The sequence below is a fragment of the Sceloporus occidentalis genome, unplaced genomic scaffold (assembly GCF_023333645.1).
Source record: "Sceloporus occidentalis isolate IW3139 unplaced genomic scaffold, rSceOcc1.0.p SCAF_2, whole genome shotgun sequence".
In the NCBI taxonomy this organism is placed as follows: domain Eukaryota; kingdom Metazoa; phylum Chordata; class Lepidosauria; order Squamata; family Phrynosomatidae; genus Sceloporus; species Sceloporus occidentalis.
This window is the reverse complement of record NW_028316982.1, coordinates 45,541,883-46,695,315: the sequence shown is the minus strand read 5'-3', so window position 1 is coordinate 46,695,315 and position 1,153,433 is coordinate 45,541,883. Positions and strand designations below refer to the sequence as shown.

At 39.9% G+C, this 1,153,433-nt stretch overlaps 7 protein-coding genes across 9 annotated transcripts; 3 read left to right on the top strand and 4 right to left on the bottom strand.

Moving 5' to 3' along the window:
* Positions 1 to 112,903: 112,903 nt before the first annotated feature.
* On the top strand, positions 112,904 to 119,529 carry MRPS22 (mitochondrial ribosomal protein S22). Of its 2 annotated transcripts, none has more exons than XM_089509258.1 (8): positions 112,904 to 113,057; positions 114,036 to 114,196; positions 115,100 to 115,264; positions 116,237 to 116,380; positions 117,099 to 117,182; positions 117,301 to 117,446; positions 118,937 to 119,045; positions 119,437 to 119,529. In XM_089509258.1, exons 1-8 carry the CDS (start codon positions 112,928 to 112,930, stop codon positions 119,527 to 119,529), a joined length of 1,032 nt encoding a protein of 343 aa, XP_089365384.1. In that variant the 5' UTR covers positions 112,904 to 112,927. The 2 variants fall into 2 exon arrangements, with proteins under 2 accessions (XP_089365384.1, XP_089365383.1); XM_089509257.1 differs by having other exon boundaries at positions 114,033 to 114,196.
* On the bottom strand, positions 118,783 to 147,429 carry COPB2 (coat protein complex I subunit beta 2). The gene is made up of 22 exons (XM_089509256.1): positions 147,320 to 147,429; positions 146,234 to 146,371; positions 145,701 to 145,787; positions 145,458 to 145,584; positions 143,838 to 143,986; positions 142,166 to 142,312; positions 141,426 to 141,525; positions 139,636 to 139,778; positions 139,244 to 139,443; positions 138,975 to 139,085; positions 137,619 to 137,707; positions 137,421 to 137,527; positions 137,066 to 137,209; positions 136,330 to 136,460; positions 135,239 to 135,446; positions 134,229 to 134,339; positions 133,100 to 133,314; positions 130,297 to 130,389; positions 130,023 to 130,203; positions 129,856 to 129,924; positions 128,217 to 128,309; positions 118,783 to 120,038 (listed from the first exon to the last, which is right to left on the bottom strand). The coding sequence occupies exons 1-22, from the start codon at positions 147,320 to 147,322 to the stop codon at positions 119,946 to 119,948; spliced, it is 2,739 nt and encodes a 912-aa protein (XP_089365382.1). The 5' UTR covers positions 147,323 to 147,429; the 3' UTR covers positions 118,783 to 119,945.
* Positions 147,430 to 155,456: 8,027 nt separating this feature from the next.
* Positions 155,457 to 160,130, top strand: MRI1 (methylthioribose-1-phosphate isomerase 1). Its single transcript, XM_089509255.1, has 6 exons — positions 155,457 to 155,598; positions 157,388 to 157,629; positions 157,714 to 157,883; positions 158,284 to 158,460; positions 159,136 to 159,360; positions 159,852 to 160,130. Exons 1-6 carry the CDS (start codon positions 155,467 to 155,469, stop codon positions 159,983 to 159,985), a joined length of 1,080 nt encoding a protein of 359 aa, XP_089365381.1. The 5' UTR covers positions 155,457 to 155,466; the 3' UTR covers positions 159,986 to 160,130.
* Positions 160,131 to 199,396: 39,266 nt separating this feature from the next.
* Positions 199,397 to 219,659, bottom strand: RBP2 (retinol binding protein 2). Its single transcript, XM_089507756.1, has 4 exons — positions 219,568 to 219,659; positions 214,143 to 214,321; positions 205,084 to 205,185; positions 199,397 to 199,520 (listed from the first exon to the last, which is right to left on the bottom strand). The coding sequence occupies exons 1-4, from the start codon at positions 219,638 to 219,640 to the stop codon at positions 199,470 to 199,472; spliced, it is 405 nt and encodes a 134-aa protein (XP_089363882.1). The 5' UTR covers positions 219,641 to 219,659; the 3' UTR covers positions 199,397 to 199,469.
* Positions 219,660 to 263,376: 43,717 nt separating this feature from the next.
* On the bottom strand, positions 263,377 to 308,641 carry RBP1 (retinol binding protein 1). The gene is made up of 4 exons (XM_089507755.1): positions 308,536 to 308,641; positions 307,862 to 308,040; positions 269,775 to 269,876; positions 263,377 to 263,664 (listed from the first exon to the last, which is right to left on the bottom strand). Exons 1-4 carry the CDS (start codon positions 308,606 to 308,608, stop codon positions 263,611 to 263,613), a joined length of 408 nt encoding a protein of 135 aa, XP_089363881.1. The 5' UTR covers positions 308,609 to 308,641; the 3' UTR covers positions 263,377 to 263,610.
* Positions 308,642 to 314,969: 6,328 nt separating this feature from the next.
* Positions 314,970 to 346,779, bottom strand: NMNAT3 (nicotinamide nucleotide adenylyltransferase 3). Its single transcript, XM_089508313.1, is given in 7 exon segments — positions 314,970 to 315,103; positions 315,106 to 315,297; positions 322,421 to 322,550; positions 329,356 to 329,492; positions 331,711 to 331,782; positions 333,982 to 334,045; positions 346,663 to 346,779. Coding segments are annotated over 7 exon segments (846 nt in total).
* Positions 346,780 to 607,558: 260,779 nt separating this feature from the next.
* CLSTN2 (calsyntenin 2) lies at positions 607,559 to 1,127,620 on the top strand. Of its 2 annotated transcripts, XM_089507753.1 has the most exons (18): positions 607,559 to 607,778; positions 815,099 to 815,221; positions 992,637 to 992,832; positions 994,949 to 995,157; positions 1,008,732 to 1,008,881; positions 1,029,272 to 1,029,457; positions 1,032,594 to 1,032,842; positions 1,033,090 to 1,033,211; positions 1,080,029 to 1,080,191; positions 1,098,592 to 1,098,758; positions 1,107,580 to 1,107,728; positions 1,108,423 to 1,108,649; positions 1,111,147 to 1,111,197; positions 1,114,467 to 1,114,637; positions 1,115,317 to 1,115,462; positions 1,118,993 to 1,119,116; positions 1,121,569 to 1,121,753; positions 1,124,699 to 1,127,620. In XM_089507753.1, the coding sequence occupies exons 1-18, from the start codon at positions 607,694 to 607,696 to the stop codon at positions 1,124,903 to 1,124,905; spliced, it is 2,910 nt and encodes a 969-aa protein (XP_089363879.1). In that variant the 5' UTR covers positions 607,559 to 607,693; the 3' UTR covers positions 1,124,906 to 1,127,620. The 2 variants fall into 2 exon arrangements, with proteins under 2 accessions (XP_089363879.1, XP_089363880.1); XM_089507754.1 differs by lacking the exon at positions 1,111,147 to 1,111,197.
* Positions 1,127,621 to 1,153,433: the final 25,813 nt, after the last annotated feature.

Sequence of the window (1,153,433 nt, the reverse complement as noted above, 5' to 3'; positions counted from 1 at the left end):
CTGGCTGTCTAATCCAGTCTAGAAAGACCAGATGCCTATAGGAAGGACAAAAGCAGGACTCAAAAGAACCAACACCCCCTGCTCATGCTCCCCAGTAACTAATATATAGAGGCACACTGCCTCTAGTCTTGTGTGTGTGTGTGTGTGTGTGTGTGTTTTAAGGGAGGAGAGGGATATTTTCATCAGAACTAGTTGCTATGGATAATGTCATCCTCCATGACTTTGGGGGGCTGCAACCCTCAGTGCACTCCTCAGAGGCAAAAAAAAAAGTTGGCCACAATCCTGTTGAGCAATTGTGAATACATAACCTATAGTTAAATAATCTCATTCACTATGTATTCACAATCACTATAAAGTCTCTAGTTTAGGGACTATGGGCTTGAACAGACAGGCCAAAATAAAGCTGCTTCAGGTCACTTTGGAGGTATGCTGTTTAAATGACACGCGCATCTTAAGAGGCCAGAAGCTGCGCCAAAGCTGTGCTTCAGTCCTTAGGACCGGAGCGTGGCTTTGGCATGGCTTCCGGCCTCTTAGGATGCATGCATCATTTAAATAACAAACCTCCAAAGTAACATGAAGCAGCTTTATTTTGGTCTGTCTGTTCAGGCCCTATCTAAGGACTGTGAAAGTCCCCGAAACACTACTGCAGTGGATGAGTGTCATTTCCCCTGTCAATTGGGAAGCAGCTGCCTGATTTTCCCCTCCAGTATGAGTGATAGCTGGTGTGAGGGGGATTTGTGACAAAGGTCCTTTTACTGCCTGTTGTGCCTGCTCATGGAAGAAGGTGGGACAGAGTTGGGAATATCAGATAGCTGGTTCTTGATTGACAGTGGAATGGACCCCAGAGATCTCAATGGCTGCTTACTGGTATGAGCCCTGGTGGCGCAGTGGTTAAATACCTGTACTGCAGTCACTCACTCAAAACCATAAGGTTGCGAGTTCAGTACCAGCAAAAGGGCTCAGGCTTGCATCCTTCCAAGGAGGTCACTAAAATGAGTACCCAGATTGTTGGGGGCAATTAGCTTACAGCTGTAAACTGCTTACACACTGTTAGTTCAGTAAGAAGTGGTATATAAATGAAACTGTTAGTTTGTTTGGTAAGTGGGGGTTGGGGTCACACAGGAATTCACTATATAGCAACATCACTACAGTTCAACATAATGTGAACTTGTCATATAGGATTCTAGTGATAATCTGTTATCTTCAAATGTCCCCCATACCCCCTAGGGTAGGGTGGGAAGGCAACTATGGATGGCTAGGGGGCTACATTAGCTTCCTAGGTAACCATGGGGGTGCACCCACCACCACAGCCCCACCAAAGGAAAAACAGAATAGGATGTGGGTGGCATTTGTGTCCCCTAGAGGGTGTGGGGGGCATGTGTGTCATGCTTTAGCCTCCTCACCCCCCAGCAGGCCCAGAAAGGGCTTTTCACACCCACACCCACACACACACACACACACAGAGAGAGAGAGATGGACAGAAGTCACTTTTGCTTAAACTCTGGTTTTATAAAAGGTCTTTCCTGGGCATAAAATGGCTGGGAACAGTAGTAAAAAATACTCCCCCATCCCCTAGGGGACATTTTGAGACAATTTATTTTTATTTTTTAAAATAGTTTTCACCCATAGGATGGCCCCCAAAACAGTCATAGTCAGGGGCTTAGAGGCATTTTTGCCATTTTTAAGGCCTCCAGGGAGAGTCCTTTTTTGCAACAGGAAATGACTGGGAAGTGACTGGAGAAGTCACTTTCTGTTTGCTGCTGCTGCTGCTGCTGCTGCTGCTGCTGCTGCTGCTGCTGCTTCTTCTTCTTCTTCTTCTTCTTCTTCTTCTTCTTCTTCTTCTTCTTCTTTTAAAAAATGCTCCTCCTTGCCTAAAATGGCCCAGGGGGACTGAAAACATGGCTAAAATGCCTCCACACCCACTGGAAGATGTTTGGGAACATATTTTAAATTCTGGGGGTTCAAGAGGACCACAGTAATTGCCCTCTAGGCTGCATGTAACCTGCAGATCAAACGTTGTCTACCCTCAACTAGAAAAAGGAAAGAAAATATGGATCCTTGCAAATTTAGTATTTACAAATTTCTATATGAAATAAATTGATGCACACCTTTGGCATAAATATGTAGATTAAATCATAGCTGTTATCACTTTAAATGAATAAAACTATATGCATTAAATGTTCATTTTGAGAGAAGATCAAATTCTTATCCCAACTGGAATAGACTCAATGAGTCAGTCAGTCAGTCAACCTTTATTAGGCATAGGAAAAACATGCATTTACAATAAAACTTAAGGATCATTATTAAAATTCAAGCCATAATCTTGTTGCTTCCACCAGAAAATTGGCCATTAACTTGGTAATATGTGGGTTCTGATCTTCCAATAGGTATTCCAGTGATAACCCATTCAAAGAGATATTCATTTCCAATAACCTTCTTAATAATTTCCCCTCCGGAATTATATACAATGGACAAAACAATACAATACATTAGAGAACATCTGGAGCTTGATCACAGTGACATACATGATTCAAAAATGGGGTCTGCAGATATCTGCCCCTGGTCACATTTGAGGGGTGTACATTCAGTCTTGCAAACAAAAAGGCCTTCCTCGACACCAGCAGTGAAAGGGTTTGAAAATCGTCCGGAATCCTACCCTGCAAGGGGGGGGGGGATACTGAGCATCACTGGAGAACACACTCTAGGAGGAGTTGGATATGTCAGTTGATGTTCTCTCTCTGCAAGGCAGACCCTAGACTCAATGAGTCTATTCTAATTGGGGCTAAGAATTTGATTTAGGGCTTATCCTGATGGGAGGGATTTCTATCTGAACATATCAGAATATTATTGGTATTATTGTTATTGTTGAAGGAGCCCTCTAAGATAGCTGATATCCCTATCTATTTCTGGTGAATTTGGGGGGCAAGCAATGGCTTTTGAAAGCAGGGCAGGAAGTGGTTTTTGTTAGGTTTTATTTTGTTTTACTCCTGGGAGATTTCTAAACAGGCAGGAGTTTATTTTCATGCTTGGCTCCATTGTTTCAGTTCCTTCTTTACTTCTGAGCTCTCCCACTGATGAAAACATTGAAGGGGTGTCAGCTTTGCTCTTCTGATCTTCCTTCCCTCATTATGGTTTCTAGGGAGAGAAGGAAATCCTGCCCACAAAACACTTCCAGCAATTTTTTTAAAAAGGATGAGACCCCATATATTTTGGACATGGATAAGCCCTGACTTCATACAGGGACAGGGACAAATGCTACAAGTCATGCAGCCCAGGCACATAACAGTCCATCATATACTGGGACTATTGGCCTGTTTGGAGGAGACTTTAGGTGATAGATAGATAGATAGATCTGAGAGTTGTTTCTTTTGAAATTGCAGATTAATTTGGAAAAAGAATGGAACATAATTACAGGTAAAACATATGAAATTGAATAGATTTAGCCATCCCTATCATGAAGTGAGGCCAAAAGTACAAGTGGAAATGATCCTATGCATAATAATTTAGTAAAAGAAAAAACACAATCCCTAAGACATACCCAAACAATATACTTCAGGTTATCCTGAAGATATACAAAGCCACCAATAATAATAAATCTTAGATAGGTCCAACTTTTTGTACTTTCCATGTCATGCTGGTATTGTACTAGGAATTAAAGCCATCACGGAATCCATTCCTGTAGCCAGCTTTTGAGCTTATAATGGGAATGCCCTTGGGTAATATTATAGAGGCCAAGAAAAGTTGAAGACAAGTGAAGGCACTTGGATAAAGGAAAGAAAACATGCACTTGCTTTATGTAAATCATGTTGAGCAGAATGTCAGAGAAAGCAGACATCTGTCAGATAAAAGAGCAGAGTTATTGTTTTTGAACAATGACAGGGTTTAAGTGACGTGCCCCTATTTCTCCCACAACTTTCCCACATAACCATGGATCAGTCACCTGAATTTTGTTCTTTTCAGCTGTACACCAAGGGATTTGCAGTTGCAGGCATACTGAACTATTTAGCTTGGTGTGAGATGCTGCCTGGTTAAAGGAGGAGAAGGAGGAGGAGATGATGATCATGGAATCATTGGGCACATCAGTGATGCGTGTGTGTGTGTGTGTGTGTGATAACTATAATTTACCAGGGAAACATTGGAGAAATTGTAGTTGGAATTTAATTGGGAGTACTGACAACACCACACACAGACTTTCCCCCCCTCCTTCTTCTCTTCCCCAGCCCCACTAATCTCTGGTACTGATATTTTTTGTTGCGGGGTGAGTGACAGCAGTGGGGGGGAAGAACCCTTTTTGCCAACTCTGTTTTTTCTTTTGGGGAAAGTAGTCCCTATCGCAGCCAGTGGCTTCCATATGTCAGTGGGGTGAAGAATCTCATTCAGATTTTACTCTAGATTTTTAAGAACCTATCTGAGGTGCTGAACATTAGTCCCCAAATGTGTTCAGAACCTTGGACAGCTCCTTTAAACATTTTTTTTCTAAAACACAGAGAGGCTTTCCTGCCCCACAGACAAGGAAGCCACCATCTGCAGCTGAAAACAAGAAGAAGATTCCACTGGATTATGCTCTGACAATAGAGTTCCTAACCTTCATAAAAGACCTACAGTTCTCAGCATGGAGACACTATTATGTCTGTTCAGAGAAGTATCCCCACTCTGGTAAAAGCACTTTAAGCGGCAGGTCTGTGACAGGGTTGGTGTAAGTTGGAAACAACATTAAAGTATCCATTAATAGTAACAATTAGGCAGCATCACTGACTTCACCAATGAAGTAACTCATTGCAGATAATTATGTTACTTGCCATTCCCGAGATCCGAGAATAAGGCAGCAGGAGCAGCCAAGGATATTATGCTTGACAAGTTTCCACCTACACAGACACACACACCATTAACATTGTTTGTATCGAAAACAGATAAGATTTTAGTTGTGCTTCAACAATTGCAACAGTATAGGGTTTTCTACCACATCTGAAGGCAGCAAGCTAGTTTAGAGGGTGCTAGACAAGTTGGGGGCGTCTACAGTAGGGCTGACCCTTTAAAGAATCTTTCTATATGTTCATGTGTTGTTTAGTGGCCTGCAGAATCCCCCCCTTTCATTTTTCCACATTTTGTCCTGTTACAAATAGTTTCAGCTGGCATCGTTACCACTTGTCATATACAAGATAATAATCAGTGTGAAGATGCAAAATAGTTTTTATGATGACACAAAAGTTATTTTAATGTATATTTTTAACTCATATCCTATGGTATTTACTTTGCTTCCTTTTTTGGTTTACTTCTTATTTCCCTTTTTTGAATTCATTAGTATTTCTATTTATGTTTTATATTTATACTGGGTATATTTGTGTTTATGCTTCAAATGTGCACTTTAAACATCCATTTAATAAAAACAAAACACACAACAACATAGGGAAAATTCCAAGAGAGAAAAGCAGGACAGCAAGCCCAGACTCTCACCCTAAAACAAAACAGATCTTTGCCAAGAGAGTTTATGTGCATTCATTAATTTCAAAATTGTTTAAAATCCTAAATATACTTACTTAAGCATGAATTCTATACATAGTGTGGCTTACTTCTGAGTAAACCTACCTCATGCTAAATAGCTATGGGAACAAGGATAATGATGTGTGTTTATGTTCTATCATTTGTAAGGTTCTCACACAGAGTTGTGTAAGGCATAAAGCTTCTCCTGTTGGATTTCTACATGATATGCTGTTAATAAAGGTTTTACTGCTTACAGAACTTGGAAAAGTTTTCAGAGTCTTTTGGACTACAACTCCTAGAATTTCTTACCAGTTTGGCCACTGATAATGGGATTTCAGAGTTGGTCTTTTAAAAATACTTTCCCAAAATCTAAATGATTTTTGCTGTTGTTGTGTGCCTTCAAGTCATTTCTGGCTTAGGTGACTCAACATGGGGTTTTCTTGGCAAATTTATTTAGAGAGGGTTTGCCATTACCTTCCTTTTAGGCTGAGAAAGTGTGACATGCCAGTGTCCCCCAGTGAGTTTCCATATCTGAGCAGGTATTCAAACCTTGGTCTCCTGGAGTCCTAGTCCAATACTCAAACCACCACAGCATGTTGGATCTGTAATTTATTGTTGGTCGGATTTACACACTTTTAGATGGGTACAAGTTAATGTGTATGTCTTTGTTATTGTTTCTACTAAAATACATTTCCAGTCTAATGAGGAAAGCGTCTGGCTTCTGAAAATGTTTAACCGACACACAGGTATTAATCACATGAACTCCAAGTAAAGGAAAGGGAAATGGAGCAAATATTTTTGTTAGTTGAGTTTGTTTATGTGAAAACATTACTGTGTTTGTTTAATGCCTCTATGAAATCTGTAAACTTGGCTTGAGGATAAAGGCCTTCAGAGTGATGTTTAGGGATTCTGGCATGCGGCCTGTCACTCAAACTAAAACTTTTCAACTGGTAGGTAATCTACCAGGCACTTGCAGCATGGGGTAGTTTAGCCTCTTCTCAGCAGAAGCCTGAGCGACATGCAGTTCCTAAGAAGCAAGTAGCTCACAGAACAACTGCTGTTTTCACAGTCATTTGATCCAAGATCCACGGATTACCACTACAGTGTTACTGCTTCCCACCCACAAGCCATTTATGTGAGGAACTCAGAAAGTTACTTTTATAAAATTCATTACAAAGCCCCCAAAAGAGGACTCATTACCATTACAAGGAAAAAATGCTCATTGCTTTGTGCATGATATTTTCATTACTTTTGAGAGATGAGTCAAGCTATTTGATTTGTTTTGGGATTTTTAAAATAATAAACAAAAACTAAGAATGCTCAAGATAGCATTTTAGCAACCAAAAACTAATAAGACAGAGAAACAAGTGAATGTTACACAAGTGTTTGATTGGAGCAAGTAGCACAAACCAGGGGCAGCAGTGGTTTTCATTATCTCTTTCATTATCTCTTTTGTTATCCTTCCACATTTGTGGCTTTGACTTCTGTGGCTTTGATTATTCATGAGTTTTATTAATATATTCTTTCTATCTCCAGGTCCTTCAGCAGGACTCTATGGACAACTTTCACCAGAAATTGCACTGAAAGCTCTAGAGATTCCTAGAGATCACACTGGTCTAGCCATTTTTAGGTCTCCCAGCACAATTCTGTCTATGATCACCGTCCAGCAGATGTTGACAATAGAGCTGCTCTGGAAGACCTAGAGATTCCTAAAGAGGTATTCCCTCAAATAAAAAAACAGTGATTTATAATTTGTGATTTTCTCACTTTCCTGGGGGTTCTGTATTCCTAACCACAGTTAAGTGTGGAGGACCCACTGTATATAGTTAAAAAAAAACTTTGATATTGCTTTAACTCTCATGGCTCCATCTGAAGGTATTCTGGGTTTTGTGAGGTATTTAAACTTCTCTGCCAGAGATCTCTAGTGCTTTAACAGATAATACCCTGTTAGAGCTCTCCAGCAGAGAATTATAGGCATTTTAAAAGGTAAAGTTTTCCCCTTTGATAAGATTGTAAAGTTGTGTCTGACTGTATGGGTGGTGTTCATCTCTGTTACTAAGCCAAGGGAGCCAGCATTGTCAAAGATGACTCTGGAGGTCATGTGGCCAGCATGGCTGCAAGGGATGCTGTTACCTTCCCACCAAAGTGGTACCTATTTATCTACTTGCACTTTTACATGCTTTTGAACTGCTAGGTTGGCAGAAGCTGGGACTAGTGATGGGGGCTCACTCTGTCACACGGTGTTTGGGTCTCAATCTGCCAACCTTGAAATCATCAGAGTCAGTGTCTCCACCTCTGAGCCACCGCAACTAGGAATATTACTAGGCTACAAATCCTGGATTTCTGTAGAAGCTATGCCATCATAGCTTAAGTAACATCAAAATGCTATAATTGCACAGTGTGAAAGGGACCCGTGTCTGTGATGGTCTGTGTTTCATTCCAGATTTTAAAGGAGGTATTGGAGCAAGGTCCTGAACTCGATCAATAAAACAGGTTCAGCATGTTGGATAGTTCCTCGAAACCTAGAATTAATTCCAAAATGGAATCAGTGCACCACAAACATGGAAGCCTAGAGCAGCCTCAGAACAGACTCCAAAGTGAAAGAAAATACTACTTTCTTTCTTTGTCCACTGTCTCCCATTCTTTGAAATTTTCAACAAATCACCCAGATGTTTGCAGCTCTACCTGCAAACATAAGTAGGCCCTCTCTGAATAATTTCTTGAGATGCCTCTGGGCTTCTGCCATACAAAAAAAAATTAAATTTAAGTTTTAATTTTCCTTTGCAAATTCTACCTTATGAAGAAATTATAGACACTGTCTAGATTACTGAATGCTTCCAACATTTTCTGCATAACTTTTTTTATAACTAACAAGCGAGTGCCACTTTACAATGAGAACATGTTGTGCTTAGATCACCATGTGGATGATAACGTTGAGTTCCTCAGGGGCTCCAGTCCTCTAATATGTGGTCTCTAGCCATCCCCCAAAAAGTCAAACAAACTACTTCAAGGTAATGGGGGGGGGGGGAGGTCTGAAAGCCTGCCATCTATCAGATGTTTTGCTGAGAAGTGCAGACTGGCTGGATCCTTTGGCATTACCCTGGAACGGGGCATTCCACAAACAGTGATAAACAGCAGCTGGCAGTTTGTATAGCTGGTGGGGTGGGGGTACACTAATGCCCAGCACAGGCATTCTGAAGAGGTTCATCTCTCTCTGTCCTGGATCATTTTAAAACAGGTTTTCAAGAGACTCTAAAGACTTTGGCCTTTATATTACAGTCAGGCATGAATTACTTTTCAAAGACAGGCTTATTGTAGGAATTTCACACCATATTAAAATGTTCTGTATTGTACACAAGGCCCTAATGTTACATTGGTCTCCTGCACCAATTCTGTTGGGCCCTATGGCTTGTGTGTAAATAACATCTCTTTGGTTTGTTAAAGAATTAGATATGCACGCTTTGATCAAAACTACAGTCTTCTGCTCCACAATGGACACTTGAATTCACAAAACCAACAACTGTGGGCAAGGACCAAGTACTAATCCCACACCAGCATTAGAAAAGAGATAACTCACATTCTTCTGAGAAACACACTTTTTTTTTGGCTCAAAAGACTGCATGCAGTCTTGTGAAGGTGTGTGTGTGTGTGTGTGTGTGTGTGTGTGTGAAATGTAGGGCTGTATATGTGTGTGTAGGCACATACAAGTGGACATGTGCACATATTCATTTGTGTATGAACACACATACATTTTAGGAAGGTAAGTCTTTGTTTAACTTGTTATTGTGTAGTAGAATAAAAAAATCTAATTCTCCCCTTCCTCCTGCCTATTTTTCAAGTTTTTCATATTTGTAACAATTCTGAACAAATGCCACAAATTATTTTTGCACAAACAATGACTTTTTTGTATCAACTCCTATTGCTACTATTGTCTTTTTTGTGGTATTTTAAAAAATAGAAGCAAGGGATGGTTTGCTTCTGAGCAATTATCCTGTCCTTGCTGGGCATACTGCTTTTTTAATAAAAGGGGACAGAGTAATATTTCAGAGAAGCTTCTTCTGCAAATTGTGGAAAATTTGGGGGAGGAGCAGAGGTTGCTTGTCTGTTCATTCTCACCTGTGGCAAAAAATATCTCACAGCCATTGACACGTTTTCAATGGACTGTCTCTATGCTAAGACACCTTTTCTCACTGAGAATGAAAGAAAATGAATATTTTTATGCTCCTAGCACACCCACTCTTCCACATACAAACATGGTTCAGTTACATCCTGTTTGAATTACTGCAATTCATCTACATGGATCTTCCTTTGAAGAGTGTTCCTAAACTTCAGTGGGACCAAAGTCCTGCAACAAGATTGTTAACTGGCTACAGAGATCATACAGCTCCATGCGGTGCCCATCTGTTTCTGGTGGAAATTTAAAGGGCTGATGAAGACCTATAAAGTTCTATGCAGTTCAGGCCCAGGTAATTTGAAGTAATCTGTCCTTTCCTATATGCCTGTGTTCTGAGATCTTCTGGGAAGGACCTGCTCTCTGTCCCACCATTCTCACAGGTACATTTGGTGGGAACACAGAAGAGAGCCTTCTCTGTGTCTCCAGATTCTGGTACTCCTTTCCCAGAGAGGGTTTTCAGAATTTATTTTTTGGAGGACGCAGTGGTGTCACTAGGTTTGGCATCACCTGGTGTAGTAACTCATGGGTGCCACCCCCTGATTGACCTTCTCCCCTACTACACCATACAGAATCCTTAGAGATGTTTTTTGTACTAGCGTCAATCATTAATCATAATTCCTGTATATTATTGAATATAATCAACTAGCAAACCTAAAATTATACCTTTAAATTACAATATCATACACACAGCCTAAATGCATTTACGTATACATAGTTTCATGTGGCTGAAGTGAAACATTTGGTAAAATGTGATGTTTTTAAAGAAAAAAAATTAAAGACAATTTTTTTAAAATTAAAATTTAAAATTTATTAAAACAAAAAATTGGGGCCTCACCTTTCTCCTCCCACTAAGCCTTACTTCACTCACCCCATCTCTTCAGCTTTTTAAAGGGATGCAGATGAATGCCACAGCCCATTTCACCTGAAAGGCAGATGTTTGAAGACCAGTGGTGTCACTCCCCCCCTTAGGATGTCACCTGGTGTGATCCACACTCCCTGCTCCCTGTAGTGACACCACTGAGGGGAAGCAGACTCTGTATAATGTGTTTGACTTACATTTATTGTTGTAATTTAAATTGTTCTAATTGGTTTCAAATATTAAGATGGTTTAATTGTTTTTTTTAAACTGTAGTATACTGTTAATTTTTAACTATGTTCATTTTAGCTGGGGAGGGACCACCTCTCTTGGAGTTTTTCTCTCTCTCAATGCTGTCTACATTTGGGTATGAGCTGTTCATTAAAAACAGGGGGAAGTTAAACCTCTCCCATGCATGCACACTGATGCTGATCCCAGGTGGGCCTGAGCATGCACTCTTGCACTCTTTTAAAAGAGCATTTTGGGCTGTATACTGGGCTTTTGACATTCAGTGTACAGGGATAAAACCTCCCTCCTCTCCCTGTTTCAATCTAGTAATGACTAGAGTGAAGTGAAAGTCCCATCCTTGTACTTCTTCCAGCAATTTACATTAGCAGCAAGAAAGCAGACTCTCAGTAGCCAAGGAATAGTATTCCTCTCCTACCTCTGTGCAGCATGGGGCTTGATAATGGGAAATTGCATCCTGCTGACCCCTACATGATCTGATGATGGGAGAAATGGGTATGGTTCCTCCAGCTTCTTGAAAAGGGCAGCTAAGGATTCTCATAGTTGACATCTGTGGACCTCTGTCCTAAAAACACACACACAGTGAAACTTTAAAATGTATTTCTTTCCAGTTTTACTACAGGCCAAAACTGAGTTAGCAAGAATCTGCCACACCAGGAGGGTGTTCAATACACCCAGATCTTAGCTGGAGGATGGGAAAGGTCTTTGGATTCTATTCACACCTTGGAAATTTGCATGAACACATGCTTCCAAGTGCTCTGTGCTTCTCTCCAAGGATCACCTGGCACAGAGTTTTTGGACAAATCCATTAAATGAAATCCTTGTACCCTACCTGTCTTCCACAGAAAGGCTCTGCATCAATTCTGAGGTAGGGTAGGTGGAGAGAAAGCAGTTGGGTCCATGAACCTAAGTCACCCTGGTTCATCTGCAGTGAAGTCCTGGATCCTATTGGTAGTCCCCACTAGATGAGACACATTGAATCTATTACTGAAGGCTGAGGAAGACGACATCATCCACTGGAACTTCTGGAGAACTCCTGGGAGGTCCCAGAGTATGACAAGGTGTCTGGTTGGAGGAACACAGCTGGATAATGCTTGGCTATTAAATGGACATGAGAAGGTGGACCAGCAGGAGACAGATGGTTTCTGAATGTGGGGAGAAGAAGAAGCTATCAGAAGCCATCAGATCCATGTGGAATTTCAGTCATCCTCTCCACAGGAGCAGATTTTTTAAAGATAACTGCTCTTAGTTGCCCATTCAAAACTATGCTGCCCCAAATGGCAAAGACAGTTCACTTTTGACCTTCCTAATCAAAATGTCCTAGTGCTGTGACCAATGATCCCTGACCCTGTTATGCCACAATTAGGGTTGCCATAATTCTCTACTATAAACCAGGACAAAATGTAGGACAAAATTTAGACCAAAATATGGGACAATTGTAGGATAAAATTTAGCCCAAAATGTAGGACATTTAAGAAAAATGGAGGACCTTAAATGTCCTACATTTTGGGCTACATTTTATCCTACAATTGTCCTATATTTTGGTCTAAATATTGTCCTACATTTTGTCCTGGTTTATAGTAGAGAATTATGGCAACCCTAGCCACAATCCATATCTTGTAGACTGGGGGCAGGTTGAATCACAACTTCTTCTGGTTTCTACTAAGTGATCTTGCAGGCAGTTGTAAATTAAATAGAATTGTGTTAGCATTTTGAATGCAACTGCACTTCAAGGATACATGTGGGTGGTTGTTTCTAAATTGATGAGAAGCAGGACAGATGTTATCCATCGCTGCTGAGATGCTAATGATACCCTTTCCTTATGTGTGTATTCTCTGAAAACATTGCACATTCTGTTGTGTGGCTGCCACAGACTATGTGGAGTCAAGTTCCATCTTGTTGACGGGACCAACTTCAGCTGTTCATAAGGCAGAGATCTATGTCTGCTTTAGATCTAATGGAGGCTATTCATTAAATTAAGTTGCTGCCTCTTGTAACAATCGCCTAGTCAATAATAAATAATCTTGTTCAAATTAAATGCAACCATGCTTTCCAAACAATCACAGTGTCTTAGAAATTGAAATAAAATTTCATGTCAAATATGAAAATGTAAAAATATAAACAAACATATTTATTAAGAAAATAACTTGGCATTCAGTGTTATTCCTCTTATAATATACATTGTGGTATTAAATAAAAAACAAATTGTTAAAAAAATGGAAATTGGAATACAACTCTCAACGCACACACATACACTCCTCTAAAGAGTGCTATGCAAGAATTTTTTAAAGACTCCTAACACATCTGTTGGGTGTAAGATGAAAGGGAAAAATACAGACACTTGATCTAGGAATTAGCAATGAGCCCAGGGAGTTCAATGCATACAAAGCTACAGAGCCATCCTTTGTCCGGAAGATCAATTGTTTAAATACTGAGGGAAGTGCTGTGCAAGTATCCTTTCATACCGATGTGGAATTGCCTCTTCTCCTGATACTGCTCTGTGGATAATCTCAGGTTTTTATTACATCATATCTGAGGCTATGAAGAAGTTATAATAAAGGCAGCTAACCTCCTGAAATATAAGATCATTATGGTGCCCAGTATTACGGTTGGACTTTGCTAAGAGGCAGGCATGGAAAGATCTCTGAATTAATTAGGCCAAAGGGGGTGGGATGTGCATACATATACATATACCTTCAAGTTACCTGTTGATTTATGCTGACTCCATGAATTTCATAGGGTTACCTCAGCAAGGAATATTCAGAGGTGGTCCACCATTGCCTTCCTTCTTCTGAAATACATTCTGTGGTGGTCCCCTGTCCAAGTACTAGCCAGGCCTGGCATTTCTTAACTTCTGAAACATGATTGTATCTGGTGCCCTCAGGGTATTGAATCCTGCAAGCCAAATTGTAGCTATCTGCAATTTGACATTTCATCATTGGTTAGTCAATACAATCAGAAATTGAAGTTGTTATTCTCGCATTTCTTGGTTCAGATCACTGTTCTCTATTCAGAGCAGCCAGTTCCATTTTGATGTATTCCCCCCCCCCCCCTTTTAACCTCTACTGTATTCCCCATCTGTATTTCCTTAGTTTGTCTCAGTTCCTATATATCCAGATACAATACACAAGAGGAGGTTTACTTCTATCTCATACCCTTCCAATATTTTGCACATGGAAATTGGGATATGTGTGGCCAAGTATGAGTGTTGGCAAGATGGCAAAAAGTGCTAACAAGAAAGAACACAAAAACTAGTACATGCTGCAGAAGTTTACTTTTGCCTGAGTCTAATGGAAAGGGCAAGATTCCTCCCCTATTTGCCTCTCAGTCCTGCTGAGTTAATTCAGTGCAAACTACTTTTGTACTTTGGACTCAATTGTCAGCAGCTGAAGTAAGCTGAGGACAAAAGAGAAAAGTGGGAGGAGAAAAAAACTGTGCCATTTAAAAAGCAGCTGAAAAAGTAGACTGATAAGTTGGCCCTCCACATCATAGATTATTTATCCACAGATTCAACCATCAACAGCTTGAATACACACACACACACACCAAAAGGTATATCTTGATTTTGCCATTTTATCTAAGGGACATTATTTTGCTATGCCATTGTATATAATGGGACTTTAATATACATAGATTTTGGTATCCATGGGGGTCCTGGAACCAAACCCCAGCAGATACCAAGGGCCCACTGTAGTTCTGATTAAACAGGATTGTCTTTGTTCAATTGAAACAGTTGGACACTATACTGTTTCCATAACCAGGAGTATAATAATGCTGTCAATTTTTTTATTCATTTATATCCCTCCTTTCCCCAAATAATGAGAACCAAAGCAGTTTACAGCATGTTAAAAACATACAGATTAAAAAGGGCTACTGTGATAAATGGGAGTCCCTCTGGCAGCACACTGCTTCTCCCATGTGGCTATGCTGACGTTACACATTAAGGCCTCATGCAGGAGCATGTATGGTTTGTGTATGGTTATTGTGTATTTGCTTCTATGTAAGATGGGTCTTGGCATCACAATTCATCCAGCACTTTCTGTAGCACCTATAACCACAAAGGCATCACAGTCCTCAGCATGTGTACTTGTAAGTGAGTCTAACATGTTCAGCAGATCACATTTAAGGCTGGCTACTTCTGCATCACTTGCATCACCAAAAGAGAGAACAAGAGACGATGCAGATCTCTATAATTTTGACACATGCTAATTTATATTGCAGCCACCCCAGAGCCAGTTGCTTCGGAGCCACAGCAACCACATGCCCCAATCTGTCCTGGAGCCAGCCCAAATAGATCCCTTCCTATTTGGACTGGTAAAAAGCTGCTTTAAGCAGCCCAGCTGCAATCTCAGGGTGGCTTCTGAGAGCTCCAGTGGCATTTGGCATGTAAATGCCATGTCCCCAGAGCATCCTGAAGCCACCCCTGTGTGATTGGCTGAATGGCTGCCAGATGGCTTCTGGGTGTCTTGGGAGCATGCCAGGGACGTAACCAAGGGGTCCGGAAACCCCCCCCCCTTCCGTTAGAAAAATGAATGGTGCGTTCTGCTGCGCCGCCACACCCAAGCCCCAATATAATAGTGGCACTTAGTCTGGACCCCCCCTTCCTAAAATCCTGGCTACATCTCTGAGCATGCAGCATGTAAGCACTACGCATCCAAGCTGCCTGGAAGGTGGCTAAACTTGCCAGTCTGCTCTCAGAGAGTTGGGGATGTTTAGCCTGGAGAAGAGAAGGTTAAGGGATGATATGATAGCCCTGTTTAAATATTTGAGAGGATGTCATACTGAAGATGGAGCAAGTTTGTTTTCTGCAGCTCCAGAGAATAGGACCTTAGAGAAATGGATTCAAGCTACAGGAAAAGAGATTCCACCTCAATGTTAAGAAGAACCTCCGGACAGTGAGCGCTGGTCAACAGTGGAACACACTCCCTTAGAGATTTCAGGACCCTCTCATGAAAACAGAAACTCAATTATATTCAAGCCCCATTGGCTTGAATGGTGGCATATGCTCACAAGCGTCCACGGGCACACACCATGGGCACACACCCCATTTAGTCCCCCTCCATTTGCCCCCTGCGGACACACAAGGGGCATGGATTTCAAATCCGTGAAAATGGAGGGGCGACTGTACATTAGTTTGCACAACTAGTCTTGGTGGTAGGCCAGGGCCTTTGTTGATAATCATTTTCAGACTTATGATATTTGTTTTGTTCATTCAAGTAAAGTATTTTTCTCCTGCTTTATTCTGTTTTGAGAATTCAATTTGGCCAGTCATCACACTGAACAAAGAAGAAGGGAAAATGTCACATTAAAACAGCTCTCTGATCAATCTCTCTGGGAAAGGGCCAGCTTACTTTTGCCTTTTTAAAAAAACTCTATACAATGTATTTCATTTGGTTCTACAGTTATTTGTTCAGTATGCAGTGCAAATTTTTCTGGCTAGAGACATGGGATATGGTAAACCTTTGCCTAGATCAATGTCCAACCTCTTTTAAGTTATGGACTGAGTTACTCTCTCATAAAGTTCAGACCTGCCAGACTCAATAACTCCACAAAAATGTTCAGATGAAAATTGCTTCAAGCAATCCTAGTAGAAAGCCAGCACCTCACCCCTAGTTTAAAGTTATGATCCTTATCATAATTAATTCAATAAAGAAGTAATGTACTTCAACCTAGGCATAGAGAATAATTTTCTATCCTGACTGGTATAAACTTTCAACTAGGGACATTTAAACTCTGGGCCTGATCTTTTACTGCAAATAATAAATTACAGATCCCGTGCCAGCATATTCTAGCTGAAGTTAAACCACTGTAAATATGTTGCTAACACAAGAAGAAAATGGTGATCATGTTGTTGTAATAAATAGTATAAGATGATTTTTAAAATAGTTTGGAAAGGTTTTTTTCCACTGATAATTTCCACAGAGGTATTACGTTCTTAGCTCTGGACAAACTGTTAAGCTAAAGGTTGTATGGCAAGTCAGCATACCTGACATTTGGAATTTAAAAACAGTTTTTGCCACTGGAAAATCTGATTAATGAAGTGTCAAAAGAGATTAACTTTCAAAACTGTGAAAGTATGCATTTGAAGGCTGTAAAATGGCAGTAGTAATTCTGAAGTATTGACTTTTTGATGCTTTGTCTCATACTCCCTATTCTCTGATTTTTTTTTTGTAAATAAAAATTATTATTCTGTGACTTTTCACTTAAATACCCCCTACAGAGTTGTTAGACTCTTGTTTCCATGTTTATAGGGATTTAAAAATTGTTATAGGCTATTCAATTGACTGGCCCAAAAAGCAGGTCAACAATAACATGTGTATCATTAACACCAGGGAGAAATTAATCAGATGACTTTATACACTGTTATACATGTGCAAGCATTAACAATATAGATATGTGAGATTTATTCAGCACAACACTGTTTTTCCCCATGTTAAGTACTATTAATTATAAGTAATTGTAGAAGTACAGTGGCTTTCTGGTAATTAAATTTCTACCCTATTTGTTTGGGTTTGCTGGAATGATTTAAGCAATTTTATTTTTTGTTCAAGACGTGCAAACATTAAAATTCCTTAAAGTGCAAAATGAATAATAGATGTTGCTGAAGCATTCATTTTTTAAAAAAGCTTATTATCTTATATTCTATCCCATGTAATGAAGCTGGAGGGATTCTGCAAGACACACTGAACAGAGCAAGCAAAATACCTGAGAAAGGGAGGGTTTCACAGATGTAGGCTTCACCATTTACATTCAGTTGTTTGCCAGTCTGCCCCCTAACTCAGACCTTACCACTCATGCCTTGGAAGATAAGGGATCTAAACTGCATATAAAGCCTAGTTGTAGAATAAAGGCTCCAGCTTCAGATGTTCAGCTTCCAACAGAGGACCTTGACGTGAATGAGTCCAGTGGGTCCCTCTCCTCTCTCCCAACATACCTATACTCAGTACTAGTTGTTGCAAGTTTGCATGTCTAAAGGATTATTCAGATGATGGAAATAATCCAGGATGAATCCAAATTGAATCTCAGTTGTTCAGATGCACCCTGAATGTCCCTGATTAAGTTGGGGTTCCCCCAACCCCCCCCCCCCCTGAACCTGGGATAATCAATACTGGGCTTTTTTCTAAGTTTTAAAAAAAGATTGATGGTAGTGTAAACAACCAATGGGAATAGATCTGGGATTAAATTATGCTTGCCTTGAATGCATTTTGAATACATTCACAGTGTCGACTATTTGAGTACTGGCAAGTGTGAGCATGTGTGAGCACAGAGATGTGCAGAGATGTGGTTCCATAGTGTGAATAACAAACCTGGAGTGAGGTTATTCACATCATTCCACTAAAAAAAAAAAAGGATATCTGAATGACCCCTAAGAGTATTGGCATAGCATGTATTTGTATTAATTCCTGTTTGTTGGTCTTAGCTATACCCTCCCTCTCCTGCAAATATTAATCTGTACTTTGAATTTGTCTTTCTTCCATTTTGTAGTCTGCTGTTTCCTCTTTTTCTCATCTATGTTTGAAGAACACATTACAGAGCTTTCATCATGATAATTAAACTTTTAGCATTTGTAAGCAAATCTATTTTATCTGTTTCTATAAAGAAGCCTGTTTTTTCTTCTGCTAGACCCTATGAGGGTTGGGAGGACTTCTGCTTGCTCTGTTTACCAGAGATATACTAGTATCCCAAGTACTCCCCTTCCCCTGCACCATTAATTATAAGGTAGAGAGAATGACTTACTAGTTAGTTTTTACGTGGTTAGAGTCTGTCTGGACTTGATAATGGGCTGGATGAGGGAAAACAGACTCAGTTTGAATCCAGAGAAAACGGAAGTGCTAGTGATAGGCTCCCCCGGCCTGGGGTTGGATGTTTGTCCACCTGTCCTGAACGGGGTCACGCTCCCCTTGAAGGACTCTGTTAGCAGTCTGGGGGTGCTCCGGGACTCGTCGCTCCACCTTACATCTCAGGTGGATGCAACGGTCAAGAGCACCTGCTATCAGCTTTGGTTGATATGCCAGCTGCGACCCTTCCTGGGACGGGGGGACCTTGAAATGGTGGTACATGCTCTGGTAACCACTCATTTGGATTTCTGTAATGCGCTCTACATGGGGCAACCCTTGTACCATACTCGGAAGCTACAGTTGGTTCAGAACATGGCAGCAAGACTGGTCACTGGATCTTTCAGGGCCAGTCACATAACACCTGTACTAAAAGACCTACACTGGCTGCCTATTCGCTTCCAAGCGCAATACAAGGTGTTGGTTATTACCTATGAAGCCCTAAATGGCCTGGGCCCAGGGTACTTGAAGGACCGCCTCTCTCCATATAATCCGCCCCGCACACTCAGGTTGGCGGGGAAGCAACTGCTGAGAGTTCCAGACTCGAAATATGCCACAACAATGCAGAGAGCCTTCTCCATCTTGGCCCCACAGCTCTGGAACTCGCTTCCCGATGAGCTCCACTCAGCCACCTCCCTCGACCTGTTCAAAAAGGGGTTAAAAACCTTCCTGTTTCAACAAGCTTTCCCCTAATTGTTCCCAATGCAGCCTTCCCTCCCCCTCACTGTCTCTGTTATTATATCTCGTGCTAGCTGGATGTTGTTATTTTTAACTTGTTATCGGCAATTTTTTAATGTAATTTCTTGTTTTTATTGTGTTTTTATACTGTAACGGTATATTATGTAACCCGCCTTGATCTGCGGAAAGTCGGGCTATAAATAAATATTTTATTATTTATTATTATTTAAATATAATTAAATACCACAATCCTGAATGCACCCAATTTTTTCTGTAAATACAGAAATTTAGATACAGATATGAAACACTCTTGCCAGTTCATGTTAATGGGTACAGCAGCTCTCTTTGACCACATTTCATTCTTCTTTTTACAGAAAAGGAATAAGGAGACTCCTACAAACATGTGCTCGATGAAGGTGGTACAATATCCACTCTGGATCAAAGAAGCTGAACTGAAATGTGGGTCTATAAGTGGCGTTAGATCCAGTGACCATGCTGGCTAGGGGATTGTGGGAGTTTTCACAAAGAAGGTAACATTTCCAAGCTTTGAATGGGGCAGAGATGGATAGTTATGTATCCCATTAGTGTAGTACATCCACAGCATCAACAGTTATATGTAAGAACAGATTACTGTATAAGTAGACAATGCTAAATAATAACGAACCAACAGCTAAAGCTGCTTCTTTAAACCTCCGGACACTTTTACCCAGGCAATATACCTTACTTGTAAAGGTATATTGCCATAGGACCTCTCCAATAATTCTAGTTCACTTCTGCATATTACCTCCAAGTGATAATGAGTTTTTATAAACAGTTGTTTTTTTTAAAAAAAAGAGCAAATTTCAAATGAGGGACATAATTAATGCCAAACTGCAGAATGTATTCCTCTTAGAGCTACAACTAGTCTCTGCTCCCTCTGTTTTTAGAAAATACTGTCAAGATACTGCTCTTAAATTGTTTTATAAGCAATGTTTTTGTTGTTTGCAGTGATTTACTGCTTTCACAGTTTGATTATGTATTAAAAGTTTTATAGTGTTTTCATTCGCTGCACACTACCTTGGTGGCTCTGGCAGAAGGATGGTATCAGATTACTGCAAACAGATAAATAAAATAAAAAAGGATTACAGTGCATAGGGGGAGCCATTTAAGGAAAGAGAAATGTGTATGCCTTCAGAGCCTAAATACACTGGCTAGAATCCAGTGGCGTCTTTCTTTGAAGGAGAAAGGGCAATTTGCTTTCTTTCCTTCACCCTAAAACCCATTTTAGAGGGCTGGGAAACCTCTGGAAAAGATTGTCAGTGGCATAGAGGGCTACCATGTGTGGACAAGAGAAGGGAATAAAAGAAAATCCTGGTGCCATCATGTGTGCCATATGGTATCTAGCCTATATACTTGGAAAACATATGTTTCCAGGTAGGCATGCTTAGAATTGAGTCCCCCCGTCTTGCAAGACTTTCAAGGGGAAAAAAGAAAAGGATAAAGGTTATTGACATTTCAGAACACTGCATTGAAAACTTCATACCTATTTAATTTGTTTACATTTATTGAGAGGTTGTCCTTAGCAGAAGTGGTAATGATTGGTTAGTTCTACGCAGGAAAACAACAGTCTAAAGAGGACTCATAAACACATTGGACACCAGTTACATTTGAGCCAAATGCTTGACCAAGGCTTACAACTCTCCTCGCTCCCTCCCTTGAGTCCCCCTTGGATTGATTAAATTGGCTCAAGATGACACCAATAATTGGCTCAAGATGCTGCTTCGACAGACCCAATGATCCATATCTTCACATTCCCTAAAATCAGTCTTTTACAGCTCTGTGTTAGATTTAAGATGGTTTACATTGGCTCTGTCACAAACATTTTAATAAAGTCCCAGGGAAACCTCAAACTGGTGACATCATTGGATGGTGTTAAATAAAAAGATTCATTTTCCTGGTTAGCTGTTGGCCTTTCTAATCTCATTGGAGGTTTTCCTTTTCTTTTTGTGTTGCTTTGTCATTCCATAATAATCTTTCTGCAATTAAGGCAGTGTTATATTAAAAGGGGGGAAATAAGGCAAACTAATGAAAGGAAATTCAAGTGATAAATATTTTGACATCAAGTAGCAAAATGTTGTCCATATTATAGTGGCTGAACAAGTACTGTGTCCTAAGGATAACAGGTTTTAAACAATGCCTGCTTTGGTGTGTGTGTGTGTGTGTGTGTGTGTGTGTGTGTGTGTTAAAAAGGGAATTTACTTTATTAAGAGCATTGACGATCTTGCATATTTGTAGTTTAGTAAACAGTGAAACATTGTTGAGCTGCATAGGAAAGAAATCAGAAAACCTTTTTGACAAGTTGAATATTAAATCCAGCCCCCCCCAAACTGGACTCCATGAGACCCATTCACCTTTCTGGATTAGTTAGTAACAGTTGATCAGTGTCAAATGCCAGAAGGTAGGCTACTTGGATGGAGGAAGGGATTGCCATCTTTTATAAAGATTCTTGCATCTTTCAACAGAAAACAAGTGCTCTCTTTGAATACACTAGCTTTCACCAGTGGGGCTCTCTTCTGCATATAAAGTTTATTGTCACTATTACCAGCAAGGGTCTCTTTTCAAGCCCACCCAGTAGTACCTTTGTGACAAAGAAATATCAGGAGCCCTTGCAGACTACATAGTTATAGTAATATGATTCCATTAGCTGCCATGGCTATGTCTTGTGGAATCATGGGGTTTGCAGTTTGGTGATGCACTGCAGCTCTCTGGTTGAGAATTCTAAATGCCTCTCCTAAACTGCAAATCCCAGGATTCCCCAGAATGTTGACATGACAGTTTAAGCACAATTATCACACTGTAAATGTGTAAGGATCCCTAGACATTTAGTCAAACATGAATAGTTTCAGTAACCCTGGCCCTTTAATCTAGCAGATATATTTGTTTATTTGGAAGAAAAACAAAGAGAAAATGAAAGCAATTTTGGAAAGAAAACAAGGAAGGAACAAAAGCACTGCCTATATGTAGATTGGCATGGACAGGACAACAGCACTGGAAGCATGGTTCATTTTTTAAAAAACTTTGCACCTTCCCCAAGCAGGCCATATCAATGCAAAAATGAAAGTTAGCATGTATGGTTACAGTTGGCCCTCCATATCCACAGATTCTTTATCCATGGATTCAACCTTCCATGGCCTGAGATATCTCTGGAGACCAGGATTTGATTCTCAGCTCAACCGTTAAACTTATTGGGTAACCTTGGGCAAGTCATAGACTCTCAGCCTCAGGGGCAAACCTTCTCTGAACAAATCTTGCCAAGAAAAAAAAAACATGATAGAGCATTAGGGTTGCCATAAGTTGGAAATGCCTTGAAGGCACACAACAGCAACAACAATATATCAATTCCAAAAATCAAACCTTGACTTGCTGTTTTAGATAAGGGACACCATTTCATTATGCCATTGTATTTAATGGGATTTGAGCATCCATGGATTTTCATATCTGTGGGGTTGTTCCCACTAGGTGAAACCCCGCGTTCTGAATCGAATCCAAGGAGTGGCGTTCCTATTAGGATCCGATTTAAACCTAGAACGGTTCTAGAGCAACCCGCAATCGTCCCCACTACAAATCGAATTGTAGAGCGGGATAGAAATTTAATTCGAGCTTTCAGCATTTAACGCGTGTTAAAAAAACACTAGGGTCCGACCTACGTTTTTCCATTGATTCGAGTTAGGAACCGGAGTATTTAAATAGGAACGACAGCCTTTGAATCGTGTTAGATGGATGGGAGGAGTGGACTGCGTTGGGGCTGGCCTTGGGGGAGTTGCCCTTTCTGTCCCCATCTGTCATGGCTGTCGCCATTTTTGCTTCCCTCACCCCTTTGTCCGCTGTGGTCTTTCAATAAGAGATAAGGATTATTTTTATTTTTGCAACCTCCCCTCTGTGTGGGGAGAGCCCATTTCTAACGGAGGAGAGGCAGGAAGGGAAGGCTCCTCTCGAAGAGGCATTCCCTGCCCGCTTGGGCTCTGATCTCGCCCAGACAGGGAAGGGAAGGCTCCTCGTGAGGAGGCATCTGATCTCGCCCAGGCAGGGAAGGGAAGGCTCCTCGCGAGGAGGCATCTGATCTCGCCCAGGCAGGGAAGGGAAGGCTCCTCGCGAGGAGGCATCTGATCTCGCCCAGGCAAGGAAGGGCTCTGATCAATGGGGGGGGGGGGAATAGAGCCTTTCTCCCTCCCTTTCTCAAATGGAATCTGCCTTCTCCTCCAACCCTGGAAAGAGAATCTTTGGGAAGAGTGCTCCCTCCCTGCTTTTCCAGCAGCCTCCTTCATTGATCTCTGGGCTCTCTGAAGGGATTCTCCCTGGCTGTCTTGGGAGACATGAAGAGGGGATGCTGTCATGCAAAACCTATTGCATAGTTCCTCTGGAAAGAGCTTGGGTTTCTTAAATTCGCTTTGTCAGAATCCTCCCCCATTGATCTCTGTGCTCTCTGAAGGGATTCTCCCTGGCTGTCTTTTGGGAGACATGAAGAGGGGATGCTGTCATGGAAAACCTATCCCATAGTTCCTCTGGAAAGAGCTTGGGTTTCTTAAATTCGCTTTGCCAGAAGCCTCCCCCATTGATCTCTGTGCTCTCTGAAGGGATTCTCCCTGGCTGTCTTTTGGGAGACATGAAGAGGGGATGCTGTCATGGAAAACCTATCCCATAGTTCCTCTGGAAAGAGCTTGGGTTTCTTAAATTCGCTTTGCCAGAAGCCTCCCCCATTGATCTCTGTGCTCTCTGAAGGGATTCTCCCTGGCTGTCTTTTGGGAGACATGAAGAGGGGATGCTGTCATGCAAAACCTATCCCATAGTTCCTCTGGAAAGAGCTTGGGTTTCCTAAATTCGCTTTCCTAAATTCGCTAAATTCACAAACAGTCAATGAAATGGAAACGATGCCAAAAGATAAATCGCTTCCAAATATTCCGGATTAACGTTACGTCATTCTGATGTACTATTGATTGACAGCTCCAAATAAGGTATGGAGGAGAAGAATCGCTTTATTTAAACACCGATTTCATGCCAAGTAGGAACGCTTGCAGGTAAAAACTTCGATTTAAATAACCAGATGGGAACAATGAACAAAGCGATTCGGATAGCGGGATAAGAACAGTGTTATTTTGAATCGATTTTATTAAAAACGTTGTATTTTAAATCGTTTCAAATCTTAAGTGGGAACAACCCCCATGGGGCTCATGGAACAAAACCCCAGTGGATACCAAGGGCCCACTGTATTTCTATTTTCTTTAATCGAACCCTGGTTTTTGACTGATTATGACATTGTATTTTTATCTTGGGGAGCTGCAGATGGCAAATAAAGCTGAAACACTGCATTTGGGTATGTTTAAGGATGTTTGAGGCCCCAGGAAAAAACCAATATGGTGGTGATCTGACACTTTGCAGGTGTCCTGAAGGGTTCCAAAAAGGAGTCTGGGCACATATGTGGCCTGCATGTGCCACTTTCTCCACTTAGAATGAGAATTAGTATCCAAGCACTCATGCTGGGCAGGTGTCAAAGGGATGGCATTTTTATCCAGATGGGTGGCTTTGGATCTGAGTCTGGAATTAATTGCACAGAATGTTATTTGCAAATATTTTCTTTTTGCAGCAGTTAAGACATATATGCATCACATTATGAGTGTAGCATAATAAGGAATAACCCCATTACTTTTGTCATGTAATTGTAACTGTGTTTTACTTATTTGTGATGTTATTGAGGCATGAGGCCTCACTACTTAGGCATGATTAGTACTAGAGGCCAATGGTACATAGATCTCATTTCAATGTGTTTTTAAGTAACTGTGAAGTAACTATTGTTACTTTTGGATAACGGAGAAAGAAAAGTTACTAAAGGTATATAAGGAAACCAGCCAACAGAAAGGTGAAATTCTGTAATGATCACAATTTTAGCTGGGCATTTATCTATCTTGAACAGATTTTATTGTGTCTTCTGGAGATAATAAGGGGAAAGTGGTCATAACCTTGCTTTTATACAAAGTAAGCAGATGTCAGTGTATGTATGAAAGAAATAATATTCTGCAGAAGTCCTTTCAAAACTCCACTATGACAACAACATGTGGCACATTATTTATTGCATTTTACAATGCCGAGTCCAACACTCAAACCACTATACCATGCTGGTTCTCACCACTAACTTTCTTTGTGTGTGGAACTACCTAGTAGCCAGAGCTCTTGGATTATTGTACACTGTATTAAAAATCTAAAACAAAGAAATACAGCAATAAAACAATGACACCAAAATACAACTCTTGTATAAAACCAGCAAAGTTAGTAAAAATATTACCAAATATTACCAAATAATAAAACCACATTAAAACTAGCAGCAAGACAAGAGCACTCAAAATGTTTGGGGGAACAGAAAGGCCTTAGCCTAGTGCTGAAGGAATCATATGTCAGGACAAGAGCAATCCATTTACAGAGATTTCAGGGCCAAGGTTTGAGTCTAGGGAGAGGCCCTTGTGATGGCATACAGGAGTGGCATGGAAATATTAGAATTGCTTTTGAGTCATCTGATTGTGGAAACAGTGTTAGAATGGTAAATGAGCCAAGATTTTGGTCAACACTCAACTAAGTAGGTAATATGGCAACCCAGAGCCATTTGGTATCGAGCCAAATAACATTCCTAATAGATCATACATCCCAGGTAAATTTACTTAGAATGCACATGTTGTTTGAGGAAGGTTTCTAAGCATGGTGCCATTGCCGAAACTTGTGGGAATCTTATCACCAATCCTCAAGGAGTTATTCCCTCCCCATTCCTGCACATCTGGAACCATGGCCTGTACAACAAGAAAGCCCATGAGTCATGGCATTGCTCTCCCTGCCTTTCTTCACATGCCACAATGGGCCCAAATGCATTCACCCACCATTTCTCTCCCCAGTCCTGTTTGCTTGATCCTGGCTTTTTGGGGCACCTCCCATTGCATAAGCATAATACAGACACCTTTCCACTAAACCAGAGAACACTGGCCCTTTGGCTGAGAATAGCTGGAGATGGGTTTAAAGCTACTTCACACACAAAAATTAAACGTTCTTCTCCAGTACTGCTTGCCCTGAGATTGTTCTCCTCACCTGAAGGCCTAGAGAAGCATAGCAATTCCAGAGATTTCAGCCAGAGTTCCAAGACCTGGCAATCCTAAGTAGGTTTGTCAGGGGCAAACCTCCTTGTGGAGGATATTTCACAGATGGTCTGCTATCAGTGAAAAGCCCCCTCCTTTTTGTAGCCCCCTGCCTCACCATTTTACTCATATACCTGGACCTTATTAACAGTGAAGGCCTTCACCTTCACTGTTCATAAGATCCAAGTATATGAGTAAAGTCCTTCAAGGAACCTACAGGGTTCCAGAGTTGCTTTGGATCCCATCCTGAGGGAAAGGGGAGGTATAAATCCAATAAATAAATAAAGCGCCTGGAACTCTAAGCAGTCTTTTCTACCAGAGCTTCAAAGTCCTAGAGAGCTGTGATTTTACATGTACAGTAACTGGATAGAACTATCCTTTCAAAGAAGTGCTCCTCTTGTTTGCAAAATAACATCTCTAAAGAGAAGGGCACATTTGGTTCAACCCATGGGTCTACCCATTTTATCCTCATAACATTTTTGATTTAGATTAATTCAAAAGGTAGTGAGCACTTGATTTGCAAGGTGAACGCTGATTTCTCTAGCTTTATTCTTGCAATCTAACCACCTTGTTACTGACTCTCATTTAACTTCATTAATTGTGATCACACCTCAATACACTTAAACATTTTAGTATTAAAACTATTTGGATATTTTGGATGGCCATATCAAAGTCCTCTCTTTTTTCATGCTTCCTGTCAAGTTTGATGCAGGCCTTCTTTCAGTTTGTATTAACTTCCAAGGGTTTACCCCTATTACAACTAATGTTGTCTCTCTTGCCAGTAACATAGGCGGGTTATAGACCGCCATTAAAGTACGTACTCAGTCCGTACTAGGGTTAGGAAGGTGCGGTGCTTCCGCACCCCCCTAACCCTAGTACGACTGAGTCCGTACAAAATGGTGGCTCCCCTTCCACAAGGGGGCCGCCATGACGATGTCACGACTGCGCCGCCTCTACACGGGGTGGCGCGGATGTGACGTCATCGGTCCGCACCAGGGTGCCTAGGGCGCCCTTTCCACAGACCAGGAAAGAGCTCCATTTCGGAGCTCCTTCCTGGTTTGCGGTGGCGCTTTGCTTCGCTGGGCGCAGCCTTCAGACAGCTGCGCCCAGCGAAGCAATGGAGAAAGGGGCCAAGCGGCCCCTTTCTCCTTCTCCCTGCCGCCGCGGGGTGTCCTTGGGGCTTGAAGCCCCAGGGACACCCCTTTTCAGGCTGCGGGGAAGCGGCGTTTTGCTGCTTCCCCGCAGCCTGAAAAGCGGCGGATTGGGGCCTCAGCGGCTGCCATTCTAGCAGCTGAGGCCCCGATACACCGGGGAAAGGGGCGGGTGCAGCCCGCCCCAAATGGGCGGTCTATAACTCGCCAATGTTTAGATACTTTATGAATCTTCTGAACAATCTGAACTGAAATTTGACAAACTGAAAAGTGGTAAATAAGACATCAGTCCAGCCACATTGCTTCCCAGAGACCCTTGAGATATTACTGGATGCATCAGAAGTTTCTAGATTTTCAGATGGGACACTAATGAGTGCTTTTATCTATCAGCACTGGACTGCAGCTGGTTAGACATTTTCTCACTTCCCTCTGGTTTTGTACACAATCATTTTGTGTCTTTTGTGACTAGGAGGAAGAAATTGAGGAGATTATCTTTAAGGACCATATAGCTTTCACAAAGAACTATAAAAGGCTGTTTAATGTGAAGTTGAAGGTTTCACAGTGAGCATCCATAGTTTTTTGTGGGTTTTCAGGCTATGTGGCTGTGTTCAGGAAAAGTTTATTCCTGATGTTTCATCAACATCTGTGGCTGGCATCTTCAGATGCTGGGGAAATGTCAGGAATAAACACTTCCAGAGCATGGCCATATAGCCTGAAAAACCCACAAAAAAAACTTGTTGTGTTTACTAGATTGACCAAATCCATTTAGCTATCTAATGATTATGATGACAGCACTGGACCTAACTGGACTGGCACGTAGCTTTTGCCTTTCCCTCTATAACTTTCTAACCTGCCCCCTTTTATTTGACCAAAAATAGAAAACAAAAGTGCAATGATGTAATTTCCAGTGTGCCAGGCATCAGCAATGTAGCTCATGGGGAGGACAAAAATGATCTCCCCTTGCAGTAGTCCAGTCCTGTTATAAATTAATGTAGAAAAACAGTCCTCATTGCCTACCATGCATGGATCACTTTGACATCTTTACTCTAGTGTTAATGATTTATTTGGTAATATATTATTAATTTTATAAAGAGTGAGAAATTCAACATAAATTAACATGACAATGCATTGTTAGACTACTAGAGATTTCTGTGCAAATACTGCACAGTTGTACAAACTGGTATTGCAAACTCTTGCTGAATCCTGGTCTGGTTACTGCACAATGGCCAAAAAAAAGGAAACGGAACACCCCAGAGGTAAAACCTTTGAGAAAGTAGGAAATACCAAAACAACTCTGAAAATTATTACACTAAAGATGTTTTATCTGACAGATTAGAAATAGTCAATATAGTACCTCCAGTTGTTCTGAACTACAACTCCTGCAACCCCCAGCCTGGATGAGATTTATGGGATGCATAATCCAAAATGTCTGGAGAGTACCTGGCCACTCCCCCCCTCCACCAACCACCAAAAGAACAGTACTTTTTGGCATTTCTCAGTGGTATATCTCCAAAAGAAAGTGGGCTGACAAAATTTCCATGTGTAAGTGGCTGCAGTTCTAAGGACATCTGCAAGAGAGAAAGCCACTGAATTTGAGAAAACACGCACAATGTTATGCTACGTATTCAGCACAGTCATCAAAATGTGGCAAATGACTAGGTAACTGTGACATCTAAAATATTTGGAGTACAATTTAGAATCAAAGATGATAGAAACCAATTCCTGATTTTTGCTGATTTAAATTTAAGCCACAAATCTAAATGTTTGAAGTGTCTTGTGTTGTGAAACCTTGACTCTGCAAAATAAGTAAGGCCAGGTCTTCATTTGGCAGAGTTTTGTACTACTCTGTTGATGTCAGTGAAGCTAAAATGATTTCCACTAGCTATGGGGCTTGTTTTAAATACACACTTTTCACCAAAACAAACTGTGAGGTCCTTGCAATGCTTATAGTTAATTTCAGCTTCCTTCCAAATTAAATGCAAATAAAGGAGACTAACCATCAAAACAGAGGACTATTTATTCTTAGCACATTAGTTAAAGTGTGTTACAATTTCTTAACTAGTTAAGAAAATAAACAACATTTTGAAAAACTTGAAGCAGTTCTTCCATCTCCTGTTCTAATGGAACTTCAGGGGGTAGAAGTGCCATATAACCAAATGAACCACTGCATTTTAAAAGTATCACACAAAATAATAACTCCCCTTTCTGAACAAATCATGTTTGGCCAGGTCCCTTCCTTCTTTTCCTCTTCATTTCTGACTATATTACAAATTGAAGAACTTGAAAAGCTTAACCTCTCTGTCCGGGGAGAAGGACAAAATGTCTCTCCTTGAAAAAATAATGTCTTTTATGTTGTATTGAAAAGTGTCTGATTAAAAGTATGTGTATATGTTTTGAATCAAACTAACTGCAAACATATTTCCAAGCAAAAATAATTAAAAAGGTGATTTTCAGGTTTCAGTATGCGACAACTTTTTAAATTATCCAATACGCTGTCTTGATTCTGTACAAATGTTTCTTTCCTTCAAAGAGACAAAAAAGGCATGTCCTGCCAGATCTGATTGTATGTCGAGAGTGGATCTGATCCCCTTGTCACTAAGGTTACTAATCAAATTTCCATCTAATATCAATATGCTCATGCAGGATTTCCTGATCAAACACTTAAATCTGCCCCCTCCGCACCCCCATTAGCTAACATGTTTTATATGTACTGGGGTCATCAAAAGTGTAATTCCCTTAAAGAAACCTAATCCTGCCCTCTTGTCAACTAGCAGATAGCTAATAACGCTTTCTATCCTAGTTTTTCCCTAACATCAATAGCATGCCAGAAATTAAAATCTTATTTTTAATCTCACAACAGATGTTTAAAACAAAGGTATCCCCCATATGTAAGCTTCATGCATTTAAAACAGACAGGTGAAAAAGAAGGGAAGTTACATCTGAAATTAACGTGTGTGTTTCTTTTTTTATTCCCAAAGCAAACATAAAATAGATTTGGTTTCAGGGATCCTTTGAAATCATGGACATACCCTGCTCCCACACTAAACTGGGTTGGATTTTGTAGCTTTCTATTTAATGAGTTGAAAGCATAGAAACTCCAGACAGAACCAGAAGTTGCTTTCCCAGAGAACCCCAAGAATGAAACTGATACTGTCTGAATGGCTGTGCAACATACAAACAAAACCACTTGCAATAATTCATCGGGATGAAGAATGTGCATTTTAAAAAGCTACAGTAAGCCAATAGATCCTTCCCTGTGTGTGTGTGTGTGTGTGTGTGTGTGTGTGTGTGTGTGTTTGGCAGTCTCTGGTCTGGTTGCTGTTTACATTGAATAGAAAGATGGTTCCAGGGATATATTTGGGGATTTCTCATTTTTTATTGAGATGCAACATTAATCTGTATAGAAAACAGGCAGGCGATTTTAATGTTTGTTTGTTTATTTACTTAAAATGCCTCAGTTCACATTCTCTGCACAAACATTTGAAACAACAAATCACAAAAAAATCATAATAAAATGGCAAGTAACAAACAACCACAATCCTGCAAAACCACTGAACTCATCATTAAATCCCACAGTGAATCCCACAGTCAATTCGGCCTGGTTATAAATATCCATTCATGCTGTAACACAACATCATAGTGGAGTTCTGAAAGCATGTGAAATGAGTGTGATGGTCACAATCAAATGGAGACACCAAAGGAAATTCAATCTGACATATCTAAGTCTGGTCTGAATATATGACTTTTAGAAATACCAGGCTTGCCAGACGGCAGTGGATAGTGTGTATCTAAATGGCAAAATAGATTTAAAACAATGTCTTTCTGACTTAACATTTGCCCCAGGAATTGCCAGATTTCTTCAGTTTCTGAGCAACTCTGTGTATGGTCAGGTTGAAAAAAATTAGCCAGGTATAAAGTATAGAGAAAGTGTGTGCCATCTTGTTGAGTTTTTCGACTGGATAAAGTGAATCTATAAGATGAAGACTTTTAAATAATACTTCACATTATCTGACAGAATATCAGAATTCAGCAAGAAGTCAATGCAACTATCTTTTTTTAAAAAATGATACTAAATCAAAATTGTAGCAATGGGCTGATAATACATTTTAAAACCTTGGTTGCCTAAAAATGCTTTAAAAAAAGTTCAGGCTTTTATTGATTTCAAATGACTTTTTGAAATGAAGTTAAAGAGGAAATCATAAAGGGATGATTCAATTTATGTCACATTTTCTTTGTTCAGAAAACAGCCTTAATGGAACACAAGCACATGTTGAGCATTTAATATGAATAAAACTTGATACAATACTATATGGGAGGCATATTACACAGTAAAAGCATTTACAGACACCTTGGGAATACCATCCATAATAATGCAATCTATTCAGTGTACTAAAAATATCTGTCTAACAGAGAGAATTTTCACCATTCTTCTAAAGAGTAGGAGGGTGGGAGGAAGGGGAAAGGAAAAGAGATGAAATGTTCACATTAGTACTGAGTGGTTTATAGTTATTTAAGTAAACCGATCTGGTTTTTTTTTTTTAAATATCTGTTTCTCTGTTCCCAAAGAATTTAGGAAAGTGGACTATTTTTAAATTGATTTTAGATCAGAAGAAGAACATGGATTTTGTATGGTTTCAATTGTTTGTGTATGAAAGATAAATTTTGTTTACTTGTAAGTTTCAAAGTTTCTATTAGACTTTCAGTCCAGATTTTTAGATATGAAAAACGTTGCTGTTTTAGAACTGCACTTCACTGTCTTAAATACAAAATGTTTATTTAAAAAAAGGTTTTTTTTAAAAAAAAAATAACATTCTTAACTGTGCCCTAAGAGTCTGATTTTCAAAATTGCCATTTAAGCCTAAACCTGAGATTTCAAATTAAAATGAAATAAGTTATGAAAAATGCAGCTGATATTGCATCATACTCTCAAATCTTCTTTAAATTAACTCTGTGTGTGTGTGTGTATGTGTGAGAGAGAGAATGAGAGAGAGAGAAGGAAAGGTTGAACAGTATCGTTTTACTCTTAAATTCAAAGTTCATTTGGTAATATTCCAAACAGCAACATTTTCTTTTAAAATTATAGCATGTTTCACATATTACCTTAATCAGGTTTCCCCCTTTTTTCTTCATTACAAACTTTTTCTTACATTGATACCCAAAATTCAGAAGAACAGATAAGCACTGCTATTGGATATATTTGGTCAAAGAGCAATGATGATTGTTAGATGTATGAAATGCATGTAATTTCTGATGTGGTTGACATGCAGAGCCACCTCCAAATTATGGTCAAGAAGCTGTGCAATTTTTTGTGAAAGAAACAAGTCAGTAACCTCCCTATGCATATTATTATTATTATTATTATTATTATTATTTATACTCCGCTTTTTCTCAAGGAATCAAAGTGGATTACAACAGTAAAATGACATAGCATATAATTAAAATTACAATTTAAAAAGAAAAATCCCCCAAACCCAGCCCTCCCCATCAATCATAAAACATAACTCCAAACCATAAAATAGGATTAAACAGCAGATAATATAAAAACATGCCAATACAAGTATAATAAAATAAAATAAAATAAACACATTGTGGGTGAATTCTGCAGGAAAGGTTATCCTATAGGAGGGGGAGGACAGGGATGGTAATATCAATATCGATGTATTAGGGGCAGTAGAAGTTACAGCAGCAATAGTAGTAATAGTAGTAGTAGTAGTAGTAGTAGTAGGGGGAGGCAAGTCAAGGAGGCTCATGTGGGAAGCCCTGCCAGAAGAGATCAATCTTGATTGCCTTTTTAAAGGCTTCCAAGGTGGTAAGATGATGGATCTCGTCCGGCAGGTCATTCCAGAGCCTGGAAGCGATAGATGAGAAGGTCCTCTGGGTCACCGCTGACAACCTGGTCTTCTTAGGTTGTAACAGGTTCTTCCCAGAGGACTGAAGTGTGCGTGGTAGATTATATGGAAGGAGGTGCTCCTGCAAGTAGTCTGGGCCCGATCATAAATCCTGTGGTGTTCAAAAGGACTCAATCTCAGGTAGAACAGCATATGACTGGAACCCAAAAAGACTTTTGAGGTCATACTTGGTGCTTCTCTTACAGCTGCATTAGGGAATACATCAGCTTACCACTGCATAACCTCAGCTAGATTTTAAAAATCCACATATATTTATGCAGTCTATATCTCTAGGTGGGAAACTAGTAAGATGTAGTGGTTTAAGTGTTGGAGTAGAACACTGACAGACCAGGGTTCACATCCTTGCTTGGTCATGGAAACCCACCGAGTGACCTTGGGGAAGTCACACTCTCTCAGCCTCAGAGGAAGGCAAGGACAAACCGCCTCTGAACAAATTCTGCCAAGAAAATCTCATGATAGGTTCACTTTAGGGTCACCATAAGTCATAAATGACTTCAAAAGAAAGGACAATAACAACAAATGTCTCTAGGTGACACTGAAGATTCTCACTATTAATAGTAAGGGAATATTGCATGTGTGCACTAGGAAGGAAATTAACAGTGAGAATAAATGGTGTGCTTCAGCAGAATTCTCCCAATACTATACATTGCTGATGCTTGGCATGTTGGCATCATGACATGTTATATGAAGAGGAGGGGCTGACTCTAAACATCAGAACAATGGTTTCTGTTCATCTAGGTACAACAGCATGTCCTACTGATATAATGTATACTCATATCTGTAGTGCAATTTGTTTATTTACGGAATATGAGAAGCACAACCTTATCTGCAGCTTCTAATTTTGCACTGTGTAGCATGTGGGAAAGGACAGAACTAAATTCTACATCAGTGCATGTGGGGGACTGGCAATTATTTTTTCCCATTGGCTCCAATTGTGTTTTTCTTTCCTGGAAACTCACTGGGGAGTGGTGGCTAGTGGCTCAGGGATTGGTATCTATCTCTGAACCACCATGTTAAGTAGCACTTCTTTGCACCATACCTGATGAAACACTGATTTAGCTGTAGATTTTCTGGACCATCATCAGGGACGTAGCCAGGATTTTGGGAAGGGGGGGTCCAGACTAAGTGCCACCATTATAATGGGGCTTGGGTGCGGCGGCACAGCAGCACACACCATTCATTTTATCTTACGGAAGGGGGGGTCCGGACCCCAAGAACCCCCCCCCCCTTGGCTACATCCCTGCCATCATGAAGCATAAAAAAAGGGCTTGAACTGGGTTTTACAGGGAGATTTTACCTTTTTGCCATTACCGTGCCATGTAAATACACACGTGAACTCAAAAAACGTAAGTTTTCAGACTTGTCTGATGCATGTTGAAGAACACTAACCTTGTTCTGAATATATTTGATAGGCTACCTTATACACAGATCTTTGGGTTCATGGACCAGAAGTGTGTTCATGAGGATGGGTACCAAAGGCCGTTGAGTGAAGGTGTGAAACAATTCAAATGTTTGTTCTCACTGACAGCTGTAAAGCTATTTAGGATTTCAATAGAAAGCCAAACTGGAGAAGTGGATATGGTCTCCTGGCATCATTTTAATAGTTGTGACCAAATACAAAAATCAAAGTAAATTAATTTATGAGATGTATAGCTAGCATGTATTGTTTTCTAAGTGGTTGCATGCTCATTTCTAGTTAAATTATTAGCTTTAAAAAGATGTGTTTATTAGAATATAATTCAGATTTCTGTATTGCTTGTTTATTCTTCATTCTACACTGGGCTTTCTGCATTTGCTTAACACCCAGTATGAGTGCTAGCTTAAGTACCTATTCTCCCAAACAAACCCTGGAAGCTACATGTGACCTTATTAACTGTAACATTTTACTTTGGAAGGGAATGTGGCCATAATAATGTTCTTTTTACAAATAATGTAATAGCTGGTAACATAGGTAATATTGCAAGTTACTTTTTCTTATTACAAGTTAGTGGCTAAAATACATTAGAGGGCATTTTGAGGAGATGGGTTTCCCCAATTTTTTCAAACAGTTCCCCAACTTTTTTACACTGAGGTTTTTTTTCCTAGAAGGAAAGTAAAAACAAACAAATAAACAAACAAGAAAACAAGTAGCACAAGAATTTATATTATTGGGTGATGGGAACCACAGTCCAATAACATCATGAGGGTCCACAGCTTCTCCACCTCTGTCTTTTTGTACTAAAAGAGTGCCTGTCTCTGCCTTTAATTGTGTTTTGTCCAGCTACAAATAAATGTAAGTATGCTGAACTGAAATCCATTTCCAACTCTGAATTGAAACCAAATAGCAACTACCTCCTTTCAGATAGGTAAGTCTGACAAAGGAATTACACACATGTAGCTGCTTATACAGGGAGGTACACATCTTTCGAAATATAGTGTAGCATTATTTTTTAAAAGGTCTTGAAATGTGGTCTTGTAATGGCAGAGGATGGCATCCTGTTAGCAATATACACAGGTATAAATTGCACTATATATTTTAAATAATTATTTTTGGGCTAAATAGTCATATTCACTGTTGCTCATATGGTAGCACTGCAATTACATAGAATGTTATCAGCCATGTGCACTCACTGTAAAGCCATATGCGTAGTGTTAAACTGGTAACATCTAATTGGGGATGCATAACATTAACTTTGCTTCTGGATATGTATATTATGCAGAAGCAATATAGGATGTCAGCCAAAGGGTTGTCAGCCATGTGCATTGACCACTGATCTATATACATTGTGCTAAAGTGATATTCAGTATAGGAGCTGCATATTGTAACTCTACCAGTGGATATTTATTCTATGATAAAGTGATGTAGGATCTCCGCCAGAGTATGTCTTCTGAGATGAAAATTGTCTGCAATCTGAAGAATTTTGAGTGAAATTTTATATGAGCTCTCCCATGTTAATCAGTAACCCTTTTCTGATACTCAGGGAAGCTTTAGAAGTAGCATGTAGGACAATTTTTGTGGCTCAAGTTAGAAAGGAAAAATAAGGAAGCTGCAACCCATGCTTAAGACACTCTTTGGAATAGGTTCTGGCAATCTTTCAATTTATATAAACTTCTATAAAACATGAAGATTATCAGATACTTAACAGACAGAGGATCTGATGAAGTAGGCTACAGTCCATGAAAACTTGTGCCATTTAAAATGTTGATCACAGGACACTCTGTTGTTTTTGTGAAAAAAGTTCAATACAGGCACTCATCCCTGATTTAGCTCCCCCCCCCCCCCTTTAATGAGGCTGTTGTAGAACATTACAAATACTGGGGAGAGGGGAGACATAATTCAGACAATGCAAATTCTCACTATCATTTTCATCACTGGAATAATTGTTCCACAGATACCATAAACATGCTTTTGATCTAGGGAATGACATATTCAGATGGACATTTCTGTTTAGACCAATGGTAGATGAAAAGAAAGAAAGAGGGGGGCAGAAGGAATGAGTTGTCTCCAGATGAGAAAAAATATCTGAAAGTTCCAGGTTTCATTCCTGCACAAACTTATTTAATTTTGGACAATCACATGTCATTTTCTTCAGGATTTCCTGGGAATTCCTGACATTTCCAAGGACCTTTTATTCTTATTTCCCAGGTCAGTTTAAATTAACCCAGTATTTTCCAAAGTGAAATATATATCTACTTGGCTGTTTGCATTATCCCAAAAGTAGCTAAGATGACTACTGCCAATGAACACAGTTATTTTTTGAGGACACAGATTCAACAGACATCAAGCAAGGGAAAGAGGAATATTTCCACCAAAACAAAATGATCCTAGTTTTTAACTAGCGTAATATTGCTAAAAAGCACTTTAGCAATTTGACTATAACTCTTAAATAATAATAATAATAATAATAATAATAATAATAATGATGATGATGATGTCCCAGTGGAAATGGGTGGAAATCAAATTCTGAAATGATTCCTGAGTCTAGATGTGACACATGATTGGGGCGGGTGGGGGGGGGGACGAAGAACACAAGGAAGGGGAAGGGAGAGAAAGCCAAGATATTTAAGAAAGAGTTTGGATGCAAACCGAATATGTAAACCCAAAACAAAAAGAACTAGAAAATCTTGATACTTCCAACAACTTCCATCCATTCTGCATGAGCCCTTAGAAACCTCCAATAGGGATAATTTACCTTTGAAAAAGGTTACAAACACATATATACACGCTATTTAAATTAAAAACTATTTTTTTAAATTAAAAAAAAGTGATAACATACTTCCATCTACTTTGGGTTTTCTCTTTTCTTCTTGTCTTGTCTTGTCTTTTTTCTCTTTCTTTCTTTCTTTCTTTCTTTCTTTCTTTTTTTTTTGGACATTTGTGGCAGTTTGTGCATCTCCAGGTAGTATACCCCAAGGGTATAAAACTGGCTTTCTGACCCACCACGGTTGTCCATCCCTGTCTTCTACTCTACGGAGGCCATTGCTGGATCCATCATGGCCCTCTTCTGGTGTGCTTCTGGGCTGGAGGTTTTCCTGCTCTGGCTTAGAGCTACATTTCCAAGATATCTAAGGGGAAATACAGAGTGGATTTGCATGTATAGATTTTTTGATATAAAAGTTTCCCCTCTACCATACTGCTTTATTTTCCCCATACAATATAGATGAAATAGAGAAATACCCTATTTAGGGCAGAGTTCTGTCCACGGTCACAGCTGTCCCTCCAATTATGCTTTATGATACAGAGCACAGATGGAAATGGTTTAGTCTGACATTGAATTCATCTTTACTCCCTCTCCTCTGTGTGCATTATGTTCTGCACTAAGCTGTCTGGAATTGTTTCATGGACTAAGTGTGATGGCTCTGTCCACCCAAGGATGCAAGGATGACAAAAGTTACAAACTAGCACATTTCAAGTTGGGATGGGAAATGGGGATACTTAGGTAAGAGAAGAGAGTGGCTGAGGAAAGCCTGAACAATGTAGGACAGGGGTTGGAGGGAGAGTAAAGAAGGATTTGCTTATTATTATTATTATTATTATCATTATTAACCTTTATTTATAAAGCGCTGTAAATTTACACAGCGCTGTACATACAATCTTTTTAATTGGACGGTTCCCTGCCCTCAGGCTTCCATAGCCTTGCCTTCCTGCCCTAACCCCTTCCCTGCATACCTTTTGGTCTGTATTTTATTTATTGTAAGTGTAGTTGTGCAATCACGACAACCCATTAAATAAAAGGAATAAAAAAACAAAAGAAATTGAAGAAGAAAAGAAAGCCTCCTTTCTCCTGTTGTGCCACCAGGTGTATCTGTGGGCATGGTTGGACAGAGGGTCTCTTTGGGCTCTTTTCAATTACCAACTAAGGTCCAAATTTTTTTTTTTTTACACTTCAGAATCACTGTCTTGTTAAAACAGCAATATTTAATATGATGCATATAAATGAAAAGGCTATGAAGGAAAAAGCCATAGGTCTCTGAAACATATGAAGAGTTCCATATGTCTTGAGGTTTCATTGTTCACTTCATTGTTCAGGAAGCCTCCTGTAACATTTGCAAGAAGTGTGAATGGGTCTCCATTGATCAGAATAAATCTCCCTTTGGAGTTCCAGCACTGTATAGATAGGAATAATGTCTGGTTAATTCATTCTCTCTGCTGGTTCAAAGTCAAGGGAGAGAACCACCCACACTGCATCAAAATAAATCATTGTACACTCCCATATGATACCAAACTTTTTAAAAAAATCCTCAGATAACTCCAATATGATATGCCCCAAGCAAATTCTATATTGGTGGAGGATGGGAATCCAAAGTGGCAAAATAAATATCACAATGAATAGAAAATAAATCCAAGAGGCAGTTGTGAAGTGAGGTTAAAAAAGAAATATGGCCAGGATGAAAGTTGGAGCATTTTGCAGACATTCCTAAACAATTTAGGAGAGTGACAGTTAGTGTCATTTTAACATGAAGCAAATGCACCCTATTTTTAATCCCATAGCAATGCATATTTGCAGTTTATGGGGATGGGAAACCATTACAGATGCTTAAATGCCTGAAAGAGCAAATGGTATTCCAGATCTTGAAACGGTGCATATATATTGTGTTCAGAGCCTTTTAGTTCAGATATTTACTCTACTCCTATGATATTCCCTAGTGCAATTCCACTTGGAATGCTGTAATCCAAGAGCGCGGTAACAGTATGAACTTTAGAAGAGAGAGGCAAAAAAAAAGGAGCAAGTTCTTTTGGGATGAATTTCTCAAACAGCCTTGAAGGTAGAATAATTATTCTGCTTCTTTAAATTCATGCTACAAGATGGCATGTGTCAACCTCTTACATAATGAAGTCCAGGGGTCCCTCTGCAGTGTCCCGTTTCACCATCAGGGGGGTCCTTTCAATCTTTCACTCAAGCTTGTTGCCAAGGATGGAGGTCAACTGTTTTATAAAGCATTTGGCTCAGTCATCACCACTCCCTCCTTGTCACAGGCAAGAGAAAAGAAAAGAGTGGAAGAGTAACACTGAATAAGGCTCAGCAATGTAGAGAAGTCAAAGACAGAAAGAGGAAGCAAAGCAAAGCAAAATTGGGACACTTTTACAGAGACTAAAATGATCTTTATTGTTTGCATTGCTGCTAATATCCCAAGAGTCACATGGCCATTTAAGGTTCCTGATTTTTCTTTTAAATTGCTAAAGATTGCAAAGATGAAGACAAAATAATCCAAAAAAGGATTAGTAGTATCTGAATCCTTGCTGAAAGAAAAGTTGGATCTCAAAGAATAGTCAATATATCCATGTCTTCTGTTAAATGTATCCAACTTCCAGTGTTTTCTGTGCTATTGCCTTAAAACTAATTAGACATTGTTGGCTACATTCATGTGCATTTGGGGAAAAAATCTTAAATTAAGACAATTTGTAACTTTCTGAGCTGAGAATATCCATATTTATATGTATTGGAAAAATATGCCATAAAGAAAAATCTATACACATCTGCTCCTTTCATAACTGGCATCTGTCATAAGAAATTCTAATCATATATGGCATGGGTTGGCAACCTTTGCTCCCCCAGATGTTTTGGACCACAGCTCTCACAGTCCTTTACCATTGGCCATGCTGAGTGGGGCTAATGGGAGTTGTAGGCCAAAACATCTGGCGAGCCAGAGGTTTCCTACCTCCAATATACAGCAAATACATTCTCTGGGTGCCAAACCATATGTAGCTAAAATGGTTCCATCCATATATAATAAGGAAATATCACAACCTTTGCAGAACACCAGCCTTTCAGAACAGCAGTACTGGCAGCGGGGTGCCTAAACATGTGCAAGGAAATGACTGAGCAGAGCTAATATGTCCAAAATTCAGTGAGGGAAGAAGACATTCAGAGTTACGACAGTCTGAAAACACTTTAACTCAATAGTTCCACCCTAGAGAACCTTGGAATTGGTAGTTTGGTGAGGTACTAAGGCTTACATTCACTTGTTAATGTTGTTTATATAGGTCCATTGCAACAATTACATTTATACTGTCTCTGAGTCTAAACCTGCTCTGCATATATTTTCTGCATACATATTGAATAAATAGGGTGATAGTATTCAGCCTTGCCTGACCCCTTTACTAATACTCTTTATCTCCATTCTATTTGTCTCTATTCAGTTCTGACTGCAGCCTCTTGTCCTGAGTACATGTTATGCATCAGGACAATCAAATGTAGTGACACATCCATTTCCTTGTGAGCATTCCATAGCAATTCATGATCTAGGCAGTCAAAGACTTTGGTGTGGTCAATAAAGCACATGCTGATTTTATTTTGCAGTTCCTCGGTGCACTCCATTATCCACCATATATTTGCAATGTGATCCCTAGTGCCTCTTCCTTTCCTGAATCCTGCTTGCACCTCCAGGATTTCCCTCTCCAAATATAGTATGAGCCATTGCTGAAAAATTTTGAGCATTACTTTACTGGCATGTGAACTCCTCTGATATACCCCTCAGCTCAGGAGTATAGCTGTGGCTGCTGTGTGTAATGAGCCAATAACATACTCATAGCTGTTGCTCTTTTATTTCTGTATGCTGCTTTCTCTATACGACAGAATGATCTAGCAAGGTTCAGTGATGGGCACAGGATAGACCACTAATGAATGGCACCAATGCCTGCTGCTGTTCTATGCCTCACATCTTTCTACCTATGTAGCAAGGAAGATCAAAGTCCAAACACAAGAATAGTGGGGTTGCAGGTATTACGGTGCCACCTTGCCTGCTTGTCTGATACCCAGGGCTCTTTATCTGTAGGGCTTTAGTTTCAGTGCCAAATACCAGTCTTTATGCCAGGTCCTCATTTGTTGTATAGCACTTCGTAGGTCGTTGTCCAGATGATGATTCTGAAAACCAGTATATATGATGTTTGTGGAATACCTCTTCCACCATAATGAGACATTTTCAACTGTTGCTTAACTGGCTTCCCTCCACTATAAGTTATCGCCTGCTGCTGTTGCTTCCCAGTCCACCTCCAGAATATCTCTGTTGTACACGTTTTCTCCGTCCCTCTTAACCAGTACCTATTTATTTATTTTTTTCATTTTTAAAATGACAAGATCCGTTTGTATCTTAACATATATATTGGTCTGAATCCATTGGTACTAGCAACTACAGTAGACCCATTAAATCAACTGTTGAAAAGTGAATCAATACTTATGTAAAACTCATTTATTTAGTGAGTCTGCTGTAGCGGAAAGTACAAACAAGACTCAAACCATTCTGTTTAAACTGTTAAGTTGTTGTCATTCCTAATGATGTTGGAAACCACCTTGCAGAAAAGTGGGATGCAAATAATGATGATAATGATAATAATAATAATAATAGGATTTATTTATATGCTGCCCAGTCACTGGGAATCCAAGCGGCTTGCAACAGAGGGGATAATACAAGGCAATAACAATAAACATGAATTTAAAAAAATGTAACATAGTAATGCAGTAAGCAATAACAATGAAATAAGATAGCAATTAACAATAGCAATAAATATCAAAAATACATAGCAATTATAGCAACAAAAATACATAGTAATTATAGCAACAATAAAATTAACAAAGCAAAATACATAACAATTAACTGAGCAAAACAAGTAAAAAGAAATTATATAATAATAGCAAATACAACTCTAATGGAATGCAATACAATAATACAGTACAATAAAATTCTAATACAACATAACACAATACACATAATTCCCTCTCCCAGCCCCCCTTCAAATATACAACAAAAACTCCAAATATAACAATGACAAAAACTAAAATAAATCATTAAAACCATTAGTCAAACAATCAAAACAATCAGCCTCCTCCTGAGTCCTCCATTGCCTTTTGAGGCTCTGGGATGATGGTGGGTGGAGTGAGGCAGTCCTCAAATGTGATAAATAAATAGGGAAACAAATAGTGAGTTGGGTTGAAACAGAGATATGGATAAAAAGGAACTGGCTACCTCCTTAAAAAATTAAAGTGAACAATTTAAGTAAGTCTCAAAATTTGTTGCAGTTGTGAGAATGTAAGCTAACAACGCATGTTTCTAGATTAAAATTTAAGTATGCTCAACGCAAGTCATTTTTCCATTTCTTCAAGATAAAAGTAGAAGCTTTAAAAATGCTGTGCCAAAACAAAATCCTGCACATTTTTGACAGTTCACACTCAGCTTGATTGAAAAATCTTTTGAGGGGGAGGAAAAATTTGAGCCAGGAATAAATTTCTAGGAAATTCTGTTAGGTGCTGTTCAGGCTTACAGCATATGTTATACTTATGGGGTGGCTGGAAAATATGTGTGATTGTCTTCTCATTTATTACACAATCATCTCTGAGGGATTTCCTGCACCTCATTGAAAATCAAGGGGGAAACAACCTGGAGTAACCTCTCTCATGAGGCTTTAAGACCTCAGAAAGCATTAGCAGTCATGAAGGCTGCAGTGATGAAGGGTTGAACAATGGAGAGGAGAGGAGGGAACATGGCAAATGCAAAAACACAGTTAAAAGTAATTTTAAAGGGCCACCAGAAAGAATGAGGCAGAAAAATCGAAGCCTCTTTCACAGGGGAACAAAACACTTAGGAAACTGAAGGACAGATTTTACACCATCAGCCCCACTTCTTCCCTGGAGCTGGAGAACATGTTTGTTGTTATTTGACATCATGTTGACTTCGATCTATGTGAATGAGAGACCTCCAGGTCACCTTGTTATCCATTTGTAGTGTGGTCTTTCTCTTTTTCTACTGCCTTCCCTTTAATGAGTATTATCATCTTTTTCAATGAATCGTCAAATCAGTCATCTTGGCATCTAGTGACGGTTTGGGTTAGATTTGCTCTCAGATCCTTTTGTTTGTCTTTTTCATAGTCCAAGGTACCCACAGAACTCTCCTCTAGCACCGTATTTCAATGAGTTGATTTTCTTCCTGGAAACCTTCTCCACTGTACAGCTTTCATACTCCCTCATAAAATAGTATCCTTCAACACATAGGGTTTGCAAAGAAGGGATAGTATAAGCTTCACCATTATATATAAGAGATATGTTGCAAGCACTCCTCAGATACTTTCTTATGGGAGACCTAGGGAAAGGTGCTAACCCCTGAAGAAGAAAGTTAGAGTTGAGCCAAAATCTCTGATGATACATTATATGAAATATTTCAAGTTTCTTTTTCCAGCTCTAGCAATGATCTGGGACTGAATACACCAATGAAGACCCAAATACATCTGTATGGAGCAAAATCAAGCCACAACTTTATTGATTACAGCTCAATAGATTGGTGTGGCATAGGTCATGGATCAATTAATTAGGCAACCTGACTGCTGGACAGTAAAGCCCCACAACCACCACCATCCTGAATGCTGGAAGAAACCTAGGGTGACATATCCAAGATGGGCAAAAACCACAGTTTGCTTTCCCTGTCTGGACACCCCAGCACCATAGATAATGAGTACACTGGCCTACTTGTAATAAAGTTTATTCGGTCATTGACCAGCAAATACAATAGCAATCACAAAAACCAATATTAAGCTCTAATTGTAAAAACTTTTAGATTACACTACAGCTATGAATAGGAAAAGAGATAAAATGATAAAATGCAATTGTTATACATAAAATACAATCACAGAGGACAAGACATGAGCCATAAAACACAGTCCGCATCTGACTCTGATAGCTTCCAGTTCTCTATCAATATCGGTCTCAGTTAATATTTCAATTTCATCTCTTCATTAGAGGACGTATTTTACATACAATGTAACAAAATTTTGCTACTTTGTATACAATGCTAGGTATCTGACAGTTCAGAAGATTACAAACAAGTGAGGTATCTGTACAACTTGTAAATTTTCCCAAAAGAGGGGTAATCAGTTGAAGTCGGGTATCTTTACAGAATTGACAATATAAGAATATATGTTCAAGAGTTTCAATGTCTCCCTCGTTGCAGGGACAAAGCCGTGCATGGAAGGGAATTTTCTTGAACCTGCCTTCCAAAACCAAAGAAAAGGCTCTTCTAAATTTAGGTAGAGTGACTTGAAACAGATATGGAGCAGGAGAAGACACCAGGATTTGTCTATTAATCAAAATATGGCCAGGAAAGGCAGCAATCTCTGTCTGGCCTTCATTGTCAAGCAGTCTTTGTTTAGCCTGGTTGAAATTTAATTTCAGAATAGAATCCCTCAGCAGACCCAAGGTTGTCAATTTCTTATTTATGGCCAGTTCCCAAGAGGATTTATAGGTATCAACCAGAATACATTTGGTTAATCCACCATGCATTTTATTTAACTTAAGCCAATAAGAAAAGATATAAATCCACATGCTTGTTTCAATTTTACTTACTCCAGCCTCTCTCCTCAATACCACGTTTGGGACAGTGCGACCGACTTGAAAAATTTTCCTTAGAAAATTTGTTTGTACACGTTCCAGAGGCAACAAATCATTATTATAGGGACCTAACTGAGCACCATACAACAGTTGTGATCTGGCCTTGGCCTGAAAAAGTTTGATTGCAGCTGGAATAAATTGAACTCCTTTAGAAAAAAAGTACAATTGGATGGCATTTGCTGTTTTTTGTGCATTTTTGAGACGAAATCTAAATGAGCAGATCTATTCCCTGTGGTCTGGAATATGATCCCCAAATATCTGAAGATTTTAACCTGTTCTATAGTTTCGTTTCCCATGTTGCAAGCACTCCTCAGATACATATCCAAGATGGGCAAAAACCACAGTTTGCTTTCCCTGTCTGCTGGGCCTGAAGCCAGACACGACTCTGAACTGGGTGTGTTCTTCAGTGCCTCAACTCAAGGTCCTTTAAGGGGACACCCCAGCACCATAGATAATGAGTACACTGGCCTATTTCCCACAGTTTTATCCAGCCCCATGGCTCGGCCTACTAAAGATGATGAGAGAGATATCCTTGCATGGTGACCTTCTTTCAGAAGTGGTGCATGGGGAAGCCACATTCCAGAAGGAATGATGGAGATGCTCTTGTGCAGACAGTGTTATGTTCCCTTGCAGATGTAACTGAAGTCTTCTTCAGCCAGGTCACCCTAGAGCTCTGTCCCCAAGGCAGCCAGTCAATCTTCCCTCAAACTGGCCAGCTGTTCCCATCCTTCCAGAGAGGCCCATGAAACTTCAGGTGCTGCTGGGAAGAAGCACATACATGTGGTGCCATTACTCCCCATTTACCATGTTCATTGTCCCTGTTGCATGTCTGCAAACAGGATCCACCTGGAAAGCTTAGGTGCCTGTGCGTCCTCTTACCTCTTTCTTCAGAAATAAAGGACCAAGTAACAGGATTTTCTTTACATTTTACACCCCATTGTCTATGAAAGTGTGTGCACATGTGCACAAACAGTGACCATTCCTCTTTTCCCGTGTACATCTCTGTGAAACAATGCTACATATGGAGCACTGTAGAGGAAACAAAATGGTGGCTATCCTGTAATGCCAAAATAGTTGCTTTTCTGGTGGGAGCCCAAAAACAAAAACCCAAACAGAGAAGTAGGAATAATGAGTTGCCACTGATAACAAGTTCGCATTTGAGAGTGGAGAAATTTGAACCCTGGTCTCCAGAGTCATAGTCCAATGCTCAAACTGCTACACTACGCTGGCTCTTACTTGCAGCCAATCCATAAATTAGAGAAATTCAACAGACTTCCTATGAAGATTTGACAGTGTTCTATTTATATTTTATTTTGCACAGCTGAAAATAACTTTATAGAATGAAGGCAATGTTAAAAAAGGTTATATGCAAAGCAAAATTTTAACAGTCCATTTTCATTCCAGTTTACTAAAAAGGAAAGTTGCTGAACTCAGAGGGAACAGGGGAGCTTCTGATGGGTGAAGTGGCAGATAATGTCATTGTACCACTAGTCCAAAAGTCCCAGCTCTCCAATCTGGCAGCACTGGTTTCAGTATACCAGTGATGCACAGTCAAGATTTGATATATCTGGTCTAGTGACTGAGAACACCTTCATATGGGAGCTAGAATCAAGCAAATGCAAATTACTAGCTCATTTGCTATTATTTCATCTTAAGGGTTAAACCACAAATGTGAACCAATTCTTAATTAACATATTTATATTTTGGAAGGCCGAGGAAGTGCTAGTGACTTGTAAAAACCTGTTAGAAAATTCTGCATTTGATGGAAGGGAGTAAGTTTTTACAAGCCCTATAATTATGAGCAGTATTAAAAGTAAATCCACTTAGGAAATGTAAATACCAAAGAAGCTAAACATATATGGTACCAATTAGTTAACATCATAAAGCTTGATACAAAGAAGTCATTTTAACACTTGGTTTTGCTCTGCTTGAAGGGTTTTTTTCCACTGAAATAACAAGAAAGAGCTGGAACAAAATCCCAGCACAGTGGATCATCTTTGATGAAAGACCATTCATGATTAGGAGGATAAGTATAGAAAAGTCCCTCTTTTAAACAGGTAGCCACTTTACAGAATTATTTGTAAATCAAAGCATCTTTCAGTCTGATAAAACAGACTCTTGCCTACAAACATTTGTGCCACAACCAATCTGTCAGCTTTTAATGCCCCACAGGACTCTAGTAGTTTTATATTAATATCTCATTCATTGCATGCTGATGTTTCAACAAGGAATTAAATGTCATAGAAATGTGTGAGATCCCAAATACATGGACAACATGACCCCCCCCCCCCCATTTAGTCCCATTTATATTTCTCTTTTCTCCAAAGAACTAAATGGTGTACATGCCTCCTCACCTCAACAATCCTGTCATGTAAGCCAAGCTGAGAGAGAATAATGTGCCCAAAGTCAGTGATTGAGGTTAATGGATCAGTCAAGACTTGAACCTGGATCTTCCAAATCCCAGTCCCAATACCTGAACCAGTACAGCACACAAACAGTTTGATAACTTGCAAGGAAGCTCAGAAAAATCTGGCTTACCCTATTGTTTTCACAAAGTCTGCAGATACACATTAAGAAGTCACGATTTTGCCTCTCTTCAGACAGAAGTGGATAGTGACTTCAAGAAAACCAGAATAAAAGTGAACCAAATAAAAAGTCCCTCAAGATTTGAGTAAAACACCAGTTGTTGCCAGCCAAGAAGTGAACTGCAGATTTCCTAACACAGCCTCTTATCATCAGCCTGAGTGTGAGTCTGGGATCCATTTCAAAAAAGGTTGTTTCTGAATACCATAAACATGAAAGTGACAATTTCCTTCATGCCAGCAATACAACACAATACACATCCTCCCAAATGTCGACATGGTATGTAATCGAGCAAAAAACATAATACTGGAGAAGCTCTCCACACACTGTTATGAAATGTGAGAATGGCAGTTGTGGAGTGTTACATTTTTGTTGTGCAGTAGTTAAGTGAATGCTTATAAAATAAAAGCTCGTGGCAACTGAGATCACATGGCCAAATGGCTGTGCATTTAGGTTGCACTTTTCAACAGTTGTTCTATGTGACTTTACTGCTGAAAGATGTCTTGGAGGCCTATGGCTGTGCCATTTTATTCACGTAACACCATTTTCATTAGTTTTGGGTGCTGCCTGCCTTACTGAGTTCCTGGATCTTACAACTTTACTAGTGTGCACTGATATTTAAAACACTAAAAATATTGCATTGGGAGAGTGATTTGGAAAGACCATACTGAAGTACAATATCTAAATCTAAACATGTGTTTTATAAGCTGCAGGTCTGTTCAAAAGTGAATATTTCTAGGGTGATGCTTGCCACAAGACTGCACAGACGTGTTGTTTATCCTGATTACTTACCAGCTTTCATTTACCAAAAGTTACAAGATCTGCATTCTTTAGCTGCTTAGCAGTGCTTAGGAACAGTTATTGTTTTGGACTACAACTCCCAGAATCCTGTAGACAACATGGCCAAAAATAACTTTCTCAAAGTTTTGTTTTGTATTGGATCTAGCTGTGTAGTTGGTTTTTGTGCACAAAGAGAAGGGACTGCTGTGTAAATCTTTTGGGAACCATATTATCCCATTTCCATTCCATATTCCTTGCTTAACATCAGAATCTACAATGTTTCTGCTCACTGGTAAGTCACAATGAGTTTCAACTGTAAGACCACACGTTCCCTGGGTACTGTGTTACAATACCTAAAAACACTCCTTAGCACTACTTCAAGCTCTGGTTCCATTTTGTTTTGTGAAGGTTTTTTTAAAGGTAGAAAGCTCTTATTGGCAAAAGGTTTTGTATCTGGTTGCCCGAAAGGGTTCTACTGATCCCCTTTCCCATGCACTTCCTGACCCTTCCGACTTTTGGAACAAATCTTGGATAGTAGAGCTATACAAAGATATACTTGGAATCAGAACACCAGAAACATGATAGGTTTCCATGCATTCAGAGCCAATTATACTCGAGGATATTTTCTACAACCAAGAGGAAGCTGTTGCAGGATTATATTATGCTTGCAAAATGTCAAACGAATAGAACTAGAGTTGCCAAAATTATGATTTCCCAAAATGAAGGACCTGACTAACCCCAGAAATAGGTCAGAGGATATTGCAACTGTCTGGCTCTTCTTCAGGACCATGGACTTGGCTATAAGTTTAAGTGTTATAGATAGCAGCAACATGCATACAGATGGGGCCAGAGCTCCAGAAAGAGTCTTAAAAGTGTTAGACACTAAGTTTCTAGTTCTAGAGTACAGTGCATTGGTGGGCAAACTTTGACCCTCCAGTTGTTTTGGACCGTGTTTCCCACACTGCTCTATTATGTTATATATCCTTACAACAGAATACATAACATGGGAGTTATACAGGGATAAGACCCTGCCACAAACCCAGGTGCCAACTCACTCCCACATTTACTCTGGGAGCAATATTACAGGGGCTAATAAGAACACTTACAAAATCAAAGGTACATTTATTTGCTTCTCCTGAAATGTGACATACACTATCCTATGCCAGCAATAGCCTTCTACACTCTGCACTGAACAAACAAAATAGTCTCTGCACAAGAGGACAAATAGACTCGAATCTGACAGAAATGGCACTATCCAAAAACCAGTTGCAGAATATTTCCTGGGCACACAGTAAGCAATTTACAGGTTGTGGTTCTTGAACAGGGAAATTACAAAGGAAGACTAGAAAGAGAAATTGCTGAATTGAATTATATTGAATTTAAGGGATTTTCCACACTTAACAATTATGGCACCATGATTCCACTTTCACTGCCATTTCCGATTAATCCTCTGTCATCCCAGTTTTTCAACTGCTTTTAAAAAGTTCCCCTTGTCAGGTACAAACTGAATTAAAAATACAAAAGTAGTTAGTACTCAATTGACTCAATGGGAGGAGAGGAGCAAGTGGAGACTAGACCTTCCAATAGGCTTAAGCAAAAGTAAACTGCTGCAGCCTCTCATAGCTTGTGTGATCTTCCTCATTACTAACTTTTGCCATCTTAAAGCACACTTATGTTACTTGGCCACATTTGTGAAATGTTGGAGGATATCATATAAGAACCAGCATGGTATAGTGGTTTGAGTGTCGGACTATTACTCTGGAAAACCAGGGTTTGAATTCTGGCTCAGAATTAAAACTCACTGGGTGAACTTGGGGAAGTCATAGTCTTTCAGCCCCAGAAGATGGCAATGGCAAATCCTCTCTGAAGAAACCTGCAAGAAAACCTAAGCAAGAAAACCTTGCAATACCTAAGTCAGAAATGACTTGAAGGCACACAACAACAACAAAAACCAGAGCTTGGAAAAGTACTTGTTAAAAGACTGAAATCCCCTTATCAGTGACTGCACTGGTATGGAATTCTAGGAGACGTAGTCCAAAAAACCCTGAAACTTGCTGGGTGACCTTGGGTGAGTTACACCTACTCAGCCCCTTAGGATCGCCGTAAGTCAGAAATGACTTGAAGACACACAGCAACCACTATGTGTTCATATCCTGCTGTAATGATAAGAGACTGGCCTATTCTCTTGGAAGTTCTTAGTATTTCCTACTTAGCAAACCCTACTATTTTCATTTAAAAAAATATTTAAAATGAACAGAAAGAGTTGCTAATGTTCTCTAGCTGGAACCCTTCTTCAGGCATGTAAAATCTCTATTCTTGGAGGGCACAGGGTGAGACATGCATCACCCCCAACCTCTGCTGTTCATAGGGAAGGTCTATTTAACTATATCCAACTGAATTCCCCCAGAATCAGGAAACCTGTGCGAATCTTGGTGGTATTTACCCCCGATCTCTGCATTTTAGTTGAGCTCCAATTAATGCAGTTTTGAATAACTTCCAAGCAAGATTTCACTCTTTTGTCTGTCCCCTTCAATTTCATTTTTTTAGCTCACTCATTTTACTGACCATAGCTTCAAAACCATGACATCTAGGCCTGAACCCTGGTGTGCATACTAGAAATTCTGAGGGTATTAAGTGAAGGATGATTTTGTTTTAACAATGGACTGATTGATTTTAGTTAATTAGAAATTCTCTGAAGCCTGGTGTACATCAATTCAATAAGTCCCTTTGAATCAACTGGGCCACTAGGTGGCAGACAACAGATTTTCTAGAAAGAGGAGGGCTCCTTGGAAGTAAGAAGTTGACTCAAGACTGATTTCTACCTGAAAAACAAATTAGCTGTTTAAGGGGAGCTTTACTCCCACCCTGTTACCACTTACTTCCTCATGCTCGCCGGCCTTTCCAGATGTCCACCATAGTATGTTTAACACTACATACTGCCAATACTTTTAGTACAGGGATTGTGCTACGGAAATATAGCATAACTCTATTGTCAGAAATTTACATCATGCTGAATTGATGTAGGATCTTGGCTGAAGTATCTTCAACATGTCAGGGGTACTGAAAAGGAACAAAATGAAGTAGGATGGAGGAAATGGGAAACTTGAGGTGGATAGCAATGACAAATAATTGCCAAACAATGTGGGAGAGGAAGATGATTTTCAAAGACGTGAGAGGATGCGAGATGAAGTGGTTGCAGAGAAGCAGGGAGATTCAAAGTTGCCCTAAGGTGGTAGTCCTCTGCAGTTTGTGCCCATGGAGGAAGGATACATCTGAGCCTTCATTAGAAATAGAATTCATAGTATCAGATGTTACTTTATAGGTCATATAATTGTATTTAGTCTGTAACCCCACTTCGATCCACCGGGAGAGGTGGGGAAACATAAATAAAATTTTATTATTATTATTATTTTCTGCATTTTAGCAAATGTATTTTTTGCCAAAAAATGGAGAATATGAAACTAAAACATGTTTTACAGCTGCAGAGAGATATGTCCAACTTAAAAGTTACTAAAAAGAAATCTGTTTTGGTTTTTAAAATGGGTATAAGAAATAGAATTAGGATTTCAATGAAATATTAATGACTTTCAATATAGCCCAGGCCATCAAACTGAGGATTAAAAACACTTGCGTTTTTGATTAATTCTGTGTGTACATAACGTGACTGATTCGACAGATCTGTTGAACAGGTTCCTTTCACATAATTGCTGCATTTTGACACTGCTTATAACTGCCACAGATCCAGTCTATGGAAACCAGTAGTTAACTGAGGCACTACAGCTCTCTGGCTGAAAATCCTGGAGATTTCATGAAACTGAAAATCTCAGGATTCCATGGAATGGAGACATGACAGTTAAAATCATATCAAAGTGCTCCAACTGTGCAGTGTAAAATAGACCTCCCAACTTCCAATTAAAAAAATCTTAAACATGGAGCTTTATCTCAAGATCTTTTGTTTAAACAACATTCTTCTGAAATGATCAGATTAAATGAAAATGTGCAGATGAATGCTAGTGACAACAGCAGAGTAAACAGAAGATGCCTAACCTCTTGAGGACCAGGGCTGTCAAACTGAAAATGTGAAAGTGTGCCTGTATTTTTAATGGTTGTGTAGAGCAAAGAGGATCAGCAGGTGTTGTCAGGAAACCAGATAACAAGCAAGGACACTGTTCCTTCTCTGGTAGTTCAGATTATATGTGATTGTTCATCACAAACAAACTCTTGCATTCTGGCTATTGTGGGATTTACGAAGTAATTCCAACAAACGTTCTTAAAATGCACAATGGTTTTTAATGTTGTTATTGGAATTTAAACCTAAATATAACCAAGATTAGTTTTTTGACTTTTGATGTGAATCTTTCCATTTTGCCTATTAAAATCTCCCCCTTTGCCAACTGAAACTTGAAAAACTGTTCCTGATTTAGAGGATTATTAATCAGGTACTTTAAAAAAGAAGGGTGGGGAGAACCCACTTATACTTCCTTTAACAATTAGAAAACTGAAACTACCTTGTGAAAGCCTGTGAGAAACGGAAATTGTTTTAACTCTTTGTTTCATGAGAATGGAATTCATCACACAGACCAGTCAGTCACTAATGTCTAGATATTCCCGTTTTCCTTTCCTTTCTTTTTTTCTTAAATGAAAGGCCACAACTGGCTTTCATTATATTTAGCTACCACTTTAAGAAAATTTAATCAGTTTAAACTGTTTAGTCTCCCCCCCCCCCCGCCCATTAAAATCATAAGTCAGATTCAAATTTAAACCAGTTTAAACTCCATCTCCTTTGTTTATATTAAGACTGCAGGCATGAAAAAGGTTAAAACAAAAGGTAACAACATAATGTGGAATGCTGATAGAGGTTTCACTCATATAATTAAGACAGAAGACTGTAAATGAATATGAGGCACACATATTTGCAGGTGCTGTTTCTTGTACCAGAATAAAATGATACCAATTGTTCTTTGATTCTCAGCTATTCTTGCTTTTTAAAAAATGCAACATGATTTAGTTTAATGAAGATACATGCCAATTAATACTCCAGGAAATTACAGTGAGCCAAAAAACCCAAAAAAACCAAACAAAATCAAAACAATTCAGTTGCAAAGTGTAGGCATGTAGCTGCAGGCAGAACCTAAGGGATGTCAGTGGAGAAAGTGTTTCTGTTAAGAAAATGCAACGTAGAATAGATTATCAAATCATTCATGTCATTCAATCAACACCTGTTATGCCCATTCTGTTTCCTCAGAGTATGAACCTGGATTCGCAAGCCGGACCCTTCATTAAACAGGCATTTCTGTTGACTGGGTATTTTGTTTAAAAAAGGAGGAGCAGGTAAAGAAGAAAAACTTCAAAAGGGAGAGGGGGGACTTGAGGTGCTGTTGGTTTCTTCAGAACTTCGAGGCCCTTTTACACCACACAATTATAGCAGTATGATTCCCTTTGAACTGCTATTTTTCCACCTTATGGAATCCTGGGATTTGCAGTTTAAGAAGGGATATCTAGAATTCTCAGAGAACTCCAGTACCTCACTAAACTACAAACCCAAGACTCCACATGATGTAGCCATGGCAATTAAAGTGGGATCATCGCTCTACTATTGTATATTGTATACTTAATCTGACACATTAGCTAATGACAAACCATTTTTCCCTTAAACCTTTGGCTATCCCACCTGGATAACTGGGAGTAGAAGAACTCACCTAGGTTATCTGCTGAGAGGGACAAGCAAAACAATCAATGTTTGTGTCACCTCATTGAATGTTCACTGTACATCAGCACCACTTTGAGAACCTTTATAAAAAGCAAACTTGATTCATTTATTAGTCAAACATCTATCCTGCCAAAAGACAGCTAACAACAGCTAGCAACAATAAACATTCAAATATGTATTTTGAAAACCCAATTAGGTTGTAAAAACAGACTAAAATAAAATAAACTTCAAATAAAGCATACTTCAAAACATCTTCGCATTTTACAAACCCTGGCTGAGATGCTGCATGGGGGAGATGAAGCCTAAAGACACTGCTGGACCCTGCCCTCCATGTGTGTTATGATCTAGCCATCCTCTAGGACTTCCCAGAGGTCACTGGATGCTTCTCTGCCAGGTCCTATTAATCCACTGTCCACTAAATGGCCGTGTTGGTGAGCTCCCTTTCAAGAGGGCAGGTGGCAAATCCCTCCTTACTCAATGACCCCCATCCCAAGATATATGCTAGTGTTATGCTGGTGTAGGTCACTAAGAGGATGACAGCTAATATTTGGGCATTCTCTTCTGAACCTCCTCTCACAATTACAATCATGTGAACGGTAGAGAATACATGGGTTAGCCCCACTTCCTCTGTTTCTGGCTCATTGTCTTCCATGGGTTGGGAAAGATTACTATCTGTTGCTGACTTCACTACTAATGGGCCAAGACAGGAAATAACTAGCTAATATCAGTGAAATTACTGGTTAAATTAGAAATTCTCCAACATTGCCAACAGGCAATTTAAATTTACTTTTAAGTTGGGATTTAGTTATTTAAGTTATTAAATAGTTAAATGGGAGACAATATTAAAAAAACTGAATCTTACATTTCCCAGCTCATTATATATCCCAGGAGAACCTAGTTCTCCTGGATTTTTCAGAACTGCTACTTGCTGTTAGTCCCTCAGGGATGGGGAATTACAGTGTTACTTTACATCACAAGATCCTAAGCACTTATTTTAGTTCACATTTAGAGTATGGTAGTTTAATTAATTCCACAGTTAAAAACTTTAAACCAACAGTTTTTTTTTTTTTTGGGGGGGGGGGTGTTCTTCCTGGCAGCCAGGTTGTTTTCCCGTGTTTTACACACCAAAAACAGCCAACAGGCACCTTGTCTGTCCCAATAAAGTGAATTTTGAAACTCTTGATCCCAGGACTTTTGGATTTTCATGCCACACATGTGGGAATCAATCAAGTAAAGAAAGTGGAAGCTGATGAGGGAGATGAGTAAAGGGGAGAAAGGGAAAGCAGGAGAAGGGTTTTTGAGAGATGACAAAGAATGATATTTTGTTTTGTTTTGTTGTCTCCAGTACTCAAGACAGGATTGAAAGGATAGTAAGGGTAGTAGTTTTCACCTTCTTTCTGTTAGGGCTTTTGGCATAATCATTTAACTTTAAATTTAAGTGACAGAATAGTGTAACATAATATAATAGCAATAGCAAGTACATTTCTATACCGATTATCAGTGCACTTAAGCACTCCCTAAGTGGTTAACAACGTGTAAGCTAATTGCTCCCAACAAGCTGGGTATTCATTTAAGCAACCTCAGAAGGATGTCAGATTGAGTTGACCCTGAGCCCCTGGCTGATATTCAACTCACAATCTTATGGTTTGTGAGTGAGTGGCTGCAGTACAGGCATGTAGCCACTGTGCCAACAGGGTTCATATAGCAATAGCAATAGCAAGTACATTTCTATATCGCTTGTCAGTGCACATAAGCACTCCCTAAGTGGTTTACAAATTATAAGCTAATTGCTCACAACAATCTGGGTACCCATTTTAGTGACCTCAGAAGGATGCAAGCCTGAGTCAAGCTTGAGCCCTTTTGCTGGTATTGAACTCGCAACTTTATGGTTTGTGAGTGAGTAGCTGCAGTACAGGCATTTAACCACTGCACCACCAGGGCTCCTAAATATAATATCTTCATCATCTTAGTATCTAGAATTTCCCCTCTTTAATGTAAATGTAATTGACTTAAATTTTTAAAAACCCATTGAGGATTAACTAAACACATTGACCTTTTTCTAGTTACTTTCCTATTTCACTTCATGGAAATTTCCCATACAATCTAAAGCCCTGGAAGATCTGCATTCTAAACATTCTGGGTACCCTCTCTGTAGTTGCAGAAGCTTACTCATTCAGTCCATGGAAGACAGTGGTGTAGTTGAGCCAGATATCGTAGGATACAAGTTGTATTTTGATTAGCAGCAATGATGACATCACCTGCCATGCCCTGAAGCTTCCCTGTCTCTTCTGAGGTTAGTCGCAATCCTCACAATTGCTAAGTGAGAAGAGGGTTGAAAGTTCCCCATGTTTTTGTTTAACTTTTTCCATGTTGTAATCTAAAATATAATATCTTAAAGAGGTTATTGGAACTCAATAGTTTTGGAAAGCACCCATTCCTGATAGAGATGAAAACTTGTACATATAAAGTAGTTTATCAATATGGATCAATATAGTTGTCTACCTGTTTGGATACTCCTAAGGGATGTTGCTGTGGGGTCTGTTATGGGGAGTTCTGACATTCAGAAATTCACAACTGCAACACTGGCAACAAGGGAAGGTCATGATGATCTGGTAGAAGAAGAAGAGCTAACACAGCTCTTCCAACTCATCATATGAAGGGCATAATGCTTGAAAGGGTATTAGAACATAATTTTTGAGAGCATTTCGGCACTCCCACTACATGTAGCCATTTATTCAGAACATTAAGAATATATGGGCCAGCATACAGAATCTATAACTAGGGTCCCATTTCTACTACTGAATTACAGTACTTTAACTGGCATGGAAACATCCCATGGAATCCAGGGATTGGCAGTTAGGGAGGGGCATTTATAATTCTCAGCCAGAGAACTTTAGTGCCTTACCATATTACAAGACCCAGGATTCCATAGGATGCTGCCATGACAGTTTGAGTGGAATATAGCACTGTATTTGTGTTGTGTGAATGTTCTTGTCCTCAGCAGAACCAAGCAAGCCTTGAAGTTCTAAAAGTCTACCCACCACCTCACCCTGCTTCCTTCATGGTACTTAGAGCTCCATCAGGGCTAGCCTGAAGAAAGAGGCTCCTCCCTCCATAACTGTCATCTTTCGGCCTATGATGGAGAGAGTAGGCTGGCCCAGCTCCACCAGGGCTAGCCTGAAGAAGAAGAGCCCTCCCTCTGGTCCATCTGCCTTGGTCCCGGCCTCAGAGGGAGAGAAGAATTATGGACCTGATCCCCTGCCCCCCACCATTCCCTTCTCCTTTTGTGTTGTGTCTTTTAGATTGTAAGCCTGAGGGCAGGGACCCGTATATTATCCCCTCTGTTGTAAGCCGCCCGGATTCCCAGTGATTGGGTGGCATATAAATAAATCCTATTATTATGGAGCTAGTTTCATACCAGCAAGACTGATGAGACTGTACAATTTAAAGATTCTCATTCCCTGTCCTGTGAGGAAATCTAGTTCCCACTGTTCTTTAAAGGGACTGAACATGAAACAAGAGCATGATTTTCTGTGCACAGGTTAGTAATCCTGTATACAGTTCTATGCATATGATCATTTTGTACAGTTCAAAGACAACATCTTTCAGCTACTTAAGAACAAGTGAGAACCTGGGCTCCACGGTCGTTGTGTACAACATTTGGAAGATAATTTCCTGGGAACTGAGCATCTCATTTTCTGTGTCTCACTACTGATTTTGTGGTCTAGAATTATATTGCTCCACACATCGTAATTAATGTCCCAGTGAATTAACGGTTCTAGTTCCTGTCCCATGATCAATTCTAGACTCATTTGCCTGACTGTTGTGTCATCCAGATAAGGACACAAGACAAATAGATTAACTGCCATTGTTTCTTGGAAACAGGGAGAGGGCCAACCCATGGAATGTCAATGAAATCAGAATTCCAGTGTGGAAGGCTATGTACCCTGTACCTCCTGTTATCAGCCGTTCATCCACCACCTATTTAGATTCACATGAAAATGTGGCCCAGGTCCTTCGCTGTGAACCTGACCTGCCCCAGCTGCAAGTCACTTATCTACATTTGCTTTCTTCCCTCCCACCACCACAGTGATCTCCAAGACTAGCATATTAATTGCTTCAGAATGGCAAGTTGTTTTGGTGCGGTCAAACCACAGAGGCGACATTTATCACAGGCCTGTTACACAGTGAGCTGGTTTAGTTCTCACCATCAGGAGCTATTATTCCCATCTGTGACATTTTGTTCTGAAAACAAGACTACTGATTTGGCGAACAAAAACAAAACAGCCTCCTCCTTTGGAGATAGCTCGTAGGCTTCTATCTCCATTGCTGAGAAGGAGGAGGGCATCAATGGGCCAAGGGTACAACCATTCCTGGAGTATTACTGATATGAGGACCAAGTCAGAGTAAACAAGGTAAAGAAAATTCCTGTATTGATGTCTGGCTTTCTTATGGATAAAAAAAGAACTTTGTGGTCTTTTCATTTTCAGCAAAAACAACATGACCCATATTTATATTAAGGCTAATGTAATGTGTAAATATTACTCAGGAATACCACTGCCACCTGAGGAGGGGAAATGAATGCAAATGTTTAGACTAGAGTTTTACTGAGGAAAAAGTCAGCATTTCCTCAAAAAAGATACAGTACTGATGATTTTATAAGGAATTATCGGGACTGACTAAACATCCCATAAAATTGTCAAATTTCACAAAGACCTCTTCCTCCAATTAGATAGTAAACAACAAAAGGATATAAACTAGGGGGAAGAGTATACATCATTGAGGGCATAGTAAATGGGTTTGCATATCTGTGGTATGTGTGGTGAAGCATATAGAAATAAACCCTATCAGTTATCTTTATAACAAAGGTATCCTAAGAACAAAAACGTAATGTGATCACTGATTTAATACAGTGAACTCGTGTGGAACACCTAATGAAACCAGACACATTTATATCAACTGAGAATTTGTATGTAGAGCTACACATTTTGTTGAACCGTACAAGGAACCTGACAACCCAAGCAATGCCAAAATAAAGGCACCAAAAAGTGCCAACATTCTATCTGACTAATACCGTGACACAACTTATTTTTGTTTGATTTTGGAAACTAAACCAGGTTAGGCCAGGTTAACACAGTACTACTACAAGCAATGCCAGATATGTCCAGCTAAAGCTAAGAGATAACCCAACTTAAACCCTGAAAGTTACTTGTCTAATCAATTGTTTTTCATGTATCTATTTCCTTTATAATTCATGTATTTCAGTTTCTTTTGCATTTCCTTAATTTCACCTTTTTCTCCCCTCCTTCTTTTCTTTCCTTCATTCCTTACATTATTTCCTTTCTGTTTTCTCTTTTCTTGCCTTTTCTTTCATCACCTTCCTCTACACCAGAGGTGCAAAATGAGCTAAATGGGCTACATGTGCCCAAAAAGCTGTTTTGGGGGACCCATCCCTGAGAGGATTTTAAAAGTTTGTTTCCCCCAAGTCCTCTATGCAGCAAAAAATTCTAGAAAAATATGAGAGGAATAAGTTGAGAAATGGGAAGCATTGGTGAAGAAATAGAAACCAAGAAGAGGTGAGGTGGATTATCATAGAGGGATTACAAGGTACATGAATTAAAAGTACAAAATATTTATTAACAAATAAAAATAAATGAATGTTAAACTATGTATAAAGGATGATAGGCAGTCCCAGCACTCTCACTCAAGGCACTCCAGAGCAGACTCCACCCTTGCCATGTCCATGGAGAGCCTATGCTTCCATTTATTTCAGTGTCTTACCTCCTTGCACAGGTTCATTTGAATGCTGAGAATCTTTCCAGCTATGTAAAGAGGGGGAGGAAAAACACAAATGAGACCAGTAGACTTTCCAGAGACATTCATAACATAAGAAGTACATAGGCAGATCCTGGACCCTCCCCCAAAAGGATGATGGTGAAATCCAACTGTGACCATGCCATCAATGAGGACCATAGCCAGCAGTCACATGTGCCTAAAAACTGGGTAACAATCACCACCCTGCTGTGACATGGCTGAAGTGGCTCCTAACTTGTGTTTCCATACATGGTACAGCACCATAAAATTATAAAATCTTTGAGCTGGAGGTTACCACAAGTGCCATCTTGTCCAACCCTATGCCATGCATCTTTACACAGTTATAACTCTCATGAGAGTAGCGGCATCACTAGGCTTGGTTGATGTCACCCAGTGAGGGTACATCAGCCTCCATGATAGTAGATTCCACTGTCAAACTACTCTTACCATACCAGTAGAAGACCGTGTATAGTAGGCACAGCCCTTGTAGTTTGCCCTATATGAACTGGGCCTCATAAGGACATGCACAAGAAAGATTGAGTCCATTGAATACTTACAGGACATTTGCAACTGTGCAATCTGTTCCTGGGTATCCAGTGGATAGCATACTAACAAATGATAGAATACATCCCCTGGATTCTGATGGCCCCTCATTCACCTGTTCTTCCCTGTAAGGATGGGGGTCACAGGAGCCTTTGGTAGGGGCAGCCACTCTTATTCTGTATCCTCTGTCTATATAGGTGCTGCTCCACTACTGTAGCCTGCTGAACAACAACATGCTCCTCCTCCAAATTGCCTAATCTGTCAGGCTGAAATTCACCTGTCCGTACAAACTACCAACAGCAAGATGAAAATGTAATAGACAGAACAAGTATCACTTTTGGAGCCAGGACATGGGAACCACTTTAACACCATAGAGGAAGACATGTTGGGAAAGGTTTAAGGAAGGGCATATCTCGGAGTACAGGTGTATCCTTCAACCAACTAAGGCAAAGAAAAATACCAATACATCTGGCAGCTACAACAGTCCCATTTGAATGGGGAGGTCATGCTATTTAGGTTCCCTTTAACAAAGTGGCATGTGTAAAGGCTTAGGCATGTGGTGCCAAATTGCACTCTTCTCATCCAAAGCTCTTGACATTCCTTACATACATATCTAGACAGTATGTAAACAACCAAGGAGCATAGCAGCCTAAACACAGAATTCAGCATATGGAATTCTACACTCCCTAACCTATGCCATGTGTGCTCAGAGATGCACAGTTGACTTGTGGATTCACCTACCAAATGTGCAAAGCTGGCTAAGTGGGCACAAGTGCTCATGAACCAATTGTCCATTCCTTGGTGCTAGGCTCAAGCCAGGAAGTGCATTTCAGAAGGTGTGTGCCTAGACCAATCGTATATGCCCTAGTTAGAGTAATGGTGGCAAGTGACAAGAGCTCTAGCCAGGAACAATGCAATTGGTGCGCACACTGACCATGTGCATCGAATGCAAATTCTAAAATAGAGGAAATCATACTCATAGTGAAGGTGACAATCATGAAAGGGTGGCTTCCCAGCCGTCACCCAGCAAGAGTGGATCTTAATGTAGAAGGATGGTTTCTGACAAGGGGTAACCCTCCCTTCTGCTACACCACACATAAAAAAATTAGACATCTTCCATTTATAGCACAGCTGTGATGTGTTTCTTTGGAAGCCTTAGGCCTTAAGTTCCTATCTCATCTCCTCCCAGTACTGCCCTATTGTCTGCTGCTCGCTAAGGGCTGTCCCTCCAGGAGGACAACCACCTCTCTTTTGTTGGCCATTTTATTTTGAGGGAAAAGTGGATAGCTGTTGTGTAGACTAGCCAATAGCTGCAGAGGTGCTGGTTTCCTGCAGGCCTGCTAAAGTGAGCAGTAGGTAATATCTGTCTAGGATATCTCTGGTACTGCTCAGTTACATGAAAAAATTTGTGGAGCCCTGCCAAGTCATTTCAAAGTCAAATCCTCAAAAAGAATGTATAAAAATTCAGTTATATGACTAATTATGCAAATTAAATTATTAATAATAAAATAAATGGAAAGGGAACTAATGTCCTGTTTGCACTTTCAGAACACTGAGGGTCTCATTTAGGTAACCTTTTAAAAAGTGAAATCACATGTGCAGCTTTTCAGTGTGCACAGTGTGACATGGACAAGCAAGAAAGCAAAATTCCCTGCTCAGTGGATCGTGTGCCACAATAGGATCCTAACTTTTTAGACTAGAGTCTTTATGAGAAGACAGTTAAATGTTAGGGAACGGGCAGTTCACTCTAGCAAAATTTTAATAAGGCATTCCAGAAAGGCAAAAATGAGGAACAAATAGAAAAAGTGGCTTAGTGACACAAACTGAAAATACAGGAACTCTCCCTGGTCAAGAGGCTCAGCAGAATTTTCAAACAGTCTGTGGTGTGTTACAAATTCTGAAGACTTTTTCTGCTTGTTTCTAGCTGGAGGAGGAGGAGAACACAGCTGAAAAACTGGAGAGAATTGTCCAGTGAACATGAAGAAGTAAAGACACATTCTCACTCCACAAGCTGAAAAAGAATAAAACTCTTTTTCCTCACGGGAGAGAAAAAGCAACCAAGTGTATGAGGCTCTGTTTTATCCCTGCCCCTATAGTGGACAGAAACACAAGGGTTGAGGAATGTCCTGTTTCCCAAATGTCCCAGAAGGTCTACCATGTTATATGTGTGTTGCTATGTTACAGTCTTCCTCTTCATGAAGGAATTTAAGACAGCATACTTCATTGTCTGCTCCAGTTTTTGCCCCCACAACTGTCCTGTGCATAAGATTAGTCTTAGAGATAGTGACTGGGCAAAAGATGTTCAGTGAACTTCATGGTCAAATGAGGATCTGAACTTGTGTCTTCCAAGTACACAATGCAACACTGGCCTGCTTATGGATAGTTCCCATATGTGGCATTACACTCAATCTACAGTGTAAAACCAAGCCCAGTGATCAGTGCTCTCCAGATGTGCAGTTCAAGACATCTGGAGAGCTGATGTAGAATATATCTACACAGACGTCATTTCCTCAGCTGGTGATTCATGAAACCTGTATTAGAAGAACAGTGGTGCAGCACTAAGATGGAGATTAAATCAAATATGGTTATGGCAGAGATAATGATCTTGTACTATTTCAGATGTGAGTGCTCCAAGACAATATTTATTCCATACTTGTTCTTATTAACCAGCCTATAAGAATACAGCAGAGCTTACCAGTCTAATGAGATGGTTTTATGATCATATATCATATTTATCAACAGCTAACTTTGTGTTTTTATTATTTTTATACCAGTCCTCACATTTCTAAATTTGGAAGAGATTGAAAAAAGTTGGCATCTTTTGCTCATGTTTTACTCAGTAATAAAAATGAATGAACTTTTTATATTACTCTGTTCCCAAATATTCCTCACTGTTACTCCTCCCTTCCTCTTCTCTGGTTGAAATCTCAGTGCTCATTTGCAATCCCTGAGATGAACTATTATTATTATTATTATTATTATTATTATTATTATTTGTATCCCACCTCTCCCTGTATTGGATCAAGGCAGGTAACAACAAACATAAGAACAATAAAAATAAAACACAACAAACCACAAGTAAAAACATAGGAAAACATATAAATTCAATTCCCTATCTCTCTCCCACCTTAAAATAGCATTAAAAATGACAATTCCCAACTGGAGAGTGAACATTCCAAAGAGGACAATTTGGGAATGAATGCCTGCCAGAGTGATCCATTTTAATTGCCTTCTTAAAGGCCTCCAAAGATGTTATATGATGGATCTCCTCCGGCAGGTCATTCCAGATTTTTGGAGCGGCAACAGAAAACATCCTCTGGGAAGTAGTTACCAGTCTGGTTTTCTTAGACTGCAAGAGATTCTTTCCAGAGGACCTGAGAGTGCAGAAGGATTGTATGGGAGGAGGCGTTCCTTCAGGTATGCTGGACCCAAGCCATGTAGGGCTTTATAGGTAATGACCAACACCTTATACTGTGCCTGGAAGCTAATAGGCAGCCAGTGTAGGGATTTTAAAATAGGTGTAATAGGATCAAATTTTGAACTCCCTGTAACCAATCTGGCTGCCATATTTTGGACCAGTTGCAGCTTTCGAACGTGGCATGAAGGTTGCCCCATGTAGAGCGCATTACAGAAATTGAGACAAGAGGTTACCAGTAAATGTACAACCGTTTCTAGGTTTTCCCGTTCCAGGAAGGATTGTAGCTGGTGTATCAGCCGAAGCTGATAACAGGCACTCCTCTGTCGCATCCACCTGAGATGACAGCTGAAGCGATGAGTCCAGGAGTACCCTCAAGCTATGAACACAGTCCTTTAGGAGAAGTGTGACCCCATCCAGAACTGGAGAGCTTATCCCCATTCCCGGATTAGGATTGCCTATAGTGAGTACCTCCGTTTTATTTGGATTCAGTTTAAGTCTATTTTCCCTCATCCAATCCATTACTGACCTCAGACAGTCATTCAGAGGGGAGATGCCATCCTTGGTCACCGAAGCATTCCGAGACATGGAGAAGCTAATTTGGGTGTCATTAGCGTACTGATAACACCCCACCCCATGTTTCTGGATGATCTCACCCAGTGGTTTCATGTAAATGTTGAATAGCATTGGAGACAGTATCGCGCCTTGCGGGACACCCGATTTGAGCTCCCTCTTGGCCGAACAACTGTCCCCAAGCAACACCATCTGGAACCTACCCAAGAGATAGGACCGGAACCATTGCAAAGCAGTGCCCCCAATTCCTAACCCTCTCAAGCGTTCCAGAAGGATACCATGGTGTATGGTATCGAAGGCTGCTGAGAGGTCCAAGAGCACCAACAGGGCCACACTTCCCCTGTCGATGCACAGATGGAGATCATTGACCAAGGCGACCATGGCGATCTCGACTCCATATCCCTACCTGAAGCCAGTTTGAAATGGATGTCATCCAAGACTGCTTGGAGTTGGTTGGCAACTGCCCTCTCGATCACCTTGCCCAAAAACGGAAGGAGAGATACTGGCCGATAGTTAGATTTCTCCAGAGGATCAAGGGAATAGGTTTTTAAGAATAAGTTTAACCACAGCAAGTTTTAAACTGGCTGGAAAACTGCCTTCCCTGAGGGAGGCATTAATTATAGATCTTAACAAACTCATAGTTGCCTCCCCTCCCTGGATGGCCAGCCATGAAGGGCAGGGGTCAAGAGGGCAGGTGGTCTTTTTGACCTTAGCAAGCAGCTTGCCTATGTCATAATATTATGATTGCCAATATGCACCATTAGCTGACCTGGTACTTAGACAAATACAGATTAGATAACTGGAAGACTGAAATATGAAGTTGTGGCTTTCCCCTGAAAATGGCCTTTCTCCTTAAGTCTTAATATCTGGTCTCATAGGCTGGGATCCTAAAGAAACATACCTGCAAATAAGTCTCAATGAACTGAAAGAGGCTTCATTCAATCTAGACATGTACAAGACTGCATTATTGTTTAACAACTAGCTTTATATGAGAGGGCAATGGCGTAACACTGAAATGTTATTTTTGGATTACAGCTTCCAGAATTCCCCAGCCAGCATGGTTAATGTGGGGCATAACATGGCTAACCAAAGACATTTTCATGCCTCATGGTGAAGGACAATATGGTCTTCCATCCCTATTCCAAAGAGAGAAACTGGCCTGTTACAGACTGCCAAAATAAAGCTGCTTCGGGTCTCTTTGGAGGTATGCTATTTAAATGATGCATGGGTCCTAAGAGTCCGGAGGTCGCGCCAAAGCCACACTCCATTCCTAAGCACTGGAGTGCAGCTTTGGTGCAGCTTCCGGATTCTTAGGATGCATGCGTCATTTAAACAGCATACCTCTAAAGAGACCCGAAGCAGCTTTATTTTGGCAGTCTGTAACAGGCCACTGATTGAACTATCAGTAGAAAAGAATGGGACAGGCCATTTGGCACACACAGTTCTGTTGTCGAACATATAGGAACAGTCAGAGAGCTCATGAGGAACAGTCGAGGGACTTCCCTCAATATGTGAATACTGAGGCAGTTGCCTATTTTTCTTAATGATAGGGCCAGCCCTGTGGAGTATGCCCCCCTTGGAACTCAATGGTACTCTCAAATTAATGATAAATAACTGGCTAAGAATCTATGGGAAAACGGACTTCTTTTTCTCCACCCTAGTAGCTGTATCTCTATTTCTAACATTTTATTTGCATTCTGCTAGCTGGACAAAAAAGGAGAGTTAGGAAAACACAACCACACTTCAACAATCTAGGACAGGAAACAATGAATATCATAACCAGCTGAAACTACATGGAGGATTAATATTAGCAGGATATAATTAGACATGTTGGACTTCAGCCAGGACATTAGGGTTAACACGCTTATGCTTGTAAGAAGTACCATGGGAGATTTAATGACCACATGTGACTAGAAATTTACGTTTTTCTCTCTTCAGTGAAAAACACAGATTCTAAGTAATTATGAATCCCATTCCAAATATATTTAAATTGCACTTAATGTTCCACAGTAATCACGCATACTTTTTTTTAAAAAAAGTGACAGAAAGAATTTTATGTCATACACAATAATTTCACAGGGCTGAAGCATATGTTACATTTGCTATGGCCTTGCCATTGGAAATAACCTTCATGGCAAGTGATTCTCATCCCTTACCAACTTACTTACCAAGTGGGTGTCTATCATTATTCTAACTCCTTGCCCTCAGCCACCGGGAATGAAGGGGAAAGATCCCAGTACTACAAATTGCAAATCATCATAGTAAATGAACTATGTGCTCCAAACCTTAGTTTCACTGAAATCATTGGAACTAGATACTAAAAATTTGCACAAAATTGAAAAGCTTATGGATGTTGCAACCAACTACATCTTGATGGGTCTGAATTTCTCCTGGCTTATGCCACCTGGGTCTGTGATTCATCAAGCTTCAAAAGATCCCCTAACATTATTTATTTTCAAATCACTCTACCAGCAGACCTCTGTTCTGTACATCTATATCACCTTCTCTCCTCCAAGAAGCAGGGATGCTAGTTCACACAAGTGATTTCATGGCTTAATCCATTTGTACACTGATAGACTCCAAATGTCAGAACTTAGAAAGAATTCTTCATTGGAATTTTAAAGGGGAGTCAACACTAGACATAAACATCTCAGTTCTAAGTTATCTGTAAGAAGTGCAGTCCCAGTACAGTTGATGCTCCAATTGGCTTCTTTGCCTCTGCAGAGATAGCTGCTAATTGCTTCAGCTGATTAGGTTCACACCTGCGTCTGTAATGTAGAAGCTCCTTAAAATGAAGTCCTTTAACAATCAGCAAGTAAATTGCTAGGGAGAAAAACACATGGTTAGGAAAATACTTATCAACAGTTCAACAAAGGTTTTTTCCTACATACTTATGTTCATGTTCCTTGAAGCATCACCTTGAACTCAAGCCTACTTCAGTGTAAGCTAACAGTGAATTAGAGATGTAGCACTAATCAAGCTTTCTTAGAAGTAAATTCCCTTGAGAGCAATGGGATTTACTTCCAAGTCAATGCAGTTTGAGTAAAAGGGTGTTTTACATCTTTGTTTCCAAGAATCATTCGAGATCCCTTTTAAGCAATATGCAATCAACACAGAGGAAAATTTAATGAAGTGAACAGATCTATTCCTATCTCTTCATTTGGTTCCAAAAGAAACTTAGAAATTGCCCAATGAAAGTTAATGAGACATTTGTCATGAGAAATAGAGAGCAGCAGGGCAGCAATTATTACTTGGCTGTATTTGCCCACACACTTCAGCATAACAGATAAGTTTATAGGTTGTATCTGGCTAAAATGTTACAAGAAAAAATGCTGATACAATAATGAGAATTAAAATTCTATTATCATTCTGTGATGAGGATTCTATCACAGCAATCTCATTTGTCCTTTGATAATATTTCAAGTCACATGGAAATGAAAAAAAAGTAACCAGATCCCCTGGTTGGTAACAAAGTTTTGAAACATGAGAAGCCCTATTCATTACTTTACTTAAATTAATATAAGCTTTCTGTCCTTAGTGAGAAAGTGCTGTTAAAAGTGATTTGCCTGAGAACGCCACTGGAAGAAGAATTTCCACTGATTGGAGTAATGCCTGATTTTGAATTCTTACTTAATTCAACAAAGCCAATTTCTGCTTTAACAAATGACATTTTTTGGCAAACATCACTGTTTATCTCAAGTTGCATCATTTTGGATGTTCTTATGCTTAGTGTCATGAGGGGAAAAAGTCCTGTGCTAAATGCAGTTGGGATGGCTTCCAGTGGTATTCATCTAACTTTTATATATACACACAAGCAGTTTTTCTTCCTGTTTTTTTTTACATGAGCAAAGCTTGGAAAAGCTACTCTTTTAAACTATAGCTCCCAGAATCCCAGAACTAACATGGCTTCTGGGAGCTATAATAAAAAAAATACCAACAACTACATTTGCAAGTATTGTTCAAAACTCTCCTTCTACTTCCCTCCACCTTTTGCAACATTATTGCCTTGTCCAACCATTCATGCCTTCTCATGATGTGTCCAAAGTATGACAGTCTAAGTCTTGTCATCTTGGCTTCTAGGGATATTTCTGGCTTGATCTGCCCTAGGACCCATTCATTTGTCTTTTTGGCTGTCCATGGGATCCTCCTATCTTCTTTCTTGACTGTCCAGCTCTCACATCCATACATGGTGACAGGGAATAGCATGGCATGTAAGATTCTTACTTTTGTGCTGAGTTGTAGGTCTTTGCATTTTAGGATCTTTTCTAGTTCTTTCATATATATATATATATATATATATTCAAACCATTGGTGGCTGAATCCATGGATAAGGAATCCATGGATACAGAGGGCCACATGTGTATTTCAGTTCCCTGGTTTGTACACCAACATATGGAGTGAGGGAAAGTACTTCATGTTTGAACTTAGAGAATATTAAAGAAAACATATGTAAGGCTCTTTTAAAGAAACCTACAAAAATTATATTCAATGGACCTACTCTACTGGGTACTAACAGTTCAGGTTAGCCTTTAATCTCAAATGTATTGATCTAAGATTCTAGTAACACTACTGACTCAGAGAGCCAGTGTGGTGTAGTGGTTTGAACACTGGACTATGACTCTGGCGATCAGGGCTCAGTTTCCTGCTCAGCTGTGGAAACCCACTGGGTTACCTTGAGTGACTCACACAAGCTCAGCCGCAGAAAACCCCATGACAGAGTTGTCTTAGGGTTCCCATAAGTAACTTGAAGGAACACAACAACAGGAATACTAACTCATGCAACAGTGTTGTTGTTATAGGTTGTTTTCTACCTTAAATTAGACTGAATATGAATTAGAAATTCAGAATTGTCCAGCTATTTATTTATTTTTTGTTTTAATTTTTATTAAGAAAAAGATACTACAAAAATACATAAACATCACAAACATATTCACAAATACAAATACCTATCAATTCTAAACAACACCAGTCAACTACATACTAACTAATACTGACATGATACAACGTACCATTTTACAAACGGTGCAATACAAACATAACAACACAAATTATAAGAAATATCATAAGTTATCCAATTCCTGCACTTCCAGTAAACCTTATGTTATCCTACTTACCTAACTTAAAGAATTCCTTCCATTTCAAAATTAATCAATTAACCTCTGGAATAAATTATAAAAATTCTTACCTCTTACCACACTTTCACATAAGCTCACCTGACTCTAAGCAAATAGTAATTCTTATCTATGGCGGGTTACAAACCGCCAAAAAATACGTATGGAATACGTATTAGGGTTAGGAAGGGGTGGTGCTTCTGCACCCCCCTAACCCTAGTACGTATTCCATACATACAACATGGCGGCTCCCCTTCCACATGGGGGCCGCCATGTTTACGTATTGGACGCTGTGCGTCCGCACGTGTCGCGGCGTCTATGACGTCGCAAGTCCGCCCCTGGCGCCTCGCGATGTCATAGAGGCACCGCTTAAAGAAGCTCCATTTTGGAGCTTCTTTTTTGCTCCGCAAGGGAGCCGCGCAGTGTGGCTGCAGCGGCTCCCTTACGAAGCAAACGGTGGCGGCGGCAGACCGGCTCAAAGCGGCGGGCGGTCTATAACTCGCCTATGTCTTCAATATTATTTTATAGTATGTTGCACCTTTAAAAAACGGGAGTTAAATAGCAAAAATCATAATACATTCATTCCACAATATACATCTAAGCAATCCCATTCTTTAATAGTATTCTCTGTGCTATTTTCTCTCAAACTTACAGTTAAAATATCCAATCTTTTGGCCTCCAAGAATTGTCCAGCTATGAAAACTGTTTGAAATGTTGATTTCTGTGTAATTTTAGCCCTTCATGTGCTACTCCCATTAAGGAGTTCCACATGATTAAAGAATCTGGGTAATTTATTACCAAGGATGCAAAAAATAATGTGTTGTCATTACTACTATATCAGTTTGGGGTGATAAATTTCATTAACCATTCCATTATTTTCTCACTACCATTTATTATCTTTATTTTATTTTATTTTTTTAAAAAAATAAGTCTAAACAAGGGGATCAAATAACCTAAAATTTAGTTGGAAGTCATCTGAAAATGTATCAAGAAATCATTTTTGCTCCTCTCCACAATAATGACAACAAGTAACCAATAAACACTACTCATTATTTGAAGGGGGGAAAAGAATGATGTTATGTTTTATTTAATTGATATCTTTATATCTTTGTTAAACCCACAAACATAAAATAATGCATTACTTATAGCTTGTTATTTACAAACTCTGATAGAGCCCCCATCCTCTTTCATATACAAATGATGATGATCAACTGTACATTTATGCAGAATTCCTACAGAATACAGGATTGTGTTTACATGCAGAAGTGGAAGTAAATATGTTGAGGGATGTATTTTCATTGCACATTTAAAGCCGTTTGATTCCACTTTACCATCATGGCTCCATTTTACAGAATGGGATTTGTAGTTTGATGAGGTACTTTGAATTCTCTATTGCAATCTAAATCTACATGGGGCAACCCTTGTACCAAACCCGGAAGCTTCAACTAGCGCAGAACATGGCAGCTAGACTGGTCACTGGATGTTCCAGGTCCAGCCATATTACACCAGTTCTGCATGATCTACATTGGCTGCCTATTCGCTTCCAGGTGCAATACAAGGTGTTGGTTATAACCTATAAAGCCCTAAATGGCTTGGGCCCAGGGTACTTGGAGGACCGCCTCTCCCCATATAATCCGCCCCACACACTCAGGTCAGCCGGGAAGCAACTCTTGAGGGTTCCATCTTCGAAACATACTGCGACTGCACAGAGGGCGTTCTCCATCTCAGCCCCGCAGTTATGAAACTCGCTCCGCTCGACCCCCTCCCTCGACCAATTTAGGAAGAGTCTTAAAACCTTTCTCTTCGGACAAGCTTTCCCCCAGTTATTGTAATGCTTCTTTGCCCCCCCCCCCTCCTCTTTGCACCTACACTTTGGCTAGCTTTTGTATGGTTTTAATCTGTGTTTTTAATTCTGTTTTTAATGTTTGATTTTAATATTGTATATGTTCATTCATTGTTTTTCTGATGTTGTAACCTGCCTTGATCTCAAGGAAAGGCGGGCTATAAATAAATGATTTATTTATTATTTTATTTATCTGAAACACTATTGCTCACTGTCAGAATTCTAAGCTCGTCCCTGAACTGTAAATCCCTGGTTTCCATGGGATGGAGCCATCATGTTTAAAATGCTATAATCCCCTCTGGCTTTGCTTCGTGAACGAAGATTCAGGAAGGACTCATCCCGCGCTTTGTACAAGCGCGTTGGTAACTAAAAAGGCCAATCTGGGACAAACAGGTCTGGGTGCAGAAAGCACAGCGGAAAGTCTCGTTGGGTGATGTTTCCGGGTTGTGGTTCTTTCTGCGTTGTTGTTTCTCTTCGAGACTCGTTCGCCATGGGCTTTCGAAAAAGGCTGCAGCATCGTGGATAGTGCGTCTCCATGCCTCCCGATGTGAGGCCAGGGCGGACTATTGTTGGTGATCAATTTGGCCAAGCCTGAAATGTTATTTCAGGGAGTCCTTGTATCTCTTCTTTAGGGCGCCCCTCTTATGCTGACCTGTGGTGAGTTCACTGTAGAATACTATTTTTGGGAGGTGATGGTCCTTCATCCTAGAAACATGTCCTGCCCAGCGCAGCTGTGTCCTCAATAGCATGGACTCAATGCTGGTGATCCCTGCTTGCTCAAGGACAGCAACATTTGTCACATAGTCAGTCCAGTGTATATTTAGAATTGTGCGTAAACAGCGCTGATGAAAGCATTTGAGGAGTTGTAGGTGCTGGTGATAGGTGACCCATGTTTTGAGAATAGACAGTATAATGGCTCTATACACACAGATTTTTATGCTTCGCCTCAAGTGTTTGTTACTCCAGACTCTTTTGTGAAGCCTTCCAAATGCACTATATGCCTTTGCCAGTCTGTGATCGATCTCTTTATCAATCTTGGCGTCTGAGGAGATGATGCTTCCCAGGTAGGTGAACTGCTGGACAGACTTAAGCCTACAGTGATGTGGGGATGGTAGTGTTCTTCCTGAGGTACCGGCTGGTAGAGAACTTCCATTTTCTTCAGACTGACTTCCAGTCCAAAGAGCTCTGCAGCTGTTGCAAAACAAGATGTTAGGCGCTGCAGAGCTGCTTCCATATGGGCAACGAGCGCAGCATCGTCAGCAAAAAGCAGCTCACAGACTAGATAGAGTCTTAGTGCGGACCCTCAGGCGGCTTAAGTTAAACAGACTACCATCAGTACGGTAGCGTATATAAATGTCGTCTTCTTCTTTGAGATCTGCCGTAGCCCTTTGGAGCATCATGCTGAAGAAGATTGTAAATAGAGTTGGAGCGAGAACACAACCTTGTTTCACACCATTAGTTATTAGAAAGGGCTCCGAGAGAGCATTGCCATATCTGACTTGGCCTTGCTGGCCTACATGTAGCAGGATGATCATTTTGAGGAATTTGGGGGGGCATCCTAGTCGTTCCAGGATCTGCCACAGACCTTTTCTGCTATAATAGTGCCGTGTGAATAACCAAAGGCAGAAACAAGGCTATATATGATCCCAGTCCTCTCATGTGTTCACCATAGTGTGCATATGGTTAGAGTGATAAAAGAAGGGGGAAGGTTGTGGTTCAGTGGCAGAGAAGCATATACATAGAATACAAATGTCCAGTCTTTGAAAAGAATTCCACTTCTGGTCTCTACACACACTAAATCCTTGGAAAGATATTACCAATCATTGTAGATAAGGGTTGGAGAAGTTATGGGTAAAAAGAACTGGGCAGAATATATGTATACCAGGGAAATCTTGGGATGTACAAAGGGATGGATGGGAATGTAGCTAAGCTCCACCATTCCCAGGAGGTAACTAAATCAATTCCTAAGATTCTATGATTCACTCTCTTTAGTTAGGATCTTAGCCAACTCATGCTGAAATAGCAGAACACAAGAGAAACCAGAAACTGGATGAGTCTCTTGCTTCCATTGCCTGTAACATTTTCTAGATGTTTATCAAATTGGAAGTCTTTAACTATTTTATGGATCTGAGCTGGATTCATTTTATCATCCAGTCCACTTAAGGAAGATTTTATTTTAAAAGCTTTTCTGTATCTCCTTAATCCAGAGTCTATTTTCTGTGTGCAGAACATTACACTTCCTGTATGGGCACTGACCCATAACTGTGAACAGATGTGGCTCTTCGGAATAGACAGAGATTAGAGATGATCTCCTGCCAGGAAAAAAATCCCTACTGTTCTTTCAGTGCAGAAAGAGGAACTTAGAGCACCTTGACCCATCCAAGGAACACCTTACCCTTTGCTTTGCTGTCTTGCCAGCTTTTTCTTCTTTTCTTATAATGTCGCTGATGAAACTTTAATGTGTGGGAGGCGAGGCTATTGGTGCTGTTTATCAAGCCCTTTGAAATGTCCAAAACCTTTGCCAGAAGTACAAGTTTTATTTAACTGACTCTGCTGTGAACTTTAAGTGAAGCAATGGCTTTCCCCCATTCTAGGTAGGCATTATAAACAAGGTAGCAGTAGCTTGGCTGGAAAAAATATAATTGCTGTTATTGCCTTTTAGATGGCTACCTGACAATGCATGGTGGGACAAAGATCATTAGGTCAAATATGCTTCAATATGTATCAGTAATCAGTCAGCAAACAAACAAACGTATACACATTTGTGAATTCAAAGGCTTTCATGGCCAGCGTCCATAGTTTTTTGTGGGTTTTTCGGGCTATGTGGCCATGTTCTAGAAGAGTTTCTTCCTGATGTTTCGCCAGCATCTGTGGCTGGCATCTAGAACATGGCCACATAGCCCCCACAAAACACTATATACACATTTGCTTTCGCATATTGTGTTAAGGGATTTCCATGACTACTAAATGCCTGGAAATTCCTACTGCTACTCTCTTTGCTAGCCATACTACTCAGGCAATGCAAATACGGTACCATATCCTATGTCTCACAGCCAACTTGGAACTAGATAGCTGTTAGTGGCAAGGTGATAACTTTAAGTCCCAGATTTTTGCATTGCTCAAAAGAGATGCATGGAAGCGGTCATGCAGTTGTCATATTACATGATACCCCTCCATCAAGATTCAATGAAAGGGCACTCTGTTTAATTCTCAGAAACAATGCCTGAGATCCTGCATTTAGAGACATATCATAAAGTTCCACACGGGAGGAACTATGATGCATTTCCCATCTCACCTCTTCCAAGATTCACTTTTTAAACGTTGCAACCCTCTCTTCAATTAGCAGCAGGGAAGCATATAGTTAAGTCCCTAAAGCCAGATGAAGCATGTTGACTTTATCCAACAGGATTTCCAGGGGTCCTCTGGAAATCCTGGTAAATGATGTCAATATTCTGGCCATGTCCATATTCTGGTTATATGGATATGACACCACATTTTTTCAGTGTCCTCTGCTCTCCACCATCCACACAATGACCATGGAGTGGAGGCTGCAGAAGATAAAAAGTATACCCTGAGGAGATTCTAGTCATCACACAACAGCAACAAAAACAGCAACAAAGGCGGGTTACACACCGCTATTTAGTACGTAATAAATACGTACTAGGGTTAGGAAGGGGCGGTGCTTCCGCACCCCCCTAACCCTAGTACGTATTCTGTACGTACAATATGGCGGCGGCCGTTCCACACGGCGGCCGCCATATTTACGTATCGGACGCTGTGCGTCCGCACGTGTCGCGGCGTCTATGACGTCGTGAGTCCGCACCTGGCGCCTTGCGACATCATAGAGGCGCCGCTTAAAGAAGCTCCATTTTGGAGCTTCTTTTTCGGTCCGTGCGGGAGCCGCGCGGTGTGGCTGCTGCGGCTCCCGCACGGAGCAAAGCGGCGGTCTGTAACCTACCAAAGACTTATGATTGTGTTAAGCCCAACTTACTCCATTATACATTGTTAACAAGATGCCAGCCACTGTTTTCCAGTCAGTTTTCAAAGGAAAAAACTCTGTTTCCTTTTTTTCAAAGGAAAAAACTCTGTTAAAGAGGGAGGGAGGGAGATTGTTGATAGTAATACCAGACAGAACAAGGGAGAGAGGAAGAAAAATAAGCCTTTAAAAGAAACTCTTGGCCAGTATGGAAACCAAAATGGTAACCTTGGGATTTCTAGCATCCCATTGTAAACCAGTGATGTTCATACTTTCATTTTAAAACAGTGGCTTAAAAATTTTCCTTTCAAACCAGTGGTTTAAATTTTTGATTTTTATTTTTTTATTTTATTTTAACCCAGTGGTGTCCATACAAAGCTAAAAATGACCGAGGGCCACTGACAAGAAATGATAGTCCAGGGGCAGAGCTAGTAACATAATGGCAGAAGGTGAAGACAGTGTGTGGTATTATCAGGTAATTAAAAAAAACATTTTAAATATTTACTTTAAAATATAAAATATTATCAGCTAATTTTTTTAAAAAAATAGCTGATGATGTATTGCATTAAAAACTATATCTAATTTTCAGATACTGCTTTTGCCAGAGTTTTGTACTGAATGTTTGTATGAGGATGAATGTGTGTGTTGAGTTTATTTGTGTCTGTTTGTTTATCTGTATATGTTTGCGTGTGTGTGTGTGTGTGAGTTTGGGTATACATGTTCCTGGATATGTGTACATATTCTTATTTCTGTGTCATGTGTGTATTTTTTGAATGTGTGTGAATATGTGAGAGAAACCATGTACATTTTCTTTACATTTGTATATATCTCTATTTTGCAGGACAAAGTAAACATGTTGGGGGACATTTATCAGCACTGGGGTGGCACCATCTATTTTGAAATAGGGGTCTCTTGGTGTCTTTAGTAAGAACCAATTTAGTCCTCAGACTGAAATACACACACACATATATATCCATGTGGGCAGACAACAGTAGCAGCAGCATAAACAATGCTGAAACTCCTATTCTCCCCCAATGACATGCCATTGTCATGTCCTTAACTGTCTTACAGCTTTAAGTGTCATAGCCTTTTCACCTGAATCTTATTGTTCAGGCGAACTAGAGTAGACCAATCGAATCAATGAGATTTATGGATGTGTTGACTCCACCATTCAATAACAGATTGATTGGGTCTACTTTAGTTGGCACTAGTCAGTAAGATTTAGGACCTTGTTCCATTCTCTTCCACATTCTCACCAGTCTCCCTGGTAACCAACCCCACTGACCAAGATATTACGCATCCCTCCTCTGGGATGTCACCCGGTTAGGTCTGCACCCTCTGCACCTCCCCAATGATGCCACAGCATGATCCTAGAGAAATCTTATGAGATTATCTAGTTGAAATGGGCCCCATGGTAACATTTAAAATAAAACAAATATTTTACTCTACTACAAGGGCAAAGTAGTACTAGAATTTCCACTTGAATTGACCCATCAACCCATTTTCTGAAAAATGCAATAGAAGTGGAGAAGCTGCCTGATCCAGTTTCTGGTAGTAACATATCAAATTCAAAAATACTCCAAAAAGCTACTGGTATTTCATTGCCTAATGTCTCCTAAACTGTCACTTTTTGAATTAGTCTATTGAGCCATTTTCTCAGCATGTCACAGAACCCATCCTCACCTTAGATTTCTGGTTATAGTGGCAAAATCTATCTATCCATCCATCACATTACTATCCATCTATCATATTACAAACACAAGCCCAGGACATTTTCTGCCCAGATCTGCTGGTATCACCAGGTGGTTATTAATTGCTCTCCATCCGACTATGTGATCAGGAAAACATATGTGGTACCAGGATTACATATGAGGTGTTGAGACCATTTGAAACTGCCATTTGAAGCAATGGCAAGACTCTTCCTCCTCCTCCTCATTCTCTTTTTCCTCCCCCCTGCCCCTTCTTTCTCTACTTCTGGTAAAGGAAGCATACCTCCCAACTATCTCACATAGCCCCCTGAAAAATTCTTAAAATTCAAAATTCCACCCACTTTCATCATGGGATATGAATGACACTGTCACAGGGGAAAGAAACATTCCAAGACATCATGACCTAGATGACTGCAACTTTCAATGGAGCAAAGAACCATTTCTTTAAGCCACTCAGAGGCTACCTAGTCCAGAAAGACTCTGAAAACATAGAGCACAAAGATGTAATTTCAAACAGAGTGCATGCTATTCCATTCATTCATTCATTCATTCATTCATTCATTCACTGTTTGGAGAAGCACTGGGCTGATATCTTGCCTATACAGAAGTTTTTAAAACAAATTTCATTTTCACCTTTTGGCTATATTTAGAAAAGTGTTTAAAGCTACACATCCATTGCATTTATGTGCTGATGTCTGAAATTGTCTAGCATGAAAATTAAAAGGGAAAAAAATTACTCCCAGCTGTGCCAATTAAAATGCAAAAAAATTGAGAGAAGACCCAGACAAGCCCTTTCATAATGTGTGGAAAGCAAAAGGATGTTCCAGGTGCTTCCAGCTGTTAACAAGGACATATCTGATTGTGTTTTATCAGAAGTAAATGCTTGCTAGCATACCATTTATCACATCTTTCCCCAGCTCCTACTTGGCCTTCATTTGCGTGTGTAAAATGTCCTCACATTTATTCAGTATGGAAAATTTAGGAAAGTTTGCCTTCCTTCCTTCTTCCAAATATTTATATTTCATCTTATATCATAAGATTTCTAACTTACAATAAAATCTCAGAGGCAAACAATTTATTTATTATACCACATTTGTCACACTTGTATTTCATCATTCTTCCAACCATTTCAGGGTGGCTTAGTTGATTTTATCTGTCCAACAGCCTTATAAGGTAGGTCAGGCAAGGCAAAAATGGTTTGTTCATTGCCACACGGGGGGCTATGTAAATACATAAGGGTTTGAAGCAGGTTTTTGTCATTCACTGCCAGCATTCTACTTCACTCCATTCCACTGCGTCTCAGGAAAGAAATCTCAGGATCCCAAAGGACCATTCTAAAATTATCAGTGCAGAACAGCATCATGTGTCAAGCCAAATCTGAGACAACTGGGAAGAGAAGCAGGAAATGCTACAGTAGATATAACAATGCTATGAAATAGGATTAGTGGGGAAATGAAGTATTTTGCAGCATTATTTTGAAGTACCATGTTGAGATCATTCCAGCTTAGAAAAAAGATGAAATAGAATGGGAAAGATATGCAGATGAACAACAAAAGCTTATGGTGGTGGAGAAACTCTTACATGCTCCTACATAGAGAGCTCCTGCACAAAGGAACAAATCAATCAGGGCCCATTGAGATCTTCCTCATTCTCATTTGCTGATCAGTATATTCATAGAATCCCTTTTTGCAGCTGGCATGACTTCAACAGATAATCAGCAGCCAACATCTGCACCACGTTGTTTTGGAAAGTTACTGCTTCCACATAGCATTCAAGGTCAGGCTTGTAGATAGGAATAACCCTAAAAACTGAAAAGGCTTGTAGAGCAGCAGCAGCAGCAGCAGCAGCAGCAGGTACTGCTACTGCTGGAGGCCCTTTTACACCACACAGTTGTGATACTATGATTTCACTTGAATAGCTGTGGCTGTGTCTTATGAAATCCTGGGGTTTGTACTGTACTTTAGTGAAGTGCTCAGAATGGCAGAGAATTGGTTTTTTTAATTAAGCATTTATGGAAAAAAATACATATATATCAACCAAAACGTACATATCATAAATACATAGACATACATTGAAACACAAATACAACACGCAAAGCTTCTCTTTTATCCAAAAAGCTTTTTATACTTCCGAGATGATGGCTAAATCTTCTTAAATTCATGTTTATATAGTTTCCTATCTAATATAGTCAAAATCGAAAAACAAACAAACAAAATTCTATAAGGTTCCAGTTAGATTCCTTGGGAAAGGGGAGGGCTATTAATCTATGTGTATATATGTATACTTAGATCCCTTGATATGGAGAGTTATCTCCAAATAAGCAATTACCAATCAAATAAAGTACAGCTAGAAAAAGGTAAATTACAGTTCAGTTTATCAATCTCAGAAATTATCTTTAGTCAAAGATTTACTCTCTCTCTATTTTTTTACACAAAGCCAAACTTTTTCTATTTCCTTTACTTTTTCAAGCATGTTTTCTTTCATTAGAGCTATTAGTATGTCCGTTTCCATTACTTCATATAGTTTATTAAGCCTGAATGGCAGAGAATTGTTAATGCCCTCCCTAAACTGCAAATCCCAGTATTCCATGGAATACTGCATTGCAGTTAAAGTGGAATCACATTGGCGGGTTATAGACCGCCCATTTGGGGCGGTCTGGACCCGCCCCTTTCCCCGGAGTATTGGGGCCTCAGTGGCCAGAACGGCAGCCGCTGAGGCCCCAATCCGCCGCTTTTCAGGTTGCGGGGAAGCAGCAAAACGCCGCTTCCCCGCAGCCTGAAAAGGGGTGTCCCTGGGGCTTCAAGCCCCAAGGACACCCCGCAGCAGCGGGGAGAAGAGAAAGGGGCCGCTTGGCCCCTTTCTCCATTGCTTCGCTGGGCGCAGCCATCTGAAGGCTGCGCCCAGCGGACTAAACCAGGAAGGAGCTCCGAAACGGAGCTCCTTCCTGCTCCGTGTTCAGGGCGCACTAAGCGCCCTGGCGCGGAGCAAGGACGTCACATCCGCGCCGCCCTGTCTAGAGGCGGCGCGGCCGTGACGCCCTCACGGCGGCGGCCGTATGGAAGCACCGCCCTTTTGTAACCCTAGTGCGTGCTCATCACGCACTAAAGTGCCGGTCTGTAACTGGCCATTGTTACAATTGTGTAATATGAAAGGGCTACTACAACAAAATTTGAAATGAGGAATATGCCAAATCAGTTTCAAGTCAGGAAGTCTTATTACATTCCATTCTTCTTCCTACCTGAGGTTCAGTTTCAAAGCTGAAAACCAGGACACATGTGGCAAAGCAACATCAGAACATGGCTATGATATCACAAGCTATTAATGAAGAAAAACACACAAGCTAGGATAGGCTGCAGCAGTTTCATTTTGCCTGAATCTCCTGGGAAGGGCAAGATTTTGCCTCTACTCTGCCTCCCCCTGTGCATTAACTGAGTCTAAATTGCTTTTGCACTTGAAACTTAGATTGTATCAGTTGAAGTAAGCAGAGGTTAAGGGGGGAAGTAGGAAGAAGAGAGATAAACTGGGACATTTTGAAAGCCCTTGAAAAAGTGGGATGTCAGAGGATTTAATGGACTGTCCCTGCCAAATCAGGACAGTCAGACAGTATGTTAGTTCCAACCCCTATTTTAGACTTCTGCAAAACCTGTGGTTTCCCAAAACCTAGTTATACTTTCCTCTCATTTGTATATAGTGCCATTTTGGCTACATGAATGACAGGACTCAATGTTTCCAGAATAGAAATAGAGAGAATGATAATACTGTACTTTCTTACACAGATACAGGAACTATATGGCAAGCTTCCCATAGGTAACTGCTTAGACATTGTGTGAACAGAATGTAGGCTTTTAGTCTCATGAAGGACAGTTATAAATTAGTTATACTTAGGTCAAGACATAGAGCAACAATAAAAAAGGGAAGAAAAAGAAATGTGTAAGATGAGAGAATTCAAATGAGATGGAATGGGATGGGATGGGATGAGAGCATTTTTAAAAGATTATATTCATGTGATTTGGAGGAATGTAGATGAAAGAGGAATACTCTGCGTGCCATAATGTATACAGTTATTTATTTAAAATATTATTATACCCCATTTCATCAATGAATTCAAGGCAGTTTACAAAATCAAAACAAGGAAAAACAATAATACATAATAGAATTCTTTGGAGGGGGTTGGGGTTAGTTCCCTTTGACATGTCATGATAAGTCTAAGAATATACTTCTATACTGTAGAAGTGCATAATGAGTCCAGTCTGACTTCTTAATCTGTTCATTAGTTACTGGTGCTTTATGTAAAATTCCTTCAAACATTTGTGTTCAGTTTTATAAGACTTTTTAATAATGGCAGTAAATAGTGAATATGTTTTTATAAGTTCATCTTTTCAAAGGCTGAATGTGCATTAAGACTATTTGAAAGTATTTGGAGTAAGAATCTACAGAGTAAGTAAAGGTTACTGAAGTCAGAAGTGAAAAAAACCAAATGCATACTCAATAGCCAACAAAAAATAAAAGTGTAAGTAAAACCCAGTGCTAGGTAATTCCTAAGTAAGTGTGGATAGGATTGTAGGTTTAATATATTAAAGATGTTTTTAAATACCTGGATACATTTTTAAAAAACTAAAAAAAGAAAGAAATGTAAGAAATCAACCACGAATTAAGCAAAATGAGAATGCTGCTGTTGGTATCTTTGTCTGCAGCTGTGGGCTAACAATCTGGTTATCTGAAGGGAAGTGGGAACCTCTGTGAGCATGGGGAGTTGCCAGCCTTGGGAAGCTGATATGCACTACCAATCCATGTCAAGAAAATGCTCCTACACCCTACATCCACCATTCAAGATTCCAGCATGGAAGTACCTTTAAGCTACAGTGCAGCAGAGCAGCAAAAGTAGAAGGTCACAAATAACAAATAATCCATCTCTCTGTTCTCTGCTTAACCTGCTCAAAGATGCTACCCAAAGACCTAAAAGCCAGTTTCTAGATTTTACCCTAAGAACAGATTTGGAGGCTCTGAAAACGTAGCCACCAAAATACTGGTTATGGCACACATAAAGGAGCCCACTATAGTTCAGTGTCTGTCCAAAAAAGTCCATGTTATATATTGGGGGGGGGGGGGGGGGAATCAAAGTTGAAGAAAAACAATGACACAAAGAAAATGAATGAACAAAATGTGAAACAAATTTCACATTGAGATCACATGGTAATCTTTTCTTAACAATAAACCCACAGTAAAGTCCACAGTAAACCCTTTCAACTGTTACTAACCATGCACTTTAAAGACATGGGGAGGGTGGCTATGTCCTTCTCCAAAATGCCTGACTCCACTGGCTGCAGCCCTAGAATCTCATGCATTGGGAAGAAAATATATGGGGAAACTACAATTTTCCATCAACCTGCAAAAGTCTGGGGTGGGCCTGATGAAGCCACTGGGCAGGGAACCAGCTCATATGAAACCGCTCATCCTTTATGGGTTTTTTTTTTAATGAGTCATGGACCCTACCATCACTTTGGGAAAATGAGAAATTATTACAGCAAAGTCTCCTTAAGGAGGCCAAACCAAAATTTATGGGTAGTGGAGCCTGTTTGGTTTCCATGAGGTGTGTAAAACAGGAAAGCAAAGTTAAACAAAAAAGAAAAAGTGAGGGAAGTACTTGAAGCAATGGGAATGGATAACACATACTACATGTTGTAATTTACTATATTATATAATATACATAGTACTATCTGCTATATTTTTACACATATTTAGCAGAGCATGATGCAAAGGTTTTGCATGAAGCTTTCTGGAATCATGTTGCAGTCTCTAACAATCCAAGTGCTCAGAGGAAACTAATTTCCTAAATAAATATATAAAATGTTGTGGAGTGTATTGTGGCTCACATCTATTCTGTTGCTCATGGTATATATACAAAATTTCCATCAGCTCAGATGACATGAATGATGCCAGCATAAAAGTTCAGGCACCCAAGTATCCACAAAAAACTCCAATAATACTGCACCACAAAATTATTTCTAGGATGAGCCACAGATATCTTGCAGGACAGTGAGGGTATGTCTTGAACATGCAATGATAAAGCCCCGAGGAACCCAAATAAAGCAAATAATGTATTTTCCAATCATAGTGTGACTCACAATCTACATGTAGTGTGACTACATGTTTTGATAATGTGCAATATAATACCTTTTCTGTTCTAAAGCAGGCTTCCGAACAACTAAAACAGAAATCTGCAATCACAGAATGAACATGGGAAATATGTGCCGATTATCAGTGAATAACTTTTAGTCATAAAGGACCTGTTCATCACTTCATCTACACAACATATTTCCAGGTAAGAATCTACATGAGGAAATCACCGTCAAGCTTTCTCATTTATTTCTATTTGTTAGATGCCTGTTTTGTAAAGCATCTAATATATATGCAGTATATGCAACAATCTAGAGTCAAAACAACAAATCTCATTAAAATGTAATATATATATATATATATACACACACACACACACACACACACACACACATACACACACACACCCCAAATCTTTAAAAATCTAACGTAACATAAAGCTCAAATACTGATAAGACAGACTCAAAAGACAAAGTGGAGGTGTTAAAAACTTCCATTAATAACAGGCAAAAGAACCTTGGTCAAGTAAAAGCCATCAAATAATAGGCCCAAAACTCACTTTCAATATTTGAGGCACTAATCAGATCTGAACAATCCTGGGAGTAGAGAGAAGTCTTAACCTGACACCAAAAGAAAAATAATAATAATAACACTAATAGGTTTTATTTATATTGTCCCGCCTCTCCTGATCGAGGCGGGATTACAATAAAAATTATATGGACAACAATGATACTAGTAACAATTGATTTAAAATCACAATATAAAACCATATACTATCTAAAAACAATTGATACAATATAAAATCTTATCACAGCCTGAGGTAGACTCCTGTTCGGGAGGTAGCATACTTCTGGAGTCTATAAAAGATCAGGAGGGCATGCTTGCTGGCAGAGGTAACTTTTCAGCGCCTTTTTGAAGGCATCCAAGGTGGGAATGAGTTGAAGCTCTTCCGGAAGATTGTTCCAAATTGTTGGGGCCATAGCCGAGAATGCTCTTTGGTGAGTAGATGTTAGTCTCACCTTGGGGTGGTCAAGTAGATTCTTCCCAGATGTTTGGAGAGTGTGGGGCAAGTTATGTTGGGAGAGGTGTTCCCTCAAGTAACTTGGGCCCAAGCCATGTAGGAATTTAAAGGTGATCACCAACATTTTGTATTGGGCCCAGAAGCTAATTGGCAGCCAGTGTAAGGATTTTAGTACAGGTGTTATGTGGTCTGACCTTGAAGTACCAGTGACCAATCTGGCTGCTGCATTTTGAACTAATTGAACTTGGTACAAAGGTAGCCCCATGTAGAGCTCATTACAGAAATCTAAACGAGAGGTTACCAGTGTGTGTACCACAGTTTCAAGATCCTTTCGGTCCAGACAGGGGCGCAGTTGGCGTATCAGCCGAAGCTGGTACCAAGCACTCCTGGCCATCGCATCTACTTGAGATGATAACTGTAGAGATGAATCCAGGAGTACTCCCAAACTGCGAACTTTGTCCTTTAGGGGAAGTGTGACCCTGTCCAGGACTGGATGGCAAATCTCCCTGCCTGGACTTAGGGTACCTATTACGAGTACCTCTGTTTTCTCTGGATTCAACCTGAGTTTGTTTTCCCTCATCCAGCCCATTACTGACCCCAAGCAGGCATCCAGAGGAGAGATGCCTTCCTTAGTTACTGTATCAGTCGGATTCATGAAGAGATAAATCTGGGTGTCATCAGCATACTGATAACACCGTGCTCCATGTTTCCGGATGATCTGTCCCAGCGGCTTCATGTAAATGTTAAACAGCATCGGAGACAGGATGGCGCCCTGAGGGATGCCAGATGTCAGCTCTCTTTTACAAGAGCAACAGTCCCCCAGCCTCACCATCTGGAATCTTCCCGAGAGGTAGGACTGGAACCATTGGAGCGCAGTGCCACCGATACCTAACTCTCTCAGGCGTTCCAGAAGGATACCATGGTCGATGGTATCGAAAGCCGCTGAGATATCCAAGAACACCAACAGGGTCACACTTCCCCTGTCGATGCCCAGAAGAAGATCATTGACTAAGGCGACCGTGGCCGTCTCAACTCCGTACCCTGCTCTAAAGCCAGTTTGAAATGGGTCCAGATAATCAGCTTCATCCAAGACAGCTTGGAGTTGGAAGGCGACCGCCCTCTTGATCACCTTGCCCAAGAATGGTAATAAGGAGACCGGTCTATAGTTGTTCCTCAACAGGGGATCTAGGGAGGGTTTCTTCAAAAGCGGCTTCACTATCGCTTGTTTTAGAGTAGATGGGAATATTCCCTCCTGAAAGGATGCATTTATTATAAGTTGTAACGATATTTTTATTGCATCTCCTCCCTGGACGATCAACCAAGAAGGTCAAGGGTCGAGGGAGCATGTTGTCTTCCTTATGCTTCCAAGGAGCTTGTCCACGTCATCAGTATCTACAAACTCGAAGTGATCCAGCTTAATCCTATTTACAGAGTTACCGGATACTCTCTTATTGATTCTGTCGAAAAGCTGGAGTCAAGATCAGCCCTTATCTGAGAGATTTTGTCAGAGGAAAAAGTCATTAAAAGCATCACAGCAGGCTATAGTTGGTTCTAATAAAGGGTTCAGGGTGGCAGGTAGTTGAGTTAGTTCCTTGACCACCCTGAACAGCTCTGCTGGGCGAGACTCTGCCGACGCAAACCGTGCAGCACAGAACGAGTTCTTTGCTGCATCGATCGCCACTCCATAGGAACGTAACGTGTTCTCATGGAGTGTCTTATCAGATATGCGCTGATGTTTCCACCAGCGGCGCTCTAGTCATTGCACAGTCTGTTTCATCTGGAAAAGATCTTCCGTGTACCATGATTTTCTATTAGGGACAGGCTGGAAAGGATGCTCGGGAGTGATAGTGTCTATTGCTCCAGTAAGGTTATTATCCCAGATGTTGACCAGGGTTTCGACAGAATCGCTATTGTTCCCAACCATAATACCCTCTAAGGCTTCTTGGCCCCTTTTGAGTTCCATCAGCCTTCGAGGGCGGACCATCTTAATAGGTTCTCCACCCCCGAGGGGTTTTTGGACTGAGGCCTTCAGTCCTACCTTAACCAGGAAGTGATCCATCCATGACAAGGGAGAGGTATGCTCTACCTCTGCCCACGGATATTCCTGGTCTGTACTGAAGACCACATCGAGTGTATTACCCGCACAGTGTGTCGGACCTGAGACCAATTGAGACAGGCCGATGGCTGTCATGGAATCCATGAACTGCCGAGCTGCACCTGTTAGATCTGATGAGCCGGCCTCGAAGGGGATGTTGAGGTCCCCTAGGACAAGTAGCCTGGGAGACTCCAACACCAGCTCCGAGACCAGCTGCGTCAGCTCGGCCAGGGAGTCTGTTAGGCTACGGGGTGGACAGTAGACCAACAGAATCCCTAGACCAGGGGTAGGCAACCTGTGGCCCGCGGGCCGAATGCGGCCCAGCAAGGCCTTGGGACCGGCCCCAGCGCAGTCCTGCCGCCGATTGCCGCCAAAGCCTTTGGCCTCTCGTGTGAGGGTGTGGGGCCTTTGGCCTATCAGGAGGAGGCGGGCAAGGGGGGCAAGCGGTGGGCAAGGGGGGAAATTGTCTATAGAAGCCTCAGAAACATGCATTTATATTAACATTTTTTAAAAAATCAGCAAATTTTTTCACATGTCCTCCATTTTTTTAAAAAAATGTGTCCTCCATTCGAAAATTTTGTCCTATATTTGTCCCGGTTTATTTATTTATTTAATTTTTTAAAAAATTATTTAATTGTTTATTTTTTGGCTTCGGCCCCCCAGTTGTCTGAGGGACAGCAACCCGGCCCCTGGCTCAAAAAGGTTGCCTACCCCTGCCCTAGACTGTCCTTGGCCTTTAAGGTCAGGTAAATACAGTACACTCAATGTGCTTTATTTTCGAGACCGGGTTCCTGGTCAGGATAATGTTGCTTTTATGGACCACAGCCACGCCTCCCCCTCGCCCATTTTCCCTGACCTGCTCCTTAACTGCATACCCGGCTGGGAGGGGTTTATCCCAGGTCACACTACTGTCCTCCCCCAGCCAGGTTTCTGTGATACAAGCTGGGTCGGCATTCTCCTCCTCTAGCAAATTGTGGATGATATGGGATTTGTTTTTTGCCGACTTAGCATTACATAGGAACAAGGTGAGGGTCTGTGGTATGATTGGGACGATCCTCGGTTCTTTTGGGTTAACAGGGTGACTGGAAGATGGGATAGGTGTTAAGTATCGATCTCGTCTTCCTTTGAATATTTTATTCCCCCTGTTAATGCTATATCTCCCTTTGCCCCGCACTACTCCAATCGGCGTGCCCTGAACAGGATTAGTCATTTAAATATCTTCCATCATCTTATTAATATCCCCCCCTTGCTCTTAAGGTGTTGTGTCACTGGAAAGTTGACCGTCATGAGGTACACAGGTATGAGGCAATAGATAATTAAATATCGCAAAATTGCTGACTTAGTAGGTGCCATCAAATTATAGTCACTTAGTCACAGCCTGAGGCAGACTCCTGTTCAGGATAATGTGAGCATTACCTGAACCTCTTAAAGAAAAATATTTCACAGAGTGAGCCCTCACCAAAAAGGCCATTTCTTATAACCATCCTCCAAACTTCAGATTTGAGGAGGCAGTTGGATGAAGGCCTCCCTAGATGATATTAAGACATGGATGCTTACCATTGGGTAATGGGGTCCCAGTTGTGTAGACCATTAAAATTTAAGCCAACTCTTTGAGTTGGATCCAAAAATAATTCAAAAGCCAAAAATGTTAAGAAAATACCAAATAATATGTTCCTAACATACATAATGCACTTTCATTAATGTATTAATATAGAGGTAGAAGAGAGCATCTGGGTCCACTTGAGTGCTGTTCCTGTTGCTTCTTTTCCCAGTGTCCCCACTGTCCTTTCTTCATGAAGACTTAGAGATATGTATGTCACCAAAGGAAATTGGGAAGCAGTACATTTTTCATCTTTGCCTGCCCCTGATCTTCATTGCTCCCCAATGGTTCCTGATATCTCTTCAGCCCTGGAGACTTGAAGAGAGGGAAACAGAAATTCCCAGATGTAGTGCACAAAAAAGGTAAGTTGAGCTCTGTTACATAAGAAATGCCATAAAGACCCTTTCGAGTCTTACTGATTCAGCTTAGGTTGGAATTTGTACAAGTAATGTTATCTAAAGGAGAAACATATGAGGGCAAATTGAGCTGCAGAATGAAAACGATTAAAGCTGGACCTAGAGGCAAAGTACCTTTAAAGGATCAGCTACGCAGTCCTATCTTTGAAGGGTTGGCTCACTAGATACCTTTGATTATCATAAAACAAATCACAGTATTATTCAGCCTTCTTTCCCGGAAAAAAAAAAGCAATCTTGTGGCATCATCCTGAAAGTGCCTCAACCGCAGACACATTTTGCATTAACCCTGGCTATTGGTTTAAAGAAGGCTGGTACTATAAAAACTGACAAATTATGAGGGAAGGCATCAATATTCTATATCACAAAATGCTGCAAAGGCCTAAAAATAAAAATAAAAATGCAATCTAAGCTGCTGAAGCCAAGAGGGCACTGTTGAATTTATAAATTTAGCGTAGCCAATTACAAAATGATTCATGCCAAATATTTCCATGCTATGTCATTTGCATTAGGAAAATATAGATGGAACTAGGTTATTGGCAGAAAAAGCAAGTTATCTATACATTCCGTATGTGTTGTTAATATAAAATTTCTGCATCTGCTGGATATGCAGTAATACAGTTGCAAGGGTTTTGTACAGCTAACACTACCCAGTGTAATGTGGAAAAGAGTTCAGTTCTATGTTGTGCTCTGTAAATGTGGAAATGGTACATCCTAGCCAAACCACCTCTGCGTATTCCTTGCCTAAGATAACCCTATGAAATTTGTAGGGTCTAAACCTAATTGTTAGTCCCAAGTATAATTTTACCATGAATTGAAGGCAGGTACAGGAGCACGCACACACACACGTTCAGGAAATCATGATTTGAATCTAGGGAAATATGCCTTAAAAAGATTCAGGCCCAGTACAAACAGGAAGAATCGCCATCAGCGCCGTCCTGGCACTGATTCTAGGGTTCAGGAGTACAGAGCAAGCGCACGCTCCCAAACCCTAATCTGTACGAGACAGCCATGAAGATGCAAGTGCAGCATGTGCAAGTTGTGGCACCGCTCTCCCGTCATCGATGCACACCAGTGTGACAATGGTGCACTCGTTGCATCAGCCATGCGCATCTAAAATAACCCAGTTTTTCCAGGTTCTTTTTGGTGTGGAGGGAGGCTGCACAGTTTGGCTGTTGTGGCGTCCTCGGAAGCAAAAATGGGCAGCGCCAGCCCGCCCTTTTGAGGTGGTCTGTCGAGGCCCTCAGTTTTCAAAGGAGAAATTGGTGGGAAATGGTACCTGTTGTAAGACTTTGTTTAAAACTTAGTTTTTAAAGACTTCAAATACAGTGCACCCATTCCGGACTCCCCTGCATAAAACAAAGAACTCATATGCTCGAGCCCCATTAAATGAATGGGGCTTGTGCACACGGTAGCTACGGGCGAACACCCCATTCATCTCTATGAGATGCTCCGCCTCTTCCTCCCCACGCAGCTTTCAGCATATGCTGAAAGCCGCGTAAAGTGCACCCGCATATGATACGGGCGCACTGTACAAGAAATTGAAAGAGGATCTTGGAGATTCAAGCACAGTACAGATTGCCATAAAGCAGCGTACTCCCGCTGATTCTAGGGTTAGGGAGCGCGCACCAACTGCATGCTGCCTAACCCTAGTACGTGTGGACGGCACCATCGTTACGTGGCTCCATCCACAAGGGGCGTGTAATGAAGATGTCACACACATGCTGCGTCCAAATGGTGAGGTGCACGCATGACATCTCCATGCCATCCCAGGCAGCTAAACGGCAGCTAAACGGCCATGCCAGCAATGCAGAGGAAAAAAGGGCCGCAGTGGCCACCCCTTTCTCCTCTTTAGTGCCGGGGGTGTTTGGGGGCATGAAGCCCCAAGGACACCCCTTTTCCAGGCCAAAGAGAAGCGGTTAATTGGAGCTGCAGGGCTGCCAGTGAGGCTGTCCTAGCCCCAATCCACGGCAAAAAGGGGCGGGTGCAGGCTGCCCCTTTGGGGGCAGTCTGTACCGTGCCTCAGTATGGTTTCTAAGAGGGAAACATGAAAAAAAATGACTGTATGTAAAGATTGTGGGCATACCCTATGGGACTGCAGCATCCATTCATATATAGAGCAGAATATTGTCTTCTGCTTGCTTAACTAGAAAAATCAAAGATCTCTAGAATCCTTTCATTGGATTTGAACCAATGATAAGGGTCCTGTAAATTGCAGTTTTAAAATGAAAGATCAGTGTTTTCAGTTAAACAAAATAACTTTCTGGATCTTTGTTCTAGAGATGAACAATGTAAAACATCAAGCATGAACCAAACAATCATTCAACAGTTTTAGAAGTGTCACATATCCTCCAACTGTGCTGATTTGCCAAGCATAGTCCAGATTAATCCTCTGTCATCCCACTTTTTCAGATGCTTTTTAAACAACCCAATTTCTCTCTCCTCACACTTTCCCCCTTTGTCCTCAGCTTATGTCTAGTGCTGTAAACTCAGTGCAAAAAGTGGAAATAGTTTCAATTAATTCAGCAGAGGGAATTAATTAATTCAGCAGAGGGAAGAGGAAAAAAAGGAGGGGGCAGAATCTTGCCCTTCCCAGTAGGCTGAGGATAAAGCAAACTGCTGCACCCTCTCCTCTATTGTGCATTCTTCCTCAATATTTTTTGCCATCTTGACCACACAAAGATGTTGCTTCATCACAATGTCTGGTTTTTATCTATGAAATGTTAGAGGTCATCAGGACTGTATCAGAGCCAGTTTATCACCAAATTAAGTTGGCTGTCTATGCAATCATTCATTTGCATATTTACAATATTGAACAATAATCACTGTAATCATTTGTGGGAAAGAGTTACGACTCTCTTTCAAATAAAAATATAAACTGAAGCCTAAACCTAATTGTTAGCCCCAAGTATAATTTTACAGTAGAACCACTGAATCAATAGGAACTTGACATAGTCAGTACATAATATAAACTTCCAAGAGCCATTAGATTACATTGATGGAGACCAGGGCTCAAATCCCTGCTTGGCCATGGAAACCCACTGGGTAAGCTTGGGCAAGTCATACACTCCCAGCCTCAGAGGAAGGGAAAGGCAAACACCCTCTTGAACAAATCTTGCCAAGAAAACCCCATGATAAATTTGGCTTAGGTAAGCACACTTGAAAGCACACAGCAACAATAACAACAACATAACTTCCTCTAAATTCAATGGATCTATTCTGATTTGGACTAACAATTGGATTTAGTAACAATTTTTATACATATACAGATAATTCATGAGCCCAAAGCTTTGTAAAAAAGTATGACTACATGAATCCAGCATAAAAATCCATGGCAAATGTCAGAATTCCATGCACAGTTCCCATTGTTTAAGATGAAACTGGACATTCAAATGGGAAGTCATTCTACAATTAGCACAGCCATGCTGGAAATCATCCAAGAAGATACCTGAGTGTACTGCAGGTTGTGAATGAGGATGTATACAGGAAGTATATAGGAAGAATATAGAAACCCATCCTCTCTCACAGATCACTACTTACAAGCTAGTTACAGTTGCATGCCACTATCTATGGACTGAGAGATTAAGGAGTTTATCCCATGGCATTTTAATTCGTCTATTTAGATTAAATCTTAATTTGGGCAGCATCCTGATTTTATCAGATGGTTTTTGCTGCCTAATTTGCTGCCCGAATACATCTCAGGTCCATCATTGCTTCCAGAGCCATTATTTCCAGCTCATTTCAGATCCAGGAGTTTTCAGGCTTGAGAAAATGGCCGGCAGAGCACTCCTGGGAACAGGGATGGACCCTATTCGGGCGGCAAATTAAGCGGCAAAAACCATCTGATAATATCAGAGTGCTGCCCAAATTAAGGTTTAAACTAAATAGAGGTAAACTGAATTAAAACGTCATGGGTTAAACTCCTTAGTTTAGAGAAGCAAATATCCATAATCCAGATTCTATGTGGGAGTTCTGACACTTTAAGGAATTTTCTGTTATCCTCAGCTTTTTTTTAATTTTATTTTTTGCACATTTTGGTTCTCAACTCCTGTCCCCATTCCCCTAGTGCAATATTACCTTTCTAAAACAAATAGGATGACTTTTCTAGGTAATTTGATTGCCTTGCTATATCAAGACAGATTCTGCCACATATAATCTGAATTTTGAACCTTTTAGTCAGCCTTTCTACCTACACAAAACACTGTATATACTATCCTCAAGTAGCCATGAAGGCAGGTTTCAACTCTAATCACTGTTAGCAAAACATTTGTTGAATTAGCTGCATGAAAAGGAGTAATAGTGATCCTCAGTCCCACCAGCCAAGCATGTCATTAAATTAAGCTAATCTAAATAACAACAGCCTAGGTCAGCAGCTAAAGCCAGAAGAAAAATGTTCCACTGAACATAGGCTTCTGGGAACTCACTGTTAGTGCTAAACAAATGATGATAACAGCTTTCTTGGTGGCTGTTCCCAGGCTCTGCAACTCCCTGGCAAGGAGAGGTTAGGCTTGCCCCCTCCCTCTTCTCCTTCCACTGGCAAAGCTTTTATTCAGCCTGGTTTCTGACAACTGACTGTTTGTTTAAGCCAAGTGTTGTTACACTTTGGGTGTTGTAATTTTAAAATGGCGTGTTAATTTGTGCTTTTCACTAAATTCAGTTTGAATAGTTGATCTTGTTCTTTTCCTTAATATTACTGCCAGCCACCTTAGGTGCCTTTTTGGAAGGAAAAGGAATATAAAAACTATAAAAACAAAATATAAACAAGCATTATTTTTATTTTATCACATACACACACACACACACACACACACACACACACAGAGAGAGAGAGAGAGAGAGAGAGAGAGAGAGAGAGAGACTATCTTTAGGGAAATTTCAACCTAGCTAATGTATTTGACCCTGAGTTCTGTGTGGAAATTACATCACTCCATAAATTAACATGTGATCCTAGTGGAAGAACGAATTCTGATCAATTATTGATAAATGCAGTCAATGGAAACCAAACATTGAAAACCATTGTTCCTGTTTGTTCATTTTCTATATGAAGAATAGAGGAAGTTCACATTTCCATTAAAACAATATTCCTGCTGCAGTACTCTATTATTCGTGCAAATTTCAGAGGTAGTAAATATAATCTGGACAGTAATCATTTTTATAAAAAGGAAAATACCTTGAAATAAAAGTCCTTTTATTATGTGAACTAAGGCCCTTAAAGACTGGCCTTAAGACTGGCCTTAAAGGCCAGGTTGGGGGCAGAGTCAGGGCATAGTGTCCATATGACGCATGCTCTGGCTCCGCCCCCAGGGTGGCATGATGCTGCACACTGCTTCACATGGTGTGCAGCATCATGGCATTCCTCTGGCATTGCATCTGCATAATGCAGTGCCAAAGGAGCACTGTAAAGCCACAGTGCCATGGCTGCCGCACCCTTTCCAGGGTGTAAAAAGGAGCCACTTTTTCCAGCTCCTTTTCACACCCTGGAAAGGCCAGATTGGGGCCACAGCATGCAGTTGCCGTGCCCCCAGTCTGGCTGTAACAGCACCCAAGTGAAACAAGCCTACATTTCTAATCAGACTAATAGTTCCTCTTGTTATAAATACCTAAGGCTTCAGTCCAGTAATTTACCTGGGAATAAGTTCCATTAAACCTAATGGCACAAAGGCCCGTTACAAACGGGCCAGAAAGTACATGCGGAGCGCGTACTAGGGTTAGAAAGGGGCGGTGCTTCTGCACCCCCCTAACCCTAGTGCGCGCTCTGCACGCACAAAATGGCAGCAGCCGTTCCACACGGCCGCCGCCATGAGGACATCATGGCCGCGCCGCCTCTATACGGGGCGATGCGGACGTGATGTCCTCGCTCCGCACCAGGGCGCTTAGTGCGCCCTTAGCGCGGAGCAGGAAGGAGCTCCGTTTCGGAGCTCCTTCCTGGTTTGGTCCGCTGGGCGCAGCCTTCACACGGCTGCGCCCAGAGAACCAAAGGAGAAAGGGGCCAAGCGGCCCCTTTCTCCTCCTCCCCGCCGCCGCGGGGTGTCCTTGGGGCTTGAAGCCCCAGGGACACCCCTTTTCAGACTGCGGGAAAGGGGCCTTTTGCCGCTTCCCCGCAGCCCGAAAAGCAGCAGATCGGGGCCTCAGCAGCTGCCGCTCTGGACGCTGAGGCCCCGATACACCGGGGAAAGGGGCGGGTGCAGCCCGCCCCAAACAGGTGGTTTGTAACCCGCCTATCTTTTTATTTGACATATATAGTAGAGTATATCTGTGGCCCTCCAGTTATTGTTGAACAACAGTACCCATAATTCTTCAATACTGACTATGTTGCATGAACCTGATGGGAATCACAGGACATCTAGAGGGTCACATATTCACTGACCCTGATGGACAGGATTGTCCTCCAAGTGTTTACCCATTATTCGGAGCTTAGAAAAGTTACTTTTCTGGACTACAATTTCCCATGGTTATGTTGGCTGGGAATTCTAGAGTCATAGTCATAAAAGCAACTTTTCTGAATGTAGTCATTTTAATTTTAGTTATTGAGCTAGATTCAAAGAAAAGCAAGTACATTTCTGTTTGTACAATGGCAATTTTTTGACTGATCCTTTCTACTAGGGCCCCCTGTTCCAGCCTGAAAGCTGCTCTTGAAAGTTAATTGGCCCTCTGGAATAGCATGGAAAAAGGCTGTTTCCACAGGATGAGGGAAAATGAAGGGTTTGGAAGTTTTGCCTTGCATAAGTAGAACAGGTTTCCTGCATTTGCAAGACACTTTTGGATCAAAGCCATTGTGATTAACCAAAAATAAAAATAAAAAATGGAGATGGAATAGTTAGTTTGCATGCCAAAGACCCAGATCTCTTTGCTTTAAAAGGATCTTTTTATTATGTTTAGATAACACTACTTTAGTTTTTATGAGGTATTAAAAAAGAAAATAATGACAATAAACTGTCCTTACTGTTTCTTTAGCGTTCCTGAAAAGCCAGGCCTTTGTATCTTACTAAAAATCCCCCCTCCCATTGTGCCACACTCACCTTGCACTAAAGTTTGAAAGGAAACACTTGAAGATAATAATATTTTGTTTTTACTTTACTACTTTTTAAATTTATATTAATTTTATTAGTACAACCAAAAAAGCATCAAAAGAGCCCAAACAAAAGCAAACATGCCAAGATTCCCTTGATAGTAGATACTGAACAAGTAAACAAGAAAGGTCTATGATTGCATGTACCATGTTGACCCTAACCTCTGATATAAGCAGGCTTCAGAGAGACTTCTATTGTGGAATATCATGACCCAAGTCCTCTTGCCATTGTTTTAATTATAGTCCAAAAAAGTAATTGGATCTGGATCTTAAAAAGGCTAGGTAAAAACCCACAAGTAATGTCATAGCAAATTTGCAATATGTTCTATGTGCCTGGATCACATCAAATTTCCTTACTACTTTTTTCTCTTGACATCAATGTCCCAAATCCGGATTTCAAGCAAGGTAATATTTATAATTTTTGTCAGATCCACCAAAAAAAAAAAAAAAAACGCAAAAATATCTTGAAACCATGAGTTTTCCCATCAGGCAAAATGGTTTTAAGAAACAAACAAGCAAATGGGAATGAGAAGTGACAATCTCAAGTTACATTGTTTCTGTGTTGAGATGTTATGGGAGAGAAAGTCTGTAGACTATCAAATCAGGAAAGGAAAGGTATTAAAACAATGAAATTAACTTTGATTCTCCATTTTGAGATTATCTGGTTCTCAACTCAATTTTGTCTCTGTCCATTGCAGAACAGGGGCTTTTGCAGTATCCTCTATACTGTTGGAATGGAAGATCAGTATAGGCATTGCTTCATACATTGGCAGAAACTAAGTTGAGTAGCTTTTTGTTTCAGCAGGTTTACATTTTGTTGGAAGGAATGATCCATCAGAAAATAAAATGTTTAAGGTATTATAAACTCCCTTTCTTCTATTGTAGGTTTCAACTGTTGAAAGACTAACTTCTCTTATGGAAAACACAAGAGTAGCCATGGTGACCATAAGGAAAATTCCAGCAGTCATATTGAAATAATGTCTTTATTAAACCAAGGAAAGATATAGCGGTGCGTTGAAAACTTCATAGAATGATACTCTGTGACCCTGAGTATCATCATCTGCTCAGCTATGGATGACTATCAGCAATTTATTACAGTCAGCCCTTTGTTTCCACAGATTTTTTTTTTTATTCACCGATTCAAGCAAATATGACTTGAAAAAATGAATTGCAAAAAACGATGACTTAATTTTGCCATTTTATATGAGGCTTACCATTTTACTACCCACTGTATTTAATGAGATGGATTTTGGTATCAATGGGGGGACCTGGAACCAAACTTCAGTGGATAACAAGGGCCCACTTAATATACTTTATTGTTAAATCTAACTCTTTACACTTTGCATAATTGTTAAATATAAATACATACAACAGTTAAAAAATAATTCCATATAACTCACCTATTGATAATGGATGGCTTCAATGTCACATAGAAGGAAAATATAGCAAGAATAGCATCCATATACTACAAGAACACAAATAAGTAGTGACTGTCAACTGCAAATGTATCCCCCCCCCCCCCATATGTTGTAGCTCAGTCATGCTGAGTTCCTCACCTGTCAAACTGACACCTACTTTGGCAATCTCATGACATTTTGTTGCATCTAGTGTTATCATCTCAACAGTCAACCTGTTTTGGATTGATGCAAACACACACATTAAATCATGACCAAGAGAATTTGACCAGTGGAATGGTCCAATACCATCTAATCTTATGAACGAGATGAGGGTGTGTATACTCCAGCTCTCCATCAAAGCTATTAGAATAACAGCTTGCTGGGATTTACAAGGCATAATTGATTGGTTGCTGCAACTTGACAAGACTCTCCAGGGTGTGTGTGTGTGTAGTTTCTTCTTCCTCTCCCATTAGTGCCAGGATTCACCCTCTGCTCTACATCCACCTTCTGGCTGGAAGCAAAGAGGATAGATTAAATGTTCATTTCTCCATCTTCCTAAATAGGTAAGAAGAAATAAACCACTCATTTCAAGTTTATATGGGAACAGGTTCTTTAGCAAATACTTCCGTCTTACTTTTCAAACAGGAAAATGTATTGTGGGATGTGTGTGTGTTTGAATGACAAGCTGTAAACAACTGTGGTTGGTACTTAATGCTTAGGGCTTAATGGTGTCACCAGAGCTGTCTCTAGGTATCTGGTTTTGGCCTGGAAACATCAGGACCTTAAATGATCCTAAACTGGGAAAATTAAGCATAAGGCACAGTGAGGTAGCCACCTCAGGCACCAGCTTTTGGACAATATTGTTTGTTAATTTGTTATTAATCACTTGCCAGGGATCAACAGAGATGCTTGTAGGTTTTTCTGCCTCATATATCAAAATTACATTACTTTAGGTACAACGCGACTTAATTTGGGAAAGGAAGGGATGTCAATTACTCTTGTCCCTCAGACAGCAAAATGTCTTGTGTTAGGCTTGGCAACAAAACTGTGTTCGGAGTAATCCTATCTCTGGCTTGTATTTGGCTAATCCTCTTTCAGTAAAGAGGCTCCCCATGTGAAAGCTGAGGGAAATGCTGAGTTTAAGCATTGTGCTGCCACCAAATTAGGCATGTTTTTACTGCAATAAAACTTGCTGTGTAGTAGGTACTGCACTGGCAGATGACCAAGCTGTTTTCAAGCTGTTTCTAGCTATGACCTGACAACTATAAAAAGATACTCTGCATTAATCTCCACCAGATCTCCAGGACCGTTTTCAAAGTTAGATGAAACTCTCTCTAATCAAAGCTGACTTTGGGGGAAATGAAACGCACAAGGAAATGACAAGCTAGCAGAAGGCTAACCACTCATGTGCCCCAGAGGCTGCTTCAAGAGTTCACAGCCATACCAAGGCCTGGGTGTCGACCCCAAATGTCTCTCCTGAAGAGATGTGACCTGCAGTATGACATCCAGATGACATGGTCAAACTACCTGGAACAGACTGAACACTTGCATAGATCAAATCTTTGGAATGCTTATTCAATTCCCATGGCGATTAACAAAAAGCTGCACAGCCTTCGTTTTGCCAAGCATCTGTCTTGGGCTTGACATGAAAGGTAATTCCCCCCATGCCTGATATATCCCTCTAGGATGTCTTATTCTTATTCTTTTTGTAAAAAAAAATTACAATGATAAGGTATAATTTAATAAACGAAGAAATCGCATCTAATGAAAAAAACCTTTCCTTGCTTCAAACGAAACTGAAAAGTCACACAGAGATGTAAAAATGATATACAGGTGCACTGCATATATTCTCTATGATGCTGTTTTTGGATGCTGCAAGCAAGATATGCTTCTGATCTGGAAAGTTGGTGTGGTCTTGGAAACCTGGTGGAGGCCTGGACTCATTCCCACTTCATTTTTCACTTCATATTTTGTACTGTTATATGAACATCAACACACACACACATAAATATGATAATGAAGATATAAAAGGCACATAAACATTTTTTTAAAAAACTGTGTAAAATCTGGTGCATGCCCCCCTCCAAAAAATCAGAAATGTGTATGTGTGAGTGTGGAGTCTCAGTTTGCATTTTATACCCCACTATGGATGATATCCTAGTACAAAATATAAAAGCCATCATCAAGGGTGAAAGGCACACGTGTATAAAATTTAATGCACAATCTCTTTAAAATGTGATTACCTTCTGTCAGCAAAAAATGGTGCCCATCAGGACTGGACGCTAATGGGTGCGTGCCGGGGGACGGAACGGGGCCTCTTGGAGGACGTCTTCATGTGCGGTAAACTCCGTTTTCTGTGTCCTCCTTCAGTCCCCAAAACATTGAAAATTGTGAGTGCAATAAGGTCTTAAGTTGTTCCTCATAGGACATGGTTTCCAGACCCTTAACCATTTTAGTCGCCCTCCTTTGGACACACTCCAGTTTCTCAACATCCTTTCTGAACTTCTGTAGCAGTTTTTTGGATTTACGCTCGAGTTCTTCCAAAGAATTTTTGAAAACTGGGTCATGGTTTGCTGAGGTGGTCCTATGTTTTGAAGGGCAATTTCCCCCCCCCCCCTCTGATTTTCCTTTAAGATTTTTCTTAGTTACAGTGTGGTATTGAGAAAGTGCTGCTTCAGTGGTGCACTGATGCACTATACCACTATAACTAAAAGAAGAAGAAGATAGAAAAGAGAACTATTTTTATTCTGATCTTTCACAAAATTAAAAAAAACTACATGGGGGGGGGGGGGAGAGTTGAAACTGGTGCTGAGAATATTCCATTAAAACAGAAACATCATCCATTAAATAGAAACATCATTTTGAGAACGACCAGCACAACTTCCTGAAATATTTACTGCATCTAAAGGAGGAGCCCTCTCTCATATTAGATAAAGGCTACAGTTGTACCTGTATGTGTACCTGAACCAATAACTGTAATTTTATATCTTAAACTATGTATGACAAAAGCTAAGGGCACAGGTAGGAATCGTGGGCCCCTCTAGATGCTGTTGGATTACAATTCCCAGCAGTTCTTGTCATTGGCTATGCTGACTAGGCTTGTTGAGATGTGGAACCCAATAACATCTAGTAATTCCCACTATTGATCTGCCAGAAGAGTGGGATACAAGGCTTTTTGTGTACCAGAGAAATAAATAATAAACTTTATTGTAACTGTAATCTCATTTGGGAATAAGATTTAACAAAGTGTAATTTATGTACCAAGGACAAGAGGTCACCATCAAAACAGCATTGGGGGAAACAGAGTGGTTCCCAATAGGCAAAGGGGTCAGGCAAGGCTGCATCTTATCATCTTACATGTTTAACTTATATGCTGAAAACATCATTAAAAAAGCAGAATTAGAACCAGAAAAAGGAGGAGTGAAGATAGGAGGAAGCAACATTAACAACCTAGGTCCTAGGATATTCAGACAACACTATAATATTAGCAGAAGACATTCAGGAATCGGAACAGTTAATAAGGAAAGTCAAAGAGCAAAGGCAGGTGTGATGCTGAACATAAAGAAAACAAAAATAACGACCACAGAAGAAATACGCAAATTCAATTTAGACAATGAGGAAATTGAAATAGTTAAAGACATCTCATATCTCGTATTAAACATTGATCAAAATGGAGACTGCAGTCAAGAAATAAGAAGACGACTAGGAATGGGTAGGGCAGCTATGAAAGAACTGGAAAAGATACTGAAGGACAAAGGAGTTTATCAGGCAAGGGAAATTGGAAGTATAATCCAATGGCAATCTGAACACAATCATGGCGTTTAACGTTATTGTGTGATAACCCATTACATGCAAATTCGGTCAATGGGAAGTCAGTCTGAATGCAATCATGTGGTTTCACGTTATTGCGTGATAGACTGCCACATGCAAATTTGGGCAATGGCATGCTATTTTTGAGCAATGGGAAGCCAGTTTGAATGCAATGCACATTCACGTAATTGCGCTAAACTAGCAACTTTAAGGGAATGCATTCTGGCCCCACTTTCTTGTCATTTGAATTTAAGAGAAATTCCTCCCGTTTGATAATCTCCAAAGACATACAACTGAGCACTAAAGTCAGAATTGTTCAGGCCGTTGTATTCCCAATTACCATGTATGGATGTGAGAGCTGGATAGTGAAGCATATAGGAAGAAAACCAGCTCATTTGAAATGTGGAGAAGAGTACTTAGGATACCATGGACAGCGAAGAAGACAAACAAATGGGTTCTTGAACAGATCAGACCAGGGCTCTCCTTAGAAGCAAAGATGATCAAGATGAGACTATTGTACTTTGGCCACGTAATGAGAAGGCACGGATCACTAGAAAATGCATCAGTGCTAGGAAAGATGAAGGATAGAAGAAAGAGAGGAAGACCACAAACCAGGAGGTTGTGGGCAAGGACTTGCAGGTTCTGGGCAGGGCAGTGGAGGATAGGGATTCTTGGAGATGTCTCATCCACGGGGTTGCCACGAGTCGGAACTGACTCGAAGGCAGCTAACAACAACAAATTTATTTCCAAGTATGGATGCATGAGACCAGGTTCCATGACTTAAGAGAAAAATATTTTCCCTATTTGTTCAGTTGATTGCACTTTGACTTTCTTATGATGTTTACTCATTATCTTTTCAGAATGATTCATTTGCCATCAGAGATCTTTTTCAGTACAGCCACTGACGTCTTCATTGGTTTGATTTAACATTCATTCCAATTTCATTTTCCATTCCAAGGATATTTTTACTGAGTACTCACTGCTAAGACCTTCAAGCTATGACCACACACAGCTTCTGTTGTTTCCTACATCCTCTAAGGCTCTTCCCCATGTTGATAAAGAGTAACTTTTAAAAAAAGTCCAATTTTTTTAACAGACAAATTAGCCACATAGAATGTACTTTTGATGTAGTAGGAATCAGCATCACGAATAGGACCTGCTATTGCTGCAGTACTATGTTTACTGCTGTAGGAATAAGCCACCTCAGCAACAGTCACACTTATATCTCACCAAATATGTACAGGACTGGGCGGCACATCTCTGAATGCTAGTGTTTCTATTAGGTTTACTGTGCCCATATGTGCCAACAGGAGTGGCAGAGGCGAAGCCATGCATGTCCAATTCCATGTACAGAAGTGAACTAGCATCACAGTTGCATTTTATTCCAAACCTGGTGATGAGGAACAAGGTTTTTCATTGGACCTGGGACCAGTAGGCTAATAGAGGGGATGTAGAACAGGGTAACAGTCAGAAGACCACCCTGTTCCCCCCAGCACCTCTTACCCAAGGCACTTGCCTCATTTGCCTGACGTGCCCCAATCTGAACTTGAGATTCATTCATTCATTCATTCATTCATTCATTCATTCATTCATTCATTTTAACAGAACATTTCAAAACATCCTTTTGTCAAATACGATTTCAGGGTATTATAAATAATGGTACTTAGCAACTGAAGAAAATCCAAAGAAAGCTAACGTTAAACTGCCATAGTAAAAAAAAAAAGTTATATTTTCATTCTCAAAGCTATGCTGCAAAGTTGTTTAACTTAAAATACTTGAGTAAAAAGACATCTCGACTTAGCACTGAGAAGGCTGTGAATTAGATATCAGTTGTACTTCTTTGGGCAGTGAATTTCATAGCTGAGGCACCAACATCGACAAAACTTTTTCCCTTCATTATTATATAGCACCTTTTCGATAGGAAAGACAATTGGAGTAAGGGCTTCAGCAGAAGATCTTAAGACAAAAACTACATAAGACACTAAGGCCCAATTGGTACTCCACTGGTTTCCTTCCAGCACTGAGCAAAATCATGGCTTTTTATAAGGATTTTGAGGCTAAATTGATTTCATCCAAATATGCTTATATGCCTGGTTTTCAGGCTTAACTGTTTTAAATTATTTCAAATTAATTTTAACTTTTGAAATTGCTGGGTATGCCATTTATTCTTGTTTTAAAATGTTTTTCATGGATTCTGTTATACATTGTCCTGACATCCTTGGATATATAGAGGGACATATATAATTTAATGAATAAAAAAAAGTAACAAGAAGATGGGCAAGGCTTATAATAATTTTGTCTTGGTTTGTTTAGAATTTAAAGGTAAGTACTAGAATGTTTGGCCCAGAAAGAAAAAGTAACCAGTGAAATTCTTTTAGTTCAAGAAATTCAGCTGCCATTGTTTCTCTGAAGAGCATTCAATGGTCATTATCTCATCCCCTTTTCAACCAGATCCCCTTTGTGGGCCATCTCCTGAAGACAATGTCAGGCTACAAAGGGAAGAGGATTTTTTTCTCCCATGTTACCACCTCTTCTCTGGAATGTGCTCCTCCACCCACAAAACAGAACACATAGTGAGTGACTGCTGTAGTTTTGATATATGTCAGTATTTACTGATGTATTTGTCATCTTTTCTTTTTCTTTTTCATTTTTGTTCTGCTTATTATTATTATTATTATTATTAATCTCACATTATGATTTCATTGTGTGCCGTGTCTTATTTAGACTGTAAGCTTGAGAGCAAGGAACTATCATATTACTATAAATAAATAAATAAATAAATAAATAAATAAAGTAAGCTTTGATTGCTTTAAATGTTTGCACTAAATGACTGCAATAAATGTTTGCACTATAGTTTTAATATTTTTAAACATTGTGAAGTTGAAGGCTTTCATGGCCGGCATCCATAGTTTTTTGTGGGTTTTTCAGGTTATGTGGCCATGTTCTTGTAGAGTTTATTCCTGACATTTCACCAGCATCTGTGCTTGGCATTTTCAGAGAATGCTAGCATGGAAAAAGTGGGGTGTATATATACTGTGTGACCCTGGGTAGGGAGGAGTGATTTCCTTGTTAATCTGTGTATTGTTCTGTTTGATGGCAAGGCCTCAGGGTGGGAGGATATTAGTGTCTGTTTAATTAGTGATCATTGTCTGCTGGGAAAACCGCTGACCCTGGGTAGTTTTTCATTTGCATTTTTTGGGGTCTTGATTTTAATGTTTTTCAGGACTGGTAGCCAAGCTTTGCTAACTTTAAGGTTTTCTTCTTTCCTATTGATGTTGTTCAGGTGCTTATGTGTCTCAATGTCTTGCCTGTGCATTCTGACCTGATAGCTGTTGTCATGGGCCCGAATTTCAGTGTTTTCAAATAGCATTTTATGTCCAGGATGGTTTTTAATATGTTCAGATGCTGGCAAAACGTCAGGGATAAACTCTTCTAGAACATGGCCTCACAGCCCGAAAAACCTGAATTTTTTTTTAAAACATTCATTTAATGTACTTAAAACATAGCTGCACATTTTTTTAAAAAATGTTTATATTGATTTCATTATGAACACTTTGGATAAAGGGGTGAGAAAAAAAATAAATTTTAAAGTTGTATGCTACATTGATATATTGTATTTGTTGTACACTAATACATGTGGCACAGGTATTGTATCTTTATTTTTAATGAATAAGAAAATGCAGACATGCCATGAGAAAGAGAAGTCACCTGGCCACTTAGGTCCAAAACACATAGCAGAAATAATCCAGTTTGAGACCGCTTTAACTGCCCTGGCTCAATGCTGGGAAATTCTGGGAACTGTAGTTTTGTGCAACATGTAGCCTTCTCTGTCAGCTCTGATGCCACAATAAACTGCAATTCCCAGGATTCTCTAGCACTGAGCCAGGACAGTTAAAGCAGTCTCAAACTGGATTATTTTTGCAGTGTGTTTTGGACCTTAGTAGTTTAGAACATCCTTTAAATTTAGAAAAATAAAAAATGAACTGTAATACATAAGGATAAAACAGCCCTTTAGGGATTATTTTACAATACTCTTATTAGATCTCAAAGAGGCTCCTTAACCTCAAAATGGGGTTTAAGTCAGGACTTTGAGTTCCTGATGAAGGAAATCCTGGGTCAACAATAGTGTCAAGAAACCACACACTTGGCAGATGCACTTCTTTCTTTACTGATGATTTCTATCTCCCTTATTCCCTTTCCCATTTTGGCTCAGTTGATTAGGAAATGCTGAATACCCAGCTTGATGGGATTAATTGGCTTAAACACTGTAAAACGCTTAGGGAGTGCTAGTTCACTGATACTGTAAGTGGTATAGAAATGTAGTTGCTTATGCTATATTGCTATTGCTGATTGACATAAAGCAAGCATATTTTGCGCCTACAAAATGCCAATGCCTAAATAATAATAATAATAAGCTTTATTTGTATACCGGTTTTCCGTGGACGATCAAAGCGGTTTCTAATATCAGATTAACAATACATAACACATCATGACTCTGCTTCTCTCCCCTCAAGATGGTGGTCGGGAGGAGGGCTCTTCTTGGCAGGCAGAGGCCTGTGTTTCTTGCCTGCTTCTCTCCCCTCAAGATGGTGGTCGGGAGGAGGGCTTACATGGAGGGGGCAGGAAACAGTTTAAGAGACTGAGCCACCTATGAAACAGCTGGCTCAAGTTCAAAAGTGGGAAGATATGCTGTTGCTTAATGCTTGGTTACTATGAGAGATCAATACAATTCTGATTTGTGTAAACTTCTGCCTGTAACTGAACTACTAGATAAGAGTCCTTTTACTGACATCTACATATCATCCACAAAAGTCGTGCAGCCATTTGGTGAATAGAAGCTTCCTCTGCAATGGAATTTTCCATTTACAAGGGAAATTTAGGAGTTAATCTGATCCTTAGCTTATCATGGTTCAGTTCTTGAACAGACTAAATATGTTCTAAAACTAAATACAGAGGGGGATTTCTGCCAACTCATGCCTCCATCTGCATCCCTACACCACATATCCACCACCATTACAATGATTTCTCACAAAGCAGACGTTAATGGAGATGTAGGAGACTGCAGAGGGGAAAAGAATCAGCATAAACCTGTTCCATGAACATAAGCTCTAAGATAGGGGTGAGAAATTTTCGCAGATCCTTGGCACAATGTGATTACCCAGGACTTGTCTTAGGTCACACCCCTCACAAAATGTGCCTTATTTTGAATACAAATTGGTAGCGTCAGAATTTTCCAGGAGTAAGGATGAAAGAGTATTCATAAATTATCACAACATGGTAGAAAAACTCTCTTTCTCCATGTTGAGAAACCCCCATGAGAAGAATACTGGACTGACAAAAAAATCTTCACAGTTCAAGACTTACTCTGGACACAACTTACATGCGGTTATTTTGCATACAGAATAGCATTTTCTGTGCAGAAAATATTTCTATGCATAAATTATTTTCTTGGAATAAAGAACTGTTTCCTGCACAGAAAGTTTGCATGCCTGCTATTTCACAGATCCTTAGTCTCTCTCTGTAGCCTCATGTCTCTCTATTTTAAGTAAGGGACTAGATCATCCGTGGAATTTGGTTGATTTGAATAGAAAGCAGCATTCTTGGGAAGAAAACAGCTTTTTCTTCCCGGAAAATATTTCTGCACAGAAATATCAATTTTAGCACAGAAAAGGTTGTTTTCTGCATTTCCTAAATTGTGGCAAGGCTTCCCAAACTGTGTGATTTTGGAACACTTTTGCATAGCAGGAAGATAATTACTAAAGTTACTCCTTGCTTCCCTTAGAGAAGAAAATTACTGAAGAATTACATCCTGATTCAGGGACATGAGTCTGAAATAGCAGTGGTAGTGATGGTGTGAGGATAGATTCAGGTAGTACATAAACATGCAGGGTCCTATGTAGTTCATGGACTATGTGCTGCCACCCTTGATCTTAGCCAACAATAGCAACAATGGCATGTCTAACTATAACAAAGAAGACACAGGTCAGAATCCTTTTGGTCTCTTACTTGCTTGTATATTTCCCTGCACTTGTGATAGAACATTTTTGTCCAATACAGAAAGTCTGCATTCAGTAAAGATTATAGGAGCAGAGTTGTGCACAGAGATAAATATTTTGTTGTGCATTGGATTGTGGATTCAGTTGTACAACGTTGCCACTCAGCTTAAGGTTTGTGTAGCACAGTCAATACATAATTTGGCTTGTAACACCAATGCAGGAGTTTAGCCATAGTGTTAAACATGAACAGTAATCAAAATAATCATAACTAGACTAAAAAATTGGAATTGGAGCCTGATTTCAGGCAGGGCTGAGCACCAGTTATTGTTAAATTTGAATAGGAAAGGCAAGTCTATAGGAAACTGTGGACTTCCCAGAAGCATCTGGTTGCCCACTGTGGAAATGGTTTGTGTGTGAGAGAGTGAGTGAGTGGATGCACAAATGAATGAATAGACATAAAATGAAGAGACGAGTGCCCCCTAGCTGATGAGCTTCAGCCCACATCGTTTTCATGCCCATGAAATCAGCTTCACATCATAAATCCAAATAACTTTCTTTGGACACATTCTTTCCAGCACCGAGGCTCTGAAAAATAACACAATGTCCTGTAACATCTAAGTATATTACCTCAAATGTCAGTTCCAGGATTTTGAGTAAGATTTGCTTCCATAAAGGTGTGCTAAGGATCACAAAACAACATCACTTGCTGCTTCCCATTCTCTAAAAGTATTCTTTGCAATGATAAATCACATACACCTTTACATGTCTCCAAATTTTACATTTTGTTTCTCTGTTTATGGTTTTCTCTTCAAGGGACCAGAATTTGTGTAAAAGGGTCATTAGGAGGGACAGGGGAGTGCAAGGCATTTCATTTCTTCCTGTTGCCTCATGTTCTGATGATATCAGGGATTTAAAATTCCTTTCCCATTTCTTCTAACCCTGTATGTCTAGCAACTACCAAGATTCTCCTTAGACAAAAAGGAAAGGACATGTTGAACTCGCTCTTTTCTAACTCATCAAACAAGATGTTAATTGCAATAAATCTGCAAAAAAGAGGGTAAAGAATGTTTAGGAGGCATTACAGAGTTTTTAGAGAAAAGAGGCTGGGCTGATGCATGACATGCTTACACAGTCAGAACACAGAGTTACAAAAAGTTACAAAATATTTAAAAAGAAATGTGCATTTTGAAGATTTCTTCAACCAGAACTTTTCTGGCAGCTCTTGTCCATCACATGAATATAGTGCCCCCTGGTGTTCTTCTTTGGAAAGATGTCTCTACTAAATATTAAACAGTCTGTAGTACTTCTTTTTCTTTTCCTTTTTTGCACACTTGTTTTCGTTTTTGAACCATACCAAACTGGGTCTGCATCCACATTGCAGAATTAGTGCAATCTGACACCGTTTTAACTGCCATGGCTCAATGCTATGGAATTCAGGGAATCTGTAGTTTTGTGAAATATTTATCCTTTTCTGTCAGAGAACTCTGGTGCAGCAACAAACTACAAATCCCAGGATTCCAAAGGATGGATCCATGAAAAAGCAGTGTGAAACTTTGTTGCGACATAACTAATGATATCAAAGCCTCTAGGCAGATTTCCAGTAGAATGATGTCCATAACTCAGCTAGGTTTGGTTGGATAGTGGGTACAAAAATATATACGTAGTTCTTTTTTATCAAGATTCTTGATAAATGATAGGACAGGCTGGCTAATGCTTGGATATTTTTTCCATCCTAGCATTTGTATGACATTTATGAATCATCTACAAGACAACCCCATATGCCCCAACTGTCCCAGTTTGGCAGGGGCAATCCTGATTAACTCTGTCATCCCACCTTTTCAGCTGTTTTAAAAATTATACCATTTTAAAAGCAGCTGAAAAGGTGAGGTGACAGAGTTAATCAGGATTGCCCTTGCAATCTCCTTTCTAATATCTCCTCTTGCCACTTTGTCCTTGCCTTACTTCCATTGCTGCAAGTGAAGTTAAAAATGCAAAACTGAGGGGAGGGGTGAAATCTTATCCTTCCTTGTTAGCTCAGACCAAAGCAAACTGGTGCAACTTCTCCTAGCTTGTGTGTTCCTCCTTTTTCAGAACATTTGCCATACTCTGATGTTACTTAGCCGTATATGCCCCAGTTTTCACCCGTGGAATTTTGAAAATTATGCAACCTCCACCTGATCTCTGTCTCACTGTGGCTTATGGTATTTAATGCTATGCTTTCTTGTGTTATGTTATGTTGTGTTATATCTTTCAGCAAAAGAAAAAAAAAAAGAAAAAAAAGAAAGAAAAAGAAAAAGAAAAAAAGAAAAAGAAAGAAAGAAACTTGTACCAAGGTTGTAAGGATCAAATAATTACAAAATTTAAACACAGTACTCTCTCTATACCCTGGGGTTGACAACTGCCACCACTTTTCATTCCTGTGACACTGCCACATCCCTAGGATCCAGAAATGACTGCAAGTTTTGGTTTTGGCTGTTCTTAGATGTTCTTTTGGGGGGGGGGGGGTCACTAGGATGAAATTAGCCCAACCTGCTATGTTCTGGAGCATTTGGGTGATCTGGGGTTGATCTTTTACCTGAAGAACTTAATTTGGTGTTGGGAGCTTTGAGACCTGGAAAAAACAGATTTGGGGCTACGTTTCACCTACAGCTGTTCTATATGCTTGGGTTTCATGGCAGGGTTATGCATGTATTTAACAGTGCAATGCTAGGCATATTTGTTCAGAAGAAAATATCTGGTTGAGTCCAATGGGACAGTGTCTGAAGGGCTGGGACAGATAACAAAATTAAATGGGTCCCAGGGAAGACATCAACAGCGAGACAAGTGTGCTGCCTTATAAAACTTCTTCTCCTAACATCTGTGCTCACACTAGCTTTCTCCAACCTGGTGCCCCTTGGCCATAGAGTATTACAGCTCCCATCATCCCAGCCAACATGACAGAAGCTGTAACCCACAATATTCATAGGGAAGAACATGGAAAAAGAGCAGCTTATTCCATACATACTTTATACTCTTAAGAATCATGAATTTTATGGATTTGTTTCATGTCTTCCAAAGTATCTGCACAGGATGTTGGATCTTACATGACTTAAAATACGTGTTCTTTTGTAAGCACTATGGACCTAATATACCTTGATGTAGGATATAAATACTGAGAGAATTAACTTTATCTTAAGTGCCTGCTAGGCTAACCCTCCCAGCAGCTGTTACCACTCAAGTACAAAATGAATATGACTTTAACTTTGCCTGGATCTAACCTAATAAATTCTATTGTTTTCCTAAGCACTTCTGTGAATTAAAGTGAACTCTGAGTTGCCATCCAAGTGCACGTATGGGGCTGGAGTGGCTTTTAGGCATGTAGCCAATAGCTTCCCAATTCCCTAATAGGACACATAGCCCTCCCTTTAGAAGGTCTTTCTATCAAAGATTGAAAAACAAGCTCTTCTCCGTTTCCCTTCACTTAAACAAAAGTTTCTGAGCATTGTCAAAAGCTCTCAGCAGGACTGAACTATGTAAACCTGCAGCCAAAAGAGTATGCAGCCTCTGTGTCTTCCAACACAGACTGGCCTATCAAACCACCAAAATCCCACTCTTGGAGTCCTCTCATTCAGATGAAAGACAAATGATTGACCAGGCTGAGGTCTTTTGGAAGAGAACTTAAGTTGTGTTTTCCAAACTTCAGATTGCTGATCATGTTTTGTCTGCCAGAAGCATAGAATCATAGAATCATAGAGTTGGAAAAGACCGCAAGGGCCATCCAGTCCAACCCCCTGCCATGCAGGAACTCTCAATCAAAGCATCCCAGACATATAGTCATCCAGCCTCTGCTTAAAAACCTCCAAGGAAGGAGACTCCACTACACTTTGAGGGAGTTTGTTCAGACCTGTACTATAGTACAGGTATAGTACCATAGTAATGTTGGAAATGTAATGGGTTTATTAAGCAGAGTTATAGCTCCTTGGCAGGATTTCAGTGCAGGCTTGTAGTTCATAAGGGGTCTCTACTGCAAAGGAGAAGGAAAGTCTAATATCTGGGCTGTAGGTAACTGGTGCAGTCAATTCACTGTGTTTGAAGGCCCTGGAACCCATTTCACACATGCTTACTCTCCAGTCTCTGAACATATTGTAGGAGAAAGAAGAAGAAGAAGAAGAAGAAGAAGAAGAAGAAGAAGAAGAAGAAGAAGAAGAAGAAGATACTGATAATGATGATGATTACCACCAGGGCTCAAGTTGACTTACAACAGTTAAAACAAATATAGCTTTTAAAAAATCACAACATACAGAAGAAGTTAAAAATGTGATTAAAGGATTAAATAATTAACAACCTATCTTAAAACCTAAACTGTTGAAAAAAAGCAGCAAATAAGAAAATCTAGCAGCTATTTTGCTTGTTGTCCCTGCCCATTGTGTTAGTAAATGCTCTAGCACACTTCCAACAACTGCATAATTGCTGGGAAGATGAAAGAAGGAAGGAAAAACTGCTATATGTGCCCAGGCTTCCCAAGTGTCAATAAACAACTACAACTTTGCTGCATCTTCAGTCTCAACATCTCCACAGTGAAAGTTGGCACACCACTTCTTTGTAGTTGAGTATGATGGGCACTTGTCACTCAGTATTTTCAACATACACTCACGGATTTCCTTTGGAGTTTTCTTCTGCAGGAACAGTACCTTCATGATGTCATGGAGTCCAGCACTTGAACATGTCAGACTTTTTGTTGATATGGAAGTTATATTAAGTGCTCTGTCAAACTCTTATCGATTCGTTAGATCTGCTGTAAAATTATACAGTACTTGGGACTAACAATTAAGTTTAGGCCTCAGTTTGTATTTTTGTTTGAAAGAGAGCCTTAACTTAGTTCAGTGATTATGGTGATTATTGTTCTTCTGAGGAAATAGACAAGTCTAGGAAAGCTCATGCTGCCAATTCTTTCTTTCAGCTGGTCTCAAAGGTGCTACAAGATCTCTTTACATACTGAGCCATACATGATGATGGGGAAGAATTGAAAGTACAAAGGAACAAATATATACAAGAGCAAGCATAGTGTAGTGGTTTGAGTGTTGTACTCCGACTCTAAACAGAAACTGCTGCAGCATCTCCTCTGTTGTGTGTTCTTCCTCATTAATAGCTTTTGCCACCTTGACCGCACAAAGATGTTGCTTTGTCACACATGTTGGGTTTTTAATCTGTGAAATGTTAGAGGGTATGTTATCAGGACAGGGTCAGAGCCATCTTATCACCAAATTAAGGTGGCTGCGAATCTACATATTTACAATATTGAACAATAATCATTGTAATCAATTGTGAGGGAGAGTTACAGCTCTCTTTCAAATAAAAATACAAACTGAGGCCAGAAACTAATTGTTAGTCCCAAGTATACTTTTACAGCAGAACCACTGAATCAATAGGAACTTGGCATAATAGAACTTAATATAACTTCCAAGAGCCAGCACAGTATAGTGTTCTGAGCCACTAGATTACTATGATAGAGACCAGGGTTCGAATCCCCACCTGGCCAAGGAAACACATTGGGCAAGTCACACTCTCTCAGCCTCAGAAGGCAATGGCAACCCAAGCCCACCTTTCTTGCCAAGAAAGCCCCATGCAGCCATAAGACGAAAATGCCTTTAAGGCACACAACAACAACAACAACAACAACAACAACACCCAGGGCAATGAAGCATATTCAGGGATCTAGAGCTTTCTGGCTGAAGAGAAAGGTCCAAAACACACTGCAGAAATAATCCAGTTTGAGATTTCTTTAACTGCCCAGGCTCAATGCTGGGGAATTCTGGGAACAGTAGTTCTGAGACATTTAGCCTCCTCTGTCAGAGATAAACTACAATTCCCAGGATTCTATAACACTGACCCAAGGCAGTTCAAAGGCCCTCTCAGTCTGGACTGTCTCTGCACTGTTTTGGGCCAGAGAGGCTGAGCAGCTCCAAACTACATTTCCCATCACCCCTTGCGTGGTGACCCGGAAGTACCCAAAGGAGCCCTTCCGGCCGTCTTCGGCATGGCAGTGCTGGGGGCTTCACGGTGTGTCTGGAGAGGGAGGCTGGTTCTCCCAGCCCTGGTTCCCAGGTGGCCCAGGGCCCCAGGAGCCTCTTGGGGATGGCGGGGCTGCTGCGGGGGCCCTGGGACCGGTGAGTCTCCTGCTCCTGGAAGAGGGAAGCACTGGGAAACACTTGCCCACAGGGAAGCACTGGGAAACACTTGCCCATAGGGAAGCATTGGGAACACTTGCCCATAGGGAAGCATTGGGAACATTTGTCCATAGGGAAGCATTGGGGAATACTTGCCCACAGGGAATCATTTGGCAAGTACTCCCCAATGATTTTCTATGGGCAAGTGTTCCCCCTATGTTTCCCTGTGGGCAAGTATGGTTTCTCTATTGGCATGTACTGTCATATGTTTTAGCTTTGTCCTCCTCTCCTAGAGAACCTAGAGAGTTCTAGAGAAGTGTTCTGTTAGGTAAAAACAAGTGTTTGTGTTTTTCTTTCTCACTTTCACGGGGTCCTGTGCCCCTGACCCCAGCAAATGTGGAGGGTCCACTGCACTACGCACTTATTGTGGCTTTCCTTCTTTTGTTAGGCTGTGATGGTTCTTTTGCCCATGTAAACCATCATTTGATTTTACAGCCATTTGGGGATGTTATGTCCCTTTTTCTTCTCCATCTTTAGCCTTGTTCATCTCACGCGGCCAGTGCTTTGGGTATGAGATATTTGGATAAGCAGTGTAGTTCTGAGTATCTTTACAGAGATGAAAGATATTGAGAATCTCCCAGGACTTTCTGCCTAGTCAAGATTCTTAAAACTGTTGTTGTTAAAGGAATAATCCTGTAGTCCCTGTGATGGCACCATAAAGACCATAGGATTTAGTACAGCTCTCTATCCACTGTTTGGAGAGGTCCACCCTTGGAGGTAGGGACCTTTGCCTTGGTGATCTAGTGAAGAAAGTGTCCCTAGGTTTGGGACATCCCCACCACTGTTTTTGGAATGGGGGGGAGGGGGGCACTCAACATTAGTAATCTACATTTCCCTTTTTGCCCTTACTAACATTTAGCATAAGATATTTGTTGCTTTTCTGCTGTTTGGACTAATTCCTTTTTTCCCCCTCAGAAGAAAAGAAATCTGACATTCCATCGCCTCATTTTATGGATGAAAAAGTGCAGGATTTGCTCCACAAGATGACAGGGTTGAATCTGCAGAAGGTTTTTAAGCCAGTAAAGCAGGAACTCAAACCCCCAACATACAAGGTTATGACAGAATCACAACTGGAAGAGGTATTTCAGCATCAGCTTTCTGAAACTAATACATTTGGTTTTAAGATGTGAATTTGGAATGTTTCTGGTTTGTTTGTTATGACCATATAGCAGTGCTTCTCAATTATTTTTTGTCATGCCCCCCCCTAGGAAGAAGAAAACATTTCGTGCCCCCCCCCGCGACTGTAAATAGTATCATTTGTCTATAAAATTGTTATAAGTACACCTCTGCATAACAGAGCCTCGCGCCCCCCTTTACGGAGCCTCGCGCCCCCCCTGGGGGGCCCGCCCCACTATTTGAGAAAGGCTGCCATATAGCATAAAAAAGAATTAGCAAATGTATGTACTCATTTTCCCCCTTGTTTCCCTTTTATCGCTTTGGCTGCATCATGACTGACAAGTGGCTGTTCTCTCATATAACATGCATAGTAGCTTTCAAGAGTGAAATTATTCAGACTATTTTACCACATCAAATATTTCTCATTTGTCAGTTGTTAATAACAAGTACAAACATTGGACTGAACAACTATGAGCAGTTCAGCCCAACCTTTCACATCAGAGATCCAATATTCATCCAGCTGGCTATCAAATATGTAAGAACTGGCAAATTCCAGACAAAATGCCATAACACATGTGAATGCAGATGTGTTTCCTTTCTTTGAAAAGAAAGGGGCAGGGGGTGAAGTGGACAGTCATGCTTTTAACAGAAAGGAACTTATCCCAGGCACTCATAGCTATCTAAACAATTCTATGTAATCAGATCTGTAATAGTAGACATACATTATCTAAGTTGTGTGCACTTTTAATATCTTTTCTGATGGCTTTACATAGTTTCCTCCCTTAAAAACTGAAATCAAGGGCAATGTTGATTTTAGGTAATTTGATATGACATATTTCTGTAAATTAATTGCTTATCTGTTTTAGGTGACAAGACAGGCAACTGAGACAGCTAAAGAAAGGCTTAAAATGCCTCCTGTATTGAGTGAACGGGAACCAATTAATGATGTATTAGCAGATGACAAGATTCTTGATGGAACTGAATCCCACAAATATGTTTTTACAGATATAACATACAGCACCCCACACCGTGTAAGTCTATGTCAGTTACACATTTGAAACAGCATAAAAATTTAGTGCAGCTTGACCTGATGTATAGTTTCACTAGTTGTCAGTAAAACCTACAGGGAAAAGCACAATTTTCAGTATACTGTATCATTTTGCACACACAACCATAATAATAGCTATAGTGATTTCTTCTGCAGTAACTACTCCACAAAATCAAGACATGCAGGCGTTTTCAGAACTTACAGTCACATCTCCATGATATATATATATATTTAAATTGTCCTGGAAAAAAAATCTTCCCTCTAACAGACGCTATTTCCTTATACTCATTTTTTGGCACTATATTCAAACTGAATATAAGTTTGATCTGGTGTCTATTTGATCTTTTGTCTTTTCACACATACTTACTGCATGGTTAGAAAAAGGCTTTTGAACCACCTGTTCCTTTGCATGATTGAACTAAGTTCCAGTTTTGGGGGGAAAGGGGGGTACAAATAAATATAATAATAACATGGCCTTTATCCTCTGCTATTTTCTTCCTATGGGGGTTAAGTTTTTACATTGGGAATTCATCATAGCTGTAGTATAGCTAGCCTTAAAATTAGGAGAAACTTGGCAGCAGAGGCCTGTAAATTGCTGCTGGATATAATAGCTAATGGAAACCTCAGTGCCTGACTTACTAGCTTCATTCCCTGTTCATTAGCCTTCTGGGAGCATCTGGCTGACTGAGCTGAAACAGAAGAACTGAATCAGCAAGGCAGTTTGTAAATATCTTGTCATCCTACATAGACCTTCACAGCAGTGTTGTTAAGCAACTGTACATGAGCTTCTTTAACACCTGTTAACTTGCTTCACTGAAGATCATAGTACATGTTCCCCTTTTAGGTCTTTGGTTGTGAGTTTGTCTTTTAACATGTACATTATTGCCTATCCTCCTTGGAATTAAGGGAACTAATAGCTAAGACTGCAGCTTACTTAAACGTTTTTCAATTTCAGGAACGTTTCATTGTAGTACGAGAAACAAATGGCATATTACGCAAGGCCACTTGGGAAGAAAGGGACAGGATGATACAGATCTACTTCCCAAAAGAAGGACGAAAGCTTAACCCTCCGCTTTTATTCAAAGATGAAAACCTTACGGTAGATGAATTTTCACCAGGCCTTCATCTGACTTTTATATGCACTATCAGGCCTCTCAAGTGTGTGATGTTTCCCTTGGTATTTTTCTCTGTTATCTTGATAGTCGCTTACACCCTAGGATATCCTTAAAGATATTGTGGCCTGTTCAAGCACTCAGTTACTGACTTTCTAAGCTATAGTTTAATTGCTAAGAGTGAGCAATAGGACCACACACTTTCCTCATTGCTATCTAAATTAATCACCAGAATATTTTGAAGTTGTTCGGTCTAGGTCAATAATGACATTTTTTTTAAAGGACCCCAACTCTTGTGGTCAGTACAGATTCACACAAAATGACTGACTTGGGATGGAGGAAGGAGAGTACAGTCCTGTTGTTCATTCAGCTGCTAAATTATAGCAAAGTGAAAACTAACTATCCAGATGGGAGTCTTTGAATTATACCGTGTTTCCCATCATAAGGAAATTTGATATCTGGATTTGAAGTGCTAATGCACAGGAATAGTGGTAATGCTCTGATAAAATTGGGGAGGTCAGCCCTAATCTGAATAGCAATGACATAGCACATTTGAACAGCTTTTCTTGTAAAGGTTTATTACAGAACTGGCTCCAAAATGCTTTCCTGTCTGCTAGATAGCCTTGTATCTTACTGTAACTATTGCCTTTTATCAGTTTTGTGTTTTTGTTCTGGATTGCTACATTTCACTCCTTCCTGTTACAGAGTATATTTCTTCAAGACCACCATGAAGAACTCCTTAATCTTTGCCTTGTACAGTTTGAGCCAGATTCACCTGACTATATCAGAGTAAGTTGCCAGTACAGATGACCTTTCAGGTGCTGCTGAAACATCTATTTGCGCCTGTATTAAGGAAATTACTCAGGAAACTACTAAGAGCTTTAAGTATTGTTTAACTTCTGGGCAGGTTCACCATCAAACATACAATGATATTGATAAACATGGAAAATATGATCTTCTGCGTTCAACAAGACATTTTGGAGGAATGGTGTGGTACCTTGTAAATAGGAAGAGGACAAATGGATTACTGGTAGACATGATCCAAAGAGATTTGTAAGTATTGATAATTAAACTAAAAATGCACAAAGGAACCATTGAGTTTTTTCCCGTGCTAATGTTGTACTGCATAATGTATACGTTTTACAACCTTACTGAGACAAAGGTTGCATTTAGAATTAATGGTCTAGTTTTTATTTAAAAGCTAGTCTGCAGTCATGAGAGAACTGCCAGATTTTGAAGTTTGTCTTGCCATTAGCAATAGGCCACAGCAAGGAATTATTCCAGCTTGCAATTGTGTGCTGCACCATCTCCTTAAGTGGAATGGCACCCCCCCTCCCAGGAATACATCCCTCTGAGTAGAGCAAAGCTATAGGTCTTCCAGAGTAGTATCACAGCAGTTGATTCTTCTAATTATCTAGTGTTTATAATTAACTGGAGCTATAGGCCTTAGAAGTAAGTGTCTAGTTGCCTAATGGCAAGACTTGACAGTATTGGGAATTAAAAGACACGGAACAGGATGACAGAAGCACCTGCTTCAATATATGATATAAAGCAGAATGCATGACTACAGAAACCTATGAAGAATTTATTGGGTTATCCTCTTATGGCTAATGTACAAAACAGTAGTAATCTGAGACTGTATTCCTATACCTATCTAATTGGGAAAAGAACTCACTAAAATCAGTTGGACATATGTTTGAGTAAATATATATAGCATTTAACTGGAGGGACCCCCTTTTGAAATTTTACAGGTATCCTGCCAGTTAACAAAGCCTCTTCTTACTAAGTCTTTTGCACCCCAACGCCCCATTTCCTGATGGTGAAGGAGGGCTGGAGAATTACAGACTTAGTGTCAGGTTGGGATAGTAAACAATGCAATAAAGATTGAGCTGGGACAGAATAGAATTCTGCTGTGGTGGATCCTATGGTAATTGTGTATAACTGGGTACAGTGGGCAAGATGGACAGCACCTGCCCCCAGCATGTTAGAGCATAGATCCACAGGATGGCCACCAAAATGGAAGCTAGTGGAATTTATTTAATAGGCCATCTATCTCCTGAAGTGGGATCCAAGGCAGCTCAGAGGGAAAAAATCTGTGGATGCATTTGGGAAGAAATTTTCAGGTTCAAACTGTTTTTCTTTACTTGTGGAAGGTTGACCTGACCTGGCTGTTTTATTTCATGTGTGTCTGTTGTTCATTTTGAATTTAAAAAACTATTAAAACATTCTGAACTGCTCTGCTCTTCATTCTTCTGGCACTTCTCCTTCAGATGAATCAGAATAGAAAACCTTTTGAAAAACAACTATCTAAACATACAATTGAACAGAAGGCCATCATTTGGATTTCAGGGTATTTACTGCACAGCAGTGGCTTACATTCATACATTAGTTATTTTGTCAAATCATTTATTGTAGCATATGGTATAACACAAAAATTAGTTCATTTTTTGTGAATGAACACAAAGTAAGCTAGACAGATACTTCTCAAAAATAATAATGTGAAATCTTCAAAAAAGCTGATCCAAATTAACATTATCTTTCAGGCTTGATGATGCTGTAAGCTTGGTCACCCTTTATCATATGCTGCATCCTGATTGCCAGTCAGCAAAAGAAGCACAAGAACAAGATATCCAAGGACTAGATTTAATTAAGGTATGTGTGCTATATCATATATTAAAAGGGTTGGAATGTACCTATACAAGATTTTGTCATTATCCTTAATCAGAAGTGTGCACTTCAAATGTTATTGGTCTGCAACTCCCATGATCACCTCTGACCACAATGACAGTTGCAGTCCAACATATGGAGGGCCACACCATGCCTGCATTCTACAAATCCTTTACATTGCTTCGTTGGGTTGCCTGGGATCAGTTTTCTTTTCAGAAAACATTTTTGCAACAGTAGAGAGTCCTATGTCAGAAAATTTGTTTCTCTGAGTGAGAATGGCAGTTAACTTGCCACTTTAAAATCATAAAACTAGTTTAGTCTCCTAAGATGTTCAAAACGTTACAAACTACAAAGATGGCACTTTTCTTTTATACAGGTTTTTGCAAGAGCAGAAACAGAGAGAAGTGGCTACATTGAACTTGCACTACAAGCTTATCAAGCAACTCTGCCTAGATCTGCTACTTCATAAAATTATAAATTTAACCAGTGTATTGCATGGGTGAGTTATATCAAATGGTACACAATAAAATGCTTTGTTGTACAATATATTGTTCAAGTACTTCAGCTGCTTTCTGTAATGTACATTTGACCAGTCAGTTCACTTAAGCATTGTAACTTTTTATTAAATTAATGCTTTGCAGGGAAAACACTGAAAGGGAATTTTAAAAACATTTATTAGAGGACTTTCTCTTCATGTAACATGAGGTTGTAATAGCATATAAGGAGGCCTATGGAACAGAAATAGAAGGTACTCTTTGAATCTGTCCCTACTTCATCTAAGTATAAAAAAATGTCAAGCCACTTTCCACCATGAAGATTGCACTAACAATCAAGTTAGTGAAAAGTAATTTGTAAGAAGTTTGTTTGTTTGTTTAAAAAAAAGATTCAGTCAGATATCTCTTCATCCAAATTAATATCGGTAGTATCAATATCCTCCAGGTCTAAGTTATCCAAGTCTTCATCCAGTTCCAATAATGCCTAGGGCAGGAAGTACATGGTTAGATGCCTGGTCTTACACAAAGAATTTTCTTCTATCAAATATAAAGCTGGTACAGTGGTACCCCGGGTTACGAAATTAATTCGTTCTGCCGCCGCTTTCGTAACCCGGAAACTTTCGCTAGCCGAAAAGCCCATAGGCGCTAATAGCGAAAGCCGCGATTTCGTGCGAAATCGCGCCGAAAAGCACCAAAAATTTTCTTCGTAACCCGGAATAACCTTCGTAACCCGGAACTATTTAATTGAATGGATTTTTTTCGTAACCCGGAAATTTCGTAAGGCGGCGCATTCGTATCCCGGGGTACCACTGTATATTATTTGGAGAAAAGAGTCACAGGTGAATTGACATTACCTGTTCTTGTGCTGGAATGATGGTTCCCCAAATAAATATGCAGTATACTCAGTTCTACCAGCAGAATTACTTAGTTTTCTTAACTATGAACCTCTAAACATACAGTATGCCTACGTTTTGCATATTTTCTGCAATTCCCTTCCCCCAAACTGAGTAACATACTGCAAACACAGATAACTATAAATCTCCATGTCCAATTTGTGCCAGAGTTTTTCAGTACTCCTAAAGCCGTGGAAATGACCTACTCCTCTGGGGCTGTGAAAAAATAAGGCCATACATTTGGAGAGCTGGATTTGGAGGGTTAAGAAAGAACCTTTGTGTGAGATATCCATTACTCAATTTTGAGGGTGCTGCATAGTGTTCCAAAAACTTGGCTCAGGTTTAGAGAATAACAAAGCTGAATTATTTCTGTGGTGTAGCATGGGAAGGAACATGGGTTGGTACAGTCTGTTGGACCACTGACAGAGTACTATGAACAAGAAGCTTACAATAACTGGTGGGTCGATTTTTATCTAAGACCTTCCACTGTGTGAAGGGGTTGTCTCATTTACACCAGTATCAGTTGCTGTTTAGCCATGAGACAGTAATGACACTAATTCTGCATGTTGGCAGAACTAATTTGATTTTTTAAAAACCAAACCCTGAAAATGTGAAAGAGCGGCACTAAGCTTTTTGCTGGCCCAATTCAATTCTCAAACTAATTTTCCTGATTTAGCTAACAATACTTATTATGCAGGACATCTGTGAAGGTTCATTCTTGGTTGGAACGAAAAGTCACCAACCTAGAAAAATAATTGTTCACAAGACATAGTTGCCATGACTGTGCAATGTTTATTCCTAGGATACAAACACAGATAGACTGGGGGAGGGTCAGGGATAGCTGATTAGGTTCTTTGCACATGCCATATGCTTGACACATCTAGGTTAAAATACCTATCCTAACTTTAAGCTGACTGCAGCCAATATAGAGAAAGATTGCTACAGAAATAAAGTTAAACTAGGAAAACATTTATAAGTTAGGACAAGGAAATCAGTTTAGTTCCAATTATTAGTACTAATGCACCCAAAATGTTAAGATTCATGCTCAGCTACATGCTGAAGCAAGTTTTATTCTGCAGAGGATGCATTTTGCTCCAAATTTCATAAATCAAATGTATAGAGAAATGATAGGAAAATGACAACAGAAAATGAAGGTATATTGGGATTAAGAAATGTATTATGCATTATGCAGAACACTGATGGTGCTGAAATAGTAAAATTCTAAATTGTTCAACACCTACAGCTGTGTCCCTATAGTAAGTGTGTTAGGAAGAGATGGACAGGTTGCTTACCTGTAACGGTATTTCTTCGAGTGGTCATCTGCGAATACATACAAATGGGTTGTACTGCGCCTGCGCAGTGCCTTCGGAAACTTCTGGAATCACTAGGCAAAGTACACTTTGCAACATGTTGAAACTTTTTGGCGGTAACCCCGCCCATCCCCTATAAAGCCTCCGTTCCCGCTCTTTTCCCCAGTTCCGCAATTTTCCGCCGTGTAGGCGATACAAAAAGAGCCAATCAGAGCAGGACACTGAGGGGAGGATGGGCGGGATTTGTATGTATTCGCAGATGACCACTCGAAGAAATACCGTTACAGGTAAGCAACCTGTCCTTCTTCTTCGTGGTCTCTGCGAATCATACAAATGGGTTGAGACTGGCAAGCTAAGGTCAGTGGAGGCGGGAGTGTCATGGAACCTCAGTGAGCCAATAAGTAATGGTCAATAAAGATAACTGAAACAAGTATAAGAATCGATGGTTTGTTTATATACTTGTAAAGAAATCCCACCTCGTAAAAGCAGGCCCAAGAGGACCCTGAACCCCAGCATTGAGTCCTTCGAGGACGGCCATAATGATGCTGTCGGTGTCGGTATGGAACACAGTCAGCAGTCAAACACAATCAATGTAGTCCTGATACCAACACAGCCCTCCCGAAAGCTGCGTCCTTTTTGGCCCTAGTGTCCAACCTGTAGTGTTTAATAAAGGTTAGGGGTTGAGACCAAACGGCAGCCTTGCAAATCTCGTCCAAAGGGATACCAGACAAGAAAGCAGAAGAGGCCGCTAACGCCCTTGTGGCATGGGAGCGGATCCTGGTTGGCAAGGGCTTGTCCAAAAGCTCATAAGATAGGGCAATAGCGCTCGAAACCCACTTAGAGAGCCTCTGGGCCGACACGGGCAGTCCTCTTTTCGGTCCCAAGTAACACTGGAACAGTCTCTCAGAGCGGCTCGAGTGTTTAGTTCTGTCCAGGTAAAAGGCTAAAGCCCTACGCACGTCCAGGGAGTGGAGGGCCCGCTCGGTATCGGTAGTCGGGCTGGGTGCCAGGGTTGGTAAAACAATGTCCTGGCACATATGGAAAGTGGAAACAACCTTGGGTAAGAAGGAAATATCTGTCCTGAGGACTACCTTGTCCAAGTGGAACCTAAGAAAGGGTTGGTCCCGACGCAAGGCACAAAGCTCGCCCGCCCGGCGGGCAGAAGTGATAGCCACCAAAAACACTGTTTTCCAGGTTAAAAGTCTAATGTCAGTGGTGGCTAAAGGCTCGAATGGTTTAGATTGTAAGGCCCCCAACACCGTCTCGAGACTCCAGGCCGGAGTCGGAACCGACACCTGGGGGTATAAGTTATTGCAGCCCCTCAGGAATCCCTTGACAAGGGGGTCTTTAAAGAAGGAGGGCTTCCCATCAAACTGGAAGGACGAGCAAATAGCAGACAGGTAGCACTTAACAGATGTGATACAGAGGCCCGCATCAATTAGGGACATCAGGAACTCCAGGACCACTGGTGTATTCACCTGGGCCAGGGAGAGGCGTCTGTCAGACAGGAACCGAAGAAACCTGTTCCACTTAAGTCTGTAAGATTTTTGGGTGGCCGGTTTCCGGGCGGCCAAGATGACATTCCGTACCGAGGCCGGTAGCCGGGCTAGGGATGGATTCTCCACGCCACCAGGGGAAGGGTCTCGATGTCCGGGTGTCGAACGCGACCTCCTTGAACCGTGAGGAGATCCGGTCTGGGCTCGAGCCGGAGAAAGTTGGCTCGAGAGAGGTGAAGAAGGCAAGGAAACCAGGGCTGTCCCGGCCACCAAGGCGTGATCAGGATCGCGTCGGCTGAATCTGAAACCATCTTCGAGACTGTCCTGGTGATCAGTGGGAAGGGGGGAAAGGCGTAGAGTGCTATCCCCGACCATCGGAACCCGAACGCATCCCCGAGGGAGTCGTCGTCTGGCGTCCGGGAGCAGAACTGGGGACAATGGGAGTTGTACACGGTCGCAAACAGGTCTATTTGTGGGGTTCCCCATCGGGCAAAGAGGTCGTGTACAGTCTCCGGGTGGAGCCTCCACTCGTGGCACGACGAGGGGGACCTGCTTAACAGATCCGCCTGAGTGTTCTGGGTGCCTGGCAAGTGTACCGCTTGGAGCAAAATGTTTCGGGCTATGCACCAGTCCCAGAGCCGGAGCGTGATGTCTAGGAGGGTGCGTGACCTGGTGCCTCCTTGTTTGTTCAGGTAGTACATCACCGTGGTGTTGTCTGTTCTGAGCTGAATAACTTTCCCCGACAGTGAGGACTCGAAAGCTCTTAAGGCCTTTTCCACCGCCAACAGCTCTAATGCGTTGATGTGGAGTGTCTTCTCGTCCCGGGACCAGATGCCTTTGGCCCATAGGTCTAAGGCGTGGGCACCCCAACCGTCTTCCGATGCGTCTGTGGTCAACACCAACTCTGGTTGGGGCGGCGAAAAGGGCATGCCGGCGCAGACGTTCCGGCAATCGAGCCACCAACGGAGGGAGCGAATGACTGGTCTTGGCACGGTAAGTCTGCGGGAAGGGGGGTCTCTTTCCAGATCGAAGACCGACAGGAACCATGACTGCAGTGGTCGAGCCCGAAGCCTTGACCACGGAGTGACGAATGTTGTCGACGCCATGTGACCCAATGCCACCTGAATGTCCCTTGCCATAACCCGCCTTCGGGTGGTGCACCTGTTGACGGCCCGGGCCAAAGCCTGGAAACGGTCCGGAGGCAGATAAGCCATGCAACTGTTTGAGTCGAGGAGGGACCCGATGAACTTTATCTGCCTGGTGGGAAGCAACTGGGATTTCTCGATATTGACCACTAGGCCCAGGTCCCGTAAGAGCTGGAGTGTCTCTGAGGTGTGTCGTCGTAGCTCCTGGCGTGAAGGGGACACGAGAAGCCAATCGTCGAGGTATGGGAAGACCCTCATGCCGCGGCGATGTAGGTGAGCAACCACGGGCGCCATGCACTTGGTGAAGATGCGAGGAGCGGTAGATAGGCCGAAGGGGAGGACGTTGTACCTGTAGACGTCCGTCCCGACTGCGAACGCCAGGAACCTGCGGTGGGACTCCCGGATGCTGACATGGAAGTAAGCGTCCTTTAAGTCGATCGTTGCAAACCACAGGTTCTGCTGCAACAAAGGTAAAATAGAAGCAATCGTTACCATCCGGAAACGACGATAAGACAGGTAAGTATTCAATCGTCTAAGGTCCAATATGGGCCTGACTCCCCCATCCGGCTTCGGGACCGTAAAATAACGGGAGAAAAAACATCTAGGAACGTCGACGGGATCGACAGTGGAGATGGCGCCTTTGGCGAGAAGGGTGCGTACTTCGTCGAGAAGGATGTCTGAGGGGGAAGTGGACAGAATAGCTCCAGTTGGTGGGAGCTCCTCAAATTCAAGGGCATAACCCCTACAGACGATGGTGAGGGCCCAAGAATTGGTGGTAATTGCGGCCCAGGTGCTAACAAAGGGCCTCAGTCTGTCCAGAAAGGAAGGAGCAGGAGAAGCGACGGAGTACGCTGCGTCCCATCAGTTCCTCTTCTTAACCGGGTCTGAGTCCTGCCCCCTGTAGTTCTTCTTGTATTTGGACCCCGACCGACGGCCCGAGGAGGAGGAAGACTGGGACGGGAAGCGTTGTCTTCCCTGATCCTGGCGCTGGAAAGGCCTATCTTGTTGGTAGGGCCTCTGGCCCTGGCCATACCACTGGCGCACCGCGGTGAAACGCTTGCGAGCAGACGACTGGGGGGAAGAAGACATACCGTGCTTCTTGGCAGCGGTCCTCATCCTGTACTTAAAGTTAAGCTTTTCGTCCGTCTCACGATGGAAGAGGCCGTCCTCGTCGAAGGGCATGTCTTCGATGGTCGAGCGAGCATTCTGGTTTAAGTCCGAAGACCTTAGCCAAGCGTGTCTGCGGAGTGCTATGGCAGCCGCCATAGACTTAGTGGAACAGTCAGTGGCGTGTCTGGCCGAAGTGATGAGCCATCCTCCAATTGAGTGGGCCTCGTCGCGGACTTCCGAGAGGATAGCCTGGGAGTCATCAGGTAAGTCCGGAATGAGAGGGGACACTTTTTCCATGAGCCACTGTATGTAAGCGCCCATGCACGCGTTGTAATTCGCCACTCTCATGCCCAACGCCGAAGAGAAATACGCCTTCTTAGCCAGGGCGTCAATCTTCTTAGCTTCCTTGTCGGAGGGCATCAAGGAAGCTTTCGGGGTGGACGCATGCTGCGAGCCCTCTACAATGGCCGAACTTTGCTTGGGGTGCCCAAACAGCCAAGACGGAGTCGGTGGAGAGATTCTATAGAGGGACTCAACCTTCCTGTTGTTGGACGCCGTGGATGCAGGGGCCTCCCAGGAGTGCCTGGCCAACTTCTCCAAGGAGGGAAGAAGAGGTATTGCCGGCGGGGTAGGCAGTCTCCCATGGATCTGTCTCTCAACCGGGTCCGAGGCTTCCTCTTCAGCTTGGGAGATCTTGATGTCCAGAGCGTTGCCCATTTTGATGACATGCTCAGCGAAGGTTCGGACGTCGTCGGAGGGGGACACCGCACCCGGTTGGGCAAAGTCCTGGTTGGCCGACTGGTAGTCATCGTCCCGGGAAGAAAATGAGTCGTGTCTCGGGCGATAACGGGCCTGGGAAGCTGTTTCGTCATCAGATTCGAGGTTCACGACATCCGGGTCGGTAGCGGCCTCCACTCGGTGGGGTGAAAATGCAGACACCCTGGAGGGTCTGGAAGAAGCTCTTGGTCTCGATCTCCGATGTTCGATGAGGGACTCCACATCCTCTTCAGGGACTAGTCTGTAGTACCTCCCCGTTTCAGAATCGTAGTAGTACTCAGGCTGAGGGTCCCTGGGTGGAGATGGCGACACAGCTCGACGTGCGCGGATTGGCATTGGAGTCGGAGAGCGACGGTCATCCCTGGAGCCCACAGGGGAAGCCGGTTCCGAGAGGAGTTGAACAGCTTCTTCGGGAGCATGTCGGAAGGTAGGCAGAGGTCGGGATCCCGAGGCCAGATCACGAGGACGGTCCCCACGGCTGGGGTCTATGACGTGCGACCCGGAGGTCGAAGTCTTAGCTCTCTTGGCCGCCAGGCGTGGGTCTGATGGTCGGGAGTCGGCCTCCGACGGTCTACGGTCGGTATCCGAGTGCCTGCGTACCGAGTCAGAACGGTCTTCTGGGCGAACCTGTGGAGTGTCCTCCTGGCCTCGGTCCAGGGAAGGACGTCTAGACGGCTGACGGTCGTCGCCCAAAGAAGAAGATCGGGGTCTCTTGGATGACGCGTGAACCCCAGTTGGAGATTTAGTCGCTCCCGTAGACTTCAAAGTCTTAGTAGAGGAAGGCCTCGAAGCGGAACCCGACTTCGGAGTGGTAGAAGTGGGCGCCTTCGGGACAGAGGAGCTCGAGGCAGAACCCTTATGGGAGCTCGAGTCCTTCTCGGTGGTCCGACTCTCCTTAGGGACCTTCTTATGCTTCTTATCCTTTTTGGACGCTTTGGGGACGGGTTCAGCCGGGCCCTGTGGTTCAGACGGGCCATCCCCTGACGGATCCACCGGTGGCGACTGAATCGGAGACTCGGCAAGGGTCGGCAGGGAAGTCGTGGCCGAAGATGAAGCTCCCACCGAAGACATTGCCCCCGAGGTGAAGACTTTAGTGTAAATAGCAGCCTTCAACCTTGTCTCCCGGTTTTTCCTCGCTTGAGGAGTCAAAGACTTACACAAGGCACAAGAGGCCGGAACGTGGGTCTCTCCTAAACACAGGAGGCAAGAAGAGTGGGGATCCTGGCCAGGAATCTTACCCCCACACACGGAGCACTTTTTAAAAGGCACCGATGGCATGATCCGAAGAGCGAGGTCAGGCGGTCCGGGTCGGCAACGAGCGAGGAGACAAGTCCGAGGGAGAGGCAAGTGCGAGGTCAAACACGTTCCGGGGTCTAAATGCCAAAATCAGATCAAGGGCTAATGCAGAGAAGAGTCAAAAACGGTCCGAGGTCAAGTTTTCCAGTGATTCCTTTAACACAGAGAGCGAAGTTCCTAGTGGCAGCTAACGCGGCGGAAAAAAGGAACTGGGGAAAAGAGCGGGAACGGAGGCTTTATAGGGGATGGGCGGGGTTACCGCCAAAAAGTTTCAACATGTTGCAAAGTGTACTTTGCCTAGTGATTCCAGAAGTTTCCGAAGGCACTGCGCAGGCGCAGTACAACCCATTTGTATGATTCGCAGAGACCACGAAGAAGAACTATTTTTCTCCCCCCTGTGCTAGTTTGCAATACAGAAGAAGGAATGTTATTATATTTAAAACTGCAATAATTAGTTTATAAATTAAAGCAGAGAAGCAAAATGTATTTCAATTTAACTACTACCTCATTCTGTGTATAGGACAGATTTAATTTTGAAAGTATCTAGGTAACTTAAAACCACAGAAATAACTGCTAGGAAGAGTAGAGCCTCCCAGCTGAATTATTATTTCTGTTTGGTAAACTTGCACTTTTACCTTTTCCTCTTTAGTTTCAATTGGATCCTTCCCTGCAACTGGAGTCACTGTCACAGGCTTAGGTGTAGGAATCAGTTCTTCCTCTTCTGACTCCTTATGATGAAAAAGGAAAGACTTTGAAATATTTGATGTGGGCTTGTCTAAAGAAAAACTAGACCCCATTACAAGCCATGATGAGCCCCTCATTCTTTTTCATAGAGAGAAGCATACATGTTATGGTTATATATACAGAAATTTACAATTTTGATTTATTCCAATCACAGATTCTAATGATAGCACTTAGCACCACTTTACATTTCCCCGTACAAGCTGGGTACTTATTTTACCAGCCGATGGAAGGCTGAGTCAACCTAGCCCTCTGGGATTGAACTCACAATGTTGTGGCTGCAATACTGGCATTTAACCATTGTGTCACCAGGGCTCATGATACACTATATTCTAAATATGCTTTTAGATCCTGGCTTGTTTTGAATGAACTGTAGTTACAACAAACAGTTGTGCATATTTTGATGTAAGAAATAACTGGTCAACATTCCATCCACACAAATTCAATCATTTCTGTTACAATAAATCATGGTTTCTGATATATGAAACCAGGTTTTTCTCATCCATAGACTGCCCTTCCACAAAACTAATGGTTGCCACTTCTCTTCCTTCAAGACAAAGAAATAACCACCTGTATCTTCCATGTCCTTAGTATGAAACAAAGCTTAAATGTATAGAATTGTGTATTATATACATGTATACAATTGCAAGTGTGGCTGTACAGGTAAATATTCTGCCTCCTTCCTTGTCAATATTCAGATATATACAAAATTTTTAAGTTCCATGTATGCAGATGGTTTAGTAAATAATATGGTGCTGCAGTAGCAAGACTGCTACCTTTATCCTTCCCATGCAATCAACACTTATATTTATAGCCACATCTATTTTATTAGTAACTCCACAAGCCAAGATCATCTTTTCAACTTTTGAAACAGTAGCAATATTTTTTCCTGTTTTCATATCCAGGTCTCCCTTACAGTAGATAAAGAAAGAAAAGGACATACACATTGTAACTGTAAACTGACTTATTTACAAACTGTTCTAGCATATTACATTGACATAATTTTAACTAATTCTGCCTCCTACCATACACACATAATTACATTCAAAACTTACCATGCTCATCTGGCACTTTTATTTATAGTGAGGACTGATTCAACAGGCCGACATTTATAGGGCTGCTCCTTTTGATTTCCCCAAAATTAACACTATGTGAACATTTTTAGGCCTCTGCTTATTTCTGAGTATATAAATCAACTCTGAATGAAAAATGCAGCAACATTCAGATAGGTGGCAGCAGATTTAAATTACAGGAATCAGACAAAGTTGTAGCAAGAGTTAACTACATAAACAAAAGGTATTTAAGTGCCATCAAGAATTTTTACATATTGTTTACACCGTTTTCCAAAACAGTTAGCAAACAGTTACAAAGCAATCTCTTGTCAGAAAAGTGAATTGTACATAAAGAGGAAGAGCAATCCATTTGGCTTGGGTTTGTTTTCAGTATATCCATTTAAAAAACCCATTACATGTGGAAGGATTCTAAAGCACTTGTTGGAGATGATATTCATGAACAACAGTTGTTAATACTGACCTCATATACTGCCCCTTTTTGTGGTGTGAAACCTTTGGCTTCTTCCAGGATGTTTCTCTCTTCATTTGGCTATCAAAGGTTAACAGATATAAGCAGAGGTTTTTACAGATGCCCAAAATTTCTTGCTCTTTGACCTACGGAATTGTTGAAAATTTGCTTCTACTTACAGTGACTAGGGGATATTCACTGGCTGGCCGCAAAGCAGTTTGTGTGCTCTTTATGTATTCTTCAGCAACAAAAGCTTCTTTTAATCCTGGAAACAAGTTTTCATATTCTGTGGGGTCTGCCAGGGATTCAGCAGCTTTCTGGTTGACTTTACAGAGATTCTCTCGCCACAGTTTTACAACCCTATAGACAGAAGAGTGATGGCTGTTATAAGCAATTTGGTTATAAGCAATATATATAATATATACTAAACACACATGTTTACTTCAGGGTTACCTTGAAACCTGGCTCGGCAAGTAAGTTCGTGCTAAGAAAGCAGCTTCTGGTAAACGTCCAGTTTTAATCAAGAGCTCAAGACAGCTGTCAAGCCTATAATATATTGGAAAAGATGAAGAATTTTTTTATTTGTTGGAGTTTGGTTAATATGTAACAAAAAATAGTCTTTTAAAATGTTTCTTGCTCTAATAATAGATCTAGCTGTTCCCAACCTGATACCTTTCAGTTAGCATGGACAATGGTGAGAGAGCACAAGAATTCCCCAAAAACTTGGAAGCAGGATGGGTAGGTATAAAAACACCATTACAGATATAGAAATATTTTAAAAGAAATAAAATAAAATATTTGAAGTTAAGTCATAAAAGACAGCCAGCTTGGTGTAGTAGTTTGAGCATTTGACTAGGATTCTGGAGATCAGGTTTTAAATCCATGATCAGACATGAAAACCCAACTGGCGCAGGCCCAGAAAACTATGACATTTAGCACTGTTCTAAGTTGGGAATGGTTTGAAGACAACAACAACACAAGTTGAAAACAATGATGGAAGAATTTATGGAAAACATGAAAAACATGTATACAAAATGTTAGGAAATCAGTAGAGAGAATAAAGGCTGGTCAGACAGCAAGCAAAATAGAACAGAAAAGATTGTGGTGGCAGGGAGAAGAAAAACTTAACACACTATAACAGCCAATCCACAAGATTTGAAGTTGAGTAGGTAAAAAAATGGGATCAACTGGTAGACATCTAGGTGATCTGCAGTAGATCACTAACAATTTCTAACTCCAAATGAGTTAATAACAAAAACAAAAGGGCTTTTTTTCCTCCTCAATTAAGTTCAGGGGAAATTAGATGAACTGTGTGAAAGGACCTGTGTGTAAGCTCTGATTCTACTACTGAAAACAAACTGTTGGACTGAGAATCTCAGTATCAACTTGTTTCCCAATCTGTGTCCCAATTCTGTTCTTATCTGTTATTCTGCATGCTGCCTCAGATGATAACCTCAGGACTCAAGTGAAGAACAAGGTCAGTCCTGTAAATCTAAGTTGTACCCATCTCTGATTCAAAGAATGAGCAAGAATTTATTAAAGGGGAGAAAGAATGCATTTTACATGACTGAAACTGAAAACACAGAAAGGGAGATCAAAGAATCACAGGGACCACAACAGCCATATAATTCAACTGCCTGCTGAGCAGAAATTCATAGCTGAAGCAGTTAGAGGTGACCACCTAACTTTGCTACAAAAGAAAGTTACCTTTCAGGGTAGTTTTTCTACTGCCAAACCACTCTTTCTATTAGGAACTTCTAATATTTAATCAAAATCTTTTTTTTTTTTTTTGCAACCCACAATATCAGGCCCTATCATTTCGAGCAGGAGGGGGAAAATGCTTACTCCATCCTCCCAATGGCATACCTTCAAATATTTAAAGAATTATCCCTCAAATCTTCTCCAGGATATTCAAATCCTTCAACCATATCTCAAAGGGTCTGAAGCCCCCTATATTCTTTTCATTGCTCACTACCTCTTAATATGGAATAATTCAAAGGGTAGCAGTTAGATTCAAAGTTGGAATTGTGACCCTCCAGATGTATTGAACTGCCACTTTTAGTTATCCTGGCTGTGGCTGCTGAGATTTGCAGTCCAAAACCACATGACTCCCACTTTTGTTTCATGGTGGTGGTGGTGGCAGTGGTGGTGGAGGTGCCAAATATGAGCAACTGAAACTAAAAGCTCATGTTCAGGAAGCAACACATTGAATTTCAGTTAACAATTTACCCAGCTTTGAGTACACAGCAACAGCACATAAATAAATCCTAACCGTATTCAAGGAAGATTATTCTATAAAGTACTACAATACTGTAGCCTAAGCACATGATTAACACCTACGAGCACATATAAGGTTCACATTTCTCTTTAGTTTTGTTATAGAATCAGCATGTCTATACTGTTAGAACAGGACTGAATTAATGCTCTTCCTTATCCTCTTGTCTACAAATAGACACATAAAGTGCAAGAAAGACATCCATCCAGGTAGAACTTTTATAGTGCTATTGCCCAGGCTCCCCCAACTTAACTTTGGCCTAGAAGTCCTATCATCCCCTGCCACAACACATCTACAGGTTGCATGGGTGAAGGTGTGAAAAAACTGCTGTATGCAAGACAGACTTCAACATACCTACCATTACTAGCTTCACGCCAAAAGAATACTGCCCAATTTGAAACCAGAATTCTATCCCATACGAACTATTTTGAAGTTGACAGTGTATACTGGTGTGAGCAACTTCAGCAAGGTTGACAGCCCATTTCACATACTCCATAGAGTTTTCTTAGTTAACCACAAAAATTTAGCAATGCAACCACAGCCATCCAATTTTAGTAGCTGAATCTGGGGGACATTCTAGCCAAGATGCAGTTCATGTGTTCCTATCCTGAGTATATATGATATATTGAAGGGATGTCATATTGAGGGAGCAAGCTTGTTTTCTGCTGCTCCAGAGAACAGGACAGGGAACAATAGATGCAAGCTACAGGAAAAGAGATTCCACCTCAACATTAGGAGGAACTTTGTGACAGTAAGGGCTGTTCGACAGTGGAACACACTCCCTCAGAGTGTGGTGAAATCTCCCTCCTTGGAGGTCTTTAAGCAGAAACTGGATGACCATCTGTCAGGGATACTTTGATTGAGAGTTCTTACATGGCAGGGGATTGGACTGGATGACCCTTGTGCTCTTCCAACTCTATGATTCTATGATTTTTGCTCTATATTGTAGGGAGGTTTTGTTTATTTGTTTTGCTTACTTACTCTCCTTGCAGGAAGTAGCTCATAAATGCTACATTGTTCTTCCCATCTTTTTCTGCACCCTCTGCTAGCTTGTTCACCATACTGGTGTTTCCTGAAGCTGTGGCCAAAAGCAGTAAGCCACCATAGTCCTGTGCATGATGCAGGCACTCCTGGGCAAGGCCAAACTGACATTTATTGATGGCAAGCTCAGCCAGTTGCTTCCATTTCTGCTCAGACTGTAAATAAAAAATACATCCACGTCTCAAGTGATGAGTATGAAAAGTAATCTGATTAATCTCAGCTCAGTTGTATTCGATCTCTAAAGAACATTTCCTGATGTACAAAATGGGAAAGTACACTACTATTTTGTCATACAGGAGCTGTAGTTACACCTCTTCTAAAAATCAGTGATTTGTTCAGTGATGGAAAGTTAGTAATAAAAAAGATCAAACTCAATCCTTTCTTATTATGATTAAACACTGGCCATAACAACTTGGCACGAACTAAGACATGAGTACCTTATATTTTGGAGATTTCAAATGAATAATTGCAACAGATTCTTAAAATATTCAACAAAATAGCAAAGAATACAGACACTCTTCTGCTGCTGCCAAAATTGGAGAAAGTATCTTCCTATCCCCCTCCATTAAGGATCACATAGCATTAACGATTGAGCTCACTATTTGAAAACTCATCAATAGATAGTCTATAGCTTATTCAAATTTAGTTTAACCTTAACAATAAACAACCAGGAGTTCATTCAGTTCTTTTGCATCCAAAACATCACTCCTCTCATAAATCTGTCTGCATGTTAACACAAACATTTTTATTCTTGTTTTCGGCTGCTCCAGAGACTAGGATCCAGAGCAATGGATGCAAGCTACAGGAAAAGAGATTCCATCGCAACATTAGGAGGAACTTCCTGACAGTAAGGGCTGTTTGACAGTGGAACAAACTCCCTCGGAGTGTAGTGGAGTCTCCTTCCTTAGAGATCTTTAAACAGAGGCTGGATGGCCATCTGTCAGGGATGCTTTGATTTAGATTTCCTGCATGGCCGAATGGGGTTGGACTGGATGGCCCTTGCGGTCTCTTCCAACGCTATGATTCTATTCTGAAGTTACCTTCTGTTTTTAAAATTATTTTAACATACCTCTGCTTCCACTGCAAGTTGATAGGCTATCTTAAGTTCACCAAGCTGAAGAGCAAGTTCAAAGCGATGTTCAGGGTCTGTAGAGACTGCAAGAGCTTGCTGTTTGAACCCCTGAACAAACATTTAGAACAGTATATGAAGGAACTTTATCACTCAGAGAAATTACAGTATATATTTGACTATAAATTGAGAAATTTGTGCCCCCAAATTGACCCTAAACTCTTGGATCTACTTATATATGGGTCAAAGTCCTGAAACAAGCACACCTGATGCCCTTCAATTTTGTGTGTGTGTGTGTGAGAGAGGGGGGGTTCCCAGTCCGATCTGCAAGGCTTCTCTTCCCATAGAAGAAACTCCCCATTTAACACCACTTCCTTCCCTCCCCAGTCCGATCTGCAAGGCTTCTCTTCCAATGGAAGAAACTCCCCATTTAACGCCACTTGTTTCCTTTCCCAGTCTGATTTGCAAGGCTTCTCTTTCCATGGAAGAAACACCTCATTTAACACCATTTACTTCCCTTTCTATTCTGTTTTGCAAACCTTCTCTTCCCATGGAAGAAACGTCCCTTTTTAACTCTGCTTGCTTCCGTTCTCAATCCGATGTTAAAACCTCTCCTCCAGTACCTGGGAATCGGTATTAGGTGGTCAAGAGAGGTCCGGAGGAGGAGGGACAGAAGTGGTAATTTCCCCTTTCCATCCTTTGTTATAGCCCCCTAACTTTTACCATGGATCATATAAAATTCCATGATTTTGGCCCTGAAACCTTCCCTCAGCTTATACATGAGGCTGACTTGTACATGTGTATATACGATACATCTAAGGCACACCTGGGTCAAAACATATGTTTATTATGATAGACATTTCATTTCTCTAAATATTTGTTTAACTTACTGTATATGTCTTCGCAGTTCTGCTAAGTTGAACTTCAGCCATTTCCACTTCTATAAAACCACACATCTATAACATTTATTAATCAAGGATTAGTCCGATAGTTATGGCAAATGTTTTTACCTGCTTCTCAAGGAAATGTGCAACTCTGGTCCTCTGTTCCTTTGGAATTGTGGGAAGTACTTTGTCAGCCATACTGAAGTCTCTCCTCATCACAGCAGTCTGATACTCAAGTACTGAGACTAGCAAGGAGTAACTCACTATGTTTAATTCTTTGTCACCAAGGTAAAGTCTGTTGTCTTTTGGGATATATCCTAGTAAATACATTGTCCTTTAAGGAAAAGGGAAGAGAAGAAGATTTGTGTTAAAAGTGGAAGACATAATGAATATGAGAAGCAATTACATAATCAATGTGCCAAGCTCATAAACTAAGGCTACTAAAGTACTATTAAGGCCTTTGTAAGTCAAACAGAGAAAGTGTAACAGATATCAGAAAAGACATTCAGTAAAGACTCAAAGAGAACTTCCTTCAGCTGCACAACTCCAGAATTAAGAGGTGATATGACCGTCCTGTTTTTATATATATATATATATATGTGTGTGTGTGTGTGTGTGTGTGTGTGTGTGAAGAGATGTCATATTGAGGATGAAACAAGCTTTTCTGCTTTACCAGAGACTAGGACATGGAGCAATGGATGCAAACGACAGGAAAAAAGATTCCACCTCAACATTAGGAAAAGATTCCTGACAGTAGGAACCCACTTCCGCAGAGCGTGGTGGAGTGTCCTTCTTTGGAAGTTTTTAAACAAAGGCTAGATGGCCATTGGGGGTGCTTTGATTGTGTGTTCCTGCATGGCAGGGAGGTTCAACGTGATGGCCCTTGAAATCCCTTCCAACTCTATGATTGTATGAATTCTTCCATTTCTCAACTGTCAATACAACAGAGATTTGGTGAGAGAGAGAGCAGACATGAGGCTTGAAAAGTATGTAAGAGACTGCACATGTAAATAAAAACTGCTGCTGTAGTCATCCACTATCAGGTCATCTACGGATCTTATTCCTGCCCATCTCTGGCACAGTAGCTATTCATTGCCACATTAAAATTTCTTTTACAAATGCAAAGAATTGTCAAAAAAAGGAGAACAAACTAGAAGACCTTAAAGACAGAATGTTTTCTCATCAAGGTTACTTTGAATGGGCCACCGGATGCTCACCGGTCCAAATGTGCAATGGTGACTATTTCTCCTCCAACATAGTAGTTCAGTCTGTTCACAGAACTGGTATAAATGAAACAGTCGCCTACCCACAATCCTGTTTTCACAATTTCTTGAATTTCACCAAGTACCTAGAAGAAAAAGAACTTTATTTTGGTGCCATATGGATTTTATTTTTATACGATCCAGGAGGATTGGGCCCACCACACAAATTTAAGCCGTAAGGAGTTTGATCACTGGTATACTGCAACCTCATGATCATGGAAGTGAAAAGTTCCATATAAAAGAGGTTTTGGCTTAAAATATGAATCTGCCGACGTAAATATTCTGCCACTGTAACAAATCGACAAAAGATCAAATTCACTATTGCAAAGAGCCTCCTCCTTAGTGTGGTGTGGCACCAAAAGCTCTGTAAGGTAGATTAAATGGCTTTACCAATATTGTAAAATGCATAAGCATGTATTTATTAGGAATGTCATCAAAAGGTATTTATACAAAACCTGACAACTATATGATTTATATTTATAGAAACACATATTGTTAGCATAAAACAGTCAATACACAAGTCAATTCCATGAGTTTCCACAGGCTTAAAAAGCACCTTGTACTACATAATAATAGAAACTGTTCAAAAGCAGAACATATTTGTTCTATCCTCTCCCCCCTCCAGCACTATTAATCTCTACAAACAGCAGATCAGATCCCAAGCTACCTATTCATCATTTAATGAAGTTACCTCAAAGGCATCTTCAATGCCATCTTCAGTGACTCCCTCATGTGTCTCCTGTGCTGCTGCCACTTTCTCAGAAAGGTATTTCAGAATGAAAAATGATTCTTCTGTAGCTATGCAGACAAGTTCCCCAGAGTCAGACCAGAAAATCTACATCAAAAGCACATAATGATCTTTAAGGTGCTGGCTGAGACAAGAAATATTTAACCCACCTATGGTACTGATAAGGCAGAACATGCTATCTTCTATTGCAAATATTCACAACATTCTTCATTTTTCTCTAGTAGAATTGAAATTAACACCTGCAGATCTCAACAGAAATAATATTTAATTCAGCAAAATGTAACAAGTCCAAACTCACATGTTTGGGCTGTATTTCAATTCTCCGTATCAGTTCTGTATTTTCCCAGTCATAAAATGCCAAGCCATTAACAGATCGAACACCTAGTAAAAAACCACCATAGATACCTGCAGTGAAGAGAAACAGAAATAAGTCTCTAGTGAAGAGATTACAAGAAAATGCTCAAGATGGCTAAGAATGGTATTGAGCATAACATGCCTTCTGCTCCAAAGTCAGGTTTAAAGGACTTCTTTTCTTTAAAGTTTTTAAATATCTTGACGCTGCTGTTGCTTTCCCGGATTGCATACCTGCACATAAACAAAACAATTTAGTAATATAACAAAGATAATTCAATCAAATTATTGCAAGAAGTCATTAAACCAAATTATCACAAGTCAGTATAGTGGCATGCTGACTGCATGCAAGCTGCTAAGGGTCTGTCTCAGATCTGTCACAAAGTCATTCCCTATTTTCCAGGGTCTGACAGTGAGAAATTAGTTGGAGTGAGAATTGCTCTGGTGGGGTATAGTCTATGAATTATATTCTAAACCAGGCATGAGGACTGCATAGCCCTCTAGAACTATAATTCCCAATAAAAGCCAGCAGGAAGGAGTAGTGGGAGTTATAATCCAGCATCAAGAGGCGATACAATTCCCACCACTATCCTGAATCCTATGGTTAATCCCAAATCAAGTAAACCCACTGAATCAATGATAACTTGGTATGTCACTGGTAAGTTTCACTAGTGACAAGTCTACTAGATTTGGGACTAAAAATAGGATTCAGACCTACATGAATGTGTCCTCAGTTAGGCATTGTATCCACTGCAATAATTGTAGAATATTAAAATGAGATTTTTCATATGGAAGTTTAAAATATAAAATATTAAGTAGATTCATACAATTTGAGATCTTTCAGGAACAAGTCACATGCTCTAAATTTGCTCTTGAACTGGCATGGTTCCCATGAGATAAAAGGCAAGAGTCTCACTAACAGTCATTTTTATCAGTCACTTTTTTACTATGCAAGAGTTCTGCACTGGGCGTTGGGCATTGAAACCTCCTTTCCCACACAGGCCTTTGCAACATCCTGTAAAAGTCTCAAGGAGTCTGTACAGAAGACTGTGCCACTTAGAATCTGTCCTATCAGGACTGACTGACTGGTCACAGTGCCAAAGTTGGAATAAACCAAATAGAACCAGCGCAGCCTTGGATCAGCAGGGTTCATACACACACACACACACACACACACACACACGGGCAAGTTATGTAACTATCTGCCTGAATGCAGATAGTGCTATGAGTAAAATTCTCTCCACAAGGTCCAATGGACCATTCATCAGACCACTCGAATGAAAGCATTCAGGCAAAAAGTTTCATTCTTGTAGGATATCCTGCAGGTAGCAAATGCCATCCATCCTTCACAGAAAGGATGCTGCCACCTCAAGTAGATTCTTAGTTGAAGAAACCACCTTGCCAAGACTAGCCATCATGGGACATCTTTTATTTGGTGTGTATACTTCCTGAGGATTGCTGTTCGCAGTCTAAGTATCATAATGTTGAAAAAAGAACTTACTCTGAAGAATCATGTGCCCATGCAAACTCCTGAGCAGAACCAAAGCTCTTGTTTCTCAGTGCCATAGCTGTGTAAATGATGTATTCACCATCCCCACATACTACCACAAACCTAAAAGGCAGTAAAAACAGAAGGAATAAAAAACTAAGTACTGTATGCATGAGAAAGTTGTCTGCATTATCAGAAGACACACAGAAAAATTACCTAAAGATAGTTTAAAAATAAACTATTCTAAAAGCATTCTTATCTTCTGAAAAAAGATCTCATACCTCCCATTAGGGTTATGTTGAATGGTCTGGGGATATATCTCACAGCTGCCCATATCTTTCACAGCAAGAGGTAGCCTTTCTCCATCTTTGATTTCAGTATCTCCCATTGCTTTCAGGTTAGCTTGTTGAATTTCTGAATGTTTAGCCCAAATAATCTTTCCATTAGCATCCATTGACATAGCTGGCTCTTCTCGTCCAAGCTAATAAGAAGAGAACCAGGATGAGAACAGGCGTACATATGTAATGTCCTGTGAATTTAAAATGCTGTTTTGATTAAGACTTTTGATTCCCAACCAGATAAATTTAAAATGCAGTATTCCAAGCAAGGTTTTTTTATTAACTAAATGAAGCTACATTGCATAAGCACTGTACATATTTTGTAAGAGACATACCTTAACAATGATGCTTCCTTCATCATATCCCAAAGAGACATTATTTGATCCTCTCAAGCTTGCCACACACCACACCCGCTCCATGCCATAATTGAGAGTACTTTCCAGGCGATAAGTGCTTGAATGCCAGATTCGGACAGTTCCTATGCATAGGGATGTTCAGCAGAGATAAAAGGCTTGAATGAATCTGTCCCTGACAAAGTTATTTTAAGCAACAAGATTCAGCTGCTTTAAAGCAGGAGACAGAATCTTTGGATTTTCAGATGTTTTGGGCTATGACAGCCATAATTGCCTATTATTGGTGATAGTGGCTGAGGCTGCTGAGAGCTAAAGTCCAAACCAAGCCAAAGGCTCCCAACCTTTACATTATTTGGGGGGGGGGGGGGAACCAACCAATAATGTTATTACTGTTAATATTTTACTTCATGCCTCCTATTTTTTCAAGGCAGATGTTTTGAGCTGGAACTGGTTGTTAATTCCAAGCCTCCTAAAACTTTGGTAGTGAAAAATGGCACAGATTTCTGTTAAATTTTATTTGGGGGAATGATGCGGTAGGCGGTCCTTCCCTAGAACTGTATGGTTTCCACCTGTGAGAAAGTCACCCATGGACTGCATGGCCTCTCTCAGGTGCCATGAAGCATGACTGAAAATATTCTGTGTCATTTCCTCCAATTTCCTCCCTTCTAAAAGCAGAAAGTAGTGAGCCCCACTAAAAAAACTGGTTGCTAAATTTTAGGCCAAAAATGAACCACCTTAGACAGTTTAAACATCACTTCCTACTGTCTCAAGGCTACACCAATCTCTTCAGGCAAAACTGGAATTGACTGTAAGGTCACTTGTGGTTTCTAAAGCCAAATAACTGGTGAGGTAAAACAAGGTATAGTGGATTCTGCATCCATGGAGTGAACCATCCATGGCTTCAAAATATTCAACCCCTCCCCACCCAAAACAAACAAACAAAACCCAAAAGCAAATCTTGATTTTGCCACTTTTTATAAGGGACATCATTTTACTATGCCATTGTATATTATCAGACTTGACAATCTGCAGATTTTGATATTTTTCCATCCAGCCCTTTAATATTTAATAATCCATTTTCCCTTTTAAAACCAATAGGGAAAAGAGAACATAAAAGCCATTTTTTTGCCAACAGGTTATGTGACTCTGGCCAAGCTGGCACCTAAACTTTCAACTACAGCTTCAGCCAAGTAACACTACACTCCAAGTGAAAGAAATGCTCCTAAATGGAGGCATAGGAATCAAAGATGATATAGAAGTTATTTCCAATTTCAAAATTGGGGGGGGGGGGGGGGATGAGGCAGTAGGACCTTCCTTAACTGTTTTATCACACAATCCTCACTTTTGAAATCCTTGTTTTTCCATTATGGGTGCTCCTGGGGGTGCTACAAAAGGCCTTGGGCACGATATGTGGCCACACTTTGCCCACCCTTCAACTAGATGCAGATCTACAGGCATGGCAAAGTTCAGTATATTCTCCCTTCCGTGTACTTTTTTAGGTAATCCCTAAAAGAACTTTGACAGGGAAATGATTTACAAAGAAAACTATTAGGAAGCCTACAATCCTGGTCTGTGCTAGGTTCCTATAATATTTCTAATTAAGGTCATACTTAAATATTATGCAACTCAAAGAAAAAAAATGCTAACAACAATCTGTAAACACATGTTAAATTCTATTTGCTGCAACATCCATAGGAAAAATCAACTGGTACTCTAAAAAGAATGGAAAACTAGTTTTATGATCTTATCAGTCAATGAAAAACCTCAATTACCATCTTCAGAGCCAGTGATGATAATAGGCAGCTCAGGATGAAAACTAACACATGACACATTTTGTGCATGTCCTTCTAGAGTCTGGACACAGGTTTTATTCTGGAAGAAAAGCAAAACAAGTGAATAATGGCTTAATAGTATTCAGCATCTGATAAATCACTTTACCTATAAACCAGAATGGCAGAGTTACAGAAAGGTCCTATAGGAAAACAAAATCTGTATCTTTAATTTTCAGTTAAGAATCTTGCATAGCTGCTCATGTATTTCATATTAGTCCAACATGTTTTAATAACGGAGGATACATTTCACTTATTTATATATTAAAATACTTCTACCTTGCCCTTATATCCAAGGATCCTAAGGTGGTATACAATAAAACCAGTTTTTACAGTTTAAAATTATTTAAAGCAGTTAGAGTAACTTAAAAAGACTATAAACATTTTAAACCATTTTCTAAGGTAATGTGTGATGATTTAAATCCAATTAAAATAATTTAAGATGATTTTTGACACTATGCACTTGCGTAGATTTAAATGAAATCAATTAGACAATTGCAGCTTTAGTATGAGACTGGTGTTGATGCTAACTGGGCCTCTATGGGGGGGAGGCTCCACAAAAAGGCATCACAGCAGAAAAAACTCTTCTCCCACTTCTCACACAGAGTATTGCCCCCAATCAATGGGATACCAAAAATTGCCTTTCCAAGAGATTTTAATCCTTGAGCAGGCATTTAACATACCTGATAATCCCAGATCTTAACAAGGCGGTCATCTGCTCCCGAAATTAGATATGGTTTGTCACCTCCACTGTAGTAATCAATACAATTTACACCCTTTTCATGGCCTTCTAAAGTGAAGTTGGGTGAAGAAGAGCCAAGTTGCCATACCTTGCAAGTAAATGGAATTAATCATTAGATACTAGTTCTTTAAAATTCAACATCCAATAAAACTTTTAGAAACCTTTTTCCAATTTTCAGGAGAGAAGAGAGCAAATTTCTTAAGTTTAGTACTGAAAATAAAGACAGAATTAGATTCTGAACTACAATACTAGACTCAGTACTAGATTCATTTACATTAAGCCTAATAGGATTTTATGCCCAAAACTTTGTGAATAAAATTAAGGAGATGCCACTAAGGCAAGGGTAGGCAATCTTTTTGAGCCGGGGGCCGGGTTGCTGTCCCTCAGACAACTGGGGGGCCAAAGCCAAAAAATAAATAATTTTTAAAAAAAAATTTAAAAAATTAAATATATAAATAAACCAGGACAAATGTAGGACAAAAATTTCAAATGGAAGACACTTTTTTTAAAAAAATGGAGGACACGCGAAAAAATTTGCTGATTTTTTTAAAAATGTTAATATAAATGCATGTTTCTGAGGCTTCTATAGACAATTGCCCCCCAAAGGCCCCGGCGGCAATCGGCGGCAGGACCGGGCTGGGGCCGGTCCCAAGGCCTCGCCGGGCCGCAGGTTGCCTACCCCTGCACTAAGGGTATCCTATGTCAAGAGATTCAGGTTCTGTCCATCTAATTTGTGGTTGAAATTTTATGGCTTCTGTGCCCAGGCTCTCCTATGGATCCCCTGCCCAAATCAACCATCCACACAGGAAAAATATAAGACTAAAATGGTAATTTCTGCTTCTGGAAGTAATTTCCCCCTCCCTCTCCCCGTGTCTGGAACCTATTCCCCTTCACCTCACATCTATCTCATAAAGCAGAGCCTCCACAATACCACCTAACACTCCTGGCAAGACTGTAAATACTGTATTGCAGTGTCCTCCCACTACTAATCATATCTAAATGATCACACTTTTTTCACAACATCCACACTGCAACATCTGCAACAACGTGGGCACACATATGCACATGCTTGCACATTCAAGTTGCCCATCGACTTATGACAACCCCATGAATTTCATATATTTTTCTTAGGCAAGGAATTCTTAGAGATGGTTTTGTCAGTTCCTTCCTCTAAAACAGTGGTTCTCAACCTCTGATCCTCCAGAGGTTTTTGACTTAATCTCCCAGATTCCCTCACCATTGGCCATACTGGCAAAGGCTTCTGGGTGCTGAAGTCCAACCTCTGCTCTGCCTACAGTACCTGCATATGTTGGTGGTCTCCCATTCAAATATTAATCATGGCTGACCCTACTTAGCTTCCAGTATCAGGATATGGTGCCTTTAGGGTATCTATGCCCCTACCAAGCACTACATTGAATATATATTGGAACAGAGTGGAATGTTGTCCAGAATATTAAGTAATATAAACAGTAGTCTGATTCAGTGTCCTTCAGATCTGAAAGTGTTTAGTTCAACTGTTGCAAGTAACCGATATACATTTACAACATAAAAATAAGGCACTGTATTTCATGTCAAATTAATGATTATGACATTCAAGTAACAGAACACTGTACCTTGATTGTCCTGTCCAAAGAAGCACTGGCAAACTGGTTATTGTCCTTTGGATTTATGACAATCTGCATCACATAATGAGTGTGCCCTTCAAATACTTGCGAACAGGACCACTTTTTGTCCCAGTCCCATAGTTTAATAAGCATGTCATCTAAGAAGAGGAAAATGCATTATTCAGTGAAAGATTTTCAACAACCAGTTTAAAATAGTATTACCAACTGTTTATTGATTGCACCAAAAAAACTCCTATATTTCGCAATGATATACAGTATTTATGTTCATTCTATTGAAGATCCCTTATCTTCAGGCATCTCATATGACTTAAAAGCTTATAATAGGGTAGGCAACCTGTGGTTAAGACTCAGGCTCAAATCAGTTTCACCAATTAAAGTTAGCAGTCAGGGATGACTGGAGTTCTACTTTAACAGCTTAAGAGTCACAGGTTTCTACTAGACAGCTCAGATCAGTCAGTGACTGCATTTAAAAGCGATTATAAATTAGCTTTTTGAAAATTTCTGGGTTATGGTGAATGAGTTTCATGTTGACATATGTACCCCATCTGTTCCTGCTTGGATCCTTCCACTAAAATAAGCTAGGAAATGTAAGTGTACTGTTCTGCCCAGAGCTGGATGCCTTGCTTCTGCCCCCAAACACGCCAAAAATAACTCAGTTTGAATGACATTTAAATTTTTACTTACTGGCTTATGCTAGGGGGAGAAGCCAAGTGGGCACAAACAGGTTTTATGCAACAAAATGTAGCTTGTTCATATTAAACCAGTATTCTCCAGAAATTTTACTTACTGCCACAGGTGAACTGAACCACTAGTTCCTATTATGAAAGTAACTGTGGCAGTATGATGTTATAATTTTACAATGTACTTCACCTTCTAGGCCAAAGAGTGCTGATGCTTCACAAAACTACAACTCACAGAATTCTGTAGTATGGAGTCGTGGCAAATTAGAGTGGCATCAAACTGCATTATTTCTATAGTGTTGCTGCACTCTGTCTTTTAATAAGGCATTCAGCCTAAGCACCCATGGCCACAACCTGACAATTCTCCTCCCTAATTTTCTCTAATCACAACTAAGAGGAGGGTCTTTCTTGCTGACTGTTCTGCCCTCAAGAAGGTTCAGGGCACCCTCCCCTCTATCATTAAACACTATGTTCTAAGCAAACTGGTACTATTTTTCAGCAACATCTGCAGCTGCTATGATTTGGTCAAGCTGAAAGGTCTAAGTAAGTTTTATTTGGTGTTTTTGTTTTTTTTTGTTTTTAACACTTCCCACACCGAAGAAAACTGGTAACAGATTACAAATAATTTCATTTCTGAAACCTACAAGAGATACATATAAGCAATATCTTTCATTTATGAAACTGCACTATGCAACTGGGCACCAGTTAGAAATAATGTGGGGGAAAAGATGCTGAAGTACATAAGTGAGAATGGTAGACAGACTACATCCAGCTACATCCAATTAGTCAAATTGCGCAGCAACTGGTTATCACATTACCAAAATGTACTCACTATCGTACAGAGCTGAATTTCTAATGAAGTTATATACAACTTACAAGAGAGCTGTGAAAAAATAAATAAAACTGAGTAATAAAGCTAAGTTCTTACCACTGCTTGTTAGAATGAAAGGCTGTGTAGGATGCACAGCGATGCAGCGGATATAATCTGAGTGTGCTTCAAACATATGAACTCTTTCCAAAGTGTTGTAGTTGAAAACTCTAATTTGCATATCATCCTAAAGAAGAAAGAACAAAAATCTTTTGTAAACTGGTCTGAATCTGCAACTACAAATGTCCAGTTTTTCAGGACAACAATACTGCACAGGGTAGGAAGAAAATGAAGTCAACTTACAGCTCCTGTAACAACCCAGTTCTTCCTTGCCACAAATTTAGCTGCTCTCACTGGCAGATCACATACTTCAAAGGTCTTGACTAGTGTCTGAAAATAAAAAAATTAGCTATTACGTTATCATTTATTTATGCAAAATAGCGTTTTAAACATCTTTTCCAGATGGCTATTTTTCAACTACCAGGACATGAAAGATCATATTGTAAGACTATATAAAGTAGAAATATTTTTAACATAGCTTAACTACTGCTAACATTTAATATTGGCAGGAAAATGGGGGGAAACACTCAGTTCAAAATAATATCTGTAAACAACAGGTAGACATAGCTTAGGCAGAGGGTTAACTGAGAAAACAGTATAAGACATAGAAGGGTCCCAAGCTGATTCAGGAAGACTCTGTTTGTTGTTCAATTTTAAAGGAAACGCAGGGGGTTCTGATAGTACAATACATTTAATGCTAGTCTCACATGCAGTAGCATAGGAATCAACTATAGTTTTACAAAGTATCACTGAGTAAGTTTTACAGGAAATCTTACCTGTGTTTCATGATTCCAAACACAGACACTACCGTTGTAAAGACTAGCCAACATCCATGGCTCTGTAGGATGCAAGTCCACACTCTTCACACGGTCAGACCGAGCTGTGAGCTTACGCTTTATATCAAGTCGGAGAGGCTAAACATAAAACAATTGCAAGATATTTTATGCTTTAAAGAAGGCCTCATTCTAAACAAACTTTGTCCTGGAAAGCAGGCAGAAACCAACAGGTGATGCTTATCCTATTACTGTACAATTGCCAGGTGAAGTTGCAAGGCTCCTGTAACTTGAATATTAATTGTTGTTATTGTTAACTGCCCTCAAATCAACATTGACACATGGTGACTCCATGGATGAAACCTCTCCAAGACCCCCTATCCTCCACTACTCTGCCCAACCCTTGCAAAGTCGTGATCTCTTTAATAGAGTCCATCCATCTAGCATGCAGCCTTCCTCTCTTTCTACTGCCCTCAACCTTTCCCAGCATTATTGCCTTTTCTAGTGAGTCATGCCTTCTCATAATGTGGCCAAAGTACAAGAGCCTCGAGGGAGATTTCAGGCTTCATCTGTTGTAGGACCCATTTGTTTGTCTTCTTGGCTGTCCAGAGTATCCTCAGACTCTTCTCCAGCAACACACCACAACGAAATTAATCTTTCTGTTGCTTTTCTTCACTGTCCAGTTCTCACATCCATCCGTGGTGATGGGAAATACGATGTCTATGATGAGCCTAGCTTTGGTGTTCAGTTTTATATCTTTGCAATATCTTCAATATACTTGCCCATAGGGAAACACTGAAGGATTATCTGCCCAGAGGTAATCATTGGGGAATACTTGCCGCTAGGGAATCATTGGGGAATTATCTGCCCATAGGGAAACATTGAGGAATATTTGTCCATAGGGAAATATTGGGGAATATTTGTCCATAGGGAATCATTGGGGAATACTTGCCCATAGGGACACATTGGGGAATATTTGTCCATAGGGAATCATTGGGGAATACTTGCCCATGGGGAAACATTGGAGGGTTATCTGTCCCTAGGGAACCATTGGGGGATACCTGCGTCTCCTAGGCCTCCCCAACTCACCATGGCTTGGGCTCTGGGTCCCTTTCAGGGCTTCTGCAGAGACAGCCGACTCAGCCTGCCTCGCTCGCAGCCCAATCCACCGACGTGGAGCTTCCGACTTCGGCTGTTCCCGCGAGACGTTGGAACCAACGCGAGAACTACAAGGAACAAACACTTCCGGTTTTGGGAGTCAGGCCTGGGGTGGGTGGAGCCAAGAGAGACCCATAGAGATACGAAACGTGTAGAACACCCATAATTGTGTGGTCTCATCTGTCTTTAAAAAAAAAACCCTAGCAGCGTATTTAGACTCTTAGGTCCAAAACCCAGTGCACCGCTCTGGACCCACAACAGACTCCAACTCCCAGAATTCCATAGCAAAGAGCCAGACAAAGACTTAAAGTGGTACCAAACCGGGTTATTTCCCCAGTGTGGATGCAGCCATAGTTGCCAGAATTCCCTAGCAGTGAACCAGGGCAATTAAAGGGGGGTCTCAAACTGGATTATTTCTGCAGTGTGTTTTGGACTTTAGTTGTACAAGGCTCTAAATGCAAAAGAAATAAGGCAAAGCACTATGTTACTATTCCATGCAGCAGTTGTGGTTCTCAAGTTAACAACTTTAATCTGGTCTAGTTGTTGTTGTTGTGTGCCTTCAAGTAGTTTATGTAGGCCCCGAGCCAACTTGTATCCTGGGGTTTTCTTGGCAAGCTCCTTCAGAGGCGGTTTGCCATGGCCATCCTCTGAGGCTGAGAGAGTGTGACTCACCCAAGGTCACCAAGTGGATTTCCATGGCCTAGTCAGGATTTTAACCCCAGCCCAACGCTCAAACCACCGGCTGGAAACAGGTGCCACTGAGGCTATGGCCGCACTGCAGAGTTAAAGCAGTTTGACACCACTTTATCTGTCACGGCCACATCCTGTGGAATCCTGGGATTTGTAGTTTGGTGAGGTGTTCAGCCTGGTCTGTCAGAGAGCTCTGGGGCCTCACCAAACTTCATATCCCAGGAATAATCTGTAGAACAGAGTCATGCCGGGTAAAGTGGTGTCAAACTGCTTTAATTCAGAAATGTGGATGCACCTTTACTTTATCAGGGCAGTTAGCTTCGCACAGAACAAGGACAGCTGGATCTCAAGGGGAATTACTGTTGGCCCTCTTTATCCACGGATTTTGTTTAATCCACGGATTCAAACATCCACAGCTTGAAAATATATTTTAAAAAAAGTATAAATATATATATTTTAAAAAGTATAAATTCCAAATAGCAAGCCTTGATTTTGCCATTTTGTATAAGGGACACCATTTTGCTATGCCATTATATTTAATGGGACTCGAGCATCCACAGATTTTGTTATTCACGAAGGGGCCTGGAACCAAACAGGATAACAAGGACCCACTGTACTTCTGTGTTGCTAATGGAGCTGAAATTTTACAGTTGTTGTTGTTAACTGTTCTCAAGTCAGCCTCGGCTCATAGCGACTCTGTGGATGAGACATCTCCAAGCACCCCTTTACCCTCCTCTACTCTGCTTTGCTTAGGTCTTGTAGATTCAAGCCTGAAACCTCCCTGATTAAGCCTATCCATCTGGCATGTGGTTTTCCTCTCTTTCTGCTGCCTTTTCTCTTTCCTAGCATTGTCTTTTCTATGTAGAGAGATTTTGTAGCATGGCTTATTAGAAAAGACAATTCAAAGATATTTTCATGAGCTTTCATAGACTTTAGTCTACTTTCTCAGATGCATCTGAGGAAGTAGACTGAAGTCTATGGACGTTATCAGACAAAGGAAATTGGAAGTATAATCCAATGGCAATCCGAATAAGAAAGGGTTTGTCAGTCCTAATATGAAGCCAAAATACTGGCAAAGACTTTTATCAATCTTCCCTTGTATCGTTTGGGGAGAAGAAAGTAATAATGTGTTTAGATTTGTGAGTATGGCTATGAATCAGTGGGCCACTACTTATAAATGCAGGCCTAGTAGACTGTGGCAATTGCATTTAGGATTAGGATGTTGCTCATGCGCAACTTTAAAAATATGTTACATTTTAACAATAAAATTAAAAAAACCCACAAACTTTGAATTGCCAAACTTGCTCAAAAGTGTTTGACTACAGACTATCCACAAATATCCAATTATCCATAAATGTGATGTAGCTTAAAACATGACTCTGCTTGACATTAAGATTCAAGACAGTCTTTTTATTATCATCATTAGAAAATTGTGCCTTAGCAACTGCTATAGAGAATGTGCAACTAAAGTGAAATATCTGAGGCTCTGCTAACTAATTGCCACTTAAATGTACTAAAACCTTCATCATTCTCAGCTAGGCCAATCTAACGATTTGACAGATTTTGAGCTGGTCCATGTTGAAAGCTTAGAACTCTCTTGTGGTGAGGTTATAAACTATCCCCTAGAGTCTAGGTTTGGACTATCTCAGATGAATGTCATATAAGCAATTCTCTTTTAATTGTCCCTTCTGCCACTGGCAAAGGAACAGATCACCTTCAGGTGCTGCCTGTATATTTTGTCATTCCAGCTTCATTTGTACTAGTTGTAACTGTCTGTGGGTGCTCTCCTCATTTGAAAGAGCTGTGTGGTTAGTGGCCTCCGTGTCATGATTTTCAACTAACCAACTAATTGGAATGGTGGGTTTTGTGGCATATGTCCTTCAAGAGGCCAGGGCTAAAAGGACATTAAAGCACTTCATTAACCCATACTGAACAGATGGTAACTGCTCCTTGATCATACAGATCTGTGCTGAATTTAAGTTAGCGATTTAGCTGTGGCAGAATAGAATAATTAGGCTGTACATATTTTTCTTGGCGTAAGACCCACTGCGTTCAATGGGACTTGTTGAGTAAACAGAATTGTAGTGCTAGTTCTCATCATTGATAGTCTGATTTGGTTCCTGCTGTTTGTCCTTAATGACATCTAACAATTAATATTTGGACTTTATACATTGGTGACCCAATATAGCATGAACAAGGAGTTACGTTAACAAGGGTTTTTTCATGTGCTAAAGGGCATAATGGCAGGCAATGGAACAGCAGGGAATTAAAGAAAGCAAATGGCATAATAAAGAAACCTGTGTTACTGGTACAAGATAAGATTTACTGGTGATCAATGATGCATCACATTGTATTCAGCAGAGAAGCATTCCAGTCCTTTTGCTGATGTTAACTGGGCTTCTAAACAAATACTACTACCATGGCTGCATCCGCACTGCAAAAATAACCCATCTTGACACAGTTTTAACTGCCATGGTTCATTGCTATGGAATTCTGGGAACTGTAGTTTTGTGAAACATTTAGCCTCTGTTAGATGGATCTCTTTGCCACAACAAACTACAAATCCTAAAATTGCGTAGCTTTGAGCCATGGCAGTTAAAGTGTCAAACTGGATTATTCCTGCAGTGTGAATGCAGCCCCAGCATATCCCTGGTTGACAACCCAGTTTCGCATTGCTGGAAAAACAGCACAGAAGCAAACAAAGAAAATCAAAGTGAACAAATGTCACCCATCTTGCACTTCAGTAGCTATGAGAACTGTGCAAACACATTGGTAACAGAGGAAAATGTACTCTGGCAGTCCATCCTAGGAGGCTGTAAATGAAAGGGGTCCCTTAAGGGTCATCCATCCCTGCCCCATTCCTTTGTCCTGCATGCACACCCGGGGGGCTGCACATGCAAGGGGTCCCTAGGGGTCATCCATCCCTGCTCCATTCCTCTGTCTTGCATGGACACCTAGGAGGCTGCAAAGGAAAGGGGCCCCTAGGGGTCATCCATTCCATTTTATTTAATAATAAAAATAATGAAAAAAATAAATAAAAATAAAGACAGGGGTGTATATATTTAATAATAAAAATAATGGAAAAACATAAAAATAAAGACAGGGGTGTATATATTTAATAATAAAAATAATGGAAAAACATAAAAATAAAGACAGGGGTGTATATATTTAATAATAAAAATAATGCATCCTGTATCCCCCACTCCTTGCCACCCCAGAATGCCTCTTGCACATGTAATAATATTAATAATAATAATAAATTCGTCACCGTAAATGCCAGAAAAGGATGTGATTGTCATGCATTCTTTTATGACTTTAAAAGCAATTCAGAGCTGTCCCTGAATTCCTTGCAAAAGCATGTAGCGTTTTGCCAATTGCCTAATTGACAAAAGCAACAAATGTAACATTTGATTGTAACATTCACATTTTAGCATGGATTCTCCAAGGAAAAAAGTGCCCTTTTATTGTTCCCTTTCACTTTTATTAGCTGACTTCCAGCAAAGGGATACTGTTGCAAAGGGAGTACACACACACACACACACACACACACACACACATTCCTCAGCAAAAAACACAACAAAACATGCGCTCATTTTGTATATATTTAATAATAAAAATAATGAAAAAATAAATAAAAATAAAGACAGGGGGGTATATACTTAATAATAAAAAATAATGGGGGGGGGGGAAACACTGCATTTGCACTCCAAAAGCCACCCTGATTTGCCCTTTTGCCTTCTGTCACCTGTTGCATCCAGATTCCCCTTTTTCCTTCAGCTCTTTCCTTCTCCCCCTCCCCTCTGCTAAATAGGACCCTAGAGATGGGGGGGAGGAACCCCCTCGCTCCCCTGGAAGCACAAAGGTCAGGATGCCACCAAAGCCTCCAGAGGGCATGCGCAAATATGTTGATGTGAAATGTGAAAGACAAAAGGAAGACGCTGGTGTAGTAGACAGTTCTGCTATGCATGGTTTCGCATCACGCAAATCGCAATTTTCACGCAATTGTAGCGCTAACATAACTTTACGGGGGAATGACGGAAAAGCAAGCAATGTGGTAAGACATCATGCGAAACAGTCATTTTGCAACGTTCTTTACACTTCCTTAGTGCAATTGCAGGGTCCAAAACTTGAGTCTGATAAACTCCCAGGTTTCCACAACAATCTTGCCAGGTAGAACAGCAACAGGGAAAACTGATTTTGACAGCAAAAGGGACAAGAGAGAGAGGGTTTTGAGAAAGGAGAGGACATAAATTTCTGGATTCTCCAGAAGAGAGAGGAAAAACCCCACAACAACTCCATGCTACACAGTAGATCCTTCCCCACTAGAGTCGCTGTCGCTGCCTTTTCCCTCTTCCAACTGTTTCCGTGAATCTCATTGGTGTAGTGATGATGATAAATTCACATGCTATAAACCTGGCCATCCTGAGTGATGTTCTCAGTGGCACTTTGCTTTGTCCCATAGATTAGCAAAAATTAGATCTACAAAAGGCTGCTTATTTCTGAGTTTCAGAGATGGTGGGGAGATCTTGTAAGAAAATATAGGGCCTGAACAGACAGGCTAAAGTAAAGCTGCTTCAGGTCACTTTGGAGGTACGCTGTTTAAATAACACACACATCTTGAGAGGCCAGAAGCTGCACCAAAACTGCGCTCCAGTCATTAGGAGTGGTGAAACATGGCTTTGGCACAGTTTCTGGCCTCTTAGGATGCATGCATCATTTAAACAGCATACCTCCAAAGTGACCTGAAGCAGTTTTATTTTGGCCTGTCTGTTCAGGCCATAGATATTTTAAAAAGGCCCTCAGATAGAAATTTTAGCTCAAAGAGAGTATGTCTGGAAAAAGAGGGACATATGGTAACTCTATGTTAGGCCATACTTCCAACAAGGACTCCAAAACCCATCTGTATCATGGCAGGGGCCTGGCTTACTACAAATACAAGCAAGATTGTTGTACAGTCAGCCTGGACCTGTCCATTGTCTCTTTTAGAGAAATCTACACAATAATAATTAGATGTACTCAGAGTGGCCAGAGATCCTCCTTTTCCAGGACATGTCCTACATTTCAACCTTCTGTCCAGAAGGAATTTCAATATGCCCTCCATTTTGAGCATTACAAAGGCTGCATCCACACTGCAGAGATAAGCCGGCTTGACACCACTTTAACTGCCTTGGCTCAATGCTGTGGAATTCTGGGAAAGCTAGTTTGTTATGGTACCAGAGTTCTCTGACGGAAAAGGCTAAATGACTCCCAAAACTACAATTCCCAGAACTCCGTAGCACTGAGCCATGGCAGTTCAAGTGGTGTCAAACCAGATTATTTCTGCAGTGCAGACTCAACCCAAGAAACATTAGCTTACTTTTATTTTAGTGTTTTTAGCTTTTATTTTGTAAAGTCCTATATTTTTCTTGACTGTCCCAGATTTTGTGGTGCCTTTGCATTTATGACATCGCTCTGGCAAGTATACCCACTGCATTTAAGATTTCCTATTTGGTCATTAATATGAAAACAACTGATTTTTTTTAAAGATTACTTGGCATTATGGCTTCAGTCTAAAATCATTCCCAAGGCAGACATACCTGAAGTCTAGAAAAGCATTGCAGAAAAAACTGTTTTCTTTTTGAACATACTAAATTAAACCCCACTGAACAAGGAGACGCCATTGTAGAAATATTGCAATGACTTGCTTGGGGATTGTAACTTACGCTTCCATCAAAATCACTGCCAAAGTCACTCAGCTGCTGCATCAATAGAACATTTGGTTATTAAAAATAAAAGAGCCGTTTATTTTATCTGTAATCAAAGCAGTATATGCTTCAAGTTGCAGTAATTAGATTTTGACACTTGAATTGAGTTTTAGAAAGTATAACAATGAAAAATGCTTTAAAACTGCTCTGTAATGTTAAGAGACTTTGCATATTCTATTATTAACCAACTTAGTGTGATTTACTAGAGGCAATGAAGCAACAAGCAAATTAGAAACAGCTTGGAACAGCAGAGACTTTCAAAAGCTGGATGGCATCTGCAACCATGCTTTAGTGCAATTTTAGAGTAAGGATTGTAGATCCATTACAAAAATCCAAAAAACCACCAGAGAAATCTCTCTCACACACTTCTTCTGTTTGAATATTATTCAATAAATGGATAGATAGATAATTTGCTCAGGAGCACTGTGTGTTTAAATCCTTAATTTAACTTAATTAAAAAAAAACTTAGTGGGCCTCTGCACATGGACAGAGGCCTTTAAATTACCTTTGAATAACAACACTTTTGAAAAACAACATAATTGCCACTACGAAGGTGGCAACTGGACATCTCTATTATACCTATTATAAATGGGGTATTGGTCAAAAGCAACCCAGAACAGAATTGTCAATGAAGCATATTTTCCCTAAGGATCTGAAACTACTTTAAGTGCTGTAGCTCCATCCTGTGGAACCCTGAGATGTGTACTTTTACAATGTCTTTAACCTTCTCAGACAAAGGATGCTGGTGCCTTGCAAAGCTACAAATCCCAGGATTCTATGGGATGGAGCCATGACAGTTAAAGCAGTGTGTATATATGTGTGTGTATGTATCTATCTATATATGCACACACCATATATATATATATATATATATACACACACACACACACACACGTATATGTAGGCAAGTGTGTGCATATGTATATATGTGTGTGTGCATACATACACACACACATGTATGCATATGTATTTGTATGTATGCATGTTTATGTTTATATATATATATATGCACATACATGTGTGATGTGTGTGTGTGTGTGTGTGTGTGTGTAAACACAAACACATAGGTATAGTTATATGTGTGTATGTATGTATGTGTGTGTATATATATATGTAAACACACATATATGCATATATATTTATGCATGTATGTGTGTGCTTATACACACACACATGTATATGTGTGTATATATGTGTGTGCGTATGTATAAACACACACATATTATACACACACACACACACATATAGGAATGCAGGTATATGTGTCTGTGTATATGTGTGTGTGTGTGTGTGCATGTGTGCACATATAAAGACACAGACACATATAGGTATGCATGTGTGTGTGTGTGCGCGCGTATATATATAAAGAGAGAGCTACCCATGCAAATGCATGCCTACCCATGCATAGTCCCCAAGGGGCCAAGGGCTCAGGCAAGGCTGCATCCTCCCACCCTCTCTCCGCAACCTCTATGCACAACATAAAATGACTCTATGTATAGGAAGAGCAGCAGCCTTGCCTGGAAGGAAGGAGGCAGATGGCTTCCCCGCCCACAGAGAAGCGCCTCCCTCTCAGCCAGGGCCAGCCTTGGGCTCCTCCAATCTCCTCCTCCTCTTCCTGGGCGTGTTGTTGGGGTTCCATCCAGGATGAGCCTGGAGGCGCTGCGCTACCGCCGGGGTTCCCTGGAGGTCCTCAACCAGCTCCTGCTGCCCCAGCGGAGCCTCTACGAGGAGATCGGCGGCGTCCGCCAGGGCTGGCAGGCCATCCGCAGCATGAAGGTGGTGCAGCAGCAGCAGCAGCAGCAGCAGCAGGGCTCCCCATTGGAGGCAGCGCAGCATGGAGGGGGAGCAGCCAGGATTGCAAGACTCCTTGAGACACATTGGTCCACAGCACACTGCAGATGCAACCCAGCATGGCTCAGTGCTAGGGGATCCTGGGAAATTGTAGTTTATGGTGGCACCAGAGCTCTTTGACAGAGAAGGCACACAAAACTACACTTCCCAAAATAATAATAATAACAACAACAACAATTGTTATTATTATTAATATTATGGGAAGTGCAGTTTTATGACCTTTCTCTGTCAGAGAGTTACTGGCGTCACAATTATATATTTATTATGATTATTATTATTATATTTATATCCCACCCTTCTCCCATGGCTGGGGCTCAGGGTGGCTTACATTAAAAAAATACCATACAGTTAAAAAAAACATACAAAAATAGTACACTCAATTCCTCCATATTTGCGGATTTGATATTTGCAGATTTGATCATTCACAGATTTGATTAATATGTTCTGTCTAGGAATATCTAGGTCCTCCAGTGCAACTCTATGGTAAACTTTAACTAAAAGTTGCACCCAAAGACCTAGAGATTCCTAGAGAGAATACTTTATTAGGCCTTTGTAGCTCCTCCAGTGCAGTTCCATGGTCAGTGTCTATTCACGGGGGTCTTCTGCCCCTAACCCTAGCGAATATCGAAGGACAAGTATATAGTAAAATAGGATTAAATTGCTACAATTATTAAAACAAATTCAATACTAAAATCCATTTTTAAATAAAATAATAAAATGCTTAAAATGCATTAAAACAATATAACAGCACCCCGTTACCTGTCTTAAAAACTTTCTGTTTTAAAAGCCTGTCTAAACAAGTAAGGTCTTAGCCTGCCAGCAGAAGGATAACAAAGAAGGGGCATTGAGTCAGGGCAGTTAAAGCAGTCTGAAACTGGATTATTTCTGCAGAGTGTTTGGGTCCTGGGTAATTCTTCTCTGTGTGTGTGTGTGTCATGAGAGCCAGCATGGTGTAGTGGTTTGAGTGTTGGACTAGGACTTTCAAGACCAGAGTTTGAATCCTGGTTCAGTTCAGCTATGCAAACCGCACTGGACGACTCTGGGCAAGCCAACACTTCTGTTAGCCTGAGAAGATGGCAGTGGAAACCCCTCTTAAGAAACTTGCCAAGAAAACCACATAATAGAGTCGTCATATGTCAGAAATGACTTGAAGGCACACAACAGCAAATTCTCCTGTAGGATTTAGGTCCCAAACACACAGCAGAAAATAATCCGGTTTCAGACTGCTTTAACTAACCTGGCTCAGCACTATGGAATCCTGGGAACTGTCATTCTGTGAGACATCTAGCCTTCCCTGTCAGAGAGCTCTGGTGCCACAATAAACCACAATCCCCATGATTCCCTAGCACTGAGCCAGGGCAGTTAAAGAGCTCTCAAACTGGATTATTTCTGCACTGTGTTTGGGACCTCAGTCGTGGGTGACTCAGTGCTTTCATAGTTATCCATTTAGTGTCCAGTGGTCCCCAAACTGTGCCCTTTAAGAGATTTTGGACTACAGCTTCCAGAAGCCTCAGCCTTGTTGGCCAACAGTCTTGGATTGTGGGAGCTGAAGTCCAAAATCCCCTTAAAGAGCACAGTTTGGGGACCACTGTGTTAGACTAACTGATGGAGAACTGTTTTCTCTGCATGTTCTTTGTTAAGAATAATTTTTGGAGGATGGTTGGGGGAGAGGTTGAATCTTTCATACACCTTTAAAGAGTGTCCTTTCTCTTAGGTCCGGGGTGCTCCCGCCATCGCCATTGTAGGCTGCCTTAGTCTGGCAGTGGAACTGGATAATAAAAGAACTACAGAAGAGAGTATAGGCAGCCTGGAAACATTTGTGTTAGATTCATTGAACTACTTAGTGAGTGCCCGACCAACTGCTGTCAACATGGCCCAGGCAGCTCAGGAGTTGGGCCGCATTGTCCGCCAGGAGGCCAAGCGTGAAGGGTCTACTGTTGAGAGTTTGCGAGAAAGGTGAGGGCCCAACAACTTCCCCTTCGGTTACCTTTCAGTCTCCCCAAACAGGTACATGCCAGTCAGTGTTGCTTCTCATTATAGTGTCATCAGCTGGGCAGAAGCCATGTTGAAGAAAGACCTCAAAGACAACAGAAGCATAGGGGACCATGGAGCATGCCACCTCCTTCAGCAAGTTGGGAAGGACAAAGTGATAGTCCTCACCCATTGCAATACGGGCTCACTGGCCACAGCTGGCTATGGAACTGCACTTGGTAAGAGACATCTTTTTGCATCTGGGAAGCATCATCACCAAGTAGAAAAGTATTTCCAACCACACATGACTTATGGCTCCTTTTCTATCTTGCTGAAGTCCCCCCTCCCTTACTCCTTACTCTTCTTCCCTTTAAGAGAAAGGAAAACTAGAAGTCCTAGCTGGTTTGAAAACATGGGTTTACCATACTTTCTGGGAGATGAGGAACATGTGGCTCATAAGATGTTGGACTACAACAGTCATCTTCCCTCATCATTGAGTATGGTGACTTAAGCTGACCAAAGTTGCAATCAGAAACATATAGAGAGCTACATTCGTACCTGCTGAGCCTCATAGGGTGACCTCCTCCTTCCATTAACCCAAGGTCATCTATTGTCAATACTTACAATATTGCTTTGCAGGTGTTATTCGCTCCCTGTATGCCATGGGTCGTCTGGAGCATGTCTACTGCACAGAGACACGGCCATATAATCAGGGAGCCCGACTCACAGCTTATGAGCTTGTATATGAACAGATACCTGCCACACTCATTGCTGACAGTATGGTATCTATGGCTATGAAGGAGAAGAAGATATCAGGTGAATATCTTGCATATTCCTTTTTCAGCTTGTTCCTTCTGTTAACTTGTTTCCATACTGATCTAACACATGTCTCTTGTACCAGCAATTAAATCTTGTCACTTGTTTATCAATCACTAGAAGCTCACTGGATAGGCTCAAGCCCATCATTCTCTCTCTCAGTGTAACCTGTCTCACAATTGTGTTGTGAAGATAAAGGTATAGTTGGGGTATGGAGAACCATACATATCACCTGCCATTCCATAGAATAAAAGGAGGGTGGAGAAAAACCGAAATAAATAGGAGAGGATTTATTTTATTTTTGTCTTGTCTGCCTTGGTAATTGACCATATTTAGAGATGGATTAAAGGACAAAGGTCCCTAGCCTCTTCTTTAAAATGTTTATATCTAATAAGTCATGCTTTGTCCTTCACCCATCTCCAAAGCATCATCTGTTAACTGGGAAGGGGAGGAGAGGAACTCTACAGTTGGCAGAATTCGCTTACTCATGTGTAGGCAGGAGATACGAATACATAAGCCCGAAGCAGATTCTTTGGCCTTTACTATAGGAAGAGAAGGCTGTACCTACCTAAGGAGTACTACATATTATTGGTGACTTGCTGTTATTCTAACTTTATCATGAGATGTACAAATTTTGAGCTGGATCCTGTTCCTCTTTTTCTTTTTTAAATCCAGCTGTCTTTGTGGGAGCAGACAGGGTTGTTGCCAATGGAGACACTGCCAACAAAGTGGGTACTTACCAACTAGCTATTGCTGCCAAGCATCATGGGATCCCCTTCTATGTGGCAGCACCTAGTACTTCATGTGACCTGAGCTTAGAACACGGTGATCAAATTGTTATTGAAGAGCGACCAAGCCAGGAACTGACAGACATAAATGGTGTGCGGGTTGCAGCGCCAGGTATTAATGTGTGAGATGGTTGTGGGCAAACAAACTGATATTTTCAAATCCTTTACTATCCAGCAATTTAACAGAAGGACACAGTAGTCTGTACCGTCCAGGTGTTCCAGGTTTTTGCTGTAAGTCTTTGTAAATGAAGGAGAGGTAGCTGGAGTATCCTGATACATCTGACCCCAGCATTGTAGAATAGCATGGAGGCCATCAGAGGACTTCTCCTAGAATGCTTTGTTTTTTATTTCTTCTTCAGCCATAGGAAAACATGGTCTCCCTGGATTTTTATTCAGGACTATAAAAGTAGAGAATTTGAACTCTCTGAGTCAAGGGCCATTGGCCATCCTAGTTGGACATAGTAAAAGTTGTAGTGGTAGTCCATTACATACTAGAGGGCACCAGGTTAGAGGAAGCTGGGCTAAGTGTGTTTCTCATTGTGTGTTTGTTTGGTTATAGCCCTGTTTGGATCTGAAGGGTCTTCTTTCTTTCCTTCTTTGCAGGCATTGGTGTTTGGAACCCAGCTTTTGATGTCACCCCCCATGACTTGATAACTGGTGGCATTGTCACTGAATTGGGTGTCTTTTCTCCTCCTGAACTCCAAGCAGCACTGACCCGGGTAGCAAAGAAAGTGTGACCATATTCTGCTGAGCTGTTTTTGGATTTCTGATCAAGAATGTGCATTGAGCAGCAGGTTGATGGGCCATGTTCCTGATCTCTGCTTTCGTATTAGTGTTCTGTTCTTTAATGAATAGTCATTAACTAAAGGAAGTTGGAAATAAGTACACATGATCCGTGTATTTTGTACTACCAAACTATCATCTAGATCAAGAAAGGTTTGCACTTGTTCTTTTTCCTTTATGATACTGTCACACTATAGTGCTAGTTCCTTAGGCACTCTATAAATAATCCATGTAAAGACGATGATTATCTGATTCTTTATATCCTTTGCTTTTGCCATTTTCAAGAGCTTTGTTTTCGCCAGTTCTGCAGAACCTCTTCAAGAACATCAGAGAAAGATGTTTTGAATCTCAAGGCAGAATGTAACATCCTTAACCTCCTTGTGGAGGTTCATTTTATTCATGAAAAAACCAAATCTCCCTGATGGTCTTCCTTGAATAGAAGATTAATACATGTATGCACTTTGTCTGTTGATATGAAGCTAACATTAATGGTTCTTGTTTTCCATACTGGCTTTTTATCATGCAAAGATAGTGGGACTGAGGGAAAGCCCTCTGCTGAGTTAATACTCAGGCTGGCTTGTATAAGGAGATATGGTCCTTCAGATAGTCTGGACCCAAGCCGTTTAGGAGTTTAAAGGTCAAAACCAGTACCTCTGTGCTGGAAATGCCAGTGTATCTATTTCAACAGGATCATCGCAACAAGCTGGCTGTAGCATTTTGGACCCACTAAAGTTTCTAACTGTTTCCAGAGGCAGTACAACATAGAGTGTATTACAGTAGTCCAAAAAGGATGTAATCAAATCATGTGCCACCATAACAAAGCTGGAGGTTCTCAAAGACATTAACTGTGAAGCAAGTATTCTTCTGGATCAGACCTAAAGCAACATAAAATTCAATACCCTGCCTTTGGAAGTAGCCACACAGCTATATCTGGAAAAGTGACAAGCAGGACATGACATAAACATGTCCTTTTTATATAGTACAAAGAGAAATTGCTTCATAATAAATAAGGAGGCTTTGCATTTCTCAGTTTATTAGTTCAGAAGGAATTATGCACTTTTGGTCCTGCATTAGTTCCTATATTGTAGATTAAAGTAAATTTTGGTTAAATCCTTTATTCTTTGGTTAAAAGAAATACTTGAGACTTCTCTAGCTCAAAGTCATGTAAAAAATTACATACTGATCTTTAATGGCTCCTTTTCTGAACTGAGTGTTAAGTTTTCAGATGGCCTGCAGTCTCCTCCCCTTGATGCTGGCAATCACTGTAGCCTTTGTGTCTTGAGTCCATATATCTGGCCTCTGTGTTCCAATTTTTATTTACACAGCAATAAATCCTATTGAATATCTCCTCTGTTGCAGAGGATGCAGTGGAGCTGAGGGACAGTGATTTGACAAAAGCAGTGTGCATCCATAACATTTGGTGAGATATGGATGGGGAAACTCCTAGCTTAAATTCAGTAGGGCTTTTGTTGTTGTTAACTGCCTCCGAGTTGATCTTGACCCATGGTTACCCTGATGATGTGACATCTCCAGGCTCCCCTATCCTCTGCTGCTCTGCCCAGCTCCTGCAAGCTCACATTCATGGTCTCTTTAATAGAGTCCATCCATCCAGCACATGGCCTTCCTCTCTTTCTACTTCCTTCCACCTTTCCTAGCATTATTGTTTTTTCCAACGATTCATGCCTTCTCATGATGGGTCCAAAGTACACCAGTTTACATTTTGTCATCATCTTCCAGGGAGATTTCTAGCTTGATCTGCTCTAGGATCCATTTGTCTTCTTGGCTGTCCATGGAAGGCTCAACACTCTTCTTTGGCTCCACATCTCAAATGAATCGATTTTCTTTCTATTTTAATAATAATAATAATAAAGTTTTATTTATATACTGCCTTTCAAATATCAAGGCGGTTTCCAACAAAATATTTTCATCCTAAACTGTCCAGCTCTCACATCCATACATGGTAATAAGGAATACAATAGCTTTTATGATTCTAACGTTATTCTATGGTAACATTTTAGAATCTTTTCTAGGTCAGATAATATATAGGATCAACCCATATGATGCCAAAAAGTGGTGAATGATACCATAAAATAATTGTAATCTAGTGCAATAAGCTTTTATTCAGCTATCCAAAGTCTTGATCAGAAAACTTTATTTCACAAGTCTGTTCATTTTTATTAAGATTGGTATGTGAACATGTATGGGAAACCTGTTCCTTTTACAATTCCCCTATAGACAGCAGTCTCATTAGAAATGTTTATCATGAGACCATTTGGTCAAGTGGCTAAGTGATCTAAACCAGGGGTAGGCAACCGTTTTGAGCCGGGGGCCGGGTTGCTACCCCTCAGACAACTGGGGGGCCGAAGCCAAAAAATAAATAATTAAATATTTTTTAAAAAAATTAAATAAATAAATAAACCGGGACAAATGTAGGACAAAATTTTCAAATGGTGGACACTTTTTTTAAAAAGTGGAGGACACACGAAAAAAATTGCTGATTTTTAAAAAAATGTTAATATAAATGCATGTTTCTGAGGCTTCTATAGACAATTGCCCCTGCGCGCGAGAGGCCAAAGGCCCTGGCGGCAATTGGCGGCAGGACCGGGCTGGGGCCGGTCCCAAGGCCTCGCTGGGCCGCATCCGGCCTGTGGACCACAGGTTGCCTACCCCTGATCTAAACCATCTCTCCTTTGATAGATCCCCTTAATCAAGCCACCAACTTTCAACCTCATTGCAATATGGGAATAATAATAATAACACTGATTTTAGTGCTTTACAAGGCTGTTTTAAGAATTGTTCTGATAATGTATGTGAAATACTTAAGCACGTGATATGTTCTATATAAATTCTTATTCTTAATGTCAGACTGTTGAATGTAAAGTTGAAGACTTTCACGGTTGAATCCATAGTTTTTTGTAGGGTTTTAGAAGAGTTTATTCCTGATGTTTCAGCAGCATCTGTGGCTGGCATCTTCAGAGAATGTCCGCTTATCTCTCAGCTAAAGAAACAAGAGTTGTGCCAGAAAAAAAATGGCATTATTCAGATACATAAGAAAGATATGTGGGTTTCAGCACAGATGTGGATCCTATTTTAGTGTTTCCCTGCCATCTGGACATAGTGAAGGCAACAAAGAAGTAGGTCAGTCCCTGCAATTGTATCTTTAAAATGTTTACCTTGGCTGGAGCTTCATAATCTATAAAAAGGATTTTAAATTCACATCAAAAATGAGCATGAAAATGGAAGTCCAAGGAATCTCCATTTATTCCTACTGAGAAAATTGCATCTGGAAGGTTAATGCTGGCTTGATTGACCACAATTTGTAGCAGCTGCAGATCTGACCTGGGTTTTAACAATTGGTTCCATCAATTAAATGAGTTGTATTTGAACACTTACCAATGTGTGTTATGACTGTTTCATCCAGTCTAATCTGTGTAGCTAAATTACATTCAGCTGCGTCTAATGATTTTTGTTTCACCAACTCACAGATGGGCTCTTGATGCACTGTGTTCATGAAAAGTCCTAATGTGAAAATTTTCTTTAAGGTCAGGGTAATTTAAATAGCCTGTCAAGAGAAGCTTTTAGAAAACCTAGTGTGTGATTATAATCCACAAGATTTCTCATTAGGCATGCCTTATATTAAGCATTGATTTTGGCTCAGTTCCTTCAGGTGGAAAGTAGCTCTGTCAGCACTGTGGGTTAGAAGTGGGTGTTTTAAAAATAATTTCTTTCTCCAGAAGTTGTAATGCCTATTTAATGTTCTTGTTGGAAAGGTTAAAAACCTGCTATTGTTGTATTCCTCCCATCCCTGCTGGCATTTGAATTGCGTATTGTGGGTCAAACAATTAGCAATCACCTGGCAATCATGAAAATTTTCATTGCACCATGCGGATGTTGGTATAACAGTGTGAGACTCTTTGCCAAGAGCAGGTTAACAAATAATTTACTCACTACAATGAACAACACCGTAACCCAGACTTAGGCTTTTGTTATTGCATTGTTATGTACTGCCATATGGGCTACCTTCAGATTCACATGCAAATAAATATTGGAACATTTTTTTTTATTTCAGATACTTTAAAAAAAATTTAACTGAAAAATCAAATGCCACAGTGATTTGGTTTGCTGAATGACATCTAGAAACAGGGATGTACTGTGTGGGCAGTGGGGAGAGAAATAAGGACATTGTCCCCGGCCAAAACAATCCCTTGTCCCATGAAGTTTTTCATCAAGTCCCAATTTCTAGCATTGTAGTAACTTAAAACTTCAGCCAAACATTTAGAAACACAGTTTAGGCATCCAAGAAAATGTTAACACAGCAAATAGAAGAATTGCTGTTGCAAACAATTTTTAGTGTTTCATTTTGCAATGCTGGAAAATTGGAGACTGTAAGAGAATATAATGGGAGGGAAAGCAGAATTATTTGGAAGGGCAGTGTCCTTATTTTTCTGACTAGAGGATGGACAGGCTTGGACATTTATATGTGGCAAGCACATCTGTCCCATATAAACATCATGAAAATTGCCTCATTAAGGGCTTGGCCATACAAGTGTTCAGTTGATCCTCTAATACAGAGGTGAGCAACTGAGACAGATCTCAGGGCAGTTATCTGCCCTGGAACCCTTATGGTTGCATAGACTGACAAACATGGCAAAATTTTCAGACAGGGATGGCTAAAAGTTTACTACTGGCTTTTAAAAACTGTTAAACAGTGCAGGGAGGCCCTGCTAGCCAGATAAAAGGTAAACACTAGCGCAGTACAGACCGGCAAGGAAACACCGGCCCTTTAAATTGCAGCATTGCCATGGCAATTAAATACTGCGGCGCAGCTGTGCAGAAAAAAGGAGCCTCCTAGAGCAGCTCCTTTTTTATGACATTGTGATAGCTGCATCACAGCCCTTACAATGCCGCATCCCTACCCCCCCGTGTGGGCGTTGCCACACAATAGTGGCACCACCCGCATGTGGTAGGACTCGGGAGTGTTTGGTTGGTGCACGCTCCTGAACCCAACTATCACCGCCAGGACGTCACATCCTGGCACTATATCTGCTAGAGGCTCCTACCTTTTGGCCCAAAGGAGACCAGCCTAAGAAGTCTGGAGGGATTGAGGGCCACACAACCAGCATTGGGCAGCTGTATATGGGCCCAGGGAGGTGTTTGGCTCATCTCTGCTTAATGGGGTGAAAGCCTGAATTTTCATACTTTAGATTTCATAGTACTATTTTGGGGTTTGCAAGATGGTTAAAACGGAATGTGTGAGGAAGCAGGAGCATGCTAGCCTCCCTACCTTTGAAAGGAGAGCCTTCACTATGTGTGGAATTCTCTAGACAAACAGTGTCCAAAGTTGAGTATCCATGTGGTCTCTAAACCCCACTTTTGCGGTCCCCCAATCATATTTTTAAATTATTCCTGCCAATTTTCAGGCAATATTTGCAGCTCCTAAAGCCCCCTGGAAGCCCCCAAGGTTCCCCAACTCTTACTTTATATATCTATATAAATATAAAATCCCCATTTATTTTCAGACCATTTTGTAACCTCTGGAACCTCCTTCCTAAAGCTAGTCAAAACCAAATTAAAAGGGTGGCCAGAAAGCATGTGAAATAACTTCTAACAGGCAGAAATGAGATGGTGCAGCCTGCCAGGGGGTGCAAGGATGACAATTGCCCCCATCCCTTCTGTAGTTGCCCACATTTCTGCAGTCAAAGTTCAAAATGATGTGAAGAGCTTCCATATGTGGCAAGTGCTTGTCTCTTCAGACAGTCACATTCCCTGCATCAGGTAGACAACTGGAAGGCTAAGCAGCCATATTAGCCTCCAAGGAGACTTTGGTGGGCTACACTTCCCAACACCACACCTACACCCTCAATATTTTTAAATTGCCTCAAGTTGTTCCCAGATGCTTTCTAGAGGACAAGAAGGGATTTTTGCTGTAGTTTGTGATGTTTTTTTTTAAGAAATTAGCAAAAGTCTATTTCCCTTCACTTTCCTGTTTCAAAAAAGCTTCTGCGGCTAAATGGTCCCAGGCTCCCCCATTTTAAAACATTGCCCACACACCCCTTTCCATTTTGGAGCAAAACCTTTTTTTTAATAAAAAAATAAAGTTGTCTTTTTTGGTACTCTTGGGGGCTGCACTTTGCTCACCCCTGTCCCAAAGAGTACCAAAGGAGGAGAGCAGTGATGGAGATGGAAAGGGTAGTATTTTCCCCTTCCTCCCAGGTTCACTTTAACCCTATATGAATGCCTAAATAGTGCTACTGTTTGATGAAGCTCTCAAGAAGAAGTCCAGCACAAATCTGGCTGGGATGTGGCAGGTTTGAAGTTAGGAGTATGGAAAATGAAGAAAATAAGTTCTGACATTCTTCTTATTTTGGTTGATTGTTATCACAACCACAAGGACCCTTATTAGTTCAACCATGTCAGAAAGCAATAGGTCAATTATACTTTAGATAAGACAGAACTTTGCCATTTAAAGGAATGTGGTTCCATGCAAGTTTAAAATTAATGTCTCAACCTGGTGCAAATGTTTTTGGCAGTCGGGTTTTGTAAATAACCCCCTTCCCTCAAAAAGCCAACACTGTAACAAGATGTTATTTATTGTGGTAGTGCAACAACTAAAGGCGTACATCAGTTAACAAAGCTTCTAAGAGCTCCTTTTTACAAAGTCTTGTCCAGTCCCCCTTTTCTCTTTGTCCTCTATTCAGCTGGACTTTTTTTTTAAAAGCACCTTCAGCATTGGGAGAATGGTGAAAGAGGGCTGGAGAATTATAGATTTTCAGTGTCAGGTTGTTGTAGTAAGCAATACAATAAAGATTGAGCTGGGAAACAATTGACTTCTTCTCTAGGGACTCCTACTATAATTGTGTCTTTTGGTGTGCAACAGGCAAGATAAACAGCAGCTGCCTCCAGAATCCCTAACTAACCATGTATGAACAGCAAAACAGAGAGAAAGAGGAGAGCAAAGAAGTCTGCCTCACCAACTCCCCCAGAATGTTAATGCATAGATCCATCTATAGGATGGCCATCAACATGGAAATCAGAAAAAAATTAAAAGAAAAAACATTCTTAGATCCATTTTGGAAGAAATTTCCATTAAACCCCATAATTGCGTTCAGATTGCCATTGGATTATACTTCCAATTTCCCTTGTCTGATAACATCCTATGTTATATCTGCCTCTGCTACAAAATTGTCTGTTTAAAAAGTAATGCCCTGGAACACATCTGCTTCATGAATGGAGATGTGTGTATATTTGTCTTTGTTGCTAGTTGACTCATGGCAACCCCATACATTTCATAGGGTCATTTTTGGGAAGGAATACTCATCATATTCATGGTTCAGTGCTATAGAATTCTGGGAATTATAGTTTTGTGAGACATTTGACTACCTCTGTCAGAGAGGTCTGGTGCCAGAATAACATACAATTCCCAGAATTCCATAGCATTGAGCAATGGCAGTTAAAGCAGTGTCAAACTGGATTATTTCTGCTGTGCACATGATTCTGCCCACATTTATGAGACTTGTTTGAGAAAAATAAGTATTAGTTATAAAGTTGCAACTTATCCTTCTGCAATTATTTCCTCATAGTCCAATGCTTAAGAGGTACTTAGGGGGCATATGGATGTCGATCTGACTATTGACTAATACTAGTCTTCGGCCCCCTGGGAGCCCAGGTGACCAAAACCACAAATTCTGATTAGCTCCTAATTGACAGACCTTCGGCAAACAATCTTCAATCGTTTATAGGATATAGAGGCACAGGGACCATGCCTGTATCACTTCTCAGTCAGTCTCCCTCTGTTTTGTTAATTTAAAATAAGCCAGAAGAGGCAAGGACCCAACACACACACACACACACACACACAGAGGGGGAGAGAGAGAGAGAGCTATCATCTCTCCAGGACCCACAGGGGTAAAGGTTATACCCACTGGATCTGTATTGATGCAAGTCAGAATGGATTAGATCAAAGAGTACTAAAAATCAAAATATTTTAGTTAGGGATCACGTGGCCCTCCAGATTTTGCAAATCCCATAAGTTTTAATCAGAATAACAAACATCCCAAGTGTCCCAATTTGTCAATGGCGGGATACATACCGCCATTTAGTACGTATAGAATACGTACTAGGGTTAGGAAGGGGCGGTGCTTCCGCACCTCCCTAACGCTAGTACGTATTCTGTACGTACAAGATGGCGGCGCCCCTTCCACATGGGCGCCGCCATCTTTGCGTATCGGACGCTGAGCGTCCGTACGCGTCGCGCCGCTTGTGACGTAGCGAGCGCGCCCCTGGCGCCTCGCTACGTCGCAAACGCGACGGTAAAAGAAGCTCTATTTTGGAGCTTCTTTTTCGGTCCGCGCGGGAGTCGGGCCGTCTGAAGGCTCCGGCTCCCCCGCGGACCTACTGCCGGCGGCGGCAGACCGCCGCAAAGCGGCGGTCTGTACCCCGCCAATGACAGTCCCAATGTTACCCCACTTGTTCATTTAAATCTCCTAGATTCTCTCTCTTCCACCTAGTTTCACCCCCCTTGTCCTCAGTGTACTTCAGTGGCTGAAAAGGTGTTCAAATGGCAAACATAGTTTGTATTGTTATATATTTTAATCATGTTTTATGTTTATAGCTTGGGAGGGAGGGTTGGGTCAGGGTTTTGTGGGTTCTATTGTTTTTACATTGTGTATCATAAACTCTCTTGTTACCCGCCTCGATCCCCAAACGGAAGAGGCGGGATATAAATAAATAAATATATTATTATTATTATTATTATTATTATTATTACTACTACTACTACTACTCAGTGGTTTTGGGGGTCAGGGAAAGGACTGAAATCTTGCCTTCCCTGTAGATTCAAGCAAAAGTAAATTGCTGGGTCCTTTCTGAGCATGTACATTTTTCTTCATTGATCATTTTAACCATCTTGATCCCACTCAGATGTTTATTTGGCTCTACATTTCACAGTTTACATCTCAGCATAACCAGTGGTCAAGAATGGAGGGTGCCCCTAGTTTAGCGTTTCTGCCTTTATTTCTCATGCAGTTTGTCAAAAGCCAAAAGGCAAGCAAACATTTTTCCTGTATTTATTTGCTTAAAGGTAGCAATTTAGAAATATCATACTTTTAAAATACTTTTTGTCCACACTCTGTAAAAAAACATAACTTTCGACACTAGATGGCATCTATAGTCTGCACACTGTTTTAAAAAATTGTGGAAGGAAAGATCAAAATATCTCAGCATTCCTTAATTTTGTTTGGATTCACTTTTAATTCATTCTCTTAATTACTTCAACAAGCCCAAATATACTGTTCAATTATCATCATTATACTCTCTGCTGCAACCTTCTTTGAATATATATATATATATATATATATATATATATATATGTGTGTGTGTGTGTGTGTGTGTGTGAAAATGTTGTTTTAATACTATTTAGGTAAAATTGAGTAGATTATTGCAATTTGTTATTTGCTTCTTTGAAAAACCTTAGTGATTACATTTACAGTAATTATATTAAATAGCATTAAAAGATGTGCGTTTACATTAGCCATGTAAAAGAAGTGAACATTTTCTGAGCTTCAGCTTTTGAGAAATAGTGTTGTGCAAACTCTTATAGTGACTGTACTTTTTGCCAGCATGTGTGTGTGTGTATGGGGCCGGGGGGGGCGGGGCGGGGCGGGGCGGGGCGGGGCGGGGGTTAACCTGCTAGGACCCATGAGGTTATATACTACATATAAAAAACAGTTAAAACATACTTTTAAAACAAACTATGGCATCTCCTGATGGGCAAAAAAGTCTTCAAAGTATTGAGAAATTCTTATTCTTTTTGTTTTGATCAGCCCTGTTTATAAGTTATGTCCAGTCTCTTTCGTGAAATATGCCTGATTGCTCCCCCTCTCTCCTTCCTTTTTGTTCTTTCTCTTTTCCCTCCCAATGATCGTGTGTCACATCATTTTTCTTCCAATATTAATCAGTTCCCATGACTGAGTCTTTTACAATTCAGGAGTTATAGTCAAAATGCTAAAGTGCTTCAGCAATACTGCAATAGCTAGGAATTAGGATAATTGTGGCACGTTCCGGACGGGCCCTATGGGGCGCCGTCGTTACGCGCGAGGTGCGGCGCTTCTTGACGTGCCTTGCCCCTCGCGCGTAACGAGTATGTCAAAATGGTGGCGCCGCATACAGATGGGCGCCACCATTTTGACGTTGCGGACATGCAACATCCGGACGTTGTGCACTGGAAGTGGCACCACGAGTGCGCACCTCGCGCCTTGCGGCGCCTCTTCCAGGGCGCAGGAAGAAGCACAATTTTGGCGCTTCTTTCTTGCTGCGCCCGGGAACCGCGCGGTTTGGCAGTCTCTGAAGCGGCTCTAAAAGGTTTCTGTTCAGAGGAAATTCCCTCTCCCTGAACCGGCAATTCCCTGATGATGAGGAAGCGTGCCAGGCTTACACACGTGCGCACTTCCTCAACCTTTTAGAGCCTCTTGAGAGACAGTAAGCACTGGTGTGATAATCTTTTTTGTGAGCTTTGCTGGGACTTGGCTGGCAAGTTGGAGATACACTGCTGCTTACAGGTCAAGATTTTCTCTTTGCACCTGGTTACCTTGGGAGCAGAAAACAAGCAGCTGGCTGAACAGTGATCAAGAAGACTCTTGTCTGCACTGGTGTTTGCTGCAAGGCCAAGACAGATGTTTTTCAATTGCCGCTCAACCAGCTGGTCAGTTGCTGACCCTAGGTTGACTTAATCCAAAGGGAGCAGTGACCAAGATTGGTTGTTTTGAATTTGCAGAAGAATAGACCTAATGCCAAGAAATAAGAATGGGGGGGGGGGATGTGCAAGAGGAAAGGGGGCAGTAGCCTAAAAAGGTTTGAGAACCCCTGCACTACACCATGTTGGCTTTCATATGTCAGAACTGAACTACTATCCTGAACTGAATTTGGAACCAGTGCAGTTTGTACAAAACTGGTGCTGTGTCATGACTAAAGTGCACACTAGACAACAGCCCAGCTACTGTATTTCCTACTAGCTATAGCTTCCGTACAATTTTTTAAGGGCTGCCTCATGTAAAGAGTGTTATGGTACTATAATAAGGAGGTAATTAAGGCATGATTAACAGTGGTTAGATCATTCTTCCCTTGGAAAGGATTCAGTTGGTACATGAAATGGAGCATGGCAAAGTTACTTCTGACCATAGAAGCCATGTGCCTTTGCAGAGGAACCCTGAGTATGAAAGCAGGGCCCTTTTCAATATACAGTTATAGTACTATGATTCCATTCTTACTGCCATGGCTACATCCTGTGGAATCCTGGGTTTTGTAGTTTAGATTTGCAGATGATGATAATAATAATAATAATAATAACAATAATAATAATAATAATAATAATTTTATATACCACCTTTCCAAAAAGATCATAGTAGTATTTTGAATTCTTTAGTCAGAGAATTATCTAGAGCTTTCTGGCAGAGTATTTGAAGTTCTCCTCCTTAAACTGCAAATCTCAAGATTCCATAGATGTTTCCATGGCAGTTTAGGTAGAATCATAGCACTATGGTTGTGTATTGTTTTGTTTTTGTTTTGTTTGTTTTGTTTTGTTTGTTTGTTTTATTTATATACCGCTATTCCAAAGATCATAGCGGTGAACAGCAAGTAAGCTAATTAGCAAGTAAGCTAATTTGCCCCCAACCGTCTGGGTACTCAATTTTAGCGACCTCGGAAGGATGCAAGCCTGAGTCGAGCTTGGGCCCTTTTGCTGGTCTTGAACTCGCAACCTTGTGGTTTTGAGTGAATGGCTGCAGTACAGGCATTTAACCACTGCGCCACCAGGGCTCCTTGTGGAAGGTCTCCAGGTCTTTCAGGACTTCAGAATTTCTAATTGTTGTTAAAATTGTCTCTGTATATTACCTTTGGGCTAAACCCAGTTATGATACATGATCCTTGAGATACACCCAGCTATTAGGCTGTTAGAGCTGATCCACTAAATCCATGGGATGTGTTGAATCAACATTTATATAAACCTCTTTGATTCCATGGGTGTATTCAAGTTGCATCTTTGAAACCTGGATTTAGCCCCTTGTATTCAGTTAAGATAATTATAGCCCACAATTGAAATACTGTACAACAGGGATATGAATGTTTTATCCATATTAACAATAATGATGGTTATTTCTACTATTTTTGGCAGAGTTTATCATGATTTATTGTGAGAGGAACAATTATAATGAACCCTTGTCTAGCATTTTATTCTCCTCTGGCATGGTTTCTAGGATGAGTTCAGAAGCTTTTGTTTTCATAGTTTTGATTAATCAGAGCTTGGCATTTCATCTGAACTTGATAGACTGCAGTTTGTTTGCAAAAAAATCCCAGAAAACAACTCCAGAAGTTCTTGAAGATGGCTAATGGGTTATTAAATGTACTTGTTTCAAGAAAATTATAATAATTATTAATCACAGTTCAAGGTTTGGACATAATGCTAAACTACGGTTAATTGCATTCTAATGGAATGGAATCAAACATTTCTGATCTGCTTGTAGTTACTTTAGAAGTGGGGGATCTATTAATTCAAAGCTCATCTAAGTTTGATCCCATCTGGATAAATCATAGTTTTACTGTGCTATATGAACTCAGCCAGTCTTTTCAGTTTTTAAAAGAAGCTTGTGAACTTCAGATTTATCACAAAAGACAAGATGGCACTTTGTATACTCTTGGAATGAAGTCACTGAAAAGACTATAGAATTAGTCTGAATGTGAAATAGTCATTCTTAGTTGAGGGTTCTTTTATATAATTATATTTGACACAAGATGCTCCTCCAAATTTGGGGCTTGTTAACCCCAAATGTTTGATGGTATAAGCATTAAAGATGATTCACTACATTTTCTTTAAAGCTTCTAGAACTTTATTTGTAATAGTAACATTGAATCTGCTGACCTTTGCATTTATGGGCTTTTACCATGTAGATCACAACTTAATTGTACGCTCATATTAGCAAAGACTTTAGGTAGTGAATATTTAACACATCTTTTAGATTTTAATATTTCTTTAACAATGTATAATAAAAGTTCAGTAGATTGTTACATTTTCTAAAAAGTTCATTTGGCCTCCACATCTCTGGAAATATGTGAAATTATCTTGCCTTCAATTGTTCTAAATAGAAGATGATTAATATCAGGGATGAATTCATATAATTAAAGAAAATTTCACTCTGCACCTAAAATGTACCTGCAATCAGTACTTGGAGGTTAAATATAGTCTATACTGTAATCAGAAATGAAAGGAGTTCATTAATTGGTGTTTCTACTGTTTTGAATGACAATAATTTATATCCTTTATAGGTCAATTTCATTAGCTGAGAGAATGAACAGAACTCTGTGTTCATAGATGCAGACCTGCATTTCAACTTTACTTTAGAGACAATGAACAGTGGCAGCTTTGTAGGAAAGAGGAAAAATGGGGGGAAAACACTACTAAATGAAACAAGGGAAGCAGGGAGATCCAAGTAGAGGAGGAAAGATATTGAAGAATCTGAATCATAGAATGATATAAAGAAAAATGGAATAATCAACTGGGATGAGTAAGGAACAGTATCACAACTGGAGGAAATGAGACAGGTCCTGAGTGGAGGTGAGTGGAAGCTATCTCCTGTTAAGTTAAAATCATAATGTAATGGCATTATCTAGAAATAGCATGGGGCAGTCCTTTGACTATTGGACTAGGACTGAGAGATCAAGGTTTGATCAGCCATGGAAAGCCACTGTTGCACCTTGTGCAACTCACAATCTCTCAGCCTCAGAGGAAGGAAAACCTCTGAATAAATCTTGCCAATAATAATAATAATAAAAACGTAATTTATCTACCGCCTTTCCAGGGTGATCAAAGCGGTTCACAACATGAAATATTCATTAAAATACAGAGTAAAATGCAGTACCAATAAAATAACATCTTAAAAACATCATATCTAATCGTGATCCAGCATCTAGAAGTAACTTTTATGAGGAGGTAGTTTCCTCAGGAAGAGTCAGGAGGGTATGCTAAATGGAAGAGATGTGTTTTCAAAGATTTTTTGAAGACGTCCAGGTTGGAACTAAGGCAAATCTCTTCCGGAAGTTTATTCCAGTAATTTGGAGCAACTGCTATGAAGGATCTTTGGTGAGTTGATTCAAGTCTCACCTTAGGGTACTCCAATATATACTTCCCCGAAATTCTGAGGGTGCGAGGCGGATTGTGTAGGGAGAGGCGTTCCCTCAAGTAACTCGGGCCCAAGCCATGTAGGGCTTTATAGGTAATGACCAACACTTTGTATTGAGCCCAGAAGCTAATTGGCAGCCAGTGAAGAGATCTTAAAACGGGTGTTATATGGTCTGACCTTAATGTTCCGGCGACCAATCTGGCTGCAGCATTTTGAATTAGTTGAAGCTTCCGAACCTGGTACAAAGGTAGCCCCATGTAGAGCGCATTACAGAAATCTAAGCGAGAGGTTATCAGTGCATGTACTACTGTTTCAAGGTCCTTTTGGTCCAGACAGAAAGTATCAGCCAAAGCTGGCACCAAGCACTCCTGGCCATCGCATCTACTTGAGATGATAACTGTAGAGATGAATCCAGGAGTACTCCCAAACTGCGTACTTTGTCGTTTAGGGGGAGCGTAACCCCGTCCAGGACAGGATGGCAAATTTCCCTGTCTGGATTTGGGGAACCTATGACGAGTACCTCTGTTTTCTCTGGATTCAGCTTGAGTTTGTTTTCCCTCATCCAGCCCATTACTGACTCCAGGCAGGCGTTCAGAGGAGAGATGCCATCCTTAGTCACTGTATCAGTCGGAGACATGGAGAGATAGATCTAGGTGTCATCAGCATACTGATAACACTGAGCTCCATGGTTCCGGATGATCTGTCCCAGCGGCTTCATGTAAATGTTAAACACCATGGGGGACAGAATGGCGCCCTGAGGGATGCCAGATGTCAACTCTCTTTTACGAGAGTAACAGTCCCCCAGCCTCACCATCTGGAACCTTCCTGAGAGGTAGGACCGGAGCCACTGGAGTACAGTGCCACCAATGCCTAACTCTCCCAGGCGTTCCAGAAGGATACCATGGTCGATGGTATTGAAGGCCGCTGAGATGTCCAAGAGCACCAGCAGGGTCACATTTTCCCTGTCGATGCTCAGACGGAGATCATCGACTAAGGCGACCATGGCAGTCTCCACTCCATATCCCGCTCGGAAGCCAGTTTGAAATGGGTCTAGATAATCAGTTTCATCCAAGACAACTTGGAGTTGGACGGCTACTGCCCTCTCGATCACCTTGCCCAAGAATGGTAAAAGGGAGACCGGTCTATAGTTGCTCATCTGCAGGGGATCTAGGGAGGGTTTCTTCAAGAGTGGTTTCACTATAGCCTGTTTTAAGGCAGATGGAAATTTTCCCTCCCGAAGGGATGTATTAATTATGAGCTGTAATAAAGATGTTATTATATCCCCTCCCTGAGCGGTCAACCAAGATGCGCAAGGGTCGAGAGGACAGGTCGTCCTTCTCACACAGACAAGGAGCTTGTCCACATCAAGCTTGCCAAAAAAACTATGGACACAATCTCCACAAGTCAGAGTCAACTTGAAGGTACAGTCAGCCCTCCATATCCATGGATTCTATACCTATAGATTCAAACATCCATGGCTTGAAAAATAGTTTTAAAAATATACATTCCAAAAAGCAAACCTTGATTTTGACATTTAATAAAAGGGACACTGTTTTACTACTCCACTGTATTTAATGGGACTTGAGCATCCACAGATTTTGGGATCCGCAGGGGATCCTGAGCTCACTGTACATAAAATAAAAATGGTGTTATAACATTACTACTGGGGAAATAAATCAATGACAAATAACTAGTTATTTTAACTAATTGTTTCTAAGCTGGAGTTGGAGGTAACTTTGGGCCCTTCCACACTACACACAGTTATTGCACTGTGATTTTATTTTATAGTACTATGATTCCATTTTATCTGTCCTGGTTGAATCCAAGGGTTAGAAGTTTGGTGAGGCACTAGAGTTCTCTGAAATTCTATTTTACATCTCTCTAAACTGCAGATTACAAAATTCCATAGAATGGACCCATGGCAGTTAGTGGAATCATAGCGCTATAACTATATAATGTGAATTGACTCTTTGACTGATAGCAGCAATTGATATTCTGTAGACATGTAGGCAAAAGATAGCCAAGAACAACAAGGGTGTCAGCCTTTATCTAGAGAAAGTGAGAAGTGGGTGAGGAAAAGCTAATCCTGTCTGTGGACTACTTTGTGTATCAGAAGGGCTATATGATGAGATGTGATAGGACTGTTTACACTAGATGGAAACTACCATTTCAGCCACTACAAAGAAAGCTGAAATATCAACTCTGACAATCTTTAGAGTCCTAACACAGTAGGGCACAGTTTTCTACACTGGTGTGAAAGCCATCCAGGAAAGGGAAGCTGTCTTGGGTGAGGTTCTGTCAAAGCAGAAAATGGAGTATTATTGTGGAAGAGGCATGAGAGAAATAACGGACAACTATGTTTCATCTAACAACAGGGTGAAAAGTGGAATGTGTGGTGCATTCCTTTTGATAGCATACCCTGTCCCATAGAAATATTTAATAATAGAATCCGCTTCCCTTGTTAATTATCTGACATTTCAACCTTGCAAAATTTTAAGGAATAATGTTTTAAAGCCATTATGTTTATGTGCTTTATATTTCTAGTTATCTACTTTTATGCTTCTCTTTTCTGGAAAAAAATTATGCTGCCTGCAAACTGTTCTTTTATTATATTGTCTTTTTAAATTGTGTTTTATTATTTTAATTGTGAGCTTCCCAGATAACTGTGTAATTATGTGGCCTTATGTAAAATGCAGAGTCAAATTTAGTACAATATAAAAGCTTCTGAACCAAGGAAATACTGCCTGGACCTATTTCTGCCTGTGGTAGCCAGCACAATAACTTTAAGTCTGTGCTGCAACAGAAGCCAGTAAAAATAACCAGGGCTTCAACAGCATTGAAAGGGCATCTGACTAAATAAAAAACATGGAAATCTGGTCATTTTTTTTTTGTTAACACCCATGTAAGTATTATATTACAGAGGCAATGCAAAGGAGCAAAAATATGCTATTGTGCCATGTAATGAAGCTGCCATCCAATATTTCTATAATTCAGTTAATAGCAACAGCAACAAAACCACTTTCTGTTTAATATGTTGTGTCGAGAGGTTTCCATGTTCTCTTAAGTGCCAAATAGCTGCTAACAGTCACACCTTTATCAGACGTGTCATTTCCATAATATCAAAGTAGTATGGCATCCTACACTCTGGTTAGTACTACTTTCATTATTACCTTTCAGTTAGATGGCTGTTAATAGTGTAGAGTGGTAGTTCTGAGATTTCCCTGTTCACTGGAATAGCTGCCTTAGTTCTTTTCAACTGATAGGGACTATTCATCATGCAACTGAAGCTACCTTTACAAAAGTACCCCACCTGGCAACCAAAAATTCCATAGCAGAAGATTTATGTTATAATGCTTGACTTTTGCCATTTGCACCAGTTATCCATCCTTTTTGCTGCAAGTAGTCACAAGGTTTATATTATCTTCAGATCCCTCAGGTCAATTTCTTTTTCCAAGTCCTTTTCAACTGTCACAGTTCCATTCACTGTCATGGCAAACTGAAGCAGGAAGGAGAGCTAACTCTAAATGATGAAACTGCTTCATGAGCTGACCATTTGTTAAATCCCCTGAAAATAGGAGTTCTAGGACTGTCACAATGCCATAGATTCCTTTCTTCTGTATTCCAGATATATGGGAGCAGCTCCAGTTAGGTGGTGGAGAGAGATCTATACATCTGCCTCTGCATTGTTACCTTACTGTTACTTCATATATTTAGGTGGAGATGTGGCATAGAATGTAGGTTTCAGACTAAGGTCCCTCTGCAAGCTTCACTATCCTGATTCCGTATTCTAGAAATCTGTAAAAAGTCTTAAGGGCTGTACAGACTGGCACTTTGTGCCAGCCTGTACACACGGTGAGGGCTGAGTGTCTGCATGCTCCAAGCCCTCACTGTGCCACCTGGACACTATCCTGGCATGCTCCCATCCACATGGCATGAGCCATGATTACACATGTCTTGTACAGCACCCAAATGACGCTACAAGGAAGGGACATCATGACGCCGCACCACAGCGCTTATGATGCCCCTTCCAGGAAGCTGCTTGGAGCTGCTTCTTTTTGCTCCCTTGAGGAAGTAGATTGGTACTGCTATGTGTGGCTGCTGTGGCACCGATCCGAGGCAGAAAGGGGCAGCCCATCTGTAGAGCCCATCTGTAGAGCCCCTTCCTTAGAAAGACGTTTGAGCTGATACAACTGGTATGTTGACTCTCTTTGTGCAAAGTACTCGAGGAGGCTAAACCTCAAAGGAGAAATTAACTCCCAAAGAATTCTCTGGAAACATTTTACTTTGTTTAGTGATTTCTGATTTGCTAACATTTTAACTAAATATTCAGGTTTCTCATGTATATTCAATTCAGCTCCCATGAAAAGAGGCTTGCTAATGCTTTCAGGGCACCCATTAGTAGCATACATCAATCTGTGTTTTTCAACTATGAAGGTTGTTATTTCAGAGACTAGGGTGTGTGTGTGCATGCCATTTTTATCCTATAATCATAGAAACTCATTTTCCAGGTGTGTTGGCTGAATATTTTACTGACATTTGCAGCTCAAAAAGAGCAGGCATCTTATGGAAGTCAAATGATTTGTTATTCATTTTTGTTTCTAAAAAAACAGTTAAAGCCATTTTAAATGCCTGTCAGTCAATCTCTTGGACTAAGGGGAACTCAAGATAGATGACATTTTTAACCCATTGTTCTACCTGTATCTAAAATATCACTTTCTCTTTATTGCACTTCATGATGTTTCAGGTCATGTCTGGTATCGAAAAGAAAGACAGATGTTTCCATCGCTGTATGTGCCCCAGCAAACACCATCCAATGTACTCAAATGACTTATGGGATATCATACTCCCACCCCACTACAAAGATATGGTGGAGGAAACTAATGTACAACCCAGAAATGGCAGCAGTTAGCTATTTTCCAGGAGAGTCCCCTCAGAGAACAGGGGCAAAATGCTGTGCTGTTATGGCAAAGAATTTACGCTAAAAGTGTGATCAATGAGGGCTATGTGGCAAGGCAGTGTACTGGCATGACCTATCAGGGATGATGGGAGTTGTTGCTCTTCACCTCAGGCTGTAACTCACCACCTTGTTAATGAAGCTGAGCTGACCAGCTTTGGCCAGTGGTTAATGCTTTCTCCCAAAGCAGCAGAGTTTTCTGAGAATAGGCTGAAGACCCTAACAATCTTCTCCAAGCCTTCTCACTCTTCTTCTTTAGATGTCTCCAAACACCATCAGGATTCTGCTGGTTCTTGTATCTTCACTCAAGACACCAACACAACTCAGTAGTCTTAGATAAGAGATCTACTTTATTCTACTATATACAGTTACTATCTCTATATGCCCAACAATCCACAATATCTCTACACTCTACCAATACTCCACAACTACCCACAAGTTACATTAGCAAAACTGACAATTATTATAGCAAATGTTTGTTACCACCCACTAGACAATTACCACCCAGTGGGTGTGTACATTCACAATGATTGGTTGACTTTTGTTCATCCCATACTCAAGTCCAACCCATGAACATCATCTGATCACCTTGTACATGTAACAAGTCTCAGGTGTTACCAATGTACATTCCTTAATTTTGTCCTTGGCTCCCAAGACTTCTAAATTATATCATCCTTTACACCTGTGTGATTTCTTAATTGTTCATGCTTAGTCATTCTGACTCTCACATACATATTTTATTTCTATAACTGCATGTCCCATGTTGCATTTCCTTGACATGACCAACCATTAGGACTAAATTTAAGACAAATACAGGGAATATAGGAATAGTTGACAAGGTGATGTCCCAACATGGTGAAACAGCAAATCAGCATGGCAAACTAAATCCATGAGGGCACATGTAACCCTTGTATAGTGAAGCAATGAATGTGTAGCCTTATGTAGTTAAGCAAAGGATGTCGTAAAGCAGGTGAAATCCAATCTATCTTTGCTGTTTGAGGTAAGCAACATACAGAATAAAAAGTAGATCACTGAAAGGAATATGGAAAAATGGCAGGTATGCTTATTTTTACTGAACACAGACATTTCATTGATGGCAGAGAAGATCAAGCACAATGGCCACCAGAATTCAATAATGAGAAGTCAGAGGAGGGGGTGGGAAGAAGAAAGCTGTCCACAGCCATGTTGGTGTAACTCCTGAAAATTACTAGTTTGGTCCAATGAGTGTGGAATCCTAAGGAAGAGGCTATAGTTACTAGATGAGTTAAAGAATAGAAGGTAAGTGGGAGCTGGAGAAGATGTGTAGTTGATAGAGCTAAGAAGTAGGGCCTTTTCGTCTTGAGTAAGGTAGTTGCTGTTGGAAAGAAGAAAAGCAGCCATAGTATGATGACCAGTGATGAGTGAAGATCCAGGGGTGGAAGAGAAAGCCGGGATACTCGGTGTTATTTTTATGCATTTATGACTTACTAAACTTATTATGACTTACCAATCATTCAGTGTTTGCAAGATTGGCATCACCCCCGGCAACGGTGTCATCCCAAACCTTCGAGAACAACTGATCAATGTTTGGCAGAAGGAAAGTGTGTGTGAGTATTGTATGAATGTGTGAGTGAAAGAGCTCTTGATAATCAATGTTTGTGTTACTTTTGTGATTTAATAAATGTTACATGCATGGTGTTTAAAACCAAATTTGGTGTCTCAATGTCTTTGTCAGTCCCACTCTGAATAAGTCCACAGAGAGAGAAATTTTCATCACATGCTCTCAGGATAAACAGGTTGCCCTTACAGACTTGGGCATAACAAACTTCTTTTCCAGTTCTCTTTACATTTTCTAGTCTATGTGTATTTTCTGTGATTTTTTGTAACTTGTTGCAAAATCCACTCCCCCCCCCATTTAATTATAGATGACAAACTTGCAAATGTTCAAATCATTGAAAGTTAAACCTGCAATAGTTAAGATTCATCTATACTTACAATGCAGTTCAAAAACTGACCTGCAGAGTTTAAAAAAAAGTGTCTTAAGCTTGTGCCTGGCAACTGCCAGTTTTCAGGGTAGGAGGCAAAGCATTATACTTTTGAAAGTTTGCACACAGGAAAGAAAACCAATATATATAATAGGATTTTTGAAATCCCTTTAGGTTGATTTCGTACAGTCTTTCTCTCATGCTTTAGTCAATGCCTTGTATATCATTAGTGAAGTATTTCTCTTCCTTTTCTTCCAAAAAACCCTGAAGAAAGCTATGTAAATATTTATTGGCCATAACATGTTGGGCTAATAAAACCTTTCTTATATATAGCCTGAGACTCTTTCTGTTGTATTGGTTATACTGAGTTTCACAAGAAAAGAAAAGAAAAGAAAGCATGAAATGACATAATTGTGTAAAGCAATTGTCAGTTTTGATGTTGTTATCCTAACCAACCATGTAAATACAAAGGTTTCCCATGCTTTCAGGCAGAACAGTCTTTCTCAAGTCAGGTTAAGAAAAGTGGAAAGAAGTGGAGGACTTCAAGTTTCCTCCTGTGGCAATGTACAGAAGAGACATGTTCAGTGTGTTATTGACACAGACAGAAATGAAAACTTCCAGCTAGAGAGGTAATCCTGTATTAGAGAGGCCTTGAAGCTGCATTTTATTTCTGGATCATCTTTATCACCACTCCTTTTCCTGGGAAAATAATATATGAACAGGGAGAGAACTTCACTTTGTTGTTGTTGTTGTTGTTGTTGTTGTTGTTGTGTGCCTTCAAGTCATTTACAACTTATGGTGACCCTAAGGCAAACCTATCACAGGGTTTTCTTGGCAGGTTTCTTTAGAGATTTGTTATTGCCATCCTCTGAAGTTGAGAGAATGTGACTTACCCAGGGATAACCAGTAGCTTTCATGGCTGAATGGGAATTGAACTATGTTCTCCAGTGTCATAGACCAATGATCAAACCACTACATTGGCTCTCCCTTTTGTTAAAAAGTCCCATTTTCTGGGTATTACACTTCCTTACAAAATGAGATAGAAGGCAACTGAAGAAAAACAGCAGGCTTAGTATTAATAGTCAATAATATTAATTATTGGTATTCAGTAGTAATACTCCATATTCAAGTTAGTTGGCAATTAACAGCAAAAATATTAATGCTGATTTAGGGTAGACAAAAGTAGATTAAGGTCTGAATTATAAAATCTGGTAAAACCAAAGAATGAAGTGATGGGAATGGGCTACAAATGATGAGATGATAAATACTAGCCATTGGCTGAAGAAATTAAATGCAGCCAAAGACATTTTACTCCAAATTGCTGTCCTAGGTTGAAAGTAGTAGCCCTAAGGCAATACTATGGGATTAACTGGTAAAGATCCTGTTTAACCTTCATGCCTCATTTTTATTTCCTCAAGTAAAAAACAGGGCTTCTGAGAACAGCATGCTTGATGGCGTTTATGCGAGTTGTTCATAAAGCCTTTAACGGCCAATTTTAGGATGGACTATGACAGGACTATAAAATATAACAAAATGGAAATGGCTAAATAAGTGTCAGAAAGCCTTATATACTCCCTTGGGAGCTTTCTTCACCTTTGCCCCTTCCCTACAGTATCTTTATTGATGGCTGAAAGAATGGTATAGCTGATGATATAAAAAGAGATACTGAAATTCTCACAAAAATGAGAATGCAAGTACAGTTGTTTCTCTTTCACAGTCTCATTTACAATTAGCCATGGTTGGTGCTGTTTTGCACATTACATGTAAGAAAGTCAGGCTTCTCACCATAGCTCGTCTCAGGTCTCTGGCACATTGACATGAATGTTACATTCTATGGTAAGTATACATTTGTCACATAGATTTTCAGTTTCTTTAGGTAGCATGTCCACAATTCAGTTCAGATCTCCTACTAGAATTAGACATCCTATATGGTTGCTGACTATGCTGGCTGGGATATTCTGGAAACTAGTTTATTAAACAAACCAAAACTTTCTCAGTTCCAGTAAGATGTGTCAAGAGTCTGCTGTTCATTTGGTCATGTGTATAATCTGAACCCTGTTCCTCTGTCTTCACACATTACAATGGATGCCGTGTAAAGTAGATTGGCTGTTTATTTAATTAATATCTATTAATATTTCTTCCAATACCAGGCATAAGCCAGAAACAAGAGAATCTTCCTTGGCACCATGATTTCAGCTACCTTCAGTGCTCCAGGTTATTTTCTCCTGCAGAGCAATTACTGGTTCATTTCCAGCCAACAGTGCACAGTATACAGTATACAGAGTTTTGTGTAGTTAGTGTTTGTATACAGAGATTTGTGTAGTTGGTATTGGGCAACACAAAGACATTATTACAACTTGCTTCTGCCCTCCACTTCCACAATCAGACTAACTTATGAAAGAACCTGTGTGCACAGGTTCTTTCTGGATTGTGGAAAAGACAGGACTACTGGTCCTAAGGACATATCTTATGAACATGGTGACACATGTGTCATCTCTGGCACACAGAGTCCTCTCTGCTGGCACACACACCAGCTACTCCTCTTCCTCTGCTGTCCTGGGGAGACAGTTAAAGGGACAGGAAGGCAGGGGAAGAAAAAGAACCGGCTCACACCTGTACCTCCTTTCCCCTCACCCCATGACTTTAACTGGCTCCCAGAGCTAGTTCAAGGCATGGGAGGGCAGTGGAAAGAGTGGAGAGGAGTTTGCCCTTGCCATTCCTTGAATCTGAGAAAGCGTAATTTTTGTGTGGAGTTTTTGACTTACGGTGACCCTAAGGTGAAACTATCATGGAGTTTTCCTGGCAAATTTCATTGGGGAGGGGGCGTTGCTATTGCTAGCCTGAGGCTGAGAGAGTGTGCCGTGTGTGTGTGCCTTCAAGTCGTTCCTGGTGACCCTCAGATGAAACTGTCATGGGGCAAGCATTGACAGAAAGGTGTTTTGAAGAAATTTTTCAGGATTCTCCCACCCCAATTTCATGTCATTATCTTATCAATCCCTGCCCAACACACATGGGAATTAAACAACAAAAAGCTATGCAAGAAATTATTTTTAAGCACTGCAATGAACAATGACAATGAATGCTTTCCCAAACACTCTTACTGGTGGGCAATTACAGTAGGTCCTGGGACTAGTTTTCATCCCCAGCCATGTGGACTGACATAATGCAAAACAAACAAGCAAACAAAAATAGAACAAAAACAAAACTTGGCAGTGTAGACATGTGGGAGCTTCAGCCAAATTAAAATGTGAACAACTTCTCTCTTATCATTCCACTTTACCTGCCACAGTTCCAGTCTATGGCATCTTGGGAATATGCAGTCTAACTGTGGCATTTAAAATTTCCAGCTAGAGAGCTCTAGTGCTTCATGATACAACAAATCCCAGGATTCCATATGATCCATGCCTGTTAAAGTATAATGATAATATGATAGAATGAGAATTGTGTAGTATGAAAGGGCCCCAAAGGAGAGGCAATTCATTCTTTTTGACGAGAAAAAGAGCAGTTCATGGAATTTGGCGAGATTAAAGGCAGTAAAAATAGTCTTGGTGAGTTGCACACACCCCTAAGGCTGCATTTACCCATGTGGTAAAACAACTAGACAACTATTAAAAAATAACTTTTTCAGCTCTGGTTTGTACTCTTGACCTAAAACAGAATCTTGTCTACCTGCCTTCTTCTTTAATCCTATATGCTTTTACCTGGGATTTAATTCCATTTAATCTTAATAGGACCTACTACTGTTTATTTATTTAATTTTTATCCTGCCTTTCTCTCAAAAGGTGACCCAAGGTGGCATGCAACACAATACAGTTAAAACCATCTATAATACAAAAGTTTTAAAAATTAAATAACGAATCCAGTTACAAACACTAATTTAAACATAGCAATAAGGATAAAGGTACAGTACCCACATCCCCATTAAAATATCCTTCTCATACCCTCCAACTATCCTCATTTGACAGAGATAGTCCAGTTAATCCCTGTCATCCCATTTTTTCATCCACTTTTAAAATGTCCCATTCTCTCTTTCCTCCTCTTGCTTTCCCTGTTCGTCACCAGTTAATTTCCATTACTGCACACTGATGTCATATTACAAAAGTAGCTTGTACTCATTTAAACTGAACAAGGGGAAGGGAAGAAGGGGGAGGAACCTTGCCCTTGCGAGTAGGCTTAGACAAAAGCATACTTCTGCAGCCTCTCCTAGCTGGTCTATGCTTGCTCATTAATAAGCTTTGCAATCTTGACCATGCTCAGACTTTGCTTGGCCAAACATGGCTTGGTTTTTATCAGTGAAAAAGATAGGTTTTGGGATCACATCTGGGCATTAATGATACATGAATCCCCAGCATTTATGAAATCATAAATACGACTTACAATCTTGTAACTACTGAACAGGATGCCACCTTCTGTCTTTAAAAAACAAACACTTTCATGATAGAACTAGTTTCATTTTGTCTTCTTTTTTTGACAGTGGTGTGTGTGCATGTGTATTCTGTAGGTTCCTGTTTTCTCTTGTCATTACCTTGGGATTAATAATAATAATAATTTTGAAAAACATCTGCCATCATCCCAATGATTTGCCAGTCTCATCCAGACTCCCATGCACTAGAGTGTTGGCTAAATATATGAAACTCCTATATGCTGAATTAGTCTGCCAGCATCCCTCTAACCCAGTACTCAGACCACTCAGGTAGGGGTCTTCTCATCAGCAGTCCTATCAAGTCTAAGGATTTGAATTTGTGACCTGCTGCAAGCAAAGCCTTCTTGCTGATAGGGTATGGTTTCCTGGCATCACAGGACTCTTTTGCAGCCATGATTTTTTCTTACATCCTCAGTCTTGTGTGTGGGTTTCCTAGAGTAATCAGTCACCCTGCCACACAAGATCTAATTATAGCAGGGAGGAAGTTGGGGACAATAATTGATAAAATCTTTGCTGCTCTCAAAATGCATGTCTGGTTAATTTTCCTTTAATCTCATTTTCACAAAATGATTCCACCTCATCTTCCAATCTCTGCATCTGCATAACAAGTGTAATCAAGAGGACCAAAATTAAAACATCCCTACTGCTACCCTTTCAATCACTCACAAATTAAAACTGATAAGAACCTCTTCTAATGTGCATGTCGGGGGGGGGGGGGGAAGAGCCGCAAGGAAGAGGACTAAACCCTGCATTAAAAACTTAAGTGCATCTGTCCTAACTATTAATCTCTCCATATTACAGCTAAATGTGAACTTGCCAATTCAAGCAGAAACCAAATACTATAATTAAAGAGATTCCTGTCTTCGTTTGCCTCACAGCAATATGTCTCAAACTTTTTGAACTTAGCCCTTCTTCAAAACTTCCTTTGCCTTGTACTCACCTTGACTGATAAACTATAACCCATCTCAGGTCTGCTTCCAGAAAATGGCATTGGGAGATTCTAGTTCAGCCCCTTGGCTATTAAGCTGTAGGGTACCATGTTTCCATCTAAACTTAATGCTGTTTAATATCTAGCAACTAAGTGAGATTGCTAGAAGGTTTAGATCTGGATGCCATCAATATGCTGTTGATGCTCAGCTTTAATTCTCCTTGTTGTTGGAAGCAGCTGGGGCTGTGCAAATGCTGGAATAATTCCCAGATGCCATAATGGTTTGGATAAGGTTTGGTAAACAGAAACTCAGTCCTGGAACTGGATAAATTACCTGTCTGGACAGATTTGCTTTCTCTCTGAAACACCAGGTGTATAGTTTAGGTGTACTCCTGAATTCATCTGTCATTCAGGGTGTTGTGACTCAGAGCAGTATGGCCTTTCTTGGACAGGAATAATCTGGCCATAATAATTCATGTGCTAAAAATTTCCTGATTAGATTACAACCATATGCCACATGTGGGACTGCCCATGAAGATGATTTAGGATGCACCTACACTTTAACTGCCATGGCTCCATCCTACAGAATCCTGGGATTTGTAGTTTTGTGAAGCACCAATGCTCTGGCAGAAAAGTCTAAAGACCTTGTAAAACCCAGAATTTCACAGGGTGGAGCTACAGCATTTAAAGTGGTGTCAAATGGTATGCCACCAAAAGCAATCACACCGGCCCCCTTCTGGGTTTCTGGGATGAATTCAAGGCACTGGTGATGGCATTTATGGCTTGGAACATCTCTCTATATATACATCTGTCTGAGGACTAAGGTCTGAATAAACCACCTCTGTGTCCCACCACTGGGAACAATATACTCTGTGAAGATATGAAAGGGGGTCTTTGTTGCTGTGGCACTTTAGCTGTGAAAAGCTCTCGTCTTGGGATCCCAAAGGTGAATTTTCTAGCTTCATTCCAGTGGTAAAATTTAAAAGTGCAAAGTAATTTCGGGTCTGATTTGTCCAAATCTACATAGGTACATGTTTTAAAACTATTTTAATTTGTTATGCTGTTTAATATGCTCGTAGATGGTTTAAACTATTTGTTACTGCTTTGAAACTCCCTCCCTAAAGAAGCCAGGTTGGCCCCATCCTTGATCTCCTTTTAATGGTAGGGCAGGTAAAAACATTTTTGTGCCAGTTTTACTAACTGATGAGGGTTGGGCTTTTAAACATTGTGTAATTCAAATTTTAGTTTGTATATAGTTTTTAAACACATGGGACTATAAATGCACAACTATGGTAAATAGAAATATTTATATATTGAATAAATAAATTGTCATGGTGACAAGGGAGACAGGTGAGGTATTAAATAAATAAATAAATACACATGTTTTAACATAGTTATTATCAAATGGTTGTTTTCAGATAAAGTGTCCTCAGTCCTACCAGTCTCAAAAGACATTATTCAGCTACTCTATCTTTTTATACATTTATTTCTTTGGTTGTAGTATTACAAAAGAAATGGAAAACATCTGGAAATTGAAAGAGGACATCACACAATAACCCATTAAATTTTATATTTCAGGCAAATTTTATATTTTAATCCCACTCCATGCAATAAATCCATAACCTTACCTAATGGGCTCCATTCAGTTCCCTTACCAACTTGTACCAGGAATCAAATGGCTGGCTGTTGATGATGATGATGATGATGCTTCATAAGGGTGAAAAAGGCTTTTAACAATACAATAAACAAGGATTTACCAACAGGTGTAAATCAAACAAAATAATATCCTATAAATAATAATTTTAAAATGTATTTTTTGTACTTTTAAAAAGTAATCAGTGTGCGTAACAACAGCACCCACACAAAAACATTTAGACACAAAATAATAATACATTACAGTGCAATCATAGTTGCGGATTCTAGCAGAGAGGGGTGCTGAAAACAATATACATAACTGTAATGCTGAAGTCAATGAGACAGAGTCCTTTACTTTGTAAAATATTAATTGCATAATGGAATGCCTTTTTTACAGTTGATTTTTGCATGATGAACATGCGAAAAGCTTTATGAATGGCATGTTCACCTTTTAGGCAGAAATTACATGGTACTTAAAAATAATTCTTGAAATAGTTGCACCTTTTGGTTTCATGTGGAGCTGCACACATTGGGAATTAAGCCTGAGTTACAATTTTAATGGCCAGGCAGCCAGACAACTAAAGGTTTTTTAATATACTTCACTGTCAAGTATTCAGGTAAAAAAAACCCATTGTGATTGTGAGTACAGCAAATGCTTCAAAAGAGTAAAGGGCACCATCAGTAATTTTTCATATCACTTTTTGTTGTTTTATTTTTTTATTTAGCTCTTTCACCCAAGTGTGCTTCTGGGTACATCACACAAGTGAATCTGAAAATGAAAAGCTGAGTAGAGACCAAGGAGTGTAGTCTAATTGCAGCCCCCCCCAATATTTCTAAAATTTATTTCTCCCAGGATCACGTGAGTATGGAAGTCTATTTTTTTCCTCCAGAATCACTTTGATATTTAAGCCAATTAAGGTCATGAAAAAAGAATCACAGTCCTGAATGTGTACATTTTGGGAGACTCTTCTAGATGAAGCCTTTTGTGTTTGTGTATTCCCCTTCCCTATTTATTTTCCCTTGGAAATTCCTATTTTTAAATTGTTCCTTTTCTTAAATGGACAGTGGACCTTTTACTGCACCATTTGTGGGAAATGAATAGAGATGGGGGAGAATTTTATGTCAATTCCTTTTTTATAAGAATGCATCAAAATGGACTACTGTCTTCATAGTCAGTATGGAAAGAAATTGATTTCTTTTAAAACTCAAATTAAATGTGGGGGAATTCAATCTGAATGCTGAAGAAACCAAATGGACAGGTTCATCCACCTAGGGGTTGAGTCTGTAACTTTTAAAAGTGTAGGAGGTTGTCTGCACCAGCCAAAAGGCTCAGCTGCCTCCCTGCCTAAACCTTGGGGGCATAACGCTGGTGAAACTACATCCATATATTAAAACGGAAAAGAAAAGAAAAAGAAAGCAAAAAGAAAAAGGAAAAAAACTGATACAACACACACACACACCACCAGTGTTAAACATACATTTTGTAAAAACAAAAAAGCTCTTAAACTTCCAACCCATATAATTTACAGTTGATTACATCTTTCATTGTTTTCATCCTTCACTACATCAACACCTAACCATTATACTCAAGCACTATAGCAGGGCAAGCAGTATTTCAAGATGATAAACTTTGATTTTTGTGAATGAGTAGCATTAAATCCTGGCCACTTGTGGCCATCCCAAATGAGGACATGGCAGAATGGTTCATGGTTAAGATGTTCAAATGTCTGCTGTCTTTGTGCAATAGCAGCACACAAAAAAACAGGAGTGAGGGGAAAAAGTCAGGTGAGTGCATGTGCTTGGGCCCAGTGTGCCATTTGGAACAAGTTAGGGAGTACAGTTCCTCTCCCACCATACATTCTTCTTCTTGCTATATGTACCATCACAGCCCAGGGGCATAGGGACCTCCCTATGGTCCTGTCATGACCTTTTCACATCTCGCAAGAGGTTCATATGGTCTGGGAAAATCACATATCATGTGTGCCGTAGATAGGAATGTGAGCCCAATGAGGATGGTAGCAAGTTGTCACGTGCTTTCAAGTCATGTCCAACTTATCACATGCCAAGAAAACCCTTTGATAGGGTCACCTTAAGGTCACTACCTTAAGATGACCCTATCAAAGGGTTTTCTTGGCATGATTTGTTGAGAGTGAGTTTTCCTTTGCCTTCCTCTGAGGCTGAGAGAGGCTGATTTGCCCTGGGCCACCTAGTGGGCTTGCATAGCTGAGTGGAGATTCCAGAGTCATAGAAGATTTTCATACCTGGCAGAATCACGGGTAACTCGTCCCTCAAATGTGGAGGAAGCACGTGTGTATGAATGCCTGGTGTGCTTCCTCAATTGTCATGAAATCATCACTCCCTCTATCTTCCCTGGATTGTCTCAAGCAGAATGGATTTCCTCTGAACACAAAGTTTCTGTTCAGAAGAAATCCACTCCCCTTGAGACAATTCAGGGACGCTAGAGGGAGCAACAATTCCATGACAATTGAGGAAGCATGCCAGGCATTCATACATGCGTGCTTCCTCCATGTTTGAGGGATATGTTACCAGCAATTCTGTCAGGTATGGAAATTGTCATAGTCTAATGCTCAAACCACTACACTATGCTGGCTTTCTGGTGGCAGAATTTTTCATAGAAACTCTGTGGAAAACCAGGAGTAAATTACCCTGGGGTAAAGGCTAGTTACTCTGGGGTCAGGCTGGATCCTCTGGATCTGTGTCTGGACCTGGCAGAATCAGGGCCTATTTTGCCTCCTGCCTGGCTGCCAAAAATATCCCCCATGCTAGCCCTGTGTTGTCATATTATTTTGTTATCTTGAGTTTTCTTGCCTTCTGGATCCCTGTACCCAGATTTTTTTCATGTTCATTTCTACAATCAGCTGGTCCAGAAAGAATTATGGGTTTTTTTTCCCAACCCTTATCTTCTTCTATGACACTGTAGTCATATGGCCCAATCCCTGCTCTCAATTTTGGGCCTTGAAAATTCAGGGAATGGGATGTTACTGACCTGCCAACTTTCCCATGGAATCAAACCTCAGGGTGGAATAAACGCTCCATTTTGACTCTGTGTAGACCATCACCCCCCACATTGCTTTTTCTGTGTGGAGAATGGATCAGACACAGTTCAACCTGATGTTGCATTGCCTGAATGTTAAAGAAATGTTGAATACATAGTCTATGATTTATTGGTCAGACATTTCCTGCCCTTGAATGCTAATGTTTCACCTGCTGAGAAGAAGATAAGAGACCCTGTGTTAGTTTAGTAGCAAATTAAACATAGCAAACATTGTGGAAACCATCCAGTAATTCTGCAGATTTGCAGCATAATTTTCAAAGTATTTTACTTTTTGAAATATGCACATCCAAAGGACACATATGTAATTCGTTAATATAGTAATTTTGGTTGCTTTTGTTCTGTAGCAAGTGTAAGTTATAATATAACTTTTTTTCCTGAGGAAGTAAAGGGCTGTTGTGTGACCTTGGTGCACACATTAGTTATTTCAGTAGACTCACTGCTACAATTCTCATTCATAACCATGACAGCTCTAACCTCCATTCTAAAAGTATCGGGAAACAACAGATGGAAGTGGGATCTGGAATGAGACTACTTTCTATTTCCAATCACTGACTTTTACATATTGCCTTTTTCTGTTGATGGAACAACATACTATTTAAGCCTCTTCTGTAAGCATTTACTTACACTCACATTTTGCAAAACTCAGAAATTTGGCAATATTTTGGAAGCCCAATTCAACTTCTTTATATCCCAGTTGTCAATGTTAATTTTAGAACTACAGTCTTATGTGCAGGAAATTGGATATATATCCCACTGAGAAATGTACTCCTGTCTAAACATGGGCTCTTTCACACTACACAGATGTAATACTATGGTTCCACTTTACCTGCCATCCTGCATGCCATGATCCCATATACGGGATCATGGCAGTGAAAATGGAACCACAGCAATTAATGTGCAGTGTGAAGAGTCCCATGTTTTGAGAGCAGGCTGACACACCTCAAGTTTGTCTGTATACAATGTGAACAATGTGTAGCACTCCAGTTGTTGAGCAGCAGTTTGAGTACTGGCTACAAGTGATGGCAATTGAGATGCAATAGCATGTAAAGATGCACACATTCCCACCCATATTGTAGAGGAAAATTAAGTTTCCAAGCCCAACTTGATAAGAGGAATATAAACAGTAAGTTATTGCAAGTAATTTTAAGTTAGAATAACCCCATCCCTCTCATTAATTTGAGTTCTAGTTCATACATATTGGCAATCTATGTTTAGAGAAGCATTCCCAGATGTGAGCCCCTCTCTGACCCAGGAAGCCTCCTTTTAAGCATCCATTAAGAAGCCAAGCCCTTCCTCCAGTCCATCTGCCTTGGTCCAGGCCTCAGAGGTGGAGAAGAACTGCTGGACCTGATCCCATTCCCCACCACCACTCCCTTCTCCTTTTGTGCCGTGTCTTCTTAGATTGTAAGCCTGAGGGCAGGGAACTGTCTAACTAAAAGATTGTATGTACAGTGCTGTGTAAATTTACAGCGCTATATAAATAAAGGTTAAATAATAATAATAATAATAATAATAATAATAATAATAAAGTATGAAGCTTTGAGAAAGTGTCCAGATAATCTTACTCATCCATGTCCAGACAACATGATTCTGCTTGATGTTAGTCTGCTCCTTAGTTCAACTATTTCACGGTACATGCTGGCCATTATATTTCATTATTGCTGGGAACAAATCTATTATTCCTCTATTTTCCTGTAAGGGGAATATTCACTATTTTCAAACGTATTCGGGTATTTTGAAGAACAGTAGTGCACAAAGCAGATTGGACACATTTTAAAATGGAAATTCTTCATTGACTGTAGGATGGATTGATTACATAATTATATGGTTATATGATAAGAGTATTTCCTCCTAGTACCAGGTGTGATTTCTGGAAATTTCATAAGAGACCTGTTCAAATTCTCTCAAGATTTGTCTGTGCCTGGAGTCTGTTATCTGACGCTAGTTATGGGTACATATAAGCCATTCTGAGGATTGTAGCTTCCAGATAGATTTTCTCTTTTTACAATCAGAGAGATATGCTTGAAAATATTATCTGGAATAAGCTCCTTTGAAACAGAGCTTCAGTCCTGTATGAGCAATCTTTTAACATGATTTCCAATTATGCTAGCCATTCCCATATAAAATAGGTCTGGAATAAAGTTCAAATAGTTTTTATGTATGAACCTGTGGAGGCCCTTTGACAAGGCTTGCTTGTTAGGACTTTATCACATGAGGCTGCCAAAGCAGATTTACAAGATGATGCTAGCATCTGTGGCTGTAATTTATCACACTGCAATGTGGCTGTCCTGTAGTAGTTTCATTTTCCATCCATTCCTTTTCACTGATGGGCAAAAACCATCAGTGCCTCCCAATCATGCTGCTTTTCCACTATTGGTTCATGCATGATAAGTTCCTCTCGCTGTAGTTCTGACATGCAGGCAGTCACATAGTGTGGATGGACATGATGATGCTTCCTTCTCCTTCCCCTCCCTGTTCCCAAGCAGGCTGTTTTTCTTTTCTTCTTTTCCCATCTTCTTTTAAAAAATTAATCAGTTGTTGTTACTGCACAATTGAAAATAATTTTTTAAAATACAGACTGAAAGGCATACTGGGAAGTGCATTGGAGAGGAAGGCAGGATTATGAAGGTCAGTGTGCAGAAGACAACTTCTGGAACAATAGGAGCACCATGCCACTTTTGAAGAGTGGTGCAAAAATGACTGTTCCCAAACTGATATGTTTGAGTTTCCTGTACTAATATAATTGAGAGGGTCATAGCAGCTTGGTGTGACAAAGTCCTATGTCAAAGGGTGAATCTAAACCGGGCCTCTCTTCCAGTGTGAATTATTATTGTTCCAGTTTGGTTCTTCTCCAGCCACATATGTTCTTTTAAACCCAACTTGACACCAGGAGGACAAGCCACAGAAGCCCTCATCATAAACCAAGCCAAGAAGGCATAGCCACTGTGGTCATGTGTTGGCTGTTTCAAATTATTTTACCCAACATCTAGTAAAAATCACAGCTGCTATTTGTTTTGTTTTGTTTTTTTGTTTACCCAAAGGGTAAACAAAATTTATATGCAGAAAATATATGCAGGGCACGTTGGGACATAAATGGAGGATGAGTGAAAACTGGAGGAAGGAATATCAATAATCTAAGATATGCAGATGACACTATACAACTAGCAAAAATAAATCAATAAATTTTTTTGAAACAATTACTAAAGAAAGTCAGAGGAAAGGGCTAAGGTAGGCTTGTTGTTGAACATCAAGAAAACAAAAATAATCACCACAGAGGATTACAGGAATTCAAATTAAACAGTGGGGAAACTGAAACAGGATTTCCTATACTTTGGATCAATCTTTGATCAGAAGGGGGTTTGCAGTCAAGAAATCAGAGGAAGACTAGGATTGGGAAAGGCAGTTATGAAAGAACTGGATAAGATTCTAAAGTGCAAAGATATCAAGCTGAAGTCCTAAGTAAGGATTGTCCAAGCCATCGTATTTCCCATCATCATGTATGGGTGTGAAAACTAGATAGTGAAGGAAGCTGATAGAAAGAAAATAAATTCATTTGAGATGTGGTGCTGGGGAAGAGTGCTAAGAACACTATGGCCAAAAAGATAAACAAATGGGTCTTAGAAAAGATCAAGCCTGAACTCCCTCTGAAAGCCAAGGTGATTAAATTAAAGCTGTCATATTTCAGCAACATCATGAAAAGAAATGACTCACTGGATAAAAACAATAATGTTAGGAAGGATGGAGGGCAACAGAAAAGGAAGAACACATATCAGATGGATAGACTTAATCAGGGAGGGCAGAGCCATGAGCCTCCAAGACCGGAGCAGGACAATAGAGGACAGGGGCCTTGGAGGTGTCTCATTCCCAGAGTTGCCATGAATTGAGGCCAACTCGAGGGCAGTTAACAACAATAACAAAAACAATTTGCTATAAAAATTAAAATACATAAAATAAAAAATAGTGCATGAACATATTCACAGATGTTCGTGTGTGTTCACTGAATTGGCAGTACTGCTCGCCCTCCATTAGCAGTGCCACTACTCCATTCCCATTGGCATCACTGGCATCACCCCCCAAAAGTGAGTACAGAAGTACAGCCTTAACAGTACAGTCCTATGTGTGTGTGCTCATACTTAAGTCCCACTGAGTTCTATGGGGCTTACTCCCTGGAAAGTGATTATAGGGTTGGAGGCATGTGGTGCAATCTTCCTGAGATCTAGTCAGAAATTGTTATTATTATTATTATTATTATTATTATTATTTAAAGTAAGTCCAGCTGTGTTAAATAGTGCTTATACAATGGGATCCCCCCCCACACACCACCTAACTGAAAAGGGCATGTAATAGCAAACAAAAATTCAAAAATTAAAAACTTCACTTATGTACAGGTTGCAAAGAAAAAAAGAGATGCTGATCTTTCTGGCTGCAGTAGATATAGCTGGTCTCCCAACCCCCACTCTCACCCCTGTTTTTGCTCTGACCCCAGAGAACACAGTAAAAAAAGAAAAGATACACCACTTCTTCCAAAAAACTACAGATTAATATGATTTCTTTAAATTGTCTCAGAGCCTTCAGGATTGTGAAAGATCTGATATCAAACTGAATTGGGAAGACTGTCATGTAACATGCCAAAACTGAGACGAAGGTAAGGCTGCATTATTTTCTCAGTGTAGATTCAGCCTAAGTGCTTTTGCTAGTGATGTAGTGATGTACTGTCTTCATCAGGTGTCATTACAATTTTATTGCCTATTAATTACATTTATGGTCTAAATCCAGCCTAAGTGCTTTTTGCTAGTGATGCTTTAGCTTAATCAGGTGTCATTATAATTTTATTGCCTATTAATTACATTTATGGTCTACCATTCAGTGTGGTGTAGTGGTCTGAGTGTTGGACTATGACTCTGGAGACAAGGTTCGAGTCCCTGCTCCGCCATGGAACTGGGGACCATGGGCAAGTGACATAGTCTTGGAGGAAGGCAAAGACCCCCCCCCCCCCACACACACACACTAAACCTGCCAAGAAAACCCCATGATACTGATAGGTCACCTTAGGATACATCAGAAATGACTTGAAGGCACACAACAACAACAATGTATCCAAGAAACTTAGGGTACAATATATTCTTCATTCTTCAGTCTCTTTTCACAACAACCCTGTAAAGTTAAGTTGTATTGTGAGACTGTGACTGGCTCAGAGCTACCTGGTGGACTTCATACTGAGTGGGGAATTTGATAACTGTGTAGGAATGTAGCTCTCTGTAAAATGGTCAGAGCTTAGAAGTTACATTCAAACCATGACTGAATGATTGGCTGATTGTAAAAAGGGTAAAGCTAATGTTACATTCCAAAAGTAGTATGATGAATGGGAATGATGATGTTTATTTATCTCCTTGTGTGTAAAGAATGCAGATGGGATTTTATTTCAGTTTTCACCTATTTTTAAAGAACATTTTAGAGACATTTTGTGTAGTGTTTTCATGTTGTGTGCATTCTCTAAGGTTGTTTTCTTTAAGTAACAAAAAGTAATGAACAGCAAGTGTGATAAATGCCACAACCTACTATTTAAAATAGAAACAAAGTAAGGTACAAAAATAATTCTGTTATGAGGAACAGGAATGAATTCTTTTAAAAAGTTGCTTTTGAGACTATGAAAATGGGCTTGCACCTATGCATATGGCATTTCCATGTATTCCATCCAGAGATTTATCAGTTCCAGACCTGCTTAGCTTCAAATGTGAAATTATTACAAGGATATTCTAGGCATATTCTCTGGACACATCACTCCTCCCCTGTTAGCTTTTGGCCAAATTGTAAAGTGCATATTAGCCTAAGACTTCAGCCTGAAACACAATTAACCTGGAAAAAGCCCTAGTGAATTTAATAAGATATACTTCTTTAAAATCATAATATTTATCTTTACTTTAATATGGGTTACTTCTATGTAGATATTCATAGGGTTCCTTGTGAGAGTGTGGGATAAACCGTGGTGCTGGTGATTTCCAAATCAGAAGGACAGTGAATCTACTCTGGGTTCTTGTCCAAACGTTGAAGGAACTAACCAAAGAACAGGACAGTTTTTAACTACTTTAAACTAAAAATTGAACTAAAACAGACTAACTTCACTTCTCCAATGACAGGTATGGAGAGAGGTACTTATGGTATTTTCTGCCATATATTAAAATAATTGGGATGTCTTTGGCTATGATGCTTTGGGACAGTCTTACTGATTAACATCCTTATATCAGGGACGTGGCCAAGGGGGGGGGGGGGTTCTTGGGGTCTGTTAGAAAAATGAATGGTGTGTGCTGCTGCGCCGCCGCACCCAAGCCCCAATATAATGGTGGCACTTAGTCTAGACCCCCCCCCCTTCCTAAAATCCTGGCTACGTCCCTGCTTATATCATGCATATATTTTCAAATACCTATTTGTTACATTCACCTTAAGTGTTTAATGTTAAGGGTATATTTTCAAACAATTTAAACTGTAGACCTAAAATGATGTCTGACGAGGCCAATAGTTATACTTCTTTATTCAGACCAGACCTGCATATTGCCATCCAGGGCACCCCAGCCCTTTGTGGACAAACTCCCACCTCCAAAGAGTTCACTAAAATGACAGCACCCCAGAAGCCTGCTAATCTGGCAGGTACAGTCCCAATTTATTCTCTGTCACCCCACTTTTCAACTGCTTTAAAAATATCCCAGTTTCTCTCTTCTCCTCTCACTTTCCCTCAGTTTACTTCATTTGGTGCAAACTGAGTTCAAAGTGCAAAAGCACTCAACTTAGTGATGGGAGAAGAGATGGGGGAAATCTTGCCCTTCCTGGTAGGACCTGGCAAAAGCACTGCTGCACCCTCTTCTAATTTATGTGTCATATCTCATTAATTCCCTTTACCATTTTGACCCCACTCAGATGTTACTTGGCCATGCATCCCTATTTTCATCTGTGAAATGTAGGATGGAGGTGACCACTGAAAATGTTGGATAGTGAGCACTTGATCCTTTTCAGTTCTAAAAATAGGCTTTTTCTGGCCTGAAAAAAGGTACAAGGTAGTAGTAGTAATACTGAAATGATAAATTGTACCTCTATGTAGTTTCTGAGATACTATTTCCTTTGATGTCTCTTCCCCCCCCCCCCCCCCGCAAAAAAAAAAAGAATGTTACTTACTGCAGCCCTTGAAGGGATAAAAGCAGACAAAAAGGCATAAATGGGCCTTGGACTTTCAGAAACTGCCCATCCCTGATTTAGGACTTTATCACACATGAGTATTAAATTTTAGGAAGAGAATGGTGGCTTTGGCATGACATCACCTCCAATTTGCTGCTGTTGTGCCTGTGAAGTGTTGGTAGACATCTTTTCATTGATGGGAAAACTCTTCAATAAGTGGCCAATCATGCTGCCACCCCATTACTCCATAGGTGCAATAAGACAGTCTGTGGTAGTCCCAATACTGGACAGTCATGTGTCAGCCTCTTCCTTTCCTTCTCCACCCCACTGATCCTAAGCAGCTTGTTTTCTTCCTCCCCACACTTACTTTCTTTCTCCTACTTTCCCTTCTTCTTCTTTTACTAAGACTCCAAAATTGTGTTACAAATACAAAATACAAGAAGTGAAAGACATGCTGGGTAGGATATAGGACAGGAAGTGGAGTTAAGGGGGAATGAGAAAGATTGTACATGGGACCACTGATGGCACCAAAAGATCCCATCATGCTATGAAAGAGCAGTGTGGTAATAAATGCTCCCAAACTGTTATGTTTTCATTCTCTATTAATAACATTATTGTGATGAGACTGAAGTGACACTGAGGGACATGTAGTAAAGTTCTTAGACTCACAGAGTAATTCAGGGCCTTTTCAAACCACGCAATTCTGGCACTTGATAGGGACTTGATAACTCAGAACTAAATGTGTGAGCTGTGTTTGTGGGTGAATACAGTGCATACTGATTGTGCCTTCAGACATAATCAAAGTGTATTAGAATGATGTGCCATTGTCAAGATTAACTGTGTTTATTTATTTTTGCATTGCTGCTGGAGGACCTTTCTTTGGTAGCTGAAAAAAACAAAACACCAGTGTTTGAGAAAGAGAAAAGAACAAATTAGATGACCAAGATTTCCACTGGTCAGAAAACATTTTTTTTAAAGTTAGTGTATGATGTTATATTAAACATTTCCCCTTACTTCACAGAGCAAAAGTTCTCTGGCAATATCAAGATTAGGTTTTATTTTATTTTATAGGATAGCAAGCCATGTAATATACATTGCACAGGTGTATCAGATCACAATCCATTTATTTTTTCTTGAAGATTTGATGGCACACCTGGTCTTCACATGTCAGCTCCTGTAACATTAAAACCATTGGTAAGTCCAAACAGTTTACACTTGTATTTCTTATATTCACTACCTCCCTCCAAAACCCAAAGATTAAACAGCTCAGCTGTTGCATTAACAGTGAAGGTGGGCTATTAACAGGAAAAGAGCAGCATATTTTACGTAACCAATCAGCCAACAAGCACTACAGGATGCAGTAATTAGATTTTGACACTTGAATCAAGTTTTAAAAAGGATAAAAATGAAAAATGCATGGAAATTGCTCTGTAACAGCGGGGCATTGCATAGTCTATTATTAACCACATACTGTAATTTATTAAACTCACTGAAGCAACAAGGAAATTGCAAAAGGGGAGAAGGAAAAGCTTTAAAGATAACAGGAGGTAAGTGTAGCACTTTGGTTTTTCGACCCAGTGTTTGCAGAATGTGGATCTTAACTTTGAAGGTTATACCATCTGTTACAAATCTAGTCAATGAGGTTATGGGCAAATTTTGAATGTGGTTTGTAATAAAAGAAATTGTCTGCCACAGAACAGAAGATAATGGTTTCTGCAGGGATGGCATCAACCCAACATGTTTTTAATACAGCTTTATACTTGTGTGTAAGTGTGTGCATGTAGTATAAGTGAAAGCATGTCACAAAAACTTTAGGGCCAAAGTATAGATGGACATGTTTACACTTGTTACTGTAAACATGCAAAATTAATCCCTTACTCCTGGAGCCACAATGTTGGCAAATAATCAGTTTTGTATGGATGTGGATTATGCAGACTTTCGTTTGCAACAACAATAACAGAGATAGGATTACAAAACAGCAGTGGCATATTCTAAGAGGATTTTGCAAAAAATATATTTTTGTGATTAACTGAATATGAGGAAGGAAGCCAATAGTGTTTTTTCATCTGTAAATTGGGAATAAAGATCTATCTTAGAGGCCTATGACAAGGATAAAAGTCAAAACATCACAAATTATATAATTAGTCTCATAGTCCTGCCACTAGGCTTTTAATTTAATTTTAAAACCCTCAAACACCTTAAGTCCTGCAGTACACAGTAGTGCCACCATACCAGTCTTCAACACAGCCAATCTCCTCTAGTTTTAGAAGGTGGACCTAGTTAGTACTTGGATGTCAGACTACAGAGAATACCATTAATCCTCAGACTACTTATTAAAATGTCTGAAACTTCAAGCAATATCTGGCTTAAAAATAAATAGAAGAACATAACTGCAATTGGCCCAGGACTAAGGAGGTACAAGCCCCAATAGCTCGTCCTATCTACGCCCTATAGATGGTGTGAGTGGGATGAGGCTCAATGGGAGGAAAAAGAAGAGGCCCCAGGTTTTTAATTTTTTTAAAAAAATATTTTTTAATTCTTTTAAAATTTTCTTTAAAACATCACATCTTACCAATTTTTCACTTTAGCCACATGAAACAATGTACATGCAAATACATTTAGGCTGCGTGTATGATATTGTGATTTAAAGGTATAATCATAATTTTGCTAGTTGTCTATATCATAACCATTGCCACTGCATTAAGTGATATATAGGAATTATTATTTATGGCGGGTTACAGACCGCCCATTTGGGGCGGTCTGTACCCGCCCCTTTCCTCAGTGTAACAGGGCCTCAGCTGCCAGAACGGCAGCCGCTGAGGCCCCGATCCGCCGCTTTTCAGGCTGCGGGGAAGCGGCAAAACGCTGCTTCCCCGCAGCCTGAAAAGGGGTGTCCTTGGGGCTTCAAGCCCCAAGGACACCCCGCGGCGGCAGGGAGAAGGAGAAAGGGGCCGCTTGGCCCCTTTCTCCCTTGCTTTGCTGGGCGCAGCCATCTGAAGGCTGCGCCCAGCGACGCAAAGCAGCGACGCAAACCAGGAAGGAGCTCCGAAACGGAGCTCCTTCCTGGTCCGCGCTAAGGGCACACTAGGCGCCCTGGCACGGAGTGAGGAAGTCACATCCGCGCTGCCCTGTATGGTGGTGGCCGTCTGGAACGGCCGCCGTCATTTTTTATGCGCAGAGCCCGTATTAGGGTTAGGGAGGTGCGGAAGCTCCGCGCGTATTTTAATGGCGGTGTGTAACCCGCCTATGAGTATCATTAGTACAAAAAGCATTACTAAAGATTGTGTATGGTGTTGTATGGGAAGAGATCAATGGGAGAGTGATACCATGAGTCACCACACTGAGTGATAGCACCCCTAGTGAAGCCCTGCTCAACAGTTTGGGACCAGGCTGTGGTCTTCTATATTTATTTATCTGGACCATTAGGTCCCAGTCTATGCCGTTCTTTAGGTATCCTGCCTAGTGACCTCAAATACGTGGCTACAAGAGAGAGCACCTTTTCAGTGGAAATATTTTTGAAGGAATATTTTTGCAGCTTTGAAGATTTTCATACCAGCACTTACCATGGGGTAAGCACTGGTAAAATGCTGGTAAAACATTTAGGAAGCATGTGTATGTGAAAGCCTGATGTGCTTCCTAAACGTCAGGGAATCATCCCCTCACCTCCATTGTCACTGAATCATTTAGGGAGCAGTCATTTCCCATTAATGCAAAGTTTCCGTTAATGGGAAATGACTGCTCCCCAAATGATTCCCTGATGTTTAGGAAGCGTGTCAGGCTTTCACACACACATGCTTCCTAAATGTTTTACCAGAGTTTATCAGTGCTTACTCCAAGGTAAGTGCTGGCATGAAAATCTATAGTCTATGGCTTGAAGCAGATCAGCCAAAAGGATTGTGGTGGGACCACGGCGGCACCATTTGTGTCAGAACTGTGGCAACCATATGTGCCTAGTCCCAGTCTGGGCTACTGCAATTATCCTGAACTGGGCACCCGGAAGGAGCGGATTCTTTTTGGGTTTTGTGCAGTATTTTTTCCCCCATATTTAAATCCTATTACAGCACCACGTGTCTCCTGCAATAGATATTCTTGTCAATTGTTGCTATAATTTTCATTTTCAACTACAGTTACTGGTGTGGGTTGCTGAATGGAAACAAACTAATTACTGAAATGTCATGATTTCGGAAAAGTGTTCAAAACAATCAAGAGCTTGGAGGTCAGTGGTGATGAACAAATGAGGGCATGACAGCCCCAATAGATTCTGCTGTCTGAAAGGAAGGGCAGAATGGCCTCCCTCCATGCCATGTACAGAAGCAAACTGGATTGGTAGCTGATTTTTTCTTCAGCACTGATAATGGAAAGGGCTCTTTCACTGTACCTCAGGGTGGCTGTAAGACAATTTTTTGTGGGGACATTCTGGGAAAGAGAGGGAAGAGACATGAGGTCTTGCCAAGAATAGATGGAAGGCTGCCACAGCTGCTCACTCGCACCTGTTGCCCAAGATAGAAACCTACATCTGCCTAATGGCTAGGACTCTTCCTAGCAAAGGGTCACAAATTTAATCACGCTACTTTGGTAGCACTGAAGCACCCTTATAGTCTGAGAAGCTTTCCCATTATCATATTTTATTGCAGAATAGAGTTTAATAAGCATTTCTTTGATCCATAATTGGATCATTTATTTATTTGATACATTTATTGCAAAATGTAGCAGCCAGGATATTTTTCCCCCTGTTGATTGTTTTTCAGACCATCTTTTAGAGTTCTAAATTTGTTTCCAGGACAAGTTCCAATTGCCTTTAAATCTTTTGGGTTCAGGATATGGGAAAGACCACCTTGTCCCATATGAATTTTCCTATAATAATTTTCTCAGACTTTGGTTTATCATCTGCACCTGAAATAACATGACACAAGGACCTGCCGGACGAGATCCGTCAATTAACATCTTTGGACAGCTTCAAAAAGGCTGTCAAGACGGATCTCTTCAGGCAGGCCTTCCCAGACTGAAATATCCCGGCCTCAGTATCTCCCCCCTCCTCAGTAATGTCTCCAAAGCCCCCTTTTCTTTTCTTTAGAACTGAAGTTGCAGTGGTTTATTGGTTGGTATTATTTTGTTTAATTTATTGTTATTTTAACTAGTTATTGTGGTTTTAAATTAGATATGCAGTTTAATAACTCTTTAAGGGGGGAGGGAAATATATTGTTTTTATGCTGTATGTTATTTTAATGTTGTAAACTGCCCGGATTGGTTCGCCACAGGGCGGTATATAAATAAAAATGTATTATTATTATTATTATTATTATTGTCTGTGACAGGACTCCAGTTATGCAAAAAACAAGACAAGACAAGACACACACACACACACCACCACCAAGTTTGATTTGCACCCTCTTCGGAGGTGGTAAAAATATACTTTATTTGCATTTTTAAAATTTATGTGTTGAATTTTTAATGGCTTCACTCCTTCTGGATCTTAATAACATGCTTAGTACTAAAGCAGACTCTTCCTTCTTTTAGTATAGTATTGTTAACACTGGCTGGCAGCAACTCTCCAAAGTTTCAGGTAGGATTTTTTTCCCTCCCATACCTAACTAGCATATTGTGTGAAATGAATCTGGCATCTTCTCCTTACAAATCCTGTGGTCTATCATTTTTAACCCATTCTACCATATTAAGCTGCTTTGGGTCCCATACGGGAGAAAGGAGGGATATAAATTAAATAAATAAACAGATAAACAAACAAACAAACAAACAAATATGTCATAGCAGCTTCTCTGTTCTTTAAATATTATTGTAACCTGCTTTTGGAACCATTCTCCAGACCAAAAGGTGGTCTAGAAATGCCCTTACATCTAAAATAAATATTTGTAAGCCATCCTTCATCCAAATAGCTCAGGGTAGCATGGATGGGCCAATAAACAAATCTTGATGTTTCCGATATTCATACAGTACTATGGATCAACACTTAAACAAGTGGAGGATGAAAAACAAAGAATAATGAACAGGAAGGAATTCAGAGACTATGGTCCAAAACACTCTGCACAAATAATCCAGTTTGAGACCGCTTTAACTGCCCTGGCTCAATGCTAGGGAATTTGGGAACTGTAGTTTTGTGAGACATTTAGCCCTCCCTGTCAGAGTTCTGATTCCACAATAAACTATGATTCCCAGGATTCCCTAGCATTGAGCCAGGGCAGTTAAAGAAGTCTTGTCCTGGATTATTACTGCAGTGTGCTTTGGACCATAGCCATATTAGTCTGGAATATCCTCTTCTACACAGTTTGTCTTATTTCAAAAGAAAGATTAAAGGCAGCAAAACAGAAGCAGCTTCTGGCTTATCTTCCTACATGTCTATGAAGCACTTTCATTCTACTGTTGAGGGAGATGATTATAAATGCATGGCTTTTGTCCTGCTGGAAATTTTTTTTGGCAAAAGCCATACATTTATGATTGGCTTCCTCTGGAGAGAGAACAGAAGTACTATGATATCATGCAGGAAGGTAAGACAGAAGTTGCTTCTGTTTTGCTGCCTTTTATCTTTCTTTTTAAAATGTGATAAAGCCCAAAGATGCTACAAGATCCCTGGACAGATCCAGGAGGTACTGAACCAGTCTCAAAATGCCTTTTCATCGAACCACAAAAGCTGAATGAGTATTAATACTCCTTGGGAAAGTAATAGAACCTAACTGCAGTGTAACCATTGGCATACATGCTGAATCAATTATTTCAGCTCTTACCAGATGCAGTTTGTCTCCTTCAATCCAATGTTTCCATCCTCTATTTTTCTTTTCACCTTTCTGGACACAGACTAGTTTATCACCATCCCAGCTCACTAGTGTCTGCAAGGATCAAATGATAAAATTCAATAACATTCTATAAAATTTAAGGACTGAAAACAAATCAAACCAAACTGGAAACAAGATGACACAGTGGCAGGCCATGGGGGAAAATACTGTAACAATATTATCCCATATAGCTACCTCTACAAACGCCCCCAAATTTAAGTGGAAAATCAACAACCTTATTTAAAGTGTTTTATGTTTCCAATTCCAAGCTATTTCATTTGACACAAATGACACTTAATATATACAGACAAATTTGCATTATTCTGTTCTTTCAAAAGAAGACAACAACAAAAGCGTATAACAGGAAAATCATGGATCACTTCAAAAAGCAATGATGCAGCCTCTCAGATGGTGTTAGAATTCAACTCTTAGTAGCTTTAAACCAGCATAGCCAATGGTGAGAATGCTAACTGAGGGCTACATAATTCCCACTCTGATATAGTACATTAACTGTCCTAACCCACCCACCCACCCACCCACGGTATGCATTTTTTCTATATACGAACAACTTTTTCATATGTGAACAACTTTACTCATGATTTTATATTTTGACTTCCCGGAATAAAATGCTCGGCCACAAATAAGACTTCCCATTCAGTAAATTCTGCCCATGATGATTTTTATTTAGCTTAGTTGGTTTTAATGTGTAGTTTTTAATCTTACATTGTTTAATCTTGTTTTAAGGGGGGTATTATGTATATATGGATGTATTTTAACCTGTTGTACGCCGCTTTGATTGCTTGGCAAAAAGCAGGATAGAAATACAATTTTTATTTATTATTATAGAACAAAAGGTTTATGATGAAAGATTTGGGAAGGGAAGGCTCAACCATACAATGATCAAATAATGGCAAAGGGCTACAGTTGGTGTATATGACTGAGATGTCATTCCTTGAGTTGGCCACCTACATATCACCAAGTATAGATTTAACAAAATTCATTTACTATATGTTTAATACTTGTTTAATATGCTAATATATATGAATGCTTGCAAATTTTGGACTAATAACTTTGACTTGAATAGATATACAACACAATGCACCATAATTAGGTAGCAAGACAAGTACACTGTTGTGTTAGATGCTCAGTGTGACATTGATTGATGCACTATATTACAGTGGATAGAATTCAGAGACATAGCCATATTAATCTGGAATATCAGTATGGAAAGGGATCTTGTAGCACCTTTGAGATCTGAAGACGCAGACTAGCTCTACAAAAGCTTATGCTACAATGTCTTTTACACAGTCTCAAAGGTGCTACAAGATCCTCTTGCATACTGATATGTTACAGGGAAGAACATTTCTATGTAGAGGGGTCCTCTTGTTGAAGGACTGTCTAATTCAAATCCCATTTAACTCAGAAGGGAGAGCAGTGGCTTTGAAGTTAGATAGCAAACTAAGTCAGCTGCATTGCAAACTGAGCAGATGCACAGGCCAGTTGTAATGGTCTTCCCCATTGTGGTGAAATGTATTGTATACCTATTTAAATTGTTGACCAGAATTCACTAAGGGAGTTAGGAATGTGTAACCTTGGAGCTTATTGCATGAATTATAAAACTGGCTCAAGTGTCCTGGGCTGCAGCCGGAATGCAGGATGGAAGCAGGTTTGTCACATGCTAAATCGCTGTCTAATCACTGGCTGTCATCAGCCCAGGTCAAAGCTGGATCCCAGTCGCACCCATCAGCACTTTTTGAAAGTGAGAAGCTATCTGGCTTCTAAAAAGTGCTAGTGGAGCACAGCTGGGACCCTGGCTAATGGCAGCTGGCAATTAGGTGGCGATTTATCATGCGATCATCCCCACCTCCATCCCGCAGCCTGGCTGCAACCCAGGAAGCTTGAGCCAGTTTTAAAGTTCATACAATAAGCTCTCTTGTCGAGATCTTGTAGTCCTCTCCTCATTCTGCATGTGCTGGATGGGATCTCCAGAGGCCATCTATCTTAGCTGCCCTGTGACAAGTTCATGATGCTAACTCCAATAAATACAACTTAATACCATCACCTCCTTAACTCTTTGAACCTTATCGCACTCACAGTTTTCCCATTCTGTTCCTGTTGACAAGGCGGACAGATCAGGAAATGGGCTGAGGACAAACACTATCGCATTAAGTCTTCTTAGCGTTATGTGAATGAGAAAAGAATGATTGCTATCGCACACCGCTAATGGAGAAAATGACCTGTTGTCGTTTTTGGGCCTCGCTGTGAACGGATATCACCGCACAGCCAGGTCCCATCCCGATGACGCCCCAACCATCCCCTGACTTTGCGCATGTGCAGTTTACAAAGAAAATTGCGTGCGGTTTTCAAAGGGAGCTTGGGGCATTCTCGTTCCATGTGTGTTCTATCCTAAGATGGATTCTCATGTTTTGGTCCTTCTCCATACCATCTCCTGTTACCTGATAATGGAGCAGGAACAGAGAAGAAGGAGGACACTTATGTACCGCTTGTTTTTTTTAAAAAGTTGCTCTCAGAGATGCCCTTGCTGAGCTCATGGATGTAGAGGACGCACCCCCACAGATCTCCTTGAATGGCTATCCACATTTCCATCACCTCAGAGATGGTGGTTACGTCCAATTCTTAGGAAGAATTGGTGGCGTGAAGAGGTGATGACTTTGTGGGATGATGACATGTGGGAGACACATTTCCGCATGAAACGTTCAATTTTTTTTTGATCTGGTAGAAGTACTTTTTCTGGTATCAAACACTGTTTCCTGCTTTATTTTTCATATAGAGACATGTCTAGATGTTCTATAATTTTGAGGAATGAATGTTGTTAAAACATCTTGCAAGGGAACCTGGTAAAGGAAAGATATCATGATGGCCCGTCATAACTGTAGGGATCGGACGGGGATGCAATTGGAATGCCTAGGATATCGCACACAGAGGATTTTCCGTTCTCATAACGTTTACTGATGAGGGAGGACGGAAGAGAAGCGTCGGGGACATTCTACGCGAATGGAACGGAACGGGAACCCATTGCAAACGTCTTGGTAACGAGGGTATGCGATAAAATCCGTTCCGTTCCGTTACCACTGAGACCTCGGAATGTTTACAAACATGTGTGCGATAAACTCCTTTGTTACATGGAGAGGGGAGTCTACCCCTCAGCTGTGTTGCCTAAATAATGGGAGAAGCCCATTGTTACAAATCCAGATTTACACATTTGTGAATGTTTCATATTCAAGATTCCTATGTATTCCCTAATTTAGCGGATACATAGAATGTGAAAGTCTCCTAATCCCATTTATGGGGTAGCAACTGTTGTGATCAATGGGAAGTGCTTCTTAACCAGGAAGCAGCTAGCTGATGGCCTCAACCCACCTTGTATGAGTGATTTCTCATATAAAGAGGGTCCCAACCCCCCAACCCCCTTATGAGTTATTTTTTGGTATAAGGAGGGATTATGACAGGGATTTTGCTTCTGCCAGTTGCAGCAGAGATTGCTCATGGGAGGGGGTGGAAATGCGAGTCAGTTGCTTCCTGCTCAGTAGGTTCACAGACCACAGTCCCTTGCTGCAGCTGTTGCCTTGGAAGTGGTGATTGGAGGGCTGGGCTGGGAGATATTATATAGCTAAGTAACTATGGTGGTTACATGTTCATAAATGCCTTAGTGAATTCTGGCCATAATATTTACGTCAAAAATTGGGTGTATTTATGAATTAAACACACATTTTATATAAATATATGTCAGGTTTATCAGTGATAAAAAAAGATTTCTTCTTTTGTGGTTATGTGTAATTATCATTATATTCTCCTATAAGTAAGTTTTTATATTAGTATTTACCACACTTTTCTTTCTCACTTTATTTTTTAGTTGTTCCAACACTAATCAGAGTACAAGTCCTGAATCCTAGGTACTGATCATTTTTAGTACTTAGCCTGGATTACTGTTCTAAGAATTCTTGGGGAGGAAACTGTGACAATTACATTTCAAGGTCTCTCCTCTCTGAATAGTCATTCAAATAGAGGGCATCTATAGAGTGGCCTTTTTCAAGTACATCTTCTAATGGCCGTAATGTAAATGTAACAACCTAAATCCAGTTGTTAATCCCAACTAAAGTAGACTACTGAATCAATGGGAATCTGGTAAATCAAGACATATGTAAATTCCTATTGATTGGATTTAGGCCTGAGGGAGAATCATGTAGTCCCCCCACCACCACCCTCGATGTTCTTGGGCTGCAAGTCCTCATATTCCTCACTTCTCATTGTACTAGCTAGGAGTGCTGGGACTTGCATTCTAAGAACATTTGGCCACATGAATCCCATACTGCTGTCAGTTGTAGGGCAGTCTATGATAGCAGCAATCCCATTCTGCTATCAGTAGTGGTGTAGTTTCAGCAACAAAGCAGTGTAGTTCAGAAAAAGAAGAGGAACTTTGCATGGATATAATAGTGGTGATATATACCTGAGGGCTTCTTTGTATGGTGCTTTGAATGTTTTGAATGTTCTTTCTCTCTCTTTTTTGTTAGCTCTTTTCACTACAACCGTGAGTGAGAGAAAACATAACCTCTGCACAGCCTACGGCTGTCTAGCAACTTCCCACATGTCTGCATTGAAAAAGTGCAGAGGTGCAGAATGGCTCTCTTAAATATAATTAATTCCTGCTATTCCTGCAAAAATAGCAGTGTGCTGGTGTGGGAATGTTGGATAGAAATCATGCCGATAAGAAATGGGGTAGAATTATAAGAGAAATAGGATGCCTTTTCTTCTCTCTGTCAGATAACAGCAGTGAGATAGGAGGAGAAAATTGAGGTTGCAGAAAGTTCAGGGAAGAGACAGTTTTGTTGCTAGATAGCACTGATAAAGGATGGCTTTGACAGAGGTATAAGCAACGTACTGTGATGTCAGGGTATAGAAAGGTCATAGATGATAGGGGAGATGTTGACTATGAGTAGCAAATTTTTCTCCATCTTTCTTGCAAAAAAGATAATTAGACAACTGTAATGTTTACCATTTTGTTCTGTAGATGTTACAGGGAGCCATATGGCCACAGCTTACATTAGATCTCTTTTCATTCTGTTTTACACTGATTAAAATCAGGAATAACACTCAGTCCAATGCAGAAATGTACGTATTGTAAAAACTGATACATGGGAAATGAGATCTTGTGGCCAGTGTGAAGGGTTTTCCTTACACTCAGTACATGTCGGAAGCCAGTAAAATAAAAATGCTGCTATAGATTTGTCCAGTGTCTCCTATAGAACGTATCAATACAGTGCAGTGCAATGAGCCATCCAGAGAATGGTAATGCAAAATCTCCCTGTCAAGCAGACAGAACAACCAGAAGAATAAGCTTTTCTTTAAGTTGATAATAGGAAAGCTTAGTCTCCCCTTGTCCCATACATTAAAGCCTTCTCTAGTTCTTCCATTATCTCTGGTTCTTACAAGAAAATTATGATAGAAAAGGTTACATTTTTACAGCTGCAAGGATAGCAAAGCCTGAATTGGTTAAAAAACAAAAACAAAACTCAACTGTCCAGATATTTATTTGTTAACAGAAACAACTTAAATAATATTAATAAATAGTCTTTGAAAGAGAATTGCACAAGATTGATCTATACCCATGGATGTAAACTACATTATGGATTTTAAAATATTTGTACTTTAACTAAGTCTGAACATCAACCCAACCCCCCGGGTCTTTTTCTTGATTTTTATGGTTTGGTGAGTCATGCTCCTACTTCAAAGAATGTTCACTTCAGAAGTATTTGATCATCTGATTCTATGGTTCATTATACAGATGATTTATCTCATTATCACAGCACTGTTGTACTGATTTCAGCACTTGCTTTGGCTTAGATACATTGTTACATTGAATTTGAGAGGTATTCTTTCCTGTTTGAGAGAAAAGGGGGGTATACATACCTTTTCTAAGCTGATGCTTGCCTTCTCCAAATTTTCTAAGTATTTGCATTAAGCATATGACCTGCCACTCCAGTTTGCTGGGATAATGTTCAGTTGATTAGCTGTTTTAACCTGCTACTCTTTCCCATCTTTGAATATGCTGTTCTAGAAATTACTCAGTGGCCAGAGTTCAAGATAGCAAGAGTACCATTGTGTCTCGATATAACAAGAGCAGCCTGTTTTGTATTGTTGTCAAAGCGCCCAGGAAAAAAAATCATCCCCTCCACTGTCCCTGTATAATAATGTTACAAAGCTCTGCTTTTTTTCTCCCTGTCCTCAGTGAATGGTGTTGCAGCTGTACCAACATTCAGCTAGCTCTCCAGTTCTCTTAAGGAATAGCTTCAGAGTCAGCATAGTGTAAAAGGTTCAGTGTTGTACTAAGACTCTGGAGACTAGGGTTCAAATCCCAGCTTTGACAGATAATTCCACTGAGTGACCTTGGGCAAGTCATGTTCACTCAGCTTCAGTGGATGGCAATGGCAACCCCCCTCTAAAGAAATTTGCCAATAAAACTTGTGATACGTCCACCTTAGAGTCATCTTAAATAGTGATTTGAAGGCCTACAACAAGAACGTCAAATTCAGGATGTCTCTAGCTTTCTGAAGCCTGAAAATCTCTGCTCAGGAATCTCTCAGAAATCACTTTTGACAGCATTACACAGCAGGGAGAATGGAGCTGGTTTTTGTCTGATGAGATCTGTTTACAGAACCCCACAGCAATGCCACTGAGATGTTATTGTTAGATGCTAGAGTGGTGAGAGTCAGATAACCTGGAGCCATCTAGCTCTTGTCTTTATTTTATTTTGCTCAAAGATAAGAAAGTTGATAGAAAAGGTTAACACATGGTTTGTGTGTCTTCAAGTCATTTCCAACTTATGGTGACCTTAAGGCAAGTCTATCATGTGATTTCCTTGGAAAGATCTGTTCAGAGGGGATTTGTCTTTGCCTTTCTCGGAGGCTAAGAGAGTGTGACTTGGCCAAGGTCTTCTAGTGTGTATTCATGTCTGAATAGGGATTTGAACCTTGGTTTCCAGAGTTGCAGTTCAATGCTCAAACCACTATACCACGCTGGCTCTCACAAACAGCTAATCATTACTATACTAAAAAGTCTAAGGGGCTCAACAGACTGGCAGTTTATGCCGGCCTGTGTGCGCGATAGGGCTGTGGTAGGGCTGAGCATTCACATGCTCCAAGCATTTCTTTCTTTGCTGGGGCACAATTATGGTGCGCACCCGTCTAGATGACATCCCTCATGCACAGCACCCGGACAGCGCTGCACACAAAGAGTGTCATAATGCCACACTGCAGTACTTATGAGGCCCCTTTTATGGTGCAAAAAGGAGCCCCTTTTGGGGGCTTCTTTTTGCTTTGTGTGGTTGCCACAGCCTGCTTCCAGGGCAAGAAGAGGCAGCTGGGTGCCGCCAATCTGTACAGCCCTTGAGTCAATTTATAATCAAGTTTAATTGTACTGATTTTTTTTTTTAAAACAGTTGTTAATTTTAAACTGGCATTTACATTTATATAGCATCACCACACCAAATGCCTTATTATGATGAAGGTGAAGAATCCTATCCATTCCTTTATTCTTTCCCTCTTTGTCCCTTATTGCTGTCTTGGAGAGAAAGCAACACTAGAACTTGAAAAGTTTGTATGAACAGCCAGTCTTAGAATCCTACAGCCAGCATAGCGTTGTCTGGATGGGTGAATGGGGGTTCTGGAAATTGTAATCCAAAACCTAACTTTTCTAAGTCCAGTACCTACAATGATGCCCTGACAGCTTACCATGGAGTTTATCACTCTGCTTAAATAACCCAGTTTACCTCATTCAAATTCATGCCTAAATCAGGAGGCAGCCGCATCCTATTGCAAGGGTTTTGCCACTGAAACCACGAGGCTAGGAGAGCCCTGCTGCAGCTTGGGTCCCACAAGAGCTCCAATAGCTATTTTTCCAAATCGGAAAGCTCCCAGCTTCAAAATAAGGCCACCGGAGCCTGCCTGGGACCTAGGCTGCAGATGGGCTGTACTAGCCTGGTGCCTTTGGCGGCAAAATCCTTGCGGTAGGACCCAGCTGCCTCCCAATTTGGGCTTGAATTCAGATTAGGTAAACTGGGTTATTTAAGTGGAGTGATAAGCTCCCATGTATGGTTTATCCCAAATGTAGTCCAGCTATCCCAATTTGGCAGGGATTGTTCCAGTTAATCTTCTGTCATTTCACCTTTTCAGCTGCTGTTAAAATGTCCTAGTTTCTCTCTCCCCTTCCCAATTTCCCCTTTATCCACAGTTTACATCAATTAATACAAGCTGAGTTTAAAGTGCAAAAGTAGTTTGACTCAACCTAGGAGGCTGAGAGGAAGGGTGGAAGGTAGGTGAGAGGATAAAATCTTGCTCTATCTAGTGGGCTCAGGAAAAAGCAAACTGCTGCAATTCTTCTAGTGTGTGTATTTTTTCTTATTAATACTTCAGCCATCTTGACCACACTCTAATGTTGCTTAGCCTCATGTGTCCTGGTTTCCATCTGTGAAATGTTGGATGGCATGCATCATATCTGATATGGAAAATTCAGAGTGCACTCATGGTGAAAAAAGAATCAGAACACCAGAAGCAGAGCACTTCAGGGAGTCACCATAGGCATTAATGAAAAAGTTGTCACTGTAGTGGAATGACTGTACACAGTAGCCCAGAAGCATTGATAGTGCAGCAATTGATTGTGTCTGCTTTAGTTTGTGGGGTAGTATGGGATGAACTGCTGATATGTAAGCATCAGGAACCATGAAGAGTTGAAAGCTGATAAAAAAAAAAGTCATTCTGTCTCATTCTGTCTTGCTGTCACGACCCTGAAAAACTGTCATGATTTACATTTAAAATAAATAGTTGCAAAAAACACACATGCCCACAGATTGCATCCAAATTTTGAAATGCAAATCACTGCTTCTTTATAAATAAACATTTCTTTAACATTATTAATTTGCTTTCAACCTGTTTTCTTGAATATCAGATGCTGATGCTGACTGCTGTGTAAATGGAAAACAAATCATAGGTTTCTACCTTTACCAGTCGGTTGTCAAGCCCCTTGGTGTGCTCTTCAAATTCCTCTCCTACAGTATAATTCACTTCATAGTTCCGGAAAGTACTCAGTGTCTTTGTCTTGAAGTTGTTTCCCTCTTGAATAATTTCTTTTGTTTGTTTCAGGTGGTTTGCAATTTTACGGGTAGCAAAATCTATGCCTGTAGAATGGACCAAGATATTAATGCAAAGAAGGCACCCAAACTAAATTTGTGTTAATATTTATCTAAAGGTCATAGAGCAAAGAAGTTACATGGGGGGGGGGGGGGGCTTAGAGGATTCTCCTACCTCCTGGAATACCACAAACAGTATTTGAAAAAGTATGCTCCAGAAAGGGCTGTCTATTGCAATGACCACTTTGTTCAAATAGCATGCACTTGCCATTTTAAACTGGATTTTAGCCCAAGAACCAGTTTAGTAGAGCAATCAGTATGTTGCGCTAACAGTAGGAAGGCTTTGAGGTTCACTGGGTGACCGTGGGCTAGTAACTGTCTCTTATCCTCTCAAGAATTATATTGAGAGTAAAAATGGGGAGAGAAGATCATGCATACCACATCAGGTTCATTTGAGAAAAGGCAGGAATTAAATATAATCCATAAACAGGGATGTAATCCCATTTGCACATATTTGGAAATAATTATCCAGGAACACTGTGGGGCCTATATCTCAGAAAATTTGGCTGTGAGAAATTATTTTTGAGAGATACACATAAAAAGAAACCCACGTAGCCAAATGTCATCTCAAGCTATTTTTTTATAGAAGAAAATAATGGGTAGAGATTTGTCAGTAATTTCATCAATCAAATGAGGATGCTGAAAATAAGGCTCTGCATCTCTTTACAGATAATACAAGCAAACTGCATTCATTTTAAGCCACACGAGAAACAATAGGGCCCCAAATCCCCCTGACCTTGGCCTGCTCTTTTTTCTGCAAGAATGAAATTAAAGTGTTCCATAAACAACTCTTTATTGATGGTCTTCTGCCCCATTCCCAACTGTCACTAATCTCTCTTCTCTTTCACTCCCCTCCTTCACATTGACCCATTTTCTCTTGTTTATTTCTAAGCAGTTTATCCCACTATCTCCATTCTAGCTGTAATCGTGACAATGAAGGGAAGTGAATACATACCCGTTTGGGAGCACTCCCCAGTGCATGTCCCTTCATTAGTGTGACTGGGCTGTTGCTGTCCACACACTCTTTTTTATCCTCATTCTCAATCTTACTTCCCTGCCCTATGTCCTACCCACTATGCCTTTCATTTGTGTGTGCACACACTTGTGTTTGTGTTTTTAATGCAATGCTGGAGATATGTGAATTTGGTTTGACAAAAAACAAATACATGAATAAAAGTAGGGGAGAAAGTTGTTTCGGAATAGTGAAGGGGAAAGGGGACAAGGGGAGGAGGAGACACTGCCACCATGTGAGTACATAATCCTGGAACTGCTACAGGATGATATTGCACCTGAGGGCTAGTGATAAGACAGTACTATTGGGATCTTATTGACAGTTTTTTTCCTGTTAATTGAAAGGTGTGGGCTAACCATGCTTCCAGGACAAGGCAGTGATGAGAGGAAGATGTTGTGTGTGATAGGTATTGCCAAAGGTGCTGTTATCAAACTTTTATGGTGGCTTAAAAGCCTTGTGTGATAAAGTTCTAGGATTGCTGTGATTTGCCAAACATAGTTCTGCCCTGTCTTCTGTATTAATAAGACAACTCCAAAGACTCATATCACAGCAGGGAGCTCACTAACTTCTACAAATGCACCCTGGCCTTTGCTGCTCTTCCTATCGCTTTGTGTTTCTACCTGTTCATTGCCCTCTCCAAGTGATTGACTAGCAGCAGGAATACAGAGCAGAGGCAGCAACCTCACCACCTTTTGCTGTTCTTATGGGCAGTAATTCACGTAAGATTCAGCCCAGGAAGACAGCCAGGATACATATATGAATGCTAGAACTACTTAGGTGGGAAGAAAAGGCAAAAATCAAGTGGGCAGGAACAGGGACTATCCTCATGCAGCCACAGCATTGTTGCTTCTGATCTTGCTGTGCAAAAATTGCTTCCAAGCTACTAGTGGTATTCATAAATAGGGCTACGTAAAATGTAGGATTTTAAAATTAAAGTTTTCCTGCATTATCTACTGTATATATTCATGTATAAGTCTAGAAATTTTAGTCAAAAAAGTGACCCCAAAAACCTGAGTCAACTTATCCATGGGTCAATGTGAGTACTTTAAATCATATCTATATAGATATAGATATAGATATAGATATATATGCACATGAAAAGGAAACATCCCCTGATGAAAAGTAAGAGAATAACCTGTCCTGGAAGCACTGACTTCCCTCTATCCTCTCATCAATCCAGCTTTTAATATGAGCACAAATTGTTATGCCTCCTGTAATTCTGTAAGTTCTTTGGCATCGTTTTCCTTTGCTTCATCCTTTACATCCTTTGTTACATGGCCCTAAATTTTACCCTCGATTTATCCATGGGTCATATCAAAATCCATAATTTTTGCTCTTATATATGGTAATCTTTTCTAGTGTTTGTCTTATGAAAAGAATAAGAAATGTTTGGGGAAATTGGTGACATGCAGAATGTCAAATGAAGAAGAGAGAATATTGGCCTGCTTTCTTCCTTGACATATTTCATTACAGAGGTATCAGTGGTGGACCAGACAAATTCATCAGCTGGAAAAAGTAAATGCCAAGATGGCTGTGAACACATCCTTGAATTCAGGATGCCTTTATATCTCAGTCAGCCAGAAGCTTGAGAACAATTTACTCTATTATTGCCATGTTCTTGTCTTTTCCATTTCCCTCTGTAGTAGTAGCTGCTGTGGATTGTGAATAGGTACTGAAGTACATTGGAAAACATTATATCTTACACATTTTGTCAAGAAATGTGCAGTGAAAATTGGTACACGCATATCTTCTCTGAGTCTTATTGAACTTACTCAGGGCTAACCTCTGAATAGAAATGTATAGAATTGCCCTATAAAAAGCCTCAGCTTGTTAAATCATCCTTTAGCTTTTTTGATATGAATAGTCTAGTTTTGGCATTGTCATGTAAGGATAAAACCACTTTTCTATGGTGGAATTTATTATAGTAATCCTGAGCTACCAGTTAAACTGAAAAAACATAATACTGTTACCCTTCTAAAATGGTATTTGCTTTTAATTTAATGTGAGGAACCCATCCTTCCAATTTTGTCTTTATGAAGTGCAATTGATAAAAATGTCATACAAACTACACAAATAATTCTTAGATTTGTAAACCAATGGAAAGTAAAACATAGTGGCTGCAGACATATGTGCAAGTGAGAACACAACACAAAATGTTTGTGAGTGAACATGTAAACCCCCAAAATATGGCATAATATTTTGATCACAGCACATACTGTATACTAGGGATGCAAAGAATACTTTGCCAGTTTTCTTATCCTGAATGAAAAAGGATATTCCAAAACTGCCCTGTCAGTAAAATGGTAAACTGCCATGAGATTTGTTTTATATTCCAAGACTTTTTGTGACTGATTTTCTTGCTTGCAAATTACTTTGCAGTATATTTTTCTTTTTTCTGTGCACAAATAGTGTTTTGCAAAGGAAATACACTTTCTGTACAAACATTTTTTTCACAAAATGTGAAAAATTATTGAAATTGCTCAAAATTTCTCCTAATCTTACCCAACAAGGAGAAAACCTTTGAAATTATTTGTTCCCAAATTCAAGAATTCAATAAGTAAACATTTATATCCTACTGTACATATGTACTGGTCCCAGTTCAGAGAAGATATATACAACAGATACCTGTGTGTATACAAGGTAAACCTGTAAAACAAAGCATTCCCAAGTCCACCATGCTTGTTACTTTTGGTTTTGATAACTATTTGCAGGTGTAGGAAATAGGAATCCAGGTTTCCCTTAATGAGAATAAGTGGGGAAACAAGTCCAAATTCAGTCTTGCATCTCCACATATTTGATTGAGCAAACTATACCAAACATCTGTTCAGTGCCAACAATAACATGACAAACACTGCAAAATGTTTCTGTTTCCTCTTCTTTTCTAGTTTATTTGTGGATCTTAAATTGCAAGCTATTATGTAAACTGCTGTGTGTTGGCAGAAAGGTGGTTTATAAATGTAGGATGTGATTAAATAAGTAAGAAAGTAAGTGAATTAAAACATGCTAGCCCTATATGACTTTGTCAGCATTGCAATTTGGCAGTGCTTTTATGTTTTATGTTTATTTTTTAATCTGACTGCCAACCATAGCCATTTACAACCAGACCAGCTTTTATGAGCAAACACACCAGCTGAGGACAAGGTGTTACGGCTCCTGGGTCATTGCAAGGACAATGTGACAGAATTTTGGGAAGTAGTACAAACATGTAAGATCCAAGTTAAAGCATGCTGTTTATTCCATATTCACCTCATTGCATGGCCCTCTGTGTGTGTGTGTGTGTCCATAATGTTAAGAATCTCTTCCCTCAGCTCATGTACATATACTCTTCTGTTCTTGTCTCAATATATGTTAAGAGACAAGATTTGCTTTTGTTGATAAATTGTTTAATATTCTTTCAAATTGTTTACATTACACTCTGCTGTTCTAAATGTTAATTTGTTCAAAATTGTTTTAAACTTATTCTATCTGCATGTCTTCTTGAGATACAGTAGTATAGGATGGGATACAACTGTATGTACCAAATAAAACAAAGATGTACTCATGAGATTGATTGTGGTACCTCTGTAACCTTTAGCGTCAGTTTCCTGTTTCAGAAGTGGTCACTCTGGGGTTTGTGGCCAGAGAAGTTGTCTTAATTTTCCAGAGGTTATGTGCTTTTGCAGTCTTTTGCCAAACTGGGAGTAATATATCTTTTCATATAAAATTCTCTCTTAGTGAATTTTCCAATTAATTGGAAAATTATTTTGGAAGTGGCAGCTAGTGGCATCCATATCAATAGAGGGGTGAATCAACTGCATTTAAAGTAACTATCCAAAGTGCTGAATCTATCTCCAAATAAATTTAACAATAGACTGAAACCTGAAACTTTTTTTTTTTTTTTTTTTTTGCTGCACTGACATGGAAGCCACCAGCTGTCCCTGTATTTTGGTCAGTGTTGTCTTTCAGCTGTTGACATTTGCTTACTTGTTGAATGGTCTCTCTGCTTTTCCAGATAAAGAACAAGAAAAACAAGAAAAACCATTTGAATGGCGCTGTCAAGTTTTTCTTTCTTTCTCTCTCTTTTTTAAAAAGTCAAAGACTAGACTGCATTCCAAATCTACTTTCTAGTTGGTATAATACATTGTATTGCCTAAGTTCACTTTTAAGTAAGATTGTTTAGATTAGACCATTATATTTTAAAGACAACGTCTAATACTGAATTAAATCTATTTTTTATATTTACCTAAAGCAACCATATAACCTTCAAAGTTTTCATTGGATTCCATTTCCCATGTTCCATTGTAATCAGCAGGCATTGCAGTTAGGAGGTTAAATCCAAGGATGTCTCGGATAAAGAACTCTGAAGGGGATCTGCAAAAGAGAGCATCCTGTGATTCTGTCCCTTTATATTTCTTTGTGTGAATGTTATGGTTTCCAAGATAATAAAGTCTAAGGGTCAAGCAAGATAACATAAGCAGAACTTTACTTTTCATTACCAAAGTTCAAGAGGACAGAACACCGACAATAAATTGATTGCTGAGGCTAGAAGTCAGAAGAAAATGATTTTGCAATAACCTTTGTAAAAGATAAAAGCCAGGAAGACAGCATTTATGAGAACACAACTTTGAAATATACCAGAATGGCAAAGAGTTGTTTAAAAACAAGAAAAAAACCTTATTTTTTGTTTATTTGTGTGTTTGGACAAGAATCTCTAACTCTGGTTCAGTTTTATTCCTGGGTTGATGGAGGGATGAGTGGGTGTTCACACACCTGCCCCCATGCCAAATTGGGACCCAGGGCCAGTGCGCTGCTCTTTATCTTGCCAGCCATCAAGCCAACTGAGAAGCCTCCCAGTTGCCCCATGTCAAGTTGAGATAGGGCACCTGGCTGCAACCATGTGGCCAGGCACCTTGTTTCCACATCAGATGCAGTGACTAGGAGGCTTCTTAGCTGGATTGATGGCTGGCAAGGTAAGGAGCACATGGAGGATGTCTGAACAATCCAGTTTTGCAAGGGTGTTTTACTCCTGGGCAAAGACTCTATACTTATACCTTTAAGGGGTTGTTCCCATGTGGACAACCCCTTAGTTTTGCTCAGTGATCCAATCTATTAAAGCCATTTACAACTTTGATCCACTCATCTGTGGTATTAGCTACCTTCCTAATTTGGTTTTATATGCAAATTTGGTAAACATGCCCTCTGTTCCATCATTCAGGTCATTTATAAAGATGTTGAGTAGCACTGAGCCCAAGATCCTGTGGCAGCCCACTAGACACTTCTCTCCATGATGAAGAACAGCCATTCATGAGCATGGTTTGGGTTCAGCTAGTCAACCAGTTGCAAGTCCACCTAACAGTAGCATTGTCTAGCCCAGTATATATGTGTGTGTGTGTGTGTGTGTGTGTGTGTGTATAGTAAAACTATCATGCAGAACTTTGTCAAGGGCCACACTGAAAGCAGGATATGCTACAAACACAGCATTCCCGTAATCTACCAATCTTGCTTACTCTGAGGCAAAATAAGATTAATAGGGAAACCCGATGGTATTTTCCTGGCAGCAACTGTGCATCATGGGGATAAGCAGCAGCAGCTTTGAAGTGAGTTTGGGGTTTTTGTTTTTGTTTAACAAGTCTAGGTAAGCCCTCCATTTAATTAACTGCTCTAGAATCTTTCCTGGTACTGCTGTCAGGTTGACTGAATGATAAATGTTTGGATTCTCTATTTTTCTCTTTTTGAAGAAGGGGACATTTGCTTTCCTCCAGTCTGCAGGGATTTCTCCTGTTCTCCAGGAATTACCAAAGATTATTACCAGTGGTTCTGAGATTACTTCTGTCAGTTCTTTTAATACCTTAGTGTTGATTATTCTTGATATCATAGATGTGGAGAAACTTTCTATCATTCCAATCATTCCATCGTTATGTTCTGATCTCTATCTGGCAGGATTTAAACTCACTGGCACTTGGAGTATCTGCAGGGATGGGAGACCAATTAACATGGTCCATGAGGCTAATAGAGCTGAATGGCTTTCTGATGACTCTTGGGAAAGCTATGGTGATTCTGTTACTGGGGGGAAAACACTCCCTGAAACCACCATGCTGGAGAATTACTGCACAGTCTCCAAAAGCCCTTTCTTTGATAAGGTTCCAGCTTCCCAGCTCCAATGATCCTGTGTGAGATTGATTTTCTATTTCAATCAGGCTCCAGGATTAGTTATGCAATGGCATGGCTAATATGCTGATGGCATTCAACCTTCTCTCTCTTTTCCTTCTAACACTAGAATATTTTTTTTGGTGTTAACCTGGTTTTTACTGTCAGCAATGGAATGGATAAACTGGTTTTTACTGTCAGTAATACAAACTGAAGCTTAATAGAAATAGGACTGAAGATCTTCTGGTTAGTAGAAGGGAAGATCAGGGAATAAGGATTCAGCCTGTGTAGGAAAGGATTATACTCCCACTGAAATCTCAGGTAGGTAGCTTGAATGTACTCCTGCATCCAGCCATGAACTTGAATGTCCAGGTTCCATTAGTGGCCAGAAGTGCATTTGCACAGTTTAAGCAAGTGCACCAGATGTGGCTTCTTTTTTTTTTTTTTAATGTTGGATCTGATATGGTGATACATGCCTTGATTACATCTTGTTTAGATTACTATAAAGCACTCTATGTGGGGTTGCCTGTGGAAATTGTTCAGAAATTCCAGTAAGTACAAAATGCTGCAGCCAGAGTGCTAACTGAGACTGATTATATGGAAAAATATAGCTTTCTTGCTGAAATATCTTTATTGGCCATCAGTGCATTTCTGGGCACAGTTCAAAGTGCTGATTATGGTTTGGATGCAAACTATCAGAGAGACCATATCTCCACATATGAACCTAGTTAAATCTTAAAATCCTTGTAGGAGGGCTTTCTTCCAGGCCCACCATTGTCACAGGCCTATCAGGTGAGGACATGGGAGAGGACCTTCCCAGTGGCTGCTTACAGGCTGTGAAATTCTTTTCCACGGTGGGCTAGGCTGCCTTTCTCTCTGCTCTCCTTCTGCCAGCATGCAACTACTTTTTAAAAATTTTAATCACAAATTTGGCAATTATCTAATTGTGCAGAAGAGTCTTTTAATGAATGTAACAACATCTGGAGAGTTACACAATTCCTACTTGCTATCTATGTCTTTACTTTAACTGCTTATCAATGTGTGTTTCCATAGCCAGGTGTTTAAGAGGTCCATGTTAATATGGGTAGCTTTAGGGAAGCTTGTGGAAGCTTTGTTATGAGACTGTTGGGGATGCTTTCAGAGACCCAGAAAAACATAAGGACCTCTAAATCAGTTCTTACATAGTTTAACATGTAATATAACTGGTAGTGAAATGGACACATCAGTAGTAAAGGAAGCAGGCTAAATTGCCTGATATCTCATGGTCAGGTGCCTTTTAAACCATATAATCTTTCTTGTGAGTGTAATAACTCTATCCAACACAATACTTGATGTATTTACTTTGTCAGTTAACAGGATGGCTCTGTAGCTTCCTTTCCAATGGAGATAGAGCTGAGGTCAGCTTCAAATTTCATCATACAAGTGATTTCTTGCTATCACAGGTCTCCAGATGTAATGTTATTTTTTTCCTGCCTGCAGCTGCAAACAAACTGAAGGGAAAAAAAATCTAGCTTTATCATAAGATGTACACACTTGTTGGAAAGTCTCTGGAGACAAATTGTAAAATACCAAAAGACAGAAGAACCTCATTCATGACATTTTGAATTAAGGAAAGAGGCACGAAAACCTAGCAAGCCTCTGGGTAGTTTTTGATGTCATCGGTGCTAAGTCAAGACTCTAGGCAGCAGAGCCAGCTTGAGTGGAGGAAGAGGGAGGACTCCAAGGAACCACCCACCCCCAGGACTCACAGCAGCTTCAGCAGCCAGGCAAGGCCTTAAAAACCCTGCCTGAGAAGCTTTTCCAGCAGCAGAGCCAGCTTGAGTGGAGGAAGAGGGAGGACTCCAAGGAACCACCCACCCCCAGGACTCACAGCAGCTTCAGCAGCCAGGCAAGGCCTTAAAAACCCTGCCTGAGAAGCTTTTCCAGCAGCAGAGCCAGCTTGAGTGGAGGAAGAGGGAGGACTCCAAGGAACCACCCACCCCCAGGACTCACAGCAGCTTCAGCAGCCAGGCAAGGCCTTAAAACCCTGCCTGAGAAGTTCACTCAGAGATAGAGACTGTGCAAGAGGAGGGATTAAACTCCCCTGAAGGCACCAAATTCTCCTCCCTTTTTTTTTTTTTTAGATGGGATGTTGAAATAATGAGGAAATAGTAAAGTAAAGTAACTTACTACCAAGATAATAAATAACAATTAAGTTATCTACTAATTAGTTGGAAATAAGGAATTTGGGAAACTTGTCTTTCCTTTTTCTCTTTTCTTCCCCAAAGAAAAAAAACCTATTTGTATTTCCCCTTTCTCTCTTCCTCCCCCCTTATCTTCGCAAAATAGTGTGATTATGGAAGATAATAACAATTTAGAGGAAACAAAGGCCCCTACTCCATCTAATTCAGCAATGTACTCTGACCAATTAAGAGTAAGAGAGACTCATACCTACTTATTAGAGGAAATAAAGAAAATTAGCTCAGATCTAAAAACAGAAATAGCAGCTAAGATCGAGGAGGAAACAAACTGCTTAAGAGAAGAGATTAAAATGGATATACAAAAAGAATTGAGTATTTTTAAAGATAGCATGACAAAAATTACTGGAGAAGTCAAATCACTTAATAAAAAAATCACTGAGATTCAAGAGAAAATGGAGGTATTAGAAAAGAAAGTAGAAACCTCAGAAGAGAAACAAACCCAAGATGAATATTACAAAGCTAATTTAGAATTACGGCTACAAAGAAAGGCAATAAAACTAAGAGGTCTAAGTGAACAATTGAATGAAAACTTAACAACAAGAATTATTTCAGAACTAGCTCACTTTATTGACTGGTCAGAGGATCAGTTAGACTCAGAGGTGGATAAATTGTACAGGGTGGACTCATGGGCTGCCAAAAATAATAACCTCCCGAGAGACATTATGGTATTTTTTTGTCAGGGAAAGGGTAAGAGATTTAATATTAGAAATAAGCCAAAATAAGAAATTTGAATTGGAAGGTAATGAGATTAAGATATTTAGGGCAATCCCAGCACAAATATTGAGGAAAAGAAGGGACTACACAATTTTAACAGAATATCTAAGACACGATAATATCAGGTACAAATGGGAAAAAATGGAAGGGGTCTCCTTCACCTTTGAAAGAGAAAGATTTGTGATTAACTCAGATGAAAAAATGAAAGATTTTTTTAATCAACAATAAAAAGGAACAGAAAACTGGGGAAACAGAGGAAAGGAAGAAGGAAAGAAAAAAAAGGAGGAACAAGCTAGGGAATATAGAGGTGAAGGAGGGGAATGGAAAGGACCAGGAAACGAAGACTTCAGAGGAAGAAAAAGATAGCTCAGAGGATAACTGACAGATCCTCCTCAGAAGGAAGAGAAAGTGAACTTGAAATAGATTTAGAATTGGCGCAAGCTAAAGCTCAGAAGCAGAAAACGAGAAGCCAAAAGGGAAATAGTGAGAAAAAAGGGGAGCAGACAGAAAATAGGAAGGGGAAAAGGAAATTAAGGAAAAATAGAAGAATAAGGCATTAAATAAAGTTGTGTTAAATAAAAGAAATAATGGTAAACAATTTATTGTCATGGAATATCAATGGGGTAAATTCCAAATTCAAAAGGAGAAGAACTTTTCATTATCTCGCGAAACAAAAAGCAGATATTATTTGCATTCAAGAGACATACATTAAAGGAAAAGACAGGCATGTTTTGGTAATTGTTAAATTAAGAAAGCTATTTACATCCTGTAATGAATAATGAGTGATGATTACTGTTATATATGTCGATGAATGGAGAAAGAAAAATACCTGTTAAAGTTCATACTCTAATTATGTAAATATCCAAATTTAATTTTAATTGTTAATATTCAAAGCAGAGAATCATTTACTATTGCTTGACAATAATTATGCCGCTATATGTGATGAATCTTATAGCAGAGAGGGTGGGACGGGGGATATGGTGTTGGGTGAGAAAATAGAAAAATTTGATCAAGAATTTATAAAGTGTAAAGTTTATTCGCTTTTGTCATTTTTTTCTGTACATGACATTTATGTTATATCTTGATCTAATAAAAATAATTTAAAAAAAGACTCTAGAATGAATTCTTTGATATAAAGAGAAATTCTGGCCCTCATAACAAAAGATACATTGCCAAATACAGGGGGATCACAACCAAGTTTGAAACTGACTAGGGATGGGTGGATGAACAAGTTAACAAACTAGTCAGTTTTGCTATTTCCCACATTTTTTCTAAGTCCCAATTTATGCTGTGAAAAATGTGCAGATATCTATGAATTTTCATGTTACTGTCAAAAATAAATGAAATGAAATTCTCAGCCCTCTACTGGGGATGTAATTCTTTGTTGATTTCATGTCATAGAGAACAAATCATTTGTTCAATTTGTTTGCCATTGGGAGCACACCTTTGAAAACTGCCATTTTCAAATATGTTCTTGCAGTTCAGAACTTAATCCCTCACTCCACCTCACAGTTCATACCTACTCCATCACTTCCATCTTTCTTCTGCTTGTGCTTTGCCTTTCTTCTTCTGTCTTCCCCGCTTCTCCCTTCTGTCCTCCTCTTCAGCATTCTTCCTACTTAACCTCTTCATCTTTTCCGATCCCTCCTTCTTTTTTCCATTTCTTTCCTCTTTTTTTATTGAACAGAACAAAATGAAATTTACAGACTGTCAGTTAACATTCCTTAATGAAACTGTAATAAATTCATACACTTTTCTTTTTCTAGCCTTCAAGGTAAGATGTCATTCCAAAGACTGTCATGAGAACCAGAGGTATCTACAGCACCTTTCCTTCTATTATTTTAACATGGAAACCAATCCATAATAAAGGAGTCATCATGTAGTTCATTTCTTGAATTTCTGTCAGTACTTCCATGAGTGCAACTTCTCGAAGCAGCAACCCAAAGTTAAATTGTGTCAGCATTTCCATTTTTGAGGCATCACCATATGAGCTGCTATTTTTTGAGCTGCTCCCAGCAAGACAACAATAACCAGAATGGAGAAGATGCAGCAAACAGAGCACCTTCCATCCGCCTCAGGCAAACCTGAATGAAGCCAATGATTTTATTCATAGACCCTGGAATGGGGAGTGCCTGGGGCTGGGGCTGGGGCTGGGGCTTGAGCTCCTTGTCTGAATGTTTAGGCATCAAGGATCAGGACTACTGTACAAAGGCTGTAGTTGGACCCCTGAGGAACTACCAATCAGAAATGCCCAGATTTATAACATTTATGTGTGTTCACCTTTGGGCTTTTTACATATTTTTCCACTTGCCCAGATATATATATATATATATATATATATATATATATATATATATACATACATACACACACACACACACACACACACACACACATGTTTAAAAATTTTTATACGTTTCATTCATTACTGGAGAGGAGGAGAGCAGCAGAGGACTTTAATGCCGGCTCCACTGCCCCCAGGACACTGGCTGCGCCGGCCCAGAGTAGTATTATTATTCAGATATATAATTGATATTTATTGATTATTGTTTTTGTTGCTGGGGAGAACTGGGGATCGTTGTTTAGATTATTATGTTATGTTACATTATGCTTTGATTATTATTATGTACTGTATTTTTATTATTATTATGTAATTTATGTTGTGCTGTAACAGGCTGTGTGTGTGTAGTTTTGTATTTTTCCTGTTGCCTTCATTTGTAATTTGCCTTACTTGTAATCTGCCTTGATTCCGCAAGGAAAAGGCAGAATATAAATAAATCGTATTATTATTTTGTTATTATCTTCACAGCAATCACATTGTTAACTGCTCTAGTTGGTAGTGATATTCTTCTTCCTCTTTGTATTCTGTGTTGTATTACTGTTTTTTATATATAAAAAGTCCATGTCAGTATGAAAAATTAATAATGACATACCTGCCACTTTTGAGCCACTCTACCTTAAAACATGGCCTGGGTCCAGTCTTCTTGAAGGAACGCCTCCTCCTATACAATCCTTCCTGCACACTCCGATCCTCTGGGAAAAACCTCTTACAATCTAGAAAGACCAGACTGGCGGTGACCTCCTAGAGGTCTTTTTCTGTCACTGTTCCAAAAATTTGGAATGACCTGCCAGAAGAGATTCGCCAGTTATTCTCCTTCGAGGCTTTTAAAAAGGTGACAATAACCTTTCTCTTCCAGTAGGCCTTCCCCGATTAATAATGTCCAGAACAAATTGAATCCCCCTTTTATTATTTTTCTTACTTGTAATTTGTTTTTAATTTTGATGTATTGTTATGTACTTTTTAAGTTTTTTTTTACTGTTTAATTTTATAGTTGGGAGGGAGGGTTTGGTCGGGATTTTGTGGGGCTTGTTTTTATTGTTGTATATTGTATTTTCTTTGTTGTTACCCGCTTCGCTCCTCAATCGGAAGAGGCGGGATATAAATAAATATTTATTATTATTATTATTATTATTATTATTAAAACAATTCTGGGATCTCTGGCATCATTCCTGCCTGGATAAAGGATTCACTTCCACCCTCACTCCCCATTGGCCAGGCACTTAATTGGCTGCTTTCCTCAAAGCCACAAAAAGAAGGCAGGCTTTTGCGAAGGGGACTGATGAGTGGAGAGAGAAGATGGCCTTGTCACCCCACCAAACTATCTGTCCAAAATGCTGAGGTTGCGGCTTTGGCTAAGGTTCTTCTTTTTGGTATTTCCTGACGCTCAAGAAGATTCTTGAGCATCCTAAAATGCAAGGGTCCCAAGAAGGCACCCACATTTAATATTCAAATAGAGGGATGATATTGGCTGAAATCGCAACTAAAACAGGGATCAAGCTTGTGTATAATGATTCTGAGAAACAGGACTCCAGAGTGCAACTTCAATATAATTTTATTTATAATTAAAGGAAAGCAATACACACTACACATGAGACACCACACAAACACACACATTCAAGACCTAATGATACAAAGGTGGTAGTAGATAGCACTTTAAAGGGGCTTACAGAGGACAATCCTGTACCAATTCCAGATATGTAGCTCCAATCAAGAGTACACTGTGAGATGAAAAATGGCTCAGAAGCTGCCTTAGGATCATGGCACATATATCTTAAATATGATTTTCCAAGGGAAAGATGATCTAAAGTAAGCAGCATTTTGCAACATTTTCAAAATTTTCTCCAGATTTTCTTTAACATCACTACCATGTTATGGAATAATAACAGGTGGAAAGTTTTGTGGAGGATGCTAAATGGTGGATAGGCTGGCAACATAGTTATTGTTGTTGCCACTAAGTGTAGCAGTGTAAGAAACCAAAAATTACAATGGGAAAAGAAAGTTAAGTTGTACTACAGTGGTGAACCCTATTTCTGAAAACCTGTTGGAGAATTTCTCCATCCTGGAAAAATTAAGAGACTCTTTTCTCTGCCCATAAATAAATTGGAGAAATTCAAGGGGCAGTTATAAAATACATGAATAAATATACGTGAAAAGGCAAGGTATTACTGCCAATCATATCAACTAGTAAGGAGAAAAATCCCAGCAGTTAAGATTAGCCAGAAAATGAGATAATTCTTGTTGAAACAGGAGTTTAAAAGAACAGACTGAATAAAATTCAAGAATATCTGGCAAGGCTGTTTTTGAGATGGTTAGGTTTTAAAAGAAGCTCTGAAATGTCCCATGAGTTCTTTTTCAGCTTTGCTTTTATGGTTATTTTCCTCACAGGTGACTCACACATTTCATATAAAGATTTTCTTAATTTATACTGAATATGTAATTGTGCTTAATTGCTAATGTGCAGCTATTTTCCAGGGTGGTGGTGTGTGTGTGTTTAAATCACTTCAGTTTCAGGAATTCCCAACACATGTATTTACTCAACAACCAAGATTGGCTCTTTTGTGCCTTCTGAATCATGTGTATAATTAGAAGCATTACAATTACATTGTGTTGCAGAACCCAAGAAAATAATGCACAGAGAGAATAACTAAAACTCCAGAATGTTAACTTTAATAGAAAACTTTTGGCACCTGTGTTTTGTGTTGTTTGAGGAGCAGACAAGAGGCTCAATGGTCAATAAAGTGACGGACAATAATGCCATTATAATATTAAAAAGTCAGTCAAAATATAGACCCATACGGACTCCAAAGACTCTGTCATTATAGTTGTTATAAAAACAATATTATTTCAACTGGAAATACATTATTTTCCTTGTCATTGATCCAACAGACTTATAGTAATGTGCTGTGTCAATGAACTGACAACCACAATGATCTTTTGGGAGAACAGCTGCTGGACGTCCACTTGCTACATATCTTTCTTTGACATTTCTTCTGGTTGCATAACACTCGCTGTTCACCCATTTCTAAGGGAAATAATTCTTGCTGTGTATCTAATTCTCTGTATACTTACAATTATGTTCTAATGCAAACATTACAATTATTTCATTGAATTTCATATAGGGTGTGCTTTTGGAATCTTGGGAATAATCTTTAACTTATCTCAAAAATTTTATGGAAGAACTTCTCTTTGGTCACAATCCTTGAAGTATTGGTTCCCTTCCCTTTAGAGAACTCTCATTGAGGTCAGTGAGACTTATTTGAAGAATACATTGTGAAACTATGGAGGATGTAGCAACAACCACTAATGTGGACAGATTTAAAATGGTATTAGCCAGATTTATGGAGAATAGAACTATAAATGGCTATGTAGTCATGATCATACTTTGTTGTATTTTGGCCACATCATGAGGAGGCATGACTTACTGGAAAAACCAATAATGCTAAGAAAGGTAGAGGGAATCAGACAGAGAGGAAGGCCACATGTTAGAGGGATGGACTCTATTAAGGAGGTAATGGGTATGAATTTGCGTGACCTGAGCAAAGCAGTGGCGCATAGGGGATGTCTCATCTACAGGGTTGCCATGGGTCGAGATCGACTAGAGGGTGGATAACAACAACAAAGTCATGATCAGTATTAAATACTTTCTCCAGTATGAGAGATACAGTGTATTAGCTGCTGTATGTCAAATGCTGCAGAGCACAAACGGTAGGATGTGATTGCCCTCGTGTCATCATTTAATTTCATAATTAACAGAATACAGGACTAGACAGGCCTTTGGTCTGCACCAACACAGTTCTTCTTATGCTTTTAAAAACTCTTTACAAAACAAGGCAGGAAGGTTTTGAGCTTTACTTTACTGTGATCTTAAACATTAACTCTTAATTCATTATTATACACCTAGTTCAGATATAATGCTCCTAGTTTAATGTAATGATTATGTAATGAATCTTGGTTTATTTGACAAAGAATGGGTGCTTACTAGCAGAAGGCTTCTAGCATTAACAATCAAAAGGTATTGTGGAACTTTTCTCTCTCCCTTCTGGATCATTTCTGTAATAAGGAAAAAGAAGCAGCTGGAAAACACAAGAAAGATTACACACTGAAGATTATTACATCCTCCCCCTAAACCAGGGGTAGGCAACCTTTTTGAGCCGGGGGCCGGGTTGCTGTTCCTTAGACAACTGGGGGGCCGGAGGCAAAAAATAAATAATTAAATAATTTTTAAAAAATTAAATAAATAAACAAACCGGGACAAATGTAGGACAAATTTTTCAAATGGAGGACACGTGAAAAAAATTGTTGATTTTTTTAAAAAATGTTAATATAAATGCATGTTTCTGAGGCTTCTATAGACAATTGCCCCCCCTTGCCCCCTCGCACGAGAGGCCAAAGGCCCCGGCAGCAATCAGTGGCAGGACCAGGCTGGGGCCAGTCCCAAGGCTTCGCCAGGCCAGATTCGGCCCGCGGGCCGTAGGTTGCCTACCCCTGCCCTAAACAATACAATTTTGTGAAAAAGGCAGGGTGCCTCCAAAGCCTTGTCTGGAATCAGATAATGCTTTCCTTTCCTCCTTTCTTCTTATAATTCCATACTTTAAGAATTTCTAGTTTAGAGTTTCCCATTCTATCTGAATAATGTAAATCAAAGTAAATCTGCATTTACTAACCAAAATATGAAAAAGGAAGTGGATCCTGGTTTAACATCCTAATTAGTAATCAGAGAATTAATGCACAATTTTCTGGTTCAGTTGTAGCAGAACACTGTGTCCTAAAACAATCTGAAGTACTGAATTGTAATACAAGAGAGAAAGAAGATGGAAAGGAAAAGGGAGCAGTATTCAATCACATCATTCATTCCTGATTTAATAAATCAAATTTTATTAGACTCTGATAATTCTGACTGAACCGGGTCCAAATCACATCTCATTTTGTGTGTGTGTGTGTGTGGGGGAGAGAATGACTGGGAAGAACAAGAAAATAGCATTATGTCAAAGTAACAATATCCAGTCTCTTGGTTTTCACTGGGGGATGCAGCTTTTGGAGTAGTAGTCCAACAATACCTAGAGGGCCACACTTTGCCACATATGAACATACCCACACCCATGCATGAAGACTGGTCTTCAACTAACAATTTCCAGGATGTCTTACATAACTGAAAAGATATAGTCAGAACAGTGGATGCAATAAAACAGAACAACTGAAATAAATCAAAGTCTGCAAAAATAAATATAGTGCATCTGCATCATACACGGCTTTCAGCATACGCTGAAAGCCGCATGGGGAGAAAGGGTGGCACATCCCATAGGGAAAATGAGATGCACGCCTATGATACACACGCACCTCTGGACCACTGCATGCACAAGCCCCATTCATTTAAATGGGGCTCGAGCATAGGCGGCATTTGCTTTACACAGGGGAGTCCAGAATGGATCCCCCGTGTAAAGTAAGGGCGCACTGTAAATATATATAACCAAGACACACCTTGGAAAAGTTATTATTTTGGACTAGAACTGACAGAATGCCCAGTCAAGATTTTAAGAGCCACATTAAAATAAATCTTAGCTCAGGAAAAAAAATGCCATTATCACACAGCAGCAAAAGTCAAGCCTAACACTAGGTGGACTTTGTTTTATTGCAATTTGTTTGTAATTGAGCAATGTATAATAGCTTGGCAAGTTGGCAACCATTCTAATAGTTTTTCACAGGTTAAATGAAACCAATTTTCTCATGTTCTTTTCTGGCCAGCAACTTATATAACTGCATTTTCTGCACAGGAAATAACATTTCTTCTTAGGAATATCATTTTCTGCAGAGAAAATAGTAGTGATGTTTTCTGTGCAAAATAATCATGTACTAATTTTGTGCAGGATAAGTCCTGAACTATGAAGATGTTTTTCAGTCCAAAATTCTTTTCATCATGGTTATTTAACACTAAAAATACCACCAAAAATTAGTTCACCTCTCAAACCCCTACTAGTTGCATGTAGTGCCTTCATGAACTGAATGAGCTGTACAGAATTAGAAGCACAATGTGAAAGAACAAGCAAAGTCATCCTGGCAGCTGGCTAATGGCAGGCTTCCAAAGAAGGTGCTTTGTCACTGGACACCAGATTCAAACTTCAGTTTTAAGTTCTGCCAGTCTGGCATATTTTCCTGAGCACTTGAACTCCCTTTTAAGAGAAAAAATAGTATAAAAATCCATTTTGAAATCAATCTTTTAAAGAATAAAATGGCTGGCTTCCTGCCACCAGCGGCTGGTAACTCATCAGATCAATGACTCTCTGTCTGGAGTCAATTGCTCGCCATCTTTCCTTCATTGCCATTAATCCCTCTCTTGCTGACTTCAGACTTAATTGTCATGCATTACTTGAGAGGAAACAGAAGCAAAAGCTCAAATGAAGCAGTGCATCATTTGATAAAAAGAAGACACCACTTTTATCAGTGCACACACATACACAGTAAAGAATCTTGCTGGACCTTCAAGACCAGCATGTTATATTTGGTATAACTTAATTCACCCGATGCAGATGCAGACTATGAAAGTTTGTGGGCAAACAGAATTTGTTAATCATAAAGGTATACAAGACTCTTGCTGGTTTTGCTGCAAGTGACTAACATGATAACCCAGAATGATAACCAAAAAGGGCTCTTGTAGCATCTTTGCGGATGAATGAATGCAAGAAGCTGGTAGTATGAGCTTTCATAGACCCCGGCTATTTGAAAGACCATATCAACTCATATGAGTCTGCCGAAGTCCCACATTGTTGGGGGTGGCCTTTTTCTCCATTCCACCTGACTCGCTTGTTAAATAAAGACATCAGATAGAGCTTTCTTGTTGGCTACTCCTAAGGATTGAAATACTTCTCACAGGATGCTTAACTGGCTCTTTCTCTATTCTTTTTTCTGATAGCAGATAAAGACATTTTTATTTAGACATGCCTGTAGCTAGTAAAATGTAGCAGAAGAGTATTTTAATGGGAAGTGTTGTGGTTTTATCTCTTTACTAAGTTTTAAATGTGTTTTAACTGTTTAGAATTTGTGGCCTGTTACAGACAGCCAAAATAAAGTTGCTTTGAGTCACAGTGGAGGTATGGTGTTTCAATGATGCATGCGTCCTAAGAGTCCAGAAGCCACACCAAAGCCACACTCCAGGCTGGAGCATGGCTTCAGTGCGACTTCTGGACTCTTAGGATGCATGCATCATTGAAACACCATACCTCCACTGTGACTCGAAGCAGCTTTATTTTGGCTGTCTGTAACAGGCCAATGTTTTAATTGGATTGGTTTTTAAATGTTTTTAAACCATCCTAATAAGAACCCACTGGGTGACCTTCAACAAGTCACACTGTCTCAACTTCAGAGAATGGCAATAGCAAACCCTATTTGAAGAAACCTGCCAAGAAAACCCTGTGATAGAGTTGCCTTGGAGTCTCCATAAGTTGGGAAAGACTTGAAAAGACAACAGCAATGATGTATAGTTTTATATACATTTTGTTTTAGCTTATACTGCAAGTCAGCTATTGGCAGAAAGGTAGGCTATGAATAAAATATATAAGATAACTTTAAAAAAATCCTTCTGAGTTGTTTTTAAAGTGCACCTTATGGAAACAAGGGGGAGCAGGAATGTCAGATTTAGTCAGTCAGGTATGGTAAACATTTAAGGAGAGTTATTCTGTCCACACTCTTGTCGATAGCATACACTCCAAATTTCTTGATCTGGCAAGGACAGTCCCAGTTAATCCTCTGTTGTCCCACTTCACAGCTAATTTTAAAATGTCCTTTCTTTTCTTCCCATTTTCCTGTTTTGTCCTTGGCTTACTTCAGTTTCTGCAAACTGAGTTCCAAGTGCCAAAGTAGTTTGCAATCAATTAACTCAGTGGGGAAAGGAAAGGAGGGGTAAACCTTGCCATTTCCAGTAGGCTTAGGAAAAACCAAACTCCTGCTGTTTCTACTGAATTGTGCATTCCTCCTTATTATTGCCATCTTGACCACAGTATCATGTTGCTTGGCCACATGTGTCTTGATTTTTATCTATAAAATGTTGGAGGATGGGATAGGAGGAGTCATGGTGATTAGAACAGAGTATTCTTGCATTTATAAAACTTAGAATACCAGAAGTGGATTATTAGCTTTTAATTATGATACAAGTGTGGTGTTGCTAGGTTAGGAGTATTCCAGACCCTGAAATGTCAGAACTAGCCCCTGTGTTGTCACAGTGGGCAGTCCTTGGTGCTGTTACAAGGGTGGTTTATAAGGAAATATTATTGATGAAACCACCTTATAGAACAAATGAAGAAAATACATACACATATTTTTCAAGACAGTTCTCTTGCCCTGAGATTTCTTCCCCTTTTAGATTGGTGACTCAGAGCCAGGCCCTGAGGTCTGAAGATCTTATATATGTGACCTCTTTCCTTCACTGAGCCATGCGCTGGTTGTTGTTAACTGCCCTCAAGTCAACTTTGCCTCATAGAGACCCTGCGGATGAGATGTCTCCAAGACGTCCTCAACTTTTCTGTTCAGGTCCTGCAGGCCTAGGCCTCCCTGAAGAGTCTAAACATCTGGTACGTGGTCCTCCTCTCTTTCTATTGCCTTCCACCTTTCCTAGCATCAATGCCTTTTCTAATTACTCACTTTTCTTCATGCTATGGCCTAAGTATGACATCCTCAATTTAGCCATCCTGGCTTCCAGGGATAATTTGATATCTCTTACTATTTTAATTCTTATTGTATATTAATGGTTTTATACACTTTCTAGGTTTAATTTCTTTTTAGTGTTAACTGCTTTTAAGATTAGGATGAGGAATGGGGTTTTGCATTTTTAAGCATCTTTCTTTTAACTGTATTTTGCTGTTTTTACTGTTGTAATCCGCTTGGATTCCTTGAGATTAAGTGGAATATAAATAAATTGTTGTTGTTTGTTTGTTGTTACTTTGGGCTTGATCTGTTCTAGGAAGCTTGTTTGTCTTCTTGGCTGTCTATGGTATCCTCAGTGCACTACTTCAATATTGCATCTCAGATAAGCTGATTTTCTTTCTGTTGACTTTTTTCACTGTCCAGCACATCTGTACATGGTGATGTGGAATACAATGGTTTGGACTATTCTCACTTTAGTGTTCAGAGCTATATCTTTAAACTTTATGTTCTTCTCCTGTTGTTTTGTAGCTGCCCTTGTCAGGGATGATGGGAGTTGTTGCTCTTCACCTCTGGCTCGAACTCACCACCTTGTTACGCACCGGCGCTGACCAGTTTTGGTCAGTGGTTAAAGCTTTGCTTCAAAAGCAGCAGAGTTACAGAGAATAGGCTGAAGACCCTGACAAACTCTCCAAGCCTTCTCACTCTTGCTTCCACAGAAGTCTTCCCACTTCTTCAGGATCCAGCTGGCTCTTGTATCTTCACCCAAGACACCAGACAACTCAGTAGTCTTATATAAAAGATCTACTTTATTCTACTATATACAGCTCCAACACAACACCACACTCCTCACTACTATCCACTACTACTATCCACTGCTATTATCCACAAAATACATTAGGATTCATAGCCATTATTATAGTCCTTGGATCATACCACCCACTCTTGTCAGTTTCCACCCAGTGGGCGTGTACATCCACTCTCATTGGTTCTCTTGTTTCTACCCAGAATTAATGATTTCATCATCTCAGCCTTGACCACTTAACAATTCTCAGGCGTGTTCAATTATCCACTTTACATTTCTGTCCTTGGCATTTAGGACTTGCTAATCACATTACCTTCTACACCTGTGTGGCTCTTAATTGCTTCTGCTGAGTCACCCTGACTCTCACATACATGTTTTATTTCATTCACTGTATGTCCCATGTTGCATTTTCCTTAACAGCCCTTCCTATTTCTAGTGTTACTTATTTCTTGACTGCAGTCTCTATTCCGATTAATATTTGATCCAAGATATAGGAACTCTTTAACTATTTCATTACTCACATTGTTGAGGCTGAATTCTTGTAGGTCTTCCATGGCCATTATTTTTCTGAATGTTCAACAGTAAGCCTTTTTTGCACTTTCATCCTTGACCTTCTTCAGTAATTGCTCCAGGTCTTTGTTGGTTTCTGCTAACAGTATTGTGTTGTCTGCATGTCTTAGGTTGTTAATGTTCCTTACTCCAATCTTCATGCTATGAGTCACTGGTACTTCACAAAAATTGTAGTTTTGGCTGATTTAGTTTCAAATGGGAATGCTGATGTACATCCTCCAACTATCCCATTTTGTCAGGGAAAGTCCCAATTATTGTGCCACTTTCTCAACTGCTTTTAAAATGTCACAACTTCTCTCCCCTCCCCTCCTGTAAACTGAATTAAAAGGGCAAAAATAGTTTGTGCTCAACTAACATACCAAGGGGAAGAGAGACGAAGTGTGGCCTTTCCAGCAGGCTCAGGGAAAAGCAAAACCCTGCAGTTTTATCTAGCTTATATGTTCTTCTACGTTAATAATTGTTTCCATCAGGACCACACTCTGATGTTCTTGGCCACACGTGTTTCTGTTTTCATCTACAAAATGTCAGATGTATCAAAGTCGTGAGGGATATTGACATGAAACTGTATGCTATTTAATGAGATGGTCAGATGATTTTGGACTGGCTTCTGTTAGTTCAATTCCTTGACCTGGTTGCTTCCAAGTTTTCTATCTGGTGCTACTGCTTATAAATCCAAATAAATGTATGCACTGCTGGAATACTTTACATAAATCAGGCCTTAATATCTCTAATCTATCTTTCTAATTGTATTATTCTGTGGAAAAGTTTCCTAATTGTGGCTGCCAGTTTCTATCTTCATCAGATAAAGGTTACATTATTCAGACATTGAACTGCATGCCTGATGGATTGTGCATGAATGGAAAGATTCCATAGAAAGTAATATGGGTTGTTTCGCCCTTGTGGTCTTCCTATGACAAGCATAATTTGACTAAAAGGATAGATATGCCATTAAGCTTTCTCATGCCTAACCAATGAGAATGGCATAATGTAATTTATTACCAATTCCCATCCATTATAGGAACATTTTAAAGAATGGATTTTGTCAAACATTTAACAGAAAATTATCTTAAAACAAAAAAAAATGCATTGTGAAATCATTGTGAAAGTGTACTGTCAAATATTCTGGGCTTCAATAGACATATTATGCATGAATATCATAGCCTCTGTTACTATCCTTCACAACAGTGTTCTACAAACCCTAACCTTGTGAAAAATGGAATGGCCATGGCCATATTGGATGGAGAGATTATAGAGCTGTACTCCAAAGAAAGTAACTTTCCCAGGGTCTGGCTATGAGACAAAGGGCAAATGGATCAAGTCAGATATTTAGATCCTTTCACATGGTTGAATAATATAGCGGGTGGGTGGGAGTGAGACCATAGCAGTAGTCCTATTGCCAGCCCATAGTAGTGCATAGAGCTTGGAAAAGTTACCTTTTGAACTGAATTTTTAATTTATTTATCTTTTATCTTATTTATACCACACCTTTCTCTCAATATGGGAACTACAGTTTGAAATGGCCATGGGAGCTAGATGATTCTTGAAGCTGTAATCTTAAAAGGTAACAATTCTGAGAAATGTTTATGCAATAAACTGAGAAGAGCTTTTACAAATCATAATTTTGTGGATTTATCTACATGGAAGCCTCCTCCAAATTGTTCATACAGATTCCCCTATATCTACATTTGTGTTGTAAGCACAGGAATGATACACCCATTCCACTGAAAATATGGAGGTTGATGGTAGGGGCCAAATCCTGTGATTCAGTTTCCTGCCCTATGCATGTTTACTCTACATCAGGGATGGGCAATCTGTGGCCCTCTTATCAGCTGTAAGTAGCATAGTTAATGGGTATGGCTAATGGGACTTTCAGTTTATAAATATCAGGGAGACCACACAATTCCTGCCCTTGCCCTGCATACTATATACCTTATAGTGCATATACTAAATGTTCATGGAATATGTATTCCTAAAATAATAGGCATATTCTCTGATCTGCCAGTATTCATTGAAAGCATTCTTTAATTCAAGGCCTTATATTTGAACTTGGGAACCAGAATTTATGGGTTTCTTGAAAACACAGATAGAACCCTCCATACATACAGTTCTACTTACTTAGGCTTCCTTAAGATTTTAATATTCATCCTATGATTATTATGCAAATGTTGGGTCAGAGTTTGCTACTGTTATTCCATAATAGCCCATGTGCATAGCTGCAAATGAAGATGGTTTGTGTGAAAAGGACAATGATTCTGGATATTCCAGAAAGTAACCGGGCTGTTCTTTTTGGTTATGAGAATGTAATATATTAAATAATGTAGTCAGGTCTGGGCATTGTTTAATCAGAAGGATGGAGCAATATAGAAAGGATGTAAATAAAATGAAAATGTTGATGATGAGCTGGGAATGTTAAATCAATGCATGCTGATTCCTATGACTCAAATGTGCAGACTAGCCAATAAAAGATGTACAGTTAGGGACAAGCAGAGCACAGAAAGGACAATACTTTTTATCCACTACTTAATCAGCTCTGAATAGAGCCATCATGCAGGCTCCAAGTTCTGCAATTTTAAGATGTAAAATGGACAGTGGTGAATGCATAACTGGCACAGGTACCACAGTCCTATTGATCAGTAATTGTTCCTTATCCTTGGCTTCTTGCCTTCTGACGCATTGGAACCAATTTCACTGTCTTTCAGCAGCACCTGCAAGAAGAATGGAGGGAAGGCTATGGGCAGTGTGCTGCTGAACACTTTGGATTAGGACAAATGGACTGAATCTTTCCCTGCCATCTTGTCAGGTTTCATTTTTGTTTCCCAAAATACTCTAGAAATATTTCTCTGGAGCCTGCTTCTTGTCTTGAATTCCCCAACAGCCCTGTTTATTTGATACTTTCTATTATTGTCAGATCAAAGCTATCATGAGTTGTGTGTATGGTTAGGTAATTAATTATTAATGTACTGATATAATGTAGCAATATAGGAGGTATTATTTTAAAGTTGTATAACATGTGTATTGTGGATATGGGGGATGATGAGAGGTGTAGTGTTGGGAAAGAATCTTCATGGTGGTATACAATGAAGATATTTGCTTGGTACAGGAATGCACTGATGTGTGTGGGATGCTGTTTCTTACAGGAGGTGTAGCAAATGAAATCAAAAGATTTTAAGGGGGGTCTGGGTGATTAGACCAATAAGGGTGGTACATGGATATGTATTGATTTATGGGCAAATCATAGCCAAGCCCAAGAAGTTTTAAGGCAGGGAATTCTGAATATGGGATTGCTGTCTGAGGATGGTAGCAGTTCTGTCTACAAAGGTCTTCCTGTTAAACTCTATAGTTTCTGGAATAAAGTTCTTGCTGTTTGAAATGCAAAAGGCTGGGTTACTGAACTGTGGGAAGAAATAGCTTCAGATAGCATGTCCATTCACACTACACAGCTATAACACTTATCCCACTTTAACTGCTATTGTTCCATTCTACAAAATCCTCAGATTTGTAATTTTGTGATGTACTGGAGCACTCCAGCTGAGGATTCAAAATGCCTCTCCCAAAACTGCAAATCCCAGGATTCCACAGGATGGAACCATGGCAGATAAAGTGGAATAACACTGCTATAATTGTATAGTGTAAATGGTGCCGTGGTCACTGGCCATGCTGGCTGGAAAATTATAGTAGTTGTAGTTTAAAAAGTATCTCTCCCAACCTGGAAGTTTCTTGACATAGCACTCTAAGGCCCCATTCAGACTGGCACTTTTCCACTGGAAGGAACTGGAAAGGTTCAGTTTCTGCCCCCCCGAATCCCTCCAGATGTAAGTGCCCACTATAAATACCTTAATCGGGGTATTTAACCCCAGAAGGCATTGCAGCTCTTTAAACTGGTTTAAAAGGAAGAGTCCTCTGCTGTCAATCAAATTAGTTCTGCTTTCGTAAAATGTGACTTTTTTGCAGCTATTGGCTAAGTGGATGGGGCTTCCCCTACTGAGAAGTAGTGCAGGCATTGTAGCATCCGCATATAACACAGATAATAATAATAATAATAATAATAATAATAATAATAAGAAGAAGAAGAAGACTAAATTCCAGGAGCAAGAGGAAATGAAAGTAGTTCTCTCTCTTTCTCTCCTTTTGTCTTCTCTCCCTTGTCCCACCTTCCCTCCCTTTTTCCTTCCTTCTCTCCCTCCTTCTTTCCCCCCTCACACACACACACACACACACACTCCCTCCCTCCCTCACTGCTGATGCTCACCTGCCTGCCTGCCTGCCTGCCCTGGGGGCCAAGGGTCTTGGGTTCCCGGGGATCACTCCCAGGCCACCCTGCCTCCTGTGCATTCCTCCTCCTCCTCCTCCTCCTCCTCCTCCTCCTCCTATAGTCTGCTCTTCCTCTCCCTCGGCTGCAGGTGCAGAGGAAGTGGGGAGAGGAGGAAGAAGAGGAACAGGCAAAGGAAGAGAAGGAAGAAGAGCAGGAGGAAGAGGAGGTCAGGAGGAGGAGGAGAAGGAGAAAGAGCCCGTGGGGGGGGGCGGCGTTGGCAGAGGAGGAGGAGGAGGAGGAGGAAAATGAACAGAGAAGAGGAATAGGAAGAGGAAAAAAGGAGGGCAAGCAGCAACAGGAGGGGGAGAAGGGGAATAAGAGGAGGGGGAGGAAGGCAGGGAAGGCAGAGAAGAAGGAAGAGCCGCAGGAGGTGCATAGGCTGTCAAAAAAAGGGGGAAAAGCCTCTTGCAAAAAGCTGGCAGGAGAGGCATGATCCACCCACTGCTCGCCCTCTGACCTTAATTCCTCTCTGAACTTGACTCGATCATGATCGGGGGCAAGTTCATATTTCAGGGAACCTGGTTTTTTTCAAAAGAAAGGGCATTTGCCCCGATTTTGAATGACCCACACTAAGGGCTATTTGTCACGGAATGGGTGTGCAAGTCTCTGATTCACTTATGGGGGATTCGGGGCCAATATCAACTTCACATGCAAGGATCGATTTCTGAAGCTGGTTAAAGTGTAGTATGAATGGGCCCTAAGAAGTTTAACTGTTTCCAATACACAATATCTGTGTTCTAAATCTGATTAGTACCCAGACTTGATCCTACAAAGATTTAACTCCCTAGGCCTCTCAATAATACTTTATCTCAGCAGTACTAGATAAAGAGCTCACAACACTCCCAGTTGAAAGACATTGAAAATATATTCTATCTTTTCTCCACATTTTTTCTTTCTCCTGGTAAAAAAAAAGGGAAATATGAAAGGGCTTCTGGTGGAAAAGTTGTCTTTCCCCCACACCCCATAAAAATACACATTTGAAGCAAGATGAATACAGGAACACAAAATCATCTTGAAGCATTTTCTCTTCTCCCAAGCCCATTCACACAACCCCCATTCATAAATGGACATTCATACGTACATGAATATGGGGATGTCATAGTTATTAGCAAGACCATCAGCTCCTATGATCACTTTATGTTTGCAACAAACCTATACAAATAAACTTGAACAACATGTGCCTTTCTTTGTGGGTGATCTTGGATGAGGGGGCAGTGCATACAAGAATCTACTTATATGAGGGCACTTTTTTGTAGCTACATGGAATGCTAACCTGGAATGCACTGAGGTCAAGAGTGGTGCCACTGACTGTCTGCCTTCAGAAGCCTATTTGCATTTCAGTGAGCATGAATAAAATCAGTAGCAGATGGTGGCTTCCATGTCACCGTTTTAGTTTGAACTTTGGAAGAGCTATCCAAGATGCTGAATTTATTTTGAAGATAGGGTTTAGCTTAGATAATTTCTATAAAGTTCATATTAAAAGCCAAAGACTGCCACACTGACTTGGAAATCACCAGCTGCCACTGTATAAAAGTTTTCAGAAGACACACACCTTTTGTTCTTTTTTGTGCTGCACCTGCTGCAGATACTGCTAGTTTTCTGGAGATGCCATTTAACAGGTTTGAAATGAATCCAGCGCACAATGACTTAATTGAAATGGAGGCACAAACTACAGTGGAAATTGGCATTCACTTAACCTTGAACATGATCATAAATACTGTAATCAGTACTCAGTGTGTCAAAGTGCAAAATGTGTGGACGATGCTCTCTTTTATGTCTTCAGTCTGATAGCAAAGTGCTATGTTCCTTTGTAGATTTAAATCACTATCTCATTCTGAATCCTATAACACCTCCCTCCTGCCCTAGGGAACAAAGGCCAAGTGACTACATGGCATTTCAGTGGTTTCCCAACTTTCAAATGATAAATCATTATTTCAGCCCTCTGCCATGCTGCTTAGTCATAATGGCCCTCATTGATAGAGAAGGCCCTGTAGACTGTTAACTGCATGCAAAAGTCAGCTATTTATTGAATGATTTCACATTACTCCCTATAGATTGTATAGAACATAGAATAGTGTCCCCTCTTTATATAAATGCATGTGGTGAAGTGGGGTGTGGTAGCTAACTAAAATGAATGACACTGTAAATTTGTGAAATGTCTTGGTTCTATAAGGCACTATGGTGTTTACTTCCTCCACCCAGAAGAATGTTCAGAACAGAGTCCTACAAAGGGATATTAAAATCTGAGTGATTTTCTAGACCATAATCACTTGGCTAAGTTGGCATGTTTTCCTTGAAGCCTTCACAAGCTATTGTATTCAGCTTGTTTGTTAGTTGTAATTTAATTGATCTATTAGTGAAAAATGTTTTCTTTCCTTTAAAGTTGCCACAAGTGTGGGAGTGAACCTGCAGTATGATTTACTTATTTTTTAGGGATTGGTTTTGCTCATGCTCCCTTAGTTTATATTAAGGAAGGAAAGGGAGCACAGAAGCACCATGTTTGTTTTAAAAGAAAGCAGGGAAGGGGCTGTTTACAAAACAGCTATCAGACCTGGAGAAGGATAAAATTGCTGTTCAAAAAATGTACCAAAGCCAGGTAAAGTGGGAGCAGAGGAAGAGGGAAAGCACCACCCCCCTGGTCTACGGACTATAGCCTTTAGCAGTCAGATGAAACACAAAGGTCATAGGTTGGATCGAACCAGCTTCTATTAGCTACTAAAAATAAAAGGCTGACTAGGTAAGGGCCTGGATTGGTAGATCAGGTACCCACATGCTGGATTATTAAACCAACACCTGGTCAGCCTGGTCACTGGTGGGAATTTAAGGTGGCCAAAACAAGAAACCACATGGATAAAACACTGGGCATACCTCTAAGAGCCCAACCCAAAAGGGAACCCCTGACACCACAAAATAATGGGTAATCAAGGTCATACACAAATACATGGGCCCATGAAAAATCTGCCAAAGATATGATATGACAAAGATATTAGCATCTACAACTGTTATTCACACCAACATAAACAGAGAGGTGGGGGTGCTGAAGCCACATCAAAACCAAATACATGGCTTAGAGTGATGGTTTTATGTGGAGAAGGTGGAAACAACTGAAAAATGTATCAGTCAAGTTGGTCCCCTTAATCCTGCCCCATACCAGCTATCGATCCCAATCCTGATTCTGGCAGTTCCCATCTTTCCAGGACCCCATGAAAACACAAAGGCTTCTGGGAAAAAGAAACTTGAGCTCAGTGAATTAGAACCTGCTTTTTCCTTGACCCAGTGACTTGGGTGCAAACAGGGAGCCCAGGTTAAGTCTGGTTCCTTCAGTTCTTTAAAGCCAGCAGCAGTTTCTCTAGAAGGACTTTTCTATTGGAGAGAGAAAAGAATGAAGAGACCTTTCCCTTTTTCCATCCACACAGCTATGTCCCATTGCACAGGAGTGTACAGAATATAGCAAAACAGTAGAAATAGGCAAGAAGTCCATCTTATTGCAGCTTATATTGGAAAAGCAATTCTTTGGTAGCAGCAGAAGCTCTTCACTTGACAGTGTATTTGATTGATTTCAATTTTGTTGAATTTTCCAGCATGTTAGTTTTATCCAAGTGTTGTATCAAGCTGTGAGATTTTTTTTTAAAAAAGAAAACTTTGTTTGTAAATTTGTGCATATTTTGGTGTACACTTTTCATCATTTTGCTACATTTTTCTTAATACGGTTGGTTCTCCTATCCATGGATTCTGCATTCATGGATTCAACCATCCTCTCTCTCTCTCTCTCTCTCTCTGTGTGTGTGTGTGTGTCTCCAAAAGGCCAACCTTGATTTTGCCATTTTATTTTTGTATCCGGGCTGGGGATGCTGAAATCAAACCCTGGTGAATACCAAGGGCCCACTGTATATGCATTTTAATATATTTTCCCTTTGACTGATGAATGCTTGTTGGTATTTAAAATATATATGCAGGTTTAGATGTGCACATTTATCTGTATATAATTTTTAAAAAAGTGTGGAGGGGTGAATTTCATGCCTGAGGCCTATTTCCAATAATGAATACACGATTTCATTAATAATCTTGCTAGCCAAGAATGTGCTGGTTATGACCTATGAAGCCTTATTTAGCTTCAGTCCCAGCTGTCTGAAGAATCATACCTTCTGACATGAGCCTACCAAAGTCTTCTGAGGAGGCTTTTGTCTTGGTTCCACAACCTTTACAATCTGGTTTAGTGGGAACATGAGAGAGGGCTTTCTTTGGAACTCCTTTCTAGAAAGGCTAAGACAACTTTCTCCTTGTTGTCTTTCAGCTGGCAAGTGAAACAATTTCTGTCATAACAGACTTTTAGGAACAGACGACTTATGCATGGATCATTGAATCATAGAATCATAGAATCATAGAGTTGGAAGAGACTGCAAGGACCATCCAGTCCAACCCCCTGCCATGCAGGACCTTTCACCATTTTAGTCATCCTCCTTTGGACACGCTCCAGTTTCTCAACATCCTTTTTAAATTGTGGTGCCCAGAACTGGACACAATATTCCAGGTGGGGCCTGACCAAAGCAGAATACAGTGGCACTATTAATTCTCTTGATCTAGACACTATACTTTTATTGATGCAGCCTAAAATTGCATTGGCCTTTTTAGCTGCTGCATCACACTGTTCACTCATGTTCAACTTGTGGTCCATTTGGACTCCCAGATCCCTTTCACATGTAGTTTCATTCAGCCAGGAGTCCCCCATCCTATATCTGTGCATTTTATTTTTCTGCCCTAAGTGCAGTACCTTACATTTCTCCGTGTTGAAGTTCATTTTGTTAGCTTTGGCCCAGCTTTCTAGTCTATTCAGGTCATTTTGAATTTTGATCCTGTCCTCTGAAGTATTAGCTATTCCTCCTAATTTTGTGTCATCTGCAAATTTGATAAGTATGCTCCCAATCCTATCATCCAGGTCATTGATAAAGATGTTGAATAGCACTGGCCCCAGGACAGAGCCTTGTGGGACCCCACTGGTCACTTCTCTCCAGGATGAAGAGGAGCCATTGTTGAGCACCCTTTGGATGAATGTTTTTCCATCAGGTTTGGGGCATTCAACCCAGGAGAGGTTATTTAGTTAAGTGTAGCATAGTTCAATGTACTTAATTAAGAAGCAGATGTAGAATACTGGCTGTCATTAATGCAAATATATTTTCCCCCATAGGACTTGACTTTTACACTTTCTCAATGGGTTAGTAATGTTAAACACCATCATTTTTTGTCTGTATCTCACTTGTCACTCCCACAAATAAATTCATTGGGTCAACATACCCATAACCATTGCAAACATGCCACAAATTAATAAAGAAAGCACATTATTAGACCGAAGTATATTATTAGCACATTATTAGCCAGACGTGTCCCTGCTCTTATGATACTTTGAAATGAAGCACAATTTCTTTCTTCTCTTAAAGGCAAGTTATGGTTATTCACACAACTTAGGCCATATATTTCCAAACACATAATCTATAAATCCAGTCACTAAGGAAAAAAGCAAAGAGTAATAAGTACTAAAATAAACCATAATGCTTAAAGAAAAGTGCAGCAAAGGTAGGACATTCAAAACCAGCAAAGCCACATCCAGTATCCAATCAGAAAATCACATCCAACCCATATCCATTTCACAAAAGTAGACAGATTATAACAGTTCTCCCAGATCAACCTCAAATATGGCTGATGAACAATGTTTCTCCATATATGTTTCTCTAAGCATTAAAAAAATTGCAACATTTACATAATGCAAGATTTTAAAAAATATTAAAACAAACAAAAATATTTTCCAAAGAGTTTCCCCCCCTACTTGTTTAAAGAGAGTTCTTAATGTGAACTGTTAATTGTACAGTGGTACCTCGGGATACGAAATACCCAGGTTACGAAATTTTCGGGATACGAAAAAATCCCATAGGGAATTATTGTTCCGCGTTACGAAAGTTTTTTCGGGTTACGAAAAAACTTTTGGTGCTTTTTTCGGCTTTTTCGCACCAAATCGCGGCTTTTCCCCATTAGCGCCTATGGGTTTTTCGGCTTACGAAGCCTTTCGGGTTACGAAAGCGGCCGCGGAACGAATTACTTTCGTAACCCGAGGCACCACTGTACTTCCATGTGTCTTCTAGTCTCAGATCTGTGTACTGCTTAATTCTGAGTAAACTGTATATCAGTAAAGCACAGCTGGTAATTTTAACTGAAGTTGTAGTTTGATGGCTCTATATCTAGGAGAAACCTTCCTCAGCCAAACTGGCTGATAGCCATTGCACTGAATTGTTTAGATTTTTTTTTAAAAAAAATATATACTCCACTTTCTTGCCAACACAAAGAAACCAATTTACAAGAAATTACAATAGCTCATCCAGCAATACCCCCCCCCCAAAAAAAACCCCAAAGCATGGATTACACTGCAATCCTAAACTAGAGATGGAAACAATATTCACAAATATTTGAAAAATGGGGGAAATATTTTTTTTCTGAGTGAAAAACCCTGATGGGAAGAATCCTGTACTGACAAGAATCTTCACAGTTAAGTATACATTCTCCACAAAATTTGTCCATGGTTGTTTTGTGCAGGAAACAATGTTTTCTGTATGAGAAATAATATTTGAGTATTAATTCATGCACAGAAAAAGTTGCTTTCTGTGAAGAAGCAAAGCTGTAATTGTGGATTAGTTCTGCATAAAATTTGCACATGGTTAATGTGCATAGAAAACAACATTTTTGATGCAGCATTTAATATTTCTGTGTGGAAACATTATTTTCCATGCAGAAAATGCTTTTTTCTATGCAAAACAACCACATGTAAATTTTGAACAGAACACAATCCCAATTACAGCTTTTTCTGTACAGAAAACAACATTTCCTGTGTATTAATAAATATTTCATCATTGAAATATTATTTTTTCCAAATCAAAAATGCTGTTTCCAGTACAGAAAATGCTGTTTCCTGCAGAAAACCAACCACTTGCAAATTTTGTGCAAAATAAGTCCAAAATTGCAAATAGTCTTCAAAAAACTGCATGGTCTGCAAAGACTTTCCAGCAGCAAGAATAAATTACTCATTTGTTACCTTGGAGTAAAAACTTGGTGAAGAATTACATCCCTATCCTAAGCATATCTGCTAAGGTGTAAGCCCCAATCAGTTCAATGAGGTTTACTCAAAGATATTTATTCACAGGATTGAAGCCATAAAATTGTTTAAAAAATGACCAAACGTTACAAGTGATTAAGAAGTTTTTTTATTTTAAAAATTGAATTGTAACATTTAAACTACACATTCTATTGAAAAAAAGGTCTTTACCAACTTCGGAGGAAGAAAGAACCTACTAGATTTCTACCAGGAATACGCACAACTTCAGAACTACAAGCACTTTCATAAAGCTGCTTAATTCCTTTCTAAAGAAACAACTACAAACTATGAAAGGACCTTCAAGACTTTACAAATTATTCACAAGGGATGCTGAGCTTCTGGATGCCTGTGAAAATTGTTTACTTCTCTCTGCATTGTCCCCAGAGGTTTATTTTAACAGTCATTTCCTTAGAAAGAGTTTCCTTGCAGGGAAAGCAGGTTGAGTGAAGTTCTGAGTGGTAGTTTATATTTCTCATCAAGGTTTGAACAAATACATCTAATCTTCTGTCTAAAAGAATGTCTGAAAGCAAGATGCACAGGACTCCTGTTCTGTATTCATGAGGTGCTTCTCCTGTAGAAGGAAATAACACTACAAAAGACACAAAAGTTGCAAAAATGCCCCCTATCTCAGGTGAGATGCTCCCGTTCCTCAAACAATTCTGACAAGCAGATATTCAGTATGAGAAAATTTCTCTAGTCACTGCACCACAAAGCTGGAAACTGCTGCACCCAGCCTGAGTTATTTTAAACTATTTTAAAGAGTCCCGTGGGACCTTAAAGGTTGAATTTTGTGAAACAAATTTATTACAGCGTGACATTTATTACTGAATGAACAAAATCCATTTCATATGTTGCAAGATCTGTGGACTTTGTGTCACAATTATAGAAAAGGCCTGAGCAACAGCAACACAAGACCTTTTGGAAAGGCAGATGGCTGTGGCAAATAGAAGGAGGCAAAACTGCTTCCAATTGTATCTATACTGTACAATTACAGCAGTTTGATACCACCTTAAATGTCATGACTCCATCCTATGGCATCCTGGGATGTGTATTCTAGTGAGATCCTTAGAATTCTCTGCTAGAGAGCTACAGTCTGCTGTCTTGAACTACAGCATACTGTAAACCCCAGGATACCATAGGATGGAGCCATGATGGTTAATAAGCCAACAGTGTCTGGATCTCTCTCTCTCTCTCTCCCCTTACCTAATTTAAAACATCAATTTTCAGGAAATCTACACAAACTATCAATGATCCATATATAATAAATGCATAATCTATACAATTTTGTAGCACTAATGGTACAATAGATAAGAATGATTACTATGCATTAATCTGGACGAAAATGGTATAAACAAACCAATATAATGAAGGCCAGGCAAGTTTCAACTCCTTTGCCTTCATCAAGGTATTGACATCCAGTTCTTTTTATCTTCTAATTCCTTTCATTGTGTATGTATAAGCCTTCAAGTCATCCATTGACTTATGGCGACCCCATGTATCTCATTAGTCAAAGGATTCATTTGCACTACAGAAATAATCCAGTTTGACACTACTTTAACTGCCATGACTCAATGCTTTGGGATTCTGGATTTTAAAGTTTTGTGAGAAATTTATCCTTCTCTGTCAGAGAGCTCTGGTGCCACAACAAACTACAGTTCCCAAAATTCCACAGCATTGAGCCATGGCTGTTAATGTGGTGTAAAACTGGATTATTCCTGCAGTGTAAATGCAGTCAAAGCCAAACAAGCAAAGGTTTTTTTGTGGGTTTTTCAGGCTATGCAGCCATGTTTTGGAATAGCTTTTTCTAATGTTTCACCAGTGTCTGTGACTGGCATCTTTGGAGAATTCTGGCATGGAAGTGAGTGGGGTATATATATATAAATACACACACACACACACACACACACACAGAGTGTGACTCTAGGTTTGGAAGAGTGAATTAGATGTTAATCTGTGTATTGTTCTGTTGTTGAATGGGAAGTTCTCAGGGAGTCGATTTAATTAGTGATCCATTGTCTGCTAGGAAATCCCTGACCCTGGGTAGTGTTCATTTGTATGTTTTTAATTATGATTTTGGTGTTTTTGAGGACTGGTAGCCAAACCTTGTTTACTTTAACAGTTTCTTCTTTCCTGTTGAAATTGTCCCAGTGTTTGTGGATTTCAATGGCTTCCCATTTTTTTTTATGAGAACTCAAGAAACATTCTTAAAAGACATGATCTAGCCAATATTGTATTTGCACAGAGGAAATTGTTTCGCATTGCAGCCTGTTACTTCTTTCCCAATATCTGTTCTGAAACTTAAAAATCAATTAAGGCCTAGACTATAAGGTGATGGGGCTTCAATGAGAGTGGGGAATCACAAAGGCCCCATTCCCACTGGGCATTTAAAGCGACATATTTTGCTGTGATTCTGACTAGGATCTTTTTTCCGAGTCATATTCGAATCTGCTCCCTCGTTCCCATTATGAAAAGGTGCAAACGGACTTGGGTTTTTTTGACCCATGTTCTTGTTCCCATTTAAATTTTCGGTTGTAATTTGAAGCACACTTTTTTGCTCGCCATTCCCATTGCCCTTCCTGAACCTCTTTTTTTTTTAAGCAGCTGTCAATCAAGCACCTAGGCGCTTGATATCACAGCCAATCAATCACTTAGGTGCCTTTCCCCTCTGGGAAAGAGAGAAGGAGCCTCTATTCCCCCAAGTCCCTTTGCCTCCCAAGCTCTCCTGTGAATTACCAGAGCCCCTCTGGCAAAGGGAGAAGGAGCCTATATCCCCTCAAGTCCCTTTGCCTCCCTCATTGCTCCTTGGGCTGTTTGGGGGGCGATCAAGCAGGCATGTAAAAAAAAGAAAAAATAATAGTTAAAATGGTGGTCAATGGGTCTCCTCACACGTCGATCTATGCATGTGGAGCAGGAGGAGGTTGCAGGGATTTACTGCATTTGGAGGTCAATGTAGCAATTTGCTATGTTTGGACACCCGACAGAGCACCTAGGTGATTGAAAGCTTAATTTAAAAAAAAAATAAATTTGTCTACACATGTGATCGCCTTACCCTGCCTCCCACTCCATCGGGGGAAAGGCTATGTGAACGGGGGGAAATGGTTCTGGTAATGCAGGAAAGAGAACAAAGTGGGTGACACCCCCAGGCCAGCCCCTTGAGCACTGCTCCTCCCATCCCCAAGTTCCCGAATCAGACACCCTTATCGTTCCCATTCATTTGCCTCAAATCAGACTCAGGAGGTGCAGGAAAAACCTCCCAAAAAATACAGTCAAATTAATCCGAGTTATCCACCACTGATTTGAGTATTTCCTGAAAAAAATCGATTACATGGGGATCAGATCTGAATTCCAATGAGAACGACATCGGCGTAATGAGGATTGAATGTGCGCTCAAATGGGAATGATGCCCCATAATCCGAGTCTTGATCCGCTTTATAAGCCAGTGGGAATGGAACCAAAGACTCATGCAGAGGGGGCTTGCATAAATAGGTTCTGCCAAACCTTCAGGTAAGTCATTGTGAGGATGAGGGAGAAAGCTATAGTTGTAAGGTGTTCATCAATAATTCATATATCATCTTGCATAAGTACTCTATTGTAGACCTGATATACCTAGTGTGGGCTCTCTCTTTTTGCAGTTGAATTTTGAATGTATCCAGTGATGGGTTTTGGTATAAAATATCAGCCCCAAGGACCTTGCTATCACCTTTCTTCACTGGAACCTCTAATAGTACCTCTGGACAAAAATGATGTAATTTCCAGTTAGAGGCTTTTCAGTCCTTTAGTCTTGCTCTTGTCAAGTGTCAGTACATACAGAAGAAGAAATGAATAGTATAAAAAATGTCTCAAGCTATTAGAAGCATTTTCTTTTTCATTTTCCCATTAACATCAAGAATTAAGAAATGATCTTTTGTTGGAAACTCAGTACATAGCACTATTTGTTCATACAGATCTATGATTTTTAGCTCGTCCAGGTGGTGAATGCATCTTGTATGAAGCTTGAGATGGGGCAAGGGAATGATGGTGATCATGGCGGCAGTAGCCTTTTCCTTTTCCACATCTACGCACTACATGACTTAAGGCTACAGCTCCTTAACATCAAGCAGCACATAGGCATTCATTCATTCACACTGATTCACAGTCATTCTAATCACAGACCACATTAATATTCTCTTCAAGCCTATCAGTCATAATCTCACTGGAAATAAACCACATCTGTCTCTTTTGATTTTATAGACAAAACAGGTTCTTTTATATCACATTAGCTTCAAAAGAAGAAAAGAGAGAACATTTACAGAAGTTTAAACATTAAACATACAACTTTGCGGCCTCTCCAGAGAGCTAGTGATGCTAACTTAAAGATGATATGTGGGGGGACAAGGGGGAAGAATTATTGTTAATAACTTAAGAACCTGAGAATTATCTTTCAAGGAGAAGTGTTCTGTCACTTCAAGATGAAGTCTGTCTTTCCTCTCTGATAGCTGGAAGGGATCTGACTTCCCTTTTAGGAAATGTTTCTTCTTTTGACATGGGCCTTAGGAACGTGGAATTTCCTCTCTTCCTCTTAGAAATGGGTATAGACCAAGGCTTCAAAATATTGATCTCTCATTAGACAGCATCTTGTTTATTTAACAATCCTTTCCAACAGGGGTTTGAACAATCCTGTCTCCTACAGTGATCTGGGCATTCAGTGGTTTCTCAGCATTGTCTCAGTTAATATCAAAACTAATTCCTATGGCCTGTGACATTTATTCACCTGTATTTCAGTTGTCATTATCTTTTTCAATACCAAACAAGGTTGGAGGTGGTAACTATTCTGAATCCAAGGTATCTCCACACACAAAGGACTGCACTATTTCTTCCAAACCATTTAATAATTATAATAGTATCACTTTTGTGACTCAGGCTCCATCACTTGTCTGACCCAGATACCTTCCTTTTTTAAAAAATAAATAAATTTGTCTACACATGTGATCGCCTTAAAATATCCTCCCCCTTAAAAAGAATTAAACAGTTTAAGGTTAAAATTACATGAACAATTAAAACAATAATGGTGGGCAGAGTCATCAGATGTATGTGGGGGGGGGGTCAGTACATGGCTGAGTAATTTATTTTGGGAAGGCTTGCTGGAAGAGATCCATCTTAACAGCTTTCTTGAAGCTGTCTAGATTGGTGATTTGATGGATCCCATCTGGCAGGCCATTCCACAGGCTGTGAGTGGTTGCAGAAAAAGCCCTCTGGGAGGTCGCAGTTAATGTGGTCTTTATAGGCTGCAGTAAGTTCCTCCCATAGGACCTGAGAAGACGAGGTGGACTGTAGGGCAGTAGGCGATCCTTTAAATAAGTTGGGCCCAAGCCATGCAGGGCTTTAAAGGTAATAACCGACACCTGGTACTGTGCCCAAAAACTAATAGGTAGTCAGTGAAGTGGCTTTAGTATTGGTGTTATCTGATCGCTCCTAGATGATCCAGTGATCAACCTGGCCACCATATTCTGTACCAATTACAGTTTTCAAACTAGACACTAGGGTAGCCCCATGTAGAGCACACTGCAAAAATCAAGTCTTGAGGTTACCAGTGCATGTACTACAGTTTCAAGGTCCCCTAGTTCCAGGAAAGGGCGCAGCTGGTGTATCAGCCGAAGCTGATAACAGGCACTCTATACTGCACTATGTATCCATTCATTCATCACAAAGACACTCACACATTTAACCTAGTTCTCCATGGCCATTTCCATCTGAATCCAATATATTTTTCTCAAAATACCCTGAAATTTCAACCAGATACACTAATCTTACCATCTCCAACAGCAACACTCATAATGTATATATAGCTATGCACTGCTGCTTTTGTTCATAAGGATCACTGTAAGGAGGAAAGGATGAGAGAGCATATTATATTGGTAGCAGGCTCCTGAACAGCATGGACAAGGGCTGTAGCTCAGTGATAGAGCACATAGTTTTCATGAATAAGGGCCCAGATTCAATCCTTGGCATCTCCAACTGGGCTTGAATGATCTCATTTGGGGAAAGCCGTTTCCTATCTACCATACAGGTAGAATTTGAATAGTGGGAGATGAACTCTTAGCTTTCACAAAATGATAGCTTGCAACATTGCTTTTGAATATTGATTTAGTGAGACAATAGGGGCTCCTCAATGCAAATATTTGTACCATCAAGCTCACAGCAGTCAGAGAAAAACAGTGAGTGTTTTATTTTGCAACACTCTCAATCTACAATAATCCAATTTCTCCTGATTATGCTAGTAAAAAGTTGTGCTGTAGCAGTTAGTCAGATTGAGCAAGCATAATCAAATCCAGTTTAAATGGCCCCCGATGATTAGGCTAATGTGGACAACAGATGATTTTCCAAAACAAATCAATTTCTTCAAAGCTTGGGCTATCACTTACAGAGGACAGAAAATCAATTTGTCTGGCCATGTTATTTTCCACTGCTCCTTCCTGCTTGTCAGTCTTCACTCTTTGGTATCTTACTAGTATTTCCTGACAACATTTATCTCTTTGCATGATGCTTTTTATACAGTCATTTTTCCTTTTGAAACAACATATGATAGTATGGTTTAGTTCAGCCTTTTCCAACCCAGTGCCCTCCAGATGATTTGGGCTACAATTTCCATTACCCCAACTGTTGTCCATAGTGGCTGCACCTGATGGAAGATTTTGGGCCTCACTGCCCTCCTTCTTTATACTGCATTAATCTGCTTTATCCATTTGCAGTAGGGTTGCTAACTGTAGATTAACTGTACTGCACCTCTGCCCTTTTGCTATAATATTACCATTAGCACACTCTACAAACAGATTTCTTTTCTGCCATACCAGCATCGTAGCCTCCTCCCCTATCCCATCCCTCACTTCACGATTGGTTGGGGTTTTTTCTTTTTTCTTTTGAATTTTGTTTTTTGCCATCATGGTACTGTAATGGCATGACATCATGATAACATCTGATGGTAGATGAGAACTTTTCTCACAAGAGGTCAATCATGAAAAGAAGGTGGCCATGTCATCCACTGTCATTTCTTTCTGTTATGTGCAGATGAAACTGCCTTGATTTTACAACTATTTCTGCATCTGCACTGCAAAAATAATCCAGTTTGATATCACTTTAACTGCCATTGTTCAGGGCTATGGGATTCTGGAAACTGTAGTTTTGTGAGACATTTAGCCTTCTCTTTCAGAAAGCTCTGGTGCCACAGCACACTACAGTTACCAGAATTCCATAGCATTGAACTATAGCAGTTAAAGTGGTGTCAAACTGCAATATCTCTGCAGTACAGATGTAGCCATTATCAATTTTTCCTGATAAATACATGTCTGTGTTTTGGTAACATCTTCTTGCATCTTCCAACATACCCCTGGCTTTGTCCTGGTATGCATGCTTGGAAAAGAAACACAAACAAACTTGTAAACTAGTCATGCATTGTCCTGGTAGAAAATTCCATGAAGTTGTTAAATTATGATGCTAAAATGTTAATGCACTATACATTATGACAGCACAATAGAAATAGAGTTTAAAATTAAATTAAACAGGCCACAAAAGTTGTCTTTGCCATCCAAGGACTAGAAGCGGTCTGTGGATTCCCTGCATAGATCTCCTGTGAATCTTTCAGTGTGGAATAAGCTGGCCACTAATGGAGTTTTAATGGAAGGAAGCACAATGGATGTTTTAGAGCACAAAAGTTATTGTTTAGTAGTGAGAAAGAGTGTCATGAACGGAATATTTCCAGTGTGAAAAAATGCACATTTGTTTACAAACATGGCATGAAAATGGCTATTTATCAGATTTCAACTGTTTCACCTTCTTCAGCACAATAGAGCAGAAAAATATGTGAGAAAAGAATTCAAGACCTGTATGTGTGTGTGTGCATTGTGATACATATGTATAACAATGGCGGGTTACAAACCGCCAAAAAATACATATTGAATACGTATATGTATTGTAGTCAATACATACAATATGGCGGCGTCCGTTTCACATGGCCACCGCCATATTGATGTAGCGGACGCTGTGCGTCCGCACATCGTGCGGCGCTTATGACATCGCAAGGGCACCATTGGCGCCTCGCGGCGTCATAACCGCGCCGCAGGAAGAAGCTCCATTTTGGAGCTTCTTTTTTGCTCCATGAGGGAGTCGCACAGTTTGGCTGCTGCGGCTCCTTCGCGGGGCAAACAGCAGCGCTGGGAGACCGCCGCAAAGCGGCGGTTTGTACCCCACCAATATAATTTGTTACAATGTAATTTATTATATGTGTGCAACCATATAATTATATAACCATATAATTTTTGTAGTATTTCCAGTTGATAATCATGAGCTCCTCAACTTCATAACAGCTCAAAAGCTTGGACCATTATTCTTCATTTAATGGACATACAGTAAGATTTATTTTTAGCAATGATAATAACCATCCACCTATTGCAATCACATAAAATTCACACAACAAAAAGTCTTGCAGCATCTTAAAGACTACAAAGATTTTTCTGGCATACATCTTCATGGACTGTGGCTCATTTATTTGTTTATTGGGATTCTAAAAATAAGTCAGTGAAACAAAAAAAATCTCTCCTTACAAAGAGCAGTTTATTCCATACGGAATATGGAATGGAATATGTATATGAACATGTATGGAATATCTGTTTAACAATTAGAGCATTTTTTGATTGGAATTCAGCAGCCAAAATTGACCAAATCCCAGGAAAATGTATTACAGAAGTCTGGGAAGATTAAGGGGACCATTCAGTGAGCAATTACTCTATTTGTGTCCATTGATTTTGTAAATCTTTAAAATAAATAAATAAGAACACTTTCCCCTGAGCAGCTCAAAGTTTAAGCTCCCTCTCTTGATTTGCAGCACTTCTATCACCTAGTCAGTTTGAACAACACAGCAAACAGTGGATTGTACAGTACACATAGTCAACATCATTTATTTGACATTTTAAGGTTCTGTTATGTTTTTCCACATTAGCTTCCATTTTGAATAGGTGCTTTCCTTTTTCTTACTTTCACACTTACTTAGGAATAACTCTGATTTAATTCATTGTGCTGACAAGCATAGAATCCTCCTCTTAGCATATTCACTTTCACCTTGAGAAGTGGTTGGTAGAAGTGATGGAAGAAATGGGAGGAGGCAATGTTGTTGTTTTTACCTGATCTTAAAAAAAAATTGCTTCAACATTATGGCCTAAATACAATGAATAATAACTAGGGAAGACTTGTTGAATTAACTGCTGAATGGTAAGGTAGAGTTTAAATAAATACAATTGCTTCAGTGGATCTACTCTAGTTGGGATTAGTGACTGGTTTTAGTCCTGTATGGCTGACCCTGACAGATGGTGTAATCATTCTGTATTTGGCTATGGGGACATATGTCCCTTCCATTCTTCACCAGCCCCTGAATATCTAGTGGGGAGCACATGGCAGAATGATGAGTCCAGGGGAAATTGAAAGGAGAGACATAGTGTAGTGTTTACCTGCAGAATGCCTATGCTACACTCTACATTATAGCATCTCAGTCACAGGAATAAATCCAGCCATTGCCATTAGACTCAATTAGAGTAGTCCCCCTTAGACCCACTGAGCAAATTCTCTAAAGCAAAAACAGTAGCTGCACTCCCCCCCATGACCTGCTATCCAATAGCCACTAAATGGTCATAGACAGGGCTGCAGCAATTAAACAGTGAATGCTGGGTGGGAGGCTTTAGTTGCTTGAGAAGGGAATATCACCCTCTGCAACAACCAAACACAAGGATTACAAGTTGTGAATAATCACAGGATGCTGGCCCTTGTGTCCAGAAGTCTTCATTAAATACGAATTGATGAGAAGGTATGAATTCACCTATTAAGCTCCTACTCATAAGAATATTTACTTAATAAATATTAGGGTTGCTAGGATCTAATTAGCAATAAGTTTGGATTTGATCAAGTGATTCTGGTTTAGTTTTATCATCATTTTTCTATACCTGCACATCCTATTTATTTATTTATTTAGGCATCTATGTAGAGGGGGGTTTAAAAGTGATCTTCCTTCCTTTTATTGTAGGTCAAACAAGACTTTGAGGATATTTAATTATTCCTTTATCATTCTACTGTGCAGTTCTGTTTCATTTTAAAACTAAAATCCTAATCCTACTCATAATGGAATCTCACTGAAAAGAAAAAAGGATTTATTTCCAAACAAATTGCTACATAATTTGGAGAGAATTTATCCATCTTTACTCAAGTTATCCAAGAAAAGTCTTCCTCACTCCTGTCTCTCACACATGTTTTGATAATCTGAATAGTTGTAGACTAATGCTTTCATATTTTCATGTTTTTTAAAGAACGGTTTCATGCAAACCTCTATTTATATTTATATTATATGTATATTTATAAAACATCTTAGGAAATCATCCACTAAAAATCTCAATGTACAAACCCAGTGACTGTCTTTTTAAAAATTCTTTTATTCTCAATTGAACTAATACTTCGTTTAGCTCTGTCATCTGCGATTATTCACTACCACGATAATCTTATCCTTGTGTCAAATGTCCCTGTGGAGAGAATTTGTGTGCCTGATTAGAGTAATATTAAAACTCCAGCAATTTGATTTAGTTCACTAGTTGCTAATTGAACTACTTATACTTTTTTTACACAAGAGTTTACATGTGAGGCATAAGACTGGAGGAAATTGGAAGCAATTTACCCTCAAACTCACCATTATAGAAGACAATTATGTAAAAGATCCTGATTTTAATAAGGTGTGCTGAGCAAAATTTAAGTATCTGAAGACCAGCAAGCAGCTGATGATAAAACACAAAGGACTGCATGAGTCCTGTACTATATCCCTGTTCATTCTTGTATAAACTCTGTGTAGCCCTAAGCTGCTCGTATCTGTTCATCCTAAACCAGAGGTGGGTGAAGTCATACCCTCCAGCTATCCTGATTTGGCAGAGACAGTCCTGATTCATCCACACACACAAAAAAGTCAAGAGTGCCTGGAGCCCCTAAGACCTACACCTTTTGCACTGTGCATGAATGTTTGTGAGAGGGGGTCTCAATCCTATTCCGCATTTCAAAACTCAAATTAGATGACCAGTCACTTCCAGTTTTGATTTTTCTCCTTTTTCTTTGAGTGGGTGGGGAAACATTTCTGGGCTATCTGCAACAGAATGAGAGAATCTGGCCCCTAGGACCACCTCTTCTATATATCACAATTGATTTTTAATGTATTTCTATAAAAAACAAAAACCTACCAAGGCAACCTGCAGTATATAAAAACATGTTGTTGCTGTTGTTGTTTTGTGTCTTATCGCAACCCTAAGATGAACCTATCACAGGATTCGTTTGGTTTGTTTTTTTGGTTTTTTGCAAGATTTGTTCAGAAAGCACCTGCCTTTGCCTTCTTCTGAGGCTGACATAATGTTATTTGGCCAAAGTCAGTGGGTTTCCATGGCCCAGCAGGGATTCAAACCCTGGTCTCCTGAGTCATAATCCAATACTCTTACCACTGAAAACATGAAAACAACATAAAACCAGAAACAGTTCTCCAGAGTAAACCATAAAAGACAGCATAAATTACTTTAAAACAATTTCAGAGTCCAAATTAAAACAAATGCATCTTTGATTCTTTCCCAAAATCAGAAAGTGGGAGCTGATAGTAGCTCTGAGGAGGATATTAAAGATAGGATGGTAGTTCTCACAGCCTTCTAAATCCAGGGAGGTTCTCTTCAGGAGAGGATGTCCTACAGCCTCTTTCAAGGCAGCAGGTGCCTTCCCCAACATAGCGAAGCATTTATCACCCCTCAAACTCACCTAATCAATACACATACTCCATACTTGCCCACAAAGTAGCTGATGGAAAATCCTTGAATCATTACCACGTTTTGTGGTAAGGAGGAAAGGGGGTAAGGACAAATAAGATTTGGTTCAGGTCAATTACTGATTTAAAACAATCCCCTAAACAATTCTTCAAGTTTTTTATAAGCTGAAATTGTAGCACTGGTAAACAACAACTTTAAATAAAATTCAAATTAAAATGTTTTATCACAAAAACGTGAGATCCCTCTTGAGAGTGTGAAAAACAGCTTTTAGAAGAGCAGGTATTTTTGTGTAAGGAATCCTTAAAAAGGCAATTAGTTACTGCTTTAGCTGCTATGTTTCTTTTGACAGCCTTGAGGCTATATCGGTGTCACTCATGATCTATGGCTGAAGGTCTAGGCCCTGTTGAAGTCAGTGATAATACCCCCATTGTTTTTGGCTATTTCTGTGGAATAGTCTCTTTGGAATTATTGTGCAGTAAACACCTGCCTATCAACTAGGCCTGTCTGAATCTGAACACTTCCCCTTCTTGCTGATGTTTCTGCTGAAGGTGTCTAATGTTTTTGCACTACTTACTAATTGGGTTCAATTGACAATCACAATGAATTAACATAAGATTTGCATATGTTCAATTTTTAATTAGATACAAATGATCAGATGAGCAGTACACTCTCTTGGGAGTCTCACTTCAGAAACTTCTTATATGCCTCAATAAATGTAATAAAAATGGCACACGTGCTATGTTTTACATGGCTTGAAAGTACTTGCATTAAGTTTGTGCCCTTTATGTTACTTTATGATTTCATTAACTTTGGTGGCCAATTTCATCTCAAAATATCAGAAGACATGTTACCCTAACTGCCCATCCATCCATGCCTTTATTTATATCCCTCCTTTCCCCCTTAAAGTGGAACTCAAGGCTGCTTATTTATTTACTGGATTTATATCCCTCCTTTCCCCCCAAAATGGGATTACACAATAAAGAATTTGGCAGAGCAATTTTACTCTGGGCAAGTTACTAAGTGATAGGGGTTGTGGCCCTTTGGGTATTCTTAGATTACAACTCCCAGCAGTCTTGGACCAGCACAGTCAATGGAAAGGAATGTTGGATATTGCAGTTCAGCCGCATCTGAGGATCACATAATTGCCGCCCCTGCTTTTTACTCAATAAGACCAGTAGTCTATATAACCCAATATTGTTTGATACAGTACTGTCTTTCCAGGGTCTTGAGCAGTGTCCCATGCCCTGTTTGGACTGATCCTGGAATCTTCTTACCTGGGTCCAGCTTTGTTTAGCATCTTTATAAATATTTGGGGTGCTAGAGTAGAAGCATGCTCATCAAATTTGCAGATGACAGCAACCAGGGAAAGGTAGCTAATATCACAGAATATAGAATCAGTATTAAAGTTGACCATAATCGATTGGAGACCTGGACCACAACTAACCAAAAAAAATAAAAAATAAATAAATAAATAAATTCAATTGGGATAAATTCGAGCCGGTACATTTGGACATGAAAATACAGATGCACAAATATAAGATAGGTGAAATCTGGCTTTAGAGCAATACACGTGAAAGGGATCCAAGTATCTTAATAGACCACGCGTCTAACATGAGTCAACAGTGTTATGTTAAGGACAAAAAAGGCCAATGCAATTCTATAGTGTATCAACAGAAGACTAGATCAGGGAAAGTAATAGTAACGGTTTATTCTACTTTGCCAAGATCTTACCTGGAATAACGTGTCCAGTTCTAGGAACTACAATCTAGGAAAGATAGAGACAAAGTGGAATGCATCCAAAAGAGGGCTGCCAGAGGTAAGATGGTAAAATTCTATTGAAAATAGTTGAGGGAATTGGCTATGTTTAAACTGAAGATGAAAAGATTGAGAGGTGATATGATAATACACCAACAGTAGGGTGTTTGCAGTCAGGCCAAGAGGACAGAAGTGGAAGAGTGGCCTCTTCTCCTGTGTAAATACTTTTGCTCATCACAGAACTGGAGCTGTGTTGGCTCCTACCAAAACCAGGGCTCCTCCAACTCCAGGGCCTAACTTTCCTGGCTGATAAGGAGCTTTAATGCAGAGCCAGCCACTGCTAGTGGGCTGACTTCTTTGGTTCATCAGTTTGGGGATGCATCAGTAGGAGAAACAGTCCTTCATAATTCAACAGTTACAGAGGTTGTATGAGAGGCAATCATTGCATACGTTTATCCACAGTGGGAAGATTCTGTTTTGTCCACTGCCCCCTGCCCCATGTTCCTGAATAAGAGACAGGGAGTGGAGGAAAACACTGCAGTTACTCACAAGAAAGCTGAGTATTGTGTTTACTTTGACCTGCTGCACTGACACTGTGCTACTGTTTGTTTTGTAAATCTGTTCTCCCCCCCCCCCCCCAATACAAGTGTGCAAGTGACTTTAGGGGAGAAGGGAGGGATAGATTGCTTTTATTGATGGAATCTCAGGCAGAAAGGAGTATGGTCCTGGTGGTTAGATGTACCATGAAAAGGCAGAATAGATATTTGAAATCTATCCTATGTTTTCATCCTTCCTCCATCCCTCTCTGGTCAGCTGGTGCTGCTTCTAAATGCCAGGTCACTCCATAATAGAACTAAATATCCATTACTTGGTTGTGCATGCTTTGGTTGTGGCTGCCCTGATGTGCATTATATCAACTTGGGTTGATGAGCTTGATGGAGTGGACAAGGCCCAACTTTGTCCACACAGATGGTGCAGTGCAACACCAGCCCAAATTGTGGGCCTGGAGGGGAAGGAGTTGCTATAATCCAAAAGGATGTTAGCTCAATAATGAGGAAACCTTTTCACCCAGCACTAGCTCTGAAGGTTTGTCCCTTGTGCTGGACCAAAGAGACAGAACAGAGATGCTGCTGATGTACTGACTGCCCTGCTGCCCACCTGTCTCCTGGCTTGAACTGGCCCAGGTGGTCTTGTAGGTGATACCGAACAATCCCAGGACTGTGATTCTAATGGATGTCTTGGGACTTTATAGCTTCCATGTCAATAATCAGGCTAGTGTCCATTTAAGACACCTCCTTTTTGAGAGAATATATATAAGAGTTCCAGAGAAGTGGCTTGTTGATGGCTGTGATATAATTTAATTCTTTAAACTAAAATAACTTGGAGTTTGACTGATAGTTGCAGTTATGTGGTCTATTCAATTCCTGTTATATAATTTAATGTTCAGCCACATATCAAGCACAGCTTATTTTTTAAATATTGTGTTTGTATTTTAAATATCAAGCCTAATTTATATATATTTTAATTGTACATAGCTGAATGCTCCCTGCCCCCCCCAAATGTACATTTACACACAAATCAGGTTTTATCAGCTTTAATCTAAACATTCATATCATAATTAAACCATTTATATTCAATTATCTTCTTTAAAAAATCCATATGTTCAACAAAAGCTGCTAAAGAGTTCAGGTAACATAGGAAGATGTGGGTCAGCACACATTTTCTAAGTGTTAAGAAAGAACAAGATATCTGTGAACAAGCAGCAACTGAAGATTTGGTAGCTGGTCCATCCACACTGTCCACCTTCTTGGTCTCTGGGGTTAGGCTCCTTACTGTACTTTCTTAAAAACTTGCTTGCACTTCACACCACAAACTCTTATTTCCTGAAAAAGAAAAGTCAGCTCTTAGATGCTATTTCTTCAAACAGTTTGATTCCTTGCAGAAATGCTGAGGTGTGCTTCAAAATCAATTAGCAGACCCAGGGCCTATTCACACTACAGGCGTTACGACTCCATTTGAACTGCCAAGGCTGCATCCTCTGGAAGACTGGGATTGGCAATATAAGGAGGAGGGTTTAAAATTCTCATCCAGGGAGTTTTAGTACTTCACCAAGCTCTATAGGATTCCATAGGCTGAAGCAGTTGCAGTTGAAAGTAGGATCATTGTGCCATGATGATTGTGTAGTGTGGAAAGACACCCAACTGAGTTCAAATAGCTGAATAGTTATAGAGAGTGTCCTTGTGCAACCATAGAAACTAAATGAGGCGCGTTACAGACCACCCATTTGGGGCACGCCTGTAACCGGCCCTTTCCCCGCCGGATCGTGGCCTCAGCTGCCACAACAGCAGCCTCTGAGGCCCCGATCCGCCGCTTTCCAGGCTGCAGGGAAGCAGCAAAAGGCCCCAAGGACACCCGGCGGCGGTGGGGAGGAGGAGAAAGGGGCCACTTGGCCCCTTTCTGCTCTGCGTCGCTGGCGCAGCCATGTAAAGGCTGTGCCCAGTGATGCAAAGGTGGAAGGAGCTCCTTCCGGGGCCGCGGAAAGGGTGCCCCAGGTTCCCTTGCGCAGCCCCAGTACGTCACTTCCACGCTACCCTGTTTGGAGGTGGTGCGGTCGTGACATAGCAAGGCCGACCCCCGTGTGGAACGGGCACCGCCGTTTTGTGCATGCTCCGTGCGTGCTAGGGTTAGGGGCGATGCCGCTTCCTAACCCTAGCATGCTCTCGCGCAACCCTAGCACGCGCGGAGCACATACTTTGTGCACGTTTGTAATGCACCTGAGTTACTTTGAGCGAATCACTGTCTTTCAGCCTACCTACCATTCAGGGCTGCTGTGTGTATAAACTATTTTTACTGTGTGTGTGTTAGAGAAAATCAACTTTCCTTGAAAGAAAGGTATGAGATCCATTTGATAATAAAATATCCCTCTTATTAGTGGAACAATTATACTTATGTGGGTTTTCTGGCACAGGTGAGATTAGTTGTTATTACTTTGGCATGCTGAACAATGTATTATATATGTTTGTGGAGAATATCACTGATTTTGTGTTGCCCAGGTTAATATATTTAATGGAATGTTATTTGTATTTTATAGTGTACCCATGAAGAAGGTCAATTTTTATAGACAAAAAACATGTTGGATCTTTTAAAGTAATAATTAAATAAAGAAGTGACTATTTATCAGCACATGGAGCTATCTACTACTTTACTTTTCTCAACCTTGGATTTTGTCCTGTTTCCTATTTTCCTATCCCTCACTTTCAATCATTTTAAAAATCTGTTTAATAATAATAATAATAATAATAATAATAATAATAATTTGTTTTATTTATATACCGCTATTCCAAAGATCATAGCGGTGAACAGCAAGTAAGCTAATTAGCAAGTAAGCTAATTTGCCCCCAACAGTCTGGGTACTCATTTTAGCGACCTCGGAAGGATGCAAGCCTGAGTCGAGCTTGGGCCCTTTTGCTGGTCTTGAACTCGCAACCTTGTGGTTTTGAGTGAATGGCTGCAGTACAGGCATTTAACCACTGCGCCACCAGGGCTCCTTATTATATCAAAAATAGAATTGACAAATGTGTTATCCTAGGAAATATAAATGTATATTCATATTATACTAATGTATAGCTTCTTACAAGTCTTATGTTTATGATGAATTTTATTCTGTTGTGGCATTGTTACACATTCATACTAATCAGTATGAATGGTGAGTGTACCTCTCTACTCCTTGAAATAATGAAACTTTTAATTGTTTGGTTCTGAGTTGCTATCAAATAATAGATATTTATCCGCAAATAAGTGGCCAGTTTTTGAGATGCACCTACTTTTAGGTAGGATTGTGAAAAATCTATCAGTCTTATTTGTTTTATATTTTAGAATACCACTGGCATTCCCTTCTGTCTTAATACTGGATTAAATTCTAGGTTTTCTTTTAATCAACCATGGAAATATATGCATACATTTAATGCTTTTCCCCAGAATGAATACTTTTTGTAGAGATTCTTTCCACTAATATTCACATTTCACTGCCTTTCCTTCATTGATTAAGGTATAGTTTTCAAATATATGCATTTTACATGTGCACAGTTTTCCAAATGTATGCATAATTTTTCTTCAATTAAATAACAACAAGCCACAGAAATATGTGAATTTTGAATGCAAGTTTCACTTAATTCTATTGCCAGTCTTCAGAGGAATGGAGGTAAGGAACAGATATTTTTGTATGGATGTAAAAAATGATCTTCAATCATTACTTTTGGGGTTTCCATCTGGGCCCTCTTTTAAACAGGCAATGTTTACTCTAAGAGACTGGCATCACAGAGCACAAGGTTAGAAATGGAAGGGGAAAACAACAGCTTTGGGGTGTGTAGTTCATTTCTCATACAAAGCAGGACTTGGCTAGAAAGCTGAATCTATGCTTTCTAACTAATGTTCAGCACAGTTTTATGACAAGGCTGAGGTAGACTGGACATGACATTGCTCTCCTAAAGTTTGGTCTACATAAACCAGAAGAAACCATGGCTAAACCTCTGTTTTGCATTGTCTTAGAATAAATGTATCCTCACAAACTGCTTTGTGGATGCACAAAAAAACCCTATAGTGTAAATCATATCCCTTTCTCATTTATATGTCAATATTCAGTTTAAAGTTAGGGTGCATTACTTTAGAATTTTCATTAATCATCCTATATTGAGCTGAAGCTAAGCCAAATTTCTCAGCCAAAGCAATCATAAACACAGCTGCAGAACCTTGGGATTCATCATATTTTCTTGGGGCATATGGGGCATATGAAGCTAGTCTTAAACCTATTCTATAATCTTGCAGAAACAATTCATTGTTCTCAACCATTCTACATATACATTTTAAATTTCATAAGGAAAAAAAAGGTTCTTGAACAAACACAGAGATATCACATTTTGGAGATGTTGTATAAACTCCTTACAGAACTTCAGCTTCAGTAGTCAATAGCTGAGATGATACTGACATCATAAAAGAAAAAGGGCTTGATTTAACAGAAAAGATCAAACTTGGATTTCTAAAGAAGAAACTTTTGGACAAAGGTAACAATATTTTTAAGAAATAAATGACCCGGATGCTCTGAACATTATTTGTTCAGTCTAAAGGGGAGCTTTTGATGTCACTTCCCAGAAAAGATGAATCTAGCAAAAGAAAATCCATTCCTAGAGTGAGTGACCTACAGGGCATTAGTGATATGAATGGAAGTGGGAAAAGGAAAAAAAAGAAGTACTTTAGCTTTCAAAAGATACAAAAAAGAAAGCTAGATTCAATGGAATTAGTTCAACATTTTATTCATTTTTGTATCGATGATGCTGGTTAAGAAGCAATTGCACCAAAGATGTACAATCTTACAATGGGAGAGAAAAACACAGAAGAGGCCATCTGTTAAAGTAAAAACTGCCACAATCCAATTACAGTAAAGCTGAAGAAGAGCCAGCCCTGACAGCTGTAGGGAAACTAGGACCCACAATGGTAAGAGATTTAACATAAAGACGTGTGCGTTAATTAACTAGAAAACCCTTATTCAAAAAATAAAAAAATAAAAAAATGAACTGTCTGGAAATAATTGTGAATAAACTTTTGAAGCTTATGGCAGACCACTTAATAGACGTTGTAAAAAGATTAATTAATTAACATTTGGAATATTGTCTGATACTCAACAGAACCATAAAATTATTGCTGAAGCATCAGAGAGTAATTTTATGGCAACTAAAAGCCCTATACAGCAGAAATCTCTCCAAAATACAAAACACACCACACACAACCCCAGAAAGACCAGATATTCAAATGTTTTAATAAAACAGCTGTTTCTGGAGGGATGCAGACTGAAATGAAGATTTGACAAGCAAGTAAGAATGATAATACAAATCTTACTAAGCATATACCTGAGGGTGTATTAACATATAGGAAGCATTTAGAAATATTCTTTTAACACACACACACACACACACACACACACACACACACACACACACACATCTGTGGTGGGCCTACAGAAGTTATGAAGAGTCATATGCTATGGAGCTGCAGCCAGTAGCCACTTTTCTTAGAAGTATCCTAGGTGGGAATTAAGATTTAGAGAGCCACCTTCCAAATAGCTTGCTGTTACAGGTTGCTGTCACAAATAAAAATATTACTCTCTAATATGCATTATTTTCTTAACTGCTAAACCTATATACTGTAGTGGAAAAAGAGGAAGGGTTTCATGGTTTTAGCAAATCATTTCTGATGATCATACTGACATGGATGTTGACCTTATTTTAGGGATACAAGAGAATTCCCAGAGGTGCAAGCAGGCTTCAGAAAAGGAAGGGGTATTAGGAATCAATTGCAAACATACAATGGATAATGGAGCACACAAAGTAATTTTAGAAGAAACTCAACATGTGATTGACTACAATAAAGTGTTTGACTGCACAGATCATGAAAGCTATGGCTTACTCTTAGAGAAATTCTCCCAAATCCAATCATTAATGTTCACATTAGTGTCCTGCACACCTGTCAGAATCTCCTATGATGAAATGTCAGAATTTGCCATGATGAGAAATATGAGGGGATATAGTAACAGTGAGGTAGTGATATAATAAAATGGGGATAGAGAAACAATGAGGCTAATGGGGATAGAGAAACAGAGCTATGGTTTACTAGAGAAAAGCACAGGAAGGGAAAACCAACAGCAGAAAGATCTGTAATTAAATTGAAATGCAAAAATGGAGACAGACTATGGGTGGAGTAATTAAGATACATGGCTCTGTTAGGTCCTGAGTAAAGAAGTGTTTGATGGTCAATAAAGCTTTGGAAATATTGGTTGATAAGGAGTTAGGAAGTGGAGTGGCCAGTTAAAGACTTCTTTGATATGTTTAAAAGAGTGTGGGCTGGGGCTGGGGCTGGACAAAGGGGGAGGTCTGGAAAGAGAATTCTTAAAGATGGGATGTTTTGGATCACAACTTAGATTTGATTCCAACTGGTCTGAATCAAATCATTGTTTTGTAATCTGAATAAACTATCAGTTAATCTCATGGTATGTTTAATTGGGTTTTCAAATCTTAGTTCATGAATCATAACAATGCCATATCTTCTTTTAGGGTGCTTCAAGCTCCAAAATCCAATTTCCTGCACAGCTCTAGGGCCTAGCTACCAAACCTGGATGTTTACCAAGTAAGCATCCTAAACAAAACTGAAATGCATTTAGGAGGCAATAAGTTCTCAGAGATGTTTTTGTAACCTCCTGTGGGGAAAACACTTTTTAAGAGAGTGATAAACAACTACTTCAAAAAGAAGGTGTAATAAAATTTATTAGGTGCCAGTACCTAGGAAAGTCAGAAATAATAGAAAGAGAATGATACTTTCAAAACTGAATTGTTCACTTTCTTTCCCAAGTTGTAATTTACCCTTGCCTTAACAAAAAATAGAAGATAAAGATTAGCTTCCTCCTCAACTGCCACAGAAATATGTAGGATGTATGTCAACCTTCAAAAACTGGTCCCCCCACACCATGTCACACTAAAACTCCCATCATGCCCAGTAGTACAGCCATGATTATATTGGTTTCCAGTAATAGGGCGTGTAATCTGACACAGATGGAGAATGTCATGTTTGGGAAGCCTGTGCACAGGTCTCCCCTATTCACACATAGCTTATATCACAGTGAGTTTGGGGGACACTTGTGTTGCATGCATTCTATTGTACAAACCAAGCAAATCAATATTTTGGAAGAATGGGCAGTTAATTAAAGGTTTCTTGATGAAGTCATGGGTGTTTCTGAAGAAGGCATGTAAAAGTAGTAGTGCTACATAAGATTATTGCTTTAGAAGGAAGCCAAACAAAATGCCAATGCTTAATTACTCCAGAGCTAGCAAATATAATGTGGATGAAAACTACAGCTTATTGCCTTTAGCTATATAAACAAATAAAGGAAGAGATGGGAAAAAAGAGAGATAATTATAGTTAAAGAGCAAACAATAAATGTCCTTACCAAGTGCATTTCATCTCCTTCAATCCACTGGGTCCAGCCACGGCCCTCCTTTTCTCCTTTCTGTACACAAAGAAGTTTATCTCCATCCCAAGTCACACAAGTCTAGTTAAAAAACAAAAAACAAAAAAAACCCCCAACAAACCAGAAACAAAAACTCATCAGTCTGATGATTGTTGTCATCTACATCATTTAGGCTCTAAATGAGGTCAAAATTCCTTTAGGAAATAAAACTCAATATTTAATGAAGAAACTATCTCTAGTGCAGCTTTTCAAAAGAAGAGGTGATATGAAACATTATTTGTTGAAAGTGTCATTGATTTATGACATGACAAAGTTAATAAACTAAGAGAAACAGGTTCTCTGGTCTTTGAATTGTCGTGGCCAAGGTCACTTCATAGGACTTTTTCTGTAGGAGACCAAAGGAAGCATAAAATAACTTGTCCTGGTGGTGTCTTTATGGGAGAGCAATTGTATGGCAATCGTCATCAAATGTTTTGTCACTTTCTGTAAATAAGTGGGGTCCTGACAGAAAATGTGAGACTCTTAATGACTTTTGCCCACCTGACATGCATGAGACTCCAGTTATCAAAGAAACCAATTTGTCCCATCTAGTTTTCACTGTCTCCAATGGATGGGACTCATAACTCTATGGTTTCAATACCCCTTCTGTATTTGTTGTTGTTACATACCTTTAAGTCAGCTCTCACTTACAATGACACTTTGGTAAACTGGATTTTCTTCAAGATTTCTTCAGAGGAAATTTAACACTGTCTTCCTCTTAGCTTTAAGAGTTTATGGTTTTCCCAAGGCCACCCAGTGGGACTGAACCCGGAATTTGTTGAAGAGATGAGAAGCTCAATCATGTCTTGTTTCTCTGGATCCATTTTAATTGCCCCCCCCCCTTCTGCATGATAGGCAATTAAAATGGGTCCAAAGAAATAAGACCTGACTGAGCTTCTCATCTCTTCAACAACTTCTGAATTCAAACAGTGATATGTAGCTGACTCGAAAATGACATCATTCTTTGCAAACTAATTGGCAAATATACATCACAGGAAGATTGTGAAAACATGAGGAACAGGACACACATGCAGACGCCTGTTGCAGTTCTAGTGTTAATTGTTGGGTTTTATAAATGACAGTCCAGTTCTCCCTCTCTTAAACTAAATCTTGCAATGGTATAGCTCTGTTTAAAAAGAAATTATTATTAAATCCATACTATGAGATGTATGTTTTGTTTTCTCATTGAGAGCCAATAACACCCTCCCTCCCCCCTCTCTCTCTGTGAGTGTGTGTGTGTGTGGTGTGCAGACATGCACTGGAAAATGGGTGATTTAATTACTCTTCTCCCATGCTTCAAGTCCAATCCACATTGCTTTCTCTTTCAATTTTAAATAAAGAAAGACCATTGTGAGACCCATATCCTACATATCTGACATAATATGTAGTTTGTTCAAAATATGAACAATAATTATTCCAGTTTTAAATAACATACCAATAAATGTTTGTACAGTACTTTAGATATGTAATTTTAGACCCTGGACATAGGCTGCTATGAGTAATATTGCCATGCAATTAACTTTTCTCTTCTCACAACTCCCTACTTTATCTCATTCCTCCATATTGCCATTCCATCTTTGCAATTGCTCTACATACCTGATACATTAAAGTAAGTTCATTAAAAAATTAAAACCATCTTTCCAACCTTGATTTTAATAACAACCACCAGAATCGTATATCATCTTTTACTTAATGTAACTTTATGTATACTTATTTAAGCAACAGAGGTGCTAAGAACCCTGCTACTGAATTGTGAAGATGCATTCTGGGACAACAGCAAGAATGACCAATGTGCATCAGTGCCGATGTGCATCAGTACAAAATCTCCATCAGTGTATAATGTGCATTAGTTCACAACGTGCATCAGTATGGAATGTGCATTAGTTCATAACATGCATCGGGCACTTTGCTGGCTCTGCCACATAGTAACATAACAGCAGCCCTTTATTGGACATTATGAAACTGACCAATTCTGTTTCCTGCTTATATAAGTCCACTTATAAAGACATATTTCCCATATAGGATCCCAGCCAGTATCTTCTGAGCATGTCCAGTTTAATATTTTAATCTATTAGAAACTGAAATGCATCATCATGATTACAGGAATAAAATGGAATTTCTTTCAGTTGTACAGAGGCAAAATGCATTCGTTTGGGAATAAGCAGCATTTTGTTCTACTAAAAGTTAGTATTTTTTTAAAAATAAAAATAATGAAACATCTACAAACCAATCCGGCTGCCCACTGACAATAATATGCTTTCAAAAGTCAGCCAAAGAAAAGGATGACACTGAGGAGATTAACACACTCTCTTTTAACATGCCTTATCCCCAGCAGGACAAAGGCAACTTTATTTTTAAAACGGGTTTTATCACATTCACCCAGATGCCAGACGGGCTTATCCTGTGTCTTTTCAAGAATGGGAAAATGCGACTGGCATCTGGGCTGCATACAGGATGCATTTGCCCAACCATGCACAAATGCAATAAAACCTGTTTTAAAAATAAATGTGCCTTTGTACTATCAGGGATAAGGCGTGATAAAAGAGAGTGCACTAATCTCCTGACACTGGGCATGTTTGCCCCCACTGCCTATACAATTTGTGAATCTCTGACCAGTTATTTTCACGGTTGGGAGGCTTTGGAACTGTGGACATTTGCCCCACTGTTCAAGACTTCCAGATCCAATATTTGTGATGTACCCGCCAAATCTGAATGAAGACATGTGAAGGGCATGATGCAGATTAGTGAAGAAGAAATTTTGTCCTGTAAACTGTCTGGATAGGGGATCTAGGACCTGGTTATGAGAACTGGGTGCAGTTTTAATCAATTTCAAGGAAAAATAGCAGGGTAAATGAAATAAATGAATATATACATAAGGACAACATGCTGTCTTTATTAAGAAGCCTTTCATTTTATTTCTGCATAATAAATTATGATGCTATATTGATTGCAGAATATTTGTCTCATCAGAAATAAAGAAGATATACTGTATCAAAGATGTGTATTTTGAAAATGCAAACTTATGACAGGAGCTTATTGTAAATAGTACATGAAAGCACTGTCTATTTAAATCCTATTTGCTTGGAAGTTGTTGCTTGCACTTCTGATGTGGTTTTCCTTTTTTGTGAACTTTTGTTTTAGGAATGTATAGTAATGAGGGTCTTCTCAGTAGCTGCCCCCTTTCTCTGTAACTCCCTTCCCAGGGCATGACTAGGGGACAGAAATCCTGTGTCTCACTCGGAAGAAAGAGCAGGAGATCTCCCACATTCAGTACAGCTGGCTTATCACTTTCTGAATTCACTGCAGTAATGTAGACTACCATCAAAAGCAACGATGGGAAATGTGTGACTCTTCAGATATTTTCCAACTGCCAGAGTCAGCTAGCCAGCATAGTCAATGGTGAGGGACAATGGGAATTAGAGTACAAAATCTGAAGTGATTTCTGAGAAAAGGTCAAAATCATTAAAAAAAAAAAAACTTTTGTGGCAACTCTTCCTTGCGATTTTGTTTTATTTATTTTTTTCTGCAGTAAAAACAGGGTTTGACTCTCTGTAGACTCATACCCCATATTATTTGCACCTATCACTGAGAATTTCCCTGTATAGCTGTGCAACAGGACAGCTCAATTTTTCATTATTTGAAAATAGCTTAACTCCTGCTGTTGATGGAACAATAGATTTTTCCTGCCAAATTTCCACAGTAATGCCTTAGTTCCACTACAACAGGAACAGGGAATGTTGTTGTTATTGTTGTTGTTGTTGCTGCTGCTACTGCTACTGCTACAGTCAAGGGCATAATTCCCTTGGGCCCTCTGGATCCCCACATGTCAGTATTAGGAGGGCACCCAACTTGCTTTTGGATGCCTCCATCATTCTTTCCTTCCTACCTTCTTCCTTCTTCATGAGAACAGACCATGAACAGCAGGTAGATCTCTAAGTGTTTCACTGATTGCAAAAGAGGGGTCCCTGTTGAGATGCAAATGGACTTTAAATTTCCTGGACTTTGTAAATTTCCCTATTGCTGCATGGCCAGAAGGTGGACAAGCCTGCCTGCACAAAATACATCCTCCCTAGTATACCATCTTTACTAAGGACTAAAACAACATGCAGGCATCTAACTAACATATCCAATTGTTTTCTCTCTCTCTCTTTCTTCTCCTGTTTGGTTTGTAACATCTTGCTTGATGAAGAAGCCCATGGAGCTTCAAAAACTTGCAACAAATATATTGTTCATTTTGGTTGGCCAATAACGGTATCACTGATGGATTTTTGTTTCACTGAAGGTTAAGCATAGAATCAAAGGACAAATTCTACATCCAGGAGAGAGAAAGGGGAGATCTCTGTATAAAGTATATACATTCTCTTTAGCATTGTGCATTTAATACTTTGCTCTTCTTGTATACATGAGAAAGTATAAATGGTTGCTTTATTCCAAAATATGTCACATTTCAATACTATAAGGTGATTCCCCCCTTCACCACTGTAGTACATTGAGTAAGAGGATTTAATAAGATCAGGAAGACCTGGTTTCTAATCCTGTTGAAGTTCATCAGACCACACAGTCATCTTTGCGCTGACACTCACTATTTTCCAGCTCAGCCCATCTTTTTAGACAGTTAATGTGAGTGTAAAGTGTACGTATAGGTGCATGTGTGTGAGAGAATAATATGCATGACTGTAAACTCTTTGGAAGAAGAGAAGAATAAAACAAATAACAACTGGGTTTTAAAATCTATTGGTTTCCTCCCTTTGAGGGAGGAATCCCATTTTGGGAGAAAGGAAGGACAGAAATCCCATAAATAAATAAAATAAAATAAATTATTTATTCTTCACTCAGTAGGTGCAACTTGGGTTAAAGAAATGGCTTTTAAAACAACCCATGATCTGAGGGAAAATACTGGAAAAACAACAAGTGAACAATAAATTCTACTGTAGTTCCATTGCTGTGCCTATGGATAATTGGTTGATCCATCAAGGAAATAGTAGCCTTGTACATCACATTCAAGACTATGTACAATCCACACACCTTGTACTAATTGGAGTTAGGTTTATTGAAGTTAGTGAACTTACACAGGGTTTAAGCCAAGGGAAGACCAAGCAAAAACATGCACCTGCTTCATGTCCAAATTAACAATAAGAAAGAGCTCCGTTTATCACTAGATCTCAGTTTGATCATTCCTTGTTGCTGATAATTCAGGTGACAATGCACAGGCAAGCCTTTCCACCATTAGAGGGAACCCTCATTCAGCATTTTCAGCCTCTGAAAAGCATTAACTGTCCTTAGAAAAATACAATGATTTCTATCTTTCCTTTTAAACTAATATATCTTTAAAGTGATTTAGCATGGCAATGGAAGGTCAAGATGCTAGAGACATGTTAACCCAGTATCCTTGTAAGCTATGGCTTTCAGTAATCCAATTTTCCATTTTTTGGAAGCAAATGCACACTTACTAAAATGGAATGAGGATTGGGGTTATTGTTGTAAGTGTTTGCACTTTGGTGTTTAAATATTACAGAAAATGCAACACTGAGTTTTGATGCTGCATTATTTTTCTGTTCAAACTTTGAGCAAACATTGACACCATATATTAATAGAAATAAGGCTATTATTGTAAAATTAACCAAGGGTCAATGGAGTTGTACATGGACTCAGTGACTCCCATAAGCGAACTTCTCATGTTTGTCTACAATTTCTGCCATCCCTTTTCTTAATAATCCCTCCCCAGATATACATGAGATAGATAGAATAACGGCATGTGCATCAGGAGATCTAGCATGCTCAGGAAATAGCAAGTATCCACTTCAATATCCCAATGGACATTTCCCCTAAAAAACCAAGCCAAAACATAAAAAAACCCCAAACAAACCCCAAAACACATGACAATGTAATCCTCAGGTTAACCAAATCTGACTATTAATAGTTGAGAATTTATGTACCTGTTCTTGTAATCACATGCATTAGAAACCTAAAGCCCAAAAGTTGGCTGGATAGTTCAAGTCAAGATATGCCACTGAACATTCCTTTATGTCAGCATGTCACCAAACTGCTAAAACAAGATAATCTCCAAGTGGGGAAAATCTCTTTTCTTTAAAAGCCTAAAAACAGCTTTCCTAATAAGTTTACATTTGGTCCTGGAAGCCACATCATTCTCTGGCTCATAATCCTCCACCTCTAACAATCCTTTCTCCACCTCCTTTCTTTCTGCCAATAGGCCACAGCCTGTCCTATCTCTTGTCTTTGTGTGACAGTGGCAGAATGCTTGTTTTGTGGGTTCAAGTTCAATGTCCTGAATATCTATGGAGTGATATGAGGGAGCAAGCTATGTGAAACATCTTTCTTTGCCCAAAATCTTGCAGAGCAACCACTAGACGGGGTATACAATACTGAAGTAGAGGGACAAATGCAAGAAAGATTTCTTAGTTAGCATTCAGAAAGTTAGAGAGAGAGAGAGAGAGACCACTCCTATGAATCCCCCAACCATCATGGCCAGATTGAAAAAAGTAATCTATCTAACTGCTTTCACACTAGATGGAAAACAGGATTTAAACGAGAGTTAAACTAGAGAAAACCAGGAAATGTCATGTGACAAACATCAGGCATTTCCTGGTTTTCTCTAAATTAACTCTCGTTTAAATCCTGTTTACCCCCTAGTGTGATAAAGCAGTAAGTTTTGACTGGAAACATTTGTGAGTAGGACTTGTGTGCACAATTTAATTTAATTTAATTTAATTTAGATCCCACCTTTTCCCCAATATGAGACCCAAGACAGAGTCTCTGCTTCCTACTCATATTGCACATTCAGTGGAAACTCTGAATATGGTTCCTTTAACCTCCCTGAAACTGAAACATCTCTAGGGATTTGGGGTATGCAAGATGATCACAGATCCTTAACAAGGTAGGGATATCGCACTTATCAAACCTAGATTCATTATGTTAGCACTAATCTCAATGCTAAATTTTCATTTGGGAAATTGCTCATTAAGCAATTATTTGTGTGTACAATTTTATTCCAAACATTCCTTTTGCTTCCTATGGCATCATCATCATGATCATCATCACCATCATCATCACCATCTCATGGACAAAAGCATCTATTCATGGACATAAAGTACTTTTGCTCTTGTTCCTAAACAACTGCATTTATGTCTATATATCAGTGGCCAAGGCAACAAAGACAAAATGTTGTTTTATTTACCTGAGCCAAAATGAAACAGACCACATCCTTAGACTACCATAATTTGAGCTCTGATTTCCATTACATGTGCATAGTGAAATGCCTGATGTTTTTCTAAACAGGGCCAATATTGGGTGATAGTGAAAAAGTCTGTGGAAGCTGCTAATTTTCTGTGACACCTACATAGGATTTTGATGGGAACACTAATCCACTGGAAAAGATTGTTATGTGTTAGAATCTAACATTTAGATGCTAGAAAGTATTGGCATTCTAGTAGCAACTTCTATTTCTTTATTTCAGTTTCACGTACAGTATTGACTAATCTTGACTCTCACAGCATAAGCCCATAGTATGTTCAGTTGGAAGTAACCTTTGGTGTGTTTATTGGTACTTTCCTCACAGATAAGTGTTTAAACAACGTTAGTCTTAAATAATTTAACATACCTCAATGCTTAACTCTATACACAACCAATCAATGACATAACTCTTATATTCAGAAGAGAGGTTGAGAGTAAAAGATAGCAGATGTCTTGTAGATTCATATCTGCTTAGTACATCCATGACTAACAAAAAAACTGAACATGGGATTTTACCAGCTCACAGTCTTAATTTAAATGATCCCTCTATTTGGTCTGTTCCACTTGACCTAAAAGTTACAAGAAGTGGCAGTTGCTCCTTGAAAGTGCACAGAGAACTAGTGTTGTGTAGAGGTTAAAGCATTAAATGAGGGATTTAAACTAGGACCAGGGATGGAAAAAATATTTTAAAATGAACAGAAAATGGTTGAAAATATGTATTATGAGTGTTGAGAAACCCTGATGAGAAGAACACTGGACTGATGAGAATCTTCACAATTCATGAATATTAAGTACAAAATTCACGCGTGTTTGTTTTGCATGGAAAAGAAGTACTTTCTGCACATGAAATATCCTTTTTTTGCACAGAAAACAATATGTTATACAAACCTATTATTTTGGCACTATAAATGTTTTTTTCTGTGCAAAACAACCATTCTGAATTTTTGCACAGAATAAATCACAAATAATCTTCCAAAACTGTGGTTTTGGAAAGCTATCTTACAGTGTGAAGAAAATGACTAAAATTACTCACCGCTTACTTAAAGATAAAATTAGTGATGGATTACATAACCAACTAGGTCTTAGGAGATACAGATTCAAGTTGATACCAAGTCATCAAATTCAAAGGATCACCATGAGTCAGTCACAGGGTTATGGTGATAAAAATGAACAGGATGAGACAGATGTATGTTATCTTGAATTGGAAGGAAGGAAGGACAGACCACTTATAATAAGAATTTGTTTCCTGTCCTCTGCCTTTGCATTTCCTACTTTCTGTCCTTGTTTGGGCTAGCAAGGCCCTAAATGAATCTAGCTCTAAATGGACCTTTTCCGGCTGAACCTGCTCAAGAAGTTATCAATCCATTAGTGCATATCAGATGGTAAATATTTCTGAACTTCTCTGTGAGGAAAAGAGCAGCCAATTCTGGAGAATATTTCATGTTAGAACTAGGGAGTAAAGTTATTTAGAGGATGACTTCCACTGTTACCATTTCTGGCACGAATGATGTGGGCAGTAAAGAAAAGGACTGAAGGTGTGAGCATGTTTTCTGATGTTCTTCTAGTGGTTGAGATTACAGCACCTGACTTTCTCTCATTTTATAGTAATACTGTTTCTCTTAACTTTGCAATTAATTACAATTAATCCTTCCATATAACCCTTCCTGCACACTCAGGTCCTCTGGGAAGAACCTATGTCAGCCACAGAAAACTAGACTGGTGGCGACTTCCCAGAGGGCCTTCTCAATTACCGCTCCCAAAATTTGGTATGACCTGCTGGAGGAGATCCGCCATATTACATCTTTAGATGCCTTCAAAAAGGCAATTAAAATGGATCTCTTCTGGTGGGCCTTCCCAGACTAACCTCCACCTGCCCATCCAATTAAGCCCTCTTCGTTTTATTACTATTGCTATTGGTATTTTAATTGATTTTAATTAATATTATTTGGACTATAGGATGATGATGATAATAATAATAATAATAATAATTTGTATTCTGCTTTTTCACAAAGGAATCAAAGCGGATTCCAACAGTATAAATAAAACATCAAACAATTAAAAATTACAATTTTAACCCCCCAAACCCCAACCCTCCCCCAATCATAAAAACAGCGATCAACCCATAAAAAGAGCTTAAACATCAAAAAATTTAAAACTATCCAATAGAAATACATTATAATTTCAGTCAGATTAGCAGAAGAAATGAATCTTCCTCTAGAGGAGGGGGGGACGGGGGTGATGGTATCAAACAATTTTGGTATCGGTAGCACTCAAGGTGTCAACAGAAGGGGGAGGCAAGTCTAATGGATCTAACCTAGTCTGGGAAGGCCTGCCAGAAGAGATCCATCTTAATAGCCTTTTTAAAGGCTTCCAAGGTGGTAATATGGTGGATCTCGTCTGGCAGGTCATTCCAGAGCCTGGGAGCGGCAATTGTATTTTAGTTTATTTAGATGTGTAGGGGGGAGGGATGGAGGGTTGTGGGGTATGAGGGAATGTCTTGTACTATTGTATTGAACTCTGTTTTTACCCGTCTTGATCCTCATGGAAAAGCAGGCTATAAATAAATATTTATTATTATTATATTACATTAACATTAGGAGGAACAGTAAGAGCTGACAGTATGAGCTGTTCGACAGTGGAACACACTCCCTTGGAGTGTAGTGGAGTCTCCTTCTTTGGCAGTCTTTAACCAGAGACTGGATGGTTGTCTGTCAGGGATGATTTGATTGTGAGTTCCTGAATGACAGAATGAAGTTGGACTGGATGGCCCTTGTGGTCTCTTCCAACTCAATGATTCTGTGTACATGTGTGTCTCCATTTTCTTTGCTGAAATGTTGGAGGGGATGTGATTCTACTTTAATTGCCATGGTTCCATTCTATAGAATCCTGGGGCTAAATTATGAATGTAGGTCCAGGATTCATATTAATAAATGAATATGGCCCAAGAGTAATTTAAATTTCAAGAAGGAAGATTGGTCTCCCTCTGAGACCCTTGGGCCCTTTTACATTAAAATAATTATAGTGCTCTTACTGTGTGTGCGTGTGCATAGGCCTGCCTTCACATTGCCTGTTGACTTTTGGCAACCCCATAAATTTCATAGTGTTTTCTTAGGCAAGGATTACTCAGAGGTGGCTTTGTCAGTTCCTTCCTCTAAAATATAGCATATACCCTACAGCTCTCAGTTATTACATCACTGTTATTCTAATAACCACTATGGCTGCATCCCACAAGAATCCAGAAATCTGAAGTTTAGGGAGGTACATTTAGAATTCTCAGCCAGACATAGTGCTTGTGCCTCAGCAAACTACGGATCTCAGGATACCATAGGATGCAGACATGGCAGTTAAAGGGGAATCACAGTGCTATAATTGGGTAGTGTGAAGGGGCCCCTTGTTTTCTTCAAAAGTTCTCTTTTGGGAGTTTAAGTTGCCTTCCGCAAACTGGTACATTCCAGACATGTACAAATCTTACAATCCGATTGCTTGCTGGAGATGGAATTTGTAGCCTAAAAACTCTGAAAGTGCCAGTTTGCCAGTGCTAAAGAATGGTATCTAACAACCTGTGCAACTACATTTTGCAACTGATTTGCTGATATTTTTCTAGTTTCTAACCCATCCACATCTCATAACATATATATTATTTACTCACCCTTCAAACTCTATGAATTCTTTAAGAGAAAATTGGGTTACTCAAGTGCTTTAATGAATATAGAAATATTAAAATCTTATATAAAATATTCTTGACTATGGCAGCTTTTCTTTCGTAATGCATGTATCTAGGAGCTACAATCTGAAAGAGTCTTACTGTGGTTTTATACTGGGAGAATCAACATTTCAGCCATCCCATGGCCAAGAAACTTCATTATTCTTTGCTAACTAGAATTTTTTGGTTAGTGATTCCTAGCTGGAAGATGCACATTTTCTTTAAAAATGCAATTTAGCTTCACAGTTTCTAGTGCTAACACTGCTGATTCCATTTCCAATTGGGCATGAAACATACTAAATCTTCCCTGCTGCTTTTCATTCCCTTAAAATAAACATGCTTCTTTAAATTATTATAAGCATTTCCCAAGGCACTCAACACTGACAACAGAAGGGACCAAAATACTGCCTAGGAGGAAAGAGTAGGCAAGGAAAGCTGTAAACACAGCAAGCTCAGAGAATTCCCTAGAAGGCAACATGTGTTCACCCTGGAGATAACACCTGTCTAGTAAACTGCACAACTCTTCTGATTTCTCAACTTTGAGCTCAAAGACCTTTCTTCCCTTAGTGTATACCACTTAGAAAACAAAATGGCTTATTAACAAAACACACCACAGGAGTGAGAAATCCAAAGGCACTTGCAGCTGCTTTCAGAATACTAGATACTTTTACTGATGTAAAATAGAGCCTGCAACACCGTTAGTCACTTTATTTATCCTCATTCAATTACCATATATACTCATCTATAAGTCGACCTTATGTATAAATCAAGGGCAAGTTTTGGGGCCAAAATTATGGATTATAGGGGCATATAGCAAAGGGCCTAAAGCAGGGGTAGGCAATCTTTTTGAGCCGGGGGCCGGGTTGCTGTCCCTCAGACAAATGGGGGGGCCGAAGCCAATAAATAAATAAATAAACAATTTTTTAAAAATTTAAATAAATAAATAAACCGGGACAAATGTAGGACAACATTTTCAAATGGTGGACACTTTTTTTAAAAAAGTGGAGGACATGCAAAAAAATTTGCTGATTTTTTAAAAAATGTTAATATAAATGCATGTTTCTGAGGCGTCTATAGACAATTGCCCCCCTTGTCCCTGCGTGTGAGAGGCCAAAGGCCCCGGCGGCAATCGGCGGCAGGACCGGGCTGGGACCGGTCCCAAGGCCTCGCCGGGCTGCATCCGGCCCGTGGACTACAGGTTGCCTACCCCTGGCCTAAAGGGTGAGGCAAAGCAAAACACTGTCAAAGAACTTACAAAATTCCAGCAGACAGAACTCTTTCTGCTTACTCTTAAGGTTGGATGGATGACAGAGTAGAGGGGAGTTAGTGCTTCCAGGACAGATTATACTCTTGCTTTTCACCAGGAGATAGTTCTTTTTTAAAAAAAATAAGAGTTAAGATACAGTACTTACATTGACCCGTGGATAAGTCGATTCAGGTTCTTTGAGACATTTTTGACCTAAATTTCTAGACTTATACATGAGTATATACAATATCTGCTGTATGGTCTCAGTACTTACAACCTAGGCAGTATCTTTCTTCTACCTACCCTGGGTTTATATTCAGCATATCAAAAACATCAAAAGGAAAATTGTGTGAGATCAGGGATTGGAAATATCTAGTTAATTAAGGGGTTGTACACATTGGGCCAGATCGGTACCACAGCAACCACATGCCATGGCACTGAACCAGTCTCCATGGAGCACAAAAAGGACCTGGAAAAACTGGCTCCTTTTTTGTGCTCTCAAAGAGGCACTATAGCTGCTACCATGTGGCATGATAATGCCCCTTTGGTGCTGTGCTGTTTGGATGCAGCACCAGAAGTGTATCATCATGGCATGTGTCGTGTGCATGCCAAAATGGTGGCCTGGTGGTGGCATAAGGGCATTGAGTGTGGGGATGCTCAGCCCTGACTCTACCCACAGGCTGGCACATTTTGCTGTATAGGGCCTAATTTGTCAAATTTATTAGATAACAGTCATCTCCCCTTGCCCATTTTGCATCACTCACTAGATTTCCTGACTAACACTGAAGCTAATGCTATATTCCAGGTACCCGGGTGGTCTCCACAATTCCTACACCCAGATACCACCTTTTAAAAATTCAACCCCCACCCCATCCTTTATAGTACCCCATCTCCCTCACATTGATCGCTATTTAGAAGAAAGGTAGTATACACGTTTAGCAAAAATGTATTTCAAAGGTTACTAGAGACTTGTGGTGTACTTTTAATAACTGGGTTTGTTTACAGATTTACAAAATTGAGCATAGAAGAGCAAAAATCTCATTGACCGTATGCAAATCCCAGATGTTTTCAGCTTACAGTTTTAAGCTCAGCTATCTTTCTTTCAGTTTGCTAATAGGTCAATTAGCTTCTGTCAGTTGTCCCCATGCCATGTACAGCTCTCCATTACACAAGACATGTAACCTAGTGTCTACCATATATTTTTCACAACAAAAGTAACCAGCACATATTGGGGAGAGATTATAAGAATGATAGTTCAACATGCCTGATATCAAGGGGCATTCTCATTCCAGGGAGAAAACATCAGCTATCCATCTTAAGCAAATAGCGACAGGCCAAAATAAAGCTGCTTCGGGTCACTTTGGAGGTATACTGTTTAAATAACACACTCATCTTAAGAGGCCAGAAGCTGCGCCAAAGCTGTGCTCTAGTCCTTAGGACTGGAGCATGGCTTTGATGCAGCTTCTGGCCTCTTAGGACTCATGAGAACTAATGTTAGCATTAAGTGAAGTCAATCAAGCATAGCCAACCCCATGCTTATTTAAATTCTCAGTATGACTACAGGTATGGCTATAACTTGATGCTATGTCCTTGCTGAATAGCATCAAGTTATAGCCATACATGTAGTCATACTGAGAATTTAGATAAGCATGGGGCTGGCTATGCTTGATTGACTTCATTTATCGTTAACCTTAGTTCTCAGAGTAAGCCAAGCCTGGTGATATAATTCTCAACAGCAATTTTGAAAAAGTAGCATAGGAAAGTAACCAAAAAATGAACACAAGACAGGGTTTTGGGGTTTTTTTTTTTTGGAAAAAAAATCAGGCCAGTCAGAAATAAGCACAGGATATGATTTAAAGCCAAATCTGATGCCACTAAAATTCAAAGTCCAATCTAATTCCTCTAAAATTTGCCCTATTTCTTTCCCACACAAACATTTCTGGCTCTCATCTACCAAGGTTTCTTACAATAATTTGCAAAATACAAGCCTAGAAATGCGATGTTGAAGAGAGCAAATAGCACTACATTAAGGACAGTCTTGTGTGTTCTGTGTGATCTGTTACCACAGTTTCTTGCTTTTCCCACTGCTTTATATGAAATAAATTTCTCCTGAATTTCAACTAAACACCCAGTCATTGCAAGTTATGAGCAGGGTAGCAATGGATCATAGTGGATTGTCTGCAACCCATATTGCTTTGGCACTAGCCATAAGGAATATGAAGAACATCCAGCTGTATCTCAAATATTGTAGAGGAACAAATCAGTTTTATTGTATGCCCATCAGTCTCAACTGCTTGTGGGCCAGATGTAACAAGAATTACAATTCTATCTTATGGCCTTTAAAGAAACATCAGGACTAAAAAAGAGAGAGTAATTCACAAGCTTGGGTTCATAACCACGTGGGCACCGTGGGAAGAAAACCCCCTATAATTTTAATTCTTGCCTGTATTGTTAACATCTAAACTTTGATGCATTTTCTGTTTAAATCCATCCATCTATAATTGATGTGGGTTTATTGATGAATTGCAGAATGGTTACAGCTTTTGGAAATATCACTGTTTGGAGAATAAGGAATAGGTGTAAAACCCATGTAATCTGATAAAAAGGGCCTAAATACCCTAAAGGCACCAGATCCCATCTCATCTTGGAAGCTAAACAAGGTCAGCACTGGTTAGTAATTGGATGGGAAATGACCAACAAATCCCCGGTGCTGTAGGCTAAATTTCAGAGGAAGGAACTAGCAAAACCATCCAAGTTAGGGCAATACAAAGCATTTTTAATTAGATTTTCTTGGCAAGATTTTTTTCAGAGAGGGTGTTGCTCTTGCCTTTTTCAAAGGCTGAGGGAGTGTGACTTGCCCAAGCTCAACATGGGTTTCTATGCCTGAGCAGGGATTCTAACCCTGGTCTCCTAAAATCCTAGTGCAACACTTAAACCACTAAACCATACTGGCTCTTTGTATTATTATTATTATTTATATAGTAGATTTGCACAGCACTGTACATAAAAACCATAAATATATAAGAGTAAACCTGGCTATGGTGTATGTTAGAAAGCACTAATTCTGATCATATTAAAGTCCACAATAAAGACAAATTACTACAGTCATGATATTGCCTTTGATGTAGAATTATTAAATGGTGGCCAATAGCAAAAACAATACAAAGCTTTGTCCCGGTCATTTTAAATACAATCTGACAGGGCCAGAATAGTAAAGTCATATTGACCCAAGGTCAGGAATTTTGATGCTTGCAGCTAACTGAAGTATTCATCTAAATAATTGTTTCATCAGAAAACAATGTATTTTGTCCTTATGATCTACAAAAGTCTTTGAAACATTTATTTACAGAGCATACCACAATTTATCAATATTCTCCTCACAGTCCAACCAGCTTACTTGAGCTGTGCTCAAGATATTTCACACCAATATGGAAGGATTTCTGTCTGAAGAATAACAATGATGGTCTCTATAGGAGGTTTACTTTTGTACCATCCAAAACTTCCATCAAAAAATTGTTATTGGCTTTCCTTCCCATAGAGAACTTCTGTCTCCTTTAGCTTTTCTCAGTTTGCAACATTTCCCCCTGAGCATATTGATTTCATCACGAATCCAATAAGCTTGTTAACACAATAAGCTTGGAGACCTCCATATTAATACAACCCAATATTGAGACCTAGTATTTGGGAAAAGCCAGGAAAAAATGAATATTTATGAATACAATTATTATTCATAGAAGCAATAGATATGAATATTATTACTAGAGGAACATAATCACCACTATTATCATCACAAACAACTAATATTTTTATATTCAGTTATATTGAGATGCTTCATTCCAGATGCATCTAGTCTTGCACTGTGTGTGCATGGCTTGTGTAGCCCTTGCGGTAAATGTTGCATTACAGCTTCTTTCATCCTAAACCTAAACTGGCAGGAGGCCATGGGAATTAGGATCTAACAAGATCTGAAAGGTCAACTCTTGTCCACCTCTGCCATATAATATCCTCCAATTTGTCAGAGCTTAAGGTGCACTTATCATGTGTCTATAAAAACATGTACCTCATACCTCAGTAAAAAGACATGTCATTAGGTTGTTTTTCCAGTTGCAATGTCCTCTTGAAAAAGACCTTTTCCTTTAGATCTTACTGGGGTGGGGGACTTGGTGTAAAACACACTTTTTATATTTCAAAGCTTGTGGTAGCTTACCAGCCACAATTGTTATTCCCTATAGTTATTCCTATTCATGCACAAGGCCATATGCATGCATTAACTAGAATTGTTATTTATCCCTGTACCACCTTTCCACTAAGTGCTCAAAGGGTCAACAAGGAAACATAAGATAAAATATCACATTTTAATGAAAAAATAAACATGAAGCAAGTAAAAACCTAGCAATACACAGGACCTATGTATTAAAAATAATAATCTTAAAAACCAAAATTCTGCATAATAAAAAGGTGTCTCTCTACCGATACATGGTCAAGAAAGATGAAGCCAGTTTGGCCTTTCTTGGAAAAGTTCTAGAGCCTAAGGGCAGTTATTGAGAAGGCCCTCTCCTTGCATTCTTGCTAAATATGCCTCCAGTAATGCTGGGAGAAAAAGAAAGGACTCTCCTAAAGATCTTAAAACCCAAGTAGATTCAGCACCATTTTACTTGTAGTATTAGATTACTCCAGCCAGGATTCTGTAGTTATTCTATCTAGTGGTATAGTTACAGGGGAAGGAGGGTGCAAAATGAGGATATTGATCCTCACATAGGAATCCCCCCCATGAAATTTTCCTTCAGTCCACACATTTCTTGCATTGTAATGACTTAATCCTTCACCTCAGCATTTCATATATGTGGGACAGACCACCTGAAAAGGGCAGCCTGCCGGCGGCCTAATTTCCTACACAGGGAAGCTGCAACCACCAAACTGTGTGGCTTCCCTCTGGAAGAAAAAGAACCCAGAAAAACCAGGTTCTTTTCAAGCCACAGGGGCAGCCTAACAAGTGCGCCACTGGCACACTCATTATGCAAGTGCCACATGGCAACATGCAGATGCCGTGCGGCATTTACATAACAATGGCGGTGCCTGTGTACACAGGGTGCCAGCATTGTCACACCGCCCACATGTACTAGGGTTAGGGACTGTGCGGTTGCCGCGCAATCCCTAACCCTAGAATTGGCGATGGTACGCTGCTTGTTGATGGTGTGTATTCTTGTAGGCATCCAAAGAGAAGGCATCAAAAGTTACAAAAGAAATGCAAACACAGAAAATATGAGTTCCAGGTTTGAGTAATTTTTCAATAACTCACTCTCCGTGGTGCTAGAAATGAACTCCTAATCTGACAGTCAGGAACAGCTTTGCCCCACTCCTGGGCCCAGCAACTTTAATACTCTCTTTAAACTTGGGGAGTTGCACTGATAGATGTCCAGTCTAACAATAAGATTCCAGCATTTTATTTATTTTTGATACTTCACAGAGAGCCAACCAAGCTTAGTGGTTTTACTGTTGGGCTATGACTGGGTTCGATTCCCAGCTTAGCCATGAAACCCATTGTGTAACCTTGGACAAGCCATATGTTCTCAGCCTGAGAGGAAGGCAATGGTAAACCTCCTCTTGCCAAGAAAGCCCCATGATAGGTTTGCCTTAGGGTAGCCATAAGTTGGAACTCACTTAAAGGCACACAAAACACACACACACACACACACACACACACATTTTTCAATCTACTAGAGTGCAGGAAGTACAGCCTGTGAGTTACATGCAGCCCATGAGAACTTGTCCCACGGACAGCCATCAGCCACTGTCCCCCAGTTTAAAAAATTCAGCCAAAGTTTGGTCACAAATCCAAACCATCCAAAGAGCCATACAGTGCTTTAATATCCCTTGGACTCCTATACTATAATTCTGGGAAAAGTGTAAAAAATTTGCATTTTGGGCCTGAATATTAGAATCAGGTGTTATCTAATATAACCCCTGGTCATGCTAGTCTGATTCACAGATGTGGGGTGGTGGTGGTGATTCCTAAACCCCTTTTAGATACTTCCTGGCTAGGACTGCTGTTATTCACAAAAATGTCATATGCCATCTAGATAGATAAGATTTTTTTAAACATAATATCTCATGGTGAAATTATTGCAAAGTTCCTAGATACTGATCTAAAATCATCAAAATTCTTGACGCAGGGGTTTGGCAAACACTTGGTGCAAGTTCCTCATGAAGCAATAATTACTCTTCGTTTGAAAATTTACATGCAATGCGGGTGTCAACTATTCTCGTTAAATATGGACTATGTTATCTGTAATAGGGTTAGGTTTTATGAAAGATAAATTTCACATCATTTGAAGTTTGTGGTGGATTTCTTAATGCTGATATCCTGCAAGGCTGTGATATTTACCTCATATAAAAGTGTACAATTCTTCACAATTCACAGTCTGTTAACTGTTAATCTTGCAACCCTGGATGGCACACAACATTTTATAACAAATCAGACAGAATTAATTAATTTTTTTCACATAACTCTGTTCAGTCTTATTAAGAACTGACCATTTCATAATACAAACTGCAGTCAACTTTATGCATCTAAAGAAGTAGCTTGTTTCTCCCAGAAGTGAATGCCACAAAAAAAGAAGTTACTGCCATACCAAATTATGTTTCTGCAGAGACTCCCTTGTCACTGCTGTGAGGTCTAGCGAAGCTTGTCATGTGATATTTAAGATTGTATGATATTTTTCTTTCACCAATATCAGATATTATTGTTGGAATCATCTATTATCTGCTCTAAGCAGTGAGAAACAGTGACCCTCCAAATGTTGGAGATTACCACGCTGTCTTTTCCTGTCCTTTCTTCCTGAGCTAGGTGCAGGATGTAAACTTTTAAACATGGATTTTATTGCACACCTCTGTGCTCAGGCAGGAGGCATCCCATATTCAATCATGGCATCCCATACCCAATCTGGACTTCTCCCTCATTTTTTGAAAGAATGGGATTTTCCTAGTCTTTACAGGGTGTGGGATAAAGTCCAGATGTGATAGGTAAGGGATGCCATGATCAGGTACATGATACCTCCTGCCTGGGTATGGAGGCATGCAATAAAATCTGTCTTTAAAAATCTACATCCCACACCTAGGCTGAGAGGAAAGGACAGGAAAGGGCAGTGAGATAATCTCCATTACTGCATAACAACTCCTAGTATCCTTTACCATTGGCTATGCCAACTACAGCTTCCAATAACTGGAAGTCTGAAGCTGTGTAACTAGGACTGCCAGACTGAAAACTATACTTTTAAGGACTGTGTTGAAAAAAGAATCTCAGCAGGCACTGTTACCTGGTTATGTATGAAACAATACAGTACCTGCTGAAATTCCCTTTTGTTCACAATTGTTAAATATACAAGAGCCCTCCAATTGTTGAACTGAAGTGCCCATCAGCTGTAATTGACATGGTCAATGTAAGGGAAACAGGGAGTTGTAGTTCAGTTTTCACTCTGACAACCCTATTTGAAACTCTAGTTTAAGGGATAACTGTTGATTAATAGTAACTGTTGCTACTTGTTTGAATTTGCTTCGGTCTAGATTCCAACTAGAAAAAGAGTGGTCCAACATATCCAATGGCCCATACTTGTTTCCATGGATCCACATAGCAGCCCTGCCAGAATTTTCAGGGAGTTGATTAAAAGCCACTTCATAGAATCAGCTTACCCTGGGTAAAGGGCATTGTGTGCCTTCAGGTCATTTCAGACTTATAGCAACACTAAGGCAAACCTATCATGAAGTTTTCTTGGCAAGATATGTTCAGAGAGAGTTTGCCATAAAACACCCTTTAGTCTTTAATGCACAGACATTCACCATGAACACAAAAAGGATATTTCTTTTTCAGTAATTAAGGTCTGGCACAATAGAAACGGCAAATGGGGTATATATGGGTATATGTGTATATCTCATCAGTACTTGGGCTTGCTTTCAAAAGTACATGGAAACTGTAGTGTAATTTAGTCCCTTGTTATGGCTGCCCTTATGTGACTGCCCTTGTAGATATTTCAAAACACAGTAAGAGAATTGGAGTATAACCTGAACTGCTGTATGACTGAGGTGATTTTTTTAAAAAAGGTTGCTTCATGTTTTTTATTCCTTAGCAATATGGATGCCCCCCCCCCATCTTTGTTCCTGAATCCTAGCATGTGTACCTGAGGCAAATGTAAAGGTTCTGACAACTGACAGCACAGAATCTAAAGTAAACAGGCAAAGATTTTCTACAACACATTCTATAATAATGCTAGTAATGTGTATACAAAAAAACACTTCCTGGGTACCATCTTCAATGAGGTTCATGGTGAGGGGAGGACACACACAATTCCCCTCCCTAATAATGCAGCTTGTTGTGGGAGACTGTGTTCTTTCAGTGTATTTATTGATTTATTTTGTCTGGTTACATACTAATTTGCTCCATCCCAAGTTGTCAGAGAAGGTAACAACACTAAAAATAGTGTCAGAATTAACTCTGCTGAATCTCCAGGAAAAGAGGTTCCATAGCTGTAGAGCAGTACAGTATAGTAGTTAACTCTTCCATGGGAGAAGCACATTATGCTTACTAAGAACCATCCCCGCGGATGGATCATGCTGTAATGTTTTGTTGTCCCATATGTCCCAGGATCAGGCCTGTAGCTCCCAGAGCCCTTCACAACAATTTACACAATGCAGTGTCAAAGTAGTGCCTTAAAGCCGTGGCACCACGCCTTTCTAGGGTGCAAAAAGGAGCTGCATTTTGGAAAGGCAAGCTTGGGGCCATGGCCTTTTAGTGGCGGTCTGCACAGCCTCTAAGTAAGGAAGTAAGTATGTAAGAATTTTAGAGTTGGGAAGGATTTCAATGGTCATTTGTCCAGAGCAGAATAGACTGCTTGAATCAGTAGTTCCTCTGATTCAACACTATACATCTTAGAACAGAGCAATTGGATTAAGCTGTTTAAAGAGTCTTAAAAAACATACATTTTTTTGTAATTGTTATCACTGGAAGAAAATACGACCAAATGTGGGAAAAGGGCTAATTTTAAGGTTTTGCTTTAACCCCTGTCCCATGAATGGGCTACCTGTGCTGATATAGTACTACTTGAGTACATATCCATTAGTTGGTCATTATTGTATTCAGAGGCCCACAATTCTTTCAAATGTGAATGTATAGTCAAACTAGACTTAGAAGATGTAGAGTTGATTTTCTTGCCTACAGTTATAGGCAATCTGAAATTGTCTTGCCCATCTGAGTTCCAGGATGGACAGCAGTACATGATGTAAATCTGACTTGAAATAAAGTGTGGAACTCTCAGCTACATTACTGCCAAAAGTGGAAGGAAACAATATTTTCCCATGACCTCATCCTTGTGATAAAAATATAGACATCACTAATTACAACTTCTTTAAAGGGTGGCATATTTGATTGTGTACATTCTAGTGTACACAATCAATAACACTTTTACTAGTGCAATAATGTCTTGCACCCAATGTGGAAGAATCAAATAAACAGAACCAGTAGAAAACATAACCAGTGTGGGGACTATTTTCACAAGCTATTGTGTACTTTCTGCAACTTTTCACTATGGGACTGCCAAATACATACCTGTATAAAGAGTGGTGCAGATATACACCTTGTATGTTGTCAACTAGCACTGGTAGCAATACATTTGTTTATTGGATTTCAGAAGCTTGGATTATAAGGACAAATTGTTGCCATATAGTGTCACAGTCTGAAGTTTGAAAACTGTTGGTTTTGGAAGCAGAGTGGAAAGCAATGGAGGAACTGAGCTGCAACCATTGATAAACGATCAATACTCTTTCATTGAATAGTGCAGCAAATAATTATTTTAAAAATGCATGATATAAAATTGTATGCAAGGCTGAGCAGGTCATGGGAGAGCCACAGATTAACCATTGTATTGAATGCTGTCTTCCTTTACTCTTTATCCCTTGCATACATTGCCCTTCCTTGTACAACTAAAACAGTTGTGGCACTTCTAAAATGTGGAATGCTTACTCTGTAGCCTTGAGAAGGATGAAGTATCAGATTATAGTGCTTAGTTGGTGTGAACAAGGACAGGGATCAATATTTAAGCCCATTGTCCTTTGATTTATTTATAATGCATAATGATGTAAGAGACATTCACATTTACTTCTATACACAAATGACATTATTTATTTTTACATATTTAAAATCCATCTATTTCACATTAAGGTCAGGATGGAAGTAACAGTGTGGTTACCAAGATTTCTAGCTCTCTTTTTTCTCTTCACAGTTTGTTTGTATGAAAAATCAAGAGTCCTCTGAGATTCAAGATTAGATTAATGCACTCGACCACTATATTAACAACACAGCTTTTAACAATAGTTTTCACACAACCTTTTAAAATAATTTTAACAGTTTTAAAAATAGTTTTCACCCAACTCTTTTCTTTTATTTTCTTTTTATAAATAGTTTTGATCTAACAGGCCACATTAACCCCAGAAATCTTGCTGATTCAGGGAAGGGATGCATTTAAATTAACCATTACTAGAATATTCCTTCTTTGTACATTATGAATGGTACTTGTGCCTTACATCATGCTAATTATGGTCTCAGGCTAGAATCCAGCACAACGACCTATCCTGGAAAGTGTGAATGGACTTTCCTCTCAGATCCCCTGTGCATATAACATGGAATGAATATGTGACATGGTCAGAGTCTACACAGTTACATTTATAATAAATTCACTAATAATTTCAATGCTCTCAAATGTAGTTAATAGAATTGCAATTTTTGAAAAAGTAACATTGTTAAAGTAAAAGTATCTTCCATGTTGTCAGAGCAGAATATTTAATTTTGGGTTTTTTAAAGCCACTAGCCTGAACAAAACACTCCCTCACCTCATTCTCAGCTTTATCCTAGGGATATAAATCATGATTTATTTCATTTTCCTATGCCAGGACAAAAGCATTTTCCATGTGTTTCTCTCTTCCTTCATCATTATAACTTGCAGCCATTTTTCTTCTCCCCTTCATTAGATCGTGTATTTGATTATGAATATGCATAATAAGTAAAACTGATTTGACAAGTTTTACAAAGATGCTCAAAGTTTATTTCTTCTCTCTGCTAGCACCTGTGGGTGGGAGGGTGGACATGGGACTGTTGGTTGCTCAGATTCTGTCTCACCAATCAACTACTCTGTTTGAGAGATCCGCTACTATTTCACACTTCCTAAGAAGAAATTGGCCCATGGACTTACTATACTTTCTCACTCTAATATACACTAGACATAGGTTTGCTAAAAGCAAAAACTATGCACCAATATTGCTTTAGAATCATTGAACCATAGAGTTAGAAATGACCACAGGGGTCATCAAGTCCAACTCCCTGCCAATCAAAGCACCCCCAACAGATGGCTATCTAGCCTCTGTTTAAAAACCTCCAAAGAAGGAGACTCCACCACGCTCAAATGCAGCATTGCACTGTTGAACAGCTCTGACCACCAGGAAGTTCCTCCTGAGATTTAGGTGGAATCTCTTTTCCTGTAGTTTGAACCCATTACTCCCTGTTCTACTCTCTGGAGCCATGGAAAACAAGCCTCTTCCCTCTTCAATATGACATTCCTTCACATATTTAAACATAACTATCATGTCCCCTCTTAACCTTCGTTTCATCAGGCTAAACTTTCCAAGCTTCCTAAGCTGCTCCTCATAAGGCATGGCTTCCAGACCTTTCACCATTTTGGCCACCCTCCTCTGGACACATTCCACCTTGCCCACATCCTTCTGAATTGAGGTGCCCAGAACTGGACACAGTATTCCGGGTAAGGCTTGACCAAAGCTAAATATAAGTTACAGTGGTACTATCATTTTCCTTAATCTAGACATTATACTCTTGTTAATGAAACCAAGAATCATGTTGGCTTTCTTGGCTGCCACATCACACTGACTCATGTGATCTAGCCAGGTGTCTTCCATCCTACATTTGTGCATTTAATTTTTTCCACCTAGGTGTAGGACCTTACATTTCTCCCTGTTGAAATTTATCTTGTTAGCTTTCGCCTAGCTCTCTAATCTGTCAAAGCCATTTTGAATTTTAATCCTGTCCTCTGGGGAATTCACAACCCCCCTCCCCAGTTTAGAATCATCTGCAAATTCAATCAGCAAACCTCTCTATTCCTTCACCCAAGTTATTCATAAAGATGTTGCATAACCCCAAGGCACTCCACTAGTCCATTAGAGAAGCCATTGGTGAGCACCCGTTGGGTTTGGTCAGTCAGCCAATTACAAAGCCACCTAACAGTAGCACTGTCTAGGCCACATTTCACTAGCTTCTTTGCAAGAATTTCATGGGAACTTTGTCAAAAGCCTTACTGAAATCAAGATATGTTACCTCCATAGGATTTCCTTCAACTATCAAGCCTATAACAATATCAAAGAGAGAGGGGGTTGGGGAGAGAGAGATCAATCAGATTAGTCTGACATGACTTATTTCTTAGAAACCCATCTTAACTCTCAGTAATGACAGCATTGGTTCCTAATCTGTCTAATCTGTCTAATCATCTGCTGTAGAATGTTTCTGGCTATTGATGCCAGGCTAACTGGGCAATAATTATTTGGGTCCACCTCCCTTTTTTTCTTTTGATGATAGCTTTTACCCTGCTACTTCTGCTATACTTATGAGTGTCAGCAAATAACTGAATAGACCAAACATAATTAAGCCAAAATGTATCATGCCAGTCACTTAGAATTTACCTTCATGATAACAGAGGAAAGACTTGAAGGTGGAGTTCAATATGCAAAGCTGACACTACAGAGACACTACAGAGACTGACCATTACGCAGTTGTTGTTGCTTAAAAAAAACATGAACAACAAGAGCCGACATTTTGTTTATTTATTTGTAAAGCACCATCAGTACATGGTGCTTTACAGAAGTAGTTTACAATTCTCAATTTGACAACTCCCTGCCTTCAGGTTTACAATCTAAAAAGACACAGCATACAAGGAAAAGGGGATGGTTTTAAGGAAGCAGATTAAGGCCAGCAGATGAGGGTTGCTGTTATCTCCCTTCAAAGCCACAACAGTTGGAGGGAGGACCTTTCCCCAATGCCTGGAACTGTGCCTGCCTGTTCTTCTATCTCTTCTAGAGAACACAGCTTTAAATTATCTGATGGCTGCAAGTACTGCAATTTCCTGATGGCTGCAAGTACTAGCATAAAGGTTCTCCAGGGAAATATTGCTCATTCATGTGGCAAAACATATGTGGATCCAGCAGCAGGATTTTGGCTCTGCTGTGGCAAATAACAGCTACCAGCATTCATTGGAATATAGAAGGACAGAACTTTATTGGCTACAGCTGAAAAGGCTTAGTTAGCATAGATCTTCATCCAGACATCAGAACCTGCCACTGAAAGGATCCACTTTTCCCAGACTATTTCGTGAGTCCACCTGGAATGACAGATGCAATATTCCATCCAGGTGTCATTCCCCTATTACCTGGATCTGGCCCCCATGCCAAAACTGCCCAAACTAGTTTGACCCATGATTGTACTTTGTGATGTAAAAGCGATTAGCTGTTCCTAATTCCTTTCACTCACTGCGGTAACACTGTGTGCAAGACTGCAGCTTTTCATTGTTAAAAAAAAATCTTGGTTTATGCAACATTGTAACAGGCTCTGTTTTTTTTCTCAGACCCATGGAAATCACAAAGGAGGCTACTGAAACAGATGGAAGCATACAAGAAGAAAAATGGGGTAGTTGAGCACAGAATCTGTTCCAGTTATTGTGCTTGTTCCCTGCCATGTTTTCCTGTTAGCTCTCACTTTCTGTAAGCAGCTTGGCCAGCTTTCTTTAGAAAACAGCATATCTTTTGACCAGCATTAGAGTTTGTGTAACTGGGCTGTTGATGAAATGCCTGAAGACGAAGCCAGGGTTTTAGGTGGGTGTACTGTGCCATCTGCAAACACACATCCTCCTCTGTGAATACTTTAATCCCTTAACAGACTGTAAAACACAATTTTAGGGCTACAGTGGATGAGAGATGCAGATACCACCACAGTTTCACAGGGACCACAACTCTGGGGTCCTTTCACACTACACAAATATTGTGCTATATTACACTTTAACCATCATAGCAACAGCCTATGAAATCCTGGAATTTGTAGTTTGGTGAAGCACTAAAGCTCTAGGGATGGGAAAAATATTCAAAAATATTTTTAAATGGCAAAAAATTAATAATAATATGTTTTTGAAATGTCCAGAAACCCCGAGAAGAAGAATCCTGGACTGACAAATATCTTTACATTAGGGACATATTCTATGTAAAATTAGCTAATGACATTTTTGCCTGGAAATCAATATCTTGTGTGTTTTCCATGCACAAAATGTTGTGTCCTGCTCTGTCTCACAGAATAAGCACTGAACTGTGAATATTCTTTGAAAATTGCAGTTTTTGAAGACTTTCTTATAGCAGGAAGAGAATTGCCAAAATCACTGCTTGTTTCATTCAAGAAGACTATTAACAAAGAATCAAACCTCTATAGAGTTCCCTGGCTGAGAATTCTAAATGATCTTCCCTGGGATTGCAAATCCCAGACATTTCATAGGTAAAAAATTGCAGTTAAAGTTGAATATAGCATTGTAATTGTGTAGTGTGAAAGGATACCTGTTGAAGACTATGGTCACCTCTGCATTCTGAGGGCAAGGGTACAGTGAAACTATGTTTATCAGGGAGGAAAGTTTTAAAATCAAACACTATAAGAAAAGTTTATAGAGTAAAAGATTCTAGTTGGTTAATGACAAAATAACCACCAATTGATGCAGTTTAATTAGAAAATGTTTTGTGAAACATGGGGAAAAAAGCAAATCAATCTATTTTCCATATGCAACATAGTTTTGTAAAGTAAATCACAGGAAGTAAATGCCTACAGTGAAAATCATTCTACCATAATATATGATGTTTTAATAAAATTGAATACATTGTGATTCTACTGCAAACTTTTAGAGAAAATGTCCACATGAGATTTCTTCAAATATTTTCAAAAGCTAGTATTACTGGATACAAGATTGGATTAAACTGGAGGAAAAAGATATATTAAACTTGGAAGGAGCTGACCTCCATTTTGGGTGGCACGCGTACCTTTGGTAAAATAAAGCTAAGGTGCACAAAGACTTTTATAATAATCCAATACGAAGAGCGCTAATAGAAACATGGAATGTAATTAAAACAAAGTTCTATTATAAAATACCAGGATGAGTATCAACTCAAGAAGCATTCGCTAATAGATGGATCAAAAAGAATACTGGCTGAAATACAGAGATATAGTTAAGAAAAATGAAAAACAAGAGATAATTATGAAATCTAAGGAGGAATTAGTCAAAGAAAAAAAGAAATTAATTGGTATAGTTATTATCAATTGAGATGCAGATTTAAAGAAGACATAAAAGCAACGGGGATTGAATTAAATTTAACAGAATTACACAAGATAATAATGAAAGAGGAAGAAAAGAAAATATCAAAATTCTACAATTTGTTTAGTGATAGAGAACTGGAAAAAGAACCAATAAAATAATATATGATAGATTGGGCAAAGGATGTTGGGCATGATATACCGCTGATAGCATGGGAAGAAGCTTGGAAAAGAACAAACTCTTTGACTAAAAGTCAAGATCTAAAGGAAAACTTTTTAAAAATTAGTAACAGATGGTACTATACACCTGCTAGACTGAAAAAGATGTTCAAAACTCAGTCAGATAATTGCTGGAAGTGTCAAAAAGAAAAAGGAACAATGATCCATATGTGGTGGAAGTGTGAAAAGGTAAAGGAATTTTGGGATGAGATACATAAAATAATACAGCAAATATTTGGCATTAAATATATAAAAAAACAGAACTATATTTATTAAATATGACTTACTATCTAAAGGCAGAGGATGAGAGGAGATTATGGAGAATTATTCTATATATGATAACACTTGCTAGAGTAATTATAGCTCAAAATTGGAAACTAAAGGAAAAATTGCAAGTAGATGAATGGTTATGGAAGTTGAATGAAATTAGACAGATATGCTGTCATGTGTATTAGAAGATAAAAAGAAGGATAATATTGAAAAAGAATGGAGACAAATTGCAATATTCCTGGAAAAAAGATGGTGTAGAGACAAAAGCTGGTTTACCAATGATATATAGCACAAGAAGAGGAAATGGTGTGGACCAGAAATAGAAATATATATAGGAAAAAGAACAAGGTTATGGATAAATTTGAGATAGAAATTGGAGAATACATGTGGTTATACAACTGTATAAGAAGGAAAAATATTATAGTTTTAAGTTTTCTTTTTGTAGATTCTGGGGTTGTATAAGGAGTTATTTGCAAGAAGCAAGTAAAAAAAGGAATATGAAGCAACTCAAAGAAACAGTGTGAAGACAGGAAGTAAAGAAAATGAAGAACCACGGGATATAAGTATACGGATTAAATTTTTGTATTTATTAAGTGTTATGTATTGAAAATTAATAAATATTATTATTAAAGAAATGAGAATTGTGTGTGCTGCAGTGATTCATTCAAGGGGACTAATCTGAAGTGCAAATTACATTTGAGTGGGCATGTGTCTCACTTTATCAAGGATATTTCTCTATTTCAAGGTGTTCTCTATCGGAAGGGATTACTAGTCCAAGTCTTGTTTAGAGATATAAACCCATAAAAATAGAAAGGAGAGGCTTTCCTTTTGCCTATAAACCTTTAGCACCAAGATATCAGATAAATAGTCACACAGTTTACCTGGGCACAGTCTTCTCTGCTATGGTAAGATATGTTGCATTTTTGTTTAAATTATAGCAACTATTTTCATTTATACTCATAAATTATAATATTTGTATTTTCTACATATTTCATTCACCTTTTGGGTAATGTGCTTAAGTAACCAGATTGCATGCCATAGTCAAAGAACAATATATGAGTCAAAACTGTGAGTAGATGCAATTCTTTTAAATATTTGAACCTCTCGATTTTATTTGGGACATATATTTCCTCAACTGAGCCCCTGGCTACTTTCATTGTGACAAATCTTCCTGCTTTTGTTTTAGTTTGCAGGAATAGCATATCATCTAATCAAGTCTAAGATGGAAGCAATTTAGCCATTTTCAGATATTCGTAGAGGAAATGAAGAAAATGAGATAGTGATCTATTTTAACAGCTGCATCAAGAAAAGAGTGGGTTAAGTCACTTCCAATATAGCAGGAAGATGGTCTCTGAATTTGCAAAATAACTGTATCTGAACTAAACTTGGTTGTTAAATGTGGCATAGGTTAACTTGCATTCATTGCTGTGATGTGTATTAGTTCTAGTGGTGAACAGAATACTTTAATTTTTATTCAACAGTAACATACAGTCCCTGTGCAAGCATGCATAAACACAGCTATTCCTGTCTTACTTGAACAATAAAGAACCCTTTAAAAAACAAAGAAGAAAAAGAAAACAAGTTTCCACTTATTTTAGAGGAAAAGTGGGTTCCAAGAACATTGTTTATGTCTTTATTTTTATATTAATTTATAGTGATTGGCCCATTCAGACATAAGAGAAAACTATGAATTCCTACTATATTTACAAACTGCGGTAAGCATTGTGTTTTCATGTTGTTTCTTTTTTCTCTTCCTCTTTTGAATGGCAGAGGAGGAGATCAGAAGCACCCTAGTTTTAAAGCAAGGATTGTGTGGTCTTCCAGACATTGTGAACTGCAACTCCCAGCAGCCTAAGCCAGCATAGTCAAGGGTAAGGATTCTGGAAATTTGTTGTGGTTCAACAATAACTTTCGAAATGGACAGTTCCCTTTTTATTGCAATCAGCCTTCTTTCTGAATTCTGAACCCAGGAAATGGAGTGTTTTGTTTAAGCTGCTGTTTGAGAGCATGCCAGATCTGAAACCACTGGCTTAATGCTGGCCTATTCTGTACCCTCCAGATGCCCTGCTTTGGCAGGGACAATCCTAATTAATACTCAAACTTCCTATATTTTTAGCTACTTTACCTCAGACAGAAGGTGTCCCAGTTTCTCTCTTCTCTTACGTTCCCCCTTTAGCCAGTTGACTTCAATTGCTGCAAGCAATTCAATTAACTCAGTATGGGAAGTGGAGAAGAGGGGAAGGGGCACAATCTTGCTCTTTCCCATTCAGGCAAAAGCAAACTTCTGCAGCTTCTTTTAGTTTGTATTTTGTTCCTTATTTATAACTTTGCCAGTCTTCATAACACTGATGTTGCTTGGCTACATGTGGTACCATTTTTATTTGTGAAATTTTGGAGGGTATGCTTTTCTCACCAACTCCAGTTTAAGAAATTCTGGCGGGTTACAAACCGCCACTTGGGACGTTCTCAGGACGTCCCAGTTTAAAAAAGGGGCATCTCTTCCAGACGCCCCTCTTCCTGTTATGGACTCTGTCCGTAACAAACGGCGGTGGCCGTTCCACATGGCCGCCGCCATCTTGACGTAACGGATGCTGTGCGTCCGCACATCACGTGGCGCTAATGACGTCGCAAGTGTGCCATTGGTGCCTCACAGCGTCATGAGCACGATGCCAGAAGAAGCTCCATTTTGGAGCTTCTTTTTTGCTCTGTAAGGGAGCCGCGCGGTTTGGCTGTGGCGGCTCCCTTGCGGAGCAAACAGCAGCGCCGGGAGACCGCCGCAAAGCCTCAATAATTTGGATGTCCTGGGGAACTCTGGGGTGTTAAATGGTGGAAGCAAAGTCTACTTAAGATAGGAATAATTTCTGTAATATATGTTACTGTTATTCTGTACTCATCACTAGCTTAGCTGTAAAGCTGCATCTTTTAAATACTTCTGCTTATTATATTTTATCCTCATAACTATGATTAAGAACAATTAGATACATTATTACCTAACTGGGAAAATAAGCACATATGCAAGAGACTTACTAATGAAGAAACTATGATTTCTCTCCTATGAATGACGAAGAGCAGCATATGGATTTCCTGCCACAAAAACCAACAAGCTAACATGCTTTGGTTTGTTCTTCCTGTGCAAGCAGATAGGATAACTTCATGGGTTAAGGGAGTTAAGGGAGTCTGTAAATTACAGCAATGATCATATAGGCTCTTAGTCCGAGCCTTGTGGATGAGCAAGGATTTGAGCTTCCCACAATCAAAATCAGGCAACTATTGGCTTGACATTAGATAAAGATCACTTTCAAACCATAAATAATCCAAGTCTATCTCTCTTTAACTACATGCTCAATTAATAGTTAAACTCAGAATACAGGCACGCTCATTATATGATACTTCCCTGGACAATTTTAGCATGCGTGCACACACACACACGCACACACACGCTCACACTGTGTCTTTGACACTGCCATCCTGTTTTACTGTGATTGTCTAATCCAGAAACACTAGGGTTTTTTTTAAGCTCCGCCTTTTTTCATGTAATGTAACTGGGGTCTTTTATATCCTAATAATATATTACTGTGGAATTTAATGAATAAAACAAAAATGGCTGCATTGAAAATACATTAAGCATAAACCACATAACTTTTATGCCAAATATAAAATTCAGCTCAGTTTAATACTAATGCCTCTTGGGCTGATGAATTTACTAATGGACACAGTACAGTTAATATAAGGAGTGACTAATCATATTCTTCTATACACCAAGAGCTGAAGCATCCTTCATTTGTACTATTTATAAATGCTAAGGGCAGAATCACAGACTACAAGAGAGCTGCATCTGGGTCCTTGGACTGTTTCAAGAATTCTTATAACCCATCAAAGACCAATCTCAGCAGACTTGTTCTCTAATTAGCTCCTTCTTACACAGGCCCTTGTGGTCAACTATTATTTGTTTTGGTTTGTACAAAATGTACAAACAAGCTACTTAAACATGATGATCCACCTTTCCCTGGGACTATGCATTCCTGGTTCACTTTTCATTATAGAAAGAAGAAATTTCAAGCAAACTATGACAACTTCAATTTATATTCTAAGCAGCAAATACAGCATGAAAAAAGTATCTGCAAGAGTTACATTCATATTGGTTTAAGCATTGCTTAAACACCAGATTGAGGCAATGACCCTGATTCATTCTCAAATTCTTTTCTAAAAGCCAAATGAAATTATTTGACTGTCATATTTAATGCAGGAACACACATGTCACATGTCTTCCATGTTCATATGGTTTACATATTTCTTAGGATAAATGTTGTGATATTCATTTCTGCTCTGGAAATACTGCAAACCAATTCTCATGCTCCTACAACAGATTATAGGAAATGTATTTAATGTTGTGGTCAAGATAAACAAGGTATGGGCCTTTGCAAACCTAATTTGATGAAGACTCTCTTTCCTGTTTTCTTCTCTCTATCAAAATCTGAACCATCATCCAACTGAAGAAAGTTGTATTACCAAACTTTCATGCCAGTGATCTAGTAAAATAAGGCCACATTCCCACTGGCCTATAACGCAGATCAGGATGCAAATCATGGGTGCATCGTTTTCATTTGAGCACGCATTCGACCTGCATTGCTCTGATATCGTTCCCATTGGAATTCGAATCTGAATCAAATTATCCTGAAAAACCCGAATTATAGGTTGATAAACCGGTTTTAAAAAACAGTGGCTTTTTAGTGAGTTTTCCTGTGCCTCCCTAGTCTGATTCGGGGCAAATGAATGGGAACGAAAGGGTGTCTGATTTGGGAACCTGGAGATGGGAAGAGCAGCGCTAAAGGGGCTGGCCTGGGGGTGTCACCCTCTTTGTTCTCTTTCTGCATCGCCAGCACAATGACTCTTAGGACACATGAATCATTTAAGAGCATGCATCCAGAGTGGCCTGAAGCAGTTTTATTTTGGCCTGTCTGTACAGGCCCTTAGTGAAAATTTTATTGTTGTTGTGTGCCTTCAAGTCGTTCCCAATTTATGGTAACCCAAAAGCAAACCTTTCATGGGATTTTCTTGGCAATATTTGTTCAGAGGAGGATCGCCATTGACTTTCCCTGTGAATTTTGTGGCCAAGCTGGGAATTCAACCCTGGTCTCCAGAGTTGTACTCCAGTCCTCAAACCACTAAGCTGTGCTAGCTCTATAGTGAAGAATTACATTCCTAGTTTTAATGGAACAATTAAACAAACCACTGTTGTGTTCTGTGGTTTTACTGTATTGTCCAAATGTGGATACTTTTCCCCTTCCATTGATCTACCAACAAGACAAGGAAATAAGCAAAAAACCAAATTACCAAATAAAACATGGATTTTCTCTCTTGTTTGTAAGGAGGCAAACAAACCAGGCAGAAGAAAGTGTCTGTAATTGGATGAAACAACAAACAACCACAAAGTGGGACTGACTGGGCAACAGATGCCATCATACTTTCACAATTGATAATGCCTTCAGATTTTCTTTAAAAAAAAGTAGCACTATTTATGATCAAATTGATTATATGTGATTTTAAATTTTCTGTGTATCAATTCATTCTGCTATAATTATATTTTTGACAATAATAATTTTTTAAAAGTTAAAAACTAGATGTAATTCTACTATTTTGGGTACTTAAGTATTTTCAGATCACTCTAAATCACAAACCCACTGGCACTAAATAAATGTTAAAATAATACAGCACATTGCAATTACCTGACACTAGGGGGGAAATACTTTGCACCATTAAAAAAAGTCATGCACAGGAAGAGAACTCTGAAATGTGATGGTGCCAATCATACCTGGCTTCATCACGTATCAGCAGAAATGAAGCAGAAGAAAAAATAGATTCTGAGATATCTGACTTCATATTGTAAGGTACCAGACCTGCAAGGCACTGAATATTTTACTTTCCTAGACACTAGCAACACATTCCTAAGTTTCCAAATAATATAAATGGCTTACGGCAGAGTCATATAATTTCAACCACATGAGCAGTGGGATTCCTTTAGTAAGTGCTTCTGTTTTAACATGTATAGTGAAAAGAGAAACAATAAAGCTGCTTCGAGTCACAGTGGAGGTATGGTGTTTCAATGATGCATGCGTCCTAAGAGTCCAGAAGCCACACCAAAGCCATGCTCCAGTCCTTAGAGCTGGAGCGTAGCTTTGGTGCGACTTCTGGACTCTTAGGACGCATGCATCATTGAAACATCATACCTCCACTGTGACTCGAAGCAGCTTTATTTTGGCTGTCTGTAACAGGCCCTAATGTCTTAAAAAAGCATTTCTATGAGAAGGATAAACCTTCCTGTAGTCACTGCAATCACAGGTACAGCTGCTGATCAGATCTGTGATTCAGTTGTTTATTTATTATTGAATTTTTGCCACCCATTACAGACAAAAATATCCAAGCGATTTACAAAATTAGAAAACCCATGAAGTCAAATCAAATTAAATATTTTGGATGTTGAAAATTATGTGCTGAAGGAAGTTCATGGAAGTGACATTCCTGTCTGTTCCTCCTCTCCTGTTTCTCCCTCCAAATGTGAGATAGAGGTAATCTGGAAGTTACCCAAAAGCGTTTACTGTAGTCAGAACTGCCTTATCCAGGAAGGGATGCTGTTGGTATCTCAGTGAAACCTGGATGATTTTGACAACAGAAGTCACATAGACATCCAGGAACAGTGCTTGATCTTAGAGCACTCAAAAACCTTACCCTGTGGAGCAGAAATGAAGAACTGAAGCAGACTCAGAGGCCAATTTCTTTCTCATGACACTGTGAAGGCTTTGCAGACTGTCAAAAATTCCATTCCCAAACACAAAATAATAAATTGCAGGAGATTCACACCAAGGTTTTAAAAATGGATCATTTTTAAATTCTAAACAGTGCAAGAAGGATCTGCAACCTATTTAAGAGGTGAATTGCTACCCTTGGTGGCTTCTAGAGGGTTCTTTTTGGACTTCACAATTAGGGAACTATGATTCCACATTAACTATCATGATGTCGTCCTATGGAATCCTGGGTTTTACCGTTTAGGGAAGGGGTGTTTAGAATTGTCAGCCAGAGAGTTCTAGTGCCTCATCAAACTGCAGGATTCTACAGGATACAGGCATGGCAGTTAAAGTGGACTCATTCTGCTGTAAACAATTGCTTTGTGTGAAAGAGCTCCAAGCCAGGCAATTCACCTTTTGGGAGAAAGGGGGTCCAGGGGTTCTGGAGAGACTGAGCACTGCAGAAACATCCTGGGAGGGGAACATGCTGCCCCTGGACCACACTTTGTCCATCCCTGCTTTACAGAGATCACAGTTCTATCCAGAAGATCCTGCATTTCCAATCCCTAAAACAGTCTCTCTGTTATCCAATAGCATCTAACTCCTGAATGACTGAGTTCCAGTTTGTCAAACTATATATCATACATCACTGCAGTTCAGAACTTCCATAGCTTCCTTAATATTAGTTGAAAAGCAGAATGAGAGAGCTGGATGTTATACTCTTAAAAACCTAGAAAACCAGTGGCTAAGATCAGGCTCTGCCAGATGAGTAGAAAATGGCCAGTGTTAGGTCACTTTGAAAAAATGATTCAAGGAAAATTTAGGAAATTATAGTCCACTTATCTTAACACTTGTTCTGGGAAGATTTGTTCCAAAAGTAGAAAGCTCCTGGTTTTTCTCTGCTTTGCGTTTGTATTAACTTCGCATTATTTCCCATTAACTGTGATGTGTGATAAACTTTGAACATTTCTGGAATTTCTTTGGTTTAAATCTAGTTTAACTCCCATTTTCCCATGGAATCTCGCTAGTGTGGATCAAGGCGGGATTACAACCCAATACAATATACAATATACAAATACAAATCACAACAATAAAAACAGCAATATAGTACAATAGAATATAAAAATAGATAACAATTAAACTCCTAAGTCCTGTCTCACTAACTTAATTGATTTGTTGTGAGTATCAAAATGTATATGGAAAAGGGTGGTCTGGTAGGCACTACAATGATGGACTTTCAAAATGTTTTTAACAAACCATTTTGACTCGCCAAAGGCTTCTAGAACTTTGTAAAAACAACCAACAACTGATTGAATAACAGGGATCACTGAGCAGGAAGAAATGAAATGTTTTCACAATAGAGGGGTGCAAGAATGGGAGCCACCAATTATTTTTATTTGAACTAATGCTTTTTAATTTTTTTCATTCAGGGATTGGAATAGATGTGAGTGACAAGGAGGCCAAGCAAATTATTCAGGGAAATAAAAGCAACAAATGGTTGTAAAGACTTTCAAATTGATCACTCTAAATTGGGTAAATTAAGTGCTTGAAGATGTATACTGGGGCAAACCTTCCCAATGTTTGAATGATGAAGTCTGAGCTTGCGATCACTGACCAGGAATGAGATGGGCAATATGGGAGGTAGCTCTATGAAAATAATAATGATAATAATAATAAAATATTTATTTATATCCTGCCTTTCCCTTTCAATCTAGGTTTTTGTTTTGTTTTTTAAATCCCTTTATATACATCTATAGACTTGGAGCTACCTGCATTCTTGTCTAGCAAAACATTTCCCTTTTATCGTATTTTATGTTTTTCCCCATTTCTGTCTTAAGATAAAGAGGGAAATTTCATTTGTTTTTAGAGCGCACTGAACACTCAGACATGATATACTCCTTAAATTCCTTTTGCATTTCTGTTATCTTCTTCACCCAAATAACCTTGTGTACCTTGCAAACCCTATAATGCCTTAGGACATCTTCCTCTGAAACTAATGGACAATGTTTAGTCTCTGACTCAGCTACGTGGTTTGGTATTAGCAAGCCTGTGATACTAATTGGTATTATTTCTTAGGAGCTACAGAATATTGTTTTCTTGTCAAAAGCTTAAAGCTCATAAGGGAGAAGTCTCTGTAGTGTATGTTTCTATTAAGGATGAAGATTCTGTTTCTGATGTAAATAACTCTTTAAACCATGTACATTATATCTTGGCCTATTCAGAATTACTAGCAGAAGGTGGCCAACAGCCGACAAATGCTCTGCTTTAGTTGTGTGTGACTGTTGTGTCCCTTCAAGTAATTTCTGACTTATGGCAACCTTAAGGTGACCCTATCACAAGTTTTTCATGACAAGATTTGTTTGGAGGGAGCTTGCCTCTCTCTGAGGCTGAGAAAGTGGGACTTTACCAAGGCCACCAGGTGGTTTTCATGGCTGAACAGAAATTCAAACCCTGGTCTCCAGGGTTAGAGGACTCTATCACATGGGAGGCAAGTGTCATAAAAACATGATTAAAACATGTTAGTAGTGCGATCCGTTATTACCCAATGATGCGTCTATTACAGTTTATGCACGGGACACGAATGGGAGAAGCACATGAAGGTGTGATAATCTTCCCCTGATTACCACATTTTAATCACGTTTTAATGATACTTGCCTCCTCTATGTGATAGAGTCCATAGCCCAACTCTCAAACCACTTATACCACACTAGTTGCTCAACACGTGTAACATTATGTGCTGTCCACAGTCCAACATAAATGGATGAGTCTATGCGAGGCACAAGGAACTGCTTTATGTAAAAGTGATCAGTATTGATCAAAATATAGCTGGAAATCACATCAGTTTTTTAAATTGTATTGAAATAAATCTCAAAGTTTTTCACAGGAAAGTCCTATCCATATGGGAAGCAAATCCCACACTGCTGAGGCATACTTCCAGAAATGTGAAGAGGATTGCAGAATATTACTTTATATCCATCAACACACTTAGTGTATGTTCAAGTTTGCACTGACTTAATGGTGCTGGGCAAATAATTATGACAAAAAACAAAACTAAGGTTCCATGAAAAGTCGTACTGCAGTGTCTATAAACACTGTGAGGCAGATTTTTTAAAACCTATTTCTAAAATTATTTTTTGGTCATGCAACAGTTGCTGTATTAATTCTTACCATGCATTTGCGATCATCCACCCCTGTTAAATCCTCCTCAAATTCTTTCCCTATATGGAAGTCCATGATGTAGTTTTTAAAAGTACTTAGCGTTTTAATGATCATGTGGTCTCCATCCTGAATGATCTCTTTGTCAGGTTTAAGCATATTGGCTATTTTTCTTATGGCAATATTTACATCTGGAAGAACAGAGAGAAAGACAGAAAGAAGAAAAGGATTTCTGTAATGTTATTTGTACAAGAACTGGAAAACCCCTGAGAATTATATAGTGGCCATTAAAAAAACCACCAAATTTCAGTATAGTTAAAACCTTCAATATTGAACTTAGTAGCCCTGTTCTTTGTTGATAAAGTACCATATGAATCACTGATGCTATAATAGTAAGCTCTATTTTAATGTTGATTATTCTAAAGTGTTCAGTGTTTGTACAATGTAATATTTGAGTTTTATTTCTATTCAAGACATTCCTGTTTCTCATTCAGTACTTTCCTTGAGAAAGTTAGAAAAAATATTTATTTATACTGTGAAATAAAGAATTCATATAAAAACCACACAAGCAGGAATTGAGTGATATATACATGGAAAACTCTACAGAAGAATCATAACTGTCTCAAGGCTAGAAGATATAAAGGTATGATCATGTAGGAAATGACAAGTGAAAAAAAAAACCTTACCAAGTGCTTTCAAGTACTCCTCAAAATTGTCATTGCTGAGCATTTTCCAATAACCATTGAAATCCACAGGCATTACTCGTGTTTGTTTTCTAGTCCAAAATCAAAGCCTTTTCCTAGCGTGTTACTTCTATACCGTACAGCTTAGTTCCTTTTGCTGAAGCAAGTTTGAGCTCTGGTTTCTTTTATCTGTTCTTCCGACCATGCAGTTATGCTAGTCCATTTAAGCTGATTACCGTTGGAAGTGTTACCTTTAAATCCTTCTACAAAGCTCAGCCTTTTAGTTTGCTAATGACAGAGGAACGGCTTGATTTAAATGGAATAGGTCATTGCTCTTCCATAGAATGGCTGTTAAGACCAGTGATTAGCTGGCTATCAAATCTAACCATATTACTTTTTCCATCCAATATGCCTACAAAAAATAAGATGGCTTCTCCTGATATAGAGAAAGGTTCTTAATACTGCTGCAGGGGACATATTTGTTGACTTGGTAGGGATGGCAGCAAGAACAAATTGTGACCCTTCTGGTGCAATTTGATATCCTTAGGGTATCTACACTTCACCCTTTAGTTGTCATACCTCCATCTTGCAGAAACCTGGGATTTGTAGTTTCAGCAAGATACAGTATTTAATATTTTCGGCTAAAAAGCTGTAGTAGATTTCCTTAAACTACAGCATTAGAACTTTCTAACACAGATTTCTAAGTATTCCAACCAATGACAAATTCAGGATTCCATGGGCTGATCCCATGGCAATTATAGTGGCATTGCATTGCTATATGTATAAAGTGTAGATATACTCTTTCTCTGCTTTGCTGCAAAAGACAACTAGCCACATTCTACTGCAAGAAACTGAACAGTCTTCTCTGAATAGCTAAATTTGACCTTCAGGTCATGGTTACATAGTAAACTCTGAATGATGGTTACTAGGTGGGAGAATTAACTAGCCGGTTAATAGATGGCTGAAAAAGAGCCAGCTATTATTCATCCAGGCTTGTATTATCAGATAATACCCAGTTCCATGTATTGCCCAGCATTTTCAGCAAAACAGCACATTTTTATTAATCAGAACACGCTTCCAGTTAAGAGAATGAGAAGTCTTTTCAGACCAAGAAATAAGCAGTACTTCACAGAAACCCATTAACTGCAGTGCAAGTAAGCAAGGGAGAAAAAAAAACTACACGCCATGTTGCACTGCATTATTCAACAACAATACATTGTAGCTTGAAAGGAATCACTTCAGACTGTAAAGTCTTCCCATCACTTAGGAATACAACAGGGAAATTTTTGAACAAACCTATGGGAGAACAAATAGTTTTCAGTGTAGCATGAACTGAAGGTTAAATTAATTGAGTTAGCTAATCCAAGATGCTGGTTGTTATGCTTCTGAACAAAGGCTATCTCCTCCACCTCCCAGGGAAGGCTGGAAGGTTTTCATAATCCAAATTCTAATATCTCAGGGGATGTGCATTTCAGAGGAATATGCTACTTATTTTATGGTTTATTTGAGCCCCCCTCCTTCAAAACGCTGGAATAATTCATTTTCAAAACTGTCTTCTAATACAGGGTTGTGAGATCTTTCAATTTCACACATAAATATTAAAAGTGTGAAAGGCTTTTTTAAAAAAACAAAAAAACAAAAACAAAAAACAAACAAAAACACAACAAAATGTATTGTTATTATCTTGCTATTCCTTTCCATAAAGGTTGTGAGTTCAAGACCAGCAAAAGGGCTCAAGCTTGACTCAGGCTTGCATCCTTCTGATGTTGCTAAAATGAGTACCCAGACTGTTGGGGGCAAATTAGCTTACAGTTGTAAATCGCTTAAATACTGCTTAGGCGGTATGAAGCGGTATAATAAAAATAATAATAATAAAATTTTATTTGTATCCCACCCCTCTGAGAACATTCGGGGCGGCTAACAAAGTTAAAAATACAGCACATATAAAATCCCTGGTGCCTTCCCCTCCTTAAAAAAGTATTAAATCCAATACAAAATTTAAAACAAACAAACAAACAGACAAAAAACAAAACAAAACATACAAGTTAAAAACTGACCAGAAGGTCAACAACATCAGTCAGTATATATAAGTGAAGCTTGTTTGTTTGTTTTAAAAATAATGAAATGAAAATGTCCATAAAAAAGAAAGTATCAAAGGGGAGGGGGGTGATGGGATAAAAGTCAGAAAGTCATCCAAATTAGGGGGGATAGCTAATACCCTAGAGGACAGGATCAACATTCAAAATGACCTGAACAGACTAGAAAACTGGGCCATAGCTAACAAAATGAAATTCAACACAGAGAAATGTAAGGTACTGCACTTAGGGCGGAAAAACAAAAAGCACAGATATAGGATGGAGGACACCTGGCTGAATGAAACTACATGTGAAAGGGATCTAGGAGTCCAAGTAGACCACAAGTTGAACATGAGTCAACAGTGCAATGCGGCAGATAACAAGGCCAATGCGATTTTAGGCTGCATCAATAGAAGTATAGTGTCTAGATCAAGGGAAGTCATAGTGCCACTATATTCTGCTCTGGTCAGGCCCCACCTGGAATATTGTTTCCAGTTCTGGGCACCACAATTCAAAAAGGACATTGAGAAACTGGAGCGTGTCCAAAGGAGGGCGACTAAAATGGTGAAAAGTCTGAAAACCATGCCCTACGAGGAACGACTTAGGGAGCTGGGGATGTTTAGCCTGGAGAAGAGAAGATTAAGACGTGATATGATAGCCCTGTTCAAATATTTGAAGGGATGTCATATTGAGGAGGGAGCAAGCTTGTTTTCTGCTGCTCCAGAGACTAGGACCTGAAGCAATGGATGCAAACTGCAGGAAAAGAGATTCCACCTCAACATTAGGAGGAACTTCCTGACAGTAAGGGCTGTTCGACAGTGGAACAAACTCCCTCGGAGTGTAGTGGAGTCTCCTTCCTTGGAGGTCTTCAAGCAGAGGCTGGATGGCCATTTGTCGGGGATGCTTTGATTGTGATTTCCTGCATGGCAGGGGGTTGGACTGGATGGCCCCTGTGGTCTCTTCCAACTCTATGATTCTATGATTCTATGATTCAAAGGCTTAAACAATGTACAGACATACTAAAGAAAGCAGTTCAGTTAAACTCAGAACATTTTCAAAAATTCCTAATGATTTCAAGTTAATCATGCATATAATGAGCCATATTCCAAGACATCTTGACATGTTCTGCTGATATGATAACAGCTAGAATACTGAAATAAGACACAAGAAAACAGGTGTGTAGTCTTGGAAATAGTGCTTGACTCTTATTGATGAGTTTGCATGTACGTCATAGCTTTTTGTTGTTCAATTAATGCCACTATGTGCTTTTTAAAGGATTCCTTATCAAACTGATTAAACTACTTATTCAGGGTGGAATCCTGGGCTATCAAGCTGTAACCTACCCAGCAAGGTAATTAAATATACTGCTAAATTAAATCTACTATCAGACTACATTCATTAACCTTAAAGTGTTGAGAAATAATCTCCCCAGGTTTTGACAAATCCCAAACCGAACTGGGTTGATTCTGACAAATCCCAGAGGTTTCTTAATTGATGAAGGATTCATCTGAGTGGAACAAACCCACATCTCAACCATTCCGAAGATTGGTATATCACAGGTATATAGAAGCAGAGACTGTGGGTCTGTATGCACAGGCAAAAGGCCAGTGTTCCCCCTGGCCTTGACAATGTAGGCCATTAGCCATAGGCAGGGACTAACAAGTCTTAACACTGATCCTGCAATCCTGCAATCCTGGACTTGTCATGGCCCAAAGGGGCCTTAATCAGATCCAAAAGGACCTGCTATTTGCCACTGAGTTTCCAGGAAAGTCCGGAGTAAACAACTGGGAAATCAGATGGCCCCATGTGCTCCTTATCTACTGCCACTATTACCTCTGTCCTGCCATGCTCCTGCCATGGCCTCTGAAATTAGACAAGAGTGTAGCCAAGTGTCCCATTTCTGCCCTTACATGATATGGTGGGGCCCTTTGGGACAGACACAACAGCATGTAAGACAGGACTCTCAATCCTAGTGCTTTGGGGAAGGAATGTCAAATTAATATATTGCATGACTGATCCATTGTTCAGTGCTGTTGGTTAGTCTCCCCCTCCAGTAAAATAATATGAAAAGATTTTTTTGCAGATTCTTGTGGAACCTGAAATAATCAACATTGAGTCTTTGTCTGAAGTAATGGATATCCTTGAAAGATGTGTTCTTCCTTTTTGTCACTGTACATTCCACAGCCATCATATATCCTACACAGTTATACCTGTTGTGATCCTAGTCCGAAAATGAAAACTAAACACTCTGAACTATGTTACTTATCCTGTGAGATCCTACTCTCTGCACCTAATTTTCCCATATTTTGCAGATATCTTGCCCAAGGTATCTAGCTCTTTGATAAGGCTGGAGAACTAAATTTCAGTTTGGAAAGGGTTTTGGAGGCTACTTTCTAGAAGTGGAGATGGATAAGTGCATGGGCTGTGGTGAGATGTAGGCCTTATAATCTGGAAATAGTTTTTCACCAAGTCTATAAAGAACAGCTCAGTTCTATGCATTCCAGAGTGCCTTTGCCCAACAGTTCCATACAACTGCCTGCTGTATTAAATTCAACAGATCAGTATATTACATAGAAGAACTGACATTATGCAATACCAAATAAGTTTACAATAATGGGTACAGCATGAACCCAAGTACTGCCCATGAATGCAGAAATACATACACATAATTATCATTTCCCAAAATCTCATTCTTTCTCTAAGAGTTTCAGAGAGGAATGTGTAGTACCTTTTTATTTTCATAATAAAGTTGTCAAGCTGAGACAGAAGTTGATTGATCCAGATTCATGTGGTGAGTTTCACTGATGAGCAAGATTTGAATTCATCTTGTCAAATCCCAACAATCTTCTGATCATTAATACGGTATATCAAAAGTTCTGCCTCAAAAATTGGTTAGAAAAGAAACCAACAGAAAGGTTGCCTAATGGCAAATTTGTTGATTTCTTTCATCCCATTTTCAGTACTTGTCACTACTTTTTTCAATCCTGCCAACAGATTAAGAAAAGAAGACCATGGTGTTTGAGAAAATGACTCTACTGAGATTGACAGTGTCCAAAAGACACAGAGACAGGTGTACCGAACCTGATTTCTGAGGAAGAATATACTTTTTGTATGTTATTATCCACAAGATAGCATGCAAAAAAGATCTGTTGTGAAAGGCTATACAAATCCATGTTTGAATATATATTGTATTCAGGCACAACCCAATTGCAGAAATTTAATGAAAGCATTTTTCAAAATTTTGACTGGTATTCTTATTTCTTCATAATGAGGTGTCTGGAGACAATTTCTTAAATGATTCCCTGCGTTTGAGCAGAAAAGCAGACTAGAACATTTAAAAATAAATAATAAATAACCATTCAACTGCTGCTCTATAGCCTTCTGAACAATCATCTGCCAATTTATCTCACAGGAGTGAATCACAAAACAGACCATTCTTCTCTTAAATAATGCCTGAAATATAATGAAAGTTACAGTGAATACACCAGGTTTGATGGTGTTAACATGAAGAAATATATCAGTTATGATGGCTATTTTAAATTAGAAGATGAGCAGGGCTGAACTGTGGTAGAAAAGAACATTGTTTTGTGTCTCTGTCAATTAATCTATTTTGTTTGAATTTATATTAGAGGGAATTACGAAATACGAAAATGGTTTTACCTCATGCATCTTTAGAAATCTAAATTCTGTAATGACACAGAACAATTCTCAACATCTCAATCCACTTATTGATGGGAGGGAGGGGAGAGTCCCTGCAAATCTGATGCTGCCAAGTGGGATTGTTCTTTGCATTCTGATATGACAGCCACTGACAATTCTATACTAAAGCAGGCACATTAAAAGCATTATAGAATTGTGGTGTGGTAAAAAGCTTATAAGAATCATTCAAGAGGACTAAAAATGTCTAGACTGATATATTATTAAAATGTTAACATGTCTTCACCAACCAAAACAAAGAATACCTGTCTATAGCTTTACAATCTCGAAAAAGATTAGCGTTCACAGATGAATGGTCCAAGGTTTCATGAGGCCATCATATCCTAATCTGTTTTCCTTGCTTATAAACCACTGCTAGCCAAATTTCTGAAAATCTTAAGCATGATCGTGCGATTATGTCAGGAGTATGCCTTTTACTCCTGGCTCTCCCCTCCCCCCGCCATATATCTCCATACATTTGAACATCAGGTCTCTACAGAAGTTTTGGCGTGAACTATGAAGATTTTCCACAAGACTTTTGTTCTCCAGAAACTACTACCCCCCAAAATGTTTTCTTTTATTTGTTTTATTTCTCATTTCAAGTGGGTAACTTCAGTAGGGTAGACCTATTAGTCACTAAAAGCACTGAACATACCACTGTTTTGCTTATGTAAGAGGTTGCAGCAAATCCCCTTCATTTCTCCATTTAGTCTCTTTGGTATATAAATTAAGTTGTTTAATACAGGAAATAACCAAGTCAGGAACTAGATATTTCACATTCTGCCCTTTGCGCAAGCCGCATGGATATTCCTTTGGTACCAACTCAAAACCTCTGAATCTGCTGGACACTGAGAAGAATCACTGCTAGCATGGCTAATACACATGAGCCCAAACTGGCTCACTATTTCTGAAATGTGTTCTTCCTTCCAAAGGTAAGGGACTCAAATTGGTTTCAGAAAATCAGCTCCACAAAGATGTTTTAGCACCAGGACAGCTGCAAGGAGATAAGAAATGGCTACTGTGATTCCAAAAAGCATTACTTCCAAGGATGTCTTTTGCTAAGGTATCTATCCTTATTTATTCACATCAGTTGTTTATGAGAAGACAACCTGGCAATGTAATTGTGTAAATTTACTCAGAAGTAACATGACTTATAAAGCTATGTAGATTTCAAGTAAATATATATGTGGTTACACTGTCTGAGAGTATTTTTCCAAGCCCAAGGCAATATTCAAGAGGGACGAGTAGAAGACATGGGAAACAGATTTGTTGTAAGAAGGGTAATCTCTCTCTCTCTTTTAAATAATTGGGCAGATGTGCAATCCAGTACTGGAAATTGAGTTTTAGCAATCTTGGAGCAGCTATTAAAAATCATTACCAAGAATGAACTAGTCTTCCTGGTGTTTGTCCCTTTTTAAACAACAACAACAACAACAACAACCCTGAATGATATCTAAAATAATGGAATGGCATGAAGCACTGCACTGTCTAACTTTCAAATGCTTAAGACATATAGAAACATTTTGTTAATATGTGTAAGGGGAATTTGTATACAATAGTTCTGTCACAGGTACTATTCAAAAGTGAGCAAACCATTTGACACCCTATTCTCATTTTGAATGGACCTGCTCACCTGACCTGAAGAATCCCATTTTTCCAAAAGCAAATTATTGCTCTTGGAGGGCTGGACAACTGATGAGTGTGGGATCAATGAGATGGTATATGAGAATGATGGTGCAGGTTATGAGACAATGAGCCAGAGATCAAGATCAGTATGATGAAGCCAATAAGCAGACAGGTAGTTGAATTCATTATATGAGCAGAACAGGAAGGCACAGTGAGGATATGCTTGGTATCAAACCCTCCATCTGCAGCAACTGTTCTGCTAAGGGTTGGTCAGTACCGACAGTTGCCACTAAGAGCACATCTTTTACCAATTGTTCCTTAGCATGAATTATGACAGCCAGTCAGAACCATACTGTAAAGATGCTGAAGATTGGGCTGCTGATCTTATTACAGAAGCAACAGTAATTGAAACTGAAACTGAGGGTTTATGGGAAGGTTTGGATGAATTCTTTCCCTGCTCCCCTTCTCATGGTACTATCTGTACTGACAATGGTCTCAATAATTCTTTGAGCAGTATAGCTGGGATCCTGTCAAGAACTGATCCAGATCCTGCTCACTCCACAGATAAGATGGAAGGGTCTGTAAGAGCCTACAAAAATTATGTGGTTCTTCAATCTGATGTACAGACAGAGTAGAGAGGACAATTTTTGGCTGCAATGCTGGCTACCCTAAGCAATTGCTCCTGCAAATGCAGATGAAGGTAGGGAAATCCATTCTTTAGCCCTTGGGCATAAAGCCTCTACAATTAGGATAGGACTGGATGAGTAGCCCCCATCAAGGGGGAAAAAGCACTGCAACTGGTCATCAAAATCAAAATTTCCCCTCACAGTGGATACAATTTTTGAAAAGTTCTTCAGAGGCACAAAAAACAACAACATGCCCCTGATCAAAGCAAGGAGAAAAGGAGATGCAAGGGGAACAGGAGAAGCAGAAAGAATAAAGAGTAAGAATGAAGATTCTTATAGAAAAAATAAAGTCCAAAAGTCTACTCAACACTGGAGACTATCTGAAGAGATGTGAGATGATTGATGGACAAAAAGGAACTGAGGAGCAAGTAGGTTTTGGCACCTGAAGGGGGCAGAGTTCCCATCAAAAGCTACTCAGCCCTGGAACTTTCCATGTGTGGTTCTGCACAGGTGCGAGACCTATCTGTGTGAGGCAAAGATACCATGAAGAAAAACAACAACAAATACTATTTTGTCTACCACTATTTCCTGGCATAGAATTTAACATATTTCATCTTTATTTTCTTTGTGAAGCAAACAACTACAGTATTTTCAGTCTGTTTTGTCAGACAATCTTAGAACGCTTAACAAATCACCTTTTGCTGAACCTTTCTCAGTTCAGCAATATACTACTCTGATGCAGTTTCACAGAAACTGAATGCATCATGCCAGAAAAGGACAAAGTACTATCTTTCAGACTCCCAACTATATTTTCCAGTTATGTATTACTGACTAAAACACTGAGTAAGAATGTGGCATACTACTATTATCATTACCTATTATTAGCATTTCGAGATTTTTAGGACCTGTCAATCAGTTTCACTTCACATTTTAAGATGCTATGGGCAGCTTTTGTCCCTTCAGATGCTGATGGAGTGCTACTTTCATCAGCCAGCATAATCAGTGGTGGAGGATAATGGGAGTAGCAGTCCAAGAAAAAATTAGTGGACATAAAACACTTGGAATAGCCTTATGAGTGTTCCTCCACTTTTCAAAATGTTTCACTGTTATTTTAATTTTGCACAAAGAAAATCTGAATTCTCAATTAAATCAATTACAAAAAATAGAATAAACTTCATTTGTTTGCAGAATTTGTCTGGCTCGCATTAGTCATGGGAAGAGACCATGAACTATGCAGAGTGCTGAAATTCATTTCTGAAATTCCTGCTGAGCGCCCAACATCTTCCAAGACTAGCATATGCTTTCAAGTCTCTCTTTGCAGCCAGAACATTCTTTTAAAAAATGAAAACAGATTCTCTGGGTACACAGTTTTGAATCCAATAGCAAATTTTGCAGCTTTTCTATGCTTCCATGGCATTACTTGACTGTGATCATCTTTACGATAAGAAGGGGTCTTACCCTAGATAGGACAATTTATCCATCAAACTCAGTCCTGTAGCAGGATCTTAGACATTGATCTCTGCTGTCTCCTATGGTTGGTCCCTTTTTGACCAGAGGTGCCAGGGATTGGACCTAGGATCTTCTACATGCAAAACATCTGCTCTGCCCCCTGAGCTATAATTGGTGGACTGCTCAGCTCTTTTGCTGCACATTTTGACAAAACAAGCCAAAGACTAGAAAAGGCTTCTTGTAAACAGAACACAATGATAGCTGCCATGTTGCTCCTAGGTATGCATTCTTATTCCAATCACAATGAATTTAGTGAGACAGAACATGTTTGGGGGAGGATCCAATGTTACACAGTTGAAAACAGAATAAAAGAATCCAGCAAAAGTGATTAATCACTTTCCACTGCAGCCGCCTGCAAAAACCTAGTCCAGAGGACTGGACCACTCCACTTGGCCCAAGAGCAGATTTTTGAAGTCTGGTGCTGGGAGAGGAAGAGAAGGAAGCTCCATCATGTTGACATAGTAGCATCAATATCATGTTGGATTGGGCCTTAGCTGGGCAGAATTTATATTTTGAAAACAAATTATTTTCTCCTCCCCCCCCCCTTTTTAAAAAAACTGAAATAATTCAAAGAGATAAAAGAAATAATGAAATATCACAAGCATGGGGGGGAGGGCTTTTGAAGATCTGCACAGAGGGTTTCCTTTGAATAAGTAAATGAGTAGTACTCATTGACAAGTGACCTCAAATACCAATGTGGTCAATCAACATATAGCATACCATCACCCCTCCCTCCATCCTGACAGTCACAAAAAGAAAAAACAAAAATCAGGAAGAAGCACATAAGAATCTCCCCATAAAAAGGCATCAAACCTTGAAATGAAGCCAGAATTGAACCACTAAATGGCTTTTTAAAGAAGGGTGCTGATAGAATCAACTCCAGAGGGAAGATGAGTGAGAATATAATGTCTGTGGACTTTTCAGGGCTCTGTTAAATAATGATTTTGAACTTTCACAACTGATAATGGCTTTACTAAAGTATAATATGCTCCAATTTCTCTTGTCTGAGTCTTGATTTTTTTAAAGCTTTTGACTGGTATATTGGAATCAATACTGGTGGAAAGAAAGTTATTATAATACTTTGCAAGAGCTTTGAAAAGGGAAACCAAACTAGCCAAAGGTGAAACCACCACTGATACAAAGGAAGCAGCTGGATTTAACAACCAGTAAGATCTCATTAAGTGAAAAAGCTTCTGAACCAATAAAATAAAATAAAATCAGAGACCAAGATATCTCCCAAGTTCAATTTGGAATGAAATGAAGATCAAGTGTCCTTTATAAAAATAAAAAAGACTATTGTGTATGAGATACCAAACTTGTGACCCTTACTGGAGATATGAAATCCTATTGAAGCCACACAGAAGATGCACAAATGCTGAATCAAAAGCAGATGTTCCTAATGTCTCAAAGGAGTTTTCAAAGGAATACAGAAAACAAACACTCTCAAAAATGGTAGATACCAACAAGACAGTAGAGATGCTGGTGAGCACCCCAAATTTAGAGCGAACTCTGCAAATTAATTTAAACCCACTTAAAGGAAAGACAAGCTTTTTATATTTACACAAACAGTTCTTTCCTTTTCTGACTGAAATTCAAACTGGAGAAGAAATCAGAACTCCACAAGGATTCCCAAGACTGGGCTTCAATGGCAGGCATATAACATGTGACTTGGCACTGCATCCAACCCCCCATTTCCTATGCAGCATTTGTCAGCAAAGGAAACCAGTAATTCTTCTCTGATGACTTCAGGGTCTGAGAGATGGATTTTTTCTTTCAGCTGTAAACTTCTCAGAAAACTGAGGCATGTTCATCATTGAATTAGGACTTGGGACATCCAGGTTCAAGTCTTGACAGCCATAAATCTCACTAATTAACAGGTCACTCTTTCAGCCTGTTTTACCTTGAAACAAAGGTGGAAGAAGTATATCCCAGGACTCCCTAAAACCATTATTATTATTATTATTATTATTATTATTATTATTATTATTATTATTATTATTATTTTGCCCTTAATGCCTCCTGGGGGTGTTAGAAGAAATTTCATCACTTTTTTTTGTCTCCTATTTTTGGTGGACTGGAGAAGCTTTTTTTCAATAGTAAGTAATCCAGAATTCAGCTTCTGGATCACCCATGTCTTACAGGTTTATGAGGAGGAGAGGAACCATGTGTGCTGCCTTGACCACAACAGAGGAAAGCTGAGAAATAAATATAACTAAAATTAAAGAAATCTTTTCAGAAGGTTTCTGATGATTTTAAAGTAAATCAGAGGTGAGTTTAGGAGAGCATGACCTTCTCTATTAACAGAAAGGTATTGCTGAGGTAGAATAGCAAGAAATACATCTAGAAACAGGTAAGCAAATATATTGTAGACATGCATTAATAGCATTTCCTCGTTTCCCAATATGTGTACTTTAAGGCAGGGATTGTGTGATCAAACCACATTTGAAATGTTGGTCTGTTTTCACCCATTAGCTTTCAGAAGTCAATAACTTGATTTTTCAATTATCTCCTAAATCTACTTTTAAGACTTACCTGTGCCAGGGGGCTTATCAGATCTCTAGTGGGTATTCATCACTTCCATTGGCTAGTACTTGTTTAATCTTTAAATTGTGGTCCATAGAAGTAGGCCGCTAGTTATCTGCAAATCACAAGGGGCATGTGCTGTTTAAGCTTTTTCCATGTATGTATTTTATTACCTATTAATTGTAGGTTGTTCAGGGGGCCACAAAGGGCACTGCCACACCACACAATTATTAATTTAACTGCCATGGCTGCATCCGATGGGATCCTGAAATTTGAAGTATAGGGAGATGTAATTAGAATTCTCAGGCAGGGATAGTTCTGGTGCCTTAGCAAACTTTAAACTCCAGGATTCCATAGGATGTAGCCACATCCTCGCAGCCTCAGGGGAAGGCAATGACAAGCCTTCTTTGAACAAATTTTGCCAAGAAAACACCATGAAAGGTTCACCTTAGGGTCATCATAAATCAGAAACAACTTGAAGGCACACAACAACAAGAAGAAACAAACAAAACTATACTATCTAAATGTCCAGCAACATGTGTATTTGATTAAAATGCTGTGCATCTTTAAGAGAGTTTAGTTTGGCAGGGTTCAGGCCAAAGATAATACGTTTCAGGATCCTCTGGATAGGCAACAATTTCAAACCTCCTCTGAAATCTTGCCAAGAAAACCCCATGATAGGTTTGCCTTAGAGTCATCATAGGTCAGAAACAACTTGAAGGTACATAACAACAACAACAAACTATGGCACTATTTGCCAAGGAAATGTCTCACAAACACTAGAATTCCAGCAAAAAGGATGGGAAATGTGATGCAGTTTCTCATTCTAATATGTAAGCATAAGATGAATGACGATTTTATCTAAGTGTAGTCATTACTTTGCAGTGTTGGACAATGTGTTGGACAATGGAAAAAATCTGTTAGGAAAGGAATCAATCCATCTGAAATCTGGTTCTGGAGGAGAATTCAGCATATACCACAGACTGCAAAAAGAAAAAAAGAAAAAGGAAAAAAAGGAAAAAGAAAAAGAAAAATCCAAATAAGTGGATGCTAAAGCAAATCAAGCCTGAACTCTCACTGGAAGCCAAGATGACTACACTGAGATTACTGTACTTTGGATGTATTGTGATATACCCTGAGAAGACATGACTCACTAGAAAAGACAGTGGTGCTTGACAAGATAAAATGCAGTAGGAAAAGAGGAAGACTGCATCGCACAAAGACAGACACAATCAAGGAAGCCACAGACCTGAGTCTGATAACAGATTGACTTGAAGGTCTCTCATTCATAGGGTCACCACAAGTCAATATTGACTTGATGGCAATTAACAACAAGCCACAACTGTGACCCACAGAATTTGTTCCATATTCAAGATCCACATTCACTCTGTATGCATGAATTTATTCCTGTGTATAGTTATGTATATTAATGCTGTCTACATAAGGGTGGAATATTATGGCTCTCCAGCTGTTTTCACACTGCAACCACCATATATCCTTGCCATTAGTTATGCTGGTTTGGATTGATGGGATCTGAAGTCCAACACCTTTTGAAGGTCCACCGTGCTCAAGTTTGCAATACACAATCTAAGCCAGTTTCAGTTTCTTGTTTGTGCAAAGTGGGGATGGGAAAACTGCATTGCTTTGGCCAGCTGTGTTCCCACATATGAATATTTGTTAAAACATACGAAGAACATATAAAGAAATTGAGTAGCTGCAGTATAGGCATTGAACAACTGCACCACCAGGGTTTAACAACACATGGTTATTAAACAGCTGAAGGTGCCTGATTTGTCACCTAAACAAGGAGTGCTACTCACAGCACGAACAAACCTGTGAATGATGGATCAAATGATGGCCCGCCAGTGTTTTCTATGGGCTGATTGTTTTCCCCAGGCAGTTTCCTGATATGGTGTGATTTAAACAGTTCTTTGTAATAGTGCCTATGTTAAAATAAAGAGCTCTCTGTAAGGTAATCCTCTCAGAGATACACAAAGTGATTATCTTGCACTTTCAGTTTCTAAAACTCAATCGGCTTTTGTGTACTTCAAGTTTTAATTAGATGGCTGGAGAATTTGCCATATTAATTCAGTGCATTGCAAGATTTGTGTCAATGGTAGCTAACACTCTTGTCCAACTTGAACATCTTCGACTGAGCATTAATTCCTTTTTATATGCTACTGTTACTCCTCTAGGAGATATAATGGATATAAAATTGGTATCTTTTGTTGGACCTCTGCTTCAGAAAATACAAGAAAATGTAACAAAGATTTCATTAAAATTCATTATTATTAAAGCCAATATTCAAACATGAAAAAAGAAAACAAAATGAAGAGCCATTAGCTATTATCTAAAGGACTACTTTAAGCATAACCAACAGATCTGTTTTTCTGTTTTCTTTTTCTTTTGAGAGTAAGACACATCCTAGTTTCAAAAGAGTTTTGGGATGCAGCAAGGATGATGGTTTGTAGGAAAAAGTAATAATTCAAAGTTCCCCTTGACATATACAACAGAGATGTAAATCATCAACTGTTTCATCTGTATATGCAAATAATTTCAACAATCTTCTTTCCACTCTACAACATTATGATCTTTTATGTGCAACTTGAACACTTTAGGGAGTTTATAACATGGGGAAAAATTGGAAGTTTAAAAAGGGGAGGGGGTTATCCTGTGAAAATTGCACAATTACTATTAAAGCACAATTAAGATTTTCACACACAGTGGTCTTTATCTCAAGAATAACCAGGGAATAACCAGGCAATAAACAGTAACAAATCATTCACAAGATTTTCCTGTAAATTATTAGTTGCTTTTATTGCCTGGTTATTCCCGGTTTAATGGCGCTTTAATTACTTTTGATTGTGACACCATGTGAAAACCTTTATTGTGAATGAGTTCAATTGAGCAATTTTCATGGGATATTCTTGGGATAATGTTAGTTTAATTATGACATTGTGTGAAAATCTTAATTGTGAATGTGTGATTTTCATGGCATAAACCCTGTTTACCCTTCCAATTGTCCCCATGTGATAAATTCCTAGGATTTTTTTTTTAAGGAAAACTGCATTTTCACAAATATACACAATTCTCCTGTGCAGAAAACACATTTGTATTTTGTGCATTTTGTGCAAAATATACAGAATCCTGTGCAAAAATAGTTTTGGACAGAAAACACATTCAGAAAAACTGCACATGGTTTTTCTGTGCAGCGGTCCACATGTTTAATCACACTGTGTAAGCATAAGGCAAATTGTGTGAAAATTACACTATTTGCATAAACACAGAGATTATGCCACAGAAAAGCAATATAGATCTCCTGTCCAAAAACTATTTTTACATAGGACTCAGTGTACTTTGCACAAAATTCAAATTTTTGTGCACTGGAAAAAAAATTGTATTTTTGCACAAATGAATTTTCCTCAGTAAAACGAATAAGGCCAAAGAATCTCATGATTGGTATCCTTCCAGCAGAAAGGTTTAATGGTTTGCACACTTTTTTTGGTTGAGAGTGCAAATATGAATGAGCATTATCCACACCTCTAGTGTGGGGTTGGCCGCATATGTGCTTGGATCCAATCAAGGAACTCAATACATAAAAGACTAATCTCTTCATGCTGAAGTAAGGGAGATTAAAAGCAGATATATATGGGCCATAGTCTGGTGCTAGCCTGACCAAAATGTTTTTAGAGAGGTCAAAGATCCCTCCTCCTCTGGCCTATTTGTTTAGACGAGGAGTCTCAGATGACATGGCTAGTCTTCTGGTAGTGTTATCTTTTGGCCAAAACTAGTATGTATGTTTTGTCCATTGCACGGCTAAGATCATCCATAAGCTAGTGTCGAAATTCAGCAAGACCTCATGGTGAAATTGCAGAAGTTGATTGCTTTTCTAGTTAGGGGCTGTATCATTCAGGATCTTTGTATGTGTGTCTATGGGAGTGGAATCTGCAATTCAGATTTATACTGAATCCACTGCTCTGTGAGGAGTATCACATGACCACCATTGCCAAGATCAGTAAGCAACTACACTGCTGCATTCTAAATAAACCACATGAATAAGTATGATCCACTTAGGTACTACAAAGGTTGAAAGTAAGCGTCTTAATATGTTCAGGCCCACAGCACATTAATAAATCAAAACATGGTGGTTACTTAGAATGTTTTATGACAGAACAGATTCCTTTTTTTTTGGTCATATGTCTCTACTTTAAGAAATGCCAATGCATTTCTCTCCATCCTATATTTGGCTAATTGGGCATAATACCATTTGAATTCAATAAGCTTACTTCATGCAGTGTTAACTAGCAGAACAAATGATAACACTGAAAAATATATGTGGTCACCACTAAATCCTGCATAGGCAGAATCGACTCCAACTGAGGCTCAAAGTGAACCAAAGATTACATTTAAAAAGTACCAAGCCATATCACATTTCCATGTTCATTTTGTACAATTTTCTTTCCTTGGTTTGATTATATTTTACCCATACACATGACTTATAAATAGGTTTTACCGATGAATTAGTTTGGCAGGACTGCAACAAGAGCATCCAAACATGATAGAATATCATGGGACCTTTGGCTGCCTAGAAGGGCAAGGCACCCACCAACTGGCCAAAACCAAATCTGCAGAACTTCTCTCCCTCTCTCCCTATTTTCCAACACTGCAAACAAAAGCTTGGTTTTTGAGGGTCACTAGTCATTTCTCTTATTTACAGAAGTCCTAGAGGATTAAGCAAAGCAGATTGTAACAACTTCACAGCAGAATCTGCTAAGCATTATTTGAATATCACAGTTTTACAGGCCAGGCAGAATGTATGTGTAAGCTGTCAGACTGGGCACTGCATAGAAAATGGGAGGATATTCTCTCAGAGCTACAACATTTTCTGCTTTAACACTTTTTAACTCAGTTGCTCCCTGGAATTAACAGCTATTTTTGCTTGTCAAGACTGAGAAGAAAAAAAAAAGCAGAATCAAGAGAGAAAGCCCCATAGTATCTAAACAAAGCAAGATGCTGTGTCATAAACTGAATGTAATTATTTACATGAACTGAATAGTTGTCAAAATGGGATCTGGAGAGAGTCCACGTGCAAAGACTGTGCAGTGTCTTCCAAAACAAAGTTATATGGGCTGAATGGCTAGGCCTACTTTATATGGGCTGAAGGGATAGGTCTCCCTTCAGCCACCATCTTGGGGGGAGAGAGGCAGGCTAGCTCCAACTGCCTGCCTGAAAGAAGAAAAAGCCCTCCTTCCGACCACCATCTTGAGGGGGAGAGAGGCCTGTTATGTTTTATTTTGACTTTGTATTGTACTTCCTGTTGTACACTGCTTTGATCTAATTTGGAAAAGCGGTATATAAATAAACATTATTATTATTATTATTATTATTATTATTATTTTAAAAGAGCTAGTTGTGTGAGTTTATCTTGTTGGGGAAGGGGCGAGGCAGAGTTACTATACATTTTTTTGGTTAAAAAAAGTTTAAAACAAAACAAAACAAAAAACACAAGGTGGTGATTCCCCCCCCCCCCCGCCCCGATTTAAACTATTTTTGGTGATACAAACCAGATATTTTGGTGTTTTTTTTTTACATTAATACGTAGTACTACACCAATAGAACTAAATCAGAAAATTAAGTAGTAAAATGCAGTTCAGATGGTACAGTCACTAGCTTAAATAATATTTGTTCTTTAAAAAGTGCTTCTTAACAAAAAGTTGTTTTGGATGAACTTATGTTAACTGAAGAATTTGCTTCTGAATTGTTTCTGTATTGCACTACATAAGAGTTTTCTAACTAATAATTTGAGTGACATTTCATGCTTTTATGTGAAGCACAAAAGATGACTGACAGCTTTCAGACAAACAAGACTCCCAAACATTTATTGTCAAATTAAGATGATACACCAAGCCAATCAAATAGGTGCTACACACATCACTCCTAAAGCTTGGGGAAATTTTGTTGCTGTTCTTCCCCTCCCCCCAAGTTCCCAGAGTCCAAATGGTCATGCTGCTTGGGAGATTGTAGAGGTTGTAACCAAAAATAGCAATCTCCTGTGTTGATGGATTCCCAATCATGAGTAGATTTCAACTGCTTTTTATTATCATGTGATTTAGAAGATACATATGCAAAATGTTTCAGATTAATTAGCCTTAAAATGGATCTGTGATGGGAAAGAATTTGGGCTTCATTAGTGAATCCATCTGGCAGGTCTGCAATGAGAACCTCTAAATATCACAGGCCATAGAAATACCAAAAGGGATCTTTGCTGCAAGGAAGGGCAAGGCACCCACCAGCCAGCCAAAACTAAACCTACATAATCCAACACGGTAATAAGCACAGACCAGGGCCAGTGTGTTAAACTGTTTGCATAGCAACAGAGCCAGATGATTCAAATAAGCAAATCTCCTCTCAAGTATGCATACAGGTCAGTGGGTAGAAAGAGAAGCAGGAATAGCTCAGGATTATTAGCTTTGTCAACTTGCAAGAAAAGCTCTTTTTTCTTGTTCTTGTATGTGCATGACTTTACACATTTAATCTACATAGTTGTTTTGTCAAAATTTACAATGAAAATATGCTTGACACATACAAAGGATACTACCTCTACTTTAATCAAACAAGCTTTGACATAGCCTTCAAGTTTGGGGCGTGCCATAACATAGCAATGTGAAATGCATTTAGACACCCATTCTAAAACATTCTTGTTAATGATGACAATGCCAAGAAAAATTTCCTTATATGAAACAAAAAGGGAAGACGAGCTTTCTTAAGGATTTCAGACTGTTCAAGCTGCAGCCCTAGAAAATACTAGGAACTTGACATGAAGAATAGAAAATAAATCTAAGTTCAGGAAAGGGTAGAGAATCTTTCAATAAGGAGGTCTGGTGGGAAGGGGAAGGGAGAGATATGGAATGGCAGAACAGACTTCTGAAAAGGTGGCTGAAGGACCGAAACAGGTAGTGAAGGATCATGGCTATGAATGGACAATAAGACAGGGATGTATTAGAACCCTGACTTATCAGGGACAATCAGTGTGCTGTTGTATGCTACCCAATAACTCCTATTTGCAGCAGGAGCAGCTAAACAAACCACAGATTTTGGGTAGGTGTTTTATCTACTGTGAGATGTGAGCTTGGGAGAGATATATTCTTTGGCTTGTATCTCCACCAACAACCCAGAGCATTAATCCAGAATGGATTTATAGTTAATTCCCTATCTTGTTGGGGAAAGGGCGAGGCAGAGTTACTATACTCTTTTACTCATACATCACAATAAATTGAGCCAAGGGACCATTTTAGTCCTCTGGAGGCCACAACATTCACTCCTCACTATAAAGGCTTTGGGGGCCATAACTATGACTGATTACTCTCTTAGAAGCCTTTGGAGGAATTCAAAAGCCAATTTAATGGCTGTTTTGTTCTCTCAGAGGCCCATTTTATGCCTAAAATAACCATTCGAAAAAAATCAGGAAGTCACCTGGTCACAAACTACAGGAAAAGTGAATCCACATCAATATTGGGAGGAACTTCCTGACAGTAAGAGCTGTCCGACATTGGAACACACTCCCTCGGAGTGTGGTGAAGTCTCCTTCTATGGACGTTTTTAGGCAGAGGCTGGATGGACATCTGTTGGGTGTGCTTTGATACTATGTTCCCACATGGCAGGGCTTTGGACTGGACAGCCCTTGGGGTCTGTTCCAACTCTATGGGCCCAAACAGACAGGACAAAATAAAGCTGCTATGAGTCACTTTGGAAGTGCACTGTTTAAATGATGCATGCATCCTAATAGTCTGGAAGCTGTGCCAAAGCCATGTTCCAGTTCTAAGGACTGGAGCACAGCTTTGGTGCAGTTTCTGGCCTCTTAAGATGCATGTGTCATTTAAACAGCATACATCCAAAGTGACCCGAAGCAGCTTTATTTTGTAGTTTTTTGTGAGATTTTTGGGCTATGTGGCCATGTTCTAGAAGAGTTTATTCCTGACATTTCGCCAGCATCTGTGCCTGGCATCTTCGCAGATGCTGGTGAAACATCAGGGATAAACTCTTCTAGAACATGGCCACATAGCCTGAAAAACCCACAAAAAACGATGGATGCCGGCCATGAAAGTCTGACTTCACAGCTTTATTTTGGTCTCTCTGTTTGGGCCCTTTGATTCTATGAACCTTTTTTTATTTAATTTTTTCTTAAAGGTTATTGGGGGCCTAAAACCATTTGCTGAAATAGCCAATGACCAATCATTCTTGACTGGCTTCAGGGACTACAGAAAGAAAGAAAGAAAGAAAGAAAGAAAGAAAGAAAGAAAGAAAGAAAGCATCCCCCCCTTGAAAGCCAGACTTTCCCCTGGGATAGTTGGGGTATTGGGGTGGGGATGACTTCCAGCAAACATTTCTCATTCCCAAAATTAAAAACAACCATGCCCCCACATATGCTATATTTCTTTAGCTGTTCCTGCTGTGAGTAGAAGCAACAGAATAAATTGGCAAATCCACAATAAACTAAGACTGACTTGAATTACTGCTTCTTGTTACAAGTGAATGTGGTCAAATTAATACAAACGAAGTGAATATCAGCACCCCTTACAGAGTATGAAGAGTCTGTAGCTCACTTCACAAATTATGTGTTGAAGAGATAGACCTACTTTATATGGGCTGAATGTAAGGTATCAGTTCACAGGAATGGGCAGTAAGTTCATATTCACTTGCAGCATTGGTTCAAGTTACCTTTAGCATATCCAGTATAAAAAACAATTATATCATTATCGCAGAACAACTAAGGTCTCAGTCCCTTGTCTCTGTTGACTCTCCCAAGGATCTCCTCTGATCCAATTTGATGTCCCAAGTGCAAGACAAGCCATTGCTATCTGATGCTTTGTTGTGACTACTCATTTCTTTCCATAATTATTATTAACTGAAATTGTTTCCAATCACATGGTACTTTCCTTGGTAGGGAAAGAAAACAACAACAACCCAAACCCAGTGTTTTATATATTTTTGTAATGGTGATAAATGAGAAACTGAAAACTGTGTAAACAGTAAAAAAACATTGTTCCCTCTGCTCTGCGATTAAACTGTTGGAAGTTCTATTATTGAAGCCTTAACTCCATTAGACAGTACCAAAAAGAAGAGTGGATAAGCATAAAACCTTCTGCAAATAGAAACATTTTTCATCTATAATGCATAGGATTAGACACACTGAAGATAAGGTTAATGAATTTTTAGTTCAAGTAACTGTACCAGAACAGCTTCAAGATAGCTCAGATGATTAACATTTTAATTGATTGATGTTTATTTCTTTGTATCTGATGCATACCAGTTAACAAAATTATCATGTCTTATCCTCATTTTAAACTGGCAATGCCATGTTTCTGCAAATGTTTTCTGCAACTATATTAGTACATGACAAAGCACATCACTACAGAGAGAGGAGAAAATGGTTAATAAAAGGTTATTTAGACTAAGACAGGAATATAGGTAAACCTCTATAGTTGCACTTATTTACTAACAGATCTCCATCCATATGATTGAAGATGCTAATTAAAATGTGAAAAGAATTCCTAATTTCTCAATGCTGTAATGAAATATAATAAAATCATTAAAGCAATAAGCTTTTTGAGCCAGGCTTTAAAGTCCACAATTCAAATTGGGAAAAGTCAATATAGTATTTTCTTAAAAGTCATAAAATTTACCAAAGTATAAATAGCAAAGTAGTACTGCAGGAAGACAAGCTTTCATCCATGTTTCCTAACACTGCATGCTGAACTGAAATGTCTAGCTGCATAAAGAATCTCAAATGTTCTCATGGATTAATGCTGGCAATTATGTCAACCTACAACCATTCAAAGTTACATACTTATTATGAGCATGTACGAAGCTGTCCTTAGAACATTGGTCCCTGTAACTCACTATTACCTATTGAATAGTAACAGCTCTGTGGAATCTTTACCAGACTGCTACATGAGATGTTTTAACAAAAGATTCAGGAGTCAGTTTAGAATCTTAAAAGTGCAACATGTGCATTCTGCCACTCAGCTGTGAAGACTGAGTATTCACTATTCAGCTATCAAGACTTCCCTCAGAACCTTATTTATTTGTTTGTTTATTGTTTACTTGTGAAGTTACTTATTTGTCTTATTTTTTCCAAGATGGGCAAAGCAATTTTCAATTTCAAAATATTGAAATGAATAAATACTACAAAAAAACAGACCACCATTCAGAGTTCATGACATGCATTTTATTACAGCTGCGATCACTTGTCTTTCAGCAAAGGCAGAACCAAACAAACCAAAACCAAAACCAATGAATCAACCAAACAAAATCAAATAGTTCTGAAGCTTATCCTAAAAAAGAGACTGACTTTCCATTCATTTTAATAAATAAATCATAGAATTATAGAGTTAGAAGAGTCCACAAGGGCCATCCAGTCCAAGGGCCATGCAGGAACTCTCAATCAAAGCATACCCGACAGATGGCCATCTAGCCTCTGCTTAAAGACCTCCAAGGAGGAAGACTCCACCACTCTCCGAGGAAGTGTGTTCCATTGTCGAACAGCTCTTACTGTCAGGAAGTTCCTCCTAATGTTGAGCTGGAATCTCTTTTTTTGAAGTTTGCATCTATTGTTCTGTGTTCTAGTCTCTGAAGCAACAGAAAACAAGAAAATGATTAAACTCTATTATGTGCTTTCCTCCCCAGACAAGGAAAATAAAACTGAAATACTAAACAAGGTGGGACAATCACAAATTGCATGTAATAAATTACTGGAGCTCCAGATACGAGACCTGGCAACAAGACAAAGGGCTGAAACAGATGGCCCTTTTACATGCTGCATGCTCCCAAGCCACCTGGAAGACTCCTGGAAGCTGCCCAACTATTTACACGGGGGGCCGGCTTCTGGATGCTCCAGCTTGTATGCCGCACACCACTGGAGTGCCTTAAGGCTGGCTTCTGGCCATGGCAGTGTAGAAAAGCCAGCTTTTTGCTGACCCAAAAAAGAACACTTTTTTGCGGCTTCTTTTTTGGCCAGTGAAAAGGAAGACTGGGGCTGTGGCATGCAGTTGTAGCGACCCCAATCCAGCTCAAAAGATTTTGCCCCAAAGGTCTGTTTCACCTCAAAGAGAAGGACAATATACCTGAGTGGTATTGCCCAGTAACCTGGTACTTATGCTGCTCTGTAAGGCCCACAGATGAGTTATAGCCACGTCCTGCCAATGGGCGAGAAAAGCTGCAAGGCATGGACCACAGCCTTTCATAACTGGAAATCTCACAACACAACTAGAATCTTGGCCCAGTCAATATTTCAGCCCATCAGTCATTTCACAATAGCCAGAGCTGCCTCAAATTGCTCATATGTGAGGACATTCTGTGAAAATCAGAATTCTTCTTGCTATATTTTAACTAGGTGTAAATTAAGAATCCATGAAAGAAGACAATGCTTAATATGTTCCTGCTTCTGCACACAGACCACATTACATGATAAAGTATCAATTTCCTTATCTGTCTGATTGCTCTGAAATCTGCCAAATATTTCAGTGTTGACAGAAGTTCTAAAATATTATCCAGTATATTTTGTAAGCAGAACAATCATATATAAACTAGTCGTGGCAGATAATTTTTCTAATCTGTTCTAGTAGGTTGCAGTAATGGGCACTCTAGACTTTGCTATAAAGTAATTTATGGCCTCACTTCAAATCTACACTTTAATAGAAAGTGCAAACCCTTCTATTAAAGTGAGAAACTGAAGTGAGGCCATAAAATTGCATCATGTTTATCACAGACCAATTACTCCAGGTCATGCTGGCTACAATTACAGTTAGAAAGCAGTCTCCTATTTTCAATCTGGGGCAGAGAAATAAAAATATCCTTGAATGGTATGTTGACTCTGCAGCATCTAAAAGTATAAAATTAGAGAAACTGTATGAAAAGTGTCTAAAAAATAACCACTGTATAAAATCTAACCACTGTCTTCCATGCCAAGGTTCCTTGATGCTACAAAAACATACCCTCTAACTGGTACACATCAGCCAAGCAACATTAGTCAAGATGATAAATATTATTAATAAGGAAGTAGACATAAGCTAGAAGAAGCTGCAATAGTTTGCTTTGCCTGAGTCTTTGCCTGCTGATTAAATTGATTGCAAACTACTTTTGAAACAGTTTGTGGTAATGAGAACGCGCTGAGGACAGAGGGGGAAAAGTGGAAGGAGGAGAAAGAAGCTGAGAAATCTTAAAACTAGTGTCATGGCCAGCCAAGAGCAGGTCTTGGAAGACGAGGAGGAGGATGTGATTACTCCAGTGCAGGAGGAAATGGAGGCTCTACCAGGTCCTAATCCTGCCCTGCCAGATCCCAGCCCTGTCCTCCCAGCCCCAGAGGAGGAAGCTCAGCCAGGTCCTAATACTGGAGGGATTCCTCCTGAGGCTCAGCAGTCTAGTGGTGACTCTGGGGAAGAGCCAAGCCTGGAGGTGCCTTCCTTTAAGCAACGCAGGGCTGCGTGCGTCAATCCAGGAGAACTGCTGAGAGACAATTGGCAAACAAGCTTCAGCTGGCACCGAGAAGAGAGTCTCCTACTTAACCACCTGGGAGATGCTGACTTGGTGCCAGAGTTGATTGCAGTATCCTTTTCGGTGATTACTGTCAGCACTGGCTTCTTGCTTCCTTGAACCCTTGACTTTGGAATGGACTGGACTCTTGTTACCTTCTGATTGCCCTGACCCTGGACCAAACTGACTTCTGTGGACTCTGGAATCCTGACCTTGGCTTTGTTGTTGGTGTGCTTCTTGTGGACTATTTGAAAGGTCTGTAGACTGCATGTTAGCTCCCTTCTTCCTAAACAACCCTTATCAGTGTTTGTTTGGACTTGTGCTGGCTGTAGTCCAGGACAACCAGATGAAATAGTGGAATGATAGAGGATTAATCAAGATTTTTCTTCCCAAATCAGAACAGTTGGAGGGCATGATCAACTCTGGAGCTATACAACCATGTACTGGTTCCTAGAGACAGAAAAGCTACTTGCACTAGTTAACTTGTCTTTCATGATCAGATCCTATTTATTTTCCATTTCATTTTATTCATTTCTATTCCACCTTTCTCCCAATAATGGAGCTCAAGGAGGCTACCAAGTGAGGCCATAAAATATTTTAAAAATTTAAAAACAATGCTGTCATGCTCAGCCACATTGAGGTCTCAGAAGATGAGGGGTCTGAGTTAGAGCCCCAGGTGGAGGTTGAGCCTGAAGGTGAGCCGGGCCCTAGCTCTGCTTTGCCAGCTCCAGCAGAGTCTGTGCCGTGTTGAAAGCCTCAGCAGTCCAGCCTCTCCACCAGCAGAGATTCCAGGCACAGAAGATATGGAAGACCAGGTCACCGAGATACCTACTTTTAGCCAGCGAAGGTCTGAAAGGGCATACCTCTGCCAGTCACAGAGGCTTTATGAGAAATGCTCAGCAGTTGGGAAGCACCTGTGATCATGAACTGGGAAATATAAACAGGTGCAGGATACCGAGCTCCTTTATCAGAGATTATCTGAGCTTTCTGGCCAAAGCATGTTTCTCTCTGACTCCTTTTGTCTTCTTGGCCTGAAACCTTGACCTGACGGATCTTGACTCCCTGGAAACCTTGACCTTTGGACTGTCTTGCTAAACCTGCCTTGTCAGAACCCTGGACTCTCTGACTGCCTAACTGGACTCTGATTTGATACTTTGAAAACGTTGGCGGGATACAGACCGCCCAAAAGGGTGGTTGGCTGCCGCCCTAGTTTGCTGCGTGAGGGAGCTACAGCGGACAAACCACGTGGCTCCCTCACGCAGCAAAAAGAAGCCGCAAAAAGCAGCATGATAAAGGTGCCGAGACATGCGGACGCTAGGCGTCCGTCACATCAATATGGCGGCGCCCGTATATACAGGGAGCCACCATTTTGACACCCTTGTCACGTGCGAGGGGCATTTCAAAGTGCTGCAACTAAACAATTCATAAAATTAAAACATTAAAAACATTAAAATTCATTATACACAGTGTTTTGTAGACAAACCTGAAGAATAGCACTGCACCCTACTCGATTTCTGGGGTGAAAAATATCACTGGGGCGGGTTACAGACCGCCATTTAGTACGTAATGAATACGTACTAGGGTTAGGAAGGGGCGGTGCTTCCGCACCCCCCTAACCCTAGTACGTATTCTGTACGTATAATATGGCGGCGGCCGTTCCACACAGCCGCTGCCATATTTACGTATCGGGCGCTGTGCATCCGCACGTGTTGCGGCGTCTATGACGTCGCGAGTCTGCCCCTGGCGCCTCGCGACGTCATAAAGGCGCCGCTTAAAGAAGCTCCATTTTGGCTGCAGCGGCTCCCTTACGGAGCAAACAGCGGCAGCGGCAGATCGCCGCAAAGCGGCGGTTTATAACCCGCCTTTGTTTCTAAAAGACTGATGATATAATAATGGTTTGACTTGCTGATGGAAAGTGCAAGAACAGGGCCATACTGGCTTCTCTAGGAAGAAAGTTCCAAAGAGTGGGACCAAGAAGTCTCTTTTTACTGTTCCCACCAAATGACCCTGAAAACATAGTGGAACAGAGAGAAGAGACTCTCCAGATGACATGTAATAGACTCATAAAGATTATAGAATTAAAAATGATCTAAAATAGATTCATAAAGAGAAATATAGTTCTCAAATAATCTGGACCCAAGCCATGTATTTTTGGAATGTTGTTATAAGTTTTATTTATGTATTGCAATTTTTATCCTGTATTTTGTATTTGTCATTGCAATTTTTTACTGTACACCGCTATGATCAACATGGAATAGTGGTCTATAAATAAAACGTATTATGATGATGATAATGATAATGATGATGATGATGATGATGTAGGGCTTAATAGGTCAAAATCGGGACTTTATTTGTTCCCCGGAAATGGACCAAGAGCCAGTGGAGTTGTTGCAACAAAAAAGTTGTGAGTTCCCTTAATTAGCCAGCCCTTAATTAACAATCTATGTGCAGCTCTTTGGGCCAGATCCATGTAGAATGCAAATCCAAACAGGATGTAACCAAGGCATGTACCACCATGATCAGATCTGACATCTCCAGGAATGGGCACAGTTAGGGCACCAGCTTTAATTTGTAAATGAGCTCTTCATCACTGTTAAGGTCTCCAGGCTTAGGGTTAAAACCAGAAATATGTGAACTGTGAACCTGCATTTTCAGGGGAAGTGTAACCTCATCAAACACAGGCTGAATCCCTATTCCCTGATCTGCCTTTGGACTGACCAGGCATCTCTGACTTGTCTGGATTAAACTTCAGTTTGTTTGCCTTCATCCAGTCCATTGCAAATTCCAAGCACTGGTTTAGCACAGGAACAGCTTCTTTGGAATTAGGTGGAAAGAAGTAATAGAGCTGGGTATCTTTAAACAGAGGCTGGATGGCCATCTGTCAGGGATGCTTTGAATTGGATTTCCTGCATGGCAGGGGGTTGGACTGGATGGCCCTAGTGGTTTCTTCCAACTCTATGATTCTATGATTCTATGATTCTATGATCATTGACAAACTGGTGACACTTGACCTCAAAACCTCAGACAAGCTTTTCCAGCAATTTCATGTATATGTTAAAGGAGCCCTGGTGGTGCAGTGGTTAAATGCCTATGTTTCAGCCACTCACTCAAAACCATAAGGTTGTGAGTTCAATAACAGCAAAAGGGCTCAAGCTTGACTCAGGCTTGCATCCTTCCGAGGTCACTAAAATGAGTACCCAGCTTGTTGCAGGCAATTAGCTTACAGTTGTAAACTGCTTAGACACTTCTAGTTCAGTACGAAGCAGTATATAAATGAAGCAGATTGTTTGTTTGTTTTGTTGCGTCGTAGAGAGACGTGCTGTGTCCACTATGACCACGTGCAGAGTTGATCCACGCAGGCAAGACGTCACAAGAAGACGTCTGCAAAGGATTCAGGCTGAGAAGGAAAAATTCCTCCCACGTAGGCTGACCAGCCTTGAGCTCCCAGCTTGAAAAAATAAACACTGCTGCACAGCAAGGCTCTCACTTGAACAATGAGGGCTTTAATCACTTGTTGCAAGCTATATACAAGATCGCACAGAGTACCAGACAGCCATCTTGGATACTCACAGCTCTATATACAAACAGACAAAGTGGTTCGTCAGTCACTGACCACAACAACCCAACAACAGAGATAGTCACCTTCTCCCATATATAGATGGTCTTCTATGAAGTCATGTGATATCTTGCCACCAATGAAACCTTGCTGGTTTCACCCCAGTGCATGTTGCATCATACTGTATCCCATGATGCACCCCTTCACTGACTTCATCTATTGTGCATATTGTATCAGATGTCCCATGATGCACAGCTTCCAAATGCTGACTCATGCCTACCTGCCACTTGAACTGTAGTAACCTCTGCTTCAGTTCCACCTAGTGGCCACATCCATGTCATTTCCAGGCCAAGTGTGCCACATGGTCTTGATATCTTTACATAGCATAGAAAAAATGACAGAACCTTGAGGGCCTCCACAAGCCAATGATAAAGAGAATGAGCAGGAATCCCTCCAGGAATGCTTAGAGCCACTGTAGTACAGTACCTTCAAGCGCTATCCTAGAGAGGTGATTCAGAAGGAAACCATGGTTAGTGGTATCAAAAGCCACCAAAATGTTCAGCAAAACCAACAGGGACAGTCTCCCCCCCCCCCCCCCCCAATCCAGTTGCCTGTGTAGATCATCTACCAAGGTGGCCAAAGCTGTCTCCATCCCATAACCAGATCTTGTCCAGGATAATGCTAAAAGAAAAAAAAATGTGACTGTGGATAATGCAAGGCCAGCATCCAGAAATGCCCTTCCCTTTTGAAGCATATGACTGTTGTATCATGTTTTATTTATTCATTTATTTACTTATTTATTCAGTCATTTATGGCATGGATGCATCACCACTCATTCCATCAGGCCCCCGCAAATGATATACAATGGATAAAAATATTTAAAACATTAAATGAATAGATTAAAAACTTTAAAAAAATAAAATTAAAAAGACATCTTAAAAATAATTTTATTTCTCTGTGCACAATATGTTTAATGATAGTGGCGCTGAAGAATTTAGATGCAGTTCCTAGGTGGGGAAAAGAAAACATTTCTCAGTATTATGTGGCTTTGTTTGGTTAATGAATAGAAACAGAATATAATGAATGTATATATTTAGTTTATGTCTTACGGCACCTCCACTAAGCTTCAGAGGTTTAAAGAAGACAGTGTTTCAGGGTTTAAATAGAATTATCACAGATTACACTCTAACCTTTTCTCTAAATTACATGGAAATATTTTATCATGCAGTATTTAATTTTTCCAAGTTTCATTCTGTAATGGAAAATCAAAGTTAAATTCAATGCCAGCAACCACTGTGACATTAATTAAGTTTGACACTAACATGGCACCTGGGATCAGGCAGTTCCTTCTTTCAGTTGGACAGCAGTTGCTTTAAATATGATGCAAATCCCTGACAAAGGGAATGATGGTTGCATTTGTGGAAGGAGTTGTATTAAATAGTGTTCACCCTTCCTGTTGCTATCAGGTACCTGAATCTTAATATGCATTCAACATCTATTAATGAAGATTAAAGGGCAATTTCCAATACAGCTACTAACATGATGCTACTACCATGATGATAGAAAGGATGTCAGAATTGCTGGCAAGTGCTGAACAGCTGTCAACTACAGTACAGATATCTGTTCCAAGAAGAAGGAGCAGTTTTCAGGAAGAATACAAGTGATCTACAGTGGGGTTTTGCAGTATTCATCATTTGGTGTCTGGGAAAGTTCATAGGAACAAAAAGCAACATGGTGCTTGGAAAGAATGATTTGCAGATGGTTTCTTAACTGCTACAATACAGCTTATATACTTACACTAACCTGGTTGTTTTCACCAGACGCTTTTTTGCAATAATGATCAAGCAACTATGAAAAGCTGAACAGTGTACACAATAGTGTAAAAGGAACACACAGTTTTCCCCACATATTCCAACATTCTGTTACTGAACTGAAAAGAGATACCATCTTGGTTGTTTCTTCTGATCTATTACTATTAGGACTTTCTCATGGATTCTTTGCTCATGTAAGAGCTGGCATCACATTCAGGGGTCACAGCCTTCTTGCAACTCATCTTGTGTTCCCTAGTCTCGCATTCACCAGATGAGATGCAGCTGGAAACACAGGCCTTGTTTTACTCCTTCCCAGCCCTGTCTACTAGAACCTTTATCTTTTTTTAAAGAATTTGACACTGAATATACCACTGCACCTTTTCCCACCTCACCATTTTAACTTGCATGCTCTAGTCAGTCAATTATTTGTAGCAAAATCCATTTTTCTTTCTTAGCATGTAACACTATATATATTTGCTACTTCATTTCCATACATAAAGAATGTATTGACATTCTCACATACCCATGGCACATATATGTTTGTCCCTGGTTTCCACTCCACTAAATGCCTCTGGGGAATCTGACTGTAGTCTACGAAAGCTCATGCTGCCAACTTTTTTATTTCAGTTAGTCTCAAAGGTGTTACAAGATCTTTCTACATACTGATTCTACAGACTAACATGGCTATATCTTTGAATGTGGAACGCAATCTGGCTTATTACTGAAAAAGTCCATATAGGATTGCAAACCTAGTGTTACACACAAAAATCCCCACATTTCAATATTCTAAGCAATTCTGTGCATGCAACTATGATTATGTTAAATCAGAATGTGCTTTTATTTGAGAAATGTTAAATGTCAGTATTTAAACTCATAAATCAGATTAAATGTTCCTTGGAATTCAGGTAAAAGAGCAACAAGATAAAGAAAAGAAACAACAGATCAGTATCAGCAGAGAAGTAGCATGCAAGACACATCACACTGTGGTTCAGCCAATATTTTTTAAAATCAGGGAAAGAGCCAATGTTAGCAAAGTACCTTTTTATACTTGGCAGCACCTGGAACTAGTCTTCTAACTTGGTATGTACAGCACTAGTTTCCAATGTATGTGACACAGAGGTGGACAGTGGCACCAGAGATCCCCCCCCCCCGTACCCCACTGGCAGGCCACAGTGATGTGTTCCAGGCAATCCAGTAGTGACTGGAAGTCACTTCCAGTTTTGATTTACTTTTATTTTCATTTATCTGATGGTATATTTCTGCTGATGGGAGAATGAAACCAAACCACCATGTTTTTGGTGGTAGCATGGGTGATGCAGTAACATTTTTTTCAATTGACTTTTTTGTTTAGGCGACCATAGGCTGCACATTCTGCAACCCTGTCAGACTAGATTTAGTTACTATAGCATATAAAAGGTAAAGGTTTCCTCTTTGACATGACTGTCAGGTTGTGTCCGCTTGTAGAGACGTTTTTGTCTCTGTTACTAAGGCAAGGGAACAGCATTGTCAAAGACGACTCCGTGGTCACATGGCATGCATGACTGCACTGAACACTGTTACCTTCCCACCAAAGTAGTACCTATTTATCTACTTGCGTTTTTACATGCTTTCGAACTGCTAGGTTGGCAGAATCTGGGACTAGTCATGGGAGCTCACTCTTATCATGCAGCTCTTGGGCCTTGAATTGCCAACCTGTGATTGTCAGTCAGTATTTTAATTGCTGAGCCACTGTGCATATCAATATGAGCACAATACTATCACCATGTGGTGTGTGAGTATATTAAGGTTTACATTTTCCACTGCCTTTCACTCTTCTCTCAGTTCTTTCCATTCCAGAGATTTAATTTGGTAAGTTGATTAATATATTTTCAGCCTTTTCAAATAATTTTACTGTGTACATTCTTTTACTATGGTCAAGATTATTTTCTTGTACACTGCTCAGTGATCTTTAGATAGTTGGTAGGATATAAATGATTTAATAAAGTAATATTTTTTAAAAAATCAAAGATCCAGTCAAAGCCACAATCTCAAACATTTCTTTATATCAGCCTATGGCCACATCAGTAGCCACAGGGAATACACCAAGAAAGGAGATAAAGGGCCCGAACAGACAGGCCAAAATAAATCTGCTTCAGGTCTCTTTGGAGGTATGCTATTTAAATGATGCATGTGTCCTAAGAGGCAGGAAAGTCATCCTCCAGTCCTAAGACTGCAGGTTTGGTGAAGCTTCTGGCCTCTTCAGATGTGTGTGTCATTTAAACAGTATACCTCCAAAGTGACCCAAAGTCACTTTATTTTGGCCTGTCTGTTCAGGCCCTTTGTCTCCTTTCTTGGTGTATTCCCTGTTGCCACCAATGTGCTACTTGTGCTGTATGTATTTAACTCTGGCCGGTTACAAACCGGCATTTGGGACGTCCGGAGGACGTCCCATTTTAAAAAAGGGGCGTCTCTTCTAGACGCCCCTGGGCCTAATACAGACTCCGTCCGTACAAGATGGCGCCAGCCCTTCTACATGGCCGGCGCCATCTTTGCGTATCGGACGCTGAGTGTCCGTACGCGTCGCGTCCTTTGTGACGTAGCGAGTGCGCCCCTGGCGCCTCGTTACGTCGCAAACGCGACTCTAAAAGAAGCTCCATTTTGGAGCTTCTTTTTCAGTCTGCATGGGAGCCGCGCCGTGTGGAGGCTCCGGCTCCCCCGCGGACTAACCGGCGGCGGCGGCAGACCGCCGCAAAGTGGCGGTTTGTATCCCGCCCCTGAGTTTAAGTAAATGGCCTTTTGATTACCCCCCCCCCTTTTTTTTTTTTACCTTTACTTACTTCATCTTATATTCTTCTCATTATACAGAGAAAGATAGCATTAAAGGTAAAAATGTTGAGCTGGAATCTCTTTGCCTGGAGCTTGCCTCCATTGTTCCATTGGGTCCTGTTCTCTGGAGCAGCAGAAAACAGGCTTGCTCCCTCCTCAATATGACATCCCTTCAAGTATTTAAACAGGGCTATCCTATCACCCCTTAACCTTCTAAGTCTTTCCTCATAGGGCTTCATGGTTTCCAGCCCCTTCCCCATTTTAATCTCCCTCCTTTGGACTCATGGCTCCAGTTCCTCAGGGTCCTTTTTGGATTGTGGTCCCCAGCCCCATTCTTACTGGCAGGAAGTGGGCATGTGGCCCTCTCTCCACTTCCCTCAGGTGTGTGGGGGGGCGAAGGTGGGGTGGTCTAGGGGACCCTGGGGGGGGTTCCCTGCCTGCCCAAAATAGCCTCTGGAGCCAGGCCTGGGCTACATGTGCGTTCCCCCCCACCCCCAAAAAGTGATCCTGCCTGCTGACCCCTTTCCCTCCCAAACGTGCTTCTAGGGTCTTCTTTCCACAGGTGGGATGCAGGGGGAGACCCTACCCCTCAGTTCCGCTTGACTGCAAGCAGAGAGGCAGAGCCATCAAAAGACCTCCAAACAGAACTGGGTTTGGGAAGCCAAAGGCTGTCATGGCCGGCATCCATAGTTCTTTGTGGGGTTTTGGGGTTATGTGGGGTTATATTCCTGACCATCTTAAAACTGTAGAAAGCAATGGAAAATAATAGCAGCACAGAGGAACATGAGGGTCTGAATGTATTAGCACTAACAGATTGCAAGAAGTTATTTGGCACCAGCAGCACAGTAGTAAAAGACACTTGTAGAACAAGAAACTGAATCACATTATGGAGAGGAAAATCTAACCATGCATGACAAGGCATGAAAAGTTAAACAAGGTTTCACATGAGTAATAATAAAATACAAAAAGGTGCATTATTCTTTCTGCTATTCACTGGTCTACAGCCACATCCATTACATTTAGGAAGTGACTTCCTAATATTTGCCCACTTCATGAACAGAAGAGAGAGACAGTCACTTAATGTATGGAGGCAAGGTTGCTTAGGCAATCAAATCCTGTACTTAAGAAAGGCAAATAGAGTGGCAAACCAAGGAAGAAAGAAAGGAATTTGTGTTGAAGAACAGCAGCAGCAGCAGCAGCAGCGACAACAAAATGTCAATAAAAAGTACAGGTTGAGTCTCTCTTATCCAAAATGCTTGAGACAAGTAGTGTTTTGGATTTTGGCCTTATCTTTCCTCTGGAGAGAACATACATATAGTGCAACGTGTAGCTAAATTTGTAGTAAATGCTGCTCACTTGAGAAATCAATTTATTATACAAAATGGGGTTTTGTGTCATGGTGATGAGTTCATTTAAACATTTTTACTGTTATCTCCCACTCTGTTTTAGCTAGTTTTATCTTAGAGTATTTTATTTTGTATCCTATTTTACTAAATTTGCTTTTACTTAGTCTATATCTGTCTTAACCCCCTATATGAGTTTTAGGTGTGATCCAGTTTTGTTTTTGTATGTACATGGATATTTTGATATTTTTTATCTTGTATATTATATTTTATATTTTGTTATTGTATTTAGTATTCCATTGATATGGTCAGCTGACTAATCATTAAACTTGTTGTTGCTGTTGAATTTTGGAATATATATATATATATATATGAATGAGATATCTTAAGACCCACGTCTAAACAGGAAATTCATTTATGTTTCTTATACACCTTATACACATAACCAAAAGGTAATTGTGTACACAACATTTTTGAAAATTTTGTGCATGAAATAAAGTTTGTGTAGTCACTATCTCTTCCACCCATGTGGACAGTTTTGGAATATTTTGGATTTCAGAATTCTGGTTAAGGGAGAATCAACTTGTTTATAAATATATATAATAGTTACTTATTTTTTTAAAAAAGCAACCATAACAGTAAGAAAATATTTGTTAGACCTTGGAACTAGTAACTGTTGTTGTTGTTATTGTGGTTATTATTATTATTATTATTATTATTATTATTATTATTATTATTATTACTATTGTAAATGTCCAGATTTGCCTAAATACTCTAAAGGCACCAGTTCCCAACTTACCTTGGGAGCTAATCAGAGGACATTACTGCATTGCCCCCTGGGACATGATGGGGCATGACAAAACGGAGTGGGATGAGAATAGAATGGGTGCTATCACCCATTCTACCGCACACCGGAATGCTGCTGCCAGAAATTCCCATTGAGTTCCTGATCCATTCCACAGGAGAAGATTTTCAGGAACTTTTTAAAAGCCTTCCTGAAAGTTGCCTCCTGTGGGACGGATCAGGAACACAATGGGAACTTGCAGCAGTGGCGGCGGCATTCTGGCATGCAGTAGAATGGGTGATAGCACCCATTCTGTTCCCATCATGCTCCGTTTCTTCACGCCCCCATCACGTCCCAGGGGGCAATGCGGTAAGGTCCAGAGTCAGTCCTGGTTAGCATACAGATGGGAGACTGCCAATGAATACCTAGTGCTGTAGGCTATATTTCAGAGGAAGGGACTGGCAAAACCTACTCTTATTATTTTTTTGCCTAAGAAAACCTTATGAAATTCATGAGACTTCCGTAAGTCAGCAGTGACATGAACATATATACCCACACGTACAGACACACAAGTGGCCACACTTTGTAAATAATAACTTATGAATGACTCTGCTTTTATTTACTTTTGTTATCAAGGAAGCAGATTCATTTAGTGGAATTTAAGATTCTCTCTTGAGCAAAGATCAGTATCTAGTGGCCCTACTACAGTACCTTGATTTCATGTTCTGCAGTGTAGACAACACTAGCTCCACAAGGCAACTTGGCACAAAAATGGCTGACATGGCTCCCAAGTGTTGACCCAAACTGGCCCCTAGGCTTTCACTGAGGCTTCTGTGCCAGAGGAGATGCAGATGCGATCTGATGCCTCTATTTCAGGACTCAAGTAGATGTGACATTAAGTGAATTGAATTAACATGTAAATTTATTTGTTACACAAATATCTGGAATAGACTATGGTACCAGTGAAGACCTTTTTAGAAATACAAATAGAAGCTTTAGAGAGGGATTTTGGTTGAACTCTCTCAGTTCCATTGGTCTTTAACCCCCGTGCTTCTGTGTATATAACAACAACAAAAATAGCCCTAAGTTCAGAATTCAGAAAACTTGTTTGGAAAATGCCAGCTAAATGGAGGATTCCAGGCACCATAGTCCACAAAAACATTTCAAAGCATTGTCAAAGTTGTCCTTCATAGCAGCATAGCTTTCAAAAGCAATACAGTAAAACTAATGAATGAGGGACCAACAACAAATTATTGCTTATTGCATTTTTATCCCACCCAATAATCAGAGCTGATTGTCAAATACCGTATATACTGGACTAATTGACCTCATGTATAAATCAAGGGCAGAGTTGGGGGCCAAAATGATAGATTTTGCTATGACTTGTGGATAAGTTGAGGGTAAAACATGGAGGCTCCTTCAGTGTATGTTTGCACATACAGCAAAAGAGACTCTAATTAGGCTTTTTGGTTCAGCGTTTCAATTTTGCATTCACTTTGCATGGGCAGGAGAGGGACTCTGTTGGTATAGCTTTTTGTAGATTTTTCGGGCTATGTGGCCATGTTCTAGATTCTCTGAAGATGCCAGCCACAGATGCTAGCAAAATGTCAGGAAGAAACTCTTCTAGAACATGGCCACATAGCCCGAAAAACCCACAAAAAATCTATGGATGCCAGCCATGAAAGCCTTTGACTTCACAGGGACTCTGTTTGTTTAACAGCAATTAACCAGCCAGGACTGTTTCTGCTTGGCTTGAGAGAAAAAGAAACTCTCTTCCTACCACATGGGGAAATCTGAAAGAGCTGCTATCACATTACCATACTGACCCGTAAATAAGTTGACTTGGGATTTTGGGGTCAATTTGTGGGCATAAATTTTTAGACTTATAGACGAGTAATTGTTTTTAAATCCTAAACTCTGTAAATGCAGCAAATCATAATATAAAATCTAACACACATTTGTAACACCACAGAACAAAACCAAAGCAAAATCCAAACAGCATAGACAGTGGCATTTCAAGGTTTAAGAAACACATGCAGCTAAAGATAGTAAAAGCTTAGGAAAAGAGGTGTTCATTGAAGAGGGTGGGGTGTGACATCCTTGAAAAAGATAAGGGAGGGACTGGGGGGGACACTGTCTCTGTCTGAGAGTCATACTGACACATTATAGGGCTTATCTTTTATTTCAGCCTTTAATGTAAATACTTCCATTCATGGTTTGGCTTGTCAGCAGTAATCAATATAGCATTTGGTTCTGGTTTTCCTAACCTTTTCATAAATAGCATTCTACATCTCATTGTTTTGGTAACAGCCATCTACTTACAATCTGCTGACTGCTGTTTCCTAATGCTTTCCAAGCATCCACAGCTAATGTTCCATCTGTCAACAATACTGAGTTGCATATTTTTAAAAGAATAACTATCTGCCCATCCTTACCCTGGGTTTTTGCTGGTGACTGAATGAACGTGAACCAGAGAGCTATCTGGGTTGTTAACTGTTCTGTTCATCTTAGCAGAACATGGAGACTACTAAAACATGGTTTTTCTGGTATATTCTGCCAATGTTGTTTTGATGAAACAGTGCTACATCTTCAAGTGTTTTCAAACAAGGCTGTTATTGTGTAATAAAGGTGCCTCATTCAGAGAATTTTATGGGGGGAGGCATCCAGACTTCAACTTGTAACAGTGGAATGCTCTTACTTCTACCCTTTCCCTTCACAAACACAAAGAAACGGACCCATAATCCTCTAATCAAGGTAAATTTGGCATAGTTACACAAGATCTTTTTGACTGGGAATATTAGGATCCAGTTGAATGAAAGTACCCCTAATGAACACAAACAGTTTCCCCAGTTTCCCTTGATAAAACCACAAATGGGCTATCATGTTTGAAATGTTAAGATCAGCAAACAGATGTGGTAATGCAATTTAACTTTTCCTTTTTGGCCTTAAAAATTGGATAAAATTCTTTTAACCAAACTTAAATCTACAATTATTCCACATAAACTAGTAACCAAACTACACGGTAGTGATGTGAACATCCTATTTTATTTCTCCATGTTTTGTGCCCTCTTTCAAGTGGTGCTAAAAGTGCACATTTTCTATTTAGCATGTTGTGAAATGTCTGACTAATGTCTTGAACTTTAATTAATGGAACTAAAGATGTGTTGAAATGATGTGAAATGTTTCCAAATTTTAGAGCAGTTCTTCATTCTAACAAAGCACACTGATTTTCCAGAGAGGTTTACAAACTGACCTGTTTGATGAAGGCAATCTCTTCCTATTTCAAACAAACACAAGTATGTATTTGTTATGGTATTAAAGGAGCCACAAGCAAGAAGGTTGAGGAGTGTCAAATGATTCATCTAGGCCAACAATCTTTAGCAGTTTAAAGGGGAAAAAAACAATTATAATTATTCATCCAGCAAAAAGATTGTTTCTCATAATAACAAAACACTGAAATAGCATTTGCAAGAGTCTGTTATGAGAACATTGCAACAGGCTAACAGAATGCATGTTTTCCTTTCCCAATCTGTAACCTTCAAAATATTTTAGGCTGTCACTCTCATCCCCCAACCACATGAGCAATGGTCAGGTGCATATGAAAGGCCCCAAGACTGAGGACATTAGAAACACTGAGCTTTTTTTTTTTTTAAACTATGGACCTTATCACATGAGGGAAATCAGGCAAAATCGGGGGTTTAAACAGCGATTATCCAATGCAAAACATGATATCACAATCTAGATTTTCACAAGACACCACTGTTAAACAGGAAATAAACAGGCAATAAACAGCAACAAATCATTCGTGGGGAAATCCGAAAAATGATTTGTTGTTGTTTATTTATTTATTTATTTTTATCCCACCTTTCTCCCAAAAGGGGCCCAAGGTGACTCACAATATAAAAACACATTAAAACAACATTTTCAAAAACAAGAAAAATAGTCTAATTAAACAGTAAAAAGTTAAAATTTTTAAACATACAAAATTTAAAACATACAAAAGGTTAAAAATAATCGAAACCCACCCCCACTATAAATCCAGGCCTGCATGATTTTAAAAAGTTTGCTGGAATAAAAATGTTTTTGATCTCTGGCAAAAGGCCAGCAGGGAGGGGGACAGCCTAGCCTCCCATGGAAGGGAGATCCAGAGGGTGGGAGCAGCCACTGAGAAGGATCTCTCTCAGGTCCTCACCAAATGAGTCTGTGATAGTGGTGTAACACCATCCAGTTCAGGTAAAACTCCAATTGCCTGGTCTACCTTATGACTGGCCAGGAGCACTTGTGTCTTGTCTGGATTAGGCTTCAATTTGTTTGTCCTCATCCAGTCCATTATTGACAGCAGATGCTGGTTCAGCATAAAGACAGCTTCCTTGGAGTTAGATGGAAAGGAGAGATAGAATTGGGTGTCATCTGCATAATGATGACACCGCACCCCAAAACTCTGGATGATCTATCCCAGTTAAACAACATGGGGGACAACACAGAACCCTGTGGGACACCACAGGCCAGTGCCAAAGGAGTTAAACAGGAGTTCCCCAACATCACCTTCTGGATCTGCCACACCAAGGAAGACCAAAACCACTGCATAGCAGTGCTTCCATATTCCATCCCAGAAAGGCAACTCAGAAGGATACCATAGTTGATGGTATTGAAAGCCACTGAGAGTTCTTGCAGGATCAACAGGGACACACTCTCCCTGTCCAATTCCCTGTATAGGTCATCCACCAAAGCGATCAAAGCTGTCTCTGTGCCATAGCCAAGTCTGAAGCCAGATTGAAATGGATTTAGATAATCCATTTCAACCAGAAATCGCTGGAGCTAGGAGGCCACCACTCACTCCAGAACCTTGCCCAAGAATAGAATGCTAGAGACTGGCCGATAGTTATCTAGAATGGTGGGCTCCAAGGAGGTCTTTTTCAGTAACGGCTCCACCACAGCCTCCTTTAGGCAGGATGGAAATTTGCCTTGTTTCAGTGAACCATTCACCACTCCCTATACCCTCTCAGCCGGTCCCCCTCTAGCTGATTTCAGAAGCCAGGAGATGCAAGGATCCAGTATGCCCTCACTTCTCCAAGGATCCTATCCACATCTTCAAGCTGCACAAATTGAAACTTATCCAATAATATAGGACAGCAGGTGCTAAGATTACATCCACTGGACCTGTCTCAGCTACTGCATCCAAGTCAGAGAGAACCCAACCGATTTTGTCTGCAAAGTGTCTTGTGGATTCATTACAGCAAGCTGTTGAGTGGTCTCTGTTTCCTTCTTGGGGGCCAGAATGTTAAATGCCTCTGACAACTTGAAACAGCTCCACTGGATGACACTGTGCAGACACAATGGTGGCAGAGAAGTATAGTTTCTTTGCTGCCACAACTGCCACAGCATAGGCTTTCCAGTGAGCTCTAGCGTGTGTTCGGTTGAATTCATTCTGAGTCTTCTGCCATCATTGCTCTAGTTTCTGTCCCCCTCATTTCATTACCATCAGCTCCCCGGTAAACCAGGGTGCACGTCCGGTTCCACTTTGTGGGAGGGGATGCTTAGGGGCAATTGTGTCCACTGTCCTGGCCATTTCCTTGTTCCAGATATCAGCCAGGGCTTTGACAGGATCACCTGCCATGGCAGCAGGAAACTCCTCAAGAGCCATCACGAATCCATCCAAGTCCTTAAGCCTCCTAGGGCGGACCATCTTAATCAGCCCTCCACCTCTGCAGAGGCTGAGTCTCAGTGAGTCTAAACCCTATCAGGTAGTGATTAGTCCATGACAACAGAACTACAGAAAGTTCTTCTGTCCCCAGATCACTGTTATCCTGCCCTGAACAATTCTGTGATATGTGGAGGCACCAGAGCTTTCTGACAGAGAAGGCTAAATGTCTCACAAAATTACAAACCCCAGAATTCCATAACATTGAGCCATGGCCATTAAAGTGGCATGAATCTGGATTATTTCTGCAATGCGGGTGCAGCCTCAGCCACCCATGAAAATGATTTTTGGTTTTTGGAGTATTTTGGATTTCAGAATTCAGAATATGGGACGCAACATGTATAGGTCATTTTCATATGCTGCCAAGCTAAGAGATGCCAGCTTTTTACAGAAGCTTTTCAAACTGCCAAAACAGAGTGATGGTTCTCCCCAACAGGGAAAGGAAAAGAAGGATATCCCCAAAAGCCAACTTTTTAGCTGAAACGTAAAGACCTCTAACAGGAAGAAATTGTTATCAGACTCAATTATACATGAACAAACAATTGCAAAGAATTAAAATGCTTTCTTTTCAATGCAGTTGATTTACTATAGCTGCAAACTCACATTTTTATTCTCACTGAGAAAACTCTAGTACAAAGTTGTAAACTAATGAAAGTCTAATTAAGAATACATGATTCTGTGAAGCTGCAGCTTTTACTACAGTGCCTGTTAACAACAAATATTGTGAATTAAGGGTCATTAGGAAAGGTCCTGGAAACAACTTCACTTGTTTTAAGATAAGAAAAGCACTAAACCAGTTAGCAACACCCTGCTTAGATGAAAATGGGAGTCAAGAGCCAATTTGCACCTTTTAATATTTTTTAAAAATTCACGACACCCTGGAATAAAATCTGTAAACACTGTTCAGTTTCTCAAAAAAGGTAACTGAATTTGTTCTGAAACAATTATTATCCTATTAAGCAAGCAAGCCAATAATAACTTGTGAAAACATTCTACAGCATAAACAGCAGGCCATGGATTATTTTTTCCACAAATATATTGAGAGTTTGAAATTAAAGTTGCCAGGTGTCCACTTATTTAAGGATTAGAAAGCTTTTTTTTTTTTGTATGAACATTAACAGGACACCAAAAATCTTGAATTTGTCTATTGTGGAGTCTGTTGTGAGTGGACCTTGTCCCCACTCCTTCCACTTAAGACCAAGCAGCATGCATAGCCTGGAAGCAGTAGGATTGTTCCCTTTGCCACCACAAGGTTATATGGGTTTGAAACTCTGGAGCTCTTCACAAGTGACTCCCCTCATGAGATATAAGACAGACCTGAAATAGACCTGTCTCACATTTCTCAGCCAGGTGACTGTCACTTATTGTTGTCTTGAAAATCTAGCAACCCTAGGTGCAGTGTATATTGCTGTAGATGTTTTTTAAAAAATATGTTTCTGTTGTCCCAGAGTAATTTTCTGCAGTTCCTTGCACCAACTGAAATGTTTTATTCCCACTCTTCTTTTTAATTCTGATATATATCAAAACAAAATTTAAAAGTATTGTTCTTTTGATCTCCTTTTTTAATTAAAGAGATAGTGTTTGAACTATAGAGGTCCGTGAAATGGACCTTTGGCACTGTAACTGAGGGCCTATATAGACTGGCACTTTGTACCAGCCTTTGGGTGGAGTTAGGGTTCAGCGTCATCACGCAGGATCTCCTGACTCTGCTCCTAGGGTGCCATCATGCTGTGATTCTGGCACTGCATCTACATGATGCAGCGTTGAAGGAGCATCATAAAACCATGCTGTCATGGCTATGGTGCCCCTTGGAGAGTGTAAAAAGGAGCTGCTTTTTGAGGCACCTTTTTGTGCTCTCCAGAGGCTGGATCAGGGCTGCAGTGTAAGGTTGCCATGACTCCGATCCAGCCAGTAAAGGGGCAGCTGCAGACCACTCCTTTGAGGCAGTCTGTAGAGCTCCTAAGACTTAAAAAAAAAATTAGAGGAGCAAACATAACCTTTGAACACATAAAACCACCTCAGGAGACCATGCCCTATATTTTAAAAAAGCCTTTGGAAGAACCCTATTGTAGATACAAGAAATTGCTACAAATAGCCTCCAAACAGAATAGAACAGGCAGAGGTAACAACAACCAGCAACATTAATCAAAACCAAAGAAACTATATTGTGTTTCCTTAGACCAGTCTAGAAGAGCTCATGGTTTACATTATTGCTGTTGCTGACAAAAAGGAGTGCTAGACTTTTGGACACACACAGGCAAAAACTGTTGTTGACAGCATATCTTGAGATAAATAATAATAAAATGTATTTGTATACCGCTATTCCAACATTAGATCATAGTGGTTAACATTAACATGGCTCATCCAGGATGAAAAAAAAATCATGAATATTCTGTACATCCCCGAAATATACCTCCACCTCTCCTCTCTTACTTAAAGTCAGTGAAGAATGGTATGTGTGTGAAAATCATTAAATGCAGTCGCCCCGTTTGCGGGGCAGACTGCTTTGCCGCCGTATAGCGGCAAAACTACAAGCCCCAGAGTGCTCTGGGGCTTGCCCGGCTCCCGATTGGCTATTGGGGCCGGAAGGGACGCTCTGGGAGCCGGGCTTGCTGGTGTGGGGCTTCCGGTCCTCCAAGGCTGCCCATTGGTGGGCTCGGCCTTGGGGGCGGGGCCCCGCAAATGACGCAGAGGGGAGGGGCCGAGCAGTATATATTGCTGCTTGGAGGCCTCTCCTCTTCAGTCGGCGCTTGGCTTCGAGCAGTGCGGAGCCAAGCTTGGAGGGGAGATAGCCTTGAGGTTCTCCCTTCCATTGGGGCTGACTGGGCCAAGGTTGGTGGGGTGGGGTGGTTCGGGGAGGCTCCCTCCCCGGATCCCCCATTCCATCGGGTGCATCTGCCTTGGTCCGCGGCCCCTTTTGCCGGCTTTCCCGCGGCCCGGCGGCCATTGGGGTAAGTTGCCCCCACCCCCTGGGGTGCTTGTTGGGGGCTGGAGGTGCCATTAAAGGGGCGGCTACTGGCGCCAGGCTTCATTTCCGGGCTCCATTTTGGGCGGGAGCCGCCATTTTAGTTATAAAATTTGGCGAGAAGCGCCATTTTGTTTTCTGTTTTTGGCGAGAGCGCCATTTTGAATTGGTAATTTTGGCGGGAATCGCCATTTTGAATTTACAAGGGGCCTGAGTTGTTTGCTTCCCCTATTACAACCCCCTTTGGGTTATTATCTGGCGCTTGGACACTGTTTGCAAGTGGTTCTTATTTTGCCTGGACATTTGCTGTTCTTAGCAATTTTGTGGACGCATCCACACTTTTGTCCTTTTGCTTTTGCAAGTGCATTTTCCTGTGAACTGCCTTTCCTTAGCGGTTGCTTGTCCTCAATTTAATTGAGATGCCTCCAAAAAGGTCTAAGAGGATTGAGGCTCGTAAGGCTCGGTCGGTCATAAATCCTTTTGTTTTGCCGAGTCGGTCCCAGGCCTCCAGCCATGGGTCTCCCATTATTGCATCTGCAAATGTGGGCCCGCACAGTGTTGGCAATCCTCCTGAGGCAGACTTTGCACAGCCGGCTGTTTCTGCTGGGATGAATCCCGATGCTATTGCCAACTTATCCAGATCCATCACTGAATTCATTCAGCATGCAGTTGATGCTGGTCGGATGCCCAACACGTCGACGCCTGCGGTTCCGGTGCTTCAGCCAAGACAACAGGGTGCCAGGGTGTCTGCACAGCCATCCACTTCTTCAGCTATTCAAGACCCCCAGTCGTCAAGAGGTGCAGCTTTCCAGCTCCTCCAGCTCTTCTAGTTCCAGCTCGTCATCGTCATCATCAGATGAGGATGACCTTTCCGGTGTTTCAGCGGCACAACGGCGCCGAGAGAGAAAGAGAAAGCACAAGGCCAAGAAGAAACGACGGAGAGCGCGGAAGGCTGGTTCTGCTCAATCAGCTTCTGCAGGTGGTTTTCAACCTGATGTGCCAGTGGGGAGGGATGGTTTTTGGGTCGACCATGCCATGGTCCCGGGTTTGCCGCGGTGGGCCATTAAGAAACGAGCTTGGCGACCCGGGGTGCAAGGAGTTTGGGTTGATCCTCTTGCAGCTGAGTTCCCGGTTTGCTCTCCTGGAGAGCGTCCTCCTGGAGCCCATCTGTCTAAGAAGATATGTAACAACATTCTGAGAGGTTGCTACATAGATGTTTTCACCCTGCTGCAACCTAAAGGAAAGGAGGCGGTTGCTGTCACTTCAACCAAAAAGAACAGGCATGAGCCCAAGGTGGATCCGGCTGAGCCTACTTTTTCTAATTGGTTGGAGGGCTATACTATCTTTGCGGCTGTAGTCTCCATGGCATTCCCTGAGTGTGCTTGGCATTTGCTTAGCCATCTTTTGAACGTCCAGCGTGCCAGGGCTTTCGCTGGAGATGCAGCTGCTATTGCCTACGATGCTGCATTTCTCCAACATGCCTCCCAGAACTCTCGTGAACGTTGGGACCTGCTCCATCATGAGATTTGGCTCTTGGAAGTGGGCATGTCTGCGAGGCTCAAGAGCTCTCAAAAAGGGCCCGTAAAGAAGGACTCTAAGTTTCTGTCTTGTTGGGATTACAATTCTAGTCGTTGTACCCGTGTTCACTGTAAATATGAGCATTGTTGTTCAAACTGTAGAGGGTCTCACCCTAAAACTTCCTGTTCCCGTCCTGCTCAAGCATCCCAGCCCTTTCGAACGGGGCGCCCTGCTTCTTCAACCACCGGAAAAGGCGATGGGGCCGGGGGGGTCAGTTGCCAGTCAAGCAGGAAGCCAAAAATGATTCGGTTGTTACTGCTCAGGATTTTTCGTTAGCCTTTTCTCTGGTATATCCCAAGGCTCTTATTCCACTCTTAGAAGCTTACCCTGATAACCAAGCTGCCTCTTATTTGGCCAATGGTTTTTTATTTGGATTCAGGATTCCTGTTTCAGGTCAATTGTCACATCAGTTCCCCAAGAACTTGTTATCTGCCAGATCCATGCCTGATGTACTCCGTTTAAAGATCAATAAGGAGATCCAGGCAGGGCGGGTTGCTGGCCCATTCCCTTCCCCTCCTTTTGATAATTTTCATATCTCTCCTTTGGGTGTCGTACTCAAAAAAGCTCCTGGGGAGTTCAGGATAATACATCACCTTTCTCACCCTCCGGGGTCATCTGTTAATCATGCCATCCCAGATGAACTTTGCTCAGTAAAATATGCTTCCTTTGATCATGCAGTCCGCTTGATCACGTCCTGCGGCACCGGTGCACTCATGGCCAAGTGCGACATTCAGTCAGCCTTTAGACTCCTTCCGGTTCATCCGGATGATTTTCATTTCCTTGGTTTCCAATTTGAAGGTCAATTTTATTTCAACAAGGCTATGCCTATGGGCTGCTCCATTAGCTGCTCAGCATTTGAGACTTTTAGCACCTTTTTGGAGTGGGAATTGAAGCAAAGGGCTTCTTCATCTTTGGTTACACATTATCTGGATGATTTTATGTTTGTTGGCCCTGCTAATTCTAATATGTGTCTGGATTTATTAACTGCTTTTTCTTCCCTAGCTGCGGAAATTGGGGTTCCGCTTGCTGCTGACAAGATGGAGGGTGCAGCTACTGCTATGACCTTCCTAGGCATACAGTTAGATTCGGTCAAGGGTTTTTCTTCCTTACCACAATCAAAAATTGTTGTGTTATGCGAGCTTTTGGAGCATGCCCTCCAGGCTCCTAAGCTTACTCTAAAGCAGTTTCAGTCCCTGTTGGAACATCTTAATTTTGCCTGCAAGGTGGTGGCTCCTGGCAGAGCCTTTTGCGCTAGATTAGCCAGATCTTTAACAGGTCCTCGGCTGCCGCACCATCACATTAGGATTACAAAAGGTGTTAAGGATGACCTTCGCATTTGGCTCCATTTTCTCAAGAGTTTCAACGGTATTGCCATTTGGCAGAGAACCTGGCACATTAATGATTCTTTGCAGGTTCATTCTGATGCAGCTGGGAGCATCGATTTTGGCTTATTTTTCAAAGGCCATTGGTGTGCCGAGCGCTGGCCTGAGGCCTGGCAAGGGTCAGACGTTCTCAGGATCTGACATTCTTGGAATTTTTTCCCATTGTTGTGGCCATTCACATTTGGTGCACTGAATTTTCAAACAAGAGAGTCCTTTTCTGGTGTGACAACCAAGCTGTGGTGTCAATTATCAACAAGCAGTCAGCAAACTCCCCGAGGGTCGTGGGTTTGTTAAGGAAGTTTGTGTTGTGTTGTTTGATTAACAATATTTCCTTCCTAGCTAAACATGTTCCTGGTTTAGATAACGGCATTGCTGACGCAATTTCTCGTTTTCAGTTTCAGCGATTTCGACAATTAGCCCCAGAGGCAGACCTTCAACCTACCCTATGTCCTGCTTCCATGTGGGAGGTTGGCTGTCTGAAATAATGGATGGGATTTTGGGATCCATTGCTCCTTCCACTTTAAAGACTTACAAAAATGCCATAAGAAAGCTGGCAGATTATTTTAATGACTCTAGAACTCAGCATGTTTGGCCTTTGACCACCGAGGTGGTTTTGCGTTTTTTAGTTTGGCTACGCCACAATAATGTGGCTCCTAAGACAATGTCCATCCATTTGGCTGGTATTTCTTTTTTCTCTAAGGCTGGGGGATTTGTCGATCCATGTACCTCTTTTTGGTAAAAAGGGCTGTTGAAGGTTGGAAGCGTGCTTATGCTTGTAATAAGAACACAAGACGCCCTATATGTTTACAATTGCTCTGTAAAATTTGTGCTACTCTTCCTGTTATTTGTTCTTCCAAATACGAAGTTCAGCTGTTTTGTGCTGCATTTTCAGTGGCCTTTTTTGGCGCCTTTCGTTTAGGCGAATTAGTTGCTGGGTCCAAGAGCGATTTATCCGGCAGGGCACTGTGTGCTTCTGACTTAACATTTATAAAGCATGGTGTCTCTTTAACTTTGCGTCGCTCCAAGTGCGACCAGTTAGGGGTTGGTCAGAATGTGGTGCTACGTCGCTTTCGTGGCTCCCCTGTTTGTCCAGTTAAAGCTCTTCGACTCTTTTGGGATGTTAGGCCTTTGTTGGCCGAATTTCTTTTCATACATGTGGATGGTTCTCCCCTTACAAGATACCAATTTGTTTCTGTACTCAGAATGGTCATTTCAAGTCTGGGTCTCCCTGCCAGGGAATTTGGTGGCCATTCTTTCCGTATTGGTGCGGCCACTGCTGCTTCTGGGGCTGGCATGCCTGCCAGAGATATCAAGCAAGTGGGACGCTGGAGATCCAAGGCCTTTGTTGGCTATGTTCGCCCACATTTAGATCAATGTGGTGGACATTAAATCGCTCTTGGCAGGGTTGGCGGCCGGCCTCCTGTGTAGGCCTTTTGTGGCGGCAGCATAGGCCAGGATCGGAACGTTGGTGGTACCAGGGCTATGGAGTTCTGGTTTGGGAGTCACAAGGTACCCGGGGGCGATGAGCGAAGGCATCTGGCCATTGCGGGGGCCAGAACGCAGGTGCGCCTCCCGGTGACTAGGGGCTTTGTGAATTGGGGAACGCAAGGCATGGTTTGCGCTCAAGCGGTGTTCCTTAGCCCCTAGGTCATCCCAAGCACTGGGTAGGGACCCGGCTTTGGATAATCAAACAACAACGGGTTGTTTGATTGCACAGATCCTGACCTTATGCTTTGTGCCAACCCTACCAATGGTTTAATAAAGTTGTGGCCTTTCTCCCATATCGGTGTTCTGTGGTTATTTTGACAAGCACATACAAGGCAATAGCTATGTTGGTTAGGCATTATAGGGAATGGTGTGTGTGTGTTTGTGTGTTGTATGCCTTCAAGTCATTTCCAACTTATGGCAACCCTAAGGCAAACCTCTAATGGTTTTTTTTTTTTTTTTGCAAGAGTTGTTCTGAAGAGGTTTTCCATTGCTTTCCCCTGAGGCTGAGAGCACGTGGCTTGCCCAAGGTCACACAGAGTTTCATGGCCAAGCAGAAATTGAACCCTGGGCCCCAGAGTTGTAGTCCAACACTCAAACTACTTTGTCACATGAGTCCAAAAATAATGTAAACCAGGTCCAGAATGGGATTGTGGAAGATTGCTTTTATCTAAAAAGTATGCTTTCACCATATTTTGGGTTTGAGAGAGGCAATGATGACAAATAGTGCCAGTGTTGGAAGGAAGGTTTGATGTCTTGCATCACATCACCAAAGCCCAGCCGCCATCTGACTTTTCCACATGCCAAGCAATTAAGACAAGCAAGAACAGTGAACTATGTTTGAAAAGCTTTTCTCATAAATGTGATATCCTAAACTACTTGATTTTCAAACAAATCTTGTGTACTCACATTGTTTTCATGTGCCAAAAACAATTTGCTGTCAACCTGTTTAGTGATTGAGGTGACAAGCCTGCTTTCAGCCTATTCACAGAAAAGTCATCCTATTAAAAGGATATCAGTATCTGTCCATAAGCATTAACTTGGAAGCTAGGTTTGAATTGCTATCACAGAGACTTCTATTAAAATAAGGGTCTTCAGAATCCTTGATATAGCCCTCAGGAAATCTATTTTGAACATGCACACAGACTATTGTATTTTAAATAAAGATGCCATAGTACAGCATCATATCAGAGAAAGATACACAGCTGTAAAATTTGCAACTTCAAAGTAGTACTCTGCAAATATTTCATTCTCTTTGATAATTATAGAGCACTGTTCATATATCTGCAGTGACAAAGAAAACAAAAAGAAAGGTCTCTTCCTAAAAATAACCTGCTTTGTTTAGAAAAACACATACATTTTACTACACATGGGGCTCCAGAAATCCCACAAAGAAATAACATAATCAGAATATACCTTATATACATTTTCTGGCCACACTGTTTCTATTCCGTTTATATGATGCATGCATTTTTTTTCAAGGGAAGTCTTCAATCTGTCCTGGATCTGAAGGTCAAACTGGATGCAACAGGAAAACCAGGTATTGAAACAGTTACTCTATTCATATATGAACTAGTTATGCAATGAGTGTTTTCCAACCACATATGTTGGACTACAGTTCCCATACCCTGGCTCTTTATCATACAAGGTGGGGCTAATGGAAACTGCAATTCAAAACAGCTATAAGATGCCATGTTGGGGAAAACTTGGCCTTATTTTATGAAATGTGCATAGAGAAACCAACCCACCTAACAAAAACAAAACAAAACAAAAAATCACTAAGACTCTGTATATAAAATTTGTCACTGTCCAGCAGACTTCTGTTTTCAAAGTTGTACATGATTAAGATTCTTCTTCCCTCACCCACAATTCTCATCTTTTAAAAAGCAGATTCAGTGTAAAGACTAAATTTCCTGCTTTGCATGTGAACAGGGTAGACATCTGAGGTAGAGGTAGCTATGTTAAGTCTGTTGCAGTAAAAACAGAAACTTCTGGCACTGTAAAGATTAACATATATCAATAATAAATGAAGTTACCAGTGACCAAAGAAGGATCTACAGGAAGTCAGTAATTGGAGACATTTATGATTAATTACAAGAATCTATAATAAAGTGCTGCGTTTGCATTTTAATTTACTGGGTGTGCTGTAAAATTAGTAAAATGAAGGACAAAGAACATACAGGTATCTTGTATTGAGAGCTAGAATGACTCTTGCAAGAATAATTTAAGCTAAGCAATAAGCTGGAGGGCAGGGGGAAATATGTTACTCTCTATATTTTATATGAACAGTAATAAATTGGCATTTCAAAAAACCATTGGGATTCTTATATTACGAGATCATTCAACATTAAAGACTTTTCTTCACAGATCCCTTGCTAGCAGCTATCTTTTACTAGCAGGCTGTTTCAAAGTGGCACCTATGTGAACCCGCAGCTCTTCCCAATACTGACAGCCACCTTAAGCTAAAATCACCAACCCAAGAGGGCTGAGAATATATAGAATATAATGGAGAACTCCCCAGAGCCATTACTGTGAAGAAGGCTGCAAAGAAATCTGAATCAGGCCATCACTTCCAAGGTTGTTGAAGGTTGATTGTCATAACAGTTCCTGCCAGAGAAGGGATGGCAACAATTTAAAGTCATTCAGAGATGTCAAAGTATTTGTGCAGAGCACTGACCCTTTTCCTTGTACTGTAATTCAAATTCAGGGTCTACATTTTGCAAGCATCAAGTGTCACACAACAACAGCAGCACCAACAGCATATTTCAAATAACTTAGACCTGAGCTGGATAGAATTTTATAGGCCAAAACCAGCACTTTGAATTGTACTTGGAAATAGGTGAGCAGCTAGTGGAACTGTTGCAACAAGAGAGTGGTCAGCACCAGTTAACAATCTGTTTGTAGCTCTTTGGGCCAGCTAACGTTTCAGAACATTCTTCAAAGGCAGCCCCATGTACAGTATATTCAAATAATCCAACCGGAATGTAACTGAAACATGTATCATCATGGCCAGATCTGATGTCTCAAGGAAAGGGTGACTGGCCCCCCAAGCTTTACCTGTGCAAATTCACTCCTGGTCACCTTTGAAACTTGAGCTTCCAGACTAAGCACTGAATCCATGGCCATATCTAAAGCTCCAAACCTACATCTTCCAGAGTGTAAACACCTCCATCCAGCACAGGCTAAATCTCTATTTCCTTTTCTGCCTTTCAACTAACCAGGAGCACCTCTCTTTTATTTGGAAAAAGTTCCATTTGTTCATCTGCATCCCATCCATTGCTGATGACAGGCAGTGGTTTAGGACCAAAACAGCTTTCTTGGCTTGTGGTGGCAAGGAATAATAGGGCTGGACATCATTCACTGACTGATGGACTCAAACCCCTAAACTCTGCTTTCCCAATGGTTTCATGTATATGTTAAATGGTAAGGGGGATAGAATGAAGCCCTAAGGAATTCCAAAGGCAAATGGCCAAGGAGTTAAGCAGGAGTTTTTGAACACCAGCTTCTGGGTTCACCAGCATCTGGCCTCTTTACAGACTGTTCAATAATTACTCAGAATGGTGGGATCTAGGGAGGGCTTCTTTAGCAAATATTTTATAATAGCTTCCTTTAGGCAAGTTGGAATTCTGCCTTATTTAGCAAGGCATTAATCACTCCTTGTACTCATTCAGACAATTTCACTCTAGTTTTTTAAATGAGCCAGGAAGGGCAAGGATCTAACACACATGTGGTGGCAATAATCTCTCCAAGAATCCTGTCCACATTCTCAGGTTGCACAAACTGAAAAGTATCCATTATTACTGGACAAGTAGGGTCCAAAATTACATCCACTGGATCTGTTTCAATTATAGTTTCCAAGTCAGAGTGGGTCCAAATGATTTTATCTGCAGAGTGCTGGGTAACTTTTTTGCAGAGGTCTGGATTTACCAATCTTGGGATTGTATGTAAAACTCATTAAAATAAACTCAGACTTTTAGCTTTGCTGGACTAAGGGGCTGTTCAAATAGCCCCAAAGGGGCGGCATGGAGCCACCCCTGTTTCAGCCAGATTGTTCCATAATAAGCAAGCAATACAGAAGACCTTCATCATCCTCTCAATTAGGCAACCTGACAACCTTCAGGTTTTTTTTACTACAACTCCCATGCACCTTTGCTATGCACAATAGGACTGATAAGAATTGTAGACTAAAACATCTTAAAGCCTCATGTTGCCTGTCATGCTACATGTAAACAATGCAGTATGAATGACAGAACAAATAATACAGTATTGACATATTGTTTGGAATCTGATGCTACCTTTAATGTTCTCTAAAGTCTATTATTTTTCAGTTGCAAGTTGTAAAATGTCCTTCAATAATAATAATTAAAAAACAGTGGCAACAGGTCACTCTTAAGCACAGTGCCTAATACTCAAGAAGCATTATGTTTACACACCATGAATTCTAAATGCCTGAAGATGCTTAAAGAGATAGCAATCCTCTTTGGAACAGTCTGCAATACTCTTCAAGTGTGCACCTCTTCAGACTCTATAATATGACATGATTTGGTCTCTGCTGTTTCACAGTTGAAAAATTCACACACTCTCTTTGCATAAAAGCTCCGAATGTAGCATTTCACATTTTTATCTACTTGTAGAGATTATCTTTAAAAACACACCACCCCAAATACCTGAATTCTAAGCCAGTGTCAGAACTCAGCAGAGGCATTAGCTTCCAACAGGGATGAACAATAATCCTTCTGTTTACCCCACCCCAAAAGTGTCAAGACATTTCATGCTTTTCAGCCAAACAGTCTTGAAGAGCTTCATGGCCACACACAAACACATCCATATAGCAACCTGGCTTTCCTTCTCTTCTGTACGAACAGTACAAAAACTGAAGATGAGTTGGAGGAAGTGGAGATAATTGATGTGCTTATCAGTGATGGCCAGAGGATTCTGGGAGTGATAGTCCAAAAAAGTACTCTTCCCCTAGTTCATCCCTAGTATGAAGGGAGAAATCTTGTTGCCTGCTTACACTAAGCAATGTTTACATTAATATGCATTTATTATATTACCAAATTTAAAAGTCGGTCTGATAACATTAATATATCTGATTTTATTAACAGTGGTGTTCTGAGTATACAGATTCAGCATGGTGTCAGAAGACTACAATTCTATGTTTGATTATTTGGGAATGAACTTCTCTGCATGAAATGGGCCTTACCACAAAGGATGCAATCCTAAACACATTTGCGTTCATGTATCACTTCTATGTAAATTAACTCCCAGCAGTCATGTGCCCTCAATAAAATATATAAAGCAGATGATCACAATCAAAGTTTCTCAAATTTCTAAACTTTTTTTCAAATTGATCAGTGAGATTTCCAAAACTTTTAGGGTAAAAAATACAAAAGCTCTGCTGCTAAAACAAGTGTTTTCACACATTTTACACTGACTATTTTGTGATTAGCATTCTATACCTAACTGCAAATTGCATGGTTGCCATCATAATTATTTGTAATTGCTGCTTCAGGAAGAGAACAAATTAGCTGCATCTGAACAGTGAAGTGCTAGTTCTAACCAAACACCTGCAAAGAAAAGGAAGTAAATCTATGTGACATATTAATATATGCAGTCTACAGCAGAGTTTAGGGTTTCAAGAAAGAAACAATTCCAGATTTTGCTTTATATTTCTAGATGCACTATACAGAGGCAACATGTTAAATATTCATGCAGTGAAGCTTAGATGATAGCTTTGGTTTTGTGTTTCCGTTAAATAAAGAGGTGGGCAACTGTGCTGGGGAGGAGGCAATTTCTTACTCATACACCCTACATAGGTTACATTGCACAATTTTTGGTAAATGGGAAGTCATTCATCATTTTTCTTTCTGCTACCTAGGTAAGGGCAAAATAGATAAAAAAGATGTACTCCAAGGGGTGGTTCTATACCATTTGAGTGAAAAAAATCATGAAGAATTTTGTGGGGGGGAAATGGGTCCAGGGGTGTATTCTAGGGGATGCAGTCCCCAAGCTGTGTTTTCCTTACTCAAGTGAAAAGATATCAAACCCCTTTACTGCTGATTTTTTTCTTCCACCTGATCCCCTAAATATACTTTTTCACCCTGAAGAATTTCATATGCAGATTTACATAGGTAAGATTCTTGCTGGAACTGAGGAGGGGGAAATAGCTGTAGGTTAAAAGCGAAAGCCAGGAAAGGTTTAAGCATCCAAAACCAAAAGTAAGTGATCTCAAAGTGTGTTAGAACTACATTTTGTTTTTACATAAATTCTATAATCCACCAGTCAGAACCAAGCATGAAAGATATGTGTTTAAAATGAAAGAACAGAGTGCCTATGCCTATGAATTCATTTCAGAACTGATGACAGCTCACTGTTCTCTCACACAGCCCACTCTTGTTAACTCAAGATTTCTTCCCATTTCAGAAGCTTAATTCATGTGGAAACAGTGATTAGAGCTACATCCACACTGCAGAAATAATCCAATTTGATGCCACTTTAACTGTCATGGCTCAATGCTATGGAATTCTGGGAACTGTAATTTGTGGTAGCATCAAAGCTCTTTAACAGAGAAAGCAAAATATCTCATAAAACTACATTTCCCAGAATTCCATAGCATTGAGCCATGACAGTTAAAGTGGCATCAATTTGGATTATTTCTGCAGTGTGGATACAGACTTTGTTGTTGCTATTGTTAAACAATTTGCAATCAGAAACCTCCCCCCCCCCCCGATATACTGAAGGTTTACTCCCAATCTACCTATTATTCACCCCAGAATTAAGCTATATATTGCCAGTTACAAGTCCATAACTCCCAGAATCTCCCAGACACCTCATGTTTTCCAAGCTCTGCCATTTTCTCACTTAAGAGATGCTACATCTTCAGAAATAATCTAATCTGTCATTTTCTCTATGGTAAAATGAGAATAAAAAGTGATTGACAACTGATAATGTTTATCCTGATGACTGCATATACTCACAAAAACGGAATGACTAATATCATTTAATTAATCGTAGTCATAATCCATTTCTATTGGATCTCATTCGCACTGAAATCTTTGTCTCATGCTACATTAACCACATTTACAAGCTTGTATTAAAAAAGTGTTACAGGCAAAAGAACATTTTTCACATCTGTCATGAAAGCACCATATATTTGAAAGACATATTTAAAAATTTAAAAAGGTCACCAATCAAAAGCTACACTTTTTCAGTATTAATCATATAAAAGCACATGTCATACTGAAAGGATTCAAACAATGTATGAGTAATACCTATCAGTATCACTTTACTACCTTAGAGCTTAAAAATAACACTGATTTCTCAGCATTTGCCACAACGGGCAAGAACAATCATCAGTCCAGGGGCCCATCATGCTACACAGTTATAACACTGGCATGGCAACATCCTATGGAATCTTGGTGTCTGTAGTTTAGAGAGTCACTAGAACACTCTGACTGGTTGGATTGCATGCTTCTGTGAGGCAAGAGGTTATGCTGATGGTATTAATGCTGATGATTAGGTTTCCTACATCAGATAGGCTTTTGCAGAGGAACCAGGCTAAATGTGCCAAAAAGATACTGGGTAGCAGCAGCAGTGTAGTGGGTGATGCTTTCAATAGTAGTGGCATCATAGTTAACTCTAAATGAGTTAGTACTGTGCAAAAGACACTGATAAACCACTCCAGAATGCCCTTGACTTTGAAAATCCAATGACAAGACAATCCAAAATTAAACAAGAGATAGTGATGGAAGATGAAAGAAGCTACTGAGGAAGAACAGAAGACAAGTTTGAATAGCATTGGCCTGAAACAGATGGGCCAAAAGTGCCAGATTTGGCCTCACCCAGAGCCATGACATTCAGGTGACACATGTCCCTGGATCAAGCTGAAGCTGCACCATGGCCACCTAAGCAAGACCAAACCCAACTACAAAAGGAGAAAAAAAAAAAGGCTCCTTTACAGTGGCCGGTTCAGGACCGTGGTGGTGGCCAAGACCAGCACTGTGGTTCCACAGCGATCAGGGTGGGAGCAGTCTCTGGCCACTCGTTTTGACCCATCTAATTGAGGCCATTGCATCTAATTGTGCATCTGGACTCAAACTAAAAGGACATTCAGATGCTGACAACTTCAAAAATGAATGAAAATCCTGAAGCTATGCAACTATATAGCAGAAACATGGAATGTGAGAAACATGAATCAGGGTAAATGTGAAATCATAAAATGAGATGCGGAACATATAGGCTTACTCATAGTTGGACTGAGAGAGCTAAAGTGGACAGGAATTATATATTTTCAAACTGATAATTGCATATTTTTTAAATATGTGCCTTTTTACTATAGAAATGAAAATCAAAGTAGAAACAGCATTGGTAGAAGAGATGTATCAAAACAGTAGAGGGCTATAATGCAAAGTCTGACTGTGACAGTGACAATGTAGCTGCCAAAATGTCTCAAAATCTTTCACTCCTTTTTATTAATTTTTTTGAAAAAATGTATTAGTTAAAATCACAGGTTACAAGTCATGCCAATCATACAATTCAAACAAGTAACATAATCTAAATAAGGATTCAACATAGATATAAAAGGAGGATATATTGTAGATTTTACATATACCTTCTTCTATAAGTCCTATCCTTCCCCCTCTTATCAACCTAATATCAGTCTGCAATTTCCAAATCTTCTCCCTCTCTATACCATCTCTTATCCTTATCCCATCTTTCTAAAACTTTCTTACACCATCTTCACTCACTGACATTCTTTTTCTTTCATTTCATCTTCTCTTCTTCCCCACTCATATCTTCAATATAACTTACTTAAACCTTCAATTGCAACTCCTATCATCCTAACTTCTTACTCAATTGTTGACAGTTTTTTCCTGATCTACTTGAATTTCCATTATATTCTTTCTTATATAACTTGCTTTTATATCATTTTGTTTAACATTTCCATTTATTTATTGACAACTTTGCTATTATATCTTCAAAATACATCTCTTTCTGAATCCTCTTAATATCTAGAACATTGACTATTCTTAACTCTTAAAATCTTTCACTCTTTTTTAAATATGTGCCACTGTTGCCATCAATTATGGGAAGCTGATGGCCACTATTCCACTAATTTTTCACTGCAAGAGTCGAACTTGGGACTCTTTTAAATGTCTCTTGCACTATAATTCTCTTTAGATGCCAGCACCCTGGGTTTCAAATTTAGATACCAGCACCCTGAGTTTCAAATTTCCCCCCAGCTTGGCACCAACTATTATTTGACAGCCATACACCCACTATCTAGCGCAGGGGTGCCCAACTTAAAAGGAGGTAGGGGCCGAAATTAAGGTCTGCTAGGTTGTTTGGGCCACCAATAGGTTTAGGACAGGGAAATCTAGGACATTTAGGTGACATGTAGGACATTCAAGAAAAAATGGAGGACATGAGCAAATAAAAGCTGGAACCATATAAATGTAAATCCATACTTCTTAGCCATGCTCAAAATGGAGGACATTTTGGAATCCCTCCTCATGGACAGGAAGGCTGAGATGGGAGACATGTCCAGGAAAAGGAGGGAAAGTCTGGTCATCCTTTCCCTCCTTCCTTCCTTTCTTTCCCTGCTTCCTCTCTCGCTCCCTCCCTCCTTTCTTTCCTTCCTTCCTCCTTTCTTCCTTTCCCTCCCTCCCTCCTTTATTTCCTTGCTTCTCTTTCCTCCCTTCCTCCTTTCTACCTTTCCCTGCTTCCTCCCTCCCTCTCTACTTTCTTTCTTTTCCTCCTCTTACCCTCCCCCTTTTTTCTTTCCTTCTTCAATTCCTTCTTTCTTTCCCCCCCCCCCCTTCTTTCTTTCTTTCCTTCCTTCTAGAGGAGAAGGAGAAGGAGGGAGATGGGGAAAGAGATAAGGATGCCCATGCACCACATTGTCCTCCTCCTCCTCCTCTGTCAAGTCATTCGCCTTTGAGCAGCCTGGGGGTTTTGCCAGGTGGGCAGCCTTGCTGACTCGGCAGAAGAGGAGCAGGACAACTTGCTAGGCAGGGGTCCTTGTCTCTTTCTCCCATTGATGGGCAGGCAGCCTTGTGAGGAGGAGGAGGGGGGTAAAAGACAAAACAACCCACCCACCACATTGTCCCCTTCTGCCAAGCCGTTCATCTTTGAGCGGCAAGGCTGCCTGCCCAGTAAAAAACCCAGGCCACTCGAATGACACAGCAGAGGACAACCCAGTGGGTGGGCTTCCTTGTCTCTTTCCCTCCTCCTCCTCCTCTGTCGAGTCGCTCACCTTTGAGCAGCCTGGGGGCTTTGCCAGGTGGGCAGCCTTGCAAGGATGAGGATCCTGAATCCCAGGCTGCTCACCAAAAGCGCGGTGGTCTTCTCCTCCTTCTCCACTCCCATCCACACCCCAGTGAAGACCCTGGGCCCCTTATCTTAATGAGCCAAGCCCCTGCCCTCTCTCGCTCTTTTGCTCTCTCACTCCCTGCTGTCTCTCTGCCCTCCTGGCTCTACTCTGCCGCTTGCCCTACAAAAAGCTCCTCCCTCAGGGCCTCATTCCCTCTGGGGTGGGAGGAGCTGTAAGCCTGCCCCCAGCAAAAGCTCTCTGGGGAAGTCTGGGGAAAGAGTCCATTGCTCCCATCCTCCAAAGCCCTGTGAGATCAGGGAGGACTCTGGGAGCCAGGACATCCTCCTCCTCCTCCTGATTATTTGGCCCCGGGCCTCCAGAAATCCTTTGGTAGGCCACAAGTTGTGCACCCCTGATCTAGCAGGTCCCGTACCTGAAAGACTTTTCTCAGTGTTGGTAGCATTTTTAATGTGTTTCTGAAATCACTACAGACAGCTGCTTGTTGAAATAGAGTAATAAATTTATTTACCAGTCAGGCTGAATACAGTATCTCATTTAGTAGATGATGTTCACAATGGATATGGTGTATAATCACTTTATTAGTTACACAGTTTGCCAGTTTAATTAGGTTGTCTTTGTAACTGTTTCTTTATAGCTCTATACATGTTCCCTTACAGACTAAATTCTTGCAGAACCTTTATTAAACTTTTGTATCTTATAATCCTTCTGGTTACCTGTGGCTCCAATAATGACCAAACACTATGTCTCCCACAGAACACAACACAATTTAATTAAGGACACTCCTCATCCCTATCTTGGGTACCTAAAACCCTTTCTAACTGCCTCTCACAGCAGCCTATCCTAGCCTCAGTGGCTCTTAACCCCTCTGGATACAATAAGCATCTCTTCCTATCTTGGGTACATAAACCTTCTTCGAATTGCATCTTCTAGCATCCTTCCTTCTTGGCTGCTAAACCCCTCTGGATAAAATAAAACTCTCTTATCTAACTCCAAACACTGTTCTGTCCCTCTCTTGGGGGCAGTCTCCACCTTTTCTTGACTTTGCTCCCATAGGCTATTGCCAAGGTTCTAATCTTCCTGTTGTCTCCACACTGACTGAATAATAGATTGGTACACTGCAAGTAGACTCTTCAGGCAGCCAAAGAGAAAAGTGTATATATAGATGTTACCAGATGGCGAATATAGATCTCAAATAGGTTATGTACAGTAGACCCTTCCCTTTCACAGGGGATCTGTTCCAGATTCGCACCCCACACCCCGCATAAGGGGAATTCTGCCTATGCTTGAGTCTCATTAAAAATAAAGGGGCTTATTCCTACGGCGTGATGTGGCATGCATGCCATTACTCTTCTGGGACGCGCTGAGGCTTCTGCTGGTGCAGCTTTCAACGTATGCTGAAAACCGCATATATCGGGCCCGCATATGATGCGGGCACACTGTAATTAGGAGCAGAAGATAGAAAAAAATCAATTTCTCTGGAAAAACAAGAGCAAGAGCAGATTGTAGCACAGACCATGAACTGCTAATAAAAAAAAAACAATTAAAACTGAAGTAGTACATTGAGTCCAAATATACAACCTGAAGAACATCCTGGAAGAATTTAAAGATCACGTAAGGAACGTATTTGCACCACTAAGCCTGACAGGGAACCAGAAGAACTATGGACCAAAACCAGGAACATTGTTGGGAAGAATGAAAAAAGACATCATCAGTAGCCAAAAAGAAAGAAAAGTGTCATTGGATGAGAGATGGTTAAGAACAAAAAAAGAAAAACAATTAAAAAGTGACAGAAACAGAGACAGAAGACTGAATGCAACTGTTCCGTGAGAACAAACAACTGTTATAATAATAACTGCAAATAAAAAGCAAAACCAACAAAAAGGTAGAACAAGCAACCTCTTCCACAGGATCTTAGAAATTAAAGAGAAATCCAGATGAGGAATAGTGATGCTATATGATCAACAGAGCAATACATCATGTGATCAAGACAAAATTAAAAGGTAATGGAAGCAGTACACTGAAGAGAGGAAAGAATAACAGATTCCTTCAAGGATGAACCATTTCAAGATGAATGCATAATTTTAGAATGAGAATGGAAGCCACTCTGAAAGCACTTGGAAGAAATAAATGACCATGAACAGATGGCATGCCAATAGAGCAGTTTCAAGCCACAGAGTTAGAATCCATTCAAATTCTAACAAAAAACTGCCAACAAATATGAAACTAAAACAATGGCCCACAGACCACATTCCAGTCTTCAAGAAAGATCATTTGACAGCAATTAACAACAACAACCCAGAGATAAGTTCCACTTAAGTTCAGTAAGACTTTATCCCAGGTAAATGTGTAAAAAAGAGTATTCACCTTAAGTGTGTTTCTTTCACAGCAGACTCATGTTGATATATCTTTGACATTTAATAGATTATCATTCATAGGATTGTCATAACTTGAAGTTGATCTGACAATAGTTAACAACAACAAAGGTAAAGTGGATATCACAAGCTTGAAATCTGCTCCTCTGTATCATAGACAGACAGAAGTAGAGCGGTGGTAATATTTCATGGAAAGGAGCTTATTCTGTTTGTTTCCTTAAACAAAAGGGAATGGGGAACAAATTCTCTATGTTGGGCTTGGTCTAAGATACTTTGAGGACTCGAGAAAAGGACAAAATGGTACCTTCTCCCATTCCATGTACAAAAGCTGGCCAGAGAAGTAGTTAAATCATAGGACTTTATCGCACAGTTTAAAAAACCAAATTGCCACTGCCAAATTCAATCCAAATTTGAAATACATTTTTGCCACCGCCACCGCTGGGTGGGTGCATCCTGGGTAAGATCCGGCAAAACCGTGGGCAATAAAATCTGGATGTATCCCGAATTTGAACTGAATTCAGCAGCAGTAATTCAGTTTTTAAAACTGTGTGATATTCTCCTTAGTTTAGTGCTGGTGATGGACTGACATCCTTCACCATGCAGCCAATCAGTTCAAGGGACATAGAGCAAGTAGCATGCTACACACGGCTCTGCCATTCCTGTAATATGTTACTGCTTCTCACCAGCATCTGCTGCTAAGGTAGGTGCCTCACTCTGCTAATGGTATAGATGGCCCTGCCCCATGCTAGAAAGCATTTGACATTACTAGACATACATACAAGGAAGGGGAGTTTCATATTGCTTCCTTTAAAAAGCAGTATGTGCAGCCATCCCCAGTGCAATGGATAACACATAGAAAAGTCACAAAAATAGATCTATATTGGAATACTTTTTCTTTTGCACTAAAGCTAAATGGTTAGGAATCAAGATTGGGCTATCACCATCATTATCTTTATTTACACCCCGCCTTTCCCACAAGATTGGGATTAAAGTTGGTTTACAAATTAAAATGATTACAGTATAGTTAAAAGATACAAAACATCATTAAAATAGTATTACATTATTAACAATATTAAAACAATTAAAACATATGCAGTGATTTTAAAAAACATTTAAAATTATACAATTTAAAACAATATAGCAACTACTTACAAGCCCTTTCCTTAAAAACTGTAAATTCTAAAAGCCTAATTAAATTAAAAATTCTCCACTTGTAGATAGAAGGACCTTAGTAGGGAATTCCAGAGCCTGGGGGCAGTTATCAAGAAGGCTCTGTCTTGTGTTACCATGAACCATACCTGTAAAATTGGTGGGATTGAAAGAAAGGCCTCTCCTGAGAATCTCAGGATCCAGGAACATTCATAGGATCTGAAAGATAGCTTGGACCTAGACAGCATAGGGTTTCTAGGTCCCAATCGGCATTTTGAATCATGTCAATAATAATAATAATAATAATAATAATAATAATAATAATAGGATTTATTTAAATGCTGTCCAATCACTGGGAATCCGGGCAGCTTACAACAGAGGGGATAACAGATAGTTCCCTGCCCTCAGGTTTACAATCTAAAAAGACATGACACAAAAGGAGAAGAGAATGATGAGGGGGGGAGGGGATCAGGTCCAGCATTCTTCTCTCCCTCTGAGGCCTGGACCAAGGCAGATGGACTGGAGGGAGGGCTCTTCTTCTTCAGGCTAACCCTGGTGGAGCTGGGCCTGCCTGGTCAACTCCCTCATAGGCTGGAGGATGGCAGTTATGGAGGGAGGCGTCTCTTCTTCCAGGCTAGCCCTGATGGAGCTGGGCCAGCCTATTCTCTCCCTCACAGGCTGAAGGATGACATTTATGGAGGGAGGGCGCTCTATCTTCAGGCTAGCCCTGATGGAGCTGGGCCAGCCTATTCTCTCCCTCACAGGCCGAAGGATGATAGTTATGGAGGGAGGGTGCTCTTTCTTCAGGCTAGCCCTGATGGAGCTGGGCCAGCCTATTCTCTCCCTTGCAACAGGAGTCCTGTTGAAGCAGGTACAGTAGTTCATGGTGCCTGTTATTACTCTGGCTGCAGCTTTTTGTAGCAACTGAAATTCAAGTAGAGTGCATAACAGTAATCCAAAAGGGCTGTAACTAAAGAATGTACCACCATGACCAAATCAGGTATTTCTAGAAATGGGTACAGTTGGTACACTAGATTTAAGTGTGCAAAAGCACTCTTTACCACAGAAATCTGGGCCTCCAGGCTCAGGGCTGATTCCATTCAAAGCTGTGTCTTCAGGAGTATAAATACATTCAGCACATACTGTATGCCTGGTTTTTGAACTACTTTATGACAGATCATAGGTTGCTAGGTAGATGCTTCACCTCTTTCTTTCTTACTACTACTACTACTAATGCCAAGAACACTGAAAGAAGGATCTTGTAGTACTGCTGTCTGGGAACAGAAAGGCAAGTGAGAGGTGATGCTCTCATAATCCATGACTATTCAGATCAAGTGAAGTTGGTTTAGCTATTAACTTCAGTGGGATATGTGCCTTTGTTCATTCTCATGTGCTTTTCTTCTTGCTGAACAGTAAGAGACAGAACATCAATTTTAATTTCATTAATTTGCAATTATAGAGCTCAAAGGGGTGGTCTAATGTCATCTCGGGGGAAAATAATAGCTTCCCAGTTGGCATCTAAACCATTTCCATTTAGATGACCTTTCATCCCAGAGCTGTTTTTTATTTTTGTGGGTGAACTGGTCGTTTTTCAGAATACCTTATTACAGTTCTTACTACATTTCTGTCGTAAATATGATTAATCACAAGCAGTAACTCAAACTGTCATGCTTTAGGAGAACATACAAACAGAAAATTATCAGAAGAAAAATGGAAATTTCCTCTGCAAGATTATTATAAATCAATAACAAACCAAACAAATTCTATATGGATTAGCATTACCTCTTTTACCATAGGTTTTAAGTTGTTTTTTGTCTTAAAAAGAGGCTCATTTGATAGTTTAGTAGAAGAAAACATGAAATACTATTATAAAGTACTCTATTTTTTAAAAAAAATAGATAGGTAAAAAATAGGACATAAAAACATCTTCATCATCACCACAACCATCAGTCAGATAAGGGTTGGTTGAAAGCTAAACTTAATTTTATGGAACTTCTAATCAAGTAATCTGTTCAAGATTTCAAGATAGATATGCAGTGTTCTACCAGTAGTTGGTGTGTGTGTGTGTGTGTGTGTGTGTGTGTGTGTGTTGAAATACCTCCCCTCTCCCAATCTTTCCCACTCTTTAGAGGAAAAGGAAGAAAATCTTCCAACACAGTTTCATCCTTTCTCCCCAGTTCTGTCTGCCTGTCTATATAGAGTGTCATATGTATTTGATTTTAGTAGTCTGTAACCCTGCTTTGATCCACTGAGAGAGGTGAGGAAACACAAATAAATTATTATTATTATTATTAATCACAGAATCACAGAGCTGGGAGAGGTGGCGAGGGCCATTCTGTCCAACTCACTGCCATGCAGGAAAATGCAGTTAAAGCACTCCCAATAGATGGTCATCTATCCTTTGCTTAGAAAACCTCCAAAGACGGAGACTCCACCACATTCCATGTCATGCTGTATGAGGGATTCTGGGGGTTGGCATCCAAAAAGGTATCTTTCCAAGTTCAGCGGGATGCAGGTACTCTTGGCCTGATTCTTTTCTCTTAAAAAGGAAATTTGGTCCTTCCATTATGTAAAGCTGTAAAAAGAGGAATGCATATTATGTCTGTTGGAACAGAAGGGAGTGAAAAGTGAAAGCCCATTAGCTAGACCTTAGAGAGATTTTGAGCATCAGTAAGTCCAGAAAAGAAAATACATGGAGGTCAGAATAATAACATTATTCTTTTATTTACAAGTACATAAAAACTGTTTTAATGTAATAAAATTAAACATCAATTTACACCTTTTTTTTCTGGAGGCAGCTCACAAACAACATCAACTATTTTGGCTAACTGCCAAATGCCCTTGACACTTGTAAGATGTGGGGATCCAGAGATATTCAGAGATAAGGGATCCAGAATTCTCTAACTGCTTCATTCCTCTGCAGTAGAACTCTTTCCCTGTTGTCACCGCAGGATTTCTTTTTTGCTGGCTGGTAATGATGGGTGTTGTAGTCCAACACGACCATGTTGAGAAAGACTGCTCTAATGAGTGATGTGCAGATCAATACTACTGGCAACCGTATCACTTAAGAGGTCTGTCCACCTGAATTAGCATGAGTCAAGAGTGGAACTTCCCTTGATCTATAAACAAAATTAAAACAATGAAAAGTCAACAACTAACAACAAAATCCAAATATATAGTGGAAAGATAAAACCAATATTAGAATTATTAAAAATCCATTGCAAAGAAATCATATTTGTCCCTACTCGGAAGTAAGACTTAGCAAGAGATGCTTAATCACAGGGAAATGGGTGCATGATTGTACTAAATGCCCTAAGAGGGCTAAAACTATCTTACTACACAGGAAAACTAACCAGTGACATTTATTGGCAGAGAACAATAATAAAATAATACTGACATGGTCTTATACAGAATTGGAAGAATAACAATGTTTTGAGCTGGTGCCAAAATATGTTTTTACATTTCTTTATCATGACTTTCCAAATTCAAGGTGGCTTATAAAAAAAATTAAAGCAGTAACCCAAGACATTTTATTTGCATGATGAATATAATTGTACCATCCCACACAAAGCAGAATTAACTATATAAGTTGCAATAACAGTAGTATGATCTTAGTAAAATGCTGCCTTTCAAACCCCCAGGATTTGGAAAGTGTTACACCTTCTCTAGAAGTATAAAAGAGTGGAGCAATGATAAAACTCATGGGTAATTAATATCACAGATTGTATTAAAGAACTTTTTCACTACAGATACTATCACTTTACACTCTATAGACATAAAGAGGATGGCAGTTCAAACTGCAGAGTGCAAACCATTCTTGGACACATGTCAAATGTTAGTTTTCCTCAGAGGGAGAGAAGAATGCTGGACCTGATCCCCTCCCCCCCTCACCATTTCTTCTCCTTTTGTGTCGTGTCTTTTAGATTGTAAGCCTGAGGGCAGGGAACTGTCTATTATCCCCTCTGTTGTAAACCGCTCGGATTCCCAGTGATTGGGCGGTATATATTCTCACCTTCACTCTCAATAGGTCTTTCAGGTCTGTTAACACACTAGTGTCCCACTACTTTCCCAACGCTGGTTACCTTGTGCGCTGATGAATGACAGCGCCAATAGGGTTCATGGGCACTGCTAGAATAGGTCTGTGACGCTGTGTGGGCACAGTTGGAGTTGCGCAAGTGCCCTCCTTCCCCTCAATACAGGTGTCTTCCCAGGCATCTTCCAGGGGCTGGTGGGCTGGCTTATGAGGCGCCGCTCCCACCAGTGCCCCCCCTCTGACGTTGTGCGGGCACAGTTGGAGTTGCACAGGTGCGCTCCTTCCCCTCAGTGCAGGCATCTTCCCAGGCATTTAAACAGAGGCTGGATGGACATCTGTCGGGGATGCTTTGATTCAGATTTCCTGCATGGCAGGGGGTTGGATTGCATGGCCCTTATAGTCTCTTCTAACTCTACGATTCTATGATTCTATGATTCTATGATCCCTGGTGTTACTAATCTTTTAATTTTTGTCAGGCCACCTTTGAACCATCTCTTTCCTCTTCCATTCTTCCCAGCTACTTCACCCAATTCTTTCTCTTTTTTCGTTACCTCTTATACATTCTCTTTCATCTCTACAGGGTCTTTGATTGTCCGTTTGTCTCTTCATACCTGTCCTTTACCAATATTTTGTACTCTCTTTCTCCGATTTTTCCATTTCCTGGTCCTCTTAGATTCTCACTTATCTGTACATCTTTCTGTCTGAGCACTCTCTCTTGTCTTTTTACCTCTTGCCTGTGCCCTTTACATTTCTCCATGTATCTCTAGTCTCATATGATTTCTTTCCTCTGCTCTTTAGCTGCATATCTCTCTTCTTCCAGTTCTGTCTCCCCATACTCATATTACTTTCTCCATAGGTAGGCTTTTATTTCCCTTATGAACTCTTACACCATAGGTTTCCTCTTCCTGCTCCTCCCTCCATTCCTCTGTTGTTGTTTTTTTGCCCCTTGTGCCCACTGGTAACTGCCACAACTGCTGCCACATAACAAAATGCTCTGATAAGAACAGTATGAGATGCAGTGGAGAAGTACAACATTACAAATGAAAATACTTCCTCCTTGGGAAATGCCCTCAAAATCACACAGAGCTTGTCCAAGGTATTGCAAATAATAATAATAATGATAATAATAATAATATAAAGAAAGAAAAGAAAAGTGAGATGTCTCACAACAGAAGACCAGACCTCATTTTAATCCACCCTGTGAGAGGCAGAACTCAGAGGAGTTGCTACCGCTTCAAGCCAAGTCCATATCACCTGAGCCACTTGTTGGAAGCACTTTAGGGAAAATGTGATGAAAAATACAAGGGATCTGATGGGAATTTGCAAAAATTAGCTAATAATCATAATAATAACTGCAAAGTGTGTGGTTTAGAATAGGCATTATCACAGTGGGATAAGACTACAAATGGCAAACAAAGAACTGCCAATTACCTAGTCTATCTGAAGGATGTCAGGACACAGCATTGCCAGAAATTTGGTATTTGTTGTGATCCTTCCTATTCAAAGTTCCCTTGAACTTCAATGAAAGTTAGGAATATAGAAATGCTGCAGTATGGAGCTCTGAATGTCTAAGATCTGCCAACAAATCAGCAAAACTAGCCAACACAGTCTTTTTTGTTTGTTTGTTTCTGGCACTGGTCCTTGCCAATGCATATCTCTAGCATAGGGAAATAAATAAGCAAGACAGGAAAATATTCTGGCACATTGCTTTAGGAGGAAAGATCACTAGAAATATATGGAGTCTCTAATAATGTTTCTTTTATGCAGGTTGCATAGCAGATGTAGAGGTAATCACACAAGCAGGTAGGATTCGCAGATATGGAACAGAGTTCCTAAACCTTTAAGGATTATGCAAAATAAGAAATTTCAGCAGGTATTGAATTTCCCTCTTCTACACAACTATTTAAAGGTACAGGATTCCTGTCCTGTGTTTCACCTCACAACCCTACAAACAGGCAGTAGCTGTCCTATGAGGAGATTCTGAAATCTTCCAGGGACCCAATACTCCTCCAAATCTACTTTGTTCCAAATGGATTAAAACAGATGCTTTCAAATCTGCACACACACTTTCACACTCTTTTTCTGGCAAAAAGTAAGTTCAATGCAAGTCAAATCAGTAGTGTAAAATATTGATCTCTACCCTGCACTGTAGAATATATACAGTACCTTCCCACTTGCTGGTCTTGGGTATTTGTTGATATTCTTAAATTGGCCTAAATCTGCATTGAGATCATGTATGTGTTTGCATGTTTCAAAATAATTTTAATGGGGAAACAGAGGTACTCTTGCTGAACACCTTTGCAAACATTCTTTCTTAACTTGGACTGTATCAATATTACATAGCTGCAACATTTTGGTACACTTTAATTGCCAAGGTTCTATCCTAGAGCATCTTGAGATTTGTAGTTTACTGACATTCTGTATAGATAGTCAATTCAGCTCTCTCATGGAGAATTCTAAAGCACCTCACCACACTGCAAATCCCAGGATGCCACAGAACAGGGCCATGACCACTAAGGTGGAATCATACTGCTATAATTCTGCAGTGACAGCTAGTGCCCCCCAGCTCATTTGGTATTGCAATGCCCACCATCCACAGCAAGCCTGGTGGGAAGTTGGTCTTGGAAGTCTCATGATTATCCACAAATATGGCTGGTTATATGTAGACAAGTCGTCTGTTGATTTATTTTGCTATGTATTATGTATTATAAATATTGTAATATAAATATTGCATAGAGATGCAGCTTAATATGTGTATTTTATATAATGATTGTGCTTTAACTATGTTGTAACCCACCTCGAGCCATGAGCAGAGGTGGGCAAGAAAAAAATTATTATTATTATTATTGTTGTTGTGACTGTAAATTTCATACTGGTTTCTTAGACAAGGAATACTCAGGGATGGTTTTCCCAGTTCCTTCAACTGAAATATAGCCTACGACACCTGGTATTTGTTAGGCGCGTTACAGATGGGCGCAAGAGGCGCCGTCATTGTGCCAAGATTACGCGCGAGGGGCAGCGCTTCCGGACGCGCCTTGCCCCTCGCGCGTAATCGATATGTCAAAATGGCGGCGCCCTATACAGATGGGCGCTGCCATCTTGACGTAGCGGACGCTCTGTGTCCGCACGTCCCAACCCAAAAGAGACGTCGCAAGTGTGCACTTTGACACTTGCGACGTCTCTTCCGGGTTGCCGGAAGGAGCATGATTTCCGCGCTCCTTTTTTGCAGCGCGGAGGAGTTGCGCGGTTTGGCTGCTGCGGCTCCTCCGCGCTGCAACCAGCAGCGGCCCAAGACCGCCCCTTTTGGGTGGTCTGTAATGGGCCTTAGTCTCTCATCCAAGTACTAACCAGGATTGACCCTGTTTAGCTTCCAAGATCACACAGGACATGGTGCCTTCAGTTAGTATGTAACATTTTTATGTGGCCTACTGTTGTTGTTGTTTTAAATTTCTCAATCTGGTGACTATTCCAGTAGAGTACAGAGGAAGCCCAATACATGTCACAGTCCCACTACCAAACAAACAAACAAACAAACAAACAAACAGCTTCGTTTATATACCACTTCATACTGAACTAACAGCGTCTAAGTGGTTTACAATTGTAAGCTAATTGCACCTAATAAGCGGGGTACTCATTTTAATGACCTTGGAAGGATGAGCCCCCTTAGCTGGGATTGAACTCGCAACCTTATGGTTTTGAGTGAGTGATTGCAATACAGGCATTTAACCACTGCACCATCAGGGCTCCTACCGCCACATGCCCCTTACTTTACTCCTCAATTGCCACTTATGACAAGCCTCCCTTCACCATATTTGATGGCCACATGGTTGCACCCAGGCACACTGTTTTGACATCAGATGTGATGGCGGGGATAGGTGGGGTTCTCACTAGCAGTAGTGGAGGAATAAGGTAAGGGGCAAGCAGGGTTGTCTGTACTGCCAGGGTTTTCAGTGGATTTTCCATGAAATTCTGTGGCAAATGGCAGATCATTCAGACTTGTGTTAAGGCCTCTTTGCCCTGGGATTGGGCTGGATCCACTGGATCCATGTTCAGTCTGCAGGATCTGGGTCAGTGCCAACCTGGGGCTAATGACCTGCTTAGTCCAAGCAGATCTTTTGGCCCTTGCAGACAGTCCTGAGATAGCATCAGGTGCAAAAACTTTCTCCCACAGGAAAACAAATAAACAAATAGGGGAAACTATTACACAGATGTTCTGACAAGTGCCAGGATCGACTCTAAAGGAACTAAATCTAGTTTTATCACAGCTGCTCTCAGTTTAACATGAAGGATAATGAGAGGAACAGATTACATTTAATCCTTGAACACTAAGGATGAAGAAATACTTAGAGTAAAGAGGAAGATGAAAAGAAAATTAATGATAAAGATATTGCCAAAAGAAACCTTAAATCCAGCTACACAAATCCTTACTAAATTTGTTGTTTACTAAAATTGTTGCATTAGATTTCAGCTGGAAGCTAGTTGTTAAAACATTGTTTACACCTGACCCATAATAAGTGTCTAAAAAGAGGAATTCATTTTGAGCAAGTATTTATATAAGAAAGATGCATAGATGTGTACAAATACATACACACATATACAAATATTGAATTCCTGTTCAGTATTTACAATTATATGGTCTGTAACAAGAATTATGAGCAGATAGAGATAGGGGCTTGAAGCTTGTTGCCACCTTCAGGTGGGGGGGATTGACATCATCGACATCATCATCATCATGATTACTATTAATTAATTAATTAATTAATTTTTATTTTCTCCCTTTCTTCAATATGACACCGAAAGCATCTCACAATGCAGATAAAAGCAGATAATCCAAAAAACAAACAAACAAACAAACAAAAAAAACAAACCCTACCTGCAAACCAACGGTAAATGCCTTTTGCTATTGCTTTTGTGACAGCATAATGTGATGTGACCATTTTCAGGAAAGCAAGCACCACTTACTGGTGACAGAAGAACATTCTTGAAGGAGCGGTGCTAGATTCAGCAGCATCCTTCCAAATGCAGATGTTGAAATCTCTCCTGCTAGATTGGGTGCTGTGCCCCAGAAAATGGTCATTGATCTCCAACTATAACAACATAACTTGTTCCACAGAACTGCACCTTTGCAGGTGTATATTGCTGACAATCAAAATTGACACTCCATTCATTCATATTCTCTGACTCTCATTCTGTATACAAGCATAAAGTTGTTCATAATTGTCTGTATTATATACACATTAACATAGGAATACAATGGCCTGTTACAGACTGCCAAAATAAAGCTGCTTCGGGTCTCTTTGGAGGTATGCTATTTAAATGATGCATGGGTCCTAAGAGTCTGGCGGTCACGCCAAAGCCACACTCCATTCCTAAGCACTGGAGTGCAGCTTTGGTGCAGCTTCCGGATTCTTAGGATGCATGCATCATTTAAACAGCATACCTCCAAAGAGACCCGAAGCAGCTTTATTTTGGCAGTCTGTAACAGGCCAATATAACATCACAGAGCAGAAGATTCTGATCAAATGGTCTATTCTATCAGCTCAGTCTGCTGTCCGGGGGAAACCAGTGAAAGGCCAAACCAAGGACTTTGTTCACCCTTCTTATGATTCTTATTTCTCATTTAACAGGAATTGATCTGGAGATTTGTTCAAACAGAGGACACTTTCAAGAGGAAGAAGAGTGTGCCCTAAAAGATCTTGAAGCAGAGGAGTCTGCTCTATAAAATGGGGCACATGGCCAACCTAAGGGGAAGTCTTGTGCCAAAGTTGACAAGGAACTGGTATATTGTGTTATTACCAATACTGATCTTCCTAATAGCTCTAGGCAACACTTTATGGTAAAGCAGGGGGACGGACGAAGTCTGGTCTGTGGGCAGCATTGGGGTCTGAGAAACCATAAAGCCCCAGATCCTCCAAATGCTATTTTGGTGGTGATGGGGTTAGCCCAAAGCTGCCATTAAATGTGGTGATTCTGTTTTCACAGCCCCCAAACTCCTGATGTGTTTAAAACTCCATCCCGAATGACCAACAACAAAGCTGGTAGTAACATGACACTGTTTTAGGTAACCTCTGAAGAACTAGCATAGCCCCTATTGGGGGGTGGAGTGCAGGAGAAAAATGCCCTCTACCTCCTTTGCAGTTGCCCATCCCATCTTAAAATAACCTTGTAAGTTAATCGGGAAAATGGTGACTGGCCCAAGGCCAGCTACATTATAAATGATGTGGCCCAATGGTGCATCTGCACCAACAGAACTGAATCTCACTCATCATGATGTATGTATTGTGCTAACCTGATGTGTTGCTTTATTGTCTTAAGCAGTATAATACCATTAAACATAGGCCTGTTACAGACAGCCAAAATAAAGCTGCTTCGAGTCACAGTGGAGGTATGGTGTTTCAATGATGCATGCGTCCTTAAGAGTCCAGAAGCCACACCAAAACCATGCTCCAGTCCTTAGGGCTGGAGTGTGGCTTTGGTGCGACTTCTGGACTCTTAGGACGCATGCATCATTGAAACACCATACCTCCACTGTGACTCGAAGCAGCTTTATTTTGGCTGTCTGTAACAGGCCATAGTTTCAAAATCTGAATGGCAAAGGATGTATAAATCTGTTCTCTCCTTCTTTCTCTCCTTCTTCTCCCTCTCTCATTCTTAGAAATAAAACCTATCAGGTAAACTAAAGTTATTTGTGTGATTAAGCTGGGTTCTCCCCATTGGCAATAAAATGTTTTAGATGCCAGGACAGTTTGATGGATGATGTCATAAAGCTCACCCAGAATAACCTTGAAGTATTGTTTTACATCATTTAATACACAGAATCCTACAGAAAGTGGCAATTGGCTGAACAAATCATCAAATCTCCCATCCATCTTTATTGCTTTACATTTAGGCCCAGCTTCCTGCTTACATACCATATGGCAACAACTGCAAAGTCTCAAGATTCCATTGCAGCACATGAGATGATAACGGCCTCTTGAGGACAAGGGAAGCCAGACTGCATTTTCCTTTCAGCAGGTGACTTATTGCCAGTCACTAAATGGCTTGTCTGTGTGTAGCTAATTCAAAAGTTGACAGCAGCAGCTAACTTATGTTCAGCCTAATTATTTCTTTAGAGATCACTATTGTAATGAACTCTTGAAGAAAAAGCATCCTTGATAATATTGCTCCAGAAGAGTTACCATCTTTTCTATTTGTTGGTGCTTCAGGATTTTATGCTCAAGACGAGCACAAAAACATAATAGTTTTGCAGTGCAATCCTATGAAATCAAGTCCAATTCAAAGAGCTGGTTATGGCCTATAAATCTATATATGACTCAGGTCTATACCATCTGGAAGACTACAGGGTGAAGCAGACAGGCCAAATGGAGCAGCCAGAGGCCTCAATTGCCCCAGGACCACGGCGACTGGATGGCTTGTTCCTGAAGCAGGCCACTGTAATGATCCCAAATGAGCTGCCTGCAGGTGTGACATTTTGCTGCTCCTTTTGCTAGCAGCTTCGGTCCACCTTAGATGGCCTCAGAGTGGCTTCTGGTCACATTGGGGGTATGTGTTGTCTAAACACCATGCACCCGGAGCTGCTGGAAGTTGTTCTATTTGGCTTGTCTGTGTCAGGCCTACAACATCTCCCTATACAAGCCTGCCCAGGACCTGAGACCATCAGGAGACGTCCTTCTTTGAGTCCAGCCACCATCACAAGCACTGTTGGTGGGGGCACGAGAAAGAGCCTTCCCAGTGGCAGCATCTAGACTCTTGAACTCTCCTGCCCGGGAGACCAGAATGGACCCCTCACTGTTATTCTGTTATTGAACTGTTTTAATTGCTTTTTATTTTCCAGTGGTATTCTATCCTTCCATTTTTTTTCAATCATTGTAATGTTGTCAATATTTTAATGCCATTTTGACGTTCACTTTTTTTGTAAGATTTTAGCTGTTTTGCTTTTTAAAATAGTAAGTCACTTTGCACCTCAATTTTGGGAAGAAGGCACGATATAAATAATCTTAAAGCAGCAACTATCTTGATTTGGGATGTCCCCCAGTTAAAAATAAAATAAAATAAAATAAAATAAAGTATGCCCCAGTTTAGAGCGATTGCTGTCTTTATCAAGCTGAATCTGTACTGAGCTTTTGAGGGGGACTGGACAAGGTTTAACTGAGGGTGGGGTGAGGGATGCCTGGGAAAATCTTCATCCAAATATGGCAGATCTGCACTGTACCAATGAAACTTTTTGAAACAAGGAATACAATATATATGTAACATATATTTATTCAATATTTCATTCTCTAAATATTCATAAATAGCAATATATAGCTCCTACTAACTACAGTGCTGCAACTTTGTTTCCATTTACAGACTCTGGGATAAACTTTTGCCAAAAACAGAACCCTCCATGATGGTTTCATTTCTGCTGCCCCTTAGGGAAAACCAACTACATTCTCACAGTTACTTGGCATAGGCCTCTATAGATTTCCCTGGATTCCGATTGTTGTCTGAAATTAGATCTTCTTACGGATAAAGGTGCTCTTTGGCACAAAATACTCATCAGTTTTTGCCAGGACTAAGAAGTAATTAGGATTGTTCCCTCCAGCTGTGTCAGCCCTGTTTAGAACTTGAATCTGAGGCAATGAATACCAAGTGCTGTAGGTTATATTTAAGAAGAGGGAACTGGAAAACCATCTCTGAGTATTCCTTGCCTAAGAAGACCCCATGAAATTCACTCTGAATTTCATGGTATTAGCATAAGTTAATAGGCCACTTGAAAGCACATAGTCACACATCTCCAGCTGTAAATACATAAGACTTGAGAATATTAAGCAACAATTTCACTTATTACTGGTCAGTATCTCTCAATTCTGATTTTGCACCCACTTGGAGGTTCCAATTCTTTGCAGAAAATGGCAGAGAAGTGGGAATGAAAGAAGCTATATGATATGATTGACAATTTAGCCAACCATCATTCATCTCTCATGACACTGTAGGCAATTCTAGACAATAATTGCTGAGATCTCTTCAGTGCCTTTGCTCACTTTTGACTCTGGATGTTGTGAGACTCATATGCAACCTGGTGTGAATCACCAATATAAAATCATTCAAATCCCTTGGTTTTTTTTTGTTTGTTTGTTTGTTTGTTTTGTTTTGGTTTTTTTAATTTAGGTATTTTTTCTGCAATATATCCTAGAATTTTATTTTTTTACAAAACCTGCCCACTACATGAGAAGAAAATGTTGCTGCTAGTGCTGGTAATTTCCGCTGAATGCTCCAGGACAACAGAAACATCATCTGGTTGTTGCTGTTGTTTTAAAGAGAGGGTACAGCAATCAATATAGCAGCTAACAACAATGTTTGCTCATTATGAGTGTCTCCACTTGCTCTGCTGTTGGAGAGATTGTGCACAAGTTAGGAGTTTCTCCTTTGACATTGTTCTGTAATGAAACACTGTTTTTAATATGGCCGTCCAGCAGGCCTTCAATCAGAAGTGGAGGGATCATTATCATGTTAGGTCTCATTTCTTTGTGAAGTTATTTAACAGTTGTATATTTTTAATGTCTGCCAGAGGCTGCAACATATTAACAGTAGTGAATTTATCTGAGGGGCAGTGCGGTGTAGTGGTTTGAGCACTCAACCTTGACTCTGGAATTGGTTGGAATTCCCACTCAGCCATAGAAACCCACTGAGCAACCTTGGGAAAGTGACACACTTTCAGTGCCAAAAAACCCTGTAAAATATTGGGAATGACTCAAAGGCAAGCGACAACAACAACCTTTTATTATCTATAAATTGCAGACTACCAACCTCACTATTGCAATCTTCACTTCCTTGTAGCTTAATCCATCTGTTTAGTTTCATTCTTCCATGCTGTACTCTTGGCATGTGTAGCAGAGCCAGGGTTGAAACCCTGGGACTTTTTGAATAGGAGGGGTTACATGGTCACCTGGCACTCCCCTTGGTGTTCTCCCCCTTAGTATTTAGCTGCAATTCTCATAGTGGCTGGAAGGCAAATGGGTTACCATAACTGCTGTAATACAAAGTATTTATGAGTATCTTTGCAAAAAGTCCTAAAAGCATCAAATGGTCATTCACATCTCATGAATACTGGTAGATGAAAAATACCAGAAACTGATCAAGGGAGCTACATGCACATTTGGATCCTTCATGGGGGGTGTTGCTACAGAGGCTGACTTGATGAGAATCTGCACATCAAAATTTGCCACTACATTGCTGCATACTATCCATTCATTTCCCTCATTAATCTCTATTGAGGTTCACATAAATTAATACTGTATCTCTTACTGAGGCTCAGAAATCCCTGCAAATGAAGCATAGTTCCAACCCCCCCCCAAACCCAACCACAACAGAATTTTCTTCATAAGTTTGTAGTTTTTCATAGAAATATCTATATCTATATCTACAAAACAATCGTCTGATAGAAGAAAATAATAAGGGAGGAATATCTTGGAGATACAGATGGGCAAAAAGTGCAGTCCTGGGGCCGAAATTAGGGCTTGGGAGAACAGAGCATCCACATGCCTCATGCTCTCCGGGTGCCATTTTGGTGCGTGTGTTCACACGGCACGTGTGCTGATGACAGTGTAAAAGAGACATCATCATGCTGCTGCAGGGTGCTAATGGCGCCTTGCCAGTGACATAGAAAGGAGCTGTTTTACAGTGCCTTTTTGGAGTGGTTCGTTGTCGCACCTGTGCGGTTGCCGCAGCAATGATCCAGGGGAGAAAGGGGTGGTGTCTCACCACCTTTTCCTGCCCATCTGTACAGGGCCTATGTTTCAGGAATACTGTAAAAGAGAAACAATTGTAGGAATTTTATTTTTATTTTATTTTTTGTTGGTGGCAGAGAACATTATTTGCCAACATGAAAAACACCCAGCTCTGTTAAAAAATGCCATTTACAGAATGCTGTTTGTATAATTAAATCCTTAACACGTAATCTCTGTGTCACCCAAGCATAACAGGTTCAGAATAACACTGCTAATACAACCTGTCCTGGTGTGAAAGTACAGCAGATAAGAAGCTGTGATGTTAGAAAATAAATGAAGTTCCTTGTTCAATAAATATTAGGTGCCGTTAATCAATAGGCACAAATCTTGTTTGGCAAAGAGAAGAACACTATGGAAAGGAAAACCTGGTAATGAGAATGCTAGCAAGGTTCAACAACACAGTGAAAGGGTAAAACTTACTCATGTAATGTAAAGTTTCATTCATACCAGGTTGTAGACTGTGAAGGCTGAATCATGCCTCTGTAGATATAGTTGGAATACAATTCTCATCTGCCCGGCCACTATTGGCAAGGGAGAGTAGTTCTGGGAATTGTAGTGTTGCCAGGTTTTCAAAATAGTAATAAGGGAGAGTTGAAATTCATAACATGCAAAGTCGACAGTCAAGAAACAGCTAATAGCAAGCTTGCATTCGCCTTAAATACCAAATAAAAGCATTGATTTTAGTTACCTCTGCAAAATTAACATATTGTCCACATTTGTACATGATACACATATTTTTGGGCATTAGGTTCTTCTCTTGCTGAACAGTGCTGTTTTCAAAGGCACATTGCAAGCACGACTGGTCCCTTCTCCATTGCACATTAGGAATCTTCCCAGCATTTCAGTCATTGTTCCCCCTAAAAGCCTATCACACACAGCATTTGTCATTGCCCACAAAATACCATGCCTTTTACTAGTTTGGCATACACACAGAGATCCCCCTCCACAGAAATATAAATCACAAGTAGTCTTACCTTTAAAAAGGCCTTCCTCTTCCCCTTTACATTTACTTATCTAAGGGATCACCTTCTTCTATATAATCCGCCCCATGCACTCAGGTCCTCTGGCAGGAATTTATTGCAGCCCTTAAAGACCAGACTGACTTCGACCTCCCAGAGGATATTCTCTGCAGCCGCTCCCAGTTTGTGGAATGGCCTGCTGGACGAGATCCATCAAGTTACCAACTTAGACAACTTCAAGGAAACTGTCAAGACAGATCTCTTCCAGCAAGCCTTCCCAGAAGAGTACTCAGCCAAAATGATCTCTCCCACATATGCTATGATTTCACCCATCTTTGATTTAATGATTGTAATGTTTATGTAATTTTAATCCTTAACTGTTTAATTCTTTTTTAAAGGGGGGACATTGTGTATATATTGTTGTATTATTTTAGTGATGTATGCCATATTGATTGTCTTAACAAAAAGCAGGATATAAATAAAAGTTATATTATTATTAATTTAATTAATTAATAATAATTTGTTTTATTTATATACCGCTATTCCAAAGATCATAGCGGTGAACAGCAAGTAAGCTAATTAGCAAGTAAGCTAATTTGCCCCCAACAGTCTGGGTACTCATTTTAGCGACCTTGGAAGGATGCAAGCCTGAGTCGAGCTTGGGCCCTTTTGCTGGTCTTGAACTCGCAACCTTGTGGTTTCGAGTGAATGGCTGCAGTACAGGCATTTAACCACTGCGCCACCAGGGCTCCATTATTAATTACATCCTCTCTCTCTCTCTCTCTCTCTCTCTGTGTGTGTGTGTGTGTGTGTGTGTGTGTATGTTCTCCCATCAAATCAGAATTGATCACCATAGCTAGAACGGAGGTATGGGGCAGGGGGAGTAATGAGCAAAGTTTGGTTTCTGACAAGCCCCATGGGGGAGGAGAGTGGGCATTTATCAAATGATTTTTTTTCTATAGAGAAAACAAACAAACAAATGTTTCTTGCTGACAATTGAAAAGAAATGTCCAACTCCCCCTTTCCTCCTTCTCCCCTGATCATGTTTCCCTTCCCACAGCACACCCACTAAGCAACCCTCACTAGCCAAAATCATAATTAAAGTGGAATTTTACTTGTGCACTGGAAATCAAAATAGAATAATTGTGGGAAAGATGGTCATTAACAGGATTTTTGTGTCTGTAAAAAAATGATTTCAAGACAGTCTCCAGCAGAAGAACTTACTGGAGAACAACAGTAGAGTTTATCACAAGGCCCCTAAAACAGGCCCAGTGCGTTCTAAACGTGAACGCGCACGGGCACGCACAGAACGGGATGGGGTCAAGAACCCCATTTTATCACACACTGGAACACCGCCTTTGTCACTGGGCGTTCCAGTTGCATCCCCGTTTCATTCCAGATGCTTAGAAACAGTTCCCAGAAATGGCGCCCTCTGGAATGCAACTAGAACGCCCAGCGGCAAAAGCGGCATTCCAGTGTGCGATAAAATGGGGTTCTTGGCCCCATCCTATTCTGTGCATGCCCGCACACATTCACGTTTAGAATGCACTGGGCCCATTTTAGGGGCCATGCGATAAACTTCAGTGTCATGCAGTAAGCCCCAAGGTGCAATTATCCAGTGAAGTTCTTTGTTCAATAAATATTAGGTGCCGTTATCCAGTTCTGGTTTATCTTTCTCATATGATAATGTTCTTTGTCTTTATGAAGGGTCCACATCCAAAAAGATCAGTTTTGTGGGTTTTTTTGGCATCTTGTTAAGTCTATACAAATGGAAAAGCTTTCCAACTCTCAAATAAGGGACATCTCTTATAGCAAGGACACCAGCCTTTCTGATAATTGACATGCTTTCTGGATCTCAAATAAGAAATGTCCTTTATAAATATAAATAAGCTGGCAACCCTAGTTCAGTAACATCCAGAGGGTCACATTTTGCCTAATCCTGATCTAGTACATTGGTTTTTAATTGCCAAGTTCCTGTTCTAAAGCAGATTCATTCACACTAGTATACACTTTGGGATGGGTAAAAATTAACATCAATTGTGCTCAAATAAGCATGTGTAGAGAGGAATGTCTTCCAGCATTACAAGTTGAAACTAATCTAGTTCAGGCAGCAACCACATGTGCTTTTATGATGGGATGGGAGGATTTGGGTGCATGAGCATGGAAATTAGGGGTCAGAATGGTCCAGCAAGTTCTTTTTAAAGCATTGGTATTATTGAGAATGAAGTTTTAAAATTTTGTTTTAAAAATTAATTTATATCCCACTTTTTTATAATATGCAACACAAGACAGCTCACAGTATCAGTGAAAGCAAAGTACAGTTAAAACAATGTCTAATACAAAAACATTAAACATTGCAATAATGATACAAATAGAACACATCTCAATGAAAATAATTTTGTGGTGGCCAGTTAAATGGCAAAGGCCTAGGTTTTTTAAAGGTTTTTCCTTGGTGGAAAGATATCAAAATGGGAGTCAGTTTAGCCCCCCATGGGAGGGCATTCCATAGCATGACAGCAATCATTAAGAAGGCTTTGTTTTCAACAAACATGCAAGTGCTGGAGTTTGCACTGAAAGCCATCCATTGTTAGTAGTACAGACTTTCATATAGTTTTCACTCAAAACAGCAAAAAGTTTTGGGCAAACATATGGAGGTTAAAATCATTCAAAAGCTTTCTGTGAAAGCAGTGGTGGGCATCTGTGTCCTGAAAGATCAGGGAGATTTTAAGTGACAGCTGTACAGCTTTGCAATGTGATCTGAGTCATTAATGCATTCAGCCACCAACTTACCTAGTGTTATCCATACTTGCTCTAGATGCTTTTGGCCTACAATTCCCATTAGCCCTAGCTGGCATAGCCATTAGTGAGGGAATGTAGGAGTTGGAGCCCAACAATATTTAAAGAGTCATAAGTGAGGGTTGCCATAATCCACTTCTCCATATCCAGACATCAACTTGCCTGTTGCACAAATTATCCTAATGAGGCAAATTAGGCACATTAGGTGATGGACTTTTACCAAGTATGCTTCAAATCTCATACCATTTTTTAAAAAAGTTACAACTGATTTGAGCAAACCAGTACAGAGTAATGTTTAAAATCTAAAACAGGAAAACTCAATTTCAAATCTCCGCTTAGTCATGGAATTTATTATCTGACCATGGGTTGCCACTACCTCTCAGTTACAGGATTGCTGTGGTGATTAACAGGGAGAAGGAGTCCATGCAAAATGGACATATACATTCATGGTGCAGTACTGATAAAAGAACAGTGAGAATTTATGATCACAGTGACAAATGCATAATCTAGAGCAAAATACAGAGGAAAGTAGGGACAAACAACCATGATTGAAGGGGGAAAGCATGGCATATTTCCTTTAGAGTTACAGAATAAATAATTTATTATATAGTGGTCCCTCCACATTCACCTGGGTTAAGATGAAGGACCCCTGTGAATGTGGGAAAACTACAAATAGAAAATGCTATTCTTTTTACCTGAGAGAACACCTTTCTAGGAATCTTCAGGTTCTCCATTGCAAGTGTATGGTCAACATCTGCCAGAAGTTGATTATAGAATAATGCTGGAGGACCTGCAAATGCCTAGAGAAATGTTTTCTTCTAGGTTCTCCAGCACAACTCTATGATCAACTTCTAGCAGAATTGTACTGGAAGACTTAGAGATCCCTAGAGAGAATATATTAATGAAAACCACAAATAATCAAATCCGCAAAAGTCCAAGCTTCAAACATGGAGGGCCAACTGTATATGGAAAAGAGTCTATTTCAGCTGCCTTTCATCTATCTGACTTTTCTTCAAAATGTTCACTGAGTGTTGAAGTCCAAAGTATCTTGAGGACCAAAGGCTGAAAACCACTGATCTAGACCACACATTGCATCTTGTTTCATTTTATGAACCTATGGCAACCATTCTGCTTTCTCCTTAATTAACACAAACTTTGAAGCATGACTCTTCTATTAAAGGAACCTCTGCAGGCCAATGCAGACTTTTCAGCTCAACCTCTGTGATGTAGGAAGGAACAGAAGTAAATGAAACAAGTGTTCTGATTTCCCTGTTCCCCATGAGTTTCAATATTCTGATAAAATGAAGCACATCAATGTGACAGTTTCAGACAGATACCCTTGTAGTGCTTCTTTAAAAGAAAAATTGTAGGGGGCTGGGTGATACCCCTTTATCATTCTCAAGAAAGAAAGAAAAAGTTTCCTTGTCTGGCCTAGGTAGTGAGATATGGGGATAACAGAAAGATTTAATTCCCTTTTCTTACTGCAGAACTGGTGGTGGGAAGGAAGACAACAATTCTATGATTCCATTCTAGCTATGAAAAGCAGGATTAGAAATGGAGGAAATTGTCAGATGTCAATGCTTAATCTTCAGAATTCAAAACCACAAAAGATAATTAAGCAAGCAAGAATACTGTGTATTGGATGCTGGAAAAAGGCTGAATGCTTTTATGTTCTTTTATTGCAACATTTATGGCCTTGCAAGTGACGATAAAGGTAATCAAATCTCATGCTTCAGAGCATATATTCAAGAATCATTTTCTTCCCCCCAAATGCAAAATTTGGCATTCTACAATGAGCAGGAATCTATGTTGAGTAATTGCTTCCTTTGAAATCATCTGTTACTGGCCACAGGTGAATGCAATATGATGCAGTGCCTGGTCTCTTTTATTAACCTTGATCAGGATTCTAGTTCTTACTAAAGGCAGATTAACAATGGATGAAATATTTTGCTGAAATCTCAGCAAAGCAACACACAACTCTTCCACTATTGTAACTAAAGCACCTCAGCTTTGCTTGGAAGAAACAATGCAAAAGGGAATGTGTTCAGTCTCTACCTCATCTAAACCAGTGTTTCATATCTGCTGCTTCTTAAGGTGGTAGTTTGTCTTATATGTGACATCTGCTTTGGTGAGATATGAATTTACATGAACAGGCTTGGTACACAAAGGTTACCCATATATAAGGTACCAAGTAAATAATTTCAATAAAGGTCTAGATGGCATAAAATATTGGTTTAAAGTTTGGGAAGATTAATGTGCCTGAGAAACTCACTAGAGCTATCCTTTATCTTACTCTAGCACCCACCTTTATGACAGGTTATAATTTACTTTCTTCTACAGAAGTCAACAGGAATCATTCACTCCTCTAGGAGAGGATAAAAGGGTTTCAACTGGAGAGATGGTTCAGTTGAAATTGGGAACAAACTGAATGGTTGTCAATAAATTTCAGGGATGACCCAAGATCTGTTGGTGCCTGAAGTGAAGAACAAATGACTATATAAGGCCCCATTCACACTTGTGCTTTTCTGTCAGGTAGATCCGGGCAGATTCATCCAGCCACTACCAAATCTGCCCCAAACAAAAGTTCAGACTACGTTTACCCTGATCGAGTCTTTCTGGTGTAATTTAACCTAATGATGTTCATACTGCCCAAAGTACTGATTTAAAATGGAGCTTCCTTATCGATGACCTGTAGACACTTGATTCTTTCTCCAATACTGGGGATTGGACAAAATCTTTCACTTCACCAGAGCTCAGCCAGTTAGCTTAGGATTCCTGGAAAGTATAAAATGGAAGGGGTTTCCATTGCTGTTTTCTATACACCAACCAACATCTGCCGAATGAAGCAGCCACCACGACACTTTGCCTCAGAGCAGGGGTAGCCCAACTAAATGATGGGCTACAATCATGGCAAAGCAATCCGCCCCATCTCAATGAGCCAGTATCAGTAAGAGAGGAAGCTTGGGTTGCCTTAGCGTGAAAGACATTACTCAGAAAAGTTATTTCTTTGAACTACAGCTCCCAGAATTCCCCAGCCAGTTTAGCCACTGCTTAATAGTCTTCCTGGCTGAAGTTTTGTAATTGTTTCACTAAAGTCAATGACAGCCACTGACCCTACTGGGTTAATATGGGAGTATGGGGGGAAATGGACTACAACTCCCACAGCCCCTCAGTACTTTCCCCCCAAGTACTGATCTCTCTTATGCAGAATGGGAACACTAGTGTTCAGCAATGAATATCTCTGTGCTTTGTTATTGCTGCTGCTGTTGTGTGTTTTCAAGTAATTTCCGACTTACAGGAATCCTAAGGTGAACCTATCATAGGGTTTTCTGTAGCTGAGATTGTGTGACTTGGACAAGATCATCCAGTGGGTTTCCTCGGCCAAGCAGGTAATCAGATCTTGGTCACCAGAGCCATAGTCCAATGTTCAAACCACTACACCATGTTGGGTCTCTGGGCTTTGTTACTGACTTATTAGGGGAATCTTCTCAGGTATAAGGATTTATAAGACCCACTGTCTTATAGGGTGGATAACTAGGGTGGCTGTCCAGATATTTGGGTGTGCAGTTCCTATCAGTCCTAGCCACCATAGCCAGTGGTGATGGTTTAGGGAAGCTGTAACCCCAAAACATCTGGAGAGCCACAGCTGCCCCAGTGCCTTTAGAAGACATATTTATATATAATTGGCTGAGCAGCCCGTTCCTCCATTTCAGCACACAAGAAGCTGTCCAGCCCTTATAATTATGTATGAGGGCTGGCCAGTTTCTTGAGTGCTGATAATTCCCTAACCTCTCATCTCTTTTTGAAGTGATACTGAGGTCAGTTTGACTCTGTTAGCCAAAGCAAGATTCCTTTTGGGCCTGAACCAACATCTAATGGTACACAAAAAGAATTCTAAAGATTTGTTGTTCAACTACGGGCAGCTTTGGTTTGCAAATATTGAGATGATTACCATTCTGCCTCATTTTAGGAAAAATATGGAATATTTCTGTAAATGGTGACTGCGTGTACTGATCCTGCAACATTGCCACACATTAATAAATTGTGATCTATAAACTTGGGACATCCAATCTATAAGAGACAACAGGAACTTTTCTCTGAAACTGCAGGGAGATTTATATGCATGCCTAGCATTCTGTTGCAGAGTTTGCTTCTGCCCCCAGCTGATAATGGAACAACACATAGCTTTGCCGAAAACACATGGGTAGATATTCAGGTGCTGTTTGGGGAACCATAATGCAGTGACTCATTGCCTTAAGGTCCAAAGCCTATGCTAGTGAATCATACGCTTTAATACATCAATGTTTTACATCAGCTAGTTTTAATACTCTTATTCTTGAGTGTGAAAAGCTTTAATGGATTTTATTTTCTTAGCCACACATGGACATCAATGTATTTTTCCCCTTTACAAAATAGAATTGAATGTAGCACATTGCCTTATGGCACTTAGAGGATCGTGTCTGTAATTCATCGCATGAACATGCTGATGCACAGACAAAGGTGAATTAGTTCCAGACAAAAATGCTTCAATGCTCTATTGAATAGTCAATTATTATACACATAATGGGATCTGTGGCTAGTAGTGCATAGCGCAGATGTGCAATGTCTGCAAAATTTGTTTCTGAAAAGGAACAGTATTGGACAATATTTAAAAGGCAAGCAATGAAAATCATTTTTGCAAACTTTAAAAACAGCTCACTTTTTACCATTACATTGGATATTATTTTGCATTTTCTGCACAATTGCCACAAAAAGATATTTTATTACATTCTCAGAAGGAATAATAGAAAGTAGGCGAGACACAAATATTCTAATGTTAATATATTCTACCTGGAAAAACAACGTATGCTGCTTCATACAATTAAAATTGAATAAGGAATTATTATATGCTAAGTAATGGGAAAATGTTACACAATTCCACTGAACAGTGAATTATTAAATGCAAACTGATTGGTGAAAGGTTCTGTATAATTTCTTTGATAATATAATATAGGTTTTTTTCCTGGCAAAAAAAGTTTAAGAGCTGCCTCCCCCTTTTTAAGTAAGAATCCAAAACAAGAAGACAACATCATAACTTCTGTTTGGGGAGCTATAGAAGAGCAATCATCAAAATAGCAACAATATTGGCCCCAAGAACTGTGGCACCGAATAATGGCAACAATATTCCCAAAGAATATTGGCCCCAAGCAGATGAATCTTGCCCCATAGACCTTGGCTTCAATCCATTGGTCAGGTACTTTGGCTCTTCATTTTGGCACACATCATAAGCATTTATTATGCAGGGAGAATGTAACTTCTGGCTCTGCAGGTATTGTCAGACTATTACTCCCTTGATCCTCACACATGGATATTTTGGCTTCCACTCCACTAAATGCATCTGAAGAAGTAGATTCCAACTTCTCTCTTTCAGTTACTCTCAGAGGTGCTACAACATCTCTCTACATACTGATTCTACAGACTAACAGACTAACATGGCTATATCTTTGAATTCCCTGGCTAGGACTGATGCTGTGAGGAGTACAACTGTCTTTGAAGAGATGTAAATCCTGCTTATTTCATTATTGTATTATTGGTGAAATTACAAGAATTGTGTACATTTTTAAGATGTGTTACATTCTGTGATTGTGCAAAAATTCCCCTTGATCTTGTGCAAAATCAATAATTTTGCACATAAAATAGCACATAATTTTTTGTGCCAAAACCCCCCAAATATTTTCTGACATGCAAACAAAATCTCATGGTGACTGAACTTTTTTTTAATGCTAGCAACTTCTATCTTTCAGTTAGAGGCTGTGCAGACCGACTCTAAGGGATGGCCTGCAGCCACATCCAGCTGCTTTGGATTAGGGCCACGGCAACCGCACCCAGCAGCCCCAATCTGGCCTTTCAAGGGTGCCAAAAGGAGCCACAAAATGAGGCTCCCTTTTGCTCCCTTGAAAGGGTGCGATAGCTGTGGCACTGCAGCTTCAAGCTGCTCCTTTGGCACTGCATCATGTGGATGCAGCACCATGGAGTGTCCACATGCCATGTGGAGCACTGCATGGTGTTATGCTGCCCTGGGGGCAGAGTCAGAGCATGTGTCATGTGTATACTACACCCCAAATCTATCCCCAAGCCAGCCTTAATGGCTGGTGTGCACAGCCCCTTAGTCTCAAAGGTGTTGCAAGATCCCTTTGCCTACTTTATTGTATTCTTGTGAAGATGAGAAAATCTGCAAAATACATCCCCCCACACATACACATTCCACATATATATCCTTAGTTGCTAGACTGCAGTCCTTACCACTGACTAAACTGGCTAATACAACTTGCTAGAATGAGAGACCATCTAAATTCTATTAACTTCACTTTAAATTCCAACAGATGCTTGAGCAGATCATGATTTACCCTAAGCAAAGAGATTATTACAAATATCTGCTAACTTACTTCCTGACAAATGATGACAAAAAGCGGTTGCCCGACTCGGCGGGCTGACTGCTTTGCCGCTAGACGCAGTGAACGACTACAAGCCCCAGAGTACTCTGGGGCTTGCCCCAGCTCCCTATTGGTGCACGGGGTGAAAGGGAGGCCCTTCCGCCCCGCGACGCTCTGGGAGCTGGGCTCGGTGACCGGGAGTTCCGGTCCTCCAGGGCAGATGATTGGTTCAGCTGCCCTGGAGGAGGAGTCTCCTGGTCAGGTGGTACTGAGGGCGGGGCTTAGGCCTATATAGGCCATGCTGCCAGCCCCAGCCCTCAGTCGGCGTTTGGCTCCAGATGGTTAGGAGCCAAGCAGGAAGGGAGGAAGAGCTGAGCCTTCTCCCACCCACCCACCGCTTGGGTTTGGGTTTTTTGTCACAACTTTGGGGCGGCAGCATAGGCCAGGATCTGCACGGTGTGGTACCAGGGCTACGGAGCTCTGGTTTGGGAGTCAGTCGGGACCTGGGGGCGAATAGGGCAGGCGTATGGCCATTGCGGGGGCCATAACGCGAGAGCGCCTCCCGGTGACTAGGGGCTTAGCGAATATGTGAACACATGGCAGAGATGCGGTCATACGGTGGTCCTTAGCCCCTAGGTCATCCCAATGCCTGGTGGGTGCCAGGTTGTGGTTAATCAGACAAACGTGGGGTTGTTTGATTTCGCAGATCCTGACCTCATGCTTTGTGCCAACCCTACCAATGGTTTGCTTAATAAAGTTGTGGCCTTTCCTCCAGCACGGTCTCCTGTTGTTATTTGGCAGCAGCATCTGAGGCAAACTAATTGACTTTCTTTTAACTTCTGATTCAATTCCCAGATATATTTGATTTTTGCCTAAACAAAGCCACAAAACCGTGGAGCCAATTTCTCATTATCCAAATTGTGGTGGTGGATAGAGGTACTCTTGCTTTGGTGTTTATATACTGTTTGTTAACCTGTCCTGGATGGGGTCACACTTTGTCTAAAGGACAAAATTTGCAGCTTGGGAGTACTCCTGAACCCGTCTCTACAGTTGTCATCTCAAGTTGATGCAACGGCCAGGAGTGCTTGCTATCAACTTCAGTTGATACACCAGCTGTGTCCTTACCTGGACTGAAGGGACCTTGAAGCAGTGTTACATGCACTGGTAACCTCTCGCTTGATTTCTGTAATGTTCTCTACATGGAGCTACCCTTGTGCCAAGTTTGGAAGCTTCAATTAGTCCAAAATATGGCAGCCAGTTTGGTCACTGGGACATCTAGGTCTGACCACATAACACTTGTACTAAAATCTCTTCATTGGCTGACAATCAGCTTCTGGGCACAGTACAAGGTGTTGGTTATTACCTTTAAAGCCCTACATGATTTGGGCCCGAGTTGCTTGCAGGAACTCCTCTCCCTACACAATCCACCCAGCACACTCAGAACATTGGAGAAGAATTTACTAGAACCACAAAATACTAGATTAGTAATGACTTCCCAAAAAACCTTCACTGCCACTGTCCCAAAACTGTGGCATAGGCTACCAGAAGAAATCCGTCTTATTACCACCTTATACGCTTTTAAGAAAGCGGTCAAGATGGATCTCTTCCGAAGGGCTTATCCATCTGATCCTGTATAGGACATCCATCCACTCTAATACTTTACTCCCTTGACCATGATTATTGTGCAATCCTGCTGTTAATTATTGTCACTGATAGAGTTATTTTTAATTGGATCTATTATTGATATTGTTGTTGTATTTTATTGACTGCATTGTATGTATTTTATTAGGTTGTAATCCTGCCTCGATCCGGATGGAGAGGCAGGAAATATAAATAAATTATTTATTATTGTTGTTGTTATTGTTGTTGTTACAGACTTTTCTCTGACTCACATATCTAGCATTGGACTCTGACTCTAGAGACCAGGATTCAAATTCCCACGCATGGAAATCCACTGGGTGATCTGGGTAAGTCACACACTCTCAGCCTCAAGGAAAGCAAAAGCAAACCTCCTCTGAACAAATCATGCCAAGAAACCTTCATGAGAGGGTTGCCTTAAAGTCAAAATAAGTTGGGAATTAGTTGAAGCAACTTCTCTTGAAAAGGCTAAGTGATCAGTTAGAGATTTATTGTGGGAACATGCTCTTTCTGCTTCCATGCCATGACATGTACAAAGTACTTTTGGGACTTCAGGTCCCAGAACACTCCTGAAGATTCTGGAAATAGTACTCCATAAATGTTCCAGGCTTTCCTTCTCAGCCTTCTTACATCTTTCTCTTCACAAAGCATAAGGTGCTAGAGTTATTTCCTTCCAACTCCAATCTGTCTTGGATGAAACCGATTATCTGGACCCATTTCAAACTGGCTTCAGAGCGGGATATGGAGTTGAGACTGCCATGGTCGCCTTAGTCCATGATCTCCGTCTGGGCATCGACAGGGGATGTGTGGCCTTGTTGGTGCTATTGGACATCTCAGCGGCTTTCAATACCATCGACCACGGTATCCTCCTGGAACGCCTGAGGGAGTTGGGTGTCGGGGGCACTGCGCTCCAGTGGTTCCGTTCCTACCTCTCTGGCAGATTCCAGATGGTGCAGTTGGGCTCCTCTAAGAGGGAATTGACATCTGGTGTCCCTCAGGGAGCTATATTGTCCCCCACTTTGTTTAACATTTACATGAAACCACTGGGAGAGATCATCCGGAGACATGGGGTGCAGTGTTATCTGTACTCTGATGACACCCATATATGCTTCTCTGTGTCTCCGACTGATGCAGTGACTAAGGATGGAGCCTCTCCTCTAAATGCCTGCCTGGAGTCGGTAATGGGCTGGATGAGGGAAAACAAACTCAGTCTGAATCCAGAGAAAACGGAAGTACTGGTGATAGGTTCCCCAGGCCCGGGGAAGGAAATTTATCCACCTGTCCTGAACGGGGTCACACTTCCCCTGAAGGACAAAGTTGGCAGTTTAGGAGTACTTCTGGACTCGTCTCTGCAGTTGACATCTCAAGCAGATGCAACAGTCAGAAGTGCTTTCTATCAACTTCAGTTGATACGCCAACTGCGACCCTTCCTGGGCCAAAAAGACCTTGAAACCGTGGCACATGCTCTGGTAACCTCTCATCTAGATTTCTGTAATGCGCTCTACATGGGGCTACCCTTGTACCAAGCCCACCGGAGTATCCAGGTTTGACCATATAACACCTATTCTGAAAGATCTTCACTGGCTGCCTATTCGCTTCCAAGCGCAATACAAGGGGTTGGTTATCACCTATAAAGCCCTACATGGCTTGGGCCCGAGTTACTTGAGGGACCGCATCTCCCCATATAATCCGCCCCACACACTTAGGACATCGGGGAAGAACCTGTTGGAAATTCCATCTTCCAAATACGTTGTTACATCCCAGATGGCCTTTTCAGTGGCGGCCCCACAAATCTGGAATGGTCTTCCCGAGGAGCTCCATCTCATGACCCCCCTGAAAACATTTAAAAAGAGGCTTAAAACCTTCCTCTTCTGTCTAGCCTTCCCTGCTGAAAAATGAAGTTGTGCACTCCCAATCCCATTGACTCTCTGCCTTACTCTCTTGAATGATTGTTTTTTAGATTTTATATAATTTGTATTTTGCATTTTATCTATTTTATGAGATGTTGTAACGGTTTTATTGGTCTGTAAACTGCTTTAATCTAAGGAAAAGTGGTATACAAATAAAATTTACTATTATTATTATTATTATTATTATTATTTATAATTCAAAATGAGCAATAGTTCATTTTTCATATTTTCATAAAACTGGTTTTTGTAAAATGGCATTAAAATTGTGTAATTTTTTGGTAGCTATATGGAAGCAAAAAAGGTAATTGACTGTTACTCAACTGCTGTCTTTGCTGATATAGGCGGGTTACATACCACCATTAAAGTATGCACGGAGCGCATACTAGGGTTAGGGAGGTGCAGTGCTTCCGCACCTCCCTAACCCTAATATGCGCTCTGCGCGTAAAAAATGACGGCGGCCGTTCCAGATGGCCGCTGCCATGAGGACGTCACGGCCGCGCCGCCTTTATATGGGGCGGCGCGGACGTGACGTCCTCACTCCGTGCCAGGGCGCCTAGTGCACCCTTTGCGTGGACCAGGAAGGAGCTCCATTTCGGAGCTCCTTCCTGGTTTGCAGCGCCGCTTTGCATTGCTGGGCGCAGCCTTCAGACGGCTGCACCCAGCGAAGCAAGGGAGAAAGGGACCAAGCAGCCCCTTTCTCCTTCTCCCCACTGCCATGGGGTGTCCTTGGGGCTTGAAGCCCCAGGACACCCCTTTTCAGGCTGCGGGAAAGCGGCATTTTGCCGCTTCCCTGCAGCCTGAAAAGCGGCGGATTGGGGCCTCAGCGGCTGCCATTCTAGCAGCTGAGGCCCTGATACACCGGGGAAAGGGGCGGGTACAGACCGCCCCAAATGGGCGGTCTGTAACCCACCATAATTCCCAGGTAATTACTACTAGCTATTGGTAAGTGCATTAGGAATACACTAGTGACTGTGTTTCCTTTCAAACAAGAGGACCATTAGACTATCCTATCCAAAAGTAAAAACCATCAGGTAAAAACAGTCCAAGTTCTACCTGTTTAGTGATTTCCTGGGAATTTTCTCAGCAATGTTATCCAGAGCAGTGGGGATTACTTGTGTTAGAGATAGACAGATACTTTCAGTTTCTAGCATAGGGACAAACTAATCATCTGGCAAAAATCCATTAAAGCTTTTCACATTCAAGAATAAGAGTATAATCTCAGAATTAAGAATCCCAGGCTAAAGCCTTATGTGCATTTTAAACCCAAAAGAATGAGTAGATTTTTTCCCTTGAGAAAACATGTGGAAGATTAAGGTGTGGGCTGACAAAACTCTTCACCCCACAAGCAGCCAGTAAATGCCACCATATGTCAAAGCATTGTGAATGTCTAGCAAAGCTGGGCCCTGTATAAGACAGCAAAAAGAATGTGCCCAGAGTTGCACATGCACAGTGTCTCATGCCTGTACATGTGGTGCTGACACACTCAGGATCTGTAGTGTGAATGAGTGCTGGGTTGATATCCTAACTTTGCACACATAACACTTAAGAACCTAGTTCAAAATATAACTGTATGCACATCACATTTAAATTGGACTTGAAAGATGATTCCACAGGGTCCAGGAGATATTACACATTCAGGCAGCAAGCATCTGGTATATCATTTAAGAACTGCCACAACATATTCAGAGTTAGTAGACTAGCACAACTCTTATCCGTGATACTAAGGATTTCTGGTGTACTGATAGTGTAGCTGCAATCTATAAGGGCAAGCTCTTCCTTTCTCAGTACAATTTATTAAAGCAGAGAATAAGAATAAATGGTCAGTCCCAATAACCAAAGGCAGTGAGAGGTTAATCCTATCTAGAATTTGAACTGGTGCTTTTATGTCATGTTAGAAATGTAACAAATTACTCAGTGTGTGGAAAAAATGGATCATGAGGAATGTTTCTCTAACTAGAATTGGTTCACTCCCTGAAGCTGAATGGTGAGTTACTGGACACGTGGTTAAAAGTGGGCAGATAAATGACCAAGTTTGCTGATGACAACCAATTATTAGGATGGTTGGAAGCAAAATGGATGTGAAAATTTCTACTGCAAACTGGAAGACTGTCCATTAAAACAGCAAATGAAATTTAGTGTAAGCAGGAGTAAAGTAGTGACTACTGAAGCAAAAGTCCTAGCTTCATTCAAATAATGGTATCTGAACTGGCAGCAATGGATCAAGAAAGAGATTTTGGGTTTGCAGTGCATAGAATGATAAAAACGCCCCCTTATTGTGTGGCTATTGTAAAACAGGTAAAATTCACACTGGCCATGATTAGAGAAGGAATCAAAAATAACTTTGCCAATATCATAGTTTTGAATCCAAGTTTATAGTGCAACCACACTGCTCATCACAGCTGAAAAAAGATATTGTACAGGTAGAAATGCACAGAAAAGGGAAAACAAAATTATCAAGGGGATGGAGAAATTTAATTATGGTCAATAGTTTAATTCTATTTCAATGATAATTTTTTATATGTTTTTAACTATTTCATAATAATTTTAATTAATAAAGTGCATTGAATCCCAATCCTGGGGTAAAAGTGGCATATAAATAAAGCTAACAAAACAAAAATTCCCTATGGAAAGAGTCAGCATCCTCATGAATCTGGTATTGGACCAAACCATTTATCAATGACTGGTACTGTTTACATTTTTCATTTGTTCATCTTTGGATCTTTGAAAAAAGCTGAATGTAACAAGCTGACTTAAAGGTCAGGTGAGTGATGTGGAAAAATTTCTAGGATAAAGAACACTTTTAGAGTTAAAGGAATTGTAGTGCTGCTTAGCGTATTAGCAAGGGATATTTAAGGCTACATCATGCTTTTATGTTGACAAATGTACTTCTCATGTACTACTCATGCAAAAAGGACTCAGCATTAAGCCATATTCATCCATTGTATAGCATGGTAGGTTAGAAAAGGAATTTGTAGTAGCTATACAAGATGGCTCTTTCATTTTCTCACAATATCACAAACTATATGAGATGTGACAATGTTACTCCCTGGCATGTGCTGGAAATGTGTTTCAAAGGCCCATTCTGCACGGGTGGAAAGTACGTGCTCGGCACGTACTAGGGTTAGAAAGGGGCGTACTTTCCAGAGGCCCCTAACCCTCGTACGCACCGAGCGCATACAAAATGGTGGCGCCCATTCTAGATGGGTGCCACCATTTAGACATAGCGGACATTTAGCATCCGCATGTCACACCACGGAAATGATGTCGCGAGTGCAACTTTGGCGCCTTGCGGTGTCATTTCCGCAGCACAAAAAGAAGCCCCTTTTTGGGGCTTCTTTTTCAGCCGCTGGAAAGCCTTGCCGTCTGGAGGCTGAGGCTTCCCGACGGCAGAAATGGAGGCGCCGGCAGACCGCCCTTTTTGAGCAGTCTGTAAAGTGCCAAAATGTCATGAACTGGTATTATATATCACAATGTGTAAAATCTCATAGGTAATTCAGATCATCCTATCTCAAAAGAGACACAAAAAGTGGTAAAATGTATATCAGTGCCATCCAGTGCATGTTTTAATCTGTAATGAATATTCTTTTTAAAAATTCACATTCAGTCAAGGGTTAGATGAAATTAATTCATTCAGTCACAATAATGTTGGGGTAGGTGGTTGCATAAAAGTGTATGTGTATGTATATATGAGGGATAATGATAGACTGCTGTGCTCCTTTTCAGTTCAACAGCCAGAGATGAAGATGTGGTGGGGTGACTGTAATGTTTGTGATTGATGGGTGTCACAGACCAGGTTGGTTGGAGGTACAACTTCTAGACCATGTTGTGGAGGGGCTAGTGGGCATAATAGCTCTATCTATGGATGTGGACAGTATGGCCTGGGAAGGAAAAGCTACCAAGGCAAGCTAAAGTTCTTCCTTGTCATCAGCTTCTCTAAGCAGGAACCCATTTACATTGCACAATTATAACACTATCTTCCAATTTAATTGACAAGGGCCCGTTACAAATGCCCCTAACCCTAGTACGGACTGAGTCCGTACCAAATGGCGGCGGCCGTTCCACATGGCCGCCGCCATCTTGACATAGCAGACGTGCTGTGTCTGCACGTCGCGCCCTGGAAATGACGACGCGAGTGCACGCTTCGGCACTTGCGACGTCTCTTCTGGGGTGCAGGAAGGAGCGCGATTTTTGCGCTCCTTCTTTGCAGCGTCCAGGAACCATGCCATTTGGCTGCTGCGGTTCCCGGACACTGCAACCGGTGGCGGCAGCAGACCGCCACTTTTCGGTGGTCTGTAACTCGCCAAGGTAACATTCTATGGAATCCTGGAGTTTGTAGTATGGCAAGGCATACTAAATACCCCTTAGACTGTAAATCCCAGGATTCCATGGGATGTTGCAACAGCAGTTACAGTGGAATATAGTGCTATATTGACATGCCTTAATTAATGAAGTATATGTGTACCTTTAACAGAAAATTTCTGGTGCCAGTGCCAAAAATAACATGGAGAGAATAAAGGTGAAATCCTACATAACAACAACAAGAACAAATGTTTCAGCAAGCATTTTTATTCAGAACTAACAATAGTCATATATCACTATGAAAGGAAACAACTAAGTCAAGTAAGTCTTGCATAAGGAAATAAAAACATTTTTGAACTTTCTAGAGACCACTTAACATCTTCATTACAGCTCATAATTAATACATCCCTTCGGGCGGGAAAATTTCCATCTGCCTTAAAACAGGCTATAGTGAAACCACTCTTGAAGAAACCCTCCCTAGATCCCCTGCAGATGAGCAACTATAGACCGGTCTTCCTTTTACCATTCTTGGGCAAGGTGATCGAGAGGGCGGTAGCCTTCCAACTCCAAGCTGTCTTGGATGAAACTGATTATCTAGACCCATTTCAAACTGGCTTCCGAGCGGGATACGGAGTGGAGACTGCCATGGTCGCCTTAGTCAATAATCTCTGTCTGAGCATCGAAAGGGGAAATGTGACCCTGTTGGTGCTCTTGGACATCTCAGCGGCCTTCAATACCATCGATCATGGTATCCTTCTGGAATGCCTGGGAGAGTTAGGTATCGGTGGCACTGCGCTCCAGTGGCTCTGGTCCTACCTCTCAGGAAGATTCCAGATGGTGAGGCTGGGGGACTGTTGTTCTCGTAAAAGAGAGCTGACATCTGGTGTCCCTCAAGGCACCATTCTGTCCCCCATGCTATTTAATATTTACATGAAGCCGCTGGGACAGATCATCCGGAACCATGGAGCTCGGTGTTATCAGTATGCTGATGACACCCAGAACTATCTCTCCATGTCTCCGACTGATACAGTGACTAAGGATGACACCTCTTCTCTGGATGCCTGCTTGGAGTCAGTAATGGGCTGGATAAGGGAAAACAAACTCAAGTTGAATCCAGAGAAAACAGAGGTACTCGTCATAGGTTCCCCAAGTCCAGACAGGTAAATTTGCCATCCTGTCCTGGACGGGGTTACGCTCCCCCTAAAGGACAAAGTATGCAGTTTGGGAGTACTCCTGGATTCATCTCTACAGTTATCATCTCAAGTAGATGCGATGGCCAGGAGTGCTTGGTGCCAGCTTCAGCTGATACTTTCTGTCTGGACCGAAAGGACCTTGAAACAGTAGTACATGCACTGATAACCTCTCTCTTAGATTTCTGTAATGTGCTCTACATGGGGCTACCTTTGTATCAGGTTCGGAAGCTTCAACTAATTCAAAATGCTGCAGCCAGATTGATCGCCGGAACATTAAGGTCAGACCATATAACACCCGTTTTAAGATCTCTTTACTGGCTGCCAATTAGCTTCTGGGCTCAATACAAAGTGTTGGTTATTACCTATAAAGCCCTATATGGCTTGGGCCCGAGTTACTTGAGGGAACACCTCTCCCTACACAATCCTCCTCGCACCCTCAGAACTTTGGGGAAGTACATATTGGAGTACCCTAAGGTGAGACTTGAATCAACTCACCAAAGTTCCTTCATAGCAGTTGCTCCAAATTACTGGAATAAACTTCCGGAAGAGATTCGCCTTAGTTCCACCTTGGACGTGTTCAAAAAATCTTTGAAAACACATCTCTTCTGTTTAGCATACCCTCCTGACTCTTCTTGAGAAAACGACCTCCTCACATAAGTTACTTCAAGATGCTGGATCACAATTAGATTAAGATATTTAAAACTGTTTATACTATGTTTTTAAGATGCTATTTTACTCTGTACTGTATTTTACCCTGTACTGTAATGATTATTTGATGTTGTGAACCGCTTTGATCACCTTGGGAAGGCGGTATATAAATAAAGTTATTATTATTATTATTATTATTATTATTATTATTTTATTAAAGGATTCTTGCAAAATGACACATTTCACCAGGCATCTTTATTATTTCTGTGTTGATAACTGAACTTATACATAGAATACCACCAGGGCCATCCAATCCAACCCTTTGCCATGCAGGAACTCACAGTCAAAGCATCCCTGACAGATGACCATGCAGCCTCTGCTTAAAGACCTTCAAGGAAGGAGACTCCACTACACTCCCAGGAAGTGTGTTCTACTGTCCAACAGCCCTTACTGTCAGGAAATTCCTCTCAATGTTGAGTTGGAATGTTTTCTCCCATAGCTTGCATCCATTGCTCCGGGTCCTGTTTTCTGGAGCAACAGAAAACAAGCTTGCTCCCTCCTCAATATGACATCCCTTCAAATATTTAAACAGGGCTATCTTATCACCTCTCAAACCACTCCTCTCTACACTAAACATCTCCAGCTCCCTAAGTTTTTCTTCATAGAGCTTCATGATTTCCTGACCCTTCACCATTTTAGTCTCCCTCCTTTGGACACACTCCAGTTTCCCAAAATCCTTTTTGAATTGTGGTGCCCAGTACTGGACACAGTATTCCAGGAGGGGCCTGACCAAAGCAGAATACAGTGGCACTATTACTTCCCTTGATCTAGACACTATACTTTTATAGTGTATACTTTTACATCTATGCTTTGAAAAAGGGGTTGGTGGGAAGAAAAACATGATGGTGAGGCAAACTTATTTCCTCTCCTCTTCTCTGTTTTGCTGTTCACATATGCTCAGTAAGAGATTCTAAAAACAGCTGCTGTTTACAACACCTTTTGTAGCAGCCATACATACCTACAGTAGAATTGGCTAGGGTAGAATCCCTTTCTTTCCTAGGCAGACACTGCAGACACTCTGCTGCAACTCAGCGCTGGAAGTCTGTGGCGGGATACATACCGCCATTTAGTACGTATAGGATACGTACTAGGGTTAGGAAGGGGCGGTGCTTCCGCACCCCCCTAACCCTAGTACGTATTCAATATGTACAAGATGGCGGTGCCCCTTCTACATGGGCGCCGCCATCTTGACGTATCAGACGCTGAGTGTCCGTACGCGTCGTGGGCGTTGTGACGTAGCGAGTGCGCCCCTGGCGCCTCGCTACGTCGCAAACGCGACTCAAGAAGAAGCTCCATTTTGGAGCTTCTTTTTCAGTCTGCACGGGAGCCGCGCCGTGTGGAGGCTCCGGCTCCCGCGCAGACTAACCGGCGGCGGCGGCAGACCGCCGCAAAGCGGCGGTTTGTATCCCGCTTGTGTTTCTCCACAATTCTTCAAGTGCTAATGCTGCAAAAAACATTCAGCTGGGCAGAGGATTAAGAAAAATAGGTCTCAGCAGGCATACAGAGCCTTTGTAAAAAGGAGCTTCACTGTTGGAGGCATTGTTAACTGAGATGTACCTGTAACTTTGCAGTATGCAAAATTATCAAGGGGATGGAGCTAACAAAACAACAACTCCTTATGGAAAGAGTCTGCATCCTCATGAATTTGGTATTGAAATAAGTCCATCCAACTGCCAGTCCTCGCCATACTCCAAGTGAGTCAGAAAAGAAAGGAGGAGGAAGGAGGTGGTACAATTAGGGAACAATTTGTTACTGCAGCACAGTCTCTCTTCCTGTAGCTTGCATCAATTGTTCTGGGTCCTGTTCTCTGGAGCAGCAGAAAACAAGTTTGCTCCATCCTCTATATGACACCCATCAAATACTTAAACAGTGCTATCATATCACCTCTTAAACATTTCTTCTCCAAGCTAAACATACCCAGCTTGCTAAGGCCCAGTACATACAGGCCTTTTAGGCACCCTTGTCATGTGCTAGGGTTTGGCTGAGGGCGGAGCACCCACACGCCCTGCAACCCTCACATGTGACGAGGGCATAACAATGGCAGTACCCTGTATACATGGGTGCCACCATTGTTATGTAAGTGCCTCACGGTATCCACATGGTGCTGAGTGCACTTACATAACAAGTGCACCAGTGGCACACTTGTTACACCACCGCCGCAGCTTCAAAAGAGCCCGCTTTTTGTGGGTTCTTTTTCCACCGGCGGGAAGCCTTGCAGTTTGGTAACTGAGGCTTCCCTCTGGTGAACAAGCAGGCACCAGCAGGCTGCCCTTTTTGGGCAGTCTGTACTGCGCCTATGTCTCTCCTCATAAGGCATGGTTTCCAGACCCTTCACCATTTTGGTTGCCCTCCTCTAGACACAGCCAACTTGTCAAAATCCTTTGACAAGTTGTTCTTACTTGCTTGGCTGGCTAGCCCAAGTGTGTGTGTGTGTGTGTGTGTGTGTGTGTGGGGTGTGTCCAGAAATGGACACAGCATTCCAGGTGAGGCCTGACAAAAGCAGAATGGAGTGGTGTCTTTAGTTCTGTGGCCCTGTAAAATTCAGCAGTTAATCTGTGATATTGTTCGATTAGGCAGAAAAAGGAAATTATGATAAATGCTATGTTGCCATTCAACAACTCCTTGTGGAATGGCCATATGATTCCACCCTGCAATAAATCCTGAGTGCCTTGGAATCACAGAACTGTCCCATTCTTGAGTGAGACACAAGTGAGAATATGTGATGTGACCTTTCACATGGGATGAAAAGGATATGAAAGTATATTAGCAAAATATACAATTTTGCATTTTTCTATTTGATTTGTCTACTAAGAAATAACTTATTGACTCCAGTGAACTCTGAGTAGGATTACTTAGCTTGTCAATAAAGGAAATACACAATTTTTCTTTTCTTCTATAATTTCATATTTATATTTTCCCAAACAATAAACTCCTTCCATTATTTCTTTCACATTTGTTTGCATATTTTATATACAGTTTAATAGGTTATGTGAACCTTGGCATTGCTACAATAACTCAGACTTTGTTTAGTCATATATTACCAGGTGCTGCCTGCATATTTTCTGTTTCCCAATATTATTTCATGCAGCAGACAGCCATATATATGTGTGTGTGTGTGTGTGTGTGTGTGTGTATATATTAGCTTTATTACTGAAATATTCTTATGGAAATTCTAAATGTCCTGAAGGTACATTGGAGGAAAATAATAGAGAATTTTATATCTTGATGTTATTTTGTGGATACAATGAACTGAATCTTCTCGTTCTGGCTGACATGGTAATTCATGAAACTGTGACTTGACTTAAAGTTCTATTTCATGACTTCTGACCTATTTTTTTTTTTTTGCTAAAGTTCATTTCAAAATTTCTAACACTCCTGTTTTAGCAGAACTGCAAAAAAGAAAAAAAAAGTCCTATCTCAAAGCCAAGTAGATCAAATCAGAGGTAGTAGAAGATGCTGGTTTTCTTGTGAAAATTTGTTCAGAGCGGGATTGCCATGGTCTTTATCTGAGGCTTAAAGAGTGTGACTTGCCTAAGGTCACCCAGTGTGTTTCCCTGGTCAAGCAAGGATTCAAATCCTGGTCTGCTGAAATTGTATTTCAGTACTTAAACTACTATATCATGCTGGCTTTCAACCACATACAATTCATTTCTCTCTAATAGTAGCCCCCTACATTGGCCACTTTCCAGTTGTTGTTGTCATTGTTGTTGTTATTGGTCTTGTGTGCCTTCAAGTCATTTTCAATTTATGGTCACCCTAGATCAAACCTCTCATGGAGTTTTCTTGCCAAGATTTGTTCAGAGGTGGTAACATGAGCATATGACTTGCCCAAGGTCACCCAACAGCATTTATGGCCAAGAGGGGCATCAAACCCTGATCTTCAGAGTCATAGCCCAACTCAAACTAAGGCCAAATAAACATCAAATTTAGGTTTTCTGTTGTGTCTTACAACCCTTTGAACTGAAATTAAGGTGTTTAATACACCCACAAGTTCAATATTCCCAGATGCTTAGGTCTTAGAGGAGAACTGATGACAGATGGAATTTTTGCCCAACAAGCTAAAGCATTTGTATCCTTGATATGCAGCTGTTGCTGTAAAGAAAGGCTCAACCTAATTTAGGAAGGAAAATGAAAACAAGGCAATCATGATTGAGAAAGTGATGTGGCACTCAATATGTTACCAAGGTTGGAATACAATGAAAGAAATTGAATACAGCCATATTCAGAATAGTCTCAATCAGTTACAGTTTGTAAGAAGATACACCACAGGACTGAAGAAGTAAACAAAGAATTATTCATAGAATGCTTATAAACTACCATTGCTGAAAGAGAGGGCCAGAAATAAAAGGAAAGCAGATCTTTGGATAGTAGTAAAAGCCAACAGGTCAGGATTTGGTTGGTACAATTTCTGTGTAAAACACACACCCTGGTCAATTGACACTGGCACAATGCCTTCCTTTCATTCTCTTTCATGCTAAATTCTATTTCCATTCCTTCCTTTTCCAACTTAGCATCCTCTGTCACTGTCTCTCCCCCTCAATACATGTTCTGCCTCTCTTCTCTGGTCTCCTACTGATGTTGACACGAGTTGTAAATAATAAAGCACCAATCTCTGTGTATTACTTCTGTGCAAGTAGTCTCCAGCAATTCCAGGGACTCTTCCACACTACATAGTTATGACATGATGGTTCCACTTTTAACTGCAATGGCTACATCCTAAGGAATATTGGGGTTTATAGTTTAGTGAGACACTAGATCTTCCTGGCTGAGAAATCGAAATCCCCGAACCTAAACTTCAAATGCCAGGAGTTCATTGAATGGAATCATGGTGCTATAGGTTATAACCTATAAAGCCCTAAATGGCTTGGGCCCAGGATACCTTGAGGACCGCCTCTCCCCATACATTCCGCCCCGCACCCTCAGAACATCTGGGCAGCAACTACTGAGGGTTCCAGGGGCCAGATTAGTCTCCACAACTAGGAGAACATATTCCATCGTTGCCCCGACCCTCTGGAATACGCTGCCCATTGAGCTCCGCTCAGCCACCTCCCTGGCCCAGTTCAGGAAGGAGCTGAAAACCTTCCTGTTTCAATCAGCATTCCCCAATATAAGTTCAGCTAGTCCCCCCCACTGACAGCAAGGGTTGCTGGCTTAGGGGTTTTTAATATTGGTTTTAATAGCTGTATAGTATCTGTATTGTTTGTATTGATGTGTGGCTGATATTGTATTGTTTTATTTTGCTGTTCACCGCCCTGATCATGGGAAGGGCGGTATACAAATAAATTTATTATTATTATTATTATTATTATTATTATTATTATTGTGTAGTGTGAACAGACCCCAAGTAGAGCTAGGAAAGGGTCTTGCCTGAAAATCAGCTGCTAGTCTGTATTGCTGGAGAAGTGGTTTAATTCATTATAAAGCAGCTGCATATGTTCCATAGACACAAAATACCAAAGACAAATGAACAAACAAACAAACAAACCAAAAACACACACACAATATCCTCAGTTAATAGCATATGTCACATCGTAGTTTAAAAAGGGTGAGTATCCACTTCAGTCTCTGTTCACTGCAACAACCTTTGCAATCTCCTAGGAAGCAAGCCTTTCCCAGCCATATAGCATACTACCCAGAGGACACAATGTGGACCTTTTGCTAAATGGGAAGGCAAAGGTCTTTTAGCTGTGGCTATAGTGTCCCAAAGTAAATGGGGAGGGAGAAGCTGCCATGAGACAGCACATGAAGTAGCAACATCTTGTCCACGTAATAATCTGATACAGTCATGATCCAGAACACCCTACATTTTGCCCAGCTATGTACAATTGATTTTTATGTTTCCTTAGCTTATTGGGATGATTGTAAGAGGAGGCTAATTTTTCCCCAGCCAACCATCTCTCCTTCCATCATTTTGGAAAGGCACAAATTCCCTCCACTGTCACATCTGAAGTTTTGTTTTGCTGATCACAATTCATTATTCATTGTTCACATTGTTCCCTCTACATGTATTATTACCATTCCTTCTTGCTCAGTTCTTTGGATATTGTGGCCCTCTTTAGAGGTTTGCCTGAAATGTGTAAAATTGTAGCAACACATCCCAACATAACTGAGCATCTAAAGTAAAATTTTGCATGTTGAATATGAAAGGGTGAAGAATGCTCTGGAGCTACATTCATTTGTCTGAGCACAGTTACAAGCTCTCATGAGTTAAAACCCTGATTGGATTACTGCTTATGAGAGTTTTGTTACTATGTGCAGCCTAATGCAGTCACAGAGCCCTCTTCATACCTTTGTGCTCAGCATGTCAAGGACTAACTTCCTTCTAGGTGCTCAAAAGTGTTGTGAGGAAGGGCTTATGTGTCACTCACATCCTAATATTCATGAATATCCCTATTCATGTTCAGGCAAAAGACTAAACAGGTTTTTACCATCAAAATATGTTAGATTGCCCCTCAAATATGGTTGTCCCATTTTACCCCTGTAAATCCTGGGAAAAAATAATATCTGGTATATTCTTGGGGGGGGGGGTGGTAATCAGGGGCTGATACTACCAGAGATAGTTAAGTTATCTCATCCCAGGTAGCATCAGGTTTGAAACAGGGGTGTTAAACTTTATCATTCTGATTGGACAGCTCTACCTAGGGAAGCTTCACAAGAGGAGTAACAATTGTTCTCAAACTGGTTAATGCAAGGCCTGCTGCATTATTTTCTTTGTTGTATGGAAGGCATGGGATAACTGTTAGGACAAAAAGGTAATAACCCCACTAGTTGGCTTTTTCACAGTGCCTTAGGCCTTAAATTTTGTTGTAACCCGCTTTGATCTGTTTGGAAAAGCGGGCTATAAATAAACAGTATTATTATTATTATTATTATTATTATTATTAAATGACCACTGGCAATGCCGGCTTGTACATTCTGGGATTGTTAACATTTTCAAGCCCTGTTTGGCCAACATTCCTATATGCTGAATGCCCACCTGATTGCCTCTTGAAAGACAAAAGAAAGAGGGGGGTGATAATGAACAATTGATCGCAATTTCTAATAAAATGAATGAATGAATGAATGAATGAATGAATGAATGAAACTTTAATTCACTGGTTACTTAGCATGGGCTGCTAACTGAGTGCAAGTGGGAAAATCTGAAATCTCCTTGGAATGATTCTATTTCATATGCTTCAGCCTAGCTCCCAGCTGGTAGTCTTACTAATATCTGTTGAAGGAGAAGCCTGCTGTTGAGAGGGACTAATATTATAATTAAGACATTAGTTAACTCATAAAAAGTGATCTGTACTGGAAATCTACCTGCAGTTTCTGTTTGTTCAGCACCATAGACCTTGGCTAATATGCAGCAAGGCAAAATAAATTGTGAGTCACCACCATACAATTACCATTGTGTAGTTGAAACTACAAATTGGAGCTTACATGTTTGAATGGCTCTTCATACAATGCAATGTGGAAAAAAAAGAGAAAAATATTCCTGCCTGTAGAAAGCTAGATGTCAAGAAGAAATGTTCCCCCTTAAAAAAAAAAAAACCTAGCAAAAGCAAACCACCTTTTCCCTGCTAACTAGAAACATACTAGAAGAAGAACACTAGTCTAGTGTTGCTGTCTCTCACTACATGTTACTTTTCTAGTACATTTTTACCTATCAAGGAGGAAGTGGTTTGCTTTTGTTTTTTCAAAAGGGTAACATTGGTTAAGTAGTTTAAAATGCTGAATTCCAGGTGCAGGTTTACCATCACACCTCCTGTTTATGAGAACTAGGTGAATGCAATTTTAGTTGAGCTTTTGTATAAGATATTTGGGGGGGGGGGAGTTTAAACCAAGTAATACTAAACACTGCAATAAATCTTGTCGATGTTGCCAAGTTAATAGGCAATAGTAGTCTCCAACCTGTAACGAGATGGGTTCAGATACTGATTTGCCATCAGATCTTTCAAGTCTGACTCACGCAGAAAGTTCTATTAAAGCGATTGTCAAAATCTCAGCTGCTGAGAATTTCTCATAACATAATAGCAATACAGGAATTTGATCTGGATGACAAATGAACATTTGTTTGTGATCTCAAACAAGTTCTGTACTGTTTTCTACAAACTTTTCCTGCAAACTTCACTCGCAAGCTCGAACAAAGTGTCCTAGAAACAGAAGGCAGGCAGTTAAAAACAGTTGCACAGGTCCAGCCCTGCCATAAGGCTAGGGGATGGGAAATGTCAATGAGTGGGAAGGCTCAGTGGAGGGAAGGTCTTTAAAAGAAGGTGCACAGACCACAAATGCTCTGTTTTATAAGCTGATTGCTAGTGCTATAACCTTCCTTAAAGCATTAATCACCTTGCAAAGAAGGTGTGTGGGCCCTGTATAACTTGTTCCAAAGAAAAATTATGGCCCTTTCTCATTCAATTATTTGCATTCGAAGTAAAGTGTACAGGGCAGGCATACCCTGTTTACAAAGTGATTAGTGCTTTTGGAGGATGTCAGGGTCACAGTTGTAGAAGTCTGCCTGTGGCTGTAGCCAGTCCACAAATGAGCAGACAGCTTACATAGCATTACTTGATCCAGGTGTGACAAATTAGTAGAGTTGAATGTCATCAACATATTGATGGGACATTTTATCTCACTCTCCCTATGACCACTCCCAAGAGATAGAAATACACAGTACAATTGCCAGGGGGTCAAGAAATAATTGCCCAATGCTATATTTTAACAGCTATCTTTTAAGTAGGAGTAGAAGCACTGAAATACAGTGCACCCACTTCACATCCAACTAAACTGATCCAGAACACTGATGATTTCAAAAACCAGACAAAAGGAAGAAAGATACAATTTCCTGTCTCCTTCCTCCTCCTGAAAGGACATCCAACAAGGCAAACAAGCAGATTTGGATTTGCTCCTGACACCAGACCTCTGTAGTGCTACTGAGAATGCCAAACTGTGCAAAAATACTCCCTAGAGCTGTAATTGGAAATTCTATACTCTTCTAAATCTCATACTCAGCTTTGTGCTGGGAATAAATTCATCTTGCTAAGGAGGAGAAACTTTGCCTGAACATGAAGAGAATTCTTAAAGACCATGATAAAAAACAACAACAATAATGTTTGCAACTATAAAGGTGATTTTGATGTATTTTATTACAGTAGTTCTGAAATAAGAAGGAACAATGGGTGTGTTAGAGGGACCTTAGGAGCTATAAGGAAATCAGAAATGTCTCCATTGCAAGTATTTGGTTCTCACATGGTAAATATTTTCTCTAAAGAATTTCTCCTAAGTCCTTTTTCCAAACTGATAGAAGTTGAGTTCTTCTGTTTCTTACTATTAAATTTGGAATTACTTCTGCATGTTCATTCAGGTTTATAGAGAGTACAGATAATATTGTTGCCATGCCATTATACTCTATTGTGTTCTCTGTTGCTCTCCTTTCTTTCTCCAGGTTTGATTTGTGTCGTCTATTTCTAATGGAACTGTGGACCAGTTGATCCAAACTAGATTGCCCAACTGCTAGTGCAGCTTTGTGAGCTAGTACTCATGTTAATGTGATGTTTTCTCCTTGTAGCTAATGACTTCCTATTCAGACCAGCCATGGAAGAATTGTCCCTTAACTGCCTTAACAACAACTGAGCACTGAGTGGAAATTCAGCAACAGTGCCCTCTCTGGCAACACCTGACATAAAGTAATAGAGTCACAAGGAGAAAAAAATAGTTATTGGTTACATTTGCTGAAAAGTAGTTACTTCTAAGTAAACATTATAGAAGGATTTGGACCATATGAATCACAATATTAAAAATTTGATCTCCTATAGCATTGTAATTGAATGCAGAAAAGTAGTGCTTCAGCAGGCCAAAATAGCCTAGTATGCTGGTAACTATGTATTCCCCCCCCCCCCCTCAAGTACCTGAGATTTGGCCCTGAATATTCTCATCAATCCAAAATTACAACATTATTTGTCATTCACTGGCAAACAGTTCCTTGATGGGAATGATGAGTGGGTGAAGGAAAAGACTAAGAATCCTGTAAAAACCTGTCCCCTAGAGGTCACTGAGTACAGGCCACCTTCTCCAACTGCAGGCTTGCCATCCATGGATTTAGGAATCTGTGAACAGCAAATCACATTGCCACTAATGGCCACACATGCACATGACCATGGCAGAGTGGGGGCACACACACTGCCATTAATAACCACAGGACCTGAGGTCCAGCAGTTGTTTTTATCCATGGTGGGGAGTGGAATGGAACCCACTTGGCTATGTAGGACCCACTGTATTTTAAGCAGCTGTCCAGACTTTTCTGAAATCGCTCCTTGCTGCTATCATCTACTGATACACCAAGGGCAGCTTTTTATATACTATTTTGCATATCAAAGCCCACATGTGGGCTGTGAAAGGCCCACCTTTTGTTCTACCTAGACCAGAATACAATTAAAACATTAATTCTCTCTCTCTCTCTCTCTCTCTGGCTTTTCCTCGCAAACGAAGATTCAGGAGGGACTCATCCCACGTTTACTACAAGCACGTTGATGGCTAAAAAGGCCAGTCTGAGATAAACAAGTTGCAGAAAGCACAGCAGAAAGTCTCCTTGGGTGATGTTTCCGGGTTGTGGTTCTTTCTACGCTGTCATTTTTCTTTGAGACTCATTATGCGTGAGTTTTCGAAAAAGGCTGCAGCACTGTAGATAGTGCGTCTCCATGCCTCCTGATGCAAGGCCAGGGTGGACCATGGTTGGTGGTCAATTTGGCCGAGCCTGAGAAGTTGTTTCAGGGAGTCCTTGTATCTCTTCTTTGGAGTGCCCCTCTTATGCTGACCCATGGCAAGTTCACCATAGAATACTATTTTTGGGAGGCAATCTTCATCCTAGAAACATGTCCTGCCCAGCGCAGCTGCGTCCTCAATAACATGGCCTCAATGCTAGTGATCCCTGCTTGCTCAAGGACAGCAACATTTTTCACATAGTCAGTCCAGTGATTAATTATATAATTAGTACAGAAACATAACGTCCAGGAAAAAAATATTATAAAGAATAGTAAAGAATGATTTTCTTCTTATCTAACCTGACATTTCTGATCTACCCTCCTGATCTGGGTACCAATTACATTTATCTGTCTTTTAACCAACTACCTCTGGTCCTACTCCCTTTCCCAACTATTATACCCCTTGCCCTGAGTACTCTTCCCTAGATGAAGAACCAGACTTACTTGGTCAGCAGGAAAGGCAAGAGACCTAGCATATGCCCAAAGATCAGCTACGGTCCTCTTTTGTTTGACAACCCAATTTGAGATTTGAGGAGGAGGAGGAGGAGGAGGAGGAGGAGGAGGAAGGCCCCAATTCCCAGAAGTGTAAGTGGAGGTATCTAGTCCAGAGTCTCCCTCTCAGATACAGCAGGAAGGTGGAATCAACAGTTCAGGAAGAGCCTATTTGAGAATACTATAAAGTGGACCCTTATTATCCACTGGGGTTTGGTTCTAGGATCCCCCCCAGATACCCAAATCCATGGATGCTCAAGTCCCAATAAGTACAATGGCATAGTGAAATGGTGTCTTTTATATAAAATGGCAAAATCAAGGTTTGCTTTTTAGAATCTGTGTATTTTTGAAATATTTTCAAGACAGGATGCTTGAATCCATGGATAAAAAAAATCTGTGCATATGGAGGGCTGGCTATAATTAAATAAATCTGGGAAGCAGGTTAGGGCTTGAAGTCATCAGCATTATATACTATGTAGGAAATCTGGTCACTGGTTGGAAATGACCCACCTTGTGGCTATATTCTGGTCAGAGGTTCCTGGTACATTTTGGTTTGGGTTTTGACTGGTGTAAAATTTCTGAATTTTTTTTCCATGACTCTAGTTACAAACTCTGCAGTCTTGATACTGAATTGCCTGGGAGGGTGGCGCCACAATAAGAACAAAAGCCACATGTGGAGGAAAGGCCACAATTTTATTTACGCAAACCAGCAACCAAAGGTAGGGTTGGCCAAAAGCATGAGGTCTGGATCATCGTACAACCTGCTGTTGTAAGATAAAGGAGCATGTCATATAGAGCAAGGCATCAGGATGAGCTAGGGGCTAATCTAACGCCCTCTCGGAACCATGCAACCTACTGATTGCATTTAATAATAAAGCCCCTAGTCACCAGGAAGCGGTGTCACATTATGGCCCCCGCAATGGCCACAACGCATGCCCTCATCGTTCCCGTGTCCCATAGGGACTCCTGATACAGTGCTACGCAACCTTATAGACCATGCCTACCAGATCCAGAACCTCTGCTGCCACCACAAAAGGCCGTTCCACAGGAATGCCTACCGCCATAGCAATGACAGCCCTGAAGAAAATGAAGCTCTCCAGCCTATTATCAAAATTACGATCGACCAGAGGGGCAAGGGGACCCTTCTTTTTTTTAGTAGTGGAGGTAACCGCTAAAGCTTCCTGACCAGATGGTGGAACCAGACCAAAGACATCAACAAAACAGTCCCTGAGAATGAGCTTTCTGGTTTTTCACGGGAGATGACAGCCAGGAGAATGCTCACCAGGTGCGCAAACTGGTAACTCCCCCACTTGTTGGTCAACCCAAACCCCCTGAAGACCAGGTCACTAGGAATGCCATTTGATGGTCCAGCACGGCAAGCCTGGAGCCAGTGCATGGTCGACCCAAAAGCCATCTCTGCCAATGGGTATGAATGTGCTAGGAGCCTCTAGCGCGTGTTGAGTAGCTTGGGCAGAACGCTCATGTCGTCGTCTTTTCTTGGTCTTGCATTGCTTTCTGTGTTGTTTACATCTGATGGTTGCTCTTACACTGCTGGTCACATCGTTGTTCGAACTGGAAGGTGACGACAACGTCGAGCTGCTGGAGCTGGAGGACGCCTGGACTCCCAAAGGTCGCACCGCTGCAGATGTCTCGACACAGGCCGATGGAGGTGCCTGGGTGGAGGCTGGAGCTCTGGTAGAACTGGCAGATGCCGTGAGGGATGAGGATTCTGGAGCAGGCAGGTGGCTGGATGATGTAGTTTAAAGATCAGCTCAGCAATGGCATGGGACAATTCTGACACTGCTGAATCAGACAACGAAGGGACAGCTGGTGATGGCCTAGCACGGGAAGACATGGATGCAGCAAAGTTCCTGGAACCTGTGTCTCACGTGTTTCAAGGGGAGGGGGTAGTGGAAGAATCCAAGGCTGGCACAGGCTGAGATCTCCCAGATTGGCCATCTTGGCCTCGATTGGCTGTGGCTGAAGACGCCTTGAAGCACGCAGCTTTATTGGGCATGGCAAAACAGGAAGCCACAGTCAACTTAATTGTCAGATGGTGTAAAAGAAACACAAGAAAAATGAAAATGTGGCTGAGATAGTGTGCCAATTACGCAGCCATGGAAGCAAGACAGGCTAATTGTCAGACAGAGCGCACACCCACAAATAAAAGTAAAAGGTGGCTGGCAAGGCACAACCAATTAAGCAGCCACGGGCTGCTAGGCAGGCATAGAAAATAAAACAAAATTGGCTGAGAGAGTGTAACAAGTTATGACTCCAAAGAATGCAAGGCTGGCAATTAGTCAGTCAGTATGAGTTTTACATTGAAAAGTTGGCTGAGAGAGTATGACTCAAATGTAGTCCAAATTGAAAGTCAAAAGTCATGGAGTGAATCCAATGGCCAAGCAGGGATTCGAACCCAGGCTCCAGAGTCGAAGTCCAGCACCCAAACCACTAAACCACGGTGGCTGAAACTGCTAAGAACACGAGGGGGGAAAAGGCACAAACTTGAGGAGGTGGAGCAGAGGGCAGCATCCTCTTAAAAAATGGCGGTCGCGGGTCCTGGGGGGAGGGGCATGCACCTCCTCCACCCAATGGCCATCCCAACGCAGGTGGCACCTGCTGGAAGGGGGCAGCGACCCTGAGGAGGGCTTGCAAAGCTCCTCCTGAGCAGGGAGCCCCCCAAGCTCGGCTCTGATCCCCACCAGAGCCGAGTGAGAATGGTGCCGAATGCGGATGTCATGTGACAGGCCAGGCAAGGAAGGTGAGGGCCGGGAGGGGAGTCACCCTGCCCAAGAGCAGCCAGCCAATTGGTTAGCTTAGAGGACCGGAGCGACCATAGAGAGGGCCATGTGGGGGCATGGTGTATGCATGGTACACACCCTGATGCTGTCCCAAACTGGTGTCATGCCACCCTGTTGACCACACAGCGGGTGGCATCATGACATTTCTGTGGTGCAGTGTTTACACACACTGAAGCGCAAAAATACCAAAAAGCTGCTGCTGCCACAGAAAGGGCACCTTTTTTCTCCCCCAAAAGCATTTTGCCGCTTCTTTTTGGGCTGGAAAAATGCCAGATTAGGGGCATAGTGTGTGGTGTGTGGCCCTGATCCGGCACTCAGAGCTTGATTTTTTAATTATAGTGTCTTTTGCATGATTTTAAAATTATTTTATAGTGTTTTAATGTGGGTATTTTTAATTGTTTTTAAAACTTTATGGCCATTTGTTTTGGCCTTTACTCTTGATCCCACCACCATCACAGGCTCACTTGCTGAGGACATGAGAGAGAGAGCTTTCTCAGTGGCTGCTCCCACCCTCTGGAACTCCACGAGAAGCTAAGCTGGTGCCTTCCCTGCTTTCATTTCATTGGCAAGCAAATATCCTTTTATTTAAGCAAGCTTTTAATAGTTAAACAAGGAAAGTTCTCATTTAGATGTATGTTTTATCTGTTTTTAACTTTTGCGTGGTTTTTAATTATTTTATAGTGTTTTAATATAGGGATTTTTATTTGTTTTTAAAACTTTATTGTAAACATTTTCAATTTGTTGTTTCTGGGAGCCCTCTTGGGTCCCACCCTGGGAGGAAGCAGCATATAAATGAAATAAATAAATACATAAACATCCTAATTTTGTTGTTTTTAACTGCCCTGTAGTTGACCCTTACCATGACAACCCTGTGGCTGAGATATCTCCAAACCTCCCTGTCCAGCTTTGCCTAGGTTTTGCAAATGCATACTTTTAACCTCCTTATTTGAATCTATCCATCTAGGTTGTGGTCTTCCTCTCTTAGTAGTTCCCTCCACCTTTCCTAGCATGATTGTCTTTTCTAATGAGTTATACCTTCTCACAATGTGACCCAAGAATGACAGCCTCATTTTGATGATTTTGGCTTCCAGGGAGAATTAAGGCTTTATCTGTTCAAGGACCCATTTGTTTGTATTTTTGGCTGTCCATGGTATTCTTAGCACTCTTCTCCAGCACCACATCTCAAATGGGCTGTGTAGACTGAATGTGTGTGGCTCCATATTACTGACCCAAACTGAATTATGAATTTATTAAGAATGCAGGTAGAATGATTTCAATGATTCTTATATTTTTACAGTACTATGACTGCTACACTGTAACTGATACATTATTAATATTCTCAATGTTATTACTATGTTATTACAATGCTATTCCTATGCTATTCCTATTGCCATTATTATTTCTGCACATTTAGTGGAAACAGTGTGCTGTATAGAATCAATACTGTCACTCATGAGAAGGCTTTCAGTCTTGTTCAGTGAAGATGTAAGGTAAGTTAGGAATTTATGAAGAGTAAGAGAAATGATGGAGACTAGCATATATCAACTGATGGTGAGGAAACATGAGGAAGAAATTCACCTAATTAAGAAAAGGCATCACTTTTCTCAGTATGATGATAGGTTTAAAATTTCCTGCTTGATAAGGGATCACCTCACTTTCTTTCTTAAAATCCTTCTTATGAAACCTCCCCCTCCATAAAATCTTTGGCTCAGCCTGCTAATTTCTGCACTCCAGCAATAATCAAGCCTAAACACATATACAGTCACAGCTGCTGTTTGGCACTTGTTATGATTGCTTCTTTCCAATTCTGGCCCTCTCTCTTCTCTGTTCTCATCCTTAGTGTCAAATGGAGATTGCAATCTCCTCAGGGCAAGACCTGTCGTTCCCCCTTATATCACTCCACAAAGCACTAGGTACATTGATGACACTGTGTAAATACAATAAATAATTTAAAACCATACGACTCAATCCCATTGTAATATAGTAAGATGTTTTTTACAGGGATGTGCATTGGGCTGTAATGAGTTTACTCAGAGCTTGAAATGCACCATAGCACTGTGTCAGTTTTAATGTGTGTGCGTGTGTGTGTGCTTTCAGGACACTTGTCAACTTACGAAGACTCCATGACTTTCATAGGGTTTCTTAGGCAAGGAATATTCAAAGGTAATTTTGTCAGTTCCTTTCTCTGAAATATAGTTTACAGTACTTGGTATTGTTAGCAATTTCCCTTTGAAGTACTAACCAGAGTTTCCCTGCTTAGCATCCAACATCAGAGAGAATCTGGTGCCTTTGGGGTATTTAGGCTTTTAATATTTGTTGTTGTGTACCTTTTAGTCCTTTCCAACTTATGGCAATATTAAGGCCTCATTCCCACTTACAAATAAATCAGTTTGTCATCTGAATTGATGGATCAATTTGACAGTGGAATGTGGTTCACACTACATTTGCCCCGATTGCATTTTTTCCCTGTAAAATAACTCACTTGTGGTTCACATTCATGAATGAATCGATTCAAAATGGACCCACTCTAGCTGGCTGAAGGGCAAATTTAAATCAATTCTGATCCACATCTGGTTCACACTTGTGAGGAATTAATTTATCTTCCCCCCCCCCCCCCAAAAAAAAAAAAAAAAGATGTGGAAAAAATCAGTATCAAAAAGATGTAGGATAAATGGGTCTAGTGCATGGCCTCCCTCTCCAAATTGCTTCAGTGATTTGGTTCTGTGTGAACCATGGTAATTTAAACCGGTTCAAACTGATTTGCAATCTGGTTTAAAAGGTAGTGGGAATGAGGCCTAAGGCAAATCTATCACAGGCATTTCTGGGGCTGATTGTGTGTAACTCACCCAAGGTCACCCTGTGGGTTTCTATGGCTGAACAGGTAATTGAACCAGATCTCCCAGGTTGTAGTCCAAAACTTATACCACTACACCACCTTTAGTCTTCAGCCTTTTAAAATGCTACATATTTATTCAAAATTTATTTTCTCTGAGTCTCATTTGTACAACTCTTTCACACAAATAATGTATATGAAGTTAAAAGTCAAGTTTTCTATAAATGACCTGAACATACCAGCACTGAGGGCCATACTACTGGTCAGTTACATTATATGGCAAAAAGAACCTTATATTTAAGGAGAGCTAGGTGAAACATTGGCGATCTTGAACCTTGATAGCCTTGCTTGTACCAGTAGAGGGAGCCTTGAAAATAAAAGTCCTTACCTTCAGTATATCTGATTTCACAGCACAATGCATAGGTCTGTATTGAGCAGTTCTGATTTCCATCAGTTTCTCTACGTCGGTATGTCATGAAACCAATGACAAATTGCTCCTTTTTCTGAGGTTTTGCATGGATTTATGTGAGAATGCTGATTGGAAATATTGATTCCATGCACAATTACACATCTTTAGATGTTCCTTTCCCGAAGATTCTCAGATTACCAACTAATAAACAGAAATCTGTTAATCTAGACAGGTAAGGAAGGATTTCCTTGTTAGGGAATACTGGGACTCCCTCTGACACAGCACTGCCAAATTGTTTTGATCATCAGCATTTTAAATATAGCGTGAGGGGAATATATATATATATATATATATATATGAAGCCAAGCAGTGACTAAAGATCTGTGACTGGCTGAGTCATACTTGTCATATTTTTCTCATTAGAATAGACATTGCAGTGTGCCAAAATTGTCATTTCCCACCCTGTGAAAGACCACAACTTTATTGAGGTATGAAAATGTGAAAAAATAAATGGCAAAGTCTGGAAAGTTAAATCTGAACTTAATTGTCAAGCTCGAAATACATCTATAGTAGCATAGATCGTTTAGGTTAAACACAAATACAGCATATAAAAACCAGACATCCCAGGGATGTAGCTGCATGTGTGTATGTGTGTTGAGTGCATTACCCATCTAAATAAGATTTCCCTCCCCACTAAATTTTCTTTCAGGCTCTAAATTTCTTGTATTGTAGTAACTTAAAACTTCAGCAAAGAAATTAAAAATATAGGTATCCAAAGAAAACGAGCATGCCAAGTTACTAAGGGAATGTGAACACAACAAATATGACCATTGTGTGGTCAAGGATTTTCAAAGTTTCACTCTCTACAATGCTAGAAATTTGCACACTGAAGGAAAATTTCATTTGGGGGACAGAATTCTTATTTTGGGAGGCAAGGTCTGCACCTCTGAAACACCAGCTCCTTCCAACATATCTCAGTCCCAGAGAATAGTGCCATGGTCATCCCAACCACATTTCCTTGTGATTTTACAATAAGTTATCCATAAGATTTATAAGCTCTATTATAGGTTGAGGATGGAACAAAATTCATAATGCCAAAATATAATGTCAGATTTGAAATAACTTTCAAGTGGCTTACAGAGGCCTTGTCCAGATGTTCTACAACCCTCACAAAGAAACCCCAGCTTCTTCTCTGTGACTTCACAAGCACAAAAATCATGACAACATTATGCAACAATCCTATGTTGTCCCACTTTTTCAGCTGCTTTTAAAATTGATAGTTTCACTTTCCTCCTCTCACTTTCCCTCTTTGTCCCAATTTACTTCCATTGGTGCAAACTAAGTTCAAAGTGCACAAATTAACTCAACGGAGAGGAGAGGAGAGTAAAAGAAAAGGAAAGGGCAGAAATTTGCTCTTCTGTTTAGACGCAGGAAACAGCAACCAGCCTCTCCTAGATTGTGCTCTTTCTCATTAATGATTTTTGCAATCTTGGCCACCATCTTATGTTGCTAGGCCACCCATGTCCCAGTTTTCATCTGAGAAATGTTGGTGGGTATGCAACTCTCTTGTTCATTCTAATAGCTTCATGCCCATTTTTTGTGTATCACAATACCACACGTCACCTAATGCATCATTATCACATCCACCTTGGTTGTTATTTACATCCTCTGTTAGACAAAACTACCCTGATTTCCACACTTCTTATTGACCCCTATCTGACCATAGTATTGGCCCAATCCTACATCCTTCTTTTTTGTTGGTTCAGTTCTGGATAATCTTTGCTAAGGATATAATAGGCTTTTAGCATGCTTCATGTTAATTGTCAGCCTCAAGGCCTCCTACATGATTATGATTATGGTTTATATCAGTAATCTGATTATGATTCTGTGCAAGCCTAATAGGTGTCTCTCAAACCTTACAGCAGCATCCACTGTCCACTTGCCCTCTTAGAGCATACAAGCAGGGACCAGCGTGAGAAGACAAAAGTAGCCTCCTATACTGGCCTTGCTAGCTCCCTTTGGATGGCTGTATAGACTGAGCCTAAATGCCTTGGGGACAGAAGCTGGAGCAGAACTATGGTGAGCAAGAGCTTCCCAAAAGCAATTGGTGATGTTTTTGCTTTGAGGTACTGTAAGAGTTAACAGTGTTTTATTTTATCCCCACTCAGCCCATTGGAGTTCCCAAAGTGATATACAGTAAATGCAAAACAGATAAAATTAAATTAAAGACATTAAAACAGACTAAAACCATGTGAAAAAACTCATATAATAATAATAATAATAATAATCAGAAAAACCATGCTGATTTTAAGGATCAACAGCTGTATAAAGCCATAGTCAATTCAAAACAGCTTGAGGCCAGGAATCAGCCTGACTTCTCTTGTGAAGTATTTCCACACCAACCTAGCTTCTTGGGATGGTGAGACATTTTAGAAACCTCCACTGAGGATTCTATTTTCTGGGCAGGCTTACATGAGAGGAAATGGTCATTCAGATATCCTGGCCTCAGGCTGTATAGGATTTCACGGGACCTTTTTCAGAATCTTAAGATGAACTTGAAAGTGAACTGGAAACCAGTACAGGTGGTTAAGGACCAGTGAAATGTAGGATCTAAAGCACATACCTGGCAATAATCTGGTCAGCTGTAGATGGTGTAAAATTTGAAACAATTTTGAAGATTATCTGTATGTATGCTCATTAAAGTAGTCTATTTGGGAGGTAATTAAGCTATAAACACTGAAAAAAAAAATGAAACTGTACATTAAAGCACTTGCCTTAACTTACATGCCATCTAAACAGCAAAGTCTATACTTTCTCACATGTTAGATTTACAAATTAGGCCACATGCACTTATACTGTACTTTGGTCTTTCAGTTCAGTTTGGGAGATTTATCTAGCCAAATGCACTTTTATCAGACTACTTCTGCATGTGAAATCAGAGATTTCCATGCTTAATCAGAAAAATTCACTCATAATATAAGTGTAATATAATTTAAGTTAGTAATGTATCAAAATCATTCACATGGATCCCAGTGATTTTTTCCTTTTTAATTCCCAGATTGGACCAAGGGTACATTCTTCTCTCATTATCCAACATTTCCTACTAGGTGACTAATTATTTCTCTCTGGCCCCATTAGCTCTTGAGAACATCTTCGCCCTCAGCAGTCTTGGACCACACTCTTTTCTGCTTTCCCTGCAAAGTCTTTGATCCCTTTATTTTCTTGCTTAAATTCTTAACATTTTTGGCAGCCTATTCATCCCACTATATCTAACACTAGGTCCCAGCACTCCCACTTCTGATATCAGCAGTCTATAGTCACCCATGGTGTCTCAACAATATTGTTCCTAGGCAACTGTCAATGCAGCCAAACTCTCTTCTGTTCCCCTCAGGATAGAAATAGAGGGCCTTTAATATTGATCTATTTTTTCAATATAAAGGTGCAAATGAGCTTTGATCTATATCAAGGTGAGACGAACTACAGCCTTCTAAATGTTGGATTTCTATCAGCCCTAGACAGCATAACAAATGACAAAGGATCAGGGGGTAACAATCCAGCAACATCCAGAGATCCACACTTCTCTCCATTCTGGTCCAAATGCTTGAATGATACATCCTTGATTGGATTTAGTTAAAAAGATGTGGTCTAGACAGGCATCAGAATTGTAGTCAAAAGAAAAGAGACCAAAGTCCAAAACACACTGCGAAAAAAATCCAGTTTGAGACTGCTTTAACTACCCTGGCCCAATACTAGGGAATTCTGGGAACTGTAATTTTGTAAAACATTTAGCCTTCTCTCAGAGAGCTCTGGTGCCACAATAAACTACATTTCCCAGGATTCTCTAGCACTGAGCCAGGGCAGTTAAAATGGTCTCAAACTGGATTATCTCAGCAGTGTTTTGGACCGCAGAGTTCAAAAGTCAATTTAAAACTACAGTTGAACATTACAGAGGCCTTACAGTGTCAAATGGCTTCATTTAGAGTAGGCAACTAATGATAGATAAGGAATTTTTGATAGTAGTCTATAATGCAGGTGGTGCTCATTTTCACAGCTATAATGACTGTGAAACTATCTTGGCTTATTTCAAAAGTAACTCAGGTTGACTTCCTATTAGTCAAGTGTGATTCTTTTTTCTTGTATTTATATATTGTATATAATTCATACCATTTGGGGAATTGTAGTTCAGATGACCTCTGTTAAGATGTTGTCAATTAGAATAACTAAATTCCCTTTGCTCCCCTTTTGTAAATGTTTTAAAGATGAACTTTCCCTGAACCAACCACCCTGAGGCCTTTTTAAATGCCACGACTGCTTTCAATAATGTCACCTAATTTAATAATAAAAAAAGGATACAAATTAGATAGTTACAAAATGACTAAAGACTACAGCCTGTCTTCTCATGTAATTATGGAGCAATCTTGTTGAAACAAACTTGAAAGTATTTAGATTTTTTTTTAAAGAAAGCTGTAAGGTCTGAAAAGGTTCAGATAAATCTTCCTTCACTGCATTACTTCAAATGTCTAATTCATCTGGCCCAATTATAGCCCAATTATAAGAGAACAACAGCAATGCCATAGAAATTTCATGATCTTGTAACCATTATGATGAAAGCATATACTTGGTACTTTGGTTGCCATATTATGAGTTGCCAAACATGGTAACCAAGAAGAGCATGATTTGTATGCAACTATTTTGGCACTTTAGGATGAGCAATTTTTATTGATGGCTCTGTCAGGTTACTAGAGGGCTTGCCTGGCTATGGTAGCAGTGCTCTAAGCCATTAGGCATCTAGATATGTCATTCCAAATTCCTCCCACAATACCCTAATATGGTTCAAGGTTAGGGGAATTGTAGAAAGTTAAAACGGTGGCAAGACTACTTCCCCAAGGATATCAGGCCTGAAAGTCTTTGTCTTCCATATTGAAAAAGTGGGCCATTTTATTGCCAGCATTTGGTGGCAGAGGACACATCCACACTATTAACATGTGACTTGGCAAGGGCATGTACTTCTTGATGACTTGATTCAGCCAGTGCCAACTAAGAAAATAATCCTAACACTGAGTCAAAGCACCGGATGATATGTGCAAAAGTGCCCTAGTGTGATCATAACTACATGAAGTCCTTTCACATGACTCTGAAGTCAGTCTTTAAGGAAAAGGTTGTAGATTTGGGCTAGAAAATGTATTTTGCACACACAAAGCTTTATGTTTAGTCCCAATCATTCTCAGTTAAAGAACATCAGGTAGAAGAGCTGTGAAAGACTTCACTGATTTAGAACCATCCCAGATGGAACAATGCTCTGACTCACTATAAGGTAGATATGTATATCTGAATGTGCATATTTACAAGAACATATCTAGCATGAATCTCCTCCACATGGCCTCCGAGTCAATTAGTCTGTATATTGTGTGAAATGATATTGTGTGGACAATTATTCTTATTATGTGGGTTTGAAATTGCAAATGTGGCTTTCCAAACATGATCTTGAATTCAAATTCAAGTAATTTTTCTTTTGTACCCTTGCACTGGTCAACAGGAATTCCTCCCTATTGTGTGTGATACTCTACAAGTATACATTAGAGCCACAGTGCTGTTATTTTGGTATATAAGGTATAGTTTGTGTCCTGAATATTGTTACTAAAAGATGGCAACAGTGAGTATAGTCCACTGTAGGCACAAAGTATACATACAAATGGATCCTCCTGGATCATAACAGGGTGTTGGTTCTCTTTTTCTCTTATTTGCACAAAAGCATATAAGAAATGTAAAACCAGTATGTGCTTCCTAAACACTCTCCTATTTTTTTCAAGGGACATCTCTTGACTGAATAGAGGGGGCTATTCTTGGCAAAAGAAATAGGTAATTGCTTGAGCACTTGTCTAGCCTGCTGTGGAAATGAGCAACTGATCTTGGGCATCCCATATACTTGAACAGCCCTCCCTACTCCAGTCATGTTTCTGTGCCCATGATGGAATAAATTGTGCCATTTATGTTTTGCATTTCAGCTGTCTTAGAAGTCTCCTAAGACTGGTGGATAGTCAGTGCCTTTAACTGCCTCATGCATTAATAAGCACAGCATATAACTTGGTCTTGGTAGCTTTGGCACACCTGTTCCACTGTGGTGCATTTTCTTTTCTGCTTACTATAAATAGGGAACGGGGCACCTCTATCAGCTTGGCCTCAGTCAATCATGCTCTTGTTGCCTCCAATTAGATTAAGTAATGTAGTTTAGGGATAGCTGCCCCTGCAGACTGTCAACAACTTTCAATTGTTCCCAAATGTAGCTGTAAGAATCTTTCTAGCTTCCCACTTGAGCTATGTTACACTGATCCTTTATCAGTTCCATTAGTTATCAGTTTGAAGCCAAACTCAATTCAAGGTGCTGTCCTCCTTGATAAACCTGAGGCTATAGTACTACAGTCAACTCGTGTTCCTGTATCAGGCTATCAAGACTGATTTCCCCATTATCTGTCATGATGTATGTGCACCCAGGAGGAGAATTGACAAAGTTACTATTAAGAAGAATGAATATAAAGGAGTCAACCATAATCAAACAGTGCTAAGATGATTCTCTGGATTCGCTCTCTGTTCAGTTATCTATGCCTTTAGCATGTCATTATAGTTATTAGAAGTAACATGGGAATGCAGGCTTTTGGTTTGTGCCTTTTGAGAAGTCTGTGCTGAGAACATCCTTGAATGGTAGAATGTATGTAGTTGTCAAAAGCAACATGTCAGTCCAAGCTATGCAAATAAATAAATGAATTTCAGTTTCCAGCTGAATATATTTATTTAAGAATCCAACAAAGACACCTGCAGAAATTTTCAGTTACTTTTAAAATAAAATGAAACACAGAATTAACTATCTTTTACTTTTCAGGAATGTATATTTTAAGAGTACCTCACCAAAGCAGCTTACATGTGATGGACACTTGTAGCGCTCTGTCTTGATTTGCCTCTTCACCAGCCAATCAAAGAAAAAGAATGATTTTGCAGTCATGGATATGATTAGTTGAAGAAGGAGACAGAAACAAGTATGTGTAGGTTTACTAAAGGGCCACTTTATGAGATAGTTGAACTCCATCTGTACCAAAGCTGCAACGATTGGGTGATAGCAAAGCAGGGACATTTTTACCACCTCTTCAGTATTTCAAGGGCAAGCCACAAAACCCTGGAGTGAAGTCATAAACCTGGCTTGTCTCCGGCCATCCTAAATACAGGAAGTCTTCTATACTGAGTCCCTCCTCAAACCCTGAGTCCTGTAGGCAAAAACGAGTCACACCCAGCCCTAAGGGGTGTTCCCTGTCTCACTCTTGAGTCCCAGGACAAAAGAGGTAAGTCCAGAATATCCCTTTCACCAAAAAGGTGCCTATGGGCTCATGATAATTCCCCAAGAACTCTCTTCTCTGAATGCACCTGCCCACAAGTGTCTAATAAAAATACCAATTAAGTCAACTCAATGGCAACTGGACAATTACATTAAACAACATATCTTCCCTTGAAACACAGAAATTTGATAAAACCAATTAAACCCATTAGTTTAGGGCACCAACCAGAGACAATACCATGAAGGAGGACAGTTACAAAAGAGGAGGGGAGGGGGTAGAGCCGGGCTGAACACTCACTCACTCTGCCTCCTCCCTCCAACATTGTGACCTTACCCTTTCTGCTTCTGGGCGAGCAAATAGTACCATCATCAATTTTTTGTAAATGATTCAGAGGTAAGGGCCAAGTCCTATAGGGGCTGGGAAATTCCCAGAAATGGACTGAAAATACTGGACTGAAATGATCTTGACGTGATTTCTCTGTGTACCTATAACTTAAAGAGGATTAAAAGGGAAAAGCCAGCTGCGAACATTCTACACTTCAGATTTTTGTACTAACAGATGCCTAGTCATGTTGTGGAAAGGTGGGAGGATTGTTTTGGTCAAGGAGATGTTGAATGGGCTTGGGGAAATATTAGGTTTATCATAATTACACAAAATAATAATAATAATAATAATAATAATAATAATAATAATAATTTCTTTGTTATACCTCCTCTTCCAAAAGGTGCAAGGTGATAAAACACAACAGTACAACAATACAAATTAAAACCCATTATCCCTCCCTTCAGCATACATCTTAAAATTACCCCATGACAATAATAAAATAACATCCAATCATTAAAACAATCAGTTAGCATTTACAAGGCATTGTGACTCACAGTCAGGTTCAAGGACAGAATAGTTTACATATCTAATATGTATAACTAAATTAACCTTATGTGGAGTGAAGTTTTCTAGAACTGACAGATTTTTGGAAGATGTATGGATCACAAATATGCTGTTAGGATAATGTGGTTTTTTAAAATAATATACTGTATTTTAACACCACATTAAACATATTGAAAATGGCAATAATGGTGGCAGATATATATATATATATATATATATATATATATATATATATATGGTTTTACTTCGCGAACGAAGATTCATATAATATGATATGAGAAAGGTATGGAGAACAAGAGTGAAGGATGAGCAGTAAAGAGACATAATAATTTAGTGTAACTGGAAAAAGCCAATATATATATTGTACCAGAAAGCCATCTGTAAGCACTGCAAGTGTTTTGAATCCACACATGATGTGATGAAGAGCTTTACCATTAACACTCCAAAATGTAGCATGTTAAACTTCTCAGAATAAAAGCATGACATTTCCTTTAATTAAGCATTCAACTTTCTTCTGGCATTTCATTTCTTGATAACTAGTCTGGGCAAATAAAACAAACATTAAATATAAATTTAAAAGAAAACCTCTATAAATCACAATACAGATGGTATTTGACCCCCTTTAGATTATCCAAAATAAATAAAAACAATGGACATAAATGTTGGAAATGTCAGAAAGATATTGGAACGTATATGCATTGTTGGTGGAATTGTGGAAAGGTTATAACATATTGGAATAACATACATTCAGAAATGAAAAGGATATTTGGTATTAAAGAATGTATGGACCCTAAAATGTACCTCCTGAATATAACAGATAACACCAAATTAGAAGAGCAAGAAGGTAAACTGTTATTCCATGTAACTGTAGCAGTGAGAATGGTCCTTGCAAAGTATTGGAAGAAAGAAGAAATACCTGAGGTAGATGAATGGAGATTCAAGGTGATGGAGCTGTACGAGATGGACAGACTAACTGCATTATTAAAGAAAAAAATCACTAATAGTTTTTCATAAGGAATGGGAATTGTGGGAAAAATATATAACAGAAGGAAAAAAAGAAAGTATACAGACGGTCATCTTTGAGGTTTAACAATATTTGGTTATATATAAATTGAAATGTAAATTATAAGAAATTGTGACAATATAGTATAATAAGGTTAAAATAGTAAGATATAGATAGAAATAGACACAAATATATAGGAGTGATATATGAATCTGAAGGAGATAAATAAATAGAGATAAGAACTAGTAAAAATAAGTCAAAATAAGTAGGAAAAGAAATTGCCTTTGGAAGTGTTGTAATAGGTAATTATAGGATAAGAATGCTTGTATAATTTGTCAATTAATTTTTGGATGTATATGAAATTTCGGATGTTTAATTTTGTTTTTAATCAATAATTTTTTAATAAAAGCATGACATTTCCTTTAATTAAGCATTCAACTTTCTTCTGGCATTTCATTTCTTGATAACTAGTTTTGGCAGTTTATCAATTATTTTGATTCAGATCAGATACAATTTATGGAGATCTATGCCACCAATAGTTATGCTTACAGTATGAAACCTAAACAGTAAATCCAATAATAAAAATTAAAAGTAACATAAATATTTGTAAACATAATGGATAATTGGTTAAAATAGCTTAAGGTTGAAATCCTATACACATTCACTGAACTCAGTAGGAATCACATTTGAATAGACATTCATACAATTGCTTCAGTCCCATTGAAATCAAGGGGCAAATTAGCCATGATTCAGTCCATTGATTTCAGTGGCAAGAAATTACGACTCAGATAGCAATTCTAATTGAGGGTATGGGTATGGAAAACAATATATCACCAGCCACTTCCAAAGCCTGGTTGATTCATGCTAGCCATGATTTGGGTAGGTGTGGAGAGATTATCAGAACCCCTCTGGATATGTTCTTCATGTGCACAAATGTAAACTTAAAACACCCACTGGACATGTCAGTATTTCTGCCAGCTATACCCACAGTGACTGTGCATCTAGTGTTATTGATATAGAATCCCTATTCGCTTATAGCAGTTTGTGCAGCAGACACCTACTTTAATGACTCTCCAGTGTAGCTACTGAAGCAGGTGTATGGTGTGGAAGAGGAATGGGCAGTGAGAAAGTCTCACTTTTCTATGTTTACTGAGTACATTATTGGGTTGGGATAAATAAGGGTTCAAAGATACAAAGATATCAGAAAGTTTCTAGGTCCTATTTAATTTCCAGCTTTAATGGGGAGCAATAATAATAATAATAATAATAATGTATTTATATCCCATCTCTTCCCTTTTGGGGATTGAGGCAGGTAACAATACAGGTTAATAAAATACAAAATAATCAAACAAAACAAACGTCCGAATCCCCCCAACCCTCACCCTCCCTCCCTGAATAAAATTACCACAATAAAACCATATAAATATAGATCATAATAACAAATTAAAATCAAAAGGAAAAAAAGAGAATTGGCCTGAGGGAGTCAACACACCAGGGAGAAGAAACATCACCATCATCCCAGCTACATACTGGCAGGATTATGCTCCCCAGGATCTGAAAAGAGGGATTTCCTCCTGTTTAAATTAATGTTTAACTCTCCTGCTGGCTAGAAACATGGAATATTCAAGCATCGTGGCAGGAGGAGCTGCCAAGGGAGCATCCATTGCAACATTAATAGGTAGAGGGAGAAACAGCATAGGGAGACAAAGCCATCAGCATAGGTGAGCGGACAGCCACAGAGTGTTGATTGCCCCAAACTGTCTCCCACCTCAAATAGTCTAGATATCCTTGGCAACAGGCCTCCTAAGCTGACAATGCTATTGTTTAAAGACAGATTGGTAAATGGGATCTTTGATCCAGAACTTGGTCTTTGAGGAACATGCTGACCTGGCTTGTATCACAAAAACCAGACTGAATGAAGTTGTGTGTGTATGTGTTAAGATCTCCAGCCTTGTCCATCTAGGTTTTTCATGGAGCAGCAGGCAAGGCTTGGGAGGTGGAGTTGCTGTGGATGTTAAGATTCCATCTCTCTCACCAGGGGCCCCATCTCACAGCCTGATGGAATTGAATGTGTGTACTTAAAGGTGGGTGACTAGGATAGTACTGGGATTCTGTTGGTGTATTGCCTACCTATACTCAACAATGTTTGCAGCTCAGATTTACTCTTCAGTGATTTAGTTTCAAGTCACTTTCCTCCTTTCTGTGCAATCGATAAGGCTAGGGAAAATAGTCATGTAGTAGATGCCCGCTCTTGTACAGCTCTGAATGATACCAATAGATATGCTGCTGCCTGCAGGTAGTAAAACTGTTAAAACTATTCCTAAAGTGAACAGATTGATGGAAGTGAGGCTAAGGCTACAGGTGAAAAAGGATCTAAGCAGTAGGAAAAAAATGTCATTGTGAAGATACACCACATTTGTCAGTACTGTAAATCATGTGGCTTAAAAGCACTTCAGGTGTGTTTGGATAGCATATAAATTTTGCTCTGGGAAACAGGATAATTTCAAGTCTTCCATAATCCAAGTGGACTCAGAGTGTGTAGTTATTTCCACTTAGTTGTCCCTTAATGCCAATCCATTCACTTCTCCCAGATAAACGAATCTGTATTCTTTTCTTTGACAAATACATATCTTTGTCACCAGTTATATGTTCTTAAGAACGTTTGGCATTCTGCTATGCTTTTCCTTCTAGGTCTGTTGCAAAGAATTTCGGTTTATTATCATGATGTTTGTATGAATGAGAACCTTCTCATGGGGAAAACATTTTTCATTTTCACAAGTTTTCTTTGTTGCCTTTTAGGGTAGGCATTGTGCAACCTTGGGGCATGACACCCCACTTCAAAAGTTGCTTTTGCTGCCCTTAGTCCCTCCAAATTCTCCCTAGATCACCATTTAATCCCCCATCCTACCAGAAAAGTAAATTACCTCACCTGAATACTCCAGCAATGCTGATACAACTTTTAAATAGGCTAAAATAGACTGTGAGGGCCAATATAATATAGTGGTCTGAGTACTGGACTATGAATCTGGAGACCATGGTTCAAATCCCAGCTCAGCCATATAAACCCACTGGGTGACCTTGAGCAAGTCATACTCTCTCAGCTTCAGACTATGGTAATGGCAAACCCCTTCTGAAGAAACTTGCCAAGAAAGTCCTATGATAGTTTTCTCTTAAGGTCACCATAAGTAAAAAATGACTTGGGCAAACTAGAACAAAAACAACTACATCAAATAGACTGTACCACTTAACATGGAAAAAGTGTCTGAGAACTGAGATTTTCCAAATGAACTCAGTACACATTTTCAATGTGTTTGTGGAGAAGCCTCTAATGGCACACCATTAGTATGCATGGGATACTTGAAACTGACTGGAATAAGTTTGTTTTAAACATTCATACGTTACAACAATTGTATTAATTTCTTTTTTAAAAATAAACAGGTTTGGACGTAACTGTCAACTGAAATTTTTGGTGAGGCTTTTTTGAAGCTAACCAGAGTCTCAAGAAGAGAAAACTGACCCACTGAATCAGTGTATGGGGACATGAAGCTTTTCTCTTGTCTGTATATTGCAGCTGAAAGAAATCTACAGCCTCAGCATTGTTAGGAAAGTAAAGAGGACAAGCCATTTTGGTGCAAGTGGGGACAATATCTTGTGAGATTATTCCAATCACGCTGGATAGGAAAAAGATAAGCTTTCAGTTCCTGCCACAAGATAACCCTCCAAACTGTTCAGCAGTTTAAATGCCAGTACAAGCATTTTGAGCCAGGAAATAATACCATCGGTCTGGTATTGTTACTGGCTGTTTTGATTAATTAATCTGCTTGTATATGTGAGAAATACACATATGTATGAATAGCACAGAAAATGCATACTTCTGAACATTCTCTACAGGGACAACAACTGCTAAAAGAAGGGGCACGAATGTACACAGAGTTTTCTACTCACACTAACATTCTCTTCCATAGTAGCTAGTGCTATTTGTTCACCTATAGATGTCCTGAAGTTTCTTCATCAGCTGAATAGTGCAGTGGCAGCATGTAAAGTGATATTTATAAAAGAAATAAAAAGCCACAATTGCCTTTATTATTTGATAGCACATTATTGAATAAAGAAAGCAGAATTTTAAATATCGTGTCCTTGCAAAGTGTGTGTTGTGGAGTGCAGAAATACCCCAAATGGAACCTGAAACACATAACTACAGAGTAGAAAGAGACCTCTAATCCCTCTGCAACTGCAGAAGATCCATTTCCACAGCACCTTTAAGTGGTAGCTGTTTCCCATTACGTTAGAGCCTTAAGTGAAGGAGTCCATCACCTTCTAATGCTGTCAAAGCATAACCAATTCGAGAAAAATTGGAAAGCAATAGAAAGGGTGAAAAAAGCAAAAAGGGAGACCAATCAAGTACATTTGATCTTCCATTTGGGGGTTACAAATGGAGATTTAAATAGAGAATTTAGAAGCAGGGGTTGAGGGAAGGAACCTGCAACCATTATATTCCAGGGAGATTAATTAACAACACTACTTTGCATGTTTGCATGTAGGATCTTGTCATTGAAGGATTTGTGTGACCTTTCTCTCTTTGTGCATGTTAACTAGAAATGTGTAATATCTCTGTCATAAATATCAATGCAATCTTCATTTGTATCAGTTCCTATGTTTCTATGTACAACATTTTATTTTCATAATCTCATCACTTTCTGTCTCATATTTCTGCATAGGTTTTCTAGTCCAGCTTTTCCATTCTGGAGCATATTAGAGCTAGTGCTTCTCTGTTGTCTTACTTCTGTAGTTTTCCAGCTGTCTAGTGACAACAAGACCATATGAATGAGGTGAGCAAATTGATTGTTACTCCTACAATCTGTTTTGTTGCCGCAAATGTGAGGGAATGCTTCTAGTTTTGACCACAACAATTTTAATTTGTTAACTGCCACCAAATCAGCTTTAACGTATGGCAACTCCATGAATGAGAGACCTCCAAGTCATCTTGTCATCAACAACCCTGCTCTTGCAGACTCAGCCTTGTGGCTTGACTGAGTCTATCCATCTGGAATGTGGTCTTCCTCTTTTCCTATTGTCTTCTACTTTACCAAGCATTATTGTCTTTTCTAGTGAGTCATTTTTTCTCTTGAAATGGCAAAAGTAAAGACAGTTTCAGTTTATTGTTTTTTGTAGGTTTTTTGGGCTCTGTGGCCATGTTCTAGAAGAGTTTCTTCCTGACATTTTGGTAGCATTCTCTAAAGATGCCAGCCACAGATGCTAGCGAAACACCAGGAAGAAACTCTTCTAGAACATGGCCACATAGCCTGAAAAACCCACAAAAAATCTGTGGATGCTGGCCATGAAAGCCTTTGACTTCACAGTTTCAGTTGAGTCATCTTGGCTTCTAGGGAGAGTTCAGGCTTGATTTGCTCTACTACCCAGTTGCTTATATCTTTATTAGTCCACACTATCTGTAGAACTGTTCTCTTGCACCACATTTGAAATGAGTTGATTTTCTTCCATCAGCTTTCTTCACTTTCTAGCTTTCATACCCATACATAGAAATGGGAAATATGATGGCACTGACAATCATAACATTAATATTAATTGATACATCTTTACACTTGAGAATCTTGTTTAGCTCCTTCATAGATGCCCTTCCCATTTTAATACCCTGTGGAAGATGTAATACCAATTTTACACATGTAAATTTTATACTTAATATTTCATCTGAGTGCAGATGTCTTAAAACAAATGGAAACTGTCACTTAGTTGAACCAAAACACTCCAAGATCTATCAGAAACATCATACTTCATGTTTATATGAAGTTAAAAATAAACATGAACTATAATGCTTCTGATAGATCTTGGAGTGTTTTGGTTCAACTAAGTGACAGTTTCCATTTGATTGTTGTGTCATTGTTTATTGTCATTAATGCAATAGCCCTGTTCAGGCACTGAGATTAATCAAATGATGGAGAGCACCCCTTATGAGTTGGAGATAAATATCTCTAGTGGAGTGTCTCCTTTTTTTTGAAAGCTCCCCACATGATCTAGATTTGTTGTTGGCTACCCTAGATTTGACCCTGTGAATGAGACATCTCCAAGAATCCCTATCTTCCACTGCCTTGTCCAGATCCTGCAAGCCCTTGTCCATAATCCCACTAATTGAATCTATCCATATGGTTAGTGGTCTTCCTCTCTTTCTTCTGCCCTCTACCTTTCCTAGCACTATTGTTTTTTCTAGTGATCTGTGCCTTTTCATTATGTGGCCAAAGTATGATAGTCTCAACTTGATCATCTTAGCTTCCAAGGAGAGCCCTGATCTGATATGTTCAAGAACCCCCTTTTTTTTGGGGGGGGGGGGATGTCCATGGTATCCATGGAATGTTACTTCTTTGGCCTTTATCTTCCAGATATTTCCAGCCAGCATGGCCAAGTAATTCTTCTAAAACTTTGATTTAAAATCCTAGAAAATCAGAGTTCAAAACCATTTGGAGAATCTACCTGATAATACCAGCTACTAATGATTGGATACTGAAATTAATAGACCATGGTGACTTACACAAATTAATGTGTTGTTTGGAAGGGAAAAAGTTTATTTCAATTGGAAATAAATAATTGGAAATATGTTTTTAGATATATACGTAACATTTGGGTGAGCTTACTGCTGTTGGCTTTATAGACCAAGGATGTGAAAGCATAGTGTATATATGATGCAAATACATACAGATTTTTAAATTAGGATAGAATCAAGTTAAAACTGTGACAAGGGACAGTATGACTGCATGTTTATATAACCAATTCCTGTGAAGTTGGAAATCAAGGTTCCAAGAAAGCAAATTTGTGAATGTGATATATGAATGTGATTGAGATTGACTTCTGTGTTGTGAAGTCGAAGGCTTTCATGGCTGGCATCCATAGTGTTTTGTGGGTTTTTCAGGCTATGTAGCCATGTTCTAGAAGAGTTTCTTCCTGACGTTTCACCAGCATCTGTGGCTGGCATCTTCAGAGAAGATGCCAGCCACAGATGCTGGAGAAACGTCAGGAAGAAACTCTTCTAGAACATGGCCACATAGCCTGAAAAACCCACAAAAAACTACTTCTGTGATGTTTTATATGTTTGGAAATAAGAAAAGAGAATCTGCCTGAGTAGCAAGTTATGATAACATTGGTCATTTACTTAATTTTTCTTCAGTCCTGACATATTGCTTTTCCTATTTTTTGGTCAAGATAGGAATATCCTATTCTATTTCTCTTTCTGGGTGTCTAATGAAAAGCTCAATTTTCTTAGGAAAAAATTAGGCTAAGATTAAACTTCCCATGTTAATTTAATAAGCAGTAATATTTGACTAGTGGCTAACTTCTTTCCACCATACCATAGAAACCCAAATACACAAGGCCACCTAAAATAACTCAGCGTGGTGTGTGAAGTACTTGCGGACTTTCTATTTTCTTACATCATGCATTATGGACCACATTGTAATTCAAAACTGTTCCTATTTATGTTCACTCCTTGGCATTAATATTTTACAAAACCCATCTACAGCACCATAGTAATGTAAGTGGTTTTACGGAGCATTCCAATGCACAGCAGTTATAACAGGATGTTGTATTGTATTGTAACAGGTACTCTGAACCAAAATATGAAAAATGTTCCATTTCAGATGTTTTTATTAGTTTTTTATGATATTTTCTCCAAAATTGCACAATGATTTATGGAGGCAGATAGGCCTAGATGTATACCCTCAATTTCATAATGTGCTATCAGTCTTTCAATCCACTGTGTCCAGTAAATGCATTGGTGGTAATAGCTGAGTCATCAGGCTGATGACTATGGCACCAGGGAAAATCTCATGGGGGCAATGTCTATGCTTAAACTCACACTACAGATTGAACACTAAGTGTATGTGTGCTATTAATTCAGTGGCTGTGAGCAAATTGCTATGTGTATACAAAGCAATTACTAGGAGCTCAGTGCTCAAAAATGGCATGGCATTGGGTCTTTTTGCCTGAAGACCCCTGCACTGGGGTGTTTCAGGTTCTTCCCACCTCATGACACAATCATTGCCATACAAAGACTGTCTGTTCCCCATTGAGAAGGCGCTCCTGAAGTTTGCAGTTATAGATACAGTATTACAACTTGCTATTTACCAGGAAGAAGTGAAAACTGATCTCTAACGGCTAATCTTTGGCATCAGAAAAGAGAGCCCTACTGGACTTGTTCTGTTTGCTGTCCTCCCACTAGACAAGTGCTTCGAAAAGATTTCAGCACCTTGGAGAGCTCTCCCACACAGAGACCTTGCCAAGCTCTTTCCAGCCACACAATAGCTGAAGCACTGGGTAATTTTCAGGCACTCCAAAGAAAGAAAAACTGAACAGTAGAGCTTGAAAGTGGATGTTCAAGAGACAGAGGGAATATGCAGCTCTTTTACCAATATCCCCTCCCACTCAATGAATTGCTTCAATCCTAGGGATTTCTTTCAGAATTTGGAAAAGTTTTTTTGTTTGTTTAAGACTGCAGCTCTGAAAATCACCTATACAAATTTTTAAATTACTTTTCCAAGCTATGCTTATTGCTAAATATTCTCTATAGCTGTGCTGGTAGAAAATGGAATAAACAATAATAATAATAAAAACACCATGTAATGGAAGGTAATATTTTACTCATTATTTAGGTTGTCAATTGTATACCTTATTATTTGGTTAAATCTACTGACCACAATGTAACTGGAAAAACTGGATCTGCACTAGTTACTAGTTTTGATTCTGGAAGCATTACAAGCAGGACCAGATTTAATTTTTCATGAAGGAACTTCATAGGAAATTTGCACTTCATTTTACCCTTGTCACATATATTATATAGTTCAGAAATGTCAGCTGGTACAAAATGCATCTGACAGACTGATGTCTGAGGCTTGCTTTTTACAGTATATAACAAAGGTCTGATTGTCACCTATAAACCTCTAACTAAATAATCTCTAATTATTATGTCTCAGAGAATGCCTTCTTCTACCTGTAAAAGATACAGGTGGGCAATTTAACACCCTCAGATGTTTTTGGGATAAAATGCCCTTAAGTCTTAGTATTGTCAATGGCTAAAGATCAGGGAAGCTCCAGTCCAAAACATCTGAAGGATGACTAATTGCTTACCCTTACTCTTCATCCATTGCATCTGTTATCAGACAAATTGTTCCGCTTTCTGTTGCAGTCAAAAGTCTAGTTGGCTTTTATATAGAACAGCCTCTTTTTGGTTGTGCTGTGACACCAACTTGTGCAACTCCATAACTTGGGAAGCCTCGTTAGCTGCCACTTTTTTGGCTTTTTGGAATTCTATTAAGGGGTTTATTAATTTGACAAGACTTTGGAATGTTTTGATTTTAGCTCTCTGACCTTTTAAAAATATTTTTCAACAAATGATTGTGAGAAATATTGCCCCTCCCAAGGGACCACACAGGTGGATAAAATATGTTTTAAAAGTGCACACAAGAAAGAATGAACTCAGGAACATATTTATAATATATAACATATTTCAAAAGAATGGATTCAAAGGCGCCCACCTGCAAGTTATTTGTGGTGCAGCCTGTGTTTGTGCGTGTTTATTTGTCTGTTTGTTTTGAAACTAAAACCTCTTGGGAAAGTGGGAATGGATCGAATTCTGAAGTATATGAACTTTTAATCACTCCTTTGGGTCTGATAATTTGTATGCTGCATAGCTCAACCAAGTGATGCTGAAAGAGAAGCCCATCACTCTTTCATATTTGTCTCTCTTTGTCTTCATTCCCTATGAAACAATGTATGTTTCTCCTCTATTAAGGCAGGTCATAAAAGAGCTTACCCTCAAGTTTCAGTGGTTCCATTTACCATAACTGTTGAGTTCTTTGGATTGTTGACAGCTGTGGAGATCCCATTAATACATTTTTGTTGTTGCTGTCAACCACTTCCTTTTAATAGAGTTATGGTCTGCTGGAAACCAAATATTGCTCTCCCAGCATTATTTCTGTCTCCACCTGTATTCAGATATTTCTTGTCACATAGGTCTGTGACTCAAGCCACCATTTCATATTTGTTGTATATGAACAATGTACTTTAATCCATTTCTGCAATATCACAGTGTACGCCCATGTTCAGGAAGCAGTATATAAAGCTGCATGCAAAGCATCTGAATGGTGGTACATTCTGGCAGTTTGGAACGCCTCATAAATGTTTTTTATTCAGTATGCTTAATTTTATATAGAACTCTAAATTGTAAAATGTTTGAATGTCATTGTCCTCTCACTATTTACATACCTTCTAGGTTCTAAATACTGAAGCAAAGGAAGACCCAGCAAGAGAAACAGCAAATTAAGCTAGAACAGGGGTAGGCAACCTGCGGCCCGCGGGCCGGATGCGGCCCAGCAAGGCCTTGGGACCGGCCCCCGCCTGGTCTTGCCGCTGATTGCCGCTGGAGCCTTTGGCCTCTTGTGTGAGGGCGTGGGGCCTTTGGCCTATCAGGAGGAGGCGGGCAAGGGGGGGCAAGCGGCGGGCAAGGGGGGCAATTGTCTATAGAAGCCTCCGAAACATGCATTTATATTAACTTTTTTTTAAAATCAGCAAAATTTTTTGCATGTCCTCCATCTTTTATAAAAAAGTGTCCTCCATTTGAAAATGTTGTCCTACATTTGTCCTGGTTTATTTATTTAATTAATTTTTACAAAAATGATTTAATTATTTAATTTTTGGCTTCGGCCCCCCAGTTGTCTGAGGGACAGCAATCCGGCCCCTGGCTCAAAAAGCTTGCCTACCCCTGAGCTAGAAGAATGTAGGAGAACATTATTTATTTGACTCAGAAGAGGAATCTATGCTGTATATGAGTGTTTGTAGTAGAAGGTTATTCCATAAAGCCAAGAAAAAGTAAGTAATTGCTTTCATTCAAATTATCATTTTGAGAAAAATTATAACACACACACACACACACACACACACACACAGGTTTCACTGAATCTAATAGGATATTTTCCCCCTTGGTGCAAGTCTACATCTGCAGTTGTAATCTTATATATCTCCACGTGTTGTTGGACTGCAACTCCCATCATATGTCACCATTTCCTAAGCAGGTTAGGGCTGTTCAGTTCAACAGCATCTTTAGGGCTATACAATTACCACCTCTGACTTACAGATTGTGGCCAGAAAGAGAAATCCTGCCTACACCCTGCAACAACCCTGTTTTGTGGTGTTTGGAGTCTTTTGGGGAAATTTATTTTGCCCCAATTACCTTCCACAAGAGCATGGAGAAACAATTTCACCATATTTGGGACTGTCTTCCACTTTGACCACATAACAGAAGAGTGATTATTTTATTCATCTGTAAAATGGGTCATTACCATGGGGGGGGGGGCTTTAGGGGACCTTAAATGGCCCTGGGAGGGGGGAATGGCAAAATTTTCCCCATATCTTCTAATTGAAATTAGGGAAAAAGTGGTAGGTACTGGGAGACATCTAAACAGTTTTGAGGGCACAATCGTGTGGGTAAAAAAGTTGCTTATCTTGTAAAAGTCTTTATTTCCACTCTAAATGTTACCACATGGCCCTCTATCATCCCTAATTGATCTTTGATATCAGCATGATATTAAAAGTGATGTCTGGTCGTGTAGCCACAAGAGGTGCCCCGATGCAAGGACAATAGCCTGCACAAATATGGAGATCTGGTAGGCTTGGTTTCAGAGTGCTAGTGCACATAGACAGGATAGGCCTTTTGAGACTGGAATCTGCACAATCCCTTCACACAGCTGTGTGACAGAGAGCTATGCACTGGGTACATGTCAAAAGGTTGGTCAAGATTAGTGATCTGAGGGCACTTTCCTCTGAAGATGACACCTTTTTTGTGAGATATCTGGATTGATTGCCCTGCCATTTCCCCAAACTTCTGACTTCCTCTTGGAACAATGCTCTCCAACTCCTGAGAAACTGCCTCAGGTCACATTTCTTCCTGTAAATATGCCTGTTTGGGGCAGCCACAAATCAGTCTTGGCCAAGTACAGACATATACTTTGTCTGTTTCTCCCTTGACTCCTCTGCTGAGCCAAAATGGATGACTAAGGAACTTTCAACCAAGTTAAGTTTGAAACAGAACATGTATAAGAAATGGAAAAAGGGGGAAATCACAAAAAAGGAATTCAAAGAAATAGCAGGCATTTGTAGGGGTAAAGTCAGAAAAGCTAAAGCGCAGAATGAACTCAGGCTTGCTAGAGAGGTTAAAAAGAATAAAAAGGGATTTTTTGGATATGTCCACAGCAAAAGGAAGAAGAAGGAAATGGTAGGGCCACTGCATGGAAAAGATGGCAAAATGCTAACAGGGGACAGAGAAAAGGGGGCAGAATTACTCAACACCTTCTTTGCCTCAGTGTTCTTAGAAAAGGAAAAGGGTGCTCAACCTGAGGATAATGGAACAGAGGACAGAATAGGGGAATTTCAACACAGAATAAGTAAAGAGATAGTACAGGAATACCTTGTTAAATTAAATGAATTTAAGTCTCCAGGACCAGATGAACTACATCCAAGGGTATTAAAAGAACTGGCAAATGTAATATCGGAGCCATTGGCAATCATATTTGAAAACTCCTGGAAAACAGGAGAAATCCCAGCAGACTGGAGGAGGGCAAACGTTGTTCCCATCTACAAAAAGGGGAAAAAAGAGGATCCCAACAATTATCGTCCAGTTAATCTGACATCAATACCAGGAAAGATTCTTGAGCAGATCATTAAACAGAGAGTCTGTGAACATCTAGAAGGCAATGCCATAATCACAAAAAGTCAACACGGGTTTCAGAGAAACAAGTCATGCCAGACAAATCTAATCTCTTTCTTTGATAAAATTACCAGCTTGGTAGATGAAGAGAATGCTGTGGATATAGTATATCTTGATTTCAGTAAGGCCTTTGACAAGGTTTCCCATGATATTCTTGCAAACAAGCTTGTAAAATGTGGGCTAGACAAAGTAACTGTTAAATGGATCTGTAATTGGTTGACCGGCTGAACCCAAAGGGTGCTCAACAATGGCTCTTTTTCCTCCTGGAGAGAAGTGACCAGTGGGGTCCCACAGGGCTCTGTCCTGGGCCCAGTGTTATTCAACATTTTATCAATAACCTGGATGACAGAATTGGGAGCATACTTATCAAATTTGCAGATGACACCAAATTAGGAGGAATAGCTAATACTCCAGAGAACAGGATCAACATTCAAAATGATCTGAATAGACTAGAAAGCTGGGCCAAAGCTAACAAAATGAAATTCAACACAGAGAAATGCAAGGTACTGCACTTAGGGCAGAAAAATGAAATGCACAGGTATAGGATGTGAGACACATGGCTGAATGAAAGTACATGTGAAAGGGATCTAGGAGTCCAAGTAGACAATAAGTTGAACATGAGTCAACAGTGCGATGCGGCAGCTAAAAAGGCCAATGCAATTTTAGGCTGCATCAATAAAAGTATAGTGTCTAGATCAAGAGAAGTAATAGTGCCATTGTATTCTGCTCTGGTCAGGCCCCACCTGGAATACTGTGTCCAGTTCTGGGCACCACAATTTAAAAACGACATTGAGAAACTGGAGCGTGTCCAGAGGAGGGCGACTAAAATGGTGAAAGGTCTGGAAACCTTGCCCTATGAAGAACGACTCAGGGACCTGGGGATGTTTAGCCTGGAGAAGAGAAGGTTAAGAGGTGATATGATAGCCCTGTTTAAATATTTGAAAGGATGTCATATTGAGGAGGGAGGAAGCTTGTTTTCTGCTGCTCCAGGGAACAGGATCCATAACAATGGATGCAAGCTACAGGAAAAGAGATTCCACCTCAACATTAGGAAGAACTTCCTGACAGTAAGGGCTGTTCGACAGTGGAACACACTCCTTCCTTGGAGTGTAGTGGATTCTCCTTCCTTGGAGGTCTTTAAGCAGAGGCTGGATGGCCATCTGTTGGAGATGCTTTGATTTGGATTTCCTGCATGGCAGGGGGTTGGACTGGATGGCCCGTGCGGTCTCTTCCATAGATTCTATGATTCTATGAAAATCATCTACTGTTGCCTTTGATTGGAGTTCTGTGCCTGAATCTGGTAACATATCACCAGCTGCTAAAACTGTCTGAAATCGCAATCAGCTACACTTTTCACTTTGTTATTTTTTGTGGGGTGGGGAGTGCATGCCTTTGAGTGAAAGTTGATTCCCTCCCAGGTGCGTAGCATTTTGGGTAATGTGTCTGACAATGTTCAGCAACAGAAATTATCTTGATTGTCTGCAATATATTTGGTATTTTTTAAAAATGTATGTACTCTGCTGCTTTATCCTTAGTTACAGTTTCTTTTGTTGTTACAAAATGACAAACCTTCTGTTCATGCATTGCTGTGATATTTTGTCACTTAGGCCCGATTCATGTGCTAGGGGTTGGCTGAGGACACACTGTCCATACTGGCCTCTCCACTAGCATGTACACACGGACGCCACCATTTTGATGCAATGGATACTTAGCGTCTGCACATTCTGATGCCTTTGTGATACCACAAGTGTGCCATTGATGCATTGCAACATCACCAAGGTGCCACAAGAAGAACCCACTTTTTGTGAGTTCTTTTTGTTTCACAATGGAGCTGTGCAGTTTGTCCCCTGCGGCTCCCTCACGGAGCAAACCAGGGCGGCAGGAGGCTGCTCTTTTTGGGCAGTCTGTATCCCGCCAATGTTTCCTCAAGTTTTTAAAAATTGAAATAAATGGTTAATTTCTTCTCAGAATCTTTAAGGTGTGTATACACACATACACATACACACACACATACATACATATATATACACATACACACACAGACATATACACATACACACTTCCATTGACCATTGTTTGAAGAACGGGAAGTAAAATATTTTCCTCTCCCTTTATTCATGTTTGCTTTCTCTTTGAGAAAAAAATGGCATTTTATAAATAGTATTGATTTTTTTGTGTGTAAAAAAAAAAAAATCCGTAACTTCAGAGACCTGTTCCCCAAACCCAAAGACTTCAAGCAGATCACAAGTTCAATTCAAATTTAAAAATATCTCACAGTAATTGCAGATATTTAAGTATCTCAAAATACTGAAGCAGCACTTCAAATATGAATCTTAAAATAAAAAAGAAAAGAAAAAGTAAAAAAAACAGGAAAAGATTTAACATCACTCTACTAGTGCTTTTGAAAAAGTGAAATGATAGCTATGAGCATGAAAGCTCACACTAAAATCATTTGCTCTCAAAGGTGCTGCTTGCCTCTTCGCCCACTCCTTCACCCTTTTCTTTTTCTAACTTTTTTAAATGTGGAAAGTAAGTTGTTCATTAACAAGGAACTCTAACCTTCTACACTAGACAACTGCACACAGTGCTATGATTTGACTTTAACTTCCATAACTGTATCCCATGGAATCCTGGAGTTTAAAGTTTGGTGAGGCATTACAGTTCTCTGACCAAGAATTCTAAGTACTTATCCCTAAACTGCAGATCCCAGGATTCCATAGGATGTTGCCATTATACATAAAATGGATTCATAGTGCTATAACTGTGTAGTGTAAAAAATCCCATGACACTCTATATGTTTGGGGAATATCTTGTCTACTTCATTGCACTAGCCATGCCTGTTGTTGTGTGTCTCCAAGTAATTTCTTACTTATGACAACCCTAAGGTAAACCTATCATAGCTTTTTCTTGCTCAAACCACCACACTATGCTGGTTGTCTACAGACAGTTAACCAATTAACCAAGTAGTTAATGTGGCGAGGTATCACCATTTGATAATGTTCTTAGTTATTACTGTAATTAGTACATGTGGTCCAAAAAGTGATATCATTGCACTTTTTCTTTTTTTTAAAGAAAAGTTAAAGCTATCATAGAAAATTTAGTAAATTGGTTCTCCTTATGAGGCCATAGAAAGAGCTAGACTGGAATATAGTAGTCTGGAAAAGTGGTTCCTTATTTCCACTATTTTATTTGCTCTAGTGAGCATACAACATTGTTGTTGATGTGTGCCTTCAAGTCATTTTTGACTTATGAATATCCAGATGTAAATCTATCACAGGTTTCCATCAAGCTTTCCCCCATGTGCTCTGATATCATGTGGTTCCCCCCCATATGTCTTTTGCATCATGGCTCATCAGCTCAGCTGGCTTTGATTTGGTTTAATAGTTTTTAAATTGTATTTGTAATTTTTATACAGTTTTATCATTATGTATGTATTTTATTTTTATTCTGTACTGCTGTATTGTTGTATTCTTTTGTTCTGTACACCGCTTTGATCAATGCGGAAAAGCGGTATAGAAATAAACTTTATTATTATTATTATTATTATTATTATTATTGTCAAGATTTGTTCAGAGGGGGTTTGCTTTACTTTCCTCTGAGCTTGAGTGAGTGTGACTTGCCCAAATTCCCCTAGCAGATTTCCATGAAGACTGGCCATTAAACCAGAACCAAATTAAAAATGGTTGAACTATATGCAAGTAAGTCCTTTTGAGTCATTTGATCTATTCTAGGTGACATCTTGGCCTCTGAGGGGGAGAGAAAGGAACTGTGCCCTCCCTGAAGGCATCCAACTCCATCTTGGCCTCAGAGGGGGAGAGAGGGTAGGCCAGTGCCATCAGGCCTATCCTTAAGATACAGATCCCTCCATCTGTCTTGGTCCAGAACTCAGAGGGAGAGAAGAATGCTGGACCTGATCCCCTTCCTTTCAACCATTTCCTTCTCCTTCTGTGTCGTGTCTTAGATGTTTATCACACTATACCCTTAAAGTGCCACAATTCCAGTTTGACTCCTCTAGCTGCCTCCTGTTGCATTCTGGGATTGGCAGTTTTAAGGAGGGGTATTTAGCGTGAAGGCAGGGAACCGTCTAATTAAATGATTTTATGTACAGTGCTGTGTAAATTTACAGCGCTATATAAATAAAGCTTATTATTATTATTATTATTATTAACCTTTATTTATGAAGCGCTGTAAATTTACACAGCGCTGTACTTGCAATCTTTTTAGTTAGACGGTTCCCTGCCGTCGGGCTTACAATCTAAAAAGACATGACACAGAAGGAGAAGGGAGTGGTGGAGGGAAAGGGTAAGAGGTCCAGCAATTCCTCTCTACCTCCGAGGCCTGGACCAAGGCAGATGGACTGGAGGGAGTGCTTGGCTTCAAAATGGAAGGTTAATCTTCATCCAGGGAAAATACATACTCTCAAGTAGGATAATACATATACAATACATAGCAATACAGTAAATGGTTCGATAAACAGGCAACAAAAGAACATCAGATAGCAAGCAACAATTATACAATGCCTGGGAAGGCTTCTCTGAACAGGATGGTTTTCAACTCCGTTTTGAAGCTAGTTAAAGAAGTGATGGCTCTTGCTTGTGGGGGAAGAAGGTTCCAGGAGTGAGGGGCAGCAAATAATAATAATAATAATAATAATAATAATAATAATAATAATGGGCAATAAGAACCATTGACAAATCAATCCATCTAGATACTGGTTTAGTACAACCTTTTAGCTTAAATCTAGGAAAGTCAGGAATAGCTTCACCAAGCCTAGCTCCAGAGGAAGCTCAAAGGCCCTCCTTCCAACTTGGCTGCTATCATCCTGCAGTATCTGCTGGACTTGATCCCCTTCCCAACTGACATTCCCTTTTTCTTTTGTGTCTTGTCTTTTTAGCTTGTAAGCCTGAGGGCAGAGAACAAATTAACAATCTGTATCTGAGAGCCTTTGTGGTTGAAGAGTGGGATATAAAAATTCTAAATAAAATAAAATAAAAATCCTGTTGTTAGTCCTGACTAAAGTAGATACATTCCAGCAATGGGATTTATTACATGCTGACTCACCATTCAATAATAGATTCAATGAGCCACTTTAGTTAGATCTAACAAACTTTATGGTAGACATAACCTGCTGCTGTTGGTTCAATCCTGTACAAGTTACAGCTGAAACTCACAAGTGTTGAAATTGCAGAATAAACACTCTCAAAAACCAACCAAACAAAAATAAAACCCAACAAAACATGTTTTCCAAGCATGAGGCATATTGAAGAGATTCCTTGTTGCCAGCCAGCCACAAAGGTTGAAGAACCAAGAACATTTCAGTGAATTTTTCAGGAGAGAAATATTAAAACAAAATAGAAATTGGAAGAAATCAAGGATGCTGAAGAAGATGCTAGTGCAGGGTCACAGGAGAATCACAGAAGAAAACAAAAGCTAATAACTTCTGCAAAGCTCTCTTGCAGTCTAAATAAGAGAACCAAGAGTTAATCTCATAAAAGAGGAGTGAAATATGGTCTTTTCTCTCCCTTCTTTGACAAGCCCATCACATGCCATAGCCAAAAAGAACATCTGCAAGAAAACACACCAAATGAAAAAGAAAAAATTGCTTTAGATTCTTTCCAAATATGTATAGCCGTTACACCATTTAAAGGTTTCCTGCTGTTTCACATGTTTTGTTTTTTCATTCGTTTTAGGAATCCATTCCAATTTTTATTTTATTTTATTAAAAAAAACACTTTTGTATTTATTGACTGTTGGCTCAAAAGCATTAATTTTCTCTTTGTTCTCCCTTTTCTTTACTGGGTCTATCTTTGAAACTTTCTTATAAAAATACTGGAATCACACATTTTATTACCCCCAAATTCATCTGCAGCCAAATGAAAAAAATGAGCTGTATTGGAAATATAAATGATATGACCAAAGCTACTTGGTAAGAATTCAAAAATAGGCTGAACTAAAATAAATGTATATATAAAAGAACTGCACAGAAGAAATGAAAGAATGACAGATTTATTTGAGAAAAACCTATATAAAGATGAACTTTCAATTTTAAAAAGTGAACTGGAAGATGCACTAGGAACACTTGAGAGAAACAAATCACTAGGAACAGATGGCATAGTGATAGAGCTGCTGCAGTATATAGAGACAAAATCTACCATTGTTCTAAACAAAATCTGTCAACAAATATTGGAAGGGGGGGGGAACAGTCGGTCACAGGTTGGAAACACTGAATATACACTAGGCCCTAGAGATCAATATACATTAGGAATAATATTGCAAGCATACTGTATATTGGATAATGGAGAACACCAAAAAAATTTCAGAAGAAAATCAGCCTGTGCTTTTTACATTATAGCTCCTAAGTGTCTCTACTCACAGAGTGGAACCAAGTGAGCACCTCAGTTGACAAGTGGGGTGGAGTCTAGATTGATTTTGGCAGAAGACTTGAAATAGTTAAGATTTTCTATACTTGGGCTCAATCATCAATCAGAGCAGAGACTGCAGTCAAGAAATCAGGAGAAGACTAGGAAGAAGATTTGGAAAGTAGACAAGAGTAAAAATATATGATTAAATACCAAAGTTATGATTGTCCATGCCATAATATTTTCCATTTCTATGTATGGCAGTGAAAACTGGGCAGGGAAGAAAATTGATTGGAAGACCATCAACTCATTTGCGATGTGGTGCTAGAGAAGAATTCTTTGAGAACTGTGGACTGCTAAAAAGACAAATGGGTTCAATAGCAAATCAAGCCTGAATTCTTCCTAGAAACCAAGATGACTAAACTGAGGCTGTCATAGTGTGGCCATGTAATGAGAAGAAATGACTCACTAGGAAAGACAACAATGCTTGGCAAAGTAGAGGCCAACAGCAAAACAAGAAGACTACACTCCAGATGGATAGACTCAAATCAAGGATGGCCTTCAGACTGCAAAACCAGAGCAGTTGAAGACAGGGTGACTTGGATATTTTTCAATCATAGGATCATCATAAGTCAAAGTCAACTTAACAGCAGTTAACAAAAAATATATATTTTCACAAGCCTAATCTGCATTGCAGAAATAATGCTATCTGTCACCACTTTAACTGCTATGGCTCAATGCTATGGAGTCCTGGAATTTGTAGTTTATTGTGGCACCAAAGCTCTCTGACAAACCTCTCACAAAACTATACATCCCAGAATTCTATAGCATCGAGCCATGGCAGTTAAAGTGGTGTCAAAGTGCATTACTTCTGCAGTGCATGTAAAACAATACAAACACAAGAGCATAAAATAAATAGAATAATGTCATACAAATATGCACATTTTAGGAGAAACATTATTTTGTTTTATGTAATAGCAAGATGGGGGCAGTTTGGAGGAGCTCTTGTTTTGAAAATATGTTTCTAATTGGGGCACCTTTCCAAAGCAATGTTATTCTCATGCATTCCTCATTAGATCAGCTCAAGGAATATTCTGTTCTCATCATGTGTTCCATATATCATCCTCAAAGACACATCCTAGCCTCTCATTACATGTTCCACACTGTGGCATTGCATTTATGAAACCAGTTTCAGCTCACCAGAGGTCAAGTGTTTGACCAACTTTCTCATTGCTCACAGCATTCTAGAATGTAGAAAATGAGATAAAAAATGCCCATCTTCCATGTTGTCGATTTTGAATGTACTAAAATAAAATAACAATATATGGTGAGCTGGTAATATATATTTGTCAAATAAAGGACTTATTCATTCATTCATTCATTCATTCTGGTATTTATACCCTGCCCTTCAGCCTTAAAGGCTATCAGAGCGGCTTACCTAGTTGTTCAATGCTAAACAATTGATATTCCTCTTTCCTAGCACACCTTTGGACCTTTCTGACATCGGAAACCTTGATTCCCACTAACAGCCTGTCACACACAACATTTGGGACTACCCAGCCACTAACTCCTCCAAGACATTATCCCCACCTATTTTCCTAGTTTGGCACACATGCGCATACACACAGCTACTCTGCTGCAACTGAAGATGGGAGGGGCAGTGAGCAAAATTTTCTTTTCTCAGATTTTTTTTTACAAGCCACAGTTACAGTAGGGGTAGTCATTTGCCAGTGAATGTTTCTCAGTTACTTTGCCAATTGAAAGGAAGTCAAATGGAAATGTTTCCCCATTCTCCTTTCTCCCTTCTCCCCTGATCACTGGTACACAAAGGGCACCTAAGCCACTCTGAAAGCCTGCCCACTGATCACCCTTTGGCTACACAAAATAAGCATTAAAGTGGAATTGAGTTATCACACTGCAAAAGGTAGTAGCATGGTAGTGGGAAAGGAAGTCATTGACAGAGTTTTTGTGTTAATGAAAAGAAATGCTTTCCAGTCTCCCTCAGGGAGAACAACAGGAGAGGGTTGACATCATGTGACAAGCCCCAGTGAAAGACATGATTATCCTGTTTCAATGGCAATTTACAGCCTCATGTGATAAAATCCCTATTTTAAATAAGAGGTTCAACTCATAATGCAAAACACTGTCCTCCCCAAGCAAAAACGTAGCCGTGTGATGGAACAGTGGAAACAAAGTCCAAACTGGTAGTTTTCAAAGAAGTAGCCATGTTAGTTAGTTGGAGAGAGATCTGTCTCCATGCTGAGCTACATATACAAAACAAATGGAAGAAGGGAGGGGAGAAATAAATATGTCAGGACCTTTAAGGATAACTAGCTTTTTATTTGAGCAGATACAGCATAGAGCCACAAAACAGAGTCTGACAACTCTTAGATTTACAACAGGTATTTCTCAAACTAAAATCCCCACCTAAGAAGATGAAGAAACAAATCAAGAAGGCAAGATTAATAGCCAAGAATGATCTACTTTAAGACAAACCAAAACCACAAATGTCATCTACAGTCCCCAGCTGAGACCATCATCAATTAGTTACAACCAATTTTGGAGAATAGCAGTGGTGAAGCAGGACAAAATGGGTCTTTTGGATGGGCCAAGGGAGGCCCACAGGTAGGGCTGCCATAATTGCCCACTTTTACCAGGGACAAAATGTAGGACAAATTCAAGACCAAACTGTAGGGCAACTGCAGGACAAAACTCAGCTCAAAATGTAGGACATTTAAGGTCCACCATTTTTCTTCAATGTCCTACATTTTGGGCTGAGTTTTGTCCTGCAGTTGTCCTACAGTTTGGTCTTGAATTTGTTCCACATTTTGTTCCTGGTAAAAGTGGACAATTATGGCAACCCTACAGGTGGAGTTGTGGGATGGATCCCCCATGGAGGGACAGGGAGTGGAGGGGTCCTGGTGCCCTGACAGGCTTCTGTGGCTCTCCTGCTCCTCAAGGGAGGGAAGGAGAACTGCCCTTCCAGCTCAAGCTGCTCCTCCACAGCCCCTCCCTCCAGCCCACCTGCCTGCTTTCCCTGGCTGGCTGGCTGGCTGGCTCCCAACAATCGGGACTGCTATCAGGCTGGGCGCTACAATATCCCTTCCTGGCCGCCCCTGTGGAGATGTGGCCCAGCTGATTGGGGCCAGCATGGTAACCTCATAACTCGATTTCTGCAATGCACTCTACATGGGGCTACCCTTGTGCTTAACCCGGAAACTTCAGCTAGTACAGAATATGGCAGCCAGATTGGTCACCGGAAAATCTAGGAGTTACCATATAACACCAATACTGAAATCACTCCACTGGCTGGCTATTAGTTTCTGGGCACAGTACAAGGTGTTGGTTATCACCTTTAAAGCTCTACATGGTTTGGGTCCAATCTATTTAAGGTCCTCTGGAAGGAATTTATTGCAACCTTTAAAGACCAGACTAACTGCAATCTCCCAGAGGATCTTTATTGCAACTGCTCCCAGACAGTGGAATGGCCTGCCGGACGAGATCCGTCAAATCACCAGCTTAGACAGCTTCAAAAAAGCTGTCAAGATGGATTTCTTCTGGCAGGCCTTTCCTGAATAGAAGCACTCAGGCACAGAATGGATCACTCCCTTACATCATGTATCATGCTACCACTCTGCCCATTGTTTATGCTGTTATTAATAGTTTATTTTAAATTAATTTTAATTGCAATATGCTTCATTCTTTTTTAGGGGGCATATTGCATTATTATATGTATTAAGTATTGTATCTTGGATGTTTTTAAACTATGTTAGCCCCTTTGATTGTTTTATTACAGAAAAGCGGGGTACAAATAAAAGTTTTATTTATTATTATTTGTTTACAAATTGTTCATTTGACAGTTCCCTGCAGATGTTGCCTCTTCTTCTCTCCCTCCAAGTTCAGTGGAATGGCAATTAGGAGGAACAGAGAGCCTTGCATCTATTTCTGGGCATGATGTGCCTTACTCCTTTTCTGTTTGAACAGCATCCACTGAAGTATCTGCATTGCATTGCTCTACATAACACCCCTTTAATGAAATGTTGTTCAATACGTCATCTACTAAGCTGAACAGAATCCATGTGTTGTGACCTACATTCCATAGTTGGATCTATGCGATGTACATTCCATAGTAGGCAACAAAAATGGACATGCATAACATAGAATTCTATCAAGTATGCTGGATGGATTTTTTTTTCTTAATGGACTAGTGTTTCAGGCTTCCATTGATCTATTTAGGCAGTTAATTTTATATTTGTACATTAATTGCCTCATTTAAAATATAATATTATGAATTTGAGACAGGCCTCTAACACTGAAATACTAGGAAAGTAAACAGTGCACAGTTGGGTCATATCTTTATTAGAATCAATTTAAAAAACATATAAGGGTGGGGAAGAAAGAAATAGCTCCAATTATTTGTTCAGATGTTAGGGTCATGAGGTCTGGAGCTAACTTCAGCTCCAAGTCAGAGATTGCAGACTGGGTGAATTACTGGTGGTCATGTAAGTATCTGTTTACACCTACCTGTGTGTAACTCGGTTCAAGAAACAATGCTTCTTTTCCATGTTTTCATTTGAAATAAGATACATGCAAACACCAACTGGAAACATTTCCAATGACTGGCACAGAAGATCATATGGTTCCAGTATTTAATTAAATGTAATGGAATATTTGTAAAATATTTATGTCACAAGCAGGATCCTGTGCTATGAAACCTGTTAGGATTGAATGAAATAAGCAAAATAATGTTTAGTATTCTGCAGTGGATAGTTCTTTTACTTTTTGTGTCAATAGCAGAGTTGGGATAGTTTTCTTTTGTGGCTAGGGTAGGTTAGGTTAGGTCACCCTGGCTTTCAAAAATATATTTTTGTTTTGGAAAACACCCAGAATCTACAGCCAGTATAGCCAGTGGTTATGCTGGCTGGGATAGCCTGTAAGTCATAGTAAACAATTTAAAATGTGATAGCTCATCTGTTTATCTTTTCTCATTAGTTCCTGAAGTCAGAAATTTACACCCAGTTGCTAGTTTTACTTATAGCATAACCTGGATCATTTGTAGAATGGCAAGCAAACACTGACATAAACTACACTGATTCAGTTTTTGGGACATTGCAAGAGGACAATAAAACAAATGGTATCCCCCATTTTTTGCTATTCTGGAATGAAGGTTAGGGAGATTGGAGAAGACTCAGGGGGAGCAGTGGGGGCCATAGTGGCCAGTTGCAGCTTGTAGATGTGAAGTTTCCTTACACCTGGATTAAAATGCTACTATGATCTAGTTTTAAAACATAAGTGAAAATCATGCAGTTCTCCTGTTGTTGCTGCACAAGTTCTAGTAGCACAAGCAATGGTGGAAAATTCTGGGGAAAGTGGTTTGACAACATCTGGAAGGTCACAGGATTTCATTTTTAAAGAAAAGTTTCCGTTTTAATTATTAGCAATATAGTGTGTGGACATAGGAAAACAAGGAAATATGAATGGAAGCAAATGCAGACACTTTTTGGTTTTCAATCATCCTTTTTTCCAGCAGGCACAGAGAAAAATGCTTCAGTTGTTATATATATGCCAATAATCCTTTTGCAGAGGTATATATACTCTATAGCCAATGTCAATTGGCCACCCAAGGCATTTTTAAGATTAGTTATCTGAAAGAAACCAAAACTAATAAAATAATCCTTTTCTTTCATTTTTCCTCTATAAATTCACAGGTGGACACTGAGTAGATTCTAGTCTATTTACTCCTTTTGTATATGCATATATATACATGATTTATCAATCAAAAACACCAACAAAAAGAATAATTGTTTTCAATTATGAATATGCTTAGTGTATAAAAATTTAAAGAAATTTGTCTGGAAATCAGAATCTTTCAATAAATAAACTAGAATTCCTTCTTGCCACAGGGAAAAATGGAGCATCTAGTTTACTATTGGCATTATAAATAGTAAGTGATTATCTGATCTATCTATCTGATCAACCAGCACTCTCCCATTGATATGATAAATTACCCTGGTCTATATCTTGTTACGGTTGAGGTTGTATGACTTTACACTGTAGGGAAGAGAGATACCATGATAGATGCTGCTTTATTTAAACAAAACCCTTAATATAGAGGAGGTTTTCAAACAAATAAACCAAAGCACACACCCTAGTTCATCTAGTTTTCTGTTTGAAGGGAGATGTTTTATATGAAAGAACAATTCTTTTATGTTAGATTCCTTCTGCAATGTAAAGTGGTACAACCGAGACATACATTTAAGATCAGCTTGAGAACCGGCCATTTTCCAGCCTGTGAGCAAAGTGGGGTTTTTTTAGTGGGAGGGGTGTGTGTGGGGGGAAAACTAGCTATTCCTGGATGTGATGGATTATCTAGATCCACTTTATGATGACTTCAGGCCTGGCTATGGGATGGGTATGGCTTTGGTCACCTCAGATTATCTATGCTAGCAGCTGGGTAAGATAAAGTGTCCCTGTTTGGGCTGTTGGACCTCTTAGTGGCTTTTGATATCACTGACCACAATATGCTTCCAGACTGGGTTGCTGGGATGGGAGTGCTCTACAGTAACTTTGGTTCTTCTTGGAACAACAAGCTTTGAATGTGGTGTTGGAGAATTCCAGTTTGATAGAGTGGCTGTTGTCCCTCTGGATTTGGTTTTGTCCCCCATACTATTTAACCGATACATGAAGCTAGAGTTTGTTTGGAGTTTGGATCTAGAGTCACAAGTTTGTTGATGAAATCCAACTTTCTCTCACTTTCCTTTCCATCAAACTCCAAGAAAGACTTTCCAGTGCAAAATTAATGTCTCAGCTCCTCTCAGCTCCAGAGAATAGAGCATGGAGCAATGGATTCAAATTGCAGGAAAAGAGATTCTACATACAAATTAGGAAGAGCTTCGTGATGGTCAGAGCTTTTCAACAGTGGAACACACCGCCTTGGAGAGTGGGGGAGTCTCCTTCTCTGCAGATTTTTAAACAGAGACTGGATGGTCATCTGTTGGCAGTGCTTTGTTTGTGTATTCCTGCATGGCAGGTGGTTGGAATAGATTCAGACTATTTGGGGAACAGAGGTTGCTGCCACGCAGGAAAATTAATACAGTTTGATAAAACTTTAACTGTTATGGCACCATCCTATAGAATCCTGGGATTTGTAATATGTTATGGCACCAGAACTCTGACAGAGAAAGCAATAAATTTATGTAAATATAAACTACAAATCCCAGAATTCATAACATTTTGTCATAACTGTTAAAGTGGTATCAAACTGCATTAATTCTATGATGTCGATGCAACCAACACTTGGATTCTAATAATATTCAGAGACAGAAAGCAAAGTTAAGTCTGATTGACAAGGGAATTCCCATTAATGACTGACATTTAATTTAGATTACTAGGCTGATCTTCTTTTGCAGCATGTTTCTCTGGAGAAAACAGAAGGACAGATAATTTTTGAACAGGCAAACAAGGTATATCTTTACTACAGCAAACCTAACAAGTAACCAAGCAAACAAAAATCATGATTATCTCAAGAACATAAAAATGTCTCTGCTCCCATGGTTCTGCATGGATAGACTTCCAGTGATTGCATTTCCAAAATTAAGGCAGAGATCCTGGATGAGGAAACATATCACACATGCATAAACACAATGTACCCCAATCTAACCCCCCCAAACCCTACCATTTCTCTCCAGCAGAGGACACTCAGCTATTTTCCTGTAGCTAGACACACACAATAACATCCTCTTCAGAGACTTTCCCTGCAAGATCCTTGATGTTGTGTATCCAGTTATAGGGAAGTAGCTGGATGCTTCTCTGCCGCAGCCACTGCTTACCACTTCTCAACTGGCGGGGAATGACCATGTTGAGAGTTGTGTGCTGCGGAAAAGGTGGACTTTAGGTAAGTTTTTGGTTGTTGCACAATAGGCTCAGTGGGAGGAAACTTCAAATTTAAAATTCATTTTTTTTACAAAAATAATTTAATTTTAATTTTTTTAAAAAAAATCTTTAAAATGTATCTTAGTAAATGTTCACTTTAACCACATGAAACTATGTACATGTGAATACATGTAGGTTGTGCAGATGATGTCATAATTTAAATGTATAATTTTAATTTTGCTAGTTGGTTATACATTTCACAACTATGGCCATTACATTCAGTGATACACGAGAATTATGATTTATGAATAATATTAGTACAAAAAAACATTATTAGGATTCTGTTATGGTGTGGTATGAGAGGAAGTCAATGGGAGTTGTGATACCATGGGTTACCACACTGGGTGATGACAACCCTAGTGATGTCACTACTTGGATCTATGATATCATAACTCAGTATGGGTTGTTAGCCTCTGCCCCACTTTATGCCAGGCTATCTGTATATTTCAGGATATCTTTTGCCAGCTTGACTAGGGGTGCATCTACACAGTAAAAATAATGTCGTTTGAAACAATTTTAACTGTCATGTCTCCATCCTAAGGAATCTTGTAATTTGTAGTTTTGTGAGACACCAGCACTCTTTTGCAGAGTAGGCTAAAGACTTCCATAGGATGAGGCTCATAGGATGTGTATGTACCATAGAGTTGCATATCTGTCCATATTTACTTGGGAGTAAGTCCCATTCCATTTTAAAGGGCTTACTTTAGAATAGTCAGAGAGGATGCCATTGTAGACATCTTTTCTGCTTCCTAACCAATTAGTGTTCTCTACAGAGGTTTTCAGCCAAAACTTACAGAAATATTTATTTGTAGGACAGAGGTTTTGGTACTACTAGTACAAAATTATAATGAAGAAGCAGTAAGCTTTCCTAAAATTTTAAAAATATAGCAATGAAATCCATAACATGAAAATGTGTGGAAATCATGTGGTCCTCCCCATGTTGCTATACTGCAAGTCCAAGCACTCCTATACCCAGTCTAGTTAATAGTCAGGAATTCCAGAAGCTGCATTATAACAATATTTGGAGGTCTGACTAATTAACACTCCTCACACAAAAGTACATGAGTACTTGAATTGTACTCCAGCTTTTGCTCCTTTAGGACTCTCATTATAAATGTGTGGACAATGTTGGTTGGAAGACCAGAAGCCATAAGAGATCAGGGGGAGGGGGAGGGGGAGGGGGAGGGGGAGGGGGAGGGGGGAGTTTAATGGGATAAATCAGCTTTAAATGAGGGATGGGCCTCCAAATGTAGCCATCCTGATTCTGTTGGTTTGTATTATCATTCGATCACTATTAGCTATATTAACATGGGCTGATGGGAGTTGCAGACTAAAAAAATCTGGAGGGCAGAATTGCCCAACCTGGTTTACATGAGTAATAGCTCATTGTATTCCTTAAGTGTAGCACAACTGGATAACAGATTATTTAATCTCATACATGACTTAGGATACAGAATCTGATATTTAGAAAACTGGGAGAGGTGGCACAGTTTAGTGAGATTTCTAGCAAAGGGAATTCTCCAGGTTTCTTTGTCAAATCCAATGTTGTAGTTCCTGAAAGAGAAAGTGGATGAAACAGGAACAGTCTCAAAATATACAAAGCCATGTCTTCCTAATATATAAGGCAGAAAAAGATCAAATCCTGATAGCTATTGGATGGTTAATTATTTTACCCTCTTCCCTCCTTCATACATACTCTACAGACTATTTGGGTATTTAATATACAGTTGCACCTCTTAACTCATGGATCTGAGATCTACGACCTTGAATATCCACGGGGGCGTGGCCTCCATTATTTTCAATGATGTGTGCACCTGGTGCATCTGCCCAGGCCATGCACCCAGGGGAGGGGACTCCATACAAGCCTATGGGACTTGAGTATGTGTGAGCCTCTATTTTTGTGAGAGGGTCCAGAATGGATCCCCCGTGAAAATGGATGTTCAACTCTAAATAGCTTCACATGTTCAGGTGTTTAGGATATAGTTAACCTGAATGTGTCCCATCCCCTTCCTTGTTATGTTCATGTAAAGAATGACATTCTGAAAAGGAGAATCATGTCTATGCATCAAGCCTCAGTGCAGTCTGAAACCTTGATTTTACAGGGCTTCAGATCATGCAGAGAGTAGTGGTGGGTCTTCTTTTCAGACTATCATTTCCCTCATGGAGAGACTGACAAGACAGGGAAGTGTTAACCTAATCTCTCATGTACTCAGCACTATCCTAAATATTTGACTTGATTCACACAGCCATGGCTAGGTTTTCGGCTCAAGTGCTAGTGCATTCACAATCCAAAAGCCCTTTCTCCTTCTCCAGCAAAGCTTTGTTTACTGTTTTACCTGGGTTCAGATGTCATATAGGAGCCCTGGTGGCGCAGTGGTTAAATGCCTGTACTGCAGCCATTCACTCAAAACCACAAGGTTGTGAGTTCAAGACCAGCAAAAGGGCCCAAGCTCGACTCAGGCTTGCATCCTTCCGAGGTCGCTAAAATGAGTACCCAGACTGTTGGGGGCAAATTAGCTTACTTGCTAATTAGCTTACTTGCTGTTCACCACTATGATCTTTGGAATAGCGGTATATAAATAAAATAAATTAAAATTAATTATTATTATCTGGGGAAAATTCTGAGGCTGACTTCCCCACCCCAGCATTTCCATAGGGAGCCTCACATCCCAAACTGGTTTACCCCTTAAACAACAATGGATCTTGGCTGCATCTACACAGTAGAAATAATGAGGTTTGACACCACTTTATGTGCTGTAGTCCTATCTTATGGAATCATGGGATTTGTAGGGTTTTTTATTGAATATCATCTTTATTGATACAAGTAACATTTTCTATATACAATAGTATTTTTGTCTTATTACTTTGTATCATTGTGGATTCCTGGGATTTGTAGTTTTACAGGGTCTTTAGCCTTCTTTGCCAAAGAATGCTGGTGCCTCATCAAACCACAGTTCCTCGGATTCTGTAGGATGGAGCCATGGCAGTTAAAGTGGTGTCAAACTTTATTTCTACAGTGTAGATGAACCCTTGAGAGACTCATGGACCAATGAATCTAGCTTTACTCATGGAGTCATAAGAGAGTCCAAATATTCACCTAGCCAGAGAGGTTGTTGATTTTGGAAGATCCACGCACAAGCTGCTTCTTGCCTGACTGGCACACAGAACTAAAAAAAAAAGTTTCTTAGGAAAAAGGGAGTCCTCAAGAAGAAGAGGCCTTGAAGCCTAGAACAATTCTAGAACAAACTCTTCTAGAACATGGTCACATAGCCCGAAAAACCCACAAAAAACTCTAGAACAATTACTTGTGCTTGGGTCTGGGCAGGACTCTGGAAGACCAAGTAACACACAATAAGACTTCATGTAACAGCAGCTGCCTTGTGAACCTTTAGTACTTCCAGACTTTAGCTTTCCCTGTTATCTAGTTCATGAGACCATGCTTGCTTTTTGACTTTTCAGTCTTGGCTTTACAGAGACAATCTTACTAGATCACAATTTTGGTTTGACTGCCTTTCTAGATTTGATCTCAGTGTGTGGAAAGCCATGCATTTCAGCTGGCTCTGCTATTAAAATGTTTGTAAGCCCCAGAGACTGATCATACTTTGATTTAGCGTTTTTGTTATACACAGTTATCTGCTCTTATTTAGGACTCTTCATGTGTAACATGGTATGCTCAGAAATATGAATATTAGACTTTCTTGCATAAGACAGGGAAGCTGTCTGTTGCCAGAGTCTAAAGAATTCATAATGGACAAATTAGGGCTGCTGATGTTGGCCTGGGCCCATTGTCCATCTTGGAAAACCAAGCCAAAGTGAAAACTACAAAATTCTCTCATCTGATCCCCTGATGACAAGGACATAGTTGTATTCATTGAGAGCAATCAGTGTTTAACTGTCTTATCTACCTCTGGTGAATGGAGACTCTGTCATACTGGCTTAGATTGGAACAAGAGAAGAATAAGTTTTCTGGCCTAGGAGCATCTGCTTGATCAAAAGGCCTTCCATGAACAGAAGGAGACCTACCACTTGTGGAAAGGCAACTTGTGATATAAGCTTTGTTGCTGTTTTGCACCTTCAAGTCATTTCCAACTTACAGCGATCCTAAGGCAAACTTATCATGGGGTTTTCAGGGGCTGGGATTGTGCGACTCACCCAAGGTTACCCAGAGAGTTTCCACGGCTGAACGGCGAATTGAACCCTGATATTCAAGTCATAGTCCAAGGCTCAAACCACTATACCATGCTGACACTTGATATATGCTACTGTGTTCATTTTAATAATTTTCTTTCTTTATTTAAAAAGGCAAGCTTGACATGCAAGAAAATTTGATTCCAGTTTTGGCTGAAAGTAATAGTACTCTTTTTCCCTCCTCAGAATAATGGAATGTGAAGCTCAAAGTGCAAGTGTAGCTAAAGTGTGTGAGGAAAAATTAGAAATCAGCTTACTAGAAGCATTTTCCATGGCAAATTAAATTTTCATTCAGGTTACTTGCTATATGAGAAGAGCCTAACATGGAGAATTTTACGTTTCCTCCTCCCTGCTAAAAAAAAAACCCTAAGGGATGACCTGGTTCATTTGTAAAAGCTCTCCACTTAAAATGATTAAATACCTAGCAAAGCACTATTAACTCCAACTTTTAGAATTCCCAGTTTGAACTTTATAGACTATACTCCTCTTCTACCCATCTACTTTAAGAGTTAGTAGATATTATAATGGAACTGTTAATTAGGATGGGAAGTCAGAAGTTTCCCACTGAGATTTCAGGGCCAAAATTTGAGACAAGGGTGTTAAGGAAAATGCAACATGGGATATACAGTGAATGAAATAAAACATGTATGTGAGAGTCAGGGTGACTCAGCAGAAGCAATTAGAAGCCACACAGGTGTAAAAGGTAATGGAATTAACAAGTCCTAAATGCCAAGGACAGAAATGCAAAGTGGATAATTGAACACACCTGAGAATTGTTAAGTGGTCAAGGCTGAGATGATGAAATCATTAATTGTGGGTTGAACCAAGAGAACCAATGAGAGTGGATGTACACGCCCACTGGGTGGAAACAGACAACAGTGGGTGGTATTTTGCAATGACTATAATAATGGCTATGAATCCCAATGTATTTTGTGGGTAGTAGTAGTGGGTAGTAGTGAGGAGTTGTATTGGATAGTTTTGGAGCTGTATATAGTAGAATAAAGTAGATCTTTTATATAAGACTACTGAGTTGTCTGGTGTCTTGAGTGAACATACAAGAGCCAGCTGGATCCTGAAGAAGTGAGAAGACTTCTGTGGAAGCAAGAGTGAGAAGGCTTGGAGAGTTTGTCAGGGTCTTCAGCCTATTCTCTGTAACTCTGCTGCTTTAGAGCAAAGCTTTAACCACTGGCCAAAACTGGTCAGTGCCGGTGCGTAACAAGGTGGTGAGTTCGAGCCAGAGGTGAAGAGCAACAACTCCCATCATCCCTGACAAATAATACTTAGTTTTTCTGTATCACACTCATTATTAATAAAAGTAAGAGATAAAATGTTGGATAAATGAGATTTATCATGTATCTTCACAATATATTAATCAGTATATGCATTTCTTTCCTTAGACACCCCTCATTTTCCCTTGTCAATGGAACTGTTTGTCAGAATCTCACCTTTTAAAAAAACATCCATCCTTCCATTTTAGTATTCCTGACCTTGGGATCACAACCATTATTTTCCTATGTTTTCTGAAATAAGCTTTTTAAAAGTCTAGAATGTTTGTCAGTGTAATGACTGGGCCGTCCAGTCATTTGGGGACTTCCCCTGAACCACAAAGGGTTAATCTGGGGGAAGGTACATGCTAATGAGAGCTGACATCACATGCTAATGAGCAGCTACATCATAGCTGACGTAAGGCTCACCTGGCCAATCAGCACTGTCAGAGCGGCCTTTTCAAGAAGGTTCCAGGAGAGGACTTTAAATACCCTGTAGGACCATGCTTCCTTTGTTCTCCATCTTTGTGTCTGTTTGGGGAAACCAGCTGTGTGCTTGCACGGAGGCAGGCAAAAGTGATGCAAGTAGAGCTAGGCCATGAGGGCCAGCTCCTTGCATCCGAGAACTCAATGAGGACTGCAAATCCCATCCCTGCGTGAGTAGCTAGGAACTGTGTTAGTGCGTCTAGGTTTTCTTATGTTTATCCAATAGCTTGCCTGAAATGAACTCTTTGTAACTATGCTTTCTATACCTGCAAGGCAAGAAGGCCTTGCATGAGTGATATCTTCCTATCCTATGCTATTTCTTTAAAATAAATATCTTTCTTTAAAAGTATCTGCTGGCTCTCTCTGCTCCTGGACACCTGCCTTTTAGCTCGGTTGCTGATTACTGATTGCTTAAACTAGATCTCTCCCTAGCAAGTCTCAGTGTGTGCTTAGGGAATGTAGTGCATTAAAATTCGCTGAGTGGTGGCAGCGAGATATAGGACCTCAAGGGGTCTCATTCCGCTCAGCAGGGAGTGGGAATAGAGACCTAGGAGATCCTAGAAGGGAAGTGTTAAAGGGACTCCCTGGGAGATTGCCCCAGGATCACCACAGTCAGACTACAGTTGCCTTCTCCTTTCCACTGTGTAACAAACTCCAGGATAACATGGTCACTTCCAACCAAGGATCCTGCCACTTCCACCGCATTAACCAGACCATCATTGTCAGTTAGGATCAGATTTAAAATAGCTGATCCCTTTGTTGCCTCTTTACTTTCTGGACAATGAAATTGTCTGCAAGTAAAGTGAGGAATTACTTGGACTTTATATTCTTGGCAGTTTGACTCCCAACAAATATCAGGATACTTGAAATCTCCCATTACTGCTACCTTCTCTTTCTGAATGTGTGACCACCTGTGCTGTTCTGTGAGGAGAGACAAATACTTTTACTTGTAATAGCCTTTGTCTTTTGAACATCGCAGGTGAGGATCATATTAGTTCACTGCACACTTCTTTTAATCTTTTCATATGAAAATTAGTGGTTTTTCTTTCTGGCATTGAGGGAGATCTTTCAAAGGAGGCTTATAGTGTTATAGGAACAGCTACAACAAACTTCTTCCACAAATGTTGTAGGTAGAAATGGTAGTGTGAGCCATGTTGTCTAACATGGAAAGCAAAGAAATGTTTCTCTCTTTAAATTTTGCATGGGTTGATTGTTGTGAATAGTAATGGACAATTGGCTGTTCCAGACACCTGGAATGTGTCACACTCACCTTCCAAGGTAGTGATTAAAATCAGCTTGTGCCTGGTAGAATTTGTAAGGAGAGCTTCAAAATTACAGTAGGATGTGTGTGGGTGTGTTTTAGTTTGGAAGCCTGGCAATTCATGTGAATCAGATATTACTGGTGTGTTTATCCCTGTATCATGCTAATGCTATAAGTTTTTTGAATAAATAAGCAAAATAAAGTAAAGATTACTTAGCACTGCTCAGGGAAAAACCCCACACATAATATTACTTTTCCTCAGATAAAACCAATAAAGGATTTCTTCTTGACACAGATTTAGAATTCTTGTTCTCTGTGTTTCTGGTCTGTTTACCAAAACTGGAATATTTTGCCAGTTACTTTCTTCTGTTACAGAATATATCCTGGAAATTTCAAAAAGTTACTTTTGGAATGTAGTTCCCAGACTCGCTGAAAGATTCTGAAAGCTGCCATTCAAAAAATTAGGTTTCCTGAGCTCTATTTCCTGGCCCAAATACACAGTCCCTATATTTGCAGTCCATTGTCCTAATAATAATAATAATAATAATAATAATAATAATATCTTTATTCATATTTCCCGCCTCTCCCCATGGATTGAGGCGGGAGTACAACACATAAAATCAACATTACAGCAAGCACAAATTACATCAATTAATGAACAAGACAAATTCATAAAATTAATACAGTCCATATCTATATAAAATTAGTGGAAGATAGGGTGTTACCAAGGTTCCATTATGGTGGATCAAATGGATAAGCCTGCTTGAAGAATTCAGTCTTAAGTGCTTTCTTAAAAGCATCTAGGGTGTTGATGTGATGGATCTCCTCGGGCAGGTTGTTCCAAAGTCTGGGGGCAGCAGCAGTAAATGTCCTGTCATAGGTCGATTTCAATCTGATTTTTGGGTACTCTAGTAATATCTTTCCAGATGGTCTGAGTGTGCGGGGAGGATTGTGTAGGGAGAGGTGTTCCTTCAAGTAACTTGGGCCTGAGCCATGTAGGGCTTTAAAGATAATAACCAACACTTTGTATTGGGCCCGGAAGCTGATCGGTAGCCAGTGTAAAGATTTTAATATTGGTGTGATATGTTCTGATTTAGCAGTTTTAGTGATCAATCTGGCCACAGCATTTTGAATCAATTGAAGCTTCCGGGTTTGGTACAAAGGTAGCCCCATGTAGAGTGCATCACAGAAATATAAACGAGAAGTTACTAGCACATGTATCACTGTTTCAAGGTCCTCCTGGACCAGGTAGGGACGCAGCTGGTGTATCAGTCGAAGTTGGTGCCAAGCACTCCTGGATATTGCCTCCACCTGAGATGACAACTCTAAAGACGAATCCAGAAGCACACCTAAACTGTGAACCTCATTCTTCAGGGGAAGTGTGACCCCATCCAGGACTGGATGGCAGATCTCCTTCCCTGGGCCAGGGGTACCTATCACTAGTACCTCCGTTTTCTCTGGATTCAACTTGAGTTTGTTTTCCTTCATCCAGCCCATTACTGACATAAGGCAGGCATTCAGAGGCAAAATGCCATCCTTGGTCACTGCTTCAGTCGGAGACATGGAGAGATAGATTTGGGTGTCATCAGCGTACTGATAACACCGAGCCCCATGTTTGAAAAGGATTGCTAGAAAGGGTATGGACTTACCATAAATGAAATTAACCTGTATGGTTTTAATTCTTTGTTAGATTTAATACCTTTTTAAGGGGGGGAGGGTACCAGGGATTTGATATGTTGTATATTTTTAACTTGTTAGCCACCCCGATTGTTCTCAAAGGGGCAGGATACAAATAAATTGTTATTATTATTATTATTATTATTATTATTATTATTAAATGAAAATGAATATACAGTAATAACAATTTGGTTATGTTATTGTTGGGCAAAAGGGAAGATACAAAATAATAAGTAATAAAAACCAGTAAATAAATGCTAAAAGAAAAAGAAGGAAATTTCATCTACAGACTGATGTGATTTACATATGCTGAATCACTTCAGAATATGACACCAGACTGCACATGACATATAAAGAAAATTACAACTGTAACAAATACCCTTTCTATTGTGCCACCCAATTATGTGAAGGCCCTGGCCAGTCAACCTTCACCCTAACTCTGCCACCAAATTATGTGATGCACACCCAAACCACAATCCTTTTCTATGATGGCAGGCACCTGGGAGTTTGTTTTCCACTGCTGACACCTGTGTTTTATATTGTGAGTAGCGTGGTATTAACTCAAGTCCAGGCGTGTCCTTCTTGAATCAAACAAATAAACTTTATTTACAAGAAGATTTAACAGTGCTGGTTTTAATATAATATCTTATGTAATTGTTACTTTTTATTTTGTTATAGTTACCGTTGGGTTTATAAATGTTTATCTAAATCACCAGTTTCTTATTACTAAGAGTCACTCAATCCTTCTATTAAGTTCCTCTCTTAAAATTAGACCTAACAAAGCTAACACTATCCCACAGGATATCACACTCCAGCCACTCCCTTTTCTAGAGTCCTGGAAGTATAACGGTAGGGAGCCCTTTCCCACTCAGACTCTACCCCTAACCGTCCTTCTCTATGAAGATTTTCACACGGCATCGTTATATCGTTCCTTTATCGCCCCAAAGTGTAGTGGAATCGTCTTAACAGACAGACGATTCCAAAAGATTTTCACATGAGGCTGTTAGTGTTCTTCAATCGTTGCTAAATCATTTTTAAATAATTGCTGTGTCCAGTGTGTGAATGTAACTGTTTTGAAATCGTTTTGTAATCATTTATTGCTGAATTCGGATATATCAACGATATATCTTGGCAGGGTAATCTGTGGCAGGTGGTGTAGCAGATTACCTTGGAAAAGCTGGCCAGGAGGATGAGTTAAAAGGCAGGGAGAATAAACAGATGGAGGACAAGGAGACAATGTGGTTTTGCGCATGATCTGGCCAGGCTGGGAAACCCCAGGTCCCCAGTCATTTTCTTGGGATGACTAAGCTACAGGAAGTTTGACAGACAAAGACCAGCCAACAGAGGAAACCCAAGAATCATCTCTGTGTCTGGCAATCATAGAGGTAAAAGACTTTATTACCTCTTAGCATAGGGAGGTAAAGGAGGATCTTACCCATTACTCCTACTTCAACCTCTATGGACTCAATGGAAAATATAAATAAGCTCTTCACACATGCAGAACTCTAGACATATAAACAAGGTTCATTTATATACTGCTTCATACCGCCTAAGCAGTATCTAAGCGGTTTACAACTGTAAGCTAATTTGCCCCCAACAATCTGGGTACTCATTTTAGTGACCTCAGAAGGATGCAAGCCTGAGTCAAGCTTGAGCCCTTTTGCTGGTCTTGAACTCACAACCTTGTGGTTTTGACTGAGTGGCTGCAGTACAGGCATTTAACCACTGCACCACCAGGGCTCCTACATATAGGCTCTTACATGAGGTCGGAGAATATGGCCATGTATTCAAAAATATAGTAGTACAGTTCATAGAATCATAGAATCATAGAGTTGGAAGAGACTACCAGGGCCATCCAGTCCAACCCCCTGCCATGCAGGAAATCCAAATCAAAGCATCCCCGACAGATGGCCATCCAGCCTGTGTTTCAAGACTTCCAAGGAAGGAGACTTTATCACCCTCTGAGGGAGTGCATTCCACTGTCGAACAGCCCTTACTGTCAGGAAGTTGCATGTATGAAAACATAAATCATGTCTGATTCAAACTTTCTGCAAGTGGGTCTGATTCTGTTGTACTTTTCATGTAATTGTCAAGTGTGCTCTGAAGGTATGCTCACATGACTGAGCTAAACTTAGACTTAGTTTTCTGTTTGAGACTAAGGGGCTAATAGACCAGCATTTAACACCGGTCTTGGGACAGAGTGGGGGCGTGGCATCCACACCACGTAACATGCCCCAATGCCTGACTGCATGGTGGGCAGTGAAAAGACGTGTCTTTGGCACAGCGTCTAGATGTGCTGCGCCAAAGAAACTCCTAAAAGCCACCACCGCCACGGCAAGGGAGTCTTTTCACTGCTTTAACTAGGAGCAGCATTTTGCAGGCTGTTTTTGAGCCAGAAAAACCGGATTGGGGTTGTGGTGTGTAGTTGCTACAGACCTGATTCGGTGCTCCCAGGGGCAGCATGGAGACGCTCTATCGGGGCAGTCCATTTTGCCCCTAAGAAAGCTTAACTGGGCAGTTTGTATGCTACAGGAGGGCTTGCAAACAAATGGCAAATAATATAATACTGTTTCTCATAAAAGGTTGTCAAGAGCTGTTCAGTCATGGACCCCAATAATTACCACACCCAGATTGGAATAGTTGTTGACCTTTATTCAAGATCTTCAACATTAAACAGTCACATGAATGAGACTCATTAGGATGAATAATATTATTTAGAGTGCCCTTAATACTATGAAGTGTGTTTATATTTCTGTGAACCAGGCCCAGAGGGATTCATAAGAGGAAAATACAAATAGACTGAACTTAATTTGTTTGGACTGATAAGCCATTAAAGCCTGCTATTTTATAGACCAGAATGACTTCTCAGTCATGCAAGTGTCCTGTATCTGACTCTTATTTCCTTGAGCTATTTCTATTGCACCAATTGGACAAATTGGCACAAGTATATGAACTATTCCCAGAGACCATGACAGCTTGCTATCAGCCTGCTATATGCTTAAAAAGGTTGCATTACTGTGCTTAGAACAGTGTGCTTAGGCTGCTGAACATTTCAGTCTGTATCTAAACATTCCACATATTTTACTTTGTTTTATTTTGTTCTGTTTATTTAATTATTATTTTTTTCAAACAAGAGGCTCGAGCTTGCTTTGATTAACTTTGATTCTAGTTGATGAGGCCTACATGCATCAGACCTCAGATCAAGGACAGAATACTCTTGGTGACTGATGCCAGTATCACTGAGGATTTATATTAATGTAAGTACTGGGGAAACACTGCACAAAGATGTATCTAGTATCTCCTTGAACAAGTGTTTTCAAATGCTGCACAATGGCTGGTGGACAGTGCCAGATGTAACTCTGTCCCTCCTCCTGAATAATCATTGATTGACCAGGGACAACAAGAAATTTCTGTTGCAGCATTGCCCTCCCTCCCGGACTGCCTGTATACGTCCCTGAGAGACCATTTGTGTAACCAAGCTTAACATTGTGCCAACATGAAATGAGATCTTGGGCCTCAATACTGTGGCATTTCAAGCATCAAAGTATCCCTTCTCCTTCTGTGTCGTGTCTTTTTAGATTGTAAGCCTGAGGGCAGGGAACCGTCCAATTAAAAAGATTGTATGTACAGCGCTGTGTAAATTTACAGCGCTTTATAAATAAAGGTTAATAATAATAATAATAATAATAATAATAGGAACACTCCCATCCCTATTGTTCTCTGAAGGCCTGATGCAGACCAGGCTTGGTGACACCCATGGGGGGGGGGGCTGCTGAGGGGAGTAATGGCCTGTCCTCTACCCCCACCCCCCACTGCTCAATCCTCATTGCTGCTTCACCATACCGGCTCCCCCTCCACTCACCCCTCCACCTCTGCCTTGGCTCCTTCCCTGGGGAGGGAGCTGGGTGATGATGAAACCACAAGGGGCACGTTCGCCCCTCTGCAGCCCTCACTGCCACCCTGAATACCTCCAGGAGTGGGAGCCAGGTGACAGCAAAGTCAGAAGGGGTGATGTCACCCTTTCATCACAGCAGAAGGAGGACCCCACCAAAGTGTCTCCCCTCCTGTGGAGTGTCACCTGGTGCAGTTCACACCCCTGAGTGACACCACTGATGCAGACCTCATAGATGATTCACAAGGATACCATAGTAAATGTTATCAAACACTGTTATTGTGTGACTTTAAGTTGACTACAACTTATGGTGACCTTATCATAGAGTTTTCTTGGCTAGATTTATTCAGACGAGGCTTGCCATGGCCGGAAGGGAGTATGACTTGCTCAAGGTCAGCCAACTGAGTTCCATGGCTGAGCAGGAATTCAAATACTGGTCTCCAGTCTTAGTCCAACATTCAAACCACTACACCACACTGGCTCTCAAACACATCTGAAAAAGTTATTCCCAGACAGGGCGTCCTTTACAAGCCAGAGAGCATTTCATATGGCTATTGAACAGTCTTCAAGAACCTAAGAAGAATTGGAAACTACTCATAAATCTCATTACTAGTCAACCTCTTTTACTTTGGGGCTTTGGACCTTGGCAGTCATTGCTCATGTCTGCAATTTAACTGTGGTCTCATCATCGCATCAGTGACACTTACCCTGCTGACCTGAAAGCATTGTGCTTAGTGTTGTTACTTCAAAGGTCAACCCTTTCCAGTGAATGCTGATTACGCCAGCAGAATGCTTTACACAGCATTAATCTCCTGTTTAACTACATGGGTTATCTTTGGTCTTTTATTTGAAAAGATTAAACTAACATATAATAATTAGCATGGCAGAGACTGGGAAAGAACCAAGAATAGCAATAAAAATGGTGTAAGAACAAATAAATCTTACTTACATATGAAGTGAGAACATGAAGACTTCCTTGTGTTCTCAAAAGCAATAGCATGACATGATACATCATCACACCTTTGTCTTGGTGTGAGGAACAGCAGAAAGTGGGGAAACCACTTAGATAGAACTGTTAATACAGTTAGACAGACAGTCAGACATAATTACAGCACTGAAGAATTGTCTTCATCATTTTAGTTAAACATACACTGGTCCTGTAAGGTCAAGAGAAGTGAACCTGTGCTAGCTGGTTTCCAGCAAAAGACAGCCATGCACAGCACTGATTGGCTGGCCTTTCTGACCTTACAGTTCACTTTATCTCCCCACTGCTGGCAGATTAGTAGTTGAGTATAATACCAATGTTTGTGAACAGCTGTGTGCACTGATGCCACAGTGTTTACAGAACTTTACTAGAGTTAAGGCTCATCTCATGGCTGTCTGCAGCACACACCGTGAAAGTGGAAGGTATGTGCAGATCACTGCTATGCTGGCTTCTGACTGCTGTAAGCTGATGCTCTTAGGGATGTGCTGAAATTAACAAATGCCAGCAACTGGAACATAGCCACTTTCACATGGTCCAACATCAGCAGTACTGGTTGTTGTGTTGCTTGTGGTAATGTGTATCAGTTTTATCATTGTGGCAATATACAAAAAGCACGTGCTATTACATGCCTGTCATGGTCTGAGACATATTATTTTAGATGCTAAGCTCTATCATTCAGTTTAAATACTCCAGTCTAGACAACTCAATATAGCAAAGATCCAGAGGTTGTCTTGGGAAAGATTCCAATAGCTCTTAACTGTGAATATTTTTCTGCCCATAATAGTGAGACAGTAGTTCGGTTGATAATCACTGTATGAGACTTAGATGTAGGGAGCTGATAAAATATTTGATTTTTTAAAGCACATTAACTGTGCTTCATTTACTATGAGGAAATCACAATTTCACTCTCTCTCTGTGTGTGTGTGTGTGTGTGTGTGTGTTTGTGTGTATACATTCATCCATACACTCTGCAGTGTGTGTGGAAACAGAGAGGGGGTTATCAATTGAAATTAAGATTTTAGGCATTCATTAAGTTTCTGTGTGACTTGCTTACCTTTCTTTGTTTCACCTTTTTCTAGATAATAAGATCTGCTGTTCAGGCATCGTTAATAATCCTGTGTTTGGTAATTGTACACTGCCTGATACAATTAGATGAATGCAAATTATGTTATCACAAAAGCTCTCCCTGTGGCTATACAAAAGCCTGTCTGGGAAGATGAATTGCATTTAAAAACATGGTGCAGTCAACTTGCAAAACCAGCAAAAAGGCAGAAAAGGGGAAGACAAACTATGGCTCTCCAAGTGTTGCTGAACTATAGTGTCTATCATTCCTAACCATTGACCATGATGAATAGGACTAACAGGAGTTGGAGTGCAGACTCTGAAGGGTCACAGGTTTCCCTTTTTTGATATAGAGCAGTGATTCCCAAACTCTGGCCTTCCAGGTGTTTTGGACTATAGTTCCCAGAAGCCTCTGTCAGGTTGGTTGTGGGCTCATCAAGATCTGATCACATTGCACCTCTATTGAAATCTGTCCACTGGCTGCCTGTTAGTTTCTGGGCAAGGTAAAAGGTGTTGGTTATTACCTTTAAAGCCCTACATGGCTTGGGTCCTGTCTACTTATGGGAGCACCTTCTCCCATATTGTCTGCCCCACCCCTCACGGTCCTCTGGGATGAAGTTACTTCAATCTAGAAAATCCAGACTGTTCACTGTCAACCATAGGGCCTTCTCTATTGCTGCTCCTAGGCTATGGAATAACCTGCCAGAGGAGATCCACCACATTACCACCTTAGTGGCCTTCAAAAAGGCTGTTAAGAGAAATCTCTTCTGACAGGCCTTTCCAAATAGGCCTCCCCTGCCTGAGCATTATAGCATCTTCTCCCTCCTACTATAGAGTCCATTCATCTTTTCCACAACTCTGTTGATTATAACATTTTATATTGTAATTTATTTAATTTTGTTTTATAATTTGGGATGGGAGGCTGGGAGGGGGGTAAATTTTAATTGGATTTTATATGTAACACATTGTTTTTATATGTTGTAACCTGCTTTGATTCCCCATGAAAAGGCAGGCTATAAATAAATCATATTATTATTATTATTATTATTATTATTATTATTATTATTATTATTATCTTGGCCAATAGTCTTGGATTCTAGGAGCTGAAGTCCAAAACACCAAAAGGCCAGAGTTTGGGAACCACTGATATAGATAGAAGTACAATACGATTAAACTACACAGTATAAGCAACCATTAGACAGACAGACAGACAGAAAGATGATAGATCACATACAGATCTGTATAACTATTATGATCAAATGTATGCATTAATCAATTGAAAGACCTTTTTTAAAATACTGAGTAATACTGTCAGTAGCTTGAGAATCCAGTTGTAAGAGGAAAGACTGATTCCTCTAAATTCCAGCTTTTTCAGAAATTACACTGGCCAAGGACAAGCCACATAATTGGATAAGGAAGATATAACTTAAAAACCCCCCACAAACCCTCTCATCAGAATTTATCCAATTTTCCCCTCCCAGAAGTGAATGTGGACAGAAGGGCAATGCACAGTCTGAGACCTATACATTCACAAGCTTGCAGTCTGATTCATTCTCACAAAATACATGGTTGAGAAATGTGTACTCTTGAAAAGACATGTACCTTTCAAAATTGTACAAACCTGCTCTAATCAATAAGAGGAAGATGCATACTTTTAAAATTTTGCAGCTACATGCACAACTTTGGGGGGGGATTGAAAGGAGATATCTCTACGATCATTCTGTGTAAAGGGGAAATATCTCGTGATCCCATGTAGACCCTTCAAAAATGTTTTCAGGTAGAAACTGGAAACCCTTGATAAAGGCTAGTATTGCTCATTCACACATTTCTAATTGAAACTGCAAACAGGCTGCTAAATCTATTATCCCATCACCATCATTCATCCGTCGTCGTCGTCGTCATCATCATCATTCACAAGTTTTCTAGTGGCCACCAGTAAAGAAAAACACTGATATAACTCTCCCGCAGCTCCAGCAACTATGAGCTTGGACAGGTCATGGTCTCTCAGCATCAGAGGAAGTCAATGGAAAATACCCTGTGAATAATTCTTGCCAAGAAAACCCTAGTATAGGGTTGGCATAATTCAGAATCTAAATAAAGACACATAGCTACAAAAATGTAAGTGTAAGAATTGCTGTAGACAGGAAAGCATTTTGTCTGCTTGGGCAGGTATAATTTATACTATTTTTGTAATTCATTAGTGCTATCTCTTCTGTAACTCATTTCCCAAGTTTCTGATATTCCTACCTGTAAAAAAGACTAGAACATGATTGCAGTTAAATGACAAAAGCAGAAAGCAAAGTGAGATGTACAGAATTCCACAACAAGCCTGTATGTGTCTACTCAGAAAATAAGACCTATTTACTTCAATACTTACTCTCTGACAAATGAGTACAGAGTGACTGTTCCGAGTCTATCTAGATCTCAATTCAAGGATTATTCCCTTTGCTAAAAAAATAAAAAAAAAACAGCTGTATTTTAATGCTTCTAAATATAAACTAGAGAGATGCTTATGGTGATGAAGGCTAGGTAAGCTAAAGAAATGCTGTAGGCTGATCAAGGCAATGTGCCAATTCTTTCCCCCAGCAAAGGTTGTAGTAAGGGGAGTGGGGTGGAATCTATTACAGATCAATTAAGTATACCCTTCTTGTTCCCCCCCCCCCCCCCACACACACACCTTACTAAAATTATTCTCTCATCTCCATTTCCTTTCTTCCAGGAGTTGCATCTGCACTCCCAGATGCTGATATACTTTATTAATTCTGATTTTAGTTTTTATTTTCTATGTACAGATGGTACGCTTGGAGGTATGGAAGACAACATAGGCCTTGCCCTGAGAAACTGAGCAATTAAAGCAGCTTATGACACTGAAGCTGCTAGATCACATACTAACATGTTGCCAGGCAGATGTAGCTGATTAATATTCCCCCATTTTAAATTGGTATGTTTCCTCTTTGGTAAAGTTAGCATAAAATTAATTTGGAGAAACAGAAATGGAAGAGTGCAATAAAGGGAATGCAAAGGCAACCCTATGCATTGCATGTAGACAAAATCATAGTATTACCACATTGTGTCCCTATAGCAGCTGCTGTTATGCTGCAGAATGTCAATTCTCTCCTTGGACCCTTCAATTCTTCCCTTAATGGCATATAATCAACAAAGATGTACCCCCCCCCCCTTATCTGTCATCATTCAGCAGCTGCAGCTAACCCTTACTGTCTTCTAGCCTAACCTAATAGATGATATTTATCACTAATGGCTTATATGCTTTTTCTGACCTTTGAAATTATATTTCACTTTAATTAGTTGATCCTGCAAGATGACCTCTTGCAAAGCCTTGACAGACTTTCTGGCACTGAAAAATGTAAAATAAGAAACCTAGGTCCGAAACATGCTGCAGAAATAATCCAGTTTGAGACTGCTTTAACTGCCCTGGCTCAATGCTAGGGAATTCTGGGAGCTGTAGTTTTGTGAGACATTTAACCTTCTCTGGTAGAGAGCTCTGTTGCCACAATAAACTACAATTGCCAAGATTCCCTAGCATTGATCCAGGGCAGTTAAATTAGTTGCAAACCGGATTATTTATCCAGTGTGTTTGGGACCTTAGAGAATGCTGTAGGTCAAAAAGGTTAATGCCTACACTGACACATTAAATGCAGTCTCTCATTAAATCTACATTTCTGTACATACTACTTTTTCAGTTTGATCTATTTGGGAACCTATTGGGAATGGCTGGAAACAGGATGAAGATCCTCCACAATAATCAAGTGATAAATTACTATGGTTTCAAAGGGCTTAATACAATGTCTTTTAAAAGCATCTACATGAAGCCACTCAGAATAGTTATCTGGAGTTTGGGAGTTGAGTGTCACCAGTACACTGATGATACTCAGCTCTATCTCTCTTTTACAACTAATACCAAGGAAGTTGCAGAAGTTCTGAATCACTGTCTAGATGGAGTGCAGGCTTGGATGTGGATCAATAGATGGAGCCTCATTCCTGAAAAGATTGAGGTTCTGTTGGCTGGTTTCTGTACACTGCATAATCTTGGAAGCCCTGGTGGTCTGAGATAGATAAATCCAATAAATAAATAATGCGTTAACCATTTGGAAAGTGATTGCCTGTAACAATCTACCAACGGCTTTTAATGTCCATGAGTATCTAATCAAGCTTCCTGTTGGATCAAAGAAAGTTATGATTTTCATCTCTGTCTCCATATATCAATGACAATGATCATCCTTCCACAGCATCTTAGTAAGAAGACAGTGAATGTTGCCAGGGAAACTTGTATACCAAAGGTCAAGCCATCCTTCACATCTTATTTTGGGCATATTGGCCTTTTCAGAGACCTAGCAATTGCTTGGTAGAGCTTTCAGAGTGCTGGCATTATAATCTCATAAAATTAATTCTTAAAGCCTGCATCTTTCTTTTTTCCCTGTCTTCCAGCAAGCTTTCAGGTATGTTCTCTCTATATATTTAAATTTTAAAGTGATGCCACCAATTTGTAATAAAGCCAGGACCTTAGGGATACACACAGTGTAAGCCCTGTGAGTAACCCACTGGTTGTTCACAAATTGATAAGTCTGGTCAGCAACTAGATGTTATGGAGGGAGGATGAAAAAAAAGTGGTGTGTCATCTCCAGCAACCAGTCTTCTGGCTAGTCCTCTTGTCCTGCACACCAGTATTGTTTCACCAAGTGTGAGTAAAAGGTCCTTTGGCTATCCAGATTTACTGGTGTACAGCTCTTATCAGTCTTACCACCCATGATCAATGGTTAACTATTATAGGAATTTTGAGGGACCAAAGCTTCACTGTTTTTCCTATGCAACTCCCCCCCACCCCCCATGGTCATTGAAGGCTTGTGACATTTATGGGTGAGCATAAACAATTTTTGCTGCTGTTGCATATAGGATATACAGGATCAGCTGCTGATTCTCATTTCAGTGGAGAAATGAACATATTCCAAGTTTTAATCACAACATCATAGAAACTATGCAAGATATGAAACCTAACTGGGGGACTGTGTTCAGTACTTTGGGTAACACTTTTAAAGTTTGGACTAAAACTCAGAATGTATTTACTGCCCAAACTGCTGCAATGTCTACCTAAATATCAAACTAGACTAGTGGCTCCCAATCTTTATTTGTTTTGGACTTTCAAATCCCTGAAGCTTCAACCAATTAGGATAATAGTCAGGAATTATGAACTGACATCCAAAACATCCAGAATATCAATGGTTGGGAGCCACTTTACTAGAGGATTTTTTTTTGGGGGGGGGGGGGGTGTTGTTGTTGGGTTTTTGCAAAGATGCTCCCTCAAGTGGTGAAAGATGCATTTTTGTCATAGCACATAGAGTTTCTTAGATGTGCACAGTGGACCATCATTATCTGCTGGGGTTTGGTCCAAGGACCTCCTGTGGACCCCAACATCTGTGGATGCTCAAGTTCTATTATATACAGTGATGTAGTAAAATGGTGTCCCTTATATAAAATAGCAAAATCAAGGTTTGCTTTTTTGTGTGAATATTTTTGAACCATGATTGGTTGAATCTGTGGGTACAAAGGACCAATACTATTTTGTCTTCCACGTACTTGGTTTTCAAATTTGTTGACAATTTAAAAGTATAATTTTAATTTTGCTAGTTGTTTATGTCATAACTATTACCATTAAATTCAGTGATATATGGGAATTGTTGTACATTAGTACAATAAACTTTGCTAAGTCATCTGTATGGTGTAGTATGAGAGAAAGTTAATGGGGAGGATGATGACACTATGATGTTTATCACACTATACTCTTAAAGTGCTACTATTCCACTTTGACTCCTCTAGCTGCCTCCTGTTGCATTCTGGGATTGGCAGTTTTAAGGAGGAGTATTTAGAATTCTCAGGCAGAGAATGCCTGAGAATTCTAAATACCCCTCCTTAAAACTGCAAATCCCAGAATGCAACAGGAGGCAGCTAGAGGAGTTAAAGTGGAATAGTAGCACTTTAAGAGTATAGTGTGATAAACATCTATAAGTCACTGCATGGGATGACAGCAACCCTAGTAACACCACTGCTCAATGTTATGGAATTCTGGGATTTATAGTCTGGTGAGATATTTAGCCTTCACTGACAGAGCTCTGGTGCCACAACAAACTACAAATCCCAGGATTCCATAGGGTGGAGCCATGACCGTTAAAGCAGTGTTAAAGTTCATTAATTCTGCAGTGTGTCAGCAACCACGGAGGGCCACCATTCATAAGGTCACCATAAGTTAGACTTAATGGCACTTAGCAACAAGTAATGTGATAGAAGCATTTCCACCACCTGTCTCAATGCTTGTTTGTTAACTCATTAGTGTAGCTTCCCCCCCCCCCCCCCCAAATCTGATGGGAAATGGACACAATCAAAATAGGCAGTTCACTACAAGCAAAGGCTACAATTAGAATAATATCAAATATTTATATACATTTCATTCATTTATTTTATTCAATTAATATCCTGCCTTTCTCACATGACATGACCAAGGTAGCTTGAAGTACAGCTTTAATACAAGTACTACTAAAACCATTCATAAAAAAGTTTAAAAAGCAATTAAATAGAAATTTATTAAAAATACAGAAATAAAACAATTTAAAGTGCATTTAAAACATAATAAAAAAGATAAAAAGATAGCATACCCCATTAACTTCCGCTACAAGTTAAGAATAAAAGGCATGTCTAAAAAAGAAATATTTGCCAGCTGGCAAAAAGAGATCAGCAAGAGCTCCAGCTGAATTTCACATAGAAGGGAGGTCCACAGCCACCTCTGGAGAATCCACCCAGAAAGGTGTCTCCTGTGTCCTCACAAAATGACCTTTGAATGGTGGCAGGACCAATAGAAAGCCCACCCCTACAGATCTTAAAATTTGGGCAGACTTGTCCAGTCAGAATGTAATTGTCCTCTCCCTGCTTCATATGTGTGTTGTGATCATCTGCCTTCAAGTCATTTCTGACTTATGGTGACCCTAACACACCCCAAGACCCTATCATGTGGTTGTCTTGGCAAGCTTTGTTGAAAGGAGAGTTGCTTTGCCTCCCTCTGAGCCTGAAAATATGTGACTTGCTCAAGGTCAACCAGTGTCTTTCCATGGCTGCCCAGGGATTTGAAACCTGGTATCCAGGGTCATAGTGCAACACTCAAACTATTATACCACACTGGCTTGCTCTTCATATGATAGATTTATATAATTAAATATAGGGCCAGTGCAGACAGGCATGGAACAGTGGCCTGAGTCCACTCTGGCCAGAAGCAGGTCCAAACCCCACTGACTGGACAGCCTACTCTGAAAGCAGGGCTGATCAGCACTTCTAAGAGCTGGATTATGCTGGCTTCCTTTTGCTCCAGTCCAAAGGACCAGAGCACAGCCTCTGCACAGCTTCTAGCCACTTTGGCGGTGTGCATTGTTTGAATGCCGTGCATCCAAAGTGGCCAGAAGCTGCTTCATTTGGGCAGTCTGCATATATACCTATATAAATATAGATTTGTATGATGTTCAGATTCACTCTTGGGTTCCTTCTCCCTATTATGCTTGCATACCTCATAGAATTTCAGGAGATGCATTTTTTTTTCATTTCTAATTGCCACTGGTAAACTGCACTTTTTTAAAAAACTGTTCCAAACAATTTTAGAAGTTAACAGAAGACTGGTTCTCCATTGCAACTGGTCACACTACCAGCAGAGATATATAGGAAGGTGCTTTATATCAGCTCAGCCTGTTTGTCCATCTCATCTAAGGATAGGTATTGTAATGTTAAAGGACAACAACTTCCAGCATTCCTACATTTGGCACTACTTGCTAGGTATGCTAGGACTTGCAGCCCAACAATATCTGGAGTTTGTATTATTAACTAATTTGGTCCAATATTTTCTATTCTTTCTGGCAGTAGTTCCACCTAATTTTATACAAACAGTAGTCTTTCCCATAGACACCCATTTTAAACAGATAGGCCAAGGATTGAGCCTTTCCTGCACAGAAAGTTATTTCCTCTACCACTTGTCCTACTTTTACTTTCATTAACTTTATGAAAATCCTCCATTTATTCCTTCAGGCAGTGGCATGATGCAGCCTGTTAAGCACTTTAAATGCTTCATTTCAGGGTGAGAGATTTAAGAATATGGCTAACCTTTTCAAGTTGAAAATGTCAGCTTTGCCTCCATCATGTTTATTTATTTATTTTAATTTGGTTTAAGAAGAAATCATCTCAAGGCCACTTCTAAAAATCCATACACATTAAACCCAAGTCATATATAGCAAATAAGCAGAGCTATTTAAACATATTTACAGCTGAAATAATTTTCTCTCAGAAACTCAATAAACCAGTTTTGGAGATACATCTTCGAGGTTCTCCTAAAGGCCTGCAATGAAGGGACTTCACACCTCCAGGAGATAGTATAATCAGTAGATATGGTGGCCCTGCTAAGGAAAAAAAAGCCCCTTTCATCTGTCAGCTTAGTTATTCCCATGGATTGGTATGTAAAAAGAGTTTTAGAAAGTGACCTCTGTATAAGCAGTGATGTAGGTAAATGAAATCTTTGCAACAATTTAGCCCTAAATTGCTGAAGAAGGTCAAGAAAGAAAGTGCAAAAGCAGGTGTACAGCTGAATTGTAAGAAAACAAAAAATAATGACTACAGATGATTTACATAACCTTAAAGTAAACCATGAAGGCATTGAAATAACCTCCATAACCAGAGGAGGGGAAAGTAAGGCATTCCAGATGTTGCTGGACTGCAATACAACTTCTGTTAGTCCTAGTCAGCATAACCAATGGTAAGGAATTCTGGAAGCTGCAGTCCAAAAACATCTGGAGAGTTATAGCACTCCCATACCTACTCTATACCTAGTCTGCACCAGCAACTGGTTTGGACTAAAAGGTTTTATTCCCAACTTTACAAAGCTAACCAAGGTTCTGGACCTTATTTTTAAAATCAGCCCAGCATCTTTTATAACTCCTTTAAAATGTGGAAGATGTTCTGGAACAAATTCGCTACCCCATTGGGATGGAATCCACCAGCTGCTACTGCGGTTAGTGACCTAAACCCAATTATCAGTTCCTACTAGACCATAGCTATTGAATCAATGGGGTTTATATAGGTGTTACCATTCAGTAATTGATAATAATAATAATAATAGGTTTTATTTATATACCGCCCAATCACTGTGAATCCGAGCAATTTACAACAGAGGGGATAATAGACGGTTCCCTGCCCTCAGGCTTACAATCTAAAAGACATGACACAAAAGGAGAAGGGAATGGTGAGGGGGGGGGGAGGGGATCAGGTCCAGCATTCTTCTCTCCCTCTGAGGCCTGGACCAAGGCAGATGGACTAGAGGGAGGGCTCTTCTTCTTCAGGCTAGCCCTGGTGGAACTGGGCCAGCCTATTCTCTCCCTCACCGGCCGAAAGATGACAGTTATGGAGGGAAGGCGTTCTATCTTCAGGCTAGCCCCTGATGATGCTGGGCCAGCCTATTCTTTCCCTCAGAGGCTGAAAGATGACAGTTATGGAGGGAGGAGCCTCTATCTTCAGGCTAGCCCCTGATGATGCTGGGCCAGCCTATTCTCTCCCTCAGAGGCCGAGTCTGATTCAGTGGTCCCAGCTTCAACTAGAAATTTGGTATATTTTAGTAACCTCATCTGATCTAGTCAAATTCCTAGTTATTCCCTCTCTTCCTCTCCAGAACAATCTCCAGAAACTGAGTCAAGATATTGATTCCACAACCTGCCCAGGATGAACAATCACATCTACAGATGACTCTGCCCAATTGTTAGCTTTAGATTTTATATAGCATGAGAGATAAATTGATTAATATTGTAGCACGTCTTGGCCAACAGCTAAATCTCTTCCATGTTCTATCATGGCTTTTCCAGGAAGAACCAGAGTACTTTGTCTCCCAGACCTAACCCAGACAAATCATAGAGAAATATAATAGCTCTTGATGACTTAAACAGCCTAAGACATTTTTTAGAGTGGTGCACAGTGATCAGGGCAGATACAGAAAAGAAATCTATCTCATTTGTCAGAGAAAGCAGCCCTGTTGGCTTCCAAGTAGCTGGTGAACCATCAAGGCAGCTTTCTTTCTTGAGAGGGATGATGTTCTATGCTGTCACTGCTGTAACCTCCTGGTACACTGCCATCTGCATTACTACCATCTACTTCAATGTTGTTGTCTACACCATTGAAGTTATACCAGACAAAAAGATTGCAGCCAATATGGGCAACAGTACTAAGAACTGTTAAGAGACCCAGGGGAACAAAGGGAGCTGAATTATCACTGTCTGTTGTAGTGTAAACTATCCACCAGAATGACTAAGGTGATTTCTGTCTCAAACGTGGGTTTAAAACCTGGTTGGACTAGATATAACTGAACAGTTTCATCCAGCATTGCCTGGAGATGAGAGGCTATCACACCTTCCAACACCTTGCCTAACAATAGCTAATGTACTACTTTCTTTACACATAAAATCTACATATATTTTGTTGGTACAATAGAAGACAGAACTACCCAATGTATTATATGTTAAAGAAAATATAACATGAGATATATAGTAGAAGAAATAAAACATGTATGTGAAAGTCACAGTGACTAAGCAAAAGCAATTAAAAAGCCACACAGGTGAAAAAGCTAATGTAATTTAGCAGTCCTAAATGTCAAGGACAGAATTGTAGAATGATCAATTGAAAACACCTGAGATTTATTAAGTATATAAGGTAAAATGATGAAATTCTTAAGTATGGGTGGAACTATGTTAACCAATCAAAATGAGTGTATACGCCCACTGGGTGGAAACTGACTAGTGGGTGGTGTTTGACAATGGCTATAATAATTGCTATGTTTGCCAATGTATGTTGTGGGTAGTTGGAATAGTTTGGAGTATTTTGGAAATTGTAGAGATTGTGATTTGTAGGGCATATAATATTTTGTATATAGTAGAATAAAGTAGATCTTTTATATAAGACTACTGAGTTGTCTGGTGTCTTGAGTGAAGATACAAGAGCCAACAGGATCCTGGAGAAGATTGGAGACTTCTCAGAAAGAAGAGTGAAAAGAGAGAGTTTGTCAGGGTCTTCAGCCTATTCTCTAAAACTCTGCTGCTTTAAAAAAAACAACACTAACCACTGATCAAAGCTGATCAGCTCCACTACATAACAAGGTGGTGAGTTAAAACCAGAGATAAAGAGCTACAACTCCCATCATCCCTGACATTATATGTGTGTGTTTAGCTTTTGTGTTTTGACTGATGTTTGATGGTTAATTATTGTTGTCCCCACTTTGGTCCATGGGGAGAGGCAGGTAAGAAATAACAACAACAACAACAACAACAACAACTAGATTGCTCATTGCTAAAGCTTCTGCCTTGTGCTTATGCAGTTAAAATTCTGCTTATTCACAGTTCTGCATTCCTCCATTCTGCTTAGATGGGGAAAAGGTCCCATCTGTTTATCAGGTTGAGGAAATCAGATATGAATGGGGACTTGTTACCAAGGACAGACATTGACCTCCCTCAAACAAATATCAATGAAAAGATCTGATCTGAAGGGTAGTGAGTTTGTCCTAGATCCAGGAGAGAAAATTGCTTAATTGCCTTCATCACCAAAGGCTTTCTACTTATTTGAGGATTAAATTATTTGGATTCCTCCAAGCCTTAGGTGTGGTGGTAGGGATAAACAGATTATAGATCAGGCCTTAGGTGCGTCATTAGGAAAAGTACATTACAGACTGTGAGGGCCACTAATCTCAAAGTAATGTTGAGCAACATCATGATATTGTTGTATTGCTGCAAGCAGTATAAACCCTTGAGTTAGGTAAATAGACTTCCAAGATTGCCTACCAAGTATCAGCTATATAAACTTTATTTTCAAGCACATGGATCATACCTCACATATTCCAAAGTAGTCCCACAAATTACAGTGGAACTTCACTAATATCAGTCCAGCATAAAGAGTATGACAATTGACAAGTTCATATTAGCTGAATAAGCTGAATGTGGAATAAATGACAGCAACAAGACCTTGGAAAAATTAACTTCTTTTTTTTTTTAAGACTATTCAGCTTTCTGTGGGATTCTGAGAGCTGCAGTACAAAAACGTAGCTTTTCCAAGCATAGCAACAAACTGAGTAAACTTGCATGTTAAAGACCATTGTCTAGTTATTTTTTTAAAAAGTCTGGCTACTTTTTTTAAGAATAAAGAAGCATTACTAAGATGACATGTGTGCTCATTTATTTTCATAGAGTCATAACATTGGAAGGGGCTTATGGGCAATCAAGTTCAATCCTCTTCTCCATGCAAGATCTCCAGCTAGAGCATCCCTGGCAGGTAGCTGTCCAGCCTCTTTTTTGAAGACTTCCAGGGAAGGAGTCTACAAAAAACCCACCTCCCTATGTAAATGGTCCCATTGCCAAACTACTCTTACTTTCAAGAAGTTCTTCCTAATGTTCAATTGTAATGTACTCTCCTTTATCTTAAAACCATTTGACCTGGTCCTACTCTCTGAAGCAGCAGAGAACATGCCTTCCCCCTCCTGTGTGTAAATACCTTGAGGTATTTAAAGAGGGTGCTCTTCTGCAAGCTGAGCATATTTTGTTCTCCTTATCTCTTGTCTGTCTCTGCTCCAACTTATTTATATACCTGTTGAAATGAGGCACCCAAAACTGAATGTAGAGCTCCAGATGAGGCCTGACTAGAACAGAAAATAGTGGAATTATTCCTTCCCTCAACTTGAAAACTATACCTGGAATGTTACATCACTGTTGCAGACTAAAATAGCATTTGTCTTCTGTACTGAAGCATCACACTTAAAGTTCTTTAGATGAAGGTATTAAATCCTAATCCTATTTATGATTTGGGGAATGATTATAGGGAAATTTTAAAATGTGCACAGAATTTGAACTCATACATTTCATACATTTAAAATTGAATCCACACATTTCACACTTTTCATGTGATACATTGTATCATCTATTACAGGGAATGGAAATCTTTGACTGACCTGATGTTTGGGACCTTATCTTCCAGAAGTCCCTGTCATCATGACCAATGATCTTGGGTATTGTAGTTTAAAATATCTGGAGGGGCCTGGCATTTGTCTGTTAAATGTAGAGCATCTGTAGTTGGAGGGAAACTATGCAGCACATCCACTTAGGGCAACATGAACATTATAGAGGATGTTTCCTCTGTGGTGAACAAACAATCAAGACTGCTGCTGTAAGACTGGATGCATACTTAATATTTGGGATTAGATGTTTTTGATTCCTAATCTGATATAATCAGTTACTACCACTACCATTGCCTTTACAGTGGGACCTTGGTATTCATGGAGAATCCATTCCAGACCCCCTCCTCAGGTATACCAAAATTCACAGGACCTCAAGTCCCATTGTTCCCAGTGGCGGCATGTGCACGTAGTTGAGCCACCATTAGGGACAATGGGACTTCAGGTAATCCTCTGTTTTCCCCAATGGCAGCACAGTCATGTGCATGCACCACCATTCAGGAGATTAGGTGACTTGCCATCCACAGATGCTGAAATCTGTGGATGGCAAGTCCACAGATATGGAGGTCCCATTGTACTTTTTTAAAAAAGAAGTCAGTGTACATATTTAAATAAATATTATAAATTGAAATAAATAAGATCATTTTATATAAATGAAAGGGTCTGTGTGTATTTGACATTTAGAATATATCAGGTGATTGCATGATGCAAAAGTAAAGATGTTTTTATTCAGATTTGCACCATTCTTTTTTTTTTTAAATCAACATGTACTCAATTCTGCTTCATAATGTGAAAAATGAGTCACACACTTATTTCATGGCATGTCCACCATGGAAACACTGTAAAAAGTTGTAAGTGATCACAGCTTCTTATAGAGAATTTTAGCTATAAGTGATCCTAGTGGAATAAATAAGTGTGCTAGGCTACATGGTTGAAGTGAGCACCAAGTAAAAATGTAACATTCAGCCTAGACCCTTGTGGCATGATGAGCTTCACATTCGCTTTGGTTGTTTACAATCTGTGCTGAATGTTCTTTTTTCTCTTTCCAACAATGTTAAGCTTCAGCTGAAAAGGCTAATAAGAATTAAGAGGTTAGGCAGAGTTAAAGAAACAAAAAGAAAGTATGAAGATTATGGGAGAATAGATATCACACTTTTTATAAGGAGTGGGGGAAAATTACTACCTTTGCCTTGCTCATTGCGCACAGTTCACCTTCTAGCTTCTGGCAGGTTTTCAACACCACAAACAAAATTAAGAGGCAAGTTGTTCCAGGAGGTGGCATTGCTGTGATTAATGTCACCATAATAAATAGCAAATTAATAACGATAAATTCATATATTTATATTCATCTCAGTGATGTAACATCCCAGGCAGAAGAAGTATTCAGACTGAGGCATTAAAAGTAGAAATCAGAGCTTTGTAATTACATGCCTGAATGGTGCATAAACAGATGTTGATATATAAAGGGATTTGGAAACAGGCTCTTCCCTCTCTTTCTAAAGGGCCTTGTTTTTCTCCAATGATTTTTACCTTGGATGGATGTATTGTAGTTCATCTTATTACAAGCCAAGCTGGCACAGATAACTATATTTGAGGTCGCCTATTATAAAACTCTTTTCAGGGACAAAATTTAATCATTTGGCTGAGATTTTCCATGCTTAGTTTATGCCTCAGGGTGAACTTTCTTTTTTAAAGTGTCAGTTAAAAAATGGTTGAGCTGTTTTTGAAAAGAAGCTCAGGAAGCTGCCCTGTTTTTTCTTAAATAGAGTGAAGGACACCTGGTGATTCTACTCACTGGAGCAAAGTCATGAAAGCAGACCAAGTACCAATGATAACTTTTCTCCTGACTTGCTTTCTCCATAAGAGAATACATCTTCTTTATAATTTGGTTAAAGAAGAAGCAGAACATTTTAAAAAACAACACATAGTTCTCATAATGGAATGAGGAAACAAATGGAGTCCTCCACAAATCTGGTGGAGCAGATGGCCATTGTTTTGTTGTTGTTGTTGTTGTTGTTGTTGTTTTAAATTAAATTATCCAAAATGGTGAAAACCAAGAAAACCAAAGGGTCCACGAAAGATCTCTTTAAATGGTTAGCAGAGAACCAAATGATGAAAGGTGGCCATATGGTTCAAATAAAATAGGGAGCATTTGACCACAGGTCAGATGTATCTACCTTGTCAAAGTGTGGCCCTTTCCTGAAGGTCCAGTCCTAAAAAGCACATGGGAAGATAGCTTTTTCAAGTCAACCACCACCACATTGAGTGGTAAACTATTCAGCTGTTTACTACATAGACAAGTTTAGAAGAAGATGGAATGTTATTCCCTTATCATCTGCTGTACAGGCATACAGGAAACTGTACAGCAGTATACTGGGAGTTGCACTGGTAATTCTCAAATTATTAATCTATGTGCATTCTATTTTTCAGAGCACAGAAAAGAAATTTCTGCTAGTTTTGACCCAGGAAGAGATAATATCCTAGATTTCTTTGCTGCTCCCCTAGCAATGCTGATTTGTGTATAATACGAGGTGTATGTGTATTAATGAATATGAAGTGTCTACAGTGAGGGGGTGGGGGTAGCTACACGCATTGTCAGCTCTAGTTCCACCACATGTCATCTCCTCTAGCTTCCTAAAAAAAATATTTATTTATTTCATTTGTATGCCTCCTTTCTCCCCATAAAGACCCAAGGTGGCTCACAGACAAAAGGTTGCCCTTGGGATTTCTTTTCTCTGGTATAAAGAAACTTCTCAAAGATTTTTCCGCTCTAACATAAGATTTCCCATTCTTGATATAAACAACATCTAACATCATACAAGTTTGAGGAACACTGATGTACAGACACTATCTTGGAACCTTGGATATCAGCTTGTGAGATAAATGCTGCTGGCTTGATCTTCTAGACCAGTGGTTCTCAAACTTTTTACCCTTGAGATGCCCTTTATATCTGCATGTCGATGTTGCTTCCTCCACTTGACATAGCATATGAATAAAAATGTTTTGCTTGTTTAATGTGCATATTTTCATTAACACGTTCATGTACGTTCATAGTTTAAACATTTTATAAGGTTAAGGAATTGATTTGTTTTCTCTGTTATTGTTTTCTAATACATTTTAATTTAATATATATTAGACACTGTTTTAATATACTTTTCACTGAATCTTCATTTCCTTTACATTTTCTGTTGGTTTCTTTGTGGGCTTTATTCTTGCTAGTAAAGAGTAACATTTGTGGTATTTTAAATGCAAACGTGAGCCATCATGGATCCTGTACTGGGAGAAAAGGGGGATAAAAATAAAATAAAATAGTGTTAGTGAAACAAAATATATGAACAGAAAGTAGTTATATAAAACAGGTTTGCTCCGAGGCTGACAACATGGTGTAGGGAACAGAATTTTGGACTGAAGATAGAGAAAATCTAAGTTTAAAAATACATAATCTACCATAAAGTTTACTGGATGCCTTCAGGCAAGTTACTGTCTTATAACTCAAACTATGTTATTGTTTTTTATATAAATTGAGATAATTCCCATGCACATTGTGCTGTTTACAAATCTATGCTATCAAAGTTCAGTATCTGAATCCAGATACTTAAGATCTGGAAATGCCTGCGGAACTGATTGATTAATTACAACTAATTGGTTGCATCTGAAGAAGCAGACCTAAGTCTATGAATTTTCATGCCACAACTTTTTTCACACAGTTAGTTTTTAAGGTGCTCCATAATCCCTTTGCATGTTCCTTAGACTGTATTTTCCTCTTCTTTATGGAGGTGCTCAGGATTATACTAAAAACTGATGAGGAAACCTGGAAAAGGAGGAAAGTAAGAAAGAAGGCTGGAAACAGAAGAAGCAAATCCACCAGAGCATTTTATATATATATATATATATATATATATATATATATATATATATATATGCTGTTACAGTGTTTTTCAGGAGTTTGTACTTCTGCTGCTGTACATGAAACCTAGACAGTGCAAAAAAGAGCATCAATGCCTTCCCAAGTTCTGGATGAATCAACGGACTTAGATTGTGTGGAATGCACCAGCACATTGTATATGCTGTCTTTCAGTTTATAAGCTTTATTTAGCTCTGATGGAATTAGTATTTTATAAAATAATGAATTTGCTGTATGCTTTTAAAGAAATAAACAACCACCACCAAAGTCACATACTTTTTATGAGATCACAAACCAAAAGCCTTCATTGTCACATTAAATCCTGCCATCACTGTAAGGAAAAAAACCTGTTCTTCTTTTCTACAGCCTATTCTGAATTTGAATGAAATAGATTTAAAATAAAATAGCGTTGAACAGAAAGAAAGACTTTGTATTTTCTTTCTGTTCTACTCTAAGACAAAGTCAGGAAAGAAAGTGAAAACAGGATTATCCATTAAGAGTCTAAAACCTTGATTTTAAGAACTGATCACCTCAGTGGAAAAGATGTCTTTGCATACCTTGTTTTTGTCCCAAGTTTGTTTCAGCAGGGAAATAAGGAAGGAGTTTATCACACGGGAGGAATTTTTCTTAATTTTGAATCTCCATAAAATAAAAACATGCTAATTATTAATGTATAGCTATACATTTTGAATTGAACAGAAACATATTTGTTGTTGTGTGCCTTCAAGTCATTTCTGACATGACAATACTAAGGTGACCTTATCCTGTTAGACCATATTTAATAGAAATATGGTAGGAATTGCTCAAGACCAGACTTCAGCAGAGAAGGGCTTCTGCTATCCTTTCTTATTTTTTAAATCAGGCTTATAAGAAGATCCCTTTAAAGACAGGACTGTTTTCACTAAAGGAAGGAATATGGTCATCCTAAGGGGGTCAAACCCAGTTTAGAAATCTACTGTGGCTGTTTGTAGCTATTGAGACAATAGCCATTTCCATTTTTGCTATCTGAAACACTTTATCTCAGGTTTGTGTGGCCCATAGATGTTTATGGTGTGCAGCTCTCTGGATCCCTTGCCATTGGCTATGCTGTCTGTAACTGATGGAAACTGAAATCCAACAGCCTTTGTAGGTAAAGATGTTTCTCACAACTTGCTTTAATTGAAGGTGCCCAGCAATATTTTTGGAGTCTTATGTAGGCAAAACAAGTACTACATTTTTTTCCTTTGAAACATCCCACAGATAGTTGCTAGTTATTAACAGAAAGAATAGTCAATACCACAAGTTTGGTAGGGGCTGGAGAATAAATGAAATTACAGGAATAGATATAATTATGCAAGAATTGAGTTTTCCAGCCAATATAGTCTTTCTTCATCATTCTATTGCATTTAGTCACATAGCCGAACCGGCACATTTTGGGCACATTTCCCAATTAATGTCTGGTGTGATTAAAATAGTTATGGTTCCAGTTTAAGCCAATTATGAATCCACAGCCACCAGAATGATTAGAAAATGCCATGCTGTGATGTTATTGTTGTGGATAAAGCAGCTAAAGGGATCCAAATTTGTCACAATGAAGTATACCACCAATTATATAAATCAATAGACACTCAACTGTAAATTTGTAGTGGTTATTATTTATTTTTACAGGAGCAGCTTACAATCATAAATCACATCCACACTGGGTTCCATTCAAACATGTAAGCTGACAGGTGTAGCTAATTATCAAGTAAATACAATGCTGCAGGTATATGAATTCTTTCTTCCTATTATTGATAAAAGAAAAGTGAGGCATACTCATGTGTAACAGAAGAATTACAGGGAGTGTTTACCATATGGCTCCAATATGTTACATCCACTTTCAAGCTATATGTGTCTCTTGGCTAAAGCCATAGGGTAATCAAGATGGGTAGCCTTTCATAAATGTAAAGGTACTATTAAAGCTGTGTTTCTGTTTTTACTGCCGTAGAGGTAGTGTTTATATTTTCTGCCTCAAGCCATTTTCAGACAGGAATGCAACAAAAATAAAAACCCATGAGTTCCCCACATTATGGTGCTCTGTGCCAGAGTACAATGGCCTGTTACAGACAGCCAAAATAAAGCTGCTTCGAGTCACAGTGGAGGTATGGTGTTTCAATGATGCATGCATCCTAAGAGTCCAGAAGTCGCACCAAAGCCACACTCCATCCCTAAGGACTGGAGCATGGCTTTGGTGTGGCTTCTGGACTCTTGCATCATTGAAACACCATACCTCCACTGTGACTCGAAGCAGCTTTATTTTGGCTGTCTGTAACAGGCCAGTGTTTCCTCAGGCTGCATAAGTCCCAGATCAGCAGAGGCAAGCAGAACACTACTTCCTGAGCTGATGTCAAACATCTGAGTAGATATCTAGTCTAGAGGCAGAGTATAAACTCTGCATTTGCAAGGTCTGGGGTTCAATAACTTTGTCTTTCTTTCTTTCTTGAATTTATACTCTATCTTTCTTTTGGGATGGGACCCAAGCCTTGATTTCTGCAGTCAAAAGGGTAGCAGATAGTGAGGGAAACACCACTTCTATGTCTATGCATATTAGGCTGGATAAGCCAATGGATTCCAGTAGCCTGGACCAGTCCTATATCAGGCAGTGAAGTAGCTACTGTGGCAGCTGGTGGCTACCATGTCAGTGGAGTGATGAATCCATTCAGAATTTAATTTCAACTTTCAAGGAGCTATTGAAGGTGCTGAAACAGTTTTAGAAGTCAGGGTTCAGCATGTTAGACAGTTCCTTTAAATCTTAGACTAAGCCCCAAAGCAGATTCCATACCTGAAAAATGGGAGTCACGAGCTCCTAGTGATCCAACAGTATATGTTGAGGAACAGACCAGTAATTAAAGCCTCCCTAACCCCTAAACTGTTCATTGCTTTCACACTGGGAGAAGATGCCATCCTTATGCCAGTGCAGAAGTCAAGTTAATAGGATTCTATGTATGGAATAGGGTGGGGATGGGTTCCAGCTTGTCCTTTGCCTCAGGCAAAAAAAATGTCTGAAGACAGCATTGGATGCCCACATCCAGCAGTTTCTTTCCTTTCGTTGCTCTCTAACTTCAGGAACTGCCTACAAACACACCCTTAACACCTGCTTGTGAAAGAGAAATAAACCTTTTTCCAGATGCACCATGATGTCAGGTATCTTATTTTCTTCTAACTATTTTTAATCATACTGGAGTCCTTGTAAAACAATTGATGGACCTCCTACTGTCCCCATCAACAGCAGTACAGTATTTAACTAAGAAGCTATTTGATTATTAGGCAGGATATGCTTTGGTATATGCTGGATATGCTTCTAAATTATGTTGCTTAATGGTTGCTATATACTGCTCACCTCAAAATGCTTTGTTGTACTTTGTGAATAATTTCTATTTTATACTTTATTTTTAAGCTTGATTAACTAAGTGTCTGTCCTGTACTCCAATTGTCAACAAATTCATTTGGATGTAAATCCCATTAACAAGAATTATGTTCAAATAAAATGCCTGGAATGAACTACCCAAAGGCTAAAGATAATTAATACATTAATTACCAACAATAATGTGGCATTACAGTTATCTGTGCTCTTTAATTAAAGAATAAAGTATACACTTTTCTCAAGTTTTGTGGCATGAGGTTTAAATTGTGGATTATTGGGTTGTAGTTGTTGTTTTTGTATAATTATGATGCCAAACAGAGGAATCTTAAAGACAAAAAGGGATCCTAATTATCTGTTTATGCCCAACAGAAACACACTGGACTTTACTTCAGAACATGTTCACAATAAGAAAATTAATCTGGTTGTTTAAAGGGTACTGACTTTATGGCAAAATAAAAGAAAACAACAGCTTTCTGTAAGATTGGGAAGCAATGCTGACTAGAAAAAAAGTGCTAAACAAATTCACCTTTTCTTCTTTAAACATCAGGAGTGCATAGGAACATAAGAAGCTGCAGAGTACTGGCTCATCTAGATTAGTATCATGTTTGATGAAATACTATTTCAAACATTTATACCCAATATAAATGTGTAAGGGCCAGCCACGGTTATGCAAATGTGGTTTTTTTTTTTTTTTTCATATTTTGCCTCAATATTTCCTCTGCTGGCTGGGAGTTATGATCCAGAGTTTCACACAGTTGTATTTTTCAGCCCTGCCTATTTCTGAACTTGTAGTCCATACATTGAGGAGGATGGAGAGTTATGCATGGTATCATCAGTTGGGATCACACAAATAATTTCATCCTTCATATTACTTAGAAAAATTAATTTCCTTCATATTACTTAGAAACATTTCTGAAGCTTAGAAAATTGTCTCTTGCTTACCTCCCCCCCCCCCCAAATGTTGCATATTGATGTGCAGAGGAAGGGGATTATCAGTCAACATTGGGACTGAATTCCTCATCCTTTCCTCTCTTGCCTTTGGGAGCTTTCCAGGCTGAGACAAGCCCACTCCCACATGCTGGGACCGAAATATAAACAGAGGGTTCATTTGAAGCAATCAGAATCATATGTGTAAAACAAAATGAGAAGGGGAGGACAGAAAGGACATGAAGTTGGTAAACAGCATGGAGAGACATTTCCCCCCAAATTCCTGTCATTGAAAAAGCAAAGAAATTGTTGAATTTAGCAACCTTTGTATGCCTGTACTTGCTGAGCATTGCTCTCTAGGAGTTTAGGTACAACAAGTTTATGGCAACTTCCTACGTGTTTGTTCACGCCCCTCTCTTCCTGCATCACATAGCCTTCCGTTGTTCTCTGGGGTCTCATCAACCCACACCTCTCACTCTATCCCTGCCTGTCCTCCATAAAGCATATATGATAAGAGCTTCTCTAAGTGAGATGTTCCAACCTGGAGTGCTGTGTCCAGTTCTGGCCACCACAGTTCAATGGGGATGTTGACAAGCTGTAATGTGGCCAGAGGAGGGGGTCCAAGATGGTGAAGGGTTTGAAAGCTATGCCCTCCATGGGGGGACTTGGGGAGCTGGGTGTATTTAGCCTGGAGAAGAGATGGTTAGGAGGTGATATGATGGCTCTGTTTGAGTATTTGAGGGGGTGTGGTATTGAAGATGGGGTGGGCTTCTTTTCTGCTGCTCCAGAGAATTAAGACCTGGAGCAATGGATGAAAGCTACAGGAGGGGAGATTCCACCTAAATACTGGGAGCAACTTCCTGACAGTGAAAGCTGTTCGACATGGAATACACTCCCTCAGAGTGTGGTGGAGTCTCCTTATTCAGTGATTTTTGGATAGAGGCTTGATGACCATCTGTCAGGAATGCTTTGATTGTGAGTTCCTGCATGGAAGGGGTTGGACAGGATGGCCCTTGTGGTCTCTTCCAACTCTATGATTCTATGATTCTGTGATTCGTCTGATGCCATGTAGTATTTTTTTCTTTTATTACCTTTCTTCAAGAAGATGAACTTGTGCTGATTATACACATGTATTCATGAGTAAAACTTTTATATACCTTTTAAAAAAGAGTAAGTTTGATTTTTTTCCCCTTACTTATATCTTGTGTGTGGAGTGAAGTGGGCTGGTGATCTGTTCAACGTCTGCCTAGTGAGTGTTTTAGTTACTCTGGTTGAGACATTTCCTACCATATCTCATATTTCCCAATAGAAATACAGCAGTTTGGGTGCATATATGGCACTGACAGAACACTTCAGTCTCCCAGGGTACACTCTTACCCACTTTTCTCTTGTGAAGGGCCAGACACATTTCAAGAGTTGATTTGGTGTGCTGAAAAACAGTTCTTTATAATGTCATGGGACTCTCTTGGGTTTCTCCAACTGCAAAAAGACAAACTGGAGCCTCTTTATTGCTTTACAATCTTATGAACCTTCAAAGAAAAGAAGGTGAGAAATGACATTCAGGAGAGAGCAGGGGAAAAAATAATACATAGAAAATCTAAAAGGATGCATACATTTCAGCAAGCATAACAGCACTTTCATGTGCTATTTCCATGTATTTTCTAGAACACTCTAAGTATAGTTTATGAACAACATAAATACAGAAAGAGAGAAAACCCTGTGGGACTGACTTAAAAATAAGGGGAGATGGAATCTTGGTGGTTGGAATGCAGTACAGAAAAAGATCAATTTTCTAATCAAAGAATTGTTATTCTAGCATCTGAAATCTAATGCAGAGCTATCCTAGGTTTCTGTGCTGATAATTATATCCAAAGTGTGAAAGCAATATAAATCATTCCATGCATCCAAGAAGGGATTGGCAGAGGGGCCTCAAGGCCCCCACTCCAAGACTTGTCTGGGGTGGAGAGAGCTTAGCCTTGCCCCTGAAATGACCCAGAAAAACTGGACCATCAGGACTTCTGCACAATTGATCTCTCCTCAAGCATCATTGATCAGAAATACACTGGCAAAACTGGATCACCAAGACTTCTGTGGCATTGCTGTTGAGCCCTCACAGAAATAATAAAGGGTGTTTGCAGTCTATCCTATGCACATTTATTTGGGAGTAAGCTACACTGATGCACAGAGGGTAATTCTAAGCACACCTTGTGTTTATAATAGTCTTCATATTTAAGGTTGCTTGAATGATAATGGATGGGGAAAATAATGTGCCTCTGCCCCACAAGTACATTCAAGTAGGCAAAAATAATTTAAAAACTCAGCCCTCCTTGTTAAAAACAGTTATGGAGTTCCTTTCATTCTTCTTTTAGGAACAAGGGGGAGGAAGATTAATTAGTGGCACCTTTTAGAGTAACTGGCTTATTTTAGCATGAGCCCTCATGGATTTCAACCCACTTCTTCAGATGCATTGCATCTGAAGAAATTCACAAAGACTCATGCTAAAGTCAATCAGGACCCATACAGACAGGCCAACATAAAGCTGCTTCGGGTCACTTTGGAGGTATGCTTTTTAAATGATGCATGCATCCTAAGAGGCTGGAAGCCAGGCCAAAGCCACACTCCAGTCCAGTCCAAAGTGACCTGAAGCAGCTTTATGTTGGACTCTCTGTATGGGCCCTCAGTTACTTTTCAATATGCAACTAGATTCCTTCCTGCTCCCTTTCCCTTATATACTTAAGACTAACACACTAATATATTTAAAAAGTGCTTTTAGAAAAGTTTGTTCTCTTGGAGATATAGACTTTTTCTCACCTTTCTCCACTGATAGTGAAGCAAAGATTCTTTTTGATGGAAGATGCAGTTGATCTGTGTATCATTGTTATGGACTTCTCTATATTCAGCTTTTTTGAGTACAGAAACACAATATTCTTAGCAGCTTCATTGATTTTCTCTCTTTTCTGCCAAAAGGTTATTCTTACATTTTGGCAGTCTGTTGAGTTATTCTTCAGCTGGCATATTTATCTTACCTGCAGCCATCCTAAATGTTTCACATCTGATCACTAATTGTGCACTCAAAGTGCCTTTGGCAGTTTGTGCATGGGTTTACCAAGTACAGGGTTGAACTTGAGAACGGGAGATGAGGATTTAACAAAGATGAAATAATACAAATTGAAGCTTTAAGGGCACCTCACTACAGAATCTCTCTACACTGGAGGGCCACTAAAAGCATTAGAGTAGCCTATGGGGAAAGAGAATGAGGGATTATTGTAGTGCACTCCATATCTACCATAGGACACATAAGTACCATGCTCCAGTGTTATTTATAAAACAACACATGGTGACAATAATAAAATAGTATCTCCCTACCTACCTACATTCCTGAATTGCTGAAGAAAGTCAAGGAAGAAAATGCTAAGACAGACTTAATAGTAAACATTAAGAAAACAAAAATGATGACCATGGGAGATTTATATAACTTCAGTGTCAATGACTAATTGAAATTGTTAAAGATTTTCCACAGTTTAGATCAATATGAATCAGAATGGAGACTGCAGACAGGAAATCAGAAGACTAGGGGTCCATCTACACTGTAGAAATAATGTAGTTTGACACCACTTTAGGTGTTGCAGATCCATTCTATTGAAACCCTGGATTTGTAGTTTTAAAGGGTCTTTAGCCTTCTCTGCCAAACAGCATTGGTGCCTTACAAAACCACAAACCCCAAAGTTGTGTAGGATGGACCCATGACAGTTAAAATGATGTCAAACTGCATTATTACTACAGTGTAGTTGCACACTGAGTCTTGGAAGGGCAGATATGAGAGAACTAGATAAGATCTTCAAGTGTAAAGACATCTCACTGAACAGTAGGACAGCCTGTGCCATTGTAATTCCCAACCCAATATATGGATGTGAGAGCTGGACAGTAAAGAAACCTCATAAGAAGAAAATAAATGCATTTGATTTGTGGTGCTGGAGAAGAGTTTTGCTGATACTGTGGACAAATAATTATGTGCTAGAACAAATCAAGCCTGAACTTCCTCTGGAGGCCAGGATTACTTTGAGGCTGCTGTATTTTGGACACATCATGAGAAAGCATGGCTCATGAAAAGATAATTATGCTAGGTACAGTAGAAGCAAGCAGGAAAAGTGGATGGCACTGTGCCTGCAAGACCTAAACAGCACTGTTGAATATAGGGCATCATGGACTGCATCCATACTGAAGAAATCATCTATGTTTCAACTACTTTAACTACCAAGGTTCAATGCTGTAGAATTCTGGGAACTGTAGTTTTGTGAAAAATTTAGCCTTCTCTTTCAGAGAGCTCTGGTGCCACAACAAACTATAGTTCCTAGAATTCCATAGCATTGAGCCATGGCAATTTAAATGCTGTCAATCTAGATTATTTCTGTGGTATGGACACAGCCTTGGAAATGTCTCATTCATAGGGTCACCATAGGTTGAGGTCAACCTGAAGGCAATCAACACACACACACACACACACACACACACACACACTTACACTTTTTCATGGACTATATCATTGATTAATGCAAAGTTCATGTTTGCTACAGAATCTGAAAACTTAAGATGTGTTGCAAGTTTTTTTTAACAAATATACCATCTTATATTTTATAATCAGCAGGGTGCTTTTAAGCAGGAATTTAGAAAACACAATTTACTTCCACATAACATTGAAGCAGGACAGTTGGGAAGTGGCAAGTATGGATAAAACTGAATGCTTGAAAAATAAGGATGAAGATAGAAAACTGCATAAGATTGCTATATTATTAACATTCATACAACTCACATTACAGATAAGTGTCAGTTCATATTTGATAATATGTCATGATGTAAAAATGCCCTAATGCTAACTTTTAAATATGAACATAATTTGAGAATATATTTCTAAAGAGTAAAAAGAAGCATCTTTTAGAACCACCAGGTGACATTATTGATGAAAAAAGTCTGCAGATCAATTTATGCATGGCAAATATAATGTGTGTTCCACTACTTTAGAATTAAAGTATCACATTGTGAACTTGTTTACCTGTAACACTATGGATATTATATATGAAATACCTTTCCCCGTTACCTATTATATATTGGCGTAACAACTAGGAAATTGAAGATCCATATTTGTGAACATAAAAGCTGTGGTAGAGCAAATAAAATGTAGGCAACATTAGCAAATCACTTCCATAGTTTATTTTACATGGAGAGAAGAATATCAAATTCTTATGTAATGAGAAAGTTTCAGCCAAAAGAAAGTTTCATCCCATGGTGAAAGGCTGTGTTACATGTGCTCTTCAAACAAGGAGAAGAAAACGAGAACTGCAGACTACAAAAAGGAGGACAAATAATCTAATATTAACTACACCAATAGTCTCCACCAAATGCATCTGAGGAAGTCTATGAAAGCTTATGCTGACAATTTCTTTCTTTCAGTTAGTCTCAAAGGTGCTGCAAGATCTTTCTATGTACTGATTCTACAGACTACCATGGCTATACCTCTTAATATTAACTACAGACTAACTGTAACAAGGAGATTGTGGCTGATACCACCAAACAGGAAATTACATGAATACATGATCTGCCTAAACTCTTACTGAGGCATATTAAGGTTGCTGCCTCTAACATGTGCTTTGCCAGCTCTCACATGTGAATATCCCTTTGGTGACTTTTCAGAGAATATTTTTTCTATTTAAATAGCTAGAAGAAGCTGAACTGCTGCAATACTTCAGATATTAAGTATCTCCCAGTCTATATTGAGACTGTGGCATGCTGGGTATTTGCGAAAGCATTTCATTGGAATCAAATTTGACAAGGCGAACTCAGAGAAGCAAGGCCTTTCTAAATAGGCTAGACTAAGTATACTCTTCCTTGCCCTAATTCATTCATAGGAGAGTTGCGGGATGATACTATTATAAGCAAACAGGTGGTGATGTCACTTAGGAAGTGACAGTATCTTAAGTATGTCAGTGCTCAACAGTCCAAATTACTAATTATACATTTGCTTTGTTGATAACAAAAGTGCTTAGCTGTGTCATCTGCTCATAGATGAGAACCATAAGCATTACACTAGATTTAGTAAATATTATACACTGTCTACTAAGACATTGTACTATTTTCTTCAAGTCAGCAGGGATATTTCCTCCCCCCCCCCCCCCAAAATCTGGATATTTTGAGTTAACATATACTGGCAAGAATCTTGCATGTTATTCCCAATTTAGAGTACAGTTGGCCTTCTGTATCCATGGATTTTTTTATCCATGCATTCAAGCATCCACAGCTTGAAAATATATATTTTTTAAAAAAGCATAAATTCCAAATAGCAAGCCTTGATTTTTTTTTCCATTTTATATAAGGGACACCATTTTACTGTGCCATTATATTTAATGGGACTTGAGTATCCACAAATTTTGTTATCCTTTGGGGGGTGGAGAGGTCCTGGAATCAAACCCCAGTGGATAACAAGGACCCAATGTAATCCCATTGGATCAATTGTTTAACAATGTGTCAAGGTATAGGTAAATTTCATCAACTCACCAAGTCTATTCTGATTTGAAGTAATAATAAGATTGTGGCCTCTGTGAATAGGGTTCATAGTCCCAAGTCCTGAAGTTTCCAAGTTAAAATCTGACATCTAGGGATGGTCCCTGGTGATGTCATTAAGTACCAACCAGAGTTGTTCAAAGCTTGTCATTTAAACACACACACAGTTTGTGTAGTCGAAGGCTTTTATGGCTGGCATCCATAGTTTCTTCTCATTTTGGGGGGCTATGTGTCCATGTTCTAGAAGAGTTTATTCCTGACATTTCGCCAGCATCTATGACTGGCATCTTCAGAGAAATTTCTCTGAAGATGCCAGCCACAGATGCTGGTGAAACATCAGGAATAAACTCTTCTAGAACATGGACACATATAGTTCTTATAGCCTGAGACAGACCACCCGAAAATGGCCTACATTTTGTGGTGCCTTGTCCTCCTTTGCAGTTATGACATTTAGATACCTTGAATATGGTCAACTAACATAGCCGGTAGCCTGGACTATCATTGTTGCTTGCAGGGTAATGATAGTCCATACCCCCACCCCCCACTCTATCCTGACTGTCTCAGTTTGACAGGGACATTCTCAATTAAATCCTCTGTCATCCCACTGTTTCAGCTACATTTAGAAGGTATCAGTTTCACTCCACTCCTTCCACTTTCTCTCTTTACATACTTCAGTTACTAAAAACTGAGTTAAAATGTAAAACTAGTTATCAGAGACATTATCCTATGAGATAATTGCTGTACATGGGATTATCACACAGGATAGCTGTGCTAGCCTAGAATAACAGTATGAAAGAGAGCTGTAGCACCTTTGAGACTAACTATGTAAAAGAAGTTGTAGCATAAGCTTTTGTAGACTTGGTCTACTTCCTCAGAGGCAGATGAGGAAATAGTCAAAGTCTACAAAACCTATGCCACAACTTCTTTCATATAAGTAGTCTCAAAGCTGCTACAAGATCCCTTTGCATACTGTAAAAGCAGTTTGTACTCCATTAACACAACACATGCAGAAGGAAGAATCTTGCTTTTTCCAGTAGCTTCAAGCAAAAGCAAACTGCAGAGTCCACTCCTGAATTGTCTGTTCTTACTCAATAATAACTTTGCTGCCTTGACCACACTCTAGCATTGCTTGGCCACTTGTTTCCTGGTTTTCATCTGTGAAATACTGGAAGGTGTTGTGATCCAGAGGACCACTGGGATTACTTAAAACAAAAATCCACCATGATTTAAAATATGATTTAAAACAAAAATCAACCATAATCTCTCACATCAAAAATATTATACATTGTATGAGTTTCACAAATTTAGCACAGTACAATTCAGTAACCCACATCTACAGAATATATATGAGGTGAAACAAAGCCATGCTAGGACAACACTTGGTTAGGGGGGGTATAGAGAGTTCAGTAGAGGACTCTTGATTTATATCAAAGTCCTCTGCAAGACAACCAAGGTTCCATTGTAAACCAGCATTGTGTTTTAACAACATCTCATTTTGCATAAAAACCAAACTTGAATATACCTCTGAGAAACAATCACCCATTGCTTGAGAAATAAGGGAAGAAGGTGATGCTTTCCTCTGCCCTTTCTACGTTGTCCCTTTTCCATCATAGGACTTCTGCTCAGTAAATTCACCCTTCTTCAGCTTGCATTTTTACCTCCTAAAAATATGCTTTGCTGGTTATGTTAGCTTTCCCCAGCTGTGTCCATTGCCAAGTGCAAGCAGTCTCATTCCCCTCTCAAATAAAAAGAAATAAAAATCAGAACATGAGCCATTTGGTGTTCATTAAGTAAAGGGATCCTGCATCTTTCTATTTCCCACCCACTTTGATTACTTGAGCAACATTTATTTCCTTGGGGAGCAAAATGCACTAGATTTTTAGAAGTCATTTTGCACATATTTTCCCTTAAGCAGCCCCAGATCATAATTTCCTCCTGCAACTGGGGGAACATGACAAGGCTTTTCCCAGATGCTTGTCAGTGCTGATCATTTTCTAAGCTCAGATGGGGTTCACTCTAGCAGAAGTGCAAAGCACTTGCTCCCAGTGGAACTGGGAATGCTGCCTTACTGACAAAACTCAGATGCATTCCTTTTATAGATGTACATAGACTGGAGCCACTCTTACCCCTGCTGCTATTCTTCTGTCTCTCAAGCATGCACTTTCATTCCCCCCCACTTTTCTAGGAACAAAGCAACATCCCCCACTTAAATCATAGGTGGCTGACATAAAGGAGTGTTGAATACAATAAGCATATCCCAGAAAAGCTTTGCTCCTCTAACAGAGTTTTGAGGAACAGAATGTTTACTAGTATATTAATACAGGGATGATTATAGGTATGATCAACTTCACAGGAGTAGAAACCCTGGACATATTTAAACAAGACCACTTGAACAAAGGGATCATAACAAAACTTTTCCAAAAGTCCATTCAGATATTTTAGATTTTTGTTCTCAGCTTGGATAATGGTTAGGAATTGTGGGAGTGGGCTAAAATACAGTATTTCAGCCAAAGTAATCATAGTGGTTTGAGCACTGGACTAAACTCTGGATACCAGGGTTTGATTCCCCATTTGGCCATGAAACACACTGAGTGACCCTGGGCAAGTCACGTGCTCTCAGCCTCAGGAGATGGTAATGGCAAACGTCCTCTGAACAGCTCATTCCAAGAAAGCCCCATAATAGAGTCACTTTAGGGTTGTCATAAGTCGAAAATAGTTTGAAGGCATACAACAAGAAACAACAAGGTAATTTTGGCTACTATATGTGTTGGGTTGTGTTCTGTCTAATGTTCAGCCTACTAATGCAGGCTAGAGGAATACAGAAAATATAAACTTAGCAAATGTTCTGTTTATACACTCCATTGTACTAGAAATTGAGATTCCTTTGCCGGTAATATCAAATGAGAAAAAGACAAAATAAAGACTGTTTAATTTTGATTGTATGGAATACATCCTGGGGTCCCAAGTGCTGGAAAATCGAAGTGCCAGGCAGGCCAGCCTATATCAGATCAGTACTAGGTTTCTGATAAACAGCTGGTTTTTCTCCACTAGACTGCTTGTGTAATTCTTCATTTAAATTCATACTTGCCTTTTCATCTCTGCTGTTTGCTTGTAAAGTTGCTAGATCTACCCATCTGTCCCTATACACTATGTGGTTTTATTTCAACTGTCACCATGCCTGCTAAGGAAGATGGGTGATGTAACTAGGGATGTGTAAGATGTTTACTGCTGCTCCTTTGGCTGCTCCTGACTCTTAACATAACTGAAGCATGAACAATGGCTGTGAAGAAAGTGAAAGAGGATTTCTGGAGCACTTTTCCCTGTTGTATTGAGTGAGGGTGAAATGTTGCAGTAACTGCTGATCATGATGATCTATTTTTGAAATCCCATTATTTTTGTTTCTTAATATTCAACTGTAACCCTGCATTTGGACTTTCTAACTAGATTTCCCTCAATAGTCATGCCATGTATTTATTGTTTTCTGCAAGTAATATGATGTCATCTGAATATCCTAAATTGTTGATGTTCCTTCCCCCATTTTCATGCCTTCTTTTGCTGAATCCAATCCTGCTTTCCATAAGATATGTTCTGCATATGAATTAATTAGATAGGTTGATAAAATACATCATTATCTGACTTCCTTTCCAATTGTAAACCACTTTGTTTCTCTACATTCTGTCTTGATAGTGGCCTCTTTCTCAGAATACATAGAAATTTCAAATATGCTGGCTCAGAGTAACAAACCTTCAGTTTAATTTAAGGAAACTGATTTATATTGTCAGGTGTACATGGAGGAAAAGGAAATCTGTAGCAGCCAGTTTATTAAATATCAACAGAGAAATTGTGATAAAGAATCTTCACTAAATAGCTGAGATTCCCAATACTGGATTGTTCATTATGAAACAGTTCAGTAATTAGATCTATGGAATCTTCTAAAACCACTGGTATGGGTTTGTTGGTTTGTTTGTTTTACAAAATAAAATAAATTATAACCTTACAGATTTTCCAGATCTGTATGTTGCTGTTTAAAAAAAAATCCAAGTTAATCAGCAGAGCTGATGTTTGGTATTACTATTTCAAAACATTAAATATGCCAAAAGCAAGCTTGTCGTGCATTTTCCATCTGAAATGCCATCACTTTATCCATTAAAACAAAATTATATTTATCTATTTAATTTGTTCCTCTAAATATTAGTTTCTCAGTATTTTAAAGGATAGTGGATAATAAAAGAATAATGAAAGAATTTCAACTAAATCAGCTGCAACTCTCAGTTAGCACTGCTGTTCATCAAGGAGGATGCATGGAAGATAACTCCTTTGTCTTTCTGTCTTGTTCAGCTTTACCTTGAAATAAATATCTTTTCTTAATGATATATTATTTCATATACATTTCAATACAATCTTCTTTACTTATTTAAAATTTGATTAATCTGTCATGGTGTATATTGTCATGGGTTTTAGGGAGTGTGTGTGTAAGGAGGAGTGATTTGTACTGCAATTCTATGCATATTTGCTCAGACATGAGCCCAATCCAATGGATCTTATTTGCACATGGGTGTGCATCAGATTGTAACCCATGGATGGGTGTGAGAGACAGGGAAGTGTAGTCGATATGAGCCTAAATAAATAACTAGAAACATCATCATTCCAAGCTGTATATCTCAATACAAAATACCAAGATTTTTCATAATGAGAAATTGTTATTAAGTAATTTTCTAAAGCGGGAAGCAGGAAACTGATGAAGTAAATTGACCTTTTAATGACCAGTAGAGAACTTTTCTGGTCTTTTAAGATAACTATTCCTTTGTACCTCTTAGTCTGCTTTTGAAAACAAGATGTGAAGCTAGAAAAACAAGGTAGCTTTTGCTTTGGTGCATGTACAAAATACAGATCTGGGAGAATGGAGCCTAGGAATCCCAAATATACTCGTGTATAAGTCTAGAAATTTTAGTTTTAAAAAGTCAGGAAAAGAAGTCAAGAAAAGCAAAGAAAAGAGATTTTACTTCAACATTAGGAAGATCTTCTTGACAGTGTTTAGTGGAACACACTCCCTTGGAGGATGGAGGAGTCTCCTTCTTTGGAGGTCTTTAAACAGAGGCTGAATGGCCACCTGTCAGGGTACTTTGATTGTGAGTACCTGCATGGCAGAATGGGTTTGGACTGGATGGCCCTTGTGGTCTCTTCCAACTGTATGATTCTATGATTCTAATCCCATAAAACTGGTATGAATTATGCATGGGTCAATGCAAGTACTGTACCTTAACTCTTTTTCCTTATCTGAGTAGAGTAGTGAAAGGCAAAAGCTTAGTCTGTTCTGGGTGAAGCCAAAAGAAGCACCAACCCTCTCTACTCTCTCTGCCATGGCCTTTTTGAATACCTGAGTGGAGAAATAGTGGTAGTTGTAGCTTTTTGGCACTACCCCTCAAAGAAGCACCAAAGGGTAGAGAAGGATGGTGCTACTTTTAGGTTCTCCCAGGATGGACTAAGCTTTTCCCTGTCACCATTCTAGTCAGAGAAGGGAATGGTTCCTCTTTTGATAAGAATTAATATTGTACTTGAAGTCTTGTCATTACATCCTTTTTGATATATGCACATTTTCTTAGCCTTAGCTTCTCCTGGTCACCTCCCCAGCACATTAATAACCACCATTTACTGTAGTTCCCTTCTCATTCATCAAACCTTTAGGGTAAACAGAAACATTTATGTCTGTTGGGATTTTGTAAGTTCTTTGACATAATTTTCCTTTGTTTCATACTTTAAATGATTTGTTACATGCCTCTAAGTTTTACCCTTGACTTATCCACAGGTCATATCAAAATCTATAATTTTATCCACAAAACCTTACCTCAACTTATACAGTCAAGGGTATACAGTCATAGAATTTTTTATCCATAGATTCAAGCATCCACGGCTTGAAAAGATTTTTTAAAAAGTATAAATGCCACATTGCAAACCTTGATTTTCCACTTTATATTAGGGACACAATTTTACTATACCATTGTATTTAATGGGACTTGAGCATCCATAGATTTTATTTTCCGGTGGTGGATGGGTCCTGAAACCAAACCTTAGTGGATACCAAAAAAAACCCCACTGTATATGACATCAGCTTGTACATGAATATATACAGTAGTTACCATTGGTCAAAATGTGGCATCTAAGGTTTGAATCATGGCAGGGTGGCTAGACAGGTGCCATCTGATATTTTACTTCAGGCAGCAAAACCATCTATGTATCAGCAAAGTGAGACAGTAAATAGACAACAATAATTAGAATAAAATTAGAACACCAAGCAATGGAACAAGCCAATAAACAGGTACTCTGTTGCTTTAGGCAAGGTAATTCCATGGAGAGGACTTACATTCAGTTCTTTAGCTTTGTTGGACTTTCTTAATTCAGTACATGCATACCTATTTTGTAATGTTTATAAAGCTAGGGCTTTTATTTTCAAGTGTAAACTACCTATATTCAACCAATATTTTATTTTCAGTTAGAATTCTGCAGAAACCTTGGAATACAAAAGAAATCTATACTATTATTTATTCCCCATCTGTATAAATTTTAATGATGTTCTAGTTACAGACATTTCCTCTTCCGCAAGGTCAGCTACACAGCTTTTGATTAAATTGGTTTAATTTGTTATACTGTACAGTTTTCTGACTGTAACATCAGACTTTGTCTCCATTTTCATTAAATTGATTAGTTATTTAATATGACAGTGAAATAATATGATTGCACTAAAAGTGCCAAGAGACAAGTTTTTTCTTTTACTGCATAGTGTGATTGGGAATCAGCATCTTCAGTTTTGTCGAATGTGTAAAATGTTCTAGTAAAAATAAGAAAAATGAAAGCCTTGTTATACTAAATGTGGTGAAAAACAAATAAACATGGATATGTCAGATATTTGAAAGTGATATAATAGAAGCATAGTTAGAATAGAGATGTCTCCTCCTCTTCAATCACTTTTTTGTTCTTTTCCAAAAATATGAACCTCTGTTTAACTAATATAATAGCTATAGATGTAAAAGTCACTCAGTCTCATTTGAATATTTCAAACATTCAAATGTTTGCTTAATGATTGTTGGTGTCGGCTGATGCTGTTACTGACCCAGATAGCCTGGAGCTCTGTTCTTTATTTCACTGAGCCTGTGAGCCTATAAGGGTAAGCCTTTCTTTCCTCAGCTGCCATGGCATTAGGTAGCCTACATTTCACAAGGCATGGGCTGAGGCCTAGTCAGTTGACATGTGATGACACTACAGACTTATTATCATTCAAACACATAATCCAACTAGCAAGACCATCTGCAATTCAATTTTTCTGCAAGGGAGGGGTGCACTAACTTTTTTGTTACCAATAGTGGGAATGTGTAAAGAATGATAGGATGTATAGAACTGTCTGTAAATTGATTCTTTGCAGACTGCTGGGAGTGCTTAAAATCTTTTGTGAAAGTTGGATGCTAAAAAGTCAATGTGCTTGGAGCTATATGCATGCCATTGATAGTTAGTCTTCATGACGACCATGACAGCAGTGGTAATGAGAATTGATTCCGAGTCTCTTAATCCCTCTAAAGTTTTAAAATATGCCTTTCAATTTACTGAATCCCAAAGGTACTCAGACCCTTGGTTAAGATACAAATCATGGGTCTCCTTTTCTTATATTGTCACCTAGATACTCACTTTTGTCAGTTGAGAAACTCAAGTATTCTTAAACACTAGTTCTGCCAGACCTCTCAAGAACAATCAGTACCTCTGACCAATGTCTATTTCTGGACTATCTAGAGGTGATGGGTCTTGGTGGTACTGTTTTACAATGGTTCTGGTCCTTCTAAGGTTAGCTGTCAGATAGTGACAATGTTGAACACCAGTTCATTTGACATTTACTTTATGTTGTCTTACCCATGTTTTTTGAAAACTATATTGGTGGACAGGGAGAAACTGCTCAGAGATTTGGAATGTTTTGTCATTCTTATCAATATGTAGTCATTTGCCTTCATTTACACCGGGATTCCCAAGCTGGGGTGTCCATGCCCCATGGGGAGCAAGATGGAATTTCAGGGGGTGCAACTAAGAGTGTCTAGTGTCCTTAAGTTAAAAGTCATGATTCATCACTTGATTTTTTCTGACTAAATTAGAATTTAATTGCTCAATTTAAATTTGCATTTTATCCACTGAGTTAAAAGCTTCTTTTTTAAAGTTCAATTTGTTCAACTGCAGTATTCTATGTGGTTGAATCTGTGATTCAAAAATTAGAAATTAGACTTCTTCATCAAAGGGGATATTACTTTTGTAAGGGTGGAAACATTAATTAAACATTACCAAGGGGAGTTGGGTATAGAGATAAATAATAATAATAATAATAATAATAATAATAATAATAACAATTCCTTACCATCCTCTTCCCATGGATCAAAAGGGGGGGGGGACAATAGACCAACAAATATGTGTCAGTTAAAATGCAACTTCAATTAAAACATACATAAAGAACAAACAAGACACCTTTGCATTAAAACAATCTATATTTATAATTCATTGTTTAAAATATTCAGTTTTAATTCATGTAAACCACTTTATGTAATAAATGAACATCAGACACCTTGGTTATAATTGTACACAGATAATAAATGATATAATGATATAATGATGTTTGCAGTGATTATAGTATGGTCAGGTTCTCCGATTCCTGCTAAACTGAAAAGATGAAACTATTGAGGATAGAATGAAATACTTACTATGTTTGTGAAAATACACAAAATATTTAAGATTGACTAAAAGAACTGCCAAATAATCGAAATATAAATTGTTCCACTTTAGTGAGGTTGTAAAATTGCCTCCACATATCATTGATCTACATGTGGAAAAAAAAACCTGTGTAGATGGACAAAAAGTGCAACTAAATGGAAGAAGTAATGTGAAGAAAATTGTATCTGCAAAAAAATTATGTTTTCCTTCCAGATGTAAACTCCACTTTTTGAATTGCCTCTAAGACTAATCCAGCTATCTACCAGATAGAAATTAATTGTTTTGTGCAATGCTGCTCATGCAAATGATATCTCTGCAAAACGAGAATAAAGTCACTTGTTTTTAAGCAGTATCTAAAGCAAACAAAATGATGATTTTAACATTTCTATGGATTTGGGATATTAACTGACCCTGAGAAGTATACATTGATATTGAAAGTATATCCCTCATACACTGTGTCTGTATTCTTAGGATGCTTCTAAACAAACATCTTTTATCCCTGAGCAATCATTACTCTTCCACTATAAGCTTAGCCTGGAACAGTTTTAAATCCATAGTTTTTGTGGGTTTTTCGGGCTATGTGGCCATGTTCTAGAAGAGTTTCTTCCTGACATTTTGCCAGCATCTGTGGCTGGCATCTTCAGAGAATGTTTGCCTGGAAAGGACTTGGGTGTGTATGTGTGTGTGTGTGTGTGTGTGTGTGTGTGTATATATATATATATATATATATATATATATATCCCATTTCTATTTTTTTTTTCCTGTGACACATTTTAATAACAAGATCAAATCCTTCCCGTCTCTACCTATTTTTATGCATTTTTATCCAGATTTATGGATTTATGGGTGCCACCAGGGTGTAGTGGATTGAGTGTTGGATTGTGATTCTGAAAAGGAGGCTTTGATTCTCTACTTCCTGAGACCCAAGTGATTTTCCATTTGCTGAGTGATCTTGGGCAAATCACATGCTCTCAGTCTCAGGAGAAGGAAATGCCAAACCTCCTCTGAACAAATTTTCCCAAGAAAATTCCACAATAGGCTTGCCTTAGGTTCACCATTGGCTGGAAATTTCTTGAAGGCACGCAACAACAGCAAAGCTCCATTTACCTATTTATCATATTTTTTTAAATCAAGGAGCCCTGATGGCACAGTGGTTAAATGCCAGTACTGCAGTCAGAATTGCAGCCACAAGGTGGTGAGTTCAGTCCCAGGGTTCCAGGGTTGACTCAGCTTTGCATCCATCCATAGGTTGCTAAAATGAGTATCCAGCTTGTTGGGGGGCATTAGCTTACATGTTGCAAACTACCTAGAGACTACTTGTTTTAGTATGAAGCAGTATAGAAATGTAAATGCTATTGCTAAATGCTATCACACTTTTCTGCCATAACTGGGTCCCAAGGTAGTCCTGAGGAAAATTAAAACACATGATAATTTTGTTTGAGAGAGAGAAATGTTTTAACCTGGGGCTCAAAATATTCTGCATCAAGCTTCTATGAGAACAGAAATCTTTCCTCTTTAGGCATGTTGCTTTCCATGTGAAGAAAGCAGTGAGGTAGAAAGCAGGGCTAGGGGGCTTCCTTTCACTCACACTGAAAAAAGTGTACTGAATAGCATCTGAGAAGCATATCTGAGTTAGACCATTGTCAAGTATATCTCTGCTCTTTCACTTTGATTTCACTAAAGTTTAATATACAAATTAATTGCATCTTGAAAATGGAGTTTTAAATCAGATGCTGACATATGTTGTTGGTAAAGAAAATGCACCTGAATTCTGAAAAAATAGCATCATGAAACAGGCCTTTCTTGAATTGTAACTAAGGTTGCAAATACTAAGCACATTTAATTGGAATTAAAACCATTGTATGTGGTAGGACTTACTTCAAAGGAAATACGTCTACAGTTTCACTGCACAAACTATATGTTGATGTTGAGTGAATTAGCTAAAATCATTCTGTGAGTTTTGTGATTTTCAAGATTTTAAAGAGCAAAATACTTCATAGTAATCTATACATAGCTAAGGAATTTCACCAAGATGAAACAAGCTGTGAATACTGAGCTCACACCTTCAGGAAGAAACAATAGGGTTTCATCAGAGTTTAATATACTGCTGAAAATTATAATCATAATATGGCAGTAATGAAAGGATAATAACAGGGCAATGGGATTAAATGGATGTCTGTAATGACAGAAAATTTGAAACAGTTGAGAGATGATGTGTATATATTGTGGGGGACAGGAAGAGAGGAGAGGGGAACAGGCATCTATTACTCAGAACCAAATCCCTATTTAAAAGAGAAAACCAGCACTGATAGCACACAGATTATCCAGGATATACAGAACAGAGACAAAGAAGTGAGGTCAAATGAGCCTAAATTGAACATTTATGTTTACAATTCATATGATGAATACACCAAAATCTAGCTACTAAAATGAACACAGATCATATCTGATCATTCTGGTTTTCTCTGTATGAGAAAACCTGAGAGATCAGGTATGACCTGTATTCATTTTACTAGCTAGATTTTGCTGTATTCATCATATGAATTGTAAACACAAATGTTCAATGGACAACTTGTGATTTTGGATATTGCTTCTCAGATTTTTAGTAAACTGGGATTTGACCAGTTACAAATCTATTCGGATTTCTTTTCTTTTCCTTTAATGGATCATTAGCTCTCTAATTTAGGTGGTAGCAGGAAACAGATATTAAAAATCTCCCATCCAACATGGCACTTTACTTCTATAATTTGTAAACTGCTATGGTGGTAATACCATTGCTTTAAAAATCATTTAAATATACTTGCCTGATTCCCTAATATGTCCTAGCCTTATCTCATTTGACCAAATGTTTCAGAAGGCTAAGCCTTCCAAATGTAGACTCTGATGCGGGGGTCTGAGGGATAGAATGTTGAGCCTATTTGATTTGGTGTCCAAAAACAATTTCATTAGAAGAATCTGGCAGAATGTCACTACCTTGAAGCACAGCCTGTTAAGCTGGCATTCACATTCCTGTATGTTTTGATATCAGCTGGGAATATTTTCCAGCATATTCTAGCCAATGTATTGACTTTTCCACTTTGACCAGAAAAGCAATTTGGAATGACCTTCATATTGGGTCCAACAAAAATAAAGAGATTGGAAGAGCACATTAATTTCTTCTACAATGTCAATGTAATCAGACATGGATGGACTTGAGCCATTTGCCTTTTGGGAGCTGGGATGTATCTCAGCTTCTTCTTGAACAATTGTGTTACTGTTGAGAAACCATATGATTTTTTGAAAACTACTATATTCCATTCTTAATAGTTCACATTCACAGCTCTCCCATTTCACCTGTAAGAACTTAACCCTCTTGATGTGGGACAGATAATCTGCTATAAGGTCTGGCCTTGAGAAACTGAAAGCAACTGGTTTCCACCATTGATGGATATATCTCTGCAGTGACCCTCTAAAAGTAGCTGGAACATCTAAAGTGCATGCAAAGTCCACTTCTATTGTTTTTCTCATGTGAAGATAGACACACTATCTGCCTTGTATGTTTACTTACAGAGGTTTTGTCAAATGATTCAAGACTAACATTATTATTAATAATAATAATAATAATAAAAATTTATTTGTATACCACTTTTCCGTCTGATCAAAGCGGTTCACAGTAGCATACAATATAATACAAAACAGTATAATACTCAAGCAATACAATAAAATATCCATTATATCAGCAATATTACACAGTACAGTAAAAATCTCCTAACAAATAAAAGTTCATTTAAAAACTATTGTGGTTGGGTATCTGGATCTTAGTCAGGGTATTCTATCTCTAAAGAGAATCAAGGGGATATGCTATTTGAAAAAGATGCGTTTTCAAAGCCTTCTTGAAGGCTTCCAGTGTGGAACATAGCTGGATCTTTTCAGGGAGAGCATTCCAATGAGCAGGAGCTGTCACCGTGTAGGCTCTCTGATAAGTTTTTACTAATTTTACCCTGGGGTATTCAAGTACATATGTCCCAGATGTTCTGAGGGTGCGGGGGGCATTATGTAGGGAGAGGCGCTCCCTCAAGTAACTCTGGCCCGAGCCATGTAGGGCTTTAAAGGTAATGACCAACACTTTGTATTGCGCCCGGAAGCTAATAGGCAGCCAGTGGAGAGATATAGGTGTTATATGGTCCGATCTATGGGTACCTGTGACCAATCTGGCTGTGGCGTTCTGAACTAACTGAAGCTTCCGAACCTGGTACAAAGGTAGCCCCATATAGAGTGCATTACAGAAATCCAAGCAAGAGGTTACCAGAGCGTGTACTACAGTTTCAAGGTCCTTTCGATCCAGACAGGGGTGCAGTTGGCGTATCAGCCAAAGCTGGTACCAAGCACTCCTGGCCATCGCATCTACTTGAGATGATAATTGTAGAGATTAGTCCAGGAGTACTCCCAAACTGCGAACTTTATCCTTTAGGGGGAGCTTAACCCCGTCAAGGATAGGGTGACAAATTTCCCTATCTGGATTCAGGGTGCCTATCATGAGTACCTCTGTTTTCTCTGGATTCAGCTTGAGTCTGTTTTTCCTCATCCAGCCCATTACTGTCTCCAGGCAGGGGTTCAGAGGGGAGGTGCCATCCTTAGTCACTGTATCAGTCGGAGACATGGAGAGATAGATCTGGGTGTCATCAGCGTACTGATAACACCGAGCTCCATGCCTCCGGATGATCTCTCCCAGCGGCTTCATGTAAATATTAAATAGCATGAGGGATAGAATGGTGCCCTGAGGAATGCCAGACGTCAGCTCCCTTTTACGGGAGCAGCTATCCCCCAGCCTCACCGACTGGAACCTTCCCAAGAGGTAGGACCGGAACCACTGGAGCGCAGTGCCCCCGATACCTAACTGTCCCAGGCGTTCCAGAAGGATACCATGGTCGATGGTATCGAAGGCCGCTGAGATGTCTAAGAGCACCAACAGGGTCACATTTCCCCTGTCAGTGCTCAGACGGAGATCATCGACTAAGGCGACCATGGCAGTCTCAACTCCGTGTCCCGCCCTGAAGCCAGTTTGAAATGGGTCTAGATAATTGGCTTCATCCAAGACTGCTTGGAGCTGAAAGGCGATTGCCCTCTCGATCACCTTGCCCAAGAATGGCAACAGGGAGACCGGTCTGTAATTAGTCATTAGCAGGGGGTCAAGGGAGGGTTCTTCAAAAGAGGTTTCACCACTGCCTGCTTTAAAGGCAGTGGAAATACTCCCTCCCGAAGAGATGCATTTACTATATGATGTAATGCAGTTTTTATAGCATCTCCCCCCTGGACGGTCAACCAAGAAGGACAAGGGTCGAGAGGGCACGTCGTCCTTTTCACCTGACCAATTGTCGAACATTGACAATTGAATTTCAGTGGTTGGTATTGCCTTATTTTGTAATGAACTGGAAATGTTATAAAATCAGTAATGTTTGTGAAATGAATTTGTTGCATTTTTACCATATTAGTAATGTGTCATATATAGTTTTGGTTTTATATTGCTATTCTTCTGTTGCCTGATGTTTTGGGCAAACCATGTGAATCAATTAACATGATGTTGTTAATAGACCTGGCTTCTGTTCATTCATCTGGGATGAGCTGGTATAATATTGTGGAGTGTGAGACCCTCCACCTTTATCTACTTGGTCCCTTTATGAATGAACATCCACTCTCTAGTTCAATGTTATCTATAGTGTAGACTATAGAATCTACATACTGACTAGCAGTAGTTCCCTGTGGTTTGACAATAGCCTTTAGTAATCCTGCCTGATAATACAGGGATCAAGCATGGGTTCTTGGACAGACAAAACATCTGGTCTGCTACTGAGACATGGGCCATTCTTTCTCCATACCTATTTTCTCCCTCTGTCTGTCCTAGCTGCCTGGACAATTTTTAAATTCCCTTTAGCTTACTTCTTTCACTTAATATTTCATTATTTTTCTCAGTCAACTCCAGCTATTGTGCTTGATAATATTTAATTTTATTGGATCTATATTCCATCTCTCTCATAAAGAAAGGAATTCAAAGTGGCTCATGGGGAGATTAAATAAAAGAATACAATTAAAACACTAAACAAGATCAATTATTAAAAGCTGAGTGGAAAAAATAATCATACAATTTAAATTCTCAGGTTATTCTTACTCCTTAAGTACTCTTGCTCCTGCAAAAACTTATCCAATGCATAACAATAAGCATATTGTGCCATTCATGCTGGACAAGATTCAATTTTGCTGGTATCAAGATAGTGACAATCAGCACATCTATTAATACTAGAAATATGCCAGTCCTTTTTTATCCCTCAGTGAGCTCAGAAAAGTCATTAATTTTTTTCTAATGAACTTCTGGTTCACTGTTGCATTGTCATCACAAGGACATAATGTGATGACAAGAAATCCATCTTATTCCTGAACCAATTGAATATGACTGCCGCTTGGGAAGAATTTTTAAATATACTTAAATAAATCAAAGTTTACCTTTAAAATATGTAGACCCTAATCAATAGAGATGCATGCAAAGCTGATTGTGTGCACCTCAGCCTCGATAACACCAATCACCTATTTTAGGGGGGTTGAAGCCAATATCCCTGTCTCATATCTGCTTTTGATTCTGCCTTGACCACCAGAATATGTTATTAGTGTGATCAAGTCTGGCTATGGTCCTCTCTGTGGCCATGGCTAGCAGTTAGGCATTCAGTCATTGCTCCACTACATAATGGATTAAGCACACCTGAGAAGCCAATAAGATGCTCTAGGAGTCTTGGGACAGATTAAATATAGATCTTTTTCCTTCTGGCCTACTCCATGGCCACAAATAAATGTTTATGGTACTGCTAGTATATTACAAGCCTTGTAATAGGTATTGAAAGCTTTAAGCTGGAGATAAGCAGAGGTATTGCTTCCATTTCCCTCTCAGACACCTAACACATCCACAGATATCTTCATTATCTCAGCATATAGGTGGATTGATCGATACTTTACTTTGACCACAGATTAGGACAAACAACTCACAAAGTGTGGCATGGTGAATTAAACAGATGAAGATAAATTAAAATATTGTGTAAGGTAGAAAATGACTCTTAAAAAGTGTAAAATATTTGTATGGCATAAAATACAAAGAGGATATGAAATATATTATATTAGAATATTATAAGAAGTTCTATGAAATATTAAAATGTTGTTTAGTCAATTACCTGTGACAATAACAGCTGTGCCAAATTTAGCTATTTTAGCTATCATTATGGAGTTTATATCAGATAGACTTTGTGATATAAAGAAATCCTTAGATTGCCAGGAATCTTCTGCAATATTGGTGTAGTAAAAGTTAATTGAATATTGTAATAAAAAGAGCAATTCAATAAGACATTGTTGGCTGTCTCACTTTTCATGATTCACAAGGATATGAGCACTCTTGGTAGAGGTCTTCCTGAATCTTCCTTCCAGGATGCTGACATTGAATCTAGCTAATGTAAATGCTATCCTAAAATGAATACAGGCATACTCTAGTTAACAAAACCTCTGTTATAGACATTCCTTTTTTTAAATTCTTGCTATGCCTGCCCATTCCTTCTTGGCTTCTGTCTACCTGCAAACATTTTAGCACCATTAACACTGGAAGGATAGTGAAAAGGGACTGGAGAGACACAAACTTTTGATATTATATTGCAGCAACTTGTATGAAGTAAAGTAATGGAACAAAGCTTGATTTGAGAAAGAATGGCATTCTTCTGTAGCCAGTCTTCTCATAGCCATGTGTTCCTGCTTACACCAAGCACAGTAAACTTCAGCTAACTCCAGAATCCCTTACCAAGCATGTGTGAATGACAAAAGAGAGTAAAGGGGAGTGTAGATAACCCTGTCTCACCAGCTGCATCCAACATTCGGGGGAGGGGGGGAGAGATAGGTCCCCCCCAGTTAAGCTACCAAAATGGAAATCATAAGACAAGTGGAAGCTTTATGGCCTCTAGAAGGTTCAACATTTTATATATATATATATATATATATATATATATATATATATTCTCCCCTTTTGTTTCATATCACATGTATATATTTGTTTAGCATTGAATTAAAAGTTTCCTGAAACATATTGAATTGCTCTTCTTTTTCGTGATGCAGGAAACTATCCCAATTCTTTTCTGCCTCTTGTACCAAATTTTCTGTTAAAGAAGTAATGTCTAGGAACATATTGCCTTTGTTAACTGAGGTCTACCCGTGCTCAATTCTGTTTAGGTAACTGGTGGGTGAAAATCCCCTCCCAATGTTCTTGGTATAAGGTAGCCATACACAAATGGCTTGCAATTCTGTGTTCCAGATTCACTGTGTAACTGCAGTTCTGGAACATCCAAAAGTTAAGAGAGCACTGGGAATAAACCAAGATTCTGTATTTTTTCATACTGTGCCCTTTTACATTTGGTTTGAAAGGTCAGTGGGGCCAGACCCATAGGGAGAAAATATGAAATTTGTCTTATATATCCATGCATGAGGCCCAGTAGAAATTTGTCCTGATTAATCATAAGGTTATACCGGGCACACAGCTTGGAATACTCATACAGATTGGAATAGTGCTATTGGCCAGTCATGCACGACATTTGCTCCATCCAGCAAAAGCTCTATGAACTGTAACCAACAAAAGATGTAGCCTTTATAGTTATTTAATCCAGGCCTCACTCGTACAATTAAAGCAAAAGAGAAAGGCTGCCACTAGTGCTTGTTCCAGTAAGACTTCTGTCTCATGCCCCAGTTTCCTCCTGGCCTTCACACAGATTCCATTTTCTCCTCACCTTTTCCCCATGCTCAGCAACACTCAAATCTGTTAGAAATGTTACTGGACCATCCTTTGGAATAGTACTATAACTAGAATATGAATAAATATGCAAACAACGCAAGCAAATTAAATAGTTGCTGTGTGAAGTCCTTCCCTTCAATATTTTAAGATCTTGTGTGTTCCTAACATTCATATCATTGTTTACTATTTTATCCATAGTCTGTCCCATCAGAATGTAAGACATCATTTGCAATGCAAGCTTCTTTAAGTCTACACTTGTAGAAGTAGGTTCTAATGCATTCACTGAAACTAACTCCCACAAAAGTTAGTATGGAATTCTAGTGTACAATAATTGCATGACTTATGAATGCATGTCTTTGAAACTACAACCTGGTGGTTCTGAAAAGATGTCTAGAGACCATAGGAAAATGCAGTGCCTTCTGTGCCTTTGATGACACTCAACAGGACTATGAAATTAAAAGGGCTTCTCTCACTTTCTGCAAATCAGAACTCCAGCCACCAAGATGGGAAAATTTCTGTGCATCAGTATGAATGGAATAATAATAATAATAATAATAATAATAATAATAATAATAAAGATTTTAGTACACAGGACCCACAGCCTTCTCAAACCCTGGCTGCTGTCTCAATAGAAAGAGAAATTTAGATGTACATAGACAGCATTCAAAAAAAGAGGGAAGGAACATCTCATCCAATGGGGAAATAACAAACAAGAGCTCCAAAAAGCTCTGAATACATATTCGACCTCTTCCTTCTCCATCTCATTCTCTGTAGGATTGCTTCCTGAGTGTGTTTTCCAATAACGATGAAGTATCTGACCACAGAAAATCATCACCAACACCAACACAAAATTCAGTGGAATAATCCCATCCATCTAGCCTCATCTGCCAAGAGTGTAAGAGACAACAGCTTCACTGCGTGTTTAACATTATGCAGTGACAACTTTACACAGCTGCTTAGCATATGCAGATATATCTGCTTGTATGCATTTTGTTTCCCAACCTTCCTTCCATACTTATATCCCTAAGGAATGGATGGAAGACAGTTGCATTGTCATTTTTATCTCCCGCCTTTGGCTTAATATCTCTCACATCATAGATCAAGAAAATTTCATTAGTAAGAAAGTAACATAGCCCAGAAAGGGCTTTCTTTTCATATCTGCTTTGTGTTTCAGGGTGTACATGGGACATATTTGTGGAATTTCACCCTATGGTTTTATGAGCAAATATGTACCATGTGTCTATGAAACAGAGCAGTCACTTGTCCTTTTTCAATTAGTAAAATTTCTTTTTTTAAATCAGATTGAATTAATACATTTGATTACTGATGAAAATCACAGAGGCTTTCGAAATGGTTAATATCACAGGGCTATTTGTTTCTTCTTTGATCACATTCTATTTGTTGAGGATCTAATTTTATTGATGATGGAATGTACAATATCCAGACTGTATACTTCTGGGTGCTAAAATTAGATTATAAGCATAGTAATACTGACATGTGAGCTCAACATGGATTACTTCTTCACTAAATATAACTATTTTAAAAAATGACTAAAGTATCCCTAGCAAATAGACTGTAGAGAAGGTGATTTGTCAATTGATATACATACTAACTAACTTTATCAATGGAGGAAATTTCTCTAGCAAGATACTATTCCTGCTTGATAACATGAACTTCAGTATAAATCATCACCTTCCCTTGCTTTTGATTCCATAGAGGGAGATAACTGATTTCAGAAGCCTGACTTGAAGTTTACAATGTGAGTCAATCAATTCACAGTCTGGGAGATACAACATCACACAAGAGAGCTCTTTGTTATCCATTCAGGTTGCATGTCACACTTTGTTCACTTTAGCCAAAGGAGGAGGAGAAGGAGGAAGAGCAGGAACATTCATTTAGTCTTTCTTTTCACACTAGCTATATTTATCGGCAAAACTGTTGATGTGAAAATCCTATAATAGAACAAGAAAGAACACACATATAGGAACACACGTTGCACATATCATATTAACTGCATATAAAAGTAGTTTATAAAGTCGTGACCAATATAAATTTTACATATTGTAACTTTCTGATGTATTTGGTATCAAAATCTGAAAAGTATTAACGTGTTGGTAAATAGCTTTTGTTAATACTTGGTAAATAGATTATGCTCAGTTTGATGAAGACTAATGTGCTAAAATACTTGGGTGTAAAGCTGTCTTTTGTATGTGTGTCTCGTGAATTAACTTGAAATCCTGAATATATTAACCTGAGTGTAAATCCTTTTAGGTTGTGAGACTTTTACTTGAAGTAAACTTGCTCAAGATAGCTCTGATAAATACAATACATGATTAACAATTCAGTCCTAAACTAACTTACCTAAGTGTGAGTTCAATGGATATCAGTGGGATTTACGTCTTTTTAGTAGATAGTAAAAGGATTTTATTCCATTGCTGCAGTCCTGTACTCAGTTTCTTGTGAAAGTAAGCCCCACTGAATCCAGTGAGACGTGTTTGGGTAGCCATGTATAGGATTATACTATACAGCAGCATTCCTAAACTTATAATTAGAACATAAACTGGCTGGAGCATAACTTGACTTATTTAATAGAATCATAGAATCACAGAATCATAGAATCATAGAATCGTAGTGTTGGAAGAGACCACCATCAATCAAAGCATCCTGACAGATGGCCATCCAGCCTCTTCCCAAAGACCTCCAAAGAAGGAGACTTCACCATACTCCGAGGGAGTGTGTTCCACTGTTGAACAGCCCTTACTGTCAGGAAGTTCCTCCTAATGCTAAGGTGGAATCTCTTTTCCTGTAGCTTGCATCCATTGTTCCGGGTTCTGTTCTCTGGAGCAGAAAACAAGCTTGCTCCCTCCTTAATATGACATCCCTTCAAATATTTAAACAGGGCTATCATATCACCTCTTAACCTTCTTTTCTCCAGGCTAAACATCCCCAGCTCCCTAAGTCTTTCCTCATAGGACATGATTTCCAGACCCTTCACCATTTTAGTCACCCTCCTTTGGACACGCTCAAGTTTCTCAATGTCCTTTTTGATCTGTAGTGCCCAGAACTGGACACAATATTCCAGGTGGGGCCTGACCAAAGCAGAATACAGTGGCACTATTACTTCTCTTGATCTAGAGACTATACTTTTATTGATGCAGCCTAAAATTGCATTGGCCTTCTTAGCTGCCACATCACACTGTTGACTCATGTTCAACTTGTCGTCTACTTGGACTCCTAGATCCCTTTCACATGTAGTTTCATTCAGCCAGGTGTCCCCCATCATATATCTGTGCATTTCATTTCTCCGCCCTAAGTGCAGTAACTTTCATTTCTCCATGTCGAATTTCATTTTGTTAGTTTGGCCCAGCTTTCTAATCTATTCAGGTCATTTTGATCCTGTCCCTCTGGAGTATTAGTAATTCCTCCTAATTTGGTGTCATCTGCAAATTTGATGAGTATGCCCCCAATTCTGTCATCCAAGTCATTGATAAAGATGTTGACCAACACTGGCCCCAGGACAGAGCCCTGTGGGACCCCACTGGTCACTTCTCTCCAGGATGAAAATGAACCATTGTTGACCACCCTTTGCCTTCGGTCAGTCAACCAATTACAAATCCATGTAACAGTTACCTTGTCTAACCCACATTTTACAAGCTTGTTTGCAAAAATGTCATGGGAAACCTTGTCAAAGGCCTTACTGAAATCAAGATATATTATATCCACAGCATTCCCTTCATCTAAAAAGCTGGTAATTTTATCAAAGAAAGATATCAGATTTGTCTGGCATGACTTGTTTCTCTGAAACCCATGTTGACTTTTTGTGATTGTGGCATTGCTTTCTAGATGTTCACAGACTCTCTGTTTAATGATCTGCTCTAGAATCTTTCCTGGTATTGATGTCAGACTAACTGGACGATAATTGTTGGGATCCTCTTTTTCCCCCCTTTTTGAAGATGGGGACGTTTACCCTCCTCCAGTCTGCGGGGACTTCTCCTGTTCTCCAGGAGTTTTCAAAGATTATTGCCAATGCCTCCGATATTACATTTGCCAGTTCTTTTGGGGTTGTTCTCACTAGGTGAAACCCCGCGTTCTGAATCGAATCCAAGGAGTGGCGTTCCTATTAGGATCCGATTTAAACCTAGAACGGTTCTAGAGCAACCCGCAATCGTCTCCACTACAAATCGAATTGTAGAGCGGAATAAAATTTTGATTCGAGTTTTCCTCATTTAACGCGTGTTAAAAAAACACTAGGGTCTGACCTACGTTTTTCCATTGATTCGATTTAGGAACCGGAACATTTAAATAGGAACGACAGCCTTTGAAATTGCGTTAGATGAATGGGAGGAGCGGAGTGGGATGGGGCTGTCCTTGGGGGAGTTACCCTTTCTGTCCCCATCCGTCTGGCTGTCGCCATTTTTGCTTCCCTCACCCCTTTGTCCGCTGTGGTCTTTCAATAAGAGATAAGGATTATTTTTATTTTTTAAGCTCCTGAAGTCCCAGCTGCTCAAGCGCCTGCATCTGCCAAAGGAGTACAAGGCTTCCCCCGGTGGATTGCAACCTCCCCTCTGTGTGGGGAGAGCCCATTTCTAACGGAGGAGAGGCAGGAAGGGAAGGCTCCTCTCAAAGAGGCATTCCCTGCCCGCTTGGGCTCTGATCTCGCCCAGACAGGGAAGGGAAGGCTCCTCGCGAGGAGGCATCTGATCTCGCCCAGACAGGGAAGGGAAAGCTCCTCGCGAGGAGGCATCTGATCTCACCCAGACAGGGAAGGGAAGGCTCCTCGCGAGGAGGCATCTGATCTCGCCCAGGCAAGGAAGGGCTCTGATCAATGGGGGGGGGGGGAATAGAGCCTTTCTCCCTCCATTTCTCAAATGGAATCTGCCTTCTCCTCCAACCCTGGAAAGAGAATCTTTGGGAAGAGTGCTCCCTCCCTGCTTTTCCAGCAGCCTCCTTCATTGATCTCTGTGCTCTCTGAAGGGATTCTCCCTGGCTGTCTTGGGAGACATGAAGAGGAGATGCTGTCATGGAAAACCTATCCCATAGTTCCTCTGGAAAGAGCTTCGCTTTTTGCCAGCAGCCTCCTTCATTGATCTCTGTGCTCTCTGAAGGGATTCTCCCTGGCTGTCTTGGGAGACATGAAGAGGGGATGCTGTCATGGAAAACCTATCCCATAGTTCCTCTGGAAAGAGCTTCGCTTTTTGCCAGCAGCCTCCTTCATTGATCTCTGTGCTCTCTGAAGGGATTCTCCCTGGCTGTCTTGGGAGACATGAAGAGGGGATGCTGTCATGGAAAACCTATCCCATAGTTCCTCTGGAAAGAGCTTCGCTTTTTGCCAGCAGCCTCCTTCATTGATCTCTGTGCTCTCTGAAGGGATTCTCCCTGGCTGTCAATGAAATGGAAACGATGCCAAAAGATAAATCGCTTCCAAATATTCTGGATTAACGTTACGTCATTCTGACGTACTATTGATTGACAGCTCCAAATAAGGTATGGAGGAGAAGAATCGCTTTATTTAAACACCGATTTCATGCCAAGTAGGAACGCTTGCACGTAAAAACTTCGATTTAAACAACCAGATGGGAACGATGAACAAAGCGAATCGGATAGCGGGATAAGAACAGTGTTATTTTGAATCGATTTTATTAAAAACGTAGTATTTTAAATCGTTTCAAATCTTAAGTGGGAACATCCTCTTTAATACCCTTGGATGTAGTTCACCTGGTCCTGGAGACTTAAATTCATTTAGATTAACAAGGTATTCCTGTACTATCTCTTTACTTATTCTGTGTTGAAATTCCCCTATTCTGTCCTTTGTTCCATTATCCTCAGGTTGAGCACCCTTTTCCTTTTCTGAGAACACTGAGGCAAAGAAGGTGTTGAGTAATTCTGCCCCCTTTTCTCTGTCCCCTGTTAGCATTTTGCCATCTTTTCCACGCAGTGGCCCTACCATTTCCTTCTTCTTCCTTTTGCTGCAGACATATCCAAAAAAGCCCTTTTTATTGTTCTTACCTCGCTAGCAAGCCTGAGTTCATTCTGCGCTTTAGCTTTTCTGACTTTACCCCTACACATGCCTGCTGTTTCTTTGAATTCCTTTTTTGTGATTTCCCCCTTTTTCTATTTCTTATACATGTTCCATTTCAAACTTAGCTCAGTTGAAAGTTCCTTAGTCATCCATCCTGGTTTCTTGAGACACCTCCCATTTTCCTTTCTCTCTGGAACTGTTTGAAATTGTGCCTTCAGTATCTCCCTTTTTAGAAACTCCCATTCATCTTGAACTCCCTTCTCTTTTAGTATTTCTGACCACGGGATCGCCCTCAATACTTCTCTAAGTTTATTGAAAACTGCTCTCCTAAAGTCTAGAATGCATGTCTAACTATGCCTGGCTTCTCCTTTCCACTGTATAACAAACTCCAGGAGAACATGGTCACTTTCATCTAATGATCCCACCACTCATACTTAGATATATTTCTAATTAAAGCTACCAACATATTTTTAGTTGTAATCTCTCTCGGACCCTGTACACACCAGCCTAAAAGGCCGGCTGGGGGGCTGAGTCAGGAAGTAGCGTCTCCATGACGAATGCTCCAACTCCGCCCCAGGGTGCCATGATACTGCGCACTGCATGAAACATCATGTGGCATCACAGCATTTCTCAGGTGCTGCATCTGCATGATGCAGCACTGAAGGAGCACCGTATAGCTGCAGTACTACAGCTATCACACCCTTTCCAGGGTGGCTCCGTTTTGCACCCTGGAAAGGCCAGATTTGGGCCATGGTGTGCAGTTGCCATGGCTCCGCTCTGGCTGAAGAAGGGGCAGCTGGAGGCAGCCCCTAAGTAAAGATGCAAATTATTAAGGTACAATGCATCTCATGGGGGGTGGGGGTACACAATTATTAGCTCATGTTTTATATCCTGGTGGTAGCTTTTTGCTGGACACGTGTAAGTTCCCCAGGGTAATGTTAAACTGGATTGAATTTCAAATAAAGAATGCTATCCGGAAAGTAGGATACCCAGCCATCTTGGTCAGGAATTTTGACTTTCGAGATTGGGGCTTCCTCTCTGATGGTTGGACAGAAGCTTCCAGAATCCCTTATTGGCAAATGTTGTTTGTGGCCCTCAAGGGACTTGGAGTCCAAAATAAGTGGGATGTCCCAAGTTTCCTATTCCTATCTCACTGTTGTTGGACTGCAAATCCTGAGGAAAATGGAGTCAACAACATCTGGAGGGCTACTGTTTCTTCAGTCTTTCCTTTAAGAGAGAAAAATCATAGAAATAAAAAAAAAAACCTAAACCCAGCAATGGTTGATATGAGGTATGAGTGATGGTTAAATTACTTTGGTGCCCATATTTTGTCTGCAGAAAATAACAGCGTCTAAATTCAAACAAGGTCAGTAGCAAACTTTGGTCAAGGTATCAATTGCAAAAATCTTAGCAGCAGGGATATGGGATTCTGTAAGACTGATTATCTGTGAATGTCTTGATTCCAATAGATCCACTTCATCATGGTCCTTTCTCAATCTCATGTCTGATCTTCCAATGCAAATTTTAAAACATCTTAGAACTAATTTGCAGTTGAGATGAATAATGGTGCTTTTAAAGCCTTTCTAGCCCTAAATGAGGAGGCCTTCAGATGAGTAACACTGCTTTGTTTCTGAGGTTCATATCCTTGATACACTGGACTGTAATATGAAATAATGGAGCATAGGTCAGGTTAACTTTGATAAATTACATGCCCTGAACAGGAGTTGTAAATCTGAAAGTCGTTTTGTAACTTTCACTGCTGTGCTGGCACTTCTGGAGAGTACAGAAAGCCCTTTATAAACTCACCTTCAGAATCCTGAACGATTCATGAGGCTCCAAGGACCCATTGACAGATTTAGGATGTTTCAGCAAACCCTCCTGTCCAGCTGGCACAAAGGTTCTGACAACCTTAACAGCATTAAAGACATCAGGGTTGGTATGCATAAGAAACAGAAGAACTCTTATGGGTGAATTAAGACAATAAATTAATTCACTACAATCTGCTTGCTTTCCAAATGTCTGATAAGTATCTAATCTGATGGTGTGTGTGTAGTGTGTGTGTGTGTGTGTGTGTGTGTGTGTGTGTGTATGCATGCATGCATTTACATGGTGATATATATTTAAAATCAAATAAGTTGGCAGATGGAACCTACTGTTGCTTATTCAATCCTTAAGGGAATCCAGAAACCAATAGCCTATAATACAACATTTGTGTCTAAGGACTCTTTCTCACATGAGGCAAGCATCATTACAAGGTGATTAAATCATGATAATAGTATGATCAAAGGGAAGATTATCACACCCTTGCCCACTTTTCCTGTTCATGTCCCGTGCATAAACTGTAATGGAAGTGTCATTGGGTAATAACAGAAACTCCTGTTATAACCCAATAACGTATCCATTACAATTTACACATGGGATGCTAATGGGAGAAGTGTGCGGGGGTGTGATAATTTCCTCCCCAATCATGCTATTATCATGATTTAATCAGGTTTTAATGATACTTGCCTGCTCTGTGTGAAAGAGCCCTAAGATGCTATCATCTTATTAAAGTCAATGACATTAAACTGATATGATGGGGACAACCCAGATATTCTTTCATCAGTTTAATGATTGCTGACACAGAACCTGACACAAATATTTTAGTGTCTACTTCCAATAAAAGAAAGGCTGGGATTCAGTTTGTATCTGTAATGCCCACTCAGGTTTGTATAACCAATATGACCATGCTGCTGCACAAAACATCTTGAGCAAAGTGTACCCAGTGGCCTTGTTTGAGACAAGAAGCCAATATTATTGGAAGAGAAAGCTTGAACATTAACTCTATCTCAACATTCTCCCTGCTTTTCTGTTCATGGCTAGCAGCATATGATCCCTTTTCCCCCCTGTCTGTTATCTTTTCTACCTTTCCATTAGTGATTTTATTCCCAGTACAAACTTTTGTCTGGATACTGCTCTAGATTTGTTAGCATCTTCATTTAAAAACACCGTTGTTAGTTGATAATTAATAAATTCCATTCCTTGTAACAGGGAAAGAGGGCGTAAAGTTAAAAAATGCTTACATCGCTGCAGAATCAGATATCAGGGCAGGTCTTCATGCTATCTTTTTAGCTTAGATTTTTATTAAAGTTATCACATTGGGAGGATTTTTATTGTGCTGATTTTAGTGTTTGCAATAAAACACTGAAGTTAAAAGCCTCCTTGGGTGCTGCCACATACAGCTGTGATAGCTCTTGATTGAACTGAGGAGCTGCATTTTTCTAAACCCGCCTCAGCCAGCAAGCAGTTTCTGCTCACTTAAAGAGAGATGGAGGGGAGGGGAAATGGCTGGAAAATAATTCTCACAGCAGGAGAAAAGATTGAGAGAGAAGCAGCAGGAGAAGATATGAGTGGGGAAAATGTATTTTAAAAATCTTTATGTAAATTGTATATCGAGCCACTATAGAAAAATGTTAGGTTTCTCTCTTGGATTGCTCTGGTTCTAGCCTGGTTGCTATTATGGCTGATGGGGTGTATCTGTAAAATTGTAGTTTCCAAAATAACTACTTTATTCAACGGTCATAGCTCTGAGCACTAGCTTTTGCAGCACTGAGCTTATTACAAACCTACTACAAAGTACTTTGGAACCCATTTTATTCAGGAAGGTTTGGTGACACAAACCTGACATATCAAGTAACTTGCATATAAAATACATATCCAGTATTAATTAACTATTTAGTCTTGCTCAAATGCTAATCAGTTGATTAGAAGTGAATTCAGTGATCTGAAGGACTGGTAACCAGGCAAAGGTGTACGGTGTGGCCAAACAGGACCCTCAACAAAATACAGTGGCTCTTTGATATTTGCTGAGGTTTGGTTTCAGATCACACACACTCATGGATACGAAAATCAGTGGATGCTCAAGAACCATTATACACAATGACATAGAAATGGTGTCCCTTTGCTTTTTGGAATCTGTAGTTTTTAAAAGAATGGCAAGCTATGAATAAAGCATCCATGGCTACAGAGGGCAGATTGTAGACTCTGCAGCAACAAAGAGCAAGAAAAAGAACAAGTTCCAAACTATCAAGCTTTGATGCAGTCAAGGCTAATTGGTAAAGTGATGTCTGAGCAGTTAACCCAAATTCTCACGCTGAAACCAAAGCATGCATTATTTTTTTCTAAGCTAATTTTATTATTTTACACCCAATGTATAGATTAAAACTAACTGAAAGAGTAATATTTTATTTTCAGTTGTTAAACATTTACTATTTAATTTCCAGTGATACAACAGACAAAAATTCTGTCATTTGAAACTATCCCAACTGATGTTCACTTTATACTGCTTTGATCTTAATTTGATTCGGAAGCTGTGGAAATAGTTTGAAAAGGGGTGCAAGGAAATAGATGTTTAGGCTATGATGGAAAAGTGTCTTTTGGCCAGTTTGGAAAACTTATTAAAATGCCACCAGAAATTGTTTGCATATTGTATCTTTTTCAGTACAGTCTGGAACTGGAAAGAACATTAAAAAAATGTTGAAAAACATATGTCTTCAGTGTCCTGATGAACAGAATCCAGGACTGATGCGCCTTTTCACTTTGAGACTTATGCTGTGCAAATCTTTCTCAACCTGCCCACAGAAAGCATTCTATTATTATTATTATTATTATTATTATTATTCATAGGAAACAGCATTTTCAGCCATATTACTTTTTGTGCAGAAAATGCAGTTTCCTGTGCAAAAAAGCACAAATTAATGCAGAGTAAGTTTTGCACAGAAAATGTCCGCTTGTGAAATACTGTGTCAATAACAGAAAAATGTTACTTCCTGTGCATCCGCCCTCCCAAACACACAGTCACATGTTCTGCACAGAATGACCCCGTAAATATGAATAGTTTTTGAAAATTCTACAATTTTCAAATACTTTTTCAGAGTGGGAAGAAAATTGCTTACTTACTTTTTGCTTCCTTTAAGAATGAAATTAGTGAACTGTTAAATCTTTACTGCACTCCAATAACAGATCTCTTACAATTAAAACATAAAACCAAACAATCAACAATTGTAGCTCCGGAAGAATCTAAATCAGTTAAGTATTGTAAAGTTAAGTAAAGAAGTTAAGTAAAGAAGGGAGATCTACACATTTCTGAAAATCGATTTTTCTGGTTTAAATCAGCCTTCTTGCAAAACTGTATTTTCTTCTCCCACATTGGGGAAAACATTACAGATGAATAATCACTGAAATTCAATAAAAGCTAAAGTAGAATTGTGCACTGGTTAGGGGGAGACTCAGTCCACATACAATGGACTCTTGTTATAAACTGGGGTTTCGTTCCAAGATCCGCCGTGGATAACAAAATCTATGTATGCTCAAGTCCCATTAAATATAATGACATAGCAAAATGGTGTCCCTTATAAAAAATGGAAAATCAGGGTTTGATATTTGAAATTTATACTTTTTTTGAACATTTTCAAATCGTGATGCTTGAATCTGTGTATAAAACATCGGTGTATAAGAAGGGCCGACTGTATATAGTATGGGGAAAGATTCTTGGGATTGTAGCACATCAAGATTTCTACAGGAGCTATATGCAGCAAGAAAAAAATACTAATGGAATTTTAGCTCTCTTTATAGAACAATAAGTTTCCGAGTTATTAGAACCCCAGGTTCCCCTTTATTCAATGTTAATCAGAGCTCATCTGAAATATTGTGTCTAGATTTAGGATATACTTTAAGAATGTATTGTAGAAATATCTGGATTAGTTTAGATAAAAGCAACATAGGTCCAAAACACACTGCATAAATAATCCAAATTGACACTACTTTTAAGTGCCCTGACTCAGTGCTAGGGAATCCTAGTAATTGTAGTTTATTGTGGCACCAGATCTCTCTAACAGAGAAGGCTAAATGTCTCACAAAACTATAGTTCCCAAAATTTCCTGGCATTGAGCCATGGCAGTTAAAGTGGGCTACAACTGGATTATTTCTGCAATGTGTTTTGGACCATAGATGTTTATCTATATGGAAAGCATATATATTTCCTATGAGGAAAAGCTGAAGGGACTAGATATTTTTACTTGAAGAAGGTAAAACTAAAATAAATCATGACAACTTGTCTTCAAAGAAGTGAAAGGCTGTTGCATGAAACAAAATGAAGATATTTTCTCTGGTGGTCTGAGGGGCAGGACCAGACCCAACAGATATAAAAATTACAGGACAACTAGTGACGAGACCAAGACAGGAAAAAGCAGCTCGATCCTGCATTTTCCAAAAGAAGGTCAAAGCCCCACTGTCCTCATGGCCTGCTCCTAAGGTGGGCCAAATGCCCACGGGCAGTCTACAAAGCACCCATGTTATTTATTTTTTGTCACCTCCCATGATGCATGTGCACTGTTGCACATATACACTGCTTGTGGTCTCCAATTACTTCCCACGTCCCACCCAGATGCCATTCCATTGGATGGCTGTCCCTTTGATTGGCCAAATCAAACATGTAATGCACCACTCGCAAAGCACAGTCATGGAAACCTCCTCTATATGCCCCCATCACCTCCTTTCACCCCATGCCTCCTGTTGTACTGTCTGGTTTGTGTATGTTGTAATTACATCCATTGGAATCATTGTACATTCCCTTTTTTCCTTTGCTGCAACCCCACAGTCGTGCCAGGCCGTTTATATGCTGGCATGAAGTTGTGCATCTTCTTCATTGAGACAGGGTATCAGGGCTTCTTTTTGTTCCAGTTTTTAGCCCCAGAGCACAGCTTTTTTTCCACTTTCCACCTACTTTCAACATGTGTGTAATGTAAATGTCCTACCTTCAAAGCAGCTGTAAGCTGCTTTATTTTGCCTATGTGTTTCATCCCTGGATTTTGGTTAAGCATTAACAAAACAATTTGTTGTAAAATAAAGATGGACATATTATTTTATTTTGTTCTTATATGTGTCAATAGACACTTAAGAAAATCATCCCGCCTCCTGACAAATTTATTATTATCATTAGAGTTTTTTGTAAAATTTTCATTTTTTTTCCATTTGGGCACCTGTTTCGCAAAAGTTTAATTGTTTTTTTAAATGCAAAAAAGCTGGATGATCTGGGTCTGGCACAAAATGCATGTTTCATATTTGATACTGTTGCTGCTGCTAGCCAAAGAGGTTGGTCTTTTCACTTTTGTGCAGAAGTGAAAATTTTCATGAAAGATTACTTTTTTTAATGGAATTTCTTGATTTACTGAGACCCCATCCTCATGTCAGATGAGAAATGTGTAAATATTTTTAATATCCTTGCTGTAAAAGCAATTGTACAAAGGAACTGGATAGTCAGAGTCGTGGCTGTCTCCCCTCAGTGGAACTCTTCAAACTGGCTGGATGGCCATTTTATGGCTGTGTGCTAGTACTGGATTTCCTGCATTGTACTTGAGATTAAACTAGAAAGCCTACAAGCCTCTGTGAAACTTTACAATTTTACTATTTTAATTAGATAAATGGAGTGAGATAATTGTTGAGAAACAGTCCCCTCATGACCTTATTCAAATAAAATGAATTTTTAAAACATAGAGAAAAGGAACATAATCAAGTATCACGTTCAGCCTCCTACCAAACTTAAAGATACATCAGTCTTCTCTGAAGTGTCTCTAGCAACATATTCCTTTCAATGATTTTTCCCCCCTAGAGTCTGTTTCAGTAAACTATTCTGAAAAGGGGAAGAGTATAATCAGAGAGATCTAAATGGTGCAGAAGCCCTGGTGGCACAGTGGCCAAATGCTGGTATTGCAGCCACTCACTCACAAGTCACAAGGTCGTGAGCTCAATCCCAGCTGCGGGCTCATGGTTGACTCAGCCTGGCATCTTTCTGAATTCACTAAAATGAGTACCCAGCTTGTTGGGGGCAATTCATTTACACATTGTAAACCACTTAAGGAGTGCTTAAGTGCACTGATAAGTGGTATAAAATGTACTTGCTATTGCTATTGCTATATTTGGGAGTTAATATTTTTTTTAAAAAAAGTGTAGATCACTTTACCTTGAGGACTCAATACAAATGCTGTAAATCTTTTGTGGTTTTTTGGGGGGCTATGAGGCCATGTTCTAGAAGAAATTATTCCCTATGTTTTGCCAGCAGCTGTGGCTGGCATCTTTAGAGAATGCTGGCATGGAAAAGGGTGGGGTTAATATACTCTTGGTTGAGAGGAGGTGATTTGCATGTTAATCTATGTATTGTTCTGTTGTTGAATTGCAAGGACTATAGGGTGTCCATTTACTTAATGATCCATTGTCTGCTGGGAAATCTCCCTCAACCTGGATGATTTTGATTTGCATTTGCTTGGTCTTGATTTTGGTGCTTTCCAGGCCTGGTAGCCAAACTCTGTTTACTTTCAGGGTTTCTTCACTGATCATATGTCACATCTAATCTCAGGAAACATTTCAGAAATTGGGTTTTTTGTGGGTTTTTTGGGCTATGTGGCCATGGTCTAGAAGATTTTCTTCCTGACATTTCACCAGCATCTGTGGTTGGCATCTTCAGAGAATGCTTGCCTGGAAAAAGTGGGTGTATACATACTGTGTGAGCCTGGGAATGCAGGAGTGATTTGCATGTGCTGTTTCTGTGTTGCATGTTTCTGTGCTGATGGCAGGCCTCAGGCTGGGAGGCTAATGCAAAGAGGATTAATGATCACCAGACATTAATCCTCTTTTGCATTAGCCTCCCAGCCTGAGGCCTGCCATCAGTACAGAACAATACACATGGAAATCATTCCTGCATTCCCAGGCTCACACAGTAGATATAGACCCACTTTTTCCAGGCAAGCTTTCTCTGAAGATGCCAGCCACAGATGCTGGTGAAACATCAGGAAGAAAATCTTCTAGAACATGGCTACATGGCCCGAAAAACCCACAAAAAAATCATGGATGCTGGCCATGAAAGCCTTCGACTTCACATTTCAGAAATTTCCTTTCATCAGTTTCCACTAATGCCATTTTAATTATTATTCAAGAGTTATAGTCAAAATGTTAAAGTGCTTTAGCAATATTACACTAGTCTTGGAATCATTTTCTTTTATTGCTAGGATTTCTCTTTCCCTTGCTTGATCTCTGTTGCATCTGCTGTCCTGGGAACAGTTGCTATGTTTCTTGGAAATGGCCATCCTTGTTAGCTCCAGGATAAAAGAAACGCACTGCCATGGAGAGATACGTTCATTTGAGGAAATACTGGTTTAATTTAAACTGACCTGGAGAATGAAAATAAAAGCAACCAGAAAGCACAAAAACAGAACCAGGATGGGCCCATAATTGCATGAACTATTATACTTGCTTTTTAAACCCACAAAACAGTTTCAAACATAAAGTGCAAAAAAAATGTTGCTGGGCTTTCTGTTTCTTTCCCTTCTGCTCATCCAAAAGAGACAGAATTCCACCATCTCTTCCACTTATTCTAGCTTCTTTCTAGAGCCCCAATTTTTTTTTTGGGGGGGGGGGAATTTAAGTAGTACTACTACTAATGTCACTTACTTAGTCATCTATGTTATTTTTGCAATATATTGATCTTGCTGGATCAGAACCATTGTCTAGTCCAACATTCTGTCCTCACAGTGGTCAGGCAGTTCCTCATGGGAAGCCCACAGCCAGGACATGAACACAACAACACTACTCTGCTCTTTCTCCCCAGCAACTATCACTGAAAGAGAAACTACTTCTGATGCAGAGTAATGAATACCAGTAGCCATTGACAGTCTTATCATTCATAAAACCATTGACCTGCAGTCACTCATGACCAGTTGCCACTGAGTGCCTTGTCATCCATGAAGTTCCCCATGCCTAGGATTAGGATTATTCTCATAAATATCTTACATTTTAAGTAATGTGCACAGATTCAGTCAATATGTCTGAGTCAGGATAATGGAGCAACTGCTAACTTCTTAGTTATCAAATCATGATGAGACTGTGAACATTAAATTCAAAATCTCATAATCCAGAGATTTTAATGTTCACCAGACATGTGGAAATATTTTTAAAGCTTCTTAATACCAGGTTTTAAACGAAGAAGAAAATTTCTCTGTCACTTGTGCAAAATTTCTATGAAATCATCCAAATGGCAAACTATAGAATGAAGAGAACATCAGTGAGAGACAGGGAAATTTAGTTAGAAGCAATATCCTTTCTGGCAAGATTTCTTTTCTACAATGCAGCATAGTGCAATGTTCTGAGTATTTTCAGAAGAGATCAAAGCTAGGGAGAAGGCATAATCTAATGAAAGGCATTTGGGCCTTGGGATAAAAGGAAAGAGCTCATGAAAGGAGATGACAAGGGTGTAGTTAGATGCCCTCATCAGAACTGACACAGGGTCTTAAAAAACAAACAAAACAAGAACACAGCTTTTGACAATCAGCCTAACTGTGCCACACAGAAGAGGAAAAAAATCTGAACAGGTCTGAGGGCAAATGAATGTCTTGTGAAATTCACAAAAGAAGCATTAATGCAGAGCTCTGCAGAATCATAACAAACAAACTGCCATGAAGCTTAATGTGCATGCCATAAAGGCAAGAGAACAGACTTTCACATCAAGTCTTTTAATTGAAAAGGCACTGAAATGCAATCAGAGGCTGTTATGGGCTATAAGAGGCTTTCTCGTTGTGTTTGTGCATGCATGTGTGTGTGTGCATGTGTGTGTGAACATGTTTAATAAAACATAGATGCCAATGCCTGATATAGATTTCCAGGTTTCTCTAATCAAATTAATCTGAACTCTCATGGGTTCAGTTGAATTCATTTCACACTGCTGCCAGAATAAAAGGCAATTTCAGTAAGTTAAGTTTTGAAAGAGTTTATTAACTTGAAGCTGTTATCAAAAAATGGGACCTACAAGGCTCCAGAAACATAGATCTGATGATGCACAATGATAGAGGACTACCCTATTATTGCTTCATATAGTGAAGCCATATATTGGCTCTGGCAGTACAGAAAATTAGATGCTTTAGAAAGTAGGTGTAGTTTTTTCCTTGTAAATTGAAATGGGGTTAATTCTTAATTTCCACAAGAGTAATTTCTGAAGGATGAAAGTTCCTTAGCTCTTGGTAAATGTGGACCTAGGGACTCTTCAGACTACCCCTAGTTGGACTGGGATTGCAGCAACCACATGTCACAGCCCTGATCTGGCCTTTCCAGGGCACAAAAAGGAGCCGCTAAAAACCTGGAAGGAGCGCAATAGCCGCGGCACTATGGCTATATGGTGCTCCTTTGGTGTTGCAGTGTATAGACCCAGTGCCGGAAGAATGTTTTATAGCCGTGCACCGTATGGAGTGGCATGCGGTGTCATGGCACTCTGTATAGCAACAACAACAAGGTCAAAAACGAGACAAAGAAGATGGAGGAGGAGGAGGAGAAATCAGAAGGACAAAAAATCATAGTCTGGGAGCAATTGCAGAGAAGGCCCTCTGGGAGGTAGCAGTTAGTCTGGTTTTTAAAGGCTGCAATAGATTCTGCCCAGAGGACCTGAGTGTGCAGGGCAGATTATATGGGAGCAGGCGATCCCTCAAATAGGTTGGACCCAAGCCATGTAGGGCTTTAAAGGTTATAACCAACACCTTGTACTGTGCCCAGAAACTTATAGGCAGCCAGTGAAGAGATTTTAGGACGGGTGTTATTCGGTCACTTCTAGTTTTTCCGGCGACTAGCCTGGCTACCATATTTTGCACTAGTTGAAGTTTCTGGACTAGGCACAAGGGTAGCCCCATGTAGAGCGCATTACAGAAATCAAGTCGTGAAGTTACCAGTGAATGTACAACAGTTTCTAGGTCCTTCACTTCCAGGAAAAGGCGCAGCTGGCATATCAGCCGGAGCTGATAACAGGTGCTCCTGATCGTCGCATTCAGTTGGTTCATTATGTGAAGCGATGGATCTAGTAGCACACCCAGACTGCAAATACAGTCCTTTGTGGAGAGCGTGACCCCATCTAGGGGGTCGTTCCCACTTACCTATAAAGCGGGTCATGATCCGAATTTAGGGTGCATCATTCCCACTGAAGCTCGAATTTAATCTCCATTACCCCTCATTCGTTCCCACAGCATCTCGAATTAGAATTGAATTAAAATGTTTAAACCGGATTATCAGCCTATAATTCGGTTTAAAAAAATAGTAGTTTACAACGCGAGTTATTTTTGAAAGCGGGGTACGATTCGCTGTATCTGAATGGGAACAAAAGGGTGTCTGATTCAGGAACCTGGAGATGGGAGGAGCAGCGCTCAAGGGGCTGGCCTGGGGGTGTCACCCTCTTTGGTCTCTTTCTGTATCGCCAGCACCATTTTCTTTAATTTGCATAGACTTTCCCCGAGTGGATTGCAACCTCCCTTCTGCTCCTCATTCATAGACTGATGTGTGAGGAGAGCCATTGAACACAATTTTAAACTATTCTTTTTTTTCACCTCTGCCTGCGCAGCAGATGGAATTTGCAGTACATGCCTGCTTGATCGCCCCTCAGACAGCCCAGAGAGCAATGGGGGAGGCAAAGCAATTTTTGGGAAAGGAGGCTCCTTCCAGAGGAACTATGGGATGGGCTTTGCAGGACATCCCTGCTTGATTGCCCTCCAAACAGCCCAAGGAGCATTGGGGGAGGCAAAGTGATTTTGGGAAAGGAGGCTAATTCCAGAGGAACTATGGGATGGGCATTGAAGGACATCCCTGCTTGATCGCCCTCCAAACAGCCCAAGGAGCAATGGAGGAGGAAAAGCGATTTTGGGGAATGGAGAGCCTGGACACCCAGGGATCTGAGGGGGGGATCGAGCCTTATCTTCTCTCTTCCCCAAAGATTCTCTCCCCATTAATGAAGCCCGCTGCCTTCTCCTCCTTGATCTGATTTGCCAAGCCTCCTAGTCTGGGGAGACACAACAGAAGAGCCTTGGATGCAGCCAATTTTCATTGGCTGCCCCCCCCCCAAAAAAAACAAACCAAGACGTGTGACGTCTGAAGCCTACGCACTTGATTGACAGCTTATGGACACAAATGGGAACAGGGAACAAGTTAATCCGCTTTAAAATAAAGCGATTTAAAATAAATGGGAACGAAAACAAGGTTTAAATGAATCGAGGTAATTTGCCCCTTTTGGTAATGGAAACGATGGGAAAAATTTGAATTATTCCCAGAACATAATCCGAATCAGAATCGCTCCAATATAATCCATTTTATCTGCCAAGTGGGAACACCACCTAGGACTGGAGATTGCAACCCTATAACTGGTTTGGGAGCCCTACTGTAAGTACCTCTGTTTTGTCTGGATTCAGCTTGAGTTTGTGTTTCCTCATCCAGCCCATTACCGCTTCAAGACACTGACTGAGGGGAGAAATGCCATCTGTTGTCATAGGTACTGATCCGGACATGGAGAAATATTTTTGGGTGTCATCAGCGTACTGATAACACCCTGCCCCTTTCCTCTGTGTAAAATGTTTTCATCTGTGAAATATTAGGGTATATGCTGACATATTTGGAAAGTTAAATGAGAGGGAGTTGGGAGCCCATGCTATTGTTAGGCTGTCTATTGTAGTCTACTGTTGGGGGAAGCCCTGAAACCTTGATTACAATGCAACACAGGGCTAGGAATCTTGATTATGCTGAACAGTATTACTACATTCAGCCAAATGTAATTACAGTTTCATTTGAGACCTTCCTTATCAAGTCAAGGAATTTGTGGAAGAAGGGGAAATCAACAGCTCCCCATCAACCCTTCAAGGTTTGCCTTCCCAAACACCTGAGAAGCATTGTCAGAACACAGTTTAATGCAGATATGTATCCTTCTGAGGAGGTCGCTAAAATGAGTACTCTGATTGTTGGGGGCAATTAGCTTACACTTTGTAAACCGCTTAGGGAGTGCTTAGGTGCACTGATAAGCTGTACAGAAATGTACTTGCTATTTCTATTGCTAAGATACTAGTTTTATTTTGAGCTATGTATGCAATTGTGGGCTACTAGAGCTGTGACAAAATTAGTGTGACTTAGGGAGGTCAGGTTGGGAAGAAAAGCACATTTAACTTGGCATCACTTGAAATGATATTCAAGGTGATCATGGAACAAACATGTTTCCTGTTTAGGATAGTCCATTGGGGCATGTAGAGCAGTGCTCACCCCACAGATTCAGGCTAGTGCTAGTTGGCCCACTCCTGCTTACCTCCTTATTAATAACTTATATAAATAATAATAATAAAATTTTATATTAGTCTGCCTCTCCAACAGGATTGAGATGGCTTACAAAAGAGTATAAAACAATACAAAATAAAACCCATCATCCCTCCCTCCAAAACAACAACATTAATAATAATAATAATAATAATAATAATACAGATTATTTATACCTCCTACCTCTCCCACGGATTGAGGCGGGATTACAAATTTAAAAGACACAGTACAATTTTCAATCAATACAACAGTAAAATACTAACACTGAATTTACCAAGAATTCCTATTAGTTCTGTAAAAATTAACAATCAGAGTCAAGGAAGAGTAGTCGTCATAACCTTTTTAAATGGAATTCAGTGGATAAGCCCACAGGAAGAGATCCGTTTTGAGTGCCTTCTTAAAGGCCTCTAAGGTAGTAATGAGACGGATCTCTTCCAGCAGGTCATTCCATAATCTTGGGGCCACGGCAGTGAATGCTTTATGTGAAGTTGTCATTAACCTGGTATTATAATTTTATAGTAAAAACTTCCCAGATGTTCTGAGAGTGCGGGGAGGATTATGTAGGGAGAAGCGCTCCCGCAAGTAACTCGGGCCCGAGCCATGTAGGGCTTTAAAGGTAATAACCAACACCTTGTATTGCACCAGGAAGCTAATTGGCAGCCAGTGAAGAGATTTCAGTATTGGTGTTATATGGTCAAACCTAGATGTTCCAGTGACCAATCTGGCTGCTGCATTTTGAACCAATTGAAGCTTCCGAATTTGGTACAAGGGCAGCCCCAAGTAGAGCGCATTGCAGAAATCTAACCGAGAGATTACCAGTGCAAGTACTACTGCTTCAAGGTCCTTTCGGTCCAGGTAGGGGCGCAGTTGGCGTATCAACCAAAGCTGATACCAAGCACTCTTGGCCATCGCATCTATTTGGGATGTCAATTGTAAGGACGGACCCAGGAGTATTCTCAAATTGCGAACCTCGTCCTTTAGGGGAAGTGTGACCCCATTCAGGACTGGGTGACAAAACTCCATCCCTGGACTTGGGGTACCTATCGCGAGTACCTCTGGATTCAGTCTGAGGTTGTTTTCCCTCATCCAGCCCATTACCGATCCAAGACAGGCATCCAGAGGAGAGATGCCATCCCTAGTCACTGCAATAGTCGGGGACATAGAGAAATACATTTGGGTGTCATCAGCGTACTGATGACACCGCACCCCATGTCTCCGGATGATCTCTCCCAGCAGCTTCATGTAAATGTTAAAAAGCATGGGGGACAGAATGGCACCCTGAGGGATGCCAGATGTCAGCTCTCTCTTGGAAGAGTAGCTGTCCCCCAGCATCACCATCTGGAATCTGCCTGAGAGGTAGGAATGGAACCACTGGAGCGCAGTGCCCCCAATACCTAACTCCCTCAGGCGTTCCAGAAGGATACCATGGTCTATCGTATCGAATGCCTCTGAGATGTCCAAGAGCACCAGCAGGATCACATTTCCCCTGTCGAAGCCTAGACGGAGATCATCGACTAAGGTGACCATGGCGGTCTCAACTCCGTATTCCTCCCTGAAACCAATTTGAAACGGATCTAGATAATTGGCTTCATCCAAGACAGCTTGGAGCTGGAAGGCAACTGCCCTCTCGATCACCTTGCCCAAAAATGGTAAAAGAGAGACGGGTCTATTACAATTCTCACAGACAGTAATAAAATATCATCTAAATTATTAAAACATTCATTCAATGACAGAGCGATGGGCATCTTGGGTATCAGCAGGTGACCAAGTGAGTTACTCAGGGAAGGCATTGTCATGGCCAGTGAGGCTGAGGACTTGGAGGACTTGGAGGAAGAGCCTGAGTCAGGCCGTAGCTATGTGATGCCAGCTCCAGCAGAGTCAGTGGAGCCAGGCCCTAGCTCTGTTCTACAAGCTTCAGCAGAGCCTGTGACTCAGCAGCCCAGCCTTCCCCCAGCTGTACTACTGGACTTGGTTTCTTGCTGCTGCAAGCCCTTGTATTTGTTTGCCTTTTCAAGCTGATTTCAGCTTTTATCAGCAGTTCAGTTAGCTGCTTTCCCAGACAGGCCTGGCGGAAAAGATCCATCTTGACAGTCTTTTTAAAGCTCTCAAGATTGGTAATTTTCGGATCTCTTCCGACAGGCCATTCCACAGTTTGGGAGTGGCAGATGAAAAGGCCAGCCTAGTCTTTATTAGTGCAGTAAATTTTTCCTAGAAGACCTAAGTGTGTGGGGTGGATTGTATGGAAGAAGGCGATCTCGCAAATAGGTTGGACCCAGGCCATTAAGAGTTTTAAAGGTCATCACTAATACCTTGTACTGTGCCCAGAAACTAATAGACAGCCAGTGTAGAGATTTTAAAATATTTGTTATGTGGTCACCTCTAGCTGTCCTAGTGAATTAACTGAAGTTTCTGAACTAGGTACAAGGGTAGTCCCATGTAGAGTGCACTACAGAAGCTGAGTCATGAGGTTACCAGTGGATATACTACAGTTTCCAGGTCCCCCGAGAAAAGGACGCAGCTAGCGTATCAGCTGAAGATGATAACAAGAACTCCTGACTGTCGTATTTACCTGGTTTGACATCTGAAGCAAAGAGTCCAGGAGCACTCCCAAGCTACGGAGACAGTCATTTAAGGGGAGTGTGACCCCATCCAGGACCGGTTGACATATCCCTATACCTGGATTCAGGGTCTCAACTGCGAGTACCTCTCACTTTCCTGGGTTCAGTTTTAGTCTGTTTTTTCTCATCCTGTCCATTACCGCCTTAAGGCATTAATCGAGAGGACCCGGCATTGCGCAGGAGCAGGGAAAGGCTCTATGGTAAAGTTGGTTTATTCTCCAGCCCATTTTGGGTAACAGGGAGAACTGAAAGCAATATAGCTTTCAAACATCAATCTTGCCTTCCCATATAACAGTGCTTCCTTATGTTATCATATCTTCCTTTACCCCACACAACCTGAATTGCCACTCCCTTATCACTATCATCTATACTTGGCCGATCCCCATCAAAGAAGTACCACCCCCATCTGTACTCATCTCTTCCCATCTCTCTAATTTCTTGTATTTTAAAAATGTTAAAAATAGATGACTGTTGTCCACCGTATTTGCGCACATCTCACACTGCTGGCCACACTGCCACTACAGGCCCCTATGATGCTAAAAAAGGGAAGGCGGCTTCTTGGCCCAGAGACGGCTTGGTGTTCCTGGGGGTGTAGAGGGAGACTTTTCAAACCTGCTGCTCCTCAACACATCCTCCTCTCCACTGCCGCACCACTGCTGATAGCCCCGGTGGTGCTGGGGGAGAAAGGCAGCCTCTCAGACCAGCGTCTTCAGCTCTCAGCTGGCTTGGTGTTCCTGGGATGGGAGGTAGAGGGTGGCTTTTCAAACTTGTCACTCCTTGACATGCCCTCCTTGCCATTGCTGCGCTGCTGCTGCTAACTCCAGTGGTGCTAAGCTTTAGATGGTAGCTTTAGATGTTTTTCTCAGCCTTTCAATCTCATCTTTTCAGAATTTAGTAGGAACGTATCCCTCACTTCAAAGTCATACAGGCAGAGAACATTCTTCTACAGATGGGGGGTCTTTGTGAGCACAATCTCTTTATTCTAAAGAAGCAGTGAGATAAAAGGACAAACAAGGAGACAGAATGGAAATGTTGACAACACTTATTGACCCGGAAGGAGTAGGGCCACTGGTTCCTGGACTCAGTTACATGCACATATTAGCTTAGATTAGCCTAGGTTGCTGTTGCTTTTTTAAACCATCAATTTCATTGGTGCTTTGGAAGCTGCTTGTGCTGCAGCTTTGTTCTAGTAAGAAAGAAACACACACACACATTTTCTTATATTTTGGAGTTCAGGGGTGCAGACAGAAGGAAAGCTGCCTTGAGGAGCAACTCCTTGTTATATTTTATGGTATAGGAAAAAGAAAAACGCATCGAAAATTTGTGGAGGGGATGTTTTGATTTTGAAAAGACACATTAAATTTGAATGGTATCCAGTAAATTTACAAGGAACTTGGGAGTTTAATTTCTGAATTTCTGTTAAGAGAAGGGCATGGGATTGGGGTGGGTGGGAGGAAGCCTAGCCATCTGTGTCTTAAGCTGGGTGAGGTAAAGCTGCTTTTGCTCTGTGGAAATTAATCAGGACGACACCTAGAGATCTCTAAAGCTATTCTTAACAAGACAGTCATATCAGCTTTCCAGGGCAAAAGTCCTGCTCCCAGGCATATTCTTGAGAAAGAGTAGGCCAGCAGCAGCTGAGTTAAAATCCTGCTAGATTCATGTGCTCTAATACATCTTCTGTTTGAATCAAATCTCCAGCAATCTTATACCATGTAGTTACAATTTTCTCTCCATGATCACAGACTTAAAGAATGCTTTTCATACACAGCTTCTGCACCATTTCCAACCATCTGGCATAAACCATGAGCAAAGAACATCCTTCACTGTGCTTTGGTTTTGAGCCTTCATCTTTGCATAAGTAGAGCTGACGGGAATATTGAGAGACTAGTCTGCAATCTAGAGGACAGGGTGACTAGAAAAAGTGGAAGCGGACATATTTCTCCTGCCACACAATAACTGAGATATGACAGTGTGGAGGTCTATTGAATAAAAGTCTACTATTCAATTCTCTTACATCATGGGTGGGTTGTCAAGGGCTAATACTAACCCACCCACCTCTGAACCCCATGAGCAAAAACAAAGACACAACTAGAACAGAAAGATTTGGGCCCCTAATGTTTCCTAGGATATATGATGGCTATTTTGTCATATTTTTGCCCTCTTGGGCCATTTTAAGCTCAGAAAGGACTTTTTTTATATAACAGGAAGTGACGCAGAATTCAAGTTGGGGGTCATATCTTTCTAGGGGAAAAACAAGCATCCCCTGTGCCGAAAGCAGCCCAGAAGAGGCCAAAAATATGGCTAAAATACCCTCACATACTCTCTCTGGAGGGCATTAGGGGTCATTTTAGAATAATTTTCTGAAAACCAGGGAGAGCCTTGAAAATGTATGCATCCTGTGGGCTATACTTTCTTCACAACTGAAAAAAAACACCAGTTGTACAGCAATGTCATTGCAAAGGAGAAGGAAGGTAAGAAAATTAGAAATAATTGGCTATATCTACTGTTGGCTTTGGCTTCAACACCCTGCCCTGTCGGTTGTGAAGGGCATCAGCCACTGGGAAGTGAGAAGATAATATATTTAATATGAATGAGCATCATGTTCTAAATTCATGTGTACAATTAGTTTTGTTGTGAAATCTTAATTGTCTTTCTTTTTTGGTAATATTAAAATACAGTGGCCAATACAAGAAGAGATTGGAAATCAAAATATGTGCAGATTGCTGTTTACTGGTTTCCCTTTCAAATCCAGCGGTCTATAAATGATACATGTGGTTTGATATTCATGGATTCTGTGCCTGAGATATAGAGCCACAGAATTGGAAGGGATCTTGGAGGTCATAGAGCATATCTTCTGCTTGATGAAAGACTCACACTACAGGTTGCAGTTAGAACATCATTTACTAATGGCCATTCAGCTGTTATTTTAAAGATTTCTATCCTATTCTAATCTGATTGTTGAAGTAGTTAAGGGAATTAAGAATGGTGTAGCTGAGATACAAGAATCTGCAATTTAATCCATCCTTTAAAAAAAAAATAACTATAAGCCATCTTCCAAATGAACAAGAGATCTTGGCTATATCAGTGTTTTGCAAAAGTGTCCTGCTCTTCACAAGCTTGATAAGTTGGCTAACTGTTTGCCCATCCTTCCTTCTTTTTAATTACAAATGCTGATTTTACTTTGCTGTGATGTTTACCACATGGCGGTTATCAGTTATACTCAGATGCTGACATGGTCGGTTATGCTACTCCCTGTGTTAAATTTGTTCTGACAAATACAGTTGCCTCCTGGATGCGGCATTGTTTCTGTGATTGATTAAAAACACATCCTTGGCTATAAATAGATAGAATACTGCAGTGCTGGTTGCTTTATTCCCACAGCAATGGTAAACTATTAAACCAAGTCATTTTGTTGGAAAGAATGTGCGAGTTTTAAGTCTTCACAGGCCTCTTGAAATTATATTATACAGATAAGAAAATATGAAACACCAGAAAACAAAATTTTCAGTGAACCCTTGGAAACTGTGTAGACAGACTGATATCACATTTCTCTCAATGCTAACTCATTCACATTAAAATTTTGTATGAAAGGCATGATGTGATTAGTAGAGCAATTTTCACAGTCATGTAGCTAATAATCCTATCTCAACTAGTGGACAAAGCAAAACAATGAGATCACTTGTGTTATCTCAGTTAGTGAAATAGATATATTCCTACACATAACTTTTTTAACAGAAAATTTGCTACCAGAGGGAAAAATAACACGGAAAGAATAGGAATAGGCTCCTCCCCCCCCCCCCAAAAAAAAAGAAGAGTAGTTCAACATGGTTCAACAAATTTTAACAAAAACCAACAATAAGCTCTCCTGTAATAGAACAACCAAGGATGACTTTTTCTTTCAACCATCTCTGCTTTTCTGATGATTTCCACTTTGCTGGCTAATCATGATGTCTGCTGTGCTGGAGCTATCTGGTTTAGAAGGCTTATCTGCTCTCCTTTTTCCTCTCTTTTTCCCCCTGTTCACACATACATAATAAGGAATTCTGGTGGCAGCTGCTGCTTACCTTGTCTGTTGTAGGTGGCACATGTGACTACAGTAGGATCAGGTAGAGATGAATCCCAGAAGTTTATCGCACCAGGGTTAAAACTGTTTCAAAGCGTCCCCAGAAATGGCGTCCCCTGGAACTCAATGGGAACGCGATGGGAACGCCTGGCGGCAAAGGCGGCGTTGTGGTGTGTGACAAAATGGCATTCTGGGCCCCATCGCATTCCCGTCACGCTCCGTGTGCACCCCGCGCGGGCACATTAGAACGCACCGGGGAACATTTTAACCCCAGTGCGATAAACTTCCCACTCTTTCCCAGATCAAGCATTGTTTATTGCATTGTTTACTGCAGACATACTACTGCAGCCTGACATTAAAAAAATGTTTATCCAGCACTTTTTCATCCTCCTCCCAATGTTGATGTTGCTAAAAATGTCCAGCTAGACATAGAATGAGAAGGAAATGGGAAGCTGGGTGGACATACAAAGCCTTTGTCAGATTTGGTTATTAACTGGCTTATGACTGTAATTTATTTAAATATTTATAAGCAACTCAGTCCTCTGGGAAAAAAAGAGGAGGAGGAGGAGAAGTAGGATTTATCACCTACAGTATGTGCCATACTTTGAAAGGTACAAGAGAACTGTGGCTGTCTTTGAAGGGTATACACTACATTCCTAATTTGACACAGAGAAAATTGGAGAACAAGAAGAGAGAACTAGAAGCAGAGGTAAAGAGAGAGCAAATACATGGTTGCTAGTTGCATCGGCAGTGTAGAAATAATCCAGTGTGATGCCACTTGAACTGACATGGCTCAATGGAATTCTGGGAATTGTAGTTTGTTGTAGCACCAGAGCTCTGCAATTGCTAGAATTCCATAACATTGAGCCTTGTCTGTTAAAAGTGGTGTCAAACTGGATTATTTCTGCAGTCTTAATTATAGGGTGATTTACAGTAGGGTGTTTACCTTGGAAGCCAAGATGATCAAACTGAAGCTGTTGTACTTTGGTCACATTATGAGAAAGCACAACTCATTAGAAAAGACAATTATGCTAGAAAAGATGGAGGGATGTAGAAAGAGAGGAAAATCTCATGCTAGCTGGATAGATTCAGTTAGGGAGGTCAAGGGTCTGAATTTGCAGGTTCCATATAACCACCTGTTTTGGATACCAGCTTGCCTTTTGAAGATCTATAAGTGGAACAACGTAAAAGTTTCGTTAGCCAATGAAAGCCAACTAAACATTGAAACATTACCACTACCACTGTATATTTGGGCTTTCTTATCTGTTTTCACCAAAGAAAACAGGTCTTTATTCCAAATCTAGTGCACTTGATTTCAAATATTAAATCAAACTTTTAAAATTGAAAATAAGAATCATATTCAGAGTGGAGCTGTGTTATTTATCTGTGTTTATCTTCAATGAAAAGCATAAGCTTGTCCATTGTCATATGCTAAGGGTCTGGATTCTATGCAACACTCTTTCACTAAGGCCAGCTCAAGAAGTTGTAACAGATTGCTAGGAGCAGATTGTGTAAAACAGAACTACCATGAGAACCCACTGTAAATATTCTGGTTTTATGTTCATTTTTTTTTAAAGTGGCAGCATTGGAAGCTGGCAATGTTTCAGATAATATGACTAAGAATACACAAAAATGTGTTAATGTATTAAAGCAGCACTTTTTTTCTTTTTAGGATGATGTAAACATAATTATGAAGAATGTTTGATGACCAACAACAGATCATAAATATTACTCATCATAAATATTTTAAAGTAAACTGAAATGTACCTCCCCTCTCCCATAACATTCAACAAGGCATATCAAGTTAGTTGCTTGAGAATCAACAGTGTAGTTTCTTTCTACACCCTTTTACTGGTTTTCTCTCAGTATGAAACCTTATAATTCATGCAAATCTCAAGGTATTTTTAGATTTCAAATCCCAGTATTCCACCTAAAACCGTTGAAGGGCTACGTGATTCCCATCCATGTGTTTAAAAATACACACAGAATTAATTATTTTAATCCTTAGACAAGCATTCTCATTGAATCAAATCTTGGCATTTTAAAAAAAAAAAGTAAATCGTCACTTTACTCATAATTTTGAAAGTGTTATTTGTTATCATTACTTGTTACAATATTTAAAAGTGTGAATGCTGCACTGTTTATAGCTTTTTATAAATAGGCTTCCTTCTTTTATTTATTTATTTTTAAGAAATGTATCATAGAATTGAAAAGTGAGCACATAAAACTTCTGCTGGTGATCCACCTGTGTTTCTGTTACATGGGGGTGGTATCCTCCTCTAAGGCTGCATCCATGTTGCAGAAATAATCCAGTTTGATATAACTTGGCTTCGTGCTATGGCTCCATGCTATGGGATTTTGGGAATTATAGTTTGTTGTGGCACCAGAACTCTCTGACAGAGAAAGCTAAATATCTCACAAAAGTACAGTTACCAGTGTTCTATAACATTGAGTCATAGCAGTTAAAGTGGTGTCAAGCTGGATGATTTCTGCAGCGTAGATGCAGCCTAAATTACATTAATGCAATTTATAATTGGCTGTTCAGAAACTGTGGTTAGTGGAATGTAGCAGCCAGACTATTCACTGAAAAGAGAAATTCAGAACATATAGCTCCAGTTTTCGTTTATCTGCACTGGCTGACTTGTTCATAATGTTAATTTTGGCCTATAAAGCACTGCACAATTCAGGAACCTCTGATTCTGTCTCCTGGAGTATTAGCTACCCTTCCTGGTTTGGCACAATTCCAACATTTGATGAGCATTCCCTCTAGTTTTTCATTCAAATCATTTATAAAGATGTTGACCAGGAAAAGTACTCACAAGATGATAGAAAATATGTGGCATGCTTTGGAAGAATACAATGATTTCACTGATGCATTTACAGTCATATACAAGCACCACAAATTATCCACCACCACCACACAAAAATTATAGCACACAGTATTGAAAGAGGAGCAGTACATTCACTTCAAACTGTAAACAAGAATGTGATGGAAGGAATCCCATTTGAGCAGCATGTAAACTGCCACTGTTTTTATTATAATTCATATTATAAGTTAAGGAAAAAGATGGACAGTAATGATGATACAGCATCTGTAGTTTTAGCCACTGGAAATGAATAACCCAATGTAGTATAATTCATGAAGAGTTGGCCAGTTACATCACTATTTTGCTCCTGAGCAGAGGTATTATTAACTGGTTTCCTTGGAAGCCAGCAGCTGTGAAATACTGTGTCCATTAAAGATACAGGCAAGCTGAGCATGTTAGTTGTAAAATATTCATACACAGTTTAACACATTTAAAGTTTGTTTCTTATCAGTGATTTTTAAAGACTGAGTGCAAGGCCATGAAACTATGAGCTCGAAGCAGAAAACAGATTATTATAAGAAGGCAAAGGTAATTCAGCATGCTGAAAGCAATGGAGATGCTTTTCTCTTTGGATATTTTCACCAATCTCTTTACACTACGTTTTGCATTTCTCTGCAACAGCCTTCCTCAACCTAACTCCCATCATTCCAGACAGCATAATAAAGCCATGATAGATGTGTATGATGAGTGCTGCAGTCTAACACACCTTTTGTTGTTGTTGTGCACCTTCAAGTTGTTTCTGATGTACGGTGACTACAAGGTGAACCTTTCACATCTGGACAGGATCAAATTGAAGAAGGCTTCTAGATATCATTTTAAGTATCTTGTCCAAGACTTGCAAGGGTTCTGCTAGCAAAGAATAACTGACAGTAAAGCAGTAATTTATAAACACATCAAGAAATTATAGTTTAAAAATTAGTCCAAGTAAATAATATTTAATGTGTGAAACTAGCTGGGAGCTTTATGCTAATTATCTAAATCAGAAACAAAAACAGAATATACATTTAAAATGTTAAAAAATGAAGAAAAAACCTGAGACATACATTCAAGAATGATGCATGCCATTTAACAACCATGTGGTACTCACACCAAATGGATGTAAAACATAGTTATAGATACCTTTCCTCTAAAGTTGTCCTGAAGAAAAAGCAGCTCTGAAGGCTTTGAGTTTTAATGAAGAAATGGTGATTGAATGTATGCCTAACCTTTTCCTATACAACTATTTTTCTATGCTTCTATGATCTATTGGGGAAACAAATGTATACCTCTTTGTATCTGTGCTTTGAATTTTAGCAAATATTAAATCTTTAATATTGAACCAAACTGGGCCAAATAGACAGATTTAGTAGCTGTCTAAATGAATGCTGGACTCTTCTAAAGTCAACCAAAATCTGAACAGACCTGAAGATTTGTTAGGAATTTGGAATTGTAGTAGGATTACCAGATGAAAAACAAGACAGTACTCCTAGTCTTTTGTACTTAGAATGTTTCTGCTGCATCATGGGGGGAGAAGGAGGGTATGGATGGGGGATATGTTTCAGTTGGGAAGGTGGGGGATAAACATCTAGATAAGTGCGGGGCTCCTATTGAGGTAGTGTGGGGCAGGGGAAGGTATGGCGGTAGGAGTGTGGACTGGCATTACAGGGGAAGGCGAGATCGATGCTTAATATCTATCTCCCCTTCCTGTCCCTCTCCTAACCAAAAGGACCTGAGGGTCATTCCAACCATACCACAAACCCTGTCTCTGCTCCTGTGCAATGCCAGGTCCATTAAGAACAAGTCCCACATTGTTCATGATATGCTAGAGGACAACAACTGTGACCTGGCTTGCATTACTGAGACCTGGCTCGGGCCTGAAGGGGAAGCTGTGTGGGCTCAGGCCCTGCCAGCCGGGTACTCAGTGAAGGACCAGACCAGGTTAGGTGGGCGGGGGTGGGGGTGTCGCTTTGATCCATAAGAACACCTTGTCTCTTTCCAGGAACCATGTTCGTCAAACCTCCTACATCGAGTGTATTTACTTGACCCTGAAGGCCAGGGACAGTCTAGGGATTTTGTTGGTCTATCGGCCACCCTGTGCGCTAACAGACTCCCTTAACGAGCTGACACTGTTGGTCTCGGAGCTGATGCTGGAAACACCCAGGCTACTTGTCCTGGGTGATTTCAACATCCCCTTCGCGGCCAACTATATGTCATGGCCAGCCAAGATCAGCTCTCGGAGGATGAGGAGGAGGATGAGCCTCCTCCAGAGCAAGGGCTGATTGAGGCAACGCCAGGTGCTGTTCCTGCCCTGCCAGGTCCCAGCTGTGATCCTCCAGCCCCAGAGGAGGAGGTTCAACCAGGTCCTAGTGCCAAAGAGAGGCTTCCTTTGGTACCACAGCCTAGTGGTGAGTCTGGAGACGAAGCTTGCCTGCAGGTGCCTTCTTTCAAAGAGAGAAGAGCCGAGAGTTCTTGCAGACGCAGATCACAGAGGATTGCCGAGAGGCAATTAGCCAACCAGCCTCAGGTGGCACGAGGGAGAGTTTCCCTTACTTAAGTGGGAGAGAGACTAATGCTGGTTGCTAGAGTTTATTGCATGATCTCTCGGCGTGATTGCTGCTAGCACTAGCTCCTAGTATCTGGATTCTTTGTTACCTTGACCTTGGACCGGACTTCGTTATCTCTTGGCTGTTTGACCTTGGACTGTTTGACCAACGTTGTTTCTCGGTATCCTGACTTCGGCTTGACTCTCGGAACGTTTGGACTTCTGGAATTCTGAACTCGGCTTGTTTTCTCGGACTGCTCTCAGACTGATTCCTTGCAAGGTCTGCTTTACTTTCACTTCCACTGTGCTAAGGCTCTGTTATCGGCTACTGTCAAGTGTCTGCTGGCAGCATTCCCGGACACTATATTCCATCCGGTGCGGCTCGGGAATTCATGGATACCATGACTTCCATGGGCCTGTCTCAACTGGTCTCGGGTCCGACGCATTCTGCAGGTAATACACTCGATATGGTTTTTTGTACGGACATGGAAAATCCGTGGGTGGAAATATCTAATATTTCCCCCTTGTCATGGACGGATCACTTCCTGGTGGAGGCAAAGATCAAGGCTTCTACCCAGATCCCTCCCGGGGGTGGCGGACCTATTCGAATGGTCCACCCTCGAAGGCTGATGGAACCCAAAAGGTTCCAAGAAGCCCTAGAGGGGTATATGGTTGGAAATGACGGCGACTCTGTTGATGCCCTGACTGGTATCTGGGATACCAGTCTTTCTAGGGCTATACACAGCATCGCTCCCAAGTGCCCTCTCAGGCCTGCTTCCAAACGTAAGCCCTGGTACATGGAAGATCTTCGGGCACGGAAGCGGGTCCTGCGACGGCTAGAGCACCGTTGGCGTGTGGTGGAAATTCCTTGTTGAAATAAAAAAGCTATAGAAAGATGGAGTCAACTTTGTCAGCCAGAGAGATGGTTTTTGAAATAAAGGCTTGGAGTTTAGAAAAACTAGAGCAAAGGAATAATGAGTGCATCTTGACCTGGATGGAAGCTGGCACCAGTAAAAAAGACATAACATAAGCTACTGAGATAAGGATACATAGTTGACATTCAGAAGCAAGGTTAGAAGGAAGGCTAAAGGAGGGGGTAAGGAGTGATGATGCAGTTTTAATGTATGCATGTATTTCTGTTCTGATTGTAAGAATTCTGTATGTTTAAATTGTAATTAGCCAATCAGGTGTATTGAAGAAGCTTCTTTGTCTTGAATAATATAAAAAGAGCCATTTTGTCTTGTTCGCTGTCTCAGCTTTTTGGAACTTGAATTCCACTGAGTTCATCGTTTTCCTTTGTCGACAATTGGAAATAAACTTATGGTTTTTCAATTACTAGGTCCTCTTGTCAATTCTATTGCTCTGTCAATCCTAGATTTTTAAGTTTCCTGAAATTTCTGTTACAGGCGGAAACACCTACGCTTAGCCAACAAGGCTCTCCTAGACCGCCTTTTGGAGGACTATGGAGAGGTGATACGAGCAGCTAAGAATTCGTTCTATGGTGCTCGTGTCGCGTCCGTGGAGTCGCGTCCAGCAGAGTTGTTCAGGGTGGTTAGGGAGCTAACTCAGCTCCCTCCCACCCTGAACCAGATCCTTGAACCTTCTAAGGCCTGCTGTGACCAATTTAACAACTTCTTCGCGGATAAAACCTCTCGGATAAGCGAAGGTCTTAACGCCGGCATTAGGGCAGAACCTAGGGTAGGGGCATCCAGAGCCTCCGTGGACTCCATTAAACTGGATCGGTTTGAGTCAGTTAGTACCGATGATGTGGACAAGATCCGTAGAAGCGTTCGGAAGACAACCTGCTCTCTCGATCCCTGTCCCTCATGGCTTGCGGCCCAGGGGGGACCGGTGGTAACTTCGATGTTACACCGGATTATTAATACATCTTTGAGGGATGGGCCATTTCCATCCAGCTTGAAATTGGCCACTATAAAACCGCTGCTAAAAAAGCCCTCCCTCGACCCCCTGGTACATAGTAATTATCGGCCAGTCTCGCTGCTGCCATTTTTGGGGAAGGTGATCAAGAGGGCGGTTGCAATCCAGCTTCGATCGATCTTGGATGAAACGGACTATCTAGACCCATTTCAAACTGGCTTCCGGGCGGGTTACGGGGTTGAGACGGCCATGGTCGCCTTGGTCGATGATCTCCGTCTGGGCATCGACAGGGGATGCGTGTCCCTGTTGGTGCTTTTGGACATCTCAGCGGCTTTCAATACCATAGACCATGGTATCCTTCTGGAGCGCCTGGCAGAGGTGGGAATCGGGGGCACTGCGCTCCAGTGGTTCCGGTCCTACCTCTCTGGGAGGTTCCAGATGGTGCAGCTGGGAGACGTGTGCTCCGATAAGAGGGCCCTCACAACCGGGGTCCCTCAAGGAGCCATTCTGTCTCCCATGCTTTTCAACATTTACATGAAACTGCTGGGGGAGATCATCCGGAGACATGGGGCGCGGGGTTATCAGTACGCTGATGACACTCAAATAGTCTTCTCTATGTCTCCGACTGATGCAGTGACTGAGGATGGCGTCTCTCCTCTCGTGGCCTGTCTGGAGTCGGTAATGGGCTGGATGAGGGAAAACCGACTCAGTCTGAATCCAGAGAAAACGGAGGTACTTGTGATAGGTTCCCCTGGTCCAGGAATGGCGGTGGTTCCACCTGTCCTGAACGGGATCACACTTCCTGTGAAGGACTCTGCGCAGTCTGGGGGTGCTTCTTGATTCGTCGCTTCATCTCACAGCTCAGGTGGATGCGACGGTCAAGAGCACCTGTTATCAGCTTCGGCTTATTCGCCAGCTGTGCCCATACCTGGCCCAGAGGGACCTTGAAATGGTAGTACATGCTCTGGTAACCTCTCGATTGGACTTCTGCAATGCGCTCTACATGGGGCAACCCTTGTACCACACCCGGAAGCTACAGATGGTACAGAATATGGCAGCCAGACTGGTCACTGGTACTTCCAGGGCCAGTCATATTACACCTGTACTTAAAGATCTGCATTGGCTGCCCATTCGCTTCCGGGCGCAATACAAGGTGTTGGTTATAACCTATAAAGCCCTACATGGCTTGGGCCCAGGATACCTAGAGGACCGCCTCTCCCCATACATTCTGCCCCGCACCCTCAGAACATCTGGGCAGCAACTACTGAGGGTACCAGGGGCTAGACTGGCCTCCACAGCAAGGAGGTCATATACCATCATCGCCCCGACCCTCTGGAATACGCTGCCCATAGAGCTCCGCTCGGCCACCTCCCTGACCCAGTTCAGGAAGGAATTAAAAACCTTCCTGTTCCGACTGGCATTCCCAGACACAAGCTCCAGCTTATCCTCCCCCCCTCTGACAGCAATGGTACTTGGTTGATCGGGTTTTAATACTGGTTTTAATAGTTTTATTGTACTGTATCTAAAGATGTATTGTATTTGTCGTGATTTGTTGTGCACCGCCCTGATCATAGGAAGGGCGGTATATAAATAAAATTATTATTATTATTATTATTATTATTATTATTATTAAGAGAGAATTTCAGCAGATGTTGCTTCTCATAGAAGCTCTTCCTGTTGAAATTCCCTCTTTTGCAGAACCATTAATTTCTCCATCTAAGAAAGCATAGGAGAGGAAGAAGGAGATGATGTGATGTAGTTTTGTGACTTGGAGCTCTAACATTTGTATCAGGGCTCTCAAATCACAGTACTTTGCAGGAGGGATGCTGAAATATTATGTGCATGGTAGCCCTAATCCTGTTTTAAGGGGTAAGGATTATTGCATCCAGTTCTGACATACAGAAAACAGTTGTAGCTATTTGTTGATTTATGACCCCAAGATATATGAATAAATTTGGATTTCTCAGCTGAGATTTGGATCTGGACTGCCCTGGATCAGGCAGCATCTAAATCTATGTCTGATTTTTGAGGTCCTAGGTTATTCCCTCAACTGAATTTGTTTTCAGTGTATACACTTAGTATCTCAATTTTTGTTCTGTGGCAAAAAGTTTAAATTGAAAGTAATTTTAAATGGGCAAAAAGTGTAGCAGCATATTCCTTTGCCAGTCTTCTGCTTAAACAGGCACCATCCCAAACCTTGTGATTGTTACATGCCTCTGACTCTGACTTTGTAGTACCCTATCCTAGGGTTTTCTTGCAAGAGTTATTCAAAGGGCCTTTGCCTTTGCCTTTCTCTATGGCTAAGAGATAATAGCTTGCCTGAGATTCCCAAAAGCTCCAAAACCTGACCAGAAGAGTTTAACTGAATAATAATAATAATAATAATAATAATACTGTTTATTTATAGCCCACTTTTCCAAAAAATGATCAAAGCGGGGTACAGCATAAATGTAAACAATATACAATATAAAAACATACAATATAAAAACATCATAAAAACATCCCAGTGAAAAAAAATTCACAAGAGTAAACCAAACAAACAAACTAGCTGGATAAGCAACTGTATAACGGGGGTGAATAACAAATGCCAAGGCACATGGGGGAATGCTTGTTGGAAGAGATAGGTCTTAAGTTTCTTCCTGAACAGGTCAAGGGAGGTGACAGAGCGGAGCTCGTCAGGGAGGGAGTTCCAGGTCTGCGGGGCGGAAACAGAAAATGCCCTTTGGGAAGACGAGGTGTATCTTGTCTTAGGAACCCTTAAGAATTGCTTCCCAACAGATCTGAGAGTGTGGGGCAGATTATATGGGGAGAGGCGGTCCTCCAAGTACCCTGGGCCCAAGCCATTTAGGGCTTTATAGGTGATAACCAACACCTTGTATTGTGCCCGGAAGCGGACAGGCAGCCAATGAAGATCTTGCAGAATCGGTGTTATGTGGCTAGTCCTGGAACATCCAGTGACCAACCTAGCTGCCATGTTCTGTACTAATTGAAGCTTCTGGGTTTGGTACAACGGTTGCCCCATGTAGAGGGCATTACAGAAATCCAACTGAGAGGTTACCAGAGCATGTACCACCGTTTCAAGGTCGCCCCGGCCTAGGTAGGGTCACAGCTGGCGTATCACCCGAAGCTGGTAACAGGTGCTCCTGACCTTCGCATCCACTTGAGACGTCAGGTGGAGCGACGAGTCCAGAAGCACCCCCAGACTGCGAACTGAGTCCTTCAAGGGGAGCGTGACCCCATTCAGGACAGGTGGACAAATTTCCTTTCCCAGGCCAGGAGAACCTATTATGAGTATTTCCGTTTTCTCTGGATTCAGACTGAGTCTGTTTTCCCTCATCCAGCACATTACCGACTCCAAGCAGGCATTTAGAAGAGAGATGCCATCCCTAGTCAATGCATCAGTCGGAGACACAGAGAAACATATTTGGGTGAAAGTGGAAGCACTTGGTTAGTGGAAGCACTTGGTTAGTTCAGGCAACAGAAGCCTGAGGAAGAGGGAAGAAGCAATAGAGTCTGGTCAAAAAAGAGCCGTTGTGGTTAGAGCATTGGATTATGACTCAGGATACCAGAGTTGAATTTCCTCACGGCTATAAAACCCACTGGTGACGTTGGGCAAGCCATATGCTCTCAGCCTCAGGGGAAGGCAATGGCACACCTCTTTTGAACAAATCTTGCCAAGAAAACTCCATGATAGCCTTAGGTTTGCCGTAAGTCAGAAATGACTTGAAGGGACTGCATACACACACACACCAGAAACAGAAGAATGGTTAGAATTGCTGAGGTCAAAAATTGTTTGAGCCAGCCAACAGAGAGAAAAAAATCCAGCAGCACTTGTCTTGAAAATATTGTGGCCAGATTGATAGAGCAAGAGAACTTCGGAGGCAATTGACTGACTGCTACTTAGTGGTGTCCTAGATACAAAGCCCCTGACCAGAAGAAAGGCTTCAAGGAAGTCTGAAGCAAGTCTATCACACATCTCAACAAGTTGGAAATCTGCCATGGGACAGAACTGAGAGAATTCATTCAGTTGATTGAATTCCTGGATAGAAGAAGTACTAAAATTTGCTTTTCTGAGTCATTCTAGAACAGCTAGCCAGGGAAGTAGGAAAAGTAAAATTGGGACAATTATGCAAATGAACTTGCTTAAAGTTACAACAGTCTCCTTAAAGAAATAGTACCATTTTAAGAAAGGAAATAAGAGTAAATAGAACTTCAATTTTGTGTTTAGTTAAACTTTATCATAGGGGAGTTAAATAAATAATAATAATTATTAATTATTATTATTAAATAAATATAAATATATTTGCTTTTACACTAGATAAATCTTTGTCCATCCCATTCCTACAGCTTATAATCCTGCGACTATATGAAAGATGTTGTGATAAATAGATTAAAGAATCTAATAAAACTCTATGTGGCAGCAAAAACTTAAAGGATAAAGAATGGACTGTTTATTTCCAACACATTTTATCAGGCTGGATTGGTGAGCCAGGTGTGACTCTGATGAGATATAATTCCCTATTCTTCTAACAGCTGATGGCAAAGTAGTAGCATTCAGTCATAACTCATCAACACTGAGTTCTTAAGTGTTTGACTCTGGCCTGTTACAAATGGGCAGGAAAGTACGCGCAGAGTGCGTACTAGGGTTAGAAAGGGGCGGTGCTTCCGCACCCCCCTAACCCTAGTGTGTGCTCTGCACGCACAAAATGGCGGCGGCCGTTCCACAAGGCCACCGCCATGAGGATGTCACAACCGCGCCACCTCTATACGGGGCAGAGTGGATGTGACGTCCTCACTCCACGCCAGGGCGCTTAGTGCGCCCTTAGCGTGGAGCAGGAAGGAGCTCCTTCCTGGTTTGGTCTGCTGGGCGCAGCCTTCACACGGCTGCGCCCAGCGGACCAAAGGAGAAAGGGGCCAAGCGGCCCCTTTCTCCTCCTCCCCGCTACCGCGGGGTGTCCTTGGGGCTTGAAGCCCCAAGGACACCCCTTTGCAGGCTGTGGGGAAGGGGCCTTTTGCCGCTTCCCCACAGCCTGAAAAGCGGCGGATTGGGGCCTCAGCGGCAGCCGCTCTGGACACTGAGGCCCCGATACAGCGGGGAAAAGGGATGCAGCCCGCCCCAAATGGGCCGTCTGTAACCCGCCCATGAATACTTATGGCATAAATTTATTTGCTAATTCTTATTAGTTGCTGTGTGAATAAAAAACTGGGGGTGCACATTGTTCTGACTGAGTTACATGAAGTACACATGTGTAATATTATTTAAATAACACCACTAAATAATAGCAGTTGATTTTGAATTTCAAATATTTGTAATGTCGTCCTGTTAAACAGGCCTAGATCACCAGAGGCATAGCATAACTGTTGTATGTGTCATTTTTCTACACCTTAGGTCATAGTACACCTTAGGTCATAGCCACCTTCAGCGAGAAAGTTGGGATAGGAACCAAATAAATAAATAAATAAATGTAGTTAAGCTGCAGAAAACTAAATATAGTGGTAGCTAGGCCATTGCCAGAAGCTGAATATTCTCTGATGTGCAGAAAATATGGAAGAATCTCTTCCAGTGATGGAGAAGCAGCAGTGACAGTAGCTATGTCAAGAATAGTATCTACATTTTTTTCCTTGATGAAAGAGAATATCTTGACACAACATCAAGCACCTTGCCCACCTCCCTACCAAAAGAACAATCAACCATGGTGACATTTTTCACTCTGGGAAAGAGCAAAAAGATTGCTGCTGGAAAAAAAATCATCATCATTAGGTGCAAAAGAAATATGTACATAATTGTATTTTAGGGGGGAATGTATTTGTGGTAAAAGGTGTATTATGAACAATGGAAATGAACTTTTCAACAATAGGCCTGAAATACAATGGGATGCTGCACAATATAACCTGATATAAGTCATCACAATTCACTAGAAGGGTTATGTATCATGTCAGGTATGTAGCTATGTCATCATGAAGCTATCTGTTATGGCTGTTGATGCCAATATTTTTTTACCAAAAATACACACTTGTGTGCCAAAGAGAAGCAAATGCAATAATATTTCATAATATAAGGAGCCACTCTACCCTGACACTCCCTCATGTTAACTTGTCCTGTTTCATGGCTCAGAGGCAGCAAAGGGAAAAGCAACTCACTCTGTTCTATTGCCGAAGGCAACAAATCAGGAAGCAGTTCTATCCAGTGGTAGTGGTGACTTTCTAGCTTGAACTTCAGAATGGGAACAAAGTATGAATGATAACATACTTCTTGGTTGGATGGGGGATGAATTACATCTCAACTGGACTCTTAAAGGGTAAAGTCAGAGGCGGTGGGGTCAGATGACAAAGTGACTTGTGTCACTTCTCTGACTAAAGATGAAAAAGTATTGAAAAATGCCAGCCTTTAAATATGTGCTAAAGGTATGGAGAGAGGAGATCCAAGAAGAGGAACAGAGAGCACAGAACAGAATTTAATGGCAAGTCCCTAAATTATGTCACAGTAAGCCTCCTGAAGTAAAATAAGAATATCATTTTTGTTTATTTGCAGGAAACTCCAGTATGATGGATAGTAAGAAAGGCAGTATCCGGTTTTTTATAGCTTGTGTTGTTGTTTTTGGAACTCCTTTTAATCTTCTGTTTCTCTTTTCTTAAATGCATTCAATTTCAAAGTATACTCTTTCATCTGGAGCAAAGCCTCTTTTCAATAAAGCAAACCTAGGCCAGGTGAAATTTAACAAAACTTTCATTTATCTTCTAGGGTTAGAAGCTATGTCTTATTAGAAGTCTGTGAATCTGGTTTCAAACCATATATGAATAAAAGCACTCTCATATCTTGATGACATGAAAGGGAATCTTATCAAAATATCTTTTTATGTCAAATAATTATTCATCATCTGAACAGGGAATCAATGTGATCATTAATGGGCCCAATTTTAAACTGCTACATGTGTCAGATATCTCCTAATTCTATTGCTTTCTGTCAAAAGTCTTCAGTCAGAAGTTTTAAATTGAATTCTGTGGCATTTTACATGTGGAAACTGTCACTAAGATACATAAGGTCAAACTAATTTCCTTTGAATTCTTACTGTATGCTTAAAATTGCAGGGTAAACTTGGTTTCAGTAGTTGAAAGCCATCTTCTAAGAAAAAAAGATTCACATTCTCTCCTTTTTTTATCCTGGAACACTTCATTTGGGAGAACTTCTCCTGAATGTGATATTTTAAATGTAAAAGAGAAACAACTACTATTGTTCTCTTTTTTTCTTCTTATTTATCTTATCCTTTCCTCACTGTATTGCCAAGTTCATGTAAAAGCTAAATGGTTAGTAGTGGTAGAAAGATAAATGTGCATTCTGAATACAAACAGGCTTTGGGAAGTTACTTCTATTTGTTTGTTTGTGTAATATTCTGCATTTTTCCTGAATTGGACCCAAGGTGACTCATAAAAGATGCTTTTTTTTTAAAAAAAGTATGCTTTTAGAAACACAGTTAAAAACATCACATTGATATAGAAAGTTAAAAATACAAAATCATGAAAAACATACTAAGTTAAAATATCAAACCCTTATCATACATAAGCAAACAATCTGATAAGAAGCCTTCTTCCCTGAAGAAAAATGTTTGTGCAAAAGAAGAGCAGGGAGGAGGCCAGCCTAGCCTCTCATGGGAGGGAGTTCCAAAGAGTAGGAGCAGTCACTGAGAAGACTCTCTCTTGGGTACCCACCAGGCAAGCCTGTGATGGTAACGGGACTGAGAGAAAGCCTCCCCTGGAAGATTTTAGAGTTCTAACAAGTTCATATAGGCAGATACAGTATTTTAATTTGTTGGTGTTATCTGCCTTCGAGTTGATCTTGACTCATGGTGACCCTATGAATGAGATGTCTCCAAGCCACCCATTGTCACATCTTGTAGGCTCAGGCCCATCATATCCCTGATTGAGTCATCTGGCATGCTTTCTCCCTCTATTTCTAGTATTCTCTACCTTCCCCAACCTAATTGTCTTTTCTAATGAGATATAGACTTCTCATGAGGTGGCTGAAATATTCGTCACCTTAGCATCTAGTGAGAGTTCACACTTGATTTGTTCTCGGACTCAGGTGTTTGTCTTTTGGCAATCCATGGCATCCTCAGCGCTCTTCTCCAGCACCATTAAGTTTATCGCACAGGCCCCTGGAATGGGCCTGGCGTGTTATGAAAGGGATTGGGATGGGAACTTGAGGTGGCATAGAACATATCTTACTGCACAGAAGAAAGCCGCCGCCACCACCGGAAGTTCCCATTCCATTCCGGATGCGTTTCCGAGGGGCCAATTTTCAGGAACTGTTTAGAATCATTCCCGAAAATCAGCCCCTCAGGAATGCATCTGGAACGGAATTAGAACTTAGAGCGGTGGAGGCGGCGTTCTCCTGTGCAGTATGATACATTCTATGCCACCTCCTGTTCTCAACCCGCTCCCTTTTGTAATGTGCCAGGCCCGTTCCAGGGCCTGTGCGATAAACTATCATATCTCAAATGAACTAATTTTCTTCCTATCTGCTTTCTTCATTGTCTAACTTTCACATCCATACATGGTAGTGGAAAATATAACGGCTTGAACGAGTCTAACTTTAGTGTTCAGTTGTATATTTTTGTACTTTAGAATTTTGTCTAGTTCTTTCATATCCGCCCTTCCCATTCCTAATCTTCATTTGATTTCTTGACTGCAGTCTCTATTTTGATCAAAGGCGTAGGAAATCTTTAACTATTTTGATTTCCTCATTATCTAGGCTTAATTTATTTAAATCCTCTGTAGTCATTATTTTTGGTTTCTTTATATTTAACAACAGGCCTGCCTTTGTGCTTTCTTCTTTGACTTTCTTTAGTAATTATTCCAAGGCTGTGATGCCTTCCACTAGTAGTAATGTGTCATCCACATATCTTAGATATCTTCATTCTTCCTTCTTCCATGTCTTCTCTATATATGATATTTTCTACATACAAGTTGAACAGATAGGGTGATAAAATGCAGCCTTGCCTGACTCCAATGCCAACTGCAAACCATTCTGCTTCTCCATATTCTGTTCTTCCAGTACCTTTTCTCCTAAGAACAGATTCCTCATCAGGACTATCAGATGTAGACTTCAGTCTCTATTTTGAGCAAATGTATGGGAAATCTTTAACTATTTTGATTTACTCATTATCTAGGCTTAATTTATGTAAATCCCAAAACTCCAGATGACCTCTTCCAGCATTTTCATATAGATGTTAGATAATATGTTTAGCAGACAATACTACTAATGGAAGGAGTGTGTGTGTGTGTGTGTGTGTGTGTGTGTGTGTGGTGGTGCAAAATAAATTCCACAGACCAACAGCCAGAACATAAACAGGAGTTCCACAGCACTACCTTCTGAGTTCACCCCTCCAAGATTGGAACCATTGCATAACAGTGCCCCCAAGTCCCATACCAGATAGCGGCCCAGAGGGGTACCATGGCCAATGATATCAAAAGCTACCAAGAAGTCTAGCAGAACCAACAGGGACACACTCCCCCTGTACAATTCCCACCATAGGTCATCCACTAAAGCTGTCTCTGCCCCATAACCAGTCCTAAAACCAGGCTGAAATAGATCTAGACTAGAGATGGTGAACCTTTTAGAGACCAAGTGCCCAAATTCAAGGGCGTTCCCTAAACGAGTATTACCCAGTGCCAGGGGACAGGACTTCCAGAAGGCCCAGAAGGGTGGGAAAAGAGGAGGAACAGGTGCTGGCTGTTCCTTTTCTTCCCCCACCTTCCTGCGCTTTATCTGTCTCTGGGGAGGCATCTGAAAGCCCAGGAGGGTGTTCCTGTTCCTACTCTTCCCTGCCTTCCCAGGCTTTTAGTCATTTTCAGAGAGGCAGCTAGAGGCATGAGAGGATGGGGGAAGAGTAGGAACAGGTCTGTGCCTGTTCCTACTCTTCCCCTGCCATCCCGTCTCTCCACATACCTTCAGAAATGGCTTCACATGCCAGACAGGGTACACATGCCATAAGTTTGCCATGTAGACAATCCATCTCATTCAGAAATCCCTGGAGGAGAGAGGGCACCTAGGTTGCTAAGAAGAAATGTAGGTCCTGCAGTAAGATGTGTCAAGATTTCGGCATCCTGGAAAATGTACAGCTATGAAACAAAAGAAACAGGGTTACTATGGGTTATAGGAAACCATGATGACTGAGCAGTTAGATGCAGATGAAGCAATGGGGTATGATGCAATAATGGCAGGACCAAAAACAGGCAAGTGGCAGAAAGTGCAAGTCATGCCACATGGGGAACTGGCACTGGCTTGGCTCATGTATAAATGTAACACACTGGGAAGAGGCTGAATTAAATGCCTGGAAATGGCAAATGTATATAAGGGAGGAGCTTCAGTGCCCAGTGTGTGTATCGTATGGTGTGTTGTATAGGTGTGAGATTCTGTCCATGTGAGCACTGATTTGTACACAGTGGAATGAAGATGAAGTTATCTCTGACCAAGAACTCAGTGTGTCATTTGTTTGCTGCTTCTCTGTGTGAGAGAAGGTTTTCTCCAGCCAGCACAAGCTCAGAGTGCTTCTTTGGGGCTTGATCCAGGCATACTGCTTCGGAGGTGTTGACTGCTGGTCGCATGAACGCTCCAACAAGATGGGTATTCACAAGAAATGTAGCTGATAACAGGGGAGGGATAGTTATTTAACTGAAAGAGGAAATATTAGAAAAAGAATCTGAAAAGTCTGTTTTCTTCTGCACAAAAAAGAATTCATAATAAGGATTGTATCTGCCACCTGTTATCCTCTATTTTTACTTTAAAAGTATTCTAAGCAGTCTTGGCTATACTTATGGCAAAGGTCATGCTCTAATTTGGTCAATTGCACAGTGCTATATTGGAAGCAGTGTTTGTTTTAACAGTTGGTCATCATTCTATACAAAAATAAGGATATAGCAATAACATCATAAAAGGCAATAATTCCATTCATCCTCAGTCAATGGTTTGTGGAATGGCACAAAGGGAGTTCTTAGAAAGCTCATGGGTACTTTTATACTTGTTTACAATGATTGTAAATTTACCATTTCTTTACATTTTGAAAATTAACCTTCACTAGACCAAATTTGGCCACAAAAATTGTTACACCGTGTTTTTTTTTTTTTTTTGGTCTTTAATTCACTCAAGAATTTCAGAGATTTTAAAAATAAAGTTAATTCAAGAACCTAAATTTTATTTATTGAATATGTTAGAGGGTGAACAATTTGTAAGGCAATGTGGTAAATTGATTTTTATATGGATTGTGCTGCCAGAATCTTATATGCCTCAAAGTGGAAGAATGTTGAAATTCCATCATGTGATGAATGGCTAGGCAAGATATATGATTATATGGAGATAGGTAGGTTGACAGTTATAATAAGTAAGAAACCACTTGAAGACTTCTTGAGGACTTGGGAACCCTTTCTAGAGTATATGAAGAAAATTAAAGGGACTTTTGCAACAATATTTTTTGATTGAGAGGAGGGTCAGGCCACATTATTGGAAAGATATCAATTATTTTATAAAGAAGTATTATGCTGTACGAGAATTGATCACTAAGAGAAAAATGTATTTGACTTATAAGAAGCTGGATTTAAAAGGATGAAATAGGAGCCAAAGGGATTACTTTAAGGAAGTAATATGATGATTAAATTTTTCGTAAATTTCGTTTAAGACTAATATTGTTTGAAAAAAATGTTTAACAAAAAGAAGACTTCTATGTATATTTGTTTTAAGTGTTTTTGGAAACCAATGAAAATATATATTTAAAAAAAATTCTTACACCATTTAAAAACATTGGCATCATTTATTGATTGTTGGCTTCAATTCCTCAATTTAATTTTCCGTTTAAAGAAACCCACAGTAATGTCTAAATCATACATAGGACTTGTGCAGCTCTGCAGATGTTTGATTGAAACTCCCAGAATTATCCACCACTGGCTATGGCAATTGCTGTTGGTAGTTGGTTTCTAACAATGTCTTCAGGGCTGTGTGACTTACATCCCTGATATAACAGTTGTCCAAAACAATGCTTCTCATGTTATCAGTCACTAGGGCACTTTGCTCTCATATTTATATCAATTAGGAATAATTGTTTATTTCTTTCCTGGAAGCTCTCTGTGGATTGGCAGGCACCAATTCACAGGGCAGCACCAATCCATAGACCATCACTGAACTAAATACCATCCGCCTGACTGCAGGCTTGCCATCTACAGAGTTGAGTATCTGCAGATAGGGATTCAATCCAATGGTAGTGCTTGGTGAACTGCCATTACAAACAATGGGACTTGAGGTCCTGCAGTTTTTGGCATATGTGCGTGTGTTGGGGGTAGGGTGGCAGAATGAAACTCCTGTGGATATGAAGGGCAGACTATAACATGTTCTTAAAAGAGTGAGAAATGCTGGCAAATAACCAAGAACTCTATGGTAACATCCAGTCCCATTCTGTCTGACTGTCTCCATTGACAAGCAATCACTAAGGGGCTGTACAGATTGGGGGAAAGGGCAGCCAGAGCCCACCCCTTTTGCCCTTGGATAGAGGCTGCAGCAGACAAATGCTGTGGCCTCAGTGAGGCTTAAAAAGAACCCACTCCCAAGAGGCTTAAAAAGAACCTGCCATTGGCATGCTCACATGCAACGATGACATCCATGTGGCACTGTTTGGGTGCTGCACAGCACTGCCCCATATGTATGGGCATGTGCAACCATAGTGCCCACGTGGCGATTGTAGGGCTGGGCGTGTGTGGATGCTCAGCCCTACAAAAAACTAAAATTGACCCAGTTGTACTGGGCCTAAGTTGCTAAAAGTTTTCTCCATTATAGCAAGGCCTTCTTAATGCAGTACATTTGTAGTGTTATAGTTCACTGAGATGGAAATAAAAGGGTTTATTCAAATATAGTGAATGTAGGCTGCAGACTACATTGTTTTCTGCTCCTCCATTTTGGGTGAGTTAGGAGTGATGGTGATAGGCTCAGTATTATGTATATTAAAATATTTGATATGGCAGTTGATGTCTGTGGTAAAATGTCCTTTCTGTCCCTGAAGTAAGGTCATAAATCTTTTGTGTTCTCATGTCTGCATGCAAGGACAAACAGTTATAATTATTTTTTCCCTGCTAAAGATTTCTGTACAGGTTTGGGGAGGGATTCACCCTTTGCAAAGCCTTTCAGTAGATTATTTTATACAAACATATTTATTTATATTCATTTATTGGATTTATATCCTGCCTTTCCCCCAAAATGGGATCCAGGGAAGCACATGTTTGGTGCAGAAAACTGGTTTTTTTTTGTTTCCTACACATGAAATAAGGGTTCTTATGCAAAAATGGAGTATGTTTCACTGCGGAAAAAACACTATGTATATCTCTGCACAATCAATCTGCTGTAGAAGAGTTTATGAAGTGCAAAGAATTGTACCACATGATAATTTGTCTGGATGTAGATTTTGTACCCTTTACCTGTTATGATTTGGCAGGGACAGTCCTGATCAATCCTCTGTCATCCCTCTTTCTCAGCTGCTTTTAAAATGTCCCAGTTTCTCTTTCCTCCCCATCACTTTCCTGTTCTGTCTTCAGCTTTTTTCAATGGATATAAACTGAGTTCAAAGTGCAAAAGTAGTTTGCACTCAAATCGGGTGAGGAGAGAAGAGGGTGGAATTCCCCTTATGCTCAGCTAAAGCAAACTGCTGCAAGCCTCTCCTAGTTTATAGGTTCTTCCTCATTGATAACTTTTGCTACTTTGACCACACTCTGATGTTGCTTGGCCAGATGTGTCCCAGGGCTTGTTTACAAGGTTTAAATACTCATTCTGTTTGAACAGACTGCATTCCAGTGACACACAATTCAGAGGAATTTGAGATTTTGTGCCCCTCTCCAAAAAACTCTATAAACTCAATGGAAAGAAGATTTATTTTTACCAGAGTATCTGTGAATATCCATGAGGATATGCATTATCACATTTGTGGCCACCCATCCAGTATGAATGGATTCACATGGATTCATATGGCTGCTCATTTTTGGCAGAAGGAGGGTGAATGAATGGGAGTTTGCATGGGAAAGTGAAGACAAGTATAGATGCAGATGTGTGAAAATCCATAGCAGTTTGCATAATACACATATGTAGGCTAGCCACCAGTTTTCAACTGTGAAATGTTGGAGGGTATGGGGTTTCCCAATTCTGATAATGGAATTGCACTTGTATTGCCTGTCTTTTACGGTCCTTTTGTCCCCAGTCCCTACAAGGCCAAGAAGGGGAGTGGCCTCTGCATGCACTAACATTCTCTCCAGACCATCTTATCTGAAAACAGAAGTAACATCTAAGACACATTGTAGGTCTGTGACTCTAACATTGTCACATCTATATGATTTTTAACATCTTTGCCTGATGAAGAAACCAGTGAAGCTTTGAATGCTTGCATGGTATATTTTGTGCTTTTTAATTGGTCAAGGATAGGTATCACTGTTCTGTGGGTTTGGATTTTGTTGTACTTTAAAAGCTATGTCTCTGACTGTGGAAACTGCGGATTTGTAGCTAGGGAAAGTGTTCACAATTCTTTGTGAGATATCTCTAGCACAGTAGTTCAGGAGAGGGGAAATACAGATTCCAAAATTCCAGGTTCCAAGATGGAACCATGGCATTTAAAGTGATATCAAAATGTTGTAACTTTGTAGGATAAATATACTCTCAGAATTTAACTATTCTTCTAGAGAATGACCAGGAATGAATTTTCTTCCTATCTCTATGCAGACAACATTACAAAATGCTTTCCCCTTATGAATCAGCACATGGACTACCTAAAACAATAAAAATTAATCAATATTGAAACCATCATACACAATTATCTTTCAAAAGTGTTTTTGATGAGTTATGGGATAGTTTGGGTGGGTTCCCCCCTTAGTCTGGATCATCTGAAAAGACCCAGTGTACCCCGAGTCTGCTTATACCTTTCTTTTAGATACAGGCAATGAATTTTTGGCTACATTTAAGTACAAGGGGAAGACTTGGATTGGTTTTTAAAGGGAATGATATAGCTTCTTAAGGATGCAAGTATTGACTTGATTCAACTTCATGTGGTAAAAAATGGTGTGGGGATGTCAGAGATGGGGTTGTGGGTTAGTCTAGGAGATAATTTTCACATTTTTGTAATTTTTTGGTTTATTTCTGTGAAAGCCATAATATTGCAAAATATAACAATTGTCATATAATATGAGTATAGGTATGGGCTGGGTTGTTTGAATCTTTGTGCATTTGAATGTAGCTTCAGAAGGGGGAAACAAGACTAGTTTTGCAAATATAGATTTAGCATTAAAAAAAATAGCTTTTGCAAATTGAGAAATCATGACCGGGGGGGGGGGGTGTTGTGCTGGAAGTGAGACCACTTAGGGTGGTTTGGCAAATCATCAGAATGCTGTGTTATTCCATGAAAATGGTCAGACAAGAATAAAATCTCAGCAACTGTGAGGTTTCTTCACATTCCTTTAGCCACTGTATATAGCTTTTTTTAAAGAATAAAAGTCTCTGGCAGGAATTCAGTTTTTGATTGCTTCCGTTTGTTATTGGTTTAGAGCTCACAACAGCATTCATAGCTGTTTCAGCAATTTTTATCAGTTCTGTATAGATTCTATTGGTCATAAATTGAAAGAAGGTTCTTCCTGACTGTGCTCAGAAAAGGGTGAAAATAGACCTCCTGAAGGACAATAGCCAGTCATCATTTGTCAGGTCCCTGGGGGAAGTGACTGGAAGGTCAAGGACATGGTGAAAATAACACAATTTTTTTCATGCTTAGTTGATTTCACTCAAGTACTGTTAGGACAAGTGTCTCTGCTTGTCACATACAGAGGGATGTAGGCCCTCATGCTTAGTAACTGTATCTGTCTTTCTAGATCAATAGCAAACCTCATTTGGAACTCCAGAGAAACAAAAAGTTAGCATAGTTGTCCGAGTATGGGCAAAACCTTGCCGCTGGCTAATGCAGTTACCAGCTGACCAGAACTGCATCTTTTCTGTACTGCCAGTGTTTCGAATGAGCTGAGTTATATAGGTCCTTGAACAATGAACAGTAAATCAGAAAATACTCTCCAGTCCTAACCCTTTCCAACATTTAATTTAATATGCATCACCACTACACAAAATGGAGTTTTAGTAATTGGTTGTGTGTGAATAAAATATGATTGGGAGTGTTTAATTATATATGTGATCTTGTGTGCAGGAGGAAAAGAACAAAAGTCATCCAAAAGAAACACGATACACACAGGGGAGATGAAATACAAAGACATTGCTTAGAGCTAAAACCATAAAGTGCTGGGCATTTCTGTGATTTGTCACCTCTGCATTAGCCACTGACTCAAAGCATTAATGATAAAAGCAGATAATAATAGTGGTGTCTGCTAGCAAAGGCACCATTACCACTGGGTAAATAATAGACACTATAAAATCATTTTAAACTTGTGTTTGTATAACAGAGCTCTGTGATCTTGTGTAGGTTGGCCTGAGCTGATCTCCCCTCCTTTGTATTTTATTTTTTGTTATGTTTTATGTCACCACATCAATGCATAGGACAAAGTAAACTGCTGTGCTTTTAAAAAGGAATTATTTCAAAAGGGCTGGCATGCTTTAACTAATTGAAGGAGCTACTTTAGAGAGATATTAAGGTTTTATCCTCTTTGAATCTGTGCTTCCTAGTCCTATGCCATAAGAATGCTGTGCCGTTCATAAAACAACCCCACATACTTAGTGTTAAGGATTTGCTGGAAACAAAGCAAGCATTTATAACTGTACAAATGACAGTATATCTCTCTTTGCAGTGGATATCAGAGGAAGCAGAAAATGAATCATCCAGCAGAATGGAAATTTTCATTATCAAAGCAACTCTGTATTTTCTGCTGCAGCATGAAATAATATTTTATGTATTTACACATAATCCTGCAAAGAAACACCCTTTCTGCACTCCTCCTACAAGGCAGTGGCATCACTAGGGGGTTGAGGGGGTTGCGGACCACACCAGGTAACACCCTAAGGAGGATGACACCACTTCTCCTCAGATACCTACCTTGTTACAGAAAGGGGCTGTGACATTCATCTGTATCTCTTTAAAATGCTTTAGGAGATGGTGGGTGTGGGATGAAGCTCAGTGGGAGGAGAAAGGAGATGAATTTTTAAAAATTAAAATGTAAAATTTCAGAATTTTACATTTAAAAATTATTTTTAAAACATTATTTTTTAATTTTTTTAAAAAAAACCCATCACATTTTAACCAAATCTTCACTATGTGTATGTAAATACATTTAAGGTGTGCATATGATATTGTAATTTGAAGGTGTAATTTTAATTTTGCTACTTGTTTTATGTCACAACAATGAGCATTACATTCTATGGTATATAGGAAGTATAATTTATGAGTAACATTAGTGCAAAAATGTATTACTAAGGATTCTGCATTGTGTGAAATGGGAGGAGGCCAATGATGGGGAGTGACACCATGAGTTTCTGCTCTGGGTGACACCAACTCTAGGCATGCCACTGCTAAAAAGTATTGTTGGAAACATTTTTCTTATGATTGGAAACAAGTTTCCAAAAGTTCTTGATTTTATTATCCATGACATAGGTATACAATTGACATTGGGGAATGAAATCTTTAACAGTTACCATGTCAATTTCTGTTATATCTCCATATACTTAGGTATCAGTTATACATCTTAAAATGATTCCTTTTAAAATTAGTGGAATGAATTTTGAAACACATGTTTAAATATATAGGTCAACACTGGCTCTGGAATATTTATTTGTATTCAGTTATGACTTTGTGCCATTGGCAATTGCTTCTGCTGAAGGTTCATCCATATTTTGCTAATTCCTCCTAGAACCCCTCTCCATTTCCCAAAAATCTATGCATGTAGGATAAGTAAGTATGTGAATAGTACAGAAGATATGTGGACAACTGCAGTAGGGTGCCTTGCCTTATATGAAGCACTGGTGCAAAATTATTATTGGATAGAATCCATTGCAATTATGTTAATAATTCCTTTTGCCTTTTAATCTTAGAATGTTCCTTCCAGATTTCTCACACCTCTATGGGTCACCCCATAGTCAAAAGGAAGAGAAGGCATTGATGTATGCCTTTGTATTTCATATATTTGCCAATTTTACTTGCTTCATGAAAGGATAGGTGGAGATGAGGTTGACAAGACTTTTCTTTAATATTCAGAAGAAAGGTGTGCAGCAGTGAAAGGTGGGAGAGGATACAGCTTTCAAAAACTTAACTTTTTAAAATCCTGAAAAATAAGAAAACATTTATTAAAAGGTATGATGCCCCTGTGTGTGTATGTGTGTTTAGGATTTCCACTTTTTAAAATTAAAGGGTTAGATGAAATATCTTATGCCAACATTATAATATAGTGAAGCACTCTGAATGTAAAGATAAAATAGTAATAGTGGGCCCTTAGTATCTGCTGGGGTGGACCCCCATGGATAACAAATTCAATGGGTGCTCAAGTCCCATTAAATACAATGGACAGTAAAATGATGTCCCTTATATAAAATGGCAAAATCAAGGTTTGTTATTTGAAATGCACACACACACACACACACACACACACATATATATACACACACACATATATATATATATTCAAGCTCTGGATGCTTGAATCCGTGGATAAAAAATACGTGGATAAGGAGGGCTGACTGAATATCTCAACATTTTACAGTTGCTACAATGCAAATATCAGCAAAAAAAAAAAAAACCAAAACCACTTCTGTTCTTTTTACAAGAATAAGGGACTTGACAGACTGCCGCCCCTTTCCTAGCTGGATCAGGGCCATGGCAACCTCATGCTGCAGTCCCAATTCAGCCTTTTGAGAGTGCCCATAGCCGCAGCGGCACTGCTATCTGGCACTCCTTTGGTGCTGCTTCATATGGACGCCGCACCAGAGGAGCACCATGAAGCCATGCACCATGTGGAGTGGCGCACGGCATCATGGTGCCCTGGGGCCAGAGTCAGGGCATGCATCATTTAGACACAATGCCCTGACTCCGCCCCCAGGCCATCCTTTCAGGCTGGTTTGTATAGGGACTGAATCTTTCTACTTAATACTAGCTTGAAGCTTCCTCTTCATTTCTGGCCTCCATGATAGTGAGGAAGCCACAGCTTGAAGCATATATTCTGAAGTATGTATTCTTAAATATACACTAAAAAATGAACACAAATTATTCACCCATGCAACCCACATACCCAGTTTGTTGGGAAAGTGCTTGAAAAAATGCAGATTACTGCAGTCCCTGAATAATGCCTGAAATAGATAGACCAAAACCAAGACATTACGTACATCTCAATGATATAATAGTGCTTGTTGGAAAAGGCTTCAATCCTCCTTGAATAAGAGCTGCACTGATGCTCCTGTTGCAGTTATATCACAGCATATGGTTGCCATACTGCAAAGTCTACTCTCTGAACCTTGAACAGCCAGATATCTTATTGATGAATTGCAGCCTTCCTACTTGTTGTCCAGTCACCTCTGAATATTTGTACTTTGTACATAGTGTACTTTTGTTCCATGTGGTAGATCTCTTTTTTAAAAAAGAGCAAACTCCCAATTCGAAACAGCACTGAAAGGAGGTGGTTATAGTGAAGGCACAGTAGATACAATATGAGAATATACTTGACTTCATTCCATTAGTCACTAATCTTAATTAACACTTCCAACAGGGAGAGAAACACTATCCGTTTTTAACATCTCTGAGGAGGAAAATAAAAAAAAAAAAAAGGGGGGGGGGGCTGAGAAATATGGTTACTTAACTGAGTTTTGTCTGGAGAAAAACAAAATTGTTTCCCTTCGATCTTATTCATGTTCAGTTACAATAAATATAAGGCATCATCTACAACTGAATTAGCAGAGAATGAGAAATCTGTAAACAAGTGCTCCAGCCCACATATGGGGTTGGGGAAGGAGGGGAATATAAATAAAACTAGAAATATGTGGCACAACACATATTCACTGAAGTTGGGTAAAGGGAGCCCCAGGTCCTATGGGATTCTGTTGCCTCTTTTGAGAGGACAAATCAGCAAAAGGAGGTTATAGCAATCAGATATGAGTGGTAAATAATCATTCCCATCTTCTGTTTCATAACTGAAATGATGTTTTACCCCTCTTTTTTCCTTACTGTTTGCTTTTCATTTTTTCCTTGTCTTCCCCTGATATGGATTTATATATTGTATTCATACAGTCTTTTCTCCTTTCCTCATACTCCCTGGCTTCCTTACATTAAGTCACGACACAAGTGAGGTGTTTTGTTGTTGTTGTTGACATCTGTAGAATGAAATACGGCAGTACATTATTTCCTACAAGCTTCTCTCAAGGGATTATCCCTCCAGAGTGAAATGATTGTGTTTTCCCCAGTTTTGGATTAGATACTTCAGGAAGGAAATATTTCATACCTCATTACTACCATTAATCTTACAAGGTGCCTTCAGAATAAAAATATATTCTTAGGTTTAACTGGTAAAGACACTAATACATGTACCTAATCTAATTGTGCTTCCAGTAGATGCATCTGTTTTGTTTCTTAATGTTAGCTTTGTCACATAATGCCCTTGAATATTTCATTACATTATCGGTAACATTTTTGCCACAGTGGGTGGACATGCTTCTCCACCTTTTGTTAATCTTTGTGATGATGTAATTCTATATATTCAGCTGTCATGCAAAGAAGACCTCTTTATTCCTTTAAATCAAATTACATAAAGGAAGTCAGACTAGCTAATGAACAGCAAGTGTAGGTCGGGTTCTCCAGTGACTGGAGAAGATGAATAAAAATAGATTTTTTAAAAAATGAAAGGTCATGATGTGCATACACATTTGGAATAACAAGGAGATGTAATCTTAGAGTTGCACCATATCATTCTGTATAAAATGGAGAAAGATGTATATGAAGGAATCCAGCCTTACCTCGGAGACTGTTTTATTCTATTATCTGTTTTATCACACTAGGAGGCAAACAAGATTTAAACGAGAGTTAAACTGGAAATGTTATATGATAAACATCAGGCATTTCCTGTTTAACTCTCGTTTTACTCTTGTTTAAATCCTGTTTGGCCCCTAGTGTGATAAAGCGGATAAAGTTCATCAAAAGCAATCCAGTTCTTCGGATGCAATGATGTTCATCAGTGCATCTGAAAAAGTGGACTGAGGTCCATGAAAGCTCATGATAAGATAAATCAACTGACTCTGAGGTGCTGCTGCATTCCTTCACTTCTCCTTTTTTGTTTCCAATTTATGCTGAAACAGACTAACATGCCTATCTCTTTGAAAATCTCCTTGAGGATGATGATTTTGTTTACAACAGGAAAGCTACAAACTGGGGTGAATGGCAGGGTAAGGAATGCTCTCTGGTCAATCAGAAGGCAGATCAGGGAATAGGGACTCGGCCTGTGTTGGATGGGGTTACACTCTGAAATCTCAGGTTCTCAGCTTGCATGTGGATTCAGATCTGAGCCTGGATGCACAGGTTTCAGGTGTGGCCAGGAGTGCCTTTGCACAATTAAAACTAGTGCACCAGCTGTGCCCATTCCTTGGACCTGGCTACCATTGAAACATGCCTTGGTTACATCACATTTGAACTATTGTAATGCACTTTATATGGGGTTGTCCTTGGAAACTGTTTGGAAGCTTCAGAGGGTGCAAAAGGCAGTGTCCAGGCTGTTGATTGGGGCTGGCTACAGGAATCATGTGACTCCCCTGCTGAAACAGCTGCATTTGCAACCAATCCATTTCCAGGCAGAATTCAAGGTATTATTTTTGGCCTTTAAAGCCCTAAACAGCTTCGGCCCAGACTGTCTGAAGGACCATATGGTCTGAAGGTCCACATACAAGCCAGTGTTCAGGTGCGGTTGATGGGGATTCTGGAGACAGCCTTCTCTGTGGCTGATCCTAGACTATGGAACTCCCTTCTATAAATCCCTGAAATAAATAAAATTAAAAAATTATCAGGCCTGAGCCTAATGCCAGCCTTAAGCCAAGAGAGACATTTTCTTTCTTGTTGGCATTGATGAGATAGATGCTTTTTAAAATGATAACATCATTAGTACAAAATAAATCCCCTCTCAACCTAGACTTTCTGAGTTCTGGATGCAGCAATAGGATGTGAGTGATTCTGGTAATGTTTTTATTTTGTTATGTTATGTTTTGTTTTTGCAAAAGGCACACCCCACGCACTAATTCTAAGTTCCCAAGTGTGATGACAACAATGTGGCACTGCCAAAATCACTCAAAACCATTCCCTCCTTTTTAATGTGTGCCACCGCTGCCACCTATTATGTGAAGATGATGTCCACCATCCTATCAATTCTTCACTGTGAGACTTGAACCTGGGATTCTCTTAAGTTTCTCCTGCACTTTAACTGTCTTTAGATGCCAGCACTCTGGGTTTCAATTTTCCCCCCATCATGGCACCACCTGTTTTTTGACAGCCACACACTCACTATCTAATGCATCCCAAACCTCAAAGACTTTTCTTGTTTAATGAGTTTCTGAAATGACTTCAGACAGCTGCTTGTTGAAACAAAGTAAGAAATTCATTTACAAGTCAAGCTGAATACAGTATCCCTTTTAGTGGATGGTGTTCACAATGGATACAGTGTATGAATACTTTATTAGTTACACATATTCCTCTGAGAAAAAGTGGAATATAAATATATTATTATTATTATTATTATTATTATTATTATTATTATTATTTTAACAGTTTCTTTAGCTTGTTCTTATAACTGTTTTTCTAAAGGTAAAGACAAGTTTATCAAGTTGTGTTTGACCATAGGGGGTGGTGCTAATTTCTATTACCAAGCCAAAGAGTCAGCGTTGTCAGAGACTACTCTGTGATTGTGTGGCCAGCATGATTGCACAGAATGCTGTTTACCTTCCCACCAAAGTGGTACCTATTTATCTGCTAAGTTGGCAGAAGCTGGAACTAGTGAAGGGAGCTCACCCCATCATAAGGCACCTAGGCCTTGATCTGCCAGCCTGATGATCTTACAATCAACAGAGTCAGCATCTTAAAACCACTTGAACCACTGCATCCCTAATTGTTTCTCTATAGATTTATATGTGTTTCCTTACAGACTAAGTTCTCACAGAACCTTTATTAAACTTTTGTATATTATAATCCTTCTGGTTCTCTGTGATACCACTAGTCACCAAACACTATGTCTCCCACAAGACACTACAACAATTTAATTAAGGACACTCTTCATCCCTTTCTTGGATATCTAAAACCATTTCCAACTACCCCTCACAGCAGCCTAACCTAGTCTCAATGGCTCTTCACGCCTCAGGGCACATTAAAATATCAGCCACTTTCAAAGCTGCTGCTCCCTCTTATATACTCATTCTGGGCAGTAGCCCCCACCTCTTCCTGGCTTCACTCCCATTGGCTAGTGCCAAGGTTTTAATCTGCTTGTTGTCTTCTCACCAATAAGATTATCACACTATACTCTTATAGTGCTACTATTCCACTTTAACAGAGAAGTTCTCTGCCTGAGAATTCTAAATACCCCTTCTTAAACCTGCAAATCCCAGAATGCAACAGGAGGCAGCTAGAGCAGTTAAAGTGGAATAGTAGCACTATAAGAGTATAGTGTGATAATCTTACAAGGAAGAAAATAATGCCACTTTAAAAATGTAATTAATCTTCCACTCTTATGAGGGCAAATCCCTGAAAACAATCAGAGCTCTTCCTCCTACTATATCAACTTATTTTAAATAGATAAGTTCAAAAACTAGGGAAGATGTATCTCTTTACACATCAGCAGCCCATGATTTCCCCCAGTGATCATCTTGGATGCATAATATCTATAACATTACAAAGACAATTGACTTACGGATTATAGCATTAAAGAAAATTAAAGAACAGGAGGAACTAAAGATGAACAAATTACCGGGCTAAAACATATTCATGACATCTTGAAGTATGATTGCCCAATATTATCGGATGTACATGATAACACAAAATTGGAATTTGAATGTAGCATTTTGTCATAGCCTTGCGGGGAAAGATTGCCAATTATGATCACTTCATCAAACTCTGCGCAGCAGATCTGGAGAACCAGAAATAGCACAGATGCTATGTTAGTGCAAGTGGACTAATCCCACTGATATCCTCTTATTATGAGTTTGATCTTTTAATAACTCAAACTATATTTTCAGTTATAACTCATTTAGCAGAGTATTCTCCCATTATTTCACTTTTTAAAAAACTTCTCTTTATTTCTTCCAGTATTTTAATTTTTAGGTGTTCAACTTTTTTCTGGTTTGAGAGCAGGTTTCATACAAGGCAAATATATAAGGACTTGACATGTAGCCCCTTCAGACTACACAATTGTAGCTCTTTATTCCACCTTAACTGCCAATTTAACATCCAATGGAATCCTAGGGTAAGGCATTTGACCTCTGTAGCTAAGCATAACCCTCTCAAAATTCCAAATCGCAATCCACAGGATTGAACCATGTCAGTTAAAGTGGAATCTTTTTGCTATAATTGCATAGTGTGAATGGGCTCATGGTCATTTTGTCTGTCACAGGCTTGGATGCACCCAGAGTAACATAAACTATGCTCATCTGCTCTTAAATTAGCTTGGAAAGATTTCTTTTTGCAAGTTCACAGTTGCACGCTTGTTAAGCAAAGAAAAAGAAATCCTATTTCAATTTATGCCACAGTTCAGTGATGGAACCTATCCATTTAATATAGAATACTCTGGGGTAACCGTTCCCTGTTTAAAAAAAGGATCTCAAGGGTAGGGAACTCACACAACCTTGTGGTTTGTGAGTGAGTGGCTGCAGTACAGGCATTTAACCACTGCTCCACCAGGGCTCCTTTTTGGTACAATACTCTAAAATTGGATCAAGGAATTATGAGCCTATGTTTCTTTCAATGAACATGACTTCAGATACTTTGGAGATTGGGTTGAGAATCTTTTCTTTATCCAGCTCCATTGTTCAAAGTTTTGATAAAATTCCACAGTATAAAAGTACTCTGAAGACTCTGCTGCATATCTGTTTCATATTCCTTAATAGACAATTAATTTCTACAGTTATGGGGAGTGGGGAGGGCTGAAATTCTATACTACCTCTGCTTCACAGGATTAATGCAGGACCAGGGAGTCTACTAATTGGATTTATGATATTAAGGAGACCAGGTGGAAAAAGAAGTATGACCCCATTGTCTTCATCATAACCGTTCCCTCTTAGCATCCAAATGTATTAATATTATTTTTCCATCTAGCAGCCTACAGGCTGACAAATCGTTAGTGTACTCTTTAAAAAAAAAAAGATTAGAATACTCCATACAGTTGCTTCATGTTGTCACAGCTGTGTTGCTTGAAATAATTAACTTGTTACATGTATGGTAATTAGCCTTCAAAACATTTATTTCCATTGCATGAATATTGGATTTTATTCTTTTTTCCCCCATCCAAATGTATCACTAACAGTTTATAATACAATTAATTTCATTATGAAAAAAGACATTCCAAGTAATTACTAAAGTAAAATCCAAGAAGTCACTGTGGCAGATGTAAAATGTCACACACAATCTTTCTTGAACTTTCTGGCAAACTTGTACAGTATATAATGCCCTATATATAAAGTATAAAATGCCCTAAAACTGATATATGGTACCATAGCAAGGTAGTGAAAATACTATCCCTCATTATATAAAAGCATTCAACCAAGAAAGGCGATGATGGCAAAAAGACATAATTATCACTGAGCTCCTTGCTGATTCCTTTGATAATTTTAATCTTTGATAGTGGAGCACATATGGTGAGCCATAATTTAAAATGTCAAGTTTTAGGAAGATCTGGTAAATAGTATTTGTTGTGATAAACTGAGCAAGCTATATTAATAGTCAGATATAATACAGTTCATATGAAATATGTTTACATGTACACACATTATCAATACACATTCCTCAGATGTGTATGAATATATTTCTGATAGATGTATAGGTTCACATACTTCAAGGCACTCAAAGTCTTATTTATTTAGTAGGAATAAATCATGGCAAACACATTAGAGACAAGAGGAATCTTGAGTTATGTCCCCTTTTCATTGCTCACATTTCTCCAAGAGCAGTTCCTTCAGACCTGTCTTGTAAATATTAAGCAAACCAATCAATTGTTTTATTGCTACTTAAATTACCCAGGAGTTAGCTTTCTATTCACCAGCTGTTCTAATCTCTTGTAAAATCTCCCCAGTCTGAAACAAATATTCAAAATGCACTTCTTTTTCATATAAAATATTGCCCAGGTTTTCTTTAGGAACAAGAGCAACCTAGAGGGGAAAGGGCAGGATTCTGAGACAGGCAAACACACAATTCACTTTCAAGTTGTTGTCTGTTTAAAGGAAAAGCAAGAGAAAGACTTCCACCAATATCCATCCAGAACTTGAAATATAATCACATTCAAAAGTATAACATTCTCACAGTTTCAAAAGGCAAATTGTTGTTAAGAAACGTGAATGCATTGATTATCAAGTACAACCCAAATATAAGATGTAGTAATATATCTCAACCAACTTATTATCTCCCTGTTTTCATCAGTAAAGGTGATCCCACCAATATACAGATTACAGTTATTCCACACCACCATTAACAGTTGCTACAAACAAACAATCACCTTGTGGTAAATTTGGGGTGACAATACTGTCTGTTCTTAGCTATGCTGGTTCCCTGATGCCAGACTCTGGAGATATGAAGAAACTGCCAGAGCATGAATTCCACTGGCACAGCCTTCAAGAATCCAGCGTCATTATCACACGATGATAAAGTGGCAGAATAAAATATTGTGTAATAGATATAATCTATTATTAGTTATTAGTTGATACACAATTGTATACATTGTGAATATTTTTATTCAGTTCAAATAACTGAATATTTTATTTCCTTGGTTGGAAATGTCTTTTCTTGTCCTTGACAAACGATTAATCCATTTGGTATGAATCAGACTTCCAAAACTTGTTAGAGAAGAAGAATAAGCCTCTCTGTGAGAGAAAGTCATAGCACCTGGAGCACCACACCTGAGACAATAGCTTATTTTTGTCAGGGCCAACCCAGATGTGACATGGGAAATGTATGAACAAAAACTTTCTGTGAGTTTTCTTTTAGATCAAAGAGGTTGTACATCAAAGCAGTTGCAAGGCCATGGTGTTGGAGAAAGAGGATTTGAGTCTCCCTATCGTGCTGTTTCTTGGTTTAAATCAGCAGCAGGGAAAGACATACAAGTACTGTAGCATACCTGGAGCAAATAGCAGCTTGGTGGGAGATTATAATGGGGAAAACAGCCCCACTTTGTGGTTGGGATCCTGACCTGACTCCTTCCCAGTGGCTGCTTTGATCAGAAAGAAAAACTATTACTGCATCTCCCCAGCATTTCTGTTTTGTTCCTATCTCCCACTGTTCTTCACCTTTACTCTTGACTGGTTAAAATTATCATCCTTGCATCTCTCTCCACTCTCTTCCTACACCTACCTGTTGTAATCTGAATTAGAAAGTTGCTTCCATCTATATTAAGGAGATGCCACAGCCTACCTACTGTTCTATGGTGTGAACCATATGTTGGGAAAGATTTAACCAAGCAATTTTTCTTTTTTCTTTTATCAAGCTTGTCCTCTTTATGTTGCCTGTTATAAAATTTCATCAATCATTGCTACTAAATACAAGGTGCAGAGACATGTTGTGATGTGGCAGGTCAAAGTGCATTTAGAATAGCATGAAGGCAAGCCCTTCTCCAAAATCAGAGCTTGAAAATCTTACTTTTCAGATTACAGTTTTCAGAATTCTCCATCTAGCATGGTCAATGCATTCTAATAACATGTTTCTCTCCTGTCATAATTTGTTGAGAGGTCAACATCTTTAAAGCCTACAAGTTATACAATCAAGTTCTCATCTAGGTTGGGAGTGGAAGCAAGTGAGATAAGACTGAGATGGGTAAAAGAAAATGGACCAGGAGCAAGGGTATGATTATCCTCTTCTTCCTCCCCCTCTTTCTTTGAGATGACAGGCTTGTGTAATAAAGCCCTAAGAAAGAGCTGTGAGAGGGGGAGCAAACAAGTTCACTTCTGATTTCACTCTCTCTCTGCCCTGGAAAACCCCTTCTCCTGAATCCCCAAAGCCCTCCCTTTGGGCCATATGCTCTGCATCCCTCCCATTCCCCAATTACTGTACCCGTGGAGTCGTCCCCTTTGACAGATCAAAGAGTATTTTGCAAACATACAAAAATCCACCCAGAGTAACACATCAGGTGTGTTGCATACTCTTAATATCACAACCTGTGACAGGTTTGCCTTAGGGTCACCATAACTGAGAAACGACTTGAAGGCACATAACACAACAATAAAGAACAAATCAAGCCTGAACTATCACTAGCTGCCAAGATGACTAAACCTAGGCTCTTGTACTTTGGATATACCATGAGACAGCTTAACTGTCTGAAAAAGACAATGTTCAGTAAAGTGGAAGGCAGTAGGAAAAGAGGAAGACCATAGGTAGATAGATTCAATTAAGGAAGACACAGCCCTGAGTTTGTAAAACTTCCAGCAGGGAAATTGATGGCCGGTGCTCTTGGAGGTCTCACATTCACAGGGTCACCAAAAATTGAAGTTGATTTGATGGTCAACAAAGTGACAACAAGGGGTCTGTTCTTTAACCACACACACTGACAGATGAAGGACTAGCTAAACAGCTGTTGCTGCTTGTTTACCAAGGATAGCATACAATCTCCACACACATAGCCCCCCAAAATCCACCACACCCATGTGACATATCCCAAAGTAAAAAAGTATTCTAGCTGTGAAAGTATAAAATGCATTCCACAGCTTGTTTTTACTGAACAACTGCTCAGCCATCTTGAGTTTTCACTTTGCTGTTACATTGGCTCATCTTCTTCCATAGACTAATAGATTAATGCAATGTTGCTATGCAGTCAGTACATAACAGGAGTTAAGCAAAAGTTTACATTCCTCACAATGAGAAATGTTCAGCATCCCACAAACCCAAACGGTGCCCCATAAATTATAACAAAACACAATTTTCCAAACCAAACCACTCTCATGGCTTATATACCTCAGGCATAGTGCTTCAAATTCAGGTTTCAGCATGTATTGCAAAACAGGAGAGGTGAGAATTGGTAGAAGATTTAGTTAACTATTCACAAGCAGTAAGTAAGTATCTTTTCCAAGGGCTTGAGGGTAAAATGGAAAATGATGTCAGTGTATCCATCACCTTGGAAATTGCAGGATATCATTCATGGTATGGACTAAGAAACACCGATGACCTAAGAACTCACAGCAGGCTGATAGCATTTACTTACCAAGAAGCAGCTATAAATGGCACGAACTAATGAGAATCTCCACCTTAAGAGTACATTGAGATTGCTGACACTTTCTCTTTCTTTCCCTGCTGGGAAAAATGTTGTAATCCTGTTTATAATGCACAATCCATAAAGCTGTTTTCTCTATAGGTTGACAGTGTGGTTTTCAGTCTAATCTAACATAATTACTGAAAAGTTTTATTTATGAGGAAGGAGGGAAGGAACATATTGAAACTTCCTCTTGAATGGGAGATATTTGCCTCTTCTCATATTATTCTGCCACGGCCACTCATTCACTGCTCCCTCTCCATGAATGCAACACTGCGATAGTGCATAACATTCATAGGACAAACTATACAATGTTATACATTACAGCGGGAGCCAGTGAACTATGCTCCTGGGGTTGTGTCTGTTCCTCCCTCCATACATTTTTATGGTCCCCAACAAATGAGGAAGTCCACTTTTAAATTGATGACAGGTGTAACATTTAAAAACAAACACAATTTTTTAAAATCAAGAAGTGAACTTCTATACAACAGCTTTGTAATCATCATGTCTCACAAATAATAAATCATAGCATACTCATGCATTTATTAAAAAACAGTAGTTTGGAGCCATGATCTGCCTTTCCTTGGCTTGGAGGAGATGTTCCCCTTCCACCTACAAAACAGCTGTCTCCATTCAACTGGGTTCTCCAACCTGCTAACTGGCATTTTCATAGGGCTGCTGGCTCCCTTGGGGAGAAGGAGTGGGGAGTTCCACTTCAGTCACCCCAGCTTCATAAGTCTAAATCTGGACCAAACATGTAATGGCCATAGGTATGATGCACAGAACAAAACAACTCACTATTGTAGCTATCTCAGTAAGGTGAATGGGAATTAGAATCAGAGTTAGAAGAGACCGCAAGGGCCATCCAGTCCAGCCCCCTGCCATGCAGGAAATCTAAATCAAAGCATCCCTGACAGATGGTCATCCGGCCTTTCAAATGTTGTTGGACTACGTCATAACATTACTCACCACTGGCCGCTGGGTAATTGCAATCATATCTGGAAGCTCATACACCCCACCCCTGGACTCATGGTTGTTGTTGTATGCCTTGAAGTTATTCCCATCTTATGACAACCCAAATTGAGTTCTTTTGGCAAGAGAGGGTTTGTCTTTGCCTTTGCCTTCTTCTGAGGTTGAGAGAGTATGATTTGCCCAAGGTCACCAAGTGGATTTCCATGGCCAAGCAGAATTTCAAACCCTGGCCTTCAGAGTCATAATTCAACACTCAAACCAATACAACATGCTGGCTCTCACCCCTGAACTACAGGTAGGGTTTTTATTCTTAGAAGCTCCAAAAAGCAATATTTTATGTGGTATGACTGAACCACTCCTCCCATACACAGTGAAACATGGTGCGCTTCACCTATTACCTGTTTGGCAAGCACTTCCTTAACCTAGGCTCATAAATAACTTCAAGAAAATTACAAATTTATTAGGAAGAATGGAACATGGTATTTATTAATTAATTGATGTATTTTTATCCTGGTTGTCAGACAATAATTGTCTTCCAAAGTGGTTCACATCAATAAAATCTTGGACACAGAGTACTGTTTCCCTCCTGCTTGGTTTATACAACAGAGGCAGAGAAGGGCCAAAGTACTCTAATTCTCTTTCAGCTATCTTTTCACACACCTATAGGTATTTCATAGTTTCCACTGGCAACCAGGTTGGTGCTTAAATGCAACACTGTCTTAACTATTTAGGGACCTAGGACAAGGTAGCATTCACAAATCTACTAGTGATACATGGGGAATGGTATGCAAGTCCACTTAATTTATTGTCTCTAGCAATCTGTAAATATGTTGGGAATCGATGTATCTCAGAAAGGGGAATGTTTATGAGTTATTCTCTGCCATAATCTCTCCCACACCGCCTACAGAGGGGTTCATTAGCCATATTGTGGCTTATTTTTGTCTTAACATAGCAGGACCATTCACCTTCACTTTATGGCTCATGACGATGAGCTGGACAGGACACTTCTTGGTATATTTTGGAAAAGTTACTTTTTGATGATCATTTCCAGGATTCCCAAGCTGGTGTATCTGGCCATGCTGGCTGGAGTATTCTAGAACTAACAATCTAAAAAGTAATATTTCAAATTCTCATTCCTGTTTCTCAGCCTTGAACTGACACCAGTATCTAGAGCTATGATCAATCTTATACCCACTTACCTACGAGCAAGCCCTATTGAAGTCAGGGGGATGTACTTTGGAGAAAATCCATTCAGTATCACAGTGTCAATTTTGTGCACAGCAACAATGTTTTGGAGTTTGCTTCCTTTACAGCTTTATCTTTAGGTTGTCTCTGTTGTGCATTTCTGGTAAGCACACTGCAATTTTCAGTAACAAACTATGCATGTGGGTAGAAGATTTTTATTAACCATTTGGAATTTCTCTCAAAGGATTCCAGTCTCTTGGCTGAGGAAAACAAGAAGTTATTATATTTTTATTTTGCCACCCTTGGAATTTTATCTGCCTCCACTGCCTTGTTATTTGCAGTCCTTTGGTGGCATGTTATCACCTGCCACTAGGAGATGAGCTGCAGCTGTCAACTCCCACTTCTTTTAGGCATTTTACTGTTCTTGATTTATTGGATCTCAAGTTTTACTAGACACAGAAAGTCATTGCTATATGCAGACACTTTTTTCTCCTCCTTCCCATTATGCCTTCACCATTGGCTTGTGATTTCCCCAGCATCTCCATTTTCGGTACAACTATGTTTTATACATTGCTATTTGTTTTCTTATGTCTATAGGGTCATATTTGTAAAATATCACAACACGGCTGTAGGACTGCATCTGCAAAATATCACAGATATGCTTATCTGAGTACAAAGCTGCACAAAAAGGTATGCTCATCTGTGTATAAATGAAATCCTTTTTATGCACAGTATGTGTGCCACTTGAACATTTCAAACAATGTACCTAATATAAGCAAGGTCAAAGGTAATTAATTTCATAAAAGAAGCCTAAAAACAGCAATTCAGGACAGCCTACACACTTAGATATTTGTAAATTCAGCCAGCATTAGTCAGCACATTTCTTTATTCTTTCTTTCTTTATTTATTTAGAGTATACTAGACCTGTCCTACAGCCAAAAAGTTTCCAAGATCAGCTTACAAATTGTTAATTTGACAGTTCCCTGCTCTCAGGCTTACAAACTAAATAAGCCATGACACAAACAGAAAAGGGTAGTGGGAGTGGAAGTACATCCAGCAGATACTGCCTATCCTTCTTTCCTTCAGAAATCATAATGATGGCATTTGGAATGGAGGGCCTTTTGTCAGCTGCTGGGCCAAGGCATGATGGAGCTGTGCCTGCCTCTTCTTTTCTCTGTCTGAGCAAAGACAGAGCTGGAAATGTGTTTCCCTCCAAGCACATCTGATGACTGGAGATGTTGGTGGGCTTGCCTCTTCTTCTCTACCTCAGAAATCATAGCAGTGGCACTTGGAATAAGGGAGGGTGACTTTTATCAGCTGGGGGGCCAAGGCAGGATGGAGCTGTTCTTGCCTGTTCTTTTCTTATGAGCAGACAGGTTTTATAAGCTTCCAATGAACACTAAGGAGGGAGGAGTCTCAATGATTTTGTGCAATGGGCGTGCCATCAAGTTGATACCATAACTAAAAACTCCTCTCCTTACATCTTAATCAATCTTTACCAAAGAATACAGTCCTGGGAAAAGAGCGGGATATAAATTAATTAATTAATTAATTAATTAATAACCAACTTAGTGTCTGGAAGAAAGTATTTCCTCAGTGGTATTAGAGTTAACTTCACCAACACAACTTCACACACCTGTATTACAAACAAAACAAATCTGAAAACTGATTGGTCAAATTCTATGTGAAGAGAAGACACTTCTGAGCTAAAAGATGTGTAATTGGTGTTCTTACATTTCCCATGAATCCAAGGTCAGGTATATTTCCTCTGTTCAGGAAATTAAATGGTTCAAGTGGCAGGCCGCATCCAGTTTTGAAACCTGAGTGCAGTCATTTTAGGCTGGGACCAAGTGGGCTAGAATGCTCCCAGGGCAATCCGGAATATTCTGGCTCTGGAGCAGCTTCAATGTCTCCCCATTACCAAGCTATTTGTATGTACAGTGGACCCTTGTAATATGCTGGGGTTTGGTTCCAAGATCCCCTGTGGATAACAAAATCTGTGTATGCTCAAGTCCCATTAAATATAATGATATAGCAAAATGGTGTCCCTTATAAAAAATGGAAAATCAAGGTTTGATATTTGAAATTTATACTTTTTTGGGGGAATATTTTAAAACCATGGATGTTTGAATCCATGTATAAGAAGGGCCGGCTGTATGTACATAGCTATTTGTATGTATGTCCCACTGTGCCACTTGCCACTACTGCCATAGTGAGTCACTCACTCTGATATCAGAACAAAGTGCCTAGCATTGATAAGGTGGCTGAGTGCCTCGTTCTGACCTCAGAGCAAGCAGCACACCATGGTAGTGCTAGCTGACACAGTGGGCTGCATTGTAAATAGCTGTCCAGCATCACAGTAGAAACCTGCGGATGTTCCAGGAAGATCTGGAGCAAAAGATAAGTTCTAAAAAAATGTTTTAAGGGTGGTATGTGGTGCGTTCAGTGCTAAACTGGTGAGATATTGCTTGGATAGTTTGCACCAGAACCAGGGATTGGATCCCGCATTGTCTGGACTCATTGTCATGTGAATAAGGGGAAGCTGTTTTATTTGGCCTGTGCAGACAGGGCCTTAGTTAACCAACATTTGAACAGATCCAGTCGATCCAATCTCAATGGTTAAGTCCCAAGCAAACTGGCTGGAATCACTAGACAGTGCTCATTCCTCATGACCTTGATGAAATTTTATCAATTATATGTAACTTGTGTCAAGTCCAGATGTTGGCAGATGAAATGCAGAAACAAGCCACAGAAGAACACTCTTCATTAAAAACAAAAGAGAAGAAATGTGAAATAAAATTGAAAATGAAGCTTCATCCCTTTGCAGTCCTTTTTTTTTTTTTTTTTTTTTTTGCAAAACCTTCCTGACATATTCCCTAAACAAGAAAGTAGAAGGAAAGTTGGCAGGCTGTACTAAAAGAAAAGCCAGAAATTACACCAAGGAGTAAGGTAGAGTGTTGTCCAACAGCTGTGACTTCCAAAAAGGAAAAAGGAAAAGAAAAAAGTGCCATGTTCTGCTATCACAACATCAAACGTTTGAAAGAAGCTAGGAGAAAAATGTACCTTGGCACCTGAAAAACACTGTGCTGATTTGGGGGCTGAATAGCTGAAAGTAGAGATAACAGGCAGCTGCTGAAAGATTAGTCAGTTTTTTTTAAAAAAATAAATCAGTTTACTTTCATCTATTTTATGCTAAATGTCAAGGAACATTTATTCTTTGTGTATTAGACAGATTGTTAAATCAATACCATTAGGAAATATAAACGTATGTCATTGGAGTCTAAATAACATGATCCATTATGTATATACATAATAACAATCCAAAGCTAATGGGAACCTATGAAAGAAAAGTGTTTTTGTTCTGTTTTCAAGACATAATTTCAGAAAATATTAATAAAAGTTTAGGTGCATATGTCAAGTCAAGATATGATATTGTCTTAAAAGTGTTCTTTATAATATTAACATACTAAAATATTGCTTTAAGTTTGGCCTAGTATCATGTGAAGTACAATCTTATGCTTGTGAATTGTCAAACTCTTCTCAGGTGTTCTTCCTAGTGAGCTATTTTAATAATTCACTGAAGCACCATGAATGGAATGGGGAGAAGGAATGAAATGGCTGATGATCTTCCTGACCAAGTCAGGAGTGGCAAAATGGTTCCACCACCATGGCTTTTTCATTCCAGTGGTTCTTCATTTTAAGGTTTCAATGCGGAATGATGGGGAGAATCAATCGGGTTAATTCCAAGATGGTGTAGTTAAATCATCTGATAGGGCTTTAGATCCAGAAGACCCAAGACCCTTCTAGCCCATCCTCATCATGCCCCTTTTGATAGACCGCCACCAATGGAAACAATACCAACAGTAGATCTATATTTCCAGAGCTTTCTATTGGCATAGCTCAAATCCCATCACTGGAGCTCCTCTCCACAGGTGAGGAAACACTGTCCTAACCTAAGACCTTCCAGTCAAAAGAACTGGGAGTTAGATTTTCTTTTTAAACGATTACTTGTATATATCTATAGCTTAGTTACAATGAGGAAACACTGTCCTTGGAGTAGCTTGGAAAGTTACTTTTAAGAAGAATAAACATAATAACATGTTGAAGCCATCCATAATTGAATACTGGTAGGATGATGTTTTGCATTCCGGACCAACATCTCACTGTTGCTCAGTTATGGATGGCTTCAGTGTGCTGTTACATTTATTCTTAAAAGTAATCTTCTAAGTTCTTCATGGACTATATTGACATCATATTTGTAAGTTTAAGGCTGCATCTGCACTGGAGAGAAATGATCCATGTTGACACCATTTTAACTGCAATGGCTCAATGCTATTGAGGAATCATAGTTTTGGGGATCATAGTTTTGTGAAACATTTACCCTTCTCTGACAAAGAGCTCTGGTGCCACAGCAAATTACAATTCCAGGAAATCCATAGTAGTGAGCCAATACTAAAATAGTAAAGGTATTTATAATCTGAGTTCACAGATGGAAATATATAGATATATACGAGTAATCTTTTATACAAGAAATATTTAAATAAGAAAGTAGCAATAAACTCAGGAACAAACCCTTCCAGAACATGGCCACATAGCCCACCAAAACCCACAAAAAACCTTGTGTAAAGACAGTTTGGGATGCACATCCCATATCTTGTCCACTTTCACTTCCATCCTCAATTGTTGATGAGTAAGTTCTGAAAAGTTGTAATTGTGGTTCACTAAACTTAATTACAAAGCTTCAACCGATACTCAGCCCTGATAAGTCCCTGCTACGAATCATGCAAAGCTTTTGAACATGATAACAGCTTCTTTGGAGACTTTCCCCATTAATATGGGGAGGCTGGAAATGGAAGAGGCATGGCTGGGGTGGGGAAGCTAGAATGCATAAATGGAAATTATGTATAAGTAAATAAAGTCATCAGAGTATACTAAGAATCATGCTTACATTAAAGTACAATCAGCCCTCCACATCCACTGATTTTTTTATCCATGGATTCAAGCACCCACAACTTGAAAATATTTTTAAAATACATAAATTCCAAATAGCAAACCTTAATCTTCTGTTTTATATAAGGGACACCATTTTACTATCCGTTACATTTAACAGGACTTGAGCATCCACGGTTCCTGGAACCAAACCTCAGTGTATACCAATGGTCCACTGTATTGTGTTAGCTCTGATTCCTATACCTCTGTCAACAATTAAACAAAGAACAGATGCACTTACCAAACTGGCACTTTTCTTGTCTTCTCTTCCAGGGGCATGAGTGGCTTTGTCCACAATCCTTAGTCTTCTGTTTCTGCAATAAAAAGCATCCCATACCTCTTGCTGTCCTAATTTGGGGGTGCATTCCAAATTAATTATCGCATATCCCACTTTTTCAACTGCTTTTAAGCTGTCCCAGTTCTTTTCTCCTCCTCCTACTTTCCCCTTTTGTCTTCAGCTTACTTCATTTGATGCAAACTGAATTCAATGTACAAAAGTATTTTGTATTCAGTTAATTCAGCAAGGAGTGGAGAAGAGAGGGCAGAATCCTGTTTCTCCTACAATGCAAATGCAAACTGCTGCAGCCTCTCTGAGCTTGTGTGTTCTTCCTCATTAATAACTTTTGCCATCTTGACCATACACTTTGCTTGTGAGATGTTGGATGATATACGTCATCTGTACTTGAGCCTATAGCATATGTGTCAATATCTTTTTTCCTGTTGCTTTATTTCTGGGGTTATTCTACCCTGTTGATTCTAGCTGTATTTATTATTTAGTATTTTATATCACAGTTTGGAAAAGTTACTTTTAAAAACTCCAGGCTATGTGGGGAGTTCTGGTAGCTGTCAGCAAAAAAAAAAAAAAAAAAAGTAAAATTTCCAAGTTTTGCTTATCATATTTTGAGTACAGGAAACATTAGGTCAGACCTTTGGTGTCTTTGTTGTCTGTAATGACTGGCAGCAGCTGTCCAGCTTTTCAACCACATACATTTTATAGCTTTGCATGGATTTACCAGGTACTGAATGAGAGACACTTTATGTGCAAAGCACATACCCTACTATTAAGTTATGTGACTGTGTTTCAGATTCTGAGATTGAGCCAACATGCCTGTGAATCTACATGTAGGATTGCTACCCCTTGAGGCCTGGATTTGATAGAGGCTTGGTTGTGTTTTTGTGCTGTAAATATATGTAAGTAAACAAGATTACATGTGGAGGTTTCCCTGAACGGAAATGATATTTGAAAGCTGTACCCTGTGTTTTTATCTAGTGTGCTAGGTTTATTAGTAAACTCTTGTTTAGAGTTGCAAACCAGGCCTCCCAAGTGCATATTCACAAAGAATGTGGGAGCTCCTGTCTATGCCTGAGAATAAAAAATAAATGTAAAGAAAAAGTTTCTAAAACAATAGTTTTTGCTATGGAAGAAAAAAAAATACAAGCCCTCCTTCTTGCTCCAGCACTAATAAGCTGTTGGGAATACTGTACATGGTATAGGAAATAAAATAAGTTATAGCAAATATCTATGGAAATATTGGACATGGTATTTTAAAATAATATTTGGCATAGGTTTGATAATGTAAACTAAAAAGCATTATTGATTGGTTCAACCTAGTATTTTCTAAAGCAGAGGTCTCTTCTTTCCTTACAGCTTGAAACTCTTTAACCAGAGATTCTTTATTGTTGCTGCTGTGTGCCTTCAGGTCATGTCTGATTTATGGTGACCCTATGGCGAACATATTATAGGGTTTTCCTGGCAAGATTTTTTTCAGAGGAGGTTAGCCATTGCCTTTTCCTAAGTCTGAAAGAGTGTGACTTGCCCAAGGCCACCCATTGGGTTTCCATGTCTGGGCATATACTAATTCCTATACTACAGCTCACCCTGATTTTGCCAACATTAAAATAAATGTGCTGGGGACAGCAGTTCCAAGTTGGATGGGGCGACTGGCATAATGTCGGCCACTTCCAAATCCTTTCTGACCCATAATAATGAGGATGGGGTGGTAGATGGGGGTTATTCTGCTGGGGGTTAGTCTGCCTATTGCTTGTTGATTTTCACCCTGTTTCCCTCCTGTTCTTTCCAAAGGAAAGGGAAAGAAAGTATTCATGGCAGTCTTAAACTAGCTTGGCTGGGCTTTGAACCTAGGTCAATATAGAAAGCTAAAAGGGACTTGGATCCTGTGCATCCAAAGCTTTCTGCGCCCTGTCCCCACTGCAGACCACTCAACTGAGTGTAGTGGAGTCTCCTTCCTTAGAGGTCTTTAACAGAGGCTGGATGGCCATCTGTCGGGGATGCCTTGATTGTTTCTGCATGGCAGGGGATTGGACTGGATGGCCCTTGTGGTCTCTTCCAACCCTATGATTCTATGATTCTATGTATATGCACAGCTTTCCACAGACCAAGTTGTGGTGGGTGGCATGCTTCACAACAAATGGCCCTCATCACTAGTGGAATGCTTCTCTGCTACTGCAAGGTATTTTGATCCCAACTTCAGATGGGCTTCCAGGGTTAGATTGTGCTCTGCATCTTGCTACATATCTATATCTATCAAGTTGTTCATATGCATTTGGGATTGTGTTCATTTCCCACAGGTTTCACATATCACTTAGTAGCCTTCCCTCTCTAATTATGAGAGGTGAGAAACTGCACTGGAGTAGGGGCTTGAAGCCAGTAGTGACTAGAAGTTATTCTCAATGTCCATTTCTGGGTGCTGAAGGTGAAGTTGGTGTCATAGAGTGAAATCTGTCATAGCTGGAGAACTTCAGGAGCTGCCATTGACCTACCTGGGACAAAAAATACTTTTAGGGCATACTTCCAAACACACCTGACATTCCTAGTTGGAGCTAGACAGTATTGTATATATGTATGTGCTTTCAAGTAGCCATGCTAAAATTAATAAAATTTACTTTAGTCATGGCTAACTTATTCAACTGATTTCAACAGAAGTAAAACATGACTAAGGAATCCAAAATTTCTGTATGCTTGGAAACATCAAATTAATTATATTATTATTTCTCCAAATCCTTATAACTTTCATTTCTAATGAATTATAGCAATCCTGGCTTATACCCACAATGGCCTATTATAATGAACAATTCACCTTGGCCTTGGCAGCATCCAGATGTCTTCGGCAAGCTGTTGAATCTCTCAGTCCATTCCTGTAAAAGATACTTTGAATCTATTACTGGAGAAATTATGATGAAAAGGGCTATATATGTCTTCAGGAAAAGAAAAAGAAAAAGACGATCTTTCAGATTGACTGCCACTGATGTCAGTCTTATGTCAATAACTCCATGTAAAGGCAGGAATGTGACCTTTTCCCTTTTGTCTTATAATTTCCATTTCAAAAAAAGCAATGAGCCATGTCAGATCAAAGTGAAACTCCATACTTCTCTGTGTGGAAGCTATTTTTTGTTCTTTTTAGGTAGTAGAAGCCATGTAACCTAATGACCCCTGAATAGAAAATAAATCCTCCATGAATACTTTGTCTTGAAACACATTGTACATTTACATAATATTGACTAAGGGAAAAGAAGATTCACAGCAGATCTTACTTTTAGGGCTGTCATTGAAGACATTTTAGGAATTCCACCCTTCCTCCTAGGACAGAGTATTGAACTGTGGGGCCTCTAACTGTAGTGGCTTACAATGTCTGTCAAAGCTACAAAGCATGGCCACTTGCTGTGCTGGCTAGCAACAATGGCAGTACTTTGCTTAAGATATGTGTAGAGCAGTGGTTCAGGGAAGGCTGCTTTTGCAATGCAATATACATTGTTCTTCCCATTTTGCCCTCATATAATAATCACAACTACCTTCAAAGGTAAGATTTCAAATATGTTTTTGGTGTGCTTAGCTGTCTTTAATCATGTTTTTAATATGTAATTTCTTCTTAATGTTTGTAAATTAATATTTTAGTTAGACCTTTTCCAAAGTATTGTAAGCCACCTTGAATCCCATTTTGGGAGAAAGACATATAAATTCAATAAATAAATAAAATAGAATAATAGAATCTAAAGAACTGGAAGGGATCACAAGGGCCGTCTAGACCAATCACCTGCCGTGTAGGAGATACACACCGAAAGCACCCCTGAAAGATGCCCATTCAGCCTGTTTAAAAACATCCAAAGATGGAGACACAATCTGTTTCATATTGGGACCCTATTGTTCTCTTCACTGTGGCCCTATCTAGACCAAGGAGCCAGCACTTGCAATTTGTACTACCCTGATCTCATAAAACCTTGAAATGATCAGTTTGGAGTGAAACAGGTGTTGGAGATGGAGGTTATCCAGTTTTGGACCTCAGCAGGTAGGCAAAAGTGTGCTAGCAAAGCAATATGACTACTAAAATACATTTGTTTGTCCCTTGCAAAGTAGCCGTAGATTGTGGAATGTAAGTATTGGATTGTGCACAACCATAGGAAACCTGATACTTGCTACCTTAAAAATGTCTGAGACACTGAAAAGATGGAATTTGTGTGTGTGTGTGTGTGTGTGTGCCTTTGAATTCCCTTTCAACTTATAGTGACCCCATGCATTTTGTCAAGTTTTCTTACATAACAAATATTCAAAGATGGTCTTGCCAGTTCCTTCCTCTGAAATACACCCTACAGCACCTGTATTCATTGGTTGTCTCCTATCCAAGTATTAACTAGGGCAGACCCTGTTTAGCTTCCAAGATCAGATGGGAACTGGTGCGTTTTAGGTATTTAGACTGCTACTTGTTTTTTATACTATGTGGTATATCTCTTGATGTTGGTTATTACATTATATTTTATTGTTAACTGTCTTTGAGTTGACTTTGACTCATGCTACCCCATGAATTAGAGACCTCCAAGTTACCCTATCCTCAGGAGCCTTACTCTGGTCCTTCAGACTCAGTGCTATGTCTTTCCTGATTAAGTTTCTACATCTAGAATGTGATCTTCCTCTCTTCCCACTGCCCTCCATTAGCATTATTATCTTTTCTAGTGAGTTCTGTCTTCGCATTATATGACCAAAGTATGACAGCCTCAGTCATTATAGCTTCTAGGAGACTAACTGCTTGATTTGTTCTAGGATCCATTTACTCATCTTTTTAGCAGCATCCACAGAACTCTTCTACAGAACCATATCTCAAACGAAATGACTTTCTTCCAATCAGCTTTCTTCACTGTCCAGCTTTCACAACCATATATAGAGATGGGAAATACAATGGCGTGTACCATTTTAATTTTAATATTCCGTGATATAACTTTACATTTCAGAATCATGGCTAGATCCTTCATTGCGGTCCTTCCAAGTCCTGCTCTTCTGATTCCATGACTACACTCTGATTATTGACTGAGTTATGAAAAATCTTGAACTATTTCAATATCTTCATAGTCTGCTTTAAAGTTATCTAAACATTCTCTGGTCATTGTTTTTGTTTTCTTACAGTTCAACTGTAGAACTGCCTTTGTACTTTCTTCCTTGACTTTTTAAAATAATTGTTCCAAGTCTTTGCTATTTTCTGTTACTATTATGCTGTTTTCTGCATATTTTAGATTATTGATATTCCCTCCTCCAGTTTGCACACTTTCTTCTGAATCTAATCCTGCTTTACATATTATGTTTTCAGTACACAAGTTTTAAAAAAAATAGCCTTTTCTGATCCCTTTGCTGATTGGAAACCACTTCATCTCTCCATATTCTGTCATGACAGTAGCCTCTTGTTCTGAGTACTGGTTGCAATTGAATTACCTTAGATTTGCGGAAACTCACCACATGGTGAACTACTACAGTCAGCAAGGGCCATGATCAGAAACTGCAGTGTTAGAGATAGCGTGATTGACAGCAACTTAATGAAGTGGAATTTGAATTGCACCATTTCCTCTCCTTGCCAAGCTTACACTCTGAAGTTTATCACACGGGCCCTGAAACGGGCCTGTTGCATTCCAAAACGGGGGACACACATGTGTGCGCATGGAATGGGATGGGGCTAAGAATGGAGTTTACTGCACACTGGAATGCCACCGCTGCTGCCGGGCATTCCAATCGCGTCCTACATCCGTTCCAGAGGGTGCGATTTCTGAGAACGCTTCTAGCCCCATCCTGTTCCGTACACACCCATGCGCATCCCCATTTTGGAACACTATGGGCCCATATCAGGGCCCGTGTGATAAACTTCTAAGTAATACATACAGAGAGAGAGAGATATTCAAAGCTAAATGTAGTAGATAATATGGTAAAAATAGGTGGAAAAGAATTTTACGTTGAGCAGTTTTATGGGAAGGCATTTCCCCATCCCACTTATTATTCAAAAAATAAGATTTCATGTCCTTCTGTACAACCCCAGCTTAAGAAAACAGGCCTAAAGAAATCGAAGATGGAAGATATGATCTCTGAAGGGAAATCTCCTTATGAAGTTCTGAGTTTGAAAATACAAGACAACTTGTTCGTTGTGGTTATTGCTACTGTGAGTTCATTTTGTTTTTATCAAACTGTATCCCACCTTGCCAGAAATTTCCTCTTTTGGACTACAGCAACCAAAAGGCTCAAGGTAGCAAAATCAATGGCCTAGATGGCTGGGGGACACTGTGAGCTGCAGTCCAAGAAAAGTAGTGCTTCAAAGCTCTTTTACATCCATAGACTTAAGGATGTCCCAGTTAGCACTTCAGTATTACAGATATTCCTTCACAGGCATTAAGGGCCAAGGACCCTGTGAAAGTGGGAAAACTGCTAATATGTTAGCCCCCCCCAAAATGAATGATAAAGAGTCTTCTCCCACCAAGAGCACCACCCATAATTCTCTTTGCAACCCTGAAATACACAATCTCCCCCAAATTTCCAAAGTGCTTCCATTTTCAATCTGATGTTAGTAGCCACAGTTGCATAGGATCCACCTTCTCTCCTTCTCTTTCTCATCTTCCCCCTCCCTCTTGGACAGACAAAAGCAACACCATATCTTTCCCACTTTGACAAACTTTGCATTCTCCTCATTACTAAAGTCTTTCCACTCTGAATCCAATGTTTGCAGCCATCACCACAAAGGAAAGGTATGGTGTTGCTTATGTCTGGCCAGGAGAAGGTGGGGAGAGATGGGAAGAGCAGGTGGAGCCTCCCGGGTGTGGCTGCAAACTTTGGATTGAAGAGGGTGGTGCTTGGAAACGAGGAGAATGCAACATTTAGCAAAGCAGAGGAATTTATGGCATTGGTTTTGGTTGGCTGGAAGGAATGAAGGGTGAGGAGGGTGTGTCTGAAGTGTTACCTTGTTAAGCAGCACATACAAAGTCACAGATAGTAAAAACTGCAAATCTGAAACCTGCAGATGTGGAGGGCTGACTGTAGTTTGAAGTGCATCTCAGCTATGCTACAAGTACATAAAATTGTCATCTCACTGAGGTTATAATTCTTTGCTCCATTGTGTATTTGCTGCTTTTAACCTACCAATGAAGAGGAAATCTGCTGTGCATACATGCACAAATCTATGTTTTGATGATCTTGAAAGCCTGTGTGTATTTGAGAGTTAAAAAAAAGCTGGAAACAGACAGGAGAGAGAGTGTGTCTTTGGAGCAGTCTGCTGCTCATTTTTAAATTGGCAACAGGTGCAGTAACATTTTCTAGGATAATAGAATGGCCAAGGTCAGTGCTAGAATAGCATCTCATCCAACTCTGCATAAATAACATGAGAAATGACATGGATGGACCGAATTGTAAATTCGTAAATTCCCCTTCCCCTTTGTCAAAAGTGAAATCTTTAATGGAGAGGTTACACTACACAGGACCTCGGCACATATAACTTGTTTGTTAAAATGAAAGTTGTATAAAAACAGAAAGAGGGAAAGATTGTCTTTTTATGTGTGGATCTAGGATGGAACATGCATGTTAAACTATGTTGGACAAAACAGAATGAGTGATGCTACAGTTATAATTTTTTGGGGGGTTGAATATAATGTTGCTATCCTACCTGTTTCCCAGAACTAGGACTTAACATGACTTAGAAAAATTAAAACAGATAGGGATAAAAGCATTCATAGGTAGAAACATGAACAATATTACAAATATAATTAGATTATCTATTGAATTAAGAACAATTTTTAAAAAATACATTAAATATTTTATTTTACTCAACAATCACACTTTCTCTGCCTATGTCTCACTATATTTATATAAAATTGCATCCTTCCCACCATTTTCCTTTAGTGTTCAAGGAGGTTAACAATAAAATTCCAGTGATACAAGCATTATATTTAAAACATTAAAACTCATTTTAAAAAGACAAAAGCAATAAAGCACAGAGCCCATCTGATTAAAAAAAATGCCTTATCAGCAAGGAGACTTAAATGCCAAAAGCATGTCTGAGAGGGGAGGAGGTATTTGATGGCTAGGGACAGAGATGGTCTGGACAACATGGCTTCCATGGAAATTTTAGATGTGACCAAAAAATAAAATAAAATAACCACATGCACAAAATGCCACATACTTTATTGGCTTTCTCTCTTCTTCATGCTTCTGAAGCCTTCTTTAGGCATGCTGAACACAATGTGTGGTGCTCAGATGCAAATGCACATATGCGCCCTGCCCCCTCCAGGCCTGAACTTCTCCACTTTCACAGGGAAAATCTACAGAAAATGGATATTACACTCCAAACACAATTATTTTATTTTCTTTCTTAAGTGAGGGACTCAGTGATGATAACCTAACTCCTTGGTAGGGCAGGTAGAATACTTTCCTATTTCTATACTCCATTCTTTTCTCACTTCTTTGGGGAACCCTCAAATCTCAGGACCACCAAGAACTTCCTTTTTTAAAAAATTGTTTTTATCTTTTTCACATGTACAATATTATATACAAATTAACATCACCAATTCATTTCTTATAAACTGTATATACATACATCTCCCGATGAACTTCCGTTCTAACTTTTATTCCCTTCTTCCCAATCTCCTTCCCTTTCGCTTACACAAATAACAAAATATTAACCATTATCCATTTATGTTTTCCTCTCATATGGAATAGGAGCTTGCTCCATCCACTCCACGCATTGACCTGGTATTGCACTGCAAGAACTTCCTTTTGAGAATAAAAGCTATTGTGATGGTTGTTGTCTTGTGGTTGGGCTAGATCTAGACTAAATTTAGTCATCTTTTAGTCCTGTCATTTTAATAGGAACAGTACATGGCTACTTTACTCTAGATGCATCTATGTCTATCTCCTGATGAGAATCTGGATACACACAAACAAATTGCAGGTGTTTTTCGGGGGGTTTGGAGAACAATTCACTCGCTATTGCTAATAGCTTTGGCTTACAGTTGAGAATTGGCCAATTGTGAGTGGGATAGCAGGTGCAAATGCTGTGAAATCAGCTGTTAACGATTACAGAAGAAGACAAGCAGGGAGGCACCTCCTGTTTGTACTGAAGCAGCCATTTAGAGGCAAATGATTTGTGACAAATCTAGGGACTTGAATGAGTTAACAAGGTGTTTGCTCATGGTCACCTGCCAGATATTTCCCAAAGGAAAATGATGACTGAAGGTAAAGTCTGGCATGAGACCAATGGGCAGGGCTGGATGGACAAAGTATGCAGTAAAATAAACTGGTGGTGTGTTTAGTCAGCAAATGGGAGCAGTAATTTATCAAACACACATAAAATATACAGCTCATTTGTACAGGGATAGTTTTATACAACAGAGCCAGGAAACGTTCTGGAAATTACAATCCATTTTTAAAAACTTTTGTGGGGCTCTAATGTATATTTATTTGAGCAAGAATTTTGCCCTTACACACAAGAGTGAAATACAAGAGTTTCAAGGAATGCTTCCTTGTTTGAGGACAAGAAGAAAGATGTGAAATTAAGAGATGGGCCATTATTTAAATATTATGAAAACTAAAAAAAGTTATGTTACAGTATGTACACACACACACACACACACACACACATTTAGAAACATGTAATGGGCATAATAGCAGAAGAGCTAGTACCACAGTGATGACATCAAGAGTGTAGCTACAGGGGAGCAAAATGATGACATTACCATCACCAAATAAAAATGATGCTTCCCAAATGAAAATTTTCCTCAGCCCCCAAAGTTGTGGCATTGCAGTAATGTACAATTTCAATTGAGGATTTAGAAAAAGAATTTAGGCATCCAAAGAAAAGGAACAAAATTACCAAGGGAATATGGACATAGCAAGGGGTGAACTATTTGCTGTGTCTCATTCTTCACAACACTAGATATTGAAGAATTAAGAAAAATGTCAATTAGGAGAGCAAAATTCTCATTTGGAGGGACAATGTCCTAATTCTGCCCCCACAAGTACATCATTAGATGACATCATGTAGACCGAGCCTGCAAACAATTTTCTCTCATTCAGCAAAAGGCATGTTTTGATGACCATCTCCCCCTCAAGAAGAGAACAGAAGTGCTAAGAGGGCATGCGGAGAAGCACCGAGGAAGTCAGTACTGTCCTAATAACTTTCACTTTTCTTTTCTCCTGCAGTAAAGTTCCCAATTTCAAAGTTGCTACAGGATTCCTTTGCATACTGATACAGACTAACATGGTGATGCCTCTAAATGAATCAATCTCTAGAGCAGCCCTTTCCAACTTGGTGTCACCTCCCCAGGTGTATTGAACTATAAACCTTGAATAGTTTGAAGGGGCTATTTGGCAAATATATACCTGCATATATGCCACTTCTTCAAGTGGTGAGAATTTCCTGTGACACAAGGCTTTTCTTGAGACAGCTTTTTCATTGCAAGTTAATGTTGTTGTTTTTTAAAAAAATGTTTTTTGTATTATCTTAGGTTATGGGCGAAAAGGACAATCTGAGCCTAGGTGGAAGCACAGCTTACACATTCTAGTGGTGTAGCAGTTTGAATATTGGACTATGGTTATGGGGACTAGAGTTCGAATCACAGCTCGTTCAGGAAACCCACTGGGTGAACTTGGGCAAGTCACAATCTCTCAATCTCAGAAGATGACAATGGTAAATGCTCTCTGGAAAAATTTACCAAGAAACCCCCATGTTTGTCTTAGGGTCACCATAAGTTGGAAATGACTTGAAGGCACAAAACAACAACAGCCAGATCTACAGTTCTACATCCAGAATGAGAAGACATTTCCCAGAGCCCACTTTTTCACCCCCTGTCTTTCTTAAAACATGAATTTCTTCTCCCAATCTCTTATACCTAGTTTGTCTCTTCTCTTTGACTGGACCAAGGTAGAGAGTGGATAATTAGGAAAGGGGAGCAGATTTCTCAAATGTCCCTTAATGTAAGGGATATCCCCATTTGAGGGTTGGAAATATTTTCTTTTTGCATAGCCTAAACAAAGGGGCTCGACAGATGGGTGGCATCCAGCTGCCCCTTTAAGGGCCAGATCGGTGCCGCAGCAACCACATGCTCTCTTCACAGGGCTTGGTTTCCAGACCGTTAACCATTTATGTCATGCTCATGTAGACATGCTCCAGCTTGTTAATATTCCTCTTTTACTGTGGTGCCCAGAACTAGACATGGTATTCCAGCTGAGGTCTGATCAAAGCAGAATAGAATGGCATGTCTATTAGAAATTCCAGGAAATTGCCTGGAAAATATTACACAGAGACACTTGATCTAGGCACTACACTCCTTCTGATGCAGCCTAGAATTACTTTGGCTTTTTAGCTGCCATATTACAATCTTCGCTTATGTTCAGTGTGTGGTCTACTAAAATTCCTAGATCCCTTTGGCATGTCCTTGTGTCAAGGCATGTGTGTTTCATTTTTGCTCCCCTAGTGTAGTATTTTACATTTCTCCCTGCTGAGATTAATTTTGTTAGTTCTGGTCCTGCTCTCTAATGGGTTGAGGTCATTTTGAATTCTGGTTCTGTTCTCTGGGGTATTTGCAACCCCTTCTAATTTGCTGTCATCTGCAAATTTGATAAGCATGCCCCCTTTCCATCATAAGTTATCAGTAAAGATATTGAACAGCACTGGGCCCAGGACAGAATCCTGTGACACACCACTAGTCACCTCTCTCCAGGATGAAGAGAAGCCATTGCTGAGCACCCTTTGGGCTCAGTCTGTCAACTAATTACATATCCACCTAACAGTAGCATTGTCTAGCCCACATTATATTAGCCGTTTTGCAAGGATATCATGGGGGACCTTGTCACAGAAATGTTCAAAAAATGTTCAAGGAAATATTACTTCTCATTTCCCAAAGCTAAGCTGTAGAGTAGTGCTAAATTTAAAGTAGATATTTCATTGTTCATAGCACACCAGTGTTGCAACTAGCACTCACTGGTCCATCAAACTTTAGCCAATGGTTCAATTTTACAAAAGAATAGTGAACTGCTTTGATCCGGCAAAATAGGTCTTATGCTTTTCAACAAAAAGTGCACACTCAGGTCACTAAGCACTATTAGTTATTTCTTAACTGAAGAAATTCTAGTATGCACGCACTCTTGGCTCATGCATTTTAAAACATATTTTAAAGCTGGCCACTGGGGTTTGAGTAAAGAAAAAATGGAGTCATGCCCAAGGCACAGTCTAAGAGCACACAATGCTAAATCTAAGTATTCTTGAATCTTGTCTGTCCCTGGACAGGAAATTGCCTGGAAAACACTACACATAGTGCCTTGACTCCCATAATGGACGTATGATGGGGGTATATATGTCATAAAGATGTTAAGGAAAAGGTAGACAACACAAAATTCAAGTCATTTCATTGCTGCTTTATAGTTAAAAACAGAACATTGATAAATCCAAGACTGGTTAATAAACTATGTTCTCCACTACACCAAGCATAGTATATATGAGGCAGGTACTTTTTACACTTAAATAAACCCACTGAAAAAACTGTGAGGCAGAGGGAGAAGAAATCTACCTGCTTCTTGTGCCACACCATGTAATTTGTACAGACAAAAATTAGGCATGAGGCAAGACAGGGAAGCAACCAATTCTATAGGCATTCATCCCAGTATTTGAAAAGCACTGACATACTGATTGGCCCAATTTCCACAATATTTCCCTTGAGAAAATGATGAAAGGAAAAGGAGGGAAAAGCCCGGGCAAATCCATATACTTCAAGGCATGTGAATGCCCAGCACACAGAGATAAGACAACTGTTAAATGAGCCAATCAAGCATGAAACTTCAGGTTAGGCCTGGTGCTTTTGGGCCAAGCATGTATAGTAATATTACTATTTCCATTTTTATAGGAAAATCAGTGGATTAGCAGCTTTTTCTGTTAAAGACAGGTGATCAAACCATAAATAACAGCTTCTCATCCCTGTATGTAGAAGTTGGACAATTGGGATATGTGAGAAACACAGGCGCGTTACAGACGGCCCAGAAGGGGCTGTCTCGTGCTGCCGCCGGTTGCAGCGTCCGGGAACCGCAACAGCCAAACGGCGCGGTTCCCGGACGCTGCCAAGAAGGAGCACAAAAATCACGCTCCTTCTTGCTCCCCAGAAGAGATGCCGTGAGGCGCTAGTTGCACACTCATGGCATCATTTCCGGGGCGTGACGTGCGGACGCAGAGCGTCTGTTACATCAAAATGGCGGCGGCCGTGTGGAGCGGCCGCCGCTATTTGTTACAGACAGAGTCCGTAACAGGAGTAGGGGCATCTAGAAGAGATGCCCCTTTTTTAAACTGGGACGTCCTGAGGACGTCCCAAATGGCGGTATGTAACCCGCCACAGTGTCAGTTGGTGGCTTCTGTGTGAGCAGGATGGTGAATCTACTCTGGGTCTGAGTCTAAAATTTGAGAAACTATCAAATGTACTGAACTCTTTCTCCCAAAAAGATCCAGCACCATGGTTCCTTTATAATTCAGGCTAAAACTAGCAGATTCATTGTCATGGAAGCCGAGAGTCACCACTTGCTGGAGGTGGGGGTAAATTCCATTAGCCTGAAAGCTCCTGGAACTCCTGGTGGCACTCCTATGTAGTTCTGCTGCTTCTGAGAGAGGAGCCATGCAAGTAAGGAAGGACAGCTACTCCCTATCACTTGCTCACCCTCTCTCTGGGCATTTCTACACAAAGGATGCCACAGAGAAAAAGCATTCACGTTGTCCCCTAACTTTCTTATCAATGGTGTTGTGCTGGATAGTGTGGTGGCAAGAATCATCCCTCCCCACTACATCAGCCAGAGAATGAGTGGGCAAGAGAGCAAACAGAGGATGTTTTGGCTGCACCTGCAAAATAAAGCAAAACCAGTCACCATGTCACTTTTTTTTTGCTGTGGTAACAACTAAGATGATACATAAATATGTAGGAATGGGTGAGAATTGCAAGGCCTCCCATATGTTGTGTGCAATGCAACTTCCAGCATTTTACACCACTGGGTATGTTGCCCAGCACTGCTGGGAGGTCACCATCTGCTGCCAAGACAAAGAAAAGCTTTGCTGACCAACCATAAAATAATTAGACCAGCCCTAAAGAGATTGGTTGCTACCTCGAATGGTCATATTGCAAGACCAACCTGGCGAGCTCCTTCCCAAGCTCCATAACTTTACAAGAAGACTAAGCCCCCATACTGAGCCAGTCTGATGTAGTAATTTGACTGTTGGACTACAACTATGGAGACCAGGGTTTAATTTCCTGCTCTGCCATGAAACACACTGGGTGACCTTGGGCAAGTCACATGCTCTCAGCCTCAGTGGAAAGCAATGGCAAACCTCTGAATAAATATGATCAAGAAAACCCATGATAGGATCACCTTAGGGTCACCATAGGTTGGAAACTACTTGAAGGTGCACAACACACACAGAAGCCCCCAGACCAGCCCCAAGGGCAGACAAGCCCTTATTCTTGTGTACCACTGAGACTGTCCCAGAATCTTTCAACTGCTGCCAAGAGAAGAAAAAAAAACCCCTAAGTGTTGACTTGAGAGAGAGCAGCAGCAGCCTCTTCTCCACTGCTCTCCTGCCTTCCATCTTCAGAGACTGTTTCACTTTCTTGACTTTTTAATAGGAGTGGTGGGGAGACTCAGGTGAGCTAGTGAGAGGATGTGAGTAAGGCAAAATCAAGGTTACTATTGACAGGGTGACCAGAGGTGCTCCTTCTCCAGGACATGTCCTACATTTCAGCCTTCTGTCCAGGAGGAATTCCAAAGTGTCCTCCATTTTGACCAGGAATAAGGAACATGAATTTATATTTCTATCAGTGTTTTTAGCTTTTATTTGGACATACCTAGAGCTTTATCACACAGGGTACTTACCGCTACTCAAACGCTGCCCAAGTGTTACACAAACATTTCAGAAGTGCCAGAGGTGGGATCATCTGTTGTGTTTCTGAAACATCATAGAGGCTTCCCGCTTTCCTTCCGTCATGAAGAGTTCACGGGGAGGCCTCAGAAAAACCATTTTTATTAATGGGATCTTTCGTTAATAAAAATGGTTTTTCTGAGGCTTCGCCACGAATGCTTCCATGATGGAAAGAAAGCGGGAAGCCTCTATGATGTTTCAGAAACGCAACAGATGATTCCACCTCTGGCGCCTCTGAAATGTTTGGTTAACACTTGTGCAGTATTTGCATAGCAGTAAGTGGCCTATGTGATTAACTCCCTACATTTTGCAGTGTCTTATCCTCCTTTTCAGCTATGACATCTTTACTGTCTTTAAGATCACCTCATTCCACATAATCTGCCCTCTACACTTGGGTCCTCTGGTGAACATTTACCCCAGTCAGCCAGGACTAGGTTGGTGCTTGTCAGCCTGAGGACTTTTTCTTCAGCTGCTCCTAGACTGTGGAATGACCTGCCGGAAGAAATTTTACAGCTGAATACGCTGTCTGGATTTAAAAGAGCTATAAAGACCAGTCCCTTCTGGCAGGCTTATCCAGTTTATCTATCCTTATGACTGGAGTGCCTACAGAAAAGGTGAGTGCCAGAGGACAGGTCAAAGCAGGTTCTTGCTCCTACTTTCCTCCTCTCAATGCCTTCCTTCCCACAAAATAAAAGTGGAACCCTCAAATCCTCTCCCCTCTTGTCTGTGTGTGTGTGTGTTTAATCTTGTTGTTAGCCACTGTGGATCCCAATACTAGAGAAAGGCAGCATATTTAATTAAATAAAACAAATCCTTGAAAGCTTGCATGTACATGCTTTCTTTAATTTATATATCTATTGGATCTATAGTCTGCCTTCCTGCCCAAGTGGGAGACATGTTAGAGCATGCACTGGTAAGATTTCTCTCGTTGTGGTTGTTATGTTCCTTCAAGTCAACCTTGATGTGTGGTTGTTGTTATCCACCCTCAAGTCAATCTTGACCCATGCCAACTCTGTAGATGAGACATCTCCAAGACTCCCTATGCTCCACTGCTCTGCTCAGGTCCTGCAAATTCAGTTCCTTAATAGAGTCCATCCATCTAGCATGTGGCCTTCCTCTCTTTCTGCTTCCCACTGCCTTTCCTAGCATTATTGTTTTTACCAGTGAGTTGTGGCTCCTCATGATGTGGCCAAAGTACGACATCTTGGCTTCCAGAGAGATTTCTGGTTTGATCTGCTCTAGGACCCATTTGTTTGACTTCTTTGTTGCCCATGGTAACCTCAGCACTCTTCTCCAGCACCACATCTCAAATGAATGAATTCTCTTCCTATCTGCTTTCTTAACTCTCACATCCAGTACATGGTAATAGGGAATACAATGGCTTAACGATGACCTTCTCCTAAGGTTTTCTAGGCAAGGTGTATTCAGATGAGGTTTGTCATTGCCTTCCTCTGAATATAGCTCACATATTATCAGGGCCTCATTCCCACTTACAAATAAACCGCTTCATGGTCCGAATCGATGGATCAGTTCGGCAGTGGAGTGTGGTTCACACTACATTTGCCCCGATTGCATTTTCTTGCTGTTAAACAAAATAAAATAACCCACTTGTGGTTCACATTGACAAAAGAATTGATTCAATTTAAACCCTTTCCTGTGGGAGTCTCTCAAAACAACCCACTTGCAGTTCACATTGGCAAATGAATTGGTTCAATTTGGAGTGTTTTCAGTAGGATATTTTTTCTCTCTGTCCATCACTGCAATTGCATTTACGTACTTCTGCAAGAGGGTCAAAGGGTGGGTGAACACAGGTTGTTTATTTCCACTTTCCTGCCCGGCGACCCCTTTCACATCATAGTAAACCAATTTTAACCTGCATCTCACTCACACTGACACTGAATTGACTCCTGAATTTATAGAATCATAGAGTTGGAAGAGACCACAAGGGCCATCCAGTCGACCCACTGCCATGCAGGAACTCTCAATCAAAGTATCCCTGACAGATGGCCATCCAGCCTCTGTTTAAAGACTTCCAAGGAAGGAGACTCCCCCACTCTCTGAGGGAGTGTGTTCACTGTTGAACAGCCCTATTGTCAATTCTTCTGATCAATTCCAATCCTCATCTGGTTCACACTTGCATGGAATTGATTGAGCCAAAGAGATGTGGAAAAAATCACTGTCCAAAACAGTTTCAAACAATTTTCTAACCAGTTTAAAATGTACTGGGAATGAGGCCCAGGAACTCTCTGGCAGTCTCCTTTCCAAGTACTAAACAGGCCTGAGCCTACTTAGCTCCCAAGAGCAGAGAGGCTGAAATGCTTGTTTGCCTTTTTAGTGATTAATCTATAATCTGTACTCTATGTTTCATTCTGGGTAAGGTTAAATGGGTCTAGTGCGTGGCCCACCCTCTCCAAATGGCTTCAGCGATTTGGTTCAAGTGTGAGCCAGGGTCAGTTTAAACCACTTCGAACTGATTTGCAAACCTATTTCAAGCATAGTGGGAATGAGGCCCAGGAATTCCCGGGCAGGCTCCCTTCCAAGCCCTAAACAGGCCTGAGCCTACTTAGCTCCCAGGACCAGAGAGGCTCTGGAGCCTTCAGGGGGAAATGTCCCTTGAAACACCTGCCTCAAGTGCCCTCAACTTCTCGCTTTGCCCTGGCTGTTGGAGCATCCTCCCTCCCTCCCTCCCTCCCTGATCCCCTCCCGAAGAGTGACGTCGCAGCGGTCCCGCGGTGAAAGCTCTGGTCCTGGCAGCCAAGCCTGGCAGTGACTGAGCAGCAGCAGCCCCAGCCCCAGCCCCAGCCCCAGCCCCGAGAGCCAGAGGCGGCAGAGGACTAGAGACCGGCAGCAGGAGGCAGAGCAGGAGCAGCAGGAGGAGGAGGAGGCGCTGCTGCTGCTGCTGTTCTCGCCTCCCCTCGCCCTGCTGCCTGTCTATCTGTCTGATTCATGTCTGTCTGAGAGGAGAGGAGAGGAGAGGAGAGGAGAGGGAGAGCAGCCTCGAGCCTCTGAGGAAGGAGAGCCGCCTGGGCTGAGAAAGGAAAGCCCCCGAAGCACCTGGGCAGGATGAGGCAGGGCCGGGAGTGGGCGCTGCTGCTGCTGCTGCTGCTGCCGCCTTGGCTCGGGGTCGGCAGCCTTCTGGCCGCCAAAGGTAGGCGAAGTTCCCTCCCTTCCCTTCTGCTGCTTCTCTTTCTCTTCTGGAAGCCCCAGCTGTGAGGGGCGCTGCCTCTTTTGGGGAGAGGATGGATTCTTGTTTGGGTTTGTTCAGTGGCCAACGCAGCTCCCCGCCTTGTTTTCCCTCTCTGTGTCTCTTGGGCATCTTTGGTGCTCCTTGTATTAAAAGCTCTGGTGCCAAGCAGACCTCTCTCTGTGTGTGTGTGTGTGTGTGAAGGAGAGGGGACTTTGTGTGTTCGGGTGCCACATATATGTGTGTGTGTGTGTTCATTGCAGGAACCGAGGGGAGAATCTGTGTTTGGGTGCCACACACACACACACACACACACACACACACACACATATATATATTCATGTCAGAAGTCCAGAGATGTGTGTTTGGGTGCCATACACAGAGAGAGAGAGAGAGATTAGAGACATATTCCTGAGAGGAGTGCTGAGGGGAGGGGAGCAGGGGCGAAGGGCATCGCTTGGAGTTTCCCCTTGGGCTTCTGGCAGGCGAGGCGTGATTCGAACCCAGCGCCCGGCGGCGGAGAGGGAGGCTCTGAGACAGCCTGGCGTCCAGGGGCGCTTCAATGGCTTCGCCTTCCCGCCCTGGAAGCCAAGGCTTACCCCCCCCCCCCCCGGCCTTGCCTTTTTTAGCGATTGATCTAGAAGGGAAATCTATGGCGCTTGGCTCTGGGTCAGATGACTCTGGGCCATGTTTGGGACGGAGTGACCTGAATCCACGCCGCTTGTTTTGGCCTCTCTTGTGTCTCTCTCCAGAAAATGCCCGACTTGTTGCTTTAGTTCTTGCATAAGCAAACTTCTCTCTCTCTCTCTCTCTCTCTCTCTCTTTTCGTAGTCCTTGGCTGGGCTGGCTGCTTAAGCGAGGCAGGTGTTTTGGCTTCCCCTTTTCTTGGCTCTGGGGGAGGCAGCCCAGGTAGCCTTCCTTCCTTCCACTTTGGGATGCTCAGCCCTTCCTGAGTCAAGAGGAAATGGGGGAAAGTGTTTGGGTGTCCAAAGAAAACAGTTGCCGTTCTTTCCCGACAGTTGGAGAAGGAAACAAATAGCAGCCTCTGTAGCATTCAGCTGCAGCTAATCCCTCGACGAGGGAGGTCTTCTAGTCCTAGACGCCTCTTCTTTTCGTGTATTAATAATTTCTGCGCTTTGTAGCAAACGTGTTGGGGGAAGAACTGCAGTTCATCTTGGCAGCTATGGCTTTCCTTTGCTCTTAACAATTCACCCATTTCTTTTTTTCCTCTCTGGCATTCCTACCTTTCTGCTGGGAATCTCACCCAGCTCTTCTATGATAAACACAAGCCAGGAGGACCTTGCTCTCTGCTGCTTTGAAATGACCCTCGTCCTGTCTTAAAACGAGTTTAGTTTCTTGATAGGAAGTTTGTATTCATTCTCACTTGAGAACGTCCAACAGAATAAATAAACATTTAAGGGAACTTGGAAAACTTTGCAGAAGCTGCAAAAATACATATTTTGGGGGGCACACAGCACAAAATATCTACTCATTACCTTGTTTGTCAAACTTTCTGTGACTGGAATTCATTTAGAATGCAATATAAATTAATGGAAAGAGACATACATTCAGTAGTAGTACATATTGACAATTGTCCTATTTGTTTCCTTTGAAATGACTTCCATTGAATGTCTTTCTGTCAAAGCTGTGACTTTCATTTGTTGGCACTTGACACAATATATTAATCATGATAGTTTAAAGGGTGCCACATCTAAATTCCTTCAAGAGCTTCAAATTCTACTTTGCCACTGGAGGGCTGCAAAGTGCATTTTTATTTAACTTCAACAATTTTGCATGAAAAGACTTTTTATACAAATTACAGGAAGAAGAGAAATCGATGTCCACAAAATAGGAAGCCTTCGTTCTTTCTATAACTTAAATAGGGGGGATTTCTCCAACTGCCAAGAGTTTTCCTTGCCACTGATTTTGGTTTTGCTCCTATCAAAAGTTTTTTTAAAAAACATATAAGAGAATTTTAGGTGTTGTTCTGCTTCTTAACAAATGCATGGTCTGATGTAAAAAGGGCACCTGGACACTCCTAGGTGAAAAGCAAGTGTTGCTTTAGAGTGCAGTGCTGCACATGGATTGCAGTCCCTTCTGCATTATGTCAGACTGCTAAACTGTATAGATCTTAATGTAAAACTCTTTAATTTTAGACATCTATTGAAAATATACTTTTTCAGCTTATCATTCTATTAGCTGTGAACTGTTAAAGAGCATTTTTATGGGATGGTGATGATGATGACATTAGCAGTGAAGGGTGGCATAAGCTACTTTGGGATTTTATTCAGTTTAAAAGGAGTATAGAAATATTTCTTATAAATAAAAGTGTATGCTGAATGAAGCTGGAATGAATTCAGTGAGGCCATGGATAAGTGTGCATAGAATGTCAGCCTATGGCCATAGTGCCATGATTCATTTATTTCATTACAAATTATATCTATGTGAAATGTTGAGTCAGGGTGTAACAGTAGTTGCTTGGTAGTTTAAAGAAGGTTATTGTCAAGTTTTGACGTTTTCGTACACAGCTTACATAGCTTTTTTGGTCTGCTTACCAAGAGAGCATATTTAGCTTCTTGAATCAGCTGTCTTTTCACTTTGCTGAAAAAGGCAGAGACTTCAGTAGCAAAGAAGATGGAGATAATCAAGCACCTCCTGTTCTGGCTGCCTCTACTGGCTACTAAATAGAACTGTCTAACAAGATTCTAGTGTGTACTGTGTATGGATAAATAGTCTCCAAAAAGGTTAAAGTGGGAAAGCTGCAAGGAAGCTAGCATCACTGTACCATTTTTTTCTGAGATGAGATGTATATATCAAATTTTGATTATATGCTTATAAGTATAGTATACCTCAGTGAGAAGAGGTGTGGTGTAATGGCTTGAGTTCTGGACTGGAGACTCTGGCGATAGAATCACAGAATCATCAGGGTTTGATTCCCCATTCAAGCCCAAAAAACCACTGAGTATAAACTTGGGCAGTTCACACTCTCTCAACCTCATAGAATGGCAATGGAAAACTCCCTCTAAAGAAACTTGCCAAGAAAACCCTATGGTGGGTTTACCATAAGTCAAAAATGACTTGGAGGCACACAACAACAACAGAAACAAATTCCTGAGTTATTGAAGTAGATGTTTTCCTGAATATATACTTCTTTAAACAGAAAATGCCATACCAGAGGGAGAAAAAACATGGAAAGAATAGGAATAGGTTCCTATGCCATAAAAAAGAACAGGTCAACATATTTCAGCAAACTAACAATGTACATATGTGAAATTAAACAACTGGGTCATGTAAACTTTGAATAAATAACTAAAACATTTTGAACCTTCTAGAGACTAGTTGAAAGCGTCTTACAAAATGCATCCAGAGATTTATTTATTTTTTAAATTACCAGTTTATTTTCTTATGATTTTCATTTTGTTGGCCAAAGATGCTGGGGAGAACAGAAAAAGTGGAGAGCTTTCCCCTTTTCTTTCTGTTTCACCATTTACATGTGTTCAGTAAGACATTCTGGAGGCAGATGCTATTAATCTTGCTTATTATCCCTGTTATTCCCCATCTGTTTAATTCTAATGTACTGCAGCAGCACACCATGAAAGATCTGTGTTTCATCAGCTTCCTTTATCATCCTCTCAGTGCTGCTGCTGCTGCTGAAAACACTTCCAACTAGATAGAGGACAAAGAAAAAAGGAAGGCTAGGCAGGCTTAGAAGGGCTTTGTGAAAAAAGAGTTTCCTTGTCAGATGTTTTGTTAATTGAGGAATGCCTGTATTTATGCAGCAGCAGTAATATACATGGCACCTCATGGAGGAATATAAGCAAAACAGCTGAGCTCTGCTTAAAGAAACGTGTACTCTATATAGCAATAAACCAGAAGGTACCCATGGACCTATCTCTTTTTTTTTTTGTCCTGTGTCCCATAATAAATCTCAGCACTAGTCACTTTAATGGACCTGAGAGTAACTGAAATACTCAGCAAAGAACACCAGTTCAAAGGAGTAGTGATTGATGTGGCTAGCTGTCACATTGGATGTGGACTCTGAAATTTGGTGGCAAAGAAGAATCTAAAAAGTAGATCCTTGTTAATGGGATAAACAGAATATCTGAGGCAATATATCTAGTCATTATTTGTTCAGAGGATATAATTACTTAATGGAGGTGTTCTTGAAGTTTGTTTTAAAGACATTTGAAATGTTAGGAAAGTAAAGATTGATGGACTGGAACACTTTACCTCTTTCTTCTTCTATCAATTTCTTCTTGAAAATATATATTCATATCTTGAATATATACTATGAGCATTGTTGCAAGTTATTACCTTAGAAGAGCTATAGGTTCTTATGCAGCTTTTGATAAGGTGGGTTTTTTTAAAAAAAAAATCAATGCAAGTAGCATAAGTTTTCTCTGTCACTGTTTTTCTGTATAAAATGTTAGCAGGAGGATGCTGATGTTCATAAACAATGGAGATTGTTACTGTACATTATGACTTTCATTCCTTTTTTGGGGGGAGGGGGACAAAAAATCTCATGGTCCTTTTTTAAAAAACCAGAGATGTATGACCTTCCACTTTGAATCCTTTCCCTTGCTTTGTAAGATATGCAAAAAGAAAACTCCTAGCGGGAGTTATTCAGCACTAGAGAACATCTGATATGAAGTGTCAGTCCCTAAGGCACCCTACAATATTTTGTATTAGACACTGAAGGAAATTTGTACATTTGTTAAATCCTTATTTCAGTTCTCTTAAACTATGTCTTTGCCCTTGCCCCAACTCTCATAGTGCATAATGCAAAGACTCTTAAATAGTAACCTCAATTTTGCCTTACTCGCATCAAAGAGATCCTCTGTTTTAAGAAGATTTTTTAAAAAATAAATAAATAAAAATTAGCAGGCCTGGTATGAGGAGGTCTAAAACAGCTATCCTTAATGACAAAATGTCCTTAATGTTTCCAATAGGAAAATGGAATTGTTTTTAGTAGCAAACTGAACTGAATGGCAACTGGTTTCTTTGCCCATATAAATAATTGTGTCTGTGAAATATGAACGAAATGTAAGGGGATACAGATTGTTTTTTAAACAATTATCTTTATATTAATGAGGTCTGGTTTAGTTCTCTGCAATTTATCTTTTTAGCTAGATTTTGGTTTGTTTCTTTTTAATGAAGTATTTATAATTTCTTCCATGCAAATTGTTCCAGTAGAACCTTGAGCAGTTTGATACAGAGTGAGCACCAATGTCCTCAACACTGATCTCTTCTTGTATTGGTGAATCTGTTTCTTATTGGAACTTTTAACTCCCTAAAAGGTGGCTGAAGAATTATGAATTTGTCTCAACTAGCAGTTTTGAGAGCAGTGTTATATTACTCTCTCAGAGCAGATCAGCAAGTGTGGAGTTCTAAACAGACATAACAGCCTTTCTAGACTTTGGAAGACCAATTTTCTTTCAAGTTGCAGGGGCATCCCTGTATAGATCATATTGTAAGCAGAAGCAAAACTATCAGCTTCCCACATCACAGACATCAGGAACTATGACTCTATAACTATGGAGCTGAGTCTAGATTGTGGAAGTCTACATCCTGCCTACTAGTTTTAGAATATTAAGTTGAAGTCTGGGAGTCCATTGAACATTACTATGAAGAAATACATTAAGAACTGCACTCATCCTCTACAGTTCAGTAAACCAGCCCTCTGTATTTCAAACACCAAGAACTTTCTTCCAGTAACTATAGGTGTTAGCAAGAAGATGTTTGCAGACAGAACTGCTATCATCCCCAAACACAACCCCAATATTCACAGTACCCTACCCTAAAACCTAGAGAGCTTTGCCATGATTTGTCCATAAAGCAATACATATCCATGTACCATCCTTCTTGGTCTAATCACCCACCCACCCCCTAAACATTTTCGCTTTCCCTCTACATTTTTTCTCCTATTAGAAACAACATCCCCCACACATCTGTGGATTCCTGACTCAAGCAATTATCACCACTGTGAACCACCAGCAAAATTTTCTTCAACACTACATCTCCCATAATTCCCCATGTCCACAATATACATAGGTTATCCTACTCTTATAAACTCCCTCTATATCACTACATGAATAACCAATTAACATAATGCATACACATAACTTATGACACATTCGGTTAGATTCTGACAAAATATATGGTTATTTAAAAGATAGAAATTGGGGTCCACTTGGAAAAAATACAGCTTCTCTGGAACGCTTTAGCTCTTTCTTCTTCTATTGCTGTACTATCTTTACCTAGTAACATAATGGATAAGTGGAAACAACAAAACAAAGATTAAAATATTATTGTCTCAGAAACCTCCCACTTATCATATGAGTCAGAACAAGCTAAGATGCATTGCCTTTCTTTTACTTCTGAGTAAATTCCCACTGTTTATTGACAGCTGGTTCCATCTGTTGTTTCCCTTTTAAGATATTTTAAAAGCTTATTTGTTTCCTTTGGATTTTTGTTGTTGTTGTTATGTTCCTCTGTTTCTGATTTATGCCAGCCCTAAGGTGAACTTCTCATGGGGGTTTCCTGACAAGTTTTTTGAGAGGGGATTTGCCCTTACCATCCTCTGAGGCTGAGAGATCACCCAGTGGATTTAGAATCCTTTTACTGTGTTATTTTCTTTCATAGTTTCAGATTTGGTTTGCTCAGTCTTAAATTTGTTTAAAAGAGTTTTATGTATTTATCAACATTACATTGATACTGAGTTTATGTTTTATATTGTGAGTAGCCTTAGAGAAGACTGTAGTATTACCAGGATGTTAAAAATCTTTTAAGTAAATATGTCCCACTAAACCTCAAGCAGCAGGAGTTTAAAAGCTGTGGGGATTAGAATGAGAGTAAGAAAATACTATTAGCAAACTCTTTGGTAAGCAGAACGCCAACCTAAACCACATATCCCTTCTATTTTTTTAAAAAAAAGTTAGCAACGTGGATGAACGTGGGTGAGAATAATCTGTTTGTTGGGTAAATGATCCAGTCACCCCAATGATTCAATTCAAAAGGGCTTCAGTTCAGTACAAGAGAATGGAAAAAGCAAAGGTAGTGAAGAGAAAGAAAATAAATATCACCAGTCTCTGTCCTTAGACATACTTGCAAAATTCTGCATCATAAAGCCCTGAAGCCATAATCTGTCCCTAGATGTGTTCTGATAGATGCAGACATAATGAAAATGCCTTGTATTTATGCCATGGGGACACTTGGTTCATGATTGACAGATTGAGGAAAAGCAGTCAATTAGATGGGATCTTGAGACAAGCCAGGTCTAACATACAGACATGAATAATAACAGTTAGCACATTGCTTTGCCCGTGGAGGAAGTATTAAAAGACGTGAACCAGAAAGAGACCATTCATCCCTTCCTGTCAGAAAGTCTTTTGCCTATTTGAGATGATAACTAGGAGAGGCTCATGACATGGAGAAACCACCTTTTGCAGTTAGAGAAAAGAGTGTGACATTTATGTAAAATTCTTTCTTTAGATTTATCAGTATAATCTTGACAACAAGATGCAAAAAAGCCTCCTGTCCAATTTTTCAGTAAGTGGCAAAATGAGGGGCAGTAAAAAGAGGAGTTATATGAAGCAAGAATTGGAAAATTATCATACCAATAAATGACCATACTGTGGTTGAAGATGTTTAATCTGAACTATGGTGGAAATTATTACTTTCCTATACAATATGACTTTCAGGAAAAGAATAATTTACTCCATGTGTTACCTGTTGGATGATTTTAACAGGGTTGCTGCTATTGTTGTCGTGCGCCTTCAAGTTCTTTCCATCTTATGGAAACCATAAAGGGCTGAGGGCTGAGAGTGTGTGACATGTCTAAGATCACCCAGGGGTTTTTCACAACGAAGCTGGGATTTGAACCCTGCTCTCAGAGTTGTAGTCTAGATTTTGTACTTGGGTAGAAATCAGGAATGAACACTAGAACAGACATTCATAAACTTTTGAATGACCATAGGTATATTCTGTTTGCATAGTCAGTGTAATGTATGAACACCACTTAGATGAGAGGAGAAAGTAAACCAACATGGATTTGTTGTCCCTGTCACCAATACAAGAGAGCTTTATGTCACATTGTTTTATTCTATATAGAGAAAAATCCATTATAAACTCATGTCTTTATTGTAACTTCTAAAAGATAACTCTGGTGGGGTACAAACTGCCAGAAAAAGGCGTGTCCCAGGCGCCTCTCTTTGCTCCACAGGAGTGCCACAGCAACCAAATTGCACGGCGCTCCTGTGGAGCAAAAAAGGAGCACCAGGAAGCGGCTCCTTTTTTGCGGCGCACTTCCACGCCCTAAAGCGCCAGCGACGCTGCAGTGACATCGCAACTGCGTCCCCCTGTTTTGAGGCGGCGCAGCTGTGATATCACCAGTATGCGCTACGTCTGGTGGGTGCACTGCAGCTGCGGTGCCCTTGTCACGTGCAAGGGCTGTCGGGCATGTGTGCGCTCCGCCCACCAGGCAGCCCTTGCACGTGATGAGGGTGCCTCAAAGGCCAGTCTGTTCTGGGCCTCTGTTAACTGAAAATGCACAGACTAGACAGCTGTGTGCAGGCTGCCTAATCAATGTACTTGTATTGCTCTTGGAAATGTTACATTGTGCATCTGTTTTCTTAAAGATCATATAAGCTTTCACACAAGGCCACCTATGCTTACTTCAACATCTGTTGCAACATTGTTATAAACATGGATTTTCAGTATTCACTAGTATTTAAACATCCATTTACAATATATTTTGCATTTTGTCCCACATTAATAATCCTTTTTGATATGAATCCTCACCCTCTGGGTGTAAGGGTCTGGTGGCATGTATTAGCCAGCTGCCACAACTCAATATTTCTCTCTTTCTCTCTCTCTTACATCGTCCTCTAGAGCAGTACATCTCAATCTATCTTGATGTGGGGAACCAGCCATTCCTTTCCCCCAATTGTTCTGGGTATTGGTAACATGTTTGTGCCCATTGGCTCCAGTTGTTTGGGTATTTCTTGGAAACTTACCAGGGACCAGCAGCAATGGCTCTCAAGGATTTGCAGTTATCCATAGACCACCATTTTGAGTAACAGTGCTCTAGAAAATACCAACATAAATTCATTTCTGCTGTGATAATTGCATTTCTAATCATATGGGGACTAGCTTCATCCAGGCGGCACTGAATATGTAACAGTGGAGCAGAATCTGAAGATCCATGCACTTCCTAAACTATCACTGGAAACAAACAAACAAATAAACATATAATACTTTTTGCCTTTGTCAATTTTATGCACATATCTCCCTGTAATGCACATGGACCATTGTTCTTTCTTTTACAGTTAATTTTCCTTAAAAGTTTTCTACATACACTCAAAATTCTGGATATTTAGACCAAGTACAAAAAAGAAAAAGAAAAATGTAAAAGAAATAAGGAAAAAGAAAGAAATATAAAGACAACAAGTTTGAAAAGTAGCTTTTGACTTTCTTTTCAGTGGACATGCATCTACATAATATAACTGTATCTTGTTATCTATAGACTATGGGCCGGAGTAGATGGATAGGGAAAAGTGTCTCAATCCTGCTTTTCCAAAAGCAGGTCAAAACTCTGCTGTCCAAACTTCCTGCTCCCAAGGCAGGCTGAACACCCACAAGCAGAACGCACAGTGTAGCATCAAACCATGCCACTGGGTAATTTTTTTTGTTGCTTCCTCACCATGCATGTGAACCATCTTACAAACGCACTACCTGTGGCTTTCAAGTATCTCCCATGTCTGCCCAGATGCCACCCCATTGGATGACCACCACTTTGATCGGCCACACAGTCGCATGTGCAATGCTCCACCGGTGGAGAGAATTGGTGCGTTTCTGTGTGAGTGATACATTAGCAAAGCACAATCATGAAGGCCCCCCTTACATGCCCCCTTCACCCCATGGCCCCTGTTGGACTGTCCGTTTTGTATATGTTGTAATTACTTCTATTGGAGTTACTGCACTTTATTTTATTTATTTTATTTGTTTGCTTTGCCACAACCCTGCACTGGTGACAGGCTGTTCATATGTATGTGCAAAGATGCACATTTTGTGAGCTAAACCAGAATATCCCAGATTATTATTATTATTATTATTATTATTATGCTCCAGTTTTTAGCCTTGGAGCACAGCTTTGTTTTGGTTTCCATCCACTTTGGAGGTGTGTGTCATATAAATGGCTTTATCTTATACTACTTCTGATAATCAGCTCATACTAGTTTTCACAACCAGCACTCATTAAAGCCATTTTCATGTTTTGACAAAAAGACTGTCAGGAAATGTCACTAACATTTTTTTTTCTAACCAAAGCAGACAATTTGTCCATTTATTTTAACTCATTCATTTTTAACAACTGTTCTTCTTTAAGAGTTTATACTGAACTATTCCACATTTGAACATTTAATAGTCTTGCTGTTGTGATCTTGTACTGAACTATTCTTCCATGGCTCTTTTCCAATTGTTCATCGATAAGTCCTGGAAGAAACAGTTCTGGCTTTAATTGTATGTTAATGTTTAAGATCGTCTGTATCAAAACACAGAGAACTTTTTATCTTTTTCACATGTCTACCACATATGATAAAATGTCTCTTCTTGTTTATAGAACTACAGAACTAGCTACAGTACTATAGTGCTTGAAAACCAGGTTGAGGTTTTTTATATGGTGAAGCATGGTGATGTTGGAAGAATATGATTGTCTCACAGTCCTATCTAATCATCAGCCCATTCATCCTAACAACTGATATGCTCTGCCTATAATTCCACAGCAGTGCCAGTTTTGTGAGGGGAGAATTAATAAGTTTTAGGATGGTTTTGTTAGAGCAGTGTTATGAAGTAACTAGCATAGTACATTTGTAACTAACCACCTTGGATACTGGAACTGGGGAAAAGGTGGGATATAAATTAAACAACTAGTTCCGTGATGGTGAACCTATGGCACGCGTGCCATGGGTGGCACGCAATGCCATTTCGCCAGGCACGGGGTGAGGGAGAAGGCAGAATGGGTGTGTGCCCATTCCACCTCCTCCCTGCCATTTTCAGGCCTCCCTGTCTCTCTGAAACAGCGGGAAGCCAGAAAATGGCGCCTGGGAGGAGGAGACAGAGGCACACACGCATCTGTCTCCTCCTCCCAGCCCTCTTCCCTCCCTGCTTCCCTTCACTCCGCTAGATCGAGGAGAAGGGGGCTAGGATGCGTGCCCAGCCTCCTTCTCCTCCGTTCCCATGGAGCCCTTTAGCACGGAGCGAAGAGCCGAAGGAAAGGGGGCTGGGACACGTTTCCAGCCTCCTTTCCCTCGGCTTCCCTTCGCTCCCCTCAAAAGGGCTCTGAGCGGGGAGCGCAGAGCCGAAGGAAGGGGGGCTGGGATGCATTCCCAGCCTCCTTTCCCTCGGCCTCCCTTCGCTCCCCGCAAAAGGGCTCCATGGAGCCCTTGAGCGGGGAGCGAAGAACCAAAGGAAGGGGGCTGGGATGCGTTCCCAGCCTCCTTTCCCTCGGCCTCCCTTCGCTCCCCGCAAAAGGGCTCCATGGAGCCCTTGAGCAGGGAGCGAAGAGCCGAAGGGAAAGGCCTGGGACTGTTGCCCAAGCCCTTCCCTTTGGCCTCCCTCCCCCTCTGCCGAAAGGGCCCCATGGAGCCCTTTCAGCCGAAGGAAGAGGCCGAAAGGAAGGGCCTGGGATGGGTTCCCGGTCCCCTTCTCCTTGGCCTCCCTTTCCTCGGAGTGAACGGGTCCCTTGGAGCCATCCTCCAAGGACTGTTTGGTGGCCTCTGACAGCCCCAAAGGTACCCTCAGAGGCTGGCAAACCTGGGAGGACGGAGCCCAATGGCTCCCGCCGCTGGGCGTCGTCCTCTGAGGACTGTTTGCCGGCCTCTGGGAGTCCCTTTGGGGCTGTCAGAGGCTGGCAAACCCCAGAGGACGGAGCCCAATGGTTCCCGCCTCTGGGTGCTGTCCTCCAAGTACTGTTTGCTGGTCTCTGAGAGTCCCAAAGGGACCCTTTGAGGCCAGCAAATGCGGGGGGGGAGGGAAAAGGGGGACAGAAGCTCCGCCCCTGGGGGCGGGAGCTCCACCCCCTGGGGGCGGGAGCTCCTCCCCTGGCACTCAGCCCCCATCCTGGGGGCAGAAGCCCCGCCCCCGGCACGCGAACTACAAAAGGTTCGCCATCACTGAACTAGTTGCTGTTTTCAATAGAGCTGACAGAGCACTACGTTTATCCCTGTACTGATCATGGAAGTAGTTTATTACTTTTCAATGGCATGGGAATTGGTTTGATGTCTGTAACTCATTATGTGCTGATTCAGTCTTAGCAATGGGAGAAACACGGGGAAGTGTGGCATGGACTGTAGCTTTCTGCTGAAGCTGGGAAGGACTGCTTATATATCTTCTGCATTTCCCTCAGAATTTTCAAGATGCAGTATCGAAACTAGTCATGTGGAGATAAACTAGAGAACATTTTCCTGTATCTTCCAGTGGTACAATAATAACATCAACAAATAATTCAGCAAATTATATTTCTGGACTCTAGTAACAGTATCAAGTAATGATCTGTTGGCTGATCAGAATACTAAGTAAAACAAATAGTTCCTTTCAAAACGTTACATTCCAAGCTCTGTATTATAGACAGTAGCTACTTGCAAGGTCAGTTATTAGACATAGTAGCTACTTGCAAGGTCAATTGTATATCACTGTACTTTGTGCTTCTTGACAGTGCAGTTACAGTGGTGGACAAAGTTCTGTAAGCATGTAACCAATGTACATGCTTGTGTTACAGAGTTAGTTTTAAAACATATTAGAGATTTTAAAAACTGTGTGTACTTTTGTTTTAAAAAAGAAAAGACATCAATTGTGCTACACAAATAAATAAATAAATAAATAAATACATACTTGTGTAGAGGGTTTTTTTTTTTGTTCTGTTGTTTAAGCAGAATAAAGGAATGCAGAATGGAAAAGCTGTTACATTATCCCCTCATGTTTGTTTAAAAATATCTTCCATTAGGGTGAAGGTGGTTCTGTTTACCCTTTGCTTGCTAATACTCTGACTTGACCTATTCTATCTGAGCTGTATAAACATGTTACTCCTAATTGCACAGCTCTATCTATGTATCTACTGTATATACTGGACTATAAGTCGATCTCATGTATAAGCCGAGGGCAGGTTTTGAGGCCAAAATTATGGATTTTGATATGACCTGTGGGTAAAACATAGGGCCATGTAACAAAGGAGCAGCTTGAAATGACTTGAGGCCGCTCCAACCCTAGTTGCTCCCTGATCAGTGTGGGACCATGCCAACCGGCTGCTGCGGTCCCAAGGCTGGCTACTGCTGTGGTTCCAACCAAGACACCGGCAAAGAGCCCATCTTCCCCGCTTATTGTGCTGCCTTTTCCTGGCCAGTTGTGCTCTCCATGAAACTTTTGGCCACTTTGGGGCATGCATCATCTGCACATCCCACACCCAAAGCAACTAGAAGGTGCTCTTTCCTGACCATCTGTTTCGTGTCTTCCTTGCTCTTACACTTTTGAGGATGTATAAGTGTTGGAGTCATTTAGGGCACCTTGTTTTAAAAAAACATGTTAGGACAATGTATTGATAAGATCTGAATACTTGACCTGAATCTATGTCATGGAAATGTACAGTACATTTTTTTGAAGGTACAGCACATAAAGTTTGACTGCTTAGTCCAGAGATTAGCAGTGCTGGGTCTGGGTGGCCTGCACCTCCTGACATGACCTCTGATTTTTAAAAACTTTAAAACTTGATTTTTTTAAAAAATGAAAACTTGAAAGGCTCCTCTATGCTTCCACTGATTGTCATCATAATTTTGCTGTGCTGACGGTTCCTCTGGTTTATGTTAAGCCAAGGAAATAAAGTAGATTCGAACTTCTCATACTTAATTCAAAAAGATCTCTCGTATGCTTAAATTAGCTTGGGGGAGGGCAACTTGGTAAATACCCCTGATGCCCAACAGGGATTGATGGGCCTTAAGATACTTCCAGAAAGGCAATAGAGTGGCCAAAAGTGTCCTGCCTCTCATATTCTCCCACTCCTGCCTTACCCTGAAGTCATAGCAAGACAATGTACTTTTCTCTGAATATTCTATGAGCCACACGAGAGTAATTATGATGGCTATAGGCTACCACTACTGCCTCTCTGAATACCAATGCTGAGGGAGCAAAAGTGGATAAAAACTGTTGCCCTCATGTCCTGCTTGTGCATTTCCTGCTTGTGTATTTCCTCTGTAGCTGTCTCACTGTAGCAAACTACATGTATTGATACAATACAGGGTTATTTTTTAAAAAAATATTAGAGTTTAATTTGGCCTTGACCATTACTGGCACATGATAATTGAAAAACTAGCCAAAAAGGAGTGTGGCTCATCAAGCGATAATACAGTCATCCCTCCACATTCACGGCTTTGACATTCACAAATTTGATTATTCATGTGTGTCATGTTGTGTGCACATGCACTCCTTTCCTCCTCCTTCCCAGTCTTTTAACCTTGGGGTGGGAGAAGCCCAGGAGGGAGGGAGCAGCTGGGAAGGGTGTGCACACTGCTCTCACCCTCCTCAATGTCTCCAAGACCTGGGGCAAGCTCTCTGAGGCATTGGAGCAAAGGAGAAGCGCACATACACTCTTCTCCAACCCCTCCCTGCCACTCTGGAACTGGCCCAGCTGATCAGTTACAGAGTGGCAAGGAGAGGGAGGAGAGGCAAGCATGCACACTTCTCTTCAACCCTTCCCTGCTGCCCTGTAACTGGCTCAGCTTGGCCAGTTACAGGGCAGCAGGGAGAGGGAAGAGGGGCTAAGTGTGCACTTGTCTCCAAAACCTCTCTGCCACCCGGTAACTGGGGGGGGGGGGGGGAGGCATTAATCATGATTTTTCCACATTCACAAGGCTCCTTCATCCCTAATCTCTGAGAATGTGGAAGGATAACTATATTTCCCACCTATTTTGTAAACAGTGTGTCAGAAACAAATTGTTGTGTGAAGCTTAATACTGACCTTTATCCATGTTATATATGTACATGAGAAACACACTTTTCTTGGTCACAAATCTGTAACATGTATTGTAAATTTGTAACATGTAAAGAAATAACCATTTAAAAAAAACCAACAACACATTTTTAGAACCAGATTTCTCTAGTTCATTGAAAGTGTGAGTAGGTTTTCCAATTTCCTTTCATTGGGAGGAAACTGTAAATGGCAGATTCTCCTCCCCTATTCCAAATAATATGTAAATGAATGTACATAATTGAAAATGTGTATTTTTGAAAAAAATGTTTTATCAATGGGAAAAATACAGAGAAAGCATGCACTGTAAAAGGAAAGTGTGTAAAAATAATACATATATGAAGAAAGGTGAATGCCATCATATGTATGAATTTCCACAGAAGAAAAGACAGATTCAAAAACCTTAATCCTAGTGTTTATCTCAACCACAGCAGCAATTGTTGAATGGTAAGCACGTAAATCACATTGATTTAATGGGTTTGCTTAGCTGTAACACACAATATGATTCAGGCCTAGATGACAACATCAGATAGAAGAGAAGGATAAGAAGACAGTGTAAATGAAACTTTGAAAAAAGGCAACAAAACAGAGCCTGGGAATTTTCACACCTCTCACACATGATTTTATATTTCCATGTTGAAAAAGTAAAGAGTGCCATCATTCTGGGCAAACACACCAATGATAACTCTTCTAATTATAAAATGTACTGAATACAGACTCCGAAGACTTGGTGAGAGATATGGTAACACAGTTTGGTTTGTCAGCAGAATTACACAATGTACTTTCGTTAAATGAAATGGTACTTCAAAATATAGATAGGCCGAACAAGTTAAGATGATTTGCAGAAAAGCTTGATTTACTGTTCTCTACTAAGCGTTTCAAAAATACTGCCAGAGTTAAATATAGAGTAAAAGGCAGTGATATTTATGAGGCAGCTGAATAGCAATCTTATTTAGAGCAGGGCTTTTAAAGAAGACAGAGTTAACATATCCTAGCAACTGAAATTGAACAGCAACATATCTACTACCACTGTTATTCACAGAAAAAACAGAAGAAGTAAATTTTGAAGGTCTTTGTTAACATCATCAAGTTTTTTCATTGTGAACTAAAATGTAAAAGGCTCTTTAAACTACACTGACAAACTGTGCACTGTTTACAGAAGTCTGCATTGTCTAAAACAATAGCCCATAAAACTTGATTGCATGTCTTATATTGTAAGCTGCCTTAGAAAGATTATAGTTTTGAAAACTGCTAATAAACACATTAAATAAATTAAATGCAATAATGTCAAATAGAAATGTTTTGAATGCAGAAGGGATCGTGCAACACTATAATTTATATCTTCCATTCTTAACTCTTTAAAAAAATATACTTCACTCTTTAAAATAAACCATGTTATATGTGTTATATTTTAAAAATGCTTTTGTGTAATATGTTATATATGTTATATATTTTTAAATCCATCTACGTGATCATATCCCCTTTCTGCATCTTTATATAGGAGGGTTAAATTAAGATCCCTCTCTCCCAGTTTAAAAAGAACAGGTGTGTGGTTTGTTTATACATATACAAAAATGTTTTAAAAGAGAATGATTAAAGAGCAGTTGTTCAATACTGCTTTTAGAAAAATGACCTTTAACCTGAAAATTATTTACAGCCATTGGGGACAAAATGAACAAAGAATTGGTTAGCCCTGTTGGTCATGGCAATCATAATCTTAATTTGAATCTACCATGGGTTTAGCTAGCAGCCTGTGGATACTTTATATTTTCTAGTAGAGTGTTGTCTCTAAAAATGTACAGAAGGGTTTTTTAAAATATAAATGCCAGTTCTGCATTTTATGCCCTAAATCCTGTTGTCCAAAAAGTAGGAGAGACTTGGGGTCCCCACTGACAGTGACAGCATATCCATGGTATGGAGAAGAAATTATTTGATCAAAAGGAGGCCTGCGAGAGGTGAATAATTTAAGGGGATCTTTCCACATATGCAAAGACACTCCAGTTACAATGAATAAAAGAGTTTTATTTAGAAATGTGCAAAGAAGAAAAAATTAGGAAAGGAAGTTTAGTTGAAGGTTTAAAGATAGGGTGAGTATTTTCAATGGGGTTTCCTCTTATTCTCTTTTTTTGTGTGATTTGTATGATTGGTTTGTCTGTTGTATTCATTTGTTGTTAATGTTTGTCTTTGCATTTATATTGTTGTGTTTTAATAAAATTTAATAAAAAAAAATAAAAAGAAATGTGCAAAGATGCACACCAAAACACAAATCCAATGCAACTTGAAGAACCATACGTGGCTAACAGAAAGAAAGATGTGAAAGGTGGGGTAGCGAGGAATCTGGAATTAGAGGGGGTGATAATTACCAGTTCTGAAGAAAGAATTCCACAGAAGATGGAGTGTGATTTCAGAGTCTGAAGGCTATACAGAGAATGAAGCTTTGGTTTGTATAATAGATCCTCACATTATAGTACCAAACTGACCATTTGTGGTACAGATATTTGTATCCTGTTTTGCACCATGGAGGGGTACTTGATGTTACCACAAGATGTAACAAAGACTTAATGGTTTTCTCATGGGATTGACAAAGGCTCTGGAATGATGGATGGTTTTAACTCCAGAATGACAAATCATTTATTGGATTTGAGACAACCCCTGGATTGGAAAGGTGAATAGGGACAAAGCCAAAATCATGTGAATTTCAAGTGTATGAAATACTTATACCGTGGGACCTTGGTATCTGTGTGGGGGGGTCTGTTTTAGACCTCCCCTGATAACAAAATCCAGATGCTCACATCCCATTGTCCCCAATGATGGTGTAGGCACATGGCCATGCCAGGGCCAGTGCTTCTCCTCCATGGCAGATGACACATTGCTTCCCAGAGTCAGAGCCCCTTCCAAGCCCAGTACTTGGGATGGAACCTCTGGGCCCCAAGACCCAAGCCCTGGCTCTGGCTCCCTCCAGGTGAGGGGGGCTCCAGCTCCTGTCCCCAAACCACCTCTGAAGCCATGCCTGGCCCAGAAGCCTTGAAGGGGGAGGAGGGGGAAGGAAGGAAGGAAGGAAGGAAGGAAGGAAGGAAGGAAGGGAGAGAAAAAGAGACTAGACTTCAGTCTTGATGTCCCTAATAGCTATGCAGTTGCGTGCACATGCTACCATTAGAGATAACATGAGCTTGTCATCTACAGATGCTCAAATCTGTAGATGGCAGGTCTGTGGATAGTGAGGTCCCACTGTAATATTTATGTCATAATGGGTTTTTTTTTTTAAAAAAAATCTACATTTACAAGTCCTTCTGATACAGTGGAACCTTTGCGCTGGCGCACTGGCAATCCACAGATTTGACTCACTGCAGATCACAACACCCCATATTATTCCATGTTAGAATGTACATGCATCTGTGCTAACACATCTGTGTGCACATCACTGTCATTGAATAATATGGGTTTACATTGTCCACATCTGCAGGGGGCCCTGGAACCAAACCCCCATGGATGGGAAGGTCCACTGTTTTTCCTAAAACAAAATAATACTTAGGTTTTCTTTCACTCCTAATGAAAGCCTGGTTATATGAACTACAGCACATGGAATAGTTTTGACTCAGAATATTTTAAGAATTCATTTTCCTATATGAAGAAATTGTCTCTTAAAAATCTTAAAGAAATGGTTTGTTCCAGAGATTGAATATGTTAGTCAGGTAAAAGCTTTACCACATTATGGTGATTTTTTTTCCCTGTAATGACATCCCTGTTGTAAAATGTCTTCCATCATTACACTATTTTTGGTTATCATTAATCCTTTATTTTCAGAAGGCATTGATGTGTGCGTGTGTGTTGAATCAAAGCACATGATCTATTCCCAAGTTTAGGACGATCACCAAAAAAAGAGAACCTTTGCCGTCTGTTCAGCAATCTGAAGAAAAAAAGCACCATAGCTGTTACATCCCTCCATGTGTTCTCGCTCCTTTTTAGAGTTTAGCCCATAAGAAAGTCCTGTTTTGAACCAGGACACCTAAGGAAGGAGAAATGTTATATACTGTAAGCATGTGGTGACCTCCTTTTGAAAGGAATTGTTAACATGGTACACCAATACAGTAGTTCTTTGTCTAAGCAGGGACAAAAGAGTATTCACTTAAACCCCAGACTGAGCATTTCTTATGTTATGTCAGTCTGTAGCAGACAGATTGTGAACTTTATTTCAGTTCTATTGGGGGGAAAACATAGTGTTACATTTTTAACATGACGATTGATCCAACATCTTGGTCAAAGTGATCTCAACTGGCATAGGTAGCATTGTTGTTTCCATAATCTCACTTCGGGTACTTGAACATAGGTGTGTTTGCCTTCCCCTGTGCTTGGTGCAAAAAAGAATGCCATGGTACAGATTGCTGACATCAATAGAGCATAATATATGCTGGATTCCTTAAGGCAGCATATCTTTTGTCTCCACCCCCATTGGCCTCTGTCACCTGAGGCTGAGAGCATGCGACTTGCCCAAGGTCACCTAATGGATTTTATGGCCAAGCTGGGAATTGAACCCTGGCCTCTAGTGTTGTAGCCCAAAACTTAGAATCGTAAAGTTGGAAAAGACCACAAGGGCCATCCAGTCCATCATCCTGCCATGCAGGAAATCTCAATCAAAGCATCTCCGACAGATGGACATCCAGCCTCTGCTTAAAGACGTCCAAGGAGGGAGACTCCACCACTCTCTGAGGGAGTGTGTTCCACTGTCGAACAGCCCTTACTATCAGGAAGTTCCTCCTAATGTTGAGGTGGAATCTCTTTTTCTGTAGCTTGCATCCATTGTTCTGGGTCCTGTTCTCTGGAGCAGCAGAAAACAAACTTGCTCCCTCCTCAATGTGACATCCCTTCAAGTATTTAAACAGGGCTATGATATCACCTCTGAGCCTTCTCTTCTCCAGGCTAAACATCCCCAGCTAAGTCGTTCCACATAGGGCATGGTTTCCAGACCCTTCACCATTTTAGTTCCCCTCCTTTGGATACGCTCCAGTTTCTTAACATCCTTTTTGAATTGTGGTGCCCAGAACTGGACACAATATTCCAGGTGGGGCCTGACCAAAGCAGAATACAGTGGCACTATTACTTCTCTTGATCTAGACACTATACTTTTATTGATGCTTCCTAAAATTGCATTGGCCTTTTTAGCTGCCGCATCATGTTGTTCACTCATGTTGAACCTGTAGTCTACTGGGACTCCCAGATCCCTTTCACACGTAGTCTCGTTCAGCTAGGTGTCCCCCATCCTATATCTGTGTATTTCATTTTTCTGCTCTAAGTGCAGTACCTTACATTTCTCCTTGTTGAATTTCATTTTTTTAGCTTTGGCCCAGCTTACTAGTCTATTCAGGTTGTTTTGAATTTTGATCCTGGCCTCTGGAGTATTAGCTATTCCTCCTAATTTGGTGTCATCTGCAAATTTGATAAGTATGCCCCCAATTTTGTCCTCCAAGTCATTGATAAAGATGTTGAATAGCACTGGGCCCAGTACAGAGCCTTGTGGGACCCCACTGGTCATTTCTCTCCAGGATGAAAAGGAGCCATTGTTGAGCATCATATGCTACACTGGCTCTCTGATTTCCCTCCTATTTCTTGCTATACTGTATATGTTAGATTGTTTGCAGTTGTGGCAATTTACAGGGTGTGGGAACTCACGTTGATAGTACAGTCGGCCCTTCTTATACATGGATTTTTTTATACACAGATTCAAGCATCCACGGTTTGAAAATGTTCAAAAAAAGTATAAATTTAAAATATCAAACCTTGATTTTCCATTTTTTATAATGGACACCATTTTGCTATGTCATTAAATTAATGGCATTTGAGCATCCATAGATTTTGTTATCCATGGGGAATCTTGGAATCAAACCCTAGCGTATAACAAGGGTCCACTGTATACCACCCTGGTGAGCTGGTTGTGGCATCGGCTGGTGTGAGAGGACCTAATTCACTTACCTCTCATTGCTGTCTGGCTTGAGGGATAATACCCTTGTCTCAAGTGTCAGTAGCCACTATATTCCAAGTCTCTTGAGATGCTTGAGACCCCCTATTCCCCATCAGGGGGGAATGGATAATGTTGAACTGTATTGCTTCCAGTCTCACTTCCAAGTTGGGATGTTTTGGCCACAAGAAGGGTTTAGCTTGACCAGATTCTTGGCTTATTGCTCTCATTCTCTATTTGATGGCTGTTGTAGATTTGTTGTATAATAAATTTGTGATATTTTATATCCTATACAGTTCTCCAGCATCCTTATTTGGTAGTGGTGGAGCTGTCTTAATAATAAAAACCAATTGTTTAATTGGGCAAAGAATGAAATGGGTGCCACATTGAAACATGCAAGCCCATATAGTTTTGTTAGCATTATTATGATCAGGTATCAATCATGTATCTTTTAGGATGACCTTATACTTGATCAAATGTCAGATGTTTGTCTAAACTTGACAATGAAATTACTTATGTAGATAGGTTTAATGTCTGTGTTCGTGTGTGTGTGTGTGTGTGTGTGTGTGTGTGTATGTGTATATATATATATAGAGAGAGAATAATTTTGGCCAGGTGGTTAATACAATTTTCACAAGAAGGACTGTAGAATTCAAATTAGCTGGATTTGAAGTTCACTCCAGGTTATTAAGTCACAAATCAATTATATATGTGAGATGTCATAGATAACAGATGAAATCCTTGATAGGTGTGCAGGAATACTTGGTCCTCTGTTGTGTTTTGAAATAGAAAATAACATCCCATGGAGTTTTAACACATTGTTACAAAACCTTGATTCAACTTATGAGCTCTCAGAATTTCTAAATAGTAAATCAATATGTGTTTGCTTAGGAAAAGTCAACTGTAATAACATTGCCCTGCTAATCAAAACTCACAGTTTAATCACAGCCAGCAGGCCATGAAGAGTCAGAAAACTCTTGTGTATGCTGTCTTTCTGACAAATGAAAATATGTTGACCATAAAAAAAATTCCAAAATCCTTACATCTTCTGTTCAAGCTTTTGAAACTACAGATTTCTTTATTAGGCAAAGTTTATTTTAAACACATATAAGGGAAAGGGCAGATGTTAGTTGACTGGATCACTGGTACAGTTTTAAACTTCATTTGGTTGGTTCAGCTAAACTTGAAAAAAAGTTTTGAAACCATAATTATCTGAATTATTGAAATTAGTCAATGGAAGCTAATGTCTTTTTGGCATATCTGAAAATGGTTGGCTTAATTGGATTCCTGTTAGTCTGCAGGTAGTTCTGGAAGTCCAAACATTTGTTAAACACACAGTAAAATAGAAATGTAGCTTGAATATATGCTGTTTTAACAGTAATAATTTTAGCTGCATAGGCTCTATTAATATTTACTGATTCCCGGTGATACTTGATGAAAAATTACCGTCCCATATTTGAGGCAATACAGGAAGCAGTTATATATTAGTCATATTTTTAGTACGTACAGGTTCCAAAATACACTGCAGAAATAATCCAGTTGAGAGCACTTTAACTGCCCTGGCTCAATCTAGAGAATTCTGGGAATTATAGTTTTGTGAGATATTTAGCCTTCTCTGTCAGAAAGCTCTGGTGCCATAATAAACTACAATTCCCAGAATTCCATAGCACTGAGCCAGGGCAGTCCTGTATTTTTTGTTCTCTGCCAGGTATCTGAAAAGTTCCAGGCAATGATATTTCTTTATTAGTTTTGCTGTCCAGAGGTTGAAAGTATATTGTTAGAAGTTATTTGTAATTAGTTCATTTTCCTAGTAAGGGAGGTATAATTAAGTTGCTTTATGTTTATAACTTAAGAAGAGATGCCCTCTTTCCTTTCCTTTTTCTTTTGGTAGTGGTATGAACTAACTCTGAGTTACTTTTATAGCAATTTTCATAGATTTGGGTTATGTTAGTGGTCCTTTCTTGCCATATGCCACCTATCCTTCTCTCCATTTTACTATGATGATGCTTTGCTAACATGAAGCAACAGCACTATAACACTCTGAGTCTGTACTCTTCCCTAAAATCTATTTTCTCATGAATGGAATACCTGTATTTTTACATAAATATTATACTTCATGTTCATGCAAAGACAGGAAGATGATGCCTGATTACAACTCCCATAATCCTGAACTGTTCCCAACTGTGCCTTCTGATAGATGAGGAAATTAAAAATTTAAACACAAGAAGAAACTCAAAATACAAAGGTTGGATGAATTACAGGATGAAGCACTCAGAAAACAGAAAAAAGGGTAGCCTATTGCGTTTGCTGGCCAGAAAATGACATGTATGGCCTATTATTATGACATTTACTTTTCTTGAGAATACATTTTTGGGGGAAATGTTTCATTGATTGATTTGAATTTAATGTTTATTTTTGCATGCATGAGCAACATGAATGTGACAGGGAAATTTTTGAAGTCATCCCAAGCGTTATTCTTGGGTAGCATCAGTAAGATCTTGAATACACCAGGGCCCAAAGCAGATGGGCCAAAAGGACCACACCAGCTGCATTTACACTGGGGCCACAGCAACCGCATGTGCCTGGTCCTGATCCAGGCTGTTGCGGTGCTCCTTAACTGGGCCTCCAGAGGTAATGGATACTATCTGTTCCTTCCTAGCCTGGTTCTTTCCAGATGGTATGGCATCATTGCGGCTTCTGGCCATGTTCAGGATGTGTATCATCCAAACACCATGCTCCCAACACAGCCTAAAGTGAGCACTTTTGACCCATCTGCTTTGGGCTCAAGATAACTAATTAAAAAAATTTACATCCTCAGAATGCTCTTTTCTTACAGCAATCAAACTACATTTTCCAGTTATCTTAAAATGTCTGGGTGAACTGGGAGGTGGAAGATGATTCTTTTAACCAATCCCTTAAATCATTTACCAGGAACTACATACACCCTTTGATCAGCAGCTCACACTACCTCTTTGAAAAGCCTTTTATTTTAGTGTATTTGTGGATTTCAGTACACTTCATACCTAGCCACAATTTGATGCCTGTTCAGAAAGAGAAAAAAATAATCCAAAATAGGTATGAGAATGTGTGTTTCCTGTTTGGGTAAGGGAGTAGGTAAGTAGATAAGTTAGACTGATTGATTTGTTCAGGCTGGATTACTGTAGAGTAGGTATTCTCAGAGACAGGTAACCAAATGCTTTTCAGATACTGTATTTTGGACTACAATTCCTATAATCTAGTCTTGGCCTCTGGTCATGCTATCAGAGGCTTAAGAATTATAGGTCATAGCATGCCAGAGCATACCTCCTGATCTATTGGAAAGAACTTTTTCTCACAAGCACCAATCCTATGCCATTTTACCAGCTCTCTGAACAATATCTCATAATGTTTTGTGCAGTCCTGCTACAGTAAGAAATCTTTTTTCACAGATTGCATTAGAGGGCATTGAGTTAAATGAGGTTGTTGAAAACTGTTCTTCTCTTTTATGAGTAGAAACATTTTACGCAAGTACAGAAGCACTATAGTCTATGTCTTTTAAAAGTAAAAAATATATTTATTTAAATATAAAAATACATTGTAGCTAATACTTCAGTAAGTAATTCCAGGCACTATAAACAAGACTGGCTAAATAAACCATAAACTCCTTGTACAGTGGGCCTTTGGTATCCACTAGGCTTCTAGGGATTGTTTTTCATAACTCTGGTAGGAGAACAGCCCATTCAGAACTTGTCATCAGTAATGCCCAAAGAACCATAATGGCTATTCTAAGATTTTTCTTCACTAAAGGTGCTCAGTTCATTCCGGCCGCAATCAAACTGTTTAATGCCAAGGTTCGCCCTCAACTTCTATACAGAGCACAATTGGGACCATATAGTAACATCAATGTAATCGAACGTGTGCAAACTAAGTTCCTTAGGAGAATCTTTCAGGTCGCCCATTGTGTTCCGAACACTGTACTTAGAAGGGAGGCTGGGACTATTAAAATAGAATCTAGTCTGTGGATCAGTATACTTACCTATTGGCAAAAATTGCATAAAACTTCTGGAGGTCTGACAAATTTAATTTTTTTGGATTCTTTTAAATCCTCTTGGGAAATTTCTCTTCTCAAGAAATTAAATGAGCTAGGTCTCAATAAAAATGAAATTCTAAAGCTTGACGCCGATAGAGCTAAATCTATTATTAAACAAAAAATCCTAGAAGTAGAAAGATACATGGACTTCGCTTCCCTCCCACAATATGCCATGTTCAGTGTTCAAGTTTTGGTCCCCTCCCCAGCTCCATATCTGTTTCATGTTACCCTCCTGAAGTTTAGAAGGGCTTTAACTCTGGCACGCTTCAATGTGTTGCCAACAGCCATGTTGGAAGGTAGATTTAAAAAAAACACCCTTTGAACTTCGTTTTTGCCCATGTGGCTCTGGCGCTGTTGAAACCAATGAGCATGTTCTCCTTTATTGTCAATTCTATAGAGACATTCGTCACCAACTGATTAGCCCACTACTGAGTAAATTCCCAGGTAAAACTGACTCCTATTTATGCCTCCTATTGGATAACAATGATTCTACATTATCCCATAAGGTGGCTAAATATTGTTACATTGTCTGTAAACTGCGCCCTCAACTGACAAATGGCCATTTTATTACCATGCAGAAAGTTCTGTTTGGATATTGTACATGTATAGTGTACTATTAGTTTATATTTTAACCTGTTACTGTGATACTGATACGCTGTTTGTGTGGTTTTGTTTTTATACTGGTCAAAGACCGAATAAATTTTATTACATTATTACACTAGGCTTTGTTCCAGGACACCCTGTGGATACCAAAATCTGTTGACATTCAGGTTCCATTAAATACAATGGATAATAAAATCATGTCCTTTGTATAACATGAAAAAAAAAATCAGGATTTAAAATATTTTCAGCGGTAGATGTTTGAATTCGTGGATAAAAAATCTATGGATATGGAGGGCTGATTGTAGTTTGTGTACTTAACATAAAATTCTTTGCAGGTTTACAGAAAAGTAAGTCTATATCCAGAACATACTGCTGTCTAACACACAAGCATTCTGGCTTCAAGATCTTAAATTTCACAAATATAACACCATCACTGCAGACTAACAAATATAAGGCCAAGATGTGTCAGTCTTTTAAAGATATACAGGTGGCAGAATCATGCCTTGCTCCCCAAAACAATATAAATTGCTGTGTAAATATGCTAGGGTTGCAGCGTAAGTGTACTAATCTTTTCCCATCTGTGTTACAGTTAGAACTATATGTTACTGTCTGGAGCCATTGAGGGGGTTATTATTAAAGAGATACATCATTGGTATTTATAACCTTTAAGACTACACAGAATCAGGAATGATTTATCAGACAAATGTTGGAGAGAATGAAATAATGTTGGCAGATTGAAACATATGTGGGTTTGTTGCAATAATATCAAAATATATGCTTTCAAAGTACTGATTTTATCAAAGTATGACAGAGAAAATGAAAATGCCCTATGTAAAGATCTTGTATCTACGTTTCTGCAGCAAGGACAGAGACAGCAAGGACATGGAAGAGCTTACAAGATTTATCCTTTCATCTTTGGTTAGAGAGTTTGGTCCTGACAGGTCCTATTCATTGATAGGCCCTATTCACATGGTGAAAATAATCCAAAATGAGTTCGGATTGAATCCTGTTATTCACACACACACTGAATAGACCTAATTCACTTTGGGCGGGGGGCTACCAAAAACCCACTTAAGCTGGAATATTCAATACTGGATCTTTTCCTGAGTTTTTTTTCCCCCCAAAAAAAGATCTGCATTGTCGGCAGTGTGAATAACAATGTGAACAGACCTGGATTAAACTCAGCATACCTCAAACTCATTCACATTATTGGCTCCTTTGCAGGGCAAGTCTCCTCCTGGCCAGCTTTAGGAGACAGTCCCCCTCTTCCTCTTTATCTGCCTACCCCATTGCTATGGGCTGGCCTCTGGGGGCTTCCAGAGAGGATAGCAGGGATGTTCCCTCTGACTGCAGAGTACAAGCACAGACCCAGCAATGGGGGACCCCCTGCCCTGCCTCAGCTGCTGACTCTAGCTCCAAATGCGAAGAGATGCAAATCAATGCCATGGTCTGAATAATAAACCTGGAATATGTGAGTGAGGTTATTTGCATCACTCCACTACAAAAAATGGTGTATGAATGAACCCTTAGAGAAACTGATACTCATACTTCACCTTTCCAGAGGCAAAATGGCTGAAGACACCTTTGAGACTTCATGATATCTGTTATAGCATATATGACTCATGCAGATTCTAGACATGAGCCACTGTAGAACCCAGGGATGTAATTCTTCAGTAAATTTATTCTTGAAGGTAGAGATGAGTAGTTTAAGCAATTTTATTTCCACTGAAAGAAAGTATTTGAAAAACATCCAGTTTTCGAAGACTATTTGCTATTTGGGACTTAGGAGCTGTGCAGACCGGCCATTAAGGCCAGCCTGGGGCGGAGTTGGGCTGTGGCATCTATGCAATGCATGCCTGACTACCCCCATGGCAGCATGACACTGCACACCATTCCAAATGATGCAGCACCAAAGGAGTGCCTTAAAGCCACAGTGTTGCAGCTATTGCGCCCTGGAAGGGCCAGATTGGGGGTCCGGCATGTGGTTGTTGCAGCCCTGATCCAGTGCAGCTGGAGGTGGCTGCAGGCCACCCCTTAGGGGCAGTCTGTACAGCCTCTCAGTCTGTGTAAAATTCACATTTGTTTTTTTCGTGCAGAAAAGAGCATTTTCTGTATAGAAAATATTTCAGTGTAGAAATATTAATTCCTGTACCAAAATGATTTTTTTTTCTGCACAAAACAGCCACATGTGAATTTGGCACACAATAAGTCCTGAACTATGAAGACTGTCATCAGTCCAGGATTCTTCTTGTCAGGGTTTCTCAATATTCAAAAACACATTTGAATCACAGAATGTTGTTTGGTGTAGAAAGGTGTGTAAGGGGTAGTTTATTATTATACTAATATTGTTAATAAAACAGTCTTTAAAGATCTAGCAAAAATAAATAAATAAACAAACTTGAAAAAGGCATTAAGTAGCTAAGTTAACATTTAGGTATTTTAAAAAAAAAACCACCAAAAAGTAAGTTTTCTTGTTTCCACTATTAGAATGTATATCTTTAGCAATTCTGTTCTTACATGCAAAGACAAATCATGGTAGTTTTCTCCCTACTGCAGGAAGAGAACAACACACAAATATTCCTGTGTAATATACCCCTTGTATTGGAATATCCCAAAGTGTTCTGGAGGAATTATTCTGCAGATAGACCAATGATATTTCTATGCAAAACAGTTCCCAGGCAGTAGAAATGGTTTCTTGCATAGAAAATAGTGTAATTCTGCAGAAATAACCCATTTTCTGTGCAACCTTCCACCCTTGTAGTCTCCCTTCCCCCAAGAATAATTTCTCCAAAACACTTTGGGATGTTTAATATTGGAGAAAACTGCAAAATTCTCACTGGTCTATTATTCTTCCAATAGAGTTTTCTGTTGCTTTTTCATCTAGAATGAATAATTATAAACATTATTTCCATTCATATTCCACTACAAACTGTTATTTCAAATGTTTGTGTGTATGTGTGTGTATACTAATTTTCTGTCTTAAGAAGCTCTGTCTTCCATATCTACTAGCTTCATTTCCCTACTTTCAGGCCTAGCTTCACTGATACCCTGGCTATACTATTTCAAACTGTAGATGGAGACTATGGGAAAGAATTCCATATACATAGAATCCTTCTCCCTGGCATGATAATGCCATGGATTTAAGCTTTGCATGTTTATATGTGTTTTGGTATGGAATACCATTTACTGATACAGAATACTCCCATTTGCATTCTGAAATGGTATGACATTGGCATGCATTTACCAACTTACTGAGAGAAAAAAAGCCTTTCAGGAAGCTTGTCAGTATTCTTTAAAATCAAAGTACCTGATATTTTGCTAAATTGCATTTGTCTACTCATTTGCTGATATGCTGCAAAGAATTCTTAACAACTTGATGAAGGCTTGCTTTTGCAGAGGCTGTGCTGACTTTCCCTCAGTAAAGTTTTGTTTGCTGTCATCTGCTTTCCATGTTGGTGCCCAGCGATTCTTTCACTTCATTAAAACAGACTATATTTTCCGAATATTTTCCTAGAAAACATTATGAACAAACAGATTATTTTCTGCTGCTGGGAGCTTATTGCATGAGGGTTGAAAAGTGGAATTCAAGCAAGATAGTAGCATCTATACCAGAACCTTATCAGATGACATTGCAATTGACCTGTAGCTGGTCTGTAGTCCATTGCTGGGCAAAGCCGGTCAATAGCTGCCAGTTATTGTTGGGCAAAGTCAGCCAATAGCTGCCAGTTGTGCTTAGGGTTGCCATAGTGCCGGACCTCGAAACCGGGAAAAATGTAGGACAAAATTTTCAAATGTAGGACACACAAAAAGTGTGTCCTACATTTGAAAATTCTGTCCTACATTTTACTGCGATCGCAGCGGAGGCCAAGCGGCAAGGGAAAGCCTCCAATTAAGGAGGCTTTCCCTCCCCGCCTGGGCCCCGCCACGATCGGAGGCCAGGATCGGGGCCTCGCCTCGTTCCTGGGACCCTCAGGGACCAGGAAGGAGGCGAGGAGGCCGGCGGCGATCGCCCCGATCCTCGCCTCCTTCTTGGCCCCCGCGGAGGCCAGGAAGGAGGCGAGGAAGCCGGCGGCGATCGCCCCGGCCTCGCCTCCTTCTTGGCCCCTGCGGAGGCCAGGAAGGAGGCGAGGAGGCCGGCGGCGATCGCCCCGATCCTCGCCTCCATCTTGGCCCCCGCGGAGGCCAGGAAGGAGGCGAGGAAGCCGGCGGCGATCGCCCCGGCCTCGCCTCCTTCTTGGCCCCCGCAGGGACCAGGAAGGAGGCGAGGAGGCCGGCGGCGATCGCCCCGATCCTCGCCTCCTTCTTGGCCCCCGCAGGGACCAGGAAGGAGGCGAGGAGGCCGGCGGCGATCGCCCCGATCCTCGCCTCCATCTTGGCCCCCGCGGAGGCCAGGAAGGAGGCGAGGAGGCCGGCGGCGATCGCCCCGATCCTCGCCTCCTTCTTGGCCCCCGCAGGGACCAGGAAGGAGGCGAGGAGGCCGGCGGCGATCGCCCCGATCCTCGCCTCCATCTTGGCCCCCGCGGAGGCCAGGAAGGAGGCGAGGAAGCCGGCGGCGATCGCCCCGGCCTCGCCTCCTTCTTGGCCCCCGCAGGGACCAGGAAGGAGGCGAGGAGGCCGGCGGCGATCGCCCCGGCCTCGCCTCCTTCTTGGCCCCCGCAGGGACCAGGAAGGAGGCGAGGAGGCCGGCGGCGATCGCCCCGATCCTCGCCTCCTTCTTGGCCCCCGCGGAGGCCAGGAAGGAGGCGAGGAGGCCGGCGGCAATCGCCCCGATCCTCGCCTCCTTCTTGGCCCCCGCGGAGGCCAGGAAGGAGGCGAGGAGGCCGGCGGCGATCGCCCCGATCCTCGCCTCCTTCTTGGCCCCCGCGGAGGCCAGGAAGGAGGCGAGGAAGCCGGCGGCGATCGCCCCGGCCTCGCCTCCTTCTTGGCCCCCGCGGAGGCCAGGAAGGAGGCGAGGAGGCTGCAGGGAGGCGGGGAGGTTGGCGCGGCTGCGCCCAAGAGGCGCCGCCTCCCTGCAGCCTCCTCCGCCTCAGGCCTCGCTGCCCTCCTTTTCTGTCCCAGGCCTCAGAAAGGCCTTGGAGCCGCGGCGGCGGCGGAGGTGGCCGCGGTGGGCGGGGCCGTCCCGGTTTGGGCGCCAAACCGGACCGGGACCGGGATGGCACCGCCCAAACCGGGATTGTCCCGCCGGGGGGCGGGATATGGCAACCCTAGTTGTGCTGCAGTTGCATTACCTTCCCATACAATAAGCTTCTGGCTGCAGTTCCAGGATTGGGCAGTTACATGATTTCAGTCTCATCCTCTATTCCTCTTCCTCTTCCCCCTCACTAGTCCCAAACAGATTTTTTCTCTTTTTTACACTTTTTCCCTCTCCCCACCCAACCAAATCACATTGCTTAGTTGCTTTCTTGCTTAACTGTGTTAAAAGGGGAAATAAAAAAGTAAAAGGCTTGTTTGGTGGAACAATAGGGCAGGGAGGCAGAGTTTGAGGAGCAAATTGGGAAAGAGAGTGTGGCACCAGCCATGACTGAATACACATGTGAAAAGGACTGCTTCCACAATGATATGTTAAGTGTTTTCTTTCATTAGCATAATTCCAGCAGGAACAGGGCTTATACTGAAAAACACAAACACAAGCAGCATGTCATGCTCAGTCAGGACATGTAGCTCATCTAATTCTTAGCTCTTATCTCTGGTCTATAATAATGTTTAAATCCTGTAGCTTGATTACAGGATTCAAGTGGGCAAAGTTGAAACTTTTTGCTTTGATTAAGCAAAAGACAATTTAAATTAAAATATAAAAAAACCCTGTCCTTTCTGCACTGCAGCATTTTCTTTTACTAAAGGCTTGACACATAATACATGGGTGTTCCAACTGGCAGAATTTCTGGTTTTATTATGGTAACTGTTCTCTCATGATCACATTGTCTGTAGAGATCAATGCATTCAATAATTCTTTAAAGTTAAAAAGTCATAAAGGTTGTTCGCTACTGTAATATAAGATAAACAAAAGACCGCAAGGTTAAGCTGAACTAATATTGAATTAGCATTATGTGCATGTTGAAAAACTGACTTGTGGTCAGAGGGTGGCTTAAATTTTACACATAGACACAATGTCAAACCTTTATTTCTTCAACTTAACTTTGGATTCTTTATTTATTGGTATCTAAATAGCCTCACTAGTGTGTACATTTAAAACAATAACTATGGTTTTTGGTTAATCTTAACCTTACCCAGGATCAGAAACCATGATTTGAAATTTGGTTTTTAAAACTAATATTGCATTAGTTGTGGCCTGTTATTCCAGTAAGTCCGAATTTACTTTCCTATATTAATGCTATTTTTTGGATTTCTTCTTTTGCATTGCTTACATGGATTACATGGCTTCTTGAAAAACTCATTGTCCTCTGCCTACAAGAGGCCTGTGGCCTCACAGGATTGCAAGAGAAGAGTTCTTGATATACAAATGGACTTTAAATTTCCTGGACTTTAAAAAACTCCCAGTTCCCACATGGCCAGAAGGAGGAGGAGACAGACTGTGAAATTTACCCTCCTCATACCATCTTAACTAAGGACAGAAACAACACAATGCAGGCATCTTATTAACATCTCAATTTTTTTTCATGTTTGGTTTGTAATATCTTGCCTGATGAAGAAGCCAGTGGAGCTTTGAAAACTTGCAACAAGTATATTGTGTGTTTCGTTTGGCCAATAAAGCTATCACTGGTGGATTTTTGTTTGAATTTGCTAAATGGCCAACACAGCTACCCCTGCATATTTTATGGATACAGAAATGTGAGAGAAAACAAAACTGAGGTCCAAAACACATTGCAGAACTAATCCAGTTTGAGACCACTTTAACTGCCCTGGCGCAATGCTAGGGAATACTGGGAACTGTAGTTTTGTGGGATGATTAGCCTTCTCTGTCACAAAGCTCTAGTGCAACAATAAACTACACTTCCCAGTATTCCCTAGCACTGAGCCAAGGCAGTTAAAGTGTCTCAAACTGGATTATTTCTCCAGTGTGTTTTGGACCCAAGACTACTACGGATTCTTTTGCAGACTAATTTCTGTCCCTCATCACTCTGTTTGGCAACACGATGCATTCTCCTGTCCCTTTCCTTAGTGACACTGTAACTTTCCAGACTGTACAGCAATTCTGTACAGAAAGGGATTTTTAAATAAAGGTAACATTTGTGGTTATATACTCATATACAGTAATAAATAAAATATCCCCCAACCCTCCAAAAGGAATAGCTCTGATTGAACTTTTGCCATGCCACTTACTTAGATTGCAGTAACTCAATAGAAAGGAGAGAAAAGAAGGGGCGAGGTTTTGCCCTCCCAAGTAGGTTTAGGAAAAAGCTAACTGTTACAGACTATCCTAACTATGGTGCAGAACACCCTGTGCTGGTTTTCTCCAAATTACTTCTTATGGTATGCAAAAGGAATGAACACATCATGTAATAAGAAGGAAAAGAAGAGGTTCATTTCTAATAGTTTTTAGGTGGTTTTATTGTTAACTCTGTTGTGCACACACATACAGAGATTATTAAATTGTTTTTCAGGTTTTCTAAATTTAGTAAATAAATACTAGAGTTTCTCAGCTTAAAATAGTTGTTTTGGGTATTCTTCCTTTTTAATAAGCTTCTCCCCCTTCTTGCTTGACCTCATCCCTTTTGAACATGTTCTAATGGTGCTTGGTAAAACAAATGCCAATTTTCTTCTAGAAGATTATGGGATACATGCTGAATGCACACTTCTGTTCTTAACCAGCTATACCAGTAGTTCAGCAGATGTAATTGAACAGTGTGACTGAAAAGGCTCCCAGGGCCACAATCTGTGGGATGGTGGGTTGAGTCTCCCTTATCCAAAATTCTAAAATATGAAGTTCTCCATGCACGTACTAGGATTAGAAAGGGGTGTCTTTTCTGGATGCCCCTAACCCTGGTACACGCTCGGCACATACAAAATGTACACGCTCGGCACATACATGGGCGCCGCCATTTTGATGTTGCAGATGCCTAGCGTCTGCACGTCGCGTGGCGGAAATGAAACCATGAGTGCACCATTGGCACTTTGCGACACCATTTCTGCACCGCAAAAAGAAGCCGCTTTTTGCGGCTTCTTTCTGCTGTGCAAAAGAGCCATACGGTTTGGCCGCTGGGGCTCCTCCATGCAGCAAATGACGGTGCCGGCAGACCGCCCTTTTTGGGTAGTCTGTAAAGTGCCTTAGATACCTTTGCTTTCTGATAATACAGAGTATAAAAACTTCATTTCGTGCACAACATTTTTTTGAAAAATACTGCATATACAATGCCTTCAGGCTATGTGTATAAGCTGTGCATGAAACATAAATGAATTTCATATTTATATTTGGAACCCCCTCCTTTCCCACTAATCTGTTTCTGCAACAGCATACCTTCCCTCAGTAGAGTTTTAGTACTGGAAGAACAACAGGGAGGGAGAAGGCAGAGGGATGAAACAAAGAAACAAACCAATATGAGGTTAAACAAAATGCTTTGTTTGAATATTTGTAAATTGAATCCTGTTTTTTCAAGAAAACTAGGATAACACCCATTATAGGTTAGTGTTACCTCTCAATATGAGCTCTGTGTACTATTGTACAGTTAGGTCCAAAGCACACTGCAGAAACAATCCAGTTTGAGATTGTTTTAACATCTGTTGCTCAATGCTAGTGAATTCTGAGAACTATAGTGTTGTGAGACATGTAGTCTTCTTTGTCAGGGAGCTCTGGTGCCACAATAAACTACAATTCCCAGGATTCCCTAGCACTGAACCAGGGCAGTTCAAGTGGTCTCAAACTGGATTATTTCTGCAGTGTGTTTTGGAACCTTAGACAATATAAACATAAGGTAGATTCATAGCAATGATTTAATAACAGTTTGATTTTGTGGCTGTAGAAAGCACAAGAAGATGGAGTTGGTTTATGACTTAAAATGGATGTACTCTGTATGCATTTTTAAAAAAGGAAAATACTCAGATATTCTCACTGACAAGAGTTAAAAGGAAAGTCACTTCCTATGACTTTTGTCACTCTGTGTGAACTATATATCACTCCTCATTCTTGTAGTCAAGATGATATTTTGGCTGTTACTGTTACATCAATACAAATGTCCTCAAAGGGATCATGCTTTGCTCTCTCATAAAGAATTAAGATAAGTGTCTCTGTTCAGTGTTGTGAAGATGTTTCATTCTCTTAAAATTACTTGGGAAAAGATGTGCTGGCTTTCTGAACCTTTTATACCCTTCAAAGAAACTGCATGATTTGCAAATTATACCTGTCCTTAGTTAATGAACAACAATACTCTCATAAGCAGATCTACTAGTATGGAAAGGCAGATCACTCAAATGAGAAAACTTAGGCCCGTTACAAACGGGCCTAAAAGTGCACCCTCCGCGCATGCTAGGGTTAGAAAGGGGCATCCTTTTCGGATGCCCCCAACCCTAGCACACGCAGAGCGTGCACAAAATGGCGGCGGCCATTCCACACGGCTGCCGCAATTACGACATCACGACTGCACTGCCTCTATATGGGGCAGCGCAGACGTGACGTCGCCACGCCATGCCAGGGCACATAGTGCGCCCCTTCCCCGGCCGCAAAAGGAGCTCTGAAACGGAGCTCCTTTTGCCGTTTGCATCGCTGGGTGCAGCCTTCAGACGGCTGCACCCAGCGACACAGAGGAGAAAGGAGCCAACTGGCCCCTTTCTCCTCCTCCCCGCCGCCGCGGGGTGTCCTTGGGGCTTGTAGCGCCAAGGACACCCCTTTCCAGGCTGCAGGGAAGGGGCCTTTTGCCGCTTCCCCGCAGCCTGGAAAGCAGCAGATTGGGGCCTCAGCACCTGCCGCTCTGGCCACTGAGGCCCCGATCTGGCTGGGAAGGGGGCGGGTGCAGGCCGCCGCTTTTCGGCAGTCTGTAACCCGCCTAAGATAATGTATTTTGTTTTAAGATAGGATTTATGGAGCTGACTGTTGCATGGTAGTGCATGTAATGTTGAGTCAAAATTATTTTTTTCAGAATAGATGAAGCAGTAGTATTAGCTATTTTTTTGTAATCTCTGATAAAATGTTTATCATTAATTTATATTGCATCCTATACATGTAGGGTGCACAGAGACCTAAATTCTTCCAGAAAAAAACAATTTATCCCCCAACCCAATCTGTTCCTGGATATTCTCTCAAATGGTTTTGTTCATCCTTGATTTCAACAGCGACTAATCTGATTGGATATGCTTTGCTACATCACAACATCATCTAGTATATGTTTTATTGAAAATGAAGGCACAACTTATCCTGACCTCTTCTTGTTTGGTTTACTGACTATGAAGATTCAGTTTATCTTACATTTCTTGTGCTGAGGTAGTGACATTTTTCAATGAGTGGATTTTTTTGTAGTCTTGGATATGGTATTTTAATGATACTAAGCCTGTTTCACACACACTATACAACAATATAAGGATTTGTCACCCAATGTTTCCTGTGTCTGTGACAGACAAACCTATTTTATTTTATTTATTTAATTTAAATCCTGCTTTTAGTGGCTATTTATGTTCCTGTCCCTTTGACCATTTTAGATGCAAATTTTAAAGCTGTAGTATAAGAAGAAGAGCTCTCTTAAGGAAGAAAAGTTGGGAATGTTTGTTGAAAGTAAATGTGGAAAATATTCACTACCTAATATGAGCTACATTAGTCTCCACAGACCCATGCTTCCTATCTTTGTAAGTGGAAGCAGTTTGATTTAGTATCTGAATAAAATGTCAAGCTGTAATGGAAACAGGGAGATGATGCTGAGTGAGCACGAACTCCTCCAGTTCTCCTTTGCCAACTCATTTGACAAAGTATTTCATGAGTACTGTATTTAGCAGAACCATGCTGGTATCACCAGGGTTGCATCCACATTGCAGGAATAATCAAGGTTGACTTTGTTTTAAATGCCATGGTTCAATGGTTCTGAGCAAATGGGCCAGGAAAACACAGTCTAAGCCCAAGTTTTTCTGGCCTGGGTGCTAACCCAGGTTATTCCCCGGGTTAGGACAGGGACCTGCAATTGGCATGTGCTCTGTACCTTTCTGTGCCATCAGTCCTACTGAGAAGTCCCCTGTTGCCACATCTGATATAGAAATGGGGTGCTGGGCTGCACCCACATGGCCAGCCACCCTATTTCAGCATCAGATGTAACAATGGGTGGCTTCTCAGTAGGTGTGAGGGCACAGAAAGGTAAGGAGTGTGTGTAGGCCATTAAAATATCCATGGCTTAATGCAGAGTTTTCAGGAAACTCTGTGGCAAACAAGGAGTCAATTTGACCAATGTTATGGTCTGTTTACTCTGGCAATGGGCGAGATCCAAAGAATCCATGTCCAGTCTGCCAGGATCCAGCCTGATCCTGGCCCCGTGGTTTTAGCCCACATCATACAAACAATATGAAAAAGGGTGGGGTGAGGACAAGGGCAATTGGCCTGTGGAGGCAACCCCAACGCTAAGGAATTCTGAGAACTGTAGTTTTGTGTATGAGAGCTCTAGTGCCACAACAAACTACAGTTCTCAGAAGTCCATAGCATTTGAGTAATGGGAGTTAAAATGGTGTCAACCTGCATTATTTCTGCAGTACAGATGCAGCTCAAATCAAACGAATGTGTGTGTGGAGAAGTTATTATGAACTATAAACTAATATCCCTCCAGAATGTTTAATGACTATGTTGGGTTCTAAAGAACAGCTTGAAGATGTTTGGAAAAGCTGTTTCATGGAGGCAGCTCACTGAATACCAGAAAGACTAGATCGTTGTCTCTTTGTCATTAAGTTAAAACATACTGTAATTCATTGCCGTTTGGATTTTGACTTGATTTATATTTTGCTTTTCTCCCAATATAGGACCCAGAATAGCATTATTATTATATCTTTTCAACTACACGCACACAAACACATATATATTGGTCTGCATATTTAATGTTGGCATAATTCATCAATTTTCCTTTTAAACAAGTGGTATATATGTGGTATGGTAGGCACTTAAATAGCCTAAAGGCTCCAGATCTTGTCTTATCTTATAAGCTAGACATGGTCAACCCTGGATAGTATTTTGGTGGGAAACTGCCAACAAATACCAGTTATTATGAGCTACATACAACTATCAACACGATCTCTGAGTACTCCTTGCCTAGGAAAACCCTATGAAATTCATGGAGTTGCCATAAGTAGACAGGAAACTTTAAGGCATATACACTCACATGTAAACAGTAATAAAATAATATAGCACAGTGTCAAAACTGGGGCCTCATTTTCTTGACTGACCAACTGGGAAGGTGGCATGACTTCTAGGGTTGGTATTGTAAAATCCTTTAAATTTGCAGAGTAGGAGACTTTCTTTCAAAGAATGAGCTCAGCAGAGATTTCCTTACCTCCCCCCAATAAATAAAATAAAATAAAATAAAATAAAATAAAATAATAAAATAAAATAAAATAAAATAAAATTCACCTCTGGAAAAATAGTGGCAGATCGCTTACTGATATTTTGGGTTTATTTAGTATAGCTGGGGTTTGTTAAATCTACTGTCTTTAATTGCACGCAATCAGCAACCTGTATCTGTGATGAGGATTTATGTTGTAGTTTTCTGTTATGATTTGCATATCATTTTTCTAAAGCTCTATTTGGAGGAGAAATACTGTTATCATGCCTCATATTTGTTCCCTGCTTTTCATAAAGTTAGGGGAAAGCTTATAGCTGAAGAACTTTAGACCTGATTCCAGGATGAGTTCGGATGACCGGGTGATTAACGCTGCTGCTTAATTACAATATTGGTTGCATGTGAACCTTAGTGTACTCTTTCAGACTGATGGATGGGAATTGATCCTGTCTTGACAACTTGGAGAGATAATGAGAGTTTAGTGACATTCAATATTAACTGATTGCTTAATCAACAAAGCTTTACTTATGATTTTTTTTAAAATGCAGGTCCTATGTTAATCATACCAAGATTGCTTATGTTAAGTGCACATCTTGAAAGATCAATAGATTTATCATAACATTTTAAAGGAAATCATTTTAATTGATGCTTGACTTTCTAAGACTATATGGTTAACAACAATGCATTGTACCTATTTACTGATTCTCATCTCTATCCTGCTCAGCTTGCTACCTTTTCTGCAGCTGACCAAACTGCAGCTAAAGGGGGGCTTGAAAATATATTGTCTAATCTTAGAAGGGTGCACACATAGTGGCTCTGTGTTAAACACAACTCTTGGGTGGGTGGATGTACTACTGTTTGCTGAGATGGAACAGTTTTCCCATTTTGCCTTGCCTTGAATTTGATACTTGTTTCAGGTGAAAAGACAACTGGCAATTTATATAAGCCTTAGAACTCTTATTGTAGGTATAAAAAAGAATATGAAAAGAACCATGGTGGATCAGACCAAATACTTATCTAGTCCAGCAGGGGTATTGTGTTACCTCAGCATTCACCCAGAGATGTATGGAAAGAAAGACCACAGGTAGGACTTTACTGGGATTTTGCCATCTTGTTCTAGTTCCCTAGCAACTGCCAATTCATAAGAAATACCACCACAAATATAATTCATGAAGAGTAGCCAAGTAAAGCATCCTTACTCTAATTCAGATGGAATAATAATGGAAAACAAGTGAAAAATCTAAAATAAGTTTCAGATTATTAGATAAATTTTGGATGTGCACAGTTGAATGTGTTCCCTCAGCAGAACTTGAAGACTGATATTGGGGAAGGAGACTACCTGCAGTATTGACCTTGGACACAGTCTCACTTCAAGTCAAGGGGCCTGAGGGAGAGGACTCATTGGCTTGACTTCCCTGGATAGAGACAGCACTATTGCTCCATTCAGAGGTTACTGAGGAGGCGGTCAGAGTGTGACTCCCCCACTTCAGTGGATCCCACAATAGGTAATTCCACCCCCCTTGTAGTTCATAGGTTCAGAAAGCTGAATAATTAAAAAAAAACAACCCTTCCCAACTCAAATAATTTGTCTGGTCTCATCATTTTCAAAGTGGTTCAGCAGTATGAACTGAAAAATGGGAAAATTTCATCACCAGCCAGAAATCATGTAATTAGACATCAGTTCATATTCAGACTAATGTGGGGGTTATGTATTTTGTAGAATGGCCCACCACTGCTTCTCCTATGTTCATATAATTCCAGTGCTTGTGGGGTGGTCACTTCTACAGAATTCCCCTAATCTTTGGAAAAATGATGCATACAAATTTAGACTGCTCTTGTTTTGGTTCTCCATGAAAATTATTTTGTAAGCTTATCAATTGATTTCTAAAACATCCAGAGTGATTCAAAGTCTTAGCTTTTTTGATCAACATTTATATGTACATTTTGTCTTCTGTCTGAGATGTGTATGGAACATTATGTTCCTTATTTAAAAAATTAAGAGAAGGGCATATTTTAAGGGGGCTCATTTTCTTGAAGTACCTGTCTTACCAATGTTCCTTTTTATAGTCAAGAGAGCAGTGAACATGGTTTTTAAGAAGGATGGTTTGAGACAATTGGCTATGCAATTTTTCTAAATCAAAGTTGTAGTGATTAATACTCTAAAAGTTCTGGGATCATATAATCATCCATTGCTACAGCAGAAATGCTAAGTATCCCCAATAGCATTCTCTTGTTCTGTGTGGAAACCATATATGCATTAATGATAGAAGCTAAATTGTGTTGCGTCTTTCAATGTTAAGTAAATTCAAAATAGTGCAAAAGCTTTTTAACTAAAGAATTAGAAGATATAACTTGAAACAGCCAGATAATTGATGCAGTAGAATGGAAAGATGCAGTATTATATTTTATTTCAAATTAAAAGCAATATCCATCTTTACCAAATTGCTATAATCTGTCATGAATTATGCGATACAAGTGATTCATCCAGTGGACCCCTATCCATACTGAATTTACTCAATTTAGCCCAAGAATGAAGCCCCAATATTAAAATGCTTCATGATGTACAAAAAGCCCTGATGGTTCTAACTGGCAACAGGGCTGAGCATTCAGATGAGAGCCTTGGGCCCCTTCCATTCACCTGGCAGGAATTCATCCACCTCTTATCCTCAGTTAACTATTACATAACTATTACAAACTCTGTTTAAAATGAAAACAGGTCTATTCACAAATTTCCTGGAGAATTTTCTCTTTGACTATAGTCACTAGTTAATAATTCTGATCTAAGCTGGAAACAGTAATTGTGGTATTGTATACTTTGCATTTTTTCCCCTAATGTCAGAGCTGCTTGATATACTATCAAACCAATATCAAAGATCAACTAGGCTTGATGAAGGGCTCATCTGTAGGGTTACAACACAGTAACAACAATAGGAAAAGTAAGATTTATAGGAGGTGTCAGTAATAGATAAGATTTTATATGAAGGATAGGATGATACAGAATGGCAACATATGGTACATTTTTGTTTGCAACCAAGAATCTGTTTGAAATGGTCTTCAGTATTTAAACTTAAAGACAAATATAAATTGCTCAAAATTTCACACATACCAACTTGTTCACAGCCTGGGAACAACCTTAGAGTTATAGAATCGTAAGTTGGAAGAGACCACAAGGGCCATTCAGTTCAACCCCTTGCCATGCAGGAACTCACAGTTAAAGCAACCCCATCCAGCTGCTTAAAGACTTCCAAAGAAAGAGACTCCATCACACTCTGAGGGAGTGTGTTCCACTGTCGAATAGCTCTTACTGTCAGCAAGTTCTTCCTAATGTTAAGCTGGAATCACTTTTCCCGTAGCTTGCATCAATTATTCCATCTTTTAGTTTCTGAAGCAGCAGAAAGCAAGCTTGCTCCATCCTCAATGTGACACCCTTTCAAATACTTAAACAGGACTGTCAGATCACCTTGGAAAGCCTTCTTATGTATCCACTTGTAAGAGCAAAAGAAAACTGTTGTGACAAGGGATACTTTTCTTAGCAGTGCCTCCCACTTGTGAAACTATCTATATTATTGAAGACAATACAAAATTAATGTTTATGATATTTGATTATTGCAGACTGCCAAGTGGGCCCTGAAGACTAACCTAGGGGCTCAACAGATCACCCTGAAAAGGCAGGCTACAGGTGCCCTTTTTTGCTGCTGAGGGATGCCACAGCAGCCAAACCATGCAGCATCCCTCTACACCTCTACACCAAAAAGAACTCGCTAAAAGCAGGTTCTTTTTGGTTCCTGCGGCGGATGCCATGAGTACGCCATAGGTACACTGTCACACATCAGTGATGCAAGCGCAGCATCACTGTATAATTTCATGTATAATTGTTGTGCAATAAAATACAATATTTAAAACTGAAGAAAAAAATAAACTGTTACCTGTGTCAAAGAAGAATTTCATTCCTGCTTTTCAGATGGAATTAAATATTTGATCTCTGCTGCCTCAACAAGAGAAGCAGACCTTTTGACCTTTAAATATATCTGTAGACTTGCCAAAAGTCTTAACTTTAAAATTAGAGTAGTATGACTCTAACTTCAAATGGAAATAACATGTAGCCAGTTCTATGAATCCCTGATGAAGATTGCTAGTACAACCATATCTTAGTTAAGAAGCTTAGGAGAAGGAAACTTATGAAAGCTTTTAGGGCACATAGCTAAAAGTAAGATCCTTCCTGCTCTTTCCACTCAGTGGTACAGAAAAGCCTCCTAGTGGCATCAGTCTGCCTACCAGGCTTGAAGTCCTGCATTAGCTCTCTCTTTGTAGTAACATGTTTGACAGGAGACAGACTCTTTAGGTTGCTAGCAAAAGTTTACTGGAATTAAAGCATATGTATTCATAACAGAGCAGATTAATTTTGTTCCTGTAGAGAGGAAGTGGCTCAGTCTAAGAGATCCTAAAGTCCCCTTCCAACTCAGTAAGGTATAGGTTAACACTTTGTGTTCAAGGACAGCTGGATCTCAAGGGAAGTTAATTGTCTGTTGCCAATGGAACTGAAAATTTAATACTTGCATTTTATTTTCCTTCGTCCCTAGTCCTCACATGGTCAAGAAAGGCAATGGACTCTGCCTTCATTGAGATCCCTCAATACCATCTTAAATGACAACAGAGTAACATCTGAGACAAAATGTAACTCTGTAACCTTTTGTCCCCTTTCTTCTCCTGTATCATTTTTAACATTTTTGCCTGATGAAGAAGCCAATGAAACTTCGAAAGCTTGTGTAATGTATTTTATGCTTTAGAGTTGGCCTAATAAAGGTACTGCTGCTTTGTGGAATTTGTATTTTGTTATATTTTACTGCATGGCCAATAAAACTACACCTGAATATGTTTCCTTTGTATTCAGGTTTTTGGTGATTTAACTTGAGTTCTTCAACAGCTGTCTGAGGCCTTGTCTGCACTGGCCAGAATATTCCAGGGGCAGCCCAGAGTACCTTGGCCCTGCAGCTGATCTGACCTGCCTTCATTAATTCACTCTCCATTCCCACACCATGGTGTGGCCACATGGCCCAGATGTGTCCTCTTGGGCCACCTGGTGCATCCAGTATTGCTTGCTTCTGAAGTCAGAACAAGTGACCTGCAGTGGTGCTGGATGCACTGAGTGGTCCACTGGGATGCCTATGCAGATAGCCACAATGGCATGGGTACAACAGATAAGTTTTTTTATTCAATTTTAAGTATATTAAATCCCAATTCTGGTATAGCCAGATATCATCCAGACTGCCTGCACCATAATGAGGGTTTGGGCCATTCATCATTTGAACAGGGTTATGTCAGAGCGGGGTGGGGGGAAATGGGTCTTTTCTGCCCATTTTGATAAGGCCTCGGAGACCTGTAGAGATATAAAAGTGTTTTAGAAGAAGCCTTCAAGGGGTTTCTAGAAGGTTCACATTTTTTTAAATTTAGTTACAATTCTTCCCTGAACTGGTTGTTTCATATCACACTTGTTATTGTTATTGTTTGAATAACCTGTTTCCTGAATTTTTTTTTTAATTTTTTTTGGTGGTGGTATAGCGACCTATCCCTATTCCTTCTATGGTCAATCTTTGGGCTGTGTTGGAGGTGTGGCATTTAGATGACACATGCCTTGAACAAAGCCTGAACCTGCCTTGATGCCACCCCAGCCAGGAAGAGCCACCTTGAAAAGGGACAGAGAAAAACTGCTCCTTTTCAGAACCCAGTTTAAAACACCAGCGAAGGACAAGATTGGGGCCACAAGCACGTGGTTGCCATGGCTCAGGAGTGAGCAGCACTGGGGTAGCCCCAATCCGCCCTTTTGAGGTGGTCTGTTTCACCTGTTATTCCTGTCTCTGGTACCTTTTTGTTGTTGTTAAAGAAGTAATGCCCAGGAATGTTTGTACTTTCTTAACTGAAAATTAAAATTATGAAGGCATGTCTTACAGCAACCTCTTTAGCAAAAATAACAGAATCTGCTTTGTTTGCAGAAGCAAGAGGTAGGACTTCTTCAAGCACCGCCCCACTCACACCTACCCCTGCAGTGTGGAGAAAGGCTTTTTTGTTGTTTTACAAGGTTGCATACTCATTTTTGTTATTGCAGCAAAATCCTCCACTCTGTTAAAATTTCTACATAAGTTAATCCATAAAATACATTTTATTAATTTAGTTTATGAATGTCCAATCTACTGCAGGCACACCAATTAGTACATATAATGACACTTTTGGCAAAATGTAATCTTTGTGTTGTTTTTTACATGCACAATGATCTATATTATTAGGAAAGCAATGCAGTCTTAAATAGGTGTTGCAAACAATGTATTGGGGTAGCTTGATTTGAATTAAGGTGATTTAAGTCACTGTTCTTAAATCAAGGAGGGAGGGAAGAGCAATTTAAATAATTGTTACGACAGGTTTCAAAAATCATAAATCCCTCCATAAGCATGCATTCAAAGTGGCTGCTCTAATAATCATAATATACTGATTTACAACACAGCAGAGCACTGATATAATATACAGATGTCATTCTAAAGTATTGGCCATGCCTTCTATACAACCTTCCATAAAGTAGAACTCTTCTAATTATAGGCACCCTGTACAGGGAATCCATACTAAGAAAAATAACATATTTGAAGCTGGGCAGAGCAATCTGAAGTGAAGTGGGAGGCTCATGCTCTCTAGAAAGAGAAATGAAGGGATGAAAGTTTCTGGAAAGTTCTCCAACTGTAGTTTCCCACATTATTATGACTGAGCAAGAAGTTATCTGTGCCAGCTCCAAGCTTGTGTGGGTTATGGGCCTTACCATTCAGTCTTTCAAAGGGACTGAGGAATCCTGGGTCTACTGTATCCAAAGCTATATCCACCCTACCCCAGAGGCCTTATTTTAAGGCTTGTTATAGGTATAGTTCCAGTGATAATCTACTTTTCTGACTGATTCTGTAGGTAAACTGGGAGCTGCTAGAGTAAATGTGGCCTACCACAGATGGAGCATCTTTACTCCACCACTTCCCAGTTAACAGATATAGGAATTTGGTTTGCTGTCAAAGATTTCAATGCCATGAAGTCAAATATGGAACTGAATTTCACCATATACATAGAAATTTATGACTAGTGATTGATCATTCATCAGACTGATTTCTAAAAAGTGTATAAAAGTCCCACCCCTAGCAGCAAGTAACACCCAGTGGCAGAAGGCCTTTTAGTTTGGGCACTTAGTTCCTAAAAGCTTTGCCATCACTGGTATAGATAGTAGCTGTGAAGGATGGATGATTCTGGTAACATTGGTTTATCTCACTTTTTCACATTTTTTATGTATGAATTTCTCCTACTATATGCATTTTAATGTATTTTTGCTGAATGTGCACATTTCCAACTAATTTTGGAAATATAACATTATATAAGCACACTACTATATCCATTGTTATTGTCAAACTTCATGATAAAAATTGGATCAGTGTGACTTTCAAAGTGTAATTGGATTTCATTTTACAAATTGATTTAAAATTGAGGAATCAGATAAATACATAGTAACACATAGGAAAAATACAACCCAAACAATCCCCACTGGGCAAAGTAGGTTTTTTACTGTCTAAGATGGATGTGAGATTTTCCTGCTGTAAATGAACTAATAAGTATTAGTAATTTCAGAAATTACTACACTGTAAACCTTGGGCATAAGAGTACAAGATTACCTATATTGGCTCAATGCATAATCCTTTTGAGAAGCAAGGTGACACCTGGATTCTAATGCCTCAGAGGACTTGCTGTTTCACAGCCTTAGCAAGATAAGTACACAGACTGTTATGCTGTAAAAGATTTTCTCAACAGTTCTTCCTTTACAAAGAAAACCTGTCTTCCAAAAGTCTAATGTTAAAATATTTGTATGTGTTACATTTGAATTTCATTTTAAACCAGATTATTGTTAAAAACAGAAACTGAAGAAAGTTTTCAAAAATTAAAAATGGCTTTGAAGAAATATTTTTTATGTGTCCACTGATGTATTATCTATTTCTTAGCAGTGTTGTGAGATTGTCTTCTCTCTTCCCAGAGTTCCCATGAAGGAGGATGAGAGACGAGGATTGTTTGGGTGAAGGGGGGCCATGGTGTAGTGGTTTGAGTGTTGAGCTATGGATATGGTGACCAGGGCTCAAATCCCCCACTTTGGCCATGGAAACCCACTGGGTGATTTTGAATGAGTAACATACTCTTAGTTCCAGAAAACTCTGTGGTCGATTCTCCATAGACTCTTAAGTTAGAAATGACTTGAAGGCACACAGCAGCAGCAGTGGTAGTAGCAACAACGAGTTTCATATAAATGATAATTTTGTAATAAATTCAGTATAGTTTCCCTTTTCAGATTATTGGAACAATAGGTAAACAAGTAAACAGTTAATGTAACTCAATAAGAAAAATAATAGCATAAAATAGCTTTTTTTTTGAAAAATATAGTTCTTGTTCCATATGGGCACTGAACTGTATATCCTGCACTGTCAAATATCCTAAAAGTAATGCACATAATTTTCTAAGTTGGTAAATATTCCTGAAATTGTGTCCTGAATCCTATTGGTTAGTTAGTCCCAAGTAGAGTAGATATATTGAATCAGTTGTTGAATGCTGAGACGACATGTAGGAAAATCTTACTGTTTAAATGGATCTAAGGACTGGAGTGTGGCTTTGGTGTAGCTTCCAGACTCTTAGGATGCATGCAGCATTTAAACAGTATACCTCCAAAGTGACCCAAAGCAGCTTTATTTTGGCCTGTCTGTATGGGCCCATAGATGGCAAATAGAGAGTGAGGCAATAGAACAAGTGAATACCTTTTCCTATCTTGGAGTAATTTTTTCTGAGACTGGATCCTGGTCCTGCCCTAATCAAAGGAGTGCACTCAGAGCAAAGGTATGCATGAATCTTATACTTAAACTAAAAGCTCACAATTCTCCTGGCAACTTAACACTGATAATTAACATATATAAAACCAAGGTTACACCTACACTTTTATATGCAGAAGAAGTTTGGGGTCTAAATTCCATTTCAGTAATAGAACAAGCACAGTCTCAACATATGAGAAATATCTTGGGAGTAGATAATAGGACCTCGGCAGCAGCAGTTACAGCCAAATTAGAAACCTATTCAATCTACTCACAAGCTAAAATTAGAGTATATAACTACTGGTGTAAAATTAACGAAATGAAGCCAGATAGACTTCCAAGATTGTCTTTTAGAACAGCTACAATCCCTTCTACTTTATAAGGAGTTGTGGTTTCCCTGTAACTTGTGCATATAGTGATCAAGCAAAAAAGAGTGCAAGACAAAGAAATTTGGATATTGAGACTCGAAATATATAGCCACCCTTAGCAAGGTAGGCAACCTAAAATGACTGAGCCAATTTAAACAGATCTTTCAAATAACCACTACTTAAAAATACAAATGCCAAAACACCTTAGGGAGGTATTTATTCAAGCTAGATTTGACCAGCTTGATACTATGGTAAAATATGGGTGATTTAATGGCATCCCTTATAATGAGCAAACCTGTATCTGTGGAGAGCATAAAATGGAGGATATAGCACATATACTATTTAAATGCAAATTGTATCAGCAGGTGATAGATTTGTATCTTGGACTCTATATTAAACAAACAATACACTGGGATACACATATTAGAACAACATACTTTATGAGTGGTCAAGAATAAAAAATATCTCTCATTACAGCTCGGTATTAAAGCAAAACAATATGTTTGAGAACTTCATATGTGGAGCTGATTGGGGTAAATTGTAGGGGTGATGAAGAAATATGATGTATAAATTTGCCTCTATTATATCTATTTAATGTATTGTTGCCTATTGTATTTATATTTTTATACATTTCATTTTTTCATTTTTATTTATTTATTTAACTATGGGGCGTGAGCATGTGCAATTTTCCTTTATGTGGGGGGGGGGGGGGGAGGGTCCAGAATGGATTCCTCATGTAAGGAGAGGGCTCACTGTATTTTGAGATGGCCTATGGGCTAATCAGCAAACATTGATTATCTTGGATGGAACAGATCGGCCAAATGAAGTAGTTACACTTCCTCCCAGCCAAAGGTCACACAGTATATATGCCCCACTCACTTCCATGCCACCACCCTCTGAAGATGCCAGCCACAGATGCAGGCATAAATTCTTCCAGCTCATGGACCAACCCCCCCCCCCCCCACACACACACAAATACTATGGTTACTAACCACTTTGAAGGTGAGGCATTTAGATGGTGCATGCTTCTAAAGCAGGTAGAAACTGGACTGAAGCTGTGCTCTGGGGCTAAAAATTAGAAGGGAATCCAGGATAGTTTGGCTTAGTGCAGAATATGTGCATCTCTGCCATTGCATATAAATGGCCCAACACATTTTAAAGCTTTTCATGGTGTCCCTGCCCTCAACAATTCCTCTTTAAAATTTGATTCCCTTTGTTCCATTTTTACATATTCCTCCCAGCTTTTGTTCTGTTCAACATGGGTTAATGCAGCATCTCTACAATAACTTATTTTGCATTGGAAGGCCATATAGTGGTTCCATATTGATTAATGCAATGATTTAAGGGTATTTTAGTGATCTTTTGCTTATCCATTTTGTACTCTATCCCACAGTTATAAGTGTGATTACTTTAATTAACCTCAGTTTGTGAAATCTTTAGTTTAATACATCAGTCCTTCACAAGTTATAACCCCATAGTTTGGGTTTGGGAAAGAAGGCTCAGCCATCAGAATAATGCATATCTGAGTCTGCAACTTTGATTCTCAATTTTATCCCATCGTTTACACAGATTCAACCTAGACAATGAGGAAATAGAAATAGTAAAATAATTTTCATACCTGTGACCAAATATTGATCAGAGTGGGGACTGCAGTCAAGAAATTAAAAGAAGACTGAGAATGGGGAGGGCAGCTATGAGAGAACTAAAAAAACATCCTAAAATATAAAGACATACAACTGAGCATGAAAATTAGAATCATACAAGCCATTGTATTCCCTGTTACCATGTATGCATGTGAGAGCTGGACGGTTAAGAAAGAAGATAGGAAGAGAATGCATTCATTTGAGATGTAGTGCTGGAGAAGAGTGCTGAGGTTATCATAGACAGTCAAACAAATGGATCCTAGAGCAGATCAAACTAGACATCTCTCTAGAAGCTAAGATGACAAGACTGAGACTGTTGTACTTTGGCCAAATCATGAGGAGGCAAGACTCACTGGAAGAAACAATAATGCTAGGAAAGGTGGAGGGAAGCAAAAAGAGAGGAAAGTCATGTGCTAGATGGATGGACTCTATTAAGGAGGTCATGGGTATGGATTTGCAGGACCTGAGCAGAGCAGTGGAGCATAGGGAATCTTGGAGCTGTCTCATTTACAGGGTCGACATGGGACAAGATCGACTCAAGAGTGGATAACAATAACGATAACAACAAACAGGTTGGCCCAGTATGAGCTAAAATCAGCTATCTAGTTAGATATTATGGTGCATCAAGGACTCAGTAAATATGTATATTTTGAGGAGTGGCATGACAAAATACATGGGATCCATTTTTGGGTTTTCTTTAGTTACTTTTGCAACGTGTTTTTGAACTTTTTAATTTTGTAGAGAAACAGATTTTTCAGATTCTATAGATATATTGAGATAGAATCCCAGATTTGGAAGAGACTGCAAGGGCCATCCAGTCCAACCCCTTGCCATGCAGGAAATCTCAATCAAAGCATCCCTGGCAGATGGCTATCCAGTCTCTGTTTAAAGACCTCCAAAGAAGGAAACTCCACTACACTCTGAGGGAATGTGTTCCACTGTCAAACAGCCCTTATTTTCAGGAAGTTTCTCCTAATGTTTAGGTGGAATCTCTTTTCCTGGAGCTTGCATCCTTTGTTCTGGATCCTGTTCTTTGGAGCAGCAGAAAACAAGTTTGCTCCCTCTTTAATATGACATCCTTTCAAATATTTAAACAGGGCTATTATATCACCTCTTAACGTTCTCTTCTCCAGGCTAAACATCCCCAGCTCCCTAAGTCATTCCTCATAGGGCATGGTTTCCAGACCCTTCACCATTTTAGTCACTCTCCTTTGGACACACTCCAGTTTCTCAACATCCTTTTTGAATTGTGGTGCCCAGAACTACACACTATATTCCAGGTGGGGCCTGACCAAAGCAGAATACAGTGGCACTATTACTTCCCTTGATGCTGGAGACCTACAACATAATCTAAGGACTCTACAACAGTGCTCCAAGAATTTTGCTATTGTCTGCTAAGATTAATGTGACTGATATTATTTTACTTTATATTTTTCTTTAGGGTAATCTGTACCTCAAAGGAGCTCATGACATCATTTACCCACACACCAGCTCTCTCTTGAACTACACTTCTCTCTCTGTGTGTGTATGTATTTTTGTGTGTCTACATGTGTGTTTGTGAGAGAGAGGGAATTGGTCAGAGTCTTTCAGTAAGTTGCAGGGTCTGAATTTGAACTGAAATTTAGGATATATCAGGATTAATAACTGTTAGTATATCAGCTCAGTAGTACTATAATATTTATTGTTGTCTTTAATATACAAGAAGAGAACCTCTCAAATTTTAACTCATGAATGATGCTTCATTAGATCCTTCTACTTCAGATTCTTGCCTAAGTGGATTCTACATTCTCCATATGATTTCTCCCCCAAAAGAACATCAAGGCTTTTTTTAAAAAAAAACTTTCAGGACTTATTATTTCTGAGTAATGAAAGACTTAACAGAGGTGAAAAGATTAATGTTCCTATAAGAAATTTTATTAGCAATCGTATGATGGGATATTTCTCTCTTCATAATGTTATCCCTACCTAAAGAGTTGAGTTAATGTTGAGTGTCCACTCTTTATGGGTTTTTTTAGAAGTTATAAAGAAACTAATAATAATTGTAAGCTGAGATTTCTATCAAGGTGCTACAAAATTAGAAGTGTAGCTCTCTTGTGTAATTCACTATTAAATATGCATTAGACATTATTACAAAGTGCTTTATCAGAAATTACTACATATATTGTATACGTCTTACAAAAGGTCACCTAATCCTATTATTCAACATATGCATTCTTGCTATATTGCTTTCATCAACATGCATGAATTTCTAACCAGCCATTACAGGATTATTAAAAATAAAATATTATGTCAAGTCTATAGGAGTAAGAGAAAATTGTATAATAACAAGCTTTCAAGGTAACATTTAGATTAGCTATTCTGTACCCTTCCCATTTTCTTCACCTGATTAGCATACATTTTATTGACTATATGATGCCAGTAGCAAAAGCAAAGAATATATCCTTTAACCAAGAAGTATCTCCGTGGGGCAGAACAGATGGGCAGGAAGAATTGGTTCAATCCTGCTTTTTTCACAAGCAGGTCCAAACCCCACTGTCAAGTTGGGCCAAATACACACGTACCAAACACAGTGTGCTACGAAGCTCCTCTGCTGTGTATTTTTTATGTTGCCCTCTCATCATACATGTGCACTGTCATACAAACACACCACCTATGGCCTCCACATCTGCTCAAAGACCATCCCATTGCACAGCCACCCCTTTGATCACCCACACAGTCACATATGCAATGCTCCACCTGTACAGGGCATTGGTGCATAAGTGTGCAAGTGATACACTGGCAAAGCACAATCATGGAGACTCACCCCCGTCACTCCATGACCCCCTGTTGGACTGTCGATTAATGTGTATTGTAATTGCATACATTGGAAATGTCACATTTTCATTTCTTTGCTTTGCTGCAGCCCTGCACTCATTGGTGTGTTTATATGCAGGAACAAAGATTCACATTTTTGTCCTTGAGTCAGAGTAATGTGGCTTATTTTTGCTCCAGTTTTTATCCAGAGTGTGGCTGCGGTCCAGTTTCCAGCTGCTTTCAAGGTGTATGTCGTCTAAATGCCCCACCTTCGAAGTGGCTGGAAATTTTGTCCTTGTGTTTTACCCCCATGGTGTGGATGAAACTGCAAACATGGTATACAAAACAGTTGTTTCACTATTCCCCTACATGTAGCCACCAGAATAGTTTTACACTGGCAGATATAAATCCAGTCCTGCAAAAGACTCAAAGTATTATCACAATCAAATACTACTTGTAAGATTTCTCTGATGAAAAGGTATATAAGAGAGAGTAACAATCCAATGAGAATATGTGTCATCATACAAAGTGGGACTTCTACAAGACTCAGACACATGAAGGCATGAATAATTAAAAAAAACAATAATCCTCGGAAAGCTGGAGTGAAGTAGAAAGAGAGGAAGGCCACATGATACATGGGTGGATTCTATTACAGAGCATGATTATGAGTTTGCAGGAGCTGGGCAGAGCAGTGGTGGGCAGGTGGTTGAGGAGCAGTGGTGGACAGCAGGGTCATCATGGGTCAAGATTGACTTGAGGATGGTTAACAACAACAACATTTGTAAAGCAGAGTACACCCAATGCAAGAATGAGAGAATAATGCAGTTGTTTCTACACTCTTATGGCTGAGTAGGAAAAGGAGACAGAAATGATTTAAAATTGTATTCTAAGTTTTTACTATAAACATAGGTTTTGATGTTGAATTTATGTGCTACACTTACAGTTCCTTGAAATGTTTTAATCCAAATGTGATCTCTGGCATCTTTCAGAGATTTCATGATCTCTGGCAATATAGAAAACAAAATTTCTACATTCTAAAATTAATTCAAGCTTTCTTTAAGATGGCTCGCTCTTCGAGGACACTCAAGCCTTTATTCAGTCTCCTAAAAATGAGGTATGTTGATACAAGTGTTTGTATAGTCTGCTGCTGGGATAGTGATAGTCAGATGTGAGGGGAAACATGGCTACAGGGCTGGCTCATCAATATAGGTAAACTAGGCAGCCGCCTAGGGCACCAAAGGGTGGCACGGCGGGTTTTTTGTATTTTTTTGCACAATTAAACAATATAAAAGTGAAAATACATTACAGCAAGTGACACAAAAGCAACCTACCGTATGACGGTTTCTTTGTACAATGGCCAAAACACAGATGCGTGCCCCCTTTGTCTGTGGTACAGTTTTTAATTGTTTTTTTTTTTAATTTGTCTAATTCTCAGTACTATGACAATAGATTGGAACCGAAGTTTTATGTCATGTTTAGCTTTAACAAATGAAACAGCAGAAATCAAGGGGTGAAAATAATTATGAGGGGCGACAGGGGGTGCCAAAGTATTTCTCGCTTAGGGTGGCCAAATACCTAGAGCCAGTCCTGCATGGCTATAATAAATGCCGCTTAATATAAATAGTTTAGATTCAGCATTCAGGAAGTTTCATCACTTGTCATTCCTTTCAAAAACATTTCTACTGCATTTAATAGCTTATTTAAATGCCCGTGGAAGGAGATGGCTTAAATGCGATTATTGTGGGTTTCTTCTACAACTTAATGAAATGCCAGACATTAATGAAATGTCAATGACTTTTCCTGCCAGTTCAATTCTTAGTTCTGTCTAATTAGAATTAAATGCTTTGAGAGGTTAGGCAGACTAAATAAAAGAACAAAGAGTTCATTCTTCCAAACTATGTTCTTGCATTTGCTAAATCAATTTTAATTAGCATCATAAAGATCTTCAGGTTGTTCTTTGAAGTACGGTTTTGATTTTTCTCCAGTAAAGGAAGATGTTATGCTGCATTATTCTTTGTAATGAACCAGTTCCTGGTTGGCTGGATTCAGATATAAAAACAGTTTGTCTGTGGATTATTCAGGTCATCGTGACTGAGTGCATAATACATGGAAAACTATTTTTTCTTCTCAATACCTCTTTTTGATAGACAATTAGATTAAAATCAATCCCAAAGTATTAAAACCTATGTAATAAAAGAAATACTAATACATTTTTGTTCTTTCTACAACAGTGTGAGGAACATCTCATAGCAGTGAATTTAAATAATAGTCATGCACTGTTTGTCCTACCAACTTCTGAGTGTAATTCTGATTTTTATTCTGAATAAGTCATCTCTTTTCCAAATTGTTGCTTCCTTATGTTTCTTCCCCATTCTGCCCCACCCACCATTAAATGGGGGCAATTGCTGAAGGTTTTTGGTAAGACTTTCAAACCTTTTTTTTTAAAAAAAAGCCTAGTTATCCTGAATTGTAAAAATACAATAAATATTAATTACAATATGGACTGTATTTAAAAAAGTTATTCTGACAGAATTTTGCCTCTCTTTTATATCACACCTGTTCTGATTCTTTTGCTGCTTTAGTGGAAGCTTGGAGTTTCTGTGGTTTTGAACATTCATTATTTATCAGTTTGTGTGAGGCTATTGAAAAATGTAATGTTTGCTTCCTGTCTTAAGCCAGTGGCATCACTAGGGGGTGCAGGGGGCACAGCCCCCACCAGGAGACCCCCAGAGTGGAATTACACCTGGTTTTGCCCTCTGCCACTGCAATGTGTATGTGTATGTGTGGTGGTGCTGCCATGTGGCAGTGAGTGTATGCCATCACATGCCTCCCTGGTGAGATGGCAGCCTTTTCTGAGGGAACTAGGCCAGTGAGGCAGAAGGCAGGGGTGCTGGACACACAAACTCCCCTGCCACCCCTCCCACTGCCCTGACTGTCTTGTCTAAGGGAACCAGGGTAGTGGGGAGGGGGGCAGGTGCAGCGGATATATGCATACACTTGCTGGCCGCTGCCCTGGCAGCCTTCTCTGAAAGAACCATGGCAGTAGAGAGAAGGGTGAGGCAGTGGACACATGCATGCCCATATTGGCTTTGCCACTGCCCTGGCTGCCTTCTCTGAAGGAACTATGCCATTAGGGAGAAGGGTGGGGCAGTGGACACATGCATGCCCATGCTGGCTTTGCCACTGCCCTGGCTGCCTTCTCCAAGGAAACCAGGGTATTGTGGAGGAAAGCAGGGTTGGATGCACACATCCTTACCCGCTTCCCCGCTGTCTGCAGCAGGGAAGCCCAAAAAAGAAGCCCCACTCTGGGTCCCTGCCTCCCCTTAGCACCCTTGTTTGCTCGATGTCTCTGGATGGCAGAGGGCCAGCTGTCTGTGGAACGAGAGAGCGGGGCAGAAGGGGTGGGAGAGAGGAAGGAGGGACCACACTGGGTGGCATCAACCCTAGTGACGCTGCAGCCCTCAGATTTCTTCTGAAAACTCCTATACACATTTTTCAGCTCCCCTACCCCCCAAAAATTCAGGCCGAACACATCCAAACCACTGTCTTAAATTACAGGGCAGGAAACATAAGGAGTTAGATTCAAACGTACACTTCCTCTAATAGAAGCAGTCATCGGACCAAGGGAAGATTTGACTCCAACACTATGAAGGATGACCCAAGAGCACCATCTGTAGCTTGGCAGCTTTGCCTTGCAAATAGAGTTCAATATGTGATTTAATCACACATTAAGTTTAATGTATGATTTTAATAGTTAATTGTTTAATTGATGTTTTAGTGGAGGGTGGGAATTATTAAGACATGGGGTTTGTATGGATGTTTTAAACTGTAAGCTGCCTCGATTGTCACCGACAGAGAGATGGGGTATAAATAAAGTTTATTATTATTATTATTATTATTATTAATAAATAATTTGTGGTTCCAGGGGTAAGTACCATCCCTACAAATAGGCATTATTATTTTGGAACACAAGTTTATTCACTATTAGGCCTTTGACTTTAATATCTTCACTTTTCTTGACAGTTAAATGATATCAAATTGCATTAAATCTGTAGTTTGTTAACAGCCTGAGTCAGACATATAGGCACAAATATTTTCTGTATTCCAGCTTCCTTTGTGTACCTGCTCCAAATATTTACCAAATGCAATGATTTTACTGAAACCTAGCCAGTGCCTGCTAGAGCATGGATAACTGTAATAAATTTGGGCCTTTTAATTAATTATTTAATGAATATTGGCATTTTAATGAATTATTCTCATCAGTTAAGCCCTTGTACCATAGAATAGAAGTAAATACATGGAAATAGTGCTCTGGAAAAATCTGTTGCCTTTCTTCTGCAACCTGGGTTAAAATGAAGCTTTAGAACAAATCCAAGAAAAAAATTGAATATTGTTCATCAAGTTCTTTTGGGCTGTGCTACTATTCTTTGTCCTGTGCCTTTTTTCAGCATTATGTATGATGGATGGGAATCAAACAGCTCCAAGCCTGTTTTTGCATCCCTCCAGGACTATCTCCTGTCCCTGGATGTGTGGGGAAGGGATAAAATGGTAAATTTATCACTCCTGGAAGCTTCAAAGAGGGGTGATTCTCTCCAAACCAAGGCCTAGTCTCTTGCTTTTTAGGTCAGGTAGGTTGTTTTTTTAAAATGGTTTCCCCACAAACTTGAAATGAATTTCCACTTTGGATTTTTAAAAAATGGAACCTCAGTTTTGTAAGATAAGTGTCCTGCAGTTGATCCCAAGGAGGCAAATCTGGCCTCTGAACATCAAGAACTTGCCCAGGTCTGATGTATGGCAACCACTTTAGTAAGATATCAACACACCTCATATGGGTGCTATTGGATCTATTACCTGATTAGTGACCAAGTTATTTAAGATGCTTACTTTCTGGCAAAAAAACTTACCCATCACTAGAAATCATATCTGTAGCATTAGTACAGAGCTGGAAAAATTGTGACTTGAGGTATAGCTTGGTTTATGCTTGTAAATAAAAATAAATAACTAAATAATAAACAATGTTATTTATCATGTACAAATTTTAGATTTAATGCTTATCTTCTCTCCTTCCTTTAAGGACACACTTGTATCATTTCTGTTTGCTATTTAGTATATTTATTTGTATTCCACTTTAAATATAAAATAAATTAAAATTAACTGACCTTTCCATTCCTGTCCTGTTTTCTTTTCTCCTCTACTTATAACCTCATCATACTGTATAGGTACAAATACTCTTAGTGTTTTGTCTAGTCATTTTGCCATTTTTAAGAAACAATAGTGGGTAAGGGCAGTGGTGAATGCCTCACCTGAATGAGAGAGATTTCCATCCTGCCTGAAGGAGCCTTTGGGAAAGCCACTACTAAAAAAAAAAAAAAAAAAAAAAAAAAAAAAAAGCGCCTCCCTAGACCCCACCATTCTGAATAAATATTGACCAGTCTCTAATGTTCCATTCTTGGGTAAACTTATGGAGCAAGTGGTAACCTCCCAGCTCCAGGGTTTTCTGAATGAAATGGGTTATCTGGATCCATTTCAATTTGGCTTCCAACCTGGCTATGGCACGGAGACAGCTTTAGTTACCTTGGTGAATGACCTACTCAGGGACCTGGACAGGGGAAGTGTATCCCTGATAATATCTCTCAGTGGCTTTTGATACCATCAGCCATGTTGTCCTTCTGGGTCACCTTACTAAGATAGGACTTGGAGGCATTGTTATGTTGTGGTTCCAGTCTCTCTTGAAGGAGTAAACTCAGAAGGTGGTGCTGGGGGACTCCTGTTTGACCCCCTGACCAATATCCTATCATGTCCCTCATGTTATTTAACACCTAGAAGAAATCATTGAAAGAAGTCATCGGGGTGCAGTTTCACCAGTATGCTGATGACATCCAACTCTATGAAGATTATCACACCAAGGTTAAACCATTCCCCAGTGTGTTCTAACGGAGGTGCGCACGGAGCGTGACAGGAACCCGATGGGGCCCAGAACGCTAGTTTACTGCACAGCGGAATGCCTCCACCACCGAGCATTCCCATTGAGTTCCCATCGGATTTCAAAGCGTCCCCAGAAATGACGTCCCCTGGAGCCCGATGGGAACTCGATGGGAACGCTCGGTGGCAGAGACGTTCCGCTGTGCAGTAAATTAGCGTTCTGGGCCCCATCAGGTTCCCATCACGCTCCGTGCTCGCCCCCGTTAGAACACACCGGAGAACATTTTAACCCCAGTGCAATAATCTTCCATCTCTCCATCTAATTCCAAGGAAGCTATCTCTGTACTGAACCAATGTTTGCTTTCAGTAATGGACAAACAAGGGCAAACAAATGAAACTTAATCCAGCCAAGACAGAGAAGCTCCTGGTCAGTCATAAGGCAGATCAGGAAATGGGGACCCTGTTTGTTCTGGATGGGCTTACACTCACCATGAAATCTCAGGCTTGCAGCTTGGGTGTTGTCCTAGATTCAACTCAGATCCTGGATGCCAAGGTCTTAGCAGTTGCCAGGAGTGCATTCACACGATTCACACAATTAAAACTTGTGTGACAGCTGCACCCATTTCTTGATATACCAGATCGGGCTATGGTGATACAGACCTTCATTACATCCCACTTGGACCACTGTAATGCACTCTACATGGGCCTGCCTTGGGAAACTGTTCAGACACTCCAGCAGGTACAAATCATTGCAGCTAGAATGCTGACTGGGGATACTTATAGGGAGCATATAACTCCCTTGTTGAAACAGCTTCACTGGTTACTGGTTCATTTTCAGGCACAATCAAAGTACTGGTTATGGCCTATAAAGTCATATAAAGCTTAGGTCCAGATCATTTGGAGAACTGTGGTGGGTTACAGACCGCCCATTTGGGGCGGTCTGTACCCGCCCCTTTCCCCGGTGTATCGGGGCGTCAGCTGCCAGAACGGCAGCCGCTGAGGCCCCGATCTACCGCTTTTCAGGCTGCGGGGAAGCGGCAAAATGCCGCTTCCCCGCAGCCTGAAAAGGGGTGTCCTTGGGGCTTCAAGCCCCAAGGACACCCCGTGGCGGCGGGGAGAAGGAGAAAGGGGCCGCTCGGCCCCTTTCTCCCTTGCTTCGCTGTGTGCACTAAGGGCGCTAAGGGAGCACTAGGCACCCTGGAGCGGAGCGAGGACGTCACGTCCACGCCGCCCTGTACAGAGGCGGCGCGGCCGTGACGTCCTCATGGCGGCGGCTGTCTGGAACGGCCGCCGTCATTTTTTATGCGCAGAGCGCGTATTAGGGTTAGGGAGGTGTGGAAGCACTGAACCTCCCTAACCCTAGTATGCGCTCCGCGCATACTTTAATGGCAGTGTGTAAACTGCCAGTATCTCCCATATGAACATGGCAGAACACTATGATCTTCAGGGTATGGCTTTCTTTCGGTCCCACCACCATTGCAGGCTTGTTTGGTGAGGTCATGAGAGACAGCCTTCTTGGTAGCTGCTCCCAACCCTTGGAATGCCCTGGGAAGCTAGGCTGGCCCCCTCCCTTCTTGCCTTTTGTCAGCAAGTTAAGACATTTTTATTTAAGCAGGAATTTGATATACAGTTCTCCCTCCATTCTTGTAGTTTTGGAAACTGCACCCCTTGCTTATGTGCGAGGGATGAACAGAGATGGAAATAATGGGGCGCATGTGCTCTTGTGCCTACACACCTATATTCAAGCCAAACTCTATTTTCATGGGGTGTGTGTGTGTGTGTTCCAGAATGAATTACTCGCGAAAATAGAGAGTCTACCATATAATCATATTAGGGTGCTTTTATGGAGCATATGTGTTTTAGTCATGCTTTTAACTTTTGTATATTTTAAGCAATTTTATACTGTTTTTAGATTATTTTATTATTATTATTATTAACCTTTATTTATAAAGCGCTGTAAATTTACACAGCGCTGTACATACAATCTTTTTAATTAGACGGTTCCCTGCCCTCAGGCTTACAATCTAAAAAGACATGACATAAAAGGAGAAGGGAAAGGTGGTGGGGCTAGTAGGCTAATACATATAAAGTACATAGCAATACAGGAAATGGTTCGATAAAACAGGCATCAAAAGAACATCAAATAGCAAGCGACAATTATGCAATGCCTGGGAACGCTTCTCTGAACAGGATGGTTTTCAACTCTGTTTTGAAGGTGGTTAAAGAAGTGATGGCCCTTGCTCGCGGGTGAAGAAGGTTCCAGGAGTGAGGGGCAGCGAGTGAAAGGGGGCGAATCTGAGATGGGGCAGAGGAAATCCTGGGCTGGGACAGCAGACCTTGACTACCAGAACAGAGGGCCCTGGTGGGAAGGTGAGGAGAAAGAAGGTCTGATAAGTAAGGAGGGGCCAGCCCATGGAGTGCTTTAAATGTCGACAGCAGGAGCTTGTACTGAATACGGAAAGGGAGGGGGAGCCAGTGAAGGGATGCCAACGCAGGAGAGATGTGGTCAGAGCGGTGGGCAGATGTGATAATGTGTGCAGCTGAATGCTGGACAGAGATTAAAGGATGGAGGTGAGAAAGAGGAAGCCCAGCCAGGAGGATGTTACAGTAATCAAGTCGTGAGACCACTAGGGCATGGACCAGGATCTTGGCAGTAGAGGCGGAGAGATAAGGTCGGATTTTAGCAATATTGTACAAAAAGAATCTACAAGCTTTGGCTGTGGTCTGGATCTGAGGGATACACGACAGAGAAGAATCAAAGATGAAACCAAGACTGCGGGCTTGCTGTACTGGTTGAATAGAAATGTTGTTCACGGAGACAGAAAAGGAGTGTTGAAGGGTGGGCTTAAGAGGAAAGACAAGAAGCTCCGTCTTGGACATGTTGAGCTTCAAACGCCGATGGTGCATCCACTGCGAGGCAGCTGTGAGACATGATGAACCTTGCTGTTCAAGCCTTGGAGAAAACTTTTTTAAATTATATTTTAATATTTAAAAAAATGTTTTTGTCTGTGACATATCTTGGGTACCTTCTGGTAGAAAGGGGGAATACAAATGAAATAAATAAACAATAATAAAGAAACCCACTGGATGACTTGGGGGAAGTCACATTCTGTTAGCCCCAGGAAAAGGAAATGACAAACCTCCCCCGAACAAATCTTGCCATGAAAACCCCAAGATAGGATCGTCTTCTGGTCACCATAAATCAGAAATAACTTGAAAGCACACAACAGCAACAACAAAATATTACTTTGATTTTTTTAATTTATACATTTAGATACTGATAGGAATCTAGGAAATCCTGGAAATATGTAGAAAATGCTTTCTTTGGGATGGGAGAGGAAACACTCATTTCACTTCACATTATTACAGTGAATTATATTGAATAGGGAAAAGCAGTATGCAAACTCCCCCCCTCCCCCACATACACACACCAGTATAGCTGAGCTGAAGGGAGTGCGGGCCATTTTTCCTTGCCTGGAAGGCTGCACTGGCATGTTTCAGCAAGCACATGTCACTTCTAGCCATCATTTTGGATAATTTTTCCTCTCGTGTGTGTGTGTGTGTTTGGGAGATTTTGAGATGCTTTCCAAAGTTAAGGAAAGGAAATGACTGCATTTATAGGTGGTTTTGACTGGTTTGAGGGGGGCAAACATTCCTTGAAAATCAGTCTGGGGGCTTTGAGAGGCCCCTGGAGGCTGCACATAGGGGTCCCAAGGACCCCATGAGGCTCATGAGCCATTGTTTGCCCACTGTTGCACTAGGGTGAAGAGTATTGCAGCATTTCAAACTCTTCCATGTTACTGTCCCCCTTCACTAGAAATGCAGTAACTTATTAGCTATCTTGGCTTATGTTTCTGTTAGATATCTTTGTTTCCAACTATTGTCAGCTGATATTATATTTCTTGCTGTAGTACAGACAAGAGATAATTAAAAGTAGTATAATGTGTTTTGTTGTATTTTTTTTACTTCTTTAGCACTACACAATTTCCTGTTAGCTTTATTTTATGAACTTCTGCTACCATTAGTAACTGGTATTTCTAAGCTGTTACTGCTTGCAGTTAGATAGATCCATTCTTTATCTAAAGTGGCCCAGCAGCTTTTCAATATGACTGTGATTTTGAAAAGAACATGTTCTTGCTTTCTTTTACTTTTTTCAAGTGCTGTTTTTCTGTCATTCATTCTGTTAATGCTTGAAGGCTGAAAGACATAATTTGCTATTCATCAAAGACTTGTCCGCTATAATCAATGGATTCCAAGTGAAAACATCATAACCATAAGGTAGAAAAACAACATGGATGACAAGAAGCTAATAATTAATTTGTGAGGTTTCCATCTCAAGTGTTTCTGAGTCACAAATTGGACATCCCAGATTGCTGTTGCTATTTTCATTTGTCGCTTAGATTTTGAATGAAGCTGACTGTCAGATTTATTTATTTATTTTTGTATTTATGAGTATTGACCAATGATCCTGAATGCTACTTGAGGAACAAATTATGACCTTTTCCCTAAAGCTATGCAGTGACTTTATGTGGATATTTAAGAACATGGGTTTAGTTATATGAAACATTAATTTCCCACCTTTCCAGGTAAATCTTGAAATCAGCTGAGAAAAAAAAGAATATTAAAAACAGAGGCAATAGCCAAAAGGAGTAGCACTCCTTGAAATAAATGTAAGGAATGTAGCAATAAAAAGTTATAACCCATCCCTAGAGAGTAATATAGTCCACAAAGTTAGGACTTTAATAGCCAAAGGCCTTTCTATCTTTAAAAGACTAAAGAGGAAAAATGACCATAAGACCTCAGTGAGGTAAAAACATGTTGAAGAAAACAATTTGCTTTATACTTAGAAAATGTTATAAGCTTTTAGGGATTTCAAGGTAAGTTAAACATGTAGAAAACTTTATGAGCCATGTTAAAAAATATCTTGACCTGATATGGTAACAGCTGTGTGTGTATGTGCCTTTAGTTGCCTATTGACCTATGTTGACCCAATAATTTCATAGGGTTTTCTTGGGCAAGGACTACTCAGAGGTTGTTTGCCAGTTTGTTCCTCTGACCCTACCTGGTATTCATTGGCAGTCTCTCATCCAAGAACTAACCTGACCTTAGCTTCCAAGATCAGATACAATTTGGTGCCTTTAGGGTATTTAGGCCCTATGATAGCAAGTAGAACATTGGAACAAGATTCTTAAGTGTAATAATAATTTAATAATTTGTTTTATTTATATACCGCTATTCCAAAGATCGTAATGGTGAACAGCAAGTAAGCTAATTAGCAAGTAAACTAATTTGCCCCCAACAGTCTGGGTACTCATTTTAGCGACCTCGGAAGGATGCAAGCCTGAGTCGAGCTTGGGCCCTTTTGCTGGTCTTGAACTCGCAACCTTGTGGTTTTGAGTGAATGGCTGCAGTACAGGCATTTAACCACTGCGCCACCAGTGCGCCCTTTGTTTACATGGGGGATCCGTTCCAGACTCCCCCACGTAAAACAAAAAATGCCTATGTTCAAGCCACATTTAAATGAATGGAGCTTGTGCATGTGGTGGCGTGCGCATGCCATGGGCGTGCACACCATTTGTCCCTATGGGACGTGCCGACCCTTCCTCCCCACGCGGCTTTCAGCGTATGCTGAAAGCCATGTATGACACGGGTGCACTGTACATGGTTTGAAAATTATTGTTGTTGTTGTATGCCTTTAAGTCATTTCAAACTTATTACAATTGTAATCCTTGTTCAGAGGCAGTTTGTGTTTCCCTTTCCCCGGGTCTGAGACTGTCCGACCTGCCCAAGGTCACCCAGTGGGTTTCCATGGCCAAGCAGGGATTTGAACCTTTGGTCTTCAGAATCCTAGTCAAACACCTAATATCTTAGTGGTGGTTTTGTATGTATGTATATTACAGTCTTTTGCTGTTCAGTTGCTGCTATTGCATTTTTATAAGAATTCTACATAAAGATATAAACATAGAATATATTCTATACTGTATAAAGTTAGCTGAATTGCTTGTTTAGTTCTTAGTTTCCAATTAATGGTGACCCTAGAGCAAACCTGTCGCAGAGGTGTCTTCGCAGGATTTGTTTGGGAGGGGAGGGGAGTGCTGCTATTGCTTTCCTCTGAATCTGAGAGAGTATGACTAGCCCAAGGTCATCGGGGGGGGGGGGGGGGTTCCATGCCCAAGTGGAGATTTGAACTAGCCATAGTCGTACATTTAAACAACTGCACTGTCACAAGATGTAGTGATGGACACCAACTTGGATGGATAATTCCTCCTCCTCCTTGCAGTCACTGCCATTCACTTGTTGCAAAGAGATAGGCCAGCAGCTTTCCCTTACCTTGCTCTCTCTCCCCATGGATGCTTGTTACAATTGGGCATTTGCACTTGGGAGAAGGCAGGTAGATGTGTAATGGACCCAAAAGGAAGGGAAAATGGGGTCCACTTAAGAAAGAGGACAACTGAAGGCTTCTTGTTCAAGAATGTGGAGCTGATATTGTACATTTAATATAGTCTTGTCCCAGGGAAACCCATTTGAAATGCACAGTCATGGAGAAGGAAAGGGCTTTGATGAGGTCCCTGAACTTGCCAAAAGCTTTTTTGTGGAATTACTTTCTGAGGAAAGTAATAGTCCCTCTCTATTCTGCTTTAGTCACAACTCACCTGGAATATTGTATCCAGTTCTGGGTGCCATAATTCATGAACCTTAAAGGGAAAAGGAGTTGAGAAAGTTTGTTTGGAAGGGAGGGAAATCAAGGATAAAGTGGGAGGTGCTAAAGGATAGTAAGGAAAGAGGGGGATGCGCAATGCCTGATTTAAAATTATATATGTATGCCAGTAAATTATCCTGGATAAAAGAATGGGTAAAACTAGAAAACATTGATCTACTGAGCCTAGAGGGGGCAGATATGGAAAAGGGGTGGCATGCTCATCTCCTTTATAAAGACCAAGTAAAATCGAAAGCAAAAGATTTTTTAAATCACCCTATAAGAAAAGCACTCCTATTAACATGGGATAAAATGTATAAATGGTTCTATAACAATAAATTACCTTTGTGGACATCAGTTCAAGAAGCTTTTGGTATGAAATGGAATAAAGAGCAGAAATGGCTGACTTACAGAGACCTAACAAAAACAGAAAGGAAAGGGAAACTGAGATTGAAAGAGTGGAAGGAAATAAATGAAGAGAACTACAAATTAAATTGGTTTGAATATACACAAATTAAACTGAAATTTAAGGAGGATGTAAAAAAAAGGTATTGAAATGGTAGTAAATGAACTAGATATAATTTGGTGGAATCAAGATAAAAAGGAAATGTCTAAGTTTTACAAAGTGCTGTTGAAAAGAGCTTTAGAAAAGGAGATAATTAAAGAAAATATGGTTCGTTGGGCTCAGGACATAGGACACTCAATTGACTATGAGGAATGGCAAAGTTCTTGGGGAAGAACTAACAAATTTACAGCTTCTCAAGCTTTGAAAGAAAATCAGGTAAAAATACAGAATAGGTGGTATCTCATCCCTATTAAAATCAAAAAGATCTACAAAACTCAGAAAGTAAAGTGCTGGAATTGTAAGAAGAGCGAGGGTTCACTATTCCACATGTGGTGGACCTGTAGAAAGGTCAATAAATTTTGGTGCAAAATGCATGTAGAAATACAAAAGATGTTTGAGTGTAAGTTTAAAATGCTACCAGAATTTTACCTATTAAATATGCTACCTAAATTAGATACAGGAATTGTAAAAAAACATTGGAGAGTCCTGATGTACTTAGTGACGGCGGCAAGATTAATCATTGCACAAAACTGGAAAAATAATAAACCTCTATTGATGGAAGATTGGATTCACAAGTTGCAAGAAATGAAAGAAATGGACAGATTAACAAAGTTGTTAAACAATAGACCTGTAAATGAATGGAAAAAGGAATGGTTTCCGGTATTAAAACTCTGGGAAAGAACATTAGACATTGAGGAAGATATGTGGCTATGAAATATGAGGAATTATATATAGAAAATTTTTGTTAGTTAGATTCAACTATGTTAATTTGTATATATTGACTTGTGTAAAATTAAGCTATGGAAAATTGGAATAAAAAAATTAAAAAAATTAAAAAGAATTCTACAAAATTGGACCCACAAGGATCAATGTGGTTTTCTTCCTAGAAGACAAAAGACAACAAGAGATTTGTATTACATATAATTAAACACTATGGGAGGTATCCAGATAAATAATTGGCATTAATATCTTTGACTTTGAAAAATCAATTGATACTGTGTGTTGGAATTTGATGTTGGAAATCATAGGAAAACGAAAATGTGAAACAAATCAGATGTCCAAATTACACCAAATGGTGAAAAGAACAAAATTTCTGAAAGTTCAAAAAGAAACCAGGCAGGGCTTATTATCTCCCTTCTTATTTTCAATTATTGTGTGTGTGTGTGTGTGACATGGCAGAGATGGATAAACCGACTCACCTGCTGAAAGAAGGGAGATTGGGGAATTTTAAAAATGAATACAATTTTGTAATGAGATTTATAAGTACACTGGTACCTCGGGTTACGAAATTAATTCGTTCCGCTATTCCTTTCGTAACCCGAAAATTTCGTAACCCGAAACACATTTTCCATTGAAAATAACTAATGCGTTCTATGACCTCAGACTGAACCTGCAAGTCAAAACAAAGGTACAATAGAGGCCTATTAAGCTAAGTACCCTACAATACAAGTTGCCTGAGGCACTAAAGAGCTTAAGAATGACATGCAGGTCCATTCTAAAGTTTCTAAAGGATAAAGAAAAAAAGGTTTTGACTTATCTTTGCTGGTCCTGGCATCTCAGAGTGAGGCAGGAGGAGGAGGAGGAGGAGAGGGGCAGCCAAAAAACCAAATTTAAACCAATTTAACCAATTCAACCAATTTAACCAATTCAACCAATTTAACCAATTCAACCAATTTAACCAATTCAACCAATTTAACAAAGTTAACCATTTTAACAAAGTTAACCATTTTAACAACATTTTTTTTTTAAATTTGGTGTTTTTTTTTAAGGGTCCTGAGCACCTTTGCCCTTCTTGGATGACGGTTCTCCCTCTTTTGTGAAGAACTGGTCCAAGGATGTCTGCTTTTGCCGGGCCTTAAGCAGGTTCCTAAAATGGCTAAGGCAGACATTATCAAAATGGGCAATGGCATGGCTGGTGAGCACCTTCTCAGGGTGATGCTTCTCAACATAAGAAGACACATTGTGGAATTGCCGCAAAATGTCTTTAATTTCTGCCGTTGGCAAAAATGCCCCCGCCGCCTCCTCCTGCTGGCCCCTGTCAAAATGGAGCACGTCCTCATCCACGGCCGAGTGTTGCATGGCCGCCAAGGCCTTCAGGTCCTCTGTTGTCAGGTCCTCGCTGTGCTCCTCGATGAGTTCCTCCACGTCCTCATTGTCCACGTCAAGTCCCGGGGACCTTGCGATGGAGACAATTTCAGTCACCTCTTCTTCACCTGGCTCAGCACCCTCGGTCTGTGACCCTTCCAAGGAAGAAGCATCAGGCCACAGCTTCCTCCACGCAGCAATCAGGTTGCGCCTGGTGATCTCCTGCCAGGCCAAGTCCACCATCTTCAAGCACACGACGATATCAAAATGCTGCTTCCAGAACTCTCGCAGGGTCAGCTGTGTGCTCTCCGTTACATCAAAACACCGCTTGAAGAGGTGCTTGGTGTAGATCTTCTTGAAGTTGGCAATGACCTGCTGGTCCATGGGTTGCAAGAGGGAGGTCGTGTTGGGTGGCAGAAACTGGACCTTGATGAAGGAGAACTCAGCAAGGATGTCCTTTTCCAGGCCAGGCGGGTGCGCAGGAGCATTGTCCAAGAGGAGGAGGCACTTCAAGGGCAAATCCTCTTCCTCCAGGTACCGCTTCACAGTCGGGGCGAAGACACTGTTGATCCACTCCACGAAAAGGAGGCGTGTGACCCATGCGCGGCCATTGGAACACCACATCACTGGCAACCTGTCCTTTTGAATGTTGTGTGTCTTGAAGGCCCTTGGATTTTCCGAGTGGTACACCAACAGGGGCTTGATCTTACAGTCCCCGCTGGCATTCGCACACAACGCAAGTGTGAAGCGGTCCTTCATAGGCTTGTGGCCTGGCAATCTCCTCTCCTCCTGGGTGATGTAGGTGCGGCGAGGCATCTTCTTCCAGAAGAGGCCCGTCTCGTCGCAATTGAACACTTGCTGCGGGACGTAGCCTTCCTCCTCCACCATGGCCTTGAACTCGATGACAAATGCTTCGGCGGCCTGGTGGTCTGCGCTGGACGCCTCGCCGTGACGGACGACAGAGTGGATCCCGGTCCTCCTTTTGAACCTTTCAAACCAGCCACGTGAGGCTTTGAATTCCGGGGTGGCTGGCTCCTCCTGGAAAGAAGTTCCTTCGCCTGCCTCCTTGCTGGCCAGGTCTTCAAAAATGGTGGTGGCCTTCTCACAGATGACCGAGGTGGTGACAGTGTCCCCGGCTCGCTCCTTTTCTTTAATCCAGAGGAGCAGCAGGCGCTCCATCTCCTCGTGCTTTTGTGTCCTCTGCTTGGCAATCGTAGTCACGCCTTTCGCAGGAGCCACAACGGCTCTGATGGCCTCCTTCTGCTTGAGGACAGTGCCAATTGTCGAAGGGTTTCTTCCATACTCCTTGGCAATGTCCACCAAGCGCACGCCCCTCTCATGCTTGGCGATGATTTCCTTCTTGTCCTCCAAGGACAAGGGAGCCCTCTTCTTTTTGTCACCGCCGCTTTTATCTGTGGCTTTCTTGGGAGCCATAGCTCAAGCCTAAAAAGGACAAAAGGCACAGGCACTGAGCAAAAGCCACAATTGGAAACCACCCCCACCCCCAAGGACACACTCTGTGGCCCACATCAAATCAAGGCCAAACATGCAAAACTCACATCCCACACTCTCAAATCATCACAGCCATGACCAAAGCACCCCAGAACCCAAACTCAAAGGCCAGAAAGCCCAAATCTGAAAATGCAACCCCAAAGTCACACTCTCTGGCCCGCATCAAATCAAGGCCAAACATGCAAAACTCACATCCCACACTCTCAAATCATCACAGCCATGACCAAAACACCCCAGAACCCAAACTCAAAGGCCAGAAACCCCAAATCTGAAAATGCAACCCCAAAGTCACACTCTCTGGCCCACATCAAATCAAGGCCAAACATACAAAACTCACATCCCACACTTTGAAAACATCACAGCCATGACCAAAGCACCCCAGAACCCAAACTCAAAGGCCAGAAACCCCAAATCTGAAAATGCAACCCCAAAGTCACACTCTCTGGCCCGCATCAAATCAAGGCCAAACATGCAAAACTCACATCCCACACTTTGAAAACATCACAGCCATGACCAAAGCACCCCAGAACCCAAACTCAAAGGCCAGAAACCCCAAATCTAAAAATGCAACCCCATGGTCACACTCTCTGGCACGCATCAAATCAAGGCCAAACATGCAAAACTCACATCCCACACTTTGAAATCATCACAGCCATGACCAAAGCACCCCAGAACCCAAACTCAAAGGCCAGAAACCCCAAATCTAAAAATGCAACCCCAAAGTCACACTCTCTGGCCCACATCAAATCAAGGCCAAACATGCAAAACTCACATCCCACACTCTCAAATCATCACAGCCATGACCAAACCACCCCAGAACCCAAACTCAAAGGCCAAAACCCCCAAATCTGAAAATGCAACCCCAAAGTCACACTCTCTGGCCCACATCAAATCATTGCCAAACATGCAAAACTCACATCCTACACTCTCAAATCATCACAGCCATGACCAAACCACCCCAGAACCCAAACTCAAAGGCCAAAACCCCCAAATCTGAAAATGCAACCCCAAAGTCACACCCTCTGGCCCGCATCAAATCAAGGCCAAACATGCAAAACTCACATCCCACACTCTCAAATCATCACAGCCATGACCAAAGCACCCCAGAACCCAAACTCAAAGGCCAGAAACCCCAAATCTGAAAATGCAACCCCAAAGTCACACTCTCTGGCCCGCATCAAATCAAGGCCAAACATGCAAAACTCACATCCCACACTTTGAAATCATCACAGCCATGACCAAAGCACCCCAGAACCCAAACTCAAAGGCCAGAAACCCCAAATCTGAAAATGCAACCCCAAAGTCACACTCTCTGGCCCGCATCAAATCAAGGCCAAACATGCAAAACTCACATCCCACACTTTGAAAACATCACAGCCATGACCAAAGCACCCCAGAACCCAAACTCAAAGGCCAGAAACCCCAAATCTAAAAATGCAACCCCAAAGTCACACTCTCTGGCCCGCATCAAATCAAGGCCAAACATGCAAAACTCACATCCCACACTCTCAAATCATCACAGCCATGACCAAACCACCCCAGAACCCAAACTCAAAGGCCAGAAAGCCCAAATCTGAAAATGCAACCCCAAAGTCACACTCTCTGGCCCGCATCAAATCAAGGCCAAACATGCAAAACTCACATCCCACACTTTGAAATCATCACAGCCATGACCAAAGCACCCCAGAACCCAAACTCAAAGGCCAGAAACCCCAAATCTAAAAATGCAACCCCAAAGTCACACTCTCTGGCCCACATCAAATCAAGGCCAAACATGCAAAACTCACATCCCACACTCTCAAATCATCACAGCCATGACCAAACCACCCCAGAACCCAAACTCAAAGGCCAGAAACCCCAAATCTGAAAATGCAACCCCAAAGTCACACTCTCTGGCCCGCATCAAATCAAGGCCAAACATGCAAAACTCACATCCCACACTTTGAAATCATCACAGCCATGACCAAACCACCCCAGAACCCAAACTCAAAGGCCAGAAACCCCAAATCTAAAAATGCAACCCCAAAGTCACACTCTCTGGCCCACATCAAATCAAGGCCAAACATGCAAAACTCACATCCCACACTCTCAAATCATCACAGCCATGACCAAAGCACCCCAGAACCCAAACTCAAAGGCCAAAACCCCCAAATCTGAAAATGCAACCCCAAAGTCACACTCTCTGGCCCACATCAAATCATTGCCAAACATGCAAAACTCACATCCCACACTCTCAAATCATCACAGCCATGACCAAACCACCCCAGAACCCAAACTCAAAGGCCAAAACCCCCAAATCTGAAAATGCAACCCCAAAGTCACACTCTCTGGCCCGCATCAAATCAAGGCCAAACATGCAAAACTCACATCCCACACTTTGAAAACATTACAGCCGTGACCAAAGCACCCCAGAACCCAAACTCAAAGGCCAAAACCCCCAAATCTGAAAATGCAACCCCAAAGTCACACTCTCTGGCCCACATCAAATCAAGGCCAAACATGCAAAACTCACATCCCACACTCTCAAATCATCACAGCCATGACCAAACCACCCCAGAACCCAAACTCAAAGGCCAAAACCCCCAAATCTGAAAATGCAACCCCAAAGTCACACTCTCTGGCCCACATCAAATCAAGGCCAAACATGCAAAACTCACACCCCACACTTTGAAAACATGAGCAAAGCACCCCACCACCCCACAGCAAAAGCATGGTCACACTGTCTCACCCCACAAGAAGAAGGTAGAAATCCATCCACCTACCTGTAGAGAAATTCCTGATGGCAGGTCTTGATCCGAAGTGTACAGTCCAAAGGCAGAAAGCCAGAACAAGTCCAAAGGCAGAAAGCCAGAACAAGTCCAAAGGCAGAAAGCCAGAACAAGTCCAAAGGCAGAAAGCCAGAAAAAGTCCAAGCCTCCACTGGAACAAAGAGTTAGAGTTCAGAAGCAACTCTTCCTCTCCAGTCCACAAGGCCAGACAAGGGGGCAGATCAATGGAAGCCGGCTTTTGTTTCTGAAGCCAGGCCACCCCCCCCCCCCCAATTTCGTTAGCCAATCCAGATGATCAGCTTGATTTCTCAAGCCAATCACTACTGCTAACGAAATTCAAAATTCGCACCAAAGCTAACCCCTAACCCAGCCCCCTTAGCTAAGCTTTCCGTTAGCACTTTTCCGTTAGCCTATAGCTGCACTTTGCAGCATTTGAATTTCGCGCCGAAATGTATTTCGTAACCCGAAAAATATTTCGTAACCCGAAACAGTTTTTGCCAATCCAACTTTTTCGTATCCCGGAAATTTCGTAACCCGATCATTTCGTATCCCGAGGCACCAGTGTAATATATGAGAATAGGTGATCATAGGGTTTATGGATTGAAGATATCACTTATAGGAGTATTTAATATGTATATAGCTTCATTACTCTTATGTTCGGATTTACATTTAAAAGTAGTAGAAGAGATATGACACTCAAAACACAAAATATCAGGAGTTGTTGGGAAAGAAGTTAACAATTGGGTTAGAATGATTCAGATTGTGATATATAATGTATATGAATGATGCTGACTTTTTTTGTTTTAATTGATGTTGTAAAGTTAATAACACTGTTTTTAAAAAGAAGGAGAAATGCCTGTAGCAAAGTCCTTAGGTTTTGAAAAGTATTAGGAACCTCTACCATTTAGACACTATTCATAAGGCAATTATAATACACCTGCCCTACAGCTTCATCTGTGTCACCATATTGTAATTAGGTATTTAAAAATCTCCCTTCAATGTTGAGAATGTTAAAAAGTATAACTGCCATTTGGAGTGTCTCTGCTATATCTTGCCTTGAAAAAAGCATCTCTTCCTCTTCAGGGGGTTAACTGTTGGAAGCAGAAAACAGAGGAATCTTTGCTCTGGTCTAAAAGACAGTGTCTGTAATTTTATGTTCTACATATTTATGTTTGATTTATAACTTCATAGACAATTTTAAATGTTGCAATTCATGGCCAAATTCAAGTCTTACTCCTACCTAGAGTACACCCATTGGATGAATAACTGTGTGGGAAATCAACATGAATTTGAATCACATTTTTAATTAGCTATTCCAGTTGGGATTAGTAATTGAATACAGAGCTAGATGTGTACAAATGTTATATTTCATACTAACTGGCATGTGCAACATTCATGAGCTCAGTTCATATAATTATGCTGTCTCCTGATAAATCTGAATCAAATAATTGATTTCACAAATTCTTTCAAGAACTTTTATAATGCCAGAATGCTTGTATGTGATAGAACTGGTAAAATACTCCCTATGATCATCCTGAAAAGGTGATTGTGAGATGTAGAAATGCTGTTCATTTTGTTTTGTTATTTCAAAAATATGTCTTAAATGTTCTTATATCTATAAACAGCAGACACACTGCATTATTTCTGCTGTCTCTTTTCAAAGGTTATGATTGATGCATAATAGTCATAATTCCATATCAACTCCCAAGATAGTGAAATTAAAGTCTGAAATTATTCTGTGCATACACACATTGGAGACAGGAGTTAATCAGTTTCCTTTGGAAAGTAAAGTGCAGGTTCCAACACCCGAGTATGTACAAAGATGAATAAATTTGGCATACAAACACAGAAAATATAAATTATAATCAGTTTTCACCTGGTACTGGGCTAATACTGTGTTCTAAAATTATGGGCCAACCAGATCTGACTTTTATATTGCCTCATTTTGAGTTACAACATCATCACCACATACTTTATTCTGTGTCTGGCTAGAGTTTCACACTAACTGGTACATGTATGCTTTGTAAGCTCCATTAATGTAACTATGCTATTGCCTGATTAATGAGAATCAAATAATTGGTTTTGTGAGGAGTGCCAAGACTATTGTAACAACAGAATGCTTTTATGTGATAGAACTGGTAAGCTACAGGCTTTGGTGATCCTGAAAAAGCAATTGCAAGAATATTGTTCATTTGATCTGCCAAATTTAGAGAGTATGCATTAACTGTCCATATATGTATGAATAGCAGAAGCACCATACTGTTTCTGCTGTCTCTATCAAAGGGAATAAACTGAATCTGGATGTATCTGAACCACTGTTTTGTTCTTCCTGAGAAATAGCTGAGCTATTTTATTAAAAGAAAAAGTTGATCAGTCCATTTCTATTAGTGACGGTAAAGGTATTTCCCATTGACAACGTTGTCAAGTCGTGTCTGACCATAGGGAGCGGTGCTCATCTCCATTACTAAGCCAAAGAGCCAATGTTATCAGAGACTACTCTGTGATCGTGTGGCCAGCATGATTGCACAGAATGCTGTTTACCTCTCCACTGCAGTGGTACCTATTTATCTACTTGCATTTGCATGCTTTCAAACTGCTAGGTTGGCAGAAGCTGAGACTAGTCATGGGAGTTCACCCCATCATATGACACCCGGGGCTCAAAATGCCTATCTGCCGATCTTGCAATCAACAGAGTCAGTGTCTTAACTGCTTGAGACACCGCATCCCTCCATTTCTATTAGGTAGTAAGAAAAAACATTACATGGTAACTTACTGCACTTCAATAATGTATTGCATAGCCATTACATGGATAACTACTTCATAGCTATTTATAATCCCATTTTGAGAGAGCTTTCATATAAACAATCCTGCATGCAAAAGTCTTTTCTCTTCTCACTTAATAGAAAATGTTCAGCCAATTCTGCAGAAGGCCATGTGTCTGTATGTGTTTCTGTGCATGTGTGTTTGTATACAGACACACAAACACATACGCACACATCTTACTCTTTAAAATGATTAATCAGAATGTTTTTCTGAGTCTGTCATATTTATTTCTAGTAAAAGAAATTCTTCTGAGAAATGTTGCATTGACTGACAGCATTTGGTGTACAATCAGTATATACATTTGAATGTCCATTCTTGGTTGTTAAAAAATTCATGAACTGCATGAGTTTGAACTTTCTAATTTTTTAGACCATTCCTAAATATTTATAAATTTAGGAAATTACAGTCCCAAATCATTTTGTGAGTGTAGAGTAACCCTTTTATTTGTAACAGTCAACCACAGATTAATGTTATGTGTATAAGCAGCAATGGCACTTAGGTTGTTACAAATTGTCCTCCCCATTTCTCCCCTGGCATAAGTGTAAGTAGGAAACTGAGCTCTCATTTCCTATTTTAAGCTAACCAGAATTGCATTTTATGCCCAAACTCAGGGAAACCCAGTTTGTTTATACAAAGCAGGATCAAAATATTGTTTATGATTTCTGGCTTGTAAACGAATTATACTTTATTTTAATTGAAGTTTCTCCAGCTGATATGTGACTCTACTCTATTTGTTTAAATATGGAAGAACAGGTGTTTGGTTTCATTGTTATGGCTATGCTAGAAGAGGAGTGGAGAGGAGAGTTGGAACAATTTTGTCCAGGCACATAACCTTAAGCCATGGTTAATGTCAAGTATAATGGATCATGCCCTTAGCAAAAGTCTGGTGTAAAAGACTATGTAATTTGAAGTCAGCAGTTCCCTAGCCAAATGGTAGGTTGAGTAGGGAAGAGGGAGGAAGCGTGACACATCTTCAGTGCCTGCAAATACTAGCTGACAAGGGCTGCTGTTTGTAGTGTGTGTCTTTTTGATAGACAGAACAGAGGTAAGCAAGGGAATCTTGTCTGTAGGATGGAGTGTGGCCCTCTATGAATCAAATTAAGTTCTCTGGCTGGAGGTCCCCACCCTGTCTGGTTGTATGTATGAACTAATCCAGTCCAGCAATTTAGACTGATTTTTTTCTCTAAATTTGTCAATAACTTTTGCCCCACTTTTTTTGGTCTGAACTGAAACCTAATTGATTTTGCTAGGCAGCTCCATTTTTTTGTTCTGAAATATAAAACAGACTACATTTATAATGTCTGTTGGGTTGTGCATGTTTAGTCACATAGCATATTCACAAGCTCTGTTAACAAATGGGCTATTTATCTGAGGGACTGAGCAGGAATTGCAGGTGTGGCCTTACTATTTCTACATCCATTCATTGTATACACCACTTCTGACCAGATGGACATATTGATAGAGAGCATTCACTAGATTTATCATATTAAAAGATTACATTTAATTTACAAAATTCTCAAACTTTATATTGCAATGGAAAATAAAACTGGATGTATTAATCTGAAGGATTTAGAAAATAGCAATGTGCTTTAAATATTTTCATTTTTCTAATGCTTCACTGCATTAGAAAATTCATTCAGCCTTCAGACAGATTAAGTCTTTTACAATTTATTGTTGTGATATGATGAGAGTCAGGCTTTACATGGATTGGCAATATGTATCTTGAACACAAAATATGAATTTATATAGAAGAGGTTTGATTTCAGAATACTGCATAGCATATTAAAAAAAAACTCTAGCTGACATAAAATGAATATCTGTATGAAGTTTCCCTTGATTTATACCATAATGTGATAGAACTGTAAATACTAGTATCACACAGAAATTGTTTGAATACTTTCTATGTCCTATGTGTATTTATAAAAGATTATAATATGACACTGGTTGGTTTTGATGAATAATGTCAACCATCTCCAGGCAATTCCATTTACATATCAGTAAATACCCTAAAGGCACCAGATCTTCTCTTGGAAGCTAAGCCAGGTCAGTACTGTTTAGTACTTCAATAGGAGATTGTCATCCAATCCATCCATCCAAGTGCTGTAGGCTATATTTTAAAGGAAGGTACTAATAAACTAATCTGTGCATATTCCTTCCCTACAAAAACTTTACAAAATTCATGGGGCTGCCATATGTTGACATCTTGAAAGTGTGTACATGCATGCACACACACACACCAGTGACAAAGGAAGCATGATGTAATGGTTTCAGGCGAGGGTTTGAATCCTTAATGAGCCGTGGAAACCCACTATGTATTCTTGGTCAAGTCACATTCTCTCAGCCTCAGAGGAAAGAAAAGGCAAACTTTCTCAGAACAAATCTTGCCAAGAAAACCCAATGATAGTGTCACCTTAGGGTTGCCATAAGTTGCAAATGACTTTAAAACATACAACCAATAACAGCATCAATGATTTTGTAACACCACTCTTTGAACTATTGGAGAACTACTCCAAAACTCTTGGAAGTGTTCTTGAATAGACTAAGTATCTCTCTGTCAGCTAGACTAAGCATGTTCAGGGCAACAGACCAGAAGCTAAACTACTTGAGTAATTGCAAACATATACAGTGGCCCTTCCTATAAGTGGGCTTGCCTTCCGCAACTTTGAGTTCACGCCGAAGGCAAGCCCAAGCAGAAGTAAAGGGGCGCTTACCTGCATCACGTGCCCTGTGCCGGGTTCTTTTTAGGTTGCCCAGTTCTTTTTGGGTCGCCACGTGCACGTCACAAGTGTGCCATTGGCACACCATGATGTAACATGAAACCTAGACTCCTATATCTGGTAAAGGCCTTTTATACAGATATGTACCTGAAAGTCCCCATCGTAATCCCTTAAACAGAATATATCCACTATAAAGGTGGACAAGGATGTATGTTGCCCCTGATGCTGTTTAATCTTTATTAATGACATTCCAGGATTTCTTCATTCTGCAGATGTTCATATGCCAAAGATTCTTGACAGACATATTAATATTCTTCTCTATGCAGACAATATGGTTTTACTGACTTATTTCTAAGTAGGCTTGAGAAAACTGTTATGGAAATTTAGTGCCTATTGTGCCACTAACTCTTTGAACATAAGTAAGTCCAAATCCAAAGTGATGGTACTTGAGAAATGATGGATCAAACATAACTGGTATTTGGAGGGTGAACCTATAAAACAAATAGGTTTCTTTTCCTACTTAGGGGTTGTGTTCATAGATACAGGGTCTGTATCAATCATTTTAAACAAAGTTTCATAAAGGCTACAGCAGATTCTAAAATGCTAATTAAATTACTAAATTACTAATTAAATTACTTAGCTATAATCACCCAACTTCTTTAATTCACATCCTAAAGGTCTATAAGGCAAAAGCTGGGGTCTTAAGTCCTCAATCAAGGAGAAGGAAAAAAAGGATCCAACAAACGATAGTGCTAAGATGCTCAGCCAGGCTGCAGGCCAAGCCGCAAGCAATCAAGCTCTGATTAGAACCAGCTGGTATCAGGCTATTTAAGAGCTGAGCTTGCCCAAAAGAGTTGCTGGAAGCAACTTGTTTGTTTTTTGGCCAGCATTCTTGTTACCTGTTTCTAGACTCCTGAATTCCTACTTCAGATCTCCTGGCTTCTTCAACCTTTGGACTGTGTTGAGCTTGATTCCTGTTGCTTCCTTTGCCTTGGATTACTTTACCCATGTCTTTCTCTTAAACGACTCTGACAGGCAAGGACACATTCTATCTGCTTGTGATTAGTTGTCCCTGCCTGCATCATCAGTTGGAGGTTCCCTTCCAACCAGCCTGTGTGGGTGTTTGGTGAACTAGGACAGAACCACATACTGGGACTGTAACAAATAACTATCCTGTTTCCTTTAAGGTACAAATACATTGGCAAGGTTCAAGGCGTGGGTGGCTTTGATTCCAAGGCAGGATGTCAGAGCCAGGACCATGGATGGTGATCTTAGAGAGTGTAATGAGTCAGAGGGAGAAGGTAAAGTCAGGAAACAGACCAAAGTCTAATCAAGGCAGAGTTCCAGGAGTCCAATGGGCCAGAAGTAAGAGGCAGAGTTGGGGAGCAGACCATGTCTAAATACAGCAAGGTTAGAAAAACAAGGCAAAATACAACCAGAGGAGCTACAGGCAGAAAAGAAGACTGTATTGCTGTGGAAAAGATTTAGAGGCCAGTGCAGCCCTTAAATGGTTGTATCCCCAGCTGCTATGCAAGAATAGAGCCAGCTGTGCCTGTTGCCTTAGCCCTGATCCTTCCAGGACTCTAGCAGCTTGGTCCTGGTCCTGCAAAGACTTTAGTGGCAGGCCTCCAGCAGCCAAAAGTCCCATCCTACAACAACTTACATGGATGGACCCTTACATACACATGTAGTCATTAGAACTGCTAAATTCATAGGCAGGGTTGTTCAGCTAAGAAGAATACATTAGGGCTGCATGTAAAGGTGATGAATTTATTTAAATATATTGCTTTTGTATTTTAAAATCTTTTAATTTATTAAAAGACAGCTACTGTTAATTTAAATTAATCTATATTTTATCTTATCTTAGTCTAATTTATCTTATCCCATTGTATTTCATGCAGTGTAAACTTTTAAACTAATACTGGGTTAGGTGGTAATAATAAAGAGCCATCACTCCCTAAAGTTGACCACCCTTACTTTAAACTTTAGTTAGCATTATGTCCAAATTATGTCTCATTTGGACACCAATATATGTTTGCAATTACTAGTTTAGCTTCTAGTCTATTCCTCTAAACATGCTTAGTCTAGCAGACTCAGGCCTGAAACAGACGGCCCTGAAGGCCCTTTAATCACTAGATTAGGGCTGTGGCAACCACAAACTGCAGCTGTTCTGGCTTTTTGCTCTCTTAAAAAGCAGCAGCAGAAAGCCGCTCCTTCTCAAACCAGCCAAAAGCTGGCTTTTCTACCGCTGCCATGGCTTTGCAGTGCTTCTGCGGCATGCAGTGTATAAATGCCACAACACTGGAGCACCACAAAGCTGCCCATTGTGTGGTTGGGCAGGCAGCTTCATAGCAGCTTTCTGCAGGCTTGGGAATGTGTTTCATCTAAACGACACGTCCCCAAGTTGCTGAAAAGCTACCACAAAAGGGACATCTGTTTTGCTCCTAAGTAACATTAACCCAGTGGTACTGGAACTTTTTACCCTTGGGATGCCTCCTTTACATCTATATTTGCATTTGCATATTAATGTATATTCATATTTTAACATAAGGAAAGTGAATATTACCTTGAAACAAGTCACAGATGTTTTTCCAATCCATATAAAAGCCTAAAAACATATCTATATAGCAGTCCCTTACTATTTGTGGGGGGAATCTGCTCCAGCCACTGGTGTGGATAGCAAAAAATGTGGGACCTTAAGTCCTGTCCTTTTCAGTGAGTAACAAAATGGTGCTGTAATATATAACTGAAAAGCACCATATTAGGAAAAGTAATCTTAAGCACAGAATCTTAAAGCAAGATATGCCTGTATCTTGTTTTATTTTGTTTTTAAGGACATGACAAAGTATTGTTCAAACCAGGTAAAAGTTCTCCCTTAGGAGAACAGTTTTTTTAAAAAATCACTTTTTTGTATGAAACAGCTGTTTGTGAAGGACTAGGCAGTGTCTTTGAAGCATGTTGTTCTGTCAGGGCTATCTTTCTCTGTCACCTTTGCCTGCCTCAGATTTCTCTTTCTTTTATTTGTTGGTTTCCAGATGGCTGCAGGGACCAATTTGTTATGATTCAATGGCACTCTCAGTAACAACAGCCCACTGAAATCACTATCTAAAGTGCTAACAACAGTATGGTTTCTTGCACTAAAATTGTCATATGTCAACATCAGGGATCTAATCAGACATCTGTTTAAATTAAGATAACCAAATTCCTGCTGATTAATTGAATGTTCCTGTGAATAAACAGGAGGAACATGAGTAAATTAGGTTGCATGTTCAATTATCCTAACTGGTGTCCAGTACAATATGTATTGAAAACAAGGAGAACATTTTAAATACAAAGTTGCATGTTACAAATACAGGCCTTTGCATAAAACATACCTACACTGTAGCACATTATTACACATCTTTGAAAAACAAAGGGAAATTATAAATGAATTAATTTATTAACATTCATTAATGATGGGAGAAGAGTAATTATTGACCACAATTGCAGACAGTGATATAATATTTGACTAATAATGTCAGTGTTTGAACACTGAATTATTGTTTAGTGATACACAGATTAGCCTTGGGCTTATCTGCCTTCCACTCTATTCCTTTCTGGTGTAGCTGCAAGGATAAAATTGGGGGGGGGGGGGGATCACTTTCATTTTCCACTAACCATACGTTAAGTGAATAACTGCAGATTAATTGTCTGAATTAAGACAGAGTGGCACACTGTCCTTAGATGTAACTATTGTTTGTCCAGACACCAGTTTAACACATGGTTTATGATCCTGATCCTTTTACTTAAATGAACCATAGGATAAAGTAACCTACATCTCCTGGCACAGTAAGCAGAAATGGGCAAAATTATCAGAGGAGGAGAGCAGAAGAAAAAAGCAGATTTCAGTACATATAGAGTTGCCATACCTGAGGACCTCCAAACCTGGACAAATCTAGGACAAGGTTTAAAAATGTAGGACCTTTTTTATTATTTCCTGGCCAGGAAATTAAAAAAAAAAGGTCCTACATTTTTAAACCTTGTCCTCCTCCTCCTCCCCGGCTTGGGAGGAAAACTTGGCCTCTTCTCAGGCCGGGAAGGGGCACGGGGGCCACCCATCACTGCGGCCATCGCCGCGGTGCCAAGCGGCCTCTTCCTCCTCCCCGGCCTCGCGGAGGCCTTGGAGGACCCCGCGGCCAGAGCTCCGATTGCGGAGCCACCTCCAAGGCCTGGCTGGGGCCTGGGAGGGAGCGTCTCCACAGCCGGAGCTCCGACCGCGGAGAGCCCTTCCAGGCCTCAGCGAGGCCTTGGAGGACCCCGCGATTGCGGAGCCTCCTCCAAGGCCTGGCTGGGGCCTGGGAGGGAGCATCTCCGCAGCTGGAGCTCTGACCGCGGAGAGCCCTCCCAGGCCTCAGCGAGGCCTTGGAGGACCCCACGGCGCGCACGGGGGCGGACGTGGCCACGGGCGGTGCTGTCCCAGTTTTGGCGCCAAACCGGACCGGGACCGGGATGGCATTGCCCAAACAAGGATTGTCCTGCCTACAGGCGGGACATGGCATCCCTAAGTACATATCTTTAAACCAGAAGTGGGCAGCATATAACAGGTGGGATGCCTGTGGTAGGTGCGTTGCATGCAGGTCCTCCCCCAGCCATTTCCCTAGCGCTCAGAACCACTGCCTCTGGTTGAATTTGCTATGGTAGTGGGGAAGACCAGATTGTGGCTGTCATACACCTTTCTTATTTCTAGAGATGTGGTTCTACTAAGAAACAAATGTTTGGGGAATGCACTGACTTCAAAGGAAAAGTAGTGTTTATCTTAATTTCAAATTTAGTAGTGGTGGTGGCATATATCTCCCAATGGGTTAGATGAGTGGTTCCAGGGAAGTGCAAGAGTTGCTCATCTCAATCTTCTGTTATAATTAACATTTAAAAAGTTGAACCACTTTTATGAAAGCTTATGCACAGAGTCAAAGCAGAATCTTGCACAATCTTGCTCTGTGAAACTTGGAGGCTCTGATCCCTCCTCTTCCCAAACCTTTTTATGCATGAAATTTAAAATGTGTTGAGTTACATATTGAATTTATTTAAATAAAACTGTTCTAATTTGAACAATGTTATTTAGTGTGGCAGCCTAGAAACTAACCTGCCATATTAGTGAGATATGCCAGTCCTATTGAGTTGAGATGACTTTGCACTGTGCCAAATTTTAAATGTTTGGCCTTGTGTAAACAACAAACAAAAACAAAAGCTGAATGTTAAGTCTTAAATGTGATTTTTGCAGAAATCCATTTCCCTATTCTCACAGGTGGAAGAAGCTTAATTTATGTTTAGCTTACTCAAGCTGAATGGTTATGTATCTTTAGCAATGTTGTACTTGTTTCAACATGTGGACAATGCAAATTGCTCACCTCAGTCTAACCACTCGTGGAACACTGTGATGGAGGACTTCTAAGTAGCAGTAGTGGAAGAGTAAGGTAAGGGACATGCAGGTTGTCTGGTTTGTTGGGGTTTGCCATAGAGTTTTGGAGAAACACTGTGACAAATGGTGGGCCATTAAGGCCCCTTTGCCCTGGGATTGGGCTGGATCCACTGAATCCACATCTGATCTGCCAGATCTAGGCCCTATCCTAGCTTGTGGCTAACAGCCTGCATCATCCAAACAGGATGGAATGAGGCCAGAGAGAACACGGGCCTTTGTTTCTTGCAGTTAACTTCTCAGAGGAAGGACTGCCATTAGCACACTGGAGTAGCATGTCTCTGTAGCCATTGTGCTCCATATACCTGACAGATAGTGTGAAAAACCAGATCCAGTGCATGTGATCTCAGTAACATAGTCCTGGGAATCTTTGGTTTAATGGAATGTCCTATTGAAATAGAAGGACGAGGGGAGTGGGGGATATTTGCTACATATTTCTGTAACACAGAGCAAAATTTTGCAAGATTGTTCTTTGACTCTGCTCATAAGCTTTCATAAATGTGGTTCAACTCTTTAAATGTAACTTTTTAAAGACAGAGCTGTGAGGAGGAAGAATTGAGGGCTAGCTCCTTTAAGATCCAGATTTAATTATTTGTAATGTAGATTTTGTTTTACAACTTTATCTGAATATCTGCATTTAATATTGACAGATTAATATAGATGTTCAGTTTTGTATTGTTTAGTTGTGTATTGGAATAGCTAACATCCCAGTTGGGTTGGTGGCACTCAAAAGAAACATATAAGGATATTTTGAATCATATATTGAATTATTACTCCAAAGGAGTCCTTTCAGAGATGATAAACTGCTGTCCTTGGGAACAAACACAACAACAGGAAGCTCTGAATTTTTCATGTGGATGACTATTCAGGTCTCTTAGTCCAAAGATAGACAACATAGAGCTCTCCAGATAATACAGACAGCAGTTCCCATAAACATGAACCAACGTGACAATGGGACTCAAAGAAGAACTAAATATGAAATCATTCATTGTATCTTTCTTACACCTTTTTAATAGAGTACATGCAACTTCTTGAACCATTTTAAAAATAATAATGTATTTGTCACCTAAGCACTGCAGAACCATATATTTGATGTCTTCCAACTGTGCCCAGCAGTTGTAATGCTTTTAGTTCAAATCTATAGTAGTGGGGTGGGGGGGGGGGGGAGTTATTAGAGCTTTGATGCCAAGGATTCTAAAGGACTTCTGATAGAAATGTAAATTGTGTCCAGATAGAGAGAATTGTTCTGGTCACTAACAAACCCATGTCAAGGGGTGTCAACAATTGTTAAAGCAACTGGGAACTTGCAGAACACTTGTGGGGTATTGTGTGAGCTATTAGTCCTAGTGAATTGCCTGCCAGGTTATGCTTGACAGCTTTTTGTCAATGACTTGCAAAGAATACTTGCTGAGTTGAAACCAACTGTTGTTCAGAGACATTTCCCCCAGAAAAGGTTTTAAATGAGATTTACAGTGAATTGATTGCAGAGAATAAGGCTATGCTTTGTATTTTGTTGTGTTTTAGTGCTTTAAATAAAAATACACACCAAAATTTCTGCAGAGAATGATTATAACTTAAAAAGGCATGCATGCTTGATGGACAAAGGTGCCTGCTTGCAGGACACCAGGAAATACATACTGAGACTATAATAACTGGCATTTTCTTTTCTTATTTTGATGAAGTAATCTGCTAGAAAAGGTCTATTACAGAAATATGCATGAAGCATTTGAAAAGGAATTGTCTAAGTGTGGCTGTTCAATATAATTTTATACTTGGTAGGCTTCTACATAAGTGCCATGCAAACATCTTCGGAAGTCTTAAATTTTACACTCAGCTTCCAAGTAGTTAATTTTATTTGTACTAGTAGTTACTGTTGTAGTTGTGTGCCTTCAAGTTGTTTCTGACTTATGGCACCCTAAGGTGAACCTAACACAGAGTTTTCTAGGACTGAGAGTGGTCACCCAGTAGGTTTCTATGGCCAAGAGGGGCATCAGCTCCTGATCTCCAGAGTTATGGTCCAACACTCAAACCACTATGGCATGCTTATTTCTCTGTCAATGCACCACTGGTTCCTGAACAAATGAAATCAATCCCTTGACATAATGTCCAAGCTTCTGTGCATGATACTTTGACAATTTTGGAGCCAATGAATGCCAGTAGAATAATCTGCACCTTCAACTCTATCATCCTTTTGGATTTTCTGTTCAAAAGTGGAACTGAGAAAAGGCATGTAAGGGCCCCTTTAAGTCATGTGATACACAAGTATCCCTGTCCACAATCCTTGAGCCTATCTTTCCCATCTGGTGTGGAGCCTGAAGCTATGTATTTTCAAATAATGCATTAAAAGTTTAGGATCAAATGGTGTGACTGGATGTATTTATGGCTCTAGAAAAAGTATGTTGTGCTTCTGTAATATCTCACTAGGGTTGGGAACTGCAACTTCATCAGTCCTAGCCAGCATAGCCAATCATGAAAAATGCTGAGATTTAGTTCAATAGGATTTTCAATTCCAACATTTGGAGAGCTACACGATTGCCACCATGATTGCCGCCACCTACAGCAATGTGTTACATCCAGGGTTAATACTGTGAATAGGTGTGAGAGAGCATCAATGTCTTTAAGTGTGTGTGTGTGTGTGTGTGTGTGTGTGTGAGAGAGAGAGAGAGAGAGAGAGAATATGCATGTATGCAACAAAAGCACAATAATAAAAGAGAACATTCATAGCATTTCCGTGCTCTAGTAGTTTCCTTAACTCCTGTTGGCTTTTATCCATCTAGAGATAAAATGTGTGGGAAATGTACTTACTGCAATGATTTTGCACTGCACTATTGTCATTCAGGTTAGAGAGTCCAACCACTGCCCAAGCAGACTAGTGCAAAAGAATTGTTCCTTCTTTCTTCCTGAAAGCTCCACATATATTTGCACAATCTCTTCCAAAAAGTTCCCCTATTCTCCAGAAATTATTTGGAAATGATTTGCAAGAAAGGGTGAATTTTTTCCACTGTGAGCTGCCATTCTTTTTGCTGAATTTGCTAGCTAGATACCACCCAAGTCTATTTTACACTGCATAATTTTAGCTTCATAATATATTATACCATAAAAACTCAGATTTTTAAAAAAAGAACAGGAATGGAATAAAGAGAGCTATTCACTCATAGATGTCCAAAATGATACTTTAAAGGCGGGTTATAGACCGCCCATTTGGGGCGGTCTGCACCCGCCCCTTTCCCCGGAGTATCGGGGCCTCAGCGGCCAGAACGGCAGCCGCTGAGGCCCTGATCCGCCACCTTTCAGGCTGCGGGGAAGCAGCAAAACGCCGCTTCCCCGCAGCCTGAAAAGGGGTGTCCTTGGGGCTTCAAGCCCCAAGGACACCCCGCGGCAGCGGGGAGAAGGAGAAAGGGGCTGCTTGGCCCCTTTCTCTTTTAGTCCGCTGGGCGCAGCCGTCTGAAGGCTGCGCCCAGCGGACTAAACCAGGAAGGAGCTCCGAAACGGAGCTCCTTCCTGCTCCGTGTTCAGGGCACACTAAGCGCCCTGGCGCAGAGCAAGGACGTCACGTCCGCGCCGCCCCGTCTAGAGGCAGTGTGGCCGTGACGTCCTCACGGCGGCGGCCGTATGGAAGGGCTGCCGCTGTTTAGTGCGTGACGAGCACGCACTAGGGTTAGGGCAGTGCGGAAGCACCGCCCTTTTGTAACCCTAGTGCGTGCTCATCACGCACTAAAGTGCCGGTCTGTAACCGGCCAAAGATTCCCAGTTCTTTAATATCCTTTAGGTAACAGCTGTTATGTAAGTATGTATCAAAGAAATGAGAAGAAGAAAAAATAAAGCAATATTTTAAAAAAACATTTTAATTCCCTGCATCTTGGTGTGATCACAAAATTCCAGTAACTGCTTATAGCCGCCCGTGCCCCCCCATAACATATAAAGCAAGCACCAACTCAAAGAACTCAAGAAAAGAATTTTGTCTAAGTTTAATGTAGTGGCACAGACTGGAGTATTCTGGCTCTGAAGCTTCCCAGACATTCCCTTCCTACCTGGGCACCCTGGTGTGATGGTGGGTGGTTGTCCACATGGACATTCTGCTCTGCTGCACACCACTGTGTCTTGCTCCATCTGAGGTGGAAAACAAGAGGGGCTCATTCTGACCTCAAAGGGAGTGACCCTCAGTAGCAGTGGACAGCACAGCAGGATGTGTTGTAAACAACCCTCTACCATTGCTCCAGAGGACTATGGATCTTCTGGGCAAAAAGTAAGCTTATCAAATTCTGTTTCAGTGGGTTTGGTGCTGAACTAGCTGGAAGTTGTCTGGGCATTTTGCACCAGAGCTGGGGATTTGGCCTAGTATCATCTTGACTCATCACTGTGAGTATGGAGGAAAGGTATGTTATTTGGTCTGTGTGTACACATCCTGTGTCACACAGTTAAATATATAGTGCATCCTCCCCATACGGATCCCTCCGCGTAAGGGGAATTCCGTGTGTGCACGCGTCCCATTAGTTCTTCCGGGGTGTGCGAGGGGCTCTTCTGGCATAGCTTTCAGTGTAGGCTGAAAGCAGCGTATGACACGGCCACGGAAAATGCGGGCGCACTGCACCCTGGAGAAGGTGATTTCAAAAAAGTTAACTACAGTGGGCCCTCTTCTTACATGGGGGATCCGTTCCGGACCCTCTGCATAAGGGAAAATCCACGTTTCCTCACACCCCATAGGAAACAAAGGGGTGCATGCTCACAGTGGCGGTGCGGCATGTGCACACGCACCATTATTTTTATCATTGTGTGGATTCTGCATAAGCATGAAGCCGTGTATAGTGCACCCGCATATGGCGTGGGTGCACTGTACTATTTATTGAACAATTGCTTATTTAAGCTACTTCTTATTCAAAATAAATAGTAATTGTGATTATGATAAATTCAGTCATGCTTTCAAAATATTAGAATCTGCCACAAAGTAAAACACAGCAGGAGGTGACAATACCATTTGATTCAACAACATTTCATCTATTTATTTAAAAGATTTAAACTATACAAAACCTTCAATAAAGGTATAAACATAAAAGTTATTTTATAATTAAGCAATTTATAAAGTTAAAAACATTAAGCACCACAAACATTAACATTCATTAAACAACTTCATGTGCCTTCAAGTCACCTGTCAACTTAACAGCATGCCACATTACCACACTACCCTCTTATAGTGCTGCTCTTCCACTTTTACTGCCCTGGCTGCCTCCTGTTGTGTTCTAAAGCTTGTTGTTCAGTGAGGTCCAAGAGCTCTCTGGCTGATAATTCAAAATGTCCCTCCTTAAACTGTAAATCTGAGAATGCAACAGGAGACAGACAGAGCAGATATAGTGGAATAGCAGTGCTATAAGAGTGTAGTGTGGTAATCTAGCCAATTAATTTCATATGGTTTTCTTAGGCAAGGAATACTCAGAGGTGGTTTTACCACTTCCTTCCTCTAAAATGTAGCCTTAACCACCTGGTATTCATTAGTGGTCTTTCAGCCAAGTACTAAATTGGGCTGACCCTGCTTAGCTTCTAAGATCACATGGGACCTGGGATCTACATGGAAACCATACAAACAGCACTGCATAGCATTAAAAGCTCACCAGTCAATTTCTCAAAAAGCCAGATTGTATAAAAAACATTTTAATTTGCTGATGGAAAGAGACCAAGGATGGGGCCAATCTGGCCTCCCTAGGAAGGAAATTCCAAAGTCTAGGGGCAACCACCAAGAAAGCCTTCTCCTTTGTTCCCACCAAATGAGCCTGAGAAGGTGGTGGGACAGAGAGAAGGACTTCTCGAGATCAGAGCTCTAATAGGCTTTAATTATATTTGACTTCCCTGTGTTTCTGCAAGGTGTTGTAAATGGGTCTACTTTAAAAATGGTCTAGAGATATTTTCATAACTGACAAATATTATGGTTGCTAAGACCAGGAGATACTGTAGGGCTACTATATTTCTATGGGACAGGAACTTCTTAAGGATGCTGATAGCCCATCACTGGTAAATCATATGATGGACATTCCATTGTCAACTGCAAATCTTTTATATATATATTTAAACCAAGATATAAATTTAGATTGGATGTGATGTGTTTTGGGTGAAATAAGACAAACAAACCAAGCACAGTCTGTGTTAGTCTCTATCAGTATGCAGAGGATCTTGTAGTACTTTTTTTTGTACTGATGCCTTTAAAACACAGTACAGTGGACTCTTGTTATCCGCTGGGGTTTGGTTCCAGGAACCCCCGTGAATAGCAAAAGCTGTGTACGCTCAAGTCCCATTAAATACAATGGCAAAGCAAAATGGTATCCCTTATATAAAATGGAAAAATAAAGGTTTGATACTTGAAATTTATACTTTTAAAAAAATATTTTCAAGCCGTGGATGCTTGAATCCATGTATAAAAAATTTGTGGATAAGGAGGGCCAACTGTATAAAATTACATTCTCTTCTCAAACATATGGTAGAAATAACGTAACAATTACAACATATACATAGACAAAAAAGAAAACAGAAGAAAAAATAATAATAAAATAAAATAGAAAAAAGAAGGGAAAAAATAAAAAAGAAAGAAAGAAAAATTAAAAATAAAAAAGTGTGTGTGTGTGTGTGTATAGAGCGAGCGAGCGAGCGAGAGTTCAAATTAAACAATTATAAAATATTCATCCACTCTCAGACATTCGTTACTTCCCATTTAGCTTACCTTAAGCTATTTTCCAAAGTCTATATCTAATTTATGATCTTTAATTCTAAACATATAATTATAAATTCTTTCCAGCTTTATATTATTAAGCTTCTTATCTAAAGGTCTTAATACAAATATTTAAGGTCCTCAGTTTCTCTTATGTCTGTTTCTTTACAAGGTTCCTAATTTTTACATCTAACTTCTACATCTAAAGTTGCTGCATTTCCCCAATTTTGCTGAATGTATTCTAAAAATAAATCTCAATCTTCCAGATATTTGTTTGTCATTTCATATTAAATAAAATAAATAAAATAAAAATTTTATTTGTATACCGCCCTTCCTATGATCAGGGCGGTGAACAACAATCAAAACAATACAGTGTATCAACAACAAATTAAAACAAAAATTAACATAGACAACAATACAAATACAATACAACTGTTAAAACCAATATTAAAAACCCCCACCAGCCAGCTAGCCCTGCTGTCAGGGGGGGGGGGGGGAACTAGCTGGAACTTATATCGGGGAATGCTGATCGAAACAGGAAGGTTTTCAACTCCTTCCTGAACTGGGCCAGGGAGGTGGCCGAGTGGAGCTCTATGGGCAGCGTATTCCAGAGGGTCGGGGCGATGATGGCGTATGACCTCCTTGTTGTGGAGGCTAATCTAGCCCTTGGGACCCTCAGTAGTTGCTGCCCAGATGTTCTGAGGGTGCGGGGCGGAATGTATGGGGAGAGGCGGTCCTCAAGGTATCCTGGGCCCAAGCCATGTAGGGCTTTATAGGTTATAACCAACACCTTGTATTGCGCCCGGAAGCGAATAGGCAGCCAATGTAGATCTTTAAGTACAGGTGTAATATGACTGGCCCTGGAAGTGCCAGTGACCAGTCTGGCTGCCATGTTCTGTACCATCTGTAGCTTCCGGGTGTGGTACAAGGGTTGCCCCATGTAGAGCGCGTTGCAGAAATCCAATCGAGAGGTTACCAGAGCATGTACTACCGTTTCAAGGTCTCTCTGGGCCAGATATGGGCGCAGCTGGCGAATAAGCCGAAGCTGATAACAGGTGCTCTTGACCGTCACATTCACCTGAGCCGTGAGGTGAAGCGACGAATCGAGAAGCACCCCCAGACTGCGCACGGAGTCCTTCACAGGAAGCATGATCCCGTTCAGGACAGGTGGAACCACCACCATTCCTGGACCAGGGGAACCTATCACAAGTACCTCCGTTTTCTCTGGATTCAGACTGAGTCGGTTTTCCCTCATCCAGCCCATTACCGACTCCAGACAGGCCACGAGAGGAGAGACGCCATCCTCAGTCACTGCATCAGTCGGAGACATAGAGAAGACTATTTGGGTGTCATCAGCATACTGATAACCCCGTGCCCCATGTCTCCGGATGATCTCTCCCAGCGGTTTCATGTAAATGTTGAAAAGCATGGGAGATAGAATGGCTCCTTGAGGGACCCCAGTTGTGAGGGCCCTCTTATCGGAGCACACGTCTCCCAGCTGCACCATCTGGAACCTCCCAGAGAGGTAGGAACGGAACCACTGGAGCGCAGTGCCCTCGATTCCCACCTCCGCCAGGCGCTCCAGAAGGATACCATGGTCTATAGTATCGAAAGCCGCTGAGATGTCCAAGAGCACCAACAGGGACACGCTTCCCCTGTCGATGCCCAGACAGAGATCATCGACCAAGGCGACCATGGCCGTCTCAACCCCGTAGCCCGCCCGAAAGCCAGTTTGAAATGGATCCAGATAATCCGTTTCATCCAAGACCGATTTAAGCTGGAGTGCAACCGCCCTCTCGATCACCTTCCCTAAAAATGGCAGCAGCGAGACTGGCCAATAATTACTATGCATCAGGGGGTCGAGGGAGGGCTTTTTTAACAGCGGTTTTATAGTGGCCAATTTCAAGCTGGATGGAAATGGCCCATCCCTCAAAGATGTATTAATAATCCGGTGTAACATCGAGGTTACCACCGGTCCCCCCAAGCCACTAGCCATGAGGGACAGGGATCGAGAGAGCAGGTTGTCTTCCGAACGCTTCCAAGGATCTTGTCCACATCATCGGTACTTACCAATTCAAACTGATCCAGTTTAATGGAGTCCACGGAGGCTCTGGATGCCTCTACCCTTGGTTCTACCCTAATGCTGGCGTTAAGACCTTCGCTTATCTGAGAGGTTTTATCCGCGAAGAAGTTGTTAAATTGGTCACAGCAGGCCTTAGAAGGTTCAAGGATCTGGTTCAGGGTGGGAGGGAGCTGAGTTAGCTCCCTAACCACCCTGAACAATTCTGCTGGACGCGACTCCGCGGACGCGACACGAGCACCATAGAACGAGTTCTTAGCTGCTCGTATCGCCTCTCCATAGTCCTCCAAAAGGTGGTCTAGGAGAGCCTTGTCGGCTAAACGTAGGTGTTTCCGCCAGCGGTGCTCTAGCTGTCGCAGGACCCGCTTCCTCGCCCGGAGATCTTCCGTATACCAGGGTTTACGTTTGGAAGCGGGCCGGAGAGGGCGCTTGGGAGCGATACTGTGTATAGCCCTAGAGAGACCGGTATTCCAAATACCAGTCAGGGCATCAACAGAGTTGCCGTCATTTCCAACCCTGTCCCCCTCTAAGGCTTCTTGGAACCTTCTGGGTTCCATCAGCCTTCGAGGGTGGACCATCCTAATAGGTCCACCACCCCCGGGGGGGATCTGGGTAGAGACCTTGATTTTTGCCTCCACGAGGAAATGATCCGTCCATGACAGGGGGGAAATGTTAGTTATTTCCACCCACGGATTTTCCGCATCCGTACAAAAGACCAAATCCAGTGTATTACCCGCAAAGTGCGTAGGACCCGAAATCAGCTGGGACAGGCCCATGGCCGCCATGGTATCCATGAATTCCCGAGCCGCACCGGATGGAACATAGTTGGCCGCAAAGGGGATGTTGAAGTCACCCAGGACAAGCAGCCTGGGTGTCTTCAGCATCAGCTCCGCAACCAGCTGTGTCAGCTCGTTAAGGGAGTCCGTTAGCGCACGGGGTGGCCGATACACCAATAGAATCCCTAGACTGTCCTTAGCCTTCAGGGTCAGGTAAATACACTCGATAAAGGAAGTTTGACGGATGTGGTTCCTGGTGAGAGACAAGATGTTCTTATGTATCAAGGCCACACCTCCCCCCTGCCCACCTAACCTGGTCTGGTCCTTCACCGAAAACCCAGCAGGGAGGGCCTGTGCCCACACAGCATCTCCCTCAGGCCCAAGCCAGGTTTCGGTAATGCAAGCCAGGTCGTTCCAAATTTTTCAACAGTTCATCCATCTCCATCAGATCTAATAATTTAAAAATCCATGCTTCAGAGGGTGGAATATCTTCTTTCTTTCATAGTTGTGCGTAGACTATCATCCCAGCTGACAACATATAAAACATAATTTTTTCATACTCCCCCCCCCCCCCACAAGTTTTCATTTAACATATTCAACAAAAATATCTCTGGCTTAAATTCAACATTTTCCTTAATAATTTTCCTTATCTCATAATGTACCTGCTTCCAAAATTTAACTGCTTTATCACACGTTCACCACATGTGATAAAAGAGTGCCCTCTTGTTTTGCACACTTCCAACATTTGCTGTTATAATTCTTATACATTTTACATAGTTTTTGTGGCATAAGGTACCATCTAAACATTTTTTAATAGTAGCTTTCCTTTAAGTTCTGGCATTTTGTATAACTTAACCTTTTTTCCAGGTCACTTCCCACTGATGTAACTCTAGATTACAACCCAAATTTTGAGACCATTTTACCATGTTCTCTAATGACCTCCTCTTCCAAAGATATTTCCAAGAGACATTTATACAATCTAGATAAGAGACGTTCCTTATTTGATAATATTTCCACCTCAAGCTTGGTTTCACTATTTCCTATTCCTACTTGTTTCTTGTCCATTGAGTATCTTTCTTTTAGCTGCCTATACAAGAACCAGCTATAATTCGGACCCTCTTCTCTAAGTTCTTCCAGAGTTTTCAGGTTTTGTTCTTCCCTAAATGTATGCAATATATCCTTGTATCTTAACCATTCTTGTCCTATTATTTCAGTGATATTATAAAGAGCCTCATGTGGGGAGGCCCATAATGAGTTGTCTTGTAACATATTTAATCATTATCTTGTAGCACATTTGAGGATCAGTTTGTAGCATAAGCTTTTGTAGACTCATTGATGACTTAGACTTACAAAAGCTTATGCTACAAACCTCTTTCAGTGTCTCAAAGGTACTACAAGATCCCTTAGTATGTATGCACAGCCCTGTCAGTGAGAAGGTCAGTCAATGTAGTCAAGAAGAAAAGGAATAAAAAGAAGCAAGAGGTCAGAGTGAGAGTTAGATTGAGTTAAGATTGAGTTTAAAGGACTAGTCATGAGAAAACTAAAGCTGTGTGTGTCTGAAATGGGTGAAAGAGAATAACAGAGTGACAGTAGAGACACAAACTTCAGCAAGGAATATTTAGAATGTTTTTGGAGGGCAGAAGAATACAAGATGTGGGGATAATTCAAGTGGATATGCTAAGGAAGAAAGTGCTGAAGGGAGAAGAGCATCCTGAAGTAAAACCAAATGGATGCTGTAAGATGTGCTTAAGAAACTGTGGTGTCTGCAGAGTGACAATTAGCTAAATCCCTTTGAATTGTCATCATGTTGACATTGACCAGCAAGAGTACTTCACTTCACTTATCCCTATAGAAAACTGCAAGTGCTAACTGGGGAGGGTTTAGTTTTAGAAAAATTGATTAGCCATATTAATGAGGAAGTTGTCTAGATCAAGAAAGTATCTTTTATAAAACAACAGCAACAAAAGATAGACTTGTAAACAGGGCTGCATCATTCAAATATGGAATAGTAATCTCTTTTTACACCAGCAGAGAAATGGCTTGTACAAGTACAGTCTGGTATTAATTTCATTATAAGACTCATTCACACTTTGGTAATTCCAGTAGTCATGTTGGCTGGGGATTCTGGGGATCATAGTCCAGTAAATGAACTTTTCCAAGCTCTGAATGAATGAAATGGAGCCAGGGATATTTGTAATATCTGATAAACTTCTCCAGACTTTCTTTAGAAACCTATCATCACCACATTTCCTTTTCAGTAAATATCATGACAACAAATGAGCTTCATCACTTCCCACCCTACAGCCTGTTTTAGTGATGACTTATCTGATGAGAGGCTTCAAGATCACAAAAGCCTGCATTTGTGTCTTTTTAGTTGGCTTAAGAAACATATTATTCCAATACTGGTTTTGGAATCTTTCATAATGAGGTAAGAACCTTAACTCAAAATAGACCTAAATTACCGCGTATACTTGACTATAAGTCAACCTCATGTATAAGTTGAGGGCAGGTTTTGGTACCAAAATTATTGATTTCAATATGACCCATGGAAGAGTCGATGGTAAAACTTGGGGAACATAACAAAGAATCTAAAGAATGAAGTAAAGGAAAACAACACCAAAGAACTTACAAAATTCTGGCAGGCATAACTTTGTGCTCACTCTAAAGAGTGGATGAGGAGGAAATTACAGTAAATGGTGGCTGTACAATGTGAAGAGGAGGTGACCAGGTGCAGAAAATTCACATATGTAAAATGGATGAAAAGGCAATGGAAATGGTGATTACATTAGCAGTGATTATAGCCTTTGACTCCATTGTGATAGCTTGCCTGGTTTTAGCCCAGAAAAGATGAGAAACATACACAAATGATGTCTTATTCAATCCCTTCAAAGCCTAATTTCTCTTGATGCTTCTTTGAAAGGATGCACTGCCCTTACAAAATGTTTTCAAGTTGAGTCTCAAGCCTGGGAACTAACTTTTAAGAGAAAAAAAGGAGGTGGGATGAGTTTCTCAAAGGTAACAACAAGCATGTTAAGCAATGCACATGAGGTGGGGGTTAAGGGCTGCTTGGCAGCCTGTCCCTGCTGCACATCAGAAGAGCCTTCTAAAGCTTTTAAAAAGTATCCGTTCACCTGAAGCCTATTGCCTAACACATTTGCTGTTCCTCACCAAGAAACACATCCTATGCTCTGGGGTTGGGTCTTGCCTGCTCCTCAGAGTGAATGATGCCAGCAAGTCTGTTGCTAAAATATACAAGTCACAAGTCAAGTACAATCGAGTTGAGCCAGTGCCAAGTCATTTATTGCCAAGTCATGTCACTGAAGTAACTTGAGTCCGACTGGTTATTAGGTAATAATGAGCAATGGGAAGAGGAGTCCCAATAAAACTAGCTTTCACATTACATGGAAACATGGCACCCATACTGTCCATTAACTTTGTGTGTTGTTGCACCAAGAATAAACAGCTCTTTTTCATCAGCTTAGGCAATGATCCAACAATTACAGAAGCTTCACTTTACTATTTGCAATAAACCGAAGATATTGAAAACAAGCACATTTATTGTGGCACTGATTTCTCCCGAATAAATTGCACTAAATTTGCAACCAAGTATATCACCAGTTGTTAACAATTCTGAGGCAATCCATATATATAATGTCTTCCTCCCTTAAAGTTCATTTGGTTATCTTACAAACAGAAACTAATTCTTCTGAATGAAGCACAATGAATTACAGCAGATTAAAATGTAATAGTCATCCAGCACAAATACACTTAAAATGCTGTTTCTCACACCAAGAAAGAACCCTCCATTTTCCAGTCTATCAAAGGTGCTTTACAGACCGCCCAAAAGGGTGGTCTGCTGGCACCGGTGTTTGCTGCATGGAGGAGCCACAGCGGACAAACCGCACAGCTCCTCCGCGCAGCAAAAAGAAGCCGCAAAAAGTGGCTTCTTTTTGCAGTGCCATTATGATGCCGCAAAGTGCCATTGGCCCACTGCAGTATCATAATGGCACCGAGACATCCATGTAGAATGGGCGCAGCCATTTTGTACATGCTCGGCACATACTAGGGTTAGGGGCATCCAGAAAGGACGCCCCTTCCTGACCCTAGTATATGCCGAACATGTACTTTTTGGTGGTGTGGAACCCGCCATAGGCTTATTGATATTCACATAATTTCTCATATTTCTAGGCACCCATTCAATAAACATTATCTAAAGTCAGTACTGTAATTCACCGTGTAGGAAACCATTATACTGACCTCATGTTCTAAAATAAAAATACAGTTGTCCCACTTTATTCATTAGGATTATATTGCAAGACCTCCAGTGGATGCCTGAAACAGCAGATAGTACCATAACCTACACCAGTAATATTTTTGGACCACGACTGATTTTGGGTAACTGAAACTGTGGAGATCAAGACAATAGATGTGGGGGCTATGTAATAATATTGGACTATGACTGGCAGCTGGTAACTGAAACTACCTAAGTGAAATTGTGGATAAGGGTGGACTACTGTAATCAGTTTGGCAAATTACAAGGTGATTAAGTAACAGAACTTCCCAGCTCTGTGTAGCAATGCATGTATGTATTCAGTGGATTATAGTATGCAGAACATAGGAAGGGGGAAAGAGAGTGATTCACGAATTACTAAATAAGCCACTAAATATAAGATTATTTCAAAGTTATGAAGAGTGTCATTTTATATGCTTAGTAAAATTTTAGTACACTTTAATTTTTTTTAAAAAATGTAACCTATGGTCACAATAGTCACACCAGACAACAAGAAAGCATTGCAGAATCTCTTTATATTCCCAATAACACCCCAGGTATATGAACTGATGTTGTTTTATTAACTGATACAATTTTATTTATCAGACCACCAAATATTTATTATGCACATGAGTTAGAACTGTAGTGGTTGTAAGAGTTTCTCCCTCCCATACTGAAGCTCATTTCTGAAAGAAAAAAAAAAGGAAAAAAATAATCTGATATTTAACAATGCAAGTCTTATCATTCTTTCATTATAGGCCTTTAAATGCTTGCATATGCAAACTGTCCCCTTGTACTATTTTCAGTTCATCTTTTGTGTTATAAGTGGCACCGGCAACAAAACGATGAAGGCTTGAGCACTTTAGTTCTGGATTCAACCCAGCTAGCAAGCTATGACCCATTCCAATATACTCCTTTTCCTCATTCTTCCTTCCCCAACCTCAGGTTTCAGTTCTGTGGCCATTCTGTGCTGTGCTTCATTTTCACTATGTTGTGCTACTTTCTAAGATAATTATATGTGGAACTGGTTAGTTGTTGGATGAGAAATCACTTGGGAAATTCATATATGTGCCTTTAATATTTTGATTGAAGAAATCCACAATGCAACTTAATTTAAATAAATATCCATGTCTGGACATGGTCACAGACTGAAATGAAGCCTTTCTGTTTTCAGGCAAAGATGAATAATCAGGATAAATAATTAGGAATAAAGGGTTTGGGGTTTTGTTTGTTTGTAACACAGGGCTTTTTTCACTGTAGTCCTTTCACTGTAGTCCTGCAGTAAAAATAAAAAAGGAACACTTCTGCCTTTAGCGGGACTGGGGCTGCTGCTGTTATCCCATCCCATTCCTTTCCTCTCCTTTAACCCCTCCCCTCCCTTGCCTGGCATGCCTTTCAGTTTTTTTTAAATCCCCCAACATTTTTTTGCCCTATTTTGGAGCTCTGCAGCTCCAATCCACTCTAAAATCAATTTTTGAAACTTTGTTCCGGGCTCTGGAGCTCTGAAATACCACTGCCAACAAACATAGAGTATCTTAAATTGTCATCATCCTATCTAATTAATGTATTTATTCTTCGATGCTTGTTGAATAACAGGATTTATCTTAAGTAATATATGTGGGTCTCCTGGGCTTCTTTCTTTTCAGTGTGTCTAATATTGCTTTGCTTCTACAACTTTTATTCAAAGAACATTTATTTTTTGGTGTTTCAACTTTATCTTGATTGTTTATTTTATATATATATATATATATATATATATATATATATATATATATATTCACACTGTATCTTTTGTAATTTAAAACAATATATTTTTAGAGTAAATGAGTCCTATCCTTTTTCTCTTTTGTGAAAGGATTTACCATTCATCCATCAAGCCAATTTGTCCATTCCTATAGTGTCTAACATCTTTACTAGCCAGTCCTCAATTGCTGGAACTTTTTTTTTTTTTTTGCTTCCAGTTCTGTGGTAGTAATATTCTAGCCATAGAAACCATATAAAGTATTATCTTCCAGTATTTCCTTCTATTTTAGACATCTATTTTTTTTTCTGTCATGTTTAATTGATAGATTTCTGGTAATAGTTTGAAATTAATATATAGTATTTTACTTACAGTTTGGTGTATTTGTACATTTTTCTATGGATATGATTAGTGTAAGAAATATTTTGCTTATGACTACCAGTGCATACTTTACTATATAGAATATTTGAGACTTCCCCATTCTCACCCCTAAATGACCCTGGAATGTAAGAGTACAGATTCTGAAGGCATCAATGGAGATACTTTTCCAAATTAAATGTTATTATGAAAACTTTCAATTGTCCAAATGTCTTCCAGTAACCACCAGCTTCAATTTGAACTCCACATGAAGTTCATAAATCTGTTTATGTGAAAATAAGAATAAAATGCTTTGAATGCCATAAGACTGTGTTCTGCTACTGCTGATTTTTCTGACTAACCCAGTCTGCAGTGTCTGTTGTGTCCCTTGATTCGTGTTTGAACACTGCATTTGGTGGTCCCTATGTATATTTGTCTGCAGCTGCATGGTATGTAGCAAACTGCTGCGGCTGTGAGAGGGTCTCTCCTGTTGTTCGCTGAGCACAGCATTTGCTGGATTTTCTTGGTCAGTTTGTAGACCATTTGGAGGTTGTGTTTCCTCACCACTTTCCCTATTCTGTCTGTGCCTCCTTTCATGTATGGTAAAAATACCTTCCCTTTGAATGGTTGTTTGTCTTCACTTCTATGGGTTTTTCTGGGTCTGGCAGCTCTTCTGATGTCTGAACCATTAGCCTGTAAAGCACAGTCTGAGTGCTTCAATTCATCTTCTGATTGTTTTGCACCTCTGATTTCACAATCATTACTTTACCTTTAAGTGTAATTTGCACACCATCTCATCTATGGAAAAACAATCTTGAACACAGTCATCACATAGCTACCCAGTAGCAAGACAGTTTACAGGGCCACACTGAGCACAGTTGTATAGATGACCACTCAGTCCTATTTGAATCTAATGGAACTTATTCCTAGCTAAGTATATATAGGCTTGCAAAATAGTGAAACTAACGTGACAAAAGAATTGGCGCAATTCCCCAGTAAAAGTTACAAACTGTGTTGCTTTCTTTAAGTTGGGGAAAAGGCGATTAATGGGAGATGTGATAGAGGTGTATAAAGTAAGCATGATGTTTAGAAAGAGGATGGAGGGAAGTCTTTCCCCTCCCTTTGTCTTAATGCTCGAAGCCAAAGTGTGTGCAAAAGGGCCAAGGATCAGAATAGATAATGGCTGCCACCTTGAATGGTTTTGAAAGGAAATTGAATAAATCCATGGAGGATGGGGCCATCTGTGGATACTAGTTGGGATGGCTTATGCAACGTCTAGTATCAAAAGCAGTAGCATCTTGTCTATCTTTGCTGAGGAGTACAAGATGAGGGGTGTAGGTATACTCATGTTCTTCCTGAAGGCTTTGTGTGAACTATTGATTGGTTGTTGCATTCCACCATGAACAGAAAGTTGGACTATATAGTACCTTGATCTCATCCAACATTGTTCTTCCTGCACCTTTAGAACTGCAAATCTATTAGCTAAGGAACAGCTATAATCTTAATTACCGAGTATTTAACATATACAATTAGTTTCACATTTTCCCCTATACCTTCTTATTTTGCAGTAAATCAAACCTAGGTAAATATAATGGATCCATTACTAACACTTTTATCAACTTGAAAAATACTGGCACCCAAATCTCTGCATGAGTACATCTCCCTGGCACTTTTTATTTCATTTTATATATTTCTCTGGTATTTTATAGTGAGATGTGGTATTAAAATATATTTGTAATAAATAAAGAAAATGTAAATATAAATAGAGGAACTATTTTGGAATAAGTGCTTATATGAAAAAAAGCAGAAAGTATCTTGATGCTGCTGCCAGTTGCTATTAGCTTAACAAGGGATGATAAAAAAAAAAAACTAATTCATTCTGTTTGAATAAGATTATGCAGTGGGAATTAGAAAACATAATGCTAACTATGCATGGCTGATCAGTCATAGAACATCAACGCACAGTAATTGTTTCAGTAATAATGATATATTTTGAACTTCTGACATTGGCCTAACTCCAATTGCTAGTCCCTAATATAGACCCTTTGAATCAATGGAACTTATGTAACTGTTGACTTACGCAGTTACTATTGATTTAGTGAGTCAGTTCTAGTTGGGACAGTTTATTAAGGGTATTTTTACTTGTACAGTTGGCAGGAGATAGTTCTGTGTCAAAATACTTTGGGTCTCCAATATCTGAAGAATACCACTTGCTGTATGAGCCTGAGCAGAATTTGCAACCTTCAACAAGCCACCATTTATACGGGTGATTTGAAACACTTGCAGATTGAAAGATGAGCATTGAAAAGTTGTCTTTTTGGACTACCACTCCCAGAGTCCTCCAGCCAAATTAAAAATTTTTGGGGGAAGAAATTCTAACATTTAGAAATCATATCACTTGGGATCCTTAGGAAATGCAGGGAGACAAACCTTTTAATACACCAAAAGGCTTCTGTATGAATTAAAAGGATATAGGCATGAGTCAAAGGCAACACATTACAATTTAATACCACCAACAATAACAGAAACAGAGGTTGCTTCACCCCACTGTTACTTGTATTTTGTGTTTGATTTTGAGCCTGGATCTCTTGAACATGTGCTGCCTCCCAAAGATCTGCCTCTCTTCAAGTGTTATTCATCTGGAAGTGGGTGGTCCTTTAACATTGGTTGTCAGCCCTTGCACAGTTTGCCTTCGTGCATCTTTATCACTTATACCATGCCTCCTTTCCTTCTTCCACTGTGTGTGGTCCCTCCCTCTCCACCTCTTTTCCTATTCTACTCTACCTTGTCCCTATCCATATAAACATTAAATTCTTCTTTCTATTTTTGTTTTTAATAGTGTGCCCTCCATGTTTAAGCCTTATACAGATGTTCAGCAGAATGCTGGTTTATAGGCATAGCAGATTTCTAGACACTACATAAAAAGAAGAGAAATGCTTCATTAGGAAGGGTCTAGGCAGAGAACTGGCCCATGTGTAGTATAATCAAATCATTAGTAGGGAGAGCATTAAAAAGAGTAACAATAGATGCATTTCAATGTGTGCATTAGGTCCATTCCTATCATTAGATACTTGTAATGTGTGTGGTTACAGCTTCCTGTTAAAAGTTATAAAGGCCTGGAACATACAGGCCATTTGTGACGTATTTGTCACATGCTAGGGTTGCCGCGGGGTGATACAGCCACATGCCCCTCAATCCTAGCATGTGATGAGGGTGTCATCATGGTGGCCTCCCATCCACACAGGGGCCACCATGATGACATCATACACGCACCACATCCAAATGGTGCAGCGTGTGCATGACGTCTTTGCACCGTCCCAGACCGCTTATGGCTCCTTCTGGGTGCATGCCTCATTCCCACAGCCACAAAATGGCTGCGGGAATGATGCCAGGGAGAAAGGGGCCCCTTTTTCCCATGGCTCTGGCTCCCGGGGTGTCCAGGGGCATGAAAAGGACACCCCTTTTCCTGGCCACGGGGAAGCGGCCTTTTGCCGCTTCTCTGCAGCCTGGAAAAGCACCAGACTGGGGGCTCTAGGCTGCCAGTATGGCTGCCCTGGTCCAAATCCTCCAGGGAAAGGGGCGGGTACAGGCCACTCCGAAAGGGCAGTCTGTACCTCTCCATAGTTTCACATTTAAGTGTCAAAAGCTCAAAGGCTGGTTTTAGACTTTTTCAGGAGTTTTGAAACTAATTAGTTGTTTTCATGGGATAGAGAATCATAAGAGGAGCCTTACACTCAGATCATATTGGAGCTAAAAAGTGATACCTCTTATAGGATGTAGAATGGAATATTTCTGTGCCTCCTATAGGAGGAGGATGTAATTGTGTGCCAATGTGTGCCATAATTCTCCTGATAGGTTTGATCCACGAAGGTTCATAAGAGAATAGAAGAGTGCCTGATTGCTAGGGATGTAAGTCTCCACTAATGATATTCTCAAAGGAAGCAATGAGAAATTTAAGCATTTTAAGCAATTATCGTCCAGTTAGTCTGACATCAATACCAGGAAAGATTCTGGAGCAGATCATTAAACAGAGAGTCTGTGAACATCTAGAAGGCAATGCCGTAATCACAAAAAGTCAACATGGGTTTCAGAGAAACAAGTCATGCCAGACAAATCTAATCTCTTTCTTTGATAAAATTACCAGCTTGGTAGATGAAGGGAATGCTGTGGATATAGTATATCTTGATTTCAGTAAGGCCTTTGACAAGGTTTCCCAGGACATTCTTGCAAACAAGCTTGTAAAAGGTGGGCTAGACAAGATAACTGTTACATGGATTTGTAACTGGTTGACCTGCCGAACCCAAAGGGTGATCAATAATGGCTCCTTTTCATCCTGGAGGGAAGTGACCAGTGGGGTCCCACAGGGCTCTGTCCTGGGCCCAGTGTTACTCAACATCTTTATCAATGACCTGGATGACAGAATTGGGAGCATACTTATCAAATTTACAGATGAAGCCAAATTAGGAAGAATAGCTAATACCCCAGAGGACAGGATCAACATTCAAAATGACCTGAATAGACTAGAAAGCTGGGCCAAAGCTAACAAAATGAAATTCAACACAGAGAAATGTAAGGTACTGCACTTAGGGAAGAAAAAAAAATGCACAGATATAGGATGGGGGACACCTGGCTTAATGAAACTACATGTGAAAGGGATCTGGGAGTCCAAGTAGACCACAAGTTGAACATGAGTGAACAGTGCGATGCGGCAGCTAAAAAGGCCAATGAAATTTTAGGCTGCATCAATAAAAGTATAGTGTCTAGATCAAGAGAAGTAATAGTGCCACTGTATTCTGCTTTGGTCAGGCCCCACCTATAATATTGTGACCAGTTCTGGGCACCACAATTTAAAAAGGATGTTGAGAAACTGGAGCGTGTCCAGAGGAGTGCGACTAAAATGGTGAAAGGTCTGGAAACCTTGCCCTATGAGGAACAACTGAGGGAGCTGGGGATGTTTAGCCTGGAGAAGAGAAGGTTAAGAGGTGATATGATAGCCCTGTTTAAATATTGGAAGGGATGTCATATTGAGGAGGGAGCAATCTTGTTTTCTGCTGCTCCTGAGAACAGGACCCGGAGCAATGAATGCAAGCTCCAGGAAAAGAGATTCCACCTCAACATTAGGAAGAACTTCCTGACAGTAAGGGCTGTTCGACAGTGGAACACACTCCCTCGGAGTGTAATGGAGTCTCCTTCCTTGGAGGTCTTTAAACAGAGGCTGGATGGCCATCTGTCGGGGATGCTTTGATTTGCATTTCCTGCATGGCAGGGGGTTGGACTGGATGGCCCATGTAGTCTCTTCCAACTATGATTCTGTGATTCTGTGATTCTAAGTCTGAAATCCTCCTGGAAGCCAAGATGATTAAGCTGATACTGTCATACTCTGGCCACATCATACGAAGGCATGACTCATTGGAAAAGACAATAATGCTAGAAAAGATGGAGAGACATAGAAAGAGAGGAAGACTGCATGCTAGATGGCTGGACTTTATCAAGGAGGTTACAGGTATGAATTTGCAGGATCTAAACAGAGCAGTGGAAGCTAGGTAGTCTTGGAGGTTTCTCATCCACAGAATTGGATTGACTAAAAGGCAGTTAACAAAAACAACAACAGTTTATAGTTCTGAATGGAAAATTTACATAATGCTCAAGAATTTAAGTTTGGTAGAGATATTGCATACACACTGAGGGTGAAGATAATGAAGGGCCTACCTAAGATTCTTCCAATTACAGATTTGTAGCTTTTACTTCTTGTTGAATAGTGTTCTATTGTCTCAACTCTCCCTCCCCACCAGAAACGGAGACAGTGTGCAGTTTTGGGATTAACTAGAACCATTTTTATATATTAATATTAACAAAACTAAATTCTGCAGCTGAGACTTCTCTATTAATGAATCTCACACCAAACCTAGAATCACTACTAGGGCATTTCCTCTGTCTTTATGAATGATAAATCCTGCTCCAAAAAATCCTACTGTACATATATAGCTTGACCCTATACATTGATCACCTCCCCCTCAAGCCCTGTGGGTTTAGTTAGTGTGTGTTCTGAGTCAGTTAGCTCTAACCCCCTCCCCCCATACACACATAACACCAACTTCTGAATCCTAGAAAGTGAGGTTCTAGCTTGAAGAATCTCCTCTTCATGTGGGGGTGGTTTTAGATATTCACTAGTTGTGCAGAGGACTTCTGCTTTACTTTCTACTTATGACTGATTAACAACATACATATCTCTCATTCACCAATAATGGCCCGTGAAATTTCAGTGCAATCTAGACAAACAAACAAAACCCCAGCCTTCTATTGTTAAAATGTCAAAAATAAAAATAAATTTTAGCTACCTACTGTACAAGAGAGCACCATATCTAGCCTCAAAGTGACCAACCAAAACTTGCACTGAATACATAGGGCAGGCAGAAGGGCTGAGTTGGTTGGGAATGAGCTGATGTCTTGGAAAAGCAGGTATAATACCCCTATGCTCATTGCACATGCATCCCGTCTTTTTTGTTAGGGATGCAAAGCTACCCATGTACACTGTGGCTCTTAACAAGCAGCACAAAGCTGGATCAGAGAGTGCCTCAAGATTTGTGGACCTATGAATTATATCAGCTAACAGATTGATTCTGCACAATCCATTAATCAAAAATCTAGAAATGATGGCAAGGTCAATATAACTACACAGCCTACTCATGAGTCAAGCTGGTAATAACATCTTGCATTTGCCTTGCATTTGAAATCCACTAATAATATTAAATAGAAGTGAAATTTTCTTTGTATTGTTATTTATCTGATGTAACCCTCAAACTTCCTCATAAAAGCTTTGAGCAGTTACTATTAGAATACTGCTGGTAACACAGGCTGTATAGAATTGCTTAGTAACATAGATAAAACAGATGTATTGAGCAACTCTGAGCAAATGTTTTTGTAGTGTGAAAGAAAATGCAGATCAAATTGGCAGATCACATTTACTGTTGGTTGAGAGATGTCAAAAGTTAGACCATTTTTGTAAATGTCATCTCTTATTTGTAGTCCTACAGTCAACACTTGTCATTGATCAGTAACATTTTAAAGAAACATAAAAAAATTATTAAAAGAACAGTCAGCCTTTTTAGCATATATATTGACAGAAAATAGGAGACACTCAGCTTGTCTAGACAGAAAGATCTAGGAAAGTGATTATCTGTTGGTAGCCCATTGCATACAAATGAATATTGAATATTTTTCTATTGGCAAACCAGAGTTGGCTTCCCTTAAGAAATTTATTTTATCGATCTCTTTCACAGAAGTATAAATAAATATGAAGTATTGCAAAACAGATTTTGTATTTTAAGGCTACATAATGGCAGGTCAGTGTCTCTTAACTGTCATCCAGTAAGATTTTACTCTCTTCCCCCAGATAGATTATTTATATAGGGGAAGAGAATTAGTAATGTGATTTTTTATTATCTGCCAATGATAATAAGAACAAGGAACACTGTCAATTTGGAAATTGTAGTGGATCCTTATTATACCCTGGGGTTTGGTTCCAAGATCACCCGTGGATAACAAAATCCGTGGATACTCAAGTCCCATTTAATATAATGTCATAGTAAAATGGTGTCACTTGTAAAAAATGGAAAATAAAGGTTAGATATTTTAAATTTATACTTTTTTTGAACATTTTCAAACCATAGATGCTTGAATCTATGTATAAGTATAGCTGACTGTACTTTGTTGCTGCTAGCAGATTTGAAATTGTGGCACCTGTGTTTTCCTGTCATTTGTTTCTGGTATCCACATGGCCTAGAATGGGAGTGGCCTCTGCCTGCATTGAGATCCTCTCCAGATCACTTTAACTGTCAAGAGAAGAACATCTGAGACAAAATGTAGGCCTGTGATTCTCACGTCATCATTTTTTTCTCCCATATGATCTTTAACATCTTTGCTATGAAGAAGGCAGTGAAGCTTTGAAAGCTTGAATGATGTATTTTATGCTTTTAATTGGCCCAATAAAGATTAATACTATTTTGTGGCTTTGAGATTTTGTTGTATTTTGCTGCATGGCCAACAGACTTATGCCTGAATAAGTATCAGAGCATGTGCATTTGCTAAGAGCAGTAACAACACTTTTTCTTCTGGGGTTCATTGAGATACTTTGATAATTCATAATAATTTTAGCTAACTAGGAACAACATGGCTTGCCAATCAATTGTGAGGTGACAAGACACACTAATTGCTTACTCAGCAATATGATTGTGAAAGAAACAAGATGCAATGACTTGAGAAATACACTAGTATACCCACCTGCACTTTAGAAGAACCCAGTGTGAAGAATTTAATCCTCATTAGTTCCCTCTAATGACTTTTCTTTAAAAAAAAAAAGGTAATGCCACAATTGAAATACATAATTTTTCTGAAAACTTAAGTTTTACTACCCCTTGCCATCCTCCACAATAGATGATTAAGTTATGGGAGAAACTGGCTCCTTGTTACTCTCTTAGGGGGGAAAGCTTTCAGTAGTTCACATGAAAAGTAGGTTGGATGTTACAATGAAAGAACTAAACTTATCCAAACACCTAGTTAGGTGATTCCCTGTGCTTCCTTTACTATCTTTCTTTTGTGTTCTTTCACTCCCCCAATACAGTACAGTGTTCTACATGGGATGTACTGCAACTTAAGCCAAAGCTGCTACAACTGAACTTTTCTTCTGCTGTTGTCTCCTTTGTGTCAGATTGGAAACTGTAAGCTTTGAGAGTACAGTAAAATGTCATGAATTTGATAGCAATGTATTAATAGGTATTTGCCAGCGACCTCCCTGGGAGACTTGAAATAATCGTGACAATGCTGCTTGGTTATTCACTGTAACATGGTTATTCTCTGTAAATGAACAAAAACCTTGCACATGTGAATAGCAAAGCCTATCAGGGACTGAAAAGTGTTCATTTTATGTGATGGAAAAGTAGATGTGTGAATACTAAGGATCTTGAGACAAGTTATACCTTTTCAGATTACAAAGAGCCCTTGATGATGATGGCAGAATCATAGACGATTATCAAATGGGGGGAGGGGGGAGGACAGGAGAAAAATGGGATGCTCCCTTCCTTATTACACAAAGATTATCACACAATGTCCTGCAGTGTTACGCTCAACCTGGCTTTATCCCATCAGTGAGGTGGAATGGTGCCATAACTTCTTATTCATGGCAGTTTCCCATGAATAAAAAGTTAGGGGGCCATTCCACTTCATTTATTGGAGAAGGATGGGATGTATGCAGTGTCATGGGACGTTGTGTGATAATCTTTGTGCAATTGCGTGATAAGGATGGGAGCATCCCGATTCTTTCCCATTTTTTTTCTGTTTGATAATCTCCATAAATTTGGAAGGGGCCTCATGGGCCATCATGTCCAATGTCCTGTTCAGTGTAGGATCTCCAGGTAAAACAGCTGTCTAGCCTCTTTTTGAACAGAAGACATCAAGAGGAGGAGACCCCACTACCTCTCTAAGTAATTGGTTCCATTGCTGAACCGATTTTATTGTCAAGAGGTTAACGTTCAATCGAAATCTACTCTCTTTAACTTAAAAATATTAGACCTGGTCCTGCCCTCTGGGGCAGTAGAGAACAGGTTTGCCACTGACTCTCTATGACAGCCTTTGATGTATTTAATATGGAATCATGTCATTCCTCAGTCTTCACCAAGCCAAACATCCTTCAACCTTTCCTCATATGTTTTGTTCTCCATACCTCTTATCTTTGTTGCCCTTCTCTGAACCTGCTCTAACTTCTCCATATCTTCTTAAAATGAGGCACTTAAGTGCAGTACTTCAGATGAAACCTAACAAGTGTAGAATATAGTGGAATTATTACTTTCTTCATCTTGGAAAATATGCTTTTATTAATGCAGGCTAAAGTAGCATTTGCCTTCTTTGCTCCAGCATTACACTGCTACGTCATGTTCCATTTATGATAAGCAATAATCCCAACGTCCTTTTAGTATGTAGGCTTGCTGATCAAAAGGCAGGACTAGGGCACAAACAGAGAGTTAAAAGGGAGAATAAGATGACAATCACAAACAGAGACAAGACAAAGGGAAGAACAGAACTGAAAAAGACAAGATAGCAAAACAGAAGATATATGGGCCCAAAGAGACAGGTGAAAATAAAGCTGCTTCAGGTCACTTTGGAGGTATGCTGTTTAAATGACACACACATCTTAAGAGGCCAGAAGCTGTACCAAAGCGGCACTCCAGTCCGTAGGACTGGAGTGTGGTTTTGGCACAGCTTCCAACCTCTTAGGACACATGCAGTATTTAAACAGCATACCTCCAAAATGACCCAAAGCAGCTTTATTTTGGCCTGTCTGTTCGGGCCCACATGCAACAAGGTAAACAAGATTCAAAGTTGTACTACACATAGAATCATAGAATCATAGAGTTGGAAGAGACCGCAAGGACCATCCAGTCCAACCCCCTGCCATGCAGGAAATCCAAATCAAAGCATCCCCGACAGATGGCCATCTAGCCTCTGTTTGAAGACCTCTAGGGAAGGAGACTCACTACACTCCGAGGGGGTTTGTTCCACTGTCGAACAGCCCTTACTGTCAGGAAGTTCCTCCTAATGTTGAGGTGGAATCTCTTTTCCTTCATCTTGCATCCAAACAAGCTTGCTCCCTCCTCAATATGACATCCCTTCAAATATTTAAACAGGGCTATCATATCACATCTTAACTTTCTCTTCTCCAGGCTAAACATCCCCAGCTCCCTGAGTCGTTCCTCATAAGGCATGGTTTCCAGACCTTTCACCATTTTAGTCGCCCTCCTTTGGACACGCTCCAGTTTCTCAACATCCTTTTTAAATTGTGGTGCCCAGAACTGCACACAATATTCTAGGTGGGGCCTGACCAAAGCAGAATACAGTGGTACTATTGCTTCTCTTGATCTAGACACTATACTTTATTGATGCAGCCTAAAATTGCATTGGCCTTTTTAACTGCCGCATCACACTGTTCACTCATGCTCAAGTTGTGGTCCACTTGGACTCCCAGATCCCTTTCACATGTAGTTTCATTCAGCCAGGTGTCCCCCATCCTATATCTGTGCATTTTATTTTTCTTCCCTAAGTGCAGTAGCTTACATTTCTCCCTGTTGAATTTCATTTTCTTAGCTTTGGCCCAGCTTTCTAGTCTATTCAGGTCATTTTGAATGTTGATCCAGTCCTCTGGGGTATTAGCTATTCCTCCTAATTTGGTGTCATCTGCAAATTTGATAAGTATGCTTCCATACTTCACATAAATGAGAAACACGAGACAAGGAAAGCTAGACATAGTGAAAAATGAAATGGAATATATGAACATAGCAATACTAGGGGCAAGTGAGTTAAAATGGACAAGAATGGGACATTTTGAAACTGGCAATTGCAGTGTTCTACTCAGGAAATGAAATAAAAAGATGCAATGGGGTAACAATAATAGTGAGGAGAGATGTTGCAAGATCAGAGAAAGGACATAACAGAAAGACCAAATCATGACAATAAGGTTTCAAGAAAAACCTATAAACATTACCATAATCCAAGCATATGCACCAACCATGGAAGCAGAGGAAGAAATTGAGATTTTCTGTGATAGCATCCAGGAAGAAATTGACAACATTCCAAAACAGCATTGCTTGCTAATAATAGGAAAATGGAATGCTAAAATGGGAAGTAAAAAAGAATTAAAAACTGTAGGTAGATGCAGGATTGTGTACAGGAAATTAAGCAAGAAAGTGACTGATATAATTTTGTGAAGCCAATAATCTATTTATTGCAAATACCTTCCTCATACAACTGGAGAGGAGGCTATATACATGGACTTCACCGGATGGTCAGTACAAAAATCTGGAAGTATAAGATGGAGGCGCTCCATTCTTGTGGCCAAAACTAGACCAGGTGCTGACTGTGAATAAAGTTGGGGAAAAACCCCCATAAAACCAATCATCATACCAAAATATGATCTGAAAAACACCCCAATAGAATTTACAGAAAATGTAAGAAATAGATTTACATTGTTAAACATAATTGACCAGGAACCAGAAGAACTATGGTCAGAAGCCAGAGACCTAAGAAAGGAAGAATGCAGAAAAACATTATTGGTGGCCAAAAAGAAAGAGAAGGAACAATGAATAACAGATGGAACACTTCAAGCAGTAAAGGAAAATGAGAAACAAAAGCAAAGGGAGATAGGAATGAAATCAGAACCATGGACACAACTGTTCAACAACTAGTGTGCAAGTATATAGAGAACTACTATCATAATCAATGTAAAGAAATAGAAGACAACAACAAAAAATGAAAATTGAAAAACTCAAAGGGAAGTTCAAACCAAGGACAGGGGTGCTCTAAAATTACAACATATTACATGATCAAGAAGATATAAAAAGATGGTGGAAGCAATGCACAGATATGTATAAAAAAGATGATAAGATGAATGACACATGGAATGAAGAACCATACAAAGATGAACCCCAAATTCTAGAAAGCGAGGTGGAAGATGCACTAAGGGCAATTGAGAAGAATAAATTACCAGTAACAGGTGATATTCCATGTTTCCTAGGAACATCCCTGAATTTTAATCATCTTGACACATGGATACAGATGGCAGTGTACACATGTGGACATGCAATAATGCTATGGAGATTGATATAATGAGAGAAGATAGTGAAAGGAGAACAGTGTTGTAGGGTACTTGTGCACTATTTGGTTTTTAGGTATTCTGATAGCAAATACCCTGACTGTCAAACCCCTCACTGTAATCATTGTGTTTATCTCTGCATTTCACAATGCTATCAAAATCTTATACATTAATAAATTTAAAATCTTTGTTTGAATAATTTTTGTGAAACATTTCCCCTCTAAAAGCATAGCTAGTTGAGGTATCTGGAACATTAATGTCTTGTCCCTTTGATTCTTAGATTCAATTTCTGAGCACAATTTTTGCCCTACAGCATTTATTCATTTTTTTAAACTTTGTATCTTGTGGAGCCAACAAGATAAACAGTGTGAACTTGCTCTTCAAGGATGATAAAATGTAATGCTCAGCATGACAGTAATCATTTAAGAAAGGATAAACAAAACCAAAATGAAGTATTTGCTTACAAATAGTTTCCTGCCTTATGCTGTGTAGCATACCTTCAGCTGTTTTCATAATTCGCACAGACTGGAATATATTACTTTTCAGCACTAGCCATGCTAGCATATGTTGCCTCCAGTCTGTATTGTTTGAGTGTGTGTGTGTGTGTGTGTGTGTGTTATTATACAAACTCAGAGAATTTGTTGTTTAGACTGACAATGAATGGCAGCTGGCAATCAACTAACTCATGTTCAGCTCATCACTCTGGAAGCATATATTTCACTGATATACTTAAAAAAAATTGAAACCATTTCCCTTTTAAGCATTTCCTTTGCTTCAAGAAACTGGAAGTAGGTTCAGTATATCTGGTTATATTGGGAGAACATGGTATCTCTGGAACAGTGATGATGACGATGACGATGACGATGACGATGATGATGATGATGTTTTGAGATGCCTTTTAGACTTTTTGTTGAGATACTGATATTTGCTTATTATGGCTTGGCTCTAGGAGGGGAAAGAAAAGTTGTTGGGAGAAATACTCTCCATACTACCCACACTACCCCTGTAATCACTTAAACTCCTAAGAAGCTTTTTGGAGGGTAAGGGGCCTTCCTGAACAATGTGGGATGGAATGTAAGGGCTTTCCTTTGATTCACTCAATTCCATTCAATATGTTGCCTTTAAAGACAAAAATTATTATCTACATTTTAACCATAATTACATTCATAGTGTAAATTTTTGTTTTAAATGCTTGCTGTTTTGTGTTTCACAATATATACTTGCTACCCATAGTCAAATACTGATCTTCTCTACAGATTGATGTCACACTCTGCTTCAGTTCTTCCATCCTTCATAGTTTGAAAATCTTTTTGTTCAAAATTCAGATGCTGGCATTTTGCATCAACTTTGCAGATGAGAAACAAGAGCTTACCAGGCCACAAACATTTGTCATAGGAAAATTTGAATAGCATTGTCTGGCACAGTACTCACAAAAAGGAGTGTTTTATATTGGACGCATTTGCCAAAGACAATGCAGCTGTGACTCTACTTTGCAGTGTTCAGGCTTCTATGTGTCCCAGACCCTGAAGTTTTCATGCTTCATTTTGCCAGTATAATATGTATATCCATAGTAGTAGTCCTCTTCTTCTGCAGACAAGACTTGGTTGGATACTACTTTCAGAAAAGGCCTCAGTTTGGCTTGGGCTGGTTCAAAGGCCATCTGTGTTGATATTGCTCCAAATCAGGACCTCATTTTTGAAAATCTGATGTTTCATATGTTTCCCCATTGACCATGCTGAAAATAGATATAAAGTTTTTGCTTTTTCACAGAACTGGATGATCACATACAGTATTAATTCTTTAGATGATAGTATATTCTTGCCAATACTCTTTCTCTCCCCCAGTCCCACTATATATCGTAAAGGCAATTGTCTGTACCTTGGCAAAGTCAGATGAAATTTGCAGACATATGCATCTGATGAAATGGAGCACAGTCCATTTTGTGGGGTGGGTGGGGTTTATGCTACAGATGTCTTTCTATTATTCTCAGTTATGCTGCAGGATTCCTTATATCAGTGGTGGGCAAACTGTAGGCCATGTGACCCCTCAATGTGGCTTCTGAGGCCCTCCCAGAATCCCCCAATCTCCCAGACTTCTTTTTTTATTAAAAAAAAATCATCTGCTTTTCAAGTGGTTCCTGCCCCCCCCCCAAAACTGCCCAAAATGTGCTCAAATTATACTTCCTCTGACCCACCAGAGCCCCTTCTCCAAACCTATTCAGAACAAAACTCTGGGGGGAAAATACTCAAAATCAGCCAAAATAGTGGGTAGACGTGGCATTGTGTCACTTTAGCCATGCCAGCATGTTTCAGTGTGACCTCCTAGGTGAGTGCAGGGTGAAAAAATGGTCCCCTCCCATGCTTGATATCTTCTTATGCTGAAAGAGATTATCACAGCTATTTATTTACATGTTTCTGTCCATTGAATTGCTTGCAAAGCTTGATAATGACCCAGCTACACCTTGAAACAACACAGAGGGAAATGACTTCACACATTTCTGAACTTTCCCTACAATTGCATGGTTTGGGTTTGGAGACTTATCTGACTTGAATGCACACCCATAGTCCACACAGATGTACATAGTAAGAATTCAGCATATTTATCCTATAGTCTTTTTGGCTGGATCAAACTCAAGGAAGATGAATTTTGTAGATGTAACTTACACACGGTGCTGATTAGTGCTGATTAGTTGGACCTTAGGATATCACAAAGCCATCCCTCCCCACAAATAGTTAATTATTTTTTTTACATATATGCTTCCTAAAATATTCAGTGGGATAAGAAGGCAAGGCATTACATTCCTGTGCTGCAGCCACAAGGTTGTGAGTTCAATCCTGCAGGGCCCCAAGGTCCACTCAGCCTTTTATCCTTCCATAGGTTGCTAAAATGAGTACCCAGCTTGTTGGTGACAATTAGCTTACACATTGTAAGCCACTTAGGAGTGTTAGTTCACTGTTATGTTGTATAGAAATTTACTTGCTATTGCTATTGCTATTGCTATTGCTATTGCTATTGCTATTACTATTGAAATGGCCAGTTCAAATCAGGCAGATGGGAGGAGGAACAGGAAACCAGCAATATAATTTTAATGTATTACTCTGAGATCATCCTGTAGTAGAAAAATTTAGATTTCTGCTTTTTAGCATGTCAGTATGTGTGTTCTAAAAATATCTGTTGTTGACTTCTTAATCTTTTTTGACATGTATTGTTCTATACATACTTGAGTGTGTGTGTGTGTGTGTGTGTGTGTGTGTGTGTGTGTAGAGAGAGAGAGAGAATGAGAGAGAATGAGAGAGAGAGAGAGAGAGAGAGAGAGAGAGAGAGAGAGACTCGGAATGTTTTAGTTATGCAGACTTAGTTTTCATCCAGCACAAGATTAGTTTTCCTTTTTAACAATTCCACCCCTTAAGTAATTTTCAGAGATGCATTGCAATTTAAATACACTCTCCTTAAGGCATTTAAAAGGTTTTTTTTTTAAAATAAAATAAAAAATAAATGAAAAATACACTGCTTTATTATTGTGTGTCTGCTTATTAAGTTCTCACATGCAAGAATGAAAATATTCAAGTTTTTGCCATGCCCAGTTATATACCTGAGGTGAGGGTGGGATGAGCGCTCCCCCTGATATCAATTTTGCCCCTCCAATGAAATTTTCCTTCAGTCTTCAAATTTCTAGTAATGCAGAGTGAGACACAGAAAATCATTCATACATTGAAGTTTTACATTTGCTCTACATTCCTTTGGCAATTGCGCTGCCTCTTTTCTTTGGCTGTGTAAACTGTTCAGTTGGCTTTCTGTATCCACAGATTTTTTTATTCATACTTTCAATTATCCATGGCTTTAAAATATTCCAAAATAATATAAATTTCAAGAAAATCTTGTTTTTCCCATTTTATATAAAGGAAACCATTTCACTATGCTATTGTAATTAATGGGACTTGGGCATCCACAGATTTTGGTATCCATGGAGCTGTGTGTGTGTGTGTGTGTGTGTGTGTGCATGTGTGTCTCCTGTAACCCAGCAGGTAACAAGTACTGTAATTCTAAATGGTCAGCTTAAGTCTTAAATTACAGTAATGCCATATTAGAAACCTATATTGGGGAACAGAATTCTTACAAGGGAAATGATCTCACTTTGCTCCCTCTTGACACCCCTGTCACATTGGGTGAGATTATGTCAATTTTCCCATGCTTTCCAATAACTATTCACATGTTGGCACTTTTCATTTGGCAAACTATTTGAAAAAGCTTTTTATAGAAAATATGGTTTTCACAAATAGCAATAGCAAGTACATTTCTATACCTCTTATCAGTGCGCTTAAACACTCCCTAAGCAGTTTACAATGTGTAAGCTAGTTGTCCCCAACAAGCTGGGTACTCATTTTAGCAACCTTGGAAGGATGCTAGGCTGAGTTGACCCTGAGCCCCTGGCTGGAATTGAACTGACAACTTTGTGGTTTGTGAGTGAGTGGCTGCAGGACTGCGCCACCAGAATATGTTCTGCATAAAACAATGTATTTTGCACAGCATAGAATGATTTTGTGAAAAGATATATTTTGTGCAAAAAGAATTGCTCCTTTGGATAAAAACAAGAAATAGAAAGGGGGAAAAATTTCGTCTTACATGCAGGTTGTGTGGTGGTAGACAATATTTTGAAGGGCAATCTTGATATGTCATGTTGTTTTTGCTTATTGAGGATGAGGAAAAATGGTTACAAAACATTATATTCCTGTTATCTTTAAAGGCTACCCTAAAATAAGCATTCCTAATAAAGCTGTGCATGAATCTCATGAAACTGCAGTAATACAACTAATAAAGTAGAGAAGCTTAGGGCTTTTTTTTTTTTTAGATTTGCAAAGTGGAAAGGACTTCTGCATGTATATGATTAAAAGCAACATTAGAATAAATGAAAAAACTGAACTTTGAAATAAAAATGTTTTCAATTATTTTTTTAAAATACACAGATACATTTTTAATTTAGAAATCTCTAGCTGAAATAATTGTCACAATTATCACATTGTCTCAATTATTATCATATTTAACAGTATCTTTAATGTATATGTACAGTCTTGAATATTAACTATTTTCAAAACTCTGTTCCATTTACTGGCAGTGTGCAGAAATATGGGTACCTCTTTTTCCCCCCCTTTCCCCATCTTTAACTAACTTGAGTATTTGATTCAGATTACAATTTTCTAGGCTTGTCCTGTTTCTCTTGCCTTTTTAAAAATGAATCAAGAATGCAGATGCTTAGATAAATATTTCCCCATAATTGCAATTGGTTCACAATATTTAGTTCTTAGGATACAATTTCAAAGCAGCAAAAGCAATGTAACTTCATTTTTGCAGAGGCCCACAAGCATAGGCAACAGTGGTGGAAGTGATGGTTCAATACAGTACATGTCACAAGACCCTTAATAATACTTGCTAAGTACAGATGTCTAGATTTTGCAAGAGTCAAGTTAAAAGCTTTATCTACATTTTTACACCCCTTTTGCATGCTGTTAGGCTCATAACCATTTCAGCAATTAGAAGATGTGAAAGGGTCTCGACAAACACCAGTGGGGGTCTAGTGGTATTTTCTTTGTCTACTGTTCTTATTCTACATGGCTTCTAGATTATGTTATATCATCACATCACCTCAGAAGGAGGACTTGCTTTCTACTTTCACTCTACAGCCTGCTAGGAATTATTTTAAAAAAACAAAGATAGATGCAATCCATTCAGATTCCCAGGAATTCTGTTATTGCTATGACCATGATCACAAGATACAATGAGAAAGGTGGTTCATATGAAATAATGAATTATTTTTCTTCAGATACATTTGTGGAAAAGTAGAATGATGTTATGGGAAAAAGAAATGATTGTAGAGGCAGTGGCTGTAGGGAAGGCCACTTGTCATGAGGTATGAGAAATACATTGTCTTGAAATGCATTGCTAAATATGGCAATTACAAAATAAGCCTTCTGTCACAGTGAGAGCTAGGCATCCAATAAACGTGTGATATTCATTAGGCCAGGAGAGTGACTTCCAAGGCCATGCAGAGTTTCATGCCTTAGCAAGAACAAAGCTTAGATTTTTATTTTTATTTTTTGCTTTCTCCAGTACATCATGTGGACTCTCAGTTGCTCTGTATTTGTGGATTAAGCATTCATAAATTTGATTATTCCTGGATTGCTATATGTGTCACTGCCTCTGCTGTGTCCTTATATGTGACTGAAAAAAAGGTTCTCTATATCTGAAGGTCCTCCAGTGTGGTTATTTCGTCAACACCTGAGATTCTGTGGGCAATTTCCATCAGAAATTGACCATAGAATTGTGCTGGAGAAACTACAAATACTTGGAGAAGTGTTCTCTCAGGTAAAAAAAGAAAAAAGAAAGAAAGAAAAGAAATAGCAGGCTTATATTCATATATTTACCACTTTCACGGGGATCCTGCACCTCTAAACCCCATGAAAGCTGAAGGCCTACCTACCATAGGGACATGTAGTTACAATCTGCCTTATCTAATTTATCCCATACCTTATGAATGAACTTGTCTTATGCTCCAGTCAGAAAGTGTCTAGGAATCAGATGGTTAGAATGTGTCTCCTATTTAAATGCTTCGAACAACACAATCTCTCTTTGTCTCTCCATCACTCCATGAATGATGGCAATGGATCCTCAATATCTTCTGGGAAGCCTCATCTCATCTGTCTCACCCTGTGGCTCTGTAGACTCAGAAAGACCATTATTACCAGGAGCTGAAGATTCCTGGTAATTTGCCTCTTCCTGTTTGTCTAAATCCTGTGACTCCAGAGGGTGAATTATGACAGAACTAGATAAAATAATTTGAATTCTGAACTCTATCTATCTATCTATCATTGTGAAATACCATTACTTGCAGGTCTTTTGACTGTTTTTGTATGAGTTTTTGTAGATGCATATGGTTTATGAGGTTTACAGTATGTGAAAAAATCTTATCACATGTGAAATCAAAGGCTTTCATGGCTGGCATCCATAGGTTTTTGTAGGTTTTTCGGGCTATGCAGCCATGTTCTAGAAGAGTTTATTCCTGACATTTTGCCAGCATGAGCCACAGATGCCGGTGAAACGTCAGAAATAAACTCTTCTGGAACATGGCCACATAGCCCGAAAAACCCACAAAACAACTATAATCGTATCATGGTCAGTCATATTCCCATTCCCAAAAGATCTTCTGCCCTCAAGAGTTTTCTCTCCTACAAAATCCAGTAGAATGCTCTCAGTCCATTGGCCTATAACCGTTTTTAAAATTCTTCTCCAGAATAGCACTGTCCCATGATCATTTCTTCTTTTAAAAAAAATCAACAATCTGTCTGTAAAGAATTGTGGCATATATTGCCTAAGGTAAATGAGATTAAATGTTCCCCAAATTCACAGTGCACTTTGGAACTGGCATCTTGTCAGACAAGATGGAGGATGGGTTGTTGGCTCAGATAGTAAGCTAATGACAGATAGTGGAGTTGCACTGAGTTTTTCCTTCTTTCCAGTTTCCATAGAATACATTTTAAACTTGGAGTCTATGACAAGTTAAATGCCTCCTAATGGATCTCTGTAACTTGCTATTTAAGGAAAAAAACACACTCTTATCATGAAACCTGGGAGAACTTTTCTGACAATTTCCATAACATAAACTACAGTATTTTTACACTACTTCTGTTCTTTCTCCATATGCAAAGAGGGGAGAGAGAACTAAAACACAGTGTCTGTAAGTATCTACATCTATCAAAAAACAAAAGTTGAGATACTGATACCTATTTTAGTGCTCTTGCTGCTAAAGAAGATTGGTGGTTCAGGTCAGAAGCTTCTACTTGTAATAAAAACAGGAGCAAACCAATCTGTAAATTGATTACTGATAGATTTGATGTGTTCCTGAAAGGGGAAATGAACACTGATAAACAACAGATTATTAACATATTTTAATTGCCCCACAACTGATTGCAGAGATTACTTTCTGTAAAAAGTAATTGCTGTAAAAGACAATTACAAAATGGGATGCTGATTGTGCATGTTGCTCAAGATGTACATTTCAAAATAGCATGGGTGCACATTTAACATTACAAGCAATTTTGGTTAAAATCTGAAAGAATCAGCACATGCAAATTACAGTATAAAAGGAAAGGGGTGTTATATACTGTCAAGTTCTTCTTTTTTGCATTTAAATTAGAGTGTAGGAGTTCTGTAATGAACACAGCCTTTACCATATCATGAAAACTGCTTGATTTGTAATGAACATCATATACCCTTGTGGGGCATCAATCAAATGTGAATGTGCATTATGTAGAGCAGGGTCCAATGGTGGGCATCCGATGGCAGAATTGCATAATCCAGTGGAGTTGGTAAGGGGGTGACCCAGTTTCTACTACAACAGTTGTGTAGCTCTGAAAAGGTGGCTTGGAAAGCCAGAAGACCCATTAAAGCCAGTTTCTGAATGGAATAGAGGGCAATGGTGGGAGGAACATTTCAAAAATTCTTCCAGGCCAATACAATTTGTAGTGGAAAGATAGTTGCTGCAAGCTAAAATCTGCAGGGTGGTGGTAATACTGGGGTGGTAATAGATACAGTGGGCCTTCGGTATCCATGGGTGATCTGTTCTAGATCCCCCTGCCAAAATCAGCAGATGCTGAAGTCCCATAGTACTCAATGGTGGTGTGACTGCACTGAAGACAGTGGTACTTTGCCACCCCCTGTCCCCCTGATGCCAGCCTTGCCACTCTCACCACAATGGGCGGAAGGGGGCTACCTTTTCTTCCTCCTCTTCCCTGCCTCCTCTCTCTCTTCTCTTCTTTCCCCCTGCCATTCCCACTGCCGTGACTCTTTTCCCTTTTCCTCCACCATTTCCTTCCTCCTCCACCACTTCCCCACCTGCTCCTCCTTTATCTTCCTTCTCTTACCCTCTCCCATCGCTGCTGCTGGTTATCTTCCTTCTCCTTGCCCTTCCTCCTGTTCCTCCCTCCTCCTCCTTTCTCCTCCTCCTCTTAACTCCCTCCATTGCCACCACTTTCTTCCTCCTTGTCCTTCCTCCTCCTCTTCTTCCTCTCGACTTCTTTTATCCCCTCCATCACTGCCACTCGTGCTCTTCTTACCCACTACTCCTCCGTCGCTGCCACCCGCTCCCACAGGCTTGCCATGCACAGATGCTCAAATCTGTGCATAGCAAGTCCACAGATACAGAGGGCGGACTGTATCACCCTCCTTCCAAGAATTATGGGAGATACTTTGGGTATTAATGAAAAGTTGCCTGGTGGTAATATACATTCTTTAGTTGTAGACTGTGTGTTTCCTAGTGTGTTATATCAGTGTTGGAGAATGTGATATACTATTCATAAGTATTTTGGATTGTAATCTGGTTTCCAACATATATAAACAGTTATGTTGCTGCTTTTTTATACAGCTGAGGAGCCAATACTTTCAGTTTGTCCACACAATAAGATTAACAACATAAACAAGAGCAGCATAAACTCTGGTGATTGTCTGGTTTTTGTCTTGAACACTTACAAACTGTCCCAAACCAAGCTAACATGGAATGGATTACCCCAATTTAAGTGAAACCCACTGGAATTTATTGAATTTAGCACATAGATTCAAATCCAACTATTTTTTGACAAAAATAGTACAGTTGACTCTATGTATCTCTGGGTTCTGTTCCAGACACCAAAAAAGTGGGACTTCAAGGCCTGTTGGTTTTAATGGCGGTGCACTGTGTGCATTGTTGTGGCTGTGCAGTCACATGCATGCACTGCATTGGAGTGAATGGGGCAGGGCCATTTGTGGATGCTCAAATCCTTGGATTGGATTGGGGTGGGTGGACTGTAGTGCAGTTTGTTTGTTTTTTGTGCTAAATAGATCAATGGTTCTTTAAAAAACCATTGCATGCTAAATAAATCAGCAGCAACACAGTTGTTATGACTGAACTATTAGTAAACTTTACTGTCAAAAAATATGGGAGCTGTCTCTTTCGTCATCAGAGGAAAAGTCACTGACAGAACTAACTTCATTTATCTAAGATGTTTTTATTGAACACCCAAAGTATCCAGGAAGTATTACTGTAACTTAATACTTTGTGAAAGATGAAAAGCAGTACAGATCTAGCATGTAAATGTGTACTGAGACTAAAAGACAAATGACAGCTATTAAGATCCTTTTAAGTACTTTTACTACTGTGATAGATCACATATCCACTGTAATCTCAAACTTTTCAAGGACCTGTATACATCGCAACAGAATTCAAACATGGACATGTCTTCCTGGATTGTTTGCTTATTTTAAAGAATGCACTAGAGCAAAGGGCAGATCTGAAAATATTCATCTCAGGAGAACTGCCAAACAATCATGCAATCCCTGAAAACATCCATATCTCCTGGTCTTAATGGGCTTCCATCAGAGTCTTATAAATCTTTCAAACACTGTTCACACCTCTCATAGTATTGTTGAGTCATTTTGTAAGAGTCATAACTTCATATGAATGGTAAATCAAAGATGATAATCATATCAAAATTAAAAAAGGATCCATCTGTTCTTACAGATCTCTGTCTACAATTAACCAGGATTCAAGATGTTTTACTGTAATTCTTATTTTAAGATCAATGCAAATTTTCTCATTACTTTCATCCCATTCAAATAGATTGATTCTGTGCAGGCATTTGGTAGATATGTACACAGTATATTGTCATATAAATCAAGCTCTGATAATGAAATTCCTTCAACAGTTTTGTTATCTTGATGTAGACAGGCCTTTGACAATGTCAAATGGTAAGGACCCTAGACAGTTGCTCATGAAGATAGTTGTTGGTAAACTGTTGCTTCCAAAAGAGACCAGATAGATAATGCTGGGAACTTTTGAAGGCCCACCATTTCTCACACGACCTGTAAGTGTCCTAAGACGTGGCAGCCCCATGAGACCAGAAGATTTACAGGCTATCTCGTGAGCCGTCATGGAATAGGGTGACCAAATATCATAATTACAAAGAAGGACAAAACACAAAATGTAGGACATTCAAGAAAAGTGTAGTGAATTCCAAAAGAAAAGCTAAAACACTACAATAAATGTAAATTCGTGTTTCTTAGTCATGCTCAGAATGGAGGACATTTTGAAATTCCTCCTGGACAGAAGGTTGAAATGTAGGACACGTCCTAGAAATGGAAGACATCTGGTCACTCTATCAGGGAGTAGAGATAACACAATCACTGACAGTTTTAGGAGCAAGATTCATATCCAACTTACCACAATTGAAAGACTTTTCAGCTACAGAGGATAAGAAGCAAGGATGTCCATTGCCACACTTACCATGTGTGTTAGTTATTGAACCCTTGCTTTTCATAATAAGCAGTATATCCAAGGCACACCAGTTGATAATGTACAGTGTAAAGTGAACTTATTTGCAGATGACATAGGGCTTTATATAACAAGTCCAATGCCAGAAATTAGAAGTATTACTAATGATTTTAGGCAAGATTTTGGTTACAAAGTGAATGTTTGTAACTCAGTCCTAAGCAACTCAGACCTTTTGATCAGGCCTTCTGTCTTATAGTTCTTATTTGATATGGGCATCTGGAGGAAGTCCTGAAGTGATGACCATAAGGTTCAGGTACATACATACTAGAACTTGAAAGTAACTATTAGTGGATGACTAGTTACTTGTCATTATGTTTGCAACAACTGAAATCTAACTTCCATTGCACTTGGAATTTGAAAATGGATAGCATAATTTTGCATTGTAACTTTTAGTTACTTTTATATTTATCAAGGTATAACTTAACAGAATGGGGGAATAGTTACAGTATGTGTAGGTTGTGCACTTTGTTCTCTTGCATGTCATAACCTGATAATAAGTTGAAGGTGAGTGTGTTTGTAGCATTTATATTTTAAAGGAACTAACTAAAATGCATCCATTTTAGTTACCCTTGAGAAACAGGAAATCAAATAGTTTAATAATTATATCCAAAGTGGTAATTATTTCCTCTTATGACTCTAACCATAACAAATTACTTTTATTCCAATTGCTAATTACTTTTAAAAGGTTATCTCAACCCATTTCAGTTTGGCTGTGCTGAATGTTCTGCTCTAAGCCTTTAAGAAAAACAACCTACCCCATTATAACTGTAATTTGTCACTTCTTGTATATCTATGGCGGGTTACAGACTGCCATAAAGGACGTCCTTAGGACGTCCCATTTTGAAAAAGGGGCGTCTCTTCCAGACACCCCTTATCCTATCATGGACAGAGTCCGTAACAAATGGCGGCAGCCGTTCCACACAGCCACTGCCATTTTGACGTAGCGGACACTCTGCATCCGCACGTCGTGCAGCAGAGGTGACGCCGCGAGTGCGCCCTTTGGCACTCGCGGCGCCTCTTCCGGGGCCTGAGAAGGCATGCGATTTCCGCGCTCCTTCTCTGCAGCGTCCGGGAGCCGTGCCGTTTAAAGACTGCAGTTCCTGGACGCTGCAAGCAGAGGCAGAGCCAGACCGCCGCTTCTCGGCGGTCTGTAACCCGCCTCTGTTACATCTGCCAGACACTTTTTTTTAAATTTCCATTGCCCCACATTCCCATCCCCAACATGCTACTATAAATATCTTCCAACAGACATTAAGAACCAAGCATTTGAAGAAATAGGCTGTAGTCCATGATAGTTTATCTACAAAAATACATTTCTGTTTTTTCTTTGTTACAGTACAAGCAAAAATGGCTGGACAAATTTTCACCAAATTTGGAGAGTATGTATGTGATGGTCTGGCTTAAAATACAGGTTACGTGTCATACATGGTATTCACTTGGGGTGGCATGAAAGGGTTCCCTATTATTTTTTGCAGTCACACAGAACAGGGTCGCACATTACTTGAAAGATGCAGAGTACTGTAGTTGGTAGTTGTTCAAATTGCTTTATAATTATAATGAGGGTAAATTAATTTTTTCAAAGGCTTAGATCAGAACATTCAGTACAGTCAACAACAGAGAAAGGCAGTGGGACAGACATTGGCAGAGAAAGAAAACAGTATTTGGTTGCTTCAGCTATCTGTGCTTAGACTTAGTTTCAGGTTTAGTTTCAATATTGCGTGGGAACTTACACCACTGGCAGATTGTGCCAAAGACATATCAGAAAAGATCAGTTCTGAGGAATTTTAGCAAGCTATGCCGAGGGACAGAAGGGTGGAGTCTTTTGAAATCTATCAGATGATGGAAGATCATATTGCTGGACCACTCGAGGGATGTGTCAGATGTAAGAACAAATGGATATTGATGGGAGGACCATGGGTGGCTTTAAAGTTAAAATCAAAGTAGTTTATTCTGGATATGGAAATGGACAGGGAATGGGTGTGAGGTTTTAAAGAGCATGCAGGGTGACAAGGGAAGTGATTTTTATTTGGCTGTTTGTCTTCTGTTAATGCATTTTAGACTCCAGAAACAGCTCATGCCTAATCTCTCACCCAAAGTTATTTCAATCATATTCTAGAGCTGCCAAGGTCTTCATGTACAATGCATATAACTATAATGATTGTAGTTGCTGAAAAATGGCATATTTATTGGTTTTTCTTGTTGCCCCACTCCTTGGTGCTTAATATATCCAAGTATATAATAGTACTTAATACACCCAATCTTAGATGTAATTCTCTTGCTGGTAATTTTTCATTTGCTTTGTTCACTTGGTACAAACTCTGTTTCTCGCATTCTCATGTGCTCTGTTTTTACTGTTGCTGGCCACTTCTATTTGGACTTAGAGAAATCTGTAGAGATACTTTTGCAATGCTGTTGTTTATTATTTTAACATTAAAAATATAATTTGTTTTTATTGAAGGTTATTAAACCTTTGAAACAGTTCCTTCTCTATCTTCTTCAAACAATACAAGATTGATACCAACTGACACTGTAGTGTCAATATATTCTTACTGTTGCCAAAATGACTTCAAGGCAACTTACACTACTAAGTTGCAATGAGCAGAATAAAATGAATAATGATATAAAAAGATTCTGGGAGGTATGCAGATAAAAAAGAAGGACCAGGAAGTAAAAAAACTTAGAAATAAATTATTAAAAGCCATTAGGTTTGTGATCCTATACAGCTTCCTTGACTCCTCAGGCTCTGTGACCGAACATCTCCTTACTTGAGATGAACTGTGACAAATGCTCAGCTGCTCTCACATTTTGATAAAGATCTCTGCTGTCTGTACAATACAAAATCCTCTGACTGGACAGTGTATTCCTTAAGAAAGCATTGGCCAGGTCTGTCATTCCCCTATGGACCACTGTACAACATGCTCTGGAAATATATGACTTCTGATCTTGGTCATGTCTGTTCTACTCTATCCTTCTTTGGGTGTGCTTTAATGGTACATGCTTATGTAGAGTCACAAAAAAGATATGACTAACATTCAGTTGTAAAGCACATATTCTGTATGAGAAAAGGAGATGAAAGGTTCAAACCTTTTTCGCATAAGGGTTTGAACCTTTCGTCACCAGTAGGACAGGGTAACACTCCTTTTGAGAACCCTCAAATCCAGTCAGTATAAAACTAGGTGGAGCAATGTTCTGAGTTGGTAGAAGGCATCTTCCTGGTAGCATCCTTACAGACATCTTCATGCCTTTGAGTAGCTTGCTGTGACTCACTGTGACTCATCTAGGCTGCCATGGTGGTTGCTACTACTTAATTGTTTCCATGAGATTCTGTCCTAATCTGCATTTGTCATTAGCATAGTTACATAACTCCATGAACAAAATTTGAAGCAGATATTGAAGATGAATGAGAGCAAATGCTGGACAACATTCACACTGCTAATGAAGGCAGCGTATGAAGTAGGCATCTCTTACAGCTGTACCTATAACACCATACTGAACTCCCTGAACACAAATGATATTCTCCAGTGCTGTGCTATAATATCAGATGAGGAGAAAATGATTATTTTGATAAAATACTATTATTCTGAGCACATACATCTAGTCATTTTTCTTCATGTGGTCTACCTATCACTATAGAGTAATCTGGCTAGTAGATTACTGCTTAGAAATTATATCTAGCCTCATAAAGTATCTAGAATGTGAATTTTAAATGATGTTTTTTAAAAGTGGATTGTTTTAATGTGTGTACATCTTATTTGTTCTTTTAAATTTATGTGTATTTTAATTGATCTATTTTTAACTGATGTTGTTTGTTAATTGTTGTTGTTCCCTACTTCGATCCATGGGGAGAGGTGGATAAGAAATTGTTGTTGTTGTTAGTAGTAGTATATTTGCCCCAACATCAGGGAATTCTTGTATCAATAACATTAACATAGTGTTGCAGCTATAAATGAGTTGTTTCTCTATTTTTCCAAATCAGTAGCTCTTTTTTAAAGGCTCATTTTTATTAAATTGTGTCCCCCCGCCCCATCTCGACACATCCTGCACTTTCAGTCTTTTATTTTTTGAATTCCATTGACTCAGTCTATTCCTTTGTCAGAAATTCTTTCCATGGGGGATTTTATTTTCTTGAAGATAGAACCTTAATAATATTTTCAGTGCAAAGATTAATGTGGGATGCTTTGCAGTATTAGACAAGCCCCAGTTGCCATCACATTTGATAAAGCTAACTGATTCAATAAGACTTGTACAAGGGAAGTGGGTAGGCATTAGTCATTTCAGTCACACAACTGGAGTGAAAAGCATAATATGCTGCAGCAAGAGTCAATATTAAAGGTGATTTTTTAAATCAGTGATTTTATTATAGCCATCATATGTATCAGTAACAACATAATGAGCCTATCCTTTTAGACAGGACGTTCACATGACTGATAGACAGTATGCCACAACCATGTTCAGAACCAAGAGATTCTTTAAAAAAAATGTCAAGTATGGAAGGACCATCTCAGTAAGTAGTAAAGCTGTTTCAGCTTTAGGATGGTTGAATACTGTTAGTGACTTCAGCAATCTTCTGGAAGGCTGCAAAATTTGGTGGTAGAACACATAAAAATGGAAGGAAGAGATGGTTGAATACAGAAGGAATCAAGCCCAAACATTTGGAGCCAACAATTCAAAGCTCAAGGGATCACTGGCTGAATTAACCAGTTTCAATCTCTTCTTAATTTTAAAAACATTTTTCTATCTCAAATATTAACAAATGTGCACATTTTTATAAATTCCTATCAAAAGCAAATTGAAATATAATTCACCCCATCCCTATTGGTCTTATTGTTGTTGTTAACTTCCCTTGGCTCATGGTGACCTTGTGGATGAGATCTCTCCAAGATCCCATCCTCATTCTGTCTGCTCAGGTGCCACTGGCCCAGGCTCATATCCTCCTTGATAGAATACAACCTTCTGACATGTGATCTTCCTTTCTTTCTACTGCCTTCTAGCTTTCCTAACATAATTGCCTATTCTAATGATTCATTTCCCCCCATGATGTTGCCAAGGTATAACAACCTCAATTTAGCCATCCTGGCTTCCAGGGAGACTTTGGGCTTAATATGTTCTAGAACCCATTTGTTTGTGTTCTTGGCCAACCATGTAATCTCACCACTCTTCTTCAGCACCACATCTCAAATGAGCTGATCTTCTTCCTATTGGCCTATTACTTGCTTATCAGATTATATGAAAAAGGTGGTTGTGTGCTACATTCATCGCAATGGCTGGCATGTATAGGTAACTGACTAGTGCGTGTGAGACTGTTCTCTGGAACTGATGACTTTTTAAAAGTCTATGTTGTATATTATACACAATTATTTTTGGAATTGCCCTCAGTTTCAAAAAACTGCAATAGGAAAAGAGATATTGAAAACTGCTATGTAGAACTATATGCATGATTTTGGGATCCTAACCTGTGTACAAAAACATATGCTTGCTCCTAACCAGTTGAATATTTTTTTAAAAAAGCTTAACACCACCTGAAAAATATTACAAAACTGTCACTTTCCCCATTGCACCTTCTGTAGATATACAGTAATATAGGAGGAGATATTTATCAATTTGCTTCTTTTAAGGATTTATATAAAACATGTTAATTGCACATATCATTATTAGGTCCAATTTAACAATGCATTCAAGTTAGAAGTTCAGAATATAAAAGGGATCTGCTGGATAGGACAGAAATCTATGTGGTCTAATATTTAGCTACATAGTGGCCCACTAGTTACCTATGGGAAGCAACTAGCAGGACATAAATGCAACTATGCCCACCATCATGTGTTCCCTAGACAAACAACCTCTTCTCCAGATGGTTCTATATCATCTCCATTATTGGAGGCAGTGTTCTCTCTCTCTCTCTCTCTCTCTCTCTCTCTCTCTCTCTATATATATATATATATATATATAAAGTTTAGCAGCTGTAACTATGTTGTAGCAGTGAATTCTACAGTTTAACTACATACTGTACTGTGTGAAGAAATAATTTCTCCTGAATTTACCACCATTTAATTCACTAGCTGATCCTATATGCTATGTAGCTTCCTCTTACATACTTTTTCCATGTCATGCACAATCTTATACACATCTTACTGCTTTCCCCCTCTTTCTCCAACTAAATAGTATCAAATGCTGTAATCTTTCCTCATGGGATTCAATTGTTTTCTGACCATTTACAGTTCCACAATATCTTTTTTAGGTGCAATGTACATAAGAGGATTTCCTGATCTTGCCTTACTATGTATTTATATAAGTACAGTCTGCCCACCTCATATGCAGGCTTGTCGTACACGGACCTGAGCTCACATGGACAACAAACCCAGGGGGACAAAATGGTGTGTGCCCCTGCATGGAAGCGCACCACCATTGAAATCAACATGACTTGAGATCCCACGTTTTTCCAATATGCAGGGTGGGGGATTCATGAATGGATCTCCCACGTATACAATGGGTCTATTGTATTCGTGGTATGATACTGACAACTTTATTTTCAAGTACTTTTCTAATTATGCCCATCATGATATTTTTACATTAGCCACACACTGGGTTGATATTTTATTTGGGCTAGCCCTATATAACAACTCCAAGATTCTTTTCTTGGTCACTCACTGCCAGCTTACTCTAGGTTTTTGAGTAAACAGAAAAGTGAAGTATTGTAAACATAAAGTCTCTATATCAGTTAATACAAAGGAACATGTGTGGTTTGTCCGAGGGAAGAGGCAAATCTTCAGACAAATGTTCAGAAATGGGAATCAGTCATTTGTTTCCCTTCCCAAAATGCATTCCCAGATATAATCTTATACCTGCAACACCTACAAATTACTAATCCATTCTAGCTGGAAATTTTTATTTTGAGAATGAGTCAAAATTATAGACCTCAGAATATTTGTTTTTCACAACATCTGGTCTTTCTGTTTTTTTCACCATCCTCTTCATCATTACCTTAGCCTGATGATGAGTTCTAAGTTACTGTTGTTGCTGCTGTTGTTGTTATTACTTCATTTATATTCTACCCTTTCCCAGAAGAAACTAAAAATTTAAAACAAATAAAGATAAAAATATATACAAAAACATCAGTAAAACATATGAAAACTATTTTTAGAATGTAATTAAGCACTCCATAGAATTAAAACCATTTAAAAATCTAGTAAAAGAATGAAGGTAAAAATCAACAAGACTGAAAACTAGTAAAAAGATTGTTGCATTCAATTCCTTAAAGAGTGTTGAAACATAAATATTTTTATGGACAAAAGGATAACGAGGAAGGAGCTATCCTAGGCTCATGGAAGAAGCTTTAAAGCCTAGAAACAGCCAATAAGAACCTTTTCCTTGATCCCATTGAACATGCCTGGGAAGATGGTGGGATTGACAGAAAGTTGTAGAGTCCAGATGAGCTCACGTAGGAAGACAGAGGTGTCACTAAGAGGTGCACGGTGTATGCACCACACTTGGTGACACCTCAGATGTGGGTGAACACCTGGTGGGGTGGCGGCTTGTGGTCTCAAGACACACACACACACACACACACACACACACACACACAGAGCGCCTTCCCCCTCCACCAGCCTGGGCCCCTCAGCCATCTGCTTACTGTGACTGCAGGTGGGAGTGAGATGGCATGCTGGCACTGCTTGGCAGACTCTTTTGGGTCTGGCTGGGCTGGGAAATGTTGGTTCTGGGGGGGGGGGAGGAATTGGGGTGTTAGGAGGGATAGGCTGCTGCGATGGTGGCAGTGGTGGCATCCTCCTCCTTGTCTGGATTCTTCCCTCTCCCTTTTACAAGCCCAGTGGGATCCTTGGAGACCCCAGTATAGGAACTACTCCCACCTCCATATTTGCTTCATGGGCAATCAAGACCAGATTCCTCCCTCTGCTGGCAGCTCCCACTCACCAGAGCTGTAGCTGCTAGCCTGGGGGTGACAACATGAATTATTGCAAATAAACCCGGTGATGCTACTGCAGGAAAATATGGTCTTTCAGATAGCCTGGACCTGCGTTTTATTAGTTTTAACCAGTACCAGATGTTGAAAGCTTACATACACTTGTGGTATTACTAATAAAAGTATTGCCTAACTGTGAATTTTTGGGTTTCCCCACTCCACACAGCCCAGCACACCACTCTTTTTTTCTCCATGACAGGGATAATTTTTTTTAAAATACCTTTTACTTTAAAATCTTCAAAATTCATTCCTGCTTGTGAACTCATCCAGAGCCCTTCCCAGGAGAAAGATGGCTTATGAAACAAACTAATAAATACATACATGCAGACATCCAGCTTGATACCATTTCACTGTTGTTTATTCCATTCAGAAGCTATTATGTGGGCTGTATGTAATGTATCTCTGATTTTTTAACCTGACTAATAGATGACAGAATTACAGTTTTCTATTTGGATACTCGCCAAATGAACCAGACTCTTCAAGAAATGACCATTTGGTTTGACTTGAATATGAATGGCCTGGAATAAGCTTCTCTGGGTGCTTTTGATTTCCCCACAGATTTGATGAAAACTAATTGTTCTACTGCCAAATTTGACTTTATTTACTTTGGATATTTATTTTACAATGTTTATATGCAATCCAATACCAAAGTTTCTAGGAAAGTTTATAATAAAAGATAACTGAGACATCAAAGATAAAACCATAAAATTTAAATACAGGCTAAAAAAAACTGTACTTGGAGGTAAAAAAAATGAAATAAAACTCACAGTAGCTTCAGAAATTTATGGTTTTGTTTTTAAATGCATGCCAGTATTTCTTCTTCTGGGCAGACCTATACTGAAATGGCAGGTCATTTTTGTTACTGTTCTAAGTGCAAACGAGAGATGGACTTTTCTTGCATTTATCATAAAAGTGGCATGGTGTTATGCCAAGCAAGGTGGAAGAAAATACAAGTTTGATGTGCTTCACCATTTACTGCTGTAGTCAGCTGTGCTCTTTCTGTACTGAAAAGCTGAAACAGAGCTGGAATATGAAGCATTTGTTATTGTTGTTTACTGCCTTAGAGTTGATCCCTATATATTGTGATCCTGTGGATGAGACATCTTCAAGATTCCCTATCCTCCACTGCTCTGCTTAGGACCTGTAAATGCATACCCATGACTTCTGTAATAGAGTCTATCAGTCTTCCTCTCTTTCTACGTTCCTCCACCTTTCCTGGAAGTATTGTCTTTTCCAGTGAGACATGCCTTCTCATGATATGGTCCAAGTATGACACCCTCATCTTAATCATCTTGGCTTCCAAGGAGATTTCAAGTTTGATGTGTTCTAGGATCCATTTGCTTTTGCTTTGTTTTGTTTTGGCTGTTAATGGTATCCCCAACACTCTTCTCCAGCACTACATCTCAAATGAACTGATTTCTTCTTATCTGCTTTCTTCATTATCCAGGTCTCATATCAATACATTCAAGTCTACAGGGGCTAATGTTCTCAGCTTCTTTCATATAGAACTTTATCGCATGGGGCTTAAACCGTTCCCTAGCGCGTTCTAACGGGGGCACGTGGGGGCATGCACGGAACGCGATGGGCCCCGGATGGGGCCCAGAATGCAACTTTACCGCATGGGGGAACGCCACTGCCGCCACCGCGCGTTCCCATCGCGTCCCAATTCAGTTCCAGAGGGCGCCGTTTCTGGGAACTGTTTCAAAGCGTCCCCAGAAATGGCGCCCTCTGGAACCGAATTGGGACGCGATGGGAACGCGCGGTGGTGGCGGCGGCGTTCCCCTGTGCGGTAAAGTCGCGTTCTGGGCCCCATCTGGAGCCCATCGCGTTCCGTGCATGCCCCCGTGTGCCCCCGTTAGAATGCGCTGGGGAACGGTTTAAGCCCCATGCGATAAAGTTCATTGTCTCAAAAGCCCAAAACACACTGCAGAAATAATCCACGTTGACTGCCCTGGCTCAGTGCTAGGAAATCCTGGGAATTGTAGTTTCTTATAACACCAGCGGTCTCTGATAGAGAAGGATAAATGTCTCACAAAACTACAGTTCCCAGAATCCCTTGGCATTCAGCCATGGTAGTTAAAGGTGGTCTCAGGCCGGATTATTTCTGCAGTGTCTTTTGGACCAAAGGTGCTACAAGATCCCTGATCATAAGGTTCATGTGGTTTATAATACATTTTGCAGGGGTCAGCCCAGATGCTAGGAAGTTGTGAGCTGGCTTTTGTTGCTGTGCCTTCAGGTTGTTTCCCACTTGTAGTGAACCTAAGGGGAATCTGTTATGCGGATTTTTTGGCAACTTTGGGGGGATACAGATGGGGAGAAAGGAGCACCAAGACACCACTCCTTTTTGCAACACACAGAGGTAGCAGCAACCAAACCCACTCCTGGTGGGTTCTGTTTAGGATGTGCACCGGGCACCATTGGCGCCCTCACATGCAATGATGACGTCCGTTTGGCATCACACCATTTGGACACAGCACCATGCGCATGTCATCATGGCGGCTCCCATGTGGATGGGGGCAAGCCATGATGGCGCTGGGGGTGCACGGTAGGGCTCGGGAGCATGTGGATGCGCTACATTCCCAAGCCCTAAAATTGGCCCCATGATGGTGCTTTTTGCCCGTCTGTATCAAGCTTTTCTTCAGAAAAGAGGATTTGCCTTTGCCATCCTCTGAGGTTGTGAGAGTGTGACTTGCCCAAGATTTCACCTCAACATTAGGAGGAACTTTCTGAGCTGTTCGACAGTGGAACACACTCCCTTGCAGTGTAGTGGAGTCTCTTTCTTTGATGGCTTTTAAACAGAGGCTGGATGGTCATCTGTCCGATGTGCTTTGATTCTGCATTCCTACATGGTTGTTGGACTGGATAACCCTTGTGGTCTCTTCCAACTTTAAAATTCTATTCATTCATTCAGAGTTTGTATATCACACTATTCTGCCAGAGTGGATTACAAATTGATAATTACACATTTCTCTGCCCTGAAAGACATGAAACAAAAGGAAAAGGGAATGGCTGTGGGGAAGTGGTACTTCTCTCCCTCTGAGGCCAGGGCCATGGAAGATGAATGGAGGGAGGGCCCTTCTGTTTCTTTCTTTCTTTTTTCTTTTTGTAAATAGTTTTTATTCCATTTCATTCATAATATCAAAACAATTATTTCAACATCATACATATTATCTTAAATGAGCATTTACTCCTGACCCACAGCTGTCTGTCAGAGACAGCTGGAGTCCGGGACAGGGCAGGAGGAAGAGGAAGAGCAGTAGTGCATGCCTGTTGCCCCCCTTCCTGAACCTTTCCCAGCTTCTAGCTGTCTCTCAGAGACAGCTAGAGGTCAGAGAAAGGGCAAGGAGAAAAGGCCCTGCCCCAGAAGTCCTGCCTCTGGAGGGCATAAGTCCCACTTCCAGAGGGCAGAGGTTCCACCTACAGAGGGCGGAAGCCCTGCTTCCGGCACACGGACCTGAAAAGATTTGCCTTCACTGGCATAGGATAATGGTAGGAGTAAATAGAACCTGACATGTTGTTTGCAGAAGTGAACTGAATCGAATAATAGAATCACAGTGGTGGAACAGGTCTCATAGGCCATCGAGTCCAACCTCCTATTTCCTTAGTGCAGGAAATCTGGCTAAACCCTCCCCTTCAGCTAGCTATCTAACTTCATGTTGAAGATGTCCCAAGAAAGGAACCCCATCATCTCTCTAGGCAATTAGTCCTATTGTCAGGCCACTTTTACTATCAAGACGTTCCTTCTAAAGTTGAGTCAAAATCTACTCTCCTGTAACTTAAAACCATTAGACCTACCCCTACACTCAGGGGCAGCAGAGAACAAACCTGCTCCCTCCTCTCTGTAACAGTCCTTTAATTATTTAAAGAGTGCAATCACTTCTTACCATCCCTGTTGCCCTTCTCTGAACTTGCTCCAACTTGTCTAAATCCTTCCTAAAATGAGGTGGCCAGAACATCGTTGAATTTCTCACCCCCCTCCACTCCATCTGTATAGGGAGTTTTAGGGGTTAACAAAGTCCCCACTGAATACATTTTCTAAAATTTGGAGGTTGGGATGACTGGTCTGTGATTTACCTTATTCTAAATAATGATAATAATAATAATAATCATCATCATCATCATCATCATTATTATTTGTTTATATCCTGCCTCTCTGTACAACACAACCAGGGTGGTTGACTGAGGATACTTTTCTCCCTTCAACTTTTTTTTAAAGAAAGCCTTGCACGTGTTGGTAGCCATGTGAGGGTGGGCCTACTTTAGTTGGGATTAACAAAAGGATTTAGAGTCCATTGATTTTATCAGATATTTAGATGCATTTTAGGGCATGCTGAGCTTTGGTTCGTAGTAGTAAGATTTATTCGATCGTTGACCAGTATACAAAATAACTTGATAAAATAATAATTGCAAAATACAATTATTAATAATTGGTTCTATGTCAGTTGGACAATCCATGTGGTACATGTGCTTTGTATTTTATAACTGAATTGATGAAGCAAAATACCTTAGATAAATTCACCTTTCAAACCTTTTTGCAGTTTAGCTTCTTCATTTAAGTTAATATATGATCTCTGCTCAGACTGTTTTGGGACTGATTAGTGCAGAATGGCTTCATTTTCTCTCAATGGACATGGGATTGCATGCTGGGGTAGCATCAGTCCAATTAATGCTTATTACACAAACTATTCCCTATTGGTTTGGATGTTTTATAGGCTGTTATTTCCCTCCTCCTGAAGAAAATAAGATACCATTGCTTTGTTAAAATAGGAATGAGAAGAAGTTAATAATCAAATAAATGATGTTGTTATAATATTGAGTCTCCCAAATGTAACAGTTTTCATTAAAGTGAAAATTAAACAGATGTCCATTGCAGGTGTATGAGATTTTTTCTGATAATAAACAATTAGTTTCAGGTACTATTTGCTTCCATTTGCTTCCATTGTTCCATATGATATGACACAAATATTCCAAGATAGATAATCCCTTATTCTACCTTTGCACAGAATTACATTAACTTAAAATTGCAATTTAATTATAGTAATTTGATTTGTAATGTATAGAATTATGTATTTTAGAAAGTATATAATTGACTCTTATCTATTGAATTATGAAGAAGAGAGGGGTTATGTGGCCTTTAAACGGTTCATAACGTACCTGGCTCTTTGTACAAAAGGTCCTTCCTCTAATTATAAACAAGGTAGTCATATTAGTCTGTCACAGCAAGTACAGCAGAGTCTTGTGGCACGTTAAAGACTAATAGAGGCTCATTCACAATTCATAACTGTAATTTTATATTTCATTTTATCTGCCATAATGAAATCCTGTGGAAACCCAGAGGTTTGTAATTTAGTTAGGCACATAGACCTCTCTTGCTGAGAATTTAAAAACTCCTCCCTAAACTGCAAATACCAGGATTCCACTAGATGTAACCATGACTGTTGGCATATGTGAAGCTGAAGGCTTTCATGGCCAGCATCCATAGTTTTTTGTGGGTTTTTCAGGCTATGAGGCCATGTTCTAGCAGTGAAACATCAGGAATAAACTCTTCTAGAACATGGCCTCATAGCCTGAAAAACCCACAAAAAACTACAGTTGGCATGGTTTTCACAAACTGCATCCCATGTCTTGATATGCATAGAGGTAAAAACCCAACATCCTCAACACTGAGTAATGTTTGTTTCTGATTCCCTTGGTTTTTTTCTACAGTTAGAACTTAACCTCCTTGTTTGTTTGCCTGCCTGCTTGCTTTGAAAGACATTTACTCTGTACCCTGTCTGTTTTTCACAAACTTTGGCTGACAAGTTAAAATTGACAAAGCCGAAATGGTTTTTCCAGATCATTAAATTTTAACATTTCACATTTCCGAATATTTGGCTACTAACATAGCATTACTTTTAATGAGAAAACTCTTAAGGCTGATTCCTTGCCAGCTGCCACAGCTAAATAGCTTGACATTAAAAGGTATCTTCAATAATGAGAGAACACAGCCATGAAAAGACATTAGTCACTAAATGAAATGTGTTTTAATAAAAAAATAACAATACTTGCATTGTGTCTTAAATGTTTCTGGGGTACCAACATCACAACATTCAGTGAGATTATTAATTATTTTTCACTAAATATTTTAAATTATTAATTTCTTATCACTAAATATCTTAAAGTACTGGGCACAAGCTGAAATTACTTTAATTGTATTATAGTTTCAGTCTCAGGCTTTACTCTTCTATGTAAATATAACAAAACTGAACACACTTGACATGTGTGTTTATTATTTCCACTTAAAAAGGCTGGGGATAGGCCATAGCTGTCTTGGCAGCTTCCTACAAATGGCTTGGCTTACTACAACAGTGAGCTGCTTGAAGAGTTTCTAAATGCATCAACTTCAATGGGGGATATAAACAGCTTTCCAACTTAGGATATCTAGATCCATGTTATCTGGTCTTAACAGAGAGCCTGCTGTGCCTTTTGCACATCTCTCACCTAAAAATAAATATAGGCGGGGTACACACCTCCAGAATGAGGCGCCTCCCCAGTGGCTCTCTTTGCTCCGCAGGAGCGCCGCAGCAACCAAATTGCATGGCATTCTAGCGGAGCAAAACAGGAGTGCCTGGAAGCGGCTCCTCTTTGTGGCGTCGCTGCGATGCCGTGAAGTGTGAGAGACGTCATGATGATGTCACAGCTGCGCCGCCCCGTCTGGGGGTGGCGTAGCTGCGACATCATCATTATGCACTGCATTTGGTAGGTGTGCTGCAGCTGTGGCACCGTTGTCACATGCGTGGGCTGCCGGGCGTGTGGACGCTCCGCCCACCAGGCAGCCCTCGCACATGACAAGGGTGCCTCAAAGGCCCATTTGTTCTAGGCCATATTTAATGTAGTTAATTAATTTATATCCCACTTTTCTCCCATATTGGTTGCTGACAGCACTGTGTGTATAAAATTGAAAACATTATATATTTACCAGAAGGCTTTCAGTTAGCAGGTAGTAATGCCAAGAGTACATACACTGATAGAACGAACACTATTTTACCAGAATTGTCAAAACTGCTGAATGATGTTAGACCTGGCATATTGCTACCGTTTTGCACTGTAAAGTGGGGATGGGCAACCTGTGGCCCAAAGGCCTCATGAAAGCAGTGACTTAATTTCAGGCAAGTAGCTCCGAATGAGAGGAAGAAAGTGGGTGCAAGAAAAGACATAAAATGCCCAAAAGTGATGGCATGATGTGAAGACTCTGTGAAACCTCTGGCAAGAGAGAGAGGGGGGCAGGATCCTGCCCCATTTTGTTTGACCTGAAGATGGTCCCTGAAGGAATGGGATGAAAGATAATTTGTTCTCATTCTATGAATTGATTAAAATGCTAAGTAACAGGCAGAATTTCTGCACCAGATATTTAGTCTAAAACCTTCAACTTCCCTGACACCTGGCCAAGCTGTTTAGGGCTTATAGAAAACTCCTAGAGTACAGTAACTGTTAGAGCCATTCTCTATAAAATGCACCCACTGTGTTACACAGCATGATGTGCACTATAAGAAGTCACTGAGATCTTATTAGACCTTAATGAACACTGGAGTTCCAATAAGGACAGAAGCTGCCTAAGGTATGCCATATTTTTAGCAAGGTGGTGCTGATAGTCAGGGTCAGAATAGGGTATGATGAAAGGTGTCAGTCAATTCACTTCATGTAGTCCCTTGTTTATTTATTTAATTACAAAACATCACATCTTTCTATGGCTTTAATTTTATTCAAGGTACCATTTTTTCCTCTTTCTTTCTTTCTTTCTTTCTTTCTTTTTTCTCTTTTTTAGTGTTTTTTTTCTTTTTTTAATTTTTATTTTATAACCAGTTATTTACAAATATTACAATTATTATTATAGTATTTTATCTCTTCATTATAAAACAGTGCCCAACTTAATTTGGGGTAGACTGTATACAGTCGGCCCTTCTTATACACAGATTTTTTATACATGGATTCAAGCATCCACAGTTTGCAAATGTTCCAAAGTATAAATTTCAAATATCAAACCTTAATTTTTCATTTTTTATAAGGGACACCATTTTGCTATGTCATTATATTTAATGAGACTTGAGCATCCACTGATTTTGTTATACACAGGGGATCTTGGAACCAAACATTGTTGTAATCATGCAGTCTATATGTGCTCATTTCATTTTTACTGCTCAAATGTAGTTATTATACATTTCTCCCTGATAAAATTATATTGTTAGTTTTGGCCAAGCTTTCTAATCTATTTAGATCATTTTGAATTCTGATCCTGTTCTCTGGGGTATTAGCAACCTCTCCTAATTTAATGTCCTCTGAAAATTTGTCACTACACATGCCCTCTATTCCTTCATCCAAGATAATGATAAAGATGTTGAATAGCATGGGGCCCAGGACAGAACCCTGTGCAACTTTTCAATCACTTCTCTCCAGGATAAAGAGGAACCATTGATGAGCACCCTTTGGGTTCCATCAGTCAACCAATTACAAAGCCACCTGAAAGTCACATTGTTTAGCCCACATTTAACTAGCTTTTTAATAAAGATATCATGGGGGATCTTTTCAACAGCCTTACTAAAATCAAACACCCATCATCCACAACATTCCCTTCATCTACCAAGCCTATGAATCTACAGTATATTAAAAAAAGGATAAGATTAACCTGGCATGACGTGTTTTAGTAGAAAACATGCTGACATTTGCCAATTACGGAATTCCTTTCTAAATGCTTATAGACTGTCCATTTTATTATCTACTGTATAATATTTCCTGATATTGATGTCAGGGTGACTGGGCAGTAATTATTTGGATTCCCCCCCCCTTTTTTTTGTTGTTGTTGAAAAAGAGGACAACATTTGCCCTCCTCCAGTTTGCTGGGACCTCTCCTGTTCTCCAGGAATCCTCAAAGATTATTGCCATTGGTTCTGAGATTACCAATGCCTGTTCTTTCAGTATATTTGGATGTAGTTCACCTGGTCCTGGAGATCTGAATTTGTTTTTAGTAGCTAGGTATTCCCGTACTACCTCTTTATCTATTCAATGCTACATTTCCTCTGCTGCATCATCTGCGCCATTTCCCCCAGGCTGAGCACTGTTCTCCTTTTCAAATAAGTAAAAAAAGGTGTTGAGTAGTTCTGCCTTTTTTGTGTTCCCTGTTAGTATTTTGCCTTCTTTTCCATGCAGCAGCCTTACCATTTCCTTGTTCTTACCTTTACTACAGACATAACAACAACAAAAATGCCCTTATTATTTTTTTAAAACTCTCTAGCAATCCTGAGCTTGTTTTATATTTTAGCTTTTCTAACTTTCTTCTTACATGATCTGGCTATTCACTTGAATTATTTTTTGGTGATTTCTCCCCTTTTCCATTTCTTGTACTTGCCTCCTTTCAGTCTTAGCTCAGTTGAATGGTCTTTAAACATCTCTCTTGGCTTATTCCCATTTTTCATCCACATTGGACCTGTTTGAAATTGTGCTGTCAATATCTCACTTTTAATAAACTCCCATCCCTCATGAACCTTCTCTGTTATTATTCCTGACTATAGCATCACTGCCAGCATGTCCCTAAGCTTACTAAAATCAGTTTTCTTAAAGTCTAGAATGCATCCCTGACTATGCTTGGCTTTGCTGTATAACAACTCTAGGAGAACATTGTTACTCCCACCTAAGAATCCTGCCCCTTCCACCCCATTAACCAGAACATCACACTTGGTTAGGATCAGATCTTCCACCTTGTCTACAAGGCAGGTAAATAATTTGTTGGACCTTAAACTTTTGACATAGTGTGACTTCCAACAAATGGCAGGACAGTTGAAATCCCCCATTACTAATATATCTCTCCTTTCTGGATGTGTGGTCATCTGTTCCAATAATGTATTATTCAGATTCTCCATTTGGCTTGGAGATTTGTAGTTGACCCCTACCCACCCCACATCCTGTTGTTTCTCTCCCCCTTAATTTTTACCCAAATGCTCACAACTTAATTTCTGAGAGTTAAGTCCTGGATCTGTTTACAAATGTACAAATTCTTATTGTATAATGCTATTCCACCTCCCTTCCTGTTTGGTCTGTTTCTATGAAATATGTTGTATCCCTCTATTACTACATTACAATCATTATACTCATCCCACCAGGTTTATTTAGTGCCTATTATACCATATTTGCTTTGTTGTGCTAAGAGTTCAAGTTCATCTTGTTTATTTTCCATGCTCTGTTCATTATTAGTATAGAGACATATAAGACTGTAGGTCCTTCCCTATTTGCTTTTTATTTATTATTTAAATTATATCTTAATGATAATAATAATAATAATAATAATAATAACATGCCTATAAAATAGATTCATCGATAGTCCCCTTACTTTCAGATCATAATTCTCCATACAGCACAGATACCCACAACCTCAGCATCTTCTGCTACCATATTCTAATGTTACCTGAGATGAGAAATAAAAGAGACAGATCTATGGAATAGCGTTCTATCTGATAACAGATAGAGAACTTGGCACTTAATGCTCTGAAATCATTTAATAATTATTCCTCGTATGAGATGCAAATGGTAAAGCAAACATTTCTGAATTACAATGAATCCTTTTAAATAGATTTTGTCTAGTTAGAGGTTAGTGGTGCCTTATTTTCTGGTAAGGCTTTGATATTTCTATGTGACTGTTCACTAACAGGCTGAAATGTTTCTTTGAAATTCTGCTAATTATATTTCTTATTGATCATTATGTTGAAAATAAGGTTAGGTACAGCCAACAAACTATGACCCTCTGCAAAGTCTGATGTTTTGTAATTCAAAAACAATAGATACAGACTGAAAAACTTTGAGATGCTATTAATGCACTTGGCAATTTAAATGAGAAGAAAATGCCAAGATTTGTATTAGCCAGGAATTTTCAAAACTTTATGAGAAGGGTGTAAAATTGAAGTATGTCATACTCCAATTCCAGTGGGGGGCGGGGAGGGGAGTGAAGGAAACTGTGAATAGTAGGTTTTCAAATGTAATATTTTGGGAAGAATTCCTTGATTAATTACAGTTTGGGCTGCATTCATAACTCCAGTCATGAATGGATGATCGGTGTGGTCTGGAGTTTAGAAAGTTAATTTTTTTTTTTACAAAAGCTCATTATACAAGTTTTGTCATTATTGTTACTTATTACGTACTAAGTTTTCCTGGTGTTAACTCTCTACTCCTTTAATTCCTTTAAAAATTTCATTTCTTTCTTATCCTATATGTTCACCAATCAATTATTCTTTATAAAATGAATTTAATTTTGCGACATTTTCCTGTATGTTTTAGCCTAGAATCCACATTTTATTCTCCATTTACATACATTTTTGAGTCAAGAACTGTATTACAGAATTTGAAACAGTGTGAAAAGGGAAAGATAAATGTGTTCCAGGAGATGTAAATCAGGTTGGTTGGTTGAATGAATTCCATGATAATTTCTACCTGTGAATGAGCCCAACTGATTCTAATGCCACAATAGCCTCATTTGGCTATTGCAATCGTTGTTAACTGTCTTAGAGCTGACTTTGACTCATGCCAACCCTGTGAATGAGACATCTCCATGAAGTTTATCGCACCAGGGTTAAAACATTTCCCAGTGCGTTCTAACGTGCCTGCACGGGGGCACACACAGAGTGTGATGGGAATGCGATGGGGCCCAGAACACCATTTTACTGCACACCAGAACGCTGCCTTTGCTGCTGGGCGTTCCCATCACGTTCCCATTGAGTTCCAGAGGGCGCCATTTCTGGGAACTGTTTCAAAGCGTCCCCAGAAATGGCACCCTCTGAACGCAATGGGAACGCCCAGCGGCAGAGGCAGCATTCCAGTGTGCGGTAAAATGGCGTTCTGGGCCCCATCATGCTCCATGCGTGCCCCCGCGCAGGCACATTAGAATGCACCGGGGAACGTTTTAAACCCGGTGCGATAAACTTCAGAGTCTCTGTAGTTATGGCCTCTCTGCTCAGGCCCTCCAGGTTCAGGTGTGTGACCTCCCTGATTGAGTCCATACAACTGGACCAGAATTTTCCTGAATGCTACCTGTCTGTCTGTCTGTCTATCCATCTATTGTACTGTTTTTGTCTCACATTTCTCTTCATTTTATGTTCATTTTTTCTTCAGTGGTTTCCAAAAATTTCATTAGTTCACCATGACTGTCTCTCCAACAACACTTTCTCATTCTTTAAACTCTGCTCTCGCTCTCTCTCTCTCTCTGTTGGTTATCTCTTAAAATTGTATTTTGTAAAGGCACATTTTCTTTACCTTTGAATGGTCACATTATACACATGACATGTGTAGCACAGTGCCTTATGCACAGAGAATGAATCAGAGCTCTACAGACTGCTGTGGGCCTATTACTTTTGGCATTTCATTTTCTAAAAGCAGAACTGCCATGTCCATCTTCAAAAAAATTCATAAACACAAAAGAAACCATCTATTTTATATTACCATGGTAGTTGTTCTTAAAGCTATCAGAATTTATGTTAAACCTGCCTTTTTCCAGTCTTTCATTGACAGTTTGTGAAAAATGCCAGACAGTTTTATTTCTGTTCCTTTTCCATTTGCACTGGTAGTCCTTATATCGTTTTAGAAACACAGAAAAATGCTCAAACATCATTTTAGACAGCTAATTAGTGAAATAAGTAGTCAAATTCTCTCTCAGTTCTGTTTGTGGTACACATGTAAGCTCATTAAGGCCCAAAACAGACAGGCCAAAAGGGCCACCATCAGACCTTGTTGGGAGCGCTTAGATGACACATACCCTGAACATGGTCAGAAGCCTCCCCGACACCTCTCCAAGACAAAAGAAGTGGGCAAAAAAGGAGCAGACAAAACCTGCTCCTTTTGCCAGCTTGGTTCAAAACCATGGTGGAAGCCCGAATCAGAGCTGGGCACATGAGACCACCGTGGTCCCCATGTGAATGGTGTCAGTGTGACCCTGCCACCATTTTTTCAGCCTATCTGCTCGAGACCAATGTTACCTTTGTCCTCAATTTTACCTGGTAAACATACATTTTAGGCATACAGAAAACGTAGTGCATATGACATTTATAGGAAGGGTTGTTAAATGTCCCTTATTGTCCCTTGTTTAATGGCCAAAAATCTTTTCTGTATGAGTGTTAAAGAGGATGCAAAAAAACCAAAAAGCATAAACATATAATGTATTTTCAGGTATTGGTAATAAATGCAGCCCTCAAATTGCACACCAAATGTCGGGGGACCTTCCCGTCATGAGTATAGCTATCACTTTCTCCTTGCACTGCAAGCTGAATAATGCACTTGTCTGGCAACAGTAAAACTCCTCCTTGTTCCTGGCTTCCAGTAGTAGTAGTTGTTGTTACTATTATTAATAATAATAGCAGCAGCAGTAGTAGTATACCACCTTTTCCCCAGCTTAAGACTTGACTTACAACAGATAAAAATAGCTAGTATTTGGATGGGAGAACTTCAACAAATACCAGGTGCTATAGGCTATATATATTTCAAAGGAAAGAGATGGCAAAACCACCACTGAATATCCCTTGCCTAAGAAAACACCATGAAATTCATGGGGTTACCATAAGGTGACAGGCAACTTGAAGGTACATAGACACATAAAAAAATCACAACATGCAAAAGTGAAAAATGTAATTAAACTATCAAAATGTCAAAACCTGTTAAAAACAGAAACTATTAAAAGGAAAAACATCAATAGAAAATCCATCACATTATACAAAGCCGTTTCCCCTAAGCAATCAGTCCTCAAAGTTCTACTATAACCAACAACAACAACAAATAATAATAATAATAATAATAATAATAATAATAATTTTACTTGCATGCAGAAAAACAACAAGGAGGGTGCTAGTCTAATCTCTTTAGAAAGTAAGTTCCAGAATCAGGGAAAAGGCATTAGGGAGATCCACTCCTAAGATGTACCTATGAAGGTGGTAGGACAGAGAGCAGGGCCTCCCCAGAAGATCACAAGACATGGGTAGATTCATATGGAAAAATGTGGTCTTTCAAATAACCAGAACCTGAGCTTTAGAAGGCTTCATAATTAGTCATAATTAGTACTTTTAAATGTCTGGGTATGGACCAGCAGCCAGGTGACACTATTGCAGCAGGAGAGTTGTGTGTTCTTGCAGCCAGCCCCATTTAACAATCTGGTTGCGGCTTTTGGGATCAGCTGAAGTTCCTGAACACTCTTCAAGGGCAACCCTATTTAGAGCCTGTTACAGGCGTCCAAGCAGATGTAACTAAGACATTTGTCACAATGGCTAGATCAAACATTTGAAGGAATGGGCATAGCTGGCACACATGTCAGAACTATACAAATGCACTCCTGGCCATGGTTGAAACATGAGCCTCAGGCTCAGGTTTGAATCCAGGAACACACCCAAGACAAATGTAATAACATCTATCATATGCTGAATGCTTATGTAAACATTTTTCTTTTGTTCACTAATTAATGTTTGCACAACTGTGTGTTGAATGTATGGATGTTTTGAACACCTTTTTAATTGTGCAAATCTCACTACAAATTAGATATGTGGACTTCAGGAAATTGTCTCCATTTGGGTCGATACTCCGTTTGAGGAACTACAAATTAGGTAAGATTGGTAATGTTACTCTTACTCTTTTGGCTAGGGAGGTATTTCTGTGATTTATAGTGATAATGGCCTGGCAGCGATCTTAGGGCTCAGGAATATGTAGCATCCCCATGCTCCTGAGCCTTACTGCGCACCATTGGCACCATTATAGCATGGCCCCGTCCACATGGGGGCCACCATGATGATGCAGGTGTGGCCCAGTGTCCAAACATTGCAGTGTATGCATCATGAGTGTGTGCAAGTGGGCCAGTGGTGCACCAATGGCACCCGGCGCACGGACTAAAAAGAACCCGCTTTCATTTTCCTGCTCTAGAATTATGAAATTCACGTATTTAGTAGTAGTCGTTGTGTAATAGCAAGTATGTTCATGATGAAGTATCCTTTTGGGAAGTCTCACTACTGTTCTCGTTCCTGTGTAGCATTCAGTTTGCAGGCCAGAACAGTAAAAAAAGATAGCTGGTTTCATTTCAGGGCACAGTTAAGTTATTTGAATTCCTTAACTGTGTGTTACTGTACTTCAGTGGTATTGATTTTTTTTCCCCCCAAGGATAATGTTAAGTGGTAAATGACAACTTGATGAACCTGAAGATATATTCCCTTTTCTAAATTCTTTCTTTTTTTTTTTTCACTGACAGGCTTTAAGAAGCATTGATAGTAGCCCTCCTACCTGTTAAAGTCTTTGCAGAATGGGCCTCATTCATAATCAGGACTGAAATCCTAGACGGTACAGCCAACAGAGCATATACATGTGTAGGAAAAAGGCATCACAGTATTTATAGATACAGGAAATTCCTTAGCAACATGTGCCACAATTGACATTAATCTTCCTTTCTAACTTCCTATTGCTTTTTATTGTTTATGCTGGATCTGCACTGCAGAAATAATCCAGTTTGTCACAAGTTTAACTGCCATGGCTCAGTGCTATAGAATTCTGGGTATTGTAGTTTTGTGAGATATTTAGCCTTCTCTGTCAGATAACACTGGTGTCAACAAACTACTGCTCTCAGAATTCCATATCACTGAACCATGGCAATTAAACTGGTCTCAAGCTGGATTATTTCTGCAGTGGAAGTGCAGCCTTTGTCTTCAATTTTCCTTCCTTTCCAAAAGCAAAAAGGAAGGGAAGTAAGGGAACAATAGGGTTCTAAACATGCACAATTTTAAGAAGGTTGTATAAAGCCTTCACTTTAAGTCATACAACTTGGGAGTGAGCTCCTTAGGTTGGCCTTCCATTAGCAGGCTGTCCAGGGAGCAACCCAGTTTTTGAATTCTCCTGGGGGCTCAGGTGTTTTACCCAGACGAAGCTGGAGGGGAGGTCTGGATGACACCATCTGCCCTAGCTACTCCAACACAAGATTGCTCTCCCTGTTTGCACATTTAAGACGTTTAAAGTTTATATAGGTTAATAGTAAAAATAAAATGGCTCTTCTTGAACCCAATACATATGTCTGATCTCTTTATTTACATGGTTAGTCACCAATGATTCATAGATATGTGGGGAAATTAACTATATTGCACTAGCATTGTTTCTTCTCTCTCTCTCTTTTTAAAAAGTGAGAATGCTTTGAACTTGTTAGCTCTGTGTTTTCTTCATCATTTCATGAGAGAAATAAAGACAACATTATAAAAAAAAATGGAGGTCTTTTTCCTTCAGAGTGACTGGTCATCAATATTTGACAAAACTACAGTATTTCAAGTCACAGAAAAGAACATTTGCTCTAAAGTGTGACAGTAGATGTCATTTCTGACATGAACACAGTAGAGGAATTGTACCTAGAATAGATTGTTTGTGAATAGAGCTTGGAGTAGGTTGTGAACCTTGTCTGATGTAGGCTACATGCCCATAAAATGCTGACATAAAAAAAAGAAAGTGACAAGAAAGGCATACCTATCCATTAAATACACTACTTCAAAATTGTCTCACCTTCTTGCCCAAAAGTATGTATGTGGAAAAACACCTACTGGATGTTTCAAAAGATCCACACTCAATATTTAATTATTTGGTTCTTCTCACAGAAGATGCAGAATTCAGTCACAAAACACCAGAAAAATAGCTAAAAATTAATAGCTATCTGCAAATGTTGGCCCCCCCCCCCCCCCCCCCCGAAATGTGTTTTTTGCTTTGCTGTAGAGCTGGAAAAGGTAAATCAAAATCTTCCTGATGTTTCTAACTAGCAACATCCACTTTCTTTCACTACTGATTACACTTTTGCAGTACAACAACCTCTGAAGGGCCATAGGTTGCTCACCCTAAAGTAGAATCTGATAGGAACACTATCATCAGCTACAAAACATTTCATTAAAACAGAGATACTGAATCATTTGCAAACATAGACTTTACTAATTAAAATTATGAACAGAGCCATTTGAGCCTCCATGCTTATGTTATCTTTTTAAACACACAGAGAAAAAAGCACAACAGAGAAACTCTGCTTTGAATATCTCTATGAAGACCAGGAGGAACCTGAGAACCCACAGTTCTTCCTGTTAGATGGATTTTTTTTTCCTTTTCTTTTTCTTTTTCTTGTGATAACACCACATATCTTAAGCTGTCCTTAAATAGCAATTATGAAGAGATGCATAGAAGTTTTTTTTATCACAGCAAGGCTGTAGTTTTATTAACCAAGTTCAGGAGTAAAATATTGTGCAATTCAATGGTACACAACCTTCCTAAAATTTTGTATGAAAGAGCCCTGGTGGTGCAGTTGTTAAATGCTGGTACTGCAGTCACAATGTTGTGGGTTTGATCTCACAGGCTCCAGGTTGACTCAGACTTCCATCCTTTTGTGGGTTGGCAAAATGAGTACCCAGCTTGTTGGAGGCAATTGGCTTACATATTGCAAACTACTTAGACAGTAAATAGTTTATAGTGAAACAGTATAGAAATGTGAAGTGCTAAATACCATAGATATTTACTGAAATCTTACTTCTCCCCTCACTACCTACCACCACAATAAGGGACAAGCATCTGTTTAGCCCCATCACCCACCAGGCTGGACAAAAGGTCTTTACCTTCTGTTGCAGATCTCCCAGGAACAGCAGATTACTTACCTCTAATAAATCAATGCCATTAACTCTGTGTTGCTCAGGCTTCTGAAAAATTATCTGGGGATATGACAAAAAGTGGTTCATTCCTCTCAAAAAGGCATTCTGAATTTCCTTATTCATCCTTCTCTGGACTCTTTCAATGCACTGAGGGTCTCCTTCCCCCAATCAGACCTGACAGCACAAAATGACAGACCACGCTATGGACATCCCAGGCCAAATGGGCTATATGGCCCATATGTTTTGATAGCTTGCATAATCAGAGCCTTGCCCTCAAAGTGAATAATGAAAATGTGTGGTGGAGGTCCCTTGGGTCCCCTACACAACATTGGCAGCCTGATTGCAACTTAACTGGTCAACTGCAACTAAAGCACCAGTCTTCCAAGCCAAGTCTGGGCTTAACCATCCAAATTGTGGCCCAACCTTTTCCACAAGCCTGATGGGGTCTGACTAGTCTGCACAACCAAAGCATCACTTCCCCATGCCTGGCCATGGCTTAACTGCTCAAATTGCATGTCTGTACTACTTACTCAGTCTTGCTCAGGGTCTAACTGCAACAACCATGGCTCAAAACCATTCCTCTGAGTCTGATTGGGACAAAGAGAGTGTACAGACTGGCACTTTGTGCCGGCCTGCACCCGAACTAGGGTTCCGCGAGGGCTGAGCGTTTACATGCTTGAAGCCCTTGTGGCAGCACACAGGCACCATCATGGCACACACCCATTCAAACGGTGTGCGCCATGATGATGTCACTCATGGGCAGCACCCAAACAGCACAAGGGGCATCATAAGGCCACAACACAGCACATGTGGTACCCATGTAGTGACATAAATAGGAGCCATGTTTCACGGCTCCGTTTTGTACTCCTTTTTGGAGGGAGTGTTAAGGGGACTAGGGAATATTTTATCATTGTTTGTGAATTTGTTATATTGGGTTGCTGTTACTCGCCTAGATCCCGAATGGGAAAGGCAGGATATAAATAAATATGTTAATTTTTATTATTATTATTTACCAGGTTGGGGGTGTGGCGTGCGGTTGCTGCGTCCCTAACCCAGCACTTTTAGGGGTGGCATAGTGCCCAGCATAGAGCTACTCCCTTACGAGCTGTTTGTACAGCCCCTTAATCACTCTGGCCGAAGCCCCAACAATGAAGTTTATTGCACGGGCCCTGAAATGGGCCTGCTGCGTTCCAAAATGGGGGTGTGCATGGGCGCACATGGAACAAGATGGGGCTAAGAATGGAGTTTACCACAAACTGGAACACCGCCACTGCCACCAGGCATTTCAATCACGCCCTACATCCGTTCCAGGGGGTGCGATTTCTGAGAACTGTTCCAAAGCATTCTCAGAAATCGCACCCTCTGGAATGGATGTAGGATGCGATTGGAATGCCTGGCAGCAGCAGTGGTATTCCAGTGTGGGGGAAACTCCATTCTTAACCCCTTCCCGTTCTGTGTGCACCCATGCGCAGCCCCGTTTTGGAATGCAACAGGCCTGTTTCAGGGCCTGTGCAATAAACTTCAATATCTGGCATATCTATTCCAATTGAACATTTAACACATTTCCCTTTTAGTAAAGGGAGAGCAGTAACTGCAGGAGTAGAACTGAGAAGGTTTTCTTTTATACAGAAGATGACATTAAATTTTAACAATGAGCATTGAGTCTAATGATATAATTATTTTTATATGCTGTATTTGTAGTTGAGCAGCTGTGCACTAATAAATACCAAAATGAAGATAAAATTTCATGTGTATATAACATTGAAATTAAATCTAACATACATTCAAATACAATGTAGCACTCCCAATCATTAAAACCATGGTGATGAGACTAAATAGTTAAATATATACCTCACTTTGCAATGTAAACCTTATTTAGGCAAGAATTACATGACTGTTTAGGAAGGCATTGTAATGGTGCTGATCATTATCAAATGTAAGCTTCTCTCTAACACTGATGACTTCTGTCAGCAAGAAACCGATGAGATCAAACAACAAAAATGTTTTGTAATAAAAGCCCTGCATGACTATTGTCACAATAATTGTGTATTGCATACTGAGTCAAGAGTTTTCTGGGAATCTTTTCTACCTTTCCACCCACATACTGACTTTTTTTCCTTCTAGCTTCGTGTGTGGTTAGTTGTATTGTCACTGCTGTACTTTGACTAAATACCTTTAGAACAGCAGTCTGATAGTTTCAGGAACATCTTCTCAGAAGGTATAAAATGGAGAGAGATGGAGATAACATCCAGACTATATGTCAGAGCAAGTATTGTCTCTGTGTCATCTCTGCTGTTGCATAATATGTTTTCATAGCTCAACTGTTTGTAAAAGGTAGTAACACTAATTTGGAACCAGCCTATGGACAATTCTTTCTGCTTTGCTTGATAGTATTGAGGCCATGGCTCTACAACCTATAGCAATCAGTGCATTGCATATGTCCCATCAGGGGACAGAGGACCACACCCTCTACTCCATCCATGGCCCCCACTTCCAGGTTCTTCTTTTTGTTACCTTTAAGGCACAGCGGGGCAATTTCATTTTTTCAAAACTGGAAGTAAAAACATAGGAGGCATAGAGGTGCTTTTGGCCTGCATTTCGCCCATTCTTGGGTGGACAAGAGTAACCATATGCACTCGTCCCTCAGGATTCATGGGGAATCCATTCTGGATCTCCCTGCAAATTGCCATTGGGTACAATGGCAACTTGAGTCTTTGCAAATACTCAAGTTCTCCCTCCCTCCCTCCCTTCCTATCTTACCAAAGTAAAGCCTTGGCTGGCACATTCTTGCTTCAGTGTTCTTCTGGTTGGCGCAGTGTTCTTCTGGCTGGCTCAGTCTTTCCCTGGTCAGAACAATACTGTGCTGGCTGGGAAAACAGGTGCACTGACTGGAGGAAACCCGCACTGATGGGTGCAAGGCTACGCCAGCTGGGAAAACAGCTGCGCCGGCTGGGAAAAGGCCTTGCCTTGGTCAATGTGGCCTTCTTCCAACCAGCTTGGCCTTTCCTCAGCTGGATCAAGGCCATGACAGTTGACAAAATGGCCACACTTGCCATAGGAAGACCACGCCAACCAGAGCAAGGCCATTCCAACTGGAGGGAGGCCGCACTGGCCGAGGCAAGACTGTGGCGGCTGAGACCTTGCCTTGATAAAGTAAGGAAGGAGGGAAGGGAGGGAAGGAGGGAGCTATGTACTTGACCTTGCGAATGATTGAAACCGCAAGTGCCAAGGCCACAGATGGGTAGGAACAAGTGTACTTGCATTTCTCTCTAGGAAAGGGAAAAGATTTGATTGTAAGATTATGACATTTTCATCACAGAATATTTTGCTGTGAAAAACAGTATTATACTCTGTAATTAAAATCAATTATTGTATCTATGTGGCAAATATAAGTTTGCCTGAGCTTCATGATTCATTTTTCTCCCTGTATGATCCATCTCAGTATGTAGAATTCATAATCTTTGGTTCTCGGCCCACTGGCAGCTTGGCTCACAGCTTCTAATCTGTTCTACTTCAGTGTTCCTGCTCCTTAACCCTTCTTCCTCTCAGGCCCATTTTCTTCTTTGCAGCTATCACATCAGCCTTCTGAGACATTACTGCTCTTTAGTCATCGACCTAAACTATCTGCCTTCTTAGCCTTCAAGCTCAGTGTGCAGAGTGAACTATCTATACCTAGAACAGAGAGGAGGAAAAGACAATAATACACAGGGTAGGAGTAAACAGGATGGGAGAAAAATCAAAGCAGTAGTAGGTTCAAGGGAAGAGTGAGCAGAGTTGGAATGCAGCAATAGTCAGTAAGACTGGTGGGGCCCCATCCACCCAAAATCAAGGTATAGTGTGACCCACTGTTGTAATAGCTAGATCAGCTAGTGGTCCTTTTTTGAGCAAAATTAAAAGTGCTTGCAAAACTGGCAAAATTAAGAAGTGTAGATTCTTTTGTCGTATATCAGACTGTGTTATTAGCTTTGGGGCAATTGGTTTTGCTTCACTTTTTACAAATGCCGTAGTCCTTTTTCTTTCGGTACTGGAACTCACACGGTTGCTTGGTAAGCTCAGCATGTTTCCCAAGGTCATTGCTAGTCACATTCTGTTGAAAAGAATATCCTAAGCATGTACCTTGACATTCTTGGTTATGTGTTCACTTTTTTATAGGGGGTGTGAATTGTTTTAATTACCTAATTGCAAGAGTAATTGAGGCTAAGACTCTTATTTTTAATCGAAGCCTCCAGCGCAGAGTGGAAGCAGCAGCTTGCAAGCTGTTGTAGTAAATAATCGAGCAGAGCTGCTGAATATGACAAGCCAATAAAAGTAATTTGTGTCTCCTTCCTTTCATAGATCCTAACATCTCCCAGCATGTCCTTCCAAATTCCTCATTACAGTTGCATCAAAGGTCATCTTTACAAACAGAGATTAATGAATTTATTTACCAAAATACAGTTAGATGTGGAATTGGAATTTCATATTTTGCTGAAAATACATTACTTTAAAAGACTATTATTCATTTGAGCTGAATTTTCAGAGGTACAGAAAAATCTGTAATCTGAATCATAGCCATGCAAACAGGCCAGTGTAAATACAGATGCCTCTTTTTTATAAGAGGAAAAATCTAATATATAGATTACAGCACTATCAGGGGGTATAACAATGGTTTAAGTGCCAAATTTAACATAAAATACAACAAACCAAATGCAATAATGGCTACACAATGAATGCAGGAATCATGGCTGTAAGTGTAAATTATTTCTTTCCATTTATGAGGTTTTTGCTACAGGGAAATGCCACAATATCCATATTCTTATGTAATGGTAAAACAAAATTCTTTAGAATTCTAATTTATCAGCAGCGTGTATTATACTAGTGCATACTGCCTGAGTGTTACCACAATTTCTCCTCAAGTGGTAAAATAGCACTTTTCCCTTTATTTATTAAGAAATAGGAGCTGGGCTTGCTCCACTGTCCTAAGAAGCCACTTAGAAGTCAGGAACAGACCATGACTTTGTTTCTTGTTGCAACTTACAGGAGGAACTTAAGTGAGACTATTTATGCATACCAGCACACTGCTCAAGCATGATAGGCCAGATTTTCCTTGCAATCTTGGTTTATCATTGTATCCAAACTGGGCCAACATGGCAGCTGTCATATTTCAGGACCACAACTTATTTCTCTAGGATACAAAAATGTTTAAGAAACATGTGTACTTTTCTCCAAGAATTTCTTTGTTCTCTTCTTAGCGAGACACTTCTCTGACAAAGTAAGAATTTAAATAGGCATTTTAACGTGTTATAGTAAAAGTGTTTTGTCCGTCAAACCAAACAGAAAAAAAGGAAGCCAATAATTTAGATTTTTTAAAATGTAAATGTTACAATAAAACCACCAGTACATTAATTAAACAAGTGCAGAACGACATAAAATCTTGGCAGGAGCCTAAACTAGGAAAACTGTTACTAGGATGTCTTCACATCTGAGATAACACAAGTTAATAACGGCAACTGGCAACCCTCTTTAGGAAAGCTGTTTGAAAGACATTCCATGGCCAAGAAAATACCGTTCCATATACTGATTACATCTATGTTCATAGCATAAGGGTGGTCCTTTTTTTGTGGGTGACTGCAGGGATTGCTGAGGAGAGGGGAAATTAATTCATCCTCCCACCTACAAGATGTATCCGAATGAATATCAGTTTTCCCATTGCAGTATTTACAGACAACATGCAACAGTATCATCTGTATTCTGAGTGTTCAGAGAGAAATATATGAAGGAAAATGCTCCCTGAGGAATGTTGGCTCCAGCAGAATGTGCCTTTAAAGGTAACAAGCAGCTTTTTGAACTGGATCCAAAACCTCATTTGCAGCCAGGGCAGCTCTGGTAAAGTAGGTTTAGTTTGTTTGCTAAGATCCATCTTAATCAACAGACAGTCTGCAAAATTCTGCTTCTGAACAGAATTTTCAGGGCAGACCAATGCTTCTCCAATTTTGGGGTTATCAAAGAAAAGCAGTGGTCAGATCCAAATACTTGGCAGAAGAATGCACCCAGTTTTTAAACTACAACTTCTAGATAAAGATAATCCTTCTAGCCACTGCTGCCATCTAATCAATATGTGAATTTCAACAGATGAATATGATTCCATCTAAGCATTAGATTTCAGGGCAAGGGGATATAAATTTATACATTTTGAAGATTTCTTGCTCCCCCCCCCCCCCCAATGCCAGAATTCATTTATTGTTGTATGCTTTCACTTTCAATTTACTTAAGTATGTGCAGCATTAGATAAAAAAAATCATCAGCTCCTTGATCCTATTTTTTAAAGCAGGTTGTGTGTGTGTGTGTGTGTGTGTGTGTATAGTGGTATCCAGAAGGTACCACAATCTTTTCTAGGGATTGCATAAAGAAGGATGATGAAGTACAGCAGCAGGGACAGACTTCAGGGACAGAGCAGGGGATCCTGGGAATATCACCAAAGGGAAAAGCTGCTGCTAAACCTCAGAGGTGGCTTGTGGTGGTCATGGGGGACTCTTTGCTGAGAGCTATGGAACCAGTGGTTTGTGGGCCTCCCCCACGACCACCACAAGCCTCCTCCAAGGCTTAGCAGCGGCTGTTCCCTTTGGTGGAACTCTCAGGGTCCCCTGCTTTGTCTCTGAAGTCTGTCCCTGCTGCTGTTCCTCATCATCCTTGATAATAGAGAGAGATGGAAATCTATTCTGTAGCTGCAAGCTCACAGAATGTTCCCTGGTTTTCCTACTTCTGTGTGTGATGTTCCTCCAACCATCTGCCTCTGTTGTATATGAAGTGACCTCCTTCTCCCTATCAACCTCCTCTGTGTGTTTCCCATACAAGATCCTTTGGTCTGTTCTATCAAGGGAAGCCTCTTGCTCCCTAATGTGCTGAAGTGTAGCTACCTGGGTTTCCAGCTGCTGCACTTTCACTTCTAAGAGGGCCACCAACTTGCACTTAGTGCAGGGGAAGTTCCCCACATCCCTAGGCAAGAAGACAAACATCCCACAAGTGTTGCAAGTGACTGCAGTAGCTCTTTCAGTGTTCATACTGAGAAGTCTTAAGGAGGCACTGAAACAAGACTGTGGGCTTCTCCTGCTAAACACCAGTGTAAAGAACCCCTACTGGCTTGGCCTTTGTCCCCAAGATATGTTAAAGCGCTCAGTCAACTGGGACTATAGTTATGTAGAGATCTCCTTGCTACTAGCTCCTTCTAGAGGTAAGTCTATGCCTCACTTCCTCTAAATTCAAGTTCCCACAAGCCCCTTAAGGAAAAAAGTTTAAAGAAAAATGAAATTTTAAAGGAACCCCTCTCCAACATTCTTCCCAGGCCACCTTCTGCTCTGTACTTTAAAACCTCCTTGACTAATAAAATAGAAGGAAAATTTGTGCACCGTTAGGCAAAATGAACACAGAGAACTAGCCTTTCCTTTTTCCAAGAGAATGGTCTGGAGATCCTCTGCTAGGAGCTATTTAGAATTAGGCTTCTAGTTCCTCCTCTCAGTGACCCACAGAAATGGGTCACTCACAATTTGAAAAGTTTGAAAACTCACCCCAGCAAAATGAGAGAACTAGCCTTCCTTTTTTCCAAGAGAAATAATCCAAGTTGATACCACTTTAGCTACCATGGCTCAATGTTCTGGGAACTATAATTTGTTGTGACACCAAAGCTCTCTGAAGAGAAGGCTAACTGCCTCACAAAACTACAGTTCCCAGAACTCCATAGCACTGAGCCATGGCAATTAACGTGGTTTAAACCTGGATTATTTCTCCAGTGTGAATGCAGCCTAAGATTCTATTTGTTTAAAAATCAGTCACATACACTCTTCAAAAGTTGGTTCTGGGCACTTCTGCTTCCTTTGGTCTTAAAACACACTTGAACACAATTGACTGCCCATTTCTCTCTATCAGAACAGGATTACACCCACAGGTCCCTTGATTTTCCTCTGTAGTGTTGCCTTAATTGCTTTGTATTATACAAAAGGTATTCCTTTCACTGATTTGAAAGGGTATACCACCCAAACCCACCCTGGTCTCTCTGATGTGTGTGTGTGTTCAGTTTGTCCTCTGGTCAGGGTGTGCAGAGAAAACCCCACATACATCTGTCTGCAAAAAGGGAGAATCCCTTTCTGAAATTCCTAAACTGGTTTAACATGGAAATAGATCCCAATTCAGAGGGTGTTCCTTCCACCAAGGGACTGCCTGTGAATTTTACATGTGTTTGCTCTGCATCCCCACTCCCTGTGTTCCTTTGCTTCAGTTTCTCCCTCTCTTTCCTATTTCCCCCTCTTCTTTCCCTTCTACTGGTGCAGCAGCATTTGTAATCTTCAGGCCACAATTTTAAAAATGCTGCATTCATAGATATGCATCTGCAGAGTTCTTGTGATCAGCAACTATATGCTGATCCTTAACTTCTCCATATGTGCATAGCCCAGAGTGTATGCTTCAGTAGAAAGTTTATGCTTTGCAAAAACATTAAAAAGTTTTTTTTAAAAAAATTGTACGGATATTGGAAGAGTTAGCATGCTGTTGTTGGACTAGCATTGGACTATGACTCTGGAGATCAGGTTTGAATCTCTCCTCAGCCATGGAAAGCCACTGAGTGACCTTGGGCAAGTCACACACTCTTAGCCTTAGAGGGAGGCAAAGGTAAATATTCTCTGAACAAATTTTGCCAATAAAATCCTGCAACAAGATTGCCATAAATTGGACCTTACTTGAAGGCACACAACAACAACAGAGGTTTGAGGTAACAAAATAGAAACCTAATGATGAGGTGCCTGCATTATTGAGTGAAACTAAAACTTATACAACTTTCAGAATCAAGGATATAAGTTTGAGGAATTCAATACATTTTTACCAATAAAAATGCCATTTGGTACATGAAATGTTTTCTGAAATGTCTATGAGAACCTTGTATTTGATTTTGGGCCCTTGTATATTTTTCATTAATCCATGAAAATGAAATTTGGTGTGAAAAGGAAAATGTGTAGCCTGGACAAAATGATTTTGACTGAATTGTGAAACTTTGAGATACTCATAAATTGAGCTTTCAGATTTAAAAATACTTAGAATTGATGCTAGATAGTTTACAATTTTTTCCAGCTTTTATAAAAAAAAATGATGCCTCCTTCCTTCCTTCCTTCCCTCCATCCCACCTTTATTCGTGAGACTAAATTTGACTTCAGTATAAAGGTTGTCTGTATAAGTTGCACTGAGCAAGTTAGTGTGCTACATAGTTATTTAATCAAGTAATAAGAAATATTCAGTAGTAATACTTTTTTTACAAGACTTCCTGATGCATTTTTGATAACCCCTACATTATGAATTTTGAGGTAGAAAACCATGTTATGTTGTAAGATTATTATTTTTAACACTATCAACTTATGTCAAACTGAGATTTAATCCTAAAAGAAACTCTAATTTGCTTCTGACTGTGAGTAACCAAATCCTTCTTTTACCCTTAATAGCATTTTAGTGGTTTTATTATAACATTGTAATCTATCCAAATCTCTATGTAAAATATCAGTTAGAAGAAGCAGTTGACATAGCATACTAATAAGATAGAGGAATTACTGGCATAATATCTCATTGGTATAAAGTCAAACAAATTCCCTATGTTTTTTTCTAAATTTGTATCTTATTAAATTCAAACCGGATGATGAAAATTCTTCCTCTAAACTGTCTGTAGTACAGGATCTCCTTCTTATACTTTATAACATTTTTATTTCCAGTGGTCCCAGTCCTTTATTACTGAATTTCTTCATATTGTGATAGAACACATGCTTATTCATGAAATCTGTATTTCATATATTGTTGTTGTTGTTGTTATCTAAAAAAAATATTCTAGAACCTAAGAGAAGCATGTGATTGTATTTATTTATTTATTAGTTTTTTGTGGGTTTTTGGGCTATGTGGCCATATTCTAGAAGAGTTTATTCCTGATGTTTCACCAGCATCTGTGGCTGGCATCTTCTCTGCCTGAAAAACCCACAAAAAACTATGGATGCCATCCATGAAAGCCTTCGATTTCATATTTATTTATTTATTATGTTTATTTGTACCCCATTCTTGTCCAAGAACTAGGACTCAGAGTAGCTTCACAACATTAAAAACAGTACAATTAAAACATAGGGAAAAACTACATTAAAGGGGAATTAAATTATTACAATATTGAAACAGATAGTTATTAAAAGAATAAAACACATTTTAAAAGATGAATATATATATATATATATATATATATATATATATATATATATTTGAAATGGTACAGCATCCCAACCTGTCCTTTTAACAATCCCTTAAAGGCCTGGTCTTCACCTGCCAGCGGAAGGTCATCAAGGAGGGAGCTGTTCTGATCTCCCTGGGCAGGGAGTTCCAGAATCCAGGGGCAGCCACCATAAAGGCACTCCCTCATGTCCCCACCAACTGTGCTTGTGATGGTGTTGGGGCAGAGAGAAGGGCCTCTCCAGAGGATCTCAGAATCCAGGCTGGTTCATACAAGAAAATACAGTCTGCCAAATAATGTGGACCTGAGCCATATAGGACTTCATAGGTAATAACCAGCACCTTGAATTGTGCCCAGAAACAAACTGGCAGCCAATGAAGCTGCTTCAGCAGGACATTGTGTGGTCTCTGCAATCTGCCCCTGTTAACAGCCTGGCAGCAGCTCTTTCAACCAACTGAATTTTCTGAACACTCTTCAAAGGCAGCCCCATGTAGAGCCCATTACAGTCAAAAGGGGAATACAGTTGTTTGGTTGATCCCAACTTTAGTTGACAGTTTTATCTCTTTGCACTTTAGGATTTTGTCTAGTTCTTTCATAGCTGCCATCTTCAGTCTTAGTTTTCTTCTGATTTCTTGACTGCAGTCTCCACTCTGATCAATATTTGATCCAATTTATGGGAATTATTTGACTATTTTTATTTTGTCATTATGTCTAGGATCAATTCATATCCAAAATCCTAACAAATATGGATTTTATTTTATTTTATTTTTATTTATTTATTTGCAGCCCCACATGCCATTAAAAATCTGTAGCAGAAGTTTTCTCAGTCCTCAGAAGAGATCTTTATGGTGCCTGGAGGTGTTGAAATGGAACCTGGAATGGGAATGGGAATAAGACTCAAGCCCCACCTCTTGCGAGACTAGGCTGGGGAAGCTGAGCCCACACAACGATCTCATAAAATAGGACCACCACAATTCTCTTCTTCATCCTGCAATCAGTGTCCCACCTCAAAAAGAGTTTTTGAGACACTGATTGCAAGATGAAGATGAGACCACCAATTTTGGCAGAAGTACATGAATGTATCCTGTCCTCAGAAAGTAGCCTAAATGTGAACATAAACATTTGAAACCTTCTTTTGCAATGAACAAAATCAGTTTAAGTACTCTCCAACCTGCATACATATTATCATTTTTAAAAATATTATTTATATGGCTTATCTAATGTTCTCCAGCATCTAGGCATATGGAAGTGATGGGAGAATTTGGAAGTGACCTGATCTTCTAGTACAGTGTCTCAATGCTTGTTTGAAGAGGACCTTGACGTTTATCTCTTAAAGAGCTTGATGCACCTATCCTGATTAGGAGAATGACAGCTAATGTATCTTGTGTGCTGTGTAAATGTTGCTCTTCTAACCCCTGCCTGTGAACAGTAGGATGTGAACAGCACAATTTATTACCAGGTTCTGTCTCTGCTGAGTCTAGAGAAAACCATAATGAAGTAACTCAGCAAGTGTCATATTATCTCTTGGAGTGGTGGATTTCAATTGATAACTATCTTCAAAATGTGCTGGGAAACAGTTAATTCCACCTCACCTTAATATTTGTATAAATGCATTTTCTGTGGAACTTTGTATAAGGAAAGGGGAAAAAACTTTAACCTAAATGTTTGAATAATAACATTTCATAATAGCTCTTCATGTCCATTTATTTTTTGACCGTATCTTATTGTAGAAAATGGCATGATTTTGCACAAAAAATAGCTGTTTTATTTTGTCATTCTAGTTGAAATGTGTTTTTGTATAGCCTAATAGGATTTAAATTACCAACAGATTTTTAGAAAAACAGTGAGTCTGTAAGCAATAATTTCATATGTCTGTAAAAGGGGCTGTTACTAAAGTGAGAAATTTTTCATGTTCATTTTCATTGGCTGAAATTTACATTCCTTTAAAATTTAATCCTATATTCAGTTTGCTGGGTGAAACTTTTGAATTCCCAGTGACACAACCTGAATTGAGAAGGTAGAGATCAATATGCTTTTTATATTTGCTTAAAATATAAAAATAAAAATGCAGTTTTGGAGAAGAGACCTAAACTAACCTGAACTCTTATAGTGCTAATCTGTGGAGCCCAATGTTTTGATTTTGTAGAGCAGGACATTCTGGGAGAATTAAATGAGGGTATGCAGATGTCTGGAGGTTCAGGAACTCTTGATGGGTTTCACAGTGGAAACTGCCGAACCTAAATTTGGTACCATGAAAATGAAACCATCAAATGGAAGAGGGTTCATATTAATCTCTACTTACAAATAGTTCCCACTGAACCTATTGGAACTTGCTCCTGGGCAATTGTGCTGTTGTATGCCTTGAAGTCATTTTCATCTTATGGAGACTCTAAGGTGAGCCTATCACAGAGGTTTTTTTGGCAGAGGTGGTTTCCCATTGCCTTCCCCTGAGACTGGTAGTGTGTGATTTGTCCAGTAGATTTACATAGGTGATCTGGAATACCTTTACAAAGTAACTGTTCAATTATCCTGAGTAACTGTGCAAAGTTAGAAAGAAATCCATTTGACACTAATTGGGACTCATAGACTGAGTCTGCAAAAGCTTATGCAAGGCATTTATTCTTCCCATTTAGTTTCAAAGGTGGTGCTAGAGGATTTTTAATAACTTTTTAAAGCTAAAGATGGCTTGCTCTATGACTACTTCCATGTAACTTTGTATGAGACTATAGCTTTTGAGCACAATTCTATGCATCTCCACAGATGCAGAGGCTTCACTGTGGATGCAGGTCACACTAGGTGAGACACCTTAAGAGGGGTGGTGGTGATACCACTGCTCTCCAAACATTCCTTTAAAATGCTGGAAATGGTGTGAGTGGTTGAGGCTCAGTGATAGGAGAAAGGACAGGCCTCAGTGTTTTATTTAAATTATTATCATTATTATTAAAACAAACTGTACTCTTATTAAATTTTCTTTTAAAATATCACATCTTACCAAATTTTCACTTTAAGCATATTGAATTATGTGTATGCAACTACATTTAGGCTGTGTTTTTGATATTGTAATTTAAAGATTTTAATTTTGTTAGTTGTTTATGTCATAACTATTGCCATTGCATTCAGTGTTATATTGAAATTACAATTTAATAGTAAAATAAGCACAAAAACATTACTGAGGATTCTGAATGGTGTTTACTGCTCTGGGTAACATCAACCCTAGCGATGCCACTCCATAGATGAATACTCCAGGACTTCCAAGTATGTTTGTGTCAGAGTTAAACCATTACATTATTTGAAGGAATAATAAGAGAATTAGACTTTGCTGTTTTTTTCCCCATATAAGAGGACAACTAAAGTCTTATACTCATTCTACTGTAAATACTGATGTAATGTTTATACAGGCTTGGAAATATAAATAGGTTTTTTAAAAAACCAAATACCAAATGTGACTTCTCATTTGGTTGTAATGAAGGGCATTAAACAGAGATATACTGATACACGATTATTTTAATACTGTTGACAATAAAGATTTAAAAGATAGTTCTCTTCCTACTCTTAAAGCAGTGGATTTTCAATTTTCTGTCTTCATAAATGAATACTCTATCTGAAAATTTTACAGTTCATTACCTTTAAAATAAGAAAAGTCGTTTAGTTGCATTATCTCAACTTTGCATCATCCTCCTGCCCTGCCTCCATTAATCTTTCATTATTTTTTGTATAAACTGAGAGGTAAGGTAGGGGAAATGAAGAAAACAACCTTTATTAGTATAACTGATTAATAATGCCATGCTAATATAAAATAGCATTATTATCACAACGTCAAAGATAAATATTTTATCCACCATGACACCTAATCTTTCAGAATATGAAGCTTTGGTTAAACAGTTGTTCAGAATTCTGCAGAGAATGTGGATGTTCACTGAATATTAGGTGGTTTAGTTTAGGAGAAGAGGGCATTCCTGCTGCATGATAAATGAGGATCAAAATCCATTTGCATGAGGCACTGGAATGCTGCTTTTCAAAGGATGATAAAGGAAATAGTAATATATCTCTCCATGTGTACCAGTCAAGAATGATAGAGCTTTTTAAAAAATTCTGTTCCAGTGGTCTGTAGACCTCTACTGTGTAGAAACTTGGAGGTTCAGCTTATCTATGATTTTTATTATGTCCATAAAAGTAACTGTCAAGTAAAAAATCCTTTCAGAGGTTCTTACAGAAAGATTGCAGCACAAAGGCTCAGTATTTCTAGAAAAAAGTGCTCATTTTCATTGCCATTGCTTGCCTTTTAATGCCAGCTGTCTGGGATCATGGTAAACACTGGTAAACCAGGAGAATGAGACCATAAAACTCAATCACATTGGTGCGCCAGACCTGGGGATGTAATTTTTCACTAATTTTCTTCTTGAAGGAAGCAAAAAGTAATTTTAGCCGTTATTCCTTCTCTAAGAAAAAATTATGACAGCCACACAGTTTTCAAAACCTATTCACAATTTGGGAACTTAGCAAAATTCACACAGCATTTTCTATACAGGCGATAGCATTTTCTGAGCAGGAAATAAGAATTCTTGTATTTACAGTTGAGGCTCTGAAACCTCTTCCCCAAATGGAAAGAATTAGTTATCATATTGGCATAGGATTTGGAGTACTGTTTTTCAATGGTGCTGTTCCTTTCTGGAAGGGTAAACCCAGAAGGTGGCATGGAGGGAGGGAGCTCCTGTTAGACATATCTTGACTATTGACCTATGATGTCCCTCAGAGTCCTGTTTTGTCTCCCATGCTATTTAACATATACAGTGGGCCTTTGGTATCTACTGGTGTTTGGTTCCAGAAGCCCCCATGGATAGCAAAATCGAAGGATGCTCAAATCCTATTTAATATGATGGCATAGTACAATGGTGACTTATATAAAATGGCAAAATCAAGATTTGCTTTTTGGAATTTGTATATTTTAAAATTATTTTCAAACTATGGATGCTTGAATCTGTGGATAAAAAAAAATCCATGGATATTACAGGCTGATTGTACATGAAACTACTGGGAGAGATCGTCTGGAGTTTTAGGGTGCTGTGTCATCAATATACTGATGATACACAATTTTATTATTCCTTTCCACCAAAGTGTAAGGAAGCTGTCCTGATCTTAAAGAAGTGTCTGTTATCAGTAATATACTTGATGAAGGCAAACATATTGAAACTTAATCTAGACAAGACAGAGGTGCTCCTGGTCATTTGGAAGGCAGATCAGTAAATACAGATTCAACTTGTGTTAGATGAGGCTACACTTCCCCTGAAGACACAGGTTCACAGTTTGGGTTTATTCCTGGACTTAACTTTGAAACTGGAGGCCCAGGTTTCTGCAGTGGTCAGGAGTGCTTTTGCACATTTAAATCAGTCATGTCTATAGCAAAAAGGATGTATTACATATATCTCAGTTTTGCAGAGGTTGTATAATCTCACTATAGAATAGAAACCCGTGAAGTATATTTGAACTGCAAATTTTACTACACAGAAGTTTTGCAAATCTAACTAAAAGATTAATTTCAGTCAGGATGAATATGGACAAATAAGAACCTACTAAGTATGATATATTGGAAAAGATTAATGAAGGCCATCTCTGCTGTCCATTGGCAACCATATACCCATCCGATAAACTGGTACTAAGAAAGAATTATCTCAATACTACATACCATTTTATTTAAAGGAAATCAGAAATAATACATGATTCAATCAATGTAATACATGAAGAGGAAAAGAGCAGCCTAATATGAAAACAGCCTTAATCTGCATTGTGTGCCAAAAATCAGGATACAGAAATAAGGGTATATTATAAGGAATGGTGTCTGCATTAGGTGTTCTAGATATGTGTTTGCGTACAGGAAATAATTACTTGCTAATGACAGTGTACTCTGTTCAACAATAAACTATCTTGAAGAAAGAAAACCTGTCTTTGAAAAAAAAATCTTTTTAAAAAATCACAATTTTCCATTTTGTGTACTTTTATACACAGTGAGAAGACATACTGTTACTTAAATTGCTCTGAGGTTCTAAATTTTGCTAATCAATGTGGATCCCACCATAGACTTTGTCTGGAGGGCTAATGGAAAAGGCTGTAGAAAAGCTCATCACCAGCAGATATTAGCTTGTTTGGTGAATTTCAGTGATGATGTTAGATGAGTGCTTTATAAAGGTGAGATTTGGCCTAAAGCAGATAAACTGCTGTGGCCATGTTTTATTCCCAAAGTGACATCCATCTCATGGTGCAGTAAACAATACTGAATGGGATGTTAAATAAAATACTGAATTCTGATGCTGCTTCTTACCTTCTAGTAGTAAATTGAAAGCATAGAATGTCATCTGCAAGAATACCCTTTAATAGAAAAAAATCAGAATCAAGGTATGCCTTAATTTTCTGAAAATCAAAGAGAAAGAAAAGTTGCTCTGTAATACAGATTGTAGAGAATTAGTAGCATTGCATAACAAAGATAATATATGTCTAGAATCCTCTTAATGACTTATGGTGTAGACCACTTTTTGAAGTGGTCCACAATGGCTGCGGGTAATGGGGATCAAACTGACTCTGTTGCCTTGCTTTCTTGGAAATATTTTGGGAGCCAGTAGGGCAGTTCTTTTTCTTGGCAGGAATGACTTCTTGTGCACTTCCCCTGCCATGGCAGGGGAAACATTTTAACATTGCACCACTGCCTATACCACTTACACCACCTATGCCAGAGTAGTTACACTGCTCAGCAGGATTATGGCTATCGTATCGAATGGCACCACCTGGCACACCTATTTTTTGTGGATTTCTTCCTGACGTTTCACCAGTATCTGTGGCTGGCCTCTTCAGAACTCTTCTAGAACATGTCCACATAGCCCGAAAAACCCACAAAAAACTATGGATGCCAGCCATGAAAGCCTTTGACTTCACAAACAATAGTTTAAAAAATCCTTCCATTTTATGAAGTAATTATTCTAAATTTGTGATACTGGTGAAACGTCAGGAAGAAACTCTTCTAGAACATGTCCACATATCCTGAAAAACCCACAAAACCCACAAAAAACTATTCTAAATTTTTTTCTTCCTCCTGATCATCAACAGCTTATCAAAGAAAGATAAACCAATGACTCAGAAGAACAGATAGATATAATATTAGGCAGGGGCAGGGGGATGGCAATATAAGAAATGCTCATCATGGAAAAATAATGTGACTGGGATGGTGTTGGATACATCTGAATGTGATCTACAGCTGTGCAGATCAAGACAAATAATCTAGTATGTACTATAGGGTTTTCTGAAAGATAAACATGTTGGAGGAGAATATGATGTTGGAGTCTGAGAGTTAGATTTTGGAAAGAAATTAGACTTAACTATTGTATTTCAGAATCATATGAAATTGATGCTGATTAGTATTCATACTGCATTTTACTTCCTGTCTTATGTTTTGTATAACTAGTGATGCTCATATTTAATCATCTGATCATAACATTCAGGTGTTAGCAAATAAATAAATAAAAAGTGCATAGCAACATGTGGACACACTTGCCTCAGCAGGTGCAAAATGTACAATGTACATATGTTAATATATGCAGTTGAAAAATTCACAAAATGCATAAATTTTAGGAGAAAAAGCACAAACAATTGTCTTTTTTTGCAGGCTTCATGGGCAAATGTAACCAGGGTGAGAAGAGTCTTGTGGTAGAAATAGAACTTGGGCAAGATTGGTATTGACATATCTACTCCCCACCCTCAATTGGTCTATATGTTAAGGGAGACTTACATAAGTACTGTGTTTAGCAGTCCAGTCTGTTTCTTTCCATCTCTTAATTCGTGGAGCAGACAGTTGTAGACCTGAAGCTTTTGTGTCACTAAGGGGTAGTGAATGATTGTGTGCAATTACTGTTTCTTGTCTATAGGATTTGCAGTACTTGGTATCATTTACCATATGCTGTAGTGCAGCCAGAATTGATTTATTTGACAGCTAAAAGCATGAGGATGTGAGAACAACTTTTCAGTAGTGTTAGTTAAACCTTTTAGCATGGATAACAACATCCTGCTGGCTCTCTCATGTCTTATGAAAAATGATGAGGATAATATCAAGAGAGAAGCACAGAGGGACTGCATATAAAATAGTCCCTAAATGGTTAATAAATGCATTTCATTGGGCGCTTCCTTTTAACCTCTGTTCATTTCTAACATTAGACACAATTGAAAGAACAAGCAATTAGCTAACATTCTCTGTTTGTACCTTATGGGACTCTAATAAGTAAGAACACATATTTTGCCAAGCAATTCAGAGTACTTCTTATTCATGTTTCAGTATAATCAGAGTACTTACTGCTGGATGAATTGCTGGGTAATCTGGAAAAAATGATCTGACAATTTGTGAAAAAAGTTTGTGGTATCATAGATGGAGCTAAGTATAGCAGTTGATTTTTTTTTAAAGTATCATTTACCATAGTTGTATAATGTGTCTTAGTTGATCCATCTCTCCTACACCACACTGCTTTGTAGATCATGGCTGAAATGTTACAGAGTGTACATTAAAGTTGTGTAGATTAAAGCATTCTTTGATGACTGATCATGGAAAAATGGATGATTATGACAGGCAGAGACAGCCCCCAGGGATGGGATTGGGGTGTGACGAAAGGGAACAGAATGGGTGCTATCACCCTAAAAATCATTCCTGAAAATCACCTCTTCTGGGACGGATCAGGAATGTAATGGGAACTTCTGGCAGTAGCAGCAGCAGCGTTCCGGCATATGATAAAATGGGTGATAGCACCCATTCTGTTCCCATCCCACTCCCTTTAATCACACCCCAGTCCTGTGCCTGGGGTCTGTGAGGTAAGCTTAACAGTTGGGTAACTGTTTGTTTGTTTGTTTGTTTGTTTGTTTTTCAAATGCTTGTTAAATAATTAGGAGCCAAGTCCAGATCTGGATGACAGTTACAGGAGGGGAAGATAAAGTTCCCTACTCTGCTATGCTGGAGTCCCAATCCTGATAAGTACCTGTTCTTGCAACTGAAGTTTTAAAAAACCAACCGTGTAATTGCTAATTGTGTGGTTAGTATCTCATGTAGTTCTCCCTGCTAATTTTCTTAGCTCTCTCAGTGATAATATACTTCTGGATAGGCTCTCTTGGTTGGATTGCAGTAGTCCTGTTCATACACAAAATGATTAATTCATGGACAGTGGAAGCTCCTTTACATTGAGAAAGATCATTGACCCTTTAGTCTCTGCATTGTCTACAGTGGTTTCCAAACTTTGGGCAGCAGTCAGGACTTCTGAAAGCTGAAGTCCCAAACATGTGGAGGACCAGAATTTGGAAACCACTAGTCTAAACTGACTGGTAGCACATCTCCAGGATATTATCTACTATGTAGAGATGTCAAGGATGCTGTACCTATGAAGTTTTGTTATATGGAAAGTGATGCTACTGTTTGGTATCATGATTGTGCCAAAGAAACCTATCAATTTTATCTTGTCTTTCATTCTTTTGTACATGTACATCATGGATAAGTAATGTGTGGCTATCCAGTCATTGTTGGATTGCAGCTCTCATCACCCTTTCCCATACAGCAAAAAAACAAACAAACAAAAAACAAAAAACAAAAACAAAAAACAAACAAACCCCAAAACACAAAAAAACTGGTCGCCCACTAGCCGGGCAGCTAGAGGTGGCAAAAACTAAAAGCCCCAGTATGCACTGGGGCTTGCCCCGGCTCCCTATTGGTGCGTGGGGTGGAAGGGGCGGTCCTTTCGCCCCATGACGCTCTGGGAGTCGGGCTCAGTGGTGCTGAGTTTCCAGTCCTCCAGGGCAGCCCATTGGTTGGTCTGCCTTGGAGGAGGAGTTCTGCAGCACATGTTGTGGGGGTGGGGCTTAGGCCTATATAAGGCCGTGATGCAGGCCCTGTCCCCCAGTCGGTGCTTGGCTTCACATGGTGCGGAGCCAAGCTAGGAAGGAAAGAAGACAGGAGCAGCTTCCCCCACCCACCGCTGTTTTGTGGTTTTTTTGTCACAACTTGGGGCGGCAGCATAGGCCAGGATCTGCACGGTGTGGTACCAGGGCTATGGAGCTCTGGTTGGGAGTCAATAGGTACCCAGGGGCAAATAGGACAGGCGTATGGTCATTGTGGGGGCCATAACGCAGGAGCGCCTCCCGGTGACCAGGGGCTTAGTGAATATGTAACGTATGGCATGTTTTGCGGTCAAGTTGTGTTCCTTAGCCCCTAGGTCATCCCAAGCGCCTGGTGGGTGCCAGGTTTTTGGATAATCAGACAAATGTGGGGTTGTTTGATTTCGCAGATCCTGACCTCATGCTTGGTGCCAACCCTTACCAATTGCTTGCTAATAAAGTTGTGGCCTTTCTTCCAAACTTGTTGTTATGTGTGGTTATTTGCAGCAGCATCTGAGGCAAATGGTGTATTAGTGTAGAAACATCTAAGACTGTGGTGTTCAACTAGGGACAGGACTAAGGACTTTCCCTCAGAGTGACAGGTTTGCAAACTGAGATGTGTTACTGGAAGATCAAATGTTTGCTTAGAATCATAGAATCAGAGCATTGGAAGAAACCTCAAGGGCCATCCAGTCCATTAGTGTAGAGACATCTAAGATTGTGGGTCCTCCCCACTTGCTGTCTGTGTAAGATTAGAGGAGCAACTTAGGGAGTTGAGGATGTTTAGCCTGGAGAAGGTTAAGAGGCTAAACATATTCAGCTCCCTAAGTTGCTTTTCAAATCTTACACAGGAAGCAAGTTGGGAGGACCCAACGTCTTAGATGTCTCTACACCAATGCACAGAGCATGGGAAATAAACAGGTGAACTTGAACTCCTAGCGCAACAAAGCAAATATGATATAATAGGCATCACTGAATCGTGGCGGGATGAGTCTCATGACTGAAATGTAGTAATAGAGCAGTATAACCTTTTAAAGAGAAATAGACCAAACAAGAAAAGAGGAGGAACAACATTATATGTCAGGGATGTTTACACCTGTGAAGAGATCTATGACTTATATTCTGGAACCCAGATGGAAGGAAACAACAGGGAAGGGAAACAACAGTGATGTTACTGTGGGAGTCTACTACAGACCCCCAAGTCGAATTGGATGAAGCCTTTCTAGAACAGATGACCACACACTCAGAAAGGAGAGATGTAGTACTGATGGGTGACCTCATCTATCCTGATATTTGCTGGAAGTCAAACTCAGCCAAAACTTCAAAGTCTAGTAAATTCCTCACTTGCGTGGAAGACAATTTCATTGTCCAAAAGGTGGAAGAGGCAACAAGGGGATCAGCTGTTTTAGATCTGATCCTAACCACTCCCTCAGAGTGTGGTGGAGTCTCCTTCTTTGGAAGTCTTTAAGCAGAAGCTGGATGGACATCTGCCAGGGTGCTATGATTGTGAGTTCCTGCATGGCTGGGTGTTGGACTGGGTGGCCTTTGTGGTCTCTTCCAACTCTATGATTCTATGACAAAACTGAACCTGTCATACTTTGGACACATCATGAGAAGGCACGACTCATTTGAAAAAAAAATTATGCTAGAAAAGGTGGAAGGAAGTAGAAAGAGAGCAAGGCTCCATGCTAGATTAATGGACTCTATTAACAAAGTCATGGGTATGACTTTGCAGAATTTAAGCAGAACACTGGAGGACAGGGAGTCTTGAAGATGTCTCAGCCACATGGTCACCATGGGTAGAGATTGTCTTGAGGGTGGTTAACAATAAACAAAAAATATGATTACATTAAATGTTACATTTTCTTAGAAATGCTTTGTGGCTTTCCCTTCCTTTCACTTTTTCCTTTAAAGGTGACCTTACCTGTTTCATTCCCCAAACCAGCACTGAATCCAGATTGAAATAGATAGTCAAGTTTTAACTTGCACTTTTATTTCTGTTCCATTTCCAGCTGCTTTCTCAGCCACTTCCAAAAGTTTCTTAAAGAAAAAGGAGCACAGACCGAGAGCTCAGCTATGGAAGTGGATAAGCTGCATACTTAGAATATGAGAAGAGATGCTTGGATTAGAGCAGGCCCATTTTACTTTGGAGGAGGGAGAAACAGTTTGTAAAATTTATTGTGAACTTCATGTTAGCCACAGGATGATTGCTATGCCTTCCAATACTATTGGGATGTCACAAGGATAAAGAGGAGTCACAGGCCTTGTGCTAAGCAAAGATAAGGAGATTTATTCAAACCCTTTTCATCCTGCTTTAAGTGTCCACACACCAGGAGGAGCACCCTTTATTTTTAATTAAAAAGTTCAATTAAAGAAGCAAAACACTAAGACTGGTGATTCTAACCCACCATTTGATCAAATAGGGAATGGTCTGCTTTGAAGCTTAGCATCCTTCTTCTTATTTCCACAAGGATTTGAGACTTGCTTTGGCTTAGTAGGTCAGAAGACACTTCAAATTCAGTCTTGAGTAAATCAGTTTGTATTTTTGCAGCTGTTCATGTTATACTTTGTTCACTTATTGCCATGGAAAACTAATTCACTGAAGCTGCAGCTCAAAGCTATATATCTCTTAGATTATGTTCTTTTACAGCCTATGCAAATAGTCAGCCCTCCATTTCCACAGATTCTGCATCCACAGATTCAAACATCAATGGTTTGAAAAAACAAATTAATTTCAAAACAAAACAAAACTTGATTTCCCCATTTCATATAAGGGACACCATTTTACATTGTTGTTGTTTGTTGTTGTTAACCACCCTTGAGTCAGTCTCAACTCATGGCAACCCTGTGGATTAGGCTGTTGCTCTCTTAATTCTCTGCTCATTTCACAAGCCAACATTCAACTCAATCTGAGGATGATGCACTCAGATGCAGCTCAACAATAACATAGCAGAGTACGAAAGTAAAAAATCCAGATATAGGCATTGGCAATGAATGCACCTACCACTTTCCACATTGAACAATAACTCACAAACACAATTTATTTGATCCAAGTCCTTAGAGGTTCTTTATCTTGAGTTGCAATATAATACAAATACAGTGGGCCCTTGTTATACACTGGGGTTTGGTTCCAAGATCCCCCGTGTATAACAAAATCCATGTATGCTCAAGTCCCATTAAATATAATGACATAGCAAAATGGTGTCCCTTATAAAAAATGGAAAATCAAAGTTTGATATTTGAAATTTATACTTTTTTGGAACATTTTTCAAACTGTGGATGCTTGAATCCATGTATTAAAAAATCCATGTATAAGAAGGGCCGACTGTATTTACAATCTCTCATCTTACTTCTATCAACTTCTCCGTCTGTTGTACATCAATAATCTAACCAACTAAATCACAATAATCCATCCAATCAATCCACATGTGACCTGTCTCCTGGCCTACTTACGTACTGTGTTGGTTATGAGTCATAACCTGGTGCCATACAGCATGATGTAACCTCTGCAGTATGTTTGTATCATGCCATGTGTCTGACTCAGCATTATTTGGCAGTCTCACAGGAAATGATGCAATCAAAATATTTTTCACAGTTGTTTAAAGGAATTTTTTTTCCAACAGAGACTCCCTATCCTCCACTGTTCTGCTTAGTTCCTGTAAATTCATACCCATGGCCTCTTTAATAGAATCCATCCATCTGTCATGTGGCCTTCCTCTCTTTCTGCTCCCCTCCCCCAGTCTTTCCTAGCATTAATGTCTTTTCCAGTGAGTCTTGCCTTCTCATGATGTGGCCAAGGTACAAAAGCCTCAGTTTAATCATCTTGGATTCCAGGGAGATTTCCAGCTTGATCTGTCCTAGGACCCATATGTTTGTCTTTTTAGCTGTCCATGGAATCCTTAGCACTCTTTACCAGCACCACGTCTCAAATGATTTTATTATCTTCCTATCTGCTTTCTTAACTGCCCAGCTCTTACATTCATACATGGTATCAGAATATAATGACTTCTACAATTCTAACTTTTGTGCTCAGTTGTATATCTTTGCTCTTCAGGATCTTTTCTAATTCTTTCATAGCTGCTCTCCCCATTTTTAGTCTTCTTCTGATTTCTAGATTGCAGTCCCCTTTCTGGTCAATGTTTGATCCTAGGTATGGGAACCATTTTACTACTCCATAGTATATAATGGGACTTGAGCATTCACAGATTTTGCTAACCATGGGAGATCTTGGAACCAAACTGCAGCGGATACCAAGAATCCACTTCAGTGGTTTTGCAGAGCATTTCCTTTTCTAAAGTTCATGGAGAAAAGTTTAATTTAAACTTCTGTATGTGAATTCTCTCTTGTCTATGGTTTAGTTTCCTTTGGTTCAGTAAAACCAGCCAAGTGTTTTTTATCCACACCATAGACCAAGTTTTTATCACTGTAGGCAATACTTAATCATTGGTATTGGCAAGAGGTAACTGTGCATACAGTTCTTCTTTGTCAAATATAAAATATGTGTTAGTAAATATGCCAGGAACAAAAATTTATTTTTTAACTGTACTTTCAGTAGTTTCCTTTTAAAAAAAGGTTTTGTTTAGTTGGTTTCAACTGAGGTACAAGGAAACCATTTAGAGATGTATTGAAAAGTGGGCACAGTGGAAGATGTTATTTGAATGTCAATTGTAAATTGCAACTACTGTAATTATTTAGTGGGTAGGAGTATAGGAATTTTTTTTAAAAAATCAATCAAGGATGGGTACATATTTTTATATAATAATATACTTCATTTGACATTGTTCATCTCACTAACAGTTACTTATACATTGAGCTACATACCTATTTTAGGCCTGTTACAGACTGCCAAAATAAAGCTGCTTCGGGTCTCTTTGGAGGTATGCTATTTAAATGATGCATGGGTCCTATGAGTCCGGAGGTCGCGCCAAAGCCACACTCCATTCTTAAGCACTGGAGTGCAGCTTTTGGTGCAGCTTCCGGATTCTTAGGATGCATGCATCATTTAAACAGCATATCTCCAAAGAGACCCAAAGCAGCTTCATTTTGGCAGTCTGTAACAGGCCTTAGATTACTTTTTATCTCAATAAACAGTCAGCCCTTTTGTCCACAGATTCTACACCCATGAATTCGACCATTTATGGCTTGAAAATATTCCAAAAGAAAACAAAATCAAAAAAGCAAACCTGGATTTTGTCATTTTATTATAAGGTACTCCATTTTACTAGGCCTCTGTATATAATGGGACTTGAGTATCTATGAATGTTGATATCCACAGGGGGTGTCTTGAACCTGGACCCATCAAAACCAAGGGCCCACTGTATTTATGCAAGCAGATCAGGTGCTTTCACACAGAGGTGCATGTTTTATGGAAATGTGGTCCTCTGACCATTCCTGAAGTGTGTTTAGCCTAATGTGCTTTATGACAGACTGTGGCATAAACATTTTAATTTAAAACTAATTAAATTTAACAGATGTAGGTTTACAAAATAGTGTAAGAATATTTAATTACCTGATCCCAGATTATTCATTTTCCCAGTTTATTCTCTTTAAGTAGTTTTCTCAATTTTAATATAACTCTTCCTATTACAGCTGAGCTCTTAATCAAAAAGTGCAGCTGGGTATAAAACAGTTCAGTGTTTGTCCACTACAGGATTTACTGCTTGTGATTTTGAGAAAAAGCTTGGCTTCTGGCTGAGGAAAGTTCTTCTGGTGTGGTTTGATGCTAAACTGGAGCTCAGTCATCCATCAGCTAAAGCTAATTGAACTGTGCTAGTTAGAATTAGAGTGGGAGAAATAAAACTTTATTTTCAAAGTTGTGTGGTTCAAAAACCATGATGCCTCTAGCTTGTGGATTTCTTCTTCCATTAGAAATATATATCTCAAGTCTCATATCCTTCTTTATTAAGGTAGCTGTATATGTAATCAATTATAAAACAGTGCTTTCATAAGTATTTATACAAAATGTTATTTATGACCATAGCTTTCCATAGTCATAAATATTTTTTGTTTTAAAACATAAAGTTGTATTTTAAAAAAACAACAAAGAAAAAGCTTTTTGTTTCTACCAGTATAGAAGAAAAAAGTTCTTATCTTCTTTGACATCAACAGGAAAGGTAGAGAAAACCTTGTATTTTTCTAAAAATGATCACATTTACATACCAAACTAAACTTTACATACATCTAACAAATGGCATAGATTGAAGAAATTTGCTCTGTTTTCTTGATTTTCCCTTTAGCCCAAAGAGTACTCAATGAATCATAAACAGAACGGAAACCGCAAACATAACAGAAAGTCTCCTTGAAATTTCTTCTACACTTATAGCACCACTGGCTTTTCTTTGTAAACTATGGACCCTATTGCATGGGGTTAAAACCCCAGCTTATCCATCCTGAATTAAGTCCAAATTCAGGAGAAAGCTGGGTGTAATCACACAGAAATCACTGCCAAATCACCACCTGAGTCCATCCCAGGTGCAACCCAGGTCCTGTAAGCCACTTTTTAGAGGTTGGAACCTTCTGACTTCAAAAAATGGCCAGTAAAGCAGCTAACAGGACGAGGGCTGCACCTGGGATGTACCCAGGTGGCGATTCAATGGCAATTTCTGTGCGATAATACCTGGCTTCTTCCCAAATTAGGACTGAATTCGGTAAAGGTAAACCGGGGTTTTAACCCCATGTGATACGGTCCTATATCTTGCTTCTTCAGTGTTAGCCAGTTCAACTGGACTTTCAAAGTAATTTCTATCCCAGCTGAATACACATTATGTTACTGGATTATGGCTGTTGTGACTTCACTCCAATGCAGTGGAGGCCAGCTTGAAGAGAGAAATCCCAATTTACTTAATGGTTATTCTGCCCAGAACAGCTCCTGAGGACAGAAGGGAGGAGGAGGAGGAGGAGGAGGAAGAAGAAGAAGAAGAAGAAGAAGAAGAAGAAGAAGAAGAAGAAAAAGAAGAAGAAGAAGAAGAAGAAGAAGAAGATCCACTAGAAAAATAGACTCCACAGCAGATGGAATTGTTTGTCCAGGGGCTCATTCCCACTACAATCTGCAGATTGGGGTATATGACACTTGTTTCCACTTGAAATTGATTCCAATCCTTATTCAATCAATTTCAGTGGTGATAAAGCAGAGCAAACACACACACACACACACACACACCAACACAAACAACGGGTTTTCCAGAGAGCAGTTCCAAAGTGGTTCTTTTCCAAAAAACCAATTCTGATGCTAGTTGCATTAGTGGGAACAACAAATCAGAATCAATTCTTTCTGAGGGAAGGGACAAATGGCAGAGGAGTGTTTACCATCCCTCCCCAGAGATGTCACACACACACAGACCCAGTGCTGCCTTTCTATTTGGTTAGATTTTTTTTAAATAAAGAAAAGTAATCAAAAAATTGATAGATTGGTTAAGCAATTACTTAAAGTAAGTAGTTACTAAACCATTCTATTGATTTGCTGATTACTTTTATGCACAAAACTCAAAATAAATAAATAAATAAATAAATAAATAAATAAATAAATAAATAAATAAAGTGTCCCCCGTCCTCTTCCTCCTCCCCTTCCTGGGTCCCATCCTTTCTTCCTCCTCAGGATTATTTCTGCAGTGCAGATGCAGCCCAAGCCAAGCTCCCATGAGGGTTTAAAAGGGGGAAAGCCATCGCTGCTTGCCACAGTGCGTCCCAGTTTGGCATCCACAGTTGTGGTTGCCTGTGTTCTGGGGGAGTGTGGAGGGCGGCTTTTAAACTTGCTGCCACTCTACATACTCTCTGAACTGGTGCTGTGCTGCTGCTGCTTGCCCTGGCAGTTCCTGGTTCAGTGTCCTCAGTTGTGGTGGTCCTCATCTGGTTCTCCAGGGGAGCATGGAGGGTGGCTGGTGCCATGCTGCCGCTGCTTACCCTGTGCTTCCCGGCTCAGCGTCTTGAGCTGTGGGGGGAGAGTGCCCTGGTGGTGTCAGGGAGGAGTCTGCCGTGATGATTGACACAGGAGCAGCACAAATGGGGATTACAATTGTGTCAAAATAAAGCGATTTCGCTGGCAATACTGGAAGAGATCTGCTTTATAGTGGGAATGGGGGACCTTTTGAAATCGATTACCGATGCGGAGCAAAGCTGAATCGGGACTTGGACTATACTGTAATAATAATAATAATAATAATAATAATAATAATAAGTTTTATTTATAAACCGCTATTCCATGTTGATCATAGCGGTATACAGGTAAAAATTGCAATATCAAATACAAAATACAGGATAAACATTGCAATACATAAATAAAACTTCAATAAAAACATTTCAGAATACAGATTAAAACCATACATCAAATCCAGGCCAGCTAAATGTGCTCGATAATGCTGTACATATAGGGGGGAGTCATATATCATCAAGGAGCATCGGGGAAGGCTTGCCGAAACAGGAGTGGGAATGACCCTCAGGTCAAGCCTAGAGGCTCATTAATATCTTCATATGTATGCTGCAGCAGTGCAAGTCAACAGGCAGTAACTCCTCCATAGCATATGATCCTGTTACAGAAGACCAGGGTGAACAGTTTTCTGGGACTACATAGGTCCTCCTATGAACCTTGGAGGGTTGCCACACACCCCACCTCCCCACATTATTGGTATCCTCTCTCTCTCTCTCTCTCTCTCTCTCTCTCTCTCTCTCATTCTAGAGACAGGCCAAAATAAAGCTGCTTCGGATTACTTTGGAGGTATGCTATTTAAATGATGCATGCGTACTAAGAGTCTGGAAGTTGCACCAAAGCTGTGCTCCAGTCCTTAGGACTAGATCTTGGCTTCCGGACTCTTAGTATGCATGCATCATTCAAATAGCATACCTCTGTATGGGGCCAGAGGTTAGTTTAAAAGTTCACTCTCTATAAGGTATGGGGGCAATTTTGCATGTCTTCCCTCCCCAAAAGTCCCAGGAATAGCCTTGGACTTTTTTCAAATCAGAAAGTGACTAGAAGTCTTGTCCAGTTTTGAAAAAATGCCACACAAGGCTTAGAATAGTCTGTTCTCAAAACATGGTGGATTTGCACCATGCCCCTAGAGGGCACAAGACACCTTTTAAAGTAATAAAGAATAATTTAGAGGCATAACAGAGTCACGGGGGCTGCACTGGGGACCCCAGGTTATGTCCTGTAAGTTGTACTGTGATGGTACAGTGGTATGTTGTACTGAACTGGATGATAGATAACAGAAGACATAGCATACTGTATATATTCATCTATACATCTAAAAATGTATGCCCAAAACTTGACTAAAAAATCCTAGGTCAACTTATTTACAGGTCAGTATGGTAATGTGATAGCAGCACTTTCAAATTTCCCCATGCAGTTTTTTTTTCTGTCCGGAGCCAAGCAGATAAGAGACTGATTGAATGCTGTTTGTATAACAGTCCCTTTCCCACCCTCATGCTTTGCTTCTCTGGTGTGAATGCTGAAAACTGAAGCCTCATTTTGATTGCTGCCTCTTTCTTGCTGCTGACATGTGCACACTGAAGGAGCCTCCAAGTTTTACATTCGACCTACCCACAGGTGATGTCAAAATCCATAATTCTGGCCCCAAATCTTACCCTCCACTTATAATAATAATATAATAATAATTTTTATTTATATATATCCCCCCTCTCCCTATGGATCGAGGCAGGAGAACAACACAGATATAAAATTACAAATAGTTAAAATACATTCTCATTGTACAAACAAAAACTTAAAAACACATCAAACCTGTACATGTGCAATATCAATGTCTGATTCCTCATCGTAGTTCCGAGTGAAGTATCGTCTTAAGTTGTTATAGCAGGTCTGGGGGATAGGCTCACCGAAAGAGATCCATCTTAATTGCCTTCTTAAAGGTGGTAATAAGACGGATCTCCTCCGGCAAGCCATTTCACAGTTTAGGAGCCATCACCGTGAATACCCTATGGGAAGTAGATCTTAATCTGCTTTTAGGACAATCCAATAGATTCTTCCCAGTTGTTCTGAGAGTGCAGGGCGGATTGTGTAGGGAGAGGCATTCCTTCAAGTAACTCGGGCCCAAGCCATATAGGGCTTTAAAGGTAATAACCAACACTTTGTACTGCACCCAGAAACTAATCGGCAGCCAGTGAAGAGATCTTAAGACAGGTGTTATATGGTTAGTCCTAGGTGTACCGATGACCAATCTGGCTGCCGCATTTTGTACCAATTGAAGTTTCTGAACTTGATACAAAGGTAGCCCCATGTAGAGCGCATTACAGAAATCTAAGCGAGAGATTACCAGTGCAAGTAACACTGCTTCAAGGTCCTTTCGGTCCAGGTAGGGACGCAGTTGGCGTATCAACTTAAGTTGGTACCAGGTACTTCTGGCCATCGCATCTACTTGAGATGATAATTGTAGTGATGGATCCAGAAGAACCCCCAAATTGCACATATTGTCCTTTAGGGGAAGTGTGACCCCATCCAGGAGTGGTTGACAAATTTTCATCCCTGGACTTGGGGAACCTATCGTGAGTACCTCCGTTTTCTCTGGATTCAGCTTGAGTTTGTTTTCCCTCATCCAGCCCATTACCGACTCAAGGCAGGCGTCCAGAGGAGAGATGCCATCCTTAGTCACTGCAGCAGTCAGAGACATAGAGAAATAAATTTGGGTGTCATCAGTGTACTGATAACACCGCACCCCATGTCTCCAGATGATCTCTCCCAGCGGTTTCATGTAAATGTTAAACAGCATGGGGGACAGAATGGCACCCTGCAGGATGCCATATGCCAGCTCTCTTTTGGAAGAGTATGAGTCCCCCAGCATCACCATCTGGAATCTACCTGAGAGGTAGGAACGGAACCACTGGAGTACAGTGCCTCCGATACCTAACTCCCTCAAGCGTTCCAGAAGGATAACATGGTCAATGGTATCGAAAGCCACTGAGATGTCCAAGAGCATCAACAAGGTCACACTTCCCCTGTCGATATCCAGACGGAGATCATCAACTAAGGCAACCATGGCTGTCTCAACACCATATCCCGCCCTGAAGCCAGTTTGAAATAGGTCCAGATAATCGGTTTCATCCAAAACAGCTTGGAGTTGGAGGGTGACTGGCCTCTCGATAACATTGCCAAAAAATAGTAACAGGGAGACCGGTTTGTAGTTATTTCTTATCAGGGGATTTAAAGAGCGTTTCTTTAATAGCGGTTTGACTATTGCTTGTTTTAATCCTGATGGAAAAATTCCCTCTTTAAGGGATGTGTTAATTATAAGATGTATCAATGTTTTCATCACTCCCCCCCCGAACGGTTAACTACGATGGGCAAGGGTCGAGAGGGAACACCGTCCTCTTTACGCTTCCAAGGAGTTTGTCTACTTCATCGTTATTTACAAACTCAAAGTGATCCAGAATAACTAAGTCCGCGGAGTCACTGGACACCTCTCTTACAGAATCTGTTACAATGTCCGCGTCCAGATCAGCCCTTATCTGAGAGATTTTATTCGCATAAAAAGTCATTAAAAGCGTCACAGCAGGCTTTAGGAGGTACTAATAATGGGTTCAGGCTGGGAGGCAGTTGAGTTAGCTCTTTAACCACCCTAAACAACTCTACTGGACAAGACTCTGCAGATGCAATTCGTGCAGCATAAAATGAATTCTTTCTGCATCAACTGCCACTCTGTAAGCCTTCAATAGGGTCTCATGGAGTGTCTTGTCAGTCAAAAGCTGATGTTTCCGCCAACGGCACTCGAGTTGTTGCACGACCCACTTCATTTGACAGAGATCTTCCGTATATTAAGATTTTTTTTATTTGAAGCGGGCCAGAAAGGACGCCTGGGAGCGATACTGTTTATAGCCCAGGTAAGATTGTTGTTCCAGGTATTGACCAGGGCATCAACAGAATCGCCATCATTCCCAACCATTAAACCCTCTAAAACTTCTTGGAACTTTTTGGGTTCCACCAGTCTTCGAGGGCGGACCATTCTAATAGGTCCTCCACCCCCAAGGGGGATATAGGTGGCAGCCTTCAGTCCCACTTTGACCAGAAAATAATTCATCCATGACAGAACAGAGGTCTGAATTACCTCTTCCCACAGCTGTACCTGATCTGTACTAAAGACCACATCGAGTGTATTACCTGCACAATGTGTTGGACCCAAGACTAGTTGGGATAGGCCCATGGTTGTCATGGAAGCCATGAACTCCTGAGCCGTACCTGTAAGATCTGATAAACTGGCCTCAAAGGGGATGTTGAAGTCTCCCAGGACAAGAAGCCTAGGGGACCCCAATACCAGCTCCGAGACCAGCTGTGTCAGCTCGGCTAGGGAGTCTATTAGGTTACGGGGTGGACGGTAAACCAACAGAATCCCCAGACTATCCTTAGCCTTCAGGGTCAGGTAAATGCACTCAATATAATCTGTTTTCTGGATAGGTTTTCTGGCCAAAGTGATAGCACATTTATGGACTAAAGCAATACCTCCCCCTCGCCCACTTTCTCTTACCTGCTCCTTAACGGTATACCCAGCTGGGAGAGCTTTTGCCCAGATCACATCGCTATCTTCCCCCAGCCAGGTCTCGGTGAAACAAGCCAGGTCGGCGCTCTCCTCTTCCAACAAATCATAGATTATATGCAATTTGTTCCTTACCGACCTGGCATTACAAAGGAGCAGGTTAAAGGTCTGTGGTATGGCTGGGATGACCCTCAGTTCTTTTGGGGTAACAGGGTGCGAGTAAGACGGGATGGATATTAAGCATCGATCTCGACTTCCCTTATGTTTCATGCCCACCCTGTTAACGCCATATCTCCCATTGCCCCACACTACTCCAATTGGCATATTATTGCCAGGGTTCACAATCAAGTGATTACTCCCATTATCAACAATTAATTCCCTCTCCTTCCTATTCCCCACATATTCCATGGTAGCTGTAATGGCAGATGTCATAATGACCAAGACGATCAGTTGGTATTTCATTGGATTTAATTTCTCAGTTCAAAAGTCAGAGAAGCATATAGACTTGGATGAATCCGGTCAATAGAGATTATGGTCTATTGTCATAAAAATAGGCTACCAATGTTGTTCAAAGCTTATAGGTGGTCCTTACTAAGCCCAAGGGGAGTGGGAAGGTTGTCCACTATTCCATGTTCCTATACCTTACTTCCTCCCCAGATGTGCTTAAGGAAAAACTCACATTCAAGAACATTTGGGCAAGATGGAATTTCACCGGAGGATTCAGCATTCTAAACATTGCAGTCTCCAGCGATTCCTGGGGAGCAACCAGCAGGCCAGCTTTTAGGAGTTGCTGCTCCCACTGGCGACTCCTCTCCCCCCTCAGCACTGGCGCAGGTGCAGGTGGTGTGGCGCTGGGTGCGTTTTTCGGCATTGGGCGTCTGGGTTCTCTCCAGGGAGCAACCGACAGGCCAGCTTTATACACAATGTCAACTTATAATCGAATATGTACAGTAGTTATACCAGTGGTGGAGAACCTTTTAGAGACCGAGTGCCCAAACTGCAACCCAAATCCCACTTATTTATCGCAAAGTGCCACGTCCCTCTGGATTTCTAATGACAAACTCTAGTGAAGTCTGTGTTGGGATGATGGTGTGTGTGCCCACAAAGAGGGCTCTGAGTGCCACCTCTGGCACACGTGCCATAGGTTCGCCATCACTGAGTTATACACTTCTTTCCCTGCATAATGGTGTGGCCAAGTTACAGCAGGAAACTATTCCTGCTATCTTCTTCATTCATGCCCTAACCCAATCAGCCTTCCTAGTGCCACAAATGAAATCACAAGTGTTTTTCTCCCCATTTTTGAAATGATATTGTGTGCTCTCTCTATTTTAAAGAAGCACTTAATATAGATAATTAGAGAAAATTATAGCAGAGCTGGTGATTTAATAACTGTTTCCTCACCAAATACATCTTTTCCCAATGGCTCCTTTCCAATACATGTAAAATTAACATATGCAGAGTAGTTGGTTTATTTGATATTAAATTTCCCAGATCCTGAAGACATGAGTGCTCTGTTACAGAATACTGTACAAATGAAAGATATTCATCCTGGAATTAGGTGAGATTTCAGGGAAGTTTCAATAGTAGTATAAAATTAAAGCTTAATTTAATGAATAGTATACTTTTTATTTTAAAAAAATGCTGTAAGAGTCAGGTTTTAAAAAATTATATACATGGTTGGGAAAACTAGGCAATAGAGAGCAAAGAGACATTCTGTGTGGAAAAAGATAATTGTAAAATTAAAATTTCAGACCAGTTCTGTGGGAGATACATAGCCTTGCAGAGAAGAGTATGGCAAGATACTGTAGACAGAAACCAAAGGAAATGCTTGTCTATAAACCAAACAATTTAAGCCAAAAAATGGGCTCCAAAATCCTAGGTAGACGTGTGTATAGGTCAATACAGTAATACTTCTTAGTGAGCATTGGGAAAGCTGTAGAGAAGGGAGGGAGAAGAGAGAGGAGCAAAACTGGAGGTTTGTGTCCCCTTTTTTGCAAGCCAGCAGCCTTGGGGACACTTGTGGGGAAGGGAGAAAAATCGGAGGTCTGTGACTCCTTTTTTGCAAACCATCAGCCTTGGGGAAGGTTGTGAGGAAGGGAGGGAAACTGGAGGTTGGTTTCCACATTTTGCATGCCCAGACTGTGACCCTTGGGAGAGGTCCAGAGAGGGAGAAGGAGAGTGAAGTGGTCCTTTGTTACATGCCCCAGAGTTTGACCCTTGACTTATCCACTGGTCATATCAAAATCCATGATTTTGCCCCCCAAACCTGCCCTCGACTTATACATGAGGTTGACTTATACATGAGCATATACGGTAATCTTCCCTCAAACCTGTGTTTTTATACATAAAACAGTATACTTAGGGAAAAAGGTGTTTTCTTTGCAAAAACATTTCAAATTTTCACATAAAAGTCTTGAAATGCAAAGAAAATAATTGAGAAATATGTGAAAACCCATAACCTAACTAAGCAGGGAGAAAACTTTGTTGTTGCATGTGAGAACAAAATAAGTGGAGAATTACATCCATAGTAAAAAGGGTGTTGATCACATTCTTGGTCACTCTAGCTAATCATTCCTAGAGGATGAGTGCTGCTTGTGGTCAAATACAATATTGTGCATGAAAGGTAATAAAACGTCTGAGAGTTAATCCTGGGAAGTATTTTTGTGATCTTATGAGCTGTTGAGATAAACGCATTTGACATGATGCTGTCATCTTTCTATGCATTATTCTTATAGGCATAGCACTTGCTAAAATCCAGAGGTTTTTTTTTTCCCCACCAAATGACTTTGTAGCTTCCATTTTGGAGGTCCATTGGATTTCATGATGCTATTTATGAGCCATCAGCAATCATTCCTATTGTTGTAATGAATCCTTATTTTAACCTTGCTCGGTTCAAGAACTATTATTAATTCCAGCTAGTATTAATGTTTGAAGTATTCCAAGTTGGTGGTTTCACTCCACTGCACTTTATAAATGCCCATACTGATTAGAACTTTTATTTTTCATAATGATCCAGTAATGTAATGATAATGCAAGTAATAGCCCATACCTAATGATTTCTTGTCCAAGGACTAAAAGAATTAATGTAATATATTTAATGCCAAGTTCTGAGAGAATTGTTAAGCTAGAGCATTTACTTGTGCATTTTATTACCATTGTGGTAATAAAAATGAACAGTTTCTACCCAGCTGTCAAAGGAAAGGCTTGTAAAATGTGTGGAAGATTCCTGGTTTTAATTCATCCATTTGCTAATAATACACCATAGAAAGAAACCTTCTGCAGAAACTTGTTCATTAGATCAGAATAGATAAATAAATAAATAGAATAGATCAGGTAGGAATGCTCATATGCTTCCAAAAAGACAAACAAATGTCTTTTAGAGCAAATCAAGTCTGAACTCTTCCTAGAAGCTAAGATGAGCCAGGTATACTTTGGACATATCATGAGAAAACATGAATCACTAGAAAATACAATAATACAAGGCAGGTGGATAGATTCTATCAAATCCATGTGGCAGATGGATCAACTCAATCAAGGAGGCCATAGGCCTGAGTTTGCAAAATCTTAGTAGCGCTGTTAGTAGCAGAGTGACTTGGAGGTCTCTTATTCATGGGCTCTCACAATTTGTTGAAGTCAACTTGACTGCAGTTAGCAACAACAATCTCTCTCCTCCCCATTTTAATTCAGCTTACTTCAATTGCTGCAAAGTGAGTCCTAAGTGAGAGAGTAGTTTGCACTCAAATGAGCAGTGGAAAGTTGAGAGGAAAAGTCTGTTTTACCCTTCCCTGTAGATTTAGGCAAAAGCAAAATCATGTGAAGGTCCTCTGAATATTGTGGGTGAATCATATCCCCAGCTGCTGCTGCTCCATACAATTTTGGCAGCCAATAGGATTAAGATCATTTTTCTCCAAGGAGGAAAGGCTGGTCTTCATTGTCCTTGTGCTTGGTGAGATCTAAACTTTTAAACTTGGGCTGCTGCTGTGGGAGGAGATAGAAGCCTATTTCCAAAGCAGGCTGGGAGAGGCATGCAAATTTTTAATTTTTCTTGTATAGCCAAGGAGGTTTTTGAGAACAGAGGAAAAGCTGACCTGAGAACATTGTTGGAGTCAGGGCTCCTTTAATTTTCCACATTTTCTTTTCCCTTTTTTCCTTAAGTGGCTTGTGGGAACTTTGCTCAGAGGAAGTGCATCAGAGACTTGCCTCTGAACTAGCTCGTAGCCAGGAGCACTGTACATAACTAGAGTCCCAGTTGATTGAACTCTTTAACAGAGGCCCACAGGGGTTCTTTACACTGGTGTTTAACAGGGGAAGCCCACAGTCTTGTTCAGTGCCTCCTTAAGATTTTTCAGTATGGACACTGAAGGCCCTGCTGCAGTAACCTGCAACGCTTGTGGGATGTTTGTATTCTTGCCTAGAGATGTGGGGAACTTCACCTGCACTCTTTCACACCTCCATCCTTTAATCTCTATCCAGCATTCAGCTGCCCGTATTGTCACATCCGCTCGCCACTTTGACCATGTTTTTCCTCCCTTCATTGGCTCCCCTTCCCCTTCCACATCCGGTACAAGCTTTTGTTATTGACTTTCAAAGCCCTCCATGGATTGCCCCCCCTTACTTATCTGACCTTCTTTCTCCTTACATTCCTACTCGCACCCTCCACTCTGGTAGTCAAGGTCTCCTGTCACAGTGTAGGATTACCACTTCCCCCTCCGGAATTCATCCCTTCTCACTTGCTGCCCCTTACTCCTGGAACCTTCTTCCCCCACATGCACACCTCATCACTTCTCTACCCAGTTTCAAAACTGAGTTAAAGACTATATTGTTTAGAGAAGCCTTACCGGGGCAAGCCCCTCTCTGACCCAGGATGCCTCCTTTTAACCATCCATTAAGAAGCCAAGCCCTTCCTCCAGTCCATCTGCCTTGGTCCAAGCCTCTGAGGTGGAGAAAAACTGCTGGACCTGATCCCCTTCCCGACAACCATTCCTTCTCCTTTTGTGTCGTGTCTTTTTAGATTGTAAGCCTGAGGGCAGGGAACCGTCTAACTAAAAGTTTGTATGTACAGCCCTGTGTAAATTTACAGTGCTTTATAAATAAAGGTTAATAATAATAATAATAATAATAATAATAATAATAATAATAATAATAAGTTGGTGGCCCTCTTAGATGTGAAAGTACAGCAGCTGGAGGCCCAGGTAGCTACACTTCAGCAACATAGGGAGCAAGAGGTTTTCCTGACCAGAACGGACCAGATGATCCTGAATGGGAAACACACAGAGGAGGCTGCTGGGGAGGAGGAGGTCACTTCACATACTACAGAAGTAGATCGTTGGAGGAAAGTCACACACAGAACTAGGAAAACCAGGGAACGTTCTGGGAGATTGCAGCTACAGAATCAATTTGAATCTCTGTCTATTATCAGAGATGATGAGGAAGAGCCACAGGGACAGACTTCAGGGACAGAGCAAGGGACCCTGGGAGTACCACCAAAGGGAACAGTCACTGCTAAGCCTTGTAGGAGGTGTGTGGTGGTCGTGGGGGACTCCTTGCTGAGAGGCACTGAACCAGTGGTTTGCAGGCCTGACAAGATGTCTTGGGAGGTGTGCTGTCTCCCTGGGGCAAAGATCCATGATGCGACAGAGAGGCTGACAAGACTTGTCAAGCCCACTGACCATTATCCCTTTCTTTTTGTTTATGTGGGAACCAATGATATTGCAAGGCACAGCCTTCAGAATATCATAAGGGATTATGAGGCTTTGCGTAGGAAGTTGAAAGAGGTGGATGCACAGGTTGTCATCTCATCTCATCTCCCAGTCAAAGGGCATGGTCCAGGAAGAGAGAAGAAAATAGCGGATGTAAACAACAAACAATCCGTAGATGATGCCGCCAAGAACGGTTTAGATTTTTGGATCATGGTCTAAGGTTCCATGAGGAAGGACTTCTGGCAAGAGATGGGTTGCATCTCATGCCAGTTGGCAGAAACGTTTTTGCCAATAGTCTCAAGAATTTGATCAGGAGGGCTTTAAACTGAGTTTCGTGGGGGAGGGAGACAGCAGGGATGGAGAAAATAGCCAAACTGTCAACTGACTAAGGAACTTTCAACTGAGCTAACTTATAAAAGAACATGTATAAGAAATGGAAAAATGGGGCAATCACCAAAGAGGAATTCAAACAAATAGCAAGCACATGTAGGGGTAAAGTCAGAAAAGCTAAAGCGCAGAATGAACTCAGGCTTGCTAGAGAGGTTAAAAACAATAAAAAGGGCTTTTTTGGATATGTCTGCAGCAAAAGGAAGAAGAAGGAAACGGTAGGGCCACTTCATGGAGAAGATGGCAAAATGCTAACAGAAGACAGAGAAAAGGCAGAATTACTCAGCACTTTCTTTGCCTCAGTGTTCTCAGAAAAGGAAAAAGGTGCTCAACCTGAGGATAATAGAGCAGAGGACAGAATAGGGGAATTTCAGCACAAAAGTAAAGAGATGGTAGAGGAATACCTTGTTAATCTAAATGAATTTAAGTCTCCAGGACCAGATGAACTACATCCAAGGGTATTAAAAGAGCTGGCAAATGTAATATTGGAGTCATTGGCAATAATCTTTGAGAACTCCTGGAGAACAGGAGAAGTCCCAGCAGACTGGAAGAGGGCAAATATTGACCCCCATCTTCAAAAAGAAAAAAAAGAGGATCCCAACAATTATCGTCCAGTTAGTCTGACATCAATACCAAGAAAAATTCTAGAGCAGATCATTAAAAAGAGAGTCCACGAACAAGGTAATTCCATAATCACAAAAAGTCAACATGGATTTCAGAGAAACAAGTCATGCCAGACAAATCTAATCTCTTATTTTGATAAAATTACCATCTTGGTAGATGAATCCTGTGAATATGGTATATCTTGATTTCAGTAAGGCTTTGACAGGGTTCCCCATGACATTCTTGCAAACAAGCTAGTGAAATATGGGCTAGACAACATAACTATTACATGGATTTGTAATTGGTTGACCGGCAGAACCCAAAGGGTGCTCAACAATGGCTCCTTTTCATCCTGGAGAGTAGTGACCAGTGGTGTCTCACAGGGTTCTGTCCTGGGCCCAGTACTATTCAACATCTTTATCAGTGACTTGGATAACAGAATTGGGAGCATACATATCAAATTTGCAGATGACACCAAACTAGGAGGAGTAGCTAACACCCCAGAGGACAGGATCAAAGTTCAAAATGACCTTAATAGCTTAGAAAACAGGGCCAAAGCTAACAAAATGAATTTCAACACAGAGAAATGTAAGGTACTGCACTTAGGACGGAAAAATGAAATTTACAGATATAGGATGGGGGATACCTAGCTGAACGAAACTGTGTGTGAAAGGGATCTGGGAGTCCAAGTAGACCACTAGTTGAACATGAGTCCACAGAGCGATGCGGCAGCTAAAAAGGCCAATGCAATTTTAGGCTGCATCAATAGAAGTATAGTGTCTAGATCAAGAGACGTAATACTGCCACTGTATTCTGCTTTGGTCAGGCCTTACCTGGAATATTGTGTCCAGTTCTGGGCACCACAATTCAAAAAGGATGTTGAGAAACTGGAGCGTGTCCAAAGGAGGGTGACTAAAATGGTGAAAGGTCTGGAAACCATGTCCTATGAGGAACGACTTAGGGAGCTCGGGATGTTTAGCCTGGAGAAGAGAAGGTTAAGAGGTGATATGATAGCCCTGTTTAAATATTTGAAGGGATGTCATATTGAGGAGGAAGCAAGCTTGTTTTCTGCTGCTTCACAGACTAGGACCCGGAACAATGGATGCAAACTACAGCAAAAGAGATTCCACCTCAATATTAGGAAGAACTTCCTCACAGTAAGGGCTGTCCAACAGTGGAACACACTCCCTCAGAGTGTAGTGGAATCTCCCTCCTTGGAGATCTTTAAACAGAGTCTGGATGGCCATCTGTTGTGGATGGTTTGATTAGGATTTCCTGCATGGTAGGGGGTTAGACTGGATGGCCCTTGTGGTCTCTTCCAACTCTATTATTCTATGATTCGATGATTCTTTATTAGTACTAGAGCAGATCATTAAACAGAGAATGAAAATGCTGAAGTGAATGTTTCTGTTTTAATATATACCTGTTTTAAACTGATGACATGAACAAGAGATCAAACTTCTTTACATTACTGAACTATAAAGTGTTTTACCTCACTTGCTCTGGAAAACAAAGAAGAATGCATTTTTACTGCTAATATTTGGACATATGAAGCTGCTTGATGTGGAAATAGATCCTATTCCATAAAAAGAGAGAAAGGAAGGGGGAGAAAAAAAGATGAAAAGAAATGTGGCAGCACCTTTAAGGCTGTTTTTTGTTTTTATATTGTTTTAAATTTCCTGTTAGACTTGAGTTCCTATATCAGGAGAAAATTTGGAAAGAAAATGAGCTTTTGTAGATATAAATCTTTTTATGTATTTTTTAAAGAATAGTACAGAGTGATAATAAATGATCAGGTATAAAGCATATTTGCACAGTTGTGGGAGTGGGCTGGAATGTAATAGGATCCAGAAAGATTCAAATCATGATACTTAAAGGAATGCCTAAGGTATTATACTATAGATCTTCCAGATCTTTATAGCCATCAGTTAGTGTTGATGTGTAAAAGCAATACATTTGTTTACCAAAAAGTCAGTTTTCCAGGTTTCAGAACTCTTTGAAGATTCCTTTTGCTTTACATTCAGTAGAACTTCACTAGGACTTCTGCATTAATATATGTAATGTGCTATGAAATCATTGTCTTTGTTCCTACCTGTGCTAATGGATTGCAATTTGTTAATATAATTTGATTGAACAGTTTTCCTTTTTAGTCTTTCTTTGTAATTTCCTTGTTCAAGGACCACAGCCTGTAAATCACTTACTGTGTGTCCAGGAATGTTGAACTATCCTGTAACTGATTTTGGGGTGTTGTCAGATTTGTGTCTATTAATCTTTTTGCAGAGAGACTGTCCTGTTGGCCAAATGTAGCGCGTCCTACATTTCTGGCATAGGATGGCATAAATCATATTGGAGAAAGAGCAAGTAAATGTACGTTTGGTGTTGTAAGCAATGTTATTGCTCCTAGAGTATATTTGGGGACACAGTAGGCATCTGGGCTTGTGACAGGGTCTTGTCCCTGTATTACTCTCCATGTTACTGTATGTATCGTGTTGTAGATGAGTAGTTCTTTAAGATTTGCAGCCAGCGTGTAAGCCAGTAAAGGCTTGCCTCCAGAGTTTGTGAGAGGGTTGTGTTATTCTCCAGATTTGCTTGTAGCTTGTTGATGCATTTGAGTTGTCTCAACTGTGCAATGAAGATGACTACTAGAGGTATTCTATTATTTTGAGTTTTTTGTCTGCCTTGTAGTAAATGGATTCTGGATATTAATCTTGCCTTGTCAATTTGTTTATTCACCTCCTAAAATAGGCATTGTAATCTGAGAAATGCCTGTTGTAAATTTAAGATTTCTGATTGTCTAGTTTATCGGTATGAGCAGATGTGTTTGCATCAGAGGGCTTAGCAGTAAACAACAGATTTGGTAGTGTGTTCCATGTGGGTAGTGTGAAGTATGTGTATTGATCATTGGGTTTTGATTGTGAATGGTGCTTAGAAGTCCATTGTACAGTTGCTTGATGGTATCAAGGAAGTGATTACTTGGGTTACGCCAGGCTCAGGTTGATGGTATGGTGCAAGTTGTTGAAATCCTGGTGGAACTTCTCAAGTGATTGCTTTCCATGTGATGAAATTGCAGAGATGTCATCAAGAAACCATAGGTAGCAGAGTGGTTTTTGGGTTCACATGCGGAGGAAGGATTGTTCCACATCAGCCAAGTTCTGTGGTACTATGAGGTTGCCCATGGCAGTGCAACTGACTTTGACATACATATTATTCCCAAATTTGAAGTCGTGAATAAGTTATGAATAAGTACAAAGTGGCAGAGTTTAGTGTCTAGGTCAGCTGTAGCCTCATTAAGGATGATATTCCTGATGGCTTGTAGTCCATCCTGGTGTGGGATGCTGGTGCTTAGGGACTCCACATCCATAGTAGCTAGGAAGGTGTTCTCTAGGAGGCTGTGGTTTGACTGAGATTCTACTCCATTTATACCAGTGTTCTCAGTTAGACACTGAATTCTTAATCACCTTCAAGTAAAATACCTTATTGACCCAAAGACTTAGAAAAGCTACCAATGGGAAGACTAGAAGTAGAGTGCCAAAACAGAGGTTCTTAAATGAACAATTGTGTCATTATAGCTTGAATGTGCATGACACACACATTTGTCACAGAAACCTCTTCAGCGGAAAGCAACGAATGGAGAAGAATCTTACCTACCTCTGCTAGGTTTCCTCAGCTGATACCTTCTACTTGCAATTGTTAAATCAGAATCTTTTGCATGACAAACAATTCTCTACCAATTAATTATGACATTTATGCTCCTTGGGATCAAAGGTTTCAGTAATGGGACCTGCAAGGGGGACTAGGCTTGACTGACCAAAATATTTTAAGTTTTCTTCATACTGTGTTCTTTATCATGCTGGTGTAGATGCTATATTGGCAGTACATACAGATGGCTAAATGGCAGTATAACACTTGTATAAATTCATTGCAAGTGGTCATTCTACCTGTGCTCAGGCAGAACATTTAGGAGTGATCCTATTTCTCTCAGCAGCTGTAACCTTGAGACTGTTCAGTTTTGTGTTCTATAGAAAATTCAAATTACATGAATAGAAAATTATTTTCTGCTTTCACTGTTTGCTTCAATGTATTCTCAAATTTCAAATACATCATGTTCAAGTAGGCTTTGTGTCTTTGAAATTATATTGTAATCGAAATTGTAATTTTCATGGGAGAGCATGTCTATATGTTGGACAAAAATTAAAGGCATTTTAGCTGAATTTAGATATCCATTGTTTTAATGTTTATGGATGTTACCTAAACAATAGTAAGAATCTACTTTGTGCTTTTAGTTGTGTGGGTGTGTGGTTAAAAATATCAAAGAAGGCTAAATAACCCTTTAATATCTAAATTTTACAATAAGCATCACCAAAGTAGCAGCATGAACTTCTGAAATATCAAAAAAAGAATTATATATCTGTTGTAATAAAAGTACATGGAAATCCCAAACTCAGAAAAACTGTGAAAAATTGGAGTCAAAGTTTATTTCTGTAAAAATACACTGAAGTGCTTTTAACCTTTCCTGGCTTTTGTAGGTGTGATTTATATAGTTTATCTCTTTTTATGACTGCATTTCTGAACCACGTTGAAAGAGAGATGTGAAGTGTGATTTTTTGCCAATTATTTTTTTGACAGCAGCTACTAAAGTTAATATAACAAGGTAAGCTGACATTTCCCCCACCTTTTACTGGTTTCCCTTTTTAAATGGAAAACTAGTTGAAGTCTCCCTTTAGAATTCTGCTACTCTCTCCAAAAGTAAAACACTGAATAAATGCAGATAAAACCATACATAAGTGGAAAGGAAAAGCTAGCAGACTGTGTTTGGACTAGAATAATGAAAACCAAATGATAAGTTTGCTGTGAGCCAACTGTAAAATATGTAATTATCTTTTGTTCTCAGTCATTTTTAGAATGACAGAGGGAATAAAATTTGCAATAAGCTGTATCACGCCTAAAATACTAGCACACAAGACAAAATGCCATGTGTCACATGTAATTCTGAATATTCTAAATGCACAGGCAATGTTGTGCTATTAATATTGCAGTGCTGTGTATATTTATGCAGATGTAAATCCCACTATCTCTAGTAGAGCTTAATCCCTAGCTCATGTGTTTAGGACTGCTGTTTATCAATAGTAGCTGAACAAGTAGTGTGTGTGTGTATTTGCTTTCAAGGTACCTGTTCACTTATGGTGATCCACAGATTTCATAGGGCAGTGATTCTTAAACTTTCCTTCACCACTGCCCCTGCCAACAAAAAAAAAGTGTTTGTGTGCACGCATGTTGGCCCACATCAGGTGTCTCTGTATCTCCACAGCCAATCATGGACTTCCAGCTGGCCACTGGAAGAAAAGACTAGCGACCGAGTTCATAGTACCTGTGTGAGGACAGGGAAAATGGCCAATCATAGAAGGGAAAAGAGAAGGTGCCTGAACTGGTCATTTTCTCTCCTTTTATCTTAGATTCTAAGAAATCTTATGGGCTTTTAAAGTTAAAAGTACTAAATAGAGTCTAAGATTTAGAGCTTTGAACTGTGTAGCTCATAACATTGCTTCAAGCCTTTGCAGACCCCTGTGAAGATACTGAAGATTCTTGCGAGTCCGTGGACCACAGGTTAAGAATCAGTGGCATAGGGTTTTCTTAGGGAAGGAAAACTCAGATGTGGTTTTGCCAGTTCCTTCTGCTGAATATAGGCAACAGGTAGATTTGGGAGGAAAATATTTTCTGTAAAGGGCCATGACCTATGGAGGAAAGTAGATAAGGGGTAGCCAACTGCAGTGAATTTGGGGGTTAATTTTCTGCTGCTGTCAAAATCAGGGGCTACATGATCCTGTCCACCTCTGTGGTTCATATGGACAGTTCCAAATCAAAACTTGAGGTGGAAGGAGGTCTACTTCTCCGTGTGTGTGTGTGTGTGTGTGTGTTTTTTTTTTTTTTGGGGGGGGGGTGTTAGGTTAAGCTTCATGGGGCTATTTACAAGGTGAAATGTCACTCCTGACATCTTCTGGGAAAGATAATTCAGGGTTTATTATCCATAAAAAGAGGGAGTCTGGAATAGATGAGGGAATCATAAACAGGAGATGTATGTCACTCTATAACTTTGAGGTGGAACAGATTGCTCCGAAGGGAAAGCCAGATTGGGGCCATAACAACCACATGCTACAGCCCCAATCCGCCTTTTTGCCATCCCAAAAAGAAGTGGCAAAATGCCAGCAAAAGGCCAGCTTTTCCCGCCCCACTGTGGCTTTATGCCAATCCTGTGGTGTGCGATGTATAAACACCTTGCCGCCAGAGTGCCTGGAAGCCAGCCTATGTTTAGGCAGCCAGGTAGCATGAAGCCAGCTTCTGGCTGGCTTCAGAACATGCAGTGTCAAAACGCCACTATCTGAAGCTGCCCAGACAGAGGCGCAAAGGGGCTGGCTGTTTTCCCCTGTTGTTCACTCTGTTCTTGCTGAAGGCAGAATCAATGGTGAGCAGAGTAGAGTGAAGTAAAAAAGAATGGTAGACAGAGTTTACTTCATGTCTGAATAGCTTTTCCTTTCTGTACATCATCTGTTTCTATTCTTATTCAAGCAAAGCAATGAGGAAGCAATTCCAAGAGGAGCATCAAAAAGAGGAAGGCCCAGCCTGGAGCATTTAGAGACACTGATGTTGTTGATGGCAATATGAAATTTGGTCAGTGTCACATGTGGTATTTGGGTCACATCCAAGATGTAGGTACATATCAGAGTAATGTGCATAAGTTCTCCTTTAGACTTGGTAGGATTGTAACAAAAATGCAGGACACTCCTATAAATTTAAGAGATGTAGAGAAGAAATAATTTTAGCAACTGTTGCTTGCTTTCCTGTATTTCATTTGTCAATTCTAGGCTTAGCTAAATGTTGTTTGACAAGTAGATTTCAGTGCCTTTGTGTATAAACTTGTTTAGTGACCTGCAGAAAATGTACTATGTTTCATGCACAACATAGTTTTTACATATGAACTATGGGACAAGTCCAGATAGCTTTATTTAAACTGTCAAAATGTAACTTAATTTTTCACCTACATGAACATTGTGTCCTGTATGTTAAGCAGGTATGATATGTTCTTTTTTATTGTGGTAAATGGAAAGTTAATTCCTGGAGTTCTGGGACAAAAGCTGATAAAATTAGTTCAGTCAAAATGAAGTTAACCAAGAATTGTTTCAATAACAGAATTACATGGAAATTAGTTATGAATTCATATAGCTTCTGCAGAACTACTGATATCAGTCAGCATTCATCGTATTCATATAAAATGATTGTATTATTCATAAGAAAATATTGCTTTTCATGATTGGATGTAGTGTTCTGAATAGTGGATGGATTTTTTTCTACATTCCTCTCTTTAGAAAGAATCAGTGAATCTATGTGCAGTATGTTGCTCAACTGGTTCTTTACCCAAAGGCGTTTTGATTTTTTTAAAACTACTTCTTATAATTTTATTAGTTCATCAGGATCAGGAAATTATAATGTTTATGTTGGAGGATTCTGTCATGTACTCAAGAGTAATGCCAATGAGATGATTTGGGCTAATGGGCTTTTGAAGTCAGCAGTCTATCTGTTTCTGAACCATAATAAAGGATACATGAGAGCCTAAATACCCTAAAGGCACTAGATATAATCTGATTTTCGAAGCTAAGCAGCATCAAGTTTGATTATCACTTGGATGGGAGTCTGCCAATGACGCACTCATGACGTAAGCGACACACAGCAACGTGTATATGCTGAGTGTCGCATACGTCAAGATGGCAGCATCAGTATGGATGGGACATCGCCATGCCATGCTAGGATTAGGGACTGTGAAGTTGGTGCATGGTCCCTAACCCTAGTATCGCCGCCACCACACCCCTTTCGGCCCATCTGTTTCGGGCCATTGTGTCAGAGGTTTTGAGGCTTGTTGAATCTTTGCTCCCATCTAGTCATATGTGATTGTGGACTTTAGATGGTCTGACCCACTTAGAAATTGGTATTCCAGAACCTTTTTTTTTCCCTATTCCATCTGCTTTCTGGGCAATAAACTGGGTTTGTTCTATGCTTTCTGTCCTACTGTATAATAGGGTTATCAGCTATTCAAAATAGCAGTAATTCATGAGACATGGGGTTGACAGCCAGACAGTGGCTATTAACAGCAAAGTGTCTTTCTAAATACCAAATAAAAGTATTGATTTCTGTTAACTTAGCCATGCATTTTTCAGTAAAGCTAACATTTTGTCCACATGTGTTCTCCAAACCCAGGTTACTTTATGATCCATTTTAAGAAAATCCCTATTTGGATTTTTGGTTTCTTTTTTGATACACAAGAATCCTGAATATGTTTTAATTATATCAAAAATGCTTGACAACTATTGGTAACATTCAGAGTGACCTGAAACTTGAATTTGGTTGGATTTACAAAACATCTGTAACTCACATCCCACCCATGTCTTGAAATATGTCATTTTTGATGCCTCATTCAGTCTGCTAAGAGGCAATATCCAGCCCTCTAGTAAGTGACATCCCTAATTGTAAGGGACACTTGGCAACCCTGCTGTATGACATTCTTAAAAACAAGAAATATTTTACATGATCAGTATAATGTATGCTGCTTTAAGGTGGCTGTCAATTTATAGTAACCACATCAATTTCATAGGGTTTTGTTACATAAAGAATAGTGAGATTTGGTTTTGCCAATTCCATCCTCGGAAATAAAGGAATACTGTAAGATTTCCTGCATGGTGAGGGGACTGAATGATGACTACTATAGTCGCAACTCTACAGTTCTATGATTCTATACTGTATTTGTATCCTCTGTTGTAGTGGATGGAGTTTAGCTTCCTTTCCTGAATATCCACAAATTTGAGTTGGAGTACCTGGAAACATCTGAAATATCTGTATTTAAATGTCATTCCCCTTCTTTTTCTATTATGTGCTTTAGATTAAGTGCTATACTTTCCATTGTGCTTGGTTATATCAGAACATTCCTAATGTAGCACTTTGACTGCAGCCACACCGGATTATTATTATTATTATTATTATTATTATTATTATGAACCTTTATTTATAAAGCGCTGTAAATTTACACAGCGCTGTACATACAATCTTTATAATTAGACGGTTCCCTGCCCTCAGGCTTACAATCTAAAAAGACATGACACAAAAGGAGAAGGGAGTGGTGGTGGGGAAGGGGATGAGGTTCTTCTCTACCTCCGAGGTCTGGACCAAGGGAGATGGACTGGAGGGAAGGCTTGGCTTCTTAATGGATGGTTAATCTTCTACCAGGGAGGCCTGTTGGAGCTAGCCTGCCTCTCTAGTAGGATAATACGTATAAAATACATAGCAATACAGGCAATGATTCAATAAAACAGGCAACATAAGAACATCAAATAGCAAGTGACAATTATGCAATGCCTGGGAACGCTTCTCAGAACAGGATGGTCTTCAACTCTGTTTTGAAGCTGGTTAAAGAAGTGATGGCTCTTGCTCGTGGGGGAAGAAGGTTCCAGGAGTGAGGGGCAGCGAGTAAAAAGGGGCAAATCCGAGATGGGGCAGAGGAAATCCTGGGCTGGGACAGCAGATCTTGACTACCAGAACGGAGGGCCCTAGTGGGAAGGTGAGGAGAAATAAGGTCTGACAAGTAAGGAGGGGCCAGCTCATGGAGGACTTTAAACGTCGACAGCAGGAGCTTGTACTGAATGTGGAAAGGGAGTGGGAGCCAGTGAAGGGATGCCAACACAAGAGAGATGTGGTCAGAGTGGTGGGAGGATGTGATAATGCAAGCAGCTGAATGCTGGACAGAAATTAAAGGACACAGGTGAGAAAGAGGAAGCCCAGCCAGGAGGACATTACAGTAATCAAGTCGTGAGATCACTAGGGCATGGACCAGGATCTTGGCAGTAGAGGCGGAGAGATATGGTCGGATTTTAGCAATATTGTATAAAAAGAATCTACAAGCCTTGGCTGTGGTCTGGATCTGAGGGATACACGACAAAAAAGAAATAAAGATAAAACCAAGACTGCAGGCTTGCTGGACTGGTTGAATAGAAATGTTGTCCACAGAGACAGAAAAGGAGTGTTGAAGGGTGGACGTAGGAGGAAAGACAAGAAGCTCTGTCTTGGACATGTTGAGCTTCAAACGCCGATGGCGCATCCACTGCGAGACAGCTGTGAGACAAGACGAAACTTGCTGTTCAAGCCTTGGAGAAAGGTCAGGAGTGGAAAGATACAACTGGGTGTCATCGGCATACAGATGGCAGGAAAAACCAAAAGAGCTAATGAGTTTGCCTAAGGACAGTATGTAGAGAGAAAACAGAAGGGGACCCAGAACAGAGCCCTGGGGAACTCCAACAGATAAGGGAACAGGAGATGAAGTCTGACTACCTGCAACCACTGCAAAAGATCTGTCTGACAAATAAGATCTAATCCAGTTGAGAACAGAGTCTGAGAGTCAGTTCAGAAAGTATATCCACTAGAAGACAGTGATCAATGGTGTCAAAGGCTGCAGACAAATCAAGAAGGATGAGAACAGAGTAAAGACCATTTTCCTTGGCCTGTAAAAGGTCATTTGAGATCTTAGTGAGAGCTGTCTCTGCAGAATGCCTTGGGCGGAAACCAGACTGAAAGGGGTCGAGAATGGAGTTGGCTTCAAGAAACTCAAGACAGCGAGAGTAAACAACCCGTTCCAAAACCTTAGAAAGAAAGGGAAGAAGAGAAATCGGACGATAGCTAGACAATGAAGAGGGGTCAAGAGAAGGTTTTTTCAGAATTGTGGAAATGAGAGCATGTTTGAAGTCCGAAGGGAAGGAGCCTGTAGAAAGAGAGATTGAAGATATGGAGAAGCGAGGGCAGAAAAGAGGGAGCTATAGAAATTAGAAGATGAGTAGGAATTGGATCAAGAGGACAGGTTGCAGGTTTGCAAGAGTTCAGAAGTGTAGAGAGTTCATCCAAAGAAGCAGGAGGAAACACAAATTTTTTTAGGCGAGGGCGAAAGAAGATTATGAACAGAAGAAGAATCGGGAGGGACTATCTCAGAGTGAATGGTGTTAATCTTTGAGATGAAGTAATTAGCAAAGTCATTGGGAGAGAAGGATGAAGAGACAGGAGGAGAGGGAGGTTTAAGCAACGTGTTGAAGGTGGAGAACAAACGCTGTGGGCACCTCTCATTGACAGAGATCAATGATTTGTAATAATTCTGTTTTGCCATAGAGAGGGCCCGGGAGAAGGAAGAAAGAACAAATTCGAAATGGATAAAATCAGGCCGCTGTTTCGACTTTCTCCAAAGACATTCGGCCGCTCTAGAGCAGGACCGGAGAAACTTAATGATGGGGGTAAGCCAGGGCTGAGGCCTAGTCTTAGAGGAAGAAGTGCATACAGAGACAGGGACAAAACTGTCAAGAGTCGAGGAAAGAGTGGAGTTAAATAAAGACATTGCTGAGTCAGCAGAATCCCCAAGATTTAGGGAAGAGAGAGATTAATCCAGGGTCTGACCAAGATGGTTAGAGTCAACAGATTGAAGATCACGAAAATGGCGTTGAACAGTATGACGAGGAGGAGGAGTATAGGTGAGAGAGAAGGAGATTAAATGATGATCAGATAGTGGAAAGTCAAGTGCCAGGTAGTCAGAAATGGTGCAGTTTGCAGCAAGAACTAGGTCAAGACAGTGACTGAGAGAATGAGTTGAAGAGTTGGAGTGTGGTTGGAGTCCAAAAGAAGCTAGGAGAGTTAAAGCAAGACGTTGTAGGGTTATTGGAATCAGCGTGGATATTAAAGTCACCTAGAATCAAAGTGGGGACTGAATCTGAAAGAAAAAATATCAGCCATGATTCAAAGTCTGAGAGGAACTCGGTGGCAGAGCCAGGAGGGCGATAGATAACTGCAACCTGGAGCTGTAGAGGAAAAAAGAGCCTAATAGGATGAAACTCAAAAGAAGAGAAATGATAGCTGGGGGGGGGGGGGGAGGTAGAACTTGGAACTGGCAGGAGTTAGATAGCAAGATACCAACCCCTCTTCCTCGACCCTCAGGGTGGCTGGAGTGGGTGAAGGAGAGACCACCAAAAGAAAGGGCAGCGGAGGTAGCAGTATCATGGGCTGGGAGCCAGGTTTCAGTGAGAGCGAGGAGATTAAAGGATTTGGAGAGAGAAAGATCATGAATTGCTGCTGCTTTAGGGGCAGCAGAGCGACAGTTCCAGAGGGAACAGAGAAATGGAAGCAGGGAGACAGGGAGAGGCCGAATGGGGATCAAGTTAGGAGAAATGTGGGGAGCCATGGGAAGGATAGGATTCACTGCTCAGTGATCAACAGGAGAAGGTGAGACAATGGCAGAAACAGGAGAGAAAGAAGAAAAGCTGTAGCTGGCTCACTTTCTGAGATGGTAAAGCAGCTTTGAGGCTATTGCCAACTCAGGCCTGCTGAGGAAGAGTCCAATGTAAGCAGGAGGTGGATTTGAGGGAGCAGAAAGTCTTACTTGCACTTATTTCCTGTGGAAAAGTCCGATGCAAACAGGCAAAGTCTTTTCAGGCAGCAGAGGTCTTTCTTTCCTTTCTTCCTGTGGAGAATTCTGGGACCAGCAGGGTTGCCTTTCTCTCCCTGTGGATGATGGTGGATGCAGGGGAGGGCTCTTCTTTTGGGCAAGGCCTGATGGCGCTGGGATGCCTAAACAATCCGATTTGACATCACTTTAGCTGCCATGGCTCAGTGCTATGGAATTCTGGAAAATGTAGTTTGTTGAGGCACCAGAGCAGAGAATCCCCAGAATTCCATAGCATTTAACCATGGCAGTCAAAGTGGTATCAAACCAGATTATTTCTGCAGTGCAGATTCACCCTATGAAACTCTGATCACATGCAGATATCTTTCTGCAAGTTGTGACTACTTCAACACTTACAGTCTAGTGTAATATAAAAATTGACACAAGCAATATGTGCAACATCATCATGTCTGCATTAGCATTCCCATTAGCAGTACACTGTGTGGCCTGTTAGCTTATGGGTGCAAATAAATGTACAATAAACAAGGACATTGTGGCAGCTTATCTGCCTAGGGTTATTTCTTTGTTTACTTTTAGTGTGCAATTGGATTTTCAAGCTAATTAAGTACTCAGGTTTTTTTTAGTGAAATATACATGTGAGAGTAATTAGAGATTACTTTAAAGCATTCAACCATATTCTAGAATATGGTTAGAAGTGTATGAGCAGGTCCTAACAATGCTCTTGTTCTCTTTTATGTTCTTACTTCCATTGGACAAGTTGATTTATACATTTAGGACTTCTACTCATTCTTCCATGTATGATCATGGGAAGAACATGGTGGAATGATAAAATAGGTTTCCTCCCTACAGAAGAACACAGGCAAGCTGGTACAGGAAGAACTCTTCTTTCAAATCTTTGGGCCATAAATTCAACCCATACATAGATAAGCAATCAGTATATCAGTTCTAGGATTATTGTTATGTGCTCCTGGCCGCTATCTCTGGCAGCCTTAATCACTCATAATTTCCAGAATTTTTTCAAGTACAGTCCCATATAAAATATGTTACAGTTATTGAAGCATGATTTCATTAAATGATGACTAAGCCATCTCTGTCCAAGAATAGATGGAAGTAGGCAAAGATCTTCCAAGTTTACTGAGACATTTGGGCTTGCTTTGACAAACCAGAATCAAGGAGTTTCCTCAGACAATGTGCTTACTCTTTGATGGGGAGTGCAACCCCATTCAGAAAATCCTATCTGCCGAATTCCTAGACTTCAGAAATGCCCTATCCAAAGAAACTCCAACTTGTTGGGATTCACTCTAAGGCTGCATCTGCCTTACAGAAATAAAAGGTTTAACACTGCTTTAACCATTATTGCTCCATGCTATGGAATCATGGTATTTGTAGTTTGTTGTAGCATCATAGCTCTCTGAAAAAGAAGGCTAAATATATCAGAAAACTACAAATCCCAGAGTCTGAGAACTTTATTGCACAGGCCCTGGACATGATGAGAATGGGAGAAATGGACATTTTGAGAACTGGAGGTGGCATAGAACACTGTTTACTAGACAGGGAGAATGCTGCTGCCGCTGCTACTCAATGTTCTCATCGCGTTCCGAATGTGTTCCCCAGGGGGTGATTTTCAGGAACACTTCTCAAGTGTTCCTGAAAATCGCCCCCTCTGGGAGACATCTGGAATGTGATGGGAATGACTAGTAGCGGCGGTGGCAGCTTCTCCCTGTGTGGTAGACAGCGTTCTATGCTGCGTCCCATTCTCATCACGTCCCCTTTTAGAGCACGACAGACCCATTCCAGGACCTGTGCAATAAAGTTCTTAGTTAAAGAGTGTCATAACTCAACTGCACAAACCCTAATTTTCATGCACTAATTCTGTAGTGCAGATGCAGTCCAAGTTGATTGGCCCTCATCTCACCCATTACTGCCTCCAGGCATTGAAACAGCACCTGTGTGACCACCCCTGACTAGATAGAAAGCAGAAGCTTACAGCTGACACTTCATCCCAGATGACCTCTCTCTGTTGTTTTGTATAGATACTGAAGAACAAGAGGAAAATAACAGAACCTTGTGGGACACCATGCCATAAATGCCACAGGTAGAGATAATTTTGCAAGTAAGAATAGAACCAGATTTCATCAAGACCTTACCTTAGTGTCCAGTGTATCATGGCTGATACTTCTTGTCTCCCAGGAAAGACCGTACAGCATAGAAGGGAAAGTAGTGACATTCCAAATAGCATTAGCCTTTTACCCTTAAGGCATTAGTTTTCACCAACAATTTTAATATAGTCAAATAGGGAGCACATTTTGCTCTCACTAATATCAAGAATTTATTTTGTCAATTACAGATGGATATACATGAAAAGGTTTGTGTCACCAAGACTTTGAACCAAATATTACTGCTTTAGGTTCATGATCTAGTACTGCACAGAAAGAAATTTCAGATAATATTCAGAAGTAGAAAAACTGTATTTTTCATAACTCAACTGCACAAACCCTAATTTCCATGCAAATAGGCTACACTGTCATAGATTATCCAGAAACTGAGAGGAACTGAATTTTATGAAGAACTAGTGGGAGATAAGAAACCATTTTCAGAGTGCAGTTCTGAGAAGAAAGGTCACACAGTTCTGAATAAAGACTAAACCATTTAAGGTGTATGACAGTTTAGTTTTGAAGTTTGCTCGAGATTGTGGGGAAGAAAATAACTTTCAAAATAGCTGTTTTGAAAGATGGAAAGACACATAAAAGAGAAAATTGTATTAAACAGCATATTAAAAATACAGAAATATTATCACAGGAAACACATGGCTATCATGATGTATCAACTCTGCAAGTATTGCTGTGAGTTTGCTCTAAGATTACTGTGAATGGGTCTGTCACTTTGGTTTTCTAAAGTGACGTCTCATGGGGGTGAATATTAAAGATGTGAAAGGAAAGGTTGCAAATTTCAGGAATAAATGTATTTCCCCCCCATGGGAAGACATTCAGTTTTTCCAGTGGAAACATTTTAAAGGGTGAGAAACATAGAAAAATCTCCCCAAAATACTTTCCCTTTTGGAATGAATGGAATGGTGTTTTTTTAGATTTTAAAAAAATACATAGGAACTGTATAGTATGTTGAATGTATGTAAGACAAACTATAGAACAGAGCATTTAAATTACTGTACATACTGTAGGGATCTTTACAGTACTAAAATTCATGCACCTAATGGATGTTGCCATCTTCATGGAAGGAGCCCAGAAATAAAATTCATTGCTTGTGGATTACTATTTTCATATGATGATATTTATTCTGGTATGTTGGAGACTGGAGTAACAACAACAACAACAACAACATTTATTTATAATGCCCCTTTTACCCTTTTCCTATATGTAAAGGAATTGTAATTTTCCATTCTGTAGATTGTTTTACCTACATTCTACATACTACACAGTTCCAGTCCTTAAAACAAATAAAAATGGAAGAAAGCACCCTGTTCAACTTAAATATGCTGTGTAATATAATAAATAATAAATAATAAAAATTTTATTTGTATACCGCCCTTCCCATGATCAGGGCGGTGAACAACAGGATAAAACAATACAATATCAACTGCATATCAAAACAAACAATACAAGTACAATACAACTATTAAAACCAATATTAAAACCCCTTAAGCCAGCTACCCTTGCTGTCAGTGAGGGGGACTAGCTGAACTTGCATTGGGGAATGCTGATTGGAACAGGAAGGTTTTCTGCTCCTTCCTGAACTGGGCCAGGGAGGTGGCCGAGTGGAGCTCAGTGGGCAGCGTATTCCAGAGGGTCGGGGCGACGATGGAATATGATCTCCTTGTTGTGGAGACTAATCTGGCCCCTGGAACCCTCAGTAGTTGCTGCCCAGATGTTCTGAGGGTGCGGGGCGGAATGTATGGGGAATGTATATATACAATGACAACACTGTTGAAGAGCATTTTTAGTGCTGAATTAAGTTTTATATCCAAATGTGATCCTAGCCTGGCAATTTTGACTTTTATGAGACTGCATCTGTACAATTAAACACTTTGTTTTGTTACAATGAAGGTTATCGCATGGGGGAAAAACGTTCCCCGATGCGTTCTAACGAGCACAAGTGCAGGCGCGCACGGAGTGTGATGGGAACCCGATGAGTCCCAGAACGATAGTTTACTGCACGGCGGAATGCCGCCATCGCTGCCGGGTGTTCCCATCGGGTTCCCAATGTGTTCCAGGAGGCGCCATTCTGGGAACGCTTTTGAAACTGACCCCAGAAATGGCGCCTCCTGGAACACATTGGGAACTCGTTAGAATGCATCGGGGAACATTTTTCCCCCATGCAATAACCTTCATAATGTGTTGTTTCTTTTTATATTTCCCGCCCCACCAGTTTTTACATCACAAAAATTATGATACATTTGCTTAAGAGGCATAGAATGCAGAATTTTTTGTGTCTCTCTTTACTATATTTCATATATTCCTATTTCATATATACATATTTCTAGAGTATAATTTCATATTTCATATTATGAATGAAGATTATTTTTTTGTTTTGTTGCTAAAGCAATTTTATCAGGTTTGATGTGCATACATTTTGTTTCCTTCAAGATTTCCATCCTCCATTGCCCCTCAGTGTTTTCAGAAATTTTACACCTCTAGTGAATGTTAATGTTCAAAGCACAGTCTTATTACTTACTTTAAATACCAAGGCAAATTTTAAATACTATGTGCAGTCTGATCTTCAGGTGATGAAAGAATAAAGTCCCATTGCCATCCTGTAAAGTGGGCAAAGACACCGTGATTTCAAGGTATGATGGAAGTTGTGCAATAAAGCCACAACTTCCATCATAACTTGGAGTCATGATGTCTTGTAAGCCAATCTCCTAAATAAGTGGCTCCAGGAAAATAGGAAGAAATCCCTCTCTATGACTTGTTCTTTCCCCTTGGCTGCACATTTCCAAGGCTCAGAGGTCCTTCCAGAAGCTCTCTAACTGGACAACTGTAAGGACATAGTTGGATGAGCATATCCTTTGTCTGGAGATGCTTCAAGGTATCAAGGAAACCTAAAGCAATGTCCTTCCCTGGTCTGCACTGTACTCATCAAAATTGCCAAATTGTCTAAATTGTAACCACTATACTGATGACACACAATTCTAACTTTTCTTTCCATCCAGTTCCAAGGAAATAGTTTCTGTATTTAAATAGTGTCTGCAGTCACTAATGAATTGTATGAAGGTGAAATAAATGAAACTTACTGGTAATTAAAGGCCTGTACAGACTGGCATTTGTTCTGGCCTGGGCCCGAACTAGGGTTGCCGGAGGGTTGAGTGTTTACATGTTCCAAGCCCTTCTTGCAACACCAACCAGAGGGTGCACACCATGATGACATTGCTCATCCACAGCATCCAAAAGGCACTGCACATGAGGGGCATCATAAGGCCACGTTGCACCCCTTATGGCGCCCCTGTAGTGCTGGGAATGGGAGCTGCATTTCACAGATCCTTTTTCAAGTGGGTTGGGGGCATAGTGTCCAGTTGCCACATCCCCAATCCAGCACTTTCAAGGGTGGCACAGTGCCACGCCTGTTGGGCTGTCTGTCCAGCGCCTTAGAAAAGACGAAGGTGTTCCTGATTAGTCAGAAAGCAATCAGTGAATAGGGATTTAATAACCCTGAAATCTTAGGTTCACAGCTAGGGTGTACTCCTGGACTTGAATTTGGGCCTGGATCCCAGAATTTTAGGTGACATCAGGAGTGCATTTACAGAGTTAAAACTTGTATGCTAGCTGCACTCATTCCTTGAGAAGTCAGATCTGGCTATGGTGACATATGCCTTGAATCCCATTTAGACTACTGTAATACACTGTACATAGGGCTGTTTAGAAGCATCAACAGGTACAAAAATGTTGTGGACATGTTGTGGACTGGAGCTGGTTACAGCTGTTACATTCTAAGGTAGAATCCAAAATGCTGTTTTTGACTTTTAAAGACCTTCCTACATAGCTGGGGCGGGTTATAGACCACCCATTTGGGGCGGTCTGGACCCGCCCCTTTCCCCGGAGTATCGGGGCTTCAGCGGCTACACTGGCAGCCGCTGAGGCCCCGATCCGCCGCTTTTCAGGCTGCGGGGAAGCAGCAAAACGTTGCTTCCCCGCAGCCTGAAAAGGGGTGTCCTTGGGGCTTCAAGCCCCAAGGACACCCCGCGGCGGCGGGGAGAGGGAGAAAGGGGCCGCTTGGCCCCTTTCTCCCTTACTTCGCTGGGCGCAGCCGTCTGAAGGCTGCACCCAGCGAAGCAAAGCGGCGCTGCGGACCAGGAAGAAGCTCCGAAATGGAGCTCCTTCCTGGTCCGCGGAAAGGGCGCCCTAGGCGTCCTGCCGCGGATTGAGGACGTCACGTCCGCGCCGCCCCGTCTAGAGGTGGCGCGGCCGTGACGTCCTCACGGCGGCGGCCGTATGGAAGGGCTGCCGCCGTTTAGTGCGTGACGAGCACGCACTAGGGTTAGGGCGGTGCGGAAGCACCGCCCTTTTGTAACCCTAGTTCATGCTCGTCACGCACTAAAGTGCCGGTGTGTAACCGGCCCTGGATACAAACTATCTGAAAGACAATCTCTCTTATATAAAACTGCTCAAGTTTTAAGATCTTCTCTCAGTCCCACCACTTTCACATGTCAATGCATATAGTGGAGTGGAGACCAGGGACAGACATATATATGTTATTGGTATTGGTGAGAATATCAATTCAAATTCAAAATCGTTTGTGTATGGAAATGAAGTAGCAAGTCAGTTATATGCTTCTGAGGAAGCAGACTGAAGCCTACGAAAGCTCATTCTCCCAATTACTTTATTCCAGTTAGTCTCAAAGGTGCTACAAAATCTCTCTATATACTGATTCTACAGACTAACACAGCTACTGTATATCTTTGAACATTTTAACTTATGGGTTTGGAGAGGACTGAGGAGGGAGCCTTCTCAAGGCCAGTTCCCAGGCTGTGCAATTCCCTTCCCATGGCCTGTTTCCTCCTCAGTTTCTGCCAGCAGGTGAAGATTTTTTCATTCAGGCAAGAGTTTGAATTTTATTTATGGAGCAGTAGTGTGAGTGTAGAACCAGCATGGTGTCATGATTTGAATGTTTGACTACAACTTTGGAGATCAGGGTTTGATTCTGTGCTCAAGCATAAAACCCAACTGGGTGACCTTGGGAAAGTCACACTCTCTCAGCCTCAGAGGATGGCAATGACAAATTCCCTCTGAAGAAACTTGCCAAGAAAACCCCATGATAGGGTCATCTTAGGGTTTCTGTAAGTAAAAATGACTAGGTGCACAATAACAGCAGTGTGAAGTGGTATGCTATATTTTTATCTTTTACTGGTAATTACGTTTTAAATTTATTTATAACTGTTTTAAAGAATTTTAAATGGTTAATCCACTTCTGAATAGTGCATGTGTTACCGAGAAGAAAATGTTTCCTTAAATAAATAATCAATATTTCACCGTTTTGTCTTTGGATTTTGGAGATATTCCTCCCCCAGTTTAGCCTTTAAAGGGACCTGGAAGACAGATGTAAGAATAAATGTAATATTATTGGTAGTAGTATTCCAAAATGTAATTGCAGTTCTTTTTATAGCTAACCTTTGGTCTGAGAGAAAATAATTGCATAAATATCTCTTCTAATTTAAAAGAAACCATCATGAACAAATTGGGGAAAAATGCTAATGAAATCCCTTTACATTCTTTGTAGTGAACAAACATAAGCCATGGATTGAAACATCTTATCATGGAGTTATTACAGAAAACAACGACACTGTAATTCTGGATCCTCCACTGGTTGCTTTGGATAAAGATGCCCCTGTTCCATATGCTGGTAAGAAATCATATTTTCTAAACATCTGTAAGGTTTTTTTTATTTGTATACCTGTGTAAATATCATGATAACACATCGCTCAAGTTCTATACTTCGGTGTAGCATTTGCAAAATCATCTAATTTGCAACCTTGCTCCATAGACTTTGCAATAAGGCATATTTTAGACTACCTGCACATTTATTATTGACAAGAAAATTGTCTTCAATTAATGCTATTCAGGGTGTTTATTTATTTATTGGTTTGTGAAACTAATGCAAATTGAGAATTTGCTTTCTGTACACTGTCAGTTATGATTGCCTATAGTTTCATTTGTTGGCAGACAGTTTGCAAACTACTTAAGGAATGTTTTACTGTCATTTACATGATGGTTAATAGTGATTACAATTTGTTTTAATTGGCTGAATCTGGAGAGGAAATTTTCATTGATTTCTGGTAAGACTGTGTATAATAGACATCTGTCAGCAGGAGTTATTTTTTTACTATTTTAGTCAGTGTTCTTATCCAGTGAGTCACATTATAAACAACTTCAACAGAAAATTACTGCTTCTTGATTTCAATTACCTTTTTTGCTTTCTTTCTTTTTGCGTTAAAAGACATTAGAAAAACAGTTCAAAAATCGTATTTATTGTACAATTTTTAAATTAGCATTGAAGATGGGATTGTGTGCAGTTTAGCTTGGGGATCTATGTTGCTTTTAACTTCCAATTATTAGGGTATCTTTTCAAAATAATCTTCTAATAGCACTGTTTACTGCAATTGTTGTATTATAGATTCCAAACTAATGTCATGCCAACGCTTGATTCCCGGTTCGGTGGAACTTACTTCCTCTTTAAGAATGTTACCAATTGGCACTAGAGGCTTTCAAAGACCACTGGGGCAGATTTTTGGGGTGTATGGGAGTACAGCAAGGGAGAAGATTGATCTTCCTTCTTTGCAACTGGAAGTTTAGTTAGCAGACCCAGTCCTTTTGTATTCTGGCCATAGTGCTTATTCATTTTTCTCCCCTGTGGTGTGTTGTATATAATAGATCTATGTGCTATATAGCTCAGTAGAAGCTTTATCACAGTAGGGATGGCATGGTTAGTTCCCTTGTAATTCACAAATTTTGTCTGACAATAATTTTATCATATAAATGGTACCATTACCTACTGTGTTTGTAGTCCTCACTGTAGATCTGTGATGGAGATATCAGATCTTTCCTCTGATTGAGGAACTGCAAACAGATGCAGTAAAGGAGCAGCCACCACACATGGCTACAAAATGGCAATGGCAGTATAATCCATGGCTTGGAAGTTACCTTCGGGGGAGGGCATGGAACTGCTGTTGCAGAAAACATTACGCTTCACAAGGGCCAAGTTGGATTCCATCCTATTTGCTTATTTTATTGAATGTTTAAAAAAAAACATAATTAATTCTAAATAAATGTAAATGCATCTACTATAGGAACAGTTTATTTTAGAGAGAAAATATGATAGTAGAAATTACTTAATGCAGTGTCCTTGTGTTCAAATTGTTGTTGCTGTTGTGTGTTGTTGTTTTGCACATATCTATCTATCTATCTATCTATCTATCTATCTATCATTATTTGTCTGAGAGTTGGTGATTCATAAGAATGGTGATGGTCTGATAAACACATGGGGGGTTGTATAGAAGATATTGTTAGTTTTTAACTCCCATTGTCCCCACTCTTATTTTCTTGCAGTGTTTCTATTCCTATTTGAATTTCTTTCCATTGACTTATTGTGGTGCTTTATAATGATAAAATTCTAACTTCACTTTATTGTTCTCTCTCCCCACCTCCAGTTAATTGATGAGGCCACTTAAGCTCAATTGCAATACCTCAAATGTGTTCTGAATTTCATCATCTCTTCTATTGATTCTCTGCTGGATATCATAATATAGTATTAGAGTAAAAATTATAAGTATTTTTTCTGATATAAATAAATGAAGCATATTGATTTTTTAAAATTGATTTTTGTCACAACCACTTTTTATGTGACTACAGAATGTACCTGTTCTGGAAGTATGCCCCATAGCTTTAACAGACATGGGTACGTATTAGCTAGGTGCCATGTTGGCATCTTGAATGACATGCAAACAGAGGGGAGTGGCATTTACCTGGTCTCTGTTTAGTATGACTGTTGGCTGAAAAGGATATGTAGCCACACATGTTGATAGAAGGGGGCATGGGTCCAATTGACAACATTTGTGCAAGAACTTGTGTGAGTAGAACAGGAGGAAGAGTTCCTACCTACCTACCTACCTACTATCTTGTTTTAAATATTTTCATATCCAGAGATCTCAGAGTGGCATCCAGTAAAACGTATTGCAGAATTTTAAACTACTATACATAAGAAAAATGAAGCTTATAAACATGTTAATCAAGTCAACATGTTAAAAATACAAATTAAAACAGTTTAAACAATTCAAAAACATGTACATGTAAGGCTTCATACAAAACAAATAAGCCCCCAAAGCTTTAGTAAACAATCATGCTTTCACTTGAAGCCATAATACCAACCTTGGCACCAGTTGGGCCTCTGAAGGTCCATACCTGGGGATTTTATGAAAGTGTCTGCCCTCCCCCCATGGCAATGAATGTTGCTGTTACTGACTTTGAAGAGAGAGGACCTCTGGCTTTCACACCCCCCACCTTCTCTGCTTGCAGTTGTTGTAGATGTATACTGACCACTGGCTAATAGGGCTGGGGGGGAATTTTGCTCACTTTCAGCTGGCCTTACCACTGTAGAGCTTTTACCTTGTTTGCAGAAGAAATTGTATAAACAATGTGTTATCTGCATTGCTTTATCATGATTTTTCATTTGAGGTTCTGGAGGCATTGGGCCAGATTCATTTGGAAGGACCCATACTGAATCTGAGGTGAGGGGCAAAATTCAACCTAAAGGCCATCTATACTGCTGCAATGATTCAGTTTGATTCTGCTTGATGCTATGGATTTCTGGGATTTATAGTTTGTTGGGGCACCAGTGCTCTCTGACAGAAAAGGTTAAATGGCTCACAAAACTACAAATCCTAGAATTTCATAGCATAGAGCCATAGCAGTTAAAGTAGTGCCAAACTGAATTAGAGCTACAGTGCAGATGCAGCCCTAGCTGGAATGGGAAAGCTTTTTGTTTTGTTTTTTTAATTCAGCAGTCTCAAGAAAAGTAGCATTTTCTCAAGTCTTGAAACTTGTTGTGAAAAGAGATGTGTGAGAATTCACACATTTGTGAAGCTTATAGATAATTTCAGAAATAAAAGATCCAAAAAAGAATGGATGCACTTCAAAAAGGTGAAGAGCTAAAAATTCTAACACTTATATATACAGTACAATCTCTCTCTCTCTCTCTCTCTCACACACACACACACACACACACACACACACACAATATGTATATGTAATTATTCATTTTCACATGTGAAGATGAAATAGCCCAGGATTTATATCCTACCACAGACAGCCAAATAGGGCCCAAGAAAAAAAAAATCAAACTTGAAATCTCACTAGACGTCAAAATAAGTAAACCTCAAGCTAATATACTTTGGGGGTATTCACACTATAGAACTAAGAGGAACATTGCATTACATATGAATTGACTCAATAATGGAAGCCACAACCCATAGTTTCCAAGATCTGAGCAGGTCTGCTAAACAGTATCTTTTTAAGGTCTCATTCTTAGGATCATCCTACACTAAAGCCAATACATAACAAGTATAATCAAACTCAGACTTCAAAACATTGCACAATAAAACAGTAACATTAATATCATAATTATAAGCATTAAAACCCCACTATAATAATGCAGAAGCATTATACAAATTTTAAAATCATGGGTAACCTGGCATCTAAAGGCTTACAAGGAAGGCACCAGATACATCTGCTGAGGGAGGACATTCCAAAACCAGGTTGCTATCATGGAAGGAACTTTATGAATTTTCTCACACCAGCCTGCTATCCCACCACAATCACACTAGTTTTAGAATAGAAGCATATAGGTTTGGCATCATTATTTATTACACTTCCTACCATGATAGTGCTATGGTGAACCATGATCAAATGATCTGTTTTCCACACTGCCAAATGCCACCTTCCAGAAGGAAAGGCGGGAAAGAGGGATTGTGGCTGCCAACTGCCTCTCAATCTGGCTGCTATGTGAATTTGCATACAGCAGCCGTCTGCAGGAGGCAGTTAGCAGATGAAATCACTCCCATTCCCACCTCATGAACCACAGAGTTGCTGTGTGTACATGCACACAGCAGCCCTGTAGAAATGGTCATGGCTATCAACTACTTCCTGAAGTCGGCTGCTGTGTGCATGTTCACACAGCATCCAGCTCTGGGAATTGGTTGGTGGCCACTATCACTGTAAAGGAAAACTGCAGCATGTAATGGATTAGCAGCAAAATGCAGTAATGGAATAGCAGCAGAGTCTATTGACAGATTTTGTTATCGATGAAAAGGTTTGCAACAGTAATAAATGGAATGCAAGGCAGCAGCAGGATGGACATAATGTTGTGTGATAAGTACCACTCAAAGACACTCTAATCATGTTAAAATTCTGCTTTTTAGCATCATGTTGTAAAGTCCATCATACCTTTACTCCAAGTTCCTTGGCTTTTTAGCCTTTTGTGATGAAGTCCACAGTGTCCTTACTCCAAGTTCCTTCCTTATCAGCTGTATGCACATCTGATAAGGAAGGAACTTGTACCAAGGGCAATAACAGAGAATATTAAGAATGGGGCAAACTGGTGTGGAAAGAGGTACTCCTCCATGTTTGTGATCCTAAGCTGTTTGGTGGTTTATAGGTTAGTATGAGAAAAAGGACAAGGATGTAAGCAGAAGAGGGCTTGTGAAATAGATGAGACATCTGGCTTTAGATGTAATAATAATAATATAATTTATTTATAGCCCGCCTCTCCCTGAAGGATTGAGGCACATAACAATAATAAAATCACAATAACAAAGGAGTTTGTCACACACCTTCAGTTCCGCTACACTCGTGTCACCCCAATGTCACCAATCTGCAATGGGAACCTCATGGTGAGATCGCTCCTGGTGCTTCCGTTTTCGTCATGGAAGCATTCACATAATTGTTAGGAAAAGGGTCCTTTTTTAGTAATGGATCAAATCATTATTAATAAAGGGCCCTAACAATTTTCCTAACAGTTATGCAAACACTTCCATGGCGAAAACAGAAGCATTCCACCTTAATAGCGCCAGGCACGATCCCACCAGGAGGCTCTCAGCACAGATTTGTGACACTGAGGCAATGGGAGCGTAGCGGAATTGAGGGTGTGTAATAAACTCCATAATTAACATAATCCTTAATCCCCAATTAAAAACTATGAAACATCATAAAACACAATCAAAATTACTAAAATTAATCTAAAATTAACACTCATTAAAATGAGGCAGTTTTGGGAAAAATGAAGTGACCACAGTTATGTGACAATGGGGGAGCCTGTTTATCAATCTGAGAATGCTCACTGGAAGAGATCCACCTTAACAGTCTTCTTGAAGGCATCAAGAGTTTTAATGTGATGGATCCCCTCTGGCAGGTCATTCCAAAGTTTAATAGCGGCCAGTGAAAAGGTCCTCTGGGTAACTACAGCAAGCCTGGTTGTTTTTGGCTGTAGTAAATTACTCCCACAGGACCTGAGTGTGCTGGGTGGACTGTATGGAAGAAGATGCTCCCACAAATAAGCTAGACCTAAGCCATGTAGGGCTTTAAAGGTTATTACCAACACCTTGTAGTGTGCCCAGAAGCTAATTGGCAGCCAATGAAGGGTTTTTAAAACAGGTATTGTGGTGTCTGCTGTCGGAATCCAATCTTGTAAGAATCCAAACAGAGTCCAATCTTCATGTAAAAGTGATGTGTTTATTCATCCATGAGCTATTGAGCACAGCCAGTCCCAGGAGAGTGAGATGAGGAAGAGAGAACAATCAATTCCTGTCCAACCCTCTTAAAATATATATATATATATATATATATATATATATAGAGAGAGAGAGAGAGAGAGAGAGAGTGTACACAACCCCCCCCCCCCCCCACACACACACATACTGCAGCTGATATCACTAAGGGGTGTGATATCTCCTTTTCATACAAATATATAAAAAAACAATAATTATACATAGTTTTTTGTGGTTTTTTAGGGCTATGTGGCCATGTTCTAGAGAAGTTTTTCCTGACGTTTTGCCAGCATCTTCTCTGAATATATCCTATTATTAAGAGTCTTTATCTGATATGACCGTGGCTGATTACATCTTTCAATAACTGTGGCAGGAAGCCATCTTTTCTTACAGTCATTAGATTACATCCAAACTGCATCTCCCTCTTGTAATGGTTGAAGTGGTCTAGCTGTTTGATCATAGAAATTGTTTTTGTCTTTTCTGAACTCTTTGTAGATCTTGATGCACATTAATAGGAATCCTACGGCATAATAAACCAGTTGTTATGGGAAGTTTACTTCTCAACATCCTGCCCATCAACATCTGTGCAGGCAAATCTGACAACCCTGTGATTGGTGTATTGTGATATTCCAACAACACTAGATACAGATCCCCACCAGCCTTCCCTAATTTGGTCATAAGCTGTTTAATAGACTGAATTGCTTGTTCTGCCATACCATTAGATTGTGCATATCCTGGACTACTAAAATATTGTTCAAATCCCCATTCTTTAGAAAATGTTTTAAATTCTTGACTAGCAAATGGCATGTTATCATTCATCACTATTCTTGGTATCCCATCCTGGCACCACACTTAATCTTTAACTGGCCAGAAAGATTTTGCTATTGGACCTACATCTCTCATATATTGTGGCCATCCTTGATCTAGGTATGTTTGAACCATCTTAAGCTGGGGATCACATTTTGTTGCCTCTTGTATTATACACACTTTGTCTGGATGCATTGCTAAAGTGTTCTCCTCATGTATTACTTTCTCATCTCCCATGGAATACTCTTCACTGAAAGGAGGATCTACAGTGGCTCATGACAAGATATCAGCCAGATACATAATGTTACCTGGGGTATATACAATGTTAAGTTGATACCTTTGAAGCTGCAAAATCATTCGTTGCAACAAGCAGGGACACTGCCTATTGGCTTAGGAGCGTGAAGGGTTTTTAAAACAGGTATTGTGGTGCCTGCTGTTGGAATCCAATCTTGTAAGAATCGAAACAGAGTCCAGTCTTCATGTAAAAGTGATAAGTTTAGTCATCCATGAACTATTGAGCACATCCAGTCCCAGGAGAGTGAGATGAGGAAGACAGAACAATCAATTCCTCTCCAACCCTCTTAATAGTGTGTGTGTGTGTGTAGTGCAGCTGATATCACTAAGGGGTGTGTCTTAAAGGTATCTTACATCACAGGTGTTATATGGTTGAACTTGGATTTGCCAGTGACCAGTCTGGTTGCCATGTTTTGGACTAATTGAAGCTTCCAAACTTGGCACAAGGGTAGCCCCACATAGAGCGCATTGCAGAAGTCCAATCCATAGGTTACCACAGCGTGTACCACTGTTTCTAGGTCTCCTGGAGTTTGAACTGATGAAAAATCCAAATAGATATACAGTGGGCCCTTCCCTTACACGGGGGATCCGTTCTGGACCCTTCCCCCCCCATGTAAGGGGAAAACGTGTATGCTCAAGTCCCTTTAGAAGTAATGGGGCTTGTGCCTATGGTGTGCCACAGGGCATGTGCCCCGTTACTTCTTCCGGTGCAGCATCCAGCATCTGCTGAAAGCTGCATAAGGTGCGCCTGCATATCACGTGGGCACATTGTATTAGATTGCAAGCTGGGAAATACTTTAAAGGTACCAGACCTTGTTTTATCATGGAAGCTAAGCAGGGTCAGCTCTGGCTAGTACTTGGATGGATACTAGATGCTTTAGTGCAGAGGAAGGAACAGACAAAACCACCATAAGCTGACTGGTGACTTGAAGACACATAACACACACGGCGCGCATGCACACACATACACTGAAGTAAAACTGTTTTCTTTATCTCTTCAATTAATTACTTAGAAGACCCTAAACTCTAGTTTTATGCAACAGGAAGAGAATATATCTTCTTTCTCTTTCCATTTTCCCTACACAATGTATCATTTTATACTATATACTATTTTAGTAGTAAATATTTAGATATTTGCTTTTAAAAACTGTTCATTTAAAAATATACATTCTCCCTATATATATTAATAAAATAAGCATACATGCAACATCTGCTTTGGTCAATAAGATGTAAAAGTTCTTGATATGTTGTCAGCTGTCCTTCAAAAGAGTTGCTGCAACAACTGGATAGTTTATCATCAGTTAAGTGTTTCTGTTCCTTCTTTATAATAGCTGCAAAAACCTCCTGACATTTATATAAGTGAAAAGCTTTGCATGTAATTGTTATAAAATGTAATATGAATGGGTACACAATGAAGAAAATAGCAAAATGTGTTCCATCAAAGTGAGAATGTTGTTCTTGTTTTCTTATTTATAAACAGAAGAGGGAATTGGGTTGTATGGAACATGGAGGTGTTAACATTCAGCTGACCAGCTGAAGCACAAATGGGGGAATGTTTGATATAGTTTTGTTGGGCGGTCTGTTGTTGTTTTTTATGGTAAGGAAGAGTGACAGATAATTATCAGGGGTGTTTTTTTTTAAAAAAAAAATAAGATTCCACAATACCTATTGCTCATGAACTTGTCAGCATATAAACCACTATCAAATGAAGCGCTAACAGTCTAAATAACTGCAGTGGTCAAAAATAAATAAATACACAACTAGAAACATTTTTATGGATTTCTTAGAATTCCAGCAAAGTAGCTGTCTGCCCACAGCTACAAAGGACTCTTAAAAAGACACAGTTGCAGTAGCTGTTAATTGGCTTCCTTCATGAGATAAAATTGTGGGATTGCTGCCAATGCTAGTAACACTGCTAAAGTGGGTTAAATTAAAGCCTTCTCCAGTTAATATAAGCCAGGTGCTTTGGGGATTTCTAATGAACCTGCACATTCATTGTAGGGAGGTGAAACATTTAGATAGTTTTAAAGCCTTAAGATCTTGAATCAGCTGCATTAAGATCTCAGAGATAATGGAGCTATCTTTGTGCCTTGTGAGCTTTGTGTCCTTTTCAAGGACACAGACTGTGGAGAATCATATGGCACAATATAATTAGAGAATTATAATATCCTTTCTATGCAGGGAAAAATAATCATCACATTAAGTGCAGTAAAATTGAGCCTGGATTTGTGCTTAGGGTGATAATTTCATTGATTTCCATGAACTGTAGTAATTACCTCTTTTCTTTGTTCACTAAACTGTTTCTTTGGGTTGTTCCCCCAATTCAGATGTTCTCAAAAATAATTTACCTGGTTTATCTGGCTTTTAAAAAAAAAAAAAAAAGCGTGTGTGTGTGTGTGGGGGGGGAGATGAAATTGTCCCCAAAGACCTAGCTTATTTTCAGCTGATTAGGACAGAATCCTACATATTGTTAGAGCCGTGCATTCTTTAGATAATATACTGTAGTTATTTATAGTGGTTTTGAATATATATGACAGTGGAGAAATGAAAGAATTGGAAGGCCTGAACAACTAGCTTTAAGATATATTAATCCCCATGGAGTCCCTGCATGGTTGGCCTGACATTCTATTTCTGTGCAAGGTGGCCTTCTTACAGTAATTAGTCCTTCATCAATCTTTTAAACTTTTGTTTAAATCTGTCATATTTTTTCTACTCTTAAAGATTCTTTTTAGAAATCAACAATATTTACTAATGAACTCCCTTAATAACGAAATCCATTTCTTAGGCTTAAGGAAGGTATAGAATCAAAGATAATATATAATCTGTTTAAATGTATGCTGTTTAAATGACATACGCATGCTGTTTAAATGGCACACCAGAAGATGCACCAAAGATGTGCTCCAGTCCTTAGGACTGGAGCATGGCTTTGGAGTAGCTTCCAGCCTCTTAGGATGCAAGCATCATTTAAACACCATATCTCCAAAGAGACCCAAAGCAGCTTTATTTTGGCCTGTCTGTTTGGGCCCTGTATTAACTTAAAAAGAAACACACATTCACCAAATCTATGGCCTGTTACAGACTGCCAAAATAAAGCTGCTTCGGGTCTCTTTGGAGATATGCTATTTAAATGATGCATGCCTCCTAAGAATCTGGAAGCTGCACCAAAAGCTGCACTCCAGTGCTAAGGAATGGAGTGTGGCTTTGGTGCGACCTCCGGACTCTTAGGACCCATGCATCATTTAAATAGCATACCTCCAAAGAGACCTAAAGCAGCTTTATTTTGGCAGTCTGTAACAGGCCAATGACTGTCAAAAATGTTGCTGAATTATTGTGAACTCTTGACATTCATCTACAACAAAGCTTCTTCATGCCAACTAGCTGAGTACAGAGTAGGTAAAAATACCGTCATCAGAGGTGTGTGAAGTACAAAGTACCTACTTGGCCCTGTGACAATCCATCAAATAAAGTAAGGGCATGATATGGCATGGCGTAGCTACATTCCCTTGGCAACCACCACATCATTTTAGGGAGAGTATGGGCAGCTGCAACCAAGAAATAAAGAGACCAGACATGTAAAGGGCCATTTATTTGACCTATAATCTATTTAACGCTAACTCTTGAACTTCAATACTTAAGCTTAAACATGCTTGAGAGAAGTTAAGAGCCTGGTGCAGGTCCAACTGAAGCTAGGTGTCAATCCCAGACTGCCTCTTGAGCTTTTCCTTTGGGCGCCAACACTGATGATTCGAATTGTATCCTCAGCCAGTCCTAGGGAGGTAAACATAAAGTGCTCTCCCCCAAACTCCCTTGAGTTTGTAAGATTGAGCATGTTCACTCCAAAGGCAGGTTCTTTCAAAACCCCAAGGTTCCTTGACCTGTCTAAGCTGTTCCATAGCCTAACCTTTCTCCACAATGGAGTGCCAGTAATGTGCACGAAATAGTTCTTTATCCCCATATAGACCAGTGAAATCTATTTAAGAGTCACCAAAAGCCAATTACCCTACACACAGTATGAGATAGGCGAAAAAAACCAGGAAAAGAGGAGAAAATTCCTACCCAGCCTCAAAGCGGCCAACTAAGTTCACACTGCATTTTGGGCAGGAGGGTGGGCTGCTTTCAAAGAAAAGAGGCAGGCTGGGATACTCAGCTAAAATACCCAAGGTCTGTCCCCCCCATCACATGCCTAAGTCTGGCCCATTGGGCCATGCTTGTTTTTAAATCTCTGGCCTCAGTCATGGAGGGTAACTATGGCACACTCTTCCTCCAGGTTTCTGCCTTTTGTCCAGGTGTGAAGTGTGATGATATGTTGGCAACCTCAGGAATGTACTAGAGAAACATTGCATGACTTCCTTTTAGCTCTGTCTATTTGCCACAAACAGTTCATATGTTCTGGCATCTGTGTCTGTTAAAACTGATCCCACTGCAAGACTTTACAGTCCAACAAAAACAATGTCTTACCTCTACTATGTTTGTGGTGTGATTTTGATCAAACTCTTGTTTCAGAACTGCCCCCATGATCAACTGGGAGTCCAACAGATCATGTTTTTGGCTTCACTTTGCTATTAGACTTTTCAAACCATACATATAGATATACCTTGGTAACATTGCCACCCATGTGCAGTAAAACAAAAAAGCAGTGAAGGGCATATTGGTTTGATTAACAGATTTGGCAATCCAGGTTGGAGGAAGCAATTATAAATAATACAAATTGGCAAGTCTTTAAGATTGTTCAAGGAAAACAATACATTTTATTCTGGAAAAACTGGAAGAAAACACTATGGAGAGGCTTCCCATAAATAATATCAAATATTATTTTTGTGTGTGTATGTGTTTTGCCAGCAGAGAAGATGCCAGCCACAGCTGCTGGTGAAATGTCAGGAATAAATTCTTCTAGAACCTGACCTCATAGCCAGAAAAACCCACAAAATCTATGGATGCCAATCATGACAGCCTTCAACTTCACAGTATCAAATATTGGTTTCTAAGGCCAGTTGTTTCTCTTTTATCTGGCAGCCGACACTTAAATGAAGGTCTTTAAAATGTCTATTCTCATTGAAGTTCATTGAGAAGTACAGTAAGAGCAGCTCAGAGCAAATGGGCTATTTTAGATAACTCTTCGTGACAATATGACTAGTGTGAGTTGAAAGAACATTTTGGCAGGAGTTCCGAGCCAGATTTTATTATAGCTGTGTAGCTATTCTTTCCTGACTGTAATCACATGAGAGTAATCAAAGGCCTGATGTCCCTGGTGAACCTTGACAACATATATAAACTAATTACTTTTTATGTACCATTATTGTGGTTTGTTTCAAGGAAAGTGTTTAAACCTTTTGTTGAATATAAATGGTGGTAGCTTTAAAAACAGCAACAAATATGCCAAATATTACTTGAAGATATTTTTTATCAACTTTTACTTTTGACAGGAGATTTATGGCTCAGCATTTTTTTCCTTTAAACCAATTCTGAGAGTTCACATATAGCACACAAATATACATCTTGCTTTCATATTTTGAACACATTTAAGATTTTTCCAGATTTTTCCAGTTTTCTTGTTGTGTGCCTTCAAGTTATTTCTGATTTATAGTGACCCTAAGATGAAACTGTTGCATGGTTTTCCGAGACTAAGGCTGCATCTGCACTGTAGAAATAATGCAGTTTGACACTGCTTTGGCTGCCACAGCACCATTCTATGGAATCCTGAGATTTTTAGTTTGTTGTGACACCAGCACTTGCTGACAGAAGAGGCTAAATGGCTCATAAAACTACAAATCCCAAAATTCCATAGTATTGAGCCATGACAGTTAAAGCAGTGTCAAACTGCATTAATTTTGTAGTGTAGATGCAGCCTGAGAGAGGCATCCAGTGGATTTCCTAAGATCATCTAGTGGGTCTCCGTGAATGAGAGGGAATTTGGACCCCAGTCTACTGAGTCATAGTCAAACACTCAAACCATCATGTCATGCTAGCTCCCTTATTCGCTTGTTACTGCTCCCTTATTCAAGTGTTGTGCTTCAATATCCAGTATATTTTATAGGGTTACAGTAGTACATACAGCAAATTCAATGAGAGTGAATATTTGAATAGTGGTGCTTTTTTAATGAATTAATACTTTGAAGTTATGCAAATGACAGATTTTGTGTTAACCACTAAAGAGCAACATGCATATAAGATATTTTAAGCATAACATTTTGCACATGAAAAATACTCATTGCATAAACTTTAAAACCGTCTCAAGCCTCCCAGGCTGCAGCCAGGACATGGGATGGAAGCAGGGATTATCACATGCTAAATCGCCACCTAATTGCCAGCTGCCATCAGCCAGAGTCCCAACTATGCTCTGCCAGCACATTTTGAAGCCGGAAAGCTTCCGACTTTGAAAAGGTGCTGGCGGAGAGCGTCTGAGATCTGGCTTGGACCCAGGATGATAGTGGCCGGTGATTAGGTGGTGATTTAGCATGCGATAATCCCTGCCTCTGTCCCACATCCCAGCTGCAGCCTGGAGGCTTGAGCTGGTTTTAAAGTTCATGTGATAAGGTCTTAAAACAGATTTTTAATTTACTAGATTGCATTCATGGTGTGTGTAGGTGTATTACTTGCCATTGTTGAAGTTAATGCTATGTGATATGTCTAGACTACCTAATCAAAAACTACATGTTGCATATGCCCACATATGAACCATGGACAGTCTAGTGGTGGGATCACATTTCTAAGTGAAGGCAAACACATTTATTGGTCATATATTTAGTATAATGCCTATTGATACCCACAGTAAAACTTTATTCATTAGAAAAGGCTTTATTCTAAACAGGTGAAAAACTTTATGGGCTGCTTCTCTCCACCCCTGCACTTCCAAATAGACAAACCAGTAGATGCTCTAATAGCAGAATTCTTCTAAAATTGTTGCACTTTTAATTAGACAAATAATATTCCTGTTGCCCCAGATACAAGGAGATAAAAGACCCAATTCTTCTTTGAAAAAGAAACCTTGGAACAGAAATGGTAACTTTTAAAAACATCATCACAGCAATGAAGGTAATTTATATCAGAAATGTCATAATTACTCTGAATGAATTTTTAGAAGAAAGGTAAATAACTATGGTGTAATTGCTATCACATTAATACTTTTGTGTTTATTTTAACCCATCATTTATTTTAGACAACTGAGCTGTAGCTCAAAACCAGTATAAATTTTAAAATCTCTATCTTCTATATATCTGCATCTTTTGAAACAGAAGGGGGATCTGTTGGTTTTTGTCAGTTTGATTCTTGACTGTATGGTGCCACATGTAGGCTGAAATAGGCCTTTTAACCCAAATACACTTATAAAAGTATTATTATAGTGCAACTTTAAAGCCAAAAAGAGTGTTTCCAGAGGTTATGCACAACATTATACTATTCCACACACACACACACCCCCAATGTGTACCATTGCACACATTTATCAAGCAGTTCTACAGTAGAATGGGAGATTAGGAGATATGTGGAAACTCAGGTTTTAAAGTAGATATATGTACTCTAAGTTTACATTTACACCTTGGAAAACTAATGTGTCAAGTCTGACTAGCTAATCCATTTTTTTAAGCAGGTTCTCGCATTCTAGGAAAAGTTTTCTCAAGCACCTAAAAGCACCCCAAAGCACAGATCCTTAAAGGAGTGATCATGTTCTACGAGATGACCAAACAAAGGGTCACCTGGGCTTCTGACATTGTTGAGATGTCCTATATCCTACATACATCCTATATGGATTTTAAGGCTCTGGATGTTTTTCCTCTATATAATTTGTTTCATGGACACCTGGTAACATGAATCACATATGGAGGGCTACAAGTTGAAAATCATTTTATGGTATATGCCCCCCCCCCCCCATTATGATTAAAAAAACTGTTATCTTGAATGTGTATTTGCAATGTTTCAATGGGTGATGGCCTCTTGGGGCTGTTGCTGATGGAAGAATATTGGTATGAGTGTGTTGATGTGATCTGAAGACAGTTCTTATTAATATGTCACAAATTCTGTGAGTTCTCTTAAAAAAAAAGAGGCTTTTCCTGGTACTTGTTAATCTCCTGTAAAATCTAGTAATATTTTCTAATACTATTCTACGGTCTTTGGGTTATGCTACCATAACTCAAATTGCATTTTATTCTAGAATTAGTTTTTCCTTTCCTTTCCTTTCCTTTCCTTTCCTTTCCTTTCCTTTCCTTTCAACAAGTGGGTTATTCTGTTGAAAATGCTGTTAAAGACAGACTCTGGATAGCCTCTTTCCTGTAGTTGGCAGCTGAATGGCTTTAATTCATATAAAAAAAGTCTCTCCCCCCTTGTACAGTTTCTTTTAATTCTCAGTAATTGACTATATGATAGATTATTTCTCAAAAATTAGGATGTGAACTGTCAAACCTTAAATAATAATTTTGATTGTAAGATTTGTGTTATTTTTGTTTTGTTTTTAATAGAGAGAAGTATACAGTTTTGTTTCATCTTTCCTAATGTCTAAAAAGTGACTCTCAATGAAGTGGAACTGAGTATCAATCTGAATCTTGTTATTTGTAGAACCAACTCATCCAAACATTTATTTCAAAGCCTCCCAACTTCCTGAGCAGATAAAGAACATAAGGAATAGAGGCATTAACACTGCACTGTATATTTCTGATTGCCCCCCCCCCCCATGCTTTCAGCAAAGCCTTCCTTGGTGAAAAGAGGGCAACATCAGTTGTTCTTGAATTCAGAGTATTATGGCACAAAACTATTTACTTTTCCTGTTAAGTGTGTTTATTTTGTTCCTGGCTAAAAACAATATTCATAGAGGTTAGAATAAGATGAAAACCAGAAACGTAGCCAACCAACATTAGAGTGTGATCTAGATGGTAAATGTTATTAATGAAGAAGAACAGACAAGCTAGGAGAGACTGCAACAGTTTGCTTTTGCCTCAGCCTCCTGGGAAAGGCAAGATTCCACCCTTCCTTTCCTCCCACCTGCTACTCAATTAATTGAATCCAAACTCTTTTGCACTCAGTTTACATCAGTTGAAGTACAGTGGGCCTTTGGTATTTGCTGGGGTTTGATTCCAGGAGCTCCTGAGGATAATAAAATCTATGGATGCTCAAATTAAGTTAAATACAATGTCATAGTAAAATAGTGTCCCTTATATAAGATGGCAAAATCAAGGTTTGCTTTTTGGAATTTATAATAGTGAGTGAGTGAGTGAGTGAGTGAGTGAGTGAGTGAGTGAGTGAGTGAGTATCCAAGCCATGGATGCTTGGAAGCTGGAAGCTGAGGACAAGTAGGGTGGATTAGTGGTAGAAGCAGCTGAAAAGTAGTTAAAAATTGGAATGACAGAGGATTAATTGGCATTGTATGAATTGGAAGAGTTGGAGGGTGTGGGAGATAAGATACCTGTGGTGTTTGTCACATATTTAAGCACCTTATGTTGGAAAAGTCAGCAGTCACAGGACTTTCATATACAATATGCACCTGACTGTGTGTGTGGTTTTGTGTGAAAATTGTTCCTAACTAGCAGCTGAACCTCCCCCCCCCCCCATGTGCTATTTGCAATACACATCATTTTTTTAATGTAAAATGTTGCTGGTGAGGGTGATTTTCTGCATAAAATGTGGATCGGTGTGACCTGGAATAGCGGATGGGAGGGCAGTCTGTGCAACCATCCACATGCTTTTCATCTGAAACTCACATCAGACCCAGCCAGAATAACCAGTCATGGTAAATGCTGGTATTTGCAGTTCAGCAATATCTGCATAATGCCCAGGCCATTGTAATCCAACACATAGTGTTGAGAAATCCTTACCAAGCATAATGCAGGTGGCAGCATGATTTCTGGCCTTTACAAGTCCAGTTTTATAGATATAACAAGCTCCATTCCAGTAGTAGGACTGGGTGAACACACATAGCAGAATGCATAAAAAAGCAAGGAAATAAATCAAGAACAAATCAAATAAAAAGTAAATTAAAATTAAAATTGCAGTTCAATAATGTCTGATGTCTGGAGGGTGACGTAATTCCCTGTGAAACAGGAACTGAAGAAAGAGAGAAGAGGGTAAGTGGTGGAATGAATAATCAATTGTCTTCAATTGACCCACTTCAAACGGCATGAATTATCGTAGGTCTGCACATTTATAAGTACTATAGAATATTACAAATCTCTACTTACAAAATATTTTGAGTGATTTTTGTTTGTTTGAATGCTTTAAATTTTGCTTTGACTTCCTGTATACATTAATTATCTGTGATGCATTTCTTATTCTATGGAATAAATGAAATTAATTTATAAAAAATGTCTCTTGATTGGAAAGCACTCTCATAGTGATGAGATAAAATGATATGCATCACCATTTTCTTTTTGGAGATTATGAGGCAGTGATGTAATACATATTTTTTTAAGCAATCACTAGGTATTCAATGAAAATAAGATCCCTGTTATATCACCATTGGTTTATGTGTGTATACGTTAACTTAGTAGTTTGTTTTTTGTGAATTTAACAAATGGGCCTATTTGATGCATGAAAGCATAACTGGCCCATGGTGAAAGCATCTGAGAGACGTTTTGCTATCTCAGCATTAGAGGGTACCAATCATTAAATTGATTGGCAATTGAAGCAGGGCATTGCATAATTGACTGAGGAAAACTGTTGCACAGGTTATGTTGAATACCTTTATATTTTATAATTTAAAAATTAAATTATATATATCCATGGCAGCAGATATTTCAATGGGTATTCATCATGATAGTTAAATAGCACCTTCCAAATTAAGAACATAAAATAAGATCAAAGGCCTATAAAATCACCATGCCTATATCCTCTGGGAGGTCCACATTTATTTATTTCATTTATATGCTGCTTTTCTCCCTGGAGGGACCCAAGGCGGCTCACAGACATTAAGAACATGAGAACAAGAGCCTACATCTACTGCTCTTTCCTAACAATGGGCATTCAGAGCCATGATAATCTGAGCCTGAAAGTGGGGTAGAGTCAAAAAGCTTTGAGAAAATGGTTTAACACCTAATATTTTCTTCCCTGAGCCTTCAAATCTGTTGTCGTAAATATGTTATACAGTTCATCCATCCCACCTCTGCCCCCACACACATGGGAGCTCAAGCCAATATTAGTCAATGTAAGGAGATGTATGCACATCTTTGCCAGCACAGCTGCATGCATGTGCCACCATTGACTAATATGGGGCAGAATGATCTGCAGGAGCACCATTCTGCTGATGGATAGCCCAAAAATGTCGTGGCCCCACTATTTCTCTCTCTCTCCTGATATGCAAGAATGCCTTTAGTAATTAGATCCGTGCATCTCATATGGGCTCTAATCCACAAAAATATATTCCAAAATAATGATAAACATTGTTTGCAGAGTTTGTTTTGTTGCAATAACCTAATTAAATAAATAATAAATAAAACTTTTATTTGTATCCCGCTTTTCTATGACGAGACAATCAAAGCGGCTCACAACACATTAAAATCCACATTTACAAAATTATGCCCCAAATTCCCCCCCCCCCCTTAAAACAGGATTAAACATGTTACAATTAAAATATCTATTAAAAACACAATAAAAAATACAACGAGGACAGAGCGATGGGCTAATACATGATGTGGGGGACAGTCATTCTGTAGCCGGGCACGTTTATTCAGGAAACGCCTGCTGGAAGAGATCCATCTTGACAGCTTTTTTAAAGCTGTCTAAGGCACTTTACAAACCGCCCAAAAAGTGCAGTCTACCGGCACCTCCGTTTCCGCTGCCAGGAAGCCTCAGCCTCTAAATGTCAAGGCTTCCCTATGGCCGAAAAAGAAGCCCTAAAAAGCGACTTCTTTTGATGTCATAAGTGAGCCGCGATGCATGGACGCTAAGCATCCGCACCGTCAAGATGGCGGTGCCCAGGTAGAAAGGGCACCGCCATTTTGTATGTGCTCAGCACGCACTAGGGTTAAGGCGTCCTTTCATAACCCTAGTACGTGCCAAGCACGTACTTTTGCCCGTGTGGAACGGGCCCAAGATGGCAATTTGACGGATCTCATCTGGCAGGCAATTGCAGAGAAAGCCCTCTGGGAGGTAGCAATTAGTCTGGTTTTTAAAGGCTGCAATAGATTCCTCCCAGAGGACCTGAGGGTGCGGGGTGGATTATGTGAGAGTAGGTGATCCCTCAAATAGGTTGGGCCCAAGCCATGTAGGGCTTTAAAGGTTATAACCAACACCTTGTACTGTGCCCGGAAACTAATAGGCAGCCAGTGAAGAGATTTTAGGATAGGTGTTATTCGGTGCCTGCTTCAATAATTTACGTTATATATGTTATACATATACAGTGTGGCCACATCATATGCAGGCGTGCTTTATGTGGCTTTCAGCATACGCTGAAAGCTACGCTGAAGAAGGGGTGGTGTGTCCCATAAGGAATAATGGGATGTGTGCCCATGGTGCGCGTGCGCCTCCGTCCCACTGCATGCACAATACCCATTCATTTAAATGGGGCTTGAGCATAGGTGGAATTCCCTTTACGTCGGGGGGGGGGCGGGAGGGGCGGGGCGGAACAGATCCCCCATGTAAAGGAAGGGCAGACTGTAATATCATTTTAAGATAAATTTCATTAACTTATACCAAATAAATGTAACATTTTAAATGAATAACTCAAAGATATTTGAGGCCATTTACCATTGGAGGATAAAAGGTAAAGGTTTCCCCTTTGAAAATTTTGTCTAGTTGTGCCCAAATGTAGGGGGCAGTGCTCATCCCTGTTACTAAGCCGAGCAAGCCAACATTGTCAAAGATGGTCACATGGCCAGCATGGCTGCATGGAATTCTGTTACCTTCCCACCAAAGTGGTACCTATTTATCTATGTGCACTTTTGCATGCTTTTGAACTGCTAGGTTGGCAGAAGCTGAGACTAGTGATGGGAGCTGACTCTGTCATGCAGCACCGGGTTCTTGAACTGTTGACCTTGCGATCATCAGAGTCAGCATCTAAACCACTGAGCCACCATGTCCTTTTATATTTATTGTTACGGTCCGCTTAAAATTCCATGAGAACAACAATAGGCTCCAATCAATTCCCACTGGTTAGGTGATTATTTTTATTTAGTGCTGAGGTAGTCACTTAGTTAAATTGTAGCAGAAAAGAATTCCGGAAACAGTATCACATGCCCATCTGATTACTATCAGATATTGCTTGATCAAGATTGAGGTTTTATTCATATAACTTAACTCTTGCTATTTCTTTGAGGTAGCTCATTATAATGATTTTTTTTTTACTCTTCAGAGGAACGTAATCTGTTACCTTAATGCAGTGCAACACATAACAGTTTCCTGTCCTCAGCACACCTGAAACCCTTCTTTGCTGGGTGTTAAAGGTTATCTATGCAATTACCTAAAAGCAGTTTTCATTCTATTCACAAAGGCCATGAACATGAATTCCTATATTGCTGAATCCTGATAATCTGTTCCACAGAGATGCATGTCTGCTAACTTTGAAAGACAGGCAGCATTGCACAGGATACTGAACTGACTTTGCTTTCAGTTTTGAAAACAGCATTATGTAATATCTGAATATAGATGCTAAATTCATACATTCAGAAAAAGATTTATGCAGCAACTGGGTTTCTTTGTCCTATTGCTAAATGGGAGAATCGAAAAGGGTTTGACACAGAGTTGTATGCCCTGTGCTGGAAGAAAGATGAGATATAAATTAATTAAATAAATAAAAATAAGTTAAATATTTTAAATCTTTAGCAATTCCATACGTAACTTACCATGTCATCATTCTGATCCATTACTCAGTTGATTGTTGGATGATATTATCATGCATGTGTAATGTTGTCTCCCCATTACGTCACTTTTTTTTAGTAAAGAAACTGTTTTAAGACAAGAAGGAAGAAGAGGAGGGGGAAAAAGAAAGAAAATGGAATAGCTGCTGAGTTCTTCAAAACTCCTTGTGTAAGGAGATGTTCAACTGGGAATGCCTGCTGTTGTTGAAAATGGTTTATATTATACAGTAGGGTCTTGTTATTCACTGAGGTTTGGTTCCAGGAACCTCTGTGGATACTAAAATTCACGGATGCTCAAGTTGCATTGTATACAATGGTGTATAAAATGGTGTCCCTTATATAAAATGGCATTTTAGATTTTTTAAAAATCTGTGGATAATGGAATCTATGAATGCAGAATCCATGGATACAGAGGGCCAACTATATAGTACTGTAATGCATTATCTAGCATCATTTACATTATAACATTATGTAATGTTACATATGCAGTGTTATACTTTATGTGAAGTTATATGTGGTTGACATTATTTGGCATTCTGATGAACTTGCGGACTGCCCATGAATGTCTGGACTTGCCGCCTCTCTAGATCACCTAAGTCCGAATTGAAGAAAATTCTGTTCTGGGAAGGTTATCAACTCTTTTCTTAACATCACAATTTTATGATTTTATTTTCAATTATTTGTATTAATTTGCACCATTTTATCCTATTGTGTAATTTTAGTTTAATCTCATTTTATTAATTTTATATCCCCTTGTTGCTGGTTAGATTGGATGCTGTAGGCAGGGTTTTATCTGTTTCTTGATTGTTTTGCTTTGTAAAGTGCTGTGAAAAGCTTATGGCACTCTATAAAATAAATGTAATAATAATTATTACAATTAGCATGGTTTACATTATACTCATTAGAATACAGAACTGATGACATTAGTATCAGGATCAGAATAGTAGTTTAACTGAAGAGAGAGAGAGAGAGAGAGAGAATGGTTAGTATTATGGCAACTAATAAAGGGTAAGTAGAGAGCAGTTATAAGTTTCTTTGCTGGTCTTGTCATATAGGCAACTTCTGTCTATCCTTTCTTCTGTAAAGTAGGATATCCCTTCTACTCTTTCTTCTCTGAAGTAATTTTACTAAATTGTTGACCTTTCCAAGGAAGCCTCCCTTTTATGTCTCAGGCTCCATGGATTTGAGCTAAACTGGTACAAGGTGGCAGGAAATTGCTGGAGAAAAGTGGTGTGCCAATAATGTTAATATACACAGGGCCCGAATAGAGAAGCAAAATAAAGCTATTTCAGGTCACTTTGGAGGTATGCTGTTAAAATGATATATGCATCCTAAGAGGCCGGAAGCTGCGCCAAAGCCATGGTCCAGTCCGAAGGACTGGAATGCATCTTCGGTGCAGCTTCTGGCCTCTTGAGATGTGTGTGTTGTTTAAACAACATACCTCCAAAGTGACCTGAAGCAGCTTTATTTTGGCCTGTTTTTTTGGGCCCACAGTTACACAACATCTAAATTTTAAGAAACACATTCTAAGTAGAAAAAATATATACATCTTTTAATTAAGATTTTCAAATATAGGAAGTATCACTTGCTATTCTTATCATGTATGGCAAATGGCTGCTTAATCTGAGAGATGTGAAAACGGTTCAGAGAAAGATACTACAATTTTAGGGGAGGGTTGGTTGGCTGACATTCCAGGTCTTGATTTTGTAAAACTGGTGGGAGCAATTACGTTCTTTGAAACATTAGAAAATTTCTGAAAAGTAGAGTCCAATTATTTTATGTTACATATAAAATCAAGGAAAGTAATTTTGCAGTTTCTTGCTGTTTATGTAGCACCTAATGTGCTCACATGGCAGGCTGAAGGAGACAGTTCTTTGTTGAGTTGCTCAATTCTTCTATTTAAAAGATTAGAGCCTGTTGTGTTTACTGCTAAGAAAGACCAACAGCCTGTTTCCAGTCCTAAGGATTATTCAGTGCTGTCTTTCAAGATAAGAAGTGACCACAGTTTCTGCTATTGTTGGGCTTTTGTTTTTGTTTTGCTTCTATTAAATATACATGCCTCTGCTATATGGAAACAAAACATAAAGTTGAGTTTAAGCTTCTCAAGATGCAGCTTCCAAGTACCCTGGATTATAGGCTTGTCGTATGCACTGTTATGTAATTTTAGACCATTTAAGACAGTTTTGTAATAAACTGGGAAACATTAAATTTTTGTTGTTGACTGTATAATGGACAGTGCTGTGTGTGTGTGCTCCTTTCTGTATATTGTGAGTTCTAATTATAATGCTCCATTTGCAAAAAGTAATTTAATTATGAAGGTTCAAGACAACTTTATAGCTTAAATTCTCCCCTTGTACTACATGGTGTGTTTAGATGCTACATTTTTTTAAAAAAAAGTCATTGCCATGTCAGTCTGTTTCAGTATAACAAGATTAACTGGAAGTCTTATAGTACTTTTGGTTAGTTGTAAAAATGTTACAGTACTCTTTACTTCTCTCTTTTAGGTTCAGTAGTGTAGATGTGTGTGTGTGTATTTATTATTAAAGTGTTGTCCATCTAATCCCTCAAGGATGAGACCACTTATGGATGAGAAACCAAAATATTTTTGTAAGTTCAGTGCTGTCAAGAGAGCAGAAAACTCACTTTAATCCTAAACATATATTTGGGGGGGGGGGATCAGGTACCATACAGCTCTGTCAAATTGGATGAAGCTACCTGCCATCACCACTTTCCAAACTCCAAATTTCAGTTCCAGTCATCTGGTTACAAGAACAAGCAAAACAAACAAGCAAGATTCATTTATATACCGCTTCATACTGCCTAAGCAGTGTCTAAGTGGTTTACAACTGTAAGATAATTTGCCCCCAACAATCTGGGTACTCATTTTAGCAACCTCAGAAGGATGCAAGCCTGAGCCAAGCTTGAGCCCTTTTGCTGGTCTTGAATGTGCAACCTTGTGGTTTTGAGTGAGTGGCTGCAGTACAGGCATTTAACCACTTCGCCACCAGAGCTCCTGAACAGAACTGGGTGCTCCTACACACACACAAACAAAGAGAGAGAGAGAGAGAGAGAGAGAGAGAGAGAGACTCTCTTCTGGGAGGGTAGCAGCACTGTTGGAACAGGATGGCTGTGCTGGAAAGTTAAGATTTGGAAGGTCGGAGGGTAGACAGATACCTTCACCCCACCTGATGATGCTTTATGAATTAAAGATTATGGATAAGGATTAAAATTACAGGGTCTGTCTTCCATATCCAGTCTGGCAACCATACACATGTGGTACCTATGTTCCTATTTATAAGGGTGTAAGATTCCAGGCATTGCAAGGAAAATAAATCTTTATGGATGAAATTAAATTCTGAATATGAGGTGGAAGATAGATAATCCTTTTTTTAAGAATTAATTTTATTGATGTCATATTTTGAATTATTTTATCTGAATAGAAAACATCTTGGAAATGTGGACTAAATAAACCCCCAAATATATCATATTTACACATAACAGATAATATATTTGTTTAGTTAACAAAATGATATAGCCAATTCTCACTTACACAAACATATGGAACATATGGCTGGTTTATGTTCAAAAAATGAAAAGAGAGCTGCATAACCTATTAAAAGCAGTATTTCTTGCTTTCTACGTGTTCAGAAGATCTTTTTAATTCTTGCACTTGGTGATAGGGAGTGTTAACATACTTTTTTAACAGGTTAGCACTGGTTGGGAATGAATCAATTTTTTATTACACAAACCAAAATAAGTAACCACTCTCTGTTGTGGGCAGTGAGCAAGAACATAAATCGGAGGTACAGAAATTAATATTTCAGTATTCTGCACTTAGGATGTTGCACGTTGCTATTTCAATGACGGTGAAAACCTGGCTCTGAAGGAGGAAAAAGGTTACTTGAGAGGTCCTTTTTATCTACAAATTCAAAAGTGGGTGGTTTGATAGCTGCATTCTCCTATTTGTCCTTCTAACCAAGCTCATATTTGCATTCCGTTAAATCTATGTATCATCCTGCTCTTATTTACATCAAATTATTTTGAATGCTATTTTTCACATTAGAAGGTCACAATCACTGTTTAGTCATTCATTCTGTGTTTAATTTCTCTCTATATGGGCCATTTTCCATGATTACCTCTCTTAAAATAGCTGACACACTGTAATATTTTACCATTGTCATTGATGGCAACAAAGTATTTTTTTCATCATCCTGTCATACGTCCACATCCATTTGCTATTTCTTATATGTTCTCAATGGGGTTATGGTTTTTGCAAAATAGTCTGATCCCTTCCAAAGGGGATTTCTTATCACCAAAGCCTCTGAAGCATGGCTGATGCATGCTTGTTTTGTCCCTAGGTGAAACTATCACCTAGAAGGATTGAAGCCTTTTATAGTCCTTTCACAATCAATCCATCACAAGGCACTTCAAGAAGAAATTGCTATCCAAGTGCAAAAAGTAGTGTAACGTTACTTCCAAATGTCCTTAGATAGCATAGGACATTTAAAACTTGTTACAGTGTTACAATTAAGTCCTTTAAAATGTGGTGGTTTTGATCCAAAACTGGATATTCATGGAATCCAAGATAAAACACCTTTTAAAAAGAGCGATTAATATAAGAGAGTCATAGAATCATAGAGTTGGAAGGGGTCTCATGGGTTCTGTTGGCCAACTTGCTGTTCATTGCAGGATCTCCAACTAAAGCATCCCCAGCAGGTAGCTGTCCAGCCTCTTGAAGATACCCAGAGAAGGAGACACCCAGCACTACTCTAGGCAGTTGATTCCATAGCTGAACTATTCTCACTGTCAAGAGGTTCCTTCTAATCTAATGTTCAATCAAATCTTCTCTCTTGTAACATAAAACCATGAAACCATTAGCTCTATCCTTTTAGGCAGCAGAGAACAAGCCTGCACCCTCCTCTTTGGGACAGCCTTTGGGGTATTTAAAAAGTGCAATCATGTCGCCCCGAGTCTTCTGTTTACCAAGCTGAGTATGCCCAGCTCCTTTATGATTTCCTTATATGTTTTGTTCTCCATACCTCTTGTCATCTTCATTGCCCATCTCTAAACTTCCTCCAACCCGTCTACATGGGGGTTATCGTCCTATTGTGTACTTCATTAAAGGTTTTTCCAAAGGGATTATTAATCTGTGTGATTATAAATCCAGTTGCCATTCATTATAAGAAGGAGGGTCAGAATGTCTTTGCTAACAATGATCTGTGATCAAAGAGGATAACTGTTGAGGAAATTATTTGGGAGAAATAGCACCCTTGTCTTTAGAAAGGTTTTTTTTTTTTTTTTTTTGGTCAAGAAAAGATATACCAGAAGTACAAGCATTCATATGGAACAGTTTATAAGTTCTATAAATAAATAAACCATTCCATATGAAACATTTTTGAAGAAGGCTACAATAAATTAAAACAAATGGAACAAAATAAATACAAACAGTTACAATTAAAAATAGTAAAATTCAACTGGAAGGGCAGTGCTATTATTTTACCACATCACCACCACCACCACCACCATCAATTCACTTGATCTAGGTTTTGGCAATAGAAGAAGGTAGTTACCTGTTAAAATTCTTAGGGCCAATGGGACTCCCGATAATCAGTGCTCCACAGCACTGATAATCATGCCCATCAGATCCATGATCCATGCTACTGCCACTAGAAACTTATGACAGCAATATGCACAACCCTCTTGCAGAAGCAGACCAAGGTAGGAGATCAGGGAAGTCTAAGCTGGAATGGCGTCTTGGCCTGGCCATGTGGCCTCAAATAACCCCCTTCCAACCAATCTGAAGGGGACCAGAAGTCCCATCCCTTCTAGCCACCGGGACCAATAGGGGAGGCCAGAGGTCCCATCCCTACTGATGGCTGGACCAATCAGGGTGCACTTCAAGCTCCTGGTGCAGCCTGGGACTTATGGGCTACCAGAGCTTGAAGTCCACTTGCCCATGGCCCCAGCCAGCCAATCAGGGTTGTTCCAAGATCCTGGCACATCCTGAGAAGGTGCCAGAGCTGAGGCCAGGGTAGGGAAGCTGTGGCAGCACCCCTCCTCCCCACAAAATGACTGACCTGGTGAATCAGGTGGCAACCCTTTTGCCATTTTATGTAAGGGATTTTACTGCATTGTTGTATGTAAAGGTACTTGAGATTTTGTCATCTGGGGGGGGGGGTGTCCTGGAACAAAACCCCATCTGATACTCTGGTTTCTCTTCAGATCATACAAATCTTTCACCTTTTACAACTTTTGTTTCCTTTGGATGATACATTGTAGCTCTTATCCCATTTCACCATCAGCTGCCTTGGTGAGAAATGATGGGAGTTGCTGTCTAACAGCTGCTAGAATGCCAGAAGTAGCCTATTCCTACTTCAAATGAGTGTAGGTTTCCAAACTAGCCTTCTGGTCTGCAGTTAATCAGAGGCCATAGTTCTACAAGTTGATATGCCCAGCCTGGAGGATGACTCAGAAAATTTAGAGGATGAGCCAGAGCCTCCAGGACCTGAGCCTGTAATTAGGGAGCCTGAGGCCTGCCCTAGCTCTGCTGTAGTAGAGTCTGTGGCATCTCCAGAGGTTACAGAAGCCAAGTCTGCCTGTGGCTGAGTCTGTGGACATAGAGGACGATCAGGGAAGTGTGCCTACCATTAGGGAGTGTCAAGCCAAAAAAGGGGGGGGGGCTTCGAAGGTCGCAGAGGCATTATCAGAAATGTGCTGGTAATCAGATGCACCTGAATGCCTGATGCCTGCCCATATAAACAAATGGAGAATGTGTGTCTAGTTGCCAGTGATTATGTGACCTTCTTGAGGAAAGACTCTGGCTCTGGCTCCCTTGGCTCTTTGGACCGAAACCTTGCTTCTTGGACTGCTGACCCATCTTGATTATCTGGAACCCTTAACCTTGAACTGCCTTATCGATTTGCCTATCTGATTCTTTGAATCTTAGACCGTTTGTCAATTCTTTTGGTAATCCCTCTTCTGATACTGCATTTAGACTCAAAAACTGTGTTGCTTTGCACTGACCCTGCTGGGCAGTGGTTTGTTTGTTTGAGAACTAGGCTGGTCTTATTAGCTATTTGGCCGCTTTCCCGGACAGCTAAATTCTTATGTTATGTAGAATAAATCAGAATATTCTTTAGTTCTATTTCCTACTTCTTAAATAAAATAGCAACACTGAAAATAATTCAGATCTGGACCTTAGACTTTGCTAAGACTTTATTTTACAGTATAATGAAACTAAGTGCCTCACAGTTCTTAGATGCCCCCACCTGACCTTCTGTCATGCATTCTTTCACTCTGGAATTTTCAGACAGCATTGTTAAGAACATTGTTTTACTTTTCAGGGCACTTATCACATATATACTTGCCTTTTCTGTTTGAGCGAGGAGAAATCACTTTTAGTATCCCTTTTTACTTATGTTTTATTAAAGATGCTCTCCACTTGAAACAGAGCCTGGCAACACCATTCTCATGCTCTGTCAGGTTTCTCTAGGTCTAAATGGATGAAATTATTCTTTGATCACTAGAGCTAGGCTGACCATTTGGATGAAATATACTCTGCTTTTCTAAAGATGAATCCTTGATCATGCTTTCCTTTGGCATACACCACAATTACAGTAACTGGTGAAAGTGTCTCTGTCAATAACCATTGGAAATAGCTTGTCATAGCTTCCATTCAAAAAGATATTCTGAAATCTCAGTCCTAAAATATTACTTAGAAGCTAGTCCCACAGTATAGATTTAGTCTTTAGATAGGAGCTGTTCACCACCACTCCAGTTGTATGTATCTTTGCACTTTGCACAGCCCAGAGAACCCATGTGTTGGAAGTGGATGTCAGCGTTGGAAGTGGATGTCAGCAGCAAAAAGTGTACACACATAGAAATTCTACATGTTCTGGAAAAACATAAAATGGAGGGTTTCATAGTGGATTAAAAAGCTCACAAGTTAGTGTCAGATATATAGCCCAGTGGTTCCCAACCTTTTTTATGCCCCACATTCTTACGAAACATTTAATGTTTGGATCACAGAAGAAAATAATGTCATATTTGAATATGAAGAAGTCTATTTACTCCTAATTTTTGAATCACAAATTGAACCACTTACAATCCTGTGGGTGGACAAATTGAACTTTAAAAAACAATAAAAGCTTTTAACTCACAAAATACAAATCTAAATTGAGTAATTAGATTCTAATTTCTTCAGAAAAAAATTATAAACAGTAAAATCAATCCCAATTGTGAACATAAAATTCAATGATTTCTTTGCTCCTGCTTCTCTTTCATGATTTTGTCTTGGACTTTTCTTGCTGACTGCAATCCATAGGTCTCTCTGTGGATTCACATGATTTCTAGATCTGACTGACAGAAACAAACTGAATCCAGATTCACATAAATATCTTTGTCACATTCCTGAAATTCCATCTAGCATCCTCTGGGGATACGAACACCCCAATTGGGAACCCCTGGTGTAGCCAGACAAGTGGTCCTGAAATCCATTTCCATATGCCATACCTTTACACGATACTAGAACATTCATTTGGGTTTAGCATTGTAATGTAGAAAGTCTTGTTGTCTGATTCCAATACTGACAGCTTTCATAATATACATCAGCGTTTAGACTTCCTGCATGGAGTAGTAGGTTATCAGCTCTTCTCATAATGCTTCTCCTAAGATTATTTTTATCTCACTGTAAGAAATGTGGTAGAGATTTTTGAAAGTCATGAGTAAGAAGGAAATTTCCCCTATTTTTTTTTATTTTTTATTTTGGTGAGACATTAAAAGCCTTTGAAATCCTGTAAATATTTTTCCTTCTTGGCAATGGATAGTAATACCTTCAAAATGTAATGTTGTCCTTGCATGATACTAGACACCTTAAACTCCCAGTATTTTATGCATTCAAATGATTTTAGGCATAGTCCCCAGAATGTCAAGTTAATCAGATGGATAATTAATTAAACAGAAACACAATTAAAGATCAGCTAATCTATTCTACAATTCTTTGAATTGTATATATGGATTATATATGGATTCATGAAGACACATAAGTCTATTGTATAATATGCTAGGACTTTATGTCAAAAGCAGTGTTTAATTTAATCATTTAATGTATGACCTATGTGCTTGGAAGAATATAGGATACCTGATACTGTTTAGTGTCAAGCAAAGCGATCAGTAGCAACACCTTCTGAGACCTATGACCTGAGTGAGGGTACAACAACTCGGGGGGGACTCATTCCTAATTAGAAGATCACAAAATAAGAGCCCTCCCTCCAGGATAACTGTCATCCTTTGGGCTGCAAGGGAGTGAACAGGCAGGTCCAGCTCCACCAGGGCAAGCCTAAAGAAGAAGAGCCCTCCCTCCAGTCCATCTGCCTTGGTCCAGGCCTCAGAGAGAGAGAATAACCACTGGACCTCATTCCCTTTCCCAACACCATTCCCTTCTCCTTTTGTGTCATGTCTTTTTAGATTATAAGCCTGAGGGCTGGGAACCATCTAATTAAAAATAATAATTGAAAGTCACTCTGATAGCCTTTAGGGCTGAAGGGCCGGGTATAAATGCTATAAATAAATAAAAAACTAAATAAAAGGCAATTGTTCTCCTATATTCTGTTGGCTCCTAAGAGATAAGAGGAGCTGGGGATACTGATTCCTCTGATCCTTATCTCTCCAGTAGAATTGGTGGAATTGATTTGTCCCTAGATTTGGCAGGTTAAGACTACACCATTCACGGATAGCTTGGGATGATTTCCTTGTGATATCGTAGGGGTGGGTCTTACTGATATCATTAAACATGATAAATGAAGCATCAATTCTAGTCTAACAAAGAAGGCAGTACTCTTGCTGTGAGCACTGAAGAAGATGGGCCAGGCCCTCAACTGTGGAGCCCTATTTGCCCTAGTGGTTCCTGTGACATCACCTTCATGTTCAAAGGCCTGTGGAAGAGCATTATTCTGTTGCTGCTGCCAGTTATATCTCCTAGTGGGAAATTGAAAATTAGCCATTCCTTTTGATGTTGCAGGATTTCCAGCCAGATGTTTCAGTCCCTAGTTTCTAAGTGAGAAGAACTGGTCATGGCTAGCAGAAGTGTTCTAGAATCATAGAATCATAGAATCGTAGAGTTGGAAGAGACCACAAGGGCCATCCAGTCCAAACCCCTGCCATGCAGGAACTCTCAGTCAAAGCATCCCCGAAAGAATTAGGTGATCTTAAGATCTGAGGAGATTGTGGGTCGAATTAAATAGGACTGTTCCATCAGCCAGTAGGTCCCTTGCCACCTGATTGTTAGACCACGTGGCCAAAGGGTTGGGCCTGTTTTATGCCCCAATCACTTTATCTTGCCAATGGCTCTGAATTCTACCACCTCACCTGAGGCTGGGAATGTGGCGGGGGCGGCCATTGGAGTTGTGCTGGGGAATGAAAGGCATGGTTGGAATAGGGGGAACAAATGTTACAAAAGAAGACGGGATCGCTGCTTGAAAGCTATCCCGCCTTCAGTTCCCTCTGTTTCTCAGAATGGCTTGGAGAGCAGACCAACCATTCCACAGAATGCAGAGGTACTTACCACCTCCGCCCATGGATATTCCTGTTCCATACTAAAGACCGCATCAAGTGTATGACCTGCACAATGTGTGGGCCCAATGACCAGTTGGGATAGGCCCATGTTTGTCATGGTCTCCAGGAACTCCTGAGCCACGCCTGTTAAGCTGGTCTCAAGCGGAATGTTGAAGTCCCCCAAAACTAAAAGTCTGGGGGACTCCAACAGTAGCTCAGAGACCAGCTGTGTCAGCTCAGTCAGGGAGTCTGCTAGACAACGGGGTGGTCGGTAGACTAGCAAAATCCCCAGACTATCCCGGGTCTTCAGGCTGAGATACATACACTCGAAGTGGACTGTGTTCCGGACAGGTATCCTGGTCAAGGTCAGGTGGTTCTTGTGAACCAGAGCCACTCCGCCCCCCTGCCCACTTCTCCTCACCTGATCACTGACAGAGTACCCAGCTGGGAGGACCTGTGCCCAGATGACGGTGCTATACTCTCCCAGCCAGGTCTCTGTGAAGCAGGCCAGGTCGGCATCCTCATCCAGGAGGAGGTCCTGGATGATGTGGGTCTTGTTTTTGACCGACCTGGCATTGCAAAGGAGCAGAGCGAGGTTCTGTGGAATGGTTGGTTCGGACAACGACTAGAGCGTAGGTGGCGGAAGACTCGACTCCTATCTGACAGAACTCGCCATAGGAACTTTCTTTGTTCCTATCGGGAGGCAATTCATGCAGCAAAGAGAGCTTTCTCCTCTGCACGTATTGCGTCTGCAGAGTTCCATCCAGCAGAGCTGTTTAAGGTGGTGAGGGAAATGACGCAGGTACCTCCTTGCCAAATCCCTTGCTTAACCCAACAACGCCACTGTTGCAATAGAAACTATAGGTGAGGTGTCCAGCGACTCGGTCGATGAAGTTATTCTGGATCAGCTCCAATCAGTGAGTACTGAGGACGTGGACAAGCTGCTTGGTAAGGTGAGGAAAACAACCTGCCCTCTCGACCCTTGCCCATCATGGCTGGCTGTCCAGGGGGGATGCATTGAGGAGATTTCTCATGGATATCATCAATGCATCCTTCAGGGAAGGGCATGTTCCATCTTGTTTGAAGGAAGTGGCTGTTAAGCCGCTTCTGAAAAAACCTTCCCTGGACCCCCTGGATATGAACAACTACAGGCCTGTTTCTTTGCTGCCATTTTTGGGCAAGGTAATGGAGAGGGCGGTTGCTCTTCAGCTCCAAGCTGTCTTGGATGAAACTTACTATCTAGAGCCATTTCAAACCGGCTTCAGGACAGGCTTTGGGGTTGAGACTGCCATGGTTGCCTTGACTGACGATCTGCGTCTCAGCATCGACAGGGGTAGTGTGACCCAGTTGGTGCTCTTAGACCTCTCAATGGCTTTCAATACGATAGATCATGGCATTCTCCTGGATCGCTTGGGGGGATTAGGTATCGGAGGCACTGCATTGCAATGGTTCTGGTCCTTCCTCTCGGGCAGGTCCCAGAGGGTGCTGCTCGGGGACAGCAGCTCCAGAAAGAGGGAGCTCCTTTGTGGCGTCCCTCAGGGAGCTATTTTGTCCCCAATGTTGTTTAACATCTATATGAAGCCGCTGGGTGAGATCATACGGAATTATGGTGCTGGGTGCTATCAGTATGTTGATGACACCCAAATCTATTTCTCCATGTCTCATTCGTCAGCCTCAAATTCTAATGGCATCTCTTCTCTCAATGAATGTCTTTGGGCGGTAATGGGCTGGATGAGGAAAAACAGATTGAAGCTGAATCTGAACAAGACGGAGGTGCTCACGGTAGCGGCCCTGAAACCAAGAATTGGGTTGCAACCACCAGTCCTGGATGGGATCACACTCTCCTCCAGTGACTGTGTTCTCAGTCTGGGGTGCTCCTTGACTCGTCGCTCCTGATGACAAATCAGGTGAATGCAACGGTCAGGAGCGCCTGTTATCAGCTTAGTCTGATACGCCAATTGCGCCCTTTTCTGGAAGTAAGGGATCTCAAGACTGTTGTACACGCGGTGGTAACCTCACGCCTTGACTTCTGTAATGCGCTCTACATGGGGCTACCCTTGTGCCTGGTTCAGAAACTAGAGCTAGTTCAAAACATGGTAGCCAGGCTTGTGTCAGGAACATCTAGAAGGGCCCACATCACTTCGGTTCTGAGGTCCCTACATTGGCTGCCTATTGGTTTCTGGGCCCAGTACAAGTTGTTGGTTATTACCTTTAAAGCCCTAAATGGCTTGGGTCCAAGCTATCTCAGAGACTGCCTCTTCCCATACAATCCTCCCCGCGCTCTCCGGTCCTCTGGGAGGAACTTGTTGCAGCCTCAAAAATCGAGGCTTGCGGCAACCTCCCGGAGGGCTTTTTCTGCTGTCGCCCCCAGGCTCTGGAACAACCTGCCGGATGAAATCCGTCAATTAACATCTTTGGACAGCTTCAAAAAGGCTGTCAAGACGGATCTCTTCAGGCAGGCCTTCCCAGACTGAAATATCCGGCCTCAGGATCTCAGGATCTCCCCCCTCCTCAGTAATATCTCCAAAGCCCCCTTTTCTTTTCTTTAGAATTGAAGTTGCAGTGGTTTATTGGTTGGTATTATTTTGTTTAATTTATTGTTGTTTTAACTAGTTATTGTGGTTTTAAATTAGATATGCAGTTTAATAACTTTTTAAGGGGGGAGGGAAATATATATATTTTTTATGCTGTATGTTATTTTAATGTTGTAACCCGCCCGGATTGGTTCGCCACAGGGCGGTATATAAATAAAAAATTATTATTATTATTATTATTATTATTATTATTATTATTATTGGCCATCCAAGCCTCTGCTTGAAGATCTCCAAAGAAGGAGACTCCACCAAACTCTGAGGAAGTGTTTTCCACCGTCAAACAGCCCTTACCGTCAGGAAGTTCCTCCTAATGTTGAGGTGGAATCTCTTTTCCTGTAGCTTGCATCTATTGTTCCAGGTCCTGTTCTCAGCAGAAAACAAGTTTGCTCCCTCCTCAATATGACATCCCTTCAAATATTTAAACAGGGCTATCATATCACCTCTTAACCTTCTTTTCTCCAGGCTCAACATCTCCAGCTCCCTAAGTCGTTCTTCATAGGACATGTTTTCAAGGCCCTTCACCATTTTAGTTGCCCTCCTTTGGGACACGCTCCAGCTTCTCAGTGTCCTTTTTGAATTGTGGTGTCCAGAACTGGACCCAATATTCCAGGTGTGGCCTGACCAAAGCAGAATAGAGTGGCACTATTACTTCTCTTGATCTAGACACTATACTTTTATTGATGCAGCCTAGAATTGCATTGGCCTTTTTAGCTGCTGCATCACACTGTTGACTCATGTTCAACTTGTGGTCTACTTGGACTCCTAGATCCCTTTCACATGTAGTCTCGTTCAGGCAGGTGTCCCCCATCCTATATCTGTGCATTTTATTTTTCCGTCCGAAGTGCAGTACTGAACCCCCAACTTTCCACAGTCCATTAGGATCCTACAAAACTCTGGGAGCAAAGTTAGTATTTTAGATGGATGAAAAGTTGACTGATTTTCAGAGAAGAGTAAAGTTTTTTTAAAATATATATATAATGAAACAGCAGCATGTTTTCTATAACAGAAATACTGCCAAGTTCAAACTGTGATAGAACGGCAATGTAGCATAGTCTAGTGGCTCACAGAATAGCCATGGGAGAACGATGGCCTAGTACATGTGGGCGGAATGCGGTGTGCTGGTGCTGATTCTAGAGTTTGGGAGTGCGCAGCAACCACACACTCTCGAACCCTAGTCCGTACAGACACCTCCATCATGGTAGCCTCCCATCCATACGGGGGCCGCTATGATGATGACACCGTACAGCAACCTGATGTCACTGGCAGGAAGTGGTGTCATGGCGGCGCCCTTTCCTGTTTGCGGCACCGCAAAAAAGAAGCCACTTTAGACAGCTTCTTTTTGGCAGCATGTCAGTGCTGCAGTGTGTGACTGCTGCAGGACCAACTCGGGGTAAAGACAGGCGGCACAGAGCCACCTGTCTGTTGAGCCCCAATGATATGGCATGATATGGCATAGTGTTCAGTCTGGGGGCATTACTGAGGGGGAAATGGATTCCTTGGCCAATGGGGACAGCTGCTTTCACCTATTTACCACTTGGGAGAGGGGTCTGTTGCTATATGTAAGGAGGGGCTTTGAAAAGCCAGGAAATATCACAAGAACTTCTGGAGATGTGGAAGAGATGTGCATTCTCAGTAATCATTACAAGAAAGCATCAATAAATCTTCATATTATAGGTCTTTGGGTTGTATATAGTTGATTCCCATATGTCTACTAATGAGAAATGATTGCTTACATAGTTGCTTACTAAAGAAAAAGACAAATTAAATCAAAGTTAAGATGAAGGCATTAGTCTAGGCCTCCTTGTTTTAAAACACTAACTCAATTCTCTAGAAAAGTATATACAGTCTATAGACATATTGTCCCTGATTATGACAAGATACTCTTTCTCTAATGCAGGTAATACCATAAAATCAACCTTTGTTTGTTTTTTAAATTAATTATTGATGATGTAGCCTTTTTGTCTCAGCAGTTGTTGAGAAATAAAGATTGGTCTGTATGAATATAATTGCAGTGACCAAAGTAGTCAGGACTAGACAGACAGTGTGTATTTGATTATTATATATATCCTTGGTTTTGGCATTTCTACATTTTGCAAATGATGAAAAACATTGTTTTGTTACGCCTAGAGTGCAACCTCAATTTTCTTCTTTAGTTCTGCTTCTGCTGTTACAGATGTTCTTTCAACATTGTTCATTTTCTGTGAAATCAAAAATACTGTACATTAGTAGAAGAAAACTTTCAGCCATGGGTGGCAGGAAAGAAGAAGGGGCTCAGACTGCTCACCATTGTGGCACACTCCCCACATAATGTTTTCAGCAGTTGTGATAGAATTCCAGTGTGGAATATTTACTGTGGCATTTTGCTGACTACTCAGTACTGCCAACTATTTCAGTGAGTGTACATACAAACTGGTTGGGTTTTTTAAATTTATATTTTGTTTTGTCATTATTTAGTGAAATGTTTTGGGATTTTCTGTGAAAAAGAAAGGCAGTATATCCATAAATAGAAGTGTAGTTCCTTCTGAAAAATAACATTCCACAGATATCAATTTTGATCCATAGTGTTCTAGTTCATGTAGTTACCATACACTGTATAATTAAACAGGAAGTGGTGCTATTGTACAGTAATTTATAACAATAAACACCATGAAGGAGGGGTTTCTCTCACTTTTGAGGATTAGGTTAGCATTCACTTCTTCCCACAACACTGACAAAGCCCCCTCTCTGACCTACCATAGTATCACTGAAACCTGCCTCTCTTGGCAATTTCATATATAGACCTCCACAGATGCTATAATCACTTTGCATCTGGTTAAGAGAATATAGTCAGATGATTCTGTAATCCTCCTCCCCAACTCTCCACCAATTATGTAATGGCTTGCAAGGGGGAAGTGGGGATTCAATGGCTCTATGAGAGGTTTGGGGTATGGTAAATTGTTCATTGTAGTACAGTTCCATATACTGAACTAGTACACTCTGCTGAGACATGTAAGATTGCAGCCCTTGTGTGCATTTCAGATGAATGTTGTAAGCTGCTCAAGTGAAATGTTTCTCCATCTGATTCTGAATGCTTTCACTACAATGCCACAAAAATGAAATAACAGGTGTTTGAGTTGCATGGTAAAAACTAACATCTTTCTGATCATTCTCCACCACCAGATTGACACTCTACTCAGGGCTAGGACTTGGAACTTGTGAGGGACTTCTACCACCTCCTACCCTACAAATCCAGCAGACCACTAAATGGGAAGCTTCAGGCTGCTAACCAGAAGCAGCATTGGTCCATCTCTTTTTCAGAGAAGGTCTAACAAGATCTAAGATCTGGTGGATCCTGACAGCTGGGCCATTTCCCTGTATAATAATCTAATAATAAAAACCACCACTTCATTTGCATGATGGGTAAACAATCGTTTCCCCTCCAAAATTTCACAGATGAAAACAGGATAGTATTTGTTACATTCCTCCAGTTATTCAAAAGTTCACTGCCAAAAGCCCCTAGTACATACTGCTTGGAGGCTTTAAATTCTACCTGCTATTCTACCATACTTACTTGCTAGAGCTACTCCAAGACATTTTTCTTCCTGAGGCCCAGCATAGTACACTTCCCTCCATGTTGAAAAGCCTGAGAAATTATTTTAGTAGATGAAAAACAAAACTGGACAAATATTTCTCTAAGTTCCTGGCAGTAAAATGCAGTACAAAGTAATGATATTAATGTATAGGTTTGTGCTATAAATAATTAAACATTTGTTATCCTTTCTTACTACTCTAAATGAGTTGTGTGAGTTAGTTAGTTACTCTGTTTAATAGAGATAACAATTCTAGCTACGTACACTAGCATTTTATAAGCCATTTCCCAAAGGCCAAAACAAGAAGAGAAAATAAGGACTGCCCTTGGGGAAAAGTAATAGTTGGATTGGTGTGAGTATAATCACTCTTCCATGTAGTTTGGGTATGATGAGAATAGTGTTGTTCCCTTGCAAAGGGAGTGTATATTTTGGATATGATATTCATCCAGTGGTTTACAAAGCAGAATACAGAAAAATGCTGCCACTGGTTACACTAGTTTTCCAGTGTTTAATATTTTCAGTTATAAAAGGTGCTGAAACATATCAATGGCATTTTTCAAATGTAAGCTCTGCAAGTCATAATCTGGTCAAACTCACTTTGCAGAATAGAGCATAACGGTATTATTGCTGATTGTCAAATACAGCTACTATCCAACCTGTATTATGACTGGACCATCCAATCACAAAACGATAAATTACCGAAATATTTTTCTCTATCTCCCATAAGCCCATATTTTTCCAGTGTTAGACTCCCTTGATTGCTTGAACTTCAGTTACACTAGCCATGCTCATTGCTAGACTGTCATGGGCAAAAATCAATTTGCTAAGATTCATAGGCTCTTTAAGGGTATTAAAATACATTTGGCTCACATAATGAAATACACTTCCAAACCTTGCTGAATATTTTTTCCTAAGGTATCTAAAATATAAAAAGTGAAAGTGGTCCTTCAGGGTATTAATTTATTTTTTTTAGGATTTTAGATACCACTTAACTGATATAGTGATATGAATCTTCAAAATGTTTGTACACAATTTGATAATTTATATGGCATATACCTACTGTTAATCCCCAAGTAATTTTGTTTCAGCAGTAGAAACTATTTCAAATCTTTAAACAGTATTTATCAATTGAAATCCTATTGATCACTTTATTAAAAAAAAACCTAGTGAAAATGGATGTATTATATGGTATATTATGTATAATATTTGGTGATAAAATTTTTCTTTTACTTGGGGAAAATTTCTGTGCATCAAAAGTACTATGGAAGACATTGAAAATGACAGTTTAGCTCCAACACTATATAGATTCATGTAGTTGGATTCCGAATCTCACAGATAAGAATTCTTTCTGAATACATATTTGCTCAAGAAGCTCTGACCAGTGGAAAATAACTTTTTACTAAGTTCCATCCCCCTCAGAAAAGATACTACAGGTCCAAAACACATTGCATAAATAATCCAGTTTGAGGCTGCTTTAACTGCCCTGGCTCGGTGCTAGGGAATTCTGGGAATTATAGTATATTGTGGCACTGGCACCAAAGCTCTCTGACAGAGAAGGCTAAATGTCTCACAAAACTACAGGTCCCAGAATTCCCTAGCATTGAGTCAGTCTCAAACTGTACTGTGTTTTGGACCATAGTGTTACTACCCCAAAAGTTCCATGCAGTCAGTTGATCCTCTGGAGAAGATCTGATGGAGCATAAAGGGTCACAGAAGCAGTGGAAGCACCTTCTCCCTGCCCCTTCATCAGAAATGCACCCCTTGATCAATACTGTTCTGTAGATATAAGGACAAAATTTCTACATGAAAGAGAAGATCTGAATCCAAGTAAATTAATCTAAAAGGTATGAAGAATATTAATCCTATATACACATTTTATCCAGTAAGCATTGCTGGTAAATATAGAGACAGTCAATGTTGCACATTACATATTATTGTACAATTTGGGGTTTTGGCCAGCTTCCCTTGTATATCAAGTGTTAGATCATGTACTAAGAAAAGTTGCTTGAACTGCTCTTATTTGATTACAGTTAAGTAGGATATAATTTGAAGATTTATTTTGCATTATTATGGCCCTTAAAACTTTCCTACAGCAAAGCAAATGACACATGCATTTCACTTTATGTTTTTGTAATTACAATTTATGCAATTATTTCTTAAATCACTCAGTATAATATGGCTTCTTCTGGGGCCACTTTTGAGCATCATTTCCTATAATTTCATGATACAGTATTTTTTTGTAATGGAGCTGCTAATTTAGGTTTAATTGTAATTGAAGCTATCCTTTTTATTGAACAAAAAGGTATATGGATGAATGATCAAACTGAAAGGAACACATAATCAACAAGGGGGGCTATATTAATTAAACACTTCTTCATTTTCTTTTCTTCCTGTACATCCCTTCCATGTGTGCACACAAGCAGTGCTGTTGGCATCCACATACGTTCCCTACAAAAGCATAAGCAAGGGTTTTCTTGTTCCAGTACAGGATGTGTTGTGTCAATTGTGAGACCAAAATTTGTATACAGCCCCATCTCTGCCACTTTGTGTTATGGTCAGCATTCTGCCTTTAGATGGTGTGTACATTATTTTATTTTTTATTAGATGTTAGTCTTTATTTTATATTCTTTGTTAACAAGTGAATTCAGTGGCATGATGGATAAGCCATGAAGTACCATCAGTTTCCTTGATGTTAAACAACACACACACACACACACTCTTTTATTTTACCCTCCAGATAAAATAGTAGATATTCTAGAGGTGTAACTTGTGTACGACCAAACTAGGAATGTGAAGAAAAAATGGCAGGAAGTGGTCAAAATGTTATTCTTGAGAGAGTCAGGAGACTTTCACAAGAATCCTGGACTGATGGGAATAAGTTCACTGGGATTTATTCTGCATAAATTTTGTATATTGTTTTGTATGTACAGAAATACACACAAAGTTCAAAAATGGTTCAGAAGATAGGATTTTCTGAAAAACTTCTCTGAAAGTATTGTAAATACTGTTTCTTATGCAGAAAATGCTGTTTCCTGCACAAAGACATTTAAATTTTACAATGTAAGTCCCAAAGGCTGAATACGTTTCCATGAAACTCTGTGGTAAATGGCGAGTCAATCTTATCTGCATTATAGCCCTTTTGCTACAGGATCTAGCTGGATCCAATGGATCTACATCCAGTTTGTCTTGACCAGACCCAATCCTGCATCCCAGTGTTTTGGTCTTTTTCATCCAAACAAGATGCTGTGAGGCCAGGGGAAACCTGGGCCTTTTGGCCTGTGCGACAACCCCTAACAGATTTTTTCCCCTTTTTTCAGCTTCAGATTATCCATGAACTATGTCCCTTGAGAAGACACACTCATCTAAATTTACCTGTGTTTGCCATATATTTTGGCACTTAGAATGGACTAATAAGGAACCAGAGCATAAGACCACATTATAAAAAGCATCCATTCTTTGTGCATCTGTTCTCAAGCAGTTTGAAATCAAATTATACCAATATTATAGTCTATGTTCGTGTCCTACCCTGCTTGAGCAGATATAACATACTACTCAGGCAGCAGTAGTATGTTACTGGAGCTACTGGAATTCTTTTGTGTCCCTGTTGAAAACAGTGGAAGGAAGTTAGCAAGACCAGTTCAAGATTGCCACATCTGATGGGCTTATTGCAAGACCTCCTTGGGGACACTGAATTGTTCTGGCTCCCATAACCTAAACCAATTTCCATCCTGACCCAGAATTACTCATTTTAGGTATTACCACAATTGGTAAATATATACCCAGAGAACTTTTCATAGGTGTAGTGGTGGCTTCTGCAGCATATGCACCCCCATTGCAGATCTCTACACCTAAGCCTTACTGAATCGGACTGTTTCTTGAAATACTGGTGTTAACCATTTTTGTCAAATAATAATAATGCTATTACAGCCCTTAAACTGGGTAAGTCTGTAAATGAGTGAGTTCTAATATGGCCATGTTACAATAAATTTTTGTTTACGAGAACTCAGTATCAGCTAATTTTATGATCCTGTTGGCCTACTGATGCTGGTAGCAAATAAGCTAAGAAAAATTTAATAAGAAAAATTGAAAATAGTATTTCCTTCTATAGAATATACACATCAACAGTTTGTAAGAGGTTAAGGAGGTATGATGGGGCAGAAAAGGTATCCAGGGAGCAGGGAGACCCAGGGGCGCCAAAGGACCAACAGGAAGGAGAGTGGAGACAGCTGGGGCTGAGGGAGGAAGAGAGGGCGGGGCAGGCTACACCCCGGGAAAACGCAGAGGAGAGCCAAGCCCTTAAAGGGAAAGGCGGTCAGGAGGAGGGGCTATCACGGAAGAGGAGGACGTGAAGAAGTGGTTGGAACAGGGTTAGGAAGCATGAGTCAGAGTCCGGGGAGAAGAGGGAGTCCTATCTCACTCGAAACCAGCCTGAACGCCTCTAGGGTTGGTCCGCATGACACAGTTCGCCTTCTGGACCCTCGGCAGGAAGGTCACTTAGGTGTGTGGACATGGAACCCTGCGGCCCTAACTCCTTGGAGAGAAGCTGAGAACTTAGAAGGTCGGTGGTGGAACGAGGCTGGGGATAGGTGGGAGCATGGGCCTAAACTGGGTGGACCAGAGAAGGCTAAATTAGAGTTCCCCAAGAAGCAAGGACAGTGAACTCCAACCCCTGAGACGGATTAAATAAGGATGTTGTCCTGGTAGGAGGGGGGTCTGAAGCAAGACCTCCTTTACCTCAGGATGTAGGGAGAGAATTGGCTGAGGTTTTCTTTTCTTTTTTTTTTTGTTTTGTTAGAAGCACCTGTTTCATTAAAGTTTGAGTTGAACACTTGCAAGAGAGAGCCACATGTGTTTATTTGCAAGCCTTGTCATGGAAGCCCAGGGACACCTCCCCATGCCCGGACCCTTGACCCTGCCCACACAGTTATTATTTAACTTGGTTTTAAATCTGTAAATGAAATGAATGAATTATGGTTTGTGTCATTGTTATGAAGCTGACTAACGTACAATAACAATAATGAACAGAAATTTTAAGAGCTGTGATTGACATAGTGTAGTGCTGAATGACATATTTGCATGCATAATGGAGTTTTGATGCAACTGTAAAATGTCTGTTGTTTTCCCTTCATATGCTCACTTGGGAAGGAAGGAGCAGTGGAAGAAAAGTGCCCCATTCTTTTTTTAAAAAAAATTCCAATTTTCATTAAAGCATGAAACAAATCAAGCTTGGGTATATTATTCCAGCCTTCAGTAACCTTGGATACTCCACTCTACCCACTCTAGTTATGGCTGTTGGAAGTTATAGTGGCAATATCTACAGGATTTTATGGTAGAGATTCTTATGTAGTCTTGTAATTGCTATTTTGTCCAGTGCTCTATATGATCTAACAAATGATATCAGTTGCATAAATTGGCTGATTTGGAAGGAAAATTCCAAAAAGTGAAAAATCAAGCAAAATAGGTATGGAAGAGTGAAGGATTGTAATGAAGCCAGTTTTGAAAGCCAAATATAGGCTTTCATTTTCAAGCAAGAAAGACTGTGGATTCCCACAATATTTCCTCACAAGCATATAATAGAATATAGTATAAAAATAATCAGCATGCACATCTACATTGGCTATTTAATCTACATCTCTTGGTTTGTGAATAACAGATTAGGCTAAATCGGACCCGATCCAGCTATGCACATGCTGAAAGAAGCTCACTCTGGGGTTTCTGGGAAACACTGGGCTTTTCTCCAATTTTGTTTAGTTTGGAGTAAAGTTGGTTTGAAGCCGCAAAACTGGAAGTAGCCATATGTCATGAAGACTGCCAGCATTAGCTTTAGGGTAAGTGTGACATTTTTCCTTTGTATATACAAGCCCTGCATAAAGAATACATATTGAAAAGGATGCTGCATGACTGGTGGAATAATTAGCAGAATAAATATTTGTAAGTATTTTATTCAAGTATAAAAGCCCACAAAGATAACAGAAGGTAAACAAAGAAATGTGTTTAAATCTGAGTAGCCCAAAAATGGTATAGGTGTATAGTGGAAAGATGAAAACAGAAGAGGTTGAAGAAAGATATAGAAGTAGAATAAACAATGGATTTTTACTAAGATACAGACATAATGAAGAATACTGGCAGTAAATAAATCTTTTTTAATTCAAAAAAGCAAGATAGGAAAGATACATATAAGATAATTATAAAACAACTTTTATATTAGATACTTTTTTATAAATAGAAATATGATGTATTACATGTGGATGTTTTGCACATTATTAGCAAATATACTGCATGTGTCTATTACAATATTACATTGTTGATTAGTAGTGAATACAAATTGCAATAAAAATAGTGCTTCATAAGTTGAGTCTTCTAGGTCTTTTTAAATATCTGTGTCATTATTGGTTTATGGTTATTAAAACTGTGAGACCCAAGTTTTGATTTCCACCTGCCATGACATTTTCTGGATTTTCTTGGGTCATTTTATCACTATTTATCACTCTAACTCCCATTAGAAGGTTGTTGTGAAGATCAAATAATCAAGGGAGATCAAGGTACATAAGGCTGATCTTTTAAGAAAGATTGCACATGAATGTAATACTAATAAATAATCATTTGCTTTTTATTTCTTTTTTTATTGTTTGAAAATTTCAAAATAAAATGGAACTACCAGTCATTCATTCATTCTGCCTACATGGGACCCAAGGCTGTGTACAAAAGCTGAAAACAAGATAAGCTAAAAACCTGATAATAAACAAGATCCCCTCCCCCCTGCCAAAGACACAAAACACTTGAGCACCTTGGGTCCCATGCAGGCCAAATGAATGAATGAATGAATGAATGAATGAATGATGGTACAAGGATAGTGGTGAAACGTGAATAATAGAGAGACTAGTGGACAGCAATTTCTGAACACTGAATATTTTTACTGATGTTTTATTCTTGGTCTGACAAGCACCATGCAAGTAGATGCATTTTGTACACATTCTAACCTTCCTTCTTTTGATTTATGCTGCATTTATAGAAGAGCCCAGAGGCAAATAAAAAAAATGGTACTTTTAAATGAACAGAATTATTAAATAAGCTAGAATGACTTAAAAGGAAATCAAACAATGAAGACACCTAACAATAATTAGATGCTAATTAAAAAGAGTGGGAAAAGGATCAGCTGAAATTATGTCAACATTTAACAATGACAGAAGCTATAAAAAGAGGGGTTATCCTCCCCTTACTCAGATAAATCTAACAGGGTGTTGTAATATTCTATTCATGTTGTTCAAAATGACATATTCTCAAGGGGGAAATTGTTCAAAGAAAACAGGAATAGAGAAGACATACTGGAAACTATAGCACTGAGGTCACTTCATAGTTATTCATTGTGTGACATTTTCTTAGCATAGCAGAATTGCTTGAAAAAGAGCCCTAAATTAGTAGCATTAGTGACACATTTTATCTATATTTTGACAATGTCTGATATCCCATGCTGTCACCTTCTGAGGGTGAGTTAGTTTTTATGTGTTTAGTTAACACTGTTTCATTAAAACATTATGAAAGAGGTAAGATATAATTCATTCTGTTTGTTGCTAGCTATTGTACACTACGGGGGGGGGGGGGAGAATGGATTATATCAGGTAAATTTAATGGGTTTGAGTCACTCTGCAAGATATCAAATGTATGATTGTTAAATGTCATAATGAACTAAGTGCTTTTCATTTTTGAATAATACTTGGAAAGAGTTTATGAAATTTCACTTTCAACAAAAGCTGATTATTGAGTTAGATGGTATTATCAGTGATCAGTACAATCATTCTTTGGCAATGGTTACATCTACTCCTTTTCTTCTTCTGCTCACAACAGTATAAAAAAACATTCAAATATAATAAAATACAATACTCTATAAACCCACCCACCCACCACAACCAATAAATGAAAACAATAAACAACAACAATAAAACAATACAGTTAAGATTATTAAAACAGACAAAACAGGGTAGTCAGTGGGAGGCGACTGAGTTGCAAATCTGGGAAGGCCTGTCAGAAAAGATCCATTTTGACCACCTTTTTAAAGCTATCAAGATTTGTAATACAGCAGGTCTCCTCTGGCAGGTCCTTCCATAACATGGGAGTGGCAGAGAAGGTCCTCTGAGTAACCGCAGGCAGCTTAGTTTTTGCTAGCTGCAGTAGATTTTTCCTAGAGGACCTAAGTGTGCAGTGCAGATTGTATGGACGAAGGTGATCTTGTAGATAAGCTGGGCCCATGCTATGGAGGGTTTTAAAGGTCATAACCAACACCTTGTACTGTGCTCGGAAACTAATGGGTAGCCATTGAAGGGACTTTAAAATCAGTGTTATATGATCACCCATAGATCTCCCAGTGATCAATCTGGCTGCCATATTTTGAACTAGTTGAAGTTTCCGAATAAGCACAAGGGTAGTCCTATGTAGAGCGTATTGCAGAAATCAAGTTGTAAGGTTACCAGTGTGTGTACCACAGTTTTTAGGTCCCCAGGCTCCAGGAAGGGGTGCAGCTGGTGTATCAGCTGAAGCTGATAGCAAGCACTCCTGGCCGTTGTATCTATCTGAGCTGACATCTGGAGCGATGAATCCAGGAGCACCCCCAAGCTGCGAACAGTCTAGGGTTATGAAAGTTTCACAACCTCATACTCCTGTATCATGTTTTCAATGAACTTTTGTCTAAAAACAATTAAAAACCTATTAATTCTTACCTGTCTTAAAAAAAAAGGTCACCCCCAAATTAAAAAGAATGGAATACATGATTTCCCCATAGAAACAACATAGTAGCCTATTTATTTATCACATAACAAACATGTACTGTTGTACTATAAACATTTAAATACTATACCTTCACAAAAAACATTTTTTTTCATTTCTTAAGATGAACCATAGTTGCAGTTGTCCTTGTCTTTGCAAACTTCATACAACTCTTTCTGCGCACTGATTACTTCTTGGTATTTCTATAATTGATGGCTCCTGTTTCCAGTGATTCATCAGTGTTTGCAGAGATGTATTGTAAGGTGTCAGTACTACAGACAAGTTTTCAAAATCACTTTCATCATATATTTGATCTGTGAACCAATAATCTGTCCATTCATATGAAATAAATCTGCACACTTTCTGCAAAGAAGGTCTTGTTGATGCTATGATAAATAAATGCTATGATAGCAAGAATTGCTCTTGAATTCCACCTGACATTACTGATAGTTCAGGATTTTGTGAAAGTTGATGAAATGAAAATTACCTTTTTCTTCATAGAATTGGAAAACTCATGTTAAATGAAACAAAAATTTCATATAGTCTCTCCATCCTGCTTTATATCTACAATTTTATCTGTACCATTAACTGTAAATAAAATAAAATAGGAGTTCTATAAATGTATAAATCGTAAAATTATGAATAATTGGATATAATTGAATATAATGTATACTTGTATACTACACTACATAATAAACCTCATATGCACTAATACTGTAACATGAATTTTTGATTTGGGGATGACCTTTTTTAAAAATGTAGGGAAATGAACACTTTTTTATTTGTTTTTAAGCAAAAGTTTATAATTTATGATACAGGAAACAATTTTTTTTTACAAAAAGTTCAACTTTCATAGGGAACACAGTTTAGGGGAAGTGTGACCCTGTCCAGGACCGGTTGACAAACCTCCATACCTGGGTTAGGGGCTCCAACAAGTACCTCCCTCTTAGCTGCATACAGTTTCAGTCTGTTTTAACTCATCCAGTCTATTACTGCCCTAATGCATACTTAGGCGGAGATCATCCACTAAGATGACCATGGCAGTCTCGTCTCCATATCCTGCCCTAAAGCTGGTTTGAGATGGATCTAGATAATCTGTTTCATCCAAGACTGCCTGGAGTTGAAGAGCAACAGCGCTCTCAATCACCTTGCTTAAGAATGGAAGATGAGAGACTGGTCTATTGTTGTTCATGTCCAAGGGATCCAGGGAGGGCTTTTTCAGAAGTAGCCACACTACCGCTTCCTTCAGACAGAATGGAAATTGGCCTGCCTAAGAGATAAATTTACAATACATCTTAGATAAGTCTTAAGTGCATCTCCTCCTTGGGCGACCAGCGATGAAAGGCAGGGGTCAAGAGGGCAAGTGGTCCTCTTCACACTTCCAAGCTGCTTATGCACATCCTCAGTACCCACAGACACAAACTGATCCAGTATTATCTTATTCACAGAGTCACTGGACACCTTACTCATAGTCTTCGCAATAATGCTGGCATTGAAGTTGTCTATTATCTGAGAGATTTTTTTCTGTGACGTAATTATTTAAACTATTTAAATTATATTATATTTAAATTATTACAGCGAGCTACAGTAGAATTTAATAATGAGTTGTGGGGGTTGGATGCCTAGGTCAGCTTCCTTACCACCCTGAACAGCTCTGCTGGAAGAGACTTCGCAGACGCAATATGTGCAGAAAAGAAAATCTTCTTCACTGCATGTATTGCCTCTCTGTAGGAATAAAGAAATTCTCTATGGTGTGTCTTGTCAGATAAGAGTCAAGTTTTCAGCCAGTATCAGTGTATCTTGATTTACTTTACAACCTTTCTAATATGGTTGTTCTCTAAATTCTATTTAGCCAATTACACTGAATATGCCGGAGGATATCCGTCACATTTCCACTCTGACAGCTTTTAAGAAAGCACTCAAGATGTATCTCTTCCGGCAGGCTTTTCCAACTTAGTTACCCTCCCCAGATATAGAGATATTGTCCCCTCATTTGTCTATTCTTCCCCACCTATGTTTTTGCCTTTTTAAATGCTTTTAATGTTTTTAATGTTTTTAATACTATTATTTTTTAATTCTGTTTTAGTACTGGGTATGGAGGGGTGGTAGGTCTAGGGTTTGATTTTTAACTTCATTGTAATTGATGTATTTTATTGTTGTAACCCACCTGGATTCTTCGTGATTGGGCGGGCTATAAATACATCTTTATTATTATTATTATTATTATTATTATTATTATTATTTGTTCATGTGTAAGGACAGAGAGGTAAACACGCACCCATTGCTGTGCCGCCTGGCGACCAACCCAAGTTAACACCTGGGCCAGGATAGCACGGGCTCAGCCAATGCAATCCTGGCCTGTCTGCTCAGCCCCCAAGACAATCAGTATTTGGGAATAGTCTGCCTCCTTCAGTGAATAACATTATGATAATTTAGCACCATGATTCCATTAAGCCATTTTAACATGCTTTCTCTGCTGTGACACTGTACGTATGGAACACCCTTCCCTTGGAGCCCCGATTGTTCATGTGGTAAGTGAAAACATGGTTGTTCACAAAAGATTTTGGATTCTAAGTGATTTCACAAAACCCCACACATGTACATGTTTTAAACTATAGTTACCCTTTTAAATTGTGTTTTTAACTTCTTAATTTGTTTAATATATTTTAAATCTTATAAAATCATTTTTATTATTCATACTATTTTAAATTGATCAGATTGTTTTTACTGCACACTGACATATACATTGACATATATCTGGATAGAAGAGGAGATATAAATATTTTAATTATTATGTAACTAAAATTAATGTCTAAATAGTGAGACAATGCTCTGGAGTTACACAAATCAAAGAATGAAGGAGAGTCCTTCTGTACACCATTTTGAAATCACAGAGCATATTTGAGTGGACAGGAGGGTGATACTTGATTTTTTTTCTTTAGTGGCAGAAAGCTGTTGAAACAGCATCTAAACATAATTTGATATCTACATGAAATGTTAATTTAATAATTAGAGAGTGGGCATGCCAGAAATAATTTAAAAATCCTGAATGTCTGAGGTAATGAATTACAAAAGAGATATTCACAAAAAAAAATTGGCCATGAGAACCTACATCAAATAAGATTCGTTAATATTTAAGATGCAACCAGATTTGTTGTTTTCACTGTAAAAGACTAACAAAGCTCTCTCTCTCTCTCTCTCTCTCTCTCTCTCTCTCTATATATATATATATATATATATATATATATATATATATATATATATTATTTTAAACACAGAAAAATTTACTGATTACTTTAGTTTTCTGTGACATTGGAAACAGGCAGCTGGCCCAGAAAAGCAAGAGGAAATTAGACTAGACAATCTGAATTTAGCAAAATGTGTTCCCTTCTCCTCAGGAGATACTTAACAGGAGAAGATTGCTGCCCTGGTAGTGGGTGGAGAGAAAAAGCAATAAAGTAAACAATAAAGAAGTATTTGTCACTGGCAGCTTTATTGCAAAGCATTACTGTGCCAAATGATCCAAGCAGAACATTTATGTTAATTAAATTGACCATAAACTAGAGGCTTTGCTAATGTTTTATTTGAACTTTTCTTTTGGGACTGACTATTATTAAGTATTGTGGCACTGAAACCTCTTTCAGCAGAAATAAACAGTTTTATCAAAGGACTCCCTTTGGTGGCTGACGGAATTTTTTAAAAAATTATAAGCCGGTAGATAAGATACAAAAACATTATTTTGTATATTCTCTAAACAAGGGAATGAAAATCTTCCCTATTTCAGACATAGGTATACTAAGGGCTCATCAGATGAACCCATGTGTATGAAACTAGAAGAGAAGTGAAATAATTCTTGTTGTATGCCTTCAAATCATTTCTGACTTGTAGTGACTGTAAGCAAACCTATCACTGGGTTTTCTTCACAAAATTTGTTCAGGGGGAATGGTTGCCTTTACCTTCCTCTGGGGCTAAGAGAGTGTGACTTACCCAAAGTCACCCGTAGGTTTGCATGGCTGCATGGGGATTTGAACCCTGGTCTCCAAAGTGATAGTCCAGACCTCAAACTACTACTCTATGCTGGTTTTCAGAGGTGAGCTTACAGTTCTACTGCTTTAAAGTTTCCTTTCTACATTGTGAGCAATGAAATGAAAAGCAGACTAAAACAAGTGCAATCTACAATCAAAACACTACCATTTGTAATGTTATTGATTACAAGTCCAGCCAGCCATAATATTTTCTCCCTCCTTCCATTTCTGCTTTTATACAGTGCAGGAATAGGGATGCAAGGTGACTTGTTTGGGGATGTAATTCCTCACTATGGCCCATTACAGACAGGCTCTTGAGGCGCCCCCATCACATGTTAGGGGTTGGCCGGGGACCTAGCGTAATTTCTTCCTGAAGGTTGCAACAAGTAATTTCAGCAGTCCCCTCCCACTGGGGGGCCTTGTTCTAGAAAAGTTTATTCCATGTTCTAGAAAAGTTTATTCCTGGTGTTTCACCAGCATCTGTGGCTAACATCTTCAGAGAATGCTGACCTGGAAAAAGAGAGAGAGAGCACACACACACTGTGTGACTCTGGGTAAGGAGGAGTGATTCCCATGTTAATCTGAGTATTGTTCTGTTGTTGATAGCTGGGCCTCAGGGTGGGAAGATATGCAAAAGAGGATTAGTGTCTGCTAATTGGTGATCATTGTCTGCTGGGAAAGCCCCTGCCCCTTAGTGGTTTTCTCATTTGCATTTGCTGAGTCCTGGTTTTGGTGTTGTTCTTCAGGACTGGTAGCCAAACATTTTTACTTTAAGGGTTTCTTCTTTCCTGTTGAAGTTGTCCAAGTGTTTGTGGATTTCAATGCCTGTAGAGCCCGGTCTAGGTGCTTCAAATCATCACTTTCCCTTTGTCTTCAATTCATCACCTAGACCGGGCTCTACAGGTGAATGGTTATTCCAGCTCAGACATCAGAAGGGCTGCAATAGATACAGATATAGAAATGATGGAGTAACTCAGAATAGTTCACATAGGCCCGTTACATACAGGCTAAAAAGTACGCGTGGAGCTTCTGCACCGCCCTAACCCTAGTGCGCGCTGTGCTGCGCGCACAAAATGGTAGCGGCCATTCCACATGGCCGCCGCCATCGATACGTAACGACCGCGCCGCCTCCAAACGAGGCGGCGTGGTTGTGACGTATTGGGGTATCGGAGCTCCTTCCTGGTTTGGTCTGCTGGGCTCAGCCTTCAGACAGCTGCGCCCAGCGGACCAAAGGACAAAGGGGCCAAACGGCCCCTTTCTCCTTCTCCCCGCCGCCGCGGGGTGTCCTTGGGGCTTGAAGCCCCAAGGACACCCCTTTCCAGGCTGCGGGGAAGGGGCCTTTTGCCGCTTCCCCGCAGCCCGGAAAGCGGCGGATCAGGGCTTCAGCGGCTGCCGCTCTGGCCGCTGAGGCCCCGATCCGGCGGGGAAAGGTGCACCTACAGGCCGCCCCAAAGGGCCGGTCTGTAACGCGCCATAGGCATTCTGCATTGATTTAATGTACCAAGGAAAAAAGAATTTGGTTCTAGCTTTAGCTACATTTGTATTTCTTTGTATTTATCACTATATTATTGTCTAGTATGTAGACAGCAGTAGTAGTTGCAGACACTATACAAGAAATGACTTCATACTAACAAAGTATGCTCATACCTGTGGTATAAATGGAAAGTACTGTAAACATGGCTCACCTTGAAAAATGGGAAGGTTAAGATGAAAAGAGTGGCTTGTGTTTATTTCATTTGCTATTAACATTCTTTTAACAAACAAGTGTTAATGGAATATATAATTGAATTACACTGTTGACTAATTTTATTTTAATTATTTTGTTTGCAGCATACTGTTTTTCTAATAATGCACTCTGCGACTTAATAAATTGGAATGGTGATAACAAGCGACAGTGTAAGAAATATAATTTATCTAGAGCAGCTTCATCATTACTATTGATTTTAATGCCTGACTATTTAACTCACAGGCACTGTAAATAATCAGAGTGAAAATTAAGGCAGCTGGGTGGTTGATTAGAAAATACTTCATTAATGGGAAACAAATATGTGTCTGCATGTTATTATTCCATGTCAAACATCTTTAAGGTTATTTTCCAAAGAATTATTAAGATGAGTTACCAAACAACAAAGTCATACTAATATCCCTATGTGAAAATTATTATAAAATAGAAAAATAGTGTGAAGTTCTATTTTTTTTCTACTGAATATTTAAATTAATCTCAAGCCAAAAAAAAAAAAAAAAAAGTTCAGGGATATTTATACAGTCGGCCCTCCACATTTGCAGTTTTGACTTTTGTGGATTTGATTATTTTCAGTTTTGATTAGTATGTTCTCTCTAGGTAGGTCTAGTTCCTCCAGTGCAATTCTGCTGGAATTTGACCTTACAGTTGTGCTGGAGAACCTAAACGTTCCTAGAGAAAACACTTTTTTAGACATTTGTAGGTCATCCAGTATGATTCAATGATCAGCTTCTGGAAAGTCCTAGACAGGTGTTCTCTTAGGTAAAAAGAACAGTGTTTGTTTATTTGCAGTTTTTTCACATTCATAGTGGTCCTTCACCCCTAACCCCAGCGAATGTGGAGGAAGAAGAGTACTATACTGTGAAAAGTTTGTATCCACTGTGTATTGCATATTTGAGACTTGCTATATACTTGCTTACTTATATTCTTTTGTATCTGTTTGTGTAGAACAATCAAACACAGTTGTTTGGTGAAAAATCAAATACAATTGTGAATAGATAAATTATTGCAATGAACTGATCTTGAGCACATTTCCTTGGATTTAATAACTGCCCCTAAGGACTAAAATTCTATTACTCACAGAGCTCTCCACCTCCTGAAAGGTTTTTCTTGTAAAGTTCTAATGGATACAACATAAAATGGAAGCCTTTGTACAAATGCCTATTGAATGCATTGTCCACATTTGCAAAATAACACAAATCCAGTGAAATTCTTAGTAAATGCTTACTTACAATGTAGTGGTTTGAGTGTAGGACTAGGGCACTGCAGATTAGCATCCAGTTCCCTGCTTGACCATAGACACCTGCTGGGTGACTTTGGACAAGTCACATGCTCTCAGCCCCTTAAAACTCGATGGTAGATTCACCTTAGCATTGCCATAAGTTGGAAATGACTTGAAGTCACACAACAACAACAAGTTCAGTAGTGGTGCTTATTTGAATATGGGTCCACCATTTAAGAGAGAGGCTTTATAGGGATGGCTTGCTTGTAAAATATGGCTGGTTGTAAAATAAAGTTTTGGGTTGGTTGTAAAATAAAGGATTTGGACCTAGAAACCTCACCATACCCAAGCTGAAACACAATGAGCAAAAATAACTATTGCAAACACAAATTTCAAATGTGAAGTAAAAGGCTTTCATAGGCGCGTTACATACCGCACCTTTGGGGCGGCCTGTATCCGGCCCTTTCCCCGCAGTATCGGGGCCTCAGCTGCCACAACGGCAGCCTCCGAGGCCCCGATCCGCTGCTTTCTAGGCCGCAGGGAAGCGGCAAAAGGCCGCTTCCCAACGGCCTGGAAAAGGGTGTCCTTGGGGCCTCATGCCCCAAGGACACCCGATGGTGGTGGGGAGGAGGAAAAAGGGGCCGCTTGGCCCCTTTCTCCCTTGTGTCCCTGGCGCAGCTGTCTAAAGGCTGCGCCAGGGACGCAAACCTCAGGAGTGCCGTTTCAGAGCTCCTCCTCGCACCGCGGAAAGGGCGCTCTAGGCGCCCTCGCACGGCGTGACAATGTCACGTCCGCACCACCTTGTTTGGAGGCGGCGCAGTGGTGACGTCGTAATGGCAGCCCCCGTGTGGAATGGGCGCCGCCATTTTGTACGGACTGGGTCCGTACTAGGGTTAGGGGCATCAAGAAGTGACGCCCCTTTCTAACCCTATTACGGACCCAGTCCGTACTATTATGCCCATCTGTAATGGGCCCTAGTCAGCATCCATAGTTTTTTATGGGGTTTTGTGGGGGGGGGGGGGGTTGGCCATGTTCTAGAAGGGTTTATTCCTGATGTTTTGGCAGCATCTGTGGCTGGCATCTTCAGACAAGAAATAATAGGGATGGGAGAAGCAGTTGTATGACCCAAGGAGGAACAGCAGGAAGCAATGGGCTAATCCAGAAAGCAATGTACAGAAACAAGGGGCTAATCCAGAGAACAAGTGGAAGATGTAGTGCAAAATGAAACTTTTAATGAAGAGAGAGAAGGGAAAGGAAAGGAAGGAAAAGATGTTAATGGAGCCTAGAAGTAGAGTAGATAATGTAGGAAGGAAAGGCAAAGCAACAAAATGTAAAAAAGAAAGTGGAGAAGTAATGCTTGAATTAGCATAGATTTGAGATAGAAACAAATATTTTAAAAAGGAAGGTGATGAATGGCCAAGGCAAGAGAGAAATGGAAAATTAATGAAATAAAAAGTGAACTTCAATTATTAGGATTATTATTGCTGTTGCTATTATTATTATTATTATTATTATTATTATTATTATTATATCATTAATTCTCTTATATCCCACTTTTTCCCCAATATGAGCATTCATTGTTTGTTTTGTTTTGTTTTGTTTTTATATATACCGCTATTCCAAAGATCATAGCGGTGAACAGCAAGTAAGCTAATTAGCAAGTAAGCTAATTTGCCCCCAACAGTCTGGGTACTCATTTTAGCGACCTCGGAAGGATGCAAGCCTGAGTCGAGCTTGGGCCCTTTTGCTGGTCTTGAACTCGCAACCTTGTGGTTTTGAGTGAATGGCTGCAGTACAGGCGTTTAACCACTGCGCCACCAGGGCTCCTTAACAACAGTTAAAATGCACACAGTTAAAACAATTTCCAAGGTCATAGATAAAAATGTACAAGAAATAATTAAAATACAATTAAATTTTAACCTTTAGGGCTGAAAGGCGGGGTATAAATACCATGAATAAATAATAAATAAATAAATTATCCATAGAAATCATATAAAAAGACAGAAGGTTTAATGAGGTGTAACAAAGTTCAAAACCTAACACCCTCAGTAGTTAATGTTCTTTTTATGATATGAAATTGAACTGAATGCAGCATTGTGCCCTTGGATGCCATTACCAATACCTGAAAATCTTTCCCACAGAGCAGAAGGCATGGGAATGCAGCATGACCTCTTCCCCTTATAGCTTTCTGTGTCCATGGATGTAAGCAGTATCATCAGCAAAGTTACACCAGTTGATGCAAACCACAAGGGCTGCATTTAAAAAAAGAAAATAAGATTGTCATGAAACAGCTATTTCTTTTAAATGTGTTTTATTTCAGGGGTGGGAATCATGAAGACCCAACTGCCATGGCAGGCGTAGCCACTGGGGAGGAGTCCTGGGATATGGAGTACAACAACATTTAGAGGGCCTCATGATTCTTATTTGGACATCTGAGGCGCCATTTGCTCCGCGAGGGAGCCGCAGCAGCCAAACCGCGCGGCTGCCGCGCGGAGCAAAAAAGAAGCTCCATTTCGGAGCTTCTTTTTGCGGCGCCTTTATGACGTCGCGAGGCGCCTGGCGCGGACTCGCGACGTCATAGGCGCCGCGACACGTACGGACGCTCAGCGTCCGATACGTAAACATGGCGGGCCCCATGTGGAAGGGGCGCCGCCATGTTGTACGTATTCTATACGTACTAGGGTTAGGGGGGTGCGGAAGCACCGCCCCTTCCTAACCCTAGTACGTATAGAAGACATACTATATGGCGGTCTGTATCCCGCCCGAGTAAACAAAATGCTTTGCTGTATCAAAGTTTTTGAAAGTTCAGAAGAGCAGAAATTGAACAACAGAAGATTTTGAAAGGAAGCCAAGTAGGAGACCCCAACACAAACACATGATTAAAATAGTTGGAAGACATAGGGCTGGAGCAGGTGGGTGGAAAAGAGTGGCTTGGATCTGCTCCGTCTGGCAGCGGGTTGAAAACCCATGGACCTCATGGCACACTCCCAAAGTGGGCTGTGGAAGCCGGAGTCAATCAGGGCTGCCAGGAGCTGGATTATAGCAGCTCCTTTTTGCTCCTGTCTAAAGGACCAGAACACAGCCTTGGCATAGTTGCCAGCTGCGTTGGAAGCATGCACTGTACAAATGGCGCACCTCCAATGCAGCCAGAAGCTCCTTCTTTATGCCCATGTGTTCTTTCCCATAGTAACCTGAAAGTAACATTAGTTGAATCCATGTTTTAATAGGGGTTTTCTGTACTTAAAATAAAAATGAAATGTTTCCTATTCTATCACATGTTAAATTCTGTTCTTCACCTCCAGTTCTGATCATTTCTTTGGACTCAGAGGAAAATATCCTTTGACCTGAAGCCCTTACATACTGTTTCTTTCACCAGAGCTTATTCTCTGGATGCTACCTGGCCCTCTCTTTTCATGCTGAGAAGCTGAGATCGAGAATGCATTGTACTTTTATTCTGTCCCATGATGTCTTCATTTTTATGAAACAGCCATTGCATTATAGTAGGAACAGGAGCTGGGATTGTCATCTACCTTTTCTTTTATGTAGGGAGAGGCAGTTAAGCTATTATTATTATTATTATTATTATTATTATTATTATTATCCTATATAAAACAGCATAACCTTGAGCTATCAATCTCACATTGCCATCCCAGTTCATTGACTATGGAAGCAGCATGCTTTTATAATTATTGTATATCTGTTACATCAAGACTAGCTGAGAAATATTTGGACCCAGTGACACTGGCAAGTGTTCTGTTGATCCAAAGGTATTGGCTGTTGAATGGTTTTAAGAATGTATATAATTTTCTGTTGGTTATGGGTTTATTCTTAGAAGTGTAGCGGATATAGCATTACATCCTTTTTTATTAGGTAGTTCTAGTCCTTCATGCCTGTGATGGATCTACTTATAGTTAACACTTACTCCAAGTGCATACAGCCCAGATAAAAATTCTAGGTTTCAGCAAGCTACAAGTAAATCTGAGCCCCTAGTTAAATGTATCCATATAAATACATATATTAATGGATATCAAATATCTGTTGCTAATAATTAACATTCCAGCAGCCTTTGCCTGCCACAAGGAAGTTGGAGGCAAAGATTTTTAATGCTGAATTTCATTATACCGTAATGAACATACTTTCATTGAATTATAGTTCTATAAAACAGGGGGGAATACTGCAACAGAGAACATACTTTGGGTTGGTTATTCATAGAGAGACATAGCATAATTATTATTATGAAGAAATCCATTGAAATATAGGAGTAGAATAAAAACACATTATAATTGGTGCACCTGATGCTGTTACCAGAGGTCCATTAGATTACACTGAACTTTTAAAGGTACACAGGCATTGCAAGGCATTTCAGTGTTTTACAGGATGGCAGGGATGCTTTAATATCTCACTTTGTGCTGGCCTGTAGATGAAGCCACGGTGCAGCATCTGCATGCTGTGACTCCACCCCATCACGTCATGATGCTGTGTGCCCTGGTGCTGTATATAGATGATGCAGTGCCAAAAGGGTGTCAGAAAGTCACGCTGCCACAGCTATGATACCCTTTAGAGGGCACAAAAAGGAGCCAGTTTTTCCAGTACTTTTTGTGCTATCTAGAGGCCAGATCAGTGCTGCAGTATGTGGTTGCTGCGACACTGATCCGGCCATTAAAGGGGTGGCTGGATGCTGCACATCTGTCCAGCCCCTATGTCTACAACTTTATTTGAATCCCAAGTGGATATATTCTATGCAGAATTGCATTTTAGCCCTGTAAAGTGATGCAATCTGTCCATAAAAACTAATAAAGGGAGTAAGGGGAAAAGCAGTGGCAAACTACTGAAGATGCTATAAAATCATAATATGTTTGGGTATACCTGTACAGGAGGTAGTAAAATTTTCTATTTTAAAATCTCAGACTATTGCAATCAAAACACTTTTCTGCATACTAGGTAGCTAAATGTGTAGTCTCCTCTGTTCTATATATACACAGTATGGAGTGTTTATCACAAATATGAGTATTCCATGTTTCTGTCCTAAACGGATTTTTAAATGTATTGTGTTGATTCACTTTTAGAAAATCATCCTTTCATGCACATGAAGGATCGATATAACAATTGCAATATTTACCCATTCTTCAGCACACATTTTTACACCCCACTGTTATAAGAAAGAATAACATTTTGTGTATTTATTATTTATGTATTCCATATTAGCTGACTTATACAGGGCCTGCAACCCAATATCAATATCTGCAACCCAACAAGAGTGCTGAACTTTCAAGAAATTTATTTTCCTTCTGAAGACCTTAAACTTTTTCAAAAATAATTATTGTATTTGGTCTATCAAAACTAAAAACTTTAAACATTATATCATTCCCAGGTATATATAGAAATAATTCAGTGATATACTTTTAGCATTGTACCACTTGAGAATACTTCATAGAACAGAACACAGCTAAACTAAAAATTGGTTCCCTGGTGAAGTGTCAAAGAGTACTCTGTTTCTATTTTCAGGTGAGAAAACCATTATAAGCTCATAAAATGGCTTTTAGCACTGAAAAAGTCAGTGAACCAGCACAGTGGTGAAATAAATACTATACTTTGAAGTTCATGAACTTAAACATTGCCAATATTCAAGATGACTGCATGCAAAAAGAACAAATATTTTTGTCTCTGTACTACAAGGGCACAAGGATTGCTGATGTTAGGTCCCCTGTTCAGAGATAAATTTCTGAGGAAAAATTATAAGTTCCAGATTGATAAGATATGAATTCAGATACATGTCAGTTACAGCTCCCATCATATTTCCCACTGCCATAACATAGGAGCTGACTAAATACCCAGCTTGTAAAAAAAAAAAAAAAATGTTTGTAACCAGTTAGGCTCAGATAAAAGAAAGGTGAATCATAGTGGAACAGATTTTAAATAGACCATAGTTCAGCAGAAGGGCACATGCTTTGCATGAAAACATTTTCGGGATTGGTCTCTAGTATCTCCTGGTATGCATAAGCCTTCTGATTTAGATCACTGATTGCAACCATGAGTCAGTGTCCTGTTTCCATATTACTGCCCCTACAGTTTATGTGGTCTGTGATCTATTTGTTGCTATTTTAGGGGGAAAGCTAGAGTTTGGGGAAAGAATAAAAGAGAGCACCCCTACCAAGCAGTCTCCATTCCAATCAAGAAGCTTCCAAAAGCCAAGTCAGACAATCTAAAAATAGTGTAAACAGAGATAAACACTAACTGGACAAAGAAAAACACAAGTCAAGACAACATACAGTCCATAGTGGCTCTTGACAAAACAAAAAACAAAGGTTTAGAAAGCCAGGTTTTTTTTTTTTTTTACAGTAAGTCCAATCAAAGTCAGCTACTTGATTAATCTTAGGTAGCAGTGGCAGCAATTGCTGGTGTAAGGCTAAATACCCAAAATCCAGTTCTTTGCCATTGAACCTTAGCACTCCCTGTGGGAACAGTATGCTGTGACTGAATTTTTCATGAACTTTGTAGAGGTGGGAAGCAGCAGCCACTGAGCTTCATGGCCATTGGGTGGTAGACAGGATAAAGGTTAGGTAGCATGAAGTTTCACTCTGGTCACTTTGGACCATATATAAGCAGTCCCCATGAAGCTATAGTTACAATTGGCTTTGGAGCCTCAAACTCTGCCCCTGAATACTACTACATTAAACACTGACTATCTTATTCTGCGAATCACAGCAATTTGTCACAACTTTGTATGTCTGACATCAGAAATGAAGAAGTCTACTTATGGGACCTTAGGAGTGTGGGCAGAAAGGGTCACATCCAGCTCTGGGGGAGTCTAACCTTGCCCACCTCCCAGCTGGCTAGAAGGAACATGCAGCAGTGCCCACCTATGTGGAGACCCATATCTGCCATCTCAGGTGATTGCCCAGCAAGTGAGCCAGGCTGGATGGCTCATCAGTCAACAGTACATCAACAGTCCCTGAATCTGAACCCAGGCAAGTGGCAAAGCCTAGAAGAAACTGTTAACGACTAAAAGTTGTGGCTGAAATTCTGTTCCAACTGACTGTTTGTGTGTGATTATTAAAGTAGATCTGGATTACTACAAAGTCTGCTAAAGGCTTGCTTTTATTGGGATAACTTACTCCTAGGGAAGCATCTGTCCATGAAGGGATATTCCTTAGGATATCACACTGTTTGAGGTCTTTGTATCAAGTTATGTGTTTATCTACTTCTCGATTCTTACAGATGGAGAGAATCCAAGTTCCTCATCTGATACAGGGCCAAGCTTTGCCTTTCAAGAGATGTGACCTCCAGAATCCCAGAGGTCTTGGAGTTCACAGGATTGTCATCCAGGAGTACCCCCTCCCCCAATACAGATTTTCTTTAGCCTTTGCCATCAGGGAGAGTTTTCCAAATTTAACAAAACTGTGTCAACAGAATCCCTGTTTCTTAGTGCTGACCATTACATGAAGGGATGTTACTAATAACTTAGATATAATTGAATGATTTAAGGCACAATGACAGCAAACACTGTGCTGTTACAAGATAATGGTTGTCTGTTTCTAAATATATGCAACATACTGATAAAAAAGCAGTTATCACAAACATCCTTTCCATTCAGTGGTGTTGGTGATGTGAAGGCAATTATCAGAAATAAATGCTGAGGTGAAGACACTCCATTTATTATCTAAATGGCTGTAATTTGTCCTCTTGCAAAGTTATATGTCAATTTTTTTTATTTCTTTTACACTGATGATTAATGATGAAAAGTGTTGTCACTGTAGCTGATTAATGTTGGTGCTTGGGAAAACAACTACAACACTTATCAATTTCATTATGTAACATAGATATGAAACACACATCCCTATGCACATACATGCACTCACATTTTCTGATTGGGTGATTCCAGCTGTAGTTAGCATAATTAAAGGTGTTGTTTTTTGTTTGAATTATATGAGGAAAATAAGAGTTTGGTTATTCCAGTTCAGACATCCGAAGGGCTGCCAGGCCCAGGAAAACCCGGAGAAGTGAAGACAAGCAGCCACCAAAAGGGAAGATATTTTTACCATACATCAAAGGAGTCACAGTCAGAATAGGCAAAGTGGTGAGGAAGCACAACCTTCAAATGGTTTACAAACTGACGAAGAAAACCCAGCAAATGCTTAGCTCAGCCAAGGGCCAGAGAGACCCTCTCACAGCCGCATGAGTTTACCGCATACCATGCAGCTGTGGAAAAGTCTACATAGGGACCACCAAATGCAGTGTGCAAACTAGAATCAAGGAACACGAGAGACACTGCGGACTGGGTCAGCCAGAAAAATCAGCAGTAACAGAACATGCCACAAACCATCCTGGGCATAAAATACTGTTTGAAAACACTGAAATTCTGGACCATGCCAATCACTACCATGTCAGGATACACAGGGAAGCCATTGAAATCCACAAATACCTGGACAATTTCAACCGGAAAGAAGAAACCCTTAAAGTGAACAAAACTTGGCTACCAGTCCTGAGGAATAGCAAAATAAGGACTCAGCAAATGCAAATGGGAAACCACTCAGAGTCAGGGGCTTTCCAAACAGATAATGATCACCAATTAGCAGACACTAATCCTCCTTTGCATTAGCCTCCCAGCCGGAGGCCTGCCATTAGCACAGAACAATACACATGCAAATCGCTCCTGCATTCCCAGGATTACACAGTATATATATACCCACTTTTTCCAGGCAAGCATTCTCTGAAGATGTCAGCCACAGATGCTGGCGAAACGTCAGAAAGAAACATTTCTAGACCATTGCCACATAGCCCGAAAAACCCACAAAAAACTATAAAAATAAGAGTTTATTAATGCAGTTTTACTAAGTGAAATATGAAAGTCAAAATATTATGAAAATGATATGAAAGACGTAGGGTGAGTAAACATGATGCCTACATACTATATAATGTAGGTAAGCCATTAGCAGTGCTGATTTGATTCAAGAAACATTGATCTTGTACCTGGTCAGATTATTTGTCCACCTACTGGCTAGGCCAATAGACTCAACAGCGATTGAGTCTCCCAAGATTTTAATTGGGGGCAGACCAGACCAGACCAGAGATTAAACCAGCGATTTCCATGATTTACCAAAAAGCCCTTCTGGAAACTTTTGTATCACTATACAAAATAACACACTTTTTAAAAATCCTGTTTTCACTAGATTCACTGCCACATGTGTCTTTATGCTTGACATTTGTAAAAGAAGATGTGCATGGACTTAAGCTCATCTGAAATCCCATGTTCTGTATGCCACATACTTTTCAAAACCTCAAATGATGGAGATTTTTGGAGTAAAGTGTTCACTAATTAGTGTTCATTGTATGTGTTTGAATCCACAGTAGAATCCTAGAATCATAGACCCTTACTGCACAGGGCTCCTGGGACGGCCTGAGAACGGTCCAAAAGAGGCCAGGAAGGGAATGGAATGAGTGAGGGATGCATTTTACTGCACACAGAAGTCCCTCACTCGTTCCATTCCCCTCTCTTCCATTCCCATTCCATTCCAGAGGAGGGGATTTTTGAGAACTGTTCCTTTAGAATAGAATGGGAATGGAAGGAAGGGGAATGGAACAAGTGAGGGACTTCTGTGTGCAGTAAAATGTGTCCTGCACTTGTTCCCCACTTGTTCCAGGCCCTTCCGTTCCGTTCTCAGGCTGTTCCACAGAGCTCCTGTGTGGTAAGGTCCATAGAGTTGGGAAAAGTTTCAAGGGCCATCCAGTCCAGCCCCCTGCCAGGCAGGAATACACAACCAAAACATTCCTGAAAGATGGCTGTCAAACCTCTGTTTAAAAACTTCAAAAGAAGGAGTCTTTACCACTGTTGGAGGCAGCATATTCCACTGCTGAATAACTCTTGTTACCAGGAAATTCTTCCTAATGTTTATATGGAATCTCTTTTCTTGTTTCTTGTAACATTTAATATTCTGAACTCTGGCACTAAAACAGATTTCTGGTTATCAGCTCTGGTCAATTTACTGAAGAATACTCCAGATGTGTTTGGATTGTACCTCCCATTTGTTTTATTTTTATTTCATCCTAGCAAAATCTTATTTGAAATGTAACATATAATTGCACACAATACATACATTTATTTTTACATCAATATACAACATTATTTTCATGGCATGAAAATCAGTCAGAAGATTTATGCTTATTCTCTGAAATAATTTGATCATTTGTTAAGTTGTAAAAGGATTAAATCAGCATACCTTCTGTATATTTGTACTCGGCCTTTTACCAACGATTACTGCTAATACTAAATGTGAAAACTCCATTTTAAATAGGTATTAACAACTTGTACAAGAAAAGTTGGTCTGCTATCACAGTAGAATATATCTATGCAAAATCACTGCTTTCTCTTGATATAGATTCATAGGACTAAATCCTATGATTTACTAAGTCTCAAATACAGTTAGCCTCAAATACAGTAGTAGACTTATTGGATCAATGAGACTTACATAAGTGTAAACAAGTCCTATTAATTCAATGTGTCTGCTCTAGTTTGGACTAACAGTTATAGCCTGTAATAGTAGCATTGAGATTATCAATTTGGAAGATGGATCAAAAGCCAAATAGGGTGAACGGTGATGGAAATACTTATGTCTTCTTTCCCTTCATTGTCTGAACAAAGATGGCCTCTCTGAGGCTGCTATTTGCATTTCACACTATTGCTGGTGTCACCCCAGTGTGGTAACTCAGGTTGTCACACACAGGCTGCGTGGTATAGCCCAACACCCCCCTTCTGTCAGTCAGTCTGCCTCTGCAATAATGGAGGTGGGTGCTGCTACTTTCTGGCAGCCCTTTCCAAGTCTGGCAACTGGATTTCCTGTCTTGCAAGCAGCCCTGCTAGACTGCCAGAAGGAGCCCTTGCTGGAAGGCCCAAAGACCTGGAAGGGAGCCCCTTGCCACCAGCAGCCACTTGTGGGGATGTGGTGCTGCTAACCAAGCTGCTGACTGGTAGGAAAGGGAGGTGATTATGGCAGGGCAGTCACAGGTGACTTCCCTTTTGTGCCACCACTGCTTCCCCACTGTCACCTCCCTTTTCTGGCCCATCCAATAGCCCTGCCAGACCCAAACCCACTTTGCAAACATGGGCTGCCCAGCCTTTCAGTTAGAAGATTGTCTTCTAATATCATTTATACAGTGGGCATAAATTACTTCAAACAGCCTTCACTTCAAGTAGTCATTTGATTTCTTTTGTCAGCTCTGGTAGGACACATAAGCCTCATTCCTATTTGTAGCCCCTACTGAAGTAAACCCAGTTAAATTAGTGGGATTCACAAAAGTGGAATCAACATGTAACAATTCATTAAATTGTATATATTCTTGTTGGGGCTATCAATAGGATTCTGGCCCTAGGTCTCTCTGCTATAGGGTACAAGGCATAGGAAAGGGCCTTCTCTTTTTTGCCAAGAGTCAGAGGGCAGTTTCAGCTATTCTGGACCTTGGCTGAATGCATAATTATGCATGGCAGCATCTGGAAGTGACATTCTTGGTAACCTATAGTAACTTTGAGACCATATTTTAAATGTTTTCTTACAGTCTCAAGGTGAGGTGTGTCCAAAACAACCCACCAATATCAGGTGTCCCTCGATATGGTCAAACTTCCTGTACACACACACACACACACACAAGCCCCTGATTTCACAGGAATCCCACTTTGGGACAGATGGAATTCAAATGTAATTGCAATTTAAATTGCTTTTTTAATTGTTTTTATTATAATTAAAAACACATAATTAAACGTAAAAATCAAATGTTATACATAAATATTTTCAACACTACTACAAAGTGCACCTCACCCCCAGGACCTTATATATACCATTTAATTAATTAGTTTTCCAAAATTGCAATGTCTCTCATGGCGGCATACACCCCTTTTTTCTTATTAAAAATATACTCTGTAAATTTACTCCATACCTCTTCAAAATGATGCAATTTAAATAGCTTTATAAGAGTGATCCTAACCCCTCCCCCTGCCAGACCAGAGCAAGAGTGAATCAATCTCCACGTGTGCAGTAATACTCTAACAACTGCAGGAGTTCCTAGAAGCTGTTAATTTTATGTAATAAAATTGTATATTTCTGTCTGCATTCATGCAATACATGTCAGGTTTAGTTTAGCCCCAGGTATTTGTATTCTAGAACAACAATGGTTGAAAAGCCTTTAGCATATAAGAAGCAATTACATTCCATTTTATGAAATGTGCCAAAGGAGAAATGTATTTTTAAAATTATTAAGCAGTGAAAAACATATGTTGGTACTTACCTTCTGATGTTATCCCTCTAATTAATGCAACTTTCAAAAAAGGACAATCTTAGTAATTGTTAAAATTCCAATTACAGCTGTCTTAACTGCAGCAGTGTGATAATACTCTTTTATTCTTTCTTCTGCATATGAGGATCAATTAATTATGAGGATCAATTAATTCACTTTCAAGGCATTTACACAGTAATTTCTGTGCAAAGCATTGCAGAGTGCACACGTCTAATAGATAATGAGGCAGTTGCAAGGATGTATACCAATTCATTGTATCTTTCAAAACAGATTCAACATTTGTGTTTATAAAAGGCATACACACCTGACATACTGGGACTTTCAAATTAACTCATGTGTCCAATTCATAAACTCAGAAAATAGAAAATATGATTACATTGTACCAGGGGAAAGTCTAGATCATAAGGATAATGTCTCTTCAGCTCTGTGCTGATGGAAAGTTCATGCATTTTAGGAATCATATTTAGTGCTGTATTATTCCTCTTCCTATATATCTCTGCCCCAAAACTGAGATTGTTTGGAAGGGACTTCCTCATTCTTCCTCTGGTGAGTGATGCATTACACAAAGGTATAGGAAATGATCTTCTCTGTTCTGCCACCTTACTTATTGGCTGTCCTCTCCTTAGAGATTCAATTGGCACCAACTTTGGTTTCTTTTAGGCACCATGTTGTTGTTTTTTAACTTGAAGGCTATATTGAACCAACATGACATAGAGATTTGGGCATTGGACTATGACTTTGAAGACCAAAGTTCAAGTCCCTGCTCAGCCATGAAATCCACTGGGTGACCTTGGGCAGATCACACTCTCTCAGCCTCAGAGGAAGGAAATGGAAAACCCTCTAAGACAAAATATTGCCAAGACTCCCCACACAAAAATCTGGGTTACCATTAGTCAGAAAAGATTTGAAAGCATGCAGAAACAACAAATCTCTTAGATTTTAATAGTGTATATGCATCTGGGTTCAACAATTTTAGCTTTTTCTGTAATTTTAACTTGGAATCATAGAATCACAAAGTTGCAAGGGGCTTTATAGGCCATCAAGTCCAATCTTCTGCTCAGTGCAGGATCTCCAGATAATGGATCACCAGCAAGCAGCTGTCCAGCTTCTTTTTGAAGATACCCATAGAAGGAGTCCCACCATCTCTCTAGGTAATTGGTTTCCATTGCCAAACCATTCTTACTGTCAAGGCATTCTTTCTAATCTTGAATCAAAACCTATCCTCCTGTAATGAAAAATCATTAGATCTAGGTCTACCCTCTGAGAAAGCAGTGAACAGGCTTTGCCCCCTCCTTGCTGTGACAGCCCTTGAAGTATTTAAAGAGTACTGTCATGTCACACCTCAGCGTCTCTTCACCAGGCTGAACATGCCAGTTTCCTTCCACCTTTCTCATATGATTTGTTCCCATACTGTGTATCATCGGAGATTTTCATACCAGCTCTTACCGTGGAGTAAGCGCTGGTAAACCATTGCTGAAACGTGGAGGAAGTGCACATATGTGAAAGCCTGGCATGCTTCCTCAATGTCAGGGAATCGTCAGCTCCCTCTAGTGTCACTGAATCATTTGGGGAGAGAGAATTTCCTCTGAACGCAATGTCTCCATTCAGAGGAAATTCCCTCTCCTGGAACTATTCAGTGATGCTAGAAGGGAGCCGAGGATTCCCAGACTTGAGGAAGCATGCCAGGCTTTCACACACACACACATTTCCTCAACATTTCAGCAACAATTTACAAGTGCTTAAGCACTGGTATGAAAATCTTCATGGTCATTATCCTTCTCTGAACCACTAAATGTGTCTATAAACATCTTTAAATGATATGATCTCTTTATACTTTTATACAGGATCCCTGGTGGCACAATGGTTAAATGTCTGTACTGCAGCCACTCACTCACAAACCATAAGGTTGTGAGTTCAATACTAGCCAAAGGCTCAGGCTTGACTTAGGCTTCCATCCTTCTGAGGTCACTAAAATGAGTACTCAGCTTGTTGGGGCAATTAGCTTACAGTTGCAAACCACTTGGAGACTGCTTAGGTGCTATGAAGCAGTATATAAATGAAGCTGCTGCGATTCCTATCTGTTTAAAAATTATTGTATTGTGTGTTTTTTTTGGCCAGATAAGCACAGCTGGCATCCAGGCTGCTATGGGTGGTACGTGCCTGGCTGCCTGTGCGTGCAATAACACCCTTCTCTTTCCCAGGTTAAACATGTCCAACTTCCTAAGCATGCCCTTAAAGGCCATGGATTTTATACCATTCATCATTTTGGTCACCTTTCTCTGAACATGTTCTTTATTATCAACATCCCCCTTGAATTATGATGCCCAGAACTGGGCACTGTATTCCAAGTGAGGTCTGGCCATACATTAACTGTTGTCCATTGGCATGAAAGTGTTAACTTTCATTAGTGACCTTGCTGGAAACATTTTTTGCAGTTTGAGCTTGAGAAAAGATACAAAGGCTGACAGGGGAGTGTTTTTATCTCTGGGGTTAACCTGCTTGGCCAGGGACCACAACCCAGTGATTTTGATTTATTTACCAGTTGAGGGATATGTGTGGATAGATGTGTTTGGCCAAATTCTACCATTGTCTGTGTGTGACATTAGATGCCATCAGGAAAAGGGCAGGACTGATTATCTGTTGTGTTCTATTTACTGTGTCCATTACCATAAAATAAAAAAAGCTTATGCTAAAGCAGTAATGTGTGTCAAGTGTCCTGCATAGAAAGAGGAGACCTGTAACTACACCCAGTTCCAGAGCAAGATGTATAGTCACCTTGTTAATTCCCCCACCTCATCACTCTTTCTCATTTTTTGTGTTATTAAAATTCTGTGCTAGAAATTGTATTCTAAGGCTGCACATTAACTGCAGAATTAATGCAGCCTTTTAACATTGCTTTTAACATGGCTCATTGCTATGCAATTCTGGGATTTGTAGTATTGTAATATTTAGCCTTCCCTGTAAGAGAGCTCTGGTGCCACAGCAAACTACAAATCCCAGGATTCCATAGGATGAAGCCATGAACATTAAAGTGGTATAAAACTGCTTTAATTCTGCAGTGTGGCAGCAGCCACATTGTCCTGAGTATGACTTGCTTTAAGAATGGATATTGACATTTTCTGCACAATTTGCCTTCACTCTAGTGCATTGCTTTCTGACTTTGATTTTCATATGTAAATGGAGCCATAAGGGAGAAAACAACTAGTTAAAACTAATTTGCAAATTTAGCCTGGTCTTTCTGAAAGAATTAATGTAACTATTGATCTGCTAGAATAATACACTGAAAGTAGCAGTCTATTATGGAACATAGTATGGTAACTGAGATCAAACATTCATTTCTTTGAAGTGAACATGACATTATATATACCTGTAAGTTAATACAATTGCATTTAAAGAAGGATTAAACAAAATGGCTATTAAATAGGCCTACACCAGATGTTTTCCCCTTTTGGTGTTTGGAAGATTAAATCTGAACTTGTTGCATGGAAATAATAAGTCTAACATCAGCATTCATTGATAAAAGGACTCACATGATAGAGGCAGGTGTGATATGTTACCAACGGATTCCTTTCATATAAAGCAGTGACAGAAGAGCTCTTTCTTAAGAAAATAAGAGGCATTATAATTCTGTAGACATCTCTTACTCCTCTCAGTATGAGAAGAATTTCTGTCAATACATGTTTGCTAGACAGTGCTGTCTTTGTCTTGCATCTTCCAAGATAACTGACACAGCAAAACCAGGCTAGCTTTTTAGTCTCAAATGCTGACATGGGCAGTGACATTAATAGCTACTTTCCTGACACTTCTCTGATCACTGCTGCCAACACTGCACAGTGCAAAAATAAAAGGAACATTTGGGATCTTCCATTATAGTTAATAAAATTTATATATTTATGTGTTTTTCTTTTTTATTTCAGAAGCTGAACTCATTGACACAAATCTTTATATGCTTTGTGTTGTTCAGTGGTGCTGCAAACTAAGACAAAAGAATGTGGAACATTAGGATGAGGAATAATTAAGAAGAGGAAAACAGGTCTAAAGATAAATTGCTGTTTGAAAAATAAACCTATTGGCACAGTCCTAATCTTTTACACTGCACTGGCAAGGACATAGGTAGCATATACAAAATCAAGGAATATGTAGCACATAATGTTGCAGCAATATTAGGCTAATAGGCCTATAATTACTGGGCTAATAATTCTTGACCCTTCTGCTAGTGGGAAGGATGGGACTACTATTCCTAACTTTTGGAATCTTAGCCAGAAAATCACAATAAAAATCTGCATTTAAAAGTTAATATTTCTGGTCATCTCTACATAAATAATTCAGTATGAATGCCATCTTCACCAAACACTTTGTTTTAGGTAAAGCTCTCATTAGTCTCCCTACTGCTTTGGCTGTTATTAAGGCCCAGAGAACAATTAAGCATGAGTTGTTTTACTACAAACACAGCAAATCTTTGTCTTAAGTACTATTAAGAACACTAAGGTGAAGGCACTGACTGACTTCCAGATTGTTATATTCTCTGTACTTTTGGCTGCCAGTTCTATACTATTCCAAAAATTGGGCTGACTGTTTCAGAATAATTTTATATTCCTTTTCTTTGCATCAAGATTATCATATGCTTCACTGAAATAATCATTTATTATTGGCCTGGGCAGCCAATCTGTCCAAATTCTGATTTAAATTGGATTGATAGGACATATTTGAACAGATTCTACATCACATCAGTTCAGATGGATTCTCATGCCCAAAGAGGGTCAACCTGGTCTGAAGCAATCTGTTTTGTGATGATGTTTTTGATGCTAAAACAGTTAAGAAATAAGAGAGGGAAATAATGAAATTCTAGTCCCAGGTAGAGCAGGTCTGTTTTCCAGGGTCTTTTCAGTTCAACCTTTGGCAGCAGTTCTAAAAACCTCCCAAAACCTCTGCAGGCTGCTGTCTAGGAATGTCACATGAAATAAAACAAAACCAAACATCCCTTGATTTTGGAATAAGAAATATGTTGTTTCACCAGCGTCTTGCCCTTCATTCACTCCCTACTAGAAAAGCTAAATTTAACCAACAGAATAGATTTAGTATTATTGGATTTTCCTTTGAACCAAAGTGCTAAATTGCTCTAGTATAACATTTTAAATATAAAAGTGCACTTCATCAACATTTATTATTTAAGTTACCTCTAATGTATTCTTATCTTCCCAAGAAAACAATGTAAAATATTTATCACAAAATTGTGTGAAAATTTTTTCTTCCATTCAAATAAATATCTTTATTTTTATCCACATTTTTGTAGCCTGGTTTTGTGATAAATCTGATTAGAACATCAAAGTTGAATAGTTGCATGAAAAGCTAAATTATTTTTGTTAAAATCAGTATGAATATAAATAATTACTAGAAGGTTCTTTTTTATGTTATATTGGTTGGAATTCATGGAAGGAACTGAAGAGTAGAAAGTTGTGAATATAATTGTAGCTTAATGCTATCAGAACAAAAATCCTCACCAATGAAGTTGCTGGGTTTATTTTTGACAACCATGGGCCCATACAGACAGGCGAAAATAAATCTGCTTCAGGTCTCTTTGGAGGTATGCTGTTTAAGTGATGAATGTATCCTAAGAGTCCAGAAGCCGCGGCAAAGCCAATCTCCAGTCCTTAGGATTGGAGCGTGGCTTTGGCTCAGCTTCCGGCCTCTTAGGACGCATGCAGCATTTAAACAGCATACCTCCAAAGTGACCCAAAGCAGCTTTATTTTGGCCTATCTGTTCGGGTCCTAACTGAGAAAGAATAATTTCTTCATTTCATCTTGATCTGGGAAGAATCTCTCTCTTTGTATGTGTTTGAGTGACAAACTGTGAGCTACTGTGGGTGGTACCTCATGCATAATATTTAATGACATCACCAGGGATCATCTCTAGGTCTCTTGTTTTGGCTCAGAAACCTCAGGCTCTGGGGTTATTCTGAAGTGGCAACTGTGTTAGTAATTGTCACCTCAAAAGAAATATCAGATACTACTGAATGCTCCTCCAGTTTAGATGGCAATCTGATTTGAAGAAGATTGCATAGGTTAAAAGCGAGCCTTGAGAAAAGTAGGGTAGGTAAGAGAAGGTCATTCATATAAGACACCCTATTTTTAGTACTCCAAGTTTCACTACTAGCAATATTTCAGTGCAGTCTGTTAGCAAAATCATGGGGAAGGGGTCATTACTTTGTTTTGAAGACTCCACATTTGAATAGCAATAAACTAAGCTTTTTGCTGACATTGTGGAATATTGCATGAATATTTTCTCAAGCCAGTCTAGTGTCAAATTCACTTCCTTCTCCTTTTTTTAAAAAAAATATTCTAACTTTTCACCTGCCTGAGTCAACCTAGGATTTAAAATAACTCATGTACAAGAAAATATGCACCTCTCTCTTGTTGTTCAACAACAACAACAACATAAATGCAACAACATAAATGCAACAAGATAGACTCAGACACTATGTGCTTGGTAACCAAATCTCATATTAGTGGAACACTACTGAAATAACGCTTTGAACTTTGGGTCTAGACACTTCAAAATACATTTCCCCCCCACATATATCATATTGTTTACTAGAAAGCATGATCTAAGGTGTCTGAGGACTTTATCATACAGAGGACGGGATGTCATTGTCCCTATCCCTTGCTTCTCACGTGATCACAGCAAGTACTTTCATAGGAGCCCTGGTGGCACAGTGGTTAAATGCCTGTACTGCAGCCATTCACTCAAAACCACAAAAGGGCCCAAGCTCGACTCAGGCTTGCATCCTTCCGAGGTCGCTAAAATGAGTACCCAGACTGTTGGGGGCAAATTAGCTTACTTGCTAATTAGCTTACTTGCTGTTCACCGCTATGAACTTTGGAATAGCAGTATATAAATAAAACAAATTATTATTATTATTACTAAATCATACTTATCTGGACATTATCCCATCCAGAAAGTGTGAGTGAAAGTGATTGTGTGAAAGGCATTTTCATTACATCACACTCATCCTGTGAATGAAGTTGAATTGCCCCCTCATTTCCCATCATTTAGTATTATCTGAATATCCCGTTAATGCAATTCTTCTTCACTGATGGGACATGACAGGATCAGCACGATGTAGTGAGAAAACCTTTCACGCTATCACTTTCACTCGTGCTTTCTGGATGGGAAAAAGACACCCGTCCCCATGTGATAAACTTCTGAGTAATTTATTGATGATTTCCCCTCCCTATGACAGTCTTAGGGTCAGTACACTTAATTCTCATTGTTTTTCTTGGTCTCATCTTTTCATTTGTCTTTTTCAATCCTCCTAGTCCTCTTCGCTCTTATTCTCCTTCCTCTTAATTATATTAACCTCTCAATTAACCTTCAGTAACATAACAGATATTTTCCTATTATACAAACCAACATCCTATTGTCTTGTGCCCAAATCCAATGGCTATTCTCAACTACAGTAGTCCAGTTGAATTAATTGCTGAATATAAAGTCAACACTTACAAAAATCTCATTCACACCATGCATCTATTCTGTCTGAGATAAGCAATTGTATTTAAGTCTTGGATCTGTTTTGTTTCCTCGGAACCTTTCAGTACTCCACTATCCACACCAAAGACCTAAATGTCACTCTTGTTCTGCTCCAGTTAATTTGGGAATTAGTCTAATTTTTGGATTTACTGAACTGAAACAACCTATCCTTCAGGAGGAATAGAGCCTTCCCATGAGGTGGCAAAAGTACTACAGCCTCAGTTGCTTTGCTTCCAGGGAGAGTTCAGGTTTGCTCTGTTCTAGCAACCATTGGTTTGTTGTTTTGGTCATCCATGGTATCCTCAGTACTCTTCTTCAGCATCACATCTCAAATGGGTTTATTTTCCTTCTTTTGACTTTCTTCGCCTTCCATCTCTTGCATCTGTACATGGTGATGGGGAATACTATGGCTTGGATAATTCTGACTTTAGTGCTAGTTGTATATCTTTACATGTTAGGATCTTATCTAGCTCCCTCATGGCTGCCCTTCCTATTCCTAGTCTTCTTATTTCTTAACTGCACTGTCCATTCCAATAAATGTTTGAGACTAGTTTGGTACTGTAGACTAGGGGTATTGCAGTGGTTCAACTGTATGGATTTGGTTGGTACTGTGGCAGCATGAGGATCATGCTCAATTTTCTATCCCTGTTTATTGATTTAAGATGTGTGTTCAATCAGCAAGCAAAGAAAATACATGATAGCCCTGTTATCTCTCTATTGAATTTCACTATGAATGGGAGAGATGAAGCTTAAAATGAGAGCTTCCGCTGTGCATAGGGGTTTTCTGTGTGACCAGGAACTCATTTTTTAAAAGACTTCTTGATAATGGAGAGCATCTGCACATGTAGTGGAAACTATCCTGTTCAGACACATTGCTCTTCACAAAAGGAGAGAGGGTTCACATGCTCCCCAACTTGTTAACTGAACAGGAATCCAATAGGACTGCTGAAAACTATAACGTGAGGACAACCCTTTTTACTAAATTTTACTGAATGCTGGGTAGGGTAGAATCATATCATTGAGTTGGAAGAGACCACAAGGGCCATCCAATCCAATCCCCCTGCCATGCAGGAACTCTCAATCAAACCATCCCCAACAGATGGCCATCCAGCCTCTGTTTAAAGACCTCCAAGGAAGGAGACTCCACCACTTTCCAAGGGAGTGTGTGCCACTGTTGAACAGCCTTACTGTCAGAAAGTTCCTCTTAATGTTGAGGTGGAATCTCTTTTCCTGTAGCTTGCATCCATTGTTCCGGGTCCTGTTCTCTGGAACAGCAGAAAACAAGCTTGCTCCCTCTTTAATATGACATCCTTTCAAATATTTAAACAGAGCTATCATATCACTTCTTAACCTTCTCTTCTCCAGGCTAAACATCCCCAACTCCCTACGTCGTTCCTCATAGGGCCTGGGTTTCAGGCCCTTCATCATTTTGGTTGCTCTCCTTTGGACACACTCCAGGTATAAACTATATCAGCCCCCACCCCATCACCAAGCTATCTTTGACATAATAGCAGTGAACCTGCCCCTGTTAAATTTAACCCAGAGCAATGAAGTACCTCATAACCATGGATTTTTGAGAGTGCTACAAATTAAACATTTATACTTTTTCTAGTCTACAAAATAGTTCTTGCAGCTGGCTTTTGAGTGCTTCAGATAAACAGCAATATATTTCATACATTTTTTCAAGCATTAAAATATTTTTCTGGTATCTCATTTACCCCAGAGAAAACTTCAAAACTTGTTGTGTTTTATAGGATATTTAACATTCAAATTGTAATTTCCTAGCATGTTGACAGGACATTAACTGAGTAATGCCACATATCAAAAATAATAGTATCTTTCAACCTCAATAAATCTGAATCACATGCAACCTTCCCTAGCAAGAAAATTATGTTACAATGACTTTTATGAGCTGCTTAGAAGAACATGAGGGGGCTTCATTCACTTAGTTCTGTTGCCAGTTTCAGAAATGAAAATGGAGGAGCAAGTAACTTCAATAATTCTGTAGCAATTACCTATCTGCATGAATTTCTATTTATCAACTTTTGTTCAGCCCTCTAAGAGTTATTCACTAAATATGTGAATCATAAGACAAGAATCCATTTATTATATCCATTTTATCTGCTGTACACCGCTTTGATCTTTAGGAAAAGCGGTATATAAATAAACAATTTATTATTATTATTATTATTATTTATTAAGAACCATTTGGGTACTTATGGTGATCTAGGAGGTAGCATTTTGCTCCCATTGCCAGCCCTTGTGAGCCTTCAATATCTGTTCTGGAAGTCTAGGAACCTTTCTATAGCAATGTTTTGGAGGGATACTGATGGTCGAGAAGGACAATGTATTATATTCACTACATGAGGGAAATCATTTTTTTTTTTTTTTGTGGATCAGTTGGCATGGCTTCTATAACTATAAGTACCTGACTGTATATTATCGACATTGAACACTTACAATTTGATACAATTTTAACTGACATTCATCAGTTCTACAGAATGTTAGAATTTTGTAGTTTGGTAAGGTATAGGCATATCTCTGTTAACAAATTTTATGACAAAGAAGGTCCTTTTCTAACAAAGTCTTTTTTGTATCTGTCCACCTCCCACTTTCCTCCTGTACCACTATACTCAACAAAAGGATGTAAAGGCTTTGTGTTCAGGCTGGAATGTCGTCTGGTCAGAGATACTTCTTACTGACTCCCTCTGAATTATTCTCAGTGTCCCCATCTTCTACTTGTCAGCCCCCAAGTACCTCTATCATACTCAAACTGTCCTCTATTGCTATCTCCTCCTCAAATTTCATCCAAGACTCAGTCATCCATAAATTTTATTTGTAACGTTTAAAACTTCATCCTATTATAAGGGGACATTACATATTGAGAAGACAGTTGTTATTGCAACATATCACAGCTGATTAATTCATATAGAAAGGATGTGTTAGCCAGATTTGTCTGGCAGATTTCAGGGCTGTTATCCTTCCCCTATCCAGTCTCCTATGTTTTAAAGACTAAAATCACAGTCTTAAAGTGGTTCTTTTCCTTTATACATTCAGTTCTGTCAAGAATGCATATTTTCTCAAGTTCCAAAATGCTACTTTAAAATAGAGATGCTTTGTTGCTGACCAACTCATTGAATAACGAGACCAGACACAGAGAACTGGGTTATAAAATGGGCATCCTTATTTAACTCAACTTTATTTAACTTTATTTCTTTAAGAACTGCAAAACCAGGGAGGAGAACCTTGTGCAGGAACAACTAATGGATGGCCAGTTCCCCAGCTTTCCCTGAGCAAAAACACCTGAGCCTCAAGGGGAATCCAGAAGTGGGTTGCTGCCTGGCCAGCCCACATCCAGAAGGCCAACCCAAGACTCCCCCACTTAACTTGCAAGATTCTGACCTACAAAGATGTGACAGATTTCCCTGTCTCAAGGGTGGGACTCAGGACTGAGGTCTTCTTCAATGGTTATTCAGCCTCTAGGTATATGTCTAGACTATTGTTGGATTCCTGCAGCATGACATCTTCAGACAGGCAAAGTTGGATTAGTCTCCATGTCATGGGCAAACAATTGCCTGAGAGAGTTAAAAATTTCCAGTGGTTCTGGCAGTTTCTCTTTAGATCACCTTTCTGTAGAGGTTGGATCTGGCATTAGGAACATAATATTCTTATCTTTTGGTTTTATGAATATAAGAAGAGTCATACTGAATCAGATTAAAGATCTGTTCTGTTGATACAGTGATTAAGCAACTGTCTGAGAGAAACTCACAAGCAGGAAATGGGTGCAACATCATCATTCTCATTCTTGCCTATGGTCCCCAACAACAAAGGGGCTGTGCAGACGAGCAGCTAAATGCTCTCCATTTTTTCCCCAGAAGGAGGCTGCAGCAACCACACAATGCAACCTCCAGAGGGACCAAAAAGAGCCCGCTTCTGGGCATGTTCTTTTTGTGTCCCTGAAGGGGTGCCATAGACATGCTCATGTGCCATGATGATGCCCCTTGTGTGCAGTGTCATTTGGGCACTGTGCATGATGAGCATCATAATGGTGAATGCCATGTAAATGGGCAAGCATCAAGATGGCACCCAGGCAGTGCGGTGAGGGCTTGGAGTGTCCAGACACTCAGCCCTCACTGTGCCTACAGGCCTGCACAAAGTGCCGATCTGTACAGCCCCTAACATTCAAAGGTACATTGTTTCTGTTACTGGAGATTTTTCATGACTATTAACCCCATTTCCATGATTTTGTCCAAGTCTTTTTAAATCACCCAAGCTGGACACCAGGAGTACATTTTGTGGGAGCAGATTTCACAGTTTAACTATGTTCATTATGTACACAATTAAACTGCTGAGGAAAAAAATATAAAGATTTGTGCATCCTTGTGAGTTACAGCTTCTGGGCCTCATAGGAAGACTTCTGAGGCTGCATCTGCATCCTATGCTGCATCTGCATCCTACGAAATCCTGTGAAGCCATGATAATTAAAGCAGTGTCAAACTACAATATTCTTCAGTGTTGATGCAGCCTAAGCCTTGAAAGTAAATATGTTGGAAGCCAGCTTGTTTATTCAAGCATGGGGAAGGTTTTTATTACAGTTTATATGTCTTTCTATTTTCTGTTCATAAGAATTTTCCATGTCTGAAGGTCCTATCAAATCTCACCATTACACAATATAATAATTTCCTCTTGCTTCATAAATGTGGGTTGTAGGGACTGAAAATATATAAGAATTGTAGCTGCCTGCCTGAAACTACTTATTCAATTGTCTGAGTTATTATTATTTTTTGTTCTTTTGTGTGACAGTACTGTATTTTTTATTTTTATTTTTTACTTTGCTACACTGGTGCTTTCTAGATTGCAAAAAACACACACTGTGTCAGAAGAAAGCAAAGAGAGTTGAATATTGCTTGCACAGTATGAACAGTTCACAAATTTAATATAGCATAATATGAAGGCTTTCAAGACTACTGTGGCAAGATGACTGTAATCAATACTATTGAGATGTCCTGGCAGAACTCTGTGGATAGTGAACTGCAACCTAGAAGCCCTTGGAGAATAGCATGTGGATATCACAGCCCAATTGGATGTGGTCTGTTACCAATTCATACTATACTTCTGTCTGTCCTTGACCATACTGATAGAATTGCCCATTCTTCTGTAAGTTAACTAGAGTCCCTCAGATTGACTCACAAACCTATTAGACTCACTTCAAATTGAAAATGGAAGGCAGTGGGAAAGGAGGAAGACCAATTGACAAATGCATTGGTTCAGTAAGGGAAGCCAAGGCCCTGATTTACAAGACCTCAGTATTGCTGTTGATGATCAAGCTCACAGAGATCTCTAATCTATATGTTTTCCATAAATTGAAGTTAATGTGGTGGCAAATAAAAAAATCTAAAAAGAATATAAATAGACTCTAGAAAATGTTTTATTGACAGCTGTTATGTTGTACATCCTAATGCTCCAGATTAAAGTCCTAGAATAGTCCTTACACAATCCATAACGATTTTGATCCAAAAAGAAGATAAAGATCTGACTAATCCAAAAAATTATAGACCAATAGCGCTACTGAATTCGGACTATAAATTATTTGTATCAATATTGGCGGATAGATTAAAAATGGTATTGAGCAATTGGATTCATGTTGATCAAAGTGGCTTTCTCCCGGGAAGATTAATAAAAGATAATATTAGGAATTTGGTAAATCTAATAGAAATTCACGAAAAAAAAATTGATAAGAAATTGGCTCTTTTTTTCATAGATGCGGAGAAAGCCTTTGATAATATTTATTGGGAATTCATGTTTGGGGTATTACGGAAAATGGGGGCTGGAGAAAAATTTCAAGGTGCAGTAGAGGGTATATATAAAAAACAAGAAACACAGATTTTGGTAAATGGGGAAAAAACCCCATCATGTAGGATTTTTAAAGGGGTGAGACAGGGATGTCCGCTATCACCATTGTTATTCATATTGTCTTTGGAAATGTTGTTAATTAAGATCAGACAGACTCAAACGATAGAAGGATTCAGATTAAGGGGGATGGAATATAAACTGCGAGCTTACGCAGATGATTTGGTCCTAACAATTACAAATGCAAATGAGTGCATAGAACAAATGATAAAACTATTCAAAAAATTCGGAAAAGTTGCAGGATATAGAGTTAATGTTGAAAAAACTAGCATTCTGGCAATGAATTTGACGAGAGAGGAAAAGTTCTCATTGCAGGAAGAATCTGGCTTTAAAATAGTCAACTCAGTTAAATATCTTGGAGTAAACTTAACAACAAAAAATATAGAATTATTTAAAAATAACTATGAAAAAATGTGGAAAGGCATTAAATCAGATTTGGAAAAATGGGCTAAATTACAAACCTCTTGGATGGGAAAGATTTCAATTATTAAAATGGCAGTACTACCCAAATTTATGTTTCTGTTTCAGAACCTACCCATAATTGGAAATGATAGGCCCTTTATTGACATGGGATAAGGAAATCTCAAAATTTATCTGGGGGGGAAAAAAAGCAAGAATTAAAAGTAAAATATTACAAGACACGATTGAAAGGGGTGGATTAGCGTTACCAAATTTGAGGTGGTATTATTATGCCTGTGTATTAGATTGGGTAGTAGACTGGATTAAATTGCAAAAAAAGAGGTTGACAAATTTAGAGAAAATTGATTTAAAATTCGGTCTTCATGGATATCTATTTTATGATAAAATTAAAGCAGATGCTAATTTCAACAATCATTTGATTAGAAGAAACCTTTTAAGAATTTGGAAAAAATATAAAAATAAGTGGTGTACAAAGATGCTTCTATGGACCTCCTCAAATGAAGCATTATTTAAAAGGGAAGAATTGAAAAAAGATTATTGGGTGACCTATAAAGATATAACCAAGATACAAAAAGGGAAGAGGATTATGAAAACTCAGGAGGAATTGATTAAGGAGGGATATTCATGTAATTGGTTCACCTACAGACAATTGAGAGAGAGATTCAAGTTAGACAGTAAAATTTATGGTATTGGACCAGGGGAGGCAGAGTTAGAAAGAATATTAACAGACCCTAAAAAACAAATCTCTAATCTGCATAACCTAATTAGGAAATTTGAATTAGAACACGAAGTAGTGAAGGAATTTATGGTTAAATGGGCACAGGATTTAGGGGAACAAATCCACCTTGAAGACTGGGAGAAAATATGGAAAGTAAAAATTAAATATTCACAAAGTGTGAGTTTGAAGGAAAATGTATATAAAACCATCTATAGGTGGTACCTGACACCATTTAAGATTTCAAAGATGTTTAAAAATAACAGAAATAAATGTTGGAAATGCAAAAGAAAAGTAGGTACATACCTTCACTGTTGGTGGAGTTGTAATAAAGTGAAAAAATATTGGAAACAAATACATAAAGAAATTGCAAAAATTATAGGGTTTAATGGAAAAGCCACACCCAGGATGTATCTCCTAAACATAAATGATGTACAAGACTCAAACAAAGAAAAGGAAAAACTGCTCTTCTTCTTGATTATGGCTGCTAGAACATCTCTCGCAAAACTTTGGAGACAAGAGGAAACGCCAAGTATAGAAGATTGGAGATTAAAGGTTATGGAATATCTTGAAATGGATAAACTGTCTATATTACTCGGTAATGTCACCTTGGATGACTTTGGTAAAGTGTGGAATCCATGGAAGGAATAGTTAAAAAGAGAAAAGGGTGATTTTACACAGATGGGATTTGATGTATAAAGAAATGAGAAAGCAGAATGAAAATCTCAGTGATAGGAATAATATAAAGGGCTTGAAATAGGAAGGCGAGTAGTTCTTAAACTGGATTTTAAGGATTCTATGGAAAAGGATATATATGTAAGTAAACAGAGTTAGTATACAGTATCAACACTATAGGGGAGGATACTGGTATTTAGCCTTAGGAAGAGTTAGGTCAAATGGACTAGAATGTAATAAGTAATAGTTGAAGTAGTAGATGAGAGTTGATGAAAAGAATTTAAAGAATATTTTATAATGTAGTAGTTTAGATACTTAGTTTAGTTAGGATTGTGTTATAAAATTGTTTTATAACTTGGTAGAAGAGTATGTTTTAAATTTTGTCATGTTTGAAATAAAAATAAAAAAATAAAAAAAGTCCTAGAATAGTCCTTGGAGTGTCATGTTGATAAGTTAGGATATTTTATTTGAGGAATAATGGAATTTAAACACAGAGAAACACTAACTGGGAACATTAACATCATAATTATCACCTTGAAAGTAGAAGTACATATAAATTATATTTTATTTTTCTCTGGCAATAATCAAGGCTCCTAGGGTGTTATTAAAGAGAGTTTGTAACATGAAATACTGCATGGCTCTTTTGGTGTTGAACCCTCACTTATATTAGTCATGTTTCTTAAATAAATAATAATATACAAGAAGCCTGCACTCAAATCAGATGCATCCCTGCACCTTGTGCGGTAGACTTCTGTGTGCGTAATATCTTCAATTCTATATAAAATGAATGAGTTAGAAGGAGATGTCTGCATAGGCAAATGAACAGGTGCAAGCAGATTTGCTCACCACATCCACCCTCATGGCTCTGAAAGATCAGAGCCTCAAAGATCAGAGAATTTTGCAGAATAAGGCAGCCTGTTTTACAAAAGAGTTTTCCCAGAATTGTTGGAGATGCCTATAATATTTTATTTGGCAAGTGGAGTAGTGGCTGATTTTCCTTGAACTACCAGTAGATGAGAATGCCAGTTCAAGCTTCTTTTTTTAAAAAAGAAAAAAGAAAAAGAAATATCACATTTTCCAGATATCAGAGAAATATGAATTCATTCTTAGCTCATTTGTACACTATGATGCAATGGCATCCTATTTGGTCATGTCCTTCCTGAGTTTCATAAGACTCTTGCATTTTTGTGATATAGCATTTTTGCATTTTCGCTGTGTGTTGTTGTGTGCCTTCAGATTATTTCTTACTCATGGAGACTCCAAGTCAAACCTATCACAGAGAGAGTGTGACATGCTTAAGGTCATCCAGTGGATTTCCATGGCAGAGCGGGGATTTGAACCTGGTCTCCAGAGTTGTAGTCCAACACTCAAACCACTATACCATGCTGACTCTGAGCTGTACTGTACTGTTGCCTATATATTGCAAGAGATACTAAGAAAACATGAGATGAAGCATTCTGTTTCTAGGAGATATATTCAGTCTGAGTCAGGCTGAATCATGCTGTTTTTTTTACCATTGACCACATAGCATATAAATGTAAATCTAAGTGACAAACAATGTCAGGCTTCTTGCCATATAAACCAAAGGAAAAAAAGGACATTCATTTCATATAAGGAGATTAGCAAAAGGTCTGGATACTGAAGGTCACAGGAAGGGAACTCAGACATGACCTAAACATCAAGGTTTTTGTCTTGAAATTTTCAATTTCACACCAACATATCCTTGGCAGAAGTTATTTTCAGTCAATCAATGCATAATATATGCTCTGTGATTCTAGTCATAGAGCACCCAAACCAGTTTCACAACAAGAAAGACAATAAACAGAGTGCATTACAAATATGGCAGTGCACATTAACTTATTTATTGCATTTTGTCCCATCTTTCAATTTAAAAGTTCTCAAAGCAGGTAAAAACAGCCTTCATTTAAAAAAAAAGTATACTATCTCACTGACTTTGTGTCAGTGGCTCAGTGACTTTCTTTTATCAGCTGTCAGCAGAAAAGAAGTGGTTGTCTATTGATTTAATGAATGTATCTATTGGGTTTCAGTGCACCATAGCCTCTGAAGCAAGGTGCAGAAAGTAAAAACACTTAAATCATTAAATAGATAAGTACAATATTTTAAAATTGACTAAAAACTCAGCTCTTAAGATTTTAAAACCACAGGCAATTAAAAACATCCAGACTGTCTACCCCTAATTTTGAGGATCAAAGGCCAAGCAAAATCACACATCTTGGCTGCCTACCAGAAACTCAGAAGGAATGGGAAAAGCCTGAGCTCCTTTGGGAGGGACTTCCACAGTTAGCATGATCCTAGAGAGAGAGCCTGGCCATGTGTACTGACAAATCTCACTTTGTGGGATAGTGCCACATACAACAGGGCCATCAATGAGGATCTTTCAGGCAGGTTGTTCTGTGTAAGCAGCTTTAAATACAATATTACTGGACTGAACAAACATATCTTATCTTGAATATGTGTTCATATTACTTATACCACACGTCAGGCTGTCTGTCTGTATGTCCTTGATCTTAGTTCATAATAAAACCATAAATTTGCAGATTTGGAATAAAATTCTTAGTCAGCTATGAAATCACATAGTGGTCTATTCCCTTTCTTTCAGTTACTGTCTGTTAAATAAGATTAATGTTGTTCCTTATAGCAGTACTGTAAAATAAATTATAGAAGATGAGTGATGTAGGGAAAATCGGTGACATTTAATTCCTATTGAGCTCAATGAGAGGTTGGCACTTAATGGTGCACTTAAATTAAATTGATTTCATTTTGATTATAATTTAGGCAGGCTAATGCTGCAGAACTGTGTTTTAAGGAATGGCACAATTCTATGTCCCACATAGGAAGGAAATTCCTTTATAAGTAGGACCTCTGTATTCATGGGGGATGCATTCCAGAACCACCACCATCCCGCAGATACCAAAATCCATGTATGCTCAAGCCACATTAAAATCAATGGTGGTGTGGTGTGTGTGTGCCTGCTAGCACAGTCGTGTGCACACACCACCATTAAGTAAAATGGGGGATTGCCATTCCCAGATGATTAAATCCATGGATGGCAAGTCTGCTGATAAGGAAGGTGTACTGTAGAGGAAAGTGTGTTCTCAACAGTAATAGGAAAGTCTCTGTAATGTCCATAGGCATTTCCCCCTCAGGAGAAAGATGTGAAGCTTTTTCCATGTGCCTTGTAACACTGAATAAGTAAGATAGTAAATAGTGTGTCCAACTCTTTTATCCACATTCAGAGGCTGAATCTGTACATGTTTGAGTAGTCACAGTGGGAAAATAAATTGCAGCTACTCTGGATCATTCCAGGATCATTGCAAGAGAGATTTTACATATGGAGAGCCATATATTCTAAAACTTAAAAAAATATTTTAAAATGATTTTTATTGACTAAAAACTGTTGCTGGTAGTTGTTGTTGTTGTTGTGTGCCTTCAAGACATTCCCGATTTATGGCAAACCGGAGGTTAACACAGGGGGTTTTCTGGGGCTGCGAGTGTATATCTCTGTATTCCCTATTAATTATACATCATATGTATATCTAACTCACATTAATTAGCAAAATGAGCAAATCATAAAATCACTTTCATTGTTTTTCAGTCCCACAACCAAACTTCTCTGCTAAGGCAAACCTATCATGGGGTTTCTGGCACTGATAGTGTATGACTCACCCGAGCTCACCGAGTGAATTTCCATGGCTGCCCGAGGAATTGAACTCTGGTCTCCAGAGTTGTAGTCCAATGCTCAAGCCATGACACCAAGCAGGTTTTAAACCATAAGGTTCATACCATCTAATTCTTAAATAATTTCTTATTTCTAAGTCTTATTTTTCATCATTATCCATTATTTTAGCCACGCTAAACATGTGACAAAGAATAATTTCAAATTTGGTAGTCCAAGACATCAAGAAGTAATCATTCACACAACAATTTAAATAGGATTAAAAAAACCTGTCCTGTCAGAATTAGAATATCACTTATGTTTGTGCCAGTATATATGTTTTATGTCTAGGTGTGTGTGCCAGAAAAAATAATAATACAATTATCAAAAAATAAAAAATAAGAAGAAACATAATGCACAGATTTAATGCATGAACTTAACTTCCTTGAACTTCCCAATCAAATGGAAATTGAACCCTTATCACTAAGTCCAGTCTCTGAGTCATTATATCATATTTGTTTGAGGTTAACTGGTTGAATTTTTATTTCAACAACTTATTTTTCAAATTTTTTAGCATAGTGCAAACCTCATTAATTTACCTTTTGTTGCATCTTTCCTATGTTTTGCTGTACATAGATGCTATCCCTTTCCTCTCCTTGCACACAGTTAGCCTAGCCAGTAATTTGTCAGTTCCACTGGACAGAGGTTCCAAGAGATCCCTTAAGGGTTGACTATCAAGACAAATGTACCCTGCAGAATGTGGTGGAAAGATGTTTGTAAGTGATTTCACACAACTGAACTATGTAGTGCAAGCAAGTATTCCCCCTCAACCTGTTTTTGCTCTTGGGCACAATGAAGTAAAAATATACTCCCAGCGAGTAATTTCCTCATGACAGGCACATTCCCAAGTGCAGACTCTGGCAAAAAAGAAAGCCAATTCTGTATTAAACATCTTTCAACAAAGAAGCTTCTAAAACACTCAACCATTGTCACTGACAATCACTGATTAGTCTAACTTAATGATAACAGTACCTACATGTTCAATCTTATTACAAGTTGATTATCATGTCTGGAATTCGAAAATCCCAAATACACCAAAATCTAAAATTGTCCACATGGGTGGCTGAGATAGTGATACCTTTGCTTTCTGATCATTCAGATCATTTCATGCAGAAAATTATTAGAAAATTATTAGAAATATTATGTATAGAATTACCTTTGTATAATGAGTATACAGCATATAAATGAATTTCATGTTGAGATTCAAATCCCATCCCCAAGACAACACATTATGTATTTGTAAATGTTCCAAAATCTAAAAAATTCTGCAATCCAAAACCATTTGTGTCCTAAGCATTTCAGATAAGGGACACTCAACTGTTATTTGATACTCACACATTCCATTGAAATGAAATCTGCCATGTTTTGTACAAACTAGGACTTTGCAAGCTGTACCATAAGATTTATTGGCTAGTGTTACCCTGTTCCATCTTTCTAATAATTCATTTTTCCTCATGATGTGCCAAAATCCAAACACCTCTATTTAGTCATCCAGGCTTCCAGAGAGTACAAGCTCGAGCTGTACTAGAACCCATTTGTTTGTCTTCTTGGTTGTCCATGGTATTCTTAGTACTCTTCTCTAGCACCATAACTCCAATGAGTCTATTCTCTTTCTGTTATTTTTATTTATTTATTTATTTATTTTTACTGTCTGGATCTCACATTCATACATGTGATGGTAAATATGATGGCTTGGATGATCCTCACTTTAGTGTTCAGAGTTATGTCTTGACATTTTATCATTTTGTCCAATTCTTACATAGCTGCCCTTCCCAATCCTAGTCTTCCAATCTCTTGACTGCAGTCTCCATTTTGATCTCAGGCCCGAGTTACTTGCGGGAATGCCTCTTCCTACATAATCTGTCCTGCACTCTTAGAACCTCTGGAAAGTATATATTAGAACACCATAGGACTAGACTGATAACAACTTCCAATAGGGCATTCACTGCTGCAGCTCCTCAATTGTGGAACAGCCTGCTGGAAGGGATCAATCTCATTACTACCCTAGATGCCTTTAAAAAGTCATTCAAGATGGATCTCTTCTGGCTAGCATACCCATCCAATCATATATAAGGATTACCAAATTGAAATGCTCCACCCTTGGTTATCACAGTATGACTACTGGATGATTAAATGATGATTTGTTATTTTATTGGATTAATAGTAATTTTAATATTTTACTGATGTATCTATGTATTGTGCTGTATTTTTACTGATGTATAATAAACTATTTTACTGATGTGTAATAAACTATTTATTATTTTATTATTATTATATTTGAACCAAGATATGCTAACTCTGACTATTTCAATTTTCTCTTTCTCAGGGATAAATTCTTGTAGATCTTCTGTGGTGGTTGTTTTTGTTTTTGTTGTTGTTATATTGTTGTTTTTGTTACTGTTCAGCATTAATTCAACCTTGGCACTTTTCTCCTTGACTTTCTTCAGTAATTGCTCTAGGTCTGTGTTGGTGAACCCATGGCATGCACGTCAGAGACGGCACACAAAGCCATTTTTCATGGTACTTAGAGGGTGGGGAAGAGGAGGAACAGGCATGCACCTGTTCCTCCTCCTTCCTGGTTGTCCCAGACCTTCAGCTGCCTCCAGCTACCTGTTCCTTCTCCTTTCTGGTCATCCTAGGGGAAAGAAATCCCACTGCTGGAAAGTGGAAGTCCTGCCTGAAAATCCTGCCCCCCCCCCAGAAGTCCCACCCCCAGCACTGGGTAACACTCAGTGCAGAAGGACTGTTAGTTTGGGCACTCAGTCCCTAAAAGGTTTGCCATCATGACTCTAGGTATTTGTTTGTTTCTGCTAGTAATATTATGTCATCTACGTATCTTAAAACTTTATCGCATTGGCCCTGGAACGGGCCTGTATCGTTCCAAAACAGAATGTTCTGGTGATGGGAGGTGGCAGGAAATGCATTTTATCGCACAGAGATAACGCTGCCGCTGCCGCCGCCATGCATCCCCATCCTGTTACAGATCTGTTACCCAGGGGATGACTACCGGGAACACTTCTCAAACATTCCCGAAAATCGCCCCCTCTGGAACAGGATGAGGATGTTCACCGGTGGCAGCAACATTCTCGCTGTGTGATAAAATGCATTTCCCACCGCCTCCCATCCCCAGCACGTTCCATTTTGGAACGCTACAGGCCCGTTCCAGGTCCAATGCGATAAAGTTCTTAGACTTTTAATGTTCCTTCCACCTATCTTCACTCCTCGTGCTTCTGAGTTCAAACCAGTCCTGTGGACAATATTTTCTCCATATAGATTGAATAAATAGGGTGATAGTATGCAGGCTTGCCTGACACCTTTGTCATTTGTCTCTGTTTTGTTCTGATGGATTCCTCTTGTCCTGAGTTTAGGTTACACATCAAGACAATCAGATGTTGTGGCAGACCCATTCCTCTAAGTGCAAGACATAGCTTTTTATGATGTATGCATTCAGAGGCTTTGCTGTAGTCAGTAAAGCAGATGCGGATTTAAAAGGGCATACCTTTAGAAAAATATGCAGAGCAATGCATATTTTAAGAAAAGTGTGTACCAACATATATATAAATTTCAGTGCAAGCAGCAAAAAGCAATGACTTTCCACTCAAAAATAAAACAGGAATTCTTAAAATATAATGCAGGTAGCATTTGGAGAAAAATAACAAAATCAAGAATTGGAGATTTTCACATTTTCAGGCTCATTGCATCCTTTTGATAATGTTTCCTGCCCCCCCCCCAAAAAAAAAATGACTATGGAGCCAATACTGCATCACATGTTTTTTCTATTATTAAAAGAAATTGATCAAATAGCATTCACCCTCTCCTGTCATATAGTTTTGCTTCAGCCTCTAGCTCTTCCAAAACAATACCTTTCTACTGAGCGAACATATTAAGTCATTTTTTTTCATCCTCTATAATCCTTCTGTTTCAGTAGTCTTAACTTGCTGCCATATGGTCCTCCTTGCAAAGAGGGCAGTGCTGTTTTTCTTCCCAGAGGGAATGGAACTTAATCTTTAGTCATTTACTTCTGTTGCATCATGCTGTTACTCAGGCAGCTTATCCTAATACTAGTCCCAAAAGTCTGCAGAAATGTTTGATGTCTGTTTAAAAACTGTCACAGAGGGAAATCGATTTAATATGCTACCTCCTCCCAAGACGCTTTTGCAGTTAAAGTTCATAATGGATTTCAGTCTCTTCTCAATCTCTCTCCCTCTCCCTCTTGCTCACTCACATATACTCATTCTCTCTCACAGACCAGGTAGGTTCTTTTGCTGAGCATTCATAAGAATTCCATTGTCATTTCTCAATCTGATTTAATTTAGGAGCATGCTGCGATGAACACTGTGCTGCACAATCTGCTCAGCTTCTCACCTCCTAAGCCCAAGAATGCTGTCCTTGGAATGTCTAGGAAGATGAAAATTAACAACAACTGTGCCATTCTCTGTAACTTTAGGTTGAATGTTATTATTGTTGTTAACTGTCCTGGAGATGGCCTTAATTCATAGTGACCCTGTGGATGAGCCCCTATGTGAATTATTGTAGATCTTCTGTGGTAACTGTTTTTGTTTTCTTGATGTTCGGCATCATACCTATCTTGGCATTTTCCTCCTTCTCCTTTTTCAGTAATTACTCCCAGTCTTTTTTGTTTTCTCCTAGTAGAATTGTGTTCTCTACATGTCTTAGGCCTAGTACAGAATGCGGAAAAGGAGCGGTCTGCAGCCGCCCCTTTCCTCGCCGGGTTGGGGGCAGGGCAGCCTCACTGGCAGCCCAGAGGCCCCAATCTGGTGTTTTTCCAGGCCACAGAGAAGTGGCAACAAGCGTGGTGAAGAGGAGAAAGGCGTCGCCCAGTCCCTTTCTTCTTCTGGCACAGTCATGTAGAAGCCATGCCAGCAATGTGCATGCACAAAAGGAGCTCCATTTCAGAGCTCCTACCCACAATGCTGAAAGGGTGTCCCAAGCACCCTGCAGCGTCGCAGTGATGTCACGCATGTGCTGGTCCATGTGGAGGTGGTATGTATGTGACAACATCGTCCCACGGTTTGTATGGATGATGCGCTTCCAAAATGGTGCTGTCCATGCGAACTAGGGCTGGGGAGCTGTGCGCTCCCCAGCCCTAGTTTTGGCCCAAGGACGGCTCTTCTGCGCCGTCTGTATCAGGCCTATGGTTGCTAATGTAATATGTTCATATAAATGTAATATATACATATAAATGTTTCACTAAATACTTAAAAATAACAGGATACCTATTTTCTTGAGTTGATAGTTATTGAATTTCAACACACCTTGTACAACTTTTTTCAGTTTGCTTTCCAATATGCAAGAACCAGGATGAGAAGATCCCTGTGGATAAGGGGAAAGTGCTGCCCTATGCAATGGGAATGGGGATATCTGCTTTCCTCTCAAACCACATCCCTTTCTGATGAATCCTACTCCAGAAAACAGTTAACTTGAAAGAGAGGCTTTCCAGAAAGTTGAAAGAGCTCAGGTGAGAGAGGAAATCTGGAAATGCCCAATGTTCAGTTAATTGTCTTTATACAATCCTGCAATCCAGGCTGTTTTTCCCCAAATATAATTATAATTATGCTGTGCATTTTTTTACTATTTGTGAATGGATTAAAATCTTTTATCTACAATCTTAATACAAACTGGATTAATGATAGAAACATATAGATGTGACTCCACCCATTCTGTCCATGGAGAGGAGTGAATTGTAACTCCCTAACTCCATCACCCGCCAAAGAGATGCAAAAGAGACTTCTGGTCACAGAGGTTTATTTACCAAAAGTCTGCCCACAGCCAGGGAGCATTTTCTTACCATCCTTCACTTCTTTACAGGGTCAGGGCAGCAATATTAGTGCTCTCCAGTCCAACTGTCTCCTCTTTTTACCATCTTGCAAGGGAACGACTAGCTTCCAAAAAATGTAGTGAAGCATAGGATCCACCTGGGTTTATGTGACAGAAGGACCCAGCCCTTGGAGTGCTAAAGTCTTTACCAACACTTTAGTCCAATACAACTTGGACGTTGCTCCTGTGCAACGCCAGATCAATTAACAACAAGACCCACATCCTCCACGACTTGCTGGAGGACCGAAGTTGTAATCTGGCTTGCATTACCGAGACCTGGCTGGGGCCTGAAGGGGATGCTGTGTGGGCTCAGGCCCTGCCTGCCGGGTTCTCGGTGAAGGACCAGCCCAGGTTAGGTGGGCGGGAGGGGGTGTGGCCTTGATACATAGGAACACCGTGTCCCTCACTAGGAACCACATAAGACAGACGTCCTATATCGAGTGTATTTACCTGACCCTTAAAGCTAGGGACAGTCTAGGGATTCTGTTGGTGTATCGGCCACCCCGTGCGCTAACGGACTCCCTTAACGAGCTGACACAGCTGGTCGCTGAGCTGATGCTGGAGACGCCCAGGCTACTTGTCCTGGGCGACTTCAACATCTCTCTCACGGCCAGCTATGTTCCACCCGGTGCGGCTCGCGAATTCATGGACACCATGGCTGCCATGGGCCTGTCCCAGCTAATCCAGGGTCCTACGCATTGTGCGGGTAATACTCTTGATTTGGTCTTCTGTTCGGATGTGGAAAATCCGTGGGTGGAAATATCTGATATTTCCCCCTTGCCATGGACGGATCACTTCCTGGTTGAGGTGAAAATCAAGGTCTCTACCCAGATCCCTCCCGGGGGTGGTGGACCTATTAGGATGGTCCACCCTCGAAGGCTAATGGAACCTGACCGGTTCCAGGCAGCCCTAGAGGGACACATGGTTGGAAGTGACGGCGATTCTGTTGATGCCCTGACTGGTATCTGGAATACCGGTCTTTCGAGGGCTATACACAGTATCGCTCCCAAGCGCCCTCTCAGACCCGCTTCCAAACGCAAGCCCTGGTATACGGAAGATCTCCGGGCAAGGAAGCGGGAGCTGCGACGGCTAGAGTACCGTTGGCGGAAACACCTTCGCTTAGATGACAAGACTCTCCTAGCCCAACGGTTAGAGGACTATGGAGAGGCGATACGAGCAGCAAAGAATTCGTTCTATGGTGCTCGTATCGCGTCCGCGGAGTCGCGTCCAGCAGAGTTGTTCAGGGTAGTCAGGGAGCTCACTCAGCTCCCTCCTGCCCTGAACCAGATCCTTGAACCTTCTAAGGCCTGCTGCGACTTATTTAATGACTTCTTCGTGGATAAAACTTCTCGTATAAGCGAAGGTCTTAACGCCGACATTCAGGCAGAACCTAACGTAGAGGCATCCAGGGCCTCCGTGGACTTAGTTAAGCTGGATCGGTTTGAGTTGGTTAGTACTGAGGATGTGGACAAGATCCTCGGAAGTGTTCGGAAGACAACCTGCTCTCTCGATCCCTGTCCCTCGTGGCTAGCAGCCCAGGGGGGACCGGCTGTAACTTCATTGTTACGCCGGATAATTAATACATCTCTGAGGGAAGGGCAATTTCCATCTGTCCTTAAATTGGCCGTGGTAAAACCTCTATTAAAAAAGCCCTCCCTCGACCCCCTGGTGTATAATAATTATCGGCCTGTTTCACTGCTGCCATTTCTAGGGAAGGTGATCGAGAGGGCGGTTGCAATCCAGCTTCAGGGGGTCTTGGATGAAACGGATTATCTGGACCCATTTCAAACTGGCTTTCGGGCAGGTTATGGGGTTGAGACGGCCATGGTCGCCTTGGTCGATGATCTCCATCTGGGCATCGACAGGGGAAGCGTGTCCCTGCTGGTGCTCTTGGACATCTCAGCGGCTTTCGATACCATAGACCATGGTATCCTTCTGGGACGCCTGGCAGAGGTGGGAATCGGGGGCACTGCGCTCCAGTGGTTCCGGTCCTACCTCTCCGGGAGGTCCCAGATGGTGCAGCTGGGAGACATGTGCTCCGATGAGAGGGCCCTTAAAACTGGGGTCCCTCAAGGAGCCATTCTGTCTCCCATGCTATTTAACATTTACATGAAACCGCTGGGAGAGATCATCCGGAGACATGGGGCGCGAGGTTATCAGTACGCTGATGACACCCAAATAATCTTCTCTATGTCTCCGACTGATGCAGTGACCGAGGATGGCGTCTCTCCTCTCGTGGCCTGTCTGGAGTCAGTAATGGGCTGGATGAGGGAAAACCGACTCAAGCTGAATCCAGAGAAAACGGAGGTACTTGTGATAGGTTCCCCTGGTCCAGGAATGGCGGTGGTTCCACCTGTCCTGAACGGGGTCACGCTCCCTGTGAAGGACTCCGTGCGCAGTCTGAGGGTGCTTCTTGACTCGTCGCTTCACCTGACTGCTCAGGTGAATGCGACGGTCAAGAACACCTGCTATCAGCTTCGGCTTATTCGCCAGCTGCGCCCATTCCTGGCCCAGAGGGACCTTGAAACTGTGGTACATGCCCTGGTAACCTCGAGATTGGATTTCTGCAATGGACTCTACATGGGACAGCCCTTGTACCAAACCCGGAAGCTTCAAATGTTGCAGAACATGGCTGCAAGGCTGGTCACTGGGACGTCCAGGGCCAGCCATATAACACCGGTTTTAAAAAACCTCCATTGGCTGCCCATTCGCTTCCGGGCGCAATACAAGGTGCTGGTAATGACCTATAAAGTCCTAAATGGCTTGGGCCCAGGATACCTGAAGGACCGCCTCTCCCCATACATTCCGCCTCGCACCCTCAGAACATCTGGGCAGCAACTCCTTAGGGTCCCTGGGGCGAGGTTATCCTCCACTTCTAGGAGGTCTTTCTCCATCGCCGCCCCGGCCCTTTGGAACACGCTGCCCATAGAGCTCCGCTCAGTTACCTCCCTGGCCCAATTTAAACGGGAGTTGAAGACTTACCTGTTCAAAATTGCATTCCCCAATTAAGTCCCTATAGCCCCCCCCCCCCCCCGCCGCAAAGGCCGCACAGGCAATGGTTGGCTAACCCGGGGGCATTTGTTGTTGTTTTATCTTTGTTTTGTTTTGTGATGAAGTGTATCGATGTAATTTTTAATATGGTTTTATTGGAATTTTTGTGTATTTTTAAATGCTGTAAACTGCCCTGATCGTATGGAAGGGCGGTATACAAATAAAATGTTTATTATTTATTTATTATTATTAACTTAACTGGAATTGTTGCTTCTTAAACCCAAGTCTTCCAACATGAAATAAAGTCATTCTGGTCCAAGACATGCTGCAGAAATAATCCAGTTTGAGACTGCTTTAACTACCCTGGCTCAGTGCTAGGGAATTTTGAGAACTGTAGTTTTGTGAGGCATTTAGCCTTCTCTGTCAGAGAGCTCTAGTACCAGAATGAACTACAGTTCCCATGATCCCCTAGCACTGAACCAGAGCAGTTAAAGCAGTCTCAAACTGAATTATTTCTGCTGTGTGTTTGGACCTTAGTAACTGAACTTGTAACCTGCAAATTCTGATAAATAATGAAGGATAATTTCCATGTTGTAACAAACTGGAAAAATGCTACAACTCTCTTCTTGAATTTCTTACCAGAGATGCTTACAGAGTGGAACTCTAAATACAAGGTTCTCCCTATCTATATTCTTGGAAAGCATAAACTGAAAATATGAATTTCTACATTTCATAATTTATGCAGGATGTTTCCTGTGTGTGCATATGTTTTAGGGAAAGGGACATCAGTTATTATACAGCTAGTCCACAGAAATGTATTTGTAAATCTGATAAATAGATTTAAAAGGAGAAAGTGGATGGCAGGAGAATAATGAAAAGTAGGAGGGATGTGGAATAATGAGAAATAGAATTAATAGTTCCATTAGGGGAGCAGTATTTTGGTATCCATTCCAATATCAGTTCCGGTATTGTGATGCTGCAGTCTTAACATCTATAGATCGCCACTAATTTAAAGTGTGTGATTCTACTTGTGAGACAGCAGCTTTAATCTGGAGAGCACTAGACTGAGAGGCTTTCTGAAATATTTCTGTAATAAGGCTAGTTATAATGGTCTATGCTTATTTGTCAGGAGGAAAGGTGCCTTCTGTGTTGTAGTGGTATGCATAGATAGAAATATTCCTACTTGAATTGGTTATACAAAATTATCCACAGTTGTAAGGCAGATCAGGGAATATGGACATTGCTTGTGCTGGATGGGGTTACACACCCTCTGAAATCTCAGGCTCATACCTTGGGTGTGCTCCTGGACTCCACTCTGAGCCTGGATGCTCAGGTTTCAGCAGTGGCCAGGAGTGCATTGGCACAGTTAAACCTGTGCACCAGCTGCGCCCATTCCTTCAGATGTCATATCTACATCCCATTTGGACCACTGCAATGCACTCTACGTATTTATAGGAGCCTTATTACATAAAATGTTCCATTCCTTTGATTATGACTGCCATGTTTGCTATGATTGTCATGAAATTTTATTAATAATATCAGTATTTTATTGATTGTATCTTTGTATTTGTATTTTGTATTTATTTTATTGGATGTAATCCTGCCTTGATCTGCATGGAGAGGCGGGAAATATAAATGAATTTATTATTATTATTATTATTATTATTATTATTACGCAGGGCTGCCTTTGGAAACTGTTCAGAAACTTCAGCATGTGCAAAACGCTGCTGCCAGAATGGTGACTGGGGTGATTTACAGGGACCACATAACTCCCTTGCTGAAACAGCTTCACTGGCTACCGGTTCATTTCTGGGCACAATTCAAAGTGCTGGTTATGATTTATAAGCCCTACATGGCTTAAGTCCAGATTATTTGAGAGACTGTATCTCCCCATACAAACCTGAAAGAGACCTAAGATCTTCCGAGGAAGGCTTTCTTTCAGTCCCTCCACCATCACAAGCTCCCCTGGTAAGGACCCAAGAGAGAGCCTTCTCGGTGGCTGCTCCTACCTTCTGGAATGCCCTTCCACAAGAAGCAAGGCTGGCCACCTCTTTGCTTGCCTTTTGTCAACAGATAAAAATGGCTTTGTTCAGGCAGGCTTTTAATGTCTAGTCATGGGATGGGTATTATGATTTTATTGTGGTTTTAATGTTTGTAATTTTACATTGTTTTTAACTGATGTTTTAATTGTTTTATTGCAATGTTTTTAGAATTGTTATTGTGAGCTGCCTTGGGTCCCTTTGGGAAGAAAGGTGGGATAGAAAATAAATAAATAAATAAATAAATAAATAAATAAATAAAGTAAATGACACCCTCTCCATAGCACCCTAGTGAAGATGCATAGTATCTGAACCACACAGATTGATTTGGGAGGTGACATATAGAATACTTGGCAGTGAAAACATAACACATTTAATTATTAACAACTTGCTGCCATTTCATAACCCTCCAGTACCAGCTGGATGAGCTTTATTTCTTTACTCTAAAAGTATTATCTAATCTGAGTCTTTTTGTTAGATTTGCATTTCCTACTGTTTGCTGAGAGTACTTTTTTATCTGATTCTGGAAAAGATATATTTCTCTATAATGCATAATAATAATAATAATAATAATATTTATTTGTATACCGCCCTCTGGCAAACCAATCCGGGCGGTTAACAACAGTAAAATATAAAATATGACATTATGAGAGCTTTTATTGGTAAACATTGTTCATGAGTGTACAGCTCCATCACTGTGGGCAATATTATGTCTGAACATGGTTATATGTGAACAGAAATGTCCAGAAGACTGAGGTTCTCTTGCCTTTCTATCCATTAACTTTCTTCATTCATTTGGCAACTTGAGCCTTATGAATAACTTAATGTACCAGTTCATTTTGCTTTAAGTAGGCTTCTATGATGTTAAATATAACCCTACGTTTATCTTAAGAAAGCAGAGAAACCGTGCGTGTGTCGTGTCTGTCCCATATGCTTGTCTGAAGTTGTTAGTATCATTTTGTTAAAGAAAAATTCATTTGTTGGGAAGGGTCATACAATGTCATGTTTGCTGTTTGACCAATTCTTCGGGGCTGTTACCTAAGCCATACCACTGTAATGTTCTTTGTCATAGAACTGCAGCATTTAACATCACATTCATTAACAAAACATTGCAATTTTAACTGAGCATTTTAAAACACAACATATATCTATTTACTTGATAATATCAGACTTTGTACAAAACATTTTTATAGGGTGAATTTTGTGGTTATTCCAGCTTCAGCAATTTCTGAGGCTGAAATGCAATGAAGGCCAAGGAGAGAACAAGGACTACTACTCATCAGGAGAAAACAATGGAAGAGATTATTTTTTATTCTTGTTCATAGGAGGGCAGGACAGAAGAGTTGATTCTTGAGGGGATCAGTTTACCAGTATTCAGAAAGATTAATATTGTAATAGAAATCGTGTCCTTGAAGCACAGAGCTCAGTTTTCTAGTCTTGCTTTTGAAATTAATAATAATAATAATAATAACAATAATAATAAAATTTATGTATATCCCGCCTCTCTGTGTAACACAACTGGGGCAGCTTACATATTAAAATATTCAATCCTGTGTCCCAATAACACCCCCCCCCCAATACAATTAAACAATTACAGGTTAAAACATGCCTTAAAATAATAGACAAATCAAATCAACAATGGCAGGGAGTAACAGGTTCAACTTACTGGTGGTACAATGAAATACTATCTGTGCAAGACATAAGGTGCTGAAGCATAGCTGCTTAGAACTACAAAAACTACAAAAGTGTTATTTCATATACAGTAAACATATGCCATTTTCTGAACAACAAACTCACATGTTTTTCCAGCGATGGAGAGAAGGCATCCTTGATGTATGGGTTAGACCCTGTGGCTCGCTCTAGGTCAGGCAGGAAGTAGACAAAACTTTAGAGGCGTGTCCACAGGATAGGACTAACCCCCAAAGCAAGTTTCAGTTTCGTTTCTGCCTCTGCTCTGGTCAGACGCTTTCAGATCAGCTCTGCTGCTTTTCCTCCTCTATTTCTTTCAACAACAACAACAACTTTATTTCCCTCCTGCTCCTTTTGCCTCTGCCTCCTATCTGTCCCCTCTCCTGTCTCTTTGGACTGCCAGGGGACCAACAACGATGTCAGGGGCTGGGGATCAGGAGGACAGCCCAGGCATGTCCTGTGATTCCCTAAACTTGGCTAGAGAGCAACCCAGTCACTCTCTCAGCCCCTATGAAGACAAGGAGCCTGCTGCTAGGACTGCCAGGGCCAGGTCGGAGGAGGGAGAACCCTCGTCTCCGAACCTACAGGGGCCCCACTGCACCCTCCAGCAAAAAGACCGGACCCAGGCCACATTGGAAGACTCAGAACAGGGTGTGAGTACTACCCCCACCCAACTGGCCCCCCTGCTGCAAGCATTGCCACCGGAGCTCTCCTCCATAATCGCTTCCCTCATCTCCTTCCAAGCTGCAGCTTTATCTGGCCAACAGCCCTGTCCTGCAGCCCTTCCCCTCTCCCTGGGGATGACTGGCACCATTTCAGACCACAGGAGACAGCCTTCCCTCCCTACCTCTCAGCCAGCTCTAGCCCAGTGCATCCCTGCCTCTGCCCAGAGAGTCCCAACCAGGACAAGGTCTTCCTCTTCCTCCTCTCCAGTTGCCCGCTCCTCCCTGGATTCCATCCCTCCCTCTGAAAGGGGAAAATTCACCCCCAGAAAAACTGCCCTCAAGCCTCACAAAAAGGGCGGGAAAAGTCTCCCGGGCTCCTCTTCAGCTGCTGCTAAGACAAAAACTAAGTGACCAGCGCCACCTACTGGCCAACAACACAAATCAAAAAAGCCCAAAGCCTCCATTATTCTGCATTCTTCTGATGATGAAGATGATGCAGAGGACCTTTCAAACAAATTATCTCACAGTGAAGAGGGCTTACTCACCCTTGACGAATTATCTGTTGATGATGATGATGGAGAAGATCCCACACCCTCCTCCAGCAGGCTTTTCCCCCAAGAGGACTTTCAAATCCTGTTGAAAAAAGCAATAAAAACTCTTGAGTTGTCTATAAATGCTACCATCCCTCAAACTCAAGACACAGACCTTCCCCAGGGAAAGGGCGACTCCTTCCCACAACCTGGGCCCCCTTCTATCGAGGTCCCCTTTACTTCAGATTTTATGAAGGTTATTAGGGAAGAGTGGTCTAAGCCAGCCACAGCCAGACCAAATCCTCAATCATTCAAAATTTTTTATAACCTTCCCCAATCGGTCATGTCAAAGCTCCAAGTCCCCTTGGTTGATGCTCCCATTGCAGCTTTGACCACGTCCATGGTCTACTGCAAAGATGGAGACGATGCCCTAAAAAACCACGAAGACAAAAGATCCGATTCAGCCTTAAGAAAATCATTTGACGCCTCCTCCACAGCCATCAGGGCTGCATCTACAGTCTCAATTCTCTCCAGGGCCACTTTTACTTGGGCTAGAGACCTTATCCAAGAGGTACCTAAGGGCAACATTAAATTACGCCAGGGCATCAATAAACTTCTCAAGGTGTTGGCTTTTTCTTCTGATGCTTCTCTTGACATCATGCAACTGAGTGCCAGGGCTCAAGCAGCATCTGTCCCAGTAAGGAGACAGATTTGGCTTAAAAATTGGACAGTTGATGCCAAGTCCAAACAAAACCTCACCATGGCCCCCTTCAGCGGACAAAAACTATTTGGAGACGCACTCGAACCTGTCCTCATAGAAACCAAGGACAAGAAAAAAGCCTTACCTTCACTACCCAAAAGAGATGAAAAGCGATCCTTTCGCCAGGGACAGGGTTCCTTTCGCTCATACAAAAACAATCAATCTTCCTTTCGTTCCAGAGACCCTAGGTCCAACAAAAATCAGTGGTCTGACCGAAAGCCATATGGCCGACAACAATACCACTCCCGAGGATTCGGAAGGCCTAACAACTCTTCCAACCAACAACAGGGGCCATCTATCTCCAAACAAAACCATAATTCCCCCAGAGAATGACTGGCCACCACACCTAGTGGGCGGCAGACTTCTACACTTCGCCCACATTTGGGAAGCCTCAACTGCAGACAAATGGGTTCTCACCACACTGAGACACGGTTATCTGATAGACTTTTACAACCTTCCTCACGACCATTTTGTTCCATCACCGATGTCCCAACGTCACAAAAAACACAAGTTGATGTTACAAGCCATAGACCACCTACTACAAATTGGAGCGATAGAACAAGTTCCATCTTCAGAAATGTACAAAGATTGCTACTCTATTTTGTTCATAGTGCCAAAAAAGGACGGGTCATGGAGGGCTGTACTGGACCTAAAATGGGTCAACAAATTTGTCAGAAAACGTTGTTTCCATATGGAAACTCTGAAGACCATCCTAGAGGCCATCAGACCTCATGACTTTCTTTGTTCTCTGGATTTAACTCAAGCCTACCTTCATGTTCCTTTTCACCCTCTCCACCGCCGATTTCTGAGATTCTCCTACCACCACAACCATTACCAATACAAGGCCCTTCCATTTGGCCTCTCATCAGCTCCTCGGGTTTTTACAAAGATCATGATATCGCTGGTGGCCCATTGGAGACTACAGGGAATCCACGTCCATCTTTATTTGGACGACATCTTAATTCGCTCACCATCACTCCAACAAGGCTGTCAGGATGTCCATCTGGTCCTATCCTCATTGACAAGACATGGTTTTCTGGTCAATCATGGAGCCACCTAGAGCCTTGCCAACATATTCTCCGCCTCGGGGCAATCATCGATAGCCTACACTGCAAGGTATACCTCTCACCAGAAAGAATAAACAAACTTCGTCAGACCATCAACCTCGTGTCCTGCTCTCACTCGACAAACCTTTTGCTCCTGGAGAGATTACAAGGCTTAATGATATCAACGATAGACTGCACACCCTGGGCCCGATTTCACTCAAGGCCTCTCCAGTGGTTTCTCCTTCCTCATCAAAAACACATATCCTCAAAGATCAACAAACGACTGATACTTCCTCACAGGGTCAGACACTCACTTCTTTGGTGGACTTCTCCCAATCTCAAAACAGGTTGGCCACTCTGGCCTCCTCAAGAACTACTACTGACGACAGATGCCAGTCTGCGGGGCTGGGGAGCCACACTCAACAACTCCTATACACAGGGAAGATGGTCCATCCAAGAACAAAGCCACAACATAAATCTCCTAGAACTCAGAGCGGTGCACCTGGCTCTTCTACAATTCTCATCCCTGGTCAAAGGACAACCAATGTTGATTCGGACAGACAACATGTCAACAAAAGCCCACATAAATCAACAAGGAGGCACAAGATCAAAGTCTCTAATGAGCAAGACAGAGCTTCTTTTCAAGTGGTCACAAACAAATCTCCTCTCGATAAGATCAGAACACATCAAGGGGACTCTAAATACGAGAGCCGGCTGGCTCAGCAGACAGGACATAGACCAGTCAGAGTGGCAGCTACATCCCCAAGTCTTTCACATGGTGACACACAAGCTCGGAACGCCCTTGGTAGATCTCTTCACATCACCCATAAACAATCAACTGCCACGCTTCTTCTCTCGGTTCCTAACTCAAGGAGCGGAACAAATGGAAGCTCTACATGCCCCATGGCCAGACGGGACTCTATATGCCTTCCCTCCAACGTCCATGATCAACAAGTGCCTAAAAAAGGCAAGAAAAGAAAGAGCGACAATAATTCTAATAGCCCCATACTGGCCAAGAAGACCATGGTTCTCAGAGATCCTGACAATGGCTCAAGAGTCTCTCAAGCTCCCGCTTCGCCCAGACCTTCTATCCCAGGGTCAGTTTCACCATCCAGATCCAGCCTGGCTCAACCTTCACGCTTGGAGGTTGAACGCCAAAATATGATAAAAGAAGAGCTCACGTCTAGGGTGATAGACACCATCATCAATGCTAGACGACCTTCCACCAGACAAATATACGAATATTCTTTCAGATCATTTGCCCGTTGGTGTAAGCTAAACAAACTTAACCCACTCAAGGCATCTGTGAGCTCTCTACTTTCTTACTTCCAAGAAGGACTTGATAAAGGTCTTAAGCCCAACACTCTCAAAAGACAGGTCTCTGCCATCACTTCTGCCTTTCCTCAAAAACACGCTAACAAACTGTCCAACAACTACTATGTCAGAAGGTTTCTTCGAGCAGCCGCTCTCATCCGACCTCCCACAGTACACAGATACCCTAACTGGGACCTACACAAGGTACTTTCGGCTCTTACCAAAGCTCCGTTGAACCACTAAAAGACATAGACTTAAAATTCCTTACCTGGAAGGTTCTATTCCTCACAGCCATCACCTTGGCCAAGAGAGTCTCAGAACTTGGCGCCCTGTCCATACGCAAAGAGCTTTGCGTGTTCAGAGAAGACTCTGTGTTGCTAAGACTAGATCCAACTTTTATAACCAAGATAAACTCTACATTCCACAGGTCCCAAGATATCATCCTACCTTCTTTTTGCCCTCAACCCAAAAAAGACTTGGAAAAGACCTGGCATACACTGGATGTTCGGAGGGCTCTCCGCACTTATATTAATAGAACTAAAAGGTTCCGTTTGACTGACAGCCTTTTTGTCTCATTCCACAAATATTCCATGGGCAAAAAGGTGTCCATTTCTACACTTTCTCGATGGATCAGGTCCTGCATATCTATGTGTTATACAGATTCTGCAAAGCCTCTTCCTGGAACTGTTTTCGCTCATTCTACATGTAGTGCTTCAACCTCGGCGGCACTCTCCACTAATGCCTCTCTAGAAGAGATCTGCAGGGCAGCTACATGGTCCTCGACATCTACCTTTGTCCGACATTACCGCCTGGACTCCTTCCAGTCATCTGAGGCGGCTTTTGGAAGAAGGGTACTACAGGCTGTAGTACCTCATTAACTCAATCTCCTTCTACCCACCCTTATTTTTGGGGAGCTATGCCATATCCCATACATCAAGGATGCCTTCTCTCCATCGCTGGAAAAATAAACATTGGCTTACCTGGTGAGATGTTTGTTTTAAGCGATGGAGACGAAGGCATCCTCCCCTCCCTCTGATTGGTCTTGATCTCCTGGCACCCGGTTTTTGAGGTCAACCATTAGTGTTTTTTCTCATCCCGTTGGACATTTACAGTTTTTTGGTTACTGGGTCTTTTTCAGATGCCCTAAAATTTGGTTCTTAGTTGTTTGAGAGTTCTTAAAAACCTTCCTTCTCTAGGCTGTTACATTAACTGAAACTTGCTTTGGGGGTTAGTCCTATCCTGTGGACACACCTCTAAAGTTTTGTCTACTTCCTGCCTAACCTAGAGCGAGCCACAGGGTCTAACCCATACATCAAGGATGCCTTCATCTCCATCGCTTAAAACAAACATCTCACCAGGTAAGCCAATGTTTATTTCTGTTTGTTTTGCCCAGAATAATTCTCAAACATAAAAAGATTCTCATGTGTCTAGGATTCTCCCCCTCAGGGTTACCTAGCACTCAAGAAGTTCTCTCTCATTCTTTCTCTCTGTGTATTTGAATATTTCCTACTAGGAACCTCAGTTTAAGAGCCACATTCTCTTCAAATGCTCCACACATTCTTTTAGAACATGGCTAAGTTTATGACTCCAAGAGTCCTTCTTACTCTTTTTTTGTTTCTTGATGTTCTTCTAGGTGATGTATTTCATCCTTAATTATTATGGTTTTACTATCATCTGCCAAGAAGTCAGAAATAATATCAGCTCTTATTTTTAAATGTTTCATCTACTGTCCACCACATGCCCTGCCATACAAAGATAATTCTTTCTTGCTTTTCCTCAAACTATGCCAAGGGCACAGATGGAGCCTCAAGGACAGTAAATGTGCTTCTAAAGACAGCAGAAGTCAGATCATGGAGATACTTTTAGAAGTATTGTCAATTACAATTAACTGGAACAAGATAAGTATTTCATTTATGTGAAAGGAATGAGTTTGTGTCTATAAATACCAATATATTTAAAAAGAGCTTCTTCGAACCAAGGGTCTGCATTCCATTACTATATATTATTAACCCACAGTATCCCAAAAGCATATCTATTTTGATTGATGTGCTTAATCAAAAATGTAATTCCTAAAGGCATTCTGTGTTTGCTGAAATGCACAAGAGGAACAATTCCTATTAGCCTGCTTTTTACAAACATAAAACCCATTTGATACAGGATAGCACATATTGATTTCTGGGTACCATTTCTAGACAAAGTATATTACACAGAGGAAGTTCTCTCTCCCTACAGCATTAGTCTGACTCAGCTGTGAGATGGTGAGATATTTTCTGACATTTATGAGAGTTTTCACATGTGTGAGAATGATTTTTGTATGCAAATTATGTAAATTAAATAAATTATGCAGCGAAAATACAACTGTTCCTGCCTTATTGTGTGAACTCTTAAAATATAAAAATATTGGATAGGTTGTTTCCATTCACTGTGCTCCTGCTCACTCTAATTCTCTCTCTCTCTATCCCTCTGTATGCATGTGTGTGTTCTACACAGAATCATTTTGCTCAGCTTGAGGAATTTTGCTCAGCTTTTGTCAGTGGTGACAAAAACTGCTCATTGTCTCATTTTTTTGTGCTAGAGGCAGGAAATCTCAAGAGAATTAATGAACTCTTGACAGTCTGTCTCTTCAAGGGTGTGTAATTTAGTGAGATTCCTTCACATCCCTACTGTGCAATGCTGTTCCCGAAGACATTCAGTTCCTACAAAGACTATATTTTAGGCACCAGTTCAGGACCTTTCTATTTTCACTGATATTTAAAAGGAAAATCTGTTTCTGTATTTTTATTTTCTTTCTTAGTTGCTGTATTTTATTATTACTAATTGCTGTTTTGTTAATTGCATTTAAGCAGATCTACATACCTAAAAGAAATACTTTTAATATGTTTAATATGATTTTATGTCTGTGCTTCAGTAAGGGAGAAACAGATGAAACAAAGCAAAAATAAATCTTTGTCCTCTCCAGTGACTTTAGTTTCTTTGTTTCATTGAGGAAAACTAAAGCGTTACATGATTTTGCCCAAGAAATCAGCATTCATTTAACCTTAGCCATGTTCAGTGTATAAAAGTGCAAGAATTTAAGAATGCACAGATCAAAATCTTTTTTTAAAACACACGCACACACTTAGCAGTAATCTATAGCCTTAGTTATGTTGTAAAACTTAACCAAGAAGTCATTAACAGATTATGTCCTTACCACTGAATGCACAAGATTCTGTCTGTGGCATATTCTTTAATTTTTCTAAAAATCCCCAGAAATCTATAGGGTTCCCAGTATACTGTCTGTCTATAGCAGGATCACTGATTCAGAACACCAACATGACTTTTCACCACCTCCAGCTGTAAAATTACTGGAAGTGTTCTTTACCAGCCAATCAGAAGGTGGGCATGAGGCAATCTTGGGTGTCAGAGCAGCCAGGGCCAGAGCAGCCAGGCAAGAAAAAGCAGCTTAATCCTGCATTTTCCAAAAGTGGGTTGAACCTGCTCCCAAGGCAGGTCAAACACCTATGGGCAGTCTGCACAGAGCAATGTCAAGCCATGGTGTGTTTTGTTGTTGTTGTTGTTGTTGTTGTTGTTGTTGTTGTTGTTGTTGTTGTTGCCTCCTCACCATGCATGTGCACCATTGCATAAATACATCACCTTCAACCTCAAATTATCTCCCACATCCTGCCCAGAAGCCCTCCAGCCTTCCTCCATGTATTAGCTGGCTCAGAGAAGCTGTTTAAAGCATGTGGGAAAAGGAAAAAGAGTGTGCACACATGCCCCTCCAGCCTTCCCTTGTATTTTATCTGGCTTCCCTGAACCGGCTAAAGCATGGGGGGGGGGGGGGGAAGAGAAGTGTGTGTGTACCCTTCCTGGCTGCCCCAGAGGAGAAAAGCCCAGAGAAAGGAGGAGGAGAAGGAGTGCATGAGCATGCAGACAAACATTACAAATAATCAAAACCGTGAACTTTAAATCCATGAAAGTGGAGGGTTGACTGTACTTACATAGCAGATTACCAGTAAATATTAAATGCTGTAGACTATATTTTAGAGAAAGGAACTGGCAAAACCATCTCTGGGTATTCCTTGCCTAAGAAAACCCTCTGAAATCCATGGGTCAACATGCAATATGAAGGCACATACACAGAGAGACAAATACACACACAAACAAGTCCACATTAATATTGCAATCCTACACATGCATTAATATATATATAAAAATTTTTAACGTATGTTTCACGTATATACACCCACACTGTGATTTGGATCCCCTCCTTTACCCCAATACAGCCATTTTAGGCATTACTCCTTGTTCCTAACTGTTATACTAGACCATACCATTTCAATTTCACCCCATATTGTTCAGCCATATGCTTTACAAATCTGTGAAATATTGAGGGGTATGTTGTGGATTACATCCCCATAGACAGAGGTGGTCTGGTCAGTATTTGTGAATAGAAAACCTTTTCATGGATTATTTTCTTCAAGAAGACTATTTCTTGATTCCCCAGAGGGCAGTGTTTGTAAATCACTATGCTCCAGAGTGCCTCCAACTTCTTTCCTGAAGACCACATGGTGTTCATGGCTGTTTGACTGGCTTTCCTGCTTCTTCCCATCTGGCACAGTTTGTTTGGTTGGAGGAGGTGGGACTGTGAAGCAGCATGGAGGCTTCATTTCTGTTTGCTTCCTGACTATATAATAAAGCAGTCACTTGGCTCTCAGACACTATCACACCCTCCATCCCTTATTTTTCCAGAGCTGTGGGACCATATTGTCTGGATGTTTCCTAAGGTTTGCCGAATGCTTTGCATGCTTATTTCCGACATAAAAATAACCCACTCTTATTTTGTGCAGTTTCTCCTCTATAATGGGAGATGGGAGATATATGAAGGAAAGAAAAAAGGGAAACTTTGTTACAAGACTCCAGAAAGGTTATAATCCATAATATATGTATAGCATGCCTCAAGTTTGTTGCTTCTTGTAGTATATATTGTGTTAAACATTTCTATGGAGATATTTTATCAGATTTTATAAAACAATTTGTTCCTATAAATGATTTATGAGAGCAGTAGATATTCTGAAAAGTTGAGCATATTAGTTCCCAGGGTGTGTGTATGTGTGTGTTTAATGTTGGATGTGGGTTACTTTTGGCAGCATTTAAATTGCTTTGCCTTTTCATTTTCAAAAAGGTAGAATATCTGAACACTTGCCTCAGTTGGAAAACAAATGGATAAATAAAAATAGGAAAAGTAGAGCTGAATACTTGAAACAGTGGTTTTATGTTTGGACAGATTTTGTACCTTAACACTGCAGAGATGGCCAGAACTTTTAACATTTCCAGAGATTGCCTTTCATTTAAATATTTCACCAAATTCTCACATGAAGTGAGATATTTCCACAGCTGACTGAATAAAAATTATTCTACATGACTTCAATTTCTATACATTACAAAGCTCAGTCAAATAATGCAACAACAATGGAATCTTCTTTTTTAAATAATGTATACTTTTGTGTACTTGTGAATTTGTCTATATAATATATTGTTTCAATTAAATGTAATTAGGTACATGACTGCCTAATGCATGTCTCACTCCAACTGAATGCAAAATCCACTAGATACAGAGTTTTGCATCAGTCACCTAGCTATTATAGCATCATCTAAACCAGTGATGGCAAACCTTTTAGAGACTGAATGCCCAAAATCAAGGGTGTTTCCGCACCAGGTGTCACCCAGTACTGGGGGGGGGGGACTTCTGGAGGGACAGGATATTCGGGGCGGAACTTCTGCCTACTGGGGGCAGGACTTCTGGGGGCAGAACTTCCTCAGAGACAATTGAAAGCCTAGGAGAAGAGGAGGAACAAGCACATAACTTTCCTCCTCATCCCCCCACCCTCCCAAGCTTTCAGCTGCCTCCCCAGAGACATCTGAAGGCCTGGATGGCTGGGAAAAGGAGGAACAGGCAAGTGCCTGTTCCTCCTCTTCCTCATCTTCCACGTGCTCTCAAAAATGGCTTCACATTCCATCTCTGGCATGCATGCCATAGGTTCACCACCACGATCTAAACCCTTGACATCAACATAGGCTGACTATCAACTTCACCTGCCATGGTACAAGACACTCCTATGGAATAAATATGATAAGGATGCAGAAATACAACATCACAATAGACATTACCAAGATATATTTTGTGCATGTATATAATTCCATGCATTGCCATGATAGGCTATGAATTAAAAGGTAGGCTATCAACAAAAACTGCAAAGGTAAAAAAAAGGTATCCTTATTAAAAAATTGCATTAACAAGAAAACAAAGGAAATATTACTGCATCAAAAAAACAACAACAAGACAAATAGCCTATATTGTCAATGTGAACATATCAGAGTAGTGTCTTTAGTAACAGGGCAATTCTAATTGCATGTGATAAATATGTAATTTTGTGTAATTTTAATATAAAATGTAAGTGCCATAGTTGTAAGTAAAGCTCTGACTGTTCTGGAGTCAGGCAGCCCAGATTATCCTGCCCATGGAACTGTTACCATTCTCCTCCATTGCAAAACTCTCCCTTCTGAAGCTTGGTGGCTGACAGGCATTCCTTGGAGCCACCTGGCACATCTGCTATAGTGACAGGTAGCTTCATGCTGAGGCCAGAACAGGATGCCCAGCAATGGCTATATGTCTGGGCACCTTGTTCTGCCCTCTGTGTGAGTGACTAGAGTAACATCATATGTCGGGTGGCTCATTGAGGCACTTTGAAACAGGCACCCAGCTTCAAAATGGAGTGCTCCACATCTTGCAGGAAGATTCAGCACAAACAGGAATGTTTAAAAATAATGCAGCAAGAAGGGTTTTAAAAAGGCACTGGTTCTTACTGGGCTGGCCATAATTGAGTGCATTTGCACCAGTACTGGACCTCGGACCATGTGTCATCAGGGGAATGGGGGGGGGGAGCCATTGTATTTGCACCCTTTCAGACAGGATTATTATTATTATTATTATTATTATTATTTATTTCTAAAGTGCTGTAATTATACACAGCTCTGTACAAAGTCGGTAAAATTAAAGAGTATATAAAAGCCTGCCCAAGGCGTACATTCTAAGATAATAACAATTAAAAGAGGAATAGATAAAATTACCATATAGAAAAGAAAAAAACAAATTAAAAACATCAAATATAAAACATAGGACCTATGTTTACTGTCTAGGAAAGCTCTGCTTTCACCATTTTCAAAACTTTAAGCAGGCACAGGTCAATGATATACTGGATGTTCAATTTTGGAAGGAGACACCATCAAAACTTTGTTTCCAAACACAGTAACCCTGTAGTAAACAATATAGTGAGTGGCAGTTAATACACAGATTGGTTGTATTTCAATTCTAATGAAGTACATGGCAATATTGTTCTAATTCCTGATTTCAGTGCCTTGAACAGAAAAAGAAAATATATTGCTAATTTGGTTTATTTTGATTTTCCAAGTTTTTTGAACTAAGCAAGAGTAAATGTGTTACTGTGCTGCGGCATTAAATTTCCTGTGTCCACTAAAATTATTCTTAAAACTTGGAACAAGTTTATCCTATGATAACTTATGAGTCTAAAAATAAGTAACTGGCGTCTCTCCTCTAAATGCCTGTCTTGAGTCAGTAATGGGCTGGATGAGGGAAAACAAACTCAAACTAAATCCAGAGAAACGGAGGTGCTCGTGATAGGTACTCCTGGTCCAGAGACAGTGATTTACCTACCAGTCCTGGATGGGGTCACACTTCCCCTGAAGGATGAAGTTCGCAGTTTGGAAGTACTCTTGGACTCGTCTCTACAGCTGTCATCTCAGGTGGAGGCGATGGCCAGGAGTGCTTGGTACCAACTTTGGTTGATACGTCAACTGCGTCCCTACCTGGCCTAGAGGGATGTTGAAGCAATAGCACACACACTGGTAATCTCTCGTCTTGATTTCTGTAATGCGCTCTACATGGGGCTACCTTTGTACCAAGTTCTGCACTGTTGTGATTCTAAAGCTGCCTACAAGTGCAAGTACATGTACACACAAAGTACAAAAAAGAAGCAAATTGTGCTCATGTAGGGACTTAATATATACCCTCCACCATAACAATTCCCATACCATAGCAATCCCCATACCATATCATACCATAATTACAAAGTACAGACATTCCATCAGACTTGTGTTGAATCTTTTGTCAGTCTATTGTCTAGTAACATCTGACATTGTGCAGATTGTCAGACAGCATTCCTAGTGAAATAGCAAGTTCTAGTTGTTAAGAAGCATGTATGGAGAACTCAAGGAGTCCACTCCAAAAAGGGTTCAAGTGCTGCTCATAAAACAATCCTCCTTCAGAGCCACCTATTGCAACACAGTGAACAAACAATAACATCAGAGATTGTACACAAATAAAAGTAGGCACCACAGGGGATGAATGCCAGGAGTTGTCTCATGTTATTGTGATTGTTGTGTGCTGTGAAGTGGTTTCCTACCCTTTTCCTATTTAGGGCAACCTCAGATGTATGTATCACAGGGGTTTCTGAGAGTGTGTGACTCATCCAAGCTCACACAGTGGGTTTCCATGGCTGAGTGGAGAGTTGAACCCTCATCTCCAGGCTGATACATTGTGATCATTTCCAGTTTGAATTCATCGATATTGTACTCTACAAAAGGAGAATTTTCTTCTTAAATCAAAATTGTTTAAATTGGAAGACTTTGCCAATAAAAACTTTTAGACCAGATCCCTGGACTGAGTGAGAATCCACGTAGAATTCATTTGGGGGATACAGACAATTTCAAGGTTGAAATGGCAGAACATACATTTTCCAAAGCTGAGTGATAGCAATATTGAGAGGCCTTGACCACAATCCTGTTGGTTGGTTGTGCTGCTGAGAGAAATCCATCAATAGATCTAGGAGGAGAAACTTTCTGTCTGTGGTAGGGGCAGGAATTACCTCCTCCTAAATCTGTTTATGAGTTCTTTTGGAAAATTTGGTTTACAGGTGTCATATATTCTTTGAAAGAATCTATATAGGGCTTCTATATGGCTATAGTTTGTCTGGTTCCATTTTTGTATCTCTTTTGCTAGAACCCCAAAACTTAAAATGACTTATTCTGTTGCACTTGCATTTTTTTATTGATGGTATGTCATCTGATTATATCGTGCACCACTCTGGGTACTTCCAGCAGACTAGCAGCAAAGTTATCAATGGTGGCAGTTTCAACTGTTTAACAGCATTTTCAAAGGGCTGGTTTCTCAAGTATGCCCTGGTCACTACACCAACCCACTGAAGCAATTTTTTAGATTAATCTTTGGTGTAAATCACAATTCCCTATGTGGCTTGTATAAAAATGGAATGTGCCAAATAGGTTTGTCGAAATAAGAGAACAACATGGTCCAATAACAGCTGACCAAAGGAAGGAGGAGTTTAGAATCAGTGGCAATATAGTAAGCAAATTTACAGATAAAAGGAAAAGGCGATAAACATTTTGGATTCTATGAACATTCTATTTTTTGGAGATTTTCTAAAATGTTAGAATATGCCCTATTAGATTAATTCAACCTTCTTTGAAAAATTATTGAGGCATAATACACATTACTGGGAGCTTTTTTCTAATATTTGCTGCAGCTAATAAAAACTAACACTGTTCTATCCCATATAAATGTCACTGTAATTCAGTTGAAATAATGGAATCTGGCCACATTAATCTTTATGACCAAAGAACTTAAAAGTCTGAAACTGATGTTATATTGGTGACAAAAATCTCACCAGCAGCTGTCGAACACATCAGTGATATTACACATTAGTTGAGATACCAAAAATATGGTTTCTTTGATTTCCCCCTAAATAAAATCAGCAAGTTATTTGCTTTATTTATTTACAAGTAAAACATATTGTAGGTTGACTTTCATGTAAGTACATTGACATTGTGAAAACGAAGGCTTTTATGGCTGGCATCCATAGTTTTTTGTGGGTTTTTCAGGCGATGTGGCCATGTTCTAGAAGAGTTTCTTCCTGATGTTTCACCAGCATCTGTGCCTGGAAAGGAGTTGGGTATATATATTGTGTGACCTGGGAAAGCAGGAGCCATGGTGGTGCAGTGGTTAAATGCAGCCACTCTCTCAAAACCATAAGGTTGCGAGTTCAAGACCAGGAAAAGGGCTCAAGCTCGATTCAGGCTTGCATCCTTCCGAGGTCGCTAAAATGAGTATCCAGATTGTTGAGGGCAAATTAGCTTACAGTTGTAAACAGCTTAGACACTGCTTAGTAAACAGCTTAGACACTGCTTATGAAGCAGAATATAAATGAAGCTTGTTTGTTTGTTTGTGTATGTGTACTGAGGCCTGCCATTAGCAACAGAAAATATACATGCAAATCAATCCTGCCTTCCCAGGTCACACAGGATATATATATACCCAACTGCTTTCCAGGCAAGCATTCTCTGAAGATGCCAGCCACAGATGCTGGTGAAACATCAAGAAGAAACTCTTCTAGAACACGGCCACATAGCCCTAAAAACCTCCAAAAAACTATACATTTACACTGTTTATTTGTGGCAATACAATGATAGCAAAGTGTGGTATAGGGTAATTTATCTTTTATATATCCTGCATTTGGTATGTTTCCACAAACTTGAAACCTATATATCCCCAATATGGGACTGGATCCCAAATACAGGGCATCCTTTACAAACAGTACACTGGGGAATCTGAGGTTTTGTATTTGGGAAATTTCTTCAGGTCATGTTTTCTTTCTATTTCTTCTCCTCTATCTCTTCTTCTTCTTTCCTTTCCTTTTCTCTCAATCTTGCATATCTTGGTGTTTTTCTATAAACAAATTCTTTTTGTTTGGGGACTTGTCCTGTTAAAATGTGTTTATTTAACCAAGGATTCAAGCCTATATTCTGGAAATGGGGGCTAGGATACATTGTAGTCTATCTGTTGGATCCCATGGCTTCTACCAGAAGTGAGAGTCCCATTCCCTCCTGTAGCTTCTGCATCTCCAATAGGTTTTCGCACAACTGAGGAAAGAAGTGAGAACAGAAAAAAGTTCTATTACTTTAATATTGTATACAGAAGACGCCCCATTGGATCTTGGCCTATATGTATGTATGTTTTTATGTATTGTGCTGTAATTTGATTTATTTATGAGTAAACCAGGATTGGGCTCTGAAATATATTGGTTGGAATGGCAACTGACTTTGTGGTTACTGTTTACGGTGTGCATATGACACATGCTGATTGGCAAATTCCAGTTTAGGTGTTTTTAAACCAAATCCTCCTAGCTCTTAATTTGCCATATCCAAAGCAAGGTGATATATAGATGTCTGTAATGACATATTCCCCTATTATGGAAACTTGGACTTGATTTCTGCTGTTATCCTTAGAGTAGACCCATTTAATCAGTTGAATTTCCCTATGTGTGAGCTCACTACTCAACAATTATGTTAATACATGCATTCTAGTTTGGACTAAACAATAGCATTCAGATTTTGGAGTCCCGTATTTACAAGGTATTCATCACCTGGGAAATAGATCACATAAATATTCTTGGGTGTGACATAACTGATCATTTTAAAATGCACATCTCAACCATGAAAGAGATAGTTACTGTTAGGTGCTTTTAAGAGAAGACAGACATGTCCAGCAAGCAATAGATGTTCTTATGTCCCAGGTCTTGTACATTATGCCTGGCAGGCTGCCATTTAAGTTCAGAGCCTTCCAGGAGCTCTAAAAACAAAGGAAGAATGTAAATAAAACTGGCTCACCACAGGGCGTCCTGTTTATTGTCATAGAAGGCAGGCTGAATCATAACAGTACAATGCACACAATAGAAATAGCTTGTTCTTCCTTTGTTTCTTTTTTGCTATGAAAAAAAAATCACCTTAGTTCTGTTATCTTCTGTTAGAAATATTTCCACTAGCAAGTAAATAAAAAAGCTATGGCTTGCTGATATGCAATAGAAGCTGAATGCCACGTATCTAAGAATAACAACATCAGTGTACTGATAATGAAAAATCTGGTATTCTAATATACTTTATCATCACACATCATGTATACGTTACTTTTATTAATTTCTTTTGTGTCCTACATTTTCATTAAAAATTACTCATTAAAGCAATGCTTTAATGGCCATTGGAAGAGGGGTCATTGTTTAAGGTATATGTTATGTGTTCATGTTAAGTTTGTGTATGAGTCAATTATGATTATTATTAATAATTATTATTATTTGAAAAATCAATGCTTAAGGTGTGTATAAATAATAAATTAAGATAAGGTATAAATTTTATCTTTCAAGTATGCATTAAATCCAATTTTACTTCTGCCTAGAAGAGACCCATTAAAATCAATGAACTTTAAATTGTTCATTAATAACAAGCCCCATTCATATCATTGTGTGTACTCTAGGTATGACTAACATTGGATTTAGGCCATACTTAAAACAAAATCATATCATCTAAAACACATCAGTTTAAAAAAAAGAATTATTAAATAAGTAACATCCAACAGTTAAAATCTAGTCCATCATCAAGCTTCCTATGTGAAAATGTTTCTGTTTACTTGTGGAATAATAGTGAAGTCTGAGCTAGCCTTGAGTCCCTGGGAGGCAGTTCCAGAATAGGGAGCTATCTGCTGATAGTATCCCCTCTCATGTCCCAAATGGGACATTGATTGGTGATGGGACATCATGTTCATCTCAACATTTTAAAATGTGGGTTCACTCTTAAGGGAAAACTTCATTTTAATAGGCCTAGATCCCAACTCATATGGAGCTTATATAGTCATAACAAGCACTTTTGATTGTGGTACAAAACACACTGCAGAAATAATCCACTTTGAGACTATTTTAACTGCCTTGGCTCAATGCTAGGGAATTCTGGGAACTATAGTTTTGTGAGACATTTAGCCTTCTCTGTCAGAGAGCCCTGGTGCCTCAATAATTTACAATTCTGAGAGTTCCCTAGCACTCAGCCAGGGCAGTAAAAGCTGTCTCAAACTGGATTATTTCTGCATTGTGTTTTGGACCTGTGTTCTGGAAAAGGAACAGATGACCACTAAAATTTTAACAAGGTAATCACATGCTCAATATAACGTATTTCATCCAACCATTTGACCACAGCAGCTGGGCCTGCCTGGTCAACTCCCTCATAGGCCGGAAGATGACAGTGATGGAGGGAGGAGTCTCTTCTTCCAGGCTAGCCCTGATGGACCTGGGTCTGCATGGTCAACTCCCTCATAGGCTGGAGGATGGCAGTTATGGAGGGAGGAGTTTTTTCTTCCAGGCTAGCCCTGATGGAGCTGGCCCAGCCTAGCCAACTCCCTCATAGGCCAGAAGATGATAGTTCTGGAGGGAGGAGTCTGTTCTTCCAGGCTAGCCCTGATGGAGCTGGGCCTGCCTGGCCAACTCCCTCATATGCCGGAGGATGACAGTTATGGATGGAGGAGTCTCTTCTTCCAGGATAGCCCTGATGGAGCTGGGCCTGCCTGGTAAACTCCCTCAAAGGCTGGAGGATGGCAGTTATGGAGGGAGGAGTCTCTTCTTCCAGGCTAGCCCTGATGGAGCTGGGCCTGCCTGGCCAACTCCCTCATGGGCCGGAGGATGGCAATTATGGAGGTAGTAGTCTCTTCTTCCAGGCTAGCCCTGATGGAGCTGGGTCTGCCTGGTCAACTCCCTCATAGGCCGTAAGATGACAGTTATGGAGAGAGGAGTCTCTTCTTCCAGGCTAGCCCTGATGGACCTGGGCCTGCCTGGTCAACTCCCTCAAAGGCCGGAGGATGACAGTTATGGATGAAGGAGTCTCTTCTTCCAGGCTAGCCCTGATGGAGCTGGGCCTGCCTGGTGAACTCCCTCATAGGTCCAAACATGACAGTTATGGATGGAGGAGTCTCTTCTTCCAGGCTAGCCCTGAAGGAGCTTGGCCTGCCTGGTCAACTCCCTCATAGGTCGAAACATGACAGTTATGGAGGGAGGAGTCTCTTCTTCCAAGCTAGCCATGATGAACCTGGCCCGGCCTGTCAACTCCCTCATAGGCCAGAAGATGACAGTTATGGAGGTAGTAGTCTCTTCTTCCAGCCTAGCCCTGATGGAGCTGGGCCTGCCTGGTCAACTCCCTCACAGGCCGGAAGATGACAGTTATGGAAGGAGGAGTCTCTTCTTCCAGGGTAGCCCTGATGGAACTGGGCCTGTCTGGTGAACTCCCTCATAGGGCAGAGAATGGCAGTTATGGAGGAAGGAGTCTCTTCTTTCAGGCTAGCCCTGATGAAATTGGGCCTGCCTGGTCAACTCCCTCATAGGCCATAAGATGACAGTTATGGAGGGAGGCGTCTCTTATTCCAGGCTAGCCCTGATGGAGCTGGGCCTCCCTGGCCAACTCTCTCATAGGCCGGAATATGACAGTTATGGATGGAGGAGTCTCTTCTTCCAGGCTAGCCCTGATGGAGCTGGGCCTGCCTGGTCAACTCCCTCATAGGCCAGAGGATGACAGTTATGGATGGAGGAGTCTCTTCTTCCAGGCTAGCCCTGATGGAGCTAGGCCTGCCTGGTCAACTCCCTCATAGGCTGTAAGATGACAGTTATGGAGGGAGGAGTCTCTTCTTCCAAGCTAGCCCTGATGGAACTGGGCCTGTCTGGTCAACTCCCTCATAGGGCAGAGAATGGCAGTTATGGAGGAAGGAGTCTCTTCTTCCAGGCTAGCCCTGATGGAGCTGGGCCTCCCTGGCCAACTCTCTCATAGGTCGGAAGATGACAGTTATGGATGGAGGAGTCTCTTCTTCCAGGCTAGCCCTGATGGAGCTGGGCCTGCCTGGCCAACTCCCTCATAGGCCGGAGGATGATAGTTATGGAGGGAGGAGTCTCTTCTTCCAGGCTAGCCCTGATGGAGCTGGGCCTGCCTGGTCAACTCCCTCACAGGCCGGAAGATGACAGTTATGGAAGGAGGAGTCTCTTCTTCCAGGCTAGCCCTGATGGAACTGGGCCTCCATGGCCAACTCTCTCATAGGCCGTAAGATGACAGTTATGGATGGAGGAGTCTCTTCTTCCAGGCTAGCCCTGATGGAGCTGGGCCTGCCTGGTCAACTCCCTCATAGGCCGGAGGATGGCAGTTATGGAGGGAGGTGTCTCTTCTTCCAGGCTAGCCCTGATGTAGCTAGGCCTGCCTGGTCAACTCCCTCGCAGGCCGGAGGATGGTAGTCATGGAGGTAGGAGTCTCTTCTTCCAAGCTAGCCCTGAGGGAGCTGAGCCTGCCTGGTCAACTCCCTCACAGGCCGGAGGATGGCAGTTATGGATGGAGGAGTCTCTTATTCCAGGCTAGCCCTGATGGAGCTGGGCCTGCCTGGTCAACTCCCTTGCAGGCCGGAGGATGGCAGTTATGGAGGGAGGAGTCTATTCTACCAGGCTTGCCCTGAATTGAATGGAAAAGACTCAATCCTCATATCACTAGCGTAATACAAAGTCCATATAACTCCAGTGTGCATTATTTGGCCAAAGGTGCTTAATTTGCACCATTTGGGAAACAGCATGGATGTTCTTTATAGAAGTCTCTTCAGTGGCATTTATTTGTACTGGGAAGGAACCATTAGCACAGTGCTATCTGAGTGTCCGAAATACTCTGCGTTGACAGAGCTGTTAGTATTTTGCTTACCTTTACCAGCCTATCCACAGAAATATCTCTAGAGGCTAATTATGTAAAAGATGGAGAAAATACAAACTAATATGTACTGTCTTTGCTTTTTCTGATTGGGTCAGTACTTTCAGCTGGTGACTAGGATCTTATATGTATCTTTACCTGTTCATAGTTGGTGTAAGGGAAACAGATAAGCCTACCTCACCAACTTTCTCAGCTTGTTTTAAAATAACAAACAAAACAAAAACCATAGATCTATAAGTGTGATCATCAAAATGGACATAATAACACAGGCAGAGACTTGAAAAAACTAAAGCTGCTATTTGGAAGAAGCCTTTGAGTGGTATTTATAAGGTTCAAATTGTTTTTGTTTACTTTTGCAAGGCTTCCCTGTCCTAGTTGTTTCGTTTCATGCAAATATATTGTTAGTTTTTAACAAAAGGTTTGCTGAAGTGTGTTTAACTGCTTTTCTTTCTTTCTTTCTTTCTTTCTTTCTTTCTTTCTTTCCTTCTTTCTTTCTTTCTTTCTTTCTTTCTTTCTTTCTTTCTTTCTTTCCCTTCCTTCCTTCCTTCCTTCCATCCTTCCTTCCTTCCTTCCTTCCTTCCTTCCTTCCTTCCTTCCTTTTTCTTTCTTTTTTTGTGTGGTGTAGGAGCCTATCTCTATCCATTCTATATTTCTACCTCTGATACCAAAGTTTATATTAAAGTGATACCAAGAAATACAAATACTTCCTTAACTGAGGTATACCTGTAAAACACATTTAGGTTTATTTACATGAGTAGCCAAAATGAAATGGGTTTGTAAATGTGGTTGGTTCTCCACTTTCATGTGGGTTAGGGCTGCAAGACCCCTGCAAAGTGGAAAAACTGCAAATAAGCACACACCCTTCCCACCTTTTCTCCCATGTTTCAGACAGCTGGGACAAGCTGGCTGAGGCATGGGAGGAAGTAGGGTTGCCATAATTCTTTACTAAAAACTGGGACAAAATGTAGGAAAAATGTAGGCCAAAATATAGGACAATTGTAGGATAAAATTTAGCCGAAAATGTACGACATTTAAGAAAACTGGAGGAGCTTAAATGTCCTACATTTTGGGCTAAATTTTATCCTACAATTGTCCTATATTTTGGTGTTAATTTTGTCCTACATTTTGTCCCGGTTTTTAGTAGAGAATTATGGCAACCCTAGGGCAGAGCAGCATGCTCACACCCTTCCCAGATGTTCCCATTCTCCTAGTCTTCCCTCCAGGGGAAAATCCCAAGAGGGAAGAGGAGGAAGAGTGCATGCGCACACAACATCAGACTTTTGAATAATGAAATCTGTGAGTGTCAAAGCCGCGAAAGTCAAGGGCTAACTCTAGTCTTACATTTCTCATTTGTATTAGAATTAAGTCAGAGAAAATGAACCTGATAAATTAAATACAGTATTTCTCTCCCAAAAGAAAGTATCTTGCAAAAAAAAAACTTAGCCAAAGTGTTTCTCCCAATTTCACCACCATGTGTGCAAGTAGAAAAATGGGGACTTTATCGCACCACCTCTGGTGCCTGACTTAGCTCATATTAAAGTACATGCAGGGCCCTACTGAAAACTATTTAAAACACTGTTACAAAGCTTTATTTTAATTTTAGCCATTTGAGTAGGAGTAATGTCAAATGAACCATGTGCCCATAGAAATGGAACATTGCTACAAGGCAGAACATGTAGTTCATCAGTAGAACTGGATGTTATTTCTATTTGCTGTTCACTTTGTCTAATGGTCTGATTCCACATGGTTTATATGTATTTCCTTTGCAAGTGTCTCAGTAGCTTCTTATAAACTTTCAGATATCAAGACATTGGCGGGATACAAACCGCCGCTTTGCGGCGGTCTGCCGCCACCACTGGTTAGTCCGCGGGGGAGCCGGAGCCTCCACACGGCACGGCTCATGTGCAGACTGAAAAAGAAGCTCCAAAATGGAGCTTCTTTTAGAGTCGCGTTTGTGATGTAGCGAGGCGCCAGGGGCGCACTCGCTACGTCACAAAGGACGCGATGCGTACGGACGCTCAGCGTCCGATACGCAAAGATGGCGCCGGCCATGTAGAAGGGCCGGCGCCATCTTGTACGGACGGAGTCCGTATTAGGCCCAGGGGCGTCTAGAAGAGATGCCCCTTTTTTAAAATGGGACGTCCTCCGGACGTCCCAAATGCCGGTTTGTAACCGGCCATAGTCTGTTCAAGTTGAAACTTTTAATCTTTTCTCCTATGCCTGCATCTCATCATGCTATTAACATCACCACCCACTCTGTTGAATAGATACAAAAATCTTGTCTCTCATTTCTTCTTCACATTGTTTTTCATCATGTCTTCCCAAAGAGTTTGATACTCTTTGCCCCTCAGTATGGTCCCTGTATAGCATTACACCTCAGTTGTCTGTCACCTTGACCACTCCAACTCCAACTTTCTCACCTGTGGTTTTCTGTGTTACCTCAGTCCCTCAACTGCATTGCCAAAATCATTCATTTTCCTCATCACTCTACACTTTCTTCCTATCTGGTCCCAATACAGTACAATAATTACAATAGAGGACTCTCTATTATTATATCTGATATGCTTCCTGTACTAGTATATCTGAATGCTATTCAATTACAAACTGTAAGCTGGTGACCAGCTTTATAATTCCCTCATTAATAACTTTTGCCATCTTGATCACACTTGATATTGGTTGGCCACATATGTCCCAATTTCATCTGTGAAATGTTAGAAGGGTGTAATATGTAATGCCTGACACTCATTGGGATCCATCTCTGTCACGTTCCTAAAATATATGTACGTGGAATCATGTGAGTTACAGGTATAAAATCTTCGTTTCCTTACCAAGATTTATAGACTGAAGAACAGGATAAGCATCAGCATGAGAGGGACCAATATTGTTTGTCAAACCTACATATTACTAGAATGGTAATTACTGTCAGCTTCTGGCCTTAGAGGGAGTGAAAGGACAGGCCCAATGCCATCAGGCCTGAAAAGGAAGAGCCCTCCCCTCCCTCCTTCCAACTGTCATCTTCTGGCCTTAGAGGGAGTGAAAGGATAGGCCCAACGCCATTGGGCCTGAAGAGGAAGAGCCTTCCCCTCCCTCCTTCCAACTGTCATCTTCTGGCCTGGGAAGGAGTGAAAGGACAGGCCCAACGCCATCGGGCCCAGCCTCGATTAAGAAAAAGAGCCCTCCCTCCAGTCCATCTGCCTTGGTCCAGGCCTCAGAAAGAGAGAAGAATGCTGGACCTGATCCCCTCCCCCCCACCATTCCCTTCTCCTTTTGTGTCGTGTCTTTTTAGATTGTAAGCCTGAGGGCAGGGAACCGTTTATTATCCCTTCTGTTGTAAGCCGCCCGGATTCTCAGTGATTGGGCAGCACATAAATAAATCCTATTATTATTATTATTATTATTATTATTATTATTATTATTATTATTGAAAGTACATCATAAGGAATAGGCTACCATATAATAATGTAACATTGAAATAGGACCCAACTGAGATATGGCTGGTGGGTTGTTAATTTAATGGTAATGCAAGAGTTCAAAGAACTGATAAATGATCATAAATACTTTACAGTGGAGAGCCTCAGGCTGACACATATACTGTCCTCTCTGTAGCATATGGATGGAAAATAGAGTTCAGGAAATTTTGCCAGCCTCCCTGTGTTGTACTCTGACAATAGCTATATCTGATGTGTTCAGAATATAATATAACAAAGGCTCACCTGAACATTCTTGCTTTGTTATTCTTTTTTGCCCCTGCACTATTGGATGCTTCATGTAGTTAAAAATGGACAAGGAACAGTGTATATGTGTGTCCATGCACATGCATACACATACTTTTTTGTTCTCCAGATCATAAAAGCAACTGTGCTTTGCTTTGCTTTGTTTCTTCAACATACTTTCCTCTTGTCATCATGAGGAATATACTGAACTTTGTATTTTTAATAGGGAGGCCAAGTTATAGCATTCAGAAAGCATGTGATCTGTGTAACTGCTCTCATGAGTTTTTCAATTCCCTGTATGTCTCTTGTACAGGGAGTTCAAGGAAAGAACTGAGCAGAAGTCTTATCAGAAAAGCTTTACAGCAGGAACTCTGGAAAAGAGGGGAGAGGTTTAGATTTGCCTGTATTGCACAAACTTTGACCAGGGCTAAAGCCCATCTGAAGGATAATCAGCCAGAAAATACTGTGGTTTAGTAGCTGATGTTGTTAATAATTATCTTAAAGCCAGAAATCCTAATGTTTATGAATCATATTAGGAATGAAAACAGCAATAAAATTGCTAGCTTATTTGAAACAAATATATATTTTTGAATGCAGCTTTCATACTATTAGAACTACAGGAATTTGTAAATGTTGGAAAAATTTCTTTTTGAAAAAGAAATAAAATTACTAGAAACTAATTCACCTGTACTGGCCAAATTCAGCAGGTACAGTTATTCCTAATAGGAAAAGAACCACACCATTCCTTCATGGCAAGCTGTTAAACCTATCTGAGGTGGGGAAGAAGAGGTGAAAAATATTATTTAGCCTGACAGATATATTTATTAAAACATGGGGATTCAAACTTTGACTTTTAAGAAGTAAGCACTTGTAATTTTCCTCCTAATAGGGCTAATCGTTTTATGTGATAGAAATTATTTCTGACTTTGATAGCTCAACAACAGGCAGACGTTGTGTAGATTCACCTTTCACCATCACTGGAAGGTCATGAATATCTACATCTATACAACTGTCTGCTTTTCATGCAGCTGCCAAAAGCATAGAAAGCCACTGCCATAAAGGGACTGCAGCAACAATGGGGTTTTTGTTAATAGGGTTTTTTTGGGGGGTACTCTTTGTCCCCACATTCTGGAATGAAGACTCAAGATGGAATTAAATCAGGCAGACTTTTTGCTGAATAAACTAATACTGCAATAAGTATGGAAGATCTAATCCTAAATATAGTGCAGGGTGCTAGTTGAAGACTAGGATTAATAACACAATGGTCTCCAAAGTAAAAGGGCTGATACATCTCTGATTCTAAGCAATATCTCTAACGATATCCTTCATATGCCCAAAGACATTTCAGCATGCTTAGCAGGGTATGGTTACCCAATTCCTTCAATCCATCGTTTAATCCCAGTCCAAAAGTGGCAGCCCAAACTGGGTAATCTTTAACGCATATACAATCTTTTAAAAATAGGAACCAAACTGTTTATTGTCACTGATAGAGAGGCGGGGCATAAATAAAGTTTTATTTATTTATTTTATTTGTCTGAAAAGAAAAGATCACATCCAGCAAGAAAGAGATACATGCTATGTGCATGACCCAGCAAATGCAAATGAAAACTACCCAGGGTGAGAGGGTTTCCCAGCAGAGAATGGATCATTAATTAAAAAAACACCCTGAGGCCTTGCCATTCAACCACCAAACAATACACAGATTAGCATGTAAATCACTTCCTCTCAACCAACAGTATATATACCCCACTCTCTTCTATGTCAGCATTCTCTGAAGATGCCAGCCACAGCTGCTGGCAAAACGTCAGTAATAAACTCATAGAACATGGTTTCATAGCCTGGAAAAACCCACAAAAACTATTTTTATAATGCTTAATGGTATCTCTTTTGTTTTATATAAGTATTAAGAAGGAAAAATGCAAAGAAAGAGAAGATGCAAACAAGACTGATGGATTAAATGTAGTGAGTCATACTAATACATCAGAGAATGGCTGTAAGCAGATTTTAAGTGAAGGCTTTTAAATTGCACTGTAAAATAAGCTGGTAGAGTTATTTTCTCTATTTGGTGTTCAAGGAGCACAATTAGACTGAAAAACATTTTATGCATACACTATAAAATAGTGATCCTTGTAAGCACTCGCTCCTTGAGTACAATGTAGCTGTGTTGCTACATACAAAGCAATACAAAGTACAAAAAATACATACATAAAGGTATGCAAGAGGCACATTACTTTTTTTCATTATTGTGTTTCCAACACTATATGCTGAATTCAATGCATTCATGTTTGTATGTACAACTAGTACATACGACGAAGATTACACACAGTGCCTGCTCACTGTGAAAAAATTTGTCTGATGGGCATAGAATAAGGGAGCCTTTGGCACTATACAAACTCTGTGCTGCCACACAACTGTTGCAATACTTAATGAATTTTCTGTGACCCTGGTGTACACTGCAGGCACCCATTGCGCAAGAATACTCCTTGAGAGGAGATGCAATTTTGCTGAAAGTGACTGGTGTGTGTGTATGTGTGTGTGTACACACACAGACATACATCAAAAAACAAAGAAACAAGAAAACAACCTCCAATACCACAAAAAAGAAAGTGTCACAAGACTGCATATTTTGCCACTGTGTGATAGTAGATGTCAAATCATGCCCTAGTATCTAAGATTAAAAACCCAGAACTAATCTTTAAATCCTTATCTCCTGCATTTGTTTCTCTACTGGAAAAAAATGACAGGATGTTTTTCTGATAGAGAAAATGGAATATGCTGCCATACATATCTAGGGATATGTGTGGAACACACCACTTTTGCTGCTGAGGTTTAGCAGATATTTATCTTCTTGATAAAATAAAGTAATTATGACCTACTCATTCTTCTGTTCGTATGATATTTAGCCAATACTGCTCTCTCTCTCTCTCTCCTAGTCTCTCTCTTTATATATTACACAATTGAAAAGAAAGGTTCAATCTCAATAGTTATTCAAACTGAATGTTACTAATAAACATGTTTTAACTGTAGATAGAGGTTATGGGTTATTATGGTAATCTATAGTCCCTTCAGCTATCAACTCTGTGAAACACATGATTTGGAGCATGCTTACTGTTCAGTTTTCCTCATGAAGTAACTTTACATGATAGGATTAGAGAAAACAACTTCTCCTACAGAGAGTGTCACTGAAATTTCCAAAATGTTAAATTTTAGACGCTTGAGTGCTGACATCAAGTGAGCACTATATAGCAGAACACAGAGTAGAGCTTCCATTTCACTCATTGGCACCTTAATCTTCTTGAAATTGCTTGCTAGAGTGCCTCATTCCTACTGTCTGCTTACACATGGCTTTTTAGAAAATATCTGTCTTTCCTTTGTCTTATACCATGCAGAGGATCAAAGAAATGGCTGGAGGAAATATGCTGAACAGCTTTGCTTGATCTCAGTCATAGATTTTTTCCAATTATTTTATGCAAGTTACTAAAATAGATCTAGGTTTGTTTGGCTATTTTTCTTCTCACAGCAGTTTCAGTGGCAGAATTTGTGTCTGTCTATCTGATAACTGTGTGATTGAAAATTTCAAAAAAATCTAAGTGTTTGCATACTTCACACTTGGTCCTCTGTGCATGAGCTAAACAGAAACAGTGTTAATTTTACCAGTAGTATAAAATTAAATTATAGAAAGTTTACTTTATAACTCTAAAGTGCTTTTGTTCACTGATTTAATTCAGCAGCTGAATCTCACCATTACATTTTAGCCTTTTCTGATGACAAGAGTGAAGGTTGCTAATAAATAAGCATAAATGGCAGTGTGTTGGATGAAAACAACATAAAGATAAAAGGCACTCACATGGATTGCCTATTTTCTCCTTCAGCAAACATTCTATCACAAAAAAGAACTCATGTGCATTAGAGCTCTGCGGTTTTTAAAGATAGTTGTTTATTTCTAGTTTTTTTAAAGAAGTTGGAAAATTCTGTAGTGGAAGAAGATAATAATAATAAATGTCTTGCCTAAAGATAAACTGCTCTCCCTCTCCATCTGTCTGTCTCACTATCTCTATATCTAATAGTGTTCCTGATAGGTGTATGAACATTTCTTGCAATATATTTTTCTGGAACATGGACATTGTACTATTCACAATATAAAAATGAAAAAGAAGAGCTTGGTTTCATTTAAATTCGCTAAAGCACAAGAGACATATAAGTACAATGATGCTGGTAGTGCACTTGAATATCCTAAAGACACTAGATTTTGTCTGATTTTGGAAGTTAAGCAGGGCCATTCCAGGTTAGTAATTGGATGGGAGACTGCAGGGTGCTGTAGACTATATTGTAGAGGAAGGAACTGGCTAAACCATCTCTGAATAGTCCTTGCCTTAGAAAACCCTATGAAATTAATGAGGTTGACATATGTCTACAGGCCACTTGAAGATTTAATCCTGGATGTTTTAACTGTAGTGTATTTTCAAATTAAATCTAAATGTGGCAAAAAAGAGAAAAGAACCATGCCCCTCCCACTATCATCTTTAAATGTGCCCAGCAGTATTTATAGTAATACTTACTAATCACTTAGGTAAGTTGCTTTGTAGAAACACATTTTTCTACAAATACCACATTCCATAATGTCTTTTAAAAATTTAAAGACCTGTTTATACCTTGCTTATATACATTCATGTTAAACAAATATTATACATTCATATTTGAAAGCAAAAAAGGATTATATTGCATAACCTAAAATGCAGGTACAACTGTGCTTATGAGCCCATCTTTACATCATTTTCACATTTGTACAGAGCTTTCAATATTATTTGGGAATTTCTATAGTTTCACCTCAATATGTGAATTTATTTATTAAAAGTATTAATATATTACTTTTCTACACAATATTGTGCTTAAAACAATAAACAATTACCTTTATAAATATAAAGGTATGTATTTATACCTTTATATACAATGGTATATAATTTATACATGATACACCTTTGTATATAAATTGCAATTATATAAAACAGAATTTCCTTGTCAAGGATTACAACCTTTAAATTCCATACTGCATCCATTAAATCCCATGCTTTAAATCCCACAGTTCTCGAACAAAGGAATTACAAATGAAGACTAGGAAGAGAAACAGGTGAATTGAATTATATTTACAAATCCCAATCCATTAGCAGAGATATGAACAAAGACAATTACTCAATACTAATACTAATGCGAATAATGAAATTGATTTGTATCCCACTTCTCCAGATGATCAAAGCGGCTTACATTAAAAATTCATAAAATACAATACCCACAAGTTTCCTTATATCCCCAAACCCTCCCTAACCATGTAATAATAATAATAATAATAATAATAATAATAATCTTTTTATTTCTATACCACTTTCCTCGAGATCAAAGCGGTTCACATACAGTAAAATTATATGACATATATCATATTACAGTAAAAACAGTTACAACAACTAATAAAACATCAAGACCGTAAAATTTAAAAACATCTTAATCTGACTGGGGAATACTTTTTAGAGAGAATCAGGAGGATAAGCTTGCCAGAAGAGGTGGGTTTTTACTGCCTTTTTAAAGATTTCCAGTGTACCACTGAGACAAATCTCTTCCAGGAGTGCGTTCCACAGAGTTGGAGCTATTGCTGTATAAGCTCTTTGGTGAGTTGCTACCAATCTCACCTTGGGGTGTTCAAGTAACAATTTCCCTGTTGTTCTGAGAGTGCGGGGCGGATTGTGTAGGGAGAGGCGTTCCCTCAAGTAACTCGGGCCTAAGCCATATAGGGCTTTAAAGGTAATAACCAACACTTTGTATTGGGCCCGGAAGCGAATTGGCAGCCAGTGCAGAGATTTTTTTTTAAAATTAATCTTTATTAAAGTATTTTCCATTAAAACTGTATTTGACATTACATATTACAAAACAACCAACATACATATGTAAACAAATATTGCCTATACATGATCAAAAGTAAACATATGCATAACATATGAGCCTTGGAGCTCATATTACGACATAAACATTTACATTTATCACTTCCTGGAAGGGACCGAGACTTGATTAAGCCAATATAAGGACCTTAATACATTACTATTACAAAGAGTTATGACAACTTCATGCATATTTAAAATTACATCCTACGATTTTCATACAATGTATGGTTATTACTTATGCATTTGTTCTGAATATAAGGAGTTAATCTCCAACTATGAAAAATGTATATGTATATAAAAAAGAAATAAATGATGCCCATATTACCAACAAAAGTTGGAGAATATTTTTTCTAATTCAATAAAAGTAACCAAGGGCTGCCACACTGTTTTTGTTTTTTCCCAATCCATGTTTTCCACATAACAAGTGAGTTTATCCAATTCCATGAATTCCAGCAACTTCATGCTCAATTACCTCCCTGGCCCAATTCAAACGGGATTTGAAGACCTACCTGTTTCAAATAGCATTCCCCGATTAAGTCCCTATAGGCCCCCCCGCCGCACAGGCCGCACAGGCAATGGTTTGGCTAACCCGGGGGCTTTTGTTTTTGTTTTTGTTTTTGTTTTTTGTTTTGTTTTGTTTTTGTCTGTAGTGTGATTTATGTAATTTTTGATATGGTTTTAACTTGAATATTGTGTATTTTTAACTGCTGTAAACCGCCCTGATCTTACGGAAGGGCGGTATACAAATAAAATGTTTATTATTATTATTATTATTATTATTATGATCCATTCATTCCAGGACGGCTGTTCGGCACCTTTCCAATATGAAGCATATACCACTCTAGCAGCTGAAATCATGTAGAACAGTAATTTCCCATGCTTCTTTTCAAGTGATCTGTCCAAGATTATATTCAACAAAAACATTTTAGGATCCATTGGGAATTTATAACATAATATCAACTGTATTTTCTGATAGATTTGAGACCAATACTGCCTAGCTAGCTCACATGTCCACCACATATGAATCAGGGATCCCAAGCTTTTACCACATTTCCAACACAAAGGATTTTGGTTTTTATAAATCTTAGCTAGCTTCAAAGGGGTCAAATGCCACCTATTCTGCATTTTAAAATAATTTTCCCTGATTGCAACACATGCAGTATATTTTACACGAAGGGTCCAATTAAGTTCCCATTGCTCCAGCGGTATATTCTCGCCCAAATCCTGTGCCCATTTAATCATTGATGGCTTAACAAGTTCCTCCTGCATGTCTAGTTTCAACAAAAATTTATAAAATCTAGATAGTCTCTTACTCTTTTTCCCAAAAATTATCTTATCAAAATCTACGGGTCCGTATTCAATCCCAACTGTTTTCAAGTCATACGCAAATCTCTCCTTAAGTTGTCGATATAAAAACCAATTCAAAGAGAATCCTTCTTCTTTCAACTCTTCAAAGGTTTTAATTGACACCGTATTATCTTTATTATCCCTTATCAAAAGGTCCCTATAAGTAACCCAACGGTCAGGAGTTATTGTATCATTTCTGTGAAATGCTTCATTCACCGAGGTCCAATATGGGAGCTTCGGATAGATTAATGTTTTGTACTTTAACCATGTTCTTAAAAGGGATTTCCTGACAAAATGTTGCGTAAAAGCATTATTAACTTTGGTCTTATCATAGAATAAATAAGCGTGCACACCAAACACATTGCCAGCCATCTCCAAGTTCAAAGAATGTATATCGTCCAGTTTAAACCACTCCATGAGCCACTCAAAACAACTCGCGTGGAAATAAATTTTTAGGTTTGGTAGACCAAGTCCCCCACGACATACCTCATCCTGCATAACCTTAAATCGGACTCTGGGTTTCTTACCTCCCCATACAAAATAGCTTATATCCTTATTCCACTGAACAAAAGGTTTCTCATTAACCAAAATTGGAATAGTTTGGAACAAAAAAAGAATCCTAGGTAAAACCATCATTTTCACAGTTGCAACTTTACCCATCCAAGACAAACCAATCTTATCCCATCTACCCAGGTCTTTTTTCACATCTTGCCACACTTTACTATAATTGTTTTTAAACAAGTCAGTATTTTTTCCGGAGATCCAAATTCCAAGATATTTAACTTTGTCAACTATCTTAAACCCAGAGCGTTCCTGCAGGGCCACTCTCTCTTTCCGATTTATATTTATTGTCAATAAAGCAGTCTTATCACAATTTACGCATAACCCTGATACATTTCCAAATTGATATAGCTCTTGTTTTACTTCATCTATGTCATCAATAGGATTTGAAAGTGATAAGACCAGGTCATCTGCATATGCCCGCAGTTTCATTTCTGACACTTTTAATTTGACACCTCTTATCCTCTCATTATGCCGAATATCATCATTGAGGATTTCCAAGATCAAAATAAACAGGAAGGGAGACAGGGGACATCCCTGCCTAGTCCCTTTAAAAATACCAATAGATTTCGTTCTTTCCCCATTTATAATTAGTGATGCGGCTTGCCTTTGATAAATTAAATCCAGCCATCTTTCAAAACTGTCACCAAGACCAACTTTCTTACAGACCGCTTTCATAAAAATCCAATTGACCCTATCGAACGCCTTCTCAAAATCTATAAATAATAAAGCTAAATGTTTGTCACATCGTTTCTCATGCATTTCAATCATATTCAACATATACCTAATGTTATTTTTTATTTGTCGACCTGGCAAAAAACCTGACTGATCATTGTTTATATAATCCATCAAAATAAATTTTAATCTCTTTGCTAAGGCTGCCGCAAATATTTTATAATCAGCATTGAGCAATGCAATGGGGCGAAAATTTTTAGGTTCCAACACATCCTCCTCAACTTTGGGAATCAAAACCGTATTTGATTCCCGCCAAGAATTTGGTAAATTCCCTTTTCCAATGTTATTTATAACAGAGACCAACGGATTCAGCAATTCCTCCGAAAAGGTTTTATAGTATTCTGCGGGGAAGCCGTCAGGACCCGCCGCTTTCCCTGATTTAATTTCCATAATAGGATTATAAATTTTTTGAGCCGTAAACTTCCTATTGAGTAAATCGGCTTGCAGAGGAGTGATCTTACGAATAAGTTTCTTATCTAAATATTTATTAATTGTCTCTCCAGATATCTTATCTTGTTTAAAAAGATTGGTGTAGTATTTAACAAAGGCTTTCTCAATTTCTTTTTGTTTATAGAAAATTGTATCATTATATTTTATCTTCAAAATGAGTTTTTTCTTTTGTTCATTCCTCAATTTGTACGCCAGAAATTTCCCAGGTTTATTGGCAGAATAAAAAAGTTTCTGTCTACTAAATTTAAGTTTTGTGCTTAACTGTTCCGTTAAAGCTAATGAGATCTGTCTTTGTATGAGTTTCCATTCGTCCATTAATTTTTTATTTCCACTGTCTCCTAATAATTCTCGATCCTTATTCTTTAGTTAGACATATAGGTCCTTTAAGATCTTATTTTTGGTTTTTTTCCTTTCAGCAGCTTTCTTAAGAAAAAATCTTCTTAGTACAGCCTTAGAGGCATCCCACACTGTCTCTATAGGAACTTCCCCATCAAGGTTTTCCTTAAAATAATTTTTAAGCACTGTTTTAGCTTCCCCTCTTATCTTCTCATCATTCAATAGAGTTTCATTAAGCCTCCAATTATATTTGCAATTGCCAATTTTCAATTCCAAAGTAACTAATTTATGATCCGAGGTAAAATTTGGATGCATTTCAGCATCTAATACATTTGTACACAAATTAGAAGAGATCAAGCACATATCCAATCTTGCCCAGGAATTTTGCGTGGGAGAAAAGAAAGAAAACTCTTTTGCATTCGGGTTCTTCAACCTCCAAATATCAACCAAGGAACAGAAATCTACCAGATCAAAAAAACTTTTCGGGAATCTCCCTTGTTTCGGTTTAATAGGGCGTGGAGATTATCTATTAAAGGTGTCCAAACTCCATTCCAATCGCCCATCAGTATTGCTGCATCAAAGGAAATATCTTTGATCTTATTCAAGAGTTTCTTATAGAAACTATCTTTGTTATTTATGGGGGCATATATGCCTAAAATTAAAATATTTTGTGCCATAAGTTTTACAGATATACCAACATAGTGCCCTTCCTTGTCATTCAATAATTCAGTAGCTTCCAGGTTGTTGTTTATATATAAAACAACACCCTTCTTCCGTTTCTCGGCGGCTGAAACAAAATATTGCCCAAACTTAAAATTTTTAAGATACTGTGTATCCTCTTTTTTAACATGTGTCTCCTGCAAACATAAAATGTCACATTTTAAACTTGTTAAATAATGGAAAACTCTTTGTCGCTTAATATACCTATTGATACCTTTTACATTCCATGAAACACATTTAATTTTTTGCACCATAAGGAGTCACCAAGTCCACTCTAGCCCCTAGACCTGAAGAAGTTGACCCTAAAGTTTCTCCAACCAGATCTTCAGGAAAGGGGTTGTCCTCCAATTCCAAATTAATGTCTCCCTCCTCCGGGGGATTCTTCTGATGATCCTCCTTCTCAGTGGCTTCATCATCAATAAGCACTATATCTTTCCTCTCCAAATCTTGGGAGTGTGAGGGTGGAATATTACAATCAGCCGCAGATACGTCATCACCAGGTTGATCCATTTTTTTCTTTCATCTTGGGAATCGAAGATTGTAATCCCCAACCTGGCTTTTTGCAACCTCACCCGCCGCAGAGTCCTTCGCCGGGTCTTGATCAGGATCTTTCCTCTGAGTTTTAAATAAAGTGTACATTAATGTCCTTGCCTCTTCCACAGATCTGACTTCATATCTCCTTTTTTTAAACCAAAAAGAGAGACCTTCTGGCAACAACCAGCGGTATGGTATATTAATTTTCCTAAGATGACTTGTTATGAAGTAGTACCCCTTACGTATCCTCAAGATTTTCGAAGGCACATCTTTGAAGACTTGAAGTGTTTGATTATCAATTATCAAAGGCGATTCATTGTGCATTTTTAATAACAAATCTCGTGAATATTTTCTCAAAAAAATTATAATAATGTCCCTTGGGACTTTCTTCTGTTTGGCACTTAACGAGTTCAATCTAAATATACGGTCAATTCCAACAGTAAAAAACTGCACATCACAATGAAGATATTCTGCCAGTTTTGGAACGAAAGATTCCATCAAATCTTCTCCATCCGTCTCTTTTAGACCTCTGATTTTAATAGATTTTTCTCTGGCCTTACATTCCCATTTCAGTCCTTCCTCTAAATAAGATTTTTGTGTAGCACAAATTTCAGCAATCTTTTCCTCATGGGACTTATATTTTTCCTCTACATTGTCCAGTTTGTTTTTAATCTTAGTTAATTCCGCAACAGATTTATCCATTGATTTCCTCATTTCCCGCAGGTCCGATCTCAGCTCCGTCCTAATTTCTGACTTAAATGATGCCATATCAACAGAAAGATTAGAGACTTTCTCTCCCAAATCCATTATATATTTCTTCAATTCTTCAAACATATTTAAACTACACAGATTACTTTCCCCAAAAGACTGTGTTTGTTCAATAGAAGGTCTCCTGGGCTGTGCCAATGTTGGGGGTTTCCCCGCTAAGATTTTCTTTTTAGGATCCATGCAATCCAGCACCAAGCTTGCCCGGATTTCCCCCGGGGAGACCAAATTAGGAGAAACCTGCAGAAGTTAATTCCAGCTGGATGCACTTTTAACAGTCGGACTACACCAGATGTTAATCAAGCCGACCGCCTCCCTGGTAGGATGCAGCTGTTTCTCCGTTGCACAATCACAATATTTCACCATCCACCATAAAAAACGAAATATATCGGGAAAAAACAAATGTTCCACCAGTAATAATAATAAATTCAATTCTTGTATAGTTTACAACTGACAGTCACCACACAGTCCTTTAGACATATAAAAATTCTTTCATCCAAAGGGTTTAGTTGTCAGAACAACTTTTCATGTTTCGTTTATTTAACTCACGCGTCCTCTAATTCAGCAAGAAGGGCTATGCCATATTAATAGTTCAGTACCCAGATTTCCTTCCCATTTAATAAAGAAAGATTTTCTTTAGATCTTCTAATTGAATAAAATTGCAGGCGTTTCTTCACGCTCAAGGCGCAGCATAGATGCGGCTGCGGCAGCTCTTGTACCGGAGTTATGGGAGAGGAGCTAAGATAGAGTTTCAGCTCTCAGTCCCTTCGAACTTTGCCAGGTAGAATAGAGTGCCATCCGACTTTCCTTTGCCCAGGAAAGGTTTGACCGATTCAAGTCGGCCCAGGCACCGCGTCCAGTGGACCGCTCCTTGAGAGCTACCTCAAAGGACGTCCTTTCGATCCGCCATTGCAACCGGAAGTCCTATCGCCAGTGCAGAGATTTTAACACAGGTGTTATATGGTCCGACCGGGAGGTTCCCATGACCAATCTGGCTGCAGCATTTTGAACCAACTGAAGCTTCCAAACCTGGTACAAAGGTAGCCCCATGTAGAACGCATTACAGAAATCCAAACGGGAGGTTACCAGTGCATGTACTACAGTTTCAAGGTTCTTTCGATCCAGACAGGGGCGCAGTTGGTGTATCAGCCGAAGCTGGTACCAAACACTACTGGCCATCACATCCACTTGGGATGATAACTGTAGGGATGGGTCTAGGAGTACTCCCAAACTGCGAAGTTTGTCCTTTAGGGGAAGTGTAACCCCATCCAGGACTGGATGACAAATTTCCCTGTCTGGATTTGGAGCACCTCTGTTTTCTCTGGATTCATCATGAGTTTGTTTTTCCTCATCCAGCCCATTACTGACCCTAGGCAGGCGTCCAGAGGAGAGGTGCCATCCTTAGTCACTGTATCAGTTGGAGACATGGAGAGATAGATCTGGGTGTCATCAGCGTACTGATAACACCATGCCCCATGGTTCCAGATGATCTGTCCCAGCAGCTTCATGTAAATGTTAAATAGCATGGGGGACAGAATGGCGCCCTGGGGACGCCAGATGTCAGCTCTCTTTTATGAGAGCAGCTGTCCCCCAGCCTCACCATCTGGAATCTTCCTGAGAGGTAGGACCGGAACCACTGGAGCGAAGTGCCCCCGATACCTAACTCTCTCAGGCGTTCCAGAAGGATACCGTGGTCAATAGTATCGAAGGCCGCTGAGATGTCCAAGAGCACCAACAGGGTTACACTTCCCCTGTCAATTCCCAGACAGAGGTCATCGACTAAGTCGACCATGGCAGTCTCAACTCCGTAACCCGCCCTGAAGCCAGTTTGAAATGGGTCAAGATAATCGGTTTCATCCAAGACACCTTGGAGCTGAAAGGTGACTGCCCTGTCGATCACGTTGCCCAAGAATGGTAATAAGGAGACTGGTCTGTAGTTACACATCAACAGGGGATCAAGGGAGGGTTTCTTCAAAAGAGGTCTTACAATTGCCTGTTTTAAAGTCGATGGAATTATACCCTCCCTCCAGGCTTGGGACATGTATATGTCCCAAGCCTGCTTTCCTTCTCATCTTCTATCTAGATGGAAGGGTGTTTTTTTTAATAGCACTGAGATGGTAAAGGGGGGCTGGTGAAACACAGGCTTTCAGTACTGGCTTGCTGTGGCTTGCAGTGAAACACATGCTTGCAGCATGTTTGCAGTAAACAGTGCAATAAGGCTGAACTAGTTCAAACCAGGTATCTACTGTAGGAAATCATATTGCAGACGTGTACATCCCTAGTCTTGGTGCAGTTGTACAACGTTTAGAACTCCTTCCTGGTGATGAGTTTGCAACACACTACATATATTAATAGCAGAGTCTTCACTACTGCACATATAACAAGATGAATCTTCTCAGAGAAGGTTTTGAATCCAAGGGAACTGACTTTTGTTAAGCAGATTTGTTCCTTTCACACTTCAAACAAACAAGCTTCATTTATATACCACTTCATACCGCCTAAGCAGTGTCTAAGTGGTTTACAACTGTAAGCTAATTTGCCCCCCGCAATCTGGGTACTCATTTTAGCAACCCCGGAAGGATACAAGCCTGAGTCAAGCTTGAGCCCTTTTGCTGGTCTTGAACTCGCAACCTTGTGGTTTTGAGTGAGTGGCTGCAGTACAGGCATTTAACCACTGCGCCACCAGGGCTCCCTTCAGTACAAACTGACCACTGTAAAGGCCTGTATTGTATTACCTTTGGAAAATTTAGGGCAAGGGCTATGATTGGCATCTTTCTATCCAAGAGCTTTGAATCCCAGTCTCCCACACCAGTGGTAATATGTTTTACAGGTCCCTTCCCCAGATGATTTGAGGACTAGCTTTTCAGCAACATGCTCTTTCAACCATTTAATTTATACCCTCTACCTGTTTGTGGTCTACTATTTTTGACAATGTGTTGATTTAATGGACTCTGGTCATAATTTGAATGAAAGACTGAAAGAAAGGGGTTGAATGAGTGGAGGTGGGGCATGACATACATTAAGAAGAGAAGACATGGAGCTAACAGTCTACAGTATCACCCTCACTTCTCCAAGGGACATTATGGTTGAATTAAAATTGAATGGAAATGTAGGGCCTTATTGCACAGGGCTCCTGGAACGGTACAAAAGGGGCTGGGAAGGGAATGGAACAAGTGAGGGACCCATTTTACCGCACACAGGAAGTCCCCATTCCATTCCGTTCCCCATCCATCTCAGAGGAGGAGATTTTTGAGAACTATTCTGGGACAGATGGGGATCAGATGGAGAATGGAATGGGCACTTCTGGTTGTGGCGGTGGCATTCTGTGTGTGGGCATCCCTCACTCATCCCTCACTTGTTCCTCACTCATTTTGCTCCCTTCCTGCCCCTTTTGTACTGTTCCAGCCACCTCTGTGCAATAAGCCTCGTAGTCTCGAAGGAACCTCATCACTTGATGTATTTCCCCACCTTCTTATTCTTTTCCCTCTGTGGCTACAATTACTACTTCTTCTGCTGCTGCTGCTGCTACTGATTTCCTCTGCTTCAGTTCGGCTCCCTCCATCCCTTGTGTTGGTTAAGAGTCACTGGTCTACCTTTGTGTGTGTGCGTGCGTGTGTGCACACCTCTGCCAGTCCTGTGAGCCCCTCCTCTGCCCCTAGTCAATCCTTTGCTACGCAATGATGAGAGGAAGAAGCAGCAGTACTAAGCACAGCCACATTATCATGAAAGGAACAGATTGGCTGGAGGAAGAGGAAGAGAAGATCAGTGGTTCCATGTGCACATGTGTATGCACACTCTCACATATACACACAGGGTGAATGGAGCTGGGGTGTTCCCCCCCCCCCCCGAAACTTGGCCAGTGTGAGGCTAGTGTGAATAGTCACCCTGTACCATTGTGAAGCAGAGAGGAAAGGATGGAGAGAGACATATACCACCTCCTGAGTTCAAGGGAAGGCTTTCTTTCTCTGTGATGTTGTCTGCACTGGTAAAATAAAGCAGGTTCACCCCCTTTAAAGCCTCGACTGTATAGATGACATAAAAGGCTGAAACAGGGTGAAACCAGGAGGAAGCCGCACTCTGGGGTATAAACCCAAAGCAAAAAAACAAAAACAAAAAAAGCTCTTATATGCCACACTAATGGAAAGTGCATTATTGTACCAGCATATAAACACCACAACGCGAGTGCTGAAATACTGGAGGGCTCAGGTGGCTTATGGAAGTGATCTTGAGCATGCACCTTGGGCCTGATAAGACACATCCACTGGCACCATTGATGCATGATGTATCATGTTTTTCTTTTGTTGTGTGTATAGGTGCATGAGTATCCAGATGCACAAGCACAGGAGGCCACCAGTAATGCAAGGGATGTAATAAACACATTAATGAACTGGATGAGCCAACAGGAGGGCACGGGGTGAAGGGAAAACAGGGACATGTATGGGGAGACTCCATAAATAATAATAAATAAACTTTATTTGTATACCGCCCTTCGAAACATCAGGGCGGTTCACAGCAGACATCCATACAATTATTAAAACAACATATTAAAACCATCAATACAGTAAAAATAGTCTGTGCCAAATCACAGATGACTCACCAATGGCTAACAGGGGAACTAACAAAGGGACTTAACAGGGACTTAACAGAGGGGGGAAGGGCTCACAAGGCAAAGGCTTAGGGATAAGCCTGCCTAAAGAGAAGCGTCTTTAGCTCCTTCTTGAATTGGGCCAGGGAGGTTGCTGAACGGAGCTCAGTAAGCAGCGCGTTCCAGAGGATGGGGGCCAAGGTCGAAAAGGCCCTTCTGGTGGTGTTGTTCAATCTAGCCTCTGTTACTTTTAGTAGCTGCTGCCTGCTGGATCTGAGCGTGCGGGGCGGATTGTACGGAGAGAGGCGGTCCTTCAAGTACTCTGGGCCCAAGCCATTTAGGGCTTTATAGGTTATAACCAACACCTTGTATTGCGCCCGGAAGCGAATAGGCAGCCAATGTAGGTCCTTTAAGACCGGTATTATATGACTGGTCCTAGGTGTATTAGTGACCAGTCTCGCTGCCATATTCTGCACTAATTGCAGCTTCCGGGTATGGTACAAAGGTTGCCCCATGTAGAGCACATTGCAGAAATCCAACCGAGAGGTTACCAGAGCGTGTACTACTGTTTCTAGGTCCCCCCGGCTCAGGTAGGGACGCAGCTGGCGTATCAACCGAAGCTGATAACAGGTGCTCCTGACCGTCGCATCCACCTGAGATGTAAGGTGGAGCGACGAGTCAAGGAGCACCCCCAGACTGCGTACAGAGTCCTTCACAGGGAGCGTGATCCCATTCAGGACAGGTGGAACCACCGCCATCCCTGGGCCAGGAGAACCTATCGCGAGTACTTCCGTTTTCTCTGGATTCAAGCTGAGCCTGTTTTCCCTCATCCAGCCCATTACCGACTCCAGACAGGCCACGAGAGGAGAGATGCCATCCCCGGTCACTGCATCAGTCGGAGACATAGAGAAAATTATTTGGGTGTCATCAGCGTACTGATAACTCTGCGCCCCATGTCTCCGGATGATCTCTCCCAGCGGTTTCATGTAGATGTTGAAAAGCATGGGAGACAGAATGGCCCCTTGAGGGACCCCAGATGTTAGGGGTCTCTTGTCGGAGCACACATCTCCCAGCTGCACCATCTGGAACCTCCCAATGAGGTAGGACCGGAACCACTGAAGCACAGTGCCCCCGATCCCCACCTCCTCCAGGCGCTCCAGAAGGATACCATGGTCTATGGTATCGAAAGCCGCTGAGATGTCCAAGAGCACCAACAGGGACACGCTTCCCCTGTCGATGCTCAGACGGAGGTCATCGACCAAGGCGACCATGGCAGTCTCAACCCCGTAACCCGCCCAAAAGCCGGTTTGAAATGGGTCTAGATAATCCGTATCATCCAGGATCGATTGGAGCTGGATCGCAACCGCCCTCTCGATCACCTTACCCAAAAATGGCAACAGCAATACAGGTTGATAATTATTGTGCATCAGGGGGTCCAGAGAGGGCTTTTTTAGTAAAGGTCTTACAGTGGCCAATTTTAATTTCGATGGAAATTGCCCTTCCCTGAAAGATGTATTGATAATCCGGTGCAACATTAAAGTTACCACCGGTCCCCCCTGAGCCGCCAGCCATGAGGGACAGGGATCGAGAGAGCAGGTCGTCTTCCTAACACTCCTAAGGATCCTGTCCACATCCTCGGTACTTACAGGCTCAAAGTGATCCAGTTTAACCAAGTCCACGGAAGCTCTGGATACCTCTACTCTGGTCTCTGTTTTAACACTGGCATCTAGACCTTCACTTATCCGAGAGATTTTATCCGCGAAGAAGTTGTTAAATCTGTCACAGCAGGCCTTGGAAGGTTCAAGGATCTGGTTCGGGGCAGGAGGGAGCTGGGTTAGCTCCCTCACAACCCTGAACAACTCTGCCGGACGCGACTCCGCGGACGCGACACGTGCACCATAGAACGAATTCTTAGCTGCACGTATCGCCTCTCCATAGTCCTCCAAAAGTTGGTCTAGGAGAGTCTTGTCGGATAAGTGCTGGTGTTTCCCCCAGCGATGCTCTAGTCGTCGCAGAACCCGCTTCCTTGCCCGGAGGTCTTCCGTGTACCAGGGCTTCCTTTTGGAAGCAGGTCTCAGAGGACGCTTGGGAGCGATGCTGTGTATAGCCCTGGAAAGGTTGGTATCCCAGATACCAGTCAGGGCATCAACAGAGTCGCCGTCGGTTCCAACCGTAGACCCCTCTAGGGCTTCTTGGAACCTTTTGGGTTCCATCAGCCTTCGAGGGTGGACCATTTTAATAGGTCCACCACCCCCGGGAAGGATCTGGGTAGAAGCCTTGATTTTTGCCTCCACCAGGAAATGATCCGTCCATGACAAGGGGGAAATATTCGATATTTCCGCCCACGGAATTTCCATGTCCGTACAAAAGACCAAATCGAGTGTATTACCCGCAGAATGCGTAGGCCCTGAGACCAGTTGTGACAGGCCCATGGCTGTCATGGTTTCCATGAATTCCCGAGCCGCACCGGATGGAACATAGTTGGCCGCGAGGGGGATGTTGAAGTCCCCCAGGACTAAAAGCCTGGGGGACTCCAGCATCAGCTCCGAGACCAACTGTGTCAGCTCGTTAAGGGAGTCTGTTAGCTCACGGGGTGGCCGATAGACCAACAGAATCCCTAGACTGTCTCTGGCCTTCAGGGTCAGGTAAATACACTCAATATAGGACGTTTGACGCACATGGTTCCTGGTTAGAGACAGGGTGTTCTTATGCACCAAGGCAACACCCCCTCCCCGCCCACCTAACCTGGTCTGGTCCTTCACTGAGTACCCGGCAGGTAGGGCCTGAGCCCATACAGCTTCTCCCTCAGGCCCAAGCCAGGTGTCAGTAATGCAAGCCAGGTCACAGTTGTTATCCTCAAGCAGATCGTATATTATATGGGATTTGTTGTTTATAGACCTGGCATTGCACAGGAGCAGAGACAGGGTTTGTGGTACGGTTGGAGCGACCCTCAGGTCTCTTTGGTTAGGAGAGGGACAGGAAGGCGTGATAGATATTACACATCGATCTTGCCTTCCCCTGTAACGCTGGTCCACTCTCCTACCGCCATACCTCCCCTTGCCCCACACTACCTCAATGGGAGCCCCGTCCAAGCATAGAGAGTTACCCTCTACCTCCCCAGCCAAAACATTCCCCGAGTCCATATCCCCCCCTCCCCCTGTAGCACCATGGAAAGGGCAGCTTTTGCCCTGTGTTTTGCCAATGCATCATTGACCACACTCATGCCCTGTATGGGCTATGTATGTTCTTGCAACTGTGTGGCTGGACACATGAGGTGTCCAATGCATGGCAGCTGGGCAGGACAAGGGAGGTAATTGGCATCAACAGTTTGTGCAATGGTGTGCATGCATGGGGGGGGGGATAATAATCAAGCAGTGTGGCTTGACACCATGTGGTGCAGACTGCCTAGGTGTTCTTCCAGCCTTGCTGTGTGGGCAGCAAGGGTTCCAGCCAGATTGGGAACAGCCCGGATTTTTCTCTCCACCTGCTCATCTGTGTTTGTGTTAAGAATTCCCTTCTTTTCTGGGGAAGATTTGGCTCCCCCCCCCCCCCCCCGCTCACCCACTTATTTACAGGTTAAGGACCAGAGCACATAATGGTTCTGTATTTTGACAATTTTGACTTTTTGATACAGCTCTGATCCCTAAACTGTCAAATAAGCGGGGAGGCCAGGAAATGTTGAGGCCTAGATGCGATTCAATACTATATCTAAAGAACTGGATTTATGCTAGCCATGAATACTCATTTTAAAATAAAATCTAGTTAATCTGACAGATGCTGCTACATATCTCTTTTCTCCTTGCCCTTCCTTTTGCCTATTGTTCATGAGACCAGAAGCTCAGTGGAAACTCTGTACTGACCCAATCTTGTGGTAAAACAGAGCACACCTATGCAACATTAACTTCCTTTTCTAGATATTTCTACAGTAAGCTTTACTTGAGGTTGGATACTGGTCATTTTGCTTAATACAGTTGTTTTCAAAGTCTTTACCTGGGGGGGAAAACTCAGAGAAATTCTCACATGAAAGGCTGAAATAGCATAGTTGTAATTTACATTCGAGAATGAATTAAACTATTTTCCCACTCCAATAAAAAGAATGTTAAAACTGAAACAAATGTATCACTCTGCGGTTTTAACATGATTTTATTTTAGTTAAAATTCAATTGCATCTTCAGTAGGAACAACAATAGATAACAAATACTTCAGTAAATAAATGTAACAATCAGTTAAACCAGGTTTTTAAAAATGTGTCTTAAAGTCTAGTCTGTAAAATGATGAATTTTTTCACCATGTTTCTCCTCTGTTTCTAGAAAGGAGTATTTCAATATAGGTTTCCAAGCATTATTATATTTAAAAACAGAAAACTGAAGTGAATTGGATATAGCAGAAAGTTTTGGCATATGTGGAAAATCAATTGGCACACATGACTGAGATTTCAAGTGAAATTAATGAGTCACATTGTCTGACATGCTTTTAAAGTAAGATTTAATCAATGTAGTTATTAATGAAATAATTAATTTTCACAGTAATTGGCAGATGCTGCTTGAGCTGTCATTAATTTGCTCATTTATGTGAGAGAGACTGTTCTTCAGTGAGTGGAGAATGATTTTAATAAGTGTTTGTCCATAAAAGGAATAAAGTGAATAAAGATCTCATAGGTTATTTCAAACTAAATTATATGCCCAAAAGTTAGTCAATATTTGTCAAATAGAGATTTTGTTATGTTATGTGACCTCTCAATCTCCTTGTTGGTGGTTATCTCAGTCAGGCAGAGTCCCCAGAATAATGATGCTGACATGAGCTCCATCAAACAGCCAAACAATATCTCTTTGTTATTGGCAGGAGATAAGGAGGCACCTTCCTTCATGCTGATAGCTGAAAAGAAATTGCCTCTCTTCCCAAAAGAAACAGTTAGTACATACATTCCCGAAAATGCTTTCAAAATTGCTTCCTGAAATAGAGGACAAAATTCTTCTGCATATTGCCATATTTGTGAAGGTTGGTATGCCTGCTGATTTATGAAGTACCCTTTTGGAACAGAAATCCACTGACCTCTCTGAGAAGGTAAAAGGCAACATTTGCCCAAAGCACAGTAGAGGGGCAGGAGGGCTGACATTTTCATAGTGTCATTTTAAAGCATCATTAGGAAGGTAGCCCTTTTCATCTCCAAGGCAATTCTAAGCTCTTTTTTATTTCTCCCTGGCATTCTGTACAGGATGCTCATGATGAAGCATGAGCATGGACTTTTAGGATAGGGTTCTAAGGATGAAGTGGTCCAGCTATGCATGATAAAGGGAGATGCCCTGCCTCTACAGCAGTATATAGTGTCTACAACACACTAACATCCCTATTTAAAAAAAGAAGAAGCTGTGATAGCTATAAACAGGATTTTAATAATTCATGGAGGATGAATCTACCAGTGGCTATCAATCATGATTTCTGTGGACAATCTCCATGCTCAGGCATCATGCATCTGAGCACACATTGTTGTGGACCAGTAGAGGAAAACGTTGTTGCCTTTATTCACTGTGTGGCCACTGCACAAGATACGAGAGGGTAGAACAGATAGATCCTTGAAATGATTATTCAATGTGACTTTTTTCCTTATATTAAATTAGACAACTCAGTCCAGTTGACGTTATGTTATGAAGTTGTAAAGTTATGAAAATGTCTGAGACAGAATGAGAAAACTGCTGGAACTGTGATATGTGCAGGTCTATACAATAAGGAGAGCAGGAAACAAATCAGTTGGTCTTGGATGGGTCTAAAAAGAGACCCTTGTTTCAGATTCATACTCATGTATGGATTGTTATGTAAGAACTCACCACTGAATTATTTTAAAAAAAGAGCCTGCTTGGAAACACACAAAAAAGACTTTGTAAAAAGACAGATATTTCCAGTTTTCAAATGCCTATGAAGAGCAGAAGAGAGATATTGAGAGAGAGGGAGATAACATACACCACTGGCTGAGAACACAAATGTTTGCAGGGCCTGTCATTCCCAGTTTGTATATCTTCTTATCTGAAAGGGTGTTGATTGTGGTAGCTTACTATTAGAGAACAGGAATTGTCTTTTTGGGGGGAGAAGGGGCAAAGTATTATGGAGTGAAAGCTGCAGTCAAACAAAATAGTTATTTTTAATTAGCTTTGGAATAATCTCTAATGTAACATGATAGTTTGTTTTTCTTTGAGATTTGAGTTTATTAAGTCTTGCTGTGTATTTGAGTGAGATGAGAAATTGGACCCTCAGGAACAGAATTCCAACATAGTGTGGGGAAAAGTACTGGGTGAATGAGGCTTGTAATTTAGAGATATTGGAAGTATTTTTCTTTAATTGAGGCTCCAGTTCACCTTCCAACAACAGTAAATCTAATGAAGTAATTTTATTTCCCTTTAGTGAGCTGATGGTGCTTTGAAACTGGATGTTTTTTCTCTTTTTTTTAAATAAGATAGCATTTTCCCACCTGGTTTCTGTTATCTAGTTGCATAATTCTTTTAATATGTTCTCATGGTTGTCAGCCACAGTTAGGTTTCTTTATTCCCATCACTCATATCTGAGCATCAACAGTACATATTATGCAAATTATTCTACTCAAGCATATGGCAGCCAGACTGGTTGCTGGAAAATCCAAGTTCGACCATATTACACCTATTTTAAAATCATTATATTGGCTGCCTCTTAGCTTCCAGGCACAGTACAAGGTGTTTGTTATCACCTATAAAGCCCTACATGGCCTGGGTCCAGTCTACTTGAAGGAACGCCTCCTCCCATACAATCCTTCCCGTACACACCAATCCTCCGGGAAAAACCTCTTACAATCTAGAAAGACCAGACTGGCGGTGACCTCCTGGAGGTCCTTCTCTGTCACCGCTCCAAAAACTTGGAATGACCTGCCGGAAAAGATTGGCCCATTATCCTCACTCGAGGCTTTCAAAAAGGTGACAAAAACCTTTCTCTTCCGGCAGGCCTTCCCCAATTGATAATGTCCAGAACCAACTGAATCCCCCTCCTTTTATGATTTTTTTTAGTTGTGGTTGTCTAGTAACTTTGTCATATTGTTATGTATTTTTAACAGTGTTTTATTGCCTAATTTTATACTTGGGAGGGAAGGTTGGGCTGGGGTCTTGTGGGGCTTGTTGTTTTTACTGTTGTATATTTTTAAACTTTGCTGTTACCCATCTCGATCCTCAAAACGGAAGAGGCAGGATATAAATAAATATTTATTATTATTATTATTATTGTGGTAATTTGCATTCTAATTAAGCAAATTGAACATATTAATTTTTTTTATTTTTCCCCTCACTATTTTTCACTCTTTGTATGGTTTTTACAGTAACCATCTTCCACACACCCATCATAGACTAATGCTTAATGTTTGAGGAGCTCAAGTTCAAATCCTTGCATGGTCCTGGAATTAACCATGTGACTATCTCTCAGCAAACCTAACTTCTGGGATTGTTGTGAGAATTAATTGGGAAAAGAGGACCCTTTTCAATAAAAGATACAAGTGTGGGGTAATTTAGTAATTGGTCCTATGGTGTGAAAAATATTTGCATCCATACCAAGTTGGATGCTTTAATTTTTAACAATCAATCAAGCTAGAAACCATTTTCTCTTGTTATGATTATTTTTCAGCTTGTACAACATGAAGATGTAGCCAAATGCCTGCAAAAAATGAGACCATTTAGACACTCTTATTCTTCCTGGTTAGCAAAATCAGACAGAACCTGAAGATTGGAGGCAATTAATACCTCTTTAAAAGAAAATGGATATTCTTGTCTCCCTAAAATGAAACTTTGTTAAAGAAACTATTTCAGGCCCAGAACTCACTGTTGAGTAATCAGTGCTGAACACCAAATCTTCACTTCTGAGCAAAGTGTTACCCCAGACTACCAAGCAGATTCTGATCATTGGCCATAGTATTTGTTTGGATGCCAGGCAAAATTTGTCTTTAGAGACATGGTAATTTGTGAATTTCTGTATTCTCTGTAAGATAACTTGCAGAAGTTATCTTGCGTTTGTTCTCCATCTTCAACTCGTTGCTTAAACCTCCCTCTCCTCCTGTCTCTTCATCATTCTCTCCTAATGACTTTGCTAACTATTTCATCTCGGTGAGTACCGAGGATGTGGACAAGATCCTCGGAAGTGTTCGGAAGACGACTTGCTCCCTCGATCCCTGTCCCTCATGGTTGGCGGCCCAGGGGGGACCGGCGGTAACGTCTTTGCTACGCCGGATAATTAATACATCTCTCAGGGATGGGCAATTTCCATCGGATCTTAAATTGGCCATAGTAAGACCGATCCTAAAAAAGCCCTCCCTCGACCCCCTGGTTCATAATAATTATCGGCCTGTTTCGCTGCTACCATTTTTGGGAAAGGTGATCGAGAGGGCGGTTGCGATCCAGCTTCAGGCGATCTTGGATGAAACGGATTATCTGGACCCATTTCAAACTGGCTTCCGGGCGGGTCACGGGGTTGAGACGGCCATGGTCGCCTTGGTCGATGATCTCCGTCTGAGCATTGACGGGGGAAGCGTGTCCCTGTTGGTGCTCTTGGACATCTCAGCGGCTTTCGATACCATAGACCATGGTATCCTTCTGGGGCGCCTGGCTGAGGTGGGAATCGGGGGCACTGCGCTCCAGTGGTTCCGCTCCTACCTCTCTGGGAGGTCCCAGATGGTGCAGCTGGGAGACGTGTGCTCCAGCGAGCGGGCCCTTAAAACCGGGGTCCCTCAAGGAGCCATTCTGTCTCCCATGCTATTTAACATTTACATGAAACCGCTGGGAGAGATCATCCGGAGACATGGGGCGCGGGGTTATCAGTATGCTGATGACACCCAAATTATTTTCTCTATATCTCCGACTGATGCAGTGACCAGGGATGGCGTCTCTCCTCTCGTGGCCTGTCTAGAGTCAGTAATGGGCTGGATGAGGGAAAACCGACTCAAACTTAATCCAGAGAAAACGGAGGTACTGGTGATAGGTTCCCCTGGTCCAGGAATGGTGGTGGTTCCACCTGTCCTGAACGGGGTCACGCTCCCCGTGAAGGACTCCGTGCGCAGTCTGGGGGTGCTTCTTGACTCGTCCCTTCACCTGACTGCTCAGGTGAATGCGACGGTCAGGAGTACCTGTTATCAGCTTCGGCTGATTCGCCAGCTGCGCCCATACCTGGCCCAGAGGGACCTTGAAACCATTGTACATGCTCTGGTAACTTCGAGATTGGATTTCTGCAATGTACTCTACATGGGGCAACCCTTATACCAAACTCGGAAGCTGCAAATGGTGCAGAACATGGCAGCGCGGCTGGTCACTGGTGTCCCCAGGACCAGCCATATAACACCTGTGCTTAAAGATCTCCATTGGCTGCCCATCCGCTTCCGAGCTCAATATAAGGCGTTGGTTATTACCTATAAAGCCCTAAATGGCTTGGGCCCAGGTTTTCTGAAGGACCGCCTCTCCCCGTACATTCCGCCTCGCACCCTCAGAACATCTGGGCAGCAACTCCTGAAGGTGCCTGGGGCCAGGTTGGCTGTTACTGCCAGAAGATCCTTTTCCACAGCTGCCCCAGCCCTTTGGAATACGCTGCCCATGGAGCTCCGCTCATCTACCACCCTGGCCCAATTCAGGAAGGGTCTTAAAACCTTCCTATTTAATCAGGCATTCCCCGACTAAATATCCTATGGGCCTCCCTCCTCTCTCGTGGCCGAGAGGTTGGGCTAAGGGGCTTTTTATTGTTTTTAAGGATTGTTATTATGTTCTTGGTCTTGGCTGTTTTTAACTTTGTATGATGTTTGCACTTTGCTGCTCTTGTAAGCCGCCCTGATCGTTTGGAAGGGCGGGGTATAAATAAAAATTTTATTTTATTATTTATTATTATCTCTAAGATTACCACTATTCGCTCTGAGATAGTCCCTCCTGATTCTTCTTCTGCTCTTAATCTTCTATCGCCTTCGCCTAACAAATTTTCTATCTTTCCTCCTGCCTCTTTGGATGAACTCTCTACACTTCTGAACTCTTCCAAACCTGCAACCTGTCCTCTTGATCCAATTCCTACTCGTCTTCTAATCTCTATAGCTCCCTCATTTCTGCCCTCGCTTCTCCATATTTTCAATCTCTCTCTCTCTACAGGCTCCTTCCCGTCGGACTTCAAACATGCTCTCATTTCCCCAATTCTGAAAAAACCTTCTCTTGACCACTCCTCATTGTCTAGCTATCGTCCGATTTCTCTTCTCCCCTTTCTTTCTAAGGTTCTGGAACGGGTTGTTTATTCGCGCTGTCTTAAGTTTCTTGAAACCAACTCCATCCTCGATCCCTTTCAGTCTGGTTTCCGCCCAAGGCATTCCACAGAGACAGCTCTCACTAAGATCTCGAATGACCTTTTACAGGCCAAGGCCTTTACTCTGTTCTCATCCTTCTCGATTTGTCTGCAGCCTTCGACACCGTTGATCACTGTCTCCTAATTGACATACTCTCTGACCTTGGGTTCTCAGACTCTGTTCTCGACTGGTTTAGATTTTACTTGTCTGGCAGATCTTTTGCAGTAGTTGCAGGGGGGTCAGACTTCTTCTCCTGTTCCCTTATCTGTTGGAGTTCCCCAGGGCTCTGTTCTGGGTCCCCTTCTGTTTTCTCTCTACACACTGTCCTTAGGAAAACTCATCAGCTCTTTTGGTTTTTCCTACCATCTGTATGCTGATGACACCCAGCTGTATCTTTCTGCCCCTGACCTTTCTCCAAGGCTTGAACAGCAAGTCTCGTCTTGTCTCACAGCTGTCTTGCAGTGGATGCGCCATTGGCGTTTGAAGCTCAACATGTCCAAGACGGAGCTTCTTGTCTTTCCTCCTAAGCCCACCCTTCAACACTCCTTTTCTGTCTCTGTGGACAACATTTCTATTCAACCAGTCCAGCAAGCCCGCAGTCTTGGTTTTTTCTTTGATTCTTCTCTGTCGTGTATCCCTCAGATCCAGACCACAGCCAAGGCTTGTAGATTCTTTTTGTACAATATTGCCAAAATCTGACCATATCTCTCCGCCTCTACTGCCAAGATCCTGGTCCATGCCCTAGTGATCTCACGACTGGATTACTGTAAAGTCCTCCTGGCTGGGCTTCCTCTTTCTCACCTCCGTCCTTTAATCTCTGTCCAGCATTCAGCTGCACGCATTATCACTTCCACCCACCGCTCTGACCACATCTCTCCTGTGTTGGCATCCCTTCACTGGCTCCCCCTCCCTTTCCGCATTCAGTATAAGCTCCTGCTGTCAACATTTAAAGCCCTCCATGGACTGGCCCCTCCTTACTTATCAGACCTTCTTTCTCCTCACCTTCCAACCAGGGCCCTCCGTTCTGGTAGTCAAGATCTGCTGTCCCAGCCCAGGATTTCCTCTGCCCCATCCCGGATTCGCTCCTTTTCACTTGCTGCCCCTCACTCCTGGAACCTTCTTCCCCCACAAGCAAGAGCCATCACTTCTTTAACTAGCTTCAAAACGGAGTTGAAAACCATCCTGTTCAGAGAAGCCTTCCCAGGCATTGCATAATTGTCGCTTACTATCTGATGTTCTTTTGTTGCCTGTTTCTCGAACCATTTCCTGTATTGCTATGTATTGTATATGTATTATCCTACTTGAGAGTATGTATTTTCCCTGCATGAAGATTAACCTTCCATTATGAAGCCAAGCCCTCCCTCCAGTCCATCTGCCTTGGTCCAGGCCTCGGAGGTAGAGAGGAACTGCTGGACCTCTTACCCTTTCCCGCCACCACTCCCTTCTCCTTCTGTGTCATGTCTTTTTAGATTGTAAGCCCGAGGGCAGGGAACCGTCTAACTAAAAGATTGCATGTACAGCGCTGTGTAAATTTACAGCACTTCATAAATAACGGTTAATAATAATAATAATAATAAGATTATGCTGTTTATGGGTTACTCTTTGTCCTCTGGCTCTGTCGTGTTCCACATGCTTTTTGATGTCTACCAGAAAATTATAGAAAATGTCAAATGGATGGTCGGGCTGTTAATAGTCCCAATTGTAGCATAATTCTTTGGAATCACTTACAAAATAGTACAGTGGGACATTTATTTACTGTTTACCAGTATGTCAAGAACATCTAGCTCCACGTTTCTGTCTATTTACATGTTCTCAACAGATTCTGGAATTGAATCTTTAATAGCCACCACCACCATCACAACAGGTTTGAGTGGGGAAATCAACTTATCTGAATAATGGATTGGAATTTGGATTCTGTTTCTCAAAGGCCAGTTTCACAACTTGGAGATCCTCTTGGATTTGGTGGTATCTATTGAAGAACAGGCGATGGCCATGGCATGGAGTATTTTATTAGAATATGCTGATATGCCAGCTGTGATAATAGCTCTATGCAGTTATTCATGCTTTGGTGTCAATGAGCCAGGACTGAGGTCATACATTCTGTTATTGAATGTTTGAAGGTTGTTTCAAACCTTCTTCAAAGAAGGTTGTTTCATACTTCCTTTATTCTTCTCTCTGTGTGTGTTTTATAGTTGCTTTCTTTGAATTGCCAATTATTTGTTCCTATGATTTTTATCTGCCTTATTAGGATGTAGCCTTTAAAGGCAACCTAAAAATGTAGACACATAAAATTATTCTGATGATGGTTGTCAGTATAAGAGACAGAATCCTATAGTGTGCTTGGCACAGAACTGTGAGAAATAATTTTAAATCAAGTCTATCACAGGCACATCAGGTAAGCCAAATGTGTTCTGAGAATTTAGAGAAGCTACTTTTTAAACAATGGCTCAGGTGACTTAGGGATTTGGGGAATTGTAGTACAAAAATATTTTTTAAAAAATCTCTGGCTTTCATTCATACAATACTAGGCTGTTGGGTCCCTTTTTATGATGGAGTTTATATATTTGTTATTTACTTAAGAGATTTATATCCCACCTTTCTCTTAAAATGGGAATCAAGGCAGCTTCAGAGTTGGTCCATGGATTCAGAGTTGGTACATGGCTTTGTTCTCCACTGTGCATTACTGAAGGTGCATGATGGAGGAGAGGAAGAAGCATCTGCTCCATCATGGGAGAGGATTGAATGACTCAGTAGTGCATGAAGGGGGGGCACTGTGTCGTAATCTCTGGTCCTTCTTTGTTATACATATAATAATCTATCTGCAAAGGGTTGCAGAAAAAGGAAATACTGTGTACCACAGGTAATATGAGTTGTGTGTCTATAAACACACATAAAATGTTTTCCACAGTATTTGGCATCTGAGACTAGGCTATTCAGTAGTGAATAGGTGGAGGGAGAGAAGCTATGTTTCCTTGTATCCACTCTTGCCTAAAAAGGTGAGAAGAGGATAACATTTCAAGGCTCAAAGATTAAGCTCTTGATATGAAACTGAATTCATATTAAATCCTTCTTCCTGTTGTGTTAACTTTCCACAAGAAGAGGAAATTTCAAGTGAGCATTGCACTTTTTAAGATAGCACAAATGAGCAGGATATAATAGAAAATATTGTCCTTCTGTGTTATTAAAAGGTTAGCATTCCCTTGTAATAGCTCTAATATTTGCAAATATACTGACATCAAATTGCATCCCAGAGTTTCATACTGATTTCACTACATGGGGTAATATTTATAAGAATAAGTAACGATAAGGAAATTGTGTGGAGCAAACCTGTAAAATGTTTCCTATAAAATGACCTTGGTCCACAGCATGTAGTCAGATCACCTCTCTAAAAAGTTTGGGAGCGGTCCAGTCCCATTTCTCCCACAACTCTTTTCCAATGGAAGAATAACATGATCTTGTTATTTCTGCATCACAGATCACTGAAATATGATTTATGAATAAAGGTTTTAGAATTTTTAATATATGTTGAGCTGAAGAGAAGGAATTTATCAAATGTAAATGATTTGTGGGAAATGAAGCTTTATATTGTTTCTTCCAGTCTGCCTTTATAGCACTGAACCAATTAAGGATTATTCAGTGCTGTGATTATCAAAATGCATATTATTGCTCAAATAGAAATGTCAAAACAGAATCCCATGTTTACAGCAACATTTCACATTTAAAATTCATTAGAAGCTGATATGTAATGTCACTCTGATAATTTGCATCTCTCTGGAGTTATTTATTGTAAGCTTTGAAGAAAGAAAAACTATATGCATTTGCATTGTCTTTTGTTTGCCAACTGAAATTGAACATGAAAACAGAACAGTGGGCTGACTGTTATGGCTCAGCAGTCTTGAGCCATAACCATCTGTGTTGTCAAGTATCTATAAGAAAACACAGAATAACTCTTAGAAATGAATCACTTGTAGACTGGCCAATAATGTGTTGAGGTATGTATCTGTATCTGACCATATTTTCTAGAGTATTAAAGGGGTTTATACATTTCTTTCTTCTTGAATAGGATTCAAGAATGTATATACTAGCATAAAACTTAAGAGGCAGATGCACTGCAATGTCCCCATACTTAATCTCCTAAATTGTCTATTTTGCTTGGAGAAGCAATCATTTGAGAGTAAGCAGAACTTTTTCAGTGCCTGGGAACCCTGATCTTTGTGTGGAGACTTCTGCGTGGATTGAGGTTGCATACTTATTCCATATGACTGGTGACTATGAAACAGAAAGGGACATCTATACATGTACATACATACAATACATATGATCTTTCTTACATATTCTTGGTGTATATTTCAAGTATGATTCTAAAGATTATTAGATCCCCATACCATGAAAGACAGGAGTATATTTATCTGTTGAGATAACCTCTCAAAAATTATTCTTTTCCCTCTGTGGCTACAATTACTACTTCTTCTTCTGCTGCTGCTGCTACTGATTTCCTCTGCTTCAGTTCGGCTCCCTCCATCCCTTGTGTTGGTTAAGAGTCACTGGTCTACCTTTGTGTGTGTGCGTGCGTGCGTGTGTGCACACCTCTGCCAGTCCTGTGAGCCCCTCCTCTGCCCCTAGTCAATCCTTTGCTTCGCAATGATGAGAGGAAGAAGCAGCAGTACTAAGCACAGCCACATTATCATGAAAGGAACAGATTGGCTGGAGGAAGTCAAATGCCTAAAGATTTTTCATCCCCCCAGTGAGAGTGAAAATCTTTTCTGCATTTGTTTGTGGGGACTTTCACACACACACAGAGTCATGTTATTGTACAAAATGAAGTGTTTTGTATACGAACAATTGTACTTTTGGAGAAATGAAATTTTCACCAAAGTACAAAAATGCTTTGAAAATATGAAAAAAAAATCTCTTATTCTTGCACAGCAGGAGTAAAAAAAAATGCAGAATTGCATCCCCTTTATCAAACACACACACAGTTCCAGCTAAGGCACTGGGTAAGCTTCTGGTTCTGGGCCTGAGTTGTTGTTGTGTGCCTTCAAGTAATTTCCAACTTGTGGTGACCCTAAGACAAACCTAGCACAAAATTTTTGTGGCAAGATTTATTTTCAGAAAGGGTTTGTAATTCATTGTCTTTCTCTGAGTTCCAGAGAGTGTGACTCTCTCAAGGTCACTGTCAAGAGCTGCCCTTCTGCCCCCACAGTTTAGTGAACTAGCCTTATGTATTTCAAACAGCAACAATTTTATTCTAGTAACATTAAGTGCTAGCAGAACGGAAGATGTTTGCAGAGAGAACTGCTGGCATCCCCAAACACAAATCTCATATTCACAATTTTTTGCCTTAAAACTTTGCAAGCTTGGCTATGATTGCCCTATAAATCAATACATATGCATATACCATCTTTCTTAGTCTAATCACCCAGCCTCTCCTAAACACATTCAATTTCCCTTCTACATCTTTTCTCCTGTGAGAAACTACATCCCGTACACATCTGTGTATTCCTTTACCAAGCAATTATCTTCACTGTATACTACCAACAAGGTTCTTTTCTGACACTACCTCTCTCATCATTCTCCATATCCACAATACACACGATACACGTTACACAATTTTAAAATAATATCCCCTATACTTGTAAAAAACACCAGAGAGATTAATTCTGTTGTATTCAATTAAAACAAACAGATTAGCCAAAGCACTACATATTGCCTGTAAACATATGAAATGATGTCTTGCTGCATTGACACAACTGTAGAGAATTCATGTACAATTGTGATACTGATAAATTGACCATCACTTTTATTTGAAATTGATTTTCACCTGTATTTGCTTTCCTGTACTTGTACTAATATGTAAACACGTGTGTTTCCCTTTTCAACTGCCAAGATTCACAAATCACAAATCAATTGTCACAGGTGGGATTGGATACCATACAAGGTCAATTGCTTCACTTTTGACATGACCCTTCCATCCTGCTATAATAATTTTAAAATGTAGCAATCTAGATAGCAAGAGGCAGGTTCATACCTACTTGAAGACCCTTTGCACTAGAAAACCTAAACTATTTAATCTCATACCACCCAGGTGCCTGAAAATCACAGGAATGTTCCTGGAAACTTACAGGAGTCTCAGCATACTGCCTGTTCTGGCAGAATCAAAGATTCAGAACTGCAGTATGTGTTCTCCCCTTCACTACCATTAAAACTACTGTATGTTTTCGCTAAGACAACCCATCAATCAATTAAATAATAGTTGGGAAGCAACTGTGGGAAGGAGATGTGCCTAAAAAGGCAATCAGAAGTGTGTAGTAGTGGGCAGGATCACTATATCATGTTGCAGAAGCTGTCTAAACAAGGAGGAAGTGTGAGGTAAGAACAAGGCAGAATCAGGTGACAAATATTTCTTTTTAAAAAAATTCATCTTTATTTAAGTTTCCAAATACATAAAACACGACCAATACACAATCCAAATAAAAATTGCTTATAAAAGCAAATATGAATCTTGGCTGGTCATTTGGGACCCTCTTGAGTCTTCCTTTTCCATCTTCTGAATTTGAGCCCATTTGAATGTCCTTCGCCTTGAAACCTCACTCTGAGATATGATGTCTAGGTGTGAATTATTTTTTTACAATTAAAGTAAACAAAGAAAGAAACTGTAAATTTTTTCATTCAATTTTACATAGAAAATTTGACTACTCTTACTTCTCTTACTATTTTGTAAGGTTAACAACAACTGAAGAAATATATATCTATACAAATGTTCACATCAATTTCATTGTATGGATCTCTCTCTATTGTTTTTAATATACACAGTGAGTCATTCAATCATCCTCTGTTGACCTGCGATTTTTATAAGAAAGCAAAAAGAAACAGAATATTCTTATATTCAATTTATAACATGCATAGCATAATATTCTTAAAGATTCTTAAATTCCATTCTCCCAAATCCATTAAGAACAGTAAAAAGAGAGGACTTTGATTAGTCCTCCACTAGCGACAAGTTTAATTCCCACTCTTTTCCCCACCTTATCAAAACTTTCTTCCACTCCTCCTTTCTTTTGCCTTTCTCATAATTTTGGGCTATACACTGTAGTCTATCCAATTCCCTGTACTCATTTACTTTCAGCATCCAGTTTTCCCAAGTTGGTATCTTATCAGATTTCCATAATTTAGCTATTTCTGTTCTAGCTGCCGTAACAAAATAAAGTAAAATTCTCCAAATTTTGTTTTCTTCCTTTGAATTTATTACCGAAGTTATATTCAAAAGGTACAACTTTGTGTTCATTGGGAATTTAATTTCAAGTATCTGTTGAATGGATTCATGAATCATTTTCCAAAATATTTGAACTTCCTCGCAACCCCACCACATATGGTAAAGAGTGCCCTTTTTGTTTTTACATCTCCAATAGTTTCCGTCAGATACTTTATACATTTTTTTCATTTTCCAGGGAGCAAGGTACCATCTATTCATAATTTTCATATGATTTTCCTTTAAACTTTGACCTATCGTAAATTTGTCAGTCCTTTTCCACTCTTGTTGCCATTCCTCCAAATTAATAATACAACCAATATCTCTTGCCCAATGTGTCATATAATCTTTTACAGTAATTTCTTCTAAATTTCTACTAAGTAACAAATTGTAAAATTTTACAATCTTTTTTCTATCTGGCTGCCAAAACAAATTGTCAAGTTCATTAAAGGCTGGTTCTATCCCTGTTGATTTACTATCAATACTATATCTTTGGTTAATCTGATAATAATTGAACCACTGAATGTCATATTCCTCTTTTTGAAGCATTTCTCTTGTTTTTAGAGTCATTACTCCTGCACTATCTTTTTGAAGTAGTATTTTGTAAGTAAGCCATCTGTTTTGTGGGAGCCATCTCCCAAAAAAGGCCTCTTGTGGAGACGTCCAAAGTGGCAGTTTAAAGTAAAAGGTTCTTTGTATCTTTTTCCATGTTATTAAAAGTGATTTTCTAATCGGGTGGTTATTAAAATCATGATTTGCCCCTAACTTTTCATAGCATAGAAAACCATGCCAACCAAATCTTAATTGAACATTCTCCAAATTAAGGGTAAGTGTATCTTCCAATTTAATCCAGCTTTGTAACCACATTAAACTGCATGCCCAATAATACATTTTGAAGTCAGGAAGAGAGTATCCTCTGTTTTTTGAGTCTTTGAGGACACTCCATTTTATTCTAGGTTTCTGGCCCTTCCACACAATTTTTTTCAATTCTCTCTCCCAATCTTTAAATGTTTTTTTCTTTTATTTCAATCGGTAAGTTTTGTAACAGAAACATTATTTTCGGCAGGACTGCCATCTTAATTGTGGCAATTCTGACTAATAGGGATAAATTTAATTGATTCCATCTTCTTAAGTTCTCTTGAATTTCCTTCCAAACCCCTATATAATTGACAGATATTTCAAAGGGGTTCATAGCATTATAGGTCTCCAAAAAATTGGTGATGTCTTTGAGTGAGAGAGCATTTGTGGGTATTTGAGTAAGGGAGAGGGAATGTATTTTTGGCCTTGTCTACACCCCTTAAATACTCATTTAAAGCCCACCTTTCCCCCAAATCTGGGACAATAAGGTCACACAAAGCATTGCACTATCTGCCCTAGTGTTCAGGGAAGCGTTCCCAGGCATTGCATGACTGTCACTTGCTATTTGATGTTCTTTTGTTGCCTGTCTTATTGAATCATTTCCTGTATTGCCATGTACTTTATATGCATTATGCTACTAGAGAGGTCCCTTCCCCACCACCACTCCCTTCTCCTTTTGTGTTGTGTCTTGTTAGATTGTAAGCCTGAGGGCAGGGAACCGTCCAATTAAAAAGATTGTATGTACAGCGCTGTGTAAATTTACAGCGCTTTATAAATAAAGGTTAATAATAATAATAATAATAATAATAATAATAATAATGATATTTCATTATTGCACACTTTTTAAATTCTGGAGTTTGCACCACCATCAGTGTTACTCTCATCACCAACTCCCTCACTATCACCTCAAAATGTTTTCCCACTCTAATATAGTATGCCAGTGGTGGCAACTCTTAGTTGCTAGATCACCTACTGGACATCTCATTTGCCTCAGAGCAATGGGTGTGTCAGCAGAGGGAAGAGAAGGGAAACTGTTTGGGCTGGAAATGGCCCCAAGGTTTGAAGGGGATAGTGGGGGCTGTCGCAAAGGTAGAGACAAGGGAGGCAGTGGGGTGGGAGGTGTGGTAGTGGGGATGACAAGGTCAGAGCAGGGAGCAGTCGCCCAGAAATTCTGCAGAGACCGTCAGGTGGTGTAGACCATCTACCTGATGTCTCTGGAGAGAAAAATTATGTGGGGTGGCTCTGGGGTGGGGACAAGAGAAGCAGGTGTTCATTTGGATGTTTGCCTCTAGTGAAGACTAGCCTTTTGTGAGATGAATACTCTGTGTGGAGAGGGGAGAGAAATAGTAAACTTTCCTCTATAGAGTAATAATCCGTTTACCTGATCAATGTATTCATACACATATCTACTAAGGTCATAGTCTCAAATAAATATCTAAAAGATTCTAACCCATGTAACTTCCTAAAAGATTATTGGAAGCCATCAAATTATTCATAACTATCAAATTTTCTCCAACTATATTTATTTGAACTAATTCTGTACCATTTAATTCCTGGAGGTGAAGTTCTTGTACATGATTGTTCATAGAATCATAGAATCATAGAATCATAGAATAATAGAGTTGGAAGAGACCGCAAGGGCGATCCAGTCCAACCCCCTGCCATGCAGGAATCCAAATCAAATCATCTCCGACAGATGGCCATCTAGCCTCTGTTTAAAGACCTCCAAGGAAGGAGACTCCAAGCCTCTGTTTAAAGACCTCCAAGGAAGGAGACTCCAACCCCTTGTTACCCATTCCCACTTCCATTTTTGACTTAACTGAATTAGGATAGTCTGAGAGTCTGTGATTACCTCAAGGTGGCATGAGCTTTATTTTGATATATATGCATCTGCTATATAATATGTATTGAGCAGATGGTGTAGATGTGAACATAGTGTTCATGTAGTGATCATGACTCCTAGCTGTCATTCTGAGCTGGGTCTGGTTGATTTTATATTAATAGGTTGTACAAAGTTAATAATTGTGCTCCTCAGATACACAATATTATATGTGTTTATTTGTCCTAAACTGAAAACATAAATCCAGAGGTTTCTTTGCACAAAATACTACAGTTTCATGTGTTCTTCCTTATAAATAACTTTCATGCTTGACAACAGCATTTTTTGATCAGTTCTTCATGTTACTCATTCATATGCAATGGCATCACTAGGATTGGCACCATGCTATGCAGTAACTCATTGACCTCCTCCCATACCACCCCATACGGAATCCTTAGTTAAAAAAAAATCGTTTGCACTAATGTTACTTGTGAATCATAATTCCTGTATATCACTGAATGTAATGGCAATAGTTGTGATATAGGTGACATAAATTAAAACTATACCTTTCAAGTGAAATATCATATGCAAAGTTTAAATGTATCTATATTTGCATAGGTTCATGTGATTAAAGTGAAAATCTGGTAAAACGTAATGTTTTTAAAGAAAATTTAAAAAGAGTTTTAAAAAGAATCAAAATCTGAGGCCTATCCTTTTGCTACCTACTGAGGCCTCACTCCACTCATACCTTTCCTTCCCTGAGATCCAGTGTTTTAAAGGGGCACACGTGAATGCCACAGCTCATTTCTGCCAAAAGGCAGACATTTGGGGAGCAGTGGTGCCACCCTCCTTAGGGTGTTACTTCTTGTGGCCTGCACCCCTTGCATCCCCTTAGCGACACCCCTGACTACATGTCTTACAAATTCACGTGTCACTATTTTCATCTGTGAGAGTTCAGGACCAATATGTAATCATTTCATTTTTTAACCAGCTTTGCTCAAGTTACAAATATTTCAGCTGACTCCTGCATGGTATAAAGTTCATAATCTGTGGTCTAGGTTTGTTATGTGAAAACTTATCCCATCCCTGTCCTTTGGAGGCATTTAAAAAATATTTTTTTTTGCTTGTGATTGTATCCTTGTATCCTTACTGCCTTCCTTCCACCACCAAGCAAGCATGAATGAATAGTGGTGTTTTATTGCCTCCTGTCACATAAAGGCAAGATTACTAAAGGCAATGTGATTTTGGGGCCAGCTAAGATTTTTGCTGGGTTGTGTCCTTTGTTTTTCTCCTCACAGCCATTATAACAATGTGTAAGTTATGTAACTGCACATTCATTTTAATATATTATGATCTTCCTAGTATAAAGATGTTTTCCAGCTCGAAAAATTGATAGCTTATTGACACTAAGAAAGAAGTTTGACATAATATTATGACTTGATAAGATTATTTTTATAGTCTGGGGACATCTTATAATGTTTTTTATTATTCATCACTATATCACTATATTTCAGGAAAAGTCACGTCTCAGTCAACAGTATGTGGTAGTAAAAAATTCCAGAAGTTAAAATGTGGACATTAGAATTAATTTCAGTTTTCTTTACCATCTTTTGTTAAACAAAACTGCTAAAACTGTCAAGCAAAATTATTATATAATGTTTGATCACCAAACACTCTATGAAAGTGGGTAGTTGAAAGATAACATGTAAGGGGAAACAAAGATTATAGCAATTGAAGCAATACCTCCAATAGAAGTATGAAGAATTCCGATTACAAAGCAGATTATTGTTTTGTGAACATTTTAACAGTATTAACATTTAGATTAACTTTTTAATAAATGAAAGAATGAATGAGGCTAATTAACAACTTTTGTGCTTCATACAAGGTTTGATATTTATTATGTGCACCTAAAAGAGAAACCAGAATTTATTATTTAGCTGTGAATTAGGCGTTACTAGTAATGTACAGTCTAAAGCAGAAAGAAGTGCTCAAGCTAAATGAACTCTATGTCTTAATTTGTTTCTACCACAAAAGTTTGTAAATGGATGCTTATGACTGTTTTCCTGGTTGACAAGTAATTAAAACAGTTGTGTATCTGATTTCTGAGCAAAATCAATCAATTAAACAGGCAGCACAAGACCAGGTTCATAAATTATGATATACTTGCGATGTAGTTTGCACTTTTAAGAGAGGCAAAGCCAGCTCATTAGAATGAACAAATGTTGTGTTTAACAATGGATAATCTGAATAGCTGTAATGCCCACTTGCTGGAGGTGAGAGCAGATGTTCTGGACATGCTTGGGCACAAGCATACTATTCCCATATCATGCCTTAGTCATCTGCTTCTTCTTTTCCCTATTCAAAATGTTGTATTAGATCTTTAAGAGACCAAAAGAGTAAGGTATTGACTACTGATTAGAGAAACCCATGTTTTCTTCTCGTTAACTGAGAGCTTGAGGAGAACTTTTTAAAAAAATATTCGTTCCACAAATCCCCTTTTCAAAGGGTGATTTCTTCTCTCCCTTTCAGCAACTAGCGAAATATTTTTCACAGATTTCTCTGAATGACAATAAAAGACAAGGCAAATAATTACGCTAATTACTTTGCATTTCAAACTCAATTACCATGTCAAAAGGAAGTTTGGCAGAGGTTTAAAGAACATTCCTATGCTTAAAAAAACCTGAAGGCACACACACAAAAGGCAAAAAAAGCCCAGTGTCAACAAATAAACAGTCCCAACAAGAAATGCTAGAGTTGAGGGGACCCTCAAGGACTATCCAGTCCAACCCCCTTCTGCTATGAAGTAATACATAGGAATACATGGCATACTAGAGGACATGTATTATTATTATTATTATTATTATTATTATTATTATTATTATTAACCTTTATTTATAAAGCACTGCAAATTTACACAGTGCAGTACATACAATCTTTTTAATCGGACGGTTCCCTGCCCTCACGCTTACAATCTAACAAGACACAACACAAAAGGAGAAGGGAGTAGTGGTGAGGAAGGGACCTCTCTAGTAGCATGTCCTAGAGGACATGTAGTCTGACCCCTGTTCAACATCAGGATGTCACTGGAAGATGGGACAAACTGAGGGTTTTCTTGGCATAAAGAGGAGTTTTGCCATGGGATGCCCCTCAAGCTGAGACAGTGTGACCCACCAGGGACGTAGCCAGGATTTTGGGAAGGGGGGGGTCAAGATTAAGTGCCACCATTTTGAGAGGCTAAGAGCCCCCCCAAGACACAAAAAGAGGGTCGAGCGTTTACCCTTGACACCTCGATGGCACCACTTTAACTTCCGTTATGGCTTCGTGCTATGGAATCTTGGGATCTGTAGTTTTGAGGACCTGTTGAGTCATCTGTCAGGTTCCACAACAAACTACAAATCCCAGCATTTCACAACATGGAGCCAAGGGCAGTTAAAGTGGCCAGCTGGATTATTTTTTCAGTGCAGATGCAAACTGAGTCCTTCCTCTGAAGGTGTTTACATCAGATAAATTCATCTCGATCAAGCAAAGTGCAGCTGCTCGAGCAATGAGCGGCAGCCACTCTGTTCATGCTCAGAGGCACTCTGCTCATGCTTTGAGACACTGTATTCCAACTTCTGAGCTGAGTTAAGAACCCAGGCTGCATCCACACATTTCATTCCCACTTCCAAGAGGGATTTTTAATTTTAAGACACACACACACACACACACACACACACACACTTTTTAATTCCAAGACCTACCTACCTACCTACCTATCTATCTATCTATCTATCTACCAACCATAATTTTTAATTCCAAGCCATTATACGTTCCTTTCTTTTTATAATAAACAAACCCCTTTAAGAGAATCCTATTTTGGGAGAAAGGCATGGTATAAAATCAATCAATAAAAAATTATAGTGCAATAGTCCATCAGTGCATGGCTTGCATTATAAGTCTTTATACCTTTATACATTTAAAAACAATTAAAATCACAGTAGGCTCAGAGTGCTATAGAATTATGGAATCATAGAGTTGGAAGAGACCCCAAGAATGGCCATCCAGTCCAACCCCATTCTGCCATGCAGGAACTCCCAGTCAAAGCATCCTCAACAAATTATGTAATGGAGGTGTCCATCTACATTGTAGAAAGATATACTATAGCCTTATTAGACTGCAGTTCCCAGCAGTCTGTGGTGCTCCTCTTTTTTGTTGTTGCAAAAATCCAGAAATGACTGTTTTTGAAAACATGAGTCCATTCTCAGGAGAAATGTCCAGAGTAGAGTCTGAGTCTCCTTTCTCTGGACTTCTGAAACCTAAATTATCAGCTCAGTGTGCAGAAGCACAACATTATTTTAAAAATATTGTGCATTAAATTACCTTCAGTCTATGTCTATGAGATGCATATGAGACATACATGGATCCCATCTCCCAGTATATCCCATTAGACATACTGTATAAAAATATACCAAACTCTGAAAAACTCCAAAATACATCTAGTCCTCAGGATTTTGGGTAAGGGATATTATTATTATTATTATTATTATTATTATTGCATGACCTTAGCATCACCATGAGAGAGGTGCAGAGAGAGAGAGTTGGTCATGTCTTGCCTCTGAGGCTGAGAGAATGTGACCCTCACAAAAGAGAATGTGGGAGAATGAGGATCTGCTGAACTTTTCCCCTGCCATTCGCTTCTCCTTTTGTCTCTTGTCCCTTTAGATTGCAAGCCTGAGGGCAGGGAAATATCTAGTAATTTGTAAGCTGCTCTGATAGCCTTTTGGCTGAAGAGCTGGGCATAAATAATAATAATAATAATAATAATTATTATTATTATTATTATTGGCAAGGAGAGTGCAGAATTTCCAGGAATGAGAGAGTGTGACTTACCCAATGTCACCCTGTGGATTTACATGGCTGAGCTGGGATCCTCCCAGTTCACCATAGAAATTCACTGGCTGACCTTGGGCAAGTCACATCCTCTCAGCTTCAACTCCAACTCCTAGGTATTCCTTCATGGTAGGTTTTATTCATGGCAGAATTCTTGCCATCACACCCTACTCTGCTCCTAATTGAGGATTCCTGCTTGGTAGAAGAGCATTGCCACTTGGCACCCGACCCCTCCCCTTCTCATCTGTGAGGGTCACACTATCTCAGCTTCAGGGGCATCCCATGGCAAAACTCCTCTTTATGCCAATAAAACCCTCGGTTTGTCCCATCTTCCAGTGTCATCCTGATGAGACAGTGTGACCCACTTGGCTGTTGATGTTTGTTGCCTTCTGGTGGGCACTCTCAGTGCTTTGGGAGGACCCTGGCAAAACGGGGCAAGAAGGGGGGGTTGTGGGTTGTGTGTGTGTTTAGAGGGCTCTTGCAATGAGGACATGCCAGTGTCTTCCTCTGAGACCCAGAGAGTGTGACTTGCCCAAGGCCTCCCAGAGGGCTCCTATGGCCATCCAAGCCCTGAGCTCCCTTTCCCCATGACCTCTTGGAAACATGGCTGTTGTCGTGTGTTGTGACTTTTAGGACTCTCCTGGCATGCAAGGCTTGTTGGGGGAGGGCAGTGCCTCCCTTTGAGGCTGAGAGTCTGTGCCAGGGATATAAGAAAACATCAACAACAACAACAATATCTGGGTATTGTAGTTTTGTGAGACATTTAGCCTTCTTTGTCAGAGAGCTCTGGTGGCACAACATACTACAAATCCCAGGAGTTTCCATAGCATTAAAGTATTGTCGAACTGGATTATTTCTGCAGTGTGCAGCCTTATTAGACTGCAGTTCCCAGCAGTCTGTGGTGCTATCAGAGCAGCTTACAAATTGTTAGACATTTCCCTGCCCTCTCTCTCTGCACCTCTCCCATGGTGATGCTAAGAGGTCATGCAATAATAATAATAATAATTGGCACATTCTCTCAGCCTCAGAGGCAGGACATGACAAACCTCTCTCTACAGCTCTCTCAAGGTGATGCTAAGGCAAACCTACGTTTATTTTGCATTGTGTGTGTGTGTGTGTGTGTGCTTGAATTTCTTGGCCTTGGAGAACCCAAATCAATGTCTCCACTGCAAGGTAGTCTCCAGATCATAGTGATGTAACTGTATTTCATCAAAGTGATTAGTCATTTTTTTTATCAACAAAATACCTGTCTTAATCCAAAAAACTGTGGCCAAGACCTTTCCTACTAAGTTTTGAGATTTCAAGTTCTTCTCTTCTGTGAGAATTTGAATGTCAGAGCATGGCATAAAGGGCAGAAGCCTCACCTTTTGTTATCTTTTGTTTTTCAAAGCAAAGCTGTGATTAAGCAAAGTTGGAGCAAATCACCCTAACAAAGGAAATAGCCTCCAGGATGAATGGTAGCTTTTCTTACACAAAATATGCAAATAGTGGCCATCGAGAGTCAGATGAAGGATTCTTCTCTCCCCCTCATTTTGAAATGACTAACCATCAAAATTCTTACTCATTGATCGAGAACTGCTCAGAATTTTTCTCTCTAAAATGTTATAGAAATTGTCGAATTAGGCATATTTCTCCTAATTTTTGAATTTTGGAGAATATTCTTTACATCCCTAGTATTGACTAATTAAGGACCAACTTCTGTTCGTAAGAGCAGCTAGAGGGTTTTAAAAATGCAGTGCACATGCACAAACAAACTGTTAACAATGCAGTATTTCAATCACAATGAGAAAAATAGGGAGCGCTGTCTACTTTTGAAGAGTCCTGACAGATTAAACTAGAGAAATTATAAAAATTTGGAGGTGGGAGACAGTTGTCCTTTTCCATAGTTATACCTTATGAAAAGACAGTACCTGAGGTAGGAACTTCTTGAATCACAGAAACATTCAGATGTATGCTTTGCAAGTCCAAATGGCATTGTAAATCTGTTCACACAGCAACAAAACTCAGGCTTGCACTTCTTATTGACTTTCCTTCTTCCTCCACACATGTGCGCTGTGAAGGAGATTGGAAACTTCTACTTTTATTGTAAATGAAACACAATCTGTTATCTAGTCCTAGGCTAAAATGCAAAAGTCCTGGACTGAAGCCACAGGTTGTAGTTTGCTATACAAACTGGTCCTGGTTTCAGGGCTCATTATTTTACCATGAGCAAAGTGTAGCTATTGCTTGATGGGACCACCTTTGTGTCTAGTATCAGCATTATGTATGTTGTGAGAGTTGCCTACCCCATCCTCATTCATTTTCAGTTGTGTTGCTTACACTTTATAACAACTTTGTTTTATTTGTGCTGGAGGCAATGGACTGGGCCGCTAGTAAGAGTATGTAGCTTTGGTCTTCCTTCTCATGATGGTTTCCTCCTGGCTGTCCTTCTGTTAGCAAGTGAAAACATTCTTGTGCCTCCAAACTTTTGAAAACAGAATGGGATAGGTGTCTTTTGTATAGTCTTTTAATTAATTTTAACGTTTTAACGTTTGAAGTTTTAACTTTATAAGTTGTTTAATTGCTTTTTAAATAACATTTATATTTATACTTTTATTGGTGTTTTAATTGTTTTTAAATATGTTAGCAGCCTTGAATCCCATTATTGGGGGAAAGGTAGGCGGGTTACAAATCCCCATAAAGTCCGCGCTCCGTGCGTACTAGGGTTAGGAAGGATCGTATTAGGGTTAGGAAGATTCTTACCTTCCTCACGGCCCTTCGTCCCAGTACGCGCAGAGCGCGTCATAAATGGTGGCGCCCATCCACATGGGTGCTGCCATTTTGACGTCTTGGACGCTGTGCGTCCAGACGTGTCGCAGTGGAAGTGACGCTGCGAGGGCGCGCTCCACCCCTCGCGGTGCCACTTCTGCGTTTTGAAAAGGAGCGCCATTTCGGCACTCCTTTTTCGCTGCGTGGGGAAGCCTCGCGATCTGGCCGCTGGGGCTTCCCTATGCAGCGAATGGCAGCAGTGGGAAAACGGCCCCTTGAGGGCCGTTTGTAACCCGTCGTAGTATATAAATGAAAGTAGTAGTTGTTTTAGGCCTCTATGTCCCCTCACATTAGAAAAACAATCAGGCATAAATTACTCATTAAGTGTCCCCATATGCCACTTGGGGACCCTCAATTCCCAATACCCTAATTTCTCAAAATTGGGGGAAAATGAACATAAATTATTTGAAAATAATTGATAAACCTGGACATGAAAACTGGAAAGAGACTTCTGCTCCTTTCCAAGGTCTTATATGGTACTGTGCCCTACAGTGGTACTGTAAACCCACAGCCCCACCACATCTTCTTACCCATGTCTTAAGGGATCTTGAAGTGAAGCTGCCAGGCTTCAGCTCTGTTTGTGTCTGACACACTGCTATAAACCCAAGTTGGAGAAATGGTCCACAGTATTTCTCTGTGGTGTACTTGATCTGAAATTCAAGCCATTTTCATCAGTGATATACCAATGAATAGGGGACAATGGCATCCTAAATTCCATTTTGAGTAAAATGAAACTTAATTTCAGGAAGCATACCACAGGATTATATACTAAATAGAACTTCTGTAGCTAATCATGAAATGCAACTAAAAGTATTGTAGGCTTTCATGAATTGCTTTAGTTTAATTTTATACCACAAAAACTCCCATTACAGTCATAATTTATTTGCTTTTTTAAATACAATTCCAGAGTGGTTAATTAAAAACTATATGAATATTTATTGTCTTCTTATAAATTGCTGGAAACATTTATTATGATGATGATGTCTTTTATACTATTAGTTTTTATTACTGTGCACTGCACATGTTGAGTTTTAATCCTTGCATTCTCTATTCCATTAATTTCAGATTAAGTATTGCATTGTAATTAAAATTTGATTACACTATACAAAGAGTGAGCACCACCACAAAATTCTGTACCAATGTTGATTATCTCATAGCCTAGCTGGTGTGAGAGGATATATTGGAGGATTTCTGCACCACAAAAACCCAATGGCAACTATGGTGGAAGCAGCATGTAATGTCCAGCTTGCCCCTAAAGCCCTGGGAAGTTGCCTACCTCAGTGAAATCCTGAAAGGTTTGGGAGATTCTTAGTGTTGTGAAGAATAATTACAGATTTTGTTTTTTCCTCAAGAGGAAAATATCTAAACACATTGAAATTTCCCATTGAAAAAATGATTAACCAGCATGATTTGTATTTTTTCCCCCTTTTGGTTGTGTATTTGCCAACAGAAATAGGTGGGTATTGTGGTATGTATTTTTGGTATGTGGAAAAACAGCTCTGATCTGTGGCCACTGTATTACAAGTAGGCACTGATAGGGTTAAACAGCAACGGGGGAGAAGTGGGGGGAGAGGTATTCTGGACCAATGTTTGTTAGTTTAATTGCATAATACTAATATCATTATAGTACTGTTGTTATTGCTGCTGCTGTTACCATCCAGCAATAGCTTTTGAATGTTCATTTTTTAAAAAATCCAAAAATTCAGGGGTCAAATCAACATTGATTTTTGATATGCTGAAGTGTCTCCAAAAATGATTAATGAAACTCACGATTCCACAGAACCATATTTTTGTTAATTTTATTTGACTGTCTGGAATTAGACAGCAAAGTACTTTAAATCCAGACTCAGTTTTCCTATATTTTTGCCACTTTATACAATGTTGGTTTAGCTGTATAATCCATGTGTTATATAATATATACTGCTCACTTTATTACCATTTGACCTTTTACTAGTTCTGTCCTGTGCAAAGAGTCTACATATTGTAATTATGTAAAAAGGATGTAGCAGTATCTCTATTTCTGAGTCACCATTGGAGAGAACTGATATTTCATCATCAACTATAGAAGATGGATATCTGAAACAAAATTGTTAAATTTTAATGCAGATATGTTATTAGAAGAAAAGTAATTCAACACAACCATGTGTGTGTGTGCATGCACACCTTTTTAGATGGTGTTACCTGTTAAGGCACTAAAAGGTAGATTGGACAATAACCTAGAGCAGATTATATATATATATATATATATATATATATATATACACACACACACACACACACACACACACACACACATATATTACTAGTATGGTAAATGAAGGGAACGCTGTGGATATAACGTATCTTGATTTGGCCTTTGACAGGATCCCCCTCTGGCAACAATTACAAAAAGCTAAGCTGCTAGATCTGCCCCAGTGACTCAGAGAAGCCCCATCCCCTAATGAACAAATACACTCCTCCAAGTTTTTGGGGAAAATCACCCAGACAAAATGGCCTCTCAGCCACAGAGGTCTCCTCCTTCCTCCTGTGCAGATACTGGGTCATCTCATCTCATCGGTTGTCTGAAATCATGCTATGCCTGCTTGTTTGGCTAGATTGCTTCTCATGGGCCAGCTATAGGGCAGGACACAACCCTAACCTGTGAGCCAGACCTGGGAACTGAGTACTGGCAAGAACAGAGGTGACCAGTGTTTCCTCCGTATGGCTGGAGCCAGATCCTGAACAGCCTTACCTTTCACCAGTGTCCAATCAGTAATATTCAACTCTGGCAGAGTTAGTCATGGTGTGGGTCCTCACCTGAGGCAGGGAGCTCTGACTAATTCAAAGATGTTTAAAGTGGAGGAACCCTGTTGTCCCTGTGTTGCCTGTTATGCTTAATAAAGAAGTTGGTAGCCAAATGGGAGTTGCATTAGTTCATACAATGGGCACATCCCTGGGCCTTATTAAGACTCAATAATAATAATAATAATAATAATAATAATAATAATAATTATTTTTATTTATATCCCGCCTTTCCAATTGCATGATCAAGGCGGCTTACAAGGCAAGAAACGATAAAATACAAGTAAAACATCACAATATAAAAAGTTTAAAAACATCATTACTAGGGGTAGGAATGGGAATCTATACAAATCACAATTCACTAGGGGCAAGAAAAAGACAATATATTGCACTAATCCGGGGTCGAAAAACAGAGGGCAAGGAGCAGAGAAAAAACACTATTACCTAAAGTGAAAAAGCCAACTGGAATAGATGCGTTTTTAATTGTTTCTTAAAAGAAACTAAAGATGCAGAGGAACGGAGCTCTACAGGGAGCTTATTCCACAATGAGGGGGCGGCGATAGTGAAAGCCCTCTGTGAGGTCCTCACCAGATGGGATTTAGGGACCTCTAACAAATTGGTCCCAGATGTTCTGAGTGTGCGGGGCGGATTGTATGGGGAGAGGCGGTCCTCCAAGTACCCTGGGCCCAAGCCATTTAGGGCTTTATAGGTCAAAACCAACACCTTGTATTGAGCTCGGAAGCGAATGGGTAGCCAGTGGAGATCTTTTAAAATAGGTGTTATGTGGTCTGTCCTGGAACTACCAGCGACCAGTCTGGCTGCCATATTCTGCACCAATTGAAGCTTCCGGGTTTGGTACAAGGGTTGCCCTATGTAGAGCGCATTGCAGAAATCCAATCGAGAGGTTACCAAAGCATGTACAACAGTTTCAAGGTCCCGACGTCCCAGGTAGGGGCGCAGCTGGCGTATCAGCCGAAGCTGATAACAAGCACTCCTGATCGTCGCGTCCACCTGAGATGTCAGATGAAGCGACGAATCAAGGAGTACTCCCAAGCTGCGCACCGGGTCCCTCAAGGGGAGCGTGACCCCATTCAGGACAGGCTGACAAATCTCACCACCCGGAACCGAGGGACCTATTACCAGTACTTCCGTTTTCCCTGGATTCACACTGAGTTTGTTCTCCCTCATCCAGCCCATTACCGACGCCAAGCAGGCATCTGGAGGAGAGATGCCATCCTTAGTTACTGCATCAGTCGGAGACACAGAGAAAATTATTTGGGTGTCATCAGCATACTGATAACACCGCGCCCCGTGTCTCCGGATGATCTCTCCCAGCGGTTTCATGTAGATGTTAAAAAGCATAGGGGATAAAATCGCTCCCTGAGGGACACCGGATGTAAGTGCCCTCTTATCGGAGCGACAATCCCCCAGCTCCACCATCTGGAATCTACCCGAGAGGTAGGACCGGAACCACTGCAAAGCAGTGCCCCTGATACCCAACTCCCCCAGGCGTTCCAGAAGGATACCATGGTCGATGGTATCGAAAGCCGCCGAGATGTCCAAGAGCACTAACAGGGACACGCTTCCCCTGTCCATGCTCAGACGGAGGTCATCAACTAAGGCGACCATGGCAGTCTCAACTCCATAGCCCGCCCGGAAGCCAGTTTGAAATGGGTCCAGAAAATCGGTGTCATCCAAGATCGATTGAAGCTGGAAGGTGACTGCTCTCTCGATCACCTTCCCCAAAAAAGGTAGCAGCGAGATGGGCCGATAGTTGTTATGAATCAGGGGGTCTAAGGAGGGTTTCTTGAGCAAGGGTTTAACCACTGCCACTTTCAATTTAGATGGAAACTGACCCTCTCTTAGAGAAGTATTAATGATGCGGTGCAACATAGTCAGCACCGCATCTCCCCCCTGAGCTGCCAACCATGAGGGACAGGGATCAAGAGAGCACGTCGTCTTCCTAACGCTTCGAAGGATCTTGTCCACTTCATCGGTACTGTAGTCGGGCCGTGTGAAGGCTCCGGCTCCCCCGCGGACCTACTGGCGGCGGCGGCAGAGCGCCGCAAAGTGGCGGTATGTACCCCGCCAATAGAACTAAAATGTAACTAATAGGAGTATTTCCCACCCATCATGGCATAGGTTGTATGGTTAACAATCTTTGGTTTTAGGTAATCCTAAAGAAACACCAGTGGCACTGATGACATTAGCACCTTGGATATTAACAGGTATGGACGTCAGATGCATTCTAGCTCAATAAAGATGCATTCTAGTTGGTTGACATAATTATTTTAATCTTCAGATATTACAAGTATGTTGGTATTTAGTCAGAAATAAGGTCTTGCTTTACTCTTAATGCACTATTTTCTAACATCTGTCACACTCTGAAACATCCTGGCTCAGTGATTCCTGTTTGTTCCTCAGTATTCAAACTTCTTTCCTCTTGTTATTTTCCAAAGGTTACATTTTATCTCATTCATTAACCTATATCCAATAAAATAATCATTATACAAGGCTGTTGATGATATCCTTGCAGTTATATCATTGGCAATATTTTAGCCTAACAATATATCTCTGTTTTAATGGCATTCCAAGAAATGGCATCTCTTGCCTAGTAAATGGATTATTATGATTATTCTTTCTCACAGCATTGAAAATATGTCCTTTGCTTCATCAGCATAACTTGTCCTTTTCCCCATATGTATTCGTCTACTGTTGTGGTTAACTATTTCCCAGGGTTTAGTAATTAATCAATCAGATAGATTGATCCTAAATACATTATAATTTGTTCCCACTGAAGTCAATGGAATGAGTTAAATTGTGGCTAACTTAGGACTCCTTGGTTTCAATGGCGGGATACATACCACCATATAGTACGTCTTCTATACGTACTAGGGTTAGGAAGGGGCGGTGCTTCCGCACCCCCCTAACCCTAGTACGTATAGAATACGTACAAGATGGCGGCGCCCCTTCCACATGGGCGCCGCCATCTTTGCGTATCGGACGCTGAGCGTCCGTACGCGTCGCGCCGCTTGTGACGTAGCGAGCGCGCCCCTGGCGCCTCGCTACGTCGCAAACGCGACGAAAAAAGAAGCTCCATTTTGGAGCTTCTTTTTCGGTCCGCGCGGGAGTCGGGCCGTGTGAAGGCTCCGGCTCCCCCGCGGACGTACTGGCGGCGGCGGCAGAGCGCCGCAAAGTGGCGGTATGTACCCCGCCAATAGAACTAAAATGTAACTAATAGGAGTATTTCCCACCCATCATGGCATAGGTTGTATGGTTAACAATCTTTGGTTTTAGGTAATCCTAAAGAAACACCAGTGGCACTGATGACATTTTATAAATTTGCATCTGTTTGACCTTGAACACGTCTTTAATTTTCATTTTTAATATGCAAATACTGTTCCATCTACTTTCATGTACCAACTTCCATATTTATTTGTTATCGCTGATTTTATTTTAAAAAATTAGTATTTTGTATTTCCCACTGTATCTCAGAGAAGATATTGTTTGATTAGTCATAGCTGTCAGTTTGCTGAATAATACCTGTGAGTGTGTATAACTATGTGGTGGAAGCAGTTAATTTAAGCTGGCTGTATCCATTCTTAAAATACATCAAAAGATCTCCCTGAGATGTGTGTAATTCCTGTATACTGACAGTGAGTCATTACTGATCAAGTGGTTTTGTTAAATGCTATCTAATTAAAGCTCTGTTATTCAAGAATATAAACTGTATGTTTGAATTAAGAAAGAACACAATAACATAATGTGGTTCATAACATGCTTCATTCTCTCAATCTCTCCAATAGAAGTACAAGTACAAGAAAAAATAATCTAAGGGACATAGCATTTCTTTATATACTGAAGCTTCATGATATGGCTGCCCCACACAGTAATTTAAGTAGCCTTCTGTACAGTAAAGTATAGTGCAGCATGCATCTTTGGAATGATAATAGGTTAAAGGTAAATGTATTCCCCATTGACAAGGTTGTCAAGTTGTGTCCAACCATAGGAGGTGGTGCTCATCTCCGTTACTAAGCCAGAGCCAGCATTGTCAGAGACTACTCTATGATTATGTGGCCAGCATGATTGCACAGAATGCTGTTTACCTTCCCACCAAAGTGGTACCTATTTACCTACTTGCATTTGTATGCTTTTGAACTGCTAGGTTGGCAGAAGCTGGGACTAGTGATGGGAGCTCACCCCTCATATGGCATCTGGGCCTCGAACTGCCAACTTGAAGTGCCAACTGTTGATTGCAAGCCACCGCATCCCACCATAGGTTAGATGAGGGCAAATAAACTGAGACCCAGTCCAGATAAGACAAAGATACTTATGATCAATTTAGGTGCTAGCAAAAGGTGGGAATGGGGCAAACAGAGCACATTTAGGATTAACTTTGGTTGTCAATTTTCATATTTGTATGTGGTTCAACTATCCAATTAAGTGGTGTTCAGACTGTTCTAATGCACATTTAACAAACAATTAGTGGACAACTTTCTAAGGGTACATGGGCTTTGATTTATTCCCCCACCCAAAAAAGTGCTTAAAATTTAGATCAAAATATAGGACAATTGTAGGATAAAATTTAGCCCAAAATGTAGGACATTTAAGAAAAATGGAGGACTTTAAATGTCCTACATTTTGGGCCAAATTTCATTCTACAGTTGTCCTATATTTTGGTCTAAATTTTGTCCTACATTTTCTCCTGGTTTTTAGTAGAGAATTATGGCAACCCTAGTTCTGGGGTGTGTGGACCACACCAGGTGACATCCTGAAGGGGGTGGGTGACACTACTATTCTTGAAGCATCTCCTTTTGGGCAGATATGGTTTACCTGTATATTTTTAAAATGCTGAAAGCTCTAATATTTTTTTAAATATTTTAAAATTCTTTTTACATTTTCTTTTAAAACATCACATCTTACCGAATTTTCACTTTTACCACATGAAACCATGTACATGTAAATACAATTAGGTTGTGTGTATGATACTTTAATTTCAAGGTATAATTTTAATAATAATAATAATAATAATAATAATAATAATATTTATTTATAGACCGCTATTCCGCATTGATCATAGCGGTGTACATTAAAATTGCAATACAATACCCAAAAAAAAAAAAAAAAAAAATTGCAAAGCCTCTCTCCCCCTCAAGATGGTGGTTGGAGGAGGGCTCTTTGTCTTCCAGGCCTGGCCTCTCTCCCCCTCAAGATGGTGGTTGGAGGAGGGCTCTTTGTCTTCCAGGCCTGGCCTCTCTCCCCCTCAAGATGGTGGTTGGAGGAGGGCTCTTTGTCTTCCAAAATAATTTTAATTTTGCTAGTTGTTTATGTCACACCTATTACCATTACATTTAGTGATATAGTGAAATTACAATTTATGAGGAACATTACTACAAAAAAAAAACATTAGTAAGGATTCTGTATGGTGTGGTATGGGTGGAGAACAATGGGTGAAGTGACATCAGGTCATGTGAACCCTAGTGATGCCACTGCTCATACTTAAGAATTGTTCTAAAACAAAGAAGCACACAAGATTAGGTTTTATGCTCAGCTAATCTTTTGGAGCTCTACATTTTTCCCCCATGAAAGGGACTTGTTTATGCATCCATTCCAATATTTGCTGTGGAACTTTTGCTGAAACCAACCTGGATACCTGGAGTAATATCTAATTATTAGTTAAAACTGACGTGGACTCGTTTACAGTTTGCAATGCAGTTTTTGAAGATTTTCTGGCATACAGGAAGAAAATTGCTAAATTTCTCATTGCTTCCTTTGAGAACAAAAATAATTATTCCTTATTCCATATAAGTGAAATGGAATGTATATTAAGGAAACAATTGTTCTTAGTGTAGTGTTGGCTGGCAAGTCAACATTTGCAAATCCAACACTTATGTTGAATTATTTTGATTCAATTGGTTTACTATCATTGTAACTAACAAATGGATTCAGTCCCTAACCAATACATTATGTTTACCTTAATGGTAAAGACAGACAGATGCACAAAGATACTTGAAAACTGTTGTTTATACTGTAGTTTAAATATTTGGGAAATATTATGAATCCTCTTCAAAGCTACCTAGTTTTTATATGTCCTGAAAGTAATAAGTAGCACCATGTCTTGTTTTCACATAAAGTGAAAGTAGCTTTAAATACATTTTGAGGGGAAGTTACAAAATTACCTACCTCGTAGTGTGGTTTTTTTCTCCCCTTCAGTCTGAACAACTGCCAGGCTACAATTCTGAGAATGTTGTGTTACTCAAAAATTGGGCCATGGGGTCGATATAGTAATAAAAACAAAACCCAGAAAGCCATGATTTGTATTGACTGGTGTTACATCAGTGAAAAAACTTCATTATCACAGAGTGCAAGAAGGCTTCCTTTCCTGAATTTAGTAAATAGGATTTCTCCATTATGATGTTGCCACTTATCTACCAATGTTACACAGAAGTATAAGAAAAGGCATTAAACTAAAATGAAACTGAAGCCAACAATATTAAAACAACAAAATGATTATCTCCGCTCTATGCTAAAAGAAGCTGTTAGCTTTCTAAAATTCCTTCATATAGATGGATACATAACATTTTTGGAGCTTCGGGGGGGAAATTATGAAAGAGCTTGAACAATGGGTTCATTTTGCATCGATTGTTTTTTAAACCCCAGAGAGTAAACTCCAGAAAGTAAAACTTTCAAAATTGACCCTAGATCAGTTTAATGCTACTCTCTAGAACTATTTTGGGATGAGCAACCATGGAATGGAAGAAGTCCTTGTGTGCACTGGAAATGTGTGTGTGTGCATGTGTGTTTTTAAAGGAAACAATGGGGATAAATGCTCAGTTCCTAGATTTGAAAGAGGCAAACTATAGATTTCTCAAGAGTCTGTATTAAACCCAGTGCTTTTTAATGTATTAGTTACCTAGACTCAGGAGTAAGTAGTGAGACGGCCTGTTTTTTTGATAAATGCCAAATTATTTGGAATGATTAGAACACAAGCTGATTGTATACAAGTCTCAGAGAATCATAGAATCATAGAGTTGGAAGAGACCGCAAGGGCCATCCAGTCCAACCCCCTGCCATGCAGGCTGAAGAAATGAGCATTGAAATGGTAAATGACATTCTGTAACTGTGATGGAAAGAATATTTGAAAAATGGCTGCAAATGCATTTCTCAAGTGTAAACAAATCTTGAAGAGGAGAATCCTGGACTGATGAAAATCTTCACCAGTTGATCATTTATTCCATGCAAAATTCACTAATGAGTGTTTTTGTTTGGGGCTTTTTTTGTTGCATAGAAAACAGAGTGCAGAAAGTGCTGTTTTCTGTGGGGAAAAACTGGATTTTGCATAGTATAAGTCCCAAACTGAACAGTCTTTGAAAGCTATGCAGTTTTTGAAGACTTTCTTGCAACAGAAAGAAAATTGCTAAATCACTCATTGCTTCTTTTGAGAACAAAAATAATTATTCCCTATTCTATATAAGTAAAGAGAATGCATATTAATGCAACAAAGCACCTGAGCTGACAGTGACTAAAAAAAATAAGTTATGTTTGGGATGGATAGTGGTATTAAAATGTTCACTTCCTCCATGGATGCTTTAAAAAGATTCAAATTCCATGTTAGGATCTTTAAAAAAGGGAATAGAAAATAAAACTGCCGTTATCATATAAAACATTAGCACATTGACAAATCTATGGTGGAACCACACATGGAATACTGTATTCAGTCCTGGTGACTGTACTTGAAGAAGGATATTATAGAACTGGAAAAGTTGCAGAAAGGGACCATTAAAAATGTCTGAATAGCTGACTTAACACTTCCATGTGGCAAAGTTACAACGTTTAGGAGTAGAATTCAGAGACCTAGTACTTTGTAAAAGGTCAAGTGAGAAGAAAGATAGTATAAGTGTACAAAATGGGGGGGGGGGGGGGATAAAAAGTTTATAGAAGTTTTCCTTCTCTCAGAATACTGCAATCTGAGTTTATACATGGAAGCCAGGTGTGCATTTTGGAAAGATAAAATTCTGGAAAGATAAAATATAGTATATACATAGTACAGACAATGCACTATGGGATTTCTTACCATGGAAAATAGTGATAACCACCAATTTGGACAGCTTTAAAAGCTTCAGCATTGATGCAAAGAGGAGCCAGTTGTGATGAGGATCATTTACACACTAAAGGGCTTTCTTTAGTAGCTTCTCCCAAATTCTGCAACATCCTTCCCAGAGAATTAGATTGATCTCCTTCTGTCTTTTCATAGGACTTTTTCACACGGGGAAAATTGGAAGTTTAAACTGGTCACAATGCAGGGTCTTCCAGGACATTAGGGACAATTTCGCAATTGCTTTTCAGGTGACACTGTGCACAAACTGGACAGAATCCAAACTGGAAGTGAGGGGAATCAGGGAATAAGCATTTTCGCAAAATTACTGTGCTTTCATTTCCAGTTCATTCACAAATTGACTTTCTTCATGTAATTGCAGCAGTCTGAAAACCATGTCCCTGATTCTCCTTGTTCCAAGATTTCTCATGGATCCTTGCTGTGCCAAGGAGAGGGAGCCAGTCTTGTTCTTAAAGGGATACACACACTCACCTCTTTCCCTCACATGGTTGGTCTCTTCCTCTAATGGAGCCTTTAAGCAGCCTCCAAAGGAACAGCTGGTGGGAGAGCAAGAGAGAGGACATTTTGGAAATCCTCCTGTACAGGAGGGAGAAATGGAGGATATCTCCTTGAAAAGGAGGGCATCTGGGAGTTTCAGCCCTCGCTGAAATCAGGCAGGTTTATGGACCAGCTACCTCCTCTTTCTCTCTAGTGTGTGTGCGTGCGTGCGTGCGTGCGTGTGTGCGTGTGTGCATGTTTATGTGTGGTTTTATGGGAGTTTGCAAAGGGAAACCTCAGTCTGCCTTCCTCTGAAACAGTTTCTGGGGCAAAGAGGATTTTCCTCCACGGTTTCCCTTCCCTCTCTGGAGCATGTCTGTGTATGCACTTGTGGAAATGACAGTTTGGAGCATGCACAAAAAGTTATTTCCAAGCTAGCAATGGGATTTGTCCTCATCTGTCTGAAACCCAAATTTACCTTTTACCCACTTTCTTGCCTAAGTAATGTGCTTTTAACCCCTTGTCCTCTGTGTGTGATAAGCATTAGCAAATTTGCTTGCTTTTCTGGGATGCCAACACTTTAACCATTTTCAGGATGGAAGCATAAAGTCCATAGATGGAGATTCTGGTTGCTTGTCAGAATACAGATACTGTGATAGCCTCTTACTATTAGAATGAACTTGAACATAAAGTGTAACGGTGAGACATAAAGGTTTGTCTGGAAAAAAATGAAGAATGGAAAAATTCTGTGATAAAAATATTAAAATATCAAGTAAGAAAATAATTTGTATTGTCATAAAATAAATATATAGCATAGCATAGAGAATGGAATCCCAATTAATTAGACAGAACTTGAATTTTATTAGAAGACAAAGTTGGAGAAAGTACAATAGCAAATTATTTAAGGAGTGTAAGAATGTTTCTGTGTACAGACACCCAACATCTTAACTGTGCAATGTTTTCCACTATAGCTTTTAGAGACTTAGGAGGTAGTAGCTATCAGTCCTTTTCTTTTCTTTTTTTAACAGAAAATAGCAAGCCATTTTCTTTCACTAATAGTGGAAAAGGAAAGTGCCTAGAATTACAAGCAACCCAATGTCCATTTGTTGTTATTGTGTGCCTTCATGTTGTTTTCCACTTACAGTATGGTTACTCTAGGGCAAACCTTTCATGGGGTTTTCTTGGTGAGATCCGTTTTTTTCCAGAACAGTAAAGAATTTTTTTTAAAAATCTCAATTTATGCTTATTTATTGTATTTATGCTGTTTGTTATTACCTAGTTAGTGTTTTTATAGTTGTATTCAGAAAACTTCCCACATTCTCTGCCAGCATTTTACACAGCTATGAAAATTATAATGTTCATTGTCATCCAAAGAGAAGCAGATAAACAGCCTGTCTAACCACCATGTAATTTATGTTTTGTTTTATTCTTTACAGGTGAAATTTGTGCTTTTAAAATCCATGGACAGGAAATGCCCTTTGAAGCTGTGGTGCTAAACAAGACATCTGGAGAAGGTCGCCTTCGAGCACGCAGTCCAATTGACTGTGAACTGCAGAAGGAGTACACATTCATCATCCAGGCATATGACTGTGGCTCAGGACCTAGTGGAACAAACTGGAAGAAATCTCACAAGTGAGTGACAACTGGGAGAGTGATACATGGTTTATGGTGTGTATTTACAATTCAGGTTGAGAATCTCCTTTTAAAGCTTTGATAGTGGAAGGAAAATGAAAACAAAATGCTTTATTACAGGAGTTTATAGTTCAATCTGCTACTTTTGCTTGTTCTTCCTACTATAACTTGACCTCTTCTAGTAGGACATTCAGCTAAAGCTTTAAAGGTCTGAATACAATTCTGAATCAAGCTGTCCAATGTTCTAATATCTTTATACATTTCTTCTACTCTGCTAGATCAGTGTTGGGTGTTTTGTTTTTTTGAAGCATGAAAGCTTCTTATTAATTGATCTGTATGTAATCAAATCATATTGAATTTCTTTGCTTCATCCTGCATATTTCTGTATCTTAAAAGCATCAATTATTTTCAGGGATACATTGCTTATTGTATTAAATAAGAACTACAGATAAAATAGATACAAATTAACATGTTTATTTCTCATTTATTCAGGTATATTGTAACGAGGTGGGAAATATTGCTCAATCGAATCTGATACTTTGTTTTGGTAGTAACAGAAAGAAAAGCTGTGCAATCCACTTGGATACTGTCCTCACAAGTAACTTTTCAGGATGAGACTAAGCCAAAGTTATTATCTAAATATGAAAATCTGATGGCAGAACTACATGCTGCAAAAAGCACAGGGCTGTCTATGAAAACAATACAGAGTTCTCTCCTAATCCCCTCTGTAATGTGCAGTCCTAGTGTCATCACATTAGGTTCACCCTCTCTTGCAAGAATTGAGCAGTAATTTGAAAAATACATAGGGAAGCAGACAATAGTAAAGAATCAGCAAATAGAGGAACATTTAATGTCTCAGATTTGGTATCAACTTGGAGGTGCAGTGGATTTACTGGCCACGGCAGAGCAGAAGGTGGCCGGGCAGCATTTGAATGTGTTTCTGTAGCCAGACATGTAAATAGAAGTAATCCTCCTGGACCTCTGAAGAAGCCCCAGCTGGATGCTTGCTTCTTCATTAAGAAATGCAGCCAGCCATTGCCTATGCCACCCCTATCTTCTCCCTGCCACTCAATAGTCATGGAGAGCAGCTAGGTGGCAGAAAGGTCAGTGACACGAAACGGGGCTAATTAGAAGCAAGATTGGGTTTGGGGGAAATGTTTAGGCTCCATCATGTTTGGAGCCCTCTTCTGCTTTGGTCATATCCTATCTGGAATAGTGAGTCCAATTCTGGGGACAATAGATTAAGAAGGACATCATCAAGCTGGAATATATTCCGAAGAGGGCAGCCAAGATAGCAAAATGTCTAGAAATCAAGCCTGAGGAGGAGAGGTTGAAGGAGCTGGTATAGTTAGCTTGATATATTTATTTAAATATCTGAAGGGTTATTGTGTAGAGTGACATCCTCATCCCATAATTAAATCGCCATTAAATCCTATTAATAGTGTGATTGGGGGGAAGATTATCACACCCCTGTGTGCTTCTCACATTCTTGTCATTGGTGACAATTTGGTATTGTTATTTGGTATTAATGGAAACACCTGTTAATACCAAATGATGCTTCCATTATTGTTTACAGATGGGATAAGAATCTAAATCTAAAATATAATACAATCTAAAATCAGAAAGCAACAACATTATAAAATAATAACTTAACATTAATATAACTCTAAAACAGTAGGCTATAAAACAATACACTCTAATACATACTTAGATAATGATTATACTAACATTTACCTTTTTAATATATGTTTTATATTCCTTATTTATAGTTGTTTTGTGCCCTTTCTGTTTCTGGCAGTCCTCTTTTTCTGGAGTTTCTAGCACTTGTGATCTTTTCTTTGTTTTGTGGTTGATTCAGTATAAGGCATTGTGTTGAATTCCTAAGAAACCCTTTCAACAGAACTTCCACTGAATGCATCTATTTTAATTCTCCAAGAACTTGAATTTGTTTCATATTCTAAACTTTGCATTTCCCATACCCTTTTCTTCTTCTTAATTATATGGTAAGCTTTATTTCATCATGATTTTGGCCATCACACTTTACAGTGGGTTTGCTCAACCCATGAATATTTGACTAGTATTATAATAACCAAATTGGTTTTTCTTTGTATTTCAGAGCTGTAGTCCATATCCAAGTAAAGGATGTCAATGAGTTTGCACCCACTTTTAAAGAAACATCTTATAAAGCTACTGTAACAGAAGGAAAGATCTATGACAGTGTATTACAAGTGGAAGCCATGGATGAGGACTGTTCTCCTCAATACAGTCAAATATGCAATTATGAAATTGTCACAACAAATGTTCCATTTGCTATTGACAGGAATGGTGAGTGTCTGCTATTGTATATTTATACATTTTGGGACCACAAGTTGGTTGTTTACTTTACTGCACTTAAATGAATTTCCAGAAAGTGACTAATTTATAGTTACTGTGAGGTAGTAAAATAACTTAGTTTTGCTAATTGCCTCTATAAGCATTTTCTGTCATTCAAAACTGATTTTTCCCCCTTGAAAGCAACCTGGCTCCTGATTGCCTTATGTAATGTTAGGATTGTATTACTCCTGCTCCTTGACTCAGTTCAAATTTCTCAACAATTTGTTTTGTATTTAACTGTTTTTTCCTTACAAATCTGATAAGGAAATGTATTGTAATAGGTTCACCTTGAAGAGAAGGTGAACTACTTTGAACTATTTATTCAAAGAACTCTGATTTTAGCTATATAGTTAGAAGCAGTAACAGTCATAGGCCCCCTTTCTGATGGAATGCATTAGTTAGGGTTTCTGCACAGTACTTATGCAGTTATTATTCATTCCTTGGATAAAAGCTATCTTTTTCAAGATAGCTTTTTCCTTCTGTTGAGCATTGCATTATGTAACATTCAAGCTATACTATCTGGTGGCTATGAAAGTTCACTTCTTAACCTTAGCAGAACATTAACTGATATTGTGAGTGAGCTCAAGAATATGTTTAAGTGACTGTCATGGCAGCTCTTTGGGTAATATTTGTAATACCATTACTGATTATATGAAATCTGATGGAACGGAGAAAACCAGTGGGATGTTTTTGGGTACAATCTCCATAGGAAAAAAAGGTGCTATGCATATTCAAGGGGGAGTATAGCATCAGCCAGATCATTATTCTCAGAGTCAGATTCCTCCAACTTAACAGTGCAGCTTCCTTTGGGCTCTCAGAAGAAAAAAGAGGGTGCACACCATCCATGAGTCCCCTAGCTGTCAGTTGGGATAAGTGGTCTGAATCGTCTCCCACATCATATACAGCAGCCACTCCAGGTCTTGATGGCAGGTGCTGGAAGAGAAAGACCTAGGACGGCCTGGACACAACTATGTTCTGATGGAGAATCTTCACCAATGTAATGTAGTAATAGGTGATTTCACGTGACAGTCTGCATGTCTGTCTCTGTCAAAGCAAAGAAGGAAGTAATTCCGGACCTAATTCAAAGTGGTGCATAAGACCTAGCATGAGAGCCAACTGGAAATAGCAGCCACACAGTACTACCAAGATAATTTACACATAAAGGGAAAATCATCAAGAAAGGCCAACATATGCACATTTGTCTTCAAAAGAGGAAGGTTGAAAGTTCAGGTCAAAATGGTCAAGTCTCTCTAGAAGATTTAGGCATTACATAGAGCATAATAATAGAAGCTGAGCTAGCATGTACAGGACGATGTCAGGATCCGTAGCTTATTAAAGGTTAGACTGCCCCTAGGCTCTGGAACTCCCTTCCCAGGGAGGCCAGAATGAACCCCTCCTTGTTGGCCTTCTGGCAACAGGCTAAAATCTTTTTATTCAGACAGGCTTTTAAAACAGACAGTTTTAAAAGAATGGGCTGGGGGTGCTGCAATGTTTTAACAAGTGTTTTAAGAGCATTTATCTTTTTTATTGCATTTTATTTTTCTTGTAATTTATTTTAATACTGTAATCTTAGAATCATAGAATGCAGAATTGGAGGAGACCACAAGGGCCATCCAGTCCAACCCTCTGCCATGCAGGAACTCTCAATCAAAGTATCCCCGTTAGATGGCCATCCAGCCTCTGTTTAAAGACCTCCAGGGAAGGAAGCTCCACTACACCCCAAGGGAGTGGCTTCCACTGTTGAACAGCCCTTAATCTCAGGAAGTTCCTCCTAATGTTGAGCTGGAATCTCTTTTCCTGGAGCTTTCATCTATTGTTCTGGGTCCTGTTCTCTGGAGCAGCAGAAAACAAGCTTGTTCCCTCCTCAATATGTCATCCCTTCAAATATTTAAACAGGGCTATCATGTCACCTCCTAATCTTCTCTTCTCCAGGCTAAACATCCCCAGCTCCCTAAGTCTCCATGATTTCCAGACCCTTCACCATTTTAGTCGCTCTCCTTTGGACAAGCTCCAGTTTCTCAATGTCCTTTTTGAATTGTGGTGCCCAGAACTGGACACAGTATTCCAGGTGGGGCCTGACTAGAGCAGAATACATTGGCATTATTACTTCTCTTGATCTAGACACTATACTTTTATTGATGCAGCCTAAAATTGCATTTAATAATTTAATACCTACTTTTTCTATGCTTGTAATCATATTGTTCTTTTAAATTGTGAGCTGCTTTAAGTCCCATTTTTGGTGGGGGGGGGGGGAAGATGACTATAAATAAATTTTATAATAAATACAATAGTAGGAGTCACAGAGTGGGAGTCAATGGTCACAGTGTTCTGTTTAGTTTGTTTTGGAGAGGTTGGGTTTTTTTTTTTTATGATGGAGGGATATTTTTTATATGCACTGGGCAATGGATCTGTATAGGAAACACCTTTTTTCAACATGTTCATAAATGATTAAGACTAGAAGTGAGCAGTGATGTTGTCAAATTTACCGATTATATTGTTATATGATAACTAGTATTATTAATTATTAGACAGTGAAAAACTCCAGAAGCATAACCTCACACTTTGGGAAATGGCAAGTTCAGCATAAGCAAGTATGAGTTGATATGCATTGGGGAGCTAAAAGAGACTTTACATATCTAAACTTACATTGGCTGCTCAAGCAAGAGATTTGTGGTACAAGGTTTGGTGAAATTGTGAACCGAATATATGATGATATATAAAAGTAAATTCCATGTTGGGTTAATTAGAAACGTAACTGAAAATAAAACTGCCAGTAATATATTGCCAGTGGCACAAGGCAAAATATGACCTACAGACTGCATGTGATCCTCCAGGACCCACCAGCCATCCAAAGCATGCCCTCAAATGGCAATGCCCCCTTCTGGGCCTGTTTTCAGCTAGAACAACATTTTTTAAAAAGACACTGGAAGTCACTTTTTCCCCCTTTAACTGATACATTACCTTTAAATGGCAAAACACATGCATATGGACATCTGGGGATATGATGGAGGGGGTAGAGGCATGAATGGACCATCAAGGTTTACAGTTGGTTGTTAAGCGCCATCAAATTGCCTTGTATGGTGAGCCATTCCATGGCATGCACTGTGAATTAATCACCTTTCTCTTTGGTAGCTAATTTCTTGCTGTTTGTGCATTTATCTTCTCCAGAAAAGCCATGTCTTTCAAATAAACAAGAAGAAAAGCTAGAACAATTCCCTCAACTCTGAAAACACTAAAAATAATGCAGCTGCATATTTTTCCTGCAGCAGATATATTTTTCCATCCATCACACAAGACAAGATGTAACAGTGTTGTCTTTTTAAAAAAGAAAACATCACACTGAGACTAAATGTGACAGAATCTTGTTTTCTTTGATCTTTTTAAAGAAAGTCTTTAGATGGTGCAGGAAATGGGAAGGTGTAAAATGGTCTTTGCAAAGAAAAATATTAATTCCATGAAATGAAAATTTCCTTTGATTATTTCTGGGAAACTCAGAATTATGACCACAGTTTATATCCCCTCTGAAAATACATAACTTTTTTCCCTACCAAAATAAGTTTTGGCTCATTTTAAATGTGAGAATTTTCATCTCATTTCCCTCTGAATGCTGCTAAAATTATAAATGCAAAGAGTGTTTGCAGCTTTAATTTTATCTTAGTAGCCATTTCATGTTGCATTGCTTTTTAGGAAACATTTACCTTATTTTACATGGACCTGTCTTTATTTCAGATGTTTTCTCATGATGCACCTCTAAGCATCAAAGGATAATGACTAGTTAGAATCAGCAAAATGCAAATATGCTGAAGAGAATCCCTGCTATCATTACAAAAGCATGACTCAATGGATAATGATTTGAACAAAACATGGAGGGGGACTGTCAGGATGATTGAAATTGAGTTTAAGTAATTAAGATATATTTAGCCTAGCTGTTCTTTAATGAAGAGAATGCTGTGATACTGGAATTTTTAAAATGGAGAAATGCATGCTTTATTCCTTTTACATTTCTAGCTAGAATATCTATATTCCTGAATCTCTATTCCAGAATTGTGAATTTGGAATTGTGTATCTGGATTTTATTTAAAAAAAATGGGTGTTCGTTCTGAGTATTGAAAAGAGGTTCATCTATATTATCATGGTTACTCACAACATCTCAACATATCAGAAGTGTATTCTTTTATGTTCCATGGCTAAATACCTTGGTAATATGAATGGCTAAGCAGAGTATTTATTGTATTGCAGGTACCTGGGTAACTTGGTGGGGGGGAAGTCCAAGGTAACTTGGGTGGGTGGGTGAAAGGAACAGATGATATTCAAATTAAACTGCTACAGTCTACACTGAAAGAATCAATTCTAGTGCTAACCAACACATGTCAACAATTATGGAAAACAAAGCAGTGGCCAACAGACTGCAAATATTCAATATATATCCCAATTTGCAAAAAAGGAGACATAAAAAACTTCAACAACTATAGAATCATAACATTAATTTCCCATGCAAACAAAATTGTCTTCAAAATTTTGCAACACAGACTCCAAACATACATGGAGAGAGAAATCCCAGAGGTACAATCAAGGTTCAGGAAAGGAAGAGTTACTAGGGGCCACACTGCAAACATATGATGGCTAATAGAGTTGCACCAGGGAATTCCAAAAGAAAATCAGTATATGCTTTATAGACTGTAGCAAAGCCTTCAGTTGCATAAATCATAAAAGGTTATGGAATGCCCTTAAAGACATTGGAATGCTGCCACATCTGATGAGAAATCTGTACTTAGAACAAAAGGCTACTTTTAGATCAGAATATGGAGAAGCCAAGTGATTCCCAATTGGCAAAGGAGTCAGGCAAAGCTCAACTTGTATGCATGATGTCTCATACAAAAAACAGGCTTGGACACAGAAAAAGGAGGAGTGGAAATAGAAGGAAGGTATATCAATCATACTATTAGCAGAAAATATCACAGACCTGGAACAATTACTAAAAAAGATCAAAGAAGAAGGTGCAAGGTGTGATGTGATTTGTTTGATATTTGATGTTTTTACTCTGTTTTTTCCTTTCTATATGGTAATTTTATCTATTCCTCTTTTAATTGTTATTATCTTAGAATGTACGCCTTGGGCAGGCTTTTATTTACTTCTAATTTTACCGACTTTGTACAGCGCTGTGTATAATTACAGCGCTATAGAAATAAAGTTTAATAATAATAATAATAAAGGCAGGCTTACTGCTCAACATAAAGACAATAAAATAATGACCATGGAAGAGCTACACAGATACAACCTTGACAATGAGAACATAGAAATAGTAATAGAGCTCCTATACATTAGGTCAAACATTGATTAGAATGGGCACTGCAGTCAAGAAATAAGGAGAAGACTAAGAATGGGGAGGACAGCTATGAAAGAATTAGAAAAGATCCTAATATGTAAAGATATACAACTAAGCATGAAAGTTAAAATCATGCAAACCATTGTATTCCTTAGTATGGTTGCAAGAGCTGGAGAGTGAGGAAAGTGGATAGGAGGAAAATCAATTCATTTGAGATGTGCTGCTGAGGATGCCATGGACAGCAAAAAACAAACAAACAAATGGGCCCTATCTAGCCAGAAATCTCCCTTGAAGCCATGATGATAAAGTTGAAGTTGTCATACTTTGGTCATGTCATGAGAAGGAATGACTCATTAGAAAAGATAATAATGCTAGGAATGATGGGGGGAAGTAGAAAGAGAGGAAGACTACATGCTAGATGGATGGAATATATTAAGGAGCTCATTGGCCTGAATTTACAGGACCTAGGTAGAGCAATGGAAGATAGGGAGTCTTGGGGGTGTCTCATCCACAGGGTCACCATGAGTTGGGATTGACTCAAGGGTGGTTAGCAACAACAACAAAGGGACTTTTATATCTTGACTCTGCACCTGCTACAGGAGAGGGTACTGTCAGAGCTGGCCCAGAAACTAGCACATTTTATTAAACATAAGCATTTGGGCCATGTTAGGAATTCTGTATTAGGTAGTCAAGTGCTACACTTTATCTGCCATTTCACCCATTTTTAAAATTTCTTTACATCTTTGTTTTCTCCCATATGGCACTTAAAGCAGCTAAATATACAGTCACATACAAAAGATTTGCAAGAGTCCTAGGAAGCCCCAGTCATTGCTTCTATTATTTTGTTAATGATCTAAAGACTGCAGTCCCATTTTTCTCCTGGAGGCTCTGTTCAAGTGTCTGAATCCATGAGAATTTGATGGAAAATTTGCAACCAGCCTGAGTGAACTTTGAAACAAGGTCGCATAGATTAAAATTTAAATTCATGTCATAACTAGGGACTGGGTACATAGTGGGTGTATAAGATAAGACATCAATATGAGCTGTGTCCATTATCATTATATCAAAAATATTTGACAGTTTTCTCCCATGAAGCTGTAATTATTTGGGGTGAGGGAATCTATCCCTGAAATGAAAACTTCCCATTCTAAATGTTTTTACATTTAGAATGAGAAGTCTTCATTTCATAAATGGGTTTTCAGACACCTTCTGAATCTACCTCAATGTTATTGGTCTATTAAAAATATATTTTCCCTCTATAAGGATTGTCTGTTGGTTGATACAGCATACCAAAATGGGAATGAGGGTGGCTCTCCCAAAGGAAAGTGAAGAAGTTCAATATAACTGAATTTCACTTGTATTTGTGTGATCATGTAAACACAATGGCATATTGATAGTTGTAGGTGTATAAGTATTAAAACTACAGTTTTGATAAAATACATCAAAGGCGCTTTTTCTGTTGTGAATTACATCCCTACACTAACTAAGATGTGTATCAGTAGGCAACAAGGTGGTGGTGGTGATGCAAGCAAGAAAGCATCTGTGAATTCCTAAAATTTGGAATTCCAGGAGTGAATGAAAGAAACACATTCCCTCCATTTTTATATCTATGTCTATGTAATAAATGAACTTATTAAATGCATTTCTTCTGCATGATGTAACACAATGAAATGTGAAAGAGAGAGAGAACACTGTCTTCGTGTTGGACCCAATGTATGGTGAACCTCTGCATGAGACATCTCCAAGACCCCCTGTCCTCCACTGCTCGTTTAAGTCCTGTAAATTCAGCCCCTTGGCATTCTAGATTGAGTTTATCCATCTGGCATGTGGTCTTCCTCTCTTTCTGCTGCCCTCTACCTTCTCTAAAATTGTTTTTCTAGTAATCCATGCCTTCTCATGGTGTGGCCAAAGTACAACAGCCTCAGTTTTGTTATTCTGGCTTTCAGGGAATATTCAGGCTTATCTGATTAAGTACCCATTTGTTTGTCTTTTGGGCTGTCCATAGTAACTTTAGCAAGACACTGCTTTCCTTAACAAGAGGGTACTTAGCAAGAGGCCTTCTTATCATGTTGCCAAAATATGACAGCCTCAATATTGTCATCTTGGCTTCCAGGGAATATTCAGGCTGATCTGATTAAGTACCCACTTATCTGGTTAAGTACCCATTTGTTTGTCTTTTTGGCTGTCGACAATATCTTTAACATTCTTCTCCAGCACCACATATCAAATGAGTTTATTTTCTGTCAGCTTTCTTCACTGTCCAGCTCACACATCCATACATGGTGATGGGGGAATATAATGGCTTAGATGATTCTGATTTCAGTGTAAAGATGCATATCTGTACACTTTAGGATCTTATCTAGTTCTTTCATGGCTACCCTTCTCATTCCTAGTTTTCTTCTTATTTCTTTACTGCAATCTCCATTCTGATCAGTGTTAGATCCAAGGTATGGGAATTCTTTTACTGTTTTGATTTCCTCATTATATAGGCTGAATTTACGCCAAAGCCACGCTTCAATCCTAAGGACTGGAGCATGCCTTTGGTGTGGCTTCTGGACTCTTAGGACGCATGCATCATTTGAACAGCATACCTCCAATGTGACCCGAAGCAGCTTTATTTTGGTCTGTCTGCATGGGGCCATAGACTGCAGCAGGAGCTGTGTGTGTCTCTGTGTGTACATGCATTTGTGTCAAACATAACAACGATAAAGGCCTGAAATCCTATGAGGCCTGAAACTCCATGAGAATGATCAATCAACATGCACCCAAACCTCATGACAGAGATTTCATGGGGATCCTAGAAATGAAGCAGGAATGTACTGAAAGCACAGATAGCTCATTCTAGCCTGTTGTCATAGACATATCTGGGGAAAAGCCTAGGAGGAATGGAGTCTGTTACCCTACTATATTTTGCAATCCTGCATAAACCCATATAACTTATAATAGAATCTTATACCACCTATTTATTTATTTATTTATTTATTTAATAGGCTACCTTTCTCCTGGAATGGAATCCAAGGTGGCTCACAGATAATATTGCTTAAAAACTTGCCAATATAATTTTTAAAACAATTGAAATAATAAGTAACAAGAACTCCAGCCATCACCCAGAACAAAAAGGAAGAACAATAAAAACACTGTGGACCGGGCACAAAGGATCTTTGAATTCTACTTACTGGAAGATTAATTGAAGCACCTAGACTGGGCTCTATAGGCTAATGGTAACTCCAGCTCAGACATCAGAAGGGCTGACAGAGCCAGAATAAAACCATAGGAGTGAAGAAAAACAACCACTCAAAGGGAAGGTATATTTACCATACATCAAAGGAGTCATAGACAGAATAGGAAAACTGGTGAGGAAATACAGCCTCCAACTAATCTACAAACTGACCAAGAAAATCCAGCAAATGGTGCGCTCAGCAAAGACAGGAGAGACACACTCACAGCCACAGGAGTTTATCGCATACCGTGCAGCTGTGGACAAGTCTACATTGGGACCACCAAGTGTAATATCCAAACACAAATCAAGGAATACAAGACACACTGCAGACTGAATCAGCCAGAAAAATCAGCAGTAGCAGAACACTTTATAACTTTCAGGAGCATAAAATGCTATTTGAAAACACTGAAATTCTGAACCATTCTAACAACTATCAGGTCAGAATACAAAGGGAAGCCATTGAATCCACAAACACATGGACAACTTTGACAGAAAAGAAGAAACTCTTAAAGTAAACAAAGGCTCGAGACAGAAGGTGGGAATGGGCATGTCCACACCAATTCTAGGGTTCAGGAGTGCTCAGCAACCTCATGCTTCCGAATCCTAGTCTGTACGGACACCACCATCATGGGAGCCACCATGATGATGCAAGCACAGCACCGCGTCCACACGTTGGGGCGCCACGTTTGTATCATTGATACGACAGTGTACAATGGCGCACTGATGACAACACCCATACACACCAAAAAGAACCCATTTTTAGCACGTTCTTTTTGGTGCAGAGGAAGCCCACATGGTTGGGTTGCTGTGGACTCCCTCTGGAGGGGAAATTTCTGTAGCAACTTCATCAATAAGAATCTTGATTGGAGATTATTATTTATTTATTTATATAGCGCTGTAGATTTGCACAGCGCTGTACATAAAAACAACAAATATAAAAGAGTAAACCTGCCTATGGCGTACAATCTAAGAAATGATAGGATAATACAAATAAAACACGTAGCAATACAGGAAGTGGTTCAATAAAACAGGCAACAAAAAGAACATCAGATAGCAAGTGACAATCACGCAATGTCTAGGAACGCTTCTCTGAACAGGATGGTCTTCAACTCCGTTTTGAAGCTGGTTAAAGAAGTGATGGCCTTTGCTCGTGAGGGAAGAAGGTTCCAGGAGTGAGGGGCAGCAAGTGAAAAGGGGGGAATACTAGATGGGGCAGAGGAAATCCTGGGCTGGGACAGCCGACTTTGACTACCAGAACAGAGGGCCCTAGTGGGAAGGTGAGAAGAAAGAAGGTCTGATAAATAAGGGGGCCAGCCCATGGAGGGCTTTCAGGGTCCATTTCTGAATAATGATCACCGTCTCCTTTTGGGGCGGTCTGTTGAGCCCCAAAGTTTGTCTACCAGTCCTGAAAAACACCAAAATCAAGACCTAGGCCATACAAATGAAAGCCACCAGGAGTCAGGGGGATTTACCAGCAGATAATGGATCATTAATTAAATACACACCCTGAGGCCTTGCCATTCAACAACAGACCAACACAGAAATTAACATGTAAATCACTTTCTCCCAACCAAGGGTCACACAGTATATTTACCCCACTCACTTCTGTGCCAGCATTCTCTGAAGATGCCAGCCACAGATGCTGGTGAAACTTCAGGATTAAACTCTTCCAGAACATGACCATAGCCCCAAAACCCCACAAAACAATTGAAATCATTTCTTTTAAACAATATAAAATATGATTTAAAATATACAAAAGTTAAATATATAAATAAACACAGCATGCACCCCAATAAGAAGCCTCCTTGAGAGCAATTACATGTTAAAAGTCTGCTTGAACAGAAACATCTTTGCCTGCCAGTGAAAGAAAAGCAAGGAGGGGACAGCCTATCCTCCCATAGAAGGCAGTTCCAGAGGGTGGGAGCAGCCACTGAGAAGTCTCTCATATTTTCACCAAGTAAGCCCGTGATGGTGGCAGGACTGAGAGAAATACTTCCCTTCATGATCGTAAAACTCTGGCAGGCTCTTATCAGGAGAGATGGTCCTTTCAGAGTAATTGGAAGAAAGAAGTTTGTGAAAGCTTATGCTGCAAACATTTTTCTCCCAGTTAGTTTCAAAGGTGTTGCAAAATTCCTTTATATGCTGATACAAACTGACATGATTGTGTTTTTGAATAACCCATAAAATTTAGCAAGACTACAAAGCTAAAGGTCTGCTGTGTGTGCATGTGTGTGCGTGTGTGTGTGTGTGTGCATGCAGGGGGAATTGGCCAGGTGCCTTAGTTCTTGTGCATACCTCTCTCCCTGTCCCTGGTAGACTGGTCACCAGACTATGAGCTTAAGCTCCTGAATGCAGAGATGGTGAAGGTACTCAAAAGCATAATCCAGGCCTCATGTAAGAAAATAAAATTAATTACAAAGTTCAGTGATACTAGAGGAAGACAAGAATTCTCATATATAGTCATGTATACATTGATTCTCACATGTGCCTCCCCCCATTTGTACACATATACATCGTTCCTCATAGGGAGCCATCAACATCATACCTCTCCCAGGTCCTATAGACCCTTTGGATGCATGGTTGAATGGGACAGGCTGTTGCCTAGCTTCATCCTTGCAATTTGATATTTCTGCATGGGAGATCTGTTACTATCTCTCATATTTCCCAACACAAATAGCAGAAAGCTAGTAATGTGAGGACAGAAGTACCTACTTGTAAATTAATTCAGATTCATAAAGTAAATGTATTCAACAGTCATTTTGAAATCTTCCAAATAATTTTCTAGTAATCTGATTTTTAAAATACTCAGAATGTTTGGCGAACATATATAAGAATATTTAATTAACTTTAAATCTAAAATAGCTGTAATTAATCCTGGAATCATTTTTAGAAGCACATATTCTAACAAAGGCTTAGAAACTTGTTAATGTTTATTTAACCAACTTCAGTGTCAGGGGAGTTATCCCTGAAGTTCATAGAGCAACCAGAAGTACAAAGAACAAAACAGGAACACAAAGGAATGTGCACAAAAGGAATTGCCAATGAAATGTACTTTTTTAAAAAGCAGATAATCAGTATATGAATAAATATTGCCCCATTCACACCAGAAAGGAAGGCATGAGTCAAAAAGTTTGTAAAAATGGAGCACAACTTTATTTATCTTGGAAGCAAAAACAAGGAATATATTACTCACTGCTAACAACAACCAGTGGAGGTTTTTAGACACAATTATGGCAGTTTTATAACACTTTAACGGTCATTCTCCATCTGACAGATTCCTGGGATTCGTAGTTTGGAGAGGTACTTAAAATTCTTTGACACCCCCTTTAACTACAATGTTAGGACTCTATGGGAGAGGATTGCAAGTACCTTAGAAACTTCAGCTCCCAGGATTCTAGAGGATCGACCCATGGCAGTTAAAATTATCAGACTATTGTCTGTAATGTAGGCACACTCTTTATTTAACATACATGCAAAATAGCAGTAGCCAGTAGGTATGTTTCAGACTAAATGGTTTGAAGACTAAGAGCTAAATGTTACATTGATTCAGGCAGCTAAAGGTTAAAAATCCCAGCTAAACTATTTTAGTCATGTAATCCACTTTAGTCAGGATGTAGGATATAGTAATAGTACCTGAATACACAATGAAGAAATGAGAGGACAACTTCAGTATATGAGAAAGATTAAACATTTGTTGGCTTCAGAATGCTTTAATCCATTGGTGCACATAATATGAAATGTATATTAAACACGTATGATGATCAGCTGAAAAGGAACTGTTGTTCAGCAAAAATGTTCTGAATTGAAATGCTGAGCATTAATTACAGAGACTGCTTGAGAACAGTAAGACCCTTAATCCGTCTAGAAGGTATAACTTCAATTTCCATTCCCCTTTCCGCATTTTCCTGTGAACGCTGCTATTTCTTTGTTACCAGGACAGGTGATTTGTCACATTGATGTTTATGTCAGGTTGATTTTGTAGCTGCAGGATGTTATTTTTCATCTGGTAGTGCAAAATTGTATCATTTTAAAAAGCTGGCCAGATTCGCTATAGAAGAGATTAAGGAAAGTTCTCCCCCTCCACCTGCTCTTATTGCCATAACGGCAAGGGTAGGCTTGTTTGTAGGTCAGGGAAGGGTCAGCATGGTACCATGATTTTTGCAGATGTTGGTGTGTCACACTGTGGGTAATGGAAGAGAAGAGACATTTCTACTGTATATTGTAACAATTATGTTGTGGTGTTGGGTGTTTGTTTGGACAAAAGACCTGGAGAACACAAGAACCTCATAGGCCACTCGTGAAAACCAGTGGTAGAAACATGTCTGGCCTCACTTTGTATGAAGATACACCGAGTCCTTGCACTGTTATTTATTTTTCTTCAGTTGTCGATCTTATGGACCTTCTCCCATATTGCTATTCATGGGTTTGCACTGTATAGTTTTAATGTGAACAATTATTTTTATATATTTATAATATATTTTAATATCGATTATACTCACATATTTCCTTATACCCCTTTCTTTCAAGGCAATGAGATATCTCATTTTCCACATGTGGCAGAGGTTTTGTCATATTCTTTAATGCATGAAGCAGCTAATTTCAAATCTAGGATTTTGTCTTTAATGCCAAAATGACAATAGGGGTTGGTTTTCACAAGGGTCGTACTGAATGTATTTCTAATCTGAATCACCCTAGGGTCATATTTTTCTTCCTAAGAATGATGTAACAGATCCCAAAGTCCAATGCCCTATAGTAATTTGATTCACTCCATGTAAAATAGTACATTGTCAATGACCGAAGCATTTCTAAGATGTGGGGGGGGGGGAGTCTAATAAAAGGTCTCTGAAGAAGAGAGACCTTCCCTCTTCTCCCTCTTTGTCCCTCTTCTGTTATACAAAGGTCTTTTTGTATAATATAGGCTATTATTTTATGTGTTCCTTGAAACTGGCAGATGTTTATTGAACTGTTTTGCAACTGCAGGGAATATCAGAAACACTGAGAAATTGAGTTATGACAAACGGCATCAGTATGAGGTAATGGTAACAGCCTTTGACTGTGGGCAAAAGCGTGCAACTGAAGATGTCTTGGTACGAGTTGAAGTCAAGCCTGTATGTAAACCTGGATGGCAAGGTAAGGAATGTATCATGGTATTCTAAATATATCTATATCTATATATGTGTATGATAGATTTTTGGTACAAAAGAAGTGCTGACTCTTCAATGATTTTGGAAAACCAAGTTTACTATTAAGAAATGTATAGTGACATCATAATTATATCAGTCCCACCCTCAGTATGCATGTGTTCGAAGAGCTAGTATGTCTTCTCATTGTTTCAGTCTGTGGTGGAATGCTTCTGTTTATAGCAGCCACTGTCTAAAAGTAGTGCTGAGCAGAGTAACAGATTTACAGAGTAGTTCTGCCACAACCATATTTTTAAGTCTCCCAGCAATAGAGTTTGTCTAAAATTAAGGCAGCAACCTTAATTTTAGTCTTAGTTTTTGTCTTAGTTTTAAAGGCGGGATACAGACGGGCAAAAAGGGGTGTATTCATGACGTCATGAAGGTAGAGCCTTCAGACGGCCCTTACCTGAATGCCGTCATGAACACGCCCCCCGCATGCCCCAAGCGGGAAGAAGCAGCATTAAAAAAGTGCTGCTTTTCCCCGCTTCTTTTTGATTTGCGGCGTACGTGCGCAGCTCCGTATGTAAGCTGCTGCACCGGTACGCCCGAATTGTTACGCCGCAAATATAAGTTGCCCATTTAAAAGCTCCGTGTCAGCTGCGTCGCATAATGGGTCGGGGTCCGGGACATGCGTGGTTTGCAGTCGGGCTTTAATTGCAACGTCCGCTGCCATGCACCTGTGGAAGCTGCGGCACAGCTGCGGCGCATTTTAAGTCTCGTAACCCTAACCCTAGAGCCACTTGTGCGCATGCGTTGCTGGAATCGCGGGAAGTTGTAAGTTTTGCCGGCGGATGTTTTGGTTGTAGAAAGTGATAAGGGAAAGTTTGGAATTTAAAGTGTCCCCCTACACACATTCCTGCACCATTTTCACCTGGGAACGGGCACAGTTCGGCTGCTCCTGGCACAGCTGTGCGGCGGCTCCCCTTTGCCACCAGGCAGGATGGCTCAGCCATCCACCAGCACCCCGAAAAAAGGCAGGGGGACGTCTTGGTCTCATGCGGAGACAGCTGACCTTATAGCTATATGGTCCCAGCCAAACATTCTGCAAAAATTGGAGCAGTCTTACCTGAATGCTGACACATATCGAGAAGTGGAAGAAGCCATGAGAGCTGCTGCACCGGTACACCAGAATTGCTACGCTGCTAATTTAAGTTGCCCATTTAAAAGCTCCGTGTCTGCTACGTCGCATAATGAGTTGGGGTCTTGGAACATGCGCAGTTTGCAGTCAGGCTTTAATTGCAGCGTCCGCTGCCATGCAGGTGTGGAAGCTGCAGCACAGCTGCAGCGCATTTTAAGACTCGTAACCCTAACCCTAACCCTAGAGCAACATGTACGCATGCGCTGCTTGGAAAGTTTGGACTTTAAAGTGCACCCCTACACACATTCCTGCGCCATTTTCACCTAACAATAAAAAACCCCTAAAACTATAAATATTTACATATGTACAAGGGAGGTGATGGGGGATGGCAGGGGGACAGCAGTGGCAGTGGCGACAGCTGTGGCTGTGCATTGCAGATTCAGCAAGAGCGCGGGGACCAAAGGAGAGGAGGCATCCATGATGCTGGTGACACTGGCAAAGTGCAAGAGGACAAGGATGCCAACACCAGCTGATCACCAGCTGGCAGGAGACCACCATTGTTCTTGGGCAGGGCAAGGGAAAAAGTTTAAAGGGGCCTGGGTGCTTTAAATGTGCCCATAGGCTTTCTGCCGCCGCTGCTTAGCGCTGCAGCTGCGCAGCTGCACATCCGCCAGCCGGCAAAGGAAAAAAAAAAGCCCCGTTTTTGGCCGCCCGTGAGGAGGGGCAGACAGGCCCGCAGGGAGCTCATGGAAAGGGCACTGGAATTTCAAGAGACGGCACTAGGATTTCAAGAGAGGACACTGGGAGTTCATGAGAGGAAGTTAATGTGAGGGCACTGGGATTTCAAGAGAGGAACCTAGAAGTGCAAGTGAGGGCAGTGGAAGTTCAAGAGAGGGCCGTTCAGAACCAGGAGAGATCAATAGACAGGTCAGACCAGGAGCAGAGGCGACTCAACACCACCTTGGAAGCCCAGACTGTTCTGATGGGGCAAATGCTGGAGATCATGAGGGGAGGGCAGGGTGGCCCGAGACGCAGAAGGGTACGTAGGGAGCAGGGTGGAAGAGGCAGGGCTGTCCTCAGGGTCGTGGACGAAGGGGTTGAGCAGCAGGAGCACCCAGCAAGAGGTGGAAGAGCCAGGGCTGTCCCCAGGGTCATGGAGGAAGGAGTAGGGCAGCAGGAGCCCCCAGCAAGAGCAATCCTTCCAGCTGAGGAGCAGTGAGTTGCCATGGAGGTGGAGTTGTCTCAGCAGCCTCTTGCTGGGCCATCCTCCAGCCTCTTCAGTGACTCAGTGGCAGTCCCACCGCCCACAACCCGCCCCCAAAGGCAAAGGGCAACTAGAGGGGACCTGGGATCAAGGGGCAGGGAGCACTGACAAGGCACTAGGTCCCATGATGTCCCATAAAGGCATCATTTCGCCTCCCAGGGCATGTGTTCCCTCCCAGCCCTATCTACTCTAGTCTACCCTTCCTGTTCTCTCCTCCCACCATGCCTGGCTCACTGGTCCCCAAACCAGCAATGTCCAAACTCTGTCCTTCCAGGCGTTTGGACTTCATCTCCCAGAATCCCCAGCCACCTGGCCCTGTGGTCTGGGATTCTGGGAGATGAAGTCCAAACACCTGGAAGGACAGAGTTTGGACATTGCTACCTCCCAGCACTCCTCCCTAGCTTTAGACTGCACAGTTGCGCCTAAGCTGTCACATTCACACTCACAGCCACACTGCCGCAGTTGCGCATAATGAACCACACAAGTTTTTTTTTAAATAAAGTTTTTTATTTACAATAACAAAATATTTTTTATTTACATATGTACAATATTTACAAAGGGAAGGGGGAGGGTGAAGGGTGGTGGTGAAGGGGGATGGCAGAGGGGGCAGGGGAGGGAAGCTGCTTCAGGGAGGGGGAGGAGGCAGTGGGGCGGGAAGCCGGCGGAGGAGTTCCTGGAGGGTCTCTTCCATGGAGGAGACTCTCTCCGCCAGCTTGTCCACCTTCTCCTCCAGGGCAGCGAACCTCCTCTCCGTCCGGTTCTCTGTGGGGGGAAAAGAAAGAGGATGGTTAGGGTCAGCCTGTGGAGCCCATCACCCACTCCCATAGGCAGGGTTTCTGGGTGCCCCCGCTCCCTTCCCTGGGTTCACCTCTGCACTTACCTTGCTGCCGGGCTTGGAGGACTCGATCCAGGGTCCTGGCATCGAGGGCCAAGTCCCCTGGCTCCCCTGGCAGGCGGCGGCTCGGGCCAGGCTCCTCAGCGGTGGCAACAGCAGCAAGGACTTCAAGCACTACAAAAGAGGAAGAAAAGCCCCAAGTTATCATGCTGGCATGGCAGAGGAGGGCACAAGTGTCGTGGGGGCTGCAGTCAGGCAACCCCCACCCCTCACCCTGGGGACCTACCTGCTGCCAGAGGAGCCTGCTCTGGCTGCGGAGGGGCCACAGCAGCTGGTCCTGGCTGTGGCCCACCCTCGGGGACATCCTCGTCCCCCGAGGATGGTGGAGAGGGCGACCTGGCACGGTGCCCTCCCTCCCTCCGCCTCCGCCTCGGCCGCACGCCTGCAGAAGGGAAGAGGAGGGATGGCATTGGCACCATGCAGGAAGGAGAGGAGGGCAAGGGAAGGGTCAAGGAGGGGAGGACAGGGCATGGCAAGAGCTCTGACTTACCTGGAGGACGGCGATCTTCCGGTCTGGGCTGATCTCCCCTGACCCACAGGTCCTTCAGCCGCGAGAAGAATGGTGGCCGCCTGTCAACCGGGGGCTCCTCTCCGAAATCTTCAAGGGTTTCAAAGAACGCTGCCTTTAGAGTTTTAAACTTAACTCTACATTGGTGCAGCGTTCTTTGAAACCCTTGGTTTCGGAGGGCACGAGAGGACTCGAGAAAATGCCCCCGGTTGGGCTTGTTGGTGCTGGACATCACCCTCCTCGCAGCTGCCTGTGGCATCAGGGAGTCCAGGAGGATCCCGACCTCCTCATCGGTCCAGTAGGCCATGCGGATCGGGACCCTCCTGCGTGGCTCTGCCATGTTGATCGCCGTCCTGGGGTCTTGCACAGTTGCGCACGGGTATATATGGGCACCTGTGGCTCAGGGCCGTTAGGCCAAGGTGGTCCTAGGCCAATGAAAGCTTTCAGAGGAGCAGTTTGAATCTCCCCCCCAATAGATGCCCTCTGGGTGCCCTATTGATACATTCAAATGGGCCATTAGGAAAGCTTGAATTTGAGGGGGATTGATACATTGTCAAAGGGGCAATTGGCAGTTGGAGCTGATGTATCTTTTTCACCCAGGAAAACAGGCGCCAGGAGACCTTTTGTGTGTGTGTGTTTGTGTGTGTCCCCCTCAGGCATGTGGCAAAACATGCCCACAGCACAGATCAGGAATGATAGGCAGACACAGGCTGTGGATAATGGGATACATTTATTCATGTGCTTATGCTATTACAGGACATTGCACTCTGACATCACAGATGATGGCACAGGAGCCATCCTTCAGATTCTCCTTGTCAGAAAAAAATCTGCCAGGGCATTCCTCACAGTCTCCCCTGCTTTCTTCTTCTCTTTCTCTTGAGCCTCTGTGATTGGTGCCAGGGTGGGCAGCACAAAACGGCGCCTATATCGCATGCCCTCATCCAGGACCCTGCCCTTGGTCTCACAGATGTTGTGCAGAATGACGCATGATACCAGGATGGGCACCACGTTCTCCTCTGCCACCTTTGTTCTTGGGCAGGGCGGGGAAAACAGTTTTAAAGGGGCTTGGGCGCTTTAAATGTGCCCATAGGCTTTCTGCCGCCGCTGCTTAGCGCTGCAGCTGCGCAGCTGCGCATCCGCCAGCCGGCAAACAAAAAAAAAAAGCCGCGGTTTGGGCCGCCCGTCCGGAAGCTGCCCCTTTCTTTGCGGCGTCCTCCAAGGCGGCGGTATAGAAGCTACGGGTCCGAAACGGACCCAGGTGAGGCGTCTTCACTGCCCCCCGTGTGGAAGCCCCGACACCTGAAGCACGTCCCCGGGGCGGGCGGTCTGGAGGCTCCGTATTCAGCAGAATACACCTCCAAGACGTCTTCCCCTGCCCGTCTGTAGCCCGCCAATCTTAGTGTCAACCTTAGTTTCAGTTTTAACCACTGTCACCTCTTCACCATACTGGCATCCCCCCCCCCCCCCCAATTTCTACAGCTATTCACACATACAGCCTGCTCATTAATAGCTTTAAAGGTCTGTTCCCAGGTGCTTCTCTTCATGCATTTAACAAATTGGTCTGACTTCTGCTACCAACTTCTTTCTCTCAGTCTCAGGTACTACAAGATTCCTTTCTATAAGGCATCAGCAGTAAATCTGGGTGCATGAACTTGTTGATCCAGTCAGGGGCAAAAAAGACTGTACTGACCACCCCTTCCAAAGGTGGATTGGGGCTATGGCAACTGCATGCAGAAACCGGCTTTAAAGTACACTGGTGGTGTGTGGCATGTAAATGCTGCACCAGAGTGCCCGGAAGCCAGCCAGGCAGATTGAAGATGGCTTATGGGCATCTTGGGGGCATGTGTTATTTGAATGCCACACTCCCATGCCAGCTGGAAACTGGCTTTTTATGCCATTGTGTTTTGCCCCTCAGTGTCAGCACTCTTAGGTTGCTGCTGCAACTATAGGTAACAGGCTATCCTCCCAGCATCAGCAGTCATAGTGTCCTAACAGTGGTGCCAACCAGTGCAACAGAACTGTGGCCCAGATCTGCCAGCACTATGCCTGCTAGCCCAAGCATCAGTAATTAGTAGCATGATGGCCAAGTACAGGTTTACAGACCTAGAACTTTGATGAACATCTCATGGCTATTTCCAGCCAAAGCAGCATCAATTATCATTCTGGTCAATGAATTTTGATAGTGCTGAGCCTGTTGCAGTAAAAATAAACAAAAAACAAACACACACACACACACACACACACACACACACACTCACACACAAACTTTACCATGGGCACTTGTAGTCGCCATGCCCCCTTGAGTCATAAAATATGGTCATATGTCATGCACAACTTTCACAAGTAGCCTTCTTTGATTACCCACAGTTTCCCTATTAGATGCAACTAGAACATCTTCTTATTGCTAAATCTTAATGACCTCTGAGATACCAATGGAATAAAGGTGCCTCCATAAACATTTATGATTCAAGGCCACATAGCAGACACATCTCAGTTCACAATAAATGGACTGCGCATGGGACAGATACAACTTTTGTCCCCAAATCCCTATATTGATTAACTGTTGTGGTCTCATCTGGGGGGAAAAACTGCACAATTCAAATGCATGAAAAATACTGCTAAAACACACTTTAGTCATTTGGGAAATAGATTCAAGCAATGTCTAATCAAACAAACAAACAAGCTTCATTTATATACCGCTTCATACTGCCTAAGCAGTGTCTAAGCAGTTTACAATTGTAAGCTAATTGCCCGCAACAAGCTGGGTACTCATTTTAGTGACCTCAAAAGGATGCAAGCCTGAGTGGAGCTTGAGCCCTTTTGCTGGTCTTGAACTCGCAACCTTATGGTTTTGAGTAAGTGGCTGCAGTACAGGCATTTAACCACTGTGCCACCAGGGCTCTGAGGCACATATTTGAAATACACATATGTAGATAGATTTTGGTATCTAAAAACCCAATGAAACTAACCATGGATTGGTTGTACATGTTAGAAAGAGACCATAGATACAGACTTTATAGTCAGAAAGAAAAAAATATGCAGTCTTCGAAAGCTAAAGGAATAAATGATTGCCTCACGTATTATAAACAAACAACCTTCATTTATATACCGCTTCATACCACCTTAGCAGTGTCTAAGCGGTTTACAATTGTAAGCTAATAATGAGGTAAGCATTTCTTTCCCAGCGAAAGAATAAACATGATACTTTGTGTTCCTCATGCTTTTGTTCATATATGCTTTCACACATGTGGCATGGTATGAGACCAGCTTTATTTTTAGTATTAGTCCTTGTGAATGATTAAGTGTCAAGTCTGACCTATTTAATAATCCACTGAAATCAATGCAGAGCTATTATAAGAGAATCGAAGGTCAGAAATCTAGGTCACTCTTCATTGTGATTTTTCCAGGTGCTTAAAGGGGATTTGACAAAGTGAAAGTCATCTGTGTTGTTCCCCCCCCCATGGATAGAGGTAGAGATTTGGCACAGCTGCATACAAAACAGCTTTTCTGATGATGTCTATATATACAGTACATGCAACAAAGTGCACCTATATGATTGCCCTGTTCCTTGTTGGTATGGTATGTACAGTGCATGTTCAGGTTCTAGAAACTGGAAAACTCTTGACCTTGAGAGTAAGTCCAGCTGATCCCCCCCCCCCTTGCCCCCAAGATAATGGGGCTTCTGATTTATAAAATTCAGTTCAGGTTTCACCCTAACAAAATAAATTACAGCAGACAGAGTTAGAGCAATTGCTTTCAATTCTTCTAAGATCTGAATCTTTGCTGTGGTGAACTTTCAGGAGCAAAAGAAAGAGTAAACTTATCTTAAAGATATCAGTTGTATGACCTTCTGATCTACTGATGTGCAGTGCTTTAAAATGGCATTCAGTGAAATAAGCTGTCCAAAGGCTAAAGAAATATAGAAATTGTTTTCCTCTCCAAAATGTATTACAATCATTGATCCTTGACTATTTAAATGTGTGTGATGTGTTCAGCAAGTCAATGAACTCTGTGCAGTTCTACAATTTAATGCATTGTTGATACTGATGGAGACATAACAAAGCAGAGTTGGTCCTCTGCATTCTGTACTGTGCATCTTGGATATCTTGGAGATACATTTTAGGTTATAGTCATTCTAAAATGCCCATTTACTTAGATTCTGTCAAGTTTTCCCTCACCTTAGGTTTCACAGCATCCATAAATTGCAAAACCTGCTATATTGGAAGACTATTGAGATTCCTTTGTAATTCTTAACAGTTGTGTGGGAATTGTATATTTTAATGGGCTCTTAAGATATTATTATCAACAAAATACATAGGAAAAATGATTAAAAACCCTGAATGTTTATACCCTATGTGATTTAGATATTGAAGTTTGATATTGTTTGATAATGAAGGCAACTAAATGTGAGAGGCAACTATTGCAGGTCTGGGAGCCAATTATCTGTCCCCAAATGCTCCATGGGACTCATGGAATGTCCCAAAGATTAGGAAAAAACCTATAACAATTGAATTAGCCAGACGTCTCTTTCTAGTTTTAAAATAAAATGCTATTTATGTTAAATAGTGTTCATTTAACTCATTTAAAAGACAAATAGCCACTTTTGGGGGTTGTTCCCCCCATTGTGGCCTGCAGAAGTGTTCCACTGAGTTGGATTAAACTTGTGGGCACACTTTGTATGCCCTCTGATCTTGATCGTAATCGTGATGATGATGATGATGATGATGATGATGATGATGATGATGAAAGGTTTATTTCTGAACCAAGTCTGAATGCACTATGTTAAAAGTCAGTGCATTCCAATATTTTGCTATACTGGAAGGAAAAAAGGGTATTCTGGAGGAACACATGTACCCTTAACAACCCTGCAGGTTCAGGCTATACTATTAGGTTTAATGTGCACTGCCGAAAAAAATGTAGTTTATACTGCTTTAACTACCATGGCTCAGTGTTGTGGAATTCTGGGATTTGTAGTTTTGTGACATATTTAACTTTCTCTGCCAGGGAGCTCTGGTGCCACCACAAACTACAAATCCCAAGATCCCATAGCATTGAGCCATGGTATTTAAAGTAACACTGCACTATTTCTGCAGTGCAGATTAGAAAAGGAATCTAATGAGGGTGGAGTTAATGGCTGCCATCCTCTGTCTAGTTTTCATCTCTGATTTTATCTGTTCACAAACACAAACATATAAAGTTGCCTTGGATCCCTGGGCAGGGAAAAGGACATGATATAAATTAAATAAAAGAATGAATAAATAATAAAATCAGATCCATGTTTTCATATGCATAAATTATTATGATCTCCTAACCATGAAAAATATTGTTATTCAAAATACTCCTTTGCTGTTTTCACTAGTCAGTGAATTCACAACTGTGTTCTTTCCAGTGTGCTGATGGTTCAAAATAGTACTGAGTTTGCCCAAGCAACACAAGGAAAATGAAACCACAGCTACAACATTAGGAATAAAAAAATTTAAAAAAAACCAAAAAAACAAAACAAAACAAAAGAAAAAACAAAACAAAACAAAACAAAAAAAACCAAACCTCCCCATCTATAGTAATCACAATTCAGCTACAATCTTTGCTGCTAAAATGGCATACGTATTGACTAAATACTAGTTTTGATTTCTGCTGTGATGCTACTCTACAAATTTTGGAGAGCACATAGTGTGTTTAAAAAAAGAAACAGCTGACATACTTGAGAAAAATGTAGACTTGGTCAGAAGTGAGGGGTTTTTGTGTGACAACAATGTAGTAACATGAAATATACACAGCTCTTTAAGACTGTTTAAGGAAAGCCCTCATTTTAAATAATTTTTCAGAGGAAACAAATTTTCAAAGGAATCCATAGCCCCCTGATTTATATTTTATATGATGTATTGTGGAAATATGATATGCACATAATGATCAAGATGCAATAGTGGCTGAGATTATGTTTTGGATGGTGGAATTAGAAATGCTTTTTTGGCGTATAGCTTGCTGTGAACTAACAAGTAAATTTGAAAAATAAAATCTCAGGGATTATCAATCATAGTGAAAGGTTTATGATAGCAAATAGTCTTATTTTTCAAGCAAAATGTTGGGAAGTAGTTCCAGGCATATGTATCAGTATAACATTGTAACCAAGATTTAGGAATAGATAGAGAATGCATGCCATTGAAATACTGTCATACTATCAGACAATATCATGTGAACAGCTAGTAGTAGCAGCAGGAATATAAAATATACTTGTATTGTCAACAACAAAGAAACATAATAAAACAAGTACTTTTTGAAAATCAGACACAGTGAGATTTTCACATTTCAGGATCATTGTAGTGCAAAAATATCATTTTGCACAATTTCTTTGGACAGAATCACAGTATTTTACAACCCAATGTTGCTGTTGCTGTTTTTTTTGCATAAAACAACTTTTGTCACAAATGATTTTTTTGTTTAGAAAAAGTCCTTAAAAGTACACCAAATCTTGTAGTCTTGCCTAGTTGGGAAATGGTTTTCAAAATCTGCCTTTTGGAGCAATGCCAGGCATGAATGATCTTATTCTAATTTTAAAACAGAAGCAGTGTTCCTGGAAATGTCCAAGGATATCTTTCTCCTTTTCTTTAATTAAACAAAATTGTGTAGGGAATTAAGTGAATCCTCAACTATTTCATCCACACTTGGTAGATTTCTCTTTGGTTTGCGAGGAATGAACATTCTTCCACAGTACTCTAAATGTTTTGAAGCGTTGTGGAGAAATTATTTTGCAGAGGGAAAAAGAAATGAGCTTTTTCACACACACACAGAAAGCAATGTTTTCTGTGCTGAAAACAACACCCATATGTTTTTCTTTGTAGAATATTTCATTGGCAACATTTCAGAATATAAAATACAAGGAGTAAATTAGGCAACATTATCTCTAATTTATTCTTCTTTCCAATGTGGTTTCCTGACTGTCAGTAAATCAGGTTTTTGACTTGGCACAAAATGATTATGCATAGTCTTTCTGTCTGTATGTAAAAGTCTGCTGAACCCTTTAGGGCTCATAAAAAATTGGGCAGGGGCCTGTGTTGCCTGTACAGGTCACATGTTGTCCAGCCCTGTTCTAAAGCACCGAAGAACAGGTCAACAGAGGAAAATCCCAGGTGGATAAATCCAAAAGCTAATTGAGTTCAAAACCCTGTTTTCTACAGTGTAGAGATAAAATTTCTCTGGAAAATTCTTGAGAGTAGATCTGTCCCACTGTTGGTTTGACAGAAGTATTTAGAATCGCAAAATCATAGAATTGGAAGAGACTACAAAGGCCATGCAGTCCAACCCCCTGATATGCAGGAACACACAATCAAAGCACCCCCGACAGATGGCTCTGTTTAAAGACCTCCAACGAAGGAGGCTCTACCACTCGTCAAGGGAGTGTGTTCTACTGTCAAACAGCTCTTTCTGTCAGGAAGATCATCCTAATGTTCAGGTGGGATCTCTTTTCCTGTAGCCTGCACCCATTGTTACATGTTCTAGTTCCTGGAGCAGCAGAAAACAAGCTTGATGCATCATCAGTGTGACCTCCCCTTCAAATATTTAAATAGGGTTATCATATCACTTCTTAATCATCTCTTCTCCAGGCTAAACATACTCAGCTCCCTAAGTTTCCTCCTCATAGGGTGTGGTTTCCAATCCCTTCACCATTTTGGTTGCCCTCCTTTGGACATGTTCCAGCTTGCCAACGTACTTTGGAATTGTGGTGCCCAGAACTGGACACAGTATTCCATGTGAGGCCTGACCAAAGCAAAATAGAGTGGCACTAATATTTCCCTTGAGCTAGACCAGCAATGTCCACACTCTGGTCCTCCAAGTGTTTTGGACTTCAGCTCCCAGAAGTGTCAGCCACCTTGGTCAATGGTCTGGGATGCTGGGAGCTGAAGTCCAAAAAGCCTGGAGGGATAGAGTTTGGACATCACTGATCTAAACACTATACTTCTACTAATGAAGCGTAGAATTGGAGTGGCATTTTTAACTGCCAGATCACACTGTTGACTCATGTTCAATTTGCTGTCTACTAGGACCCCTAGATCCCTTTCACATGTAGTCATGTTAAGCCAGATGTCCCCCATCCTATATGTATGCATTTCATTTTTTCTGTCAAAATGTAATACCTTACATTTCTCTGTATTGAAATTCATTTTGTTAGTTCTGGCCCAGATTTCTAATCTGTTCAGGTCCTCTCCTCAAGGATATTACTTACTCCTCCTGATTTGGTACCATCAGCAGATTTGATGAACATGCCCTTTATTCTTTCATTCAAGTCACTGATAAATATGTAGCACTGGGTCCAGTGGCATAGCACTGGTCATTTCTTCCCTAGATGAATAGGAGCCATTGGAGCTTTCACACGGGGCTACAGGAACACAAATGGCACCGGACGAAAGGGGTCGTGGTGAGAATGGAAGAGGAAAAGGACGCATTTTACCACATGCTGGAACGCCGCCGACACTGCTGGAAGTCCCTGTTTGGTTCCAAATGTGTCCCCCAGAAGCTGATTTTCAGGAATTGTTCAGAACAGTGCCTGAATATCGGCCACTCTGGCACAGATTTGGATTGGAATCAAGTGGCACGATTACTTCCCTTGATCTAGACACTATACTTCTATTGATGCAATCTAAAATCACATTGGCCTTTTTTTCTGCTGCATCACACTGTTGACTCATGTTCAATTTGTGGTCTACTTGGACTCCCAGATCCCTTTCACGCGTAATCTCGTTCAGCCTGGGGTCATCCATCCTATATTTGTGCATTTCATTTTTCCGCCATAAATGCAGTACCTTACATTTCTCCGTGTTGAAATTCATTTTGTTAGCTTTGGCCCAACTTTCTAATCTATTCTGGTCCTTTTGAATTTTGATGCTGTTCTCTGGGGTATTAGCTACTTCTCCTAATTTGGTGTCATCTGCAAATTTGATAAGTATGCCCCGAATTCTGTCATCCAAGTCATTGATAAAGATGTTAAATAGCACTGGACCCAGGACACAACCCTGTGGGACCCCAATGGTCACTTCTCTCCAGGATGAAAAAGAGCCATTGTTGAGCACCCTTTGTGTTTGGCCAGACAACCAATTACAAATCCATCTAACAGTTGCCTTGTCTAGTCCACATTTTACTAGCTTGTTTGCAAGAATATCAGGGGGTACCTTGCCAAAGGCCTTAGTGAAATCAAGATATACTATATTCACAGCATTCCCTTCATCTACCAAGCTAGTAATTTTATAAAAAATAGAGATCAAGTTTGTCTGGCATGACTTGTTTTTCAGAAACCAATGTTGACTTTTGTGGTTATGGCATTTCCTTCTAAATGTTCACAGACTCTCTGTTTAATGATCTGCTCTAGAATCTTTCCTGGTATTGATGTGAGACTAACTGGACAATAATTATTGGGATCCTCTTTTTTCCTCCTTTTTTATGATGGGGACAACATTTACCCTCCTCCAATCTGCTGGAACTTCTCCTGTTCTCCAGGAATTATCAAAGACTGTTGCCAATGGCTCTGAGATTATACTGGGAAGTTCTTTTAATACTCTTGGATGCAGTTCATCTGGCCCTAGACTTAAATTCATTTAGATTAAACTAGGGTGGTTTACAGACCGCCATTTCGGACGTCCTCAGGACGTCCCAGTTTGAAAAAGGGGCGTCTCTTCTAGACATCCCTATTCCTATTACGGACAGAGTCCGTAACAAATGGCGGCGGCCATTCCAAACGGCCGCCGCCATTTTGACATAGCGGATGCTGTGCGTCCACACAGCGCACAGAGGAAGTGATGCCGCGAGTGCGTGACTAGCACCTCGCGGCATCTCTTCCGGGCCGCAAGAAGGAGCATGATTTTCGCACTCCTTCTTGGCAGCGTCCGGGAACTGCACTGTTTGGCTGCTGCGGCTCCCGGACACTGCAACCGGCGGCGGCGGCGGCAGATCGCCGCTTCTCAGCGGTCTGTAACGCACCTAGGTATTCCTGGTTTACCTCCTTACTTTTTCTTTGCTGCATTTCCCTACTGTGTACTCTGGTCCATTTTCCTCAGCTTGAGCACCCTTTCCTTTTGTGAGAAGACTGAGGCAAAGAAGATGTTGAGCAGTTCTGCCTTTTCTCTGTCCCCTGTTAGTATTTTGCCATCTTCTTTATGCAGTGGCCCTACCATCTTCTTCTTCCTTTTGCTGCAGACATACCCCCCAAAGCCCTTTTTTATTGTTCTTAACCTCTCTCTAGAAAGCTTGAGATCATTCTGCACTTTAGCTTTTTTGACTCTACCATTACATATGCTGATTAGTTGTTTGAATTCCTCTTTGGTGATTTCCCCCCTTTCTTATTTCTTATACTTGCCCCATTTAAAACTTAGCTCAGTTGAAAGTTCTTTAGTCATCCATCCTGGTTTCTTGAGATACCTCCCATTTTTCCTCCTCATTAAAACAATTTGAAATTCTGCCTTCAGAATCTCCCATTTGAGAAACTCCCATCCATCCTGAACTCCCTTCTTTTTTACTCTTCTTGATCACTCCCAATATTTCCCTGAGTTCATTGAAATCAGCTTTCCTAAAGTCTAGAATGCGTGTCTGACTACATCAGGCTTCTCCTTTCCACTGTATAACAAATTCCAGGAGAACATGGTCACTCCCACCTAAGAGATGCACTGCCTTTGTTCTTGAATATAGTACATAGTTGTCATGACTGCTAACCTTATCTTGGATAAATTAGTCTTGCCTTTCATTAACAAACAGCATACTTTAAAATCCTGATAGTGACAAAAAGCTAATATAGAAAAAAAATATGAAATGTATAGTTGCACTCATAACCCTGCGTGCTATTGAAGTGATTGTAGTACAATGATCTTCTTTTTAGTTTTTGTCCTCCCTCCAGCTTTTAGTAATCTTGCCCCACATTTTTGCATGTGCATTACATATCCAATATATAATTAATGTATAAAATTATTATCCCTCAGGAAAAGGATGAACATTGCCCTAATACAAAGTTTTGTCATGGAGAATGTTTACTTTTACTCCTCCTCCCCATATGAATGACTTCAACTTTTTTTCTCCTATCCTCTGGAAATTTCAGTAAATATATTACTGATATCTTGACAGTGAAAGAAAAGATTCTGACCTCAGCATACTTGAAGAGCATTTTATTTCAATGGTATCGTATTGTCACTGTCATTCAAGCTTCTTGTGCATATAAATGAATAATGCAAACAATTTTTCCTTGCCCTCACTTAGGACAACATCTTAAAACTGCTGAAGAGAAAAATAGAACAAATAGAACAACAGTGTGACAATGCATGGTGTCAAACTGGTATGCTTCCATTCTTAAACTAGCAGGATTGTGGCAGGACAGCAAGCTAGTGTGATAGTCTTCTAACAGTTTAAGCATAGCATGTATTCATATTATTTCATTGTTCTTAATCTTAGTCACATCCTCTCTCTTTCTGCATCAGCCTGTAGACTTTGTATCCCACTTTTCAGTCTAGAGTTCTCTCTTGCTCTTCCATATTTGAAAAGAATGTGTTATAGAGCTTTTCATGACAAGATAGTATGAAACCTATGGTATTTTTAAGTATACCTACCTTGTATGTGTTTACAAAGAAGATTAAGCCCACTTTAATTATTTCTAGACACTGATGGGAAGATTTGCAATATGAGACTGGTTGTTGCTCAACAATAGCACACATTCAAATAGGATAAAATCATGCTTTGCAGTCTTTAATGAAAAGGCATTTTTTGACCTGCTGCCAGAATTCAATAGCACTGGCAGAGAATGCCCCCCCCCCCCTACATCCACCTACATTGTATTCCACCATGGGATGCAAAGGAAGGTACCCCCAACAGCTTTCAATTTTCAGTCTGGTATATCTAGGGAGAGATGTTCCTTTAAATACTGAGGTCCCAAGCCATTTAAGGCTTTAAATGTTTTCACCAGCACTTTGAGTTCAGATTGTAAGTATAGTGGCAGCCAGTGAAATTCCTTGAAACGATAATGAAAAAAGATTAGAGTTTTAGAAAACAGCTCAAGTTAACTGCAAAGCAACATATTCCATCTTGAATTATCCAAACACAATCAAATAAAAAATTCATATGGCTTTGTGAGTAGTCGTAGGAAACTTTTAAAGACCTGGTTAAAACAAGATTTGCAATTTAAACTCTATCTATATGCCAAAATAATCTTAGCATACTGCCCTGTCATCTTCTCAATACCAAATATATTTCATTTGTCTTCAATCAAACCTTGAAGTGATTATTTGTTCTGAAATGAGTTTCATTCCATTTGCAACAGTCCTATGTGTGCGGAACTAAATAAGACTGACTAGATATGCATGTTCTCAAAGTACTTTACCTTATGAGTGAAACATATGCAGATTAGTGGAATAACTAGAACAGTTTTTTTTTTAAAAAAAAAAGAACATTAACTGCAACATCTGAACATCTCTCTAACAATTAAGCAATATTCTCTGCAAACCTGAAGCATGTAAACATTTGTAAATGTTAATGCACCATTACTTTGAAAGGATCAAAGTCTCTAATCTTCAACAGCCTTGAAATTCCATATTTATTCAGATACTTGAAAATAATGCTCTGCAGTTGAAAAGGTCAGTGTAGTGTATTTAGCATGTGCTACTGTTGGTGTCTTAAATCTTCTGGGTTGCTAGACATCTGGCTGAACAGACACTGGATTAGCCGGTCAGAACCATAAACCTGACAAATGTTTCTTCTTCTACAGTTTTATGATGCTGTTAATTTATTCTGTTATTTGGGTAAAAGTTGATAATATTGTTAAAAGGAAGAGTCATTTGTGACTAACCCAGGATTTGAAATATTTGTAATTGTAAAATAAATTATTCTGGTATCTTCTGGAAAATCAAAACAGGTTATATTTGCCCATGCTTCAATGATGCATAAACTAATGATTTCTGTCAAAGAACTATGACTGCAATAACATTACAGCATTATGGGTGCAGCTGGGGTTTCAGGTTAACAGAAATGTATTTTATTCATTCACTCACTCATTCATTCATGGTGTCTGATTCCACTACTTTAATAACAAAGTCACCCTTGGTTCACTGGCATGGTAATTATGAGCAATTGAACTATGATTGCACCAAAGCTGAAAAACAATCTAAACAAATATTTCTCTTTTCTTTTTAAAATTTAAAATAATTGGTATTTTTAAATACAATAATAATACATCTGCCATTATTCCCAAACCACCCACATCTCCCCAGCATTACAGTTTCTCATCTTAACTCTAGTATAACTATATCTAGAATTAACTCAAGAACTTATAATTAAGCCCCACTAACCAACATACAAAACTGGGCAATAAAAAAATGAAAAGAGTAATGAGTTAATAAACAGTCTTAAAAGCACTATTAGATACCTTTTCTGCTCATTTTTCCTTTTTATTCAAATCATGTGCATAGGTTAAGAACCATTCTAGGAGAATGGCAGATTCTTTTAACACCCACAAGTGTGGCTGCTCTGTTTTGTTGATGCATAGTCTCCACTGAGGTAACACATGCAGATGTGAGTATTTGGTACACAGCCAAAACTATTCAAGGCTTCATCATACTATTCTGGCTGGAGACTATTTGGGGCTGGAGTCTAAGGAAGCAATTAAACTAGTTTGATGTTTGCTGTGCTGTGTATTTGTAATATTAACTGGAAATCACAACAAACTGTCAACAGAAGGTGACTTTCTGGGACTAAGTAGTAGTGCAGATAAAAACTTAGAATCATAGAGTTGGAAGAGACCACAAGGGCCAGCTAGTGCAACTTACAAAGTAACTATTACTTTCCAGTTAAAGTGGAAAACCAGGAATACTCAATCCTCTCTTATGCAGATGATGCCATTCTGATTTCTTATACCTAGCTGGGTTTACGTAGATTGTTGAAACAGTTCACTTTTTACTGTTGAAACGAGTTCTTTTTATAAACTACAATAAAACAAAATTTACTATATTTGGTAAATCTAAACAAACCCTTAATTGGTCACTTCATGGAATTGTACTTGAGCAAGTACCTTTTTAAAGTCCCTTGGGTACAGGTTTTCAGTGGATGGATGCATGGCCCACACAAATTCAATCAAGTTCTCTGCTAGCCACTGGAGCTTTAAATAGATGGTTATGGTTCTATCAGACACAAGGGGGAAAGCTAGTTTGACCCATTTTAGAAAGGTATAGGATTAGAGATAACCCAAAACTGCTATATGAGGCTCCTCTTTGGTTTGGTCCATAGCTAATCTTGACTCATTGGAAATACTGTATATATGGTTTGGTTCTGATGGTCCCTATTTCTATCAGATTAGAATTAGGTGTGATGTCAATAAAAGCTGAAGCCCTTTGATTAGCTCTGCTTTTCTTTTTCTTTTCTTTCTCTCCTCCCCCCCCCCCCCCCCGCGCTTTGGCTAAAAGTGATTTTTAAGCAGTTTCAAAACTAATTTTGTTTGTTATTAGAGGACATGGGCCCAAACCCATGGAAAGAAAAAATGCAGGTGGTTTTCATGAATTTGGGATTTTCTTCCTCTTAGAGCTAAACTAATCTTAATACAGAGGCTCAAGCCTATAGGGATGCAAACTCAAATAGGTGAAACTTCCCAATATAATAGTTTTATGTTGCTTTTATTCCTCCATATTTGTCACTTCCAAGGTACTTGATAATTTGCCAAATAATAAATGAGAATAATGTTTACTTGGGGAAGATTAAATGTTCTCCTTTTGGCAGATTGGATTGGTTGGTAAAAGAGGACATCTAAGCAGGTGCAATTCTCTCTCACACAGATTATTTAAGTGCTCCTCAATTGTTCCAGCTATAATAATCTTAGAAATAAATGGATTACCCTCTGTTAAAAATCAATGAAGGGAAGTTCATATTTTATGGAAGCTTGTTTTTTGCTATCTACTGTTGATAGATATGTATCTTTCATTTCTTGACAGTGCTTTGCAGCTGTATAATACAAGGCTTAAAAGTTGTATAGAAAATTAAAAGGCAAAAAAGGTTTTCCCCGTTAACAAGGTTATCAAGTCATGTCTGACCATAGGGGGCCTTGCTCATCTCTGTTACTAAGATGATCTCTGTTACTACTCTGTGATCATGTGGCCAGCATGATTGCACAGGAACACTGTTTACCTTCCCACTGGAGTGGTACCTATTTTTCTACTTGCATTTGCATGCTTTTGAACTGCTAGGTTGGCAGAAGCTGGAACTAGTGAAGGGAGCTCACCCCAACATGCGGCATCCAGGCCTTGAACTGCCAACCTGCTGATCTTGCAGTCAACAGAGTCAGAGTCTTAACCACTTGAGCCACCGCATCCCTGTATAAAAAAATTACTCATAATCTAATAGTCTATTAAATGTAATGAATTATTTCTTGAGTTTTAACTGTATATAATGTTAAATTGTCAAAGTACAACAATCTCTCTCTTTCTCTCTCTCTCTCTCTCTGTGTGTGTGTGTATTCATATCCTGCCTTTCTACCAAGATAGGGCTAAAGGAAAATCTCCCTACATGTCCAAAATATCATATGCAGCACTGTGAATGTAGATATTATTAATTAATATTATATAGACTTTTCTGTGTGTGTAATAGAAAATTACAAGGAAAATAAAACCTCCCACAGGCAGAGAGGAAGCAAAGATGGAGCTAGTAAAGGATGTGCATAAACAGGTGCTATTACTCTGAGGGTGTTCATTTCACTCTGCTCTTACATATCAGTCCTTGCAAGTGCACATGGACTGCCCCGATCTATACACTGGCCAAACATTTGGTGAGTGCATGAAGAAGCTGTGTTCCTGCATTCAAAGAGTATATACTGCATGATAGAAAGGATGGAATCCTTGTGCCCAAGGCTTCATAGAAACTGATGCAGAATATGAATAATGATGGATTTCATGACTGTCTATCTATCTATCTATTTACACACACATAAACACTCACTGATGGCTTGTGTTCCAGTCAGTCATGCTGATGCAGCATCCCCCACCCCCCACTGCAGATCATGGGCCTCCCTTGATACATGGACAGGGTTGTTGTTGTTTTTATCTATATCCATAATTATATTGAATGAACTGCAAATCAAACACAGTTTATAATTTTTCCTTTATCACTTTTTTGTCATTTGGTGGTGTTGTGTGCCTTCAAGATGTTTCTGATTTGTGGGAATTCTAAGGCAAACCTATTTTAGGATTTTCCTGGCAAGATTTCTTCACAAACAGTTTTGCCTTTGACTTCCTTTGAGGCAGAGAGAATGTGATTTGCCAAGGTCACTCCATGGGTTTCCATAACCAAGTGAGGTTTCAAACTTTAGTCTCCAGAGTCCTAGTCCAACATGCAAACCACTGCACCATGCTGGTTTTCTTGTTTGCTACTAAATGCCCAGTTCAGTTTGAACTGGGCCTGTTTGTTAGGCTATATATCCTCATGGAATTAGAAAAGGTCTTATACCTTCATCTGCTTTATGTCAGGGTATTTTTTTGTTTTGGTCTGGATAGTTGTATTTTTCTGTCTGCTGAATGCATGAAATATAAAGCATTCTTTGGCGGAAATCACTTTAGATTGCTATGATGTAATTTTGTTCTTCTTTCTAGACTGGAATAAGCGTATTGAGTACAAGCCAGGTTCTGGGAGTATACCATTATATCCTAGCATTCATTTGGAGACTTGTGATGGACCTGTTTCATCTATACAAACCACTATTGAGTTGCAAACAAACTACATTGGAAAGGGATGTGATCGGGAGACATACTCTGAAAAATCCCTTCAGAAATTATGTGGTATGTGTTTAGAATTTTAAATAATTAATTCATAATGTAGGGTATTTACACATGTGCATTAGAACTGCTAGTATTTATCTATAAAATGAGAATTATGTAATTGTTTTTCCTGATGTGTTTCACATTCTCAAAGTGATAATTTGATGAGGTTTATGACAGCAGGGTACAGGGCCAGAGCCAAAATGTGTATGGCTTTCTCAGTCACTCCTATACTTGATACAGTCTGCACTCCCCTTGGCCTCAGCAGAAGGCTTTTGGTTGCTCTTGTCAGAGGTCTGGATTGAAATGATTGCTGGCAGTGAACTTTTTAATGAATGCAAAATCTCCAAGACACCCTGTCCTCAATAGCCCTATTCAGTTCCTGCAGTTTTATGGCCATGGCTTCCTTATTTGAATCTATCCACCTGGAATATATGGGTCTTCCTTTCCCCCCTGATGCCTTCTACCTTACCTAGCCTTAATGCCCTTTCTAGTGAGTCATACGTTTCCATGATATGCTCAAAGTACAACAGCATCGATATAGTCATTGTTTGCTTCTAGGGAGACTAGTTCAGGCATGATTTGCTCTAGGACCTACTTATTTGTCTTTTTAGCAGTCGATGGTATCTGTAGAAATCTCCTCCAGCATCACATCTCAAATGAATTTGTGTCTTCGTTGCCTACATTAAACTTATTTAAATAATCTTTGGTCACTATTTTTGTTATCTTTATGTTCATCATTAAGCCTACATTGGCACTTTCCTCCTTGATTTTGTTCAGTAATTGTTCTAAGTCTTTGCTATTTCCTGCTGGAAGTATGGTGTCATCGACAATTGTAAATTGTTACACCACTTTTTTCATCTCCTTCTTCTGAGTCTAATCATGCTTTGCATATTATATTGTCAACATACAAATTGAACAGTTATGGTGAAAGAATGAAGCTTTGGCTTGTCCCCTTTCTAACTGAAAACCATTCTGTTTCTAACAGTAGCCTTTTGTGCTGAGTACAGGTTCCATAACAGGACAATCCAATGCTGTGGCACACTCATTTCTTTAAGAGCAGACTATAGCTTTTCATTATCTATACCATCAAAGGCTTTGCTGTAAAGTATAAAGCACATGTTGATTTTCTTTTGGAATTCTTTGGTGTGCTCCATTCTCTAACCTTTGTTTCCAATATGATCTGTAGTGTGTCTTCCTTTCCTGAACCCAGCTTAAATGTCTGGCATTTCTCACCATATGTGGTTAAAGTTTTTGTTGTAGAATTTTGAATATCACTTTGCTTGGATGGGAAATTAATGCAATGGTCGTGTGGTTACTGCAATTTTTTGTGTCCCATATCTGGTCTGTGGGCCATTATTTTGTTTTCCATAATTGTTGACATATTTTAGTTAGAACTAAAGTGGATTCTGTCTCTATAGACTGAAGCAATTCCATTTATATGCCATATTTATGAATAAATAAATAAATATTTTTATTTTGCTTCACATCTGTCCTTTACTGCTTGAAGTGTTTTGTCTCTCATCCATTTCATCTTCTGTTTCTTTTTGGCAACAGATCATGTCTTTCTACATTCCTCTTTGGAATATCAGTGGCTTCAGTTGATAGATCTTCTGGTTCTCAGTCAATTAGGCTTAATAGTGTAAATCTATTTTTCACATTATCCTTAAATTCTATGGTGATGTTATTCAGGATGTATTTCGGTATGATGGTTGGTTTAATGTTCTTCTTTACCTTTACTGCATATATCCATGACATATTAGAATCATAGAATCATAGAATCGTAGAGTTGGAAGAGACCGCTAGGGCCATCCAGTCCAACCCCATTCTGCCATGCAGGAAATCCAAATCAAAGCATCCCTGACAGATGGCCATCCAGCCTCTGTTTAAAGACCTCCAAGGAAGGACACTCTATCACCCTCTGAGGGAGTGCATTCCACTGTCGAACAGCCCTTACTGTCAGGAAGTTCCTCCTAATGTTCAGGTGGAATCTCTTTTCCTGCAGCTTGCATCCATTGTTCCGGGTCCCTGTTCTCTGGAGCAGCAGAAAACAAGCTTGCTCCCTCTTCAACATGATATCCCTTCAAATATTTAAACAGGGCTATCATATCACCTCTTAACCTTCTTTTCTCCAGGCTAAACATCCCCAGCTCCCTAAGTCGTTCCTCATAGGGCATGGTTTCCAGACCCTTCACCATTTTAGTTTCCCTCCTTTGGACACGCTCCAGTTTCTCAATGTCCTTTCTGAATTGTGGCGCCCAGAACTAGACACAATATTCTAGGTGGGTCCTGACCAAAGCAGAATACAGTGGCACTATTACTTCTCTTGATCTAGACACTATACTTTTATTGATGCAGTCTAAAATTGCATTGGCCTTTTTAGCTGCCGCATCACACTGGGGGAATAGGGAAAACAATATCCACCATTATTTGTTGCTAGGCTCTTGGAATAAATTTTCTGACACCTGCCAGACCTAGAATTAAACATGTCCATATTGTTGGGGGAAGATGGTATTCATATATCCCATATAATTTTTAGAGGTTGTAATGTGCAAAAACTCCAAATTTTTCATGAAGGAAAAAAATCCATCTTTCCAGAAACATACTTTTTGTTCAAAACTGGTGTGTGTGTGTGTGTGTGTGTGTGTGTGTGTGATGTGTTTTACACAAAAATAGCAATTTTGCACAAAATTCCCATATGAATTTCTGGAAACAGTTTTTGTTGTTGTTATTGTTGTATTTTAATGTAAATTTACTCTAACCACATGTGGGCTTTATGAAATTTGATCACTATTGTAGGCTAGATTGGCTTTCTAAGGTATCTTCCAGTCTTGCTGTCACTCAGATCTTTTTTAAGTGGTAAAGCCACAAATTGAGTCTGGGACGTTTTGAATGGAGAAGGTAAGCTCTGCCACAGAACTGTGGCAAACATCAGCAGAGCAAGAATATGAACTCTGTCCTCCATTTTTTGTTAGTGTGTATATTTTTGTTGTTGCAGTGGCAGTATATTCTATCAGCACTGTAGAGCTTAAAACAAAGACTACATTAATAATAAATGATAGTGATTCAGTGTGTCACCATTTCTCCTACAGTGAATTCAGGTGAACAGCTTTCTCATTAGTATCTCATCAGGCTGTTCATTATATATTATCTGCAGGAGCATCATCAGGTGCAATTGACTTGTTACCAACTCCCAGTGCAGCAACTAACTGGACAGCTGGTCTTCTGATAGACAGCAATGACATGATTTTTAAATTTGATGGAAAGCAAGGAGCCAAAATCCCTGATGGAATAGTACCAAAAAATTTAACTGATCAGTTTACCATCACCATGTGGATGAAGCATGGTCCAAGTCCAGGTTTAAGAGCAGAGAAAGAAACTATTCTGTGCAATTCAGATAAGACAGGTGAGTCAACTTTATTTAAAGTCTAACTTTTATTCACTCTTCTTCTAGGCTGAACATATTGCATAAAAATTGGTATTGAGATATGTTTTATATTCAGTCATAAGAACTGGCCTTTAGGTGCATCTGATATTAAATTACTGGTGGGTGTGTGGGAATTCACTTTGGGATGAGATAAAGAAATTGAATGTAGATTTGATTTCAATAAATCATGCACCATACTGAGATACATTCTGTATATATATTTTAGAAATGAATCGGCACCACTATGCACTTTATGTGCACAATTGTCGACTTGTATTTCTGTTGCGAAAAGATTTTGACCAAGCTGACACCTTCCGGCCTGCAGAATTTCATTGGAAGCTTGACCAGGTATTTAATTTCCTTGTTATTACATTAATGAGAAATCTGATACAGAGTCTAAATTGTTTTTGAAATACAGCTAATACTATTATGTAACAGTACAATATTCACATGTGTTTATTTACAGGCTGGGATAGGACAGAAAAAATGGCAAAGAACTATCTTTGATTGCCTTAACATGGCATCATGGCAGGTTGTTGGATGGGTTCGGCTTCCATTTTTTAAAGGTTTTTCAGGACAACCAAAGTGAAATGCAGCAGATACAGTAGTGATTTATTTTAATATGTGTCTACATATCTATACAGATACATTCAAAACATACTGCTAATATGATTAATCCGAATTATGTACATGGCAAACAACAACATCAGCAACAAGGGACGTAGAAACGTTAGTTCATCAAATAAAGTAACAACTTGGATCTGTGAGCATACCATTGATCAATGACAATGAAATCATATGTATAATTCACAGATTTTATTATAATATACCATAGCATCTGAAATTGGGAAGGGGAATCAAACAATGCTGCTGCTTTTCAGAAACTTCAGAAACTTCTGTGTTTATTTGCATATTTGAAAAAGGAAACAGTCAGCATGATCTGTTGTGTAGGTCTTGTATTCATGGATTTATGCTCACCAAATTATCCCTGTATTTCATATTCTTCCAGTTTCACTTATGTTTCTTTATTGAATAGGAGAGAAAGGTCAGCAAAAAGTAAAAGATTACACAAATAATGTCAGGCCACCTTGCTGCTATAATAGCATGTGCCCTTCCAAAACGGATCATCTCTCCACTTAAAAAAAAAAAATAACATAATTTTTGTGGGTTTTTCAGGCTAACATTGTTTTGTTGACCTGCATTCATTTATGAATTGACTGAATCTATGAGAATATCTGAAAAAGCATGGCAACTGGGATTCAAGTCATTTTGTTCTGCAGTGGTTAGTCTGCCTCTTGCCTTGTGGAACTGAGTGATTTGAGAAGTGGAGGGTACTCATTTTTACAATGATGGCATTCACCTATTTCTGCTAAATCCCCTGAGAAATCTATTTAATTTCTTCCAGTATTAATCTTTGGGATTGTTAGAAAGGATTTTGTAAAATGTTGTGTTGGACAACCACCTCCGAGCCTCCTGTATGAAGTCAGATTTGTCCATGATGACTACAACTTCTCCTTTGTCAGCCTTCTTGATGACAATGTTAGGATTATTTCTGAAACTGTGCATAGCATCTTGTTCCTTGCAGCTGAGACACTACATAACAATCCTACAGATGAATACCAGAATGTACTACTGAGTAGTATACAGTCAACCCTCTGTTTTCATGGGGAATCCATTCCAGACCCACCCACCCCCTGCGAAAACAGAGTTTTGCATGTATTCAAGCCCCATTGGCTTGAATATAGGCACAAGACTGTGAAAGCATGCGCTCATGTGCACCTCAGGCACACACCCCATTATTTCTCCCTCCGTTCATCCCTTGCACATAAGTGAGGGACATGGTTTCCAAAACTGCAAAAACAGAGGGAGGATGATGTAGACTACTTGGAATTTCCCATGGAAGTACAAAACCAAATCTGAATTGACACACCCCAGGCACATGGTACTTACTACCCAAAATACATAAAATGGACAAGGCTGGAAATCCCATTGTCTCAATTGTTGGAAAACTCACAGTTGATACCTCTGGATATATGGAAAATATCTTTAGACCATATTCCACCAGCACTCCCAGGTATGTGAAGGACACTATTGACTTTCTGCAGAAATTACAGTCCATGCACAACCTCACTCCATCATTCGTATAGTCATCTAGCTACTTTGGCCTTTGGCAACATCTTTCCTCCTGCTTTTGTCCCTCAATGACCATCATGGAAACTGTCACCTTGTCACCATACCCACAATTTTGCACTTCTATGGCTATTCATACAGCCTGGTTCATAGACTCAATTCTTCTGCAGAAGTAGACTAAGGGGCAAAACAGACCACCCTAAAGGGGTATCTTGAAGCTGTCCCTGAGAAAGCAGGATTGTGCCCATGGCAACCGTATGCCATGACCCCAATCTGCCTTTTTGCTGGCTCAAAAGGAAGCAGCAAATTACCTCTCCTTTTTGTACCATCAAAAAGCCAGCTTTTCCCACCCTGATATGGCTTTATGGCACTCCTGAGGCATGCGATATGTAAATGCCATGCTGCCAGAGTGCCCAAAAGCTAGCCCACATCTCAGAAGCCAGGAGGCTTCCAGGTGGCTTGGGGGCATGTGGCATCTAAATGCCACACCCTTAAACTACCAGGAAGCCAGTGTTTAAAGCTGGTCTGTTTTACTCCCCAGTCTATGAAAGTTCATGCCGCACCCTATTTTTCTCAATATATCTCTATATTAATGGTGGTGAGGTCCATAGGCCCTTCTGTAGCTATGGGTGTACACACACTTCTTTTATGTAGCATCACAATGGTGTGTGTCTTATTTTGCAGTTTCTTTGCCTTCTCAGAGCCTTTGGTTCTCAAAGGGTAAAGTGAACATTAAAGGAAATAGCATATATAATTGTCATGGCTAGTTTGCAGCAAATCTGTTCAAGTGTGCAAGTATTAGTGAACAAGATAATTTATTCAAAAACAGTAGACCAAAACAAATTGCAAATAGAAAATTTTACAGTGACTTAACATTATTAGACTATATTGTGAAACCAGCACCAAGTTTCCTCATTTTATACCTTTATTCCTGTATAATTATTCCAGAAAAAATGTGCAGATATATTAATGCAGGAGTTAACTGGAAAATTTATACAGATAGATTTAGCATACTGACACAAAGTAGGACTGAAGAGATTCGTTTTATCAGATAACAGGAGATCTTTAATCTCTAAATTAAATTATATGCATTTTTACACAAATAGAAATTCTTATTGTTTGGCACTTTTTAATCATAGACAATTAAATGAAACATCTTTCTCTCTGAGTAGGAATGCAACTTGTCATGCACAGCATATTTATAAAATTCCACACTAAAGATCAGAAAACACCCTGTTTTATTCTAAGCCGTTAATCATATATAAATTGATAAATGAACATAGATATCAGAAATACTGTGGCATGAACAAATGTGACTTTGGTATTTAGTAATATATCTTTAAACTTGAGGGTCTTATCTAGTTTCTTCATATTTGTCCTTCCAAATATTAGTTTTCCTATGCATATGATTTACGATTGAGGCTGCATCTGCACTGCAAAAATAATTGAATTTGACACCACTTTAATAATAATAATAATAATAAATAATAATAAATAATAATAATAAAAAAAGTTTTATTTATATTGCCCCGCCTCTCCCTTCAGATCGAGACGGGGTTACAACCTGATAAAAAACCATAAATACAATCATAAAATACAATACAGAAAAATACAATACTTAAAATACAATCACAATCCAGGAACAGTAAAAATTCAAAACATGCTACAATGGTCAATTACAGGGAATCAGTCTGGCAGATAACATGGCGTCTTAATCAGGATCAGGAGGGTATGCCCCTCTTTAATTGTCATGGTTCAATACTGTGGAAACTTGGGATTTGTAGTTTGTTGTGGCATCACAACAACAACAATGGCCATCCCACCCTCCTTCCACACCGGAGGCTGTGGAGCTGGGATGGGCTGTTTGCTGCTCTCACACGGGTAGAGACTAGAAGGGTTAAATTCTAGGGGGTGTGGTTAAGGGCATGCTTTGCCTGTCATCCCCTAGGTGTCTCATTTCTGGATTAACCGTTGACCCACCTACCCACCACTGGTATAGTGTGAAGTCTTTCTTGGTCGCCTCAGGGCCGGGTGGGAATTTCCCCCCTTTTCCACAGTGTTTTTCGCCTACCCCACAATGTTTCCAGTGGCATACGGGAAAATGGCTGAGGTGGTGTCGCAATAATACATGATTTGGTTTAAAACTGTTGGTTCTAATTGTGTATTATAATATTTATTTTGCATAAATTCTTTGAATTTGATCTTGGCAAGCACTTTGGACATCCTACTGGCTATTAGGAAAATTTCTTGAAACATCCCTATGGGCTGAAGGCTTTCATGGCTGGCATCCATCATTTTTTGTGGGTTTTTCGGGCTATGTGGCCATGTTCTAGAAGAGTTTCTTCCTGATGTTTCACCAGCATCTGTGGCTGGCATCTTCAGAGAATGCCAACCACAGATGCTGGCGAAACATCAGGAAGAAACTCTTCTAGAACATATGTGGCCATGTTCTAGAAGAGTTTCTTCCTGATGTTTCACAAGCATCTGTCGCTAGCATCTTCAGAGAATGCCAGCCACAGATGCTGGTGAAATATTAGGAAGAAACTCTTCTAGAACATGGCCACATAGCCCGAAAAACACCCCAAAAAACTATCCATGGGCTTGCCATCCACAGATGCTCAAATCCACGTATAAGGAGGGCCCACAATATATAGCTTCAGCCCTAGTCCCTGGAGTTTGGTGCACAGGATTGACTAACAAGAGTCTTTCTGCATGGATGTTTAGCTGGGGAGTTTAAAGGGTGAGGCCCAGAGTTCTCTTCAGTGCTTACTTATAACAACTGAACATGATTAGTGAGGAAGCTGCTGCAATTACCTGCAACTGTTGTGGCATGTTTGTCTTCTTACCAGAGGATGCACCAAGTTGGTAGCCCTGTTGGAAGAGAAGGTTGAGTAGCTAGAAGCCCAAGTATCAGCACTTCAGCACATAAGGGAGCAAGAGGTTTTATTAGACAGATCAGAATGGACTGTCCTGGATGGGAAACACACAGGTGAAGTTTCGAGAGAAGAGGCCGGGTCCCATACACAGGAAGTAGACATTTGCAAGAATGTGATACACAGATATAGGAAGATCAGGGAACATTCTGTGAGCTTTCAGCTAGAGAATTGATTTGAAACCCTCTCCCTTATCAGTGATGATGAGGAAGAGTAGCAGGGCCAGTCCACAGGAAATGTGCAGGAGATCTTGTTAGGGAGTGGCTACTACCAAACCTCAGAAAGGCACATGGTGGTGATGGGGGGATGACTCCTTGTTGAGGGGTACACAAGCAGTGGTCTGACATGTCTCAGGAGATGTGTTGTCTCCCTGTGGCAAAAATCCATGATGGAACAGTGAGGATGACAAGACTCATCAAGTCTACTGTCTGTTACCCCTTCCTTTTGGTCTGTCTGAGAAACAAAAATACCAAAAGGCACAGCCTTCACAATATGTTATGGGATTATGAGGATCTCGGTACCAATTGTTTCAAAGGTCCAGGAAAAATGGTTCTGGTCCTACTTCTCGGGTAGATTCCAGATGGTGATGCTGGGGGACAGCTGCTCTCGTAAAAGAGAGCTGACAACTGGTATCCCTCAGGGTGCTATCCTGTCCCCCATGCTGTTCAACATTTACATGAAGCCGCTGAGAGAGATCATACGGAGACATGGGGTGCAGTGTTATCAGTACGCTGATGACACCCAAATCCATTTCTCTGTGTCTCCGACTGTCGCAGTGACTAAGGATGGCATCTCTCCTCTGAATGCCTACCTTGAGTTGGTAATGGTCTGGATGAGGGAAAACAAACTCAAGTTGAATCCAGAGAAAACAGAGGTACTTATGATAGGTACCCCTGGTCCAGGGAAGGAGATTTGTCAACCAGTCCTGGATGGGGTCACACTTCCCCTAAAGGATGAACTTCGCAATCTAGGAGTGCTCCTGGACTCGTCTCTACAGTTGACATCTGATGTGGAGTTGATGGCCAGGAGTTCCTGGTATCAACTTCGGTTGATACGTCAGCTGCGTCCCTACCTGGCCCAGAGGGACCTTGAAACAGTGGTACATGCACTGGTAACCTCTCGTTTAGATTTCTGTAATGCACTCTACATGGTGCTACCTTTGTACCAAGTTTGACGCTTCAATTAATTCAAAATGCAGCAGCCAGATTGATTAGATGAACAGCTATATCAGATCATATTACACCGGTACTAAGATCATTACATTGGCTGCCAATTAGCTTCTGGGTGGAATACAAAGTGTTGATTATTACCTTTAAAGCCCTACATGGCTTGGGACTGAGTTACTTAAGGGAACACCTCTCTCTTCACAATTCACCCCACACTCTCAGAACATCAGGGAAGAATTTATTAGAGTACTCAAAAACAAGGCTAATAACAACTTCTCATAAGGCATTCACTGCCACAGCCCCCAATTTATGGAACAACCTGCCAGAAGAGATCTGTATTATCACCACCTTAGATGCTTTCAAGAAAGCACTTAAGACAGATATCTTCCAGTGGGCCTACCCACCCGATCGCTTATGAATAATCCCAGAATGACCCCTACTCTTGATGAAAACAGAATGGCAAACAGGTGGCATGTCAGTATTTTAGAAATAATGTAATATTGTTGTGATTTTATTGAATATTGTAACTTGTATTGTTATTTTAACTGATGTAATCCTGCCTCAATCTGAAGGGAGAGGCAGGAAATATAAATAAAATTTTATTATTGTTATTTTATTATTATTATTAAAGAGAGGGAAATAGTTGAGGTGAACAACTTGTTCCCAGATGATGCCACTAAGAATGATTTCCATTTTTGGACCATGACCTTTGCTTTCAGGAGTTGGCAGCAGTTGGCAGAAACATTTTGGTCAACCGTCTTAAAAATTTGATCGGGAGGGCTTTAAGCTGAGTTATGTAGAGGAGGGAGACAGTATTCTGGAGGGCAGGAGTTCATTAAAGGCTGGAGATAATAGCTGAACTGTTATAGAGATAACAAGGCAAAATGTGCAAGGACCCAACAGTGGGATGGAAAAAACTTTACACAGATAGGTGGGGTGGGTGAGTGGGTGGGTGGGTGAGTGGCCCATGGTCTTAGATGTCTCTACACTAATGCACAGAGCATGGGAAATAAACAAGATGAATCTGGACTCCTAACATGGCAAAGAAAATATGTTAGGCATCACTGAAACCTGGTGGGATCACTCTCATGATTGAAATATAGCAATAGAGTGGTAGAACCTTTTAAAGAGAAATAGGCAAAAAAGAAAAGGAATAGCATTATATGTCAGGGATGTTTACACCACTGAAGAGATCTTAGACTTAAAACCTGGAAATTGGGTAGAAGGCATCTGGATAAAAATTAAAGAGGAAGGAAACAACCACAATGTTATTTTGGGAGTCTACTACAGACTCGCAAGTCAGAAATTAGATGATGTCTTTCTAGAAAAGATGACCATGGACTCAGAATAGAGAGATATAATTGTGATTGGTGATTTCAACTGGAAGTCAAACTCAACGAAAAATTTAAGATCCAGTAAATTTCTTAGTTGCCTGGCAGACAATTTCATTGTCCAAAAGGTGGAAGATGCAACAAGGGAATCTGTTTTAGATCTGATCCTAACCAACAGGGATGGACTGGTTAATGGGGTGCAAGTGGCAGGTGGGAGTGATCATGTTCTCCTAGAGTTTGTTATGCAGTGGAAAGGAGAAGCCAAGTATATTCAGTTTAATTATAGGTAGTATCAATGGAAGTATAGTGTCTAGGGAAGTAATAATACCACCGTATTCTGCTTTGGTAAGGCCTCCCCTGGAGTTCTGTGCCCATTTCTGGCCACCATAATTCAAAAATGATATTGAGAAGCCAGGTCATGTCCAGAGGAAGGGGACCAAATGGTGAAGCATCTGGAAACCATGCCTTATGAGGAGAGACTTAGGGAGCTGGGGAAAGAGAAGGCTAAGATGTGATATTATAGTTATATTTAAATATTTGAAAGATGTCATACTGAGGATGGAGCAAGCTTGTTTTCTGCAGCTCCAGAAAATAGGACTCTGAACAAAGGATGCAAGCTACAGGAAAAGAGCTGCCACCTAAACATTAGGACAGTAACTGCTCTCTGACAGCAAGATATGCTTCCTGGGAGAGTGGTGGAGTCTCCTTCTTTGGAGGTTTTTAAACAGAGGCTAAATGGCCATCTGTTGGAGGTGCTTTGATTGTGAGTTCTTGCATGTCGGGGGTTCTGACTTGATGGTCCTTGTGGTCTCTTCCAACTCTATGATTCTAGATTCTCCTAGTTATCAATTTCTACAGAATTTATTTATTTATTTACTCAATTTTATTTTTAACCTGCCTTTTTCCTAAAAAGGGACCCAAGGTGGCTCACAATATAAAAACACATTAAAACAACATTTTTGAAAACCATTAAATAGCCTAATTAAAACAGTAAAAGTTAAAAAATTTAACCATACAAAATTTAAAACATACAAATTGCTTGCTTATCCTTACAGAAACAAGATGATGATGATGATGATGATGATGACAATATTAGTGTAATTTCATGATTAATATTATAATAAAAAAAGTATTACTTCAGGAAATAATTAAGTAGGATAAATTGAACATATAATAAAACAAATATTTGTGAGATTCCCTCAAATACTATCAGCCCAGGGTGTCTGGACATATTTCGTTCTGCAATTCTGAATCAATCCCTCACACCAGATTAAAACAACATGATCTCTTCCTAGTTGATATATGAAGTTAATTCATTTAGATATATTCAAATTACAGCATGACGGAAGACAGACATGCTACAGACATGATAATCAGTGCTTTCAGGTACTTTCACTGTCAATGTGATAAAAAGGTTTCATTATTTAAAGCTCTAATTAAATCATCCATATTTCCAAGAATGCAACAGTGAACACAGTGATGTCTGTATATTGTAATTCATTCTGCATATTATAATTCCTACAAGGCTGTAGTATCTATCAGCACTGCTGAGCAGTCTCATCTTCTTCCCTTGGTTTTGTCTCTTTCCCTTAGACCTCTGTATTATCTGTTCTGTCTCTGGTGCTTGGTCTGTGTTGTGGGAGCTGAGGAATAATAGAGAACTGTATGCCTTTGAAACTTTATCAACTGACATTGTCTTAATTCCAAATACAACTAAATACCATTGGGTTGTACTTTGCTATTTTTGTGTTTGAGAGAAGAAATGAATAATTCTAGATATTTTATTCCCATTGTGAGAAATTCTGCAAACTGCAGTTTTCAATTAATATTTTCAAACAGTTTCAAACAGTAGCATACTAGGTGAGGTGTCACCTGGTGCGGAAGGTGTCACCCAGAAAGGGCACATGTTTGCCCCTGCTGCTGCTGGGTTGCTAGACATCCTCCCAAGGGACAATGTTCAGTGATGGATCAGACAAGAAGGGTGAGTCTTCACCCCTCCTGCTTTCAGCTTCATCCCCAGGGAGACAGCCTAGTGACAAAACAGCAGGGAAGGGCAAATCTTCACCCCTCCTGCTGCTCCATTGTTAGGCTCCCACCCCAGGGAGAAGGTCCAGTGATGGAGCAGCTGTGGCACTACTGATTTCAAACTTACTCTGTGCAAAATTTGCATGTGGAGATTATATATATATATATATATATATATATATGGAGAGAGAGAGAGATAGACCAACCAACCTCAGAGTAAGATATTATCTGTTAATAATAATAATAATAATAATAATAATAAATAGTTTATTTATAGCCCGCCTTTCCTTGAGATCAAGGCGGGTTACAGCATCATGTTCTGCTATTTTCGCCACCAATATCTGTCTATATCTATATATCTCTCTATATAGATATATAGATATAGATATATCAAGGTGCATTTTCTGCCCAGGAAACAATATTTTCTGCATAGGAAATTGCAGATTTGCCTATTTCGCATGGATTACTTCTTGAACTGCAAAGATTCACTTGCAGTCCAGGATTCTATTCATCAGGATTTCTCAACATTCCTAAAATACTTTTTTTGAGAATTTTTCAAAATTGTTTAAATACTTTTTTCATCTCCATTTCAGACATCCAACAATGAATATGGTTGTTTGAGGTAAAGAATTCTATGTACAAGCAGCTACATATCCATAGATTTTCATGCTTTGGGGATGCTTGTTTTTGTTCATGGTCTGATTGCACAGAAGTCCTGTGCAAGTGTTTGATGCAGGCTTCTTCAATGCAAATAACACTTCTGACATTTGGATATTTAATGGTAGGTCCAGAGGTTGTGGCAAATAACATTCCCCTACTCCAGTAATCGAATGAGGCCCCTTCACATGAGCAATACATATGACTGTGTTCAGATATGAACAATGAAACAGATGTATGCCTGTTCAATAAGAAGCTCCAACTTAATTTAACTTAAGTGTGACAATTTAACTGAGTGGGACGATTTTATATTACAGGTGTACCTCAGTTAACAAAGCCTCTGACAAAGAAGCTCCTTTTTACCAAGGAGCTTCTTTGGTTAATGGTAAGAACCATCAAGGTGTAGTGGTTTGAGCACTGGACTACAACTTTGGAGAACAGAGTTCAAATCCCCACTTGGTCATCAAAACTCACTGGAGGACCTTGGGCAAGTCACACTCTCTTAGCCTCAAAAGAAGATACTGGCAAAAACCTCTCTGAACAAATCTTCCCAAGAAAATCCTATGATAGGTTTGCCTTAGGGTTGCCATAAGTAAGAAATGTCTTGAAGGCACACAACAACAATGGCTAAGGCCTTTTACTCTTCTTGTACAGTATCTTTTCCCCACATGTAGGTTAGTCTACCTTGCCTCAGAGTCTATGAATAGTCATCAGTATTGTTTTGGGCTTCTCAATATGATTCCAGTTGTCTTGACATGCATTAATTCAAGATGTGAAGTATTGGCTTATTTTTAGAAAATTCATCAAAATTCACACCTTGCTTTTTACCCACATTGGAATAAATTTGGGATTGTGTGTGTGTGTTCTAAAAGTTTGAAGCCAGAAGTCTCATTTTTGTACACCCCGTCCCCAGGCGTTGAATGCTTAGCTCTTACAAGTATGGATTTGAATCCTCATTTCTTCAGCCATGTTAGTACTCAATTAGAGTTGCCAGCCTTCTGGGAAGTTCCTTATCTTTTACAGTAATAAGACAGGCAAGTACTACACTGTCTTTTTCATGCTTGGGTACAGCTGTAGCTACTGAATTTGGCTATGCAGCTAGGGAGAATTTTGTTCCAGTTTTTTAAAGTATTTACCAAGGGATTTCATCATATTGAGGACAGAAAGAACTTGAGGTTTAAAATGTTCTATCAAAGGAAAAAGCAAAGCTGATTCCCCCCCCCCAAAAAAAAAAAAAAAAAAAAAGCATAAGGCAATAAGCTTTGGGCAGAAACCATGAAGACAGGTCAAGGTTTTCCTACTTCATATATCCTCAAACTAGTCTGGCCAGACTGGTTTTAAGGAGAAAAAAATTGAAACCATTCCCTTAATACCCATGAATGTTTTCTGCCTTCTTTTATCTCCTTTGAACAATATGGTTCTACCTCTTAGGCATAAAATGTAAGAAAGCTACCAACAGTGCTGATCCACATCACAATTACTATTACTTATATAATCCATTCCTGCTGAATTCCAACATGGATTTCAAGAATTCACTATAACAAGATATATTTATCAGACCAGAAATCAAAATGTCAAAATCTACTATTATTCATAAAGTACATATCTGGAATGTTATCCTTTTCTGCTTCTCTTTTAAACTATTTGCTTTTATGGTTGTTTTTTCAAATTGCATTTGATACAGTTTTCATTCTTTGTAAGCAATCTTGGGAAGTTATTAAAGGTTGGGGTAGCAATCCCTAACAAAACATGAAACAAAATAAATTCTGAAAGCTAGATACTGCAAAAAAGAGTTGTACATAGTGTGCCATCCAATTTGTATAGGCAGCACAGCACCAGTTTTCTCTGGGCAGTTTGCATAATACTCCAGGATTCTGCCTGGAAAAGGTTGAAAGTGGCCTTTCAAATTGTTCTCTGTTTATTTTGGCAAAACAGAGCTCAGAAAGTTGTTTTTTATAAGTAATTAATGCCTATTAATTGTTACACTGTTAGAAAAGTAATACAGTGTCATTACGTATTGCAATGGTGTACATTGCTTTTTGCTTTTCTTTTATTTCCTGTTATTTTTTTTAAAGGAAAAAAAAACACCTCTAGGTTAAAGAACACATAAAACTTTGTTTTAAAAAAAAACCGTCAAAAGGGCTCCAAAAGTTCTATTCAAAAGTTGCATTTAAAAATAACTCAAAATTGCTACTTGTTACATAAATTATAATCGCTTTCTAGTTATAGTACTTGCAAAATATGATTTCATTACACCCTTCTTGCTAAAATATTTAGTCAATGATTATTTTGTTACTTCTAATGCAATACTTTTGAATTCTGTGGCAAAATGGTGCTAGGTGGAAATCTCAAACAAATGGACAAGAACAGCACTAAAATTCTCTTCTAGGAAAATTTAGCTGCATTTACATTGTAGAAATTATGCTGTTTGACACCACTTTAAGTGCTGTAGCACTACATCCTATGAAATCTTGGGATTTGTAGTTTTACAAAATCTGTATCCTTCTCTGTCAAAGAATGCTGGTCACAAAACTACAAATCACAGAATACTGTAGTATAGAGGCATGGAAATTAAAGTGGTGGAAAACTGTATTATCTCTACAATTTTGCTGTTCTCTTAATTTGACCAAAATGATGACAGAAAATATTAAGGAATGTTAAGTCGAAGGCTTTCATGGACAGCATCCATAGTTTTTTGTGGGTTTTTCAGGCTATGTGGCCATGTTCTAGAAGAGTTTCTTTCTGACATTTCACCAGCATCTGTGGCTGGCATCTTCAGAGAATGCTTGCCTGGAAAAAGTTGAGTCTATATATACTGTGTGAGCCTGGAATGCAGGAGTGATTTGCATGTGTATTGTTCTGTGTGGATGGCAGGCCTCAGGCTGGGAGGCTAATGCAAAAGAGGATTAGTGTCTGCTAATTGGTGATCATTATCTGCTGGAAAAGCCCCTGACTCTGAGTGATTTCCCATTTGCATTTGCTGAGCCCTCATTTTCCTATTCTTCAGGACTGGTAGCCAAATTTTGTTCACTTTAAGGGTTTCTTCTTTCCGGTTGAAATTATCTGGATTTCAATGACTTCCCTGTGCATCCTGACATGGTAGTGGTTGGCATGGCCCAGAATTTCAGTGTTTTCAAACAGTATTTTATGCCCAGGATGGTTTGTGGCATGTTCTGCTACTGCTGATTACATCGTCAATTGTGCCTGATCCTTTCCAGTGACTGCCGGAGGGTGCTCCTAAGAGTTCCCCAAGTTTTACGCTACTTTCATGGAATATTGCGGGTTGGGGAAGGAAAAGTGGGGATGTTGATTTTACTGATTATATCAATAAGTTTGACATTGTTTGTTTACAGGAGACATGGAGTCCTTATGACATTTGCTTACATGGGTATACATCTTTTTGTGTCCCGGCAGTAAGAACCGGTATAAGGGGTCGATATAAGGGAGGATTAGCTATTATGATAAAAATAATTAGTGGCCTTAAGCATGTAATATTAACCCCTTGTGAGGAAATTGCTCAGGCAATTCTTCTCCAATTTGAGTCGGTTAAAGTAATATTAGTTAACATTTATATACCAGCATCTAACAATAATTTAACAAGTTCAATTTATTGGGACCACCTATCTAATTATATTGATGAGTTTACTAACAAACCTGATCCTATAGGGTGCTTATTGATGGGGGACTTTAATGCTAGAATTGGCCCCTCTAATGACTATCTTTGTGAGCAGTGTATGCTCGATGTTAATATGCCTCCCTTTCCACTGAATCTCCCCCGGGTTGGTTTGGATTCAGTTACTAACAAGAATGGGATATTGAAGGCAAATTTCTGTATCACCCATAATTTACTTATTCTAAATGGTTCGGAGTATTTTCCAAATACAAATGGTTTCACTTTTATGGCTGCAGGAGGGAGAAGCTCTATTGATTATGTATTATCTAGTCCAGTCCTGATGAATCTGATTACAGCTTTTGAGGTCTGCCATAGAATAGAAAGTGATCATATGCCACTAGTAGTCTCTATGGTATTACCCAGATTAGCTATTCCATCTTCCATAAATTCTGAGATATTTGTTAGTTACGAAAGATTAAAACGAATTTATTGGAACTCTAGAACAATAGAGGCAGTCAGTGAAATCCTTAAAGAAGCTTGTGCCTTAACGGTAATAAATGACCTAGCTAATAGTACTACAATAGAAAATGCACTGGTAAATTATGGGAAAGTAATATCTATTGTGAGTAATAAAACAGCTACTTATATAAATCCAATTAGAGGGAGGAACTCGTGGTTTGACAAAAGTTGCCTTATAGAGAAAAAGAACCTTAGACAAATTTTCCAACTTGCTTTAGACAGCCCTGAGGAAAATTTCAGACCTTACCTAAAGGCCCGGGCAGAATTCTATAAGTATATCGAAGATAAAAAGAAAGCTTTTTATCAGCAAAATTGGGCCGATCTAGATAGAGATCTGAATTCAAATGATACCAAAACATTCTGGATAGCAGTAAGGAGGCATTTGAATAACAACCTGAATTTATCTAGTCCTGGCATTCAGCCCCAAATATGGGTATCGTATTTTACTAATAAGATGCAAACTAAATCAATTGATAATATTGTAGTGATTGCAAACCCCTCTATTATTTGGAGTCCTGTTTCACCAGATGAAGTATATCAATTAATTCTTAAACTAAAATCTGCTAAATCGCCGGGTTATGATACTATTACGGCAGAGGTTTTGAAACATTGTCCAGAATTATGGTCCAAAGCTTTGGCAAATTTATTCACCCTGGTAAACAACACGGGGGAGATTCCAACAAGCTGGAAGGATTCAATAATTATTCCTATCTTTAAAAAAGGTGATAAGCATGAGCCAGAAAATTATCGCCCGATAAGCTTGCTTTCTATTGTAGGTAAACTATATGACAGCTATTTGGCAAAGAAACTGCAAAGCTGGATTACCACTCAAGCCATCCTGGGACCTGAACAAGTGGACTTTAGAGGTCACATGTCTACCACTGATCATATTACTGTTATTTCATTTCTAATTAATAAATATATTTCCCGTCCTAAAGGGAAATTATATGCTGCGTTTATTGATCTAAAAGCGGCATTTGATCTTATTCATCGACCTACACTTTGGAGTAAATTGGATAGTTTAAGTATAGATTCAAGACTCCTGTTTTTGTTGAGCCAAATTCATACCAACAATCGCTGTAGGGTAAAATTTACTGAAAGTGGTCATTTAACGGACCCAATCTATTCAGGAATAGGAGTAAGGCAAGGCTGTGTCCTAGCTCTTCATCTATTTAATTTATTTGTAGCAGATCTTCCAAATTTCATGTCATCGGTTGACACCCATCCTCCTATGTTAGGAAATCGCCCACTTTTAGTGTTACAATATGCTGATGACACTGTATTATTGTCGCGGACTCAGGTGGGCTTAAAGAGAGCCCTGAATAGATTTAGTGAATATTGTGTTAGGTTTCACCTACAGATTAATGTTAACAAATCAAAGGTCTTGGTATTTTCAAAAGGATTCACTCCAAGGAAATGGAAGATGAATAATCAATCTATAGAACAGGTAAAAATGTATACATATTTGGGAGTTCTATTCCATTACAATGGTCTTTGGGTAAAGCAGAGAGAAAAGGTTATACATTCTGGGAAAAGAGCGTTGGCAATGTTACAATCCTTTTATTATAAGAAGGGAAATCAAGATGTCCTTGCAGCCTTGAAAATCTATAAAACCAAAATTAGACCTCAAATAATATATAGTATATCTGTATGGGTAACAGCTTTCAATAAGGAGGTTGAAAATTTACAATCTCGGTTTTGTAGGAAATTGCTATCTATTCCGCCATGTGTTCATTATTTAACGCTATATGACGAGCTTGGTTTGGTTACACTTGAGACCACTGCCTGGTTGATGGCATATAAATATTGGCTTAAAATTCATTATAGACCAAATAGATCTAGTTTAATTGGGTTTCTTTTATCTGATAATTATTATACTAGTTGGTCAAAAGCCTTTGAAGACAATCTAAAATTAAAGGGTTTAAATCTGGACTCTTTACTCCTTTTGACGGAGCACAAGTGCTTCAAGACAATTAAGGATTGTTTGCTGAGTTGGGAACATAAGGAAATTTATTCTACCTCTCCCAGAGTATGCTCCCCTTTTGTATTTGGCATTCCCCCCTGTTGTGGTGAGATACCAAAATATTTTCAATCGTTGTCCCTTCAGGCTGCGAGGAAAGCCTTCCTTTTTGCAAGGCTGAACATCCATCCGTCATGTGTTACTAAGGGGAGATAAATGAAAATTCCATTTGTCAATCGTCTTTGTATATGTGAGGCAGTTCCAGACACCCTCCAACATATTGTTTTTCTTTGCCCATTATATCAAAAACCGAGAAAGAATTTGATAAAGAAACTAATGGAAATGAACTTCTGTGTAATGGATATAACTTTAGTGCATTTATTGGAGGATTGTAATGAGCAGATTACACAAGTGATGGCAAATTTTCTAATGGAGGCAACAAAAATTTGGTATAAATTGAACAACTGTAATCCATAGAATTACATGTTATACGGACGGAATTTTATAGTATTTATGTTAATAATTTTAGTTTAAAATTTTAACTTTGTATGATGTTTTTTTTACTGAGATGCCTAATAAAGGTTATGGTATGGTATGGTATGCTGATTTTTCTGGCTGGCCCAGTCTGCAGTGTCTCTCGTGTTCCTTGATTCTTGTTTGCACACTGCATTTGGTGGTCTCTATGTAGACTTTTCTGCAGCTGCATAGTATGCGGGAAACTCCTGTGGCTGTGAGAGGGTCTCTCTGGCCCTTGGCTGAGCGAAGCATTTGCTGGGTTTTCTTCGTCAGTTTGTAAATCATTTGCAGGTTGTGTTTTGTCACCAGTTTCCCTCTTCTGTCAGTGATTCCTTTGATGTATGTAAATGGTTTTCCAGGCAAGCATTCTCTTAAGATGCCAAACACAGATGCTGGCGAAATGTCAGGCAGAAACTCTACTAGAACATGGCCACATAGTCTGAAAAACCCACAAAAAAAAACTATATTAAAGAATGTTAATAATTCCAGCATGTAGTAATTGGACTTTCATTTATTGTACATATTATACCTGAGAGAAGGAATCATGTCCTATCTGAAGTCACTGTAGCTTCACTTTGATAGTTGACTGCCCTACAAAATTGCCTTTTTCCCTGATAATAAATTAGCTAAAATCTCAAGTTGTGACTTTTTTGTATGACAGATGTAGTGTAAATATAATTTTCCACACTAGGTGCATCCTGCCTTCACACTCTTCAGATGCCTTTGGTAATTCTTCTGAAAAAGAAGGTTTTAATGTGATAACTCTTTCGATGTTCAGACACCTTCACTGTAATGTTCAGACACCTTCACTGGTTTTTGTTTACTGGAATGAGTACTGTAGAAAATTACTAATATATTATAAACATTTAAAACATATTGGCTTTTTATAGTGATTTCTTTGTGGAGGCAGGTCTTGAACCACATGCAGTAAATCTGCATAGACACATGTTTATTTTTTCACACTCTACTATTGCTATAGTGCAAGGCATCCAAACACAAAATATGGGGGGAAAAATCTGAGTCCCTTTATGGATAAACATACAAACTTCTTTAGCTGTTTAAGTTTGTCTAGAAAAAGAGACAAAAAATGGAGAACATGCAATGGAAAACTCAAGAAAAAAGTGGAGGCGTATTTCAAAGTGGGAGTCTGACATGGCATAGCGGTTTGAGTGCTGGACTATGATACTAGAGACCAGGGCTTGGTTCCCCATTTGGCCATGAAACCCATTGAGTGATCTTGGGCAAGTCACATACTCTCAGCTTCAGGGGAGGATAATAGCAAACCTCCTCTGAACAAATCCTGCCAAGAAAAACCCATAATAGGTTCACTTTAAGTCAGAAATGACTTGGAGGCACACAACAACAACAACAGCAACAAATGTCTCAAACTCCTGAGTGGAAATCTGTTATTATTTTGGGAAAAGCCCCACCTGTTTTGGCTTATACATATATCAGTGGCCTTCTTCAGAGGCTACATAAAAACATAAATGTAAATGGACAACAAATAGTTATATAGATACATAGATAATAAATAGCCAGAGTGGTGTAGTGGTTTGAGTATGGGACTATGACTCTGGTGACCAGGGTCTGAATCCCCACTTGGCCATGGAAATTCATGGGGTGATAGACACAGGATATAACTTTAAGAAGGCCGCTCTTGTTGCATTTATCACAAGGGAGTACGCAGCCCACATGCAACCTGAGATTCTACCACATCTTTTTTTGAAGAATGGGAAAATCCCATTCTTGAAAAGGTGTGGGAGGAGCCTGGAGAAGCCCAGATTGCAAACAGAGTATGTACTCTCCGACGACTGTGATAAGATCCACCTTCTTAAAGTTACATCCCACATCTATCGTGGGAGCAAAGCCAATGCAATAAACTCCAGAGTGTTCTCATTATTATTGTTTACTTTTTATACAGCCCAAATTCTGAGGTATGAAGGCATTCTTTTAAAAAATGGGATTTTAGAAATGCCTAACAAATGACACTTGTTTTATTGTTTCATATATGTGCAAGGTATTCTCCTATATATTTTTGAGTTTTGTGTTATCTTTCCCACATAAATCTCTCTAGACACTTGCATTGTATAGCACAGATTACAAAACTGCTATTACAAGAGGTAAAGTGGGCTAAAGCATACCTCTGTTTGTTAATATGTTTTGCAAACTCAGTCATTTTGGAGGTATATCTGCAGAATACAATGGCCACAGGGGCTGTATCCTCTAGGTCTGGCTGCACCCACCAGAGTATTGCTGGATGTTTTATTTTGTTCCCTGAAATTGCTATTCACAAAAATATATGTGATGCTTTTTGCTTCTTTTAAGTAAAGTCTGTGTCTTTTCTTTACAACCTTGTGTGTGTTGGATTATGTGCCAGCCTTTTTTCATCAAAAACCTTGGCACATAATCCAACACATACCAGGTTGTCAAGAAAAATGTGTCTACTGTAGACTCCCATTTTTTTTTTTTTATTGAGGTTTATCTAGGACCAGCCAACTAAATCATACAGGTAACAATTTCATCACATTGAACTAAAACCCAAATAATAACCAACAAGGTTTTCTATAAGCTAATAGCCATTTTAAACAGTTCTGTTTTAGAACACCATCTGCTACCAACATCTATACTTTAACTATCACATAGGCAAAACAGGTATCTAATTACCTATTCTCTGTGTGGCACCTTGTATATAATTATTCTGCCTTTCTGTAAAGTTAAAGGATGTAATTAAAATAGCCAGGAGGTACTATTTAAGTAAAGTGCCCTTGCATAATGTGGGGGCTGCACAACTTGCAAATTGATGCCTTATTAAAAACATATAAACTAAAGAATCACACTCATAAGTACATTGCTATTGACTGTGTTCCAAATGTAAAATAGGAAAAGGCATCTCCAAAAATGTTTATGTGCATCACACTGATATTAATATTTGTAAGTGAAGCTTCTTTGTGATTGACAATAAATTATTTTAATGTAGTTTCAAAGGAGACATTTTTAATTTAAAGTAGCAGGGAGTATCTGCTCTTTCAGTGTTAAAGATCAGCTACCTATTCTGTCCCTGCCTTGCATTATTTTTTCCCCTTTATTTCTTTTTAGCTAGTTGTTTTCTCCAATATAAAATATTTGAATTTAGCTGGAATAGATTGCTTGGGATACAGGAGGATGGGGAAAAGTAAAGTTTAACACTGTACAGTGTGTGTGTGTGTGTGTGTGTGTGTGTGTGTGTGTGTGTGTAAATAAATTGTGGGCAATAAAAATACTAGAATGTAAAAGTAAGAATAGTGGTAGATGTAGGAAGCTCATCATAGGATAACTGCAGCACTTGACAAGTCTCTGGATAGAAGGGGGGGGGATTATGAGGCTGTACAGATGGCCTGCAGCTGCCCATTTTAGCACCAGATCAGGGCTACAGCAACTGCACACTGCAGACCCAGTCTCACCTTTCTGTGGTGCAAAAAGGAGCAGCAAAAAGCAGCTTCTTTCTGCACTGTGGAAAGGGTGCCATAGCCACTAGCACTGAGGCTTTTCAGAGCCCCTTTGGTGCTACATCATTTAGACGCAGTGTCATAGGAGTGCTGTGATGCTGCCCGCCATATGATGCAATGTGTGGTGTAATGCCAACCTGGGGGTGGAGTTGGGCCATGTGTTGTGTGGATGCCTCGCCCCCACTCCACCACCAGGCTGGCCTTAGTGGCTGGTCTGTAAACCCTTTATGTTTAGAGAGGGAACAACGAGGAGCCCTGATGGCACAGTAGTTAAATGCCTGTACTGCAGCCACTCACTCAAAACCATAAGGTTGTGAGTTTAATACCAGTGAAGGGGCTCAAGCTTGACTCAGAACTGCATCCTTCCGAGGTTGCTAAAATGAGTACCCAGATTATTGGAGGCAATTAGCTTACACTTGTAAACCGCTTAGACACTGTTAGTTCAGTATGAAGTGGTATATAAATGAAGCTATTTGTTTGTTTTGTTTTGAACAAATGGTTACTGCTGTCCCTTAGAGGCTTTATCATGAAGTTAGCAGAATCATGTACTTTGTACTTACTCAACTAGCATGGGGGTAACTGCAAACATTGTCCTAACACTAAAGTTAAAGAGACAGGTCAAGGAAATTTAAAGCAATACATAGGAAGGAAAAGACTAGGGAAACAGATTTTATGAACTCTAGTCGACTAAATTAGTTGCAAGATGAAATAAATGCAAAGTAATGTAGCAGCACTGTGATCAGGAATATTCTGGATGAGCCACAGAACACCAAATAACCCTAGCATACTTGACGACTAACTCAACGAGTAAAAAAGCAACGTCTGCACTCTGATCCCTCTTTAATAAGGCAAATATTTTGATTTAAAAATGAATTCTGTATATGTACAGAGATAGTATTCCAAGTTGTCATTTGCACTGGTAAGATATATAAATGAGTAGTCAGCCCGTGCTAAAGTTCTATTTTTTTCTTCTTGCAAGTTCAGCTTCATTACTTCCTGCAATGTCATTCTGCAAGACAGTAAGCATTGTGTTTTGTCCATTATAAATGCTTGTGTGATGCAAGAAAAGGCATAGGGAAGTTTGGGAAACATCATTTTTAAAAATTTAATTTCATATTTTAAACATATACAATCCATAACATTTTCCATATACATACATACATACATACATACATACATATTCTTACATTCTAATACATTATATCTAAACATTCGTGTCCATTTTTGATTAACCACAGCTAATTATTACTTATGTTTTACTAAAATAAACTGGAAACATAGCTGTATTAGTCCAGAATACCAGTATGCAAAGGGATATTTTAGCACTTTTGAGACTTGAGGAGAAACAGACCATCATAAAAAACCAGTTTCTAGCTGGCTTGGGGGCATGGCATATGGACGACGCATGCCCCCAAGATGCTCAGAAGCCTGCTTCTGGGTGCTCTGGCAGCATGGTGTTTACACACCGCCCTCCTCCAGAATAGCTTACAGCTGCCCATGGGCCATAGCAAGTGGGAAAAGCCACCTTTTTGCTGGCCCAAAAAGAAGAGGCTCTTTGCTGTTCCTTTTCTGGCTAGCAAAAAGGAGGATTGGGGTTGTAGTGTGTGGATTCCGCAACCCGAATCCACTTCAGAAGGGACAGCTTCAAGCTGCCCCTTCAGGGCTGTCTATTTTGGCCCTAATTGAGTGAAAGAAGATGTAAAATAAGTTTTCATAGACCTGGTGTTCTTCCTCAGATGAATTGAACTAGTTCCCATTGGTGGCTTATCTATTTGGTTTGGTTTGGTAAGCCATAGTTAACATAAACTACAGTTTAGGGGTTGGATGTAACATCAAGAAATGAAAATATTTAGTCAGTCGAAGTAAGTGCTTATGATCTTCTCTTTAAAGCCCTAAATGGCTTGGGTCCAACCTATCTTCAGGACCACCTCCTTCCGTATAATCCACCCCAAGCACTCAGGTCCTCTGGGAAGAATGTGCTGCAACCCATAAAAAACTAATTTCTCTGCTACCACCCAGAGGACCTTTTCAGCAACCGCTCCCAGTTTATGGAATGGCCTGCCAAATGAGATCAGTCACATTACCACCTTAAAAAGCTTTTCAAAAAGAGCTGTTAAAATGAATTTCTTCTGGCAGACCTTTCCTGAATAGATACCTGGTCACCGACCAAGCCTAACCTGCCAGACCCAGCCAGACCCTGACTTCTGCTGTTGTTATTAGTTATTATTTTTTATTGTTTTCACAGAGGGGCAGGATAATAATTAATAATAATAATAATTGTTATTATTGTTGTTATTATTTACTATGTTGGAGGAAGAGGGGTGGATTGTATAATCCCACTGTAAACCATGATCTAGCATTGCAAAGAAATGTTCTCAGTATCACTTGCCAATTAAAGCACAAAACATTTATCTATTGATCTGGTGATATTTAAGTCATCCTTAAATGATTCTTATTTAAGAATATAAAACATGTTTTGCTAAATTAATCTATTTTATCTGGTCCATATAATCCAATATAATGTGTGTGGGTAAATTTGTGTGTGAGAAAGAGAGACGAGTAGAGACCATCAGTCAGTCAATCAATGAGCTCGCTATTTAAATAGCATAGGGTTGTTGTCTTTTTGTCTGCTAACTATTCACCTGTGAAACATGTATAGTAGGATAGTGTTCAATCATAATTCCAGTTCCCTTGCCAGGTACTGTGTGCTCTTGGGAAATTGTCTTAAGGCCACTTTTCCTGGGCTCCATGACATTTACAGGCTTTTTTCAAATTATTTCCTGGGAAACACATGTGTTGGGGCATGTTTTCATTTTCTGTAATGGACTGGGGTGAGTGTTGTGTTGAAGGAGAATAAGTGATAACTCCATTGTTGTATCATCTGATCAAGTGAAATTTATAGACTGCCTGTAATCCCTTGCAATGTACAGGATCAGATTCCATTATCTTCCCTATCTGAATCTAAATAGTTTCCAGACATTCCTGGGGGATTTTCTTCTAGTTTTAAATGAAAGTCTGGGGTTCTCTTTGCATGTGGTGTCCAGTTTGGCTTGTTAGAGTGCAAGTGGCAGAAGATTAAGATGATGAAACAAAAGGGAAAACTCATCCTTAAGGCAACATGCACAGACTTTTTCTCATAATGCAAAATCAAGCATGAGAACCTTCTGGCTCTCTAAATTTTGTCAGATTGCAATTCCAATAAGCTCTAGCCAATGGTGAAATACGATGAGAAGTGAAATCCAAATTATAAAACAAGTTTTATAATTTTATATACTCAGTAGCATCATTGGAAAATAACATTGTAATCATGTTTACAGCTACTTTTAAATGGGCATGCACACTTGCTTTGTAAATAACAGATTCGTAGGCCAGGGAACTCCAGTAGATATAAAACTAAAAATCAGTACATCACTAAAACATTGTTACTATTTTCATCACAGAATTTTGGCAAATAGATTTTTTTCCCTTGCTTTGATGATTCATACTAGTAGAATATTAAAACTCAAAGCCCTTACAGTTCTACATCCAGCATTATAGATTTTATTTTCAAAGCTCTAAAATAGAATCATGTTGCTCAATCGGAAGATAAAAATTGAAAGGGGGTGGAGTAGAGTGGAAAAGAAGACAAACATAAAGAGTGACTGAGTATCAGAAATTTGAGTTCACCCAGTGGTGTAAGGATTTACATAAATAATACCTGTAGAGATTATTGCAAGGTCTAAAATTTATTAGTAATATCCCTAAGCACATGTCTCTGGAAATGAAAACATTTAACGAATTCAGAGAAATGAGCTCCATTTTCCACTGGGGCAGAATTTATTATTTGAATTATTCAGGGGAGGTTTATATATAGCCACAAAGATATGTGATATGCCAACTAATTTCTAATTATACTAGTCAGAAGCTCTCCACTGGGAACACTTTGTTTTCTTCAGGCAGGCTAAAGCAATTCACATATTATGGTTTCTAAAAATATATTTATTATATTGCCAGGGCCCATAATGTGAGAGTCTAAAGAGAAAATTAATTCTGTTGGATCACATCTACTGAATATTTAACTATATCTGTGAGAATCATTTATCCAAGAACTACATAACAATCTGCAGAAGAAACTGAAAAGAAAAGATGCTAATCATCACATTAGCCCTCTCTCTGTAGGAAGTGACCATGCAGCTTGGACATGCATTTGGATTGTCTATGGTGCCAATTATATAGAGAATATTTTAGAGATAAACCATGCTGTGCATGAGGATAATCATATTTAATCTTACATCTATTTCTTAAGTGTTAACCTCCAGTCATTAAAGCACGTGTCTGTTACTTACAATAATGGAACAGGTTCAGTTTTTAGGACAGGAAATTTTGATTATAGAAGTATTGCTTTGCTCTTCACATAAAAGTTTCCTTTAAAAAATATTTTTATTGAATATAAACACAACCATGAGCAAATTTTATACATATATCTAAAACACAAAGAACAATAACAAAACCAATTAAACTACAGCACGCCTGCATTTTACGCGGCGCACCATATGCGGCTTTCAGCATACCACACCCAGAAGGAGTAATGGGATGTGTGTCTGTGGCATGGGTGCGCTGCGGGCACGAGCCCTATTACTTCCAATGGGGCTCCAGCACACGCGGAATTCCCCTTACGTGAGGGGATCCGTAGCGGATCACCATGTAAGGGGAGGGTGCACTGTACTGAACAAAAATGAACATACACTTCTGACTTCCCCACCCCTGTGCAACTGATGGATATATACCACTATTTATCTACTTTCTTATATATGATAATATATTTGTGCCTCTACAACATACAAACCCCTGAGTCATATCCTCAATGAGACTGCGAGTATGTAGTAAACAATTCCCAATCTTTTAAAAATTTTGTTAAACATATCACTTTGTGCATTTTATCAAGTTCATTCATCTTCGACATCCAATTTCTTGAAAAGTTTAACATCAGGCAGATTTACATTCTCCTGCCCACCTACTGAAAGAACGTAAGTTGAGGAAATTAAGTTCAGCATTTAAGATAGAGACTGTAATATATCTTGACACATGTTTACTTCATGTGAGCAAGTGTTTAATTCGACTTTATGTCATACACAGCTTCAAACAACCTGCCCTTTAAAATACTCTGTGATCTGTCTTACTTCAGTGGATACTCCTAGGAACTTCTCCCCCTATTGACATAATCACTAGAAGATTCATGATTTTTTTAAAAAAATAAATCACTCCTTTACTAGTGTGAATTCTCTACACATTTTTTTTTGTTGGTAAACCAAGTTAATACATATTTAAATAGCACTTTCAGACATGTATTATTCAGCCAAGAATTTACAAAAGGCACTGAAATGGCCTTTGTTCCTGCAGTGCAATACTTATATAAAATGTATAGCCTACTAAAATGTAATAGCCATATGCAAAGCAGGCTTATTCTCAGCAGTAATTTAATGTTTTCATTTTAATGAGTGTATTTTTAAGGTTTACCTTAAGCAATTAAGTAATACCTTCAATGTCATCATTCAGTTTTTGTATCATATTATCCATACTGAAAGCGAATGGTGTAAACATTGAAGTACATTTAATGTACATTAGGCATCTTCAAGAGCAATTAATTTCAGTTCCCAAGCAACAGTAAAGTACAAATGTACTCTTTATGCAGAGATAACACATGGACTATTAATGGTGGGGAAACAAGAAACTAGCCTATAAAGATGACTTGGAAGGGATATATGGTTAATGCTTCCTTTCTAATGGTCCTGATACAAATTGTTTCCCAAACACTGTCAGCATTCCTGACGTTGGAAACAAAATAATTTCAGAAGTGTTGAAGATGCTATAACAATGCATAACTGGAATAGCAAAAAATATGTCCCAGTACAAAGCTTGAGGTCTGCGGCCATGCCAGTGTGATTTGCACCAGAGCCACGGCAACCTCATGCACCTGGCCCTGATCTGGGCTGCCACCATGGTTTTGAAACAGGCCTGCAAAAGGAGTGGTATTTTACTGCTTATTTTTGGCCAAGTTCTTTAGGGAAGCTGCAGGTCCTGCATGGTTTCCCTCCGCGTTTGTGATGTGCATCATCTAAAAGCTGTGCCTCAAACATGCCTGGAAACCACATTTTTTGGCCTGCGTTTTTCAGCCTATATTGGCCACAAAATATTGGTGGCTGAAGGTTATAAACAGTGAAGCAAACTATTGAAATACAGGGAAAAAAAATCTTAGAGTGAATATATCAAATAAAGCAAAGAAACTGTGTTAATAGATGTACAGAGACAATATATTGAACACTGAAGAAACAAAAGATGTGTATAGAAAGCAAGTCATGAAAAATCACATTGAAGCAAACCATAGAAGGAAAAATGAGAAAGTGAACATATACTGAAAAAAAGAAATCGAAGGGCTTATGTTTGCAGCTCCAAAACATGTGTTTCATTTCTTAAGTTGTGAACCTGTTGTATCATTTTTTTTCCATGAGAGCAAGAGTACTCCAAACTCATCCCAGTATTCCCCCAGTACTCCAAACTTAAATAGTGGCAGCCTTCATGATGATTCTCTATTACAGCTTGGTTTATTTCTTTTATTAAAACAGTAGATACAGAGATAATCTAGATCCATCTGATTATCATGTTGGTGTGTGTGTGTGTGTGTGTGTGCATGTGTGTGCGCACATGTGTGTATGTGTGCATTTATTATATGTATGTTTTGTAAAATAATAATAATAATAATAATAATAATAATAATAATAGATTTATTTCTAGCCTGCTCTATCATGGAGAATCCGGGCGGGTTACAACAGTAAAATGCATCAAGGTTACAATCAAATAAAAAATATATCAATCCCTATACCCAGCCCCCGATCCCAATGCTAAAACAATATTGAACAGTCATAATATAAAAACAGTAGAACAATAAAAACATTTGATTAAAATTTGAAGGAAAATGGGCAGATGAGGTGGTCTTTTTGTGGTCGTGATCATGTTCATGTCAAGTTCGTATCCAGATCTCTATATCCATATCTCAATATCTCAATTGGGATAAAGGAATGCTGACAGTCTAAAATTTATTTTATTTTGTCGATGTCTATCATGTTATATTTCTTTAAATACAAATGTTTTTGTTTCAAAAAGAACAGGTTTCTCAAATAAATAATGTCAAGGCAAATTTTGTTTCAAAAAGAACAGATGTTTTGAATAAATAACATTAAGGCTAATATTGAAAAGTTAACAACAGATAGTAAATGTTGTCTGCATAAAGGGAAAGATGATCTTTATCAGTTTGTGCAGCAAGATCATGCAGACTGAAAATGCACAATAATAAGGAGGCTGCAATGATACCTAGGAATCTATGGGGGAAAGAGATTTGCCATCCACAAACAACCCATGGGAACATACACCTTAAAAAGTTGTCAAAAATGCTGATGTAATAATCCTATGGGACTTTAAGATACAAGTTAGAGAACAATTAGAACATAATTCTAATTATTAATCAGTGAGGGGGGGGGGGGTTCCATCCTGTTTAAAAGAGGCAGTCATTAGACGACTGCTGAAAAAGCCCTCCCTGGATCCTCTGGACCTTAATAATTCCAGACCAGTATCAAATCTTCCTTTGGGCAAGGTGATTGAGAATGCAGTTGCCTTCCAACTCCAGGCAGTCTTGGATGACACACACTTCCTTGACTGGGAAATGGTAGCTAGGCAGTGTAAAAAGGAGCTTCTTTGCCAAGAGGCTTTGTTAAGTGAGATATGGCTGTACAGAACTGGAACTGGGGGTCTACACTTCCTTGACCCATTTTATACTGGCTTCAGAGCAGGATACAGAGTTGAAACTGCTATAGTCTCTTTAGTAGCTGATCTTTGACTGAGCATGGATGGGGGAGTGTGTCCCTGCTAATGCTTTTGGACCTCTCAGTGACGTTTGATACCATCAACCATGGTATCCTTCTGGAATGCCTGAGGGGGTTGGAATTCTGAGCACTGTTCTTCAGTGATTTCAGTTCTACTACTCAGACAGGTTCCTGATGGTGGTGCTTTGGGATAGCTGCTCCTCAAAAAAGGAGCTGTTACATGGTGTGCCACAAGGTGCCATTCTGTCCCCAGTGCTATTCAACATCTACATAAAACAACTGGGAGAGATCACCTGCAGGCATGGGGTAGTATGTTAGTAGTACACTGATGACACCCAAATATACTTCTCCGTGTCTTCAAAAACAGCTCCAGCTAAGGATAGCATGTCTCCTCTGAATTAATGCTTGGAAAAGATAATGGGCCGGATGAAGAAAAAGAAATTGAAATTGAATCCAGACAATATGGAGTGATCACATCACACCGGCTGCAGATTAGTTTCTGGGCAAAGTACAAAGTCTCGCTTATTACCTTTAAAGCCCTACATGGTTTGGGTCCAGGTTACCTACAGGATCACATTTTCCTGTCCAATCATAGAATCATAGAGTTGGAAGAGACCACAAGGGCCATCCAGTCCAACCCCCTGCCATGCAGGAACTCACAATCAAACCACTCCCAACAGATGGCCATCCAGATTGGTCCACCCCTTCAAAAATTTAAACAGGGCTATCATATCACTCTTTAATCTTCTCTACTCCACACTAAACATACCCAGCTCCCTAAGTCTCTCCTCATAAAACATGGTTTCCTGACCAAAGCAGAATACAGTGGCACTATTACTTCCCTTGATCTAGACACTATACTTCTATTGATGAAGCCTAGAATCACGTTGGGCTTTTTAGCTGCCACATTACACTGTTGACTCATATTCAACTTGTGGTCTACTTGGATTCCTAAATCCCTTTCACATGCACTGTTGTCAAGCCAGGTGCCCCCTCCCCATTCAATATCTGTGCATTTCATTTTTTCTGCCTAAGTGCAGTATCTTACATTTCTCCCTGTTGAAATTCATTTTGTTAGCTTTGGCCCAGATTTCTAATCTATTCAGTCATTTTGAATTTTGATCCTCTTCTCTGGGGTCTTAGTTACTCTTCCTAATTTGGTTTCATCAGCAGATTTGATTAGCATGCCCTGTATTGTTTGCTTTCAAGTGATTAATAAATATGTTGAATAGCACTGGGTCCAGGACAGAATCCTGTGGCACCTCACTGGTCACTTTTTTCCCAGATGAAGAAGAGACATTGCTAAGCACCCTTTGGGTTCAGCCAGTCAACCAACTACAAATCCACCTAATAGTTGCATTATCTAACCCACAATCTGCCCTGTACATTCAGGTCCTCTGGGAAATATTTGTTCCAACTGGCCAGGACTAGACTGGCAACGTTTTCCTAGAGGTCCTTTTTCTCTGCTGCCCCCAAACTGGAATGCCAGAAGAAAGATGAGAGCTGAAAATGCTGACAGCATTTAAAACATTAAAGATACACCTCTTCTAGAATACCTACCAAGTGAACTGTTAATAATGTCTTTTTAATTGGTATATTTTAAAGAATATATGATATGTGTGTGCTTTAATGGTTTTATAGTACTGTATTTTAACTGTTAGCATTATGTGTTTTGTTTATAATTGTGTTTTGTATTTTATCATGTTATACCTCACCTTGAACCTTTAGGAGAGGCAAGGAAGAAATCAAATTTATTGTATTATTATTGTTATTAGTATTATTTGTAAGACATAACTACAGTTGAGAAAAAGAAACCTTAGATTATAGATGCAGCAATCCCAGGGGACCCCAGATTCAAAGAGAGGGGATTATGAAATATCAAGATCTGCAGGTTGAGACTCAGACCCCTGCCATCCCACCAAAGGCACAATCTTTCTCTGGTGGTGGGATTGTGTGCTTCTGTGAGGCAAGAGGCTGTGTTGCTAGTACATAGGCGTTTGCTGAGGAGCCAGACTAAATGCACCAAACATCTCCTGGGCAAAAGGGGTAGTGGGAACTGACACTGGTGGAGGAACTTTCAGAGACAGCAGCAGTGAGACCATGGTTAATGCTTTTGAGTACTATGCAGAAGAAAGCATGGTAAGCACCTTTTGAGTATATTTTAACCATGAAAGCTCCACTATAAAATAATACAAAATAATCCATCTCTGGTCTGATGGCACTCAACAAGCTACTGGGGTATGGCAGAGGACAACTATGTTTAGTTTATAAGTTTCTTCAAACATGCCAGTTTGCTAAATGTTTTTTCTTCTTCTTTTAAGTGCTCCTGAACTGTATGCCAGGCCAGTCTAACTTGTCCAACTCCTTTTTCTAGCAAATCAATTGTACTGAACTTCTTTTGCCATCAGATAGCAATTTCACTTTCTCTTCATCTTCTTAGTCATTTAAATTTGTAATGATCTCAGACTGTGACAGATTGGCTGTGACTATTTTTTGTCTTTTCTGGATTATTCTCATTATAAGGGTGTGAATTTGTGATATGACTGTTTATTACTGAAACATTTACAGAGTACAGATGCAGTGAAATAAGTTTATAAAATAATGCCAAAGGGCATGATTTTAGGGTTGGTTTTTTTTAGCACTGGTGATTATGGAAAATGAAGAGTGTCAAACAGACATACAATAATTTTTGTTACCACAGTGAAATGCCATGCCATCACCTTGGTAAGCTTGTGTTTGATTTCTGTGACCTTGGACCAGCATGGTCTTCATGAAACTCTTTCCTCTTCTCTTATTACTTCATGTATTCATTCCTCTTTGTATGGAAAAAAAAGTAGCAAATACACCCTAAAATAGTGTGGACTCTATACAGGGAAGCTTCAAGGATGGATTAGAAAGCATCAAGAAGTTTTTTCTTTTTTCTTTTACAAATTGGACAATTTTCTTTATTTTCTATGACATTACAACAGGTACTGGGACAAATGACCAGTTATCACCAACTACTGTCTTCCATTACTGATGTAAAGAAGCTTCATGCCAGGAAGGGGATAGCAGGGCCACACTCTTGATGCTGCGTGGTTTTGCTCACTCCTTGCTGACACTCACATCTTAGGCCCTATTCCCACTGGCGGTTTTGCCCTGGAAGGAACTGGGCAGATTCGGGGGACCCCTTCCTGAATCACTCCGTAAGCAAGTGCTCACTACAAATCAGGGGCGTTCTAACCCAAATGCCCTCTTGGGGAAATCGGGTTTAACATGAAGGTGCCTGCTGTCAATCAAGCGAGTGTCATAGGTGACGTTTGCAGCACTCATTGGGGCATCAGAAGTGTCCTTCCCCCACCTCCTTTTTTTTAATGAGCCAGGCACAAAAAGCACCAAAATGCGCACATTTTGTCAAATTTAAAAACCTTGTGTGTGTGTGTTGTGGGCATTTGGATCAGTGCAGGTTATGATTTGCCCTTGGCCACATTTTCAACCCGAAAATGCAAGCTAATGCATCCTGTATCCCCCACTCCTTGCCACCCCGGAATGCCTCTTACACATGTAACTTTCTGCCCTCGCTTCTCCATATCTTCAATCTCTCTCTCTCTACAGGCTCCTTCCCTTCGGACTTCAAACATGCTCTCATTTCCCAAATTCTGAAAAAACCTTCTCTTGACCCCTCCTCTTTGTCTAGCTATCGTCCGATTTCTCTTCTCCCCTTTCTTTCTAAGGTTTTAGAACGGGTTGTTTATTCGCGCTGTCTCAAGTTTCTTGAAACCAACTCCATCCTTGATCCCTATCAGTCTGGTTTCCGCCCAAGGCATTCCACAGAGACAGCTCTCACTAAGATCTCGAATGACCTTTTACAGGCCAAGGCTAATGGCCTTTACTCTGTTCTCATTCTTCTCGATTTGTCTGCAGCCTTCGACACTGTTGATCACTGTCTCCTAATTGACATACTCTCTGACCTTGGGTTCTCAGACTCTGTTCTCGACTGGTTTAGATCTTACTTGTCTGGCAGATCTTTTGCAGTAGTTGCAGGGGGTCAGACTTCTTCTCCTGTTCCCTTATCTGTTGGAGTTCCCCAGGGCTCTGTTCTGGGTCCCCTTCTGTTTTCTCTCTACACACTGTCCTTAGGAAAACTCTTCAGCTCTTTTGGTTTTTCCTACCATCTGTATGCTGATGACACCCAGCTGTATCTTTCCGCCCCTGACCTTTCTCCAAGGCTTGAACAGCAAGTTTCGTCTTGCCTCACAGCTGTCTCGCAGTGGATGCGCCATTGGCGTTTGAAGCTCAACATGTCCAAGACGGAGCTTCTTGTCTTTCCTCCTAAGCCCACCCTTCAACACTCCTTTTCTGTCTCTGTGGACAACATTTCCATTCAACCAGTCCAGCAAGCCCGCAGTCTTGGCTTTATCTTTGACTCTTCTCTGTCGTGTATCCCTCAGATCCAGACCACAGCCAAGGCTTGTAGATTCTTTTTGTACAATATTGCCAAAATCCAACCATATCTCTCCGCCTCTACTGCCAAGATCCTGGTCCATGCCCTAGAGATCTCACGACTTGATTACTGTAATGTCCTCCTGGCTGGACTTCCTCTTTCTCACCTCCGTCCTTTAATCTCTGCCCAGCATTCAGCTGCACGCATTATTGCTTCCACCCACCGCTCTGACCACATCTCTCCTGTGTTGGCATCCCTTCACTGGCTCCCTCTCCCTTTCCGCATTCAGTATAAGCTCCTGCTGTCAACATTCAAAGCCCTCCATGGACTGGCACCTCCTTACTTATCAGTCCTTCTTTCCCCTCACCTTCCCACTCGGGCCCTCCGTTCTGGTAGTCAAGGGTTCCTGTCTCAGCCCAGGATTTCCTCTTCCCCATCCCAGATTCGTCCCTTTTCACTTGCTGCCCCTCACTCCTGGAACCTTCTTCCTCCACAAGCAAGAGTCATCACTTCTTTAACCAGCTTCAAAACGGAGTTGAAAACCATCCTGTTCAGAGAAGCCTTCCCAGACATCGCATAATTGTCGCTTACTATCTGATGTTCTGTTGTTGACTGTTTATTGATCCATTTCCTGTATTGCTATGTACTGTATATGTATTATCCTACTTGTGAGTATGTATTTTCCCTGGATAATGATTAACCTTCCATTTTGAAGCCAAGCCCTCCCTCCTGTCCATCTGCCTTGGTCCAGGCCTCGGAGGTTGAGAGGAACTGCTGGACCTCTTACCCTTTCCCGTCACCACTCCCTTCTCCTTCTGTGTCATGTCTTTTTAGATTGTAAGCCTGAGGGCAGGGAACCGTCTAACTAAAAAGATTGCATGTACAGCGCTGTGTAAATTTACAGCGCTTCATAAATAAAGGTTAATAATAATAATAATAATAATAATAATAATAATAATAAATTCCTCACCTCGGAAATGCCGAAAAGGATGTGATTGCCATGCTTCTTTTTTGCATTTAAAAGCAATTCAGGGCTACCTCTGAATTTCTTAGAGACAGTAGCAAAAGCATGTATCAATTTGCCAATTTGCCAAATTCACAAGAGCAACTTTGTAACATTCGAATTGTAGCATTCATTCGCAAAGGAAAAAAAGTCTTGCCCGTTGCAACATTTCCCTTTTGCTGGTAAGCGAGCAAATAAAAAGGAAAGTGGACAAGCAGCCAGCCACGTTCTATCCATCTATATATCTGCCTCAAGCAAAAATCATGCGCATTTTTTGTCAAAAATAATTTAAAACAATAAAAAGGTGGGGAGGTGCCTGATGGGAGCTCCGTTCATGCCCTGCCTCTGACCTGAACTGAACTGACCCTGTTCCTCCTGCTTACATTCTCTTCAGAGGAGGTTTGCCATTGCCTTCCACTGAGGCTGAGAGAGAGTGACCTGTCAGAGACCCATGGAATCAATTGGGAATAAAAGGGAAATGCAGCGCAGGCATTCTGACTGTAGCATCCGCATATAACACTAACACTAATAACAATAACAATAACAAAGGCTCTTAAGTTCCAGAAACAAGAGGAAATGAAAGTAGCACAAGCAAGCACACACACATGTCACCCAAAAAATCATGCGCATAGACTGTCAAAAATAAAAAATAAAAAGAGGAAGAGGCTCCTTCCTCCTGGCTCCGCATTCGAATTTCCCTTGGCAATCCTCCTCCTCCTCCCCCTCCTCCTTCCTTCTGACCCTCCCTGAAGCAAAAACCACTGTCACTCAGATTCTCCTTTTTTGCAGCCTGTCACCCTTGAGTCTCCTGTCATCACAATTTCCCTTTTTTGCAGCCTGTCACCCTTGAGTCTCCTCTCACCCTGATTACCCTTTTTTGCCTCCTCTCATTACCCTTTTTTCAATCCCAAGGCTCTGTCCTCCTCCTCCTTCTCCGATGAGGGGAGGGAATGCTCTGCCCTTTGCCCACCCTCTGACCTTAATCCCTCCCCTGAACTTGCCCCGATCATGATCGGGGGCAAGTTCATATTTCACGGAACCCAGGTTTTTTTTAAAAAAAGATGGATTTTACCCCGAATCTCTGCGTTAAAGGGCATTTGCTTGTGCATGCCTCGAACTGGATTGTGACAGAATCAGGCCCAATATGAACTTCACATGGAAGAACCAATTTCTCCTCTGGGTTAAAAGGTAGTCTGAATGGGCCCCCAGTGATTGAGATCTGAGTTGGAGAAACCTGGGTATTTAGGCTTTGTAGGATCTGATAATCACTCACTGTTCCAACTCTCATAAAAGCATCAGAGATGAGAGGGAGGAAACCATGTTATCTCACCTCCTCTTCATACATGTAATAGAAGTAGTTCAAGTACTTTCAGTTTTACTTGTCCAAAAGCTGCCTGGTTTTCCTGGGTGAATGAGATAGGCTTCTTGTTCACTGGATATAGCCTTCAGTGAAAGATGACCCAAAAGTGTATGTTAGTCATGTCAAGGTACTCAATGTGATTTGGTAGCACAGGATATGGTGAGAGGATTCTGTAGCTAAACGATTCTGAAGAAGATACTCCACTTCAAAATGAGTGATTTAGGCCTGTTACAGACAGGCCAAAATAAAGCTGCTTCGAGTCACTTTAGAGGTATGGTATTTCAATGATGCATGCGTCCTAAGAGTCCAAAAGCTGTACCAAAGCCACACTCCATTTCTAAGGACTGGAGTGCAGCTTTGGTGCGGCTTTTGGACTCTTAGGACGCATGCATCATTGAAATACCTTACCTCCAAAGTGACTCGAAGCAGCTTTATTTTGGCCTGTCTGTAACAGGCCTTAATTATGGAACGGAGCTAAATGAGCTTCATCTTTAAAAGATAGTATGACTTAGCAACTTTTCACGTGAATTCTTGCTTTTTCTTCGAATTAGGGAAATACTATGATGGAGTGTAGAAAATAATCAAATTACTGAATAATACAAAAAATAAACATGCCATATTTGCATATGTGCACTCATATCTGTTTCAACATTGATCTGTGATTTTAAAAAATAATCCATAAGAAAATGTGAATTTAAATTCTGAAGATCTACCCTTGCATTGGTACTGGTAGTCCCTCTATTGGCTGGCATCTTCAGAGATGCCAGCCACAGATGCTGGTGAAACGTCAGGAAGAAACTCTTCTAGAACATGGCCACATAGCCCAAAAAACCCACAAAAAAACTATATATTTTTGTTTGTTTGTTTGTTTGCAAAAATTGAACTTTGGAAGTTTGTTGTATGCCTTCAAGTCATTTCCAATTTATGACCACCCTAAGGTGAACCTATCACCATTTTTTTTTCCAAGATTTGTTCAGAGAGAATTTGCCTTTCCTTTCCTCTGAGACTGACAGAGTGAGAGTTGCTTAAGGTCACCCAGTGGATTTCCATAGCTGAGTAAGGATTCAAACTCTGGTCTCCAGAGTCATAGTCCAACACTCAAACTACTACATTATGCCAGGTTTCTTTTTTTGGAAGATGCTTTTACCTCAAATTGCATGTGCCTAAAAAAATTTCTTTCCATTTTTTTTAAAAAATTGATCTTTTGCAAATGGCATCTCAACATTCAGTGAAATGTGAAATCATAGAAAGTTAAGTACCAGACAGTTAAGTATCAAATTTCTTACATATCCCTGGATACTAGCAGCTGGTAGAAAATGTGGAAAGGATTAATTCACTGAATAAATTATTCGTTGGGTTTTTTGCTCTGAACCCCACTGGGTGATATTTAAATAGGCATTTTTACAAAAAGAAATGGAGAAGTGAAAGCATAACAAAAGGAACAAGGATTTGAACTTCAGGCACTTGAGTGGCTAAGCCCATGGCACTCATCATCTAGAGACATTTAATATTCTGCAGCTGATTTGCATTTACATGCTATCTTTGGGAACAGTTTTCTAGTAAATAAGACTGGCCATGAAGAAAAGAGAAAAGTAAAGAAATTGTATTTCTGAAATAAAATCTAAACATCCACATCCTTTTTGATAAAACATTCTTGTGTTCATGAGGAGTGGAGCATTTAGTTTACAATAGGAGGAACACAATGATTTTCTGCTCTTGCCTTCAGCTCACCTCCACGCAACTCATCCATCTCCCATACTAAGATTAATTTCACAAACAGAATACTTACACTTCACACATGATGACTGGGACAGACAAACAATATATACACATCCCCAAGCTTAAGAATTCAATTTAATTTATTGAGCCCATGGAATTTCTGAATTTGTAAGTCAGTATCACCCCTGTTGTGCTTCTTTTCTAATGTTATTTCTATTCCTTGAATGCAAAACTGTCCAGAGAAGATACTGATGAAGCTATCTTTCAGAATTTCAAGCATTACCAACCTCAGGAGGGAGTGGTACTTTGTCTGTGGAAGAAACATGACATGCAGCTTGTGCAGTATATTCTAATGACAATATTCTCTGATTGAAGTCTGTTGGATCCATTTAGCTGGCTGCCATCATCATAAAAGGAATAGTGCCAAATCTTGTTCACAAATGTCTTTGTAAAAGGACTATGAGATCATTTGAAAACCCTGGCTTTTTATTCTGCCCAGCAGTGTTTCTTATAATTTACTAATAGGCTGCCAACAAAAATTTGGACTAATATATTCCAACCAAATGTGTAAAATTAATCTCTCCAGGCTTCTTTCCACCTGGAGAATCAATGGAATGTATTTGATTTGCAGAGTGCCTTCTTTCTGTTGTCATTGTGGGATATTTTTTTCAGACTTGTTTAGAAAACAAACAAACACTGGCCATTGGTCCTATTTTCCTTTACATCAGCTGCTTAGCATGGATACTGGAACAGAAGGTGAGGGAATTAGCCCCAAGATAAGCTAGAGCAAAATTCCAAAGTAGCTAAGCTTCCTCAGGAATTGTTAATCAGAAGTGTACTAAATGATCAAACACTGAGAAATATAATGATAGTTATTGCCATTGTACCCTTCCAGGAATAATACTGCTTGTCTGTAATCTAGGCTATGTTAATTTACTTAAGAGTAAGACAGAGTGAATACATCGGAGATCACTTTTAAGTACACATTCTGATTGCAAAATGCCTCTTATTTAAGGATATTTCAGTGGTAATGGATAGGAAAAATAGTTTGGCCTTCTGCTGAAAATACCTGCAAGCAGGCAAAATGAACAACAATCTACTTGACAATAACAGTTCTGCTCCTTAGCTCCCTACATCTCAGAAAGCAAATCATTCACATGTACATGCAAATGTCTTCTTTTAAAAACAACAGTACTCTAACAGAAGCCTCAAGCCACAGAGCAGGAAATGTACCATGTACCTTCCCCTCCCACCACTACCAAAACTACTGTAGTGTTCTTCTCAACCCAAAAGGCAAGTTCTTTGTCACTTTCCCCGGACTACATTGTACCCAGTCTCATTATTAATTTGTTTTCTGTTGTCATGGCCGGCCCATAGATCACTTCTTTTCTGGACAAAAGATTATTAATTTTAATATTTTAATATTTAACTTTTATCAATTGTTCAATTGTTTTTTTTAGAATTATATTTATATTATTATTTAAGCTTTTGCATAATTTTAAGCTATTGTTTTTAAATATGTTGTTAGCCACCTTGAGTCTCATTATTGAGAGACAGGCAGGATATAAATAAAATAACAACAACGACAACAACTCCATGCCAGGTATTCTGCTATCATCTGCATGCCTTCCTCCCTGACACATGTACTACTGATGGGAAGACTTTGCTGCTTCAAGCATATCACAAACCACAGTATTGTATAACATATTCTCTGGAAAGCTATTTTGAAGCAGATTTACAGAACATGTGGCCTCTTGTGTTGTGGAGTAGAATATTTGATCTGGGTTTTGTGACTGAGAGGATGATGCTAAAGCCCTTCAGCAAGGGATGAAAGAAAAATTTTCCTGGCTGCCTGTGTTATTCACGCTCTAACCATTTAATAAAAATGGAGAGCCTGAACTAACCTGCATGTTTACCAACTTTTCACAATGGTGACATCTTGAAATTCTGTAGAGGCAGGCTTACCAATTGGAATTCTGTGCCACTGGTGAAGATTTATGTATGAGCATTGTAAATGTGCTGTACTGCAAAGTCTAGAGGGGATTCAAAGCAAATGGGTTGTTGAGGGTACAGCCTGCTGCATGATAAATACTATAAATGCACTGAGTTAAGACAATGCATTTTATGTCATTAGCTCTGATATTTATTCTAGTAAGCAGGCAAGCCTGTTACCGTGGCTTCTCATTAAGAACAAAAGCCACTTTAGATTTTCTACACCTTCCATTCTGTTTGTATGAGTATGGTGAAATGTGCCAAATACATTAGATTAGATGAAACAGGGTATAACAGCTTTCCCCCACATGTCACAAGCCACTGCTGCTTTCTGAAATGGCCTCATTTGTGATCATGGCCCCAAGGGTAAAGTCAGGTGATGGTGCCTTTAATGCAGCTATTAGTATTCAGGCAAGTCAGAGGTCTGTTCTTGCTGTTGTTATTACTCTGTGTAAATGGACTGTTAAAGTCTCCTCCATTATCATTTTGATCATAAACAGTGGATTAAAATACAAAAAGTATTACTGGTTGCAGTGTTGCTGAGCTTTTGGAAACAAATATCTTGTAAGAACACCAAGGAGAATATTAGATTAAAAGTCAAGACTTTGCTGATAAGCATTTACGCAGTCATATATACAGATCTGACAGCGAGAGATGGAGTAATGACTTTAGTTGCTTTGCCACTCATGGACTGTCTAATGGCACATATTTTCAAAAGGGAAAGGAGGGGGGAGATACAGAAACAGTATTGCATCAGCAAATTATTAACCACATTTTTTTCTTTAACTGTATAGCTTCATGAGTTTTAATTTTTTTTTTTTCAAGAGTTCTACTAGTAAGTGCAAGAAATGTACAACTTGGTGGAAATTGTTTCAGGTTGTATCCAGTGCTATTTATCAGAGGAATGGAAACCACTTATGGAATGGACACACACACACTTAAGCTCCAGTCTAACCCTGGCCACATGCTTACTTGCTAATTAGCTTACTTGCTGTTCACCACTATGATCTTTGGAATAGCGGTATATAAATAAAACAAATTAATTATTAATAATTAATTAATTAATTAATTAATTATGCCTGCCAGCTCTGTTCCATGGGGGTGAGGGGCACATGGAGATGTAAGGGTAAGACACCAATGGGAAGTCCTATAGGATGAACATAATCTGCTGGCATGATGTGGGATGCAATCTAGTAACAGGATCTTAATGTATACATATGCCTTATTTAAAGTGTTGATTTTTTTTTTTTTTTTTTTTTTTGGTGAAGACACCCTCAGTCATTGTCACAGTAATTTAAACATTCAAGTTAGCTTGTTTTCTAAGAAGCCTAAGAATTTAGCTGTAAACACTATTTATTATGACAGGTAAGGAAATAAATGGAACATATCACCTAAATGTTAGGAGTTGGATCATATCCAAATTGGATTTATACAAATGAGAAGGTAGGGGGATTCAGCATTCTCTGTCCTTCCTTTGAACTGCAGTTGATTGGCCATAATATTTCAGGAGCTGACATTTTCTTTGCCTGTCACTGATCAAGTAAGAAAAGAATGTACAAACAGAAATCTAGTATGGAGTTTTGACATAACAGCTCAAAATTTAGTTTAGAGTTTTCTGATCAGAGAATGTAGGTTCTGAACCCCAGAATTTGAGATCTGCTAATTTTTCAAATTTCCCCTTTTCTCTGAATTGCTTTGCATTTTGTTATTTTTTTATGTACAAAAAACAAATAACTCAATTCTGTGAATCACTTATACAGCAGACAGTAATTGTATTGCACAGAAACTGTATTATTAAAATGTACTGCACTTTTATTTTCTCTTTGTTTTCTTTTTTTAACTGTAATTATACATCATAGGCTTCCTCAAATTAAAATACTGCAGGTGCAAAGCTAAAACAACAACAAAAATGTTAACAGAAGGAGAGAGTAGTAAGGGGAAAGGTAGTTGTGAAAAAGTAAGTTGCCAGATAAGATCTGAAAAACAGATGGAAAGTCAACAATGCAGAGAGAGAAAGGATGCTGTTCTGCTCAGTAGGAACTGAATAGGATACGTTTTTCATTCCAGCAGTTAAAGGAGTTTGTAGGAAGAGAATGGAACTGGATAATCAAGGAGAGAGGCAGATAAATAACATAAAGCAGGCGCAGCACTGCATTAACTCAATAGCTTGCCAGAACTTTTTCAGCAACACGGTAGTCTCTAAGGATAAGTTTAGATGGTGTGTTTTAGAGTCTAGTATATATTCTACATTAGTTCCATAGGTTATTATGGTCTATTTTTAGCAGATGTCTCTAAAGCAGCCCATAAATTGGCAAATCAACTTATACTAGTGAATTCTAGAAAACAGACCAAGAAACCCCAAGGAATTCTTCAAGAATAAATAGTTTCTGAAATATATGCATATTCTTTTGGCTTCTGCTGTCCTTAACAGCTTGTCTTTAAACCCCGTGGTTTAAGCTCAAAATGCAAGATGAGAAATATTTTCTGCCATGTCATCTTCCACCTGAGTTGAAAATAATTTTTATGAAAGTATACAATATATTCATAATTATTAACATGTTAGAGTGTGATTTTCTATATTTTCATTACAATTCACTGCCCTCAAACCTCCACTCTTAATCTCCCCCCCACCCCCCCACCTCACCCCACCCCACCCCATCCCACAACATGAACTTCCTTGTAAAGAAAAACCTAGCAACAGTGTGGAGTGGTAAATGTGTGAGAAAACTGGAAAGGCATTATGAGTAAATGTACTTTTACAGAGGCCAAAACTGACAACAGTGGGTCTACTACTTTAGATTGCCTAACCTCTGTGTGTGTGTGTTTGTGTGAGAGAGAGCAAGAGAGAGAGAAAGTGTGTGTTTGTGTTTGTGTGTGTGAGAGAGAAAGTGTGTGTGTGTGTGTGTGTGTTTCACATACAACAGTCTCAGTTGGTACCCATTCTGTACTATTCAAACAAGATTCTGTCTTGGTAATTATATATTAAGCACAGGATCCATTCTGGGCCACTTCACATAATACAATTTTCGCACAAAATCTGGAATATTATTTTTCTTACCTGAAATGAACGACAGAGGCTTCATGACCACTGAAAACCTTCTGATGTACAGGTATTGTCTGAAGAAGAAACTTCATCAAAAGGAGGGTTATCAGAAGCTAGTCCTGGACTGTAGTGCTGGGATGAGGTTGATGATTCGATGTTGAAATTGGGAACACATGTTGCTGATGCCAGGATGTCAGTGTCAGGAGCAGACATTGTGTTTGGCTGGTGATCCCCATTTGCAGAAAACATTTGGAAGAACATTGGAATGGGAAGTTGTTGCCTCTTTCTTTTTAACTCATCAAATTGTTGCTGCAATAGTTATAACCCTGAAGTGATCATACAGATGACTTTATTGTTGCATTCAATCCCAGGATTGCATCCCATTTTTTTGTCTTTTATGGTCTGTTCAATTTGAAACATTTTGGCCAACCTCTCTAATATCCACATGGCTGGATCTGCTTCCATTTCTTCTACCTTTTTCCCATGAAGAGGTCTTAACAAGTTCCTTCAGTTCCTCATTGGTTAACACTTCCTCATGACCATCAATGTGTTCTTCCGTTTTCTCATTCAAATCCTTCTCCACCAAGTTGTCTTTCTGCATTGATGATTCTCCTAAGATTTCCATAAATCACAACACAACCACAACATCCCTCCATAAGTACTTCCAGCAGGCAGTTATTGTTTCTGGTTTTAATTCATCCATTGTAACTTTGATTACTGTTGTGGCATAAGCAATAGTGAAGGATTTCCAGCACTGCTTGATATCCACATTAGAGACTGCACCAGTTGCTGCTACAAATCTCAGGCAGGTGATCAAATCCCAGGCAGGTGTATGTGGCCTTAATAAAACAAATGACACCCTGTTCAAGGGGCTGAATCAATGAGCTTTTATCAGGAGGCAGCAAAACAACAACATTTTTATTTTCATAGTAAACATTTAGGATGGCCAAGTGCATTGTTTATTATTAATAGGACTTTAAACGGTAAAATTTCCTATCACACACACACACACACACACAACTTCTGGGACGAAGTATTGGTGAAACCATTTGGTAAACAAGATGGTACCCAAATTTTAATATTATGCTACCAGAACAAAGGCAGATAAAACGTGTGTGTGTGTGTGTGTGTGTAAGAGCTTGTGGGTTCTTCGATCAGTATACTACACCTGGCTTTATCATATGCCCCGCAGAGTTGCCATATGAGGAGTGCTGACAAAGTTTTCAGCCTGAACAAGAAGGAAATGACCTAGAGCCATGAAACTTATAAGCTGTTCAAATAATCATCCCAAAGTTCAACACACTTGGCACATTTCCCAAGTTTCTTTAACATTTCAAAAAAAAGTATTCTAATGTTTGATCACTGATTCCTTCTCTCCTCCTGCTATCATCTCTGAATCATTTATCCCTTCCTTTCAAATGCTTTTTAAGGTTTGGAACCAGAAAATAGTCAGATGGAGGAAGATTTCATCAGTAGGGTCTATGCACTTAAACCCCAAATTCTTCAAAACACAAATCATTTCCCTGTAATCAGGTGCATTGTCCTGCAAAAGGTAGCTTCCGTTACCTTTTTTTCTTCTTCAATTCCTTCCTTAATCAGCACAGCAAGTTAGATTAGCATTCTGCATTAAGAGTTTGGCCTTTCTGAAGATAGGCAGTAATCAAAATACCTTCCTTATCCCACTCCCAAAATGTTTTCTTCTGAAGGAACAGGAACAACATGATGACTTGGAGTAAAACATTTGAAAATTTCAGATTTTTTGTTGCACTCGTGTGCCATGATGACCCCCCCCCCCTTGTGTGCAACACTGTTTGGGTGCTGCACATGGTGGGTGTCATCATTGTGCACCCCGTGAATTGGTGGCATGCCAAGATGGCACCTGCGGCACTCAGTAGGGTTTGGGAGTTTGGTCACAGGCCAGCCCAAAGTGCTGGTCTGTTTAGGACCTTAGAAACTTTTTTATCCAAGATGGTTTTCATCATTATTCAACAATGTTTTAAATGTTTACATCCTTCCAGATTCAGATGTTTGGTAAAACAATCAGTAATAGTATTTACCCTTGAGTTTTCACATTACCCCCCCCACCCCCATTATCTCACTTGGTTTTTTGGAATTTTACACACACAGACACACACACACACAGGAACACATTTTTGTTCATGTCTTCCGCCCACAAATTTAAGTCTCTCTCCATTTTTACTTTGGACTTCTCACACACTGGATGTAAATTTTACAGTCTGAGGTGCTACAACAAAATTTCCATGAATTTCTTTTCCCCTCCTTACTGTAGATCTTAGCAACCTCAGAACATGTTTTTTTCCCTTTACTAATCAAGTTTTTCTTTCCTAATTAAGTTCAGAACATTCACCTTCTCACTTAAAGAAAGCACTTTACCAATATCATTTAGCATATCCAGATTGCCAGCATCACCACTCTTGTGTTTGGGGCTACTATTCATTGGCCACAACCACTTCACCAGCATAACCTTTTCACTTGCACAGCTGCTTTTGCAAGCTTGACTTTTTTGCCCAACCCCTTCACTGGCATAAGCAACAAATAGCATGAGCCAATCAACAGGAGGTACTAAATGCTGAATATGAGGTAGCATGAGCAGCATTGGATAGCACAAGTAGCACAGGATACGGTAAGCAGCACAGAGGGTGGTTTCACATAAAACTGGATCCACATAATATGGACTCACATAATAAACTGGCCGCCTGTATTATGTACTATCCAAACAACAATGGAGGAATGCTGAGAAGGTTAAGGTGCAAGTAGCTAGAAAGGATTGTGGGGAAAGGGCAGATGTTTGAGGAACAGTGGGGTCACCCCACCTTAGGGTATCACCTGATGTAGTCCACACCCTCTAGTGATGCCACTGACCCTTGGTGAAAATGGTCTGTTTGTTTATTATTTATTTGTATCCTGCTCTTTTCCCAGGACTGGGACTCTTTTCCCAGGAATGGGCTGTTTAGAGCTTTTTAACAATTGTTGACAGAACTTCCATGATGTTGCTTGATTGTTCACGAATCAGTGACAAAATGCATCATAGGTGTGCATGTATTTTAGAGCTCTCACAAAATCAATTAAATAGTTCTAATATGTATACTTACCTTTAAATACAATTATTTAATTGAAACCCCAGAAAGCATTTCTACTATCCACTCTTTGGGAATGAGCAGGAGCAATAAAACTGCTGATTTGCAATTACATTAGTATTTTGGAGAAAAGTATTTATCATCCCTACCATTGTCATATCATTCTTGTACTTGGTTCACTTTCCTTTTTCAGCCATCCTGCCTCAGATACTCCTGTTTTCACAGCAGTTGTCCTGCATGAATAATTGTACCAATCAGTTTTTCAGACATCAAATTTTCCAGCATTCATGCTAGTTTCTGCATCTATTTTTAAAAATCTACATGTACGTTTGTTCACATTCTCATGTATGCACCTTTTTTAGTCTGAGAACTGCATCACAAATTTTGGAGAAATGCAAATACTGAATGATAAATGCATTTGGATTTACACAGTTTGGTTAGGTAATCAGAGCTTTAGGACTTCAGAGTCTTAACTTTACAGTGGAGCCAGATGGATCTAACTACCTCTTGGTGTCTAAGAAACCCCAGCTGTGGTGATAGCATATATGAGCAGACTCTTGGTGAAATAAAGCTTCTTCACAGTTTATTCATGGACTTGAGTAGGATTGATCAAACATAAAGAAGAAACTGCCTTGACTCCACTTAAAGACACATAGTAAGAAAGTAGACATTACTTCATTCATCTCTTCCACTAAGGAAAAACAGACTACAAGGAAATAATGGCTAGCTATCAACCTTCTGTCTCTGTATTGATGGTTGAGGAATTACCCAGAAATTCTGCCAGCATTATTGAAAGGATCGTCATCTGAGCAGCAGTGTGGGGTGTACTGCTCACTGAAGGAAAAGTGGGTTATAACTGCAACTGATAAAAGATAATAAATAGTAGCTGGTGCATTTTAACTGCATATCATTAATGGGCATAAAGGAAATCAAGATTCTGTAAAAATCAGGAATTGATCAAACATTTATTTGGTTCATTTTAAAATATATACCGTATATATATTTATTCATGGGATTTTCCCATGAATAAAAGTGGTGCTAGAATGCCTCTTTTTTCACAGGATAATTATGTGATAACTGTGATGTCATGAGACATCGTGTGAAAATCTTAGCATTATTGTGTGATATTGACAGGAGAAATATGCTCCTGTCTTTTGATAGTGTGATAAAGTCCTTAGTCTTATTTTAAATGTTTTTGTTTGTACATTTAATGTTTTGCATATTTAATTTATATTTAATATTTTGAGGCAGTATGGTGGCTCAGGCCAGTGATTTCAGTACTGGGCTCAATCATAGAAATCCACAAGGTGACCTTGAGCAAGTTACATGCTTTCAGCCTTAGGGGAAGACAATGGCCAAATATCCTTAGAATAAATTTTCCAAGAAAACTCTAGGCTAAATAAATCATAATACACACACAGAACATAAATTGAATGTTCTAAATGTTTTTATCCATTGTGCATCACCTTGAGACCCTGTTGGGTTGAGAGATGACAAATGATTTAAATCAATAAAATAAAATACCAAAACATCCACATGTGCACAGGCTTGAAGACTTAGATGGCACAGATCTTATACCTGCTAATAATACTTGGCCTGCAAATGTTTATACCTGCACAGGTGTTGAAGTAGATTTTTGAATATGGCAGAAATGTCTAGGATAAAGATGCTTGGCCACATTGCTATACAATTCCCATAAGCTATTAATATACCTTAGCAGAGAGAAAGAATACAATGTAGTTTTGGGATATTCATTATACATGTGATATGAAAATGTAGAGAGAGTCTTTATGCATAAAGCTGCACCCATAGATGATCTATCCAGATCTTCAAATGGGTTGAAGGATGGATAGAGACTGTCACCTTCCCTGTGTGGTTTTATTCTGCACCATTAATGAATACCTTTAACAATCTCTAACTGTTCTGTAATGATGCAAGAAGCCTTACTACTTATTTTCCCCAATTGCTGCAATGTTTTTTTTAAATAATTAAACAAATGGGTAATTTACCCTTGAAAGGGGGGAATATAATTACTATAAGGAGTGTGCTGGTGGTGTTATTCCCCTCCAACCCATTTTTAACTCTTTTGCATTTTAAACATATTAAAATCTAATTTATAGAATGCTTCATCAATTTTTGGAGGGGTTTAATGAGAATAAACTTTTTAGTAGGGTAAAACATCTTCTGTTGAAATGTGTCCATTAAAAAGATGGCATGACCACTAGTATTGTTCTTCAGTCCAAAGCATTTTTAATTCTTTCTTATGGTACTCAAGATCTCTATGCATAAAAATAAAGTTACTAAATATATTTCTCTCTTTTTCTTATACTGTATAGATTTGTGATAAAGAGTGGCACTACTATGTCGTCAACGTTGAGTTTCCAGTAGTTACCTTGTATATGGATGGTACAACATATGAACCTTACCTTGTAACTAATGACTGGCCTATTCATCCATCACACATAGCAATGCAACTGACTGTTGGTGCTTGTTGGCAAGGTAATTACGCATTTTTTGTCAATTGAGAATTGAAGATATTGACCGTACATTCAAAGACTAGTAATCTTAACAAAAAGCAAGGTAGCTATTGTGCTTGTCAGCTGTATGTCAATATACTGATTCTGATTATACCCTTGATGATGATCTCAGACATGAGTGATAGTTACTTGAGATATGGCAGTATATCTTGGAACTGTAAAATGTTATTGTTCCCCTGTATCTTGGGTAACCAAGTTCTATATCCTTACTGCATGGCCAGTAAGAATGCTAACCAGAAGAAGAAGCTTAATCCAGGCCCCTAATACTTTTGGAAACCATAACAGCTTCTAAGGAGACTCAGGTGAACAGTAATATCACACCTTGCACTCTAAACCTTCTACACATTTATGTTCTTTGCAGGCTCAGCAAAGAACATATTCTGATAGATCATAATTTTCATTTCTTTGTTTTACTTTAAGGTGCCCATGTCTGCTACTTGACAGTAGGGGGCAGACCTCTGAACATATTCTTTATTTTGATGGTCATCTACCTCAAGACTCATTTTTTAAAAAAAGGCAGAGTCCTTTTCATTATAATTGACTTTAAATAACTGACTGGCTATTGTGAAAGGGCCTTTTAACAAATGGGTGCTATAAGAGTATTTTTAAAACCAATATGCTTGAATGTTTTAAACATTACATTTTAATATTTTAATATTTGTCTTAATATTATAACTTTTTCTGGGTTTTTCCCCCTTCTATTTCTGTTTTCTGTATCCGTTGCACTCCATACTGTATATGTTTGTGATTCCATGGCTGATCCAGCATAATTCTATTTTTCACCATACTAGATTTTTAAAATTCTACCTACAGTCATCCCTCCATATTTGCGGCTCTGATATTTGCGGATTTGATTATTCACAGATTTCATTAATATGTTCTCTCTAGGACTGTCTAGGTCCTCCAGTGCAACTCTGTGGTCAACTTTAACTAAAAGTTGCACTGAAAGACCATTTGTAGCTACTCCAGTGCCATGCTATGGTCAGTGTATGCTGGACATTGACAACAGAGTTGCACTGGAGGACCTAGAGATTCCTAGAGAGGTGTCCTCTCAGGTAAAAACAGTGTTTTTGTTATTTACAGTTTTTCCAGATTCACGGGGGGCTTGTTCCCCTAACCCTAGCGAATATGGAGGGACAACTGTATTATGCATTTAAGCAGTAGAGCTACACAATACTATCTAGAGAGGTAGACTCCATAAAACCATTTATAGCAATAGCAATAGCAATAGCAAGTCATTTCTATACCACTTATCAGTACACTTAAGCACTCCCTAAGCAGTTTACAATGTGTAAGCTAATTGCCCCCAACAAACTGGGTACTCATTTTAGTGACCTATGGAAGGATGCAAGGCTAAGTCAATCCTGGAGCCCTGCAGAATCGAATTCACAATGTTGTGGCTGTGAGAAGCTGCAGTATCAACATTTAATCACTGTGCCACCAGGGCTCCATTTACTTCATAATCTAGAATTATTTTTCTGCACTATTTGTTCTATCAACAGAGCATAAACAGGAAGTACACATCTATATTGAATTTAGCAAAGAGAAAAACATGTCTTGCATTCTGACAGAAATATGCATCTTACATGAGATGCATATTCTCACATTCTATCTGCAGTTTCACTTGTAAAAATAATACAACAAATAATATTTGAGAAAGGACAATGAGTGGTGTGAGCTAAAAGCCACAAAAAGCAAGTGAGGGGTGAACAGTGATGATATGAGATGAGGCAAGGGAAGAGGCACAGGAAAGTGAGTGTGAAAGCAGCAAAAGGAAAGAAGCAAGGGGTGTGTCCATAGTAAGGTTGTGAGCTGAGGTGAGAGGAGAGAGAGTTGGGGAAAGGAATGGTGTGAAGTGCAGTGGTAGGGTGCAAGGAGCAAGAGTGGTAGGTATGATTAGGGGCCTAGAAGAAGGGATGTGGTTTCCCAATATGAAGGAAGGAGAGAAGAGTATAAGAAATTCTTCAGCAAAGTGCAAAGGACAAGAGAGTGGCTGTTTCAGATCATGAGAGGAGGGAGAGGAGGGGGGAAATGGGAAAATGGGGCAAATCAGGAGCACAGTAACAGAAGTAAGACAGCAACAGGTGAAATCCTCCATGAAGAGGGGAACAGGGCAACCATTGGGAAAGTAGATCCTGAAGCAGTCACCTCATTATAATATTTTGAGGAAAGGAGGAGCTGGGGAAAGGTAGATAGATGCTTATGAAAGTTAATCTTAATGTGAATCTTCAGGTTTTTGGGAAGTAGATCCAAATAGAATGATGTTTTGTGTTTGTGTGAGTGTTTAGAGTGGCCATCTAATGAAAATTTTAAGGCAAATTAAGAGCCATGAAGAGCTGACTAACTTTTTTCCCCAGCAGCATCCACACATTAACACCATTCATATGTTGGCACCATTTACATGACTGTGCACCTTATCACACACACTTCTTCCCGGTCTGGGCATGGGCAGGGGACGCATGTGGCCGAGTGAAAACACATTTTATCGCATGCCATACTGTCCTCAAGGTGGCTCCGTGCCATTGCCCAGCACTAAGCTCAGGTGCATGAATTTTGAAAGACAGAAGCTTTCTGATGGGGGCAAAAGTGTGTGTGATAAGGTTCTGTAAGAGTTTGGACATCTTTCATGCAGAAAAGGCAAAGAAAAGAAGGAAACGACATTTCTGTGCTGCCTTAAGTTGTGAGGTTTTGAGTCTGGATTCTAAGATGAAGAAAACAATCCACTAAAAACACTTCTGTTGTTTATATAACAAAGTTGCTTACTTTTTAAACAGGCCTTTATTAAAGAGGAATACTTGCTGTGTGCTTCCAAGTAATTTTGAACTTATTATTTCTAAGGTGAGCCTATCATAGAATTTGTGGCAAGATTTGTTTAGAGCGCGGTTGCCTTTGCTTTTTTCTGAGGTTGAGAGAGATGATTTGCCAAAGGTCACTCAGTGGGTTTTCATGGCCAAGCAAGGATTTGAACCCCAGTCTCCAGAGTTTTGGTCCAACATTCAAATCACTACATCATTCTAGCTCTTACTTAGAGTTAAATCCATCATGGAACTTATTACTTTCTCACATATCTGTGTTTTTCTTATCATGATTCTAAGCACAGTCCTCTAAAAACAAAGTACGCACTACTGGTTTCAGTCTTAGTCCTAGATATGCACCCTAAGACACCAGAATGGCCATGCTGAATTGGAAGTAATGGCTTTTCAGCTATTGTGAATTAATGTGTAACTTTTTGACATTAACTCATCACTGCAACAGTGACAAGAGATAAAGATTATACTTATAGAAAGGTTTAATGAGTTACCAAGTCATATATCTTGGTAACATTTATTGCTTATCCTTGGTAGGAATAAATGCAAAATGACAAAGAAAAATAGAAGTAGAGCATCATTGGATTAGACCAAAGTTCCTTTAGTCCAGAAGTATGTTCATGGAGATCCAGTGTGGCATAGTGATTTGATTGTTGGACTATGATTCTGGAAACCAGAATTCAATTCCCTGTTAATGGCATTTTGAATTTTGATCCTGCCCTCTGGAGTATAATTTGTGTTTTTTAATACTCTTTATTAATTTTAAAATACAAAACATGAAAGTATAAGAAAAGTACGGTAAAAAATAAATTAAACCTATTCCACTTGTTCTCTTGTTTTCCGAGTTTACATCTAAATCAAATTACTTTCCCACATAAGTATAAAGTACAATAAAGCGTTGTCTCTAACAGCTTGTCTCGTTGTTTATTGGTACCAATGTCTACCATTAAAAAAAGAAAAAAAGCTAAACCTTTTCTTATTCCTTATAGAGTATTCCTTCTTTTATACTTACTCTTCATTGACTAATTTTTTTTCCTTTTACCATTATTACAGTTTCTTTAATATGCCATACCCTGTGTAGATATTTTATCATGGGTTTCTATTGTATTTTCCAATGTTTTGTAGTTTATTTTATTTTATTTTTATTTATTTATTTATTTATGGTATTTATACCCTGTCCTTCAGACCTAAAGGCTATCAGAGTGGCTTACAATTATTATTTTTAATTAGACAGTTCCCTGCCCTCAGGCTTACAATCTATTGTCCCAAACTGTTATTTTATCGAATTCTCTTAAGTCAATCATTTTTTGTATCCCTTCTTCCATTGTTGGAATCTTTTCTAGTTTCCAGTTTTTTGCCAGTACTAGAGTTGTAGTTGTTATTAAGTACAAGACCATTCCCCAATGTTTTTTTTCAATGTCTGAACTTAAAGAGGAGGTCTTATTTAACACATAAAATTCTGGTGTACAAAAAAAACTAGTCTCTATACAGCCTGGGTATCTTAGGCACGTTCCCGACGAGCCTTATTGGGCGCCATCATTACGCGTGAGGGGCGGTGCTTCCTGACGCGCCTTGCCTCTCGCACGTAATGAGGGCGTCAAAATGGCGGTGCCCTATACAGATGGGCGCCGCCATTTTGACGTGACGGATGCCTAGCGTCCGCATGTCTTGGTGCCCTTGTAATGCCGCAAGGGTGCCATTGGCGCCTTGCGACATCACAATGGCACCGCAAGAAGAAGCCGCTTTTTGCGGCTTCTTTTTGCTGTGTGGAGGAGCCTTGCGGTTTGTCTGCTGTGGCTCCTTCGCGCAGCAAACAAGGGTGGTGGCAGACTGCTCTTTTGGGCAGTCTGTAAAGTGCCTTAGACTAGAATCTCTTAAGTTTGGTACAGGCCCACCAGACATTTCCTTCCTATGTTTAGGAAGTGGCTTCCCCCTTAGATACATCCTTTGTGTGATCCTCATCCAGGACTGTCTGCTCAAATCTGCCCAAGAAAACTTCATAGTCTCTAATTTGCTGAAGAGTAGATACATGGACCTCAAGCTGCTGGTCCTTCTCTTCCAATGGGGTAACCAAGTTGCATTTGCTGCAACCGCAGCTACCCCCATCCTCTGGCAAGAACACAAACATACCCCAGCTGTTGAAAGTGACTGCAGTTGCTCCCTCACCATCCATATTCAGTAGCCTGAAATAGGTACTTAAGTAGGCTCTCCTTCAAAACTTCAATGCAAAACACCCATTGGCCTTGCCTGATCTCCAGGCTCAGGAACTGGGGCTGCAGCTATATAGAGAGCTAGTGGCAGTTAGCTTCTCCCTAACCAAATCTCTAACTCATTTTCTCCCCACCCCCTGAGGCTATGTTCTCAAGCATATGACCTGGGCCTAAACACAGAAGAACAACAGAATACTAGCTAACACATAAGTAGGCTTCCTCCCAGATCACACAACAGCCTTACTGTAAAAGACACAACAGCCTAAACCCAATGGTCTCTCCCAAAAGACACTCAAGGGCCTTAACACAACACAACAGTCCCTCCCAAAATACTCTCCAGGGCCTGGGAGATTTAACCTAACAGACACATGCTCACTTTATGCTGTCTCTTCCACCATGCTCCCACAAAACACGTGTTGCCCAACACAGCCAGCATTTAGCAGCCTGAATTTCCCGCCCCTAATTCTAATGCACTTTTGCTGTACATCCCTTTATTTATGATGGAGAGACTCTGTGCAGTGATCAGCATTTCTGACTGAGGAAGAAATAAACCAATAGCTGAAGAAGCGAGCAAAGGCTTTATTGTAAAGTTATTATTATTATTAACCTTTATTTATAAAGTGCTATAAATTTACACAGCGCTGAAGTTCCCGTTCAAGATAGGAAAACTCTCTAAGGATGTGAAACTAACACAGAACTGAGCTAATTCTGCATTTAGTAGAAGCGAATAAGAGGGTCAGGACAGAAGAGATGGGAATACCTGTATGAGTTTCAGTTTCCATCTCAGAAAGGTAAGCATAGGTGGATAAAGAGATGAGGAGACTATGGATCATGGTAAACAACTTAATACTGTCAGTACTGCTATCCTTGAGATATCTTTATTCTTCAAGTGTTGAGCTTTGCTGTGTTTCCAACAATGTATTACTTGGTAAAGTTTTCTCATCAGCAGTGTATGCATTAATAAGTTCTTTCTGTAATAAATTGCAAGGACAACATGCATTTCTGTATTTTTGTGCTATCTGGATAAAGGCAAGCATTATTGAATACTATTAGTCTGAAAGATGTGTGAACCTGCCTTCTACTTTCTTTCAGGGAGTACATTGTAAATAAGACTGAAAGAGAATGTGTAATAGAGATTATGTGTGGAGGACTGGTGTTTGTTCTCCAAAATTATGCACTGATGGCACTGTGATCTAAAACCTAGTCTGGTGACAGCAATTATATATTCCTGCTTCCTGAAGCAGCTTTCATTAATTAAAAATAAATAATAATGGGTAATGCATTTTTGAAAGCCACAGCACTTAGGTTACACCCTTTATGTCACAGCATTTTCAGCTCTGTGAGAAAAGAAATCTATATGACAAGCAAATACTTTTTATGGCTCATGGTCTGCCTGTTACTATCAAATCTGGGGCCAGTTAATTTCCAGCTACTGCTTCATCAGGAAAAGTGTAATCAAAACATGGGGAAGTTACTTTTTGGATTAGCCATGCTAGCTGGGGCAGTCTAGAAGTTGTAATCCAACAAGTAATTTTTCTGAGTTCTAAGTATAAGGTAGTAGCAATATCAATGGCAAGCACATTTTTATCCCACTTATCAGTGAACTAGCACTCCCTAAATAGTTTATGATGTGTAAGCCATTTGGCCCCAACAAACTGGGTACTCATTTTACTGACCTACAAAAGGATGGAAGGCTGAGTAGAACTTGGAGTCCGCTTCTAGGATCAAAGTTACAACATTGTGGCTGCAGAAGCAGCATTTAAGCACTGTGCCACCAGGGCTCCTGTAGATATCAGGCCATGCCTTGTTGGTTCTTAGTCATTGGGTAATTCTAACCAAGTGACTATCATTGAGTCTACGTACCAGTGAATGAACATACTGTTTTCTACATTTTACTGGAAGGAAAGTAGTTCTTCTTGAAATACGTTGAAACCAGTGTACCACTTACATTACAGCTGGACTGAAATGTGGTCATCACAATGAGACTGCATTTGTCACTTGTGGGAAAAGAGTACAAGTTTAAGACATCGACAGTGAGGCATATGTTCAATTTAAACTAGAATATTAACACCTCTTATGTTCTATGAAGAAACATGAGAGACTTTTTAAGTTCTGTAATTGTTAGGTTAGTGCAGGTAACGACTCTTCAGATGATAACACATATTATTAAAAAAATTAAAAGTAGATTCATGTTCCACATAAATACTAAGAAACAATAACTTACAAGCAAATGTGTCCTATTTAACCTTTTTAAATTATATGTTTTGGCAGACAGACATATAATTACATTAACCTATGATAAACATAATTAGAATGCAGAGCTTGTAAGAGAATGTTTTTCTACTACAATGTGAAGATGTTCAGATGCTAGTAGATATGCAACCAATTATTGTTTTCCACACAATAAACTATATATCTTATCTGAAGTTTGGAGTTTTTATCTTTGGAAGTGATTTTCCTACATAGTTAGCAGTAATACATTAAACATTCTTTTGTATTTGATGTTTTATAGTATTGATCGTGATCTGAAAATGATAATGTTACTACTGTGCTATCCATTAGTAGATACCTTTCATGTATGATTCTTTGCAAACAGAAATCAATGTAGACCTGGAAAAACTAGAGTTATGAACCTGTGATTAATTTTCTCTTCTTCCATTATTTATTCTGACCATGAGGGACCAGGCTGCTGCTTTATTTTATTTATTTATTTTTAAATCTTGAAAACTGAAATAAATGCACACAGGACCAGGAAGCCCTGGTTGCACAGTGGTTAAAGGCAGTGCTGCAGTCACAAGGTTGTGAGTTTGGTTTCAGGGCTCCAAGGTTCATTCAACTTTTCATCCTTTGGTAGGTCAGTAAAAGGAGTACCCAGCTTGTTGGGGGCAATTAGCTTACAGATTGTAAACTGTTTAGAGAGTGCTAAGTTCACTTATAAGTGATATAGAAACATGTACATGCTATTGCTATTGCTATATTGAAGTCTGAATCTAATTGTTAGTCCCAGCTACAGTAGACCTATTTAATCAATTGCTTAATGGTAAATCAACACTTAACATTGAGGGATAGTGTTTGAGTGTTGGACTATGGCTGCAGTGGTTTGGGTGTTGGACTATGACTCTGGAAACCAGGGTCCAAATGCCTGCTTAGTCATGGAAACCCACTGGGTGAGCTTGGACAAGTTACACTCTCTCAACTTCAGAGGAAGGCAAGGGCAAACCACCTCTGAATAACTCTTGCCAAGAAAAACCCATGATGGTGCTGTTTAAGTTCACCATAAATCAGAAATCTTCTGAAGGACTCAACAAGTCAGCACCTATGTAAGTGCTATTGATGTAATTGCTATCCAAAAAGCTGGGGTCCTGAGGAAACACCCACCAATTAATATGTTCAAGGGGAATTATAATAGCTCAAATAAAATTATATTTTGGCCAGGACAACAGTTGGCCTTCGGATCTATAAACCCTATTTATACTACTTCCAAATCATACAGAACTTCAGAGGCAATTCCAAATAAATTTGGTAATTTTGTTAAGGAAATAACACATACACAAGCACACACTCACACAAGAGCTAATGAAGCAAAGGTGGGAGAAGGTGGAGAGAATAGTGGAGGCCTTGCTAATGATGATATCAATCTTGGAGCATGGTTCAAATTGATGGGCATCCGGAGTGGAGAAATCTCAGTAGCTGCCTTGGCAAGTGGGGTGGGTGGCTTATTGAGGAGCCTAGTGGAACTGACACAGTGTCTACACAGTTATAAACTAGACCAAAGTGATTCCAGTCTTTCTTGGAGGAGCAGACCCAGAAAGTGGTGTTTGGGGACTCCTGTTCGACTCCCTGGCCGCTGGCCTGCAGGGTCCCACATGGTTCTGTTTTGTCCCCCATGTTGTTTAACATCTCTCTGATACTGCTGGGAGAAGTCATCCAGAGTTTTGGGGTGCAGTGTCATCAGTATGCAGATGATACCCAACTCTATCTCTCCTTTCCAGCTGACTCCAAGGAAGCTGTCTCTGTGCTGAACCAGTGTCTGCTGGACTGAATGAGAGCAAACAAATTGAAGCTTAATCCAGACAAGACAGAGGTGTGCCTGGTCAGTTGTAAGGCAGATTAGGGAATTGGGGCTCTGTCTAACCTGTATGGAGTTACACTTCCCCTCAAATCTCAGGCTCACAGCTTCGGTGTGCTCCTGAACTCCACTCTAAACCTGGATGCCCAGGTTTCAGCACTGGCCAGAAATGCATTTGCACAATTAAAACTTGTGCACCAGCTGTGCCCATTCCTTGAGACATCAGATCTGGCTATAGTAACACATGATTTGGTTACATCCCATTTGGACTACTGTAATGCACTCTACGTGGGGCTGCCTTTGGAAACTGTTTGGAAACTTCAGCGGGTCCAAAATGCCATGGCTAGAATGCTGACCGGAGCAGTTACAGGGAATGTATAACTCCTGTATTGAAACAGCTACCAGTTCCTTTTCGAGCACAATTCAAAGTGCTGGTCATGACCTACAAAGCCCTACATGACTTAGGTCCAGACTATTTGAAAGACCATATCTCCCCATACAAACCACCTAGAGCCCTAAGATCCTTAGGAGAAGGTTTTCTCTTGGTCCCACCACCATCCCAGGCTCTCCTGTTGAGGACACAAGAGAGACCCTTCTCAGTGGCTGCTCCCAACCTGTGGAACTCCCTTCCATGGGATAAATAACTCACTGCTGGCCTTTTGCTGGCAGGCAAAGATATTTTTATTTAAACAGACCTTTTAATATCTTGTAGGCTTTATTTTATTGGGGGATGAGGGGATTGGTTTTAGATTATTATTTTTAACTTTGTATGTTTTAAATTTTATATTTGTAATTTGTTATACTTTTTCAATTTTAATTGTACGATTTTAATTGTTGTTTTAGTGCGTTTTATATCTGTTGTTAGCTGCCTTGGGTCCCACTTTGGGAGAAAGGCAGGATAAAAATAAAATAAAATAAAATAAATAGTGTGCAGGCACTGGTATAAATAAAATAATATAGTAATCAAGGAATGAATGGATTGTCTCACTGCTAAATGGTTTTCCAGAGGGAGAAGAATGGTTGAGAGATTGAGGAAATGTTCAGACAATTGGCACGAATATCTCAGTCAAAGGAAAACTCTTTGCTGCTGGAGGAGCCTCCTTTGTTTGTGTATGCAAAGTCACCTTCTTTGGCCAAAATCCGATCATTGCCCTCCATAAACAAAGGGATTATGCCGATGCCTTTTAGTTGATCTCATTGTGGTGGGTGTCATTGCTTACTCCCTTGCTAGAGCCAACTGGATTTCTAAATATTGTATGGCAAAGTTTCTGCCTTGGATTTGCCTTTCCAGGTCATTCACCTTAGAATTCCTTTTAATATTAAATTGATATCAAAACTGAGGTGTGATTGGAGGCCTGACTCTGGGGTAATATAATGGGTCCACTTCTATTTAGGACTAATGATTTAGCTGCTTATTAGATATTGTTTCCTGAATCAAGGTGTCTCCTAGTATGAAATATAACTTAAATTAAATGGTGGTGGTGGTGGGGAATTAAACAGAAAACCTGCATTTCAAGCAAGTATTTACATTTTGCTTTAACACTGGCAGGTCATGGAAATAAAAAGGAAGGCGAGAATAAAAATTGATTCATTACTGTATAAATCACTGATTAATGTTGTGTGAGAGACTGGCATATTATCTAGAGTATTGTATTCAGATCTATGCAACAGAACTAATTTAATATCGTTCTTTGATATATTTTATGGGCAGATATAAGAGAGTCTGAGAATAATTATAGCAGAAACTGGAGGTGGGTTTTTATTTGGGGGATACCTCTGAGGGATGCATGTGATATTAGGCACTGCATGGGAGGGTTTATACATCAATGAACATAGCTGTCAGTTGACAAAACTTTGGTTAGTGGTGGTCATAATCAGCCCCCATGTACTGTATATACATTGCCACCAACACTGTAGAAATGTAGAAATCTGTTTTTGTTGTTGTTATTGTTCTGTTTCTAATCATATGTGTATTTTCCCCATTCTTTCTTGTATAAGGTTCCAAGAGTTTATATTTCCCCCTCATGTGGAAATTCATCCACAATTTTAATGTATTTTTTCTAGTTATTTATCTATGCATTTTATCCAATGCACATATTTCTTCCTTTCATTAAACCATGTTCCTGCATTTCCCCCAGTTATGCTTATTTTTAGCCACTTGACATTTAACATATGCATGAACTTGTTACAAATGTGCAAGTTCTTGAAGAAAGGTTTTCTCATAGTGAGTGTTGAGAGGTGTGAGGTTGTTCAATCAAATAAAGTTCTTTTCCATTCCTAACCCTTAGACATGCAGAAAGAGAGAGAGAGAGATGTGTAGTTTCTCACACATTCACAAGTGTGAGGAGAATTGGCATATGTGGATGGGTGGGTTGCCCCCTGCCCAGATTTAAGCTCACCGATTCAGCTGTTGGGTGGGGTGAGGTGAGCACAGTAATGTTAGGTAGGATGATGTGGAGGGAAGCCTATCTACCATCATCCCCATAAGAATCACATTTAGCACAGCTGTCCCAACACCGGAGGTGGCGGGGGAATGGCATGCAAAAAGGAACAAAAGTGGGTTGGGGGAGCTCATTTGCACTGGCAGCCAAACAATGATGTGACATTGGTTTTAGGCCAGAGATTTTATCACATGAAACACAGTAGTGTCAATGCTATATTCAACAATGCATTTTCCCTCAGATAAGTTTACAGGTTATGTTGTTATTTTGAAAGATGATATGGCACTTCACAGCTTCTGATTAGCTTGGTTTTCCGTCATTGGTAATGAAATTACACAGTCAGTGGGTGAAAGAAGTCCAGGTATGGGTATCAGTTCTGCTAACTTACAAAACGTCAGCATTTCCCCCCTCTACAGGTGTAGGAGTAGATTTTATTTTCAATTGGCCATACTCTATTATCCATGGCATTTTTGTTTTCTGAAGCTCATCTTTGTCATTTCAAATCTGACAAAATTATCACTCCCTTGGTTTTCTCTTCCTGTTGTTATAAGTAAGTAAATGGCTGTTTAGTTTGGCTACAAAAGGTATGGCTCAGGTGGTGGATAAGTGCTATGGGTCATCATTAATTTATATAATGGAGGTGGTTTTGTCATCTTTGTTGGACCTATAAATAAGCTTCAGTTGGGCTGTCTCATTTATTTATGCTTGCTGTCTGGCTGAAACAGCTCAGGTGAAGATGCTTGCCACAGAGACATCACTGGTGGCTAGCCCCATGAGAAGTATTCTTCAGCTGTTACTTTGAATCATAATGTTTCACATATATTTGTCAGCATTGTGAATTTCCCTTTATTTGTATCCCAGGAAGGAAGTAGCCTATTTTCACAAAGGATGTTTCAGCCAACTGTTCATACCTAATAATTTTTTTAAAAAATTATAGTGTATAAGCTTAATGTGGCATGTAACATTGTCAATTTAAATTACTTTATCATACAATAGGAAATACCTATTGTTTTTCATTTTTGCTCTTTTCATAGTCAGCTGTAGTCTTAAACATATCTGTGGTTAGTTACTAGTTCTGGTCATTGCTGTCAAAACATTTCTGACAGGCCCTGCTGGATACTTGGCATCTTACTCAATGGCAGAAGTATTTCAGTGTTAACATTTAAATATGGAGAATGTATGTTGGTGTAATACCACTCCAGTTATAGAAAATACAAAAACTAGTTCAAGTGACTTCTATAAAGGCTTTTGATAGCACTAACATCATAGTTCACTTTGACAGCTTAGTGTGATTGATTATAGAAATATGATGTGAATTTAATTATAATATATGCAGAGTTTTAACATAATATTTGAGGCTTTAGTTATCTGACAGCTGTTGTTTTTCATGGATAAGAATATTTTGCAAGTCTTACCAATGCAGGTAAATAGGGATGCATCTGTAATACAGATATCCAGCATCCATAATTTAAGTGCTATCTTTGATTTTCCACAATTTATTTGTGTTCTGTCTTTGATCTCCTCAGTCTTTGCCCTACCTGGCCTATGTAGAAAGATGTGTAATAACACTGGTGAACGGTTCAGGAATTTTACCAAGTAGTTTCAAAAAAAGCATGAGCAGAACTCTGCTCATACAACAGAGGTTTTCTTGCTCTGTCTAGTCTTGCAGCTCTCAGTGGGATTGTCTGCACTGGCAAAATAAAGCAGCTTCAAACTGACTTGACCCCTACATCCTTATATAACACATGGGGCCAAGCCAAGAGGAAACTGACATGAAGTCATGCTCTGGGGCTAAAAAAACCATTTTGATGACACGTGAGCCTGAAAGGGGGTGAAGCTAAGACCAGAATGCTAAAAAGAACCCCATATACTCTGCTCTGACATAGAAAATGCACATCATTGTACCAGGCAGTGTATGGAAGAGGCTGGAACATGCGCCCTGGGACTGGTGAAATTCTGCTGCCACCATTGCTCACCATTTTTTCCCCATTCGAATATATAAACACAAGAGTGGCCAGCTGCACCACTGACTGTCACACCATTCAGCTGTCACACACCTAATGATGTGAATCTATGACAAACACGGCAGGTTGCAAATAATGCAATTAATATAATTAAAATCTACACAAACCAAACAGTTCAACCCCAGGGGTGGGGGTGAATGGGGTGAAAGGAGGAAGTGGGCATGTACAGGGGGGGCTCCATGATTATGTTTTTCCAATATGTCACTGGGTGCATTGGTGCACTGTACAGGTAGTGTATCACTCATATGACTGTCTGGCTGTCACATGAGGCATCGAGTGGGATGGCATCTGGGTGGAAAGAGGGAGGTAATTCAGATCTCAGGTAGTGTGTTTGTGTGATGGTGTGCATACATGTTGAGAAGGAAAACTCACCAAACAAGCACTGTAGCTTGATGCTGCATGGTGTGGACTGCCCATGGGTATTTGGCCCATCTTCAGAGTGGGGGATGCAAACAGCAGGGCTTTCACCACTTTCAGAAAACCTGAGATCGGCATGTTTTTCCCTGTCCAACTGCTCAGCCTCTCTACTACCATCACCACCACCCACAATGTTGCTAAGGGACAAAAGACCTTAAGAGAGTTCCTAAGGTTTTGGAAAACTGTCTGGATGAGTAAAATAGGAAACCTGCAGTGAAACAAAGTAAGGGAAGAATCTGTTATGAGCTCCATCTTGCATGAGGGGAAGTGTATTTTCAGATTCACATGGTACAACTGGGGCTGTATGTACACTGCAGAAATAATCCGGCATGACATCACTTTAATTGTCATGACTGCATGCTATGGAATTCTGTGAATTGTAGTTTTGTGAGACATTTGGCTTTCCCTGTCAAAGAGCTCTGTTGCCATAGCAAACTATAATTCCCACAATTCCAAAGTATAGAGCCATGGCAGTTAAAGTAGTGTCAACTTGGATTATTTCTGCAGTGCAGATAAAGCCTGGATTACAGCCAAGACTATGTAGCATAACTGTTAGTTCTGATTGGGTATCACGTATTACCCTCTTCACACCACTTTCTATATGTTCATCAGGCATAGTTGTAGTTTGAAATGAAGTGCATCCCAGACTGAGGAAATCAGAAATGGGGGTGAAAACAGATGTCAAAGACCAAAGGGGAAAAAAGCAATAGACAGAAACAAAGAATAACCCTGAGCCAGAAACTATCTCAGAATTAAAGGAACAAGGAGGCCTGAGGTTAATAATAGAAGCCAAGACAGGTGGAGGGAGGTGCTATTTTCAGAAGCAAGAGGTAGAAGCCAACCAGTCTCCAGATGTGAAAAACTGCAATAAATCAGGAACACAAATAAGGATTTTTTAAAGATGTGGAGAGCTCAAGAGTGGCAAGCAAGTAATGAGCTTTGCCTACTTGTACATTCAGTTTTTAATTTTACATCTGCTTATTTAATGGAAGGAATAAATAATTCACAGCCTTGTTTCTCTAAGGAACTTTAGTGTTGGGAGAGGAGACAACCGTATTGTGTCTAACTACTTGTGGCTGAACATCACAAAAACTTTGTTTCAATTTTTCTGTCCATTGGGAGCGGGTAGTCATTGTCATCACCATCATCCACTCTCCCCAAATAATTGATATTATTAGTAAAATTATTCTCCTTCAACATGGAAATAAGAGTCAGGGCAACAGTAATGGGAATAATTAAGGCCCTGATTGTATTTATAATTAGATAAACCAATGAATATTAGTATATTTCAATGTAATTTTTACTGTTTTTAGATTATTTTACCTATTTTAAATTCTATTGTATTTTTAATGTTTTGATCAGTGAGCCTTGGCTCTCTTCTGGGAGAAAGGCTGCATATATATATATATATATATATATATATTAATAATAATAATAATTTGTTTTATTTATATACCGCTATTCCAAAGATCATAGCGGTGAACAGCAAGTAAGCTAATTAGCAAGTAAGCTAATTTGCCCCCAACAGTCTGGGTACTCATTTTAGCAACCTCGGAAGGATGCAAGCCTGAGTCGAGCTTGGGCCCTTTTGCTGGTCTTGAACTCACAACCTTGTGGTTTTGAGTGAATGGCTGCAGAACAGGCATTTAACCACTGTGCCACCAGGGCTCCATATATATATATATATATATATATACACACACACACACACACACACACACACACACACACACACATATAATGGGAGCTTCCCTAGTGTGGAATCTTAGGCATAGGCCAGAGTCACTGACAGACAACCTCATCTTCCCATTTCTGAGTGGTACAATCACCCTAAAGACTGGCTATATTCATGTCATCCAACACCAGTGCAAAGTACTTATTTGTCAGTGACTTCAATGAACCACTTGATTAACTGGGATTACAAAAACAGCCCTAGTGCAGAATAGGACAATAAGCATGTACATTAGCATATATAGAATTGGTTATATGATGTCAGTATCCAGTAGGAGGAGAGTATAGCACAACTACTGTATAACCACGAGAGTGTGTATGTTTTGCAAATGTGATGTAGGATCTTGGTCATACAATAATAGTAAATAATAATTGCGTCTCATGTTCAGAGAAAAAATGGGATACACAAATTAAATCAATAAATGGCCAAATAAAACTTGTTCAGCTTCAGAATTTTGTAAAAGCCTTCATAATTTTGTTGCACCCTTTGTGGTGTTTGAAAAGTTCTTTCGTAAAATACCAACTCTGGAGATCAGGGCAAGTCACATGCTCTCAGCCTCAGGGAAGTTAATGGCAAATGTTCTCTGAACATATCTTTCCAAGAAAACCCAGTGATAGCCTTATGGTTACCAGAGGTCAGAAACAACTTGAGGGCACACAACAACTACAAACTAATAAATAAATGGTAAATGGTAACCAATCTGTCTATCAGTACTGAGCTGCTCTTGAGGATAAAAGCCTTCATATCTAACATGGCAATTGTTCTTTTATTTGCTAGCTTTTAATTTGCTAGCTTTTGCTTCATGTTCCAAATTGTTCCTGACAGTGACTTTTGACTTCATTCTGTCTGATTCCATGCATTACAAGTGAGTGGGTGGTTTTTTCCCCTCTTGTAAATAAATGCTTAAGGATTAATGAAAACTTGGAAAGCAATGCAATTATAACAAGGTACATTAGTAGGAAGGCCAAATGTATATATGTACCAGCTATTTTACTATAATTGTAATTGATCTGGTAAATAGAGCAAGAGTGACTAAGCACAAAAATAGATATAAGCCACATTTACAGGATATTCTTGTTCCTGGACACTAGTATTCCACTCTGCTAATGTTCTGCAGTTGATAGCAACATCTGCACTAAAATGAACCAAGTACAAGTATTGGACTGTCAGTCCAATTTAACTGCCATGGTTTCATCACATAGAATCCTAGGATTTGCTGTTTAGTGAGGAGATTTTAGATTTTTTTTCCAGCCATGAACTCTCGTGCCTTACCAAACTACAAAGCCCAGGATTCCATAAGGTGCAGCTATAGCAGGTTAAAATGCAACCATAGTATTATATTTGTGAAGCATGAAAGAATCCCAGGTCCTGAAACTGGTTTTGTAACCTGAAATGCATCTATAAATTATCAAAATTAATTTTGATCTTAAAGCAAACTACAACAAAAAGGGAGGTTGTCTTCTTCTGTAGAAAAAGATTATATTCAAATTAGAAGAAAAGAGATTCTGCCTAAACATTAGGATGGATGTTTGTACTGTAAGAACCATTGGATGTGGAATAGATGGCCTTGGAATGTAGTGGACTTTCCATCTTTCAAGATCTTTAGTTGGATGGGGATTTTTTTAGGAGTGTTTTAGTTGTGTATTTATGTATGGTAGATGATGAAATAGATGGCTCTTCTGGCCCCTTCCATCTCTATGGTTCTATGGAATGTCTGAGCCATAATCTGTCAGAAATCACTTAATCAGGGTTAAGAAATGCACCATCCCTGAATTTATCGAAGTTAGTGATTTTAGCGGCCAAAATGTATTGTTTTGGGATTGAAAAGTATTCATTTTCTGGTAAATTGTTTGATAAATCATTGATACAATCTAGGTATCCAATAATCATGTTGATAAAACGAAATAGAACACTGTTGTTTCTGTCTCTGCAGCTTTTAATTCACCTGAACTGTGCCCATTGACATTACTCAAAGCAAGAATGCATTCCATATCCATTAACTTCATTTGTATGAAATGAGTTTCCCACCCCATTCATCTATGATCTCTATTTAGCTCTCCAATTCAAGCAGTCGTTAAAGTAGTATAATCTATGTTTATGTTGTAGATTAACTTATTTAGTAGGAAGAACATTTCCTGGTTTAACATCAACTAATTATATAGTAATTAATATATTTATTTTCCAAGAAAAAATTGTTAAGATAGTCTTTTGATTTTGATGGTGCTGTGGTTTTGTTTTGCTTTGTTTTAACCAAGTTCTATTTGCTATTTTTGGTTTTCCTTTTAGATTCAGATACAACCACAAATCTCTTCAAAAATATAATAAAGCTTGATTGTTAATTTTTCCTGTTTCTAAATTAAAATAATTTCTGATGCATGCTGCAAAGTTAAAGTTTTGTATAGAACGTATATTCATAGCTAATTTAAATGACTTTAAAAAGCGAGTGTTAGGTAATAATATAAATAGTGATAATAAGCATAATGGAACCTTAAGTGTAATAGCAAGAGCCACATTCTGCCTAGAGTTCATGTAACAAAAGTAGCTAGCTTACCAACAGTTTTAAGCATTAAAGACAGTACTGTCAACATTGCTAGTCATAAATAAATCAGCATCTATGAATTCTTATTAGTTATGACATCTATTTTTCCCTTTTTTCTAATAGGGGGTGAAGTCACCAAGCCCAGATTTGCTCAATATTTCCATGGCAGCCTTGCCAGCCTTACCATCCGTCCAGGGAAAATTGAGAGCCAGAAAGTGATATCCTGTTTGCAGGCCTGCAAGGAAGGTCTGGATATTAACTCCCTGGAGAGCCTTGGCCAAGGAATAAAGGTGAGAGTTTGGCCAGCATCATCTTTGATAACATTTAAAGTTGATTTATGAAGTGTAGAGCAGAAGATAAAGTACAAATGTACTCCCAGGAGCAATCTAATTTGGCTTAAAGTCATGCAAGGAAAAAGCAGAACAGAAGAGAAGCTGTGTGACAAGAAATATTTCCATTATTTTCAATATAAACCTGCAGAAATTAGGTGTCACAGGTGTTTCACAGCCCTTTAAGCATTTCCAGTATCTCCTACCAGTAGTGTATATGCAGTCCACTTTTAAAAAATAGCTAAATTGCCCAGGATACTTATCCCGCACTCCAGCACTGAATTTAACCCAAAGTCACTCCCGCTTGATAAATCATCCAGAAAGGGACAAAATATTGTTGATTGTTCCCCAGGTAACAAATGGCCCAAGGGAGCAATTGGGTGGTAATTTTTTTAGGGGTGTGGTTTTCCAAAATCCACTGCAATACCAATGGAATCCCCAATCCCTGACAGTTTCCTACTCCTGAAACAGGAAGATAGCATCTATTGTATTAAGAACAAAATAATAATAATAATAATAATAATAATAATAATAATAATAATAAAGATTTATTTATAGCCCGTCCAATCACGAAGAATCCGGGCGGGTTACAACAATAAAATACATCAATTACAATAGAGTTAAAAATCAAACCTTGGACCTACCGCCCCCCCATACCCAGTACTAAAACAGAATTAAACAATAATAGTATGAAAGACATTAAAAACAATAAAAGCATTTTTAAAAAAGGCAGAAACATAGGCAGGGAAGAATAGACAAATGAGGGGACAATATCTCTATATCTGGGGAGGGTAACAATGAATCAACTAACAAAGCAAACCAGCTGATGCACACTTTATCATGCTCCATGATACACGATACAGATATAAATGAATCAAAGAAGGTATCAGCAAGCAAATCCAGTGGTTCCTTGAGGGCTCTTTCATTTATTCATTCATATATTGCAACAGAGAGCCAGTGATGTAATGATTTGAGTGTTGGACTATGACCAGAGAGAGCAGAGTTTGGAACCATGCATAGCCAAGGTCACCCACTGGGTCGTCCTGTGCAAGTCACACTCTCTCAAAGAAATTATTATTATTATTATTATTATTATTATTATTAAGCTTTATTTATATAGCGCTGTAAATTTACACAGCACTGTACATACGATCTTTTAATTATACAGTTCCCTGCCCTCAGGCTTACAGTCTAAGAAGACACAACACAAAAGGAGAAGGGAATGGTTGTGGGGAAGGGGATGAGGTCCTGGAGTTCATCTCTCCCTCTGAGGCCTGGACCAAGGCAGATGGACAGATGGAGGGCTCTGTTTCTTAGGATAGGCCCGATGGCATTGGGGAGGCCTGATGGCATTGGCCCACCCTCTCTTCCCCTCAGAGGCCAGGATGGAGTTGGATGCCTTCTGGGAAGGGCTCAGTTCCTTTAGGGAGGCCTGATGGTATTGGCCTACCTTTCTCCCCCTCAGAGGCCAGGATCGAGCCGGATGCCTTCTGGGAAGGGCTCAGTTCCTTTAGGGAGGCCTGATGGCATTGGCCTACCTTTCTCCCCCTCAGAGGCCAGGATGGAGTTGGATGCCTTCTGGGAAGGGCTCAGTTCCTTTAGAGAGGCCTGATGGCATTGGCCTACCTTTCTCCCCTTCAGAGGCCAGGATGGAGTTGGATGCCTTCTGGGAAGGGCTCAGTTCCTTTAGGGAGGCCTGATGGCATTGGTCTACCTTTCTCTCCCTCAGAGGCCAGGATGGAGAAATGCAATAACACAACTCCTCTGAATAAATCTTGCTAGGGTCTCCATACGTCATACAACAGTACCACAATAATTCATGGCCCTATGCATAATGAACACTAAGAAATGACAATAAATGCTCTACTCTTTACAACACCTCAAGATTTTTCATTGTTTTTGTTGCAACATGTGTCTTCCTGCCCCACCCCAAACATTTGGAAAAACATCTGCCAAATTTTCGGTATCATTTGTGGTTAGTGTCTGCATATTTGAATAGGAGGCCTATTGATAACAATATGAATTACAGTCAGATTAAATATACTTAATGTGAGAACAGTTGTAAACCATAGAAAGACATTAGCCTGAGACAGTCGGCCAAGAAGCACCGTCATGGGGCCAATAGTAGGGTTAGAGAGCACACAGTAACCGCACGCTCCCTAACCCTACTACATGTGGACACCGCCATGATTATGCAGCCCTGCCCACATGGAGTGCATATCAATGACGTGTCCTGTACGATGCGTCCAAATGATGTGTTGCACAGGACATGTCACCGCGCCACTGGAGGATGCTTATTGGCACCTTACCAGTGGCAGGGAAAGGAGCTCCATTTTGGAGCTCCTTTTTGGTGCATGCATTGTTGGCATTGCAACTGCACAGTGGGACCAGTGATGCAGAGGAGAAAGGAATCCCTTTCCCCTGCCCCTCTCCTCTGTAGGCCTGGGATGTCCAGGGGCAGTAAGCCCCAAGGACATCCCTTTTCCAGGTCATGGAGAAGTGGCATTTTGCTTCTGCCTCATGGCCCGGAAAAACGCCAGATTGGGGCCGCCGGGCTGCTGGTGAAGCTGCCCTGGCCCCAATCCAGCACGAAAAGGGGCAGCTGCAGGCCACTCCTTTGGGGCTTGTCTGTACAGTCCCATTATGTCTACTGAAACCACTGTCCATTGAATTCTGTTAATACACAAACTATGTCTGTATATGATCACAGCCTAGAACCTGAATATTATTTGCTGTTATATGTCTTCAAGTCATCTCTGATTTATTGTGACCCTAATGAAAACCCATGATGGGGTTTTCTTGGCAAGATTTGTTCAGAGGTTTGCCATTGCCTTTCCAAGGGGGTTAGAGCCTGTGACTTGCCCAAAGTCACCCAGTGGGTTCATGGCTGGTCTCTGCAGTCATTGTCCAACACCCAAACCACTATGCTGCACTGGCTGTCATACTTGTAGACTGATAAACAGAACAAAATTTAAAATGGATAAGCTATTTGAAATATATAGAGAGATTTATTATGATCAAGTGATCAAACATGCTATGAAATATTTTTCTTGCTGCTTTTACATTATAATGGTATACACTGTTAATGGTTTCTTAATTTTTTCCCTTCAAAGTGATATACTAACAAAGACTATACATAACAATTAAAAAAACATTTTCCAACAAAAAATAAGCTCTATAGAGAAGCCTAACTGTGAGAAAATATGCAAAAATATGTTAGTTATTTAAATTCTCCTGCTATTGCTTAGCTCCTGTTGAACTCATGATCGATAGAAACACAGCTTCTATACTACTAATGCTTTATCTGAAGCTGACAATTCTTTGAAGCCTGTGTAAGGAATGCAAAATTTCTTGTCTTCAGTTTTGCCTCCAGCAGCTGATCTAGTACAGAAAAGTGGCTGTCTCTGGGAACTAGCTGTGGGTGGGGAAATGAATCCAAGAGTTTAATTTTTCAGCTTCAGAACACTTTCAATCTCCGATCTACAAGCTGGCATGGTGCAACTTTCTTCTTTCATTTTTACCCTTTTAGTTATTTTGAGAGTCAGTGGAACAGCAGGAGGCAAAAATGAAAAAAAAGCTGTCAGAGAAGAGTCTCACAAAGTATTTCCTAGTTGGCCTGACAGTGGCATATCCTGATGAAAGAACCACAGTTGGCCCTAGAGTTGAACAGGGCATTCACAATGACAGATCGTGCCTGGCTTTCAAAAACATATGTACACAAATTGTACCTGTATATAAAATATGTATAGTGCTTGTGCATACATAGAATCATAGAATCATAGAATCGTAGAGTTGGAAGAGACCACAAGGGCCATCCAGTCCAACCCCCTGCCATGCAGGAAATCACAATCAAAGCATCCCCGACAGATGGCCATCCAGCCTCTGTTTGAAGACCTCTAAGGAAGGAGACTCCACTACACTTCGAGGGAGTTTGTTCCACTGTTGAACAGCCCTTACTGTCAGGAAGTTCCTCCTTAGCTTTTTCATTGAAAAGTTAAAATTAAGAATACAGTTATTGCAATTAGGCAGCCAGTTTGCTTGCCTTAAAAAACCCACTATAACTAAATCCATTAGACAAATATTCTGTTGCAATTTTTGTCAAATCATTAGCAAGTATATAAAAAACCTTTCCAAACTACTGTTACATTATTATCCTGTTTTCACAAATAAACATAAACAGATGGCCTAACAATGTATACAAATCATGGAATCACCAAATCTTAGAGGTGGAAGGGACCACAAGGATCCTACTAAGGAATATGCAGTCAAATCACTCCTGAAAGATGCCCATTTTAAATATGCCAGAGGAGGACAGTCCACTAAAGTTCAAGGCAGTCTGTTCCACTGTCAAACAGTTCTTATAGTAAAGAAGCATGCCTAATGTTTTAGATGAAATCTCTTGTCTTGTAATTTGAATCTACTGATTTGTCTTCTAGGTCCAAAACACACTGCAGTTTGAGTCTGCTTTAACTGCAATGGCTCAGTGCTAGGGAATCCTGGGAATTGTAGTTTATTGTGGCATCAAAGCTCTCTGACAGGAAGGCTAAATGTCTCACAAAACTACAGTTCCCAGAATTTCCTATCATTTGTTTGTTTGAAAGCAGTTTCAAATACGATTATTTCTGCAGTGTGTTTTAGACCCTAGTTTATGGAGAATCAGAAATAAAATTGTGCCATCTTTTATAAGAAACCCCTTCAGATACTTAAAGATGGCTATCATGTCACCTCTCAGTTTTCTCTTCTCCAAGGTAAATATAACTACAGTTGTCCCTCCATATTCGCTAGGGTTAGGGGAACAAGACTCCCGTGAATATGGAAAAACTGCAAATAACAAAAACACTGTTTTTATCTGAGAGGACACCTCTCTAGGAATCTCCAGGTTCTCCAGTGCAACTCTGTGGTCAATGTCCAACATACACTGACCATAAAATGGCACTGGAGTAGCTACAAATGGTCTTTCAGTGCAACTTTTAGTTAAAGTTGACCACAGAGTTGCACTGGAGGACCTAGACAGTCCTAGAGAGAACATATGAAATCCGTGAATAATCAAATCCGCAAATATCAAAGCAGCAAATATGGAGGGATGACTGTAGTTCCTGAAGCCATTACTCAAAAGGCTTGGCTTTCAGACCTTTGACTAACTTGGCCACCCTCTGCTGGACATGTTCCAGCTTGTCAATATCCTTCTTCAGCTGTGGTGCCCAGAATTGGTTACAGTATTCCAGGGGAAGTTTGCAAATTTTCAAATCTGCAAAACTGATAAACATGCCTTCTACTTCATCATCTCAGTCATTTACAATTATTTTAAAGACCAGGCCCAGGATAGAACCTGAAGCATTCCACTTCTACCCCCAGTAAAGAGCAACCATGTATAAGTGCTCTCTATTTGGTTTGGTTTGTCAGCTAGTTATAAATCTAACTAACAGTAGCATTGTCTAGCACATAATTCATAATTCACTGTCTTCATTAAAATCATGGGGGATCTTGGCAAAAGCCTTGCTGATAGCAATATGTTATATAGCAACTTCACTCTGCTGATCTGCAAAGATTGTAATTCTATCAAAAAACCCAGATAAGAATAGTTTGGAATGACTTGTTTTTGAGGAATCTTAGTAATCACAGCATTCCCATCTAAATGTGTACAAAATAACTGTTCAATGATCTGTTGCAGTATCAACATCAGGCTGACTGGCTGGTAGTTGCTTGGATCCTCTTTTTTGCTCTTTGTGAAGATGGGTGATGTATTTGCCTTCTTCCATTTTCTGGGACTTCTCTTATCATCCAAGACTCTCCAAGATTATTGACAGTGGCTTTGAGATAACATCTACAAGTTCCTTTAGTACTCTTAGAAGCAGTTCCTCTGTCCTGCAAACCTGAATTCATTTACAGTAGCTAACATTTTACTTTGCTCGTGTTTTGCCTGTTCTTGGCTGCACGCAGTTTTTCACCAGTTAGAGTACTGTTACCATTTCACCATCTTCTCTACACAGTGTGCCTACCATTTCCTTTTTCTTCCAAATATAGTAAAAATATTGATTTTTAAGATTTAGCTTTTTATACTTCCCCTATAAATACAGTACTGTTAAGGGGCTTTTTGTTTATATTCCTCTTTGCTGATTTATTGATACCCTTTCTTCCATTTCTTATATATGTCTCTTTTAAAGCTCATATCAACTGAAAGCTCTTTGTATATTCTTCCTGGTTTCTTTAGACACCTCCTGCTTTTCTTCCCCATTGAAATTGGTTGCACACCATTGCTTCTGTTTATCTCAACAAGGGATCGCCTACTAACACAACATGTCTCTTCTTCCTCTTGGAACTGATTGGAAGCCATTTATGCATAGATCTTTAAAAGACCCTCATCTCTGTGCTTGTAAAAAGCAATGCTGTTGTCCCTGTTCCCATGCCTCATAATTGCTGACAGGCAAGAACTTCAAATTGATTCTGTAGTTCCAAATTGCAACAAGAGCAGTGATAGTTCTGCTTCTTTCTTTGTGTGTCACATTCTTTCAAGCATCAGCCTTCTCTATTTGAGAATTGTCCCCTTCCCTAGAGACATTCCCCCCATATGTTGCCCTTTCAGAAGAGCCTGCTGCACACTTTCAAAAAAGCTTCATCCTTCTTGATAAATTGATGTGCAGATAAAAAGTGACACTGATATGAGACATGAAAGTTATACCTTTCAGTTATACTAGCTCAGTGTGTTCACTCCCATCAAGATCTGGAATATGCACTTCTTAGAAATTTCATTTTCAGTTCTCTTTAAAGATATATGTACATATATGAGTACACTGGAGGAAATTATATAAAAAACATACCTTAATACATAGGTGCATCTATGGTGGGCCGAAATGAGGACATTCCCCCTAATAAGAATTATGTTTTCCCAGATGAAATTTTCCTTCAGTCCCAAATTTTTTAGCATTGTGTGAAAACTGTTCACACCTAAAACTCTTATATTTACAGTTTTTGCATTCCCTTGGTAATTGGAACTGCAGTTTTATGTTCCTGCAATGCTAGGAATTTGGGGAGTGAAGGAAGATACCAGCAGAAACAGTTTTGAGACGCTGTTGAGACATCCAACACAGATAAATTAATGCATATATGGTAGTAAAATGTTATTTTCTAAGCCAAGTGATGTTTAACCACAAGGTGAATCATATTGAGTGCAAGATAAAATAGGAGGGACATAGAAAATGCAAATATATATATATATGGAGGGAGATTGTTTTAATAGTGACACAAAGCAAACAACACTTGAGTAGTAATTAGGGTGTAAATCATTTCATTTATTCTTACCAAAAACACAGAAGAACATCAAAAGGGATTACTTGACTGAGTGAGATTACAAGAGATTCTGTACATTTTTCTATTATTTTTGACATTTCAGGACTTTTTGAAAAAAATGTTTATGGAAAAAATTGGTTTTCGTACAAAAGCAGTGTTTTACATCCATAACACCAGTGTGTTGGCCCTGTTGAATTCTTATTCAGCTTATCCCTCTTAGATATTCTGTTTGATGATGATTGTTTTGAGATCTGAGTTAACTAAAAAAAATTGCCAAACAAAACTTGTTAATATTTAAGATGCCATTTTTTTCTGTAACAGACTAGCATATCTTCCTTCATAAAAGCCATAGAAAGCAACATATAGTTCAGGTCTTTGTGAAGATATAAAAGCCTTTACAACTATGCTATATATGCCACCTTTCTTTTAGCAGAGATGGCCTGCCCTGCTCATAAGCCTTATTAATAAGTTTGAGTTAATCAGACACCACATAGGTGCCTAGTTGGAATTTGTGAGGGGTTGTTCAACTTTGGGCAGGAGAATGATGTAAGTTACTGCCTAAAGATCTTTGTGAAGTCTTCTGCAAAGATACAGAGTGGTCTTTGTCTAAAAGACCTCTAGGCATGTCCCTGCATTAATGGTGGACTGACGTCCTCTTCCATGTTTAGCACACATTTTAACTCTACTTCTGTACAGACAAAAGTGCTTTAGAGCAGAGTGGACAATTGCACAGGATGGGACTGACAGTTATGCATCCTGGATGTACTAGAAATGACATGAAGTCTCTTCCAGCCACTGGTAGTTGTTGTTGTTTTTTAATTCCATCTAATTCCATCTGTTTTTAGTGGTGGGAAAATCTAGGTGGTTGAGTGGATAAAAATGCCACGTTGTGCTAGTTTGGGGTTGTTTGAGAATGAAAAGTCATTTTTATTTTGGGTGGGTTGCTTTCAGAGACCACATGTAGTTCATGAGCTGCACTTTTCCCAACTCAGGTCTTTATTGCCAAGGCTAGTATCCTGTTGCAATGATCTGGATTTATTGCACATTCATTATTATAGTATGATCTGAAATTTTCATCTATTTACAGTAAGCATACAAATAACATTAATAAAACAGGATATTTTTGTTGATCCTATAAAGATCCTGCAAAGATAAATTCACTATAAATTTGTGATGTCGAAAGCATAATAGTTAAATATTAAAGGAACTGTTAAGATTCACAGTTTTCCACTGACTTAATTTACTTTACAGATAGCTACCACAATCACTAAAATGTGTGGTATACTAATGCCTTGTAGTTGCTTGTATCTAAATGGTTTTTATGTACAGAACAAGCATTAGCTAATGAAATTATTGTTTTTCTTTCTTTTTTAGAGATCTAACCAGTCTCTCAGAAATAGTATTTAGAAGCCTGTTATTCTAAATATTCTAATGAATCAGCCTATATTGTTTCCCTAAATACTAATTATATTCTTTCCTCTCCCACTCCTACCAGTATCACTTTAATCCTTCCCAGTCAGTGCTTGTTATAGAAGGGGATGACATTGAGAATATAAATCAAGCTCTCAGAAAGGTTTCTTATATCAACTCAAGACAGTTTCCAACCTCAGGCATTCGGCGGCTTAAAGTCTCATCAAGAGTCCAGTAAGTTAAATTCGTTAAGCTTTATTAAACCAGCAGTATGCCAGAAATTTTCATTTCAAGAACTTTACATTTTGGGGGAATGCAATAAAAGTATGCAGATAAAACATTGTCAATAAAAGTTGACCTTTAATGAATTGGGCAATGGCATAAGAATTACATTTACTTTTACAATGAGATAATTTCGACTATTGAGTCATTTCCTAATTCCTCTATCCCCAGTAACTTCAGATAGACTTCTGGATGTGCATGAAATGGTCTCCTGATGCCTTCAGTATAAAATGGATGATTAGGTTCTTGATGCACATTTAACAAGATAGCTATATCAAACCCATTAAGCATCAATTTGAGTACCTAATATAAAATGCATAACAATTAGAAGCCATCTAATCAGGTTTAAGCATTGGTGGTTTGTTATATGTTATTTAAGAGTTTCGATGCTATGTGTGCATTGACCTTTCTATGGATTGTGCCTGCCAATGATATGCTCTACTACTCATAAGTAATTTGAAAATTGTGTTTCTAATGTTCACATGAGATGGAATGGTCAATGAGCAAACATGAACAATCAAAAATATAGACACACTAGAATGCATACACTGGATAAACCATGTTTCTTTAGACCGTGTGCTTCTTGAAAAGGAAGGATATACACTAAAACGTCTTCCATGAAGTTAATGAATAATATATTTTTCAGATGTTTTGGTGAAGATGTCTGCATTAGTATCCCAGATATAGATGCCTATGTAATGGTGTTTCAGGCCAAGGAGCCCAAGATCACAATAAGTGGAATGGATCATTTTGCAAGACCAGCTGCAGAGTTTGAACATGAAAAGGGTGTGATTCTTTTACCAGATATCAGGATTGTCAGCACTGTCACTAAAATGGAACATCCTCCTGACTTAAAGGAATCTATGGACAGAGGTTTGTAGTTTTCTTTTAAGATTATTATGTCAATGACAATAGAGACCAAATGCCAGGTAGAAGTAAAAGGAATGGTACCCTGCTGAGAGGAACACCTCTCACACAGAATAGATCCAGTTCTCAAGATGTGGTTAGAGTTATATAGACTTCAAATAGGGGATGAAATTAGAGCTTTTTAGGTAGACTGAAAGCATTTATTTATTTAATTCTTATCTTGCCTTTCTCCTAGTGGGTCGAGGTGGCTTACAGTAAAGACTAAAATAAAATGCAATAAAAAGAATATATATTACAGACATTTAAAATACAATTTAGTAAATTTTAGTATTAAAATTAATTTTAAAACTTGTTTAAAATGGAGTAAAAAAAAACCCAGCACACCCCATTAAAAACCCTTGTTTACAACTAATTAAAAATTGAAGGTTTATCTAAATAAAAAGGTCTTTGCCTGGTGGTGAAAAAGAGAAGAGGCCAGCCAACTCTTTCATTTGAAAGAGTTGAAAGCAAGCACAGAGAAGCCTCTCTCCTGTACATTTGTTGGCTGTAGGATTCAGAAGATCTTAGAACATGAGTAGGCTTGTATAATGAGATACAGTTTTTCAAATTGTCTGGGTATAAGACTATAACTGGCACTGTTAATTGTTCCTGGAAAAGGATGAGTAGTCAGTGGAGCTCTTTCGATACAGGAGTTATATGTTCCTGTAACCAGCTCCAATGGGCACTCTGGCTACAACATTTAATGAAATTTCTGAACAGTTTTCAGAGGTAATACACTGTAAAGGTTGTTGTTGTTATGTGCCTTCAAGTTGTTTCTGACTTATGGTGATCTTATCATGAGGTTTTCTTGGCAAGATTTGTTCAAAGGAGGTTTGCCCTTGCCTTTTTCTCAGGCTGAGAGCATGTGACTTGCCAAGGTCACTCAGTGGGTTTCATGGTTGGACCAGGAATTGAATCCTGATCTGGTAATCCAGAAAAGTAATATATCACTATAGCCAGAGCTGGTGTCTCAAAGAACTGGCACAGTAGCTTTAACTGAGACCCCAAGCCATCACTGAAGCCTGGACCTTCAGGCTCAGGACTGAGTCCAGGTGTATGGATGAGCTATGTGCCTCGGATTTCAAAGAGAAATTCCTTGACTTGACTTTTAAGTGACCAGGAGCATCTCTGTCTTGTCTGGATTAAACTTTACTTTGACCATCCCCTAATCTATAACTGACCTCAGACATTGGTTTAGTAACAAAACATCTTCTTTGGAATTTAGTGGAAATATATTGTTGAGTGGCATACAGACACAGTGAACCCAAAACCTTTGCTATATGTTCTCTCCATTTATAATTTTACAGCATATTTTAAAAATCTCCCTAAAGAGTGGATGTCCTCAAGTCATTTGAATACCTTATCATTTCCCCATAATGCCTGGTTTCCACCAGCATGATGCACTATGAATTGGTTAAGAGTAAGTTTAACATTGCACAGGAGCAGCCATTACTGTTGTGCTTTGAAGTTTGGTCTCAGAACCCATGAGAGGAGCAAAATATAGAGATGCGTTGCCAATGCCATCTTGTTGCCCATACAGAGAAAGCACAATAACCCTAATAAGTCACCTATGTATTTCCTAGACTTCTTTTCTTGGGTGGTGATAGCAAGCCCAGCCAAGTAGTCTAATAACAACCTAGGATTAGCCAATAACCTCTTAATAGCCATTTTTTAAAAAAAAAGATGTCCTTCCTAATTGGCCAGAGGATTTATATTGTTTCTTCCATGTTATGTCTTTCTGTATTTGGGTATCACATTGCTATTTTGATCTTTTAATGGGGTATGTGGAAGAGGAAAGAGAACAATGGTTGAGCAACCTGATAAATCAGCATGGTGAAGCATTAATCTCTAAAACAGTATGTTCTTGAGGAGACATGGGGAGAGGAGCCCACTTTGGGGTACCAACAACACTTATTAGCTTTGAACTCATGGCAGCCTAAAGAGTTTCCCCTGTACATAAAACAGTATGCGCATTTAAGAGCTCTTAGCATTTAAGACTGATCTAGTTCTTGAAATGAAAGTGCAGTAACCCAGATAAAATGAGTAGCATAATGTACATTTCTGACCTTCACCTCTTGTAAATAATAGGAACCTTAGGCCTCAGGGAGATGGGGCAAAAGGAGTGATCTGAGGCTGCTCCTGTCCCAGTTGCTGTGGGACCTTGGCAACCACATGTGCCAGGTCCCAATCCAGGCCACCACCACAGTCCTGAACCAGCTGCCAAAAAGGAGCAGTTTTTGTTCGCTCCTTTTTGGCCTGGCTCTTCTAGGATGGGGCTGGCTCAGAGTAGCTTCTGGCCACATTTGGGATGTGTAAATGCCACACATCCAATGTGACCCAGTGGCAGCCCTTTTGGCCCAACTGTTTTGGGCCTTACTGGAACAGCAGACCTGGTTTAATTAATTATGTATAGATAAGACTCTGAAAGAATAAGACTGTGGCCCTTAATTTCACCCATCTACAGTGTCTGTATACCTTCATTCTGAGGATATGGAACCAACTTTGGCTAGAAAAGGTAAGATTTTTAAACATATGATGGGAGAAAGGTGGTGGGTCCATAGTAAAAGAATTTTCTATAGAGAATATAGCAATAGAAATAGCAAGTACTTTTCTATACTGCTTATCAGTGAATTAGCACTCCCAAAGCTGTTAGTGAAGGGATTCAGGCAGCCTTCCTACCCCTTAAGCTCTGTCCTTCATTCCTTTCAGGAGGTGAAGGGAGCCTATTAAACTGCATATTTTCATTTTATCTTCCAATCTGTTTAGAATTCATTGAGGAAAAAGGATGATAAAGAATAGCTACGGGTTTTTGTTTTTGTTCCAAGTGAGAAAGGTTGTCTGAACACCACACTGTACCTGCAGGGTTATTTTATTCATGAAAGCGAATGAAACTAATCCCTCTTTACTAGGGATGGAAATAATGTTTAAAAATATTTCTAAAATGGTTGAAAAACATATTTCTTAAACATCGAGAAACCTTGATGAGAAGAATCATAGACTGACAAGAATCTTGTTCGGGAACATTTTCTATGTAGGAAACAGCATTTTTCTGTACAGAAAATTATTATAATTTCTGAGCCAAAAAAAATAATAAAGAATCTTGTTTCCTGCATGTAAAACAACATTTTCTCATCAAACATTCATGTGTGGATTTTGACAGAATAAGTCTCAAATCACAATGATTTTGTACACTTTCTTTTAGCAGGGAGAAAATTGGTAAAATTACTGATAGCTTACTTTGTAAAGAAAATCAAGAATTGCATCCTTACTGTTCATGCTTAGAAATAGAAGGGAAATGTACAGTATAAGGATAATCAAAATAGTACAGTAAAAGAACAGAGATCATGAAACTCTTAATATAAAGAAAGAAGGCAATGGAAGAAATAATGTCAACATATTAAAATTATTTTGAGCCAATGTTGAAACTACTGCATACTTGTCAGCTACACCTGAGCTGGTATGATATACCATAATTTGGACATGACAATTGGGGAAAAAAACCCTTTCTCCTGGGATGACCTCTTATGTACTCAAAATTTCTTGGGAAGGAACCTGTGCTGATAATTGCAAGTCACAGACATGTTACTTTAGAGAGAGGCACTCCTGAAGATATCTGAGTGCTTAGGCTTTTAGAAATAGCTACCAAGTTCTTTTATTGGAGCTTTGAAAGAAGACTGTAGAAGAGAGCAGGCAGAGCAGTTACAAGTATATACTTGCTATCTCCAGGGCTGTCTTTGTTCATTTTCAGACCCTTGTCGCCAATGTAAGAATTACAGTTTCCACGCAGAGGATGCTGAGAAGCTTTTCTCTGTGCTTGGATTGTATGCATATTCAGTTACATGAACAATATCCTCCAGCAATCATACCATATGTAGCATCTGTATACTAATAGCACCACTGCTGCCAAAGATATTCAGCATTGGCTTCCAGACATTGTATGGCATTCCAACTACAGAATCATAAGGAGTTTTTAAATGTTGTGCTCAAAGCACAAGAACCATGATAGTGAAGATTTTTCCTCCCAGTAAACTGAATGTGGGGTGACAACATTTAATCCAGCATATAGTAACTGTGGAATGAGTTTTCTACAACAGAAATATGTTATTTTTTATAAATAAATTTAAAAGCATCCCTTGAGAGAGAGGGAGAGAGATACAGAGAAAGTCAGTTTTGCAGCCCATTTAATGCAAAACAAACTAAAAGATGTAACACAAAATATACATAGTTTTTCTTCAGTGACAAGGCAGTTGTTATTCATAATGAAGAAAAGTGAATTTTAATCTCAGCTTTTACATGCTGGTCATTAATGGTCACGGAGTTCCACAAACAGATGGTACCAGATCCCTTCTCATTCTTTAAGTCAGGCTGGGACTAAGAACCACATTCAGGCATGTAAGGATATTCAGGGGCCACACTTTTTAAAATTTTTGACGCTTATCTTTTCAGGAAGGAGGGATGGGAGTGTTTGGAGGGAAGCGTGTCTATTGGAGCAGGTTGAGCAAAAGAGAATTTTAAACAGGGATTCAAACAAGAGAGATGGCAAAGGGTGGGATTGTTTGGCAGAACTGTCAAGATTGCTGCTGGGAAATAATGAAGGATGGGCAGCAAGGAAGTTAAGCAGAACTTAATTTACAGTGAGATGGTGGGAGCAGGGGATGGGAAGTATGAGAGCAACTTGGTTTTTATGTCAAACAGAGGACTGCTTAGACGAGAGTGCAGGACATGATGCTGGCTATTTTAAGTCTCAAATCTCTCAGCTTTTTCAGGAGGCACTCCAGAGTCTCAAGGGGCCACACTTTTGGGTCTGGCAAGCTTTACTTTGCCCATCCTTGCTTTAAGTTGTAAAATAACTAGGAGAGGTACTGTCATAGAGATGGTTCTTTGCTCTTGTTACAGTTCTTTATAATTTGCAGTAGTACAATTTTCTATAACTTAGGCTCCGTCCACACTGCAGAAATAATCTGGTTTGACACCACTTCAACTGCCATGGCTCAATGCTATGGAATTCTGAGAATTGTAGTTACACACTGGTGCCAAAATGACCACAGTTCCCAAAATTATATAGCATTGAGCTATGGCAGTTAAAGTGGTGTCAAATTGAATTATCTCTGGAGCACAGATGCAATGTAAGTTATAGTAAATTCTACGACCACGTTTTGTAAAGAATTGTAGCTAGAGCAATACCTGCCTCTATAACAGTACCTCTCCTCATTCCTTTGTTACTGTCAGTATACATTGACAAGTGAAGAGCAAAATTAGCAATATCTACATATGTTTCCATAGTTAAATTTCAATTTTGATTTTCTAAGATGCTTTTCAGGTCCTATGCTATGACTTAGTGCAGCTTATAATTGCTGTAAAATGTTTTGACATGGTCAACTTGTTGTTGTACTTAAAACTTTAGAAATAACAGCAGAAAATGCTGGTTTTTGTGCAGAAAAGGCAGTAATTGGGAATTATTCTGATTAAAATTTACACATCAACAATGTGTATGTAATTTTCTATGCAAATTTTCTATGTAAATTTGCATAGAAAACAGCATTTTTGTGCAGGAATTAATATTTCTGGGTTGAAATATTATTTTTCATGAAGAAAATGCTTTGTTGTTGTTTGGCTCAAAACAACAACAACATAAGTCTTGAGTTGTGTAATAAAAACTGTGTAATGTTTTAAGAATATTGCAGTGGGAAGAAATGTCTGAAATTACTTGTTGGTATCTTCAAGAATAAACATAGTGAACAATTGCATCCCTTTTCTTTTGTGGCTCTCTTTTTCTATGTCCAGCCCATAAACCTCTTATGTTAGAAGAGATGCACCATAACCTGGATTTTTGTGACATTTTGGTAATTGGGGAAGAATTAGACCCCAAGCAAGAGTGTTTGGAACTGGATCGGAAGGAACTTCAAGGCAAACACTTAGATGCTACAAACTCCACAGCAGGCTATTCAATATATGGTATGAGTGCTTTTTGATCTTCTTGGCATTTCTGTATATATCTTCTATATGTGTTTCTATGTATGTTCTTACCTTTGGAGCCATAATTTGTGTGTAAAGAAAAAATGGTGCCCATTAGCATAGCAAAACCTGTAAAGGAATTGCATGTGAGTGAGCTTCAAATGAACTTTGTCAATATTCTGTGAAGACTATGGAGCATGCTTTGGGGCGGCGGGGGGGGGGGGGGGAACCTATTTTTCTTTTACTAGAAATGCGCAATTTATTGCTGATTTTCAAAAGCACACAAGTCAATTTCTAAAATTGATGTAGGTTTAAACATGTGTAGAAACTGAATTGACATTTTCTGTGTCTTTTTCTATTGTGTTAAATTGCTTAAAATTTTTATAAGATATAAAGAAGTACATCATTGTGCAACTATATGTAAACAAACAGTTGAGTTTCTTGTGAAACTATCCTTATTGAATGAATGTCAGATTGATATGTCTGTTTATTGCCACTACAGTTTTCAAACATATGCATGTGTCCAGGCTTACTGTGTTCTGAACAGCAAGGTTTTAATATCATGTTTAATATTTATGTTCACTTCATTTACCATGAATCCATCACATTCTTCTTGCATGAAGGTTGCCCTTCCACTGTATTTTTTCTTAGCCTCACTGGTATTGTGTCTCTTCCGTAGGTGTTGACACAATGAAAAACTATGAACAGGTTTTGCAAAAGGTTCACTATCGCAACTGGCACACATCTTCCATCTTTGATAGGAAGTTTAGAATCAAATGTTCAGAACTGAATGGGCGTTATACCAGCAATGAATTTAATTTAGAAGTAAGTTATGTTTAATAACCTTGTTGACATCCTTTCATATGTTCTTAAATATTTCATATATTTATATAGTTCATACATATGTATAGCTGGTGCTTGCAATCATGCATCTGTTTTATGTTAATGTCATATAGATCAACATTAGCTGGATAATGATTTCTAAAATTATAGCTCATAGATTCAGTCATGGGGCTGATGGTCCCATGTCAGTGGGGTGATAATTCCACTCTGGGTTTTAGTCCAGATTTTAAAGACTATGTCCAATATACTGAATCCAAAATTGGTTCATTACGGTGGCTTCACTGGGGGGGGGGGGGAGATGCAGGGTGTGTAAACAGCACTGGGCGACACCCACAAGAGGGGTGACACCCAATTGGGCCTTCTGTCCTGAACGCATGTGCATCCTTGCTAGCTGCTCTGGCTTTGGGCTTGCTCCCAGGGAGAAAGCCCAGAACCAGAGGAACATGAGGGGTGCGTGCTGCAACAAACCCTGGAGGGCCAGCATGCTCTTTTGGCCACAGCCAATATCTCCTCCGGCAGCCCCCCATGCACCAAGTGACATCTGGCATGGGGACTCCACTGGTTCATTACATTGTATGGCTTTTTAAAACCAAAGTCAAATCAATTGTCTCATTGACCTTGGAGCCACCAGCCTCCACAGGATCCAGATATTACACTGCAAAGAAAGAGGAACAATTATCTAATTTCTTCCTCCTCTGCTTTGTGTAAATCTCTCTAATATAAAGATGGTCTGGATTGCACAAAGTGGCATTTTCATAATAACTGAGAAACATATTTAGCCTTGAACAAGAGGTTGAAACAGGATGTGTTTTACTAGTTGTGTTTGTACCAGGAGGGAGAGAGATCTAGAGCACGCTTTGCTTTGAAGAGTATATATATATTTAATCAGCTCTTTTTAGGACTTACTTTTTATACATGTCAAGTATATAACTATGTGCAGGAAACACAGTGTAAATTGTGTCTTTAGTTAATGAGGTGGAGCATAGCTGGGGCCTTTATGAAATGCTGCAGATATTTCTAAAGTCATGAGCCATCAAGCTTTGCAAAGCAGAATCCTTCTGTCCTTTTATTCTTGCATACAGTTTTGTTTTGAACACCTTGCTCAACTCCAGCAGTGGCTACAAGGTTATATTTTTCCTTATAAACTGAATGTCACACTGACAAAAGTGAGCCTTCATTGCATTATGAGCTGAAAATGTTTTCTACTGCATAAGAAAACACAGCATGTGAAAAGCTCCCTGTTTTGTTCCAACTATTAACCATGAACCTGACCACCTTCCATGCAAATTAACCTTTACTGCATTTGAATCCAGAATGCAGGCTATGGTATTAATGAAATCAATGGAAATAGTAGAAATATAATGTGATCAAAAGCACAGACAGGAAAAATCCATAGATACTTTTATGCAACCTAGTGCCTTTATTTTTGATGTTTGCACTGTATCTATCATTCTGTGAAACCTGGTCCTTTTCCACACCACCACAAGATCAAGTTAAGTGGAGTCATTTTAAAACCCAAATGTATTATTGGACTCTTAGTTCATATTGAAATAAGCAGTGTCTCAGCAGGTTACAACATGTACGCAATTTGCCCTCAACAAGCTGGGTACTCATTTTAGCAACCTCTGAAAGGATGGAAGGCTACGTCGACCTTAGAGTCCCTCAGGATCTGCCTCACAACATTGTGGCCACAGTACTGGCATTTAACCACTGCACCACCAGAGCAACTTCTAGGCTGCATCAATAGGAGTATAGTGCTAGATTGAGGGAAAGTAATAGTGCCACTATGCTTTGCTTTCATCAGGACCTTACCAGGAATACTGTGTCCAGTTGGGGGCACCATAATTCAAGAAGGATGTTGTCAAGCTGGAATGTGTCCAAAGGAGGGTGATCTGAATGATAAATGGTCTGGAATCCATGTCCTATGAGGAATGGCTTAGGGATATGTTTAGCCTGGAGAAGGGAAGGCTAAGAGAGGACATGATAGCCATGTTTAAATTTTTGAAAGTATGTCAAACAGCTTCAAACTGCTTCATTTATATACCACTTCATACTGAACTAACAGTGTCTAAGTGATTTACTACTGTAAGCTAATTGCCCCCAACAATCTGGGTACTCATTTTGGTGACCTTGGAAGGATGCAAACCTGAGTCAAGCTTGGGCTCTTTCACTGGCATTGAACTCGCAACCTTTGCTTTAAGTGGTTTAAGTATTATATTAGACCATGGCTGTCTCACTTGTATTAAAATTCTTAAGAATAAGTTGCTATATCCTATGAGAATGTGAAACTGGATAATATATGAATTGTACAGCCAGATTGGTCACTGGTGCATCCACGTTTGACCATATAACACCTATTCTGAAAGATCTCCACTGGCTGCCTATTCACTTCTGAGCACAGTACAAGGTGTTGGTTATTACCTATAAAGCCCTATATGGCTTGGGCCCAAGTTACTTGAGGGACCGCATCTCCCCATATAATCCACCCCGCACACTCAGGACGTCCAGGAAGAACTTGTTGGAAATTCCATCTTCCAAACATGTTTTACATCCCAGATGGCCTATTCAGTGGCGGCCCCACAAATTTGGAATGGTCTCCCCGAGGAGCTCCGTCTTGTGACCTCCCTGGTAACATTTAAGAAGAGGCTCAAAATGTTCCTCTTTTGTCAAGCCTTCCCCCCTGTAAAATGAAGCTGTGTATTCCCGTTCCCATTGATTCTCTGCCTTACCCTGTTGAATGATTGTGTTCAGATTTTGTATAATTTGTATTAGTGGATTTTATCTATTTTTAGATAAATGTTTTTAATGGTTTTTATATGGTCTGTAAACCACTTTGATCTATGGAAAAGTGGTGTATAAATAAAATTTATTATTATTATGGTTTTGAGTGAGTGGCTGCAGTACAGTACACTGCACCACCAGGGCTCACATTGAAAACAGGGAAAGCTTATTTTCTGGTACAGCTGCTGGATGAGCAGTGTGGCTCACTCACAGTCTACCAGCTGCTGGATGAGCAGCACAACAGATTCTGGATAAAAAGCTGCTTGGTGTGTGTCTGTGATTATGTGGCCTTCAGAGCCATGCCAGACTGTGAACAGAAGTTATCTCACCCCCCGCCCCCCAGGAGCAGTTGCTGCTGAGTGTGGTGCTGTTGTGGTCTCCCAACATCCCATTCAGGGTCTGGCATAGCTATTGGACATGAGAGAATTGGAGGTGATATGCTTTCTTATTCACCTAGTAGCTGTGCCAGTTCCACAGGGTGTACTACCCCACCAGTTACATACCCCCCAGGGTGTCACCCGGTGCAGGCTGCATTCCCCACACACACCCTCCCCAGTGATATATCTGACTGAATTTCTGTATCAAGATTTTTCCAATTGTCTTTACCCAGAAGAAGTGAAATGATGAAACAGCCATGATGTGAACTTTTGTACTAGGATTTCACATGCAGGTTTCTTCGGAATGTCAAATCATCTGTAATATTAATCTGCCTTTTCTTTTTTTCCCCCAAGGTTAATATTCTGCATAACTCCAACACTAATATCATGGAATATGTAAATAATATGGTAATACAGCCACAGTTTCTCCAGTCTATCCATCACCCAGAGGAAAGCATAACCAATATTCATGGCTCAGGTATTACCTGCATTAAAAAGATGAGAATTGCTTTGCTGGATCAGACCAAAATGCAACTAGTGCAAAAGTCTTTTTCTGGCAGCTGCCAATCAAATGTCATCAGATTTGTACTGGCAGGGTGCCTAGCTGAATGCTTTTACCTGTATATGTTTCATGTCTCCATATGCATGTGCATGAAAATTGGGAAACATTCCCGAGAGGTGGTTGGTGAATCCCATGTCATTTGGGCAGTGAATCCATTTCATGTTTTATTCCAGGCTTTAAAGCAATTATCCAGTGTCCTGAATCCTATTCTCAAAATATATTCCTTTAACTTTGTCCAAAACCTGCAGGGCATTCATGCCCCACTGACATTGGAACCACCATACACCAATGCATCTCCAGATGCTGTTGTAGTGAAGTGCATATAATCTCTAGTGAGCCATAGCTAAAGGCAAAAGATGGTGAAAGTTGCAGTCCAATGATTTTTGGTGATCCATATCTCCATGATATATATGGAGCTATCATGAGTAATAGTGATTAATGGAGCCATTTTTTTCATCACTCATGTTTAATGTGCTCTAAGAAGTATGAGTAACAGGAGTCTCTCTTCAGGCGAGTAGGAAATACAGCACTGACTATCCTTGCCTTTGCTTTTTCCCATAGCAACAGTGGTAGCTGGTGGGTCCAGTGTAAGTGGGGGAATGGATATGCTTCAAGTTTCAGTCCAACCTTTAAAGAAGTCAGTCAAGATATTGAATTCTATTTTCAAATAGGTTTAGCACTTTAAAGAGTTCTTTTGAAACTTGAAGTAAAGTCCACAGTATTTTCTCTGTCTCATTCACAATGTAGCCAGCAGCCACCACTGCATGGGAACTTGGGCCATTCCCTGGCATTCATCTATGCAGTGTGAATATCTGAAGGGGGCATGCTTTCACATGTACAATTGTGGTTGTGAGGGTTTCCTTTTTGCCACTGGTTGTGCTATATGTGCAGGGCTGGAAGGAGGCATCACAAAAATTTCCATAGCTGGCTTTACCATGGACGGTATGGTGCCAAACTGCAAATGGTGCAGCTGAACCAGGTTCCACAAAAAAAGGAAACTATGCAACAAGGCAGACAGGATGTTTTGTCTCTACTAAGTATAGAACCAGATGTGTTACATAAAATTAGTTTTGAAGATCTGATTAAAGACTTTGCAATTAGAAAACACAGGAGAAAACTTTGCAAATATAAATAAAGCAGAAGTATATAAAAATAAACGTTTTCCATCTTACTGCAGGTTCATTTCAAAAAACAAAGTTTTATTTTATGGATTATTATTGTTTATATTGTTAATTAGATATATATGGGGCATCAATCTTTTGATTTCTTAGGTCCTCTAAAAGTCTTAATCTGGTCTTGTATACATGCATACATCAGGGATGGGTCAAGGTGGCATGGTTTGACTTATGGGATGATAAAATGTGTGGCTGTTTGACTGCATACAGCTCAGAAAGTGGCACTGGTTAGAGGGGAATTATTGTGGAAGGAGGGTCTGTACACAAAAGAGAATTCCAATGTGTACCCTCACTTACTTAGCCTTTGGAACTTAGCCTTTGTCCAAATGATCAGGAATTCTGGGAGCTGAAGTCTAAAATGCCTGGAGGACTCAGGGTTGAGAATCACTGCTCTAAGTAGTTCCAAAGGCTAAGTAAGTGAGGGTACACATTGGAATTCTCATTTGTGTACAGACCCTCCTTCCAAAATTGCAACTGTTCCTATTCTTGAAAGCCATACCAACAAAAATAAAAAACAATGGACAACAGCATGGCCCAAATTTCCTCTAAGTCAGTGGTTCTGAACTGGGAGTTGAAGTCCAAAACATTAGAAGAGTCAAAGGTTGAGAACCACTGACTTAGAGGAAATCTGGGCCATACTGTTGTCCATTGTTTTTTTATTTTTGTTGGCATGGCTTTCAAGAACAGGAACAGTTGCAATAAGACATGACATGACATGCAATAAAGGTTACAAAACATTATATATGTTTCTCATTGTCAAAGCTGCAATAATGGATACAGTCATATGGGCCCTGGACAGACGAGCCTATAGGGTGCCCTCGTCACGTGCTAGGGATTGGCCGAGGGCACACCGCCCATATGTGCCTCACCCCTAGCACATGACGAGAGCGTCAAAATGGCGGCACCCTGTACACACAGGCGCCGCCATTCTGACACGACACAGGTTGTGCCCCCCTTGTGATGTTGCCAGTGCGCCATTGGCACACTGCGGCATCACAAGGCCACCGCAGAAAGAACCTTGTTTTTGCCACACGAGGAAGCAAAACAAGGCGCCCTTTTGGGTGGTCTGTACCTCACTATGGATAGCTTATTTTCAGCAGGTAGAAAGACAAGAACATGTTCTCATAGATATCTATCTGTATAAAAATCACAGGAAGAATATGTTATATTACTTCATTTTTGTTTCATTCCAGCACTTCCAAGTGTGGCTACTGTTGTCATAATAACCTGTGTCAGTATCTTAGTCTTCATCATAGCTCTTGGGATATATAGAATTCGGACAGCTTTTTATCACAGCTCAAAAGAAAATGAAAGTAGTAAAGAAAATGAAATGGACTGGGATGATTCAGCTCTGACCATCACTGTCAATCCTATGGAGGCAAGTAGCAAACAATGATTACCTTTACTCTTGTTTATGTGCCATTTTCAGTGGTGATTTATACAAGAGGTTCTTCCCCAGCATTCATTAAATGAATGAAAGCGAGACAAGTGACTTTATTTCTGACCTTGAAAGGGCTGAAGGTGCTGCCTCTGTAGATATAACTATACAAGAATATGCACTCTATGCAGTTGGAAACCTTGAAATCTCATGCAGTACTTACATGTGTATAATTGTTATTTGTTTAATTTGAAACTTTAATATCCTTTTTGGCCAGGGGAAAAAAGGAAAAAAAAATAAAATAAAAATCCTAGATAGCTGTATTTTACAAATAGTTTATTTGACAATCTCTGCTCTCAGACTAACTATGTAAATAAGACATAAAAGGAAAAGTGCTGAAGAGGGATAAGGTTAAAAACTTAACAGCAACTAAGCCCCAATATGATTAAGGTGTGTAATGTGGCAGTGACAGTTTGAAAGCTGAAGAGAGGAGCTCCCATTGGACAGCTTGGCCCAAGCATGATGGAGATATGGTTACCCATCTCCTGCCCTTTGTGGACAACTCTGTATGCATTAGTAGTCCTTTTTATACCTTCTATAAAAAAAGAAGACATCGGCAAGTGAGACGGTACTCATACAGATACCCTGTTCCCCACCCCCAATTTAAGAAGTGTGCTAATACATTACTTAAATGAGTTAAGATCACGCAACTAGATAGGATAAAGATTTCTCCATTCAGCTTTTGACCTAAAAAAATTATCCCTCATCTTTATGGATGTCAGTTTAGAGCTCTTCCACATGTACAAGGAAGAAACCCAAGAGTGGCTAGAATATTACCATTGCAATGGTTTGATGTATACTGAATTGCATGGGAACTATGTTGAAACCACTCCTACCAGTAAAATTGGTATCAAAAGAGGAATCAGAATGCATCTAAACAAAATGAATTATTTGGTTACTCATGTTGAAGTACAGGGGTCCCATACTGAATTGTAGTGGCAGTGACTTGGTAGCTTTTTCCATGATAGGATAGATTTTATGGCAAAATTCCCTGTAAACACTGTAGTATGTGAAGTCGAAGCTTTCATGGCTGGCATCCATAGTTTTTTGTGGGGTTTTGGGACTATGTGGTCATGTTCTACAAGAGTTTATTCCTGATGTTTTGCCAGCATCTGTGGCTGGCATCTTCAGAGAATCTGGCGAATCTGGAGATGCTGGCGAAACGTCAGGAATACACAATTCTATAAATGTCCATATAGCCTGAAAAACCCACAAAAAACCTACTGTAGAGTATGTTCAGCAAGTCCTCCCTACGCAATCTACACTGACAACACCTCTATACACTCTGTCAAGAGTGAGGTCTACTGCTGCAGGATTTTTTTTTAACTTTTGTGACCTTTTTGTGAAACATACATTTGTGCAAAAATGTTTTTGTACAGAAAATAGTGCATGCTGTACAAACTCAAAAATGCACAGAGATTATTACTTTCATAATCATACCAAACAGGGAGATAACTTTTGAAATTATTCATTCTTGGAAGAATTAAATAAGTGAAAATTTTCTTACCTAGTAGTTTCAGAATCCAGTGGTAGCTTCCAGACTTAAGCAAGAAAAAAGAAATTTCTAGTACAGTTGTAGTCTGCAAAATCTTACATCAGAAATCTGTTTCCCAGTTAATTTCAAAGGGGCTACTATATTCCTTTACCGTCAGTCCTCTGTATCCACAGATTCAACCATCCACTGTTTGAAAAAAATATATATTTAAAAAAATATAAATTCCCAAAAGGAAACTTTGATTTTGCCATTTTATATAAGGGGCACCATTTTACTACACCACTGTATTTAATGTTGCAGGAACATCCACTAATTTTGGTATCTATGGAGGTCCTGAAACTAAACCCCAGCCAATGGTCTTCTGTATGTCATATTATTCTAAAACAGATTAACATGGCTCTCTCTTTAAATATATTTGCATTCCTTGGTGCTACTGTTGTTACATTTCCTGACATTGTGGGATAACTTGTCTGATCCTATTCTTATTGTTTCCCATAGCTTCTGGGAGAGCTGTCTGCTAACGACTCTTTGAGCATATGTTTTCTGAATATCCTGGGCAGAACCACCTTGTTTTTAGAATGTTTTTTTTTAATTTAAAGTTTGAAATTCCTTTTTCAGCCATGTTTTTCTTACGGATGCCATTTGGCAAGTGACTGCTCTATTCCACAATGGTAAAAACAGAATAGGAATAGAATTTCCAGGTCACCTTGGGTCCTCCATGAGGAGAAAGATGGGATATAAATCAAATAAGTAAATGAAAAGAGTGAGAATCGTATTCAGAAATTAATGTACATGGCAAATGTTACGGTATCTGAAAATGGAATCATCCAGGTTCTAGATCAAAAGGAAACCAGTCATAAGCCTTTAAAGGCTAAATTTTAGCATTACAATTGAGAAATTCATTTTTTGTGTTTTTTTTAATTATTTGTGATGATAGAGACTAATTCAACTAACTGGCACATATAAATCAGAATTTGTTACACCTTTAGCCCATATCTGATTTTCCCATAACCACACACACACACACACACACACACACACACACACATTTCCACTCACTTAAAGTATGGTAGATGGGAAGGGGGAATACTTTGAACAACCCAGTCCTGGACGTGCTGGGCAGGAGGAGGTTTCAAAACACATTTGTCATCTGTCTCCCACTGTCAGAAAACGACATTTCTTAGATGTGAGCAAGACAAAAATGTGATTTGTAGTCTTGTCATATCTGATTTAGTCCTTAGAGTGACACTAGAGTTGTTTTGCATCCATGTCAGTAGAAGGACTTTTTAATATGATTCTGAAACAGCACCTTATACTTTGTTTGGTTTTTAGAGGTAAAATTTGTTTTGGATCTTACTTACCTTTTTGTGTGTGTTTCTGCACATTCTAGAAATATGAAGAACCTCGTCATGTGGAAGAAGAAACTGATGAGGAGGAAGAGGAATTAGAAGATGAAGAAGATACAACTAGTGCAGATTCAGATGAGAGTGATGAGGAGGAGGAAGAAGAGGAAGAAGCCATTGTAAATAAAGAAGATAAACGAAATGTAATCAGGCAAGATCAGCTGGAGTGGGATGATTCAACACTACCCTACTAAAAATCTTTAGTTCTATTGCTCCTTTTGTATACACCAATACTGTGTATTTCTGGGTCAATCCTACTGAGTCAATCCCATTCTGGATCTATGAATTAATTGAGAGGATTAAACTCCCTATTGACTACAATGATAGAACTGCATTGCCTGAATTTGATGTAGTTGTATCGAAACTGCTCCAGATTCCTTTCCTAGTGTATCAGTAATGGCACCTGGTAAAGCACAGGGTACAACCATTAATGTGTCACCAGTAATAATAACACCAACCTGATGTCATGTATTCTCTACCACTTTTCCACTTCCATGATATCCCATTATCTTCTAAACATGAATATGCAAATGTTCTGTTCACTGGAGGAGGAAGTCCAGCTTGCTCTTAAAAATATAGTTTCTGAGTCCTGTTTCTGAGTTGCATTTCATTCTGTTTCTGTTTAAGAACCTAATTTTCAGAGGTAGACAAAGATGTGAGTGACTCTAGTTGCAAGGAAGAAATTCATTTTTTCCTTCCTACTTTTCTGCTTTGTCATTAATTGCCTTCTGCAAAGGGAATCCTACCACTTTAAATGGTGTGTGTCTATCTGTATGTAGGACTTGATAATCCATTTCTGTCCTAATATTGAAACCTTGCTGGGAAAAACTCTTGTCCAGTGAAACTCAACTAATGCCATGTAAAATCCCATAAACTGAAACTTTTGCCTGTGGTTATTTTACAGTGCCCTCTCTCACACAGATTAAGCAATTTTATCTTTTGTGATAAACTGGAATGATCAACTGGAATGGCTAAGACCTATTCTTCTGATCTTCACAGAAAATCTGAGTAACTTGCATTGGAAATCATTAACCTGTTTGAGTATTTTATGACAGCAGCACTAATAGCTTAGCTGAGCTCAGCTGGGATTTAGACAAGTGCTGTTCTCTCCAAGTAATGTCAGACAACTTTCCAAAAGTTTCTTTCTACATGTTAAAAAAAGCAATTTAATTACAGCAATCAGAATGGGTGTCTACTATATTTTATTTACAACCAAAATATGTTCTTATAGCCAAGAAAGAAATGTTGCAGGTGAAAGTCATTCTGTACCCTAACCTGTCACCACTTTCTTCTAAAACATATTTTTTCAACAACAATGAGAAAGCTTTGTCTAGATTTTTTTTAAAAAAGCAGTAGACTTGTAAACACAAAACTCAAAATCAAAAAAGGGTAGTATAGTGTGAAAAAAATATAGTTTCTAATATAGAATAGTTTTGCATTTCCCCCCTAAACACTGTATTTTATATGTTGATAAGATGCTGGCAAGCCTGTGTGGTTTGTTGTCTTATTTTACTTAATATTTTGTAGCTCTACAGTTAAATGAATGCCAAATAGTGCAGTACTTGATACTGTGCATTTGCTGCAGAAGCAAAGGACTTTATTTTGCAGCTTGTTATTTATGATTTCATATTTTCTGAAATAATTTTTTGTTTGGTTGATTTTAAAAAAACTTATCTGGGTTTTGGAGATGTACAATTTCATTATCCAATGTCCAGGAGATCTTAGTATATAACAAATCCCAAGCCACAGGTTAGAGATATCTGTGGGTTTGGAGAGGAAAAGATTCCACTGCTATTTGTTTCTCACTTGGAATATATGTTTCCTAGTGAAATAAAGTCTAGTTCCAGGCAATGCCAAGTGGACTCTGGAAGCACAGTCATGACAGTCTAAAGATTAGGTTATTTGGTTCTGTACAATGACTAGGCAACCAGACAGAGGAATACCTAAAGGTAAAGCAAAGTTCAAACAGAGTCCTACCAGTGATAAACTAGATAAACATGAGCCAGAGCCAAAGATCAATCCAGAATCCAAAACCAGTCAAATTCAAACAACAATGAGGCAAATATAGCAAGGTCAAACAAACCAAGGTTATGCACTGGCAGTTCAGATATCCTAAGAGTCAAGACATGCAAGAACATCTTACAAGAACTAGAGCTCATTACAGAAATTGTGCTCAGCAGTTTGACTTAGGCAGGACTGAGGCTTTTAGAGTTGAGTTCCCTGAGTTTAGAAGTGTCTAAAGAAAATCTCTCTTTGAGCAAATGCCTTTGCTTCATTAAGACAGTTGCTACATGGTTCAAACACCATAAGATTAGATGACTTCTTCTATGTTACATGCTGTCCAGTTACTGAGGATCATAGTGTGGTGGTTTCTCTTTCTTTTTGTATCTATTGATGAGGTCTACAACATGTTAAGGCAGAAGCAAGAAAAGATTTATATGTGTTGATGAGGGGTTTATCCTGCTTTATGGTAACTCTTGTCCTACAATTTAATAATTGCTATATTTACTCTTGAATCCAAAAATTACATTGAAGAAGATCTCATGGCAAACAGCAAGCTGTGTGGACAAAATGCCTTGTGCAGTTCCTATGTATTCCTGTATTAACTATGTAGACTCACAAGGGTCACACTGAGCAATGACTTGGGGAAATTAGTGTTGTTGTTGTTGTTGTTTTGCACTTTAGCTTCCATAATACTTCCAGTCTATGGGACTATGCTGTTACCAAATAGGGACTTGGGACACATTAATTAATTTTCTCATATTTTGAGTATGCATATCAGGGATCTTGTGACCTTGGCCAATAAAGAATCTAAGGCAAATTTGACTTAACAAAATATGTTCACACAGAGTTCTCTAAGAAGTTTATCACACCGGGGTTAAAACGTTCCCCGGTGCGTTCTAACGTGCCTTCGTGGGGGCAGGCACAGAGGGTGATGGGAACGCGATGGGGCCCAGAATGCCATTTTACCGCATACCGGAGTGCCGCCTTTGCCGCCGGGCATTCCCATCGAGTTCCAGAGGGCACCATTTCTGGGGACTCTTTGAAACAGTTCCCAGAAATGGCGCCCTCTGGAACTCAATGGGAACACGGAATGCCCAACAGCAAAGGCAACGCTCCAGTGTGCGGTAAAATGGCATTCTGGGCCCCATCGCGTTCCTGTCACACTTTGTGCGCGCCCCCGCACGGGCACGTTAGAATGCACTGGGGAACGTTTTAACCCCAGTGCAATAAACTTCATAAAGGGAAGTTTTACTGAACACACAGAAATCAAGAACTACACAGTATGAATTTGAAGGCTTTCATAGCCTGTGTCCCTAGTTTTTTGTGGGTTTTTCAGGCTATGTGGCCATGTTCTAGAAGAGTTTATTCCTGACATTTCACCAGCATCTGTAGCTGGTATCTTCAGAGAAATGCCAGCCAAAGATGCTAGTGAAATGTCAGGAATAAACTCTTCTAGAACATGGCCACATAGCCCCCAAACCCCACAAAAAACTATAGCTACACAATAATTGCATTTTTGAATAACAAATAAATTGTACATTCAAAATACAAATGAATATCAAATGGAACATGGTTGCTTTAGGATGCAGCCATACTAACTCAAAATGAACAAATTTGCAAGGCTGTGAAGGTTTGGAATTAAGCAATATGAGGCTGAAGGGATTACTAGGAAGTGGGAAAGATAAGAGAAAGAGAGGAAAAGACAATATGATACCTTCTGAGATTTGAGGAGAAGGGTGAGGCATAAATAAATAAAAGTCATACATCCCTAATTCACACACACACACTAGAAAATAGGGAGTAGATTTGGGGAGCCACAACATGTGGGAAAAGTACTCCCTGAAAGACAGAATTTAGAGATGTCAAAAGTTATCTTTCCTTGGTCATGTTGAAGTTTTGTGCTCCTGGCTAGAACAGTGCCAAACCCAGGACTTTGTGAAACAGCTAACCAGATTCTCTGGCCAAAATACTGGATTCTAGAAGAGTGATTTCAGCTAAAAGGAGCAAAGCTTAGTTTAGACAATGGTTTCAGCTGGAAAGGAGCCAAGCTAAACCAATGATTTCAAAAAGAGAGAAGCAAATCCTAGCCAGTGATTTCAGCAACAGGTCTCCAAAAAGGAAGAGGAGGCAGTTCAAGCTCTTGGTTCAAGTATACTCCCCACCCCATGACCTGTCTTTGAATTTGTTATCCTTTTTAAAAGCATCTCTGGAAGGAAATAAGTTCTCTAAACAAAGGGACCTCTTACAATCAAAGGATTTTATTCTGCACTTTCTAAGAGGGCATACCTAGTATTTAGTTTAACAAAAGATAGTAATGTCTCAGACAAGCAGCCATCTAAGAGAGGTCACAGAAATTTTAAACTAATCACACTGGTCCCAACAGTGGCATTTGCTATCAGTAGCATTTCCTACCTATAGTGTATTTCCTGCCTATAAGTGTTGGCAGTAAGGAAATCAGTCAAATTCTTTCAGAAATCAGTAGTGAGTACAAGATTTTGACTGGGATAGCCCTTGCCAGCTTGTCCTTGCTCTCTCTTAGGCCATAGAGTTAAAGAGGTTCCATTTCAGAACATACATCTTGACAGGTGCACTGTACAGATCATAATAATGCTGGCTGGGGGATTCCCAGAGTTGTAATTCAAAAAAGTAACTTTTTTTTTTAACTCTAACAGGTTCTGAAATAGCATTCTGGAACCCACAAATTAGAACCATTCAGATATACTATAACCATGCAGTTGACTTATTAGAAAGGGAATTGCCACTTTTAAACATGGGCCATTGAGAAATACTTTTTAACATTCAGAGTTTCATAATCAATGAAACTAGTCTTTCCTGGGTTAAATTAAGGCCATGAACACTGGGATGTGTTTGATACATTTTAAACAGAACAATGACTGCCTCAAGGGAACTATACAGAAGAGTACTCTAATGAAGAAGTTGGCTTGATTTGATAAGGTAACTAATTCTGTTTTGACACAGAAGACTTATGAGCCATCTGCACAAACAGGTTGGCTGAGAGTGGTTTGCACTGTGTATTTGGATGGGTATGTGTAATTTATATTTAGTTTTTACAAACAGATCAGATTGTCTTGCTTACTTGCTAATTAGCTTACTTGCTGTTCACCGCTATGATCTTTGGAATAGCGGTATATAAATAAAACAAATTATTAATTGATTATTAATTATTAATTAATTATTATTAGAAAAAGAATTAAAGTGAGCTTTTCCCCCCTACATTAGAAATGGGAAACATGCAGCCTTATCAAAGTTGCTGAATGGCAACTAATCAGAACCCCAATCAGAATGACTAATCGTGAGGAATGCTGGGAGTTGCAATCCAAGAACAGCTGGGTCACAAGATTCCCAACTTTGTTCTACATGACTGATAATAGTGGTTTAAAATTATTTCCATGGTGATTTTGCAAAACTACATCCTATACCTTCTTTTACATCTCACTAGAGCATGTTTCTGATTTGATCATCTTCATAGTTTATATCGTGTTTCCATGCAGTCTCCTATGGCAAGATACTATTACCTTCACGCAGAATTTTACAATAATGGTTGTGAACCATTGGTATGTAATCTACCTGTTCATTTCTTCACATGAAATTATCAGTACTACTTCAGACAATAAGACTTCTCACTGGCAGAAAGTTTCTGTTCTTATAGCCACATGTGAAATTGTGAACTTTAGCTTAAAGCAGCTAATTATTCTGTAATTGTGATCCAAAATGAAGAAATATGACTGTACCCATGCACATTTTCTCAGGGACATGCAACCTTTTTATTCAAGGAGACACTAGGCTACAAAGTGCTGGGTTAAACAGTCTAATTGATTTGAGTGACACCAGTTCCATCTGTGATACCTCTATTCTCCAAACTGAAACTGAAACTACCTATTTCACACAGGTGTGTTCTGTAGGGAGAAAGAGATGAGCTGTTTTATGCTTTATTGTTGCACACTGTGAGATTATCTATCTATCTATCTATGGCGGCGAAGTCTCGCGCGACCTCGTCGCCATTTTGCCACCCAAAATGGCGGCGCCCAGAGCGGCGAAAAGCCGCGACGGGCGGCTGCGACGGTGGCGGCAACAGCAGCCGGGGGCCGGTAGCCAGGCCTTCGCGGGCTGCATCCGGCCCGTGGGCCGGAGGTGGCCGACCCTTGTTTTACAGCAATCACATAGCCACAGTGTTGTAGCTATGTGTTAACTTCCCATTCTACCCCTGAATCCTATGTTAAAAGAAAACCAGCCATCCTGAGAGACAGAGGTTTATGATGCTGCCAAATGGTGTGCTGTAGGCTGACATGACCAGCCCTACCACCAGAAAAAAGATGCTGTGATAGTGGTGTGTGTGTGATCATATCATCCTGAAGCAACACAGACCTCCATCATTCTGGATGGCTGACTGGCTTCCAAGGTAGGTTCCAAGGTGATATGTGGTTGTGGCAATAGTGCCACAATCACATGTGAGAATATGAAGCAGTTGTGATAGCCTTATGACATTACCAATAATGTCATACCATCCTATGTCTATAGGTACAGTTTTCATAACCCTAGAATACAGAGACAATATAGTTAGGGAGATATCTTAATTATTATTATTTTTTTAGATTGCTACAGATTTTCATACAGAAAATGCCACCACTTATATAACAATAAGAGATCCACAGTAGGCCAAAAATAACATATATATCGGTTGGTTGGATTCCTCTATTGGGACAAAGGTGAGACATATATATGAAACAAAATAATAAATCCCTACTCTCCGGTGCAGTTGCCCCTTCAAAATGAGCTAGAAGAGCTTTCTCCTTCTACATTGTCTTTTTCCATGAAAAAATCCCATGGCTCAGGAGCCATGTGTAGGCTATTACCTATGCAAGATCACTCATCGTCCTCACGGTTGTATGCTGAAGTGAGTTTTAAGAAGGTAAATCAGGCAAATCCCTGTCTGCCTTTTCTAGCTATTTGGGCTTTACAGAACAACTATGAGGAAGACTCCCTTTATCAGAAACCAGGTGCTTTAGGGTGTTCTCCAAATTGTTAATTCCTTCCCCTGAAGCTGTATGTCACTTGGCAGCCTTTGCCACTTTGACAATGGCCCTATAATGTTTAGGTCAGTAAGGTGTAGACAGAAAAACATCTTCCAGCCACACATTCCATCTTGATCATGGGCTAAAAATCCCTATTCTGTACCAAAGCCAGAAGTCTTTTAAAGGCATACGGCATTCTATATCACTACACTCCTTCTGCAGCCAGTTTTTCCAGCTATCCCACATCTTGACAAACCTGAGGATCACAGAGATCGCTCACATACTTGGTTGAGTCTGATCTGAAATTCTTGTGAGCATTGGCAGAAATGTCCTTTTTGAATATATTTCATGAAAAGCATCAGGCATGTATCAGTGCATATAATCTTTGATTATGCAGCCACCTGTCAAATGTAGATATTTTGGCTAGTCCAGCTAACTGACAAATACAAGCAAAGAAGTAATCTAGCTGAGGTGCTTATACCAAGGTAGAATAACAACCTGAACTTTGGGTCATCAAGTGCAAATACTTCATGCTTTAGGAAAAAAGAGAAAGATCAGTAGGTTGGAAAGAAAAGAAGCAACACTTGCAGTGGAAGGGTTTTTATGGCAGCTCCTTTAGTTAACACTGTTTGCTAATACTTGGGTCCAGATTTAACTGTGTTAATTAATGTAGGCTGTAGTTTAACTGTAGTTTCACATTTAGGTTCAAGGCCTGCAAGCACAAAAATCTCCACATAAGCCCAGTTTTGATAGTGAACAATGGGGATTTTCTGGCCCTAGGTTCAGAATTATAATAATTGTAATAATTTAGTTACCAACATTGGCTGGAATTCACTGGTGAACTTGCTTCTTTGTAAGTGGACTTACATCTGTGGGAAATAGCAGTTTTGTAATGTCCATATTCAGCAAAGGGCTGCTAGTATGTTGCTGCACAGGGGAGTCAGCAAAGTGACTGTTGTGTTTTGTGACCATTACCATTGGGTTTCCATGGCTCAAACTCTGGCCTCCAGGGTCATAGTACAACACTCAAACCATAATGTCATGCTAACTCTCCTACATGGGACCCATAGTTAGGTAGATACTAACCTCAGCAGAGCAGTGGATAATAGGGAGTCTTGGAGATGTCTCATCCACAGGGTTTCTGTGAGTCAGGATCAACTTTAGGGCAGTTACCCACAACAAAACAGACAGAAAAAATGTTTTTTCCCATTAATTAATATTATTTATTCCCTCATATAGACAGGAAATATTTATATACATGTGAAATGAATTCAAACGCTGTAAGTGATTCTGATGATTAGGCATCTGTGTTGCCTATCAGGAAGGATTGCATTTCCTGATTAGAAGAGTTGCTCCCATAGAAATTCATAAGAACACAAAGCTTTTCTTTCATTTGATTGCACAAGTTATATCACAGTACTGCAGCAATATTACATACTCGTATAGCGTATATAATCTGTAGACTACTGGAAAATGTCCATATTTTACAATGGCCTCATTTGGATTATCATATTTCAGCTTCATATAGCAAGATATAAACAAGCCTTTGATATGTAAACATAACCCATTCTTTCCTGAACAATAAAGCCAAGAAGTCTCCAATTATGGCATGATGGCCATTTCATTCTAACTTGAAAACTATAGTTATGACTTTGGCATTGTCAGACTAAGACAGGATATTTTAACAACTTCAAATCATGGTTCAACACTGTAGCTTGCTTTATAAGACATTTCCACTACAAATAAAGGAACAAAGGGCTGTACATTTAAGCAAAAGGCTAATTCATATGTCAATTTGTTAAGCTGAGATACGATCATCTGAACTAGGCCTGCATGTAATAGATGATTAGATTAATTATATATGTATGTGTGACCTGTCTGTTCATTGAAAATGGCAATATAAGGCTCATAGCACAATTTAATTTTCATGTAGTCAATTTTCAACAGTCTAGCTTGAGGGATAGGAACCAAGTGCACTAAATCTTAATGCCTACCACATGATTAACATCCCAATTTTTGTGATTAATGTTTGCTCTGCCTTTGTGAGTTGCTGTTCCTTCCCCTCCAATGTTCTGTGTGCTGTCTTTCTGCTTCCTTGCTCAGATAATTCTGTACTGGCAACAGATGGCAAATATTCCTTGGACAGGAATAAAGGTGTCATAGCTATTTGAAATGTGTCACATGAAGTGTAACTAGATATTTCCCCCTCCTCTGTCAACACAGTAGAAGAAAACCTGGCTGTTTTATGAGCCTGAAGAATCTGGCAGTCAGAATTTTGCTTTGATCAACCTGTTACAATTACCAGAATGGTAAATGACATCATTTTAATGATAGTAGCATTTTAATCCAAACAGTAGGCCATTGTCTTGTAATGTGTAATGAGATATATTTGACAGTGTGGCTTCTCAGACCATTGTAACCACTGCTTTCCCTTTTACCAGATAGTGTTATGATCACATGGGTTTTATGCAAAATAAAAGAGTATTAGCATTTTCCTATGTACATTTAAAGAGATGGGATCCTATTAATCCCACTTAATAGCATATTTCATGTTTTCTTCCCCATTCTAGCGGGGCAAAAATAGTCTAGTTTGGAACAAATAAGATATGGAAGAGATCAACAAAGACATACATTTATGCAGAAATCCTATATACATTTGTCTGGGTACTAGGCAAGTGTGTATAGGATTTCAGCACAAGTATATGCCTTTGTTGGTCTCTTTTGTATCCTATTTATTCCAAAAGTGGACAACATTGGTCCTCTAGAATGGGGAAATAAACATGATGAATAAAGTAACTGAAGCAAGATGGATTTAGCAGCTATAGTGTCCATCATATCTGAAACAATCTGCAGTGTTCACACATAGGGTTGCCATGTCCCGCCTGGGGGCGGGACATTCACTGTTTTTAACTGGTCGGGGAGGTCCCGTCCCAGTTTTTAATTTGACCTGGGTTTGCCCCAGGTCAGGTGGCTGCCGCTGCGGCGGCTACTGTTACGAGCAGCTGCTCCAGGCAGTGGCCCTTGCACGCGGCCGCTCCTGCGGCCCTTGCGCGCATGCACCGCCTCCAGCTGGAGTGGCCATGCACAAGGGCTGCTGGAGGCGGAGCATGCACGAATGGCCACAGCAGTGGCAGCCACTAGCAAGGACCGCTGCTTCAGCTGTTGCGCACATGTGCTGCCTCCAGCGCGCCCTTGCGCATGGCCGCTTCCAGTCGCTTGCAAGGGCTGGAGGTGCAGCCACTCGCCCAGGCCCCAGGAGCGGCCGCTTGCAGGAGCGGCCACTTGCCTGGTGCTGGGGCACACGCCCGTGCCTCCTGTCCTTGTGCACAGCCGCTCCTGGGGCCAGGGTGCGCATGCACCGCCTCCAGCAGCCCTTGTAAGCGGCTGCTCCAGCTGGAGACGGTGCGTGCGCAAGTGGCCACAGCAGCAGCCATGCACAAGGGCCAGTTGAGTGGTCGCTACGCACATGCGCTGCCTCCAGGAGCCCTTGCGCGTAGCTGCTTCAGCTGCCCTTGCATGCGGCCGCCCTTGCCTGCCTCCAGCTGGGGTAGCCACTAGCAAGGGCCACTGGAGGCGGCGCATGCGTGAACGACCACAGCAGTGGCTGCTTGCCCAGGCCCCAGGAGTGGCCGCTCGCAACCTCCAAACCAGGACAAATGTACATGGAGGACAAAATTTTGCCCCAAAGGTAGGACATACTTTTTAAATTATTAATTATGTTTAGTTGTCCGCCTGTCCTCCATTTTAAATTTTTTTCCTACATTTGGGGTGAAATTTTGTCCTACATTTGTCCTACATTTTTTGACACTTGTCCTGGTTTGGAGGTTGGCAGTTATGGCAACCCTAAGCACACATTGCTTTGGTTTGGACACAAAGCCATTTTACATAAGATGTTTTATACAAAATGTATGCCCAAGTATTTATTTGTTCAATTGAAATAGGTTTTTATTAATGGTAATGGTCAGAATGTGGTGGAACAGGTGGTTAAGATACTGACTGTGTTGATTGCAAGATTGTCAGGCTGGCAGTTCGAGGCTTGGGTGCCACATAATGGGATGAGCTCCCATCACTAGTCCCAGCTTTTGCCAACCTGGTTGGTCAAAAACATGCAAATGCAAATAGATAAATAGGTACCACTCCGGTGGGAAGGTAAACAAAATTTGTGCAATCGTGCTGGCCCTATGATCACAGAGTAATCTCTGACAACCATGGCTCTTCAGCTTAGTAATGGAGATGCCTGCTATGGTTGGACATGACTTGAAAGACTTGTCAATTGGGAATACCTTTACTTTTACCTAATGGTCAGAAATCCTGTTGAGCCTAGAGTTATGCACTCATGGCTGTTGCGTATTTATGATCCCTATGTAGCCTCTAGTTTAGGAGATACATAGGGAATGTGGAAGTCCTCCAATCCTTATTTACCAGACAGCAGCAGCTGCAATTGAAGAAGGTCTGTTCTCCTGTTGATTGGGAAATGGCTAATGGTCCCATCACTTCTTCACGTGAGCAATCTCAGCATGAGGGGGAATTGTGGTAGGCCCTACTTCTGACTGTCACACCACAGATCGCTCATGGGAGGGGGCAGAAATATCAGTTAACTGGTTCTCAACTGACAGTAATAAACTAAACAAGTAATAGTGCCGCTGTATTCTGCTTTGGTCAGGCCCCACCTAGAATATTGTGTCCAGTTCTGGGCACCACAATTCAGAAAGGACATTGAGAAACTGGAGCGTGTCCAAAGGAGGGCGACAAAAATGGTGAAGGGTCTGGAAACCATGCCCTATGAGGAACGACTTAGGGAGCTGGGGATGTTTAGCCTGGAGAAAAGAAGGTTAAGAGGTGATATGATAGCCCTGTTTAAATATTTGAAAGGATGTCATATTGAAGAGGGAGCAAGCTTGTTTTCTGCTGCTCCAGAGAACAGGACCCGGAACAATGGATGCAAGCTACAGGAAAAGAGATTTCACCTGAACATTAGGAGGAACTTCCTGACAGTAAGGGCTGTTCGACAGTGGAATGCACTCCCTCGGAGGGTGATAGAGTCTCCTTCCTTGGAGGTCTTTAAACAGAGGCTGGATGGCCATCTGTCAGGGATGCTTTGAATTGGATTTCCTGCATGGCAGGGGGTTGGACTGGATGGCCCTAGTGGTCTCTTCCAACTCTATGATTCTATGATTCTATTCTATGATTCCATTGATTGCAGTGGCTCCTGCCTGGTAAATGGGGATTGGGGAACCAGGATGGGATTCACTTTGGTGCATCTTAACTACAATGCTTATACATTCATAACCCCCACCCCCAATGGTGCCAACCATCATGTTATGATAAAACAAACTGAATGAAATAAATGGCAAACAACAAGTATATGTCTGTATTGCTCTGCGTATGAAGTCATAATTTGGACAAAAACATCCTGAAAGCTCTGATTTAGTATGAAATACTACATTTATTGACGTCAAGGTACATATTCAAGTGCTTCAGGAAGCATTTCAATCAAATCAAAAGATATTGCATCCCATTTCTTAATGGAGTTGATTTTCTTTGTCAGAAAAAGAATTCTCTTGAAGTTGCTCTTTATACCCACCCAACTGAAGTAATACCTTCCTTCTCCCCCTCCTTCCTCCTCCTTCTTAATCTGAAGGAAATTGTATGATTTTGTGAATAATTTGGAAGATAAAACATTTATCTTCTGGAAAGAATGACCAAGAAAGCAAATATTTTCAAACCAATTCATGTACCAGTTTTCATTAAGCACATTCATGTGCCAGCTCTTCATAAACACAAAGCAAGCAAATTCATTTGTATAGCTAAAGAATTATTTTTGATGAAGTTGTAAGGAAGCAGATGAATGCATGTGAAATTATCTATCGAATTAACCATGAATAAAAGAAAAAGTTCTGCTTTCTGTGTAAGCTGTATTGAAGTCTTGCTAAAGTCAGTAAAATATATAGATTATCAAATCAAGCCCTAATATTATTCTTTTGTCCACTTTAATTGGATTTTCTTCAAAGTATATTTAACAAGATGAAATACACTTCAGAAAATAAAAAAACAAACCAGGAAATGCTAAACAGTTGTATTGATCCTAGCCCAAAGGCAGACGACAGCTATCATAGTTCCATTTATGTGAGTTTTTCTGTTTTTGTTTTTGTCATTTCCCCCATTTTGTAGCAGTGAGTTTTATGTACTCTGCTGTTTACTAAATTTATATCAAGATATTTTAAACATTCTAGTTGTTATTTGATGCTACCACATAGCCCAAGTGGGATGTTCTATGGATTGATTTTAGTTGTAATTTTCTTGACCACTAATTGCTTCCTTGAACAGTAGTTGACAATGATATGGAAAATGATATGGAAATATCAGTACTACCCATTTTGTAGTACTTTATATCAGTCACTATTCACCTCCTAATATTTGGTTTTGCAGAGAACTAAGAGTTACTAATAACCATGTATTGTGCCGTTGGGGCTTTCAGTATTTTCTTATTTCAAGAAATACCACTTATGCTTCAATATGTGTGATTAGGATATAACAACAGTTCCTTTTCTCCCTAAGTCCAGATGTCTGTATGCATCCTTGTTCTGAACTTATACTTTGATGCTTATGATTTGACACTATACTAGGCTTAGTTAATTTATTTCTGAATTTAAATTCCTTACTAGATGAACACATTTAGACAGATTTCTAGTGCTATCACACTTGAAATCTGTATTAATTTTAATTGTCTCATTTACCCCCAAATCTAAGTATATAATAGAAAAAGGAGAACCAGGAATATAAATTCTGTAGTTATCACTGACTTTTGAGATTGAATGTAATGGATTCAGTACATCACAATGGAAAATGGATATTCCAGTTCTCTGCAGAGTTAGCAGAAATTAAATCTATTGAAATATCAATATATTATCAGACTCATTATGTATATGGTCAGATTCAATGAACACATTATCAGATCCAATGTAGTTGATGGGAATGGAATAATACAATAGTAAACATAGGCAGTTTGACCCTGGAGGTGGCTGAGTGTTTAGACCAAGAAGAATAATGGTCAACCACATGCTTGGGAAGTTGCATGACTTTTATTTAGCATGTCTTATTCCAGTAAGATTAGACACAGTGAGTTGAGTCCAAACCTTGTTTTGACCAGCTCTGCTCAGGACATTCCTGCTGGTAGATCTGGATGAAACAATCTCCATTGATTTTCCCTTTCCATCTGTGGACTCCAGTGCTACCTTCCTCCTGATGTCCAACTTTCTGGAACAGGAATGAGGGGGGGGGGGGCTGGGAGTCTGTGAGGGAAAGAAAAGACAATATGTCTCCTCCTCAGTTCCAACCATGAATTCTCTTACTAGATCAAAAATCTGCTTCAGATGAGATGAATAATAAAGATCCAAGCAAATATCTGTCTGTAACATCCCCCTGTTTGTAACATCCTCCACAGAAAATTACGAATAAAAATATGTAGACTGCTACTTCCCTAATGGTTTTGTTAATAGAATAACAAAATGTGTGAGGATCAATCTCTTAGCCTCTATGTCCAATCTTTTCAAATAAATTTAACAGAGGTTTTTCCATAATCACTTCAAATGCTGAATCACTAGTTCGTTAGTAATGTATTTCATTTGAAATATTTGCACATTGTGTGTGATCTGTCTAGTTTTCAAGGTAGCTTATAGTGAGCATTAAATTTTAATTTTAACAATTACCTAATTCAAAGTAGGGTATACTTACTAAATTGTATGTTGGAATTCAAAGATATGGCTGTGTTAGTCTGTAGAAACAATACGTAGAGAGATCTTGTAGCACCTTTGAGACTAACTGAAAGGAAAAAAATGGCAGCATGAGCTTTCATAGACTTCAGTGTACTTCCTCAGATGCATTTGGTGGAGTGGAAGCCAGGTACAGACATATATATGCTATTGTTATATGAGAATGTCAATACAAATTACAAATCCTTCATCCAACTGGTATTCATCCATAAACTACACTCCCTCAGCAATGGATTGAACAAAGACAATGGTTTCCTGACACACTACACACACTTCAACATTATCTGACCCCATCCTCATGGGGGTGCCCTACATTCATCTATTCCCCTCACCACAGGCTAGTCCGATCGCAAAACTGGATCTGCCACTTCACCTCCATGCACAAAGACCAGCTTCCTATGTCTTTGTGCACTAACGACCACTGTTAAAATTCATTCCCATACACAAAGGATTTGTAATTTCTTCCTCACATACCAATGGCACATAGATATCTGTACCTGGCTTCCTCTCCACCAAATGCATATGAGGAATTAGACTGACGTCTATGAAAGCTCATGCTGCCAATTTCTTTCAGTTAGTCTCAAAGGTGCAACAAGATCTCTCTACATACTAAATTTTAGTAAATTCCCATTGATTCAAAGGGTGTTCTACAATTGGGATTAACAATTAGATGTAGGCCAATAAGACATCATAGTTTGGGCATGAATAAAACAAACACCCAGATCTCAACTACTGAATGCCTAGACAAAAGAAACCATTTTAATATCACCGTGTTTGTGTATATGTCTTTAAGTTGTCTGTCAACCTATTGTGATCTCTTGAATTTCATATGGTTTTCTTAGGTGAGGAATACTCACAGATGGCTTTGCCAGTTCCTCCCTCTGAAATATACCCTATATACTGGATATGAGTGATGATGCCAACAAAGTATGCCTGGTGAGATCCTGTGCATGACCAAAGTGGGAACCATATGGCCTGCCAAATACTGTTGTACAGCAACTTCCAGCAGCCCTACCCAACAAAGTCAAGAATAAGAAATTCTGCAAGCTACAGTATAGCAATATCTGGAGAATCACAAAGTGGGCTGTACTGTATATAGATCTAAAATTTAGGCTTCAGACGCATACAATGCAGGTATCTTGGTCTCATGAAATTTGGGGCTTTAAAGGTCAATACCATTACTGTGAAGTGTGCTCAGAAATATCTTAAAAGCCAATGTAGATTTGATATTGTGAATGAGGGGGATCATTCAAGGATACATCTATAAAACCTAGCTGTCATATTCTAAAACTTCTGAAAGGTGTACCTTAGCAACCTTGTGTGGAATGCATTTTGAATAACCTACAGTAAATATTGGCATTTTGAGAGTAGCTTTTTGATTTCTAAAGAAGTAAACAAGATTCAAGATTTACAGGACTGCTCATTTGTGTGAATACCTGTGTATGGAAAGCTGAATGTTGCAAGAGAGCAAGTAGGAAATAGGAGAGTGTAAACCTACAAGGAAATTGGGCACAGCAAGTTGATTGGATTAAGGACACATTATAGAAAAGACAGATATATGTCATCATACCATTAGACACTGCAAGGAACAGTTTACAGAACTGTTTACAGAGTCATACTATGTTCTGTCTCCATTATGAATAGACATGTGTCTATGCCACAATATACAAACATTTTAATGGGGAAAGGGTAAATGCACTACTAGCATACCCACTCATTGCCTTAACATGTAAGTTTGGTTTTTGTTATTTCTTGGAATTTCAATAATTTACTAGTATCAAAACTAAGGAGCATTAAATACAGCTAATTTGGATAAATTCAAAATAATTAAATGGTTAGGTTACTGTAAATAAAATGATGCTCTTAGACAGCATTATCTGAAATCTTCATACTGACTGAAACTCATGACATTGGTTAGGGGACATGGTGGCATGAGACATAAGGAGCATTTTCCATGGCATTCCCACTCTCGTGGTGTTTATAATTAGCAGGTCTATCAAAACTATGACATGTAAATATGATAGGTGTTCTGAAATAACAGTATAAGCATGTCTTCTTGCTATTTAATATTTGACAATGCAAAAATGTGGGTGTTGTCAATGAATTAAAACAGGAAGTTTTAAGTTAACAACAGCTATTCATTTAGTGTGGGATGTAATTCTTCACTGGGTTTGTTCTTGAAATAAACAACAAGTAATTTTAGCAATTTTCTTCCTAGTGCAAAAAGGTCATCAAAACGTGCACAGGTTGAGATTTGTTGTAGTGGTATGTGCCTTCAAGTTCAATGTGTGGCCCTTTCCTAGGTTTTTTTTTTTTTTTTTTGAGGGGGGGGGGGGCAAGATTTATTCAGAAGAGGCTTGTTATTGCCATCCTGAGAGAATGTCTTTCCTAAGATCACCCTGTGGAATTAAACTCTGGTCTCCCAGAGTCCTAGCCACTACATCACACTGACCTATGCACACCTATTGGGCACAACATTTGGATGTGGTTTTTCATGTAAAAACAAAAAACAAAAACAGCATTATATAAAGAATGAACAACATTTTATGTGCAAAAAAAAATTTCTGAACAGAAAACTCACACTTTTTGTACATAGAGCAACATTTTCTTTGAGGAAAAAACATTTTATGTACAGTAAATATTTATGTACAGATTTTTTATTTTGCACACATATTTTGTGTGTAATAAGTCCTGAACTGTGAAGGTTCTCATCAGTCCAGGATTCTCTTTTTAAGGGTTTAAACACTTGAGAAACACTGTTTGACCTTTTGTTCTGAATATTTTTTAATATTCTTTCCATCTCTATTATCATTTTCTGATAATACTGTGGCAGAGATGGAAAATGATGGCAGGATTGTAACTGTCTTTTCCATGGACTATTACCTGTGCACAAATTAAAGCCATATGGATTGTGGATATACACATGGACTCATGTTTCCTAGATGCCAATGTAGCTAAGATTACTGAATACTTTATCATGAGAGCTAATAGGGAAAAATAGTTTCAGGTATTTAATAGATCTGTATGACAGTTCCATGGAGTTATTCAATGCTTTTAGTATCTGGGCCACATGACTTTTGAATATTTCCAGACTTCACTAATTCAAGATGTTTCAGGTTTTTATAACTAATTTGTGTCAATTTAGGAAGTTGTTCTTTCTTTAGGTGTTACAACAAAATGAGGAGGGGTTGGATGAGATCTTAAATCACACAACTCAAAATTATTTAATACAGATTACCTATTAACCCTTAGTGTGTTCATGTTTTATATTCAGAATTGTTGTGGTTAGGAAGTAGTAAGATGTAGGTTAAGACATAATGAAAGATCAACGAATGATGAATTCATGCACATACACCCTTATGAACAAGACATGTTATTAATTTGTTCTGATCTATCACTGTTTTAATGAAAAACATAGAATTATAATGTATAGGGCTTGTTTCTACCTTTCTCAGGACTAAGCTTTCACTGCCTCAAACTGAATATTTAGGTGACTAGTGGATCTCATTATAAGGATATTATTTTACATCCATTTTAACTTCCAGTATGCTAATTTATTTGTAGTTGCCCGAACATCTTTATCTCTGTGTTGTGTTAATTAGTAACACTATCTTATTTTGATTTAAAGTTTTCACAAAAATGGATTATGTATCTCATTCTGCTGTATGCTTTGACTTAAGGACATCGTCTATCCAGATAATGTTGGATCAATGTTTTTGCCTGGTCCATTAAAATGTAATAACTACAGTATCTTTAGAGATACATATACAAGTGGTTAATTAGTTAACCATATGTGACTGTAAATTGGCTGTAAATTTGTACAGCATCCCACAAAGGTAAAAGTATGAAGGATCAGGATTGCATACATATGAACTCCTGCCATTTGAGAAGCAACAACTATACTAAAGTATTAAAGCTCTTACCTTGGCCAATATTGACTGGGCCACCTGCCAAATTTGAATCCAATGGCTAGCATATCATAGGTGGAAACAATGCAATGTATAACCAATTGCAGCCTAAGGACATTTTCCTCCTGGCTTTCCAAGAGTACTTATGCTCCTACTACCTATCCCCAAAATTGACTCCCATTGTGAGTTGCCAAAAATATTGCCCAGAAAAGTCAGTGGCTCCTCCAAGCCTGGAGGGAAATCACTAACTAGTCATTTTGTCACATTTGGGATCACTTTGGCTCCCTCTTCATCTTTTTAGGTCTCTAGAGGCCTCCTTTCAGTCTTTTATTTGAAATCAAAAATAATTGGACTTCCTGTTCCATTCATTTTGGGTTTTGAAGGAAAGCTTTTATAGACTGAATAAATGCCTTTAGAGTACTTAAAAATTAGGCTTTCTCCAGAACATGGCTAGTAGTGCTCCCAGAGAGCTGGGAACATTATGTGACATGGGGGGGGGGGAGGGATCAATTTGGGGAAGTACGAGTGTAAAAGGGGTTTTTCTGCTCTCCAGTGTCCCATAAGAGGCAATGTGGGACATACTACACTATAATACAGTAAAATATGGGAACAGGCCTATAGTTCAGGACTAACCAGCAGCTTCCTAGCTTTTCTGACATTCCTTAGTGCAGAAGAGGGCAAAGTAAGACCCATGGGCTGTGTGTGGCCCATAGGTCCGCAAAGCATGGGCCCTCAACCTCCCAAAGTCACTAAATTCCGTAAAAAATAATTTTTAGAAAATCTCCAGTTGATTTTTGTTTACCTCTAAACTCCCTAAACGCCTCCAAGCCACCCATAAAAAACTGCAGAAGCCAAAATGTTGGCCAGTCTAGGACATAAGCAAAAGGGTATTTTTAACCCCACATTACCTCCCCAACTCTCCCATGCTTCCCCCTTCTAACACCTTGAAACACACTACAGAGGCTGAATAAAACAGTTCTGGTGCCACAACAAACTGTAATTCCCAGAATTCCCAGCACTGAGCCATGACAGTTAAAGTGGTGTCAAACGGGATTATTTCTGCAGTGCTGATGCAGCCTCAGCCTACTATATCTACTGAATCTACAAAACCTTATGCTACATACTTCTTGTCCCAGTTAGTTTCAAAGGTGCTGCACAATCCCTTCAGTGCTACCTTTTTGAACACTATTACATTGACCTAGTTTAGTGCCAGGTAATTGAATGCATTTCTAGAATTTCTAGAGAAAAGGAACATGTCTGAGCATGTACTCTGCTTAGCCATGACACTCTAGGAAGGAGGCAAACAAAAGACAGGACTGCTGCTGAATGGATATGTCTTTTGCATGCCCATCTGTTTCAAGAATGTCTTTGCATGCTGCCCTTGACGTTCTGTTCATAACTGCTTGATGCCCTTGTTAATGGTGACCCAAATTGCCTGAGAAGTGTTTGCAAATAAACTGAATCGGAATGAATGGGAAATAAAATCACCCAAGGTTCATATCAAAAACTAAAATCTGATATAAACATAGCCAACTTTCACCATGTCTTCTAATATAAAAAAAAGTGGAGAAATAAATGGGGACTATTAATGGAAAAGGTAGCATGAAAAGGAGGTACTTTGATTTAAATGAGTATATTTTGTATTTTTAAAATTGTGGGTTTTTCCCCAAGTCATATACATTGTATAACTATGGCCTACTGCTGTGGATCACATTAATGACATGAGGAATGTTATGTGTACTTTGCTAGTTGTTGTGAACAGAAAACAATGGGTTGGCTTCAGAGATTTACTAGTAGAAACATTTCTGGCAGGTGGGCTGTTCTGTGAGGTAGTGTGCAACAGCTAGCAGAATACATTGTGTGATACTGGGCAAGAAATGTATATACAGCATGAGAAGTTGTAGAAAATATTTCAAAAGTTTGCGCAAATAGAAGCAAACCTTTCGATTTCAATTCTCACTCAAGGAGCTTCTTTTAGATCAGCATTGTGGAAAAGGCCATCAATGTACAGAAGACTTTCCCGAAGCCAATCCATTGCAATTTCATAGGAATTCCCATTGGTCTGTTGGTAATCTTGGCACTGCACAAGCCTGCACTTTGAACAGGAAAGTTTCCTATGCGGTAATTATTTGGGACCATTTTATTTCACTGTACTTCATACCAAATAGACAGTAAAAATGCTAGTTTGCTACATTAGAAAATGCAGCATGTAGTCATTGTCCCCATTAAACTTTTAATTTGCAAGATTTGCATCAATGGCAGTCCATTACTTCATGCTGATTAGCAATAATTTTAGCTCTTGGCTTTCCCTCTCCCTCTTCAGTTTCTGAAGATTCTATAATCTGTGCCAATTTACTCACTGAATAGTTCTGGTCACTATTAGAAACAAAACAAATGTGTAACAAAATAATCTTATGTCTACTGTATGACTGTTCTGACCCCATTTATGTATCTGAAAATCATTCTGTACTCCATTCATTATTCATTCATTACATTTAAATATATGGCTGTACATGAGAGGCAATCAAACAACATCTGGAAGCATCATGTAGCAAGTGGTAAATTAAATTATAAAAGAGTGGATCTATATAATATATGCAGGATAAGGAATTCAATGTGTATATGCAATTCAGAAGGGAAATATGAATGCTTTTTGAATATGACTATAGTATAGATCTGCTTATTGTTATTTTTTAAAAGGTTCTTTAACAAAATGTACAGATAGAAATGATCACATAATAAAAAAAACAAAGTGGGGGACAAATATAAGTTTATTATGTCTAGAGAATAAACTGGTTTATTTCCCTGCCCTCCCCTACCCTCAGCTTTGTGATGTAAACCTTGTTCCTTTTTTGAAAAATAATGTCTGGATTTTAGATTATAAAACCCAAAACCTTTTACAGTGTAATCTGTCAGATGCTTATGGAAAACCAACCTGCATTTTGAAAACTTGGCCTGTATATGTATTTCAAAAACCCTCCTTTTTGTGATCACTCTGGCACTTTCTGTGAATTGGCCAATAAATATGATTTTAGGATTTCACATAAAGGTAATGTTCAGTAATCTTTCATTCTCCAAACAGAATCGGCTTTCTCACTGCATGGAAAAAATATGAATTAATGTGCAAGGAAAGATGGAGAAGGAGAACAAAAGAACATAACTGTAATCTCATGCTTTGCTTCCCTGCCCTCTCTTAGTTCCCCTGGCCCCCTCTCTCTTATTTTCCCTCCCTCTGCAAAATCACACATCTCTTGTACATTTCATTTGTACAGAGTTATATTAAATACTAGTGACAAAATGCAAATGGTACACACACAGCAGCAGACTGAAGAAACAGGTGCTAACTTCACTTTCAATAAATTTAACTCTCACAACAAAGGCAAGACAACCAAATTGGTTTCATCCATGTTTCTTTGTCCGAACTAATACCAACCAATGAGACAGTAGCAGTGTACCTGCAGGCAAGGATGAAGGAACTTGAGAACAGTGTGACAACAGAGACAATGAGGGACAAAGGTGGGAAAATCGGGTTGTAATTCAACTCTGCTCACATTAAATGCAAACAAATGCTGTTTAACCATTAAATCTGAGGAACATGTAAGGAAGCAGTACTGGTATGAGATGTGAGCCTTTATTTTCATTTGTTGGGAAAGATCAGGGCGCCTGCATTTTGTCATAGCCTACAGGAACAAAGTCCATTGCAGGTAGGGTTGGCATAATTTGCTACCATGAAACTGGGAGAAAATGTAAAAAAGTAGGACAAAATGTAGGACAAGTGTGGGACAAATTTCGCACAAAATATAGAACATTCAAGAAAAATGGAGGACACAACCAGCTAAAAATTAATATAAATCCTTATTTACAGAAAACATTCTTCCTAGACAGAAGGCATACAACAACAAACATAATAAAACACATCTCAGGAACTAGAATAAAGATTGTGGCCTGTTACAGACTGCCAAAATAAAGCTGCTTCGGGTCTCTTTGGAGGTATGCTATTTAAATGATGCATGGGTCCTAAGAGTCCGGAGGTCGCGCCAAAGCCACACTCCATTCCTAAGCACTGGAGTGCAGCTTTGGTGCAGTTTCCAGATTCTTAGGATGCATGCATCATTTAAATAGCATGCCTCCAAAGAGACCCGAAGCAGCTTTATTTTGGCAGTCTGTAGCAGGCCATAGAGATCTTTCCTGTGAGACTAAGGTGCGGCGGCTTCCCTCTATTTTCTTGGGGCCCAGCCAGTTGGGGCCCAGCGACGGTCTCCTTCTTTGTGGCCCAGCCAGCCAGCTAGGCCCCGAATGGCTTTTCCTGCCACTTAAGGAGGCCTCACCGCAGCAAGGCTTCCTCCTTTGGGGCCTCACCAGCCGGCTAGCAAGTAGGAGCCATTGAAGAAGGGGTCTCCGGCCGGCTAGACCCCATCTGGCAGAGATGCTGCTAAAGGAGGCCTCGCCGGCCAGCTAGACCCCACACAGTGGACCACTCACTGAAGGAGGGGCTATGGTGAGGCCTCCTTCTCTGGGGCCTCGCCGGCCGGCTAGCCCCATACACCTCTGCTGCCACTGGAGGAGGCCGCTGGAGGACTCCTCCATGGCAGCCTCCTTCCAGAGGGTCCAGTCATCCTGCTCAGGCCTTGCGCGGCTCATCTGCCACCAGTAATGGAGGAGGAGGAGGAGGAGGAGGAAGGAGCCAGGAGCTGGGACTGGCTCCAACCTGGGACAGGACATTCAAAATGGTTAAAAAACTGTGAATGTCTCACCAGAAACTGGGATATGGCAAGCCTAATTGCAGAGGATATGGGGTGAAGAACAAAAAAGTCAGAATGAAGAGGAAGGCAGCCCAGCCTGACTATGGGGGTAACAGACAACTGACCCCATAAATGGACTTCATCACCACTATAATTCTCTTTGCACATTGTTGTTGTTGTGTTCCTTCAAATTGTTTCCAGCTTAAGGAGACCCTAAGGTGAAACTAGCATGGGGTTTTCTTCATAAGATTTGTTCAGAGGTTTGACCTTGTTTTCCCCTGAGGCTGAGAGTGTGTGACTTGCCCAAGGTCACCCAGTGGGTTTCATAGCAGAGTGAAGAATCAAACCATGGTCTCTAGAGTCATACTGCTTTATCGCACTAGGGGGCAAACAAGATTTAAACAAGAGTTAAACGAGAGCTAAACAGGAAATTCCTGATGCTTATAACAAAACATTTCCTGTTTAACTCTTGTTTAACTCTCGTTTAAATCCTGTTTGCCCCCTAGTGTGATAAAGCAGATAGTCCAACATGCAAATTACTGCACATTAAGACCATTAAGTAATTAAAAACTTCTCATGAGCTACAGTTTAGCTCTCAGTGTTCAATAGGAATTTTCCAGCTCAGTAACACAGGACATACTACTAGTATTAATGTTAGGATTTGTTTAATTGAATTGGTTTAATCAGAATATAGCAAAGAAAGATAGATGCTTGAATTGTAATATTAGTCCATGAATGTATTAGGGATACATGTTTGAAGATACCTTAATCACTTTCATGAAGATGGTACAGTCTTCTAGTCTTTAACTGAAACACGATAGCAACAAAAATGCATAAAGCAGTAATAAAGGAGATGATGGCTTTGAGCATGTACAGAGTGTCTTTCCTTCACCACTAAGTGATTACAATAGCAATAGCAATACAATAACATTTACATTTCTATACCACTTAATAGTGAACTCTGTCAAGGAAATGCAACATGGGACATGCAGTTATAGAAATAAAATATGTATGTGAGAGTCAGAATGACTAAGCATGAACAATTAAGAAATCACACAGGTGTAAAGGATGATATAATTTAGAAGTCTTGGGAGCCAAGGACAAAATTAAGGAATGTACATTGGTAACACCTGAGACTTGTTACATGTACAAGGTGATCAGATGATGTTCATGGGTTGGACTTGAGTATGGGATGAACAAAAGTCAACCAATCATTGTGAATGTACACACCCACTGGGTGGTAATTGTCTAGTGGGTGGTAACAAACATTTGCTATAATAGTTGTCAGTTTTGCTAATGTAACTTGTGGGTAGTTGTGGAGTATTAGTAGAGTGTAGAGATATTGTGGATTGTTGGGCATATAGAGATAGTAACTGTATATAGTAGAATAAAGTAGATCTTTTATCTAAGACTACTGAGTTGTGTTGGTGTCTTGAGTGAAGATACAAGAACCAGCAGAATCCTGATGGTGTTTGGAGACATCTGAAGAAGAAGAGTGAGAAGGCTTGGAGAAGATTGTTAGGGTCTTCAGCCTATTCTCAGAAAACTCTGCTGCTTTGGGAGAAAGCAATAACCACTGACCAAAGCTGGTCAGCTCAGCTTCATTAACAAGGTGGTGAGTTACAGCCTGACGTGTAGAGCAACAACTCCCATCATCCCTGACAAACTCAGCACCCTCTAAGCAGTTTAGAATGTGTAAGCCAATTGCCCCCAACAAACTGGGTACTCATTTTACCAACCTACAAAAGGATGGAAGTCTGAGTCAACTTTAGAGCCCTGCCTGGGATCAAACTCACACCTTGTGGTTGCAGTATGGGCACAAGTTCAGGACATACTTGAAGTAGTCTTGCAGCTCAGCAGTTATTGCAGTCAACATCAAAGCACTATCTCAAAGTTTCAAGTGCCTAATTCTTATCCCTGGAACACACAGCTAAGGGAATATGACTTGCCCAAGGCCATGCAGTGGGTTTTCATAGCCAAGCCTCCACTGGTCTCCAGAATCATAGTTAATGTGAAATAAGAATGTCAAGCTTCAACAATGGCAAAATGATAAATGATAACAATTGGCAGGTTAGTAAAGTAGCTTTTGTGATACTTCCTACTACAAAAAGTGTGAATAATGTGACTTTGGACCCTTGCAACAGAAGACTCCATAAAGAAATAAAATTAGCATCTGGTGCCTAATTTCCAAAGGCAATAAAAAGACAAAATGTTAATTTACACATGAGGCATTCTCAGGACCTGCTAATGAAAGCTGTTGGCTTTTCTTGATCTAAATTTAATCTGCACATATAGGCGGTTTATAGACCACCGCTTTGAGGCGGTCTGCCGCCGCCGCCACTTGCTCTGTGTGGGAGCCGTAGCAGCCACACCGCGCGGCTCCCGCACGGAGCAAAAATGGAGCTCCAAAATGGAGCTCCTTCTTGCGGTGCCTCTATGATGTTGCGAGGCGCCGCTGGCACATTCGCGATGTCATAGGTGCCGCGACACGTTCGGACGCTATGCGTCCGATACGTAAAGATGGCGCCGGCCGTGTGGAACGGCCGGCGCCATATTGTACGGACAGAGTCCGTATTAGACCCAGAGGCGTCTAGAAGAGACACCCCTTTTTTAAAATGGGACGTCCTGCGGACGTCCTAAGTGCCGGTGTGTAACCGGCCACAATGTTACTAGTAATCAGATAACCAGTGCTTCTACCTCCTGAGCTTAAGCCCACGTATAAATAACCTGAACCTCCCTGAGGAGAACAGATTTCTGTTGCATTTCTTCTGTCATTAGAAGTACATGTCCCCAAGCACACAAGGGAAAATATCTCCTCTTTTTTGCTTGGACTGTCACTTTGTTTGTCCATGCTATGACCTATGCTTTTGACATTGCTAAGTAGATAATCTTTCTGCCAACATTTATGAATGACCTCATTCTGTTCTAAAGTGAACTCCTTGTACAACTACTTGGTTTTATTCTGGTTGTGTATTGTGGTCAAAAACATTAGCAGTAGCGTTGAAAACCCTGGAGTGCATCACAAACTGCATAGTTGGTTGAACTACTGTTTTACCTGGTATGTTGAATCCAAATTTGTATTAACTCCTGTAGATTTAATAGCTGCTATTAATACTGATTATGCTTCATTAAGCATAAATTTTAAATGTGCACCATGCTCTGATGACCTGATTCAATAAAGTGCTGAAGGACAAATAGAGCAGCTATTTGTATTACAGTAAAAGGATGAATCATACATTTTGACTTGTGAAGATCTTTTGGAAAGTATATTTTCTGTATATAGATGTTTATGTTTTGATTTTTCTCAGCATTTGAAAAAACACTTGACACACCCTAGATATATTTCTTCATTAATCTTTCTGAAGCCATACCATAAACATGTTTCAGGTATTATTTTTGTACAAAAGAACCCCCCTCCCACAAAACTGTTTGTTTTCCAGCCAGCAAGGTATGCTACATTTTAGGACATACTCCTTCCTCCATTCTCCTTCAACCATGGAGCATCGCCAGCACACACTCAGATATGTTGATTTGAGGTATGTTTGAGGTTTGTTTGTTTTTTGCTAAAGATGTTCTTTTTCTACCATGAAAATCTTTGACATTATCTTGAGCATGCTAATGCCTCTCGTTTCTTGGTAGCTCCATTTTCGTGATATAGCTGTCATAACCTAACACTGGTGTTCCCTATTTGTATAGAATGCAACAGATGAAAATCTGCCCTCATGGCACCAGTTATTCCTTTCTGACAAGAAGGATCAGAGTTTTAATTTACATCTACTAGTTTTTGTCTAGCCAGCACAGAAAATCAGAACCATGACTTCAATCAACCGTATGATTCAAGACAGTTGGTTTTTAAGAAGATTTAGGTAAATACATTCATAATGGCTTAAGTTGTTGGGATGGAACTAGAGAACATTAGTTGGACTTATCACCTACTGAAACAAATTTGATCTGAAGTCATTGCTAACTTGCTTTTTTGATTTCAGCTGAGCCTATGCTTGATTAACATTGTTTGGATACATATCTTCAGAAAGGTGCTATAGTTCTGAAGTACATTTAAAGCAAAAACCATAGGAAACTTTTGGCCCCATACAGACAGGGCAAAATAAAGTTGCTTCGGGTCACTTTGGAGGTATGGTGTTTAAATGATGCATGCATGCTAAGAGTCCAGAAGCCGCACCAAGCCACGATCCAGTCCTAAGGACTGGAGCGTAACTTTGGCGCAACTTCTGGACTCTTAGCATGCACGCATCATTTAAACACCATATCTCCAAAGTGACCCGAAGCAGCTTTATTTTGACCTGTCTGTATCGGGCCTAACTTATACTTGATCCGATCATCTAACTCAGTTTTGGCGACACTGACTGGAAGCAACAGTTTTCAGGCAGAATACTTCCCTAGCCCTGTCTCAAGATCAGGAGGTGTAGCCTTTAACCAATGATGAATCAGAATTCCATCTTATTTAAATTCATGATGTGCCCTGAGTAGCTTCATGTATGTGCAAGTTAAATTTAAAACAACAGATTATCCATGCATACTGTCACCTACACAATTTGTGTGAATGAACTCCTTTTACATATATAAATACAATTGTGTTTAAAAATTTGAATGGGATGTGTAAGCTGAAAGGGGTTTCTTTTCACATTTTTCCCAGCATTCAGTGCCATTTACAAAAACAAAGCTTCTGCAAAGATTTATATGAGGGCTCCAGGGTTTTAAAAGGATTAGAAAATAAACCATGTTCACATTCATTGCATTGATGGATTGGAAGTAGGAATGATTTATCATGGTTCTTAAAAACAAATCTTGATGATTAGGTTAGAGCACACAGATTCTAAAACCAAATCAAAACAGGATGGTAAGATTGAAAACCCTATTTTGAGCCCAAAGGGTTTACTTGTCAAAGACACTTTAATCAATTGTGCCAGAGAGAAACCCATGCATCAAGGTAGTTAATGGTCTTGGGTCCTCATGGGGCTGTGTATGCAATGCCCCTGAAATATATTGATTCAGGGATGACATCTTTGGTCAAAATACATGACCTTTATACTTTGGATTAGCATTGATGAATTTAATCTGAATTACTCACTTTGGGATTACTACTTTATACAACAATCCCAAATACAATCATTTGGAATTGCTGTATACAAATCCCAAAGTTCAACATGGTGTATGCAATCAGTCTGAGTTTACTTTTGAAATCAATTTATAAAGAATTTTGCAGCCAAAGGATCTGTAAATCCAACTGTTTTTCTATTTTACC

What these genes read in the sequence shown, in the direction of transcription:
- MRPS22 (XM_089509257.1), top strand. Translation starts at nt 112,928, where the DNA reads ATGGCAGTGCTGGGGGCTTCACGGTGTGTCTGGAGAGGGAGGCTGGTT. An exon ending in CTGCGGGGGCCCTGGGACCG is followed by an intron (nt 113,058 to 114,032) that starts GTGAGTCTCCTG and finishes TTTCCCCCTCAG; the next exon opens with AAGAAAAGAAATCTGACATT. An exon ending in ATTCACCTGACTATATCAGA is followed by an intron (nt 117,183 to 117,300) that starts GTAAGTTGCCAG and finishes ACTTCTGGGCAG; the next exon opens with GTTCACCATCAAACATACAA.
- COPB2 (XM_089509256.1), bottom strand. An exon ending in AGCTACTTCCTGCAAGGAGA is followed by an intron (nt 130,390 to 133,099) that starts GTAAGTAAGCAA and finishes AATATATTATAG; the next exon opens with GCTTGACAGCTGTCTTGAGC. An exon ending in GTGAATATCCCCTAGTCACT is followed by an intron (nt 129,925 to 130,022) that starts GTAAGTAGAAGC and finishes AACCTTTGATAG; the next exon opens with CCAAATGAAGAGAGAAACAT.
- MRI1 (XM_089509255.1), top strand. Translation starts at nt 155,467, where the DNA reads ATGAGCCTGGAGGCGCTGCGCTACCGCCGGGGTTCCCTGGAGGTCCTC. An exon ending in TGGCTATGGAACTGCACTTG is followed by an intron (nt 157,884 to 158,283) that starts GTAAGAGACATC and finishes ATTGCTTTGCAG; the next exon opens with GTGTTATTCGCTCCCTGTAT. An exon ending in GAAGGAGAAGAAGATATCAG is followed by an intron (nt 158,461 to 159,135) that starts GTGAATATCTTG and finishes TTTTAAATCCAG; the next exon opens with CTGTCTTTGTGGGAGCAGAC.
- RBP2 (XM_089507756.1), bottom strand. Translation starts at nt 219,640, where the DNA reads ATGCCTGCTGATTACAATGGAACATGGGAAATGGAATCCAATGAAAAC. An exon ending in AGGTTATATGGTTGCTTTAG is followed by an intron (nt 214,322 to 219,567) that starts GTAAATATAAAA and finishes TCCATTCTACAG; the next exon opens with GCATAGATTTTGCTACCCGT. An exon ending in TTGACAACCGACTGGTAAAG is followed by an intron (nt 205,186 to 214,142) that starts GTAGAAACCTAT and finishes TGATCCTTGCAG; the next exon opens with ACACTAGTGAGCTGGGATGG.
- RBP1 (XM_089507755.1), bottom strand. Translation starts at nt 308,608, where the DNA reads ATGCCTGTGGATTTCAATGGTTATTGGAAAATGCTCAGCAATGACAAT. An exon ending in TGGATGATCGCAAATGCATG is followed by an intron (nt 269,877 to 307,861) that starts GTAAGAATTAAT and finishes TTTTTTAACTAG; the next exon opens with ACTTGTGTGACTTGGGATGG. An exon ending in AAGGAGATGAAATGCACTTG is followed by an intron (nt 263,665 to 269,774) that starts GTAAGGACATTT and finishes TTTCTTTTTCAG; the next exon opens with GAAATAAGAGTTTGTGGTGT.
- CLSTN2 (XM_089507753.1), top strand. Translation starts at nt 607,694, where the DNA reads ATGAGGCAGGGCCGGGAGTGGGCGCTGCTGCTGCTGCTGCTGCTGCCG. An exon ending in ACCAACTTTGGCTAGAAAAG is followed by an intron (nt 1,111,198 to 1,114,466) that starts GTAAGATTTTTA and finishes TTCTATGTCCAG; the next exon opens with CCCATAAACCTCTTATGTTA. An exon ending in TCACTGTCAATCCTATGGAG is followed by an intron (nt 1,121,754 to 1,124,698) that starts GCAAGTAGCAAA and finishes TGCACATTCTAG; the next exon opens with AAATATGAAGAACCTCGTCA.